Source organism: Schistocerca americana, chromosome 4, assembly GCF_021461395.2.
Source record: "Schistocerca americana isolate TAMUIC-IGC-003095 chromosome 4, iqSchAmer2.1, whole genome shotgun sequence".
Classification (NCBI taxonomy): domain Eukaryota; kingdom Metazoa; phylum Arthropoda; class Insecta; order Orthoptera; family Acrididae; genus Schistocerca; species Schistocerca americana.
Genome location: NC_060122.1, coordinates 684,119,974 through 685,273,406, shown reverse-complemented (window position 1 = coordinate 685,273,406; position 1,153,433 = coordinate 684,119,974). Strand labels below are relative to the sequence as shown.

Genomic DNA, 1,153,433 nt, shown 5'->3' with positions numbered 1-1,153,433 from the left:
ACATATGACCATAGGAGGTACTGGCGCAATTATGTTGGAAGTGAAATCCGTATGTAAAAACAGAAACCGATGTGCGATAGTTATGCGGGTTTTGTGGTTCAAAAATGGTTCAAATGGCTCTGAGGACTATGGGACTTAACATCTATGGTCATCAGTCCCCTAGAACTTAGAACTACTTAAACCTAACTAACCTAAGGACAGCACACAACACCCAGCCATCACGAGGCAGAGAAAATCCCTGACCCCGCCGGGAATCGAACCCGGGAACCCGGGCGTGGGAAGCGAGAATGCTACCGCACGACCACGAGATGCGGGCGCGGGTTTTGTCACTGTATAAATACACAGCACATTAAAATACATTATTGTAAGAATGGAAATAAAAATTCACGTGGCGCGGTCAGCGTCTTAAAATCAAATTTACAATTTGAATTTAAGACGCCGATCACGTCATGTACATTTTAATTTTAAGTGTTGCTGGAAACAGAGTTAGTAAAATTTTCCACGCATGTATAATTGGCGACGGCGCAAACAATACATGGAAATGATAGAGCATCGTGTCGGTCAGGCGTGGGTCGTATCTGCTAATGCCAGGAACAGCATGCCAAATTGGGCCGTTCACGCCTGATAGGCTCCACGGCCGTTGACGGAGCGTCACTAAACGCAATATGGCATACAATGTTATTGCCGCCAGTTAGGAACGTGCGGTCGCTCCGCTGTGTGGACATGCCGATATCATGAGAAATGATCTTCATGTCCTGTACAACAAGTTCCTCAGAAGCAACACCTATATTAACTACTTCCCAAAGTTTTTGAACACGTGTGCGGATCTATCACTTGCCGAAATAAATATGTTTTACTGTATCAGATATGGACACACTGAGAAAAAAGGAGAAGATGTTCCAACCGAAAATAAACAAACAAATGCTGTAGAAAGTATATGGTTCAGATAATAGGGGACTTACGAGTAAAATAAAGACAAAGCAGTGCGTTGTACACGTAGATAATCTCTGTCATTGTTTTTTATTCGAAACTCCAGCATCATATTACATATTAAAACCACAAAAATGAAGTTCAAGTTGCGAAAATACAACTGCTCTCCACTTATAGTACTTACTAATGCACTTCGATCTGTAATATGCAGTTTCTAAGACGAAGTTTTCGGCGCTGCACTGGGTGGTGCAATAAGCGTGGAAGTAACTAGGACGTCAGATAAATATCATAAACTCCGGAGCGACATCACTCGAAAACCCTGTAACAACGCCTATGCCCATAATAATGGCGTAAATTTGACGAGGCAATGTGTCTACGTTTTTTCAGGAACCCCATTTCCTGTTGAAGTCACTCATATGTAATTACATCCCGCAGAGCTGCGAAACTGCAGGTATCGTGATTGTGTCGTTGAAGCGGTACTGTTAATACCAAATATTTACACTATTTGCATGCCATTAACATTAGAGTGTTCCTAGACTGACTGTCGTGGTATTCTGTGAAATAAGAAGCGTTCTTCTATTTCTGTAATCAAGAAATATGGTCTTTGAATATGAGAATGAACCAATCTGTGTTTTATTTTCGTGTGTCATGCTTACTATTTCCCGTCAATACCCTTCCATGAGTCTATGATTACCTGTAGTTTGGATGTGATGGGATATAGAAAGGCGAGGGACTTGTCAAATATAGTGTAGTGGGTTCTGTCGAAGTATAACCTGTGACAAAGCTAAGAGATTGCCTGTAGACTTCGCAGAAAGTCGGCAGAGTCGAGAACAGAGGATGACAGATGGCTACAGCCAATAGAAGATGTTCCCCTCCGGATAGTTCGAACAAGAAGACGTTGTCCCCGGAAGTCTGCCACGCTTGGGAATTGTGAGCCGAGCTGGTCTGAAGTACGGACGTTATTATGGTGCTCTTTCCTATATTGTAAATAAAAGGTATAAAAATGAATTACATCATTGTGGATAATGCTCGAAAGGTGTCGTCTTATCGTTTAGAATCAATTTAATCAGTGAACGGTTTACTCTTGACAATTTAAATGGTATAAGGTGTCTGGCAAATTTTGTTCGTGGCAGTTGAGTATAAAGTTTTCCACCAATTCTGGATTCTTTTTGCAGGATAACAGCAAGTAAATTTTTTTCATTTGGGAAAACGTGTCGAGTTGTTGCATAATTACTAAGGTTCTGCGTGTCAGAGTTGAATGTTATAAAAGATTCTTTGTAACGAGGTCATGAGCACATGTACGCGCCAGTTCTGTGAATGCGCACTAACAAATAGAAATTCAGACAATTTTGAGTGTTTAATTATCTTAAATGTTTGATACGGAAAATGGAAGCCGGGTCAGAGTATTTTCATTCAGTTATCTTGTAAATTTAGGCAGTTCCTATTGTGTTTCCCTCACATCACCGACGTTAAGCACTGTTGGGCTGGGCTAGCACTGGGATGGGTGACCATCCAGTCTGCTGACCGCTGTTGGCAAGCGAGGTGCACACAGCCCTTGTGGGGCAAACTGAGGAGCTACTTGAGTGAGAAGTAGCGGCTCCGGTCTCGTAAACTGACATACGGTCGGAAGAGAGGTTTGCTGACCACATGCCCCTCCAAACTCGGATCCAGTGACGCCTGTGGGCTGAGGATGACACGGCGGCCGATCGGTACCGTTGGATCTTCATGACCTGTTCGGAGGGAGTTAAGTTTTTAGTTCTTATCGTGACTTGTAACAAAAGCTATAGTGCTCACCACGTGAATGGGTGGAATCTGTTGCGAGTCCACTTGAGGTGTCACTGAGTGCAAAGTCTCTTGTTTTCTTAAATGGTTCTACGAAATTGATATTCCTTTTTGTGAGAATTCTTGTCCGATTTTCGCTTGCTTCTTTTTAAGTGAGGTCTGGCCATGAGGGTAGCTGTAGTCCACATAGTCGAGAGTGATTCAGATGTTGTTTAATTTCTTGCAGCACAATATAATGTTCTTGATGGTCCTCAGCCAAGACTTATTTCGTAATTTAATAATTTTTGGTGAGTTACTTTCTATAACTTTACAGACGAATAGAGAAACCAGTAGAAGCCGACCTTGGGGAAGATCAGTTTGGATTCCGTAGAAATATTGGAACACGTGAGGCAATACTGACCCTACGGCTTATCTTAGAAGCTAGATTAAGGAAAGGCAAACCTACTTTTCTAGCATTTGTAGACTTAGAGAAAGCTTTTGACAATGTTGACTGGAATACTCTCTTTCAAATTCTGAAGGTGGCAGGGGTAAAATACAGGGAGCGAAAGGCTATTTACAATTTGTATAGAAACCAAATGGCAGTTATAAGAGTTGAGGGACATGAAAGGGAAGCATTGGTTGGGAAGGGAGTGAGACAGGGTTGTAGCCTCTCCCCGATGTTATTCAATCTGTATATTGAGCAAGCAGTGAGGGAAACAAAAGAAAAATTCGGAGTAGGTATTAAAATCCATGGACAAGAAATAAAAACTTTGAGGTTCGCCGATGACATTGTAATTCTGTCAGAGACAGCAAAGGACTTCGAAGAGCAGTTGAACGGAATGGATAGTGTCTTCAAGGAAATATATAAGATGAACATCAACAAAAGTAAAACGAGGATAATGGAATGTAGTCGAATTAAGTCGGTTGATGTTGAGGGTATTAGATTAGGAAATGAGACACTTAAAGTAGTGAAGGAGTTTTGCTATTTGGGTAGCAAAATAACTGATGATGGTCGAAGTAGAGAGGATATAAAATTTAGACTGGTAATGGGAAGGAAACCATTTCTGAAGAAGAGAAATTTGTTAACATCGAGTATAGATTTAAGTGTCAGGAAGTCGTTCCTGGAAGTATTTGTAAGGAATGTAGCCATGTATGGAAGTGAAACATGGACGATAAATAGTTCAGACAAGAAGAGAATAGAAGCTTTCGAAATGTGGTGCTGCAGAAGAATGCTGAAGGTTAGATGGGTAGATCACATAACTAGTGAGGAGGTGTTGAATAGGATTGGGGAGAAGAGTAGTTTGTGGCACAACTTGACTAGAAGAAGGGATCGGTTGGTAGAACATGTTCTGAGGCATCAAGGGATCACCAATTTAGTACTGGAGGGCAGCGTGGAGGGTAAAAATCGTAGAGGGAGACCAAGAGATGAGTACACCAAGCAGATTCAAAACGATGTAGGTTGCAGTAGGCACTGGGAGATGAAGAAGCTTGCGCAAGATAGAGTAGCATGGTGAGCTGCATCAAACCAGTCTCAGGACTGAAGACCGCAACAACAACAACTTTCTATGAAAACTAACGGACTCCACGTATTCCCGCAACTGTGTGTTCGTTATCCCATGCACGTCTAAGTCGTTTGTTTCAACACCTTGGTGAGAAACAATAGCCCATCAGGGTTAAATTCATTAATTTCTATCAAATTTTTTAACTTTGTATTTTATCTGTAGCCATCCCGATAGTGTATAACATAGTTTGTGTATCGTAATGTGCAGTTATACAAAGACCCTGAAAAATTTCGATCTCGCTTTGCTTTCAGACGGTGCAGGTTGTAATATTTATAACCTCACGGTGAAGGCAGAGTCTTAGAACAATAACTGTAGATATTTACAAAGGAACAACTGTTGAGATGCATAGAACCAGTTAAAAATTCCCTTTCCTTACTAAACACAGATTGTGTTGAACCCATTTGCAAAGAATGATTTGAAATATGAAGTGAGAGATTGCAGGATGAATGATTAAGGCTTTAAACGTATAACAACAAATACCAGGTTAAACATAGTCATCATAAAACAAACGGTTACCGTCCTCTGTACTGATTTTTTTTGGTTCAGCTTGAGTTATCAGTTATGTGTTAAGCTGATTAGATTATAGGTTGCTTGTAGAGCCAGTAAATATATGATTAAAATCGACCGATTTTGTTAGAGTTACTGTACCAAGTAACTTTGAATACAGTAAGATGTTAAGATGTGGATAGGAATTACCAGAGAGTATACAGACATAACTACAGGCTTCATGAGCATGACTACAGAGTGATGTTCACAGAATAACAAAATTCAAATGGCTCCAGGCACTATGGGACTTGCCATCTGAGGTCATCAGTCCCATAGACATAGAACTACTTAAACCTAACCAACCTAAGGACATCACACACATCCATGCCCAAGGCAGGATTCGAACCTGCGACCGTAGCAGCAGCGCAGTTCCAGACTGAACCGCTCGGGCACAGCACGGAATAGCAGAATGGCTGTAATTAGTATACCAGAATACCATTTTATCCCACAGACGTTTTATTCGATTTTCCAAACAGTCATATAAATTTTGTTAGGAAATAAGATGGAGTCGTTTAGAGAGACCGTCAACTTGCTACAGGGTGCCGGACTGTACATTAAACAAGTAACGTGTAAGTGCATCCCCGTGAACACTGGGGTCGTCACCTTGGAACACATAAGTTTCCACAGAATATTCATCATAGCAACACTAGGTAAGTCAACGAGAGCCTTTAAATAAACATCCAGGTTTATGTCCACGGCAGCCTGAATGAGGAGGTCCCTGTCACTGTGCGAAAGAGAACACCAAAAGATCGCAGAACTAGCTCAGGTCTGAAGGACACGCTCCACACACTCCAGGTTAAACGCCTCATCGGTCTGTCGATGCACTCGAGGCACTGCCTGATCAGAAAATAGGCAAACTCGCTATTCGCCTTGGGTCAGCTACTGTACAGTGTCTCTGTTATTTCTCCCACTGCAATCGTCCACTTGCCGAGAAGTGCACGGCCATTACCGAGGTATCCGCTTCACAAATGCCCATTAGGTGCAGCTCCTATTCAGTGTTCGCTCCGAAACTGTTTGAGATGGACCTGCATTCATTGATAGCAGCAGTTCGTGTCTGCTTTGAAACCGATTACCAATGCCATTACACGGCACTCGCCTCCTATCTTTATCAGTTAGTATCTTTTTACGTCCACTGTCCTTACGCTGTAGGACAAGACTACGGGTGGTACTCCGTACTCTTCGTTGATACACAATTAAATAGGGGTATTTTAATCTCTTTGTGAACGTGAGCACTTCAAAAGGCAGTATCTTCTGTGTGCCATTCCGTCACGCCTCCTAGTCGATTCATTTTATTGCACTGACCTATAGAACAGACTGGTACATGCACACTAATTCACCGTCATCACTTATGTCAGCCGTGGAGCGCGACATAATCACCTGGTACAAGCTCTAAACCGTCCTTCCAAGCGAGCAGTGTGCTCTTTTACTGGCTGAACAATGTTCGGTCCACTGATCTGAATAAGCGAAGTAAGGAGAGTGCTAATGTTACACAAAAATATTTCCCAAAATACAGTGTTAACAGTACGCCACAAAATTTAGCTCAATGGAATTATTTTGGGCTATGATGAAAAACTGAAACGATTTATGCTGCTTCCAAGCTGGATTTGAACGGGGACAGTGCTTGTATTTAGAGTCATGAAATAATCGAAGCTTACTTCTTAAACAGCCTAGTTAGTAAGATAACCAAAATTCATTATACGATACTAACAGGTTATAGCGTCTGATACTTAAGGAATCTGGACCGTGACAGGTGAAGGTAGCTACAGAAATTTCATATTAAGTATATTAATTTTGGTTGTGTAAGAACAATTTAAAGAAAAGGCTATGGCATCGAGGTTGCAGGGTGCTTCAGCACCACACCTACAACCTCCGTGATGATACGTCTCTTTCCAACAGAGGCGAAGGCGCCTGGTAACGGGTCATCAATCTTAAGCTTTGTTTAATGCGGTTTAGCACGATTTCCTTCGCTGGTCTCCATGTTCCCGAATTTCACACACACTTATACATATAGTGGATAATGTTCCTGAATCATAGCGCACTGGAAGAACACAATAAATGAATTAAAATTTCTTCGACAGATAATAAAAATTTCTAAATTAACACAGCCCCAGTGAAACTAAGACTGGTGCAACAACAAGAACACAAACATTTTGTAATATGCAGCTCAAAAATACAATAAGCATAAAATGAAGAACTGACTTCAATTAGAACCAACTACATATAGGTAATAAAATTAGATTACCAGCCCCCAGACTGTATAATTGGATATTTATACGTCTAAAACAGAACTAAATACTAGATCCACCAAAAACATCCTCTACCAGATATTCACTACTAGCAACACAACTGTCAACCAGCCGAAATACTACCTACGCAAGATCAGTAGTTACAATTTTCTGTACAAATGTGCAGGGTGAATCACCTAAAACTTGCACGGCAAATACTGCGGAATTGGAAAATGCTATTGATGTGCGGTTTTCACAAAAGGAAGTGGTAGTCAGTGGCTCACATTGCTAGCCAGTAAAAAACTTGTGATAACGCTGATAAAGTCTGTTTTTTGGGTAAGCATACATTTTTAAATGGGACGATGTCTACTGATATTAACAAACTAAAAGTAGGGTGAATTAGAAGGTCAGTCGCCTTCGTTGCAGGATTTTAGTGCGAGTCGTTTACGAGGTAAAGTACTTTGAGAAATGTCCACACTGACACTTGTTTGTGCCATTCATCCTGCGTAGTTGCTAGGTGCGATGTTGTTGTGTTTGCTTACACTGTGCTTGTGTGTTCGTTGAGTGCACGGCTACCTGCTAGTGGGTTAGTGTGTGACAGTTACAGCAGTAGGTCGCGAATGGACGATTCTCATGTTGTGTGGAGAGTTGGGTTAGTTTGTTTTGGGGAAGGAGACCATACAGCGAGATCATCGGTCTCATCGGATTAGGGAAGGACGGGGAAGAAGGTCGGCCGTGCCCTTTCAAAGGAACCATCCTGCCATTTGCCTCTAGCGATTTAGGGAAATCACGGGAAACCTAAATCAGGATGGCCGGACGTGGAATTGAACCGTTGTCCTCCCGAATGCGAGTCCAGTGTGCTGTGTAAAGAATACAGAAAGGATACATTTTATTCTTGTACGGTGTATGCAGCAAGAGATCCCAACTGACGTCAGCCATCTCGGCAATTATTTATCAACCTCTTGAACCTGTTAAAATGGTAGTGTAACAACTAGACAACGTAACAGATGGGAGGAAGTGACGACAGGAAAGGGGAAATTAATGTTATTGCTGCTGTTACAGTTGATCCGCAAGTTAGCTCCAGCGGAATCGCACAAGGAATTGGCGTGATTCAGGCAAGTGTCCTATGCAATCCCCATCGACATAGGTTCCATCCCTGTCACATCTCTCTCCATCAAGAGCTGTATGGAAACGATTATGAGAATCGTGTCAACATCTGTATGTGGGCATTAAGACAGGATGTATCATGCGTCTTGTTTAGTGACGAAGCCACACTTACCAATCATGGCTAGGCAAATCGCCAAAACATGCACTATTGGCTTTGTCAGATGGAACTTCAGCGTCCACGTGGTGTAAAAGTGTGGTGTGGGATAGTGGACCATCAGCTCATAGGCCGATTTTCACAAAAGGAACACTGAACGCGCACATGTATCGCAGCTGCCTAACAGACTATGTTCCACAGATTCTAGAAGACTTTCCTCTGCAGACTATGAGGAACCTGTGGTAGCAACATGATAGCTGTCCGGTCCATAATGCAAGAACTACAACAGCATGTCTTCACTAAATGTTTCCAAATCGCTGGACTGAACGCACCCTGTCCCTCGGCCGGAACGTTCCCCGGATTTGACGTCATTAAGCGTTTTTCTGTGGCAAAATCTAAAAGACGCTATTTACAAAGATATTCTATACCTCATAATATGCAATGACGTATTACTGGAATCTGCTCGGATATCTCCGCTAATTGCCAGCACGTGTGCATCAGTCTTTCCACTCCAGACGGCTGGTGGTTATTTGACCACAAAGAGTGTTGGTCAGCTGTCTCGTTACTGTTCAGAATCGACATAACTTGTGTGTGCCCTTGTGTTGTTCTTTATTGTGGTTTACAGCAGGTATTGTACAATTGTCGGTGTGGGAACTTTTCAAAAGACGGTATCTCGTAAACGACTCGCACTAGAATCCAGCAAGGAACACCACTGACGTTCTAATTTACTCTACTTTCAGTCTGTTAATGTCAATAGTCATTGTTACTTTTAAAAAAGCATACGTTTGCACAAAAATATATATTACGAATATTATTACACCCTGTTGATTGACTAGCAATACGAGCACCTGTCTACCAATCCAGTCTGCGAAAACCGTACATCAATAGCACTTTCCATTTCCGGAATGTTTACTGCGCAAGTTTCACCCTGTTTTACCCTGTACATACAATCTCAGCTATGCTCACAGGGTAACGATTAAAAACGGGATTTACAGAGGCCCCGTTTCGAGACAACAAACGAACGCCCAGCTTTCAGGCAAACACATTAAACCATAACACACAACACTGTACACGGAGACCATCCATGTGGAATATGACTGGGAAAATTGTTACACTCAATACGCACTGCTTGCATCCTCCACTATACACAGCAAAAGATTCTCCTCTACTTCGTCTCCTAGTTTACGTTTGTTCAACTTGGACATTTTAGCGTCAAACGAAAAAAAAACCACAGAGAATAATTGATGTGCAAACATCAGAACACAATGTAAAAACATCGCCTATGCCAGCGAGTGGAAATATAACAGCTGCGCGTGGATTCAGTGAATATCAGACCTTCCTTTCGGTGTTGCATCTTCGAAGTCCAACAGCACATCCTCGATATGTTAAACTCATTTGATCTTAAAAATAGTTTATACTTCAGGGCAGCCACAGCTGCGAAATACATCTTGAAAAATACATAACCGCAACAGGTGTTAAATGAGACCCTACTGAAACGGCCGTTTTCGGAACTGCATCGCCAGGCATACACCGGAAAAGAAAATTGGAAAAATAAAGTGAAAAATAAAAAAGGTGTAGTAAATAATGGAAAAAAGTAGTCACAATCATTTCATATGAAATCCACACCATGGTTAATTGGACGACCCAACATTCTCAGGCAAATCAAAATAAAAGTTCCGACAAAGCAACGGTAGTCAGGTAATAAAATCGACAGAACTATGGAGCCGACCACCCCATATAGCAAGGGATCCTACTACATCTACATCTATATTGATATTCTGCAAATCACATTTAAGTGTCTGGCAGAGGGTTCATCGAACCACCTTCACAATTCACTATTATTACAAACTCGTATTGCGCGCGGAAACAACGAACACCTGCATCTTTCCGAACGAGATTTGATTTCCCTTATTTTATCGTGGTGATTGTGTCTGCCTACGTAGGTTGGTGTCAACGAAATATTTCACATTCGGAGTAGAAAGTTGGTGATTGCAATTTCGTGAGAAGATTCCGTCGCAACGAAGAACGCCTTTCTTTTAATCATGTCCAGGTGTCCAGCCCAAATCCTGTATCATTTCTGTGACACTGTCTCCGATATTTCGCGATAATAAAAAACGTGCTGCCCTTCTTTGAACCTTTTCAATGTACTCCATCAGTCCTATCTCGTAAGGATCCCACACCGCGCACCAGTATTTTAAAAGAGGACGGACAAGCGTAGTCTAGGCAGTCTCCTTAGTAGATCTGTTACATTTTCTAAGTGACCTGCCAATAAAACGCAGTCTTTGGTTAGCCTTTCCCACAACATATTCTATGTGTTCCTTCCAATTTAAGTTATTCGTGATTGTTATTCCTAGCTATTTAGTTGAATTTACGGCTTTTAGATTAGTCTGATTTATCGTGTAACCGAAGTTTAAAGAATTCCTTTTAGCATTCATGTGGATGACCTCACACTTTTCGTTATTTAGGGTCAACTGCCACTTTTCGCACCATTCAGATATCTTTTCTAAACCGTTTTGCAAATTGTTTTGATCTTCTGATGGCTTTATTAGTCGATAAACGACAGCGTTATCTGCAGACTTCCTAAGACGGCTGCTCAGATTGTCTCCCAAATCGTTTACATAAATAAGGAACAGAAAAGGGCCTATAACACTGCCTTGGGGAACGCCAGAAATCACTACTGTTTTACTCGATGACTTTCCGTCAGTTACTACGAACTGTGACCTCTCTGACAAGAAATCACAAATACAGTCACATAACTTAGACGATATTCCAAAAGCACGCAATTTCACTACAAGCTTCTTGCATGGTACAGTGTCAAAAGCCTTCCGGAAATCCAAAAATGCGGAATCGTATTTTGTCAATAGCACAACACTTAATGTGAATAAAGAGCTAGTTGTGTTTCACAGGAACTATGTTTTCTAAACCCATGTTGACTGTGTGTCAATAGGCAATTCTATTTGAGGTAATTCATAATGTTTGAACACAATATATGCTCCAAAATCCTGCTGCATATTGACGATAACGATATGGGCCTCTAATTTAGTGGATTACTCCAACTACCTTTCTTGAATATTGGTGTGACCTGTGCAACTTCCCAGTTTTTGAGTACGGATCTTCCGTTTAGCGAACGGTTCTCTATGATTGTTAAGTATGGAGCTAATGCATCAACATACTCCGAAAGTAACCTAATTGGTGTACAGTCTTGCTTTTATTAAGTTAATTAAGGTGCTTCACTACTCCGAAGATATTTACTTGTACGTTACTCATGTTGGCAGCTGTTCTCGATTCGAATTCTGGAATATTTACTTCGTCTTCTTTTACGAAGGCATTTCGGAAAGCTGTGTTCAGTAACGCTGCTTTTTCAGCACTGTCTTCGATAGTATATCCCTTGCTATCGCGCAGAGAAGGCATTGATTGTTTCTAGCCGCTAACATACTTCATATACGATCAGAATACCTTTTGATTTTCTGCCAGGTTTCGAGACACAGATTCATTGTGGAAACTGTTATAAGCATCTCGCATTGAAGTACGCGTTAATTTCGAGCTTCTGTAAAATATCGCCAATCTTAGGGATTTTGCGTCTGTTTAAAATTGACATGTTTGTTTCGTTGTTTCTGAAACAGTGTTCTAACCCGTTTTTTGTACCAAGGAGGTTCATCTACGTCGTTTGTTAATTTATTTGGTACAAATCTCTCAATTGCTGCCGATATTATTTCTTTGAATCAAAGCCACATCTGGTCTACACTTTTATTATTAATTTGGAATGAGTGGAGCTTGTCTCTCAGGAAGGCATCAAGTGAATTTTTATCTTCTTTTTTGAATAGATATATTTTTCGCTTATTTTTCCAGTATTTGGGGATTACACTATTCAGACTCGCTACGATAACCCCGTGTTCACTAATCCCTGTATCGGTCTTGATGCTCGTTTTTAACTCAGGATTATTTGTTAATTGTTGCTAAGAGATCAAATGCGTATTCACAACCGTTTACTATTCGCGTGGGCTCATGAACAAACTGCTCGAAATAATTTTCAGAGAATGCCTTTAGCACAATTACGGATGATATTTTATGCGTACCTCCAGAATTGAACATGTATTTTCGCCAACATATCGAGGGTGAATTAAAGTCACCACCAACTATTATCATATGAGTCGCGTACGTGTTTGAAATCAAACTCAAGTTTTCTCTGAATCTTTCGGCAACTATATCTCCTGAATTGGGAGGTCAGTAAAATAATTCTATTATTATTATATTCGGGTTGCTAACAACGACCTCTGCCCATACTAATTCACAGGAAGTGTCTGCTTCAAATTCGCAACAAGTTAAACTACTTCTAACAGTAACAAACACGCCACCGCCAACCGTTTTTAGCCTATCCTTTCGGAACACCGTTAGGTTATACGCAAAAATTTCGGCTGAGCTTATATCCGGCTTTAGCCAGCTTTCAGTACCTATAACGATTTGAGCATCAGTGATTTCTATTAGCGCTTGGAGCTCTGGTACTTTCCAAAAACAGCTACGACAATTTACAACTGTTATAGCAATGGTTCCTGAATCTACGTTCTTCCTGTGTTCAGCCTACACCCTTTGTGACTGAAGATCTTCTTGTGTTTTCCCGAGAGCCTCTAATCTAAAAATCCACCCAGTCCACGCCACACAGCCCCTGCTACCCGTGTAGCCGCCTCCTGCGTATAGTGGAGACCTGACATATTCAGCAGAACCCTAAACCCAACCACCCTTTGGCGCAAGTCGAGGAATCCGCAGCCTACATGGTCGCAGACCCGTCTGACCCTCTGATTCGGACCCTCCACTCGGCTCTGTACCAGAGGTCCGCAATCGGTCCTGTTGACTATGCTGCAAATGGTCAGCTCTGCTTTCATCTTGGAAGCAAGATTGGCAGGCTTTGCCACTTCTGTTAGCTGCTCGAAACCAAAGAGAGTCTCTTCTGATCCAAAGTGACGCACATCATTGGTACCGACGTTAGCAACTACCTGCAGTTGGCTCCACCCTGTGCTCTTCATGGCATCCGGGAGGACCCTCTCCACATCAGGAATGACTCCACCAGGTATGCACACGGAGTGCACATCGGTTTTCCTTTCCTTCTTGTCAGCCAAGTCCCTAAGGGGCCCGATAACGCTCCTAACGTTGGAACTCTCAACTACCAATAATCCCAGCCTCTGTGATTGCCCCGATTTTGCAGGCTGAGTGGTTTCCTCTGAAACAGGACAGGTGACAGCATTTGGCTCAGCGACAGGCTCAGCTACTACAAGAAGGTCAAGAGAACTGAAAGACTCTGATTCACAGTTACAAAACGTGAACCTAAAATGAAAGTAATTAATAAACTCACCATTGGAAGAGCAACATTACGCTGGATAAACTCGAGTGGTAGTAGCTGACGGTGGTATGCAGGCGGGGAAACAGATCAGGCAAAAACCGCGACAAAACAGGAAACCCGAAATAAAAATAGAGCATTAATAGCCAATGAAGTCAGGTTGGGGGAAGAACATACAACAAACCGAAAAACCAAAAGACGCAGATAAATGGAAGAAGGACGATGTCAAGAAATTTACCAGAAAGTGAAACTCAGTGGACACTCAGCAGGGGGCCGGCCGCTGTGCCCGAGCGGTTCTAGGCGATTCAGTCTGGAACCGCGTGACCTCTACGGTCGCAGGTTCGAATCCTACCTCGGTCATGGATGTGTGTGATGTCTTTAGGTTAGTTAGGTTTAAGTAGTTCTAAGTTCTAGGGGACTGATGGCCTCAAATGTTAAGTCACATAGTGCTCAGAACCAATTGCTCCATTTGAACTCAAAAGGAACAAACACAAATGAGAGCCAGTGGGACACCGAGTGCTTGGGGCAAGCAGTCGACCGCAGAGGCCACCACGCACGGACTAGATGAGGCACGATTCGAACCTGCGAGTGTAGCAGTCGCGTGGTTCCGGACTGAAGCGCCTAGAACCACTCGGCCATCACGACCGGCTTATGGTAAAATATAAACAAACATGAAGCATGAAATAATCCTGATAGGTTTTAAAAGATATTAAATACAGCCAATAATCATCGGCGTAGGATAATGATAAAAACTTTTAGTTAAAGAATGTAAGAGAAGTAAATGGGATCTCAAGAAGAGAGAGAGTGGCGGAAATTAAAATGTGATTTAATGACAGGGAAAGATAAATGAACTAAACGCAAGTGGAGGATAAACAGAAAACGGGACGAAAATATATAACATAAAATATAGTATTGTGATAGTAAAAATACGAATAAAACCAACTAACCTTACTTAGACAGTAGAAGTTACCTGCAGTGCAGCTGCCAGTACGTTGCGTTCCATCGCATGGACTTTGATAACGAATTACGCTATGGCAACAACAGTTTCCCTTAAATGAATAGTAGACAAATCTGATAACAGCTTTATATCTTGTCCAGTCCTAGTGTCTTCCAGTTCTGTAGGTGTACATTCGTTACAGCAATTGCAAAAGCTACAGAGGTTTTGATCGGAATTCGCGAAACTCATGGTTCAAAAAATGGCTCTGAGCACTATGGGACTCAACTTCTGAGGTCATTAGTCCCCTAGAACTTAGAACTAGTTAAACCTGACCAACCTAAGGACATCACACACATCCATGCCCGAGGCAGGATTCGAACCTAAGACCGTAGCGGTCTCGCGGTTCCAGACTGCAGCGCCTAGAACCGCACGGCCACTTCGGCCGGCGCGAAACTCATGCTTCTGTACTTTCTTACTCTCGATGCGTCAGTACCTATACTCAAAGAAAAGTTACTCGCGCACAAATTTACACCGCTAAGCTGCCACAACTCTGTTTTGCAGCATATGGCTGTTGGTACCTGTCGCATGGAAATTTCTATCACACTGCAGAGATAGTTTAGGAACTGCTAGCGCTCAACAATCCGACATTCTTCAGGAACCAAAATTATTCAGCAACATCCCTGTCACATGCAAATGTTCATCAGCGATGACGAAATCACAAAATGAGTCAGTATACACTGGAATAGCGAAAGCGTCCAACTTAGCTACATGAACTGTGGCGGTAGTGCCACCCCTGGCACATAAGCTTTGAGTATTCTCTGACACCGTTGGAGAGTGCAGAAATTGTAACAAATCAAAATATACCCTGTCAACACCAAAACAAAAATCACTTACACGTGACTTTACTTGCTGACACGTTACTAACTTAACATGCACAAAAACAAAGCTTACCGGCCGCGGTGGTCTCGCGGTTCTAGGCGCTCAGTCCGGAACCCCGGGACTGCTACGGTCGCAGGTTCGAATCCTGCCTCGGGCTTGGATGTGTGTGATGTCCTTAGGTTGGTTAGGTTTAAGTAGTTCTAAGTTCTAGGGGACTGATGACCTCAGAAGTTAAGTCCCATAGTGCTCAGAGCCATTTTTGAAAAACAAAGCTTATTATGCCAGAATCCGGTAGCCGACTATCGTTCCACATCCTATCGCTCCAACTACCATCCTTGCAGAGAGTTCCTTTGTTATAATGTCGTTGGAAGTATAACTTCCAACAATTTGTAGAAACAGCATATTAAAAACTGTTGCATCTTAACATAATTATTTAAATAAAAATGAATTTTACATATAACACATTTTTAAGTCGTACTAGAATGTGTAACGTAATTTATCCTAGCTCCATATAGTTTCTTAATTCCATACAGGTAGTCCTGAAATCCTTCTATTGCGAATTTTTTATAGCTATGAATGTACATGCACTAATTCAAATTGGAAAAGTGGGCGCATGCAATAGGCAAAAGTAAGGAGATGAAATGTTCCTGCACCAGTTATTAAGTAAAGTAACAGTAAAAAGGTGAAATATTGAAGCATCCGTTATGAATTGCACTTCTTGTTGTCAAGGACTATTGACTAGATATTTATCCATTTGGACAAGTTTCTGTTCAAAAATGGTTCAAATGGCTCTGAGCACTATGGGACTCAACTGCTGAGGTCATTAGTCCCCTAGAACTTAGAACTAGGTAAACCTAACTAACCTAAGGACATCACAAACATCCATGCCCGAGGCAGGATTCGAACCTGCGACCGTAGCGGTCTTGCGGTTCCAGACTGCAGCGCCTTTAACCGCACGGCCACTTCGGCCGGCCAAGTTTCTGTTGATTCATAGTAGTGACATTACCCACTTGTTTTTATCAAGTCATCTCTAAGTGTTTAGCATGGAAAGGCTGCTTTGCCTCATAGTGGTTTTGAATATTTTTGTAACTCATTTTTATTTAAATAATTATTTTATACTTTTTAATCTTGATGTGTGTGAAAATTTGCAGTCAGTTTCAATTACAGCAGAGAAATGTAAATTTCGTGTTTATTTAAGTTTCTCTTTACTGGAATCAATCAGTGTATAGGTTCCTCCTAAATATGTCTTGCGAAAAGGGAGGTAAAAAGTGAATGTAAAAAGTAGAGGGAATCGAACTCAGGTTTACCAGCAGTCGTTCTGACCATGAACCATTCGCGACTGGTACCACACATCAGACAAGACAGCGAGTTAATTTTGCATGCTCTTCTAGTTCTGAGCTATGTTTAAAAAAAAATTGGTTCAAATGGCTCTGAGCACTATGGGACTCAACTGCTGAGGTCATTAGTCCCCTAGAACTTAGAACTAGTTAAACCTAACTAACCTAAGGACATCACAAACATCCATGCCCGAGGCAGGATTCGAACCTTCCACCGTAGCGGTCTGGCGGTTCCATTTGTTTAAAATCTCAAGTCTCTAGCTCATTGGAAGATAGTTTATAATCAATTGCAATGTTTGTACCAAATACACTGGCAGACAAGAAAATTCTATCCACTTGCTCTTCCAACCTCTCTATCTGCTCAGCCTCACCCATCCACTCGCATACCACCTGGAATGCATTCTGATACCAGCCGCTCATGCTGATCCTGTACGGTAGCCGAGATGTCAAGTGTTACTATTCTCACACTAACAACCACCCCTACCAAAGAGACTGACAGAAAAGCGAATTACTATTGCATGTTTAAAATTTCAGCTCTCTAGCTCATCAGGAAGTTAGTTTAAAACCAACTAAGAAATTGTACCAGACAGACGGAGATTAAAACGATATTCACCTCCTCTTCCCCCAGTCCTACGCGCAGCTGTGCCTATCCACTCACATCTTGCTTGGAAAATATTCTGGTACTACCTGCACAACACACCGACGCTGCAGGGTGGCCTAGATGTCATGTGTTACAGTTCTCACCTTCACCCTCAATGCTCAGACCGACAAGAAATCGAATTATTAATGCATTGTCGTCCAGTTTAGAGATACATTTAAAATTTCAAATCTATAGCTCATCAGGAAGTTAGTCTAAAACGAACTGCAAAATTTGTACGAAACAGACAGGCAAACAAGAAAGCGACCTAATAAAAAGCAGCAAAAATCTGTTAGGAAGGAGATTACAGTCCCGAATAGTAGTAAGGCTGTCAGATGTTTATACATTAACCCTTCAACTTGTGTTCAAATGGTTCAAATGGCTCTGAGCACTATGGGACTTAGCAGCTATGGTCATCAGTCCCCTAGAACTTAAAACTACTTAAACCTAACTAACGTAAGGACATCACACAACACCCAGGCATCACGAGGCAGAGCAAATCCCTGTTCCCGCCGGGAATCTAACCCGGGAACCCGGGCGCGGGAAGAGAGAACGCTACCGCACGACCACGAGCTGCGGCCTCAACTTGTGTTCTGACATCGAGAAACGCTCTCATGAACAGGACCCGGTTCCCGCCACGGGCAGGGCGCATAATTCTGTGGTAGGGCAGCAGCCGTCAGATTGCGCCGCAAGGGGGCTGCGTGATGGATGTAGCCAGCCGCGCTGCCGAGCCCGGCCGTCAAATCAGAACCGCCAGCCGCCGCCTCTCAGCTTCCATAAATATTCGACAAGCGAGCCGCCGGCCTTAGATCGGCCGCCCCAGCCCCTGCTTGGCGCACACAAACACACACGCACACACACACACACACACACACACACACACACACACACACACAAACATGCACACCGCTTCTTCTTCTTCTCCTCCTCCTTGCCGCTGCTGTCGAAGGAGCTGCCTGGCACGCTATGCGATGCTTCATTGTCAGCCAAGGGGATCGATGTACAGGAGTGTTGTTTCAATTCGAAGCCAAACAAAGCTGCTCTTGGGAAGGAGGCTTAATATTTCGATAGTGAAACAGGGTGAATCAGCTGCCCCTATCAATAGGTTGTATGCAACCCGCAGCGCACACAGAAACCACGCACGTATTTTCTCGCTCGCTAGGCGCAAACTATTAGTCCTAGAGAAAAAAAAAAAAAAAAAAAAAAAACAGGAATCTTTTGTAGAAAATCTAATGTAGTTATATTTTGTAGTGGATACGTTTTCACTGGAGGTCACGGTTTTGAAGATAACTTTTGTAAGGTTTTCTTCAATAATTCGGTAACTACGGCCTGCAGGGAAAACCTGTCCCTGCACAAAATGTAACTAAATTAAATACCCTACAAAGTGGTCCTGTTTGTAATTTCTGTATGACTACAAGATCCGGCGTAGAGAGCAAGAGAATATGAAAATCTTGCCTGTGATATTTGAAGGCGTTGCAGGCTTCATAAAGCCCATGAGCAATGGCAGCTGAATCGTCATAGCTACATAACCTGAAGCACTACTAGCATAAAACAGCTTACAGAAAATCAAATATTACATGTCGAGTACTAACAGATTTTGCAGGTTTATCAAGAGGCACAGAACAGATTATTTCAGCACTCTGATTGGTCAGATTATCGTTACATTACAACTAATCACTCTCGGCAGCTTTTTCTATTCAGTGGGCCAAGCGTTTGTGTTTCCAGTGCCTGCATCTGCTTTGTGTCTTCCAGACATGATAGTAGTACTGGTCAACGGTGGGTGGGACATCTTCTTAGAAATAAAGAGACTACGCATCCTAGAGAATTCTATATCGAGTAGATCATCGAGATCTGACAAAAGAGGCGCAGAGAAGCAATGATGGAATGGGCTCGTGACGATCTCCAATATCGTTTGTCTGTCGTGACCGCCCACGCACTTAGTGCTGCAAATAATACAAACTTGTTTTGTTTGTTTTGGAATCAGAAGTTCTAAGCTTACGCTTTGTATCTACTTTATTTATTTTTTTAATTTTTTTCAGCTAGTTTCGATGTGGTGCCGCATTTTCACGCACTCATTCAATTATAGAGCCAAGTTGTCGTGGTACAGCAGGGCCGCACAAGGTGCATGCACCAGTGCATCGCACAGTGCAGAGTGCAGAAGAATGGCTGTGCTATGTTGACGACGGTGCAGACCCCCCACTCCTCGCCTTTGCGCAACAGCGATGCCTCTCACTTCCTTAACTTGTGTCGCTCGCGCCGCCTGTCTCGACCTGTTTCAAAGCTTTTACCCTGTTGTCTTCGTCGTTACCAAATACTAATGTACACTAGGTGGAGAGCTTAGTTTGGTGTACCGGTACAAAAGGGATTTATATAATAATTGTAATGGTAACAATTTTAAATTTGATTTCAACACAAATGTATCTTCCTATGTGCTCTTTTTTTATTTTTCCAATTATGCTGCTAAGATCTGGAACAAGAGATTGGCTGACAGCAACTCTGTGAGAATTTTTTAAATTACAATTACAAATACTCGCACGCAATCTAGTTTTTGTACAAGACACAACAGAAAAAACCTTTCACATACACAAGTGGAACCAAACATAGAAATAATCTTCGCTGTTTCTCTGTGTAACTTGGGAAATTCTTCCTTCGGCAAATTCTGGTAGAATTGGAGCAAACCTTTTGTATTGTAAAACACATCCTTTCGTTGAACATCGCTTTGCAAATTAATTAGTTCGAATTGTAAATTTGAAGGCGCACTTTCAATATCCATCGAAAAAGGTTTCACAAAAACATCGAGAATTGGCTGCAGATAGGTAATTTCCTTAAACAATAACAGAGCCAATGTTAATAAATGAAAGTAATGTTGTTTCGAAGTACTAAAATGCGATAGATTTTAATAAACATGTAATGTGTACTATTGGTTTTAATTTTTTTTTTTTTTTTTTTTTTTTTTTTTTTTTTTTTTTTGTAGTCCGGGGGTGATATGTTACAATACAGCGTCACCGGGGTTTTAATGTAATGTTACACTTGCATATGTAACCCAATCTCCTTTATTTAGCTGTATGTCATGTACTGGCACATTACCTGGAATCGGTCGTAAAACGCATTTTCTAGGGATTGTAGCACCTCGACGTATTTTTCAAAGCGCGCTCCTTCCTGCACAGATGCTGTCAAACAAAAACGTAGTACCGTTTTGATTAGAGCGGTTATAAAAATCAGGCTGTTTTAATAAAGGTACAATTTATATCTTGTACAGTTTTGGTAAACATTTTTGGAATACAGTGATCAATAGATTATTATATTTTGACTGAAGTTCAGTCTTGATCACACCATTTATGTTTCAATGACATAGGTTACCGGTTTCGGTTATTTTTACATAACCATCATCAGACCCATGGCTCTCTTAGGATGGTAGGCGGAGCTCTCCTCAGCTACTACGAAGTCAACTGACTGCGTAGCAGCTGAGGAGAGCTCCGCCTACCATCCGAATGGAGCTATGGGTCTGATGATGGTTATGTAAAAATAACCGAAACCGGTTACCTATGTCATTGAAACATAAATGGTGTGATCAAGACTGAACGTAAGTCAAAATACAATTTATATCTTGCTTACCTAGTTCAGGGAAGTGTTGAGTATTTTTCTCTGAAAGGTTGTTTTTGAGGAGCTTCAGTTTATACTGGAAAGCATTTACTTGGCTGATCATATCGTTGATGGGATTGCTTTCTTTTTGAAGTTTCAGACGTAAATCATTTAGGACAGCCATAATGTCTGCTAAAAATCCTAAATCAGCTACCCATTCAGGGTCATGAAAAAGTGGCTCCGGACGTCCTTTGCTCTCCAAAAACTGAGCCACAGTGTGGCGTAGTCGAAAAATTCGGGAAATCACTTTCCCTTTGCTCAGCCAGCGCACCTCAGCGTGGTAGGGAATATCTGGATACTCCTCTTCAAAGGAAATCAAAAATTCTTTGAATTGACGATGAGTGAGTCCATGAGAACGAATGTAGTTCACGATACGCACCACTACCTTCATCACGTCTTGAAGACCGATAACTTCCGCACAAAGAGCCTCTTGGTGTGTAAAACAATGAACGGAAGGTAAATTCGGCATGTTAAGTTCTTTACGCAGTAGGCCAATAAACCCTTTTGCTTTACCGCACATTGCTGGTGCCCCGTCTGTGGTTATGGAAAACAGCTTTTCCCAAGAGAGTCCTATTCCTTCAGCTGCCATTTAAACAGCTGCTAAAATATCCACCCCTGTAACAGTGTCCTTCAACGAAATCATATCCAGGAGCTCTTCCGTTACATGTAGGTCGTCGTCCACGCCACTCAAAAATATTGCTAACTGATCCGTGTCGTTAATATCCGTGGACTCATCAAGTGCAATGGAGTACGTTAGGAAATTTTCAATTTTGGCTGCCAGTTGTTCATGCAAATTCTCAGCAATGTCGTTGATTCTCCGATGTATTGTCATTCTGGAATGTGGTATTCTGCTGTACGTGGGAGCTAATGTGGTATTCATTGTCTCTACTACGTCCAACATAATGTTTTTTATTAATGGCCTGTCCATAAATGGCCTCCCAGCTCTTGCTAAACGTAGAGCAACTTTGTAACTAGCTCTGAGAGTCCTTTCGCAACACCCCTCATCTTCTTCACCCTAAAGTAGAGAAAAAAAGATATGTTAGAAGTAATTTATGCGAAAATGAAAACTAAGGAATCTAATCAAATGTTATTTCGTTTCGTATGACCTTTAACCAAAATGTACATGCTAAAGTACTTGCAACAAACCTCGCTTGTAGATACAGAATTCTCTTCTGCAAGAGTTTGCAACTTCCGTAATTCTTCCTCTCTGGCATCCTCTGTTATATCACAATACTTTTCTGAATGCAGTTTGCTGTAGTGCCTTTCAATAGACGATTTTCTGACACACGTAATTAGTGTACCGCAGATTAGACATTTGGCTTTATCGTCACAACGCACAAAAAAGTAGGAGAGTTCCCATTCCGGTTTAAATTAACTTTCGGCAATTTTCCCTTTCTTTGGAGCAGATGGTTCCATTATTCCGGTAATTGTCTTGTGCTTACGTATTCCAATGTTGACTAAGCCGTCTGGCAGAGCATTCGGCAGCACAAGCGTCGGCCTCACCTAGCAAGCCGAGTTGAGGCGAAGTATGCCGAGTTGAACCGATGCACTGTGCAGGCACTCGCTGCACCTCGCTTTGCACGCGTGCGGTTTTCCGTGTTTGTGCGGCTCTGTGCTAGAGAACGGGACTATGATGCGGAAACTACGAGTAAAAATTTAAATTACAGTAAATTAAAAAGAAAGAGTAGCTGTGGAACATCAGTTTAAAAAATACTTTTCAAGGACAGAATCCCATAGAATTCCCCTTCGAAAATAATAGTGAAGAGAATGAAAAGTGATCCAATCTAGATGCTAAGTGTAATTGCCAGTAGGGCTCTAAGAAACCAGTAAAACAAACCATACATCCAAAACTGTCTCCCATCAACATGGTAAGCAAGCCAATATACCAGAAGAGTACCGCTACTAGACACACGCCACACAGGACGCTGCATGTAAAATAAAGTCATTGTCTATGCATGACAGACGGCTTTACGTGCCAGAAAGCATTTGAAACAATAAAATTTTCCTGCGAGAGATGGATATTGAATGAATTTGGGATTGCGGACAAATATGGTCATACGATTCTTTAGTACAAAACCTGTAGTTGAAGACATGAGGGATGGAAATAATCGCATGTGCAGGCTGAAACACCAAACAGCAGCCGTGTTAGTCTATAATCCAAAGTGAAACGCTGAAAGGAACAGCATAACTGTTGAAAATAAATAGGGAATTCTCTTGATGATGAGACAACTACAAAGGGGTGACGAAAAGAAGAAATAATAAATCAAATCAATGCGAAAACGACTGAGTTGAAAGTAAGAAGACAAACGTAGTGGGCTAACTCTGAGAGTGGAATACGCTTACCAACAAAGCATTGTTGATAGGCTGTGATTAAGCTGTTTTTTGTGTACTTAGTTCCCGACTAGGTTGGGTAGGCGAATGTGGCCGACAAATATGCGTACGTAATAAATAGTGGGGAGAGGAAACTCCACTAATATACTGCAGATGGAGCGACTGGTACACTGACATGGTCAGTCTTGATGAAAAGCTAGGTAAGACAGTATATACAAGAAATCGGTCAGATGTAGTGGCGTGGTGATAATTAGCGGACGTGATTTTGTTACAGAGAGAAAAGCAAGCAATTTCACAGTGTAACGAGCTTGGAGAAAGATTTTTTTTATTTTATTTTCCGCATCGCCATAACCCTGTTCCGAAAGTTCCAGGTGCTGATGCTGTATACATGGAGCTTCTGCTTGAGCTCAACCTTTAGGGGCGATCTTCAGTTCGAAGGCCACACAGTCCAGAATCGGTATGCCAATCAAGTAAAATCGCTGAGGGCACTGAGGCAATCATCCCACAGACGCACCAGCTGAAGATTAGCGTTTGATAAGATAAAGTATCCTACTGCGCGAAGAAGTCCGTAATAGCCTGTTGCATATCAAAGTCGGTCCTTCAAGGCCTCTTTTTAAGGAACTTAAGGCCAAATAGTCAGGCGGGGCAGGTGCACAGGCGTTTCCCATTTGCTGTCCTCCCAGGTCGACCCGCGTCTTCTGTCGAATCGCAAACAGTGCGGAACTCGGCGCACCATTTCAGAACGGCTGTTTCCGACAGACGTGCTGCCCCACCCAACACATCCTTAATTCTTCAATAAATGTGTACCGGTGGCCAAGAAAAGAAAAACTGCACGTTGATAATAACGTGACCATAATTCACGTGTCTGCATTTACCACACGCAAGACGAAAAGACACTAATCACTCACCTACGTGTTGGTGCTTATAGATCCGCATCATATCTCGCCAAGTCACATATACGCTGCTCCTACACCCTGAACCGGAAACTTTTTGATCGCTGCTTATATGTTTTGTGGTTCGTATACAAACAGTTGGTGTCTGGGAACGATTTCCAGCGTCTTGTTCTCCATTTCAGCGACTGCTCGTCTAAGGCTTCCAGGCGCCATTATACCCGTAATTTGATTGATTTTGATGATAGGAGTTGGTCGTAGACAGTCATTCACAAAGCATCTAATTTCACCTAACGGCGTATTCACCTGTTTGACATGTGTGGAATTTCTCCTAATTGGTGTCGTTTGACTGCGAGCCTTAGGTGGTGCTAGTAAGTTTAAGGATGATATTGTTCCGGGCAGATACCTATATGTTTAATAAAAATGACTCTAAAAATGCTTGTTGGTTGCTGAAAAAAGCTCGTAGCCGTTTTTGAGGTTTTTTTTCACATTCACATGTATAGAGCTCAGCCCCGCGTCTGGTGACCTGTCAGCAATTAATATTTGGGATTACAAGCGCTTCCCATAATACAGATACACTGGGGCTACAACTTCGCTTCCACCGTTTTTTCTAAAATTTCGAGGCTTTTTTGTGAGCATCTTACAAAAAATTTACGTTTCAAAGTGTTGGCCATCGCTGGCCACTACTCTCTCCCGTCTTTCGGGCAGCATACGAATCCCGCGGCGGTAGAACTCGGCGTCATTCGAGAAGATCCATGCACCGACCCTATTTTGCAGTTGGTCATATGACAGGAAGCGCTGAGCAACCAGGTCGCCAGGTCGTGCGCCATTGAACTAAAAAGTTGGTAGTCAAATGGAACAATGTCTGGAGAATGCGGCGGCTAGGGTACGACTTCCCACTTCAACGTTTACAGGTATGTTTTGGCGGGTTTCGCGACATGGAGTCGAGAACTGTCATGCTGCAAAATCATCTTTTCATGTCTATCGCTGTATTTTGGCAGTTTGTCTTTTACTGATCGGCTCAAACACATCAACTGCTTTCGATAACGATCTCCTGTGAATGCTCCCGTCGGTTGCATTAGCATCGAAAACTTTCTCTCCTTTCACAACCACGCCGGTCGTCAGCGTCAAAGTCACCGTTCTTGAAGTATAGAAACCATTTTCTGCAAAGTTCCGTCACTAACAGTCGCCTCATCATAGATGTTACCCAGCTTTTTATGAGAATCAGCCGCAGATTTCTTCATATCAAAGCAGAAAATTTAAACCTCCCACAGATGACGAGAATTGGGCTGGTAAGCTGACATATTCAGCCGAATATAACTTTAAGATGCAATCGAAAATCGACTAATATTTTGATGGTGTTATGTTCTCAAATGCCTAAGCTTACTGTATGACACTTACGACCTACGACTTGAGCCGCTACTTTCCATAATGCCGTCTACTGCAAAACGGCGGAAGCAAATTTGTAGACCTAATAAGTGTACACAATTGCAAGGTTCACAAACGTACAAAAATAATATAAAGTAAAAGAAGTCAAAATAGGTGACAATGTTCATGGCTCTGAGCACTATGGGACTCAACTGCTGAGGTCATTAGTCCCCTAGAACTTAGAACGAGTTAAACCTAACTAACCTAAGGACATCACACACATCCATGCCCGAGGCAGGATTCGAACCTGCGACCGTAGTGGTATCGCGCTTCCAGACTGCAGCGCCAGAACCGCGCGGCCACTTCGGCCGGCGACAATGTTCATACAACATGCAATTAAACAACCTCTAGAGGTAATTGTAAACCCCGTACATCACGAAATGCTTACGGTATATCAGGTGTAATAACTTTCCACTCGCACAGACATGAACCAAATGGACCAGAGCCAGAGCTACAGTTAACGCGCGCTCTGTAGAGGGCGGGCTGCGCTAACACGATGCCAAGTGGCGGAGCCGCCATAAGGAAATTAAATGTAAGTTGTATGTCCAGATTACTAACAATGACAAAAGTAAAACTCAAAGGCATTTCACTCTGAAATTAACTTTAGTAAACTTTTATCTTTGGTTCTTAGTAACGGTCTTTGAATGTGAGACTACGATGCAACCTTACTCCCGGGTATTTTGGAGTACCGTTTCTTAGATGAAATGTACAGACCTGCATACATCAGGAATTTGGCTTCAGTTGGTTATCAACATAACACTTGCCAAGAACTTCAAGTGCTGCTGTGAAACACACCTCCACTTCCTCAAAGGTATTACTGTGAGCTGCAGTTGCTGCGCCACCAGCCTAAATAAACGTTCTTGATCCGGGATTGCTTGGTTGGTCGTTTGTGTGGATTTCATATAGCAAGAGTGCCAATACACTAACCTGTGCAGTCCTCCGGCTCAGTCATGATCGATGTTCAGCAACCAACAGTTAGTCCTCGACCAGTTGCGTGTGAAATCAACGTACTTACCGTATGGAGAGCAATGCGGCAGCAACAACTACATCCTTACTGTTCACAGAAATATGAAGCTTTAGTTTCTGTTGCCACCGTACTTCACGTCGTAGGCTCTTTGCCATGCAATGTGGTATTCCATTTTAAAACAAAAATACTTTTGATCCTACAGGTTTCATCATAGAAGAAGCAGTAGGTATGGCGTGCCTTGTATGCCCTGGCATCGTTTGCGGGAAGATTGGGAGAATGCTTTGAACATTCGGTTCCCAGTCGATACCGCCTCCTCTACAGAGATTAAAAAAGTCGCCTACGTCTTGCGAAAGATAGTCTAGGATTTCGAAAACAGAGTACATATCACACTTCTTGCGAATATGACATGTGATGCGCTGAACAGATAATAATAACTGTAGGACAGATATGTAAAGAATACAAGCGTTACACCCGATTTGAGCAGCCAGCTAAATCAACTGTCACGGAGCACTGCCTCATTGGTGAACATAAAATGAAATAACAATATAAAAGCGTCGTGGTGGAAGCAACGCTCCTTTGGGACATTTTAATAAAGGTGTCAGTCGAGATTAAGACGACAGATGACTTGGACAGAAGCATTACCTCAAGTAAAGCGCGTGATTGAAGGTTGTTAAATTCGCGTCGGGAAATATCACTGTGTTTTCTCCGTCCATTGATAAACTCGTGTTAAGAGTCTTCTGACAAGTGCTGTTTCGTGACATTTTTCACACTTAAACTTACTTATATTTTGGTTTAGCCTTTCTGACGAATTGGATTTCTGCTGGGAGACAATCGCGAGGGCGGTGTGCAGCGTAGCCCGTTACTGTTTGGTTGGAATTCAAACAGCGAGTAACGAAAATGACGCTCAACACTCCACGGAGACAACTAGGGATGTTGTGGAAACATCGTGCAGAGAGATTATAAAAGCTCGGTTGCAGACAAAACACGGAAGCCAAGAATACTCCTTTTTCTCTGAATATCGTTCGATCTCTCATCTGCGGGAAAACCACGATGTAGCAAAATCGAAGGGAGAAGACCGTGTTCTCAGCTAATTTCACCGTTCATTAGTGGTATGGTTTGCTGTTGTGGATGGAAAGTAACCTGATAATTCTTCCAAACAATCTCTCTTTTGCGTATTTCAAGGTTCGCTTCATCATGTGGTGTTCTGTCGGAAGACTGGTACAATACAACTCTCCATGCTACCCTATCCTCTGCAAGTATCTCGCAATCAGCATAAGATTTGCAACTTACATCCATTTGAACCTGCTTACTGTATTCCTGCCAAGATCTCTTTCCACGATCTTTATAATGACCCACAGCCCCCAGACTTTCCACCAATGCCAAACTGGCTTCTCCATAACGCCTCAGGATGTGTCCTGTCAACCGATCCCTTCTTTAAGTCGTGCGTTCCCCAGTTCGATTCACTATCTCCTCTTTCGTTATTCAACCCATCAATCTGATCTTCAGCATTATTCTGCAGTACCGTATTCAAAACTTTCTATTATCTTCTTGTCTGCACAGCTTACTATCCATGTTTCACATCCATAGAACGTTACACTATAATCAAACACTTTCACAAAAGACTTCCCATGGACTCAGGTTTATATTATAGGTAATCAAATGGCTCTTTTCGATAAACGCTTTTCTTGCTATTGGTTGTCTGAATCTTACATGGTCTTTGCTTCGATCATCATGACTTGCTTTACTGCTTAAATTGCAAAATGAATCGACCGCTTTTAGTATTTAATTTCCCAGTCAAATTCCCTCACCTTCGCCTGATTTAATCTGACTACCTCCCATTACCCTTGTTTTATTATTGATGTTCATCTTATAATATCTTTCCAAGACACTATTGATTCCAATCAACGGCTCCTCCAAGTCCTCTGCCGTCTCTATTAAAACGTCATCGGACCTCAAAGTTGTTATTTCTTCTCCCTGAACATTAATTCCCTTTTGAAATTCCTTCTCGTGTTGCTTTGTTGCTTCGTCAGTGTACGGACTGGCTAACTTCAGGGACAGACTACCACTTATTCTCACTCCCTTCTTCTTGTGCAGCTCTTACAACTACAGCCTGACTTCTGTACAATTTGTAAATAAGCTTTCGCTGCCTGTATGTTATCCCTGTTATCCGTTGAATTTCAGGCTGTAGTCTCTCTTACGCCTGTATATTCGTAATAACGCTATGTCTCTTTTTCATCTGTCATTTTGTGAATTTTGCCTGAATACCTTTTTACGTTAAAGGTCTAAGAGTTTTCTTTCTGGTTTTGTTTATTGTCCTTGTGTTTAATTTTGTCAATCAGTGTCTCGTAAGGAGACCCACACCTATGACAACTGTTCCACCTTAATCTTTTCTCTTCTTTCAACTGTACCCCGCAGAGTTGTGTGTCAGATACTAAGAAAAGCTGTGAATTGATTTCTTCTGCGTGGGCACCAATAAATTTCAAGTATGACATCGCGAACATCATGTTGTTCTTAAATAGTGCTTTATTAAGCGCTACTCGCTGGCCTCTGGCTTTACTCATTGTCGACTGCTTAATAGACTGGGATACCACATACGAGGGCGATGTTTGTGTCCACATGCATTACCCACTTGACAAGGAGCAAAACTCGAAACTACCTATTAATGGTTAGTGAAGAACTATTTAAGGAAAAGAGCCTAATGGAAGCGATGCCATTCTTGAAATAACATCAGAGCTGCCATCGACCTGAAGGCTTCTGGAACACCAGACGCGGTCCTATATGAGGGGTATGCCCTTCCATTCTTCCAACCTCAGAGCTGATCTGCCCAGGCAGCTACACCGAAACATGGTGCAACTCGGGATAATTTCAAGCTACGAACCTGGTATTAACAACTCGATATTATTCACGTTGTTATAAGATTTGACAAATGAATGAACTAACAACGCAGTCTGACTGCACTTAAGAAATGTGTGGTGGTGAACGAACTCTCATAGTACAACACAATACGTAAAGGAGATTTTAACATGTGTTAAAGTAAAACAAAAGTGTATCCAAGTTTTTTAGTTGTTACAGTACAACCTGTAAGTGTGAATGCCCCTTTTGTTGAAAAACGTAGGTCCACTGCCCGATAGCCTAATGAAGAAAGAATTACTCATATGTTGAGTCTTGAAATCCCCACGACTGCAATGGTTTCTCGATGTTCTCTGAAACTCACGACTTACCGTAATTGGGTTGAAAATAGTGAATTCAGTAGTCTAACTGAAGGCAGATCGTATATAGTAAGTTATTCTCGTATGTGCTACTATTCAGAACACAGGCCAAAGGTGCACATATACCACTGACTTTAATAGTTCGTACACTTAAATAATAATTTCGAGAGAAAATAATCCTTAGAGATTTGAAGTTAATTCAATTACTACTCAAAATAAACACGAAAATTCCTGGACCGTAGATACGAATGTTACAATCGGAGCACATGGTTAGATAAGTACTACATATTCGCAAAAAAACAGAGAAGTACACAGTACTCTATCAAATCCCCGAAATACTATCAACTGAGTGGTAAAGTAACTTGAAATTTGACCTATATCCGTGCATGACTTAATGAAAAACAGAATATTCTGAAAAAGCCTCTACTGGAACAAAGAAACCTAACCTTACGCGCATGGGTATTCAATTGTCCCTGAAAAATCATATGAAACACAATCTCGCCAATTGAGTGCACGCATGCCATCAGAATTGTTTCCAAAATTCCTGGAAGCCACAGCTGAGTGATACACGTCTCAAATCAGTTAAAAGACACCCTTCCTACAATTTCAGTAAGTCGTTGGCACGTAGTGTTATCACCGTATCCATCTTCGAACGTAGCAAGGAGGAAAGACAGAGTAAGAATGCTCTGTCTGCATGCACAAGTGCCAAGCGAAGTAGATATGACGCATAGCCAAAGATGAGACTCCACTAGCAGACGAAATCACCGACAGTGTAGTGTTTGACTCATGCAAGTGATTCACAGTTGGTGGAGTGATACATAATCTATGTATATATGTACTGAAAGCTGTTAATATAAACAGAAGAGTAAGTGGAATAAGAAATCATTAGATCTTTCTTTAACCATCAAGGACGAAGAGTCAGGATACTTGTAAGTGGATATGAACCCAGATCTAAGAAGCAGAAATTGCGTGGTTAAAATGACTCTGCAGTTGCTGACGATAGTTCCGAATAGTTGACCAGACTCGCATGCAATCTGTGGATGGACAGCTGTTACAGAGGAGAGATCAAATAAAAGACTGTGTGAATGTTGAAGAGAGTCTTGAGCTGCAATTTCTTATACCAAAACTTTGATCCAGCATCCTCTATTTTTGTTAGAGTATACTGTAGGTCGTTGTGCTACTCCACATACATAAACAAATATATGCTCTGCTATCATGAATATTATCAAAATGGGTTGTGAATAATAGTCTGGGTATTGTCTGATGTACCATTAGATTAAGTTTCGTAACATTATATTTTTGCAGATATGCTACATGACGCTAAGACCAAATGTTATCAGCTACGAATGTATTGCAAAAATATTTTATGACTGCTTGTGTCCTTCATTGTAATAGTAACCAGAAATAAAATTCTTCAAAATCTCTGTGGTGCTAGTTGGTGATCGTCAGCAGACACTGTCCGCCCCCGGAAGCTGAGTAGTCAGCGAGACAGAATGTCAATCCTAAGGGCCGGGGTTCGATCCCCGGCTGGGTCAGAGATTTTCTCCGCTCAGAGACTGGGTGTTGTGTTGTCCTAATCATAATCATTTCATCCCCATCGACACGCATGTCGCTGAAGTGGCGTTAAATCTAAAGACTTGCACCTGGCGAACGGTTTACCCAACGGAAGGCCCTAGTCACAAGACATTTTTGGATCCGCCATCGGTAGCTGAGTGGTCAGCACGACAGAATGTCAATGCTAAGGGTCTGGGTTCGATTTCCGGCTGGGTCGGAGATTTTCTCCGCTAAGGGATTAGGTGTTGCGTTGTCCTAATCATCATCATTTCATCCCCATCGACACGCAAGTCGCCGAAGTGGCGTCAAATCGAAAGACTTGCACCTGGCGAACGGTCTACCCGACGGGAGGCCCAGTCACACGACATTTACATATACATTTAGCAGACACTTTTCGAGAATCGAAACTCTGATAGGTATGCTCAACAGCAGACTACTGTGCGTATGTCTGGCTTAACAGTCCATTTGTGAAAGAGTTGTACAATTTAGCGAATCCATGTGCATTGTCAGTGTATCAGTCCGATCAACTACCACACACTGGTTACCTATTGTGAGTCACATTCCTGACCCCCCCCCCCCCCCCTTATCAGATGGAAAAGTACCAGGAGACTGTTGATAACGTGATGACTGAGTGTTGTGTGCTGTCCTTAGGTTAGTTAGGTTTAAGTAGTTCTAAGTTCTAGGGGGCCTGATGACCATAGATGTTAAGTCCCATAGTGCTCAGAGCCATTTTTTTTTGTTGATAACGCAGATCTTTCCAATAATGAATTATGTATTATCTGTGGAGAGGAAAAGATAAAAATAGAGACATCTCACTTTTATCACAGCCTAGAGCCTACGAATGGAAACACTGATGGCAACCAAACTGTCCTCCTCTCAGCAGGAAACTGTCCTGCATCTGAGATAAATCTCCAGGATTGGACGTTTGGACTGCTCTAAATCGCATCCGAACGGGCCATGTAAGGTGTGCAGACATGCGTTACAAGTGGTGCAAGTCTTCTTCTTGAGACTGTGGTAGTGAACGATATGATCATGATCTTGGGTTGGTATGGGCATATTGCTACTGTCATTTGTGAGAGTTGACAAAAGTCATGGCATATTCACACTTGCAGATGGCGCTAGTATCGCGTACAGAATGCGCTAAAGGACACTGCATCGGCGGAGCTGTCATTTGTACTCAGGTAAATCATGTGGAAAGGTGTCCGACGTGATTGTGGCTTCACGACGGTAGTTAACAGACAACGCGGAATGGTAGTTGGAGCTAGACGCCTGGGACATTCCATTTCGGATGTCGTTGGGGATTCAGTATTCCGACATCCATAGTGTCAAACGTTTGCTGGGAATACCTCATTTCAAGCATTACCTCTCACCATGGACAGTACAGTGGCCGATGGCCTTCAATTAACGAGCGAGAGCAGCGGCGTTTATACACAGTTGTCAGTGCTAATAGACAAGCAACACAACGTGAAATAACCACAGAAATCAATCTGGGACGTCTGACGAACATACCGTTTAGGACATTGTTGGGAAATCTGGCGTTAATGGGTTATGGCAGCAGACGACCTAAGTGAATGCCTGTGCTAATAACACAACATCGCCTGCAGCGCCTCTCTTGGGCTCGTGAATATATCAGTTGCACCCTAGACGACTGGAAAACGGTGGCCTGGTCAGATGAGTGCCGATTTCAGTTGGTAAGAGTTGATAGTAGGATCCGTGTGTGATGCAGACCCTAAGAAACCAAGAACCCCAGTTGTCAACAAGGCAATGAGGAAGGTGGTAGTGGCCCCATACTGATAAGGGCCGTGTTTAGATGGAATGGGCTGGGTCTTCGGATCCAACTGAACCCATCACTGACTGGAAATGGTTATGTTCGGCTACTTGGAGTCCATTTGCAGCCATTCATGAACTTAATCTTCGCAAACAACGATGAAATTGTTATAGATGACAATGCCCCATGTCACCGGGCAACAATTTTTCGCAATTGGTTTGAAGATCGTTCTTCACAGAGCGAATGATTTGGCCACCCAGATCGTCCGACATGGGGCGTAATCGAGAGGTCAATTCGTGCAGAAAATCCTGCATCACAACACTTTCGCAATTATTGACGGCTGTAGAGGCATCATGGTTCGGTATTTCTCCAGGGGACTTCCAACGACATTTGGAATCCATGCCACGTCGACTTGCTGCACTACGCTCACAGAAGTTGGTCCGACACAATATTTCGAGGTGTGCCATGATATTTGCCTCCTTAGTGTATTATGCTAGAGAGCTATGTTCAAGTGCTGATGTCATGGTTTAGTAACCTTTGTATATCATATGATAAACAAATAAATAATAAATATTATAATGTTTGTAAATTACGCTAATATTATCGCATGGTAGTTTTACTACCGAATGAATACTGAAATACTCGTATAAGTAGAAACTTTCGTTATCACTTAGTTTTTTAGCTTGAGTTAGCCACATATATCTTCTCAACATCTCTACGATCATTTTCCTTATCATACCGTTGCAAAAACTACTACAGTGGTAGTCACCTTGTGGCACTCACGTAATGCCTCTTTGTCTATAGATCAATGAAACTGAGTTTAATTACACTTTTGAAGTAGTATGATTCAATGAATAATGTCACTACCACAACCATTTGTTGTAAGAACTTTTCATTATTTGTTTATTTGTTTGATTGTCTTCATGTCTAAAAATGATTTTACATGGTACGCGTGCTGTTGATCAAGCTCCCAAGCACTGTTCTCTTACGACAGTTATAACTGAACATTTATTTTAGATATTTACTTTTTATTTTTGGCATGAGCTTATATGCACAAAATATGTGTTGAAGAAACTTGCTTCAGTGAAAATAAGTCTACGTATTCATGTCCCTTCTTAGTAAATGAAATTATACAGTTCAAGACACCTTTTCAAGTATCAAACATCTATGATGTGACATGCAGACTTAAGTGATAAATGAAAATTTGAATCGAGGTCGGGATTCGAACCCACGGCTCGTGCTCACTAGGCAGGTGCGCTAACCACTACGTCACGCTGGCACAATGGCTTTGCCCAAGCCCACGGACTACCTTGTCAAGACCCCTTGTCAATTCAATTTCTTATTCACCCCTCAGCCCACCTGATATTTCCCGCCGAACAGCAATGCAGAGGCTCTGAAACTGCATTGGAACAGCATCCAGTGGAACAGGGGATCCTGCCGTAAGCTCAGGCACAGATATGTGCCTTAATCGAACTGAATTATGTGTTCCAGAGACCTTTTCAAGTTTCAAAGACGTGTGATGTGTGTATGAAATATCGTGTTGGCTGAAGTGTGAAAGGGAATTTGGACTGAGGAGAAATGCGTGCTAGGGTGGTCGGCGCAGCTGTGCAAAGCCACTGTGCCAGGGTGGCGTAGTGGTTAGCGTATCTGCCTACTGATGGAGGAGAGCCGGGTTTGAATGCCTGCCATGGTACAGATTTTCATTTGTCCCTTAAGTCTGCATATATACCGGGTAATCAAAAAGTCTGTATACATTTGAAAACTGAAGAAATCACGGAATAGTGTAGATAGAGAAGTACAAATTGACACTCATGCTTGCAATGACAAGGGGTTTTATTAGAACCAAAAAAATACAAACGTTCAAAAAATGTCCGATAGATGGCGCTTCATCTGATCAGAACAGAAATAATTAGCATAACAAAGTAAGACAAAGCAAAGATGATGTTCTTCACAGAAAATGCTCAATATGTCCACCATCATTCCTCAACAATAGCTGTAGTCGAGGAATAATGTTGTGAACAGCACTGTAAAGCATGTCCAGAGTTATGGTGAGGCATTGGCGTCGAATGTTGTCTTTCAGCATCCCTAGAGGTGTCGGTCGATCATGATGCACTTGCGACTTCAGGTAACCCCAAAGCCAATAATCGCACGGACTGAGGGAGGTCTAGGTACCTGGGAGGCCAAGCATGACGAAAGTGGCGGCTCAACACACGATCATCACCAAACGACGCGCCAATAGAGCTTTCACGCGTCTAGCAATATGGGGTGGAGCGCCATCCTGCATAAACACCGTACGTTCCAGCAGGTGTTTATCAGCCAGGCTGGGGATGATGCGATTCTGTAACATATCGGCGTACCTCTCACCCGTCACGGTAGCAGTTATAAAACCAGAATCACGCATTTCCTCGAAGAAAAAAGGCCCAATAACGGTAGATGTGGTAAATCCAACCAATACCGTGACTTTCTCGTCGTGCAATGGAGTTTCCACGACAGTTCTAGGATTTTCGGTAGCCCAAATTCTGCAGTTGTGGGCGTTGACAGACCCTCGGAGCGTGAAATGAGCTTCGTCGGTCCACAACACGTTACTCAACCAATTGTCATCTTCCGCCATCTTTTGGAACGCCCACACCGCAAATGCCCTCCGCTTCACTAAATCGACAGGTAACAGTTCATGGTGCCGACGGATTTTGTACGGATAGCATCGGAGGGTACGCGTAAGTGCCAACCAAACAGTAGTGTATGGAATGCAGGTGTGATGTGCGACTGCACGAGCGCTGACTTCCCCGTGCATAGACGAACCCGCTACAGTCTCCATTTCTTTCTGAACTGTCTCAGCAGCATTACGCCTTGTGCTCGGTCGTCCACTACGGGATCTATCATCTGAACAACCCGTGGCTTCAAACTTCGAAATCATTCTCGCCACAGTTGCATTTGTCAACGGACATTTAACCGTTCCAATCTCCTTTCTATGGCCATAGGATCGTAACGCTGAACTAGCACATTCCCCATTCTGATAACAGAGCTTCACTAAAGCGCATTTTCAGGCAACGTCAACATGCTGCGACTGCTGGCGCATGTGATTCTCTCTCTCATTACAGCTCCTTTTATACACGATTAGCATGCGCTGTCACTGACGTTTTGCTGTCCAGCGCCATCTGTCGGACATTTTGTGAACTTTGCATTTTTTGGTTCTAATAAAACCCCATGTCATTCCAAGCATGTGTGTTAAATTTTACCTTTCTATCGACATTATTCCATGGTTTGTTAAGTTTTCAAATTTATACTGACTTTTTGATCACCCGGTACATCACTCATAAGTGTAGTGTTAGTCTGATGTACAATTTCAAGTGATTCAAAGTGGCCTAACAGCCGGAACTGCAGTAACACAGATAAAGGAGACAAACTCAGCCAGTTGTGGATCCATGTAGGCATTCAGAATACCTTCTGATAAATTGTTACTAAAAGTCACTCCCTGTTAGCATACAGGAATACAGCAGGTGGGTGCGGCGTGTACCAAAAAATGCAGAAAGGAAGCTTCTAGGGGACAGTATTAATGCTGCAGGTACATTTTCGGATCACACTGTTTATCGCGTAGCAGCGATGAAAAAAATTATAAATGAAATTTCGAATTTATGTACGAGGCGGCATAAAAACTTTCGCACCCCTTGATGGTCATGGCAAAGAGAGAGAGAGAGGGAGAGAGAGAGAGAGAGAGAGAGAGAGAGAGAGAGGGAGTTCGGAGGGACAGGTGTGAGGATTGGCATGCGTAATGGGTTGGTGAGCGCCGGCCCCCGTCGGCCGACATGAAAGCAGCGCCCGGCCCGGCACAGGGAACATCAAATTCGGACGGCCGCTCCCCCGGTCAGGTACAAAAACCCTCTTCGCGGCCAGTGGCGGCCATCAAAATGAATTTTTTATTCGCTCTGCTAAAAGCGGATATCGGATTATTAACCGACGGCAAAAATTAAATGGTGGCCCGACTGGGCGGTGTTGCGGCGGGCAGTACACCAGCCTGGGATAAGGGAGGGGGGGGGAAGAGTGGAGGGGGGGGGTGAGAGACTAGAACGCTGGAAAACAACGCCACCCGTCCCCCTCCACTGGAAAAAGGAAGAGCTACGACCCGCACTGCGGCTCCAGCGAAATTGGCTGCGAAAATTCTGTTTGCGTTGCCCGCGCGCTCCGCCGTCATGTACATAAGTAACCACTCTGTGTCCGCCATGCTTTTTTGTTGTTGTTGGCTGCAATTGCTCCCCGTTGCGCTCGTGAACCCTCCCGCTGGCGCTAACTTCGTTTGGCGAGCTTACAGCCGCAACGGCGCGTGCGGCGACGTGAAATCGTCAACCCTGTCCCCCGCAACGGGTGCCCGGCGTCTCTGTGTAAGGACTGCTCTGCTGGACCGTTTGTCCGCTCTTCATTCTTCCTGCTTTCTCTACAGTGTTATTTAGGTTTACTGGGGCTTACGTGTATTAGCATTATCTCAGTAAGCTAGTTATAAATAATATACGTAATATACAGGGTAATTCAGCTGCCCCTATCTGTGGTTTTATGTGAAGCGCAAAGCGCAACACCTTCAAATATAGCGCGCTAGATGTTCATATTTTCTCTCATGCTATGATGAACCTATTAGTGAGATAGAATAAATGAACAGGGTGCTTTTGAAGGAAATTTAATGTTGTTAATTTTGTCCTGGGATATGTTTAAAATACTCCACAAATTAAAGGAAAATAATTTAAATGAGACTTTAGTTAAGCACTGTAGGCCAGTTTTGAACTTTCGCTCATTTTAAAGTGCACAAAATGGATGTGAATACTTCGTCATCGTATGTAACAAAAATGGCATGCTGTATAAGGGCTATTCTTAGTCTAAAATGAAAATAAAACTGAAAAATTGGATCACTTTTGCTATTTACGTTTGCAAGACAATTTCTTCAGCCATTTTTCAGAATAAACGCTGAATAATTTCATTTATCATAACGGTGCAATGTACCATCTACTTAAGGAACAGGCAGTATGTAGTGGTATAAGCTGTTGTCTGATCTGGAGTAACTAAATTTTAGTAAATCTGAATTTTAATGCAAATCAAGTTAACCTTTGAATCGGACTCGTATCCCAAGTACAGGTACAACTGTCGCAAAACGAAACAATAATTAAGGATCGCCGGCCGGTGTGGCCGTGCGGTTCTAGGCGCTTCAGTCTGGAACCGCGCGACCGCTACGGCCGCAGGTTCGAATCCTGCCTCGGGCATGGATGTGTGTGATGTCCTTAGGTTAGTTAGGTTTAAGTAGTTGTAAGTTTTATGGGATTGATGACCACAGATATTAAGTCCCATAGTGCTCAGAGCGATTTGAACCAATTAAGGATCATGAAAGGTAGCTCGTACCAGACAGTGTACTAACACACAACTCACAATACATTTTAACTTTTATTTCAGGTCAGTGGTAATGGGACTGAAAATTTCAATGAAGTATTTCATGGATTAGGATTAGGGATTAGGGAACACCACGAATACTCCTTACGAACACTGTACCTCACAAGATAACTACACCAGCGTATCGTTTTCTAAATCAGATCAGCTTACATCAGAGACCAACGGTACAGTAAGTGACAGGCATAAGTAACGATGTATTTTTTACTTCACGATAATAAGTAAATGGAGTTGGTAATAGCAAGGAAGTCAAAATTAGCATTGCCATGTAGATACTCAGAATTGGTCAGTTCCAAGCAGAGATCAACGCACACTGCAAATTGCGCACTCTTAAATATGATACTATGGCAGTACAACTTGTTAGTCCCACTGTCATAGAATGTTGCAGCCTGATACTTCAACCGTGCATCGACGACTTCATGTAGGTCCTTGTCATCGTGTAAGCGCTGTGTTGCAAGCCAGTTTTCATGTGTGGAAATAAGTGGAAATTTTTGAACTTTTGGCTCCATAAGTTTACCTTTCTGTGCAGCGACCGTGGAATATAAAATTATAAATAATGTAGCAACCAGTCGCGAAAACGTAATTTCTTTATCTTATGGCAAATCTATTTCAACTTACGTCAGTCATCATCGGTGCATTTTTCTAACCGATACATGCCATAAGTAGAAGTACTGTCCTTAGCAGAAATCTGACAAGGACAGTATAATTTGCAACAAGATAAAGAAATTATATTTCCGCGATTGGTTGCTACATTTTTTATAATTTTAAGTGGAAATTGTTGGGAGCAAGGTCCTGACTGAATGTAGGAAGTCAAAAACCTCCCAATCGAAACCCCCAAGATCTGTCGAGTTCGAATGGCTGTTCGGTGAATCATGGGTTGTGTTCAATGAAAGAAGCCTTTTTAACGCATTGTGTTGTACCGCTCCTCTTAATTTCATTGAAGTTTCGCATTATCTCTCATTTTTTACTGGGTCATTACGTTCGAGGATATCCGCCAGAAGCATACCCTCTCTGTACCAACAAAAATACAATAACCATGATCTTTCGTCATGACGCTGTTTTTCAAATATTGCCTGGTTTTTCTGGGAGAATTCTTGCAACTCTACTCCACAGAATGGTGTCTTGTCTCACAAGACTCGCCCAGCACAAAGCCACAAGCGATTGGAAAATAGCGCAGGAGCCTCCTTTACTTAAGAAATTGCAGACCAATATCCTTAACATCGGTTTGCTGCAGAAGCCTAGAATATATTATGAGTTCGAATATACTAAATTTCCTAGAGATCGAAAAGCTAACGTCCACGAATCAGTCCGTTCAGAAAGTAACGGTAGCATGAAATTCGGCTTGTCCTTTTCTCACATGATATACTGCAAACTATGGATGTAGGGCAATTCCATATTTCTGCATTTCCGAAAAGCATTTGACACGGTACCTCACTGCAGACTGCTGTCGAAGGGACGAGGCTGTTTAATTGGTTCCCAGGTACATGAGTGTCTCGAAAACTTACTAAATAATAGAATTCAGTGTTTACGACATACAAGGGTATTGTGACGAGTGCCCCAGGGAAGTGTGATAGGACAGGAGCTATTTTCTACACGCATAAATGATCTGGTGGAGAGGGCGGGCAGCAATCTGCGGTTGTTTCCTGATGACGCTATCCTGTAAAGTAGCTGTCGAATTTGGGCGACCGTAGGAGGATATAGGATGACATAGACGAAATTTCTAGATGTGATGTCGTGATGAATGGTAGATAGCCCTAAATGTAAAAAAAATGTATGTTAATGTGGACGACTGGGAAAAGCAAACACATAATGTTCAGATCCAGCATAAGTAGTGCCCTGCTTGACACAGTTACGTCGTTTAAACACCTAGGCGTTTCGTTACAAAGCGATATTAAGTCGAACGAGTATGTGAAGATTGGGAGAATTTTAGGAAAGTGTGATTCACCTGTAAAGCAGACCGCATACTGGACTCTAGAGCGACCTATTCTAGAGCACTGCTCGACTGTTTGGAATTCGCGTCACGTCTGATTGAAAGAAGCCATAGACTCAATTAAGAGGCGGTCTGCTAGATTCCTTACTGCAAGAGATGCTTCGGAAACCCAAGAGGGAAGTGTAGTAGATAAAGGAACGCTCTTGACAAAATTTAGAGAACCGGCATTTGCACCTGGCTGCCTAACGATTCTACTGCCGTCAACATACATTTCGCATAAGGAGCACGAAGATAGGATACAAGAAATCAGGGAACATACGGAGACATATACACAGTCGTTATTCCCTTTCTCTGTTTGCGTTGGGAACAGGAAAGGATATGACTAGTTCAAAAATGGTTCAAATGGCTCTGACCATTATGGGACTTAACATCTGAGGTCATCAGTCCCCTAGACTTAGAACTACTTAAACCTAACTAACCTAAGGACATCACACACATCCATGCCTAAAGCAGGATTCGAACCTGCGACCGTAGCAGGAGCGCGGTTCCAGACTGAAGCGCCTAGAACCGCTCGGCCACCAAGGCCGGCGATATAACTAGTAGTAGTACAGTATACACTCCGCCACGCACCGCACTGTGGCTTGCGGAGAATGCATATAGTTATAGATACACAAGTCCCATCTCCTATGATAGCTCCGATCTTGTATCACAACATGAAACGACAAAGCACGTGGAATTTGAAAACATTGCAATAAGAGCTCCGAAACTGAGAAATGGTATTTTCACGTATTTTTTATTGATTTTCTCCTCCAGTTCACAGCTGACAGTGCTCTGCTGGCCACTTCTCGCTGTCTCGTGAACATTAGAATGGCAACTGTTGAATGTGATGCACTGTACAAGATGTGGAGCAGCACGGGTAAGTGTGGGAGGCGGGGAGACCAAATATAACAATCAAATGCAATGGGGCTGGAGGTAAAGGTTGACTGCCAGTCTAGGAGTTTGGCCAAAAATAATAATGGAATGGGGAACGCAATAGGTGGCGGTTCACGCTCATATAGTAGGAAGCCGATACTGGCGTGCAGAGTTAGAGACGGTCATCACGATACCGTCAGCTGCATACGATGGCTACCACGAAAGAGAGAGAGTCTGCTGTGTCTCAAAGCTGGAAACCACGAGAGAAAAGACGTGCTCTGCACCATTGACGGCCAGACGTATCTGAAGCTAGGTGTTCCACAGAAATTTTAAGTGAGACGCTGAAAAGGAACAAAATTTCTTATTTCCTGGCCTGGCTTCTCTTCGTTCGTTAAGATGTAAACACTCCAACAATTCAAGGTATATGAAAGTCGCGAAATTCAGTTTATTAAATGCAGTTTACTATCTTGCAAAAAAATTAGAAAGACATCAACGCCAGAAAGATATCTGTGGCAAAGAGCATGCTAAGAATTATCTACTGTCTAGAAAAACTGTTATTACACTACTGGCCATTAAAATTGCTACACCGAGAAGAAATGCAGATTATAAACGGGTATTCATTGGACAAATATATTATACTAGAACTGACATGTGATTACATTTTCACGCAATTTGGGTGCATAGATTCTGAGAAATCTGTACCCAGGACAACCACCTCTGGTCATAATAACGGCCTTGATACGCCTGACATTGAGTCAAACAGAGCTTGGATGGCATGTACAGGCACAGCTGCCCATGCAGCTTCAACACGATACCACACTTCATCAAGAGTAGTGACTGGCGTATTGTGACGAGCCAGTTGCTCGGCCACCATTGACCAGACGTTTCCAATTAGTGGGAGATCTGCAGAATGTCGAACATTTTCTGTATACAGAAAGGCCCGTACAGGACCTGCAACATGCGGTAGTGCACTATCCTACTGAAATGTAGGGTTTCGCAGGGACCGAATGGAGGGTAGAGCCACGGGTCGTAACACATCTGAAATGTAACGTCCAGCGTTCAAAGTGCCGTCAATGCGAACAAGAGGTGACCGAGACGGGTAACCAATGGCACCCCATACCATCACGCCAGATGATACGGCAGTACGGCGACGACGAATACACGTTTCCAATGTGCGTTCATCGTGATGTCGCCAAACACCGATGCGACCATCATGATGATGTAAACAGAACCTAGATTCATCCGTAAAAATGACGTTTTGCCGTTCGTGCAGCCAGGTTTGTCGTTGAGTACACCATCGCAGGCGATCCTGTCTTTGATGCAGCGTCAAGGGTAACCGTACCGATTCCATATTCTACTAACAGTCATTGGATATCGACCAACGCGAACAGCAATGTCGCGATACGATAAACCGCAATCGCGATAGGATACAATCCGACCTTTATCAAAGTCAGAAACGTGATGGTACGCGTTTCTCATCCTTACACGACGCATCACAACAACGTTTCATTTCAACTACTCACCGCCCTCCAGCAGAAGCTGACGTCTATCCTCTCGCTTGTCGAAAGCGTACCGACAGCTTTTCAAACACCCTAAATGGATAGACGGCATCACACGAGGAATCTTAACTTACGCATTTGGAATGCCAACGGGCTGAGACTGAAGAAAATAGAATTCACGGACTTCTTACATCGCCACAAGATAGACGTAGCATTTGTCTCCGAAACACATCTCCGCGAGTCAACCGACCTCCGCTTGAGGAACATGCACATCTACCGGACGGACAGACGGGACCAACGGGGTGGTGGGACCGCAGTTCTGATCAAAAAATGCATTCGTCACCACCAAGAACGTTTACCTAAACTCCAGACTTTAGAGGCCACGGCAGTAACAATCCACACGACGTTCGGAAACATTACCTGTATTGCGGCTTACCTTAGCCCAAAGAAGCCTCTCCACCCCGAAGATCTTTACGCCGGTACAGAGGGTTACGACAAGATCCTCCTTGGAGGGGATCTTAATAGTAAACATGTTGCCTGGAATTCCCGTAAGACTAACCCAAAAGGACATATGTTGTTTGCATTGGCTGAGAATTTAAATGTTTCCGTCCATGGACCACGGGAACCGACGAGTATACCTTACGTCCAGACACAAGACCCTGATGTTCTAGACATCGCCATTATCAAGAACATCAACCCGAATCTCCAACTGCGGACGCTGGATGATCTTTCGTCGGACCACAGACCAGTGTTAGGACTCATAGAGAGGGCTACTTTGCAACTCCCACTGCCGACGACAAGAACTTACGACTGGCAGCAGTTCCAAGCGTACCTCAACAACAATGTGCGACCAACTCAGGTTGTTACTACCAGAGAAGCGACTGATGTGGCAGTCGCAGTACTCACGAAGAAGATTAACAATGCGAAACAACGAGCACTCATGGAGCACCTGCAACCAGAAGTCAATTATGACGAGTTTCCACCACCACTGCAGGAACTTAAGACGAGGCGCAATCGATTTCGGAAACGATGGGTCCGTTACCGCCATCCGGTTGATAGACGGGAGACTCACAGACTAACCCGAGAACTCCGGCAGAAGGTTCAGGACTGGAAGCAACACACGTGGGAACTCAAAATGGACAACTTTCTATTACGCACCAAAGATGAATGGCGAATAGTTAAAAGTCTCAGACAGCAACAGCCCCCCAAAAGGGCAATTCGAGGACCCCATGGCCTCTTGTACGACTCACTGGCGCAGGCGGAGCTGTATGCGGATACATACCAACAACAGTTGACTACGCCCCCCACGGAGGATGGAGATGATGCGCTCCACCGTGCAGAGGAGGACACAGCGGCGGAATGGGAAGCTATTCGGGACGCCCCGATCAACACTATGCCCCGGCTGACAACGCCAGAGGAAATTCGGAGGATTATCAAGTATAGCAAACACACCTCACCTGGAGCAGATAGAATCAGAAATACGGAATTGAAACACCTCCCGAGAAAGCCTGTTGTGCTTCTCACCCGGATAGTGAACAGCTGCCTCAGGACTGGATACTTCCCAGAGGCATGGAAGATTGCCAGAATAGTGCCAATACCAAAACCAGGCAAGGATCTCTCACACCCTGACAGCTACAGACCCATAAGTTTACTGCCGACGCTGGGAAAGGTCCTGGAACGTGTCCTACTGAAACGCATGCTAGACATCCTTGTGGCACACAACATCATCCGACCGGAGCAGTTTGGCTTCCAGGCGAAGCTATCGGCTGAGTTACAACTACTGCGCATCACGGAATCTATCCAAGATAATTTCAACAAGAAACGACATACTATTGGAGTATTTCTCGATATAGAGAAGGCTTACGATAAAGTATAGCGAGGCAACTTGATCGTCAAGCTCCGACGTACCACTCCCCTACCAGACTGCTACTTAAAACTTCTCGATAATTTTCTTGAGGATCGCCGATTATATGTTCGCATTGACGACAAGAATGAACAGTATTACTGTTCGTTTTTGGAGCATCACCTGCGACCAGCATTGCGAAGAAGCGGCGACACTTTCTTCGCAGCCCACCCATCATTTTGCACGACAATGCGCGGGCGTCTACAGCGCAAGCTGCGGCTGCTCTGTTCGGTCGACAGGACTGGGAAGTACTGTACCATCCACCATACTCCCCGGACTTAAGTCCTTGTGACTTTGATTTCATTCCGAAGATGTAAGAACCACTTCGTGGAATTCGCTTCAGAACTGTTCCAGAGATTCGACAGGCAGTACACCGCTCCATTCGCACCATCAACAGAACAGACTCTCCTAACGGTATACTACGCCTTCCACATCGCTGGCAACGGGTTCCACACAACGCTGGTGACTACTTTGAAGGACAGTAACAGGTGCGAACATGTAACTCTTTTGTGTTGGGTGTGAACAAATAGTTGTCACTATTTAAGTTCCATACCTCGTATAACTCAGAAGGTCAACAACAACATCCTACACATCCATCAAGACATCCCCAGCGATGGAGAGCCAGACTGCCTCTAGACATCGACGCCTCAAGAGTGCAACAATTTTGGATGGAGATGGATTCAGCCTAAGTAATCTCTAGAAAAAGTAGTGGACCAAACAAATATGCTTTGTCTCCCCTCCACACCATCCGGTTTCGACAAACTTCGAAAATCTGCGCTGCTCTAAGTAGAGTACGAACGAACTACGGTAAATGTGCTGACTCACTGCATAGATGGGGAAAAACTGGTTCTCCCAAATGTGAGCATGGTGCTTCTCGGTAAACAGCAAAACATATAGTTGAAGATTGACCATTGGCAGCCTGCCCTTCGTTCCGAATTCTTCACGATACCGAAATGGCGGTAGAATTCATCAGCAACATGGGCATTTGGATATGTTGTGTTCCCATATATATGTTGTGGTTGTATACATTTTATGAATTTCTACCGCTATTCTCTTTTCCTTTCTAAATGACCTGCATGTCTTATACGCATTCTTAATGTCTGTGTTGTAGACTACACATAATTAATTTATATGATGTACTGTGCCGTATGCTAAATAAATAAATAAATGTTACAGTTAAAAAAGACTTAGCAGCACTACGGCATCAAAGTGTAGATCATCTCAGAGTGGCCAGTGCATGGTTTAGAATCAATGAACTTCCTGTAAATCATGGAAAAAATTGTAAATATTCATGCTATTTTGTCAATACATGACATTATGAGCGTTCCATGGATGTTTTACAAGGTGTTTTATATAGACAGATAATCAATCACTAATTTGATGACATTTTTCTTTAACGCACTTTACTGTCTTTTGCTATTACCAATTTCTAACATTTTATTTATCATCACGACGAACTGTCAGTCAGCTGTTAAATGCGTTGCCTGCCCTTGAAGGACTTCCACAAGGATCGGTCATATCTCCACTGCTGTTTAATTTATATATTAACGACCTCCCGACGGTGCCACATGTTACTGCCAGTTTCTATGCCGACGACACAGCGCTCCTGACTGCAGGCACCAGAATGGACACCCTCGTCACACGGATGCAGCGCCAACTAGATTTAGTGGACCACTGTACCCACATGAACAAAATAACGGTCAATGCAGAGAAAACCAAAGTTATTGTCTTCACACGTCGGAGACCCATCGTCAATGCACGCCTACGGATATCAGACCAGCCACTCCCCTGGGCAACAACTATAAAATACCTGGGAGTGCATCTGGACGCCAAACTGTTGTATTGTCATCACATTATGGAGAAGAAGACGTCTGGCCTCAAAATGCTGGGAGCTCTCCTCCCATTTCTGAAGAGCTCATACCTCAGCCAACGCACGAAACTCGTACCATGCCACAGTCGAACCATCTATTTTGTATGGATCGACCTCTTGGGGTACTACGTGTGCCACTAACTACAAGAAGCTACATGTTGTACAAAGCAGATGCCTACGATGGATCACAGGAGCCCAATGGTGGATCCGAAATCATGACATTCATCGAGCCTTAAGCGAATCTTACCTCTCAGACAAGGTCAAGGAGAAGTCACGAACCTTATTTCGGAAGTTGGACATGATACGTGACAGTACATCACAACTCACCACAGTAGGTGTGGTAGAACCATTACGCAACCACAAATATAAAGCACCGAAGGCGATAGTATTTGAGCCTCCGTAAATGATATCCCTACGTAATTCTCCATAATTTAAGGACATATCGTTCTTTAGCACTTCTACACACATGTTTTCAAACACGCACCAAAAGTAGCGAGTTAAGGGACCCTTCTATGTGCCCAAACTAAAGCTGAAAGAAGGATAAATAAATAAAGAGAAAATTTTTACCCCTTCCATTCCCTACAGAAGTAAAAATAAACGAAGTTGATAAAAAAAAAAAAAAAAAAAAAAAAACGTTTCACCAGGCAACGCCGGTCAGCTGCTGTTTGTGTACGAGAAATCGGTTGGAAACTTTCCTCATGTAAGCACGTTGTAGGTGTCGTCACCGGCGCCAACCTTGTGTGAATGCTCTGAAAAGCTAATTATTTGCATATCACAGCATCTTCTTACTGTCGGTTAAATTTCACGTCTGAGCACGTCATCTTCGTGGTGTAGCAATTTTAATGCCCAGTAGGTTATTACGTAATCAGCCATATTTCTAGGAGAACTGAATTGGATTTACGATTGTTTTGGATCTTCTTTTGAAAACAATTGCCTTATCAAAATATTCTTTTAGTGAAACTTCCTGGCAGATTAAAACTGTGTGCCGGACCGAGACTGGAACTCGAGACCTTTGCCTTCCGCGGGCAAGTGCTCTACCAACTGAGCTACCCAATCACGACTCAGGCCCCGTCCTCACAGCTTTACTTCTGCCAGTACCTCGTCTCCCACCTTCCAAACTTTACAGAAGCTCTCCTGTGTACCAGGAGGCAAAGGCCCCGTGTTCGAGTCTCGGTCCTACACACAATCTTAATCTGCCAGAAAGTTTTATGTCAGCGCACACTCCGCTGCAGAGTGGAAATCTCATTGTGATCGTTTAGTGTTACATCCGGTTCAGGATGAAATCCCCTGAAATCACCAGTATTTGATAACCATCCATTTTCATTTTGACCCCTCAATGCCAGTTCAGAGGGACCATAGAAACTAATGCAATTTTTGAAAATACACTCCTGGAAATGGAAAAAAGAACACATTGACACCGGTGTGTCAGACCCACCATACTTGCTCCGGACACTGCGAGAGGGCTGTACAAGCAATGATCACACGCACGGCACAGCGGACACACCAGGAACCGCGGTGTTGGCCGTCGAATGGCGGTAGCTGCGCAGCATTTGTGCACCGCCGCCGTCAGTGTCAGCCAGTTTGCCGTGGCATACGGAGCTCCATCGCAGTCTTTAACACTGGTAGCATGCCGCGACAGCGTGGACGTGAACCGTATGTGCAGTTGACGGACTTTGAGCGAGGGCGGATAGTGGGCATGCGGGAGGCCGGGTGGACGTACCGCCGAATTGCTCAACACGTGAGGCGTGAGGTCTTCACAGTACATCGATGTTGTCGCCAGTGGTCAGCGGAAGGTGCACGTGCCCGTCGACCTGGGACCGGACCGCAGCGACGCACGGATGCACGCCAAGACCGTAGGATCCTACGCAGTGCCGTAGGGGACCGCACCGCCACTTCCCAGCAAATTAGGGATACTGTTGCTCCTGGGGTATCGGCGAGGACCATTCGCAACCGTCTCCATGAAGCTGGGCTACGGTCCCGCACACCGTTAGGCCGTCTTCCGCTCACGCCCCAACATCGTGCAGCCCGCCTCCAGTGGTGTCGCGACAGGCGTGAATGGAGGGACGAATGGAGACGTGTCGTCTTCAGCGATGAGAGTCGCTTCTGCCTTGGTGCCAATGATGGTCGTATGCGTGTTTGGCGCCGTGCAGGTGAGCGCCACAATCAGGACTGCATACGACCGAGGCACACAGGGCCAACACCCGGCATCATGGTGTGGGGAGCGATCTCCTACACTGGCCGTACACCACTGGTGATCGTCGAGGGGACACTGAATAGTGCACGGTACATCCAAACCGTCATCGAACCCATCGTTCTACCATTCCTAGACCGGCAAGGGAACTTGCTGATCCAACAGGACAATGCACGTCCGCATGTATCCCGTGCCACCCAACGTGCTCTAGAAGGTGGAAGTCAACTACCCTGGCCAGCAAGATCTCCGGATCTGTCCCCCATTGAGCATGTTTGGGACTGGATGAAGCGTCGTCTCACGCGGTCTGCACGTACAGCACGAACGCTGGTCCAACTGAGGCACCAGGTGGAAATGGCATGGCAAGCCGTTCCACAGGACTACATCCAGCATCTCTACGATCGTCTCCATGGGAGAATAGCAGCCTGCATAGCTGCGAAAGGTAGATATACACTGTACTAGTGCCGACATTGTGCATGCTCTGTTGCCTGTGTCCATGTGCCTGTGGTTCTGTCAGTGTGATCATGTGATGTATCTGACCCCAGGAATGTGTTAATAAAGTTTCCCCTTCCTGGGACAATGAATTCACGGTGTTCTTATTTCAGTTTCCAGGAGTGTATTTAATAAACACCTACTACGCCCAACTTCTTCAGTGCATTCCGCATTGTTCATCTACAATGACAGGCCCAAAAAGTGCCAGACTTTAATAATTTTGTATGCGAATTGCTGAAGGGTCATGTTTCGTCGCCTTGATATTCACATGATTACGTCCACGGGGATTCCACACCAAACATCAGGCCTGGGGAGCGGAATGATGCATTTTCACACAACCAGTAAGCGGTTGTAGACACATCAAAGTAAAATGTTGTCTTAACTTGTCGATTTCCAGTAATAATATTTTGCACAACATTTGCAAGTCTCTCCTCATTGCAAACATCGGAAAATTCTGTACTTCGTAAATTAATTCCACCATTCATTTTCGCTCGCACTCGCACCCCACGACCTAGAAACTATGTGAAGAGCTAGTTCTCACTGTCCAGCACGTGTCAGATACAGCAACGCATGTAAAGCTGCTGTATCAAGAACCAAAACACTCAGTCACCTTGAAACAGCTCATCATCTGCGCACAAGGTTAATAGAAATGGTATTCATACTTGCGATAAACGCAAACATTACTGCTTCAGTGCAACCAAAAATCTCAATATTGTAGCCGCTTTCCCAAATGTCACAAGTTACCATTAAATTTACGACTCTGTTTACGTCTGGCAAAAATATAAAATGCGGTGATGCTGATGAGAAGACATTTGCTCCCAATCTCCACCGTCGTTACAACTAGGTGAATGAAACAAAATTATTGTGATTGCTGTTTAAATAGCAATATTGGTAATACTGTTTTGGTGGCGGGATGTCGTACCGTAGCGGCTTGCATAGCAAATGAACGTTGCGGGAGGAGAGAAAGCTGAGATACGCGTACCCCGTAAACAGGGGGTGGTGCTACCTAACGGAGCCATGTGGAACTGTTTCTAGACAGAGATTTCTCAGGGCGACTGCAATGTCCTGTGACGCCTTTGGCGAGCGTGCTACGTACTGCTAAGGACAGCCCTCGACTCGTGCTTATTCGATGTACAACGGGCCACTCTGTCTGTCAAGAAGTTGCAGTAGGTGCACAAACCTCCAAACCCCCGATTTTTCTCCGACAACCGGTAGCGTTTCTTGGGTCCGTTATCTGGCAATAGGACGTTGGACGACAAAAGGTAACATTTCACGGTACAAAAAAGGTACCTTAAATAAACATGAATTGTAAGAGAAACGGACATTTGATATTTAAAATTATTGGGAGTTATGCAACAATACGATGCCCCGCCGCTGCTCTACTTGAGACCCTCCAGCGACCATACACCTGACACGCCTCCCACATTCTATAATTGTTAAAACTGCCTCTGTCCTAAAACACAAGTTGGCTTTGGACGTAGGTATTGATGAAGCTGAACTTGGATAGTGCTTGAAAGACTCAATGAAAGAATAAATTCGGAATAAAAATTCGCAAAATGTCCTAAATATTCCTAGACAGACGGACCACCCTGTACAGCACCGTTATCCCTCTCCGATTTCTTTCATTACATGGTTCCCATATACCGAACAAAACTCTCTATAAATTTACGATGACATGCTGAAAAACAATGCCTCGGAATTTTTTATTCTGTTCTTAATATCGGCTGAAGCATTACATGTCACGGATATTACTCGATCGACCTTACCGCCTCACTGCCGCTAGACGCTCCGTATTGTGTCGTATAACATGTCGATACGTAACTTACCTCTATCGGTCTGTGAGAACCAGACCATCAGAACTGCTTCCCCTCTGGGTCTGTCGTCCACATTGTATTCTTCGCAGTGTCCATTTCAAAAATGTGTGTGAATTGCATAGTGACCAAACTGCCAAGGTCATCAGTCCTTAGTCTTACACACTACCTAAACTAACTTAGACTAACTTACGCTAAGGACAACACAACACTCATGCCCGAGGGAGGACTCGAACCTCTGACGGGGGGCAGCCGCACGAACCGTGGCAAGACGCTCGAGACCGAGTGTCCATTTCATGGGATAGCAGACGAGAAATAGCTGATAAATTTTGATCCACACTATTCAGCACCACTTACTTAAATGAAATGTAGAAAAGCTGCAGGTACAGACCGGCTCAACCGTGAACTTTTGGCGCATGAAGAACCTACAACGCGAAAACGGCTGTTCGCCTTTGTAACGAAATTCTCCACACAGAAACATTACCAACAAAGTTTAAGAGAGCTAATCTTATAGAAAACGAAAACAACTGCTGGAAGCCGACCTCGGGGAAGGTTAGTTTGAATTTTGGAGAAATGTGGGCACATGCGAGGCAATACTGACACTACGGCTTATCTTGGGATATAGGTTAACGACAGGCAAACCTACATTTATAGCATTGGTAGACTTACAGAAAGCTTTTGACAGTGTTGACTGGAATATTCTCTTTGAAATTTTGGAGGTAGCAAGGGTTAAACACAGGGAGCGAAAGGCTATTTACAACTTGTACAGAAACCAGACGCCTGTTATAACGGTCGAAGAGCATGGAAGGGATGCAGTGTTTGAGAATGGAGTGGGACAGGGTTGCAGTCTATCCCCGATGTTATGCAGCCTGCACACTGAGCAAGCAGGGAAGGAAACCAAAGAAAAATTAGAAGTTAATAGAGCTCAGAGAGGAGAAAGAAAGGATTTGATGTTTGCCGATGATATTGCAATTCTGTCTGAGACAGCAAAGGACAAGGAAGAGCAGCTGGACGGAATGGACACTGGCTTGAAAGGTGGATTTAAGATGAACATCAGCAAAGCAAAACGATGATACTGGAATGTAGTCGAGTAAAATCAGATGAAGCTGAAGGAATTATATTAAGAAACGAGACGCTTGACGTAGTACATGAGTTTTGCTGCTTGGACAGTAAAATGACGAATGATGGCCGAAGTAGAGAGGATATAAAAATAGACTGGCAATGGCAAGAAAAGCGTTTTTGAAAAATAGAAATTTGTTAACATCGAATATAGATTTATATGTTAGAAAGGCTTTTCTGAAAGTATTTGTATGGGATTAGATGGGTAGATTACGTAACTAATGAGGAGGTTTGGAATAGAATTGGAGAGAAAAGAAGTTGGTGACAAAAACTGACTAGGAGAAGGGACGGGTTGATAGGACACATTCTGAGAGATCAAGAGATCACCAATTTAGTACTGGAAGGAATTGTTGAGGGTAAGAATCGTCTAGAGAGTCGAAGACAAGAATAAAATAACCAGATTCAGAAGGACGTATGTTGTAGTAGTTATTTGAAGATGAAGAGACTTGTACAGGGTAGAGTACCATGGAGAGCTGCAGCAAAACAGTCTCTCGCCTAAAGACCGTAACAAAAACAACACTATTGGTATGAAAAATCCGGAAAAATAAAGAACAGCTGCAGAACACTTTTACCGAATACCTGTGTTTCCAAACTCTTGGAAAGTAGATTTCTAAACCGAATACAAGACAAAATTAATTCTGTGCTACCGCCTGAAAAAGACCTGGAAGAAGCTGCTGTGAGCAAGTGTTGTCCTTGAGTACTCACACAGAAACTGGCTACCAGAAGAAAAGACAGGCAGTTTACATTGACCCGTCTGCATCATATAACACGATTTTGCCCTAATAGTGAGATTTCTGAAAACAGTACAGTGCATAACTCTAGGTAACCTTTTAAAGAACGGGTTGAACAATTGTCGGTGGAAAGAAGAGCAGATGGCATGTACTCAACGAAGGGTTGCCTTAAGGCTCTGTTCTTGCTCCGATGTTATTCAGTCTTTACACAGACGACTGGCCAAATTAACATGCCAGAAACTCCAATTAGCAGGAGACCTTGCAGTCTCATGTCAGAGTGAAGATTTTTCTAAACGTGAACAGCACGTAGCAGACTCCCTATAAGAATGTTTTAAGGTATGAGGACTTAGAACTAGTGTTTGTAAAACAGAAGTATGTATTTTCCTCCTCTCTAACTGTATAACGTCACCAAAGTACAAAAGACGGTTTGGCGCTATTGGCATAGTGAAATACAACGATAATGCAAAATACCTTGATGTCATATTAGGCAGAACACTGACACCTTTCAAACACAGCTAACAAGGTACAACAGACACGAGTGAACTAGGTTAGGAAGTTGGCAGGTAGTGTAGGGGAAGAAAATATATCACTTCTCCGTGAATCATTCTTTGTGTCGGTATGCTCTGCAGTAGAATTATGCGCGCCAGTTTGGCTCCGCAGTTATTTGAAGAAAGTTGACTTCATTTGAATGCAGATATGAGGACTATTATTACCACAGAGAGGTCTGAAACTTCAAGCTGAATGCTAATACTTTCGAACATCTGTCCAGCTCATCTTCAACGAGAGGCAGCTTTCTGCAACATTGTCCTGCAAGTTTCTCATGATAAATCAATCCCTCTCCAGAAGATTTATACTCGTTGCCTAGAAAATATCTCAAATCCAGAAGACGAGCATACGGAGAAAGTGTCCAAATACACTCTACTGGGTTCAATCAGGATGCTGAATAGAAATGTGAGTGCCAAGACTTGAAAACACGTAACTACGAGAGCTTATGGTCATCCCAACTGTTTTTATCATCATAGGAAAGTATAGGTATATCTTAACAGATATCTGAAGAAGGGTTGTAAAAATGCAACATGCGCAAGTGAGCCTTCCGCACTGACTGAATTTGAGTCTCCCGGCATTTGTGTGTAGTCTGGGCTGTCTAATGTTTGTATAGCAAAGAAGTTGCACATGTGAATTTTATGGTTTAAATTTGGATTTGCTGTTGTTATTGTTGTTATTTAGAAAGTATCGCTCCTGCGAAACGCAACTCGTTCTTTTTTCACAAGATATCTTGCGAACCATGGATGAAGGGTATCAGACGGATGCCATGTTCCTTGACTTCCGGAAAGCGTTTGACTCAGTGCCCCACTGCAGACTCCTAAGGTACGAGCATATGGGGTTGGTTCACAAGTATGTGAGTGGCTCGAAGACTTCTTAAGTAATAGAACCCAGTACGTTGTCCTCGATGGTGAGTGTTCATCAGAGGTGAGGGTATCATCTGGAGTGCCCCAGGGAAGTGTGTTAGGTCCGCTGTTGTTTTCTATCTACATAAATGATCTTTTGAATAGGGTGGATAGCAATGTGCGGCTGTTTGCTGATGATCTGTGGTGTACGGGAAGGTGTCGTCATTGAGTTACTGTAGGAGGATACAAGATGACTTGGACAGGATTTCTGATTGGTGTAAAGAATGGCAGCTAACTCTAAATATAGATAAATATAAATTAATGTGGATGAATAGGAGAAAGAATCCTGTAATGTTTGAATACTCCATTAGTAGTGTAGCGCTTGACACAGTCACGTCGATTAAATATTTGGGCATAACATTACAGAGCGATATGAAGTGGGACAAGCATGTAATGGCAGTTGTGGGGAAGGCGGATAGTCGTATTCGGTTCATTGGTAGGATTTTGGGAAGATGTGCTTCATCTGTAAAGGAGACCGCTTATAAAGCACTAATACGACCTATTCTTGAGTACTGCTCGAGCGTTTGGGACCCCTATCAGGTCGGATTGAGGGAGAACATAGAATCAATTCAGAGGCGGGCTGCTAGTTTGTTACTGGTAGGTTTGATCATCACGCGAGTGTTACGGAAATGCTTCAGGAACTCGGGTGGGAGTCTCTAGAGGAGAGGAGGCGTTCTTTTCGTGAATCGCTACTGAGGAAATTTAGAGAACCAGCATTTGAGGCTGACTGCAGTACAATTTTGCTGCCGCCAACTTATATTTCGCGGAAAGACCACAAAGATAAGATAAGAGAGTTTAGGGCTCATACAGAGGCATATAGACTGTCATTTTTCCCTCGTTCTGTTTGGGAGTGGAACAGGGAGAGAAGATGTTAGTTGTGGAACGACGTACCCTCCGCCACGCACCGTAGGGTGGATTGCGGAGTATGGATATAGATGTAGATGTAGATGCCATTGATAATAAATTATGCCTCAGTTTACTGAGGGAACAATTCCTTTTCAAGAATCTTGCCAAGCTCTCTGTGGTTTAAAGAACACAGTTTCTCGTATGCTTTGATTCAAAGATAATCGATCACAATGGTTAAATTTTCTGTGTACATTCGTTCGGATTTGAGGGTGCTGCGTGCTGTATCATACATTAAATACATATCTCCTAGTTTGTGTAAAGAGTAATGCTCCATCTGCGACCAACGGGAAATGTAAAGATAAACACTCTCAAACTCTAGCGTAGACACAACGCTAACGATTGTGTATTGTTTTTCACTGTGACGTCCATCCAGGAGGCAGTTGTTATGAAACAAAATGTGAATGCAAAAATTTGAGCCCATTCCAAATCTCATACGGACTTGGAATGTTTGTTCCTGTCCGTTGGTTCACTTTCTAGGAATATTCAGATTAGGATCCTCAATTGCCTGCATAATTTTAAACGTAATTGTTTCGTACACCTTGTATGAACGTAATTATATGACGAATTAAAGGGAAAAAAACATAGCAAATATAGCAATCATAACTGAATACGACCGCAATGTCATTATTCAGTTAAAATTTCTATAGAGCGCTATTACTTACTACCAGGCATTGCCCTGGTAATTATTTGTTCCACTCTTCTGTTAGTCCATATCGTCCTACCTTCCACTGTCCATCTCCTCTTGCCCCTCTCTCTGTCCAACTCTGCCTACCCATCTGTTTATCTTCTCCTTCCCCATTTCTCTGTCAATGGGTTCCTCGCGCCCTCGTTCGATTGCTCCTTCCCACTACCTGCTCCTTTCTCTGCTGTCCTTTCCCTCTCTTTGTCCATCTCCTCGCCCCCTCACCCTTTTTCCACGCATCTCCTCCTCTGCCCTGTCTCCGTCCATATCCTCCTCCCCTCACTCGCTGTTCTTCTCCTCCTCCCTCCTCTATTTTCTTCTCCCCTCTCAGCCTATCTCTTTCCCTACCATATCTCTGGACATTTCTCCCTCTTACTTATCTCTGTCTGTAACCTCTTCTCCCCTATCTCTCTGTGCACTCCTCCATCTCCGCAGTCTTTCTTCATCACACCTTTCTTCCCCTCTGTCTGTCCATCTCCTCCTTCCCGATTCTCTGTCCACATTATCAGCCCCACATCAAAATTAGGCTGGTAGTTCTTATCGTAAATAATATGTGCACCAAATTTGGTTGAATTCATTCCAGTGGTTTAGAATGAGATTTTCACCAGCGGCTTTCCCCGCATACACGTAGGTGACCTCATTAGTCATTAGACATCGTGAGAGGCCAGAATGAGGCGCTCTGCGGAACTCACTAACTTCGAACGCGGTCAGGTGATTGGGTGTCACTTGTGTAACACGTCTGTATGCGAGATTTCCACTCTGCTAAAAATTCCTAGGTCCACTGTTTCCAGTGTGATAGTGAAGTGGAAACTTGAAGGGATACGTGCAGCTCAAAAGCGTACAGGCCAACATCGTCTTTTGACTGACAGAAACGTTCGACATTTGAAAAGGGTCGTAATGTGTAATAGGCAGTCATCTATCCAGACCATCACACAGAAATTCCAAACTGCATCAGGGTCCACTGCAAGTACTATGACAGTTAGGTCGAGTCCATGGTCGAGCGGCTGCTCATAAGCCACACATCATGCTGGTAAATGACAAACGACGCCTCACTTGATGTATGGAGCGTAAACATTGGATGATTGATAAGTGGAAAAACGTTGTATGGAGTGATGATTCACGGTACACAATGTAGCGAACCAATGGCAGGGCGTGTGTATGGCGAACGCCCGGTGAACGTCATCTGCCAGAGAACGCAGTGCCAATAATAAAATTCGGAGGCGGTGGAGTTATGGTGTGGTCGTGTTCTTCATGGAGAGGGCTTCCACCCCTTGTTGTTTAGCGTGGCGCTATCACAGGACAAGCCAACTTTTGATGTTTTAAAGGAACTTCTTGCTTCCCACTATTGAAGAACCATTCAGGGAAGGCAGCTGCATCTTCCAACACTATCTAGCACCTGTTCTTAATGCACGGCCTGTATCAGAGTGGTTACACGACAGTAACATCCCTGTAATGGACTGGCCTGCACAAAGTCCTGACTTGAAAGCTATAGAACACCTTTGGAACGTTTTGGAACACCGACTTCGTCCAGGCCCCACCGACCGACATCGATATCTCTCCATAGTGCAGCACTCCATGAAGAATGGGCTGCCATTCCCTTAGAAACCTTCCAGCATCTGACTGAATGTAAGCCTGTGAGAGTGGAAGCTGTCATCAAGGCTAAGGGTGGACCAACACCATACTGAATTCCAGCAATACCGATGGAGGGTGCCACGAACTTGTAAGTCATTTTCAGCCAGGTGTCCGGATACTTTTGATCATATAGTGTACGTGACTACTGTCTGCGTATTTGTATTGTGAATAGAGCAGCAGTAATGACGTACAAAAAATAAAACGCCGTGCATGATGTGACAGTTTTACACTTCTCTCTACTTATGACCTCGTATCTCCTGACCAATGTTATCGTTCAGTGATATATTTTTATAGATACATTCATATTTAGGTATTGTTTGCGAAATTTGTTAGAATAGAGTTAGTAGTAAATAATAATAATGATGTTGATGATTATGATGATGACGATGATGTCTGGTTTGTGAGGCGCTCAAAGACGCGTACAAATTCTCAATCTTTACACTGTCCAGTCTTGCCATTTCTCCGAATGATGATGAAATTATGAGGACAACACAAACACCCAGTCACCAAGAGGAGAAAATCCCCGACCCGGCCGGGAATCGAGCCCAGGACGCCGTGATCCAGCGACAGCAAAGTTAACCACTAGAGCACGAGCTGCGGATAGTAGTAAAGAAGTAATGAATTAAAACGTCATGCATGATGCATCAGTTTTTCATGCAACTCAGTGTTTATGACACAGATCTCCTGAACTATGTGTGGCACATTGATATAATTATGCTGGCACATTCATTGATCCTTATGAACGCAATATGCAAAACATGTCACCTATACAGTTGGTGGTAAAGAACTAATAAATCAAAATCCACCTGTTATGCAGCAGTTCCACTGCACGAACAGCGAAAATGTAGTAAACGACAAACTTCATTCTTTCGTAATTTTCTGTTGGTTGTGAAAGAGAGAAAGTTTCGTAAAGATTTGAAATTATCTACAAAGTTTGTTACAAGTCACAAAGTGTTCTCATTGTCAAATCCTGGAAGAATAAAGTATTGTTATTCACCTCCACCTCCACCAATTTGATAACTAGGTGGTTCTTGTCCCCACAGCAATTCTTTCCTGACAGTAAGTTATGTGTGTACCAAGTTTGCTTGAAACCAGTTCAGTGATTAGTGGGCAGATACACACATATATGCATACATTAATATTTACATCCGTTTTTATGATATGTATTGGTTATAAACTATTGATTGTTATCATTACTTAGCAGTTATTTACGAATAGCTCTATATATATTACTATGTGGGTTGTCGATTGGTGGATAAAATATTTAGCTTTTGGTATCCTGATTCGTTGTCTCCTATGGAGAGATCTGTCACAATATTATTTTCTGATTCGAGGCCTGTTTTCTTATACATCTATGGCAGTATACTGAAATAAAATTCATTGCTCAACTCCGCACGTTTATTTACCACGTACAAACAGAATCGGACACTACCAGTAGGGGTGTTGAATAATAAACACACGCCTCACACACATCATGTAAACATACAGGTCATAAATTCATCTCAGGCAACTTCTTCTATAACTGCATCTCGTGGCGACACTGTTTGTGCTTCAGGGAAGCTTTATATCATAATGTAAACGTAACTCTTATGTCAGTAAATACTGCTTCTTCAGGTTCACACTGTACCACACAAGCGGCTCGTAATGAAATTGCGTGCTTATGGAATATCATCTCAGTTATGTACTGGATTCGTGATTTTCTGTCACAGTGGTCACAGTTCGTAGTAATTGACGGAAAGTCATCGAGTAAAACAGAAGTGATTTCCGGTGTTCCCCAAGGTAGTGTCATAGACACTTTTCTGTTCCTTATTTACAGTATGTAAACGATTTGGGAGACAATCTGAGCAGCCGTCTTAGGTTGTTTTCAGATAACGCTATCGTTTATCGACTAGTAAAGTCATCAGAAAATCAAAACAAATTGTAAAACTATTTAGAAAATATATCTGTTTGGTGCGAAAATTGTCAATTGACCCTAAATAACGAGCACACTGGACTCGCATTCGGGAGGACGACGGTTCAATCCCGTCTCCGGCCATCCTGATTTAAGTTTTCCGTGATTTCCCTAAATCGTTTCAGGCAAATGCCGGGATGGTTCCTTTGAAAGGCCACGGCCGATTTCCTTCCCAATCCTTCCCTAACCCGAGCTTGCGCTCCGTCTCTTATGACTTCGTTGTCGACGGGACGTTAAACACTAACAACCACCGCCACCACCACCCTAAATAACGAAAAGTGTTGGGTCATCCGCATGAGTGCTAAAAGGAATCCAATAAACTTCGGTTACAGGACAAATTAGTCAAATCTAAAGGCCGTAAATTCAACTGAATAGCTAGGAATTACAATTACGAATAACTTTCATTGGAAGAAACACATATAAAGTGTTGTGTGGCAGGACACTTAGAAAATGTAACAGACATTCTTAAGAGACCGCCTACACTACGCTTGTCCGTCCTCTTTTAGAATACTGCTGTGCGGTATGGGATAGGATAGGATTGACGGAATACATCTAAAAAGTTCAAAAAAGGCCAGCAGGTTTTGTATTACCAGGTAGTAAGGGAGAGAGTGTAACTGAAATGATACAGGATTTCGGATAGACATCATTAAAACAAAGGCATTTTTCGTTGCGGCGGTATCTTCTGACGAAATTCTCCTGCCAATGGGAAAATATTTTTTTTGACACTGACCTACATACGGAGAAACTATCACCATGATAAAATATGGGAAATCAGACCTCGCACGTAAAGATATAGGTGTTCGCTCTTTCCGCGCGCTATACGAGATTGGAATAATAGAGAATTGTGAAGGTGGTTCGATGAACCCTCTGCCAGGCACTTATATGTAATTTGCTGTGTATCCATGCAGATGCAGATGTAAGTTAAAGTAAAATTTACATTTCGGTAACTTATGATAGCAAGGTATCTTCGCGGTGTGTCGGTAAGCTATTTGTACAACTATGACTGATCCGGAATGCAGATAACACTACGAACACTTAAAACTAAACTTTACCAGAATATTATTGACATAGGATTTAGTCTCAGGAACACGAATGTGAAGAACTATCTCTAGGGAGCACACAGAGCCGGCTGAGGGCTTTTAGCGTTATCCGAAAAGCAGCATTTTTGCTTCTTTTCAAATGACGGTACACGTCGAGTGCAGTGAAGTAGTAATGACGCGTTTAGCCCACAATGTGTGGAGGGTTTAGTTCACGGCGGAGGTGGTTTTGTGATGTTTTAGGGCTGTTTGCGTGCCATGATTTGGGTCCACTTATCGGATTACCGTGAATGCGAAGGAGAATGTTTATTTCAACGAACGCTCCAACCTGTTGTTGATGTGTTCATTTTTGTGATTTTATACCCTACTCGGTAAAAACTGAACTCTTATGGGTTCACGTTGTTGTTGTATGTTCTTCTGCCTGCCTGCCTGTCTGTCCGACTGCTAATATCCCTCTTTCTCAGGAACGGGTAAATATCAAGTTGAAATTTATGTCACGTATTACAGTCTATTGTACCTTGGCGGCGTAGAACGTGTAAGCATCTAAGCCAATGCAACCAAAAAGACACTGCTATTTATGTAGCATATTTTGATGCTTGCAGTCTTCTAACATTCTGCGTGGTGTCTGTTTGTTCTATATCGTGTCTCCCTGCTACTTTCGCACAACGACGCTCTGAGCTTGTTTTTTAGGGAATTGACTAGTTTCAACCTGGGACCTGTTGCTGGTAAGGAGACGCCAGACCACACATGACATGTAGAATTCAGAAGAGTTGAGTGAGACTAGCGATGATATAACCAAATACTTAATGATTTCAGCGTCAGCTCCACTGCACTCCCTGTAATGGAATCTTAATACTAACTAAATTTAGTGGAAGGGGTTCAAGGCTTTCCTATTTTTAGTTAGCTGGTAAAATAACGTCGAAAAAGGGGTTAAGTTTACCATTGGAAATTTTATTCTACTCACAAAACATCATTTATAAATTGCACTATTGATAAAAGGAAATGATTTAATACGGGATGGTAAAAACCAACTGCGTTCAACAAAAATGTGAACGAATATTCCCTGAATGGGTTTCCAAGTTCTACAATTGATCAAAGGATGATCTATGCCATATCACATCTATAATCTAGGTTTAAATTAAGTTTCACAAAAGAGAAAACCATCAAAATGGTCTACAGTGACCCTCAATTATCTTTAATTACTTATCTAACTTGTCGTAAATTACAGTGGCTGATGTGGCTTCTCTATAACTATATAACAGAAAAATCATCGCGTTTCAGATTTTTACTTCAAGTGGCAAATGTGAACACCATGAGCTATAATTGACGATCGACACTAGTATTACGCAAAAAGGGAGTGTAACAGATGAGACTCCTGCAGTTCTGAGTGAAGCTTTATGCACTGTTATGCAGCATCGCGTGCATTCATTACCTTGTCGGTGTTCGTCAGAGGGCGGTGGAGAGCACAGCTCTGCTCGCCTCGCCATCTCCGAAGCAACTCTCCCCTAACTTCCCCTTACAGCTCCGCTCACCGCGCCGTCTCCGAAGCAACTCTCCCCTAACTTCCCCTTACTACAATTTACCGAAGTTGGTTTAAAAAAAACTATCTGGCTGTGTTTTCATCTGACCAATCAGGATCTCAATGTTAACCTTCAGCTCCGCCTACAAAAATTCTGTGTATCCAATGAGAAACGTTATACTTTTCGTGGTGGGGCAATGTTTTTAAAGTTTGCAACGTAACGGAGACACGAAAAAGTCTCACGCTAAAACTTACAGCTGGTGTGGTCCTTTTAGCGTTATAGTAAGATCTGTACTGTTCTTCTGGAGGGCTCTATCTTTTAACATGGGCTGGGGGGTGGTCCTAACGTAACAGAGACGCGAAAAAGTCTCACGCTAAAACTTGCGGGTGGTGTGGACCTAGCGGTTAGCTGGCGACGTGGGTGTCCGTCCGTCCGTTATCGTAGGGCCTTCCAGCTTAACACGGCTCTGCTCTCTGCTTCTGTTCTCGTTTCTCCCCTCGGAACTGCGTCTGTCTCATGGTGGGAAGGTATGACCTGCATTTAGGCATTCTTGTGTTAGTCTGTGGTATTCCATTTGCTCACTCGTTACTCGTATTACTTTGGTTAATTTAATGTCACGATTTATTCGGAGCTATGCGACATACTACTGGATTTGCTTATCATGTCAGGGTTTTCATGGAAGGTGTTGGATTTGCCTGACACCTTACAGTCTCACTCATTAAAACCCACTGCTGTAATGAGTGCTCACCTAGAATCATGAAATTTGGCAAGAAGCAAGATTTCGCAGTGCAAGTAAAGGAAAAAAATGCGAGAGTTGTTAATTTGTTACTACATCACACGAAAAAATATTTCTGTTCTTTGTTACCCGACAGTCCGTCCGGCTGTCGCCAAAAGCAAATCGCTCCATCTGACTGCCACTGGGTGAGTCTCTCTGCTGAAGTTTCAATATCGATAACAGGCAAAAATCGTCGGGATTCTCGATCCCCGAAATGGATGAGCATAAACAAGTTTGTACGGAACCCTCAGAGCTCGAGTCCTACTCGCTCTTGGCCAAATTTTAGAGTAGTGTTGCTATAGGGAGTATAGGGAACGTATGACAAATAAAAAAATTCAATCTTGTGACCTTGTGTTGTTCCAGAGTTCTTTTGGGCTATTTTTCTCTGTCCGATCCTGGATAAGTCGAAGAACGAATGAAGACTTCCTGATAAAGCGAACTGGAACGTACTTTGATTTAAACAAAAAACAGACGCTACTTTGTGATTAGAGATTTCCTAGGTCACGTCTTAGTGAACTGCTCTAACGGAGCAGTAGAAGTGACTCTGTCAAGTGGAATCCCAAGAGCAGAATACTTGGATCACAGTAAAGGACGCGGCCTGTATCAGTAAACGAAACGCTTAGCTCAGGGTCTAACATGGATGTATAGTATTCATCTCACGTGCCTATTGTAGTTCCTTCATGCTAACGATATTTTACGCCCATTTACCCTCGATTCTCTGTATCGTTCTGGTTACGCGTTCCTTGTTGCTTCAATTTAAGATTACAAATAAAATCGACGCTTCGTTACGTCACGATCCAGCTGATTTTTCTAACTTTTGTAGACCAGATCCGAGCTACTATCGTCTAGAAGCATATAATGCTTTCCATAGTGAGATGAATCCTTGGAACAGAGGTTCCTAGCCGGCCGGTGTGACCGAGCGGTTCTAGGCGCTTTAGTCTGGAACTGCGCTACCGATACGGTCGCAGGTTCGAATCCTGCCTTTGACATGCATATGTGTGATGTCCTTAGAGTAGTTAGGTTTAAGTAGTTCTTAGTCTAGGGGACTGATGACCTCAGATGTTAAGTCCCATAGTGCTCAGAGCCATTTGAATCATTACAAGTGGTTCCTAACTTGGGGATAATTATACTCTGTGGGTTAAAATTAATTTTCCATTGGGTACAAAACAAAGCGGTTCCAGTTATGTTTCAGTCACAGAAATATTTTTTAAAAGATCGTTTCTATCAGTACTACGAGGGGCGTTCAATAAGTAACGCAATCTTTTTCTCGGCCAGTTTCTGTTGAAAAAGATCGGAATCTATTGTGGGATGTCATGGAATATTCCCGCTTCAGCCTCTATGCTTTCATGAATTTCCAATGGGTAGCGGCACAATAAGCAAGCTTCGAATGTACGACTGTAACGGAGGTTCCAAGCAAAGAGGTGTCATTGTTTTTCTTTTGGTGGAAAATCACAGTATCACATATGTTCATAGGTGCCTGTAGAATGTCTATGGAGGCTGAAAGTGAACAAAAGACGTTGAGTCGTTGGGCGAAGCTTCTGCCGCCATCGCAACGAGTTCGTGCAAACCTGGCCGAATTCCCGTGCGCCAGCAGGCTGCACACAACTGTGAATCCTGAAATGTTGTAACATGCGGACGCTCTCATTGGACCGAGCGAAGTGGTGCAATGGTTAGCACACTGGACTCGCGTTCGGGAGGACGACAGTTCAATACCGCGTTCGGCCATTCTGAATTAGGTAATCCGTGATTTCCCTACATCGTTCAGGCAAATGCCGGGATGGTTCCTTTGTAGAGCACGGCCGATTTATTTCCCCGTCCTTTCATAATTAGATGTTGTGCCCCGTCTCTAATTATCTACTTGTTGACGGGTCGTTAAACACACAGTTAATTCCTATTACAGTTCACTAAAGTGGCTGGCTGTTTGCACTCTAGTATTTCTAACTAAAAAATGGCTCTGACAGTGTGGCACTAGAACGAACATGTAGCAGCTCAGTAAGTAATAACAAACAACATTTATTAAGAGTAGGTTGCAAAACTTTGCGTGCCACTTGATGTCCTCTACGTAATACTGACTTGGCAATCCCTTGGCAGTCAATCGTATAGTCAATATGACTGATATAATTATGCAGACAGTTGTTTGACTGTATCTATTGGCCTGTAAATAGCGATTATTATGTCATAACTGAACGAAGCTCGTGGAAATGTGCTCCATAGCGTGACTGCAGGCAATGATTACACTGTCTGTACTAAGGGGACTGCAGGAACTGAACTGGGCTGGCTGCAGGAGCTAAACTGTCAAAGCGTCTGCAGCGTGTCGTCTTTCGTGCCTGTTGGCGGAAGACACTCCCTCTCAGCCCGTACTATGCGGAAGCAAAGTAGCCTCCGTTTGAAAATGCTCTTTGTGGTGGCTGGAAACACTATCAGCGGTCGAATACGAAACGCTGACTGACGCTGAGACAGCTGAAAGTAGTCCCAAAGAGCGAGCGCTGTCAAGGAGGGGGTTGCTTGGAACAGAGAGATTTTAAGCGGCTTTTCGCGGACGATGCTGTAGTATACAGAAAAGTTGCAGCATTAGAAAATTGCAGCGAAATGCAGGAAGATCTGCAGCGGATTGGCATTTGATGCATGGAGTGGCAACTGAACCTTAACATAGACAAATGTAATGTATTGCAAATACATAGAAAGAAGGATCCTTTATTGTTTGATTATATGGTAGCAGAACAAACACTGGTAGCAGTTACTTCTGTAAAATATCTGGGAGTATGCGTACGGAACGAGTTGAAATGGAATCATATAAAATTGATTGTGAGGTAAGGCGGGTGCCGGGTTGAGATTCATTGGGAGAGTCCTTAGAAAATGTAGTCCATCAACAAAGGAGGTGGCTTACAAAACACTCGTTCGACCTGTACTTGAGTATTGCTTATCAGTGTGGGATCCGTACCAGGTCGGTTTGACAGAGGAGACAGAGAAGATCCAAAGAAGAGCGGCGCATTTAGTCACAGGGTTATTTGGTAAGCGTGATAGCGTTACGAACACGTTTAGCAAACTCAAGTTACAGACTCTGCAAGAGAGGCGCTCTGCATCGCGGTGTAGCTTGCTGTCCAGGTTTCGAGAGGGTGCGTTTCTGGATGAGGTATCGAATACATTGCTTCCCCCTACTTATACATCCCGAGGAGGTCACAAATGTAAAATTAGAGAGATTGTATCGCGCACGGAGGCTTTCCGGCAGTCGTTCTTGCCGCGAACCATACGTGACTGGAACAGGAAAGGGAGGTAATGACAGTGGCACGTAAAGTGCCCTCCGCCACACACCGTTGGGTGGCTTGCGGAGTATAAATCTAGATGTAGATGACGTGCCAACATAGAGGCGGTCTCTCGTCTTTTGTTGTGTATCTCTTGACTCTGGTGCACATGACCAAATACTAGTACTGGTATTAACACGTCACACAATATGACGAAGCTTACAGTTCGTGAAATGAATGTGTGAACGTCTCATAGTCCACACACTATACGCATACTTCGTACCTGTATGATGTGAAATGTATGATGTAAAATTGAAGTATATTTTCACATTCGTTAAAACATATCTTGACAGTACCTTCTCTTAATTGTAGGTGGTTCATGCAATATATCAGAAATTTCTTCATTATTCTCTTCGTAACAACATGTGAACTCATCAATAGCAAAATCCGCTACATCTGTAAAACTTATTTTACCTCTAAAATGGAACGCACAACACGGTTTCAGGACATGTGTGCCGTTTTCAAGTGCATCTGTAAAATACTAAATCAATAGCAACAGCTATCCACACTGTTAATCTAAGAAAAACTAATCCGAAAGAACAGAAAGTCATTAGAAAACATGTATACGTACATTAAAATGTCAGTCCATAAATGATGCATAACAGAAGTTAAAACAGGTCATAATGGTGCATCCTTGGGCCATGACAAGAAACAGGATATCCTCTTCGAACCCAGGCCTGCCAGAAAGCGTCTCGCAGACGAGCACTGGCATAAAAGGACATAGGACCACAATTAGAACAGCGGAAACCATCGCTGAACGAAATATAAAATGTTAAGGCCCGACATCCCTAACCCGCATTACAAGACTTACAACGGTCCAGGCTTAAGGAAGTTCCACATACCTACCTGTCAGCATGAAGACAGACAGGCGGTCTTTCGAACACTGAAACGCCCTGCAGTTGAAATGCCATCGGGAATGGTCATCAGATGGTGTGAGCTGTGCACTCACGTTACGGGTACACGTCAGCTACTGCCGGTACTTCAACTTTGGATTGTGTTTGGTACAGATTGACGATTGCGTATGTAGCAACGGTGAGTCGAAAACGCCAAAACACAGGGTTACAGTGTGCTACCACATATGCCTGCAGGTGCACTGTCTATGTAACTCCTTTCTTGGGCGTTTTGCAGATGCATCTAAAGATGGGACACAGCTCACGAAAGGATTTATACAACCGTAGCGGATTTTATTATTGCTATTGAACAGCAGTTGTAAATTTCCCGTCAAGAGAAAGATATGAATCAATTTACAATCAGCGTAACGGTAACATTGTAATCGATGCTGCACTTCTGCGTGGCCTACACGGTATATTATTAGTGACAGCGGTTAGGCACAAAGAAATAGCAGTCTGCAATCTTCTAGTTCAGAAGTAAGGGGTTCAGCGATCAAGTGATAAACCAACAGTAAGTATAGTGCACGAATAAAATTGGTTTCAGGGAGAGGAGTAGTGCAGAGGAAGCATTCTTTGAAACAAATGCCTATCGTCAGCATGGACCTTCAGCTTTCATTTCTGAGAAGCGATATACGTAGCTCCCCCGATGCACTGAGAACTGCTTCATCAATCTATTAAAATAGTTGTTACAAATAAGGAATGTCAGTTGTGCCATTGATTCATTAGCTCCTGGTTTAATAAAGCATCTACAAAACCTAAATATCATTTAACTTTCGACATTTTAAAAAAAATTTGAAAAAAAATTCCTTTCTTGTCAGAATTTTAGTTACGTGATGGTGTGGGAAGGGGTGCGGAGGCGGGGAGGGAGGAGGACTGGGTTATTGGCGGCTGTGGCTGCACTCTGGGGTAATTTTATGGGAAAGGTTGGGATCCATGGCCTAGAGAATCTTTATTTCCCAACTGTTTCATCCAATCAGATTTTCATCTGGCAGTGACGTTTGTTGTCACATCGCTTACCGCAAATAGAAAAACAGCATTTCAGAGAATTTTCGTGACGAACAGAACCACAGACAAATCTTTTTTACCTTTTAAATCCCTGGATATGAGATGTAATAGATATCTACAATGTTACCCAAATGTAAAGTGGTCTACCACGATACCTCTGTTGTGTGTTTTATAGAGCGATAACCGAGTCGTGTTATTCAAGCGACTGCTGATCACTTACAGATACGGTGAGATTGCTCTAAGATCTGTTAAGGCAAAAGCTGGAACGGATCGTTAGACAAGTAAATAACTCGTCGTCAACGGAAATTGCAATCCACCTTTCTCTCAGCATTTTCTTCTAGAGCATCTCCACCAGATAGAACCCGTTTCGAACTAGGGTAGCCAGCAGCTCGTGGTTTAGTGGTTAGCGTTGCTCCATGTGGATCACTGGGTCCCTGTTCGATTCCTGGCCGGGTCGGGAATTTACTCCGGTCGAGGCACCCGAGTTAAATATAAATAACGTACTCGTACTGGTCGGCGTGAAAAATTTCGGGAGTCAACAAACGCCTAATGATGATGACGATAATACTTCGGTGTGGGCACCAGACAGAATTAGCGCTAGTAATAATTATTTATGAGTGTGGATAAGAGATAGTAAATGATTAAAAATCGTAAATACAAAGAAAACACAAATAACACCCTAAAAAGCTGCTCGAATGCACGCACGAAAACACACACACGCACACGCACACGCACACGCATGCACACACACACACACACACACACACACACACACAACTATGAAAATCACGAACGCTGTCGGATTGAAAACCTGTGGAGAAACAGAAAAAACAGGGGGAGAGAATTAAAATAAAACTGCAGACAGCCGTGGTTCGCTGATCTCTGGAACAAAAAAGATGAGCCAGCCATTCTTCAACACACTGAAGTCTTCAGCCGAAAAGTTTAGGCTGGAGTCCAGGTACGTCACAAAAGTTCAGGACCTTTACAGACTGAGAACCTCGAGTCAGATAGATATTAGTGCCGAAAAGGGTGACGGCAGTGCCGCATAGTGAGCACAGCGAAAGATACATTAATTGCATGTGGCAAATTTACAGTATAGATTTCAGAATTGGAACTGTTTGTAGCTTCGTTAATAGCGAATGTTAACAGGAATAAGATGTAGTTTTCTTGTAAGTATATCAGACGCTATGGTGTAAGGCCATAAACTCCGTTCTGTTACTAATGCATTAGTGAAACATGAAGTGTGGCACGCGCTCCAAATCACGCATGAATATCCTACGTACGGAAAAATGATGGCGTTTCGCATTTTTCTCGAAGCTGAGAGTGTGTAGGGCTCTGGCACTGCTTCTGGGAGGTCTTCATATATTGGACACGTTATGGGCAGGATTATGGCGGGGTGTGCGTATGGGGTAAGGCAGGCAGGGATTCTATTCGGAGTGAAGACAGCAGGAGTAGAAATCTTACTGCACATTGTCTTTCACTCCTTTCTTTGTGAAAGGAGGACTCGCAGACAGTTCACAAGAGAACGATATGACGCTGAAAATATTTCACCGCTGTTATAAAAGATAACTTTTAATATTCAGAAATAGTTTAGAGATTGTCATATTTAATAGCGCCAGATATTTCGAATGATTGTGTAGATGTTCATCGAAATATTTTCAGTATGTCGTATCTTCCAACCGATGGCTCTGTCTTCATAAATACAAAAAGCAATTACTTGTATCCCAATTACAAATCTTATTCGGTAATTTCGTACGCAGATTTCCTCAATTTGCTTTAACTACGGCTGTACTTTTCTGTACCTTCTTCAAACATTATTTTGATTATAGCTTTTCTTTATCTCTCGGAAAAGCAGACAACTCTACACAGTTTTGGAATGCTATTGTGTGAGTCTAAGTACACGATATAATTTCAGTCTCCGTAAAAAATTATTGTTCTTATAAATGCAGTATTATCACAACGCGCTAACAGCTCACAACGAGCCTAGAACGACCAATAAGTATTTTATGAAATCTCTTCATTTTGCGAATACCTATTCTAAACAAAGTACTCTCGAAATCCTTAAAATTGATTCTATCAAGAAATTATGAAGAGGTCATCGGTATTACATGGAACGTTTTTCCCTTCATCATAGAGTTTTTTTGCATAAAAAATCCTCGTGTTTTCTTATCGTGGCTGATTAATGGTGGGCTTCCACTACGTTCTTGGGTTCATTTTTCAGCCCGATATTTCGACTACGGGTCCGGTTGTCTTCTTAGAGTTCTGCAGGTTGTATTATTACTTGTATGGCTCTCTGGATTCCATCCAGACTGTGAAATAAAACTGAGTCAGAAAATCGGCTTAAGCCCTGAAAGCACATCATTAATGCAAAAACAAATATTCAGCGTAAATTGATGACCACCTTGTGTTTTCTTTAGACGGGAAGTGGTTCGGAGTATTGCAAACGCTGAAAATATATCAGACTTGTTAGTAACAAAAAAATCCAACCTCTTTAACAGCGCGTGATCGTAGATCTGTACGGTCATTTTCACATTCTGTAAAACTTTTTCGGGTATTTGGCCGCGTCGTCATATTTTTACAAAAAGCAACATTTCGGTCGGTCGTACTAGTGGCTTTCACCAGGACTATGTATTCGTTGTTGGGCCATTTTCACGCCCAGATTTCATGTAGTACTGCTTGTTTAATCTTGTATTGGCTGTTATGACCATGCGGTTACGTAGTAATTTTGACGTAGCAGAAATATTCATAGCGAGTGAATTCAGCAGCTGTATATATATAACGTTTATAATGGGTATAAGCGCAGATAGAAGAAATTTTTATATGGGCTACCTTAATTTTTATATGTGGTACTTCAGTGTGTTGCTTCCTTTCTTCCAACAAATGTGTTGAAAACTTTAAGACATTATGTTTTTTGCCTGCCACTACAGGCTAATCATTTTGCGTCCACGCGTTCACACTTCATCACCTGACCTCCTGTCCAGAGGAAAATAAGCGATAATGGCTTGCTCTTGCCACATGAGCTTGGAGGTACTAACCAACCTAGAAACACCCTACATGAATCGTTATAATTATTAGTCTGCATATCACGTAAATAATGATGTAATGTTGTTCAGTACACCGTTCTCACTGAAAGAAATATGTGCATTTACATCCTGTAAAACGTTAATTTCCAGTTCTATTTACTTTTACAGCATGACTGGTTTCGAATTCCCTGGATCATGTTTAGATCTGTGCACTGTAATCTGATGTGTAGTTTTGATAAAAACACGACGGATTGCTGACGCAGATACGTAGATCTGAAGATGATGCTGGGAGATGAAACTAGCCATACTGCAAAATACACATTTGAACCATTAAACCTGGCCTGTGTGGCCGAGCGGTCTTAGGCGCTTCAGTCCGGATACGCGCGACCGCTACGGCCGCAGGTTCGAATGCTGCCACGGGCATGGATGTGTGTGATGTCATTAGGTTAGTTACGTTTAAGTAGTTCCAAGTTTTAGGGAATTGATGACCTCAGATGTTAAGTCCCATAGTGCTCAGAGCCATTTGAACCATTTGAACCAGTAAATAGCATATAAATAAAATTTTGTAAATAGTAATTTTCTCTCGGATGTACCCAGCGGTGGCCGAGGCAACTCAGTATGTGCCCTGTGATATCGGGTTGCCTCATCTTCGTGAGCACTCGTGGCCCATAGGGCTACTACTACTGGGAGAGCCGGGCGATGGAAGGTCTGTATGTGGCTGCTATTACGATTCATTTTAAAGGGCTGCTTCACTGTCTGAATCGCCTTCCATATTTTTCTCTGATGTAAGTGGATTCATTGTTAATTACCAGGATCCCTAAAATGATTAGGAACTCCTTGAGTGCATGGTCGCAAAAGGCCAATGATGTTTACGGCATTCGACGCCCCACATATTGTTTACCATGCAGTCACGGTATTGGTTGCTATTGGCGAAAGGGAGAGTAACTGGAGGTATCCAATGATGAGCATAGCGCGAAGCTACTGAACGAAGCCGAAATGCTTTTAGTCGACGAGTAACTCACAACAGTGCTAAGGTGCTAGTGGTATTGATACAAAGCAGAGCAATGGAAACAACAAAAGAAGCAAACCTAGAATTATATGTACAACAACAGTTGCCGAAGCTCACGTTTCATCAGAAAGTAACCCAAGAAATTTTGCTGAGTAAGAAAGAAGTGGAAGATGAAATATTATCATTTCTGCAAGATCAGTGGAATGCATGGTGTCGTATAAGCTCGACTGTGCGGACAGTGTACATGATGAATACAATGATTCTTGCTTAACAAGTGAAGGTGTTATTGAAACATTCGTCGAGCCATGTATTTCGTCCTCTTTGTCGGTCAGGGAGCCACAAATCCCGTCTCCAGTGAAACCCAGTAAAGGAAAATCGTTGTCCAAGGAGTGGATACCGAGCACATATATGGAAGATTATCCACAACATTTATATACGACTAACGACTTCACAGCTCTCTTGCGAACGTTGCAGAACTAGCACTTCTGGAATAAAAGGATATTGCGGAGCCATGACTTAGCCACAGCCTGTGGGATGTTTCCAGAATGAAATTTTCACTCTGCAGGAGCGTGTGCTGATATGAAACTTCCTGACAGTTTAAAACAGTGTGCCAGACCGAGACTCGAACTCGGGACTTTTGGGTTTCGCGGTCAAGTACTCTACCGACTGAGCTTCCCTAGCACGGCTCATGACCCTTCCTCCAGTATTAATTCTACCAATTCGAGTCTCGGTCTGACACACAGCTTTAATTTGCCAGGCAGTTTCATATCAGCGCACATTCCGCTACAGAGTGAAAATTTCATTCTAGAAACATCCTACAGGCTTTCTTCCAAAAGTGCTAGTTCTGCAAGGTTCGCAGGAGAGCTTCTGTGAAGCTTGGAAGAAGGGAGACGAGATACTGGCAGAATTAAAGCTGTGACGACTGGTCGTGAGTCGTGCTTCGGTAGCTCATCATCCACCAGCCCTGCCTAACTATGGATGTCCGTGCACTGTGATATGACATAGTCAACAGGAAATTTCCCACAAAATAGCGACTGCACAACATTGGTTTGTCAGATTCCCCTCTTTGTCTCCTTTGCCAGCAACTCGACACTGATGAACACCGCCCTACATGCTCCTCTTCACAAGATGTCAGGCGCTTCGTGTAGCAAATCACTGCCTGCTATCTTCGAGTACCTCCATACACGATCGAACCGCAAATGTTTCTATACGCGGAGTACAAAAATTTTCCCGCAGCGCCGGCCGAAGTGACCGTAGGGGACTGATGACTTCAGATGTTAAGTCCCATAGTACTCAAAGCCATTTGAACCATTTTTTTTCCCGCAGCCAAATATCATTACATTACGTTGGTCAAGGGATAGGCGGTCGGTTACCCCTTCCATGAGGGACCTAATTTCCGCCTCAACTTCTGGACCTATTTACGAATAGCCCATGCAGCGCTCGAAAAACACGCCACGTTACCGAACATTATTTGCTAATATTTTCCGAGGGGTCTTTGTAAGACCTCCACTAGGTTGGGGGAGGGGGTGTGGCTGGAGGTGAGGGTACCTATCCCCCCCCTGCCCCCCTTCGCTCCCGGCAGGGTCTAAGCCCTCTATCATCGATTCTAACTCCGACCTCCAAGGATGGGACAGCGCGCCATAAATGCGCGGATTTTATTTATTTCTTTTTCTTTACCCAGTATTTATTTTTTTTTCTATGTCGCTGAAGTACCTTCCACATAATTTCATAATGATAGCGAAAATTAGACAAAAAATGAAAATAAATAAACAACAACAAAGCCTTCCACTTCTGTTGATTCCTGTGTCTTCCAATTTCCTGTACTCCACAGGCTCGGTGGCGATGGCGGTGACGGGGACACTATGGCATGGACTCGGGTTTCAACCCTTGCTCACTCTACCCCTGAGGACCTCACCTGTCTATTCTTAGTTAAAAAGTTAAAAACATTATGAAAAAGTTGTTAGAACAAGGCAAATGTCGCGATTTCGAGTCTCGGTCCAGCACACAGTTTTAATCTGCCGGGAAGTTTCACTGTGCTGACTAACTGAAAGTCATTTATGACCAGCTCAGGGCTACGTTTTTTACAGTTTCACATTTTAAGGCGAAATAACTTTTTTCTTATAGTAGTTCCGCTGTATGTAATATTCCTAAGTGCAGCTGGGATGACACTCTGTTGAATTACTGCACATGCTTAGGTTTACTACATTTGCGATGAAATATGATGTTTCTGTAGAAATGTAAGCTATTATACACCACTATCTTGCGGCGATGGTGGGCATTTGTTCTCTTGAGATCCTACGACGCTGATCTGATGCGTGGTATGTTAAGGTAAGGGGACATGCAGTTTATTTATTTATTGTTCCGTGGGACCAAATTAAGGAGAAGTCTCCATAGTCATGGAACGAGTCAATACATGAAATTATAACACGATATTAGAAACAGATAAAATGAAATTTAAAAAACGTATTCAGATGACAAGTCGTAAGTTTAAATGAAAAAAATCAACAATGTAACACTGGAATTTGCTTAATTTTTTACCTCTTCCAGGAGCTCCTCGACAGAACAGAAAGAGTGAGCCATGAGGAAACTCTTCAGATAAGACTTAAAAGAGTTTGGGCTACTGCTAAGATTTTTGAGTTCTTGTGGTAGCTTATTGACAATGGATGTAGCAGAATACTGCACTCCTTTCTGCACAAGAGTCAAGGAAGTGCATTCTACATGCAGATTTGATTTCTGCCTAGTATTAACTGAGTGAAAGCTGTTAACTCTTGGGAATAGGCTAATATTGCTAACAACAAACGACATTAAAGAAAATATATACTGTGAGGGCAATGTCAGAATTCCCAGATTTTTGAATAGGGGTCGACAAGAGGTTTTCGAACTTACACCACATATAGCTCGAACAGCCCGTTTTTGAGCCAAAATACCCTTTTTGAATCATAAGAATTACCCCAAAAAATAATACCATACGACATAAGCGTATGAAAATATGCGACGTAGACTACTTTTCGTGTTGAAGTGTCACTTATTTCAGATACTGTTCTAATGGTAAATAAAGCAGCATTTAGCTTCTGAACAAGATCCTGGACATGGGCTTTCCACAACAGCTTACTATCTATCCGAACGCCTAGGAACTTGAACTGTTCCGTCTCGCTTATAATATGCCTATTCTGTCTGATCAAAATATCGGTTCTTGTTGAATTGTGAGTTAGAAACTGTAAAAACCGAGTCTTACTGTAATTTAGCATCCAATTATTTTCCACACGCCACGAACTTATTTCATGAACTACATTATTTGTTACTGTTTCAATATTACACACAAGATCCTTCACTATCAAGCTGGTGTCATCAGCAAACAGAAATATTTTTGAATCACCTGTAATACTAGAAGGCATATCATTTATATAAATAAGAAACAGCAGTGGCCCCAGCACCGACCCTTGGGAACGCCCCACTTACCAGTGCCCCATTGGGACTGAACATCACTACCACTCTCAATATTGCGGAGAATTACCCTCTGCTTTCTGTTCTTAAAGTAAGAGGCGAAACAATTATAAGCTACTCCCCTTACTCCATAATGGTCCAACTTCTGCAGTAATATTTTGTGGTCAACACAGTCAAAAGCCTTCGTTAAATCAAGGAAAACACCTAGCGTTCGCAACCTTTTATTTAATCCGTCCAAAACCTCACAGAGAAAAGAGACTATAGCATTTTCAGTTGTTAAGCCATTTCTAAAACCAAACTGTACATTTGACAGCAAATTATGTGAATTTAAATGCTGCAGTAACCTTGTATATACAACCCTCTCGATAACTATAGCAAACACCGATGGTATAGCAATAGGTCTAAAATTGTCAATATTATCAATGTCTCCCTTTTTATAAAGTGGCTTCACTACCGAGTACTTTAATCGGTCAGGAAACTGACCACTCCTAAAGGAAAAGTTACAGATATGGCTGAGAACTGGGCTAACATACATAGAACAATACTTCAGTATTCTGCTAGATACCCCGTCATATCCAGGAGAGTTCTTGGTCTTTAGTGATTTAATTATTAACTCAATCTCCCTCTTGTCAGTATCATGGAGGAGCATTTCAGATAACAGTCTCGGAACACTTTTTTCTAAGAGCGCTATATGATTCCCTGTTGGGACTAGGTTTCTATTTAGTTCACCTGCTATATTCAGAAAGTGATTATTAAATACTGTACATATATGCGACTTATCAGTAACACGGACATTCCCACTACGCACTGATTCTATATCCTCGACCTGTCTCTGCAGACCAGCAACTTTCTTTACGACTGACCATATGGTTTTTAATTTTATCCTACAATCAGCCACAACGATCGGATTCTTTTGTTTTTATTTTAGCTACTTGCCTCAACCTTTGTTCAGCAGCGGATCACAGAGCCTAATTGACCGTCTAGCGCTCTGACCAAAGTGAAACTTCATCTCGCTCTAGCCAAGAAGTATTTTTGTTACCAATCGTGATGTGATTATGGTTCAATTACTTTGCATCAAAAGCGACTGTCTCATATAGTTCGGACTAAAACTACTGTAAATTACTGTAAATAGAGTACCAACGCACTCAAATGAAGATATTTTTAATTGTAGTCACGAAACTGATCATTCCTTTCAAAACAGGTGCCTATGAAATCGAAACGAAGGAAACGACTCATTTTCAACACTACACCAATTTTATTTCGCACTGGAGCGAATTGTAGAAATGAAATACAATAGTATAACAAGATACAATATGCTGTGGTCCCAAGACGTAGGGAGATTGAAGAAGCAGCTATCGATAGGTAAAAAAAACTAACTGAATTGCGCTGTAGTGCCAATAACAGTAAAATCTAAATAATTCATTCTTGAATGTCGCTTCTTTGCTAAAAATACTAGTTCAGATCAAGCAACAGACTATTTGCAGGCAAGAATAACGACATTCAACGAAGCTGTTGTTTTAACAAGTAAGAAGTGATACAAAAGCTACTTTGGCAATACATCATTTTTCGAAAAAAATTAAACACTGTGAATTATCGCCTCCTTAAAATAGTGCAGACCGTAATCGTTAACTGAAACTTAAATTGCTTGACATTTGGTACGCTTTTCCTGAAGTGTGAGGGAGATAACGGCAAGAAGCAAACTGAAATGAATCCATTAATTCTTACCTCTCGCATGCACGTTTTATTGGACTATTCCGGTGATTGCGTTGGAATCCTGTCCATCACATTGGGGAGAGGGTGCCTTAACGGACTGATATTCGCTTTGCAACGCTCCCTTTGCGTGTCAGAAGCCACTAACTTAGTATGCGCCTTGTGGCACTTGAGTGTGTGCGGAAAGCGCAACTCTTAACAGCCTATCCCTTTCACGCGTGTAAATCGTGAGAGGGCCGAATAGGATGAGTGGGACTTGTCACGAACTTTCGACTGTGAGACACTTTTATTTGTGGTTGAGAGTGCCTCTGTTATACAGTAGTTGAATGTGCCGTTCTTATGTAGTTTTTCAATAGAAGTAAGTTAACATAGTAAGATTATCTCTTAATATTTCAAGTGTGCCATTTGTAACGAAATATATAGTCCCGATTTTTTAAGAACACCAATTAAGGTAATTTTACTTACTTTGGTTACGGCTTCGGATGCAGTGTCGTGGGTAAACTCACCAACACATTTGGGGGAGCGCGTTTCAAATGCGGTACAATTTCTTCAAGGTTTTTTATGAATTATTTTAAGAAAGATTGCCTTCGAAAGTATAATCTTGAGAACGAAGCGCTATGTCAGCTGTCCACCAGTGAAGAAGTGACAATTTTGCTTCATTACTGCGGGTGCATGGTCTTCAACGGCGAGGTGCTGAAGAGGGAGGTAACGTGAACGCTACAATGGATGTGAGTGTCATCAGTTAGCAGTTACTTGCAGCGTTTTGCGATATACGTGAAAAAATTTTTGCCAGGCTGTTTGTGATACTGTAACCGAATTTTATCGTAACGAAACTATACACACACCTTACACATTTGCATCTTTCCTGTCTAGGCGCAAGAAGCGTCATAATTAGGCCTACATATTTTTCATGTTTTCATTCAACAATGTCTTATGGAATAATGTTTTACGGCAGCTCAGCTTTTAGGTAAGAAGTGTTCATTGGTCAAAAAAGTGATGTATGAATAATACATGGTGCACATCCGTCATTATTTTGTAGACATCTGTTTAAGAAATTAGAATCTTTAACTAAAGGTTCGAAGGGTATTTACTTCGTTACGAACTTGTGGTAAATACTGTTAATATTTGCAGTCTTTGTCTTCATCTGCAACTTCAATAATGAATTATCATGTGCTTTAATTTTGTTTATGTTCTTTCGTTGAGGCATACAGTTTCCATATCTGTTTCTATACCAGTGTGTTGGTGACTTCCTTTTATTAGATGTTGTCCATATGTGTAGGGGACACAGTCACTCTTTAGTGTCCTTATATGCTCTTACACATGATATTAAAATTTCTTGCAGTCATCCCAGCGTATTTAGAGTTGCAATTGTTACTTTTTAATTTTTGTATTACTGAAATGTATTTGCCTTTTCCTTCTGTAACAGTTTCTGACTTTGTATTGCAATATTAATCTTGAAGGATACATTGATTTTGTGTTTTCTGAAGATGTTACTAATATTAAATGTGAGTTGGTTATGGTAGGTCATTGTGTATCATTCTCTGTTCGTGTTGAGGATACGTTTCCTGGTATGAGTGTGTACTGTGTGTTACATGTGTTGGTATGTCTGGATTGTTTTTAATTTTGATGTATTCTGTTTGTATTTTCTCTTTAGCAGTGTTCTGGAGTTTATGTACCGTCTTGCTGTTGTGTCCATTGTTTTGTTCTATGCTGATGGCCATGCTTAGTTCTTTTTCATAGCTCTTTTTCGTCAGAGATATATGTATACGATTTGTGTGATAGCTACCATTTTTGAGAATTGGGTGGTTTATTTCTAGTTTGTTTGCTTGTGTGTAACTGTTTGCTTTCTGAAATGCTGAAACAGTGTCTGTTGCTAGATTTTTTATTGTGAGTTCGAGGTAGATCAATTTCTGTTTCCATAGTGAACCCACTGCTCACTGTGGTGTACGTTGCTTATCTGCCTGAGCCAACTGCTTAAATGATCTTGTGATCCATCTCTGAAGCATGTGATATTGTCAACATACAACATATATGTGCCAGGTAAGGGCGGAATTTCAATTTCAACACGTTCTGAATTTGTCATCACATACTTCAACAATGATGAATTACCTGTCACCTCATTTGCCTATAAAATGACTTTTCCTTTGAGAACTTTAATTTTTTTTTCCGACTTTGTATATTACTAGAATCGGATTGTTTTGATATTACTAAAACATAAAAAAAACAAAAATCAATAGAAAGCTGTCAAAATAAATATTAAATGTAACATTATCGTGACGTATATCAGGCAATTGCATTCGATCACCGAATTATGAAATTGGAACTGTTGTCGATTTAACGTTATCCACGCTTTAATTATTAGTGGTTAAAACAACCTTTTGTAAGCTAAGCTAATTATTGGTATCTAGGTATTTTGATCTCATTCTTCGACTGAAATGCACCAGTTGCTTCAACAGTATTTTCAAATAAGCGTCATATATATATATATATATATATATATATATATATATATATATGGACATAGCATACATATTTTTAAACAACAGTGGACAAGTTTTCTGTTAAAACCGACTGCGAACATAAAATGTTGTGCTTCACTTTGCTGAGAATATGTGTATTTTTTTTCTTTCTCACTGTCGTATTGCAATAGTAAGGCATTTAAATCATTAGAACCCAGTTCCTCTACGTCACGCGTCGCTGGGAATACATGTCCCACCGCCACACGTTCACCTGCCCATGTTAGGCAAAATTCTTCTGCCTGGCTCATGTAGCACTATCACCGTCAGAGGGTGGTACGGGACTACAAGTCCCACCGCCACACCTCCAAAGTGAATTGCAGTGACGCAGTCAGTGCCCTGTGTAAATTTACTGCCTCACCAACACAGTTAGACCGCAATAGACCGGTGATGCTGTATTGTAACATATCACCCCGGACTACTAGTCCATTTAAAAAAAAAAAAAAAAAAAAAAATCCTCTACGTGTTCTATCATGAGGTCCAAATATTTCTTTTGATATCTGCTTAGTCCTGCATCACAGGGCTAGGGTATTAAACTCAGTTTTTGGCTCTAAAAGGTTGATACTATGTGTCACTATATGACGTTGGATAATTCTATTGTGATGATCTTTTCGCACGGCGTAAGTTTCTTTAAAAGATTTCACTGCAAAGACAGACGCCTGATTAACACTCCAACTCTTAATCATACTCTGACACTTGCATCCACCGAAATGGTGGCACATCATTGATATTAAATTGGAAGGTTAATTAATTAAATTGATAATGAGAGCTCCTTTGGATGATGACTAATTTTTTTCTGGCAGTCGGATTACACTCGGCAGGTAACCACTACAGGCGCTTCCGTGATGGTTCTGGAGGATTCCCACAGTCTAGGTAAACCCTTCTCCTGATGCCAAAATGGGCAGAACCGCCTTCAAATAGATGAAAACACTAACACTATTTGTTTTCTGTCTCTCTGTTGTCTTGTGATGCTGATTAAATTGAGTCTCTTAGAATTATGGTATACTGCTCCTGGACTGATCCTCTTTAGACTGTCAGTCTATGGGAGTGCAGGATGCTTCACTCCCTTCGCAAGGTTCCATGTGAATAGCTGCTACTGGAGGGCGAATTTCTGCACATGCGTATAGGGCTGTACCACGCACCGTGCTTGACAGCTGATAATGCTAGAAGGACCGTTGTAAATATCGGGATTTTGAACAATACGCTTCCCGTCATCTCCCCTGCAAACAGAAACGCTCTGAGATGTGTTATCGAAATATCCCAGACAGGCTGACACAGTGAACAATGACAAAATATACTGACTGCCACATCCAAAACGTGTAAGAGTCTGTAGACCTAGATTTCCCTAACAATACAGCCTTATAGAAGCGTTCCTGTTGCCTCCCGCCATATTAGTGGGTGGATGATTCGAGGACTCGAATGGGATTCCCTAGAGGGAAGACAATGTTCTTTTCGAAGAACACTACTGATAAATGGCATTTGAAGGTGACCGCAGAAGAAGTCTACGGCTGCCAACGTACATTTCGCATAAGGATAACGAAGATAAGGTAGAGAAATTAGCAGTCATAGGTAAACATATAGGTAGTCTTCTCCCTCGCTGTATTTGCGAGTGGAATAGTGAAGTGAATGTCTGTTACTGCTACACCATATCCTCCGCCACAAACCGTATGATGGCTTGTGAGGTGAGCATATAGACATAAATTTATTCACAATTAAGATGTCAGCCCATCCTTTTATAGGCACAAAAAACTCACAGATGAATGTTGTCTCTTATTTATCGAGAACACAAAGGATGAACTTCTGTATCTGATTGTCTCTGTAGAAACGTTCCTGTTAGCCGCTAAATTTCTCATTGCAATCACTTGACGAGACGTATGTGAGAGGTTGTAATATGTTTGCCCACAGTTACAGACCACAGCTGATTTTAATTAAAGTTTTAAAAATTATGTGGTATATTGCTTCAGAAAACAGTACTTACTTCTTCCAAGACATAACCTTATTCAGAAAAAGTCTTCAGTAAGTGAATAGCCAGACACTGTCTTTTCCCTGCTTTCTACTGGCAGAAACCCGCTTAAATATCAACAATAAATCAACAATAGAGCTTCTTTAACCGAGAGATATACAAAAATAGGCATTTCAAATGCATCCATTGTTTCCAACAAGAGGATACAATGTAGAATGTTGCGTGACAATTATGTCACGCTTGGCAGAAATGGGTTAACGATCGCAGGTAGACAGTGCTCTAAATCACAAACAGAACAGGCAACTGTATACGAGACGAATGCAGGCCATACCGCACAACTGATAAACCCTAAGAGGAAAACGAGAAAAATGATTAAATGGGTGATAAATGACTTGCAGCAACATCTCCCTCTCTCTAGAGGGCATCACCAGACTACCATTAAATCGTACCTCGTTACAGCCCTCTCTCAACCGATTGCTTCTTTCAATCTCTTTCATCCTTTAAAACAGATCTAAGTCACTTTAGAGGCAGATGGTTCTCTTTTCCAGGAGAGCATCAAAGACTGCAGTCACCTTGCATGTATCACAATTACCTCAATAGACACACAATAAAACGTTATTAAAAATGCAGTAGTAAAATCGTCATCCTTCTTCAAGTTTCTGTATGATGTGGAGTGTTCCTAATTTTCCCGGTAGGAAACACCACCGAAAGTGCTCATACTGACTTTTCTACTACCTCATGTTAGAGGGAAAAGCTTCATTTGGCGCTTGCCTTAGACACTGTGCACAGTCCTTGGAATTATGGCAACATGCTCCCATCTCCACCGAATGGTCAAAACCCGTTGCTGTCACATTAACTCAGCTCACCGTGTTTCTCCATGGGATGCAGAAGGTGGTAGATACAGCGCTCTCCAGCTTCTGCTCCGTTCCATCTTAAATAGAATGAGCACTAGGACAACACTGGGGTTTTGATCTATGGGGCCCTTAGCAGATAGATTGAAGAAACGTGTCTCGTTTTCAGATATGAAAGTGCCATGAATATGATTCACCAGTGGCTGTAATCATTAAAAGACACCTCAGAATCCAAATGTGTAGTTGAATGGAGAAACGTGATTCAAATCGCAGATAGCATTTCTGCGAGAAAGCATAATACTATAGATCTGAAAATCCAGTGTATTGGTCATAGGATTTGATAGTGGACCAGGTCTTATTCCAGTACAGGCAACAAAATCCTACACAGAACCATGGAAGCGATTTTGATCATTAGTGGTTTGCACCAGTGTGTAACCTCCCCCTCACTTATCGACCTTAATGACGGTGAAAAATTAAACCGCGTGCACCTAATAGAAATTTGGAAAAGCAATCGTCACCGAAGTTAATTTGTCGGTAAAGAGGGAGGAAAGGGTTACATCTAAATGAAAGGAAAAATGCAAATGAAATTGGTGGAAATTAATTTTGAGAAAATTGTAAAATAAATAAATAAAGTAAATTTGCGGTCGTTACGCTAACAATTAATTGGCGTTAATTAGATATTGGAGATTGGGGGAAAATTACGGTCACCAGTACTATGGACAACTACTATAATAACTGAAAATGGAAGATTAATGCACATATATTTAGCACTAAAAGCGTGGCAACTGAAGGTTGACACGTGTTGTGTGAAAATTGAATGTTTGCCAGAAGTAATAAATTTCGCTACACTCTGACTTAATTTACCAAAAGAATTAATAAAACCGGAAAATTGAAAGTTAATTTAGTGACAAATTAATAGTGAGCTTTGTTTCTGAAGCACTACAAAATTCAATAAAATAAGGTTAGTCTTGGGCTACCTCAACAGTCGTTTCAAAAGCTACTTGAATCTACGCAATTTAGAAATAAGAGATTTAACTTTGAACTTGAATTAAATTATTCTGATTAACAAAATTAAAATTTAGTACGTACCAAGCTGAGCTGCAGTCACAGGTAAGCTAAAATATGATAACAAAACTCGCACTCTTAATTTGTGCCTGTGCAATCTAAATATTGTAGACAGCTATGAATACTTTAACTGAACTTTGAAATTAAAGCAGTGAAATGGAATGATATTACTTTAATGCTGGCGTTTGAATTTCAACGACACTCGGGTTCATTCCGGAAAAGGAAGGGACCCTGCTTGGTAATGCAATTATGACAATGAGCAACAAAGGTTCATGCTACGTTGCTGTATTTTAAAGAGGCAAAGGGAACAATTTTAAAAGCTGAGGTCTGCCATATAGTTCTAAAACTTTACGTGCCTCCAGTCTTCCTTGCTAGTTGATTGAAGGTTTGAAGTCGTCGATCGAGGAGGTGGCGACAGTCACTCGTAGTCGGCCGTCGCTATTGCAGAGGATGGATATTGGCGCGCCTTCTTCTCGACACTGTCACCAGGCGAAACGGGCTCTTGATGTGCGCCAGCTAATGCTTCCCGTCTGCGACACCACGTCAGAAACTAACATAGCAAGTAGAGCGCAATTAACATGCTGCCAAACCCTGAAAGCGCGGCAACTCGCGGGAGCTTCACACAACACACCTGCTCCACTGCCCTACTCCAGCTAGAACCCCTCTGTCAGCGCTCCACGCGGCAGAGTTAACACTACCAAAGATCCTAAACACTTTGGATCTCCACACTACCTATCGATGTACTCGTTGGATAGCATAGTTTTCCCTAGGCCAGACCCAGTTTAAAAATACAAATAATATTTACAAATCAAACCAATTATACATCGACATAAATGCATAAATATATATATACAAATACTAAAACAATAAAAATATACAAAGACACAGAAATGTCATATCTTCAAGTAACAAAATAAGGAAAAGAATTTATAGTACAATAGATGGAAATAGGAGGATATGCATTTCCGGCATTACAAGTGGACCAATACATGCACATTTGATGGGATCACCACATATGGTTAATGCCAACACGCAGATGGTATTTGTTTCCTGATTCATCGGAAGAGAGAAACACGGTAAAATTATTGAGTTCTCTACCAGGTGACGTTAGCGAAGCTTTTATAGTTCGTAGCTGTATTCACTTATGTGCTACAAAAATAATGAGGAGAGAGATACTGTGCTGTCAATGAGGTCTCAGGCGCCATTACCCCTACTTATAGCATGGTAAGCACAGTAATACGATAAAGGAGACTAGGTTATGTACAGGAGAGATATTTACAGTCAGTGTTTTGAGATCGATGAGTTGTCGGTGTTATGATTCTGAATTTCTTTGTGCAGTCCTTTATTCTCTCCACAGTTATGAATTTCTTCCAGTACGTTAGTGTGCTATTTTTCTCATTGTGATAGCTCACTACCTGTCAGAGAATTCTTGAAGAGTCTGTGGTGCAACAGGACGACCACGAACGCGTCTATCAAGCGTGTCCCCCACATGCTCGATGCGGCTTAGGTCGGGACAAACCACTGGCCGTTCCATTACTTCTGTGTCCAGACTTCGCATCGTGAATAGCTCGTTTCGCTAGTGAGGAAGCTGCTTGTTTACATGGGAACGGCGGAAGTGAAAGCCAGGTGCAAGATGATGTGATCTCATTTGGGGTACACGAGCAGGATGTCTGGATCGTAGGCTGCTTTTTCGTAAGCTATTCCTCAAAGTCTGACTGGACACTGCTTACCCTGCGACCCTTCTAAGATCTTTTCCAGTGCTCTGGTCGGAGCTGTACGACGCCGAAACGCACAGACAGCCAGATATCGACCTTAACGTGGGGTTGTAATGCCTCGGCATTCATGTCCAACTCGCCTTGTGCACTGGCAATTCTTCATGTAGCGTGTCCATAACCTATGGATGAGACATAGAGAGGCATCAGCATATGCAACAGCACGACGGAAAGTCCATCCTTCTCCGATTAAAATGCCTACCCTTGCAACTTACACTGCATTAAAATGTCGCAAAGCACATGCCTGGTCGCGTACACTGTCCACAAATGAAACTGCGGTCTGTGTACCGCACCAGAGGACATTGGTCATGTGAGACTGCGATGCATAACGCTGCCGACAGTTGATGAATTACTTTAGTTATTGCGTACACTGAAAACGAAGATATCGGGCAATCTAGTTAGGTCACCGGTATCGCCTGTATCGAAACAGATTTAACACTGCGAACATTGAAACACGTATTTGCCCAACTACGAAGGGGCTGTTCGCAAAGTACGGTCCGATCGGTCGCGAAATGGAAGCCACAGCGAAAATAAAAAAAAATTCTATTCGCAATAGTTAGCCACACCTTCCAGCTAACTCTCTAAATAGTCGTCTGTCAGACATTGACATATGTCGTAGCGTCGTACAAATTTTCCAGTATCCTCGTCACAGAAATCAGCCGCCTGTGCTTCCCGCCAATTCTGTACGTTGGTCTACCTTTCGCTGTTTGTGCCAAAATGTTGTCTTCGTAGCCAGCGGGTCATGTGAGCAGAGATGATCATGGGAGGGAGACAGTTAAGGGCTGTATTGTGGGTGATGGAACACTTCCCATCGAAAACGTTGCAGGAGCGTCTTCTTTGACCCTGCATAATGCGGCTGAGAATTGTCCCGAAGAAAGACACGCATGACATTTATGTTTTGTGGGCTGCATAACTTCAGGCGAAGTTCGTCACCACATTGACATACCTAGCTAGAGACGCTGTTGTTTCAAGCATTTCTACCTGATCACTTTGCAGACTGAACTAAAAAATCGACGTGTAGCGATCGACAGGCACTTTAAGGATACTACCCAACACATCTGTGCAAAATTCCATTGGATTTTCACAATGGTTTCCATTTCACGCCAAATCGGACCTTACTTTCCGAATAAGCCTCGTATTTTGAGGAGTGTATTTGACTAAACGACAAAATTTAGCCGGCCGGAGTGGCCGAGCGGTTCTAGGCGCTACAGTCTGGAACCGAGCGACCGCTACAGTCGCAGGTTCGAATCCCGCCTCAGGTATGGAAGTGTGTGATGTCCTTTGGTTAGTTAGGTTAAAGTAGTTCTAAGTTCTAGGGGACTGATGGCTTCAGAAGTTAAGCCCCATAGTGCTCAGAGCCATTTTTGGACAAAATTTAATTTATTACAGCTGAAGTTCATAAATTGATTATGCCACAATACAATGAAACTGATGGTCATTTTTTGAAGTCAGAGGCAAATTTATTCCTAATCTCAGCATATCATACGAGTGCCGTTTCGCATTCAATCAAAATGAAAAGCTTAAACATTAAAATTATCCTAAGGAATACATATCGCTGTTTCTCCCTGACCTGACGTCAGGTCTTACAAATAATTAACTCAGACAGTACTGGCGGACTGAGCCGGAAGAGGGTGATCTGAACCAGTATGTAGCGAGCCGTGACAGGAGCACGCTCGGGGGCCGTGACGCGCTGAGGGACGGGATTGCAGATAAGGGGGCGTCATCAAATTAGACGCGCACCCCGCTCCCCGCCGGCGCGCCCTCCGCCCCCCGGGTGTGCTGACTGCTGGCCACCCCCGGGTGCTGGATGGCCAGCGCCTCGTCCATTGTCTGCGTCGCCATTGGCGGACCGCGCGCCTGCCGGCCTCCACTCTGTCCACTCCGCGCCGTAATGCGCGACAATTGACTGCGAGGTCACTTTGTCCGCACTCGCCCGTATAAAGCCTCGGACCACCCGGAAAGAAACAGCAATTTCCGAGCTGACCCGTTATAATAAAGTTCGTGGCGTTTTAATTAAAAATCGAACGAGGCTCCCTTTCTGCTTCGCAGCCGTCAGAAAACAACAATTGTGCTCGGGATGAACGTTTTTCCCAATCTCTCGCATGGCCCGAAGAATGTAATTACTGCCCCATAAAGAACTACGCGAGCCCAAATTTGCTTCCGAAAAGGTCGCGGCGGTACACTGACAGAGAACCAATTACTTCTCTCGAACTGGCCCTTTTTTTTCTCTTGTGCCTTCGTGTTTTCGTCTCAGACAACCGGTGTGTACGCTCACAGGTCCGGCGACCGTTCACTTCACACAGGCGGCCCTTTACGTCATTAACGTGCACCGAATAGCCTTTGTAATATTTAACAACTTCCGCAGACCGGCAGGTCCTTTGTAAAACATGCAAGGTCTACTCGAAGCCTTCATACAGTAACTAAATACCAAGTAAACAACATTTATCAAGTTCTCTGACAGTAATCGCCAAATCTAACGTAGCTGTTTAAGTTATTGGTGTAAGCAACTCAAACAAGCTTCAAGTACAGCAGTACCTTTTACATCTCACTACGTACAGAAGAAACTCAGTCCAGCGTCAAGCAATGCGCTCGTCCTATCTGAAACGTTTAAATTTCGCAACAAAAAATATGCAAAGCAGATAGATGAAATCTAGACCGAAATTGTTACAAATTTGTTACACTGTTTGGGCAACGAGCTCTACCCTCTAAATTTCTTTTATTTATCGCAGTGATCAAGGTTTTATAAATTAATTTAGTGACCTTTTTAACAAACTGATACTTCTTCTTCTTCTTCCTATTCCTCTTTTTTTCTTCCTACTCTAGAGCCCGTTTCCTTCTCAGTCTACCCTAAGTTGTCACTCCCTCTTTTCCTTGGACGACCAATATTTCTTTTACCAGCTGGCGATTTATTTCTTACCATTTTCACAGTCTTCCGTGCATCCATCCTGTCTATGTGTTTGTTCAATTCACGTATTCTCTTATGTACTCACTCGTTGATACAAGACACTTTACATACTTTTCTAAAGCTTTCACTTCTCTCTCTATCTCTCAGTACTCACTCGTTGATACAAGACACTTTACATACTCTTCTAAAGCTTTCACTTCTCTCTCTTTCAGTGTGTTCCCTGCAATCCTTCGCAGAATTTCCATTTCCGTGGATTAAAAAACTATTTTTCGTTTTTTGATGGTTTCAGTCTTGTCCCAGCTGTATACGTGAAAACTGGTGTCACTGTTGTTTTGTGTATTCTTGCATTTCCATCTTTTCCTATATGCTGTTTTTTTTCAGACAATATCATTTAAAAACTCTGCCATTTGCTTTGCTTTTTCTACTTGTTCTCTAGCTTTCTTTTCGACATTTCCACTGCTGCACACTTCAGTACCAAGATGTTTAATTGTCTTTACCTGTTGAATAATTCCAGTTTCCGTATAATTGGTTCCATGGATGTGATCTTACATTTGGTATTTTGAGTGGATATGACCATATTTAGGTTTATGGCTGCCATGTTAGATATGTGTTAAAGTTTCTGAAGATTATCTTCACTGTTTATAGGTTGACCAATGATTTTTATTTCTTCGTCACCCATTCTATGCCTGTACCAGCCAATACCTATTTTACCACCTCGTCCATGAATATATAAAAAAGAAGCGGGCTCAGAGAGTCATTCTGTATAATACCACCATTAACTGTTATGAAGCTATTTAACCTCGAACCAATAACGATAAGCTGGTCGACTGTATTCAGTGGATTTCTCTACAACCTGTCAAAGAATTAATACTGCATCAGTGCACACCTACCGGAATTAAAACGGTACTACTCATCTGTAAGAGGCGTAATGCTTTTTATTTTACTTAGTATTATTTTTGTTGAGAGTTTAAGAACTGAACTCAGAAGATTTATCGCTCTATACTCAAATGGCTCTTTCTAATCTTCTTTTCTGTACAGGAGAATTATAACACTAGTTTTCCATTAATTTGGAATTTTATTACCAGTTATAACGTGGTTAACCAATTTTGTTAGTTGTTCAGTTAATGGATATCCTCCACACTTCTGTAATTCATTGGTAATCTTATCTTTCACTGGACGCTTCCTGTGTTTAAGAGACTTACAGCTTCTCTTACTTCTACATTTAAAACAGTTACCTCATCATGTGCTTGTGTATTGATCTCTCATATCTCTTCGGTTCCTGGTGATATTTGCCCTTTACTTAACAGATACTGAATGGATATAGATTTTCCCCAAAAGCCTGCTGAGTGATTAAAACAGTGTGCCGGACCGGGACTCGAGATCTTCACCTTTCGCGGGAAAGTGCTCTGCCCACTGAGTTATGGAAGTACTATTCGTAGCTCGCCATCACTGATCTGCTAACGCTGTATCTTATACCTTGCCAGAATTTTCCCGCAAAGGACAAAAGGTCTCATCTTCGAGTCCCAGTCTGGATAACATCCTTAATGTGTCGGGAAGTTCCAAATCAACGCACACTCAGCTGCAGACTGAAGTTCTGGAAACGTCCCCCAGTCTGACAGTAAGCCTCCCTTCTAACAGCCGTGTACCGCAAGTCTCTAGAGGAACGGAGGGTTCCAAATGATTGGAAAAGAGCACAGATAGTCCCAGTCTTCAAGAAGGGTCGTCGAGCAGATGCGCAAAACTATAGATCTATATCTCTGACGTCGATCTGTTGTAGAATTTTAGAACATGTTTTTTGCTCGAGTATCATGTCGTTTTTGGAAACCCAGAATCTACTATGTAGGAATCAACATGGATTCCGGAAACAGCGATCGTGTGAGACCCAACTCGCGTTATTTGTTCATGAGACCCAGAAAATATTAGATACAGGCTCCCAGGTAGATGCTATTTTTCTTGACTTCCGGAAGGCGTTCGATACAGTTCCGCACTGTCGCCTGATAAACAAAGTAAGAGCCTACGGAATATCAGACCAGCTGTGTGGCTGGATTGAAGAGTTTTTAGCAAACAGAACACAGCATGTTGTTATCAATGGAGAGACGTCTACAGACGTTAAAGTAACCTCTGGCGTGCCACAGGGGAGTGTTATGGGACCATTGCTTTTCACAATATATATAAATGACCTAGTAGATAGTGTCGGAAGTTCCATGCGGCTTTTCGCGGATGATGCTGTAGTATACAGAGAAGTTGCAGCATTAGAAAATTGTAGCGAAATGCAGGAAGATCTGCAGCGGATAGGCACTTGGTGCAGGGAGTGGCAACTGACCCTTAACATAGACAAATGTAATGTATTGCGAATATATATAAAGAAGGATCCTTTATTGTATGATTATATGATAGCGGAACAAACACTGGTAGCAGTTACTTCTGTAAAATATCTGGGAGTATGCGTGCGGAACGATTTGAAGTGGAATGATCATATAAAATTAATTGTTGGTAAGGCGGGTACCAGGTTGAGATTCCTTGGGAGAGTGCTTAGAAAATGTAGTCCATCAACAAAGGAGGTGGCTTGCAAAACACTCGTTCGACCTATACTTGAGTATTGCTCATCAGTGTGGGATCCGTACCAGATCGGTCTGACGGAGGAGATAGAGAAGATCCAAAGAAGAGCGGCGCGTTTCGTCATAGGGTTATTTGGTAACCGTGATAGCGTTACGGAGATGTTTAATAAACTCAAGTGGCAGATTCTGCAAGAGAGGCGCTCTGCATCGCGGTGTAGCTTGCTCACCAGGTTTCGAGAGGGTGCGTTTCTGGATGAGGTATCGAATATATTGCTTCCCCCTACTTATACCTCCCGAGGAGATCACGAATGTAAAATTAGAGAGATTAGAGGGCGCACGGAGGCTTTCAGACAGTCGTTCTTCCCGCGAACCATACGCGACTGGAACAGGAAAGGGAGGTAATGACAGTGGCACGTAAAGTGCCCTCCGCCACACACCGTTGGGTGGCTTGCGGAGTATAAATGTAGATGTAGATGTAGATATAGAGGAACTAAAAATCTCTAAATTTTTTCCTGCAGGTCCATAAAATAAGCTTAATCATACTATACTGAAACAACGATATTCACTGCAACAACTATTTTGAAGAGAGCACAGAGAAAGCAGGAATAAAATCACACTCCCAGACCGAGGAGCATTACTCAAATATTAGCCGAAAGAGGCGACCTTCTCACATGCGTGAATTACACGTACTTAGGCTACACGCAGGTAGATCTGACATGTCTTCCACACAACTATATTTACATGGGCGTTCCCTCTTAAATCACTGCGGAAGGAAGCTGCTAGATACCGGAGTGTTGTTAACGATTTCTGTGAGTGATCACTGATCACTTAGTCAGACGATATCGAGTCTTTTCTTTTTAATCATGCTGATCACAATATTTTGGTTCATATTTGGAGTCAGTTACCAATCTTTGCATTACGTGCTTTTCATCTACAATTCTCTCTGCATTTCGTAAATGACGATCTGGTGCCTAGAGCGACGTTGTCAACATCTCTTTGTTCACTGTCATATACACATGGAAGCTCCCGAGACAGCGTTATGGTAATCCCAGTCACAATTTTGCGTTTCCCACTTCAGGACATCAGCACGTCGTTCCTGCCTGTAGAATTTACTTTTAGTCGCTGTTCCAGATTAATCAGTCTTACCTTCCGTTATTTGATCGCACAGCAGTGAAAACACTTGAATCACATGTAGTTAGAGATTGCCAGTGATTTGCATGTGGTCTAAGTCGCTGCAGTCATGGACTGTGCGGCTGGTCCCGGCGGAGGTTCGAGTCCTCCCTCGGGCATGGGTGTAAGTGTTTGTCCTTAGGATAATTTAGGTTAAGTAGTGTGTAAGCTTAGGGAGTGATGACCTTAGCAGTTAAGTCCCATAAGATTTCACACACATTTGTACAGTTTTGATTTGCATGTGGGTGCACGTGTTCCACAATAGAATTACTTCCTTGTGCTTATAACACTAATTGATGAACAACTAACTAGTTGGCCGCTGAATTGGATGAAACAACTTTCAGCATACTGAAGAATTCGGTCTATAGTGCAGACTGACGAATCAACAGCTGAAGACAAGGAAACATTGCTGCAAGCTTGCGTTATCTTCAACAAAAGCTCAAGCTTGCGCATCACTTGTTTGCCTTTTTAGATCTGAAGATCAGCGATATCACCTGATCCCAGCAGTTTCTGTGAAATACTGTTCCACTGTATGAATTGGTAAATATTTAAAATATTTCTGTTTCAGTCAAGGTTCTGTCTTGACTATAAACGAAAAGTTATATTTCTCACGTTCTTAGTACTCGGAACGTTTAAGCTGCGATCTTACGGAAGGAAACTGAAAATTAAGTGTAGGCATAAATGAATAAATGAAGGTGTTCACTACGAAATCGACAGAGAAAGAATATATTGATAACAGTGCCGGCCGAAGTGGCCGTGCGGTTAAAGGCGCTGCAGTCTGGAACCCCAAGACCGCTACGGTCGCAGGTTCGAATCCTGCCTCGGGCATGGATGTTTGTGATGTCCTTAGGTTAGTTAGGTTTAACTAGTTCTAAGTTCTAGGGGACTAATGACCTCAGCAGTTGAGTCCCATAGTGCTCAGAGCCGTAACAGTGACTAGAAGAAGGGATGTGTTAGGACATCTGATAGATGGCAAAGTAGTCACTAGGTGTTATTTTAGTGACGCGTTTCGGGCGTGGCCCATCATCAAATGACCACACTGAAATACGAGTACAACGTTGTGACAAAGAAGTCTTTCGACATGAAATTACTACATTCACATAAGGACAGAAATCCTGATGCGACATATTGACAGCTAGCAGACGCATTTTCAGAACATTGTGCTCATATTGCATTGTGGTCATCCGATAGCGAGCTATGCCCGAAAGGAATTCTGAAACGAAAGGAGTTCCATTAACATCCCGTGACTACTTTTTGCAACCTGTCAGCATAAAAATCATTTAAAATGGCCACACGCCTCACTCACGACTTTCAGTCGTACTTACAACTTCAAGGAGTAACTTACATGATACTAGAGGGAGCTGTTGTAAGGAAAAAAAACTATACTGCGGTAGCTTATAAATACGTAATAATTGTGGACATCGATGTAAGTCCTGCTCTGAGAAGTATATTTGGCAAAAGATTTAATGGTTGGTTTCTTCTCATGTACCTAGCCTATGGCAAAGTTAATCTGAATCCAGTATATCCTTCCATACTTACATACATCACAAAGAGCACAAGTTCTTCGGTGATGTGAAGGATAAGCACCTGCAAGTTTCGAGTGGGACTGCAAAAATAACCGATTTTATTTTCTTACGCCAGAAACTTGATCCACTTTCGATATTATGCTAAAATACGTTGTTATCGTTAATTGACTTGCTGCAAAGCATATTGTACGACGCATTTTTGCTTCATATTACCTCGTACATACCTGAAGTAGTTACTCTCAAAGCGGATAATCATCTAATAACCATCCAATGAGCGAGACAACGCCGTTGAAAGTAAAGCCCTAATGAACATACTCTTTCGAGTAGGATCATTGAGGTGTCCGCCGCTAGTTATCCAGTAAATCAATTCCTTCGCTTCCAGAGGGCATTGTATACAGTTACACATTGTCGTTTAGCGAACAAAATGCGAAATTATCGGATAAGATTTGTGATTTGGTTCTGGACTACGGTGCAGACAGCACTCAACAAACCACTCTTAGCGGAACATGTACTGATGATGGTCACTGCCAACAGCTAGACTGAATGCGATTGGTGAAGTTGCCGTGGTTTACCGAGGGCCGTTCTCTGCACATATGATTCGCGAATTTAACACCGAAAGGGGAAAAGGATAGTAGTACGAGGAGCACCCTCTGCAAGAATCCGAAATGTGTCTTGCGGGGCCTTGTAGATGTAAGTGTCGAGAAAGCTCGTCTCCAGTGATGTCACTGTACAAAGTGATAGTTCGTGGCAAGTGACACGAGGCAATGGACCAGACTTTTTTTACCAAAAGTACTGTGTTAGGCAGTTGGTGAAGACGTTGATCTTTGGTGAATGACATTGGAATGTACACTCCGACATACCGAAGCGGCGGAGTTGTTGAAATACTGGACTTACGTTCGGAAGGTAATAGTTCACATCTCTATCTGATTATCTGGATTCGAGCGTCTCATTGAAACATATTTTTCATGTCTGTCTGATCATGTGCATACACTTGTCAACCTGAAGTACTTTGAATGGAACCTGTATCGTCACTGTATCACGACCGCCTTCCCTTGGAGTGTTAACGGCATTGAGGGTATCTCAGACGGCAATGAGAGTGTTGCCAAACCTTCACCTCTCTTCGCTTGTGAGCGGCGGTTGATGATTCATTGATAAGGAATGCATCCAGATGCTTTCGTTGTCTTTTGAAGTACATTCCGTCATGCTCTGGAGACGTAATCAATGTGAAAGTTAGCACCAGTGAGGTCTTTATAATGTCCCGCTCAAAAAATCATGGTTTGGAAACTACAAGAAATATAGAAGCGTTGTTGTAAATCGGCTAGCAGATCTCAAAATTTTTCTTTTTGTTCCAGACTACACCTGGTGTGCGTTAAAATGTCGAGAGCCAGGATAATGTGCAATTGCAGGGCATCACCGGCAAAAACAAGCACAGTGAGGTGGTTCAGACACTTCGAAGAGACAGGCAGTGTCGAAGACCTTCCTACACGTGAACGCCCCCAGTGTCACAAGCACAAGTACCGTGCTGACCTCCACAGTAACTAACAATGTCTCTCTGAAATAGTACCTGTTTGCACATGAAGCAACGTTCCACGTTTCTGGACACGTGAATTTACACGTCAAGATTTGTGGCTCCAAGAACCCACACGCCACCCGTGAAGACATCGGTGATACCCCAAAGCTTAATATTTGGTCTGGACCAATACACGATTTGATGATAAGTCCATTTTTCTTCGCAGAGGAAACTAAAACAATAAGTGTTTACCTAGACATACTCGAACAGTTCGTGGTACCACAGATCGAAGAACTAAAGCCGTCAGTCTTCATGGAGTGCATGGTGCATGATGGTGCAGTATGTATTGGAACAGAAATTGTAACGTCCCCTTAGAAAAATTATAAATCAATGTGCTGATAAACCTCTTACGTTATTCGATTTTCAAACAGCTGAGCAAAACTGTAAGTACTCTAACATTTCTGTCTTTACTTATTCTGATCATCACTAAACTGACACGCAATTATTATTATTATTATTATTTTTAGCGCAACGCAATCTGACTTTCAATAATCCCTACAAAACAATGGCCCTGACTAACAATAACCTATACCTTTCATGAATCACTTCCCTCACAAAAATTTTCGTTACTCGAACTACTCAATACAGCGAACTGCAATACTGCCAGCTAAATGAAAAGTTCTAACTACTGAGTGCACTAACTACAGATAGGCATAGTTAGCAAATGAAAGATTTAGATAGAGAAGACACAATATATTTACCTTAATAGTGTTCAAAAGTCATTATATATAACTGCGCAAAACTACGCGCTGTTCACATCCAACTGCCCAACACTACAATAGTGAATATTCCAACAATGCCAACCAGCTACAGACTGCACACAGCACAGTCAGTGATTTTCATACAGAGCGCTACGTGGCGTTACCAACATGAAAACCTAAACAGCCTACTTACAAAATTTCTAAGAGGTGGATTTTTCATGATAGTCCCAACACATGCCCTCCCCCCCCTCCCCCCCCCCCCCCCTGATATCATGCCTTGGACTTCATTTTGTGTGGTTCGGAAAGAAGTCGTGTGTACTCAACACGTGTCAATGAACTGCTACTTTTTGTGCAAGATTAAGGAGGAGATTAGTGTTTAACGTCCCGTCAACAGAGTGGACATTAGAGACGGAGCACAGGCTCGAATTGAGGAAGGATGGGAAAGTAAATATGCCGTGCTCTTTCAAAGGAACCATACTGGCATTGCGATTTAGGGAAATCACGGAAAACCTAACTCTGGGTTTGAACCATTGTCCTACCGAATGCCCTCGATTACGGTAAGCAATCAAACTATTGATGCTGCAAAGCTGAGCCAGTGTGGGCGGAACTAGAATATCGCCTTGGTATTCAACGATCGACACACGATGGGCACGTACTGGAATCCAGACATAACAGAAATATATATATAAGTTTCAAAGTATGAGACTTGTTAAATGTTTTACACAATGCTTTATCTCCACCTATTTCTGAGTCCTGATTTTTTGAAATGATAGCGATACTTGATGGACACTCTGTGTTGCATAGTTCTAGGCTACGTATATTTCAGAAAACGCCATTGGGATAAAGTTATGGCTCACATAGAGACTTACGAAGAATCGATCTTCCTGCTCCACGTTCACGACTGGAAGAGGAAACTGAGGAAGTGGCAGCCGTACATGAAGTACCCTCCATCTCACACCATAAATGGCTTGCGCGGTACAGATGTAGTCGCAGATGCACGATACCTCGCTAAGCATTCTCGTGTTATAGCTGCACTGCATTATCGTTTTGGGGATAGCGGCGGCCGTAGGAGCAAGCGACAGAAGATTCCCAGCAATTCACTGACGAAGTCGCTCTCTCTGGTGGGATAAGGGCTCGAAATCCCGCCGCTGTGTTGCGACGTGTCAGGTAGGGCACAGCTGGAATGAAACACACGCATTACCGCTGCTGCCTCTCTGCCTGGGAGAACGCCCGTCCTGCCTTCATGTATATGTGTGGGTCTTTGTGTCTGAGTGTGTTTCGCGGACATCTCCGGGAAGAGGCGGACAGGTGAACGTGCGCCCGGGGGACGCCAGCGCCGGACGTGGCAAAGTGGACGCGGACGAGTAGGGAGGAGGACTGGGACCGGAGAGCCGGCGCCGGCATTACGCGGCCTAAGCCGCGGCTTACTGACCGCCCACGCAAAATGCCCCAATTTCCAGCCAACGACGTCACGTTTCTTGCCGATGGCTCTGCGGCGCCGGCCAATCTGGCGCGTGCCTCGGCTCGCTCGGACAGCAGGACCACCTGCGCTGCAAAGCGACGCCCCGCCCCTCCGCGAGTTTCGGGTTCCGACATGGCCCTCCACCCCGCCCCACACGACACGAACAACCCGGCGGTAGGGACGGCGGAGAGGACTCGGCACTACAGTGTGGGTAAGTGCGCCAGAGCACCAGTTCTGCCGTTGCGCCTTGTAAAGTAAGCCGGATTTAATCGAGGCATTAATGGAGAATCGTCAAGAATTCACAGCCTTGAGTCTCGCAAACCGTGATCCAAGAAACAAAAAGCAAAACGTCTCTGTGCTTTGATAATATAAACACGGAGCGAATTAAATCTGCATCTGATCAACTCAAAAAGTAGACTTAAAAATTTTACGAAAGTTTGCTGGCCGAGCGGACATGTGAAAGACAAATGGAGCGGAGCTGTGGTACACCCTATTTACAGGAAAGCCGAGAAAAAAAAGCAAGAAGTCTCTGTGCTTTGATAATATAAACATGGAGCGAATTAAATCGGCATCTGATCAACTAAAACGTAGACTTACAAATTTTACGAAAGTTTTGTGGCCAAACGGACATATGAAAGACGAATGGAGTGGAGCTGTGGTACGCTCTATTTACAGGAAAGGCGAGAAATCGCAGTGAGCAGACTACCAAGGAATACTAATAGCGGAAAAGGCAGCTCATGTGGTCATTTCTTTTCACTCTGGCACAAATAACTGAGAAAAGAAGAGAATTTAGGTTAACGACTAATTACGTTTTTATCGAGTATTGTAAGTAGGCTGTTTAGGTTTTTATATTGGTAACGCCACGTTGCTCTCTGTATGAAAATCACTGGCTAGGCTGTGTGCAGTCTCCGGCTGGTTTGAATTATTGTAATATTCGCTATTGTAGTGTTGGGCAGTTGAATGTGAACAGTTCGTAGCGTCGCGCAGTTGGAGGTGAGCCGCCAGCAGTGGTGGATGTGGGGAGAGAGAGGGCGGAGTTTTGAGAGCGGATGATCTGGACGTGTGTCCATCAGAGACAGTAAATTTGTAAGACTGGATGTCATGAACTGATATATATATTACGACTTTTGAACATTATTAAGGTAAATACATTGTTTGTTCTCTATCAAAATCTTTCATTTGCTAACTATGCCTATCAGTAGCTAATGTCTTCAGTAGTTTGAATCTTTTATTTAGCTGGCAGTATTGGCGCTCGCTGTATTGCAGTATTCCGAGTAACGAAGATTTTTGTGAGCTAAGTGATTTGTGAAACGTATAGGTTAATGTTAGTCAGAGCCATTCTCTGTAGGGATTATTGAAAGTCAGATTGCGTTGTGCTAAAAATATTGTGTTTCAGTTTATTGACGATCTGAATAAGTAAGGAGAGAAATGTCTGTGCACGTTCAGTTTTGCTCAGCTGTTTGAAAATCAAATAACGTAAGGGGTTTATCAGCACAATCATTCATAAATTTTTCTAAGGAGACGTTTCAGAATGAAATGGCGTTCTACAACGTAAAACGGAATATACCATGGGAACCACCGAAGGAATCGGAGTTCCACAATACCTGATAATGGAATAATGGAAAGTCAGTCATTATACAAAAACAATAAAATAGGGATTCTTACTGCCCCCTCCCCCGCACGCACACACACACACACACACACACACACACACACACACACACAGGGATTGCAATGTTTATGCTGTCGATATCGTTGATAAAAGAATGATTCTTCTAAATTATACACTGAGAAGTGATAATTTTAATTGCAAGATGACGCTTCTAGCTGATGATCAGCATTTAAGAGGAGAATCTGGAGAAGATTCAAGTTGCAGTACATAAGTTTGTGAGGTAATGGGCGAATTGTGGCGCCCTGCGGCCGCTGTGACGAGGGCGGTGCTTTGTGTTGATGAAGGAGATGTCTATGCCGGGAGTGCCAAAGATGGTGGACTTTGTGAAACCTTAATGGCAGACATTTCATAGTTCGTATAAGAATTAACAGTAGCCAGATGAATCATGGTACCTCAAAAAGAAACATGTACATTACTATCATTTCACGACGATTCTGATGGTGTAATCAGATTTTCAATATATTTATTAGTTTAAAGTTTAGTATCTGACGATAAATTACACAAGTAACACCAAGCAACGAATTTCGAAAATCTAAACGGTTCTTCCGATTTCGTCGGCCTACGTGTCTTTAGAAAGCTATTAGTGTAAATCTAAATTGGTATGAATTTCAAGCAGGTAACTTAAATAGTACTTGAGTTATTGGAGGTCAAATTGGCCGATCACTATCGATCGCGTCAGACCATAAGTACTCCAGAGTTACACGAAAAAATGGTAGCAGCATGCTTTTAAATATATTTATTCATATATGTCTTTGTTTATATCCGATATATACTATTCATGAAGGAATTGGTTAAATATTTACTGTGTGTTAGAAACCACAGAGACATTAGGCTCCTGGCCTACCTTTTGCTTCTTTTCTTTTGGTATATGTTTATTTAATTGTTTATGTATTTAATAATGTGTGTTAGAGCGTGTTTATGGTCCAACTATAGGAATATTTTTTTTTTAATTTCAAGTGTTTAAATGCAAATCCAGTATTTCGTATGTGCTTAAATATGTGCATGGGTGCATTGGTTTGAAGACATGGCGCGACCGCTCTAGCCAATCACAGCGCTCGTGAATGGGGGAGACTGGAAGGCAGCATCGTTTCCGGAGAGGACACGGGGTAGTTCTGAGCAGGGCGGCAGTTCTGGGCAGAGGACACGGCAGAGGACACGGAAAGTGCTGGGCGCGACGGCGCGGCGGTTGCACGGTCGCGGGAGAGATTTGGAGGGAGTGGAGCGGTTTGCGCGTGGTCGCGGCAGATAGAAATACTGTGGAGTGCCGACTTGTGCACTTGTGAGATTTCCGTGGCTCCCACAGTAAAGACGTAGTGTGCGTTTAGAAGTGAATATCTCGCGAGCTATGTTGTTGTTCATAACTAATTACGTGCTGTAGGAATCTATTGTTCCCTGTTATTCAACTTACATTTTATTTAATTGCTGGACCATTGACACCAATAAGTGTTTTGCTGAAATATACCACATTCTCGAAAGTACTTCTACTATCGCACTCATAATCTAAAGTCGTTAAGATAGTACCTGCAGATTGTATTTAATTGCAATCTTTCATTGATAAATTTATATGTTACATTCATAATTCGTAACTTCCGAGTGATAGACACCTTCGACCATTCGATTCATGTGTGTGTTTCTTATCGTATAGTGTAGACTCACCAGTATTTGGCCTTTAATGCGGCAACGATGTATCCCACCTCCTAGACAACGAACCAGCAAAACTTTTAGTATTGCAACTCTGAGTCGGAGGGTACGTAGTCGAGGGCCACCAACATCTTTTCATTTCATTCATTTTTTATTTGAAATCCCGCAAGTTGAGTAAAACTGCCGCTAAATACGGAATGAGAATGTCGATATATAAAAGAAAAGTGGTGGAATTTGAATGATTGGAATCTCTAAGAGTCAAAGTTCTTAAAAATGGATAAGTAATTGAATAAATATGAGAGACTAAATGTTTAAGTTGCAGTTTTAAATTTCCCAAGTCAGAAGATGTACAGCTGAAATTGGACAGACTCAGAAATTTCTATGTTTCTTTTGACGATGTTCAAATGGTTCAAATGGCTCTAAGCACTATGGGACTTATCATCTGAGATCATCAGTCCCCTAGACTCAGAACTACTTAATCCTAACTAACCTAAGGACATCACACATATCCATGCCCGAGGCAGGATTCGAACCTGCGAGCGTAGCAGCAGCACGGTTTCCGACTGTAGCGCGTAGAACCACTCGGCCACAGAGGTCGGTTTTGACGATGTAACAAGTCTGTAGTACAATGAAGGTGTGCTGTTACACACTGTCGTATGCGCAGGAGCCAAAGGCGCCTAACTCTCCTCAATACAATCTGTCTGATTAAAAGTATCCGGACACACCGTTGATGACTAGAAGTTACGACAGGCGCTCCTGCTAGTACAAAAGGGGGCGTGGAGTATTGAGTTGTCAGTAGAGAAACAGTAATGTAAGAATGGATGGTTACAGAGAGTTCAGAGACGTAGGATATGGACTAGTCATTAGATTCCATCTGAGTTACAAATGCATCAGAGACATTTAGTCCCTTCTAAAGCATCCCAAGGCGACTATTGGTGATGTGATTGTGAAGTGGGAACGTGAAGGTACAATCACAGCTAAACCAAGACTAGACAGATCTGCTGTACTGAAAGACGACAACCGAGCATTGAGGAGGATGGGTGTAAACGAGGCCAGCGGAAGGAATGACTCGTGAGTTCCAAAGTACTACCAGCACTTCAGTTAGCTTCATTCATAATGGGCTACAGTGGTCGAGCAGCTCCTCATTCCGTTGTCAGTGCTAAGGAATGGCTGAGGTGGTGTACAGAGCGTCCCCACTGGACAATGGATAAGCAGAAATGAGTGATTTGGAGTAAGGAATCGCACTGTACTCTGTGGCAGTCCACTGGATATGTATGTCTTAGTTTGGCGACTCTGCTTACCGTCATATAGTCAAGCATTGTGCGAACAGAGGAGATGATGTGGTATTCGAGTGTTTTTCATGACCATGGCGTGGTCTTCTTATTACGCATGAGGAAACCATAAATTCGGATTGATACAAACACATTTTACAGGGTTGTATGCTGCCTACAGCAGAGGAACAGTTCGGAGATGGTGAATGTGTCAGCAGGCCAGTGCACCCTGTCATGAAGCACCATCTGTGAGGCAATGATTTCTGGACAACAGCAGACCTAAAATGGGCTAGCCTGCCCAGAGTCCTGACCCGAGCTCACTGAAGCACCTTTGGGATTAGTTAGAACGGCGAAGTCGCTGCAGACGTCCAACACCACTGTGTTCTCTGACTTTGGCTCTCCTGGAACAATGGACTCCATTACTCCACAGACAGTCAGAGGCCGTCCCCAGCAGAATTCAAGCCGTTAGTGCTCAGGGATGGGTGTCCGAATACTTTTGAAAAGACAGCGTACTCATCTAATACAATACACTCCAGAGTATTCATTCGAGAACGCCTTGAACTACACGTATTAACGTATTGTAGTAATTCTTGCCCCGCTACGAAATAATTCTTTAGTCGCGAAAAGTGAATTGCGCCAGCAATCACAGTTCATCACTATCTCCAGACATCAATTATGAAATTAGTTTCGTTCGAAGAGGGACGTTCACCAGTGATGACAAACGCTTTTGACGGCTTGTGATAATACGTTTGTAAAATTCGCCCCTTATTTTCTTTATATGATTGAAACTGATCAACAGCCTAAAGTAACTTTTCTAATGTGGAAATCGGAACACCGCATATTCGCAAAAAGTGTTCTCGCACATTTAGAAGTTTGAGAAAGATCGAATCCTTTTCACGAGGGACATAGGAGCCGCATACTGACAGATGACACTAATGATTTGGTAAATTTCAATGACTGTAGGACGAGAATGGACGAGAAGGACGCATTGTGACAAGAGGAGTAGGCATGGTTCCTTCCAGGAATCCATGACGAAAAGATCGTTGGATTGCGTAACTTGAAGGTGGTGAAAGGGGGGGGGGGGGGGAAGGAAAGGGAAGGTATTCATGATGACAACCGCACCATTATGCGGAGTTAGCAGTGACGAGTGAAAGTGTGTGACGGACTGGGATCCGAACCCATGACCTCTCGCTTAGTAGTTAGTACCATTAACCACCCGGACAAAGTGTTTATCGGTATTCCGTGGGCTATCTCGGTACGCTTCTCGCCAACCCACATTGACATCTACCTCAACCAATCGCAATATTATTCGACTATCTCTGACGAATAGACACATGACAAACAGTTGAAATCAGGATGGAGGTTACTGGTGGCGTCATTACGAACAGTTGGGAATAGATAAGTTGAAGTCGGGGTTGAGAGCTCTTCCTGCTGACACCACTCTATGTTTGTTGTTGTTGTGGTCTTCAGTCCTCAGACTGGTTTGATGCAGCTCTCCATGCTACTCTATCCTGTGCAAGCTTCTTCATCTCCCAGTACCTACTGCAACCTACATCCTTCCGAATCTGCTTAGTGTATTCATCTCTTGGTCTCCCTCTACGATTTTTAACCTCCACGCTGCCCTCCAATAGTGGCCACAATAATGCGTTCACTATGCTGTTAGTTGTGGCAAAGAAAGATAGAAAGCCCACGCCTACTACAGTAGTACAAGTCTATATGCCAACTAGCACTGCAGATGACGAAGAAATTGAAGAAATGTATGATTAAATAAAGGAAATTATTCAGATTGTGAAGGGAGACGAAAATTTAATAGTCATGGGTGACTGGAATTTGGTAGTAGGAAAAGAAAGAGAGGGAAACGTAGTAGGAGAATAAGGATTGTGGCAAAGAAATGAAAGAGGAAGCCGCCTGGTAGAATTTTGCACAGAGCACAACTTAATCATAGCTAACACTTGGTTCAAGATTCATAAAAGAAGGCTGTATACATGGAAGAGACCTGGATATACTGACACGTTTCAGATAGATTATATAATGGTAAGACAGAGATTTAGGAACCAGGTTTTAAATTGTAAGACATTTCCAGGGGCAGATGTGGACTCTTACCACAATCTATTGGTTATGATCTGTAGATTAAAACTGAAGAAACTACTAAAAGGTGCGAATTTAGGGAGATGGGACCTGGATAAACTGACTAAACCTGAGGTTGTACAGAGTTTCAGGGACAGCATAAGGGAACAATTGACAGGAATGGGGGAAAGAAATACAGTAGAAGAAGAATGGGTAGCTCTGAGGGATGAAGTTGTGAAGGCAGCAGAGGATCAAGTAGGTAAAAAGATGACGGCTAGTAGAAATCTTTGGGTAACGTAAGATATGTTGAATTTAACTGATGAAAGGAGAAAATATAAAAATGCAGTAAATGAAGCAGGAAAAAAGGAATACAAGCGTTTCAAAAATCAGATCGACAGGAGGTGCAAAATGCCTAAGCAAGGATGGCTAGAGGACAAATGCATGGATGTAGAGGCTTATCTCACTAGGGGTAAGGTAGATACTGCCTACAGGAAAATTAAAGAGACCTTTGGAGATAAGAGAACCACTTGCATGAACATCAGGAGCTCAGATGGAAACCCAGTTCTAAGCAAAGAAGGGAAAGCAGAAGGGTGGAAGGTGTATATAGAGGGTCTATACAAGGGCGACGTACTTGAGGACAATATTATGGAAATGGAAGAGGAAGTAGGTGAATATGAAATGGGAGATACGATACTGCGTGAAGAGTTTGACAGAGCACTGAAAGACCTGAGTCGAAACAAGGCCCCGGAAGTAGACAACATTCCATTAGAACTACTGACGGCCTTGGGAGAGCCAGTCCTGACAAAACTCTACAATCTGGTGAGCAAGATGTACGAAACAGGCGAAATAGCCTCAGACTTCAAGAAGAATTTAATAATTCCAATCCCAAAGAAAGCAGGTGTTGACAGATGTGAAAATTACCGAACTGTCAGTTTAATAAGTCACGGATGCAAAATACTAACGCGAATTCTTCACAGACGAAAGGAAAAACTGGTAGAAGCCGACCTCGGAGAAGATCAGTTTGGATTCCGTAGAAATATTGGAACACATGAGGCAATACTGACTCTACGACTTATCTTAGAAGCTAGATTAAGGAAGGGCAAACCTACGTTTCTAGCATTTGTAGACTTAGAGAAAGCTTTTGACAATGTTGACTGGAATATTCTCTTTCAAATTCTGAAGGTGGCAGGGGTAAAATACAGGGATCGAAAGGCTATTTACAATTTGTTCAGAAAGCAGATGGCAGTTATAAGAGTCGAGGGACATGAAAGGGAAGCAGTGATTGGGAAGGGAGTGAGACGGGGTTGTAGCCTATCTCCGATGTTACTCAATCTGTATATTGAGCAACCAGTGAAGGAAACACAAGAAAAATTTGGATTAGGTATTAAAATCCATGGAGAAGAAATAGAAATTTTGAGGTTCGCCGATGACTTTATAATTCTCTCAGAGACAGCAAAGGACTTGGAAGAGCAGTTGAACGGAATGGATAGTGTCTTGAAAGGAGGATATAAGATGATCATCAACAAAAGCAAAAGGAAAACGAGGATAATGGAATGTAGTCGAATTACGTCGGGTGATGCTGAGGGAATTAAATTAGGAAATGAGACTGTTAAAGTAGTAAAGGAGTTTTGCTATTTGGGGAGCAAAATAACTGATGACGGTCGAAGTAGAGAGGATACAAAATGTAGACTAGCAATAACAAGGAAAGCGTTTCTGAAGAAGTGAAATTTGTTAACTTCGAGTATAGATTTAAGTGTCAGGAAGTCATTTTTGAAAGTATTTGTATGGAGTGTAGACATGTATGGAAGTGAAACATGGACGATAAATAGTTTGGACAAGAAGAGAATAGAAGCTTTTGAAATGTGGTGCTACAGAAGAATGCTGAAGATTAGATGGGTAGATCACATAACTAATGAGGATGGATTGAATAGGATTGGGAACAAGGAAGTTTGTGGCACAACTTGACCAGAAGAAGGGATCGGTTGGTAGGACATGTTCTGAGGCATCAAGGGATCACCAATTTAGTATTGGAGGGCAGCGTGGAGGGTAAAAATCGTAGAGGGAGACCAAGAGATGAATACACTAGGCAGATTCAGAAGGATGTAGCTTGCGGTAGGTACTGGGAGACGAAGAAGCTTGCACAGGATAGAGTAGCATGGAGAGCTGCATCAAACCAGTCTCAGGACTGAAGACCACAACAACAACAACAACAACATGCTGTTAGTAGTAGCTTACCCGCACTCCTGTTTTTCTATTCATTATTAAACCGACTCCTGCATTATCCCTATTTGTCTTTGTATTTATAACCCTGTAGTCACCTGACCAGAAGTCTTGTTCCTCCTGCCACCGAACTTCACTAATTCCCACTATATCTAACTTTAACCTATCCTTTTCCCTTTTTAAATTTTCTAACCTACCTGTCCGATTTAGGGATCTGACATTCCACGCTCCGATCCGTAGAACGCCAGTTTTCTTTCTCCTGATAACGGCGTCCTCCTGAGTAGTCCTCGCCGGGAGATCCGAATGGGGGACTATTTTACCTCCGGAATATTTTACCCAAGAGGACGCCATCATCATTTAACCGTACAGTAAAGCTGCCTGCCCTCGGGAAAAATTACGGCTGTAGTTTCCCCTTGCTTTGAGCCGTTCGCAGGGCCAGCACAGCAAGGCAGTTTTGGTTAGTGTTACAAGCCCAGATCAGTCAATCATCCAGACTGTTGCCCCTGCAACTACTGAAAAGGCTGCTGCCCCTCTTCAGGAACCACAAGTTTGTCTGGCCTCGCAACAGATACCCCTCCGTTGTGGTTGCACCTACGGTACGGCTATCTGTATCGCTGAGGCACGCAAGCCTCCCCACCAACGGCAAGGTCCATGGTTCTTGGGGCGAGATATTGGATATTTTAACACGATTGATTGGCAGTTGTTTAAATGAAGCTGTAATCTCGACAGTGCGCGTCAATAATGGAAATTATTGTTGTCATAAAATTCATGTCCAGGCTGTCATATGATACCAATCGGCATATCAGCAGGACAATGAAAGACCTCCACACTACAGTTCATAGCACAAACGCCGCAACACATCCTTGAATGATCTACCTGGTTCCCTAACTTCCCACTCGTACCTCTCACCTTGGATGCGACAGAAAAACGTACAGTTTCTCACCTGCACCCGGTCACTAAGCTTCGTGTATACTTCGTGGGAATAAATTCCTCAATATGACATTGACAAGCTGTTTTCTTCCATTCCTAAACGAATGCAAGAAGGACCGTATAACCATGGGGAGGTCACTCCTCATACTCATGTGCTGCATGTATTCCAATCCCTGTCTTCCTGTACAGTTTAGCCTCTACAGCTCCTTCTAATACCGTGAAGATTATTCCCTGGTGTCTTAACAGATGACATCTCATCCTATCCGCTCAACGTATTCCTTTCCTTTCCGATTCTGCGTAGATCCTACTCTTTCCTTACCTTATCAATCCACCTAATTTTCTAAATTTGTCTGTAGCACAACATCTCGAATGCTTCGATTTTATTCTGTTACGGTTTTCCCACAGCCTGGGTTCCACTGCCACACAATGCTGTGTTCAAAATATACATTCTCAGAAATTTCTTCCTCAAATTAAGGCCTATGTTTGACACTAACAGGCTTCTCTTGGCCAGGAATGACCTTCTTACTAGTGCTAGTCTACTTTTGACCTTCTCGTCGTTCTGTCCGTCATAGGTTATTTTACTGCTTAAGAAGCAGAATTCCTTAACTTCAACTATTTACCGGCCATCAATCCCGATGTTAAGTTACTCGCTTTTCTCATTTCTGCTACTTCTCATCACTTTCGTCCCTAATCGATTTACAATCAATCCATATTCTGCACTCATTGCACTGTTAATTCGATTCAGCAGGTTCTGTAATTCTTCTTTACATACACTGAGGATAGCAATGTTAACAGCGAGCCTAATCAGTGATACCCTTTCATATAGAATTTTAATTGTACTCCTGACCTTTCTTTAGTTCCATCATTGCTTCTTTGATGTTTAGATTGGAGAGTAGCAGTGAAAGACTACATACCACTCTTCTACCCTTGTTAATCCGAACACTTCTCTATCTCTAAGGCCATGAAACATATTAGAAAATGAATTTAGAACATAAAAGTAATAACAGATGAAAACAAAATGCTTATGAAACCGAAAAAAGTCAGTCCATAAGTTTAAGTACACGCAAACAACAATACAAGTATCAGCTTAATCTTTCAAGGAACTCATCGACAGAATAGAAGGAATGACCCGTGAGGAAACTCTTTAGTTTCGGTTTGAAAGCGCGTGGATTACTGCTAAGATCTTTGAATTCGAGTGGTAGTTTATTGAAAATGGATGCAGCAGTATACTGCACACCCTTCTGCACAAGTGTAAGGAAGTCCAGTCCAAATGCCGTTTTATTTTCTGCCGAGTATTGACTGAGTGAAAGCTGCTTACTCTTGGGAATAAGCTAATATTGTTAGCAAGAAATTATATATATATATATATATATATATATATATATATATATATATTCCTTACTCTTATTTCTCGTTAACAATATTAGCTTATTCCCAAGAATAAGTAGCTTTCACTCAGTGAATACTCGGCAGAAAATAAAACGACATTTGGATTGGACTTCCTTACACTTGTGCAGAAAGGCGTGCAGTATATATATTGAGTGGCCCGTGTAAAATACCCAGACTTGTGAGAAGGGGTCGTAAGGAGGATCATGAACTTACACCACTTATTGCCCGAACCGCCCGTTTCTGAGCCAAAAATATCCTTTTAGAATGCGAAGAGTTACCCCATAATATAATACCATGCCACATGAGCGAAGGAAATTAGCAAAGTAGTGTAATTTTTGTGTCGAACGATCACTCACTTCAGATACCGTTCGAGTAGTAAAAATGGCAGCATTAACTCTTTGAACAAGACCCTGAAGGTGAGCTTCCACGACAGTTTACTATCTATCTGAACACCTACAAATTTGAACTGTTCAGTTTCACTTACCACATGCCAATTCTGTGAAATTAAAGCGTCAGGTTTTACTGAATCGTCTGTCAGAAACTGTAAAAACCGATCACGTCATGTATGTTTTAATTATATATGACGTGATCAAGACTGAACTTAAATCAAAATATAACAATTAATTGATCACTGGTTTCCAAAAATGTTTACCAAAATTGTGTAAAAACCGAGTCTTACTGTGATTTAGCGTTAGTTTATTTTCTCCAAGCCATGAACTTAGGTCATGAACTGCATTATTTGAAACTTATTCAATGTTTCACACAACATCCTTCACTATAAAGCTAGTGTCGTCAGGAAACAGAAACATTTTAGAGTTACCCATAATACTAGAGGGCATATCATTTATATAAATAAGGAACAGGAATGGCCCTAACACTGATCCCTGGGGCACCCCTCACTTGACTGTACCCAACTGAGACCCCACATCACAGCCATTCTCAATATGGTGAATAATGACCTTTTGCTTTCTGTTGCTAAAGTAAGAGGCGGACCAGTTGTGGGCTGCTCACCATATTCCACAATGGTCCAACTTCTGGAACAATATTTTGTGATGAACGCAATCAAACACCTTGGTTAAAACAAAAAATATGCCTAGCGTTCGAAACCTTTTGTTTAAGCCATCCACTACCTCTCAGAGAACAGAGGATATCGCATTTTCATTTGTTAAACGACTTCTAAACCCGAACTGTACATTTGATAGCAAATCATATGATATAAAATGGTTAATTATCCTTACATACACAGCCTTTTCAATATCTTTAGCAAATACTGATTGCTTAGAAATAGGTCGAAACTTGTCTACATTATCCTTTTCCCCCTTTTATAAAGTGGCTTTACGACTGAGTACTTTAATCGTTCAGGAAACTAATCATTCCTAAAGGAAAAATTACAAAAATGGCTAAATACTGGACTAACATGCGCAGTGCAGTAGTTTAATATTCTGCTGGGCACTCCATCATATCCATGAGAGTTCTTAGTCTTCAGTGATTTAATTATTGACTCGGTCTTCCCCTTTTCAGTATCGCAGAGAGGTATTTCAGACACCAATCTCGGAAAGGCATTTGCCAAGAAAGTTGTATGAATCCCTGTAGAAACTAAATTTTTATTTAATTCACCAGCAATGCTCAGAAAATAATTGTTTAATATTGTACATATATCTGATTTATCAGCAACAGAAATATTTTTACTACAGACTGACTTTATATCGTCGACCTTGTGATGTTGACCAGACACTTCCTTCACAACTGACCATATTGTTTTAATTTTATCCTGTGAATTAGCTATTCAATTTGCATACTACATACTCTGACTTCCTAATAACCTTTTTAAGGGCCTTACAATATTTTTTGTAATGGGCTACTGTAGCTTGATAGTGACTACTTCTAACATTTTTATATAATTCCCACTGTTTTCTACATTACATCCTTATCCCACTAGTCAGCCACCCAGGCTGCCTATTACTGCTAGTAACCCCTTTCGAACGCTCTAATGAAAAGCATTTCTCAAAGAGCAATAGAAGTGAGCCAAGGAAAGCATTACATTTGTCATCTATGTTATCGGCACTATAAACATCCTGCCACTCTTGTTCTTTGATAAGGTTTATAAAGCTGTCTGTTGCTGTTGGACTAACTTTCCTACATGGTTTGTAATTATGTGTGACATTTGTTTGAGTACAAAAGCCTTCTAGTGTGAAAATTTGTGCATTTGGTCTGAAAGGCCACTGACCCTTTCACTAACTGAATGCCCGTCTAGTAATGATGAATGAATAAAAATATTGTCTATGGCAATGCTACTGTTCCCCTGCTCCCTAGTTGGAAAAAACACAGTCTGCATCATATCATATGAATTTAGGAGATCTACCAACACCCTTCTCCTTGCACCATCATATACAAAATTTATATTGAAGCGACCACATATAACTTACTTCTGGTACTTCCTACAAAGGGAATCAAGAACCCTCTCTAGCTTGAGCAGAAATGCTTTGAAGTCAGAGTTAGGAGACTTATAAACAACAACAATTAGATGTTTAGTTTCACAAAATTCATCTGCCCCTGTGCAACATTCAAATATCTGTTCAGTGCAGTGCCGCGATATGACTATGGATTCAAATGGAATACTTTTTTTTTACGTACATAGCCACTCCCCCACCCCACAAGTAACTCCTTGAAAAACAGCCAGTTAATCAGTATCCTGGTAAAGGAAGCCTCTGAATTGTCAAATTATTTGAGCGGTGCTCCGATATACCAATAATTTCAGAATCAACTTCTACACGCAGTTCGCTAACTTTATCTCTAATACCTCTTATATTTTGATGAAATATGCTAATCCCTTCTCTACTTGAAAACATTACATCCTCTGAAGGTGAGCCCATAGTTAGAGAGGCTTCCTTTAAGCAGGTATATCTATCAACTGATTTCAGTCTAAAAAAAGGTGCAGCTCTAACACCAACTACTACAGGAATTTTTCCATGAGTGATCCCACCATCACCATCAACACCCACTACATTGTTACCTAGCCTTGCCAACCTCCCCTTCCCATACCTACTGAGGTACAGGCCATACCTAGTGAATCCCGATCTACTGATAGACCCAACTGGCACCATTGAGATGTGACCCGTGCCCGCTGCCGTCATCGTCCTCCCCAGCTCCATGTTAACGCACCTAACAGCCACATTAAGATGAGGCCGATCATGACGCTGAAACAATTCCACGAAATGCACATTAGTGCCAATAGTCTGAGTAGCTATATTTACCAGGTCACCACCTACATCATATTCCCCGCCCCTATGAAGGCTTCAACCATTATCACTACCTGATACTCGTTAGTAGAATTCCTATAGAACTCCCCTATGTTTTCAGTCACCTGAGCCAACCCTGCACTAGGCTTCACAGTGCTGGTGACCTGGTACGCACTCCCCAAGAACTCCTGCAACTGCTGGCCCACACATCTACCGTACGAACTACCTAGCAGCAGAACCTTCTTTCTTTTAGACTTTACCACTGACCAAGGCCTCTTAACTGCTGAGGACTGCTGCATGTTCCCTACATCTACAGCTCTTTAGCTTCCCCCTGTTCTCCTTAGAATTTCTAACATCTTGCATCATTTTGCACTGTCGAACGCTTTTTCAGGGCGACAAATCCTGCGAACGTGTCTTAAATTTTTACTTTTTCTTCCATTATCAACCGCAACGTCAGAACAATATTTCTGGTGCTTTAACTTTTCCTAAGGCCAATCTGATCGTCATCAGCTGTTAAGTTGATTCTGCGATAATTCTCGCTCTTGTCAGCTTTTGTAGTCTTCGGAATTGTATGGAGGATATTTTTTCGGATGTCACGTGGTGTATCGCCAGACACGTACAATCCACACACCAACATGATTAGTTGTTTTGTTTCCACTCCCCCTGATAAGTTTAGAAATTCTGTTGAAAGTTATCCATAGCGTCTGCCTTATTTGATCTTAAGTTTTCCAAAGTTCTTTTAAATTCTGATGCTAATACAGGATCCCCTGTCTGCTCTAAATCGACTCCAGTTTCCTCTTCTATCACATCGGACAATTCTTCCCCTCATAGAAGTCTTCAGTATACTCTATCCATCCTGTGATTGCTCTTTTTGGAGGAGTCCATTTCTTCAACTAAACTGCCTGCTGGACTATTCTTTCTTTCAGTATCTACAGCCTTAGAGAATTCAAAGTAAATCTCGTCATTCTTGATATTCCGTATCTCACTTTTCTGCGTGTAGACTCCATATATGCTCCTTGTTACGGCTTGTAACTAAGTATCTGATTTCGGAATCTCCGTCTGACCACGATGTAATCTAATGGGAATATTCCCATATCTCCCGGCCTTTTCCAAGTATACCTCCTCCTCTTGTGATTCTTTAACAGAGTACTTGCTATTACTAATTGAAATTTATTGTGGAATTTAACTAGATCAAATGGTTCAAATGGCTCTGAGCACTATGGGACTCAACTGCTGTGGTCATAAGTCCCCTAGAACTTAGAACTACTTAAACCTAACTAACCTAAGGACATCACACACATCCATGCCCGAGGCATGATTCGAACCTGCGACCGTAGCGGTCGTGCGGTTCCAGACTGTAGCGCCTTTAACCGCTCGGCCACTCCGGCCGGCAATTTAACTAGTCTTTCTCCTTTTCATTCCAAGTACAAACCCATATTCTCTAAACCTTTGTTCTTCTCCTTACCCTACAACCGCGTTTCAGTCCCCCATGAATATTAGATTTTCATTTCCCTTTACATACTGAATCATCCGTAGATTATCCTCGTACACTTTCCCTATTTCTTCACCTCCTTACGACGTCAGCAGGTATGCCTGAACTATCGTTTCCGGTGTTTGTTTGTCGTGTAGTCGATTCTGATGAGAACAACCCTATAACTGAACTGTTCGCAATAACACATTCTCTGACCTACCTTCCTATTCATAACGAATTCTACTCCCGTTATACCATTTTCTGCCACTGTTGATATTTCCCTATACTTGTCTGACCAGAAATCCTTGCCTTCTTTTCATTTCAATTCAGTGAACCCCACTACACGTAGATTGAGCCATACCATTTCCCTTTTCAGATTTTCTAGCTTCCCTACCACATTAAAGCTTCTGACATTCCACACCCCGACTCGTTGAACGCTTTATAATGGTTGTTCAGTCTTTTTCTCATGGTCAATTTAACTAGTTCAAATGGTTCAAATGGCTCTGAGCACTATGGGACTCAACTGCTGTAGTCATAAGTCCCCTAGAACTTAGAACTACTTAAACCTAACTAACCTAAGGACATCACACACATCCATGCCCGAGGCAGGATTCGAACCTGCGACCGTAGCGGTCGTGCGGTTCCAGACTGTAGCGCCTTTAACCGCTCGGCCACTCCGGCCGGCAATTTAACTAGTCTTTCTCCTTTTCATTCCAAGTACAAACCCATATTCTCTAAACCTTTGCCCTTCTCCTTACCCTACAACCGCGTTTCAGTCCCACTTGGCAGTCCCCACCTGTAGATCCTAGTGTTGGATTATTCTGGAATCTTTTGCCAATCTAGAGAACATCATGACATTATTTTCAATTACAGGCCGCTTGTCCTGTGGATACACATTCTGTGTCATTAAATCATTGGTTGCCATTGCTTTCTGCATACTAATACCGTTGATCATGGCTGATTGTTCCACCTTTTGAGTTAGTTTACCACCCCAAGGGCAACAGAGTGCCCTGAGTCTCTGTCCGCTCCACCGCCATCTTTGACAAGGCCGTTGGCAGATTGTGGGTGACTCCTTATCCCGGAAGTCTTCGGCGGCCACTGCGTTCTGCTACAGATGTGAAATCAGTTTTTGATCATCATTTATGCTTCTTACTGTTCGTCTGTCGTTAATGAAAAGCCTTGTTGTAATCCTGGCCCTTTCAAATCGTGAGATCTGTCCACTGGATTAGAATATGTGCACTGCCAACAGCTCTTACATAACCTCCAACTAGCTGCTAACGACTTCCGGTGGTAATCTCCAATACAACAAAATGTAAAGCTTCTCTGTCCTCGATAAAGAAAAAAAGGCACGAAAACACCACACTCAAATTTCAGTGGTAACAAATGTAATTTAATGTCACCAAGTCCACTTCGTTCAGTGGAACGCTACCACTAGCTAGCTGCGTCCTGATCTAAGAGGACTAAATAGAATTCCACACCAATGCATACGAGCTTTGAGGTGCAGGTTGGACTGTTTAGCACACCCTTAGGATGCTATGAGTCCCATCGCTGGTGATCTACTGAGAAAGGAAGCTCCCCTTAAGGTCACGCAGATTTAAGGAAAATACAGTGTTACGCAATGGAAACATATTATTGAACGAGATCTTATAGGGGTGGCCCAATAAAATATTATAATACTAGTACCACACCACGCATGGATATAGTAATGAAGGGTCTCATCCATCTACAACAAACACAAGAGGTCACTGTAACAATTTGGTTTACTACAACGTAGCATTAACATACGAATTACACACTGATGAAACTAAATCGCAGATGTGGCCAATGACTGCAATAATAGTTAACAGTTTAATAAAGGAACCTACAAAATGAGGACGAACACCAGTAGAACCGCCAAAGTGCATGATGGAAGCATCTGCATGACTGTGAACGTTAAATTGTGCAATTAAACCCTGATGAAAGTTTACTTGCCTCACCGACACTTCAATTCGGTGACTGCATCGCTGGCTCGTTGTTATGAGTCATATACAGCGTTAATGTGGAAGACGGCAGCAGTAACGGCTGGTAATTCTCAGTCCAGCTCGCACTTAGTACTAAAACGCTGTCAAGTCTCGTCTGATTTGTTGTCTGGTAGCAAGTGTTTTCTTTTTGATCGTCTGTCCGCAAGTGTCCTCTGACTTAACTTGGCTGCGGTTGCCAACGTAGAAATCTCGCAGATGAACTGCAGTAGACATTGTGAGTTATGACCAACGAAAAATTTGTAAATAGTGTAAACAAACTATTTTGTCATGATAACCAGGCAAAAAGCTCCGAGATCGGGTTCAAACCCTGGCCTATCTAATGGCAAACACATAAGTACACATGAGAAAGCAAACATTCTCCAGAACTTATTCGTATGAAGCAATAAGAGAGCACGTTCAAGGAATGTAGGCTAACATTCTTCCATGCTGATACCGCAGAATAATGGCACGTCTCACATTTCTCCCGTTCTAGTGTCCCCAACTGATTACACAGGTTATCCTTCCAAAATGATTTCTTTGGACCTCATACATATGAATTTTACAACAGATAGTCTGTCCATTGGGCTGCCAGAGTGTACAGATGGGCCAAGCGAATTCTGTGTTTTCTATCTGCTCTGATGGGCAGCTCTCAGCTTATTATCTCTCATTTTAAGTAAGGGAGCTAGGAAGCTTTCAGCGCTCCACAAAATAACAGGTCCCTCACCATGATAGAAAGAAGGAAAGAGAAGAAGGAATTAGCTGGGCAGTCACCGGTAATGCTGAATATTGTCCGCAGTTATGATGCAACGTAAAAGGGTCGACTGCATTGACCATCAGGATGTGCATATATCTTTATGAAATACTGGCATCACAGTTTGGGAACAAGCTGGCAGAGTAATTGAGTACATTTGAGATTCTTATAGTCTTTCTGTATATGAAAACTAACTTTGTTGATCACGAGGAAACACAGACTTCTGTCTTCAGCTAAACACATAAAATCTCAATTCTGCCCTACAGGGCCAACGACTTGCCACCGCTTCCACTTATAGCACTTCCGTAAGGTACTAGCTCGTACCAGGACATTCATAAGTTCCTTAGCATCTGGTGATGGAAAACACTGGTCACCATGGCAAAAATTATGAGCCCCTGTAGTAAATAACTTTGCTTCGACCACCACCCACTTAAGATGACTAAAGAAAGGCACCCTACAACTATACTCTGGCCCTCGTGACGATGATAGGGAACTGGAGTAGTACACAGGTACAGCCAGGACACTACACCATCTGACAAAAAACTAAGGTACCAATAAGGGGACGAGAAACGATATTTTTTTGTTTGTTTCAGAAGGTCCAAGATTTTACTTTAGCTACTACGTAATAGAGTAAAAATTATGGAAAACTAGGTGGTAAGGGCTCACTTATTAGTATGATGATGCCCCCTCTCTGGCCTAGATGCATAAACTGGTCCCGCTGGGAAGGATGTCATGCAGATAGTATCTTTCGATGCAAGTTGGCCCCTCACTCTTGTAACCGATTCTTGTTGTCCTGGATACTGCTACTGGAACGACGTTGGCCTCCAAGCTCATCCCACACATGCTCAATCGGACACAGATCTACGGATCCTGCTGGCTACGGGAGTACCTCAGTATCATGCAGACAGCAGGTAAGACACGTTGCATGAGTGGACGAGCATCGTCCTATTGAAAAATGGCACGTTACTGTTGCATGAGAGGTAATACATGCGGACACAAGATGTCCGTGACTAGCCCTTGCGCCATCAGAGTTCCCGCAGTATCTACCAACCGTATTTTGAATTTGTTGCCAGTGGTGCCCACACGCCAGGAGTAACATCGCTGTTCTCTTCAAAGCAACCGCTTGTCGCCGCCATACTAGCCAACGATGGTCACCCGGGTTAGTGCAGAAACGCGATTCGTCAATGAGAGTAATACAACGTCGTTCGTAAGTAGCCCATGCACCGATATAGTTACGTTACGCACTGTCATGTTACGCGCTACAATTCTGAGCCCCATGGCAGCTGAGGGCTGCAAATAGTTGGACACTGAGCAGTAGAATGTTAATAACGTTTATTTTATTTTAAAAGATTCAAGAGTTAGCGCATAAAAATTTTGGAGTCATTTGTTTTCAGCAGGTCTTCTTACGTGGAGTAAATAAAGAAAACTTAAGAAGAGTCGCTGCAATCACCATACGAGGTAGTAAAAGCTAAGAACCCACTTCCATTTGAAACTAATTACTGTACCAGAGCTTTGATCTGCTTCCACAATTTTTATTCCTTACACTTTTCTACATTACTAAACTGACAATTCCTTGACGACTCAGGACGTTTCCTATCAACCGATCCCTTCTACTAGTGACAAAACTGTCTTCTCCTCAGTTCGATTGAAACGTCCCCTTTGAACAATTTATACACGACTGTGCTTAAACTGACACACAATATTTTGTTAGCGCAACGCAATCTGACTTTCAAAATTCCCTACAAAACAATGGCCCTGACTAACATTTAACTATACCTTTCACAAATCACTTACCTCACAAAAATCTTCGCTGCTCAAGCTACTGCAATACAGCGAGCGCCACTACTGCCAACTAAATAAAAGATTCAAACTATGAAAGGCACTAACTACTGATAGGGATAGTTAGCAAATGAAAGATATTAATAGAGAACAAACAATGTATTTACCTTAATATCATCACAAGTCATAATATATATATCAGTTCATTACAAATCTCCGCCATCTCTCTCCCCACATCCACCACTGCTGGCGGCTCACCTCCAACTGCGCAACGCTACGCGCTGTTCACAGCCAGCTGCCTAACACTACAATGGCGAGTATTACAACAATGCAAAGCAGACACAGACTGCCCACAGCACAGCCAGTGATTGTCATACAGAGGTGGCGTTACCAATAAAAAACCTAAACAGCCTACTTACATAGAGAAAACATAAACAGCCTACTTACATAGCCCCCATGCTCCCCACAAAAATTTTTACAAATGGTGTTGGGCACTGGCCAATACAGATTTGACAAAAATTTTTCTTTTCATAATTACAATAACAAAGAAATCAAATGCACACACTTATTGATACAATGTTGGTCCAAAGCTAAAATTGTCTCACAGTCCATAAAGACAGTCCTAATCGTACATAACAGGAGAATAGCAGTGTTTTTCTCAAAGTCTGAGCAGTAGAAGAAAATGCACACGGAAGTAGTGGATTTCTATGCAGTCTTGAAGAAGTACTGTTGTCCTTCCAACTGAAAGACAGTGCTGACTCTTGACATGCAGACAGGTAGTGGGCCACAACAGAGCAAACCCACTGCAGAGTCAGTCGAAGTTTTGATGAATATTGGTAGGTAGGTCATCACAGAGCAGACCCACCGTAGTCCTGGTAGAGATTACGATATTGGTGGGCCACCAGAGGTGCAGACCCACTGCAGTCCTTGTAGAGATAATGGTATTGGTGGGCCACCAGAGGTGCAGACCCACTGCAGTCCTTGTAGAAATAGCCAGCAGCCATCTGTTGTGACTGTGCAGGTGCACAATCACCATTGAAGAGTCTTACGGATAATATAGCAAGTCCATAAACCACCACTTGTGCACTCACAAAGTTTCTGGAATTGTCCTTAGAACCAGCAATGCTGTTATCCAGTCCCTTGCTGAATTACCAACACACGTGCAAACACTATCAGTCCCTACTTCTCACATATTGTCCATATACTATGACCAACAGAAACGTGTGCAGTAAAATGTAACTTAATTGGAAGAACTGGTAACAATTACAATTTGATAACATAAAAATACAATAACAAAGGTACAAAGTACATCATTAAAAAACATAATAATACAGATAACATTTGTAGTACAGGCTTTACAAAAGAATAGAAATAAACATATACATCAGTGTTACAAAAATAGTGACATAAGTACATACATAAAATAATGAGAATAGTTTTCGAAACATTAATTTCACTCATGAACATTGAAACAGAACAGAATTGTAAACAACTTTACAAAGAAAATAACATATTATTAATGCAACTTATATTTGAGGATAACAGTATTCCTCCTCATAGTGAATGTAGCTTAATATTAAAAGAAGAAAAAATTCTATGAAACTACACAGAGACAGGAAGAAAACAAATACACAAGGGTACACAAACACATAGTGGGATAACACCAATAGGAAAGGACAGGGTTCGTTTTCAGTGTAACATTTGATACTGCAGTCCAACCCAAAACTTCATATATCTTTCCTCTTATTTCATCCTTTGTTTCCACCAAAAAAATTCTATCTAAGCATGCTTTCTGTATTTATATGTTCACACATTTCTTACCTCAACATTTATTTCCAAGAAAATCCTACCTAAACCTGTTTTCTCAATGCATTTCTTTACCTATTCTCCATAGTCAGTTTCTCACATAGTCTACCCCCTCTTAAGCTAACTTAAATCTACTGAGCTCAGATGCTAAACTAAGGGACGAGGCAATGCAGCAGCACAAAACAATTAACACAAGCAGCAATGACAAAAAATACAGATTGGCAAAGCTAGCAGCATAAATGAGCAAAAGTCAAATTCAATAACACTATGCCTGGCAAACAGCAGCAACTTATACCTAAACATGACATAGCGCAAGCAGAAAAAATATTACACTAAAATGGCCATGTCTAATACCTATGTCACATCTTAACATTAGAGTGATGCATCACAATTTATTCTACAAAAGAAATTACCAAGTACTTGAAAAGAAAATTATAGATGCAGTTACTGGTATTAGTCCCTTCTTATTGTTCTCTCCATTCCAAGTGCTCCTTTTTTAAAGAATGTGGATCATAAAATAATTATTTAATAGATCTGTTGACAGAAAGTGTTCACATTAGCAAATGCATTTCATTTTATAAAAGCAATGCTGCAACACAGCTGGAAACCAGATATCAAATGAAATAAGCAACTATGAAAAGCAAAGCATAAAAATATCATTCAGTAGTCATGTGACATTTCATAAGTTAGTAGAAATTCTCTCAACTCTCATAGAAAGACGCTTGTCATAATCAGGTGTGCAGATGTACGAATATTTCCCATCAATTCATAAGCATTTCAGTAATTAGCACAAAGTGCGAGTAATCATATGTTTTCAAGTAACGAGGGTGTCGCATTAGCGATGAAAGGCACACCCTAATGGCTTGTTCTCCAGGTGTTTGACACGTCCCACGTCCCCTTTTTTTTTTTCTACCTGTGCCGCTGAAAAGGGCTCGCAATAATGGCTTTTTCTCCAGGCGTCTGACACAGCTGGGTGCCCGCGACGCATTACGTGCAGGTGGTCACTTAACTTTCGTACGGAAATATTTACGACAGGAGATTCTGCTACCGTTGCAGTCTCATTTAAAAATATTTCACAGGTCAAGAATTAGCGTTGCAAATCTGTAGAAACAAAATCCTATAAATATAAGTGTCCAAAAAAAAATATTCGTCAACATTGTGATACAGTCACGCATTTCATAACTCTTAAAGTATGTTTCTTGGTTTCCAACATCCTTTTCATAAATCAGAGTCCCTAAACACTACTCATTATTCCTTACCTTATTCGTCGACACTTCTTCAGTATTGCATCATAACAGATAAGTATCATAATCAAATAACTCATATAGCATCAGCCTATTAATCATAAACATACCTCAGCAGCATAATACACATCGTCGTCGTAAAAATATCATAACACCTCAGTCAAATCTCAAAATCGTCGTAGCTTCCTCCAATAATTAAAAAAAATTCTCTGCTCATGTCAAAAGTGTCATCTGCCTCAAACGTACTTTAAAAATCATAATCCCTTTACCAAATACATCATTCGAAGCTCTCATAGTATCACAGTGATTCCGAAAAATATGAGCGTTTCTCAAAGTACAGACAAAATACAGTTTCATAAGTGTGAAGTTACCCAACTGTGTATTGCGTAAACATGTGTCACTGATGTAGTAAAAAGAATGTTTGTTTCTCTGTCAAATAATCAGATAGCTGTGTAATTCTGTGTTAGAGAAATATGGTACCGATGTGTAAAGTTGTATAAGCAAATACCATATTAGCTAGGGTTCCTTGTGGTTGCCACACACATGGTACACAAAGTAAGCGTGTACCCCCCTGAGGATTAATGTAATTATACCCTCAGGTGTTACAGATTACAGCAATGGAATGAAATGTATCACGCAAAACTTTCTTTGTAATTCAAAAATCTTTAAAAATAAATGTTTTAAGTATAAAATTGATCACTCAAATACGTGTACTGTAGCGCTAAACTGTGCGTCTTGTAACATAATCTCTGTGGAAGTGTCGTAGTTATCGTCCTCCGAAAGCTAAGTTCTGCAGAAGTCAATGTACTTACCTCATGATAAACAAAAGTGAAATGCTTTGCGTATAGATATCATAGTTATTATGGTTATTGGCGTGATGAAGAAAGTACTGTACAGTAACGTATTGTTGTGCCACAAAAAAGGCTGTCTCATTGTTGCTATACCACAAAAGTTACTACTAAAACCTGTTTTACTTTCCAGAAGAATTCAGAAAAACTGTGCAGATATAAAACAGATACACCGCAAAAGCAACATTGTAAATTGTCACTCATTAGTAACGTCGTGATAAAATCGTGTAGCTGTCACATAAACTAACCTCTGTGTCATCTGGTATCTCTCAGAAAGCACTTTAAATTCAGAATGTATTTTCAAATAAACCAAAATGTTGCATTAAAATCTCCTTAGCAGTACTGGTAAATGTTCTAAGTATGTGAGCCTTATAGTCGTTACGTAATCGTGCAACAAACAAGCAAGAATGAACACACACAATAACACTGTGACGTCTGTTCACTATAACAATGCATTCGTCATTTCTGTTTAAATAAGTTCTCTTGGTTCTTGACTGGATATTTCACTTCAAACATTGTTACATGTTAACAGATTCTAAATCTGACAAAGCATATTAGTAATGTGAAGCGAAAAATTTTATGACAAAGACTAAGTTAAAAAGCAGATTATCTTTCAATAAACGGTTTTACATGTGAAATGTGGTGTAAACCTTTACTCTTCCTAGTACGCAGAGTTTCAACTTGAATGCAATTATCATGCGGTATTCGTCAGTAAAGAATACTGGAATCTTGCTCAAGGTTAGCGTCAATGTTATTTTTCTCTGAGCCAGCCGGCGCACGCGGCTGCCTGCGGTGTGAGTCATTGTCTGTTTCTTTGTTGGCGCGCGTCGTTACTGGGATTAGGAGACCTAACTTCTACAAATTCGCCTTGCCGAGAGGGCCCTGTTCTGTTTGAATCCCGCCAGTTCTGATGCAATTGACGTCTGTCGTTGTGATCATATCGTCTGTCGTCATTTCGGTACTTCCTGTAGTTTCTTTCTTGTCGGTTACATGGTGGAGAATTTCTCCCTGAATCGTAACTGCGCGCTGGTCCGTTGCGTCTAAAGTTATTCTGTCTCCCTTGATAGTATTTATTTTGGTTCCCGTATTGTCTGTTTATCTTATTGTCTCTGTGATAGTCATTACCACGGAGAGGTGATCTTTCCCTGTAGTTATTACTACTCTGCCAACGGTTGTCATACGGGTGGTGTCTGTTTTGGTCACGATTTGTGTTGTGAGAATAGCCTTGTCGTGTAAAGTTATTACTTCTTTCATCGCGGAATTGCGACGGATGTGACCTGTAATTGCTGTGTTCCTGGTTTCGCGTTCCGCGATTGTCAGTGTCAATTTCTAATTCTTGTAACAGACCCTGAAATGCTTCAATGTCATCTTTGCAACGTCCTGCCAAAATAATATGTCGTAAATGTTCAGGCAGTTTGATTAAGCAAATGCGGATGAGTTCTAAGGGGCTGTATGGGTTTGAAAGATACTGATTCTTATGCAACATGTCTTCAAAATATTTCATAAGACTGGAAAATTCAGATTGTTCGAAACGTTTCATCATTATGATGCTATGTTTTACACGGTCTTGTGTGGCTTGAGACCAATATGCTGAGAGGAAGGCATGGTAAAACTCTCCTTCACTGTGGCAATCGTGAATTACCGATCGCATTCTTACAGCTGGTTCATTCTCCAAGTAGCCACACATAAATTCTAATCTGTGTTCCAACGACCAGTTGGGAGGAAAACAATGAGAGAATTGATGGAGCCATGCTTGTGGATGAATGTCGTTGCCAGAATTCTTAAATGTTTTGAATTTACGTGTAGTAATGAACAGCTTATAGTCAAAATCATCATGTCGGCGAGTAGCATATCGGTCATTGTTACGTCGTGTCGGCGGTTCCATATCGAAATTCGGTGCACATTGCCAGTTTCTTTCATAACTTACGAAATGCCCTGTGTTATTATTTTGCGTCTTTTCCGTATTTCTAAGTCCCTCTTCCCGTGTTGGAGCGCGAGTGTCCTCTGAAATACGTAATTCTTGTATTACCTGTGTCAGCTGATCTTGTACTTCCCGGATTTCTCTTTGGTGTTGTGTATTAATTTGATTCTGATTTTGTTTGAATTTTCTTATTTGTTCATACTCTTCTGTGTCAGTGAAGGCTACGGGTCTTGTGTCATTCAGATCATCATCTACCTTTGTAGATAAGTTAGTGACCTGATCCGAAAGTTCGGCTACTTTCTCCGATAGTGTACTTATTTCTTCAGTGTGTTTTTCTGAACCAAGTTTCAGAGTATCTACTGTGTCCTTAAAGTTTTCCTGAGTTTTTGCAAGTTGCGTAACCGAATCGGTAGATGCAACTGAGTCAAATTTAGCTTGCAAGGTCTCATGATTTTCATGAACAATAATTTGCAGTTCTTTTATGGCTGCTTCGTGATTCTGTAATGCATTTTCATGCCGCGAAAAAATAGGTTGAAAATGCTCACAAATTTGTGTTTTTACGTCATTACAGACTTTTTGACATTTCGATTCAATGTTATGTAACTCAGTAGTTAAATCTTCACGTGTTTGTTCAAGTGTTTGTTCCAATGAGTCTAACTTTTTAAGATTTTGTTCCACTGTGTCTAACTTTTTGAGATTTTGTTCCACTGTGTCTAACTGTTGCTGTGTTTGTCTCTGATTTTGTTCCATTTGTTGCATTAATTGCAATAATAATGTATTAGTGTCTGGAATCTGTTTCTCTACGCTTTTCGGCTTTGCACCGACAACATTCACATTTTGACAAGCAGAAAATGTGTCTTGACTTATTTGAGAAAACGGTGATGACCCAAAACCTGAATCCACAGTATTTGCGAAATTGTGTCCTGTCATTTCGGATTCCTGAGGCGAGCTGTTGCCGACCGATCGATCGATAATGCTTCCCTCTGCACTAATTGTTTCACTGTCCACGCCATTGTTTGCCGCCCGCTCCATTTCCCTATGAACAGTTACCAAATTACTACTTTGAACATCAGTTAATTCATTACTCGGTGGCGCTAACACACTGCTTTCATTTTCACTGTCATTTCTCAGTTTACTTTGGAGCCTAGTATTACGTTTTTCACACGCCATTATTGTCACAGTATTTCACACGACAACACAGAAAAACACAATTTGAAGATCAAAAATAAGAGAACACATTAACATAGCACTGAAAATAATATCTAGTTAATTGCAAGCGCAGCTGCGAAATACTTGGTGCAAATCTACATGCATGCCACAACTGTTTTACTGTACAACAATGAAAAACTACAACTACAAAGGAAATTCTCTCTATGATTATGCGCTACCAATAAACAAAATCTACACTAATTACACAAACTACAACAAAAATCAGAAGATTCCAGTGAGGTATCCTAGGCTAAGGGTCGACATATGAAACGTCCCCTTTGAACAATTTATACACGACTGTGCTTAAACTGACACACAATATTTTGTTAGCGCAACGCAATCTGACTTTCAAAATTCCCTACAAAACAATGGCCCTGACTAACATTTAACTATACCTTTCACAAATCACTTACCTCACAAAAATCTTCGCTGCTCAAGCTACTGCAATACAGCGAGCGCCACTACTGCCAACTAAATAAAAGATTCAAACTATGAAAGGCACTAACTACTGATAGGGATAGTTAGCAAATGAAAGATATTAATAGAGAACAAACAATGTATTTACCTTAATATCATCACAAGTCATAATATATATATCAGTTCATTACAAATCTCCGCCATCTCTCTCCCCACATCCACCACTGCTGGCGGCTCACCTCCAACTGCGCAACGCTACGCGCTGTTCACAGCCAGCTGCCTAACACTACAATGGCGAGTATTACAACAATGCAAAGCAGACACAGACTGCCCACAGCACAGCCAGTGATTGTCATACAGAGGTGGCGTTACCAATAAAAAACCTAAACAGCCTACTTACATAGAGAAAACATAAACAGCCTACTTACACGATTTAGTACCTCCTCAGCAGGTATTCGATATACCGGTCTAATCTTCAGCATTATTCTTAACACCACGTTCCAAAAGCTTCGATTTCCTTCTTATCTGAACTGGTTATTGACCATACCTCTCTTCCTTGGAAGGATACATTCAAGACAAATACACTCCTGGAAATGGAAAAAAGAACACATTGACACCGGTGTGTCAGACCCACCATACTTGCTCCGGACACTGCGAGAGGGCTGTACAAGCAATGATCACACGCACGGCACAGCGGACACACCAGGAACCGCGGTGTTGGCCGTCGAATGGCGCTAGCTGCACAGCATTTGTGCACCGCCGCCGTCAGTGTCAGCCAGTTTGCCGTGGCATACGGAGCTCCATCGCAGTCTTTAACACTGGTAGCATGCCGCGACAGCGTGGACGTGAACCGTATGTGCAGTTGACGGACTTTGAGCGAGGGCGTATAGTGGGCATGCGGGAGGCCGGGTGGACGTACCGCCGAATTGCTCAACACGTGGGGCGTGAAGTCTCCACAGTACATCGATGTTGTCGCCAGTGGTCGGCGGAAGGTGCACGTGCCTGTCGACCTGGGACCGGACCGCAGCGACACACGGATGCACGCCAAGACCGTAGGATCCTACGCAGTGCCGTAGGGGACCGCACCGCCACTTCCCGGCAAATTAGGGACACTGTTGCTCCTGGGGTATCGCGCGAGGACCATTCGCAACCGTCTCCATGAAGCTGGGCTACGGTCCCGCACACCGTTAGGCCGTCTTCCGCTCACGCCCCAACATCGTGCAGTCCGCCTCCAGGCGTGAATGGAGGGACGAATGGAGACGTGTCGTCTTCAGCGATGAGAGTCGCTTCTGCCTTGGTGCCAATGATGGTCGTATGCGTGTTTGGCGCCGTGCAGGTTAGCGCCACAATCAGGGCTGCATACGACCGAGGCACACAGGGCCAACACCCGGCATCATGGTGGTGGGAGCGATCTCCTACACTGGCCGTACACCACTGGTGATCGTCGAGGGGACACTGAATAGTGCACGGTACATCCAAACCGCATCGAACCCATCGTTCTACCATTCCTAGACCGGCAAGGGAACTTGCTGTTCCAACAGGACAATGCACGTCCACATGTATCCCGTGCCACCCAACGTGCTCTAGAAGGTGTAAGTCAACTACCCTGGCCAGCAAGATCTCCGGATCTGTCCCCCATTGAGCATGTTTGGGACTGGATGAAGCGTCGTCTCACGCGGTCTGCACGTCCAGCACGAACGCTGGTCCAACTGAGGCGCCAGGTGGAAATGGCATGGCAAGCCGTTCCACAGGACTACATCCAGCATCTCTACGATCGTCTCCATGGGAGAATAGCAGCCTGCATTGCTGCGAAAGGGGGATATACACTGTACTAGTGCCGACATTGTGCATGCTCTGTTGCCTGTGTCTATGTGCCTGTGGTTCTGTCAGTGTGATCATGTGATGTATCTGACCCCAGGAATGTGTCAATAAAGTTTCCCCTTCCTGGGACAATGAATTCACGGTGTTCTTATTTCAATTTCCAGGAGTGTACATTTAGGAAAACTTCCTAACGTTTAAACGTATACTGGAACGAAGTTCTGTTATTTAGAAATTTTTTTATTATTTCCATTCTGTGTTTTATGTCCTTAATAATTCGGGCATCATCAGGTTTTTCGCTGTCAAAATAGCAAAACACATGTATTATAATATACAGGAAAAAGTTTACCATAACGGTTTAGATAAGTTTTGTTCTGTAGGTCGTAACAGACGTGTTTTGATATTTGGACACGAAAAGAACTGATGATGCACGAAGTAGAAGTCTTAACAGATAATGACGGATGAAAGTACCAAAAGCATTTACGAGAAGGAGAAATTCCTTCCTACGTATGTCTAAATGTTAGGAAGTATCTTCTGTCAGGAAGTATTTTCTGAAAGTCTTTGTAAATTCATAAAATAGTAACATACTGCACTATATTTCTTCACCGTGCAGTTTTCTTCTCTCTCTCTATCTCTATCTCCCACACATACACACGCACACACACACACACACACACACACACACACACACACACACACATCGCACATACACACACGCACAAGCGTACACACAGGGTGAGGCATTCAAAGTGTTTTCGAGAATGTCTGGAAAACTGCAAATCGGATTAAAAAAAGGCTGTAATAAAAGTGGATTCTCTCGAGGAGGGACATTCATTAGCACCAAACCCTGACCGCTGCCACAACCTTGGTAGGGAGCAGGAGGGGAGTCGACTTTTAAATCCTAACTAGGAACGCGCATTTTTATTGCGGAGTCGGATTCTACGGGAAAAAATAGTAACTTTTGTATTTAACATTCTTTCGTTGTCTGATAGATGGTGCTATAATTTACAAGTCAAGATGCGTTAAAAACCGTTGAAAAGTGATAATACCAAAAGAAATACACATTATGTTAGTACCCATAGTAGAATAGGTTGGAAAGCAGATATTCTAAAATCTTTAATAAGAAACTATTTTTCTTTTTTCTAACAAAAAACTTTATTTTCCATAACATAATACTTTATTTTGTTCACATTATTGGCTTATCATGTTTTCCAGACCAACCACAAACGGTGCGGATTCTCCACTGACCATTAATGTACATTGTACCACTTCAGTCGACCACGATTCGTAAAAGTTGATTCAGCAAAGAAAAATGTCTGTAAAATGAAATCTTCGTAGTATCCTGTTGCAAAAGTGCCAGCGGTGTCGAAGTTTGTCCCATTGTAGTTATTGATGCCACGATAATAGATGTGTGTGGGATTTGTGTTCATGCCATATGCGCAAAACATTTCTTCGCGAAATTCCAGAAACTCGTGCCATTTGCCGTGAACTAATGTACTTTTTTCTGTAAGAAATCGGCTCCTCGTTTGAGATTTTAGAATAACTGCCTTTGTACCCTCCTGGGATCCTAACCGATGTTTATTTCTTAAGTCATTACAATTATTATGGCGTAACCACAAGTGCCGGACGAAGAGGACGAACGCAAGACCAGAGAAGACGGTGAGGAAACGTCAGACAAAAGCCCGCTGACAAGAACCGCGCCGCGCCAGGAGCGATCTTTCGGACGTAAGTGGACAGGATTCGCAGAGTATTAGCACAGCCTAGCAGAGAGTGGTACAAGATCAGTTATCAGTTATCCACAACTATGTGTCAAACTTGCAGGAACATTGCATTTGTCACAGGACTCTGATTCATCTTGCCTGTCGCCCATCGCTTGCGACACTTGTTCTAAATCCAAAGATAAGTATTGTCAAGCTGCTTTACTGAAATAAAACTACTAATGTTATTTGCCTGAACTGTCGTATAGCATTCCGAGAACGCAGCATCTTTAGGTACCCTATACGCGAGGAGTGGAAAGGACCCAAAAATTTTCAACGGTTTTCATCTATTTTGATTTGCTTCAATTAAAGTATATCACGAAACAAAATTAAAAAAAATTACAAAAGTCATGTACTTTCTCCCGGAGAATCCGAATCTGCCATAAAAATTGGGTTTCTATTTAAGATTTCAATATGGATCTGACAACCGGGAGCTGGGACAACAGAGTTCAGTTTGGTGACACTGGATGCCACTTTTTGAGACTAACATATTTTGTTATAACCTTTTTTTAATCCGATTTGTAGTTTCCCAGATATTTTCTAAAACAGTTTTAAATGTTTCACCTTATGCACAAAGATAAAGCTGTCTGACAGCTGGAGGACACTGAATTTCACCAGGCGTACTCCTATTGGACATAGTATGTCCTTTAACACCTTCGACTTTTGAACTGACCTACCTACCCAGTTATTGCGGAATCTACACTTAAACTCCGAACCACATTGGAGCTCGACATTTTTCGTACTAACAGATATTGCCAAAGTAGAAATAAGGGAAAAGTGACAGATGAAAACCTTAGGACGAACCGGGGTAGATGGAGTCGACACGTCCACATCTGCAGAGCGTACAGACTCACTATTACTGTCGAAGGGCAGGGCTGGTGGCAGTTGTTCTTCGCCTGTACCTTTGACGCCCTGTAGTGACAATGGATGAGTTTTAAGGAAATTGTTTCCTATCCTCAATTCGTTTCTCAAGGCTTCTACAAAAAAATGGTTCAAATGGCTCTGAGCACTATGAGACTCAACTGCTGTGGTCATCAGTCCCCTGGAACTTAGAACTACTTAAACCTAACTAACCTAAGGACATCACACACATCCATGCCCGAGGCAGGATTCGAACCTGCGACCGTAGCAGCAGCGCGGCTCCGGACTGAAGCCCCTAGAACCGCACCGCCACCGCGGCCGGCAAGGCTTCTACAATCCCTCGAAGTATGACGGAGCTGTTTGGTTACGCCCCATGTATACAAGTACTACAATAGTTGTCTTACATCGACCCCGAAAATATATCCTGTACTGATCTTCCAGCCTCTATCTGTATAGTTATCTTCTGTCATCGGTTTTCCAACATGACCTTCACAGTTCCTAAGTTCCACGTCTATCACTTTTCGTCCTTCCTTTGGAACTACATTCCTATGTATTCGAAGGTATTACATTACCATTCATACGAGTACATCTCAAAAAGCCTCTGGTCTTATGTATATGTATTTAAACAACTATCGAGAGCCTCTTACCTACTTTGACACTTCATCTATTAATTTCATGAAGCTGTTATACTCATTGATATGAATTTATGAACCCTTGTTTTCTTTCACTGATTCAGTAAACTTTTTGCACGGTACACTTTCACGAGGCTTCTTGAAATTATATAACAGTGTGTTTATCTGTCGACCATGAACTTGGGAGAATTTTCTTCTAAGCCACCAAGAGCAGCCTTTCAGGACAACATCTTCGAATATCTTTTCAGTCCAAAACATGTACAGACAAAGCAAGATAAAATTAGGCCAACAGTTGTTCGCACAGAGATGTACAAGACATTATTCCCATGCTCATTATGCGAATGGAATGTGACAAGACCGTAACACGTGGTAGGATGAGAATGAACCCTCAACCATATGCTTCACAGTGATTTACAAGGCACAGAAACAGATGTGGCTAATTTTATCTGCTATCTGGTTAAGTGATGCACCATCTCCTCCACACTTCAAGTCGTATCTCATGTTACGGGCGCACTGTGTGTTTGTGGAGCAAGTACTTACTTAGACACTGTTACAGCATTTTCCCTTTAGCGTCTACAGACTGACAGAAAGCCTATAATGCTGTGAAAACCATGGAGCGTGTCTGGAATACGTGGACGAGCCATCAAAACGTAAAAGTGTAACACGACCGCCGACGCCAGGCAGCGAATAGGGGCCGTATTCTAGCCCAGCATCCTCTTGTTAACCGTACATCATTCACGTTGGTCGCCACTGGAAACAGGACTTGCGTGCAGCTCAAGCGAATTGGACAGTGCGCCCGTCTGTCAGCGTGGGATAAGCCCGCACAGCTGTCGGGCGACATCCCCCGCACTATAACGCACTTTGTGGGCGGCGGCTACACGGAGCCCGCTACCCTGTGACAGGCGATGGCGGTTCCGGCGCGCCCCTAACGACAATATTTACCGAAACCTCCCCCGCCCCCTTACACCCTACTGTCCCCACCCCCCACCCCGGCGGTCCCACCCCCGCCTACGCGTTTCCGATTCAGTGAATCGCGCGCGGTGTTTCCCGAACGGATGGGAGCGTATACACTGTTACGTGTCGCGCCGCGCGCGGTTTGATAGGCCGTCTCATGAATAGTGTATGGCTGCCGGCAGCCAGTAGCGAATAACACAGCACTGCGCCGAGGTTAAAGGCGGCACTGCGGCACCAGGTAGGCGCCCAGAACCGACAGCCAATCCTTAACCTCTCCACCAAATATCTATCCTGATACTCCGTTGTTGTTTCCAATGATTGCGGAAACTCAAATCTGTCGTTCTCTCGCGATAGATTACGAGAAGAAAGCGAGTGACGGCTGCTGTAGAGGGCACGCACACAACCCCCCCACCCCCCCACCCCCACACACACACACACACACATACACACACAAACAAAGACAGAGATAGAGAGACAGAGAGAGAGAGAGGGAGGGAGAGAAGGGGAGAATAGAAAGTGAGAGATAAAAGAGTGTTTATGAGTCAGGGAGGGAGGAGCGGAGGGGAGGAAAGGGAATCATGACATTAGAGGAAAATGGGAACCAAAACAGCTTTCCGACCTTCTTAAACAAAGTTTCAAACACTGGGAGGACACTGAAAAAAATCCTTTGGCTGCCATAGAGATGACGTTAATATAAATGAAATTTTCTGTTCATTATGTTGCTGTATACTTTACATGACGTTTCATATGTACCATGTCATGCAAGTATGTTTGCTGGAGATCGTGTAGTATACGAAACGAATAAGGTTTCTGTTGCGCCCTTTTGTTGCATGTATAATTTTGAGGATACACAGACTGGACTGTTTGCATCCATCAGGAGGTAAAAAAAAACAGTATGTGTGATCTTCTGCGTTTCTCCATACGTAACCAAAATAAATGTGTGTGAGAAGACTGAATATGGTCGAAATGGAGAAAATCACAAGTAAACACCAAGAACATGTAACTCAGGGACCCTGACGCCCTGAGTTTTCCCAAGAAATACCTGTTAGGATAAGTAACATGGCTGTTGTTGGCAAAATAAACGTTTCTACGTTTATATCTTTTTGAGATACTACTGAAAGTGGTCATCTTAGTTTCACATAGTTTCGAGATTTTCGCTGTTTGTACAGGTTTTAATAACAGACAAATTGAGCTTTTCGTTAGTTCCATATTAATTCCTGAAGAAGGTAAATTTGTTTCTGTCAGACTTATTTGTTTGATTCTTTCCTCAGATTTCATGTAACTCAAATCCACTCAAGCGAAAGACAATAAGTGAGGAAGATACACAAGAGACACGAAGAGTTTGTGTGTGTGTGTGTTGGTGTATACAATGCGAAAATGTCAAATGACAACGCATTCTTCTTATTTTTATTTCTTTACCTGACATTACGTATGTAGCGCGTCATCCAGGTGTATAGTATGTTTCAGAAGTGACGGTCAATAATGCATACGTGGAAAGTACAGGCCAAATGTAGCTAAAAAGCTCAAATAAACATCCTTCCACAAATCAACTGTGGTTGTGAAACAACACATTTTCTGTTGCGTTTCGTTAGTGTCTAGGAACAGGTGGCATCTATAAACATTAATGTATGTATTCTAAATGTTGTCACTGTGTCTGAATACAAATGAAATTAGTTGCCATCCTCTCAGTCACTCCTGAGGATTTCTATAAATGTTGGAAGGCTGCTTCAATCCGCAAGCGTAATTCCGCAAGAGAGTTGACATCGGTAACGCAGACCAGACATTTGACATGATCCCAAACACACGAATCCATGGGATTTAAATCCGGAAACCTTGGTGGTCATGGCAGAGCCTCACCTCTACCTACCCAATGTTCACCATATGTCCGAGACAGAAGCTGGTGCACTCGTAAAGGAAAATGTGCTGGAGCACCGTCACGCATAAACCACATGTTCAGTCGTGGGACATCATCGTGTACCTCTGGAAGTACAGTCCGCAAGAACCGCTGTCCTGTTAGTCTCTGTGGAAGGAAATGTGGTCCAATTATGTGGTGTCGGAGCGTTCCTGCCCAGCCCTTCAACGAATAACGCTGTTGATTTTGTGATGTACGTATGTGGTTGCATTGGTATTGACACCGGCCCAAATGTGACAGTTACGATAGTTAAAAATACCGTCACGAGTAAATCCAGCCTCATCCGTGAACAGAATACTGCTTACTAACAGGGGATTCAGGGAACACAGTTGTTGTAACCATCAGCAGAAATTCTCTCTCGGAGAGAGGTCTGAATTGGTGAGGACTTGCACTCGCTGGAGATGGTATGGACAGAGTACCTGCCGATGTGAAATCCGCCACACACTGCTACGACTCAGGGCACGGTCTGGCAGAAATCCTCCTTATTGAAGCACTCGGACTTCCGTGTACAGCCGTTCTGAGTGGCCGCGCGGTTTGAGGCGCCATGTCACGGATTGCGCGGTCCCTCCCGCCCCAGTCTCGAGTCCTCCCACGGGAATGGGTGTGTGTGTGTTGTTCTTAGCATAAGTTAGTTTACATACTGTCTAGGGACCGATGACCGCGGCAGTTTGGTCCCTTAGCAATTCACACACATTTGAACATTTTCGTGTACAATGCGCAATACCGTTTCCTCAACATCGGGTGTTATGGATCTGGGTCGACCTTGTCTTAAATGGTGTGCGTAAGTCCCAGATTCTGTAAGACGCTGAGGTAACCGGCTTAATCTACGGCTGACGGGCTGCTGCGAAGAGGAAAAGCTTCTTCTCAAGATCGTGCAGCCTCAAGGGCGCTGCCATTCGCTTTGCCATGCATGAAATGCATGCCAGGTTACACTACATTGGTGTGACCTCTATCCATGGTGCCTTCACTTTCATAAATGATTGTGAGGCCTGTACAGCGCAGTGCACGGAGGGCGAAAGGTAAGTAGTTGCGGAGATTCGAGTCCTCCCTCGGGCATGGGTGTGTGTGTTTGTCCTTAGGGTAATTTAGGTTAAGCGGTGTGTAAGCTTAGGGACTGATGACCTTAGCAGTTAAGTCCCATAAGATTTCACACACATTTGAACATTTAAGTAGCTGCGCACGCGTAACCAAACAGATAGTAGATCCCAAACTTTGAAATGACAACGTAAATACCGCGGCATCCAGGGTTGTTTACAGTTGGTTCCCAACTCGAGCACTTCGGCAATCCGTCCAGCCGTTATTACCAGTACACGGATCCATAAGTCGCCTCTGCTTTTTAATTCAAGCAGTTCCATATTTGGCCTCGACAGGCTGGGTGGACCCCGTTTAAGCAGCTGTTGTAGTATACAAATCGAATAAGGGTTTCTTTTGCGCTCTTCTGTTACGAGTATAATTTCGGGAACAGACATAATGGACTGTCTATGTTTATCAGGCGACAGAAATAGTATGCGAGATTCTCTGCCCTTCTCACCATGTAACTGTGATAACTGTGTACGAGATGGATAATTATGATCCAAATATCGACCCATCTGTTAAGAACGCGTCACTCACTAACACCAAACGCCCCGAGTTTTCCCAAGGAAGATGTGTTAGAACACGTGAATAAGCTGTAGCTGACGATATAACCGTTTGAATGAATATATTTTTCTCAGATACAAATGAACGTGCTCATTTTTCTTTTGTAGTGCTTCGAGGGAATCGACTTTCCTTTCCTTCAGATTTTAGTAGTGTATTCAACCTGTTCAAGATATTCGTCTAATAAAACTTCGAGATTCATTCCTGAGGACGTTAAATTTATATCTCTGAGACATATATTTTTTCTTGTTTCCTCAGAACGGCAACTGATGTAAATTGATGAGTAATTGGTGTAGTATGAGGACTGCTTACGATTTAGTATGGTTCAGCTGAATCCTATTTTGTCAGGAGATCTGCGTTAATGGCGTTTATATGCGTTCATGACTTTTATACAGTGTCTCTCAGACACAATCAGATACATTTCGCATACATCTGCCAGTGGCAGAGTGCGAGTAAGGATGATATCTTGTTAATGTGTTGGGAAAGCAGTGGTCCTAATACTTATTTTTGAATTACATCTGAAGTCTTTTTTATCTTCCCTTCATTATGCAATGTTTTCATGGTGTAAGACGTGATTGTCAGTTCCATGTGCTTGACGAAAGAAACGTCTACTAACTTGCAACATGCTGCAGGTGAGAAATAGGTCCTGAACTTGTTTTATAATTAACATAAATGGTTGTAGCTCCGTCATAAGTTTCATTAAGAACTATCTTGTCATATTTATTGATAGTGACTAGTTTCTGACACATACGTCCTTTTTTAACCACCTGTATTGTAAGTGTGTCAATACAGGCGATGTACAAAAACTGCCCCTGCAGTAATGGTGGCCGGCCGCGGTGGTCTAGTGGTTCAGGCGCTCAGTCCGGAACCGCGCGACTACTACGGTCGCAGGTTCGAATCTTGCCTTGGGCATGGATGTGTGTGATGTCCTTAGGTTAGTTAGGTTTAAGTAGTTCTAAGTTCTAGGGGACTGATGACCACAGATGTTAAGTCCCATAGCGCTCAGAGCCATTTTTTGCAGTAATGGTCAAAGCGGCATTGTGGTCGACTCGACAACAATAAACAGACTCCTAATGTAGTTCCTGTATGGTTTATTTACTGTTATTGAGTCAGTCATAGAGCCACTTTGATCATCACTACAGGAACAATTTTCGTAACAGGCTATCGCCTGTATTGTCACACTTACATACGCTTGTTTTAAAACTGGACATATGTGTCCGAAACTAGTCACCATCAAGAAATAAAACAGCATATTTCTCAATGCAACTTACGATGAAGCTACAACCATTTATTTCGAAAGATATATCTGCCATTTAGCTGCAGTGGGGCGCTGAGCGAACCAAAAGCGACAGACGAAAGTTTGTGCTGGACCAGAAGTTGAACCCGATGCTTTACGCTAGCGGTCGCCTTAAGCGCCCCGGATAGCCGAGCATGTCTCCGGCCGACACAGATCTCCTTAAGCCGCACGCTGAAGAGTGGTATCCTTATCCATTACTCTACTTGCTCCCAGCCTAGCTATAATCCAGCAAAGGTTCGGATGCAATTGTGTATGCGCACTGAAATATCGTAACTCTATCTGGCGGAGTTACACAGGACGATTATAAATAAAGTTAAACTTTCAAAACGCTTTAGAAATAACGCCATTGGTCAGAATGACGTCAAATTACACCGGAATATTATCGGAGAAGGGGGAAAACACATGTCAGAAGGAAAAAAATAGTGAGAAAATTGATCATTAGATGGCGCTGTATGGGTCAGAAAACGTGAATGGAACATATGTCATGCGCACGACCCGTTGAAGTTGGTTTAAACACGCCGGGTACCCGGCTTTTCCTCCTTTCGCGTCTGCGATGTTCCCTATGACTGTCTAGATGGAGGATCGCACTCTGCTTGTAAAGTTGTATTGCAAGAATGATGACTGTGCACACGTCGCTCTGCAGAAGTTCCGAACACTGCACTGAAGGGTTTGAATAAAGGCGTTAGTCAGATGACTGCCGTGGGTCTGGAGAAAATGATTCGGAAATTCGAAAAGACGAGTTCTTTTGGTGTGGAACCTGGTAGAGGGAGGAAATGAATTGATTCGACGTCAGAGGAAGCCGTGGCCACAGCAATGCAGGAGGAGACGAGTGGTGGTGTGCAAACGTGTAGTACACGGAGAATTGACGAACATTGGACATTCCCGTGAGCACGGTGCATAAAATCCTACGAAACATCCTCCTTTACTATCCAATCAAAATTACCCGTGTACCTAGACTTGCTTACTGCTGACCTTCTCGCAAGAGAGATCATTGCCTTAAAATTTCTTGCTCGCATGGAAGTGGACAACGACTGGCCGTGGAAGATTTTGTGGACAGACGAGGCCCACTTCTATCTGACAGGATATGTCAATACACAGAATTGTCGAATACGGGCAACGGAAAATGCACACGCAAATCAACCAGTACCACATCATCATGAAAATGTCACTGTGTGGTGCGGGTTTACTGCGTCGTTTATCATAGGGCCATATTTTTTAAAAGAGACAGGTGCTCCCGGTCGTGTTACTTGTACCGTCACTGCTAAGCGCTATGAGTTTCTTTTGCGCAAGCACGTCATTCCAGCTCTCCAACAGCGTGGATGTGTTGATGGGATAATTTTTATTAAAGATGACGCACCTCCGCGTTTTGAAATTCCAGTTAAGCAAATGCTGAAGCGCTATTTCGGAAATAGTGCAATTATCAGCCGCCATTTCCTAACAATCTGGCCGTCCCGATCACCTGATCGTAATCCATGTGACTTTTGGCTGTGGGGCTATCTGAAAGATGTGTTCAGCGTTCCGATTGCAAACTTAGCAGCATTGAAGGCACACACAGCGCGACACGTTCTGAACATGACCCCGGAAACACTAGGATCAGTTGTGGAACATGCTGCTTTCTGATTTCAGTTTGTTGCAGAAAACGGTGGACAGCGTATTGAACGTGATTTGCGCCAGTAACACAGTAGTCAATATCAGATTTTATTTTGACTGATGCTTTTTATGCGGGTTTTGGCCTCAGGACAATTAGACACCGGTGTGATTGATGCTTTTTATGCGGTTTTTGGCCTCAGGACAATTAAAAACCTTGTAGTCTGGTCCCTTCAACCTCCACAAACAACCAAGAATTAAAAACCGATCTTTCCCATAAGATGTGATATGACCTTGCCGTGGTCAAAGGCTTACGTAGCAAACAGTATCACATCTGTACACCCATGCACACTGAGTAGTACAGTTTGTTCAACATCAAACGTTCACCGTAAGCATTGTTGTCTGATTCATATGTCTTTTGTAGTCGACCACTATTAAATTAAGATGCTTACGTTTTGTTAATATTTGTTTTCCTTCTCCGATAATATTCCGTTGCAATTTGACGTCATTCTGATAAGTGATGTTATTTCTACAGCGTTTTGAAAGTTTAAGTTTGATTATAGTTATCTTATATATTAAAGAGGTATAGTGTCTGTTCTTTCGACATGCATGTAGGAAGTAGCACTTTTGATACAATATTGATCTATCGACCTTTTTCCAGGTAATATAGATAATTCCGGCTATTTCTTATCCCAGATATATCGATATCGAGATGGCTATATCGAGTGCCGATATTTTTATTTCAGGTTTTTTTCGCAATCTTCGGTAAATATTTCAAATTGTTCTTTTCAAATTGTAATGAACGTAATTTTACTTTCATTGACTGAAAGAGTATTCCTACTTTTTGAGCTTTCAACACGTCCAGTCTTTCTCTTTTACTGTATGAAGCAAGTACAGATGGCATAACGAAGTTCTATTGCCCTGGGAGGGTGGCGATGTGAATGGAATAGCGCCGACCGGTGTGGTCGAGCGGTTATAGGCGCTTCAGTCTGGAACCTCGTGACCGATGGTTGACTAATGACCTCAGATGTTAAGTCCCAAAGTGCTCAGACCCATTTGGGCCATTTGAATGGAATAATAACATTCCCGGTGTGAAGGAACAGCGTTAAAAACAATTTTTAACACAACTAGTGTCCTTTTTCTTCACATTGGGATTCTTCAGAAACAGTTGCTGAAAATGATGTACAGAATCCTAAATGACAAGATTCATATTTGCAGTGGGTGGAGAGGTATGAGGGGAAATGTTGACGTAATCGGCGCTCTGCGCTAGCAACAGGGACTGCGATGTTTATATTTGTCATCCATGAAGGAAAGTGGCACTGCAACCGGACAATTAGTACTTGAATAATGATAACAAAGCTAGTGGCTGTATCTGAATCTACCGTGCATTATGCTTTTTAATACATGACACCAGTTCCGACGCCACATCGTGTCATCTTCAAGCCCCGAACGTAACCTGCCATCCACAACCGTTTTCATGTACAATGAACAGAATTGTATGCAGCAGGGCAAAATTAACTGGATTCCGTACATTCCGTGGCAACAACACGCCCAGCATGGTCAGACGATATTTCACATGAAAACAGTTGTCGATGGCAGGTTATGTTCGGGGCCTGAAGATGATATCATGTGGAGTCTAAACTGGTAGCATGTACTAAAAAGAATAAACGACGTCAGGTTCAAATACAGCCGCTGGTGTTGCTATCACTATTCACGTAATACGTGTCCGGCTACAGTCCCACTTTCCTTGATGGATTGATGGCTCTGAGCACTATGCGACTTAACTTCTGAGGTCATCAGTCGCCCAGAACCAAGAACTAATTAAACCTAACTAACCTAAGGACATCACACATATCCATGCCTGTGGCAGGATTCGAACCTGCGACCTTAACCTTGATGGATTACCAGAGACTTCTTGCTTGATGTCGTCCTTGATGTGAATGGCTTCTTGTGGCACGATAACTATAGTGTCACATAGCGAAAATCATGCTACGACGGTTTGAGGAGCAAGGCAGTGAACTTGTCTTCACCATCAAATTCGCCTGATGTGAATCTTATATAACACAATGGAGCGCTATTTGGCACCATTTCCGCGCTCACAAACTACAGTTCAGTAATTTGCAAGAATGTGACCTGTGCATAGGTATCTGGTACTACATACCTCCGGAAACCCCTCGAGGACATGTCGAATCCACGTCACGCAAAATAGTTGCTGTAATGCATTGAACTGCATTACACTGCTCAAAACGCTATTAAGCAGATAGTAGTAATGTTCTGGCATATCAGCTCCTTTGGAAGCTCTTTCTTTGGACTCAATATATATTTAAAGCTGTAATGTTTTTGCTCTCCATCGCAAAGTAAGTCCAGAATTATAGATATTCAACATTATTTAAATAAGATAAACATTTTGTAACTTAGACATAGACATTTTGAAAACTAGCAATTCAAATTAATATTGAAATAAAAATCAATTACCATCGAGCAAAGTAAGCAGAACGGATAAAAACGTAATACCCTTAAGACACACGCTAGCACCGGTAACATCGCTGATAGCCTTGGCAATGACCTAAATTTGTCGAAGAAGAGTTTCCAGCTGAAGCAATGCATTGCTGATTAGATCCAGTAGATCCACAAAATTTTGCGTTCAAGTGTTCCGGAGGAATTAAAACATCTCAAGTAGGCTTTCTAGAAGAATAGCTGTTGAGGAAAGACGGAAATAGAGTTCTACAATCAAACAGCAGGAGATCTAAGGTCAATGATAAAACACGAATATGAAAGATGAAAATTTTGGTTTCTTGTAATGCAAAGGTAACTGCTTATATTCGAAAATTTTTACAGAAACATAACATCACACTGGTTTTAGAGCAATAAAGAAAATATGTCAAGCCTCAGTGCTGAAATGTTTAAATGTTCTCCTTTGTCGGCATGCAGGGTGTATACACTCGTTGTATGTGTTATAACGTCTATTTTGGGGCAAACCAAAAGAAGAGAGGAAACATGGCTGAACTAACTCAACAGTTCTTGCCGACTAGGCCAAGCAAAAAAAAGGGCAAGCGAAAAAGGAAGTAAAGAAATAAAACAGAAAACAAAAAACCGGCTACAGTGCGAAATCATGAAATAAAAATTGTATCTAGAATATCAAATTGTTATCCATAGCTGTATTAAGAAGTTCTTAAATTATATAAGCAAGGGTATAGTCTTAACAGAAAAGACAAAGCCGAGAAACTTAGTGACATACGGTACTAAGTCTACAGAATCGATAGATAGACTAAGTTTTATCTCTGACAGGTGACAGAAAGATAGTTACCCGCCAGGGTAGTCGAGAGCGCTAATGTGCTGATTCCTGCACTCGGGTTGACGCGCCGGCCCGGGATCGAATCCGTCCGGCGGATAAATGACGAGGGCCGGTATGCTGGCCAGCATGGATGTGATTTTAGGCGGTTTCCTCATCCCGCTAGATGAATACTGACCTGGTCCCCACGTTAGGCTTCAGTTACACGACTCACAGACGTTTGCAGACGTTCGCACTAATTCATGGCTCACACTAGACGCAGACAGCTGTGGTACACTACTTCCATCCCGCAGGGTCCGGGGCGGCGGCAGGAAGGGAATCCGGCAACTCTCTGTCACTAACACTGCCATATCTGCAATAACAAGGCTGACCCCACGTGACGCGGGACAAGGCCCACAGAAAGAAAGAAAGATGACAGCATGATAGTTCAGTTTAAAAAGGTTTATCTTTTCTGACTATGTGTAAATTGCTACCAGTTAGACGGCAACACTCACGAGAACTGTGGGTACTTCTGATGATGTGCATTGTAGTTTTAGAAGATCTCTAAGCAACGACCACATAATCTGGAAGATTCACCAGCAACAAAAACAGCTTGTTGTGGCGGCCTCCATTGTATGAGTTACCGGCTTGACTAATATGAATTTCAAAAACAGTATTACAGTCAGAAGGTTGGTTGAATGGTTGAGTTTGGGGAGGGAGCCAAAGAGTGAGGTTATCGGTCCCATCACATTAGCAAAATATGGGGAAGGAAGTTGGCCGTGCCCTTTCAAAGGAACTGTCCCGGCATTTGCCTGAAGAAATTTAGAGAAATCACGGAGAAACCTAAATCAGGATGGCCGGGAGTGGTTCTGAACCATCGTCCTCCTGAATGCGAGTCCAGTGTGCTAGCCACTGCGCTACCACGCCCACCTAGTCTGCAGGTGTTAGCTTCACAACATTTATAAAACTTATGTTCTCTTAGCCACATATTACTGTTTTGACAAGAACCACTGTTCAGAATTCGCTTCAGAGTGAGAGGTATACACGCAAGCTGCCTACATAATGCTGCTATTGGGTGCCAAAATACCGCTGGCACAGCAGCCTGCAATACACCAAGTCTGCTGCAGTAGTTGGGCACATTTACACATGCTGTGGCACAACACTACTCTTCCGTGCTCACCTATGTGACAACAGGTGGACTCTTTGTCACATAGTGTTCATTGTTCAGTGGTGAATATCAGTGTGGCACACCTGCTAAACACGGCCATTGCAGTGTAAACTCTATGGCTTCCAAAGACGATCTTCTTAAAGACCCTCATAGACAGGGTGACAGATCTGCTGAGTGGCTCACTGAGCAAATCAACCCCAATCCTGTTGCCTGTGTGTGGTCCATGTGCTCACAGTCAGATCCACCAGCGAGCTGCTACCTGCTTGTTCCAACCACTACCTACACTGTGTGAGCACAAGTATCAGGACACCTGGCTGAAAATGACTTACAAGTTCGTCTCACCCTCCATCCCTAGTTCTGGAATTCAGTATGGTGTTGGCCCACCATTAGCCTTGATGACAGCTTCCACTGTCGCAGACATACGTTCAATCTGATGCTGGAAAGTTTTTTGGGGAATGGCAGCCCATTCTTCACGGAGGGCTGCGCTGAGGAGAGGTATCATGTTGTTTGGTGAGGCCTGGCACGAAGTCGGCGTTCCAAAACATCCCAGAGGTGCTCTATAGGATTCAGGTAAAGACTCTGTGCAGGCCACCCCATTACCATTACAGGGATGTTGTTGTTGTGTAACCACATAGCCAAAGGCCATGCTTTATGAGAAAATGCTCGATCGTGTTGAAATAGGCAATCATCATCCCCAAATTGCTCTTAAACAGTGGGAAGCAAGAAGGTGCTCAAAACATCAATGTAGGCCCGTGCTGTGATAGCGTGACGCAAAACAACAAGGGGTGCAAGACCACAACATAACACCACCGCCTCCGAATTTTACTGTTGGCATTACACACTCTGGTAAATGAGTTTTCCGGGCATTCGCCACACCCACACCCTGCCATCGGATCGCCACATTGTGTACGTCACTCCACACAACGTTTTTCCACTATTCAATCGTCCAATGTTTACGCTCCTTACCCCAAGCGAGACATTTTTTGGCATTTACCGGCGTGACCGTGGAATCCACCTAACTGTCATAGTACTTGCAGTGGATCCTGATGCTGTTTGGAATTCCTGTATGATGGTCTGGATAGTTGTATACCTATTGCACATTACGACCCTCTTCAACTGTCAGCGGTCTCCGTGAGTCAACAAACGAGGTTGGCCTGTATATTTTTGTGCTGTAAGTGCCACTTCACGTTTCCACTTCACTATCACATCGGAAACAGTGGTCCTAGGAATGTTGAGGAGTGTGGAAATCTGGCGTACAGACTTATGACACAAGTGACATGCAACCACCTGACCACGTTCGAAGTCCGTGAACTCCGCGGAGTGCCCCATTCTGCTCTCTCACGATGTCTAATGACTATTGAGATCGCTGATATGGAGTACCTGGCAGTATGTGGCAGCACAATACACCAAAAGTATGTTTTTGGGGGTGTCCGGATACTTTTGATCACATAGTGTACCAGACAAAATTTCATCAGTACAGTCAGCAGGCTCTGACAAGCGCTCACCGATGTCCTCACACAGTGGACTGTTTGTTGACAACAGCAGGTGCTGGTGGGCCTTACCTGCCTGTACTGATGGAGCTTTGACTGGCAAGTAGTGGTCAAGAGAAGCAGGTAGCGGCTCATCTGTGCAACCGACGTACCCGAAGCACGACCCAATTCTGAGCCTATCGACCACACACAGGTAGGTGGGTTGGGCTGACATACTCGACGAGTGGCTCAGTGGACCGGTCAGCCTGTGTAGGGGGCCTTCATTGTAACTCAGCCGCCACGCCAGACAAACCTGGCAGTTGAGGGAGCACTGCCACTTAGCATAGAGGGGCATCACAGCGAACACACCACCGGGAGTTACCTAGAGGTTGCAAGTGCTACCTGGATGACCACACCCACCACAAAGACGCCGTCAACAGTCACTGCAAGGAGGTCTTGCAGAGCAAAGAATGTTACTGCTAATTGCACTCCACTAATTCCGTTCTCATCATGGGCTGATAGAAAGCAACCCGCCATTCCAGACAGTCCATTATTTGGCAAACGCGACCATCCCGACATAAAGGTGTCCACAGTGCTAATATCATTATAGTGCTGTTGAAGGTGGCTTCCACTGGCCGAAAAGGAAGCCTGGTGACGGGGTAGCTCAACTCTCGGTGTGTCGGCTCGTCTGTGGCCTGGCCCCGCTTTGTGCTGTGCGGCCCAGAAATACCTGCAGCTGTGGAGGCGGCAGCCGGCAGGCGCAGTGGGAGAGCTGGGTAATCTCACCGAAACATTCCCCGCATTCCGCTCCAGGGCGGGAGCCCGCTGCGCTCGCTCTGAGGTAATCAGCGCTGGCCGAAGGAAGTTGGGGCCGCGATTCAAACTTTAGTCTACTACAGCAAGCTTTCATATGGTCTTTACGAAGGCGACTTATTATATGTACAAGAATCAAGAGGGAACAATCAGACTGGAACACCAAGAACGTAGTGCTCGGATTGAAAAGAATGCGGTCTTTCACCTCTACCGTTCTATCTATACGTCGAGGAAGGAGTGATGGAAATAGAAGATTTCAAGAGTGGGCTTAAAATTCAGGTGGTAAGAATGTCAGTGATAAAATCCGCTGATGACATTGCTATTCTCAATGAAAAAAGAACTGCCGGGCCCGTTGATTGGAATGAATTGTCTAATGAGTGTATGATTGGACTGAGAGTATATAGGACAAAAAGCAAAGGTAATGAAAAGTAGCAGGAATGAGAATAACGAGACACTAAACATCATAATTGGTGGTCATGGTATAAATGAAGTTAAGAATTCTGCTACCTTGGAGACAAAAAAAGGAGAGAAGGAGAAGGAGGAAGACATAAAGAAAACTGCCTAGCGCAGGCAAAGAGGGCTTCGTGACCAAGAGAAGTCTACTAATATCAAACATAAGGCTTAACTTGAGTATGAAATTTAAGAGAATGTACGTTCAGAGCACGGCACTGTGTGGTTCTGAATCGTGGTCTGTGGGAAAATGGGAAAAGAAGAGAATCCAAGAGTTTGAAGTGTGGTGCTACAGAATATTGTTGAAAATTAGGTGTACTGACGGGAAATGAGGAGGTTCTCAGCAGGATCGGAGATGGAACACACTTACAAGAGGAAGAAACAAGATGGTAGGATATGTTGTAAGACATCTTCGAATGAACTCCATGGTACTAAAGTGAACGGTAGGGCATAAAAACTGTAGGGGAAGGCAGACACTGAAGTGCATTCAGCTAGGAACTGAGGACACAGGGTACTGGAGCTAATCTTTATAAAAATCTGGTGCTGTATGTATGGAAGGAACGTACTGAAACACTCTTGTTGGGGCCGGCCGCTGTGGTCGAGCGGTTCTAGGCGCTTCAGTACGGAACCACGCAGCTGCTACGGTCGCAGGCTCGAATCCTGCCTCGGGCATGGATGTATGCGATGTCCTTGGGTTAGTTAGGTATAAGGAGTTCTAAGTCTAGGGGACTGATGACGTCAGCAGTTAAGTTCCATAGTGCTTAGAGCCATTTGAACCATTTGAACTCTCGTTAGGCTCGTCATGGAGAGCGGTGGCTACCCATCGCACCTCAAAACCGAATTAAAAATCTTATATCACGAAAACAGAAGAGAATCGAAGCATTTGAAATATAATGCTACAGAATCACGTTGAAAATTAGGTGGACTTGTAAGAAATGACGATATTCTCCGCAGATTTGGCAAGAAAAGGAATATGCCGGGCGGAGTGGCCAAGCGGTTCTAGGCGCAACAGTCTGGAACCGCGCAACCACTACGGTCGCAGGCTCGAATGCTGCCTAGGGCAGGGATGTGTGTGATGACCTTAGGCTAATTAGGTTTAAGTAGTTCTAAGTTCTAGGGGACAGATGACGTCAGCAGTTAAGTCCCATAGTGCTCAGAGCCATTTGAACCATCTGAAAGGAATATTTGGGAAATATTGACAAGAAGAAGGGGCAGGACGATAAGACATCAGTGAAGACATTAGGGAATAACTTCAGTGGCACTACTGGGACTGTAGAGGTTAAAAACTATAGCAGAAATCGGAAACTGGAATACATCCGACAAATAATTGAAGACGTAGGCTGCGCCTGGTACTCTGACATGAAAACGTTAACACGGGAGAGGATCTGGTGGCGGTCCGCATCCAGCGAGTGATAAGACTGATAACTAAAAAAGAAAGAAATCGTGAAAATAGTAGTACTTTGTCCGTGGGTGTAGGATCAGCGTTCAAACAAAAAACATATGGATGAACAGGAAGTTAAAGTCATGTAGTATGATACTGAAGAGGCCGGAAAATACGTGATGGTCTCTTACCAACATGGCAGCCATTTTGGAAGTCACCATCGGTGATACAATTCGCACTTTTCAGCTGGAAAGGGGATTATGTTGACATATCAGACATACAAGGAATTATACGAGAAAAATGGTTCAAATGGCTCTGAGCACTATGGGACTTAACATCTATGGTCATCAGTCCCCTAGAACTTAGAACTACTTAAACCTAACTTAACCTAAGGACAGCACACAACACCCAGCCATCACGAGGCAGAGAAAATCCCTGACCCCGCCGGGAATCGAACCCGGGAACCCGGGCGTGGGAAGCGAGAACGCTACCGCACGACCACGAGATGCGGGCAATTATACGAGAAAAAGAATGGTGTCTCCCAATAGGGTACGATATAAAACGATAACTGTATATAAAACTTGCAGTTGCGTTTGTACGTTTGTAAGTAGGCTGTTTAGGTTTTTTTATTGGTAACGCCACCTCTGTATGAAAATCACTGGCTGTGCTGTGTGCAGTCTGTGGCTGGTTTGCATTGTTGTCTGCCATTGTAGTGTTGGGCAGCGGCAGCTGGATGTGAACAGTGCGTAGCGTTGCGCAGTTGGAGGTGAGCCGCCAGCAGTGGTGGATGTGGGGAGAGAGATGGCGGAGTTTTGAAATTTGTCATGAACTGCTATATTTATATGTGATGATATCAAGGTAAATACATTGTTTGTTCTCTATTAATATCTTTCATTTGCTAACCATCCCTATCAGTAGTTAGTGCCTTCCATAGTTTGAATCTTTTATTTAGCTGGCAGTAGTGGCGCTCGCTGTATTGCAGTAGCTTGAGCAGCGAAGATTTTTGTGAGGTAAGTGATTTGTGAAAGGTATAGTTTAATGTTAGTCAGGGCCATTCTTTTGTAGGGAATTTTGAAAGTCAGATTGCGTTGCGCTAACAAAATATTGTGTGTCAGTTTAAGCACAGTCATGTGTATAATTGTTTTAAAGGGGACGTTTCATATGTCGACCCTTAGCCGAGGATACCTCACTGGAATCTTCTGATTTTTTGTTGTAGTTTGTGTAATTAGTGTAGATTTTGTTTATTGCTAGCGCGTAATTGTAGAGAAAATCTCCTTTGTAGTTGCAGTCTTTCATTGTTGTACAGTAAAACAGTTCTGGCATGCATGTAGATTTGCACCAAGTATTTCGCAGCTGCGCTGGCAATTAAGTAGACATTATTTCCATTGCTATGTTATTTTATTTTGCTCTTCAAATTGTGCTTTTCTGTGTTATCGTGTGAAATATTGTGACAATTATGGCGTGTGAAAAACGTAATACTAGGCTCCAAAGTAAACTGAGAAATGACAGTGAAGACGAAAGCCGTGTGTTAGCGCCGCAGAGTAATGAATTAACTAATGTTCAAAGTAGTAATTTGGTAATTGCGCATAGGGAAATGGAGCGGGCGGCAAACAATGGTGTAGACAGTGAAACAGGTAGTGAACAGGGAAGCGTTATCGATCGATTGGTCGGAAACAGCTCGCCTCAGGAATCGGGAATGACAGAACACAATATTGCAAATACTGCAGACTCAGGTTTTGGATTCTCACCGTTTTCTCAAATGAGTCAAGACACATTTTCCGCTTGTCAAAATGTGAATGTTGCCGGTGCAACTTCACTGCCGAAAAGCACTGAGGAACATGTTTCAGACACCAGTGCATTGTTATTACAATTAATGCAACAAATGGGACAAAAGCTTGAAAAGTTAGACACAATGGAACGACACCAGAGACAAACACAGCAACAGTTAGACACAGTGGAACAAAATCTCAAAAAGTTAGACACAGTGGAACAAAATCTTAAAAAGTTAGACACAATGGAACAAAATCAGAGACAAACACAGCAACAGTTAGACACACTGGAACAAAATCAGAGACAAACACAGCAACAGCTTCAAAAGTTAGACTCATTGGAACAAACTCTTGAACAAACGCGTGAAGATTTAACTACTGAGTTACATAACATTGAATCGAAATGTCAAAAAGTCTGTAATGACGTAAAAACTCAAATTTGTGAGCATTTTCAACCTATTTTTTCGCGGCATGAAAAGGCATTACAGAATCACGAAGCAGCCATAAAAGAACTGCAAATTATTGTTCATGAAAATCATGAGACCTTGCAAGTTAAATTTGACTCAGTTGCATCTACCGATTCGGTTACGCAACTTGAAAAAACTCAGGAAAACTTAAAGAACACAGTAGATTTGATTTCAACACAAATGGACACTCTGAAACTTGGTTCAGAAAAACACATTGAGGAAATGTGTTCACTATCGGAGAAAGTGGCCGAACTTTCGGATCAGTTCACTAACTTATCTACGAAGGTAGATGATAATCTGAACGACACAAAACCGGTAGTCTTTAATGACACAGAAGAGTGCGAACAAATTAGGAAATTCAAACAAAATCAGAATCAAATTAATACGCAACACCAAAGAGAAATCCGGGAAGTACAAGATCAGCTGACTCAGGTAATACAAGAATTACGTATTTCAGAGGCCACTCGCGCTCCAATACGGGAAGAGGGACTTAGAAATACGGAACAACCACAAAATAATAACACAGGACACTTCGGAAGTTATGAAAGAAATTGGCAAGGTGCACCGAATTTTGAAATGGAACCGCCGAAACGACGTAACAATGACCGATATGCGACTCCCCGACATGATGACTTTGACTATAAGCTGTTCATTACTACACGTAAATTCAAAACACTTAAGAATTCTGGCAACGACATTCATCCACAAGCATGGCTCCATCAATTCTCTCATTGTTTTCCTCCCAACTGGTCATTAGAGCACAGATTAGAATTTATGTGTGGCTACTTAGAGAATGAACCAGCTGTAAGAATGCGATCGGTCATTCACGATTGCCACAGTGAAGGAGAATTTTACCATGCCTTCCTCTCAGCATATTGGTCTCAAGCCACACAAGACCGCGTAAAACATGGCATCATAATGATGAAACATTTCGAACAATCTGAATTCTCCAGTCTTGTGAAATATTTTGAAGACATGTTGCACAAGAATCAGTACCTGTCAAACCCATACAGCCCCTCAGAACTCATCCGCATTTGCTTAATCAAATTACCTGAACATTTGCGACATATTATTTTGGCAGGACGTTGCAAAGACGACATTGAAGCATTTCAGGGACTCCTACAAGAATTAGAAATTGACACTGGCAATCGCGGAACGCGAAACCGGGAAAACAATCACTACAGATCACATCCGTCACAATTCCGTGACGACAGAAGTAATAACTGGACACGACAAGGCTATTCTCACAACACAAATCGTGACCAAAACAGACACCACCCTTATGACAACCGCTGGCAGAATAATAGTTACAGAGAAAGATCGCATTTCCGTAGAAATGAATATGACAGAGATAACCATAGAAACAGACAATATGGTAACCAGAACTGTTATTATCAAGGGAGACAGAATAATTTCAGACGCAACGGTCCAGCGCGCAGTTACGATTCAGGGAGAAATTCTCCACCACATGACCGACAAGAAAGAAACTACAGGAACTACCGACATGACGACAGACGATATAATCATAACGATAGACGTGAATTTCATCAGAACTGGCGGGACTCTAACAGAGCTGGGCCCTCTCGGCAAGGCGAATTTGTAGGAGTTAAGTCTCCTAATCCCAATAACAGCGCGCGCCAACAAAGAGACAGACAATGACTCGCACAGCAGGCAGCTGCGTGCGGCCGCTGGCTCAGGGAAAAATAACAAAGACGCTAGCCTTGAGAAAAGATTTAGCATTCTTTACCGATGTAAACCACATGATAATTGCGTTGAAGTTGAAACTCTGCGTACTAGGTAGAGTAAAGGTTTACACCACATCTCACATGTAAAACCATTTATTGAAAGATAATCTGCTTTTTAACTTAGTCTTTGCCATAAAATTTTTCCCTTCACGTTACTAATATGCATTGTCAGACTTAGAATCTGTTAACATACAACAATGTTTGAAGTTAAATATCCAATCAAGAACCAAGAGAACTTACTTAAACAGAAATGACGAATGCATTGTTATAGTGAACAGACGTCACAGTGTTATTGTGTGTGTACATTCTTGCTTGTTAGTTGCACAATTATGGAACGACTATAAGGCTTACATACTTAGAACATTTACCAGTACTGCTAATGAGATTTTAATGCAACATTTTGGTTTACTTGAAAATATATTCTGGATTTAAAGTACTTTCAGTGAGATACCAGATGGCACAGTGGTTAGTTTATGTGACAGCTACACGATTTTATCACGACGCTACTAATGAGTGACAATTTACAATGTTGCTTTTTCAGTGTTTCTGTTTTATATCAGCACAGTTTTTCTGAATTCTTCTGGAAAGTAAAACATGTTTTAGTAGTAACTTTTGTGGTACAGCAACAATGAGATTGTCTTTTCCGTAGCACAACAATACGTTACAGCACAGTACTTTCTTCATCACGGCAATAAGCGTAATAACTAAGATATCTATACATAAAGCATTTCACTTTTGTTTATCATGAGGTAAGTACATTGACTTCTGCAGAACTTGGCTTTCGGAGGACGATAAGTACGACACTTCCACAGAATTATCTTACAGCAAGACGCACATTTAGCGCTACAGGACACGCATTTGAGAGATTTTGTACTTAAGCCATTTATTTTTCAAGATTTTTGAATTACAAAGAAAGTTTTCTGTGATATATTTCATTCCATTGCTGTAATCTGTAACACCTGAGGGTATAATTACATTAATCCTCAGGGGGGTATACACCTACTTTGTGTACCATGTGTTTGGCAACCACAAGGAACCCTAGCTAATATAGTATTTGCTTATACAACTTTACACATCGGTACCATATTTCTCTAACACACAAATTACACAGCTATCTGATCATGTAACTGAGAGATAAACTTTTTTTATTACATCAGTGACAGATGTTTACGCAATTACACAGTTGGATAACTTCACACTTATGAAATTGTATTTTGTCTGTACTTTGTGAAATACTCATATTTTTTCGGAACCATTGTGATACTATGAGAGCTTTGAATGATGTATTTGGTATGGATTCATGATTTTTAAAGTACGTTTGAGGCAGATGACACTTTTGACATGAGCAGAGAATTTTTTTAATTATTGGAGGAAGCTACGACGATTTTGAGATTTGACTGAGGTGTTATGATATTATTTTTACGACGACGATGTGTATTATGCTGCTGAGGTATGTTTATGATTAATAGGCTGAGGCTATATGAGTTATTTGATTATGCTTCATATTTATAATGACGAAATATTGATGAGTGTCGATGGATACGTATATGTGTAATAAGGTAAGGAGTAATGAATAGTGGGTAGGGACTCTTGACTTGTGAAACAGGATGTTGGAAACCAAGAATCGTACTTTAAGAGTTATGAAATGTGCGTAAATGCGTGAATGTATCACAATGCCGGAGAAAATTTTTTTGGACACTTATATTCATAGGATTTTCCTTCTACAGATTTGCAACGCTAATTCTTGACCTGTGAAATATTTTTATGTGAGACTGTCACTGTAGCGGAAACTGGTGTCGTAAATATTTCCGTAAGAAAGTTAAGTGACCACCCGCACGTAATGCGTCGTGGGCACGCAGCTGTGTCAAACACCTGGAGAACAAGCCATTAGGGTGTGCCTTTCCGGAAGCACAGGTAGAAAAAAAAAAAGAAAAAAAGGCAGGCCTTTATCCTCGCCATTGGCATTCCTTTAGAGAAAATATTGCAAATGCGACACCCTCATTACTTCCATTAACCTTGGTATTGACATTCCTTTGTAGAAAGCATCGCAAATATTACACGCTCATTACCTGAAAACATATGATTACTCGTACTTTGTGCTAATTACTGCAATGCTTATGAATTGATGGGAAATATTCGTACATCTGCACACCTGATTATGACAAGTGTCTTTCTATGAGAGTTGAGAGCTACTGACTTACGAAGTGCCACATGACTATTGAATGATATTTTTATGCTTTGCTTTTTGTAGTTGCTTATTTCACTTGATATCTGGTTTCCAGCTGTGTTGCAGCATTGCTTTTATAAAATAAAATGCATTTGCTAATGTGAACACTTTCTGTCAACAGCTCTATTAAATAATTATTTTATGATCCACATTCTTTAAAAAAGGAGCACTTGGAAAGGAAAGAACAATAAGAAGGAACTAGTAACAGTAACACATAATTTTCTTTTCAAGTACATGGTAATATTTCTTTTTACAATCAGTTGTTGTGGTGCACCACTTTAATTACATAGATATTATGATGTGAATATACATTTCCCTTATCTGCATTGTTGTTTTTACTGTAATATTTTCTCTGCTTGAGCTTTGTCATGTATAGATATAAGTTTTACATTTTTTATATTTGCTGCTGCTGTTTGCCAGGCATAGTGCTACTGAATTTTAAATTGTGTTACTCTGTTAAGCTAATTTTACTACTGACTTATTTTTCTTGCTACTGTACATTGGCTCATATTAGTTGTAATGTTGCATTGCTTGGTAATTTATATTTACTGTAGCTTGCTTTGCAATTTTCCATTTTTTTTGCATTGCTGTTTGTGTTAATTTGTTATGTGCTGCTGCATTGCCTCGTCCCTTAGTTTAGTATCTGAGCTCAGTAGATTTAAGTTAGCTTAAGAGGAGACTATATAAGAAACTAACTATTATAAATTTATAAGAAATGCATTGAGAAGCTATCAGAAAATGGCCTGGCAAAATAAAAAGGATACTGTACAGTGGAGAAAAACTATTATTGACAGAGGATGTGAACAGAATACAGAAAACAGTGGAGAAAAACTATTTTTGACAGAGGATGTGAACAGAATACAGAAGGCAGGCTTAGATAGGACTTTTGGGAATAATGATGAATGAAGGGAGATCTCCAAGAAGCAAAGAAAGTTTTGTTTGCAATATACTGCAATGAAACAAACCCTGTCCTTTCCTTTTGTGTTATCCCACTATATGTTTGTGTACCCCTGTGTAGTTGTTTTCTTCCTGTCTCTGTGTAGTTTCATAGAATTTTTTTCTCTTTTAATATTAAGCTACATTCACTATGATGAGGAATACTGTTATCCTCAAATATAATTGGCATTAATAATATGTTATTTACTTTGTAAAGATGTTAGACATTAGTCATTCTGTTTAAATGCTTTTGTGTGAAGTTGATGTTTCGCAAGTTATTCTGATCTTCTATGTACTCATGTCACAATTCCTGTAACTCTGATGGATATGTTATTTCGATTCTTTTGTAAAGCCGGTACTACAAATGTTATCTGTATTGTTATGTTTTTAATGATGTATTTTGTACCTTTGTAATTGTATTCTTATGTTATTAAATTGTAATTGTCACCAGTTCATGATATTATTAACTTGTTAGTTACATTTCACTGCACACGTTTCTGTTGGTCATAGTATATGGACAATATGTGAGAAGTAGGGACTGATAGTGTTTGCACGTGTGTTAATGATTCAGCAAGGGACTGGATAACAGCATTGCTGGTTCTAAGGACAATTTCAAAAACTTTGTGAGTGCACAAGTGGTGGTTTATGGACTTGCTATATTATCCGCAAGACTCTTCAACGGTGATTGTGCACCTGCACAGTCACAACAGATGGCTGCTGGCTATCTCTGCAAGGACTACAGTGGGTCTGCATCTTTGATGACCCACCAGTACCATTATCTCTACAAGGACTACAGTGGGTCTGCATCTATGATGACCCACCATGCCATTATTTCTACAAGGACTGCAGTGGGTCTGCACCTCTGGTGGCCCACCAATACCGTAATCTCTACCAGGAGTACAGTGGGTCCGCTCTGTGATGACCTACCTACCAATACTCTTCAAAATTTCGACTGACTCTGCTGTGGGTTTGCTCTGTTGTGGCCCATTACCTGTCTGCATGTCGAGAGTCAGCACTGTCTTTCCATTGGAAGGACAACACTACTTCTTCAAGACTGCATAGAAATCCACTACTTCCGTGTGCATTTTCTTTTACTGCTCAGACTTTGAGAAAAACGCTGCTATTCTCCCGTTATGTACGATTAGGACTGTCTTTATGGACTGTGAGACAATTTTAGCTTTTGACCAACATTGTATCAATAAGTGTGTGCATTTGATTTCTTTGTTATTGTAATTATGAAAAATTTTTTTCAAATCTGTATTGGCCACTGCCCAATCCAATTTGTAAAATTTTTTGTGGGGAGCATGGGGGCTATGTAAGTAGGCTGTTTAGGTTTTTTTATTGGTAACGCCACCTCTGTATGAAAATCACTGGCTGTGCTGTGTGCAGTCTGTGGCTGCTTTGCATTGTTGTAATACTCGCCATTGTAGTGTTAGGCAGCTGGCTGTGAACAGCGCGTAGCGTTGCACAGTTAGAGGTGAGCCGCCAGCAGTGGTGGATGTGGGGAGAGAGATGGAGGAGTTTTGTAATTTGTCATGAACTGCTATATATATTATGACTTTTGATGATACTAAGGTAAATACATTGTTTGTTCTCTATTAATATCTTTCATTTGCTAACTGTCCCTATCAGTAGTTAGTGCCTTTCATAGTTTGAATCTTTTATTTAGCTGGCAGTAGTGGCGCTCGCTGTATTGCAGTAGCTTGAGCAGCGAAGATTTTTGTGAGGTAAGTGATTTGTGAAAGGTATAGTTTAATGTTAGTCAGGGCCATTCTTTTGTAGGGAATTTTGAAAGTCAGATTGCGTTGCGCTAACAAAATATTGTGTGTCAGTTTAAGCACAGTCATGTGTATAATTGTTCAAAGGGGACGTTTCACGTTCCACGAGATGAGATGGACTAAAATATCTGGTGATCCGTTACTGCAGTACACCAAGCAAGACTTCTGGAAACTACCCGTACTTCTGTGAAATATCATTGTCGTATTGCAATAGCCTTACCAGTTCGCATATCTGTACGTGAATTACTTACTTAATGAAGTACGAACTTACAAACGTGTGGAGATACCCACGATGGCTGTATTAGTTATTTCATTCCTTAATAGGTAAAAACGCAACCTTTATAACATCGTCATGCTGTCCGCCTGCCTTCCTGTCTGTCTTTCTATTAAAGAACCCTTTTTCTCTGGAAGAAATAGAGGTATAAGTTAAAATGTATTCACATTCTAATGCCTATTGTTCCTTGGTAGAGGAAAAAAATTTTAGCTTCTAAGTGAATACAGTCAAATATAGGGCTGTTTGTGTCACACATACTGATACTCGCCAACTCACTCTTCAAAACCGTGAGATACTACCCGTTGACCTAGACTCATGAAATTTGCCAAGAAGCAAGGTTTCACAGTATACATGTGGGAAAAAATCCGATAATTTTTAATTTGCTTAGTTATGTCACCCGTCATATGTTACATGGCAGTCTGTTAAGACCCCTTTTCTCAGAAACAGGTAAACATATCAAGCTGAAATTTATGTCACATACTAAAGTCTATGGATCTTTGGTGGTCTAAAAAATTTAGGCTGTGAAGTAAACGTAGTAAAAAGGTATAGCTGTTTATGTCATATAATTTGATACTCACTATCTCACATACGAAAACCTATAGTGTTCTTCCCATTAACCTTCAATCATAAGATTTGGCAAGAAGAAAGTTTTTACGGTACAAATAAGGGAAAATCCGATAACTGTTAATATTAATTATGTCACATGAAAATAATAATTATTTTGTCATTTGTTACCCAACTATCTGTCGGTCAACTATAACACCCCTTTTTCTCAAGAGTGGGTAGACATATTAAGCTGAAACTTATGTCACGTACTAAGATCTACAGTTCCTTCTCAGGCATAAACCAAGACCGTATCACTTTTTCTTTCCATTCACATTCTTTGTTGAAACCTGGGGTTTGTAAAGACACTTTGAAACTTTATGGTTTTGATGAGTTGTGGAGAAGCGGAAGCTAATGCAGATCCTAGTTGGGGATTTATTTCGTACACTTTTCATAATATAAGAGATGATGTAAGAGATGGATCATACAAAAGGTATTTCTTAAATAACCCAGGTGCGTCAAATGGCCATTGTGAGTGTTTATGTTTTGAAATGTTCGAGGTATACTTGACTGCCATTGAGAGGTCGTCACTATGTCTTACCAGTATTGCTGCAGTATGCATAGACATCATGGTATACGAGAACAACGGCATTTGTTATAGCTCTCATCTGATTATAGTAGGAGATTTCACTGTAGAGTTTAAAACCAAGTACCAAAACGCAATTGTACTAATTTCTCATCTAGTGGCCAGTTACCATTAATAAATCAAGGCATTACAAGAACTAACATTTTTCCCAGCTTTGATATACAACTCCAACTATTTACTCTTTCTTCAGTCATCACTTACAAATCTCGTTCAAATTTGAAACTTATATAACAACTTCAATTTAATTTTATATTTTCACACAGACTATTAAATCCGCGTTTGAATGCAAGCTCAACTAATTGTGAGTGAAGATAATTCCGAAAACGCTCCAGTTTTGTAAATACACCATCACTCTCGCCTTAGAGATACCACTGTTGTAGTTACACGTTTCAGGGATTACATTTTTTGGCAAATTCTTTTACTAATATATTTACTTCTCGTTTCGTCGGGAATTCAAATGCCATTTACCAAGCACCTAAATTCCCTGTAATTTGAAATGAAGTATCAGGCTTCAGTATCTATTAGTGAATTTCTATCAAAATTACACTACTGGTCTAAAGTTTCCGATTACCCATGATAAAAACTATATACATTACTTCAGTTTACAAACGCCTTATAAAACTATATAGAACCAGGAAAATAAATATTTGCTCTCTCTATTATTAAGCAGAATAGAGTACAATATGTTTCAGATTTTAGTCTCTTCAAAGACTCCACTACTTGTCCTCAGAACAGCTGCACAAATTCTTGGCTTTGTGATGACAAGATACCTTAGTGTTTCTGCTAATATTACCGTCCAATATGTCTATAAATTTCTCTATATATCTTCAACATTATATGACTGAAGTTTCCTCAACTTTGTGTCAAGTTCATCCATAGTACTTCAATGGGATTTATGTCATATGACTGATTTGGCCAAATCATATTCCTGAATTCTCCACATTTCTCGTTTCTATTGACATACCCTCCAAACAATTTAGATGCATATTTGGGATCACTGCCCTGCTATAGCACAAACCCACAACCAATAAGTTTCTTCAAAGTTGGAACTGCGCTATTCATGTGTGTCCTGTGATGCCCTTTTTTAATGTTCGATTAGTTCTCACTAGACCACCGACTTAACCACCCAAAAAATGTCCTCACACCATGGCAAACCATCCACCATGGTTCATCAGTGGCGACGCTCACTGACTGCTCGTTTATTATCCTCAATGTTGGAGAACCTACATTCGATGATGGCTTCCCAATACTTCAAATGTAGGTTCATCCGTGAATAACACCTTGGACAGTTGCCCCGAATTTAAGTTTTTATGTTTTTGCGCCCATTCTGTTTGTGTAATAAAGGTTTCCTGGTCACTATGCACTCCTTTAAACCTCTTTCACAAAGATGACATTGCACTGTTGAGAGAAAGTTAAGAGATGATCATGTACTACATACTTCATCGCGAGTTTCAGGTGCAGTACGTACCCTCTGATTTCTCCGTCGTTCAATATGTACACATATGAACTGATCTTCCCTGTATGATGTAATTGGGCGTTTTCCAGAATTTGATACACTAGAACAGAATTGCTGATGTAGAACTACAACTACACCATGTTCTTCTATTCCAGTTTCCTCCTTTCATCCCATTAGGAGGTAATATGGTATGAACCTGATGACATGTACAAACACAGTGCTGGATACACACAGTATACTGTAAAGTAATGTGAACTGATTTCTACACAGACAAAGCTACGTCAGTGTTGTTACGGACACTCATCACCAATCCTCCACTTCAACAAGCAGCCAAATACGCAACAGAAAGGGTCTATGATAGAATATTCAAAATAAAATCACTTTCCTAACCACAAAACAATTATTGTTAAAAATCTTTGACCTGTATATTATTGTAATTACTATAGTTTAAAATTTAAACAATGCCTGAGCACATATAGATCACAAAAAATATGCTCACTGATTTTTAAAGATTGTAAAAATTGCTTCAGATAACTTAGGCGTTATTTAGTAACAAATTTAAAAAAATTAAACAGTGGCTGTTTCTAAGTAGCATATCTTGTTCATATAACTCAAAATCAATGGTTTAAGTGAAAATTACAATAACAAAATAGAGATTACACAGAAATACGAAATTAAAACTTCAATTTCATAGATTCCCAAAAGTCTACTTAAACTTAATATATTCTCAGAGGTCATGGAGTTCCAAGGACAAATAGCTTGTAAGTAACGATATCGATAACAGGAAAGAACCTGAGAGATTCTAGATTTGTTGGAAGGATGAACTAACTATACACATATTTAAGTATGAACAGAACTCTCAGAGCAAGAATCCTACTCACATTCTGCGTTTTTCTGATGTTGTGTGGCTACAAAGACATGAGAGATTGCCTTTAATGGTGAGACAGAGATGGAAAAATATGAAACTTGCTGTGTTGTATAAATCATACAGGGTGTTTCAAAAATGACCGGTATATTTGAAACGGCAATAAAAACTAAACGAGCAGCGATAGAAATACACCGTTTGTTGCAATGTGCTTGGGACAACAGTACATTTTCAGGCAGACAAACTTTCGAAATTACAGTAGTTACAATTTTCAACAACAGATGGCGCTGCGGTCTGGGAAACTCTATTGTACGATATTTTCCACATATCCACCATGCGTAGCAATAATATGGTGTAGTCTCTGAATGAAATTACCCGAAACCTTTGACAACGTGTCTGGCGGAATGGCATCACATGCAGATGAGATGTAGTGCTTCAGCTGTTCAATTGTTTCTGGATTCTGGCGGTACACCTGGTCTTTCAAGTGACCCCACAGAAAGAAGTCAAAGGGGTTCATGTCTGGCGAATAGGGAGGCCAATCCACGCCGCCTCCTGTATGTTTCGGGTAGCCCAAAGCAATCACACGATCATCGAAATAATCATTCAGGAAATTAAAGACGTCGGCCGTGCGATGTGGCCGGACACCATCTTGCATAAACCACGAGGTGTTCGCAGTGTCGTCTAAGGCAGTTTGTACCGCCACAAATTCACGAAGAATGTCCAGATAGCGTGATGCAGTAATCGTTTCGGATCTGAAAAATGGGCCAATGATTCCTTTGGAAGATATGGTGGCCCAGACCAGTACTTTTTGAGGATGCAGGGACGATGGGACTGCAACATGGGGCTTTTCGGTTCCCCATATGCGCCAGTTCTGTTTATTGACGAAGCCGTCCAGGTAAAAATAAGCTTCGTCAGTAAACCAAATGCTGCCCATATGCATATCGCCGTCATCAATCCTGTGCACTATATCGTTAGCGAATGTCTCTCGTGCAGCAATGGTAGCGGCGCTGAGGGGTTGCCGCGTTTGAATTTTGTATGGATAGAGGTATAAACTCTGGCGCATGAGACGATACGTGGACGTTGGCGTCATTTGGACCGCAGCTGCAACACAGCGAACGGAAACCCGAGGCCGCTGTTGGATCACCTGCTGCACTAGCTGTGCGTTGCCGTCGGTGGTTGCCGTACGCAGTCGCCCTACCTTTCCAGGACGTTCATCCGTCACGTTCCCAGTCCGTTGAAATTTTTCAAACAGATCCTTTATTGTATCGCTTTTCGGTCCTTTGGTTACATTAAGCCTCCGTTGAAAACTTCGTCTTGTTGCAGCAACACTGTGTTCTAGGCGGTGGAATTACAACACCAGAAATATCCTCTGTTCTAAGGAATAAACCATGTTGTCTACAGCACACTTGCACGTTGTGAACAGCAAACGCTTACAGCAGAAAGACGACTTACAGAATGGCGCACCCACAGACTGCGTTGTCTTCTATATCTTTCACATCACTTGCAGCGCCATCTGTTGTTGAAAATCGTAACTACTGCAATTTCGAAAGTTTGTCCGCCTGAAAATGTACTGTTGTCCCAAGCATATTGCAACAAACGGTGTATTTCTATCGCTGCTCGTTTAGTTTTTATTGCCATTTCAAATATACCGGTCATTTTTGAAACACCCTGTAGAAACATTTTGTCTATAAACATATATGCACACCTATGTGAGACAAAATTTAATGAAGAGCAGCAGTAGAGTAAAAATATGAAATTTGGATAACGAAACATTGCAGAGGGCTGTTTTTTACAATATCTCTGGACAACTTGTTACTGTTTTGTGGCAACTTGTTACAGTTCTGGGGAAATTTGTTACAGTTTTAACTCGATTTGTTACAGTATTGGGGAAAACCGTTACAAGCCGATTTGTTACAGTATTGGGGAAAACTGTTACAGTATTTGGGAAAATTGTTACAGTATTGGAGAAAGTTGTTGCAGTTTTAGGGAAAATTGTTACAGTATTGGGGAATGTTGTGCAATTTTAGGGAAAATTGTTACAGTTTTAGGATAATTTGTTACAGTTTGTAAGTAATTTGTTATAGTTGGGGAAGTTTATTTCACTTTTGGAATAATTTGTTTCTGCACTACCATAACATTTAGAATTTTTTGCAGTTTTGGGACAAACTGTCACAGTTTTGAGTAAGTTGTTAGGGTACTGGAGAATTTGCGATAGTTCTGGCAGCAGTTGTTATACTTTTGGGGTAATTTGTTACAATACTTGGGTTATTTGTTACTGTTTGGGGGAATTTGTGGCAGTTGTGCGGCCTGAGATAATTTGTTACAGTGTTAGGGAAATTGTTACAGTTTTGAGAGACTTTTGTTGCTGATTTGGGGCAATGTGTTATAGTTTTGGCATAATTAGTTAGAGTTTTGGGAAAATTTGTTGCAGTTCTGATGCAGTTAGTTACAGCAGTGGTGCTAATTGTTACATTTTGGACGGGCGGTTTGTTACAGTTTTACTGTTAAATGGAGGGCACATTTGGTAACCCACTACATTTTCTTAAATGGTAATCCATTTCATTTGTTTCAGGACTTTCTGTGCGTTGTGCATTTGATGATGTATTCTACTTCTTATTCAGCCAAGGGACCCTTAAAAGTGACCATCATTGAGCACTGACGATGACCGCTAAATGGTATCCAGTCAATTAACCATCATTGCTCTCACCCAATAGTGCACATGTGTGTGTATGTGTTCTGGAGCATGCAAGTGTGCATTTCTACACGATTTCTTGTACACAATTCTGAAGCAAGCACGAGTGTATTGTTTCATCCAAAGATTGACTACATGATTTTAACATTATGCTGGTTAGATACAGAGGTATGTATTTGTACTTAAATCACATGGAAGTAATATAACTTTGCGCTACTTTCATGTATCATTTTAATGCTATACTGAATAATATACTGCAAATATCTTTGGCTTTCAAGTAAATAATGCATATCTTTAACCCTGGTTCGACTTTTATGCATCACTTTAATATTACGCTATTAAATACAGAAGTACATATTAGTACGCAAGTAGCTTTGACATTCAAGGAAATAATGCATAGCTTTTTTAAAGGGAAGGCAGGATAAGAGGGTATGGGATATAATGTGCAGCTCGACTAATACTATTATTTTGGATTTTGATTGCCCAGAGAGGAGAGGAAAGGAGAGGATGAGCCATGGATCGATGACATTGTCGATATTCATTACAAAGAAATTGTTCCCAGCGACTGTATTTGTTTCAAGTAGTGAAGTGTACAGAAATCACTCGCAAATGAGGTTGATTGCATATCTAGATTTCTGTCACTGCGTGGCTGTCTTCACTGTGTAACTAGCCTGTTTGTATGTTGGCAGTGCTATAGAATGTGTTAATATCGGTGACAGCGCTCTGCACGTTCGGCAAGAGATTCTGTGGTTGGACAGACTGACTGTTGGCGAGTGGCTAGGGAAGTGTAAGGACATGATTTTCTTAGTAGAGAATCTGTGTTGGTAGGAAACGCAATGTAAAGTGAGACGAAATGATTTGTTTATGAGAAAATATGCAAGGAAATGTTTGAGAATGGATGTTGTTGATAATGTTTCGGTATTGGAATTATTGACAACTATATAATTTTGGAACTGGATGTCACATGAATAAGGGAAGATTTTCTAAATACATTGTTTGCTCTTCAACAAAATCTTTCTTTTGTTAGCCATATGCTTCCTAGTAGTTAGAGTCTATTGTAGTTAGACTCTTGTTGTTGCTACTTGCTGTAATTGCTGTAGTTCGTGTAATGAAGATTTTCTGTGAGGTTGAAACGTCCCCTTTGAACAATTATACAGGACTGTGCTTAACCTGACACACAATATTTTTAGCGCAACGCAATCTGACTTTCAAAATTTCCTACTAAAGAATGGCCCTGACAAACATTAAACTATACCTTTCACAAATCACTTACCTCACAAAAATCTTCGCTGCTCAAGCTACTGCAATACAGCGAGCGCCACTACTGCCAGCTAAATAAAGGATTCAAACTACTGAAGGCACTAACTACTGATAGGGATAGTTAGCAAATGAAAGATATTAATAGAGAACAAACAATGTATTTACCTTAATATCATCATATATAAATATATCAGTTCATGAAAAATTACAAAACTCCGCCATCTCTCTCCCCACATCCACCACTGCTGGCGGCTCACCTCCAACTGCGCAACGCTACGCGCTGTTCACATCCAGCTGCCGCTGCCCAACACTACAATGGCAGACAACAATGCAAACTAGCGACAGACTGCACACAGCACAGCCAGTGATTTTCATATTGAGCGCTACGTAACGTTGCCAATAAGAAAACATAAACAGCCTACTTACATAGCCCCCATGCTCCCCACAAAAATTTTTACAAATGGTGTTGGGCACTGGCCAATACAGATTTGACAAAAATTTTTCACAATTACAGTAACAAAGATATAAAATGCACACACTTATTAATATTATGTTGGTCAAAAGATCAAAATTTCTCACAATCCATAAAGACAGTCCACATTGTTCATTACGGTAATCACAGGTGTTTTTTTCACAAAGTCTCATTAGCAAAAGAAATTGCACACAGAAGTAGTGGATTTCCATGCAGTCTTGAAGAAGTAGTGTTGTCCTTCCAACGGAAAGACAGTGCTGACTCTCGACATGCTGACAGGTAATGGGCCACAATGGAGCAAACCCACAGCAGAGTCATTCGAAGTTTTGAAGAATATTGGTAGGTAGGTCATCACAGAGCAGACCCACTGTAGTCCTGGTAGAGATTACGGTATTGGTGGGCCACCAGAGGTGCAGACCCACTGTAGTCCTTGTAGAGATGGCCAGCAGCCATCTGTTGCGATTGTGCAGGTGCACATTCACCATCAAAGAGTCTTGCAGAGAATATAGCAAGTCCATAAACCACCACTTGTGCACTCACAAAGTTTTTGGAATTGTCCTTAGAACGAGCAATGCTGTTATCCAGTCCCTTGCTGAATCATTAACACACATGCAAACACTATCAGTCCCTACTTCTCACATATTGTCCATATACTATGACCAACAGAAACGTGTGCAGTGAAATGTAACTAACAAGTTAATAATATCATGAACTGGTGACAATTACAATTTTATAACATAAGAATACAATTACAAAGGTACAAAATACATCATTAAAAACATAACAATATAGATAACATTTGTAGTAAAACAGGCGTTACAAAAGAATAGAAATAAACATATACATCAGTGTTACAAAAAGTGTGACATAAGTACATACATAAAATAATGAGAATAGTTTTCGAAACATTAATTTCACACATGAACATTGAAACAGAACAGAATTGTAAACAACTTTACAAAGAAAATAACATATTATTAATGCAACTTATATTTGAGGATAACAGTATTCCTCATCATAGTGAATGTAGCTTAATATTAAAAGAAGAAAAAATTCTGTGAAACTACACAGAGACAGGAAGAAAACAAATACACAAGGGTACACAAACACACAGTGGGATAACACCAATGGGAAAGGACAGGGTTCGTTTTCAGTGTAACATGTGGTACTGCAGTCCAACCCAAAACTTCATTCTATAGATCTTTCATCTTATTTCAACCTTTGCTTCCACCAAAAAAATCTTATCCAAGCATGCTTTCTGTATTCCGTTCATATTTCTTTCAAAATAATTATTTCTGATTGTACAATACTCATTTGGGCCCAAATCCTTTTTATATAACTTCGCAATGCATTCTTTACCTATTCTCCATAGTCAGTTTCTCATATAGTCTACCCCCTCTTAAGCTAACTTAAATCTACTGAGCTCAGATGCTAAACTAAGGGACGAGGCAATGCATCATCACATAACAATTAACACAAACAGCAATGCAAAAAATGCAAATTGGCAAAGCTAGCAGCATAAATGAGCAAAAGTCAAATTCAATAACACTATGCCTGGCAAACAGCAGCAACTTATACCTAAACATGACATAGCGCAAGCAGAAAAAATATTACACTAAAGATAACAATGCAGATAAGGGAAATGTATAATCACATCTTAATGTCTAAGTAATTAAAGTGGTGCACCACAAGAAGTTATTCTACCAAAAAGTTACCAATTACTTAGTTCCTTCTTATTGTTCTTTCCTTTCCAAGTGCTCCTTTTTTAAAGAATGTGGATCATAAAATAATTATTTAATAGATCTGTTGACAGAAAGTGTTCACATTAGCAAATGCATTTTATTTTATAAAAGCAATGCTGCAACACAGCTGGAAACCAGATATCAAGTGAAATAAGCAATTACGCAAACCAAAGCATAAAAACATCATTCAATAGTCATGTGGCATTTCGTAAGTCAGTAGCTCTCAATTCTCGTAGAAAGACACTTGTCGTAATCAGGTGTGCAGATGTACGAATATTTCCCATCAATTCATAAGCATTTCAGTAATTAGCACAAAGTGCGAGTAATCATATGTTTTCAAGTTCGACCGTGTCGTTTTTGCGATGCTTTCTACAAAGGAATTCTTAACTAGCAAGGCAATAGCTGTGAAATGTTTCTCATCGTTTCATTAGGCATTTCAGTAAATATCATAAATTACGAGCTCCACAGTATGCTTTCAACAAGGAGATGCCAGTAGCGCGGACAATGGCCTTCCCTTTCTTTTTTTTCTACCTGTGCTTCTGACGAGGCACTCACACTAATGGCTTGTTCTCCAGGCGTCTGACACACCTGGGTGCCCACGACGCATTATGTGCAGGTGGTCACCTAACCTTCGTACGGAAATATTTACGACAGCAGTTTCTGCTACCGTCTCACATAGAAATATTTCACAGGTCAAGAATTAGCGTTGCAAATCTGTAGAAACAAAATGCTATAGATATAACAGTGTCCAAAAAAATTTTCAGTGGCATTGTGATACATTCATGCATATACACACACATTTCATAACTCTTAAAGTACGATTCTTGGTTTCCAACAACCTTTTCATAAATCAGAGTCCCTAACCCCTACTCCTTATTCCTTACCTTATTACACATATACATATTCATATTCATCAACACGTCTTCAATATTTCATCATAATAGCTACATAGCATAATCAGATTCCTCATATAGCATCAGCTTATTTATCATAAACATACCTCAACAGCATAGTACACATCGTCGTCGTAATAATAACATCATAACACCTCAGTCAAATCTCAAAATCGTCGTAACTTCCTCCAATAATTACTAAGCCTAAAAAGAATTCTCTGCTCATTTAAATAGTGTCATCTACCTCAAACGTACTTTAAAAATCATGATCTCATACCCAATATATCATTCAAAGCTCTCATAGTATCACAGTGATTCCGAAAAAATATGAACAGTTTACAAAGTACAGACAAAATACAGTTTCATAAGTGTGAAGTTATCCAACTGTGTAATTGCGTAAACATCTGTCACTGACGTAGTAAAAAAAAATGTTTATCTCTCAGTTAAATGATCAGATAGCTGTGTAATTTGTGTGTTAGAGAAATATGGTACCGATGTGTAAAGTTGTATAAGCAAATACCATATTAGCTAGGGTTCCTTGTGGTTGCCACACACATGGTACACAAAGTAAGCGTGTACCCCCCTGAGGATTAATGTAATTATACCCTCAGGTGTTACAGATTACAGCAATGAAATGAAATGTATCACTGAAAACCTTTGTATCATTGTACTTCAAATATCTTTAAAAATAAATGATTTAAGTGCAAAATTAATCACTAAAATACGTGTCCTGTAGTGCTAATGTGCGTCTTGCTGTAAGATAATCTCTGTGGAAGTGTCGTACTTATCGTCCTCCGAAAGCCAAGTTCTGCAGAAGTCAATGTACTTACCTCATGATAAACAAAAGTGAAATGTTAGTTATCACACTTATTGCCGTGATGAAGAAAGTACTGTGCTGTAACGTATTGTTGTGCTACGGAAAAGACAATCTCATTGTAGCTATATCACAAAAGTTACTATTAAAACATGTTTTACTTTCCAGAATAATACAGAAAAACTGTGCAGATATAAAACAGATACTCCGCAAAAGCAACAATGTAAATTGTCACACATTAGTAACGTCGTGATATAAATCGTGTAGCTGTCCCATAAACTAACCACTGTGTCATCTGGTATCTCACAGAAAGTACTTTAAATACAGAATGTATTTTCAGGTAACCAAAATGTTGCATTAAAATCTCATTAGCAGTACTGGTAAATGTTCTAAGTATGTAAGCCTGATAGTCGTTACGTAATCGTGCAACTAACAAGCAAGAATGTACAAATACAACACTGTGTCGTCTGTTCACTATAACAATGCATTCGTAATTTCTGTTTAAAAATGTTCCCTAGGTTCTAGACTGGATATTTAACTTCAAACATTATTGTATGTTAGCAGTTTCTTAAGTCTAACACAGCATACTAGTAATGTAAAGTGAAAAGTTATATGACAAAGACGACGTTAAAAAGCAGATTATCTTTCAATAAACGGTTTTACATGTGAAATGTGGTGTAAACCTTTACTCTTCCTAGTACGCAGAGTTTCAACTTGAACGCAATTATCATGCAGTATACGTCGGTAAAGAATACTGGAATTTTTCTCAAGGTTAGCTTCTATGTTATTTTTCTCTGAGCCAGCCGGCGCACGTGGGTGCCTGCAGCGCGATTCATTGTCTGCCTCTTTGTTGGCGCGCGTCGTTATTGGGATTAGGAGACCTAACTTCTACAAATTCGCCTTGCCGAGAGGGCCCAGCTCTGTTAGAGTCCCGCCAGTTCTGATGAAATTCACGTCTATCGCTATGATTATATCGTCTGTCGTCATGTCGGTAGTTCCTGTAGTTTCTTTCTTGTCGGTCATGTGGTGGAGAATTTCTCCCTGAATCGTAACTGCACGCTGGACCGTTGCGTCTGAAATTATTCTGTCTCCCTTGATAATAACAGTTCTGGTTACCATATTGTCTGTTTCTATGATTGTCTCTGTCATATTCATTACTACGGAAATTTATACCTAAACATGACATAGCGCAAGCAGAAAAAATATTACACTAAAATGGCCATGTCTAATACCTATGTCACATCTTAACATTAGAGTGATGCATCACGAGAACTTACACTAGCAGATAAGTTACCAAATGGTAAAGAAATTATTTATGCAATTCCTGTGAAGGGAAATGTCTATTTATGTGCCCTCGTTTTCTTGTAAGTAGATCATAAATTTCTTATTGACTGGATCTGTAGGCATAAAATAACTATATTAGTACATATATTAAATTTTATTTTAACCAATGCTGCAGTGCAGCTAGAAACTTGATATTAAACAAAATGTGTAAATAAATACATAAAGCAAGCCATCTGGCATTTTTCTTAACTAGCAAGACAATAGCTGTGAAATGTTTCTCATCGTTTCATTAGGCATTTCAGTAAAATATCATAAATTACGAGCTCCACAGTATGCTTTCAACAAGGAGATGTCAGTAGCGCGGACAATGGCCTTCCCTTTCTGTTTTTTTTTACCTGTGCTTCTGACGAGGCACTCACACTAATGGCTTGTTCTCCAGGTGTCTGACACACCTGGGTGCCCACGACGCATTATGTGCAGGTGGTCACCTAACCTTCGTACGGAAATATTTACGACAGCAGTTTCTGCTACCGTCTCACATAGAAATATTTCACAGGTCAAGAATTAGCGTTGCAAATCTGTAGAAACAAAATGCTATAGATATAACAGTGTCCAAAAAAATTTTCATCTGCATTGTAATACATTCACGAATATACACACACATTTCATAACTCTTAAAGTACGATTCTTGGTTTCCAACAACCTTTTCCACAAATCAGAGTCCCTAAACACTACTCATTATTCCTTACCTTATTCGTCGACACTTCTTCAGTATTTCATCATAAGAAATACGTAGCATAATAAACATTCCTCAACAACATAATACACATCGTCGTCGTAATAATAACATCATAACACCTCAGTCAAATCTCAAAATCGTCGTAGCTTCCTCCAATAATTTCTAAGCCTAAAAAGAATTCTCTGCTCATTTAAATAGTGTCGTCTACCTCAAAAGTACTTTAAAAATCATGAATCCGTACCAAATACATCATTCAAAGCTCTCATAGTATCACAATGGTTCCGAAAAATATGAACAGTTTACAAAGTACAGACAAAATACAATTTCATAAGTGTGAAGTTATCCAACTGTGTAATTACGTAAACATCTGTCACTGATATAGTAAAAAGAATGTTTGTTTCTCTGTCAAATAATCAGATAGCTGTGTAATTCTGTGTTAGAGAAATATGGTACCGATGTGTAAAGTTGTATAAGCAAATACCATATTAGCTAGGGTTCCTTGTGGTTGCCACACACCTGGTACACAAAGTAGGCGTGTACCCCCCTGAGGATAAATGTAATTATGCCCTCAGGTGTTACAAATTACAGCAATGGAATGAAATGTATCACGGAAAACTTTCTTTGTAATTAAAAAATCTTTAAAAATAAAACCACTGCTGGCGGCTCACCTCCAACTGCGCAACGCTACGCGCTGTTCACATCCAGCTGCCGCTGCCCAACACTACAATGGCAGACAACAATGCAAACTAGCGACAGACTGCACACAGCACAGCCAGTGATTTTCATATTGAGCGCTACGTAACGTTGCCAATAAGAAAACATAAACAGCCTACTTACAAGGTAAGTGACTTTAAAAAACAATAGGGTTTGCAGTATCTGGATTCGTAAATGAAATGAGTTTAGGCAGTTAACAGTGTTGGAGGTAGTTTCATATTTCTTTAATTTCATATTTGTTGGATTTGTGTTATTGTTAGGATTTCTTGCAATTCAGGGCTATTCTTCTGTGTTAATTATTGGAAGTCATTTTTCTGTGTACAGCAGTCAGATTGCGTTGGGCTTGTATATTATGAGTAAGAAATGAAAAGGTTATGTTTGAGTTGTCTTTGTCTGGGAAAGTTCGGTAGATCAGTCTGTAATAAGAAATATAGTTCAAGGGGTGGTTTCAAATGGAGTAAATGTAAGACCAAACTGTAAAATCACTTACATCTGCACGTAGTCGCAACTTGACTATTCATGTCAGAGGTTGAGTTCACACTCAATATGCAACAAATCTTACTTTCTACTGATTGCTCTACGCTTTACTAATTGGTAAGGACGATGACATCACTGATAAGACTGATATGTCACTGACAAGACTGATGACATCACTGATAAGGAGACCAGATTTTGTGATGTCACCAGATGAGTGATCTGGGTCATTTGACGTCACAAATGTAAATAAAATGAGCAGAATCACCATAGTTACATATGTACCAATGAACTGATTATCTATGAGCTATCAATGGGCATTTATTTCGTCTCCTCCCAATTCACACACTGTCTCCTAGGTAGCAAGTACAACAGTGCCCCTGAAGATGGCAACGTGATTGCTTGCTGAAATATTGTGCCCATTGGAAACTGACATCTGCACATTCAGACATGAGTTATTTCATCATGAATTATACTAGGAGAAAATGAAAAGAAAAGAAACACAAAAGTTTCTGTTCTCAGTGAAATAAGTTTGTCATTGGTGTCAACAAAAACCACGCTGATGTTTTCAGGATATGACTATATTTGACATTTTAAACGAATTAATTGATTAAAATATTTACTATATCATTTTAACTTCAAGAGTATATTGCACAAAGTGTGACCTGCTGTCTTAACTATAACTTCACTGTCATTCAGATTGATGATTAAGGTATATGTGTGACAGCATCCAGCTGAAATACAGTGCCCTTTTATTTGGGCATAATGCCATTTTAACAATTAATCATAAAAGGTAACAGTAACTGACATCTCGTAGTGTACCATCCAGGGCATTATAAGGAAAAGTGTCGTAGCTATATTTAGGTAAACAATATAACATGGAAAAAATAACCGTTAGTGACTATCGTTATCCTCGGTCTCTGATTCCTACATATTATAAAGAACTGGAAACATACGGGCAAACTTGCACAGAGCGGAATAAAAACTGACAACTGCAGAAAGTGTCTGACTAAAATGGGGTACTTCAAAGCATTCTAAGTGCCATTCATTTTTAATGACGTTAACTGAGTTAAAGTTTAACTGGGAGTTACAAGTTCGTCAAAACTCTAAATAACATTTTCAGGTAAGAAATACTTAGCTTCTTCTCTACACGGAATGAGATTAAAACTTATGAGAGGCAGACATATAAATACAGAGTCAGCCATGTGTATGCAGGGCAACGCAAGAGTAATTTGCAAATCGATAACGATTTTATTGAGTGCCTCTTCAGAAAAGAAAGTTTTACGTCTTTACTTAAAAGGGCAGTGCGGTATTTACTCACTAACAATGAAGTCAAGAAGGGAAAAAGAACTGAACTTCTTTAATAAAAATTACTATGTTGGTACGAAAAGAATCATTGCAAAACGCACAACAAAATAAATGCGTAAACACATCAAGACTAGGAAGCGCAATAAATGAAAAATAGCACGAACGACAAAAGGAACGCTACATTTTAAACCCTGACTTTCCTGACTATCATTTCGAACGAAACCCAGCTACAAAATAGGGAATAGGTAATTTGAGAACATTTTCCGGGGAAAAATCGGTTTTTCCTAGTACTTCAAATGAACAAAGTCTTGACGGCAAGAAACCTTTATTTCTGTGGTCACTGTGCCTGACTGAAACCTCTAACCACAAAAATAACGATTTCTTGCACTTGAGACTGTTTATATTCCTAGCCTGAGTGTCTCCAAATCGTTTTGGATCTTAGTTGTATGTCATTGAATCTGAGGAGTTCTAGAAATGGTCACAGTGTTATTTGCTGCTTGCTTGGGAGTAGCAGTCTCCTTCATGCGGTCTGATAGGTTGGGAGCAATATATTTTTTTTTTCCAAGTTCCAAGCTTTTCACCTTGAGGCTGAAAAATGTTATGAGAGAATTCCATTACGAGATGGTCACTGCTTTCACCTTAAGCGGTATGTTTAAGAAGAGAACACGGCAGGTGCCATACCCTGATTTCCCAGAAACTTTGGTCAGTGGAAGGGGAGTAAAAATAAGCAAACACGTTTCTCGGGTTAACCATAGATACTCGGCCGCTACTTAGGAAACGACAGTCAAAGTATTCCAGGAACCAGGAACTTTATGTGCATTTCAGAGCGGGCAAAGTGGCTAACGTCGTGGGTTTTCACTTTTGTGCCCACTGTTCGAAATTACGATTATGGTTTTTATTTTGTTTTATTTATTTATTTTTATTTCATTTATCTGACCATGTTCGTAGAAGGTTATTACACGAATGTTTATTAGTTTACGGGATGCAGAGGCGTTATATTAATTCTAAAATTTTAACTGGGTTTCACAGTAAGCGTCGTCCGCAGCTCGTGGTCTAGTGGTTAGCGTTGTTGCCTCTCAATCACGGGGTCCCGGGTTCGATTCCCGGCCAGGTCGGGGATTTTCTCCGCCCGGAGACTGGGTGTTTGTTTTCTCCACATCATCTCATCCTCATCTCATCATTATTCGGGTAGTGGCGAGACTGCAAATGGAAAGATTGGAACTGGTACGGGAGCTGATGATGGCGATGTTGAGCGCCCCACCATCCAACATCATCATCACAATAAGCGTCATGTATTTATTACATACACGGAATAGGTAAAATAATGTGAACACTTGTACTTACTTGTAACGGTTTATTAATAAGCGGTGGGACCCCCATTTGCCCGCAGCACAACTGTGATTCTTCTTGGAATTCGGGTATATAATGAACGTTGGTGTGTGTAACTGTATTGTGTATTAAACCGAGGACCTAGCAACGACGGAGAGGCTTCGTCCCACCGTAGCCGTTAGTGGTTCACAACCTAACAACAGGCAACACCAGTCCACCCACCCCACCTTCGCCCCCACACCGATCCAGGCGTTATTGAGTGGTTTCCGCCCCTCCCCCCCCCCCCCCACCGTCCCTTCCGGAAACGTTTCATACCAGACTAGTGTAACCACAAGTGTTTGCGTGGTAGAGCAATTATGGTGTACGCGTACGTGGAGACGGTGTTTGCGCAGCAATCGCCGGCACAGTGTAACTGAGGTGGGATACGGGCGACCAGCCCTCATTCGCCGAGGTAGATGGAAAACCGCCTTAAAAACTATCCACAGACTGGCTGGCACACTGGACCTTGACACTAACCCGCCCGGCGGATTCGTGCTGCGCACCGGCACGCCTTGCCGCCCAGAAATAATGATTGTGTAGTCTCCAGTGAAATGTTGTGCTACTTCTCGATCAGAACCTCTTCTAACTCCTGTAACGACAAGAGAGGCGGAAATCTGCTCCGGAGACTGCGTTCCAATACCACCTACAAGGGTTCAATAATGTGAAGTCCGGGGACCGTGCTGGCCAGGGAAGACGCTGCATTTCAGTTGCATGTTCCTCGAATCACGACTGCACTGTCCTGGCTGTGTGAATGGGTGTATTATCGTCCAGCAATATGGCATCATCGTTGTGGAACCACATTTAAATGATGGGGTGCAACTTATATCCTAAAATGTTCACATGATCTTTGGCTGTAACGCTGCCTTTGAGAGAAGTGATGGGACCAGCAGACTACCATGATATGGCTCCCCACACCATCACACTACTACCTACATTGTTAACTGTTGGAATCAAGCTATCGGGATTGTAGACTTCTTTTGAACTTCTCCAGACGTAAAACCGGTCCGATGTTGGAAATAACGAAAACGTTGACTCGTCGGACCGTATGACGTGTTTCCACTGATCAGCCGTCCTGGATTTACGACACCATGTTTTACGCTTCTCTGCGTTGGTTGTCATCAATATCGGTTTCAGTAGAGCAGCTCGTCCATGAATATTCGTTTCATGGAGTTCTCGGCGGACAATGTAGATAGATACGAGATCTCGAAGATGCAGTCAGTTTAGCCGCCGTAGTTTTGTGTTGTTTCGACACAATTTTGTTAGCGTATGACGATCTCTGTCATGTAGTTTTTATTTTGTGCCCATTATTACGTTTATGTGATTATGCCTTTTCACCTTTTTATGTACGCTGTCATGACTGTTGAAACAGTTGCCCTTGAAACATTCAATAGGGTGGCTGCTTGGTTTCTGATGCTCCAGCTAATTGGGCGCTCACAATCTGTACTCTTTGGAACTTCATTAGGTCTTTCATCGCACGTCGAGCTCGGTCTCTGAACGCAAATACGAAGTGTGCACTACCGGTAAACAATCTGCACTGATGCCTAGTCCGTACTGAATATGCACCGTCCAGCGCAACACGTTCCTTACCTGCGTTGTTGATCTTCAAACACAACCATTCCATTACGGTATTTTCAGGTGTTGCAAACATTTCTCATATATTTCCCATGATCCAATACTTATATTAATTCTCATTTTTTTGTTTGTTTATTCTTCAAAAGACTTGTTGCGTTTTCTTGGATGATACCTATCACAGAAAGCTATGAAACATATAAACTGCGAACACCACGAGCAACGCGAGAAGGTTGGTATGCATAGTGACATTTCGGGAAAGATGATTTCATAAGTTGGCAATAATTATGCGGAAAACGAGGCACAACGGATCACTTTACCGAAAAATGGCGTTTTCAACTGATTATGAATCGAGATACACTGTAGGAATTTTGCCGAAAATAATGTCAAATAATGTTCTCATTTTTTTTATTTATTTTTGAGGCATTCGCCATACATGCAACTGGCAAACGAATAAGGACTACGTTATTTCAATATACATTGGAAACATTTGTTAGCAGTCTTCTACGAACATGATTAGGTAAATGATGATAAACAAAAATAAAAATAACAATCTGGTTCGAAGACGGTGCGAAAACTGTGAACCTCCACAACGCTAGACCTTGTGCCACACTTTTTTTTTTTTTTTTTGAGGCCCCTTTCTGGCGTCCAAAGATAGGGGTGGGGGCAAAGTGGCCAGGGATCGCAACTCGAGACCTGTCCACCATGTCCCAGGAACCAATGAAAGCACTTCGCTTAAACTAATTGCTCGCTAAAAGACCTGGAAAAATGTCACAGTCGTTTTCCCAGTAACAGTCGAGAATCCAAGGGTAAGCCGAGACACAGGTACGCTTATTTATACTCCTCTTCTACTGAACGAAGTTTCTGTGAAATTGGGTTATGTCACTTGGCGGGTTCTCATCGTTAATTTGTCTAGCGATACACAGCTGCACGTCTACTTCGTCGCCGATGAATCAGACGGTAAGATGCGGGAGGCAGCTGTGCATATCGCGTGTATGAGGCTGCACCGCCGCGGCTGTCAGTTGTGCGGAGGGCAATGTCTGTGGTTTGCGACCCTGATAGTGACGAGGGTCGCTGACAGTCGCTGTCCTGGTAGGGACACGAGGTAAATCCTGCATCAGGCGCCGCGGCGCGCAGATGACGCGCGACACAAGTGCCCGGGAGGACATTCGGAGTGTCCCGGCGAACTCTCGGCCCCTCCATTGGGGTCCGCAGTCAATCAACGTGAGTGGCCGCCGCGCTGCCTCTTGTCAATTACACGAGAGAGCGCTTCCGCGCACACGTCCACCTGCCGGGGTTTCACTCGCCGCTTTCAGTCCGCACTCTGGAGACGCTTTCAGAGGCGCCAGTGTAGACAGAGGTAGAAAGTGCCGCCGCCGTCGTCACCACTGTATGTGACTGTGTGTGTTTGTGTGTGTGGGTGTGTGTGCCTTCCAGGAATGGGAATGGGACGGTGACGGACCATCGACCAGTCTCTGGATAAAGGGGGTGGCACAGGGCTGCCTTAGGCGCGGCCTCCGCCGTTGACGCAAGCGGAGCTCGCTCTGTGCTGCCCGTTGGGGTGTTGTGTATCCAACTAGCCGGCTGCCTGCAGGGCTGATCTGAAGGAGGGGTGGGTGGAGAGATGGGGTGATAGCCGTGGGAAGGGAGGATTCGGCGGGAAAATCCATTTCGAGGCCATCAGCTTGCGGCCTGCTCTAAATAGATCGCCCACTCCCTTCTCTCGGCACAGACCCCCACGCCACCCCCTCGCCTGTCGATCTCAAGTGCGCCGCTGATTGATAGTGGAGGCGAGGCTGCTGGAAGCGACGTGTGGGAGCGGCTACAGGACACAGTGGTCCGCACGTGGACAACTACGAAAGATAAGAAATCGTAATGCCGTCTTACCTCGGCTGAATAAAGTTACTGGAAAGACACTTTCAGTAGCTGTTGCCCCACTACGTGTAGAATTTCATGAAAATCGTGTTGTACCACCAATAGCTCTTATTGAGATATTTATATGATGTTAAATATCGCCGGCCGAAGTGGCCAAGCGGTTCTAGGCGCTACAATCTGGAACCGCGCGACCGCTACGGTCGCAGGTTCGAATCCTGCCTCGGGCATGGATGTGTGTGGTGTCCTTAGGTTAGTTAGGTTTAAGTAGCTCTAAGTTCTAGGGGACTGATGACTACAGCAGTTAAGTCCCATAGCGCTCAGAGCCATTTGAACCATGTTAAATATCACTCTCCATGTCACCAGAAACATGTTGAAACTTGTAAATTACTCAAATATCACCAATGGCAGATATTTGACATAACCCGGTGGATTTTCTTTTTTTCCCCCTTTTGATCTACCCTCTACGAATTCCACTCCTGTGCCAACCTCTTCAACTCAGAGTAGCACTTGCAAACTACGACCTCAGTTATTCGCTCGATGTATTCCAATCTCTAATTTCCTCGAAAGTTTTTACCTTCTGCAGATCTGTCTAGTAACATGGAAATTATTCCGTGATCTCTTGAAACGTCCCCATAGAAAAATTTATGATTTATGGACTGTGAGAAAATCTTTGCTTTTGACCAACAGTGTATCAATAATTGGGTGCATTTGATTTCTTTGTTATTATAATTATTAAACATTTTTTTCGAATCTGTATTGGCCACTGCTCAAAACAATTTGTAAGATTTTTTTGGGGGAGCATGGAGGCTATGTAAGTAGGCTGTTTAGGTTTTTATGTTGGTAACGCCATCTAGCGCTTTATGTGAAAATCACTGACTGTGCTGTGTGCAGCCTGTGGCTGGTTTGCATTGTTGGAATTTGCTATTTTAGTGTTGGGCAGTTGTTAACAGCACGTAGCGTTGCGCAGTTGGAGGTCAGCCGCCAGCTGTGGTGGGTGTGGGGAGAGAGATGGCGGAGTTTTGAGAGCGGACGATTTGGACGTGTGTCCATCAGAGACAGTAAATTTGTAAGACTAGATGTCATGAACTGATATATATATATTATGACTTTTGAACACCATTAAGGCCGTCCGCGGTGGTCTAGCGGTTCTAGGCGCGCAGTCCGGACCCGCGCGGCTGCTACGGTCGCAGCTTCGAATCCTGCCTCGAGCATGGATGTGTGTGATGTCCTTAGATTAGTTAGGTTTAAGTAGTTCTAAGTCTAGGGGACTGATGACCACAGATGTTAAGTCCCATAGTGCTCAGAGCCATTTGAACCATTTGAACACTATTAAGGTAAATACATTGTTTGTTCTCTATCAAAATCTTTCATTTGCTAACTATGCCTATCAGTAGTTAGTGCCTTCAGTAGTTTGAATATTTTATTTATCTGGCAGCATTGGCGCTCGCTGTATTGCAGTAGTTCGTGTAACGAAGATTTTTGTGAGGTAAGTGATTCATGAAAGGTATAGGTTATTGTTAGTCAGGCCATTCTTTTGTAGACATTTTTCAAAGTCAGATTGCGTTGCGCTAAAAATATTGTATGTCAGTTTAAGCACAGTAATTCATAAATTTTTCTAAGGGGACGTTTCACTCTTAACAGCTATCCTACCATACTGTCGCTTCTTCCTCTCTGTGTTTTCCACACATTCCTCTTCTCGCTGATCCTGTGGAGAACCTCCTCATCCCTTACCTTATCATCCCGCTAATTTTCGACATTCTTCTATGGTTCAACATCTCAAATGCTTCGATTCTCTTCCGTTCCTGTTTTCCAGTCTATGTTTCACTACCTCACGGTGCTGTGCTCTAGACTTACATTCTCAGAAATTTGTTCATCAAATTAAGGCCTATGTTTGATACTATTAGACTTCTCTTTGCCAGTAATGCCCTATTCACCAGTGCCAGTCGCTTATTATGTCCTCCCTGTTCCGTCCGTCATGGGTTACTTTGCTGCCTAGATAGCATAATTCCTTCACTTACTTTGTGATCATCAACCTTGATGTTAAATTTTTAGCTGTTCTCATTCCTGATACTTCTCATTACTTTCGTCTTTCTTCGATTTATTCTCAATCCATATTGTGCCTTCATTAGACTGTTCATTTCATTCAGCAATTGTTGTAATTCTCCTTCACTTTCAGTGACAGTATAAATCTCATCAGCGAATCTTATGATTCAGATGCTTTCACACTGAATTTTAATTGCACTGTTGAACTTTTCTTTGATATCTATTATTCCTTCGATGCATAGACTGGGCAATTGAGGCGAGAGGCGAGAGACGTCAAGTCCCGACAGACCTGTCCATGAGTAACGAGCTTCAGTGACAATCGTCCCAGTTGCTCCTTCATTCTTTGTTATATCGTGGCTAATCGACCCACCACTTGAAACCTAGCAAGAAACTAACGTTAACGTTTCATTACATAGCAACGGTCCCATACTATCTCCATTCCTAAAAAATGGTTCAAATGGCTCTGAGCACTATGGGACTTAACATCTGTGGTCATCAGTCCCCTAGAACTTAGAACTACTTAAACCTAACTAACCTAAGGACATCACATTCATCCATGCCCGAGGCAAGATTCGAACCTGCGACCGTAGCAGTCGCGAGGTTCCGGACTGAGCGCCTAGAACCGCGAGACCACCGCAGCCGGCTCTCCATTCCTACGCAGCTCTAATTATGTCCTGCGGCCTATTCCATGATCCTTTTCTTCGCTTTTCTGACTTTCCTAGTAATCAGTAACACTTACCTCTGTGCTCCTCAGTGAATACCTCGCAGTCTTCTTTGTTTATTTATTTATTGCAATAAGGGTCAATATCTTACTGCCGCAAACCACAACTGGTAACACACACTGATACTAAAGTTCCCTTTTAAGATAAATTGGAACAAGTTTTTGAAAACTGTGTTTAGTTTACCAACCGCACTCCGTGTCAATTTGTTACTCTCTTTATTCTACAGTCCGTCCAGTCGTTTTCCTCAGCTGCCCTAAGCGGAAAAAAATAAAAATAAAAATTGGTCAACTGGTTATACAGCTTCACACTTAATTTGTAATATATCCTTTCTGATACGTCGGTTATGATTCATTTGTGTCTTATTGTCACTCTGAATTGTTCCTCTTCTGTAAGTCGGTTACGCTTCAGTTTTGTCTTACTGTTACGTCAAAATACGCGATAGAAGAATGGTGAAAGTCTAGATTACACGTAACATGTGCGACTCAAGCTGGCCACATTATCAGTAGAAATAGTAGTTTTCTGCGTATTTGACCGTTAATTTACTTTTCCGCACAGGGGCTCATCGGAGTGATTCCCACTACTCAGTCCATGGCTTACAAGCATGAAAATAATACAATTCAGATTTTGATGTCATGAAATGTCGATAACTACATAACATAATAATGTGAATTCCTTGATGTGAAGAATCTGGGAAGTAGGAGAGAATCAGGGCTTTCTTTTTAAAAAAAAAAAAAAAAAAAAAAAAAAAACCATGAGGAGGGTTGGAGCTGCGTCGTAGGAAGGGGAGGAACGAGTTAGTGAAGTTGATAATTTGGGTAGATATCATGGTATATGAATCTGGTTAAAACTGCCGTGAAAAATGATGCGGGCGGCTTCCAAACGTCGGATTGCAAACTAGAGCACGTTTTCGGTACGAGGCCTGTTACGTCGTAACAGAACATTTCAGAATGAGTAAGCACTACAGTTGTGGAATACGCAGGTCACTGGGTTTTATAACCCATCTATGTCTACACACACACTCCGCAAGCCGCCAAGGGGTACGTGACAGAGGGAACCCTGTACCCCTGCTAGTCATTTTCTTTTCTGTTCGACTCGCAAACAGAGCGAGACCAAAACGATTGTCTATACGCCTCCGTATGAGCCGTAATTTCTCTTATTTTCATAATCCTTAGGCGAAATGTACGTTCACTGCAGTAGAATCGTTCTGCAATCAGCTTCAAGTACCGGTTCTCTAAATTTTCTCACTAGAGTTCCGCGAAAATAACGTCGCCTTCCCTCCATATATGCCGATTTGAGTTCGAGCAGTCTCTCAGTTATGTGTACTGGCGTTTTGTCGGGACCTACAGTTAACATATCTAATAGTCCACCTCTGAATCGCTCCGTCCTGTTGCAGATCTCTGACACTCTCGCAGTATTCAAAGTCGCACTAGGGTCCCATACGTGGTCTCCTTTAAAGATGAACTACAGTTCCATAAAATTCTCCCAATAAGTCGACCATTTGCCTTCTCTTGCATGGTCTAGAAATCGATAGTTAAAAAAAAAAAAACTTGTACTACAGATGCATACTGCATAACGCAGTTCCCAGCATTCATAAAAATTCAGGACAGAAGAGAGGTTAGCATCGGTAGTAATGTCATCTGTCTGTTTTTACTGAATTGCGGATCTAGATTTTAACGGATAGTGCAGCTATCACTAGTGCGTTATAGGTAGTCATATAGACTGAACATATAACGATACATATTCCAATTTATTTATCGCTATAATTACGTTCGCCGGCCGAAGTGGCAGTGCGGTTCTAGGGGCTGCAGTCTGGAACCGCGAGACCGCTGCGGTCGCAGGTTCGAATCCTGCCTCGGGCATGGATATGTGTGATGTCCTTAGGTTAGTTAGGTTTAACTAGTTCTAAGTCCTAGGGGACTAATGACCTCAGAAGTTGAGTCCCATAGTGCTCAGAGCCATTTGAACCATTTTTATAATTACGTTCAGTCCACATGACAAATAATAAACTAATGATAGCTGCACCGTCAGTTGAAATTCAGATCTGCGATGCAGTAAAAATGACAGATGAGATTACGACCGATGGTGACCTCCCTTCTGTCCTCGATTATATCACGGTTGTGGGGTACAGTACTCTCGTGGACTCGAACATGATTCATAAAATTTGTACGGCACAAAATAAGGTTGTATTTCACCGCCTCGCGGGTATACGCAACATTATGGGATTCTTGAGACTGTTGCAGTTGTTAATTACAGTTTTAGATCCTGTAGTAAAATATGTGAAGCCATCTCAGGACGGACATTACACTTCGAATGCGCTCAATGGCAGCAAAATAAAGTATTTTTTACTAAAATAATAATATATAATAAAATCCTGATTTGATAAAATCAAGTAGTTAATGCGTTCTGTAGTAGTGTCTTTGTTACACCGAATGTTGTTTATCCTGCCAATAAAGTGTTTTTTTTTCACACAACTCAGCATATGTGGGGGTTTGATGCCCGAGGTGCTTGTCTTTGTAGTGAGCACACGTTTCAAGTTATTGTTATGTAGTGGTCTAGTTTCCACGTCTTTGTTATCAAAACGCCCTTGGTCCCGGGTTCAAACCATGCCACCGTTTAAATTTTGAATAAAAATCATCACCAATGGCGGCCGAAGACTTCAAGGACAAGAAGCCACCCTCATTCACTCAACGGTCTTGTCCGCTCCTGGTAGCTGAATGGTCAGCGTGACGTATTGTCAATCCTCTGGGCCCGGGTTCGATTCCAGGCTGCGTCGGGGAATTTTCTCCGCCCAGGGACTGAGTGTTGTGCGGTCCTCATCATCCTCATCGACTGCAGGTGGCCGAAGTGACGTCAAACTGAAAGACCGGCACCCTGCGAACGGTCTGCCTGACGGGGGGCCCTAGCCATACGAATAAATAAATAAAACTCAACGGCCTCGTCAAAGAGTGCGGAGGAGCGGACACAGTTTCAACGCACTTTCTTGCCTTCGGGTGGGAAACTACCTTAAAGGCTAAAGCAGCCGGCCAGGGTGGCCGAGCGGTTCTAGGTGCTTCACCCTGGAACCGCACGACCGATAAGGTCGCAGGTTCGAGTCCTGACTCGGGCATGGATGTGTGTGATGTCCTTAGGTTACTTAGGTTTAAGTAGTTCTAAGTTCTAGGGGACTGATGACCTCCGATGTTGGGGCACATAGTGCTCAGAGCCATTTGAACCATTTGATCAACAGCACGAGGATGCAGAAAGTAATGAGAACCATTGCATCAAAGACACATAATGTGTATCCACAGAATATGTGATCTGTAATTGAAAAAGTGTCATGATGATCTCTCCATTGGCAAAGGATTCCGGAATAGTCCCCCATTCGGATCTACGGAAGGGGATTGCCAAGGGGAGGTGATCATGCGGAAAAGATTGAATAATCGACGAAACGACAACGTTCTACGAGTTGGGGCGTGGAATATCAGAAGCGTGTACGTGGTAGGGAAGCTAAAATATCTGAATGAGGAAATTCTATGGCTCAATCAATATATAGTGAAAGTCAGTGAAATGAAATAAAAAGGAGGCGAGGATTTTGGTCAGATGAGTATATGGTAATATCAACAGCAGCAGCAAGAGGGGTAATGGAGTACGATTAGTTATGGATAGAATGGTAGGGCAGACAGTAAGTTATTGTGAGCAGTTCAGTAATAGGGTTCTTATCAGAATCGACAGCAAACCAGCACACACAACGATAGTTCAAGTATTCATGCAGACGTCGCAAGCTGAAGATGAAGAGTTAGAGAAAATATATGAGGATATTGAAAAGGTAATGCAGTACCTAAAGTGGGATGAAAATCTAACAATCATGGGAAAAAGGAATGGGGTTGTAGGGGATGAAGTAGAAGAATGAGCCACGCGAGAATCTGGGTTTGGCAGTAATAATGCAAGAGGAGACAGACTAAATGAATTCTGCAATACATTTCGGCTAGTAATAACGAATACTCCGTTAAATAATCAAGGAACAGGATGTATACTTGCAAATGAGAGGGAGACAGGGAAGATTCCAGTTAGATTACTTCATGGTCAGGCACAAATCCGTATATCAGATATTGGATGGTAAGGCGTATCCAGGAACAGGTATAGAATCATATCACAATATAGTAGCGATGAAGAATAGGCTGAAGCTTAAGAAACTAGCCAGGAAAAATCAGCGCCCAAGGAAGTGGGATACTGGAATTAAGAATGGAGAGATACGCTAGAAGTTCTCTGAGGCTATAGATACAGAGATAATGAATGGCTCAATACGCAGTTCAGTTCAAGAAGAACGGACATTTCTAAAAAGGGCAATAACACAAACTGGAAAGAAAAATATAGGTACAAGGTAGGTAACTGCGAGGAAGCTGTAACAGAAGAAATACTTCGTTTGATCGACGGATAAAGTTTTCAGGGAAATTCAGGAATAGGGAAATAAATGTCACCTAGGAATGAAATAAAGAGGAAGTGCAGGGAAGCTAAGGAGAAACGGCTGCATGAAATTAAAAGTAAATGTAGTAACATTAAGGGTGCAATGTAATTTTCGCTGTTAAACGGAGGGAAGAGAGCGGATCTGTGTAAAAAATATATTGAAGGCCTCTGTGAGTGGGAAGATTTCTTTGATGACGTGATAGAAGAAGAAGCAGCAGACGATATAAAAGAGATAAGAGATCCAGGGTTAGAATCAGAATGTAAAAGAGCTTTGGAAGACTTAAGGTCGAATAAGGCAAAAAAGACAGATAACATTCAATCACAATTTCTAAAATCATTGGGAAAATGGCAAAAACGTCACATTATTCTGTAGAATGTATGTTTCTGGCGATATACCGCCTGATTTTCGGAAAAACTTCATCCACACAATTCTGAAGATTGCAAGAGCAGAAAACTGTGGAAATGATCTCACAGTCAGCTTAACAGCTCATGCATTGCAGTAGCTGGCAAGAATAATATACTGCAGAATGGAAACGAAAATTTAGGATGTCTTAGATGGCTATCAGTTACGTCTAGGAAAGGTGAAGGCTCTACAGAGGTAATTATGTCGTTGGGTTTGATAATGGAAGCACGAGTAATGAGAAACTAAGACACATTTACAAGATTTATCCAGCTGAAAAAAGCTTTCAACAGTTTCCAGTGGTGCAAGACGACTGAAATGCGGAAAAAATTGAAATTCATAGTGAAAGGATTCAAATGATAAGATTTCCTGAAGACATCGCTATCCTCAGTGGAAATGAAGATGAATAACAGGACCTGCTGAATGGAATGAACATTCTAATGAGTACAGAAGAGGGTTGGAGAGTAAATCGAAGAAAGACGAAATTAATGGGTTGTATCAGAAATGAGAAAAGCGAGAAACTTAACTTCAGGACTAGTGATCATGAAGTAGAAGTTAAGGAATTTGGTTACTTACGCAGCCAAATAACGTATGACGGACAGAGCAAGGAAAACATAAAATGCAGACTAGCACCAGCAAAAAGGGCTTTCCTGGCCGAGAGAAGTCTACTAGTAACAAACATAGGCCTAATTTGAGGAAGGAATTTATGAAAATGTACATTTGTTAGCAGCAACAACTCTATATCAACGTTGCCGCTCTTGGTCCCTAAATGAAGGCCGTCGACCACTGCGTTGTCCGTGGTGAAAGGTAATGCCTGAAATTTGGTATTCTGGACACTGTGGATCTCGGAATATTGAATCCCATAAAGATTTCCGAAATGGAATGTCCCATGCGTCTAGATCCAACTACCATTCCGCGTCCAGCGTCAGTTTATTTCCGTCGTGCGGCCATAAACACGTCGGAAACCTCTTCACATGGACCACCGGAGTACAGATGACAGTTCCACCAATACGCTATCCGCCGAGCCGTTCTAGGCGCTTCAGTCTGGAACCACGCGACTGCTACGGTCGCAGGTTCGAATCCTGCCTCGGGCATGGGTGTGTGTGATGTCCTTAGGTTAGTTAGGTTTAAGTAGTTCTAAGTTCTAGGGGACTGATGACCTCAGCTGTTAAGTCCCATAGTGCTCAGAGCCAGCCAATACGCTATCCTATACTACCTTGCGTAAGCGATACTACACGTGCATATTGCTATCCCATGACTTTGACACCTCAGTGTGTACCGATCAAAACTTCGGAACGAACCACAACTGGTCTTGATTATACCGTACATATCTGAGGTTGCTAGCAGCCGCAAACAAAAGACGGGCGACACGTAGGTTACAGATTTGTAACGATCACAACGTTGTACGGCAAATTATAGCCAAGTTTCGATTTAATACACGTGTACTTTGTTAGATCTCCTAGGCCGACTTGCTCCTTTGAGTTCCACCCGAAATTAACCCTAGGCAGATGTCTGCATCAAAGTCACGACGGAAAGCTGTAAAGCAAGTTGTCACTTTAGCAAGAGTAGACAGGGCCAGTAGAAAGACTACTACGAAACCACAGGTCATGCGAACAATAGTAAAACAATTAACCTCGACCCACATTAACTGCGTAAGTGTAGTCTCTAGGAAAATGTGGTTTATAGCCAGATGCAATATTATTTTCCAATGTCTATATCTTAATTTGGTTACTTGTTTGTTTCAGGTAAGCTGTCATGCATGATCCGTGTGACAACGCATAGAGCGACAGACAGTTGTCCACTTCTTCTACAAATATGGGAGTAGCACTGCGCCAGAAATTCACAGTAAGTCGTTTCCAATCTACTACGATAAGATATGAAAGCTAAGTAGCATGTTTTGATGACGCTGGAGTATCACGGTGTTTACAGCAGCATTCGTGTACTCCATGAACCGTCACAAATAGTGGAATCGCATCAGTCACTGAATACTTCATCTGAAACGACAGGTTTCCCACCACCCACATGTTGTAATTCGGTTCCTCTTATTAAAACGGTTATTCGCAGTTTCAAAATTTCCTATGTTCCTTATTGTCCTTTTCAATAAATAACTATTAATATTCAGGTCATATGACTTTGTAGAAGCCGATATCTGTCGGAATATACTCCCACACATTCCCCGAACTCTGTCAGAACCGAACGGACAAGTAGAAGTAGTTTTGGCTGCAAAACAGGTTTTGTTATTTACATTCTTCCAATAACGCGTTTCGATTTGTGTATGTCGTCTTCAGACTGGCTTACAAAGAAATTACTAACTTTTCTTCAAAATGTCATAACTATCAAAGAAAATACGAAAACCAAAATACAGGCGCAAGAGATGGTAACCACACAGCCTGCCGTCGACGACAATATCTTAACAATTTACTCCATTGTCAATATTGCGAGGTCCACCCTCAAAATAAAAATAAAAGGAATGTAATATTCGAAAGTATACCGAAGCCAGCAACTGATCGCGTCCATCAAAGAAAAAAATGTTGTAAAACAAGTTATTGATGTAAAATATTGTTGAGTTTAGGGGAAGTCAAGCTTCAAATACACAAAAAACTTCAGTAGGTAGTTAAAGAAGCTTCGCACAGGACTGATTCCGTTTTTGGTGTCTTCTGGGCTGCACTGTATATTGTAATCTACTGCCTCCTTATTTCGCAGCACGGAGGTTAGATACATAAGCAGATTACTTACTTTGAATGGTGTTTCTGCTATTATTTTATTTTCATAGTGCACTGCGCCAAGTCTCTTAAAACTCGAAAAGGGTAATTACCTACTGAGGGGGGTTCAGCACTATATTATAGCAGTAAGTTATTTTAAGACACTTTTTCTTTTGTGTTTATTGGTGCCTTTGATGAACAAAACCCGTTACTGACTGTTATACCCCTTTCGTTTTTATTCTGAAGGGGCACCACCCAATATTCTTGTAATATTGAGAACGGAGTTTGCCCGCTAGGTCATCTGCATGAACGTCAGCCTATGTGTTTACTACCTCCTCCATCAGTAAGTTGGTTTTAGTATTTTCCTTGATGGTCCAAGGTTCTACTTAATAAGAGTCATGCCATTTTAAAGAAAAGTTTCTATTCTCTTTGTAAGCCGATCTAAAGATTCCTTAAATAAGGCGAAATGAATTCTTGGCAAAATATAAAAAATAAATCCGGTTTTGCAGCCTAGAATGTTTATCTCTTAAAATCGTTTATCACCGACTGCTGTACCATCTCGCAACGAATCTGAAAAACTAGAACTGACAAGTGGCCCTAGAAATAATTAGTAAAACATCGCACCACTAGGCATAGCAGATGAGTATGTCAACAGCATTTGCTTTGCAGTGTAGTGCACAAACGCTGACTGGAACTTTACTCCTTCTTGAGTTTGAGGTAGGTATATAACTAGTATGACTACAGTGTAAATGCCCTGAAAACATTCCTCTTTCTATACAGACCATTGACCCATGACTGATTAATAACGCAGTCTCACTTCAACTGATGATACATTCAAAATTTAGAATAACATTGATTGCGCAACAAGAAGAGGATCTCGGACGTGTACGTGAGAGAATGCGGAATGACACTGAACCTTACGGACGAAAGTACCTTTTGCATGATGTGTCACTGCTAAGTGGAATAGCTCGATGAACCTTGGCCAAACAATGCAGTAACTGAAAGAAATACGCAGTTAGATGAAGAAAAATGACACAAAGACAATAAACACAGTGAATTCACCGCGATATATGGTTGTCCCCTGGACAATGCAGAAGCCAACCCATAGTTCCCAGCAGGGTGTGTGATCATCACGGACAGCAGTGGATGCTCTGCAAAAGTGCTCACACCCTCATCACAAGGTTGGTAAGGACTACTTGACGTAGGCGTTCCAGTACTCCACCAGCGCAGAGTAGAAGTGCTGCAGTACATGTCTCCAGCGCACCCAACACGCTCTCGATGAGATTTATGTGAGGGGAACGGGAGGACCAGTGTATTCGCTGAGTAGCCTTATGAAGACACTCGAACCCCCTAGCACGATCTAAAATTCTATATGATTCCCTTTTATATGGAGAACGCGTACTTGGCGATATTCCACGTTGTTTAGCCAAACACGTAATCGGAATAAACATGAATCACAGGAGTCACTCCGAACATATTCAGAATCTACAAAAATTTTTCAAGTCCTCTGCAGAATAAACTAACTGTATACTTGCTGTAAAATGCATGAAAAGGAATCAAAACTATTCATGTCGATGGCAGCTTGTCTGAATAATAGTTCCGCTGACTGTGGGATGTATTTGGTAAATCGTGTGTTCGCATCAGCTGTAGTTTTAGATAAGAATTAGTGAACACATGGGAAAAACCTGGGAATAGCCCTATAAATAATAAATTTCTTCGTGATGAAAAATATGTAAAGAGAATTTAATATAAGAATTTAGCATTCACAGATCAAAAAAAGTTTTCCATCACCCCGGTTCCCACATCTCCTGAAGATAGACGTTGACTGTGGATATTGTACCACAGACACAGTCCCTTCGAGTGTTCAGAGATGTCACTAAATCCGCCCAAAGATGTAAACAACAATGCATAAGCAGCGCCTATTAGACGGTGAGGGTCCGGCAGAAGATCAGTTCCAGTCAATCCACCAGGAAGGAGGAACATTGCTCGTGTTGTCTGTAGTTCAAACAACCACGTCCGCATTGTTACTTTTGGCTAGGAACGGCTCTCTACAAGGGAAGTGTCCAGGCGCCTCGGAGTGAACCAAAGCGATATTGTTCGGACATGGAGGAGATACAGAGAGACAGGAACGGTCTATGACAAGCCTCGCCAAGGCCACCCAAGAGCTATTACTTTTCGTGGAGCCACAGGACGTCGTGTTACAACTCAAACTGTGTGCAATAGGCTGCATGATGTGCAAGTTCCGGACGTCCATGGCGAGGTCCATTTTTGTACCTACGACACCATGCAGCGCGGTACAGATGGGTCCAACAGCATGCCGAATGGACCGCTCAGATATGTCATCACGTTCTATTCACCGATGAGTGTCGCATATGCCTTCAACCAGACACTGGTCGGGGACGTGTTTGGTGGCAACCTGGTCGGGGTGAACGACTTAGACCCACTGTCCAGCGAGTGCAGCAAGGTGGAAGTTCCCTGCTGTTTTGGGCTGGCATTATGTGGGGCCGACGTAAGCAGCTGGTGGTCGTGGAAGGCGTCGTGACGGCTGTACGATACGTGAATGCCATCCTTCGACCAATAGTGCAACCACATCGGCAGCATATTGGCGAGGCACTCGTCTACATGGACGACAATTCGCGCCCCTATCGTGCACATCTTATGAATGACTTCCTTCAAAATAACGATATAGCTGGACTAGGGTGGCCAGCATATTTTCCAAACATGAACCCTATCAAGCATGCCTGGGATAGACTGAATAAGTCTGTTTATGGACGACGTCACCCACCAACCACTCACGGATCTACGCCGAATCGCCGTTGAGGAGTGGAACAATCTGGACCAACAGTGCCTTGATGAAGTTGTGAATAGTGTGCCACGACGAATACAGGCATGCATCAATGCAAGAGGACGTGCTACTGGGTATTAGGAGTACTGGTGTGTACAGCAATCTGGACCACCACCTCTGAAGGTCACACTGTATGGTGGTACAACATGCAATATGTGGTTTTCATGAGCAATAAAAAGGGCGGGAATGATGTTCATGTTGATCTCTATTCCAATTTTCTGTAAAGGTTCTGGAACTTTCGGAACAGAGATGATGGAAAACTTTTTTTGATGGGTGTAAGTCCATCAACGTACAGAAAAGTTTAGTAACATTATTTGCAAGACCGCAAGGCATCGAAAACAATAGAAAACGAACGCCATATGATTTCTAATCCCAATAATAATAATAATAATAATAATAATAATAATAACTAATTGGGTAGTATGGTATACCATGTCTAAATTCACGAATGAATATATGAAAGTTCGATATTGATCCCTGAACATGGAAAAACGACTAACGCTTCGAATAACAGTTTTAATCTTGATCACAAACTAAGTTCACCAATAAGGCCGAAAATCCTGCGAATGAAAAATACTACCTGACAAGAAAGTGAAGCACCAAGAAGGGGAAGAGTAAACGAAATTAAAATTCATGAATTGAGAGGATATCTGGTGTTACTGCACTGATTACAAAATAGAGTCAGATTTGCAAAGAGCTTGGTAGTGTTAGTCGATCAATCTGTATGATGTTGCACCCCTCTGGACGCGTGCACTGCAAAATCGACAGCACTGTGAACTGAATACAATAATAAAGAATGCAGTTCTATGGCAGTTCTATACAGTGATACCATCAGCAGCTCCAGTTCTTCACTCTTTCCATACTGGAGTATAATAATTTAAAACAATTTTTACTTTCTCTGTGGCGCCATCATGTTCCCACACATTCCCTCGAAAATCATACGCACGAAAGTACAGATGTATTGTAACAACAACGACGCTGTACTATTGTATATATAAGTAAATTTTTTTTCCATCTGATGTTTCGATAAACTAGTGTAATTGATGTTCTGATTTCATTTCTTCTTTGTTTCATGTCATTGTGTTAAGAAAACTGTAAACAAGTTTCAATGTGAATATTAATGTTTATGTCAAATGTCAAGCAATATTGTAATAGAATTAAAATGTAACAAATGTTGAAACTGTTGTAAGATTTTTAAAATTGTAACTGTGCGTCTGGTCCATACGTAGGCAATGTGTTAGGATATGTAGAATGCAAAACCTCGGGTGAATACCCTGTCCGTAAGAGAGCGGTAAAAGGTGGATGGCAGGCGAGAGTGGGAAAATGCGCACGGGCACTGCACGGCACAGCGGGCTCAGCAGTAGTAGTTGAAGTCTGGCACTGGTTTGAGCAACACCTTCTGGAGCGAGGAGGCTCTCCTGGAAGATGTAGCTTCACTGAGCCTCGGGTATGCCGTTCCAACGCCCATACAGCATGGCAAAATTCCATAGGCACTAAACGGAAAAGTATTGCGACGCTATGAAGAAATAGAGTGCCGGTACGTCAAGAGCCATGGCTGTGGTTGTATGTGTGCTCTGTGCCTCGCCATCTTGCCTCCCGCCAACCGCCGCATCGATACAAACAGGTTGAAACTTTTAGTACTGTATTCGTATGGACCAGTGTTACTTTTGTTCCATACTGTTCAACAACAACTTAATAACAACTTAAATTTTACCAGAACTTTCCTATCATTTAATTATCCTCACAACTAACCTAGACAGGGTCCTTTCCAAATGTTGTGCAACCCGAGTGTCCCGAGATGAAAAATTAAAGTTTGTGTTAATAATAATTACCTGCAGACCTAGCTATGTTAGAATGGTGTTTAAAGAAGTGTTTTGTTAATGAACCAGTAAATGAATAACGAGGGTCTGAAAAAGTTGGAAGATAACTTTAATATTGATATCGTAATGAAGTTTAATTATTTTGAGACAGATACAAAGGTATTTAAATGAGCAGTAAATGCAATAAAGAGAGTAGTAACTCATATAATGGAAATCTTGAGCGCATAATAATTTCAGTAATCAATTTTTTTAATACAGTGATCATAACAGTTTCAGCCCCCCCCCCCCCCTTTTATTCATTTGAATTCTGAAGTGTTCTAAATTGGTTTGACTAGCAAAAGTTAAAGTCAATATAAAATCCCAAATTTATCAGTGTTTTATCTTTATTAAAATTGACATTTTGTGTGTGGCTCGAAAGTGCTATTTCTAGGGTAACCTATGCCCGATTTTAATCAGATCAATAGAGAGTACGAATTTTTGTAGTATACATTATAGTGTAGTGTTATGTATTCATGGTTTTTCCTTATCAGTACAGAACGTGAAACTATCAGTTCAATAGATTTTCTGGTTCTAAAATATTACTATATTATGCAGTGTCACTATGTGTTGTTTTGCATGAATATTCACCAACTTGTACAGGGAAGAAACTCATTTAGTGCCTAATTAGGCTGGCGACCGTACTATTATCAAATTGGTTGCATCCTCAGTGTTGCCTTTGGTCCATCTTGACGTGTAATTGCATTTTGAACTTACTTGACGGATCATTGTTATTACAGAGTGGGTGTAAGTCTGATTTGCCACCATTGAGGTACACGCGGTCGATATCGATACATAAATCCTTTCTCATAAGGTGAACCCCGCTCACTTACCATAGTACAGGCTTTAACGAGTATTGTGTGCACCACGAACACGTTACAGTATCTCCTGTCAATTCTACAGTAAAATCGTCTGACGGTGTATTATTCTCTAAAACGTTTGCAATATAGTCAATAATGTCATCATTTGCTCATCTTTGTGTATTTAAATAGAAATCCACCAATGACCTCGCAGTTTGATCCACTCCCCCAATCCAACCAACCAACCAAAACCTATAATTGTATATATATATAACGAGTACATGCATTACACCTGTGTTTAAACTACGAACCTCCCTTTCTGTTATCACTCATTAATTTTGGTAACTCCTATGAAGCAGCATTTACTTTCAGATATTTACTGACACAAACTGAAAAATGTAAAACTCACCGTGCCTAAGCCGTGTCTGCACAGCGTAAACTGCAATTTGCATATCACAAAACGTCTGAGGTAATGAAAGCAGTTTTCTTCTTCACTGCTGGCAACCTTGTGCTGCGAAACAAGTGAAGCTTGCTTGGTCCCAAAGACATAGACTTCAGTAAGTAAGGCGCTGAGTAAATGAGCTAGTGAAAAGGATTTTGTTTTACGAGATGCCGACACGGGATGAGAAGGTTGTGCGAGTCAAGCGGACGAAAATAACGAAGTAATTCGTCTTTTGTGTAGCCTCGAGTCTTATGTGAATAAATAACCTCGGAAGATGAAAATATGAGTAATTCAAGAGGAAAAATGCGCAGAAATTAAATTTTTATCTCTTTATTTCCAGTTCCGCTTTATTAAAGAAATATAGCGACCAGCAATAAAGCGTGGGCGGGGTCACTTGTTGTTTTTCCTGCCGCACAGTATTTTGCATATTTATCCTCGGGAATTGTGGCTTGCCAGGGCACAGGCCGCCACGCACGCACACACACACACACACACACACACACACACACACACACACAGAGTGAGGAGCAGCGAGCGAGAGAGAAAGAGAGAGAGAGAGAGAGAGAGAGAAGAGAGAGCCCATGCGACGGCGTCCTCTGAGCTGGCGCTGGTTTCTCCGGCCAGACACCAGCAGCCGAAATTAACGCTCCGCTGGCCGCGCACAAAGAAGGAAGGACTTCCCAGCTCCGTTCGGGACCTCCCCGGTGGGCGCGCGGGACTTCCCCGGCATGACGCCATGGGCGCTGTCGGCGCCTAAATTTCATTTCTTGCCGTTTCGAACAAGGCGACGCCTCCCTACACACGCGGGCTGCTCTAAGCCGAACCTGGCGCTCGCCAGCTCGCTTCCGCCAAACGACTTAGGAAAAATTCGCAAACTTGCAAGGCGACAGAGAACCGTCGGCAGTAAAGAGGGACGGAGTCAAGACAGCCAGAGGCTGGTCTTGGAGCCAGCTTCCTTGGCATGGCTATATCACAACACTACGCGAACCCAGATTTTGAGCAGAAGATCGAGCCGACAAATATCTTGCGTTGTAACCGCCCTCTTTCTAATCGGCCTATCCTGCTACCAATATAAAATATGACCATGGATCGCGTGTATGCCTCTTGGATTTTTTCTAATTGGATAAGGCTATCTTTCCCGAAGAAGTGATACCGATAAGTAGGAGGAAAGTGTACAACTGACCCTTCTGATGGAAGGTCTACTAAAAATAAAAGTAATTAAACCGAACAGGGCAATAATGTGGAAAATGAACGTTATTTAGTGCATGCACCCACGAACAAAACTGGAAAGAAAGGGGTACCATTAATCATGAATCCAAAAGTTACACTAATGAACGAAACGGAAGTAATTAACGATCGCCAGCCCACTAGGGCAATTTACATCCAAAATCCTGTTCAAGATGATGGCAAAGAAAAACATGTATTATTAAACACTGACGTGGCAACTAAAAGTTGCCACGTTTTTTTACACTAATTTTAAGTGAGTATGTAATGTTAAAGAAAACTGAGAAGTCACTCTTACGTTATGTTTGGCATTAAATTTTGAAAAAGGCAATCGAGTAATGATTTGAAAATATGCAATTAAACTTTATGTTAGTACTGAACTTCGTTACGTGAGCAATAACTTTCAGTGACCTCAGCATAAGGACATCAAAGAAATTTAGAAAAAATAGCAAACACTTTTTACTTTGCCGTTACTTATTTTGCAAATTGGATTTCATATTATTGTCTGAACAACTGAGCTTTTTTTACTGACTTGAACAGAATTAAATACTAGAATACGTACCAAACCTGACAGCCATGTGTTCCAAGCTATATGTAAAATAAATAAAAGATTAGATTCGGATTTTTTCCAGTAATTAATTCTCAAACTTGAAAAATGAAATTGCTTTACTTTAGTCATATACTGAAGCATCTGTTGTACAACAGTTAATTAAAAGTAAACTGAGGCTAAATTTCTTAAAAGAGAAATTATTTATTAATAAACTGGCTGTAACTATAGAATTTGTTTCTTATGACACTCAGCATATTAGGAAAAAAAAGGTACCATGATCCTGCTTGGCTACCATGTCTGGGGGCAATGAGGACACAATCGCCCTGAGTTTAACTGATTATTATTTAAATAAATCTTATCGATCAAATCACATTCAGTTGTGGTGCTAGGTTAGCCGTTAATACTTTTTACCAATTATCTGTCTTACTTCAGTGCTGAGCATACGACAAAACTCGGTGCCGACGACGAAACTGTGTTGCTGGAACCGCTGATGTTGTTGAAGACGGTAGCATATTGTGGAGCCACGGCTAATTATAGGAACGGGCAATCGTAATTAATAGAGCCTCTTCCGGCGGTCCACTGTCCGTACTCCTGGTCTAGACATCTGGCTGGCGCGCGTACATGATGCCGATGAATTGGTACTCTTTACTGCGAGAGCGTTGACACCACGCTTCCACACTCTCCCGCTCTCGCCGCGCGCTCTGCGCAACAACTCCGTATCCAAAGACTTTACAACGCACAAGCACTGGTATTATCGCTGCTAGTCGATGCAAATAACAATTCCTTTGGCTTTTTCCCAGATCTTATAAGTTCCACAGTATAACACAGATAAATACAATGAAACGTCAATGGACTTCTACCTGACTGTACACATACAGTGATCAATGTCCTTACTTGTTAAAAGAAAGCATTTAAATTACAAATATTTACATACAATTCAAACAAAAGTTATATATCGGTAGCAGGTGCCATGCATCCTGCATTTTCGATGTTACAGCGTGATGTTTACGTAGTTTGTCACGACAGGCCTAAAGGGCCACACTGCCTTGTCACCTAGGTACTCACTGTTATAAAGGATGTCCCACAAAAGATTGTACAGTTAAATGTTTAAATAATACATATTAGTTACTTGAAAAGTGTAAATATTTATAGTTTACGCTCATCAGTATACGATGCAGTTGTGTGTGGAAAACGGAATAGGACAAACGTCCATTAAAAGACTGTTGACAAACTCCCACTCGCTTCAAAAAAATGTATGACATTTTGGCTCTTTCCGGCCCGATTTTTGGAATGACGTGCTCATTATGTTTATTTATTTATTTGACCTGGTCTGACTAGGGCCATCAGGCCCTGTCTACATCAGACCGGGGTTTCACACATTCAGTAGCTTCTTTACATTACAGTTAGCTATGAAATCACAATATTAATATGAGAAACAGTATTACAATGATTTGTGTGTCCATAGTGAAAACGTGAGTAAATAGTACTGACTATGAAGGAATAAAGTTAATACTGGTAGTGCCTTTACTACTCCTGCAGCTACCATTAATAATGATAATAAAATAATCATAATAATAATAAAGGCAATAAAAACAACAATGACAGGAACGGATGTATAAAGAATTACAGGCGTTAAAATTATGTATTTTGGATAGAGAGAGTTTTGGGGAAAGGAAATGTAAAGGAGATTGCACCAGCTGAGAGTACTTGGAAATAAGGAAAATCTAATTGGAAAGAAGAATGTTCAGGGGTAATCACTATTGTTGCCAGTGGCGCATACAGAAAAACCTCAGGGATGGAGCGCTAAAGGTATCTTCAGCTACTTTCACTTTTACCGTAATAAAAAAATAATCAAGTCACATTCAAAGTTTAAGAAAGTTTTATTTAAACTGATTATACACATATACAAGGCAATGCCATCTTATGATATGAAAAAGTTATAATTGTGGCTCTCTTTCTTAAATGACGAGTTCTGTGCCACTATTATTCCTGGCAAAATGGCCAATAGGACAATCAATGTCAGGGTGAGTGTTCGATAGAGTTAAGCCATTAAATCATCTTCCTTAATAGTCGATGATGATGATTAGTGTTTTAGGGCGCACAACAACGAGGTTATCATCGCCCGTTCATTGTCGAACTCAGCCACGTCTTTGTATGTCGCAACGTTGGAAAACTTCTTTCTATTGTAGCAACCGACGGAGGTAGTCAAGCGAATATTTTGTACGGCGTGTGCAAAGTAGGACAGTCAGATCTAGGACAAGCAGACAACGTTTGCATAACAGAATCACGATCACTCATGGGGTTTATGCTCGTTTGCTTGTATTGAAGTATCTATCCCATTAGTCTCTTTTTAAATCACAAAACAATAGGATATTGGTGACTTTTCTCGAACCAATGCCAGACCGAATAACGTATTGAGATCAGTAGAATGGTCGCGACTTTTCTCGTAGGTATGTGTTAGCTATTTATGTACCAGACAGAAATGTATAAAATACGATGAGGCGGACGCGAGTGCTACATGGGGAAGTACAACTACTGGATAACTCGATTCAGTCGAGTCGACTGACGAAAGAAACGAACGAATAGCGTGCGGGCTGACTGGCGGGGGGCAGCGTGCATGGCAATGCGGGCGGCCCCGCAAGGGTGGTGGTGGGGGGTGATGGGGAGGGGGGGCTGCGTCCCGCGCGCCCTCCATATGTATCCGCCACTGACTGTTTCTGTAGCAGAAATGTCATTAACGTCATATTAAACTGGAGTTGTTATTAAAATCTCTGGGATGTTATTTCAGAGTCGGGTTCTTGCTACTGGTAAGGTGTTTGAGACAGTGCGTGAGCGAAGAAGTGAAATGAAAGGATTTTGCTCTGACCGGAACAGGTATTTCTGCCGACTTTTTCAGACAAGACCGTTAACGTCGAGGAGAGATATGAGGGACAGTGTACGTTGATTAGATTAGATTAGATTAGATTAATATTTGTTCCGTAGATCATGAAGACGACACCTCGTAATGATGTGGAACGTGTCAGGTTAATAAAAGATGTCTGTACAAGATATTACATTACACAAAATATTGCATGACACTAATGTTTAAGTTCCTTTCCCTTAATTTGTATCTAAAAATTCAGCCAATGAGTAGAAGGAGTTGTCATCTAGAAATTCTTTTAATTTGTTTTTAAATGTTAGTTGGCTATCTGTCAGCCTTTTGATGCTGTTTGGTAGGTGACCAAAGACATTTGTGGCAGCATAATTTACTCCTTTCTGTGCCAAAGTCAGATTTAACCCTGCATAGTGAAGATCATCCTTTCTCCTGGTGTTATAGCTATGCACACTGCTGTTACTTTTGAACTGGGTTGGATTACTAACAACAAATTTCATATGTGAATATATATACTGTGAGGTTACTGTGAGGATCCCTAGATCCTTAAATAGATGTCTGCAGGATGACCGTGGGTGGGCTCCAGCAATTATTCTGATTACACGTTTTTGAGCAATGAATACTTTTTCTACTCAACGATGAATTACCCCAGAATATGATGCCATACGAAAGCAGTGAATGAAAGTAGGCGTAGTAAGCTAATTTACTGAGATTCTTATCACCAAAATTTGCAATAACCCTAATAGCATACGTAGCTGAACTCAGACGTTTCAGCAGACCATCAAGGTGTTGCTTCCAGTTTAATTTCTCATCAATGGACACACCTAAAAATTTTGAAAAATCTACCTTAGCTACAGTCTTCTGTTCAAAGTCTATATTTATTACTGGAGTTGTGCCATTTACTGTACGGAACTGTATATACTGTGCTTTATCGAAATTTAAAGAGAGTCCGTTTGCTGAGAACCAGTTAATAATTTTGTGAAAAACATCATTTACAATTACATCACTTAGTTCTTGGTTTCTGGATGTTAGTACTATACTTGTATCATCAACAAGAAGAACTAACTTTGCATCTTCATCAATGTGGAATGGTAAGTCATTAATGTATATTAAGAACAGTAAAGGACCTAAGACCGAACCCTGTGGGACCCCGTGCTTGATAGCCCCCCCAGTTTGAGGAATCAGCTGTTGTTTTAACATTACATGAACCACTTATTTCAGCTTTCTGCATTCTTCCAGTTAAGTATGAATTAAACCATAAGACAGTAGAGAAAAGAGAGGGTATGGAAATCTCTGCGCTTGTCTGCACACAGCCAGGATAACTGTGCATATGGCGGTCAAATGTGATCACAAAGTCGAAAATCACAGACATAAAGAAATGCAGGCATCCATAACCAATTCCAGGCACCGTGACCTTGAAAGATCTTACAGGATAACAACTCTATAATAAGTAAATCAAGGATCGTGATGCCTTCTTGCACAATGAAGTTAGGTGCTCAGTGCAATTTAGATTTTCATCTATTATAATTTCAAGACTCTTTAATGAGGAAGAGAAGTTCATATTTGTCCCATTTATGGTTATAAGGTGGAAGAGAATCGCGCTATTTATGTCGTTTGGTCCTGAACTCAGTAGTCGTTCGAAATTTTGTTCACTTCAACAAGTGACTCCAAGTAACCTCAGAGGAGGTAGTCACACCACGCCATGTCGCGAGACCTTGGTGGCCGCTTCTGCTAGGGGTGTAAGACGACACTATCCGGAATTTTCCACTCATACAACGCGCGTGATTCGCAGGTAGTATGAAAGGTGGCACCATTTTCCTAGAAACATTTCCGACGTCTGTGCGTCCACTTGAGGCCAAAGCAGCTTAGTTATTATCTTGGGATACCGTAGGTTATTCACCATCTCTTTATTACCTTGGGCATTCTGGAAATAGTAAGCCCGAATCACAGATTCAATGAAAATACGAAGTAAAAGTGGCTCATTGTGCAAGTATCGGCTATTGAAGTGTTGCGCGAGGATTTTTATCGCCCCAGAGACCAGAGTTAAGCTTTCTGATGTTCAGCTGGGAACATCGCTTATCAATGATTTTCTTCACAAAATTGCCCACATTTTGTTTAACACCGAATTCCCACCATAGCAGATGTAGATTTGCAAAGGTCATTTCATCAACTGAATCTTAATTTCGGCAGGCCATCCGATACTAAGTCACTTTGGTGTTCAAGCATCAGCAATTGAAGCACTTTCCTCAGTGTTTCCAATTAACTGTCGAACTGCAGATGAATAGGGTACTTTTCGTCCACCAAAGTTGTACACAATTTGTGTAGTGTCTCCAAATAACGTGCCTCGTATTTGTGATATGTTTGATCGACGACAACGTGCTGTTCGATCGTAAACCCCATTTTCACTAATCGCAATGTGTGTAGTCTGTCGCTAACAACTGCAACCATCACCATCGAACTGTAGCGATAATGTAGCGGAATTTAAACTGTGCGGTTTTATTGGAACACCCTATACAATGGAGTGGAAAAAAGATCTGCACAAGAGACTTCTGTAACAGCAGGTTAACAACAAAACATTCTCATTATGTTTAATGGCTGCACTATGTCTGGAAGACAAAGCGAATTTCGGAAATCGTTTTTCACTATGGTGATTGCGTATTAGGCCTGAAATTATTTCCTTAGACCGATTAAACATCGGTTTTCTGAGCTTCAGATGTTTTATACAAATAGTAGTTCTAAATCAGCTATCGTAATTTCTTCAAAACAGTGTAGGATATCAGTCCTTTAGTAATGATTTTTGTGAAGGGAGACTACGATTTTCCTGTGTTTGCCAGTGAATCCCGAAGAAGGACACTGCGCAAAGTGTGATGCTTAAAAGTTTTATTTATGGCAATTAATGCATTCAAAATCTTTCGCCTTAGCCATCTAATTCAAGTGCATTGTGGAAAAAGTGTGAAGTGATCACTGGTGGATTTTTTTTGTTTTTTTGTTTTACTTCAGTGGTTAGGAGAGTTGCAATGTCTAAAACACTCCCGAAGACACGTTCACGTTCCTGCGCGCAGAATTACTGAAGTTTTGCGCCAGCATTTGGATGTGTACGAGAGCCTTTGCCATTAAGATAGTGAGTATAGGAGCGTAAAAAACAGGGAGCTGTGCAGAATATATTGTTCGATTTTTGTAATGCGACAAAAACAGCGTTACTAGTGGTGTTGCCTCGTGTAACATCCACGAGATAAATTTTAGCTACAGTGCGACGAGAGGAATTTATGTCTCCAACAGTTAAAAACATTATCTATTCGACGTATGAAAAAACAGTGAAAACGATGGTAAATATTAATTATTTATGTAATATTCTATTATGTAATTGGACATATCGATGTGTATCATACTAAGACAATGATAATTGTAAATTCCTTTAATGATCTGCGTTTGTCTTCCTTTGTTTTTACCTTTTGTTGGTTGGCTTTTGTAGGTTGCGGACGCATATCAAACTGAGGTCTGTTAAGAAATTGTAATTATTTGTTAATTATTACTTGAGAATAGAGTTCATTATTATTATAAATGTGAGTGAATAATTATGTGTAACTTTAATTCGTCTCTCAGTAAGCATTATCTGTGTTAATTATTTCTTTCCGCTGCCGATTTGTATCGCGTTTTTTTCTGTATTTTCCTTAGAAACAAGTCAAATGTTTGCTCGATGAAGTCTAAATAGTGCACAATACGAAAGTAGAGTTTATAGAGCTTAATAAGCATTTCAAATACTTACTTATTTGCTCTAATAATAGAAAGTCTCTATCAATTGTCTGCCGCCATCTTAACAATTATCTCAGCGGCAAATTCAAATTACGCAACTCTGCAGACATAAATGCCGAACGTAATACAAATGTGCAAAAATAAATGTGCACCAGTGGTTCCGAACTCATTTTAGTGAAAATAATTCGAATCGTATTGGTTCTTTAAAAACAGTGCTCATAGCACGATCGTTATAACAAACTTTTCTAGCTGATGTACGGAGCCGAAATTAATTACGCACGAGTTGCGAAGAATATTGTTTCAGGTAACATACGTCAGTGTTGCGCGCGGCTGATATTCGGTGGTTTCAATGGTCATTTTGCTGAAGATAACTGTTTCCAACATAATCCATAGTTGTATAGAATCTGTTGTATGAACTGTGATTTAGTGACACACAACTTACAGACAACACTTTAACACGATGTTAACTCTCTATATCTTTCTCTCTCCGTCCAACTCCTCTTATTCCTCTCTCTGTTTATCTCGCCCCCCCCTCCCCCCTGTCAACTCCTTTAGATCCGTTTACTGATTAAACGTAAGAGACAAAACTTCTTACTACTGTCTGTTACGTCGTTAGATAGAATTTTACTTTCATATACGTTGCAAGCATCTCTCCTTACGCTAATTTTTGTACATCAAAGCTTTTGTTAGCCAGCGAGGATGTAAACTCTCATTGGCTTCGCAGTAATCTTTTAACACAGCTCACGAACCACGGCGGATCCTCCTCATCGCTAATAAGTTTGCGCGGTACATGCCTTGCTTAGGCATATTGTACAAAAAGAAGAAGAAAACACCATCCAAACAGGCCTTGAAGGCCTAACGGGCACCAACCGGCCACCGTGTCATCCTCAGCGTCACTGGATGCGGCTACGGACGGTTATAAGGTCAGCACACCGCTCTACCGGCCGTTGTCAGTTTTCGAGACAGGTGCTGCTACTTCTCAACCAAATAGCTCCTCAATTCGCTTCACAAGGGCTGAGCGCACACCAGTGGAGTGCAACTCCAGTTGGCAGTTGATGGTTGGATTGCTGACACATTATCTGCGAATCCAGTAGTGCTGGCAACAGATGTGGTATGCATGGGGATCATATCAACCTGTGTCGAATCAAAAACGGCCTGAAGATGACGCAATGAAGCGTTGAAACTGGTAGCGGCAAAATAAAATAAAATCATGAGGACGGCTGTAGGTGTCTTCCTTTACTCGTCACGATAGTAAACGGCCGTCGTCCCAGAGACCTCCTGCCGAAAGGATGCACATACAAAACACTTAACTCCGGTGACCTGACGGAAACCAGTGTTACCACTGCGGCAAGGCCGTTGGCCAATATTCTTTAATTTTGTCCATGATGCTCAACATTTCCAGTGTTAGAGGTAAATATTTCATGTCTTTCTTACGTGATAAGCTTACATGTCTTTCCACTTTTCAAAGAAAAGCATTCCTGTTTACAGCTGTATCCCGAAATGCTGTAACGACCTTATTCCCCGTTCTACGCTAACTGAATCAAAAAGTTTGGCCTGTAGATGATTTAATATTTTCCGTTAATGAGTCGATTCTCTGATTACTGTTCACATGATCCACTTTTCACTCTGCCTGCTTTAAGCAATTGAGTCTCCTTGCAAAAGTTGGTAAGGTGAATCTCCATCTAATGCTATAACATGATCAGGAAATTTGTGCACAATCTTCTCCAATTTTCCCTCAGTTTATGGAAATTAATTATACCAAGTATAAAAATGTGCGTAGCATTGATGAAGTGTGACATAATCATACTAAGGTATACACCGACCCAGTGTCCTAAACCTGTAAACTAGAAAACAGTCTCTTTATTTCATGACCGGTGCCGATCTATGAGATCATCATCTGATGCGTCACTCTTCCTAAATTAATAATGGGAACATAAAATATCTTGTAGCCTAAACACTTAATGGCACTTTCATAAAACACAGTTGACCTGTAATGTACGGTCATTGCGTATATACTTACAGTATCTTATATATTCTGACAATGACTACCGTGGCTAAAAGTTTTTTATGTTTTGTTTTCTTACTTATGGCGAGAGATGCATCTAATGATGATCTCATAGATTGAAACCGGTTATAAAGTGAAAAGAAAAGAACTGTGTTGAAACACTCTTACCATTTCCACAGAGGAACAAACAATGCACAGCAAACAGATTCAGGGGATGAAGAGAACTGCTGGGGATGATTTCCTCTTAAGTCCCTTTATTCATGAAATAGTTTCGAGATTGACGGCGACCCTAGTGTTCATAACAAAAGGTGAGTGCTGATATTAGAAGCGTATGGCTGGCGAGCGGTGTCAGAACGTGAAGCCCGCGGTATTAAATTAGCTGCCTCGCCTCGCACGCACGCTCACACACAAACAAACACGCACAGATTACGTCCGCAGAAGCTGCCTCGTGGAACGCCATAACTGTTCCCCGCGGTGTGACGTCTCCGCTGACATAATTGTCTAATTAGAAGCGATGTCGTTAACGTGGAGAACGTAGGGGCACTGAAGCAACGTCTGCAGACGGCGGAGGATTTACGACACTTGGAGAATGACGGGATTGCTAAGAGTGGCGGAGCTACGTACACAGTGATGTCTCCCTACGGCTACTAGGTGGAGAATCCCAGCCATCTGAACCCCCTCTGGGACTGTCCCGCAATGAACGATATCACCTGTGATTACAACTCCAATGTCGTCTTCCTCATCGGATATAGGATCATTTCTCAAAGGATCCATTAATAACTATTATATTTGAGCCTTCCGCCTGGTTTGACGGCAGCAGGTCGTGAAAGAGTTTTGCGACCAATACACATCTTTTTTCATCATTTTACTTGGTCCACTGAATGAGTTCAGTTTAGCACAAACGTTAGGATTGAACTCATGTGACTCAGTACCCAGTGTTAAGGTCTTCTAATCAAGAACAGCTTCCAACATGACTAACGTAGAAGTAAACATCCTCGGAGTAGTGAAGCAATTTAAATCACTTAACAAGAGCAAGTCTTCTGGTCCAGACTGTATACCAGTTAGGTTCCTTTCAGAGTATGCTGATACATTAGCTCCATACTTAACAGTCATATACATCCGTTCGCTCGACGAAGGATCCATACCCAAAGACTGTAAAGTTGCATGGGTCACACAAATTTTCAAGAAAGGCAGTAGCAGTAATCCACAAAATTACAGGCCCATATCATTAACATGAATATGCAGCAGGGTTTTGGAACATATATTGTGTTTGAACTTTATGAATAACCCCAAAGAAAACGGTCTATTGATCCACAGTCAACAGGGGTCTGGAAAACATCGTTCTTGTGAAACACAACTGGCTCTTTATTCGCATGACCTGTTGAGCGCTATTGACAAAGGATTTCAGATTTGTTCTGTATTTTTGGATTTCCGGAAGGCTTTTGACACTGTACCACACAGGCAGCTTGTAGTGAAATTGCGTGCTTATGGAATATCGCCTCAGTTATGTGACTGGATTTGTGATTTCCTGTCAGAGAGGTCACAGTTCGTAGTAATTGATGGAAAGTCATCGAGTAAAACAGAAGTAATTTATGGCGTTCCCAAGGCAGTGTTATAGGCCCTTTGCTGTTCCTTATCTATATAAACGATTTGGGAGACAATCTGAGCAGCCATCACAGGATGTTTACAGATGACGCTGTCGTTTATTGACTGATAAAGTCATCAGAAGATCAAAACAAATTGCAAAACGATCTAGAAAATTGGAAGCTGCCCCTAAATAACTAAAAGTGTGAGATCAACCATATGAGTGCTTAACGGGATCCGTTAAACTTCAGTTACACCATAAATCAGTCAAATCTAAGCGCCGTAACTTCAACTAAATACCTAGGTATTACGATTACGAACAACTTAAATTGGAAGGTTTAGATGGTTCAAATGGCTCTGAGCACTATGGAACTTAACATATGAGGTTATTAGTCTCCTAGAACTTAGAACTACTTAAACCTAACAAACCTAAGGACATCACACACATCCATACCCGAGGCAGGATTCGAACCTGCGACCGTAGCAGCTGCTCGGTTCCGGACTGAAGCGCCTAGAACCGCTCGGCCACAACGGCCGGCTAAATTGAAAGGAACACATATAATATTTTGTGGGGAATGGTATAACAGGTGTAGGATTCGTTATGAATAGGAAGGTAGGGCAGAGGGTGTGTTACTGTGAACAGTTCAGTGACCGGGTTGTTCTAATCAGAATCGACAGCAGACCAACACCGACAACGATAGTTCAGGTATACATGCCGACGTCGCAAGCTGAAGATGAACAGATAGGGAAAGTGTATGAGGATGTTGAAAGGGTAATGCAGTATGTAATGGGGGACGAAAATCTAATAGTCATGAGCGACTGGAATGCAGTTGTAGGGGAAGGAGTAGAAGAAAAGGTTACAGGAGAATATGGGCTTGGGACAAGGAATGAAAGAGGAGAAAGACTAATTGAGTTCTGTAACAAGTTTCAGCTAGTAATAGCGAATACCCTGTTCAAGAATCACAAGAGGAGGAGGTATACTTGGAAAAGGCCGGGAGATACGGGAAGATTTCAATTAGATTACATCATGGTCAGACAGAGATTCCGAAATCAGATACTGGATTGTAAGGCGTACCCAGGAGCAGATATAGACTCAGATCACAATATAGTAGTGATGAAGAGTATGCTGAAGTTCAAGACATTAGTCAGGAAGAATCAATGCGCAAAGAAGTGGGATACGGAAGTACTAAGGAATGACTAGATATGTTTTAAGTTCTCTAACGCTATAGATACAGCAATAAGGAATAGCGCAGTAGGCAGTACAGTGGAAGAGGAATGGACGTCTCTAAAAAGAGCCATCACAGAAGTTGGGAAGGAAAACATAGGTACAAAGAAGGTAGCTGCGAAGAAACCATGGGTAACAGAAGAAATACTTCAGCTGATTGACGAAAGGAGGAAGTACAAACATGTTCCGGGAAAATCAGGATTACAGAAATACAAGTCGCTGAGGAATGAAATAAATAGGAAGTGCAGGGAAGCTAAGACGAAATGGCTGCAGGAAAAATGTGAAGACATCGGAAAAGATATGATTGTCGGAAGGACAGACTCAGCATACAGGAAAGTCAAAACAACCTTTGGTGACATTAAAAGCAACGGTGGTAACATTAAGAGTGCAACGGGAATTCCACTGTTAAATGTAGAGGAGAGAGCAGATAGGTGGAAAGAATACGTTGAAAGCCTCTATGAGGGTGAAGATTTGTCTGATGTGATAGAAGGCGAAACACGAGTCGATTTAAAAGAGATAGGGGATCCAGTACTAGAATCGGAATTTAAAAGAACTTTGGAGGACTTACGGACAAATAAGGCAGAAGGGATAGATAACATTCCATCAGAATTTCTAAAATCGTTGGGGGAAGTGGCAACAAAACGAGTATTCACGTTGGTGAGTAGAATATATGAGTCTGGCGATATACCATCTGACTCTCGGAAAAGCATCATCCACACAATTCCGAAGACGGCAAGAGCTGACAAGTGCGAGAATTATCGCACAATCAGCTTAACAGCTCATGCATCTAAGCTGCTTACAAGAATAATATACAGAAGAATGGAAAAGAAAATTGAGAATGCGTTTGGTGACGATCAGTTTGGCTTTAGGAAAAGTAAAGGGACGATAGAGGCAATTCTGACGTTACGGCTAATAATGGAAGCAAGGCTAAAGGAAAATCAAGACACTTTCATAGGACTTGTCGACCTGGAAAAAGCGTTCGACAATATAAAATGGTGCAAGCTGTTCAAGATTCTGAAAAAAGTACGGGTAAGCTATAGGGAGAGACAGGTCATATACAATATTTACAACAACCAAGAGGGAATAATAAGAGTGGACGATCATGAACGAAGTGCTCGTATTAAGAAGGGTGTAAGACAAGGCTGTAGCCTTTCGCCCCTACTCTTCAACCTGTACATCTAGGAAGCAATGATGGAAATAAAAGAAAGGTTCAGGAGTGGAATTAAAATACATGGTGAAAGGATATGAATGATATGATTCGCTGATGACATTGCTATCCTGAGTGAAAGTGAAGAAGAATTAAATGATCTGCTGAACGGAATGAAGAATCTAATGAGTACACAGTATGGTTTGAGAGTAAATCGGAGAAAGACGAAGGTAATGAGAAGTAGTAGAAATGAGAACAGCGAGAAACTTAACATTAGGATTGGTGGTCACGAAGTCAATGAGGTTAAGGAATTCTGCTACCTAGGCAGTTAAATAAACAATGACGGATGGAGCAAGGAGGACATCAAAAGCAGAGTCTCTGTGGCATAAAAGGCATTACTGGCCAAGAGAAGTCTACTAATATCAAATACCGGCCTTAATTTGAGGAAGAAATTTCTGAGGATGTACGTCTGGAGTACACCATTGTATGGTAGTGAAACATGGACTGTGGGAAAACCGGAACAGAAGAGAATCGAGACATTTGAGATGTTGTGCTATGGACGAATGTTGAAAATTAGGTGGACTGATAAGGTAAGGAATGAGGAGGTTCTACGCAGAATCGGAGAGGAAACGAATATGTGGAAAGCACTGATAAGGAGAAGGGACAGGATGATAGGACATCTGCTAAGACATGAGGGAATGACTTCCATGGTACTAGAGGGAGCTGTAGAGGGCAAAAACTGTAGAGGAGGACAGAGATTGGAATACGTCAAGCAAATAATTGAGGACGTAGGTTACAAAAAAAAAAAAAAAAAAAAGGGAAGGCTAACCAAAAACTGCATTTTATTGGCAAGACACTTAGAAAATGTAACTGATCTACTAAGGAGACAGCCCATACTATGCTTGTACGTCCTATTTAAGAAGGAGCGGTGTGGCATCCTTACCGGATAGGATTGACGGAGTACATCGAGAAAGTTCAAAGGAAGGCAGCACGTTTGTATTATCACGAAATATGGGAGAGAGCGTCACAGAAATGATAATGGATTTGGGCTGGACATCTTTAAAACAAAGGCGTTTTTCGTTGCGACGGAATCTTTCCACGAAATTCCACAACCACCAAGTTCCTCCACCGAATGCGAAAACATTTTGTTGTCACCGACCTGCATAGGGAGGAGCTGTCATCATTATAAAATAAGGGAAATTAGAGCACGTACAGAAAGGTATAGGTGTTCGTTCTTGCCGCGCATTATACGAGATAGGAATAATAGAGAATTGTGAAGGTAGTTCGATGAACCTTCTGCCAGGCACTTAAATGTGATTTGCAGAGTACCAATGTAGATGTAGATGTAGATGATGTCCTGCTGATGAGCTTTGGCCCAAACGATAGAAAGCAAGTTAACTGTTATTAACGCCCAAACAAAGCAGTGAAGTAAAGGCATGCTCAGAGGTTTGACGATGCTCGCCACGACTGCGTATCTGCTGAAAACGTCTCATAGTAACATTTACATCCGACATCCTCAATTATTGGTTCGAATTATTCCAAACCTTGTTTTATTGTTCAGTTTATACCATCTATAGTATCGTCTAGTACCAAGGTAGCTAATCACTGATGTCTTACCAAGTGGCCTAGCATTTTATCTCTAGTTCTAGTCAGTATTTTCCATATACGTCTTTCCTCTCTCACTTTGTGAAGAACCTCCTGATTTCTTATTTTAACAGGTCACTGGATTTTCAGCAGCCTTCTATAACCCCACGTCTGAAACGCTTCGATGGTCTTCTTTTCCAATTTTTCTACAGCAATACTTCAGACAGACGTCCTCAGAAATTTCTTCCTCAAATTAAACCTTGTTTTTAACACTAGTAGAGTTACTGCAGTGAGGAATGCTCCTTATGATCTTCCCCTACTTTCATCTGTAATGCGTTATTTTAGCTGTAAAGTAGTACACTTCCTTCCCGCCTAAGATATGGTACAAATTTAGCTCTTAGGTTTATCGCTAATCTTAACATTTTAGTCTTCATTCGGTTTACTATCGATCCATATTCACTCTTTCCTTCAAGCACATCGTGTAATTGTTCCTCACTTTCACAGAACGCAAACAGTGTCATCTGTGCATCATGTAGCTTCATCCTCAACTTTAATAGCACTCCTGAACCTTGCTTTTCTTTCCGTCACTGCTATTTCCATTTATAGGATAACAATAGATGAGGAACACTTCATCACCACCTTGTATCCAATTTAATCCGAACACGTCTTTCTAGTTCTTGGACTTTTATGACTTCTTCTTGGTTCTTGTACGTATCTACATGACCTGTTTCTCCTACCCCGCGCGGTCAAGGCGTCTAAGATGTCTTGTCACGGTTCGCACGGCTCCACCCGTCAGACGTTCGAGTCCTCCCTCGGGCATGGGTGTGTATGTTGTCCTGAGCGTAAGTTCGTTTAAATTATATTAAGTAGTGTGTAAGCTTAGGCACCGGCACCCCAGCAGTTTGGTCCCGGAAGACCCTACCACAAACTTCCAAATTTCCTTGTAGTTCCAATTATTTTTCTAAGGTTTACGAACATCTTGCATCATTTTACGTTAAACGTTTTTGGTAATTCGACAAATCCCGACTTCATTTCTCTTATGTCTTACCTCCACTACCAAAGCAACATCACAAATGCCCCCTCGTAGTCTCACCTCTCCTAAAGCCAAACCGATCGACATTCAACTACCTTTCGGAGCATTATTTTGGTTGGTAAAGCTTTCAACGAAATTTGTTAACCCTGGAGCCGAGGGCAGTCATTTGTAGAAGTCAGTGACAATCCTCAACGTCGGGTGTGGTTCAGTTGTCAACCACACAGCATCCAACCATAGGCAGTGGGGACTACGACGTATCACTGTTCATAGGGAGCTGTGATCAACACATCGCTAGTCAATGAAAATCGACAGTAACAATTCACAGGGCACGGAACAGAGATTTTGTTACATCTATTGCAACCACTATATTTAGGAGTATTTGCCCTACTGAACGTTGTGTTTCAATTACTAAAAATGAGTATAACTGGAAGCATTTTTTGTAAAATAAACTAATTTCTTACCGAGTAGTACTATAGCGCGTTTGTTGTATTTACTCAGGCACAATGAATGTAGCTATTTTACAGGTTGAACCTTGTAAGGCGTAACACTACTTTCATTTCATGAATTGTTACACATATCGAAACGTGGTTTTCCGCGAATGTTAAAGCTTCGAGCGGCACGTATTTTTTGTCTGATTAACGTTTATAGCGCTATTATCAGTTGTGATATGAAAACATATATTTTTCAAAATGGAACCGTATACTTTTTATAATTACATTCGTTACGTTTCGAGAAGACAGTTTCAGTGATACAGCGTTTGGTAATGTTGACGTTGATACCAGCTATAAAAAAAAGTCGAGTAATGTTCTATAATTTAGGAGCGCAGCGGCCAGAAACGGCATTTGCGGTGCAACCACTGCCAGGCAGGCGTCTTCGTCCGGCCTGCCTAGCTGTACACAGTAAGGAAATCTTGTGCTACGAGAATAAAGCTATAATTCCCATTGAACCAACTTCAGACCTAGAAGCAGGTACACCTATAAACGTTGTGTATGGAAATGCGACATAGTCTAAAATCTACCGTATGAGAAAGGGATTAGGAAAAGTATTTCACATTTGTGTGTGGTCCCAACTGTACATAAGCTGAAACAGAAAAATCAACTATTATTCTTCAAAAATAAAGGTCTTATACGCTGAAAAAGCAACTACTGTATTAAGTATCTAAATGTTAGGAGGAAGATTTGATATATCTTCTCCTGTACATGGCTGTGTGCTTCTTAGAGGTAAAATACATTATGTCGGACAACTGTTCTCCCCATATCGCTCTAAATTATGTCGTATGAGATACATTCGTCGAACTAAACATATTATTAAAAATACTTTGGTGACCATCTGCACAACGCGAAATAAAACATTCTTCTTATTGAAATATCGTTTCATGCTGAAGATAAGCGCATGATGACAATACACGCTCTCGACTTGTTTGACACGGCATTGCAATTTCGTACACACGTAAATGAAATAAACAGGCCGAGCGGTCTAAGGCGCTGCAGTCGTGGACTGTGCGGCTGGTCCCGGTGGAGGTTCGAGTCCTCCCTCGGACATTGGTGTGTGTGTTTGTCCTAAGGATAATTTAGGTTAAGTAGTGTGTAAGCTTATGGACTGATGACCTTAACAGTTAAGTCCCATAAATTTTCACACATTTGAAGATTTGTTTAAAAATAAACAGTTTCCTAACAATGATTTGGTAACCACCCAAATCTCATGACATAAAATTTGTCTTCCAAAAAAACAACTTTATTCTTTATTTAAGCATGTGTTCAAACAGTTGAGCATGTACTGAAAGGCACATTTGAAATCGCCGTTCGAAAGAACAATGAACAGATGTAATTACAGTGAATGATATGTTAAAGCATGCACTGGCGATTCGACGACACATATCGTCTGCTGTAGTTGGGGCTTCATCGTAGACTGTATCTTTGAGTGCTTCCCAAAAAAAGAAATCAAGAAGAGTCAATCGGAGGACCTCGCAGGCCATTTGACGACAGAATTTTGTCCTATGCAACGTCCAGGAAAGTTCTCATTCAGTATTTGCGTTGTAACAAGGGGCCAGTGAGCTGGACAACCGTCGTATTTTTAGCGACGTACACTGCCGAATATCCAGTGGTACCTCTTCTTGAAGAACTGGCAGAATGTTCGTCAGAACGAATGTCCATCTAGGACACCTGAGATGAAGCAAGGTCCCACAATTTAATTTCTATGTTGCCGCACCATACGTTTACGCTCCACTGATGTTGATGTTGCACCTGACGAAGCCAGTGTGGATTTTCGGCTCCCCAGTAGTGCATGTTATGCAAATTTACATTACCTTTGTCAATAAAGGTTGCTTCATCGGTAAAGAGCACACACTGCAAAAACACAGTGTCCTCTCACGGTTACTGAAGGTCAAACTGACAAAATTCTGTTCTACGTTCGAAATCACGGTCATACAGTGCCTAATGTGATGATAAATGCAGGAATAGAAATTCTGTCGATGCAGAATGGGAACGACACTCGCCTGGTTGAAACCACATTCCTTGGCAATATGTCTTGTGCCACTGTGCGTCGTAGCCAGGACAGCTGTGTCAATTGCACTCTTCTTTCTTGTCCTCTTTTTACCTCACAAGCAGCCTATCCGCACTAGCGTCTTAATAATTCGTGCAATTTCCTGGCGCGTCGGACACAGGCTATCAAGATAGATAGTTCTAAACCCTTTACTGTTTTTACGCCATTTCTCATGCATTCAGCTGGCTGGTGTGGGCGAGTGGTTCTAGGCGCTTCAGTCTGGAACCGTGCGACCGCTACGGTCGCAGGTTCGAATCCTGCCTCGGGCATGGATATGTGTGATGTCCTTAGGTTAGTTAGGTTTAAGTAGTTCTAAGTTCTAGGGGACTGATGACCTCAGCAGTTAAGTCCCATAGTGCTCAGAGCCATTTGAACAATTTTTTTCTTGCATTCGCCATACAAAATATTCTGACACAGCGTGGCACGAGAGCTGCGCTTGTGTCAGTAATGGCGGTTCTAGCCACCATGCACTCAAATTCTAGGACATTTCTCGAAATTTTTTGCAAGAGGTTTCAACTTCAACGTTAAAAAACGCTATATCACTGCAATTGTCTTCTCAATAGCTATCAAATGAAATTATAAAAAGCATATTGCTCCATTTAAAGAAAGGTACTTGCTTCTGTATCTCAGTTGATACCAGCGCTAAAAACATGAACCAAATAAGAAAAATGCGTGCCCGTCGACGCTCAAACATTTGCCGGAAAACGCGTCTCGATATGTGAACCGTTCATAAAATGAAAGCAGTGTTCACATATCACGTGATTCACCCTCTGTGTGGACTCTCAAATTCATTTTGGTGAAGGGAAGTCTAAAGTCAGATGTTCTCTGTTCAAATTCAGATCACCACAACATGTTAAAAACAACACTCTTTTTGACTTTGACTTACAGGATATAATGTTAAAGTAAACCAAAAATTAGTTACATTTCGATATGATAAGCAAGCAACCTCATTGTTTCTACGTATGTTCATTGCGAATGGCATGGTAGTAGCTTATTTTCGCAACATATATGTCTGATGTAGTTGTAGTATGCCGAATGCGTACGCATGTGTATGTGCGTATGCAGCTTACGTATTTAAAAGTGGAAAAAGTACTTCGAGGCGGACCAGCCAATAATTCATGTTGACTTTAGTTAGAGGAGTAGCTGAAGTTTATCGATGGACTTCTGAGCAGGCTCTGCATTTGCAGCTTACTTCAGTAACCATGCCACTGATTAAAAACAATACGTCTACACCTACATCTACATCTACCTGGATACTCTGCATATCACACTTAAGTGCGTGGCAGAGGTTATTATGATGATCGTTTTTCAGTATGTACGTCGGCGTCTACAACATACTTTCACATTCGGAGAAAAAGTTGGTGATTGAAATTTTGTGAAATATTTTGCCGCAGCGAAGAACACCTTTGTCTTAATGATGCCCACCCCCGCAAATCCTGTATCATACCAGTGAGACTCGCTCCCTATTCGTCGATAATACGACACTTTATGCTCTTCTTTGAACTTTCTCGAAGTACTCCATTAATCCTATCCGGTAAGGATTCCACAACGCGCAGCAGAATTCCAAAAGAGGACCGACAAGAGTAGTGTAGGCAGTCTCTTCAGTAGATCTGCCCATCGTCTCAGTGTTCTGACAATATAAAAAGCAGTCTTTGGTTCGCCCTCCTCACAACATTTTCTATATATTCTTTCCAATTTAAGTTGTTCGTAGTTGCAATTCGTAGGCATTTTGTTTAATTTAGGCATTTAGTTTTGACTGACTTATCGCGTAACCGAAATTTACATGTGCACTCATGTGGATGATCTCACTATTTTCATTATTTAGGATGAGTTGCCAATTTTCTCACTATACAAATAAGTTTTCTAAATTTTTTGATCTTCTGACGACTTTACTAGATGATAAACGACAGCACCATCCGCAAAGAACCAACTCAGATTGCCTCCTACATCGTTTATGTAGACAGGGAACAGCAGAGAGCCTATAAGACTGCCTTGGGAAGCGCTAGGAATCACTTCTGTTTCACTCGATGACTTTCTGTCAGTTACTACAAATTGTGACCTCTCTCACAGCAGGTCACCAGTCGAGTCACGTAGCTGAGACGATATTCCATAAAAACCCAATGTGCCTATAAGCCGCTTGTGAAGTACAGTGTCAAAAGCCTTCTGTAAATCTAGAAATACGGAAACAGTTTGAAATCTTTTGTGAATAATACTCAGCACTTAATGTGAGTAAAGAGTTAGTTGTGTTTCACAAGAACGATCTTTTCTAAATCCGTCTTGAGTGTGTCTTGCTAGACCGTTCAATTCCTGGTAATTCATAACGTTCGAACAAAATATACGTTAAAGAATCCTGCTGCATATCGACGTTAATGATATGGGGCTGCAATTTAGTGGGTTACACCTACTGCCTTTCTTGAATATTTGTGGGACCTGTGCAACTTTCTAGTCTTTCAGTACGGATCATTCATCGAGAAAGTGGTTGTGAGCTATTGATAAGTATGGAGCTATTCGATCAGCGCATTCTGAAAGGAACCTAATCTGAATACAGGCTGTATCCAAAGACTTGCTTTTATTAAGTGATTTAAGTTGCTTCACCGCTCCAAGGATATCTACTTATAAGTTACTCATGTTGGCAGATGATCTTGATTATGATTCTGGAATATTTACTTCCTCTTCTTTGGTGAACGAATTTCGGAAGAATCTGTTTAGTAACTCTGGTTGAACAGCACTGCCGACCCGCCATGGTAGCCGAGAGCGCTAACACGCTGCTTCCTGGACTTAGGTAGGCGCACCGGCCCTGGATCGAATACGTCCAGCGGGCTAACGACGGGGGCGGGTGTGGTGGCCAGCCTGGATGTGGTTTTTAGGCGGTTTTCCACATCCTGCTAGGTGAATGCTGGGCTCGTCCCCACGTTCCGCCTCAGTTACACGGCTTCCAGACACCTGAACACATTCGCACTGTTCTATGGATTAATCTAGATGCAAACAGTTTGGGATTAATGCTTAGGAAGAGGGAGAGCAGCACTGCCAAATTTGGGCAGAGAAGGCATTGGTTTCGTCTTGCCGCTAGCGTACTTTATATACGACCAGAATCAGTTTCGATTTTCTGCCAGGCTGGTTGGTTGGTTGGTCGAAGTGGGGGGCGGGGGGGGGGGGGAGGGGACCAAAAAACGTTATCGGTCCCATCGGACTAGGGAAGGATGTTTGTGCCAGGTTTCGAGACAAAGTTTCGTTTTGGAAACTATTATAGGCATCTCGCATTGAAGTCGGCACTTCTGTAAAAGATCGACAATCTTGGAAATTTGGAATTCGTTTAAATGTGGCATGTTTTTTTTTTTTTTGTTGTTTCTCCAACAGCGTTCTGACCCATTTTGTATACCAAAGCGGATCAGGACCGTCGTTCGTTAATTTATTTGATATAATTCTCTTAATTACTGTCGTTACTATTTCTTCGAATTCAGGCCACATCTGGTCTGCACTTACATTGCTAATTTGGAAGGAGTGGGGATTATCTCTGAGGAAGGCGTTAAGTCAATTTTCATCTGCTTTTTTCAGCATGTATACTTTAATTTAATTTTTGGAGAATTTGGTAGTTACAATATTCAGTCTCGGTGCGACAATCCAGTGTCGACTAATTCCAGTACCCGTTTCGATGCTCGTTATTAGCTCAGAATTATTTGTTGCTAAGAGGTGAAGTGCGTTTTATCTACCGTTTACCATTCGAGTTGGCTTATGGACTAACAGCTTGAAATTATTTTCAGAGAATGCATTTCGTACAATTTCGGACAATGTCTCATGCGTACCTCCGGATTCAAACATGTATTTCCACCAACATATCGAGGGTAAATTGATGTCACCACCAACTATGATTGTATGAGTCGGGTACGTGTTTGAAATTAGAGTCAACTTTTCTTTGAAACTCTCAGCAGTTGTATCAGCGTAGTTGGGAGGTCGGTAAAACGTTCCAATTATCATTTTATTCCGGTTGCAAAGAATGACCTCACCCGTATCAACTCACTGGAACTGTATACTTAAATTTCCCTTTAAGATAAACTACCGTTAAGAGCAACAAACACGCCATCGCCAATTGCGTTTAGCCTGTGATTCCTGAACTCCGTTGGGTCTTTCGCAAAAATTTCGGCTGGTAGCTGGTTAGCGAGAAACTACACACATAAAAAAAAATATTGGCATCACCCCAGTTCAGAGAGTTCCGGAACATGTACAGAAAATTGGAATAGAGACAAACATAAACATCAAAAAATGTTTCAAATGGCTCTGAGCACTATGGGACTTAACTTCTGTGGTCATCAGTTCCCTAGAACTTAGAACTACTTAAACCTAACTAACCTAAGTACATCACACACATCCATGCCCGAGGCAGGATTCGAACCTACGACCGTAGCACACAAACATCATTTCCGCCCTTTTTAGTGCTCATGGGAACCGCCATACGGCGAGACCTTCAGAGATGGTGGTCCAGATCGCTGTTCACGGCAGTACTTCTAGTGTCCAGTAGCACGTCCTCTTGCACTGATGCATCCCTGTGTTCGTCGTGGCATACTATCCACAAGTTCATCAAGGCACTGTTGGTCCAGATTGTCCCACTCCTCAACGGCGATTTGGAGTAGATCACTCAGAGTGGAGCCGCGCGGAGTGGCCGCTCGGTTAGAGGCGCCATGTCACTAATCGTGCGGCCCCTCTAGCCGGAGGTTCGAGTCCTCCCTCGGCCATGGGTGTGAGTGTGTTCCTTAGCGTCACAGGCGACCCGCCTGAAATGGGTACATCCCAAAGCTGGGCATTTGGACGGCAGATGCTCGCATGGCTTTGTGCAAGAGATGCACGAAATGGCGAAGTGTCAGACGAGCTGAAAGATGGCTTCTCACAGCTCTTTGACAATGTATAATAATTAAATTAAATTTGAAAGACAAAAAAAAACCATTTTGGATATCTTTAAAGCTAGAGAAGGTAATATTTCACAGTGAATAAATATTTATACCTAGAAGCTCTCTATCGGTGCTTGTGATTTCTACAAATGATGTCTCAGATGATAGCACTGCACTACAGCTATCATTCCTGAAAGCTCTGTATATGCATCTGTTTTATGTGTTGATGTATGACATATCTTACAACTGTTTCATTCTGCTAATATTAGTCAGAGCAACACGTTCTTCACAATTCTACAGCAAATGAATGTTGAATGGATACCTCATATTTAGTCATACTTGTGTATTTATTTTAGTGGACAGTTTACTGTTTTGCCAGTAACTTTATTTAAATATTAACTACAATTGATGAAACAAAATAACGGTAATTTAAGGAGTGGTCATTCGTATATGTTAGCTGACACCACCTTTGTAAATAACAGGTGGGCTAAACAATTGTTCAACCAAAATTAATGACAATCTGTTACCATTTGTCGTGAGCAATAGTAGTAGAATACTGGCTTATCTATTTAAGAGCCAACTATTACTTATTTTTATTGTAATATTGATCTAAGTGAACCGACTGTTCGTGTCATTTTTTATTTAAATATTGTTGTAATATAGTAGTTTAGTCTGGAAAGTGGTCATTTTGAGTCAAATCATGTCTGTAGATTTTAAGAACGACGTTTTATTTGTGGGGACGGCCTTCAATGGGAAAGCAAACAGCAGCGAAACACTGTGGGAGCGAAGCGGTGATGGGAGTTCTCGAATAAAGAGCTCAAGGGAGTGACTGCACTTTTGCGCTCATTCTTCAAGAATACATATCTACCTGTGATATAGTGCTTCACTTGGTAGAGTGGCTAGTAGATTCTGATGATGTTTGGTTTGTGGGGCGCTCAACTGTGCTGTGCGGTCATCAGTGCCCGTACGAAGTCCCAATTTTGACACAGTCCAGTTTTTACACAGTCCAAGTACCCACTGCCACGAATGATGATGATGGTGATGAAATGAGGAGGACAATACAAACACCCAGTCCCTGGGCAGAGAATATCCCCAACCCGGCCGGGAATCGAACCCGGGACACTGTGATCCAGAGGGAGCAACGCTAGCGACTAGATTACGAGCTGCGGTCTAGTAGATTCTGGATGGTGAATAGCCGCTATAAAACATTAACTTTTGAGAACACTTTATGTCTAGCTCTTGAAGAAGGCAAACATGTCTGTCATATAGAGCTCTATTTGGTTGATTGGCAGATCGATTTTGGGAGCTGAACGGCCGTTACAAGACTTTAACTTTTACGTTTGTCGCTGAAGGCGGCAGACCTACTTGTGATAACGTGTGATGTTCGATCGTGTATTATTGGTGGTGAACAACCTTTGCAGTAGAGGTCTGAATGTGCTCAAGAGTAGAACTCTTTTTCAGCGTGTACTACGGAACTGTGGATGCACAGTGTACCAGCCAATATTCTTTGTATTACTTGTGTTAATTTATGAACCATCGTGTTGAACTCTGAATTGGTTTGAGCTGGTGAATATCTCGTGTATTGTGATGACGGAATGGACTTAGATTTCGCATATCTTTGTTTTAGTTTGCGGATTTTGCTACCATTCCTGTAATGCTCTCAGCGCAACTTTACTGTATTTTAGAAGAGCATTTCTCTCTGTATCATACTTGATTATTATAGGACCTCTTTATTTGAGATATCCTTTCCTGAATAAACATTATAAATCATAATTTTCTGTCGTCTACACCAACTACAAATATTGGAACAAAACCGCTGATGTTAAATTATTTACTTTTAATTCGTATTTCTGTTTATTTTACTAACTCGCAACCGTAGCCAATGCACAGACTATTTGACTGTGGGATCACCCTTACATTTATTTGCAGCGAAATAGCCACAGGGCGTGAAAGCAAATGTGAATGACTGGACTCTAAGACTACATCGAGTTACTCTTTTAAACAGAGCCGTGCATAGCCTAACTACCTTAGGTACGAGCAATATCACGCACAGTCGCTACTGTTGCTAGTATGGACTGCTGTTTGGAAGAGCAACTTCTCAGCAATAACCGCTATGACAATGGTTTCGGTAATACTCTGCCTCTTTGCTCGTGCTTGACAGAGGCATTTAAGCTGGATCTTATGTATGCTGCCTGACAGCTCCGTTCTTGTAACGCACCTTTGTGACAGATGATATTTTCAAAGCTACGTATAGCGCCGTTACTAGCTGGAACTTCAAGAAACTATAGGGGCTGCAGTGGGAGTATTCCACGACGTCACGCAACAAATTCGTCATTTCTTCTGACCGAAACTAGCCGTGGAAAAAAAATGTTGCATTATTTATTGAAAACCTCTCGTAGAAATCCGTAATACCAGGGCGTCCTGAAAAGTATTTTAACCGATTTTTTGGGTGTAAAATCTCTTAAACATTTCTAAATAAAACAACCGTTTTTAACATTCTACATCTTTATTCGTCATGTATACATATCAATTTGTCATCATAGTCATATTGGCGACGAACTCTTTTCTTTCAACAACAGGCCAGTTTGTTCTAACCTTGACAGTAAAAGGTTTGACTTCGTTGACGGAAGTTTTCGAAGTCTTATTTCAGTTTTGGAAACCAATGAAAATCGTATGGGGCCAAGACGGGACTGTGTGTAGGATGATCAATGCAAGCAAGGCGTCGGATTATTCTAGAGTTCGTAGTGTTCCTGTGTGGTCTGATACTGTTATGCTAAAGGAGATGTGCTCCATATGTAGACGAACTCTTCAAATTCGGAATTCGCTTACAGCACACTGTTTCTGACGCACCGACATAGTTACGTCACTCATCGCCATGTTCTAAGCTACAATTAGGAGTCGTCTAGCGGCAGAGGCCTACAAATACATTATACATTGAGAATAAAGGTGCAGAATGTTAATAGCGTTTGTTTTATTCAGAACCTTTAAGCGTTTTCATGTATAAAAACGGATACATTAATTTTTATCACACCATTGCACAACGCACTGCAGTTTGATTCAAGACTGGCCAGTCGACAGTAAATAGCAGTTCAGTGATGCACTGACATAGTCATCACTGCCCAGCTGATCACAGGTGTTGATACGTGCCGGCTACATGATGTCTGTTATATCACTCTGGCCCGCATTTACAGCTACTGCCATTCTGGAGCGCAACTTAGTCCTTGCTACAGAATTGGTTATTCCTCATGTTTTGCCCTTCCTGGTAATACATATCGCTGAAACGAACATCGCGCTACACTAATTTGGGACCGCTCTTTCATATCGGCCGTGAAATTGCGCTGCAAAAGACATTTTGTTTTTAATGGGAACCAAACCGATGATTTCCGTCGACATGGGCGACGAATGAAAGACGTAATAAACAGTGATTCTTGGGCTGACTTCAGCTAGAAATGAAACTGCGAATATCTGCCGAAATGATAGAGAACATTATATTGTAACTAAACTTCAGTGTTGATGTCGCAATAACATTGGTGACCGGTTTCGGTTATATTTATATAACCATCTTCAGACCTGTGAATAAATTTTAGAAAATACTAGAAACCATCTTAAAATAAAGTGAAAAGTGTATAATGACGACAAAATTTTAACAAGATAATATGAAAATTATTATACCCATGGCTCCCTTGGAGGATGGTAGGCGGAGGTCTCTTCAGCTGCTACGAAATTAGTTGATGGTTATGAGTGCTGAGCATGAGCTTATGTATGCAGAGGCTCCGTCTACCTCCTCTCACACTACTTCACAACTGCCAATCAGCGTTCGTAATATGACGCTATCGTGAAAGTATAAAAATACGAAATACACTAATAACATAAAATTGATTCATTCGAAATGTCTGATTAACAGATAGTTAGTACGTGTAAAACTTATTTATATTTTAGATAAAAACGGTAAACTACAATGTGAAATAGCTGTGCCCTCTATGGGCAACTATAATACTATTACAGTGTCAGTTAAATCAAAGATGTAGAAGTCCTTGGGGTTGTGGTATATATCGATTATACCGAGTCGCCTACATCAGAATTGTATCTTTGATGGATGTTGCAGAATCGTCTTACCTTAACTGTGGTTTTCATAGTAACATTATCTATAACAGCCGGGTAGCAGCCAAGAATACGTTACGCATTATATATGTCTGAATAACTGATGAGACCACTGATTAAATATTTGGAACTCATGGATCTAATAGTTTTTATAATAATCAATTTCAATTTAATAAAAATTTTGTATGTTGTATAGCATATTATTCATACATGGTTTTTGCCATGGGTATAACTAGTCTTATATTTTAAAACAAAAGAGTAGGTGCACCTTCATTATAAAATTTCGTCAAAAAGGTCGTAAAAATAATTTTCTCGAAAACCTAATTGTTTATTGAGCAGCATTGATGATTTGCTTTTCAAATTAGCGGTCTCATCAGTATTCAGACATACATAATGCGTAACGTATTCTTGGCTGCTACCCTGCTGTTATAAATAATGTTACTATGAAAACCACTGTTAAGGTAAGACTATTTGCAACGTCAATCAAAGATGCAATTCTGATGTAGGCGACTCACAACCCCAAGGACTTCTACATCTTTGATTTAACTGACACTGTAATAGTATTATAGTTGCCCATAGAGGGCACAGCTATTTCACATTGTAGTTTACCGTTTTTATCTAAAATATAAATAAATTTTACACGTACTAACTATCTGTTAAACCGGACATTTCGAATGAATCAATTTTATGTTATTAGTGTATTTCGTATTTTTATACTTTGACGATAGCGTCATATTACGAACGCTGATTGGCAGTTGTGAAGTAGTGTGAGAGGAGGTAGACGGAGCCTCTGCATACATAAGCTCATGCTCAGCACTCATAACCATCAACTAATTTCGTAGCAGCTGAAGAGACCTCCGCCTACCATCCTCCAAGGGAGCCATGGGTATAATAATTTTCATATTATCTTGTTAAAATTTTGTCGTCATTATACACTTTTCACTTTATTTTAAGATGGTTTCTAGTATTTTCTAAAATTTATTCACAGGTCTGAAGATGGTTATATAAATATAACCGAAACCGTTCACCTATGTTATTGCGACATAAGTGCTGTGATCAAGACTGAACTTTAGTTAAAATATAATAATCTATTGATCACTGTATTCCAAAAATGTTTACCAAAATTGTTAGAGAACATGCTGCAGACGACTCTTAGGAGGGACACCAGGCATACACATGACAGTGGGGCACCATGTCCCCGGTAGCGAACGAATTACGTTTTTTGCGCAGAGTGCCTCTTTAGAGAGACTGCGCGTCGTTCGCAGAGGGAGTGCAATTACTCGAACCCGAACAGCCGGCAGCGCGTGCTGGCTAGCGGTCGATACTGACGGGCATTCAGCGTGCCTGATGACCTGCCAGCTGGGCCCAGCCCCCACTCCCACACGGCTCTTTGACGGGCCATCAGCACTTCTGCCCGCTTCCAGTGCGCCGCATTGTCGCACGTCACCAGGGCAATTAGCTGCGTCTACATCGAACAAATACGCGCCCTCGAAATAAGCGCCACATGTAACTAACGGAATACAGTACTTTCAGCTGAAGAGGAACAGACGTCCCTAAACAAAAATAGAAGTACAGGAGTTGGACAAAAACAGGTATGGGAGTTGGACAAATATAGGTACAAGGAAAGCAAATGTTGAGAAACTTCGGATGACTAGACAAACACAATAGGTGATGATGAATGAAAAAACTACAGATATTTTCAGGAGAAAGAGAAACACAGCAGGTATTCACGTCACTTTGGAATGAAATCTGTGAGAAGTGCGGGGAAGCTAACGTCAGATGGCTGCTGTAAAAATATAAATCCAATGAAAACAAAACGACTACGGGAAGGATAGTCTGTATGTACGGAAAAGTCATTATAACATTCGATGTAATTAAAAGGAAGAGAGCCAAAACTAAGAGTGTAAAATGAAGTCAGCGGAACACTGGACACCGGAAAGAGACCAGATACTTGAATGAAGTATACTTAAGGCATATACGTGGGCTAAACTGACCGATTTAATGGGTGTCACTTTGGAAGATACCAAAGCAATCCGAAGCTCATTCAATGAGCGAAAGGGGAGCCGATGCAGCAACACTGAATCGCCGTTCTAGGCAAGGTCGTGGTGGAGGTGGTTTGCAGTTGCGTTCCTCCGACCTTTCATCACGCGTTAAGTGTGTGTTTGAGACGTGTGGATGACCACGACTACAGGTTGAACAGTGAAATGCTGGGTCTGTACTGATATAGTTAAAGGCAGTGGAGAGGGCGAAACTCGGCACTAGGACATAGCCTACTCCTTTCGAACGGCACCATGGCGACCATCAAGCATAATGTCTCCAGAAACAGCGTCACATTCCCTCCTTTCATGAGACACATGACGTTCGCGCAAAGAATATGTGTAAGAAACTTTAGGTCAGCACCTCTCCTCCCTTTTCCGGTCGAATAGGGCAGAAATTCGAACCAGCTTACTTCCGCCCCATGATGATGCACCAGATGTTGACGTAGTTATCTTTAGAACACCATAACATATCGTGAATATTACCTAATTGTCACAAAAGATAGAAAAACACATAAAGAAGACTTTTGTGTGGTAGCTTTCCTGCAAATTATGTCAAAAGTGGAACTTATTTACTTAATACAGCAAAATAAGTGGCATTGTTGCTAATATCTCAGACAGATTCCACTGTGCCTAAAGATCACTGTAATAGAAGCTGTCGGCGTGATTGCCGGTTTGAGGGTCTGCAAAACCTTGCCCTTATACAATATGTTGCCATTTTTTGAATATGATATACCACAGCGGAAAGCAACAGTTCAATCCAAAGAGACTACTTTCTGAAAGACAATTTCAGAACCGTTTTTTAGTACGTGTTACTGCAAATGCCAATATTTTCCGGTTAGCCGAGATGATAGCACGTCCCACATTCACTGTTCAATTGCTGTACAGTGTGGAACGTTTGTACGCAGTCCATTATACTGTGCTGACAAGGGATATTGTTGATAGCTGATACGTAGAGGCTTATGTCGCAATAGCTGGTGGAGATTTTACGACGGTTAAAACACGGTTCTGTAGGCAGAAGATAAAACCTAATCCTGGTTAAATGATGTATATCATGACTCAATGGTATATTAGGTAACAAACTGCATGAAATGCATTGCGTTGAGTAAGAGAATGATGAGTTCTATTGTTTATGTGTTTATAAAATAACGCACAAAAGAGGTAAAGAAACAGAAGTCATGGTCCGATGTCAGTGTAAGTTTGTACAGTACACACCGTCGTCAGGTACGTGAATTATTAATAGTTGCAAGTTTGTACCCGTGGTCTATGGGTAGCGTCTTTGATTCATAATCAAAACGTCTTCGGTCCCGGGTTCCATCCCCGCCACTGCCTAAATTTTGATAAATAATCAGCATTGGCGGCCGAAGACTTCCGGCGTAAGAAGTCAGCCTCATTCTGCCAACGGCCTTGTCAAAGAGGGCGGAGGAGCGGATAGAGGTTCAGAGCACTCTCTTTTCCTAGGGGTGGGAAATTGCCCCTAAAGGCGGACGAATCAGCAATGATCAACGACATGAGGATGCAGAAGGCAATGGAAACCACTGCATTAAAGACACGTAACGTGTATCCACAGGACATGTGGCCTGTAATTGAAGAAGTGTCATGATGATCTCTCCATTGGCAAAAGATTCCGGAATAGTCCCCCATTCGGATCTCCGGGAGGGGACTACCAAGGGGGAGGTTATCATGAGGAAAAGATTGAATAATCTACGAAAGCATACCGTTCTACGAGTCGGGGCGTGGAATATCAGAAGCTTGAACGTGGTATAGATACTAGAAAATCTGAAAAGGGAAATGCAAAGGCTCAATCTAGATATAGCAGGGGTCAGTGAAGTGAAGTGGAAGGAAGACAAGGATTTCTGGTCAGATGAGCATCGAGTAATATCAACAGCAGCATAAAATGGTACAGCAGGTGTAAGATTCGTTATGAATAGGAAGGTAGGGCAGAGGGTGTGTTACTGTGAACAGTTCAGTGACCGGGTTGTTCTAATCAGAATCGACAGCAGACCAACACCGACAACGATAGTTCAGGTATACATGCCGACGCCGCAAGCTGAAGATGAACAGACAGAGAAAGTGTATGAGGATGTTGAAAGGGTAATGCAGTATGTAATGCGGGACGAAAATCTAATAGTCATGAGCGACTGGAATGCAGTTGTAGAGGAAGAAGTAGAACAAAAGGTTACAGGAGAATATGGGCTTGGGACAAGGAATGAGAGAGGAGAAAGACTAATTGAGTTCTGTAACAAGTTTCAGCTAATAATACCGAATACCCTGTCCAACAATCACAAGAGGAGGAGGTATACTTGGAAAAGGCCGGGAGATACGGGAAGATTTCAATTAGATTACATCATGGTCAGACAGAGATTCCGAAATCAGATACTGGATTGTAAGGCGTACCCAGGAGCAGATATAGACTCAGATCACAATAAAGTAGTGATGAAGAGTAGGCTGAAGTTCAAGACATTAGTCAGGAAGAATCAATACGCAAAGAAGTGGGATACGGAAGTACTAAGGAATGACGAGATACGTTTGAAGTTCTCTAACGCTATAGATACAGCAATAAGGAATAGCGCAATAGGCAGTACAGTGGAAAAGGAATGGACATCTCTAAAAAGGGCCATCACAGAAGTTGGGAAGGAAAACATAGGTACAAAGAAGGTGGCTGCGAAGAAACCATGGGTAACAGAAGAAATACTTCAGTTGATTGACGAAAGGAGGAAGTACAAACATGTTCCGGGAAAATCAGGAATACAGAAATACAAGTCGCTGAGGAATAAAATAAATAGGAAGTGCAGGGAAGCTAAGACGAAATGGCTGCAGGAAAAATGTGAAGACATCGAGAAAGATATGATTGTCGAAAGGACAGACTCAGCATACAGGAAAGTCAAAACAAACTTTGGTGACATTAAAAGCAACGGTGGTAACGTTACGAGTGCAACGGGAATTCCACTGTTAAATGCAGAGCAGATAGGTGGAAAGAATACGTTGAAAGCCTCTATGACGGTGAAGATTTATCTGATGTGATAGAAGTAGAAACAGGAGTCGATTTAGAAGAGATAGGGGATCCAGTATTAGAATCGGAATTTAAAAGAGCTTTGGAGGACTTGCGGTCAAATAAGGCAGAAGGGATAGATAACATTCCATCAGAATTTTAGTCATTGGGGGAAGTGGCAACAAAACGACTATTCACGTTGGTGTGTAGAATATATGAGTCTGGCGATATACCATCTGACTTTCGGAAAAGCATCATCCACACAATTCCGAAGACGGCAAGAGCTGGCAAGTGCTCGAATTATCGCACAATCAGCTTAACAGCTCATGCATCGAAGCTGCTTACAAGAATAGTGTACAGAAGAATGGAAAAGAAAATTGAGAATGCGCTCGGTGACGATCAGTTTGGCTTTAGGAAAAGTAAAGGGACGAGAGAGGCAATTCTGACGTTACGGCTAATAATGGAAGCAAGGCTAAAGAAAAATCAAGACACTTTCATAGGATTTGTCGACCTGGAAAAAGCGTTCGACAATATAAAATGGTGCAAGCTGTTCGAGATTCTGAAAAAAGTAGTGTAAGCTATAGGGAGAGACGGGTCATATACAACATGTACAACAACCAAGAGGGAATAATAAGAGTGGACGATAAAGAACGAAGTGCTCGTATTAAGAAGGGTGTAAGACAAGGCTAGTTGCCTTTCGCCCCTACTCTTCAATCTGTACTTCGAGGAAGCAATGATGGAAATAAAAGAAAGGTTCAGGAGTGGAATTAAAATACAAGGTGAAAGGATATCAATCATACGAATCGCTGATGACATTGCTATCCTGAGTGAAAGTGATGAAGAGTTAAATGATCTGCTGAACGGAATGAAGAGTCTAATGAGTACACAGTATGGTTTGAGAGTAAATCGGAGAAAGACGAAGGTAATGAGAAGTAGTAGAAATGAGAACAGCGAGAAACTTAAGATCAGGATTGACGGTCACGAAGTCAATGAAGTTAAGGTATTCTGCTACCTAGGCAGTAAAATAACCAATGACGGACGGAGCAAGGAGGACTTCAAAAGCAGACTCGCTATGGCAAAAAAGGCATTTCTGGGCAAGAGAGGACTACTAATATCAAATACCGGCCTTAATTTGAGGAAGAAATTTCTGGGGATGTACGTCTGGAGAACAGCATTGTATGGTAGTGAAACATGGACTGTGGGAAAACCGGAACAGAAGGGAATCGAAGCATTTGAGATGTGGTGCTATAGATGAATGTTGAAAATTAGGTGGACTGATAAGGTAAGGAATGAGGAGGTTCTACGCAGAATCGGAGAGGAAAGGAATATGTGGAAAACACTGATAAGGAGATGTGACAGGATGATTGGACATCTGCTAAGACATGAGGGAATGACCTCCATGGTACTAGAGGGAGCTGCAGAGGGCAAAAACTGTAGAGGAGGACAGAGATTGGAATACGTCACGCAAATAATTGAGGACGTAGGTTGCAAGTGCTACTCTGAGATAAAGAGGTTAGCACAGGAAAGGAATTCGTTGCGGGCCGCATCAACCTAGTCAGTAGACTGATGACAAAAAAAAAAAAAAAAAAAAAATTTGTTGTGATAAGTAGAACAGCCACAGAAGAGCTTTCGAGTTGTCACCAGGCTGATAGGCTATGTAAGAGGCATGTACAGCGTCAGATGAGTTGTCACTGTGAAGGACACGGAGATGTAGCGTACTCGTATGAGACAGTGTCGTCAGCATCTGACAGAGTTTGAAAGTGCTGTCATTGTGGATCCCAATATGGCCAACTGATCGTGTCTTGCAGTTTTCCGATTATTCAGATTCGTGGGGGAGTCAGTCAGATATAACAGTGGTCTCATGTTGGTCCGCATAGGAACATGAAGACAGGCGTGGCTGACGTCAGCGTTGCGGTCGGCTACGGCAAGGAAGGATCGTCTTACGGTGCACTGAGCACAGCCTAACACCTTTACTTAGTAAAGGACTCCCTGTAATAGTGTGTGTCATCAAAAACCATTGATCGACCACCAGCAGTAGCCGCACTAGGGAATTATGTCCGATCCACAAGCTGTCATTCGCTTTACAAAACAAACTGCTGCGTTTGGAATTGTGCTGTGAGCGGAGATTCCTGTTGAACGGCGAGTTGTGTTATGCTACGAACCGCGGTTCTGCACTACTTCGAGTGACCCCATCGGCCAGTATTGTGTAAACCTGGAGAGACGTACCATTATTCCAATATTTTGGAGAGGCACAGCGATTTTATTCCTTGTGACATGATGAGGAGAACTATCAGGCATGACTTCAGACACGGCTAGTCGACTGAGGCAACTTTGACGGCAGAAATGTAAGGCTAAGATAGCCTGAGCCCTCATGCGCTGCTTCTCATCTGACGGTATCTTGATGCCATTTTTCAACAAGACTATGCTCGCTCATACACGGCACATGTCTCTGCTTGTTGCTGACGTATTCCTACGGCCAACAAGATCCCCAGATGTGTTACTGATAGAACATGTGTGGGACCGGCCGTGACGTCAACTTCGTCGCAATGCGTATCAAGGATGCGGAGGACCATGTACAACAGTTATGGGTCAGCTTGCTTCAGCAGGGCATATACACTCAGGTAACAAAAGTCAGGGGATACCGATATGCACATATACAGACGGCGGTAGTGTCACGTGCACAACGACTAAACGGACAGTGCATTGGTGCACCTGTCATTTGTATTCAGGTGAATCATGTGAAAAGTTTTCCAAAGTGATTGTAGTCACACGACAGGATTTAACAGACTCTGAAAGCTTAGTGCTTCGAGATAGACATGCGGGACAATCCATTTCAGTAACTGGAAAAAGGGAATTCAGTATTCCGAGATCCACAGTGTCAAGAATGTGAAGAGAATACGACATTTCTCACCATTGACAATGGAGTGGCCAAAAGTCTTCACTTAACGACCGAGAGCAGCAGCATTTGAGTAGAGCTTCAAAATGGTTCATATGGCTCCAAACACTATGGGACTTAACATCTGAGGCCATCAGTCCCCTAGACGTAGAACTACTTAAACCGAACTAGCCTCAGAACATCACACACATCCATGCTCGAGGCAGGATTCGAACCTGTGACCATAGCAGCAGCGTGGTTCCAGGCTGAAGCGTCTTGAACCGCTCGGCCACATCGGCCGGTTACGTAGAGCTGTCAGTGCTAACAGACAAGCAGACAATACTGCCGTGGAATAACCACAGAAATCAGTGTGGGACGCACGACAAACATATCCGCTGGAACAGTGCGACGAAATGTGGCTTCAATGGGCTATGGCAACAGATGACCGACGCGAGTGCCTCTTCCTAACATGACGACGTCGACTGCAGTGCCTCTCCTGGGCTCATGACCATAGCTGTGGGACCCTAGACGACTGGAAAATCGTGCCCTGGTCTGATGAGTACCGATTTCATTTGGTAAGAGTTGATCGTATGGTCGAGCGTGGCACAGACTCCACGAAACCAATGCCCCAAGGTACTGCAAGCTGGTAGTGGTTCCATAATGGCTGCTTTTGCATGGAATGGACGAGTCCTCTGGTCCAACTGAACCAATCATTGACTGGGTAAGGCTATGTTCGGCTAATTGGACACCTTTTGCAGCCATTCATGGACTGTAATTACCAAACAACGAAGTTTTCAGGATGACAATGCTCCATGTACCGGAGCCACAATTGGTCTCGTTTGGTTTGAAGAACATTCTGGACGGTTAGATCGAATATTTTAGCCACCCAGATTGTTCGACACGAATCTCACCAAACATTTGTGGAACATAATTGTGAGGTCAGATCGTACACAAAATTCTACTCCGGCATTACTTCAGCAGTTATGGACGTGTATAGAGGCACCATGGCTAATTACCTCTGCAAGGGCTTCCGAAGACTTGTTAAGTCCATGCCACATCGAGTTGGTGTAGTACACTGGGCAGAAGGAGGACCCACACGGTATTAGGAGGCATCTCAAAACTTTTGTTGCCCCACTGTACTTGATCCACAAACAAATCAATGTATGCATCTAGGCCAGAGAGAGTGCAACGTCTAGACTAGATTTTGTAACCAATGAAGTAACATCATATTTTCTCTCAAACTACGGTTTAATTTCGTTTCCGGGCCATCTCCTGGATACTTCACTTTTTGCCAGGTGGTGTATGTCGCGAAGGCAAGAAGAACGTTAGTAACTGATAATTGGAAGACAAACTTGCTCCGGATTTCATTTTATTATATAAGCGCAGGTGCGTTGGAGAAGTCGGTTGCCACATGCAGTATATAGCAATGTGCTAGTAAAGGGGGAGGAATTCTGCCGTATCTGCCAGTATTGTGTACTTGAGTTTGCGTGTAGTATATTTACCGTTAATTTGCATGCTTTGGACAGGCATGGTCAGGCTATTTGGACGTTATGATGATTTTTATTCGTGACATCAGGCTAACACAATACTAATTATGTTAACAAACAATGCAGCTGTTTTACGAACATACAAATATTGAGAGGGAGTCAGGACAAACTATGTTGGATGGCGGGTCAGCAGGCGATATGTACGTAGTATACATAAAAAAGCCGTTAGGTGTACTTTCACCTCCAATTTATGTTATAGGCTACAAGTTTCGACGATATAATACGCCATTGTAGGCTCTCTGTTCTATCGAAAGCCTGAATTTAACAACGGCAAAGAGTACCTACAAAATATACGAGAAGTAAGTCTTCGTACCAGCTCATGTACGCACGACTTTAAAACACGTCAACAGCTAGAACACAATTTCGACAACATGTGTTCTATCTGGTGACGTGTGTTGAAGTAGTGTGCACATAAGCTGGGGCGAAGAATGTTTTTCTTTTTTTATTTTATTTTTAATGCGACGTACACACATTTTCTCAATGTTAAATTCAGTCACTGTCTAGGAGAGAGGGCATGATGACGTATTATATCATCGAAACCGATAGCCTGTAAAATGGAAGTGAACTTACAGCTGACAGATTTTTTATGTGTATTAACATAAAATATTCTCCCCATATGGAGTGCACCACAACTACATTGTAAGAGAACAGATAGTGAACTTAGTGTGAAACAAACACAAATTGAATACTGGTGTACCCCAAAGTATCATCCGTCTCTCTCTCTCCACAGTATGCATTACGAGTCCACCATCTTAGTAGCATATCACTTCATCACTTAGACACCTATAACACAGTGTGGTTTCACAATTACTAGTGGTTTTATGACCGCTGAAAGACGGATATTCAGTCGTCGCTGGCCCCTGTGGTGTAATAGCGTTCTGCCTACAGTGGAAAACACTGTAGTCAAGATTCTCTTTCTAGAGAGACCTTAAAATTAGAGAAGTAGACTAACGTAAAATACTGTTTTGTTTAATCAAAGGAGATAGAGAGGATGTAGTTTCCATTACTTGATGCAGAAATACTTCCGTAGTAGGGCAGACGACCATTCAGATTTGACACAACTTTGAAATATAGAAAGGTCTTGATCGCACAGTTCTTTATTAAGCGTTACGCGTTTCAAAATTTCAGCATAAGTCTGAAGCTAAAAGTCAAACTTTAACACAAAGCTCACGAAAGTGCCGTCGTCAATCGAATAGAACCAGCGCACTGTCACTGTCACTGGTACTGTCAGATATGCCTAAATGAGATGAGATTTGTATTGTATTCAGTTTATGTGCTCACTTTCGGGAGCTTTGTGCTAAAGTTCGATTTTTATCTTGAATCTGATGACGAAATTTTGAAACACGTAACGCTTAATAAAGAATTGTGCCATCGAGACCTCTCTATGTTTCAAAGTTGTGCCAGTGTGTAATTTGTTCGTCGTATTTTAAGATTAAAATTCTCCAGAGGCACAAATATCTTTCTTGCGGCTGTGTAAATAAATTGTTAAGTATATTTCCCGTTTTATTCTATCCTTTTTATACAAGTTAAAGCATGTAAAGTCCTTAAGTTGAGGAAGAAAGACTTCCCGCTACAGCCTTTTGTAAATGTCTTAGTCAGCAAGGTAGATAAAATAAAGACTGTAAAGCTAGACTCCATGACACATTCACTGTACAGATTTCGCTGTGAAGTAGGGCCGTGAACATGCTCCCTGTCTGGTGTAATATTGCATTTGTATCTAAGAATTAGTCTTATACAGCAAGTTTCCGATAATCATTTCATCTAATAAAGAAGCTGATTTACGGTTAGGACACTAGTTTACGTTTTAATTGTCAGCTGAACGTTTTTACTTTTTTATTTTTCTTAAATTTCGTAATCCTACAAATAAATAGTCCAGACTACTTCTAGAACTTGAAACGCTATGGTTCTGGAAACCCACTACTATACTTTGAAGAAGCCGCTAGGTAAGTCTCATCTGACGAGCTACGATTCAGTAACAAGATAATTATCTTAATGAAGCTGTAGAAGGGGTTTCTGCAGGAGTAACTGGTTGAGATCCTGCATAATATCTTTCTGCCTGTACTTGGAATTCTAGCCAGTGCATTCAGGTAAATAAGATTTCTTTTCATCTGTCTTCTGATTGGTTTGAAGCGACCCACCACGAATTCCTCGCCTGTGCCAACCTTTTCGTCTCAGAGTAGCACCTGCAACGTACGTCTTCAGTTATCTTCTGGATGTACTCCTGTCTCTGTTTTCACCTACAGTTTTTACTCTCCACGTCCCTCTAGTATCATGGAAGTTATCCCCTGATGTCTTAACAGATGTCCTATCATTCTGTCATTCTTCTTGCCAGTGTTATCCATATATTTCTTCCCTTACTGATTCTCCAGAGAACCTCCTCATTCCTTACCTTATCAGTCCACCTGATTTTCAACATTCTTCTGTAGCACCACATCTCGAATGCTTCGATTCTTTTCTGTTCAGTTTTTCCCACCGTCCACGTTTCACAACAATACAACGCTGTGCTGCAAACGTACATCCTGAGAAACTTCCTCCTCAAATTGAGGCCTATGATTGAAACTAGTAGACTTCTCTTGGCCAGGAATGCCCTTTTTGCCAGTGATAGTCCACTACTGGTATCCTCATTGCTCTGTCCGTCGCCGATTATTTTGCTGCTTATGCAGTAGAATTCGTTCACTTCATCTATTTTGTTATGACAAATTCTGACGTCAATTTTATCGGTATTCCCACTTCTGCTACTTCTCATTACTATCGTTTTTCTTCGATTTACTCTCATTAAATATTCTGCACTCATTCAAATGAACAGATCATAATTCTCCTTCACTTTCACTAACGATAGCAATGTCATCAGCGTATCCTATCGTTTTGAATTTTAATCCCACTCTTCAGCGTTCTTTTTATTCCCATCATTGGTTCTTCGATGTGTATATTGAACAGTAAGGGTGAAAGATAACATCCCTGACTTACACACTTTTTAATTGAGCACTTCGTTCTTGGTGTTCCACTCTTACTGTTTCCTCCTGGTTCCTGAACATGTTATGTATTACCCATTTTTCCTTGTAGCTTACCCCTATTTTTCTCTCAGAATTTCGAACATCTTGCACCATGTGACATCGTCGAATGCTTTTTCCAGGGTGACAAATTCTGTGAACGTGTCATGACTTTTCTTCAGTCTTGCTTCTATTATCACGTGAAATTTGAGAGTTGCCGGTCTGGTGACTTTATCTTTTGTAAGGCCAAGCTGATCGTCATCTAACAGATCTTCACTTTTCTTTTCCATTCTTCTGTATGTTAATCTTCTCAGAAACTTGGATGCGTGAACTGTTAAGCTGACTTTGCAATCATTCTCGCACTTGTTAGCTCTTAGAATCTCCGGAATTCTGTGGATGATGTTTTTCCGAAAGTTTGATGGTAATCTGAGAGTTTCACACTTTCTACAACCCAACGTGAATAGTCGTTTGTTGCCACATCGTCCAATTATTTTATGTAGAATGATTATTATGTAGAACACATCAAACAATAACATTTTCACGAATAAGATAAAGTTCAAAAGTCAAAGAGTAAACAGCTTTCTCAAAGAGAAACTATTTTCTCACATTTCACTTTATATTCTTCGAATAAATAAATATGTTGTACTACACACTATCTAAAGTTGTTTCCTCAGTGTTAAAGCTATCTCCAGATGAAATTGTATCAAAATTTGTTCAGCGGTTCAGTCGTGAAAGCGTTATGTTATTAATGTGGGTTATTCCGGTTTTGTAAGCAGACTCGATGAGTTGCGTCAAGCGGGCGCGCTACGTCAGCATGACACAAGAACTCCGTGTAACAACACAAATTTCCGCGTATTTCATGTTCGAAACAGATAACTCGTACGTTGTAAATATTATACCTACCCAGAAACTAGAACTCGAATGCTCTTGAATTATCTCTCTTACTATTACGATACCAGTAGCCGAAAATATCACAATTCCATTCGACAAACATGGTCTGTGTAATAGTAAATCTATGAAAAGAGGATGTACATTAATTCGGGGTAAAACAGAATTACTTTATATTAAAGGGTTCTTGAAGTATTTGAGGTAACCAACTCTGCTTAGTCACCGCGTGTGGTTTGATTTTGGTTTGAAACACTATAGTCATTAACTACACAATTCTTGAGTGCGGAAGTATGGAGTGACGACGTACTCCCCTAGTAATAGTATGACTTCTATCATAGGACATTGCTTATTAATACAGTATGATGCAAAGTGATTTCAGTGTGATGACTGGCTAACGTATTCTATTTACAGTGTCAGCGTAGTAAGCATACGACAAGCGTTTTAGTGATGTTTATGATGATTGTGAGGAAATTTACTTATTTTCCAATATATTTTAGCAGTCGTAATGTCTCACTTCGTTAATCTGCATAATGATCGAAGAGGTTAGAAAATATGGCACTGTGACTTGAATCAGCGTTGGTTAGAGAAATGGGTCAAATGGCTCGTAGCACTACGGGACTTAACATCTGAGGTCATCAGTCCCCTAGAACTTAGAACTACTTAAACCTAACTAACTTAAGAACATCACACACATCCATGCCTGAGGCAGGATTTGAACCTGCGACCGTAGTGGTCGCTCGGTTTCAGACTGAAGCGCCTGGAACTGCTCGGCCACACCGGCCTGCTTTGTTAGAGACCGACTTAGCCGCATATGAGAGATGCGTGCAGTAACGTACAAGTAAATGTTTGTGAAATCTTATGGGACTTAACTGCTAAGGTCATCAGTCCCTAAGCGTACACACTACATAACCTAATTTATCGTAAGGACAAACACACACACCCATGCCCGAGGGAGGACTCGAACCTTTGCCGGGACTAGCCGCACAATCCATGACTGTAGCGCCCTAGACCGCTCGGCCAATCCCACGCGGCAATGTATAGGTAATAAGTTTTACTTTTTATTCTTTGATGTTTCAGTGCGAGGATTCTTGTTTTAGTGATCCCTATCAATTTATTCATTTGCACAGTTACGTCACTTACAAGATTTATCTCTGAATATGGCTGTCGAAAGTAGGGGACAAAACATCTTTTAAAGATTTTTATATATCGAAACGGTCTCTCAGCCCTAAAGTCTTAACAGAAGTAAACACTGGGAACGGAAGCCTTAGTTCTATTATCTCAATCCTATTTGGTACACTCAACTAAATCGTGCATATTAACGGTACCTGAACGTGTCATCAGGTAACGATACCAAAGTATGCAATAAAATGTTGATCGAGATGTTCAATAACATACTGTAATGGGTACGCGTATTTGTCTTAACTATACTATAACTAAATGAAAACCGTAGGAATGCTGAGTTTTCGTCACCATATCAATTATTTGTTCGCTGCACGTCAAACCGGGTTCTCATCAGATTATGAAAGATTTAAGATTTTCAGTTCTGATAAATCTGACCAAATAAAGTAAAAGCAGCACAAACGCTGAAATGCAGGACGAGTATGTAATGGCGAACTCATTTGCTTTAGTTCTGCATCCATTCTGAGGAAGCCACTGATTCAAAATATTTTCTCGACAAAAGTAATGGGATTCGCAACTGTCTTGACTGACAAAGACTGTAGCAAAAATGTTCAAATGTGTGCAAAACCTTATGGGACTTAACTGCTAAGGTCGTCAGTCCCTAAGCTTACACACTAATTAACGTAAATTATCCTAAGGACAAACACACACACACATGCCCGAGGGAGGACTCGAACCTCCGCCGGGACCAGCCGCACAGTCCATGACTGCATGACCTTATAATGCTCGGCTAATCCCTCGCGGCAAATACTGTAGCGTTCGTGAATAATTTACTGAACAGCGAAATGCAGGACAGAAAGACTCTGAGTTACGTCAACCGTACAAATTCCAGAAGGATTCCTTTAATATTAAATGATGTAACTCGTTAGATCGGTGGGCCCGATGTCTCTCAGTTTGAAGTTTCCGCTAACTAAACAGCACTGGTGGCTGACCACGAGCCATTCCGTATCATAGTGAGAACTGAGGAACATAATCAGATGCAGAGGACTGTGATGAAACTACACTCCTGGAAATTGAAATAAGAACACCGTGAATTCATTGTCCCAGGAAGGGGAAACTTTATTGACACATTCCTGGGGTCAGATACATCACATGATCACACTGACAGAACCACAGGCACATAGACACAGGCAACAGAGCATGCACAATGTCGGCACTAGTACAGTGTATATCCACCTTTCGCAACAATGCAGGCTGCTATTCTCCCATGGAGACGATCGTAGAGATGCTGGATGTAGTCCTGTGGAACGGCTTGCCATGCAGTTTCCACCTGGCGCCTCAGTTGGACCAGCGTTCGTGCTGGACGTGCAGACCGCGTGAGACGACGCTTCATCCAGTCCCAAACATGCTCAATGGGGGACAGATCCGGAGATCTTGCTGGCCAGGGTAGTTGACTTACACCTTCTAGAGCACGTTGGGTGGCACGGGATACATGCGGACGTTCATTGTCCTGTTGGAACAGCAAGTTCCCTTGCCGGTCTAGGAATGGTAGAACGATGGGTTCGATGACGATTTGGATGTACCGTGCACTATTCAGTGTCCCCTCGACGATCACCAGTGGTGTACGGCCAGTGTAGGAGATCGATCCCCACACCATGATGCCGGATGTTGGCCCTGTGTGCCTCGGTCGTATGCAGTCCTGATTGTGGCGCTCACCTGCACGACGACAGACACGCATACGACCATCATTGGCACCAAGGCAGAAGCGACTCTCATCGCTGAAGACGACACGTCACCATTCGTCCCTCCATTCACGCCTGTCGCGACACCACTGGAGGCGGGCTGCACGATGTTGGGGCGTGAGCGGAAGACGGCCTAACGGTGTGCGGGACCGTAGCCCAGCTTCATGGAGACGGTTGCGAATGGTCCTCGCCGATACCCCAGGAGCAACAGTGTTCCTAATTTGCTGGGAAGTGGCGGTGCGGTCCCCTACGGCACTGCGTAGGATCCTACGGTCTTGGCGTGCATCCGTGCGTCGCTGCGGTCCGGTCCCAGGTCGACGGGCACGTGCACCTTCCGCCGACCACTGGCGACAACATCGATGTACTGTGGAGACCTCACGCCCCACGTGTTGAGCAATTCGGCGGTACGTCCACCCGGCCACCCGCATGCCCACTATACTCCCTCGCTCAAAGTCCGTCAAATGCACATACGGTTCACATCCACGCTGTCGCGGCATGCTACCAGTGTTAAAGACTGCGATGGAGCTCCGTAAGCCACGGCAAACTGGCTGACACTGACGGCGGCGGTGCACAAATGCTGCGCAGCTAGCGCCATTCGACGGCCAACACCGCGGTTCCTGGTGTGTCCGCTGTGCCGTGCGTGTGATCATTGCTTTGTACAGCCCTCTCGCAGTGTTCGGAGCAAGTATGGTGGGTCTGACACACCGGTGTCAATGTGTTCTTTTTTCCATTTCCAGGAGTGTAAATCGTTGCTCCACATATTTAGCTGAATTTAATGATCTTAGAGGGCAGGATCGTTTCACATTTAACCACGAGGAACATCGAGACAAGACATACTGAATTCATGACACTAAATTTTCTTGAAATAAGATAATCTGACAAGAATATGGCAATTTAAATGTAAATGTAGTCACTCATTACACCTGGAGTTGTTGATACCAACAGGCTTAAATTCCTCCTAACGCAAAAGACATACTCCGACTTAAAGCTTACATCCCACGTTTCAGCGGAGAGCCCATGCTCACCTGATATCCAAATCAGAGTGCCCACTTAATTATTTGCTATCTTCCCACCCTCCCGCCGCGACCTAACTGACCAAGCTCCAATCACCACCGAAAGAGTGGTGGCACTAAGCCATTAAGAGCGGCTGCAAGAGCGCAGACGTTCATTGAGTGCAGTACTTTCAGAACAGGGACGCTTCGAGAATGATCTCGAACATTTTACGCGGCAAACTATAGAATCAATCGGCCGACAAGATTTAAAGACGGCGGGAAAGTTCGGCTACTCCGTCCACACTTGACCCCGCCGACTAAGTTTGAAAAGAAAGCGAAACGAATTCTCTGTAGCCTCCCAGAGAAAGAAAGAAAGAAAAGGAAACTTCCATTGACTTACAGCAAAGCCTCGGTATTATCATTTTATGCAGGTTGCTACCCCATGAATTAGTATAATGGAAAGATAACATGCTGCTGATTACAAATGACTAAACAGAAAAATAAAATTAAATCCAATATTCTACAGAATTCCTGCTCCAAACATTTGCAGATGGAAGAGATGAGAACGTGACAAAAAAAATTGATATAGAACAGTGAAAATCAGAAAATGACAAAATTATCGAGGAAGTACGACAATAATGTACATCTTCCAATCTGAAAAATTACTAAATCTGAACAGAAGATAAATATCATGGTTAGTCATTGTCATGTGCTCCTTGGGCTAGAGCATTTCGTAGGTTCGAGTGTCCCCTAATGCAGAGTTATTTGTGAAGATAAGCGCTAAATCAAACGAGGACAAATAAGAGTCGATGTAGTAAAGGCGAGCTGTGCAGTTAAAGTGTTTACCCACCCATCGGTCGGAGTAGACTTCCCGTTCCGAAATTGTCGACAACCACATCACCTACGTTGATAGCTACAGAATTTAATGTGGAATCGACTTCACTGTGGAGCTAATGCCGTCAGAGAGGGCTTAGGTACTTATACTGACACAGGTTGCAACTTAAGCTGACTTGTGTAAGCACCTTCCAAATAAACGAACAAAAATGATCAATAGAATGACACAACAACAAAATGACAGGGCAGCGCCTTCGGCGTCCTTTAAACAGCCAATTGGTTGGCGATGAACAGGATGGTAAGTGCTGACGTATTCTTCTATACTGCTGACCTGACAAAGGAGTAGGGGAAAGTGCCCTGTCATTGGGTACCAGTCTTAAATTGAAGGTTATCAGTAAATTAGTAGTCTTTAAGTGATGGAAAAAGTGCTGTGTTAATATCAGGGAATATTTAAATAAAACTCTTCAAATAAGTCTTCCAAATATTTTCTCATTCTGTAATAGCTGGACAAAGAATATAAACGCGTAATTTTTAATGGTTCCTCATTTCAGATTTTCGAGTTATATCGTCATCGTTGACACCTGCACGATGTTCATAAGACCAGCGAATACAGCCGATGTCCTTAATTCACGTCTCTGTAGAAGCATCATTAGACCACAGTCGGTTTCAGTAAGTGCAGTCGTCGTCCTCTCCATATTTTGATGATGAATCTTTCAACGTGGTTTTATCAAGGCTTGAATCGGAGTCTCCCCACACCATGATCCTCCTGCTTCGTGACTCTCGTTCTATCATACGATGAGCTTACTTTTGTCAGCGCCGGATGTTGACTGTCTACCAGATGCATGACACGAAGCTCCTGGACTAGCTTTTGTTGAACGTGATGTCTTTCCTGTTGTCTTGGTACTTACTTGCTTTTTAAATTTATCCAGAGACTACTCCAAAGCCTTTTTAAAAGGGGATGGCATCATTACTGCTGCTTTACTTGCTCTTTGTGTTGGGTTTGAGGGTCAAGAAGAGGAGGTGAGTTGATTTCAACTAACTGCAATTGAATATGACCATGCTGCAGCTTCCCAGATCTTATCAGCATATGCTGAAGATCTGAGAAGTTGAAAAAATCAGTGAGTCACAAGGATGGATCCCTTACTTTTGGAAGCCATTTGCAGTCACTTCCCTTGCGATTCTGTAATAATCGCAACCCATCAATGGCCCAACATCCCTCAAACACTGGAAAGGTGGCACATAGAATGAAATTCAGGATATTTCTCTCCCTCTCTTTTTTCTTCTTTAAAAAACAAAAAATTAGCCGACACTAAACTTCGGGTACCCGAAATGCTGGAACCTGTAACTTCCCGCTATTAAGGATCATCTCTTACTTCTATTTAGGCACAACCTTACCTTAAAGTAAGCGGTGGACAAAACTGATATCAATTAGATACACTACTGGCCATTAACATTGCTACACCAAGAAGAAATGCAGATGATAAACGGTTATTCATTGGACAAATACGTTATACTACAATTGACATGTGATTACATTTTCAAGCAATTTCGGTATATAGATCCTGAGAAATCAGTACCCAGAACAACCACCTCTAGACCTTGATACGCCTGGGCATTGAGTCAAACAGAGCTTGCATGGCGTGTACAGGTATAGTTGGCCTTGCAGCTTCAACACGATACCCTAGTTCATCAAGAGTAGTGACTGGCGTATTGTGACGAGCCAGTTGCTCGGCCACAATTGACCAGACGTTTTCAGTTAGTGAGAGATCTGGAGAATGTGCTGGCCAGGGCAGCAGTCGAACATTTTTTGTATCCAGAAAGGCCCGTACAGGAACTGCGGTAGCGCATTATCCTGCTGAAGCGTAGGGTTTCGCAGGGATCGAATGAAGGGCAGAGCCACGGGTGGTAACACATCTGAAATTTAACGTCCACTGTTCAAAGTGCCGTCAGTGCGAACAAGAGGTGAGCGAGACGTGTAACCAATGGCACCCCACACCAACACGCCTGGTGATACTCCAGTATGGCGATGACGAATACACGTTTCCACCGCGATGTCACCGCACACGAATGCAACCGTCATAATGCTGTAAACAGAACCTGGTTTCATTCGAAAACATGACGTTTTGCCATTCGTGCACCTAGGTTCGTCGTTGAGTACACGATCACAGGCGCTCCTGTATGTGATGCAGCGTCAAGGGTAATCGCAGCCATGGTCTCCGAGCTGATAGTTCATGCTGCTGCAAACGTCGTCAAACTGTTCGTGCCGGTGGTTTTTGTCTTGAAAACGTCCCCATCTGTTGACTCAGGGATCGAGACGTGGCTGCACGATCCGTTACAGCCATGTGGATAAGATGCCTGTCATCTCGACTGCTAGTGATACGAGGCCGTTTGGATCTACATCTACATCTACATCTACATCTACATCTACATCGATACTCTGCAAATCACATTTAAGTGCCTGGCAGAGGGTTCATCGAACCACCTTCACAGTTCTCTGTTATTTCAATCTCATAGATCGCGTGGAAAGAACGAAAACCTCTAACTTTCCGTACGATTTCTGATTTCCCTTATTTTATCGTGGTGATCGTTTCTCCCTATGTAGGTCGGCGTCAACAAAATATGTTCGCATTCGGAGGAGAAAGTTGCCGATTGGAATTTCGTGAGAAGATTCCGTTGTAGCGAGAAACGCCTTTCTTTAAATGATGTCCATCCCAAATCCTGTATCATTTCTGTGACACTCTTCCCCATATCTCGTGATAATACAAAACGTCCCGCCCTTCTTTGAACTTTTTCAATGTACTCCGTCAGTCCTATCTGGTGAGGATCCCACACCGCGCAGCAGTATTCTAAAAGAGCACTGACAAGCGTAGTGTAGGCAGTCTCCTCAGCAGATCTGTTACATTTTTTAAGTGTCCTGCCAATAAAACGCAATCTGTAGTTAGCCTTCCCCGCAACATTTTCTATGTGTTCCTTCCAATTTAAGTTGCTCGTAATTGTAATACTTAGGTATTTTGTTGAATTTACGGCCTTTAGATTAGACTGATTTGTGGTGTAGCAAAAGTTTAACGAATTCCTTTTAGCACTCTCATGGATGACCTCACACTTTTCCTTATTTAAGGTCAACTGCCAATTTTCGCACCAATCAGATATATTTTCTAAATCGTTTTGCAATTTGTTTTGATCTTCTGATGACTTTATTAGTCAATAAACGACAGCGACATCTGCAAACAACCTAAGACGGCTCCTCAGACTGTCTCCCAAATCGTTTGTATAGATAAGGAAAAGAAAAGGGCCTATAACACTAGCTTGTGAAACTCCAGAAATCATGTCTGTTTTACTCGATGACTTTCCGTCAATCACTGTTGTTGTCCCCCGCGTACGCTGCCATTAACACCACGACGGCAACTAAAATCGACCATACGGAAAGTATACGCTATGGACTTCTACCTCTGCAAACTCTTCAAATTTCGTGCAATGGTTTACTACATTTAATGCTGCATAATAACTGCGTTGAACATCGAAACAAAATTAAGTCATTTATGTGGGGAAGGTATCAGTCAAGAAGACGTGTAAAAACCAATTTTTTGGGCCAAATAGTTTTTGTGAAATCGAATGATAAGTGTGCCAAAGCAGTGGGAACACCATGTGTCTGCACAGGCGAGCAGTGCAGTGATGTGGAATGCGCAGCGAAAGGGTTAATGAAGAGACAAAGCACTAGAAATTTCAAAAAATTGCATTCAAACGAATATAATTCGTGAAGTAAGGCACTTCGATATTGTTTTTAAATAATGAAAATATTAAGCACCGCACAAGGTTTGAATTCATAACCCTTCGCACAGCAGCTCAACACCTTAACCATTACGCTAACGCACCTCGCCTGTATACATGATGCCATGAGGCGTATAAGACGTGACGCAAAATAGTGACAACACACTGTTGGTATGACTATGAATTGCTCACGCTTCGTCGAAGTACAATAGGAAATAAACAATTACCGCTGTTCTTTATTGCGAAAAAGCGGTTCGTGAGAGTGATACAAACACCTTTCCTTGCTACCGCCTGAATTAGGAGTCTTGTTGCTTGTTTGGTTTAATTAGTTAATAGAATATGAAGCAATTGGTATAAAGAATGCTTTTTCCAAACTTTCTATAAAAGAATGTCTGCTATCAAGACATTGCTTTTGTTCTATTACTTTATGACTGAACGTTTCTAAAACTGAAGACACTCGTCCATGCTCTGCACTGCAGTCGAGATGTGGCAACGTCGTTCTCTGTTCATTGGCTGACTGTGTTTTGTGACGTCAGATGCGCAGAACGAACCTAAACTCGGCCGCCAACATAAATGACGCGCACTTTAGTATCCAAGAAGTCATGTGCAATTGCAACGGTTGTGGGCCAACTTGCCACAGGAGAGGACACAACGGTTTTATGCCACCCTTCCCAGCCGAAACAGTACATGAATCCGGGCCAGAAGGGGTGCAGCATCCCACTGTCAAGTTCCTGGCAAATTTAGCATGATTTTGTGATCACCGAAATAACATTGCCTACCCTATCCAGTACGGCGTTCCGTATTAGCCTCCTGAACCCACCGATTCCATATTCTGCTAATAGTCATTGGATCTCGACCAACGAGAGCAGCAATGTCGCGATACGATAAACCACAATCGCGATAGGCTACAATCCGACCTTTATCAAAGTCGGAAACGTGTTGGTACGCATTTCTCCTCCTTACACGAGGCATCACAACAACGTTTCACCAGGCAACGCCGGTCAACTGTTGTTTGTGTATGAGAAATCGGTTGGAAACTTTCAACATGTCAGCCCGTTGTAGGTGTCGCCACAGGCGCCAAGCTTGTGTGAATGCTCTGAAAAGCTAATCATTTACAGCATCATCTTCCTGTCGGTAAAATTTCGCGTCTGGAGGACCTCATCTTCCTGGTGCAGCAATTTTAAAGTCCAACAGTGTAAGAAAGAGCATGCTTCAGTCCACTGTCTCATATGAAATACTTTAAATATACATCTTACCTGATGTGACGAAAGACTTGCAACTGATCTCTGTAGAGGAAATTTTTATTTTAACTTCAATGCAAAAATAACTGAGGAGAAAGGAATGTTGACTCACTGTGGAATTCCAGAATGACCTTGACTACTGGTTGTCGGAGCGAGCTACAGAGTGTAGCGTCAAGCAAGGGAGATACTCAGCTACCTAGAATTACCCGCCCATCCGAAGTATGAGCACTACAGCCTACCAATAAAACTCGACCCTGGGTGATACTTGAGCTTCGACGATATCTAGTTGCCACTGCCAGAATTATTGAAATAATCGGGGGAGCCGCCAATGACAAATATTTTTTAATTGGCATTTAATACACATGAAACACCGTAATAACACCGAATACAATGATAGCAGTTGCTGCCAGGTGTGGGTTTAACAGAAATGACAGTATAAAACTTTTGGTGGCAAAATACTAATACGGGATGTTTCCAGAAGAATGGAGAAGCGGGTAGAAGGACATCTCGGTGAATCTCAATTTGGATTTCGCTGAAATATATGTGTGATGACGGCACTCACGAGTCCAGAGGGTACCGCAGCACATCGACAAGCCTCGCTCGATGTGTTCGTAGCGCATTGGCTGTGTGGGTTAGCAGTAAGAACCGTACCGAGATGCGACAGGGGCCGCAGCTGCCACCCCTTGGAAGTCACGTGTGTGGATTATGATCGGTCGACGCCTCGATAAATATCGGAGCATTGGGCTATGGCGGACAGTTCTATTCAGAGCGCCGAGTCGTGTACAGTCTCCAGTTACCGCCGAGTGCACAAGTTGCGGTGTTAGTCTGTCCTCTCCGAAACCTAGGCTCCGTTGGCATCGTAGGCCAGCTCTGGACTCCACGTAGGCAGCACTCAGCAGGCACAGTGGCCGGACTTGACTATTTTAGAGGACTTACAATAATTTCAAACGTCTAATTAAGCTGAACATTTCATAAGAAGAAACATCATTTAAATTGAGTATTTCTTCATGCTTAATAAATATCATTTTATTACTAATTGGGAGTCTTTCTGACTGAATATAACCTACGTTGTCGCACTGCATTCCCAACAGTACAAGAGGCATGGAAAAGTGCATCAAATAAATACACAGACAGAAAACCATAACAACAACAACCTAGAAAAACTGTACAGTAATACAATAATAGATCAGTGTCTACGAAATTAAGGAACATAAACCTTGGATTCATATTCATATTGGAAGGTGCATAGAATAGGTGTTAAACTGTAAAGGACCTGGTATCAAATGTTAAATTAATTGCTTAATTTATGTGAACTGTATGTAATGGTTCTCCCCCCCTGTCTCTCTCTCTCTCTCTCTCTCTCTCTCTCTCTCTATATATATATATATATATATATATATATATATATATACTGCGGTGTGCCACCGGCCGGGGTGGCCGAGCGGTTCTAGGCGCTACAGTCCGGAACCGCGCGACCCCTACGGTCGCAGGTTCGAATCCCGCCTCGGGCATGGATGTGTGTGATGTCCTTAGGTTAGTTAGGTTTAAGTAGCTCTAAGTTCTAGGGGACTGATGACCTCCGAAGTTAAGTCCCATAGCGCTCAGAGCCATTTGAACCTTTTTTTTTTTTTTTTTTTTTTTTTTTTTGCGGTGTGCCATTTCCTCTTAGGGCTAGCATTATCAGTTCTAGTTAGACTTTCTGTAGGTATCAACAACAAGTTAGTCGCTGAACGATTTGTAGCAACACAAAAACAAATAACAGTAGAGTCCCATACCATTCAGAGAAAATTACGGAAATGGCGTCACTAATATCATTAAAATGTTGTACGCTCATAGTATTAAATTATGAAGGAACGTTATTAGATTACACGTAGTGAATTAAAATGAATGAATACAGTTTATTTTCTTTGTTGCAGTATTAAATATTCGAGAATACGGTGAATTATAACTCCACACTAGGGTGACCGTTACCTGTACGTGTCTGCTAGAAGCAGAAACGAAAATGGTAATAATTCTCTCTGTAGATAAATGATTTCTTCTTCTCCTTAATTCAAAGGTTTTTGGCACTCGGACAATCCCTCTGCAAAGCAGTACCTAGATTGTATGGTACAGCCACCTATTCTTTACTGCATTCATAAATTGTTCAGGGGTTTTCCTCTTTATGTTCGTTCTTCAGCTTTCTCCTCAATTATATTGCTGCACTAGTTGTACTTTAAATGATCAGTGAAGCAAATACTAAACAAATTAGATTCCATGTCCTTGTAACCTGTGACTGGATTGAATGTATTTCTGTGGAAATCAATTAGAATCCTATTTCAGAGTTTCACCTAGCTATACTGCAAAATTGCTGATTTAATTGTATTTTAGCTTGAACGAACAAATACTGCGAAAAGGTAATTCTTCAGAGCTTGTAACAAATATCGCACATCTAACGAACTTTCAGGAGAGTACATTAGTTAACTACACTCCACATAATTGAATTAACAGCTGTGCTTACTTTCCAGTCAGGTAGCATGACTGTACCTAACGTGTGCAGGAGTTAATATAGATCTTCATCCACTAATTTGATATTAATAATGTTCTTTTCCTCCGGGATTTAGTATGTAGGGTTTGTATTCACTTTACAGTAATCTGCATAGAAGGATGAGAGCGAAACAGAGAAATAGTACCAGTTGTAGGATAACCGTAAAACAACTAGGGAGAAAAGAGAGAGCTGTAACTGAAGCTAATGATGGAATAATTGACTGGTTTAACAACCGAATGGCCTGGCTGTCGTTCTCCGTACAGAAGGTATTTTAAGTCGAATGAAACAACCGAGCGAAACTACTTTCTGCGACCACGTCAGCTGTTTGAATACTTTGCGCTCATTCTCCGTGTTTTTCTTGTTTTACTCAACGTAAGACATGAACCGTGACTGGGGATGCAAACTTTAGAGACGAATAAAGTGTGCTTTTTCAATGCGAGGTGAAACATACGTGACGTAAAGGGATATCAGACGCTAGCATGAGTTTTAGCAGCTGACAGGGTATACAAGAGACACATGCAATCTGTTTGGTACACTATCACTTCGCACTACTGTAGGCAAATGCAGAGACAGCTACGTAGAGTTCAGAGTAATACAACAGCTGTCGCAAAAGTCCGCTAGATGGAACAATCTTACTTGTAAACTGTAACATTAAGTTATGTAAATGATACGGATGACAGTATTTTCGTAAGAATGTATTGGTGTTGTTAGTCTCTGGATGTTAATACTGTAATGGTAAACTATTTTTCTTTGTAAAAAAGAAAGAATGTGCCCCAAGTTTATAAAAAAATGTTGAGACAAATGTGTATGGAACATATTTTCATTGTTGGAGATTGCTACGACGTATATCGAAACAGATACGTTGGACATTTTGGACGGAGGTGAAGTAGTGTTTGTAATGAATGTATGACGTTAAAGATTGTTCTGTTGGTACAGCAATACTGATGGATAAATAGCAGATTAACCTGAAATGATAGTGCATGTTGTTTGATAAACAAGATTTAGCACTGTTTTACGCTAATCCTTGAAATCAGAGTTCGTATTCTTTTATTGTCACGAACTAAAGTAGATTATTTTCAGCATACTTACCAATTGACATATATGACGTTAGAAGATACAAAAGTTTGATTATCAATAAATCGGGAAATGTGGGAGATAATGAGAGTCAAATAGAGACAGTGTAAAAAACAGGTGTCTAACATAAACATGTACTGTTTACAACGAAGCTATTACTGCAGTGAAATGTGCTGGAAGGTAACATATAGTTTAAATTTGAAGGAATTATTACACTGAAGAAGAGACTGGAATATTCGATAGCGATAGTGTTGCTGAATTACATTGACGCTTCAGACACTTGCTTTCTACACTGTTAACACGTTGGTTTGAGCTGCTGAAAGATCTGCTTATGGTAGTTATATTTAATGTGGTTATTCTTCCATAAGAGCATTAATCTATGAAAGGAGGTACACTTTTAAACTCATTGCTGAGTCACTGATAGCCTTAATGATGGGTAACAACCCTCTTTTTTTTCCTGGTGTTGTACGTGTGCTCATTACTATTCTTGTGAAATGGCGATGGATCATTTATGAGGAATTTATTTAAGAGTCCATTCCCGGTAGTCAGCATTTAAAAAAGGATATTTACCGCTTTACTTTGGATAACTAACGAAGCTATCACACAAATGTTTTTGCACGTTATTTGTTTATTCTTGGACAATATTTCCAGATTTTTTAAGAAATACAGTCATCATTAATCCCCCATCTGAGGAATTAAAATTTCTTTTCCAAAATGAGATGCGTTCATGACCTGCAGTCTGCAAATCTTATCTCAAATCAAAATACAAACCCTTTTCTTAAGCTATAGTATATTTCACACAGAGTAATAGCACAGTTTTTTGAAATCTGAAAAAAAAAAAAATAAATCGGCGGATGTTTGAAACCAGGCGTAGTTTCTTCGTGTGTTTTCGGTCATGTTTTTTGAAAGAACTAATAGATAAATTAAAAGAAAAAAGCGTAATACTCCTTGACGACAAGCCCATTTATCACTTTGATAGACGCTGTATCTCATGCTGATGGAATGGTTTGCAGGGGTTCACAGCCTCAACGCGTGGTGCAAATATGGTCCAAGTAGGCTGTAATCAATTTTTATTATCTGTGCGATTGGGCCGTTTCAATCTTGGCTCATTTTCAGGCACATATCTTACGCTTTCGTCTTCAGTTTACGTTGTAGTAAATCGCTGGTATATGAGGACAGGAATACGCACAAAAGTAAGTATATTCCTGTCCACATGCACCAGCTATGTACACCCCTGGAAATTGAAATAAGAACACCGTGAATTCATTGTCCCAGGAAGGGGAAACTTTATTGACACATTCCTGGGGTCAGATACATCACATGATCACACTGACAGAACCACAGGCACATAGACACAGGCAACAGAGCATGCACAATGTCGGCACTAGTACAGTGTATATCCACCTTTCGCAGCAATGCAGGCTGCTATTCTCCCATGGAGACGATCGTAGAGATGCTGGATGTAGTCCTGTGGAACGGCTTGCCATGCAATTTCCACCTGGCGCCTCAGTTGGACCAGCGTTCGTGCTGGACGTGCAGACCGCGTGAGACGACGCTTCATCCAGTCCCAAACATGCTCAATGGGGGACAGATCCGGAGATCTTGCTGGCAAGGGTAGTTGACTTACACGTTGGGTGGCACGGGATACATGCGGACGTGCATTGTCCTGTTGGAACAGCAAGTTCCCTTGCCGGTCTAGGAATGGTAGAACGATGGGTTCGATGACGATTTGGATGTACCGTGCACTATTCAGTGTCCCCTCGACGATCACCAGTGGTGTACGGCCAGTGTAGGAGATCGCTCCCCACACCATGATGCCGGGTGTTGGCCCTGTGTGCCTCGGTCGTATGCAGTCCTGATTGTGGCGCTCACCTGCACGGCGCCAAACACGCATACGACCATCATTGGCACCAAGGGAGAAGCGACTCTCATCGCTGAAGACGACACGTCTCCATTCGTCCCTCCATCCACGCCTGTCGCGACACCACTGGAGGCGGGCTGCACGATGTTGGGACGTGAGCGGAAGACGGCCTAACGGTGAGCGGGACCGTAGCCCAGCTTCATGGAGACGGTTGCGAATGGTCCTCGCCGATACCCCAGGAGCAACAGTGTCCCTAATATGCTGGGAAGTGGCGGTGCGGTCCCCTACGGCACTGCGTAGGATCCTACGGTCTTGGCGTGCATCCGTGCGTCGCTGCGGTCCGGTCCCAGGTCGACGAGCACGTGCACCTTCCGCCGACCACTGGCGACAACATCGATGTACTGTGGAGACCTCACGCCCCACGTGTTGAGCAATTCGGCGGTACGTCCACCCGGCCTCCCGCATGCCCACTATACGCCCTCGCTCAAAGTCCGTCAACTGCACATACGGTTCACGTCCACGCTGTCGCGGCATGCTACCAGTGTTAAAGACTGCGATGGAGCTCCGTATGCCACGGCAAACTGGCTGACACTGACGGCGGCGGTGCACAAATGCTGCGCAGCTAGCGCCATTCGACGGCCAACACCGCGGTTCCTGGTGTGTCCGCTGTGCCGTGCGTGTGATCATTGCTTGTACAGCCCTCTCGCAGTGTCCGGAGCAAGTATGGTGGGTCTGACACACCGGTGTCAATGTGTTCTTTTTTCCATTTCCAGGAGTGTATTATAGGATAAAAGGAAGGTGGAAGTTTAAGATATGTGCTTGAAAATGACTCAAGGTTGTAACTGGCCGATCGCATAGATAATAAAAAGAATACCGCCTACTTGGACCTTGTTTTCATTTTCAAAAGAATAATAATGATATATTTCTGAAAATAGGATGAATTATTCCTCGGCCATGTCACCAAGGAGTAGAACGTCTTTTTTATGTTAATTTTTCATTAGTTACTCCAAAAAATAACCAAAAATACAAGAAAAGTTACACCCTTCTTTCAAGCTTCCGCCATTTAATTTTTTTTCAGATTCAAAAAGAAAACTGTGCTACTATCCCGTGCGAAATGTACTATAGATTAAGAAAATGGTTTTTGTTTTAAGATAAAATCGTTGGACTTCCGTTATAGACTCATCTCATTTTGGACAAAGCAATTTTAACTCGTCGAATGGGAGGGCTAAATGATGACTGATTTTGTTAAGAAAATCAGAAAATATTTTCCAAGAATGGATAAATAATTGGAAAAGGTTTACATTGACTGCTTCACTACTCTTCCAAAAAAAGCGTAAAAATCACCTATTTCATAGGCTAACTTGAGGAGAATAGACGCTTAATGAATAAATTTATATATACAGTGCTATGAAGGTTGAGTTAAATTAACCTGTAAATCGGACAACACAAATTTAGTCGTTTTCTTGGCTGAGGATGTGGATTTAGCAAATAATACTGTCGAATTTCCTTTGTCAACACCCCGCTGGTGTTCGGAAAGCCATAATTGATCGTCTTATGCCAGACTACATCAAAACTTATACTGAAAAAACTTATAGTGTGGTGACAAATGTCATGGGACGCCTCCTAATATCGTATCAGACCTTCTTTTGCCTTGCATAGTGCAGCACCCTGGTGTTGGGTGGACCCAGTAAGTCGCTCAAAGTCCCATGCAGCTGCCTCTGTAGAGGTCCATAATTGCGAAAGCGTTGCTGCTGCAGGATATTGTGCACTAACTGACCTCTCGATTACATCCCATAACTTTTCGAACGGATTTATGTCGGTCAATATGGTTGACCACATCATTCGTGTCCACAATGTTCTTCAAACCGATAGCGAACAATTGTGCCCCGACGATACGGCTCATTGTCATCCGTAAAAATTCTATCCACACTACTGGCCATTAAGATTGCTGCACCACAAGGATGACGTGCTACAGAGGCGAAATTCAACAGACAGGAAGAAAATGCTGTGATATGCAAATGACACAAGGTTGGCGCCAGTGGCGACACCTACAACGTGCTGACATAAGGAAAGTTTCCAACCGATTTCCCATACACAAACAGCAGTTGACCGGCATTGCCTGATGAAGCGTTGTTGTGATGCCTCGTGTAAGCAGGAGAAATGCGTACCACCACGTTTCCGACTTTGATAAAGGTCGGATTGTAGCTTATCGCGATTGCGGTTTATCGTATCGCGACATTGCTGCTAGCGTTGGTCGAGATCCAATGACTGTTAGCAGAATATGGAATCGGTGGGTTCCGGAGGGTAATACGAAACGCCGTGCTGGATCCCAACGGCCCCGTATCACTAGCAATCAAGATGACAAGCATCTTATCCGCGTGGCTGTAACGGATCGTGCAGCCACGTCTCGATCCCTGAGTCAACATATGGGGACGTCTGCAAGACAACAACCATCTGCACGAACAGTTGGACGACGTTTGCCGCAGCATGGACTATCAGCTCGGAGACCATGGCTGCTGTTACCCTTGACGCTGCATCACAGACAGGAGCGCCTGCGATGGTGTACTCAACGACGAACCTGGGTACGCGAATGGCAAAACGTCATTTTTTTGGATGAATCCAGGTTCTTTTTACAGCATCATGATGGTCGCATCCGTGTTTGGCGAGATCGCGGTGAACGCACATTGGAAGCGTGTATTCGTCATCGCCATACTGGCGTATCACCAGGCGTGATGGTATGGGGTGCCGTTGGTTACACGTCTCGGTCACCTCTTGTTCGCACTGACGGCATTTTGAACAGTGGACGTTACATTTTAGATGTGTTACGACTCGTGGCTCTACCCTTCATTCAATCACTGCGAAACTCTACATTTCAACAGGATAATGTACGACCGCATGTTGTAGGTCCTTTACGGGCCTTTCTGGATATAGAAAATGTTCGACTGCTGCCCTGGCCGGTACATTCTCCAGATCTCTCACCAACTAAAAACGTCTGGTCAATAGTGGTCGAGCAACTGGCTCGTCACAATACGACAGTCACTATTGTTGATGAACTGTGGTATCGTGTTGAAGCTGCATGGGCAGCTCTACCTGTACACGCCATCCAAGCTCTGTTTGACGCAATGCCCAGGCGTATAAGGCCGTTATTACGGCCAGAGGTGGTTGTTCTGGGTACTGATTTCTCAGGATCTATGCACCCAAATTGCGTGAAAATGTAATCACATGTTATTTCTAGTATATCATATTTGTCCAATGAATATCCGTTTATCAATTGCATTTCTTCACGGTGTAGCAATTATAATGGCCAGTAGTGTATGAATGACTGAAAATGATCTCCAAGCAGACGAACATAACAATTTCCAACCAATGATCAATTCATTGGACCAGAGAACCGAGTGCATTATACGTAAGCACAGCCCACACCATTATGCAGCTACCTCTAGCTTGTATAATGCCTTGTCTAATATTAATGCTACGTTCTATTTCTTCGTGGCATCTGCACCGCATTCGAACCCTACCATCAGCTCTCACCACCTGAAATCGGGACTCAACTGACGCGGCCACAGTTTTATAATCGTCTGGGATCCACTTGAAATAGTCACGAACCCAGGAAAGGCGCTGCAGCCGATGTCATGCTGTCAGCTAAGGTAGTGGCGGCGGTCGTCCGCTGCCATAGCCCATTAGCACCAGATTTCGCCGCGCTGTCCTAACGGATGCGTGAGACGTAGATCCCATATTGATATCTGCTGTTATTTGACGCAGTTTGTTTGTCTGTTAGCACCGACACATTTATACAAAATTTGCTGTCCTCCGTCGTTAAGTGAAAGTCGTCGGCAACTGAGTTGTCCGTGGTGAGAGGTAATGCCACAAATTTGGTGTGCTCGGTACGCTCTTGACACTGTGGATCTCGGAATGCTGAATTCGCTAAAGATTTGAAATGGAATGTCGCATGTGTCTGGCTTCAACTTCCATTTCGCGACCGAAGTCTGTTAATTCCCATCGTGTGGCCGTGATCACGGTGGAAATTCTTTGAGAGAAATCACCGGAGTAAAAATGAGAGCTCCGCCAATGCACTGCCCTTTTATATCTACTGTATGCGAAACTACCGCCATCTGTATATGTGTGTATCGCTATCCCATGGATTTTGTAACCTCCGTTCAAATGGTTCAAATGGCTCTGAGCACTATGGGACTTAACATCTTAGGTCATCAGTCTCCTAGAACTTAGATATACTTAAACCTAACGAACCTAAGGACATCACACACATCCATGCCCGAGGCAGGATTCGAACCTGTGACCGTAGCGGTCGTGCGGCTCCAGACTGAAGCGCCTAGAGCCGCTCGGCCACAGCAGCCGGCTTAACCTCAGTGTACATTCGTAGTGAAACTTAAGTATGATCTGGAAACTGATACTAGCCTAAGAGAAATTGCTGCAAAATGTTATTCGCGATCTATCGACGAAGGTACAGAGGATGAAATAATGCAGCTCATTAGTTCCTGTGGGGAAAGGAAGAGAATTTTTGTTCTGTTTTTGAAGCATCAGCCACAAGATTTAATGGCTGAAACAAAAAACACGCCCGTACAGTAAACAACAATAAGATTTTCCCTGTTGAACCGCCAAATCGGACCTGCTCACAAGGCGGAGGGATAAATGTGCCGTTCGCTCAGCGCAGCTCGTGGGCTTGTCCCTTACGCACTTCTGTCCAGAGTGACTGCTCACATGGCGAACAATGACACGATGATTAAGTTCTCGGAGAGGCAGCGTTGGGGAGCGAGGAGTAGGCAGCTAGCAGCCAGTCCGGACCGGCGCATTCTACATTTGCCCGGTTGCGGTGTTTCTCGCGTAATTACGTTTCGGCGGACTAATCTGTCTGTCAGTAGCCGGCCTCGGAACGTGCAACTGTTGCTGCCTCTCGCTGCCGCCGGCCTCGGTCTCTTTGGTGGTAGAATTCCAGCCTATTGCTGTGTGATTGCTATCGGTACACACCCGCAGCTCCCACAAATTTTCTGTGGCTTTAGTTTGTCTGGTCTACCGGATTAGATCCCTCACTGGATGGGTAAGAATTGGTAATTAACGCCGAAACGTGATCAGCTACGTGTCATACAGCTTCAAATGGTCGTTAGTCAGTTGCGGAGAAAGCTGACGCCGTGGTTAATGCACTAGACCAGCATTCATGAAGAGCAGGGTTCTAATCCTTCCACCTTCCAAATCTTAAATTTCTGTGTATTCCCTAACACTTAAATCGTTTGCGAGATTGGTTTCTTTGGATATGGCTTAACTGATTTTCTTCCCCACACTAGCCCATGCTCCATGTCTTGTCGTTGACGGGACATTAAAATCTCAAAAATGGTTCAAATGGCTCTGAGCACTATGGGACTTAACTTCTGAGGTCATCAGTCCCCTATAACATAGAACTACTTAAACCTATCTAACCTAAGGACATCACACACATCCATGCCCAAGGCAGGATTCGAACCTGCGACCGTAGCGGTCGTGCGGTTCCAGACTGTAGCGCCTAGAACCGCTTGGCCACCACAGCCGGCCTAAAATCTCACTTCCTTTCTTTGTCAGCAAGTCAGGAAACCGTTAAGTCATTTCCAACGTTACTTGCCTGTGATCACCTAGAGAAATATTAACAATTTTTGTAAAGTTTACACGGCTGTGACTAAAAATCGCGAATTCTTAGCAGGATGAAAATTATTGGGGAACAGGAGTGCTTCTTGCTGACAATTTTATATACAATTAATCACATTAATTTTCACATTGAAATTATCACAATCTTTTTGTGAAGATCAGTTAATTACATGTTCACAAGGGTGAGCCAAATGAAAACCTTAAATGTTTTTTTAAATATTATTTATTGTGCAGAAGTGGTACAAAGCTGTATCACTTTTCAACAAAATCTCCGCCACGCCTAATGCAAGTCCTCCAGCGCATAGAAAGTGCATAAATTCCTTTAGAATAAAATTCTTTTGGTAGTCCGCGCAATCACTCATGCACCGCGTAGCGTATCTCTTCATCAGAACGGAACTTATTTCCACCCATTGCGTCTTTGAGTGGTCCAGATATATGGAAACCACTTGGGGCAAGGTCTGGTGAGAATGGTGGATGAGGAAGACACTCAAAATGCAGGTCTGTGATTGTTGCAACTGTTGTGCGGGCAGTGTTGGGCCTTGCATTGTCATGTTGAAAAAGGACACCTGCTGACAGCAATCCAAGTCGCTTTGATTTGATTGCAGGCCGCAGATGATTTTTTAGGAGATCTGTGTATGATGCACTGGTGACAGTGGTCCCTCCAAAATGACAACTTTTTCGTCCCAAAAGAGAGTCAGCATAACCTTCCCTGCTGATGGTTCTGTTCGAAACTTCTTTGGTTTTGGTGATGAGGAAGTGCGCCATTCCTTGCTCGCTCTCTTCGTTTCCGGTTGGTGGAAGTGAAACCTGGTTTCGTCCGCAGTAACGATTCTTGCAAGGAAGCCATCACCTTCTCGTTCAAAGCGCCAGAGAAGTTCTTCACAAGCATCAACACGTCGTGCTCTCATTTCAGGAGTCAGCTGCTGTGGCACCCATCTTGCAGACACTTTGTGAAACTGGAGCACACTATGCACAATGTGGTGTCACACTGCGCTTTTCTTTCACTATGGCTTCAATGCTGGAATGTTCTGTGGAGTGACAACTCGTTCTGCATGACCTGGACGAGGAGCATCTTCCTGTGAAGTCACATCATTTGCAAACTTCCTACTCCATTCGTAAACTTACTGCTGTGACAAACATGCATCACCATACTGAACCTTCATTCGTCGATGAATTTCAATAGGTTTCACACCTTCACTACGCAAATACCGAATAACAGAACGCTGTTCTTCCCTGGTGCAAGTGGGGCGGCCATCTTTATACTGATACTGCGACGGTATGTGTGCATCTGCACTATGCTGCCACCTACAGGCCATTCTGCACGCTGTTTGTAGCACGCTTACCAACTTACAGGACAACGGCGCGAAATTTCGATTACTTATTACAAATTTCAGTTTTTCATTTGACTCACCCTCGTATATACCTGTCCACTGTTTGGAATATATGCACTGACTAATTACCTTGTTTAGATGCTTAAACTTTTTAGTACACATTAACAACATGTCTATATAAAAGTAGAATACAATCATGTCATTTTAGCCATAAGGTTTAATTCTTCAAGTATTTACATCTGAAACTCCGAATTATGGTTGCTTTTCTGTAATTAATCAGTAGTATTTTGCTTCTTATTGGTAATACGTTACTGTCTGTAGTCTACTTCCCTCCAAACAGTACCCTGCAACATCCCAAAAAGTTTCTGAACTCTAGGCCAAATAGATTTTTCCTGCTTGAAATAAACATGCCACAAAATTTCATTCTCGGGAAATTCAGCTCAAAAGTGTATTTGATCTACAGCTGACCTCTGTTTCTCCTAATACACTCCACCTCCATAATCCTCTCGGCTTACATTTTCCAGATATTCCCTGTTCCTTTTCTTGCTTCTTCTTGTTCTGTCATCTCCATTTGTCTCAGAGACCTACTTCTCGGCTTTGGCCACTGATGCAATCAATTGCCAACCCTGACTGTCTTATATTAAGCCCAGAAAATATTTATAGCGACTATAGAACTTCACATCTCCCAACTGCCACACATTGAAACAAGTTACAGACATATTAACTTTCGAGAATGACAAAATAGAAGCAACTAAAACTATAGAAAAGTTCATAAGGAAAACAACTAAATGTATAAAAGGGAAACATAAGAGCATCGCAAAGCGTATCTTTTAACAGTGCTGTGAACTTCAATGACAACACTGACATGTGAAGGCAGCAGAAACAAACATGTGGACATACACCGAGAGACCTTTAAACTGATTTTCAAACAATCTTCTGATCTCCAATGCAGTTACTTTAACCGCCAACTTATTCAAAAAACTCTTAACATCGATTTGAGATGAAAAATAAGGAATTGATTTTTGAACCGGATTCACAGGCAAGTTAGTTTAAATGAATTTATAATATTCATCATCCACCGTAGCATCCCAGAAACTCATATGACAGAATCAACGTCCAGCTTTGTTGAATACATTTTTTGTTACCCGTCAACGTCACTTGTACAGAGCTAGAAGACAGGTTTGAAAACACAACTTCCTCTGGAAAAACTTGCTGTGTTACAATACCCACTCTGTTTCAAGGTCATAAATCGCCCTGAATACAACCACGGTCCTCAGAAATTACTGCTATGTGATCTATTCTCAACTATGAAAAATACCTAACCGATTTTATCCTGTATCTTCGTAGCTTATCAACAGTATTGGAGGAACGGTTGTAAAGCACTGGACTCGGATTTAGGCGTCAAATTCCCAGTCGACTAATCAGTTTCTGTTTTTCCATGGTTCCCGTAAATCATTTAAGACAATTGTCAGTATGGTTCATTTGCAAATGAAAATGGCCGATTTCCTTCTCTATGCTTCTACAAACCTGTCATCAACGGGAGTGGAACTCAAATCTCTCTTCCATCCTTCTTCGTCTTTCGTGGCCAGAGGAAGAACATACGCGTAGAAGGTCCCCTATTGCAGTGGTGGGAGCGTTGGTTCATTATTTTAGGTGACGGTAACCATACGTATTTATAGAAACTGCTCTTGTGTTACTACAAATACAGTTACAGTTGTGAAAATTTCTAGTACGTAGAACGCATGATGATTATTAAGGCTAATGGGTAGAGCAGTATGACCACAATTCGTTATCAAGACACACACGTTCCTCTCACTTACTTTAGGAGGTGTTTCCACTTCGCAGCAGTTGCCTGTTCCCACATGTCACACGTTTCTGTCCTGCCAGTCTTCTTCCAATAGACCTCTGATTTCCGTGGCTTTCGCTCAGTTCCCCTTCAAGTTGCCATCGGGCTCCTTCGGCTCCTTGTTCCTGGCAGTGATCAGCTGAGGAGATGTTATCGCCAACATTGTTCCTCCATCCGTCGGACATGTACCCATCATCTCAGTTCTGACTGTGGCTGAATCCTCCGCGTTCATTTCCACTCTTACACATTCCACAGTCGATCCAAGTGGGTCGCTTTTATGCCCCGCCGTAACCAGTCCATTAGGGGAGCCCAAGTTTTCCCAATTTACCTCTCGAGCAAAGTCCAACACTCTGAGCCATATGTGCGGATGTTTCCAGCCACAGTACGTAGCACTACTTTGTTTATTCGTGTGGTTATGTGCCGACCCCTAACATGGCATTACGATATCTCTCTTATCTAGGTATTTTATCACCTTTAATCATCCTATTGAATATAATTAGTAGTGCTGCTACTACTTAGCTCCTCCGTACTCTTATATTTCCATTACTATAACTCCAGGACAGGCTCCCTTAACATTTCTTGTTTTCAGAAGGGTGTGATAATCTTCATTGTCAGCTACGTCTGCCACAGGACAAATCTCCGTTTACCTCTGTAGAAACTCTTCCCTACCCTCTACAAGAAGATCTTCCACTCAGAAATGGCGGTCATTCTAGCCCCTCACTTGACATATAAATTTCCAGGTTTCTGACGCTGTGTTGTATCCAGCTAAATATTCTATGTCGGCACATTTCTTCTCTCAGGATTCCTTTTTAACTTGGATAACCGTCCTTTTTACTTCTCTATAAACTGTGTTATAGTGTTCTCTATCTTTCTGCCTTTCGGAGCTTAACCATTTCTGGTAAGTAATTTCTTGTCCTCTTATGTAATAGCCTAAATCTTTTGTGTAAATATTTGAGCTATTTACTTTCATTTTGTAACGATGGCAACATTATAAGGTAGTCCCTGATTGAATAAATAAGAAATCAATATATACACCGATATCAGTGCTACAGTTTTCATATACACTGTCTAGAAAACACCTGAGTCCAAATTACTGTTTCCTTGATGAAGTGCTATCATTTATTACCCATCATGACAAAATCACGTTCAGTTTATACTCTGCCTGAGAAAAAATTTAAGCAGACAGATGGTGGAGGTTGAAACGAAATGAAACTTTACTGGTTGAGAGGGTATATTATGTTGTTTCAGAAATTACAAACAATGGCCAGGTTTAATGAGAACTTCGCAGTATGAGACCACTTATGAAAATGACTTTCAACCCCCTCTGAACTGTATGTATGCAGTGATTCCGTTGGGACAGATGACCTTGTAACTTCTTCCGAGGCACGATGGCCCACAACTGCAGTAACTGGGATGTCCGTGCTGGTCCCATACGTGTTCCATGGGGGACAGATATGGGAACCTTACTGCAGTTAGAGTATTGCAATGTCACACAGACAGGTCATAGGGACATGTCATATGTATGTCCTATGGAAAATTGGAAACACGGTAATTTCGCATATGTAAGCGTACAGATATCTATCCTATACTTGTAGGATCGAATGAACCCTGACACTACTTAGCTACAGCGCAGCGGCATCTCCGAGCGGTCTAAGGCGCTGCAGTCATGGACTGTGCGGCTGGTCCCGGCGGAGGTTCGAGTCCTCCCTCGAGCATGGGTGTGTGTGTTCGTCCTTAGGATAATTTAGGTTAAGTAGTGCGTAAGCTTCAGGACTGATGACCATAGCAGTTAAGTCCAATAAGATTTCACACACATTTGAACATTTTTTTCAGTGGCATTGCTGACGGGGATGTCACGTCGTTCTGGAAGTGACAGGCTGGCGCCAGGAGGTCGTTCTGCGCGCAGAAGTAGTCGAGTCTGAATAAGCCTGCAGGGTAGGTTCCAGGAGCTCCTGCTGCGCGCACCGTGCATAAAAAGTGAATTAGTTTTGTCATACTGCGAAATACTGTCAGTAGAGCCGGAGTATGATTGTAGAGCAGATCCTGATGATGTTTGGTTTGGGGGGCGCTCAAGTACGCGGATATCGGCGCCCGTACACAGTCCCAATTTTTGCACAGTCCAAAATTTTCCACAGTCCAAACTAGCCACTGTTACGAATGCTGAGGATGATGATGAAATGATGAGGACAGCACAAGAACCCAGTCCCCGGGCAGAAAAATCCCCAACCCGGCCGGGAATCGAACACGGGACCCAGTGATCCTGGGGCTACAAAGCTAGCCACTAGACCACGAGCTGCGGACAGAGCAGATCCTGACCGTATAAAAGTGATAATGTTGAAATCATATTTAAATTTCAAGTAGGTGGAATTCTTACGTATTGATAAGGCGATCTTACCGTAATGAGCCAGATATAGCAAACGCATATAAGCTCGTGATTAAAGAAAGACTGTAACCGTAGTTGTTGTTGTTGTGGTCTTCAGTCCTGAGACTGGTTTGATGCAGCTCTCCATGCTACTCTATCCTGTGCAAGCTTCTTCATCTCCCAGTACCTACTGCAACCTACATCCTTCTGAATTTGCTTAGTGTATTGATCTCTTGGTCTCTCTCTACGATTTTTACCCTCCACGCTGCCCTCCAATGCTAAATTTGTGATCCCTTGATGCCTCAAAACCGTAGTGTGAATCAAATTTGAATCTGTAGGGACATGTTACTTGAATTTAACGTGGAATAAAACAACTGCATCGTACAAAAGAGTTTACATATTAAAACCTCTACATAAGTAATGGAAAATTTTGAAAGGACCAGAATCGTTTGACAGTGCAGGAGAACAAATAGAGCATGCGTCGTAGGCTCATGGTCAGAACTTTAGTTATCAGAACTTGTACCTTGGGAGTAACTTCACCCTACAGCAGTATGGTTACTTAACAACGTCCGATGCCTAATTGTTATAGCCAACCAGATAACCCGTATTAGTCACTTATAAAAAGCTAATAAAATAAAGAGGTTGCTTACACATGAGGATACAGGATATCCGTGACGTATTGTTGTACTATCAGACTTCCCATAATCATTACCAGGCATGAGCTGACATCACACCCGATGACTCTCCACACCATAACGCCAGGAGTAACACCACTGTACCTTTGCAAAACATCGGAAGAATGAGACCTCGAGGTAGCGGATGATCGTTATCCGGTGTAGTGCAGAACCACCATTCATCGCCGAACACAGTGCGACACCATTCATCAGCATTTTGCATTACCTGGTCGCAGAAACACTCCAAACTCAGCGCTTTATGTTATGGTGTTAAGGGCAGGCAACGCTTGAGACCGTAATTCCTTCCTATGGCTGCTGCTAGTCTCCGACAAATGGTGAAGGACAGCCCAGAATGTTGCATTGAGGCCGTTGCATATCATGGGGTTACAATATGTTTGGTGCACAATATGACGGTCCTATCTATCTGATCTGATCCTTGACGCCATAAGCCAACCCTCACGCTGCGATGTAGTCCAGCATCGGACTACTGTCACTACCTAATGCCCCATAAATGTGGGCACTGCATGACTCCAGCAACTTGCTAAACGGAGACCCATGGTGGTGTCCATTTCAAATTATACAACAGCTGATAGTGCAGTCTCACCAGTACACGACATATCTGTGTCCTTGACAGTGATCAATATCTTACTCTGTTCATGCCCCGTATATCATATATCCTGCAAGGCCTGGCAACAACACGAAACACGAGCAACAGTAATGCACGCTGGTGGTCGTTCTAGTTGTCACAGAGAACTGGAATTAATAGTTTACCGCAATCACTCATTAACATACCTGCCGATGGTCTGTACGTACACGAAGTTACAACGATCATTTTTATTGGTTCTTTTCTGTCAGGCAGGGTATTTTCACAATTACGTGTTATTGTTTACCTTCGTAGCACTACCACCTTTGTATGTGTGGTGTTCGTGGGACTGTTCTATCACTGCTGTACAGTTGCGAAACATAAATCATTTCACAATGTTGATTTAAAACTTAAGTCTTCAGAACAAGCTTACAAAGAACTATTCTTCTATATCGTTTCTCCTAAGTGTTGTGGGTTGCTTAGTTTATTTGGGGAGGGGTATCAAACAGCGGGATCATCGGTCCTATCGGATTAGGAAGGAAGTGGACCACATCCGTTCAAAGGAACCGTCTCGGAATCCACCTGAAGCGATTTAAGTAAATCATGGAAAACGTAACTCTGGATGAAATGATAATTAAATCAAGACCCCATGCTGCCGACAAGCGTAGATATACATCCACGGGGACAGTTGAAAATGTGTTCAGCGACCGGGACTCGAAGCTGGGATCTCCTGCTTACATGGCAGAAGCTCTATCCATCTGAGCCACGGAGGATACAGAGCATAGTGCGACTGCAGGGATTTATCCGTTGCACGCTCCTCGTGAGACCCGCATTCCCAACTTAATGTCCACACACTACATTCGTAGTGCCCCTGCCCATTACACTCATTACTTGCAGCAGACAAAGTTCGGGAAATACGTGTGCATCCGCACAGAAGAAGAAGGTCAATGGCCGGTTAACCTTACCTATATATGAAGATGGTACCCGTTCTTTCGGACATGTCTGAAAGAACAGGTACCAGCTTCATATAAATGCGAATGGCCGGACGCGAGTTTTTACCTGTCGTCCTCCCAAATGCGAGTCCACTGTGTTAACCTCTGCCCCACCTCGATCGATAAAGACCTTTCGAAGGATGTAGTGTAAAAGATCACATCCGAAATGACTACGTCAGTGAAGAACCGAGCGTGAAACAGGTGTTAAATGAGGCGTTTCACTTATTCAGTAGTTCTGTGATACGCTCTTCTGGCCGCATTTCCCATCAAGGATATAACTCAGTCTACTTCTTCGTCAGATATTTTATACGTGTGCTCAATGGGAATATATTAACTGTTCTAAACAGTTTGTAATAAGTCCTAAATATGGCTGCAGACCGTTTGAACGCTAACCGAAATTGCCATTTGCAAAAGTGTATTTGACCATCTGTTCACTGCTATATTTGAATCATGTGAAAGTGTAAGTGATACAGGTGACTGACTATGGAATCTGGTGTACTGCGAGCAGCAGACTCAGTGCATTCGAGTAGACTCTATCATCCCCGCCTTTTGTGGGCACTGCTCGCTACAAACTGTTTAAAATAACGGAAAAACTAGTACGACGTAAATTTCTAAAGAAAAAAAAATGGCGCTGAGCACTACTGGACTTAACATCTGCGGTCATCAGTCCAAAAAAATGGTTCAAATGGCTCTGAGCACTATGGGAATTAACTTCCGAGGTAATCAGCCCGTAGAACTTAGAAATCCTTAAGCCTAACTAACCTAAGGACATCACACACATCCAAGCCCGAGGCAGGATTCGAACCTGCGACCGGAGAGGTCGCGCGGTTCCAGACTGAAGTGCCTAGAACCGCTCGGCCACACCGGCCGGCTCTAAAAGATACTGTGTAGAAATAACAAACTATTGTATATAACATGGCAACGGATTCAATAAATTACAGTAACAAATGAATGAATGAGTTATGATAATCATTATCTGGAAAGAAAACGAACTAACCATCTGGAAATGGTTAATATACGCAAGCAGTTAATATACGCAAAGAAAAAAAGCATTCTGCTAAGGAACCAAGCCGGACACCACGCGTAATTTCTTTCCCAATCAAATGAAGATTGGCACTATAATTCACGACTGTATTTCTTGAGATCGCTTGTAACGCGGGAAAATCTTTCACTGGCAAACTGCGTTTTGGTCGCTGTTGGCGTAAACAGATCGAGAAATACAGTGGCTTATTTGTGGTAAAAATTTAGAGAACAGTGCGGATCGACAGAGATCCAAGACAACGCTCTATGGGACGGCTACTTCCTTCCGCACTTCGCACCAAAAGCAAGCGATCTGTGGAGTTAGCGATCGACGTTAACTATTTTACAGGTTTTCCGTTTGTTCCATCTACATTTCCGCTGGTCACCTAATGGTATGTCGAAGAGTCCGGTATTACTAATTGATCCCCCCCCCCCCTCCCCCGCTGTTCTACTCGCGAATGTTGCGTGACTCGTATTGTCTGTAAGCCTGTGTATTACCTTCGATTTCCAGAAATTTCTCGTCGTTATCACATCGCGAGATGTATGTGAGAGGAAGTAACATGTTGTCCGACTGTTTCCGGAAAGCGCTCTCTCAGAATTTGGATAGTAAACCTCTGCCCCTGGAGTTTGTTGAGCATCTCTGTAATGCTCCAGCACCGGCTAAGCGATCCCGTGACTTAACGCTCCGCTTTTCGTTCGGTCATCTCCATCTTTTCTATCAGTCCTGAACGGTAGGGACCCAGGACACTGCTGCGCCTGCGCAACAGGGACTTGGCGATACTTAATTCTCAGCCAACAGCTTTTTCAGTTAGACCAGTCTCCAATGTCTCGGTGGAGCGGATCGCTAATAAAGCGGACGGCATGTAGGCGCCTGGTGTCGTTATCACGGCTTTCTGGAGAGAGGGAGAGCAGTAAAACACGATCACACGCATCGGGCTTAACGGCCCATAAAGCTCGACAAGGCCAGCGCCTCTTCATCAGGAGCAGGAGCGTCGTCTTGCTACCCTAATAGCCGTCTGAAGGGGAAGGTGCTACGTTCCCACGAAGGGAAGGCAGGGAGCGAGGAGCCAGCCTAGGAAGAAAACACTCCGAGACACAGGTACACGTTTTGTGGTTGCACGTATGAAATATCTTGAAGACTATACACTCGGTGATAACAAGTATCACCTATTAAATGCTTTTTTTTCAAATAAAAATATGGGAAGAAAATAAATGATCAGTATGAAGCAACAAAAACGTAGGCATTTGTTGCCGGAATTTTAGCTCATTCACACACGATAAAGAACTTAGAAGAGCATTTGACTGGGAATGGATATTGTCTTGAATGAGATTATAAGATGAACTATAAAAGTAAAAGAAGAGTGCTGCTGGCAAGACGTATAAAATCAGGCTAGATTACATGGTGAGGCACTAAAAGTGATAAACAAGTTCTGATATCTCCACAGCAAAAGTAACTGATGATGTCCGAAGCAGAAGGGATGTAAAATGCACTCTGGCAATAGTAACAAAAATGTTCCTTAAAATGAGGTATTTTTTAACATCAAATCTAAATAAAATATGTTTGGAAATATTTTCTGACGGTATTTGTCTTGATTGTGTGGAAGTCAAACGTGGGCAGTAAGTAGTTCAGGCATGAAAAGAATAGAAGCTTTTGAAATGTGGTGCTACAGAAGAATGCTGAAGAGTAACTAAAGATGAGGCACTGAATCGACTTGGAGGAAAAATGTTGTGGCACAACTCGACCAAAAGTAGGGATCGCTTGAGGGATCGCTTCATAGGATATGTCCTCAGGCATGACTGAACCGTCGGTTTGGTTGCGGAAGGAAGCTGTAACGGTGGCACCGACCACCTTTAAACGGCAATCGATGCTAATGTTATCTCTACGAAGAATTTTTCAAAGCTGTGACAGTGAGATAACCTGATGGAAACAGATCAAACTGGGATTCGTTTCCAAAACACTCCAGCAGAGCATAAACAACAGTAAACAGGTGGGCTAGGAACAGGCGTTGTGTATGTGTGTGAAATCTTATGGGACTTGACTGCTAAAGTCATCGGTCCCTAAGCTTACACACTACCTAACCTAAATTATACTGTGGACAAACACACATACCCATGCCCGAGGGAGGACTCGAACCTCCGCCGGGACCAGCCGCTCAGTCCATGACTGCAGCGCCTTAGAGAACAGACGTTCTCCCAGCAGAAAAGTAAGTTGTAACATTACATATTAAAGCTGGTCGCCAACCTAATTAGGCATTCTTGCGTCATGCAAAATGATAAAGCCGAAGGCAATGTTAAGGCTAACCTAACCTTCCTTGATTCACCCACTAAACTCTTTCCTGACATTTGTTCCTACTATAACACAGTAACCTAACCCTGCAGATAAATATGCTACCAACGAGCAAATGGCTAATGAGATAGTAAACAGTAGCGTATGCCTCTCAACAACACGTACCTTAAATGAAGTAGGTGTAACAGTTTAAACAATCAATTACCGAAACACATGAAACTAGTAGCAATACTGAACAGGGTAAAGCTTGAAATGATTCTGAATTTAAATCAGGAGGTCTGCTGATTATCATAATCTAAAACTTCATTGCTAAGTAGAGCAGGGACTCTATGCCTGTGCGTTAACCAACTTGCTTTAGAATAGATATCGCAGTAAATATTTATTTCTTAAACTCGGTTTGACGCAACTAAACAGAATGCAAATCTAGCTACACTGGCTCTGAAGGGCCCTTTGCATTGCTTCATTAACTAAGTAGTCTAGTACATGAGGACCCTTCAACTTCCATGGTTTGAAGAATCACGCCCCTTAACAAAAATACACCAGTGTGAATGAGAAATGGTAAGTATTCTTATCATTAATTATTAATTAAATAAAAGCACAACAAACTATAACTCTTTAAATAACAAATGTGCTTTCATAAGCAGTCTTTCCACCTACTCAAAAATATAATTGGCTGTGCAAATGACAACACAACATTAAATTCAAACACTTTCTCATAGTAAAGTAGGCCATTCGGAATTAAATTCACTAGGATAGGATTCCTGTCCAGGTTTTTGATTTAGGATAATTACGGGTGAAATACAGAGATTTTAGCAACATCACGATTATTATCAAAATCTCTTCTAGCCTCAAAACTGAAGGAATATGAGCCACAATGGTCCGCTACTGCTAGCGAGGCGTTGATTACAGCACTGCTCAACCCAGGCTCCTTACTCGTCACAAAGGACGAGTTGTCACTTTCGCGCGAACCACACCTTCTCTACTCCACCAGGCTACTTCCATAGCTGCAGGGTTCCCCACGCCTTTTACATTCAACACAACGTTCCCTAATTATGGACCAAGTCATTTACAGTATATTATATAACAATCATTTCAGTAGTTACTTAAATTCACATAATTTAAACATCGTTCAAAAGTTCACTTAACTGAAATGTGTATACATAGTTAAAGTATTTCCATGACAGATATAACATTCTAGATAACAAATACTTAAAATTTACATAGAAAAATCGATACAGAAACAAAATAGGTCAAAAGTAGGTGTTAGAAAGTGTGACGGAGGGGTGAGGGCGGGGGGGGGGGGGCTGAGTAATGTGATACCTCTCCCGGGGGGTGGGGGGTGGGGGGGGGGCAACGGCGCCGACTTACACAGTCAGTGGCCCATGAGAAAGTTAGTCGAACCCCGTGCAGACCCAGACGCAGACACTAGAGCCATTTTACAACCACATGGTTTTAGGCGGGAGGATGCACTCGGCACGCTTAAGAATGGACGCGTTGCGAAGGACCTGGCGGACAATGTGAAGCATGCCGGAAACTGATGGACCCTTGCAGTCATTAGGACGGAATGTTAAAAATGCACACGCGAAAGCATGTGAATATTTCTTGCGTGGCAGCAGTCGTTTTACCCACCTTAAAAGCAAGAATGTGTCGGAAATTCCAGGGCCCCACAGGCACTTGTGGGAGCGTACACAAAGCGAGAAGAATATGCACAGGGAGGTGTGTGAAAGAAGTTGAACATGGTTTCCATCCACAATTTTACTACTGTAGTGAACTCGAGAACTGTGAGATGAGCCTGTCCAGACCCTACGTAGAGGTAGCGGTTGCAAAGAAGTGATGCGGGGCTGCTCTCACAACAACAGTGGAATGCAGGGAAACATCGGAAATGTGCCACCAACACTGGTGAAATCATGAGAAAGACGCCAGTTCCCGAGTCACACACCAGTCCACGCAAGATAAGAAATTTCCAATATGCATGGAGAGGTGTGCTCGTGAAACGGTGATCAGTCACTGGGTGGCTTGACAAATTGAGTCTACTGATGACAATTCCGCGAGAGGAGACAATTACGAGAAACTGCTGAGCTGGGAGATGAGTGAAGGGGACAGTCGATGAGACAACGCGGAAGCAGGAACGCAAGGAACCTCTTCCATCCACCGCAAACATCAGCCTTCCGACACCGTGATATCGTTGCTTTGGCCATGCAACCATGAACGGCAAGAAAGGTGAGACCGTACCTGGGTCTCGCTGCAAAGCTGCAGGTGCCTATGAGAGCAGCAGACTCACGACGCACAGCTTCGAGGCGACGCGCCATACCGATCCAGGACCTGCCACCGACAGCACGGCACGACGAATGGATAGAAGATTCGTACCACCCCCCCTCCCACCATCTTCCTCTCAATACCTGAGTCGTAACCACACTCAATATGATGGGTCCTGAAACCCGTGGTCTCGGGGTAGCGGCTTTGATTCAAGCTAAACGTCTTCGGTCCCGGGTTCGATCCCCACCACTGCCTAAATTTTGATAAATAATCAGCATTGGCGGCCGAAGACTTCCGGCATAAGAAGTCAGCCTCATTCTGCCAACGGCCTTGTCAAAGAGGGCGGAGGAGCGGATAGAGGTTCAGGCCCTCTCTTGTCCTAGGGGTGGGAAATTACCCCTAAAGGCGGAAGAATCAGCGATGATCAACGACATGAGGGTGCAGAAGGCAATGGAAACCACTGCTTTACAGACACGTAAAGTATATCCACAGGACATGTGGCCTGTAATTGAAGAAGTGTCATGATGATCTCTCCACTGGCAAAAGATTCCAAAATAGTCCCCCATTCGAATCTCCGGGAGGGGACTGCCAAGGGGGAGGTTACCATGAGAAAAATATTGAATAATCTACGAGAGGATAACGTTCTACGAGTCGGGGCGTGGAATGTCAGAAGCTTGAACGTGGTAGGGAAACTAGAAAGTCTGAAAATGGAAATGCAAAGGCTCAATCTAGATATAGTAGGGGTCAGTGAAGTGAAGTGGAAGGAAGATAAGGATTTCTGGTCAGATGAGTATCGAGTAATATCAACAGCAGCAGAAAATGGTATAACAGGTGTATGATTCGTTATGAACAGGAAGGTAGGGCAGAGGGTGTGTGACTGTGAACAGTTCAGTGACCGGGTTGTTCTAATCAGAATCGACAGCGGACAACGATAGTTCAGGTATACATGCCGACGTCGCAAGCTGAAGATGAACAGATAGAGAACGTGTATGAGGATATTGAAAGGGTAATGCAGTATATAAAGGGGGACGAAAATCTAATAGTCATGGGCGACTGGACTGCAGTTGTGGGGGAAGGAGTAGAAGAAAAGGTTTCAGGAGAATATGGGCTTGGGACGAGGAATGAAAGAGGTGAAAGACTAATTGAGTTCTGTAACAAGTTTCAGCTAGTAATAGCGAATACCCTGTTCGAGAATCACAAGAGGAGGAGGTATACTTGGAAAAGGCCGGGAGATACGGGAAGATTTCAATTAGATTACATCATGGTCAGACAGAGATTCCGAAATCAGATACTGGATTGTAGGGCGTACCCAGGCGCAGATATAGACTCAGATCACAATATAGTAGTGATGAAGAGTAGGCTGAAGTTCAAGACATTAGTCAGGAAGAATCAATACGCAAAGAAGTGGGATACGAAAGTACTAAGGAATGACGAGATACGTTTGAAGTTCTCTAACGCTATAGATACAGCAATAAGGAATAGGGTAGTAGGCAGTAAAGTTGAAGAGCAATTGACGTCTCTAAAAAGGGCCATTACAGGAAAACATAGGTACAAAGAAGGTAGCTGCGAACAAACCATGGGTAACAGAAGAAATACTTCAGTTGATTGATGAAAGGAGGAAGTACAAACATGTTACGGGAAAATTAGGAATACAGAAATACAAGTCGCTGAGGAATGAAATATATATGAAGTGCAGGGAAGCTAAGGCGAAATGGCTGCAGGAAAAATGTGAAGACATCGAAAAAGATATGATTGTCGGAAAGACAGACTCAGCATACAGGAAAGTCAAAACAACCTTTGGTGACATTAAAAGCAACGGTGGTAACATTAAGAGTGCAACGGGAATTCCACTGTTAAATGCAGAGGAGAGAGCAGATAGGTGGAAAGAATACATTGAAAGCCTCTATGAGGGTGAAGATTCGTGTGATGTGATAGAAGAAGAAACAGGAGTCGATTTAGAAGAGATAGGGGATCCAGTATTAGAATCGGAATTTAAAAGAGCTTTGGAGGACTTGCGGTCAAATAAAGCGGAAGGGATAGATAACATTCCATCAGAATTTCTAAAATCATTGGGGGAAGTGGCAACAAAACGACTATTCACGTTGGTGTGTAGAATATATGAGTCTGGCGACATACCATCTGACTTTCGGAAAAGCATCATCCACACAATTCCGAAGACGGCAAGAGCTGACAAGTGCGAGAATTATCGCACAATCAGCTTAACAGATCTTGCATCGAAGCTGCTTACAAGAATAATACACAGAAGAATGGAAAAGAAAATTGAGAATGCGCTAGGTGACGATCAGTTTGGCTGTAGGAAAAGTAAAGGGCGAGAGAGGCAATTCTGACGTTACGACTAATAATGGAAGCAAGCCTAAAGAAAAATCAAGACACTTTCATAGGATTTGTCGACCTGGAAAAAGCGTTCGACAATACAAAATGGTGCAAGCTGTTCGAGATTCTGAAAAAAGTAGGGGTAAGCTATAGGAAGAGACGGGTCATATACAATATGTACAACAACCAAGAACGAAGTGCTCGTATTAAGAAGGGTGTAAGACAAGGCTGTAGACTTTCACCCCTACTCTTCAATCTGGACATCAAGGAAGCAATGATGGAAATAAAAGAAAGGTTCAGAAGTGGAATTAAAATGCAAGGTGAAAGGATATCAATGATACGATTCGCTGATGACATTGCTATCCTGAGTGAAAGTGAAGAAGAATTAACTGATTTGCTGAACGGAATGAACAGTCTAATGAGTACACAGTATGGTTTGAGAGTAAATCGGAGAAAGACGAAGGTAATGAGAAGTAGTAGAAATGAGAACGGCGAGAAACTTAACATCAGGATTGATGGTCACGAAGTCAATGAAGTTAAGGAATTCTGCTACCTAGGCAGTAAAATAACCAATGACGGACGTAGCAAGGAGGACATCTAAAGCAGAGTCTCTATGGCAAAAAAGGCATTTCTGGCCAAGAGAAGTCTACTAATATAAAATACCGGCCTTAATTTGAGGAAGAAATTTCTGAGGATGTACGTCTGGAGTGCAGCATTATATGGTAGTGAAACATGGACTGTGGGAAAACCGGAACAGAAGAGAATCGAAGCATTTGAGATCTGGTGCTATTGACGAATGTTGAAAATTAGGTGGACTGATAAGGTAAGGAATGAGGAGGTTCTACGCAGAATCGGAGAGGAAACGAATATGTGGAAAACACTGATAGGGAGAAGGGACAGGGTGATAGCACATCTGCTAATACATAAGGGAATGAGGAAAACAGAGATTGGAATACGTCGTTCAGGGATTATCTCCGCCTCGTGATGGCTGGGTGTTGTGTGATGTCCTTAGGTTAGTTAGGTTTAAGTAGTTCTAAGTTCTAGGGGACTGATGACCGTAGATGTTAAGTCCCATAGTGCTCAGAGCCATTTGAATCATTTGGAATACGTCAAGCAAATAATTGAGTACGTAGGTTGCAAGTGCTACTCTGAGATGAAGAGGTTAGCACAGGAAAGGAATTCGTGGCGGGCCGCATCAAACCAGTCAGTAGACTGATGACCAAAACAAAAAAAAAAGCTCTACTGGAATGCATACTTTTCTTTCATGTTTTAATCATCTAAGCAGTCTCTTCTAGTCATACATCAACCACTTAATCTCATTTAATTTAATTATTGATGTCACTAAATTGTTGACTCCCAACATATGGCAATCTCATTAGCCATCTACATTTCCTTTCATGACAGATGAAAGAATAATTCTCAAGTCATTACATTTTGGCTTCCGGTGAGGGGCGACTTCAACCTTAACTTTCACGTAATGTGATATCACAAACAGTTTCTCGAATTAACCACATTTTGGGCCCAGCGTGGGACGATCTCATTACTAATTTGCATGCAATGTGATATCACAAACAACTTCTCGAGTTCACAACTGCAGTAAAATTATAGAGGGAAACCAAGCCTAGCATAGAGTACCAGGTTCAGGTGGATGAAGGCTTCAATAGTTGTTCTGATATGTGGACAGCTGTTCAGTTGTAACAAACCAGTATTTGATCCGAAGACACAACACTCCATTTCACTGCGTAGTCACTACTGTCGTTGCTTTTATCGACGATTTAAATTTGTTTGCTGATGTTAATGTAGGTCGCGTAACTCATATATCTCTCATAGAATATTCCATAGCCTTTGGTCCTGAATTTCGTACTAAATGGTGAAATACAGTGTGTTAGGAGTATAAGTGCAGAGATTTCTTTGATGACTGAGGCCAGTGTGCTTAGCAATATTCATTAGTTCAAATGGCTCTGAGCACTTTGGGACTTAACATCTATGGTCATCAGTCCCCTAGAACTTAGAACTACTTAAACCTAACTAACCTATGGACATTACACAACACCCAGCCATCACGAGGCAGAGAAAATCCCTGACCCCGCCGGGAATTGAACCCAGGAACCCGGGCGTAGGAAGCGAGAACGCTACCGCAATATTCATTAGTATTTACTTCGTCTGTAGACTAATAATTATAGCTATTGTTTTTCGATTTGTTAGTACCTCCAGTACTAGTGGCACAAGCCAGCCATCAATGTTTATTTTCCACTGGGCAGCAGATCACGCATTGCAGAGTGGTCAGTGGACGCAAAATGTATGTCTGTCCAAAGCAGGTGTAGTCTACTTCCCACCAAAGTTACGACAGTGCAGAAAACATCACTTAGTAAATTGTGTTTGCGTGAAGACTGTTAGATACACATAAAAAAAGCTTAAAAACTGAAGTCTGTATGTATTAAGTCACCAATGATAACAATAGGGTCTCATAAGCTCTCTCTTTCCAAGCATTAATCCCTACTCGCGGGGTCTGCTGGGTGTTCGGATGTGGCATGTTAAATTTAAGCGTTGACCAGATGCCCTTCATGTCGGCACCCCATACCCCCCCTAGGAAGGAGTTAGTGTACCCCAACTGTCTGCATCTAGTGTAAGCCATGGAGTAGTCTGAAAGTGTTCAGATATCTGCGATCCGTGTATCAGAGGCGGAGCGTGGGGAGCAGCCAGGCATTCACCTAGCGGAATGTGGAAAACCGCCTAAAAACTACATCCAGGCTGGCCGGCACACTGGCCCTCGCCGTTAATCCGCTGGGCGGATTCGATCTGGGATCGGCGCGCCTACCCAAGTCCAGCCAGCACCGTGTTAGCGCTCTCGGCTTCCCAAGCGGGTAATAGGGCATATAAGCTGAGTGGCTAAACGTCGCAAGAAGGATTATCCTATTAGAAAATTTTTAGTGTATGCCGCTTCAATGTTGTAACTAGAGTCAGTGAAGACAAAACACCTGAGCAATCTGTGATAAAGAGTTATGTAGAGAACATGGCAACACATGAGAGTCTACTTAAACTAAGTGTGGATGACAATCAGTCATATCAAATAGTACACAAGAAGTCGTATTTCCGAAGCCAAGTCTATTTGGATCTTGTATATCTCAGATATAAAGTTTCCGCGAGCGTGGACAGACGCACGGGAAGACCAGAAATACTTAACAAATAGAGATTAAATCTCCCCCACAAAACCGTACGTGGCGATCGACGGTCTACTGAGTCATATCACCGCCAGTTATACTGTGAAGTGTGAGAAACTCATTTACATGAGGACTATACGGACTGCATAGCTTCAGCTCTCGACGACCATCTCGTCTTTCAAACACGACTCCGACGCCTCCATGAATGTATGCCTCCACGTGCTACAGTGGACTTGAGGCGTCGAAGGGGAGAGGAGAGGTGACTATCAATATCACACCTAAAGCTTTCTCATGATTTTTAAATACATTGTTAAATAGACGACATACAGGGCAGACAAACGTGGTCTCAAAAACTTACAAGGATGCTGAGAAATACCTGTTAAGAAAAACTTCGATAAGTTGCGCCATTTCCGACTTAATTAGAAATGAAGTTAGCCTATCAGGCCGTTGCGCTCGCAAATTCAAACGTCCCACCGGATACAATTAGCGTAATTCTTCTCATAGCGTAGATGACGAGCACGAGACTGCTCAGCCTTTGGCTCGGGTTCGATCCTTGCTACCGTCCCACGTCCAATTTTTGTGTCTCTCTCTTGTTCGGTTTTAGGACACGCAACGAAGAACACGTTTAGCGACACTGTTTCAGGCGGGCCGTTAAATTTGCGCACGCAGCGCCTAACTTCAATGCTAATCAACTCAGAAGCGGCGCAACGTATCTAATTTTTTTCTTAACAAGTATTTCAAAATACAATCTATCCTGCAGCACCCTTACAACCTTTTCAGAGTACTTCTGACCATCGTGGATAAAGAGTTCGATGGTCTGATTTGTAGAAATCCGTGTGCGCCCCATCGCTTACATTTCGTCTGGAAGTTCACTATTTTCTGAGGTCTGGTGTTCATCCGAAGGTCATTGTTTATTAGTTATTGCTCCCTATTGCTGCCTATGTTATTCCTTATACAGCTCTCTGGTCCCACAAATGTGCATTACATACACCGATTTCGTGGCTGTCGCCTGTCTGGATGCAGAAGTAGTGGGGGTTATGTAAAACGACATCGGAAGAGTCGGCTGAATCACCTTGTGTATGATTTCTAATTGCGGTACTTGCCTTACTGTGTTAACCCTTCAACATAAGATTAGATTAAGACAGCATTCAATTTTTTAAATTGGGTCGATAGTTACATGAAATATTGAAAATCAAATATTCATTGGCCATGGAAGCCGTAAAACGTGCAAGCTGGAACTGGAACTGTGAACCAAGAACCATTAACCAAAAACTAGTTAGCCGTTCAGTAATATAGATAGTGACATTCCCTAACAGCCTAAATTATTTTATTCAAATTGAAGAAGGGCGTGGAAGCCTGTTCTGACATTACAGCTGTGTTTCTAATATGATAGAGAGGCAAATATTTGGCTCTAAATAAAGCTTAGCTCGTAAATGTCCTAGGGACGATCCATAAACCATCTGCTTTATGCGTTTTTGCTGTATTAGCAAAATATTTTACTAAAAGGTGATCCTGCGGTTTGAGGATAGACAAGTTATGCGAATTATAAATTAATGAACATAAACACACGGGGAAACATTTGTAATATACATAGGCAACACTGCAGATTTAACTTTTAAGCACAGACGGTTTGTTCATTGAGGTACCTACTCGTACAAGCAGTTGTACACGTAAATAAAGTTAATTATTGAAAACTATCATAGTCCTTGAATCATGTAGTGTGACACGAAAGATGACAGATTCCCCGCTCAAATCAACCCACGATGTGTATTCAGTACATGTTTCTTCACCTGCATTCTTAGATTCCCGTAACTTCGATCTGATAAGTCATAAGTTCAATAACACAACTCTGCCTTACTTTATGATGGCAGGAAAGTAGAGACTCTCCTTCTACATCGATCTCACAAACTGTTCCCTCTCTTCTCCATCCCTCCTCCTCTCAAGAGCATCTCCTCCACCACCAACACCCTCCAACGTCATGACTCTTTAGCCAACGAGAGCTCGAGCCGCTCCCCACCAAGCTACACACTTGGTACAACGCTTTGACATATACACAAATTGATCACCATTCCTGTACTTATTATCCTCTGAATGAAATAAATATTCTGATTGACGAGTTATGTCATGTCGCGTCTTTTGAAACCCATTCTTATCATTTTTAATTACATATCTTATGAAAATCAACCTATTTGAGCATATAGCTGACCTTAGTTTGTGTTGTAATCAGAACTGATCATAGATTAATAACCCGATTCACTAATAACTACATACTGCTTCATTTTATCAGTGTAGTTGCGGAGAACCATCCGGTTTGACGCGCTTCGACAAATAAACTTAATTTTGTTGAATATTTAAGAGCAACAATGTAATATTCGTTATTTGTCTCGAGGATGGCTATCGTGCTACGCCGTTACCGGCCATACGGCTTTTTGTGAGTCATAAATTATTTATCTCTGAGTAAGCGTAAACATTTGTGACAGCATGAACGGTTTCATTGTAAATATCTTTCTGATTGCACATGAAAATTTTTTATACGTTGTGTTATACTGTGTTGATTCGTTTGATGCTGTCGTATTTACTGTACCAATCTTCCTAGCTTCATTTCATGTTTATGTTATATCTGCCACTTGCATGTATTGTATTGTATGTTAACTGGAGACCTAGAAACGACGGAGAGGCTCCAACCCCGCCGCAGCCGCAGTGGTCCACAACCCAACGACGACTACCGCCGCCCCACAACCAACCCAGGGTTATTGTGCAGTTCGGCCCCCGGTGGACCCCCCAGGGAACGTCTCACACCAGACGAGTGTAACCCCTATGTTTGCGTGGTAGACTAATGGTGGTGTACGCGAACATGGAGAACTTGTTTGCGCAGCAATCGCCGACAGTGTAAATGAGGTGGAATAAAGGGAACCAGGCCGCATCCGCTGAGGCAGATGGAAAACCTCCTAAGAATCATCCACAGACTGGCCGGTTCACCGGATCTCGACACAAATCCGTCCGGCGGATTTGTGTCGGGGACCAGCTGCTCCTTCCCGCCCAGAAAGCAGTGCCTTAGACCGCACGGCCAACCGGGCGTGCTATATCTGCCACTTACAAGGGGAAGGCCTCAGACACGGCCAACCGATTTGGCTCAAATTTGGCAGGTGGCTTGTGTACAACCTAAAACGAAGGACTCTAAGATATTTTGGGTCAACATCCCCGCGGTTTTGAGAAAATCACCCCTAAAGGTTGTGATGAGCAATCGACTCAAAATTGGAGGGATCGATAGATAATTGTAAATAGAGCATTTTTCAACATCAGGTATGGGGTCTGCAAACGCAACTTTTTCAGAAATCGAGGAAAGAAACTTTTATAACTGCCGCTTCTGTACCCACATGGTAAACGCTCTTCGCCGACTCTTCGGAAGGAACAGTGTAGCTGTCGAAAGATTGCATTCATTAGATGTTCTTGGTGCCGTGAGTATATTTGATTCGAATACTTATATGAGTAGTACCATCCATCTAGTTGTTCGAAGAAAAGTGAGGACATGTAACAGTGACTGGAAGAACCATTGTAAAGTAACCTGGATTAACACTTTAGTTGTTGACTATCCCAAGAGGATTGAGAAATTTATTTGCCTACCTTATTGTTATCATTCCTTATTTATTTCGCCGTCTGGTCTCCTCCCTCAAAAACAACCCAACCCCTTATTTATTTACTTACCTTATAAACCCTCCTATACCTAACAACTGAGATGTGAAAAATACAAACGAAAAGAAGAACATCCGCTAGGTTTCTTCGAGATTCGAGCGCGCGTTCTTCGATTCCCAGCCACTTACCTTGGCCGTTGCGCTACCTTTTTTTTTCCTTTAATCTCATTTTGTTCGCTTTCGTTCGTTGCATCTGCTCGGGAGGACGTCATAAGACATCCGTTTAAATTCGTTGTTGATCGATTAACTCAGTTTTTTTTATTAGAGAGGGCAGCTAGCCCTCTGACTGAACACGCTGAGCTACCATGCCGGCGATATCGGTGCTGTCGGCGAGAAGCGTTTACCATGTGGTTACAGAACGGCAGTTATATAAGTTTCCTACCTCGATTTCTCGAAAAGTATGCGTTTTCGGACCCCATATCTGGTGATGAAAAATGCTCTATTTACAATTACTTATCGATTCCACCAATTCTGAGTCGATTGCTCGTCATAACTTTTAGGGGTGATTATCTCAAAATTGCTGGGGTGTTGACCCAAAATATCTTAGGGTCCTTCGTTTTAGGTTGTACACAAGCCATCTGCGAAATTCGAGCCGAATCGGTTGGCCGCGTCTGAGGCCTTCCCTTGTTGGTCAGTCATATGCTTTACGGTGCAATTTCGTTCTGTCCACTGCGGCTGTCCAGTCACACGTTCGCGCCAGTCTTGTTGTTGTCCGTAGGCTTTCTCCAACCCGCTCAGCGTAAGCCATTTCCGAGCTCTAGCTTTTTGTTCATAATTACTGAGGTTACAAATTCACTTAACTCTCTGTAGCGTTTCAGTGCAGTCTTGGGCTTCTTGCTAGACTCGTTAGGTGTAGTCCTCTATTGTAAGCGCATCATGGTCGCACTTTAAGTTGTGCTATGAACTTATTTCATTGTGAGGTGCTACTTAAGAAAGATACAACCGCCTAACTCGCCACTGTAATTGAGTAAAATACATTTAACAGTAGTCGAGGCAAAAAATATCTTTCCTTATCTTCAAGAGGAGTTGCAAATTTTTTTGGAGAAAAAAAAACGATGGGTAGCTGCAATAATTACAATTTCTCCAGTCAAGTATGCATACGATGCTACTATTAAATTGGGAGCTCGCTGTATTGCAGAGTCGAACAACGAAATTTCTGAGTCTGTGGTCACATGACCGTGTCGTGTGAGGACAACTACAGCCGGCAGCGACAAGAATGCCGTGCAACAGTCTCGTTCTGCTCACTGGCAGTCCGGCCTGAACTGCGCGCCTGGTAATCCCCAGGGCGTAATTTTGCTTCTGCTGGCGCCCATCAGAAACGTTCGGCGACGCCACAACCATTTGTTCGCCTGTGGAAGGCGGTCTGGATATTAGGACAGCGTTACTTTGCGGCGTTTGTTGCGTGTTTCGTGTGGACAAAGCGGCACCGCTTCCGGTGATTTCCGCGCGGGCTGGTTGCATTCGCTGGCGCGCTTTAGCAGGCCAGCGCGGCGCTGAGCGGCGTGGCGTATCCGGCCTGAAGCGCAGCAAGGCAGATGCGCGCCGGGCGAAAGCGGCGCGTGTGTTGTGGTCGGCGTCAAAGTGCGGAGCCGGCCGCCCGTCCGCCCGCGCTGATATTACAAGGAGCGACACTGGCTGGGCGCGGCGCGGCGCGGACGTTTCGAGTAGAGATCAAACAGCCGCGCCGGAAGCCGAGGGCGCAGATGGCGGCCTGCGGTCGATAGCGCCCTCCCTCCCTCCCACCATCCCTCTCCCACACCAGGCCGGAGCTGGGCCGACACACTTTAGAAGAGCAGGCCGAAATTACAGACGGACGGACGGACGGCTGGCAGCTGCTCGAGTCTGTCGTCAGATTCGTAACGGTTTCGACCACGGGATGAGCATGCAGCTCCTGCAGGTGAGACCAATAGGGACGACTTGAACTTTCTTCGGTATGGTTTAATAAAGAAGAATAAAGTAACTATTACTCCTGTTTTTCTTTAGTCGTAATGTAGATTTGATAGAGGGAGATCAAATACTCTATCCTTTCTCATTCTGACATTGTCAAGCAGAAGATACGCGGTCTGTTATAAATTTTTCATTTATCTTGTTTATCTGATGGATTATTAGATTCAGATCATACACTACTGACCATTAAAATTGCTACACCAAGAAGAAATGCAGATCATAAACAGATATTCATTGGACCAGTATATTATACTAGAACTGACATGTGATTACATCTTCACGCAATTTGGGTGCATAGATCCTGAGGAATCAGTACCCAGAACAACCACCTCTGGCCGTAATAACGGCCTTGATACGTCTTCCATTGAGTCAAACAGAGCTTGGATGGCGTGTACAGGTACAGTTGCCCATGCAGCTTCAACACAATACCACAGTTCATCATGAGTAGTGACTGGCGTATTGTGACGAGCCAGTTGCTCGGCCACCATTGACCAGACGTTATAAATTGGTGAGAGATCTGGAGAATGTGCTGGCCAGGGCTGCAGTCGAACATTTTCTGTACCCAGAAAGGCCCGTACAGGATCTGCAACATGCGGTCGTGCATTATCCTGCTGAAATGTAGGGTTCCGCAGGGATCGAATGAAGGGTAGAGCCACGGGTCGTAACACATATGAAATGTAACGTCCACTGTTCAAAGTGCCGTCAATGCTAACAACAGGTGACCGAGACATGTAACCAATGGCACCCCATACCATCACGCCGGGTGATACGCCAGTATGGTGGTCACGAATACACGCTTCCAATGTGCGTTCACCGCAATGTCGCCAAACACGGATGCGACCATCATGATGCTGTAAACAGAACCTGGATCCATCCGAAAAAATGGCGTTTTGCCATTCGTGGACAGAGGTTCGTCATCGAGTACACCATCACAGGCGCTCCTGTCTGTGATGCAGCGTCAAGGGTAACCGCAGCCATGGTCTCGAGCTGATAGTCCATGCTGCTGCAAACGTCGTCGAACTTTTCGTGCAGATGGTTGTTGTCTTGCAAACGTCCCCATCTATTGACTCAGGTATCGAGACGTGTCTGCACGATCCGTTACAGCCATGCGGATAAGATGCCTGTCATCTCGACTGCTAGCGATACGAGGCCGCTGGTATCCAGGACGACGTTCCGTATTACCCTCCTGAACCCACCGATTCCATATTCTGCAAACAGTCATTGGATCTCGACCAACGCGAGCAGGAATGTCGCGATACGATAAACCGCAATCGCGATAGGCTACAATCCGACCTTTATCGAAGTCGGAAACGTGATGATACACATTTCTCCTCCTTACACGAGGCACCACAACAACGTTTCACCTGGCAACGCCGGTCCACTGCTGTTTGTCTATGAGAAAGCTCTTGGGAACTTTCCTCATGTCAGCACGTTGTAGGTGTCGCCACCGGTGCCAACCTTGTGTGAATACTCCGAAAAGCAAATCATTTGCACATCACAGCATCTTCTTCCTGTCGGTTAAATTTCGCGTTTCCAGCACGTCATCTTCGTGGTGTAGCAATTTTATTGACCAGTAGTGTAGAATCTTTTCGAGTGGTGTTGTCACCGTTGCGACTTCGCACAGTTATAAACAGCTTTACATCATTCGTGGCCACCGTAACTGAGCGATGGTCATGAAAAGGGCGTTTTGCCGTTAATTCAAAAAGTATTCACATCATCTCGTAACATAGATCAGCAACATATATACGTACTCAGTTTTAACGGAATAACGCCCTTGTTTTATGACCGCCGATCAGTTAGACTGGTTACTGGCTGGATTCGAATCCAGAATCTTGTCTTTTGTGGGCAGTGCTCTTACGAACTGAGCTATACAAGTTCGACTAGCTAATTGCCGTCGCTGTAGAGTGGTCTTAAATTTCCGGGTTGTTGTAATGAAACCTTCGCCAGCGCAGATGGAAAACTATGGGTACCCAACTTTTATAACAATGATGTTCAGACTCTGAGCTGCAGGATTTTGTGCCGTTAGGTGCCTAACTGGTACGGCGTTGTGAATTATGGTTGCAGACAGCCAGCATGTGCCAGGACATGGTGAGCAGGGTTTACTGGTAAGCCTGTTGTATCGAAACAACAGCAATACTGCTGTTGCTTGGCCACAATCCACGCATTGAAGGAATACGGAGGGGTCCTATTTTCCGCACTAGTTTTGAAGAACATGATTCGGAATTTCGAAGTGACTTGCGGGTTAGGAATTTTTCCTGGGACAAGCCGACTGCCAACTGCGCCACAAATTTCAAAACGTTACTGTTGCCAAGTCTGAGAATTCTGGACGCTATAAGCGATCTTCAAGAAATATGCGTCAGCTGGACCTTCCGTCGTCCACCGTTCGAAAAGTTCTGCGAACAACTGTGAAATGGCATCTCTAGTGCGGTTCCAGGCTCTCGGGGATGCAGTTGGTAGTCACATACAGCAACGTTTGTAACCTGGAATGTAAACAAGATAAGCAGTTAACCAAGCCGGTCGTTGTGGCCGAGCGGTTCTAGGCGCTTCAGTCCGGAACCGCGCTGCTGCTACGATCGCAGGTTCGAATCCTGCCTCGGGTATGGATGTGTGTGATGTCCTTAGGTTAGTTAGGTTTAAGTAGTTCTAAGTTCTAGGGGACTGATGACCTCAGATGTTAAGTCCCATAGTGCTCAGATCCAATACTACTCTCTCACCTGGAAATTAAAATATGTGTCTTTCCGTGGTTTATTCGTCATTTCTTTCCGAATGTCCTCGAAAATGTTTCCACAATACTTCGTTGTCCTACGATCAATTGGTTTTCACGGAGGCCCTCTTAAGTTTAATTAGAACCTTTCTGTGTCTTGGCACTCATTGAGCAGATGACGTGATAGAGAAGGTGACAGCTGTGGTGGTGCGGGTTCCGTTGCAAGCTACCACCGTGGAGAGGGGATGCAGCTCAGCGTCTTACTCACAAGCAGAACGTCGAATAAATTAGTCACCGTGAAGAGCCCGGCTCCAGAGTGGATCGAACGTCAGTACCATAGTTAGTTTTCTGATTTATAATTACGTGGGCTAAAACATTTTTTTCCAAAATGTTCATTGGCCTGGGCATCCTACGAGTATGTAAATCTAACGTTCGACCGAGTATGCCATTAATATTAATAATGCGACAAGACGATGGTATCTGATTTCAGTACGGGATAAGGTTATCAACATCCAAATTACTGAGGTGACTGTTGTAACGACAGAAAAGCACAGCGCCGGCCTGTGTGGCCGAGCGGTTCTAGGCGCGACCACAACGGTTGCAAATTCGAATCCTGCCTCGGGCATGGATGTGTGTGATGTCCTTAGATTGGTTAGATTTAAGCAGTTCTAAGTTCTAGGGGACTGATGACCTCAGATGTTAAGTCCCATTGTGCTCAGAGCCATTTGAACCATTTTTTTTAAAAGCACAGCTCAGCAAGTGACAACACACTAAGGCGGCAGCCCCATTGGGTCGTCCACTCCCGGGAACGAGAATGCATTTCTGCGTATGGGCCAAGTTATCTTGAGTGGGGTGTATCTCTCCCTTGCCTGCCAAGCTAAGAGAGAGGGTTGTGAGTCGTGATTGGATAGCTGAGTAAGTAACAGCATTATTTCTGATATGCAAGGTACTTGCTTCGAGTCTCGGTCTCGCACTCAATTTGCCATTAAGTTTCAAAACAGTGGACACTCCACCACAGAGTGGAGACCATGGATTTATCCTCATCAGCTTCTTTCTTTTTTATTGTGTTTATATCTGTTTTAGAACTGAAAACTTATTCTTAGTCGGTTGTTGTTAGGTATAATTAATCACAACCGTGTACTCGGCTCTTGCCCCTACCCCAAATAATAGTTGTGGTAATACAGATTGCTAAAGAGCAATTCAGTTTCAGAAATACATTGTGTTCTAAAAACTCTAGCAAAATACCATAAATTTAATGTAGTATCGACTGATGTTATCCATTTTTAATTTCAGATAACTCCAGAGGGGCTACACTGCAAGAAGTCTACTTCAGACTCGTGGGCCCTTGATCAAACCAAAATTACGATGCCATTTTGTTTTTTATTGAAAATCTGCAATAAAGTTCAAAGTACGATCAATCATAATCTCCAAACACATAATTGGCCTTCTTATTGCGTCAAAAGATTTTGCAAACGTTGGCTATTTTTTGCTTATTTGAATGCGAATCTGGCCTTAATGCATCCGTTTGTAGTGAGTAACACTATTATTCCAATTGACATTTACTGCCCCAAAAGAAGATGTTACAATACTTATCTTCATTTGACGTCACCGTCTAAGGGATAGTTTCAAGTAATTCTTGATAACAATGTAGATAATCTGGATTTTTAGTTATACAAAACTGAAGCTCAAGGTTGAATTTTAACTTTGACATTATTAATTATATCATACATAATCACACATTTTGATTACAAGAAGCTTGGTTCACGAAAGAACGACACACAGTCTGAACACAGAAGAGAGCTTTTTGTGCCACTTTTCGGTACAAAAGATGTACTATGTTTGTTGTACAAACACTTACTGAGAAAGATGTGAATCACAGACTTCCTGCCGGCCGCTGTGACCGAGCGGTTATAGGCGCTTCAGTCCGGAACCGAGCTGCTGCTACGGTTGCAATTTTGAATCCTTCTTCGGGCATGGATGTGTTTGATGATCTTAGGTTAGTTAGGTTTATGTAGTCTAGGGGACTGATGACCTCAGATGTTAAGTCCCATAGTTCACAGAGCCATTTGAACCATTTGAACAGACTTCTTGATTCCAAACTGGGACGACTGAAATGCAACTGAGTTATTTGGGGTTAATTGAGCACGGTGTATTACATCGACATTAAAATTCTCCAGGTGTACAGATTGTTCTATAAAATTTCGGGAGAACTGCCGTATATCTGTAACATACTGATACGATATTTCGGCACAGAGTCTTCCGGCCACCTTCAGATGAATACTGTCTCTAACCCGAAATGTCGTACCAATGGGTTACAGGCATCCGGCAGATCTCCCGACATTTTATAGAACAATATATCTTATCTTTGTTATCCAGAATTTTCTAGAAAGGTAATATTTCATAATAGCACCAGTCTTACAATCAGTACGCTACCAAAAAAAATTATATCTTTTTATCCTTACAAAATTCCTTGAATGAAATTTGTAATAAAAGTTATTTAACATTGCCATAAAATGCAATATAAAATTTCAAGGTTTGTCAAATAACAAGATTTGTTCGTATTTTGCTATTACAGCATAATAAATTGGTTCGGAAGTAACTGAAAATGCTTTTGAAATATAATGATTGTTCTTAATTTGGTGTACAATAAAGTTTCATTTAACATAATGTAAATTAAATTTGGAAATTAATCATGTTCTAGTGGAATTATTTACAAAAGATATGAAAAAAGAAAACTAACAACATTTCTCAAAGATACAAACTCACTCAAGTATCTCGTTTTGTAAAGTGAAATCTATAGGATGTTCAAGTTTTGTGCGTCTACATCCACATCGACACTCTGCAATCCAACTATTGGCACTTGGCGGAGGGTACCCCGCACCCCTACCAGTCACTTTCTTTCTTGTTTCAATCGTCAGTAGGACGAGGGAAAAACGACTGTCTATACGCCTCCGTATGACCCTAATTTATAGTATTTTATTTACCAGCAATGTATGTGGGAGGCAACACATTCATTCTGCAGTCACCTTCAAATGCCGGTTCTCTAAATTTTCTCAATAGTGTTCCACGAAAAGAACATCACCTCCCTCCAGGGATTACCATTTGAGTTCCTGAAGCATCTCTGCAACACTTGCTTGTTGTTCTAACCTAGCAGTAGCAATTCTGACAACCCACCTCTCAATTGCTTCGATGTCTTCCTTTAATCTGACCTGGTACGGATCCCAGACACTCGGGCAGTACTCAAGCATAGGTCGTACTAGCGTACTAAATTAGGGTGGTTATAACTAAACTGTGTTCTGACTGCTGCAGTGTAGATTGTACACATATTAGGTATGTTCTTTAATCGGTGCACTCACGGAGTATGTTGAAAAAATAATAGTGCCACTTTCTGCCACTAGCTTAAAATATGGCACTGTAAGCAGTCAGAAATTGAAATGTTTCCTTTTCGACGTCAGTATGCTGTTAGTCGCTTGGTGACTCGTGTTGATTTATTTTGTAAAGTGACTGTTTGTTAAAGGTTTAAGAGGGTTGAATTTTTCTACACAAACGCTATGGTTATGGAGAAGAAAGAGCGAGCTTTGGTGGTAAAGTTGTTCTATCAGATTGCAAGTAATAGCAGTGCTGCACTGTGGGAAGATCGTCGACGGAAACAGCTATGAAGCAGGCCATTGTCGGTAAAAGGGGTAAAGAATATGATCAAGAAATCTGAAGAAAGACTTGAAGTAGGTGGTACTGCAGAAAGAGGGAGACAGCCTATTTCCAATGCAGATGTTGGTGGAGTTGCTGTAGCTGCAGCCGACAGTGCAGCACATGCCTCAAAATCTGCAGCCAGTGCTCGGACTATCTCACGGGAAATGTCTATGCCCCTGTCAACAGTTAAAAAGATTTTGCGGCGCATTTTACACAGGTGTCCCTGTAAGGACGGAATGTTCACCAAATGGAGCCACAGGTTAGGCTACAGCACCTTGACTTTTCCCTTTGTTTTCTTGGTACATATGAAAATAGATGTCGTGAGGCCGGGAAATATTCTCTGAACGGACGAGGCACATTTTACTTTGCATGGCGCTGTGAACGCACCGTGCTGTGCAGGAACACCCATTGCGCTCAGCGCATGTGACTGTGTGGTGTGTTTTGTCGAGCTCCTTCATTCTCGATCCGTTTCTCTTGGAGAAGATCAAACCTCACTGGTCTTTTACGTGTACAGTGACATCCGCACATAACCAAGGACATCCCCGTGCAACACGTGATTCCATCTTTGAAAGAATGCAACTGAGTTTTCACCACTGTTTTCATGCAGGATGGAGCAACAGCACATGTACCTCGTTAGGTGGAAGTTTCCTTAGAGAGACCTTCAGTAACCGTTATGTCACATCGCTTAGTTATCTGCAGGCTGCGGTATTCGTAATCAGTATGCAACAAACGTGCACAGTATGAACGAACAATTTCGTATCCACGAGGCCACTCAGAACGGAGACTAGAGACCCAAGCTTCCGATGTTATACGTCAGATTGATACCACTTTTTGATGGCATTTAAATAATTCTCATCACTGACAGTACTGTGGCTATATGAATAACGCGAAATTGCCTTGTGGTTCTGTGGCCTCTAGTGACGAAAACTCTTTACTGGGAACGTATGGCCATCCCTTTCCCCTCCACTGTGACCATATGCATTTGATGACTGGCTGATTGACATCGCATCACACTTCCGACCATATGGGAAGCTTCTAGTAGAATAATGACACAATACAATGTTTTGGGCTGCAAGTTTTGAGGCCAGAATGGAGGGAAATATTACAGGAGTCTTGGTAAAGAGTGAGGAGCAGCAAGAATAAATTTTTCACACTAACTTAAATCTTCTTAAGACTTTATAATTTCCATCAAGTAGCCTATACCATATAATAAGGAGCTGTAATGTTTTAACTTCAAGAGATTCCTTATATAAGTTGGTGTGTAATGTTAGGAGGTTAACTTCTTGACGCATCAGTGGTATTTATTCGTCTGCAGATGGTTGGAACAGAGAAGTAAGCCAACACATCTGAAGTTTCAATTCGTTTCGTAGCTAATGTTAAAGTCTTGAAGACTCGCCAGCTGTCGTCTCTACAGCACCAAACGCCTACAAAGAGAGATGGCTTCGCGATATCCTTCGTGCGGAAGAGAGGTGCCGTACTTTCGGTTGTTTTCTCCGTTGCAGACACCGCCTCGCTGTGGGATGGTTTCACCATATCCTCCGAAGGGGAGTGTAACATACGTCTGATGTCTGAATATACAACTACACGCCACACAACTTAGCGCCGCGGGTTGCCGCACTGTCAGGTACGTGCGAGCCTGCACAGCTGTTTATTGCCTGCGACAACCGCTGCAATATTGGGGGCGCCACATCCACCTGATACAGCCGGAACTACCTTGCGTACACGAGTGAATGACACCAGACAACTTTCCTGTATACCTCCATCGGGCGGCACTTACAAGACACCTCCCACCAGCTCGCCACCCAGTGCGAGCCCCAGTCGACAGTGATGTTAGACTTCGGAAGTTCCGAGAGTATTTTCTCCGAATTCAGCGTACGACTTCAGAACTTTGGACATCGTTAGCGCAGCACACACTGATAGTGCCTACGGCAGGGTTTCTCGAACGTGACAGAGAGAGTGCTTAAGCTGTACCTTCAAAAACTGTAGCGTATTAGTGACTCTCTTTCTGCAGATCAGCTCGATCTTCCCGTTACTTTCACTAGGAAACTCTTTCTGCGGCTCCAGTTACTGTGTACTTCCTACGCTGTAATAAAGTTCTTTTATTCTTGACTATGTTGGCACTTTTCTCTGCTTGTACGTGTAGCTCTCACAGTGGAATACTTCAGTCAGAGCGAACAAAGAAATGAGAGAAAACAGAAAAACCATAAAAGACATGCAACTTTAATGAGAACAGTGTCTTCGATTTGTTTAATAGTCAGTATTGTAGAGATGTTTTTGAGCTAGACTAAGCAAATGAACACGCAGTTAGTGGTGCAATATGTATGTCACTAATATTATTAGGTTTATAATTTTGCAGAAAGTTCATAATATAGATACAGTGAATGCCTCACGCTTGGGTGTAGCATATTTATGGAGGATACTATTCATATCATTATCCCTGGGGTATTTATATTTTTTCCAATACTCCAATGAAAATTCTTTCACAAAAGGAAAACTATATTTCTACAAGCAAAGCATTTAATACACTGTCTTTGTGTCAGTAAGTGCTGCAGAAAGATAGGTGCAGGAGAAATTTTTTTTAGTGTGATGATATTTCCACTTACGCTGTGTTGATACAGACCTCTTGTGATATCCTCAAAGGGATACTTCTTGCACCAGTAATTGCTTTCTTTTAGCTTGTTTCTTTTAAATATTAACAAAAACTACTCCAGAGTTCTGGTATGTGTTCTGTAGATTTCACTTTTTTGTTTAAAAAACTCTATTTTCCGACTTAATGTTTGTTACTTTTTTTCTGCTGTTGTTGTTGAGGAGCCGGCCGCGGTGGTCTAGCGGTTCTAGGCTCTCAGTCCGGAACCGCGCGACTGCTACGGTCGCAGGTTCGAATCCTGCCACGGGCATGGATGTGTGTGATGTCCTTAGGTTAGTTAGGTTTAAGTAGTTCTAAGTTCTAGGGGGCTAATGACCTCAGCAGTTAAGTCCCATAGTGCTCAGAGCCATTTGAACCATTTCTTTGTTGTTGTTGAGGATTCGAGGTGATCGATTTGAAGCACTTAAGAGAACAAAAAAAGTGTATGAGATCACTGCCGCAACTGGAATGGCTTAAATTTACTTCTCAGAAGATTCGAGAAGTTCATTCTGAAGCCGAAGCTCTTTCTTAGCAATGCGTAACGTAATGGAGCTCTATTATTTAATAGAAACAGATAAATAGATGATCGCATCCAGCGCATTACAGCATCAATATGAGCCCAAAGTATCGCCCACACTTTGCCTATATAGAGGTTTACACCAGACTGATCCGATTCACATCCATGGGAGTATGAGTTACCTTATGATCGTTATGGTGTAAGGTAAAAATTCGCCCTCTGGATTGGTTTTCGATCAACATAAACTATCAGGAAAGTCTAGATTGTATCCTTTTTTTATTCCTTAGAGATGGAGAGTTTCCACAACCATCCTATTCAGATTATGTAGTAACTAACTAACGAAACGCCATGTATTCAACGTTAGAATAAATCAAGCAGTAGATAACTACATTTCACAATGAAGTTCTTACTACCACGTCATCTAGCAAACACTGAAATTTCAAAACGGTAAATTGACCTAAATTCATGCTATCTAATGACTACACCAATCATTACGGTGATCAAATGCATGCAGTACCTTATAGAGCAACATGGGAATAGTATAGCGGTCAAGGACATTATAATGGTTTTGATAAGTAATGTTATTGTAAAGTAAGACCCAATGTATACTTACGTGTCCAAAAAGTGTCTTAGAAAACTTTCATCACTCCCCAAGTGTAGCATTTGACAGTCCATCAAACGGTGAACATACTGTCTGGCACAAGTTTTCTATTAAGGTCAACGGCATCGGTCAGTCTCAACACTGTAATTGACTGTCGATTTTTGCACTTTCTGTAATACTGTCGTCGAGTTAGTTTCCCTTGTATAGCCCGTATATTCTTTCCATCTATCAGATTTCCCTCTTTGCTTAATACAGACTTGCCGCAATAAATGAAGAAGGAAATAGGGCACTTAATTATAGACACATATCTTTCCTATCGACTTTAAAACATATACCGTGGTCAAACATGAAATACCTCAAATAAAACGATCAATTTTCACAAAGAGAACACGTATTTAGAAAGTATCGTTCTTATGAAACACGACTGGCTGTTTGTTCAATGGAAGTAATGAGTGCTATCGACAGTGGGAAACCAAATTTATTCCATAGTTGTAGATTTATAGAAGGCCTGCCACATCGTTCCTGACAGACACCTTCCAGTTAAACAGCGTGCATATTTGAAAGGCAGGAGTGATAATTTTCTGTCAGGAAGGTCACAGACCGTCGTAATTGAAGGATAGTTATTGAGTAAAAGCGAAGTGTTATCTACGGATCTCAAAGCTAATGTTATAGTTCTTATGATGTTTTTGATCTGTATAAACTATATAGGGCACAATCTGAGCAGCCGTTTTGGACTGTTTGTAGATGATGATGTAGGTTACCGTCCAGTAGGTTCGTTGAGAAATCAGTACGACTTATAAAATGATTTACACAAAATATCTGCAGGGAGCGAAAAGTGGCAGTTGAATGTCAGTAAGAAAAGTGTGATGCTCTCTACATAAGAACAAAAAAAGTTTAATTTTTATTCGACTAAATGCCTAGCGATTACGAATACGAAGAACGTAAATTGAAACCCTCAACTAGAACGTGTTGTGGGCGGACAATCGAAAAACTTAAAACTGAGTGTTATTGGCAGAATGGAAGATGCAATGAATCTACTAAAGAGACTGCTTGTAATACTCTTGTCCGTCCTCTCCCGGAATATTTCTGCGCTGTGTGAGATCCTTAGCAGATATAGCTGATGGACACTGGAAAAGTTCAAAGAAGTTCAGACAGTTCTTCATTATCACGAAATAGTGGAGAGTGTGTCATGGATGTGATGCACGGATTGGAGTGGCAGTAATTAAAATAAAGGCATCTTCCGCTCCGTCGAGATCTTTTCACCAAATTTCCATCATCAGCTTTCTTCCCCGAACACGAAAACATTTTGTGGACTCCAGCTTGTATGGGTACAAACAACCATCGTAATGAAGTAAGATAAATCATGGAACGTTATAGATGTCCATTTTTAGCGAGTGCTACTCGAGAGCGGAAGTATCGAGAAATGGTCTGAAAGTCTTTCTATGAACTTTTTACATGTACTTATGTGTGAAATGCAGGATAGTCGATGTAAATGCAGACGTATGTGATGTTCATAGTTTTCACTAATTTTCCCTTTGATTTTATTATTGGCGCTAACTGTCTTTACTTATGCGTGTTTGAACAGTCCCACCATTCTCGTTAGTCATTCCCGCTTTGTCTTTTTACACTTCCTGTTAATCACATGTTTAGACGTCTCCATTCTTTATTGCTTGCTTGATTTGCTGCATTTTTATATTTTCCTCTTTCGTTGAATGCCTACAAATATAAAGTAACTCGTAAGATTCTACAACCATAGGAGTAAGACATTGCTAGTGCTATAATCGAAGTAGAAAGTCTTAAATTAAGTAAATCTTCAGTATCATCATACGGCGCTGCGTAATATATTATCTCCATAGTACACAAGTTATTAGATCTATTTAAGTTCAATTACCTAAGGAAATGTAACAATTAGCCTCTTCCTTTTACTCTATTTGTGTCAAGCCTTTTCGGGCTTTCGTTCTGCTTCAGTTCATTTATTTCTGTGAGTATTTATTATCAGGATGCAGATCTCACTTTACGTGATGCGCTTATTCTTTCATTTTACATTCATTGTCTTCGTGCTTAAGTATTATTAATTTCATTCGTCATCAAACTCCTATATCGGTCACATGGCGAGTACTACATTGCGACAACGTACACTGCTGACATAGTACATACCGACGTGTTGAAAGTGCATATAGTATATTAGTAATGCTTGAACAAAACTTCTGTCCGTAGGGTCTGGAGAGAGGTACACGAAATTTCACATGTTTATTCATCTATTGTTGAAACTCCTTTGATGCTGAAAGGGATAATGTTTTTTGCCACGTGGGGCTGACTTTTAGACATTGCTTCATAACGCATCATAATCAACGAACTTTGGAAGAGATGTTTTTGTCCGATTGCGCTTTAGCCAAGATGAGTAAGAGTGCGGGAATGACTAGTTCTTGACTTTTCCAAGGGCCCATCCTGGTATTCTTTAGCGAGGTCAGGTTTTATTTGACATAGAACAAAACTGCCGGTGGGTGTGGATACGGTTCTGCTACTCTCTGACTGATTAAAGTAATCGTCGTTTAACAGAAAATGGTGTCATTTTGGAAGAGGAAATTTAGGAATATCTAGAAGTTCTACACAAATAATGCGTTTGGAACTAAACAGAAAAAGATGCTTTGCAGAAAACGTAGCAAATTTTGGTTAAATTAAACGTATTGTGTAACAAGCTTTGCCTGAACCCGACATTGTGACCAATCCAGTACGCCTAGTAATCACAATCAAAGGCTTTCACAAACATTCACGTCACGTACTAAGAGAGCCACTGATAAATACATACCCTAAGGCAGGATAGGAACGTCGTCGAATCAGATTCAATTTGAGTAGTGCACTGGTACTAGAACGTAGGAGAAGTAACAAATGTAGTGTAACATGTCACTGGGAAACAATACCGACAGGGCGCGCTAAAATTCCAAATCAGAATGGCCGAGATGAAAATAAATATAATGTAAAAATTTAAGTAGTATTCGATACATCATATTCAGCCGATTCACAGTTTAAGCGAATATTATACACCCATTGCAAAAAAAAAAATAAGTATTTTCATTAATAAAATAATGTTTGCCGTTCTTTATGGAGGTAAGTGTAATCATTTCCGAGACTCTCCTCTTGATAAGTCAACGTATTAATATATGTACACGTAACACAGTGGCGTAACTAAAGTAACAGGCAAACTTCGAGTTTGCGCCCCACTTTCCTCCATCGCATTTGCTGTTTGTATTCCAATATCTGTCTTCCTCCACAGTTTTTGGACTCTGCAGCTCCCTCTAGTACTATGGAAGTCACTCCCACATGTCTTAAAAGACGTTGTATCATCCTGTACCTTCTGCTTGTCGGTATGTTCCATACGCTCCTTTCCTCTCCGATTCTGCGCAGAACCTCCTCATTCCTTACCTGGGCAGACCAAATAAACAATGCGATCAAAAATATTCGGACACCCCCAAAAACATGCTTTTTTAGTATTAGGTGCATTGTGCTGCCATCTACTACCAGGTACTCCATATCAGCGACCAGATTAGTCATTAGGTATCGTGAGAGAGCAGAATGGGGCGCTCTGCGGAACTCACGGACTGGGTGTCACGTCTGTACGCGGTATTTCCACACTCCTAAACATCCCTAGGTCCATTGTTTCCGACGTGATAGTGAAGTGGAAACTTGAAGGGACGCGTATAGCACAAAAGCGTACAGTCCGGCCTCGTCTGTTGACTGACAGAGACCCCGGACAGTTGAAGAGGTTCGTAATGTGTAATAGGCAGACATCTATCCAGACCATCACACAGGAATTACAAACTGCACCTGTGTCCACTGCAAGTACTATGAACGTTATGCGGGAGGTGATAAACTTGGATTTCATGTTCGAGCGGCTGCTCATAAGCCACACATCACGCCGATAAATGCCAAACGACGCCTCGCTTGGTGTAAAGAGCATAAACATTGGACGATCGAACAATGGGAAAACGTTGTGTGGCATGACAAATCACGGTACACAACGGGGCGATCCAATGGCAGGAAGTGGGTGTGGCAAATGCCCGGTGAACGTTATCTGCGAGCGTGTGTAGTGCCAACAGTAAAATTCTGAGGCGGTCATGTTATGGTGTGGTCGTGTTTTCTTTGGAGGGAGCTTGCACCCCTTGTTGTTTTGCGTGTCACTTTCACAGCACAGGGCTACATTGATGTTTTAAGCACCTTCTTGCTTCCCACTTTTGAAGAGCAATTCGGGGATGGCGATTGCATCTTTCAGCACGATCGAGCGCCTGCTTTTAATGCACGGCATGTGGCGGACTAGTTAGACGACAATACTATCCCTGTAATGGACTGAGCCGGCCTGGGTGGCCGAGCGGTTCTAGGAGCTGCAGTCTGGAACCGCGCGGCCGGTACGGTCGCAGGTTCGAATCCTGCCTCGGGCATGGATGTGTGTGATGTCCTTAATTAGGTTTAAGTAGTTCTAAGATCGAGGGGACTGATGACCTCAGATGTTAAGTCCCATAGTGCTCAGAGCCATTTGAAATATTTGTAATGAACTGACCTAGTGAGTGTCCTGACCTGAATCCTATAGAACACGTTTGGGAGGTTTTGGAATCTCGACTTTGTGCCATGCTTCACCGACCGACATCTATACCTCTCCTCAGTGTAGCACTCCGTGAAGAAGGGCCTGCCATTCCCCAAGAAATATTCCAGCACCTGATTAAACATATGCCTGCGAGAGTGGAAGGCTAAGGGTGGGCCAACATCATGTTGAATTCCAGCATTACCGATGGAGGTTGCCACGAACTTGTAAGTCATTTTCAGCCAGGTGTCCGGATACTTTGATCACATGGTGTATGCACCGCAATTATCTACATACATTGAAAGTTTTCATAAATTATTCTCAGTCCTTATATGTAATGCTTACGATTTTTCGGTTTTAAGTAAATAAATGTTGTTCTTAAAAATTTTAAGCAAGGGAATTTTTTCTAGCTGAGTTTTGCAAAGTTCCCATCGAATTATAGACTACAGATACATATCTACAGATACTGACGTTTCCGATTATTATTAACTGGCAAAGCAGAAAGGTGAGAAGATCTTGATCCACCTAGTTTCGTGTAATGAGGACTACATATTTTTTTAGTGTATCATTTCGTGGTTCATCAGTCCCTTTATATCATTAACGTTCTGCGATAGCGTCATACTGCAAAACCTCGAGTCTCTCCTTCCGCAACTGCGTATAACCCAAAAAAGTTTCCTCTGCTCTTTATGTTTCTTCCGCAGTATTAGCCTTAGAACGAGGCTTACAGCCTTCGGGAATAGAGGTGCGAGCGCACGCGTCGAGGAGCACATCAGCGGCGCTGCGTTACATTTCCTGTTAATTTCTTGTCTCGTTCAATGGCTTTTTTTTTTTCCTCTCGTCTCGTGCCAGCGCCGAACCCGTGCACCGCGTCACTCAGGATGAGGCGCCACACACACACAGACAGACACACACACACACACACACACACACACACACACTCACACTGTCGAAGCGTGCACCGTGAACAGCGGTGCGTTACGCGCGCGAGTAAATTTCGTTCGGCCTCGGTGGGTGGGTCGAGTTGACGTAGCATTCAAACCGGAAATAAGGTGAGGGCCAAGAGAGACGGCCTGACATCGCGGCTGCGCGCCGAGTCGGTTGGCCGGAAGATGCACGCACGTACACGCGCACGTCCGAGAGAGAGAGAAAGAGAGAGAGCTAGAGAGAGAGAGTGAGGGTGGAGGGGCAGGGTGGAGAGGGAGGGTGGCTGCTAGAGGGCGGAAATTGCCCTCCAGCCCGTTTCGCGGTACGCGGGCGGCCGCCATCTTGGCCAAGGACGCGAGCCAACTTCGCTCTGATCAATTGCTTTATCGCTAATCCCTTTATGGCGAGATTGTCATTAGGCAGCGGGCAGAGTGAGAGGGGGGTGCTCCGGAGACGACAGAGTGGGTGCCCCGTAGAGCGATTCGGCGAACGTGTCGCTGAGATGTTGGTGAAATAATTGGATGATGTCTGCTCTTATCGGTTCCTGGAGCAACTTTCTGTGCCCCAGAAGCAGACGCGGAAAAAATTCTGGAGTTGTTTCTCTCTTCAAGGTAGACACACTATAGTTCAGAGCAGTAGGTGACAAAACAGAAAGGCAATATAAGAAATGGGAGATGTGATCTTACGTATCTACATCTACATCCATACTCCGCAAGCCACCTGACGGTGTGTGGCGGAGGGTACCTTAATTACCTCTATCGGTTCTCCATTCTATTCCAGTCTCGTATTGTTCGTGGAAAGAAGGATTGTCGGTATGCCTGTGTCTGGGCTCTAATCTCTCTGATTTTCTCCTCATGGTCTCTTCGCGAGATATACGTAGGAGGGAGCAATATATTGCTTGCACCTCGGTGAAGGTATGTTCTCGAAACTTCAACAAAAGCCAGTACCGAGCTACTGAGCGTCGCTCTTGCGGTGTCTTCCACTGGAGTTTATATATCATCTCCGTAACGTTTTTGCGATTACTAAATGATCCTGTAACGAAGCCAGCTGCTCTCCGTTGGATCTTCTCTATCTCTTCTATCAACCGTATCTGGTACGGATCCCACACCGGTGAGCAGTATTCTAGCAGTGGGCGAACAAGTATACTGTAACCTACTTCCTTTGTTTTCGGATTGCATTTCCTTAGGATTCTTCCAATGAATCTCAGTTTGGCATCTGCTTTACCGACGATTAATTTTATATGGTCATTCCATTTTAAATCACTCCTAATGCCTACTCCCAGATAATTTATGGAATTAACTGCTTCCAGTTGCTGACCTGCTGTATTGTAGTTAAATGATAAAGGATCTTTCTTTCTATGTATTCGCAGCACATTGCACTTGTCTACATTGAGATTCAATTGCCATTCCCTGCACCCTGCGTCAATTCGTTGCAGATCCTCCTGCATTTCAGTACAATTTTCCATTGTTACAACCTCTCGATATACTACAGCATCATCCGCAAAAAGCCTCAGTGAACTTCCGATGTTGTCCACAAGCTCATTTACATATATTTTGAATAGCAACGGTCCTACGACACTCCCCTGCGGCACACCTGAAGTCACTCTTACTTCGGAAGACTTATCTCCATTGGGAATGACATGTTGCGTTCTGTTATCTAGGAACTCTTCAATCCAATCTCACAATTGGTCTGATAGTCCATATGCTCTTAGTTTTTTCATTAAACAACTATGGGGAAGTGTATCAAACGCATTGCGGAAGTCAAGAAACACGCCATCTGCCTGGCAACCCGTGTCTATGGCCCTCTGAATCTAGTAGACGAATAGCGCGAGCCGGGTTTCACATGACTGTCTTTTTCGAAACAATGCTAATTCCTACAGAGTAGATTTCTAGTCTCCAGAAAAGTCATTATACTCGAACATAATACGTGTTCCAAAATTCTACAACTGATCGACGTTAGAGATATAGGTCTATAGTTCTGCACATCTGTTCGACGTCCCTTCTTGAAAACGGGGATTACCCGTGCCCTTTTCCAATCTTTTGGAACGCTACGCTCTTCTAGAGACCTACGGTACACCGCTGCAACAAGGGGGGCAAGTTCCTTCGCGTACTTTGTGTAAAATCGAACTGGTATCCCATCAGGTCCAGCGGCCTTTCCTCTTTTGAGTGATTTTAATTGTTTTCTATCCCTATGTCATCTATCAAAGCCCACCAGTTACGAGATGGATCCAGCCCCACTTACGGGGACCATTACTTGAATTTTCACAAATATCGATCGGAAAAAATTTGCTGTTTAAAATATTCGCCCTTAATATTTATAAATATCTGTATGTGCTCGAACCCATTCCTGAAACATTTTCCTACTTTGATACTTCATCGTCATCTTCAATGCTGCAAATAGGCATCTTCCTGTACCGGCTTCACAATGTTTCTGTCCGTCATTTGCTTGGTTGACTTACGCCCCTGTTTCTTGTTTACTAAATTGTATGCTGTACATAGACGCAAGTTCAAAAAATTGTTAATGTCGAGTAATGTCATTTCATAAATACGTTATATACGTAACATTTTTAAGTGACTAACACTGAAATATCACAGGTTAACGTAAGATCGAGATGAGCCATGGTAAATGTTAAATGCTGGTACATTAATAACAGGTGTAACAGCGAGAAGGTTGAATCATTCAAACGTGAGTGTATTGTGTTGTGCAGGTGCCGGGTGTTAGTGCGTGGGGCGGAGTTCCATGCGTTTTGCTCTTGGCTGGTCAAGACAGCGACGGTTAATGCGGGTTGTGGATGACGCTGAAGTTGTCGCACAAATGTGAGCCACGGTCTCGATTGCAGGTAGATATGGTGATGAGGCAGGAGAAGGCAGAAAGTCGACACCGTGTAGAGCATGTTGAGTTACAACAGCGGTATGTGGGAGAGAGTTATCCTGTCCGGGAACTCCCCGTGGAATGGTGTTCATGAATGCCAGCAAGACATGTGGAGTCACCAGATTAGCAGATTGATATACAGATTTTCAGTCAGGGAGCGTGGGATAACCACGAGACTAGAATGAGATTTTCACTCTGCAGCGGAGTGTGCGCTGATATGAAACTTCCTGGCAGATTAAAACTGTGTGCCGGACCGAGAGTCGAACTCGGGACCTTTGCCTTTCGCGGGCAAGTGCTCTACCAACTGAACTACCCAATCACGACTCACGCCCCGTTCTCACAGCTTTACTTCCGCCAGTACCTCGTCTCCTACCTCCAGGGCAGGTAACTGGGGCATTGTACTAGAGGGAAAGAGTAGTAGGGGCACGAATATTTTGTTTAGTCTGTAGCGTTTGTGCACTAGCGTTGAAAGTAATCTACAGTACTAACAGCTTCAGCTCTGAAGTGAACGTGCGAGCTATAAGAGCTTAACCGACTCATCAATGCATTAATCATCTTCGGATGTTACGTAACATTCCATTAAGAATTTTGTCACTGAGAAAGAAGTGAATACCATCTTATTGAACCAAAACATTGTTGTATTCCTGACTATAGTTGGTAAATAAGACTCGCCTAAACATGGGAAATGTTGTAGGAAGTAGGATGCATGAATGGAGGTCGATTTCACAAGTTACTAAACTTTTACTTATAATCAACAAGGACCTTACTGCAATGTGGTTCTTAGACAGTAAAATCATAGAAAACTAACAAGAAAACACTGAAACTAGTTGCATGGGACTTTGGAATACAACAGAAAGACTGAAAGACGAATGAAATGGGTATTACGCCTTTGCGAAACTCCCATTTTCAGATGAAATAGAAATAACCCAAGAACACAGCACAGAACAGCCAAGAAGCGAAGAATAGTCAGCACGGGATGATTCCCAGGAAACGAATGATAGTCGGCGTCGGATAACTCCCCAGGTACGAATGACAATAAAGTCAGCTCCCTTTGTATTCAGCCTAGAGTCTTTTTGAGGGATGGCAGCAAGTTTGTAATCAATGTGACGAACAAAGATGTAACTTGAAGCCTGAAGAAAGCGGAGAACGCTGCAGAAGTTTTCCTGATATGGCCTACAAGTAAGCATAAATAGTTTGTAAGATAGTTACAGAATATGAACTAGCTGGCGAAACATACGCAGTGTGTAAACCGTGAGGTAACAGGCAGAACTAGCTGAACAGACAGTACTATTGAGAAGGTGCTAAATTTCTCACGTTTCATGGGAACGATAAGGGAGAATTCTTGTTCACATCCATGCTGAAATAATACTAGCTACATCTTATGTGGGTACTTGGGGGCTAAGGCACCGTTGCGGCCACGCGTCTGGGATTACCTCTCGGAAACCGCAACTTCAGAATGCGCCGAGGTAGCTCTGTGGGCCATCCGAGAACTGCCAACCGAACTGAGCAGAACCTCTTTTCTGCAACTCCATAACAGACAGGAGATGTCCCGGAATCAACAATGTCACGTGAGAACATTCCAACCCCTTCCCAACGCTCATTACTACCCACTTTGTACTTGAAAGAAACAGAATTGATAAAGGATCGAGTAGCGATCTGTATCAGTCATATTAGAATGTCTTCCTGGACAGTAGCCAATTGTTACCTGATGACTGCTTATAACCCGACAATTAGTCTGTATAGATACAAATAAAAAGCTGTTCGTGGCTAAGCGCGTCAACAGAAAACGGCTGGACAAATTTGGTTAAATATTTAATGTTCACAGCAATCGAAATAAGGTTTTTATTAGGGAGAACCTGAAAGTACTTTTTCTATGGGATTTTTATATGAACTGAAGATTATAGCTGATGATACGCGTAGTTCTTTTTGCTCTTTTCTTTATGATCCTGGAAAAATTGTCTGGAAAAAAATTTGGGGCAGTTCCACAATTGTGGTCAGAAAATTCGGACAAATTGCAAAAATAATTTTTGTACGCACTCTCAAGCACAACTGACGATAGGAACGACATACTTGGTTGAGTGTTACATTTTTTCGTTATGTGACCCATTACGTTATGTAACCCATTTGAATATTTTCAATCGGAAAAACATCTGAAACATTTAGAAAATACGGATTCCAGAGTAAATTTACTTTTGTGTTCTTTCACTCACGGCCTGCCAGGTAAATGTAGGTATCTAATTTCGATTTCAGTTCCAATTTATTTCGCTACTACGTGCCCAAACGTCGTTTGACAGCTGACTATCAAACTGTGAACGAAGCCAGTCTGTTGCATAGCGACGAAAAGTTGATTAAGTTATTTATTTTCAGTTTTATTGTACTTACATTGTAAGTTCATCGCAATAGTTTCATCAAATAAGTCAGGTGTCGTCGGTTTATCTCAAACAAATTTACGGGTTTACCTACGAAATACTGGGTTGTGAAAAATCAACAAAGCGATTATTACTGGAATTGTGATTATTCGCATCGCAAATTGTGTCGCAATTGACACGAGTTGAATTGAGACAATTTAATCGCAAAACAGTGCCGCCAATAACACTGACCAATTAACATCGCAGAAATACGAATACTACAAACGAAACGAATAATTAATCGAACTGCAGAACAACGCGAAGAGAGAAGTGAAATTGAACGGGTTCGATTATCACATACACCTTCAGCACGCACAGGAAAGGGAGGACTAAATGCAAACGAAGAATGAGATATCATCAATTAGTAGGAACCAATCGCACGGCAATGAATCTGAACAGTCATGGAAAAAGACAAACAAACGTTGCAACAGCTGATTACTGGCAAGACTGCAAGACGGATGAGCGTTGGGTGTCCACATTATAGGGGAAACGCTGGATTGTGTTGCACAAGTGGCAAAGTCTAACTGGCGATATTGGTACCGTCACCAGAGCCATTGTGCTCATTGGTTTCCGGAAAAGGAACAGATTACACACATTTCCTAACACTAATCCACAATTACAACGGTTGCTTCCAAATGATGTCATCTGGTGCAACAAATATGCGAGAATTTATCTCGCTTGCAAAATTTCCCATTGGGTACTTCCGAATGCACTCCTCGTCAAATTGAATATCCAGGACCAAACTCGTTCACAGATGCTATGACAGCTCCAAAATACGTTTTTTTCTCATTGTTGCTTAGTTTACACTTTTGCAATGGCTTGTCATAAATTCGCAAAACGGATACAAACAAATTTATTGAAATTAGGACAGAACAATGTACGTCGGGTCAATTAAGTAGTAATAAATAAATATGAGGGGAACTGTACGCAGTTTGATCGTCCCTCACTCTTAAATCTACACGACTGTAATTCCATGCTTCAATCTGTAAAAATGGAGCCCTTACAGGACCATCAACATTTATCTTCAAACAACAGCCACGGTCTCCATCATGTCATCATATGACAAAATTGCATTGACCTTACAGGACGGTTTTGTTGTTGTCTGTCTGTCTGAATGTTCGACTGTTAAGAACCCTATTTTCTCAGAAACTAGAGGGCGAATGACGTTCAAATTTTTGTCAAATATTAGGCTATACGTAACCTTGGCGGGTGCAAATGTTTTGAGCGTCCAAGTCTATTCAGTCAAAAGATACATTCGCTTATGTGACATATTTCGATATTCGAAAACTACTTATCAAAAGCTTTATGGTACTTCTCGGTGACCTAGAATCATGGAATTTGACAAAAAGCAAGTTTTCACGATAAAATTAATGGAAAAAACCTGAAAATTCTTAATTTTTATTATATAACACGAAAATATATTCTTTTTTTGTAATTTTTTTTCCGTTTGTCTGTTTGTCTGTCCGTCTGTTAAGGACCTTTTTCTCTGTAACGTTTTGGCTTATCAAGGTCAAATTTATGTCACGTAGTTATGTCTAAGGTTGAAACGTCCCCTTAGAAAAATTATAAATGACTGTGCTTAAACTGACACACAATATTTTTAGCGCAACGCAATCTGACTTTCAATAATCCCTACAAAAGAATGGCCCTGACTAACATTAACCTATACCTTTCACAAAGCACTAACCTCACAAAAATCTTCGTTACTCGAAGTACTGCAATACAGCGAGCGCCACTACTGCCAGCTACATAAAAGATTCAAACTACGGAAGGCACTAACTACTGATAGGCATAGTTAGCAAATGAAAGATTTTAATAGAGAACAAACAATGTATTTACCTTAATAGTCATAATATATATAGCAGTTCATGACACCCATTCTTACAAATGTACTGTTTCTGATGGACACACCTCCAGATTATCCATTCTCAAAAATCCGCCATCTCACTTCCCCACATCCACCACTGCTCGCGGCTCACCTCCAACTGCGCAACTCTACGCGCTGTTAATAGCCAACTGCCCAACACTGCAATAGCAGACAACAATGCAAACTAGCCACGGACTGCACACAGCACAGCCAGTGATTTTCATACAGAGCGCTACGTAAGAACCTAAACAGCCTACATACATAGCCCCCATGGGACTGGATAACAGCATTGCTGGTTCTAAGGACAATTCCAAAAACTTTGTGAGTGCACAAGTGGTGGTTCATGGACTTGCTATATTGTCCGCAAGACTCTTCGATGGTGATTGTGCACCTGCACAGTCGCAACAGATGGCTGCTGGCCGTCTCTACAAGGACTACAGTGGGTCTGAATCTTTGATGGCCCACCAGTACCATTATCTCTACAAGAACTGCAGTGGGGACGTTTCAAGGTCCCTTGACGGTTTACAGATTGTAAGCTAAGTGGATGCAGACAAAAGATAAGGTTATTTATGTCACATGTTTTGATATTCGAAAACTTTCGTCATCAAATTTTATAGGGTGCTTGGGTTCTTCCCTTTGACCTACAATCACGAAATTTGGCGAGAAACAAGATTTCACAGTGCAAGTAAAGGAAACAAATTCGACAATTACATAATTTACGTCACATACCTTGGTGGTGTAGAAATTTTAATCTTCTAAGTCAATGAAGTCAAAAGATACGGCCATCTATGTCACAAATTTTGACACTCCGAGACTCACTCATCGAAACGTAGAGGGTATTTCCCGTTGACGTAGAATCATGAAATTTGGCAAGAACCAAGGGTCATGGTACAAGTAAACAGAAAATTCCGAAATTTTTATTTTGCAGTAATATCGCACGAAAAAATATTTCTTTTCTCATTTGTTGTACGACTTCAAAATTGAAATTAAAACATTAAGGAAAGTTCTGGAATCCCTGAGACCACTAGCCGGTATCAGTATCGACAACGGGCAAAAATCGTCAGCATTCTCGATTCCCTGAATGGATAGACTGTCTACAGGGTGTTTTCATAAGAGTCCGCAAAAATTTAACAGGACATAGAGGATGCTCCACCGAACATTTTGAGATAGGGAATCTAGGGTCGGAGAAACCAGCTTAAGGATATAATATGAACAAAATCACATTACTGTTTTCTTTCTTATTTTCATTACTTTTTTATTTTCTTAACTGCAAATACCGTAATTGACGCAGTGAACGTACCATTTATATGGTTCAAATGGCTCTGAGAACAATGGGACTTAACTTCTGAGGTCATCAGTCCCCTAGAACTTAGAACTACTTAAACCTAACTAACCTAAGGACATCACACACATCCAAGCCCGAGGCAGGATTCGAACCTGCGACCGTAGCGGTCGCGCGGTTCCAGACTGTAGTGCCTAGAACCGCTCGGCCACCCCGGCCGGCTGTACCATTTATACTGTATCTTACAAAATGTACTGAAACTGACGGCCATCAACCTCACTGCAAGCATGACATCGGCAAACAGGATTCTGACGCACTTTGGAAAATATCCGTGGTGTGTTTCGAAAAACACATCACTGGTAGCTACAATTCTACAACTAATTGTTTCTTCGTATTCTCTGAGGTCTCATGCAGAAGTGACTTTAGGCATCCCCATAGGAAATATTCAAGGGCATTAAGGTCGGGTGACCTCGCAGGCCATGGAATAGGACCTCCACTTCCAATACAACGACCAGGAAACACTGTACCGTTCATCGTATTGTATTGCACCTCTCTGAATAGCACTGAATAATGAATGGGTCTGTCGTTGACTCATAGCTCCTTTTGTCACTGGACAATGGAAATACGACTCAAAAAAGCCGCCTTATGGAGAAGTAAAGTAAACAAAACCTGCATCGTGACCTCCTGCTAATTATGTACCGTCCTCCTTGTTTCCTTGCAGGAAAATAAGGAGTATGCATGTAAATAAACAGCACAGAACATGTAAAGCTGTACGTATGTTAGTTAGCGATCGCAGGCCCTGTAGACCACGCGCTGCATCAACGATCTGCTTCCACCGCCTTCTATCTCTCGCAGCCTCTCTCCACCCTGTGCAAATTCCTAATGCTGCGATGTCCTCCTCTATGTCATCTTTTCACCTTGTACGAGGTCGGCCCAATGGACTTGTTGCCTGGGAAGTTCCTTCACCTGCTTTCTTGGTGATTCTGTAGTTTTCCATTCTGGCCACATGTCCAGCCCATTGCAGCTCCTACTTTTTAATTTCTGGATGATAGTGGGTTGCTTCATTAACTGATAAATTTCATTGTTCTTTCGAATTCTCCATACGCCATTCTCCAACCCGGGCCCGCAGATTTTTCTCATTACTTATCTTTCAAAAACATTCAGTTTTTCTCTTTCATTCTTTGTAAGTGTCCAGCTTTCTGAACCGTACAGTACTATGGGGCAGATAATAGTGTTGTGTATCTTCATCTTTGTAGTGATTGACAAAGCTTTACTTTTGAGTGGGTTGGTTAGTGAGTACAGACATCTTGACCCTGAGGCTATTCTTTCATTTATATCCATTGTTATGATATTTTTACTGTTGAAACGTGATCCAATGTATTTAAACTGGAGATCTTTTCTGAATTTAGAATGCTGGTCGATTTCAAAGTAAGGATTTGGGTTTATGACTCGACCTATTTCCATATATTCGGTTTTCTCTTGGTTAATCAAAAGCCCGATTTTGCTGGCACTGTGCCTGAGAGATCTGTACATGACTTTCAGTTCTTCTTCAGTTTCACTCAGCAACACTATATCATCTGCATAAGCCAGGAATTTTACTTTACTATGTTCGAATCGGAGACCATTGTATAGATGTAAATTACTCTCCCGAACCACTTTCTCTAATGCAAGGTTGAAGAGGACACATGAAAGAGCGTCTCCCTGTTGTAAGCCTGTTTTAATTGGAAAGGTGGGAAATATGGATCCTCTGGCTGGGAGCCATCCATGCACAGTTAGCCGGCCGCGGTGGTCTAGCGGTTCTAGGCGCTCAGCCCGGAGCCGCGCGACTGCTACGGTCGCAGGTTCGAATCCTGCCTCGGGCATGGATGTGTGTGATGTCCTTAGGTTAGTTAGGTTTAAGTAGTTCTAAGTTCTAGGGGACTGATGACCACAGATGTTAAGTCCCATAGTGCTCAGAGCCATTTGAACCATTTGAACCATGCACAGTTGTATCATCCAAGTGATTTTACTGGATCTACTAAATTCTCGTAAGGTGTTGTTGAGGCTACTTCTGTGGATGCTGTCGTAGGCTCGCTGGAAGTCAATGAAGAGACAGTGGAAGTTTTTGTTAAATTCCCAGTATTTCTCAAAGATCTGTCGTGTAGTAAACAAATTATCAGTTGTGGAGCGATTTGTTCGAAATCCAGCCTGGTAATCTTGAATAATGTCTTCCACGTAAGGTTTAAGTTTTTCCAGAACGGTCACTGACAGGATTTTGTATGTGATGTTCAGCAAACTCATTCCTCTGTAATTTCCACATTCCATTCTGTTTCCTTTCTTGTGCGTGGGACAAATTATTGCAGTTTTCCATTCATCAGGCAGCGTTTCAGTTTTTCAGATCATTGTGATAAGGTTGTCAATTTCTTTGTGTAGTTTGCTTCCGCCCTGTTTTAACATCTCTGCTGATATCTGGTCCTCGCCTGTGGCCGTGTTGTTTTTGAGCTTTTGAATGGAGTGGATCACTTCCTGTTCTGTGATTCTGCATTCGTCATTGTTAATGGTGTCACTCTCAGACATTGCGTAATTGAAGATAATTGAAGGTAATGCCAGACAAAACTGTAGACAAGTTTACTTCCATATCCCCTTAAGCTGGCTTCTCCGACCCCAGGTTCCCTGACCCAAATAGTTCAGTGGAGCATTCTCTATGTCTTGTTATAGTTTTCCACGCTGTTACGAAAACACGTTATATGTATACATAAGTTTGTACGAACCCTCAGTGTGCGAGTCCCACTCGCACCTGGCTCTTTCTTATCTTCATATTAAGCGACTTCAGTTCCATACCTACTTTGCCTTTTTTCTTATGTTCGCATCGATCCTGCATTTTTTTATTATACCAGCCGCGTTTTGTTCGCTTTCAAATTTTTTTGTGTATCCGTGCATTCCATTTCGTAGTTCTCCTGAGGCCCTTGTGTCAGATGGGGGGGGGGGGGGGGGGGGAATACATCTTTTTGATCCGAGTGCTGCGTGCAACCGATGCAGGAGTAGCTGGCTGTGTGCCGCTATTTCGGTAGCTGAGACAACGCTGCGTAAGTGCGACCAACAAACTGCCCCTGGAGAAATCATCGACCAGCGCGCTAATGGACGCCACGATCAAGCGGTCCGCACATCGACACGGCGCGACGCTACGCTCCGATCACAGTGGCCGCTGCCCTGCCTTAATCAAGAGTGTCAGCGCCTTGCATTATAAACAAGCCGGCGTGATTGCCTGCGTCAGCCGGCTGCCGGACTGATCGAATCAGGCACTCTGCTGCGCGGCTTCCGGCAATTACAGGAAGCTCACTCCGGACCCACCACGTAACAGGAACGTCACAGAAGTCACGCCGAGCATTTGTAGCAGGTGCTGAATCTGCCAGCTTAATTTAGTGCTTTACTGGTAATAAACACCTAGTTACCTGTACACTGACGAAAAAAATTCGCAACAACATAAAGTAATTACCGTTGAGCAATAAAATTTCGGGAACACATTTGTCTCGGTAACATATTTAAATATTAACATACCAAGATCAGAGGCTAATATAAGCGTCAGGTAAGCCACCGCAAATTATGGAATCCCACGCCTGTTGCACTTGGTCGGTCAATGAAGGGACGGTTAATGCTGTCAGTGGACGGCGCTTCAGTTATCGTCCGAAGATTTCTCGTATGTGCTCGATTGGAGACAGATCTAGTGATCGAGCAAGCCAAAGCAACATGGCGACACCCAACACCATGCTGGGTTACAACAGTGGCATGTGGTTGAGCGTTATATTGTTGGAAAACACCAGCTGGAATGCTGTTTATGGATTGCACAACAACAGGTCCAATCGTCAGATTGACATACAAGTACTCCTGCTGACATACGACATCGCAGCTGACACCGTAACTCCAGGTGTAGGTCCAGTTTCTCTAGCATGCAGAAGTATTGGTTTCAGGCTATCACCCAGCCAAAATCTAATCAGCACCGAGGCAGTACCAGCTTTCATCATCAGAAACCACAACAGTTCATCTTCCTGTCCTCCAGTGAGCTCTAACTTGGCACCCTTGAGCCGCAAATGGCTGTGTTTGGGGTCAGTGGAATGCAAGCTACGCGGCGTCATGCCAACTGTTGGTCATGAATCTTGCTGCAGCTGCTGTATGATGCGCCAGAACTGTACGCCGACCATGATGTTCTCTGTAATGCGACATGGTAGTCCAGGGCCCGGTCTTATATTAACTGTACCTACTCGTGGCAACCACTGCCAGAAAGCGTGTACAGTGGCTATATTCCTGCCAAGCCTTTCTGCATATCACAGAAGAAACATCCAGCTTTTCGTACACCGACTACAGGACCTCGTTCAATCTCAGTGGGATGTTGATATTGGCATCTTCGTAGCCTTAAAGGTGTCCTACATCATGTAACGACGCCCCCACCCAAAGGCAGCTAACGCTCACGACAGTTACAGAGTGTATTTAAGGCAAACCTAATTTGCATCCTCACAGCGGCGCAACTAGGGCCACTCTTACAGGACTGGTGTGAAACTTTAAATTAAATCATCTTTCAGATGTAGAAAAACTGAGTCATGGCTTCCTGCGATGCTCATGGTAGGATAATTTCTCTGTCGAATTTAGGCGGTTTGCGGCGACCTGGTTGGCTATTGCCCTCTATTTAGGACGGTTGCAGCTGTTGAAGTAGGACGCGGTCGGCGGCAGTGACGCACACTCGGTCGGCTTCAGTGACGGAGACTCGGTCGGCAGCAGTGACAGAGACTTGGTTGGGGGCAGTGAGGAGTCTTGGCGGGCGGCAGTGGGACTCTCGGTCGGCAGTAGTGGCGGAGACTCGCTCGGAGGCAGTGACGGAGTCTCAGTCGGAGGAAGTTGTGGAGTCTCGGTCGGAGGCACTGACAGTGACTCAGTCAGCGGCAGTGACAGGGACTCGGTCAGCAGCAGTGATGGAGACTCACTCGGAGCTGTGATGGAGACTCAGTTGGCAACAATGACATTGTCGGGGGCAGTGATAGCGTCTCGGTCGGTGGCAGTGGAAGTCTCGGTCGGTGGCAGTGACAGTGACTCAGTCAGCGCCAGTGACAGAGACTCGGTCAGCGGCAGTGATGGAGACTCACTCGGAGCTGTTATGGAGACTCAGTTGGCAACAATGACATTGTCGGGGGCAGTGATAGCGTCTCGGTCGGTGGCAGTGGGAGTCTCGGTCGGTGGCAGTGACAGTAACTCAGTCAGCGCCAGTGACAGAGACTCGGTCAGCGGCGGTGATGGAGACTCACTCGGAGCTGTGATGGAGACTCAGTTTTCAGCAATGACAGAGGCTTTGTTGGGGGCAGTTATGGCGTCCCGGTCGGTGGCAGTTGGAGTCCCGGTCGCTGGCAGTGACAGTGACTCAGTCAGCGCCAGTGACAGAGACTCGGTCAGCGGCAGTGATGGAGACTCACTCGGAGCTGTGATGGATAGTTTTCAGCAATGACAGAGGCTTTGTTGGGGGCAGTTATGGCGTCTCGGTCGGTGGCAGTTGGAGTCCCGGTCGGTGGCAGTGACAGTGACTCAGTCAGCGCCAGTGACAGAGACTCGGTCAGCAGCAGTGATGGAGACTCACTCGGAGCTGTGATGGAGACTCAGTTTTCAGCAATGACAGAGGCTTTGTTGGGGGCAGTTATGGCGTCTCGGTCGGTGGCAGTTGGAGTCCCGGTCGGTGGCAGTGACAGTGACTCAGTCAGCGCCAGTGACAGAGACTCGGTCAGCGGCTGTGATGGAGACTCACTCGGAGCTGTGATGGAGACTCAGTTGGCAACAATGACATTGTCGGGGGCAGTGATAGCGTCTCGGTCGGTGGCAGTGGGAGTCTCGGTCGGTGGCAGTGACAGTGACTCAGTCAGCGCCAGTGACAGAGACTCGGTTAGCAGCAGTGATGGAGAGTCACTCAGAGCTGTGATGGAGACTCTCTTGGCAGCAATGACAGAGGATTTGTCGGGGGCAGTGATAGCGTCTCGGTCGGTGGCAGTTTGAGTCCCGGTCGGTGGGAGTTACATAGGGAAGACAGCTCACGGATCATCGCGAGTAGTCAGTCGGTGCTTGGTGTACTGCGAGGATGCATGGTGTTGACATTCTTGCGTCTGAATCTGGCGGCGAGGGAAATTGGAGTGCAGAAGCAGTCACCGGTCAACATAGGCTCTGCTTAAGAGTTGCGTCAATCGCGAATCCTGAGGAGAGCATGGGAGTTTTCCCTGGCGTGCATGTTAACAACGAGGTCCTGTACTAACTTTAAATGGTGAGCCATTTTGTGGTGGAACTTTTGGATGTGACTGCTCCATGTAGCTACTTTTAATTTCGCTAGTCTTTCCTTAAACCACTTGGACGTCCGGGATACTTGGTATTGCAAATTCATGTAACTGCACTGTGTCCTGGTTCCTTCGTCTTTACCTTGAATTTCAAGTGGGCCAATATTCGATGATTCCTTATTTTATTATTATTGTTAATATGTTAAGTGGTCGATTTTATGAATCATAGTTTATTCTCCTTTTAAAATTTCAGCCAATAATTTAAATTGGAATTGCAAACTTCTTCCTTGTTGGCAACTGTAATAGTAACAATTTTGCTCCATCAAACGGTGCTTGGGTATTTAAAGTTTTTTTGCGAATTGTCTGGTCATTATCACCTTGAACTATTTGTAGTTTATAAATTTATCAAGTGAAATTTCACGTAATTGGAGATTGTGTAAAGAACTATTGTTTTAATAGTAACTGCGGTTGTGACACTATACCATTTAACATCTATTCCTGAATTTAGTGTTACCCAGTGCTTGGCTGTTGGTTTTAGTATTTTAGTGAACTGCGTATTAATACCGGGTTTGTGTGTTCTAGGAGCCGTTATTGGTGTGCACAGGCCCTCCTGGCTGTTGTTCTCACTTGAGCTCTCGAGCACGGAATTCAGACGCGCGGCCCATGTGAAGTGTAGATCTTTCAGGCTTCCATAACATCATATTGTTGAATGTTCTCCATAACAGTTAATTCACGTATTTATGAGATCTTGCTATTTGAGTATTCTGGAAACCTAATAGCTTTTACAAATTGTTGTTCTTCATATTCACAAGACCTGATAATTGACTTAATTTTACAACTAGTGAGCTCATATCTGCAAGCTTTTAAAATTTTTCGATTTATTCTCATTTCTTTTATACAACAGAATGATCGGTGTAGATCACCGCAGTCTGCAAGTGCTACTTAATCATTGACTTTTTACCAGCCCTCCAGTGGGGTCACCATTCCACTCCAGCAGCCTATGTGCCCTGATTACCAATCCTGTACCTTACCAAAAACGCCTGTCAACTTTCGTTTACGTGCAAATGTCGTCTGGTGTTCCAATTTTTTTCTGTCAGCGTATTTTTACCGAGCAAGGTCCACCATCAGACGTCAGGATCTATAAACATTCTATCACCAGATATTCAGTAGACATAAGTACATTGACAAATAAGTACGCAAAAGGACAGCAATACTCTCTCTCTCTCTCACACACACACACACACACACACACACACACACACACAAATGCATGTAAGCAGAGTGTATCTGAAATGAATGTAGAAAATGAGAGGGCTAACAGATTGGGTCAAACCAAGCATACTTCACATAGCAACCCACGTCCACACCCCTTAGCGTACGGCGCTAAGCGTCGCTGAACAGCGTCGTGAGAAGCCAAGAGGGTATGCACACAACATACCATCCGAGCTGTCAAAGTAGGAGGTCTGCAGGGCAAAGTTCTCAATTTATTTGTGCCATCAAAGTAAATGAGAGGTCGGGGTGAAGTTTTATAACTGAAAACAGTTACAAAAAGTGCTTGAACTTATGCCCTCCTGCCTGAAGGCACCCTGTACAACGACTGTGGAGTGACTGTCGCATCCTTTAAAAGATTCTAAGCTCTTCATCATTCGCAACGGGTGTGTCACAGACAATAGAATTCGGGAGGTCAAAAAAGAGGTCACTGAAGAAAAAGTCGTTTGGCGTCAGGGGATTGTGCAGGTCATGCCATCGGCCCACCGTGCCCTATCTAGTTCTCACCAGGCGCACCATCGTGTTGCTACCACATTCGCTGCCGCACGTTGAGTGGAACATGTTCCAGCAACTCTTGCAGGGTTTCTCATAAAAGGATTGAGTATCTGTATGAGTTCAGTTTTGACCGACCAGATTATGGTCTGCCTAGCTTGCCCAAATGTTGACAGTGAAGTGACCACGAACAGAGGCGGCGTGCGGCTTTTCCCGTGCCCACGCACGTTGCTTGTAGCTGTTGAAGGCACCATCTGGTGTAAAGGATGCCTCATCTGTAAGAAATACGCGTACGGAAAGTCCGGGTGAATGGCACACCTTTACATAAACCACTGACAGAAGTCAATTCGACGTGGAGAATTGTCTGGGTTAAAGGCGTGAACCCTCTGAAGACGGCAGGGGTGCCAATCATCTTCATTCCACACACACCAAACTGTGGAATTGATTAAACCAATTTCCTGTGCAACACGCCGCGATCTTGTTGAGCCCTGGTGAACGCACTGCGTGTTGACTACCGCATCCGTCAGGCCTTTGCACATGTAGCACAAAATGGTTAAACCGGGTTTCGAAGTAGGCCTTAAATGTATATGGGCCATTACAAGAATATGCCAGTGGAAAACGTGCCGTAAGTGAATCTGTCTCTCCTAGGGACATGTGAATGGCAGTAAATGAACGTGGATCATGCACTAGACAATTCAAAAACCGTCTAACGTACAAACGTTGGGCAGCGTGAGCTTTTCCGTCCGCCGCCCGGTAAGCACAGCGCACCTCCGCCATTTTCTCCACAGAATACCGCTCCATTTCTTGTCCGCTCCACTCAGTAACAAACACAATTGTGTCCCCGTTTGATGATAAAGTGACGCAGGGTGAAACAGACTCGGCAGTACGCACAGGTATAGCTCTCTATGCAAAACCTATCAAACAGGCTTTTTCACAGCCAAAAGCAACGCGTTCACGTCCCAGTAAGAGGCGGAAACCCATCACCTTGCCCCGCCTGGAATATCCGCAACTATATCGACCACAGCGTTTACAAATAATGGTAATAAAACCTCGACCCGACATTTCTTTTGCCCCGATGTAACTAATGCATTGAAATCATATGTGAATGCGTCGTGTCCGTTCTTTCGGACGTGTCCGAAATACCAGACGCCAAACAGAATCCGCAGCTGTGAAACATTATATACTACTGGCCATTAAAATAGCACACCAAGAAAAAATGCAGATAATAAACGGGTATTCATCAGACAAGTATATTATACTAGAACTGACTTGTGATTACATTTTCAAGCAATTTGGGTGCATAGATCCTGAGAAATCAGTACCCGTACCCAGACAACCACCTCTGGCCGTAATAACGGTCTTGATACGTCTGGGCATTGAGTCAGACAGAGCCTGGATGGCGTGTACAGGTACAGCTGCCCATGCAGCTTCAACACGATACCACAGTTCATCAAGAGTAGTTACTGGCGTATTGTGACGAGCCAGTTGCTCGGCCACTATTGACCAGACGTTTTCAGTTAGTGAGAGATCTGGAGAATGTGCTGGCCAGGGCAGCAGTCGCACATTTTCTGTATCCAGAGAGGCCCGTAGAGGACCTGCAACATGCGGTCGTGCATTATCCTGCTGAAATGTAGGGTTTCGCAGGGATCGAATGAAGGGTAGAGCCTGGGTGTTGTGTGCTGTCCTTAGATTAGATAGGTTTAAGTAGTTCTAAGTTCTAGGGGATTGATGACCATAGATGTTAAGTCCCATAGTGCTCAGAGCCATTTGAACCATTTGAACCAAGGGTAGAGCTACGGGTCGTAACACATCTGAAATGTAACGTCCACTGTTCAAAGTGTCGTTAGTGCGAACAAGAGGTGACCGAGACGTGTAACCAATGGCACCCCATACCAACAAGCCTGGTGATACTACAGTATGGCGATGACGAATACACGTTTCCACCGCGATGTCGGCGCACACGGATGCAACCGTGATAATGCTGTAAACAGAACCTGGATTCATTCGAAAACATGACGTTTTGCCATTCGTGCACCCAGGTTCGTTGTTCAGTACACCATCGCAGGCGCTCCTGTCTGTAATGCAGCGTCAAGGGTAACTGCAGCCATTGTCTCCGAGCTGATAGTCCATGCTGCTGCAAACGTTGTCGAACTGTTTGTGCACATGGTTGTTGTCTTGCAAACGCCCCTATCTGTTGACTCAGGGATCGAGACGTGGCTGCACGACCCGTTACAGCCATGCGGCTAAGATAGATGCCAGTCATTTCTACTGCTGGTGATACGAGGGCGTTGGGATCCAGCACGGCGTTCCGTATTACCCTCCTGAACCCACCGATTCCATATTCTGCTAACAGTCATTGGATCTCGACCAACGCTAGCAGCAATGTCGCGATACGATAAACAGCAGTCGCAATAGGCTACAATCCGACCTATATCAAAGTCGGAAACGTGATGGGACGCGTTTCTCCTCCTTACACGAGGCATCACGACAACGTTTCACCTGGCAACGCCTGTCCACTGCTGTTTGTGTATGAGAAATCGGTTGGAAACGTTTCTCATGTCAGCACGTTGTAGGTGTTGCTCAATGGCCAGTAGTGTACGTGAAATGAAGGGGATCACTACTGTCACTTGCAAACGGGACATTACGCAGGATCAGAGGCGACGAGCGAAAATGTGTCTCTAGAAGAGCGTAGCGTTCCAAAGGATTGGCAAAATGGTTCAAATGGCTCTGAACACTAAGGGACTTAACATCTGTTGTCATCAGTCCCCTAGAACTTAGGACTACTTAAACCTAACTAACCTAAGGACATCACACACATCCATGCCCGAGGCAGGATTCGAACCTGCGACCGTAGCAGTCACGCGGTTCCGGACTGAGCGCCTAGAACCGCTAGACCACTGCGGCCGGCCCCAAAGGGTTGGAAAAGGGCACAGGTCATCCCCGTTTTCAAGAAAGGACGTCGAACAGATGTCCAGAACTATAGACTTATATCTCTAACGTCGATCAGTTGTAGAATTTTGGAACACGTATCATGTTCGAGTATAATGACTTTTCTGGAGACTAGAAATCTACTCCGTAGGAATCAGCATGGGTTTCGAAAAAGACACCCGTGTGAAACCCAGCTCGCGCTATTCGTCCACGAGACTCAGAGGGCCATAGACACGGGTTCAGAGATAGATGCCGTGTTTCTTGACTTCCGCAAGGCGTTCGATACAGTTCCCCACAGTCGTTCAATGAACAAAATTAGAGCATATGGACTATCAGACCAATTGTGTGATTGGATTGAAGAGTTCCTAGATAACAGAACGCAGCATATCATTCTCAATGGAGAGAAATCATCCGAAGTAAGAGTGATTTCAGGTGTGCCGCAAGGGAGTGTCATAGGACCGTTGCTGTTCACAATATACATAAATGACCTTGTGGATGACGTCGGAAGTTCACTGAGGCTTTTTGCAGATGATGCTGTGGTGTATCGAGAGGTTGTAACAATGGAAAATTGTACTGAAATGCAGGAGGATCTGCAGCGAATTGACGCATGGTGCAGGGAATGGCAATTGAATCTCAATGTAGACAAGTGTAATGTGCTGCGAATACATAGAAAGATAAGTCCCTTATTATTTAGCTACAAAATAGCAGGTCAGCAACTGGAAGCAGTTGATTCCATAATTTATCTCGGAATACGCATTAGGAGTGATTTAAAATGGAATGATCATATAAAGTTGGTCGTCGGTAAAGCAGATGCCAGACTGAGATTCATTGGAAGAATCCTAAGGAAATGCAATCCGAAAACAAAGGAAGTAGGTTACAGTACGCTTGTTCGCCCACTGCTTGAATACTGGTCAGCAGTGAGGGATCCGTACCAGAAAGGGTTGATAGAAGAGATAGAGAAGATCCAACGGAGAGCAGCGCGCTTCATTGCGGAATCGTTTGGTGGTCGCAGGAGCGTTGCGGAGACGATAGATAAACTCCAGTGGAAGACCTTGCAGGAGAGACGCTCAGTAGCTGGGTACGGGCTTTTGTTACAGTTTCGAGGACATACCTTCACCGAAGAGTCAAGCAGTATATTACTCCCTCCTACGTACATCTCGCGAAGAGACCATGAGGATAAAATCAGAGAGATTAGAGACCACATAGAAGCAAACCGACAATCCTTCTTTCCACGAACAATACGAGATTGGAATAGAAGGGAGGACCGATAGAGGTACTCAGGGTACCCTCCGCCACACACCGTCGGGTGGCTTGCGGAGTATGGATGTAGATGTAGATGTAGATGTAGTCCTGGGAGCTCCAGCTTACTAGGCAGGTGCGTTAACCACTCTACCATCCGAGACACAGCGTTACCGCTAGTGCGCGAGCTATCTCGGTACGCCTTCCCGAACGATCCACATTCTCACCGAGCACCACCTATCCGCAATACCTGTCCAGTTTACTCACTGTTCGCTACTCTGAGATTGCCACAGGAGGTCGGACACACTTGTGCATCCTCACTAAAGTAGGTGGATACATTGCCCAACTAGGCATTTGAATTATATGAATGCGTGGTATATGCTTTTTTGGGACGCGTAAGTGCCCGTTGCAGGTGACAGCAGTGATCCCATCAATCTACATTGAAATTGTTACCCAAGACCTGCTACCACGACGGCTTCGATGGTATGTTACGTGCCTACTCTCCTGACGTTGACAGAAGCTGTTCAATGACGCCTAGCACCATACGCTAATGGATGCGAACATAAGTTACTATGTGAAATGTGCTTGTTATGATGCATTCTGCCAGACCTCTAATATCCTACAATAATAACAGATATACTCTGTACATGTATGCTGGTAAGTCAAAACATTATGATCACTGACCATCGTGACGTGTGCCGCCTGGTGGCGTTGCGAGCACGTTATGCGGTAGCAAAAACATATAAGCTGAGCAGACACGGACGTTGTATCACCCTAGCGAAAATATGGGAAAATACACTGACATAAGCGACTCTGACAAAAGGCAGTTTATTATTACGCATAGCCTGTGAACGAGTATCTCGAAAACGGCGAATCTAGTTAAATGTTCATTTGCTACAGTCGCGAGAATCTACGGAAAGAGGAAGAAGGGCAGTGAATTTACCACAAGGCGCTAAATGGTTGGACGGCGTCAACTGTTCACAGAACGTGCGATTGGGAGGCTTGACTGCTGTCTGCAGTACAATAAGAGGTGATCTGTGGTGTCTTTGCCGACAGGGCACGATTCTGGGGCACGCACAAGTGTTTCGGAGTACACAGTTCATTATACATTGTTGAATATGGAGCTCCGCAACAGACCGCTCCTATGTCTTCACATGTTGACCCGCCGATATCGCAGACTACGGCTCCAGTGAAGACGGGACTATCGGGATTCGACCGTCGAGCAATGGAAACATGTCGGCCCTTCGGTTGATTCACTTTTTTGCTACACTAGGTCGATGGTCGTCTCTACAACCGCAGTCAATCGTGGTGAACGAGAGGCTGGAAAAGTGCAGCGCGCCACGGACGCAGGCTGGTGGGAGCAGTATTATGCTAAGGGAAACATTCTGCTGCACTTGCATGGGACCTGTGATGGTACTCGAAGATACGCTGACATCTGCGAACTATGTACATCCCCTCATGCTTGATGTCTTCTCCGATGGCGGTGTTATGTTTCAGCAGTATAGCTGTCCATATCCCGGAGTCAGTTACGGTGGTTTGAGGAGCATCATAGTGAACTCACACTGCTGTCTAGGCTACCAAATTCGCCTGATGTAAATCCTATGGAAACCATGTGGGCCGCTATCGGACGTCATTACTCCTTACGCAAATCAGCGGTCCGTTGCGTAAGTGAATTACATGACCTGTGCGTAGAAATCTAATGCCTCCACAAACCTATAGACAAACTGTTGGCTCCCTAATACGTAGAATCGGTGGTGTATTTCGTTCCAAAGATGGCAGTTAAGCTATTAAGTTGGTGCTCATATTGTTTTGGCTGATCAGTGAACATTAATAAAACCGATAAACTGCAGTGATGTATTCCTGAATGGAAATGGGAAACAGAACGCCCTATTAAAACGTATCTGGAAATAGAAGGGGTGCGTGCAACGTCAAAAAATCGCCCCATAACACAGTAGAGTGATGCATCGCTCAAAGTCACAACAGATGTTCAGTGCATGCGTTCACACATCGCATCACGGACTGCCGTCCTCTTTTTCACGTTCCGGCCTCTCGCCGGATAGTATCACAGGCGCCGTGAACAGGCTGATGAAGTGTCTGCACATTAGTAACTGGTTCAGTATACACAACGTTTTCAGATGCCCCTTGAGGCAAAAATCCACGTGGCTTAAGGCCGTTGATCTGGCAGGCCATGCTACAGAGCCTCCGCGTTCTATCCAGCGTCCGGGGAAGATGTTTCTGAGGTGTCGGCGAACTTTAATGTGGAAGTGGAGTGGTGCTCTTTCATGCAGAAGCCACATAACCTGTTGTATTACCAAAGATACATTTTTAGCTTATTAGGCAGGAAGTCCGGGTACGTTCCTCTGTCGATGCGATGTGGAATAATAGCCGGTCCAAGTACACGGTCGTCAATAATCTCCGCCCACACATTGATGCTGAACCGGTGCTAATAAGACGCCTCAGCCATTCGCCGATTATTCTCTGTAGCCCACAGACGGCGGTTTTATAGAATGATGATGGCCGGCCGCGGTTGTCTAGCGGTTCTAGGCGCGCAGTCCGGAACCGCGCGGCTGCTACGGTCGCAGGTTCGAATCCTGCCTCGGTCATGGATGTGTGTGAGGTCCTTAGGTTAGTTAGGTTTATGTAGTTCTAAGTTCTAGGGGACTGATGACCACAGATGTTAAGTCCCATAGTGCTCAGAGCCATTTGAACCATTTTTTGATTGATGATGCTAGTTCTTATAATGGTTGCTTCGTCAGTAAAGAGGACTGATGACAGAAATCCCACAGTTGTGATGGTGTGGCGCAAAACCTATCGACAGAATCCTTCCCGGAGAAGGAAATCAACTGCTGATAATCATTGCTCTCGTTGCGGGTGATAGGGATAGTAGCGCTTGTCATGCAGGATATACATAATCGTACTTGGGCTTGCAACATATTGGCGGTCCACTTGCCTGGGGCTTGTATTTGCATTCTCCTCAGTAGCCTGCAGAAGCCGATGCTCCAAACCTAGTGTACGCACAGTCCGCCACCTTCTTGCACGTTCGGGTGTCTGAAAGGACCCATGTTCACACGAACGCCCAAAAAGGGCTTGGCATGTTACGTGATAGGTGATTGGTGTTTGTGGGGCTACTTGTTATATATATATATATATATATATATATATATATATATATATATATATATATATATTCTCTATGTTTGGGTAATGCTGATTCCATAACTGTTGTTCAATTAAAGTAAAGCCTCTGTAGTTGCTTAATTAACTTCAATATGTCCACACGACTTCCTTAGGCCTTTGTATTAAGTCATTAGTAAATGTATCTGGAACTGTCCAATGTTAATACATAACATGATAGTCATATAGATATTTTTAGCAAAAGATGTGACTCTATGCTTAGTCAAAAGGATTTAAAAAACTTTTGCACCGAGTGAGGTCATGAGAAGTTTGGGTATGTCGTAATTATAAAAACTGTCAACATAGTTTAGCTTAAAAAGAGATGTCAAATGTGTTTCAAAATTCAAGGCATGTTTTTTGAGATGAAACGATAATAGTAAACGATAAAACAGTAAAAGTCAGGTAGATCTGAAAAAGTTTTGTGTGAGACCTACGTGAGATACAGACATCGGTGCGTACTTCACGACGGTAGGTCGAGATCGCTCGCTTCCTCAATTCGAAAAAACTGCGTTTCTACGCCTGTTAACTCGTAACTGGGTGTGTAGGTACTGGAATCCACTATTATGGAGTCTTACTGTTATTAGTCCCACAATGATAGGAAGGCCTATATAACTTGTTACGGCAGTACTGCGGTAAAAAAAATTAAACTCGTGCGAAAATGATTATTGGTTGCATAAGGCTCCACGTCTTGTGTGAAATGAGGACTGATATGCAAAAGAGATTAAATGCTATAAACAAGTCGTTATACCATCTATGTTGAGAGTTGATTTTAAATTTTGTTGTACGACTAGTAATCACTAAGACTTCATAATAGCAGATTCCAGTAGAAGATGCAATTCTCGGTAGTATGTACACATCTGGTTGTGGGTTAACAGGTGAGGAAACGTGTTTTGTCTGCTGAGTTGAGAGAGCGTACTAAGGTCTACCCTCGTGACGTACGCGCTGCCGATAGTCTTTCTCGTGGACCTCGGTTTTGTGTGTATGACTTCGGTTTTGTGTGTATGACGTCATGAGAAAACAGGAGTCTCGTAACTATATAGATGGAAACTGTTAACATACTTTAGCTTAAAAGATTTATATTATGACGCGTTTCAGAATTCAACTGCATGGTTTTAAGGTAAAATGCTAAAAGTTTTATGCTGTTACCCAGGTGTAACTTTCTAGCAATTTTAAGTTTAAATTTGTTGCTGTCACTAATATCCAGAATATGCTTTCTAGCTTCCCACCCGTGTGACTTTTCAAACGAAAGTTTTCTTTTTTACTTTTGTGTCATAGTGAAACTTTTAGCAGTAAACACATGGTGTGTCGTGGGGCGATCACTCAGTTTTTAAAATAATTCAAAAGCCACGATCGATTCAATATCGTTCACTAGATGACCGGTTTCAGCACTCTGAAGGTGCCGTCATCGGATAGTGTTAATCCACGTTTCAGGTCCGATGATGGCACCTTCACAGTGCTGAAACCGGTCATCTAGTGAACGATATTGAAGCGATCGTGGCTTTTCAATTATTTTGAAACCTTTAGATTTTAATCTGTGTACGTAAGGTAACCTCGTGCTCAATACTGGCTTGCAACTACTTGCACTGAATATGAAACTTCTGTATTTAAAGTAAAGCAAACGACACTGATTGCTATTTACAATTAATCTTACCGTGTGCGGTCCAAGTTCTTGCGCCAGTTTGAGATACAATTAATAGTCAGATCTCGCCTAATGTAATGCGAGTCCAAAATACTTTTCTTTTAGAATTTTTTTAAAATTTAGTAGTATGTGGTGGCTTATTGTCGAATAATTACAAAAATAATTGCGCTTCAGGTTTGAGATTTAATCAGAGAAATTAAAAAGTTACCAACAAGGTTGCATTACTGAACACCGTTACCATTGTGTAAACACGAATCCGAACGCTCTTCAAGTTAATACTTTAGGCAAACATCAAACATTCATTGAATTAACACTAAACACAATATACATGTAGTAGTTAAAAATGATAATGGGCAAATAGTGATGTATTCCTTTCCCGAGTTGATGAATTTGTGAGGTAATGAAACAACAGTACCGTAACATGCAAATAATGCCAGCCACTAAAATTTGCAAACGAGAACTAAAATTGTTCCATAAACACGTCGTTTCACTTTCTGCAAAGCTAGCGCACGTGGCTGGACATTGTCTTCCTTTTTAGCAACAGCATTCCAAAGTGAAGCCTCAGAACCAGTACACACGTCTGCCTCCAACCACGTTCGACAACCAAGTATTTATCTCTCTCTCTCTCTCTCTCTCTTTCACAACGATTGACTATTTGACAATAACATTAACTTTGGAAGCCGACCACAATATTATTGCACTTGGCTCTCATAGCCGTAGACAGAAACACGCTGTGAGGTTGCAGTAAACAAGAGAATAAAGACTAACTAAAACGCATTGCACTCTGAAAGTTTTCAAGACAGTTCTTTATTTACCATGAAGTCTTTCAGCGAGTCCTCATGAGATAACACGATGAAAACTAGCAATAAGTTAACTGACAATAGTATATTTACAAACAAACGTGTACAGCTGTGAACTTGAGGAATATCTTTAAAAGAAGTTGTCATTAACTGTGTGGCAGATATCCAAGAAATAGGCGCTTCTTAATATGCATTACTCGTTATGCGTCTTTTCCTTGGATTTTTCAGGTCAGACTAAATTTCTGTCCCTTCATAAATTTCCATAAAGTAATCCTTTTTTGTTGTATGGAGAATTACAAAGTTATTCTGGGTACTGTGTACCTTGTAACCATCTTGTATAAGGTGAGCTACGAATGTGGATTTCCATCACCGTGAATGAACCTATACATGTCTTTGGAATACATCACAAGCCTACATCTTCCAAGGTCGTTGTGCCAGGTTTCCTGCCGTATCGTGCCATCCTGTTTAATATACGAGGGTTGGAACTTAAATAGTGGCAACTATTTATTCACAAGCGATAAAAAAGAGTTACATGTTTGCACCTGTTACTATCCTTCAAAGCAGTCACCCAGCGTTGTGTAGAACACGTTGCCAGCGATGGGGAAGGTGTAGTATACTGTTAGCACAGCCTGTTCTGTTGATGGTGCGAATGGAGCGGTCTACTGCCTGTCGAATCTCTGGAACAGTTCCTCGGAATCAAATCCAAGTCACAAGGACTTAACTCCGGGGAGTATGGTGGATGGTAGAGAACTTCCCAGCCCCATCGACCGAAGAGAGCAGCCACAGCTTGCGCTGTATGCGCCCCCGCACTGTTGTGCAAAATGATGGGTTGGTTGCGTAGAAAGTGTCGCCGCTTCTTTGGCAAAGCTGGTCGCAGGTGATGCTCCAAAAACGAACAGTAATACTACGCACTAACGGTCTGCCGTGCAGGAACGTAATGCTTTAGGGTAACACCACCACAATTGTACACGAGAATAACCATAACTTTAGACCGTTCCATTCGCACCATCAACAGAACAGGCCTTGCTAACGGTATACTGCGCCTTCCACATTGCTGATAACGGGTTCTACACAACTCTGGTGGCAACTTTGAAGACAGTAAGAGGTGCAAACATGTAACTCTTTTGTATCGGTTGTGAATAAGTAGTTCAAAAATGGCTCTGAGCACTATGGGACTTTTCTTCTAAGGTCATCAGTCCCCTAGACTTAGAACTACTTAAACCTAACTAACCTAAGGACATCACACACGCCCATGCCCGAGGCAGGATTCGAACCTGCGGTCGTGCGGTTCAAGATTGTAGCACCTAGAACCGCTCGGCCACAAAGGCCGGCTGAATAAGTAGTTGCCACTATTTAAGTTCCAGACCTCGTAGAAAGGCCTTTTCTCGTTCAATGATAAACAGACTGCTTAAACTGCTTATTAAGTTGAGGATGAATTGGCTGGTTGCGAAATGTAGCAAGGAATAACGGCTGCCGTAGAATGGTCGCCGCGTGGAGTGACCGCGCGGTTTAGGGCGCCGTGACACGGATTGCGCTGCCCCTCCCGCCAGAGGTTCTAGTTCTCACTCGGGAATGGGTGTATGTGCTGTTCTCAGCGTAAGTTAGTTTAAGTAGTGTGTAAGTCTAGGGCCCGATGACCTCAGCAAAGCAAAAGACGCTTAACAAGCAATGCTGATTCAAAGAGAGCCTATTCCTTGGATATCTGTCGCCCAGTTAACGACAGCTTCCTTTAAAGACATTCGAAAGTTCACAGCCGTAGCTGGTTGTTTGTAAACATACTTCTGCAGGCGGTCAATGATGCGTTTAAGCTATGGTATTACCCGACCACGCTATTATTGGACTTTGCCTTTCTCTGTGGGGCCGGCCGCTGGTGGCCGAGCGGTTCTGGCGCTACAGTCTGGAACCGCGCGACCGCTACGGTCGCAGGTTCGAATCCTGCCTCGGGCATGGATGTGTGTGTTGTCCTTAGGTTAGTTAGGTTTAAGTAGTTCTGAGTTCTAGGGGACTTATGACCTCAGCAATTGAGTCCCATAGTGCTCAGAGCCATTTGAACCATTTCTCTGTGGCAAACATGCGGTGACCATACGGTATACCTACAGTGGTGACTGAGGAAAACGCATCACACTGTGAATTGTAGCAGGCCAGTTGTGTGAATAAAATCAAGAGGTTCATCCCGTCCCCGAGAAATATCACGATAAAAACTCACGGTAACCCGTGTGAAGCGCCCTCGTCCCAGGTGCAAATAATACTGAGGTCGACTAATAGAGCCCTCGACAATTCCCTGTGATTCAAATTTTACTCATTAGAGCTCGTCCCTTTACGCTCGACCTGGTTGCCTCGTTGACTGCAACTATTTTTTTTTTTACTTTTAGTAATTTCCGATAATTACTATCAGCGTTTTATTTTAAAGAGACGCAGTTGCAATTCTGAAACACGTCAGAGCTAAAGCATGTTATCAGTTTTAATGTATCGAATTGTACAATTTTTACAATTACGACACGCCTATTTTTGACACATTATCATTAGGCGCGAAGCGTTTTCAAATTAACTTGTATTTTTCTGTTTATTGTTTACTATTAACATTTTATCTCAAAAACATACAATGCAATTTTGAAACACATCTGATAACTCTTTTTAAGTTAAAGCATATTTACAGATTTAGGGTGTCGGATTGTATAGTTTTTATAGTTATGACACACCATTTTTTCTCATCACGTCATCGGGTGCAGCTTTTTTTAAAATACACTTCAATTCTACTATTTTTATCTCATTGCTTCGCTGCGATATAACGTAAGTTGTATATTCTGTCTGCGCTTGTAGTATATATGTATAAGCATCGTCTCACATCTTCTGTTAAAAATATCTACATGCCGATATTATGCATTAACATTTCAGATACACTGGTTAATGGCCTAATACAGAGCCCGAAACCGGTCGTGTGAACTTAATAAAGTACGAATTGAGCAACTGGAGCGGCTATTACTTGTTTAAAATTTTTATGTACAAAACAGAACATCCATCACGAAAAACAAAAAAAGCGTTAAATAAGATGGTGTGTCCTGAGGATTCATCCCATTTTACAAGACTATGTATAATATATGTGAGTTATGGTAGAAACTTTGGGTGGATATCAACTTACACGTCGCAACTAAGAGATAACTGTGGAGCAAATTGAAAGTTGCCATTGCGTTATAGTGTCGCACTTTCCAGCAGTGGAAAACTATTATCAGAAAATGTAATGTAAGCCTTCAGTCATATCTTGATAATATACCAATGTGGTGCAGAGATTGCACCTTACTTTAAACATTCACCAAGCTGCAGTTGCACAATTCGCAAAAATCTGGCCTTATAACATCAACCAAAACGGTCTTGCTGTGCTGGTTCTACGAATGGCTGAGAGCGAGAGGAATCTACAGCCGTAATTTTTCCCGATGGCATGCACATCTAATGTATGGTAAAATGATTGTGGAACCCTCTTGGATAAAATATCCCGGAGGTAAAATAGTCCCCCATTCGGATTTCCGGGCGGGAATACCCAGGAGGATGTCGTTATCAAGAGCAACAAAACTAGCGTTCTAGGATGGGAGTGTGGAAAGTCAGGTCCCTTAAACAGGCAGGTGGGTTAGCAAATTTAAAAAGGTAAATGGATGGTTAAAGTTACACAGAGTGGGAGTTAGTGAAGTTCAGTGGCAGGAGAAACAGGACTTCTGGTCAGGTGAACACCGGATTGTGAATACAATATCAAACAATGTTAATTCAGGAATGGGCTTAATGATGAATAAGAAAATAGGAAAGCAGATGAGTAGTACAAGTTAATATGCCAACTTGCTCCGCAGATGAGGAAGTGATTGAAGATACGTATGATGAGCTGAAAGAAATAATTCAGATAGCATATATCACAAGGGGAAAACCAGATACCTCATACAGAAAAATTAAAGAGGCTTTATGAGAAAAGAGAACCACCCGCACGATTATCAAGAGCTCAGATGGAAAATCAATCCTAAGCAAGGAAGGGAAAGCTGAGAGGCGGAAGTAGTATATAGAAGGTCTGTGCAAGGGAGATGTAGTTGAGAACAATATTACAGAAATGGAAGAGGACGTAGTTGAAGATGAAATGGGAAGTAAGATACCGAGTGAAGGATTTTACAAAGCGCTGAAAGACCTTAGTCGAAACAAGGCTTCGGGAGTAGGTAACATTTCGTTAGAATTACTGGTAGTCTTTCGAGAGCCAACCATAAGACAGTTCTTCCATCTGGTGACCAACTTGTATGAGACAGACGAAATATCCTGAAACTTTAAGAAGATAATAATTTCGTTTCCAAAGAAAGCTGGTGCTGACAGGTGTGAATATTATCGAGCTAGCAGTTTAATAAGTCATGGTAGTAAAATATTTACAAGAATTCTTTTCAAAAGAGTGGAGAAACTGTAGAAGCTGACCTTGGGAAAGATCAGTTAGGATTCCGGAGAAATGTACGAACACACGAGGCAATACTGACTTTACGACTTCTCATAGAAGATAGGTTAAGTAAAGCAAACCTATGTTCATAGCGTTTGTAGACTTAAAGCTTTTCACAGTGTTGACTGGAATACTCTGAGGGTAGCAGGGGTAAAATACAGCAAGCCAAAGGCTATTTACAGTTTGTATGACAGTTATAAGATTCGAGCAGCTTGAAAGAGAAGCAGTGGTTGAGAAGGGAGCGAGACAGAGTTGCAGCCTATCGCTGATTTTATTCACTCTCTACTTTGAGCAAGCAGTAAAGAAGAGAAAAAAAGTTTCGAATAGGAATTAAACTTCAAGGAGAGGAAATAAAACTTTGAAGTCTGAAAATGATATTGTAATTCTGTCAGAGACAGCAAAAGACTTGGAAGAGCAATTGAACGGAATGGACACTGACTTGAAAAGAGAATATAAGATGAACATCAACAAAAGCAAAAAGATTATAATGGAATGTAACCGAATTAATCCAAGTGATTCTGAGAGAATTAGATTTGGAAATGAGAGACTGAAAGTAGGTGATGAGTTTTGTTATTTCCGTAGCCAAATAACTGATGTTGGCTGACGTAGAGAGGTGATAAAACGTAGACTGCCAATGGCCAAAAAGGTTTTTGTGAAGAAGAGAAATTTGTTAACAGTGAATATAGACTTAAGTGTGAGCAAGTGTTTTCTGAAAGTATTTGTAAAGAATATAGCCATGTATGGAAGTGAAACATAGATGACAACAAGGTTAAACCAGAAGAGAATAGAAACTTTTGAAATATGGCGAAAAAGAATGCTGAAGATTAGATAGGTAGATCACGCAACTGATGTGGAGGCACTGAATAGAATTGGGGAGAAAAGACATTTGTGCGACAACAAGACTACAAGAAGGGATTGGTTGGTAGGACCTATTCTGAGACATCAGTGGGTCACCAATTTAGTACTTACTGGAGTGAAGCGCTTGGTGGGAGGCGGGGGGGGGGGGGGGGGTATAAAAATCGTACATACAGCAAACAGAGTCAGAAGGATGTTGACTGCACTAGTTACTCATAGATTAAGAGGCTTACACAGGATAGAGTAGCATGGAGAGCTGCATCAAACCAGTTTTTGGACTGAAGATAACAACAAGACCCTGGACCAATAAGATTAGAGCTCTCCCTCCTCCTCCACCTTATCATCCCTTAAATGTAGTTGAATTATGTAGTACTGTTCAAGCAAGATCTATGCATCATTGTGAGAGGTTCAGGCATTTTATAAACAATAACTCTAACATAAAAGGGTTTGGAAAAGATATTAACTGTACACTTTATTACTACTGATTACTCGTCATGAATGGGCAGCCCTACTTTCAGCTGCAGTGCATTATCTACTCTATGGCTTCTCGACAGCACCATATGTGAAGCAGCATCAACGCTCTCGAGCTGGCACCTCTTGTAACCCTCAGTCGTGAGAGCTTTTAAGGCTGCCCGTTGCAGACCTTTACCCATGTCTGGGTGGCACCTGCATCTATGCACCATGCGTACATTTTAGATCTCAGCGCCCACAAACTCCACATCTTCAGACCCACTCGCTTCCTCTTTAGTTTTGTTTTGGCGAGTTATTCAAAAATGATTGTCGGTTGTGTTTCGAGAGGTGTCAAATGATTCGCAATTGTACCTAATTACTTGGCATGGATCTCAGCCTTTCACCCAAAACTGTCTGTATCCACATAAAACAGCTTCGGATCGGCGGTTTGTCTCCGCTAGTTCATAGTCAAAGCGATTCATGTGGAATTTCGAGAGATGTAGAGCACACATACCGATATAAACAGGCTTCGTGCACTGCAATGGAATCTCGTCCATCTCCATAGTGACTAGTATCGTTGAAGATGGTGACCCGTTTCTACATCTACATCTCCATCTACATCCACATGGATACTCATCAAATCACATTTAAGTGCCTGGCAAAGGGTTCATCGAACCACCTTCACAATTCTCTATTATTCCAATCTCGTATAGCGCGCGGAAAGAATGGACACCTATATCCTTCCGTACGAGCTCTGATTTCCTTTATTTTATCTTGGTGGCCGTTCCCCCCCATGTAGGTTGGTGTCAACAAAATATTTTCGCAATCGGAGGAGAAAGTTGGTGATTGGAATTTCGTGAGAAGATTCCGTCGCAACGAAAAACGCCTTTCTTTTAATGATGTCCAGCCCAAATCCAGTATCATTTCTGTGACACTCTCTCCCATATTTCGCAATAATACAAAATGTGCTGCCTTTCTTTGAACTTTTTCAACGTACTCCGTCAGTCCTATCTGGTAAGGATCCCATAACGCGCAGCAGTATTCTAAAAGAGGACGGACAAGCGTAGTGTAGACAGTCTCTTTAGTAGGTCTGTTGCATTTTCTAAGTGTGCTGCCAATAAAACGCACTCTTTGGTTAGCCTTCTCCACAGCATTTTCTGTGTGTTCCTTCCACTTTAAGTTGTTCGTAATTGTAATACCTAGGTATTTAGTTGAATTTACGGCTTTTAAATTAGACTGATATATCGTGTAACCGAAGTTTAACGAGTTCCTTTTAGCACTCATGTGGATGACCTCACACATTTCGTTATTTAGGGTCAACTGCCACTTTTCGCACCATTCAGATATCTTTTCTAAATCGTTTTGCCATTTGTTCTGATGTTCTGATGACTTTATTAGTCGATAAACGACAGCATCATCTGCAAACAACCGAAGGCGGTTGCTCAGATTGTCTCCAAAATTGTTAATATAGATAAGGAACAGCAAAGGGCCTATAACACTACATTGGGTAATGCCAAAAATCACTTCTGTTTTCCTCGATGACTTTGAAATTTGGTCCGACGATGTGATCTCTTGCGCTATAACACCTACCCCACCGCTAAAGTAAATGAATTTCGCGGTATTCTCTAATTATCTCCATGGTTTCTCCGAAAATTTTATTGTTCATTAACTTGTACAAATCTTTTTTAAAATAACACTTTGCGAGAAACCACTGTTCCATGTTAACATCAAAGTACCCCTTCTACCACCAACACTGGCTGAAGGAGATGCCACAAATGATACTAATAAGTTCCATCCCCAGCCTCAGACACTGCTGACGTTTCCTCTAGAGTAGAATACAATGCTGCTGATTCCCACAGCATTGTCAGGAACTTCAGGATGAAGCCGTTTCATGGAAATCGTCGCTCCGGACATGGCGGAAAGTTTGCTATGCTCATCATCATATGGGTGGGACATGTCCATTCTACCCCCAGAACACGTGCCACACTAGCATCTGCAGCCACATAATCGATCTTCTCTTTCAGTATGACGATTTACTCTTTGGGAATCCACTTAAATCCTCCAAATGGTAAACTTTATTTGTATGGTGTATCCATAGAGGTTATTTACATCCAGGTAAAGGCCGTAACTTGGTCAGATTATCTGTATTCCTCCTCACTAATTTATTGGTTATTCGCCTTGCCATACATGTGGATGCAGTGGCAGAATCCTCGACGAATTCTGCGTTCGAAGGAGAGCAGAAAGTCGCTAACATCGGACAAAAGTTTGATGCTGGCATGAGTTTTCTTTAAAGTTGCGTCCCAAACAAGAGGCTGTGCAGTAAAATAGAAGGCAGGATCCGCAGAGCATGTGCCCATCCATACATTCCGGAAATTATCAAAGATTTCCGCGAGTAGGTGTACATAATTGCTCATTCATAATTTGACATATTCTCCAACATCAGGCCTCCTGCCAAACATTCAGAGTGTGGTCATACTCTGCATCCGTTATGGCAGTGCCTGTTAGTTTACTGGATGAAGCGGCAGTGTTGGGCAATGCGGTTTTGTGGAGTTCTTCCATCGAATACAGGTTCAAAAAAAAAAAGTTCAAATGTGTGCGAAAATCTTATGGGACTTAACTGCTAAGGTCATCAGTCCCTAAGCTTATACACTAAACAGCCTAAATTATCCTAAGGACAAACACATGCACCCATGCCCGAGGGAGGACTCGAACCTCCGCTGGGACCAGCCGCACAGTCCATGACTGCAGCGCCTTAGACCTCTCGGCTAATCCCGCGCGGCCGAATACAGGTATTCGTATGGAAAGGCCCCTTTCTTCGTCACAAGCAAAGCTTTGCATCTTTGGTAGTTTCTGAAGATATTCTTGAATGAAGCGAAGCAAATCCAGGAATCCGAGTAACATTCTTGGAGTGAGTCTCTTGGAGAAAGGAATGACAATGACGTCATCTTTCAAATAGAGATCACCCAAGTTCTGAACGATAAAGTGTTCATCTTATCCGTTCAAATTATGAAAGAAGACGGGTATCTGTTGTGGCAGTTGGGACTTCAGACAAAACGTGTTGTAAACTGCGCTACGGAACTTCCCCCTAGATGACAATGGTCTCTGCCTGGAGTTCTCGCTTCTCCATCCGTTGGCAACCCACGAATACAACATTCGACTGCCTGCTCTTAGGAAGTACCATTCTCCTGTGAGTTGAACATGGGAACTTCGTTGCTATAAATCCCATTTATACCCACGCAGGTTTTCCGAGCTTAGTGAGCAACCATTTCACATGATTAACCACAATGCGTGATTCGAATTCGTTGCATACAAGTTAATAAGATGCCACTAATGGTACTATGCAGGTAGTATCCGGGACATTGGGGTCGCCTTCATAAGGCACCACAGGTGCTAGGAGGCACTTGAAGTCAGCAGACAACGAAGTAGTTACGTTCCTAGTAGAGGGCATTCTTAAACTTTATCCTCAGTAGGCATTTCCACACGTACCGAATCAAGGTTCAAGCAACCAGGGAGGCGCCTTTCAAGGTAATCACTCGTGGTAAATGAGTTGAGGCCTCTATGGCAAAAACACCTAGCCCCGAATTTTTTTGACATCAGGGAGGTAAGTAGACTCCACATACTTTTGAAGTAGACGTAGTGTTGCTTCCAAATAAATAAAAATCAATCTACACATGAGGGGCGCTAACCAGCTAATTTTGTAAAGTAGAGGGATCCAATTGCTTTATGCCTGACTTCTTTGTTCGCCTTATCAACATCCTAGGTGTGTGATGAAGTCAGCATTCTTCCTCTCGAATTTGGAACATTGTGATGTTTTAATGGGAATGAGATGCCTCTGAAATTGTAACGTCCGCAGACGTCAAGAGTTTCGTATTAGGTTATACACTCAGGATGAACACATTAATTTCTATCGCTGTCTAGCAAAGAAAATGCAAGGTAATAAATATTCTTCTTATCTAGTGTCCGGACATTAACACATGCCCTTTTAGCGGCAAAATATCTTTTGGAAGAGGGACGAATTAGGTCCCCCATTAACTGGACTCTAGACATGCGAATATATACACAGGGTGCATCAAAGAGAATCATATGATTTAAAAAAAATCGTAACTATTATGTAATTTGAGATATGTGCGTGAACAGCGTTCTGTTGTAAAGACCAAACACTCGAGTTTTACATGATTCCTGCTAGATAGCAGCAGTGTGCGCCGACTTTAGTTCTTGTAAAAATTGTGTCGGGACAGCAGAAAGCGTTTTGTGTTGTACGTTTTGCGCAGTGCGGATCAATAACAACTGTTCAGTGTGACTTTCGTACTAGGAATGGTGTAGGTCATCCTACAGCACAGAGTATTAGACGATGGCATGAACAATTCCGAGCCGAAGTGGCCGCGCGGTTCTGGCGCTGCAGTCTCGAACCGCGAGACCGCTACGGTCGCAGGTTCGAATCCTGCCTCGGGCATGGATGTGTGTGATGTCCTTAGGTTAGTTAGGTTTAACTAGTTCTAAGTTCTAGGGGACTAATGACCTCAGCAGTTGAGTCCCATAGTGCTCAGAGCCATTTAAACCATTTTTTGAACAATTCCGAGAAATAGGTTGTTTGTGTAAAGGCAAATCGGCGGGCCGTCCCCGAGTGTCTCACACAGACGTTGAACGCATCTGCCATAGTTTCACAAGGAGTCCGCAGAAATCCGTTCGCCATGGAGATCGACATCCCAACGCGCCTCCAATGTCCGTCTGGCATGTGTTGCGTCGACGTTTACACGTAAAACCATACAAAATTCAGCTAATGCGAGCTCTTCCTGAAGGTGACAAACAACAACGTGTCGAGTTCTGTAATTTTGTTCTTGGTAGGATGGAGGATGACAGTTTTCTTCCACGCTTAATGTTTAGTGAGGAGGCAACATTCCATTTAAATGGGAATAAATGGGAAGGTGCACCGTCATAATGCGAGAATATGGGGCACGCAACAACCACATGAATTTGTACAACATGAGAGGGACTTTCCAAAATTAATGTGTTTTGTGCAGTTTCACAGGAAAAGGTGTATGGTCCATTTTTCTTTGCCGAGAACACTGTTACAGGAGGCACAAACCTCGATATGCTTGAGAACTTTTTTTCTCCAGAGTTGGAGACCGATTCGAACGACTTCATTTGCCAACATGGTAGGCCACCATCACAATGGCATCTGAAAGTGCGTGAATTTTTAATTCAAAGGATTACTGAAAGATGGATCGGTCGCACTGGACTAGATGATTTAGCCTGGCCTCGAGGGTCCCCGGACCTGACTGTATGTGATTATTTCTTGTGGGAGTTTACAAAAGACTCTGTTTATGTGCCTCCATTACCAACAACTATGAATGAACTGAGACATCGTATAAGAGCAGTTATGAAAGCTGTAACACAAGACATTCTCGCTGCACTGTGGGAACAATTTGAATACTCCATTAACATATGCCGTGCATCTCAACGGGGACACGTCTAACACCTATGAAAAAGTATGAAAAAAAATTTTTTTTTCAGTTCCCTGTTCATCAAGAAACTAAATTAATTGTATATGTTCATTAGTTTCAGGAACATAGACGTGCCAAAACTTGCTTCTTTTCGATACGCCCTGCATATTGAGATGATGTACACAGCTGAGTGCCTTACCCCACCCTCTCACTTGCATGTCAGAAAAATGGCGGGGGCATCTGCAGCGTCCTAGAAGAGTTCTATTGCAAACAGACTTTTGGTGCAGAGCCAGTGAATAATTTTGGAGCCATTTCAGCCCCCATCTGCAGATTAATATGGTGAGATCCAGAAGGAGCAGGGAGGCTAACTGTAGGGAAAGGCGAGTAATTTTTACTGAGATTTAGTATTGTCAGTCTTCCTACTGAAGAATTGTTTGCAGTTAAAGATTCAATAAGCTCCGAACTCCGGCCGCAAAAGCAATTGCTTACCCTTCTGTAATTCTTTCTGTAAACACTAATCTTTCAGCAGTCACAGTACGATTTAATGAGTACAGTTGATTGTCCAAATATGTGCTCATTGACACGCATTCCTGATCCCAAGACATTAATTTATCATTCTTAATGATTGTTAATCAATTTAGCTTGAATTTTATATAATAAACTGAGTTAGTTTCGCAGATAACGAATTCTTTGATCATTGTTTTGGATGGCAACGATTTTACATATGTCAGATGTACAGGACAATTTCTATACATCCAGTTAGAGTTACAAACATTAGCAACCAGCACAGTACTTGCCCCTCGAGATCACTTAGACATATCATTATGATGTTTTGCTAGAGGCGGGTGCACTCCATGCTCGGTTCGGGACCTGCTGGGTTTGGGACCCAGCAGATATCGTGTCAACACTGGGTGTGATGTACATGTCTGTCACTGTTCGTTTACTCGCCGGATTGCAACAGACCTACAGCGTTAGCGGCAGTGTCTCAAACTGAATGTCATATCGATCACTAACAAAGACTTGAGCGGCCTCTGAGATGTACCAAAAAGTCTCTTATGAATGCTTGCATCGCAGTCTTGAAAGTCCAGTCGTGAAATGTCACACTATGGCAATAGTGGCACAATCTTCATAGAGTTGGAAAAAGTTTTCGATAGACACGCAAATCAGGAGAGCCCAACCAGGCTATTTTTCTAGCCAACGAAGTTGCTTTACGGCTTTTTCCATATAACATTTCTGGTCGTCAACAGCCACACGAGTTTGAGAAGAGAGTCCATTTTCGAAAGCATTCCTTCGTTATAGAAAGTTTCATTCTCTCCGATACACACACGTGTTGGACGTGTCTTTTCATCTGATCAGCCTTTGGGAAACTTTTGTTCTGAAAATGTCTGCATTCATTGCAGCCCAACAACAACACACTTCGGATTTGCCGGCTGGAGTGGCCGAGCGGTTCTATGCGCTGCAGTCTGGAACCGCGTGACCGCTACGGTCGCAGGTTCGAATCCTGCCTCGGGTATGGATGTGTGTGATGTCCTTAGGTTGGTTAGGTTTAAGTAGTTCTAGAGGACTGAGGCCTCAGAAGTTAAGTCCCATAGTGTTCAGAGCCATTTTTGAAGACACTTGGGGTCCACCTCTCGTCGGTCCCCGTAGAGACTTACAATAGAAGCTAAAGAGCTTCCTGTGGCGTATTTTTCTGTCTCATGTTCCAAACAGATACTGGTGGCTCTAATGCCAACCAACAATGGGTCTCAAATCAGTTTCGCGGCCAGTATATTACGAGCAGCTCTTCATTGACACTTTTCTGTCTGTGCCGTTAATGCAATATGGTGTAAGTTCCAGAAGAAAGAACAATGGACAAGAACTGATCAAACCAGGGTTCTGAAAGCCGCCTGTTTAGTGTGAGAATTCCACTTTTCAATGATTTTCCAAACAATTTGCTTGGCAACGACCCTCTGACTGAATTTTATGAGGCAGTTCTATTGCGTTCATTGATACGAAAATCAAATTCCTGAAAATGTACGTCTGGAGGACAGTATCGTATGGAAATGAGAACTGCATCACTGGGAATCCAGAAATGAAGAAATGGGAAGCAATTGAAATGTGGAGATATCAATGAAAGCTGGATGCTACGTGAATAGATAAAATAGGAAAAAGAGGAAAAGTTAAACTGAATATGCCTGTGAGGAAAGAAATTTATGGAACAGAAGAAGAACAGGTTATTGGGCCACCTGCTACTAGACCTCGATACCGGAAAGAGCAGTAGAAGAGCAAAATAATAGGGCTAGGCCAAGACTAGAATATCCTAGATATATTATAGAGGATCTCGGATGCAGCAGTTACGTAGAAATGAAAAGATCGGGAGAACATCAAACAAGTCGAAAGACACATGATTTCTATAATAAAAAAGTGGGAGAATTTTATGTTCAATGTTATTTTATCCATTTTGGATCTTGTGAACTGTGTGGCCGTTAATGATATGTAGAATGACCCACCCAGCATTAAATACATTTAAAATATTTTATTTCAGTCCCATAACCGGTTTCAGGCAACCATGTCCATCATCATCAAGTAATATTTTCAGTGCCGTAGATGTTACGGTCAGCACCATTTCGTATTATCTGTAAACAAATTCAAGCACTTTAGGGTGTTTTTATTAATGAAATAACTTATTAAGTGACAGGAAATATCCAAATATTCGTATGCAGTGAAGGGACAAACGACATAACGTTGGTCAGAAGGTCCGTTAACTGAAAATATTAGCCATCTGAAGATGGGAATGGTACCCCGAAACCGGTTATGACACTGAAACAACACATTTTTAAATATATTTATGGCTGGTTGCACCTATCACCAACGCAGTTTTAAATTCGTTCAAGTCTTTTCGGCACATTGAATGATCCAACCGATTTTGAGTGTGCAATCGCTGAAACTCCTTCTCTTGTCCTGATATTTTGGCTGTCTTTCAGCTTATTCGGAATGTAGTTACGCGGTCGAAATATCAGATGGAGAAGTAGAATTCTAGCGGATACATGGCCGATATCTAATGTATCAATTTGAAATTCGGCAAACGCATTCACCGATAAAAGAGTTGACGCACTGTGATACGGTTAATTACGTCGTCTACTATAATCATATCAAACCACTTATCATTAAATCATGTCGAGCCTTGCGGAAAATATCCGTTTACCGTATCAGTTCCCAAACACAGTTTCTTTTCTTTTCTTTTTGTTTCGTTGTCACACTACCGAGAGATGTTAGCAGATGAATGAAACACAAAGGGGTTTGTGCGCTGCTGTGGCCAACAAAATGGTTCAAATGGCTCTGAGCACTATGGGACTTAATATCTGAGGTCATCATTCCCCTAGACTTAGAACTACTTAAACCTAACTAACCTAAGGACATTACACACACCCATGCCCGAGGCAGGATTCGAACCTGAGACCGTAGTAGACGTGCGGTTCCGGACTAAAGCGCCTAGAACCACTCGGCCACATCGACCGGCCTGTGGTCAACATTTGGACAGGACCAGAGGGACGAGGATATTTTTAAAATCGTGAGAGCCTGGAGAGGAATAAGGGCCGTTCGCAACACGTTGACTTTCAGACCCAAATCGAATCGGACAGAGAATTGTGGTCATTGACCAGGCAGAACGTTCATCGTGAGAGTTGGCTTTATGTGGTTTTCCACTATCGTTTAGGCAAATGTCGTAAGCCTCTGAAAATAGTACAAATACATAAATTTCGATAACGGTATTACACACGATTCACAGACGGTGCAGTTGACGTTCCACCCTTTCATCTACATCTACATCTACATTTATACTCCGCAAGCCACCCAACGGTGTGTGACGGAGGGCACTTTAAGTGCCATTGTCATTACCTCCCTTTCCTGTTCCACTTGCGTATGGTTCGCGGGAAGGACGACTGCCGGAAAGCCTCCGTGCGCGCTCGAATCTCTCTAATTTTACATTCGTGATCTCCTCGGGAGGTATAAGTAGGGGGAAGCAATATACTCGATACCTCATCCAGAAACGCACACTCTCGGAACCTGGACAGCAAGTTACACTGCGATGCAGAGCGCCTCTCTTGCAGAGTCTGCCACATGAGTTTGCTAAACATCTCCGTAACGCTATCATGCTTACCAAATAACCCTGTGACGAAACGCGCCGCTCTTCTTTGGATCTTCTCTATCTCCTCCGTCAACCCGACCTGGTACGGATCCCACACTGATGAGCAACACTCAAGTATAGGTCGAATGAATGTTTTGTAAGCCACCTCCTTTGTTGATGGACTACATTTTCTAAGGACTCTCCCAATGAATCTCAACCTGGTAGCCGCCTTACCAACAATTAATTTTATATGATCATTCCACTTCAAATCGTTACGCACTCACACTTCCAGATATTTTACAGAAGTAACTGCTACCAGTGTTTGTTCCGCTATCATATAATCATACAATAAAGGATCCTTCTTTCTACGTATTCGCAATACATTACGTCTATGTTAAGGGTCAGTTGCCACTCCCTGCACCAAGTGCCTATCCGCTGCAGATCTTCCTGCATTTCGCTGCAATTTTCTAATGCTGCAACTTCTCTGTATACTACAGCATCATCCGCGAAAAGCCGCATTGAACTAACAACACTATCTACTAGGTCATTTATATATATTGTGAAAAGCAATGGTCCCATAGCACTCTCTGTGGCACGTCAGAGGTTACTTCAACGTCTGTAGACGTCTCTCCACTGAGAACAACATGCTGTGTTCTGTTTGCTAAAAACTCTTCAATCCAGCCACACAGCTGGTCTGATATTCCGTAGACTCTTACTTTGTTTATCTGGTGACAGTGCGGAACTGTATCGAACGCCTTCCGGAAGTCAAGGAAAATGGCATCCACCTGGGAGCCTGTATCTAATATTTTCAGGGTCTCATGAACAAATAAAGCGAGTTGGGTCTCACACGATCGCTGTTTCCGGAATCCATGTTGATTCCTGCAGAGTAGACTCTGGGTTTCCAGAAACGACATGATACGTGAGCAAAAAACATGTTCTAAAATTCTACAACAGATCGACGTCAGAGACATAGGTCTATAGTTTTGCGCATCTGCTCGACGACCCTTCTTGAAGACTGGGACTACCTGTGCTCTTTTCCAATCATTTGGAACCTTCCGTTCCTCTAGAGACTTGCGGTACACGGCTGTTAGAAGGGGGGCAAGGTCTTTTGCGTACTCTGTGTAGAATCGAATTGGTATCTCGTCAGGTCCAGTGGACTTTCCTCTGTTGAGTGATTTCAGTTGCTTTTCTATTCCTTGGACACTTATTTCGATGTCAGCCATTTTTTCGTTTGTACGAGGAGTTTGGAGAAGGAATTGCAGTGCGGTCTTCCTCTGTGAAACAGCTTTGGAAAAAGGTGTTTAGTATTTCAGCTTTACGGGTATCATCCTCTGTTTCAATGCCATCATCATCCCGAAGTGTCTGGATATGCTGTTTCGAGCCACTTATTGATTTAACGTAAGTTCAGAACTTCCTAGGATTTTCTGTCAAGTCGGTACATAGAATTTTACTTTCGAATTCACTGAACGCTTAACGCATAGCCTTCCTTACGCTAACTTTGACATCGTTTAGATTCTGTTTGTCTGAGAGGTTTTGGCTGCGTTTAAACTTGCAGTGAAGCTTTCTTTGCTCTTGCAGTAGTCTCCTAACTTTGTTGTTTAACCACGGTGGGTTTTTCCCGTCTCTCACAGTTTTACTCGGCACGTACCTGTCTAAAGCGCATTTTACGATTGCCTTGAACTTTTTCCATAAACACTCAACTTTGTCAGTGTCGGAACAGAAATTTTCGTTTTGATCTGTTAGGTAGTCTTAAATCTGCCTTCTATTACTCTTGCTAAACAAATAAACTTTCCTTCCTTTTTTTATATTCCTATTTACTTCCAAATTCAGGGATACTGCAACGGCCTTATGATCCGGTTACGACAAATTTGTGAAATTACGAGAACATCGGACACCATAAAAATGGATAAACGCTATCGGAAGGAGTCGAAAATAATTGCATATGCGAGAGAAAAGTGCGAAGTGTCGTACAAATAAAGGGGCTTGAAAAGTTGCCATAGAAACAAGAGCAGTGTGAAACTCCGGTGCGCAGCGTGTACGCGTGAAGATTTACAGAGAGCTGCCTCGCCTCTGGCTGAAGTTAAAGCCACACACAGAGAACAAGATTGACCGAGCGAGTGCGGCGTGCTGCGGGGCGGAGCTCTGGAGGAAGTGGGTCGGCAGGCAGTTGTTTCCGGGCGCCGCGCCTCTCCCGGCAGTGGGACGCGACAATGGGACGGCGAGTGTTTCGCGCGGCGGCCGCCGCGTGTCGCTGCGGACGGGGTGGGCGGTCTCCGCGGGCCGTCCGTCTCCGCGCCTCGACTCGTCGCGACCCCCGGTGCTCCAGCGCCCCCTGAGAGGGCCGGCCAGCGGTCAAGAGGTCGTTTGTCACGGTCCGCGCCCCGACACGTCCGCCGCCACGCCCGCGCGCCCCCATTGAAATGCAGCTGATCTCCTGGAGAGGACTGCGTCTCGCCGTAGGACCGGGCAAAAAGAGTGGGAACCGGCCGCAAGTGCTTCCCCGTGGGAGCGTCACTTCCTCCAGATGAGATACGGTTCTAACGTGAGCAGAATTATCTCTCTTTTTTAAGAAGTCAAAAGCAATTTAGAATTTGTGATATACTATTTGACAATGCTAAATAAACCGACCGCAGCGGGAACTAAGAGGCCACAGTGAATTTTCTTGCCATGGCTAAAGTCCCACTTTTCTCACCACAATACATCATCTGTTGGATAGCATACAAGGTGGTCTCAAATCTTTAGAAATGACGTGCATTTTAATCAAATGCTCATGTACATTCTTTAATGGCTAAATTACATTTACAAAATGCGTCGATGACTTATTCATCGTGACCTAATTATACGACGATAATATTTGAATTTAAGCAGCTCGTGGTCTTGCGGTAGCGTTCTCGCTTCCTGCGCACGGGGTCCCAGGTTTGATTCCCGGCGGGGTCAGGGATTTTCTCTGCCTCGTGATGACTGGGTGTTGTGTGTTCTTCATCATCATTGACTCGCAAGTCGCCGAAGTGGAGTCAGTTAGAAAGGACTTGCAATACGGCGTCCGAACTTCCCCGCAGGGGGCCTCCCGGCCAACAATGCCATACGACCATTTCATTTCATTCCGTTTTATCTTACAATTGCTTTTCGCCACCGGTTGTGAAGACTATATCTGCAGCGACGCTATACTTTTTGAAACATTTTTTAAACGTTATCAAATACTCCTTGACAAAAAAAAATGGTTCAAATGGCTCTGAGCACTATGGGAATCAACTGCTGTGGTCATCAGTCCCCTAGAACTTAGAACTACTTAAACCTAACTAACCTAAGGACATCACACACATCCATGCCCGAGGCAGGATTCGAACCTGCGACCGTAGCAGTCGCACGGTTCCGGACTGCGCGCCTAGAACCGCGAGACCACCGCGGCCGGCAATCCTTGACAAGTGATTCCTATTGGTATATTTATATTCCACATGGTGGCCACAATTAAACTTCCACTACTTAAGAGTGACCCCATGAAAAACGGGTAATAATACGAAACATTTACAAGGACATGCAAAGACAAATAACGAATAAACCTCTGAAAGAAACCCATTTTAATTTCCAGATGAGAGGATGATTAACTGGGTACCATGTTTACTTCCAGGTTACAAACATTGCTGTGTGTGACGACCATCTGCGTCCACGATAGCCTGGAACTACATTAGACATTACTCTACCGCTGCCCGAAACATCTCAGGTGGGACACTGGGCCATGGAATACTCAGTTGTCGTGACACAGCTCGTGCATTGCATGAAAATCGCACATTGCGTCCAGCACGGCAATAGTGACTTCTCCAACAATTTGTTGTGCAATTCGCCGTCGTCCTATCCCGGGATCAATTCCCATACCGCCAGTTACTTCGAACGTCCGAATTATGTTCCTTAACCCCAGGTATTCAAAGGATACACGCGAAGGGCAGCAGCACTGTTGCTGTAGTTTTGATAAAACAGGTTTACTAGCAAAGCCTTGCTCACCTTGTCCACAACCATGTTGACTGCGTGCAACTGCAACAGACGCGCATGCTTGTGTTTCACTGCCACGTCGCCGTACCAGTAACAACGCCTAGAGGCATGTCTTGATGTTAATACCACTAACAGCGCAAATCCTGCTGAGCACAGTCTGAACATCATTCCTATACAGCAAATTGCTCGTATGGTAAATACAATGGTGTTCAAAATTAAAGTAACAAACGGAAATTTTGCAAGGTTTCTTTTAGTTTGGCCGGCCACGGTGGACGAGCGGTTCTAGGCGCTTTAGTCCGGAACCGAGCGACTGCTCCGGTCGCAGGTTCGAATCCTGCCTCGGGCATGGATGTGTGTGATGTCCATAGGGTAGTTAGGTTTAAGTAGTTCTAAGTTCTAGGGGACTGATGACCTCAGAAGTTAAGTCCCATAGTGCTCAGAACCATTTGAACCAACTTTTAGTTTGTCACATAACAGTATTAACAGCTGGTAGTAAAGTAGGAACGATGTAAAGAATACAGAACATACTCAACTGCAACATGCATATCGGTAGATAAAAATATTCTTCGTCTTTTTCCAACATAAAAGATGTGCACACACATTCTGGCAACGGTTCAATGTGTTCAGTATGGGGTCTGGCATCAATACAGGTCTGGCAACGATGGGACATCCTGTGAGTGATGTCACCAATCTTGTGTTGAGACGCCCATTATTTCTGCAGAGCTCTTCACAAGTCTTGGAGGCTGGTTGGTGGATGCTGACGTGATGCAACCCATCTCCCTAGTGCATCGCAGACATGCTCTATGGGATTCAAATCGGAAGAGCGAGCGGGCCACGCCATTCTTGTAATACTTGCGTTCCCAAAAAAACATCAACCACCCTGATTTTATGATGTCGATCATTATCGTCCGTCAGTACGAAGTCTGGGACCACAGCACCTCAACAACCGCGCATGAGATCCCAGGATCTCCTCAAGGTACCTGACAACAGTTAAGCCCTGCCAGTTCACACATACAATTTCATGAGCAGGCGTTGGGCTGGTCAACATAATCCCTGGCCACACCATTAGAGATCCCCCTCGATATAGGTCTCTTTCCACAATTTTTGGTCCCGAAATCGTGTTCCACTTGCCCTCCAGATGCGAATCCGTCGAAAATAACTGGCCAGACGAAGTCGGAACTCGTCTGTGAAAAGAACATTGGCCCACTGTTCGACCATTCAGGTGGCATATTGCCAACTCCACTCTGGAGGTTCCCTTCTGCGAAGACACGCCGAAGGTGAACAGACAGCAGGTCTCGAAAAATAAAGGCCCCTTTGCTGAAGCGTTCTGTACACCGTTTGCTCTATAAAACACGTCCAGGGGATGCTGCAAGTTCAACTGCCAATTGCAGTGCAGTAGTGAGGTGGTAACGGCGTGCCCTTGCAGCCAAATAACGGTCCACTCGTTCTGATATCACACGTGGTCGTCCCTGTCCTGGTTTCCGGGATAGTTTCAGTCTCTATTAACTGTCGACTAATCCGAAAAATAACATTAAGCCATCGGGCAACATTAGTTCCCGACTCTCCTCCTTCCATTGTTCCTATGGCCTTCCGCAGCAGAGGGTGTGTAGGCGCCTTCTCTGTGCCGTACCTCATCGTCTGTGACTGTGTACACAGCGATTTTGGATGTGGGAATGTGGGACTAACACGCTTGGTAGGTGCCCTGACGTCGTCTTTAGTGCAATGGTCAGTTGATCGGAATGCCATCTTCCGTGCACTAGAAGATCGTAACGAAATCTGTCGACAGTTTGCACGATTATATCGTGAATTAGACACAGGACAGGGAAACAGCAGTTTGTCGTTTTAATTTAGGACACCAGTGTGGTTTTCCATTTACACTGGTTCAAGAGGCGAAAGTTTAATTATAACTGGCCTAAATACAAAAGAAAATTTAATGAATATAATTTTTTCACTCTGCAAAGGAGTATGCCGTGTTCTGAAGCTCCCTAGCAGCGTGCTCGACTGGGACTCAACCCAGAAACCTTGCCTGTTGAGGTAATGTGGAACGAGACAGTTTGCAGGACATATGCTAACATTAATGAACACATTATCCACTAAGCTATCCAGGCACGACTCATCACGGGTCGTCACACCTGCTGAGAGCGGGAGAGAGATACTGGCCGTGGTAAAGGTGTGAGCACAGGTCTGGACAACTTAGTAAGAGCTTTGCCGACGAAGGGTGTTGTTCTGGGTTTGAGTCCGTACAGAGTCTGCTATCTCATAGAAATTTCAAAATGAAATGACTACCACAGCAACGTATTTTTGTATTAGGACTCACTTTGGTTCGCCCCAGTCAGACCACCAGTAGGATTCTCACTGTAACGTCGACACCTAACGTGTTTCGGATCAGCCACTGGCCAAGCGGTATATGTTATAACTTAAAATATATATGATTTACCTCGGTACTTATCTATTTTATCAATGTAATGTCGATGTCTACTTGTATGTATTTCTTGTTTTATATGGCTATTGATAAACTAAACGAGTTTCTCGACCTGTTCCTGAAAGCCCAAGGAATGTCTACAGGCCGCCGTGTCATTCTATTGCTTGTGGCGCCACGTGGCTGCAGAACGGAGGGGCACGTGATAAGCACACCGGCCTACCGGTCGTTTGACGATTTAGCACTTCTCGGAGTAGCTACTCCTCATTCATGTAGCTCCTCAGTTGGCATTATGAGGCTGAATGCACCTCCCACCAATGAAAAACCCCTGGCAGTGCGGGAATCGAAACCACGTGCCCCATATGGCCGCCATTTATGCTAAGCACTCAGCTACGGAGGAGTTCGTTGATACAAACTAGTCAGGCAAAATTGGTTTAGCCATTTAAGAATTTACATGGTTATTCGACTGACATAATCTTTATTTATTAACCTGCCTTCGGATCGTCTCTGTCGAAGACATTGCATCAAACATTTATAGCCCAGATTGTACAGATGGTGCTGGTTTTGCTTCCTATGACTGATTTGGTGCAACTCTTCGTCAGGCTATTTTGATTAGTGCAATCAAGACTTGACCCCCACCTACGATTTTCACTCCCCCTCTCCGTATTTTCCTCCATTGCCCTATTATCCATTCCTTGATGCCTCAGGATGTGTCCTATCAACTGCCGGCCGTTGTGAACGAGCGGTTCTAGGCGCTTCAGTCCGGAACCGCGCTGCTGCTACGGTCGCAAGTTCGAAACCTGCCCCGGGCATGGATGTGTGTGATGTCCTTAGGTTAGTTAGGTTTAAGTAGTTCTAAGTCTATGGGACTGATGACCTCAGATGTTAAGTTCCATAGTGCTTAGAGCCATTTGAACCATTTTGTCCTATCAACTTACTGATCCTTATAGGTATGAATACATTCTGCTGCAAATGTTCTGAAATGTGCCTTGGGGAAAGTTATTTAGCTGAGTAGTTAGCAATATGTTACATCGCTCATTTGAACATTCTTCTATTGAGATAATGTGGAACGAGACAGTTTGCAGGACATATGCTAACATTAATGAACACATTATCATTTTTAATCCTACATGAAAATAGATTTTGGAAATTTCCTGGTCGATTAAAACTGTGTACCGGACCGAGACTCGAAGTCTGGACCTTTGCTTTTCGCGGGCGAATTCTCTACCTATTGATCTACGCAAGCTGTCAAGGAGTTTCATATCAGCGCATTTCCCACGGCAGAGTGGAAATTTCAATCTGGGAACATCCCCGCAGGCTGTGGCTAAGCAATGTCTCCGCAATATCCTTTCTCTGAGGAGTGCTAGGACTGCAAGTTCTGCAGGAGGGCGTCTGTGGAGATTGGATGGTAGGAGACGAGGTACTAGCGGAAGTAAAGAAGTGACGAGGCTCAAATGGCTCTGAGCATTATGGGACTTAACATCTGAGGTCATCAGTCCCCTAGACTTAGAATTACTTCAACCTAAGGACATCACGCACATGCATGCCCGAGGCAGGATTCGAACCTGCGACCATAACGGTCGCGTGGCTCCAGACAGTAGCGCCTAGAACAGCTCGGCCACTCCGGCCGGCAAAAGTAAGGTCTCATACTTTTTAGAAGTACAGAACCCTGTTTGTGTGGCAGCTGGTCACACTGTTATGAAGAGTGCTTCACGCGCTGTGTGTAAACATGGGCACGCCACGCTGAGGCGCTGTCTTGGCTTGGCAGCCGTTGAGAATGCAGCTGCCGTTGTTGGATGTTACCGCCAAGTACGAATTGCGCGCAGTTATTCGGTTTTTGAACGCAAAGGGCATTGCGCCGATTGAAATCCATCGCCAATTGACAGAAGTGTGTGGTGACTCGTTCATGGATGTCAAAAATGTTCGTAAGTGGTGTAGAGAGTTTGCAGCTGGTCGGACCGAAATTCACGACGAACAAAGGAGCGGGAGACCGTCAATTTCTGATGAGACGGTGTTGAAGGTTAAGCAAAGCCACTTTATTCCCATTGGGACCACAATTAACGCTGACAAGTACTGCGAGACGCTGAAAAAACTCTACGGGCAATCCAGAACCGGAGACGAGAAATGCTGACCAAGGGCGTACACATTCTCCATGAAAACGCTCGCCCACACATCGCTCGGCAAACCGTTGCTTTCCTGCAACAGTTTCAGTGGAACATAATCACCCACCCACCCTATAGTCCTGACTTGGCGCCCAGTGACTATAACCTGTTCCCGAGGTTAAAAAACAATTTGGCAGTAAAGCGATTCAGCTCCGACGACGAGGTGAAAGAAGAGGTTCACAACTTTCTGAACAGCATGGCGGTGAGCTGGTATGACATGGGCATAAAAAAATTGCCACAGCCGCTGCAAAACTGCATCGACAGAGATGGTGATTATGTTGAAAAATAGCTAAATGTTCAAGCTGTAAACTGACGTAAGCCTTTGTAGAAATAAACAGATCTATGTACTTATAAAAAAAATAGGAGACCTTACTTTTGGGATTACCCTCGCAGAATGGGGAAAGCCCGCGATCTGAATTGATAGAGGGCAGATTCTGGTGACCCGGAGGATCGGCACGAACATTTCGAAACTGTGCGACTTGTCCGGTGTTCGAGCAGGGCTGTGGTGAGTGTTGCGAAGCCTAGGTGAAACCACCCCCAGACGTCACGGTGTAAGGCGGCCACCCCTCATTACAGATGTAGGACTTCGTAGAGTGGGCAGACTGGCAAAACAGGGCAGGCGATGAACTATGGCGGAATTAACATTAGACTTTGCATCGAACACTCCGCAGCCGAAGATCCAGTGCTTGTGCCAATGTTGAGGACATCAGCAACTACAACAGAAATGAGTACCTGACTATCGCCATAGGATGTAGGCGCAGTGGCAGAGCGTTGTATGGTCTGATGAATCAAGAAACCTTCTTCATCATGCCGATGTAAGGTAGCGAATCTGTCATCTTACAGGGTAACAGCTCCTTGACATCTGCACTACGGTACAAAATGGTTCAAATGACTCTGAGCACTATTGGACTTAACATCTGAGGTCATCAGTCCCCTAGAACTTAGAACTACTTAAACCCAACTAACCTAAGGACATCACACACATCCATGCCCGAGGCAGGATTAGAACCTGCGACCGTAGCGGTCTCGCGGCTCCAGACTGTAGCGCCTAGAACCGCTTGGCGGCTCCGTGCTGCTGCACAGAGATGCCGAACTACTATATGGGGAGGAGGCGTACACGCCACACAGTTTATAAAGCTGTAGACAACATTGACTTTATTGTTAATAGTGTTAATGGGGAGGTGTTTTTGCACGGCCCTTCTGTTTTTTGTGGAGGAGTTTTTCATTTCACTCTACAAAATAAATAGAGCTGGGAATGGATGGGTGACCGCAGCAATTGTATGGTACCCAGGAGATAAAATCCGCAAAGTTCCAAGACTTGAGTCTTTTAATGACAGAGGCATTATTGACTATCGTATATATCACATTGCTGAAGTGTAGCGGGTGATCAAAAAGTCAGTATAAATTTGAAAACTGAATAAATCACGGAGTAATGTAGATAGAAAGGTACTAATTGACACACATGTTTGGAATAACATTGGGTTTTATTAGAATCAAAAAATACAAACGTTCAAAAAATGTCCGACAGATGGCGCTTCATCTGATCAGAATAGCAATAATTAGCATTACAAAGTGGGACAAAGCAAAGATGATGTTCTTTACAGGAAATGCTCAATATATCCACCATCATTCCTCAACAATAGCTGTAGTTGAGGAATAATGTTGTGAACACCACTGTGAAACATGGCCGGAGTTATGGTGAGGCATTGGCGTCAGATGTTGTCTTTCAACATCCCTAGAGATGTCAGTCGATCACGATACACTTGCGACTTCAGATAACCCGAAATCGCACGGACTGAGGTCTGAGGACCTGGGAGACCAAGCATGACGAAAGTGGCGGCTGAGCACACGGTCATCACCATACTACGAGCGCAAGAGATCTTTCACGCGTCTAGCAATATGGTTTTTTTTTTTTGGTTCTAATAAAACCCCATGTCATTCCAAGCAAGTGTGTCAATTTTTACCTCTCTATCTACATTATTCCGAGGTTTATTAACTTTTCAAATTTATACTGACTTTTGATCATCCGGTATAATAGAGATATTGGAGCTTCCTATTTTATCTCTACAATGTCTCTAAATCTTGAGGACCAACAGTCATCGAAAAGTTGGTGAATATGAGTCTGTATGTGTTTTGGCTAAAGGCGCAGGCAGTTGTAACAATGTTCATATTGTAGGTGATCTGACTCACTATTATAGAAATTAATAAAGTTCCTATCTTTTCCTTATGTCCTTACTATTTAAAAAAAACTACAACCCGTGCTGAACCGTACCGTCATTCCGTCATTCCGTTGGGTAAATAATGAGCATTGCCAGTATCAAGACGCGCAGCAATTCAACGCCGAGATTACTCTTCCTTAATGGAGGTGTGAAGGTTAATAGTCTGGTACTGCCTCTTTCGGCACGTTATTTCTATCGGCAAATATTAACCTTCTGCATATATACCATATGTCGGTGCCTACAGCACGCGAGAACCGTGAATTTTTATAATAAACTTAGCCACATTATTATGGAAGAAGTGATAGTATATTGCCGTACTACAGCACAGTACCGTACATCTGAGAAGGTAGTGACGTTGGAAAATCTCGGAAAAATTATGAACTAAACTTTTCGTAATAATTTAACTTTTACGATAAACAAATAGTAAGGAGACTTTAATGGAACATTCGTGATACAGAAACAACGTATATGCTCAAAGTGATTCTGGAAAAGAATTTGAATATTACGTTCTCCGGCGAATGTAAAAGTCTCTACTCGCCGGAAGGAAGAGACTTGGCTCGTTTACGAGCTTTTTACAGCAATGAAAGCCTCAGACAGCATTACCGCTTGCAATACTAACCACGTTCTCATTTCTGCAATTTTAAGGGCTAGCGCCTAAGTGAATGTCTGCCATTGAAACAAATAATCTCAAAACATCACCTGAATCATTCAGGAACAGCGTTACGCTTTAATAAGTGGTTAAAGTACTGGAAGTCCACAATAATGTCAAAAAAGGTTAATAGCAATGCGTAAGCATATAGAAGTTCTTTGGTATCCAGGAGGACATTTTTTGGGGATTGTAGTTTCCGCGCTGTGACTTTTCATCTTTGAGTCAGTCGGAGTTCGATTAGTGGAACGTAAAGCAAAAATAATGTAGAGGATGATCAACATATTATGAAAGAAAGAAGCTGTGATTAAGCGTGAAACAAATAACTGAGTTTAACAACAGCTTCTGTATGATAAAGAACATTCCATACATTCGTTTAAAACTTAATGTCATGTGTTTGCGGACATGAACTATTTATTCCTTCATTTGAGTACTTAGTCGTACTGAATTATAGAATGTAGGGTGCAGTTGATAATTTGATTTAAACGACTGAAGATTATATTTAAGGTGGAACAAGAAATGTGAGAGGCATCGAGGGCACAAGCTCTCAACATTTTACGTTTCTGCATTTGTCTGTATATGACCGCCAAATTAAACAGATTTCGATAGCCTTCGTTAAAATTTCGATGGACAACAGCTGTGAAATATAAAACGGATGGGTTAGGGGGGATGTCTGGAATATTATGATAGTTTTTGCTCCGAGTTTAAATGAAAATAAAACGTTGATGACCTTCCAGGTTCACATGGCTCAGAGCACTATGGGACTTAAGACCCATGGTCATCAGTCCCCTAGAACTTAGAACTACTTAAACCTAACTAACCTAAGAGCATCACACAACACCCAGCCATCACGAGGCAGAGAAAATCCCTGACCCCGCCGGGAATCGAACCCGGGAACCCGGGCGTGGGAAGCGAGAACGCTACCGCACGACCACGAGATGCGGGCGCTGACCTTCCAGAACTGTCGGAATATAATATACGCAGTCACAGAGGTCTTGTATCACTGCATACCAATGTGTGTCGTGTAAGTGATATTAACGACAAATAGCCGAGCTTTCGTATCTGTTACCCTAATTCAACACTGTGTAAGCAACTTAGAGTAACTATCCCGTCACGCTTCTCTTTGGTTCTGCTCAAGATGTCTATTCTCTGAAAGCAACTGAAATGACTCAACAGAGGAAAGTCCACTGGGCCTGACGGGATACCAATTCGATTCTACACAGAGTACGCGAAAGAACTTGCCCCCCTTTTAACAGCCATGTACTGCAAATCTCTAGAGGAACGGAAGCTTCCAAATGATTGGAAAAGAGCAAAGTAAGGTCCAGTTTTCGAGAAGGGTCGTCGAGCAGATGCGCAAAACTATTGGCCTATATCTCTGACATCGATCTGTTGTAGAATTTTAGAACATGTTTTTTGCTCCCGTATCATGTCATTTCTGGAAACCCAGTATCTACTCTGTAGGAATGAACATGGATTCCGGAAGCAGCGATCGTGTGAGACCCAACTCGCTTTATTTGTTCATGAGACCCAGAAAATATTAGATAGAGGCTCCCAGGTAGACGCCATTTTCCTTGACTTCCGGAGGGCGTTCGATGCGGTTCCGCACTGTCGCCTGATAAACAAAGCTAGGGGTTACGGAATATCAGACCAGCAGTGTGGCTGGATTGAAGAGTTTTTAGCAAACAGAACACAGCATGTTGTTATCAATGGAGAGACGTCTACAGACGTTAAAGTAACCTCTGGCGTGTAGCAGGGGAGTGTTATGGGACCATTGCTTTTCACAGTATATACAAATAACCTAGAAGATAGTGTCGGAAGTTCCATGCGCCTTTTCGCGGATGATGCTGTAGTATACAAAGAAGTTGCAGCATTAGAAAATTACAGCGAAATGCAGGAAGATTTGCAGCGGATAGTAAGTTGGTGCAGGGAGTGGCAACTGACCCCTAACATAGACAAATGTAATGTATTGTGAATACATAGAAATAAGGATCCTGTATTGTATTATTATATGATAGCGGAACAAACACTGGTAGCAGTTACTTCTGTAAAATATCTGGGAGTATGCGTGCGGAACGAGTTGAAGTGGAAAGATCATATAAAAATGATTGTTGGTAAGGCGGGTGCCAGGTTGAGTTCATTGGAAGAGTCCTTAGAAAATGTAGTCCATCAACAAAGGAGGTGGCTTACAAAACACTCGTTTTACCTATGGTTCAAAAGTGGTTCTGAGCACTATGGGACTTAACATCTGAGGTCATCAGTCCCCTAGAACTTAGAACTACTTAAACCTAACTAACCTAAGGACATCACACACATCCATGCCCGAGACAGGATTCGAAGCTGCGACCGTAGCAGTCGCGCGGTTCCGGACTGAACACAATTTCGTTGTATTAAACGAGGGAATGATGGACTAATTTGTAGTACAGAACTAGCGTAGACTGGGAGCTACATGAAACAGCGTTTTCGGCGACCTGGGAGCTGATTTGAAATTCCACAAGCGGCGACCCAGCGGCGGCCAGACGTAGCGTCGTCGGCGCATGCGCATTGGCTCCAGACATTCCTTACCCCCAACCCCGCTCCTTCCGCGCTCTGGCCCGCCGGTCGCGGGGATTGGATTCATAATCGAAAGGAGGAGAGGCGGAATTACGACCATAACCATTGAACGTTTGAGGGCAGATGTCTTCCTGATAGAAGAAGTGCGCTCCATTCCATTCGTGGGAAGAAAGCCAGATTTAGAGCGGTTGGCTCCGCTTTTTCTCCCTTTCATTTATTCAGCGACGCCTCTGCCCGAAAGTCCCGCAGGCCACGCATGGCACAGCGGGTAATCTAACTTTGGTCGTCGTGCTCGTTGCAATCAGCCAGCGTAAACTTCGGAGGGAGAGCAGTCTTAAACAACCCTCGAGACATCATCAATAAAGGATACTGATAAAAGGCCTTATTTATTTCTTTAACTAGTTTATTCCCGTACAGGGTGATTTGAAAAGTAACAGTTAAGGAAAGAGAATTATTTAACGAAATTCTGTTTTGTTTACCACGTATGATCCTTTATTTTATGTAATCTACATCGGCATCCGTAATCGGTGAGAAATGCTTGACGTAGGATACCTACCTTTGCAAAATGAATTACAGTTTCTACCCGATCCATCGATCCACTTGCATATGTGCTAAAATCCCTGGAGAAGAAATAAAAACTTTGAGGTTCGCCGATGACATTGTAATTCTGTCAGAAACAGCAAAGGACCTGGAAGAGCAGCTGAACGGAATGGACAGTGACTTGAAAGGAAGATATAAGATGAACACCAAAAAAAGCAAAACGAGGATAATGGAATGTAGTAGAGTTAACTCGGGTGATGCTGAGGGAATTAGATTAGGAAATGAAACACTTAAAGTAGTAAAGGAGTTTTGCTATTTGGGGAGCAAAATAACTGATGATGGTCGAAGTAGATGGGATATAAAATGTAGACAGGCAATGGCATGGAAAGCGTTTCTGAAAAAGAGAAATTTGTTAACATCGGGTATGGATTTAAGTGTCAGGAAGTCGTTTCGGCAGGTATTTATATGGAGTGTAGCCATGTATGGAAGTGAAACATGGACGATAAATAGTTTGGACAAGAAGAGGACAGAAGCTTTCGAAATGTGCTGCTACAGAAGAATGCTGAAGATTAGATGAGTAGATCACGTAACTAATGAGGAGGTTTTGAATGGAGTTGGGGAGGAGTTTGTGGCACAACTTGGCTAGGAGAAGGGATCGGTTGGTAGGACATGTTCTGAGGCATCAAGGGATCACCAATTTAGTATTTTAGGGCAGCGTGCAGGGTAAAAATCGTAGAGAGAGACCAAGAGATGAATACACTAAGCAGATTCAGAAGGATGTAGGCTGGAGCACGTACTGCGAATGAAGCAGCTTGCACAGGACAAAGTAGCATGGAGAGCTGCTTCAAACCAGTCTCAGGACTGAAGACCACAACAACAACAAACAACAATGTACTACTCCAAGAATGTTTGCTTAAATGTCTCACTCAAATCTTCCGCCACCGTCTTACAGGTTCATTACACGGGGTGTAATTTGCATAAGAGCAGACATTTCTGTCGGTGACTTAGGACGGCGCACGGAATTGCATTACACCCATATTTACGTCATCTTTCAGACTAATAATTACAGCTTGTTGTGTCCTGACACAGGATCGAGGGCAGACAGGGGGGTTAGATGTCAGTCTGCTATTTCCGAACGGGAAGGAGCAAGTGCAGAAAGAGAGACTCGCACTAAAGGCATGTCGATGACTTGGATCAGCGTGAAACACTGTTACGGGGCATCTACGAGAGGCGTGGATTCTGGGACTCGGCAGGATGCTTACAGAAGGAGATTCGTGGAATTGAGGAGTCTGATAAACGCTATTTATTTGCGATCAGACTAACTACTATCCTGAAGGCTGATTCTAAATATTAGTGAAATCAAAGGAGGCAGTGTCTGAAGCCACGAGGTTGGGTGCTAGTAAAAGCAACGAACACTAGGAGCACATTATGTATAAACTTGATAGTAGCACTCCAAGTGAGAGAAACAGGTGTCGGAGCTAACAGAGGCTTGCCACGAGTGACACGGAGTCGGCGCCCCTGCGATCTGACTGAGAACTCCCTCTGAATGCAAAAACATGTTTTTTTTTTTTTTTTTTTTTTTAAAGAATCGTGGTGGCGCACTATTTCTCCCTTCCAGTAGTATACGTGTAATCCATCGGCTGTTTACAAGTTTTGGCCAATGTGCCGAGTCGCTCTGCACCTCCACGGTACCTCTGGCCAGCCACATTTGGATTCCTTCCCTATTCCTACTTGCTGGGTAGGGATGCATCTGGATTTTACATTGTAAACTCCAAGTTTGGTATCAACAGCGTTCAACTGAAAGTTAAACGTCACTGATACTTCTACTACGGCCAGCAACAACAGTGTTTTACGTCACTTGGCCCCCCTCTCCGACGTTTTTTGAACGAGGGGACCCTGTAGCAGCACTCCATCTTGTGTAAACCCATTGACGTTTGCGGGCTTTCAAATCAGCTACGCACCCTCCGAGTCAACGTTGCAATACTAAAAGTTTTGGGTGTTTTCGTTGTCTAGGGGCTGCGATACGTAGTTGCCGCATTACAAGCCAAATACTGCTGAGTCTGCAGTATACGATAAGAATACACACATGAACCGAACGGTCGAAGGTTCTTATCACTCGGCAATTGCGAATTGATATAGAAATTTATAAATGAAAGTTTGCAATTAAATAAAATCTGCAGGTACTATCTTAACGACTTTTAAATGATGAGTACGATAGTAGAAGTACTTTTGAGAATGCGGTATATTTCTGAAAAACACTAATTGGTGTCAATGGTAAACAGTAAATAACTGACCAGTTTCTTCATGAATAGCATATATCAGATATTAACAAAGCCATGGATGAATCAGCAGTATATTCATAAGAATGCTGCTACCGTTTTTTCGTGTAACTGTGGTGTACTTACAGCCTGACGCGATCGATAGTAATCGGCCACTTTGACCTCCAATAACTCATGTACTGTTTAAGGTACATGCCTGTAATTCATACCAATTTAAGTTTACGCTAATAGCTTTCTAAAGACAGGGCGATCGACAAAATCGGATCAAGCGTTTAAATATTACAAATTCGTTGCTGGGTGTTACTTCTATAATTTACCGTCAGATACTGAACTTTAAACTAATAAATATATTGACAATCTGATTACACCATCAGAATGGTCGTGCAAATAATGGTAATGTACATGTTTCTTTTTGAGGTATCATGAGTCATCTGGCTACTATTAATTTCTATCGAATGCGGAATTCCCTGCCACGCGGCCGATGGACCACCTGCGGGGGCTACCCGTTTTGCAACGGCCGATGTCCGGCATTATACGGCTGACCTGCCGAGCCCCCGCTAGCCGAACGCCCCTAGAGGTGGCCGCTAACTCTGAACTTAGAGTATTTTCAGGCCTCCACAACTCGCCCTTTATCTCACACGCTGCAGTTCTCATGGGCTAGCATCAAGCTTGCTGCGTCTGCTTCGACGTGCCTTTCAATGGACGTCTATTTTGACGCCTTAAAATGCCGTCTAGGTGGTGGATGGAGCTGTTATTTATGTTTGAAGTGAAACTTTTGCTCTGGGACAGATGCCCATAGCGTCTGCAATTTGCAGGGCTCTAATGTTAATATTTAGCTCCGCTAACGTAAACGCAACCACTTTTGACTGCTTTCTGCATTGTGTCTGTGATTTCCTGTCTTGGAGTGCCATTGATGTCTCCTAATAGCCTTAAGCGTAACAATGGCTCAAATGGCTCTGAGCACTATGGGACTCAACTGCTGAGGTCATAAGTCCCCTAGAACTTAGAACTACTTAAACCTAACTAACCTAAGGACATCACACACATCCATGGCCGAGGTAGGATTCGAACCTGCGACCGTAGCGGTCGCGCGGTTCCAGACTGAAGCGCCTAGAACATCTCGGCCAATCCGGCCGGCGGCGTAACAATGTACAAGTGATTAAATCGCCAATATATGTTAAGCTATTACAAGTCGTATGGTTTTAGGTTGGTTGGAACCTCAAACTGTAAATGGCGACTGAAAACCATTAATGCTTATTTTTCACTTGGCAGCAAATCAGACGCTGAAGCGTGGACACGTGGACGAAAAACGGTAGCCGGCCGCTGTGGCCAAGCGGTTCTAGGCGCTTCAGTCCGGAACCGCACTGCTGCTACGATCGCAGGTTCGAATCGTGCCTCGGACGTGGATGTGTGTGATGTCCTTAGCTTAGCTAGGTTCGAGTAGCGCTACGTTCTAGGGGACTGATGACTCTGATGTGAAGCCCCATTGTGCTTGGAGCCATTTGAACCATTTTAACGAAAAAACGATTAGCGTACACTGACAGGTGTAGTCCACTTAGTGGTGCATGGGGCCAGGAAACATCAGATCATAACGTTTGTGATGTCTTTGTGGGAAGAATGGTCGACGCAGAGGAAAAAGAAGCAACACAGTGATGTGTGCACAGATCAAAGTACCACATATAAAATATCTGAACTTACACTCATTACAGTCTGTATGGTGTGCTATAGTATATTCCTAGTCTCTTCGCTTAACACTGCTTAGTGAAATTTCATAAGTACTCTGTCGCCAGATAGTTGGCATCTGCCGGCACAAGGTTTTCATTTCCGTGACGCTCTTCCTTCAGTTAAGCGAATTCGTCACTGTTTCTTCTGCCAATATCCCATTTATCTTGGCGTCTTTTCAGTATTGCCACCTGTCCTACCGACGATTCAACCTATGTGATAATTCAATTTTATATCCCCAAAAGCTGTTCAACCAAGTTATTTATGGAGTGGACTAAATCAAATGGCTCTGAGCACCATGGGACTTAACATCTATGGTCATCAGTCCCCTAGAACTTAGAACTACTTAAACCTAATGAACCTAAGGGCATCACACAACACCCAGTCATCACGAGGCAGAGAAAATCCCTGACCCCGCCGGGAATCGAACCCGGGAAACCGGGCGTGGGAAGCGAGAACGCTACCGCACGACAACGAGCTGCGGACTACGGAGTGGACTGATCCCAATTATGACTCATTGGCAATGTGGTCACAGCGTATTACAATTATGCAATTTGAATATTTAAAAAACATTGCCAATAATTTCACCAATTTGGAATCTTAACATCTGTCTGGATGTAACCTTTTCTCAGGTTGTACGTCATTTTAGATAGCTGCATCCTCTGTAAAAAGTCTGAGAATTTTATTACTCTTACCTCTCAAGTCATTAATTTGCAACATGAGGGGAACGAGTTCCTTGTATCTCCCTGGGGCATGCCTAAAGCTACTGCTACCTGCGTCGACGACCCGCCACTGAAGACAACGTGTTTCATCCTCTTTGCCAATAAATCCTCCGGTCATCATAAATTTCGTTTGATACACAATATTATAGTACTTTCATTAATAAGCGTCAGTGAGGTACACGTCAGGTTTAATTTAATTCTGGGAATATTACACTACCCTGTCCTCCAGAGATCTCAAACATACGAGACCATGTTGAAAAGAATTGCCCTCGAATTTTTAATTCGATAACTGTTAAGGATGTTAAAATGAAACAAACATGATCAGATTTCTACATATTTGCAGCCCTCTGCCGCTAGGTGGTTCAAATGGTGCAAATGGCTCTGAGCACTATGCGACTTAACTTCTGAGGTCATCAGTCGCCTAGAACTTAGAACTAATTAAACCAAAATAACCTAAGGACATCACACACATCCATGTCCGAGACAGGATTCGAACCTGCGACCGTTACGGTCGCTCGGTTCCAGACTGTAGCGCCTAGAACCGCACGGCCACACCGGCCGGCCCGCTAGGTGGCTCTGAGTTGTAGCGTACATTATGATGGTGTGTAACGTAACTATGCCAGTGCGTGAGAAACAGCGTAATGTAATCGAGTACCGAATTCGAAGAATTCGTCCATACATGGAGCACCCTCTCCATCGCCATGACAATTCCAGACCACACACGAGCTCTTCGACACCTGCAACACTACGACGGCTTTGGTTCACTGTTACTCATCCTTCATACAGTCCCAACTTGGCCCGATCAGATATTTATCTATTCATCTGTTTCCAGAACTTGAGGAACACTGTCGATGCTTTCACTTTGATAGTGATGAAGCGGTGCAATCGGAAATCGATTGTGGCTCCATCAACACAGTAAAACATTCTACAGTGACGATGTCAACAAACTGATCTCTCATTGAGAGAAATGTGTTCGTAGCCAGGGTGACTATGTTAAGAAATAAAAATATAGACAAGACGAATAAAGATGCAGAAAATAACGTTTGTTTTATTGAAAATTCTTTAAGAGTCTTAACATAACAGGTCCTGAGGCACAACTTTTCAGCGCACCTTCGTATTCTGTGTCTTTTATGCTGTCATGAACCAACGCCATAGGACGCTGAATACAATATAGCATTTCCCGCGGTCATTCCACAATTTGTCAGAATGGTGTTAATGTGACCAAACTAACTGTATTACGATCCTCAGACAATGCAAGAGCTTAGCAGTGTAGTTTCAATAGCGATCTACATCTGTAACATGGTGAGTGATGAAAAAGAAGGAACTCAATGGTCCGTGATTTTTTGTGAAAAATAAATAAATTGATTGAAATATGTAAGCGTTTTCTCCGATATTTAAAATTGCTTATCGATGTCCATGATGGGAATTTTCTGCCTTACCAATATTTCAATTGAAAACGACCAAAGGCGGAAATTTCAATCGCAATCATTACAAGTGAATAATTTTAACAGCTGAGCGCAGTAATGATGTCTTTAAGAAAATAAATATCGTGTGGGAATTTACTCTGGTGAGCAGTGAGAAATTGTCTGTCACCTTATGACCAACGATACTGATTCACAGCGCTATATCCAACGGCTAACGAAGCGTGACAGATTACAAATAGTGAGGTGGTTGTGTAACGACTAGTACAAATATTTTTGATACCGTTCTTCCTTTATTTCTGTTTTCAGTATATCATTTACTGGCACTCTAAGCAAAAAATAATAGTCACCGCGAGCGCCCCCACTCCCTCCCCCCCTCCCGCAGTTCTGCCCCCTCTCTCTTATAAGAATACACTGGTCGCTTTGGAGCGCTGCAGGTGAAGTGCAGTTGGTGCCAGAGGGTCACCAGGTGAAGTGCAGTTGGTGCCAGAGGGTCACGTGACAAGTCATGGCTGTGAAGTGGTGTGTGCATGTAGCTGTCGGTTGTATGGAATCAGCGCAGTAAGATTATGATGTGACAGAATGGGAAAAAGAAGCTGTCAAGTTACGACACAGCCAATTCTCACGGCGACACGTAAGGATGCACGTTTCCAACCGACCAAAAAGAAAGTTTGTAGTAAGTAGCTGGAAGTGTGTAGCGTGATCCTATGAATCGTGATTTCTGCTCGTTTCAGATAATGCAGACCGCAGAGTACACACGAAGGATGCCTTTAACCCGCAATGAGGGTGCAGTTCCGGTTGGAGTTCGTGCTGTAATGTTTTTAGGTTGTTTCTCGAACCATGATATTGCCCCAAACATTCAGTTAACCGTGAATGTTTATTTCATGATTCCTGGCGGCAAAGTATTGTCTCTTCTGCGGCATCCTCATTATGAGTATAATGAAGAATATACGACTTTCGAGAGGATGACAGCTACTGTATGTTAACAAGACTGAACGCATACGTATTGATTATGACGAATGCTGGGGCAGTGTATTGCATCGAGAGTAGTCCGCTAAGTAACCGGATATAATCCTCAATGAGCGTCTGGAGCTGGATGCTGCACACCTGAAGCAAACTTCTTGATTGTTTCCATGACCGAATTTTTTTTTTTTGTGGTTTTATGGCGCACAGCTTCAACGGTCATTAGCGCCCAGTATGACCGAAATGAGCCCCTTACCAAAGCGAGAGGCGGTATAAGTCTTGTCTTCCGAGAATGACTAATTTTTTTCCTGGTATATTTATTACTAGCTGCATACCCGGCGTTGCCCTGGTATGTATTCATATCAGTTCTATTGGTGCAGCTCATCCTTCCCCCCCCCCCCCCCCCCCTCTCTCCCTGTCGATCTCTGCCTCCCTCTCTGTCCAACTCTTTTCCCCCATCTCTCTGTCCATCTCGTCCTCATCCCTTTCTCTGTCCATCTCCTGTTCGCTCTCTCTCTCTCTCTCTCTCTCTCTGTCCATCTCCTCCTTCCTCCATGTCCCCTGAACTACTGACATAATTTTGTAGGCACATTCGGCTACATTTGTGCATATTTTCTGCTAAATGGGAAGTCAGTAGCAAACAAGCAATGGATATAAACGTCATGAAGTAGTCTTGCTTGATGCGTCAGTTTTACTGGATGAAGAGCGAAAGTGTAGTAAGCGATGAACTTTCTTCCTTTCATCATTTTGTTGCATTTTAGCCAGAAAAAGTTTCGTACAGTTTTGTAATTACGTGTATTGTTTGCTGAAAGTCGCTGACTTCTCTCGTTTTCAAATGCTGGATAGTGCATATAGTACCTATAGTTCATACAACGTGTATATTATAAAACAAAGAATGTGGAAGTATGGAATAAACAAATTTGAGATTGTGTAAGCATTATATTCCTTACTTTAATCGTGTCATGTAGTAAATACCAACCACTAAAAGTATTTTTACAAATATGATGAAGTTCAAACGTCAAGGAGTAAATATCTTTTCTGGAGAGTAAATATCCGCCACACACCGTCAGGTGGCTTGCGGAGTATGGATGTAGATGTAGATGTAGATTTTTCCGTAATTCAAATGTTCAAATGGCTCTGAGCACTATGGGACTTAACTGCTGAAGTCATCAGTCCCCTAGAACTTAGAACTACTTAAACCTAACTAACCTAAGGACATCACACACATCCATGCCCGAGGCAGGATTCGAACCTGCGACCGTAGCGGTCGCGAGGTTTCAGACTGTCGCGCCTAGAGCCGCTCGGCCACTCCGGCCGGCCGTAATTCACGTAATGATATTCAAGTCACTAAGTATCCTATACTAAACTATTTCGAAAGTAGCTGATATTCCTCCTCAGAGTTCAAGTTACCTTCTTATCAAATTTCATTGGCATCGGTTCAGCGGGTTGGGAAAAGTACGATCAAACGTCATCCATGATACGGCATGTGAGATAACGGGCGAGTCGTCGCACTCAGAAAATATTCTGAGTTGGCGGCCACCGCTCGGGCCGTTTGGTAAGGCGCGGCTCGTTGGCAAGCGCTTAGTGCCTCACAACGGCCGGAACAAGTGGTCCATCGGCCCTCATGGCTGGGAATTCCACTGTGACGGTGCTTTGTCTCGATGAAGGAGACACGCCGGGAGTGCCAAAGACGGCGGACTTTTTGAAGCCTTAATGGCAGACATTTCACAGTTCGTATAGAAATTAATAGCAGCCAGATGAATCACGATACTATTACTTGCACGACGATTCTGATGGTGCAATCAGATTTTCAATATATTTATTAGTTTAAAGTTTAGTATCTAAGGACAAATTGTACAAGTAACACCTGGCAATTAATTTAGAAAATATAAAATCTTCATCCGATTTTGTCGATCGCCGTGTCTTTAGAAAGCTATTAGTGTAAACCTAAATTGGTATGAATTGCAGGTATGTAACTTAAATAGTACATCGAGTTATTGGAGGTCAAAGTGGCCGATTACTATCGATCGCGTCAGGCCATAAGTACCCAACAGTTACACGAAGAAACGGTAGCAGCACGCTTACAAATATATTTATTCATCTATCTCTTTGTTTATATCCGATGTATACTATTCTTGAAGAAATTGGTTAATTGTTTACTGTGTGTTACAAAGCACAGAGACATTAGGCTTCTGGTCTACCTTTTGCTTCTTTTCTTTTGATACACGTTTATTGAATTGTTTATGTATTTAATAACGTGTGTTAGAACGTGTTTATGGTCCAGCCATAGGAATATTTATACAATTTCAAGTTATTTAAATGTAAATCCAGTATTTGGTGTGCGTTTCAATATGTTTGTGAGTGTCCGTTGGCTTTGAGACATGGAGGGACCGCTCTACGATACTAAGAGAGACTTATGTATGTTGGGTAGGAGCTTCGTTTCTGGAGAGGACATGGGGCAGTTTGGGCAGTTCTGGGGAGTAAGGCACTGGACACGGGGAGTGCTGGACGGTACGGGGCGACGGACGTAGAGTCGGCGGAGAGACTTTGGGAGAGTGGAGCGGTTTGCGGGTGGTCGCGAGAGGTAGAAATACATCATAGTGCCGACTTTTGAACCGTGGATTCTACAGGGAAGATGTAGTACGCGTTTGGAAGTGAATATCTCGCGAGCTATGTTGTTGTTCATAACTAATTACGTGAAGTAGGAATCTATTGCTTCCCTGTTATTTAAATTATGTTTTATTTAATTGATGGACCATCGCTACCTATAAGTGTTTTGCAGAAATATACCACATTCTCAAAAGTACTTCTACTATCGTACTCATCATTTAAAATCGTTGAGATAGTACCTGCATATTTTATTTAATTGAAATCTTTCATTTTTATATGTTACATTCATAATTCGCAAAGCTTAGTGATAGGAACCTTCGACCATTCGATTCATGTGTGTATTCTCATCGTATACTGCAGCCTCAGCAGTATTTGGTCTGTAATGCGGCAACTACGTATCCCAGCCCCTAGAAAATGAAACCAGCCAAAACTTTTAATATTGCAACTCTGATTCGGAGGGTGCGTAGTTATTTTGCAAGCCCGCAGGCACTTTTTCACGCATCTCAGTGTTTATAATCCCACACAACCTGAACTGTGTGTCATACATAGATGTAATTTTGCAGGTACATTCAGTGCTATACGTGAAAACTACCTGCAGAAAGTATTGCAAGTGGTGTAGGTAGTAGAGAAGTAATAAATTAAAACGTCATGTCTGATGGGAAAACGAACAGTGAAAATGTAGTAAGCGATAAACGTTCTTCCCTTTGTTATTATGTTGCGAGTGTCAGCTAGGAAAAGTTTCGTAAAGGTTTAAAATCATGTGTAAAGCATCTTGGTTTACACTCCGAATAAAACCTGGGTATTCGAGCATCGTGATCTACTCACCTTTTCCTCTCCCCCCCCCCCCCCCCCCTGCCGCCTCCTTACTCTTCTATAGAGGTGTTCTTACCCTCGCAGCGATTGTGACAGTAAGTGATATGTGTACCAAGTTTGGTTGAAATCGGTTCAGATGTGGAACATATAATCATACATTTTAATAATGCGTGTGAATATGAAAAGACAAGCAGTCGTGGTAGCAGTGTCAAAATATTTTTATTATTTCCCAATGACGGGTTTCATCTTTATTTACGCATCTTCGGATTGGCTGATATTTGATAGCAATGGGTGCATGAGATGCTGCGCATAAGCTATCCAAGCAGGTAACTGCACCTTGTAAAACTTTAAAAAGACGCGCAGCCTCTGTATGACATGTGGTGCAGTCCAGCGCAAACCCGATGGCTACAATCCACAGTTTGGCGACAGACAAACTGCACTACATGCCGTAAAAAGAACACTACGCAATGTTTTTAAATCTTTGGCCAGGGCACTTACTTTCTGGGATATTTTATGCGCGGTATATCATGCACCCATGGCTACCAAATGTCAACCAATTCGAAAGTTTCTAATTAAGGGCGGAACGTGTCACTGAGAAATACTAAAAACATTTTAACTTTGCAACCAATACTTCTTGTCTCTTCGTATAATACATACTGGTTGCTGTACTGAACCCGGAATGAACTGGAAAAGTGTTATGTGTGGATAAGTTTTTCTTTGTGATCCGATACTGATGAAATATAGCCTATGCGGTTTCTCTACATACGCTGAAATTACCAGTGAAAACTCCATAAAAAGCATCTACTAGTTTTGGAGACTAGCGTATTTTTCGTGATCCGATTTCGATGAACTAGTGCGAATACTGTGCCCCAAATTATGCTAAAGCTACGTGCGAAAACCATGGAAATTCGTGTAGTAGTTTTGCAGATTAGAGTGTCGAAGATAAACAGATGGATGAGACGCTTTCACAGATTTATGACTGGTACAGATAACGTATGTCAACCAATTTTAAGACACGGACGTAGACAGGAAAACAATAGGAAAAAATGTCATGTACACTTTAAGTTAATAACATCACGGAACTTGGCAAACTTTTTTCGTAGTTCTTCATACGTGTGCTTAATAATGATTTATGGTATTTTAAATCAGTCTTCGTAACAACGAGAAAACGCATATTTTTCATCAAAAATACTCATTTTTCTTGTAGCTGCAAAGTTGGGGTTAAAAGAAGTTGAATACTTCTTTAAAGAACTAGCGTCCTTTTAATCAATACAACTACTATTTCATGTATCCTGACAGCTGAAAGTTTCTCAGGATAGCCACAGTAACATTACAGCTCTCACGTTCAGATGTATTTATTCCCCATGTCCTAAACTGCTGAAACTGCTGACAGTCCCGATGTAACCAGAAATGAAACGCTTTTGTGCATCGCTCGGATCGCATCTGTATTCGTGGACGGCTTTTGCTTCGGACCAGCAGGCTCGTAAAATCACAGCCGTATTGTCCCTCCACAGTGAGTCAACACAGCGCTCCGTCTCTTTCAAAACCGCATCCAGTCGAAACGCAGTATACAAAGTATTTGTGGACAGCATTGGGCATAGAACCTTGTGGGCGAGGCTGTCAACGCATTCGTTGCTTGTCGCCGCATTTAGTGACGCACAAAACCTACTGTACAATCGTAAATCTGTTCACATTATTACGATAGGGATTTCGCTTGGTTTCAGTGAACGTAATGCTTTTTTGAAAAAAGAAAAAAGAAAAAGAAAATTCTATGGGACACCAAAGGTCAGATTATCGCAGTCCATCTCGGTATCTCCTGGAAGAATGTATGCAATGCTAAATCTTTTTTTTTTCTTTTTTTATTGTACGTTTTTCGGTTTTAGTCAACTTTACTAGATTGCGCTACAACCCCGTTTTTGCATTATCATTCTCTTCCACCACTAGTTTATTCAGCTGTGTGTGTACCACCAGTACTACAAAAAATTACTGAAAGAAAAGGCAAATCTTCTCTCTAAACTGCACAATAACTGTGTAAATGTTGAAGTGACGACCACCATTTACCTGATGACGAACCAGTCGTGGCATACGCAAGACCGCTATCAATAAGAGCATTATGCTTCTGTCTAGTGATAAAGGCAGAAGAAGAACCTCCCCAGACAATCACTCTGTATGCAATTTCCAGAAAGGCGGTGCAAACTCGGGGGATTACGGCTCGGGTGACCCGAGCCACCCTTCGTTGCTGCCCAGCACGATAGTACTAATGAACTGTAGATGGACGTATCAAGGATAAACGTATTGGACAATTCAGCAGCAGATTACACGCCAGCCTTGGTTTCTCAGCTTGGCGCCCACGAGATAATAGTTGCTCTTAAGAACAGGTCACAGATAATTGCAAGAAGGATTTCTCAAGATTAACACTCCCTTCAAACTGCGAATGGTGCCTCGTTGACGAGGACATGTTATATATACTAACGGAATGCTTTAAACACAGTCATCTAGCAACGTCCACCTCCGTGGCCGAGGTCACGAAAGCTCTGCGGTGGAGCTGGAATCGGAGGTAAGACGGTTCGAATCCTCGTGGTGGATGAAGTTTTTACTACCAGTATATGGTCGGACAGGGGAGGAAAGGTGTTAGTGTAAAGTTCCTGATCAACAGTCTTTGCGCCAATGTTCCACATTAAATTTAAAACCTCTATACCGTGTCTCATGAAGTGGTGGCTTGGCGGTGATCCGTTCGTCGGATGGGAACATTAAGCTCAGGTAGCCCTCTTGTCTTGCATACACAGCTTCTAGAGGAATAGGTTATGTGCTGGGACCGAATTTCACCCTCTCCCTACTCTCAACATTATCAAACAACACAAGCATAATACCATTCTGCACACGCATTCATTCTACATCTACCTCTACATGACTACTCTGTAGTTCACAAGTGCCTGGCACTACAGGTGACATCTCTACCATTGCACTGTCTAAGAACGCGTGGAAAAGTGAACACTTAAATCTTTCTATACAAGCTCCGCTTTCTCTTATTTTATTATGATGATTATTTCTTCGTATGTAGGTCGACGACAGTAAATACTTTCACATTCAGAGGAGAAATTGGGTAACTGAAATATCGTGAAAGGATCTCACCGAAACTAAAAAAACCTTTGTCTTAATGACTGACATTCCTGTTCCCTTATCCGTGACTCTCTCTCCCCTATTTCGCAACAACAAAAACGAACAACCCTTCTTTGCTCCTTTGCGATGACCTCCGTCAAACCTGTCCGCAACTCGTGGTCTAGTAGCCAACTTTGCTGTCTGTGGCACACGGGATCCCGGGTTCGCTTCCCCGGCACGTTGCGGATTTTCTCTGTCCGGGGACTGGGTGCTTTTGTTGTTCTCATAATTTCATCATCATCATTCGTGACAGTGGCTAGATTGGATTGTGTAAAAATTGGACTATGTAAAAAGTGGGACTTTGTAGGGGAGCTGATGACCATGCAGTTGAGCGCCCCCCAAACGAAAGATCATCGTCATCATCATCCGTCAAACCTATCTGGTAAGGCTCCCGTTCAGCACATTAATATTCTATCAGAGGATGAAAGAGCGTAGTAGAAGTAGTCTCTTTAGTAGACTTGTTGCATCTCCTAAGCGATCTGGCAATGAAACGCAGTCTTCGGTTTGCCATCCCCACAAGATTATCCAAGTGATCGTTCAAACTTAAGTTGTTCGTAATTGTAGTATCCAATTATTTAGTCAAATTGAAATACTTTAAATTTGTGTGATTTATCGTGTAACCGAAATTTAAAGACATCATTTTTTAATCCGTTTGTATGGCGTCACACTTTTCCATATTGAGAGACCTATTTTTGCACCATTCAGGTATCGTGTATGTCATTTTGCAATTAGTTTCGATCTTCTAATGAATTACTTGACAGTATCGTTCGTGTAGATTACGAACATCAGAGAGCGTATAACAATTCCTTGGGGAATATCACATCTGTTTCAGTCGATGATTTTCCGTCGGTCACTACCAACTGCGGCTTTTTTGAGAGGAAATCACGGATGCGGTCGCACAACTGAAGTGATACTCCACGCAATCTGATTACTGGTCTCATATGAGGAACGGTTTCAGAAGCATTCCGGAAACCTAGAAATGTGGAGTAAATTTGAGATCCCCTGTCAATAACACACATTATTTCGTGCGAATAAAGAGCTGGTTGTGTTTCAGTGTTTCAAACGAATGATATGTTCTGCATCCGTTACCTTCGACGTAATTCATAATGTTCGAACACAGACAATGTTACAAACTCGTGCTGCAAATCGACGTAAGTAACATGGGTCTGTAATTCACCAGATTGTCTCTATCGAGTACTGGTGTGACCTGTGCAACTTTCCCGTCTTTAGGTAAATATCTTTCGCCGAGTGGGCTATTATATTTTATAGCCAAGAATGAGGCTATTGCGTCAGCATACTCTGAAAAGAACATTAGTGGTATACTATCTGGATCGGAAGACATGCCTTTGTTAAGTGCTTTAAGCTGCTAAGCTGCACCGAGGATATCTACCTCTATATTATTTACGTTGGCAATTGTTCCCTACTCGAATTCTCGAATATTTTCTTCGTCTTCTTTGGTGAAGGAATGTCAGGCAAACGTGTTCAACAACTCCGCTTTAGTGGTAATTACGCTCACTTACGTTCTAAGGCTATCCAAAAAACGCAAGTGTCACATATTCGCAAGGAAACAGACCAATGTGCGCGTATCAACAACATTTTTACAGCCTGAAAAATTATACTGTACAATATTTTGAAATTTAAAAGTTGTTTTTCTCTTAGAGCAGCTACCACATGCGTAGATTCTTTGCCATGTGACTTTGTCATTTCATCCGACTTTGTACAAGGGAACTCTAAATTCTGAAGTGCTTTCCTTATTTTTCTTGAAGCGGAAGTAGACTTCGTATTAAAAATTTGTGCCTTTTATTGTAAGAGGATAGTCAGACTAGCGTGCGTTGTAGACTAATTACTTACACAGTTGTTTATTTATATCTGAGCCCGCATCTCGTGGTCGTGCGGTAGCGTTCTGGCTTCCCACGCCCGGGTTCCCGGGTTCGATTCCCGGCGGGGTCAGGGATTTTCTCTTCCTCGTGATGGCTAGTTGTTGTGTGATGTCCTTAGGTTAGTTAGGTTTAAGTAGTTCTAAGTTCTAGAGGACTGATGTCCATAGATGTTAAGTCCCATATGCTCAGAGCCATTTTATATCTGAACCGTGGCGCCATTGAGTTAGTAGGCGGCCCTATTGCCAATATCAATGGGGAAGAGTTGGTATTTGTGGGTTGTATCCTTAGACTGTCTTTGCTTGCATCTATATATACGGGGTTCGCTGGTCCGAGAGAGAGGCACTAAGTTTGGGGTTTGGCGGCAGCGTCGCAACACGAGGTGGTCACGAGGTCCGAGCGGCCGAAGCCACGGACTGCGCAAGGAGGACCTGCACGGAGAGAGGATACCGGTATTCTACCTGGCTTTCATCGACAGCGTGGATCCGTGGAACCGCTTGCTGATACAGGGGAGTAACATTCTACAATCCTTGTGGTGATTTGTTTCTTTATCTATCTGCCCTTCTTATTATTTTCTGGTTTGTACCCGACTCTCAGAGTTTTACTCTGTCGGCTCTTTGGTCTTAAATGTAGGCAGTAGTATTGTACTATGACACTAGTTGTCGTTTGAAAGTTTGTCACGATATTATACTGCCTTTCCTTTCTGGTTTGTACCCGATCATTAACGTTCTAATTAATCAGCTCTTGGTCGTAAATACAGCCAGAACAATTCTACTAAGCCACAGGCCGACGTCAAACAAAAGAGGGACCTTATTGTTAGATTTAGCTGTTAACCGGTTCAGTTCTTTGTAATTGCATTTCTCAGACATTAGTTATAATCTGAATAAGCTGTTGCACCAAGCTCTTCGTTTCCGTGTTTGAAAGACCTGGTCTTTATTGGTATATTTTAGCACGATCTTGTGGTTCCATCGAATGAGTTCTCTTGTAATAAGTGTTCGCAAGTCATGTTCCTTCAGAGCGGTCTTAATATCTGACAATCGGTTTAACTTTGAAAATATTAACAGCCAGCTGTCACTAGGGCTTTAGTCAATTGTCAGAAAAGACGGGTTGGGGTCCAGTCGCACCTTGGTTGCCAAATGAAATTAAAGAGTTTGGGTGCTTTGAAGTAGGCCTTATCATTGTCATATAGTTTCCCAATTTGTTTAACCTTTAATCACAGGTGCGCTCATTAACGCGGAACCTTTCGACAAGTTGTTGTTGTGGTCTTCAGTCCAGAGACTGGTTTGATGCAGCTCTTCATGCTACTCCATCCTGTGCAAGTTTCTTCATCTCCCAGTACCTACTGCAACCTACATCCTTCTGAATCTGCTTAGTATATTCATCTCTGGTTTCCCTCTACAATTTTTACCGTCCAAGCTGCCCTCCAATTCTAAATTGATGATCCCTTGATGCCTCAGAACATGTTCTACCAACCGATACCTTCTTGTAGTCAAGTTGTGCTGCAAACTTCTCTTCTCCCTAATTCTATTCAGTACCTCCTCATTAGTTATGTGAACCACCCATCTGATCTTCAGAATTCTTCTGTAGCACCACATTTCGAAAGCTTCCATTCTCTTCTTGTCCAAACAATTTATCTTCCATGTTTCACTTCCATACATGGCTACACTCCACACTAATACTTTCAGAAACGACTTCCTGACGCTTAAATCTATACTCGATGTTAACAAATTTCTCTTCTTCAGAAACGCTTTCCTTGTCGTTGCCAGTCTACATTGTATATCATCTTTACGTTGACCATCATCAGTCATTTTGTTCCATAAATTGCAAAACTCATCTACTCTCATTCCTAATCCAATTCCGTCATCATAACCCGACTTAATTCGACTACATTCCATTATCCTCGTTTTGCTTTTGTTGATGTTCATCTTATATCCTCCGTTCAAGACAATATCCATTCCGTTCAACTGCTCTTGTAAGTCCTTTACTGTCTCTGACAGCCTTTAATTCCTGTTTTTTGCCCCTGCCACCTTCAGAATATGGAAGAGAGCATTCCAGTCAACATAGTCAAAAGCTTTCTCTAAGTCTACAAAAGCTAGAAATGTAGGTTTGCCTTTCCTTAATCTAGCTTCTAAGATAAGTCGTAGGGTCAGTATTGCCTCACGTGTTCCGATATTTCTACGGAATCTAAACTGATCTTCCGCGAGGTCGGCTTGTACTAGTTTTTCCATTCGTCTGTAAAGAATTCGCGTTAGTATTTTGCAGCCGTGACTTATTAAACTAATAGTTCGGTAATTTTCACACCTGTCAACGCCAGCTTTCGTTGGGATTGGAATTATTATAATCTTCTTGAAATCTGAGGGTATTTCCCTTGTCTCATACATCTTGCTCACCAGATGGTAGAGTTTTGTCAGGGCTGGCTCTCCCAAGGCTGTCAGTAGTTCTAATAGAATGTTGTCTACTCCCGGGGCCTTGTTTCGACTCAGGTCTTTCAGTGCTCTGTCAAACTCTTCACGCAGTATTATATCTCCCATTTCATCTTCATCTACATCCTCTTCAATTTCCATAATATTGTCGTCTAGTACATCGCCCTTGTATAGACCCTCTATATACTCCTTCCACATTTCTGCTTCCCATTCTTTGATTAGAACTGGCTTTCCATCAAAGCTCTTGATATTCATGCAAGTGATTCTCTTTTCTCCAAAGGTCTCTTTAATTTTCCTGTAGGCAGTATCTATCTTACCCCTAGTGAGATAAGCCTCTACATCCTTACATTTGCCCTCTAGCCATCGCTGGTTAGCCATTTCGCACTTCCTGTCGATCTCATTTTTGAGACGTTTGTATTCCTATTTGTCTGCTTCATTTACTGCATTTTTATATTCTTCCCTTTCATCAATTCAATTCAATATCTCTTCTGTTACCCAAGGATTTCTACTAGTCTTCGTCTTTTTTACCTACTTGATCCTCTGCTGCCTTCACTATTTCATCCCTCGAAGTTACCCATCCTTTTTTCTGTATTTCTTGCCCCCATTCCTGTCAATCGTTTCCTAATCCTCTCCCTGAAACTCTCTACATCCTCTGGTTCTGTCAGTTTATCCAGGTCCTATTTCCTTAAATTCCATAAATTCCTTAAATATGTATATATTGTTAAATAAACAGGTTGTGTGAAAAAGGAATTACATTGACGGGTCCTCCCTTCCACGATTCCCTTAATTCCAGTAAGTACCACGTATCAGTATCTCTACACAATTTGGCTCTGTAATACATTACTTATCGTATTTTCTAATAAAGTCAAACAAATGTCACGTTTATTTCCTTATTGTTACGTAGTTGTATCTAGTGCAATTTATCTTGCCTGACACCAATAAATTTACCAAAATTATAATATGACAACAATAAAATGTCTGCATATATCACCAAACCAAAATTTTCTTAAGACTACTAAAATTACTCAAGGCTACATAGGAATGCTTATAAAGAAACTTGGAAAAGTTTCCTTTGAGCTGGTTCCAATGACCTTAACAAAACTTCTTGAAAAGCGATATTTCAACTATCGACTGTATAAACTTAGTATTTTTCACTATTGAGCAATGTCGAATAATACGTCATTTTCGCGCAGTGATTGATGTGCATAACTTCAGGACACCAAGTTGTTCAGCCGAAATCATGTGGTGGACAAACATGATGCTTCCGATAAATATTCATGCGTGCAGATGGGATGAAAACAATATGAAAGAAGTAACAGAAACGAGAACGCTGTCCAGTACGAGACAACTGCAGATAAATAAACTGTTATAAAACTGACCATTGTTAAAGAGGTGTACAGGGTTCTACTTTTATCTTCACAATCACAAATAGCTTTGGCTCCTGAAGCAAAACAAAAGAAAGTATGAAGCTAGTGTTTTATGTACATAGGGGACATTAAGCATCCTTATAGACTTTATTGTGCTATCTTTGTTGAACATATGAAAGGCAGAACCCCTTTTTTAAACAACAGACTTGTTTTTGTTCGATGCTATCCTTACGGCCTGTTCGGAAATGTACCGCCGCGTACATAAATATGATGTTATTAGAAACATTACACAATACTGGCTTCGACAGGTCATCCCAAAGGTTTTAAATATGCTAAATCTCATGTTAGTATACTGTCAAAGCGTCTGTAGCAAGATCCCCGAGTTAATCTCAGAAATAAACGGTAGTTATGCCAATATTGTATTAGGTACCGGAAGCTGGTGGAAACCAGACATAAACAGCAGTGCAGTTTTGAACTCGGATTGGACAATGTTTAGGAAGGATAGGACTGATGCTATCGGAGGTGGTGTGTTCGTTGCAGTTAAAAGCTATTTAAACGCAGCTGCGATCGATACTGGGTCGGACTGTGAAATAGTCTGGATAAAGCTGTCAATCAGACAGGGAGTGACCATAGTGTTAAGATGTTTTTATAGACTACCAGCATCCGCAACAAACGTCACAGATCGTTTCAGGGAATATCGTGGGTACAAAGGAAATAAATATTCAAATTATCCATTAGTTGTAGGTGGAGGCTTTAATCTGGCGTCAATTGACTGGGAAAATTTACACGTTTATCACAGGGTGCAGAAGCAAAGACTTGTGTGAAGTTATTCTGGGAGCGCTCTCAACATACAAGACTGAGCAATTGCTTAGAAAACCAGCTCCAGATGGGATCATATTAAATATCTTGTCGACAAACACAGCTGTTCTTTTTGAGGAAGTTCATCTAGAAGAAGGTATTAGCGGCCATAATGTCGTAGTGGCTTCTATGTCAATGGAAGTAGCAAAAGGAACCAAAGAAACAGCATAGAGTTTTCTTGTTTTGGAAAGCAAATAAATGTCAGTAATGAATATATTCACAGTCAGCTCCAAGCATTCACCGCGGGACACAAATATATTGAGAATCTTTCGTCGGAATTTACAGGTATTGTGCACCAGGTGCTAGAGAAATATGTGCCTAGCACAAATATTGGGGAGGGATAGGATCCTCCTTGGTTCAACAAACATATTAGGAAGTTGCCGAGAAAGCAGAGAATTTTACACAGTCGTTTTAAACTGCCCTGTTGACAAACAGAAATTATACGAAATGAAAGTAGCTGTCAAAAGGTCAATGAGAGATTCTTTCAACGAATTTGAAAGCAGTATTTTATCTGCAGATTCTAAAAATAGCCCCAAAAAATTTTGGTCCGAGGTAAAATGTATGAACGCTACAAATAAATCAATAGCTTCTCTTGCTGACAGTACGGGTAATGTAACGAATGATGATAAACAGATGAAAGAAATTCTAAATCTAGCTTTCAAAAACTCGTTTGCGGTTGAAGACTGGAGCACCATTCCCCCTTCCAATTGTCGAACAAATGCAAGGATGGCTGACGTTGTGTTTAGTGTATCTGGTATTGTAAAACAGTTGAGATCCTTAGACGCCGAGAAGGCATCTGGCCCAGACGGTATCCCCGTAAGATTTTATGTTGACTATGCTACAAATATAGCACCATTCTTATCCATCATCTGTCACAGATCATTGGAACAGCGGAAAGTTCCACGGGAGTCGAAGAAGGCCCAGGTAATAGCAATCTATAAAAAGGGTAGAAAATCGGATGTAAATAATTACTGGTCAATTTCAGTGACATCGATTTGTTGTAGAATCATGGAACATATTTTGTGTTCGGACGTAATGAGCTTTCTAGACTCTGAGAAGCTCATCTGCAAAACCAGCACGGTTTTAGGAATTAGCTGTCATGCGAGACACAGCTGGCCCTCATTGTGCATGATATACAACAACCTCTAGATACCGGCTCCCAGGTTGATGCCATATTTCTCGACTTTCGAAAGGCACTCGACTCAGTTCCACACAGTAGCTTGCTCCAAAAAGTGCGCGCTTACTGTCTATCCGATGACATATGCGCTTGGATAGAAAGTTTTCTAACAGACAGAGAGCAGTAAGTCGGCCTAGATGGGGTGACTTCAACAGAAGCAAGCGTATGTTCAGGTAGCGTAATAGGTCCGCTGCTTTTTACGATTTACATAAACGATCTGGTTGATGGTGTTCACAGCGGCATTAGACTGTTTGATGATGATTCTGTAGTCTACAGGAAAGTAGTATCACTCGAAACTTATGAACAAATCAATGAGGATTTGCAGAAAATAAATGCGTGGTGTAATGACTGGCAGTTTTCTCTCAATATTAGTAAGTGTAACCTACTGCGAATAACAAAGCGGAAATCCACAGTAATTTACGAGTATAAAATAAATGCCCAGTCTTTGAAAGCGGTAACATCCGTACAGTATCTGGGTGTGACTATTGGAAATGATCTTAAAACTTGTTCAAATGGCTCTAAGCACTATGGGACTTAACGTCTGAGGTCTTCCGTCCGCTAGACTAAGAACTACTTAAACCTAACTAAACTAAGGACATAACACACATCCACGCCCGAGGCATGATTCGAACCTGCGACCGTAGCAGCAGCGCGGTTCCAGACTGAAACGCCTAGAACCGTTCGGCCACAGCGGCTGGCAAAATGATCTCAAATGGAGCGATCATATTACACAAGTAACCGGTAAATCGAACTGTAGATTGCGGTTTATTGGTAGAATCCTGAAGCGATACAATCCTTCAACAAAGGAAATTGCTAACAATATGTTACTTCGTCCAGTCTTAGAGTATTGTTCGTCTGTATGGGACCCTTACCAGTAGGGTCTCATTCAAGAGATTGAAAAGGTCCAAGATTCGTGACTGGTACATTCAGCCATCGCGGGAGTGTTACAAATGTCGTAGAATGTTTGCAGTGGGACACACTTGCAGATAGACGACGCGCTAAACGGAAGGGGCTGGTCACTAAATTCCAAAATTCGATATTCGCTGAGGATGTAGAGTATATATTATTACAGAGGAGTGTATATATGTAGATGTAGACTCGCATACAGTGCTGATACCCAGGCTAACGTAACTCGTACAGTTGCTGAAGTTAACAATAAACAAATGGAAACCCAAGGAAAATGGCGCAGGTCTTTCAGTCGAACGTCTTCAGTTAGAAATTTATGTCAGTACAATTTACACCAACGATGAGATGCTAAAAATGCTGCTCACCTGTGGAGAACGTAAGTTAGCAAAACAGTAACTGCAATAATGTCTAATTTAGGTTATGAGTACATGTAATAACTGTAGTGTAGTATGCTAAGCTGGTTTGTTGTGCTCTGCAAAGACTGTAAAGATCCTCATTTTTGTTCATATTAATTTAAAACAGTTCTCATTTATTATTCAGTCTAGCTGCACATTTTTAATTACATGATATGTTTCGGTCTCTCTGGACGGTTGTCAGTAGTTGCGTCGTACTAGGTTGGTGGATACTATGAATCGCACTCTCTTCAAAAAAGGAGAGACTCTCCACTAAAATTTTATGTGATGGCAGTACCAGTTCTACGGTGTGAGTCAGAGACTTTGACCCTAATCCTCTGTCAACGGAAGAGGACTTAAGTGTCATAGATGCGACCTCTAAGACAAGTAGCTTGTTACAATCTCATAGATCATAAAAATAATACTGCAATTAGAAATGAGCTGGGCATCACAGGCGTACTTCAGAAAACGTAATAACATACAAAAAGCGTGAACACATTGAAAGGATGATAGAGGAAAGAGTATGCAAAATAATATACAAATATACACATGAAGGGAAATGAAATGTTGGCTGTCCAAGGAGGAGATGGAAAAGTTAGTCGCAGATTACTTGAAATTGGAACAGAAAAGTGGGCCTCGACAAAAACGGTTTATGATGAATAAGTTGAATGATGTGTTAACGTGAGCATGTTTTTGAACATCTCATGAGAAGAGCAATTGGTTTACCGGATAAGCAATACAGGATGCTATTTAAAAACACAGATGGTCTAGATGTAGCAATTTAGACTTGTAATCAAGAAGGCATGAGGACGGCGTTAAATTCCTGACATTGTTTAAGTTTTCAATAGAACTCAGCAACAAAGGCGCCCGAATTCTTCATACATCAGGCATCCCCGAAAAGATATAATCAGCAAAAAACAACAGCATGAGGATGCGGGAGGGAATGGAAAACATTGCAGTTGACACACACAAGTTCTATCCACAGGACATGTCGACTATTATTAAGAAACATTTCTGATTACCTCTCCATTGGCAAAAGATTCCGGAACCCACTTGGATCTTCGGCTGGGACTGCTAAGTGGCAGGTGAGAATGAGGAAAAGACTGTTTAACCGAAGAAAGCTTAACACTTTACGAGTCGGATCGTGGAATGTGAGAAGTTGGAACCAGGTAGGGACCAAAGGAAATTGAAGAAAATGCTAAGACCACATCCAGACGCATCAGGTGTCAGTCACATGAAATGGAAAGAAGATAAGGAATTTTGAGGAGAGGAACACAGGGAAATATTAACAACAGCAGAAAATGGTATAAGAGGAATCTTTATTAATAGGAAGGGAGGAAAACGGTGAGCTATTATGATTCAGGGATAGGGAGGTTCTAATCAGAACCAACGGCGATTAGTCAGATGTACATGCCAACTTCACAAGCAGAAGATGATGCCGATAAAATATACGAATATATTATATGGGTGATTCAGTAAGAGAAGGAGGTGATGATTAGTAGTAATGGGGCACTGGAACGAGCTGTTATAAGTAAAGAAGAAAGAGCTACTGGAGTATATGGGCTTGACAGTAGGTATGAGAGAGTAGGAAGACTAATTGCGTACTGCAATATATTTCAGATGCTGTAACGGGCGTTTCTATTTGAGGCCGTTGCTGCAGCATAAATGCAACGTAGCGCGACTACAATGCGAGTATGTAACTACTGACAGGTAGTCAAGGAATTAGTGTGGCATTCGTGTCTATCCGATGCGCTGGTGGTAAATGTGGAAAAGTGAAGTACAGCTACATTACTACCAGATCGGTCGAAACAGGACGTGCTGTTATCCTTTTCTTGGCTGCCGAAGGACAATCACCAGCAGTCATCCATCGTAGAATGAAGAATATGCATGGGAAAGCATGTCCGTCGAAAACTTCCGTTAGGAAATGGTGTGACAAGTTCCGTGCTTGTCCCGATTCGACCCAAGACTCAGTAGATCGGAGAGGCTAGGCTCATCTAACTCAAGTGGGAGACATTCGAGCACCCACCCTACAGCCTTGATCTCTTTCCATTCGGAACCCTAAAAACGCCTTGAAGGGTCGACGAGGATGTGTGGCAGGTAGTTACAGACTTCTTCACGCAGCATGACATGGTGTTTTATCCAATGGGTGATTCCAACATGATGCTTCGTTGGGATCATTACCTCAATGCTCACGGCTATTTTGCCTGATTGGTATATCGGTTCTGGTCTTTCTGATCGCCCCTTACAATTGTGAATACACCAGAAAGCACAAGGAGAGGAGCTTACTTGGAAAAGACCAGAAGACACGGAAACACTCCAACACTCTTACATCATCGTCAGACAGAGATTCCGAAAGCAGACATTATACCTTGAATCTTCAGTTTCTCCCGACAGTTGAATATTTATGTACCATGAGGGAATTCAGAGGGTAATGTTTCCAGGAACCGTCTAGATATCGACAGGTGCACATAATGTCATTTTCTAAGCACAACTGCAAAGAGAAACCCCACCTACGAAAGTTTAAAAACTAAGTATGCAGATAATGTGTGGAAAGATAAAACACACAAGCGCTAGTACCAACTGTGTGGCCGGCCGCGGTGGTCTAGCGGTTCTAGGCGCGCAGTCCGGAACCGCGCGACTGCTACGTTCGCAGGTTCGAATCCTGCCTCGGGCATGGATGCGTGTGATGTCCTTAGGTTAGTTAGGTTTAAGTAGTTCTAAGTTCTAGGGGACTGATGACCACAGATGTTAAGTCCCATAGTGCTCAGAGCCTGTGTGTGCGTGTGTGTCTGTTATCTTTCCGCACTTTATAACACTGTATTGTGGACAACCGGTTTCGGTAGAACTATGTCGCCATCGTCAGATTTGAGTACAGGTTACTATAAACATCTTCTACCAGATGCATCTTTCCATGAAATCTCCAGATGCACAACATATGACATGAATGATGTGTTGCCACGTCAAAAGTAAAAGTTAAAAGTACTGTGTACACAAGTCGTCATAACATTGCATCCGTATGATTACACGTCATTCCTACTAGGACCCCACAAGACTGTGATCGTATGGATGCGATGAGGAAGTTCTCCGCACAACCGGCTAAGAAAGGAACAAAAGGAAAACACTGATTGTAAGAAGGGATGATATGTTATGTTATGTTATGTTAACCGAGGACCTAGAAACGACGAAGAGGCTCAGTCCCTGCCGCAGCCGCAGTGGTCCGCAACCCCACGACGACTACCGCAGTCCGCGTCACCCTTCCGCCGCCCCACACCGAACCCAGGGTTATTGTGCGGTTCGGCCCCTCGTGGACCCGCCAGGGAAAGTCTCACACCAGACGAGTGTAACCCCTATGTTTGGGTGGTAGAGTAACGGTGGTGTGCGCGTACGTGGAGAACTTGTTTGCGCAGCAATCGCCGAGGCGGAATAAGGGGAACCAGCCCGCATTCGCCAAGGCAGATGGAAAACCGCCTAAAAGCCATCCACAGACTGGCCGACACACCGGTCCTCGACACAAATCCGCCGGGCGGATTCGTGCCAGGGACCGGCGCTCCTTCCCGCCCAGAACGTAAGAAGGGATAGATTGATAGGGCTTGTGTTCAGATATCATGAAATATTCACCAAGGTACTAGAGGGAGCTGCAGAGGATAAAAATTTTAGGGGGACACAGAGACTGGAATATAACAAACGAATAACTGAGTTCGTAGAGTGGTAGTGCACTGAGAAATGAAGTGGTTGACACAAGGGAGAAATTTTTGACGGGCCCCTGCAAACTAATCAGAAGATTGATGACTAAAAAACAAAACAAGAATTCAAAGTACTGTTGCTCTTGTCTACTAAACGAAGAAAGTTGCAAGAAAGGGAATCGTGCTAGTTTGTGTCGCCCTGGTACGCAAACAATTGACTAACACATGTTTTATTTTGACTTTGGACGACAGTTAATTAAGTTGAGCGATATAAACGGAACACCTTTAATTGTTAATTCATGTGCCACTTCTAATTGAGAGCCGGCCGCTGTGGCCGAGCGGTTCTAGGCGCTTCAGTCTGGAACCGCGCGACTGCTAAGGTCGCAGGTTCGAATGCTGCCTCAGGCATGGATGTGTGTGATACCCTTAGGTTACTTAGGTTTAAATAGCTCCAAGTTCTAGGGGACTGGTGACCTCAAATGTTAAGTCCCATAGTGCTCAGAGCCATTTGAACCATTTGATTTTGTAAATGAGATAATAGCCGAAATCGACCAATAATGGAAGGTAAACAAATTTTACAGTCTAGAGCATAGGTGTCGCACCGGTGAGTCCGTGCGTACTGACATTTACCGTACGGTTTGCAACGGTAGGAGTTCGGGTACACGTGCTCAATATTTACAGTGTTTTAAAAGCGACACAACAAACTTTCTGGGGTTATACAATAGGCAGCCTCACTGGCTGCTTGCACTGTGCGTGAACTAGACTTGCCACGCCCCCGGTGGTTTCGGTGGCCGCCTGTACAGGCCGCGGAACTTGGGCCACGTTCGCTCGCAGGCAGACGCACGAACACACGCACACGCGCTCGCAGACGCACGCCTTCGCACACGCGGCCGGCGGCGCCTCAATAATACAGGCCGGCGTGTGGCGGCATCGATCAGCGGCCACAGACCGCCCCTCTGACACGTGCCCTTGGACCTCATATCGGCTTGTTTCGCTCGCGATGCTGTGTGTGTCGCTTTCCACAGCCAGTTTTCCGGCTGCAGGCAACGGAAACGTATGCAGCATTCTTCAGCGTGCACCGAGATCTCGCAATGCAACATTCACTAAAATAAAAGTACAGGAAAAAGCAACGACGCAAAACTTTCACCTGCCGCTAAAATTTGTAAACACATGTCTATACAGATTTCGGCGGAATTCCTGTTTATGACCTCTAGATGTTGTAGCGGATTATGTCAGATCATTACGGAATATACTTAATTTTGGAGATTACTTGTGTTTCTTGTTTTCGTTTGACCGTATCTTATGGCAACATATTCTATGGTAGCTTCCCATAGAGGAAGATAGTATCTTGGATGAAATAAATTTCCCGCAGTGGCTGTCACTATTACATAGCAGAAACCACGTAATTGTATCAAACTGATATCATTCAAGAAATTTATCATGGCTGTGGACGCCATTGCGACAAAAGTATTGGAGAATGATAGCTGTTTTTGCACAAAAACGTGCAGTAAAAATAGTATGGAGTGCCCACTGTAGACCCAATGTGGACAGCTCTTCAAACAGCATTCTCGGTGACTTTCGCTGTATGTGCATTAGAGCGTCGACTGAGGAATGTTTCTGCGCCTAAAGTTTTACCTCCTAATGCTAAAGATATCCTCAGAGGCTCAAACTAACATTTTTAAGTTTAAACGAAGTCACCAAATCGAATTGTTTATACATAACCGCGCAACGGTCTGGTCGCGCCGTTACCCGAACGTTGACTAACGATGTTGGTGTGTCAACTCTGTGAGTCGTATTTGGGTGAAACATACGTCCTTGGCTTGTTGTCTGTCGCAGACCCCAATGGTGAGGAAATCACTAGTTTTGAAATCATATTATGTACTTCGATAAGAGTAGAAACTGAAAAAAGGAATTAAAATTTGTTTCAAAGCCGGGACTTTTACAGTGTCTCCTGCTTACTATGCAATACGCTATCTACCCTGCCATTGGGGCTGACACAGTTGCCGAAGCTACCCTGGTCCAACGGAATGACTAAGAAACTTCAATTCACGCCTCACTCCATCACCATTTTCCCCTTCTTAAATCGTCAGTATTACCAAGGATCTCCAAAACTGGAATAACACCACTGGCTTTTACGCAAAGGGGAAAATCCTGCCTGTATCTCAGGTTTACGTCATCTGTTGATCTGGCGGAATTACGTTTTTCTGGAAGCAAATTGAGTCTCAAATTCATCTTCGGTAAGGACGGAAGCTGTATTAATGAACTAAAATTTTAATACATTATTTCAGTTTCTATCCTTACCGACGATAAATTTGAGACCAAATATGTCTCCAGGAAAATGAAATTCTACATCACATCCTTCTAGCAATCGACTATCTACTACTTGTTTTTCGCAAAAGTTTGCGTTTGAGGTCGTTGCTGCCTTGAGGGATTAGCCGAGCGGTCTCAGGCACTGCGGTCATGTACTGTGCGGCTGATCCTAGCGGCGGTTCGAGTCCTCCCTCGCGCATGGGTGTGTGTGTTTGTCCTGAGGATAATTTTGGTTAAGTTGTATGTAAGCTTATGGACTGATGACCTTAGCAGTTATGTCCCATAAGATTTCACACACATTTGAATATTTTTTGAGGTCGTTGATGCAGCGTATAAGCAACATAGCGCGACTCCGATGCGGGTATATAAGGCACGATATGTAGACAATGGATCAGTATCACATTAGTGTTTTCCCTATGTGCATACGCTACGGTAGCAGGTTCGAATCCTGCCTCGGGCATGGATGTGTGTATTGTCCTGAGGTTAGTTAGGTTTAAGTGGTTCTAAGTTCTAGGGGACTGATGACCTCAGCAGTTGAGTCCCATAGTGCTCAGAGCCTATGTGCATGCTATAAATGCGGAAACGTGAACTATGGCGACGCTATTACCAGATGCGTCCAAACGGGAGCGAGGTGTTGTTATTCTTTTCTTTTCTTTGCTGCCGAAGGACAAACAAAGAGAACGAAGAATTTGTATGAGACAGCATGTTTATCGAAAACCACCATTATGGAATGGTGCACCAAGTTTCGCGCTGCTGCTTCATGATAATGGACGTCCCCTTATCGCAAATGTCGTAACGCGGAAGTGAGGCAAATCAAGTAGGCGACACTCAGGCGTTGGTCGTTGTGGCCGGGTGGTTTTAGGCGCTTCAGTCGGCAACTGCGCTGCTGCTACGATCGCAGGTTCGAACCTGCCTAGGCCATGGATGTGTGTGATGTCTTTAGGTTAGTTAGGTTTAAGTAGTTCTAAGTCTATGGGACTGATGACCGCAGATGTTAAGTCCCATAGTGCTTAGAGCTATTTGAACCATTTGATACGCAGGCACCAACCCTAGAGTCCTGATCTCTCCCAATGTGATTGTCGCGCCTTTGGTCCCTTAAAGAAGGCGCGAAATGGTCGAAGATTCCTGTCGGACCGCAATGTGCAGTTCGTAGTTGTAGACGTTTTCAGGCAGGGGAACACGGGTTTTTACCAGTTATCTTCAGCCAGTGGGTGACAGCCTCAATGCTCACGGCGATTTTGCCTGATTGGCATACCGACTATGGACTGAACCCCGTTCGAACGGAAATTTCCTCATCGCCACTTATACGTTAAGGTGTCAGTAGCCGTCCCCGACTCAACACTATTGCATTCCAAATCCCCTGTGATTGATCCTTGTCATTTCGATAATACCTTTCGGGAGTATGCTCTCTTATACTACACTCCTGGAAATTGAAATAAGAACACCGTGAATTCATTGTCCCAGGAAGGGGAAACTTTATTGACACATTCCAGGGGTCAGATACATCACATGATCACACTGACAGAACCACAGGCACATAGACACGGGCAACAGAGCATGCACAATGTCGGCACTAGTACAGTATATATCCACCTTTCGCAGCAATGCAGGCTGCTATTCTCCCATGGAGACGATCGTAGAGATGCTGGATGTAGTCCTGTGGAACGGCTTGCCATGCCATTTCCACCTGGCGCCTCAGTTGGACCAGCGTTCGTGCTGGACGTGCAGACCGCGTGAGACGACGCTTCATCCAGTCCCAAACATGCTCAATGGGGGACAGATCCGGAGATCTTGCTGGCCAGGGTAGTTGACTTACACCTTCTAGAGCACGTTGGGTGGCACGGGATACATGCGGACGTGTATTGTCCTGTTGGAACAGCAAGTTCCCTTGCCGGTCTAGGAATGGTAGAACGATGGGTTCGATGACGGTTTGGATGTACCGTGCACTATTCAGTGTCCCCTCGACGATCACCAGTGGTGTACGGCCAGTGTAGGAGATCGCTCCCCACACCATGATGCCGGGTGTTGGCCCTGCGTGCCTCGGTCGTATGCAGTCCTGATTGTGGCGCTCACCTGCACGGCGCCAAACACGCATACGACCATCATTGGCACCAAGGCAGAAGCGACTCTCATCGCTGAAGACGACACGTCTCCATTCGTCCCTCCATTCACGCCTGTCGCGACACCACTGGAGGCGGGCTGCACGATGTTGGGGCGTGAGCGGAAGACGGCCTAACGGTGTGCGGGACCGTAGCCCAGCTTCATGGAGACGGTTGCGAATGGTCCTCGCCGATACCCCAGGAGCAACAGTGTCCCTAATTTGCTGGGAAGTGGCGGTGCGGTCCCCTACGGCACTGCGTAGGATCCTACGGTCTTGGCGAGCATCCATGCGTCACTGCGGTCCGGTCCCAGGTCGACGGGCACGTGCACCTTCCGCTGACCACTGGCGACAACATCGATGTACTGTGGAGACCTCACGCCCCACGTGTTGAGCAATTCGGCAGTACGTCCACCCGGCCTCCCGCATGCCCACTATACGCCCTCGCTCAAAGTCCGTCAACTGCACATACGGTTCACGTCCACGCTGTCGCGGCATGCTACCAGTGTTAAAGACTGCGATGGAGCTCCGTATGCCACGGCAAACTGGCTGACACTGAGGGCGGCGGTGCACAAATGCTGCGCAGCTAGCGCCATTCGACGGCCAACACCGCGGTTCCTGGTGTGTTCGCTGTGCCGTGCGTGTGATCATTGCTTGTACAGCCCTCTCGCAGTGTCCGGAGCAAGTATGGTGGGTCTGACACACCGGTGTCAATGTGTTCTTTTTTCCATTTCCAGGAGTGTATTTCTTTTTACCGGTTAAACATCATTGTATACTATTGGTGAAATATAAAACGTAATATTTAGAGAAATTGTTTGGATTCAGTTTTGGAGAGTAAATATCTTAGGCGGTTTGAACGAGATGAGATACATTGTTAAGACATCAGGAGATAACTTCCATGGTACTAGAGGGAGCTATAGAGCGTAAAAAGTAAGGGGGAACACAGAGATTAAATTGTTTGGTCATCAGGCTACTGTTGCAATGTGGCCAGCCACTGTTTCCTTCCCCATGTCAATCTGTTTATCTCAGAGTGCGATTTGCATTCAACAATATTCCATTCTCTGTCTCCCTCTTTAATTTTTACCTTCTACAGATCCTTTTTGTACTACAGAATTTATTTGTTGATATCGATATACATGACCCATTATCCATTTCCTAAGTGTTATCACTTTTCTACACATGTTCTTCTCCTCTTCCTATTACGAGGAGGAACTCCTCATTCCACAGCTTACCCATTCACCTAGTTTTAAACATCCCTCTCTAGCGCCACATTCCAAATACTTCCACTCTACTTTTTTTTCGGTTTTCCAACATTGATTCACTACCACACAACGGTGTGCGCCAGACATACATTTTCAGAAACCTCTTCCTCGGGTAAACTGCAATTTTTGATGTTGGTATACTTATCGCAGCCAGGAAAGCCCTCTGCGCTTGTGACAGTCTCTTTTTTATGCGCTTCTTGCTTCGTCCGTCATGTGTTATTTTGGTTCCAGGGCAGCAGAATTCCATGAATTTGCCGTCATTAATCTTATTTATTCTACAGCTCGTTACTTTTATCTTTCTTTGGTTTCCTCTCAAGTCATCGTGTGTTCCATTCAACGGGTCCTGTAATTCTTCCTCACTCTCGCTGCTGAGAGCAATGTCAGCAGCGAATTTTGTCACTGATATTCGGTCACAGTTAATATTAACCCTACTTGTGATCCTTCTTTTTATATCTGCCATTCCCTCTTCGATGTATAGATTCAACAGTAGAGACGAAAGACTATGTAATTGGTGATTGCAACCATTGCATGCAGGGGAACAGCGACCGTTAGAAATTGAAATTGCAGAGTAGCCACAAGTCGCATGTACCTTTTCTTTACTTTCACATGTTTAAAAAAAATGGCTCTGAGCACTATGGGACTTAACTTCTGAGGTCATCAGCCCCCTAGAACTTAGAACTACTTAAACCTAACCAACCTAAGGACATAACACACATCCATGCCCGAGACAGGATTCGAACCTGCTACCGTAGCGGTCGAACGGTTGCAGACTGTAGCGCCCAAAACCGCTCCGCCACTCAGGCCGGCTCACATGTTTCATTTGATTAACTCAAGCATTTTCAAAAGTGTGGAAATAAAGGATGTTGCACCACAACAAATAAATACAGAGACCCCCACGTTACAAATATCTGGCTTTGTGCAGTGCTATCGTCATTAATTTTCGGATATTGCTCATTTATATTTCAGTTTTAGAGGCACACTTTCAATTTGATTACATGTTTAGATCACTCTGGACCATCTTAAGAGTTACGTACACTACTGGCCATTAAAATTGCTACACCAAGAAGAAATGCAGATGATGAACGGGTATTCATTGGATAAATATATTATACTAGAACTGACATGTGATTACATTTTCACGCAATTCGGGTGCATAGATCTTGAGAAATCAGTACTCAGAACAACCACATCTCGCCGTAATAACGGCCTTCATACGCCTGGGAATTGAGTCAAACAGAGCTTGGATGGTGTGCACAGGTACAGCTGCGCATGCAGCTTCAACACGATAGCACAGTTTATCAAGAGTAGTGACTGGCGTATTGTGACGAGCCAGTAGCTCGGCCACAATTGACCAGACGTTTTCAGTTGGTGAGGGATCTGGGGAATGTGCTGGCCAGGGCAGCAGTCGAACATTATACTGCTGGAATGTAGGGTTTCGCAGGGATAGAATGAATGGTAGAGTCACGGGTTGTACACATCTGAAATGTAACGTCCACTGTTCAAAGTGCCGTCAATGCGAACAAGAGGTGACCGAAACGTGTAACCAATGGCACCCCATTCCATCACGCCGGGTTTACGCCAGTATGGCGATGACGAATACGCGTTTCCAATTTGTGTTCACCAGGATGTCGCCAAACACGGATGTGACCAACATGATGCTCTAAACAGAACCTGGATCCATCTGAAGAAATGACGTTTAGCCATTCGAGCACCCAGGTTCGTCGTTGAGTACACCATCGCAGGCGCTCCTGTCTGTGATGCGGCGTCAATGGTAGCCGTAGCCATGGTCTCCGAGCTGATAGTCCATGCTGCTGCAAACGTCGTCGAACTCTTCGTGCAGATGGTTGTTGTCTTACAAACGGCCCCATCTGTTGACTCATGGATCGAGACGTTGCTGCACGATCCGCTACAGCCATGCGGATGAGATGCCTGTCACCTCGACTGCTAGTGATGCGAGACCGTTGGGATCTAGCACGGCGTTCCGTATTACCCTCCTGAACCCACCGATTCCATAATCTGGTAGCAGTCATTGTATCTCGACCAACGCGAACAGCAATGTCGCGATTCGAAAAAACCCCAATCGCGATAGGCTACAATCCGACCTTTATCAAAGTCGGTAATGTGACGGTACGCATTTCTCCTCCTTACACGAGGCATCACAACAACGTTTCACCAGGCAACGCCGGTCAACTGCTGTTTGTGTATGAGAAATCGGTTGGGATCTTTCGTCATGTCAACACGTTGTAGGTGTCGCCACCGGCGCCAACCTTGTATGAATGCTCTTAAAAGCGTAACATTTTCATATCACAGCATCTTCTTCCTGTCGTTTAAAAATTTCGCGTCTGTAGCACGTCATCTTCGTGGTGTAGCAGTTCTAATGGCCAGTAGTGTAGTTGCTGACATGTGGTTCTCAAAAGAGAATAACTGTTGCTGATGCAACTAGTTAGCTCTGAAGATGATCCTGAGTGACCGAAATATGTAATCCAATTACAAGTCTGCAACTGAACTAAACAATAGAAAAGAAATATCGAAAATATCATTTTAGTTTTGACTCTCACCCGAAAAACTTGTCGTTAATGGAAGTGGAGTAAGTTTGTTGTACAGCTAATGTAAACTCTCTGGTCAAGTAGATTATAAAATTAAACAGCTTGACGTTGAGGGAGTCGAAGCCCTATCGATATGTACTTTGAATGAAGCTTCCTGATGAAGGTGTATATACTACAAACCATTGTCACGAAAAATAATTGTGTTACTGTTTACTCTTAGAATCTTAACATTGCGTTACCAACTTTCCCTACTTCATCTGTGTCGGTGGCACTATACACATTCCTCATCTGCGTAATATAAGATGTGACGTAAACTGAATTTATGAGATAATTTTCTTATAGGAATGTGTAACATATTGTATTACCACAGTTCTGAAGACGATCACGTTGTTCAGGTGAAACAGGGCGAAGTAAAGAAACGTTAGATGTGACTTGGGCTTCTCTGTAATTTTAATTCACTGATTGATTGTCTTATACCATTTCTTTTTCGAGTCATGAGTCTTCCGACAGGTTTGATGCGGCCCGCCGCGAATTTCTCTCCTGTGGCAACCTCTTCATCTCAGAGTAGCACTTGCAACCTAAGCCCTCGATTATTTTCTCTTCCCCACCCCATGAATATTATGACTTCTGATGACTTATAATTAGGAAATGAGTGCCAATGTTCTCTGTAAAACACCACATGAATATAATGACTTCTCATGATTTGTAATTAGGAAATGAGTACCAATGTTCTCTGTAAAGCACCACATGAATATAATGACTTCTGATGATTTGTAATTAGGAAATGAGTGCCAATGTTCTCTGTAAAACACCATATGAATATTATGACTTCTGATGATCTATAATTAGGCAATGAGTGCCAATGTTCTTTGTAAAACGCCAATTTATGAACATTATTTTGTAATACTACATACATGGTACAGAAATGTTCAATAACTGGGCAATGAATGCCGCAAACTACTAATGTAATTCTCAGTGAAGACTAGTATGTGACTTAATGTCCTTCACCTTCTGGCCTAACTACCCTGAATTACTGCAATATCCGTTTATCCTGTATATCCTCTTGATCATGGAGCACTATATTTGGTTTTTGCACTAATTCTACGTTGGTGTACCTTACAAGAACGTGGTGTTGACACGACATGCTGTCCACCACCTTGAGCGATGGAGATGTTATTATGGTCCCACTGTTTGGTGTACCTAATGCACTGCTAAAATGATAACATGGAATATTACTACGACATTTCAGTGTTTTGGCTACGCTGATAAATACTTCTGGGAAAAGAACTTCAGATTGTTTCACTTGGTGTTGTGCTACAGTAGAAAGATATGGACTTTCAGTGCAGCTGCGTGCAACCTAAAGTGCTACAACCATGAAGCAATTCTTCCATTTCCTATCCTAATTCTTGTAACATAGTGAAAATCATTTTTTTGCTAATATGATTTGTATTGATGACCAATACATTTTTTTGATTTACCGATATATTCTGAATTATAGTGCGTGTGCACTTTTGTCAATTTCTAACATGATTTATACTCATTGTATGTACATTTTTTTCATTTGCTGATATGTTCTGAACTACAGTAGATGTGTACTTATGTCATTTGTCAATAAGATTTGTACTCATTATGTCTATTTGTTGTGAAGACCTTGAAGAATTTTTCAGTGCATGTGCACTTATGTCATTTGGTAATATGTTTTGTACTCACATTTTGTTATTGCCTAATATGTTTTGTACTCGGTGCATGTGCACCATATTTACTTCATGTTCTATATCTGTATATTCTCTGTTTGTAAAGTTAATTAGTTAAGAAAAAATTTGTTGGTCATGGCAAGTCCAAATGACTCACCATCTCTGCCAAATTTTTGCCCCCCCCCCCCTCCCCAGTGGAGGGTTATGAAACACGTATGTATTCAGTGTATTCATTAACAGCGATGGCGAGGCATGACAGAATCTCTGACCAGAGAGATATTTATCGTTGCTAGTCTGCGCTTGACCGCGCGAGTGTTCAGTTGTGAGTTGGACTCAGTCAGTAGTTGTGTGTGAGGAGTCGGCAGAGCGAGTCGAATAGACGGTTGTACTGAACGGGCGTCGACATGGGTCTCTGGTCACAGGTATATTGTTATCGAAGGTAATGAAGCAGCATTGCGCTCAGCTAATAACATATGTTAATTGCAATTAATTTGTTCAAGAATTGCCCCAATAATAATTTTTCTACAAAGTAAACTTTTTAAAGAAAAAGATTCATTTCAAGTTAAATAATATTTCCTATGCATTCCCTTCAAGAATCAAAATTAAACATGGGCCAGCATTGCACGAAACTGTGCCATAAAATAAGAGCAGATATAGATGCAGTTTACTGAGGTAAGAATTTTGGTTTTTGTGTTCAGGTTTAATTATTGCACAGGGCCGAAGGTCAGCGCAGCTGCCCTTATAAAATTTATCAGGTTCATCTTAACGTTAATTTTGTGGGGACTTAACATTCTTATTATCATTGAGTTTTATTACTGTGGGAAGCTAACATTTGGCTCTATTTGCATTTGCATTCAATTCTTTTCTTTTAAAAACACTTGTGGGGAGTTTACATTTGGGCCATTATTATTCTTTAATTTTACAAGGAGGTTACGCTTGGTTCATTTTTAATTATTCAGTTTTGTGGGAAGACAACATTTGGCTCAATTTCATTATCATTGTCTTCATATTCTTGCTGGGAGGTTACGATTTCACAAACATTGACATTTAAAATTTTGCGGGGAGGTTACAACTGTAGATCCTAGAACCTCTCGGCCACTCCGGCCGGCCTAATTACACGTCCCTCCCTAAAGCTTACCCCTATTTTTCTCAGGGTTTCGAACACCTTGCACCATTTTACATTGTCGAAAGCTTCTTCCAGGTCGACATAGCCTATGAACGTGATTGATTTTTCTGTAATCTTGCTTCCATTATCAATCACAAAGTCAGAATTGTGTGTCTGGTGCCTTTACCTCTCCTGAAGTCAAATTTACCGTCATCTAACTCATCCTCAACTTTTTCATTCTTCTGACTGTAAAATAATTATCTCACTTGTCAGCTCTCGCGGTCTACGGAATTATATGGATAAATAGTTTTCCGAAAGTCAGTTGGTATGTCGCCAGACTCATACATTACACGCACCAAAGTGGAGAGCCACTTTCTTGCCACTTACTGCTGGTATTTTAGAAATTCTGATGGAATGTTATGCATACCTTCTGTTTTACTTGATTGTTAGTCCTCCAAAGATCTCTAAAATCAGATTCTAATACTGAATCCCTTATCTCTTCTAAGTCCACTTCTGTTTCTTCTAACCCACCAGACAAATCTTTCCCCTCATAGAGACCTCCAGTGTATTCTTTCCACCTATCCACTGTCTTCTCTGCATTTAACTGTGGAATTCCCGTTGCACTCTTGCTTTTAATTTCACTGAAGATCGTTTTGAATTTCACATGTGCTGAATCACTCCTTCTGACAATCATTTCTTTTTCGATTTCTTCACATTTTTCATGCAACCATTTCGACTTAGCTTCCCTGCACTTCCTATTTAGTACATTCCTTAACCAGTTGTATTTCTGTATTCCTGAATTTCCCTGAACATTTTTTATTTCCTTCTTTCATCGATCAGCTAATGTATTTCTTCTGTTACTCATGGTTTCTTCGCAGTTACCTTCTTTCTACCTACATTTTACTTTCCACCTTCTGCAATGGCCTTCTTAGAGATGTCCATTCCTCTTCAACCAAACCGCTTACGGAACTATTCCTCACTGCTGTATCTACAGCATTAGAGTATTTCAAGGATGTCTCGTCACACCTTAGTATTTCCGTATCCCACTTGTTTGTGTATTATTTCTTCCTGGCTAGTCTTTTGAACTTCAAGGGACTCTTCGCCACTACTGGATTGTAATCTGAATCTACATCCCCTTCTGTGTACGTCTTACAATCCAGTATCCGATTTCGGAATCTCTGCCTGTCTATAACGAAATGTTACTGAAATCTACCCATATTACCCTGCCTTTTCCAAGTGTACCTCCTCGTTATTCTTAAACAGGGTAGTCGCAATTAATAGCTGAAATTTATTAGAGAACTCAATTAGTCTTCCTCCCCTCTCATTACTTCTCCCAACTCTTCTCCTGTAAACTTTTCTTCTACTACTTCCCCTACAACTGCGTTCTAGTCCCCCATGACTATCTCCGCTTGCGCACAGTATTATCCTTTCAATATCCTCATATACCAGGAGAAACAAAACTCGCTTTCTGCGGATCGGAGCGGGCAATGTCAGATCCCTTAATCGGGAAAGTACGTTAGAAAATTTTAAAAGGGAAACAGATAGATTAAATTTAGATATAATGAGAATTAGTGAAGTTCGGTGGCAGGAGAAACAAGACTTCTGGTCAGGGGAATACAGCGTTATAAATACAAAATCGAATAGGTATAATACAGGACTAGGTGTAATAGTGAATAAGAGAAATACGAACGCGGGTAAGTTACTACGAACGGCATAGTGAACGCATTATTGTAGCCAAGGTAGACACGGAGCCAACGCCTACCACAGTTGTACAGGTACATATGTCAACTAGCTTTGCAAATGACGAAGAGATTGGCGAGCTAAAAGAAATTGTTCAGGTAGTGAAGGGAGTCGAAAATTTAATAGTCATGGGGGACTGGAATTCAATAGTAGGAAAAGGAAGAGAAGGAAAAGTAATAGGTGAATATGGAATGTGGGGAAGGAAAGAAAGAGGTAACCGCCTGTTAGAATTTAGCCCAAAGTGTAACTTCATCACAGCTAACAAGTTGCTTAAGAATCAGGAGAGAAGGTTGTATACTTGGAAGAGGCCTGGAGACACTAGAAGGTTTCAGATAGATTATATAATGGCAAGACAGAGAATTAGGAACCAGGTTTTAAATTGTATGGCATTCCCAGGGGCAGATGTGGACTCTGACCGCAATCTATTGGTTATGAACTACAGATTAAAACTGAAGAAACTGCAAAAACTCGGGAATTTTGAGGAAATGGGATCTGGATAAACTGGAATAACCAGAGTTTGCAGAGAGTACGAGTGTCTCATATGTTTGTAAACACTATGTATCTGTCAAAAGATGCGGTGCGTGTTAGAAGTCTGTTCCGTGACTAAGCTGAAGTGCTCAGTGATACAAATTAACGTGTGCAACGACAGAAATGTGGTGGAAATGCATTCAGTGACAAATCTTAAGCCCTCAATTATGCAAGAATATGTGTGCAATTATGTGAATGCGGCGAAAACTACAAACGTTGTCTGCTGGACGAAAACTATGAAAACAAGTGCTCCAAACCGATATTTCACCATAACTAATCAGTAAAGAAACACAGCACACGTTGTAATGAAAGCATGAAAGCCGGTCGACGATGAATCTAGTGATTCGAAACCGGTAACGGTACCTTTTGAATAAAGGAACTTAAGATAAATTTGTGGCTGGTTGCTGTTTCAACACCATCAACATTTGTCTTGAAATAACAGCCACTGTCTCCAACCATGTCATCATATGACAAAATCACACTGAAGATTAGATAGGTTGATCACGTAACTAATGAAGAGGTACTTCAAAAATGGTTCAAATGGCTCTGAGCGCTATGGGACTTAACATACGAGGTCATCAGTCCCCTAGAACTTAGAACTACTTAAACCTAGCTAACCTAAGGACATCACACACATCCATGCCCGAGGTAGGATTCGGACCTGCGACCGTAGCAGTCGCGCGGTTCCGGTCTGAAGTGCCTAGAACCGCTCAGTCACAGCGGCCGGCGAAGAGGTACTGAATAGAACTGGGAGAAGAGGGATTTGTGACACAACTTGACCAGATGAAGGAACCGGTTGGTATGACATGTTTTGAGGCATTAAGGGCTCACCAATTTAGTACTGGAGAGCAGCGTGGAGGGTAAAAGTCGTAGAGGGAGAGCAAGAGATGAATACACTAAGCAGATTCAGAATGATGTGGGTTGCAGTAGGTACTAGGAGATGATGACGCTCGCACAGGATAGAGTAGCATGGAGAGCTGCATAAAACCAGTCTCTGGACTGAAGACCACAACAACTGTCCTCCTATACTTTCTCTGTCTCTTCGTCTTCAACTTGCGACGTCGGCATATATACCTGTAGTATCGTTGTCAATGTTGGTTTTCTCTCGATACTGATGAGAAGAATTCTGTCACTGAACTGTTCAGAGTAACACATTCTCAGCCCTATCTTCCTATTCATAATGAATCCTACCCTCGTCATACCATTTTCTGCTGCTGTTGATATTCCCCTATACTCATCCGACCAGAAATCCTTGTCTTCTTTCCATTTCAATTCACTGACCTCTCCTATATCTAGCCAGAGATTTTTCATTCCCCTTTTCATATTTTATGTCTTTCCTACTACGTTCCAGCTACTGACATTCCACGCCCTGACTCGTAGAACGATATGCATGCGTTGATTATTCAGTCTTTTTCTCATGGTTACCTCACCCATGGCAGCCCCTCTCTGAGATCCGAATATGGGAGTATTCCGGAATATTTTGACAATGGAGAGATCATCGTTACACTTTTCCATTTACAGCCCCCATGTCCTGTGGATTTACATTATATGTCTTTAATGCAGTGGTTTCCATTGCTTTCTGCGTCATCATGCCTTTGATGCTTTCGCCTTGATGGCCAGTTCCCCACTCCAAGGATCAGAGAGTGCCCTGAACTTCTGTCTGCTGTTCCGTCCTATTTCACAAGGCCTTTGGCTGAACGACGGTGACTACTCATGACGGAAGTCTTCGGCCGCTAATGCTGATTATTTATCAAAATTTTAGCGATTGTGGATTTCGAACCCGGGACCAGGGACGCTTTCATTAATGATCAAAGATGTTACCCCCTTTTTTTTTTTACTCATTTTGTTCGATATAGATCGTTACGTTTGGTCGGGGCGGATGTCACAAGACTTCCGTTCAAATTGATCGTTGGTTCCTTGACTCAGTTTTTTTATTACAGAGAGCACGCAGCCCTCTGACTGAACACGCTGAGCTACCATGCCGGCTAACCCTAGACCATGGTTGCATCTTCAAATTTTTAACAGAATACTGTGTTCTTGCTTTTCATTTTTCTTGTTCCTTGCTGTTGAACATATTTTATATTGCACGCCAATGCCAGTAGCTTAGACCTATCTTCCTGAGAATATCTTCCATCTTGGAATACATTAAACAAGTAATTGAGGACTTTGGGTGTAAATGCCACTTTGAGATGAAGAGGCTTGCATTGGAAAGAGGTCGTTGTCGGCTGCTTCAAACGAGAGAGAAGGCTGATGAGAAGAAAGTGCTTCACTTAGCTGAAATACGTGTTGTGGAAACAGATTTCCCTCTTTTAATTTCAACACAGAGTCTAATCGTGATGGCCGACTGCCACTGCTGACCGGTTCGTGTGTGGTAGCGCGTCACGCCTCATATCGGAAAGCCGGTTCCGCATCTGGCGGAGTGGCGGAGCGCGGAACACTGCAGAGGCGGCGCGAGGGGACGTGTCGAGAAAGCAATTTGGGGAGGCTGCGGCTTCTCGGGGGCGGCGGGGGCAGTGGGGGAGCGGCGGGGGCGGCCGCGGCGGCTTTGCGGAGGATTGCCGCCGCCGCTGCCGGCCGTCCCAGGCCGCAATACGGCCCAGATTGTGGGACCGGCGGCCAGCGGCGGCGGGCGGGCAGCGACTGCCGGTCACGCACAGGGGGCGGCCGCGAGCGCCGGCGATTTTGATGTCAACGAGTCTTCAACATTGCTGCTCGCAAATAACGTGATATTGTTGTGTTGGCAGAAGACCCAACACCGTGTTGCAACTGGAGGCCGAAATGCACGCGTTTTAGCTCAAGCAGGCTGGCGTGAGGAGGGAAGAACTATACTGGCTTGAGGTCTGGAACGTGATAAGAAATTAGAATTCAAAAAGCGGACGTAATTAGTTTGATACTTGACTTTAATCCATTAATAATGAACGTCGCTCTTGACGGTACATGATTCACAATATTATCTGAATATGGCGCCTTGCTAGGTCGTAGCAAATGACGTAGCTGAAGGCTATGCTAAACTGTCTTATCTGCAAATGAGAGCGTAAGTTGACAGTGAACTTATCTAGCAAAGTCGGCTGTACAACTGGGCGACTGCTAGGGAGTCTCTCTAGACTAGACCTGCCGTGTGGCGGCGCTCGGTCTGCAATCACTGATAGTGGCGACACGCGGGTCCGACGTATACTAACGGACCGCGGCCGATTTAAAGGCTACCACCTAGCAAGTGTGGTGTCTGGCGGTGACACCACACATATCTCTGGCACATCAAACTGACAAGTTCGTTCTGAACATGTGAAACATTTTCTTATTAACTTACGTCAGCAACCGAGCTGAATATTCATTCAGGTATACCCTAATCATCATCATCTTCACTTTCAAGTGAAGCCTTCCCGTCTCCTCTACATCTCTTTTGTTACGCAACCTTCCCTTTTACAATAACCTATGAAACTTTCCCTTAGGATTTCTATCTCTTGCTCAATAATAACAAATGAAATCTTCCCTTTGAAATTAATTCTCTTTCTCAATCTTCGCATACAAATTTAAATGCTGCATATTAAAAGTGATTTTCTGATACTTACTCCGTTTTACTACACTCTGTTAACTGCTGGTGGACTGTCATAATAAGTGGCTGTATTTATTACCAAAGCTGACGTTATTCTTTAATAGCAAAGCTAACGTTATTCTTTAATTAATTTAACTGAACTAACGTAATTCGTAGTTAAATTTTTTCTTGACAACAATAAAATTTTGCAGAGTTTTACGTTGATCGTTTTTGGGATGGATTATAATCAGTATTGCTGGCAAAAATTAATTATATTATGAATGAAACGATATTACAAACGCTCAAATAGGACTTACTTTTTACAATAATCTTACAACTAGCATTGTGCAAACATACCTTCAGTAGTCTTGAGTTTCTCAAAAAATAATTCAATAATATTAGTTACTCTTATGATAATAGTTAGCTGATGTCTCTGTACATCCGTTTATAATCTCTTGTAAATCATAGTTGGTGGCTGGCAGGCACACCGCTCCTCTCAACCTCTCGCTTCAGACCTGCTACCGACTCGCTTCACATCTCGCTTACTACTGACTTCCTACGAACGCTAAAGTGCGGTCTCTCCCGCAACAATGCTTTCTCGTGCAGACAATCCCTGCTACCACAATTATTTCCAACATGACAAATATTAATTATTCTTACTTAATCCTATTAATAAAATATATTAACATCTTTCATAAATTGTGGTTTGACAATAGACAATAGAAATATGCACGTCTTGCCCAAGTACGGATTCACGTCTTCGTGGGTCTGCCTTCTTGTCTCCTCCAAGACTTCTTTTTCCATGTGGTACGTACACTGCTTGACAATTTCTAAGGAACAACTGACGCTTGCTAAGGAAAAACCCCTAATAGCTACGAAAAAACCGACACTTGCTGTGGAACACCCATCCAATGATAGTAGGACGGAATGTGGATGCAGGAACGTGTTAACTGTGAAGAGTGTATGTATTCAGCAGTTCGTGAAGCACGGTGTTCGACGAAAGTTTTTGTGCAGCCTATTGGTGCGACATTCCATAATGTAGGGCAACATCTATGCAGGATATCATTTCACTGCTCACGATGGAGGACGAGCAACTGGACAGCTCGAAGCCGGTCAAAGTGTCACTATTTTAGCCACAGTAATGGGTGTGCTCTAAAGTGTTATCTCACAACTAAAAAAGGCCCCTGAGGATGGAAATGCAATGCGAAAGCCTACCGGTGGTCATAAACAAACCACCACAAGGCAAAAGGATCGATACGTAGCTCTAGTGGCGGAAAGGAGCAGACATCTCTCTCATAGGCAGATCGCTGCATGCCTTGCAACCGATACTGGTACCTGTGTCTCTGCCAAAACCATTTCCCAGTGATTAAATCAGGCTGGTTTGTATACTCAGGAGCCTGTTAAATACATCCCACTTCAAGCACACCATAGTCGAGAAAGAGGTCGTTGGTGTAGGGAGCTTGATAGGTTGGGACCAGCACCAATGAGACATGGTGATTTTCTCCGACGGATACCGCTCCACTTTGCCAAGTGATTCTGGCCACCGGTTAGTATGGACAGAAAGGGAATACGTTACACACCGCTGAAAGGTCATGAACGTCATCGCTATGGCCTACGGCTCCTGCTGTGGACGGGCATTATGCACAATGGCCGAACACCGCTTGTGCGAGGTACCGTTATAGCACAACAATATTTGAGGAAGATTATTCTGCGTCAAGTCCGTCCATTTATGTTTGCGATACATCCCGACTTTCTGTTTATGGACAACAACGCACACCCACACAGGACCGCTGAAATGTCGGACAGACTGGAAAGGAAAAATGTTGATTGTATGGAATAGGCTGAGTACTCCGCGGACCTAAACCTTAGAAAACGTGCCTGGAATGCTGGTGCAAAGGACTCCTCAAGAGTCTGGTACAAAATGTACATTAATGACTGAGGAGGACGTATTCCTCACTGAGAGTCCGATATCAACCTTCACTACACCAACAATCCCCTTCCCACAGTGCGAGGTGCGGTCGCTATTGGCCACGTCAAGCATATCCCTCTCAGGCCACAAATGCTCAGTGATTCCACCTCATCCTCAGCGTCGTGTTGTGAGTCTGATCTGTGTCAAACATGAACGTATAGTCATGAATTCTTCACCATTTTTCGTTATAATTATACCACTCCACCTAGTGAGATGAATGGGGAATCTTCCTGGCGACAAAACGGGCTTCAAATGAGGGAATCCATAGACATAAGCGAGTGATAGAGGGAAGATTGTTATGCAACGAATCCTGAGCACGAGAATCTCGGTAACAGCGAAGCTGGTCGGTTCCTTGTGTTACTATCTTGAGCTGCTATGGAAATTGAAACTTCCTGGCTGATTAAAACTCTGTACCAGACCGGGACTCGAGCCTAGGACCTGCCAACTTAGAGCACTACTCCACGAAAGTCAAAGGTCCGAGGCTCGAGTTCCGGCCTGGTATATACTTACAATCTGTCAACAACTTTGAAATCATTTCAGACTCCACTGCAGAGTGAAAATTCATATTCGACCCATGGACAGTGACTGATGGACGGTGGATCTACTAGTACTAGACAAGATGTCGTACGTTCACGCCTCGTCACAGCGTGCGCACTCTGTAAAGGAGGATGGGCAGCGATTTGTGGGAGATCTGACGACAGAGTACAATGAGCAAGTGTATCGAAGCACGCCGTTCAGAGCACAACGTCCAACGGGATCCACAACAGATAGTCTCTACGCGTGCCTATAATGACGTAGCGACATCATTGTTTACGTTTGTACCTGGTATGGGATCATGGAGAGTGGACTGTGGATCATACTAACATGTCTGGTGGCATAAATCACGTTTCTTGTTACCATAGCTTGGTGATCGTGTCAGGAAAGTCATCCAGATGAATAGCTACTCGAAGCATGCACTGCTCCACGGACGATGTCCCCGTTAGGTGCAGTATTATACTATGAGGAACATTAACCTGGGGTTCTTTGAGACATGTGGTAGTAATGGAAGCCACCACGACAGCTTTGGAGTACATCAACCTCACTACGGAGCACTTATGTCCCATCACGCTTGATGTAATCCCCTACAGGACTGGTATCCTCCAGTAGCATAAATTCCGTGTCATGAGAACTGAATCGTGCTAAACTGGTTTCAAGAACGTAACAGTGAACTCACGTTGATGTCTTGATCACCAGATTTGCCTGATCTGAACTCGATACAACACGTCAGGAACACTTTCGGGAGCCAACTCCGTACCTACAGACCACCTGCCTGCATTTTGCGGGAATTGCATCACCTTTGCGTAGACAGCCGGTGCCAGATGCCTCCGGAAACCAACCAATAACTAGCCGTGTCTCACAGAATCGCTGCTGCATTGTTTTGCAAATGTGGAACAATAAATTGTTATGTTTATGGCGATAATGTTTAGGCTCATCAGTATATTTCAAGAATTGTAGTGGCAATCGCCGCTCTGATATTCTTTCGACTTTGGCCTTCCACTTTTCTAGGTATTCTTCTACTATATCATATACTGGTTCCACTCTTAATTCTTTTCTACTATATTTATTTTCATCTTGTCAAATTCCGTACGTTCATTTATGTCTCTTAAGAATCTCATTTCAAGCTCTTGAACCTTCTTTATCCGTCGCCTCGTGAGGATCCTTTCAACGCTGAAATCCATTTGTTGGTTCAGAATCCATGTTTAATTGTGGGTCCCCCTGTAACTCTCTACATAAATCTGTTGAAAGGTCGGAATAAACCAATGGGATACCATCTCCATTAGCAAAATAGCAGAAGAGGCAGTGTAGACGCACTGATTAGACATGTGACTCCATTTCTGAAGGCCGGCAGCTAAAATCAACTTACGCGTATCTCAGAATTTACGTTTTATTTATCTGGAGGCATTCGAAGCTGTTATCACTGATGTTACAATCTTCTGAGTTGTTAGGCCACCTCATATTCCCCTGAAAATGTTGAAATAGTGATACGAGGCGGACTAACAACTCAGAAAGTTGTACCAGTAAGGTATATGATTTTCGTGGTTTTCCCAGGTCGCTAGAGCCCTTCAGCTGCTGGGAAAGTTATTTGCAAAGGATGCTGTTGCTTTCTTTCCCCATTCTTCCCCAGTACAAGCTTTTGCTCTGACAGGACTTACAAGTCTAGTCTTCCTCCCTTTCTAGCAGCAGCGTTGTGCTTTTTAAGCTAGCATACGAGTTGAGGACAGAATTATCCGTAGCTCACTTTCGAACATATACGGCACTGAAATGTATGCGTTATCGTTATTTTGTAAATTATGCAGAATTATAGAATTCAGTGTTATATTCGGTAGCTTGTAGGCGTAGAGGCATGTAAAGCGTTTTGTGTGTACTGTGAGGTGCTGTTCAACCTAACCTTCTGGATTACGACCGAGCCATTGTACTCAGTATAAAAATAATTGTACTGTTAATTCAGTTAATACTACACCTGTTGAGGTGATTTTAAAATATAATATGTGAGATAGGAATTAAAACAATTACCTTGGACATAAGCGGCTAAAAATAAAAGGCTGTGTAGGAAGAAAATATTAGTCTGCATAGTTCACTTGGACTCTCCTGACCTTTAAGTTTCTCAATAAATCTAACATTTTCCAATTTCTCACAAACTGGATAGATTAAAGCGAGTGACTTCCTCTGAAACACCATATGACCAAACGCGGAACTTCCTAATATTTACCGAACAGGAATGTACCTTGACATGCAGGAGTTAGAAAATGCTGTTCGCATTCATATCTACAAACGTATTCCCCAAGTTTCTGGAAAGTGCATGACAGAAAGTACATCATACTAATGCTTACCAATCATTTACCTTTTGTGTTCGCGTATGAATGGAGTGACGTCCGTACGCCAAAAACGCTCATTTCTTATTCTCATTATCTACAACACGAGTAGTCACAATTGTTGGAATGTGACTCGAACACAGGTTTCCTAAATGTATCAAATATCCTCACCAGAAGAAGAGAGAAGATACTGAGGAATGTGTTACGGTATCCAGCAAAAGTTTCTATTGAGCTTTCTCAACATGTGTAGGAAGCGTGAAGCGGACTTTCAATGTATTCTGAAGGCTAAAAGAGCCACTCACATTTTGAATAAGAAAATGCTATCTGACATTGAAATCAACGTAAAAGATTGAGTCGCCGCCAACTCTAGTTACACGACAAAAAAATAAGAGGTTGCACTGTGTACGAAAATTACGAAATTTTTCCATAAGAAAAACTCACAAAAGAACAATCATTGTAAAGCCATTGATAAAGAATGGGTTGTAATTATTGATATGATCCAGGAATTGTTCACGTGAATCAAATGTTGAATAAAGTAGAGTGCGTGAACACTGTGCATAAGTGCAATTTGCAGCAACATTCCTGTAAATAAGATGTATTCCAAAGTATTTGTCTTAAATAAAAAAGGGACACCAATTATTGGACCTGTGCACATGGAAACACTATGGGTGGGCTAGTAAGGACAACTAAAAGGTAAATGGCGCAGGTAACGGTGATGTAACATCAGTACACTGGATAAGATTGGAGGCAAAATTATTTATTCCTTAAAACATTGATGTATCTATAGACTGCTGTTACCTGGTAACTAAGTACAATTGCTTGTGAAACGCTATACGTTTCACAACAGACTCGTATACCCACGTGGTTCAGGGAGACTCAATTTACAAGTACCGTGGCCAAATTTTAGTAACATCAAAACAACCAGTTGCGAATAGTTAACATTTTACAGAGGACACATTTGAATAGACAAAGGATAATGACAGAGGGCCAACAAATTCTAATGTTAACCCATGTAGATGGTTTCCATCGGACATAAACTGATGGCACAAAGAAAATTCACAAAGGAGCAAAAATTACCAAGATTGGGAAAAGATTAGAATGCATGGACACGCAGTTGCAGGCACACAAATATTCTCACTAAACCGAGGGCGCTTCAACGTATGCAACACCGTTGTGCTACGTTCATCTTACGCATCAAAGTCAAGTCAGCATTTGGAATCAAACTGAAAATCTGCAAAAGCCTTGCATTCCTTGCTGGACCCAGCAAATCAATCTTTATAAGATGAAACGCGAGGCCAAAAGAAAAAAGCTCCCCTCTTGCCATGAGACAAAGCGCCACGCGGTTAAGTCAACTCACCCTTCTTCGAAGAGACTTGGCTGCAGACCCTCGGCGAACTGGAAGCAGACTGACCGTCTCACACACTCCAACGTCTCCCACGCGACCCCGTGACTAGGAAAACCCAGAGATGAGGCTTCCGCCACCAAACTAACACCGGTAACTTTCACACAAGGGGAGCAAACCTCTTTGCCTACCTGAAAACTACAAGGGTTGGCCATTCTGTATGACTACCGCTGATTCTCTGCAGCAGACTGAACCACCGTATAGCAACATGAAACACACCACATTCATTCACTCACGCTTGCCAGAGAGTTCAGTATCATTCGGAAGGAAATAAAATGATAATGAAAGGGGACTACAGGACCCTTTCAAGTACATCATACTAATGCTTATCAATCATTTCCTGTTGTGTTCGCTTATGAATGGATGGACGTCCGTACGCCACAAAACACTCATTTCTTATTCTCATTATTTACAACACGAGTAGTCACAATTGCTGGAGTCTGACTCAAACATTGGTTTCCTAAATGTATGAAATATCCGCACCAGAAGTAGAGACAAGAAACCATGATATCTGTTACGGTATCCAGAAAAAGGTTTATTGAGTTACCTCAACATTTCCCCTTACATTTTCTATCGTAGCAAACGTGTATCAAGTACTGTTTCAACGTTCTCCGGACGGAATCACTAAACCACCGTTTATTATACACCCTAGTGTGCTCGACTGACGGTATACATCAGACTCCTCTTAATAAGTGGTTTCTAAGATGGATGATTTTCGTATGAGAATATCAGATTACTCCTATACGAAAAAGAACTATTGCACATGTACTCACCACGTCTGATCTATCAAGGTCAGGTCTGCAGACGTTTATCTTCTAAAGCAATATTAAGAGCCGGCAGCTGGACTCGTCACAGAATCGACAAATCTTCCGGTTCAGAGCACTCGGCTCTAGACGACGTTACCCCTGTTAGACCTTCGGACCGCGCTGGAAGTTGACGGATGTTGCGACGCATACACGAAATAAACTACTTCCTTTCACTACTTTCATCATTAACAGGAATTCACTATGAGTTAACAGTGGACTGTTTGCATTCAAGTGATGTTGTTGCTCCACGAGGACCAATCATGTGCTTATACTTGAACTTTCTGCAACTGCTCTACCATCCACCACGGTGTTCCTTCAGACTTTGATGTAGAAGAAGGCGACGTTTGAGCAGGAGAAGTGTACCCCACCTCTCTCTACATTATAATAGCCTTCCTGCAGTATTCGGAAATTTTACAGCTTATTTTTTTTCCGCTTCATGCAGCCTGATTAACTTGATATCCCATTAAAGTCTAAAAAGGCCGACATCTTCTTCCATTTGAATCGAAAAAGAAAGTATAGTAAACGTTTGTACTTCAAACTGTTGATTACAGAGATGCTATTCTCCAATACGTTTCTCAGGAAAACTCACGGGGTATGAAACCGATAATGCGTGCTTACGTTCATATATTTGTGACATTTGGATTTTTTGATCATCTGTGATTACTTCACGCGTAGTTCTTACGACTAGGTGTAAATATGCGTGCATATTTCCACACGTTTCTTCTACTCTACGTTTTTATGCAGTGCATCATATTTCTCTGTTTACACCAGAGAAGAAATTGGAAATTTGTGGTAACTTCTACGGGACCAAACTGCTGAGGTCAGCAGTCCCTAAGCTTACACACTACTTAATATAACTTAAACTAACTTACGCTAACCACAACACACACACCCATGCCCGAGTGAGGACTCGAACCTCCGACGGGTTGAGCCGTGCGAACCGTGAGAAAGCGCCAAGACCACGCGGCTACCCCGCGCGGCAGAGAAAAATGCTTCCACTCTGGAATGGACCCCCTCATTGTGTCAGGCAACTGAATAAGTCCTGCTGTTTCGAAAGAGAGTTAAAGACATATCTACTAAAGCCGTTGTCCATGGACGCACTCGTTAACCTGTTAAATAGTATCCCTGTTATCGTCCGCAGCTCGTGGTCGTGCGGTAGCGTTCTCGCTTCCCACGCCCGGGTTCCCGGGTTCGATTCCCGGTGGGGTCAGAGATTTTCTCTGCCTCGTGATGACTGGGTGTTGTGTGTTGTCCTTAGGTTAGTTAGATTTAAGTAGTTCTAAGTTCTAGGGGACTGATGACCATAGATGTTAAGTCCCATAGTGCTCAGAACCATTTTTATCCCTGTTATCAAACAAATCTTCCCCAATTTCCAAACTCTTAGCTGATCCAGTGAGCCTAAATCTCAATGCCTGAGAACTCGCTGTTTCGGAAAAAAGTCTTTTTACACCAATAAATACAGTTTTTATCTGCTACTACTACTTTTGTAATTTTTTGATTGGTTTCACCTACTAAGGACCACCTTTCTTTTCTTATTTCTTCCTTTCCCGTAGTTTTTCAGTCTTTCCCTATGTTTTTCTCTTCTTTCTTCTGTTCACCTTGCGTCTGTTTTTCTCGTTGTTTGCAACTGGAAGCCTGTTTCTGTTAACTTTTCTCTTTCTGCTGTTTCTTTCTTATTTCCATTTCTCTCAGGTCTGGTTTAAGTTATTTGATCCACGTCATTGATGTTCTGGTACTTCTGCCCAATTTTTTTCTTTTTGTAATCCTCTTTTCATCTAGCTTTCTTAGGTCTCAATAGAATATACCTTCTCTCTTCCTCATTATATCTAACATTTTATTTATTGTTTCATCAACTTGATTATTACTTCTTAATTTCCATTTCCCATTATCGTAGTTTGGTTCCAAGACTTCCTTGATTATTATTCTTTACTTCTTTTCCAGTTCACCTAATTCCTTAACTGTATTATTCAATGAAAATCATTCTGAAATGTAAAGATTTAATATTATGACGCAAAACAAGAAATTAATGTTTTTGAGCTGCTAATATTAATCTCGTTGTTATAGGACTAGTGTGCGTAGTGTCTCTGTTTGTATGTCTGTGAAGGATGATATCAAAATCCAGAGCGGCGTCGACTACTCCCACAACGTACGTACTTTCGTACACGTAGACACTGTCGTGGTGTAGAAATAGCTGCCGACACTGACGGTCGCCTGTAAAAGTATTGAAACGTAAGAGAAAGACACCTTCTGTAGGATTTTCTCGAACTGGGATACTGCCATTCGCATTTGGTCATTCGATGATTGTGTGCGAGTGAGATCGTTTTAGGAGAGAAAACTTTTTCTATGCTCTTGACCGTGTTATTGAAACAGGTTGTACAACAAATATTGACCACCAAATGTTCGAAGTCCTATACAAGCTTGTCGTACATTACGGTTCGTCACAGAATCCTTTGATCAGAAACAAATACAAAGAATTTCCTTTGAAATCCACAAGACTGCATTATGGCTGTTGCTAAAATCCATATTCACGTTAAATATCGCTTGTTAATGTCAAAAGGCACAAATTATAGGATAGGGTGGCTAACAATGACTGTTTCATTGCACATACTTCATAAATGTCTTCTTATTATCCTCTCTCAAGAGTCCCGTCCCATACCGATTTTCTTACATTACTTCACTCGTCATGGAGCAACGATTAGTCAAGGAATAAATATTTCGCTCGTGCAGGCGAAACGTGCCACGTCGTGGTACATATTAACTCTAAACCAAAATCAATTGGAAGGTCGTTAATGTTATAAGCTGATTGATTCACGAAGCCAAATCGCTAGTGCGGGCAAAGGGACTGTAGTGGCAGAGGCCTGTATTGAAGGTAAGAGATTCCTTGATATACAGGCTGTTTGTTGCTTGAAAATCCAGCTCCACTTTCCTTGTCTTCCTGAGTTATTTTCTGTTTTCAAAGCATTTAGTTATATTACTTCCCTTAGGTATCTAAATTTTGTAATCTTTTTTATTCTTCCTTGTGTTTGTGTGCCTCCTTTGCTACTGTCACATACTGTTTTTTTTTTTTTTTTTTTTTCAGAAGATATGCACAGGCCTGCTTTTGAAGCTGTGCCTTGTAGGATATTGGTCTACATTGTTGCTTCTCCTTTAGATCTTGTTTAATTATAGTTTTCCAAACAAAGCATGCAAGCTTGAACCTATTGAGACCACGGATGGGTCATGTAAAAAATAGAAACCTGTCACAAAATAGCAATTCTTCCAACTCTGTCAAGGTGGACTGAGGATTGATAAGAAGAGGGGTAGTGGAGGGCTTGGGGACACCAAAGGCAAGGTGGGAGTTAGCTGGGGATAGTTGTTGAATTATTGGAAGAGGGGTGGGGGAGAGCGGCAGGGGAAGTGTGTAGGAAAAAATGCAGAAGTTGGGAAGGGTGGAGAACTGAGAAACTGACGGAGGGGTAGCATGAAGGAAAAGAAGAATGAAGGGCGCGAGGGGGGAGGGGGGGGGGGAGGATATAACAGACATAATGACATTAAAATTACATTGCTAGATTTATGACGATAGCTTTCTTTCAGTACATCATTGTCTTTCAAAGTAGATAGTTATGCTGAAGCCTGTTGAATATTTTTACAAATATTAACAAAGCCTTCAAAGCTTATTACTGGGTGGAAGGGCAGGAGGGACGGAAGAGGTGGAAGAAGGAGTGGAAAGTGCAATATGGAGAACATAACATTATTCAAATACAACATGCCACTCTGTAACATTACTCCAATAAAAAACATCTGGAGAGGAAATATTGTCTGCATAACGCACATATAACAGGGAAGAAATGTACACGTATTTTAGTTTGAATTAAAATGTAAAATGAATTGCAAACCTAACACCTACTGGCACCAAAGGTGGGTCACGTCTAAAGGACAGGACATCATAAATAACGAATTTTCCAAATGTGTTGGGGAGGGGCACGTAGCGGAGGATGGATATGTGTAGGGGGTGAGAGAGAGCGCTAATGGCTGGGAAGGGGGCAGGGAAGGGGGTAGGGAAGGGGGACAGATGATTCGGATGTTGAATTAGTAGAGAGGAGTCTTAAAACAGGCAGAACGGAGAGGAGGCCCAAGGAAATGGAGTGAAGGTTCTACATGTATGTGTCAGAGCATGTTACTGGGAGGGGGTTGGGGAAGGGAAGGAGAGGAGAGGAGAAAAGTTAATTGAGCAGTATAGAAACACATGAGAATCAAATACAACAAGAACTACATAGCATTAATCTACATACGCACTGTTTACAGGGGAACATTTTGTGCATGATCCATGTGTAATAGAAAAGAAATTTACACGTGTTTTAAATAGAAATAACGTTTTTTATAAAATGGAATGATAAACTGGGACATCATGAATATTTTTAAATATATGAAAACGTCATTAGACCATACTACAGAGGCCTTGCGGGGGGGGGGGGGGGGGGCAAGTTGCATGACCAAATTTAAAATTCATAACCAGTCATAGAATACAGGTATACTTAAAATCATCGATAAATCAAATAAAGCAAGGGACCATTAGTGCAAATTACACAAGCAGATTTAGAAGTAAAAAAAAAAAACCTCGGGATCGTAGGTACAATGGTGCCACTGAATAAACCAGAGACTAATGGGGTATTGGGGGGGGAGGGAGGGGGGAGGGAAGAGGTGGGAAGAAAAGCGCAACAGGTTAAAAGTGACAAGTGCATGTGAAGCAAATGTCGTTCAATGCAACTGAAGACCATGAGCTACTTAAACTCTTTCAATGTATCGTCAAATAACTGAAAATACCAGTTTCTAATAAACACCTCTGCCTCATTCAACATATGGTGGGTTTCACAAATCTTGCATGAATAGATCTCAAATTACTCCATGGTACATAAAAATGGACCACCTGGAGCTCACTGCAACATCTCAATACACTCGTGCATCAGACGCCATTTGTTGCCTCCTTTCGCGTACGCTGCACCAACACCCGGGCATTGTTAGCATAGCCGTGCTCCAGGTATCGTGTATAGAAGGCGCTTCCCGTCTTTCCGATATAATACATATCGTATTCTCCACACTGTCTGTTACGAAACCCCAGATTTTTTTAGTAACTCCCTCCTTTTATATCCGACATCGTGCCTCAATCTGTCGTGTGTATTAACTTACGTTTTAAAAGCCACTTTGGTATTTACCTTTTTAAAATATTAGCTATTCTTCCACAATGCGGTTGATTGTACGTGTGGGTTACGTATTTACTATTGGCCTCCTAAGCTTTAGCTTGCTTCTTACTTTTTATGGATTTGAACATCTAACGGATGCTGCGCCCTGAATATCCTTTAGCAATTCCTACTTCAACAACTGTCTGAAGTTCCCTTTCGCTGTCCTCATTTCTCATTTAATTTTCAACCACCTGTGATCAATGAGCGAGAATAAACCCATTTATAATTCCGTGGATGGCATGAATGGGTACTAGTTGTTTTCCTAAGAGGAAGAAAAGTAGATGGACATCTAGCGTCGCAGTTGTAAGATCAAGATTATAATTTATTGCACTTTCTGTTCTATTGTGAAACTACTATCTGGATGAAGGCCCTAAAGGCATCATTGATATTTGCTAGTTCAGCCTCAGTCCTATCAAAAATTATCAAAATATCGTCCACATAAAGAAAATATGCTATAATTTTTGGTACCAGGGATGCGTCAGGGGCTAAAAATCCACTTTCCAAATTATTTATAAATGTAATGTGGTAGGAATATTTACGTTGTTTTGTATATTATAGAAGCTATGTCTTGGTTTGTCTCGATATTTGACATCTACACCATATGACGCAAAAGTCAATTAATACGGTCCTCTAGTCTGCTATCTACAGTCTGGCATGCGAAGTCTCCAAATAACATCTTATGCAAATATCGCCTAACGGAAATTGCGTATGAGATTGCAAGTTGTTCTTGGATTGCTCACTTATATGAGCTTTCCTAAGGATATTGTAAGTACTTGTACTTAGTATGTACTTCCGTTTCCTAATGTTACTTTGACCTCTTAATTATTATATATTAGCTTTTCTAATCTGTCTTTTGTGGAAACATTGTGACAGTTATCTGATGATGATGATGATGACTAGAAACTGGTGATTAACTTTTTAGCGATCAAATGTTTCCGTGGAGTTACTGCATGCAAATGTATCATCAGTGACTTAATAGTTACTTTAGCCTGTCCAGCCAAACCAGAGTTTCTTGTCATGCATCCATTGGTTATTATACATATTTTCATTGCACTTACAATACTTTTTTCTGGTTGTCTTGTTTTTCATGCTTTGTTTCTCGTTTACTAAACGTTTTGAAACACTTCGCTGGAAGGATGGTACTAATGTTAGATTTATGGTACGAGATCTCTAGCATTTTCTATTGACTAACTGTTTCTTTCGACAGGTAGTCGAAAAATTCTGTTACCTCGAGAAAATCAAGCTCTGACCATCAAATTCTGTTGTATTATCAGACCTCTTCGTATACGTCCTCCAGTGTGTGTGTGAAATCTTATGGGACTTAACTGCTAAGGTCATCAGTCCCTAAGCTTACACACTACATAACCTAAATTATTCTAAGGACAAACACACACACCCATGCCCGAGGGAGGACTCGAACCTCCGCTGGGATCAGCCGCGCAGTCCATGACTGCAGCGCCCTAGACCGCTCGGCTAATCCTGCGCGGCCGTCCTCCAGTGAATCACATTTTTCTAACTGCGGACGACTTGGTGGAGACGTTGGTTAAAATTTATGAGCCTACATTTTAACTGTTCGAGAAACGTTTTACCTCGAAAACCACCGCGTCAGGACTCTGGAAGTATCTGCCACGCAGTTGCCTCTTCATCTGAGGAGAGTAGAAGAGCTCACGTGGTGCCATGTACGAGGATATTGCTGTGTGAATGACTCCTGTGCGGAATGAGCTGTCGTGGAGCAAAAACTTGCTCTTGGCTAGATTCCTGTGATGATTCTTCTTAACAGCCACTCAAAACCGTTTCCTGTGACGGTTTGCCCCTTACGTGAATAATACGTTAGCACTACACGATGACAATCCCAGAAACACACAGAATCACTGTACCCGATGATGGCTGAATATGCTGGCGAAGAATCTACACATTTCCTCTGGTCACTTTGCTCCTCTTTGTCGGCATCGTAGTGATACATGTTGTAGTCGTCCACTGTGACTGCGGAGCCGAAGAAGTCATATTGAGGGACCTCGCACAGCTAGAACATTTCCATTGCTGTATCGGTTTGGACAGCTATTTTAATAGGTGCGATCAGTTGTAAAAAATTGTGGGTACATTGAAAAATACATAAGACACTGGCAACAGTTTTCGAGTTTTGACGTCGTCTACTAGGTTACTTGTTTATTTTACTAAGCTTATAGTCCCCCCAAAACATTACTCAGTCCGTACACATACGCTTGGAGCAACTACAACAAAAATTTGTACACCTACAACTACCTATAAGAGAAAATACTGTGGCACTCGAACACCCCTAATAATATTGAGTGTGGGGATGAGAGTAGAGGAGGACAGGCGTGACATGTAATCATTACCGTGGAACCGGGAGCAACTGCAGTCGAACTTGGCAGGAATGTGACACTATCTGGAAAAGTTTTCCTTGATCTCTCAATGACTTTATCACAAGGAAGCTGAGAAGCAGACAGAGATTCAATGCACCATCGTATCTTTGGAGTGAGAAACTGTCTCACAAAGGCGGAAGAATTAGCAAAGATGTACGGCATGAAATTTTAGAAGGAAATGGAAACAACTGCATTAAGGATACAATGTATTCACAGGGCATACACTCCTGTAAAATAATCTCATGATGACTGCTATCTTTGGGAAGAAAAATTATGAGGTATATTATTCGTCCCCTCCCTCCCACCCCCTGCCCTTCCATTAATATCCGAATGCGATTGTTCGGGAAGGTGTTGTCAGAAAGAATTTAAGAAACAGCCTAATATTATCGAATCACACTGGGGAATGTTCGAGGTTTGAATATTGACGGGGAAATAAAGAACTGAAAAAGACAGATGAGCAGGTTACATGTGGCACAATATGGTGATGTAAATAGTAGTGACGAATAGCTATCTGATATTCCAGAGTCTAAGGAAAAATTAATATACTCTGCAGTGGGCTACTGAAAATTTAGAATAGAATCAGACGAAGTGCAATGTCTATGGCGCAATGACCAATGGCCTTAGTTAACTAACGAGAGTAGTTCAACTAAATATCAGTGGATTGCATAAAAAACCGAAATAATAAAGGCCAGATAGGATATAGTAGGTGCAAGGACAGCTGAGACGAAAGAGCCATGGAGGACGCAATGCAAGCTCGACTGAATGGATGCAATAGGAAATATAAAGTGACCGATGATGTTACTAAGAAGTGCTGCGGATAAGGTTCGACGGCAGGCCATGGCAGATTTGCCCCAATGAACTTTAACCTAAGAATGCCCGCCCGGTTAGCCTTGCGATCTAACGCACTGCTTTCCGGGAGGGAAGGCGAGCAGGTACCCGGCAAACAAGTTAAGTGAGAATGGATTAGAGAAACACGTAAAATACTTTACGAAATATTGATCCGTATACAGGAATAGTAAAGGTAGTTTTAAAACCGCAGACAGATGACAGAATTATATTGTCGACCTGCCAAATCACATAGTTTAAGGGAGATATTTGTCAAGTTGTGGCTCGAACTATATTTTGAGAAGGAATCTTTTTGTTTTATAATCCTTGACACTGTGTGAAATATCATAACTTTATTTATTTATCTATATACATATTGATATTCAGTTTCCTTACACCATCACCGCCCCCAACTGAAATTAATTTGGTCGCCAGCCTCACTATTAAAGTTCCGTCCCGAAAAGGCAATTTCCTAAATAGAAATATCAAAACCCTCTGACTGCCTCGAAGACCCAGTATCTACTCACAGGATCGGCAGACTACAGTGATATTAGCTTTAGAAGATTCAAAATAATAAAGAAAATTGATGAACCCTTGTTCCCGTCACTTACGTCTACCACGCAAAGACAGATTACGATGTACGCAAAAAAAAAAAAAAAAAAAAAAAAAAAAAAAAAAAAAAAAAAAGCTACAGCGAAGATACCTGAAGACCTTTAAACTGAAAGTGGAGCTCCTTTATTTACCTCAGGTAGTAATGTCTCCAACCCCCCATACACTTTTAAATGTGACGATTAGCTTAAAATCAATGACATCCTAAGAAATTCCATCTTAAAAGCTAATTACAGTAACAGAAAAGTACATGACCTTTTGTCTTCTACCAAGCAGAAATCTTTCCTCCCATCCGTAGATAATACGCAGTGAGTCCCTTTCGAAACTTTACATTTTTTCTGAGAATATTATGTCTTCCTGCTTTACGCTCCCCCAGACAGAGTTCCCAGAACCTTCCTTCCTGTTGATCACAATCACCTTTCGCCGCAATCTGCACTTATTAGCTACACCAATGGTGGTCCACACCACTCTAAAACCGCTCGTTCTCCGTACATGCTCCCATACCCTACCACACTTGTTGCCATCTCACTATTCTGACTGGTTGTCTCAAAAAAATCCACAAAACCTAGCTTCCATTGGTGACTTGGCTCCTGCGCATATCTGTCTGCCGCTATAGGTCCTCCTAGACATACAAGAACTTCCGACGTATCCGTCGTCCGCAAAATACAGATACTAATTTACGAAAGGAAAGCCACTTTTTTCAGCAAAGAACTCACATCTAAAGAACCCACATCCATCAGGGTTACAAAAAAAGCCGCTACGGTTCTATAACAACCGAAACAGAAATTTTGTAGACGGGTCTACTTTACTGCGTCTGGCGATCGCGTACAATACACACCCTCTTACCATCGACCATTAGCCGGAGAGATTTTATTCTTGCTGCGGGTAAGGTTCGACGGCAGGCCATGGCAGATTTGCCCCAATGAACTTTAACCTAGGAATGCCCGCCCGGTTAGCCTTGCGATCTAACGCACTGCTTTCCGGGAGGGAAGGCGAGCCGGTACCCGGCACGAATTTTATCGTCGGATTAGTGTCGAGGTCCGGTATGCCCGCCAGCCTGTGGATGGTTGTTTGGCGGTTTTCCATCGGCCTCGACGAATGCGGACTGGTTCCCCTTATTCCACTTCAGTTACACTATGTCGGCGATTGCTGCGCAAACACTTTCTCCACTTAAGCGTACACCATAATTACTCTACCACGCAAACACTGAGGTTACACTCGTCAGGTGTGAGACGTCCCCGGGGGTCCACTGGGGACCGAGCTGGGTTCGGTGTGGGGCTGCAGTGGGGTGAGTGGACTGCTGTAGCCTGTTGTAGGGTTGTGAACCACTGAGCGCTACGGCGGGGCGAAGCGTCTCCGTCGTTTCTAAGTCTCCAGCTCCATACAATTCAACCTACGACTGATAGTGAGTTAAGCACTTCGATCAAGATCCCCCCTAAATGAGCCGTCTCAACATCGTATGACAGAAATGATGAGTGCAAACATTAAGGTGCCCTTTCAGTGTAGTTGTCTACGTCCTAGTGGTCCATTTCAATCGTATCACAGAAAAAGAAGTGGTGAAAGGTGAGGAACCACCACAGATGAGTTTGCAGGACGCCCGATCAGCTTGGAGCAGTTTCAAGCCTATCTAATGAAGAGCCAAAGAAACTGATACACCTGCCTAAAATAGTCTAGGGCCCCGTGAGCGCTGAGAGGTGCCACAACATGTGGCATGAATGCGACTAAAGTGTGAAGTAGTCTTGAGGGAACTGACACCATGAATCCTGCAGTGCTGTCCATAAATCCGTAAGAGTATGAGTGGGTGCAGACCTATTCCGAATAGCTCGTTGCAAGGCATCCCAGATACGAAATTTTCACTCTGCATGGGAGTGTGCGCTGATATGAAACTTCCTGGCAGATTAAAACTGCTCTACCAACCGAGCTACCCAAGCACGACTCACGCCCCGTCCTCACAGTTTTACTTCTGCCAGTACCTCGTCTCCTACTTTCCAAACTTAACAGAAGCTCTTCGCAGAGTGAAAATCTCATTCTGGAAACATTCCCCAGGTTGTGGCTAAGCCATTTCTCCGCCGTTTCCTTTCTTTCAGGAGTGCTAGTTCTGCAAGGTTCACAGAAGAGCTTCTGTGAAGTTTCGAAAGTAGGAGACGAGGTACTGGCAGAATTAGAACTGTGACGACGGGGCGTGAGTCGTGCTTGGGTAGCTCAGTTGGTAGAGCACTTTCCCGTGAAAGGCAAAGGTTCCGAGTTCGAGTCTCGGCCCGGCACACAGTTTTAATATGCCAGAAAGTTTCATCACATATATATTCAATAATGTTTATGTCTGGGGAGTTTGGTGGCCAGCAGGAATGTATAAACTCAGAAGAATGTTCCTGAAGCCACTCTATAGCAATTCTGGTCGTGTGAGGTGTCGCATTGTCCTGCTGTAATTGCCCATGTCCGTCGGAATGCACAATGGTCAAGAATAGACGCTGGTGATCAGACAGGATACTTACGTACGTGTCCTATGTCAGTGTCGTATTTAGACGTATGAGTGATCCCATATCACTCCAACTGCAGAGCCCCCACACCATTATAGAGCCTCCAGCAACTTGAACAGTCACCTGGTGACATGCAGGGTCCATGGAGGTTGTCTCCATACCTGTACACGTCCATCCGTTCGATACAATCTGAATGGAGACTCGTTCGACCAGGTAACATTTTTCCAGTCATGAACAGTCCAATTTCAGTGCTGATGGGCCTTGGCGAGGCGTAAAACTTTGATCGTGCAGTCATCAAGGTAGCAAGGATCCGAAAGCCCATATCGATGATGTTTCGTTGAATGGTTCGCACGCTGACACTTGTTGATGGCCCAGGATTGAAATCTGCAGCAACTTGCGGAAGGGTGCACTTCTGTCACGTGGAACGATTCTCTTCAGTCGTTGTCGGTCCCGTTCTTGCAGGATCTTTTTGGGGCTACATTGATGTTGGAGAGTTGACGTTTTACCAATTTCCTGATATTCACGATAGACTCGTGAAATGGTCGTACGGGAAAATCCCCACCTCATCGCTACCTCGCAGATGCTGTTTCCCAATACTCGTACGCCGACTATAACACACGTTTAAATTCACTTAAATCTTGATACCTGCCACTGTAGCAGCAGTAACCGATCTAACTGCGACGGACGCTTGTTGCCTTATATAGGAGTTTCCGACCGCAGCACCTTATTCTTCCTGTTTACATACCTCTGTATTTGAAAACGCATGCCTATACCAGTTTCCTTAGCGCTTCAGTGCATAACAAAATACATATCACTTTATGAGATTAGATTAGGGTGGAACTGATAGTGAAGAGAAATATGCATAACTGTGTAGCACCTATAGATACTGCAAGCATTCTCGAACAAAATGTTGTGGGTGAATCTCTACTAGCGGCTGAGTTAAGGATGGGAAGTGTGTGAGTTGTAAAGTGATTGAAAACAAATGATTTCCTTTTCTAGTACGAATGAATCTTTCAGCTGTATTTATAAAGTTATTGATATATTTACTATGGACTTCAGTGCTTGTTTCAAATGGCTCTGAGCACAATGGGACTTAAATTATGAAGACATCAGTCCCCTAGAACTTAGAACTACGTAAACCTAACTAACCTAAGGACATCACACACATCCATGCCCGAGGCAGGATTCGAACCTGCGACCGTAGCGGTCGCGCGGTTCCAGACTGTAGCGCCTAGTGCCGCTCGGCCACCCTGGCCGGCGGATTTCAGTGCTATAATGAACCATTTTCAGGTCCTTGAATACAGCAAAAAAATTCTGTGATATCACACAAATCAGATATCAAACAAAAAATCGAGTTTTCAGTTTTCAGGGTTCTGAAGGGGCTCAAGGATACACTCAAAAATGGGTATTCTGTAGGGCGGTCAGAAGAAGTCTTTAAATCTTTAAGAGTTTTGCAGGGTATGTTGTGCTGCGAAATACTTGTTCCGTTTCAGAGTTAATTAGCGTTGAAGTTAACCAGTCATGCCGTTGTGCATAGTAATTGAAGCTGACCGCCATAGAGGAGTCACCAAATTTGTTCTTCTTTTGATTTTCAAAAATCGAAAAAGAGAGCGGTAAAAATTTTACATGGGACAGTAGTAGGGATCGAACACGAGCCCAAATATGAGCACTATCGTGCACTATCATCTACACTATGAGAACAACTGACAGTATGACACTAATCGTACGCGGCGTACCGCTTGAATCTACGCGGGAAGCTACCTGATTGGCTAACTTCATCGCTAATTAATTAGAAAACGACGCAACGTATCAAACAATTATTTGTCAGCACAACCTACACTGAACACCATTACAAGCTTTCTAGACTGTTTATAACGACCTTTACAGTCTCTACCGCTCAGCTTTAGAATCCAAAAGATTATTTCTGAAAGAAAAATAGTAGTACTGTACACTACTTCACCTACCGCATAAGCATTTATAGCACTGTCCCCATAACCGTAAAATCCTAAACATCGTCATCAAGCGAGGCAGCGTGGTGGTTAGCACACTGCGCTCGAATTCGGGAGGATGGCGGTTGAAGTCCCCGTTCGGCCATCCAAATTTAGGTTTTCCATTATTTCCCTAAACCGCTCATAGCAGCTGTCTGTGTGGTTCCTTTGACAGGGTACGGCCGAACGTCTTCCCCCGTCCTTTCCTAATCTGGACCTATGGTCCGTTTCTTATGACCTCAATGTCGACAGGACGTTAAACACTAATCTTCCTTTCCAAAGAACGGCGGCAAATGTAACCCGCAGCATAGGGACTGATACTCATTAAGGGAATTCTCTGGGGCGTACAATACCGCGAAGTATTTCCTGTAACTGTCGGTTGTAATGAGTCTGTTGCAGATTCGCAAAGAGCGTTCATGTATAATGAGCCAAGACGTCTCGTCTCGTAATACAACTATGTACGGAAATTTCGTACGTGTCTCAAAACTGCTTTCACAACACGAGCAATTCAGGTGCAGTCGCTTGGATGTTTTTAATGACCTTTCCTCAGTAATTTTTATTGCTCGTACCCACATACATCTTGCAAACGGAATTTAAAGAAATATAATAGGACAAAATTTTGTAAAAAGTTCTCTTTCAGTGGTTTCCTGATTTTTGTTACTGTTGTTTTCTGCAGTAATATTGTCAAGTGAATGTCAGAAATGAACATAGTATCTTCACAATGCGTATTGTTAAGTCACCGTTGTTGCATCTCAGTCGATTCGAGAACAGATATAGTCTTTTCGTACATACAGGGTGAGTCACCTAACGTTACCGCTGGGTATACACTCCTGGAAATTGAAATAAGAACACCGTGAATTCATTGTCCCAGGAAGGGGAAACTTTATTGACACATTCCTGGGGTCAGATACATCACATGATCACACTGACAGAACCACAGGCACATAGACACAGGCAACAGAGCATGCACAATGTCGGCACTAGTACAGTGTATATCCACCTTTCGCAGCAATGCAGGCTGCTATTCTCCCATGGAGACGATCGTAGAGATGCTGGATGTAGTCCTGTGGAACGGCTTGCCATGCCATTTTCACCTGGCGCCTCAGTTGGACCAGCGTTCGTGCTGGACGTGCAGACCGCGTGAGACGACGCTTCATCCAGTCCCAAACATGCTCAATGGGGGACAGATCCGGAGATCTTGCTGGCCAAGGTAGTTGACTTACACCTTCTAGAGCACGTTGGGTGGCACGGGATACATGCGGACGTGCATTGTCCTGTTGGAACAGCAAGTTCCCTTGCCGGTCTAGGAATGGTAGAACGATGGGTTCGATGACGGTTTGGATGTACCGTGCACTATTCAGTGTCCCCTCGACGATCACCAGTGGTGTACGGCCAGTGTAGGAGATCGCTCCCCACACCATGATGCCGGGTGTTGGCCCTGTGTGCCTCGGTCGTATGCAGTCCTGATTGTGGCGCTCACCTGCACGGCGCCAAACACGCATACGACCATCATTGGCACCAAGGCAGAAGCGACTCTCATCGCTGAAGACGACACGTCTCCATTCGTCCCTCCATTCACGCCTGTCGCGACACCACTGGAGGCGGACTGCACGATGTTGGGGCGTGAGCGGAAGACGGCCTAACGGTGTGCGGGACCGTAGCCCAGCTTCATGGAGACGGTTGCGAATGGTCCTCGCCGATACCCCAGGAGCAACAGTGTCCCTAATTTGCTGGGAAGTGGCGGTGCGGTCCCCTACGGCACTGCGTAGGATCCTACGGTCTTGGCGTGCATCCGTGCGTCGCTGCGGTCCGGACCCAGCTCGACAGGCGCGTGCACCTTCTGCCGACCACTGGCGACAACATCGATGTACTGTGGAGACCTCACGCCCCACGTGTTGAGCAATTCGGCGGTACGTCCACCCGGCCTCCCGCATGCCCACTATACCCCCTCGCTCAAAGTCCGTCAACTGCACATACGGTTTACGTCCATGCTGTCGCGGCATGCTACCAGTGTTAAAGACTGCGATGGAGCTCCGTATGCCATGGCAAACTGGCTGACACTGACAGCGGCGGTGCACAAATGCTGCGCAGCTAGCGCCATTCGACGGCCAACACCGCGGTTCCTGGTGTGTCCGCTGTGCCGTGCGTGTGATCATTGCTTGTACAGCCCTCTCGCAGTGTCCGGAGCAAGTATGGTGGGTCTGACACACCGGTGTCAATGTGTTCTTTTTTCCATTTCCAGGAGTGTATTTCGTAAACCACATCAAATACTGACGAACCGATTCCACAGACAGAACGTGAGGAGAGGGGCTAATGTAACTGTTTAATACAAACCATACAAAAGTGCACGGAAGTATGTTTTTTAACACAGACCTACGTTTTTTTAAATGGAACCACGTTAGTTTTGTTAGCACATCTGAACATGTAAACAAACACGTAATCAGTGTCGTTTGTTGCATTGTAAAATGTTAATTACATCCGGAGATATTGTAACCTAAAGTTGACGCTTGAAACCTCCGACGTTCAGTTGCGTGTTGTAACAAACACGGGCCACGGTCGGCGAGCAGCATCTGCAGGGACATGTTTACGATGACGACCGTGTTGACGAGTGTGGCTGTAGTGCACTGTTGTGGTTTGGTCTAGCTGTCGCAGTGTCCGCATGTAGCGCTTGCTGCTATTGTTATTCTGCATTCGTCTCCGCACGCAGACCAACTGTAGTACACCGCGTTACCAGACGTCTGTGATAGTGTAGTGTTGTAGGAACTGTGACCATGGTGTATTCGAACTCTGAAACGGCGGAGATGATACTAATCTATGGCGAGTGTCGACGAAATGCAGCTGAAGCCTGCAGGTGTATGCAGAACGGTACCCGGACAGAGAGCATCCAACATGCCGCACATTGCAAAACATCTACCGCCAACTGTATGCAACAGGTATGGTCGGAGCACGCAAATGGGTCCGTAACAGGCCCGTCACAGGAGAAGCGGGTGCAGTTGGTGTGTTAGCTGCTGTTGCCATGAACCCACACATGAGTACATGGGACATTGCGAGAGCCGGTGGACTGAGTCAAAGTAGTGTCATGCTCATACTGCATCGTAACCGCTTTCACCCGTTTCATGTGTCGCTACATCAGCAATTACATGGTGATGACTTTAATCATCGAGTGCAATTTAGTCAATGGGCATTAACACAGAATGCGTAGTAGTTCTATCTGTTTACCGATGAAGCGGGTTTCACAAACCACGGGGCAGTGAATCTACGGAACGTGCATTACTGGTCCGTGGACAGTCCTCGCTGGCTCAGACAGATAGAGCGACAGCGACCGTGGACTGTAAATGTATGGTGCGGAATCAATGGCGACCACCTCATTGGTCCTCACTTCATTGCAGGGGCCCAAACAGCTGCAACATACATCGCGTTTCTACAGAATGATCTGCCAGCGTTGCTCGAAAATGTCCCACTGGAAACGCGTCGACGTATGTGGTATCAGCATGATGGTGCACTTGCCCATTCCGCAATTAACGCTAGGCTGACCCTTGACAGCATGTTCGACGGGCGTTTCGTTGGACGTGGAGGACGCATAAATTGGCCAGCCCGTTCTCCTGATCTTACACCTCTGGACTTCTTTCTGTGGGGTACGTTAAAGGAGAATGTGTACCGTGATGTACCTACAACCCCTGAGGATATGAAACAACGTATTGTGGCAGCCTGCGGCGACATTATACCAGATGTACTGCGGCGTGTACGACATTCATTACGCCAGAGGTTGCAATTGTGTGCAGCAAATGATGGCCACCACATTGAACATCTATTGGCCTGACATGTCGGGACACACACTATTCCACTCCGTAATTGAAAACGGAAACCACGTGTGTACGTGTACCTCACCCCTCATCGTAATGTACATGTGCGTCAGTGAAAAAGCCCGCATCTCGTGGTCGTGCGGTAGCGTTCTCGCTTCCCAAGCCCGGGTTCCCGGGTTCGATTCCCGGCGGGGTCAGGGATTTTCTCTGCCTCGTGATGGCTGGGTGTTGTGTGCTGTCCTTAGGTTAGTTAGGTTTAAGTAGTTCTAAGTTCTAGGGGACTGATGACCATAGATGTTAAGTCCCATAGTGCTCAGAGCCATTTGAACCATTTTAGCCAGTGAAAAAGACCAATAAAAAGGTGTTAGCATGTGGACCTAATGTGCTGTTCCAGTCTCTTCTGTACCTAAGGTCCATCACCGTTCCCTTTGGATCGCTACGTAATTCGGTGCTCTCCGATACACACGATCGAACAGCGGAGGAGTGGTACTCAACCGTCAACTTTAGGTTACAATATCTCCGGATGTAATTAACATTTTACAATGCAGGAAACGGCACTGATTACGTATTTGTTTATATGTTCAGATGTGCTAACAAAACTAACGGGGTTCCATTTAAAAAAAACGTAGGTTTGTGTTAAAAAACTTAGTTCCGTGCAATTTTGTGTGGTTTGTATTAACCAATTACAGTAGCCCCTCTCCTCACGTTCGGCCTGTGGAATCGATTCGTCAGTGTTTGATGTGGTTTACGAAATATATCCAGCGGTAAGGTTAGGTGACTCACCCTGTATATGAATTTAGTAACTGAACTCGAAAGAACAGATACCACTGATGACAGTGCAGCTTCTCTAGAATAAATGATAATTCATTGAAACCCTCAGCTGCCGACAGGTGTTGTTGATATACCTCGATGGGGACAGCTGAAAATGTGTGCCCTGACCGGGACTCGAACCCGGTATCTGGCTTCTGTGGCACCTCAGGAGGAATCTCAGTAATGGTTGCATCTACCTGATCAGACGACGTCAACGGAGTACGAAGACCCTGTGTAGAGGTGATACCTTCCTGGGCAACCTTAGCATATGTGGCAGGGATCTGAGTGTTCACCTCTGGGGACGCTTCCTCGCCGATCGGCGTCTGGATCAGGCGGCGTCGCATGCAGGCGGATCTGACATTGCCTTCTTGACCACAACCCACACATGTTCGGGATTTGCCGTCGTACATGACAGTGGCTCGCACCCCGCCAATTGTCAGGTATGATGGTATATGTTTTTTCAGTTCAATTTTGACCTGACGCACCTCATTAAGGACATGGTAGGTCGTGAAAGTTAGCCATTTTTCCTCTACGTAACCGATGACGTTACCGTATGGTTGTAACGCAGAGACAACTTTGTCCTTCGGCACTTCAAAAGGTAGTTCAAACACCCTAATCGTGCGTTGACCGTACTCTGCGAGTTCAAGTGTTACAGCTCCGACGGGACCATCAGAGTATTTGAACTTAAGTCCATTGGCATGTCGGCGAAAAACATCTTCACACACCTCGGTGTTTGTTCAAAAAATGGTTCAAATGGCTCTGAGCACTATAGGACTTAACATCTATGGTCATCAGTCCCCTAGAACTTAGAACTACTTAAACCTAACTAACCTAAGGACAGCACACAACACCCAGCCATCACGAGGCAGAGAAAATCCCTGACCACGCCGGGAATCGAACCCGGGAACCCGGGCGTGGGAAGCGAGAACGCTACCGCACGACCACGAGATGCGGGCAGAACGCTACCGCACGACCACGAGCTGCGGACTCGGTGTTTGTCATTTTAATACAAACGACACTACTCGTGATCGAAAAATGGAATCCGAGAACGTGGTTAGGATCTAAACGAACTTCTTCGCGTAGGAACGTTTCCACTTCATGTGCACGTGGTCTCGCACGTTCAGCCGGGAAGGAAACTTTAAGGGTCGCATGGCAGTAAGCGCTCGACGTGTTGTTCACGGTGGACGGACACAAGCTTTAAAGCTACGAGGCGGAAGTAAACAACGCCGGCAGCGGAGCACTGGCCGGCGCGCGGGGCCGCCCGCACGCTGCCACGGCTGAGAGCCGACTGACCATCTGAGCCACGGAGGAGACAGATGAATAGCGCCGCTGCAGAGACCCACATTCCCATCAAAAAATGGAGTGGATGTGCAAATATCTATTACGTACACTACGTATGTAGATTGTGGACAGTTGGGAATGTGGGTCTCACGGGAAGCGTGCAAGGGATAAGTCCCTGCAGTGGCGTTGTTAATCTGTGTCCTCCGTGGCTCAGATGGATCAGCCGGCACGGTAGCTCAGCGTGTTCGGTCAGAGAGCTGGTTGGGCTCTGTAATAAAACACTGAGTGGAAGCATCAAGGAAACGAACTTGACAGGATGTCATGTGACGTCCGCAACGACGAAACACATCGATCAACAATAAACAAAATGCAAAAAAAGAAAAAACATGGATAGAGCGTCAGCCACATAAGCAGAAGATCGCGGGTTCGAGTCTTGGTCTGGGTACACATTTTCAGCTGTCTCCATCGAGGTATATCAACAACACCTCTCGGCAACTGAGGGTTTCAATTAATTATCAAAGTCTTTTCGAGTTGCGACGGCGTGTGATTAAGCATCTCGGGACCCCACAACGATTTTTGCTGTTGCTGGTTTGGAACACACGCCAAAACATCAGCCGTAGACATTTAGTCTATAGATTCGATCAGTCAGGAATAGTAGCCGGAGGAATCGGTTGCTTGCTAGTCGAACAGTGTAATGATTTTTACGGTTGTCTTTTGAGTGAAGTGTAATAAGATTACTGAACAGTAATTCGCTAATAACGTATGTCGTACAAGATTGAAGCATTCACGAATGTTGAAGTTTTATTCGAGTCTCGTGGCTTAATTTTGTCACAATAATTTTGGGAATAATCAGTCATCAGCTGCATAAATCTTTATTAATTAACTTCTGACTATTTTCGCCAAATTAATTTACCATCCTCAGAACATCATATAATTACGCTTACATAGTAAAGCAATCGTCAACCAAACTCTGGACGATGGAGTCCAGAGTTTGCTTGAGAAAATGCTTCCGGATGTCAAACGTATTTCCTGTCACGGCAATTAGCCGCGGAATATAGTAACTATTGATTATCTTTAAATCACCGTAATAACAATATTCAATCAAGTACAGTGACAAGGCTTGTTTGAAATATGTAATAACAGACCTCGTTAAAACTCTCAAATCAGACATACAAACAAGGAGAGAGTTTTAAATATTTCTTCCGTGGAACGACATTTTCAGCTGGGCGTAGTAGCCCGATATTAAAGTGGCTTCCGTTGAATCCAAACGTAGTGTTATAGATTTTCTTTGTCACACGATATAGATATATATGAAGTGGTGAACAGAGACAGAAAGCCCTTCTAATCATTTAAAAAGTTCTTCAACCAGATGATGCCCCAGTCAGTCATAGATTTTATAGTAACGAACAATGAACTTCGCTTTATGAATATACAGTATCCTTAATATCGTAATAAATGAAAACATATTCACCAGTCTAAATGACTTATTCCGAAAAAGGGAGCTTTTTCAGCTTATCCGTGGATGATACTGTCGTACATAGCAGACTCGTAACACCTCACAAATTTGCAAGAAGTCTTGCAGAAGATCGACATTTGGTGTGAGGACCATCAGACATCAACGACAGCACATTTAACTCATTGCGCGTAAAGGGGAAGAAATACCTTGATTGATTACAGCAGTCTATTAATAAATTCAGAACCGTAGCTTATCTGAAAGTTGTGTCCAGGGTGATTTAATTTGGTATAAAGACGTAAAATTAACCCCAGGGAAGCCAGATGGAACACTGAAATGCATTGGAAGAATCGTAAAGAAATGCATTTCAATCTAATCGATACCAGAGTACCGTTCGTCAGTTTAACACTCGTTCCAAGAGGGTTTATTGGAGCGGTCAAAACTGGTGGCAAGGAACATCTGAGTAACCTTCATAGACTGCTAAGAGATGATGCTATCGTTCCCCGTCCAGTAAAGCCACCAGAACATCAGAACGATTTCGAAAATGGTGCATACAATATAACGCCATGGCGTGAAATGTGAAGATTGTCGATAATGAATAAAAGTTGGGAGTTGCTGCACATGAATATTTAAAAAAATTGTATTGAACTTAAGGAACACAACAAATCACATAAATTTAAAGGTTGTCGATTCAACGAAATACCTGTGTACGTATTACAGTTAGGAACAAGAATTGGAACCATTGCATAGAAAAGAAAATCTAATGGGGAAGGCGAACCAGAGACTGCACTTAGTTGTTAGAACATTTAGAAGATGCCACAAACCTACTAAAGAGGGTGTCTGCACTCCTCTTGTCTGTCCATTTCTAGAGTCTTCCTGCGCCGGATGAAAGGCTTATCAGACTGGGTTGACGGAAGGTATCTGAAAAGTTCAAAGAGGTGCAGCTCATTTTTTACGGTCGCGAAGTAGAGGAGACTGACATAGGTATGATAAGCAAGATGGGATGATAATCATTTTAAAAAATTCGTTTCTCAATGCGCGAGATTTCCTCAAGAAATTACGGTTTTTAACTTACCTGAATGTCAAAAGATTTTCTGGACTCCCACCCGCAGTGGCAAAAATCTCCATCGTAATAAGACAAATCAATGCTCACACGGTAGGATTTAGGTGCTAATCTTTTTCACTGGCCATTCGACTGTGGAACGCTCGACAAATTATCTGTGGTTGTAGGAACCCTTCGCCAAACATCTGACTGCAATCTTCAGAGCAGTCATGCAGATCTGGATGGAGGGTTGTCCTATTTGAAGATGAGCCATGTACAGCGTCCGAAGCCCGCAGCTGAATGTGTCATATAGCGTGATTCTAGGCGTCATATGCAAGCAGTCTGTTACAGACAGGTTTGTGGTCAAAATGAAAGCACACAATCGCTGCAAAGCGCTTGGATCATAGCAAATCAGAGACTAAAGAATAATTCGGGTTTCCGAGGGCAACATTTTCTATGGCGGATCTTCAGTATCGCAAAGGTAATATTTGTAGGAGCGGAAACCATAGTGCAGGTAGACCACAAATGTTCGTCGAATGCACGTCATGTCACCCTCGCAGAGGCTTGTGGAGCGATCGACGGTCGACCGTGAGTCAAATCGTCACCGGCCTAAATTCCGGATGTCAGGAACACTTTTCTAATTGGATTTTACGGAGACGAATATACCACATAGCCTTTGTAATACTTAAGTCGATATTACCTATACACATCTCGAGTAATTTCTTTGTCTGCCTTTACTTACTGTGACATCTGTGCCACTATGTTCTTTGGTGCAAATGTTTTGTTCGTATTTCACGTCAGTTTGTATCATTTTCGCTGACGTATTAAGTAATTTAAAAAGTAATATTCCGCCAGAGTACTGAAATGTTAAAAACAATAATGTAGAAGCGATTCGTGAATAAGTGAAGTAGTATTGTACTGATATAAGGCCTGGAGCGAAGTATCTCCGAGACGAAACTCGCTTCGCGGGAATAGAAAAGGTGGGTTTCGTGCTCGGACCGCAAGACGCGTTTGTGGCAGTTAGGTGGAGTGGATGGTTAGCATGTAAAATCAGGCAAGGAAAGCTGCTATATTGAGCAATAATGCCTCGTATGTGGAAGAAATTTCGCTAATTATTCATGGCATTTATTGGTTGGCTCTGAATCAGAAACTTCTGGTTCCAAGAAGACAACTTCCATAGTCTTTTGTGCATCAAGAGCCACGAGTACGTTTGCAGCCTCTATCTTATCCACAGAAGATGGTCACAGCCGCCACTTTCGTCTCATGTTTACTTGCTTCATTTGCAAATAACAGCTGATTTCCATTTAAGTTTCCATTTCTGTTGAGAACCTTATGTTAAATCTAGGCCATGTTACCTAGTCAGGAACATCTTTATAGTGATGCAATATATCCGAGTGTCCTATTTAATTGAACTCTAAAACCACGCAAATCCCTTAAGTGTGCAGTTAGTTTTATTGCTGAAAACTCTCTATACATTTTCATAAGTGAAGAGCAAAGTTTCTACTAAAGTGTAGTTACAAGGAAAAGAACTGTTTTCTTTACATAGCAATACTTCTTTCAGACGATGGGTTCATTAATGCAAGTAACTGCATAAAACGGTGATCATAATACGCGACTATTGATCACCGCAATTTAAGGTTCAAAAATGGTTCAAATGGTTCTAAGCGCTATGGGACTTAACATCTGAGGTCGTCCCCTAGACTTAGAACAACTCAAACCTAACTAACCTACGGACATCACGCGCATCCATGCCCGAGGCAGGATTCGAACCTGCGACTGTAGTGTTTTCGCAGTTCCGGACAGAAGTGACTAGAACTGCTCGGCCACAGCGACCAGCTCAGTTTAAGGGACAACTGAATGAATGCCTGCTTCTCAGTTTTGGTAAAGCGTGTTCTTTGACGTATTTGTATTTCGAAGTGTTTCCTCATTGTGCATTGCCAGAAGTGCTCAGTTATGATCTTAGTCAGATGGTGGAATCGTTTCTGAGTCGTCATGCTAGAGGCTGAGTCAGGATTACAAACTTACTGCAGTACAAGTGGTGCAGCTGTCGTGCAATAGCTTTTGTGTTCTTTAAAGATTAACTGGTTGCGGCTGTTCAGGTTATAACAGATTCAGGAACTCCATGTTTCTTAAATCCGCTGCTTAATTTAATGCAAAGAAGTAAATATGACTAAAGAAAACAGACATTAAGAAGATCAGTTAACATAACCATTTAAAGTTCATTTCTATGTTAGTGATTTCCAGACTTAATGTGTAAATACTCCCCATGTCCAAATCAGTTGTGTTCCTCCTTCATGTGTTATTACTGTGTACCGCACATTAGAATTCTTGCACTAAATACTATACTAATAGAAAGAGTAGTAGAACTGGGTTGAGCTGTAAGCGGTTCTTGCCCCTTGCTAAAATTACTTTTATTTTCTCTAAACAAGCTCTCAACCTTCATTGGCTCAGTAAAATTTTTTGCGCATTTAAGGCCATTTCATCTTCCAGAAGAAGAACTAGTTCAGCAAGAAATAACGAGTCAGCTGTGTAGAGGGTGAATAGAAAAAAAAATTATAGAAACTACAAGATTCCCAAGAAAAAATGGTTCAAATGGCTCTAAGCACTACGGGACTCAACATCTGAGGTCATCAGTCCCCTAGACTTAGAACTACTTAAACCTAACTAACCTAAGGACATCATACACACCCACGTCCGTGGCAGGATTCGAACCTGCGACCGTAGCAACACCGCATTTCCGGGCTGAAGCGCCTAGAACCGCTTTTTTTAACTCATTTTGTTCGTTATTGTTCGCTGTATTTATTCGAGGCGGACGTCCCATGACCCCCGCTCAATTTGATCACTGATCCGTTCACTCAGTTTTTATATTACAGAGGGCAGTGAACCCTCTGACCGAACACGCTGAGCTACCGTGACGCCAATAAAAAATGATTCAAATGGCTGTAAGCAGTATGGGACTTCACATCTGAGGTCATCAATCCCCTAGTCTTAGAACTACTTAAACCCAACTAACCTAAGGACATCACTCACATCCAAGCCCGGTGCAGGATTCGAACCTGCGACCGTAGCAGCAGTGTGGTTCCAGAACCATGGCGGCCTGTGATGCCCAAGAAATAGTGTACTAACCGCATGCTGTTACTACCGTACACGAAACATCAGTCCTGCTTCGCAGTTAAAACACTTAAATTGTTCACAAATTGTCAGTAATTTTTATCAAACACTAAAACCAGTAGGCAATGTGACAAATTCTACTTCAAATCTTAAAAGTAAATACACCCTAAATAAGGAGTAAGTTGGTTACAGAACCACAGATGAAAGCTGAAAATGACTAGCCAAACAGGCATCTGACCAATTTAACAATATACAGAAGGAATTCTGAGACGCGACCCCAAGTCACACAGTGAGTATTGGTAATGTACAGTGTGCTGATCAGGCTGAGTTACGCACAGTACACACAGCAGTCATCCAACCATCAGGTAACAGCGCTGTCTTGCTACACAGACACACACACACACACACACACACACACACACACACACACAGTGGAAAAGTCAGTCTCCAGGTTCTGCTTCGGAAACAAGCAGCCCGATAGCCCTGAAGCAAACTGCTCTCAGCCTTGCATGTCACAAATATCCGGCCAGCGAACTCCTTCTTGTTGCTACTGTACCATCACGGCGGCACGGCGTGCAGTCAGATCCAACGGCCGTTTCCTCTCCTGGTATCTGCCCGCTGCTCGTTGCTCGCTCAGCCTCGAATAACAAGACCCCACTCTGGTTTCCTCTCCTTCAGAAGGTCGTCGCAGTGGCACTCGTGTAGCCATGGACGTGGCGCCACTGAGTTTCTCGAAGCACATACCACAAAGGTGGCGCAGATTCTAAAGGTCTGCGGCTGCGTGACGTCTTGTGACTGCACAAATAAAGAAAGCATGGGTTAGTGAGAAACAGTTTATTGCAAAAACAATTTTAATTCACAGCTGTGTTGCTCATGATAAACTACTCTTCTAATAGTCATTGCATTATGCTACTGTTCGTGTCCTATTTATGAAACACAGCTTATCACGGAGTACCTGTACAATAGTTAAATTTTATTGATGGGCAGTATAACCATTTGGCATCATTCTGCCTACTTGAGCTGGCGACCAATTTCCTTTTAGTAATTGAAGTTTACTTCATAACCAATGGAATCTTGCTTCGATTCTCGGCAGTTCAGCTATTGCTCCCAATTGAACAGAAAATTTTGGATACTATTCTATTAGCACATAGTCGAGATCAAATTAAATTCCTTTCACACGAGCCTCATTATCGGCAATTTGCTCTTGTAGTGTTAATGAGAAGTGTTGTACTTGTCTTTACGCGTAACAGGAGCTCTAGTGACCGGTAAAGTTGGAACGTCAGCTGGTTTTTACCTTCAAATGTCTTCTGGCCACTCAGATTAAAATAAGAGATACGACTTTCGTAATATAATTCGTCTCGTACAGTCAGCGAGAGAGCACCGTTGAGATGCTCCTCAAACTCCAAACAGTTGATGCAGCAAGTGAGGCATTGTGGGTCACGAACAGGTTGCAATTAATAGTTCGAGGGCTCCGTTCTACGAAGACACGCTTTACATCTCTAATGGCACTGACATTGACGCAACATATATTGTGGTGTGGCACAGAGTACATCTACAGCCACCGTTCTTCCCTGAAGTACGTCAGCACACAGCGCAGCTAACGGCAACGTATAAGCTGCTTCGGGATTATACGTAGACTTATTAGGCGTACATCCATGTGGTGATCTGCTGGAGGGATGAGCGGTATTTGTAGAGGTACCCTGTGCCCCACCACAATATATGTTGCGTTAATGTCATTGCCATTAGAGATGAACTACTAGGTCAGTTGGGGCAGCATAGAATAAGATAGATGTCATGAGCTCTTTAAGTAGTTTAAGTTGAAGATAACAGTCTTAATCGCAAGAAACCTTTATTTTTGAGGTTACCGGTTTCGGTCAGTTACTGACCATCTTCATACCTCATGCCATGGTGGTAGGCGGTGGCAACTGCTGGAGTTCGTAACGCCTGCTTCATTCTCTGCCACCGCCTACCATTATGGTGTGACGTCTGGTCAGTAACTGACCGAAACTCTTAACCATAATAATAAATGTTTCTTGCGGTTGAGACTGTTTATGTTCAGTTTAAAGTACTAAGAAAAACCGCTGTTCTTCACCATAAATCTTCTCAAAAATTACTCTTTAAGAAGCATCCCCAAGATACTAGTAGAAGCCGACCTCGGGGAAGATCAGTTTGGTTTCCGTAGAAATACTGGAACACGTGAGGCAATACTGACCTTACGACTTATCTTAGAAGAAAGATTAAGGAAAGGCAAACCTACGTTTCTAGCATTTATGGACTTAGAGAAAGCTTTTGACAATGTTGACTGGAATACTCTCTTTCAAATTCTAAAGGTGGTAGGGGTAAAATACAGGGAGCGAAAGGCTATTTACAATTTGTACAGAAACCAGATGGCAGTTATAAGAGTCGAGGGACATGAAAGGGAAGCAGTGGTTGGGAAGGGAGTAAGACAGGGTTGTAGCCTCTCCCCGATGTTATTCTATCTGTATATTGAGCAAGCAGTAAAGGAAACAAAAAAAAAATTCGGAGTAGGTATTAAAATCCATGGGGAAGAATTAAAAATTTTGAGGTTCGCCGATGACATTGTAATTCTGTCAGAGACAGCAAAGGACTTGGAAGAGCAGTTGAATGGAATGGACAGTGTCTTGAAAGGAGGATATAAGATGAACATCAACAAAAGCAAAACGAGGATAATGGAATGTAGTCGAATTAAGTCGGCTGATGCTGAGGGAATTAGATTAGGAAATGAGACACTTAAAGTAGTAAGGGAGTTTTGCTATTTGGGGAGCAAAATAACTGATGATGGTCGAAGTAGAGAGGATATAAAATGTGGACTGGCAGTGGCAAGCAAAGCGTTTCTGAAGAAGAGAAATTTGTTAACATCGAGTATAGATTTAAGTGTCAGGAAGTCATTTCTGAAAGTATTTGTATGGAGTGTAGCCATGTAAGGAAGTGAAACATGGACGATAAATAGTTTGGACAAGAAGAGAATAGAAGCTTTTGAAATGTTGTGCTATAGAAGAATGCTGAAGATTAGATGGGTAGATCACATAACTAATGAGGAAGTATTGAATAAGATTGGAGAGAAGAGAAGTTTGTGTCACAACTTGACCAGAAGAAGGGATCGGTTGGTAGGACATGTTCTGAGGCATCAAGGGATCACCAATTTAGTATTGGAGGGCAGCGTAGAGGGTAAAAATCGTAGAGGGAGACCAAGAGATGAATACACTAAGCAGATTCAGAAGGATGTAGGTTGCAGTAGGTACTGGGAGATGAAGAATCTTGCACAGGATAGAGTAGCATGGAGAGCTGCATCAAACCAGTCTCAGGACTGAAGACCACAACAACAACCCCAAGATCCACCCCAAACATTTTAGCGGAACGGCAGATACTCTCATGCTATATTGCTGCCAGTAGATTCCTAAATAAGATTCGTATTCATTACATCATATTGGTCAGTTGAACCACACTTGGTCACGTTTCGCTGTTATTATCATGTGTCGATGGGTAACTGACGATGGTGAAGAGACGAAGGCATGATAAAATGTTGGAGAAGAATAGTTTTTAGAACTACTTTAGTTATAGGTCAGCTTTCTAAAGCGGAGTCGGCGACAACATATAACACATTTCTAGAAAACACACAATCCACATCAACATCTGCTTACATATTCCGCATGCCACTTCACAGTTGATGGAGGAATGAGTTTCGAACCAAAATTAGCAGTTTCCTGCTATATTTCATTAGCGTTTTATCGAAGGTCAGTTGTTTAGGTGCCTCGTTTGTTTGTTTGGGAATCATTATCACTAACAAACAGAATAAGAAGAGGTGAAGTAACAAGAAGAATTGGCCAACTAGACTGAGCCTTCAAAAAAAGAAGAAGATAAAAGTAACACTCTATAAATCACGAAGAGTTTTCTGAAGGAATGTGCTTGTACTGTGGCTTCGAGGCTTGAACTCTGGGGGGAGAGGAATGATAGATGTGGTGTGACATCCTGAAAATCAGTGAAGAAATGATAGCATGAGATTAAGTGCTTAAATGAGTAGGAGAGAAATGCAGTTTTGGAATCGCCGTTGTAGAAATGTATGTCAGTCTAAATCTAAGTAGTAGTGGACCTCGACTGGAGAACGTAGATCAAATCATCAATGGGTCAAAAGCTGCTGAAAATTTCTTGGAGGTCGTTTTTCTGTGTAGAATGTTATTTTCCTTTCAGAAAAAAAAAACTGTTTGATTATTTAGCAATTAGCAAATTTCGCCCCGTTGGGTGTTATCACTGTTTCACAATAAAAGTTCGTATTGTTGCAGCATGTCATATTTCTCTCATGAGTGTGGAGAAAAGCGTTCAATAGGGTTCTTAATAAGTTTTGCATAATCACAGTACGTACGGCCACAACTATCACAGATGAGAAATCCATGCCTCAATGTAAAACGTTACATAATCCATTAAGACTGGTTCTTTTCCCATTTTACATGTGGACTAAATATCTGTGTTATTTGTATCCATACGTACTGAGGTTGTGTGAAATTCCTGTTACGTAAGGCACCAGATGTTGCTTTTCCTCTCGCTGATGTGTGCTATGAACATACGCCAAGCATACGAATTTTTATTGTGATGCTACCTGGTAATATCCAAGGTGGTGTAACTAGCTGGCTGCGAAATAATGAAATTAAGTGTGGGTTTCAAAACGAAAAAAAAGTTATGTAAGAAAATTACTTCCTGCAATAAATTATAAAGACGTCCACTGTAGCTCTGACTCGGTTTTACCTTCCTCTTTAAAACTGACTCACTCTCGACAGAGCAACGCGAACCTGCTAACACATATATGCAATCGTCACCCCCAAAGTCTTACTTACCAACTGACATGAATTTCAGCTTGATCACGCCACCGTAACTTTCGCCCATGCGCATGGCGGTGGACTTTGGAATTGAATCTCGTATTCTTGTAATAAAAACAATAATAGTCATTATTACAATACAAAGGACTTTATTTAAGAAAATTCATTTAAATATTCAAATAGGGTAAGCCTGGAATGACGGACACTTTCAATAAGGCATCCTTCTTAGAACACATTACAATTTTTTTACTTGTTTTGTTACTTTACTGACTCGAGTTTGAACACATGTAATCACGTAAATGTCGCCATAATTATAAATACGAAAAAACAGTTTTCAATAGCCAGTTATTTGTGATATCATTAACACTTATTTTGTGACTTCTATTCTTAGTATTTGCAGTTAGGACCCAAGAAGAGACCATGTGTTTCGTAAACATGTTTATTATATTCCCCACTCAACAGCTGTGTATCATTGTCATTGCGTTATGGACACAGCTTATAGCGTGTTCGTTTAGTAGGTTTTCTTGTTGTCACTGATTTTGACACACTTGCCACATCTTCAACGTATGAATGCATTCAAAGAGAATCTTCTGTTCTTCGAAAACGCTTTGTTAATGCAACGTTTTCTGCTACTAGTGACTTCGCAAGTTAGGCCATCGGCATACCGCCTCTCAGTATTTGGCATTTATATTACTTCATTTTGAAGCATTAACCAAAACACCATTTCAAGTGAACCTGTTATGTCGCTTACGCTGCTGCTTATATATCTGACTGATAACACTTGCGGTACTGTTGACGACATAATATTTATGTGTCATCAGTCTTCTAACGGGTTTGATTCGGCCGCCCACGAATTTCTCTCTTGTGCCAACCTTTTCATCTCAGAGTAGCACTTACAATTATTTGCTGGAAGCATTCCAATCTCTGTCTCCCTCTAGAGGTTTTACCATCTAGGCTCTCTCTAATACTATGGAATTTATTATCTGATGTCTCAACAGATGTCCTACCATCCTGTCCCTTGTTCTTGTCAATATTATCCGTATGTTCCGTTTTTCCTCGTGGACACTCCGGAGAAAATCCTCGTTCCATATCACTCCACCTTCTGTCGCACCACATCTCAAATGCTTCGATTCTCATCTGTTCCAGTTTCCCCAGAGTCCATGTTTCACTACCGTAACATGCTGTGCTCCAAATCCACATTCTCACAAATTTCTTCCTCAGATTAAAGTGTACGTTCAATACTAGGAGACTTCTCTTTGCCGAGGAATGTCCTTTTTACCAGTGCTAGTCTGCTGTTTATGTCCTCCTTACTCCGTCCGTCTTGGGTAATTTTGCTGCCTCGGTAGAAGAATTCCTTAACTTGATCTGGTTCGTAGTAACCAATCCTGATTTTAAGTTTCTTGTTGTTCTCATTTCCGCTACTTTTTATTCCTTTCGTCTTTGTTCGATTCACTCTCAGACCATATTCTGCAGTCATTAGACTGTCCATTCCATCCAGCACAATCTGTAATTCTTATTCACTTTCACTGAGGATAGCAGTGTCATCAGCGAATGATATCACTAATATCCTATACCCCAAAAATTTAATCCTACTCCATTTTTTTTGTCTTGCATCCATTATCAACCACAACGTCAGAAACGCCTCCCTCGTGCCTTTGCCTTTCGTAGAGCTGAACCGATCGTCGTATAACACATTCTCAATTTGCTTTTCCATTTTTCTGTAAATTTATCTACTCAGTAGCTTGTATGCATGAGCTGTTAACATGATTGTGAGATCATTCTCGCACTTGTCAGCTCTTGCATTTTTCGGAATAATGTATACGCTCTTAGCCCGAACGTTAGATGGTATGTCACCAGATTCGTACATTCTACCCAGAAGCATGAATAGTTGTTTTGTTGTCATTCCACCAACGATTTTAGAAATTCTGATAGAGTATTATCTGTCCCTTCTGCCTTGTCTGATCTTAAGTCTTCCAGATCTCTTTTAAATCCTTATTCTAATAGTGGATCCCCTATCTCTTCTATAACCACTCTTATTTCTTCTTGTATCAAATCAAACAAATCTTTCCCCTAAGAGAGGTTTCAGTGTATTATTTCCACCTATCCGCATTCTCCTTTCTTTTTAGCAGTGGAATTCCCGCTGCACTCTTAATGTTACCAACCTTCCTTTTAATTTCACAGCAGGTTGTTTTGACTTCCCTATATGCTGGGTTAATCCTTTTGACAATCGTTTCTTTTTCGTTTTCTTCACATTTCTCATGCAGCCATTTCGTTTAGCTTCCCTGAACTTCCTATTTATTTCATTCCTAAGTGATTTATATTTCTGAATTCCTGAATTTCCCTGAACCTTTATTGTATTTCTTTCTTTCATCGACTAACTGAAGTATGCCTTCCTTTATCCGTGCTTCCTTCGCAGTTGCTTTCCTATACCTAAGGTTTCCTTTCCAGCTTCGTTAATTGCCCTTTTTAGAGATGTTCATTCCTCTTCAGCTGTACTGCCTACTGAGATATTCATCGTTGTAATATCCACAGTTTTAGAGAACTTCAAGCGTTTCTCTTTATTCTTTATTAATTCCACATCCCACTTCTATGCGCATTGACTTTTACTGACTTGTTTCTTAAACTCCAGCCTACACTTCGTCACTACTAAATTGCAATCTGAGTTTCTGTCTGCTCCTAGCTATGCCTTACAGTCCAGTATCTAATTTCGGAATCTCTGCCTATCCAGGCTTTTCCAGGCACACCTCTTCTTCCTGTGATTCTTGAATAGAGTATTCGCTATTGCAAGCTGAAATTTATTGCGGAGTTCGTCTCTCTACCCTCACATTTCTAATACCTAGGCCATATTGTCCAGTAGCCCTTTCTTCTACTCCTTTCCTTACAATCGCGTTCCAATCCTCCTTGACTATTAAATTATCATCTCAACTTTACGCACTGAATTACCCATTCAATATCCTGATACACTTCCTCTACCTTTTCGTCTTCCATTTGCTACGTTGGCATGTATAGCTCAACTATCGACATCGGCGATGGCTTGCTGTAGAATCTGATGAGAACAACCATACTACTGAGCTGTTCGCAGCAACTCACCCTCTGCCATACCTTCCTATTCATAACGAATCCTGCTCTCGTTGTACCATATTCTGCTGCTGTTGATATTACCCTATAGTCATTTGCTAAGAAAACTCTGTCGTATTTCTATTTCACTTCAGTGACTACATTGTATCTGGAGTGTTCCTTATCATTTACCTTTACCGATTTTCTAGTTTCCCTATCACGTTCAAATTTCTGACATTTCGCACCCCGACGCGTAGAACGTTATCCTTTCGTTGGTTGTTCACTCTTTTTCTCATGATAACCTCCCCCATTCGCGGTCATCCCCCCCCCCCCCCACCCCCTACCGGAGATCTGAATTCGTGACTATTCCGGAAGCTTTGCAAAAGGAGAGATCATCATGACACTTCTACAATTACAGGCCGCATGTCCTGTAGATACGCGTTACGTGTCTTTAATGCAGTGGTTTCCATTGCCTTCTGCATCCTCCTGTTGGCCCGCATCTCGTGGTCGTGCGGTAGCGTTCTCGCTTCCCACGCCCGGGTTCCCGGGTTCGATTCCCGGCGGGGTCAGGGATTTTCTCTGCCTCGTGATGGCTGGGTGTTGTGTGCTGTCCTTAGGTTAGTTAGGTTTAAGTAGTTCTAAGTTCTAGGGGACTTATGACCACAGCAGTTGAGTCCCATAGTGCTCAGAGCCATTTGAACCATCCTCCTGTTGTTGGTCGTGAGTGATTCTTCCTGCATGAAGTGGAGTTTCCCATTCAAAGGGCGAGAGAGTGCCATTCCTTCAACATCTTCAACACGGTCTTTGGCAGAATGAGAGTAACTTCTTGCATTTGAAATATTCGGCCGCCATCACTGATGATTTTTATTCAAAATTTAAGCAGTGATATAGTTCAAACCCAGAACCAAGGTCATTTTGATTAGTAATCAAATATGCTACGTATGGACCGTGGGAGCAACGCAACTGCTAATCTATACAACCCATATTAAGAAAGACTGTACTCTCTTCACTGTCATCAAAACACTTTGAAAGTCTTCTTTCACTTGTCCTTCATCGCTGAGGAATTAACTAATTCTCCAAACTCAACATCAGTAGTTTAATTGTAATCGTGTCACAATTCAAAAGGAGCTGAAATAGTAAAGAATCAAATGCACCGACGAAAAATATGCGACATCAAAATATAATTAGTGTAGAATAATCAAATTTCGAGAATACGGCTGTCTTCTTAATGTAGTTAAGCGATTAACATTGCAGTATCACAGGCTACTGTAGCCACGAGATACGCCATTTGCAATTGTGAAGTGGTGATACATTTATAATCGGCTTAACAGCCTGAATGTTGAGTACAAGTATGCAGACGTGCATGCATTGTGTTGTACGGGTGCCGGATGTCAGTTTTTGATATGGAGTTTCACCCATGTTGTACTAGGCCAGTCAGTACAGGTTAGGTTAATGCTGCTTGTGGATGACACTACAATTGTCGTCCGATGATTTCCCATATGTGCTCGATTGGAGACTGATCGAGCAGGTCAAGGCAAGATGTCGACATTCTGCAGAGCGTATTGGATGACATCAACGGTTCGTGGGTTAGCGTTGTCCAGTTGTAAATCACCCCATGGAATGTTGTTCATGGACGGCAGCACAACAGGTCGAATCACCAGACTGACGTACAAATCTTCAGTCAGGGCACATGGCATAACCACGAGAGTACTCCTGCTGTCATATGAAATAACACGCCATACCATAGCTCTATTTATAGAACCAGTGTGTCAGCACGCAGACAGGTTTGTTGTAGGACCTCAGCAGCCCTCCTTTTAACCAACTCTATACCATCACTGGCACCAAGCCAGAAACAGCTTTCACTGTGAAACACAACAGACCTCCATCCTGCCCTGCAATGAGCTCTCGCCTGACACTGCTTAAGTTGCAATTGGAGTTGTTTTGGGATCAGTGGAACGTACGCAACAGGGAGTCTGGCTCGGAGCTGCCGTTCAAGTAACGGATTTGTAACAGTTCGTTGTGTCATTGTGGTGCCAGCTTCTGCTCAAATTGCAGCTGTAGATGTAGTACGCCCAGCACCGTGATCTTCCCTCACGTGGCCGTTTGGAGCACAGTCTTATTGCAACCGTACATTCTCGTAAGTACCGCTGCCAGCTGTCACATACAGTGGCTACATTCCTTCCAAGCCTTTGTGCAGTATCGCACAAGGCACACCTAGCTTCTCGCAGCCGTATTACACGACCTCGTTGAAACTGAGTTAGTTGACAGTGGTGTCTTCATCGCCTTAAAGGCATTCTTGAGAAACGTCAACTCAGCAATCTCAAAGGTAACTAACGCTCAGGACCCTTGTTGCCTGTATTTAAAGCAAACTGGAGATGCTTACTCAAAGTGGTGCTATCATCGACACTGTTACGCGACTGATGCTAAATCTGAGTAGGCATTATCTTTCAGATGTAGAAACACGCCTACAGACTTTCGTTTGCCGCGAGGGATTAGCCGAGCGGTCTGGGGCGCTGCAGTCATGGACTGCGCGGCTGGTCCCGGCGGAGGTTCGAGTCCTCCCTCGGGCATGGCTGTGTGTGTTCGTCGTTAGGATAATTTAGGTTAAGTAGTGTGTAAGCTTAGGGACTGATGACCTTAGCAGTTAAGTCCCATAAGATTTCACACACATTTGAACATTTTTTGACTTTCGTTTACGTTGCACTACTTTATTCTCCGAAAATTATGTGGAAATTGGAAAGGGGTATACGAAACACATAGAAGCTTTGCCGAGAGGGGGTGTGGCCCCTTTGGATGCCTGCCTGCCGTGGGCTGTGGTAAGGATGGGAAAAACCGGACCTTTGAAACCGATACGTGTATTTTAATTCTGACTAATGGGTATTTGTTTGGTGTCGGTTATAATAGGTGATTTTTATTTTTTACTAATAACCTAATAAAAACCCGAATTATCTGTTAGCCTTATCGTCAGTGCTAGAATGTTCAGTTCTTAGAAAAACCTTTTTTAAAAAAGGAGTAATTTTTATTCGTATTAATTAGTTTGGATTGAAATATTGCGTTATTATAGAACATGTCTGGCAAAAACGATCAGTACTACTTTAATAACAACAAAAATATGACATAAGAATTTATACAGCATTGGCTGAGACAATAAAGTACCTGTTGCCGTGTGTCGTGGCCTACGGTACGCGCTTATGTGTAGTGTGCAACACTTGGCTCCCACATGATCTGTACAGCAGTTTCTTACTATATTCGCCGGATAATCGTCGTGCTGAAGAATGGCACAACCGTAATGTGGAAATAGCTTTACGAAGTGACATACAGTGAAGTTCAGTGCTTCATTTTGCTTTGAAAGATTAAAGATTTTTCTGCCATTTCTATGAAACAATAAAAGGAGAAGGAAATTATAGTGACAGTAATAGAGTAAAAACTCAAGAAGAGTTCATTCATAGTATAGAATAAAGGCAGAAAGAGGCTGATCTGCTGCCTGTCTCTGCTTGGATCCCTAGAAAACGGACAAATTAACACTAAAAGTAGGCTCCTCCAACTACAATTTTCACACTTTACCACTGACTATATTTTGTAATGTCCAAGTAGTCGATAGATACTCATTTATAACATGATATTTGAAAAGAATTTGAAAAATTGAGAATCTTTATTGTTGTTTTTTTTTTTTTTTTTTTGGTAGAATTCAATCACTTATCACATTTCGAGAAAATCAGCGAACGGTGCACGGTCTAATCTATCTATTATTTGGCTATTTAATTTAATAGTTGTTATGGCGTAAAGTCAGCACCGACGCGTCGGTCGGGAACGAAAGAGAAGAGACGGCTGTCAGAAGAGATCAACCAATCGCACTCTCACCGAACCTCCCTCCAGGACGACAACGCGACAGCAGTGGCCCCTATGCGATGAGCACATAAACGCCACCACCGACTAATGACGACCCAGTTCGATAGCAGCTTTAAGGGTAGCCACCTGGATAGCAGCGTCAACGATAGAGACTTTGATGGCATATATGAAGATAATAACTGTACTCGAAAGAACAGATACCATTGATGAGCGTGCAGCTTCTCTAGAATAAATGATAATTAATTGAAACCATTAGCTGCCGACCGGTGTTTCTGACATACCTTGATGGGGACAGCTGAAGATGTGTGCCCCGAACGGAACTCGAACCCGGGATCTCTGGCTTACATGGCAGACACTCTATCCATCTGAGTCACCAAGGACACAGATGAATAGAGCGACTGCAGGGACTTATCCCTTGCACGCTTCTCGTGAGACCCACATTCCAATCTGTCCACAATCTACATACGTAATGTTCCTAATAGGTACTTTGCACATCCACTCATTACTCGCGCCTACTAATGTGACGATTCCCTTAAGAGTTTGGGAAACCTGTGCGCATTCGCACAGATGAAGGTCAATGGCCGGGTAGCCATTTAACTATACATCAAGATAGAAACTGTTCTCGAAAGAACAGATACCATTGATGACCCTGCAGCTTCTCTAGAATAAATGATAATTAACTGAAATGCTCAGCTGCCGACAGGTGTTGTGGACATACCTTGATGGGGACAGCTGAAAATGTGTGCTCCGACCGGGACTCGAGCCCGGGCGCTCCTGCTTACATGGCAGATACCCTATTCATATGAGCCACGGAGGACACAGATCAATAGCGCGACTGCAGGGACTTATCTCTTGCACGCTTCCCGTGAGACAGACATTCCTAACTGTCCACAATCTACATACATCATGTCCTAATAGACGGGAAGCGTGCAAGGGGGAAGTCCCCACAGTCGCGCTATTCATCTGTGTCCTCGGTGGTTCAGATGGATAGAGGGTCTGCCATGTAAGCAGGAGATCCTGGGCTCGAGTCCCGGTCGGAGCACACATTTTCAGGCCGGCCGGGGTGGCCGAGCGGTTCTAGGCGCGACAGCCTGGAACCGCGCGACCGCTACGGTCGCAGGTTCGAATCCTGCCTCGAGCATGGATGTGAGTGATGTCCTTAGATTAGTTAGGTTGAAGTAGTTCTAAGTTCTAGGGGACTGATGACCTTAGAAGGTAAGTCCCATAGTGCTCAGAGCCATTTGAACTCACACATTTTCAGCTGTCCTCATCAACGTATGTCAACAACGCCTGTCGGCAGCTGCGGTTTCAATTAATTACCATTTACTTCGATATCAGTTCAGGAAAGACTTTTGTCAACTAGAGATCAACAATCACTGTCAAGACTCATTATTCCGTATGTCGACCTTTGCTTGTGACACACCTGCATAACTGCCAAAGTTAAGTGTGGTAATTTCCTTATTGTAATAAAACTCATTACCACGACTTGTCTGACTGTTTGTCTAGCGAAACGATTATGCAGAATTCCTAGACGCAAAAAGATTGATGACGAGGCTGGACAAAACAGTAGTTTTATTACATGTATCTTGAAAGTGAGAAAGTCAAAATGACTCAATCTTTGTTCGATTTCTACGTGTACTACCGGAAATAGTTCGAATGAAACCGGAACATCTACACTACTGACCATTATAATTGCTACACCAAGAAGAAATGCAGATGACAAACGGGTATGCATTAGACAAATATATTATACTAGAACTGACATGTGATTACATTTTCAAGCAATTTGGGTGCAAAGATCCTGAGAAATCAGTACCCAGAACAACCACCTCTGGCCCTAATAACGCCCTTGATACGCCTGGGCATTGAGTCAAACAAAGCTTGGATCTTGGATGGCGTGTACAGGTACAGCTGCCCCTGTAGCTTCAAGACGATACCACAGTTCATCAAGAGCAGTGACTGGCGTATTGTGACGAGCCAGTTGCTCGGCCACCATTGATCAGAAGTTTACAGTTGGTGAGAGATCTGGAGACTGTGTTGGCCAGGGCAGCTGTTGAACATTTTGTGTATCCAGAAAGGCCCGTACAGGACCTGCAAATTGCGGTCGTGCATTATCCTGCTGAAATGTAGGGTATCGCAGGGATCGAATGAAGGGTAGAGCCGCGGGTCTTAACACATCTGAAATGTAACGTCCACTGCTCAAAGTGCCGCCAATGCGAACAAGAGGTGACCGAGACGTGTAACCAGTGGCACCCCATACCATCACGCCGGGTGATTCGCCAGTATGGCGATGACGAATACACGCTTCCAATGAGCACTCACCGTGATATCGTCAAACACGGATGTGACTATCATGATGCTGTAAACAGAACCTGGATTCATCCGAAAAAATGACGTTTTGCCATTCGTGCACCCAGGTTTGTCGTTGAGTACACCATCGCAGGCGCTCCTGTCTGTGATGCAGCGTCAAGGGTAACCGCAGCCATGGTCTCCGAGGTGATAGTCCATGCTGCTGCAAACGTCGTCGAACTCTTCGTGAAGATGGTTGTTGTCTTGCAAACGTCCCCATCTGTCGACTCAGGGATCGAGACATGGCTGCACGATCCGTTAGAAACATGCGGATAAGATGTCTGTCAACTCGACTGCTAGTGATACGAGGCCGTTGGGATCCAGCACGGCGTTCCGTATTACCCTCCTGAACCCACCGATTCCATATTCTGCTAACAGTCATTGGATCTCGACTAACGCGAGCAGCAATGTCGCGCATTCGATAAACTGGAATCGCGATAGGCTACAATGCGACCTTTATCAAGTCGGATACGTGATGGTACGCATTTCTCGTCCTTACACGAGGCATCACAACAACGTTTCACCAGGCAACGCCGGTCAACTGCTGTTTGTGTATGAGAAATCGGTTGGAAACTTTCCTCACGTCAGCACGTTGTAGGTGTCGTCACCGGCGCCAACCTTGCGCGAATGCTCTGAAAAGTTAATCATTTGCGTATCACAGCATCTTCGTTCTGTCGATTAAATTTGGCGTCTGTAGCACGTTATCTTCGTGGTATAGCAATTTTAATGGCCAGTAGTGTATTATTTCAAGTACTGGTTATTTTGAACGGTTTCCGTAGTCAGGTTAAACTGTTGTGAAGTGAACCCGGTGTAACCGAAAACCGGTGGTTCCAGCGAGAACCGCCACTCCTAGGCTGTGGACGTGGTGTGGCTGGGGGAGCGCCGAGCGCGCTGCGTCGCCATGGCCCGTCGTGGAGTGTCATGTCCTGGCCCACCAGCGCCGCTGGGACATTTGTCGCGCCGCAGAGATGAGATACACATCGTGGGCAAACAGCCGGACGGGCTGGCTGATCGATGCGGCCGCCGATGGCTGGCCTGGGAGACGGCTGCCCGTGCAAAAACCGCCGCCATCACTGTGCCCAACACCCCAGGGGCGCCCGCGACAAACAGGCCAGCGGCCAGCGGGCTGCGCTGCTGCCTCCAATATCTGCACTTCCCCTCTCTCTCTCTCTCTCTACTTCCCTCCCTCTCTGTCTCGCTTCACCGGACCGCATTGGAGCGCTTCGCTAACTTTCATTTAGCTGTGGAAAACAGGACAGCAAAAGCAACACAAAATTTCCTGTTCGCTATATAGAAATTTGTGACAGGTTTACCAATGAAAGTGCTACGACGTTTAATTTTCAGACCGTCATGTACAATGATGTCTAGGTCCTATGGACGCTCGAGTAAAAGAAATCTGCCATGTCCGTATTCCGAATTTTCAAATACTAAAAATTCAGTGATCTTTTTTGAAAAACTACGGTTGTATTTTGCATGTTTAATTAGCGATTACAACACTAATGAAGCAATCACAAAAGCATTAAGCTGCGGGTGAAGAAGTTAGATATAGCGGAACCAGGGAAGACTACGAACAGTGACAGTGTGCCTGTTCCCAGTCCCATGTCGCTGTTTCGATCTTTTGAGTAGTTTGTAGGACTTGTCAGGCAAATTTAATAAACCACCTAATATGTAGAGCCATTAGAATCCTACAATACCTTGAACTTCCTCCAAATCATCAACTCACTAACAACTTCTTTCCCATTCATACAGCCGTTGGAGTTGGACGGACGCTTAACAAGCCATACGTCATTCATCCCCATTACGGTCGGAGGAAGGCAATGGCAAACCACCTCCACTAGGACCTTGCCTAGTACGGCGGTGCGGGTCTCTCGCATCGTTCCCCTACGCTCCATCGCGGAGTATGGGACTTCATCATCATCATCATCATCATCATCATCATCATCATCACGTCACGTCCATACTTTATCTGGTCTATAGTGTCACAGTGAAAATACAAGAAACTTGCCATTTTAATATGATTGTTTTTATTAGAATTATTTTTTGGTTTTTAAAATGGCTCTGAGCACTATGGGACTTAACATCCATGGTCATCAGTCCCCTAGACTTAGAACTACTTAATCCTAGCTAGCCTAAGGACATCACACATCACCCAGTCATCACGAGGCAGAGAAATTTTTGGTTTTACACAAGGCGTAAATGAACACTTCCTCAAAGCAAAGCACTGACATTTTATATTGTTCTACATGCCTGTTACTAATAGGCTTCCTGCTAGGCGTACAGACAGATAAGAATGACAGCATCAATCGCAGGTACGTTTATATGTGGGTAAAGGCAAGGTAATGCATGTAATAAAGGGAATGGAACCTCATAGTATCTCATTAGAAGGTTAGTGGTGAACACCTTGAGCACTTTGCAGGGTGTTTGAACATAATAACAACAAGTGATATGAAAAGTGACGATAACTTAAAGTCTGGAGTATGGAAGGGATGGGTCTGATGGAAGGCTTCTTGCAAATTGTACACCATATGAAGGGCTTATTTCCGTAGTGGTACAAGTCCATTACCTCCAATTTTCTGTCTATAATGCTTCTGAAATTAATGAGCCAAACAAACAGAAATAAAGGTTCATCTCTAGCAAGAAATCCTATGCTTGAATATTTCTGGTATCTCAACTGCAGATTTTTCAGCGCTCATTTAATTTTAGGACTCTGTAACAATTCCAAAGAAGACAAGCACTGTCGGGTGTATTACCAAATCATCTCTTCTGCATGTCAGATTTGTAAAATCCTGAGACTAATTATTTATGGAAGATTGGAAGAAGTGGTAGGAAGATATCCCAGCGATGGCCAGTTTGGGTTCTGGAGAAACTCGTGGTGTCCATAAAGTCCTTCCAAGAATTCAAAATTTTATAATACAAGTTAATCAGAATTGAAATATGTGAAATTAAGTGAAAAATGGGACTTCAATATTTTCGAATGTATTTGTCCCAATCAATTTACCTCTGAAATGGCACTGTGAGTTGCACAAAGGGCCTTCAGACGCTACTCGAATTGTTGCCATGTTTACTGTGTCAGATCCTCGTCCTCTGAGGCCAACGATGTCCCGTACTTTTGTTCAATACACAATACATTTTTAAATAACCTCTTAGAAATCGAGGGAATTGATGTATAGTAATCTAGGTGGCCAGTGAAGTGGGTCGGCCCTGTCAGTCCCTCCTTAGGGAAATTTTTCATCTAAGAATTTATGTACAAGCAGTCTCCAGTGTAATTGGGCACAAACTTGCTGGAAAATCATGGTTCGTGGAAGTCTGTGTCGTTTTAATGCCGCTCATTCCACCCAAAAGTCCAGGTAAACATCTACAGTTATTGATTTCAGGTCGAAGATAAACGGGCAAATCATTACAGAATATTAGGAACCACATACTTATCTTCGGACTACCCACCTGAAGTTCCCTAGTTCCACTGGGGTTTTCTGGAAGCACGCCATTAATCTAAACACTCAATGTGCCTTTTCTTGAGAGGTAGATCGTTCTTATAGAGCTTGGTTCACAGTATTTCAACCTTTAATAGGGCACCTCTAAATCATAAATATTACTATAAACTTTATTAATCGCTGACGGCGTAGTACAGTTCTGATGAAAGTACTGCATTAATACCCTTTGCAATAAATTTGGGAAATTATAAAGCGATTTTATCCATTGCTGTATCGCGACAGTGTAGACACTACCACTCATCTTAGAAGATATATTGAAAAAAGGCCTACCTTCCTAGAATTTGTAGATTTAGAAGAGTTTGACTGAAATATTTTGTTTGCGATGTTGAAGTTATAACGGTTATCGCTATCAAAAACTTCTACAGAACCCAGTATAGGACATGAAAGGAAGACTGTAATTGAGAAGTAAGCGATACAGGGCTATAATTCCTCATGTTATTCACATCGAACACTGAGAAAACTGCAAAGGAAATCAAAGTGGCACTTGGAACAGAATTTAAGACCAGAAAACTTTGCAGTTTGCCGACGAGATTGTAATTCTATCAGAGATAGCAATGGGCTTGGACGGAGAATTGAATGGACTGGATATTACCTAAATGGGTCAATAAGGTGAACACCAACAAAAGTAAACAAAAGGTAATGAAGTGTATTAAACATTTAAGTCAGACGATGCAGAGAGAATTGGAGCAGATAAAGAGACGCTGAAAGTCGTAGATGAGTTTTTATATTTGAGGAGCAAAACAAACTGATATGGAAGAAAGATTGACGCTAGCAAGAAAAACATTCTAGAAAAAAGAAACTTTTTAAGGGCGGTAGGACGTCAAACGGGCCGACTTGGAGCAGGAGAGGCACCACAGGACATTTTAATTTCCACTGTCTATACTTTTACAAATAAATTCATAAAACTTTGTCAACATGACCAGGAAGGATTCGGGATTCACACTCATAGCAATGGAAGTTCAAAAACATAACAAAATAAATTGTTTTACATGTGAAATTTCATCATTTTTTCGCTTCCTATTGGCTGCATTTCTTGCTATAGGTATATTTTTCTTCACAAGTAAGAGAGATTCATTGATGAATTTTGCACAGCATACAAACCATACTTACAGGTGTATGAAACTCCAGAATTTTCCAAACCTATTAAAAACTGTGGTAAACATTGAGATAATTAACTACAAAATTTGATTTTTTTTCTAAACAAAAAGTTTAAAACGTAAAAGCTCATTCATTTTTTCATAAATTAAATTAACACTACAAGCAAATTTAAATATTTTCTGAAAGTACTTACTTAGGTGGTAGCTTTGAAGTTGACTATAAACACTGCAGACATAAAGAGAATAGTGGCTTTCGACATATGGTCGTACAGCGCAATTATGATTAGTTTGGTAACCTTACAACGAAGAGGTTCGTGGAGAACAGACGTTCGTGGCATATCTTCACTAAATGGGGTATTAGGTGGCTAGGACACGTCGTGAGTCATCAAAGAATAGTGACTCCAGTAATGGGGAGAAGTATAGGGGATGGAAATTGTTGGAGGGGAACAGGGCTTGTTTACAATACATGGGTTCCAATTGATATATTATTCGATCAAAATATTATTACTGCATCTGGGAATGAGGGTGCTTCGATCAGCTCGTGCGTTTATCTGTGCGCTTGAAGCCCACCAGTGTAGGCTCTACCGCTTTAATCAACGGACAAGTTGCTCGTGGATGCATTAATACTTCCACACCATACACAACAGTCGAAAAAATGAATGTGGCTTTTGTTTAATGTAAGGTCACCACGCATTTCCAATAACGGCCACAGGAAGGTAAGGGCAATAATATTTGGGTTGGGAAGTAGATTGCAGTAATTTTGCAAAGATGAAGAGGCTTGCTCAGGACTGAGTGACGTGGGCAACATCAAATCAGTCTTCAGACAGAAACGCCAACAGCAATAATAACAAGAAGAACACTAACAACAACAACACTAGACAGTATAAACAAACCTTTCCCAGCTCAATAAGTGATAATAGAAGAACAAAAACCTAAAAGAAAACACCGTGAGGACAAGCTCTGCTCAAGTGCAAAGAAATTAACTTTGAAAGTTTTTTGGTCACAAATTGAGAAGCAACTGGAATGAAATTTTCACTCTACAGCGGAGAGTGCGCTGATATGAAACTTCCTGGCAGATTAAAACTGCGTGCCGGACCGAGACTCGAACTCGGGACCTTTGCCTTTCGCGGGCAAGTGCTCTACCGACTGAGCTACCCAAGCACGACTCACGCCCCGTCCTCATAGCTTTAATTCTGGTACAGGCGGAATTAAAGCTGTGAGGACGGGGCGTGAGTCGTGCTTGGGTAGCTCAGTCGGTAGAGCACTTGCCCGCGAAAGGCAAAGGTCCCGAGTTCGAGTCTCGGTCCGGCACACAGTTTTAATCTGCCAGGAAGTTTGAGAAGCAACTGAATTACTATGAATATTGCGTTGAAAGTTCAAAGAAATCTCAGCGCGGGCGATGGTTTACGAACTTGTGTAATCGGTTTCCGTGTCTTCCTAATCATGTTGATCCGATTCGGATGCAGAATATCGTTTTTTGTTTAGCGACAGCCTTGGCCAATTAGCCATTTTTCAGCAGTAAAAATAATCACAGGCGTGTCGTTCGAATCAACCTTTCCAGCCTGTGTCAATGTCATTTAAGCTTGCGTGTTACTTAAGATCCGTATAAGGATTTGCGAGCCCAGCACACCGTCCTATGAAACATCACTGCTTCACAGGTCACAATTAGAGTTAAATAAATGGTGAGGAGTGGGGGGCGTGTGTATTAATGGCGTAAAATATCCTGCTGACAGCATCCCGAACCTATTGATGACGTAACACGTTGCGTGCCAGCTACTGCACGTCATAGTGAGGGCAGTTACTGATGACCTGTGGTGTGCAGAACACATGTGCATGGAGGTGAGAGTATGATAGAGCGCACACCAAGACCATCTGCGATTCGAGGAATACTACCGTGAAATGTGTTTTCCAGATCGAGTACCACGAGATACTATAATGCGCGGATGAAACTAGCGTGCTGCGTAATCTTGTCTTTACGGGATAATTTCGCCTGGAGGAACTATTGCAATCGGCAATATGTCATCAGCAGATGAGGTGCTGTTCGGCAGACGTGCTTACTACTACAGCTCAGTTTGAGGTTTTCCGGTTTTAAAATTTTTATCCCCTATATTTTGTACCTTCAGAGCACTCTTTCAACTTCAACCATTTGTCTAGGTATGTCTTTCATAAACCAAACCACTCAGTTCTTCTTTTCGTCATTGCACCTGTCATTTTTCCCGTTTTGTTATATAAGTCTCCGAATTATTTCTCAACAGTCAAACTTGTTTAGTAGTTCTTACGAATTTCCTGCTTTTCCTTCTTTCCACTTTCGAAGCTCGTTCTCGAAGCCTTGTACATCAAATTGAACATATGATCATATAACCGTAATAACTTCTTTGCATCGTCGTGGTTACTGCATGAATCAAAGGTCTCCACGTAGCCTTGTTTCTGCCTGTTTCGGGAAGAAACCATAATATTTTACGCTATGAGAGGTACCCTCTGCCGTGAAATTCTCGGAGAAAGTAAATGTAGATAATGTCATCATGGCTCAGTGACTCTGCCGGAAAAGTTTGAGATAATAATTCACGGATGTGAACGTGATGCTGCGCCCCCTTAACACATCCAATCTTATTCCTTTGAACATATTATGGACATGTGTGAGCAAATTATGTGCGCCGTGAAAGCAGCTCCCATCAATCTCCGATCACATAAACACTACAACTTACCCTTCAGTTGTATTTGTTGATCTCAAATTACTATTTGCGAATGACTTTGGCACTTCCCTATGCTTCATTATCCGGAAACGCGTATCAGTCCCATGATTAGTTACGTCTTCTATACATCATTTGAACGATTCTGTCCAAATGATGTGAATGAGTCAGTTTACAGGATATGCATAATAATTACTGTTAACATTAAACAATACTTTTTTACTCCAACTCATACAAGTGTAGTTAAAAGGAAATTCTTCCTTATTTTCTCTACTACCGGCTACCTGTTTTTGAAATGGGAATCCGTTCATGCAATAGAAGGAGTTGTGCAGGAAAAAGAATTTTACGTTAGATTTAAAACATGCTTTGCTCTTTGTTACCTCTCAGACATTTTATGTTTTTGGACAACTGATCAAAAATTTTTCTTGCTGCGTATTAAGCTGCTGTGGATGAGGAACTGAACTTGATAAACCCGCCTAATAGTATCAGTAATTTTCATCGAATATGTTCGTGACTTGGAAAGGACAGTGGGTCATGGATTTGCGAGTCATGATTCAATCCTCATTCCTTACATATGTGAATGGCCTTCCACTTAACTTTCAGCAAGCAGAATTGGTACCTTTTGCACTAGTGCTATAAAAATTCCAGTAGAGATAAAGCAACATAAGAGACTGTAAATGATGTTTTTCAAATAATTATTATTAATTGGTTCTCAGATTAGCATATGAGCAGGAGTGAGTAAATGTTTTGGTGTCCATACTGCTGAATACTTGCAATGGATGATGCATAGTACTGACATTCTCAGAAAATTAATTTCTGATACTTTCGCTCTTGGTATTACTGCTAATATTGGAAACAAACGATTGAATCTCCTGATATACAGACAGATCCACAAAAATGTAGACCTCTTTGATAGTTGATATCTTTGGAATAAAATGACATACCGTTATAATTTTGCGCGGTAGTGTAGTCTATTGTTTTCTCAACAGATATTTCGGAGCATTCTATAGCAGATGACAGTGTAGTAATGAATGAAGTAAGATTGTTGTTTGAGAAACGCAGGGCGGTATTGAAGTGGTACTGGAAGTACGAAAACACGATGGAGGTACACCAGCAACGGCATAAGTCATCAGTCTTCTGACTGGTATAATTTCGCGCGCTACGAATTCCTCTCCTGTGTCAAACTCTTCATTTCAGAGTAGCACTTGCAAGTTACGTCCTCAATTATTTGCTGGATGTATTCAATCTATCACTTCCTCTAGAGTTTTTACCCTCTATACCTCCCTCTATTACCGTGGAAGTCATTCCCTGATGTCTTAACAGATGTCCTATTATCCTGTCCCTTCTTCTTGTCAGTGTTTTCCACATATTCGTTTCCTCTCCGATTGTGCGCAGAACCTCCTCATTCCTTACCTTATAACTCCTTCAAATTTACGACATTCGTCTGTAGCACCACATCTCAAATACTTCGATTCTCTTCTGTTCCGGTATTTATCGTATTGTGAATAAACTTGAAGCCGACGGTACTGTTCGGGATGCGGATAAGGAGAGGTCTGGCCGACCAAAAACATGAACGAATCCAGCTTCCAGCGCTACTGTGTTGCAACATTTTAATAGGTCACCTCAAGAATCGGTGACGCAGGCTGCGGGTGAAATCGGGGTAATCCGATCAAGCGTATGACGAATTCTGAAGACTGGAAAGTAGGAAGGATGAACGGTTTGGAGGGATGGTTATCTGGTCTGACGAGACGCAATTCAAACTGAACGGAACTCTAAACCGCCACAACTGCTTGTACTGGGCTCCTGAAAATTCTCACGTGCATGTGAACAAACATGTTAACCTACAGCGTGTTAATGTGTGGTGTGGTCTGTCAATGTGCGGTTTGTTTGGCCCATTCTTCTTTGAAGGTACCGTAACTCGTGAAGTGTATCTTCAGATGCTGCAAAGATCGAATTTTACCTGCCATCCAAGGGGTGTTTGGAATGGAAGATTTTGAGCTACAAGAAGAGGCGCTCCGCCTCACTACTACTTACTCTTCTTGACTTCTGCCTATGGGGAATCTTCAAAAATGAAGTTTATCAACAGAAGCCACCTACACTGAACGGACCTACAAGAAACCATCGAGGCGTCCTGTGCGGCTATCACACCGGCAACAATGACAGCCGCAGTTCGATCAACAATTCAGCGGCATTGAACCTGTTTGGTTGCCAGTGGGGGTCACTTTGAACACATAAATTAATAAATTAACATCCCCCCCCCTCCCTGTGTAGGAATTGTAACGAAATGTCATTTTGTATCACTAATATTGTCTATCAAAGAGTGTCTAAATTTTTCTGGACCACTGTGTTTTTTGCTTATCTCCACTGAATACGGAATTCTCTGGGGTTACTCATCACTTATGAAGAAGTTATTGATTATACAAAATCGAGCAGTAAGAATAATATGTAGTGTTCACCCGTGAGGGACATATAATTACGTCTTCAAGGAGTTTGGCATTTTAGCTGCATCGTCACACATACATACGCCATTGATATTCGTGTTAAAGTTCGAGAATAATGATCATGTCCACACCCATAGCACTAGAGGATAAAATGACCTTTATTGCTCATTCCAGTCTTGCTTTGGCCGTCAGTGCATACTCGATCTCTTTTTTCATTGCTAGCAATTCTTATGTTGTAATGTGGTACTGTACCGGAACTGAATAGATCCCATAAAAAAAAATCATACAGCCGGCAAAAATTGACTTTACTTCTCAAATTGCTCACTTGACGCGTTTCGGATTTGTTTCCATCATCAGACATCGAAAAGGTCAGATGAGAACAGATTTGTACATACAATCAGAAAGAAAAATATAGCTATCACTAACAAAGTACAAAGTGCAATACATGAAAGCCTATCCATATACATAGAGGGTCAAAGTATACGAATGTTACTATACGTATATGTAACAGAAGCTGGCGAACTACTATCTGTTGTAAGGAGACGGGAGGGGGGGGGGGCAGAGCAACAAGATTGGAGACCAGAGGGCAGGGTTACATGGTGGCACCATGGTCGTAATATGTGACGTTTCGTACGTAAAAGTATCAAACTGTTTTCTTGGATGACAAGGTTTACATATCATACTAAAAAATCATGAAAAAATCCTAAGTTCCATAAAGAAAAGATGCAGGTGGCGTACAAATACATAGTATATAGAAAAATGAATGGCGTCAATTATTACAAAGACTACCGTGGTTCATTGTTGACTGGTATCTGTAATCTTTACAAGGTAGTTTATTCACAAAAGTAAGCAACAAATGAAAGAAAAAGAATTTATACGCTTCCAGGTGAAGGTGCTACACGAGCAGGTCACATATTTTCAGTAACAATAATTAAATTATGTCCTCATGATCAACGCGTCTGGTGAAGAATAAAAAAGACAAAGGGTAATTCTCTGTAATGACACAGTTTAACAAAACAATTTATTGTGAGAGGTGCAGGTAATAGGAGGTCATAGCGAGCAGGTAAGATATAGGGAGGTATGAGACTGATGAGGGAGAATGGGGAAGTAGGAGAAAGGGGAAATAGAAAATCCAGTTCTTCGAATACTTTTATACAGTCTACAACCTTTCTAAAACAGTACGACATTTTTGTACACGGAACGTCATATATTACGCCCATGGCGCCACCCTGTAACCCCTGGCCTCTGGGGGGGCCAACCTTGTCTTCCTTCCCCATGTGTCTCCGTCCGATAGCTAATAGTCTGTAAACTTACGAGTATATTACATTTATATCCATAAAGCTCGCATCCTGTGATCCTCTGTGCTCTTGGGTTAGTATACGTGTGTTGCATGTTGTACTTCATTAATTCCCATTACATTTTTTTCATATTCTACGTACAAATTGGTTCTCATCTTACTTTTGAGATAGCTAATGACGGAAATAAACCCGAAACACGTCAAGCGAGAAATTTTACTAATAAAGTCATTTTTCACAGGGTGTATGTCTTTTTTTGAAGCGACGTATTCGTCCTGTACACCACTACATTATAATATAACCATGGTTGCCTGCCTCCTACAAGATTTCAGTATCAATTATATATAAATTTTTATGACCGTAACGACAATTCCCTCCTTGTAGAGACACATCATTTCACGTCCTCTACGAAGAACACACTTGAACGGGGGTTACGGCTTCAAAAGTCCAATCCACACCCGAGATGTGTACTGACTGAAGAGAACTCGTCTTCGCGTGGTCCAACGCAGAGGCGTGACGTTACGTGCTTGCTCATCTATTCGAGCGCAATTACCCGATGTCGGTTGTTGTCTCTAGACCATCTACGTTAAAGGGAACTATTAGTTATACGAATAAATTGATGGCCTGTTCCTAGGTAGCCCCTTAATCTCAGTGTTAGCGAATTTTTTCAATTGAAGGTTCTAAGAGCAGGTACTTGAAACTATAAACTAAAAGCGACAATTGTCTTCTTTACGTTGACAAAACGTTTGTGTTGTGGAGACATGTCAAAGAGCAAGAAATTCGTATTCATGAAGAACTCAATGATAACTACAGAGGAGAAGGAAGATGGCTGATTACAATTTCTGAATTTGCTGAAGAACGAATGTAATAGGTTGGGCCAGACGGTGTACTGCAATACCACCCCCATAGACTGTTACCTACACAAGGCGTCAAATCAAAATTCAAAATAAGAGCTCAATGTCGTAAAAACGCTAACGGATAGAGCGAGGTGTATTTTTCAATGAAGCTATTCTGTGCAGAGTAGAGAGATATGGCTAATGTGATGCTGAAGAATGCATATTCAGCCAGCCAACATAGGTTCTGAAAACAACGATCGTTTGAAACCCAGCTCTTTCTGTTCGTCCACGAGACTCATAAAGCAGAACCCAGGTAGATTCCGTCTTCCTCCACTGGTGGAAGGCATTCGATAGAGTTCTGCATAACCGCCTAATGAACGAAGCACGAGCATACGGAACAACAGAGCAACTGTGTGATTGGATTGAAGAATTTCTAGCAACCTGAATACAGAATGACATTACGAACGGAGAGACGACTTCAGGGGTAAAGTAACTTCAGGCCCGCCTCAGCGGAGTGTTACAGGACTATTATGTTTCACAATATATGTAAATGACTTCCTATATAAGGTTAGAATATGCACGAGGTTTCTCGCGGTTGATGCTGTTGCATACACTGAAATCGCGAAGCTAGAAATGCTTGAAGACCTGCAGACAATCGACGCTTTGTGCAGGTAGTGACAATTAACCTTCAACATAAAAATGAAACATGCTGCGCATACATAGATAGTAAGATCATTTATTGTATGATTACAAAATTGCAAAACTATCACTGGAAGAAGTTACTTTTTAAAATGCACTACTGGCCATTAAAATTGCTACACCAAGAAGAAATGCAGATGATAAAAGGGTATTCATTGGACAAATATATTATACTAGAACTGACATTTGATTGCATTTTCTCGCAATTTAGGTGCACAGATCCTGAAAAATCAATACCCAGAACAACCACCTCTGGCCGTAATACCGGCCTTGATACGCCTGGAAGTCGCGAGTAGTGAGTGGCGTACTGTGAAGAGCCAGTTGCTCGGCCACCTTTGACCAGTCGTTTTCAGTTGGTGAGAGATCTGGAGAATGTGTTGGCCAGGGCAGCAGTCGAACATTTTCTGTACCCAGAAAGGCCCGTACAGGACCTGCAAAAATGCGGTCGTGCATTGTCCTGCTGAAATGTAGGGTTTCGCAGGGATCGAATGAAGGGTAGAGCCATGGGTCGTAACACATCTGAAATGTAACGTCCACTGTTCAAAGTGCAGTCAATGCGAACAAGAGGTGACCGAGACGTGTAACCAATGGCACCACATATCATCACGCCGGGTGATACGCCAGTATGGCGATGACGAATACACGCTTCCAATGCGCGTTCTCCGCGATGTCGACAAACACGGATGCGACCATCATGATGCTGTAAACAGAACCTGGATTCATCCGAAAAAATGAGGTTTTGCCATTCGTGCACCCAGGTTTGCCGTTGAGTACACCATCGCAGGCGATCCTGTCTGTAATGCAGCGTCAAGGGTGACCACAGCCATGGCATCCGAGCTCATAGTCCACGCTGCTGCAAACATCTTCGAACTGTTCGAGCAGATGGTTGTTGTCTTGCAAATGCCCCTATCTGTTGACTCAGGGATCGAGACGTGACTGCACGATCCGTTACAGCCATGCGGATAAAATGCCTGTCATCTCGACTGCTAGTGATACGAGGCCGCTGGGATCCAGCACGGCGTTCCGTATTACCCTCCTGAACCCACCGATTCCATATTCTGCTAACAGTCATTGGATCTCGACCAACGTGAGCGGCAATGTCGCGATACGATAAACCGGAATCGTGATAGGCTATGTTGCCCCGTTTCTGAGTTATTTAGCTTTGAAGTTGTCCAATCACATAGTCGTGCGAGCAGATTCAAGCTGCTTCCAGAGGCAGTGTCGCCAAACGTGTTAATCACTCGGTTTCTTCAAACCGAAAAGACGTATCTATAACTTACCTTGCTTACAAGAATCACTTCCGAAAAAGGCGTATGGTTACTGGTAACTTACGGACGCACAGATGTCTGCTCAATTCCGCATTTTAGAGCGTGAAACTTCTTAAACATGTGCTTACAACTACCTGACTGGGTAACTTCAGTGATAAATAATTTGAAAACGGTGCGATGTATCGAATTCTTCCCTTCATTGCTATTTCTCAACACGGTCCACCCTGCAACGCCTTTTCAACCTTTTCAGATTTTCTCTGAGCACCCTGTAGACGTCGGGAGAGGTCAGCATTAGGTACGATAGTCTCAAAATCAGTAGAGCGACTGATGACTTACAAAAATATCTATTTGCAGGACATTTTATTTGCCAACGAACATAGGTTGTTATTAATCAATTGCAAATAGATTATAGAAAGTGCATGTGATGTAAATACTCTTCGAGATTCCATGAGTGACCACCGAAAGACAGTACCACAGGTTGCCGAAATGTCGAACACACAAGTCATCCATAGCTTATTAACTGGCATAAATCCACCTGATGATGTAATCCTCCGAATGCATACTGTGAAGAATAATATGTGTAAGTGGTTACAATAATTTGTATTTAGAAATGATAATCGAATCAGTCGCTGTCAATCATAGACATTTTCGCAATTGTATCTTTGTTTCAGTATAGATTAAATGCTTGTATTTCGAGATCTTTGTCGGCTGATTCCATTTATTTCAAAACTGTATGTATTACAGAGCCTGAGACAGTGCTGGCATTGAAGATTTATGGCCCGCATTCTCCCCGTCTGTAAACACTAGCTGCGTTCTGCTACGGCGTACCCCCTGCGAGGTAGGCAACCGTGCGCGTCCGGTGGCCAGTAGCAGGCACGGGCTCTGCACAGTGGGCGGCCCGGCGCTCTGCGCGGTAACAGACGGCTGCTCGTGGCAGCGGTGCTGCTGATAGCGGGCAGGTAGCAGGTAGCAGATGGTAGCATGCAGTAGCCGGCCACTAGCCACTGCAAAGCGCCCCTTCCGTCACCACCAGGCCACCGCAGGTAATTGCTCCCCGCGGCTCGGCCAGTCCCAGTGCAGTCTGGGCTGGATCCTGGGGCATACATATTCAGTCAGAACCACTACCTCAGTGTTAACAGTAGTCCCCTTTACGTAGTAACATTCGGCACCACTTACCTCACTGTTTATATTATTCAACGCAGGTTAGCAACAGCGTGAAGGTAATACGAGGGCTATCCACAAAGTACATTACGTTTAGGAATTAAAAATAAATAAAGTATTGGAATTTTTTTTTATTATATACAGATGAAAGCCACACTTAAATACTACTAGTCTACATAGTTGCCATTTAAATTTAGGCACTTATCGTAGCGATGGACGAGCTTGGAAATTCCTTCGTCGTAAAATTCGGCCGCCTGCGCCTTCAACCACGTGGTTACCTCTTCTTGAAGCTGTGCGTCGTCATCAAAACGCTACATAGCCAACCACTTCTTCATTACTGGGAATAAGTGGAAGTCACTCGGTGCCAGGTCGGGACTGTACGGCGGATGACTCCCACTTAAAAGATTCGAGAACTTCACGAGTGGCATTTGCCATGTGGGCCCGGGCGTTGTCGTGAAACAGCAAGATCTTTGAGCCCAACTTTCCCCTGCGCTTGTTTTGTATTGCTCTTCTGAGGTTGTGCACAGTTTGGCAATACCTTTGACAGTTTATTGTAGTGCCTCTTTCCAGGAAATCCACAAAAATCACACCTTATCTGTCCCAAAAGACAGTCGCCATCACCTTCCTTGCCGACATTGTCTGCATGCATTTCTTGGGTTTTTGGGGGGAATTTGTGTGCCCTCACTGCACTGACTGCAATTTTGCATCGCAGTTCACATGCTTAACCCATGTTTCGTCATCAGTAACGATCCGATCGAGTGATGAGTCGCCATCTTTCTCGTAAGCGTCCAAAAACGTTAACGCTGCAGCCATTCGCTGATTTTTGTGAATCTCTGTCATGATTTTTGGTATCCATGTTGCACAAATCTTGTGGTAACCAAGCTTTTCGGTAATGATTTCGTGCAACAAACTTCGTGAAATTTGTGGAAAACTCATATAGAGTTCCGTTATTGTGAAATTATGGTTTTCACGGACCGCGGCATCGACTCTTTCGACAAGTACGGCAGTCACTATGCACGGTCTTCCACTTCGCTCTTCGTCGTAAACGTTAGTTCGGCCATTTTTAAATTTTATGACCCATTGACGCACTCCACCTTCAGTGATTATGTTGTCCCCATGCACTTCACAAAGCTGCCGATAGATTTCTATCGGTGTAGAGTTTTTTGCAGTCAGAAACCTTGTTACAGCACGCACCTCACACTTCGCGACATTTTCAATTAACGCTGACATTTCAAACTGTCACAGTAACTCAATGGAGTACAGCACGAACCTCTCACTAGCACGGCAGGATGCCGACTGAGCGGCGGAATGGCATGACACCAAGATGGCCGCTCTAGCCCCGCCCCTAACGGACACAAACGAAAACGTAATGTACTTTGTGGATAGCCCTCGTACAACAATGAAGCTATTTTTGGTGCTGGAAACTTGCTGTAATGACCAGAAAACAGTGAAACGTAAACTTTCACTGCCGGAAACGTAACTCTCATTAAAATAATCCAGGCTGTTATGTTGGGGTCTGCTGACTTACTTTGATCTCTTAGTTATTTTCGGGAGTATCATCTTTTACTTTTACACCGATTCTCCCCATCTGCGGAGCACGTCCTTAAGAGGTACCGTAGTTACTATAAAGATTCTCGATCGCTACTCACTCAGGTAATATCCCGGTTCCGCGCGTTCCTGCTCGGAAGCGTTACTCACATGTTTTCCATACTCAAGCACTAATGGCTGTCGGTTGCTGCCGTCTGCTATTTCTATCACTCCATCATGGAAGACTCCCTCCTTCTGTCCGTTAAAATTATTGTCGCGTTTAATAATCTCTAACTCCTCCTGTCAGCCTTGATCAGGGTGTTATCGTATCGAATTGATCTCCTAACCGCAGGCGCCTTCTACAACAGGTGATCTATATCCCGCCTTTCTACAATTGTCCTTAAGTTTATCTAGTAATTCTTTCAGCGTTGTTCCTATGTTAACCATATACTCAGATACACAGCTAAAAATTTTTTCCAGTGCTGTTCTCATGACCTACAAGAGGGGTAGTACACGAAGGTCGTATTCCACCTTTGAAGATCTTTTCCTACGCGATCAGTAACGTCTTTAATGTAGAGCCGGAAAATCTGTGATTTTTCTGGCAGCCGCATATCACTATGTTCTTTACGTGGTATTGTTAAGCCCTCCTACCGTGTGCACTGGAGTGTATTTTGAGTACAAGTGTCACTTCCCGCATTTCCTGTTCCAGTCACTTACGGTTCGCCGGACGATCGATTACTGGTAAACTTCAGTTGCTCTCGAACCTCTTTAATTTTATTATGATGGCCTTTTCGTAACACATACGTAGGAGGAATTCTATAGAATTATTTCTCAGCACAATCTGTCCTGCATTATCAGAATGTTTCTGACCAGCCTGTATAATTTCTCTTCATACGATGGTATCTGTCTGCCCCATTATATTCTCCACAGCTCCTCCAAGCTCAAGGTTAACCATTCCCGAATATTGCATCAGATTGTTACCATCCAGTCCTTTCTCCTCATTTATTCGTTTCGTAATTTATCCACCCACCTAACTTTTCTTATTCCCCGTATTACTTTAATAAAGCTGGGTTCCAGCTGTAATTTAATTTCTCATTTCCATATCGATATTTCATACCAATAGGGCTACTTCATTGAAGAATTCGCTTTTGATTTCTTACTTGTTTTAGCCCCTTATTTATGTTTGTCTGGCACCATTGGAGGCAAGTCTTTACTCTCCTTTCCACCATTCGTCGCCTCTTTCACCATTTCTCCGCCATATTCCTTGCTAAATATGTTTTCCATTCCTTTCAGTGGCTCTTCTTAGTGTTCTTCATATCCTCAATCGGCTTTCATAGACGACGCACGTAGATATCAAGACTGTTTTTTCTGCACCTTGTTGCTTCTTTCACTTCTGACTAAGATAGCCGTGCGAAGTGGCCGAGCGGTCTTAGGCGCAATGTCACGGATTGTGCGGCCCCTCCCGCCGGAGGTGAGGTTCGAGTCCTCTCTCGGGCATGAGTGCGTGTGTGTTGTTCTTAGCATAAATTAGTTTATGTAGTGTGTAAATATAGGGACCGATGACCTCAGTAGTTTGGTCCCTTAGGAATTCAAACACAAATACCATGCCCTATGCTGCTTCGGAACCGTTTTTAACCTATAGGTCCTCACACACCTGGCTGGCTAAGTCAGTTCGAAAGTTAGAGAAAGACAAGGACATGATTCTTCAAGCATCAGTACCGATAGAGCACTGAGATGTTCAAACGACCTTTCCAGCTGAGGCGGCTTTACACCTTATTCGCAGATAGTGATATCTACTAGCAGTTGTATGAAGTTCATTTTCTGCATGATACAAGGACCAGTTTATCAGACGACCAAGAACTAAAATCTTCATAGTCTCTGTCGTCTGACGTCACAAATGTTAATGGATCTTATGAGCGTAGCGTTGGATACTTCCTCTGAATCTCTGCATTATTTCTGCGGAACATTTACACATCAACTTAAGGAAACAAAGGAAAAAGCGGGAGGTTTTGGTAGGACTGTCTACTCACTTCCGATTGCCCTTTGTTACTTTTCTAACTTCTTCCGAGTACCTCAACAATACTCTTATTATTCAAAAACTGCATGTGGCATTTACTATTCGGCAAGAAATATTCATATAATTTTTTTCTTTCCTTTTTTGTCATCAGTCATCTGCATCTTTCCACGACTTCCTTTTATTTGAACCACATAATAACAAAAGCCTTTCGATTATTTGTTCTATATATTCCAATCTCTACTTTTCCCTACAGTTTTACAATCTGCCTATTCTTCCCGGTACCATGGAAGTTATCCCCCGATGCCTTACACAAGTCCTGTCAATTTGTGTCTCCTCCTAGTCAGTTTTTCACATATTCTATTCCTTGTTAATAATGCAGATGATCTTTACGTTCCTTATATTATCGGTTCATTTACTTATCATTTTTATGTATTAAATGTATCTTTTCGATTCCCACATTTTGTTATTCGCTTCCTCAATACAATGTACTCCAGATGCACTTTCTTTTTGCTTCATTTTTCAGATGGTATTTTATTTCCAAGAAGCGGAATACCTTCAATTCATCAAATACGTAAACCGAAATTTTGATGTTACGTTTATCGCTAAATTACTTTCGTGCTACTCCTCACAACATTCTTTCTTTCGTTTATTCTCTGTCCATTTTACGCGCTCGCTGTACTGTTACTACCGTGCAAACCTGCAAAAAGGACAGAAATATCCTTAAGAATTACATAAATAATATCATTTCTTACTGAATTTTAACCCGACTCTAGTACCTTTCATTTCCGTCATCACTTGTTCGATGCACAGATTAAACAGTAGGCGAGGTTGACTACATTCCTTCATTAAGCCCTTTTTATTCCAAATATGTGTCTCTCGGTCTCCCATTCTTACATTTACTCGTTCTTCTCGGTGCGTATATCTATTTTTCTATGATCTGCAAATATTTTTCACCATTTTACGTCGTCAAAAGCTTACTGGGGAAGACATATCCGATGAAACTGTCTTGAATTTTCGTCGATGTTATCGACATTGTCAAGCGCAACGTCCGAACTGATATCTAAGTCTTTTCTGAAGCCAAACCGACCGTCAGTTAATAATCCTCAGTTTCTTTCTTCAGTTGAGCATGAGCTGTTAATCTCCATCCATTATCGCCTCTAACTCCCAAGACTGGTTGGAGCTACGTCCCAGACGCGAACATCTCGCCCGCTGGCTTCTGGGATGTTCTCTATAGGATTGTGGTCAGGCGACCTGGGGATCTCGGAAGCACTATGCTGTCCTCCGAGGATTCCACTTTGGCGCAGTACGGGTGAGATGAGATGGTGTGGATCGGCTGCAGGGTGCTGTGGTAAAACAAATGACTGCACAAGTTTCTGCGTTGTCCACGGGTGATAGACGACGCAAAATGTATAAGATGCTTCATTTTATTCCACGTGATAATGCATCATATAAGAATACATGTCTGAAAGACGTCCTATAGGCAATCTGGATGCACCCTACTGCTTGGTTTTCGACATATTCGATCCTTGATAGTGGCTTTTACTAACGAGAACGGTGACTCCTATCCGGCAGACATTCTCCCATGCTTCGAGACTTCAAAGGAGGCATTCTTGTACCCCTACTAATCCTTGTATCCTGTGAGGTGCGGTGAGCAAACGTATTTAGCTTGTAAGTTCTCTGCCGCATTTTAGGAGATGTGGAATCAGTAATGAGGACTTTTCTCACTACTTAAGGTCAGTGTGATAATATGCTCTGGATTACAAACGTATGGGTAGTACTCCTACCAATATTAGTAGCACTTGTGTTAATCTGAGTTACTACACGTGTACTGATTCTGCTGTATTGCGTTTTCCTTATTGTATATGATTTTCAAAGAGGACTAATCAGCGAGGAGTTTTCAAAAAAGAAGAAAAAAGTCATCAAAGGTATTCCTACTCAATTTTTATTTTTTGAGTCACCAGTTTTCTGACAGGATTGATGCAGCCCAGAGTAGCACTTGCACGTTACGTCCTTCATTAGTAGTTGGATGCTTTCCAATCACCGTCCGCCCCTGCAGTTTATGCCCTCTACAACTCCCTCTAGTACCATGGAAGTTATTCTGTAATCTCTTAACACATATCTTATTATCCTGCCCCTTCTTCTTGTCCGTGTTTTACATCTGTTCTTGTTTTCGTCAGTTGTGAGGAGTACCTTCTCATTCGTTATCTTAGAAGACCACCTAACTTTAAATATCTTTGACTACCTCTGCGGCTCAAATTCTCTTTTGTTCCTATTATCATGCAATCTGTGATTCAATAACACAGTATTCTGTGCTCCAAACATACATTCTCAGAAAAATCTTTCTCACATTAAGGCCGACTTTTAATACTGGTCACTCGTTTGGCCCAGAATTGCCGTCTTTGCCTGCGATTGCCTTCTTTTTATGTCCTCATCGCTTCGTTCCTCATGTGTTATTTCGCTTCCAGGGTAATATAATTCCTTCAGTTAATCGATTCCATGCTCGTATCCGACGGTGATTGAGACTAGTTCGAGTACCGACATGTCTCACGCCCGCGCCAGGCAGTCGCCGCGGCGAGCACGTGAGGTGACAGCGCCGTCTGACGAACGCGGGTCTCCTGCTCAATAGGTAGATGCTCCGATTATCAACTCATCCGGGCCACAGTTGCCATCCCCATTGCACGGGCTATCGTAGCACGCCTCCCGACACATCCAAATCCTCAACTTATCCACACACTACTGACGTCGTGGCCCTCCCCATTGTTCTCATTACTCGCGGCCGTACACCGATGTCCTGAAGGACAGACAACCACTATATACCGCAGCCCGGCCAAGGCGGCCAGGCTCTCGCTAGTTACTGAAACCTTATGTGGCCACTGAATAGTAGAGTTTTGTCCTTGCCAGGGTTACGTTTGCGATCTGAATTTCGTCTGGATTGTTGTATATGCATAAGACGAGTTCGCTATGCTCTAGAGTTGTGTTGGGTTATTTGTTCACATGGTTATGTCCACTGTGCTTCACCTCCGAGACAACCTTTCTGATGCCGACGGCCTTTAAGTTACCCCAAGTGCTAGTTGCATTAAACTGCATTATCCCTACGCAGGGTACGATATAAGCTCCTTGGATCCCACTGATCTCATATCTAATACACCCGATTTCCTTAGTCTTTCTAAAGCCTCAATCCTTATTCTGTCCGCAGCAGACGGTTCATTCCATTCAACAGGTCCTGTAATTCTCCTCGATTTCACTGAGGATAGCTCTTCCTTGTACAGATTGAGCAGTTAGGGCTAAAGACTGCAACCCAATCTTATACCCTTTTTTATTGGAGCACTTCGTTTTTGGTCTTCCATTGCTGATGTTCCCTCTTAGGCCAACTACATATTGTACGTACCTTTCTTTTCCTATAGGTTTAGTTCTATTTTACGCAGAATTTCAAACATCTTGCACCCCGTTATCGAACGCTTCTTCTGCGTCGACAAATACAATGAAAGTTTCTTGATTCTTCCTAAGCCTTGCTTTCATTCTTAACCGTCAAGTGTGAACAACCTCTCTTGTGTGTTTACTTTCTTACAGGGAAATCGATTGTTGTCTAACGGGTCCTCAGTTATCTTCTCCATTCTTGTGTATATTATTCTTGTCAGCAGTCTGGATGAATGGGTTGCTAAGCTATGCAGTAGTTCTTGCATTTATCTGCTCTTGCTATCTTTGGAATGCACAACTCATACTTGGTCACAATTTAACAGTTTTCCTGAGTGCAGCTCGTGTGAAGGTGATGTCTTAGAATTCAACCTGAAATAAACAGTTCCTCGAATCGATAGGTATTTGGCCGAGTCGGCTGCTTTAAGTTTGTATAACATACAGACCGAAAGTTGACTGTATTTGTTTTTAGTACTCGTGTAAAAGGAATAAGCCGTTTTATTGTTCGGTATCAACTGCCAATTTTCGCACCATGAATACATCTTGTCTAAATCATCTTTCATGCATTTCAATCTTCTGACTACTGTACTAGACGCTTAAACGACAGAATCAAGTGTTAGCAAACTAAGAGGACTGCTCAGAATGTCTGTTAATTCGTTTCTACAAATTAAGAACACCAGAGTACCTATTATACTTTCTTGGGTAACCCTAGTAATAATTTCGGTTTCAGTAGATGTTACCACACACTGTGACCTTTACGACAGGAAATCACACTAATTAAACACAGAATAAAATGGGCTTAAAGTAGGGATGCAGGCCTTCTTCTCCATCACTCGATCAGTATACCGAAGAAGCACTGACAGAACTTAAAGAAAGGTTCAGAAGTGCGATTAAAATCCAGAATGAAAGGAATCTAATGACAAAATTCGCAGACGACACTGCCACCTCCAGCTAATACGAGGAACGTCCTTGGTTTGTGTCTCACGATAGTGACTGAAAGTTCGAATAACGTCACGGTGACCTATTCGAATTCTGTGGGCTTCTTCCCGTGCTGAGAACGCCACTTGCCGCAAAGCGAGAAAATTTACATTACTTGACTACCATTAATATTACCTTCGATGAAATAGGGGCCTATAAATCTCTCCTCCAGAATCCCACACCATACATTCACCGACTACGGTGCTTGGCGGCAACTTTCCGCAGCCAACATGGATTTTCAGTTGCCCAATAATGAATATTATGCAAAGTAGCATTTCCATGGTTCGTGAATTTAGCCTCGTCTGTAAATATAAACAAATTAATAAATGTGTCATCCCTATGAATCTGAAGTTGAGCCTATCGGCAGCATTCAGTGCGACGCATACAATCTGTGCCAGTTAATTCTTGGTGGAGACTGAAATGGTAAGCATAATATTTATGGCGATGCTGAACACGACCAACACTACTCAGGCTCCTGCCAGATTCCATTGCGGTCTGACGCGAACTAACACAAGGATCTCGAACCACAGTGGCAAGAGTACCAATTTCCATTTCCTCATTAGTAACATTCCTTTGCCGGATATGTTTCCGGTGCTTTAATGATCCAGTTGTTCTCAGTTTATCATACACATATTCAAATGTACGATGTGTAGGGTGAGTAAGTTGAGGATGTCTTTCAGCGTATAAGCCCCTAGCTCTCACTGAATTTCGTTGGCATTCTCCGTAAATAAGAAGCATATCGACTTGTTCTTCGAAGGGATACACAATTCAGACTCGCTTGATTCGACGATACTAGTTTTACCGTTCCTATTAGTGTCGTATTGCGAAACCGTCGAATGGTGTTTATATGTCAATGGCACGTTAGATGGATACGCCGTATTCGGCGAATATTTACTATTTGCACGATGTACGAGAGAGAATTTATCGCGGTATTCGAAATTAAGAGTTTTGTTAAATTCTATAGATGTAATGATTAATCAAAAAATAAATACCGAAAACTGCAATATTATTTACTCTGTTAAATATTGTGGGCTAGCATGAGACTCTGAAATGCCACAATATAACATACGATATAACATACGTACGGACATCGGCTGTTCCGAAGTACGCACGAAATAATATTTTATACACAGCGCACGACTCACGGTCTTCTAACAGATAGTCACGTGAGCGCTGCTATTATGGAGAGAAAACATGCGTGCTTTTACGCAAAATTCAGGGATTAATTTGGTTCTCAGGAGCTACTGGTCATTTATACACCAACTTTCACAAAGAAACTGAGATATTTTTTATACTTGTTAAACGGAATATTTTTCTGTATTTACTATTCATTATCTGCAAGGCAAAAACTGAGGAGAATCTCATCTGCCGTTAAGCGGCCAATCTTAAACATACTGAACTCCTTAAGTGCGCAAACATTAATGGATGGAATTTATCTTTACTTTACTGGGTTTGAAACTATTAAAAGATAAAAATAGAGAAGTCTCCTGCATTTACATTTAATATTACAGACTGAATTTCTAACTAAAAGATATTGTCAGCGTATTGGCCGACCAGATGCTGCTGGGGAAAGAGAGCTCCCCGCAACACTAAGTTCTGCAATAGAGTTATTAATTACAATCAATGGTGGCTATTGTGGAAGTTGCTCACTACTTCAGTAATCAACACTTCCTAATAACAATTGGACATTTATTCTGATAACTTACAGACATACTTACATTAAATATAAGACTGTGATACAATGGCGGCCTTCCGCTAGACGAACAAGTAGGAACAAAAAAATCTAACCGCAAAAGTTATCTCTGTTCTTCTTCATCTACATTGCACAGTTACTATAAACAATAGGCTATTTGTAAAACGTATAGCTGTTTGGGAGCTTTACAGATAATAATCTACACTTTTTAATATTTGATATTCATCGCGCACACCGACGCAGTCTTTCAATAATTTATAGTTCACACGTCACTATTTTTTAACACACAAAAAAACTCTTTTAATTTTCCTCCAAAAGGTCAATTTATGTGACGTTCCGCTACAAATTGTCAGAGCAAGTGCTTCGATAAGTGCCGAAGTGATACGTAATACCACTCAGTTCATGATAAGAAGATTGCAGCACTGCATTGATACCAATGGTCATCACTTCGAACACCTTCTGTATTGGATTCGTCTCGACAGCCGCTATCAGAAAATAAGTACCAGACTACAGCATCCTATTATTAAAAACAAAAAACAAGAAAACAAAAAAAACGAAGTTGATCTCCATATCTCTTACGCGACTCTACCTAGCAACAAAAACCAACGTCATAATATGGCCCCCGCTGCCTCAAGCAGTGTTTGTCCCACATACTTTTCAGCTACTATCATACTTTCGGAGTTATTCTAGGTGGCAATAGTAAGTGACTCATCCTGTGTATGTCTGCGTGGCACTGTTAGCAGGGAGGCCCAGTCCGGGGAATTGGGGCGGCCGGGTGCAAATCGTGTTTCAGGCGACTTGCGCTTCGGTAATGACAACACAACACCCAGTCAACGGGCGGGAAAAATCCCCAACCCGGCCAAGAATAGACCCCGGCCCCGTTTCATAGTATTCGAGCTTGTCACCGCACAGCTAAACAGGTGGATTCCACTCTATAAAGATGCCCGGCGATGTTTTGAATATAATACGCTCTATTGCGTTATGCTGTTTGTTATCACGGTCCGCCGTCACCAACGACTCTGAACCGGTTGCACTATATGTTTCCATGTTCTGCTCCTGCAGTTTGTAATGGTACCTGAATTACGCAACCATTACGGCACCTCAACTGAGCCTCTCGATACCAGCAATATTCTACCGTGTTTCTGTAAAGTAGTTGACATATTTCTGAAACATTAATGTAGAGGTACTTTGATACATCGATGTGTTTATATTGCAATGATATTATTCGTATGTGTATTCTTTCTTTTATCACTATGATCTTTGACGTACTTGTAACTCTCGATTTTTGGGCGCGTAAGCGATTATTAGTTAGTTGTTAGAGAGTCGGACCTTGAAAAAGTCAAGTCTTGGACGTCATGTTGGAAAGACGCATATTGTAGTCAGATTATAAAATGTGAACTTTAAGTGTGAGGAAGATGTTTTCAAGTATGTTTTATATTGTGAAGTGATGTTTTGTGTGTTACGTGATACTGCAACAAAAGCAATAAGAAAGAAGTGTAACTTAATTCGGAGTGCTGATTACTTTTTTACATCACCATTGTGCTAACTTTCAAAGGTTTAATCTTCAAGAATGGTTTGTGAAACACGTCTACAAAACTTTTGAATATCGCAGAATAAAACCCAGGCCTCTTTGCATCCGAGCTTGGAATCATCACACCTAGATTTTCGACGATTGAGCCATGATTTTACAACGAGACCAGCGTGGGAAACACGAAAAGATGAGTGCCTAGTTTATTCACTATTACATGAAATGACTTTATTAACTGTGCTCTAATGACACCTGCCACATAATAACTAGGCTGTTGCCCGAACATGCAGTATTTACCAGCGTGAGCAACACCACAGTCATTGTTAAATTTTGACCTTTGTTGTGGTAGGGTTGTTAGAAATTGTCACTTTGATGTACCCACTTCACAACAGTTAGCCTTTGGAAGAATGAAACATTAGCATTTGAAGTCAGTTACGTTCCTTTTTTTGTTTTTTAGTGTATGGGATACGTTACAGTATATCATTAGACTTCGTAGCCAAACTGCTTTATCGTACAAATGAATCTAGGCCATCCATTGGCTTTACCCTTTGAATGTATCGACCTGATGGGCGGAGGGGTGGGGGTGGGGGGTGGGGGGAAGCGTGAGATTGATTGTAATGTCATATGATGTGAACTGTACACTGTAGAATCGCTCATTACGTAAATTATGTGGCCTGAGGCTAACGGAGCCCGATGTGTCCAAGTGTTGGTAACTGGACTGGTTGCTGCGCACGCACCACGGGCCAGAGTCAGCGTCGGAGGTGGCTTCGGCGTTGAGAGCGGCGGCGCCGGCGTCGGGTGCGGCTTCAGGGGCGGCGTCGGTGCCGAGGGAGGCGTCGGCGCCGGCGTCGGCGGTGGCGTCGGCTCGGGAGTCCCTCTAATCAGCGGGAGGCGGTCGGCACGCAGAGGCGGGCGCCGCTAATTGAATTCCGGCTGCCAAGTCACGCACTCGGCCAAATAAAGAACGCCGCCGCCGACGGCCCGCTAACTGGTTTTAAAGCCGGCAGCAGCGGCCAGGGGGCGTACGGTCACGCCACCTGGCGCGCGCTTCAAAGTGACGCCGAGCCGCTGCGGCCTGCGGGCGCCGGTATTCCATTAAGCGGAACTGCAGCAGCAGCAGCCGGCGCTGTTCCGCAGAGTGGCTATATTTGCCTCTCGCGGGCACCGCCCGGTTACACTCGTCCGCGAAACGGCTCAGCCGCGCACGTTCCATTTCAGGCGGAGGTTTTTATGTTGCGAATGTGGATTTCCGGCTCTTACACAAAGGTGCCTCCATTTTCGTTGCTAATACACAGCAAGAACCACAATCTAGGCAGCTTTTTGGAATAAGGACTACTCTATTCTTATTTCTTCCTCATTGAGCTGTATACTATCGAGTTTTCATTATGTCGCTTTGTCTGCTCTGCGCAGATTTTGCAACTGATTTTAAACTAACTTCTCGATGGGCTGAAGGCTTGAAATTTTAAATATATGTGACCCACCTTGCTCCCGTAGGGTTGGGGGGTGGGGAGATATAGTAACGCCTTACACCTCGGTTGCCCCGCAGGTCAGGCATGTTGTACAGGAAGTAACGGTATGCTTTCCAGGCAATATGTGTGGAATTCTATAATGGCCACTAGGCAGCATTGTATCGCCTCTGAACTACTGGCTTCGTAATGACGCAGAGCCACACTCATCTTATCGGGGAATTAATGCTCGTGGCCCAACTACAAAGCTAGCGGCACCACGACTCTGTCTTCAATTGTGTGTTCTATGCATTATCGTAGCATTGTCATTACACAACATTGGTTTCGTCGCAGGTTTCGCTGTGCCTTAGGTTTTTTCACTTTCGAATTACTCGTTCGCACTTCGTTATTCTGCGATGGATTCTCCACTTTCTGTTTTCCTGTTGTTGTCCTCCTGTTTACAGCTGTGTAACTGCTGTTGACGGTTTCTGGCTGGTCGGCCATTCTGCTGGTTCTTTGTGACATGAACAATTCTTGTCAGATTTCAGTCACAACAGTTTGCAACAAAAATCTTTTACGACAAAGGAAGTTTTCGGAAAAGATCTGTTACACAGATTGATATATTATTAAAAGGTACAGGTAACACTATTCTATTTCACGTGTGAGAAGGCGAAAGTATTCGGAAATAAACATGACATCTGTATCTCTTATAAAATCATCAAAAGGGTTAAAGTCCATTGAGAAATTTCACATGCGCAGAAGACGGAAGGGCAGAAAATATTCATCTAAAGAAAAAAAATATCTGAAATACATCCCGTTTTGAAATCTGGTGAAAAGTAAAAAAAAATTCTCCTAAGCGCACACAGATTCCTAATCCCTTACAGATAGTTCTGAGTGTTTGTGATTGCCAGTTTTTAATACCTATGGAAACACTTGAAAAACTTGCAATGAATAATGTGTGGTACATGCGGTGCATCTACATCTACACATCTACGTGATTACCCTGCTATTCACAATAAAGCGCTTGGCAGAGGGTTCAATGAACCACTTTCAAGCTGTTCCTCTACCGTTCCACTTTTCGAACGGCACGCGGGAAAAACGAGCACTTAAATTTTTCCGTGCGAGCTCTGATTTGTCTTATAGGAAACAGAATCTTTTGACGCATGCTTATTTCACATCCTAAATTTTGTCTATTGTATGCGCCCAACATTTTTGTTTTGAAGTCTTATAATTATTTTCGAGCTATTAAAAATTCAAAATCACAAATTTTCAAAGCTGTCTGTTTGGGGCTAGTTACCTGTATCAATTGAACTCCTCCAGAACAGGCCATGAAGGCCCAACGGTACTGACCGGCTGCCGTGTCATCCTCAGATCATAGGCGTCAGTGGATGCGGATATGGAGGGGTATGGGGTTAGCACATCGCTCTCCCGGTCGTATGGCGTTTTCCGAGACCGGAGCCACTACGTCTCAATCAAGTAGTTCCTCAGTTTGCATCACAAGGGCTGAGTGCACCCCACTTGCTAACAGCGCTCGGCAAACCGGATGGTGACGCACGCATGTGTTAGCCCAGCCCGATAGCGCTAAACTTGGGTGATCTGAAGGGAACCGGCGTTACCACTGCGGCACGCCCGTGGTCAGTTACCTGTATGGTACTTGGAGAAATTATTTTATGCTTTGTAATACGATTCAAAACGTGTTAAAATAACACTTTTTATACAAATATTTTTATTTTTTTATTATAGAAACGTTCAGTAATATCGCACTGTTGCCAGCTTGATACACCACCGGTATTTTAAGTTTACAGTGCAAAAGTATTGAAGATCCGGCCATAGCTTCCTCATAATCGATAGTCAATACCTGTACGTAAGCTTCTATTACTTCTGGTCTATTTTACCTGCGTAGTTACACAAAATGGACCATGCCCCTTCGTCTGTTTGTTTCTCATAAATTGTTCTGTTGTTTTGTAGTCAATCTACTGATGCCCTAAAAGGGCGAGGCGATTTTGATGTGAAATTGTAACTAAGACTGCACTTATTTTAAAAAATTCTGTGAAAGAAATCTCTTCTACTGCTAGCTCTTTGCTTTCCATACTTTGAGAAGTGGTAGTAAGTAACAAAGCGAGAAAAAATTGTTAGTAAACATGGGCTCTAAAATGCACACTTTAATAGTACGGGCACTTGTTTAGTCGAAGAGATGTGTTTCACAGTACCGAAGATCAACAAGTGTTCATAGGTTGACATGCACTTTAGTGCCCAAGTTTCCTGGAAAATTTTTATCTATACCTTTGAAATTATGGAAAGTAAAGAGCCGGGTGCAGAAGAGATTTGTTCAATAACATCGGAGATGAAGAAGTCTTAACAACTCTTAGTGTTTGCTTTTAGAACCCATGTTTAAAAGACATTTTTGCTTCGAGTGCTCTTTCTTATCATATGCCTGAATACTGACCACTCCTTATGGGACACACTGTATAGAGAATTCATTCATATAAGAGTATGTAGCAATTCCCAGAACACATGAAAAATAAACAAAGATTCACTAAAAAGAACAACACTGACTCAACATAAAAACAACGTGTTCGGAAGAAATCCGCAGTTGTAACAATATTTTAAATTACATTTTACTTTTGCACAACCACTGACATTGAGTGTACTGATATGAATCGGCTTTCTAACACACCCCGCGTGCAGTATCTATACCACGTACAGCCACAACAAGCCGTAATTAAGCGCTCACAACTTACGGATTAAGTGAGTTGCAGTTGACTTCACTTAATGCGCCTGTTGGCAAAATGGTTGCAGTCAGCCCTTGTGAAGCCGATTGAGGACCAACTTGACTGAGAAGTAGCGGGTCCGGTCACGAAAGCTAACAATCCCCGAAACAGCTGTGTCCTGACCACATGCCCCTCCATATACGTACCCTGTGACGCCTGCCTGAGGATGACGTGGCTGTCGATAGGTATCGTTAGGCCTTCCGATGCCTGTCCGGACCTAGTTAAAAGCACCTTTGCATATAACATTGCGAACACAGCATCGGAATACTAACACTAACTAAAAAGCGCTTTGATTGTGCTACTAGCGATTTGTTAAAGCCGTTTCTCGCCTTCCTGCAGAGCCATGTATACATCTGAAGAAAACATCTTCTGCTCCACAGACTGTTGCCCAGCATCGCCGGTGCTGACCGTGTCCATCCAATGTCCATGGATACGGCGACGCGATGTGGCTCTTGGCTCTTGGAAGGGGCTAGAAAGCCTTAGCAGATGCATTATTTCAGAATTTTCTTCCCTTCTGCGAAATAGACAGGAACACAATATTATTCGTGCATCATGTTGCCAGTTTTGTACCTCATGGTCGAGTTCTGCCCAAAAACGATCATACATAGTGTCTCCGCCGATACAATGAATATACAGGGTGGTCCATTGATAGTGACCGGGCCAAATATCTCACGAAATAAGCATCATACGAAAAACCTACAATGAACGAAACTCATCTAGCTTGAAGAGGGAAACCAGATGGCGCTATGGTTGGCCCGCTAGATGGCGCGGTCATAGGTCAAACGGATATCAACTGTTTTTCTTTTATATAGGAACCCCCATTTTTTATTAAATATTCGTGTAGTACGTAAAGAAATATGAATGTTTTAGCTGGACCACTTTTTTCACTTTGTGATGGATGGCGCTGTAATAGTCACAAACATATGGGTCACACTTTTAGACGAAAAGTTGGTAACAGGTAGGTATTTAAATTAAAATGCAGAACATAGGTACAAATGAACATTTTACTTCGGTTGCTCCAATGTGATGCATGTACCTTTGTGAACTTATCACTTCTGAGAACGCATGCTGTTACAGTGTGATTACCTGTAAATACCACATTAATGCAATAAATGCTAAAAATGATGTCCGTCAACCTCAGTGCATTTCGCAATACGTGTAACGACATTCCTCTCAACAGCGATTAGCTCGTCTTCCGTAATGTTCGCACATGTATTGACAATGCGCTGACACACGTTGTTAAGCGTTGTCGGTGGATCACGATAGCAAATATCCTTCAACCTTCCACACAGAAATAAATCCGGGGACGTCAGATCCGGTGAACGTGAGGGCCATGGTATGGTGCTTCGACGACCAAACCACCTGTCATGAAGTGCGCTATTCAGTACCGCTTCAACTGCACGCGAGCTACGTGCCGGACATCCATCATGTTGGAAGTACATCGCCTTTCTGTCATGCAGTGAAACATCTTGTAGTAACATCGGTAGAACATTACGTAGGAACTCGGCGTACATTGCACCATTTACATTGCCATCGATAAAATGGGGGCCAATTGTCCATCCTCCCATAATGTATCCTCCCGTAATGCATAAAACCATACACAACCCGCCAAGGTCGCTGATGTTCCATTTGTCGCAGCCATCGTGGATTTTCCGTTGCCCAATAGTGCATATTATGCCAGTTTACGTTACCTCTGTTGGTAAATGACGCATCGTCGCTAAATAGAGAACGTGCAAAAAATCTGTCATCGCCCCGTAATTTCTCTTGTGCCCAGTGGCAGAACTGTACACGACGTTCATAGTCGTCGCCATGCAGTTTCTAGTGAATAGAAATATGGTGCGGGTGCAATCGATGTTGATGTAGCATTCTCAACACCTCGTTTTTGAGATTCACGATTCTCGTGCAATTTATCTGCTACTGATGTGCGGATTAGCCGCGACAGCAGCTAAAACACCTACTTCGCCATCATCACTTGTTGCAGGTCGTGGTTGACGTCCCGCATGTGGCTGAACACTTCCTGTTTCTTTAAATAACGCAATTATCAGGCGAACGGTCCGGACACTTGGATGATGTCGTCCAGGATAGCGAGCAGCATACATAGCACATATTGATCACAATAGTCATACATCAACACGATATCGACCTTTTCCGCGATTGGTAAACGGCCCATTTTAACACGGGTAATGTATCACGAAGCAAATACCGTCCGCACTGGCAGAATGTTACGTGATACCATGCACTTACATGTCTGTGACTATTACAGCGCCATCTATCACAAAGCGAAACAAGTGGTCGAACCAAAAGGTTCATGTTTCTTTACGTATAACACAAATATGTAATAAAAATGGGGGTTCCTATTTTAAAAAACGCAGTTGATATCCGTTTGACCTATGGCAGCGCCATCTAGCTGGTCAACCATAGCTCCGTCTGGTTTCCCCCTTCAAGATTGACAAGTTTCGCACTTTTTAGTGTTTTCGTTTGACGCTTATTTCGTGAGATATTTGGTCCGGTAACTATCAATGGACCAACCTGTATAAGCAATGACACGAAATGCGTAACGTATAAGGTTTACTCGGGTCTGAAAGCGGTCACCGTTTTACAAAATTAAGTACCTGGTTAATAAACCTCTCTAGTCCGTGAATGGATTCATAGTAAAATAAATATTTCCAGGATCGCTGTGCAACCTTATTGCCAATATGTCGCAACTCGTAAATCTAGTGCCAAGCCAAGCATATTACAAAATCGAAAGATTTTTTGTATGTTAAAGCATAACTTTAACACAGAGGAAACGCACAGATAACAAGCAATGCCGTTTGTCTAATGTAACACCACATTATGCTAAGTTGAAACCAGGTATCAGTCAAACATTGCACGCAGTTTAAGTTGAAATGAGTCCGAATGCAGATCCGGGACCCTTACATGCACGGTCCAATCAGATTAATGTGAACACCATTAAAAGCTTAAATAATCAGATTTTACAGGACGAAATTCTGGAATGTATCGAAAGGGAGCCATGCCGACTCCAGTGACGTGGTCAGCTATGCTGCGGTTGACGGTTGCGGATCCAAGGCGCGAAGAGTCCGATCGAGGTTGTCCCGCAGAGAAATCCAGGGAGTTTTGTGAGCAGAGGAGTGTGGTAAACTCATCCTGTTGGACGCTGAAAAGCTCACGTACACTGGAAGCCGTGTGACACGATGCATTGTCCTGCTAGCAGATGCTATCGTGCCGAGGAGTAAGTGTGCACGTAGGGGTGGACACGGTCCCGAAGGATAGGTGCATACTTGTGCTGATGCATTGTCTTCCAAAATGAAGGGAAAACCCAGGGCAGGGGAAGCCACGGAAACTTAACCAAGACCATAACCCTCCCTCCTGATTGCAGGGTGTTCTTACATGTCTCACGCAGTACATGCCAACCGCCATCTGTCGGATGGAACATAAAACATGATTCATCTGAAAAGCTACTGTCTCCACTCAATGGACGTTCATGTGTGGCACTGATGTGCGAATTCCATACTTCGTCGCCAATGATCAGCAGTCAGCAAGGGTGCATAAATCATGCACTGCTGCAGAGGTTCTTACGCCGCAACGATCACTGAACGGTCGTTGAGATAATGGTTCATCTGGGCGGTCATGTTCGAAGGGAACACTCGAATAATGAACATTTGATTGTGTATACATGAAGTACATATGGGGCCTGAATAAGGCATTATCGAGAGGCCGAAACTTGTTATCTAAATAAAATAACTTCTTGGAACATACGGCTGTTTGGCGATTTTCCTTGGTAATTGTCTCCCACTATCAGAATTGTTTCATATTTGAGCCAATGGATAGTAGCTGCAAGTACACACTCGCGTGTATTTGTCTTTACTGCAAATACAACTTTAGTAAACAGTATCTGGGCTCCCTTACAAAATTTAAGCATCAGATGCTTCTGACCTCTTTTGGGTCCCACAGATTCTTCTGGCTATGAATGTCTCGTGTTTTCCCATCCAGTTGTAGATCTTTATCAATGATCAGCAGTCAGCAAGGGTGCATAAATCAGGCAACTGCTGCAGAGGTTCTTACACCGCAACGTTCGCTGAACGGTCGTTGAGATAATGGTTCATCGGGGTGGTCATTTACTGAATAGTTGCACGTCTATTCGCATGGAAACATCTCGGCATGCATCAAATTCAGAGACGAGCATCAGGGACCTTTAGACTGCCCACCCCGTATGGCTATGGGAATGTGATGGAATAAAGTAAAGCGCGTACAGAAGCATACACACAGTCATTTTCCTCTCAGCGATTTTGGGAATGAAATCGGCCAGGACCTCACTATTACTGCAGAGAATTACAAGGTCTCTATAAATTTTAAATGAAAATTAAATTCATTCTGGTACAGTGCTGTTATCGTCTTCTACAGCTGCGTTGTTTTACAAAACTTTTCTTCTGATCTGAAGACGATTATTAAGTGAACGATCCTTGTTACCAATTGTGACAATTTGATAATGAGACAGTTACAAAAAATATTTTTAAGGATCCATATTACTTACAAGTAACACAGTAAAAGCAAACCGTTATAGTACTAACAGTAATTACTTTTATGTTGCATGTTTTTTGTTCTTCTAAAGATGAAAAGGAGAGAGGAGAAAGAAAATAACATTATTTGATAACAGACTCTGCACAAAACTAAGTTTCTATTAATGCTCGCAACCGTGCTCCTAGTTAGACGAGGGCGTTCATCACACATTCCGCCCGTGCTGCGAACTCTGTACGGTCACTGAATAATCGTGTCTTTCAAAGTAAGTAGTCTAATTAAAAAATTCTTCAAACGCCATTCTTCGCTGCTGACCCGGCAGCCTGCCTGCAGAGCTGTCTGTAGCGCAACCCAGGATGCGACATTTAGTCTTCTCGCCAGGTGGTCCGCCGGCAGGAAGGCGACGCAATGTCGAAGTTCGCATTCACTGAGACGACTGTGTTGCTCCGTCGACACAGAAATTACATGTCTCTGGGCTCGCAGGATACAAACTTTATTCACTCGACCTTTTTTCAACAAGCGCCTGGCTCGAAGCTATACAGGATGTCCATGAACTACCTCTACAACTTAAAACTTTAATACCCTTAAAACAATACTAGATATGAAGAAACGCTTTACAACATGTGGTAAGCCATAAAGCTTTTGTTCCTCATTTAAATTCATGAACTTGTCTACTTTTAGTGGCACGGACAACGCCAAGTCGGAATTCCACCTCTCTCCACGTACAGCTCACGGTGGTGTTTTCAAATGTTTTGCGAGTACGTGGCTTCAGGTCCTGTAGATCTCTAACCTTGGTCTGGTACATAAAATCCCTTAGGAAACCACACAGATGGAGGTCCAGTGGTGCAAGGTCAGGGGATCATGGCTGCCATCGAATTGGACCATCTCGTCCGATCCACCTTTCCGGAAACTTTTCATCTAGGAACTGATGTACATTAGGGACCAGTAGGGAAGTGCCCCAGCCTTCTGGAATACCACATCAGTTTACAGGTGCTACAATTGTGGCACAGAAAAGTCTTCTAACATGTCCAGAAAAGCCTACTATTGACGGCAGATTCGATGAGTGAGAATACGTCAACGATGCAGTTGTGCATCAGTCCACAACAGACATTGTCCTTGGAACTGTCTCTTTCCATTTCTGAGTAACATGAGAGTGCTGCGAATCCCACGCACGAAAGTTGTGACGGTTCAGATTTTCGGATACATGTAACGTTATCTCTTCGGAGAAACAAACCTCTTCCAAAAACTCGTTGTTTGCTTCAGTTTTACCTAGCATATCCACCACAAAGTGGTCGAACTGAGGTTTGTCAGTAGGCTTTAATGCCTGAGCAGCAGCACCATGTACAGATAGACCTACAAGCTCTTATGCAAGATAATTTTTGAGAACGTGTCCCTCAGGAGGACGGCGGTTTATTTAGTATTTAAAATTGAATGTACACAGTCACAACAGCAATAAACTTATTTATATAATGTTATCTGTTTCGGTCTGTTTTAGATCATCTTCAGACCCACACCATGACGGTAGATGGTAGCTGTGAATGTAACAGACGCTACACCTCCACGATCGCTAACTCTTATGCAAGACATTCTGCACTGTTGATCGTCTAGTTCCTAACTCTCTAGCCGCCGTATGCAGGGATTTTTCCGGACTCCTTGCAACCGCCTACCGCAGCTTGTCCAAGTTGGCGTCTGGAACAGATGGGCGCCCCGCGTCATTTTTAAGGATAACACTACCTTTTTCCATAAATGACGAATGGTAAGCCCGAATAGTTGGTAGGGACGGTGGATTGCCTTCCATGCGGTGTCCGAAAATTTCGTTGGACTTGGGTATCGGATGTCGTCTGTATGAACCAGGCCACACACTGAGCTTTCTCGTCTGGCGTCCACGTTTTATTTGTTTTCAAGTTACGTTTTGCGTTAAAATTCTGTCTCCTAGAAGGTAAAAAGCATTCTGAGTTGTCGTATCACTAGTTGAAAACTGTTTGTTAGTATCTAACGCAGTTTTAAGGTTATTAAGATATTATACTGTGGTGGTAATTTATACACACCCTGATACCGCTACAGTTAATATTTTTAAGAATCCTTGTTACTAAATTAGTCTCCCGCAGCGTTCTTCTGTCCGTAAGTGAAGATTTATCTCAGGATTTACTATAGGGGTTTTTATACATTTTCATCAATAGGTATACCGATTCATGATGAATGTTTGTGTAGCCTATGTCATGTATTGCTTGGGTTGGATTGTTTGGGGGAAGAGACCAGACTGCGAGGTCATCGGTCTCATCGGATTAGGGAAGGATAGTGAAGAAAGTCTGTCATGCCATTTCAAAGGAACCATCGCGGCATTTGCCTGGAACGATTTAGGGAAATCACGAAAAACCTAAATCAGGATGGTCGGAGGGGGATTGAACCGTCGTCCTCCCGAATGCGAGTCCAGTGTGCTAACCACTGCGCCACCTCGATCGGTATATCATGTATTACTTACTTCATTATCATTTATTACTTTCCTTCTCTCTTTCTCCATAATTCTTACCCAGCCCCCAAAGGCCTTGAGCCGGCGGGAAAACAGATTATTGTTCGTCTCGTAAACAAAACGTCTTCAGTTGTATATGTTCTAACCTTTGGCTTCCGCCGCGTTTTTAGCCCTCAGTATCTCCATCGGCAACCGAGGATATTACTTTCTAATTTATTAACACGCGTGCTGTAATACAGGGCCTTCTTCTATTGGGTGATTACATAATTTTCGATATTCTTCTGTGCAACCATACCTGAAATCTTGTTTTCTTTTCCACAGTCCGTGACACAATACTATGCAACCACTGCAGACACACTTTCTCAGACAGAGGGAGGTGGCGCAGTGGTTAGCACACTGGACTCGCGATCGGGAGAACGACGGTTGAACCTGATCTAGGTTTCCCGTGATATCCCTATATCGCTTCAGACAAATGCCGGGACGGTTTCCTTGAAAAGGCACCGCCAACTTCCTTCCCCATCCTTGTCTAGTCTGTTGGGACTGATGACCTCGCTGTTTGCCACCCTCCCCCAAATCAACCAACGATTCATATGTCCCCAGAGCTTCCCAAACTAGTTTCTGTAATTTCTGACAGCAGACATCTTTTGGTGAGAAATGGTCTCTTGCCTAATCTAGTTTGCTCCTTACATTATCATTGCATTGTCAGCCACCAGCAGCTTTGTCTTCATTGTACTAGATGTGCTGAAAACCAGGACGGTGATGTCACGTACACCACAATAATGAACCAATGGTTCATCTTTTACGACTGACGTTTCTTTAATTTCTAGCATTTCGCACAATTACATCTGATTGAAAGAGAGGATACTACATTTGTAAGTAATTGTGTACGATGTAACGTGTTCGCACCTCAGTCTTCTGTATGGAATTTGAAGGAAAACGCTTTTTGTTTAGTTTGTTGCTTATTTGGCTCGGTGTCTATAAATATGTTTCATTTTTAGCATCTGTATGTCAGTATCTTCTTCTTCCGGGTGCAGTAATTGAAATTTATCGTTCGGTTGCTTGTGTACATCTGTGCTACGGCTGCTGGAGATCCGACTGGCGGATCGGGCAGGTTAAATACGGATGCGGGTCAAGTCATTAGTGGGTTTATTTCATCACTACCTCGGCATTTCAGCGATACGCTAGCCACAATGCTACCTAATAAACGTGACGGTGGGGTGATCCAATACAGATGGATAGAATTAAGAACGACAAACGCGTGAAAGAGCTACACAAATAATATTTCAGCGTCCACGGAAACAAGAGTATTCTGTAACAAAGATAGACAAGACTTTACCTTTGAACAAATTCTCCTAAACTTGAAGTTTCGTCATCAGAAAGGGTGCAATGGCGAGGTATGATTGCCTTGTAGGAGACAGTCATCGCTACACAATACACACATATGTCTGCTTTGCTGTAATCGAAAGTCACTGCACATTGGCTATGGATTACTCACACTTTGCTTATTTGTTAACTTGCAGCTTCCTTGCTCAGAAGACGGGGAAGGTGAGTAACGCCGAACAATTTGACAGAAATTCTCTGCCCTCCTATAGGTCAGATGATGTGACGTAAGAGACATTCTTCCCTGATTCCAGGCAGGAAACGTTCTGGCATGGTTTCCCAAAGGGGCCGGTCGTAGGTTGCACAATGCAGTCCGCACTATGTTGTCACAAGATTTGTAACTGTCGTCAATCGGGCTAAGTTACGTATTTTTTTAACGTAATTCATTCAGCTTTGCACTTGAATCGCATCCTGTTGAAATCTTATTGTGCTTTGTGTATCTCAAACTCAGACCACTTTATGGCTTGTGTCCGTGAATGTTCTGGTTTCTGCACCTGTTTTGTCGATGATTCTAAACAGTACAGTTCGATTCAAAGTCATCTCTATACCTACGAGCCTTATTTCTTTCAGTTGGTCGTATCTTTTGTGATCATTGTGATACTGATACTGCGGTTGAGCATTAAGCCTGTGATCCTAATAAAATACGAACGCAGCGTCGTATACTGTGAACACACCGCATCCCATTAGACTATTTGAAATGTTAAAATAAAGTTTTGTAACGGAAACTATTGAACATCAGAATTTAAACAGAGGTGGTCATTTAAACGTGATATGTGATTACATAGTTCGTTTAAATATAATGAGAAAGGGTTTCATCGAACAGTGGAATGATACTAAAGGTCACAATAGAATCCTGCTTATTACTGAGATGCATTAACTTGATTCCAGTCGCAGAGTAGGCAAAACAGATAATTATAAAATGCACAAAGTTTCAAACGCATCGTTAAACATACACGGTAATACTCTAAGGTGGGTGGAACTGAAATTGAAATAATAGGATTAGTTTGACCACATAAATCGCCAATGAGTGCTGAATTAGTCAACTGATTAGAGAGAGGACCCAGAAAATTACATATGAGGGAGACACCCCATGTCTAATTGTGTATTGAGTTCAGCTGGCTGACTGTGAATAAATTCAAAAAATCGAAACTCTAACGCAAAACAAACGACTTCGTCACGACGTATGCAAACGGTGCTCATGCATTTCATCGTTCTGAATCTCAGGTGCAGATGACGGACGCATTGGTAGCTGAGAATAACAAATGCAGCTCGGGCATCTACGATGAAGCCCTCTAGGATGAAGCCCCCTCTCTACAGTTGTAAGGTGAAGACTTTTCTCCCTTTGATGATCCAAAACAAAGTGTCTGTCTGCTCTCCTTATCAAAATCTTACTGGTTCTCCCAGCACAAGATCCTCGTTGCTGTAGACCATCCGAGCTACGACCAATGAAAAATGTATAAAAATAGCAAAAGTTTCCCTTCCCCTAAAGAATCTGCGGTGATGAAACAGTAATGCTTATTTCTGTCTTGAGCGGGTCGGAAAGCAAAAATTCTATCTCTGTTGATCCATTGTCGATGCCGTACAGCGGCTGGTCAAATATTTACCAAGGAGAATCGCCAAACACCTGCACATGTTGAGAAGTTATTTTACGTAGCCAACCAGTTTCGGCATCTCAAAAGTTCCATCTTCAGGCCCTGTATGCACTACATGTATAGACAATAAGATGTATCGATACTAGCATATTGTAGCCTTAAGTATCTGGATATTATGAATTGTTTATTTGAATATTGTCATGTCTTCGAAGGGAACACTCGAATAATGAACGTTTGATTGTGTATACATGAAGTACATATGGGGCCTGAAGATGGCGTTATTGAGAGGCCGAAACTTGTTATCTAAATAAAATGTCTTCTCGGCTGTTTGGCGATTTTCCTTGGTAATTGTCTCCCACTATCAGGATGGTTTCATATTTCAGCCGACGGATAGCAGCTGCACGTACACACTCGCGTGTCTTTGTCTTCACTACAAAAACAACTTTATTGAACCGTATCAGGGCTCCCTTACAAAATTTAAACATCAGATGCTTCTGACATCTTTTGGGTCCAACAGATTCTTCTGGCTTTGAGTGCTTCTTGTTTTTCCATCCAGTTATAGATCTTTATCTTTTTAGAAAGCGTTCTTTACATTGCTTCTCACATAAAGGTTTACGGTCTGCTGAACGCCACTCCCTGCCTTCTGCGAAGCTATTCTCGGTACACTGGATACATTCTCTGACAGCGCCCGTCTCTTCAGTGGGTAAGTGGCTTGGATTCTGCGTTTCAGCAAGGAACAGTTTTACGACCCTCCTCAAAATGTACCCCTCAGGTCCTCCCACTCCAATAGTGAACCAGTAAACCCAGCTTACAGAGAAACATTACATATATGCTTCATGGAAATGGAATGAACTACTTATCAGATTTGCAAAAAATGGTTCAAATGGCTCTAAGCACTATGGGACTTAACATCGGAGGTCATCAGTCCCCTAGACTTAGAACTACATAAACCTGGCTAACCTAAGGACACCACACACCTCCACGCCCGAGGCAGGATTCTAAACTGCGACCGCAGCAGCCGCGTGGTTCCGTACTGAAGCGCCTAGAACAGCTCGGCCACCGCGGCCGGCTCAGATTTGCAATTATTGGTGTATGTTTGAGTTATATCCGTACTTTAATGGGTCAATAATAATCTGAATTTATTTGGTAGTCGAATTTGAGTACAGGCTTATTAATTAAGTTATGGAACAAGTTTTGAAAAAAAATTGTACCATAATATCATGTTATTCTGCACACACTGCGTATGAGTGATGGAATACTCGCAGTGTTTGATTACATATCTGAAACTTAGTTCATATAGTTTCATACAGTCATAGAAACTGATATGTGAATACTTATATGACCGATCAATGTGAGTCGATAGAAACTGTCCACCAGGGTCTAAATTTTGTCATATCCATTTTTAGTTGGAAGTTCTGTACGTAAAAATGCTTTTCCTGACTCAGATAATAATGCTTCGAGAATTCCACCCTTCCTTTTTCCATTGTCTCGTCGTCTCTTTTATGTACAGCTATAATTTGTGATACATGCACACTTGTATTTCTGCGCTTTACAGCAAGGCATTACAGCTGTCACAGACCATTGCCGATGCATCCGTTTTGTAACTTCTGACTTTCAATTAATCGGTGCAAAGTTTCATTCTCATAATAAAGGGGTACGTGGTGAAGTTCAAGTGAAACTGCTTTCGTGCTTGTGTGAATATAATGCTTCCTGTTGGGGATATTCTAGAGAAAGTTAGTATGTTTTATTCTAATATCTACTTATTGTCTTACGGCAATGCAGAATGGACTTTATAGGCCACTGTTGTATGCTGGCTGCAAGTGAAGATAGTTTCTCTAGTAAGTTGCCTATTTAGTGACCAGTCTTCATGATTAAGTACCCAAATGCAAACTAACCATGACAGTGTGCTCACGTCTGAATGCACATATGGACTTTGCACATGGTCATTCAGGCATACATCTTGCCCATGGCCATTCGTGAAGTAGCAATAGTAGTAAATAGAAGAAAGGAAAGGCAGCTGTTAACCTTGTTATGAAAACAGCATTATATGACTAACTACACACTGAGAGTTATTCTGAAACTGGTTGCTGATTTTTTTTCTTCGAAACTGCAATAAATACAAGAAGTACAGTAACACAGTTGAGCGGCGCACGATTTCAACAGCATACAGCCATTTGTCCAAATAGTCGCCATCATTAATTATCCAATTACAACGATGAAAAAGACATTAAAACGTCACGTACCTTAGACTAAACACACTCCACAACTCTGTCGATAGCAACTGAGTCTGTAAAATTTAGACCACTTACTCTATTTTTCACAGACCAAAATAAAAGAAAAACCTGCACCCGTGGTCTTCGGATAACGTCATTGGTTATCAAAATATACTCGGACCTGGTTTCGAATCTCGTCACCCCTTAAACTGCGATTAATAAACAACATTGGCGGCCGAAGACTTCCGGCATAAGAAGTCACCCTCAATCTGCCAACGGCCTTTGGCAAAAACGGCGGAAGGTTCAGGGTACTTTCTTGTCCTTGGGATGGTAAACTATCCCTAAAGGCGGAAGAATCAACAATGATCAATGGCATGAGGATACTGAAGGCAATGGAAACCACTACATTCAACACACATATCATGTATCCGAGGAACATGTGTAACTGAAGAAGTTACAGGAATAGCCCCCATTCGGGTCTCCGGGAGCGGACTGCCAATAGGGAGATGACCATGAGAAAAGATAGAACAATCAACGAAAGGATAACGTTATGCGAGGCGGAGAGTGGAATGTCAGACGCTTGATCGTGATAGGGAAGCTAGAAAATATGAAAAGGGGAATGCAAAGGCTCAGAGAATAGGAGCAGAAAGAAGACAAGGTTTTCTCGTTAATGAGTATAGAGTAAAATCAATACCAGCAGAAAATGTTGTATGGAGAGAAGGATTAGTTATTGATAGGAAGGTAGGGCACAGAGAGTGTTACTGTGAACAGTTCAGTGATAGGATAGTTCTTATCCGATTCAACGACAAATCAATGCGGACAACGATAGTTCAGGTGATCATGCCTACGTTGCAAGCTGAATATGAAGAAGTAGATGATGAACATGAGGATATTAAAAGGGGAATACAGTACGTAAAAGGAAATTAAACTCTGATAGTCATGGGGGGCTGGAATGCAGCTGTAGGGGAAGGAGCAGAAGAAAAGCTAAGAGGTGAATAGTGGCTTGGGAAAGGAATGAGAGAAGAGAAAGACTGAGTTCTGCAAAAAAATTCAGCTAATAATAGCGAATACTCGGTTCAAAAATCAAAAGAGGAGGAGGTGCTACACTATGAGATCAAAAGTATCAGGACACCCACAAAATTAGATGTTTTTCATATTAGGTCCATTGTGCTGCCACCTACTGCCAGGTACTCCATATCAGCGCCCTCAGTACTCATTAGACATCTTGAGAGAGCAGAATGGGGCGATCCGTGGAACTCTCGGTCTTAGAACGTAGTCAGGTGATGGGGTGTCATTTGTGGCATACGTCACACATTAATTCCAAACTGCATCAGCATCCACTGCAGGCACTGTGACAGTTAGGCCGGATGTGAGAAAACTGGGATTTCATAGTGGAACGGCTGCTCATAAGGCACACATCACGCCAGTCAATGCCAAACAACGCCTAGCTTGGTGTAAGGAGCGTAAACATAGGGCGATTGAACAGTAGCAAAACGTTGTGTGGAGCGACGAATCCCAGTACACAATGTGGCGATCCGATGGCAGGGTTTGGGTATAGCGAATGCTATACCCAACGTGCGTAGTGCCAACAGTAAAATTCGGAGGCGGTAGTGTTATGGTGCGGTGGTGGTTTCCTTGGAGCAGGCTTGCACCCCTTCTTGACTTGCTTGGCACTATCAAAAAATGTGTGTGAAATCTTATGGGGCTTAACTACTAAGGTCATCAGTTCCTAAGCTTACAAATTACTTAACCTAAATTATCCTAAGGACAAACACACACACCCATGCCCGAGGGAGGACTCGAACCTCCGCCGGGACCAGCCGCACAGTCCATGACAGCAGCGCCTCAGACCGCTCGGCTAATCCCGAACGGCTTGGCACTGATACAGCACAGGCCTACACTGATGATTTAAGTACCTTCTTGGATCCCACTGCTGAAGAGCAATTCGAGGATAGCGATAGCATCTTTCATCATGATCGAACACTTCTTCATAATGCACGGCCTGTGGCGGAGTGGTTACACGACAGTAACATCCGTGTAATGGACTGTCCTGCACAGAGTTCTGGCCTGAATCTTATAGAACACCTTTGGGATGTTTTGGAGCGCCGACTTCGTGCTAGGCCTCACCGGCCGACATCGATACCTCTCCTCAGTGCAGTACTCCACGAAGAATAGGCTGCAATTCCCTAAAAACCTTCCAGCACCTGACTGAACGAATGCCGCCGAGAGCATAAGCTGTCGTCAAGGCAAAGGGCGGGCCAACACCATACTGAATTACAGCATCATCGATGGAGTGCACCACGAACTTGTAAGGCATTTTCGGCCAGGTGTCCGGATACTTTTGATTACAAAGTGTATACTTGTAGAAGGCCGGGGAATATGGGAAGATTTCTGTTGGATTACATCATCGTCAGACAGATATTTCGATATCAGATACTATATTGTAAGGCGTATCCATGAGCATATATAGACTCAGATCACAATGTAGTAGTGATGAAGAGTAGGTTGAAGTTTAAGAGATTGGTGAGGTAGAATCTATAAGCAAAGAAGAGGGCTGCAGCTGTACTAAGGAATGACGAGATAAACTTGAAGTTCCCTAAAGCTATAGATACAACCATGAGAATAGCTCAGTAGGCTGTGCAGTTGAAGAGGAAAGGACATCTCTAAATATGGAAATCACGGAAGTTGGAAAGAAAATCGTAGGTACCAAGAAGGTGGAAGGGATAGACTATGTGACTCTGGCGACATACCATTTGACATTCGAAAAAGCATCATCCACAGAATTCTGAAGTCTACAAAGGCTGAGAAGTGTGAGAGTTATCACACAATCAGTTTTACGGCTCATGCACCCGAGTTGCTTACAAGCATAATACACGGAAGAATGGAAAATAAAATTGAGTTATTGTTAGATGACGATCAGTTGGGCCTCAGGAACGGTAAAGGCACCATAGAAACAATTAGACGTTGCGGTTGATAGTGGAAGCAAGGCTAAAGAAAAACAAGAAACGTTCATAGGATTTGTCAACCTGGAAAAAGCGTTCGAAAGTGTAAAACATTGCAAGAGGTTCGAAATTCTGAGAAAAATAGGGGTAAGTTATAGGAAGCGACGGGTAATATTCAATATGTACAAGAGCCAGGATGGAATAATAAGAGTGGACGGCCAAGAATGAAGTCCTCGGATTGAAAAGGGTGTAAGACGGCGGTGTAGTCTTTCGGCCCTCCTGTTGTACATTGAGTGAAAGTGAATGAAAATTACATATGTGTTGAATGGGACGAACCACCTAATGAGTATAGAATATGCATTGGGAGTAAATCGAAGAAAAACAAAAGTAATGAGAGGTAGCAGAAACGAGAACAGCAGGAAACCTAACGTAAGGACTGACGGTCACGAAGCAGGTGAAGTTAAGGAATTCCACTACCTAGGCAGTAAAATAACCAGGGACAAACTGAGCAAGGAGGGTATCAAAAGCAGACAAACAGTGGGAGAGATGTTTACTGGTATCAAACATATACGTTAATTTGAGGAAGAAATTTCTGAGAATGTATACGGACTTGGGAAAATAGTAACAGAAGAGAATCGAAGCATTTGAGATGTTGTGCTACAGACGAATGTTGAAAATGTTGTGGAATGATAAGGTAAGGAATGAGGAGCTTCTGCGCAGAATCGGAGAGGAAAGGAATATGTGGAAAACACTACAACGTGAAGGGACACGACGAAAGGACATCTGTTAAGACAGCAGGGAATGAGTTTCATAGTACTAGAGGGATCTGTAGAGGGCAAAAACTGTAGAGGATGACAGAGGTTGGAATACATCCAGGAAGTAATGGAGGACGTAGGTTGCAAGTGCCACTCTGAGATGAAGAGGTTTCTCACAGGAGAGGCCGCATGAAGCCAGTCAGAAAACTGGAAAAATGAAACAGTTAAACATTTTATGATGCAAAACCAAAATTGTAAGACGGATGCAGTAGAACAATCCAGTCATGGTTGATGATGACTATAATGGCCATAAAAGTGTTACGAGGCCTGAAGTTATTTTCTTTTCTAGACTAACTCGAAATTCCAGATTTCAGCCTAGTCAGTGTCGTCCAACAGTGCCCAGATCTGGCACCTACGGCAGCGCCATCTAGCGGGCCAACCATAGCGTCATCCGGTTTCCCCCTTCAAGCTAGACAAGTTTCGTTCTTTGTAGTTTTTTCGTTTAACGCTTATTTCGTGAGATATTTGGCTTTGGCCCGGTCACGTTCAACGGACCACACTGCATATATATATCTGCGTGTGTGTGTGTTATATATATATATATATATATATATATATATATATATATGTGTGTGTGTGTGTGTGTGTGTGTGTGTGTGTGTGTGTGTGCGTGTGTGTGTGTGTGTGTGTGTGTGTGTGTGCGTGTGTCTGTGTGTGTTTGTGAAGAGAGAGTGCTGCATGAAGTACCGTCTCTAGTATAGTTTTTCCGAAGTTGCTTCAGCCACACTCCAAGATTATTAATAAGGTATTCGAAATAGCGACACCTTTGCCAATGCGATCAGGGAAGTAGGAAACGACACACGTAAAAACGATTAGCATAATGGCATGCAAACTATCTCGTTTACAAATAATGCATTGTATATCGGTGATTCACTTATTTTTTCTCATTTTTTTAATCTCATTTTTACAAATAATGTGTTTCGACTGCTACCATAATACGGTATCTGCGCTGGAAACAGGGCCGCAGTAAAGCAGCTGAAGGTAACAAGAAAATGTGAGGCGCCGCAGTGATTCATGGCACAGGTGCGGAAGTTAAAAAAGTTGTGGCACCCCTGCCTGGCCCACACCCAGAGCACAATGATGAATGTATGAACGCCGCACCCTAACTTTTCGCTGCCTCTCTCACTTCGACACGCTCCTTTCAGGTACAAAATAATTCGTCATTTTCTTCCCATCTTCGTTATTGCTTCATTTTAGATATCACAGACAAGTTTTTCATTACGATCTTTGTGTCTTGGCGTGTGCGCGTCTGTTTAATTATCTGTTTCTGCCGACCAGCTTACTCGAGTGCTTCGAGGCGGTTCCCCATCTCGTCCTTTGACTGTTTGAGATTTTCTTAATCGATGCCGTCGGCATTCTGTGATACATGGTCTTAGTCAGAATCGAATGCGGCAAGTATGCGTAAATTCTGCGTACTTTGATTTGTATTCGGGAGGATACGGCTTCTAATATCTATCTTTAGAGGCAGAGTAAGTTTTTCCGTAACTTTCATGAACCATTTTCTCCCGATGTTGCAGCTGGCCCTTCAGTAAGGTCCACGTACTTTACAGTACAACTAATGATCACGGTCGGCCGGTGTGGCCGAGCGGTTCTAGGTGCTTCAGGGTCGCAGGATCGAATCCCGCCTCTGACGTGGATGTGTGTGATGTCCTTCCCATAGTGTTCAGAACCTTTTGAATTAATCATCTTCTAGGCGCTACAGTCTGGAACAGCGTGACCGCTACGGTCACAGGTTCGAATCCTGCCTCGGGCATGGACGTGAGTGATGTCCTTAGGTTACTTAGGTTTAAGTAGTTCTAAGTTCTAGGGGAGTGCTGACCTCAGAAGTTAAGTCCCACAGTGCTCAGAGCCATTTGAACCAATTAATGATCACGATATCGGCGACATGTTGAACTCTATCCTCCCAGCACCAATGATAAGTTAATAATTCATTAGCGCTGTGATCCGTCTACAATTTTCCATCTACTTGTAGTAGGAATATATTACTCCCACTTCTTTTCACACTTGCTGGTTATTGTAAATTTAAGTCCAACTTATTTTAGTCATCGCTTCAAGCTCTGCCAGTTTTAGGGCTGCAGGTTTTTCTTTCTACTGATTTTCCAGTGTATCCACCTCATTTCCACATAATTCTGTAGAGAATTTGTCGACTGGAGGTAATAAACGCAAAGTAATCAAGAACGCTGTTACACCTGTATAATATGATATCAGAAAATTGTGCTGATAAATTGGAAGGAGGCCCAAATAATATCACTGTACAGAAAGGATGTAAAGAGATGAGTGTAACACTACGTAGGAAGAAGGGTGATTAGTGCTTATAGCAAACTGTATCCCAGAGGCCTTCCAAGAATAGAGGTAACAATAATAGAATATATACTTATAGGAAAACAAATTCGTTTTATACCAGATAGTTCCACTGCTGACTCACTATTCCTTTTACGTGAACTTTCTGAAGTTTATTTGAAATTTTGCTGAGAAAACACTTCTCTTTCATAGATTCTGAGTACGTTTTTCATGGAATACAATGAAGCACAGCTGGTACAAATACGAAACAGTTAAATAGGATTATGAAAACAGAGTCGTGGTAGACCTTCATACAATTAGCCGAACCTGTACCAGCAAATAATTTTCTGTGTTGACAATGTAGTTGATCTCCGATGTTAATTGATTTTGTATGAATGACGCTATATAGACATGGAATGACTCATAGCTGATGTATTCACTTACTGATGTTTTTTTTACATAAAAGTATCACCCACAAAGAGAAAAGGTAAATTTCACAGTGTGGTGAATATAATAACAGTATCAGCTCATGAGACCAAACGTATCGTGAAACATCCATTGTAAACGAAATTTGTTGTGAATGATAGAAAACTGAACCAATTACACTATGTTAATTCATAATGACTCGCCTTGTGACTGTAATGACTATATGCAGAATGAAGTGAATACCCAGAGAATTTCAAATACATTATTATAAGACATTTACTTTCCCAATATTACTTTACGGAAGTGAGTAGTTAATTTTCAGCGCGGCACACGAAAGAAATGTTCATTCGATGAGAAGAAACAAAAGTTTATGAGTTCCAAAACGAGAAAATGGACGGAAGAATGGAAAACAAAACACTAACATAGAAAATATGACAAATAGTTTACAAGAAAATTAGAAGAAGACAGAAGAATGAGGAAGTTTTATAATCTACAGTCTACAGATCCAGAATGACTAGCAACGAGGCTAAAAAAAATTTCAATCAGAACTGACAAGGAATGTTCGCTGACCAAACAATCAAATGTGGAAATTCTAATACGCAATGAGTGAGAAGTGAAGATGACGAAGAAGATCCTGTGCTGAAGACGTGTGTCGTATTATTATTTCGTGTCAGTGATTATTTGATATTAAGAGCTTTCTTTTGTGTGTGGATGCGTTCCTGAATAGTAGCAATCAACCTTTGACGTGTTTATTCCCCTTCTTTCATTTGTCATTACTATGACGAACTGGCGAGGATCAAGGCTGTAGACCAATACAGCCTAAACAATACGTTAAATGAGTCACTGTTAAATTCAGTTTTAAAATCCACAATGCATTCTGCAGATTAATTTCATTCAGGCGAAACATCGCAGTGTACGATAATTTCATTTTGTTGATTTCTGTCACAACAGTTAAGTACAAAATACATTTTAATGTTGTGAAATACTACTTGATCAAACTGATTACCTCTTAGACCAAATTTAATGAGCATTTGGCAACAGATTAGCGCTGAGAAAAAGATTAATCCACAATACAACGGAGTATTAAGTTTCTAGAAATTGTGTAAGAAACGTACAAAATGCGCTCAGTCCCATTTCGAAAATGCTATTAGAAATTAGAAAGCTATCAGAAAGCTATTAATCACATCTGTCATAGTTATACCTTACGAAAATTCGCTACACTGCTGTTTTATCGCCCTGCTCTCAATGTATCTTTTGTCACACAGCAGCCATTTACATTTTGGTTGATAAAAGGTGTAATCTTCGTATGTGCGGGTCTTCAGACACCGGAAGTGTGGACACCATACTAAAGAGCAGATACATGTTATAACTGCTATTACTACAAAAAGTTATACTGAATTGTTCCACTTTTTCTTTTTATTGTTTAATTTGTCTATCTTATCTCTCTTGGCTCTCCCATGTACCGTACTGTTGATCTGAGATACAAGAGGAAATTTATCATTTTTAATTTTTTTCCATTTATAATCTATGTTTTGCAGACACTTGTCATCTTCAGGTGAATAGCAAGATCATCTTTTAATGGTTTTAAAGATAAACTGGTTCTATATCTGAGCAAGATGAGGTATGGGCGCAATATGGAATGCTAAAAGAAATGTATATCAGGGATTAACGATGTTTTTGCCGTAATTCATCCATTTGGTAGACGATAAATTGAGGTTCGTCTTATTTTGTAGTAGGCGCTGCCATGTGACAATGAATCATTTGAAGTCCGTCCTTTTTTCGTAAAAGTGTACTCTTTTACTAAACGTTTGGCGTTTCGGATAATCGGATTACGGTAGTGTAATCACCACAGCTAGATGGGAAGAGGTGAGCAAATATGCCAAAGCGAAGCAAGAGAATTCCCCCAGCCAACGCTTGCCACGAGAGGCAAGCGATTGCAGCTACTTAAGACCTCTAGACAGGTTTCTCTCTGCCTTTTAATAATTTCTGCCTGAGAGAGGAGACCATCTCTGGAATCGACGCTTCGGCAAAAATACGACTGCTACCAAATTGAGAAAAAAGATTATTTTATTTGTTTATTTATTTATTTATTTATTTCGGGTTCTGGGGAAAGGAAATTTAAGGAGACTACACCAGCTAACAATACTGGGAAATCAGGAAAATCTCGCTGGAAAGAAGGGTTTACGAGGATAAAGAATGCATACAGGGACAATAATAGTCATTATTGTTGCTTCAATAGATACGTCATTAACTGTCTTCTGAAACTAATTTAGTACATAGTAAGACTTTCTCTGTGTACTTAGTACTGTAGCTCATACAGCTCCTGAGGTTACTAACAAAAATGGAGAGATGAGCATATCATACTGGTACAGTTCTGCCTCAATTTATTCATGCGTTTACCATAAACACAGGAAAAGAGGAATAAAATATGATTTGATCGTTCGAACAGTTTCTCATAGACGACAGCAGGGCTTCGAAACTGTAGCTTCTACGATATTAACAAACCCAAGTAAATTGGTTTAAACGTGTTTACTATAAGATTAATCCACAATATAACGGCGTATTAAGTTCCTAAAAGTGGGGTAAGAAACGCACAAATTACGCTCAGTCCCATGTCGAAAATGCTGCTAGAAATTAGGAAGCTATTAGAATGCTATTAATCACATCTGTCATAGGTAATGCTGCAGTTCTGTCATTCCTTACGAAAATTTGCTGTTGCTGTTGTGGTCTTCAGTACTGAGACTGTTTTGATGCTGCTCTCTATGCTACTCTATCCTGTGCAAGCTTCTTCATCTCCCAGTACTTACTACAACCTACATCCTTCTGAATCTTCTTAGTGTATTTATCTCTTGGTCTCCCTCTACGGTTTTTACCGTCCACGCTCCCTCCAATGTTAAATTTGTGATCCCTTAATGCCTCAGAACATGTCCTACCAACCAGTCCCTTCTTCTTGTCAAGTAACTTATTGGACATACAATATATTTCCAAAGTGATTTGTATACCAGGAGTAATCCTATGGTTTCAAACAAGTGTTATTAATGCCAGCAGTGCATACTTGTTTAGCCGGCCGTTGTGGCCGAATGGTTCTAGGCGCTTCAGTCCGCAACCGCACTGCTGCTACGGTCGCAGGTTCGAATCCTGCTTCGGACATGCATGTGTATGATGTCCTTGGGTTAATTAGGTTTAGCTTGCTCTAAGTCTAGGGGACTGATGACCTCAGACGTTAAGTCCCGTAATGCTTAGAGCCATTTGAACCATACTTGTTTTTATTTTTCCCTGTCTTGTCACAGCTACACGACGAGCCCAATATCTTATAAATAATCACTAAGTATTGTGTACCATCTGATGATGAGGCACTGGATGATTTGACAGCACTAATTGTAAAATAAGTGTTCTACCGACACAGAAGGTGTCTGGTTGCAGTTACTTCCGAAACCTTCATGACGTGAAATTAACAAATAAAGACACGTCATTTTTTCTTTTTTTTTTATGAAAGACATTGTCTTTCCGCTGTAGAGTGTAATAGTTTATTATACTACACACGATTTCAGTTTTGGCACTTACACAACTGTGGAGTGCTCAGAACGATGCCTTGCCATAAATCAAAAATATCCTGTAATTATCTTGATTTCATTTTACACAATGGCTGGATAATTTTGACTTACCCTGAGCACTGTGTTAAGTTCTTAACTTGTGCCCTAAAAGCGGGAGTTTGTAACATCCATGAGAAGAGATAAATTTTAGCTAGTTTAATAAACATTAATTCAAATTCCAATCCTGTTAAAAGGAAATTTGTTCTAACAATAGAAAGTCCCTGTCAATTGTCTGCCACCACCTTAACAATTATCTCAGCGGCAAATTCAAATTACGCAACTCTGCAGACATAAATGCCGAAGGTAATAAAAGTGTGTAAAAATAAATGTGCACCGGTGGTCCCGAACTCATTTTAATGAAAATAATTGGAATCAGATTGGTTCTTTAAAAACAGTGCTCATAGCACGATCCATATAACAAAGTTTTTCTTGCTGATGTGTGGAGCCGAAATTAATTACTCACGAGTCGCGAAGAATATTGTTTCAGGTAACATACGTCAAAGTTGTGCGCGGCTGATATTCGATGGTTTCAATGATCATTTGGCTGAAGATAACTGTTTCCATCATAATCAATAGTTGTATAGAATCTGTTGTATGAACTGCGATTTAGTGACACTTACACAATTTACGGAAAACACTTTAAAACAGCGTTAACTTAGATTTCTTTAGCAGATTGACCAAATCTTTAGCCAGGAGAAAAAAATTATTTTGTAATTACTCACTGTAATGAAATAACATTATCATTTTCATTTACAAATTAGTTAAATATCAAACCACTGAATAACACAGCGACCGCCACGAGTTATAATCATGTATTGAAATATAAAACTATATGATTATATGATTGTGTGGTGTAATGTCGGGAAGAACAGACACAATGCAGAATCCGCACCCGTCACACATTATATGTAAATTGAAGGTAGAGAGGGGAAGAAAGGAAAGGAAGAGGATCACTCCTGTCACCTGCACTAGGACATGGCGCGAAACGTCCGAAAGAACAGACACCACTCTTTTATGTAATTTGTTAGGCCTAAATGGGCATTGGATTCACCATCTTCAGTGTGGATGCGAACATACGTCTGTCCTCCTGTGGGAACCTCAGAGAGCGTCATACAAGAAATGGACAAGAACTGTAGACAGGTGGCGCGCTCGTTGGGAGTGTAGATCGGTCGGGAGGCTCACCGACGTAGTCCATGCAGTTGCGTTAATAATGTGTGTTGGATGGCGCAGTGGTTACCGCACCTGCCTAGAAAGCAAGATATCTCGGGTTCTAATCCCGTTCCTGCGTACATTTTCACTCGTTGCCGCTGTTTCTGCGCAATGTGCCGATGCTGCTGACACCAGTGGCTGATACAGAAAAATTTCAAGGAGGGGGCGTTAAAGATATATTGAGCTACCTTTACTTTTACCGTAGTAAAAAATAATCAAGTCACATGCAAAGTTTAAGAAAGTTTTATTTAAACTAATTATACACTTGTACAAGACAGTGCCATATTATGATATAAAAACGTCACAACTGTGTTTCTCTTCCTTAAGTGATGAATTCGAAGCTTCTATTCTTCCTGGCAAACTGGTTAATTACATCGTCAATATGACAATCAATGTCGGGGTGAGTGTTCAACAGAGCTAAGCTGTTAAGTCGATCCTCTTTCATTGTCGACCTCAGCCATGTCTTTGTACGGCACAATGTTGAAAAACTTCTTCCTACTGTAGCAATAACGGCCTTGCCGCAGTGGATACACCGGTTCCCGTGAAATCACAGAAGTTAAGCGCAGTCGGGTGTGGTCGGCACTTGGATGGATCATCCATGCCGCCATGCGCTGTTGCCATTTTTCGGGGTGCATTTAGCCTCGTGATGCCAATTGAGGAGCTACTCGACCGAATAGTCACGGCTTCGGTCAAGAATACCATCATAACGACCGGGAGAGCGGTGTGCTGACCCCACGCCCCTCCTATCTGCATCATCCTCTGAGGATGACACGGCGGTCGGATGGTCCCGGCAGGCCGCTCGTGGCCTGAAGACGGAGTGCTACTGTAGCAATAGATGCAGGTAGACAAGCAAGTATTTTGTACAACGTGTACAAAGTAGGATAAACAGACCACGCCTGCGTAACAGAATCACGATCAGTAAGAGAATTTATGCTCGCTTACTTGTATTGAAGAATCTCTCCCATAAGTCTTTTCCTAATCATAAACAGTGATTCTTCTTCAGAGAAAGATAGTTCAGTTAAGCACTGATTCAATTTATGTGCCTGATCATTACCTTCATGCTTCAGTAGTTGTGAGGGCAAATGTATGTTGCATTTTAAAAGTAAATATTTTCTTCAGCAAAACGTTCTCTCATGTCAGTCGTAAAGCGGTCCAGTGTTGGAGTGAAAACAGTTATTTTCCAATATGTCATAGTATCATCATTATCATCGCAGTTTTCCCTTTGTCTTCGTCTGCCTGTAAGATGAGGAACACTCATCTCCATGTTTAGCTCTTCCGTAACTTCCTTCGCCTCTTCAACAATACGAGCAAAGTAGCTATCACCATTACCTCTTATGCCGCCATACACCTTGAGCGTCGAATCTAATTTTGCTTTTGCCACCGCGACGTCCAAGTTAGGGTATTGTAATATTTTGCTGACTGGATACGTTATGCTCATAATGTCACTCAGCGTAAACTGAGTGATAATAAACTCGCAATTAGAGAGAGCTCGAAGGATAATATTGGCTTTGGCAGCCATTGATCCCTCCAACACTGTACCTCTTTAAGAACTTTGTAAACTGTCTCGAGATAGCGTGCGGGCTGACTGGTGGGGGGCGTCACGGGAGGCAATGCGGGTGGCCCCCAATATGTATCCGCCTCTGGCTGACACCAATAGTTCCTTTCCGTTTCGTTCTTCCCCTCACTACCTGCAATTTACATGTAATGAAATATAAAACATTGCATTAAGCGGCAGATGATGTCCTTCAAACCATTAATTAAGGACCTCAAGACCAGAAGCTAACGTATACGGTATTGTTTGTAAATCAGTGCGTTACGACTATTTGGAAGTTTATGAAGACTCAAAGACCAGAGGTAGCAGTGTGTTGATGAAGTAAGATCGTATTAAGATCACTGTACTGCTATTACAAACGTCTCGTTTTTAATTCACTCATATCACGCGGAGTGGATTCCAAGTTATTTCAACCAACACCCAAGAAGAACAATTGTCAGTTGAAACTGAGAGCATGGTCACATTTTATTCTCTCTCTTCTAGCCTCTTCAAATACAGACTGCACTGTATTAAAATGTGATATACAGTGATGCGTTCAAGTCTTAACCTACCATTAAATTTCCTTAACCTACCTGAGTAATTCTACCACGGATATGAGGCCTACAATTTGTAGTAGAATCCAAAGTACGTATTATCCCTGGCGAATCTTCATGACAGAGAGCAATGAAGGCTAGGTTAAAGGCATATTACGTGGTCTGAATTATCACACGGCCGTTTTTGTTGCAGGCACGCGCTTTACAACTAAATCTCTACCCCCGACAGCAATTTGATTATGAACACCACTCTATTCAGAGACACGTTGGAAGTAGTTTTTCCCCTCCAAAAGCATTCACATGAGGCACGCCACGTCTGGACTGGTTCTTATGGTCTGTCAACGCCAGCCATCCTCATTCCACAGCTACCCAGCTCTTTCAAAAATGGCTCCGAGCACTATGGGACTTAACTTCTGAGGTCATCAGTCCCCTAGAACTTCGAACTACTTAAACCTAACTAACCTAAGGACATCACACACATCCATGCCCGAGGCAGGATTCGAACCTGTGACCGTAGCGGTCGCGCGGTTCCAGACTGTAGCGCCTAGAACCCCTTGGCCAACCCAGCCGGCCAGCTCTTTCATTCAACACCGATATGGCAAGGCACAGTGTACCCTACATGTATGTGTACCCTACATGTATCCTTGGCTGAAGTGGCCAGACGTCCCGTATTTTACGGGGTCGTCCCTTATTTAGCTTCAGTGTCCAGTTATCCCCAGAAAACGCATACGGGACGTAGATTGTCACATTTTTCATTAACGGTTCCCTATATTTTGAAATACCTAGGTATTACAATTACGAACATCTTAAATTGGAAAGAACACATAGAAAATGTTGTGGTGAAGGCTAACCAAAGGCTGCATTTTATTGGCAGGACACTTAGAAAATGTAACAACCTACTAAGGAGACTGCCTACACTACGCTTGTCCGTCCTCTTTTAGAATACTGCTGCGCGGTGTGGGATCCTTGCCAAATAGGACTGACGGAGTACATCGAAAAAGTTCAAAGAAAGGCAGCACGTTTTGTATTATCGCGAAATATGGGAGAGAGTGTCACAGAAATGATACAGGATTTGGGCTGGAAATCATTAAAAGAAATGCGTTTTTCGTTGCGACCGAATCTTCTCAGGAAGTTCCAATCACCAACTTCCTCCTCCGAATGCGAAAATATTTTGTTGACACCGACCTACATAGGGCGGAACGATCACCACGATAAAATAAGAACTCGTACGGAAAGACTGTTCATTCTTTCCGCGCTATACGAGATTGGAATAATAGAGAATGAACCCTCTGCCAGGCACTTAAATGTGATTTGCAGAGTATCCATGTAGATATAGATGTAGAAGTAACGTGTGGCGTAGGAAATTGGAGAAGAAAAGTGGTCACACCCATAGAATAAAGAAAAAAACACTCTTTGATTAAGTCAAACTGAGCGTGGTAAATTTATTAAAGTTCTTTGGTTATTAATACGTAATACTATCACATGCCGAGCAGTTTGTCACTTCCGCCTTATGCGTGCATTGCCTATTGCTTCAGGTCCCCTCATTTTGAAGTGTGGTTTTAGACCGTTAGACGTTCAGCTTACGTTACCTCGTATAATATATTGCAAACTTTTCACAGAAATGTCAAAGGGGAAGTGTGTATTTACTGACGTAATTAAAGCTCAATTTACATTTCAGAAAATATACAGCAAACCGAGGATTTATTTTTTATGTTGTGTAAAGGTACTTTTTCTATCGCCCGTGGACGTATGTGTATGTGACAATAGTGCCATTGTAAATGATACAGAAAAGCGATTGTTGCTAAGGAAGGTTTCCCAGATTTCCATGCAAAGAGAAGTAACCATATCTTCAGCTCAATCGATTTGACTGCAGCGATCAGCTGAAAGCCGTCTGAGAAGAAATTTTACTTGCTCCAGAGCAAATTGTCCATCTATAGTAGTAAATTTGTTGGCTCTATATGCATTGTATCTTATTTGTGTAGTGGTGAAATGTGCGAAGTGCATTTAAGTTAGCTACTGCAGAAAGAGTTTTCTCTGTTACAAATGCTTTATGGATTGATAAATAATTGATGAATAAGTTTAGAGTGCAAACTGTTAACTCACTAATTATAACTAAGTGTAATTTTCATGTCTCTTTTATAAAACTGTATTTGAAAATACCAAATTCCTGTATTATACACACTCTTCTGCAAGATAGATTTTTGAGAAACTGCCCACAGAGAAACTATCACGAAATGAGGAATAAGTAACATATGAACTGATAATGGTTATCTACCTTAGTCAAGGACCCTCTTACATTAAAGTGATATATTCTGTTTCAAAGGGGCCACAGCAAAATATTTACTCGTTCAGTAATGCAAGGTATTTTGATCTTTTTTTTAGTGCGTCTCTTAACAAAAAATTACTATGATATACGCGGTTGTAGCACTGGTATTTTATAAGTGAACTAATAATGAAAAATTCCGCAAATAGGGAATTCATTTCGATTTCTAATTTTGTGTCCCTTGTCTTGATTTTGGAAACCTGGCAACTGTATCCTTAGCTGCTGTATCATTCGTCTTATCCTGATGTTTAGTGGTAACAGGGATCATGTGGATCAGGCTATAATTAAATTGTGCAGCACTTAGGTGCTTACCTCAGTCTCCCTCAGCCACAGTGGGCTCTCGCTGCGGTCGCCTTATCCGTTCAGGGCCCATTTGCGACCCCTGTTGGGGGCAGTGGTCAGCTGGCTGCACAAGTGCGGCGAAGGCCGGCCGTCGCCAATTAATTCCTGTTGCGGCCGCCCACAGTGCTGCCCTCTGTCGGCCACATCCTCTTCGGTAGGGGAATCCCCCACTACCCGGGGACCACGCGGGACGCGACACAAATTAAGTGCCGGCGCTGCGTTAATTACGTTTTAATTATAAATCCAATTATTTACCGACACTGCTGCTGGTGCAATTACTCACCAGCGATGGTAGAGGAGAGGGGTTGGGGGGGGGGGGGGGCAACCGGGAGGGGGAGAGATATTTTCGGTGTTTTCGTAGATAAGAGTTTGCAGGGGGAATCCGGTCTGCTGGCAGGAGCTTAGCGGGGTAACTTGCCTCGGGGCTGCGCCGCAGAGATTTGGCCAACTTAACTGCGACCGCGACCGCACGGTGTCACGGGGACCGCGACTTGCTGCGGCTTAACCGCAACCGGGGTCCCTGGTGGACACATTATGCAGGACGGATGAAATCTCCTCCCGGCATACTGCTTTTGCATTAAGTGATTCTGTCAAACAGACTCATCACATGTGGGAGCATTTTAAGCTTAAGCCTCGTTTAGGGAACCCATGTTTTTTCATTTGGACTCATTACTGCTTTAAGAGTGGGGAACACTTTCCCCTTCTTGAAATCTCGGGAACCTTTTATTCATTGCCGGATTTCCACAAATGATTGCGGGTCTAGTCAACCGAAGATTTAGCGCTGCTGAGTGCAGTGCGAATCAAGTAGCCTTAGCAAGTAGTAGATTCGTTTGGCTGTAAGGGTACTTTCGTCAAATTACACATTTTCTGATTGCTGTGGCGGTTTATCCGATGTTTTGAAGTGAAGACCGTCATGAACGTTACAGTACATTGACGAAAATATCTCCAGTCTTTTCTTTGTCACTTCCTCATGCACTCTTTCTTGAGCGCTACAGATAGAGGTATCCTATCGTCCAGCACACTATAAACATTGCTGCATTATATCAGCCTACAACTCTCCTTCGCCAGCTACACTGTCTGTCAGTAGGCGCCGGCCTTGGTGACCGAGCGGTTCTAGGCGCTATAGTCTGGAACCGCGCGACCGCTACGGTCGCAGGTTCTAATCCTGCCTCGGCCATGGATGTGTGTGATGTCCTTAGATTAGTTAGGTTTAAGTAGTTCTAAGTTCTAGGTGACTGATGACCTTAGAAGTTAAGTCCCATAGTGCTCAGAACCAGTTTTTGTCAGTAGGCTACGATTGGTGTGTTGACAAACAAGCCTCGTCAAGGCTTGGTGTGGTGGTACCCAGTGTTATACACATAGTGACGACAGTAGAGGCTGAAAAAGTCGGGCAGCCTACACCTCGGGATTGTTCTTCCACGTATCATTCATGGAGACAAACGTACCAGTCAAAAAGAAGAAACCCTTTATGCGCTAGAAGTCAGTACAGAAACTGAGAAATTCAAAAGTTAAAAGATGCACTCGCAAGACTCTTTAAACTGCATTGGGTGCTTGACTCATTTAGACTTAGTTCCTTCAGTGCTAGGTAGTATGTCTGGCAACAGAGCAACAGACGATTAAATTAAAGTTGCCAGGTAATGCAAGAGAATACGTACGTAATTACCCGCGGTTGTAAAAATAACTAGCACTTATCATTTCATCGCTGTCTGTGGCGAGGGGAAATGTGTAATTTTTCTGTCAAGTTGAGTGAGCCAGGGAAGTGTTAGTGCTGAAAGCCAGGGCCTGTGGCAAGGATACTCTGATCTCCGCCGACTGTGTTAGGCTGTCATTCCGCGCCACGGTGTGGCGGACAGCGGAAGATCAGGGGCCGAGCACTGTCTGTTGTAAAACCCTATTCAGAAAAGCAGAGGGGCGATTTAGACAAGAGGAGACCTGCTAATGGAGCAGGCCACACACCACACTCCGAGGAGCTCAATTTTGCGCTAACGTCCCGCCAAGCATTTAGTTAATCGATACATATTATACAAGTAAGTGTAGAATGTGCCTGCCGCTAAAACGATCGAGCGAGTTATATGGTGTGGTAACCCTCTATCCCGCATCCATGAAGAAGGTTCCTGTTTTAACCTGAAAGGCGTGCTTTTCAAGCTATAAGGGAAGTTTCGTCCCCTAGAAATTTCTAAAACATTCGGGATTATTCGAGAGCATCCCACAACGTTTCAAAATATTCCGGAATGTTGCAGAATGATCCGGGATGTTGTGGAATGTTCGCGAATAGTCTGAAACATTCGGTAAGATTACGGAATATTCGGGAACATCCAGGAACTTCCAGATCATTGTTTAACATTCCAGAACACTCTCGAATTTGTGGAAAATTCTGCAACATTGTGGGCCATTCGAACCCTTTTTGGTATGTTCTGGAATTGGCCATTGGTGGGGCTGTCCACTGGTGGAGGTATATAAAGCAAGACCCGTTGTTGGTTCGCACGTCAGTTTCCTATCAGTGCCGAAGGGAGGAACTGACAAAGTAGTGCTGTGAGCGAATAAAAACAAACAGTGAAGTGTGAGTTGTCAGAGTTACACAATGACTGAGTATAAAACGAAAATAAAGTGCGATAAGTGCGTAAAGTGTACTTATTGTATCTGTTAAAAAAAAGTTGATTTGGTTTACATTTTATACGATGCCCAAACGTAAGAGACCAGCAGATCTTGCAGTTCTCAAGCAAAACGACAAAAACAAAAGGAACAGCGAAAAAACGAGGTAGATGATGAGTACAAAGCACGTTTAAGTTCACAACGAAGGCGAACTAGCACTGTGAGATGCATAGAAACCGAAGAACAATGAAATGACAAGATTGAGGATTCAAGAATCCTTTTATTCCAACTAAAACACAATCTCATATCAACTCCCTGAGCGAAGCCGGACACCCCAGCTAGTGCCTTATATTTTTGTAGGAGCAGACGTGATTGGCTTGCCAAAATACGAGACAAGTCAGAGAATTGAATAAGAAGTGCGCATGTGCAGGATGTCGCATTGATGGAGACACGAGAAGAGGCAAGGAGTGGGAGTAATTTTCTCGTCGATTCTCAGCCCCAGTAGTGAAATGGTTAGCGTTAGATAAATTCTGTATGGGAAGGAGGATGCTGGCTCACTAGGAAAGTTCCAATTAGTTGGCGCTCACGAGAACTGCTGCCATTTGGTAATCTTTTCTTAAGCAAAAAGGGGGAAAACGAGAAGAAAGGAGACGAGAAGAAAAGAGATGATCTGGCCAGGAGCAGGAAAATAGAGTACTTCTTCTTAGGATGGGAGAGAGAACATTCCATTCCAGGTCAGCTGCGTGGTGATCAAAGACGGTCATACCCACTCTGATTTTCAGCCAACGCTGCAGTCATTTTCTGCCTCTGATTGTGCAATGCATGGTAAGCACGTGCATTACTGGCTAACGATGTTTTGCGCCGACCACGAAGTCCTTTGATTGTTAGCTTTTGGTATTCTAAACTCATCTATGCTATCACTATGTTCAACTCAACATACGCTTAGGCTAGAGAACTGACGGGAATTTGTTATTTTAAGAGTTTGATACTTCATTCTTGCAGTTAATTCAGCAGTCACTCATGGTTCACGTGCATATAGTTAATTTTCTCCTTCTCGTCATTTCCATCCTAAATTTATCCGCCTTTGTCAAAGTATTGTTGTATTGGGAAGCTAATTTGCAACCTTATGAACCTAATAGTTAATTGTCTTAACCATTCAATGTTCAAAAGAGAGATCCATGCATTTTAGTAATAAACCAGACCTTCTGTGACTTCTTCTTTCATTCTGTATCTACGAGGTGCATTCAAGTTCTAAGGCCTCCGATTTTTTTTCTAATTAACTACTCACCCGAAATCGATGAAACCGGCGTTACTAATCGACGTAATCGCCCTGCAGACGTACACATTTTTCACAACACTGGCGCCATGATTCCATGGCAGCGGCGAAGGCTTCTTTAGGAGTCTGTTTTGGCCACTGGAAAATCGCTGAGGCAATTGCAGCACGGCTGGTGAATGTGCGGCCACGGAGAGTGTCTTTCATTGTTGGAAGAACCCAAAAGTCACTAGGAGCCAAGTCAGGTGAGTAGGGAGCATGAGGAATCACTTCAAAGTTGTTACCACGATGAAGCTGTTGCGTAACGTTAGCTCGATGTGCGGGTGTGTTGTCTTGGTGAAACAGCACACGTGCAGCCTTTCCCGGACGTTTTTGTTGCAGTCAGGAAGGAATTTGTTCTTCAAAACATTATCGTAGGATGCACCTGTTACCGTGGTGCCCTTTGGAACGCAATGGGTAAGGATTACGCCCTCGCTGTCCCAGAACATGGACACCATCATTGTTTCAGCACTGGCGGTTACCCGAAATTTTTTTGGTGGCGGTGAATCTGTGTGCTTCCATTGAGCTGACTGGCGCTTCGTTTCTGGATTGAAAAATGGTATCCACGTCTCATCCATTGTCACAACTGACGAAAAGAAAGTCCCAATCATGCTGTCGTTGAGCATCAACATTGCTTGGCAACATGCCACACGGGCAGACATGGGGTCGTCCGTCAGCATTCGTGGCACCCACCTGGATGGCACTTTCGCATTTTCAGGTCGTCATACAGGATTGTGTGCACAGAACCCACAGAAATGCCAACTATGGAGGCGATCTGTTTAACAGTCATTCGGCGATCCCCGAAAACAATTCTCTACACTTTCTCGATCATGTCTCAGACCGGCTTGTGCGAGCCTGAGGTTGTTTCGGTTTGTCGTCACTCGATGTTCTGCCTTCATTAAACTGTCGCACCCACGAACACACTTTCGACACATCCATAACTCCATCACCACATGTCTACTTCAACTGTCGATGAATTTCAATAGGTTTCACACCACGCAAATTCAGAAAACGAATGATTGCACGCTGTTCCAGTAAGGAAAACGTCGCCATTTTAAGTATTTGAAACAGTTCTCATTCTCGCCGATGGCGGTACAATTCCATCTGCCGTACGGTGCTGCCATCTCTGGGACGTATTGACAATGAACGCGGCCTCATTTTAAAACAATGCGCATGTTTCTATCTCTTTCCAGAGAAAAAAAACTTAGTGATATTTATGCCAGAAGGAAGTCATGTGCTAAATCCAGTCACGTAAGCCCTGACTAATCATTGCAACATATTCCCATGTTGGTGTTGTCAGACACACTGATGACACTGCCCTCCTCAGTGAAAGTGTAGAAGAATTACTGGATGTGTTGAATGAAATGAAGTCTAATGAGTACAGAATCTGGACTGAGAACAAACAGAAGAAGGACGAACGTAACGAAAAGTTGCAGAAACGAGAACAGCCAGCAGTACGGATAAAGGTATTTGTGGTCAAAAGAAGTCCGCTACTATCAAACACAGATCTCAATTTGAGAAACAAATTTCAGAGAATGTACGTTTGGAGCACAGCAGTGTATGGTAATGAGATATGGACTGTGGGAAAACCAGAATAGAAGAGAATCGAAGAATTTGTGATGTGATGCTACAGAAGTGTGTGGATAATTAGGTGGGCTGATAAGGAAAAAAATGAGGATGTTCTCCGCAAAATCGGCGTGCAAACGAAGATATGGAAAATACCGACAAGAAGAACGGACATGATGATTGGACATCTGTTAAGACATGAGGGAATAACGTCGTTGGAACAAGACGGAATTGTAGAGGGCATAAAGTATTGAGGAACACAAAGAATGGAATACATTCAGCAAACAATTGAGTAGGTTCGTTGTAGGTGCTGCTCTGAGAGATGAGGTAAAGAATTCGCACCTGGGAGGAATTCGTTGCGGGTCGCATCAAAACTGTCAGAAGACTGATGATGACTCGAAAAAACAAGTGATTTGAGAAATTTAGTTGCGTAACTTGTTATTATTCCCTGGTGTTTAACTTATCTTATCAACCCTCCAATGTCTACCAATTTCGGAACTAAAGAATGCAGATAAGAAAAAAACATCCAGAATGCAACTGGTAATTGAACACAAGTTCTCCGCTCTGCAGTCAGATATATTGTTACTACAGCTATGACGCTTTAATTAATAGCACATGCTTAGCGGTACATAGCCGGCAATTGAAAAAGTTTCTTTCCTCGATTTGTACGAAAATATGCGTTTGCAGGCCAATTATATCCTCAGTTTTCTATTATCTTTCGATCCGGTCAATTGTAAGTCGATTGCGCGTCATAACTGTAGGGGTAGTTATCCTAGAAGCAGCGGGTTGTTGAGCCGAAATATCTTAGGTTTAAATCTAGATCGTACGTAATCGACCCTCTAAATGAGCCGAACCGGTTGGCCTTGTAAGAGGCCTTCCTCTTCTAACACCCAAATTAATAACCAATGTAAAACATTGTTGACTATAACTTTAAAGAACACAAAACAGTAAACTGAAACTTATAGGTTGAAATTCGGAAACTGTATGTAACAAAATTACCCTACTTACGAATGTTTCCTTTTACCAATATTGTATATCTTGAACACTTTAGCAGCAATATGAACTTTAATTTTTATGGTCCTACAAGAATACAGCGTCTCAGTGTAGTAGTGGCAATGTGAAAGCAAGTGCTCTGAATTCCGACTGTATTCTGACCTAGAATAGATTTCGGTATTCTTCTCTACAACGATGTAAATTGCAATCGATATGTTTCATGCGAATTACTCTAATCTGAATATGACAATCTGTAAATGATACTGGCCGGCCGGAGTGGCTGTGCGGTTCTAGGCGCTACAGTCTGGAACCGAGCGACCGCTACGGTCGCAGGTTCGAATCCTGCCTCGGGCATGGATGTGTGTGATGTCCTTAGGTTAGTTAGGTTTAATTAGTTCTAAGTTCTAGGCGACTGATGACCTCAGAAGATAAGTCGCATAGTGCTCAGAGCCATTTTAACCATTTTGTAAATGGTACTGAATACAAAGAGTGGCGGTCAATAACACTCATGTATTCCTCATCAAACTGTTATAACACGTCGGCTACCTTCAGTGTACTGAATCTGTCTCTTGTTAGAAAAATGTCACTTTTGAATTATACGCAAAATTTACGAATGAACAGTTGCCTAACATTAGTTCATTTTGGCCGTACAGCAGATTGTTACTCGCGCAACGGACAACTCTCTCTGCTCTGTTCTGTTTCACAGCGTAATATAAATACTGCACTTAATGTTCCTAAAAGAAATCACTACGCAAATGTTTGCCTTATTGTTTACTTTAAGCCTCTTCCAAATGAGACCTTTGATGCCTTTCCAAAAATGCAGTTAGCTATCCAAGCAATAGTGCAAGATGTGGAAGCCCAGTCGTGACAACATTTATATCAGTTGTAAGGTAAAAGATAATAGAGCTAACGGCAAATGAATAAAAAGTTTGTTTCGAATTGTAATGGTATTCAAACATTTTTAATAACTCAGAAATGAAATGCACTGAAATGGAACTATTATCTTTCCTTAGCTTCGTCAGAAACAGCGTAGACTGATTCAGATGAACACTAAGTTACGTGAAATTTATCCTTTTGCTTCCCTTATGATATACAGTTTATTGGCTATGAACTGTAGATTAAAAGTGAAGGAATTTCAGAAAGGTAAGAGATTCAGGAGAGGGGACCAGGATAACTGAAAGAACCAGAGGTTGTTGAGAGTTTCAGAGAGAGCAGCAGGGAACTATTGACCAGAACAGGGGAGAGGGATACCGCAGAGGAATGGATAGCTTTGTAGGATGAAGTAGTGAAGGCAGCACAGAATCGAACAGGTAAAAAGACAAGGCCTAGTAGAAATCCTTGGATGACACAGGAGATATTGGACTAACTGATGAAAGGAGAAAATATAAAAATGAAGCAAATGAAGCAGGTGAAAGTGAATATAAGGATCTAAAAATGGAAGCGGGAAATGGCAAAGCAGGAATACCTAGAAGACAACAGTAAAAACTGAGAAACGTGTGTCACTAGCGGGAAGGCAAATACTGCCTACAGGAAAATTAAAGAGTCCTTTGGGAGAAAGAGAAGCAACTCTATGAGCGTCAAGAGCTCAGACGGAAAACCAGAAGTAAGCAAGAAAGGAAAAGCTGAAAGGTGCGAGAAGGATACAGGGGATCTATACAAGGGGAATGAACTTGAAGGCAATATTATAGGACTGGAGGAGGACGTGGATGAAAGTGACATGGGAGTTACGAAACTGCGAGAAGGATTTGAAACGACAGTGAAACGCCTAAATCCAATCAAGGCCCCGGGAGTAGTATACATTCCGTCAGAAATGCCTTGGCAGAGCCATTCATGACAAAACTCTTGCATCGGGTGTGCAAGATGTATAAGACATGCGAAATATCCTCGCACTTCAAGGAGAATGTAATAATACAATTCCAAAAGAAGCAGGTATTTACAGGTGCGAATATTACCCAACTATCAGTTTCATAAGTCACGGTTGCGAAAATAGTAACACGAATTCTTTGCAGAAGAGAGGAAAAACTGGTAAAAGGCGAAATAGGGGAAATTAGTTCGGATTCCGGACAGATGTGGGAACTTGCGAGGCAATGCTGCCCCCAAGACTTACCTTAGAAGATACGTTAAGGAAAAGCAAACCTACGTTTATAGCATTTGTACACTTAGAGAAAGATGTTGACAATGTTGACTGGAATACTTTATTTCAAATTGTTGAGGGAGCATGGGTAAAATACACGGAGCGAAAGGTTATTTGCAACTTATACGGAAACCAGATGGCAGTTGCAAGACTCGAGGGACATGAAAGGGAGCAGTGGTTGAGAAAGGAGTGAGAGTCGCAGCATATAGCCGATTTTATTCACTGTGTATGTTGTGCAAGCAGTAAACGAAAGAAAAGAAAAATTGGGAGTGGTAACTAAATATCAGGTAGAAGAAATAAATCTTTGAGGTTTGCCAGTGACATCGTACCTCTGTCGGGGACAGCACAGGACTTTGAAGAGCAGTTGAGTGGGGTGGACAGTGTATTGAAATAAAGATGTAAGACGAACATCAACGAAAGCAAAACGAGGATAGTGGAATGTATTCGAATTAAATCACTTGACGCTGAAGGAATTAAATTAGGAAACGATATACTTAAAGTAGTTGATGACTTTTGCTATTTGGCCAGCAAATTAACTGGTGATGGACAAAGCAGAGAGGATACAAAATGTTGGCTGGCAAAGGCAAGAAAAGCGTTTCTGAAAAAGAGAAATTTGTTATCATCGAATATAGATTTAAGTGTTACGAAGTCTTTTCTAAAAGGATTTGTATGGGGTGTAGCCATGAATTGAAGAGAAACATAGACGATAAACGGTTTAGACAAGAACAGAAGAGAATCTTTTGAAATGTGGCTATAAAGAAGAATGCTGAAGATTAGATGGGTAGATCACTTAACTAATGAGGAGGTACTGAACAGAACTGGGAAGAAAAGAAATTTGTAGCACATTCTGACTAAAAGATGTGAAGGATCGGTGGGACACATTCTGAGACATCAAGGGACCACCAGCTTAGTACTGGAGGGAAGTGTGAGGCATAAAAATTACGGAGGGAGACCAAGATAAGACTATAGTCAGTAGATGCAGGATATAAGTTGGCAGTAGTTATTCGGAGACGAAGAGACTTGCACAGGATAGAGCAGCATGGAGATCTGCAGAAAACTGGCATTCGGACTGAGGACCACCGCAGCAAGAATGAAGTACTTTTAACTGATAGTGAAGGGTGAAGAACCGTTATTAAAATCTCTGAAGACATGACCAATAATTTGCCCCAGATACCAAAATGTAGATATTGTCGAACAAAACAAAATCTCTGCACTACAATAACTGGCGGTTGGTGACTGCAGCAAGCTTTTTACTTTTCCTCTTTCCAAATGCAGAGTCACTTCGTGAAAGCATCTCAAACACCATCCTATTTCCCCAGCCCCACTGAGGAGCCTCTCAAATATAAATCATGCTCTATTCATCACGTTAGTCATCTGTATACCTCACTCACCGGCCGTTCATAAGCAAATGTTCTGTGGTTTGTGTGAGCGGCCACTGTATCTTGTCCGATACACTCCCGGAGAACGAGCATGCTGCCAGGTGACGATCTCAGAACAGGCGTTGGTGGATTAGTTACAAGTAGCAAATGAGGATAGGTTCTCGAAGGAAAATACACCACTGTTGCTTCCGTTCAATTTCCTTCCAAAGAAATTCTGAAATTTTAGTAGAAGTTTTCTGATTTTATTCTATCGATTAATGTGGAATTAAAGTGCCTATATCTCATCGTAATTGAATTTTCTTAGATACGCTGTATCTCTTTTCCATTAAGTACTTCCAATAATATTTTGTTCGGTACTACATTATAAAAAACTGACACTGGAAAGGGCAACCTCATCAAAGAGAAGTGAAGACAAAAGGAGCAGAGTATCAATTCAACCACTGCTCCCACTGCCCAAAAGATATAAATAAGTCCTGTGCTGGTCAGAGAAGATGATTGAATAATGGCTGAAGCTACACTGCAGTGGGTTGTTTGACCCTGAGATACGCAACATATTCTGAATGTAAGTCGTTCTTTTTCATCTCCTCGGTAAGAAATTGTTGTTCATAAAACGTAACTATTTTGTATTTTTAAGGTTTTATCCTCCCCCATGAACCATGGACCTTGCCGTTTGTGGGGAGGCTTGCGTGCCTCAGCGATACAGATGGCCGTACCGTAGGTGCAATCACAACGGAGGGGTATCTGTTGAGAGGCCAGACAAACGTATGGTTCCTGAAGAGGGGCAGCAGCCTTTTCAGTAGTTGCAGGGGCAACAGTCTGGATGATTGACTGATCTGGCTTTGTAACAATAACCAAAACGGCCTTGCTGTGCTGGTACTGCGAACGGCTGAAAGCAAGGGGAAACTACAGCCATAATTTTTCCCGAGGGCATGCACCTTTACTGTATGGTTAAATGATGATGGCGTCCTCTTGGGTAAAATATTCCGGAGGTAAAATAGTCCCCCATTCGGATCTCCGGGCGGGGACTACTCAAGTGGACGTAGTTATCAGGAGAAAGAAAACTGGCGTTCTACGGATCGGAGCGTGGAATGTCAGATCCCTTAATCGAGCAGGTAGGTTAGAAAATTTAAAAAGGTAAATGGATAGGTTAAAGTTAGATATAGTGGGAATTAGTGAAGTTCGGTGGCAGGAGGAACAAGACTTTTGGTCAGGTGAATAAAGGGTTATAAATACAAAATCGAATAGAGGTAATGCAGGAGTAGGTATAATAATGAATAAAAAAATTGGCATGCGGGCAAGCTACTACGAACAACATAGTGAACGCATTATTGTGGCCAAGATAGACACGAAGCCCACGCCTCCTACAGTAGTACAAGTTTATGTACCAACTAGCTCTGCAGATGATGAAGAAATTGATGAAATGTATGATGAGATAAAGGAAATTATTCAGGTAGTGAAGGGAGACGAAAATTTAATAGTCATGGGTGAGTGGAATTCAAGTGTAGGAAAAGGGAGAGAAGGAAACATAGTAGGTGCATATGGGTTGGGGCTAAGAAATGAAAGAGGAAGCCGTCTGGTAGAATTTTGCACAGAGCATAACTTAATCATAGCTAACACTTGGTTCAAGAATCATAAAAGAAGGTTGTATACATGGAAGAATCCCGGAGATACTAAAATGTATCAGATAGATTATATAATGGTAAGACAGAGATTTAGGAACCAGGTTTTAAATTGTAAGACATTTCCAGTGGCAGATGTGGACTCTGACCACAATCTATTGGTTATGAACTGCAGGTTAAAATTGAAGAAACTGCAAAAAGGTGAGAATTTAAGGAGGTGGGACCTGGATAAGCTGACTAAACCAGAAGTTGTACAGAGTTTCAGGGAGAGCATAAAGGAACAATTGACAGTAGTGGGGGAAAGAAGTACAGTAGAAGAAGAATGGGTAGCTTTGAGGGATGAAGTAGTGAAGGCAGCAGAGGATCATGTAGGTAAAAAGACGAGGGCTAGTAGAAATCCTTGGGTAACAGGTGAGATATTGAATGTAATTGATGAAAGGAGAAAATATAAATATGCAGTAAATGAAGCAGACAAAAAGGAATACAAACGTCTCAAAAATGAGATCGACAGGAAGTGCAAATTGGATAAGCAGGGATGGCTAGAGGACAAATGTAAGGATGTAGAGGCTTATCTCACTAGGGGTAAGATAGATACTGCCTACAGGAAAATTAAGGAGACCTTCGGAGAAAAGAGAACCACTTGTATGAATATCAAGAGCTCAGATGGAAACCCAGTTCTAACCAAAGAAGGGAAAGCAGAAAGATGGAAGGAGTATATAGAGGGTCTATACAAGGGCGATGTACTTGAGGACAATATTATAGAAATGGAAGAGAATGTAAATGATGATGAAATGGGAGATGCGATACTGCGTGAAGAGTTTGAGAGAGCATTGAAAGACCTGAGCTGAAACAAGGCCCCGGGAATAGACAACACTCCATTGGAACTACTGACGGCCTTGGGAGAGTCAGTCCTGACAAAACTCTACCATCTGGTGAGCAAGATGTATGAGACAGGTGAAATACCCTCAGACTTCAAGAAGAATATAATAATTCCAATCCCAAAGAAAGCTGGCGTTGACAGATGTGAAAATTACCGAACTATCAGTTTAATAAGTCACGGCTGCAAAATACTAACGCGAATTTTTACAGACGAAATTAAAAACTGGTAGAAGCCGACCTCGGGGAAGATCAGTTTGGATTCCGTAGAAATATTGGAACACGTGAGGCAATACTGACCTTACGACTTATCTTAGAAGAAAGATTAAGGAAAGGCAAACCTACGTTTCTAGCAATTGTAGACTTAGAGAAAGCTTTTGACAATGTTGACTGGAATACTCTCTTTCAAATTCTAAAGGTGGCAGGGGTAAAATACAGGGAGCGAAAGGCTATTTACAATTTGTACAGAAACCAGATGGCAGTTATAAGAGTCGAGGGGCATGAAAGGGAAGCAGTGGTTGGGAAGGGAGTGAGACAGGGTTGTAGCCTCTCCCCGATGTTATTCAATATGTATATTGAGCAAGCAGTAAAGGAAACAAAAAAAAATTCGGAGTAGGTATTAAAATCCATGGGGAAGAAATAAAAATTTTGAGGTTCGCCGATGACATTGTAATTCTGTCAGAGACAGCAAAGGACTTGGAAGAGCAGTTGAATGGAATGGACAGTGTCTTGAAAGGAGGATATAAGATGAACATCAACAAAAGCAAAACGAAGATATTGGAATGTAGTTGAATTAAGTCGGGTGATGCTGAGGGAATTAGATTAGGAAATGAGACACTTAAAGTAGTAAGGGAGTTTTGCTATTTGGGGAGCAAAATAACTGATGATGGTCGAAGTAGAGAGGATATAAAATGTAGACTGGCAGTGGCAAGGAAAGCGTTTCTGAAGAAGAGAAATTTGTTTACATCGAGTATAGATTTAAGTGCCAGGAAGTCATTTCTGAAAGTATTTGTATGGAGTGTAGCCATGTATGGAAGTGAAACATGGACGATAAATAGTTTGGACAAGAAGAGAATAGAAGCTTTTGAAATGTGGTGCTACAGAAGAATGCTGAAGATTAGATGGGTAGATCACATAACTAATGAGGAAGTATTGAATAGGATTGGGGAGAAGAGAAGTTTGTGGCACAACTTGACCAGAAGAAGGGATTGGTTGGTAGGACATGTTCTGAGGCATCAAGGGATCACCAATTTAGTATTGGAGGGCAGCGTGGAGGGTAAAAATCGTAGAGGGAGACCAAGAGATGAATACACTAAGCAGATTCAGAAGGATGTTGGTGCAGTAGGTACTGGGAGATGAAGAAACTTGCACAGGATAGGGTAGCATGGAGAGCTGCATCAAACCAGTCTCAGGACTGAAGACCACAACAACAACAAGGTTTTAATGTCATTTCTCGTAATTTGTGTACTTTGGAATGTTTTTAAATCCGCTCAAAAACACAGTTATCTTTCGTATTTTGCAACATGCAAGGAAGTTGTTATTACGAGGGTATAAAACAAATTAGTATTTAGTTTTAGCCATGGGATCATCTTGTTTCGCTAGAAACATGTGTCGAACACGATACATGGCTTCCAAGAATGCGAAAGCATCTGAAAATATTAGTAGAACGCACTAACTAACTAACGGTTGTGCGCTTCAGTTTATCTTTCAAATATGAGTTCGGGTCCCCATAGAATAGAGTCAGACTTCGGGTTAAGAAAGAATGTAGAAAGAGGACAAAACTGAAAAGATGTCGAAAGAAAAAATATAAAACTAGCAAGTCAGTGAAAACGAAGGTGGGAGGGCTGAAACTACCTAACGTGTGCATTACATGCCATGAAGAGGTTCCGCACGAAACCCATTCTACTTCATTATGTATGTTTCGCGCTGTTGGACTGGGTCGTAATATCAGGTTGTCGGTGTCTGTTTTAGTAGGATTGCTTGTTTGCAATGAGTTGCTGTTAATGACCAGTTAGTCTTCCGTTAGTTACTCTTTTTATACACTGCATGCATTAAATTATTTTATAGTATCATAGTGAAGCGTTAATAAACATCTCTGTATAGCGGTTATTTTCTTATTGTTTCTTTAGCTAGAAGTGATAACATACTTTCATAAAAATGTTTAGAAACGTCCTCACGTTATAAAATTTAGAATTACTGTCACAAATTTTAATGTGTTGTTCGATTCGTGATGACAAATGTTTGTCGTTGATACCTTTGTTTTGAAGATGATTGTTGTACTCCAACAACTATTTTAAATCGGTCAGGTACATTACAAAGGAACAACAAGCTTTTGTGACGAACTTTTCTTCTGTTGTCAATATTGTATTAATACCGCACTTTCTGGTCTTTAAGCATCAGCTTTTGTCTTTATAAATATCCTTCCGCGTATGATACTGCTTTAAATTACCACTATAAATATTTTTGTCATACCACTTTAGATCTTTGAGAAATACACTCCTGGAAATGGAAAAAAGAACACATTGACACCGGTGTGTCAGACCCACCATACTTGCTCCGGACACTGCGAGAGGGCTGTACAAGCAATGATCACACGCACGGCACAGCGGACACACCAGGAACCGCGGTGTTGGCCGTCGAATGGCGCTAGCTGCGCAGCATTTGTGCACCGCCGCCGTCAGTGTCAGCCAGTTTGCCGTGGCATACGGAGCTCCATCGCAGTCTTTAACACTGGTAGCATGCCGCGACAGCGTGGACGTGAACCGTATGTGCAGTTGACGGACTTTGAGCGAGGGCGTATAGTGGGCATGCGGGAGGCCGGGTGGACGTACCGCCGAATTGCTCAACACGTGGGGCGTGAGGTCTCCACAGTACATCGATGTTGTCGCCAGTGGTCGGCGGAAGGTGCACGTGCCCGTCGACCTGGGACCGGACCGCAGCGACGCACGGATGCACGCTAAGACCGTAGGATCCTACGCAGTGCCGTATGGGACCGCACCGCCACTTCCCAGCAAATTAGGGACACTGTTGCTCCTGGGGTATCGGCGAGGACCATTCGCAACCGTCTCCATGAAGCTGGGCTACGGTCCCGCACACCGTTAGGCCGTCTTCCGCTCACGCCCCAACATCGTGCAGCCCGCCTCCAGTGGTGTCGCGACAGGCGTGAATGGAGGGACGAATGGAGACGTGTCGTCTTCAGCGATGAGAGTCGCTTCTGCCTTGGTGCCAATGATGGTCGTATGCGTGTTTGGCGCCGTGCAGGTGAGCGCCACAATCAGGACTGCATACGACCGAGGCACACAGGGCCAACACCCGGCATCATGGTGTGGGGAGCGATCTCCTACACTGGCCGTACACCACTGGTGATCGTCGAGGGGACACTGAATAGTGCACGGTACATCCAAACCGTCATCGAACCCATCGTTCTACCATTCCTAGACCGGCAAGGGAACTTGCTGTTGCAACAGGACAATGCACGTCCGCATGTATCCCGTGCCACCCAACGTGCTCTAGAAGGTGTAAGTCAACTACCCTGGCCAGCAAGATCTCCGGATCTGTCCCCCATTGAGCATGTTTGGGACTGGATGAAGCGTCGTCTCACGCGGTCTGCACGTCCAGCACGAACGCTGGTCCAACTGAGGCGCCAGGTGGAAATGGCATGGCAAGCCGTTCCACAGGACTACATCCAGCATCTCTACGATCGTCTCCATGGGAGAATAGCAGCCTGCATTGCTGCGAAAGGTGGATATACACTGTACTAGTGCCGACATTGTGCATGCTCTGTTGCCTGTGTCTATGTGCCTGTGGTTCTGTCAGTGTGATCATGTGATGTATCTGACCCCAGGAATGTGTCAATTAAGTTTCCCCTTCCTGGGACAATGAATTCACGGTGTTCTTATTTCAATTTCCAGGAGTGTAGTTTTAGACTCCTAAATTCAATTTAAATTTAACGAGAACTTTTACATTTTCCTTTATAGCCTAAAAGTCGGCTACTGTTAACGCTATCGCGGAGCGAGACTGGATAAATTTCTACCAAAATAGGGCTCATCTTCAGGATAATGGTCTTCTCAATACTTTTGGCAGCCAATGGCCTTATCACATTGGTAACACCGGTTATCTCCCGGTCACCGAAGCTAAGCATCGACGGACCAGGTTAGTAATTTGGTGGGCGCCGTCCTGGGAAAACGGGGTGCTGTTGGCTGAAGGACACACAAGGTGCCGAAATGGCTTCCAATTGAAAGACTTGAACCATGTCGGTGTCCCATAAACATTATTTTCTTCTTTTGGTCTGTTTTCTTTTATTAAAACATCAAGTTGTAACTGAACCATATGATACCAGCTGAGGTGAAACCTTTGTTGCTCTGTGGATCCATCTGAATTTTATTATACCAGAGGGCTGTGTAACAAAGTGAACATTGTCCGGTCCGACTTCTGCTGTTCTCAGGTTATATAGGCTACGCAGGTACATTGAATAATTGCCGTTCATTTCTGATTTCCTTCTCTGAATTTAGTTACTTCCGACTGTACTTCATTTCTTTGCGTCGAACTCGGGGAGATCACTTCCAGAATGTATGAACTTGCTTTCCAGTGAGGCCTTAAATTTTTGCTACCTTTTTTGATTTAATGCTTAGAATTTCATAAAAAGGGGTTGGCTCAAAATATTATTTAACTGTTAAGTAAAATACCAACTATTTATCTATGCACAACGGATAACGAATGGGGGAGGGGGTTTCAAGCTACCAGAAAAGTTAGCCGATATTTGTCTAACAGACACGATCTATCTTTAATTGACTTCAGCAAAATTATTCAATGATTGATTATAATCGATCAATTGGGATAAGTAATCAAGATTCCTATCATTACTGATTTTGTGGCTGAAATTATTAGACTGCGAATCCAAAGATTCTCTGTTACATATGCAATTTATTGTGATATGCAAGCCATGACTATTTTAAAAACAGTCCTTTACTTATTGTCTTCTTTCGCGCTGATGATGGCTATCTCTGACGTAGCGGTCTCGTAATTTAAAATATACACAGGAACAGGGAAGGAATATTACATTGCTACTGTTCTTTCTGCAGCTCTCACATGACCAGCGCAGTCCTCATTCATTCTCATTCTAATGGCAATGTTCTGAATTAAATAGCAACTGAGCCTCGTTACTGGCTCTATTTGATTTTGACGGGAACACGCGATGATATACCATACTTTGCGACATGGTGCTAAGCAGACAAGAATATACTTAAATTAGGCACATATAAAATTTATTACATCCTACTAAATTCTTCACATGTACGTATTTGTCCTAACATGAATTTCAACGAGGACGATCATTTTGCAGTGCCTAAGCAGCCAGCACTATGTTGGAAGTCAAAGCAGTTTGCTGGAACTCACCTTAATCGATCGTTCGTGGAACATAATCAAAACATCACACGAGACACACGCAAGTCCTAGACTGAATTACCGCAACAACATCCTATGCTCATTGATTTGTGCACCCAATTCCACATAGGCAGTCGGAAATCAGTGGCACTTATATTTAATCATCCATTTGGAACGTTATCAATTTTAATACAAAATTCTCAAGTAGTAGCTACTTCAACCTAATTTAGGATGCAAGTGGTCAAGTCGCCTTGCAGAACGACTCACGTGGCAGGGTGGAGACAATGAGCAGCAGATCAGTAATAAAAAAATTCACACGCAAAATGCCTTATCAGAAATCGTACTGTAATCTCTACTATCTTTTGTTGTAGAGTGGCGACTACTTGGTAGTATCGACCAAGGTGGGTGAGGCCAACACTACAAATAAATTTCGTTTGATACTTGGCAAATTAATTTACGTTGATTATTAAAGGCTAGAAATTAATGACAGAATTCAAGTAAAACCAAACGTGCTGAAGGCACAAGATTTACTTTGTGCTACAAGACCCTGTTGCGCTCCATGCTGTTGACAAAATATAATAGTTCTAACCATTGAAGTTATTGTAAAATTACTACAAAAGACGGTCGGCACAAAACCTTGACTATAATTTTGCTGAAACAAAGCAATAACATACCTCATACTCGTCAAAGTTTGGAAACTAAATGACGGAGCCCATCACAGCTTCCGTCCACCTTCTAACCAGACGAGATACGGAATGCCAAAAAATGGAAAATGGCGGAGTGCTCCTAGCGGTCGCACTGCTCTTCCCTATGAAGGAGTGGGAGGTGGATTCTACGAATCTTCGAAGACTCTACTGCTACAGGTGCACCTTTGTCAGTTCCCCCACAAGAGGCTATTGTCAGTTTACTATTTATGTTCTATTTTGTAAGCTTACAAATGACACTATAAAAAAAACAGCAGTAGGTTGACAACAGATTATAAGTAAAGCATGCATCTCTGTCCTACAGCTGTTCCTCAGACGAACCCACAATCATAACAAACACTCATTCTATAATTTTTAGCAGCATAATAAGGATAAGGGAAAAGTGTGAATAATGAAACAATTAAATAAATAAGCACAGTGGTGTCCATCCCTTTTCCATAGGTTCTCTGTACCATACTACACTTTCTAGAATGACTAATGGGTCGCACAGTATCACTGTCACAGGGTACAATGTGACACAGTTATGAGGCGGAAATACTAGTTCCGCCTCAGCGCAACTTTGTCTTATTCCTTGCGTCTCAGTTAAGCTAGTTTTTACTACTCTCTAGATGGTCTCCTTTCCACTATCATTCAGTAAGCATAATGTGAACGGAACTACAGGGTTTGTTATATCTTTATTATATTAACCAGTCTCAGTCACATTTAATGTTGGTGTTGTTAACACTTTTCGGTCAGCAGACCATCATTTTGATGAGACCACGGTGCGGCAGACACCAGCTGGTATTACTTCGAATCCCGTGTCGCTACTGCCCTGAATGTTGTCTAATGATGTTCTACTAACCAAAAGTGCTAAAAGCATTAACGTTAAATAAATACAACAGAGGTTTTTTTTGTGAAAATCTCTCATTTGTGGCCAGACTAATTCGTGTTTGGCCTGTTCCCAAACGTCTGCCGATCCCGCGGTCTGATATAGGTGTTCAGTATATCTGCGATCCGTAAATTACTTGTAGCTAACTCATCCAGTTTTGCCTCGAAGACGTGTCCTTTAACACTTTGGCTATATACCTATTATCGATATTATTTCCTCTCCCGATGTGGTTTCCAATGCTAATGCTATGGTCACAGGACGGAACGGAACATTTCTTTCAGCAAGAACACAGCACACTTACCCCACATAACTTGTCACAAGAGAATCAATCTCCAATGCAGCGCCTTTTAGAAAAGCGTAGGTGACCTGAAAATGTTACTTGATAAATATATACATAAGCTTACAGAACTGACAGAATAAAAGAAAACTATATTGGTCGCTATGGTGTAAGTTTAGTACGTTTGTAGAATTTATAGTAGAACTGACAGTTTCTTTCTCTCCGGGATTAATTTCTCATCCACTAAATCAGCAAAATAAATTTAATTGTTTCGGTAGTTGAATAGTTAAATGCAGGTGTACGAATTTCATCTGTTTCTAAAGTTTAGTTTTACTTCTTGAACAAAAGACTTCTTACGGAATATTATCAGAAGGCTAAGCTATTTTGTCTATCACTGTTATCAAGTAAAGCACTCACACAACAGCATCCGTAAGAAAGACTGTTATGCTGACTGGGGCAGTGACAAGACAAGTACTCGAGTACAATCTGCATGTATATTCTTGTGCAATGAACACCCCTGGTGATTCACGTTAATCTTCATAGCGAGCTATCACTAATCTTTTAGCCAATTAATGGCAACCCATTTTTCCTTTTACATGACTCTCTTCGTTTCATTGGATGTTCTGTGCGTATTAGAGTTTTGTTAACACAATGAAAACATCGGCCACCTTACAATGTGTGATAACGCGTTTCTTGCGGTACTGCTACCTACTTGTGGCCGTAGAAGTGTTGTCCAACTATGTTATTCGTAACCGTATTTTCAGTACGTTACAAATACCGGCTGTTATTGAACATACCTGCTGTAATCTGGCATTGCGGTCGACAAATATTTTTGCCAAATGAAGTCTCGAAGTGTGAAACATAGATCTTAGTTTGAAGAGGAAATTTCTGAAATGGTACATATGGAGCACAGCATTGCATGGAAGAAACTAAGAAAGACGCAGGGACAGATTCATAAATTGGGTTAAGACATCAAGGAATAACATCCATGGTACCAAAGCAAGTTGCAGATGGCAAAACATGTAGGCAAAGACAGAGATTAGAGTGCATCCAACAAACAACTGAAGTCGTAGGATGCATGTACTGAGATGAAGACGTATGCACAGAATAAGAAATCTTGGTTTGGCGCATCAAACCAACCAGCCACAAGACTGTTGGAAAGAAAACTTATTTTCTGCAGACAATGAAGGACGCTGTTATATAAACAGAAAACAATCCAGTAGAATTCGAGTTCAGAATGATTTCTGCCGGCCGGAGTGGCCGTGCGATTCTGGGCGCTACAGTCTGGAACCGAGCGACCGCTACGGTCGCAGGTTCGAATCCTGCCTCGGGGATGGATATGTGTGATGTCCTTAGGTTAGTTAGGTTTAATTAGTTCTAAGTTCTAAGCGACTGATGACCTCAGAAGTTGAGTCGCATTGTTATTAAAAAAACGAAAGAAAAAGGATGATTTCTGTATAAATCTGTGTTACAACACATGGTACATACACGTCTTCTTCCTCGAAGTAGTGAGGTTTTACACAATACCAGACATTTTATTTCAAATCCGAGTTCCCCTACAGATAACTCACTGTGTGCTATTTTTATCATCCTTTCTTAAACCCTACTCTTCTACTACGTATTGAAAGTTACACTACTGTACATAAAGCAACAATTTTTTTTTGTCCTCGGTCTTCTGATTGGTTTGATGCGGCCCACCGCGAATTCCTCTCCTGTGCTAACCTCTTCATCTCAGAGTAGCATTTGCAACCTACGTCCTCAATTATTTGCTGTTTTCCTGTCTATGTCTTCCTCTACAGGTTTTGCCCTCTACAGCTCCCTCTGGTGCCATGGAAGTCATTCCCTCATGTCTTAAGAGACGTCCTATCATCCTGTCCCTTCTCCTTATCATTTTTTCCACGCATTCCTTTCCTCTCCGATTCTGCGCGGAACCTACTCATTCCTTACCTTACAAGTCCCCCTAATTTTCAACATTCGTCTGTAGCACCACATTCCAAATGCTTCGATTCTCTTATGTTCCGGTTTTCCTACAGTCCATGTTTCACTATCATACAATGCTGTACTCCTGACGTACATTCTCAGAAATTTCTTCCTCAAATTAAGGCTGATATTTGATATTAGTAGACATCTCTTGGCCAGGAATGCCCTTTTTGCCGTTGATAGTATGATTTTGATGTGCTACTTGTTCCGTCCGTCATTGGTTTTTACTGCCTAGGTAACTGAATTCCTTGACTTCATTTACTTCGTGACCATCAATCCTGATATTAACTTTCGCGCTGTTCTCATTTCTGTTACCTGTCATTACCTTCGTCTTTCTTCGATTTACTTTCAATCAATACTCTGTACTCATTAGTCTGTTCATTCCGTTCAGCAGATCATGTAATTCTTCTTCACTTTCACTCAGGATAGCAATGTCAACAGCGATTCGTATCATTGATATCCTTTCACCTTGAATTTTAATTTCACTCCTGAACCTTTCCTTTATTTCCATCAATGCTTCCTCGATGTACAGATTGAACATTAGGGGCGAAAGTCTACACCCTTAGCTTACACCGTTTTCAATACGAGCACTTCGGTCTTGGACGTCCACTCTTATTATTCTCTCTTGGCTGTTGTACATATTGCGTATGACCCGTCTTTCCCTACAGCTTACCCCTACTTTTCTCAGAATTTCGAACATCTTGCACTATTTCACATTGTCGAACGCTTTTTCCGTGTCTACAACTACGAACGTGTATTGATTTTTCTTTAGTCTCGCTTTCATTATTAACCGCAATGTCAGAATTCCCTCTCTCGTGCCTTTACGGCAGCTGTTTACATGTAAGGCGCGTATCATCTTTCTCGTTCCCATCACTAACTTCAACTCCCTATCTCTCGCTTCCGCATTCAACACAGATGCTACACATAACTCAATAACTTTTTCGGGCATCGCTCATTAATATCTATACAGTACAATTATAAATTCCATAGAAAATTGATGGATGCGGCGAAAGCTTTTCTATAGCCGTAAATGGTAAATAATACCTTCATAACTAGTGAGATTAGTATTGAAGTCGAATATGAAATAATTTGGATGAGATTAAGTGATAAAGATGGTTAAAATATCGTAATCGTGTGTATTTATTGACCCACTGACTCTGGACCCATAGGGACGTAAAATTTCAGAAAACATTTTGTGACATGTATGAATTTCCTGATCGCATTATGGTATTAGGGTAGACCCACCCCGAGAGGCATGTTTCTTAAAGCACCGCTTCCCGGTAGGAGAGGTGCGCCAGCCCTGGATTAACGACGAGGGTCGGTGTGCCTGTCTGCCTGGATGTGTATTTTAGACGGTTTTCCACATCCCACTAGTTGAATCCGTGCTGATACCCAAGTGCTGACTCAGGTAAACCATTCTCAAATATTTAGAAAATTTATGCACACTGTCACATGAATAACATATACTATGTGATCAAAAGTATCTGGACACCTGGCTGAAAATGACTTAAAAGTTCGTGGTGCCTTCCATCGCTAATGCTGGAATTCAGTACGGTGTTGGCCCACCCTTAGCCTTGATGACACCTTCCACTTTCGCAGGCATACGTTCAGTCAGGTGCTGGAAGGTTTCTTTGGGAATGGCAGCCCATTCTTCACGGAGTGCTGCACTGAGGAGAGGTATTGATGTTGGTCGGTGAGGCCTGGCACGAAATCGGCGTTCGAAAACATCCCAAAAGTGTTCTGTATGATTCAGGTCAGGACTCTTTGCAGGCCAGTCCATTACAGAGACGTTATTGTCTTGTAACCACTCCGCCGCACGCCGTGAATTATCAGCAGATTCTCAATCGTGTTGAAAGACGCCATCTCCGAGTTGCTCTTCTACAGTGTGAAGCAAGAAGGTGCTTCAAACATCAATGTAGGCCTGTGCTGTGATAGTACAGTGCCACGCAAAAAAGAAAGAGGTGCAAGATCCCTCCGTGAGAAACACGACCACACCATAATACCACCGCCTCCGAATTTTACTGTTGCTACTATACACGCCGGCAGATGACGTTCACCGGGCATTCGCCATACTCAAACCCTGCCATCGGATCGCTACATTGTGTACCGTGATTCGTCACTCTACGTAACGTTTTTCGACCGTTCAATCGTTCAGTGTTTACGCACTTTACACCAAGGAAGGAGTCGTTTGGCATTTACCGGCGTGATGCGCGGCTTATGAGCAGCCGCTCGACCAAGAAATCCAAGTTTTCTCACCACCCGCCTAACTGTCATATACTTGCAGTGGATACTGATGCAGCTTGAAAGTCCTTTGTGATGATCCGGATAGATGCCTGCCTATTAAACATTATGAGTCTCTTCAACTGTAGGCGGTCTCTGTCAGTCAACAGACGAGGTCGGCCTGTACGCTTTTGTGCTGTACGTGACCCTTCAAGTTTCCAATTCACTATCACATCGGAAACAGTGGACCTAGGGATTTTTAAGAGTGTGGAAATCTCGCTTACAGTCGTGACACCCAATCACCTGACTACGTTCGAAGTCCGTGAGTTCTGCTCTCTCACTATGTCTAATGACTTCTGAGGTCGCTGATACGGAGTACCTGGCAGCAGGTGGCAGCACAATGCACCTAATATGAAAAACGTATCTTTTTGGGGGTGTCCAGATACGTTTGATCACACATTGTGCTAGCAGGTATCTGGAGTGCACATACTCCTTCCCTGATGGTAACGGTGTGGCGACAGGAAGAACATCCGGCCACGCCTTGAACTAAGCGTGCCCAATCTGTTCATAACCATATAGACTCTGCCACGATCCCGGACTAGGGCACATAAAAAGATTTACCGTTTGGAGAGTGGGAGGAAGGGTAGATTACAACTTATCAGCTACAATCTGGGATTAGGGCAAGAGGCTCGGCAGGCTACAGCCCTATAATTTCGTAGTTACTGTGAGGATAATTAAAAGTGATAGTTCCAGGCGGAGGTAGGGGTAATAGGGGGTGTTTCGAACTATGGTTGCGTACATGACAAGCAGATGCCAGATCTGTAGTACTTCGTTAAGACACTGCCAAACTAAACTTTTCTTTGTTGTGCATTACTCCTTCATTTATTATTTTGAAAGTACTGAAAACACAAATCCCGGTCTATCATGGGTTTCGACTCCAAATATACCAGAAATGATCGGCCATCCGTATTACCATAAGTCAGTTCTGCCCTCGCACAGTGTTGTGACGTGTGGGTCAGAGCCTAGATGCATTTATGCACATTGATAGAACCAGTCTAATAGTTTTGCTGAAACAGACTGTTGTTGATATCCAACTCGTAGCACTGCTTAATACAAACTCTGTCTTTTTTCACTGTTCAGAGACTTAAGTTCACTATCGTATGTAGGGACTTGCAGCTTAACTTGAAGAGCCTAACTGATTGTCTCTCTTTTGGCGCCGCACACGGTACTTTTCTCGCTACTAGCTATGGACTAGGCGCTCACTAGAAAGTAGCCTGGCGTAGAATTCCTCTCGTATCCGTGTGTCGGTCTATTTCAAGACAACACTGGACTCGCATTCTGGAGGACGACGGTTCAAACTCCCGTCCGGCCACCCAAATTTAGATTTTCCGTCATTTCCTTATATCACTCCACGCAGCTGCCGGGATGGTTCCTTTGAAAGGGAATGGCCGATTCCCTTCACCATCCTTGACAAAATCCGAGCCAGTGTTCCGTCTCTAATGACCTCTACGTCGACGGGACGTTAAACCCAATCTTCCTTCCTTCCTTCCTTATTTCAAGGAAGGCTGCTAACGATGGCGCGGAGAACTTTTAGTGAGCTTTTTTGCTACTTCCGTCTCATTGGTGTGGTCCGCAACGCTCTAATAGGAAAGAGCATGTTTGTCGTGTCGATAGCAGCCGCCAGCGCTGTGACTGTCAACTGCACCACCCACAGAGCTCGAGTTTACGCTGGCAGACCTGTCAAGGCTTGATCCCCAAATCGCTCCACTCTCTGTGGCTGCCTTCATCCGTAGTTGCTTAGGCTTGCAGCCGATTGCCATTTTAAAGTTCCCAAACCATACAAACAGGCTTTAAACTTAACGTAGAGCAGTGAATCAGTGATAGTGAGGCCTTCTAGGCATCGCTGACAACGGTTGTCAGTAGGAATGTTAAAAAAAAATAGAAAAGAAAAAAAACGTAGGAAGAGTTTCTGCTTAGTAAGTACGACAAGAAACAGATTTCATATTTCCTGAGCAACCTTCGACAATGAAAATCCTGAGTGTGAATAGAAAAATTCAAGAGTATTGTAGATTTTAAGTAAAGCTGGTATGTACTGAAAAGGTTGTGCGAAATTAGAAACACGTTCTGTTGTTTACAAGCCGTGTTACGAAGCTGCTCCGAGAACAAGAGGCGATCGCCAGAGATTAAAACGTAGCCAAAGCTTGCACGAGATTTCGTTGCACACAGTTCAGTGCTCCCTGTCAACAGCAAATGGCGTGGCTGTGTACTAGTGTTTGCACTCCGCCGAAAATATTGCCTACAGTTCTCGAGCCCCGGCAACCACGGACTGCCCATGAAACTGACTGTATCCCAAATCGGTACAATTAAGGTTGTAAACATTTTACCTGAGAATGGCTGCCACTCGAAACGTCGTAGTACGCAAAATAAAGGCAAAATGGAAACGATGCAAGGAACCTATCTCCTTGAATAAGTTTATCATGGGTGTAACTGCCTTGCAACACAATCAAGATCTCTCGCGGTATAGAAATTCAACCAAAATCACTCTACGGAGGGAGGGCAGTTACACATATGGGAAATACGTGAAGGAATTATTCCTCTTCTGTTAATAGACGCGGGAGGGAATATATGTTCCGAAGTGAGTGAAACTTCCGTTTCCTATTAGAACTGCCGAAGTGATGCACATAACTAAAGGCCTCTATACGTGACATCGACATGTTGTGGAATTTTTATGGTCACTTACTACGACCTTTCGGGAATCCCACAACCTTCAAAACCTCCTCCGTGTAATTCAACATAATATCTGCAAACAACTATCTCGTGGAACCCATCTTACTCTGTTCATCCACGAAACCCAGAAGATGGCAGTTATTAGTTACTGGGTAAAAGGTCAACACCGTCTGTGTCCTTTGACTTCAGAAAGATGCTCGATTCAATTCCGAAATGTCACCTAGTGACCAAGTACGAGTGTGTGGAAAAACGCACCAACTTTTGATTGGACTGAAGAAATACTAGCAAATATAAAACAGCATGTCCTTTTTAACGAAGATGCAGTTGTTTGCTGTATAGAGAGTTCGCAACGCTAGGGACTGTTACGCAACGCAGGAAGACCTGCAGAGCATCGACGCTTGGTACTTCACTCTCAATATAATGTAAAGTAAGGAACTGCACTGAATTGAAAACATCCTTTATTGTTTGAATACACGATTGTTGAACAATCATTGGAAACAGACACTTCGATTAAATGATTTTTAGTGTGTACACAGAGCTAATTAAAATTGTTTGTGGTCCACAAATCTAATCGTAAAAAGGCCAACTCCCACTCAGCGAGGAAACATCGTGTAAATCTATCCACCAACGAAGGATATACTACGATACCCTAGACCGAAATTTGTTCTTTGCATCAGTTACTCTAGTTGCGCTACTACCCGCATACTACGTACACACACTGGTTACTGAAGTTGTCTGCAGCTGGCACAGTAACCAATGGGATGATGCCACGTGTCGTGGCTAATGTGCTGACCCGGTGCAAACGCTTCAATTTTGACACAATGATGGAGACAGCCTACATGCGTACACGTGTTAGTTGTACCGCTTTTGTTTCCACCATGAACATTCATGTAAAAGGCGCACGCAGGGAAAACAGCAGCTGCCAGTGTTACCATAATTAATTTGCACCACAAAATGACAGGCTGAAATCACCGATGACAGGTGGCGGGTTGTTTGCACGCAGCTCGTGGCAAGAGCGTAGGCGTGTTACAACACGTCGTTAAACACTGTTTTGATAACGCTCAATGGCCACGAAAATATAAAAATTTCACGAATTAATATGTTTCTGAAATGAGATACGATAAATTATTTACCTCACTTTACGGAAAAATGAACGAGACCAATAATATTTATAGCCTAACACTAACGGTGGAATAATAAAAATCGTTAAATTCTTAAAGCGACAGACGCCCTTTCCACTTACACTCCGTCGATGATTTGGAGTGACGAGAGGCGTTGTATAACTGCCTGAGAGATTATTTCCGTGGAAGATACGCATATGTAAGATGCCCAGAAAAGGAAATGATGAAGATCAAACGAAAGGTCGTCCGCAGCTATCAGTTTGTTCAAAATGGCTCAGAGGACAATGGGACTTAACTCCTGAGGTCATCAGTCCCCTAGATCTTAGAACTACCTAAACCTAACTAACCTAAGGAAATTACACACATCCATTCCCGAGGCAGGATTCGAACCTGTGAACGTAGCGGTCACACGGTGCCAGACTGTAGCGCCTAGAACCGCTCGGCCATTCCGGCGGGCCTGTCAGTTTGTGCACCATTGTTTTGGGGTGCAGCATTTTAGCCCACACATGTTTCATGACGGAAGGAACGTATACGGATTGATAGCACGTGAAGACGACTTGATGTGCTTCGTAAGCACTGAGCCGAGAAGAATAATAGAAGGTAAATTTAATCCTGCGATACATACACTTGAAGGGTGATGTCAAACTGTCAATGTGTCGTTAGCACCTCAGAAAATTACATTACTCCTGCTGAAAGTGAACCTAGAAAGAAATACGAAAATAAATTTAAACGTAACAACCAGAAGAAGTGTACAACATGTCTAGAGATATCCCTGGATGGGCATCAAAATCTGAAGCACTATAGACGAAGCGGGCACGTAAAATACAAACGCAATACCCAATGTTAGAATGATCGAAAACATACATATTCTCCTTAGCTATAAAACAGCTAAGTTTATATTAGCGCCAGTTGTAGGACGCGTGCAAGCATAATTGAGGTACGAATGCACCTGGAGCATTTGGGTGATTCCGTAGTCACACATACAGAGATGAAGAGATGGCAAATGAAGCCGGGAAATACTGAACAAAATTGTTTTCAAGAGTATTCAGTGAGTTAGTGAAAATGATTCGGGAAAGATGGATTGTTAGAACTTACAGTGAATCGTGGAATCGAATCGAATCAATTATCACAGTAGAAACGCTCTACGTCTAATGAATCCAGCAGACAATGGTTGTTAATCGAGGTAGTTTACGGATAGGCCCAGCAGAGGAAAGAATTTTGTGTAGATTAGATGTACCCTCGGGATTAAACATAGTGTACTGAATTTGCTCACAGAATCTGTAGTTATCAATAATAGTATCAGTAGTTATGTTCTCTTCTTCCTTTTCCTGGCGTTTATCTCCTATTATCTTCACGAAGTTGGCGTATGCATTATAACATTTGGCAATGTTAGTGGTAGAGGGTGGCCGGATACTCGATCCAAGAACGATTTTCGCACTTGTTTCGTACTCCAGATCTTTGGAAACAGCTTAGCAACTGTCATGATTTTTAAAAAATCACACTGAGAAAAACTTTTTGACGTCAGTAGTGATGGCTCTTCAAAGTATCATCAGGAGTAGACGTCTCGAAATTACAGCGTAATATACTGAGGTGACAAAAGTCATGGGACACCTCCTAATATGGTGTCGGACCTCTTTTTGCCCGGTGTAGTGCTGCACCTCTGCATGATATGGATTCAACGAGTCGATGGAAGTCCCTCTACACCCGGCTATGACTGCGAAAATGTTGCCGGCTTAGGACGGTATGCGTTAACTGATCTTTCAGTTATGTTCCATAAATGTTCGATACGGTTCCTGTCGTGCGATGCAGGTGGCAAAATCTTTCTCTCGAACTGTCCAGAATGTTCGTCTAACCAGTCGCGAACAATTCCTGTCCCAGTGCCAATTCTATCATTGTTTTGAAACAACAAATAAAATTAGAGCAATTGCACGCGAAAGGCAAAGGTCCCGAGTTCGAGTCTCGGTCCGGCACACAGTTTTAATCTGCTAGGATCTTTTATATCACCGCACACTCCGCTGCAGAGTGAAAATCTCATTCCGGAAACAAGTCCACAAATGGCTGGAGATGGTTTCCAAGTAGCCGCAAACAACCATTTCTAGTTGGACCAGAGGACCTAGACATTCCATGTTAACACAGTCCACACTATTATTTAGGCACCACCAGCTTCCACAGAGCTTGTTGACGGGGCAATGGCTTCATGGTGTCTGCACCACAATCGAAACCAACTATCTTTTCTTACCAACTGCAATCGGGACTCTTCCTACCAGTCACGGTTCTTCAGTCGTCTGGGATCCAACTAATACGGTCACGAGCTCTGGAAAGGCAGTGCGGCTGATGTCGTGCTGTTAGCAACGGCACTTGCGCCGATCATCTGCTGCCACAGCCCATTAACGTCAACTTCCAAGCACTATCATAACGGGTAGGTTCCGGCCGGAGTGGCCGAGCGGTTCTAGGCGCTTCAGTCTGGAACCGCGCGACCGCTACGATCGCAGGTTCGAATCCAGCCTCGGGCGTGGATGTGTGTGTCGTTCTTAGGTTAGTTAGGTTTCAGTAGTTCTAAGTTCTAGGGGACTGATGACCTCAGCTGTTGAGTCCCGTAGTGCTCAGAGCCGTTTGAACGGGTAGGTTCATCACTTGTCTCACATTGATTTCCGTGGTAATTTTACGTGGTGCTGCTTGCCTGGTAGCACTGACAGCTCCACGCTAACACCGTTTCTCTCGGTCGTTAAGTGAACGTCGTCGGCCACTGCAGTGTCCGCGGTGAGGGGTAATGTCTGAAATTTGGTATTTTCGGAACCCTCTTGACACTGTGGATGTCTGAATTTTGCATTCCTTGACGATTTTCTAAATGGAATGTCCCATGCGTCTAGCTCCAACTGCCTTTCCGCGTTCAAAGGCTGTTGAATCCCGTCGTACGCCCATAATCACTATGAAAACGGTTTTCCATGAATCGCTTGTGTACAAATGACAACTCATTTTTATACCTTGTTATGTGATACTATCGCCATCTGTATATGTGCGTATTGCTATCCCAAACTTTTGTCACCTAAGTGTAAATTAGACATCGTATTCTGCACAGCTGTCTGCCACTTGTCATGTAACTGTTTCGGCGCCCGCCCATCACTGCAGCTGAACCCCCTTGCTTTATCTGTGCAGGCGCAGCGGGGGTGCAGATAACCGACCTGAAGGTGCCGGCCGCAGTCCGGAACGGTTCGTCGTCGGCGGTGCTCGACTGCGAGTACTCGCTCAAGCCGGAGGACCAGGACAACAACTCGGGCCTGGTGGTCAAGTGGTTCTTCAACAACAGTCCGGAGGCCGTGTACCAGTGGATCCCCGACCAGAAGCCGCAGGACCTGGGCGCCCTCAAAGGGCGGCTCAACCTCGACTACCTGGCGTCGGACAACAAGTACACCAAGCACCGCGCCCTCAGCATCTCCAACCCCACCACAGACCTCACCGGCGACTACCGCTGCTCCGTGTCCACCTTCAAGGATGAGGACTTCATGAACAAGAAGATGGTCGTCTTTGGTAAGTGCAATTGTTCTCATTATATTTTCTGACAGAAATTCTAAGCTGTGGCGCTTGTGTTTCTTACTGTTACGGTGGCGCGCTATCTTGGTGCCTCAAATACCTGGTTAATATCTACAGATTTGTTCCGTGCTCTAGGCCGACGGACAATTTAAATGATCCAGGAAATTTTCTAAGGATTAACTGACAGGGCGTAACCCTTAACAGCTATTATCTGTTAATCTGCTGCATGTTCGTGTTACAGTTCGGGTCTAGGTTACTAACTAAAATGTCAAAAACATTTCCATCAAGTAATTACTACATAGCGGTATACTTTTAGAGCACACATTTTCGTTAAAAAGGTCAATGTATTACAGTTTAATTTACTATTTGGTTCACTGAAACTGCACAGTCTAACTAACATTCAGCATCTTTACTGACCCAACAACCTTCCGATAAGTAACCACAACAAAAACCTGTTGAGAGTCTAATGTTCAGTTAGCTTTCACGTACTACAGTTATTTGTTTAAATATTATACACTTCTTTATTTTCAGCAAGTTATCGTCTAAGCAAATGCTGTATATTTCGTGAAGCGATTTGCGACGTGTAGGAAATGTAGACTAACGAAATTCCTAGGACAATCTTTCAAATCAGATAGTGGTGATTAAGTTCTCTTCATTCTATCTTCTATCACACTTTACCTCGCCAAGATATGAGTACACTACTGAATACTTTACTAAACATATTGAGAGTATTTATTTATTTGCTGCTACCATCTTTAAATGACTTGCCACCTAGTTACTAAGACATGTCGTATTTTCATAACATGAAGTTTTACACTCACAGAATGTGGAACTTATTTGATATTTCTTATTAGTATTAGGGATTAAAAATTTTTAAGTTTTGAATACTTATAGGCTTAAAAGTAATTAAAAAATGAACAGGTGAAATTCAGGAAGACGGAAAGACGTTATGACATACTATCACTTTATGACATAATATAAATTCGCAAAAATTTTCTTAAATAACAAAAATTTTGCGTTTAAGAATGATGATTAAAAGATAATAGTTTGTAGATTTGTGTTAGAGATCCCACCACACGGCTATCTCGGTTGTGAGAGCTCGGCAAATCATCCGGCGTGTCACATTCGGGACAGCGTTTAAATTGTGTCTCTAATTCTCATTTCATAATTTATGTGTACAGACATGTGTTGCATTATTTTTATATTACATCATTACATCGTTTTCGTCGAAGAAATTATTTTACCTAAGCGTAATAAACAATTATTATCACTTAAATTAAGTTATTACTCAAAACGTTTCAGTTTTTAGAGTGCGTCCTTCGTGGATGAAAACCCAGCTTTCTCGTTAATCAGTTCGTGCAATCAATTCATCGTCTCCACAACGTAATTCCATGCTCTTTGTGATTGTCTGAGACAAATAGTGCCCAGTAACAGTTGTTGTCTCCCTTCATTAATTAGGTTCTTCTCCTGCTCGACTGATCATAAGACCTTAAATAATTTCAGTACCCTGCCTGATTATGAGTTTGAAGAAAGACAAATAAACTTTAAATAACAACATATTTCCGTGTCGGAAGGAATGAAATAAAAGCATTTTTCCCTACGTAAATATTGACTCAGTTGCTAAATGTCTTCCATTTAGTGCAAGCAATAGACTTCACCACTGCACGATATCGTACACATGCACGTACGCACGTTGATTCAGTTGCTCCTACCTGTTGGTTTTATGCAACCAGAAATGCCTTCAAATACCACGCACAAAATTTTCAACTTTCATACCCTCACGCTCACTACTCGTAAATTATTAATCCTGCAGAAAACTGAATAGTCCTTTTTGTAGGAAATTTAATGTAGTTGAATTTTAACTGAGAACGTTTCCGCTAGACGCGGAGGTTTACTTCATTACATTTCCACAAAAAGATCCTACTCGTTGTTTCTTTAGAGCTAAAAGGTTGTCCATAGAGGGCGAGAGAATATGACAGCCTGGTGTTGTGTTTGGAGGCGTTGTGGGTTACATAAAACCTAACATTTGAGGCAGCTGAGTTATCCTGTGTATTTATTTACTGTTTTAAGATTCCTTCTTCACACTCAATCTCCATTCACTTCTTCACAATTCATGATAAGAAGAAAAAACTGTTATTGTTAATCAAAATCAGCTCGAAACGGAAACCGTTCCAAGAACCGCCATGATCTTGTTTGGTGGGCAGAACACACTCTTGATATTGTGATTTTTCAGTATTCTGCTGATATTAGCAGATAAAGATCCTGCATACTGTAGGTAGGCTACCCTCCTGGTATCTTCTTCTTGTTCTTCTCCCTCAGTATCAGGTCGTCTGGAGGGATATAGCGCTTTGCGGATGTTCCTTGTTGAGTATCCGTTGTCTGCGAACACTTGCTGTAAATGTTCTAACTCTCCTGCTAAGCTGTCTGAGTCGAACAGTATGTTGGCACGGTGAAAAAGTGTTCTCAGCACCCCATTCTTCTGTACCGGATGATGGCAGCTGTCATCCTTTAGGTCTAAGTCGATTGCAGAAAAACCGTTGGAAAAAAATACTTTCATAGAATAGCTGGGAGCTGCGTACTGAGCGGTTAGCAGTGGAACAAATTAATCGCGGTTCAGGTAGATGCCAGACTGAGATTCAATGGAAGAGTCCTCACTAAACGTATTCCATCAAGAAAGGAGGTAACTTACAAGACACTCGTTCGGCAAATACTTGACTATTGAAATAAATGATTGTAGATTCGTCATAACTTGCATAGAAAAGTACCTTCTTTTCATTTCTTGATGTTGACTAATTTCGGATATCTGTGTCCATTCTCAAACCATCCGTGCTGTAAGTGTGACTCTTTAGAGTCTCTAATATCTTTAGAGTTCTCTAATATCCGCCCAGTGTGTTGTAACTTGTTGTCGTTAATTCGCCCATATACCGCTTTGATTACAAAAAAATGGCTCTGAGCACTATGGAACTCAACATCTTAGGTCATAAGTCCCCTAGAACTTAGAACTACTTAAACCTAACTAACCTAAGGACATCACACACACCCATGCCCGAGGCAGGATTCGAACCTGCGACCGTAGCAGTCCCGGCTTTGATTACAGCAGGGGAGGTTTCTGAACACGGACTATCGCTGTATTTGTTAAAGTTTCAGCACGGATGGTTTGAAAGTGGGCGCAGGTGTCCGAAACAAGTAACCATCAAGAAATAAAAAAATAGATACTTCTCAATTCAGCTTGTGACGAGGCTACAACCATTTATTTCAATTATAATACAAGTTGCAGAACTATATCTCACACACAGCATGCTGCAAATTCGTAAAATTGACTATCCCTTGTCAGTCTGAGATCCTCGCCAGACAGGCTTGATAGAGAAAATACAGAACACGAGTAGCGCATTTCGTTGCAGGTTCATTTAGTACACTCGAGAGCGTTACGAACATGGTCGATCAAATCTACTGGCAGACTCTGCTAGAGAGATGCTCTGCGTCTTGCTATGTTTTACTGTTAAAGTTCACAGAGCGTACGTTCCTGGAAGTGTCGGTCAATGTATTACTTCCTCGTACGTATATCTCGCGAAAAAGTCATGAACATAAAATCAGAGTGCCCACACAGGGGCTTACCGGCAATCGTTCTTCACGCGAACTATTCTCGACTGGTAGAACGAAAGGGGCTGGAGTGGGAGGGGGGGAGACAGCCATTCACAAAGTACCATCCCTTACACAGCGTGATGCAGCTTAGGGAATACAGGTGCAGATATATATATATATATATATATATATATATATATATATAGGGCGACAATTATTGAACTACGTGAAATAAAATCGCCATAACTTCTGAACGGTTTGCGTTAGGACGTTCAGAATTCACTGCTGGCCGCAGGCGCTGCATGGCTTGGTTTAGCGACGAAGCCCACTTTCATTTTCATGGGTTTGTCAATAAGCAAAAATTGGCGCATTTGGGGGACTGATATTCCGCATTTCGTGATCGAGAAGTCTCTTCACCCTCAACGGGTGACTGTTTGGTGTGCAGTGTCCAGTCACGGAATAATCGGTGCGACATTCTTTGACGGCACAGTAACTACCGATCAGTACGTGAAGGTTTTGGTAGATGATCCCATCCCCATTATCGAAAGTGGCTCTGATTTAGACCAGATGTGGTTCAACCGAGACTGAGCTCGACCCCATCGAAGCAGAATGGTGTTTGATGACCTGAAGTGATTGAGGACCGCATTCTGGCTCTGGGGTACCAAGAGGCCACTGGCATGGGACTCGATTGCCCGCCATATTCTCCAGATCTGAGCACACGCGATCCTTTTTCGAAGGGCTATATTAAAGAGAAAGTGTACAGCAGTAACCCCAAAACCGTTGCTGAGCTGAAAACAGCCATTCAGGAGATCATCGACAGAGTCGATGTTCCGGCACTTTGATATTCGTCTACGCCACATCATGCCAATGATGGCGGGCCTAGCGAACATTTCATAACCTAAATCCGAATATCTGAAGTGATGTTTACACATTCAATCAAGTGTATGCACACCGTAGTTTGTAAAGAATTTACGTTTTTTTTCATATAGTCTGTCCGCTGTAGGTGCTGATGCTGAAGGTATCCAAAATACTCGCTCACACTACTAGAAGCTGGTCTAGGATAGCCACAACTAAGAAAAGCTTTTACGAACCATATCTCTCTCTCGGCGGTAAAATATTTTTGGAAGTTTAAACAGTAAGTGTTTACAATGAAATATACCAAATGACCACGATATTCCTATTATTTTCACCAAGTGGGAGCAGTAGGGTAACCACTATTTCAGGTGTTTTCTGTTGCTCGAATTACCGACAAGACGAACTGACAGTAGCCCAACATCGCAGACGCTGACTTGTGCAGTGGTCTCGGATTTATTAGAAATTATTAAAGCTCAAGTTGAAAACTGAATGCACCGTATTATGGGCTTATAAAATATACGACTATTGGAGAGAATAATTTCCCTTTTCGCGATATATTCGTCGGGCTTGTGCCACACGAAAAATTGTTGTGACACACGGGAAGGGAAACTTTGATCTGCGTTGTGCTTAGCGGTTAAAGTTGGAAACATAACACAGCGGTATTCAGCTGTACGCGGGCGTATCTGAATGGGTTAAACACTGAACACACATAAGGACTTTGAAGAAAGCGTTTAAGCATGGTAGGAAAACGTAGCATAGCACAAAAATGTCACTGAATGAGCTAGATTACTGCAAACACTAATTCAAACAAACAGTTGTCAGATTCTGTTGCCCGACTGTTTCGCTTAGCAGCTTATGTTGTTTGATGTACGGTTACCTAAACAAACGAATTTGAGAGGTGCTTTGTTATCAGTTATCAGTTCCTGTCACAATAGTGTATTATGTAACTGGTCAGAACGGAACAGGAGATGAAAGTAAGTCTCCTGTGCTCGTTTGCAGTATGTGAATTAATGAAGTGGAAATGGAGCAACGTATTTTTGAAACGTTCGAAAATGCAATTTCACGTAAATGAGCTTTTATTTTCAGTGCTTTAAACAATCGCGCTCATGTAGTTATTTTTAATACAGTATTGCAAACAGTTTACCCCGAAAAACTGGGTAGTGGATGGCTGAAGGTCCCCCAAAAACATAGGCCCCTAAATATGTGCTATGTGAAGGAACCGCTTTTGACATTGAGAGGTTATGCGTGAGTGCCCTACGCTCTGGTAACCTCACGTTAAGCACGTTAAACACATGGTGCAAGCGTCAGACAGATTACAAAATTATTGGTAGGCAGTGGAAGTAAGGGCAGGATACGTACGAGCTGAACGTACAGAAGACGCTCGAAAGGCAACAAAGTAGCCTTATTGTAGTTAACAGTCTTAATAACGTGAAAAGACGGATATGTATGCGTTGACTCCTCAAGATGAGTACCAGTGCCTCGAAATTCGTTACAAAATAATTAAAGTTAAAATCTGTTATAAGGCCAGTATCGTTCAGCCATTCTGATTGGTTGCGGTACATAAAAATAATCTGTATTTTCTCCCTTAAGACCTTGGCCGAATACGGTGCATTGCACATGTTATCAAGTTTTACTGGAATCTGGATATGGAACCTCCACTGTTTGACTCCGAGAAGCGTCATTCGAAGCATTCACTTTGTATTGTTGTTTCGAATGACGGTTTTGGATCTGAGAAAGTCATCATGTGTTAAGTCACCACCTGCATTTTCCAAGGAGCGCCAGCTTCTACGCTGTCAATGCTTCACCTCTGTGTCAACGTAGCTCCATTACTGACAAAATTGATGACTGACTTTTTGAAAACATAGGTGATATCTCACAGGCACTTAGATCGACTCCTGTGGAAAATGCGGTTGCAAAACACCTTTGATGTTACAGCCCATAGTTCACGCTATAGGGCGGAACTGTAGAAAGCAATATTAGACATGTCTGTGGGATGAACTCAGCGACTACTATGAGAAAGTATATTCTGTAAAATTACCTTCCTGTGAATTCATAGCCCGTCAAAAGACTTTGAGACATTTGGACGATGAATTCCTTCATTGGAAATATCCTGCTATGTTTCATTTTTATATCTTCCATTCTCAGCTGGCCATGAATGATGTATGTCGATCTGTTACCGAAGACAATGTATTTCATTTTGGTTTGTAATTATCAGTCGTTAACCTATACGAATCTTTCATTGTGCACAGCCGATAACTTGTTCCACATGTCGAGCAGTGTACCCATCGTTGCTTCTGACAGCTGAGCGCACTGAACCACTGAACCACCGAATACTGGCTTCGCGAAAGACAGATGGAACAGAGTGGATGATGGAAACGTTTTGGATACGTCTGCTGAGGGCTCCCTGACTTCTTCCAATCAACAACGAATAATTTTTCTTTTAAGTGCATCAATAGCATATTTAACGACTCAAAATTAAAACTCTGCACTTTGGAAAGAATGTGTGTCCTAAATGGTTAGTGTTAATATAATACAAATAGGTCCTAGGCTGAGAACTCTCAGATAAGGAACTAATGGTCTGATATGAATATTTGCTTTATAATTGACACAAACATCTTACAGCAACAACAATGTGACCAGTGCCAGTCTGTTGTCTGTTGAAGGCACAGGCATCTAGTATCAAAACGGACAGCCCCACTTGTTTCTACAGGGGTTTCAAGAACCAACGACCACACGAACATCATACGACAAAAACGATGAAGGTATCTCTTGTGCAAATTCACTCGGACATTAATACTGAAGTGGGTTGATGCACTGTCATTTTGAAATCACTTGCTGTATCGAACAAGAGGTGCAGCCGACCTCGAATGAACTCCAGGCGATGTACATAACTCAAACTCTATGGCATATGGCAGAACATACGGTTTTCTTAGTTTATCTTATTAAAAGACAGTTCGCACGTTAATGAGGAATTGCTGATGGTAATCTGAGACAGATTTTCATCACTTCAGACACGAATAGTGCGGTAGTTGACACTTACACAGCTGAAGGAAGCATCAGTCAACAACACGAAGTCTAGACAGCTCGGTGCTGTAAATGGCTTGTTTAAGGCCAAAGCGACAAAATAGACGGCTTGGGGAACCAAGATGAGAGGACACCAAAGCGTAAAATTTGTGTACAATTTATATCGTAATAAGTAGCTTTAACTAACACTGGTGGAAGCGTGATATAATAAAGGTAAAAGTTCGAGCAAACGGGTGGCAAACAAGCCATTCGCAAAACAATTGCGAGAGTGTGGTTACGAGTTGCCACTGTATCAAATATTGTCCTATTTGGAACTGGAGCCCAACTGGATACTGTATCGAACAAGGGGTGCAGCCGACCTCGAATGAACTCCAGGCGATGTACATAACTCAAACTCTATGGCAGAACATGATTATTTTCAACAAACCATAAGGAAGTTGGTACTTTATACTTCCTATTTGGAGCATGAGCAGGAATAGTAGGAACATCCATAAGAATACTTATTCGTGCTGAACTTGGTCAACCAGGGCTGTGCGCTGTACGGTACAGGCCTACTTTGACAGTTGGTGAACAACTGCAATCATAGGGCGTCTCAGTTTTTACAAGTAGAGCCATGTGGCCAAAAATTACTTCGAAGTTACCTTGTTTTGTGACAAAAAGAGGCCGTGTGGGAACGCTATATGAGGGGCAGTGAGTGATAGATAAGGATTTCAATACTCTGTGAGAAGTGTCTCTGCTGCATTGTGAACAGAAATTTTTCTCTCATTCCAAAGTTAAGGGCTGACTTAATGTCTGCTTTTTCGTGGGATGCATAATACTAGGCTAAAATGTTGTAAGAGTTCTCCACATCGGCTAATCTAAGAAAGTGTATAATTGGTGAAGTCAAGGTCCCAGTTCTTGAGAAGTGCGGACGCGGAGGCGGACGTAACATGTTTAGCTCAGGAGTGGGAAAGTAACTCAAAATTGTTTAACAACTGCTTGCTTGGATGTGTAACAATTTGTTAACGTTATAAAGGTTATGTAAGGAGGGAGATACTTGTCTTGCTAACAAAAATATCACTGGTCAGCATTTTGCAGAGACGTTGCCTACGTAAACAACACGCATATCCCCTTCAAGCGCTGCTCCATCGCCAACCCTTAGAGGAAATATCGACAGTGCTCCTCGATGCCAAAAACGTACATTGCACCAAAGCATAACAGAACTGACGATTGGAAAGGCTGGGAGGAAGGGCGCGTGACATTCTACTGAACAACAATTTATTACAATTGTAAATACAGCAAACATTTTTAAATCGCAACATCATTAGTAAGTGAAATCGTTAATGTAATCTTGGACACTATAAACGATAATGATACTAATAATGACACACAATTTCAAACAGTTGGTTCCAATCACTTTGGCCAGTTGAACGTATAACTGAACGAGCTGGATGCCCCAACTACACTACTGGCCGTTAAAATTGCTACACCAAGAAGAAATGCAGATGATAAACGGGTATTCATTGGACAAATACGTTATACTAGAACTGACATGTGATTACATTTTCACGCAATTTGGGTGCATAGATCCTGAGAAATAAGATCCCAGAACAACCATCTCTGACCGTAATAACGGCCTTGATACGCCTGGGCATTCAGTCAAACAGAGCTTGGATGGCGTGTACAGGTACAGCTTCCCATACAGCTTCAACACCATACCACAGTTCATCAAGAGTAGTGACTGGAGTATTGTGACGAGCGAGTTGCTCGGCCACCATTGACAAGACGTTTTCAGTTGGTGAGGGATCTGGAGAATGTGCTGGCCAGGACAGCAGTCGAACAATTTCTGTATCCAGAAAGGCCCGTACAGGACCTGCAGCATGCGGTCGTGCATTATCCTGCTGAAATGTACGGTTTCGCAGGGATCGAATGAAGGGTAAAGCCACGGGTCGTAACACATATGAAATGTAACGACAGCTGTTCAAAGTGCCGTCAATGCGAACAAAAGGTGACTGAAACGTGTAACCAATGGCACCCTATACCATCAGGCCGGGTGATACGCCAGTACGGCGATGACGAATACACGCTTCCAATGTGCGTTCACCGCGATCTCGCCAAACACGGATGCGACCATCATGATGCTGTAAACCGAACCTGGATTCATCCGAAAAAATGACGTTTTGCCATTCGGGCACCCAGGTTCGTCGTTGAGTACACCATAGCTCCTGTCTGTGATGCAGCGTGAAGGGTAACCGCAGCCATGGTCTCCGAGCTGATAGTCTATGCTGCTGCACACGTTGTCGAACTGTTCGTGCAGATGGTTGTTGTCTTGCAAACGTCCCCATCTGTTGACTCAGGGATCGAGACGTGGCTGTACGATCCGTTACAGCCATGGGGATAAGATGCCTGTCATCTCGACTGCTAGTGATACGAGGCCGTTAGGATCCAGCACGGCGTTCCGTATTACCCTCCTGAACCCACCGATTCCATATTCTGCTAACAGTCAATGGATCTCGACCAACGCGAGCAGCAATGTCGCCATACGATAAACCGCAATCGCGATAGGGTATAATCCAACATTTATCGTAGTCGGAAACGTGATGGTACGCATTTGTACTCCTTGCACGAGGAATTACAGCAACGTTTCACCACGAAACGCCCGTCAACTGCTGTTTGTGTATGAGAAATCGGTTGGAAACTTTCCTCATGTCAGCACGTTGTAGGTGCCGCAACCGGCGCCAACCTTGTGTGAATGCTCTGAATACCTAATCATTTGAATATCACAGCATCTGCTTCCTGTCGGTTAAATTTCGCGTCTGTAGCACGTCATCTTCGTGGCGTAGCAATTTTAATGGCCAGTAGTGTAGTACACAGATAAATGATTTTGAGAATGAACCAGCTTAAATCACGAAAAATTTTTACACTCCATTCATGCACAAGACTGCCACAAAAGTTCTATGTGCAAGGCAGCCACACTACCTGTCTGTTTACCAAAAGAACAAATGTGCTTGCATCAAATAGCATCGGTACAACAACGAGACCCAGCTCCAGCTAAATTACATCAGCCAAGTCTTTCAGCAGCGCTCAGCAGGTTCCACTGCCAGCAGGAATGTCTTTCTTAACCACTTGCAAAAATACGAAGATCAATGGCAGCGGCACGGACGCATGTACCGACCAAAATGTTAACGCGACGGTGCGGCGAACGGCGCGCTGCAGGAAGGCGAGCCGACTAATCGACCCTCGCAGACGGACAGCTGGATCACAGGAGAAGTCGCCATGTGGCCGGCAGAGGATCGACTGCCAGCAGACGGTGCCACACTCGCACCGACCGCGCCGCAGCAAGTCCCGACGAGGCGCCGCTGGAATTCAAGTCGCCGCAATTCTCGACGACTTAATGTCGGCACGTCATTGATGCGCAAGAACTGATGGACTGGTAGAGTGGAGAAGGATCATTAGTCGCTAGACAATGCGCTATACGAGATATGGAGGAGAGCACTTTGTCTGGTGACTTTGTCCGGGGACCCATTAGAGCTGATGGGTCACAGTCTGTGGCAGATCACAGTGCCCACTATGCTCCATGCGTCGTTTCAGGTGATAGTTCACTCATCCGTGACCCAGTCAGCAATATCAGACGCATGAGTAGTTTCTCGTACTTTGGGCGAATTCGGACCACTGTGGATTTATCTTCCCATGATTTACGTGTACATTACGGTTTGGTCCCGTCCAACCACAATATGTGTCGGAATATTCACGTGCTAGATTATTACAGTTGTATGCCAATAACTGTTAATTATCTTATTCTCTGCATTATTGGTGATCGAAAAAAACCTGTAACAGTTTGTAATTCATGAATGCCAGCAGGTAACTTCGTAGTAAATGGGTATGAACATGGGCCACTGTTTCATTTCGTAGCTAGATGAACATGGATGAACACGGTGTTTGTTATCTTCTGTGGAACACCCCTGTCCTGTCAGTTATCCATTGGTCATCCGACAACGCCCTTTTCATTACGTGCCTATGAGTCCGTGGGGAGCTTTCTGACTATCGGCCAGTCTCACGCGGTTCATTCGCATCTACAGGCGTACGTCATTGCCTCAGCGGCTACCTCACACACAAGGAATAGTTCTTTCCACTCTCCATACGCTAATGGGACACTAAGAATAATATTTGGTACAATGGGAAGTAGCACCACTCACGCATTTAACAGTAGATTCTAGAGTGCAGATGTAGATGCAGATTTACTTATGTATCATAATTAAGAGCGAAAACTGACACCGGTCAAAGTATATGGTAACAGAAACAAAGACTTCTGAGTAAACATGGATCCACACTCTAGCCATGTGCGAGTTAATTACGAATTAACGTTTATGAGCTTTCTCTTACTTCAGTAAGAATTATTTTCCTAGTTGGCACAAATGTGTTTGAAATGTTAGTTTTTGATTAAGTAATGCTCTAATTGGGTTCGAATTTCAGCCATGCTCTGCTTAAATACTATTTTAGCACGTAACATTTTACAACGTACTGCTCACTTGCACTGTACCTGTTGGAGGACGCATTCCACGTGGCGTCTTCAAGTTCAAATGCAATACCGCGTTCATCTCTGCACTGAGTTGCAAATTCTTTCAATTACCCTCCCCACCCCATGTTCTCCACATCTCATAGAACTCAAAATTCTGCTTCCCCAGTTCCTCATTCGTCAACATTATCATTAAGAGCGCTATGTACTTCCGTTTTGGCATAACTTCAGAACAATGCAGAGCTTTAAGGGGAAGTGATCCGGAGGCAAAAGTAAAGGCTCTGCTTAATCTATCCATTGTGGAAAATTTTGACGCGTTACATGTCGCCTTCCATTGGCAGCAAAATGTTTCGGAGGTCCATCAAGCAAGTACCACATACGCCAACCAGGAGCTATTGGTACGATTTGTCCGTAACTGAACCGGAATAATCGAAATTATATATATATATATATATATATATATATTCCTGGAAATGGAAAAAAGAAAACATTGACACCGGTGTGTCAGACCCACCATACTTGCTCCGGACACTGCGAGAGGGCTGTACAAGCAATGATCACACGCACGGCACAGCGGACACACCAGGAACCGCGGTGTTGGCCGTCGAATGGCGCTAGCTGCGCAGCATTTGTGCACCGCCGCCGTCAGTGTCAGCCAGTTTGCCGTGGCATACGGAGCTCCATCGCAGTCTTTAACACTGGTAGCATGCCGCGACAGCGTGGACGTGAACCGTATGTGCAGTTGACGGGCTTTGAGCGAGGGCGTATAGTGGGCATGCGGGAGGCCGGGTGGACGTACCGCCGAATTGCTCAACACGTGGGGCGTGAGGTCTCCACAGTACATCGATGTTGTCGCCAGTGGTCGGCGGAAGGTGCACGTGCCCGTCGACCTGGGACCGGACCGCAGCGACGCACGGATGCACGCCAAGACCGTAGGATCCTACGCAGTGCCGTATGGGACCGCACCGCCACTTCCCAGCAAATTAGGGACTCTGTTGCTCCTGGGGTATCGGCGAGGACCATTCGCAACCGTCTCCATGAAGCTGGGCTACGGTCCCGCACACCGTTAGGCCGTCTTCCGCTCACGCCCCAACATCGTGCAGCCCGCCTCCAGCGGTGTCGCGACAGGCGTGAATGGAGGGACGAATGGAGACGTGTCGACTTCAGCGATGAGAGTCGCTTCTGCCTTGGTGCCAATGATGGTCGTATGCGTGTTTGGCGCCGTGCAGGTGAGCGCCACAATCAGGACTGCATACTACTGAGGCACACAGGGCCAACACCCGGCATCATGGTGTGGGGAGCGATCTCCTACACTGGCCGTACACCACTGGTGATCGTCGAGGGGACACTGAATAGTGCACGGTACATCCAAACCGTCATCGAACCCATCGTTCTACCATTCCTAGACCGGCAAGGGAACTTGCTGTTCCAACAGGACAATGCACGTCCGCATGTATCCCGTACCACCCAACGTGCTCTAGAAGGTGTAAGTCAACTACCCTGGCCAGCAAGATCTCCGGATCTGTCCCCCAATTGAGCATGTTTGGGACTGGATGAAGCGTCGTCTCACGCGGTCTGCACGTCCAGCACGAACGCTGGTCCAACTGAGGCGCCAGGTGGAAATGGCATGGTAAGCCGTTCCACAGGACTACATCCAGCATCTCTACGATCGTCTCCATGGGAGAATAGCAGCCTGCATTGCTGCGAAAGGTGGATATACACTGTACTAGTGCCGACATTGTACATGCTCTGTTGCCTGTGTCTATGTGCCTGTGGTTCTGTCAGTGTGATCATGTGATGTATCTGACCCCAGGAATGTGTCAATAAAGTTTCCCCTTCCTGGGACAATGAATTCACGGTGTTCTTATTTCAATTTCGAGGAGTATATATATATATATATATATATATATATATATATATATATATATATATATATATATATGTGTGTGTGTGTGTGTGTATGTGTGTGTGTGTGTGTGTGTTTGTGTGTGTGTGCGTGTGTGTATGTGCGCGCGCGCGTGTGTGCGTGTGGTGTCTATTTTCTGGACATGTCAGAAAGAACAGACTCAATTTTTTGACTGAGGAGACACTGCGACTTAAAACACGAAGGAATTGGAAACGTTGCCTGCAAGCAGGCGTTGATTGAAATCAATCGGGAAAGTTGAAGATTTATGCCGGCCCGAGATTCGAACCCGGGTCTCCTGCCTACTAGATAGAGGCTCTAACCACTGAGCCATCCACATACAGTGGTCATTTCAGGTGCACGGGCTACCCTAGCACATCTCCTGTCAGACTCAAATTCTCAACTCGTTCACACACAACAAATGTAGTGCCCCTTGCCTATTATCTTTATTACTTGCGGCATTTCACCGATACCCATGCAGCCGCAATGACCACTGTATCCGGATGGCACAGTGGTCAGAGCAACTACCTAGTAAGCAGGAGAACTCGGTTCGAATCCCGATCCGGCAAGAAGTTTCAATTTTACCACTGATTTCAACCAATGCCCTGTCGCCGCCAGTCTTCGTAATTCCTTTGTGTCTTAATCGTAAAGTTTGCATTTCAAATACTTCTGCACTAAATAGGTCAGTGCCTCACAGTGAAATCACAGGCGGCTTGTAACCACACCTACGCAGTTTTTCGCAGGTCTCTCATTCGGGAGCCCATGTTACCTGATGTGTTTTCTTTTGTTAAATACTTTAACCAGTTCAGTTTGTAACTGGCCTACGAGTTAATCGACCTGAGTGCGTACAGTAAATTGCCCTAGTTAAAATTCACTTTGTATAAGTGAACATTGACCTATGAAAGTGCTATTATAATGCAGTCTGACTCTTTTATGAACAATTTAACACAAGAATCACTTACTTCGCACAGCGGTTAAATTTAGCATGAAAATGTTTCGTTCACTCTAATTATGTGGCTTCCTAACAAAAGAACTGTGATTCGACCTTGGTAAAGTTCAATATTTTTCCCTCATACACAAAATGTGAGCAGTGAGCATGCTTGGCTCATAATTTTCTACAAAAGATCCTGAAAGTAATGAACAATAGAAAACATTGCATGGAACTCTGTACAGCATTTGCTCCGAAGATCTCGATAGGAACTGATCTTCTGGAACCTATAAGAATCCTACGAAAAACACTGCTAGGAATCTTACGCTGACTGAATGAATGCACTGCACGTAAAACATTTTGGTCGAACCAACGCCCACCACAGCGAACGCAGGTAAGAAAAACTAGCATAGCTGAGACCAGTGAGCCAAGGCTATCATACTAAAATTTCTCGGAACTTAACACATGCGTAAAACAGTGAGAAACTGAAGTTTATAATTATAGTAGCTAACAGGCAACTTTTAAATTTTCGCTGTTAAGGGCGTTTGCAGGTCCTATGCGGTCGATATTAAATAAGCCAAGTTTCTCTACCTTTATCTCTGAAACCAATTAAAATATGCGTCTAAAAATTTTACCGATATTTTATCCTTTTTATTCATGTCTACTGAAGCATAATTAAAAGATACGATACCAAAGATTTGAGATATACTTTTTCCAAACTTTTGTCATTTTTATGGTGAATATTTGTACATGTAAGCCCCTAGATTCGTACCTACTCAAATCATTAACATGATTGTGCTTCAGTAGGTACAATAAGTTTTAATAAAATAGATCATAAAGTTTCGTGTAACTATTACAAGCAGTTTTTGATATATAGTTACATAAATTCTAGAAAATGTCATTTCGATAAAATCACGTTTAAAGTTTAAAACGATAAAAATTCATTTGTTTTTATATTAACACTCAAAAGCACCCAACTGCATAGACAGCATCATCTTATTTGCCTCTCACCTTCGCTGAAGCTTCTCCTTTGACGTTGACCTTGATTCTTTGATGGCACCTCGGCAGTTTTCAACTTGTCTAATAATTCCAACGTTTTTAAAGTATGACAGCCTGGGGTGATGATACGATGGCTAGAACTCTTATTCTCCCAATATATCCCCTATTAACGTTATTAAACGTTAATACAGCACTAATAACTCCCCATTTCGGTCTGCCTAACAGCAAACATACATCGGGTGATCAAAAAGTCAGTATAAATTTGAAAACTAAATAAATCACGGAATAATGTAGATAGAGAGGTACAAATTGACACACATGCTTGGAATGGCATGGGGTTTTGTTAGAACCAAAAAAATACAAACGTTCAAAAATGTCCGAAAGATGGCGCTTCATCTGATCACAATAGCAATAATTAGCATAACAAAGTAAGACAAAGCAAAGATGATGTTCTTTACAGGAAATGCTCACTGTGTTCACCATTATTCCTCACCAATAGCTGTAGTCGAGGAATAATGTTGTGAACAGCACTGTAAAACATGTCCGGAGTTATGGTGAGGCATTGGCGTCGGTGGTTGTCTTTCAGCATCCCTAGAGATGTCTGTCGATCTTGATACGCTTGCGACTTCAGGTAACCCCAAAGCCATTAACAGCACGGACTGAGGTCTGGGGACCTGGGAGGGCAAGCATGACGAAAGTGGCGGCTGAGCACACGATCATCACCAAACGACGCGTGGAAGAGATCTTTCACGCGTCTAGCAATATGAGGTTTTTTTTTTTGTTGTTGTTCTTCTAATAAAATCCCATGTCATTCCAAACATGTGTGTCAATTTTTACCTCTCTATCTACATTACCCCGTGGTTTATTAAGTTTTCAAATTTATACCGACTTTTTGATCATCCAGTATTTGAGCTCTCTTATCGGGGTGACATTATTGAAAGACTCATTGGGATTCTGAGTCTGCCCATGAACACACTTTCGGAGGAGGTCTGGATGACCTAGGTTCCTATAAATTCGCTTGGTGGCTTCCTTAACAGCTGTAGGACTAGAGTTCTTGTGTTCATAATAAATTTCCTTCCAGAATTTACATTACGATTCACGTCCAGGTGGACAATGTGAACGTTTCAGTTTTTTGTCAGTTGAGAGTTTGTGAACTCATGAAGCCAATACTGCTTACTTCATACAATCTAAATCACTTCCGTTTTTGTTACTTATAATCCGTTTTGATTGCAAAATGTTTTTATTCATGTGACCGGTTTCGGTTCATTCAGAACCATCTTCAGATCTTATATTTCAGTTACAGGGTCCAAATCCAGGAGCTTTCACATGCTGTGAACGTTGCTGGATTTGGACGAGTTACTCCTGTAACTGAAATATCAGATCTGAAGATGGTTCTGAATGAACCGAAACCGGTCACATGAATAAAAACATTTTGCAATCAAGACGGATTCACATGCTGTGAAAGTTGCTGGATGTGGACGGGTTACTCCTGTAACTGAAATATCAGATCTGAAGATGGTTCTGAATGAACCGAAACCGGTCATATGAATAAAAACATTTTGCAATCAAGACGGATTATAAGTAACATTATACAATCACTGATTGCTGCTTTCCCATCAGACATTATGTCTGTTTTTGCAGAACTTCCGTTATTCCTGATGGCCATTGCGTAATACTGCTGAGACTGATCTGTTTCCATGTTTTCTTAGGGACATTATAGGCTTCAAAATGGCATATAAAGAGATGCATGTCCGAAATTAAGTAGTTTCGGAGATACGCAAGTAGTGTAACAAAATTAAAAATGAGTACTTTTATAACAATAAAATACTTCTAAACTTCACACAAAGATAGGTTTTTTAACCATTTTGTTCGGGAAGAGTGAAGAATATTGTAGAGCTTGTTGTGTAAAGTGTCAAAAATTTTTACTTTTTTTGCCTGCAAACTCCCCTTAATAACACTACACCCAGTAGGTATCAGAGTAGCCAGGTAATGATCGTCTCGCCGTCGACATAACTTTGAATTGAACGTATGTGTGTGTGTTTGGGGGGGGGGGGGGCTCCGATATGGGGGGCGGGGGGTGGCGGGAGGAAGAGGAGTAGGGATGCAGCCTTCATGAAAGAATGTGCCGGAATCCACGTGATAGCTTGTACGGCCTGATCTCGACATCAGCGGAGCTCCCACACGCCGCCTCCCGCAGCCGAAGCCGCACGCTGGCTGCAGGTGGGCCCAGCCCGACGCCCTAGGCCCTAGGCCCTAGGCCCTAGGTTACTCGTGGCGGCCGCTAATGGTCGCCCCGCAGGGCTCAACTTTGACGGAGGTGCGGCCCCCTCGAGGAGCCGCGGCCACGACCACGACCACGACCGCGACCGTGACCACCAGCCAAGTCTTAGCGGAACTTGCACATCCAACGGCTACACACACTTGAGAGGCAGACCCTGAGGCCTCTCGTACGAAGCGTGGAGTCCTTCTACAAGGTAGCATTCCACTCGATACCTGATTTCACGGTGTGCTGTTACGTTTAGATTACGCTCACACCATTGTGTATTGCATTTCCGACACCCATTTATGCTTCAAATTACCGATGTGGAACATCTTAACGTTTGAAACTTTCTAGGCGGTTGAAAAGGAATTAGACTAGGCCCAAAAACTGAAGTTTTCCCTTAACGATTGAGCTACCCAGGCTACTTATCTACATCTACGCTCCTCAAGCTATCTGACGGTGTGTGGCGGATGGCGCTTTGTGTTCCAGTTTTCCTTTTCCATTCTAGTACGATTCACGAGAGGGCGACTGCCGGTGAACTTCGGTGTGGGATACAATCCCTCAATTTTTATCTTCATACTCTTTTCGCTAAGAGGAAGCAAAGTATTGGTTGATTCTTCTATGAATGTATGCTCCCTTTGACAGTAGTCCAGAACGTGATGCTGAGCGCCTGTCTTTTAACGTCTGTCACTGGAGTTGCCCGAGGGTCTCCGTGTCGTTTTCGTACCGACTAAATGAAGCCGTAACGAAACTTGCTGCTTTTCTTTGGATCTTCTCTATTTCCTCTTTCTGTCCTGTATTGTACAGGTCCCACGAGCAGTACTCACGTTTTGGTCGAACGAGTGTTTTGTAAGTTACTTCCTTTGTTGATGGACTAATTCTTCCAATGAATCTCAGTCTGGAATCTGCCTTTCTTGCGATAGATTTTATGCAGTCATTTCTGTTCAAATCGCTCTGTACCTTTACTTCTAAATTCTTTTGGAGGTAACTACTTCCAGTGATTGTACTGCGATTGTGTGATAATGCAATAAAGGGTCTCTCTCTCTCTCTCTCTCTCTGTCTCTCTCTCTCTATACTCCAAATAGGTTACATTTACGTTGAGGGTCAATTTTCATTCCCAGCACCAAGCGTCTAATATCTCCTGGTCATCCTGCATTTCCCTACAATTTTATAGCATCGCGACTTCTTTGTATACAACAGCATCATCCGCGAAAAGCATCATGGAAGTTCCGACGCTATCTACGAAGTCGTTTATATATATTGTGAAAAATAACGCTCCTTTAATGCAACCACTGGGAAACGCCCGAAGTTACTTTCACGTTTGTAGTCTGCTCTCCATTGAGAATGGCAAGCAGAGTTTTGTTCGCTTCAGTCCAGTCACTCAATCTCACAAATTTTCTTCCACATTGCTTGCCAACTTTTCAAACTTCACTGAAGATCTGCATTCTTTGCGCGACTAGCAATCTGGAAAGCAGGATTTACGAAGTGGCTGAAGTGAAGGTGAAAACAGTTTGTTGTCCGACATAATCATAACAATTTCGGTGCGAAATTATTGGTTTCGGCGTCACCGGTCATCATCAAGTCATAAGGCAGACGCCGTGGCTCAGTGCCGGTACTACGCAAATACCATTTTCAATGACACTGATATGGGCAGTGTTGTTTCCGCAGTGATGCTGAAACAGATAGTCTCGTGCTGAAATTATTGTAATTATGTTGGATACTGAGTTATTTTGAAAACTAGCAATCACTGGAATCTCCAGTTCGACTGAAACGTCGTTCTTTTCAAGAATTGAAGCTGTTAGCAAGAGTAGAGCACCTATAGCTCAGTTGCTAAGAGAGGTGCCGAGAGAAAGTAACGTTTTAGGTTCGAAACCTACTGCGGTACGTAAGTTTAATTTGCCAGGAAATTTCAAAACAGCGCAGATTACACTTCAGGCGGAAAGAGCCATTACCGAAGTACTTTTGGACAAATTATTGACGAATTGAAGGTCATCACTACCTACCCCTCTAGTCGAAAAGGTTTTGTGACTGACAAACATTAACATAGACTGTCTCCACTTCAGTACTTCGCTTGAATGTCGGTTATGTCATTGAGTTGTTGACCCTGCATATGAATTTCTGGTATTCGTTGTAGGTTTGTATTTATGACACTAAGTCACATCCCCTGTGTTTTATTTTATTTTATTTTATTTTTATTATTATTTTTTTTTCAGGAAAGAACCGACTGCGTGTTGCATTTCCGTCAAGTTGTGGCTTGTGTCTACGTATCGTCGTTATTGTGCGGGAGTCAAGGTGTGATAGGAAAACTTTGTACACATTTTTCATCTTTCAACAAACATTCTGAAGACTGTCTTGAACGCTTGATTTACAAATGTTCCACCTTCACGGCTTGTAACATAACAACACTGACAGACTGGTTGCTCGTCTACTATTTAACTCTGATTGCTCACAGCTGACTGGCCGAATGTATATCTGTTGTTTACAGTTTTAGTTCAGGCTTCTACCGTACTTACTGTGATAACGTCGCATACACGGTGGGAACAGGATCAGTCGCGGAATTCTTAGACGGGCAAAGTATACCTAACATGCACTCGTCTCCTATTTTCTGCCGCTTTGGAAGATATTCCAAACTGCGTTTCTGTATTGTGTAATTAGAGCCAGTAAAAAAGCAAAAACAAAGAAATGCTCGTGAACTGTTTCATGGAAGATCCAGCGCCAACGTACACTGAAGAGCCAAACAAAATGGTACACCTGCCTAATATCGTGTAGGGTCCCCGCGAGCACGCAAAATAAGTGCCGCAACACGAAGTGCCATGGACTCGACTGATGTCTGAAATAGTGCTGGCCCTCCATGAACCCTGCAGGGTTGTTCATAAATCCGTAAGAGTACGAGGGGGTGGAAATGTCTTCTGAACAGCTTGTTGAAAGCCATCCCAGATATGCTCAATAATGTTTACTTCTTGGGAGTTTGGTGGGCAGCGTAAGTGCTTAAACTTAGAAGACCGTTCCTGGAGCCACTCTGTAGCAATTCTGGGCGTGTGGGGTGTCCGATCGTCCTGCTGGAATTGCCCACAATGGATGTGAGTGGATGTAGGTGATTAGACAGAATGCTTACGCACGTGTCACCTGTCAGAGTCGTTTCTAGACGCATCAGGGGACCCATATCTCTCCAACTCCACACGCACCACACCATTACAGAGCCTCCACCAGCTCGCACAGTCCCATGATGACATGCAGGGTCCGTGGATTCATGAAGTTGTCTCCATACTCGTACACGTCCATCCGCTCGATACGATTTGAAACGAGACTCGTCCGACCAGGAAACGTGTTTCCAGTCATCAACAGTCCATTGTCGGTGTTGATGGGCCCAGGCGAGACGTAAAGCCTTGTGTCGTGCAGTTGTCAAGGGTACAAAGTGGGCCTTCGGCTCCGAAAGACCATATCGATGACGTCTCGTAGAATGGTTCGCTCGTTGACATTTATTGTTGGCCCAGCACAGAAATCTGCAGCAATTTGCGGAAGTACTGCACTTCTGTCGCACCGAACGGTTCTCTACAGTCATCGTTGGTCCCGTTCTTGCAGGATCTTTTTCCGGTCGCAGCGATGTCGGAGATTTGACGGTTTGCCGGATTTCTGATATTCACGGTAAACTCGTGAAATGGTCATAATGTAAATTCCCCACTTCATAGCCACCGCGTAGACGCTGTGTCCCACCGCTCGTGCGCAGTCTATAACACCGCGTTCAAACTGAAATCTTGATAATGTGCCACTGTCGCAGCAGTAACCGATCTAACAACTGTGCCACACATTTGCTATCGCATATAAGCGTTGCCGACCGCAGTGCCTCATTTTGCCTGTCTACATGCCTCTGTATTTGAATACTCATGCCTATACCATTTTATGGCGCCTCAGAGTATTACGTAGGTTTGTTCCTCACTACGCGTTAAATATTTTTTAATGCCATTTGATGTGACGTTTCGATAGATTGGGTCCAGTTTAGCCTAATACGATATACTCTTTAGGTTAACAGTGAGTACTCGGACAGAGACTGCGTAGCGCTGCTGAATCTCGGTAGCAGGCGATAGACACATATTGTGGATCAGACCGTCGCGTGAGACAGGGAAATCGAGCAACAAAGACCTGCAGACTAGTATTACTGTCATGTTAAGTGCTCAGGACACATCGTTAAACCGAATATCGTATTAGACTAATTTCAAAGAACTCTTTCGAATGGACAAATAACATGCCACTTTCAGAAATATTCTGTTTCAACTGAAGGGACATTTTCTGTCTGAAAAGGGCGTCTCATGTAACACGTAACGCGTAGTATTTGTCTGAGCTGAGTCCATGAACATATCGTAAAAAAATAAACTGCCTTTTTACTGACAACGAAACAATTGTTAGATTGAAAATGACTTACAAGAAGCTGTCTTTAATCTAAGTAAAACTGCTAGAGAATACAATCTGAATATCTGCATCAAAAAGATAAAACAATGACATTTTTAGGACACTGGCCTATGCGATGTAATACTGAAACTGACAAGTGGATCATAGAGCAGGTTAATACACTTAAATATTTAGGGCACAGTACTCCACACAGGGCCAACAATAAATTACAAAATAGGTCAGGCCTACTTAACCATTCCTGTGAAGTTTTCATGCAGAACACTGGGAAAGGAAGTCCATAGAAATTACTTAAGTTCTATAAGGTTTTTGGTACACAGGCACTGCGCTCTGTGTATGAAAACTGGATCTTAAGAAGAGAAACAGAAACATTGTGAAATGAACTTCCTTAGATACGTGACTGGATCTTCTTTCATGGATAAAAAGGGAACTGATGACATTTGAGTTGAAACGAATAAGGAGAGCATAATACGAGATAATAAAACAGTATCATTTAAGATGGAAAGAACATATAGACCTTATATCAGATGCAAGAATCACTAATGCCATAAAACAACTTGAACCAAGAAGCAAAAGATCTTCAGGAATACTAATGAACGAGGCGGAACATACTAAAAGGCCAAACCTTTGATGTAGATTATGACGACGAAGTCTGACTAACCATCTTAAAAACTGATGACATTTTATTCTTTTTTGGCGGCTAGTTGTCTTCGGTCATGGTGTTTGAGATACTGAATATACGGTGATGAAACTTATAAAGGCATATGCAAGTTAGAGTCTAGAAATAAACATGGAAAAAGAAAAATATTTTGTGATTGGTGACATGGAAAAAATTTTATGATGGTAATAGAGGCAATGAAAAATGTTCGGTCACTCTAACTGAAGAAAAAGATGTGTTTCCTAAAGAAATTGGAAGAGTTATAACGAGACAGCTGAACTCTGTCTTGTGGAACAGTAATATCACTAGTTAACAAATTTAAACTTTTCTTCTGCATCTGATTGTAAATGGGTGGATTTACCTAATTTTGGGGTGCTAAATATACTGGTAAAATCAGTTTTTCTCTATGACGTCACATTTCCTAGATACACAGCAGAATAAAAAATGGTGATAGAGAAAATTGACACAATTATGTCCAACAAAAATACACATTCAGAACGTTTTGAATCAATACTTCTTTGTATGTATATATGGGCATGATGCCAATAAAACGTCCAAATTACACTCCTGGAAATGGAAAAAAGAACACATTGACACCGGTGTGTCAGACCCACCATACTTGCTCCGGACACTGCGAGAGGGCTGTACAAGCAATGATCACACGCACGGCACAGCGGACACACCAGGAACCGCGGTGTTGGCCGTCGAATGGCGCTAGCTGCGCAGCATTTGTGCACCGCCGCCGTCAGTGTCAGCCAGTTTGCCGTGGCATACGGAGCTCCATCGCAGTCTTTAACACTGGTAGCATGCCGCGACAGCGTGGAAGTGAACCGTATGTGCAGTTGACGGACTTTGAGCGAGGGCGTATAGTGGGCATGCGGGAGGCCGGGTGGACGTACCGCCGAATTGCTCAACACGTGGGGCGTGAGGTCTCCACAGTACATCGATGTTGTCGCCAGTGGTCGGCGGAAGGTGCACGTGCCCGTCGACCTGGGACCGGACCGCAGCGACGCACGGATGCACGCCAAGACCGTAGGATCCTACGCAGTGCCGTAGGGGACCGCACCGCCACTTCCCAGCAAATTAGGGACACTGTTGCTCCTGGGGTATCGGCGAGGACCATTCGCAAACGTCTCCATGAAGCTGGGCTACGGTCCCGCACACCGTTAGGCCGTCTTCCGCTCACGCCCCAACACCGTGCAGCCCGCCTCCAGTGGTGTCGCGACAGGCGTGAATGGAGGGACGAATGGAGACGTGTCGTCTTCAGCGATGTGAGTCGCTTCTGCCTTGGTGCCAGTGATGGTCGTATGCGTGTTTGGCGCCGTGCAGGTGAGCGCCACAATCAGGACTGCATACGACCGAGGCACACAGGGCCAACACCCGGCATCATGGTGTGGGGAGCGATCTCCTACACTGGCCGTACACCACTGGTGATCGTCGAGGGGACACTGAATAGTGCACGGTACATCCAAACCGTCATCGAACCCATAGTTCTACCATTCCTAGACCGGCAAGGGAACTTGCTGTTCCAACAGGACAATGCACTTCCGCATGTATCCCGCGCCACCCAACGTGCTCTAGAAGGTGTAAGTCAACTACCCTGGCCAGCAAGATCTCCGGATCTGTCCCCCAATTGAGCATGTTTGGGACTGGATGAAGCGTCGTCTCACGCGGTCTGCACGTCCAGCACGAACGCTGGTCCATCTGAGGCGCCAGGTGGAAATGGCATGGCAAGCCGTTCCACAGGACTACATCCACCATCTCTACGATCGTCTCCATGGGAGAATAGCAGCCTGCATTGCTGCGAAAGGTGGATATACACTGTACTAGTGCCGACATTGTGCATGCTCTGTTGCCTGTGTCTATGTGCCTGTGGTTCTGTCAGTGTGATCATGTGATGTATCTGACCCCAGGAATGTGTCAATAAAGTTTCCCCTTCCTGGGACAATGAATTCACGGTGTTCTTATTTCAATTTCCAGGAGTGTAGTTCGGAAGATATTTTCGCCTTTAATCGTCTTTGGTTTTTGAAAAATGCTACGACGAAGCTCTTCTTTTGTTTGCCTTTTCATCACCTTTCCTAACAATACCCCAGCAGTAGTCATTCATCATCGAATGGTTCCATGGTAAGAATGTCTCGGTGAAAGGGTTTACCACGCTTATCGCTTACGACTCCCAAATTTTCCGGTAAGAAATCAAGGTGAGAAAGTAAAATGTGAATTTTAAGCGACGTTCTTCCACCCAATGTTCTTATAGTAGTCCAACAGATCATTCGCTATGGTAACTTAGTTTTTCTCTTTTCTGTAATCCAAAAAGCCCTTCAAAATTGCTTTAAAAGAAAACCAAACAGCTAATTGGATATCTGTGAGTTTGATATCAAAGACTGGATCTTTCACAGTTTTCTTATTTCTGGTCCAACAAATATATCCTCTTTCAGCTTTGCCTCACCAAATTTGGGAAACTTTTAAGTGATGAAGGCCTCAGCTTCTTTATCCAGAGCTTTTACAAAGTTCCTGACAAAGGCCAATTTGATATGAAGGGTAGGAAAAATGATTTTATCGGTCTCAACCAATGGGGTATTATTGTTCAGACTTACGTTTCCAGGAACATATGACTTCGTTATAGGACATTCCTTGACTATATAGTGTTTCTTGGTGTCACGGCTGTCCCAGATGCACAAAAAGCAGCAGTATTTCGCAGATCCAGCCTGTCAACCCGTAAGGAAAGCAACAACTTTTAAACCACAGCAAAGCTGCCATTCATGATCCTTATAATTGACTGCCTCTAGCAGCAAAGCCATGGTTTTATAAGTTTCTTTCACGTCTACTGCGTAAGCCAAAGATACCGATGGAAATGCACTGCCATTACGCAGTAGTACTGCTTTCAGGCTGTTTTTACTGGAGGCAATAAATGTCACTCCTGTGGATTATGTTGTACACCCAGTTGCGTCATCAGACCATTGACATCTCTACGTGCACACATTGAATTCTGCATATCGAAATACTGAGCGAAGGAAGCACGTCTTGATCTGAAACACGAAATTTTCGTCCCTGCAGCTAGAAGGTTCCGTGGTTGCAGTCTCGACCCCAAGTGTTCAGCTTGCTGTTTCTAAAGTTTTAGATTTCGAACCAAATCATTCAGTTCCTTTTGATTAAAGAGCTGAGGCGAATTGTCATGATATTGAGGGCAGTACTCTTCTATATTTTCAATACTTTACGATTCACTTGACATGATGTCTGGTTCCGTGGCTTTCAAGTTACAGACTGGAACAGGAAACGCCTCATCATGAAGCACAGGCAAATGCACTGAAGATATTGTTTGGATACTTTATTTTATGTCTAATTTTGCTTCAATGTCCATAAATATTTGTAAGACAGAAGTGACAGTCTGAATAATGGTCATTAGGCTCACCCCACACCACTGGAACAGCGAATGGCATGGCTCGGTGTTTTCCTTTCAACCACTCGGCTAAGGTTGTAGCACAGGTGACGCAGGAAATATGAGGTTCAAAATTTTTATGTTGATCACTAACAGGGAAATTAAAATACAATTTATATGCATTCTTAATCAAATCAGTGATTGGTTTTCTTTGGGCTTTTGGAGTGAATTTCGCACACATATGACAAACCTGGACGTGGTGGTTGAGCCAACAACGAGATTTACTAGTTGCCATTTTTCTTAGTGTAAGTTTTAGACACAAAAAGTTTGCACTATCTTTCACAGGAAACACTCACTGAGGATCTCTATCACACCACTGTATTACCAAACCAACCATTTACTGATGAACTTTAGATCTTGTAGCTCTCCTCTGCAAATCAGAAACAAACAATTAACCATCAAAACAGAAGAACAGCAAAAAGCGAAATACTAAATACGAAAAACAAAGAACCTTTGAAAACTAAAAAATTGTGCGCACAAGAATATTTTGAAAGGTGTATTCGGATTCTACACGCCAAAATACGTACTAGTTGATGCATCACACCCCAGATGTAAAATGGCTGTTGAATAGCTGTTGACTAGTGTATCAGGACAAACACTAATACGCAGTGATAATTTTCCCATTGTAGGGAGTCATGGTCATGTAGAATTATCTAGATGACAACCGGTACACCAGTTGACTGTATTTTATTTCCTTTTGGAGAGCATCCCACTTTCGTCTGTACAGCTATTAATAAGTGACTCATTATTATCCTATGGTATCAGACACATTGCTTGCCACAGAATCCGTCGGCAACATTACATGCTATATTTGTGTCTCTATCGAAAATCATGTCAGTTCCACCAATTGAACCGGTAACTAATCCAGGTTTAATATAACAAGTTAAGTAGCGGAAATACTGTCAGCACAGGGAAAGAGATTCCTTACACATTGCTTGCGTGGTGCAGCCTAGAATATTGCTCAAGGAAGTGACGCCGTACCAATTAAGAGTAATTGTGATATTAAACGTATACGAAGAGGGTCAACTGAAACAATCACTCATTTTCTTAGCTCACAGCGAATCTACGCAGAAGTGCTGAGAAACAAGAACGCTTGAATGCTGTATATACGTCCTCGCCGAAGTAAGTATAATTCGTTATTATTATTCATACTCAATTTGTTTCTTTATTTACTGTTATCGATATTAAAGGTACCTTTTTCTCCATTTCAGTATCACATCTCATACAAAAAACTGTTTAACACACACACACACATACACACACACACACACACAAACAAACAAACACGGTCACTCATATACTGTCTTTTAGTTTAGTTCTGATATTTTATGTATTATTCCCTTTACGCTTATTTATTGCTTATCGTCAAAATTTTGATTTAAGTCACTATTACACTATAAAATATGACATATACACTTAATTTTTCATCCCATGCTCCAAGTGTAACATTTGTTTCACTGTGATAAACAGTTCTGCAGTCTCTTAAATTACAATATTTACCGCGAGCCTGGCCTTATACTTCGAAACTCAGTTAACTACTTAAATTAATAACACAGAAAATTCAGAAACGTGTACTTCATTTATAATTATTAAGCTGTTCTACCAAGCAGTAGCAGGAGAATCAGCTAACTCGCTTGAATATTGACATAAACTAATCTGCAAAAGCTTGCTTATAAAATTTTGAAAATCCGTGTTAACTAAGGGATCTAGGAATATGCTGCAGCTCTTTGCACATCTCTCCCTACGGCCTGTGTAGACATAAATGGGTTAATTACAGCAGGTGAAGAGGCAACTAAGGAAACATTCGCCCTCCTTGTACACGTGGAACGGCAAGACATCCCATTACATGCTACAATGCAAACTATCGTCTGATCTTCACTTCATAGTGATTTAGACGGTATGGATGTAGATGTAAAAGCAGGTGTAGATGTAAAGCTGTTACAGTCAGTAGTTCGTTCCTCACACCAAAAGTTGCAAACTTATTTTATATATACACTTTTGAATATGACATCCGAGTGATACCAAAGTTGTTGATATATACGAGTAGGAGGTATAGTACAGAAACTTTCGATACATTGAACATTCTATGTGACAAAATGCTTTCTTATTTATTAAAATTGTTGATTATGAAACAGAAATCTGTTACTACATAAATTTGTTGTAAGAGCGGACTGTCATTGTGAATTTATACTAACAATGAATCATAAAATTTATTTACTTCTTATAAAAATACATTACAGCATTGTGTTGTTTTAAAATGAAAGACAAAAATTATAAAGATCGTTAGTTAAATTAGTTCTTCACCAAAATAAGTGTTGACTCAGGAAGAAAGGTACATTTTCGAGGGTTGATAGTATTAGTGACTTAGAACAGAAACACTTCTAACGGACATATGCCTTGTTCCGAATTATTTCAGAGACAGACCACTTTTAATGTACTTCGTTATTTATTTTTTGTTGTATTCAAACATCCTCCTTGTTTACAACGTGCAACAATAGTGTACAGCAAGCTCAAGTGAACAATTTGATACAGGACACTTTCGGTCTATCAAGTCGGCAAACTACCTCCATCTGACCTCCAAAAGCTACATAAGCAACAGCGCATGTGCGACGCTAGAGATTTTCAATGTTCTCGCGCTCTCTTCGCACAAAATATTACTCCTAGAGAAAATATGACTCGGACCTTTTATGCAGTAAATTTAAATTACTTGATTTTACATTCTGGCCTTTTTTCACTCGAGGGAGAGATTTTCGAGTTATTCAGAAAAATAAGCTCCATAGAAATCAGCATGTACGGACACTCAGTTTTAGAAAGACGCTTGCTGATCAAAATGTTTAACGAAAATAATTCCATCATCGTATTTTTGAAGCGAGTGCGATTTTTCCTTACATAATTCCTCTAATTTTCCGCTCTTGACTAATATCAACACTTGTATTTGCTGGGCGCCTTATGAATTAATGGCAACGTCTTTCATTTTCTCCATGAAGTGTCGTATATCCATGTGATACAAAAAGTAAGTTATAGGCCACAGGCTAATGCCCATAAAACTAAAATAACCAATGAAACTTTCGTTAAGTTCCTTTGTCAGGATGTGTGAGCAGAAATACTCATACCCAACACCCAGAAAAAACGTATCGAAATTACAGTTACGAAACCCAAGGATACTGGGGAAAGATGTGCTTATCGTCGATGTATTTACAGCGTAAGATCAACGTAAGTCCCCCATTCGGATCGCCGGGAGGGGACTGCCCAGGGAGATGTGATCTTCAGAAAGAGACTGAAAATGCCGGCTGTTGTGGCCGAGCGGTTCTAGGCGCTTCAGTTTGGAACCGCGCGACCGCTACGGTCCCAAGTTCGAATCCTGCCTCGGGCATGGATGTGTGTGATGTCCTCAGGTTACTTAGGTTTAAGTAGTTCTACGTTTTAGGGGACTGGTGACCTCAGATGTTAAGTCCCATAGTGCTCAGAGCCATTTGAACCGTTTAGACTGAATAATGAACGATAGGATAACGTCCTACGAGTCTGGGCGTTGAAGGTCACAAGTTTAAAAGTGGTAGGGAATCTAGAAAATCTGAAAAAGGAAATGCTAAGGCTCAATCTAGATAGTGGGGGATCAGTGAAACGAAATGTTGAGACTGGTGTAGGGTAATATCAACAGCAGCAGAAAACGGTGTAACGGTAGCAGGATTCGTTATGAACTGTTCAGTGGCGGGGATGTTCTCATCAGAATCGACAGCGAAGCATCACCGACAGGGATAGTTCAGGTGTACGTGCCGACGTCGCAAGCCGAAGATGAAGTGACAGAGAAAACATATGAAGATACTGATCGGATAATTCAGTACGTACATGGAGATGAAAACCTGATAGCCGTGGGCGATTGGAATGCAGTTGTAGGTGAACGAGTAGAAGAAAAGTTTACGGGAGAATATGGGCTTGCCTCTAGGAATCACAGAGGAGAGACGCTGGTGGAGTTGTGCAATAAATTTCAGCTAGCGATAGCAAATAGTCTGTTCAGGAATCACAAGAGGATGCGGTGTACTAGGAAAAGGCAGGGAGATAAGGCAAGATTTCAGTTAGATTAGATGATAGTCAGGCGGAGATTCGAAATCAGATACTGGATTGTAAGGTGTATGCAGAAGCAGGTATAGAGTCCGATCACAATCTAGTAATAATGTAGCGAAGGCTGACGTTCAAGAGTCTGGTCAAGAAAAATAAATGCCCAAAGAAGTGGGATACAGCAGTACTAAAGAATGAGGACATACGACTGAAGATCTCTGAGGCTACATACAGTGCGAGAGGGAATTGCTCAGTAAACAGTTAAGAAGGAACTGACATCTCTAAAAAGGGCAATCACAGAATTTGGAAAGGAAAACATAGATAAGATACAAAGAAGGTAACTGCGAAAAAACCATAGGTAACACAGATGAAAGAAGGAAGTACAAAAACATTCCGAGAAATTCAGGAATACAGACATACAACTCACTCAGAAATGAAATAAATAGTAAGTGCGGGGTACCAAGGAGAAATTTCTGCAGGAAAAATGTGAGGAAATCGGAAAAGACTGTTTGTCGGAAGGACTGATTCAGCATATAGGAAAGTCAAAACAAGCTTGGTGAAGTTACAAGTAAGGATTGTAATATCATGAGTGAAGTGGGAATCCCGTTGTTACATGCAGAGAAGAGAGCAGATACGTGGAAACTGTTCATTGAAGACATCTATGAGGGAGAAGACTTGTCTGGTGTGGTAGGAGAAGAAGCAGGATTAGATATAGGGGATCCAGTGATAGAATCAGAATTTAGAAGAGCTGTGGAAGACTTAAGTTCTAATAAGGCAGAAAGGACAGATAACATTCCATCAGAATTTCTAAAATCATTCAGCGAAGTGGTAACAAAGCGACTACTCACGTTGGTATGTAAAACGTATGACTGGTGATATACCATTTGACTTAAGGAGAAACATCATCCACTTAATTCTGACGGATGCAAGAGCCGACAAGTGCGAGAATAATCGCACAATTAGCTTAACAACTCGCCCATCCAAGTTACTGACAAGAATAATCTGCAGACTGGAAAATAAAATCGAAGATCTGTTGTATGACAATCAGTTTTAATTTAGAAAAGAGAAAGGTACCAGAGAAGCAATTCTGACGTTTCCGTTGATAATGGAAGCAAGACTGAAGATAAGTCGACAGTTTCATAGGATTTTTCGACGTGGAAAAAGCGTTTGGCAATGTACAATAGTGCAAGATATTAAAAATTCTGAGAAAAGGAAGCTGTAGTGAAAGGGAGGGTAATATACAATCCGTACATGAACCAAGGTGGAACGATAAGAGTGGGAGACGAAGAACGAAGTGCTCGGATTAAAAAAGGGTGTAAGACGAGGATGTAGCCTTTCGCCCCTACTGTTCAAAATGAAATAAGCAATGACGGACGTAAACGATAGGTTAAGAGTGGAATTAAAATTCAGGTTGAAAGGGTATCGATGATAAGAATCGCTGATGACATTGCTGTCCTTAGCAAAAGTGATAAAGTGCTACAGGATCTGCTGAATGGAATGAACGGTCTAACATGTACAGAATATAGATTCAGAGTAAATCGAAGGAAAGCGAAAGTAATGAAAAGCAGCAGAAATGAGAACAGCGAAAAACTGATTAGTGACTACTAAGTAGACTGGGTTAAGGAGTTCCGCAATCAACAAAGTAGCCCATGACTGTCGGGGCAAGGAGGACATAAAAAGCACTCTAGCACTGGCAATAACGGCGTTCCTGTCCAAGAAAAATCTACTAGTATTAAGCATAGGCCTTAATTTGGGGAAGAAATATCTGAGAATGTACGTTGATGAGAGGCCTGCATTGCATGATACTGAACATGGACTGTGGGAAAACCGGAACAGAAGAGAATCGAAGCATTTGAGATGTGGTGCTTCAGACGAATGTTGAGAATTATGTAGAATGACAAGGTAAGGGATGAGAAGGTTCTGCCCAGAATCGGAGAGGAAAGGGATATATGAAAAACACTGACAAGATGAAGGGACAGGATGATAAGACGCCTGTCACGATAACTTGCATGGTACTAGAGGGAGATGTAGACGTAAGAACTGTAGAGGAAGAGGGAGAGTGGAATGCACCAAGGAAATAACTGAGGACATAGATTGCACGTGGTACCCTGAGATGAAGATGTTGACACAGGAGTTTCATGGCGAACGGCGTCAAACCAGTCAGAAGACTGATGATTCAGAATAAAACGATGTCTCAGTAAATATTGTGGCGTTGCATCCAGTCTCAGCACTGAGAGGATGACGGTAGAGGTTTCTCAAAGGTGTCACATTAGTTTAACAATCTGTAAGTGAAGCAGTTCAGTACAGTATGACATTCGCGATGTTGCGGCAACTGACACTGAGAATGACTAGTTTGTGCATAAATGGCACGCAACATTGAAGTATGTCGACGTTTCTATAATTGTGATAAATTTATTACCTTACTGAAGCCCATCCTCGTATTGTCTCATTTTTTAATTTTTTTAATACCAGGTCAGTTTGGCAGGCGTCATTGTTCGAAAACGGTACCCGATCAAAACCGCATAATTCTCGATATAAAATATTGCGTGGAGCAGAAAGAAAGTCATCAGATTAAGAATATCAGGGGCTTCTGTCTCTTAACAGAAATTTACGAAAGAACAACAAAAGTATCCGATCGTTTATGTGACGGAAAAATCCATCCCCAAGCTCTCCTGCTATTTCCCTAGAACATACGTAAATCACAACGCAAATGGAATAAATGATTAGGAGAGAAGCTGGTGGCTTGAGTAAATGATGAAGAAGACACAATAGGCAAATTCGTATATCATGTAGCAACCAGATATTTAACAACAATAGAACTTAACAGCCTCTCAGGTTGAGATCCCAAAAACAAGAGATAATTTTGTAGGACGCTGACAAAAGGTAGCTCTTAACTCTTCTTTCGCCTTTTCCTTATCATTCGTAGCTTAAACAACTTCTTGAAGTACTGACGTCCCTAACACATTGAAGTGACAAAAGTCATGGGATAGCTCCTAATATCGCTTCGCACTTCGTTTTGCCCGGTGTAGCGCAATAATTCGATGTGGGAAGGACTCAAACCAGTCGAGAACTACTGTGACCCGGCGAGATGTCGCATTGTCGTCCATAAAAATTCCATCGTTGTTTGGGAACATGAACAACGTTAATGGCTACAAATGGTCTTGAAGTAGCCGAACATAACCGTTTATAGACAATGATGGGTTCAGCTGGACCAGAGGACACACTTGATTCCATGTAAACACATCCCACATCATCAAAGAGCCACCACCAGCCTGCACAGTGCTTTGTTGACAACTTTGGTCCACATCTTCGTAGGGTCTGCGCCGCACTCGAACCTTACCATCAGCTCTTACCAACTGAAATCGAGACTCACCTGCCCAGGCCATCGTTTTCACGTCTAGGGTCCAACCAGTATGGTCAAGAGCCCAGGAGAGGAGCTACAAGCGATGTCGTGCTATTAGCAAAGGCACTAACGTCGGTCGTCTGCTGCCATAGCCCACTATAATTAGGCTGTTTAGGTTTTTATGTTGGTGACGCCATGTAGCGCTCTGTATCAAAATCACTGACTGTGTGGTGTGCAATCTGTGGCTGGTTGGCATTGTTGGAATATTCGTTATTGTAGTGTTGGGCAGTTGGATGTGAACAACGCGTAGTGTTGTGCAGTTGGAGGTGGCCCGCCAGCAGTGGTGGATGTGGGGAGAGATATGGCAGAATTTCGAGAGCGGACGATCTGCACGTGTGTCCATCAAAAAGAGTAAATTTTTAATACTGTACATCATGAACTGATATATATATATATATATATATATATATATATATATATATATATATATATATATATATATATATATATGATGGCTTCTGAATATTATTAACGTAAATACATTGTTTGTTCTCTATCAAAATCTCTTATTTGGTAACTACGCCTATCAGTAGTTTGTGCCTTCAGTAGTTACAATCTTTTATTTAGCTGGCAGTATTGGCGCTCGCTGTATTGCAGTAGTTTGAGTAACGAAAACTTTTGTGGGGTAAGTGATTCATGAAAGGTATAGGTTATTATTAGTCAAGGCCATTCTTTTGTAGGGATTATTGAAAGTCAGATTGCGTTACGCTAAAAATATTGTGTGTATGTTTAGTGATGATCAGAATGAGTAAAGAGAGAAATGTATGAGTACGTTCAGTTCTGCTCAGCTGTTTGAAAATCAAATAACGTAAGAGGTTTATCAGCACAGTAAATCATTAATTTTTCTAAGGGGATGTTTCACCACTAACGCCAAATTTCGCCGCATCACCTTAACGAATTTTGATTTCTGCGATTATTTCACGCAGTGGTGCTTATCTGTTACCATTGACAGCTCTACGCAAACACCACTGCTCTCTATCGTTAAATGAAGATCGTCGGCCACAAAGTTCTCCCTGGCGAGCGGTAATACCTGATATCTGATGGTCTGGGCACACTCTTAAAACTGTGAATCTCGGAAAATTGAATTCCCTAATGATTTCTGAAATGTAATGTGGCATGCTTCTAGTCTCAACTAACATTTCACGTCCAGAGTCTGTTAATTCCCAGTGTACGGCCATAGCCACGTCGGAAACCTTTACACATAAATGACAGCTTCGTCAATGCACAGCACTTTTATACATTGTGTACACAGTACTACCCCCACCTGCATATGTGCATGTAGCTATTCCATGAATTTTGTCAGCTCAGTGAAAATTCTCCAGATAGCTTCCTTTCCTTATAAACAGATATACTTCCTCTTATTGTACATTATGGCATCGATAGTTAACTGCTTTTTTATTCTCAGCCATTCGCTGTGCAATAGTTTGCAGAGTATAGAGGCAGATGTAGAACCCCTTTGCGGTATCTCTGGTACTTCACTGTACAATAATTTAAGCATCAGGCCGACATGTGACTAAATTTTCGAGGGTCTGTTGTCGCAACACAGGCGGCAGTTTCTTATTGCGCTGAGAACTACCGCGTTAGGGCCGGAGCGAGAACGGATAAGATAAATTGTTCGAGGCGGAGCCTATGGCGACGCGTGGCCGTACCGGCACGGCACACACTAGCAAAGATACACGACCGTAATTGGCCATTACGGGTAATAGGCGAATCTGAGCACGCTGCAGTGTGCTATAAATAACGCACATCTGGCGCCGAGACCTTCAAGGATTAATGAAGTGCTGGCCCGGCTGGCGGCTGCACACACAGCGTCGCCGCATCGCACACACTGCCCAGCCCGTGTAGCACATCGCATGGCGGCGCGCCGTGGCGAGGCTAAATAGACCGCTAATTACGGGGGTGGGGGGGGGGGGGGGGAAGGGGTATGTGGTGGGCCCGCGACCACCGATACTGCTGGACGCAGTTTATGGCAATGCAACGCACACACCGTGGCGGTGGGGTATTTCTGCGTTGGGAAGATTTCGGCTCTCATGTAGAGAGGTTTAAAAAAATATGTGATGACTTGGGGCAGCGTTGGAAATGTTATTATATGTCTGAACTGCAAACTACAGGGTCTTTCATATATTATAGAATTTTTAAATTGGGTTGTAAAATTTTGTTTTCTAGTTTACTTCACTGTATTATTACTTTTAATATCGGCGGTCATTGCGATTACTTGATCAAGCAATGTTTGATGTTGCTGAGCAACAGAGATAAAATGTTTTGTTAAAGGAACACACCACCATTTGACTGCTTTTTTTGTTTTTTTTATGCCATTTTCAAGTATTTGATTCTGTTTGTTTAACATACATTGCACGATACAACATTTAAGTGTCCTGAAATATATGTTAAAGACGTAAAATCAAATACTAGAAAATGGCACAAAACGCCGAAAACTGGGCTGTACTTAAACATCTGGGCTGTACTTAAACAACAAAATTTGATCAAGCGTTGTTTGTCTATTTCGGGATCTCAGTTGCCACGGAACCCATTACAGAATCGGCGCGTCCTATGTAGACTTCGCGGAATCTTCGGACGTCATCATTCTCTTACAGCATCAGCAGTTTAGCGGTTGATAAATAAATTCGAGGAAACCGGGTCTTTTGTAGCTCGGACGAAAGCGTACGATTCAAAATACTGCATTAGTGCATGACAGTATGGCTGCGAGCCAAGTCACTTCAACGTCGTTCTCAGCAACTGGGAATTCTGACAGTACCAGTACAAAGAATTTTGAAAAAATATCTTCATAACCACACGTACAAAACGCTGTTGACGCAATATCTTAAACCTACAGATTATCTGAAATGGAGAAATTTGCCGAGTGGATTCCCACAACACAAAAACAGGAAAACAGTATTGCAAAAAGAATAGTCAGTTACGAGGCACATTTTCGCCTGTGTGTCTACGTTATCCGACAAAATTGCCGTATTTGGGGCACGAAAACCCTAGGGTAATCCCAGAAAGCCACATGTATCCGCTGCGAACCACTATTTGGTGTGGCTTACAGGCAGCTGATGTGGCCGGCCACCTCTTTTTTTTTCCTTTTTTTAAGATTTCGACGGTAATGTAACAATTAGTGGTGAGCGTTATCGTGAAATGGTCAGAAACAACTTCTGGTTTGCTCTGGATGAACTATATTCCACCAATATCCGGTTTCTGCAGGGCAGAACTAAGCGTCACACCTTCCGCTGGGCAATAACCCTATTCCATGAAAAATTCCCTCAGCCTGTCATTTCATTTCGTCGCGACTTGGAATGGCCTACCAGATTTCGTGACTTTACTCCATGTGACTTCTTTTTATTGAATTACCTCAAGTCCAAGGTCTACGAGACCAAACCACAAAAGTAATCCAATTTAAGGCAGGAATTCAACTTGTCATCAACCACATCAACACAGGTGACTGCAAAAAGGTCATCACGAACTTCATAGACCGAGTAAATGCCTGTCGTGACAGTGAAGGTGGACATACGCCTCATATAATTCTCCGCACTTAAATGAAAGTGTACCTCGATGGAAACAGAAAAAGAATTTTTTATTTCGATGTAATTTTCACTTAATTATTGTACTTTTTAAAATTGCGTATTACATGAAAGATGCTGTAGCTTGGCGACGGCTTATTCGCTACCTTAGACTGTAAGGTCTGCACAGATTTCTTTTGTTTTTCTTTAATGAATTTTGATGCTAATTAATGGCACAGAAGTATGCCCTTTTCGAATACTTTTGTGACCATAAATCGATTACGGTAGCTGGAACCCAGGGTTTTTGCTAATTATGCCCTTTGCATTCTTGTGGAGATATTTCCACAGAAACTGTCATCCCCTAAGACTTATTTCTTTATATGTAAGTAAGAAATAAAATCCCAGTTTTCATGAGTTATTTTTGATTTTTCTAACATAACGAAATATTTTCTTAAAACTTTTCGTGTCGTATTTCACGCCCATAGGGGCTGAATTTTCAAAAACAGTGAAACAGGTAAATTTTTAATTTCAAACCTAGAAGTCGAATACCAATTTTATAGCTGTATCTTTAAAAAGGCTCTAGTAGTTCTTTAATAATGATTAATTTTCCAAGATATCCTCTCCCACTATTTTCCACTTTAGTGATTGAATTTTCAAAAATGCTGAAACTCGTATTTGCTTTACTTCTGACTGAGAAACGAAATACCAATATTCGCAGTTCTACCATCAATATGACCTTAATGGCGACACATTTTCTAAAAGCCTTTCATCCACTATTTCACACCATTAGGAGTGTAATTTCGAACAATACCTTCTTAAACGATGCCTACATGATAAGATTCACACCCTTTCCAAATTTCAATTTTTTCTCTTAGCAGTTTGGGCTGTGCGATGATCAGTCGATGCATCAGTTTAGGCCTATATCAGCCACTTAGGGATTGAATTTCCTAAAAAATTAAACGTATTTTTCTCATTTCTTACTGAGAACCTAGTAACGAATTTTCAAGGATTTAGTTTCAAAAATGTTTTCACAATAATTTCATAGAATATTTCACCCACTATTTCACTCCCTTAGGAGTTGAATTTCCAAAAAGAGTGGACTGCGTCTTTTTTATTTTTAACAGAGAAACAAAATGCAAACTTTCATAGATTTAGCTTCAAAAATACTTGCGTAATGAAAAATCTCCGTATGAACTTCCATCCCTCATATCACCTACATAGGACTTAAGTTTCCAAACATAGCCAAACAAGTTATAACTGTTGTTGTTGCGGTCTTCAGTCCAGAGACTGGTCTGATGCAGCTCTCCATGCTATTATATCCTGTGCAAGCCCTTTCATCTCCAAGTGCCTGCTGCAACCTACATTCTTCTGAATATGCTTAGTGTATTCATCTCTTGGTCTCCCTCAACGATTTTTCCCCTCCACGCTGCCGTCCAGTTCTAAATTGGTGATCCCTTGATGCCTCAGAACATGTCCTACCAACCGATGCCTCCTCCTAGTCAATTTGTGCCACATATTCCTCTTCACCACATTTCTGTTCAGTACTTCCTAATTAGTTACGTGATCTACCCATTAAATCTTCAGCATTCTTCTGTAGCACCACATTTCGGAAGCTTCTATTCTATTCTTATCTTCACTGTTTATAGTCCATGTTTCACTTCCATATCGGTCTACATTCCATACAAATACTTTCAGAAAAGACTTCCTGACACTTAAATCTACATTCGATGTTAGCAAATTTCTCTTCTTCAGAAGAAACGTAGGTTTGCCTTTCCTTAATCTATCTTCTAAGGCAAGTCGTAGGTTCAGTATTGCCTCACATGTTCCAACATCCGAACTGATCCTCCCCGAGGTCGGCTTCCATTGGTCTGTAAAGAATTCGTGTTAGTATTTGCAGCCATGACTTATTAAACTGATAGTTCGGTAATTTTCACACCTGTCACCACCTGCTTTCTTTGTCAGTGGAATTATTATATTATTCTTGAAGTCTGAAGGTATTTCATCTGTTTCAAACATCTTGCTCTTCAGATGGAAGAGTTTTGTCATCGCTGGCTCTCCCAAGGCTATGAATAGCTCTAATGGAATGTTGTCTACTCCCGCGGCCTTGTTTCGTCTTACGTCATTCAGTGCTCTCTCATATTCTTCACGCAGTATTATATCTCCCATTTCCATAATAATGCCCTGAAGTACATTCCCTTGTACAGACCCTGTGTTTACTCCTTTCAGCTTCCTGCTTTTCCTTCTTTGATTAGAATTGATTTTTCATGTGAGCTTTTCATATTCATACAGGTAGTTCTCTTTACTCCAAAGATCTATCTAATTTTCCTATAGGCAGTATCTGTCTTACCCCTAGTGATACATGCTTCTACATGCTTACATTTCTCCTCTATCCAGTCCTCCTTAGCCAATTTGTACTTTCTGTCGATCACATTATTGAAACGTTTCTATTTCTTGACGCCTGCTTCATTTACTTAATTTTTATATATTTTCCTTTCTACAATTAAATTCAATATCTCTTATGTTACCCAAGGATTTCTATTGGCCCTCGTCTTTTTACCTACTTGATCCTCTGCTGCCTTCACTCATTTCGTCTCTCAAAGCTACCCATTCTTCTTCTACTGTATCTCTTTCCCCCATTCCTGTCAATCGTTCCCTAATGCTCTCTCTGAAACTCTCTACAATCTCCGGTTGTTTCAGTTTATCCAGGTCCCATCTCCTTAAATTCTCACCTTTCCGCAGTTTCTTCAGTTTTAGTCTACAGTTCATAACCAATAAATTGTGGTCAGAGTTTACATCTGCGCCTGGAAATGTCCTACAGTTTAAAACCTGGTTCCTAAATCTCTGTTTTACCACTATATAACCTATCTGAAACCTTCCTGGGTCTCCAGGCCTGTCCACGTATATAACCTTCTTTCGTGATTTTTAAACCAAGTATTAGCTATGATTAAGTTATGCTCTGTGCAAAATTCTATCAGGCGGCTTCATCTTTTATTCCTTACCCACATTCCATATTCACATACTAGTTTTCCTTCTCTTCCTTTTCCTTCAATCGAATTGCAATTCACCACTTTCGTCTCCCTCCACTACCTGTAAAATTTCTTTTATCTCCTCATACATTTATTCAATCTCTTCGTTATCGGCGGATCTAGTTGGCATATAAACTTTTACTACTGTGGTAGGCGTGGGCTTCGTGTTTATCTTGTCTACAACAATGCGTTCACTATGCTGTTCGTAGTAGCTTCCCCGCGTTCCTATTTTTTTAAATTCATTATTAAACCTGCTCCTGTTTGATTTAATATTTATAGCCCTGTATTCACCTTACCAGAAGTCTTGTTCCTCCTGCCATCGAATTTCACAAATTCCCACGACATCTAAGTTCAACCTATTAATTTCCCTTTTTAAATTTTCTAACTACCTGCCCGATTAAGGGATGTGACATTCTCGGTTCCGATCCGTAGAACGCCAGTTTTCTTTCTCCTGATAACGACGTCTTACTGAGTGGTCCCGGCCCGGAGACCCGAATGGGCCACTATTTGCCGCCGGGATATTTTACTCAACAGGACGCCATCATCTTATAACCATACAGTAAAGCTGCGTGCCCTCAGGAAACATTATGGCTGTAGTTTCCCCTTGCTTTCAGCCGTTTGCAGTACCAGCATAGAAAGGCCGTTTTGGTTAATTTTACAAGGTCAGATCAGTTAATCATCCAGACTGTTGCCTTGCAACTACTGAAAAGGCTGCTGCCCCTCTTCGGGAACCGCACGTTGTCTGGCCTCTCAACAGATACGCCTCCCGTTGTGGTTGCACCTACGGTACGGCTGTGTGTATTGTTGAGGTACGCAAGCCCCCCCCCCCCCCCCCCCCCTCCAATGACAAGGTCCATGATTCAAGAAACCAAATATCAGTTTCCATATATGTAGCTTTAGAAATGCTTTCATAATGAAATGTTTTCATAAAACGTTTCATACCCTATTTCACTCTCATAGGGGTTAAATTTCCAAAAACACTGAAGCGTATATCTCTTTATTGCCGAGACAGGAACGAAATGCCAATTTTCGCAGGTCTAGCTTATAATTTGCGTTAATAGCGATGTATTTTAAGAAATGTTTCCTCCTCTATTTCACCCCCTTAGGGCTGTAATTTTGAAAAATCCCCTTTAACTACGCCTACAGTATCAGATAAACACCCTCTGCAGATTTCAAGTTTCTATCCTTAAAGATTTCGGCTGGGTGAAGCTGAATCAGTCAGTCAGAGCACTGCCCTTTCAGTACAGGGCGATTATAATTAAAGTTAAACTCTAAAACCAGTGTAGAAATAATAACACTGGTCACAATGGCATCAAATTGCAACGGAATATTATCGGAGGAGGGGAAAACGTATGGCAGAAGAAATAAAAAAATGTTCCAATAGACGGCGCTGTAAGCATCATAATTTAATAGTGATCGACTACAAATGAAAAATGAATCATACAACAACGCCTAAGGTGTACGTTAAACAAACTGTACTACTAGGTGTGCATAGGTGTACAGGACTGATGCTGTTAGTTACGTAAGCCCATCCACCACGGTAAGGTCATATCACATTGGATGGGAAAAATTTGTTTTTAACTGTCCTGAGGCCAAAAGCCGCATAAAAAGCATGAGTCATAATCAAATCGAATTATTGGTTTCCGCGTGACTGGCGCAACACATGTTCGATATGCTGTCCACCACTTTCTGCAACAAGTTGAAATCGAGAAACAGCATGTTCCACAAATGATCGACGTGTTTATTCGGTTACGTTCAGAATGTGTTGAACAATGCATGCCTTAAATACAGGTAAGTCTGCAATCTGAACACTGAACACAACATCTTTCAGACAGCCCCACATCCATAAGTCCATCAGGTGATGGGACGACCAAGCTGCAGGGAAATGGAGACTGATAATTCTAGCATTTGCGAAATGGAGCTTCAGCAGCTGCTTAACTGGATTTCCAATGTGCGGAGGTGTGCCATCTTGCATAAAAATGATCCCATCGGCACATCCACGCTGTTGAAGAGCTGGAATGACGTGGTTGCGCAAAAGAGACTCATAGCGCTTACCAGTGCCAGTACAGGTAACAGGAATGGAAGCACCTGTCTCTTCGAAAGAATATGGCCCTCTGATAGGTGATGCCGTAAACCCGTACCACACAGTGACCTTTTCAGGATGAAATGGTACTGGTTGATTTTCGTGTGAATTTTCCGTTGTCCATATTCGATAATTCTGTGTATTGACATATCCTGTCAGATGGAAGTCGGCTTCGTCTGTCCACAAGATCTTCCACGGCCAATCATTGTCCACATCCATATGAGCAAAAATTTCTCAAGCAAAGGCCTCTCTTGCTGGCAGGTCAATAGGTGGCAACTCGTGCACACGGGTAATTTTGAATGGATGGCAAAGAAGGATGTTTCGTAAAATTCTACGCACCGTGCTCATAGGTATGTCCAGAGCAGTTTTCCGTGCAGTACACATTCGCTGTGGCCTCTGCTTCCACTGACGCCCAATCAGTTCGTTTCCTCCCTCTAACAGGTTGCACACCGAAAGAACCCGTCTTTTCAAAATTCCGAATCATGTTTTGCAGACCCACTGCAGTCATCGGAGCAACGCCATTTTTCAAACCCCTCAGTGTTCGGAACTTCTGCAGAGCGACGTGTGCACAGTCATCATTCTTGTGATACTGCTTTACAAGCAGAGTGCAATCCTGTATTGAGACAATAATGGTGAACGTCGCAGACACGACAGGAGTAAAAGCCGTGTACCCGGCGTGTTTATACTAATTTCAATGGGTCATGCTCCATGACAGATGTTTTCATTTACGTATTCTGTCACATACTGCGCCATCTATTGATCAATTTTCACACTACTTTTTTTCTTCTCCCATATGTTTTCCCCCTTCTCCGCTAATATTCCGTTGCAATTTGACATCATTCTGACCAGCGGTGTTATTTCTGCAGCGTTTTGAAAGTTTAACTTTAATTATAATCACCCTGTATTTTTTTCAAAAGCATACTGTATTATTAAAGAAAACAACAGAACAGAAAATAGATCCATCACACTGGAAGCACAATGTCAAAAAAATTTGAAGTACCAATGAAGCATCATAGATGTCTGCAGCTGGTAAAGGCGTGCCTGAAAGATCTATATCAAATGTGGTATGTTCAGCAAAGTTTTATATCACTATAACGTAAAAATTGTACACTTGAATAATTTGTTTGTTCTTGCCGTTGGCCTGGGTAAAACGATGACGGGGCAATGATACCTTTCTACAACTACCATGTTCCGACATTATGTTTTACAGCAGTAGGGCAAATGTTTATCTGTTCAGGACGTGGCGCTCTTCCCTGTCGCCGTAATTTAGCATTCATTGGAAATAAAAGAAGAGCAATCTATGTCACGATTACCTGCGAGTGGAATTATATAACACTGTGAAGCTTGTGTAACTACACCTATGAAGGAAGAGAGCCAGAATGAATTTGTTGCTGAAAATGTTCTTGAAGGTTTAATGAAGTCTGGCCCAGCTCGAAAATTACTAGTTAGATGGTTGAATATCAATGCAGATTATCCCGCTGCAATCTGCCGCTTGGTCGTAACATCATTCAACCCACAGTACGTTATTTTCTGCTAAAAACGAGAGAAAATCAATCTCATGTCAACATACCTATACTCGTTATGAGGTTTCCATTCATTTATAAAGAGTTTCTTCCTCTATCGGCAGAGAAAATCAGGGACTTCTCTGATACACGTAAATATTATGATGTGGAATACAAAGGGTTTTAAGTAAACCTAACTCCTAAGTGAACAGTTCAATTTAATTTTCTTCTGTATTATTTTATTTTGTTATTGTTTCTTGTCCTATATAGAACTGGGTTTTCCCTTGGCTTGGAAGTGTATTATCGCAGCATGTTAATAATATATTGTGTCAATACTTCCTGTTATGCCTGCATTGTAAGAGATATTTAATATTTTTATATACAACGTAATTCCGCAATGTATTACTTTGGTGCATAAATTAGCATCGTTTCTCCGTAAGTTTAATAAACACAACAATACACATAACAGAGGATTTAGTCGTCAATAATATATTCTCCTTCACTATTTACAACAACCGCCAACGCTGGGGAAACTTTTCGATTCCATAACTGTAGAAATCACGTCGGTTTTTAGCCGAAGGACTCGTCGAGCGATATTCGGAGCGCATTTTCATCCAGAAAGGAAGTTCCTTAAAGTTTGTTCGATAGAGCGGAAAAGGTGGAAATCCGAAAGCGAAAAATCAGGTGAATAAAATGGATGTGAAATGACTTACCAACCCATCTCTTGTATAGCGCTCTTTGTGAGTCTAGCAGAAAGCGGGCGGACATTATCATGGAGTAGCATCACTCCATTGAGTCTTCCTGGTCGTTGTTCTTGGACTGCGTCTGCAAGACGCCTAAGTTATTGAAAACGAATGTCTGCAGTGATGGTTACATCTCGGGGAAACAATTCCTAGTACACCACACTGTCGCTTTTCTACCAGGTGCGAACGTTATTTCTTGTGTGTGCGCACAGGTCTTTGTTTGGGGAGCTGCTACTTTGTTTGGGCTCAGCTTTTCCTTTCTTTTCCTTATGCCAACATAAAGACAACATTTCTCGCACCAATAAGGATACAGGGTAGAAATGATTGGTGTTGTTCATAAGCCAATTGATGACGAGCAAGCGGAGATTCACATACGACCTCCCGCAGATTTTTGTGATGTTGGCTTGGAGCGTGGTGTACTCATTTATCCGATTTTTGAACCTTCACCATAGTATGCAAATGTGGTACCATGACGGAATGATCACAGTTCATTTGCCAGTTCTCGTGTACAGTGACGTGTATCATTGTGGATTAATGCGTTCGAACGATCTTCATCAAACCCCTAAAGCTTTCCTGATTGTGGAGAGTCACTTATGTCAAAACGATCCTCCTTAAAAAGAAAAAAAAAGAAAACATTTACTTGCGGTGCTCTGTCCAGTGGCATTATCCTCATATACGGCGCAAATGTTTCTGGCTGCCTCGGCTGCTGTCACCCCTCTACTGAACTCAAACGGAAGACTATGACCGAAAAGTTCAGATTTCTCCACTTGGTACTGCACTGTCTAGCGTCCACAACTCCACTTTTAACGACAAAATGAAGATTTATTTAAAATCAAATAGCACACTGAACTACAAATCAAAAATGACAATCGACAAATAACTCATACCAACCGGACAACCAATATACAAAACAAAAATGCTACGAACTTACGCGCCAACCTAATAGTTTTACTCGATTATGCAACTTCCTTACACAGAAAGCTACATAAAAATTTAGATAACTTTCTAAAACTTGTAAAATATATTAAAAACATGTTGCTCTTCTGTAATACATACTGCGTCAACTGACCATACATAATAAAACGTACAAGTAAATAGGACTAACGGAAAATAACAGTTATTTATACTTCCTAAAAATTACGAAAATATACAAAATAGGTACACCTTGTTGGCGTTCTAGATCTACATCTACATCCATACTCCGCAAGCCACCTGACGGTGTGTGGCAGAGGGTACTTTAGGTACCTCTATCGGTTCTTCCTTCTATTTCAGTCTCGTATTGTTCGTGGAAAGAAAGATTGTCAGTATGGCCCTGCGTGGGTTCTAATCTCTCTGATTTTATCATCGTGGTCTCTTCGCGAGATATACGTAGGAGAGTGCAACATACTGCTTGACTCCTTGTTGAAGGTATGTTCTCCAAACTTCAACAAAAACCCGTACCGAGCTACTGAGCGTCTCTCTTGCAGAGTCTTCCACTGGAATTTGTCTATGATCTCCGTAACGATTTCACGATTACTAAATGATCCTGTAACGAAGCGCGCTGCTCTCCGTTGGATCTTCTCTATACCTTGTATCAACCCTATCTGATATTAATCCCACATCCGTGATCGGTATTCAAGCAGTGGGCGAACAAGTGTACTGTAACCTACTTCCTTTGTTTTCGGACTTCATTTTCTTAGCATTCTTCCAATGAATCTCAGTCTGGCATCTGCTTTACTGACCATTAATTTTATATGGTCATTCCATTTTAAATCACTCCTAAAGCCTACTCCCAGATAATTTAAGGAATTAACTACTTCCAGTTGGTGACCTGCTATATTGTAGCTAAATGATAAAGGATCTTTCTCTCCTGTATTCGCAGCACATTACACTTGTCTACATTGAGATTCTATTGCCATTCGCTGCACCATGCGTTAATACGTTGCAGATCCTCCTGTATTTCAGTACAATTTTCCATTGTTACAAGCTCTCGATCTACTACAGCATCATCCGCAAAAAGCCTCAGTGAACTTCCGATGCCATCCACAAGGTGATTTATATATATTGCGAATAGCAACGGTTCTACGACAGTCCCCGGCGGCACACCTGAAATCACTCTTATTTTGGAAGACTTCTCTCCATTGAGAATGACATGCTGCGTTCTGTTATCTAGGAACTGTTCAATCTAATCACACAAGTGGTCTGATAGTCCACATGCTCTTACTTTGTTCATTAAACGACTGTGGGGAACTGTATCAAATGCCTTTCGGAAGTCAAGAAACACGGCATCTACCTGGGAAGCCGTGGCTATGGCCCTCTGAGTCTCGTGGACGAATAGCACTAGCTGGGTTTCACACGATCGTCTTTTTCGAAACCCATGCTGATTCCTACAGAGTAGATTTTTAGTCACCAGAAAAGTCATTATATTCGAACATAATATGTGTTCCAAAATTCTACAGCTAATCGACGTTAGAGATATAGGTCTATAGTTCTGCACATCTGTTCGACGTCCCCTCTTGAAAACGGGGATGGCCTGAGCTCTTTTCCAATCTTTTGGAACGCTACGCTCTTCTAGAGACCTACGGTACACAGCTGCAAGAAGGGGGGCAAGTTCCTTCGCGTACTCTGTGGAAAATCGAACTGGTATCCCATCAGGTCCAGAGGGGTTCCTTCTTTTGAGCGATTTTGTTTTTCTATCCCGTTGGAGAGGATCATAACGCAAAAACAAAGTTTGTGAAGTTGAATTCCGGCCACCTCCAGGCCTGGGATTTAACGGGGTTCTCGCGTATCGGAATGCTTCGTGAGCGTGGACTGAAACCATTTGACCACTGGTCTGATACACGTTTAAAGTGATAATCCTCATACGTCAGGGTAGTTGACTGTTCCATGGAAATCCTCTTAAATGGTTAATTATGCCGTTTTATGCTCATAGCGTGCTTTTATCCCATGGATTTCAGTGTTCAAAAATCAAATGAAAATGATATTAAAATTATTAGAAAGCCTGCTGAAGCACTTTATTTGAGTCATGTGATACCTGAGAGTTCACTGGCTAGCACGCTACTCCCACTGCCGTGAAGCTCATCCACAGCGATGTCTTGTTTTGGAATGTACATTTCGGAAAATCTGCTACAAATGGTCTGTAGTACCACATTGTACAAATACGTATGTAAAAGCTCCTGAAGAATTGTTTTTCAATATTCCAAAGAACGAGAAGCAGCTTAAAATATGGTTGCAACTCCGCTTATAGAGATCCAAATGAGACAGTGGTGACGAACACGTTGTTGCTTGTAGCCCTAGAAGCAGTGTGCTGAACCTCTAATGCCATGTTTACAAGATCGAATCTCACTGACAGCATTTTTCCTTTTTCTTTCCTGTCCCTTTTTTTATTTTATTCACAATACAGTTGCGTAAGAGCTTTAAATTGTATATCATATTACATTTTAATATCCGTTTTCATTTATTAGCTTCCTTTTTCACCTGATCAGCTTGGGATGAATCACCCGGTGGTGTTGAGAAACTGTATTTCATGCCTGATGTAGCTCTTATTCTGAAGAATCTGAGAAAGCATTTAAATATTTCCGACTCCGTTATTCTTCCCAAATAAGTCGCTGAAGGAAATAACTGGCCAGTTCCAACTATCTCCACTGAGCCTCTTGTAAAGCTATATGATTTTGACAAAGAGGCAAACTGAACATTGCTTGAAACTTACGACAAAATGTAATAAGGCCAGGACATTACGATAAAATGAAAGCGGTCCTGCTTCAGTACTTTTAAATCACAGTTTTTCAGCAGCAGCTAAGTATGCAGTAGAAAAACAAATATTTTAACGTTCTTCTGCAGTAAATTTTATAGACGTGATTTTCCGGTGGTTTAAATTAATGACCTAGAAGAACAGAAAAACTGTAATGCGTAAAGCTGTTGAAGGCAGATACGATGATGCTGTGCAGTTCCCCCTGAGCGTTATTACCCAGTCTGAAAATGTGAAATTGGGGAAAGCAGTAGCTGAAAACAGTCGTAATACTGACAATAACCACGGCAATTAACAGTCAGAGTTATCTTCTGAATGAAAAACTTAGCGACTTATTGCTGTGACTCAGTATTTCCGTCCCAGAATGCAGTTTTCACTTTTGTTTTGGTATTATAAAAATATGTATTTTTGAAAGACGAAGAGACCATAAATGAATCAAATTTCGGAAGCTTTCACAGTCGTATTTTCCATCGTTACTTAAAAGTTGTAAATGCGTTTTCCATCACTAAATAGCTAAACCGTTTCCAGGGAAAGTACGGAAAAACATGAATAACATCGGCTGACACTCCTATAACACGTGTAGCTTCGTCATGTCCTAGTCTGTGATGGCAACAGAGCTGCAACCAATATCACAGCGTTTTTGATCACGTGACTAATTATGGAAAATTAATGATTTGTTAGGTTTAAATACATAAAAGCAACAGATATTTTGTGGGACTATTGGCCAAAAATGCTACTTCAGTGCTATAATCGTTCAGAATAACAACGTCCGCAGCTCGTGGTCTTGCGGTAGCGTTCTCGCTTCCCTCGCACGGGGTTCCGGGTTCGATTCCCGGTGCGGTCAGGGATTTTATCTGCTCGAGATGACTGGGTGTTGTGTGTGTCTTTCATCATCATTTCATCATCATTGACTCGCAAGTCGCCGAAGTGGCGTCAGCTAAAAAGGACTTGCAATTTCGGCGGCCGAACACCCCCCATGGGGTCTCCTGGCCAACAATGCCGTACGATCGTTTCAGAATAACGACAAACTATATCGTATTTTTAACATACAGCCTGTTGCTTATGTGAGGCGTTTCGCATTTCGGGGGAACGCTGGGTTAAGCTTTAATATTAATAAAAGGAATCAAAAAGTTAAATAAACCTACCTATGCAAAAGCTATGTTGCTCAAACTATCGTTAATATGTTGATATACTCCCTCTGAAAGCTTATATGTCTAGCTAGAAGAAGTTTTAACATTCCTCAATACAATCACTATTCGTACTGACCGATTAGTGCTAATCTTTCACTTTTCTCTGCCAAGAGGCATTTCAAGATACTACAATGTAAGCTTTCGGAGCCGGCTATCATATATTTGATAATAATTGTTTTATGGGCGTTAGGCTTTGGTGTGAGACCTATCTGTGCCAAACATTTCCTCTATTACTACGGAAGACATACTCAGACGCTGTGAAGAGATAGTTAATGACTTTTCATACTTAATCGTCTTCCAAAACAAGGCTCACTGCACTATTAACAAAAGACATAGTTAATCAATTTTCAAACTTAATCGACTGTTGCATTATTAACAACAGTGCGCATTATATCACTTTAATGAATGCCAACGTTCAAAACTAGTCACCAGTACGAGTTACACGTAACTGTAAATGAAGTTTGAGCAAAGAATTACCCAATCTAAGTTGCTTATGACTCCGAAATAAAGTGTTGTAGCTCCATAAGTAACTGCCTGTATTTCTTACTAAAAGTTATTTTCCAGCGCTGACTGTTGAAATAAACGCTTCATTTTATTCTTTAGAGACTAGTTAGTTATGCCCCTTGGACATAACAAGCTACATAACAATACAAATTGTTGTGGTCACATGTTATAACCCGCACATCAGCATAAGAAAAAATGTAATGTGATAGCGTTCCTTATAAGAATTTATCACAGCCATGGTGGGTCTAGGGGAAGCTATCACAGATGTGAGGTCCAGAAGTACAGTGGAAAAACTGCAAATCACATGCAGCTTTTGTACTGTCAGCGTAGGTAGCAGAAGTGGATAAGGAACCTTCTATGCCCGCAATGTTAATTATGCTTAATATAGGGCATAATTTCTCACAAACTACTGGGGCTGGAGAGAAAAAAATTTTATCGTGTGTGCATTGATATGTTTTAATAATACTAAAACTACAGTTTTTTGTCAAAGTAATTACTTACAGAGATATTTTATATTTGCCTCACAGCAAAGTTTTCCATCACTTTTCGCTACATTATATCCTCTAAACCTTTGTAAATCAGATAATTCAAAAACCATTCTTTCAGTATGTACAAGAAACCAATATGACTATGTCATAAAAATTTAAGGCTTCTGTGTTCAATAGCAGCTGAGATAAAGTTCCCAGAAGTGAAAATTGAACTTACAGGAAACAGAGAAAGAAAATTAAAACATTCCTGATCCGTAGTTAATACCTCCCTCGTAGTCTTCATAATCATCTTAAAGTCTCTTTTTCCCACCCATTTGCACCTGCCTTGATTTTTTCACTAATGTCTTGAGTATATTATCTGCATGCGTTAGTCTGTGCCACTTTAAAGTCAACATAGCGCAACATATTTCGGGAACCAATATGCAAACCCAACTTTGCAGGGACCTGGCATTTAGTAATATTCTCAAGATTGTAGGTTGCCACAGCACCATACACTTCAAAAGGCAGTATATTAATACCAACAAATACTGTTTTTGGGAGGCGATACTATGTCACACTAATCAAGCACTCGTTGGTGTTCTCCGCTCTTCCATCTAGGCATCTCATCAGAAGACTTGTGTCAGCCAGATCTCTGAACTTGGCCTATTTTTTCTTTCATGATGGCTGCTGGTAGACTGCGGTGACGATTGTATTTCTCTCCGGTTATTGGTCCGCTATTATATTTTCACCAGCTCTTTCCACCGTTTGGGGGAACAACCGTGTTCCAGATGCTCATCTGTGGATGCGGCGTGGAAATAAAAAGCCCATATAGCCTTCCTCATTCCTTCAAGATTGCCTACATTTTGCCTGATTGTTAGGTCACAGCAATTCTGAATGTGGTCTATCAAGGGATCAGTCAGTCTTCCTTTCTCAACCAAGATTTTCCCATCACCTAGGTTTTTCCTTCCATAATTGATTTCAATCTTCTCAAACTGTCATCCATTCTCTTCTGCACTTGTCCTACACATTATAAATTTGCTTATATTTACGCTGTTCCATATGGTTTGATTTCCAAAACTTCTTTGAATGTTTTAAAGTCACCGTCTCCCAGATACTGGTTATAGTGAATATTATGCCACTCAGAAGAGCGATGAATTTCTTTTTCACCCCACAAACCTCCAAGCCACCATTTCTAACATATTAATTAGCGACAAGATCACCACCATGTTAATTTTTCAGCCTATCGATGCATCTACAGTACTTTGACATTATTGCGACTTCAGTAACCTTTGCAGTTTCAACACTAGTAGGTGTGACAATACTATTGCTGGAGATGTGACTCCTTTATTGCCACGTGCCACCAAAGGTAGCGATCGTCATGATTTTCTTTCACTGCTCCTTCCAAAGCTTCCTGCATTGACTTCCATGCTACAACTTCAACTGCAGATCCAAGTACATAGTCGTAAGTACCAAACTTTGAAGGTACACTACAAAGATTTAGAACATCCACATAGCATGTCACCTGCTTTCTTGATCTTACCAGTAGCTCGCAACGGATAGGCTAACCTAATATGTACACTATGAAGTTCAGTTTTCTTGTATCCGTTATTTACAGTTACCGAATTAGAGCTTGGAAACTTATAGCTGTATTTACAAACACTGCATATTAAATTAAACGGGGCAGACAGGTCAACAGGCTATTCTACTTTAAGAGAAACGTTTCCTTGATATTTTCTGCGGCACACACCGTTGTCAAGAGCTTAGCGCAATGTATTCATATCAATGAGTTTAAAAACTTCCTTCCCTTCATTATTATTATTCTGGATTTACAATGTGAGTACATTTTTCCAGCACATATTCTAGATTACAGTAAGTCACTAATTATTGTTCTCCACTCTTCTCTATTTGTCCATAAATCTTCAGGAATGTTGTTCTTCCTCGTTGCTGACTGAACCCCCTGTATCCATGCATCAGGTGGTCGTCCCCTTTTTCTTCTTCCAATTGGTACCCAGTCGATTATGCATTTTGGTATCCTTTCCTGTTCCATTCGTCTGATGTGTCCATACCATTTAAGTTGTTTGTGCTCGATGAAATCAATAATTGAATTTTTACATTTCATCTCGTCTCTGGTTACTTCATTTCTTATTCTTTCTCGTCTTGATATTCTTGCTGAACGTCTCCAGAAATCCATTTCTGTGGCTAATAATTTTGATTTCAGTTGCCATTTTGTTGTCCACACTTCTGAACCATATGTAATAATGCTCCTAACTATTGTTTTAAAAATCCTTATTTTGTTATCAGTTGTTATGTGTTTGTCCCAGAGAATTCCATTCAATAAAGAGATTGGCGTCTTTCCAGAATTTATTCTTGATCTAATTTCTTTGTCCTGTTTCCCATCATTTGTAGTTTTCACACCTAAATATTTATATTCCTCAGTAGCTGTTATTGTTCCCATCCCTTCTTCTAATATTAAGTCTCCACTCACTCCACCAATTACCATGTACTTTGTTTTATTCATGTTTACATTTAGACCTGATTTTTTATATTCTTGAATCAATTTTCTGGTCATATACTCTTCCTTCCCTTCATCAAATAAATTATATTTCTCTTCCAGATCTGATTTTTTTTTATGAGAATCACTGCTTTCATTTGGGGTAAGTTCGTTCTGAAAATCGGAAGTAAATAGACTCACTTTCTTCAGCGATGATGAAGGAATTCTTCGCTTTGCTAGTGAATCATCGTTTCTTTTCTTTTGCCGTTAGACACTCTTTTGAACACTTTTGCTCTAGCTCTAGGCGTTTCCACTGCGGAAAATGAAACAAAAGCTCGACAACAACAACTTTCGTGTAGCACACTGTATGCAGACAATCGAAAGACAAAAAATCAAAGAGTCAATAACGAAATCAGAGACAAACAATTTCGGACAAATAGTTTATAAAGAGTCGCTGGAAAACGGGATATTTGAATTCATGTCATGTGAATCTACTGCAAGAAGTTTATGGTCAGCTATGAAGGAATTGTATCACAAAAGCGCAGTACCGAATCGCACAAATCTGTAAAGATATTAGGGCCATAGTTGATATGTCATTTTAAAGGGGAAACTTGGAGGAATCTAATAATCCAATAACACGAAAATCGATTTTTTCACTCAAAATCCGATTCCGTATCCCCCTATAATGTGAACTCCAGAAGTACAGTGGAAAACCTGCAACTCATACGCGGGTTTTGTCAGTGTCAGCATAGGCAGCAGATTAAAATACGTTAGCATAACTATTAAAGTCGAAATATACTTGGCGTGATAAAAGCCTTGAAATTAAAGAGGGTGCATTTCAACGGTCATGACAGCGCAACTGCGTCATAAGCACTACCCCACTTTTTATTGTTAATCATGGAACTTTTGAGTTTTCACGGTTCCCCAACGCTCTCTAAAATCACGGAGTCGTACCAAAGTGTGTTACGGGGCTTCTACATGAGAAGAGTTAGTGGTGTTTGCTTTATTTGGAACTACGACTCACGCCTTACCTTCTTTCAGTTGTTTTTTTATATTAAGATGTCACTGTGTTTCAAATTTTTATGGCCTCTCCGTACATTCTGGCATGATAACGGCTGCATGATGGCATCGGAGAATCGAATTGGGCAGTTTTCTTATCCCAGTACGTGAACTACTACTCCCAATTTATTCATGTTACCCTTGTCACCTTTAATCCAGGTGTTTATCTTCTTTTAGTAGTTCCTACGCACACTTGACGCATGCGCATAGGATTATTGTAAAGTGCCCTGGAAAAGCAATGTGCGTAAGTACTTCGTATCAGTCAATTATGCAAGCATCTTTATTGTTGGTTTGTGCAGTGTGTCAGTACTGTATATACGTTGCTGGCTGCACATGGAATCTGTGTTTTTACGAATTAGATGAGAATCTCCCCTTTAGCGGATTATTTTCCTCCAGAATTTCAATTTCTTTTATGATGTAGTGCCGTATTTGTTTCAGTAAACAAACAAGGCGTAACATAAAAAGTGGAAGAAGTTATTCGATGTAATCCTAAACTGAATAATCTCATTTAATTGCCATATACTGAAATGGTATAAGGATACGGGCATTCGGTAGTGCTAAACTAACGTGGGTCCTGACTGAGCAGAGAGATTAAACCATTTTATTTCAGTACATTAAATTTACATCACTCACACTGGTAGCCAGAGGACCTTGATTAAAATAAAATAATTATTGCACTGTGACGCCCATAAAGCCGAAATGTTACAAACGCATCGATCGGGAACAAAATAAGCAATAATTTACACGCACTCAATAGATTAGACCAGTTGTCAGAATTATTTTATACTTAAGCAGTGCAAGATAATTCAGAAGTGCCAACAAACGATGGCATTTAAAAAGGATTAAAATAGTTTCGAAGACACCAGCAATTAACAATGCAAAAGAATTATTTAAATGCGGACATAACCGATTAGACCACTTATCAAAAGTATTTTAAAAACACAAATAATGCAAAGTAGCTTCAGAGGCCCCAATAAAATGACCCAGAACTATTCAAATGCGCACCAAAAGACAGCTCAGACCACTTATTGGGAACCATTTTGAAATACCAGCAAAGCAAAATAGTAGCATTACAATCGACGGTTCACCGGCGAAGAAAGCTGAAACCGGCGTGAAAAAAGAGCAAAATCCGGTATTTACATTCAGCATCTGGAGCGAGACGTCGTGCCCACCAATTTACATGGGTAGAATACAGCTACGTTGTAGAAGTCTAAAACAGGAAGGCAACCAGGTTACCGCACGTAAAACAGCATCTTAAATAAATGCGTATATTTGAAGTCTTCGAAAATGTACAGTTTAAAACGGGTTTCCAATTACGACTTCTTTCCATTTATCACTCAAGAACGCAAATGCCGAAAAGTGCCAAATTCGCTTTCAAGTCCCGGTCCGGCATAAATTTTCGCTGTCGTCATTCCATCATACAGGAGATGGTTGTCCATAATAGCAAGTGCGAATACGTTTCATGTATTTCATAAAGGCTATAGTCGTCGCAGTGCCTGTTCTTTCGGACATGACTGCATGCCCAGAGGAACACTGCGTCGTAATTTTGAACAACACAGGCTCTGCAATATCGAATTAAGTTCGTTCATTTCGTTAGCCCACTAGTATGAAATATGGCAGACGGGAGCTCACCAGTAACTTCCTTTATACGAAGGTGATAACTATCACACAGACTCGCGCGTAGGTAAACTTCAGTGAAGTACATTCGTGGCGGAATTAAACGTGACTCCCCCGCATCCGACGTTCTTCAACGGGTTTGGAGGTGACGACCTCCGGTTTGGAGGTGACGACTATACATGTGGCTACCCACAAAATAGCCACCTCCTAACAGTAAAAGCTGCCACCTTCAAAAATCATCACTATCCACGATCCTGGGCCACCTTCACGTCTCGCTGACTACTAGCGACCCTTCCCTGTTTACTGACCAAGTCTTTTTTCCATTATCGGGCTAGCGTGGCGTATGACCACCGACCGGCAGCAACAGCGCGTGCTGAAGAGGTTCAAGTTTAAAGCACTGCCGCCAGCTTAAACATTACAGATCGATACAGACGTATCATATATGTACTTTATACATGATGAAATTATTCGTCAAAGGCACTATAGTGCGTAACAGAACGTCAGCTGATTTCTAAAAGCAAAAGTACGGGGAAAGACTAGGTTGTAATTATAACGTCAAGAAAATGCGAGATGGCGCAGTGGTTAGCAAGCTTGACACGCGTTTGGGGGGACGACGGTTCAAACCCGCATCCGGCTATGATGATTTAGGTTTTCCGTGGTTTCTACATCTACATCTAAATGGATACTCTGCAACATCACGTTTAAGTTTCTGGCAGAGGGTTCACCGAACCACCTTCACAATTCTGTATTATTCCAATGTCGTATAGCGCGTAGAAAGAATGAACCCATATATCTTTCCATACGAGCTCTGATTTACCTTATTTTATCGTGGTGATCGTTCCTCCCTATGTTGGTCGGTGTCAAAAAAATATTTCCGCATTCGGAGGAGAAAGTTGGTGACTGGAATTTCGTGAGAAGATTCCGTCGCAACGAAAAACGCCTTTCTTTTAATAGTGTCCATCCCAAATACTGTATCATTTCTGTGACACTCTCTGCCACATTTCGTGATCATACAAAACGTGCTGCCTTTCTTTGAACTTTTTCGATGTCTTCCTTCAGTCCCATCTGGTAAAGATCCCACACCGCGCAACAGTATTCTAAAAGAGGACGGGCAAGCGTAGTGTAGGCAGTATCGTTAGTAGTTCTTTTACATTTTCTAAGTGTCCTGCCAATAAAACGCAGTCTTTGGTTAGCCTTCCCCACAACATTTTCTGTTTATCCTTCCAGTTTAACTTGTTCGTAATTGTAATACCTAGGTATTTAGTTGAATTTACGGCTTTTAAATTAGACTGATTTATCGTGTAACCGAAGTTTAATGAATTTCTTTTAGCACTTATGTGGCTGACCTCACACTTTTCGTTATTTAGGGTCAACTGCCACTTTTCGCACCATTCAGATATCTTTTCTAAATCGTTTTGCAATTTGTTTCGATCTTCTGATGACTTTATTAGTCGCTAAACGACAGCGTCATCTGCAAACAACCTAAGACGCCTGCTCAGATTGTCTCTCAAATCGTTTATATAGATAAGGGACAGCAAAGAGTCCATAACAGTACCTTGGGGAACGCTTCAGGCAAATTCCGCGATGGTTCCTTTGATTGTCACGGCCAACTTTCTTCCCCGTCCTTCCCTAATCCGTTGGGATCGATGATCTCACTGTTTGGTCCCCTTCCTCCAAATCAACCAACTAAACAACTCAAGCTGCTAGTATGACACTCTTCTACATATTTCTCTTTCACCGGGACACATACACGGACTGTGTCCACAGCCTACGTGCGACGTAAACGTGCAATAACCATTAACAGGCAACAGGTGACAGTACTAGCGGTTGAAGGTACATAAAGAGTGTCTGCGGGACATAGCAAACAGTGCAGTCGTGGTCGTAATATGGAAGCAGAGCGCTTCATCTGACGTCCGAAAGGACGTTATCGTTGGCTTTTGGGCCAGCGACGGAAATATTTTCGTAACGGCTAAGTTTGTTAACCGTTCGCTAGTGGCTACCACAAGTGTCTTCTCAACAACCGTTCAAGGAACGTTGCTGCGAATGTGTGTCTATAGCAGGCAACTGGTTCACGCCCCCATGCTGACCGCCGTTCAGCGGCGACCAATTCCGCAACTGTACGTCCGCTGAGTGCCGACAGATGGCCTTTTCAGATGCTCCATCGGCATGAAAAGTTGGAAACCAAACACCCACCAACGGTGATAGGAATGAGACCGGCTGGAAGAAGGAAAATGATTTCGTGGCATTCCCTGATATAACTCGTGATTCTAGAAGGCGCAGTGGATCGAGACAGGTGTGTATCTATCCGTATGGACCATGTCCACCTCACATGCAATTCGTTTTTCCTCGGCATTATGTCAGCTACTAGCACGACTCTGCAACGTCCCACACAACTCGCAGTGTACACGTTTTTGTACAGGAGCAACAAGATTAGTTTACAGTACACCCCTAGCCTCAGATCTAAACACAATAGAATCTATTTGATCTTCTGGATCAGACTGCTCGGGCAATGGATCCGCAACCGAGAAAAATAGCGCAGCTCGCCACGGCAATGTAGTCGGCATGACTCTACCGTCGGTACCTTCCACAACCTCAATGACTCTCTTCCTGCACGTCTCGTACGGGCTAGACACTGCAAAAGATGGTTATTGAAGCGACTGACAGTAACTGAACGATATTTATCCCAACGATGTGTGACTATGAGTCCAAGGCTGTAGATGTTTGAAACTTCCTGGCAGATTAAAACTGTGTGCCGGACCGAGACTCGAACTCGGGACCTTTGCCTTTCGCGGGGAAGTGCTCTACCAACTGAGCTACCCAAGCATGAATCACGCCCCGTCCTCACAGCTTCACTTCTGCCAGTACCTCGTCTCCTACCTTCCATGCTTTACAGAAGCTCTCCTGCGAAGGTCTCCTCGGTCCGGCACACAGTTTTAATCTGCCAGGAAGTTTCATATCAGCGCACACTCCGCTGCAGAGTTAAAATCACATTCTGGCTGTAGATGTTCGTATTTTGGTTATTCAGGTAATTTTGCAACTAGAACATCAAGCTGTGACATGGTGCAGTGGTTAGCAAGCTTTACAAGCATGAGGGAGGACGACAGTTCAAGCCCGCGTCCGGCCATGCTAATTTAGGCTGCCCGCGTCCTCATTCTGGCAATGCCTGCCACACAATGGTTTCTCCATCTAAGGAAAGGGAATGCAGTCACTGTTGCCACGTCAAGAGAATACCAGAGGTGAGGCATAATTTGATATCCCAAGAAGAAGCATGCGAGACTGTTAGCTGGCGTTTTGTCGCGGAGACTCCTGCGGTACTACGTCTTGAGAGCCTCTAGTAACCTCATAAGGAGTGTTAGATAAAATTATTTTGTGACGGTTTGTCCCTCACGAGCACACCCTGTTGGGAACAGATTATATTGATTCCGACAAACTCTCAGCAACACATCGGCAGATGATTGTTGAGACTTAGCTATTGTCGGTGGTAGAGAATCTGTTTGTATTCACTGCTTGCTTTGCTCTTAGCTTCGGGGTCATAGCGACACGCCTAGCACTCGTTAATGGTGACTTTATGGCTAATGAAATCTAGATATGTCTAACAAAGCTGTAACATTTATGCCCCTACCTCTTCTTGTCAGTCGCGGAACTTATCGGGTGGTGACGTCTGTCACGTTCCAAATGCTGTTCAGGACGTTGCAAACCAATGCATGACATATTTTAAATTTTCACACTATCGCCCCGAATGTCGTAGGTTGATGTTCGAGTACCAGGGCCCCCAGTTCTCTTGCGATTCCCGGTTCATGCCACTCCGTGTTTGTTGTGGAGACGTGTTTGGCAACACTGGAACCTTACCACTGTGTCACGTAATGGTGCATTATTGCCACATACTTCCATGAACTCAGGATAGTTCCCCTTCATAAACAGAAAAGTAATAAAGGACAACAATTCACCTTATTGATCGGCTGCAGCATTTTGTGGTGTCTCCTCTGGCAGTACGCTAAGGTACTATGGAGAGAGGACTTCATTCCGTACAGGGACTGGAGGCCTACGTGGAAACAAACTATAACTTCATTTCGTAGCTTTTTCGAGCTGATAGTTAAAAATGTGTAGATATTCGTCGTATAATCGGTGAGAGGTAGTAGTGATCAGTCATCACAAAACAGACGCATGGCCTTGCTGCCGCGGCCGCACAGTGCTGGAGGTGGAGCTGCCTCTTCGGCAGGCTCCAGGGGCTGCGGCTGGCGGTTGGCCTTCCCCCAGGATTTATGCCCCGCCCTACACCACAATAAATCTGCGTCTGCCTGGAAAATGTGGCTCCGGAGCTGTGGGTCTTCCGCGCAAGGGTTCTCCAAATTAACACCACTCGACGTCACGCGCGCTGTGAACGAACTACCGTCACCAGATTAGATTCCCTATACATGTGTTACTGAAGACTGCGTCACTTAGAATTCAATCCTGAACAGTAAAACGGCGAGAAAATAAGATACTGAGAAAATTTCAGCGTGGTGCTAGAAAGCGACGTTTATTTACGGACAAATAACACTTCTTCTGAGGTGACATAAGTCACTCATAGTGATATGCACATGTATAAATGGCGGTATTATCGCTTACACAAGGTGTAAAAGGACAGTGCTTAGGCGGAGCTGTCATTTGTTCCAGTTGATTCACGTGGAAAGGTTTTCGACGTCATTGTGGCCGAACAACGGGAATTAACAGAAATAGGAATGGTAGTTGAAGCTAGATGCATGGGACAATCCATTTCGGAAATCGTTGGTGAATTTAGTATTTCGAGATCCACAGAGTGTGCAGAGAATGCTAAATTTCAGGCATTACCTCTCATGGTGAAAAAAGTCCGCACTCGGTAGCTGAATGGTCAGCGTGACAGACTGTCAATCCTAAGGGCCCGGGTTCGATTCCCGGCTGGGTCGGAGATTTTTTCTGCTCAGGGACTGGGTGTTGTGTTGTCCTAATCATCATCATTTCGTCCCCATCGACGCGCAGGTCGCCGAAGTGGCGTCAAATCGAAAGACCTGCACCAGGCGAACGGTCTACCCGACGGGAGGCCCTAGCCACACGACATTTCATGGTGAAAAACACAGTGACCGGCGGTTTTCACCTAACGACCGAGAACAGCGGCATTTGAGCTGAGTTGTCAGCGCTGACAGACAAGCAAATACAGATTGAAATAACCGCAAAAATCTGTGTGAGACGTGCGACCAGCGTATGCGTTAGGACAGGCTGTGAAATTTAGTGTTAAGGAGCTGTGGCAGCAGACGACGGACGTAGTGCCTTTACTAACAGGACGACACCGCATGCAACACCTCTCCTGGGTTCGTGACAACATCGATTGGAGCCTATACGGCTGGAAAACCGTTGCATTGTCAGATGAATCCCTATTGGAGTTGGTAAGAGGAGATTGTAGGGTTCGAATATTTCACAGACCTCAGGTAATCATGGACCAAGCTCGTCAACAAGGCACTGTACAAACTGCTGGTGGCTCTGTAATGTTGTGAGCTGAGTTTACATGGAGTGAACTGGTTCCGCTGGTCAAACTGAACCGATCATTGACTGAAAAAGGCTATGTTCGGCTACTTGGAGACCATTTGCAGCCATTCATGGGCTTCATTTTTATGGAAGACAAAGCGCCATGTCACCAGGCCACAACTGTTCGCGGCTGGTTTGAAAAACATTCTGGATAGTTCGAAAGATCATTTGTCCACAAAGAACGCCCGACGTGAATCCCATCGATCGTTTGTGGAACATAATCGAGAGGACAGTTAGTGTACTACGGTCGCAGGTTCGAATCCTGCCTCGGGCATGGATGTGTGTGATGTCCTTAGGTTAGTTAAGTTTAAGTAGTTCTAAGTTCTAGGGGACTGATGACCACAGCAGTTGAGTCCCATAGTGCTCAGAGACATTTGGACCATTTTTGAACAGTTAGTGTAAAAAATCCTGCACCAGAAACACTTTCGAAATTATGGAGAGCTATAGAGGTAGTATGACTCAATATGTCAGCTGGGATCTTCCATGCCAAGCCGAATGACTGCACTATTCCAGAAAAACTGAGGTCCAACACGATATTAGGAGGTATCTTATGACTTTTGTCACCTCAGTGTGTGAATTCAAAAGGAATTTAAAAACATGTCTCGTTAATCACTTGAGTAGCTTACCTGATTATCAACATCCAAGAATTGAAAATTTGTGTTAGCGGCACGGTGTGCACACATCTGGCTATTAAAAGTGCAGCATCATGCCAAATGCCTGCAACAATGTCAAACTGCCATGAAGCGCACTATTTCAGTACTTCCATTGTATACAAGGAAATCGGTTTTCTCATTCCGAAATCGGATTTGAATATTGTTTGTTTGTGAGAAGATAATATTGTGCCCTGTTGAGAAGCATGCGTCTGAAATCCACTTTGGCTGGATAGCGGCTTCACGATATTGTTGCTAATGTTAATTAGGATCCCACGACTGTCATATGATGAGGCATCTATGGGTTTATGGAAGCCATGCAGAACCTTAACCATCCCACGTAACTGGGTCCTGAGGGGACAGATATGCTCTTCACCTGCAGATGCACTACCTGACTGACCCCAAGTAACTAGTACCAGTGGGGACAGGTGTATTCTTGGCTCTGTCATGTAGGATCATAAAGCCATGTCACCAAGATTGAGGTAAGTTGCAGCAAGACAGATATCGCCATGGACAGTGCGATGACGCCTGCAGCACCCTGGACTGTCAGCATGAGGACCATTGTTGCGCTTTCTCTTGATGCAGCAGAGAAAGGCTTGCCAACATTGGTGGCGCAACGACAAAACTGCACACAGTGGTGCACCACGTCATTATTTTAGACGAGTTACGGTCCTGCCTACAGCAGGAGCGACCAAGATATCGCCTTGTGAGGTGTGCCCTGTCTCGAGAGCCGTAGCGCGTGCCCTAGGCGCACGCTGCGCCCACCTCACGGCAAGTTCTCTGAGACAGAGAGGGGGGAAACTGTGAATACACCACATTTAAATCACAGTGCAGTGGCACTGCATACGACTGGATTTAGTATTTCACATTTCTCAACAGCACAGATCACAAACAAAACAAATTTTCAGCATTACTTAATTGTTTTTGACACACTGAGGTCATAAGGAGGTGGCTGCGTTGTGGGTAGCCACATGTATACACGTAATTTTTCGTATGGTACAGACTGTCTGAATACGGACAGACGGGACAGATTTTCACGCTCTGGTTACCTCATCATCGTGACTTATTTAGTTTCATAACCGAAAAAAGGTATTTCACACACTTACACTGATGAAATATTGTACCACTTTTGCAACCTTGTTAGGGTGACATATAAACACTAATTGGGGAAAACTTCATAGACGTCATGAACAATTTTAATATGAAAGAATTTGTCTTTTGAATCGGGATTACTTAGCCGATCAGTTACATCTGCACACGCACTGGTGTATTTTCAACAAATGGCGAATGGAAAACATGTGTAACACTGGTATTATCGTGAAGACCTTTAGAAAACTATCCTTGCAGGTCTTTCAGATTCACAATAAATTCTTCAAACCTTGTATTTTACTTACCTTCAGTGAGATTAGGGAACTGGACTGTGTTTATCAGAAACTATCCCTTCTATTGTGCCCTTTTCTTTTTAAATGCGTCCCAATCAAATCAGAACTAAATTGTTTTACGCTTTGCAATGTCTTACTGTGGACAATATACTGTGAAGTCTAATTAAAATACAAGGTCTGCAATCCATTCCTGATGTTGTACTTCTTGTTCCTGAGCTTCTTTTCCTCCATAAATTCAATTATAGCGGGTTTTAAATCGAAAAATCATTCCAGGCATATCGCCAGGATTAAATGAAATTACTTTGCAAAAGACACAGTGGATGGGAAAAATCGAAACACCAAAAACAATCTAGAGCAATGAAATTTCGGGAATACGTTTGTATGGATAGAATTTGTAAACGAGTAACCCTGCAACATCACAGGCTAATGCAAGAGCGAGATAAGCCATTGCAAATGTGAAATGCTGTTACATTAATAACCGGTGGTATCGGAAGAATGTTGAATGTAAGCATGCAAACGTACATGCGTTGTGTTGCACAGGTGGCGGATGTCAGTTTGTGGGGATGGAGTTCCATGCCTGTTGGACCTGATCGGCCGATACAAGGACGGTTAATGCTGGTTGTGGATGACGCTGGAGTTGTTGTCCAATGATGTCCAAATTGTGTTCGACTGGAGACAGATCTGGTGATCGAGCATGTCAACGCGACATGTCGGCACTCTATAAAGCATGGCCAGCCGTTGTGGCCGAGTGGTTCTAGGCGCTTCAGTCCGGAACCGCGCTGCTGCTGCGGTCGCAGGTTTGCATCCTGCCTCGGGCATTGATGCGTGTGATGTCCTTATGTTTGTTCGGTTTACGTAGTTCTAAGTCTAGGGGACTGATGACCTCAGATGTTAAGTCCCATAGTGCTTAGAGCAATTGGAACCATTTTCGTAAAGCGTGTTCGTCTACAACAACGGTTTGTCGGCAATAGATATCTTGTCAGAAAACACTCCCTGTTCATGAATGGCAGCGCAACAGGTCGAATCATCAGTCTGACGTACAAATTTGCAGTAAGGGTTGGGGTGACCACGAAAGTACTCTTGGTATCGCACGTGGAACATAGCTCCAGGTGTAGGTCCAGTGTGTATAGCACGCTGACAGATTGATTGTAGGCCCTCAATTGGACTCTTCCTAACCAGCAAATGGGCATCACTGTCACCGAGGCAAAACCTGCTTTCATCAGAAAATATAATAGACCTCGTCCCTGCCCTCCAGTTAGCTCTTATTTGACGCCAGTGAATTCGAAAATTGCGGTAGTTTGAAATCACTGAATGCACAATACAGGGCGTCTGATTCGGAGCTTTCCTTGAAGTAACCGATTCGTAACGGATCATTATGGTGCCACAAGCTGCTCAGACTGCTGCTGCAGATTCAGTACGATGCGCCAGAGCCATACACAAACACGATGGTCATCCCTCTCCGTTACTGCTACTTGGCCGTCCGGAGCCTGGTCTTCTTTCGACCATACATTTTCGTGACCACCGCTGCCTACAATCATGTACATTGTCTGCGTTCTCGTCATGTCTATCAGAAATTTTGCAGAAAGAACATCCAGTTTGTGGTAGCCCTAACGCTCGTCGTCGTTTAAAGTCTCTGAGTTGTTGCCTTTTAGACCTTCTTGACTGACATCAACTCACCACGTCCAGTGCCAAAGATACTAACGTTAAAGTGTGTATTTAAGGCAAACCTCATTTTCGTCCTCAGGTGACGTCACTCCTATGCGACTGGAGCGAAGTTTGAATAGACCATATTTCAGATGGGGAGACATGCCTATGAACTTACGTTTATGTCACACAGTTCCAAGATTTTCTTTCCCGTCATTTTATAATTCGTTGACAGTTTATTTTCTGTCTCGCTAAATGTTCATTCCAACACAGGAAAATTACTAAGCAGGTTCATGAACATCATGACTTAGACGGCTGCTGTATATTTTGCCTGGAGTGCGCTGCCTCATAGACGTGAGAACTCGACAGTGGGTAATGTGATGTAATGGTTGTCTAGCGTGAACTTAGTAGCCGCTAACGTTAACAAGAGTAAGTGATGAGTGACTGAAACCCTCAGCTGCCGACAGGTGTTGTTGATATACCTCGATGTGGACAGCTGAAAATGTGTGCCCCGACGGGGACTCGAACCCGGGATCTCCTGCTTACATGGCAGACGCTCTATCCATTCTTTTTTTTTTTTAATTACAGAGGGCAGTTAACCCTCTTTTTTTTTCATTTTGTTCGATATAGTTCGTTGCGTTTGGTCTGGGCGGACGTCATAAGATATAGGTTCAGGTTGATCGTTGATTCCTTGACTCAGGTTTTTTTATTACAGAGAGCACACAGCCCTCTGACCGAACACAATGAGCTACCGTGCCGGCATCCATCTGAGCCACCGAGGACACAGATGAATAGCGCGACTGTAGGGACTTATCCCTTGCACGCTTCCCGTGAGACTCACATTCCCAACTGTCCACAATTCTACCGATGTAATGTACCTTATAGACATTTGCCCATTCACAATTGTGGACAGTTGGGGATGTGAGTCTCGCGGGAAGCGTGCAAGGGATAAGTCCCAGCAGTCGCGCTATTTATATGTGTCCTCGGTGGCTCAGATGGATAGAGCGTCTGCCATGTAAGCTGGAGATCCCGGGTTCGAGTCCCAGTCAGGGCACACATTTTCAGCTGTCCACATCGACGTATATTAACAACACCTGTCGGTAGCTGAGGGTTTCAGTCAGTCATCATTTATTACAGGGAATAGCTGCACGGTCATCTACAGTATCTGTTCTTTCGAAAACAGTTAATATATATATATATATATATATATATATATATATATATATATATATATATATATGTAGTTAACAAGAATGCCAGTGCGTTTCTCGCATTTTTCAGCTATCCTCGGCTGTTAAAGTCAGATGGCACACCGACATGTCTTCCTTTCATTGTCTCTACAACCACTAAAGTAAATGGTACATTAATCGATGAACACTCCCTAATACTCTACACTACATTACTCGTGCAGTCTACAAACTAACTCGCAATATACACTGTACCTTAACATCCAACACAAACCATGTCCGCCAGGCACGAGGATTTGTGGCTCATTAACATAATAGTGGCGCTGCCTCAGCGGCGGATAGGCAGTAATCAATCCAGACCTCCAGTCTGATATGTGTCAGTAAATACGGTCGGTAGAAACACCCTGGAGAAGAAAGCTGGAACTAGTTCAGGGTCTGAAAGGAAATAAACAAATTAAGAATACGGAAAGTAGGTAAATTTGCAAGCTATCACTAGATGATGGATATTTTGGTGGATAAAATACTAAATAAAGGAATTACATCGTGGGAACATTTTATCAAAAGTACGCAGTCAGTGGGAAACAAACATTAGGAAGTGATGAAAAATGACGCAGGAAACAAAATAAAATAATGCAATACTTACCGTACACAATATCATGACGATGAAGAAGTAGTAGAACGAAGGAAGAAGCGACAAGGCATCGAATACATTTATGATGATGGATTCAAGAAATAAGAAGGTAAAAGGTATCGCAGGACAGTTTGCAGGAGACTAAATGCTAGCAGAACAGTCTGAATGCAAGTGTTTTAGCACTCTGAAGTACCGGCAGAAATCACTAGTGCACATAGGGCTTAACAGACTTTGGGTCACTTGTTACGAGACATGGACACATCACTAGTTACGACACATGGACACGGGACACAGGACACAATTCCCGAATAGTGTTTAGTGGCGCAGTTGTGTTGCGGTTGGTCTGCTGGTGGAGGCGACAGGTGGCAGAATCGACCCGTAGCAGAGGGTCGCGCAGAGGTCACAAAGCCAGGGCCCACCGCCACCTCTTATCGCTGGTTTGCAGCTGCTGCGTGGCAGGTATGTGGCCTCCTTACCTCCCATCCCGTGATGTCACAAAGGGGACTGTAATGCCACCCAGTCATTGTCACAAAAGGTACGCCCCTTATCTCCTTAGGGTCAGAGCAAGTGTAGCAATGTGTAAGTAGGCTGTTTATGTTTTCTCTATGTAAGTAGGCTGTTTAGGTTTTTTTATTGGTAACGCCACCTCTGTATGAAAATCACTGGCTGTGCTGTGTGCAGTCTGTGGCTGCTTTGCATTGTTGTAATACTCGCCATTGTAGTGTTAGGCAGCTGGCTGTGAACAGCGCGTAGCGTTGCGCAGTTGGAGGTGAGCCGCCAGCAGTGGTGGATGTGGGGAGAGAGATGGCGGAGTTTTGAAATTTGTCATGAACTGCTATATTTATATATGATGATATCAAGGTAAATACATTGTTTGTTCTCTATTAATATCTTTCATTTGCTAACTATCCCTATCAGTAGTTAGTGCCTTCAGTAGTTTGAATCTTTTATTTAGCTGGCAGTAGTGGCGCTCGCTGTATTGCAGTAGCTTGAGCAGCGAAGATTTTTGTGAGGTAAGTGATTTGTGAAACGTATAGGTTAATGTTAGTCAGGGCCATTCTTTCGTAGGGATTTTTTTGAAAGTCAGATTGCGTTGCGCTAAAAAATATTGTGTGTCAGGTAAAGGACAGTCGTGTATTATTGTTCAAAGGGGACGTTTCATATGTCGACCCTTAGCCGAGGATACCTCACTGGAATCTTCTGATCTTTTGTTGTAGTTTGTGTAATTAGTGTAGATTTTGTTTATTTCTAGCGCGTAATTGTAGAGAAAATCTCCTTTGTAGTTGCAGTCTTTCATTGTTGTACAGTAAAACAGTTGTGGCATGCATGTAGATTTGCACCAAGTATTTCGCAGCTGCAATTAACTAGATATTATTTTCAGTGTTATGTTAATGTGTTCTCTTATTTTTGCTCTTCAAATTGTGCTTTTCTGTGTTGTCGTGTGAAATACTGTGACAATAATGGCGTGTGCAAAACGTAATACTAGGCTCCAAAGTAAACTGAGAAATGACAGTGAAAATGAAAGCAGTGTGTTAGCGCCACCGAGTAATGAATTAACTGATGTTCAAAGTAGTAATTTGATAATTATGCATAGGGAAATGGAGCGGGCGGCAAACAATGGCGTGGACAGTGAAACAATTAGTGAAGAGGGAAGCATTATCGATCGATCGGTCGGCAACAGCTCGCGTCAGGAATCCGAAATGACAGGACACAATTTTGCAAATACTGTAGATTCAGGTTTTGCGTCCTCACCGTTTTCCCAAATGAGTCAAGACACGTTTTCCGCTTGTCAAAATGTGAATGTTGCCGGTGCAAATTCACTGCCGAAAAGCACTGAGGAACATGTTTCAGACACCAGTGCATTGTTATTACAGTTAATGCAACAAATGGGACAAAAGCTACAAAAGTTAGACACAACACTTGAACAAAAATCAGAAACAAATGGGACAAAAGCTTCAAAAGGTAGACACAATGGAACAAAATCTTCAAAAGTTAGACACCACACTTGAACAAACACGTGAAGATTTAACTACTGAGTTACATAAAATCGAATCGAAATGTCAAAAAGTCTGTAACGACGTAAAAACACAAATTTGTGAGCATTTTCAACCTATTTTTTCGCGGCATGAAAATGCATTACAGAATCACGAAGCAGCCATAAAAGAACTGCAAATTATTGTTCATGAAAATCATGAGACCTTGCAAGCTAAAATTGACTCAGTTGCATCTACCGATTCGGTGACGCAACTTACAAAAACTCAGGAAAACTTAAAGGACACAGTAGAAAGACACATGGAGGAAATTAGTTCATTATCAGAGAAAGTAGTTGAACTTTCGGATCAGCTAAATAATTTATCTACGAAGGTAGATGATAATCTGAATGACACAAAACCGGTAGTCTTTAATAACACAGAAGAGAGCGAACAAATTAGGAAACTGAAACAAATTCTGAATCAAATTGATACGCAACACCAAAGAGAAATCCGGGAAGTACAAGATCAGCTAACACAGGTAATACAAGAATTACGTATTTCAGAGGACACTCGCGCCCCAATAAGGGAAGAGGGACATAGAAATACGGAACAGCCACAAAATAATAACATAGGGCATTTCGGAAGTTATGAAAGAAATTGGCAATGTGCACCGAATTTTGAGTTGGAACCGCCGAAGCGACGTAACAATGACCGACATGCGACTCGCCGACATGATGATTTTGACTATAAGCTGTTCATTACTACACGTAAATTCAAAACATTTAAGAATTCTGGCAACGACATTCATCCACAAGCATGGCTCCATCAGTTCTCTCATTGTTTTCCTCCCAACTGGTCATTAGAGCACAGATTAGAATTTATGTGTGGCTACTTAGAGAATGAACCAGCTGTAAGAATGCGGTCGGTCATTCACGATTGCCACAGTGAAGGAGAGTTTTACCATGCCTTCCTCTCAGCATATTGGTCTCAAGCCACACAAGACCGGGTAAAACATAGCATCATAATGATGAAACGTTTCGAACAATCTGAATTTTCCAGTCTTATGAAATATTTTGAAGACATGTTGCATAAGAATCAGTATCTTTCAAACCCATACAGCCCTTCAGAACTCATCCGCATTTGCTTAATCAAATTACCTGAACATTTACGACATATTATTTTGGCAGGACGTTGCAAAGACGACATTGAAGCATTTCAGGGACTCTTACAAGAATTAGAAATTGACACTGACAATCGCGGAACGCGAAACCAGGAACACAACAATTACAGGTCACAACCGTCGCAAATCCGCGATGAAAGAAGTAATAACTGGACACGACAAGGCTATTCTCACAACACAAATCGTGACCAAAACAGACACCACTCGTATGACAACCGTTGGCAGAGTAGTAATAACTACAGGGAAAGATCACCTCTCTGCGGTAATGAATATCACAGAGACAATCAGAGAAACAGACAATATGGGAACCAAAATAAATACCATCAAGGGAGACAGAATAACTTCAGGCGCAACGGTCCAGCGAGTAGTTACGATTCAAGGAGAAATTATCCACCACATGACCGACAAGAAAGAAATTATGGAATCTACCGACATGACGACAGACGAGATAATCATAACGACAGACGTGAATTTCATCAGAACTGGCGGGATTCAAACAGAGCAGGGCACTTTCGACAACGTGAATTTGTAGAAGTTAGGTCTCCTAATCCCAATAACGACGCGCGCCAACAAAGGAACAGACAATGACCCGCACCGCAGGCACCCACGTGCGCCGGCTGGCTCAGAGAAAAATAACATAGACGCTAACCTTGAGAAAAATTCCAGTATTCTTTGCCGACGTATACCGCATGACAATTGCATTCAAGTTCAAACTCTGAGTACTATGAAGAGTAAAGGTTTACACCACATTTCACATGTAAAACCATTTATTGAAAGATAATCTGCTTTTTAACTTTGTCTTTGCCATAAAACTTTTCACTTCACATTACTAGTATGCTGTGTCAGACTTAAGAAACTGTTAACATGCAACAATGTTTGAAGTTAAATATCCAGTCTAGAACCTAGGGAACATTTTTAAACAGAAGTTACGAATGCATTGTTATAGTGAACAGACGACACAGTGTTGCATTTGTACATTCTTGCTTGTTAGTTGCACGATTACGTAACGACTATCAGGCTTACATACTTAGAACATTTACCAGTACTGCTAATGAGATTTTAATGCAACATTTTGGTTTACTTGAAAATACATTCTGGGTTTAAAGTACTTTCTGTGAGATACCAGACGACACAGTGGTTAGTTTATGTGACAACTACACGGTTTTATCACGACGCTACTAATGAGTGAAAATTTACAATGTTGCTTTTGCAGTGTTTCTGTTTTATATCTGCACAGTTTTCTGTTTTATTCTGGAAAGTAAAACAGGTTTTAGTAGTAACTTTTGTAGTATAGCTACAATGAGACTGCCTTTTCCGTAGCACAACAATACGTTACTGTACAGTACTTTCGTCATCACGGCAATAAGCGTAATAACTAAGACATTTATACGCAAAGCATTTCACTTTTGTGTATTATGAGGTAAGTACATTGACTTCTGCAGAACTTAGCTTTCGGAGGACGATAACTACGACACTTCCACAGAGATTATGATGAAACAAGACGCACATTTAGCGCTACAGTACACGTATTTGAGTGATTAATTTTGTACTTAAAACATTTATTTTTAAAGATTTTTTGAATTACAAAGAAAGTTTTCCGTGATACATTTCATTCCATTGCTGTAATCTGTAACACCTGAGGGTATAATTACATTAATCCTCGGGGGATACACGCTTACTTTGTGTACCATGTGTGTGGCAACCACAAGGAACCCTAGCTAATATGGTATTTGCTTATACAACTTTACACATCGGTACCATATTTCTCTAACACATAAATTACACAGCTATCTGATCATTTAACTGAGAGATAAACATTTTTTTACTACATCAGTGACACATGTTTACGCAATACACAGTTGGGTAACTTCACACTTATGAAACTGTATTTAGTCTGTACTTTGTAAACTGTTCATATTTTTTCGGAATCATTGTGATACTATGAGAGCTTTGAATGATGTATTTGGTAAGGGAGCATGATTTTAAAGTACGTTTGAGGTAGATGACACTATTGAAATGAGCAGAGAATTTTTTTTAGGTTTTGAAATTATTGGAGGAAGCTACGACGATTTTGAGATTTGACTGAGGTGTTATGATGTTATTATTACGACGACGATGTGTACTATGCTGTTGAGATATGTTTATGATCAATAAGATGTTGCTACCGTATATGAGGAATAAGAAGTATGTTGGAAACCAAGAATCGTACTTTAAGAGTTATGAAATGTGCGTAAATGCGTGACTGTATCACAATGCTGACGAATATTTTATTTGGACACTTATATTTATAGGATTTTCTTTCTACAGATTTGCAACGCTAATTCTTGACCTGTGAAATATTTTTAATATGAGACTGCCACTGTAGCGGAAACTGTTGTCGTAAATATTTCCGTAAGAAAATTAAGTGACCACCTGCACGTAATGCGTCGTGGGCACCCAGCTGTGTCAGACGCCTGGAGAAAAAGCCATTAGCGCGTGCCTTTCAGAGCACAGGAAAAAAAAAAAGGGGAGGTCATTATCCTGACCACTGTCATTCCTTTAGAGAAAGCATCGCAAATCCGACACGCTGATTACTTGGAAACATATCGTACTTTCTGATATTTACTGAAATGCCTAATGAAATGACAAGAAATAGTTTGTCTACACACCTGACTATGACTACTGTCTTTCTAGATGAGAGATTTTTTTACTACTTATGAAATGCCACATGACTATTGAACGATGTTCTTATGCTTTGCTTTGTACATAGTTGCTTATTTCATTTGATAACTAGTTTCTAGCTGCACTGCAGCATTGGTTAAAATAAAATTTTATAGATGTACTAATATAAATATTTTCTGTCTACAGATCGAGTAAATAATAATTTTTTTAAAAAAATGAGGGAGCACAAAATGACATTTACCTTCACAGGAACTGCATTCATAATTTTCTTTTTAAGTAATTGGTAACTTTTTGGTAGAATAACTTCTTGTGGTGCACCACTTTAATTACTTAGACATTAAGATGTGATTATACATTTCCCTTATCTGCATTGTTATCTTTAGTGTACTATTTTTTCTGCTTGAGCTATGTCATGTTTAGATATAAGCTGCTGTTTGCCAGGCATAGTGCTACTGAACTTTAATTTGTGTTACTCTGCTAAGCCAGATTTATTTTTTTGTTGCTGCACATTGGCTCATATTAGTTGTAATGTTGCATTGCTTGGTAATTTAGATTTACTGTAGCTTGCTTTGCAATTTTCCAATTTTTTGGTCATTGCTGTTTGTGTTACTTATTTTGTGCTGCTGCATTGCCTCGTCCCTTAGTTTAGCATCTGAGCTCAGTAGATTTAAGTTAGCTTAAGAGGGGGTAGCCTCTAAGAGAATGAGTTGCGATGAATTGGAAGAAATGCATTGAGAAAACAGGTTTAGGTAGGATTTTCTTGGAAATAAATGTTGAGGTAAGAAATGTGTGAACATATAAATACAGAAAGCATGCTTAGATAGAATTTTTTTGGTGGAAACAAAGGATGAAATAAGAGGAAAGATATATGAAGTTTTGGGTTGGACTGCAGTACCAAATGTTACACTGAAAACGAACCCTGTCCTTTCATATTGGTGTTATCCCACTATGTGTTTGTGTACCCTTGTGTATTTGTTTTCTTCCTGTCTCTGTGTAGTTTCATAGAATTTTTTCTTCTTTTAATATTAAGCTACATTCACTATGATGAGGAATACTGTTATCCTCGAATATAATTGGCATTAATAATATGTTATTTACCTTATAAATATGCTTACACATTATTTATTCTGTTTTGTTTTAATGCTCATGTGTGAAGTTGATGTTTCGAAAGTGATTCTGATGTTTTATTTTTGTACTCATGTCATAATTCCTGTAACACTGATGTATATGTTCATTTCTATTCTTTTGTAAAGCCTGTACTACAGATATTATCTGCATTATTATGTTCTTTAATGATGTATTTTGTACCTTTGTTATTGTATTCTTATGTTATAAAATTGTAATTGTCACCAGTTCATGATATTATTAACTTGTTAGTTACATTTCACGGCACACGTTTCTGTTGGTCATAGTATATGGACAATATGTGAGAAGTAGGGACTGATAGTGTTTGCACGTGTGTTAATAATTCAGCAAGGGACTGGATAACAGCATTGCTGGTTCTAAGGACAATTCCAAAAACTTGGTGAGTGCACAAGTGGTGGTTATGGACTTGCTATATTATCCGCAAGACGCTTCAATGGTGATTGTGCACCTGCACAGTCACAACAGATGGCTGCTGGCTATCTCTACAAGGACTACAGTGGGTCTGCATCTTTGATGACTCACCAGTACCATTATCTCTACAAGGACTACAGTGGGTCTACATCAACCATCAATACCATCATCTCTACAAGGACTGCAGTGGGTCTGCACCTCTGGTGGCCCACCAATACCACAATCTCTACCAGGACTACGGTGGGTCTGCTCTGTGATGACCTACCTACCAATATTCATCAAAACTTTGACTGACTCTGCAGTGGGTTTGCTCTGTTGTGACCCAATACTTGTCTGCATGTCGAGAGTCAGCACTGTCTTTCCGTTGGAAGGACAACACTACTTCTTCAAGACTGCATGGAAATCCACTACTTCCGTGTGCATTTTCTTCTACTGCTGAGACTTTGAGAAAAACACTATATTTTACCGTAATGAATGATCAGGACTGTCTTTATGGACTGTGACAAAATTTTAGCTTTTGACCAACGTTGTATCAATAAGTGTGTGCATTTGATATCTTTGTTATTGTAATGATGAAAAATTTTTTCAAATCTGTATTGGGCACTGCCCAAACCAATTGGTAAAATTTTTTGTGGGGAGCGTGGGGGCTATGTAAGTAGGCTGTTTATGTTTTCTCTATGTAAGTAGGCTGTTTAGGTTTTTTTATTGGTAACGCAACCTCTGTATGAGAATCACTGGCTGTGCTGTGTGCAGTCTGTGGCTGCTTTGCATTGTTGTAATACTCGCCATTGTAGTGTTAGGCAGCTGGCTGTGAACAGCGCGTAGCGTTGCGCAGTTGGAGGTGAGCCGCCAGCAGTGGTGGATGTGGGGAGAGAGATGGCGGAGTTTTGAAATTTGTCATGAACTGCTATATTTATATATGATGATATCAAGGTAAATACATTGTTTGTTCTCTATTAATATCTTTCATTTGCTAACTATCCCTATCAGTAGTTAGTGCCTTCAGTAGTTTGAATCTTTTATTTAGCTGGCAGTAGTGGCGCTCGCTGTATTACAGTAGCTTGAGCAGCGAAGATTTTTGTGAGGTAAGTGATTTGTGAAACGTATAGGTTAATGTTAGTCAGGGCCATTCTTTCATAGGGATTTTTTTGAAAGTCAGATTGCGTTGCGCTAAAAAATATTGTGTGTCAGGTAAAGGACAGTCATGTATAATTGTTCAAAGGGGAGTTTAAGCATAGTCTTGCAGAATTGTTAAAAAGGGGGACGTTTCAAATGTTACAAATATCAGGAAGTGTTGGATATAACCACGGACAGACCGCGAACTGAATCTCAGATTCCTTATGTTCTATCACTAACCATGGCTACGCATATTACTAGTCTGACCTAAGTTTTGCCATTGGAGTGTTTGCTTGGCTTGTTAAGTATCATTGGATGCTGATGTGGTAAATATGAGACAACAGTATATTCTCAGAAATCTGTGGAATATTGTCTCAGAAGAGAAAAGATTTTCACGTAACTGTACGAGAGTTTGCTTAGGTGCTGAAACAGTGTATGGTAGTTTACTGGCGGTCATCAATTATCCATGAAATGAGCTATTTCGTTGTATCAGAATACAGGGTGGTCAGAAACAGTCTCAAAAGCTTGTAAGGGTATTGGAAGGTAAGATGGGCTGAGAAATAACTATTAAGAAAAAAAAAACTTGATACACTGCGCCGTTTCCGATTTACTTATCATGGATTTTAGCCTATCAGCTAGTTGCACGTGCAAACTGAAGTAAATGGACGCGCTAAAGGGCGGTGGTGCACAGGCATCTGTGGCCGGTGAGTTACCACTTGTTGAAATCTCATTACCAATTAAAATTTGAGGAAACCAGACGAAATACACGTCTGGCGACACTCTCCCTGGCAGGCTACTTGAGCTTCAGCGCGCAACGACCTGACTGGCTAACTTCAGTGCTAATTACATCGGAAACAGCGCAACCTATCGAGATTTTTTCTTAACAATTATTTCTCAGATTAGCTTACTCTGCAGCACCCTTAAAAACTTCTTCAGACATCTTTCACGCAACAAATACATTGAGACAGCTTACCTCCGAAACGCCATCATCAACATCGATTTAGAGATGAAAAACAGTTCCACGGTATTTTACTATTTTTTCTAGCGGCGCACTATATTTTTGTATTATTCCCACAATGTCCAACAAATCCTCAGCTACTTTACTTACAAATACAAACGATTCTGTTACTACATATTTCCCAATCCGCCTAGTGTCATACCGCATGTGTCAGATCTGACCAATTTGAGTTTTGTGTGGCACACACGTATAGGAGAACAATGTATCCTGAGTACCCTATGGCTAAATATATAGTGGAAGACTTTATAAAAATCCTTTAGGTAACAGTCGACACTTTTTTCCGCCAACCGGTAATTTCGCCAGTCTTTGTGTAATGATAACGCGCTGTAATAATTATGTAGCGCATATGGAAGGCGCGCCGCATAGATATGGTAGAAAGAGTCTGTTTGCAGATTCTTAAGGCAGTTACATACGGTATGAAAATAGATATTTGTTTCCGAACAGCAATTATGTGTGCTAATCTTCTGAAGATGACCACAGTTGTGGTCGAAACCGGTCACCGGAATAGATCATTTATGATCAAGACTGTTTTTGATAGTAAATATTTGTAATAACATTGATCACTATCTGCTCCCGGTTAGCACACTGGACTCGCATTCGGGAGGACGACGGTTCAATCCCGTCTGTGGCCATCCTGATTTAGGTTTTCTGTGATTTTCCTAAATCGCTTCAGGCAAATGCCGGGACCTTTCCTTTGAAAGGGCACGGCCGATTTCCTTCCCCATCCTTCCCTCACCCGAGCTTGCGCTCCGTCTCTAATGACCTCGTTGTCGACGGGACGTTAAACACTAATATCCTCCTCCATCCTCCACTATCTGCTCCCACAATGTAATCAAAAGTAATTCTGAATTTGAGTTATATGTGTATTCAATATATTAAGTTTACAGCCAACCAGCTGCAAAAGTTTAACGTAAAAAACCTTAACCATATTTCGATATCACTAAGAATATTTTCTTCAAGGGCAGTTCCATAAATTACATGATATTAATATTCTTTAGGAGTGAAAATTGTATATACAGATATATTTCCTGTTTAACGTCATGTAATTTATGTGACCACCTTCTGAAAAAGATACCCTTAGTGGTAGCGAGATATCGTTAAGGTTTTTACATTAAACTTATGAATTAGATTTGCTGTAAACTTTATAAACTGAAAATTTGCTTACCGTCGCTGCTGTCAGTTATGTTTAAAATTGCGGGTTATGTGCGTCTCAATAGAAGTTTGTCCAACAAATACTGGTTGTATACTTAGTGAACAGACTGCTTTTAGCTGGTAATGAAAAGTATTTGTCGTGCCATGGTTCATTTTAAATGCGAGCATTTCAGATTACGTGTGGCCGTGATTGTTATGGACACAAATTTGAAAATACAAAGTACTCTAATAAATCGCATTTATTTATCGTCGAACCATGCCTTTGGGAGTATTTTACCTCCATCATCAATTGACTTTATATCACTTAAGAACGCGTACTTTTGTGTGACGCGTTTTGCATCGTATCTGCCAGAAGATATCACCCACATATAATTGCAAGGAGAGCAGTAACTTAAATGTAAATTTATTACAGTGGTGACAGGCTCCTTTTTTAGACTGCCTACGTCCTAGACTTTCTATAAAGTGAACTAACAAGTGTACATAACATGTAAAGATTATTGTTTCCAACGGTGGTAAATATATATAATACTCTTAATTATTATTGTTATATTAAAGTGATAATGTGGGTTGGGGAGTGAGAGAGAAAGGGAGTTTATAGAAAATTTGTGGTGGTTGTCTCACGGCCATGCTGGTAGATTATCTTCTGCGGGCTTCCTGGTACATAATAAATAATATTTCATGGCTGTGTGACTTAGCCTTATGCTGCTGTGTAAGGCGGGTGACCTTGAGTGGGACTTAGTCGTACTACAGCAAGTGTTAACCATGAATTACCAGGAACAAGTTCAGCAGTAGTACATGAAAAGTTAATCTTGCAACCAACAAACGTGATAGGACCAGTCAGTAGCTCTTCTTGAGAAACATTATTAGGAACAAAACTGAAAGTACACCTTGTACTTTAATATAATTTGTTAAAGTACCATCAATCTTGGCCCAAACATTAATCCTTTCATTAGCATTAACACGTCTCCTGTTTCTTGTATATAATGAAAATGGTTTATCAGTATGTACCAAACCAGTTCCATAGTTCCTATCACCTTGTACACCAATTGAAAAGGTGCGATAAGAAATAATGTCTCTGTCATAGTACGACTCCAATCCTTGTAATGCTTTATCACTACCTCGTACTACAGCAAGTGTTAACCATGAATTACCAGGAACAAGTTCAGTAGTAGTACATGAAAAGTTAATCTTGCAACCAACAAACGTGATAGGACCAGTCAGTAGCTCTTCTTGAGAAACATTATTAGGGACAAAATCTTGGGAATTTGTCACCGTATAGAGTAGGGTAAACATAGTCATGTGTAGGGACTGTGGTTGTTGTGAGCGGACGCAAGGAGAATTGGCCACTCTTCGGGGGCAGGTGGAGGCTTTGTCTGTTAGGCTCATCGAGCTCGAGGCGCAGGCGTCGGCTCGTAGTGGCGTTGGGGCAACTGTGGTGAGACCTATGCCTACTTCGGTGGCCTTGGAATCACATGGAACCCCTGATGTCGCTGCGTCTTCCGGCAGTGAGCATCTTACCGGTCAGCCATCACTCCAGGGTGAATGGCGGACAGTGGTGGGCTCGCGCGTGCCTGACCGAAAGGCGAAGGTGGGATCTGGCCGCGTGGCAGCTGCCTTACCCCTTTCCAACAGGTACGGGGTGCTTCCTAGTGGTGATGACATCGTTTCCGAGCCACCACAGGATGCCTCGCCTGTTGGGCCAGTGGCCGATTCTCCGGCAAGGTCCCGACAGTCACAGAGGGTGGGCCTATTAGTTATAGGGAGCTCCAACGTTAGGCGGGTTATGGAGCCCCTTAGGAAAATAGCGGGTAGGTCGGGGAAGAATGCCAGTGTGCACTCGGTGTGCTTGCCGGGAGGTCTCGTCCGTAATGTGGAGGAGGCCCTTCCGGCAGCTATTGAACGCACTGGGTGTGACCGGCTGCAGATAGTAGCACATGTCGGAACGAATGACGCCTGCCGCTTGGGTTCTGAGGCCATCCTTGGTTCCTTCCGGCGGCTGGCTGATTTGGTGAAGACAACCAGCATCGCACGCGGAGTGCAAGCTGAGCTTAATATCTGCAGCATAGTACCCAGAGTCGATCGCGGTCCTCTGGTTTGGAGCCGTGTGGAGGGTCTAAACCAGAGGCTCAGACGACTCTGCGACTATAATGGTTGCAAATTCATCGACCTCCGTTATTGGGTGGAGAACTGTAGGGCCCCCCTAGACAGGTCAGGCGTGCACTACACACCGGAAGCAGCTACTAGGGTAGCAGAGTACGTGTGGCGTGCACACGGGGGTTTTTTAGGTTAGAGGGACCCCCCCTTGGGCGAAACGATAAAATACCTGACGGCTTACCAGAGAGGACATTATCATCGTTGATAAAGAACGTCCGTCCTCAGAGACCAAAAACAGGAAAAGTTAACGTAATATTGGTAAACTGCAGGAGTATGCAGGGCAAGGTTCCTGAATTAGTATCTCTTATTGAAGGAAATAGTGCGCATATAGTATTAGGAACGGAAAGTTGGTTAAAACCGGAAGTGAACAGTAACGAAATCCTAGACACAGAATGGAATATATACCGCAGGGATAGGATAAACGCCAATGGTGGAGGAGTATTTATAGCAGTAAAGAATTCAATAATATCCAGTGAAGTTATTAGCGAATGCGAATGTGAAATAATCTGGGTTAAGTTAAGTATCAAAGGTGGGTCAGATATGATAGTCGGATGCTTCTATAGACCACCTGCGTCAGCAACCGTAGTAGTTGAGCGCCTCAGAGAGAACCTGCAGAACGTCGTGAAGAAGTTTCGTGATCATACTATTGTAATAGGGGGAGACTTCAATCTACCAGGTATAGAATGGGATAGTCACACAATCAGAACTGGAGCCAGGGACAGAGACTCTTGTGACATTATCCTGACTGCCTTGTCCGAGAATTACTTCGAGCAGATAGTTAGAGAACCCACTCGTGAAGCTAACGTTTTAGACCTCATAGCAACAAATAGACCGGAACTTTTCGACTCCGTGAATGTAGAAGAGGGTATCAGTGATCATAAGTCAGTGGTTGCATCAATGACTACAAGTGTAATAAGAAATGCCAAGAAAGGAAGGAAAATATATTTGCTTAACAAGAGTGATAGGGCACAAATCGCACAATATCTGAGTGACCACCATCAAACGTTCATTTCTGAGGAAGAGGATGTGGAACAAAAATGGAAAAAATTCAGAAACATCGTCCAGTACGCCTTAGATAAGTTCGTACCGACTAAGGTCCAAAGCGAGGGGAAAGATTCACCGTGGTATAACAATCATGTACGAAAGGTACTACGGAAACAAGAAAGCTTCATCATAGGTTTAAGAGTAGTCGAATCATAGCTAATAACGAAAAGCTGAACGAAGCGAAAAAGAGCGTAAAGAGAGCAATGAGAGAAGCATTCAACGAATTCGAACATAAAACATTGGCAAACAATCTAAACAAGAACCCTAAAAAGTTTTGGTCATATGTAAAATCGGTAAGCGGATCTAAATCCCCTATTCAGTCACTCGTTGACCACGATGGCACCGAAACAGAGGACGACCGAAGAAAGGCAGAAATACTGAATTCAGTGTTCCGAAACTGTTTCACTGCGGAAAATCGTAACACGGTCCCTGACTTCAGCCGTCGCACGGACGCCAAAATGGAAAATATTGAAGTAAACGATATCGGAATTGAAAAACAACTGCTATCACTTAGTAGCGGAAAAGCATCCGGACCAGACGAGATACCCTTAAGATTCTACAGTGATTATGCTAAAGAACTTGCCCCCTTTCTATCAGCAATTTATCGTAGATCGCTGGAAGAACGTAAAGTACCTAGCGACTGGAAGAAAGCGCAGGTCGTTCCCATTTTCAAGAAGGGTCATAAATCAGATGCGAATAATTATAGGCCTATTTCGCTTACGTCAATCTGTTGTAGAATAATGGAACATGTTTTGTGTTCTCGTATTATGACGTTCTTAGATAATACAAATCTCCTTCATTATAACCAACATGGATTCCGCAAACAGAGATCATGTGAAACTCAGCTCGCCCTATTTGCCCAAGAAATTCACAGTGCCGTAGACACTGGCGAGCAGATTGATGCCGTATTCCTGGACTTCAGGAAGGCATTTGATACGGTTCCGCACTTACGTTTAGTGAAAAAAATACGAGCTTACGGAATATCGGACCAGGTTTGTGATTGGATTCAGGATTTCCTAGAAGAAAGAACACAACATGTCATTCTTAACGGTTCAAAATCTGCAGATGTAGAGGTAATTTCGGGAGTACCGCAGGGAAGCGTGATAGGACCTTTATTGTTTACAATATACATAAATGACTTAGTTGACAACATCGGTAGCTCCGTGAGGCTATTTGCAGATGACACGGTTGTCTACAAGAAAGTAGCAACATCAGAAGACTCGTACGTACTCCAGGAGGACCTGCAGAGGATTAATGCGTGGTGCGACAGCTGGCAGCTTTCCCTAAACGTAGATAAATGTAATATAATGCGCATACATAGGGGCAGAAATCCATTCCAGTACGATTATGCCATAGGTGGTAAATCATTGGAAGCGGTAACGACCGTAAAATACTTAGGAGTTACTATCCGGAGCGATCTGAAGCGGAATGATCACATAAAACAAATAGTGGGAAAAGCAGGCGCCAGGTTGAGATTCATAGGAAGAATTCTAAGAAAATGTGACTCATCGACGAAAGAAGTAGCTTACAAAACGCTTGTTCGTCCGATTCTTGAGTATTGCTCATCAGTATGGGACCCTTACCAGGTTGGATTAATAGAAGAGATAGACAAGATCCAGTGAAAAGCAGCGCGATTCGTCATGGGGACATTTAGTCAGCGCGAGAGCGTTACGGAGATGCTGAACAAGCTCCAGTGGCGGACACTTCAAGAAAGGCGTTACGCAATACGGAGAGGTTTATTATCGAAATTACGAGAGAGCACATTCTGGGAAGAGATGGGCAACATATTACTACCGCCCACATATATCTCGCGTAATGATCACAACGAAAAGATCCGAGAAATTAGAGCAAATACGGAGACTTACAAGCAGTCGTTCTTCCCACGCACAATTCGTGAATGGAACAGGGAAGGGGGGATCAGATAGTGGTACAATAAGTACCCTCCGCCACACACCGTAAGGTGGCTCGCGGAGTATAGACGTAGATGTAAAAGTATCCATTCAGCAGTAATAATGCTAAGTAGGTAACCGAACATACTGAAGCAGCCTTCTCGACGTTCTTGAATTTCTTACGTTCAACACGTTTCTTATGATGGCCATTTTCGCAGAGGCTGTGTGCCAACTGAAGTAACTTGAAAGAGAAATGTCTTTTTCATGCTGCATATTGCTTTTCTTATTTTACCTCTGCGCCGGGATGGGTTTCGGCTTATTTACAGGGCATGTTCACTTGGTGGCCTGAAATACTGCACGATTTTTTTCATTTGCTTATATAGGTAAAACAGTTCATGGCAGTTTTTACAATAAAACGGAAAGATATTTACAGATCAGCGTCTAATTCATTATTTGTAAGCCAAACATATTTCTCATAAGTGGAAAACCCGTTGAAAGTTTGCAGTAACGCTGTTTTCGAAGGATAGCACTGTAATTGCATTTTCTGTGTACAGAATACCATTGGTTCGTGTTAGTGTTGCCAATTTTTCTAGTTTTTGCTTTCAGTTGTTTACTGTTTCGCTGTATGTGTGTTGATATATATATATATATATATATATATATATATATATATATATATATATATACAGGGCCATTACAAATGATTGAAGCGACTTCATAAATTCACTGTAGCTTCATTCATTGAATATGGTCACGACAGACTACAGATACGTAGAAAAACTCATAAAGTTTTGTTCGGCTGAAGCCGCACTTCAGGTTTCTGCCGCCGGAGCGCTCGAGAGCGCAGTGAGACAAAATGGCGACAGGAGCCGAGAAAGCGTATGTCGTGCTTGAAATGCACTCACATCAGTCAGTCATAACAGTGCAACCACACTTCAGGACGAATTTCAACGAAGATCCACCAACTGCTAACTCCATTCGGCGATGGTATGCGCAGTTTAAATCTTCTGGATGTCTCTGTAAGGGGAAATCAACGGGTCGGCCTGCAGTAAGCGAAGAAACGGTTGAACGCGTGCGGGCAAGTTTCACGCGTAGCCCGCGGAAGTCGACGAATAAAGCAAGCAGGGAGCTAAACGTACCACAGCCGACGGTTTGGAAAATCTTACGGAAAAGGCTAAAGCAGAAGCCTTACAGTTTACAATTGCTACAAGCCCTGACACCCGATGACAAAGTCAAACGCTTTGAATTTTCGGCGCGGTTGCAACAGCTCATGGAAGAGGATGCATTCAGTGCGAAACTTGTTTTCAGTGATGAAGCAAAATTTTTTCTTAATGGTGAAGTGAACAGACACAATGTGCGAATCTGGGCGGTAGAGAATCCTCACGCATTCGTGCAGCAAATTCGCAATTCACCAAAAGTTAACGTGTTTTGTGCAATCTCACGGTTTAAAGTTTACGGCCCCTTTTTCTCCTGCGAAAAAAACGTTACAGGACACGTTTATCTGGACATGCTGGAAAATTGGCTCATGCCACAACTGGAGACCGACAGTGCCGACTTCATCTTTCAACAGGATGGTGCTCCACCGCACTTCCATCATGATCTTCGGCATTTCTTAAACAGGAGATTGGAAAACCGATGGATCGGTCGTGGTGAAGATCATGATCAGCAATTCATGTCATGGCCTCACCGCTCTCCCGACTTAACCCCATGTGGTTTCTTTCTGTGGGGTTATGTGAAAGATTCAGTGTTTAAACCTCCTCTACCAAGAAACGTGCCAGAACTGCGAGCTCGCATCAACGAGGCTTTCGAACTCATTGATGGGGACATGCTGCACCGAGTGTGGGTGGAACTTGATTATCAGCTTGATGTCTGCCGAATCACTAAAGGGACACATATCGATCATTTGTTAATGCCTAAAAAAACTTTTTGAGTTTTTGTATGTGTGTCCAAAGCATTGTGAAAATATCTCAAATAATAAAGTTATTGTAGAGCTGTGAAATCGCTTCAATCATTTGTAATAACCCTGTATATATATATATATATATATATATATATATATATATGTGTGTGTGTGTGTGTGTGTATGTGTGTGTGTGTGTGTGTGCGTGCATGATTAGACTTTTTTAATTTATTTATTCTTTAATATTTATTTACTTTCTATTATTATTTTTATTCCATTTTAATTTTATTTGCTTATTTACTTTTGTAATTTTTCTGTAAGATCTAATTCATATCTTATCATTTTTGTTTTATTTATTTACCTGCTTATTACAATTTTTGTACATAGGAGAGAAATGTGATTTGTGATCAGCTATTGGTATTTCTGACCTTGTCGCAGTGGTAATACTGATTCCCACCAGATCACCAAAGTTAAGCACTCTTGGGGTTGGCTAGCACTTGGGTGGGTCACCATCTATGTGTGACGAATGCTGTTGGAAAACGGGATGAACTCAGCCCTTTCGAGGCCACTTTAGGAGCTACTTGATTGACGAGTAAGTTCTCCGGTGACCAAAACTGACTGGGTCTACGTGTGCTGACATCTTGCTTCCCCATATCCACATCCAGCGAAACCTACGACTGACGCGTGTTCGGATGGCGTGTAGTTTTACTTTATATGACCAACCAGTTTCATTTATTATTTTATTCACAAACAGTCGAGAGGACTGGGATATGTGATCATCTATCGGGGTGTCTGTTATATGACCAATCAGTGTAAACCGTTAATGGTTAACTCTATTCTCCCGGTAGTCGATTTGTAGTTACCTTTGTTTTGTACACTTGATAATTTTCTTGTAAGGTTAGATGACGTCTTTCATTGTTTATTCTAACTGTTTATATGTATTTCTCATTTGTAGTAGGGTTGTGACAATTTTTTCTAAAGTGTTCTGCAAAAATTAGGTGATGAGCCCCACATTCAGATGCTCTCAAATATTTTTTGCACTGGGTATCGAATGTTCTTCCTGTTTGTCCTACATACTTTCTGCCATGTATGTTGCATTGTAGTTGGTATATTCTCGCTTACTGGTAGACATCTGTGTCTTCTGTTACCTTTGGATTGTAGTTTTTAACTCAACTGCCGATTCTGAATCCAGAAGTACATTCCAAAACAAAAAAAGAGACATCTACAAGAAATCAGGAAAATACCAACCGTCACAATGCAACACATACGATGGGGGGGTAGCATAAACAGATAGAACATCCGACTCGAGTACAAACAACATTATCATAACATGAAAATGTGGGACAAGCCACTCAACTAATGCAGAACATTTAAGAGGAAATAAGAAGAGAGTAAGACATGAAAGCACTTGAATGAAAGACAGCTCATAATTTTACAAGATTATTATCACGTATATAAAACAGGAGCCGGAAAGAAGCTGCTACTCAGAAACCGAGTGAATATGATTAACCACCTACTGTTTACACCCACTTATCGTACAACAGACAACAATTTTCGTACAGAAACACATATCCCATTTATCTCCTAAGTATAAAAACGAAAATAAATTGCTGAATGAAATAAAAACGATGATATAAGATATTAAGAAATTGAAAAATACAAAACTTGAAAGTAAACAATTTAATAAAATTAAAAATGAGGGAAAGAATCATGAAACGTAAATAGTTAATAAAAACAAATAAAGTAAACAGTTGCACATACATACATATACACACACACACACACACACACTCACACACACACACACACACACATACACACAATCCATCAGCACATGCACAGCCAAACAAAGAATAATCGAAAGCAAAAATTTGAGAAAAGCGGCAACACTTGCTAAAACGAATGATGCTCTATGCACAAAGAACACCGTTACAGTGCTATGTTCCGAAAACAGAGTGACCACAACAGATACTGCACACTTTCAACCAATTTTCCTCATGAGAGGAAGCTGTTAGGCTTATAAATAATGAGTTACATGCTGATCTGCCTGCTGCTGGTGGCCGAGCGGTTCTAGGCGTTTCAGTCTGGAACCGCGCGACCACTACGGTCGCAGGTTCGATCCTGCTTCGGGCATGGATGTCTGTGATGTCCTTATGTTAGTTAGATTTCAGTAGTTCTAAGTTCTAGGGGACTGATGACCTCAGATGTTAAGTCCCATAGTGCTCAGATCCATTTGAACCATCTGAACCACGCTGATCTGTAAGTACCTTTCCATTTTATTGTGAAAACTAGTATGAAATGCGTTTAATCTATAACCTGTAAGTGCAAACGATACAATCATTTAATATTTCAGGACAATAATAGAAGATGCCATGTAAACAAGGCGAAACGCATCCATGCGCAAAATTAAAAAGACGAAAGACGGAAAAAATTAATGCAACATTTAAAAGGCTTTTTCTTTTAAATTACTGCCATTCTTAGTTTTAATGTTGCTAAAGAATCAGCAGATTTTCTGAAAAATTTAATATTTTCAACTAAAGTCCTTTAAGTATAAATAACATAAAGCAAATTAAAGACAGTTTATTCTTCATGCTGGTTGTAACTGCTAATTCACAAATTTAATTTATATCTTAATATCTCAATTCACCTTACATTTATTTTCTCACTTTCATAGGTTCTAAGGAACATTATTAGTGAATTAATGGCTGAGAGGGTGTTTGTTGCGCGATAGATAAATGTTGTCCTCCTCCTAAGTCCCTTATTTCTTTGTATTCTAACATCAACCGGCATAAAGACAACACTGTGTAACTCACAAACGTAACTGGCATAAGTCTTACATTTGCGGAGGTTCCTACGAGGTGAAAGCTGTTTTATGTGCTGGAATAGATCCAGGTTACGGAGGTACGATTAACGACCCACTCTCATTGGCCGGCCGAAGTGGCCGTGCGGTTAAAGGCGCTGCAGTCTGGAACCGCAAGACCGCTACGGTCGCAGGTTCGAATCCTGCCTCGGGCATGGATGTTTGTGATGTCCTTAGGTTAGTTAGGTTTAACTAGTTCTAAGTTCTAGGGGACTAATGACCTCAGCAGTTGAGTCCCATAGTGCTCAGAGCCATTTGAACCATTTGAACCACTCTCATTGTTTCAGTGTTCTAGTACTTCTCCCTTAATATCGTGATTCCGAGATGGCCTCTTACATGCCTTGCTGGACTAAGGGATTCAGAATTGGATTAAAAAGTCATTATTAAAATACGTCAGTGACAAAATTCGCTGATGCCACTGCTATCCTCACAGAAAGTGAGGTTTGACTATACAACCTGTTGAATAGAACACTCTGCTGAGCACAGAATGTCAGTCGAAAGTAATAGGATTAACAGAGTACATCGATAAAGTTGAAAGAAGGGTATCAGTTCCGTATTATCGAGAAATGGGGCAGGGGAGTGTCATCGATATGATACAGGATTTCGGGTGGACATCAAGGCGTTCGTAGTTGCTGCGGGATCTTCTCACGGGATTTTAATCACCAATTTTCTCCTTCGAATGCGAGAATGTTTTTTTGACGCCGATGTACACGGGAAGAAACGATCACCATAATAAAATAAAGGGTAATCACAGCTCCCATGGAAAGATATAGGTGTTCGTTTCGCCACGCGCTTTTCCGAAGTGAAATAATATAGAATTATTGTGAAGCTGGTTCGTCGAAACCTCTGCCAGGCAATTAATCCTAATTTGCAGAGTATCCACGTAGATTTGGATGACGTAAATGAGGCTTGAAGTGCCCAATAAATGCAAACAGCGTGCCATAAAGATTTATTGGTGATAAAATGGTGACTAAAACATTGTGACCCCAGATTTCTTCCGAAGTCACTAGAACTCTTTCCATGCTTTCAGTACGTCAGTTAAAACTTCTTTTACGCCTCAGATCGAATAATACGTTCGCCATATTTTACGTGTGTATGTACGGCCAGTTTGAACATCTGGATCTCGGTAAAGGCTAATGATATCGAAAGAAATGTCAAGATTCCTCGAGATCTTCATCTTAAGAAGATATGGAAACTCTTTCGACGATCGGAATATAAATAATAGAAACGGGCATCCCCAGAGTTGGTACTTTTGGTACTCAAAAATCATGATTTTACGTGTGTATCTTGATAACGGATACAGATTTTCGGAAACGGGAATAGGGGTTTCCTAGATGAATGTCAAAGGAGTATAGAGTTTTGAGCCATTTATTATGACTAGGTATTTAGATAAGTGCGATCCACTGCGCAATAAAGGCTAAAAACCGGCTTTGCAGTTTTCTGGATAAGTGTAATTCTGTACCTCTGGAATTCGGTAACGGATAATGATATCGAAAAAAGTGTAGAAGTTACCCGACAATATCATATTAAGAACACATGGTAAAATTTTCGATGATGTGTCGTGAATAGAAAGCGCAGAACAGCCACTTTTCGTATCGAACAATCATGGTTTTTCGGGGTTTTCCGAGGAATCACCCGTGAAGGGAAGATGCTTCTATAAACAGCCTAAGAACCATCCTAGACCACACCTAATACAAAAGAACCAACCGATTTCATCAAATTTTCCTTGCCTGGAGGAAATGTGCAATGTTTAATTTTCGACCCTTTACTATAGCATATCTACAACATGTCCTTTCTTCCGATAGGCATAAAAATGGACGCTAGGCCAAGGGTTATCCAAAACACATCATCCTCTACGTATGTGAACAACAGAACCCAAGATATGAGCCCGCTGAAAAATCGCACTGTCTCGCGCGCCTTTTTGGAACATACTGGCACCGTGCACTGTCGTGCGCAGACCGATTTACAGATTTCTGCTGCATCTCCTGATACTGCTTTGTACGATAATTAACACGTAACTAGGAAGTTGGGTGGGGCAGTTTGGGATTGGGTCACCGTTCTGGAAGGACTAGGGTCCCCACATAACTGCTTCAGCGTTCATCATCTTTAATATATAACTGACCTTTATTAAAGTCAAACGAGTTGTAAAAACAATCGACGGTAAAAGCGACTGAGCAGATTTTGCAAAAATAACTTTTAAACAGCTGCCGCTAGTTATGACCCATCAGCGATTAACTATACATCAGAACTGCACAATTTTAAAACACACTTAACTACAGTTAGCGAAAAACACTGAGTAATTTTATAATTAAATTAATTTTGAACAGTTGTCATTATACATGAACCCATTTCACTCAATAGACAGCCAAGGTAAAAAATCTTAAAAACAATTATCTGTCAGTGAATAGTTAACTACAGTTAATCAGACTTCACTGATCAGATTTTAAGGAAATGATTGTCATAGTTGCTGTTAAATATGAAGTCACTGTCATTCAGTAGACAGAAAAATACATAGTTCTGACAACAGTTAACAGTCACTGAACAAATAGCTGCGGTTAACCAGAAACCACTAATCAGATTTTAAGCAAATGACTCATAAGCAGCTGCCATTAATTATGAATCCACTGCCATTCAGGACACATAAAAGGTACAGAATTTTAAAACTATAAACAGTCGCTGAATAGACGGCTATGGCTAACCAAAAATCACTGAAGAGGTGTTACGCAGATTGCTGTTAAACAGCTGATATTAATTATAAGCTGATTGTCATTCTGTAGACAACAAAATACAGAAATAGAAAGGAAAATTATCACTGAATAGGTAGCTACCGTAGTCAGAATTCACTGATCAGTTTTTAACCAAATGACTTAAATAGCTACTATTAATTATAAGTGATGATTGCATAAACCTCACCCGCGTGGGCCGTGGTAGTGGGGGGGGGGGGGGGGGAGGTGAATGGTAAGAGCGAGTGGTGAGGACATACACAGTAGTTACTTAACTTGGTCAGGACGGCTTCCACCTTTCCACTCCTTAAGCCTGCAAGAGAGTGGACCACCTTCACTAGTGCCGAACTGGCCAAATAACCTCCAAGTCGCTAGTGTTTTTTCCAAAATATCAGTGGCACCCACGGAAAGTGCTTTGCAGGGCAGATGATAATTGACAGCCAAAACTAGTCGCAGCCTCTTCTCCCCTCACAGGAGCCATTTGGTTCTCGCTGCTCGCTGCAAATTCATGCACTTTTCAACCACGCTCTGCTAGCATTTGACAACTGGGAGTTTGGGTGGAAGGAGGTGGGACTCGGTTAGTCTGATGGAAGGACCAGAGTCGCCACGTAACTGCTTCAGCGTTCATCATTTTTAGTATGTAACTTGCCTTTATTAAAGTCACACGAGTTCTAGAAGCAATCATCAGTAACACTGACTGAAAGACTACAGAAAAAATGACCCTTAAACACTTGCCATTTCTCATGAAGCCGTTGTTACTCAACAGATAGCATAGGTACAGAATTTTAAAAAATTTAACATTCACTGTATAGATACCTAAGTTAACCAAACCTCTCTGATCGGATTTTAAGCAAATGATTTTTAAATAGCTGCATCTAATTTTGAGCCAGCAGCTGTTAACTACACACCAAAAACATTGATTTTTAAATTTTTAATACAATTAACAACGGTTAGAAAACTTCACAGAGAACATTTTTTTAACTAAATGACCTTCAAAAAGATATTTGTAACTCTTAACCCGCTGTTAGTAGGCAGCAAAAGTATAGAATTTTAAAAACAATAACAATCACTGAATTGTTAGCCACCGTCAACCAAAATTCCCTGAGCAGATTTTAAGCAAATGATTTTTAATCAGTGGTTATTAATAATAAACCCAATGTCATTCAGCAGACAGCAAATTACAGACTTTGAAAAACAACAGTTTCTGAATGAAGAGCTACAGTTAGCCAAAATTTACAGATCAAATTTTAAGCAAATGTTTTTCAAGCAGCTGCCTTTAATTACTAGTGCACTGTCATGCAATAAACATGAAAATACAGGGTTACAAAACAATTAACAGTCACCGAATAATCAGTTACAGCTAGCCACAATTCACTGACAAGATTTTGAGCAAATGACTTATAAACATCTCTACTAATTATGAATCTACCGTGAGTCTACACGCACACAAAGTACAGAAATAGAACAACAATTAAAAGTATCCAAACAGGCAGGAACAGTTAACCAAATTCACTGAACGACTTAAGCTAATGATGCTTAAACAGCTGCTGTTAATAATAAACCAACTTCCATTCAGTAGTCAGCTAAATGCAGAATTTTTTAGACATTTACCAGTCACTCAGTAAGCACCTATATTTGGCCAAAATCCACTGATCAGATTTTAAGCAAATGATTTTTAACAGTTGTTATTAATTATAACCACACTGTCACTCGGTAGACTGTTCAAGAAAGAAGTTTAGAAATAATTAACAGTCACTGAATAAGCAGCTGCAGATAGCCGACATTCACGGATAATATTTTACGGAAATGGCTTATAAATAGCTACCACTAATTATAAACCCACTGTCATTCAGCAGACAGAAAAACACAAAATTTTTAAATGATTAACAGTCACTAAAAGAAAAGCTACAGCGAAAGAATCAGATTTTAATCGGATGACTTACAGACAGCTGCCATTAAATATGAACCCACTTTCATTCAGTACAAACGCAATGCACAGAATTGTAAAAGCTTTAACTGTCACTGAATGGCCGCTACAGTTAATTAAAATTCATCGGACACATTTTAAGCGATTGATTTTTAAACAACCGCTGTCAATTTTGTGTGGTGGTTGCATAAACTCTTCGGGTGTGTGTGTTTGTGTGTGTGTGGGGGGGGGGTTAAGGAAGGGAAGAGCGAGAGAGCTAAGAGCATACATCTAAGTTACTTAACGTGGGCGGGTTGGGTACCATCCTTAAACTCCTTGAGCATGAAAAGACAGCGCCGAATTCACTAGCGTAGAACTGGCCAAATAACCTTCAAGCCGCTGGTGTGTTTTCCAAAGTACGAGTATTATGCCCGCTGACGAAAACCGTTTTGCAGAGCAGGCGATAACAGAAAGCGAAAATCAGAATCGGCGTACCTCCACAGTTATCCAGACAAAGATCATAAACATGGGGCAAAATCGATAGAAGTCCGAGTCCACATGGATCCACCTCCTCCACTAAAACTCAAAGATGCTCCACCGAGGGTCGGCACCGGGGACAGAAGGTAAAGATGGGGCTATTAGCTACCCTCCTTAACCTAACATGTATTCTAAAGGTCCTCCTGTTCAGGTCTTTACGGACCAAAAATTTAACTGGACTCAGGAATTTTAAACGTTTACAGCCACTTTATTAGAAGGGCTTGCTCTAACCTTCTCTCCGATGTCAAACCTACGCAGAAACACACGGTCTCCGACTTCCCCCTGAACGCCTCCCGCAATTGTATCTTTGGTCCTGTCGCCTATTCATGAGCTCTCTATGGCATTTCGCTCTCTCCTTCTTATGTTAAATGGTTTGGCGATGACTCGATCAGGAAGCAGCTCTTCAGTGGTCCTAAGATTAATCTAGGGAGATTTAATCGTATAGAGACCAGAGTGACCTTAATGACCTCATGCTGAGCAGTATTAAAACCAACATTTAATCATGGGACAGAAAGGTTCCAGCGTTTCAGGGACCCAGCATTAAATATTATCAACACGGCTTTCAAATTCCCATTCAAGCGCTCAGCAAACGATGAATGGGGATAGTAGGAGTAGTGGTAACATACCTAACACCATGATCAACACAAACCCTCCAAAATTCCCTACATGTAAATGCCGGAGCATTGTTATTTACTACTGTGCTCAGTGCTCCAATGATCGCAAAGATTTTGGTAAGATGCTGTACAGATTGGCCACTAGCGACCACACGGCTCGGCATTATCCAGCTTAAGTGGGATAACCAGTCCATCACCACCAAGATGTAACTGTTCTCTCCATGGGTACGTTGAAGGTGTCCTACATAGTTCACAAGGAGACGGTGCAAAGTCTGTCTCACAAGTACACTCGAGAAGGACCTTGCGTCTGGAATTCGGTTTCCCTTGTTTGCATAACTAACACCCTCACACTAACCAAAGTATATCCTTTCACATAGACGGTCAAACCACATTTTGTCTAATTGAAACCAAGATGAAAATACAAAAAACTGTGGGAACGACTAACTGAGCAAACAAATTTTGAATGTTTCGTCTTCCTTCGTCTTTTGACATATAATACAATACCGTTAGTAAGAACGTACTCGTCTATGTGCTCGATATTTAAAAGTAGTTTTTATGTCTTTAAAATACCAGAGTTGTCTTCCTGTCTCCCCTTGAGGTCACAAAAAGTATATATATGATGAACTTGAAAACGTAATGCGGAGATGCGGACTGTCCAACGAGTAACCTACGAGTTTTTCTGGAGTGGACCAATACCCAACTCAACTCCTGAGAAGCAGTCTCGAGCACAAATTCCCTATGCTCTAGGTTGAACTTCTCCAAGGTGAATATAACTGCTAAATCTTCCCTCCTGAGACACTGAATATTTTAATTCAGCGCCAGATAAGTAGCGCGATGCGAAGGTGGCGGGACACCGCTCCTCCTGGTGTTCTCGGAGGAGCACTGCCGCTATCCCAGAATTGGTGGCATCGTTCTGGACAATAAAGGGTTTGCCGAAATCCGAGAAAACTAACACAGACGTAATGTCTAATGGCATACCGCAGTCTATAGTTATACAATGTTACTTATAATGCCTCTTGATTGCAAATTGTTTATACACACGAGCGGTTTCGGTTCCTCTAGAACCATCTTCACATCTGCAATTTCGGTTATAGGCGCACTCCTGTAACCGAAATTGCAGATCTGATGATGGTTCTAGAAGAACCGAAACCGCTCATGTGGATAAACATTTTTGCAATCAAGACGGATTATAAGTAACATTGTAACACAAGAGAGCTGCTGAGTTCAGCTTTAATTGCCTCAAAGATAGCGTGATGACTCTCCCTCCTAAGGAAGGACTCGTCTCTCTTACCGCCAACTGGGAGAAATTAGGAAGAAATTTCCTACAGAAATTCACCATTCCAGTAAGTCTGTCCATTCCGTCGTTGCTCTTATGGGAAAGGGGGATGGGGGCGAATCACGCAAGGAACGTCTCCTCTCGTGATCAGTGCTGACGCCTTGAGCCGAAACCAGGTGACCCAAAAAGGATTTACAAGGGTGAGCTAAAGTAATCTCAGAACGCTTGACAGTAAGTCCTGCCTCCTTAAGACGTAAGAAAACTTCTTCGAGGTGGTCCAAATGATCTGCGAACTGGCACTGTAAATCACCACATCATCAAGATAGTTACCAAAGGATTTCACTACGGTCACAGGTTCGAATCCTGCCTCAGGCATAGATGTGTGTGATGTCCTTAGGTTAGTTAGGTTTAAGTAGTTCTAGGTTCTAGGGGACTGATGACTTCAGATGTTAAGTCCCATAGTGGTCAGAGCCATTTTGAAAAGTATTTCAACGTAAGATCTCGTAAAATATGGTCCAAAAGACGAGACAACACGGCCGCACCTGTAGACAGTCAGAAAAGAACCCAATTATACTCATAAATGTTCCAATCAGTAGAAAGGATAGTTACTGGTTTATAATCTTCGGTCAAGTATATCTGGTGGTTGGCGAAATAGGTGAAGCAATTGTGAAGGTCGGGCAACGGAATTGATTCAAAGACGACCTTCTAGTTGAGTCCCTTATGATCGACTGGCCTATAACCGCCACTCTTTCCTTCAGGAGCGCGAAAGGAAGGGTAGGGAGAAATTTAAGGTCTAATGGCAACATCCCGGAACTTGTTATTAATTAGCCTGATCAAAATCTTCACGGTGCCTGATGAACAAGAATATTTTCAACCAAGCGAATTTTGTGTCGAATATTACTAGTGACGCCCAATTTATTAGGAAAACGGTAAATCGAGATAACACGCTCAACAGTTGCCTAGCCTCACCAGGATTCAAATGATGAGTATCAAAATACAGGTGATCTCGAATGCACATTAATAATAGGTTGAGAGCACCAACATGAACACAACGCTATCCTTTCATTATGGCGAAAATTGAAATAAAAGGCGCGAACTTGATATCAAGAACCGGACCGATATGCTGTATGAAATCACACCTCAGTATTAAGTTAATTCTTAGCAACGCCTGTGATGACAGGCCATGTAAAATCCAGTATGCCTAACGTGCCCCGAAACTCCCCTACCAGAGGTAACTTCCATCCATTAATGACACGCCATCTCTGAGATGGGAAGCATTGTACACAAATTCCGAAATTCGAGGAACCAATTGTAATCAAGTAGTGAAACAGAACATGCACAATCCCAAAGTGCGGATACAGGCTCATTATTCAAAAGGGCGCACACATGAGGAAGCATCAGATTTGGCACTGCTCTAATGTGGCATCAGTTCTTAACAGGAAAACGGATATCTCTTCCCCCGGTGTCCTATAGCGTGAAATGTTCGGACGCGGCCACCCTTCACCAGGCATCACCGCTCAAATGTCTACTAACACCACACCTGAAAGAGACCTTAGGTTTAACCCTACCGAACGCAAAGCCCACGGCCCCTTGCAGGTTGCCCTCAGATGAAGTAATTAGGCGATTGCTAACCTCCAGTAGTTCATCAGTTAATCTTAATCTTTCGATCGCGGCAACCAAGGTATCAAATTTCAAATTACTAAATATAGAATTTCGAAACAATTAACACTCGCTTTTTAGGCAGCTACGTAGGCAGCTACAATTAACGAGAGTTCACTGACCAGATTTCAAGCAAATGACTTTTTAACAGCTGTTGTTAATTATGCACCCACTGTCATTTAGTAGACAGCAAAATAAAGAATTTTAATGAATTTTGAAAACAAGTAATAGTCGCTGAATAAGCAGGTGTAGTCAGCCAAAATTCACTGATCAGATATCAATCAAATGACTTATAAACAGCTGCTAGCAATTATTGATATACCACTGCCATTCAGTAAACAGCAAAATACAGAATTTTACAGGATTTTAAAAACAATTAAGAGTAGGCTAACTGAATAAGCAGCTGTAACTAACCAAAAGTCACTGATCAGATATTAAATAAATAAGCTGCTGTTAATTCTGAACCCAGTATCATTCAGGACACACACACAATGCACAGAATTTCAAAACATCAGTCACTGTATAGGCAGGTACAGTTAACCAAAATTCACTTATCAGTTTTTAAGGAAATGGTTATTAAATAGCTGCTACTAATCATGAACCCACTGACATTCAGTAGACATCAAAATACAGAATTAAAAAAAAGAAATTGCTGTGAGTGTGCAGTAAAGCAAAAGAAAAAGTAAAGCAGCAACTACTTGCTACTACTTAAGATGGTATTCGAGTCTTGAAATGGTAGTGCACATCTGCAAACGATTATTGCATAGCATTTTTTTCCAGAATTCTGGAACATCCAGTTGATACGGACGCAAAATGAGAAGGTATTTTATTTTGCGTTCATGTGACAACTCGGGGGTGCCACGTCACAGTTTCGGAAGAAATAAGGTGGAACAATGTTTGGTCAGCGCGCTTTCTCTGCTGCAGTTCGACATACAGATTATACAGAGCTTACTAAGGTTAGCAAACACACACACACACACACACACACACACACACACACACACACACACACAGACACACAGAATACACACAAAAGGACGCTCACTTGCATACTGTCAGCAAAACTGAGGAAAGAATTCATTATTGAACTTAAGCTTTTATCATGTACAGGCCGACAGTGCAATGCGTGCTATTTGTTGCTGCATTGGATAGTAGTTGATTTAAGAAATTCATCCGCAGTAATTTTCCATTGAAGCGGATCAGCGACCAGTTAAAAGAAAAAAGTTCATTCATTGGTTGCAATTAAAATATTCAGGTTTTGCTACCAAACAAATTTAGAAATGTGCGAGTACATGACAATAAAAACAGTTTTAGGAAGATAAACCAAATAAATTACGAGGTGCTGATGTGTTCACAAAACCAAATTCACATTAATATAATTTTGTTGCAGACGAGAAGCTACAAGTATTCGATACTGTAAGATGATCCTGCGCAACAATACAACGTTAATAAATCTAGGTAATAACACCAAGAAGCAAAAACTACCAAAGGTTTAATTTTGGTAGATTAATTATCAATTAAAAGTCGTAAATATTTAAGTTTTTTAAATGAATAAACGCTATGAAGATGGCACAAAGGTGCAGAAAAATTTTCGAGCCTCTATGAAAAAACAGTATTTTTCAGAATAGGTGGACTTTGTATTCAGTAATAATAATGATGTAATTGTTTATTCAGGCATTTGGACACTGCTAGTGGTAACGAAAACTTACCTCTCCTGGGAGTAAGATGTGACCGTGCTGCAAACCAGGTTAGTGTCGAAGTGTGGCTTACGGAACAGTCAAAAGAACTGTGAACGTCTAGCGTCGGGTCCATCAGCGACGCCTAACAGTGCACGTGAGATATTTGTGTCGCACTTAAAGAGCTGTTTCCTTCTGTTTCTACACGTAGAAACACCCTGTAGATTTTAATGTAGTGGTTTTCGGTCTTCTCTTTTGTCCGTTCATCATAAATGGTCGTCGTCCGTCTAACAGATGCTCAGACAGAAAATTACTACATTAGATCAACAGCTTGTATCATAATTAATGACGAAAAAGAATACAGTTGAAAGTACACAAATTACGTGGTGCGTTCTATAAGTAATGCAACACTTTTTTCTCGTCGAATTGCGGTTGAAAAAAATGCGGAATTAGTTGCGGGACGTAGTCGAAGATTCCCGCTGCAGCCACTATAGTTTCATGAAATTCCGATTCGTGGCGGCGCTATACAGTAAAGGAGATGCGTTCCTAGCAGAGAGCTGTCACTGAGTTTCCTTTGGCGGAAAACTAGTGTGTAGTAGCTATTCATAGGCGCTTGCAGAATGTCTACGGAGACCTCATAGTGAAAAAAAGCACGGTGAGTCGTTGGGCGAGGCGTCTGTCATCATTGCAGGAAGGTCGCGCAAACCCGTCTCATCGCCAGCGTGCCGGCCAGCCGCACGCATCTGTGGAAAGTTAGGACATATTCCTTCGACGTGACCGGCGGATCACAATCAAATACCCTGCGGCATGACTGGACTTCTTTGTTGCTAAGGCTGACGCACTCAACCGTCAGTTGGGGGTACTCAAAACCTTGTGCCCGCTGGATTTATCGCCGTGCAAGAGAAGATTTTAAAGAGCAACGAAGGACCATCTCTGGGGAACTGCTTGCGCATCACGAGGCATGGTGGAAAACGATCCGCTCAGAAGTTTCTCTCTCATCTACCGTACAGCGCAGATCTCGCACCTTCCGACTTCATCTGTTCGGCCAAACGAAGGATGTACTCCGAGGGAAGCAGTACGTGGATGATTATGCGAGAGGTTTGCTACGACGTCTACCAGCAGAGTGGTACCAAGCGGCCGGCCAGAGTGGCCGAGCGGTTAAAGGCGCTACAGTCTGGAACCGCACGACCGCTACGGTCGCAGGTTCGAATCCTGCCTCGGGCATGGATGTGTGTGATGTCCTTAGGTTTAAGTAGTTCTCAGCTCTAGGCGACTTATGACCACAGCAGTTGAGTCCCATAGTGCTCAGAGCCATTTGAACCATTTTTTTGGTACCAAGCGGGCATAAGGCACTGAACGGAGATTGTGATGAAAAACCGGGTTTTGTGGTCAAAGGAGTTGAGAACAATATTGTCTACAGGAATACTGAATAAAACAAGCCTACTATCAGAAAAAAAATGTATTTCATAACTTATTGGTCGCCCCTCCTAGAAGCAAAAATGTCTTAGTAAACATAGTCTCTAAAACACATATCTGAGCTACGAGCACTTCTTATTTTTAGATACTGTAAAACAAATCTCGTCTAGTACATGCTCTCTGCTTTCCACATTGTGAAAAGTGGCAGTAGCAACATAAAAAGAAGGAACGAGCGGTAAACATGACCTCAAAGAGCATACCTTAATAGAGATGGTTGTTCAGTTAAAGAAACATGTTTCACACTAGCAAAAATGTAGAAGTGGTAATAGCTTTTGAGGAATGGACTTCAGAGCCAATGTTTACTGGGCATTTTTCTTGCTTGTCCAGTACTGCATCTGTTTACACCATTAATTATAATACACCAAGTATATGTTTCCACGTATAGCCATTTTGGCCTGATGATGAGTCATATCCTTAAATATTTGCAATATAAACTAATTTAAGGAAATGAACAAAGAACTGTGTATGTTAGTGGTCTTTCAGAAACCAGTTTCTAAAGGAATTTAACTGTTGCGGAAGCAAAAATTTGATATGAAAATACGAGGGTGGTTTGATAAGTCTGGTAAAAAAGCAAGAAAAAATGTTTGTTTCGTAAACAACAAGTCTCGACATAGTCTCTTTTGAGGAGTATATACTTGGCCCAGCGATCCTCCACCTTTGTCATCCCATCGGAAAAGTAGGCTCTGTCAAACTTTGTAAAATACTCGCTCACTGCAACTACCACTTCCTCATTCTCTGAAAATTTCTTTCCAGAAAACCAACGTTTTAAGTCTGGGAAGAGGAAGAAATCACTAGGACTACGCCGGCTGAACAGGGTAGGTGAGGAAGCAATTGAAAGTCCAAGTCGTGCGCATCGTGCACTGTTATCGCTGATGTGTCGGAGGAGCACATTTTTGCAAGACAAGATTGGTCTTTTTTCATCCAAGTTTCAAATGATCCACCAATGAAGCATAAATTAGTACCAGTTTAGATTCTGCCCTTTTCCAAGTAATCTATGACGATTTTTCCTTTGGAATCTCAAAAAATTGTGGCCATCATCTTGCCAACAAAACGGTCTTTTCCTTCTTCGGTGGACTTTCACCGTCCTTTATCTACTGTTCTGACTGCTTTTTTAACTCCAGCGTGTAATAATGGATACAGGCTTCGTCAAGTCATAAAGCGGCGCAAAAAGTCTTGCGAATAGTGGTTAAACAACGCCAGACATTGCGTTGAAGAGGTGTGGTGGATCCGCTTTTGGTCGACTGTGGGCAATCGCTTCATCCACCCCGCTCATCGCTTCTTCACAGCCAATTCTCCATGCAGGATATTATGCACTCGCTCAGTTGAGAGACCTACAGTCTTAGCAACACCATGAATCTTTACTCAGTGATCTTGGATTATGATATCATGGCTGTTGTCAAGGAATTCCTTAGTGGTGGCCTCCACTGGAAGGCAGGAGCGCACTTCTTCTTCGGTGATTAATCAAGCTGACAGTAAATGGTCTTCCATGATGGTGCAGAGTCCACGTGAATTTCGTACAAATTGATATGTGTTGCAGTCCAGCCCTTCAAATTAAAATGCTTAACAACAGTACCAAACCCGGTTTTCTCCGTTTTCAATTGCCGTCAACACACTGACTAATTCAGATGGCTGACAAAAATGAAATTTACGCTGTACATTGCTGAAATTCTTTATTCGATTCTTGCTGTGTTCAATCCTACCAACCATAAAAGCGCAACAAAAATGTTCCATTCTTCCATCGAAAATTACTTATCAGGCCCCGAATTAAATCCGGTGATGCTGAGGGAATTAGATTAGGAAATGAGACACTTAAAGTAGTAAACGAGTTTTGCTGTTCGGGGAGCAAAATAACAGATGATGGTCGAAGTAGAGAGGATATAAAATGTAGACTGGCAATGGCAAGGAAAGCGTTTCTGTAGAAGAGAAATCTGTTAACATCGAGTATAGATTTAAATGTCAAAAAGTCGTTTCTGAAAGTATTTGTGTGGAGTGTAGCCATGTATGGAAGTGAAACATGGACGATTAATAGTTTAGACCAGAAGAGAATAGAAGCTTTCGAAATGTGGCGCTACAAAAGAGTGCTGCAGATTAGATGGGTAGATCACATAACTAATGAGGAGGTACTGAATGGAATTGGGGCGAAGAGAATTTTGTGGCGCAACTTAACTAGAAGAAGGGATCGGTTGGCAGAACATGTTCTGAGGCATCAAGGGATCACCAATTTAGTATTGGAGGGCAGCGTGGAGGGTAAAAATCTTAGAGGGAGACCAAGAGACGAATACACTAAGCAGATTCAGAAGGATGTAGGTTGCAGTTGGTAGTGGGAGATCAAGCAGCTTGCGCAGGACAGAGTAGAATGGAGAGCTGCATCAAACCAGTCTCTGGACTGAAGACCACAACAGCAACAATCAGGCCCCGATTTCAGGCTGTTATCAATCTCTTCAGCATTGATCATGACTGTTCAGTGGTGGAAATATTTTGTGTAAAAAGGAATGGCCCATTCAGCTACAAAACCAGAAGTTCAAAAATCATAGCTTGATATTTGTACAGTCCGAATTATCGAGGGCGATACAGTGAATAAATGCTGCAGCAACAAAAATAAAGTGTAGACTAAAGACGAGAGTATTTCAGCAGTTGACAAGGGGAAAGCCGCGAGTAGAGCAGAAATATGGCGGCCCGGCGGGGTGGATGTATGTGCCGCGCCGCGCTCTAACGAGCCACGGAAATTCGTGACGGCCAGAGTGCCAGGCGGCCGGAAGTGTGTGAGGAATGGCTGCCTGGTGGCGGCAGCGCCGCCCAGCCTGGCCAGGTCGCCGGCCCCCGCCGCCCCCGCCGCCCCAACCGCTCCCGCGGGCTTGGGTCGCCGCCAGACGCGCAAACCGCACGCCTGCCCCACACCCCGCCCTGTTTTTGCAGACGCGCCGATCCGGAGAGCGTATTTTCTGGAGCGTCAGACGGGGTCGCAGGAAACGGCCGCCACATTTCAGTGATGGACCCCTTAATGAGCGGCGCGCAGTGGCAAAACAAAAGGACGCAGCGTGTCGCAGTCGCCGCCGTCACTGCCTTATTTGTGACGTCCGCGGACGTGCAAGTTGCAGTCGGGAAACTTTCGCACTGTCACAGTAGAGCGGAAAGAGAAACGATTATCGTTCTGGCTGCAGCCAACATATATCTGTGAATAACGAAACGAGGCCAGTAAAACTATCTCAGCCTTCTGGCTCTTCGCCAGATCGATAGTGTATGCCGGCGGGATTAAGAGGGCTGCCACTCTTCGTCAAGGTCGGTTTCAGGCTTTCGGTGCTCTGCCCCCTTTAGTTTCCTAAGTAATCCTGATGAATGGGTTCGTGATACTACTTGACGAAAAAAAATATTACACCCTTTCAGAGGTCTCCAATTCCTTCAAGATTTATTGTTGCAACAGTGCATATGGAGTACATGACCTGGCTACGTTTACGGATCAATAGCACAAGAGGTTCTGCGGTACAGGCGGTTCTGGGTACCAGGTATCGACCCGTGCTAAAACAATGGGGTGTAGCCTACAAGGGCGGCTATGCAGCCGCTGACTCTGGAATCCAGTCGATCGTACCGATATCGAATACTGTCGTGGAATACGTTATGCCACGCATCCTCGACCCGTTCACGTGGTTCTGTAAGGCTTGCTGGCTGACGAGTGGCACGAGTCTCTTCTCGTCCCCTCATATCCCACACGTCCGGAGGTGATTCTGGTCAGGGCATTTGCTGTACATCTTGCAGAGCGCGTTGAATTTCACGGGCAGTGTGTGGGAGAGAATTATCCTGTTGTAACAACATATCACCTTCTCGCTGCAAGAACGACAAAAGAATGGGTCTAACAACTATTTTTTCTAACCCAGTTCTGTTGTCTTCCTTTCTGGCAAAGCTCTGCTCATACCAGAAATGTGGACAATATCGTTGATGACGAGTAGGCGTGGTTCCCTTGTTAGTTCTATTCGAAGTCTAGCTAGTTAGTGTCATCTCCAGAAACACCAAAGGTGAACGAGACCTGTAGATCATCGCACCCCAGATATAAGGCCATTGACAGAGCCAGTGTGTTTTGGAGAAATATACTGTAAGAGATAGAACTTACCAGGCCGTCGTATGTGCAAACGACTTTCACTTGCATGCAGGCAGAATCTGCATTAATCGCTGAAGACCACGACGCTACGTTCCATCTTCCAAGTTATCCTATGACGGCACAGGTTGAGCCGCGCATGTCGGTAGTATGGCATGAGTGGATGAAGGGCTAGGGATGTGCGTACCCGAAGTCCCACTATTAATAATCAGTTCGCAGCTCTTCCTGTTAACACGCCTGTGTTCACAAGCCCTATTATGTGGGTTGTGGTAGCTGTACGATATGCCACTGCTACCCTTACAATACGACGATTCTGGCGGCCGTCTGTACTTCGTGAACGTCCAGAACCTCGTCTACAGACGTAAGAATATCCACGTGACCACTAATACCAACATCATTGCACAGTTGATGCAGCACGACCGACTTGCGTGGAAATATTCCGAGACGACCATCCCGCCACGTAGAGGACCACAATTTCATCCCTATCGAACTGTCGCAGTTGGTTTTAGCGAGCACGAGTGGTCTCCGTTCTATGTTTCCCTGTTTTCTTCACACGTTTGCATCACACTGAGCCTTCAGGCTGCGTGCATTCTCTGTTAAAGGGTATACACAAATGTCGCTCTCGTAGCTATGCCAGTACGCTCTCTTTCGGTAGGCGACGTTAAGACCACTGTCAATACATCTAATATCCCCCAGGTAACCAATTAAAACTCTGGCAATGGAAAAGTCTTCGTCGACAGTACAGATAAAAAGTGGAGGCGGGTTTACGATTAAGTTACTGATTACCTGGCTCTGTGCAAATGAAGAGGGTCATTTCAAGCCTCTCTGTATCTGCACGGCAGATAATCGCATAAAGATTAGCACTGCGTTCAGACCCGCAGCCCCCACCGCCATGTCATTTCCTGATGAGGTACGGACGCTGTCATTAGCTTTCCAGACTTGTGAGCCGGTACCAAGAACAAGAAAAAAAAAATTAAAAAAAAAATTAACGTAATACCAAACAGCTGGAATAAACAAACGCAAGAAGAACCTAATGAAGAAGCTTTCATTGGATAATGCAAACAAACCTAAATGATAACATGTAAGGTAATGCCCTCTAATACATAAAAAAACGCAAAATGCTCTCTAAAACCTGGTATACAGATAGCGTTGAAGTCACAAAGAAAAATGTAAACACACAGACCACTGATATTAGTTTACAGCACCCCAGTCATTTCTTCTAAAGTGCACGACCGTACCACCATAGCAAATGTGTGACATGTGTAAATAACAAACCCTAAATGCAATATCGCCAATGTCACAACGAAACTAGTCACCATTATTTCTACTAATTACAGAAAAGGTACTGGACGTAAAATAATGTTTCCAACATTAGCAACACTGACCATCAATAGATAACGGCAGGATTAAAAGTAACATACATCACGCATGCAGACTAACAATTGCAAAAGAAAAACGCGTGTGGAAAATCCTCTATCTATATGTAAAATTAGCCTATAAAATAACCAAGTAGGAATCAATCAGTAAAACTAGTAGCCATATATGTGTAACATGCTCATACGGGATCATGAAGTTAGAAACGTCATATGGAAATCCAGGGCAATAAAACCGAGCACACGTACGTATTAACGTACAAGACCAAGACAAAATACTCGGAAGATTCCAGAAGACGGGGAACCCGGAAAATAGCATACATACGCGTGACAAACGCCGACCACATCCTTGTATAACCTCGCTAACTTTGAAAAGTGTGGTACCATCTATCGCATACCCAGTCGCAATCTACGTGAAATAATATCAGATGAAAAGAATAATTAAAGTATTAAAACACCGTACACCTAAAATACGCTGCGATATCGGAACACCAGTGTAAAACCAAATTGTGCGTCCAAAAGGCGCTTTTGTTTTGGGCCATCAGTCTTCTGACTGCTTTGATGCGGCCGGCCGCGAATTCTTGCACCATTTTACATTGTCGAACGTTTTTTCCAGATCGACAGAACGTTTGAATGTGTCTTTTTCATCACTACAACATTGTGATCTGTGTCTATATCTGCTCCTGGGGACGCGAGTATCTGATTTCGGAAGCTCTGTCTGACAATGATGTAATCTAACTGAAATCGCAATACCCCGCCTTCTCCAAGTATAATTCCTCCTCTTGTGACTCTTGAACTGAGTATTCGCTATCACTAGCAGAAATTTCTCACACAACTCAATTAGTCTTTCTCCTCCCTCATTCCCTGTCCGAAGCCCATATTAACCTGTATCTTTCACTTCTGCGCCTTCCCCTACAACTGCATTCGAGTCCCCCATGACTATTAGATTTTCATCTTCCTTTACGTGCAGTATTACAATTTTCGGTATCCTCGTATACTTTCTCCAACTCTTCATCTTCAGCTTGCGACGTCGGCATGTGCACCTGAACTACCGTTGTCCTTGTTCGTTTGTTGTTGATTCTGATAAGAGCAAACGTATCACTGTACTGTTCACAGTAACACTCCCTTTGCCCTACCTTGCTATTCATAACGAATCCTACTCCCCTTGTATTATTTTCTGCTGCTGTTGCTATTACCCTATGATCATCTGACAAGAAATCTTGTCTTCTTCCTATTTCACTGCACTGACACCTACTATATTCTGACTGAGCTTTTGCATTTCCCATTTAAGATTTTCTAACTTTCCTACTACATTGACTTCTGACATTCCACGTCCCGACTCGTAGAACGTTATCCTTTCGTTGGTTATTCAGTCATTTTCTCATCATCACTTTCCTCTTCTCAGTCCCCCCTGGAGAAGAGAATGGGGGACTATTCCGGAATCTTTTGCCTATGGGGAAGTTACCATGACACTTTTTCAATTACAGGCCATATGTCCTGTGGATACACGTTACGTGTGTTTAACACAGTGGTTTCCATTGTCTTCCGCATCCTCATGCCGTTGATTATTGCTGATTCTTCCGCCTTTCGGGTCAGTTCCCCACATCAAGGACAAGAGACTACACTTAACCTCTATCAGCTCTTCCGCCCTCAACCCACTCGCAGTTGCTTATGAACAAGTTTGAGTCACATATTTTAAACGAAAAAGAAAATGGCAGCTGAAGTCATTCATTATATAGCACATCAAATGCAACAAAGCGATAACCGAATGCCGCACAGGCACACACAAAGTACAGGGTTATTACAAATGATTGAAGCGATTTCACAGCTCTACAATAACTTTATTATTTGAAATATTTTCACAATGCTTTGGACACACATACAAAAACTCAAAAAGTTCTTTTAGCCATTCACAAATGTTCAATATGTGCCCCTTTAGTGATTCGGCAGACATCAAGCCGATAATCAAGTTCCTCCCACACTCGGCGCAACATGTCCCCATCAATGAGTTCGGAAGCATCGTTGATGCGAGCTCGCAGTTCTGGCACGTTTCTTGGTATAGGAGGTTTAAACACTGAATCTTTCAGATAACCCCACAGAAAGAAACCGCATGGGGTTAAGTCGGGAGAGCGTGGAGGCCATGACATGAATTGCTGATCATGATCTTCACCACGACCGATCCAACGGTTTTCCAATCTCCTGTTTAAGAAATGCCGAACATCATGATGGAAGTGTGGTGGAGCACCATCCTGTTGAAAGATGAAGTCGGGGCTGTCGGTCTCCAGTTGTGGCATGAGCCAATTTTCCAGCATGTCCAGATACACGTGTCCTGTAACGTTTTTTTCGCAGAAGAAAAAGGGGCCGTAAACTTTAAACCGTGAGATTGCACAAAACACGATAACTTTTGGTGAATTGTGAAATTGCTGCACGAATGCGTGAGGATTCTCTACCGCCCAGATTCGCACACTGTGTCTGTTCACTTCACGATTAAGAAAAAATGTTGCTTCATCACTGAAAACAAGTTTCGCACTGAACGCATCCTCTTCCATGAGCTGTTGCAACCGCGCCGAAAATTCAAAGCGTTTGACTTTGTCATCGGGTGTCAGGGCTTGTAGCAATTGTAAACGGTAAGGCTTCTGCTTTAGCCTTTTCCTTAAGATTTTCCAAACCGTCGGCTGTGGTACGTTTAGCTCCCTGCTTGCTTTATTCGTCGACTTCCGCGGGCTACGCGTGAAACTTGCCCGCACGCGTTCAACCGTTTCTTCGCTCACTGCAGGCCGACCCGTTGATTTCCCCTTACAGAGGCATTCAGAAGCTTTAAACTGCGCATACCATCGCCGAATGGAGTTAGCAGTTGGTGGATCTTTGTTGAACTTCGTCCTGAAGTGTGGTTGCACTGTTATGACTGACTGATGTGAGTGCATTTCAAGCACGACATACGCTTTCTCGGCTCCTGTCGCCATTTTGTCTCACTGCGCTCTTGAGCGCTCTGGCGGTAGAAACCTGAAGTGCGGCTTCAGCCGAACAAAACTTTATGAGTTTTTCTACGTATCTGTAGTGTGTCGTGACCATATGTCAATGAATGGAGCTACAGTGAATTTATGAAATCGCTTCAATCATTTGTAATAGCCCTGTAGTAATGGGGCAAAAAACGACACGCCCACACATCTTATGGATAGAAAGTGGCATACACATAATCAACCGAAGCAATAACATAAAAGTACACGCTGAAGGTTAATTGACACCATATAGTACCAGGAACCATTCACAATACGATACATCGTGGCAGACCAACTGTACTACCACCAATGCAGAAGCGTGCGAAGTTGACAGACCAACACCATGGGCCGTGACTTGGTTCAGCGCAGCAAACCAGAATGCCACAAGTGCTACACATGCTACCTATGACTCGGGAAATCCCCACACTCAAAACTATAGTAATAACCGCTATTGGGACAACTATAAAATACTGTAGACGTGACAGCCGTAGACGTTGGGCTAAATAGTGCAAAAAAGTACTATTCGCAACCGTAACGCCCTAAAAAACTGCCGTCATATGTGCAAAACTGTTAAAAGTTGATGAAACAGAGAATTTTACGTCATCTGTACAAACGTACCACTACTGCAGGATCAATATAGACGACCAACTGTCGAATGAGCCAATGAAATTCAGGAAAACAACTGCATTCATACTACCAGGAAGCATGTGCAACCCCGCCAATGATCGACAATAAGCGGTGGCAAATTCAACAGCCTCGGTACCCCGTGGAAAGCAAGAATAGGCAGTGGCATCCACAAGGAACCCACATCAGCCTTACTATAAAGTAACTATAGGACAATCGAGATCGTCCTACATAATCCGCAGATAAAAATTGTGGGCGTGAAACACACATTATACAGTGTACGTTAGATGGAAAAATGAAGTAATTCAGTGTAAAGCGGTCCTGTTATAGTGTAGCCACGCAAAATCTTTTTACAGAGAGGACGCATAACGCTGAAGGACACGCTGAAACTCCACAGCAGAAATATTAATCACAGATAACATACAATAAAAAGATATGTACATAGCAAGCGTAAATTGCCATTAAAGTGCGAACCACGGTGACAAAGGCCAACGCAGTGTTGAACTGGAAACAGTACAACTTATCAAGCAAACTCAGTTGGTCTTTCTGTCCTGTATGATTTCACTATTTTCTTCAGAGTTATGTGTCCTCACTGTAGACAGGGTTTGCATGACATATATACCAGGTGTTCTTTACCATCAGTTACGACGTTTTGAATAAACGACCTTGTATTATAACACAGCTGCTGGTTTCAGTTACATTATTCAAGTACTGCTCTATTTCTTTTTCTTCCTCTCTGATATACATTATGACCAGTGCTCACGAGTAAATTAAATGCTGACTGGTGACGTTGCATGGAAGACGAGCTGAGGGAAGGGGATAAGCGGAGCAGAGGCGACTGGGAAATTAAAAAAATTGTACAGCCTTTACTTTCCACTCTCATTGCATGTACGAGGGCGTGCTGAAACGTAATGCCTCTGAATTTTGTATATGATAACTCTTAAAGCTTTGTAAATAGAATAAACTTTGTTTACATTCTACGTCTTTATTCTTCATGTCTACATATTTGCAACCCTAGAGGTCTCCAAACTGTAGCGTGCAACATGGCGATATGTAACGTAACTATATCGATGCCGAGAAACAGCATACTTTAATAGAGTTTCAAATTTTAAGAGTTTGTCTGCGCGTGGAGCACCCTCTTCTGCATGGCAGTGACAGACCACAGGGGTGCGCTGCGACATCTGGAAGAATCCAGCGCCTAGAGTTTACTCCTTCATCCCTTATTTAGTCCCGACCTCGCCCCATCTGATTTTCCTCTGCTTCCGGAACTTAAAGAACATTTTAGAGGACTTACCGTCGATAGTGATGACGTGGTCCAAACAGAGGTGAGGTTGCGGCTCCGTCAACAAAGTTAAACATTCTAAAGCTGCGGTATCAACGATCTGTCGCTCGTTGGGAGACGTGTATTCATCCTCAGTCTGACTCTGTTGAGAAGTAAATATGTAGACATGAAGTATAAAGGTATGTTAGGCTAAAAGGGTTTGTTTAATTTAAAATTTTTTTAAGAGATCTTACATAAGAAATTCGGAAGCATTACATTGAAACACGCCCTTTTATATACAGTATGGCTCGTGTCGATTTCCCTGTATCAGCTTAGATCTACGTTGTTGCGTCAAATACCTGCCCAGTTGTACTGTGAGGTTAAGAAACGAAGATGAATTCTCTCCGCTGTACGATGTGGGAGTTATTCAAAAGATGATATTGGCCGCAAATTGTAAAATATACTGACATAAGGGTCTTTGACATAGGGTAGATGATTACGGCCAGGGACCTGGTCTTTGACATAGGGTAGATGATTACGGCCAGGGACCTGGGAACCAGCTTCTTGAAAGCGGCAAAGCTGGCCAGCTGTTCGTGTTCCACTGTCATGATCATCTAGGAAAAGCGATGTCTTCCCCAGGTAGCTGAGTGGTCAGCGCGATAGAATGTCTATCCTAAGGACCCGGGTTCGATTCCCGGATGGATCATTTTCTCCAATCAGGGACTGGGTGTTGTGTTGTCCTAATCGTCACCATTTCATCCCCATCGACGTGCAAGTCGCCAAAGTGGCGTCAAATCGAAAAACTGGCACCCGGTGAACGGTCTACCCGACGGGAGGCCCTAGTCACACGACGTTTTCATTTTAGGAGACGCGGCTGGAAGACAGGGAGACCAGGAGTAGGCGACAAGATGTTGAAAGTACTCACCACATGCCACAACGTGGAGATCGGAGGCTTTACCGCTCTTTAAAGCAGAATAGACACGCCTTCTGTGGCTGATATGAGAACTAAACAGTGCTGGTGGAGACACAAATGTTTCGGCGAACACCGTTTAGAGTATAAGGGGAGTTCAAAAAGAAACGAGCCAGAGTCTGGAATGCGCAAACCGGTGACAGGAGGGTAATATCGTGGCGTGTGTTACCAGGTGTGGTTGCGACGCGAGCGTGGAAATTCACAGCCTGTCGCTAAAGGGCACGGGTGCACGTCACGTGACTACACAGACCTAGCAGCAGCGTGCATTAATCGTCCAACGCTGCCAGTCGCATTGTATGCTGACGTTCTTCTTTGACCAAAACGGCCCCCTTCTGATTCACGTCCTGCAGCTCGGGACAACTGTGAATGCCCAGCGTTACTCACAAACCTTGACAACCCTTCGCCAGGCGATCAAATCAAAATGACCATGCAGTCTCACCCTTGTGGTCATTCTGCTCCACGACAATGCAAAGCTTCAGACAGCCAACACAGTCGCAGCACTCCTGCAGAAATTCAAATGGGAGTTTCTCGGCCACCCTCCATACAGCCCGGACCACTCTGCTTATGACCGAGCGAGGTGGTGCAGTGGTTAGCACACTGGACTCGCATTCGGGAGGACGACGGTTCAATCCCGTCTCCGGCCATCCTGATTTAGGTTTTCCGTGATTTCCCTAAATCGCTTCAGACAAATGCCGGGATGGTTCCTTTGAAAGGGCACGGCCGATTTCCTTCCTCATTATTCCCTCGCCCGAGCTTGCGCTCCGTCTCTAACGACCTCGTTGTCGACGGGACGTTAAACACTAATCTCCTCCTCCTCCTCTGCTTATGATTACGCCATTTTTGGTGCCCTCAGAAACGCTCTGAGGGGCAGACGATTCACCTCGGACGACTACGTCCAGCTGTACGTATGGAACTGGTTTAACATCGCAGCCCCGGGAATTTTATGAGACAGCCATTCACCGCCTTGTGTCACAGTGGGACAAGTGTCTGAACAGCCAGAGTAAATACTTCTAACGTACAGGTACCGGTCTCTGTAATTATTTCTCCGGCTCGCTTCGTTTTGAACGCCCCTTAAGCATTGAAGACTACCACTACGTTTTCCCACATTCACCGGAGTATATCAACAGTTACGACTGCAATCGGAATGAGACCAAGGAAGCCGGATCGTGGATGAGTGGCAACTCGTCACCTGCTCGGATAAATCACGTTTATTGTTACACCACCTCGATGTTAGTGACCGGATTCGCCGTATCCAGACGAACAAATGCTCGGAACATGCGGCACACTACAGATAAAGGCCTTACTGCTCTGTATGAGAGAATCACGTGGGCGTCACGGGCACCACGACAGCTGCTGACAATGCAAACATTTCCCGATTTGCGATATAGTGGCGTAATAAATCCACAATAATTCAGGTTATGTTTTTTTTTTATTTTTGTTCCTTTTATGGACCATCATACTTCACATCAAGTTATTAATTACGGTCTCTGATGACCGTTTTCAGACCCAAACACAAGTTTTTGATTATAACGAGCCAACATATGTAAATACTGCATAGTCAAATTAATAAGTAAAACAAGCTTTGTGCTGGTTATGGACATATGGTACGGCAGTAGTAAAAAGCCAAGCGAGCTCCCGTCGCGTTTATGTAAACCTTTTTGCACATAAAAATGACGAAGTTTGTTTGGCTTATTATTTTGACTGTATCCACATATAAACAGTAAAGCTTGTTTGGTTTGTTGAGTTGACTGTACCATACAATATTTATATATGCTGGCTCGCTGTGATCTAAAAGCTGTTTGTACTCAGATTTGAATGTGGTCATCACAGACTTAAGTTTGTTTGGCTTATTATTTTGACTGTACTCTATCCACACATAAACAGTAAAGTTTGTTTGGTTTATTGAGTTGACTGTACCATACAATATTTGTGTATGCTGGCTCGCTGTGACCTAAAAATTGTTTGTACTTAGATTTTAATGTGGTCATCACAGACTTAAATTAACATCTTGAATTAAAATATGGTGGTATGTAACTAAAATTAATATAAAAGCTATATGAACATTATTATGAACTTTCTACATCCCTTCACGCTTGAGGACATTCCTGACTGCTGTGGATCTTCCAACGAAGTAACTTCTTCATGTCACAGACCAGAAACATACTACAACGGTTTGTGGAGCATGACTGTGAACTCATTTGAAGTTTTCACTTCAAATTTGCCTCATCCGCTCCCGTTGGAACACGCCTGGGATTTGATCGGGCCCCAGCACCACACCCACGAAAGGAAAACCCCAAAATTTATGGGAATTAAGTGACCTGTTCTAAATAACTCCTGAAACTGCCAAGGACTTGCCGAATCTATGCGACACAGACTGTTATGTTCCAAATGTGGACCAACATGCTACTGAGCGGGTACTCATCTTGTTTTGTCTCATCAGTGGTGAAAATGAACGACCTCGCCCTAAAATCTTCTGTATTTCGGTCTCTCCTACCATTCCGTCATTGATAATTAGCACAATGTGGCCCAAATAGAGGCGGAAAATTACCTCGTGAATGTGTAACTAATACCACAATGCCAGACAACGGAAAAGATTTCATTCCATTCCATGTTCACAAACGAGTTCTACGAACATACGAATGCAATGTTAAGTTTTGTTTATTTTTTGTGAATCTGTTTTTTATTAATAGCCTCTTCTCCAGTAGCCATACCGCTCCTAGGACCAAACGATTCCTGCCATTCTATTCTTCATTGAAAGATTGTACTCAATGTTTTTGACACATGTAGTACTAGTCTGACTGAGCGCCGATTTTCACTTCTATTCACTCTTGCTCCCTTCGATAACATATTTAATTACATACCGTTGAAAATGTAGTGGAGCTTTTCCAAGTTATTAAAATATGAATCAAGATATTTCTTACAAGTAGTGTAACTTTCTAAAAGTTGGAGATAAGGACTGAATCTCTCCTTTCAGGTCCTCGTAGTGAGAGGAAACTAGATAAAGAATTAACGTTTCTCAAGGTCATCGCAAGTCAAGGAGACGCTTGTGTGGTGCGAAACAGAGACTGTGGTTGTGCACAAGCAACCACTCTAGACTGATTTAGCAAAATGGAACTAAATTCTCGAAAGAAATAAGTTTCCTGCATCGGCTGTTATCCACTTTCATTTTATTCTAATTTTATTTTTTCGGTTCTGTAGCCATTCTCAAGTAAGTGCATACATATGAGAAAAATGTAATTAAAATACGAATCAGCCACTGGGTATTTTCACCAGAAAAATCTCAGACCAAAAAGAGAATAAAAAAAACACTTACAGTGTCTAAGCCTTTAACTACATATATTTGGGCTACAGTTATTTTCATGAGTAGTTCGTGGTTGTCCTGATACACAATAAAGAAATTAAAAAACGCTATGAAGGTGTAAGTAAAAATAGAAAACAGACAGTAATTGAAAACGTCACATCATACAACGGTTCACCCAATAACAAGACTTGAGGGCTGTGGCCATGGCGTACAGTACTGTCTGATCAGTAGGCACAGCCACGCTGTTTTTTGTTCGCTGGCAGCACTGATTTGTGCACAGCAACACATCATGCGAAAAAAGTCAAAGATAAACCAGTATGGACAGGCACACGCTATGTCTAAGGTACTAACATGAACGTTATGTAAAGAAGAAAGAAATCATTACTTTCTCCTCATTGAGTGTACGAGAATCGTAACTGATACAGTCAAAATATAAGTTGTAGCAATAATACCACTTTAACAATAGACTTTTTATGTATTACACCACTTAATTCATTGTCTTGTTTTCAGATTTTGTCTATGTTGTCTTGAAATGTCCCCTTAAAAAAATTATAAGTGACTGTGCTTAAACTGACACACAATATTTTTTAGCCCAACGCAATCTGACTTTCAAAAATCCCTACAAAGGAATGGCCCTGACTAACGATAACCTATACCTTTCATGAATCACTTACCTCACAAAAATCTTCGTTACTCGAACTACTGCAATACAGCGAGCGCCACTACTGCCAGCTAATAATAGATTCTAACTACTGAAGGCACTACCGACTGATAGGCATAGTTAGCAAATGAAAGATTTTGATAGAGAACAAATAATGTATTTACCTTAACAGTGTTCAAAATGGTTCAATTGGCTCTGAGCACTATGGGACTCAACTGCTGTGGTCATCAGTCCCCTAGAACTTAGAACTACTTAAACCTATCTAACCTAAGGACATCACACACATCCATGCCCGAGGCAGGATTCGAACCTGCGACCGTAGCAGTCGCACGGTTCCGGACTGCGCGCCTAGAACCGCGAGACCACCGCGGCCGGCTTAATTGTGTTCAAAAGTCATATATATATATATATATATATATATATATATATATATATATATATATATATATATATATATATATATATATATAAGTTTATGATATCCAGTATTACAAATTTACTGTCTCTGATGGACACACGTCCAGATCATCCGCTCTCAAAACTCCGCCATCTCTCTCCCCACATCCACCACTGCTGGTGGCTCACCTCCAACTGCGCAACGCTACACGCTGTTAACATCCAGCTGCTCAACACTACAATAGCAAACAACAATGGAAACCAGCCACAGGCTGCACACAGTACAGCCAGTGATTTTCATACAGAGCGCTACGTGGCGTTACCAATAAAAAAACCTAAACCGCCTACTTACAGTCTTCCACGCACTCCCATGCTTTGTGGTCCAATGTAAGCATTGTTTTCCTTTCTTAGAAATACTTCTTCCCTTCTTGTTGTATGGCGGTTTTTTTTATCGCAGCTAGTTGCCCTGCAACCACGCAAAGCATGTCGTCTACGTATCTTGTTTTGCATTATCAGCTATATCCGACGTCGGTTCCACTACCCACATCTGCTTTTAGTTCAGTAGATTAGTTCGAACTATCGTGCTTACCGTTTCATGTTTATTACATTCTTTAGAACATAACGTCACCAATTAGGCTAGCAATTCGCTCCAGAAGTAATTACCAAACAGTTATCATTTTTATAGTAGTCATGTAATCCTCATTATGTCTTTCACCTTCAGGCCTTTTGGGTGCTCTTATTGAGTGGTGACCAGTGTTACTGTTCTGATTCCATACAACCGACTGGCGCACACACACAACTTGACTGTCACGATTTACTCCTGGTACGTCTACAACATGTTTATCACCCCAAATGAACCTGTGTGCTCTTTTGTTGGGGCGACTAACATTTTATCCGGTTAGTTTATGCTAGAAGGGACTTCGACTGAGAATGTAGTAAATAACACTCATTTAAGAGACTTTTGTACAGTGCTTCCGACTTGGAATTTCAGTCGTGAAAAAGCGTCTTGTTAGCAAGTATTTGGGCGGAAGGAGAGGAGAAGTCGTCGTGAACCCTTTCAGATCGTTAGGCTTTGAACCAAAGTTCTGAGTAAAGCCTCCACTCAATTTTTCATAGAATGAGGCCAATATTGACAACGTTGGGGACTTCACTGCTAATTTCTCTTCCTACGCCCCACCTCCCCCCCCCCCCCCCCCCAACAAACCAACCTCATCCTCCTGCACCACGCCATGTGTTCTACAGAAGTACACTATACGCAGACACTACGTCCATTGTATTCCTCTTTATCGTTATCAATAATAAAACACGACACCAAAACTACACCCAAGTCATAACCTCTTTGCAAAGGAAAGGTGCCGTGACGTGCGAAGGAGGAAGTTTTCCAAATGAGCCCAATTAGTCTTCTCCTACATAAATGTCGCTCGACTCTACTCCTCTCTCTTTGTCTCTCTCTCTATCACTATGCCAATCTTGGTATTTGTCTCTCCCTGCCGAGTCCGCAGCTCCTAGTCTAGTGGCTAGCGTTGCTGCCTCTGGATAGCGGGGTCCCGGCTTCGATTCCCGGCCTGGTTGGGGATTTTCTCTGCCGGGGACTGGGTGTTTGCGTTTCCCTAGTCATTTCATCATTATCTTGGTGATTCGTGGCAGTGGCTATGATTGAACGGTGAAAATGACTGTGAAAAGATTGGAATTTTGTAAGGGAGCTGATGACCGCGCAGTTGAGCACCCCCAATCCAAACACCATCACCATCATCTCCCTGCTCCCCCCCCTCCCCCCCTCTCCGTCTTTCTGTCTCAACAAGAAAACATATCTGTCCTCCAGATGTTTCAGCATTAGGGAAACTGAGTGAATTATTCGAACATCAAATTTGTTCAGAAGTTTCAGCATGCTCTGTCTTCCGCCTGTTGCGGCATCGTTAAGTCCAACTAGTTTATAACTGCCGTGGGCGGTTGCATCGTTTTTCCGTTAATAAATATTCTCATTGAAGAATCATTGGACAGTTTGCTTTTACGCGTAAGGTAAATACGAGAGATTGCTGAAAATTAATGCCTCCGAAAATTTTATGTCAAAAGTCTTAAAGCTTTTTAAATAAAATAAACTTTATTAACATTCTACATCTTTATGCTTTACGTATTTATTTCTCAATACAGTCATCCTGTCACTGTAGAGTTTTTGAATTTGTTGGCGAAGCCAAAATCTCACCTCTGATTGCACCACTTCTTCACTATCAGAGAGAAGTCCTCGAAGATATTCTTTAACTTTTGGAAACATATGAAAATCGGATGGAGCCAAGTCAGAACTGTATGGAGGATGGTCGACGACAGTGAACCCCAGGCGTCGAGTTGTTGCAGACATCACAGGGCTCTTGTGTCGTCTGGCATGTGATGTTGAAGGAGAAGGTGTTCCAGGTGTAACGTGTGGGCGAGGTCTTCTGCGGTTAGAAACTCGATTACAGCACGCTGTTTCTTATGCAAGTTACGTTACACGTTAGAGTTCGGTGACTTTTCCCGTCAAAGGGTTGCAACTTGCGTCAGCAAAGTTGAAAAATCGACCGAATAATATTCATGCCATGTAACAGTTCAGACGATATTGACAACGGAATAATAAATTCGGAGGCGTTACATTTAAGCACATCCCCATAAGTCACAATATAAGAGCAGTTACTAATGAGGACTGTGATCTTCAAACCAAGGACCGCGGGCACCAACCGAAACCATTTCGTACGTCATTCACAGCCACATTTATTTCCGTCATGATACATGGGACAATAATATCAGGCATTTTGTATGTATTCAATGGAAGAAGAAAATATTTCGGTACCAGAAATGAGAAACCGACAGTTCCAGCAAGGTCAGTGGATATCTTTGATAACGAATACACCACAGACATCTTCGATCGCGACACAGAACTGGAATATCATCTTTGTCGTGACCAACGCAGTGGGACGACTGTAAAATGTTACATCTCTGATACTGTTCAGAAGGTTTAGGTGCCTCTTTAATAAGAAAGTTTCCTGGCAGTGCAAACTGAGACTCAACTGCATCATGTTCAAAACATCACAAATATTTTTGTCAAAGAAACTGCTTACAGGTTTTCTTAAAGATATTTTAGAGTTATTTGGAGGAACTCAGACTGCCTTTGACTCTGAAATCTCTTATCTATGAAATCTAGTTTTGCAATTTCTGTCGTTTGGCCGTATTCAAGTAGAGTGCTGCAAAATAATTTTGTATCAGTGCATGTAAAATTAAAAAAAAATAATGTGACACACAAGCATTATGCAATCTTCTCACTGGTTTGATGAGGCTCACCATGAATTCATCTCCTACGCTATGTCCTCAATTACTTGTTGGATGTGTTTGTCTTCCCCTACAGCTTTTACGTTCTACATCTCACCCTAGTGCCACGGAGATTATCCCATAAAGTCTTAACACATGTCCTATCATGTCCTATTATGCTGCCCTTCTTCTTGCCAATGTTCATCATACGTCCGTTTCTTCGCCGGATCGGGGGAGAAATCCCTCGTACTTTATCTTACCAGTCCACCTTGTCACCTACTTTTCAGCACTTTTCCGTAGCACTGCATACCGATTCTCCTCTGTTTCGATTTTTGCACTGTCCGAGATTCCCTTCCACAAAATGCTAAACTACAAACGTACATTTCCAGAAATTTCTTCGCCTAACTAAGTCCTATTTTTCATAGCAGTGGCCTTTCCATGGCCAGGAATGGCCTCTTTGTCTGTGCTAATCTGCCTTTTACGTCCTACTGCCTTCTTACTTTATAGATTGTTCTTCTTTCAAATTTGCAGTGTTCCACGACTTCATCTGCTGCTTGATCACCAATTTTGATGAAAGTTTCTCGTTATTCACATTTATGCTACTTCTGGTTACCTCTGTCTTTTTCCGGTTTGCTCTCATTCCTTGTACTGTACTCATTAGACTTTTCACTCCAGTCAGCAGATCATGTAATTCCCATTTACTTTACTTGAGGATACAAGTACCACCAGCGAATCTCACCACTTATATCCTTCCACCCTGAATTTCAATCCCAGAACCTTTCTTCGATTTTCATCTTTGCTTCTTCGATGTATAAATAGAACAGAAGGGCAAAAGACGACTTCACTGTCTTTCACCCTCTTTCATCTCAACCAATCTTACTTTGCCTTCGAGTCTTATTGCACCCTCCTGGTTCTCGTACATATTGTATATTACCCATCTTTCCGTACAGTATACTCCAATTTTTCCCAAAATTTAGAACATACTGCCCCATTTTACACTGTTGAACACATTTTCTAGTTCGACTAACCCTATGAATGTTTATTGCTTTTTCTTCAGTCTTGCTTCCATTACTAAGCCCAATGTCAGAACAGCCTCTGCCGGTTTTATATTCCCAAAGCCAGACAGAAGGTCACGTAACGCATCCTCAATATTCTTTTCCATTCTTCTCTTTGTTATAGTTGTCAGCAGCTTGAATGCATGAGATGTTAAGCTGATTGTGCTACAATTGTTGCACTTATCTGTCCTAGCTATCTCCTAACCCTAGACCACCTGTGTATTTTTGCGAAAGTGTGATAGTAGGCCGCCAGTCTCAAGGATTCTACTCACCAACTTGAATAGTCGTTTGGTTATCACTCCCCCCCCCCCCCCCCCCCCCCCTCCCCCAATGGTTTTAGCAGTTCCAAGCCAATTTCATGTACCCCTCCTTCTTCTTTTGAGCCCAAGTCTTCCAGGCCTTTTTTAAATGCTGACTCCAATACCGGATCCCCATGCCTTCCACTCGACACCCGTTTCTTCTGTTACGTCATGAGACAAGTCCTCCACATAGAGGCCTTCACTGTATTCTTTCAGTCTAGCTTCTGGTTACATACATAAATAAACAAAATTTTTTTTACAAGAGAATCAATCACGCATTCCATAGAAAATATGTCGTTTTCTCTAAAAACGTCGTAGGTTGTTTCAACTTTTCTATAGCCTTAGTCCTCTCCACGAACATTTCGTTTTCGATTTCTTCACATCTGCCCTTCGACCATTTCGTCTTGACTGCCCTGCACTTTCCATTTACATGCAACATACTACCGAAAATAAGGTGGAAGTTCCATGGATTTCAGTTTGCCGCTAGTTGATGACTGCAAACGTTCAGATGGTGCGCCTATGCAAAGCGACAAATGATCGCTACTCACTCATTAAGTACTCCTCATTTATAGCTCACAGAGATATGAGGTTACAAACCTATTTTTAGTAGGACAAATTCCCTGAGGACTTCGAATGCTATCACTCGCTCATAGTGGAGTATTTTACCAAGGCGACCACAGTCGCCACCGTCCCACGTGTCTCAACGGTTAAGGAACAAGAGTGTAATTTCTGAACGTTACGACGCAATTGGACTCTAGTCTCACATGCCTTTCCTGACATAATGAAGTGTGTATTATGTGGATAAAATTCAAGAAATGAAGAATTAATATTTTAGAATGTTTTCCCTTTTAACTGATTAAACGCCAGTTGACAGCGTGGTAACTTGAACTTCATACTACTTTCACGACGAAAAATTTATTTTACCAGTGCTTGCACGAAGATTGTCACCCTCAAATTGTTAATCGCAACATAATGGGCCAACCTATCTGCACCTACTGCGTATTACGTATTTTATCTCTTTGTCATCTGTTCTTTAATTAACTTAATGAAGACTTTTGCAGCTGTTATGTACAATGAAATTCGATAGGGAAAGAAGAAACAGAATGAAGAGGAAAAAAACTCACTTTGCTATGGGATCGAACACATGACCCGTAGATTCCACTCTCGGACATACGCGACTGGAACAGGAAAGGGAGGTAATGACAGTGGCACGTAAAGTGCCCTCCGCCACACACCGTTGGGTGGCTTGCGGAGTATCAATGTAGATGTAGATGTAGATCTTCCCGTCTGTCGCCATGTTTCCAAAATCGATGCAGTTTTAAAGGAAGATACATTCATCTCGCCCGATTTCCGATACGTTTTCTGTTGTACTACAGTCAGCCAGACAGCAGGTACAAAAGTCTTATAACAGAGAAAGGAAGCAGAGAATGGAGTGAGGCAGGACTGTAACTTATTCCCAATGAGTAAGTTGTGAAGAAGTTCAGCAGTAAGAATTTACAACTTTGAGGCTCGCCGCCGACATTGCAACTCCGTCAGAGACTGTAAAAAGCTTGGAAGAGTATTTGAACGGAATTGATAGCGTCTTGGAAACAGTTTTCAAGGTAAACACCATGAAAAGAGAAACAAAAATAATGAAAGCAAACAAAATTAAATCGGGCGATTTTGAAGAAATTAGATTTCCAAATGAGACACTAAATGCTGTAGATGGGTTTTGCTATTTGGGCTGATAACTAAATGTCGATGGCCGAAGTAGAGGGGATTAAAATGCAGATTGGCAGCAGCAAGGAACGTAATTTTGATTAAATTAAATAGGTTAACATTGCATGTAACACCGGAAATATTTTCTGAAGTGACAAGAATGTTACTTGGATGTTGCAACCGAAACACTATCTGCTTTCTTCCAGGTCTACAAATTTTATGAAAATCTTTCGATTTTCCTTCAGTCTTTTGCATGCATATCAGAAGGAATAGATATTGCGACGATAGCCATGTATGGAAGTGAAACATGGAAGGTAAATAGTTTGGACAAGAAGAGAATAAAAGCTTTTGAAATGTGGTGCTACAGAAGAATGCTGAAGATTAGATGGGTAGATCACATAACTAATGAGGAAGTATTGAATAGGATTGGGGAGAAGAGAAGTTTGTGGCACAACTTGACCAGAAGAAGGGATCGGTTGGTAGGACATGTTCTGAGGCATCAAGGGATCACCAATTTAGTATTGGAGGGCAGCGTGGAGGGTAAAAATCATAGGGGGAGACCAAGAGATGAATACACTAAGCAGATTCAGAAGGATGTAGGTTGTAGTAGGTACTGGGAGATGAAGAAGCTTGCACAGGATAGAGTAGCATGGAGAGCTGCATCAAACCAGTCTCAGGACTGAAGACCACAACAACAACATTTCTTCCATTATCAAGTCAAACTGATCGTCATCCAACAAATCCTCAATTTGCTTTTCCCTTCTTCTGTACATCATTCTTGTTAGCGTGGATGCGTGAGTTGTTAAGCTGACTGTACGATTATTCTCGCACTTGTCGTCTCCTGCAGTCTTCGGAATTGTGTGGGTGATGTTCCGAAAGTCTGATGGTATATTTCAGGTCTCATACATCCTAACGTGAATAGTCATTTTGCTGCTACTTCCCCAAATAATTCGGACTGAATGTTATTTATTCCTTTTGCCTTATTTGATTTTAAGTCTCCCAGAGCTCTTTTAAATCTGATTCTAATACTGGATCCCTTACCTCTTCCCTGCAGACTCCTGTTTCTTCTTCTATCACGGCATCAGACAAGTCGTTCCCTCACAGAGGCCTCCAAAGCACGTTTTCTACCTATATGCTCTATCCTCTTCATTTAACAGAGAAATTCCCAATGCACTCTTAATGTTACCACCTTTGCTTTTTATTTCACAGAAGGTTGTTTTACCTTTTCCATATGCTCAGTTTGTAAAATATTCAGCAAATAGTTGAGGACGATAGCCTCAAGCGCTACTCCGAAATGAAGAGCACAGGAGAGGAATTCGTGACGGGCCGCATCAAACCAGTAGGAAAACTGAAAAAAAAATAAAAAAATAAAATGCTGAGTCCATCCTTCCAACGATCACCTTTTTCTCGATTTCTTCACATTTTGCATGCAGTCATTTTGCCTTGACTTCCCAGTATTTCCTATTTATTTCGTTCGTAATTGACTTGTACTTATGTATCTCTGATTTCCTTGAACAACTTAGTACCGTTTTCTCTCACTGATCAGCTAAAGTAGTATCAGTTTTCCATGGTTTCCTTGACAACTGTCTTCCTTGTACTACGGTTTTTTTCCAGTTTCTGCGATAGCCCCTCTTAGAGACGTCGATTCCTCTTCATCTGTACTCCCTGCTGCGGTATGCATTATTGCATTATCTACAGCCGTAGGGAACTTCATACGTGTCTCTTCGTTCCTTAGTACTTCCGTGTCACACTTTTCAGCACACTGCCTAGTCTCTTTAACTTCTGCCTACCCTTCATCATTAATAAACTATGATCTGAGTGTATTAGGTACGACAATATAGTAATGAGTTGGATGTGAAAAAAATGTTGCTTACCGTTTTAGTCAAGTTTAGTGTTGTCTCCTTCAAAGTATGTTCCCTTCTGATTGCACACACATTTTACAGCGCTTCTGCCATTGATGGTAACATTTCTGGATCTCATCTTCTGTAATATCCTCCAAGACCCTCGTCACTGCTTTTTTGACGTCTTGCGTTGTTTGAAAATGATGTCCCCTGACCACCGTTTTGGCTCTTACAAATAGAAAAAATTCGCACGCAGTGATATCTAGTGAATAAGGTGTCTGTGGAAGTACTGAAATTTGTTTTGAGGTTAAAAATTGCTGCACTGACAGCGCAGTATGGGATGGCGGATTATCGTGATCTAGAATCAAATTATCAGCAATGTTGGCACGGACACGAAGAACTCTTTTACGAAGTCTTTCTAAAATTTCTTTGTAATAATATTCGTTAACTGTTTGTCCAGGAAACATCCACTCTATATGAATAATTCCCTTGGAATCAAAGAAGCACACAAGCATGCATTTCAGTTTTGACTTTGACATGCGAAATTCATTTGGTCTGGGTGATCCCTTTGAGCACCATTCGAACTTGGGCGTTTGGTCTCTGGATCGTACTGAAAAAATCAACTTTCATCACCAGTGATTTTTTTTTGTCATCAGTCTACTGACTGGTTTGATGCGGCCCGCCACGAATTCCTTTCCTGGCCACGAATTCCTTTCCTGTGCTAACCGCTTCATCTCAGAGTAGCACTTGCAACCTACGTCCTCAATTATTTGCTTGACGTATTCCAGTCTCTGTCTTCCTCTACAGTTTATGCCCTCTACAGCTCCCTCTAGTACCATGGAAGTCATTCCCTCATGTCTTAGCAGATGTCCTATCATCCTGTCCCTTCTCCTTATCAGTGTTTTCCACATATTCCTTTCCTCTCCGATTCTGCGTAGAACCGCCTCATTCCTTACCTTATCAGTCTACCTAATTTTCAACATGCCTCTATAGCAACACATCTCAAATGCTTCGATTCTCTTCTGTTCCGGTTTTCCCACAGCCCATGTTTCACTACCATAGAATGCTGTACTCCAGAAGTACATCCTCAGATATTTCTTCCTCAAATTAAGGCCGGTATTTGATATTAGTAGACTTCTCTTGGCCAGAAATGCCTTTTTTTGCCATAGCGAGTCTGCTTTTGATGTCCTCCTTGCTCCGTCCGTCATTGGTTATTTTACTGCCTAGGAAGCAGAATTCCTTAACTTCATTGACTTCTTGACCATCAATCCTGTTCTCATTTCTACTACTTCTCATTACCTTCGTCTTTCTCCGATTTACTCTCAAACCATACTGTGTACTCATTAGACTGTACATTCCGTACAGCAGATCATTTAATTCTTCTTCACTTTCACTCAGGATAGAACTGTCATCAGCGAATCGTATCATTGATATCCTTTCACCTTGTATTTTAATTCCACTCCTGAACCTTTCTTTTATTTCCATCATTGCTTCCTCGATGTACAGATTGAAGAGTAGGGGCGAAAGGCTGCAGCCTTGTCTTACACCCTTCTTAATACGAGCACTTCGTTCTTGATCGTCCACTCTCATTATTCCCTCTTGGTTGTTGTACATATTGCATATGACCCGTCTCTCCCTAAAGCTTACCCCTACTTTTTTCGGAATCTCGAACAGCTTGCACCATTTTATATCGTCGAACGCTTTTTCCAGGTCGACAAATCCTATGAAAGTGTCTTGATTTTTCTTTAGCATTGCTTCCATTATTAGCCGTAACGTCAGAATTGCCTCTCTCGTCCCTTTACTTTTCCTGAAGCCAAACTGATCGTCACCTAGCGCATTCTCAATTTTCTTTTCCATTCTTCAGTATATAATTATTGTAAGCAGCTTCGATGCATGAGCTGTTAAGCTGATTGTGCGATAATTCTCGCACTTGTCAGCTCTTTCCGTCTTCGGAATTGTGTGGATGATGCTTTTCCGAAAGTCAGATGGTATATCGCCAGACTCATATATTCTACACACCAACGTGAATAGTCGTTTTGTTGCTACTTCCCCCAATGATTTTAGAAATTCTGATGGAATGTTATCTATCCCTTCTGCCTTATTTGTCAGTAAGTCCTCCAAAGCTCTTTTAAATTCCGATTCCAATACTGGATCCCCTATCTCTTTTAAATCGACTCGTGTTTCTTCTTCTATCACATCAGACAAATCTTCACCCTCATAGAGGCTTTCAACGTGTTCTTTCCACCTATCTGCTCTCTCCTCTTCATTTAACAGTGAAATTCCCGTCGGACTCTTAATGTTACCACCGTTACTTTTAATGTCACCAAAGGTTGTTTTGACTTTCCTGCATGCTGAGTCTGTCCTTCCGACTATCATATCTTTTTCGATGGCTTCACATTTTTCCTGCAGCCATTTCGTCTTAGCTTCCCTGCACTTCCTATTTATTTCATTCCTCAGCGACTTGTATTTCTGTATTCCTGATTTTCCTGGAACCTGTTTGTACTTCCTCCTTTCATCAATCAACTGAAGTGTTTCTTCTGTTACCCGTGGTTTCTTCGCAGCTACCTTCTTTGTACCTATGTTTTCCTTTCCAACTTCCGTGATGGCCCTTTTTAGAGATGTCCATTCCTCTTCAACTGTACTGCCTACTGCGCTATTCCTTATTGCTGTATCTATAGCGTTAGAGAACTTCAAACGTATCTCGTCATTCCTTAGTACTTCCGTACCCCACTTCTTTGCGTATTGATTCTTCCTGACTAATGTCTTGAACTTCAGCCTACTCTTCATCACTACTATATTGTGATCCGAGTCTATATCTGCTCCTGAGTACGCCTTACAATCCAGTATCTGATTTCGGAATCTCTGTCTGACCATGATGTAATCTAATTGAAATCTTCCCGTATCTCCCGGCCTTTTCCAAGTATACCTCCTCCTCTTGTGATTCTTGAACAGGGTATTCGCTATTACTAGCTGAAACTTGTTACAAAACTCAATTAGTCTTTCTCCTCTTTCATTCCTTGTCCCAAGCCCATATTCTCCTGTAACCTTTTCTTCTACTCCTTCCCCTACAACTGTATTCCAGTCGCTCATGGCTATTAGATTTTCGTCCCTCTTTACATACTGCATTACCCTTTCAATATCCTCATACACTTTCTCTATTTGTTCATCTTTAGCTTCCGACGTCGGCATGTATACCTGAACTATCGTTGTCGGTGTTGGTCTGCTGTCGATTCTGATTAGAACAACCCGGTCACTGAACTGTTCACAGTAACACACCCTCTAACCTACCTTCGTATTCATAACGAATCCTACACCTGTTATACCATTTTCTGCTGCTGTTGATGTTATCCGATACTCATCTGACCAGAAATCCTTGTCTTCCTTCCACTTCACTTCACTGACCCCTACTGTCTCTAGATTGAGCCTTTGCATTTCCCTTTTCAGATTTTCTAGTTTCCCTACCACGTTCAAGCTTCTGACATTACACCCCCCGACTCGTAGAACGTTATCCTTTCGTTGATTATTCAATCTTTTTCTCATGGTAACCTCCCCCTTGGCAGTCCCCTCCCGGAGATCCGAATGGGGGACTATTCCGGAATCTTTTGCCAATGGAGAGATCATCACGACACTTCTTCAAATACAGGCCACATGTCCTGTGGATACACGTTACGTGTCTTTAATGCAGTGGTTTCCATTGCCTTCTGCATCCTCATGTCGTTGATCATTGCTGATTCTTCCGTCTTTAGGGGCAATTTCCCACCCCTAGAACAAGAGAGTGCCCTGAACCTCTATCCGCTCCTCCGCCCTCTTTGACAAGGCCGTTGGCAGAATGAGGCTGACTTCTTATGCCGGAAATCATCGGCCGCCAATGCTGATTATTTATCAAAATTTAGGCAGTGGCGGGGATCGAACCCGGGACCGAAGACGTTTTGATTATGAATTAAAGACGCTACCCCTAGACCACGGGTACAAAACCACGAATGATAACACGGCTCAAAAATTCTGAACTGATTTCCGTTTGCTCTAACAGATCGGCTGCCACATTTTTCCGTGTTTCTCGCTGTTGTGGTGTGAGATTTTTGGGGACCATTTTTGCACAAATCTTTCTCATACCAAGATCTTCAGTTATTATTAGACGAACAGTTTCTCGATTGATGTTCAGTTCTTCCGCAATCATTTTCATGGATAATCTTCGATCAGATCGCACTAGTTCACGCACCCTGGCCGAGTTGAATCCGTCCGTGAGGATGGTAGTTCACTGCTGTCTTCATCTTCAACATTCGCTCTGCCTTCACTAAACATTTTATGCCAACGAAAACCTTGAGCTCTTGACATAACCTCCTCTCCAAAAGCCTTCTGAAGGTTACCGTAAGTTTTCGTCGCGTTTTCACCCAATTTAACGCAAAAAGAAATGGCATACCGCTGCGCAATGTTATGCGGTTCCATTTCCGTGACAAGAGATATAAACACATGTTAACTTATTACAGCACAACTCACGACTGAGCAGTTGCGTCGGTGTGCCACTTGGACTGGAAGCAGCTTATAGTCCATGGTCAAAGATATTGTGCCTACGCAAGCCTGCAGGGTTGACACATCTTGCAAAGAAAATCAGTCTCATTACTTTATCGTTGCACCTCGTATGTCCGCTCTTGGATACGCCTTAAAATCCACTATTTGATTTCAGAATCTGATGTAGTCTAACTGAAAACTTTTGTACGTATCTCTCAGTTTTCTCTAAGTATCCCCCCTCCTCTTATGATTCTCAAACAGAGCATTCGCTATGCTGATATCTGCTGCAGAGCTCAATTATTCTCCCTCCTCTCTAGTTCCTACTACCAAGTTCATATTCTCCCGCAACCCTTTCTTCTGCTCCTTTTCCTACGACCGCATTCCAGTCCCTAATGAATTTAAATTTTGACCTAACTTTACATACTGAATTACCCATTCAATATACTCATATTTTATCTCTCCATCTTCCACTTGTGACGTCGGCATGTATACCTGAACTACTGTAGCCTATTGCTTTGCTGTCGATTCTAGACCAGACCTATTAATGAACTGTTCACAGGAACTCACTCTCTGCTCTACCATCACATTGATAATGAATCCTACATTATTATACTATTTTCTGAAACCATTTTACACTTGTCTGACCAGAAATCCTTGTCTTCTTTCCATTTCGCTACAGTGACCACCACTACATCAAAATTAATTCTTTGAATTTCCATTTTCAGATTTTTCTAGGTTTCCCACCACGTTCAAACTTCTAACATTCCACGCCCCAATTCGTAGAACGTTACTGTTTCGTTGGTTATTTAATCATTTTCTCATGGTCATCTCCGCCTTATCGGACCCCTCTCGCAGATCCGATTCGGTACTAGTTTGGAATCTTTCGATCCATGTGGAAGGGCTTCCGATATCATTCTGGCCGCACGACGAGAATTAACAGACTTTTAACGCAGAAAGGCAGTTGCAGGTAAAGGCATGGGACATTCCATTTCGGAAATCGTTAGGGAATTCAGTACTTCGATATCAAGAATGTGCCGAGAATAAAATATTTCAGGCGTTACCTCTTATCAAGGACAACGCAGTGGCCAATGGCATTCACTTAACGATTGTGAGCAGCGATGTTTGCGTGGAGTTGTCATTGCTAACAGACGAGCAGCACTGCTCGATATAACAGCAGAAATCAATATGAGACGTACGACGAACGTATCCGCTAGGACAGTGCGGCAAAATTTGGCATTAATGGCCTATGGCAGCAGACGACCGATGTGAGTGCCTTTGCCAACAGCACGACATCGCCTGCAGCGTCTCTCCTGGTAACCCATGTGTTGGAACCTATACGACTGGAAGCTGTGGACTGATGAGATGAGCCCAGATTTCAACTTGTAAGAGCTGAGTGTGGAGCAGACCCCACGAAGCCATGCACCTGGCAACAAAGCACTGTGCAAGCTGGTGGTGGCTCCAAAATGGTGTGGGCTGTGTTTACATGGATCGTCAACTGGAAGTGCTTCAGTTCGGTGCTTGGAGGCCATTTGCAGCCACAATTGGACGTCATGTTTCAAAGCGACTGTGGGATTTTTTTTTTGATGAATATGGGCCGTGTCACCGGACAACATTAGTTTGCAATAGGTTTGAAGAACTTTCTGGGCAATTTGAGCTAATTGTATGGCCAGCCACACCGTCAGACATGAATACCATCGAACATTTACGCCACATAATCGAGAGTTCAGTTCGTGTACAAAATCCTACATCGGAAACACTTTCGCAGTTATGGACGGCTATAGAGGCCGTATGGCTCAACATTCCTGTAAGGTATTCCCACGGACTTGTTGAGTCTACGCCACGTAGAGTAGCTGCACTGCACCGGACAAAATGAGTCCGCACTAGATATGACATTTGACACTTCAGAATATACACTACTGACCATTAAAATTGCTACACCAAGAAGAAATGCAGATGATAAACGGGTATTCATTGGACAAATATATTATACTAGAACTGACGTGTGATTACATTTTCACGCAATTTGGGTGCACAGATCCTGAGAAAGCAGTACCCAGAACAACCACCTCTGGCCTTAATAACGGCCTTGATACGCCTGTGCATTGAGTCAAACAGAGCTTGGATGGCGTGTACAGGTACAGCTGCCCATACAGCTTCAACACGATACCACAATTCATAAGAGTAGTGACTGGCGTATTGTGACGAGCCAGTTCCTCGGCCACCATTGACCAGACGCTTTCAATTGGTGAGAGATCTGGAGAATGTGCTGGCCAGGCCAGCAGTCGAGCATTTTCTGTATCCAGAAAGGCCAATACAGGACCTGCAACACGCGGTCGTGCATTATTCTGCTGGAATGTAGGGTTTCTCAGGGATCGAATGACGGGTAGAGCCACGGGTCGTAACACATCTGAAATGTAACGTCCACAGTTCAAAGTGCCGTCAATGCGAACAAGAGGTGACCGAGACGTGTAACCAATGGCACCCCATTCCATCTTGCCGGGTGATACGCCAGTATCGCGACGACGAATACATGCTTCCAATGTGCGTTCACCACGATGTCGCCAAACACGGATGCGACCATCATGATGCTGTAAACAGAACCTGGATTCATCCGAAAAAATGACGTTCTGCAATTCGTGCACTCAGGTTAGTCGTTGAGTACACCATCGCAGGCGCTCCTGTCTGTGATGCAGCGTCAAGGGTAACCGCAGCCATGGTTTCCGAACTGACAGTCCATGTTGCTGCAAACGTCGCAGAGTTGTTCGTGCAGATGGTTGGTGTCTTGCAAACGTCCCCATCTGTTGACTCAGGGATCGAGACGTGGCTGTACGATCCATTACAGCAATGCGGATAAGACGCCTGTCATCTTGACTGCTAGTGATTCGAGGCCGTTCTGATCCAGCACGGCGTTCCGTATTACCCTCCTGAATCCACCGATTCCATATTCTGCTAAAAGCCTCGACCAACGCAAGCAGCAATGTCGCGATACGATAAACCTAAATCGCGATAGGCTATAATCCGACATTTATCAAAGTCGGAAACGTGATGGTAGGCATATCTCCTCCTTACGCGAGGCATCACAACAACGTTTCACCAGGCAACGACGGTCAACTGCTGTTTGTGTATGAAAAATCTGTTGGAAAGTTTCCTCATGGCAGCATGTTGTAGGTGTCGCCACCGGCGCCAACCTTCTGTGAATGCTCTGTAAAGCTAATCATATGCGTATCACAGAATCTTACTCCTGTCCGTTAAATTTCGCGTCTGTAGCACGTCATCTTCGTGGTGTAGCAATTTTAATGTCCAGTAGTGTATCCATGAGCTATTTTTTTGGCACTTTGAGCTCCATTCTCGTAATGTTACGTTGCCTTCAGTATTATACAGAATCCCACGCCCGTAATATTTCCGGTACAACATCTTAGTGAGCACTTCAATGTTATTGGCGTGGCAGTGCTGCGCATGAAAAAAGTAAGGGGGAGAGAAATTTCTCAAGTCCGAACAGAATGGCATCGCTCAAGCAGACAGAAGCGTCTACACAAGGCAGCCGCTAGTCGGTCACTGTACTGCGGCATCAACATTTCTCAGTATGAGTGCGAGCGAGCTCAGCGGAAAATTGTTAGACGAGTCAGACCAACATGCTTCGGTTACTCTCGTAACATTATGCAAGAAACGCTAGGGAGGACGCAGTAGCGGATATCAGGTGTCTGACAGAGGAGTTACGGAACTGAAACAAAATGGTTAAGCAAAGTAGGAGAGTGTTAAGACCACTGGCAGCCCGTAAAGAGGAGATCCGATTTGGTCATGACGAGTGACGTCCAAAAGCAGAACCTCTCCTCGACGCCAAAATTCTCCACCTCATTAGCCTAGTCAGTCGATCAGTAGTATCGATGGCCTTGATGTCGTTTTCACACGATTCTCTGATTATTGTATGACAACATCTTGTGCATGATGTTGTACTAGTACCGGTCTTACTCCTACCGCCTTACTAAATAACCAGTGATCAGTATTCACTGTATCAACCACCAGTGGTGGTTAGTCCAGGGGCCTAGCAACACCACTGAAACCTGGGGTACAAAATGCAGCGTCACTTGAGGCAGACTGCCTACTGAACGGGAGTGGTGTAGAGGGGGGAGGAGGGGGGGGGGGGAGGAGGGCAGGATTAGCATTCACTATTACCTCAGACATCCGAAATCGGGGTCCATCCGATGGGACAAAACGGGCAGTAAACTGGAAGGGACAGGGTGCTACCAGAACGGGTAGTAACACACAACACACCTGTCGTGACCACCACTATCTCTGCGCAGAGCTTTCAACAGGGCGTGCCCTCCACACGTCGGACGGTATCCCGCTTGTTAGAAGTCAACGGACTGATGCCTGAGCCGACCGCTGGATTCAGCGGATCGTTAGCCGCCTTCCCAAGCAACCAGCCGCCACATAAGATACGGCAGCAAGGTGTGCACAGAGAAATAAAACAAATTATATTTTATTCTGTTCTATTGTGTGTAACGACGCACCACAACCCTGGCGAAACATTGGAAGTCTCCAACCCGGATTTGGGCGCCCCCCTACAAATTTCTTTCAAGCACTGAAGGCAATTTTACGGGCATGGCACTCGGAGTGTTCAAGTGTCTATTTCATCTAACTTAATGCAGAAATAAGATGCTTGATTTCCCAGTATTTACTTTCAAAACCGTCCAAAGGAGGGATGGCAAGCAGTGTCCCCTGTCCCTTTGTAACGTTCCTGGCTCTTCCAGGCGGCCAGTGCCGTCGCTCAAAAGTACATCTACATCTACATCCATACTCCGCACCTGACGGTGTGTGGCGGAGGGTACCTTGAGTACGTCTACCGGTTCTCCCTTCTATTCCAGTCTCGTATTGTTCGTGGAAAGAAAGATTTTCAGTATGCCTCTGTGTTAGCTCTCTTCGCGCGATATACGTAGGAGGGAGCAATATGCTGCTTGACTTCTCGGTGAAAGTATGTTCTCGAAACTTCAACAAAAGCCCGTACCCAGCTACAGAGCGTCTCTCTTGCAGAGTCTTCCGATGGAGTTTATCTATCATCTCCGTAACGCTTTCACGATTAGTAAATGATCCTGTAACGAAGCGAGCTGCTCTCCATCGGATCTTCTGTATCTCTTCTATCAACCCTATCTGGCACGGATCCCCCATCGGTGAGCAGTATTCAAGCAGTGGGCCAGCAAGTGTACTGTAATCTACTTCCTTTGTTTTCGGACTGCATTTCTTAGGATTTTTCCAATGAATCTGTTTGGCATCTGCTTTCATCATCAGTTATCTGCTATATTAGCAAGTCCTTTGCCTCTCCATTTTCTGCGATCCATTGCTTCCTTCTTAAGGCTGCTGTATGTTGTACCGTCCATCATGTCATCCAGTATCTGGAATCTCTTCCTTCCTCGCTTCCTTTTCTCTTCTACATAACCTTCTAAAACTGTTTTTATCAGTCCGTCATTCTTTCTTAATATATGCCCAATCCAATTTCTTTTTCTTCTCTTTATTACATCTAGTAACTGCCTTTTCTCTCCCACTCTTCTCAGTACGTCTTCATTTTTTACTCTGTCCATCCAGCTTATTCCTTCCATCTTCCGCCATGTCCAGATCTCAAAAGCCTCCAGCCTTTCTCTGTCTTTTTTCCTCATAGTCCATGTTTCAGCGCCATATAGAAGAACACTCTATACAAGACATTTTATGAGTCTCTTTCTGAGTTCTCTGTCCATACCGCTGCAGAAGATTCTCCTTTTCTTATAAAACGCCTCTTTTGCCATTGCTATCCTTGTTATAATTTCTGTGGTGCACTTCCAGTCGGTGTCTATCCTGCTTCCAAGATACTTAAAATTTTGCACCTGTTCTAGTTTTTCTCCATTCAGCACAATTTTTAGTTCCTTATTTCCTCCTATTGCCAATACTTTTGTTTTATTTGTGTTAATTTTCATTCCATATTTTTTTCCGTTAGTTGCAATGGTGTCCACCAAATCCTGTAATTCTTTTTCCCCTGTGGCTAGAAGGACCATGTCATCAGCAAATCTCAAGCACCCTACTCTTCTTCCTCCAATTTCTACTCCTTTGTCATCTAATGAGCATTGGTCAATCATATTTTCCAAGTACAGGTTGAAAAGAGTAGGTGATAAACAGCATCCTTGTCTTACTCCTTTCCCTAGTCTGATCCAGTTTGTACTTTCTCCTCTCACTTTAACTCAAACTTTTTGATTAAGGTACAATGAGTTTATAAGTCTTCTGGTTTTCCAGTCTACTCTCTTTTCCCTCATAATAGTCGCCAGCTTGTCCCAAACCACATTGTCAAATGCCTTTTCTAAATCGATGAAGCACATATATAGGTCTCTTCCTTTTTCAATAAACCTTTCTCCTAAGATTCGTAGGAGCCCTATTGCATCTCTGGTGCCCGTATTCCGTCTAAAGCCAAACTGCTCCTCGCCGAGATTCTCCTCTATTACTTTTTCAAGTCTTTTATTAATTATTCTTAACATCACTTTGGCTGCATGTGAAATGAGGCTGATTGTCCTGTGCTCGCTGCATTTCTTGGTTCCTTGCTTTTTCGGCAATGGAATCATTACTGTTGTCAAAAAGTCCTCAGGCCATTCACCACTGTCATATATTTTATTACATAACCTCAATATTTCTCTTATTCCATTGTGGTTCAAGCATTTTAGTATTTCTCCCGGTATTGTATCTGTACCTACTGCTTTGCCATTTTTCATTGCAGCAATAGCAGACTTTACTTCTTCCATTATGATGGTCGGTCCTTTCTCTTCATCACTTACACTGTTGTGTGATTCAAGTTCCAGAGTTTCTGGTTTGCTATTTGTGTCATATAGCTCTTTTATATATTCTTCCCATCTCTGGAGGACATCGTCACGATCTTTATACACTACCTCTTCGTCTTTACTCAAAATTTCCATAGTAGCACTTCCTGCTCTGTTTTGTTCCCATGTCATAGTCTTTACTCTGTTGTATAGTAAGTCGTATCTTCCTTTCCTGTCCAGTTCTTCAATTTCATCACATTCCTCTTTTAGGCATTTTTTCCTAGCCTGCTCTGTTTCTCTTCGCAGTTCGTTATTTAACCTTCGGTATATCTTTCTTGCATCTTCAGTGTTCTTGTTTTTCAATTTTCTTCTCTCCTCCATCTTGGAAATCATTTCTTGTGTGACCCATGGTTTTTTTGACCTTTTCCCTTTTACATATCCTATATTTTGCTGTCCTGCTTTAATGATTCCTTCTTTCAGCATATTCCAGTACTCGTTGGCATTATCAGGTGCTTCTTTGTCTCGTAATGTGTTTAGAAAGTCCCGAGACAGCATTTCTGTAATTTGTTCTTTGTTGGACCTTATCTTCTCTAGATCCCATTTCTTCACCATAGTCGCCTTTTTCAGTTTTTTCATTCTTATTTCTATTTCTGCCATAAGTAAGTTGTGGTCACTATTAATATCTGCACCTGGTAATGTGTGCACCTTCTTGATTCCATTCCTGTATCTTTCTTCTACCAGTATAAAATCGATTTGGTTTCTATATTTATCCCCTGGTGATTTCCAAGTGTAGAGCCTCCTCTTATGGTTCTTGAACCATGTGTTTGCCACTATCAGCTGCCTTTCCCTGCAGAAGTCAATTAACCATTCACCTCTGTCATTTCTCTTTCCAAGACCATGACTGCCTACTATGTTTCCCTCTTTCCCTTCTCCCACAATGGTGTTCCAGTCTCCCATTACTATTTTGCAGCATTTTTTATTTTCGTCCATTATTCTCTCTATTACATTGTACGTTTCCTCTACAATTTGGTCATCATGTTCTGAAGTTGGCATATACACCTGGACAATCAGTAAATCTTTTTGTGCTCCTTTCAGCCTTACACCAATAACCCGGTCATTTGCATAGTCTACATATTCCACACATTTAGCCAATTCCTTTGTCATAATCATTCCTACTCCATTAATTCCTTTTACTTCTCCTCCTGAGTAGTAGAATACATATTCATCTGACTGCAACTCTCCATGTCCATTCCATCTTACTTCAGCAACTCCTACGAGGTCCATATGATTCTTTTCCATCTCTCTTTTAAGGTTTTCTAGTTTTCCTGCTTGTAGCAGAGTTCTGACATTCCAGGTACCAATTCTCGTTTTGATTTTTTGCCTCCTTTCAAGTTGTCCCCCCCGGAGATCCGAATGGGGGACTATTTTACCTCCGGACACTGATTTAACATGAGAGGAAGCCATTTTTTGTGCATAAAATGGAGACTGCATTATGCAGGGAAGATAATCTGCGGTGGTATTCCGTTGCCTTCCGCAGTTCTGGAGGCCGCCCCTAACATGGGATACAGACGCCTTTTGCAGCCGCCCGCTCCGGGTCAGACGCTGCATGAGAAGTATAGGTTGGAAAATGAAAGACCCCTAGCCCTCGAAACCTAATAGCGTCAGGGTCGGAAAAGAACAAGAGCTGGCCGAGGGTGGCCAGATAGGAAAGATAAGAGTGAGGAGCCTGGCATAAGTAAGTGGAAGCAATGCCAGGACTCAGCTCGGGGCCCCGTGGTCGCCAGCCACGTATCACTAGGTGTGACTCCCTGAAGAATCTGCTTTACCGACGATTAATTTTACATGGTCATTCCATTTTAAATCACTCCTAATGCTACTCCCAGATAATTTATGGAATTAACTGCTTCCAGTTGGTGACCTGCTATATTGTAGCTAAATGATAAAGGATCTTCCTTTCTATGTGTTCGCAGCATATTAGACTTGTCTACATTGAGGAATAATACTTGTTTTGTAAATAAAACCGCTTGATTTTATACGGATTGTCTGGCATGTGGATTATAGACCGTGAGCACTCAGCTTTGTGATACTGGTTTTGCTTTCCTATCGAAAACCCAATCGTGAATTCATAATTTGCATCCCTCGTATGACTTCGGCTGTGCGACGTAACAGTCTACCCAAGCCCGAATATCCGAGTCACTTGTGGTAGAAATCTATTTCAGGGAGCAGTATATGATCAAGGTTTTGCCAGGAAGAAACTACTTAGGGTGAAGATACCAGTGTAGTTTAACTTACGGAACTTAGACGATGCGTCATGACTCAAATGTGACCCCACAGCGACTGCAGTCTCAGTACCGTGGATTCAGTGGTAGGGAGTTGTAGGGGGAGGATTACCTCTTGCAGCGTAGACGGTCGCTCGGAGTGGCGTCCGCCGGTGCTACCCCAGGAGTCGCCCCCAGAACGATTAGTCGGACGAGTCGGCCGCGCTGTTTGGGAGCGGCGGCTGGAGTACAGGGCAACTGCCGCTCTGTGCCCGGCGGCCGGGCCGGTTAGCCGGCCATTACAGAGACGTTTCCGGAGCGCGGCCGCCCATCGGCCCCCACCGCCCCCGCCACCTTCGCCACCCCTGCCACCATCCGCTGCAGATCGATACGCCGCCTCGGCCACACAACACACCAGCGGCGGAGGCGGAGGCGGCAGCGCCGGCAGAGGCCGAAGCACAGAAATCTGAAACCCTTCCACCTCTCGCACGCTCTCCGACCGAGGTATTTCCAGCGTGCTGCCGCCTCCTGTGGCGGTCGACGCCGCGACGTCTCCCTCACCGAGAAGCAGGAAGAGTCACAGCGGTCAGATCACAACGGGGCGGCCCTTCGTTATTGACTTTGAAGTGGATCCTGTGGGCAGATTGAGGAGTTCTTGGCACGAGACGACATTCGGCGAATTGGTGGCAAGCCCTTTCTCCAGACGTAAATCCCATCGAGCATGGGTGAAATGCGTTGTGGAGACGTATTGTAGCTCCTTCACATGCACCAACGACAATCCAGCAATTGTTAACCGAGCTGGAGGAGAAATAAGGCGTCCTACCCCAAGAACTTCTTACCAACCCTGAGGCTGCCACAAGAGTACGTTGCGGAGCTAACACTGCAATCCGTGGTAATTACAAATCACATTAAGAGCCTTATCTCGTCTTCTATAATTGTAGAGGACCATCATAAAACGCGGTGACTTCAGCGTAATTATTGTCTTTGAATAAAAATGTCATTTCTGTTCGTCTCATTAATTAATTCTTTCAGTTACTTCTGTATCACACTGTTGTAGTTCTATATATATTCTTAGATTTCACAGAGCTACGTTACTTGGCAGCGACAAATCACGCGAAAGCTACTTTCGTCGTTAAGTTCTGCACATTAGAGCGGAATAGACAATATCATCCACACAATCCCAGAACACCAAGTGTGAAAGCTATCGCCCCATAGAGTTATCAAGTCTTGTATTCATATTTCTGAGAAGAATAATATGCAGGACAACGGAAAAGAAAACAGAGGATATGTTAAACGCCAATCAATTAAGCTTCTTGATAATGGAAGTAAACACCTTCATAATATTTGTCTAAAATGTATTATACAATGTAAAATGGTACAGGGTAGTTGAAATCGGGGAAAAAATAATTGTAACCTAAGGGAAAAGAGGTTAATGGAAAATTTCTGCAATAACCAGGACGGACCAAGAAGTAGGAATACCGAGAACGCAGTGCTCTGATTGGTAGGTGTATAGCAGGGATGCAGTCTTTCACCCTTACTGTTCAAGCTGTACGCCAAAAAAGCAGTGAAAGAAAGAATAGGAAGATTCAATAGTGGGACTAAGATCCAGAGTGAAAAGATATGAAAGACTCTTTGTTATTTTACCACCGTCTTTGAAAGTGGAGAAGAATTAAAGGAAATCTTCACTGAAATGAGCAGTCTAATGAGTACAGAATATGATCTGAGAAAAGGGGAAGGAAGATGAAAACAATGAGTAATAGCAGAAACAGGACTAGCGATAAACTTAACATGTAAATTACTGGCTGTGAAATAGACGAAATAAAGGAATTCTGCTTGGCAGCAAAATAACAAGAAAGGCCGAAGCATGAGATTAAAAGCAGATCAGCACGGGCAAAGAGGGCATACCTGGCCAAGAGAAGTCTGCTGCTATCATACATCGGTCTTAGTCTGAGGCTCCAAAATGCCATGAACAAGATTTGATGTACAGTGCAGTTCACAATTAGTAGGGTTATGGCTCAAAGTTTGCAACGAAAAAGCAGGGGAGGTTGGGTGCCAAATGATAAATCACTCGTGTGGAAAATCTTCTCGAACCGGCTCCTCTGCACTTACTGCTCGTCATGCTCCAGTCAGTCGGTCGAAAGAATGTTTCCCAGATTTTGCATGAAACAAAACTACTAGATCTCATACCGTCGTACTGGCATGGCACGGTAACTTGGTAATGCTCTAACGAACGAAACCGGTCGTGACACAACAAGTGTCTATCAACACAGCTGTGGTGAGTCTCATTAATCAGTAGTATTACGGTCAATCAGCTGTGATCTCTTAATGAGAACTGTATACTTGTGTACCAACACTGTTGGCCGGTGTGGCCGCGAGGTTCTATGCGCGTCAGTTTGGAAATGCGTGATCGCTACGGTCGCAGGTTCGAATCCTGCCTCGGGCATGGATGTGTGTGATGTCCTTAGGTTAGTTAGGTTTAAGAAGTTCTAAGTTCTAGGGGACTGATGACCACAGATGTTAAGTCTCATAGTCCTCAGAGCCATTTGAACCATTTTTTTGTAACAACACTCTGGGAAATCCCCAAAACTTCCCCTCTCCCCTCACCGATACGAGCACACTTTTGATACCAAATTAATTGACTTATTAATTAAGCTGTCTGCCCCGATAGCTGAGTGGTCAGCGTGATTGCAGTCCTACGGGCCCGGGTTCGATTCCCGGCTGGGTCGGCGATTTTCTCGGCTCTTGGTGTTGTGTTGCCTTCATTATCATTTCATCTCCATCCGGTGCGCAGGTCACCCAATGTGCCGTCGAATGTAATAAGACCTGCACCAAGGCGGCCGGACCTGCCCCCACTTACTCCCTCCTCTCCCCCAATCTGGAAACTGTCGGAGAAAAGACCCAGTCTGTGTTGTAGAGGAAGGATCTCACGACACGAATTCAAATCAGTCAACGCAATTTCCATATCTTTTATTTAACGAGTTTTAGAGGGATAGGGCTACCTCTCTTGGGTAGATCTCACATCTGCACCCCCCCTTCCCCACTCACTTTCCCATGATGTAATAAGATGTAATAACTGTAAGCACCTAGGAATGGAATGAAAACCAGTATATTAGCTTCCAGTTTGGGTCGCTCGGGCTTCTGTCTGTTATCCGGGCGCTGCCTGGTATAGGGCTGAGCGTTGAGAGATGCATCTGCATGCCTAGAACGTCGAAAACCACCCAATGTATTAATTACAGATCACGGTACTAAGAGTCACCGACCGCTGACGAGAAATAGACATTCTCTGATATTCAGTATCCAGAGACCACCTCCACTCTGTCTCCAATGGCTAATTCCTGTTGTATAAACTTTTCCTCAAACGTATCTCCAAGGTGTCACGTCTACCCGCTTAAGGGAGCTCCATTTGCTCTCGCAGTCCGCGCACAAAGCATCAGGCTGTAGCATCCCTTTGATCGAGAAATTCAAGACTCTCTCGGTCTCTGTCTCTCTGAAGTGGTTACTTTCTGTTTGTGTGAACACAACATGAACCAGCGTGTCCAAACCCGCAAAACTTTCGGTATCAAAATTGGCGGGAAATACTAGCCTATTACCCTATCAAATTAATTGTTTAACAGTTTATAGGAGTCCATATATCGTTTAAAACACTCACCGCCACCTTAAAATGATTCTTCCTTGTAATATAAAATATTTGCAACGTTCGGGGATCATGTGCAAACATTTTGAAAATCAATTAAAATTCCGCCACAAAGAGATCATAGACTAAATATATACCTGGCATTGTACGCACTGATGTTTGAAAACACAAACATCGTCCTCCAACACAACGTTTCCGCCTTACACTAAATGTATATGGAGTAAAACATGTTCCAGTCACACACACTCGGAATCACAAAGTGCACTCTGTCCTCCGACTGAAGACAGGCCGCAGCAGTGCTGACCAGTAGAGGACTAGAGATTTGAGTCCATGTCAGTCCATGTCATCCTCAGTCCACAGGCGTCACTGCATGCGGATATGGCGGGGCATGTGGTCAGCACACCGCACTCCCGGCCGTATTTCAGTTTACGAGACCGGCGCCGCTACTTCTCAATCAAATAGCTCCTCAGTTTGCATCACAAGGGCTGAGTGCACCCCGCTTGCCAACAGCACTCGGCGATCGGATGGTTATCCATCCAAGTGCTAGCCCAGCCCTACAGCGATTAACTTCGGTGATCTGACGGGAACCGGTGTTACCACCGCGGCATGGCCGTTGACGTTTTTTGCTCACGGCGGAGTGCTAACAACATGTTCTACTTCTGTCATGGGATGCCTCCTCACTTTCGAACTCTCTTAAAGTAGCCAGATGCCTCGTCACCTATGATGTCTGTTAAGATAACAGCATAGAGAAGTTGTAAATATCAATTTAATACCTCATATCACTTTATAAAATTGGTAATATAGCTGATTTTATAACGGTGGTCATGCAGCAGTCCTCAGCAATTAGGGCACCTAAATCAGTTGCAATATCTAAAAGAAAAGGAAGGCTCTGCTGTTAGGTAGTTGGCGTGGCAGAGGTGTAGGACAACAGTTGCAGGATGTGTTGGGGAGTGAGTACCAGGTCACCAGCATTGTGAAGCTTAGTGCAGTGTTGGCTCAGGTAGACTGTTAGCATAGGGGACTCATACAAGAATTTTACGAAAGAGGATCAGGTAGTGATTGTGGATGAAGCTGGGGGTCTTGATAGGGACGGGGAGCAAGATGTAGGTGGTTTCCTGTTTAACATAGCTACTAAAACTGGCGGCACTAACGTACACTTTGTGCAACGGTTTCAGAGTCATGATAGACCTCATCTTACAGCTGTTTTTAGGTGTGTTAACATGGGGCTGGAGAAGGGGCTGATGTTGGACGGCATAGCTCACATTGTATTGGTGCCAATTGAGTCTATCAGTAGCTCGGGATTCACTAGTCATAGCCTGCATCTCAGTAGGTATGGGAAGGGGAGGCAAAGCTTATAGGTGACAGCGTAGTGGGTGCTAGTGGGATCACTCATTAGCAAATTCCTGTAGTAATTGGTGTTAGAGCTGCACATTTTTTAGATTGAAGTCAGCTTGTAGCTATTTCCGCTTAAAGAAAGTCTCTCTAACAAGGAATCGCCTTTATAGGAGGTCAGATATCCAACAAATGAAGAGATTAGCACATGTAATCAAAATACAAGAGATATTAGAGATAAAGTTAGTGAACTGCTAACAGATGTTAACTCTGACATTATTGGTATATCGGAGCACGACATAAATAATTTGTCAATTCAGAGGCTTCCTTTACCAGGATACTAATTATCTGGCTGTTTTTCAAGGAGTTTATTGTGAAGTGGGAGAGTGGCCATGTTCGTAAAAAACAGTATTCCATTTGAGTCTGTAGACGTACTACAGCATTGCATTGAACAGTTATTTGAATGTTGTGCAGCGGCTGCTGAAATTAGTGCACCTAAACTTCTCGTTGTTGTTATTTATAAGTCCCTAACTCAGAATTCAGAGCACTTCCGCTCATGCTAGAGAGGGTTCTTCGTTCACATTATAGGAGGTACCAAAAATTAGTTACATTAGCTAGAGAGGGATCTTCGTTCACATTATAGGAGGTACCAAAAATTAGTTATATGTGGTTACTTCAACATTAATATTGTGTGTGATTGTGCAAGAAAAGCCGGCCGGGCTGGCCGAGTGGTTCTGGGTGCTACAGTGTGGAACCACGCGACAGCTACGGTCGCACGTTCGAATCCTGCCTCTGACATGGATGTGTGTGATGTCCTTAGGTTACTTAGGTTTAAGTAGTTCTAAGTTCTAGAGGACTCATGACCTTAGAAGTTAAGTCCCATAGTGTTCAGAGCCATTTCAACCATTCCTTGTGCAAGGAAACGGATGTTGGAAAGTCTCCTACATTCATATGACATGATGTAGACTCTGTTTTTTTCAACCATGGTGCAGGGGAACAATAGTACAGGCAAAGACAAAATTCTTATTCATTCTTCATTACGAGATGGGCTTTCGGTCATGAAATGGGTGAATGACATTTCTGACCACGATGCACAAATTTTAACACTAAAAAATTTTTTTGCTCAAACAAATGTTATATATAATTAAAAACTATGTAGAAAAGCTAATCCAATGGCAACAGAGAGTTTTTAAACTTCGTTAAGGAACATGAGTGGCAGGGTGTTTATAGCTTCGATAAGAAGATGACAAATATAATGTTTTCCTTAACACAATTCTCATGCTCTAAACAGGATACTAGCAGTAAAAGGCAGCCAGGGTGGCTGACGAGTGGGAAAGAATATCATATAGAATAAAGTGGGAATTATATGAAAATGTTGGAAGTAGTTACAGTTGCACTACAGTTGCCCATTACAAACAGGTGCTTAAGATGTCATTAGGAAGGCAAAGAGTATGTGGTACGGAAATAGAATATCTAATTCACAGGATAAAAATAAAACCATATGGTCAGTCATGAAGGAAGTACCTGGTCAGCGGCACACGATAACCGATATAAAATCAGTTCATAGTAAAAATATTCTGTTACTGATAAGTCAGATATATGTACAGTACTTAACGATCACTTTCTAGGGATTGCTGGTGAATTAAGTAAAAACTTAGTTTCTACAGGGAAGCATAAAACTTTTTTTAGAAAATGCCTTTCTGTGACTGATGTCTGAAAGCCTGCTCTGTGATACTGACAAGGGGGAGATTGAGTCAATACTTAACTCACTGAAGACTAAGGACTCTCACGTACATGATGGAGTACGTAGCATAAAATTATAGTACTGTGCTGCATCTGTTAGCGCTGTGCTTAACCATATTTGCAATTTTTACTTCAAGAATGGTCAGTATCCTCAGTAGTAAAGCTGCTTTGTAAAAATGGAGAAAGGGATAACGTGGACAGTTGTGACCTATTTCTACGCCACCAGTGTTACGTAAAGTTATTGTAAAGGCTGTATGTGTAAGGATACTTGATCATTTTATTTCACATAATTTGCTATCAAATGAACAGTTCGGGTTTTGAATTGGTTTAACAACTGAAAATGTTATATTGTCTTTCCTCTGTTAGGTACTGAGCGGATTAAACATCTTTTTTGATTTAACTAAGGCGTTTGATTGTGTTCATCACATAATACTTCTCCAGAAGTTGGACCATTACAGAATACGGGGAGTGGCTCACAATTTGTTCACCTCTTACTTTAACGACGGACAAAAAAAGGTCATTACTCACAGTGATGTGAATGGCTGATGGTTAAATGGGGGGTGCCCCAGGAATCAGTGCTAGGGCCACACCTTTCTCCTTGCCCTCCAATTTTACAGGTGATTCTAAAATATTTCTGTTTGCTCATTAGTAGTAAAGGATGTTGTGTGCAATGCTGGCATTGCTTCAAATAGTGCAGTTCATGACATAAGTTCGTGGCTTGCAGGAAATAAACTAACGCTAAATCACTGTAAGACTCAGTTTTTATAGTTTCTAACACACAATTCAACAAAACCCGACGTTTTAATTTCAGCGAATGGGCATATGATTAGTGAATCTAAGCAGTTCTAAGCAGTTCGGATTTCTAGGTGTTCAGATAGATAGTAAACTGTGTTGAAAAGCCCACATTCAGGGCCTTGTTCAAAGACTTAATGCTGCTATTTTTACTATTCGCGTGGTATCTGAAGTAAGTGGTAGTTCGACATGAAAAGTAGTTCATCTTGCTTATTCTCATTCGCTGATGACGTTTGGTATTATGTTTTAGGGTAACTCTTCCCATTCTCAAAGGATATTTTTGGCTCAGAAACGGGCGGTTCGGGCAATAAGTGATGTAAGTTCGGGAACTTCATGTCGACCCCTTTTCTTTAGCCTGGGTATTCTGACATTGGCATCTCAGTATAAATATATTCTTTACCTTCTTTTCGCGCTACAGTCTGTGACCGAGCGAGCGCTACGGTCGCAGGTTCGAATCCTGCCTCGGGCATGGATATGTGTGATGTCCTTAGGTTAGTTAGGTTTAATTAGTTCTAAGTTCTAAGCGACTGATGACCTCAGAAGTTAAGTCGCATAGTGCTCAGAGCCACTTGAACCATTTTGAAACATTTGAACCAAACCTTCTTTTCTTGTTAACAATATCAGCATATTCTCAAAAATCAATAGCTTTCATTCAATTAATACTAGGCAGAAATCCAATCTGCATTTGGATGGCACTTCCTTGACTCTTGTGAAAAAGTTGTGCAGCATACTGCTGCAACCATTTTCAACAAGCTACAACAAGAATTGAAAAATCTTAGGAGTAATCGACACGCTTTGAAATCGAAACTGAAGAGTTTCCTTATGGTTCACTCTTTCTATTCTGTCGAGGAGTTCCTTGAATAATTAAGCTAATTACTGTATTACACTGTTGAATACATTTACATGAACTTACGGCTTGTCTGTTTTGGGTTCATAAAGATTGTATTTTATCTGTTATTACTTTTGTGTTGTAATTTCATGCACTGACACGTTCCACGACCTTGGAAATTTGCTCCTCAGTTTGATCCTATGTAACTAAGTGCGTAAAACAAAAAAATATAAATCTTTCCCTGTGTAGCTGGGAGATTAAACTATTGTTAAAAGATATAGCCACAATGAAAGAAACCATAGTTTTCTTGCACTCGCGTCCATCCACCCGGTGGCACATCACTGATGTCAAATTGATTGACTAATTATTTAAATTGATCATTAGAGTACCTTTGAGTAATCTTTTTTCTCCAATAGGATTACATTCGCCAGGTAACCTTTATTGACACATCTGTGACATCTGAGAGCTTGTATCACGCTAGGTATTCATTTCCTGTAATACCAAAGTGGGTGGTAACGATCGTCAAATAACTGAATGTATCCATCGCTAATCACATTCTGTCTGTCAGCTGACTTCTCAAGCTGATGGAAGTGAGTCATTTAGAATTCTGGTGTACTGCTCCCGAACTAATACGGCTGGGACCTGCTGGTCTGCTGGGGCAGTAGGATATTCAACTTACTTCTCTACCCACGCTACACCTCTGCCCCCAACACCGCCACAAGCTCACATGCGAACAGTAGTCTCCACCACCCCGCTGCCATCTACGTCTACATCTACATCTACATCCATACTCTGCAAGCCACCTGACGGTGTGTGGCGGAGGGTACCTTGCGTACATCTATCGGTTCTCCCTTCTATTCCAGTCTCGTATTGCTCACGGAAAGAAAGATTATCGGTATGCCTCTGTGTGGGCTCTAATCTCTTTGATTTTATCCTCACGGTCTCATCGCGAGGTATACGTAGGAGGGAGTAATATACTGCTTGACTCCTTGGTGAAGGTATATTCTCCAAACTTCAACAAAAGCTCGTACCGAACTACTGAGCGTCCCTCTTCCAGAGTATTCCACTGGAATTTATCTATCATCTGCGTAACGCTTTCACGATTACTATATGATCCATTAATGAAGCGCGCTGCTCTCCATTGGATCTTCTCTATCTCTTCTATCAACCCTATCTCATGCGGATCCCACACCAGTGAGCAGTATTCAAGCAGTGGGCGAACGAGTGTACTGTTACCTATTTCCTTTGTTTTCGGACTGTATTTCCTTATGATTCTTCCAATGAATCTCAGTCTGGCATCTGCTTTACCAACGATTAATTTTATATGGTCATTCCATTTTAAATCATTCCTAATGCCTACTCCCAGATGATATATGGAATTAACTGCTTCCAGTTCCTGACCCGCTGTATTGTACTAAATGATAAAGGATCTTTCTTTCTATGTATTCGCAGCACATTACACTTGTCTACATTGAGATTGTATATCCATTCCCTGCACCATGCATCAATTCGTTGCAGATTCTCCTGCATTTCAATACAATTCTCCATTGTTACATCCTCTCTATATACTACAGCATCATCCGCAAAAAGTCCCAGTAAACTTCCGATGTTATCCACAAAGTCATTTATTTACACTGTGAATAGCAACGGTTCTACGACATTCCCCTGCGGCACACCTAAAATCACTCTTACTTCGGAAGACTTCACTCAACTGAGAATGACATGCTGCATTCTGTTATCTAGGAACTCTTCAATCCAATCACACAATTGGTCTGGTAGTCCATATGCTCTTACTTTGTTCATTAAACGACTGTGGCGAACTGTATCGAACGCCTTGCGGAAGTCAAGAAACACAGCTTCTACCCGTGTCTTTGGCACTCTGAGCCTCGTGGACGAATAGTGCGAGCTGGGTTTCACACGATAGTCTTTTTCGAAACCCATGCTGATTCCTACAGAGTAGATTTCTTCTCTCCAGAAAAGTCATTGTACTCGAACATATTACGTGTTCCTAAATTATACAACAGATCGACGTTAGAGATATAGGTCTATAGTTCAGCACATCTGTTCGACGTCCCTTCTTGAAAACGGGGATGACCTGTGCCCTTTTCCTAACTTTTGGAACGCTACGCTCTTGTAGATACTTACAGCACACCGCTGCAAGAAGGGGGGCAAGTTCCTTCGCGTACTCAGTGTAGAATAGAACTGGCATCCCATTAGGCCCAGTGGCCTTTCCTCTTTTGAGCGATTTTAATTGTTTTTCTATCCCTTGTCATCTGTTCCGATATCTATCATTTTGTCATCTGTGCGACTATGTAGAGGAGGAACTACAGTGCAGTCTTCCTCTGTGAAACAGCTTTGGAAAAAGACATTTCGTATTTCGGCCCCTAGTCTGTCATCCTCTGTTTCAGTACCATTTCGGTCACAGAGTGTCTGGACACTTTATTTTGATCCACCTACCGTTTTGACATAAGACCAAAATTTCTTAGGATTTTCTGCCAAGTCAGTGCATAGAACGTTAGTTTCGAATTCGTTGAAGCCTCTCGCATAGCCCTTCTCACACTACATTTCGCTTAGTGTAATTTTTTTTCTGCAAGGCTTTGGCTATGTTTATGTTTGCTCCCATAGCAGTTTTCTGACTCGGTTGTTATACCACGGTGGCTCTTTTCCGTCTCTTACGATCTAGCTTGACACATACTCTTGTAATGCATGTTGTACGATTTTTTTTTTAACTTTATCCACTGGTCCTCAACACTATCTGTACTTAAGATAAAACTTTTGTGTTGAGCCGTCAAGTACTCTGAAATCTACTTTTTGTCACTTTTGCTAAACAGAAAAATCTTCCTACCTTTTTTTTTATATTTCTATTTACGGCTGAAATCACCGATGCTTTAACCGCTTTGTGATCGCTGATTCCCTGTTCTGTGTTAACTGTTTCAAATAGTTCGGGTCTGTTTCTCACCAGTCGGTTCTCTGTTTAACTGCTCATGGTAGTTTTCAGATAATACACTTAAAAAACGTTCACATGATTCTGGGTCCCTGCCAGCCGTTGTAAACGTTTGAGTGTCGTAGTCTATATCTGGTAAATTAAAATCTCCACCCAAACTATAACATGGTCAGGAAATGAACTCGAAATATTTTCCAAATTTTCCTTCAGGTGTTCTGCCACAACAGCTGCTGAGCCAGGGAGCCTATAGAGACATCCAACTACATGTTTGAGCCTGCTTTAACCGTGACTTTCACCCAAATTATTTCACGTTTTGGATCTCCGTCAATATCCTTCGATACTATTGCACTTTATATCGCTATAAACACGTCTTCCCCTTCACTGTCAATCCTGTCTCTGCAGTATACATTCCAATCTGAGTTTAGAATTTCATTACTGTTTACCTCTGGTTTCAGCCAACTTTCCGTTCCTAGTGCTACGTGGGCATTGTGACCGTTTATTAATGAGAGAAGTTCTGGGACCTTTCTATTCACTCTCCTGCAGTTCACTATTAAGACATTAATATTGTCATTCCCCGTTGCGTTTTGCCTACTGCTACCTTGTCGCGTCTCAGGAGGTGTCTTGTCAGGCCTGGGGAGGGAATTCTCTAACGTAAGAAACCAACATGTGCACTCCACACGTACTCCGCTACCCTTGTACCCGCTTCCTGCGTGTAGTGCACACCTGACCTATACAGGGGACCCTACTTTTCTCTACCCGATAGCGGAGGTCGAGAAATTTACACCTCAGATCTCCGCAGAATCTTCTGGGCCTCTGATTTAAGCCTTCCACTCAGCTCCAAACCAGAGGACCGCAATCTGTTCTGGAAGCGACACTACAAATAGTTAGCTCAGATTCCACCCCGCGAGCGAGTCTTTCCGCCTTCACCAACTCCACCAACCGCCTGTATGAACTGAGGATGACCTCTGAACCCAGACGGCAGGAGTCATTGGTGCCGACATGAGCAACAATTTGCAGACGGGTGCACCCAGTGAACACTGGCCTCCTTCGCCGACCTATCCTCTATTTCCCTAAGGGGCTCCATCACCCGCCTAACGTTGAAGCTCCCAATCATTAATAAACCCCTACCCCCTTGTGCCTGCTCGGACCTTGCTGAAGGAGTGACTACATGTCCACTCACAGGCAGAGCGGGCGATGCCACACGGCCAGCTTCCACATTGACCCTCCGCCTCGTGCGACGCGAACGCCGTTGAACCCGCCACTCCCCTTGGGAGAGGGTGGCGCAACCACGCCCGGTTCCCGCGAAGATGTCCCGACAGCAGGTACCGTGACTGAAGTATGTAACACGTGGGGTGTACCATGCGACGCACCAGACTCCCAACTGCCGCTACACTCCGAGGCAGCAGACTGAAGATGGCTGGCTGCGGCCATCAGCACGCTCAGCTGTTCGCGAACAATTGCCAGCCCCTCCTGCGTCCATACACAGTAGTCACACATCCTATCCATCCTAAGAAATCAACAATTTACTGTAGAGAGATAAGTAATCAACTTTTTACTAGACTGCTAATTGACTAAAAGCATCTGATAGCTGACTAAACTGTGGTTACTAGACACTTCTTGTTGGAAACAATGAAAATAAACACTGTCTCTGGACTGTATTCAAAACAAACACGAAATCTATGGAACGCTATTACTAGTACTCGAAAATTAAAGCTTCCTAAAAGCAAAAACACTGGGAAAAACAAGTCACAAGTAATAAAAACACATTTAATACTTAAATTTGCGTAGCTTGCTGCACAGGAGATATGAAGCAGACGGCAGTTACGACGACACTGATGTATGAGGCGGCAGACTTGGGTTCCCCTCAGAATACAACCCTGTTGAAGAATTAGTATTGGCACCCCGAAAATTAGTGGCTGGACGCTTAGACAACTCAAATGGGAATTCCTGGAAGGAAGGCGACGTTCTTCTTCAGGACCGCTATTGAGAAAATTTAGAAAAACGACATTTGAAGCTGACTGTTGAAGGATTCTGCTGCCACTAAGGATCACAAAGCTAATATACGAGAAATTGGCGGTCATACAGAGGCATACAGACAATATTCTTTCCTCGCTCTGTTCGCGAGCGAAATAGAAAGGAAATAACTAGTAGTGGTACAGGGTACACGCCACCACACACCATACGATCGCTTTCGAAGTAAGCATATACACCCGTAGATGTAAATTTAGTCTGCCTATTGAGACGTCACTCCACCCATTTATAAATCACACAAAACTCACGGAACAATGTTGTCTCTCTTTTTATCGACAAAAGGAAAGATGGATCTGCTGCTGCTAATTGCCTTTCGGTGAAATCTTCATATTAGCTGCTATTTTTCTGATGCAGTCACTTCACTAATCGTAACTGAGAGGTTTTAATATGTTTCCTCAGAAAACCTAGAAGAAGCGGTAGAGAGGACACTCTCAGCTCCTCTTCCGTCAGAGTGTCGCTTATCTGTCGTAGTCTTACAAATATTCCAGTCTACGATGTATAGCATTTGACTCCACGTGATTTCAATGAATGATAGATGTCCCACTCCACGTTACAAACATACGTTAATTCTCTCGAAATCTCATTATGTTCCGACAGCACAATTCCATTAGAAGTTTATCTAGTCCTCCCCCCATCACTGACTATGTAGAGACCTGTCAGAACGAGAAAAATAACATACTAACGTACAAGAGGAAAGTGACAACCACGCACAGTGTACGTGGACCGCAACAAAGAAATTCAGAAGCATAATACCAACAATTTATTGATAGTGGATGATTGTCTATGAACATCATTTTGCAAGTGCATTACTTTCCTTTATCGTATTCCTGTGATTACTACGCTATAAATACAAAAGTGTATGGTATCAGAGTCTTCAGTGATAGCATGGCTTTTCGTGAGAAGTATATCACCTTTTTTCAGACGGATCACATCTCCATAATACGAATCTAACAGTATCACAGTATCACTCATTCAACTATTGTACATAGAGAGCCAAGTAACGAACGAGTACAAGCAAAACCAAATCAATTTCATTGTTTCCTCCAGAAAGAGCACTCATCATAGTACCTCTTACATCTCGATCCAAAATGTATTGAAATATCTGTAGGTGACATACCAACGGAATTTTTGGTCACTCGCCTCGTACGACTAAACATCTTAATGGGTGGATCACACCTCCTTAAAAATCCATGCAGATGAATTGGATGATACTTTAACTCACTTACTCGTCAGTTCATAGCGTTTGGATTATTCATGTAAGATGGCAACAAATGAATCTAAGTCAGACATACCCGTTCTACTTCAGCCCGCTCGATGTACTTATTGCCAGGCATTTTATAGCAGTTGACTCTTCTGATCACTGTGTACTGGATATTAGTACTGTTAATGTGCAATAGATTTAGCTGCGTTCAGGTCAACTACCAACCCCACCACATGTATCTTCACACGTTTGCAGACATTTCCATCACTTACGAACATCCCACATCTTAAACAAATACGTTGCAAGTGATTGTGCAGTGCATGGAGAAAGGTTCATTACACCAGTATTATCTGTCACCCATATTTCCCAGTCTCACAATCTGATCGAGTAAAAAGTTTTCTATATTTTTCCATACATATCCTAATCAACCCTATCTTTCCAGGAGAAAAATATTGTATTTCCCAGAAATTGAATTCCTGTCACATGTTCAAATGGACCAACCCATGCGGTCCAAGCAAAACGTGCTTTTGCTTCAAAGATCAGCCATATAAAAAGAATTAGTAGACGGCGATCGTGTAGTGTCGAGTGTTGAAGCGATAGTACTGTTCACCTGTATATATCATTTAATCACAAACTGGTCTACGCATGTTAATATTGTGACAGCAGCTGACAGTGACCTCAAAGTTATAGTGGAAATTGTGAATGTGTTGTGAGGTTCGAAGTGGGGCTCATTCAAATAGAATGGGAGAAGCCATGCAGGAAACAGAGATATATATCAATGGACAGTTGATGGCTAAGTATGACGCATTCTGTATCAGCATCCTCATCTTCGGCAGTAGCCGTGTTAAAGGATCGATCCTCATTGTGTCTGGGGTTGCTACATTAAAATTAATAGCTCGAGAGTCACCACAGGACATATTTCTAAAGCAACAAAGTGTTCTGAACTCACATGGTCTGCAGGAAGTGGCATGTGCAACAGTGGAGGGGGAGTACATGTGTGGTACTGGTTTGCTAACATAGCAGAAGCACTGAGATTTGCTGATGTGCTGTTCGTGATTTCGGTCACTCAGCCATTCTAAGTTAAACGAAAGTTGATTGTAGGATGATATACTTACTCCAGTTGGTTTTGAATGCAACAAATGTGGAATTCAAAGCATACAAAAAACTATTATTTGTGGAATACTGTTACAGAGTTCAAAATGACAGTCAGCGTTATTTGAGTACAATGATACTGTGGAAGTAGGCCATCAGCGGCAGATTTACATGCCATATATCTGATTATAGATTTCATCTAAAGTTTGAAATGTAATTAATTTCGATGAAAATACATCCATTCCAGCATAGCAGTGGAGTCAGATGTCTGTAACATAGCTACCAAACGTTTGTCAGGGCTGTTTAAATGAACATATAATGCGTGTGGTGCTCCCTCCCACCATTAATATAAGTGCTACTAGAACTACAGTATTCTATTCCATATACATGTATGGAGATCCCCTTATCATTTCGAAATGCAATTTTCTTAGGAAGAGAAAAAGTACCCAGTAATCCAGCGGTGCAATGGAAGGAGATGCATGTGTCTTAATTTCCAAAAGTCCATCAGGGATATTTAAGTACCATGATGCTAACTGTGGTACTCCCTCCTGCGGCTAACAAATTTTCCATTTATTCTGAAGTCTTCCATGTTATATACATTCGTATAGACTGCATTCTAATTTTGAAATCTAATTTGCATACAAAGACAAAAATACCCAGTAATTCTTTGGCGCATTTGAATCACATGCATGAAACATAGGTCCCAAACGACTATCATGGCTTTTTAAATGCGATACTCCCTACCAAAATTAACAGATGTCCCATTAAAACTACAATCTTCTGCTCCAGGTACATCCTAAACTAGTTTCTAAAATCTACTTTCAGATCACTGGCAATTACACAGAATCAGACTCAAACAGTCTGTTTACATAGTTATAAGTCAGAGCTTAAAAGCCAGGTTCTTTTCTGGTGGAACAATCTTCCTATCATATACCTACAGAAGCTTAAAAGGTGTTACCTGGTGAGTGTAACCTGACTGCATGAAAAAATTACTCACCACGCAAAGGCACCTTCATCAGCAACTGAATTAATCAGCCAATCAATTTTAAATCTATGGCATGCTACAGGGCAGGTGGAAGTGAGGGTGAGAGTACCACAAATATGATTTGCAACTTGTAGAGATAATAAGACATGCAGTGAGACCTTTTAATGAACTTCCAATCTCCCACCTAGTTAGGGACAGATGACCATCATAATAAAATGAGCTGCATTATCTAGTTTATAAAGCGATACAAGGTATTAACCTGATATTTACTGCTCCTCTGTGCTGCTGCCTTAAGATACTTTCAAGGTGATGAGATATCTGGGTACTTTAAGAAAGTGAGAAGGCGTCCCGCGGCAGAGGTAGAACTTAATCTTCACACACCATAATGACCAGGTGTGGGCCTCTAGTCCTCTCCCAGCCAGCATGGGTGCGGCTATAGCCAGTAGAAAGTATGCAATTGTGGCAGAGCTCCCTTTGTCAGTTGACAGGAAAGCAGTTTTCTGGGGATTTATGAAAACCTCCATACGCATGTTTGGAATATTGGTTCACGCATGTGCTCACAGAAACAGGATGTAACGACTTGAGAGACACAGAGACAGGAAATGAATATGGAGTTTCCCGATCAAAGGAATGCTACCACCTGATGCTCTGTTTGGAGGCCGAGAGATCAAGTTTCCTTGAATGGATAGGCACGTCATCTTGGTCTTGAGGCTCAGGTGTTCCAACAGGGAATAGCTGTTGAGAGAGTGTGGAAGTGAATTCTCGGGTACTGAATATCAAAGGACGCTGGCTTCCGGTCCATGGACAGTGCTGGTTTGAGTCATGATCTGTAATTAAGAAATTGTGTGATTTTCCACCTCTGTGGCATGCAGATGACAGCTGGCACTCTGCCCAATGCCCAGCAGTGCCCACACAACAAACATGTACTGCCACACCTTTCATGGTAACACTGAAGGACATATTGAACATCAGTGTTCTAAGATTTATGATGGTTACAGTGGAGGTATGGAGAGTGATGGAGCTCTAAAATATTCCCGTTTATAATGTTAGATATATGAAGTACCTAGAGGATGGGGACTCTAAATCTTTCAATAAAATTAATGAGTTCAATGTTTATGGTGACAGCTTGGTACAAAACTGGAGTTTTGTGGACATGTGCAAAAGAGGATGGGTGCCAGATTGAGGAAGCTACGAAGAGACATGAAAGTAAAGTTGCTATCTGATGCTAAATCTCTGTCTGGCTGATGCAGATTGACAGAAACTGAAATAGAATTTCTTCAGAGCTATTATGGACTGGCCATTAGACGAACTGAACTTCTAAATGACGTTACAGCAATGAGAAAAGCTGTATGGGCCACCGACTTTCATAACTTATGCACAGATAGCCACCTCGTTTACGGACTTCGCCCTAAAGGAGCAGGTTCTTGATGTGGTTACCAAAAACCAAAAGAAAGTGGTCAAATATACCATTATAAGCATTGTCTTCCTGAGCCTGTTGTGAATGAAATAAAACCAATTTTTAAAGACCTGTGTGACCCTGTTTTGCTTAGTAAACGTCTTCATGGGGGCACTCACAATAAAAATGAAAGTTTCAACCATTGTATATGGGAAAAATTAACCAAGAATACCTTTGTAGGACTAAATACATTAAACGTTGGTGTACTAGATGCTGTGATACGTTTCAGTGATGGAGTGATGGGAAGGCTGGTAGCCCTGAGCAATTTAGGCAAAAAATGTGCCTCTAATATGGAAGATCATTTGCTTACGTGTGACAGAGAATGGGTGCATGAAGCTGAAAGATTCGCTCATCAAGTTACCAAAGAAGCAAGAAGTGCTAAAAGGAATGCGAAGAGGAAGCTTGAAGACGAAGAAATGCTGCAGGATGAAGACTACGCTTATGGAATTTTCTGTGGCACAGTTTATTTGAACTGATATCTTCATTCGAAATTTCCTGTAACTTGTAGTTTTCGGAATTCAGGTGCAAATATTTATTAAAGCTTATAAAGCATTGTTCTAATTTTTTTTCTGTAGCTTGCAATAGTCCATACTTATATAGTAGACCTAAGCTTTATTGCAGAATCAACTAAATTATAGAAAAAGTAACATTTTTGTTAGGAACAAACTATAAAAATTAAAATGTAAGATGTGATATATGTTTGTCCTTGTTATATACATAGTAGGTAGAATTAAACATGTCTGGTACCTCAGCCATCATGTCATGCATCTTTGGTAAAAATATGGTCTCCTGTAACATTGAGTTAAATGGTACCTTAATCTGAGGAAACATTTTGGAAAAAGACTTGCATCAGTTTTTTCGTAATTTTTTTGAATTGCCCTAAGCACCTTCAAAAATATTCAAAATACTTCTAATTTGTTTAGAAAGTGTGCTGCATTAAATGATATCAACAAAATATCTGTAAAATATACACATTATAAAAAGTGCCTGAAAGAAACAGGTGTTGATTCTTACATAATATTGAGCCAGAAAAGTACCCTGCATCAATAAGGGAGGCGAGATAATTTGCCCTAGAATACAAGCCTGTCCTTGAATGCCGGCCGGTATGGCCGAGCGGTTCTAGGCGCTTCAGTCTGGAACCGCGCGACCGCTACGGTCGCAGGTTCGAATCCTGCCTCGGGCATGTATTTATGTGATGTCCCTAGGTTAGTTAGGTTTAAGTAGTTCTAAGTTATAGGGGACTGATGACCTCAGATGTTAAGTCCCATAGTGCTCAGAGCCATTTCAACCATTTGAACCTCCCCTTGCCTGTAAGCAAAATGCACAAACAAAATGCATCAGTTCTGACTTTATGCCGTTACTCATGGAGTCTAACAAAAATGTAGTATTCTTCATTCGAAAGCATGACCAACTTTTTAAATCTAAGGACGTTTGTGGTGGAAACCAAAAAACAGTGAATGAGAAAGCAACTGAGGCTTCTTACATAGTCGACTACAAGATAATACGGTGAAACCCACTCACTTACTTAAAATTTGATTGAGCCTTCGCATATGGGGATGGTAAAAGTCATGACAGGTGGATAAATTAATCTGACTTTTGAATGACACGCTAGATTAGCGCATAAGAAATTAACCAATCCTTGTAATGAGTGAATCTACTTTTGATTTAAATCATGCTGTTTTATTAAATATGGTGGTACCTATCGATGTAGATGGATTCACAGTATTGGCTGGAATAGGTATCAGCATTAAAAAGCATTACAAGAGGATATTCTTTAAAGAAAATCTCTGCGAGCAAGTACTACAATAGTTGAAATACTTGGTCTCCTAAACTGTTTTCTTGTTGGGAATAAAATACGTTGGGTCAACTGCATACATGTCTTGGGCGATGGAGCAAACGCATCATGAATGGAGCTCTGTTGCTCATTAAAAGTATCTCCCACATCTTTTCAAGTAGCGAACGCATGTTCCATAGGCAGGCACGTTCAGGAAAAGAAAATAGCGCAGTTGTAAGAATGTTCTTGATGCGGCCATCAGGATCATTGACTTCATAATATCTTTGCCACAAGAGTAAGATGATGGTATGCCATTACTGAGTGGGAAGGGAGTCTCCTCCGAGGTTGCTGGACCCCTTGGTTTAAGCCTTTCTGTCTGACCCCACTTCAGCGACTTGTGCGTCTTTGTAATGAAGATGAGAATCGAAATAACCGTTAATTCTAAACTCTATGTCAAGGCACAGTAACGATACATACACTTTTCACGTGCTGAAGTCAGATGGTTATCTTGAGGAGTGATAATGAACCATATTTTTCGACCGAGGAATGAGGTGCGCCCTTCCTTTTCAGAAAACCATTTCGAACTTTTCGAATGGAAACTTCATTTATTTGGTAGAAACTTGCTGAATCAAATTACTTATTGAACCGCTATTTTTACAAACGTCAACGATAATTTGACCCTTAAAAGCAAGCGAATAAATGATATTACTAATTACAAAAAGTCCGTACTTTCAAGAAAAAAGGAAAAAAAAAACAAATTGATTGACAAAGATATTCACTGCCTGAAAGATTTGAATGGAGCTATTAAACATTTTCAAAATGAACAGCAGGGTAAATATCAAAACAAATTTTGCATTACAGACCCATGCACATACCAGTTCACTGTCATTAACCATGTCAGTACAGCAATGTCAAATTTATAATTAACCAACAAGTGGTTCATCATTGAAGGAACAACTTAAATTGATGCCACTTTTGGGATTCTAGTACCGTTTGAAATATGAATATCCTCAACTGTTGCAAATACCGTGTTGGTACTTTTATTGTTTGGAGTTCCAGAAAAGTGCAAAGCAGACATGATGCCGAAACTGTGATGAGTATTGAACTGGCATCCATAAAGCCTAGTATCAACTACCAGTAAATCCCTAGTCCTCTAAAAAATTGAACTCTAATGAACAGAACAGTTTCAAAATTCTGACTGCTCTACAAATTACGTCAAGTATGCAAGGGCGAAAAAGTTAAGTACGGGTTTGAAATTATGTTTAAAGTTTGTTGGAAGCCACTAAATGTTCGTGTGGATTATTTGCGCTCCATTTTAAGCGACAGCAAGTTTTTGGTCCAACTAAGTGTTTACGATGTCATATCATCTGAAGTATATGTTGTACAATGATACAATTTGGCATGTACATTCAGCGGTACGTGTGGATACCATATGTAAAATGTGTTGCGAATAGAGTTAGTAGTAAACAAGTAATAAATTAAAACATAACGCCTGATGCTGAAGCGAAAATTTATGTAATGGGTAAACAATTTTCCTTTCAGTACTTTGTGGAGTGTGTCACCGGGAAAAAGTTTCGTATACGTTTCAAATTATGTGTAAAGTTTTGTTGGACATGATTAAAAGTTAATTCACTCTCAAATACTGGATGAATATAGACTGGGTATCTGCGCATGGAGAGTTCCGTTTCCTCAAGACGTATACACAGTTTCTAACTGTAGTACATATCTTATTGTGTTAAACTTAAATCTAAGATCATACCTCTTAATTAGTAGATAATGACACAAGAGTAAATTTTCCCTATAATTATATGAAATACTGAAATCCCATTTTGATTGTTCCCGTTTTGGTTTTCTTGGAACTATTCCTGGGTCTGTTGTTTAGTAGCATATATATTAGCCAAAATAATACACAGTACCACCCATCTGGTTTAAATTTAAATTTAAATCTTCCGACTGATTATGGTACTTTAAATTGTAAGCTACTTTAAGGGCCTTACGGCAAAATTTAAAATTATTTTTTGCAGCAAAAAATTATACTTAATGTTATGTTGATTTTTGCTCCTAATATACCATTTATAGAGTACAACATTAAAGGTATGTTACAGCAACCAACCGGAGGTCTCACGACAAAAGTGTACATTAAAAAATGTTTCAACTATCGAAAAATTAAGAAGCGCTGCAGACGTCAATACCTTCAATTGGTAACAAGGATCCTGTCTGCTAAAGCCATTTGCCTGATAAAGGCACATGTTGACGCATTTGGCAACGTGTAAAATGCCAAAACACATCTTATGGGATGTAACTGAACTTTCAGATAGTCAAATACCTGACGACACTGATAACAGATTCGCTGTCATCCGTAGTATGAAAAACACGAGCTACGTCTGCATCTCATTACTGATTATGAACCGCAACTTTTAGCCTCGACCGGAGTGGTAATATCGGATCGTCGCCGCCGGCAATTTATGAGTACAGAATGCAGCGATCAAGGTGCTATCCTATCAGACTACCGAGACCACAAGAACACCGCTGCAGTTCATTACGATAGTGAAGACAGTGTCTCCTCGAAATTAACGGTAGCCGCTGAAGTCATGTTGTTATTTTTATCGTTGTGTTACAACTAAATTTTGAATAGGCAAAATTTTCGTTTAAATGCTTTCTGGTATGGAAGAAAGAAATAACTGAGGTGGAAGATGCACACAGTCATAAGCTTGTTCACCTAACTTCCAGAAAATGACGCCATGTAAAAAGAAAAGCCATTGCTAATAATATATTTTCGTACCGAATAATATCTAACCTTGATCAGAATCATGTAAGAATATCGCCATATAAAAAAAATATAGTCAGTATTTCAATATTTTTACGCCGAGAAGTACATTTAAAAAGATATTGCTATATTACGGTATTTCCTTGCCGATAAAATACGTGGCGTCACATCAAGAGACTGAAATGGAGCCATGTTAATTAAGATTGAGAATATTACGGTATTTACAGATCGTAAGCGTCTACTGAAATGTACGAAACAGTGCCATCCTCAAAGATAATTGCCAATAGTATGGTATATCCAAAACATACGTAAGCTTCGCTTGAATTCCATTGCATCGCACCCAGTTTAAAAAAATAGCGAGTACTACGTTATCTCCATATCAAGAAATATGTGAGTTTCATGTGTATTGTGTAAACTGACACCATTTCAAAAAACGATGTTGCTAATATTAGAGTATTTTCCAAAAATTTTGTGTTTCTTGACATGAGCTGTGTGAATTGGCTTTGTTCATCTCTCTCTCTCTCTCTCTCTCTCTCTCTCTCTCTCTCTCTCAAGCACGCACACACACACACACACACACACACACACACACACACACACACACCTCAAGAATGAGTTATGCGCGCATCTCCCGACTTTATTGCGGATACTGGCTGGATGACAAAGCGTTCCAGATAACTGGTATCTCTGCGGAAGAGCTTGGTACCTCAGCGGTAGAATGTTTGGTTTCATGGCCCAGGTGCTGGGCGACACATGAAGAAACGCACCTCTAGCTATCCTCTGCTGGCTCTTCTCCACAGAGTGAAAGAAAGCGCCGGCCTCACAGTGTTGGACACTTACACTGGATTATGACTCATGATCTTCATTAGGAATTCGTCTGCACTTTGAAAAATACCCTCATTCCCACAATTTTCTGGTAGTGGAAACAATAGAGCGATTAGCATTTCCCGATGTCAGAATGACATTCAGATCATACATACAGTTAAAGATACGAACACTAGCTTAACGTTTTAATTATGTATAATATTCAGATGCTTCGTGTCGTATTGTGTAATGTTTGAGTCTCTTCTGCTAATAAACTGTCAAGTGGTGACTTTCAGCTGCTGATCCATCTGAGAAAAACTACATTGTTTTCAATTATGGAATTTAATTTTTAGTGTAAGTATAGTAAGACCATGATAATCTGGTACTCGATAATCCGGCGCACACGAAAAATTTTCTCATACTTTTAGTTCGGCGCTATTCCACCCTAACGGGAGCTGAGAAAAAGAGCGCAAAAGATTTTTAGGAGAATAAACACGAAATAAGTGCCTGGCAATGCTTCAGACGATCATTACCTGCCTTTTATATGCTTGGGAAATACCAAAACCCTAGATCACTAAGAACCGCGAGACATAAACCGATTGCTTATATGTACAGACTAATGCTTGAGTGAAAGCAAAGTTGCTCAAAGAAAGGTTCTTTTGCCATTTCATTCCAGCTGTGAAAGAAAACTTCGAAAAAATAGGACTACCTGCAAATTCTAAAGCGGCTCTCAACCTTGATAATTTCCGAGCTCACCCTCCAGAATCTGAGCTTGTGCCAGGTAAAACTTTTTGCACATATCTTTCTGCCAAGGTTACGTCAGTAATTCAACCAATGGAAAACGGGTGCACAAAAAATTTCGAGTGATGGAACAGAGGAAAGCTGCTAAGCTCAGAGTGCAGAGATCCAACGCAGTTTTAACGTTAAAGACGCTATTTTCCCTGCTGCACTTGCTTTGATTCCTGTGAAAAATACAGCTTTGCACAGAGCCTGAAGAAAACTACGGCAGAAACTGGTTGGGAAGCCGAAATGGAAACCGATATAAATAATGCGTCGACAACTGATCGCTCTAAAATTGTACGAGTGAAAAGTTCTGCATGCGCTATGAACTGCGTGCGTTTTCAGCAGGCAAATTTGGTGAATGGATCTACAAAGTCAAAAAATTAGACACTGAAGAAGAACTGACTGACGATGTGATACTTCTAAGAGGTCTGAACCCACAGGAGGCACCAGAAACTGAAAGTGACGAACAAAAAAGGCTTACAACAAACGTCTCTTGTGCTGAGGCTCCAGAAGCCTTAACCACTTATATAAAATTTGCTGAGCGTAGCAAACAATACAACACTTCTGAAATTGCAAATTTGCACATCATAAAAATAAGTTAAGCTCAATCAAAGGGACAAGTTACATTTCTGTAATGTTTCACAGAGATCGGAAGAAGATTTCAGAAAAACCATCAGTAGTAAATACCAGTCTGATAAATTTCACGCCCTCGACAATGTCAGATATCTGTGCGGTTCCTATGGACCATTAACTGTACCAAACTCTTCGTAACAGTTTTTATTAATTATCTACTGCTTGATAATTTCAAATCACTGGTGGCTATTTTACTTCGTAATCAGCGTACGAAAATCATTATGTGCACTGAACGTTTCTAAAATGTTCAGTCGTAAACTGATTAAATAGAGTAACACATATTTCTACCTCTAATTAAATTTTGTTGTTAAATAAAAGTAATGTGTATTTTTATTTTTAATACTATAATCTCTCTCACTCTCTATACATTCCTTCCATCTTTCGGCTTTCCCTTCTTTGCTTAGGACTGGTCTCCCATCTAAGCTCTTGATATTCGTACAAGTGATTCTCTTTTCTCTGAAGGTCTCTTTAATTTTCCTGTAGCCGGTACCTATCTCAACGCTGTGATATATGCTTCTACATCTTTACATATGTCCTCTAACCATTCCTGCTTAGCCATTTTGCACTTCCTGTCAATTCCATTTTTTAGACGTTTGCATTCCCTTTCGTCCGTTTCATTTATTGCATTTCTTAATTTTCTCCGTTCATGGACTAAATTCAATATCTCTTATGTTACCCAAGGATTTCTACTAGTCCTCGACTTTTTACCTACTTGATCCTCTGCTGGCTTCACTATTTCATCTCTCAAAGCTACCCATTCTTCTTCTACTGCAGTCCTTTCCCCTGTTCTTATCCGTTGTTCTTTAATGCTCCCTCTGAAACCCTCCACAACCTCTGGTTCTTCCAGTTCATCCAGGACCCACCTCCTTAAATTCCTACCTTTTCGTTGTTTCTTCAGTTTTAATCCGTAGTTCATACCAAATTAATTGTGGTCAGGGTCACAGCTGCTCCTGGAAATACCTTACATTTTAAAATCTGGTTCCAAAGGGTCTGTCTAACTATTGTATAATAAATCTAAACCTTCCGGTGTCTTCAGGTCTCTTCCATGTATACAGCCTTCTCTCATGATTCTGAAACCAGGTGCTAGCTATGATTAAATTATGGAGCAAAATTCTAACAGGCGGTTTCCTCTTTCATTCCTTTCCCTCAAGTCCATATTTTGCTTCTCTTCCTTTCCCTACTATCGAATTCGAGTCCCCCGTCAAAATTAATTTATCAGCTCCCTTAACTAACGGAATAATTTCTTTTATCTCATCATACACTTCCTCATTTTCCTCCGTATCTACGGCGCTAGCTGGCGTATAAACTTGTACCATTTCGGTGCATGTGAGATTCGTATCCATCTAGGCTACAATAATGCGTTCACTGTGCTTATCCGTGTTCCTATTTTTTTCTCTCATCAACATCGACATTGAACTGTTGATGACTGGAAACATGTTGTCGGGATGGACAAGTCTCGTTTAAAATTGTGTCGAGCGGATAGACGTATATGGGTATGGAGACAACCTCACTGATCCATGGACCCAGCAGGTCAGCAGGGGACTGTTTCATCTGGTGGAGGCTCTGTAATGGTGTGTTTCGTGTGCAGTAGGTGTGATTGGGACGTCTGAAACGTCTAGAAACGACTCTGACAGGTGACACGTACCTAAGCATTCAGTCTGATCACCTACATCCATTCTTGTCCACTGTGAATTCTGAGGGGCTTGGGCAATTCCATCAAGACAATGCGACACCATGCAAGTCCTGAATTGCTACATAGTGGCTCCAGGAACATTGTTCTGAGTTTAAACATTTCCGCTGGCTACCAAATTCACAGACATGAATATTATTGAACATATCTGCGATGTCTTGCAACGTCGTGTTCACTAGAGATTTCCTCTCCCTCGTACTCATACGGATTTACGGACAGCCCTGCAAGATTCCTAGTGCGGTTCCCTGCAGTACCTATTCAGACATTAACCGAGACCATGCCACTTCGAGTTGCGGCACTTCTGCGTGCTCGCCGGGGCCCTAAACGATATTGTGCAGTTGTACCAGTTTCTTTGACCCTAGACAGTATATGGACAACGAATCTTTTTGACTCTGGTGTAATTTGCTTGCAGTTGCGAAGTTTAAAAGCCTGCTGAAAGGTAAAATGATAACAGAAGGCGAATACCAAAGATCTTGTTGTGTGTGATGTGTATTAAAGTGTAAGGTACTAGTTGACTATCTCTCTATATATATCTTAAACTTGAGGTGCTTCTGACCATTGACATGTTCAGAATTTCCACGGTTTCTGTCTTGAAAGATATGATCTACATCCTGGCCCTCACACTAGTTCAAGTCGCCTCGCACAGGCTGCTGTGTTGAAACTTTCTAGAGCAGAAACTTAATTATACATCTTGATGTGAACTGCATTTATACCTGGGGAATGTCACAGTATCTTCCAGTGTCCAATTTTGCGTCGCTTTCTCCGGTGTTGATATTTTAGGTGTGGAGAACGTGCCTGAAGATTCTGACATAGCGTATATTTTACAACTGGATCTTGAGTATCCTGATGGTATCCACGAAATTCGTTTAGAATTGACGAAACGTCCATCAATAATACCGCAATCACCCGAAAGTAACAAACCAAAGAATTTGGTCCATATATAATAAAAACTACGTATGTTATTCATTACAGATATCTGAAATAATGTTAGTATTATATACTGTTTATTAAAAAAAGTTTCACTCAATTTTATCATTTAAAAAATCTCCTTGAAATAAACCGTACATATAAACAAAAGTGCAAAGACAATGAATGCAAGCAATGAATTCAAGAATATATGTTTCAGACTAATAAATAATAGTGTGTTTGGTAATGCAATGAATTCAAGAAAATATGTTTCAGACTGATAAATAATAGTGTGTTTAGTAATGCCATGCAAAATACTCAAAGTATGCGAGGCATACAACTAACATCCGAAGAAGGTAGATATGGAGTATCATCGATTACCAAACTGAATTTCCAAAGAAGTTTACATGTAACGAAAATTTAGTTGGCATTGAGTTGAACAGGCTAAATGTAATTTATGATAAATCCATTGCATTAGGAATAGATATTTTGAATATTTCAAAAGCCCTCTTCTCAGAACTTTGGGATATGTACTAACCAAATTTCAGGGAAAGCATATAAAACGGTATGGCAAATACACAAGTAACTTGATTTACTATATTAAATCTTAAAATATTTGTGAGAATACCAGAAATGATTGCCATGCGTGGTTCGTGGTTTAGGTAGTCCTGAAAATAAGAGATACAGTATTTCACTGCTAAATAAAAGAAACTCGAATTAATGAAAGACGAATTAAATAGCGGGCGTTTTACGGAATTTGTCATTCTGTGATCAAAAATGCATGCACTTGTGACCAAATCAGGATGCATAATGTGCAAAGCAAAAGGTGTAAAATATCTTCTGTTAATCAGTTGATAGTTTACGGTTACAGGCAATGTCCATTGGATTTGAAGTTAAAACAACAGTACAGTATCTGATTCAAGAAAAGTTCCATGCAGTTTGTAGTGTTGAACAACAGAAGCTGGGTTTCTCAGCACAGGATGATAAAAGTTTTAAACTTCTTCTACATCTACATGGATATTCTGCAAATCACATTTAAGTGATTGGCAGAGGGTTCATTCAACTACCTTCACAGTTCTCTATTATTCCAACCTCGAATAGCGCGCGGAAAGAATTAACACCTATATCTTTCCGTACTAGCTCTGATTTCCCTTATTTTATCTTGGTGATCGTTCCGCTCTATGTAGGTCGGTGTCAACAAAATATTTTCGCATTCGGAGGAGAAAGTTGGTGATTGGAATTTCGTGAGAAAATTCCGTCGCAACGATAAACGCCTTTCTTTTTTCGATGTACTCCGTCAGTCCTATCTGGTAAGGATCCCACACCACGCAGCAGAATTCTAAAAGAGGACGGACAAGCGTAGTGTAGGCAGTCTCCTTAGCAGGTCTGTTACATTCTTGAGCAGGTGGATACGTTAGCTTGGATGATAATTACTAAATTTATTGTGTGTGTGTGTGTGTGTGTGTGTGTGTGTGTGTGTGTGTGTGTTTGTGGAAAAGTTGAAGTTGCAATTGTAATTGTAAATTGTGAGTTTAATTGTGGATTCGGATCAGTATACCCCCCCCCCCCCCCCCAACCCAAAAAAGAAGTGAACACATTAAATGTTCTTTTTAAGCTACGTGAATTAACATACTCATACGGAAAAACTGCCTTCTGACTGCCTAGATCACACGATCACCCGGAAAACATGTCTTAAATATCTAATTTCAAGTATCAGGAACATTCTTCGATAAATCAAAAATATTGCACCTCCTCTCTTGTCGCATTACTGCAATACTCTACACAAACGGTTTATATGTATTGTTTATATTCGGTGGCAGCACAGAAACGAGACCTGGATTCAGTTTAAAGTCTTCATATCAGTTGTCATCATTTTATCAGATGCGTTAGTGAACAGGAAATGGCCGTTATAATCACCTAAATCGTGAAGTAGGAATGGCATTGTATAGTGAGGCCTATAGTGTGAAAATATGAAAAATAATAAATGTGATACATAGTTGATTTTTGTATGTATGTGAGAAACGTTAAAATATTAAATGTAATATACCTGAAGTGAATAGCTTAGCCTGGGTCACGTTACGACTTGAACTTCACAATTCTATTTTGTATATGTGTCAAAAATGCAAAATGCGTAAACGTTGCTCAGTGAAAACTCTGGCTGTATCTCATCATCGCTATATGCGATAATCTGTTATGAAATGTGTACGTTAATATGTACAGTTAACCAAGTATACGTCTAACTTTTCTTCGGAGCGCAGTCTTTTTTACTATAACTTTTGTTTGGAATTTTCGTCCTGTTTCTCTGTAATATATTGTTTGTTTTTAAAACGAGTAAGCATTACAAAAGAGAAAAAGAGAGAGAGAGAGAGAGAGAGAGAGAGAGAGAGAGATAGAGATAGAGATAGAGATAGAGGTAGAGGTAGAGATAGAGATAGAGATAGAGATAGAGATATAGAGATATGGAAGCTGGGAATATCAGGCATATCCCTTAGCCCCACTGCTCACATGAGAAAGTCAATCGAGTAAAGTAATATTCTTCTCATATGCGTTAGTGAGCATATGTGTGTGTGTGTGTGTGTATGTGTATGTGCTTCCTCCCTTGTCTGTGTATAAGACGAGGATATATTATAAGTTACACCATTATTGTCATTATCTTTGTGTTTTTGAACACAGGGAAAAAAATCTTTTCTCGTGGATACTTTTGAAATTCTGGTGTGTGTATGGAAGGGAGACGAATATCGTCAATTTAAGCAATTCACATATATAAGTATATTTTATTTTTGCAGAATATCATTTTTTGAACATGGCACCAGTTTAGACAATTCAGGACAAGGTTACATATTTTTCAACAATGTCAATACTGTAGTATCGGCATTAACTTCAACATGGCACCAGTTCGCTCAAATCAAGTGAAAATTGCATAATATTTGGAAACAGAGTAACATTGGCTAGTATCTTTTAACTTCAGACAGTTTTATGCAAATCAGTTGAATCTTACATACTTTTCAACAATGAAAATAGTATAGTATAGCCAATATTATTTTCAGCATGGAGGCATTTAACACAATTGAGGTGAAGTTTATGTATTTATCGACATGGAGGCATTATAGTATCTGCACTCTAAGATTAAAAATGGAACCATTTTTAAGCAGTTCTAGTGCAGGTTACATATCTTTTGACATGAAAATATCGTAGTACTGGCAATATTGTTTTGAACATGGCTCCGTTTTTATGTATTTCAAGTGAGTTCCCGTATTTTTCGACATGGACATACTGCAGTAATGACAATTATTATTTTTTAACATGGCAGCATTATATGCAACTGAGGTTGAGAAACTTACGTGCTTTGCGTGGCCGGCCGGCGATGGTACATTAGTCCTTACTAATGTAAAATTGCTACTTTCTGAAGAAGACAAATTTATATTTGTCGAAACCTAGGTAAAGAATTTCTTTATCCATTGCAACTGGTCGGCTGTTTATGATTTCATTACGTGAAACCGTTGCTGTTGTGCAGCTATGTTTAAAATATAATACAGCTTGTTTGGATACTTTCGAAAGTTGCGCCGTAATGATTGCTAGCGCAATTGGAATATTTCCACCGTTTTGGATTCTTTTAATATCCCACCAACGCCATCCGGCACTTTTTTTCCAGTTTACCGCCACCGCCACCTAAGATTTTTAAACTTCACGCCACTGCCATTTTGCATGTTTGACTTTCCTGCTAGTGCCATCTTGCATTTCTGAATTTCTCGCCAGCGCCATCTTGGAATTCTCGACGTCTCTGCAGTTGACTAGTAACAGCCGCTAGATAGTTGTTAACTATACAAATTCTTGATGTGTAGGAAAGGCTTTTTACAGTAAGATAACGAAACTAGGCTTGCATGAGGAGGGAATTTTAATTATCGTTATCCGACAGCTCAAGAGCTATTGGACGATCAATTGGTAGTGTTCGATCATGCTGATCGGAATAGTAACAGTAGTACGGAAGATTCCACGTAAGAGTTTCAGATTCACTCTCCAAGCGTAAGACAAAAGCTTGAGGAAAGTGAGGACATGAGTTCGCTGCTCCCTTCCCCCTGCCCCCGTTGACCGGGTACAGTTGCCGCAGGTGTGTGCCCCTGGCGAACGAGTCCGGCAGCATCGAACGCTACGGTGTGCTGTGCCGCGCGGCGCATAGCTCATGAATTATGTAAGAGCCCGGAAATTAGAAATGACACGGCGCGGAGCCCTTTCATAGCGGCGGCCTTACGTGCCGCTCGCTCGCGAAACCCAATCCCCATCGCGGCCTACTGTCGCCCGGGCCTCGCGGCGCTTCCGGATTTCTTGTCAGGTTTTGTGTTTTATAACCTCGGCAAGATCACTCCCTGCGCTGCGCATATTTGCTTGCGGTTCACTAGGGCTCCTGTTCCTCCCATACTAAGCGGGCGCGGTACGCACTGGAATTAAACGTACGCGAGAGTAGGCTTACACAGGCACGGCCAGCTTAAACATGACTTTTTCGAGTATTTGAGCGCCTCACATAGGTGAATATTTTGGTAACTCTAGCACGTAGCCTTTACAGCATGGCGTATTTCTTGTTAAATATTGCTGTTTCGTCCGGCTCCCACAGACTTCATTCAACCTGTAACTGCCTCCAGCAGACTTGTAATACCGTCGTAGGCTGCTCTGAAAATCGTAACCAAACTTAGACTACTGTAGTTTCCCTAGTAGCTTTGGTCACCGCTGTACGTTTGGTGTGGTTACCGTATTTAGATCGCTTTGTCTGTATATGCAATCAGAGTCTTAGTAGATTCTGCTAGAGATCGGAAGCGGTGAACCGTCTAGATCAGGGCTTCCCAACCTTTTCAGCTGGCGGACCCCTTCTTCAGTCGAAAATCCATGGCGGACCCCTAGTAATTCAACAGCACAGTAACTTTAAATTTCAGAACGAAACCCATGGGAAATGAAAGCTTCTTAATGCAAGTGCCATGTTCCCAATGATTGTAACAACGCGGCTTTAAGAGATTTTCTGCAATGGTATGAGTTTTCCCTGTTTTTGCCACTCGATAACTAACCAAGAAAGAAGCTTTTAATGAATTTTCATTAATTGTTTTTGCATGAGTTTCCTTGCAATGCTGAGAAGCAGCTATTCAGCACTCTTCCTTTTGAAAAATCGATGTCTTTAGCCAGGAAATCAGGCTGAGTACCTTCTAAATGACGGTGCAATTCAACTGGAACCATTGAACTGCTGAGAAGGACTCGCGCTCAAATTACACACTGAGCTTTACCCTCCTTTGTCTCCATAAAGCCCATTTCTAAATAGCTTTCGTTATACTTACGCTTCTTGGTTATTCCACTTCCAGAGGATATTGCTACCAATGGAGTACTTGCAGCGTTTTCACATAATAAATCCGGCTGTGGAGCTTATTGCCATTGTTCTTCCTTTCGTTGTCCTCCATCCTCATTCATTTCAACTGGAAACTTCCCTTGTGAAGGCGATGGAGAAACTGTACCCTTCTTCAATGATCCTGACTTCAGCCACCGATCCATGCTAGAAGTAATAAACTGGTCAAAAAACGGCTTATGAAATAGGTAGTGCACTGACAAAGCAAGTTTAACATTTAATGTTGCCAGGGGCCGCAGCAAGCGCTGTGATTGGTCGACAAAGCTACTCGGCGCATGCGTAAAAGGTTTCAGCGCATGCGTAAAACGTTTCAGCGCATCTAGCGCCTTGATCCGGCGCAAAAACGACCCCCGTATTATTGCGAAACAGTCCATTAGAGAAGCCGCATTCTCCGGCACTAAAGTGTGTATGCGTTCCCACTTAGGAACCGCAAAGGCTGCTTGGGAATGCGACCTGAAGTAAAAGTACACATGTTTTCCACACGAAAAAAAAAAGTGATGAATTTGATTTTCACATTTTTATTCAATAATTTTACTCATTATTTTACACGTTTTTTGAAAGGTGGCCGCGGACCCCCTAGAAAGAGTCGGCGGAACCCTAAGGAAGATTTTCGATCTACAAAGTTATCCTCCGGCACGCTGCTTAAAAATTAACAGTATATATAGCAAAATCGAAACTGTCATTGCTTAATTCAGGTTCTGTTCAAATGTTGTTGGTTTGTAACATGAGACAGAGGGATGTTGTAGTGAAAACGAGAAAATAAGATTTATTGTGTAGCGCTAGAAAACGCAATTTCCTCTAAAAGGGGGCAAAAGTTAATGAAAAATACGAAACAAAAACATACCAAACACCGCTTCAATTTCTTCATCAAGTCCGTATAAAACATGTTCCTGTTATTACGAAACAACTTTCGTATTTAACAGCTATAATAGGAAACTCTTCCCTTTGTCCACGAGGGACGTTTTATTGAGTGCAAAATAACAATAATAATTATAGAGTTTCTTTGTCTGTGCATACAAAGTGTATCTGAGTCAGAAGTAATTCGTTTGGTTAAATAAAAGCGCACAAGTTACGCGAGGAGCTAATTATTTTACTGATATAGTGCAATTTATATTTTGTAAGGATAAAAAATATACTACGGATTAACACTGAACGATCTGTGGTTCTAATTATGTGCTAAGAAGGAGAAAAGGAGAAAGAGAAAGGAGGTTCTCTCACACATTCATTTGCATTTCTTTTCCTACCAGTGCTACCTATAATTTCTACGTCAAAAATACCGAACGGTAATTTTGGTAGAACGCAGCTTTACCCTGTAGGTTTACATTTGGCCTTTATGTGCATTTCACATTAGTCTTGAATGAGCGTTCCGTTTAAACCTGACAGGCTATTAACATAATCAATAATGTACAAGTATGATTCTCATGTACAACCGAGAAAATGTGACAGGCAGCACAAAAACGTGAACTGTGCACAAGAAGGTTAGCTCGCACAGCGGACTACAAAGAACGCTTTCCAATTCAGTCCAAGCAGATTGAAGTAGCAGCACTCAACACGAAATAGTGGCATGTAGTAAATGTGATAGTACGTCGCGAATGCTACTTCACAGGCACTTCATGTATCCCTACCACCTTCAAAGTGCTCTGGCTCTTTCGCCGCCCGCTCACCACTCAGAGGAAAAGTTTCTCCGACGGTTTGTTACACAAACTGCCAGTCCGTTGTTTGTAGTTTCAGTCGTCGTTACAGGTGTGGCAGCATGTGTTGAAGAGATCCAATAACACGTTTTCTCATCTCTGATCTGTGAGTGGGTAAATATCTGCATGCTATAGATCATGCTAGCCACTAGCAACTGTTTAAGACTAAAAGGCTAGCTGAAATTTGCCTGTTTCTCAGGTCAATTTGTATTTCCTTCAATTCTGATGCTTGCTGTCTTGGACATTACTCAGAACATTCATATGGACTCGCTACAGGATGTACCTCTGAAAAGATGGCTCTCTAGCACCTTTCAGTCATATTATTCGAGATGCACTGCAGCATATCTACCAAGGCTAACGAAACAGAATACACGTAAACAGGCTGTTGTACGCAATTTACGGCTCCCTGCAGTGCTATTTTGCGCTATTAGCCGCCATGTTCTACTTAGGCACTCTGCGGTCCAGGTATGTACACTGTACAAGGTAGTAGTGCACTGTATTAGGAAGTAATATTTCTGGTTGTAATTCCTGAACCGTATCAGTTGAAAGCTATACAGGAATTTCCGTACTCATTACCGTGTACTACAACCGTTTCTTCTACCTGCACAAGAATTGGCGAAGGGTTTGTACTACTATTACCGACACTACCTAAACAGGTCCCATCGAACTTCTTTGCCTCCTTTTATTTAATGTGACTTCTGTATAACCATCCTGTTTGACGTAACTTCCATGTAAATGTTTCATTAATTATTTTTGGTAATTTATGTAGCTGTAATTGATCTATGGGTGTAATACCAAAAGCAATGTGCTGTGAAAGAATGGAAAAGTTGAAATTTTACTTGTCACACTGGTTCCAGCATAGGGCGTAATCTTGTAAGACATTGACGTAAGCCTCTCTGCATCGAACTTCCTTGGCGGGAATAGAAAAGTCGAATCTGGCGGTCGAACTACAATGCTCGCTTTAGGCATGAGTCAGTCGGTGAGTAACAGGCAATGTGTTCGCATCTTGTGAACTGAGCGAGGTAAGAAGAAGTGCCAAATTATTTAATATATCATCGTATGTGGACGTAATTTGGCTTGTTATTCATGGCATGCTTTGCTTGGCTCTGTGCTACGAAAAGCCGACACTTAGAAGAGAATTTTCAGAAATAGTTACACAAGAAGGATTGTGGATAGTTTGGCCACTTTTTTTTAACATCGCAGGAGAACGTTTCCACCACTTTCATCTTAAATTACCAACTAAGTACTGTATAATTGCATGAACCAGTTACTCAGCTTCTTTTTCTATAATAAGTTTGTGTTCTGTAAACTACTTGTTGAGCACCTGTATCCTATCCTTAGTTGTTTACCTGCACAGTGTCCTCTCCGAAGTGCTACGATAATTCTGAGCATCCTATTTTGCTGAACCGAAAAGCAAATATCTCCCTCAGTATGCAGTAAACTTTGTGGAGTTGTAAGGTACATAATTATTTAGAGAGCATAGGTTTTGAAACACTCCACAAAGTTTTCGTAAAAGGACAGTTAAGTTTCATCAAGGTACAATTACTAAGATAAGATATATTCAGTTTAAAGAGACTACCTACTGAAGTAACAGTGTTTATTATTTCATGTGGAATATAGCTAACACTGTTCTTAATATCGTGTTGCGACTAAAAGAGTGTGAGCCTAGATCCGAGTCCACTGACAAATTAATTTTTGGGTCCCCCTGATAATATTTGAGGCAGATTTAAATTTCATAACAGAATAACAGTAATCAAGAATTACAAGTTTCATTCTTATAACTTGTATGCACTATAGTAAGCAAATAACTGCAACTACTCACACCGTGCTAGATTTTAAGACTATTTCAGTGATATTAATTTTCATTAAAGTGACATAATGACCCCGTGTCTAGTTTAGTAGTGGTCCACCGTAAGTAATCATTTACTTATAATGAGCGTTGGCTTCCTACTGTAATGTACAGATAGGAAGCGTTATTGAAAGACAGTTGTTGCAAAAATTGTTTATATTCCTTCTGTGCTGTTAATGCCAAAATCCCAAACTACTGCTACCGCGACTAATGAATTGCGCTAGTGCTTGGTACATTATATGCAAAACGGATGTTCAGTATTAAGTAAAATCAGTCCCAATGGTTAGCTTTCTATCCGATCCATAATAGTACTGCGTATAACTTTATTTAATTACGCTGGTGACCATTTACTTTTAAGTAACTGTGATTTACTTGATTACTGACAGAACTTTGGTTTGATTCCCTTTTGCTCTGCTACTGCTTCGTTTCAAAAGAAATCCTTAGAGAAACAAAAACATTCCGATACTTTTTCATTACGTACGATCACGGTTAAATGACTGTCCTTTCACAGGAGTAACATTATCCACGTATTGTTAATTTAATAGTATCCAGTAGTGTTGTGGGCTGTTCATTTTGCTTCACACATGTCGCTGTGTTGCCTCTCTATGGTATTCTATGTGATTACGACAGATCGCCAAACAGAAGGGGGCCAGACCAATGGCCTACTCATTGTGCTGAACTCGGTTCTTTGGCTTATAGTCTTTGGCTCCATAAAAAAATAACTGGCCTATGCAGGGTAAATTTGTAATACAGAGACGCGTTACAAAAATGCCATGACTGCCTGAGAAATCGTGCGACACCATCTAGGGTATTGAAGCTGAGAGCACAGATTATTCAAGAAGTGGAAATGCGTATGGAGCCAAAGGAGGACACTCTGAGAATTTGTTACACGTTCCTCACTTACCTGACATAGGCTAAGATGACCTTTCTATCTTATCCTGGTATAAGGAAACTGTGCTCAGTGTTTGTGAAAGTATTGACACAGCTTATCTCTCTCCATGCCAGGCAGGTTCTTGTGGTACACCCAAGTACTTCTTGACAAGCCTGCACGGCACGGCTCCTTTTCAGTTATTTCATCAGGTATGCTTTGTGTGGTATTCATACATTTACTTCATAATCTTACCTCTCACTGTAGCTATTTGCCTATATGCAGGGTCCTACGTAGCTCGCAGGCGCCCTTTTGTAGCATTTATATTTTCACCCAGTAGCTTTACGCACAAATCGAAAGGACATTTGCCTTGAAGTGGCAGTAGTATCGGCTAGCAGTAATAGCAATCCGAGATAACGGCAGCCCAGGACTGAAGCGCAAAAAAAGCATTTTGCTCCTGCAATTACCTCGTAATTGACTGAATTATCAAGCTATAGATATAAGCAGTCGATACCTCGTATTTAAATTACTCTTCGGTCACAACAGTCAATGAAGCCATAGTGGTTATTGAAGATCGTTAACTTCGCAAGTAGTCCGCATTTGGATTTTGGCGGAGAACAGTAATTTTATTTCTCATTTGTCTAATAGGTAAAGTCCAGTCGACTGGCAAACCAAATATATGTTCTGTGCTTTCGTTTGAAGTACTGAGAATGAAAATTTAAAATTTTAGTCTATTCATTTCAGGTGAAAAAAATACGTATGACTGCCCTCTGTGATCATGCATAAATTTTCCAGAAGTGTGAAAGTGAACGTTGTTACGCTTTACTATACTACTACCTTTAACGCAAACGAATTTCATAAATCCTTTAAATGGCATTGCTGACAATGAAACAGGAGAAATGAACCGTCCAATAGTGATCGAATAGGTAGTGCTTAGTAAATCTTCTATTTCAACCATTTTTTTTCATTTTGTTTTTTATCATCAGTCTTTTTATGTTACACACAAGAAATTCGGAAGCATTATTTTCAGCATCAAGGAATGGTTGAGATGGTAAAACTAGCACAGTACTGACTGGAGCAGACAAGTACATCAGATCATTCTTTGGTCTGAAGACCACAGCAGCAACCACATTTTGATCGTTACCGTCAGTTAGTGCGTGGTTGGTGGCAGGGTGGGAGTAGGCATTCGGGCATTCAGTGGTCAGAGTTGTTTCACAAACACTTTCAACGTCATCGAAATAATGCTATGAGGCGTAAGATTATTTGACAGTTATCCATTTCTTGAAGCAATAAATGAAACCAATTAGACAATTTAAAATTCCTTTTGCGTTTGTCCCCTTTACTGTATTACTAGGATAGTTGTTACTTTTGAATGCGCAGATCACGCTTTGAATGTCAGTATTTACTTTAGATTTTATCTTGTTGACTTGTTTGCCTTCTATGGGTGCGTTACCTACTCATATAATTTCACACTATATAGAATCGTTACTTGTCGTTGATAGGAATGATTTAAGTAGATTTAATTTTTCCATAATGAAGTAGGAATGACATCCATTACATAACCCCAAATTTCATTTAACTACAAATATTGCTGTTGAGGATAAACATTTTTGAAATCACTATTATTTTAAAGAACATAACTGGACACGGAATGGCCAATTCCTGAGTCATGAATTTTTACGTATGGAGATGCTACTAATCGGATCGTTTATGAATCAGAGGCCGATGATTTATGACCCAAAGTGGTAAAATGTTAAAGTTATTCAACTCAGCTGCCGTTGGTGTTTTCAACATGACTTCTTCAGTTTGAAATTACTTTTCGATTCAAAACTGTCATGTAGGCAAGACGTGCTGAGTGTAGCTGACCTAACATTGCTAACCTTAGCTATCCTTCTTATCTCTTTGGTTTTGTGGGGAAATATCAATACGCATGCTTATTCCTCGTTCTGCTGGTGGTAAAAATGTGGGACCGAGCGAGGCGGCGCATTGATTAGCACACTGAACTCTCATTCGGGAGGACGACGGTTCAGTCCCGCGTCCGGCCATCCTGATTTAGGTTTTCCGCGATTTACATAAATCGCTCCAGGCAAATCCGGAGATGGTTCCTGCGAAAGGGCATGGCCGATTTCCTTCCCATCCTTCCCTAACTAAAACTTCTGCTCCTTCTGTAATGACCTCGTTGTCGACCTCCAAAAAGGTAGTGTCAAGTGTTATGGGTAACCCTTGGGCTAGGGACCATTTGTTTCCACAACAGGAGGATCGTCTGTATTCTTAATCGAGAAAGACGTCAAAAAACCTTTTTTCTGTGTACTAAAATCAAGCCGCGGATATCGGGAAGACTATGTCCAACGAATGGCTGTAATTTTTAGATGAATTCCTAAGATTCCGACCTCAAATAACCTTCACAATTCCTTTCATATACGTTAAAAGCTACCCGCAAAATACATACGTAAAATCCGGTGTGAGGTGAAATATGCTGACAAGTGTCTCCTTATCATCTCGAAACGCCATGTTGTAGTACTGAAGCATAAGCAGTCTATTTTTTGCATGTAAAATCATGTCTGAGGTGTAAAATCAGCACTAAGTTATTTCAGTTTCACATAAGTAAGCTATCTGAATTTTATTGGCCAATACATTTCTTTTCATATGAGCTACATGCGCAGCTGCAGCAGGGGAAAGAAGGAAAACGGAAAATACTCCTACAGGAGTGCAAAAAATGTGATTATGTTCCTGTTTATATAACAGACTCTGAGTCGTGGGATACCAGCTGCCTCATGCCACTTTCCTCATATCCTTCACAGATTTTTCCAAAAAATTTTGTCATGTGAACATATTCGCACTTTTTTATAATGAGAGAGAAGACGACAGTAGCAATGACAAAAAGTCGGGAAAGTAATAATTTTTGGAAGACGAAGGACAGTGGTTGTATTTAGAAAAATCGAAGGAGACAATGGTAGTATGAGATGAACAGAGGGAAAAATTTGTGGTAAGTTCTATGGGACCAAACTGCTGAGGTCATCGGTCCCTAGACTTACACACTATTTAATCTAACGTACGCTAAGGAAAACACACACGCCCATGCCCAAGGGAGGACTCGAACCCCCGACGGGAGGGGTGGGGGGGTGGGGGTCGCGAACAGTAACAGTGATAGGATAGTGCCAGGAAAAGAGTAAAGGAAACACTGAAATTTGGGAGGAAGGTGGGGGAATGTATAAAGAGAAACAGAATGTAGAATTGGCTGAGATGCAGTGATAATGAAACAAGATATGACAACGAAAACGAGGCAGAGAGTGATAGTGACAGGAAAAAGAGATAGCAGCAGTAAGAAGGAAAGGATGAGACTTTATGAGTAAAAGAGAGAGCGAGAGAGAGAGAAGACACTGAGTGGTGACTGTGGTAGTAGGACATGAGAGAGGGGACTGCGGCTGTGCCACAGGAGACGATGACAAGGAGTCAGAAAGAGGTAATGAAAATGCGTTGGGCTGAGTGAGTGAGTGTGAGAAGGTAACTGGGAGTAGAGGTAAATGAGAGACTTACAGCGATGGACTAGTTGATGTTAGTGAGCTACACTGAGCGTATGGGAGTTTGAGGTGAGTTGCTTATAAAGAAAATATCGAATATGTTCGTATGTCAAAAGTTTTGTGGAAATTTGTAGGGGTACTGAGGAAGGTAGAATGAGGTATCTGGTACCCCACGTTTCAGTCAGAGTGTCTCAAATAAACAGGAATATATTCGCTTTTTTGTGCTCAGATAAGGCATTTTTTCCGCCTGTGAAGAGTTGTCTTGGAGATAGATTCGATAAGTGGCTCTTGAAGTAGCGAAAAACTGAAAAAACTTCTTGCGAGTTGGGAATCACACATAATTTATTTTGTGGATGGGACTCTATTCGTTAGAGAACAAATGTCTTTAAATGTGGAGCACTAGAGTAGCGGAACAGAGCCCTGTTACTCGTTTTTGGATTGATACCCGCGGTCCCTGGTTAAGCACGTAAGACTCTCTCAACAAATGAGAGCGGAACCTCTGTTACAGAGGAGAGGTACGGGGCGCAGAACACGATGAAGTTCCTTCGCTGTGCGACGTGACTTATGCACGATGCAGCCATTAGTCAGGCCTTATCGGACGTTCTGAAACAGTAATAAATTCCACACAGCGGATTGTGCTCGCATTCAGTACCACAGATACGCCGAGAGCCGATGCCTTCGCTTCGGAGTGTTCAAATATGGATACAGATTGGGAACGGCTGCAGCGAGCGTGCACTCTCCTATGATGGTGAAATACTGAGCTACAGCAAATGTTTACTGCTGCGGAAAATGAATATCTATTTCAGTTCAGCGTTGTATACGCAAGACAAACTTACCGAGGGTATTTACGTAACAAAGTGTTTCATATTTACCCCGAAGCATATGTCGCCAATAATTCGAAATACGGCGCTGTAAAAACGTGGTGACTTATCATAGATTAAATTTTATTTTAACACAAGTTTTTTGTTGCACTATTTTTTATTTAGTAGTTATAAAAGATACACGATGAGTATTTTTGACGCTTTGCCATTCTCATGTGTACCTTTGAAGATTGTGTAATAGATATGACAGTGTTCCTTACATCTATGTTGGTCTGTGTCTACATATGACGCCTTATGCTTACGTTTTACATGGTACATATGCCATCTTGGAGCATAAATGTCGGTTGTCTTTTTGTTATGATATAATCACCTAATTTATATGTTTACTTTTTATCTCTGTGATTCTGAACAGTTATTTTTGAAGGCTTCTTTGACAACGGCCTCAGCGTTTCTATATGTTTATTACGGAATTCCTGTTTCGCAGAAAGTCAGTGATTACGTTTAATATGTGAGAGATAGTATTTTTGTGGTTATTATGTAAAAGATAAGTGATCTGTTTTTTGGTGTTTATCGCGATAATTTACCCTGTTCGTTTTATAATATCTATAAAATTTTCGAGGTATTTTTCTATATTTAAAATCTGTTGGTTTGTTGAGGATGCCTTCTGAGTATTTTTCTGTGTGAGTGCAAATTTGTATTTCCTTTAGAAGATCACGCAAATAAAAATTAAACTTGTAAACAATGTGTTCATATGATAACAAAGATGCCATGTGGAACATTTCGTAATAGCCAACGTAAAACGTAATCATAAGATTCCATTGACTAATATCGACATAAGGAACAGTGTTATAACTATTATCTTCACAGGTGCAGCTGACAATGGCCTAGAGATCGTCGTGTAACTTGTATCACTACTGGTAAACAAATAAATAAATACGCTAAACTCCGTCCGAACAGGCCCTGACGGCCTCATAGTAGCGACCGACCGCTGTGTCATCCTAGGCCCATAGGCGTCACTCGATACGGCTATGAGGGGTATCTGGGCAGTACGTCGCTCTCCCAGCCGTCGTCACTTTACGAGACGGAAGCCGCTACTTCTTAGCCAAGTAGCTCCTCAATTTGCCTCACAAGGTGTGAGAGCATCTCGGTTGCCAATAGCGCTCGTCAGACACGGAGGTCATCCACCCAAACGGTAGCCAAACCCGACAGAGCTTAACTTTGATGATCTCGAGAGAACCGGTTTTACCACAGCGGAAAGGTTGTTGACAAGTAAATAAGTAGTGCAGCAAGAACTTGTACTTGAAATAAAATTTTTGCTGCTGATCTGAAGATGGTCATTATAGACCGAAACCGGTAGTCTGATGATAAAAATTTGTGACCATAGACGTGAAGTAAAAAGAAACTTAGAATAAATACGTCGTTCCACTACCTCCAACAAGCGGCAAGCTCACTGGGGAGGAAACAATTGAATATAAACTAAATGTTTCAAAATTTAGAATCATGCTACATTCATTTTCTCATTTCGTTATCAGCATAAAGAAAAGTCGGGACTGGTTAGCCCATCAGGTGGAAGGTTTTACTGTATCATTTTCCCCTTTAAATCAACCAGCAACAATTTTTATGTCCGCCTAGTGGGAATAATATTGCAGACAAAAACACACTCTCATGTGTTTAAAAACGTTGCCCATGAGCTGGTAAGACAACCCTAATAGTTTATTCATCTTGCTGGTGTGGTGCTGCTGTGTCCGCAGCTGAATAAACATCAGATCTCTGAATAATCTAGCCAGCAGTTATTATCTTCTTACTTTAGTGTGACCGATTTAAAAATACAAAATTTCAGTTCCAAATACAGACCATCACATGTTTACCGAAACAAGGGCAGGTATGCCGGTAATGATTTATCTCTGAGTGTTCGACATACAGTTTTGGCATCGGTAAACACTTAATGATACAAAGATATATGGATATGGTTTGAAAGTGATAGTGCTTCAAGGAAGGAGTAAATACAGTGCTTATGATGGGGATTATTCTGCATATTATACTACAAATGAGCATTGCAATGATGCTTAGTATTACGAGCATTTGATTAGGTCACTTACTAATATGCTTTTCTTCACATTAACTGAAAAGAAACACTGATACAAATGTTGTTACAAAAAGTTTATAACGCCAAACTTTAGAAAAAAAAAAGAAACACTTATAATCCATCAAAAAAAAAAAAAACCGCAAATAAGCAGAAAGTGAGAATGTATCTAAAGTGAATACTAACTTCAAGCTAAAGATAAAAGGAAATGGGCGCCTTCGAATGTTAGTAATGCAGTAATGCGGCCAAACACTAGGTGTAAATTATAGCATCAAATTAGCTTCAACTACTGCTTAAAAAAGAGAAGAAAAAATAGTTAAAAACATTAATTTTCTCGGCATGGATTAAAGAAATCTTTGTGGAACAATTCTGACGCATGACTGCTTATTCATACTGAAAGCCACAAGTATCGGAGAACGGTAGTGGAGTACAGACCGTGCACATCTAGCTCGATGAAATCTCTTGTTAACTCCTTAATATTGTAGTGTGGAGGACGAAGGAGAGGAGACACTCCTCATGATGGTTGAGTCTTTGTCAAATGTTATGACGTAGTAACATGACAAAGTGGTGTACACTTCTTGCTGAAGGTAATGGTGTAGTAGGTTCGTTCTTCGCTTAATGATAAAAAAATGTGCTGAAAGCTCCAGACCAAAAAGTGTGAACATTCTCCTCAATACAGTTCCTCCACAGCCGAGAAGAACACTGCACTTTCGGCTAGCGAGACCCATCGTTCATGTGTTTCTCGATGTGATCATAGCCTGCCATCAATGTGTACCAGCGTGCGATATGTCTGAACAGACCAAATGATGCCCTCCATGCTTCGAACGTTCACTGACGGCCTGTCTGCAGTAGCGGTAATCTCTTTGCTCTCTTATGTTTGGTTTGAAGTGGGTCTTCTGTACCCATCAGGGAGAATCGTACAGGTGCTCATCGGGTGTTATGCGTCATGACACCAATAAGTAATTTGCTTACGTGTGGGCCGATAATTGGAAGCCGCGGTACTATTTTTGATATATTTCTTGGTATTAAACACTTCACATGAAATAATATTAAGTTTAGCTAATTATAGATAACACTATCGTATTACTTATCAAAAATATACGTAACTCCACCATCAAGCCACAAGGACCGCACATGCTGACCGACCGCCATGTGATCCTCTGTGATATGACGTTATTAGGATGAGCTACAAAGGGGCCTGAGGTCAGTATACTGCTCTCCTTGCCGTTGTCGACTTTCCGGATTTTGGACCTTGGGGCCGCTGCGTCTCATGGAAGTTCAATTGGTTTAAATGGCTCTGAGCACTATGGGACTTAACAGCTGAGGTCATCAGTCCCCTAGAACTTAGAACTACTTAAACCTAACTAACCTAAGGACATCACACACATCCATGCCCGAGGCAGGATTCGAAACTGCGACCATTACGGACGCGCGGTTCCAGACTGAAGCGCCTAGAACCGCTCGGTCACTCCGGCCGGCCTCATGGAAGTATTTCCTCAATTGGCATCTCGAGGCTTAATGGACCCGTCGTTAAAATTCTCAAACTAATGAATAATTTCTGGCGATACTGAGAACGGAAACCGGACCCCAACGTGACAGGCACACAAGCTGACCAAACTGTTATCGAAGCAGATCATATTCACTACTAGCAAAGTATTGCTCAGAAATTCTTGTGTTCTTGATGGCAATCCACGCAGTTTAATAGAATGAGCTCCGGAGAAACGTGACTGGTTTCTCATTCTTCTTAGTTACACCTAGCGCTATGTTCTTATAATCGACAGATCATTAGGCCTTAATGCTCCTTCCTTTTCTCCTTGGTTTTTTCTTTATACACTGACGCGCCAGAGAAACTGGTATAGGTTTGCGTATTCAAATACAGAGTATTGTAAATAGCCAGAATACGCCGCTGCGGTCGCTACGCGTGTATAAGACAACAAGTGTCTGGCGCAGTTGTTAGATCGGTTACTGCTGCGGCAATGGCAGGTTATCAGTATACAAGTGGGTTTGAACGTGGTGTTATAGTCGTCGCACGAGTGATATGACACAGCATCTCCGAGGTAGCGATGAAGTGGGATTTTCCCTTACGACCATTTCACGAGTGCACTGTGATCGGTAAAACATCAAATTGCGACATCGCTACGGGCGGAAAAGATCCTGCAAGAACGGGACCAACGGCGACTGAAGAGAATCGTTCACCGAGACAGACGTGCAACACTACTGCAAACTGCTGCAGATTTCAATTCTGGGCCGTCAACAAGTGTCAGCGTGTGAACCATTCAACGAAACAGTATCGATACTGGCTTTCGGAGCCGGAGGCCCACTCGTGTACCCTTGATGACTGCATGACACAAAGCTTTATGTCTCGCCTGGGCCCTTCAACACCGAAATAGGATTTTAGATTATTGGAAACATGTTGCTTGGTCGGACGAGCCTCGTTTTAAATTAAAGCGGATGGACATGTACGGGTAGGGAGACAACCTCATGAAGCCACGGACTCTGTATGTCAGCAGAAGACTGTTCAAGCTGGTGGAGGCTCTGTAATGGTGTGGGGTGTGTGCAGTTGGAGTGGTATGGGACTCCTGATACGTCTAGATACACAGGTGACACGTACGTAAGCATCCTGTCTGATCAACTGCATCCATTCACGTCCGTTGTGCATTCCGACCGACTTGGGCAATTCCAGCAGGACAATCCGACAACCTACACGTCCAGAATTGCTACAGAGTGCCTCCAGGAACACTTTTATGAGTTTAAATACTGCCGCCGGCCACCAGACTTCCAAGACTTAGGTATTATTGATCATAGTTGGGATGCCTTGCAACGTGCTGTTCAGAAGAGATCTCCACCACGTCGTACTCTTACGGATTTATGGACAGCACTGCAGCATTGATGGTGTCATTAGTCGAGTCCGTGCGGCGTCGTGTTGCGGCATTTCTGCGTGCTCGCGGGGGCCCTACACGATATTAGACAGGTGTACCAGTTTCTTTGACTCCTCAGTGAATATTCGGCGAGAAATCAGCTTACACGCCATCAGTATTCTTGTACTACCTACCCAAGACCCACACAATTTACTGAACCATTTAAGAAACCGTCACAACATTCCTGACTATATTGAGTAGTCCATTCAAGTTAGTTTCAGTTATGTTTGTTAACTCACAGCGCTCTCTTAACATCAATAGTGAGACAAGTATGTGGTTAAGGAGTGCATGGCAGTGTTTATTCGACTGACACTGTTAAGCTGAACTTTCTTTTTTCAGATTTCGTGAGAACAGTGGAATGTACGTCGGAGCTTCTGGAACGTCTTCTTCTTAGTAACGAGGGTGTAAATGCATCATATGAAGTCAGCTGTCATAAACTTTCGCGACAATGACCATCAGTTTGTTCTGAAACGGAGGTCCGTATAAGGAGCAGGACTTTAACTGGCAGTGGCGACAACAGTCTCTCTTCTGGTGCTTGCCGAATAAATAAATAAAAAAATAAACAAATAAGAAAAACCTATACGTTGCACCGTTTCAGAGTTATTCACAATTGAAGTTTGCCAATCAGGTCATCTCACGAGCAAATTGAAGTTTCAACTAAGCAAACAAAGCATTAGTTGAGTGTAACACCGTCTTCCCCCACCATCCCACCCCTTCCTGGCAAGCTGCATGAATATGAGCGTGCGAACCCCTGATTGGCTGATTTCATACTAAATAACTCTGAAACATCGCAACGTATCGAATTTTTTTCTTAACATTTATATCTCAGTACAACGTGCCCTGCAACTTCCCTACAAACGTTTCAGACATTTTGTGATCTTACTGTATAAGAGGTTGAAAATACCGCTCCAGTTGTAAAGTTCCTTTATTATCACACGACCGGTTTCGGGCTCTTATAAACCCATCTTCCGGTGTCGTAACTTGGTGCTGTGACCCCCGAGCTCCTTGTAGCTCATAGTAGCAACTAAGAAGCAGGTGCTTTATTACGCGTAATCAAATCGACAACCTCAAAAGCGGCAACTAGCGCCAGCCAGCACTGAGAACATAGACCGAAGTTCGAGCACACCCTCAGAGTTGCCTCTCCACAATAACGGCCACCACTGTTTTCTGCTTACAGACGTATTAACAAATTTCACCCACACACAACCGATATTGACTTGAATCTTCAAACATGAACGCGGCATGTTAAGTCGGTCATTGTTTACCAAACGAACTAGCGCTGGGAAGTCGCGTCAACAGCTCACTAGGGCCGACTGAATTGAAGCCACTAACACAGGAGCGACCTAAAAGCGACTGCCTACTGCCTAGTAGCCAGGTTCGCAAAACTATTCCGGGGCGCCAGAAAAATTGCTTACTCAGTGCACAAGCAAAGTAACGCTGGGAAATGCTCTATATGAACGGCATCACGTAGTATGTATGTATCCGGATCCTGCTCCAGCAACTGCCAGGTCTGGGTGCTGACGAGTCCTCTCCATTTGGCTCGGTCTTCCCACCACTTTTCTTCCTCCACTTGCTGCCAGGTCACACCTCTCCTTTCCACAGATATTTTCACTCCCGTTTACCACCGTGTCCTTGGGTGCCCTCTAGGTCTTTCTGCATCCATCCTTAGTTCTTCCATAATTTTAGGAAGTCTCTGCCCACGGATCCTCTCAACATGCTCGTACCATTTTAACGTCTTATTTGATTTCTTCTCCCATTCTTTCTTATTTAAGGTCCTTTCCAATATTTACATTCCTTACTCTGCCCATTCTTGTTTCTCCCTTAACTGCTATAAGAAGTTTCATTTCCCTGCTTGCAGTCTGCTCTAGTCCCTTAGTCCCTTTCTGTCATTGTCCATGTGTCTCCTCCATATGTGACAATAAAGAAGTAATAACTCTTATATATAAGGGGTTTTGCTTTTTCTGAAACTTCCTTATTCCAAATCAGGTGTTTTATTCTTTGGTAGAAATTGCCTCCCTTCTGTTACTTCCTATTAATTTCGTTGGTTATCCATCCATCACTAGATATTTCACTCCATAAATAAGTGAAACTATCTACCTCTTTGAGGAGTTTTCCACACAGACTAATATTACCGTCGATACCCTTATCTCTTCCAAATACCATTACTTCTCTCTTATCTTTATTTATTTTTAATCCATACTTTTTCATTATTTCCTTCCACGCATCAAGTTGTAACTGTACATTCACGTCTTTGTCACCTCACATTACCATATCATCTGCAAAATCCATCTTTGTATGTTTTTCTTTTACTATATCTTTAATTGCCCTATTCATTGCCTCCATCACAACATTAAAAAGTCCTTGTCTTATATCGAATTATTCAGAGTTCCCCAAAGGTGTTCCAATTGTACAATTGCGTCCTTCGTACATTGTCTTTATTACATTAATTGATCACAACATATGGCTGTGAATTACCTAGTAATACCACGTGAAGTATAAGTGGACATCACGTAGTGTTACTAAGTAATTCACAACCTTATGTGAGCTACCCGAGCCCAGTGGGAATTACACATTTAATCACAGTCACTTTAGTCCGTGTTTATGTTGTTGTAGGGAACGTCATTAGCAAATCCATATTTCTAAACAAAATAACACCATATTGTAGTAGAAATGTTCCGGCACACACAGCAAACTACTTAAGTAACAATCAAATAAGCAAGTTCCCAAAGCAACTGCGCAACGCAGAAACTTCTTCAGCACGTCATCCACGAATCAGGCCGAACAGACATGATGCTTGAAGCGAGCGCGTATGGACCACTCAACTGGAGCATCGATTCGGATCCCAGTTCAATAAGGACAGTAGAAACCTACACAGGCCAAGATCCAAGACAATCAACATAAAGCAACAGTCACGATTCAATTTCTCTGCTCGCTCTATTCTGCAATGAAGTCACAGAAGACCTAGTTTGTTCAACAACCGCAAGTATCCGACGGCCTATGCGACATCCGAACTGGGAAGAATGAAGCCGCCTAAGGCATTCACTACCATAAAACTGTCGTTGTTCCGCAGGAGATGCACACCCTATCAAACAACGCGACTAAGACACACTGGCGCGCCGGTTGAAGGCGACTCCTCACTGTCGAGCACTACCGTGACAGCACAAAATCTTCCCGTGCAAGGGGACACCAAAGAAACGGCATTGCGCTCCATGAACGCAGCGATTCAAATTGCCGGACAGATAAAAACCCGGCACAACAACCATTCCTACTTCAGCGTATTAAGAACTTATTCAACGAATGATTATATAGGTGGTCTAAGAGGAATGGTCAGCGCTCAGGGAATATCACAGTAACGATCATAAGGTGCAAAGAAGTCAAGTAAACACGGTACTTTTTCATCTCCGATTCTGTGAAACAAGTCTCGTCTCCCATATCTTGTTAGGAAGTAGTACGCACAAAAACAATAAGCACTGGTCTTAAACATAGGCCCTAAAATGCATGCTTCAAGAGCTGTGAGCACTTGTTCAGTAGAAGAGCTGTGTTTTACACTAGCGAAGGTGGGAAAGTGCTCATAGTCTAAGAGACCATGTTTACTGGACTGCTTTTCATGTTTTGGTCCATACTACCACTTCTCAAAATATGAAAAGAAAAGAGCATGGACTAGAAGAGATGTGTTCCACAGTAATGAAGAGGGAGAAGTGCTTGTATCTCTCAGGGCATGCATTTTTGAGCCCATGTTTGCTGGACATTTATGCTTCAAATGACCGTTCCTCTTCTGAAAAGCCTGTATATTCTTTTTCTGAATTGGTGCTAACAGTTTTTGTTACGAAAAAATATTTTTGGGTGCAGTAACTTTCAATTAGAAAAGTACCCGAACGACTTGAACTGCGTTCCGCCTGTTCGTCACGCAGCCTACATAACATAACTTTCTTGCACGTCCTCGAATAGTTCAAGATTGTTGTCAAGAGATAGGTGAGAGTAATGTAGCTAGAAGATAGTGAAACTAGAAACACATGATGTTCCCTGGCCCGGGTTTCAGTCTAATAATCTGCATCTACATCTAAATCTACAAGGATACTCTGCAAATCACATTTCAGTGTATGGCAGAAGGTTCATCGACCAACTGTTATTTAAATCCCGTACAGCGCGCGGAAAGAACGAACACCTATATCTTTCCGTAAGAGCTCCGATTTCCCTTATTTTATCATGGTGATCGTTTCTCCCTATATAGGTCGGTGTCAACAAAATACGTCGAATTCAGAGGAGAAAGTTGGTGATTGGGATTTCGTGAGAAGATTCCTCCGCAACGAAAAACGCCTTTCTTTTAATGATGGCCGTCCCAAATCCTGTATCATTTCAGTGACACTCTTTCCTCTATTTCTCGATAGTACAAAAAGTGCTCCCCTTCTTTGAATTCTTTCGATGTACTCTGTCAATCCTATCTGGTAAGGATCCCACAACGCACTGCAGTATTCTAAAAGAGGACGGACAAGCATAGTGTAGGCAGTCTCCTTAGTAGATCTGTTATATTTTCTAAGTGTCCTGCCAGTAAAATGCGGTCTTTGGTTAGCCTTCCCAACAACATTTTCTATGTGTTCCTTCCAATTTAAGATGTTCGTAATTATAATTCCTAAGTATGTAGTTGAATCTACCGCCATTAGATTTCATTGGTTTATCGTGAAACTGAGGTTTAACGTATTCCTTTTAGCACTCATGTGGATGATTTAACACACTTTTCGTTATTTAGAGTCAATTGCCAACTTTCGCACCGTACAGATATCTTTCCTAAATCTATTTCCAATTTGTTCTGATCTTCTGATGACTTTATTATTCGAAAACGACAGTGTCATCTGCAAACTATCTAAGACGGCTACTCAGATTGTCTCCAAATCGTTTATACATATAAGGAAGAGCAAATGGCCTATAACACTTCCTTGGGGAACGCGAGGAATCACTTCTGTCTTACTTGAGGTTTTTCCGTCAATTACTACGAACTGTGACCTCTAAGACAGGAAATCCCGAATCCAGTCACATAACTGAGACGATATTACATAAGCACATAATTTCACTACAAGCCGCTTGTGTGATGCCAAAAAGCCTTCCTGAAATTCAGAAATACGGAATCAATCTGAAATCCCTTTTCAATAGCACTCAACACTTCATGCGAGTAAAGAGCTAGTTGTGTTTCACAAGAACGGTGTTTTCTAAATCCACGTTGACTGTGTGTCAATTGACCGTTTTATTCGAGGCAGTTCATAATGTTCGAACACAATATATATTCCAAAATCCTGCTGCATATCGAAATTAATGGTACGGGACTGTAATTTAGTGGATTAGTCCTACTACCTTTCTTGAATACTGGTGTGACCTGTGCAACTTTCCAATCTTTGAGTACGGATCTTCCGTCTAGCGAATGGTTGTATGTGATTGCCAAGAATTGAGCTATTGAATCAGTATACTCTGAAAGGAACCTAATTAGTATATAGTCTGGACCAGAAGACTTCCTTTTATTAAGTTGCTTCGCTACTACGAGGATATTAGAGGATATCAATTTTAGAATGGCATGCGCACTAGATACCACCATAAGCGTTTCCATCATTTTCTACTGATATATTTGTTGTGAGAATGAGGTTGTGTTCTGTGCACCGTTTTTGAGTACTACGAGATATACAATTTTAAGTGCTGTATAGTAGGAGTAGTTAAAATTAAGCTTTCGCTACTTGAGGGTCTCACCGTGGAAATCCAATGGTTACAGGACAATGAAGGTTTGTAGAATCGTTTGTAGCGACGTGCGGATACACAAATAATGAATAAACCACTGAAAGAAATACATTTTAAGTCTACGTGAGAGAGTAACACAAGTTAACTGCGTACCATGTTTACACTCCAGGCTAGAAGCACTGCACAATATGACGTCATCTGCACCTACGACAGGAGCGGGTCCGCTCTAAAGATAAAATTTTACAATCGTTCGCAGCTCTTTTCGAACGGTGGACCTAGGAATGTGACACAGCTCGTCCACTGCTTGAAGGTCTCACATAGCGACCAGTATTATCACCCATGGGAACAGTAACTTCTCCAACAACTGGTGGTGCAAGTGGTTGCCGACCTCTACCGCGAGCTATGCCCATATCGCCAGTTAATTCGAATTTCCGAGCCACGTTCTCCATCCCCGGTGCGGAAAGATGACCTCTCCGTGTTTCTGCAAGGCATCGAGACTGAGGAAGAGCAGCTGAACTATTGTAGCTGTTATGATAAAATATCTTTACGAGTAAGGTTCTTCTCAGCTCGCCCAGATCGATGTAGACCGTCAACAACAGTAATCCACACTGGTGCTTGTGTTTCAACCCTACTTCTCCTTATTAGTACCCGCGCCTATTGGCAAGTCATGACACTAACCGTACTAAAAACGCAAATCTGAAGCGGGTAGTCTGAACGTCATTCCTAGAAAGGTGGGTACCCGTACGGTTTCCCATACACATTGGCTCAAGTAGCGAAAGTTTAGTTTCAACCACCCTGTATATTAAAGCTATTTTGATGATGTTGTAAATTCTTGCGCTAAATAGTGAGTACAATTCTGTGTATTTTTAAAACTAGATACACAACAAGTGGACGGTTAAGCCGTAATTCGTCAGTTGTGATTTGAAGAGAAGAATTTTTTAGAAGGAAACTCCTGTTATTATAAAATGAACTTTGTTTCTTTAACGTTTGAACAATTTTCCCTGGCTCGAAAATGAAAATTTGTGTTATTTGACAATAATTCCTATTACAAAACGTTTTTAAAGGGAACTGGTATTGGATAATACTTCTTCTTCATTTTATTTCACTTGCTGATTATTGGCGTGAAGAAGAGTAATATTAGTAATAACGTAAAACACAGACTATTTACTGCAGTAACGACATGATTACCTCGACGGACACATTTTTAAATTTGGTTAAAATATTTGCATGTGGCTGCATGACCATATTGTGCCTCGGAACTGATTTCCTCTTTCGGAAAATCCTGATTTTTTCCGAAGTTCCTTTTGTAATATCAGAAAACGACTGCAGCGCACATGAAGTGAATGCTATCATTCCAAAATGGAATAACTAAATGTATTAAACTTCTAATACAGGCTGGCTAGAGGCGGAAGTATGAGAAGTGATCCAAGGTATAACCCCTTTCCCTACCATCCCTACAACAAATCACTTTTAGAGGGCGATTCAAACGTCTGCGCACAAAGTGATAGAGGAGTTGAAATATAACAGCTTCGGGGCAGGAACTTACGTTTTTGGAAGTATTTCTGGGCCAGGTAATGTCAGAAACAACAAGGGAATTCAATACACATTCTCATTACTTTCAGCAATAACATGCGGTTCTCGTATAATAGTATGCCCTACCATGTGTTTCAAAATTCCTGGCACAAAAACGGAATTTTTCTTGTGCGCATACCTCGGGTTCTGTTGGTGAGAAAGTTAGGGTCAAGTGTTTTGGATAGCAATTGGTCTAGGGGACATTTACAGGGCTATTACAAATGATTGAAGCGATTTCATAAATTCACTGTAGCTCCATTCATTGACATATGGTCACGACACACTACAGATACGTAGAAAAACTCATAAAGTTTTGTTCGGCTAAAGCCGCACTTCAGGTTTCTGCCGCCAGAGCGCTCGAGAGCGCAGTGAGACAAAATGGCGACAGGAGCAGAGAAAGCGTATGTCGTGCTTGAAATGAACTCACGTCAGTCAGTCATAACAGTGCAACGACACTTCAGGACGAAGATCAACAAAGATCCACCAACTGCTAACTCCATTCGGCGATGGTATGCTCAGTTTGAAGCTTCTGGATGCCTCTGTAAGGGGAAATCAACGGGTCGGTCTGCAGTGTGTGAAGAAACGGTTGAACGCGTGCGGGCAAGTTTCACGCGCAGCCCGCGGAAGTCGACGAATGAAGCAAGCAGGGACCTAAACGTACCACAGCCGACGGTTTGGAAAATCTTACGGAAAAGGCTAAAGCAGAAGCCTTACCGTTTACAATTGCTACAAGCCCTGACACCCGATGACGAAGTCAAACGTTTTGAATTTTCGGCGCGGTTGCAACAGCTCATGGAAGAGGATGCGTTCAGTGCGAAACGTGTTTTCAGTGACGAAGCAACATTTTTTCTTAGTGGTGAAGTGAACAGATACAATGTGCGAATCTGGGTGGTAGAGAATCCTCACGCATTCATGCAGCAAATTCGCAATTCACCACAAGTTAACATGTTTTGTGCAGTCTCACGGTTTTAAATTTACGGCCCCTTTTTCTTCTGAGAAAAAAACATTACAGGACACATGTATCTGGACATGCTGGAAAATTGGAGACCGACAGCGCCGCCGACTTCATCTTTCAACAGGATGGTTGGTGCTCCACCGCACTTCCATCACGATGTTCGGCATTTCTTAAACAGGAGACTGGAAAACCGATGGATCGGTCGTGGTGGAGATCACGATCAGCAATTCGTGTCACGGCCTCCACGCTCTCCCGACTTAACCCCATGCGATTTCTTTCTGTGGGGTTATGTGAAAGATTCAGTGTCTAAACCTCCTCTACCAAGAAACGTGCCATAACTGCGAGCTCGCATCAACGATGCTTCCGAACTCATTGATGGGGACATGCTGCGCCGAGTGTAGGAGGAACTTGATTATCGGCTTGATGTCTGCCGAAGCACTAAAGGGGCACATATCGAACATTTGTGAATGCCTAAAAAACTTTTTGAGTTTTTGTATGTGTGTGCAAAGCATTGTGAAAATATCTCAAATAATAAAGTTATTGTAGAGCTGTGAAATCGCTTCAATCATTTGTAATAACCCTGTATAAACCCAGCAGAAGTATCGTGTTACCGTAATTATCTTACAGTACAGGATCAAAATTTCATTATAACACACTTCATCCAGCTTAGGCAAATGGCGAAATTCGGTTGGTTCTTTTTGCATTAAATGTGGTCTACCGTTCGCCTTAAGGGACTTACGAAGGCGCCATTTAGATGATGAATGGTTCCTGAGAAAACCCGAAAAAAGCGTTTCTCACCAAATTTTTGCAGTTATCAGAGAATATCTAAATAAATAACCGCAGCAAACTGCTCAAATTTTTACACTTTATTCTCTAGGCATTTATCTAGAAGTACAATCATTGTCAATTGTCGAGAAATGCAACAAAAAATTTGTTTTTGACTACCAAAACTGTGCCTTGTATTCCAAGATGGGAACGCTCAGCAAATTACTGTAGTTTTTACATTATCTTTCTAATATCGCGAACAACATTAAAATTTTCTTTATATTTTTATTCTTTCAAATTTCAGAGTTTCAAATTCACGCTACGTGTATACATAAAATACGCACGTAAACTACGCTGTGAGGCAGAAACGTTGTTTATCAAGTGACGTAGCACGAAGAAATATGCTGAAAAGTGTTTCCGTTATCATAAAAGGGGTTCTGGGAAACCCATGTTGTAGTTCTGAAACACAGGCAGTGTTTTTGTGCATGTAAAATTCGGTCTGTGATGTAAAATTAGTTTTGCGTTATTTCAGTTTCACGTAAGTAAGCTATTAAAATTGTAATGACCGATATAGTTCTTTTAATATGATGACACAAGGGAACCAGCGCAAAACTAACGGAAAAGTGCTCCAATCGGAGTATAAAAAAGACGAATGTGTCGCTGTTTAAAAGTATCCAACTGAAAGTTACGGTACCAGCTGCCTCTTTCTAATTTCCTCAGCCTCATTAAAAATTTTCACAAAAACTTTTGGATGCGAACATATTTACGCTTTTTTATGCTGAGAGAGAATCAGACAGTGGCAGTGGGAAATAGACGAAAAAGTTATAGATACTGGTAGATAGTAGACTTGTGATGTGGAACGAGCGAAGGAGAGAACTGCAGTGTGAGAGGAAATAGGGACACAGTGCGAGTGGAACATAATTCACAGTGACGGAACAGTGCTAGGAAAACAGCGAACGACACAGTACCAGTGGGAGAGGAATAAACAACAAGATGAAATCGGAAGTGGGTGATAGCCAGTGAGGTAGACTATATGACAAAGGCGAGGAGGAAGAGAGATAGTGAGAAGACGCGGCGGTAGTGGGAAGAATGAATCAGATAGTAGCTGTAAGAGAGAGCAAGAGGGAGACAATGACAGCAACAGGAGAGAATAGTGGTAGGATGGAACAGAGACTGTGGCTTTGAGACAGGAGACAGTGACCGTTAGAGAGATACAAGGAGAAAATGACAATGAATTGGGCTGAATGAGTAGGTGTGGACAGGCAAATGGGAGTGGAGAGTGGATGAGTATGAGCGATTTACGGCGATGGAGCTTGTGGGTGTGAGAGGTGAGCTATATGTCAAAAATAGCGCGAATGCGTTTGCATGCCAAAAGTTTTGCGAAAATCGTTAGAGGTCCTGAGGAAGGTAGCACGAGGCAGCCGGTATTGTACTTTTAAGTTAGAGTTGTTCTAAGAGGAGCATATTCGGGTATTTTGTGCTCAGACAGTTGCATTTTTCCGCTGGTATCCTGTTTACTCAACAATGTTGTACCTAGGTACTTAAGGTGTTCAAAATAGCGACCACCACACTCAAAACAGGCACAATATCTTCGTGGAAAATTCTGGCGCACTCTGCTGGATACGTCGCACATTTTATGAAGGTCAACAGACTCTGCAAGTATCCCTGCGAGATGCGTTTGTTCGTCAGAAACAGGTTTCGTGTGAAGTTAGTAACATCCGCCCCTCTTCCCCCCCCCCCCACCCTCAAACAGTAACACACAAATCTAGAAGCATCAGATTAGGGGAGGGAGGTGGCAATGCAAAGTTACATTTCCAAGGCGTTGGATCAGAAGGCAAGTTCCACTTGCATACCCAAGTCGCTTCCTGGCCTGAAATCTCTTGATTTTTCTTTGCATTTGTGGGGGCATATCAGACCACTCCTGTACATGACACCGTTTCCCGACGAAGAGACACTTCACGTCAGCAGCGTCTGTTGAAGTTCGTGTGAGGTCTGTTGTACCCGGTAGAGTACACCATAACTTTCTTCGAAGATGTTATCCCTCTATTGAATGTCGTGGTCGCGATATTGAACACGTTCTGCAATGGACAACATTCCGTAGTAAACTGTACATTGTCTTTCGTGAACTTAAGGATTGTATGCATTGATTTTCCTTGCTGTTTCTGGCATTACGAAGCTTTTACTGGCTCAGGGTTGCTACGAAGACCTGTTCCAAAGTTTTGGAATTTCCACTCTTCTATCAGTTCCTTCAGTTTGTGCGCATCCCTGAATCACACTACATAAAACAACGTGTGATCTTTGTAAGCGAGCTATCGTATTGAGCACAGTTTTTTCAGCTGAAGAAACGTCATAAGAAAAGGGATTACACTGGTGCGGCAAAAAGAAACTTTCAATCCGTACACACCGAATGTTTGCAGTAACAGCAAATAAAACAAGTTACCTGGGTTCATATAAATAATATAAACAAATATCAAACAAATAAATGCATTCATTGAATCAAAACATAGATATTAAATTCCTAAACAAAACCTTCAATATGTTCGACTTTTTTCGCACTCAAGTGATAAAGTCCTTTAAATTATACACTACTGGCCATTAAAATTGCTACACCACGAAGATGATGTGCTACAGACGCGAAATTTAACCGTCAGGAAGAAGATGCTGTGATATGCAAATTATTAGCTTTTCCGAGCATTCACACAAGGCTGGCGCCGGTGGCGACACCTACAACGTGCTGACATTAGGAAAGTTTCCTACCGATTTCTCATACACAAACAGCAGTTGACCGGCGTTGCCTGGTGAAACGTTGTTGTGATGCCTCGGGTAAGGAGGAGAAATGCGTACCGTCGCGTTTCCGACTTTGATATATGTCAGATTGTAGCCTATCGCGATTGTGGTTTATCGTATCCCGACATTGCTGCTCGCGTTGGTCGAGATCCAATGACTGTTAGCAGAATATGAAATCGGTGGGTTCAGGAGGGTAATACTGAACGCCGTGCTATGTCCTAACGGCCTCGTATCACTAACAGTCGAGATAACAGGCATCTTATCCGCATGGCTGTAACGGATCGTGCAGCCACGTCTCGATGCCTGAGTCAACAGATGGGGACGTTTGCAAGACGACAACCATCTGCACGAACAGGTCGACGACGTTTGTAGCAGCATCGACTATCAGCTCGGAGACCTTGGCTGCGGTTACCCTCGACACTGCATCACAGACAGGAGCGCCTGCGATGGTGTACTCAACGACGAAATTTTGTGCACAAATGGCAAAACTTCATTTTTTGATGAATCCAGGTTCTGCTTACAGCATCATGATGGTCGCATCCGAGTTTGTCGACGTCGCGGTGAACGCACATTTTAAGCGTGTATACGTCATCGCCATACTGGCGTATCACCCGGCGTGATGGGGTGCCATTGTTACACGTCTCGGTCACCTCTTGTTCGCATTGACGGCAGTATGAACAGTGGACGTTACATTTCAGATGTGTTACGACCCGTGGCTCTACCCTTCATTCCATCCTTGCAAAACCCTACATTTCAACAGGATAATGCACGACCGCATGTTGGAGGTCCTGTACGGGCCTTTCTGGATACAGATGATGTTCGACTGCTGACCTGGTCAGCACATTCTCCAGATCTCTCACCAACTGAAAACGTCTGGTCAATGGTGGCCGAGCAACTGGCTCGTCACAATACGCCAGTCACTACTCTTGATGAACTGTGGTACCGTGTTGAAGCTGCATGGGCAGCTGTACCAGTACACGCCATCCAAGCTCTGTTGGACTCAATGCCCAGGCGTATCAAGGCCGTTATTACGGCCAGAGGTGGTTGTTCTGGGTACTGATTTCTCAGGATCTATTCACCCAAATTGCGTGAAAATGTAATCACATGTAAGTTCTAGTATAATATATCTGTCCAATGAATACCCGTTTAACATTTGAATTTCTTTTTGGTGTGGCAATGTTAATTGCCAGTAGTGTATGTGCCAGACCGAGGCATTCCTGTGGTAGCTTTCCAGCTGTGTGTTCCACGTCCATGTTAATTTGATGCGAGAACAGATGACGATAGCAGATTGCACCGGTATCCGTGTCGCAGCCGCAGGTGGCGTTGATTAGCGGACAGTCCGCCACGATCAATCTCCGTCTGCCCCGTGTCCTGTCCCTTTGTATCTGGAACAAGCAAATGGCGCACAAAGGTGCGTGCTCCAAGACAAATTTGCATCTACTCTACAACGAATATCTCAGGGCAGCTGATTTGCATGTGCTCTCAAGATGGCTCAAAAATAATTGAAAATTATGTTCCCTTAGTGCTTTAAAGATATGGTCCATCACTAAGGAAACATGTAATTCCATGGTGGAAGTTTCAGAGAATCATTCTTGTACATGCTCGTACAGTATGCCATTTGATCTCTTAATGATCGGTTGGGAGTGATGAGAAACAAATTCTAAAGAAACTTCTTATAAGAATGAGATGAAATAGAAATTAGTAATATAAGCAGATGAGAGCAGCATATCTGTTTTTAAACATGACGTTAATGCGTTCTGTTGATCCAATGGATGCTTGAAAAGATTGAAAACTGCATGCGTTTACCGTTTATGAAAGTCTGAAATTTAATGCTTATGTACTCGTCTTTCTACGAGACGAAATGGGAAGGTATCACCTTTCAGTACAGATATTTCTTGGCCTCAACAGATAAACGTTTCCCGCAACTCATCTAACAATAACAGCCACACTTACGAATGATCTGAACATCGGTTGTGAGCTGCTTAGTATCGAAGCGCTTCTTCCAGTAGGCCTAAAATTCGTGATCCTCATAAGGTTAACCCAACAGAATATTTTGTTCCTCTTCCTCCTAGTAATTACAACATGCATCTTCCCACTGCCAGATAATAAAATCTCGGTTTCTGAATGGTGTTGACATTAAATGACTATCTCTCAGTTATATGTAAAAATTGAGGCACCATTATTCTAATATGATGGTTTGGCTCAGATTAAAAAGAAGCTTTTGAAAACTCTACTCAGATTACCAAATCTATTCCCAGACATCTGTGCTTTCAGCCGTTAACTTCGACACCACTAAATACAGGAATTTATCAATTAATTGTATGAGCTCGCTTATAGTTTGTGTTATTTTCATACACGAGAGGACTACAGATTGTTTCAGTGTTAATACAAATGATTTTTTAGCCCACACTGAAACTTCATTTTTAATATCTTCCATTCTGTGTTCATCTGTAGGGGAGAATGTTGTGTACGTTGAGGATAGTGCACCTGGAAGCCCATGATATTTCCTGCTCGGTGTATCAATCCAGTGATCGATTTTACGCTTACGCGAAAGAACGCTCTCTGCATAAACCATAAAGAGTTTCTGATATTTTCTACTAATTTTTGTTGCTTTAAGATACGAGATTGTGTTACCGAATACTTTCACGTATACACGTTTACATGATGTATAATACATGAAAGATGTTTGGAAAACATCATTAATTTTTATTTAAAATTCTGTATCATTTTAAAACTGGTAATTCAACGTGTGGACAGTTGTGCACGATCTTGTACATTGAAACAAAAAAATGGTTCAAATGGCTCTGAGCACTATGGGACTTAACATCTGCCACCCTTCTAACAGCCGTGTACCGCAAGTCTCTAGAGGAACGGAAGGTTCCAAATGATTGGAAAAGAGCACAGGTAGTCCCAGTCTTCAAGAAGGGTCGTCGAGCAGATGCGCGAAACTATAGACCTATATCTCTGATGTCGATCTGTTGTAGAATTTTAGAACATGGTTTTTGCTCGAGTATCATTCGTTTTTGGAAACCCTGAATCTACTCTGTAGGAATCAACATGGATTCCGGAAACAGCGATCGTGTGGGACCCAACTCGCTTTATTTGTTCATGAGACCCAGAAAATATTAGATACAGGCTCCCAGGTAGATGCTATTTTCCTTTACTTCCGGAAGGCGTTCGATACAGTTCCGCATTGTCGCCTGATAAACAAAGTAAGAGCCTACGGAATATCTGACCAGCTGAGTGGCTGGATTGAAGAGTTTTTAGCAAACAGAACACAGTATGTTGTTATCAATGGACAGACGTCTACGGAAGTTAAAGTAACCTCTGGCGTGCCACAGGGAGTGTTATGGGACCATTGGTTTTCACAATATATATAAATGACCCAGTAGATAGTGTCGGAAGTTCCATGCGGCTTTTCGCGGATGATGCTGTAGTATACAGAGAAGTTGCAGCATTAGAAATTCGTAGCGAAATGCAGGAAGATCTGCAGCGGATAGGCACTTAGTGCAGGGAGTGCCAACTGACCCTTAACATAGACAAATGTAATGTATTGCGAATACATAGAAAGAAGGATCCTTTATTGTATGGTTATATGATAGCGGAACAAACACTGGTAGCAGTTACTTCTGTAAAATATCTGGGAGTATGCGTGCGGAACGATTTGAAGTGGAATGATCATATAAAATTAATTGTTGGTAAGGCGGGTACCAGGTTGAGATTGATTGGGAGAGTGCTTAGAAAATGTAGTCCATCAACAAAGGAGGTGGCTTACAAAACACTCGTTCGACGTATACTTGAGTATTGCTCATCAGTGAAGGATCCGTACCAGATCGGGTTGACGGAGGAGATAGAGAAGATCCAAAGAAGAGCGGCGCGTTTCGTCACAGGGTTATTTGGTAACCGTGATAGCGTTACGGAGACGTTTAGCAAACTCAAGTGGCAGACTCTGCAAGAGAGGCGCTCTGCATCGCGGTGTATCGTGCTGTCCAGGTTTCGAGAGGGTGCGTTTCTGGATGAGGTATGGAATATATTGCTTCCCCCTACTTATACCTCGCGAGGAGATCACGAATGTAAAAGTAGAGAGATTCCCGCGAACCATACGCGACTGGAACAGAAAAGGGAGGTAATGACCGTGGCACGTTAAGTGCCCTCCGCCAAACACCGTTGGGTGGCTTGCGGAGTATAAATGTAGATGTAGATGTAGATGAGGTCATAAGCCCCTAGACGTAGATCTACTTAAACCTAACTAACCTAAGGACATCACACACATCCATGCACGAGGCAGGATTCGAACCTGCGACCACAGCGGTCGCGCGGTGCCAGACTGAAGCGCCTAGAACCGCTCGGTTGCAACGGCCGCCTACCTGGAAACAAAAGTTCTCCTACAACGCAAACTGGGATAACTGCGAATCAACTGAGGTTCTTTAATGTCTTAAAAGTTTTACCTGTCTTGAAATAAAAACTGAAGTTAGATATCAATAGTTCTATTTAAAAACGATTTTAACTTGAAAGTGATTGTTTACTGCTCTTCTATTTAATTTCATTCACCTACTGATCACTGGTGTATAGTAGATGAGTAATGTAACCGGTAGACTGACAAGATTTTCTCCTATGAAACATTTTTAAACTGCAGTAGACTGTTCTTAGGTTCTTGGTGAATTTTTCACGTTTGGAAAACTTAATTCTCAGGAGTAAATTTCGTAATTTCAAAAAGAAACTGGCACACGAAAAGTAAATGCCATAATTGAAAACTGAATAAGGAAACATATTAAACTTCTGTTGCAGAGCTGGCTAGAAGCAAAAATCTGAAAAGGTTCCAAAATATAATTCTCTTTCCTACTACAGGCAAGCTGTAGATTACTATCCGTATGATGTTGGTTGTCCGGGTAAGTGCCTATCCTTTTTCTTTTTTCCCAGTTTAGGGAGCTGCATAATTTGTTTAGGACCACTGATAATATTTTTGATGATATGGATTCCCGTTGCCTGACTTCTATTTTAGTTCTGGAATTCTCACTATCATCATGAAATATAACAGAAACTATAAGTTCATTGGAATACTAAGAAAGGCTGAACCAATGTATTTTTTGTGAAGGCCTGTTGGTAAAAGTGTTTTCAAAACAGTCATATGGAAGCTTCCTCAAAAACTACCATTCAATGACAAAGCTACAATTCTTCTTCCTGGATTCTTTAGCCTCCTTCAATATTTTCAAACGGTCTGTTGCGTTTTTCCACCTTTTAATTCAGTCTTTCCTTTGCATTTTTTCACTTGTTTTTGCACCAGCTACGAACAAAGTGACAATTTCAATTCCATCCTATTTGCTCTTCCCTTTTCCTCTCCCATTCTTCAACCGAGCGAGGTGGCGCAGTGGTTAGTACATTGTAGTCGCATTCGGGAGGACGACGGTTCAAAAGACGCGTCCGGTCATTCTGATTTGGGTTTTCCGTGATTTCCCTTAATCGCTTGAGGTAAATGCCGGGATGGTCTATTTGAAAGGGCATGGCCGACTTCCTTCCCTAATCCAGTGGGACCGATGTGCTTGCTGTTTGGTCCCCTCCCCCAAACCAACCAACTAATCTCATATTCTGATATTGTTTCAACATGTCTCTTTTTCCTTCCTTCAGAAAACACAACATCCCTTATTTCTTCTGGCGTTGAATATTTCTAGACTTAATACTCTTGTACTCGAAATATCTCTTTCTACTTTTACGACTGTATTTTGTAAGTACGTTTTAACTTCTCGCGCCCATCTTGATAATTTGTATTGTCATTCATCACGCGTAAATGTCGTAAATATGTCTTTTAATTTCTCTGTATTCTGATATACACTATGTGATCAAAATTATCCGGACACCTGGCTGAAAATGACTTACAAGTTCGTGGTGCCCTCCATCGGTAATTTTGGAATTCAGTATGGTATTGGCCCACCCTTAGCTTTGATGACAGCTTCCACTCTCTCAGACATACGTTCAATCAGGTGCTGGAAGGTTTCTTGTGGAATGGCAGCCCAATTTCACGGAGTGTTGCACTGAGGAGAGGTAACGATGTCCGTCATTGAGGCCTGGAACGAATTCGGCGTTCCACATTGTGTACCGTGATTAATCACTCCACATAACTTTTTTCCACTGTTCAATCGTCCAATGTTTACGCTCCTTACACCAAGCGAAGCGTCGTTTGTTGTTTACCGGCGTGATGTGTGGCTGTTGAGCAGCCGCTCGATCATGAAATCCAAGTTTTCTCACCTCCCGCGTAACCGTCATAGTGCTTACAGTGGGTCCTGATACGGTTTGGTGTTCCTGTGTGTTGGTCCCAATAGATGTCTGCCTGTTAGACATTACGACCCTATTCAGCTGTCGGCGGTCTCTGTCAGTCAACATACGAGGTCGGCCTTTACGCTTTTGTACTGTACGTGTCCCTTCACGTTTCCACTTCATTATCACATCGGAAAAAATGGACCTAGAGATGTTTAGGAGTGTGAAAATCTCGCGTACAGAGGTATGACACAAGTGACACCCAACCACCTTACCATGTTTGAAGTCCGTGAGTTCCGCGGAGCGCCCCATTCTGCTCTCTGTCTATTTACTACTGAGGTCGCTGATATGGAGTTCCTAGCAGTAGGTGGCTGCACAACGCACCTAATATGAAGAACGTATGATTTTGGGGGTTTCCGGATACTTTTGATCACATAGTGTAATTCATCATAGCTTCTAAATTTCCTGGCTCTTGATCTGACAATTGGAACTAAAGTTTTTCTCATGCTTATGTTTTGTAATTTAAAATTTTTAATTTATAATACTTGCAGAGTGGCACTGTGGTTACGCCATCCTGCTGTAATTCACTTTTTCTTCTTCTTTTGTTTTGTATTTCATTCGTGACAATAAATACAGTGGCTGGTAATTTTAGTAAAAACTCTGTACATTACAGAAAGGTGGTTGATAAAACTGTATTTTTATTTCTTATCTGTGTCCTCTCTTGTGAAGTAGAATAATTTTAGCATTAGTTCTTTGTCTATTGTAATTTAAATCGCCTCTTCTTGTTAATTGTTGTGTATGTTAATTGTAAAATAAAAATGCTTCACTAGTGCTTTCAATGTTGTAGGCTCATACACAACATACAAAAGAGAAGTATAGTCGATCGCGTGCTATACTGTGATGGTGTCAAAGCATTTGTTTGTTTAAAATTGACTGTACACTGAATGAGCCAATCTAAACTTAAAGAGCTTATTGCATTATTACGATTTATTTTATTAAACACGAATAATAAAGTTGTGCTACATAGCTAACAATTATCTCCTTTCATTACATATATTAATGAATCTTTCTTTTGAGAAACAGGAATTCTGATATTTGAGTGTAACTCGGTTTTACTCATATCAAATTCATAGACATTTCACTGAAGTTATCTGTTTTATACACATGCCGAAACTTGTATGTCTGCTTGAATGCACATAATTTTTATCGTTACGTTCACTGTTATCCTTTGCTATACTGTTGGTGAAATCGTTGTCTATAAAGTATTTCAAAGTCGGCATTGAGCAGTCCTATAGCTATGAGCGAAACGAATACTAATAGAACGACCTAGTCGCATATTTACGAAGAAAGAGACGTAATAATAAGAACGTTTTGATCATTTTATCGTACATGGTCAACAAGCGTCATTTGTTACTCATATAATTCTGCTTTTGCCAAGATACCATCTACCCATTTTATCGCGAATCCACCTGCAGTCGAATCTTGATTGTGAAAAGCCAGGATGTGTAACATCTGCTTGCGGTGGTGGCGCTTCAACAAGAAAACATGCAATATTGCAATGCGTAACATGTGACGCGCAGGAAACAGAGCGGAGGATGCAAAGTGGTTTACAGCAAGCACATACTGACAGACGTATAGTGTGGCTTCCTCTGACACTCTGAAGGCCTGTATCCGTAGTCGAGTATCTCCGCGAGCGCTGCAGCCCCCGGCGCTTGGCATGAGACCCAGTAAATATTTACCGCCGGCATAAATCGATTTGTTGAGCCTAACGCTATATCACTGCTGTCTATTGACTGTGGAAACACTTGTTCGATCCGCGCCTGTTTGCAGTGCTGTAGACTTGGGCTCCTGTTTACCTGCCTGCGATCGAACCGGAGGCTGAGTGTTACCTACCGACGCATGAAAAATCGGTAAACTGTGTACCGTGCGACACAGCCTCAAGGGAACTCCTACTGCAAACACTTTACCAAACGAGCGAACGCGACCGTTTTCGCGTATCGTAAAGTGTGCAATATATGCTTGAACAGGATAAATTGAAGAAATATGAATCAACAATTTTCAATAAGTTCCATTACCATTCAGGTATTTTCGTGAGCAGAAACTCCAACACATTCTGTTGCCTTGTGAGGTGTGATACATTGCTATGGAAAACGAGCATATCAACCCTTTCTTGGAGCTCCATTTCCTCGTGGTTGATGAATAGCTAACAACAAATAAGAAAAGGTTGTTTTTCAAAGACACACATTTAGATAAATTTTCGTTCCAGTTTCGTCTAGTGTTTTTTGTTTAGTGAAAATAAACTTACACAAAAACAGTTGATTCCAAAGGGTACAATGCATTTTTTATCCATTTAAACGATACGCTGAAAATTTTTTCACAGTTTTACGCTGTTTCTCTGCGAAATAAAGCTAAATCTTATTCTGTAATAACAATTTGAATGGGTTGTATGAAAAGAAATTACAGCGTATGAGCCGACCGAGGTGGCCGAGCGGTTCTAGGCGCTACAGTCTGGAACCGCTCGACCGCTACGATCGCGGGTTCGAATCCTGCCTCGGGCATGGATGTGTGTGATGTCCTTAGGTTAGTTAGGTTTAAGTAGTTCTAAGTTCTAGGGGACTGATGACCTCAGCAGTTCATCTACATCTACATCTACATCTACATTTATACTCAGCAAGCCATCCAACGGTGTGTGGCGGAGGGCACTTTACGTGCCATGGTCATTACCTCCCTTTTCTGTTCCAGTCGCTTATGGTTCGCGGGAAGAATAACTGTCTGAAAGCCTCCGTACGCGCTCGAATCTCTCTAATTTTACATTCGTGATCCCCTCTGGAGGTATAAGTAGGGGGAAGCAATATATTCGATACCTCATCCAGAAACGCACCCTCTCGAAACCTGGCGAGCAAGCTACACCGTGATGCAGAGCGCCTCTCTTGCAGGGTCTGCCACTTGAGTTTGCTAAACATCTCCGTAACGCTATCACGGTTACCAAATAACCCTGTGACGAAACGCGCCGCTCTTCTTTGGATCTTCTCTATCTCCTCCGTCAACCCGATCTGGTACGGATCCCACACCTATGAGCAATACTCAAGTATAGGTCGAACGAGTGTTTTGTAAGCCACCTCCTTTGCTGATGGAGTACATTTTCTAAGGACTCTCCCAATGAATCTTAACCTGGCACCCGCCTTACCAACAATTAATTTTATATGATCATTCCACTTCAAATCGTTCCGCACGCATACTCCCAGATATTTTACAGAAGTAACTGCTACCTGTGTTTGTTCCGCTATCATATAATCATACAATAAAGGATCCTTCTTTCTATGTATTCTCAATACATTACATTTGTCTATGTTAAGGGTCAGTTGCCACCCCCTGCATCAAGTGCCTATCCGCTGCAGATCTTCCTGCATTTCGCTACGAATTTCTAATGCTGCAACTTCTCTGTATACTACAGCACCATCCGCGAAAAGCCGCATGGATTTTCCGACACTATCTACTAGGTCATATATATATATATATATATATATATATATATATATATATATATATATATATATATATATATATATATTAGTCCCATAGTGCTCAGGGCCATTTTTATAGCGTATGATTCGTAAAACAAGAACGCAGTTCCATTGTGTTTGGATGTCAGGATTTAAAAATATGTCATGTGAAGGAAAATACTGATTTCACTGAATAAACTATATCTTTCCTAAAATTTCTTCAGTTCGTACCTGTCGTTGCAGACTAAAGTATAAAATCTCAATGGCAGGGGGAAACTGGATCATTTTCACAAAAATGCGAACGGTATCAATCCGAAGACTCAGTTTACCAAGGAGGAGGAAGCAGGCGGAAATTTTCTTGAGTGCTAGCATTAAAGAAAGAAGACGGTAGCTTGGGCCACACGGCTCACAGAAAAATTGGTTCAAATGCCTCTAAGCACTATGGGACTTAACATCTGAGGTCATTGGTCCGCTAGACTTAGATCTACTTGAACTTAACTAACTTAAGGGCATCACACACAGCCATACCCGAGGCAGGATTCGAACCTGCGACCGTAGCAGCCGCGTGGTTCCGGACTGAAGCGCCTAGAACCGCTCGACTACATCGGCCAGCGGTTTACAGAAAACCCACGCACATAGAACGTTATCTACACTGGGATTCGAACCAACAGACAGAACAAAATCGAGGCGTCATAAAAACTGTGACGGATAGAGCAAGGAAAATCTGTGAACCAGAGCTGCTTGACGCAGAATTAAAAAATCTCACCAATGTATTGCTCAAGAATGTTTATTTCTTAGCTGAGGTGAAAAGAGCGTTAATACCACCACATAGAAATCATAGTGATGCTCAATCGCCGGTGAAATCGAAATTTTCCTGCCATTCAAAAAAATGGTTCAAATGGCTCTGAGCACTATGGGACTTAACATCTATGGTCATCAGTCCCCTAGAACTTAGAACTACTTAAACCTAACTAACCTAAGGACAGCACACAACACCCAGTCATCACGAGGCAGAGAAAATCCCTGACCCCGCCGGGAATCGAACCCGGGAACCCGGGCGTGGGAAGCGAGAACGCTACCGCACGACCACGAGCTGCGGACCCTGCCATTCACTGAGGACGTGACTGACCCCATAGGAAAACTCTTGAAAAAGCGGAATATATAGGTAATTTACACACCGACAGGGAAGATAAAAGATCATCTAATATAGGAGACGGATGCTTGCCAAACGCTGTAAAAAGCTGGAATTTATAGCATTCCGTGTGGATGTGGAGAGGTGTAACGTGTACGGGAGTACTACAAATTAAAAAAAAAATTTAAAAAAAAATCTGTCAAAACACGATTCGAAGAGCACAAATGCAATTGAAGATCAGCTGTTGTAGAACATGCTTTAGAACCAGGACACCACCTCATTCATCTTGATAGGACTCAAAGTACTGGCAGCCACAAGCGGATAACACGAAAGGCTATACAGAGGTCATAGAGATTGTGAAACACTCTAGGAATTTCAATAGGAAGGAGAAGGGCGTGAAATTGGATGAAATTTGGATTCCGGTGCTGATGAGGATGTATACCAGTCTTCCACCATGGGATGAACATCGGACGACTGCAGTCGACAACGGCCAATTGCGCTCATGTATTCAAAACATGTGACGTCACGCCACTGAGTGAAAGCTCGCGGAAGCGGCATTTTGCTGTAGTCAGTTGCGAGCCAGAGTGTCATTCAGACATTCAACGGAGCTACTATCCCACTTGAAAATGTCCTCTGCAGTTGAAGACGAAACGTCAGGTTTTTAAAGTGAAATCCCTTCGACCACGGCATAATAGCCCTGAATACACTCCTGGAAATGGAAAAAAGAACACATTGACACCGGTGTGTCAGACCCACCATACTTGCTCCGGACACTGCGAGAGGGCTGTACAAGCAATGATCACACGCACGGCACAGCGGACACACCAGGAACCGCGGTGTTGGCCGTCGAATGGCGCTAGCTGCGCAGCATTTGTGCACCGTCGCCGTCAGTGTCAGCCAGTTTGCCGTGGCATACGGAGCTCCATCGCAGTCTTTAACACTGGTAGCATGCCGCGACAGCGTGGACGTGAACCGTATGTGCAGTTGACGGACTTTGAGCGAGGGCGTATAGTGGGTATGCGGGAGGCCGGGTGGACGTACCGCCGAATTGCTCAACACGTGGGGCGTGAGGTCTCCACAGTACATCGATGTTGTCGCCAGTGGTCGGCGGAAGGTGCACGTGCCCGTCGACCTGGGACCGGACCGCAGCGACGCACGGATGCACGTCAAGACCGTAGGATCCTACGCAGTGCCGTAGGGGACCGCACCGCCCCGTCCCAGCAAATTAGGGACACTGTTGCTCCTGGGGTATCGGCGAGGACCATTCGCAACCGTCTCCATGAAGCTGGGCTACGGTCCCGCACACCGTTAGGTCGTCTTCCGCTCACGCCCCAGCATCGTGCAGCCCGCCTTCAGTGGTGTCGCGACAGGCGTGAATGGAGGGACGAATGGAGACGTGTCATCTTCAGCGATGAGAGTCGCTTCTGCCTTGGTGCCAATGATGGTCGTATGCGTGTTTGGCGCCGTGCAGGTGAGCGCCACAATCAGGACTGCATACAACCGAGGCACACAGGGCCAACACCTGGCATCATGGTGTGGGGAGCGATCTCCTACACTGGCCGTACACCACTGGTGATCGTCGAGGGGACACTGAATAGTGCACGGTACATCCAAACCGTAATTGAACCCATCGTTCTACCATTCCTAGACCGGCAAGGGAACTTGCTGTTCCAACAGGACAATGCACGTCCGCATGTATCCCGTGCCACCCAACGTGCTCTAGAAGGTGTAAGTCAACTGCCCTGGCCAGTAAGATCTCCAGATCTGTCCCCCATTGAGCATGTTTGGGACTGGATGAAGCGTCGTCTCACGCGGTCTGCACGTCCAGCACGAACGCTGGTCCAACTGAGGCGCCAGGTGGAAATGGCATGGCAAGCCGTTCCACAGGACTACATCCAGCATCTCTACGATCGTCTCCATGGGAGAATAGCAGCCTGCATTGCTGCGAAAGGTGGATATACACTGTACTAGTGCCGACATTGTGCATGCTCTGTTGCCTGTGTCTATGTGCCTGTGGTTCTGTCAGTGTGATCATGTGATGTATCTGACCCCAGGAATGTGTCAATAAAGTTTCCCCTTCCTGGGACAATGAATTCACGGTGTTCTTATTTCAATTTCCTGGAGTGTACTTCATTATCTTTGGCAAACCCGGCCGTGAAAGTTTACATTTTACAATGAATAAACAATCATTATGAAATTATTATTTCAGTTCATCTTGTAGCGTCACCTCCTGTCTCTCAATGACGTATTCAGCGGAAAGATTTTTCAAAGGGGCGACATAATTTTTATCTAATAAATTATGTGACTTTTCGTTACTCAGCAGGCGCGTCATGGAGGTAGTCAACGTTGATGATGGTCAAACTCTTTAGATAGCGTCATGCAGTACAGCTCATTAAAACTTTTCTCTCATTAAGTGAAACATAGTTGCGCCGTGGAGACAACCAACAACGATGTTGCCGAAATACTACCTGCTGACGGGTCGGGGCGGGGAGCCAGTGTAGAACTGGGGCGTAGGTTCGTCTCGTCTCAATCAGCATAATGGGCCGAAGGCGTCTGAGTGACAGGAGTGGCAGCTGGGGGTTAGGCTGTCAGTCGAAGTTGATGGAGCCAACAACAAGAGGTGGTGCGCCGAGGAACCGAGATCGGGACCACACTACCGGGTAGCGCGGGGTGTCGCCGCTGTATGTGAACGCAAACAACCCGGCAGTTCGGTTGGTGTTTTTACACGGTCGAGAGGAAACCGAGGCAAGGGGTTCCACGTTACTGGAGAAGCACTAAGAGGGTGCTTTGGTCACCAAAAGTGATACTTCAATCGGTTGAGTGGTGTAAGTGTAAGGTGAATACCAAAGGCTGCACACTGAGTGTGACGAGTTATCAATACTATTCCACACAAAAACCCGTATTCGCAGTGTGGTGTGTCGAGGTTATTGTGTTTGCTGGCACGTTGGGAGTGTGGGTGTTTTCTCAAAGTGATAGCCATACTGATCTTCATACTACAGGACTAAGATGTGAGGATAACAGATACGGTGTTGCCATTGTACAGTAAATGGTAACTGCTAAATTTGGGTACGGAGTATTTTAGTTGACAGCAGCTTTGCTTTTTTGCATAGCCAGTGACGGGAGTGGTAGTAGTAAAGATTTAGTTGAGTGCTGATGTAAGTAAGCCTTTCTAAACTGGAGGACTGTTTTCTAGTTTGTTGCTTCTAGTACCAGAGGAAGAAGTGTTCATTTGCCATTATTGTATTTGCGACCGAGAGCCATGTTTTGTGAAGTGTTGTTGTGGTGAGCTCAATTTTACTATTATCGTTGCGAAGTGTGATGTAAAGTTAGATAATCAAATCCAGTTTGCTGCTACAGTTGTTTAATGAGGTATTTTTTGTGATAGATTCATTTCGGCCGCACTGCAAACTCAGATATTGTCCACACGTCGTCAGTGGTGGCTGTCACTCTATATTGTATTATAACCTGGTACAGATTTTGGACTGTTACGGTATAAGCTGTTTTGTAGTTTTCTCCTCTTGTAAATGATCCATTCTTGTAATTTTTGTAAGGTGTCAGATATAGTTTCGGTCAATGACCATTATATTCTTAACGGGCATTAACGTTAAGAAAGTTATACCATAATTTCTTCAAACTTTTCTGCCGCTTATGCCAGCTAAGCTTGATAATGGTCACTGATTGAAACTGGTAGCGGATTGTGCAAAATAAATGACAGCTGAAGGTTTCACCACGAATTTTAGCAAACTGGGTTTTATAGTATTACATAACATCTCTGAGATATCTTCTACGCTGCGGTCCCATTCGATCGCAAACCTAAAGGAGTTCTCATTCTGCAAAAGTAGTTTTAATCTGTTATTCTTTTGCTTCTGTGAACTGATATTAGAAAGTATAGCTGGATTAAAAACTAAGTTAAATTGTATTACTATTCACCCAGTGTCAAGAAGGATATTTTATGTTTGCTAAATTTGTATGTAATATTAAGCCCACGCCTGCACATCTGCCGGTCCGAACCCCACGCCATCCAAAACCTGTGCTACATGGTATGAGGGACACGTGGTCCTCAGTGGCTCGTTAGAGAGTAATTTCGTTTGAGTTCTTACTCCCAGTTATCTGTGTAAGTGTAGTTCACGGAGTCTACATGGTGACTATTATTGAACTATATCAAATGAAATCAACAAAACATCTGAACGCTTTGCACTAGGACTTTCAAACTGCACTGTTGGCCGCGGGGCATCATGGGAATTAGTACGCACGTTCATTGTTTGATTTAGTGGTGAAGCCCACTTTTATTCTGATGGATCGGTTAGTAAGCACTATTGGCGCGTCTTGGGGTCTGAGAATCCACATTTCGCGATCGAGAATCTCTTCCCCCTCAACGGGTGACTGTGAGGTGTGCAATGTGCAGTCACGGAATAATCGGTGCGATAGTCCTTGATGGCACGGTGACGACCGAACTGTATGTGAAGGTTTCAGAAGATGATTTCATCACCATTATCCAAAGTGACTCTGATTTCGATAAGATGTGGTTCGTGCGGAACTGACCTCGACCCCATCGAAAGAGAAGAGTGTTTTATGTACCGGAAGATCACTTTGGGGACCACATCCTGAGTCTGGGGTACCAAGAGGCCACTAGCATGGGGCCATATTCTCCAGGTCTGAACACATGCGACTGCACCACATCATCGCCTGTGATGGCAGGCGTATCGAATATGTCGTACTCTAAATCCGAATATCTGTAATGACGTTTACATGTTGAATAAACTGTGTGAGTGCCGTAGTTTGTAATAAATTTCAGTTTTTCTCATGTATTTCAATAATTGTCATGCTGTATCTGCACGACAATATAAAAGTCGAGAGCATGCGCTGTTAGGAAAAGCACTTCTTCCAATTACTGACGGAACATGCTGTTAACAACATAAAGCTTGTATTTATTATTGCGCCATCCTGTCTCCGGTTTTTACTTCCGGTAGTGCTAGTTGTACGTCAACAGTGATACGCATGTGTATGGATAGGCTTACTGATGAAGAGATGGCCGATGTACAACTCGTATGTGGCATCACTGAACGCAATAATAGAGCGGCAACACAACCTCACCGTGTGCTGCTTGTGCAACGACGGGAACCTCATCACCGTACTTTTTCATCTGTACATAGGCACTACGACAAACCGGGTCCTTCCGTGTTAGAATTATTTCGTATAACAGACTTCTTCACTTATGTGCAGCGTTTTCGCAGAAAAAGGTTGTTTGGGTAAGAAATCGAATTAATCATAATTACATTAGCAGTCTTTAAAGATCCATTGTAGATCATGAGTCCTTCACACCAACACATTCGTGAAATTTTTCTTTTCTTTTTGTTGAATTTGGAATGAAAGTTGAAGCAATTACAGCCCTCGGTCTCAAAATTTAAGTCTTTTGACAAGGTTGCAACACTTCTATGAGTACCTTCAACAGGAATTCAAATTGGCCTACCTAAGTACAAATTTATGGGAAAACGTTTTATATAAAAGTGTAAGTACTGACTAACAGTACAAGAAAGAAACGGTGCTTACATATCACGTATAAGATAAATATCAAGCGATAAAGGCTTTAGTCACAAAAATTTAAAAAGAATACATGGAAGGCGAGGCGCTATGGGGTGCTCATACCTATAAAGCCACAGGTAGCAACACGCTGAGGCGCCCGCGTTAGCAAGTGCGGGCAGATAAACATTACACCAAGAGTGCCATGTAGTAGCCGTAATCATGAGTAGGCTACTTAACATTTGAAATGCAGATAGCTGACTATTAAGGTGAACAGTATGTAGCTCATGAACTAACAGGCAAAGTTTTGTTTGACAACAGCAGACATGGTAACTTTCGGTTTATGTTGATCAACACTTCTCGGTTTATCAGGAGTGGTGGCGTCGTCTTGTCGCAATGTTTCGATGAGTTTCGTACCCATCATCTTCTGGCGAAGTTTGTTTACGTTTATGTAAAAGCTTCAAAATACAGTTTGACGACTGAAAACTGATTAACAGTACAAAAAGAAGCAGTACTTTCACGTCACGCATAAAATAAATACTAAGCGAAAAATCTTTAGTCACCATTTTTAAAGTAGAATGCGTGGAAAGAAAGCCAGTACCGGCTGCTCGAATATGTCGAGCCACAGGTAGCGTCAGGCTCTGATATTACAGGCAGAGAGTCGCTACCACACATGGGCTACATTCCATCAGGATAATAAAAAATGAATGTTTCAAGTTAACGTCAGTAGACGACGAGGTCACTAGAGACGCAGCTCACGCTCTGAATGAGGAAGGAAATCGGCCATGTCTTTTTCGAAGAAACCGTCCCGCCACTCTTCTTCAGTGGTGAAACGTCCCCTTAGAAAAATTTATGAATGACTGTGCTTAAATTGACACACAATATTTTTAGCGCAACGCAATCTGACTTTCAAAAATCCCTACAAAAGAATGGCCCTGACTAACATTAACCTATACGTTTCACAAATCACTCACCTCACCAAAAATCTTCGTTACTCGAACTAGTGCAATACAGCGAGCGCCACTACTGCCAGCTTAATAAAAGATTCAAACTACGGAAGGCACTAACTACTGATAGGCATAGTTAGCAAATGAAAGATTTTAATAGAGAACAAACAATGTATTTACCCCAATAGTGTTCAAAAGTCATAATGTATATAGCAGTTCATGATATCCAGTATTACAAATTTCAAAACTCCGCCATCTCTCTTCTCACATCCACCACTGCTGACGGCTCACCTCCAACTGCGCAACGCTACACGCTGTTAACATCCAGCTGCCCAACACTACAATAGCCAACAACAATGCAAACCAGCCACAGACTGCACACAGCACAGCCAGTGATTTTCATATAGAGCGCTATGTGGCGTTACCAATAAAGAAACCTATACAGTCTACTTACATAGCCCCCATGCTCCCCACAAAAAATTTTACAAATTGTTTTGGGCAGTGGCCAATACAGATTTGAAAAAATTTTTCATAATTACAATAACAGAGATATCAAATGCACACACTTATTAATACAATGTTGGTCAAAAGCTAAAATTTTCTCACAGTCCATAAAGACAGTCCTGATCATTCATCACAGTAACATTGCCGTTTCTTTTCTCAAAATCTGAGCAGTGGTGGTGGTGGTGGTGGTTAGTGTTTAACGTCCCGTCGACAACGAGGCCATTAGAGACGGAGCGCAAGCTCGGGTTAGGGAAGGATTGGGAAGGAAATCGGCCGTGCCCTTTCAAAGGAAGCATCCCGGCATTTGCCTGAAACGATCTAGGGAAATCACGGAAAACCTAAATCAGGATGGCCGGAGACGGGATTGAACCGCCGTCCTCCCGAATGCGAGTCCAGTGTGCTAACCACTGCGCCACCTCGCTCGGTCTGAGCAGTAAAAGACGATGCACACAGAAGTAGTGGATTTCCATGCAGTCTTGAAGAAGTAGTGTTGTCCTTCCAACGGAAAGACAGTGCTGACTCTTGACATGCTGACAGGTAACGGGCCACAACAGAGCAAACCCACAGCAGAGTCATTCGACGTTTTGAAGAATATTGGTAGGTAGGTCATCATAGAGCAGACCCACTGTAGTCCTGGTAGAGATTACGGTATTGGTGGGCCACCAGAGGTGCAAACCCACTGCAGTCCTTGTAGAAATAATGGTATTGGTGGGCCATCAAACATGCAGATCCACTGTACTCCTTGTAGAAACAATAGTATAGGTGGGCCATCAAAGATGCAGACCCACTGTACTCCTTGTAGAGACGGCCGGCAGCCAACTGTTGCGACTGTTCAGGTGCACAATCACCATAGAAGAGTCTTGCGGAGAATATAGCAAGTCCATAAACCACCACTTGTGTACTCAAAAAGTTTTTGGAATTGTCCTTAGAACCAGCAATGCTGTTAACCAGTCCCTTGCTGCATTGTTACCACACGTGCAAACACTAACAGTCCTCTTTTTTTTCACATATTGTGCATGTACTATGACCAACAGAAATGTGTGCAGTGAAATGAATGATTACAAGTTACTTAATTTGATAAACTGGTGTTAATTACAATTTTATAACATAATAATACATCATTAAAAACATAACAATACAGATAACATTTGTAGTACAGGCTTTACAAAAGAATCGAAATAACATATACATCAGTGTTACAGGAATTATGACATAAGTAAAAACATAAATGATCAGAATAACTTTTGAAACATCAACTTTACACATGAGCATTAAAACAAAACAGAATAAATAATGTCTAAGCATATTTACAAGGTAAATAACGTATTATTAATGCCAATTATAATTGAGGATAACAGTATTCCTCATCACAGTGAATGTAGCTTAGTATTAGAAGAAGAAAAAATTCTATGAAACTACACAGAGACAGGAAGAAAACAAATACACAAGGGTACACAAACACATAGTGGGATAACACAAAAGGAAAGGACAGGGTTTGTTTTCGGTGTAACATTTGGTACTGCAGTCCAACCCAAAACTTCATTCCATATATCGTTCCTCTTATTTCGACATTTGCTCCAACAAAAAAAAAAAAAAAAAAAAAAAAAAAAAAAAAAAAAAAATCCTATCCAAGCATGCTTTCTGTATTCTGTTCACATCCTTTTTCAAAAATAGTTTCTCTCCACTGTATACTACTTTTTTTTGGCCAAACCATTTTCTTATAGCTTTTCAATGCATTTCTTCCAATCCATCATAGTTAGTTTCTTATATAGTCTACCCTCTCTTAAGCTAACAAATCTACTGAGTTCAGATATATATACCAATGGACAAGGCAATGCAGCAGCACAAAACAAATTAACACAAACCGCAAGGACAAAAAAATGCAAATTTGCAAAGCAAGCAGCATTATAGAAATTAGCAAAGCAATTGCAATATTACAACTAATATAAGGCAATGTGCAGCAAACAAGAAAAATAAATTAGTAGTAAAATGGGCTTAACAGAGTAATACACAGTGAAATGCAGTAGCACTATGCCTGGCAAACAGCAGCAGCAAATGTAATACCTTATATCTAAACATGACAAAGCTCAAACAAAAAAAATATTATAGTAAAAACGGCCATGTTTAATACCTATGTCACATCTTAACACTAGGGTGATGCATCACAATTTATTCTACAAAAGAAATTACCAAGTACTTGAAAAGAAAATTCTGTATGCAATTCCTGTGAAGGGAAATGTCTTTTTGTGCTCCTTCGTTTTTTTGAAGTACATCATAAAGTTATTTACTGGATCTGTAGGCATAAAATAACTATATTAGTACATCTATTAAATTTTATTTTAACCAATGTTGCAGTGCAGCTAGAAACTAGATATTAAACAAAATGAGTAAATAAATACATAAAGCAAGCCATATGGCATTTCTCTCAACTAGCAAGACAATAGCTGTGAAATGTTTCTCATTGTTTGATTAGGCATTTTAGTAAATATCATAAATTAAGAGCTCCACAGTATAATCATATGTTTTCAAGTTTGAGCATGTCGTATTTGCGATGCTTTCTACAAAGAAATGTCAATAACGAGGATAATGGCCCCTACTTTTTTTTCATCTTTGCCTCTGAAAGGCACACACAAATGGCTTTTTTCCAGGCAATTGTCGCGCAGTTGGGTGCCCACGACGCATTACGTGCAGGTGGTCACTTAACTTTATTACCGAAATATTTACGACACCAGTTTGCACTACAGTGACACTCTCACATAAAAAATTTCACAGGTCTAGAATTTGCGTTACAAATCTGTAGAAACAAAATTCTGTAAATATAACAGTGTCCAAAAAATTTTCGTCGGCATTGTGGTACATTCACGCATTTACACACATTTCATAACTCTTAAAGTACGATTCTTGGTTTCCAACATCCTTTTTCACAAGTCAGAGTCCCTAACCACTACTCATTATTCATTACCTTATTACACATATACATATTTGTCGACACTTCTTCAATATTTCATCATAAGAAATGCATAGCATAATCCAATTCCTCATATACAGTAGCATCATCTTATTGATCATAAACATATCTCAACAGCATAATACACATCGTTGTCGTAATAATATCATAACACCTCAGTCAAATCTTGAAAACGTCATAGCTTTCTGCAATAATTTCAAAACCTAAAGAAAATTCTCTGCTCATTTAAATAGTGTCATCTACCTCAAACGTACTATAAAAATCATGATCCCATATCAAATACATCATTCAAAGCTCTCATAGTATCACAATGGTTGCGAAAAAACATGAACAGTTCACAAAGTACAGACAAAATACAATTTCATAAGTATAAAATTATCCAACTGTGTATTTGCGTAAACATATGTCACTGATGTAGTAAAAATAAATGTTTCTCTCTCAGTTGAATGATCAGATAGCTGTGTAATTTACGTGTTAGAGAAATATGGTACCGAAGTGTAAAGTTGTATAAGCAAATACCATATTAGCTAGGGTTCCTTGTGCTTGCCAAACACATGGTACACAAAGTAAGCGTGTACCCCCCTGAGGATTAATGTAATTATACCCTCAGGTGTTACAGATTACAACAATGGAATGAAATGTATTAGGGAAAACCTTTGTGTCATTGTACTTCAAATAAAATTCTACAACATAACTCTTATTAGCTAAACACATTAAGACAAGAAAAACACAAATTCACATAGTGTAATAAAACAAAAATACAGGACAGGGTTCGTTTTCAGTGTGACATTTGGTACTGCAATCCACCCCAAAACTTCATTCCATATATCTTTCCTCTTATTTCAACATTTGTTTCCACCAAAAAAATTCTATCCAAGCATGCTTTCTGTACTTATATGTTCACACATTTCTTACCTCATTAATTATTGTCAAGAAAATCCTACCTAAACCTGTTGCCCCTAAACCCTACTTTTTTGGTTCATATCCTCTTTCAAAATACTTTTTTGGCCAAACCATTTTCTTATAGCATCTCAATGCATTTCTTCCAATTCATCGCAACTCATTCTCTTATATAGTCTACCCCTCTTAAGCTAACTTAAATCTACTGAGCTCAGATGCTAAACTAATGGACGAGGCAATGCAGCAGCACAAAACAATTAACACAAACAGCAATGACAAAAAAATGCAAGTTGGCAAAGCAAGCAGCAATATTACAACTAATATAAGGCAATGAGCAGCAAACAAGAAAAATAAATCAGTAGTAAAACTGGCTTAACAGAGTAATGTAAAGTGAAATTTAGTAGCACTATGCCTGGCAAACAGCAGCAGCAAATGCAATAACTTATATTTAAACATGACATAGCTCAAGCAGAAAAAATATTACAGTAAAAATGGCCATGTTAAATACCTATGTCACATCTTAACACTAGAGTGATGCATCACAAAAACTACTCTGCGAGAAAGTTACCAAGTCATTAAAAAAATTATTTATGCAATTCCTGTGAAGGGAAATGTCTATTTGTGCTCTCTTTTCTAGGAAAGTACATCACAAACGTATTCTTTACTGGGTCTGTAGACAGAAAATAGTCATATTAGTACATCAATTAAATTTTATAATAACCAATGCTGCAGTGCAGCTAGAAACTAGATATTAAAGAAAATGAGCAAATATGTACAAAGGAAGGCAAGAAACATCATTCATTAGCCATATGGAATTTCATAAGGTAGTAAAAAAATCTCTCAACTAGAAAGACAGTAGTCTTAATCAGGTGTATAGACATAAAAATATTTCTCATCATTTCATTAGGAATTTCAGTAAATATAATAAATTAAGAGATCCACAGTGTTATCATATGTTTTCAAGTTCGAGCGTGTCGTATTTGCGATGCTTTCTACAAAGAAATGTCAATAGCGAGGACCTTTTTCTTTCATTCTTTTTTTTTTTTCCACCTGTGCCTCTGAAAGGCACACACTAATGGCATTTTTCCAGGCAACTGTCGCGCAGCTGGGTGCCCATGACTCATTACGTGAAGGTGGTCACTTAACTTTCTTACTGAAATACTTACAACACCAGTTTGCATTACGGTGACAGTCTCATATAAAAAATTTCACAGGTCGAGAATTTGCGTTGCAAATGTGTAGAAACAAAATCCTATGATGCCATATGAAACGTTGCCTTAGAAAAATTTATGAATGACTGTGCTTAAACTGACACACAATATTCTTAGCGCAACGCAATCTGACTTTCAAAAATCCCTACAAAAGAATGGCCCTGACTAACATTAACCTATACGTTTCACAAATCACTTACCTCACCAAAAATCTTCGTTACTCGAACTACTGCAATACAGCAAGCGCCACTACTGCCAGCTTAATAAAAGATTCAAACTACGGAAGGCACTAGCTACTGATAGGCATAGTTAGCAAATGAAAGATTTTAATAGAGAACAAACAATGTATTTACCTCAATAGTGTTCAAAAGTCATAATGTATATAGCAGTTCATGATATCCAGTATTACAAATTTCAAAACTCCGCCATCTCTCTCCTCACATCCACCACTGCTGGCGGCTCACCTCCAACTGCGCAACGCTACGCGCTGTTCACATCCAGCTGCCCAACACTACAGTAGCCAACAACAATGCAAACCAGCCACAGACTGCACACAGCACAGCCAGTGATTTTCATATAGAGCGCTAAGTGGCGTTACCAATAAAAAAACCTATACAGTCTACTTACAGTGGGTCAGGAAAACCACGTAAAACCATAGACAGCAGCATGGGTATATCAAATGCCGCCGTCCTACGCACGAGTCCCCTACCGTACCGTCTACCATCCCGCTTGTTAACAAAGCAGGACATATAGTTTACCTGACGGTAAGTATTCAGTAGATGCAACCGATTCTTGACGTCACTGCGGGTATGTGGTCCACCCTAACCACAAATATTGTTGTACTTGGTCCAGTTACATCAGAAACCACGCGTCAAAAGCCTTGATAACTACCTTTCGCAGCCTGGACGTGCAGGAAGGGTGTCAGTGAGGTTCTGACAGGTATCGAAGGGCACGTGGAGCAAGCAGACTCCATCACCGGGGCCAGCTGGGCTATGTTTTACGGTTGAGGATCCACGGCGCGAACAGCCCCATTGGAATGATCTCACAGAGTGTCAGTTCAAATCCGTGAGGTTTGCTGGCGAGGGGAGTACGGTAAACTCGTCCTGCTGGTCTTTGAAACATGCACGTACTCTGCGGCTGTGTGACACGTTACATTGTCCTGTTGGCAGATGTCATTGTGCCGAGGAAAAACAACGTAGGGGTGGATATGGTCTCCCAAGAAATATACATACCTACGTTGATCCATCGTGCCTTTCAGAATGACAGTATCACCCAGGGAATGGCACTAAAACATTCTACAGACCATAACACCCCCTCTAACTTCCTAGACCCTTCAGAGGATCGCATGGCTGTACTTGCCTAAGTCCATTTGTACGATAGAACATTAAACATGATTCATCTGAAAAGGCCACCAACCAACACTTGGTGGACGTCAGTTGCGGTACTGGCCGACGAATAACAGTCAGCCTGCCGGTGTGGCCGAACGGTTCTAGGCGCTTCAGCCTGGAACCGCGAGACCGCTACTGTCGCTGATTCGAATGCTGCCTCAGGCATGGATGTGTGTGATGTCCTTAGGTTAGTTAGGTTTAAGTAGTTCTAAGTTCTGGGGGACTGAAGAACTCAGATGTTAAGTCCCATGTTGCTCAGAGCCAATAACAGTCAGTATTGGTGCATAAACCAGGCACCCGCTGTGCAGGCACATATGTAGCAACGATCGCCGAAGGACCGTTGAGTGGACACTGTTGGTTGCCCCTCAGTTCATCTAGGCTGTCAGCTGCTCAACAGTTGCGTGTTTGTTGGCCCGTACATATCTCGGCAGCCGTCGTTACCCCTGTCATCTATGACCTGTGGCAGACCATAATTGCCTCGCTGTCGGTTTTAGATAATGTTATTTTGCCATGCAGGGAATACTTTAGCCACAGCACCACACACACAGTTTACATACTTAACAGTTTCAAAAATGCTTCCACTCTTGCCCCAAATGCCGAAGATCGTGCCCTTTTGGACGTCAGATAAACTGCTCCGCTTCCGTATTACGAGAAACGACTGCACTGTTTTCCGTCTCCCAATGGCATGATTTATACATACTCCACTGCTAGCGCTGCCATATGCTGTCTGTAAGAAGTTGTTGCACGTTATTGTCGGACATAGGCGGTGGTCACATTGCTACTACTGGGCCGTGTATTTCCATCCTAGTTGAGTGCTGTAGTGTTCTGGTTCTGCACGATACACATGGGATCTCCCAGGCAAAGGAACGGCTGGAGAGAGATGCAGAGCAAGTGCTAATGCAACACTATCCTCCAAACATGATTACATCCGAACTACACTAGATGCTTCCATTTATGTGATCTCATCGTGCAATATTGTATTCAGAACGAAACACTGGAGCACGGGGTATTTTACCCAACTTACACCTAGCGGCATCACTTTTCGTCTCACCCGTAATTCCGCTTAGAGTCCGTTGGTGAAACCTCAAGTCCACCATGAAGCTAAAGCAGAGGCCTTTGTCCTACTTGGACAACTGCTAATCGACACATTGTAATTAAATAAACTGACCCTACCAATTATTTCCTTCTTTCTAATGGTTGTCCTAAATTTAAACATACAGAGGCCTACATACATACAGCAAGCTAACATACCACGGAATGAAAGCGAACTTTACCGAGAAACTTCAGGTAATCATAAACTCGTTCGTTGAACATTTTGATACTGACAGCTCTTGCTCCGCACACATCGCTATACAGGGCAGAAAATAAATTGTTAAGTTGCGGAATTTTGTTTGTAAGAACAGTAAATCCTTTTTGAGCATTAAATTGTCATTTTCACCATGTCATGGAACATGCAATCTGTTTCGTGTTATTTCGAGGCCGTAATTCCCTTTTAGTAAGTGAACGTACAGACACATCACCATGAAATGAGGTTTATGCCGGCCGCGGTGGTCTAGTGGTTCTAGGCGCTCAGTCCGGAACCGCGCGACTGCTACGGTCGCAGGTTCGAATCCTGCCTCGGGCATGGATGTGTGTGATGTCCTTAGGTTAGTTAGGTTTAAGTAGTTCTAAGTTCTAGGGGACTGATGACCGCAGATGTTAAGTCCCATTGTGCTCAGAGCCATTTTTTTTTTAGGTTTATGTCAACTGATGTACTTCTTTCGCACGAAGAAACAATCATTTATTTAAAATGACCGGTTTGCCACACACAGTAGGCCATCTTCAGATTGACTGCACCTTTTGCTGAATCTGGCAACGCGCTGAGTAGCTGCATGTTGTCAAGACGATAACTTTTTGCCATCTTTATCGTCTTGACAACGCGCAGCAGCTCAGCACGTCGCCAGTTCAGTAAAATGTGCAGTCAAACTGAAGATGGCCTACTGTACCCGCTGAAACCGGTCATTTTAAATAAATGATATTTTGCGGTCGTGGCTGTTTTTACATAATTAATTATCATAAGTAAGATTGCTGACGCCCCCAACCATATTGGTTAAAATCATGATGTACGTCTTCTGCAGTCTCAATTCCCTACTCAGTGTGGCAGAACGGGAAATCTTTTCAGGAAAATCCCATATGAGAGAAGGAAAAAGGGGTTTCCAGCTTGTACTATTTCAGATGATATTACGGTTCCAACATTTTCCTGACGTATAAATGAAAGCTGCCGCAAAGCTCGGCGAGAGCTACGAAATCAGAAATATAGAAAAGACACTTTCAGCATTGATCTAGAGTGGGGCAGAGGCGTTCCCATTTCAGAATATTTTGGGACAGATTATTGGTTCTGATATTTGTCACAAGACCGAAGATTCTTGTAGAAAGACTTGATCAAGATGTTCTTATCCTTTTTCTCCATTTCTAATTACTTGAGCTGAAGTGCACATCGGACTGTCTCACACCCGCACCATTGAAGAACTCGATAATGGGACGTGGAGTGCTCTCAACTGTATATTGTAGCGGATTGCAACGTCCAGCACTCGCCTTAAAACAAGGGGAATCATGAAAACTTTGGGCACAAGTATAGAATTTTTCTTTTGATTCCAAGAAAATTTAACACAGATCATTTTGTTTAATGTCTTGGATATGAATCAGTGCCTAATGTGAAAGTAACATATTAAATCGATGACTTTGTCTTCATGCATTTAAGTCTACCTCTTAGTTGTCAGTCATTTGCAATAAAATGTCCTCTCATTCATAAGAATTGTGAAACATTCTACGCAAGCTTATTCCTTAATAATACCGACGCATCGTGAACTCCGAAATAGTCTCTGTAGATGGAGTAGCAAAACAGCAATGTCAAATTTCCATGGGCTGTAAACTCTGTCTTGACGAGTAAATGGCGTACAGGAAGCCGTACCAAGAAATGTCGTAGAAAAACGCCATAAAGCACCTTTTTCTGTTTCCCCTCCCTATTCCACCTTTCCCCTTTCGAAACAAACGTTGAGTTCGTACACTGCTGCGCCGCCAGCGGAACGTCTTGCAATGACCTGGCAGCATTCACGACGCAAGATGACGTCGAATCACAATTGTGTGCTTTTTTTCTTTTTTTTTTTTTTTTTTTTTTTTTTTTTTTTTGAGTCGTCAATCTTCTGGCTGGTTTGATGCGGCGCGCCACGAATTCCTCTCCTGTGCCAACCTCTTCATCTCAGAGTAGCACTTGCAACCTACGTCCTCAATCATTTGCTGGAAGTATTCCAGTCACTGTCTTCCTCTACAGTTTTTGCCCTCTACAGCTCCCTCAAGTAGCATGGAAGGAATTGTCTTAACAGATGTCCTAACTTCCTGTCCCTTCTCCTTGTCTGAGTCTTCCACATATTTCTTTCATCTCCAACTCTGCGGAGAACCGCCTTATTCCTCACCATATCAGTCCTCCTCATTTTCAACATTCGTCTGTAGCACCATATCTCAAACTCTTCGATTCTCTTCTGTTCCGGTTTTCCCACAGTTCATGTTTCACTACCATACAATGATGTGCTAAAATTAAGACCTATGTTTCATACTAGTAGACTTCTCCTGAGCAGAAATGCTCTTTTTGCCGATGCTAGTCTGCTTTTGATGGCCTCCTCGCTCCGTCGGTCATTTGTTATTTTGTTGCCCAGGTAGCAGAGTTCCTTAACTTCATCTACTTCATGACCATCAATCCTGATGTTAAGTTTCTCGCTGTTCTCATTACTTCCGTCTTCTTTCGTCCATATCTTTACAGAAGTTGCATAGTCCTTAAGCGCCATTGTGGCCGAATCGTATAATTTCAAGTTAGTTACCGAATTTGTATAGCAAGCGATATTCGTTTGCCGGCACAAGTTTTTATCCTCAGTTTACCCCTCAAGACACCCTCTAGAAAGCCTACAGGTTTGTCCGTATCGTTTCTTTAGACCATATACATATAATTTCAGCCTCTACTTGCGTAAGCCATTGTAATTTGAGGCTTCGATGTGTCACATCACGTTTTATTACGTTGAGGACGTGCTGCTACAGGTCGAACGGAGAACTAATTATGTACAAGTACTAATGACCACGATAACATGCCAAGGATGTCGATTCTCTGTACATTATGGCAGCATCATACACGAACGGCCTCAGAAAGTGTCCCAGATTAGTTAATACGACGTTTGCACGACAAGAAGCTGTCGGACTAGAGCAGACGTAAGGCCGATATCAAAGAATGGTGCTTGGGTAAATTCACTATAATCACATAATTTCACCACCGATTAGGTATAATTGGATTAAGTTCCGTTTATATGACCTTTCAAAGGATGATATGATGCGTTTGTTTGTTCAAATGTGATGGGTGTATTCGTTCACATAGTTAAACTGATTAAAGCCTTTACATACCAGGTGATCAAAAAGTCGGTATAGATTTGAAAAATGAATAAATCACGGAATAATGTGGATAGAGAAGTACAAATTGACACACATGCTTGGAATGACATGGGTTTTTATTAGAACCAAAAGAAATACAAAAGTTCAAAAAATGTCCGGCAGTTGGCGCTTCATCTGATCAGAATAGCAATAATTAGCATAACAAAGTAAGACAAAGTAAAGATGATGTTCTTTACCGAAAATGCTCAATATGTCTACCATCATTCCTCAACAATAGCTGTATTCGCGGAATAACGTTGTGAGCAGCACTGTAAAGCATGTCCGGAGTTATGGTGAGGCTTTGGCGTCGGATGTTGTATTTCAGCATCCCTAGAGATGTCGGTCGATCACGATACACTTGCGACTTCAGGTAATCCCAAAGCCAATAATCGCACGGACTGAGATCTGGGGCCTGGGAGGCCAAGCATGACGGAAGTGGCGGCTGAGCACTCGATCATCACCAAACGACGCGCATCTGTCGGACATTTTGTGAACTTTACTTTTTGGTTCTAATAAAACCCCATGTCATTCCAAGCATATGTGTCAATTTTTACCTCTCTATGTACATTATTCCGTGGTTTATTAAGTTTTAAATTTTATACTGACCTTTTGATCACCCGGTATTATGATCTGCCACAGACGGAATACGTTAGGTAGATCATTCACATGCAGTGTCATAATTATGTCTACAAATGAGTAAGAAATGTATTATTTTACAATTTTCTTACTCCAGAGGAAAAGTAATCTCATTGAGTAAATTATTATTCATTCCATGAAAAACGCCAACTGTTCACTTTGGAGCGTCATTCTACCACAGGGGAAGGTGCGCCTACGTAGAGTTCATGTAAATGGCAGGAAGGAGCAGTCACGTTTGAAGTGCACATGACTGCATATTGAATGGTGTTCTCCGTTTTGTTGACGTATCAACAGAGACATCAATTTGTAGCATCTGCTGTGTTGAGATATGTCTATGTTGGTTTTCAACGTTAAGCATGCCATAATTGCAGTAGTTCTACGCGCGTCTGGCCATCCTGATTTAGGTTCTTCGTGATTTTCCTAAATCGCTTCAGGTAAATGTCGGAATGATTCCTGTGAAAGGGCACGGCCGACCACCTTCCCCGGCCTTCCCTAATCCGATGGGACCAATGTCCTCGATGTTTGGTTTCCTCACCAGAATCAGTAGCGTCATAAGGAGCTATACTATCGGTCAGTCGGACCAATATCGGCGCAATCCCGAAGATCGCAACCAGCTTTGACGGCGCGTGCGTCAAGCTGTAGCCTGTAAAAAGATACAGAAGAACTGATAAGAAAGTTGAGGATGTGTTACATAACGATCAAGCTGGCTATAGGAAAGGTAAAGATACCAGAGGGACATTTCTGATGTTGCCTTTGATGACAGAGGTAAGAAGTAACAAAAATCAAGACATTTTTACAAGATTAGTCGAGCCCCAAAGAGCTGTAGAATCTGCTGCAAGATGTTTGAAATTCTGAGAAAAATGGGCATAAGCCGTAGGGAATGACGGGTACTTAATAATATGTACAAGAAGCAAGAGGGAACAATACAAATGGAAGACGAAGAGAGAACTGTGCAGATTAAATAGGGCGAAAGAAAAGGATGCATTCTCCACTACCATTCAAACTATAAATCAAAGAACCATTGACGGATGTGGAATAAAGGTTCAAAACTATGACTGAAATTCAATGTGAAAGAATGTGAATAAATTGATCCACTGATGACACCGAAAACGAGGAAACATTAGAGGGTCTGTTGAGTGGAACGGTCTAGTGAAAACAGAGTTGGTAGTGGGAGGAAATCCAAGAAAGTGTAAAGTAATAAGGAGATTAACTGCACAGTCCGCCCCGATAGCTGAGTGGCCAGTGTGACAGATTGCCGTCCTACGGGCCCGGGTTCGATTCTCGGCTGGGTCGGGGATTTTCTCCGCTCAGGGACTGGGTGTTGTGCTGCCTTCATCTCCATCCGGCGCGCAGGTCGCCCAATGTGGCGTCGAATGTAATAAGACCTGCACCAAGGCGGCCGGACCTGCCCTGCAATGGGCTCCCGGCCAATGATGCCAAACGCTCATTTCCACTAACTGCACATTTCCCATTAAAACTGGCGATTAACATTAAAACTGACGACCACAAAATTAACGAAAGAAGGAAGAAAAATCACGAATGACTAAGCCGGGTGTATATAAGAAGCGTATCACTACAGGGAAAGTGAACATGGCGTTTCACCAGAAACCTACGAGTATTAAAAACAGGTGTTAGTTTAAGGAACAAATTTCTAATAAAGTACATCTGGGGCGTGGCAATGTATTGAAGTAAATTACTGACTTTGAGAAAATCCCATAAAGAAGAGATTCGAAGTGTCTTAGACATGGTGCTACAAAAGGTTGCGCCGGCCGATGTGGCCGTGCGGTTAAAGGCGCTTCAGTCTGGAACCGCGTGACCGCTACGGTCGCAGGCTCGAATCCTGCCTCGGGCATGGATGTGTGTGATGTCCTTAGGTTAGTTAGGTTTAATTAGTTCTAAGTTCTAGGCGACTGATGACCTCAGAAGTTAAGTCGCATAGTGCTCAGAGCCATTTGAACCATTTGAACCATTCAAAAGGTTGCTGCCAATTACGTGGACTGGTAAGGTATAAAATGAGGAACTTCTTCGGTGAAAAGTAGAGGAATTGATTATATGAAAAGTACTGACAACAAAGAAGGGTATACACTAAACAGTAGAGGGTAAAAACTGTAGCGGTGCCCGAAAGAAATCCAACAAGTATTAAAAGACACTAGATGAGTGTGTTAGTCAGAAGAAGAAGTTGGCACAGGAGGTGAAGTTTCTGTTAGCCTAAAAAACGTTGATGAAGAAATAAAAAGAGGGACGCATAACGTACCAACCAAAAATGAAAAAAATCTGTGTGCCACTTCTATGCTTTCAAGCCGTCTGTCTACCTAGCGCAGCTACTGTTCGCTTCGCCAGTTGCAAGCATCACAGGCCGCTACAGAGTCAGTTTGTCACCAATCGATATGTCCGATTCCCCAATTAATGTCGACTGTCGAATGTCTACCCGTTTCATACATCCAATTACGGAGACCCGTAAAGTACACAGAGCCCCGGATGACGTTACCGGAGCAAACTGAATGCCGCGTGTAACTCCGGACCCAGGTGATTAGCTTCGACCGGACTCGACCACCATTATTACCGCCCTGTTAAAGATGAAACGCTATCCGGTTTCCCCAGCGATTTCCGATCCTCTCACTCAATGCGACGAACGTCACATTCAAGTTTTCATGCCGTCAGGCAGGAGGGCATGTAGGCTACATTTCTAATGACCCCACTGAACTGAAACTCGTCCGATTTGTCGTGTATCGTTCCCAGTTCATGAAGATTTAACTGAAACGCGCAGTCGGCTATTCTGAATACTGTCACTGTGTCAATCCAGTTCGTTATATCCGATAAATATTCTGATGACGCAGTACCGCCACTGCGTTCTCTCAGTGTGAGACAGCACTGACAATTGAACGTTAACAGCCCCATTACAGTTTAATATGACAATGAAGCCAGTCCGTTATCTTTCTTTTGTTATTTACAGACGCAATACTCTGATTTCTTCCATAGTTTCGTCACGACGTCGTAGGGAACTTTCCAGCTGTCACACAATAGGCAATCCATTAACGTTCAGCAAAGGGCTAACTCTTTCAAAACGGATCCACAGCTTACATAGAAATTTTGTTAATATTTGCAGACAATCTGTCTCGGTTGCTTCTCCGATTGTGCTTGTTTATCGTGTAGATAAGAACAGTTCCGTCTTCTTTAACTGAATATTTATTTAATTTTCAACCGAAATACTTCGGTTATTCATTCTCATGGTCTATAATAAAAATAAAATCATTTGTTTACGTATATTATTGTTAGGAGGTAGATATTGTTTCCTGGCAGCTAATCTGGATTTTCTAGCTATTCATAAATGTATGTGATATCGTAATTCTCTTGATGTGTCCATTGGCTCTTCTGTAGGCAACTGATATGCATGGTACTGGTTTCTAACTAATATGTCACTACGCATTACCGTTCCTGTTACACAGTACACACTATCTTGCTCAATTCTCTCTCGCTATCTGCAGCTCCCATGATCCCTTAGTCAACTGTATTGCCACACCGGGTAACCCGAGCGGTCTTGGGCGCCTTGCCACGGTCTGCGCGGCTTCCCCCGTCGGAGGTTCGAGTGCATGGGTGTATGTGTAGTCCTTCGCGTAAGTTACTTTAAGTTAGATTAAGTACTTTGTAAGCTTAGGGACTGATGACCTCAGCAGTTTGGTCCCATAAGACCTTACCACAAATTTCCAAATTTTCAACTGTATTATCACATTCAGTTAAAAAAGAGACCATCCTCGGATATAAACGAAGAGCATTAATTATAGCACATGCTTCCAGTGCTGATCATTTGTATTTAGATCAAAGTTACACATTGTAGTTTTTTCTGTCCTCTCTATTTGATGGTAAATACTGCACTTCCATCCTACGTTCTACTCCAGACGTATACTCCAGGAACATTTTCCTGAATTCCATAACAGTACTTGACACCAGTAGCGCACTATAATTGAAGTGAGTTACTTGTTGTTGTCGTGATCGTCAGTCAGAACACTTGTTTGACTCAGTTCTCCAAGTTACTCTTCCTGTGCCTCATCATCTTTGCATAACTACTGCAACCAAGGTACTTCTGTATCTGCTTCAAGTATTCATCTCTTAGTTTCCCTTTACAATTTTTAATCTTAAAATTTACCATACTAAATTGATGATCCACTGATGTCTCCGAAAGTGTCCTTCTAGTTTGGTTGTGCAGTAAACTTCGTTTCTTCCTAATTCTATTTAACACCTCCTCACTCGTTACGCGGCCTGCCCACGTAATCTTCAGCATTCTGCTGTTGTACCACATTTCAAAAGCTTCAATTACCTTACTTTCTAAACTGTTCATCATCCATTTTGAACTTCCGTATATTTAAAACTAATATTACTGAAATCGATGACATGATTATCCTCCAGAAATTGGTCTTCACAATACTAAGTAGGACTTAAGCATATCGATACAGAAAGGGCCGTATAGGTGATACTAGATTTACACAAATGTAGAAATTACCAGGTTCTCCTCTTCTTAATAGCGTAATATCAAAAAGGCATACTCCTGCCTCAGATCCAGGTTTCTGCGGCGTACGGGATACCACTATTCGAAGATACTGATGACCCGTAGACTGATTTTGTTCTTTCCATGAGGTTATCACGTCACTAATAATCACTATCTTTTTTCTTCCGTTTTTTCCCTAAGAATACCGTAAAACGACCTCTGATCTCGAAAAGGCTTCACCATACAAATTGCAACAATATTTTTAGCTGTCGGCTGCAGATGACAATGGTTGTCTGGAGACGACAATGTTTGCCAAAGTGTTACAGTGTTTATTTTGGAGCACAGTCACAATTTTCTTTTCAAATTACCAGTTACGATAAACGGCCAGCTATTTATCTAAAATGAAAGACCGCCTATAGACTTAGTTCCCTCAGTGCTAGGTAGCATATCGGGCAAAATGTTTACTCCAGCGTACTCGATAATATAATGCCATCCGAGAAAATCATCCACCACCACCTTGTTGCACACGTGGGACAATGTGTTGGAGGTATTCGATACTACTGGGTTGCCTCCAAACACGATTATCACGGTAGAAACAGATCGGAGATTCGCCGGAAAGCAACGTCCGACGCCACTACTGGAGAGTCCATTCTCGATGATTTGTTGCCCATCTGTAACAGAGTCCAAGATGTTGTGGCGTATACTTAATATTCGTCGTTGGGAATGGAGATCTGCTTCATCCAATGGTCTCCTACGAGTTTGATGCGATACATGACGCCCTGGAGCCTCTCTGAACGCCGAATTCAGTTAAAAAGCACTCAACCCACTTTTTCTGTGACTTAAAAGCCATAGATACCGATCATCTTGTGTATCTGTTATCTTGAACGTATACGGACTGTGCTTTGAAAGTCCCCAACAGTACCTGTCAACTGGAACCAATTCTATGACCGGGCCACATTACTTTCGTACACACGTCGGGAAACTTCCCCTGTATACAAGCTTTCTGCAGGCAACTTTACGACCCTGACTTGGTAACTGGTCACTACTGACCTCCTCTAAATCGTCGGTAACATTGCTTTCCTTTCAACTGAAATGCTGCAACACATTTACGTGCGGCGTTTCATATGCAGGTTGCGCTCACACTAATTCTCAAGGGGGACCTACCAACAGGTACAGGAACAATCACAATAGCTACAAACTTGTACGAGATATTGGGATGATTTGTGTATGCTTATCACCCAGAACATTATGATGACTTACCTAATAGCCGGTATGTCCACCTCTGGCACGGATAACAGCGGCGATGCATCTTACCATGGAAGCGGTAAGGCCTTGGTAGGTTGCTGGAGGCAGTTTGCACTACATCTGCATATCAGGTGAGTTGGGGGGCCAGCACATCAACTGGAACTCACCACTTTGTTCCTCGAACCACTCTGTCATACTCCTGCTCTTGTGAAATGGCGCATTATCTTGCTGAAAAATGCCACTGCCATCGGGAAACATGATCGGCATGAAGGTGTGTACGTGGTCTGCAACCAGTGTACGATACTCCTTGGCAGTCATGGTATCTTTCACGATCTCCACTGGACCCAAGAGTGCCCGTGTGATCGTTCCCCGCAGCATAACGAAGCTGCCGCCAACTTGTCTTTCTCTGGGACACGACGGGTCCCTCCCTCCAATTGGCATGATGAAGAAGGTATCGGATTCATCAGACTATGCTACGCTTTGCACACAGCGCCAAAGTCCAGTGCCGATGGCCGCTTATACATTTCGGTCATAGTTGCCGATGTGGGATGTCGTGGTGTTAACACTGGCACATGCATGTTCGACGGCTGCGGAGGCCCATCGTTAGGAGTGTTCAGTTCAATGTGTGTTCAGACAAATTTTTACTCAGACCAGCATTAAAGTCTGATGTTAGTTCCGCCACAGATCGTCCCCTGTCCTGTTATACCAGTCTGCCCAGCCTACGACGTCCGACGTCTGTGGTGAGGGGTGGCCGCCCAAACCCACGAGGTGTGGACGTGGTTTAACCTTCGTTTCCCCACGTTTTGAAGGCGCTCATCACAGTACTCCGAATTAGTCGTGCCAAGCCTTCGGGCCATCACCATCTCCCCTTCATAAAACTCAGATACATGGCACGCCTTCGCCACTCTACACACGGACAGCGTGCTCACTGATACTATATGCATCCTGCGTGTGTCTGAGTAGCAGTCGTTCCTCGCCAGGTGACGCTGCTGTCGCCTGGACGGGCTTATACCGATGGTCGTAATGTTCTGGCCAATCACTGTATATATGTGTTATAAAACGTGAGTAGCGTCAGCCATTCTCAGTCTTACGGGTCTCATTTTATTCCTTGAATTCCATGAATCAGAGTTACAGTAATGTTTCTAGCAATCTATTTATGCTGGTTGTCAATAACTGTAACGATAATATTTGTAAGGATCAAGCCATGTGATGCGTGCCCGGTCGTCAGTGGTTGCATGGAGAGTCGAAAGGGGAATAGGAAACTGTCCATCATTCGTAGCAATAAAACAATAATTTGCTCGTCTCCAGCAACTGGAGCTATATGTGTAGAAACAATCAGCAACCAGTTGCTTAAAAGGAATTTAATTTCTTATCGAGTTTCAGGCACTTAGCGCCTTTCTTCAGAAGGCTCTACGGGAAAATACACCACAAATAAGTAGGAGCAGGATAACAATATAAAAATCATGGATGTAAATTTAAAAAAAAAATACAAATCTAAAGATATAAAATGGTACATACTTAAAACTATTCCATTATTTGCAGGTGTCAACAATGAGATGCTTGCCCTGCCATCCACCCCCCTCCCCCCCCCTCCCACACCCTATTTCCTCGTTTCCTGCCTCCCTCACATTTTTCATATTATTGGTCTATTACGAATCCAGTGGCGTACAATCAACGTCTGGTATAATTTCCTAGGTGTAGACAGTCAATTAAATGAACCTATTAATTTCCTTAGGTAGGATATTGTCATTTGATAACAGTTGCTACTACAACTGGTTGTTTGTAGTCATATTTAGTAAGATGTAATCAGCAGGTCTCGATCAGTAAACTAGTTTCAATAGTATGCAGTAAGAGGCTACACTCATATGACCACTAATTTACTGTTTGTAGTCAGTAAATTTTTAGTAATATAGCTTGACCATACAATGTTGTTTTTAGCCGATCTTGGCTATATACTCACATTCAAACAGCTGCTCACAGCTTCAATTCATCCACTTTTTACGACTGGTACACATACTACGGGTAGTTGGTTAAGGTTGTAGCTAGTGAAACATTTTCATTTCTAAGTGACTAGCCAGTTACATTATCAGGTAGTTAACAATTTATTATTGCAGATACTAAACAATATACAACCTGCTGGTGCCGATTTATTTTTGTTACAGGTGCTTACATCTGCGTAAACAGTAACCTACAATCTTGTCTTAAAGCTACAGATGCTCTACTCTAAAGTTACAAGTAATGTTTACCGTCAATAAGAACGTTTAGTCTTCCTTAGTGAGGTAGTCGAACGTGTAGTAATTATTTCATACTTATTATGTGAATGATGCTAGTTATATTTATCTCATAAAGCCTAATTAGGACATGTATACAGTTTGAGCTGCCATAGGATAGTTAGCTCTGGGGTTCTGTGCAGCTACTGTGACAGATATTTACGTTGAGGGTGATGTAGTGGCATGGAAATCTGGAAAGAAAATTCGTCTCTTCCATGGTATTACAAAGTATGTTGGAGGGGTAGGAAACTAGCTGAACAGGAAGGGAGGATTAGACCCCCTAAGGCAGAACTGGATATTGCGATGGAGGAGCTGATGAGGTTAAGGAGGGAGAAGTGTAAAGACAGGTGAGAAGTGGAAGCAAGAAACTGTGACCACAGAAGGAAAACATTATCTGATAGTTTCATCATTGGCATAAACAATAGATTTGCTTTGGTACCTTAGGCAGCTAAGGAGGAGGCTCAGGTAGACGTAAGTGTAGTTAATACTCAACAGACTTTCACCAGGAAACCAACTGTTTCAAATGGGTCAAATGGTTCTGAGCACTATGGGACTTAACAGCTGTGGTCATCAGTCCCCTAGAACTTAGAACTACTTAAACCTAACTAACCTAAGAATATCCCACACATCCATGCCCGAGGCAGGATTGGAACCTGCGACCGTAGCAGTCGCGCGGTTCCGGACTGCGCGCCTACAACCGCGAGACCACCGCGGCCGGCAAACCAACTGTTTCAAAAAAAGTAGGAAGCAAGAGGAAAGTTCTGTTGTTAGGCAGTAGCCATGGAAAAGATATGGGCCAGATCTTGGAGGAAAAATTAGGTGACGGGTACAAGGTTACAAGTGTTTTCAGGCCCAGTGCATGTCTTAGCCAAGCGATAGAGGATGTAGGATCATTGTGCAGGGGTTTTACAAGGCAGGATCATGTTGCGATAGTGTATCGAGCCGGAAACAGTATCGATAGGGATAAGGGCTACGATATTGAATGTGACCTGGTAAAAATAGCATCTGCAACGAAACATACAAATGTTGGCTTGGTTACTGCTTTCATGCGGTATGATGGGCCTCAATTGAACAGCTCTGTCAGAGGGACAATGTGGAATTAGATCAGCTGCTTCAGCGGCTGCTTTGTCCTGTTGATGCTTTTGGTAGATGGGTCTTTACAAGCCATGACCTGCGTCTCAGTAGGAAAGGGAAGGATAAACTCGCCGGGATGATAGCAAAATCGTTAGGGGGGGCACTGGAAATCATGGGAGTTATTTGAGTATTTGTGAGTATATTTCAAAACAATTTCCCGAAGAAAACAGTGAAACATTATTGTAAGAAACCATCTAAACAGTCATAGGTTACTATAGGGATAAAAATATCTTGTAAAGAGAAAAGGAAAATGTATCTTATGGTTAGAAGAGTAATGATCCAGAAACAAATATTAGCAATGCTACTGCACTGTATTAAGAAAAGCTATTAAACAGTCGAGGAGCATGTACATTATGTCTGAGATTAGCACCTCTGACAATGAAATTAAAAAAAAAAATTGGAATATTGTTAAAAGGGAAACAGAGCAACGGAGAGCACAGAAATACTGTATTTCTATCAAACTCAGTGGAAAGTTTGTTAACGTAAAGTCAGAAATAGAAAATAATTTTCATGTCATTTTCGAAGTCTTGCAGAGAAAATAAGACCCAGCTATTCGTTAGGAAATTCCTGCTACTCACTAGACCCACTAAGCTGCATTTCGTCTGTGCTGTAATTTATGTCGTGTTACGCTCTATCGGGACTGCCTTCCGACAGATGAAGCAATCCCGTTTGCGTTTAACAGCTGCTCCCCTTGCAGGTGCTTTCCATCCTCCCACCTCTACAATCAAATACCGGGTGCCCAACTGTGCAATACGCATTGCACTCTGGTTGCTTACAATGCTTCCTTACATGTCCTTCCCCATAAAATCTATAACACTTGACTTCAGAAGCGAATATGCGGTGTTCCACTCTTTTCTTTGTGGCCATATCCACCTCCTCCACAACTGTTGTGATCGCAATAGCTGAATAAGTCCTCCGAGCTCTCCATCCGTACCCTCCTTGACATTTCAGGCGATATACCACGCAAAATAATCCACCACTCCATTTTCTTCCTCCTGTATGAGTACCCTATTAGCTTCTGTATTCTGGATCTGTAGAAGTGTCTTTGCACTTAGCTTGCGGATTCTATCCTAGAACTATTTCACAGACTCGATACGCTACATCGACAACGTACTTAATTTCTCCCGAAAAAATCGCGGCCTGTTCTGCTTTTGGTACTGCTGACACAATCCGGTGGCCCACTCCTGGAACGTATGTGCTTTGCTCAATGCCTCGCGGTAGACAACATATGCTTTTGCGTCAACAGCCAACGCATAACTGGGTTATTTCATTTGACCACCCAGGTGCTTTCGCAGCGTCCCTAACATGAAAACTGCCGCGTCCTCCGATGGCTTGCCCGAGAATGGATTACTCAGTGCAACCGCTGTCGGGTCATGTGAAACAGAAGTCTCTCAGTCGAGATTTACTCTCTCATGATTCTGATAGCGACTGATCGCGAATCTCTTTACGAGCCTCTAGCTCACGATTAAGTTCGAAATTACTCTGTTTCATGCCCTCAGACTGCTCTGTTAACACTTGCCCTTGCCGAGTTAAAGCAGCAGCTGCACATGTGGCAGTAGCACGTGTTTCCACCATTTTGTGTGCTCCACTTTCATCTTAAATTGATTAATTTTATTAAAAAAAGGAGACAAAACACAAAGTCCTATTTAACCCTACACGAAAAGTGTAAACACAAATTAATTCCTCCGACCAATCATCGCCCATCTGCACCCAGTACAACTACTCGACAGGTGACCAATACAGAACATACAAACAGCTGCCACAGCTCTGGTACACAATTCGTTCAAAAATGGTTCAAATGGCTCTGAGCACTAAGGGACTTAACATCTGATGTCATCAGTCCCCTAGAACTTAGAACTACTTAAACCTAACTAACCTAAGGACATCACACACATCCATGCCCGAGGCAGGATTCGAACCTGCGACCGTAGCGGTCGGGCGGTTCCAGACTGTAGCGCCTAGAACTGCTCGGCCACTCCACACAACTCGTGCCCAGATAAATTGCAAAATGAATTCCTCACTGGCACCAAATTATAATGTGCACCATTACCTCTGAACAAGGATCCAAGGGGGCCTATGGCTTCACAATAGTAACTCTGAACATCCTGTACCCCATCACACGCAACTGACTGACAAATAGAGCAAACATCAAAAATAACGTAAATAAAAAACTCGCTGCACCACACTGCGCTGAGGTACCTACGTCAAGTGCCACTTCCTCACTCACCAATCACCAAAACCTACTCTCTCTCCAGAAAGCAGAAATGGACGTGTACGAACACTTTCCGACACAACGTATTGTGTTGGAAAGCCAAACGACCACATTCTAGCAACCCCCCCCCCCCCCCCCCCCCCCGAGCTCAGGGGTTTCAGGGGTTGTACCCATCAGAACGATCGAGAATGTTTTGGAAGAAAGGGGTGACTCACGCGGAAGGGTGCAGAGAAACACCGGCAAGCGTGTCATGGACTGAATTGTATCGAAGATGCACAGCCAACCTTCCGCTGATCCTCGTGATGACGTCGCGCAGCGTACTTGCATTGGCTGCGCCGGAAACTAGGTACACGAATGACTGCTCCCTCGTGGACTCACGTAGAGCACCGAAGGGAAACAGCTGTCTGCACGCGTTATAGTGAGCCTTAGCAGGAGAGCTCTCCACCTCGGAGGCCGCGAGTTCGCGCCCCAGCCCCGCCCCTTCGTACAGCAGCTTGCAGTCTGCCGGACGATGTCAGCCAAAGAGCGGAGGCCAGCAGCCCTCTGGCTCCTCGCGCCGTTGCAGCTCCCAAGGTGCGGCGCGACCCGTCACAACAATGACGTGTTCGTGCAGCGGAGGTTCGCGGTAGTTTTAGGGGATTAGTTGGCCGCCGGTATCTATCACCTGGGTCGCCGTGGTTTGACCTGCAACTCAAACAGTCGTTATCCTCTCCGGTTCTAGACGGGGACCGAATGGCGACACGATTGCCTGATTTGAGCCTTCGGACTCACTTATTTCTACATCTTTCCTACACGTGTCTGACGTAGTTCCTCTGGAGAGGACAAGTGGAGTGCTCTTTAATACTTATGTCAGGTTTCCTCAGCCCGGTTCGGCCCCTACACACAGGTCACAACGTGCTTCCATAACAGAATCATATGAGTTCTTCCCAGCACGTCAGTGCCTTGTGCTGCCCTGATTACATCACACTTGTACATAGTGCCTGCTTGTATATAGTGCTCACCTATATAGAATCGTTTGCGAAATGTCAAAATTGCCATCGTCTTCCTCCCTGCCGTTTGTATTTAAGCTCAGTACCAGTCATTCACCAGGAGAATCACAGGAAAATCACTAGAAAACTAGAAAGGTAACCAGGATATCCGGATCCATAACGCTTGTTTATCAGATTTAAAATTTCTGTCTGTAGCTGGAAATAGGTGATCGATGTACAATTCACAGTCCTGAGGCAAGATGGATTCGCAAGCCAAGTTTGCTTCCTCCAGAAATTTTATTGTCTGACAGTAATTTAGCCCTCAGTACGTGAGCATACGACGTCCTTCCACACTAATTCTTCCGGGTGATCCTCTTAAACTTCATTATTATATCACGATTTGAGTCTGGTCCTGGGTACGCCTTGCATCCATATCAAATTTCGGTACCTCTGTCTCACCATGATGTAAGCCACCTCGAACATTCCAGTATATACCTATTTCTTTATTGAATGAATTACTCGCTATTAACATGTGAAATATATTGCAGAACTAAATTAGTCGTGCACCACGCTCATTCCCACTTCCTAGGGTTGGGTTGTTTGGGGGTAGAGACCAAACAGCGAGGTCATCGGTCTCTTCGCATTAGGGAAAGACGGGGAAGGAAGTCGGCCGTGCCCTTTCAGACGAACCATCCCGGTATTTGCTTGGAGCGATTCAGGGAAGTCACCGATAACCTAAATCAGGATGCCCGGACGCGGGGTTATCGGTCGTCCTCCCGAATGCGAGTCCAGTGTGCTAACCACAGCGCCACCTCGCTCGGTCCCCACTTCCTAGTCCGTATTCCTTCTACTCCTTACTCTACAAACAGTGTTTCAATCCCACATGATTATTAGATTACCGTATTCCTTTACGTATTGAACTACACGTTTAATAACCTCATATACTTTCTCTATACGTTTATATTCTGCTTGCGACGTCGACTCGCTATACCTAAGCTATTGTTGCGGCGTTGGTTATCTGTCTAACCTGCTGAAAACAATTGTATCACTAATTTGTTCATACTGACTCACTCTCTGCCTTCCTTTCCTATTCATAACAAATCTTACTCCCGTTACATCAGTTTATGCTGATGTTGACATTACCGCGGTGTGGCCGAGCGGTTCTAGGCGTTACAGTCCGGAACCGCCCTGCTGCTACGGTCGCAGGTTCGAATCCTGCCTCGGGCATGGATGTGTGTGATGTCCGTAGGTTAGTTAGGTTTAAGTAGTTCTAAGTTCTAAGGGACTGATGACCTATGCAGTTAAGTCCCATAGTGCTCAGAACCATTTGAACCATTTTATGACATTACCGTATTTTCGTCTGTCCGGATATCGCTCTCTTCCTTCTTTATCACTTCACTAAACCCCACTGTATCTAGATTGAGCCTTAGCATTTCCCTTTTCATACTGTCTAGATTTCGTACTGTTTTCAAACGTTTGGCATTCCGTGCTCCGGCTCGTAGAATATTGTCCCTCCATTGGATATTTCATCTTTATTCAGTGTCACCTCCCTCTTGGAAGTTCCCTCAGAGAGATATCATCATGACACTATTTCGTTGTAGGCCGTATGTCCTGCAGGTATACCTTAGGTATCTCCAATGCAGTGGGTTCCATTACCTTCTGCAGTCTCATGTCGTTGATCATTGCTGATTATTCCGATTGTTTCGAGGAGCTTCCCATCCCAGGGACAAGTGAGTGACCTGAACCTCTATCCGCTCTTCGAGAAAGTGTCATTGGCAGAGTGACTGTGACATCTTACGCCGGAAGTCTTCGGTCGTCATCGCTACGGGGTATTTGTTCTAGGTTTAAGCATTAGCTGGGTTCGTCCCGAGATTCATGACACTTTGGTAACTAATCAAACACGCTACCTCTAGACCATAGGTGAGTTTTAATAATAACAAAAAATAAAGATAACAATAATAATAATAGTAATTCAACTAAAACTCTTCGATTTGTTTTCACTCAGAATAACTTAAGAAATTCGTGCCCATAAATTGTGCTGCCTACATGCCTTGATAGTGAACCTGTGCATTGTTCCGATATGAAATCGTAAGCTACCTAAGCAAACGTCACTTTTGCATCCAGCAAAGGGCAGGTGTTCCTGAGAAGCACCTTTTTCACATTTGGTGGAAGGCGGTCTTGGAACTTGGTCGGTTATTCTTGTCTTCAGGGCCACGGAAAAGTGGAATTACTGAGGAGTAAGGACACGTTCGGTGAGTTCCTTTGTGTATATACTTTATGAGATGCCGTTCTGAGATACCCGTTGTTCCGTAGGTCTCTTTATACCATGTGTTTTAGATCGGAATTAACCCAAGGTTTATTTAAAGAGTATACCGGTTAGGCTAGCTTACATCTGTAAAATTCGTTACGTCACTGTTATATCTGCCTACCAAGTTCGAGCCTGTGACAGCATGAGCTACCGACATGTTCGAAAACACCGCTCATAAAAACGGGATTGTTTCGGGGCTCATGCCTCGGGTTGTACTGGAGAAAGAAATGTAGGTTCAAGTATTTTGAACTGCTCTTGGGCCAGCGACCGTCTTACTGTAACTACTATACACATTTCCAGCTTAGGCAAATGGAACAAATCAATTGGATCTTTTAGCGTTAATGTAATAGACGGTGGGAATTAAGGGGCTTGAGGAGGCACCATGTAGCTAATGGGAGGCTCTTGAGAAAATCCGGAAAAAGTGTTCCTCACAATTTTTTCTACGTCAGCAGCAAATATCCAAATAACTAACTGATTCAAAGTGCTAAAATTTTGATGGCATATTCTCTACATGTTTATCTAGAAGGGCTATCTTCCCGTTTCCAAAATTATATATTTTTTACGAAAGACTTCTGAAAAACATGTTTTTTTTTTTTTAGTACCAAGACCGAGCTGCAGATTCCAAGACGGCCATGCACAGCAAATGGAATAATTTTTACGACGTATTTTTAAGATCTCAATCTCGAACAAACTTGAAAGTTTTTTGAGGCCTTTAGCAGTCCCGAGAGTCAAGGGTTCAAAGTAACCCTGTTTGTACACGTACAAACGCACCTACAATCCGGCATGAGACGAAAGCGTAGTTTATAAATTGATGAAGAGCGGAAAAATATGATGTAAAGAGTGTCCACTATCATCAAAAGGTTTCAGCGAACCCCAAGTGGTAGTACTGAAACGCATGCAAAATTTTTGGACATGTAAAATCCGGTCTGAGTTGTATCAATAGTTTTGAGTTATTTCAGGTTCACATAGGTAAATTATCAAAATTTTACTGACCTATGAAGATCATTTCACGTCAGTGAAAAGATGGTAACCAGTGAAACAATGTTCCTATCGCAACACACAGAAGGCCAATATGCTCCGTTTTGGAAGACTCCGACTGAAAAGTAGGGTACCAACTGCCTCATTCTACCTGTCTCATCACCTTTCAAATTTTTCCCATACTTGTAAATACATTCAGGATGTTTTGTGCTGAGAGAGGAGTTGGTGGCAGTGGGAAACAGACGGAAAACTAACAAGTAATGGGAGACAGTAAATAGTGGTCGTGGCATAGAAAGATCGAAGGAGACAGTGGCATTGTGAAGAGAATAAGGGAAACCGTGACAGTGGAACATATTTGGCAGGGACAGAACAGTGGCAGGAAAAGAGTGAACGAGACAGTGCATAAGGGAGACGAATGAAGATACGGAGAAAGCAGAAGTGAATGAGAGCCAGCGATAGTGACAGTGTCGATGACAATGACAACGAAGAAGCGAGAAACAGTGGTAGTAAGAAGAGACAGCAATAGTGGGAAGGAATGATTGAGATAGTGGCTGTAAGGGAGAGTAAGACGGAGACAATACCGGCGGGGGTGGTCGAGCGATTCTAGGCGCTACAGTCTGGAACCGCGCGACCGCTACCGTCGCCGATTCGAATCCTGCCTCGGGCATGGATGTGTGTGATGTCCTTAGGTTAGTTAGGTTTAAGTAGTTCTAAGTTCTAGGGGACTGATGACCTCAGAAGTTAAGTCCCATAGTTCTCAGAGCCGTTTGAACCATTTTTGAACGGAGACAACGACAGTGAGAAAAGACAGCTGTAGTAGGACAAATAATTAAGAAGACTGGCTGTGAGATAGTACACACTGGCAGAGAGACACGAAGTGATAATGACAATGTGCTGGGCTGAGTGAGTGAGTGAGCAAGAGGGAGTGGATTAAAATCAAGCTATGTACATTGCTACCCGTTCTTTGGCTGAAATTCGCACTTTACGTGATTATTTACCAGCGCTTACGTAATATTTCTGCGGTTGATGTTTCAGTGTTTTATAGTCGTCCAGACCCCTTTCTGGTTTCCATGGTTTCCACAAGTGTTAACTGACGGTTACGTAAACTTTATATGCGTAATGTACATTTTGCCAACACGTGTTAATTAAAAATATTTTTGTCTGTTTTTATACTCGCGTAAGTCTTACCGTGCTTTGTTCAGTTCACATGGGAGAACCATCTGAGTGAGGTCAACGCTTAGGGTGTCTCAGCCTTTCTAATTTCAGCTTAAAATGAAATGTTTATTATTTATTGATATTCCTTGCATTATCTAAGCTTGTTGATTTCACATGTTAAAAGATATGTATAAAATATTAGAAAACCCTTTATTTAATAAATTTTTCTATTCTGGATAAAGATTTATGTATAGGAAATGTATACACAGTTCCCAATATGAACCACCTTCGGATGTGTATTAGAATGACAACAGGGAAAACTTGAGCCGAGCAGGACTCGAACCTGAGTATCCCGTTCTACGCTAGCTGTCAACCTCAATCGCTTCAACTGTCAGTGCACTACTCCCGGCTACACACAAAGTGCCATATGTTGCCATCCCTAAATCCTGGTGACACAACCTGTACTCTACGTTAGTATTTTACCGTCCAGGAAACATATTCATTATTGAGAGTTCAAAGACCTCGTATTGGTAAATCAATTCGAAGTTGAGCCGTGTTGCGGCTCCCGTTGGTGCCGTTGGTAGGTTGGCATCGTGTAACAGGTATAGTGCCGTCTTGTTTTCTTCTTGTGCTTAAAGGCGCCACTACGGTTGCTAGCGTTGTCTGTCCGCGAGTGGCAGCTGCAGCGGTTATCGATATCTAGCACGGTGGTACTACCTTTGGAAGGACGTCAAGTGTTTCCACATCGGAGTGTGTCGGGGAGTTCGGTTGGGACGGAGCAGCTGGGAGGTCCGGCAGTGGGAGAACAGGCCGGGACTGCTGGCGGCATGCAGGCACTGCCAGATCGAGGGTCTGTGGTTGCGAGGGCCACAACCTCGTTGTCCACCGGACCCAGAACGTTTGAGTTGAGTGAACATTAGCCCAGTAGTGAAACCTCCACTATTTTGAGATCACGCCGTTTGTTCGAGCGTTGTTGCTCGCAGGGTCGCTGAGACGAAGAGTAACGAGTGGAGTGTTTGGAGTTGGCGAAATTAATTAGTCATACTGGGCTTCTTATTATTAATCATTAAATTCCTTGTGTGTATTGGAGAAGTTCAACCAGCGGTATTTTTCTGCCTAATGACCGCTAACGCCCCAGTTACATCCCCTGGAGGTTATCGTATTTTCGCGACAGTGTACCTTTCCTCGCCTTGCCGCTGCTGTCTGGTAAGGCGTGTAGTTCGACAGCCTCCTTGACTGTGGTCCGGATATGTTGTTTCTTTTGGACTGCTTTGGTCATAGTGGTCCCTTCTGCTTCTGGATGTTCTAAATACCGGATTTTCAAGACGCAGTAGTGTCCGCCGGTTCCGCCTTGCCTGGGTCATTCCATCGTTGTTTTGGTTATCAGACGTTAGGTAGATTTTGCAAGAGTGCTGGTCTGCGTTTAAACTGTCACTAGTTTGACTTGCCATCCAGTTAAGTGAGTACAACTCTTGGCTGGCTGTATCATCGGTTACGAAGTTGTGCGACCTTCCCAGGCCGATCCTTGGAGCACTGTCTGGGGCCCTCTTCTCTCTTGGTTTGATCAGATTGTGATGACTGCTTAAAAAAAAAGTTTTAATTTTGAGTTATTACTTTTGGGGCCTTCAGCCACATAGTAATTTGAATTTCTTGTCAATAAGGCATTCAGCTGTTGTTGTTGTTGTGGTCTTCAGTCCAGAGATTGGTTTGATGCAGCTCTCCATGCTACTCTATCCGGTGGAAGCTTCTTCATCTCCCAGTACCTACTGCAACCTACATCCTTCTGAATCTGCTTAGTGTATTCATCTCTTGGTCTCCCTCTACGATTCTTACCTCCACGCTGCCCTCCGGTGCTAAATTTGTGATCCCTTGATGCCTCAGAAGATGTCCTACCAACTGGTCCATTCTTCTTGTCAAGTTGTGCCACAAACTCCTCTTCTCCCCAATTCTATTCAATACCTTCATTAGTTATGTGATCTACCCATCTAATCTTCGACATTCTTCTGTAACACCACATTTCGAAAGCTTCTATTCTGTTCTAGTCTAAACTATTTATCGTTCACGTTTCTCTTCCATACATGGCTACACCCCATACAAATACTTTCAGAAACGACTTCCTGACACTTAAATCTATACTTGATGCTAACAAATATCTCTTCTTCAGAAACGCTTTCCTTGCCATTGCCCGACTACATTTTATAACCTCTCTACTTCGACCATCATCAGCTATTTTGCTCCCCAAATAGCAAAACTCCTTTACTACTTCAAGCGTTTCATTTCCCAATCTAATTCCCGCAGCATCACCCGGTTTAATTCGACTACGTTCCATTATCCTCGTTTTGCTTTTGTTGATTTTCATATATATCCTCCTTTTAAGACACTGTCCATTCCGTTCAACTGCTCTTCCAAGTCCTTTGCTGTCTCTGACAGAATTACAATGTCATCGGCGAACCTCAAAGTTTTCATTTCTTCTCTATGGATTTGAATACCTACTTAGAATATTTCTTTAGTTTCCTACACTGCTTGCTCAATATACAGATTGAATAACATCGGGGAGAGGCTACAACCCTGTCTCACTCCCTTCCCAACCACTGCTTCCCTTTCATGCACTTCGACTCTTATAACTGCCATCTGGTTTCTGTACAAATTGTAAATAGCCTTTCGCTCCCTGTATTTTACCCCTGCCACCTTTAGAATTTGAAAGAGAGTATTCCAGTCAACATTGTCAAAAGCTTTCTCTAAGTCTACAAATGCTAGAAACGTAGGTTTGCCTTTCCTTAATCTTTCTTCTAAGATAAGTCGTAAGGTCAGTATTGCCTTACGTGTTCCAACGTTTCTACGGAATCCAAACTGATCTTCCCCGAGGTCGGCTTCTACCAGTTTTTCCAGTTGCGGTATTAGCGTGCAAATTTCTGGCATCGTCGCTGATGGACTACGCTCAGCATGGGTCCATGAACCGGGCACCAGCTGCAGAGACCCGTACGTAGCAAAGCTCGATGATCGGTCGTTGAGAAGGCACTGTTGGTAGCCCGTTGATTCATCTGGACCATCAGTTGCACAACAGTTGCATGTCCATTCGCCCATATATATCTTTACAACCGTCGTTCACCCCTGTTATCTACGGCCCATGGTGAACACAGACGCCTTGGCGCCAGTTTTGGATACAGTCGTTTAGTCGTGTACGGTTTACTTTAAAGAAGGCGGCTTAGCCGTTTCTGAAATACTTGCACCGTTGGTCGGAAAGCCAATGACATGCCATTTTGAACCTCAGAAAAAGCACTCCGATTCCGCATTACGACAGCGTCTGTACTGTTCTGCCCCCCCCCCCCCCCCCGCCCCCCGACACGCCTTACACAGTGTGTTACAAAAAAGTACGGCCAAATTTTCAGAAAACATTCCTCACACACAAAGAAAGAAAATATGTTATGCGGACATGTGTCCGGAAACGCTTACTTTCCATGTTAGAGCTCATTTTATTACTTCTCTTCAAATCACATTAATCATGGAATGGAAACACACAGCAACAGAACGTACCAGCGTGACTTCAAATACTTTGTTACAGGAAATGTTCAAAATGTCCTCCGTTAGCGAGGATACATGCATCCACCCTCCGTCGCATGGAATCCCTGATGCGCTGATGCAGCCCTGTAGAATGGCGTATTGTATCACAGTCGTCCACAATATGAGCACGGAGAGTCTCTACATTTGGTACCGGGGTTGCGTAGACAAGAGCTTTCAAATGCCCCCATAAATGAAAGTCAAGAGGGTTGAGGTCAGGAGAGCGTGGAAGCCGTGGAATTGGTCCGCCTCTACCAATCCATCGGTCACCGAATCTGTTGTTGAGAAGCGTACGAACACTTCGACTGAAATGTGCAGCAGCTCCATAGTGCATGAACCACATGTTGTGTCGTACTTGTAAAGGCACATGTTCTAGCAGCACAGGTAGAGTATCCCGTATGAAATCATGGCGGTGAATCGAGGAAGTACAGTACATACTGACGAAACTAAAATGAGCTCTAACATGGAAATTAAGCGTTTCCGGACACATGTCCACATAACATCTTTTCTTTATTTGTGTGTGAGGAATGTTTCCTGAAAGATTGGCCGTACCTTTTTGTAACACCCTGTATACATTCCACTGCTAGTAATGCCACCTGCCGTCAGTAATTATCACATGTTGACGTCGAACATAGGCGGTGATCACATTATTGTGACTGGACAGTGTAGAGCGACGACCCTGAAAATTTGTGCTAGACCAGGAATGGAATACGGATTTCCCACTTTACGCGAGCATTCGCACTAACCCCTTTGGCTACCTGTACACGCACTGTTTCAGGATTGTGTCACAATGGCTATTGCAAGGTACGTTCGTGAAAATGGTATTGTGTTTTGGCAAAAGATACACACTTAAAACTGTCAAATACAGGCTTTACTCATAAATGATGATGCTCCTTTAAATCAGAAAACGTTAACAATTGCCGCTCGGGATTAGCCGAGCGGCCTGGGGCGCTGCATTTATGGACTGTGCGGCTGGTCCCGGCGGAGGTTCGAGCCCTCCTTCGGGCGTGGTGTGTGTGTCTTTCCTTAGTATAATTTAGGTGAAGTAGTGTGTATGCTTACGGACTGATGACCTTAGCAGTTAAGTCCCATAAGATTTCACACACATTTGAACATTTTTTTTTTTAATAATGTGCACACATTTCAAACGCAGCCTTTCAGCATGAGCGTTTGTCAATGTGAAGCAAAACTGCGATCGGCACAAACTTTTTCAAGATCTCTTATCAGCAAAAAGCTTCTGCTAATCATATATATATATATATATATATATATATATATATATATATATATGAGGTTTATGTGGATATGTGTAGGCTGTTAGACTGGGCTACTCATGCTCACCAGCTCATTGTTACAAGGAACGCCCGCCGCGGTGGCTGAGCGGTTCTAGCCGCCTCAGTCCCGAACCGAGCGACTGCTACGGCCGCAGGTTCGAATCCTACCTTGGGCACAGATGTGTGTGATGTCCTTAGGTTAGTTAGGTTTAAGCAGTTCTAAGTTATAGAGGACTGATGACCTCAGATGTTAAGTTCCGTAGTGCTCAGAGCCATATTTTGTTACAAGGAAGACCATTTACACGCTCAAAGGAACAGATTATGAACCCTCTAGACCTAACTGTGACCATAAATGTAGGTCCGTTCTTCATTTTTCGTTTTCAATTCTTTCCGTTGAGCACTGAGTGTACTCTACTCTACTTTTCATTATTTACGAAATGTGGTCAGATTCAGTTATAAATTGATTCTTGGGTCAACATTATGTGAAAGAAGGGGCCCATATTCTTGGCATTTTTCTGAAAACGTACTTTCATGTAATCCGGACATTACAACAAGCGAAGTGCAAGAATCTTGCCAGTTGTTGCTTGGAATTTAAAACCATAATTTCTGTAAGCACAAGGAACAGCAGCATGGACGGACAGCCGTCTGAGGTTGCTGAAGATGGGACATGCAGCTGGGAGTGACCAAGTGCTCGTGACGAACGTTATTAGTTTTATCTGGCGCAGCGGTGGGCACAGAATTACGAGGGAACTGTCGCGGGCAGCAATTACCGACTCCGGCACATACGAATTCATTTCCATCCGGATGCAATTGTTTATTGGCCATATCACGAAGTACGCAACCAGTTACAACGCTGACAAGTGCTCGACACTCGAACGAAATTTATCTCCCCTCGAGTTACGATCCCCTATAATTCGGCAGACAGCACGTTAATAGCGGGGAAAACTGATAACTGCAATATTCGTGTTTGACTGCAGAATCCTAAATGCAAATCCTTCTCAGACTGAGAGAGACGGGGTACCGGCTGTCCTGGAAACTTCAGTTTTATATAAATTGCACATCTTCCGTGAAATTACAAAAGAATAAATTAGTCCTCCACGTTTTTTTAGGTTTGCCCGTGCGCTGCGGTCTTCTTGCTTTGGATAATTAAGGTTAAATTATTGTTCGCTCTTTCCTTGTTTATAAACTTCCTCTTATCAGGCGAATTACATTTCTGGTGACTTCTTCTTAATTTTTTACTGTCTTTTATGTGCGGTAGGAGTCGAAGTGGGGTCTCTTATAATTCGTTTCCCACTCACCTAATCACTTATTGCGTAAGGTCGCGACAATTTAAAATACTAATACGATGGATGCTTTCGCGGTTGGTGTTTACTTCTGTTAAAATTTCGGGGTTTGGCTACATCGGATCTGAGGTTCGTACACGATGTCTAAATTTACTGGTGTTTTATTCCCTTCTGCGTGAGACTTCTTCAGATTAGCTGAAGTAACAACTTCGAACCATTTGTGGAAGAACTGTTTGGGTATTTGCCTTCTGTTGACTACTTTGTAGACATGAGAGTTACCAACCTGTGTGGTCTTTCCTTTTGTGTGCTTAATGTTTCTCATTCTGTCTCTCTCTCTCTCTTTGTGTGTGTGTGTGTGTGTGTGTGTGTGTGTGTGTGTGTGTGTGTGTGTAAGGGAGAGAGCGAGAGCGAGAGGGAGGGAGCGAGAGCGAGCGAGAGCGAGAGGTAGGGGAGAGGGTGAGGTGGTGAGAGTGTTTTTCAGGTTTATATGTGCATGCCTGTGAGCAACATTTTTTTAATGGCGCTACTGGCGATTTGTAGGGTACTTACTATACTGATATTAACATTATATTAAGACATTTGGAGTGGTGTTGTGGGTTTTGGAGGAGGGAAGTTATAGAATGTTGGATGTTTATAGTTGTGGGAAAGTGGAAAAAAGGGGCAGGCGATCGAGATGACACAGTTGGATGTGCGGGGTGACTCAATCGTCCGTTAACTTCTATAAGTGCACTAATTCACGGACCTCAGATGTTAAGTCCCATACTGCTCAGAGCCCTATGAACCCTTTTGAACGGAGGAACTGAATCACATGCTTCAAATGACATGAGGTTTCACTGAAACCAAAAACGAGTGGAAAAACCGGCCAACAGGTGGCGCTGGACGTCAATGACGCCGTATGAGAATCGGGTATAAAACGAGCTGTAGAAGGGAAGGGAGTCAGATGTGCCAGCAGTTGCGGCATGTTGACTTTACCAGAAAAAGCACTGTAAGGGGATCTTTACTATCAGAATGGAGAATGTGCTCCTGCAGCCTTTCGATCTTATCGCCATAATAAGGGCCTTCTAACAAGTAGACAATGGTCATGAAGACAATGATCATAAAGACAAGGGTCATGAAGTTCAAATGCCCGGGTTATTCGTACGATTGTCCACTTAGTGGGCGACCGAGCACAAGTACTACTGCTGTTCGAACAGCTGAGAAAGAAAGAGAGACTTTGCCAGGATCAACTCCACATTGTGAAGTCGCATGTCGCACCAACATTCCACAAACTAATGTTTCGAGAGCACTAAAAGCGTACATTCCAATGATGCTAACCAAAATCCAGAGTCATCATGAACTCTTAGCCAGAGATTTTTTGATGCGGAGAGCATTTGCTATGTGGGCACGTCAAAAGGTGAAGAATGATGACCATTGGCTACCTAACGTGTTGTGGACCAAGGATGCCCATTTCACACTCCGAGTGTCTGTCAACACCCACAAATGCAGAATTTTATCTACTGGGAATCCTAGAACTACCCCATAACGTGACGAAAAACTCACAGTGTGGTGTGAAATCACTACATGAGTTGTAATCGGACCCTGTTTTCTTCGAGGAAATGCGAGGTGCTGCTTTTCAGACTGTCAGCGTGATGGGTGCTGAGTACGCCAGTATGTTAATAGAATCGCATCATCCCTAGCCTGGCTGTTGAATAGCTGCTCGAAGGTACGACTTCCATGCAGGATGGTGATCGTTTCAATATTGCTACAAGTGTGAAAGATCTCATGCGTACATCGTTTGGTAAGGATCGCTTGTTGAGTCGCCATTTCCGCCATGCTTGGCCTCACAGGTCCCCAGCCCTCAATCTGAATGACTATTGAGAGTGTGGTAACCTGAAGTCACAACTACACAGCGATCGGCCGATCTCATCAGGGTTGCTGAAAGACAACATCTTACGGTAATTTCTCACCACACCTACCGATTTGCTGTACAATTCTAATCAAAATACTCTTAATGAGTGACGGCCGACATGTTCAGAATTTATTATAAAGAACATCTTCTTTGCTAAAAATCAATTCTAATTTTCATTATTGCGTTTGTTGGTCACTTTTGTCCTTTTTTTGTTTCAATAAAACCCCATATCGTTTAGAGAATATGTGGCAATTGTTACATCTCTACTTATATTACTTCGTGAAGTACTGAATTTTCAAATGTTACCGGGCTTTTGGGTGACCCTGTATGTTTTCGAGGCTACACGAAGATGATCAGGAAAGAATGAAGGGAAAGAGAATAGCGTGTCAGTATTCTGGTGCTTTTTTTTTAGAAGTTCTACTACTGTTTTCTCTAATGATGTAAAAGGTGAAACGTCTGCGAAAATTAAATACTCTTGCCTGAAGCAAGAGAAATGTTTTGAATGTATAAAACTAATAATTATATACTTACAGCGGAAAATAGCCAACAAACTTGTCTCAGATCAAACCATTCAGCGCTTTGTGGAAATTTGACTCTTTTTCTAGCCTCTTATTTCTTATTTATTGATTTGCGATGTTTCACTTTCTGTTGGGCTTTCTACATTATTCTCTGGAATTACCACTTACGTATAATTACTGTTACCATAGACTATAGATAGCATAGGCTGCCCATGACGTCATTTTACTGAAACCATTTGAGTCACTTGAATCGGGACACGAAACCGATCATATTATTACGCATTTAAAGTGCTCAATTTATGACATTTTTGTTACACATCAAATGTTAGGCTTTTTGCTAGGTACAGAAGTAAAGACCTTCACATATGCTACGATTAGTCTTGTTTTGTATCCTACAGATTAGATAAAGTGAGGAAAACCTCAGCTGTGTAAGCGAATTACTTTCAAACACTTGCATAGGTATTTCCATAAGTTGAAAGTTAGGATGGATGTTGATCCTTAGATGTAAGACTGTGTGAATGACTAAGATTTTGGGACGACATATAGTTAATATCTAGCTTACTACACCAATATAATCAACGTTTTGTAATATATTACGCTTCCTATCTTGATATCGTTTCGGTACTAGTACTGCATTAAGCAAAAGTCAGAGAAAATACATGCTTATTTTATGTAAATACCTGACAGTTTGCAAATAAAAGAATTTCCTTTCCTACAAAAGCTTACTAAAGCATTTGACACAAGTTCTTGTTAAATCGTTAGAAAACTAACGCAGTGTTCGAAATTGTTATTTTGCCTTCCACTCCTGTGGAAGGGGTGAACTACAAGAATTCATAGCGCAAAAATAGCATTCACTAAAGAACAGTCATTCTGTCGCTTGTTAAAAAACTGTCAACGCATTTCAACTTGTCCACATGTAAAAACCGTAACCACTGCTTTATTATGGAGAGTTTCGGAGTAAGTAGGTTAACTGCACTACTACATGTGTAAGAGTTGTACTACGCTTCACTGAATTGTCAAAATCAATGCTTGGTTTCAGCTATAAACGAGAGAAACTGTAACTGTCAGCTCCACTTCACAAGACGCGTAATGACAGGAACTCTGCTTTCTGCCCCGAGTCACGTGACTTAGATGCTGGTTTCCAGCGCTAACACTGCAGAGATAGGGTCTATGACTGTTACTCTGCTATGTGAACACTTATCGCTGCCTGAATAAATATCCCAGCCCAATATATTACCTAATAGAAACCACATATTATTAACGTCGTGTCTCGTAGATTTTTTTTCCAAATATTGCTTCACATGATATTTTGAACAACACTATTGCTACGGGTAACTGAAATATATACAAAATTTTTGAAGGATTGTTCTCTTCTTATGTGCTTGAGTGAAACTGTGTACTGTTGTAGACTGTTACTTTCTTTATGCACATAAATGATTGGTTAAGTTTACCCTTGATGTCATTCTCGACAGAAACAATGTACGTACCACTGTTGTCGAGCTCGCAGTCACATCTTCTAATAACAGGAAAATCATGAACGTATGTAGTCATTTGTTTGTCCGTGGTACATAGCTGGCTGGATGAGTCACTACCATCAATTTGAGTTTTCAAGTTCAGGAAGAACTTTCAAAAGAATCATCCCTATTTTCGACAGATCTTTGTTCATGAGTAGCCAATAATCCCGAAACAGTTTCTGTAACGAAAACGCAACAAACAATAGTCTCTTAAATTTAAAAGGTCTTCATCGTTCTTAATGGTAACAGTTTAAAATGCTTACTGGACCAATACCGCAGAGAATACAGGGGAGATCGGGTACTATAGGCGATGTAAGATTTTACGAATACACTTTTTTAAAAGAAAGTATGTATTGGAATGTTATTTATGGTCAACGATACCTAATATAATTTTAAGAGTCGATGTCAAAACAATATACGTTAGTTGATTTTTCGTGTTCTACCATCATTTTCATTGTGGTCGTTTAAATTTTTGGCGTTCTGTACCGGACATTACGTTTGAATTCGAAAAAAAAAAATTATTTTTGTTGAAAAAAGTCGTAATTTGATCGTAAATGACTAAGTGTTCGTTGCTAAAACCTGCTGCTTGCTACAAACTCGCCATTTAAGATGTTCTCATGGTTTGGTATTCATCACTTTTTACAATCTCATTGTACGTGTCTTAACCCGCTTTAATTTTTTGCGTTGTTAAATCGAAGCTTGATTTTCAGTTTCTCTACACATTTGCGCACAGAATTTAAGAATTTACCTTTACTCAGACGCATAACCTTGCAATTCATATTTTTGATGAGACAGTGTACTAGTGTATTCTGTTCATAACCAACCGTTCTCGGAAAACTTGTTATTTTCTGAAACAGATTCGATGGTCAGCTCTTAATTTTCTCGTCGACGCTTAAGTCTGGCACATAGTGCTTGCCTTGGAACTGTATGTTTCTCACTCGTTTCCCTGATTATCATTCGAAGAAGTCTGACTATTTGTAGGGCTTATGATTTTATCACATTTAGGTCTTTATTTCGCCATCTTTGTTTGTTAAAGGGGAAAACCATAGAACTTTAAAAATTATAATATATTTTTTATGTGGTGAACCCGAAACTGTTTTGTCCGATGAAACCAGAACGTTAGCGGTAGGGTAGTTTAGCACTATCATTGTTATTACTTGAGCTACAAGTTGTCACAGCCTACACTGTAGAGAGTAACATTACTTGTAGAAAGATGCAATAAAATTTTAATGCCATTCATAAGTTCTCCCACTTTATGGCCATTGTGCAGCAACAGTCATATATTTTCAGTAGTCTACACTGCAAAAACAACATAAGTCTTAGTGACACGTTTCGCCTATTTTGAAACATCTACAAAATTCATACAGTAACTGCTGGTAACGCATGAGTCGTAAGTGGTCGAAATTTTGGTGCGCATCTTCGGCGGTGGTATGCAGTTGTATTTACGGCCACACTTTCAGCCTCGGAATTCAAACATTGGTATACCAAATACTGGTCTACCAATATTTGTATCAAGATGAGAAGCGTGACCCTATCTAAGCATAACTACGTGCCTTCACCTAAGATGCACACCAGAATTTCGACTACTTATGACTGAAACGCTACCAACAGTTCCTATATGATTTCTCAATATGCCTCAAAAAGGCGAAATGCGTCAACTAAGATTATGTTGTTTTTGCGCACTAGACTGTTTTTACGTACTGTTAATGTCATTTACTCGTAAGCAATAAATAACACGCCAAAGTTCAGTTCGTACACCAAAAAACTCACTATGAACAGTTAACATGTCTCCTCTCCTAAACGAACTATTGTTTTAATTCAAATTCGCCTGATTTCCTAGTTCGTAGTTCTCCCTATTAGGACAAAGGGAGCAATAAATGTGATTCAGATTCTGTCAGTTACTGACTCCGCCCGAGAAATTCACCACTGTTATAACAGGTATGTCGTGCCTGTCAGTCACAACTATTCCGTTAATCTGTCCTTTAAAAGTCAAGGAGTTTCTCTCTCTTGCTCTACTCACGTTGGAAAGGAGCTTCCTCTACCATTTCAGTGTCGCTCATGTTGTGTCGTCGACTAATTGGAACCAAACAGTCAAATCTGTTAGGCAGGCTGTATGTCTGGCTCACGCTGTACATAATGAATCAAAGTCGTACCTCTCTATACCTGAAACCGGAACAAAACTCGCCGGTGATACCACGGCTTAGAGCGCCGCAGTGGAGGGGGTGTGGTCGAAGCCATTTGTGCTGCAAAGGAGCATCCTTTTGAGCACCTGTCCACTGGGTGGGACACCCGACCGCTAGTAATTGCACGCAGCAGTCAGCTCGCGAAAGTTGCGCAAATGACGTCCTTCCCTTTGACAGTCCGCCAACGCTCCCGCTAAAGTCTCGACCGCCGCCCCTGTGATAGAGGCGAATTCCTCGAATCAAGCAGCGCCGATTCGACATTACTCTTGCAGCGGTGGTCACTCGGCTAGGTTGTAAGGAGATCTCAAGGGGATGGATGGGGGTGTGAGGACTGTGGCTGGACGAAACCCCGAGCGGGAGCTATGGGGGACGGGATGGGTGGGTAGGGGCGGGTGGGAGGCGCTTGGCGGCGTCATTCGTCCAGCCGACGGCGGCGGCGGCGGCGGCGGCGGCAGCGGCAGCGGCGGTTATTACAGCGATAATGGCTGGAGGCTGTTCACTACTGCTGCTGCTGGTACCTGCTTTGACGTCTTCTGGTAGGCAGACTGCACCCAGCTTTTATGAGTTTACTCTGCGGCTGTCAAAGTGGTTGCGCTCTGCCAGAGAACTGAAGCGGAGCGCACCTTAAGCTATTCAAGACGACGGCTTGCTGAGAACCGACTTTTGCAGTTTCTCAGTTGTGATAACCATCCACACAAAATATGACTCTTTGAGGGCCCGGTCTAGCTGCTTTTCTGACGAGAGAAACAATAAAGAAAAAGAATATCCTCAGCGTGCATATCGTTTACTTAATGGCGACTCTCATATCCTTCCTATTCTTTAATGGATTAATAGCGTTTCGACAAAATGGAACTAATGACACCGCCTACGTAATAAATATGTATTAACCCCAACTGTTGTGTGGAAAGGAACTTCAGATTGGTTAAAAATGGAAATTATTTCTTTATTTCTTCCTATCTTTGAATTAATTTCCTGCGTTTATAGACCACTAGTACCTAGCAAGGGCTCCTTGCTAGGACTATAGTGGAGGCCTCAACGGTAGTGAAGGTGGAGAGAATAGTTCTCGGTACGGCGGAAATAGTGGAAGAGGCAACCAAAGAAAAAAAAAATCCACTTGGCGTTTGTCTTGAAACAAGCGGCTAAGTGGCCAGCATCTGCCCACCAGTGGTGCGGCTGAAAACCGTTCCCCAGAGCTAACAACCTGGAGTAGAATCCTTAGGAGACTTGTTCCCATAAACCAACAAACGGTTCAAATGGCTCTAACCACTATGGGTTCAAATGGATCTGAGCACTATGGGACTCAACTGCTGAGGTCATTAGTCCCCTAGAACTTAGAACTAGTTAAACCTAACTACCCTAAGGACATCACAAACATCCATTGCCGAGGCAGGATTCGAACCTGCGACCGTAGCGGTCTTGCGGTTCCAGACTGCAGCGCCTTTAACCGCACGGCCACTTCGGCCGGCTTGACCACTATGGGACTTAACATCAATGGTCATCAGTCCCCTAGAACTTAGAACTAATTAAACCTAACTAACCTAAGGACATCACACAACACCCAGTCATCACGAGGCAGAGAAAATCCCTGACCCCGCCAGGAATCGAACCCGGGAACCCGGGCGCGGGAAGCGAGAACGCTACCGCACGACCACGAGCTACGGACCATAAACCAACAAACAATCAACAATGGATACGCACCTTGTAAGAGATTTTACCCCAGGGGCCAACCAGTTTCCCATTTCTAAGGAAATTAAAAGCAGGCATTCGGATTCTTAGGGCCTACACCAATGTGCAAAGGATGAGTCGGAGCATCCTGAAACCTGCCTTAAGCAAGCAACAAATAAAATTAAACACAAAAATATAAACTATTTGGCAACTTTCAACGTAAACTCACTTCTAAAAACAGGAAAACTTAAAACGTTAATAAAGTTTATAAAACAGAAAAATATAATGATAACAGCACTCCAAGAAAAATTCTATACTGATGAACATTTATTTGATTCAGAGGGTTTCAGAATCTTCAAAGAGAAGCCGGGAAAAAGAGTAATGAAGAATGTACCCCAATTTGGCACAGGATTCATTGTAAACCAAAATATATTAAACACAATATTACAATTTAAATCTATCAATGAAAGACAGGCAACATTAACCTTCAAATCAGTAAGCAAACTGTATACCATTGTAAATACACATGCACTAGTAAATGAGAAAAACACAACACAACAAGAACAAATAGAATTATTTTGGCAGGAACTGTCGCATACCTTAGACCAGATTTCATCCAAAAACCCAGTAATATTGCTGAGAAACTTACATGCCCAAATCACCAAACCATAGTAGGCAAAGTCCCTGCACATAAAAGAACCAATGTAAATGGAGAAAGACTTATTAGTTTATGCAGAGAACATGACATAGTTCTAAAATCTACATTTTTCAAAAAACTCCCTAGGAAACAAACTGCATGGGTATCCCCGAATCCAGTTTCTGGGGAGAAACAACTTGACCATGTTGCTAGAAGCACACAGTTCAAAATGGCTCTGAGCACTATGGGACTTAACATCTGAGGTCATCAGTCCCATAGAACTTAGAACTACCTAAACCTAACTAATCTAAGGACATCACACACATTCATATCCGAGGCAGGATTCGAACCTGCGACCGTAGCGGTCGCGCGGTTCCAGATTGTAGTGCCTAGAACCGCTCGGCCACTGCGGCCGGCCAAGCAGACAGTCTACATCAGAGACACTCAATGTAAAAGTTGCTAAGATTGCATATTTAGATTCAGATCACTATCTATCTATCGTTAAATTCAAAATTAGGCCAACGTATAAAATAAAGTGCCAATATCAACCTGAAAAGTCTGGCACTCAGAAATTAACTAAGAAATATATTTAAGGACACTTTTGGAAAAGAGAACACCTAAAATATGGGAACAATTTCAAGAAGACATAGTACAGACAACAGAAGAAACTACTCTCCTTACCAAAAAATGGAAACATGCCTGTTGGAACGATGAGTGTGACGAACTAATCCTAACAAGACAAGGAACTTCGAACGTATGAAATGCAAATAAAAAAAATAGGAACTCCATAAAAGGAGCCCAGAAGCAAGCATCAAAAGGCCTTAAAAAGATCGAAGTAAAATACATGAATGACCAACTAGCATCAATAGACTCCAACTTCAAACAGAATAATGCTAGGGACTTTTGCTAAACCTTCAGAAGTATCCTAAAAAATACAGTCTCCTAATCTAATTTCCACGGACGTAAAAATGCAGGAAACGAAATATAATAGCACAGAGAACTGTAGAATAATTGCCGAATACATAACTGTGATCCAACGAAAGAAAAATTTAATTTCGATATTGTAAACCCAACTCCACCGGAATCAAAGCCGCCAGCCACAGAAGAAATAAGAGAAATCATAAAACACCTTAAAAATAAGAAAACACCTGGAGAGGATAATATAGTTGCTGAACTGTGGAAGTACTCTAGTGACAACATGATACAATGCCTAACAGAAATACTCAATAGAAATCTGGACAACACACAGCTTACCACCATAATGAACATCTGCACTACATAAAAAAGGGAAGAAAACAGACCCTAGCCATTATAGGGGAATCTCCCTCTCACCAGTGACCTATAAGATCTTGTCTAAGGCGCTTTTAAAAAGAGCAGAAGAAATATTTGACAAACAACTAGGAGAGTATCAGACTGGATTCAGAAAGGGTAGATCACGTGCAGAACAAATAGTAAACTTAAAGAACATGATAGAAATGAGGAAAATCAGGAACTTAAAATATGTAATTACTTTTGTAGGTTTTAAAAACGCCTATGCTTCAATTGACAGACATACACTGCTTTATATCTAAACCAACTGAAATAATTAAAGCAACATCGACAAATACAAAATCGAAAGTAAAATTCTGGGGAAAGCTCTGAAAATGGTTTGAAATATAGTCACGTGTCCGACAGGGAAATGGTCTTTCACCTCTGCTTTTCAATCGTGTGTTAGATAAGCTACTTCGAGGATGTTGGATGGCCATCAATGCTAAAGGGATTTCAACTAGGAAGAAATCTAAACAAGACCACTGTCGACTGTTTAGCCTTCGCAGATGAACTGGGATTGCTTACAGATTTGCTAAATAATGCCCAAAAACAAATAAGATGTCAGGAAAAACAAGCAGCCGAAGTAGGACTACAAATATTCATTGAAAAAACCAACTTCATGACAAACATCTGTGATGCTCCTCAAAATATTGCAGTTGACAACAAAACAATACACGAAACAGATTCCTTTAAATACCTAGGAGAGAGGAATGCATAAAATTCAAAAGAATTGCACAAAGTGGAAAGAGTGCTTCATATGACCAAAATCGTTTACAACAAAAAATCCTTGTCCTGGAATACGAAATTAAGACACTACCAAACAGTGGCCAGATCTGAAGCTCTGTATGCAGTAGAAACATTTAAACTAACAATAAATGGAGATCTTGAGAAACTAGAGAAGGTCGAAAGAAGAATTTTAAGGAAAATACTGGGAGCTAAAAGACACGATAATGCTGAATACAGGTTAAGACCAAAGAACTATACTCGAAAACTGAAAAACTAACTGATGTTATGGGGGAGAGAAGACCACTGCTTTTTGGACATATATTGAGACTATATAAGAACAGGCTAACCACGCGGATATTCACATTACTCAGTAGCTACAAATCCAAGCCCGCATGATTCATAGTGACTGAAAAGGACATGGAAACGCAGGAATTACAATAGAAACAATAGAAAACAGAACACATTTAAGAAAGGCAGTTCAAAAGGCAGAATTTCAGAAGAGAAAGAATCAACTAGACGAAAGTGGACACAAGAAGAAAGGGAACAATCCTCTAAAAGGATGAAGGAAATTTAGAAACTGATGTGTGTGTGTGTGTGTGAAATGTTATGGGACTTAACTGCCAAAGTCATCAGTTCCGAAACTTACACACTACTTAACCTAAATTATCCTAAGGATAAATACACACACCCATGCTCGAGGGAGGACTCGAAATTACGCCGGGAACAGCCACACAGTCCATGACTGCAGCGCTTGAGACCGCTTGGCTAATCGCGTGCGTCCTTGGAAACTAAGGAAATCTAATACAATGAAGAGTAGCCAAAGTTGATTCACTGTACCCTCCGAATGGGTGATGCGAAAGAAGAAGAAAACTGCTAGCGGACACGGAAATGTCCGCAGCTGCTAAATACGTTTGGGATATATTTTGTGATGACCTTTTCCCTCACCCCACCCCCTCGCTCAGTGCATCTCTTCCTCACCCGATATCTGCACATCTCTCCTTACGCTCACTTCTCTCCAACTTCTCCTCTTCCCTCTTTGTGTCCATCTCCTTTGTCCCTCTGTGTCTATTTCATCCCTCTTCCTTTGTGTCCATCACACCTCTCCCCCCCCCCCCCCCCCCCCCACCCAGTCTCTCTCTTAGACTGAGCCTTCCATATTGTTGTTGCCAACAAAACCTTGATTGGGAACTGAAGTCGCTTAAATAGGTAAACTGGTATACGGCAGTCGCTGGCAAACTGCGGCTCGGAAGCCATGTGCGTCTCTTTGGTCCGTTCAGTGTGGCTCTTCAAAAACAAGAGTTGCCATTGTGTGCTAAAACAAAGTTGCAACTGATGCAGGTACTCTAATATAACTAACCAGTTAGTTGAAAATATTAAATTGTTTTTTGCTTTATCAACAGAACTTTACGAGTCTTGCGAAAAATGACACAGCGCAAGTTGCGCTATTTGCAAGATTCTGAAGAACTTTTGGCATTATAGACACTCAAACGTCAAACACATGGAGAGGATATAGCAAATTCTGTAGTCGAGTCCACTGAAAATGCCAATCCTAGTCCACTCAGAAGAACTGTTTCAGTTTCAACAGATGGGGTAAAAAGTGTAGCCGGCGTAAAAAACAGATTTGTCTCTTTTTGAAAGAGGAAATCAATTACAAGATAATTACTAACCACAGCATCATTTATCAAGAAGTGCTTTGTGTGTAGACATTTCCCGAAAAAGAAATTGCGAATTCATGAAGTTGATGGTTAATAGTATCAACTTCATTATAGCTAAAGCTTGTAACCACCACCAGTTTAAAAAATTCTTACCTAAAATAGAACGCTGATTTTATGTTGCATAACAGGATACGTTGGATATCAATAAGGAAAATGTTGAAACGTTTCGCCTTCTTATTAACAAAAATCAGGGCATTTTTGCTTGGTATGTCTGTTCACCGTCCAGAAATAAAGGCTGATCACTGGATTAAAAAAAATCGTTTCATGATAGACGTCACATCTCATCCAAATACTCTTAATCAAATCAACGTAATCGTAGACTACAGGGGAATGGAATACTATTTTTTCTGTGTTACAAGAAGTTATTTTATTCGAAAATATGTTCTCTTTTTCTTCAACAAGCCTGTTGAAACACTGCCGAGAAAATAATTCTGATACTGACATTCACTGTTCGAAGAAACACTTTTATTAAAAAAAAAACTGGCCTACAAATATATCAAAGTTTTCTCTGTCCTTTACAAAAATGGTCAATTTCAACCAAACTGAGGTCGATGAAGAAGAAAATGTCACTAGAAATTTTTCGTTAGCGTTTGGTATATCTTCCTTCGATTTCTTACCTGTTTGATTATGCACGTGAAGGTTCCTATTTTCTTTCCTTTTCGTTTATAATCCACTTCATGGGGGTCTCATATGACATTCCAACAATAGTCTGCAAGCATAGACGAGTTCTGCTTGCCCTGACGCCTTCTTTCCGTTGCTAAAACGTCTTGGTGCAAGCGCTCTCCGCGTTCGTCACTCACAGTTTTACAATTGCTTGGAAGAACGCCAAGGTGTGACTCCAAGTGAGCCCTGAGCGATATGTTGTTACAACCGATCTCTTGTTATGTTCTCATAAGTTCATTAACACCTAAATTTTAATGGTCACGCGAAATGCGAGTGGTTTTGACCTTACTGTTTCGTTTAGTCAACAAAGGAGATTTACTGCACGTGTGTTGGGGGGATATATTTGGTGCTCAAGATTTATCTTCATCTATTTTGCGGCCGAAGTAGTGATAATACTGGAAAGCAAAAGTCACTTCATTCACACATAGCAGAAGTTATTCACACCATTAACACATTTACGTGGCACTTCAAAGTTAAATTAATCAGAAATTCAAACAAAATAAATTAGTTTCAGAAAACATAAATTATGTCTTTTGCCGTCGTCAAAATTAAGATTTGCGATTGATTTCTTACCTACCTGTGAAAATTTAACTTCAAATACAGACGATTACTGAGAAAGAAGAGGAGATACGTCCTCTAAGCACAACAAATTGCATTTATGTAAACACAGTTGTTCCCCTAGGAACAAAGTATGGCATACTCAGACTCATATGAATGTGTGATGTTTACTCTTTTGGACATAACCGAAAGAACAGACACCACGTAGAATCCGCAGCTGTGAAACATTAACTATAAATTGAAGGTGATCACTGCTGTCAGTTGCAGCGGGGTATTACACGGAATCAGCGGTGACGAATGAAAATGTGCACAGGACGGGGATATGAATCCGAGATCTCGTGATTACTAGGCAGGTGCGTTAACCATTGCGCCATCGCAGACACAGCGTTCTCGCAAATGTGTGGACTATATAGGCACGCTTCACGGGAGATCCATATTCCCACCGAGCGCCAACTGTCCGCAGTATTCCGTTCACTACTCCGAGATTCCCACAGGATGCCAGACAAATTTGTCCATCCGCATTGAAGAAGGTGGATCCATTGACCATCTAGGCATATCAATTATATGAATGCGTGGTTTCTGTCCTTTCGGATACCACACATTCATATAACTGATATACGAAGCTGGGCAATGAATCCTCCTCCTTCAGCTGACACCAGTGATCCCTTTCATTATATGTTTAATGTTCCACAGCTGCGGATTCTACATGCCGTCTGTTCTTTCGGACATATCCGAAAGAACGGACACTACGCGTTCATATACTGAAGTGCCAACGAAACTGGTATATGCATGCGTATTCAAATACAGGACTATGTAAACAGGAAGAATACGGCGTTTCGGTCGCCAACGCCTATTAAGATAACACATAGCTGGCGAAGTTGTTAGATTGGTTGCGATGGGACGTAATCAAGATTTATGTGAGTTTGAACATGGGGCCGCGCGGGATTAGCCGAGCGGTCTTAGACGCTGCAGTCATGGACTGTGCGGCTGGTCCCGGCGGAGGTTCGAGTCCTCCCTCGGGCATGGATGTGTGTGTTTGTCCTTAGGATAATTTTGGTTAAGTAGTGTGTAAGCTTAGGGACTGACGTCCTTAGCAATTAAGTCCCATAAGATTTCATACACATTTAAACTTCTTCTTTTAACATAGTCAGCGCACGAGCGATGGGACACAGCGTCTCCCAGGTAGCGATGAAGGGGGATTTTCGTGCACGACCATTTCACGAGTGTACAGTAAATATCTGGAATCCGGTAAAACATTAAATCCCCGACATCGCCCGGGGCCGGGAAAAGATCCTACTGGAACGGGACCAACAACGACTCAAGAGAATCGACCAACTTGAGAGAAGGGCAACCCTTCCGCAAATTGCTGCAGATTTCAATGCTGAGTCATCAACAAGGTCGGCGTGCGAAGCATTCAATGAAATAACATCGATATGGGCTTCCGTAGCCTAAGACCCAATCGTGTATCCTTGATGACTTGGCCGAGCGGTTCTACGCGCTTCAGTCCGGAACCGCGTGACTGCTACGGTCAAGGGTTCGAATTTTGCCTCGCGCATGGATGTGGTTTAAGTAGTTCTAAGTTCTAGGGGACTTATGACCACAGATGTTGAGTCCCATAGTGTTCAGCGTCATTTGAATCTTGATGACTGCATGAGACAAAGCTTTACACCTTGCCTTGGCCCATCAACACCGACATTGGACTGCTGACATGGAAACATGTTACCTGGTCGGACGAGTCTCATTTCACGATGTATTGAGTGGATGGACGTGTATGGGTATGGCTGCAACACCTTGAATTCATGGACCCTGCATGTTTATATCTACATCCATACTCCGCAAGCCACCTGACGATATGTGGCGGAGGGTACTTTGAGTACCTCTATCGGTTCTCCCTTCTATTCCAGTTTCATATTGTTCGTGGAAAGAAAGTTTGTCGGTATGCCTCTGTGTGGGCTCTAATCTCTCTGATTTTATCCTCATGGTCCTTTCGCGACGTATACGTAGGAGCGAGCAATATACTGCTTGACTCCTCGGTGAACGTATGTTCTCGAAACTTCAACAAAAGCCCGTACCGAGCTACTGAGAGTCTCTCCTGCAGAGTCTTCCACTGGAGTCTATCAATCATCTCCGTAACGCTTTCGCGATTACTAAAAGATCCTGTAACGAAGCGCGCTGCTCTCCGTTGGATCTTCTCTATCTCTTCTATTAACCCTATCTGATACGGATCCCACACTGGTGAGCAATATTCAAGCAGTGCGCGAACAAGTGTACTGTAACCTACATCTTTTGTTTTCTGATTGCATTTCCTTACGATCCTTCCAATGAATCACAGTCTGGCATCTGCTTTACCGACGATCAACTTTACATAATCGTACCATTTTAAATCACTCCTAAAGTCTACTTCCAGATAATTTATGGAATTAACTGCTTCCAGTTGCTGACCTGCTATATTGCAGCTAAATGATAAAGGATCTTTCTTTCTATGTATTCGCTGCGCATTACACTTGTCTACATTGAGATTCAATTGCCATCCCCTGCACCATGCGTCAATTTGTTGCAGATCCTCCTGCATTTCACTACAATTTTCCATTGTTACAACCTCTCGATATACTACAGCAGGGGACCGTTGAATCTGGTGGGACTCTAATGGTTTAACCAAGACCTAAGACTTAAGTTCATTAACTTAATATTAGCGAACATTGTGGAGTGAAACAAGACGTAACGTCGAGTATTGAGAAAGTCATGTCGATATGGTTTCGACATACAGAGAGGATTAACGGAAGGACATAGACGAAACAATTCTACAAGGTGAGTGTGGATGGGAAAATTAGAAGGGATCGACTTCAGCGAACGTACCTTTGTCAGATGGAAGACTTTTTAGTAAAAGCCAGCTTAGAAACACCCTAATTAATTTATAACATTGTACTGAACTATACAGGTTAAAGAACTTAACTCTCAAAAGAAATTTAAATCGTTGTGATTTGCCTCTGTTGACCAAAGGTATATGGGATATGAGAAACATATTAGATACTTCTCCTGCTGCTACATCTGTGAACATAGTAGCCTCAATGACAGTATTTAGCATAGTTTTATCTACGAACACGTTCGCTTGCTAAGTTTCGGACAGTTCAGTTTCCGTACTAGCATTCTAATTGTGGTGTGCGTACTGTAAGACCTTCGGTACACACACCATCAGATTATTTGACTTGCCGCTCTAGCGAAGCAGGTGAGTGTCAGCAATGTGTCTCGTGGTCTTATCGTGGCGTGTTTATCTCCTGCCGTTAGGTCAGACGATAGAAATGCCACTTGCACGCTTAGAGTAGCAGATTGACGGTGACCAACTTTAAACAGAACTTGATTAATTTTCACACACATTTATTAAAATAATAATAATCATAAACCTTACTTAACTTGATTCTGGATGCTATTTACAATTGACAGTCTGAAGTTCCTTTGGTCTTGGTACGTTAATCTTATTCTCACATATCTCTGATACTTGAAAAAATGTCTATTCATTTATCTTCATGGCTGAGTACAGGAAAATGGTAATCTTATTAGGCGCAGACTGAAACTTGACTACAGACTAATGCAGACTGACTAATTGGAGGTCTGTACACTCATTATAATACCTCGAGCGTTCAGGTATCACTGCGCGAGCGTGATCCGCGAGGAGAAAAGGTTCTGCGTTACCAGCAATCTCATTGGCTGCGTTACATATTAATACGCGGATCGGCGGAAGCAGAATTTGGTCCGCCTCTAACACAGCGCCATCTCGTAGTGCGGAGACGGATGAACGTTGCGCCTGCGCTGTTGTGCTTAGCGGGGCGCGCTCTAGTGCGAAAGTTGTGTACGCGCTGACTACGCGGAACCATGAACACAACACTAATCATAAGCCGGTAAGCCATCAATAAGAGTTTCCTTTTTTCTACGTGGTAGAAAACAAAACAGTACATGGTTGTGTATATAATTTTTGTTTAAATTATGTGTAAGACGAAAGAATACAAATGGCTTAAATGCCCTTCTATCGTAGTTAATACTCACTTCGAAAAAGAAAAGCGAACCACACTTTTTTAAGCGCAGCATAGCACAACATTTTCTTTCTCACTGTAGTTTTTAACCGAAGAAATGTATATTGTTGTTAAAAAAATATGTGGCTGTCCATGCGACGTTCTGAATAATACAGAAAACTATACTTATATGCTATGATTAGTAAGACATAATGTTAATAAATTACATGCATTTTCATTAAACGTTAATGGGATACAGACTGGTTTTCATCCCGACGCTATTTAGGGAGGATGTAGAAATGTAAACGACACATACATCCCACGGAAAAATCTGTGTGGTGCACACTCGCTTCTCATTTTATGTCATTTCGGTTTCAGCTTTAGACGTATGCTTGAAACGTGATGCCTTTGCTTTACAATGCAAAGATTATTTGCAAACCAATCACTCATTTACTAGCAAGCAAGCAAAGAATATTTGTGGAAAGTAACAAGTTAATAACAGAAAGAGCGCTTTATAAGAGTGCACTTCCTAACTGATGCCTACAAACTGTCAAACAGACGACTTTTTACAGTGGAAGCAACTTACTTTTAAATTCTGACAAAAATCATAAGACCATTAGAGAGAATATTATATTCGTGGTTCAGTACAATTTAGAAGTTATTTCAGTATATAAATCGGAGGAGGTGAGGGAGGGGTGGGGGAGGAAGACATTTTCTCCCTATGAGATTTTAAATTTATTTGAGACTGCCATTAAAAACAACTCACTTCCAGAATAAATTAATGTAAGTGAAATGGGGTTATAGTTGTTGTGGTTGGCAGGAGAGCTAACACCGTGTTACTAGGAGGGGGCCGAAAGGCACGCGTTTTAGCTCACACAGGCTGGCGTGAGGTCTGGAACAGGACAAGGAAATTAGAATTTAGAAAAACGGACGTAGCTGGTGGAATACTTAACTTTAATCCATTAATGGTGAACGTCGCTCTTGACGGTACATTATTCAAAGTATCAATAGTGACTGGTAATGGTGCCTTGCTAGGTAGTAGCAAATGACGTAGCTGAAGGCTATGCTAACTATCGTCTCGGCAAATGAGAGCGTATTTTGTCAGTGAACAATCGCTAGCAAAGTCGGTTGTACGACTGGGGCGAGTGCTAGGGAGTCTCTCTAGACCTGCCGTGTGGCGGCGCTCGGTCTGCGATCACTGACAGTGCCGACACGCGGGTCCGACGTACACTAACGGACCGCGGCCGATTTAAAGGCTACCACCTAGCAAGTGTGGTGTCTGGCGGTGACAACACAATAGTGACCAATTTTTCTCGACAGCCCGAGGGACATCTGCGGAAATGGTTTTATGGCTACTTTCAATTGGTCACGGAGACTATGTTGAGGTGAAGTGATTGCATGAATGAGTACACTACTGGCCATTATAATTGCTACACCAAGAAGAAATGCCAATGATAGATGGGTATTCATTGGACATATATATTATACTAAAACTGACATGTGGTTGCGTTATCACGCAATTTGGGTGCATAGATCCTGATAAATCAGTACCCAGAACAACCACCTCTTGCCGTAATAAAGGCATTGACACGCCTGGGTATTGAGTCAAACAGAGCTTGGATGGCGCGTACAGGTACAGCTGCCCATGCAGCTTCAACACGATACCACAGTTCATCAAGAGTAGTGACTTGCGTATTGTGACGAGCCAGTTGCTCGGCCACCATTGACCAGACGTTTTCAGTTGGTGAGCCATCTGGAGAATGTGCTGGCCAGGGCAGCAATCCAACATTTTCTGTATCCAGAAAGGTCCTTGCAGGACCTGGAACATGCGGCTGTGCATTATCCTGCTGAAATGTAGGGTTTCGCAGGGATCGAATGAAGGGTAGAGCTACGGGTCGTAACACATCTGAAATGTAACGTCCACTGTTCAAAGTGCCGTCAGTGCGAACAAGAGGTGACCGAGACGTGTAACCAATGGCACCCCATACCATCACGTCGGGTGATACGCCAGTATGGCGATGACGAATACACGCTTGCAATGTGCGTTCACCGCGATGTCACCAAACACGGATGCGACCATCATGAAGCTGTAAACAGAACCTGGATTCATCCGAATAAATGACGTTTTGCCATTCGTCCACCTAGGTTCTTCGTTGAGTACACCATCGCAGGCGCTCCTGTCTGTGATACTGCGTCAAGGGTAACCGTACGCATGGTCTTCGAGCTGATAGTCCATGCTCCTGCAAACGTTGTCGAGTTGTCCGTGCAGATGGTTGTTGTCTTGCAAACGTCCCCATCTGTTGACTCAGGGATCGAGACGTGGCTGTACGATCCGTTTCAGCCATGCGGATAAGATGCCTGTCATCTCGACTGCTAGTGATACGAGGCCGTTGGGATCCAGCACGGCGTTCCGTATTACCCTCCTGAACCCACCGATTCCATATTCTGCTAACAGTCATTGGATCTCGACCAACGCGAGCAGCAATGTCGCGATACGGTAAACCGCAATCGTGATAGGCTACAATCAGACCTTTATCAAAGTCGGAAACGTGATGGTAGGCATTTCTTCTCCTTACACGAGGCATCACAACAACGTTTCACCTGTCAACGCAGGTTTGTGTATGAGAAATCGGTTGGAAACTTTCCTCATGTCAGCACGTTGGAGGTGTCGCCACCGGCGCCAACCTTGTGTGAATGCTCTGAAAAGCTAATTATTTGCATATCACAGCATCTTCTTCCTGTCGGTTAAATTTCGCGTCTGAAGTACGTCATTTTCGTGATGTAGCAATTTTAATGTCCAGTAGTTTATTTCCAGTTCTTTTGGATGGTCTATTATCTCGTTTTAAGTAATATTGTAATCGGAACTAAAATTGATATGCAGAGGACTTATTCTCATACTGGACACCAAAGTGTAATAAATTCAGATTGATGTGCAGGTGAAGTCGCCCCAACGTGAGTGCCAAAATGTAGTGATATAAAACTGATGTGCAAATGGCAGCGGTTGAGTTGAGAGAATACAAAAAAAGATTTGAGTCCCACTGCGTCAGTGTCAAGAGAGTTTCAGTTTCAGTCCCTAGTACTCCTCTCCCTCCCCCCCTCCCCACCATAATCTCCCCTCACCGCATCCTTTCTATCTCTCGCGGAGCCCTGAAGTCGAAAGTTTGTTGGTTTGCTCTTGGGCGTGGTTAATTTGTTAAAAGGCAATTTTTCTATTGAACTAATACCAAAAAGTTTAAGTCAGTTTCAGCAGGGGAAAGTAGCGCAAATGAACTAGCAACAGCGTAAGTATACGTAGACTTTGGGTTCGATTCTTGTCAAGTTTATTTTTCTTAAATTTCATCTGTGAGCTATAGTTTGATAAATGTGTGTGAGCTATCTGATAACCGTAGAAATGTTTGTCAAAGGAAAAATACTGTTGTAAAGACCGACTTTGGGCAGATCACTACAAGTTTCAGCAGTCGGCGTAGGAATATATTTACATGTGTGTGACATAACTGTCTTACACCCTTTCAGGTAATAATAATCCCACTAAGCACGTAACAGCTCTGGCTAATAATCCTGTAATCACTGAAATAACAGCATATCCTCCCAATCCATGAATATTCATTTCTTTTCCTTCTCCCCTTCTGGACGTTTCGATTTTTTTGTCTTTTTTCTTTTTTGTCAGGCAGTGTATATATATATTTGTGTCGAACTATATGGCTGCTTAGAACTGACGATATGAATGCTAAAAGAACTGTTGGTTTACAGAGACCACATTATGCACAGATATATACATTGAGTTGACAAAAGCCATGGGGCGGCGATATCCATATGTACTCATGGTGACAGAATCGCGTACACAGGGTATAAAACGATTGCATTGGCGTAGCAATTATTTGTACTCAGATGACATGTGAAAAAGTTAACGAAATAATTATGGCCGCACGACAGCAATTTACAGATTTTGAACGCGTTATGTAGTTGGAACTAGATGCACGGAACGTTCCATTTCGGAAATTGTTAGAGAATTCAGTATTCCGAGATCCACAGTGTCAAGAGCATGTCGAGAACACCAAATATGAGACATTACCGCTCACCACGGACGACGTAGTGGCTGAGCGGCTTCACTTAACGAGAGAGAGAGTAACGACGTTGGCGTGGATTTGTCAGTGCTAATAGACAAGCAACACTGCTTGAAACAAGAGCAGCACATCGATGTGGGGCGTACGACGAATGTATCAGTTAGGGCAGTGTGGCAAAATGTGGCGTCAATAGGCTGTGGTAGCACACCGACTGCAGCCGCTGTACTGGGCTCGTGTCGGTTGCACTTTAGATGAATGGAAAAACATGGCCTGGTCAGATGAGTTCAGATTTCAGTAGGCAAGAGCTGATTAAAGGGTTCGAGTATGTTGCAGGCACCTCGAAACCATGGGCCAAAGTAGTCAATAAGGCACTGTGAAAACTGGTGGTAGCTCCATAATGGTGTACACAGTGCTTACATGGAATGGACTGAATCCTATGGTCCAACTGAACCGATCATTGACAGGAAGTGTTTAATTTCGGATACTTTAATAGAATTTTCATCCATTCATGGATCTCATGTTCACAAACAACGATAGAATTTTTATAGATGACAATGCGCCATCTCACTGGGCCACAATTGATCGCGATTGGTTTGAAGAACTTTCAGGGCAATTCGAGCGAATGATCTGGCTATGAAGATCGCTCTACATTTATGAGGCATAACGGAGAGGTCAAATGGTTCAAATGGCTCTGAGCACTATGGGACTTAACTACTGTGGTCATCAGTCCCCTAGAACTTAGAACTACTTAAACCTAACTAACCTAAGGACATCACACACATCCATGCCCGATGGAGAGGTCAGTTCGTGCACAAAACCCTGCACCGGTAACAGTTTCGTAATTATGGACGGCTGTAGAGACAGCATGGCTTAATATTTCTGCAAGGGACTTCCAACCATTTTTTGACTCCATGCCATGCCGAACTACGCCATGCGAAAGGAGGTCCGACAGGACGTTAGGAGGTATCGCATGACTTCTGTCACCTCAGTGAATTGTATTTTTACAAAGATACATAATGCATATGCTAAGTTTTTATTGCTGCTGGTCACCTTAGTAAGAGAGAGAGAGAGAGAGTGTGTGAGAGAGAGGGTGGGGAAGGGGGGGTGGGGTGCGGCAACTCTCAGGTAAAATTCTTCAACATGTGCTCGTCCACTTCTGCAGCGTGTTTACATTGAGTATGTTTCGCTGGTCAGCCGTTACACATGATCACTTAAAGAAGTCAGTTTTACATAAAAGTGTGTTCGGCAACAGCAATGTTGGCACGGTACGTCGCCAAAACTCGTAACAGGGGTGGTTGTGCACCTTCCGTATTCCCTGAACTGGTGCTTGGAGATAAAGCCCTTGGTGGCTTCAATTGTTTCTTCTTCCACAATGGCGGTCTTAATCTTGCAGGTAGAGCGTGGTCCCGGCGTCTGGCGTGGTGTTACCGCGCTAGCGCTCTCGCCGACTACTGTCTGCGGTTACTGTGTTGCAGAGATGGTGACAGTATAGTATTTGGAGGCTGACAAGCAGGATAGTGGAGTTGAACGCTTACAGATTCGAGCATTGTACCAGAAGTAACGTCCATTCGACACGGAATGGAATTGAGTATGTCACTAAGTGATGATAAGACACTGGAAAGAAGGCAGGGATCTGACTAAGAGTCTGAGTCGACAATAGGTTGTTCTGCCTCCGGAAGGCAAACACTATCTCCTCCTCTCCGATTTCTCTCTGACTGCACTGCACTGGCTAATTGATCATCTCTGACTCAATACAATGACTCATCTCTCTGACTGATTCATTGCATTGACTCTTGTTAATGACTATTGCGCGGCTCCTCTTGTTTGCTAGTTCCGTTAAATCGTCCTCCACTCTGTCCACCAAGGCGCTGAGATTCTGTCGTTTCATATTTGACTTTGGTGCATTAATTCTGCAGTCCCATCCACTGAAGTACCGATACCGTGTAACCACGCTTCCAAATTTCATATAGGATGAAAATTTTCAACGTTACGGCGGCTCACTTGTAACCTGAGAACGCCTGCATCGCTCTCAGGTGTTCTTCATTGTCAGACATCCAAATATTGGTTGTTGGATTTCTAGTAAGTTCCACATTTCTAGGATTTACCTCAAGTGTTCACCTGCATTTGTGAACCTACCCGGATAGCTGTACTTGTTAAAGCGCCGCTTTTGGGATGTGGAGTAGCACTGGCTCCGGATTGAATCTGGCCTGCTGATTAAAGACGAGGGTCTGTGTGCCGACCTTCCATATCCCATTAGGTGAATAACGTGTTGGTACCCGAGTCTCGCCTCAGTTACACGATACGGAAACATCTGGAGAACTCATGTCCACTTTCACATGGATAACACTGCACGTAGACTTTTTGGGGTACTGATAACACAGTGACCTAACGCATGGGACAGTGTAGCAGTAGCAGCGGATCCCCACGCTACTACTTATGCTAAATTAAATACGAAGATACTTTTCGTATAGCTCTCGTTTTTTGGTTCGTATATTAGTTAAGTGAGTCAATCCTTACCAAAATCACTGTCGTTGGCTGTAAGCATAATGACGTAGCACCATCTGAATTACATAGAGATACATCCACTAGGGCAGTCAAGACTATGTTTTCAGAGGCTAGGCCACAACTGTAGATTATTAGATGTATAATTAAGAAACTGTAGGTAGCGTGCAAGACAAGATGTAATTCTAAGGCAATACTTTCCCGACCGCTGTGTTTGGAAACAACTTAGTGTCCCTACGACTATCTTCTTTCCTTAAACTATTGTTTTTCGTTTCTTTATTTTAGTCTCAATCAATGGTAACAGAAACGTAGTGAACTCGGGGGACAGCTAAGAAACAACACACAAGCTCTTACTTTCACTCATTAGAGACGAACCATTCAATCCCATATATATTTCAAACTAATGTCATTAATAAATGTGTGTTTTCTAAGGGTCAGTAAACAAGGCAAGGTTATCGAAGCGATCTCGCTGCTGAAGGAAAACAGAGACAAACAAAAGATCATTCTGCAGGACCAGAGTGAACTGGTGTGGCAACACGGTCCTCACACGGCAGAGTTTTCGGGGAAAAGAAGAGTATGGTCGCGTATGTGCTCCCCGCTTTCGTACCTCTGGCCCAGGGCTCGCCACACCGTCATAATTACGCGAAATTCAGCTCTCGTCGGTTCATTATTTATTACCGCGCCAGAACGTGAATTATTAACCGCACATTTCGCCCCCACAACCCCCCCAAAAAAAGGTCCAACTCACTCTTTCATTTGCCCAAAACCTCACACACGTGAGAGCCTAGAATAGCATTAGATTAATAAATTATAGTGCTTCGCACACATGACGCTACTAAATTAAATTGTTAAAGTACTCATAAATATTTCAAGCTATATAACAGGGAAACCCTCAGAACGGAATACACTAGGATGGTGAATGAAAATCGTTTTATTTTACCGGCCATATAATTCTACAAAAGACCTTTGCCCAATGCAACGGATTTTTTAACAAAATTGTTACCGATGGAATTAAATTGCAAATATCAAAAAAAAATTATCTGTATGTTCGGCTCTAAAAACGTCAAAGGCCAGTCTGTATTGCATGTGCACACATGCACCCATTCAAACAGCGCGGGAATATCAACGGGACGCTCGTACTTCATTGAACCGGCCACCGATTTTCTGCTAGATTCCACCGTTCCTAAGAAGCAGTGTTTTTTGAACACCATTTACTAATCTACTGCAGGAGGGATAATTTTCATTTACAGCAACTTAGGGCATAGTACAGCATCTATAGATGAAGTATAATAAAAACCAGAAATTTGGTTGAGCGTTCTTTATCCAGGTATCTCTACCTCACTTCCCTGTTTTACTGAACAAAAGAAGTAAACGAAAAGGATATCTTCACACATTCCACAGCAGCTCCTCTTCTTGTGGTGTGAGCGTGAAAGATATAACTGTATTGCATGGCTAATGCGGAACAATAATCAAAAAGTCGATCGTTTCGCTGTAGTCCAACAACATATTACTGAAAACCAATATGTGATGACATACCAGAACAGCGTTTGTTAGTCATACTACCACGCCACACTACAGACAAATACGTTCAAGCTTTTATAGTAAAATGAAATCAATTAATGTTTCAGTCCTTAACCCAAGCAATAATATGGCATTTTCCACAATGCGCATTAACAAGGGGAGGGGGTTGGATGGGGGGATGTGGTGTATCTTATCTCCACCAGAAAAATACTGATATTTATGAAATGTCCAGAACCTAGCAAAATATCAATTAACTTACAATAACGTGTACTTTAGACGTCATTATCACCACAACAAAAATTTGGAAAATGAAATGACTTTTATTGTTGTTGGAACGTCCCCTTTGAACAATTATACAAGACTGTGCTTCAACTGACTCACAATATTTTTTGTAGCACAAAGCAATCTGACTTTAAATAATCCCTACAAAAGAATGGCCCTGACTAACATTAACCTATACCTCTCACAAATCAATTACCTCACAAAAATCTTCGTTACTCGAACTACTGCAATACAGCGAGCGCCTCCACTGCCAGCTAAATAAAAGATTCAAACTACGGAAGGCACTATCTACTGATAGGCATAGTTATCAAATGAAAGATTTTAATAGAGAACAAACAATGTATTTACCTTAATAGTGTTGAAAAATCATAATATACATAGCAGTTCATGACATCCAGTCTTACAAGTTTCAAAACTCCGCCATTTCTCTCCCCACATCCACCATTGCTGGCAGCTCACCTCCAACTGCGCAACGCTACGCGCTGTTAACATCCAGCTGCCCAACACTACAAATGGCAGATATTCCAACAACAATGCAAACCAGCCACAGACTGCACACAGCACATACAGAGCGCTACGTGGCGTTACCAATATAAAAACTTAAACAGCCTACTTACATAGCCCCCATGCCCCCCATAAAAAATCTTACAAATGGTTTTGGGCTGTGGCCAATACAGATTTGAAAAATTTTTTCGTAATTACAATAACAAAGAAATCAAATGCACACACTTATTGATACAATGTTGGTCAAAATCTAAAATTTTCTCACAGTCCATAAAGACAGTCCTGATCGTTCATCACAGTAAAATAGCAGTGTTTTTCTCAAAGTCTGAGCAGTAGAAGAAAATGCACACGGAAGTAGTGGATTTCCTTGCAGTCTTGAAGAAGTAGTGTTGTCCTTCCAACGAAAAGACAGTGCTGACTCTTGACATGCAGACAGGTAATGGGCCACAACAGAGCAAACCCACCGCAGAGTCAGTCGAAGTTTTGAAGAATATTGGTAGGTAGGTCATCACAGAGTAGACCCACTGTAGTCCCTGTAGAGATGGCCAGCAGCCATCTGCTGCGACTGTGCAGGTGCACAATCACCTTCGAAGAGTCTTACGGAGAATATAGCAAGTCCATAAACCACCACTTGTGCACTCACACAGTTTTGGAATTGTCCTTAGAACCAGCAATGCTGTTATCCAGTCCCTTGCTGAATTATTAACACACGTGCAAACACTAACAGTCCCTACTTCTCACATATTGTCCATATACTATGACCAACAGAAACGTCTGCAGTGAAATGTAACTTACAAGTAACTTAATATGATAAACTGGTGTCAATTACAATTTTATGACATAAGAATACAATAACAAAGGTACAAAATACATAATTAAAGAACATAATAGTACAGATAACATTTGTAGTAAAACAGGCCTTACAAAAGAATGGAAATAAACATGCACATCAGTGTTACAAGAATTGTGACATAAGTACATACATAAAGATCAGAATAACTTTTGAAACATCGACTTCACATATGAGCAACAAAACAGAACAGATAAATAATGTCTAAACATCTTTACAAAGTAAATAACATAGTATTAGAAAAATTCTACAACGTAACTCATATCAGCTAAACACATAAAGACAGGAAACACATAAATATACAAGAGTACACAAACACATAGCAGAATGACACAAGAGGAAAGGGCAGGGTTTGTTTTCAGTGTAACATTTGGTACTGCAGTCCAACCGAAAACTTCATTACATAGATCTTTCGTCTTATTTCAACATTTGTTTCCACCAAAAAAATCCTATCCAAGCATGCATTCTGTATTTATATATTCACATATTTCTTACCTCATTATTTATTTTCCATTATCTTACCTCATCATTTATTTCCAAGAAAATCCTACGTAAACCTGTCATCCCTAAACCATTTTTTTTGCTCATATACTCTTTCAAAATACTTTTTTGGCCAAACCATTTTCTTATAGCTTCTCAATGCATTTCTTCCAATTCATCACAACTCGTTCTCTCATGTAGCCTACCCCATCTTAAGCTAACTTAAATCTACTGAGCTCAGACGCTAAACTAAGGAACGAGGCAATGCAGCAGCACAAAACAATTAACACAAACAGCAATGATAAAAAATACAAATGGCAAAGCAGTCAGCATAAATTAGCAAAGCAAATGCAATATTACAACTAATATAAGGCAATGTGCAGCAAACAAGAAAAATAAATCAGTAGTAAAACTAGATTAACAGAGTAATACAAAGTGAAATTTAATAACACTATGCCTGGCAAACAGCAGCAGCAAATGCAATAACTTATATCTAATCATGAAAAAGTTCAAGCAGAAAAAATATTACAGTAAAGATGACCATGTCCAATACATATGTCACATCTTAACACTAGAGTGATGCATCACTGTAACTTGCTCTAGCAGACAAGTTACCAAGTCACTGACAAAAATTATGTATGCAATTCCTGTGAAGTGGAAATGTCTTTTTGTGCTCCCTCATTTTTTTGGAGTACATCTATCATAAACTTATTTTTTACTGGATCTGTAGGCATAAAATATTTATATTAGTATATCTGTAAAATTTTATTTTAACGAATGCTGCAGTGCAGCTAGGAACTAGATATTAAACAAAATAGGCAAAGCAAGGCGTGAAACGTCATTCACTAGCCATATGGCATTTCATAATACAGTAAACAATCTTTCAACTAGCAAGACAATAGACATGAAATGTTTCTCATCATTTCATTTCAGTAAATATCATAAAGTAAGAACTCTACAGTGTAATCATGTTTTCAAGTTTGTGGGTGTCGTATTTACGATGCTTCCTACAAAGGAATGTCAATAGCGAGGATAATGGCCTCCCTCTATTTTCTTTTTTTTTAGAGAACAAACAATCTATTTACCTTAATAATCATAATGTATATAGCAGTTCATGACATGCAGTCTTACAAGTTTCAAAACTCCGGCATTTCTCTCCCCACATCCACCACTGCTGGCGGCTCACCTCCAACTGCGCAACGCTACGCGCTGTTAACATCCAGCTGCCCAACACTACAATGGCAGTTATTCCAACAACAATGCAAACCAGCCACAGACTGCACACAGCACATACAGACCGCTACGTGGCGTTACTAATATAAAAACTTAAACAGCCTACTTACATTGTTGCTTTTAATTCCAACATATTTTTTAAAGATATAATGACGTGTGACCCAATGAACCTCTAAATTTTGAATACAATATTCACTGGGGAAAGTGGCACACGCAACTGAGAGTTAAATTTTTTGGGTTAAGTTTAACTGAAAAATTTAGTAGAAGAATTCGTTACAAACAATAAACATTTTTCTCAAATATTTGAAATTTAGACTAACTGACCAGATAACAACTCCTGCAAAATTTGGGCATCAAGTAAAGGGTACGGCGCTTAATACGGAAAAATATCAGTTTGAATTTCCCGTCATATTGGAGTCCCGCCGGAGGTCGCGATTGGCGTTCTTGAAAGCCACAGACATTCAGTTAACAGTCAGAACCTCGAAAATGGCCTAGACGTTACGGACAGGTGAGGAGTACAACCGAAAAGCCGCGATTATCGAAAGTCTTCGCACTGGGCGTTCGCCCAGTGGAATAGTTCAATTCTTCAGGTACCTGAGATCAACTGTTTACGATATTGCCCAAGTATAATGCTTCGGAGAAGTAAAGGGAAAGTTCAGTTAACCCGGAGAGGGAACCTCATTCGAGGAAACTCGTGTCACGAATTGAGGCAGTAATCGAAAAGGCTCAGGCGGTGATTTCGGAGGACCCGGGGTCATCGCTGAGGAAACTGGCGTCAGTATTGAATGTCAGTGAGCAACAACGCGTCGGATGGCAGAGGAGGATCCAAAACAGGCTCTCGGATAACGTTGACACGCTCAAGTCAAAGGATTCTCACCCTCGAATAGCTCGGACTTGAAACCCCTCGGCTAATATATTTGGGGCGTACACGAAAAAGTTATGAATAAGACGAGGCATCCTAATGTCGCATCTTCACGCACCGCTATCGAAGCAGCATTCGCGAATACGGACAGTTCTGTTTTAAAGAGTGCGTGCGATCGCTTCCGCGCAAGACTCAGGGCGGTCATCGCGAATGAAGGGGATTATATCGAGTAAATTCACCCTTCAAACATACCACTACTTCCATATAAAGCGATTTTAATTTTCATTTGTATTTTGTTTTCGTAAACTTGCTTTTAAAAGGAAGTTCCATTTCCCCGGATTTAGTCGCCACACCTTTTATACGCTACTCTCCTTTGTTTTACCATAGGCGGTTGAGAAGAATTCTTTAGAAAAAGAATACAAAATAAATGTTTTGTTCAGTATTTGTACAAAACTAGTAACCACTTAACCTCTGATTCTTCAGTGAACAGTTTCAGTCTGATTACATTTTAAATGCGTTAATTTATTACATTTTGACGTTAAGCATGTTAAACGTCAATGGTTGAAGAAGTAGTAACTTATGTCCCAAGATGTATAGACTGTTTCTTAATTTGATTGATTTATTGTGTTAAACCTGTAACTTAACACTACATCTCTTCAAGAGTGTACCACGATAGTATTTTGAATTTTTTAATTGCTCATTACTTACTTGAAATACTCTGAATCAAATTTTCACTGTCCTTGGCTGGCAGCAGCTAGGCAGGAAAGCCGCAAATGGAATTGGGCGTTTTATGGCCGTTTAGTAATACGAGCATGCAGCGTGTTACAAAATGGTACTAAGAAACTTTGAGCAGTTGTGGAGGGTACCTTGCGAAAGAAGTTTAGGAAAGGAACCCGTGTCTGGAGACATCATCCAACGACGCAATCTAGCGTCTCAGTTACATTCGCCGGCGCCTGCCGCTAGGCTATCGCTTCAGCAGCATACGTGATTTTATACGGTGACAATACGCAGACGGAACGGCCAGCAATAGCCCTGATAGCGTTCTGGACGCTAGATGGCGCCAAACGCGTCAACGGCTGGCACAACATCACTGTAGAGATTGCTAACAGCAGTGGTGCCATAAGGAAGAAAATATACGTGGTGGAAACACAGTGCTCATTCGAAGTTTTCCGCGTGCTGTATTGCCTCATCATGGAGAACTTCACATCAACAAAAGTTTTGTATCACCTCGGTTCCGAGGGTTCGGGAACCAGTACAGAAAATCGGAATAGAGATCAACATAAACATCATTCCCACCCTTTTTATTGCTCATGAAAGTCACACACTGCATGTTGTACCATCATAATACAGCGAGACCTTCAGAGGTGGTGGTCCAGACTGCTGTACACACCGGTATCTCTAACACCCAGTAACACGTCCTCTGGCAAGGGTGTATACTATCAACAAGTTCATCAAGGCACTGTTGGTTCAAATTAGCCCACTCCTCAACGGCGATTCGGGGTACATCCCTCAGAGTGGTTGGTGGGTCTCGTCGTCCATAAACACCCTCTTCAGGCATGTTCCACAGGGTTAAAATATGGAGAACCCGCTGGCCACTCTAGTTGAGCGATCTAGTCACCCTGAAGGGAGTCATTCACAAGATATGCTCAATGGGGGCGCCAATTATCGTCCATGAAGACGAATGACTCGTCAATATTTTGCCGATAGGGTTTGCACTATCGGTCGGAGGATGGCATTCACGTATCGTACAGCCATTACGGCGCCTTCCTTGACCCCCAGCGACGTACGTCGGCCCCACGTGATGCCAACCCAAAACAGCAGGGAACTTCCACCTTGCTGCACGCGCTGGACAGTGTGTCTAAGGCATTCAGCCTGACGGGTTGCCTCTAAACACGTCTCCCACATCTTCGATGCCAATCCAGAGAGGTCCATTCGGCTTGTTCTTGAAACCATTTGTACCGTGCTGCATGGTGTCATGGTTTCAAAAATTGACCTCGCCGTGGACGTCGGGAGTGAAGTTGCGCATCATGCAGCCTATTCCCACATGTAACACGACGTTCTGTGGCTACACGAAAAGCGTTATTCAACATGGTGGCGTTGCTGTCAGGGCTCCTTCCAGCCATAATCCGTAGGTAGCGGTCATCCACTGCAGCAGTAGCGCCTTGGGCGGCCTGTACGGGGAATGTCATCGACAGTTCCGGTCTCTCTGTATCTCCTACATGTTCGAACAACATCGCTTTGGTTCAGTCCGAGACGCCTGGACACTTCCCTTGTAGAGAGCTGTTCCTTGCACAAAGTAACAATGCGGACGAGATCGAACCCTCACGTCACCCGCGAACGATGTCATCGAGGATAGTAAATGTACAGGGTGACATGGTACATGACTACGTGATTCGACCCTGCATGGTTCCTTCTCTAGTCACAGGTGTTTGCTATATGACGTTCACTCGAGAAATGCTGCCGGAATTGATTGTCGAGGTGCCACAGTCGATCGACGTATGTGGTTTCACACATTTCAGTGCAGCTGCCAGAACTCAGATCGGACAGATGTTTGGAGACTGGTGGACTGCTCGAAGTGTCATGTGACATGGCCACCTCACTCACCTAACCTCGACCGACTGGACTTTATCTTTTGAGTTCATCTGAAGACTGTGACGTATGAGACCCCAGTAGAGTCAGTGGCAAACTTAGTTGCAAGGATACATGCAGCGTTGGAAAATGTTCGCTGCATGCCCGGTATCTCTGAGTATCAGTGAATGGTAGACGGATGTCAGGCATGCTGTAATGATGGAGAAAGGCATTTTGAACACCTTATCCAATTTTACATGATTTGTTGTAAGAGTAAAGTAAATAGTGATATACTGATATTTTTGTTGTGAAGAAACTTCCAAACTAGGAATTCCATTGTTCAGATCGCAGCTGATACATATCTTGACTACAAGATTCAGAAGAGTTATACAGCCATCTTTAGGTCAACGGATACGTCAATTATACAGTCACTACTACGTACAATTCAGGTATCCCATCATCTGAAGATGGCAATATAAATTTTCTGAAACTAGCAACTGCGATATAGGCAATATAATTTCTATTCTGCCAGCTTTTATGAATTGTGACAGAGATCGCTCCCCTTCCGACAATGTCAGGTAATTGAAGTTTTTTGTTGTTTGCACACTGAATACTTTTATGTTTCCTCCTGTCTTCTCTGCATTTATATCACCTTTCTCTTAACATAAATAATAGCGCCGAATTCTCGGAAAATCTGCCGTTATTCATTGAACGCAGCTGCTTGCCACACTTCCAGTGGAGTAGATGGAGATAGATGCTGTGTAAGCAGACGTTAGCTGAAGTGTTGGCAGAAGAGCCAACACCGTGTTGCTAGAGGAGGCCGAAATGCACGCTTTTAAGCTCACGCAGATTGGCGTGAGGTCTGGAACATTACAAGGAAATGAGAACTTAGAAAAACGGACGCAGTTGCTGTAATACTTAACTTTTAATCCAGAAGTGGTGTACATCGGTCTGACGGTATAGGCATCACAAGTTATATATCTATTGATAATGGCGCCTTGCTAGGTCGTAGCAAATGACGTAGCTGAAGGCTATGCTAACTATATGTCTCGGCAAATGAGAGCGTATTTGTCAGTGAACCTTTCCTAGCAAAGTCGGCTGTACAACTGGGGCGAGTGCTAGGAAGTCTCTCTAGATCTGCCGTGTGGTGGCGCTCGGTCTGCAATCACTGACAATGGCGACACGCGGGTCCGACGTATACTAACGGACCGCGGCCGATTTAAAGGCTACCACCTAGCAAGTGTGGTGCCTGGCGGTGACACCACATTAGCTACTGTAATTTTGGCGCTGTCGGTATCTCCCTGTTGTATCTGTTGTATCATGTACGCCGAAAAACACTGGCGATTTTACAGGGTTCTAAGACATAGGTAAACTGCGCATGGAAACCCGTGTCTGAAACCTCATCCAGGAAGACAACAGAGCATTGAAATCATACGGTACAACGTCTGCCTACACAGGAGCTAGCTCCAACTTGTCCACTGGCATTCGTGGCAAACGGTCGCCATCACTGAGTAACCTACAACACAGGTCTATTGCAAGACGTTCCGCTGCTGTCCGTGAACGTACAAGGTCGCGTTTGCTGCCAAAGGGGTATGTTAACGGCAGACGCCGGTGGCTATAACTTCGTCGCTCGGTAGCGTCGTTGGATGACATTTCCGGACACGGGTTCCTATGCTCAATTTGTTCCTCAAGACGCCCACTGCAACCCCTCGAAGCTTTTCGGTGTAGTTGTGTAACACTCTGACAAGGAGTATGTATATCGGTATTGTTGTTTCTAAGATTGTTGGGTAGGCGACTTTCAGAGATTGTATTACGTTCCAAAGCAAAACAAAATGTACGGTAAACATAAGCTTGAAAAGCCGGCCGCAGTGCCCGAGCGGTTCTAGGCACTTCAGTCCGAGACCTCGCTGCTGCTACGGTCACAGGTTCGAATCCTGCCTCGGGCATGGATGTGTGTGATGACCTTAGGTTGGTTAGTTTTAAGTAGTTCTAAGTCTAGGGGAATGATGACCTCAGATGTTAAGTCCCAGTGCTTAGAGACATATGAACTCTGGGCTTTAAAATGAATACTTAAAGAGCTATAAGCACATGTTCATATTCGGTACTGTGAAATACATATCGTCTACTCCAAGCTCTCTGGTTTCCATATTTTTGATGGAGGTAGTAAGGCCCAAAACAAGAAAGGAATGCCCCATAAATATGGGCTCTGAAATCCATACCTAGAGTACGGGCCCTTGCCTAGTAGAAGATTTGCCTTTCACAGCAGCGAAGATGACGGTGGTAAGTCTACAATTTCATAGATTCTTAACACTAACTCCTATAATCCTTTGCTTGTCACTTCTCTCAACGATTTCAAAAAATTCCAAAGAAATATTATCTATTGCCACTTCCTCATTTAATATTAAGTGTCCCAAAACACCTTCAGACTCTAATGTTTTATTCGCCTGCGTATAAGTGTGATTCGGTGTGAAATACTTAGCGGATGACGTATCTGTTAACACGTTGCCGTCCGCGCGCCTCGTACAAATTTATTCGCTTGACGGGGCCCGGCAGTGCAAATTCGGATTACTTGGCTTGTCGCTGGCCGTTCTTGACATTATCGAGAGATTATAAATTGTTACCTTTTTCTAATCTCATCTTTGGTTCTCATAAGTTCTCAACCCTGTTTCCTTACTTTAACGAAATTTCGAAGATATACATACTTAAATAAATACAAAACTTGTTTGTTTCATATATTTATTTGCATTGTCTTTGGTACATAGTATTTCTCTTTCATATGATATGAAGCAAAACAGTCTCCAAGATTTAACGCAACTCCACAAGACTAGCACATTAAGTTTGTTGTTCTTTTTTTTGTTTTTGGAACATATATGGCAGTTTCTTCGTTTTCGTTTATCGCTTCGGAAATACGTAAGCCTATTAGTTGGAACTGCTTTATGTGACCGTAAACTCTGTCAACCGAATCATGATGAGACGTATGCGATGTAGTGGCAACTTCTAAGTTATGCTCCGCGCATTCATCGAAAATAATCGTATCGCCTCTTTCGTCTGCCACGATGAAAGGGCACAAGTACTTACAAAAACAAAAAATCTTGTTGACGTGTGTAACTTATTGTTGCGTAAACAAAACACCAACAGAATGCAAAATATACTAAAGTGCTGTCGCCGGCCACTGCGCGATATGCTCACGACACCACTGTGGTGTCTCCGGCGACTGAGCGATACCATGCACACGACATAACTGTGGTATCGCCCTCCCTTGACAGCGTTTCGCGCACGACGCCACTGTGGTGTCGCCGGACGGCAGAGTGTTAAGACGTCGTACTATACTTCAGTACAAGCGAGTTTATATAGACGTCTGTTCAGTCATGAATGCTTCCCGCAGCTAAAGTGCATCATTTCCCGTGTGTCGGACTGCGCGATGTAACAGCAGGGCTACTGCCCATTAAAGTGGCGATCGCTATTTCGAGTCCTGCTTCGGCCAGAAGTTTTCATCTCAAATGTGCTGCTCACCACAGCGAACGTCGAGAGTTAAAAAATTGGTTCAAATGGCTCTGAGCACTATGGAACTTAACTTCTGAGGTTATCAGTCCCCTAGAACTTAGAACTACTTAAACCTAACTAACCTAAGGACATCACACACATCCATTCCCGAGGCAGGATTCGAACCTGCGACCGTAGCGGACGCGCGGTTCCAGACTCAAGCTCCTAGATCCACTCGGCCACACCGGCAGGCGTCGGGAATCAGGGAGGGCAAGTAGTGCTATCGTACACCCCAGTGTTCTTACGAGTACAGAGTTCACGCACTCCACGTCTATCCCTAAACCCATACGCTGGGAAGTAGAAAAATTACACATTCATCTTCAAGTTTGTTTGACAACACTATTCGCCCACATTCACTGTGACAACGTTTATCACAGTGTAATATGTTTGAATTTATGTTTCCTCTGAATAAATCACTGGCCGTTTTGATTCTCATGTCTCATTTATCGGTAAAAATTTAATGTAGTATGCCTGTTGCCTAGCTACGTTCATAGGTTCTAACTTACTCTGGGATATTTCTAAGCCAAATCACGTAGACACAACAATTTTCCTGTTTCTTTGCCAGCCTTGAAGTACAGTCCCGTGAGATGAAAGCTGTAAAGACCTCGCACAGTTTGTATACAGATGTATTGCTCCTAATGCCATTGAAACGTTTAATTAATGGCTCATTTAACCATACCCTCAATGGTATATTTAACAGGTGCTCTTCTCTTCTTTGGGGCAAATACTTGAATCCTATTCGGTTCACATTTCTGTTCCTCCAGCTCTAATTTTCACACCACCGTCTCACCCAACTTTAACATTTGTTTGGACACTGCTTCACCCTTTCCATTAGCACTGCCATTTCTTTCTCCACCTAATCGTTGAGAATTCTTCATTTGTATGGCCACACAAAACCTCATAACAGCAAACACATTCACACACACAGTTTATATCCTAGAGTGATCAATCTTACGGGTATAACACTAGAGAAAAACGAAAAATAGGTCTTAAATAAAGGTCTAAAATACAATGTTGACACACCAGCAAATGAACAACAGATCTAAGATCTCATTATAGAATGTGAATATATTCTCACTACAGAAAAAAACATGAAAACTGTAATGTAAACTCAGTGCTAACTAGGTAGTTAATAAAAGAAGAAATTAAAAACATAGCAACGTAGATTAAAAACGAAAACAAAAAATTCGAAAGTAATTGTGATGAAACACAGCTTAAAAATGTAAAGAAAAAACTACAAGCATAAAACGTCATTATAACAAAATCAGACAAAGGTAATAGTGTTGTCCGCATGAAAACAAAAGAATCGTAGAAAAAAGGGAAGAATCCATCATCAAAAACAACATAAAAACTTAAAATCAAACCCAACTAACAGATTTCAAACACAAGTTAAAAATACACTCAAAAACATAGAACATACATTTACAGAGAGAGAGATACCTGCATGAGATGTCAACCAAAGGTCCATAAAGAAAATTATCCAGCCTGTCCAATAGTAAATTTCAGAGCAGCTCCTACATACCTGTTATCAAAACAAATGCAGTCACAGCTCACCCAATAGTATAAACTAGAAAATGGTTGAACAATCAGAAATACCTCTCAACTGGTAGACCATAATTTAATAGACACAAGTCCCTGACACAGAAACATTGCTTTCCTTTGATGTGGAAAGTATGTACAGTGACATCCCTGTTAATGGAACCATAAAAATAATTGAAGAAAACCTGAAAAAAGACAACGAACTATCTCATGAACACACAATGAAACCATAAAATTGTTACAGTTAATAACACAACAAAATTATTTTGATTTCAGTCAAGAATACTTCATACAAGAAGAAGGTTTACCCATGCACTCAGCTATTTCAGGAACAGTAACCAACATTTTCATGAATCACACAGAAATATTAATATTTGAAGACATAATAACAAAGAAAAACTACAACACCACCTATTGATACAGATACAAGGATGACATAATATGCATGGCAGATAAACCTAAAAATAGAAAACAGAAACTACACAAAGATATAAATACTGTACATGAAAACAAAGTCCACAAGAAAACACACTCAATTTTTTTGACATAACCATAATAAAAGACAATAATAAACAGACATTTGACATTCACAGAAAAACCCAAAAGAAGTGACATTATCTTAAATGCAATTTCAAACCACCCACAGAACCACAAACAAGCAGCAATAACATACATGTTAAACAGGCTGAACAGGATCCCCCTGAACACTTCTAGTTACCAAAAAGAGTTAGCCATTAGGAAACAAATAGCATTAAAAATAGAGACAAAGAAACAATGTTAGAGAAACTAAACAATAAATAAAGAGACAAATAATGAAAAAAAACTATTCAAACCACACTAACTCGTACGAGGTGCACTACAGAAAAAAAAAATGCGTACAATGTCCTACGACAACAAATTCTCTCATAAAATAGGCAACATATTCAAAAACCAAGGCATAAACATTGCTTACAAAACAAACAATTCCACACAAAAGCATGTCCCAAAACTAAAATTAAAACCAGACAGATACCAACAATGTGGTATCCATCAGTTCAGTTGCAGAGACTGTGAGAACATGTACACTGGAATGACTGGTAGGACATTCGACACAAGATATAAAGAACTCATCAGAGCAGTTAAATACCGTACACATCATTCAACATTTGCAGATCATCTAAAAGAAGAACACCATAGATCAAACAATATTGAAAACGATATAAATATCAAAAAAATCAGTAAAGACAAACACCTCCTCCCTCTCCAAGACAATTTGCACGTACAAAAAGCATTAACACAAAATAAACAGTTGCTCAATAACCAGATAAATATTGGAAACCAGAATATGTACAGAATAATTGCTGAAATTACATGAAAAAGAAAAGAGCCTTTTCCATCATTCACCTCCTCCCACTCTCCCACAAACACCCTCCCCCTCCCATTCATAGTTTCACTTAAGTTCTCGCTCCTAACCTTGTCGTCTAACTCACACTCCATCAAACTGCTATATACTTGTGTCCACTCATCATGGCTTCACCCTCCCCTAAGAAAAATCCCTCCATCGCTATTCCTCCTCTTCTCTTATGCAGTACATAATAGACAGAAACATACTTAAATAGAATTGCACACATACAATAATCTAATTTTAAATATGTTGTAGGTCAAATACAAAGGAGTGGAAAGGTTATGTTGGCGACACTGCAAAACACAAACAACAACACATATTTGAGGTACAAAAACAAACAGAATACAGTGGTGTGCATAAAACTGTGTTGTGAAAAACATAAGAAATGCATAGTGTTGCAGAACATCTAAAAATTAGACCAAAACTATCAGTGACTATCATAGAAAAACAACGATGTGCTATTAGACAGCATTTCCCGCTGTAAGCGAGAAATCAGCAGAAAAATCACCGTAAGTACAAATCAACCCATTCTTAACGAACAGTTTTTCGATCTAATAGCAAATCAAAATCTAAATAACTTAATTGCAGACTACTGATGATTTACCGCAATAAAGCGAAACGCGTCTGGTGAAAAAATTAAGCATTTTTGTAGTTGCAACGACAGAACAAAAATACCCTCAAGAATAATCGTAATGAATTTAAGGACACTTACAATAACACGTCGTGGCTGCCGGGTAAAGTCATTTTCTGGAATAACTTACCGTGCTATCTCTGCGACCTAAATGTGCTCACTACTGTGGGTAGGAATGAGGCTGTAGGCACTCACGTGGTCAAAATAGTTTTTACTACAGCCATGTCTTCATTTCGCGTAGTCGAACAGCCCTATTATACACGTTTCGCCGTACCTTTTTATTTTTACTTTTTTTTCTATGCAGAATGCGAACCACGAGGACATTACCATGCATTTGTCTTGTAAAAAATACGTAGTTCATTATCAATTAATTTTCTTATTACAGTGAAAATGGGAATGTCAGAAATAATACACTCCTGGAAATGGAAAAAAGAACACATTGACACCGGTGTGTCATACCCACCATACTTGCTCCGGACACTGCGAGAGGGCTGTACAAGCAATGATCACACGCACGGCACAGCGGACACACCAGGAACCGCGGTGTTGGCCGTCGAATGGCGCTAGCTGCGCAGCATTTGTGCACCGCCGCCGTCAGTGTCAGCCAGTTTGCCGTAGCATACGGAGCTCCATCGCAGTCTTTAACACTGGTAGCATGCCGCGACAGCGTGGACGTGAACCGTATGTGCAGTTGACGGACTTTGAGCGAGGGCGTATAGTGGGCATGCGGGAGGCCGGGTGGACGTACCGCCGAATTGCTCAATACGTGGGGCGTGAGGTCTCCACAGTACATCGATGTTGTCGCCAGTGGTCGGCGGAAGGTGCACGTGCCCTTCGACCTGGGACCGGACCGCAGCGACGCACGGATGCACGCCAAGACCGTAGGATCCTACGCAGTGCCGTAGGGGACCGCACCGCCACTTCCCAGCAAATTAGGGACACTGTTGCTCCTGGGGTATCGGCGAGGACCATTCGCAACCGTCTCCATGACGCTGGGCTACGGTCCCGCACACCGTTAGGCCGTCTTCCGCTCACGCCCCAACATCGTGCCGCCCGCCTCCAGTGGTGTCGCGACAGGCGTGAATGGAGGGACGAATGGAGACGTGTCGTCTTCAGCGATGAGAGTCGCTTCTGCCTTGGTGCCAATGATGGTCGTATGCGTGTTTGGCGCCGTGCAGGTGAGCACCACAATCAGGACTGCATACGACCGAGGCACACAGGGCCAACACCCGGCATCATGGTGTGGGGAGCGATCTCCTACACTGGCCGTACACCACTGGTGATCGTCGAGGGGACACTGAATAGTGCACGGTACATCCAAACCGTCATCGAACCCATCGTTCTACCATTCCTAGACCGGCAAGGGAGCTTGCTGTTCCAACAGGACAATGCACGTCCGCATGTATCCCGTGCCACCCAACGTGCTCTAGAAGGTGTACGTCAACTACCCTGGCCAGCAAGATCTCCGGATCTGTCCCCCATTGAGCATGTTTGGGACTGGATGAAGCGTCGTCTCACGCGGTCTGCACGTACAGCACGAACGCTGGTCCAACTGAGGCGCCAGGTGGAAATGGCATGGCAAGCCATTCCACAGGACTACATCCAGCATCTCTACGATCGTCTCCATGGGAGAATAGCAGCCTGCATTGCTGCGAAAGGTGGATATACACTGTACTAGTGCCGACATTGTGCATGCTCTGTTGCCTGTGTCTATGTGCCTGTGGTTCTGTCAGTGTGATCATGTGATGTATCTGACCCGAGGAATGTGTCAATAAAGTTTCCCCTTCCTGGGACAATGAATTCACGGTGTTCTTATTTCAATTTCCAGGAGTGTATATAACATTCAAGAGAACTATAAGTAAGACGTGTAGTAAAAGCTAACAAAAAATATATTTAAAATACATTCTAAAAGTAAACCATTATATCATCTGCTGGGGATCACGGAATATTACTATTTAATTAGTATAAAACCAGTTACTAAAATTAACTGCAACTACCAAATACGGGATGGCTAAGATTTCGACTAACGGGATGCCTGAGCACAAGTTCCGAAGGGCTCAGCTTGGCTTCGACCTAATCTACATCTACATCATACTCCGCAAGCCTCCTAATGGTGTGTGACGGAGGGTACTTTCGGTACCACTACCTGATGCCTCCAACCCTGTTCCACTCACGAATAGTGCGTGGGAAGAATGATTGTCGGTAAGCCTCTGCACTGGCTCTAATTTCTCGAATTTCCTCCTCGTGCTCAACACGCGAGATATATGTGGAGGGAAGTAACATGTTGCTTGACTCCTCCTGAAAAGTACTGTCCCTAAATTTCAATAGTAAATGCACAATGCCTCTCTTGTAACGTCTGCCAGTGGAGTTTGTTTAGCATCTTTCCCATCACCACGCCATGCTGTCTGATCGCGAAGGAGGGGGGGGGGGGGGGGGGGGATGAGTGGAAAATTGTGAACGCGCCGCTTTTAATGGCACTGCAGTTGCATTGCATACAACGTCGTTCTACATTTCGAATTTCTCAACGATATAGCTAACAAACGATACAAATTTTCAGTACTATTTAATTTTTTAATTGTTTTGGCACATTGAAGACATAACACAATTTTTATCTGGTACAATATGTCGACATACAAACAGACGCAGACAACTTTCTCAGAGATTCACAGTGAGGATGCCTCGTAACCGTGACTTATTTAATTGCATAATCGGTAGAAGTCTTTCACACAAATACGTCGATCGCTATATTGTAGCACTTCTATAACCTCATTATGCTGACTTGTAAACTCTACCTCAGGAAAATACAGGCGTACAGGAGAGTTTTAGTGTAGAATGACTTGTCATTAAAACTGGAATTAACTTGCAGGTACTCAGCTACATCAGCACATGCGCACGGTCGCTTTCAACTGAAACGGTAAACCGTCTGAAAAACGGCATGGAAGCAGACGTAAAATTGACACTGTCCTGAAAATCTTTATAAAACTACCCTTCTAATTTTTTCAAGGCCGCAATGAATTCAACAGACCTCGCGTTTTCTTTAAGAGCAGTGAACTTAAGGAATTGGACTGTCTTGGAACACGTCTGTTCTAACGCGCAATATTTTGTTTAAAATGCATCCCTATTTAATGAGAAAGAAGTTCTCTTACGATATCTTACTACGAGCAGTAAAGCAGACTTAAAATGCGGAGTCTGCAATCTATTTCAGATGATCTAATTTTCGTCCCCGCACTCGTTTTCTCTTCACAAATTCAACTATAGCCAGTTTTGAATCGAAAAGTCCTTTCAGGCATGCCCCTTAACTTAACCAACGTACTTTGAAATAGTATATGAAGTCCCGATACTCTTCGTTCAGTTCCATTGAAAACGGTTTCAACTTACACTGAAATAATGCGTGCGACTTCAGAAAGTTTATTAATCGTATGTCACATTTCTTCACGCGATCCAGACATGAAAAATTTAGCACAAAAAGCTATTTGCCGTTTTAAATTTTTGCTGTTTCAGCGTCAACTATATCTTTAAATTCCTTTTGCATGGTATTATAATGTCATTTCATAGGAAACATGCAGTACCTGACGTTATGCGAAATGAGAAGACTCATTCCTCTCTTCTGTCACTCGCATTCATTTTAAAGGAGAGTGACGATGGATCGCTAGACTGCCTCTTTTTGTGCAAACGGCCACTGGACCTGCGAACGTCCTTCACACCGTGAAAAAACAGCACTGACAGCACGAGTATGCAAAACTCAGATAGCACTGTCGACCAAAAACTGCCGCACGGCAATACTCAATGAAATGTCACAGTGTTCCGGATACTTCCGAGAAGTACCGAGCAATGCCGACTGACAGGCCGGTTTTTGGCCAGCCCACGGTCCACACACGCTGCACGTTGAACTTCATCACGCCGTGTCCACTCCTGTTGTAAATAGCTAAGGAAGACGACTTTGTTCCAGACTAAATGCATACTTGACTTGAGGAATTTTAAAGAATGATCCCAGCAGTTGTCCTAAGACATCTAAGGAAACTACAGAATAGCGAAATCTGGAAGTCCGGAAGGGATTTGAATCGCCGCTAGTCCATTTCCTTATAAGAAAGTATTAAGTAAAAAAAACTAGCAATAGTTATACACCGAGTAAATCGTCAAAAAAAAAGATGAAAAAATAAAAAATTAGTCAAAACTATTCATGCATTGCAACAAACAATAGAGTACTTAAAATTCCTGTCAGCTGAGTAGACGGTTCTCAGGGACTACACTTTTATTAAATCTTTCTGTAAGTATTACTGAATTGGCAGTGAATGAATGCTACGGTTATGTTCTGATGAATCAAAGAATGGATCGTTGCTCCATTTTCACAAGCGGTCAGTGTTTCTGTCCTGCTCATCTTTACGAGCACCTTCCATCAAACAGTCTTAACAATAGGGCCACGAGGGGTAGCCGCGCGATCTAGGGCGCTTTTCCATGGTTCGCGTGCGTCGCCCCGTCGGAGGTTGGAGTCCTCCTTCGGGCATGGGTGTGTATGTTGTCCTTAGCGTGAATTAGATTAAGTGGTGTGTAGGCCTAGAGATCGATGAGCTCAGCAGTTTGGTCCCATAGGAACATACCACAAATTTACGAGGTTTTTTCTTAAAATAGTAAGGAAGGAACGTTAGTTTTTAACGTCCATTCAACCACCAGATAATTAGAGACGGAGAATAATCTCAGACTGTTTCAAGGTTCGGGAAGAAAATCTGCCGTAGCCTTTCAGAGGAACTGTACCTGCATTTGTCTAGACCGATTTAGGCAAATCACTGCAAACCTAAATCAGGATTAGCTGATCCGTCGATCCGTCATTGAAGTGGACGTGGTACCCTATCTGGTCATCAATATGTGGAAATACTGAACACCGACTGCTATACTTATGATATAAGACGTAATTACGCAGCTGTTTCCAAAGATTAGTTTCATCTTCAGGGAATTATGCAAACTGAATGATGATATACATCCTTCGGTGCATTAGAACAGTTGCCACCTGCATACACTGGTTTCGTGGATTTCTATTTACAGCATGTACGCACTCGAGCCATCTAACAACAGTAATAGCATTTCGTAAGGAGTTCGGACGCGATTTTGAACCGTCTTCTTTCAGAATGCGACTCCAGTTTGCTAAACGGCGCCAACTCACTCGTTCCGCACAGTCTTATCGACTATGTTACTCCCTTCGTAATCTGTCAGGAAACTGTCAATACGGGGTGTAAGGTGTATTTCTATTGGTGACGGAAGCCGGTGTAATGAACAACATTACATCTGTATTTACGACAGTTGTGGACAAATAATTATAGGTATTACAATTCATTGTTATAGGTTGGTTAGTACATCCAAGAACATGTGGGAATAGCAAGCCATTAATGCTTATATTCCCCTGCGCATACGGTCAGTTGCTGCAGTGTGGACGTGTGGGCGCAAAATGGTTAGTCCATACTGACAGGCATAGTCCACATAGCTGTGTTCTTACGGCTACGAAGAATACATCAGGTCATAAAGTTCTGGACGTGTTTGAGAGAAGACTACTCGAATTAGAGAAAAAACAGATCAACATACTGATGTGTGTGATTTCTCTAAGATTTGGGCAGATCTTTGTACAGAGAGTTCGTTCTGACATTGGTTTACTTCTGTGGAGAAAATCATTGCACCCTCTTGCGAAGTGTTTGAATTTTCTCGAGCGGCTGATCTTGTCTATTTACATATTAAGGTACCACATATAAAATTGTCTGTACTTATACCCGTTACAACCTCTATGGCAAAGGTCACCTCCTTCTTTCGTCGTACTACCGCAGAGGAGTCGAACGTACTTCACTGGTCATGAGAACACAATAATTAGTAGACGTGTTGTAACCCTCTCACACACTGCCTTTTGTCCATTTTTTCTGTTTGTAGTATTAGTAAATGGGACGTAAGTGTGATGTTCATTTTCTTGACATTTCCTACTTCTCTATTATTCTCAACTGTAGATCCCCAAGATACATGTTCTCTTGAAAATTTCTCAAAATTTAGTAATATCTTCTCGTTCTTGCTCAATAATAAATATGCTTACAAGGAAGAGAAAAATATTGAGCAACATCTCCAGTTTTGACACTCACTTCGTGAATCACCATATCGTTGCTTCAGATATGACACGTGCGTCTAGTGACATGGAGGAGAACTTAGTTCTGAATGTATCTGAAGTCCAAAGTTAAGTTCATCTTTATGTTACTGGATTTAACTGCATTATTAACGCAAAATGTCAGTGAATTAGAGAATAGGTTGAGAAACTGAAAAACAGAACGTTACGTGGTCGACATTTCGAAAGCGTTGGTTATGATTACATAAGTTGTATGATTTACTCCTTAAGAGCCCTACCTCACCATATGCTACACCGCGTTCATTATCTTACCGACATAGCTGTGACTACTTCCAAGATTTCCACTGCGCTCGTCGCGTTCTCATACCAGCCTTGTTCCTTGCAGAGCCTGGACGAGAGCTCGACTTTCGACGAGCCAAGCCGACAGACGACTCCGTCAACGTGACGTGCGTCGCACGCTCGGTTTTTCCGGAGCCAAAACTTCACTTATTTGCGGAGAAGTCCAAGGACAGGTGAGTCTCTTCCACTTTCACTCCTTGATCATAAATTATATTTCTGCTCATGTGTACAAGGTTTAACAGAACTAGAGAGATCCCGCCCAGAAGTAAACTCTATTTCCCTATGTGACATGATACTCGGAAACACATAACCTAGTGACTTGTGACTCGGCTCACCATAAATTTCACAACGCCATTAGTCTCCCTTAGTGTCAGTTCCGCCGTACAGGGTGCAGTACTGCCTTCATTAACTTTGTGATCATACGCCCTTTCTTTGGCGACTGTCAATAGTTTAAACTAAGAGAGGGGATTGCTATGCAGCATCTTTCCGTGAAATGTGTAACCTATGTTCTGTGTTTTAACGTATCTCAACTGACAAAATAGTTTTCTGAGTATCGTACCGCGTCTTAATGTAAAAAACTATGCTATGGTTTCTCCATCATAGTTTCGTACCCTATTTCGTTGTACGATACCAGAAATCTGACTCTGGCCGCGGAAGCCTACAAAGTTATGTGATTTCAGCTGGTCTGAAGTTATATATTCTGAGGTAAAGGAGTGTACCAACGTTGAATTTGCATAAACATACTTGGAAAACCGCCTAAAACGCACACACTGCCTGCAGTACTAGACCAACGGTCCATCGGTTTGGAACTGCGACTAAGTGATTTGAGGATGTCAAATTAAATACCTTTCAGCCGTCAAATTTCAACCTTGCTACATTTGGCAACCAATTTCAGGGTTTTACTACGCCATCTTAAGGACCCTGTCCGACGTGTAGGAAGAATCAACCTCGGTTGTGTTCAAAACAGGGGCTTGCAGTACTGGTATTATTATATATTTGCTACACTGATCGCTTCAGCCATCACCTGCCGACAGTTAGATAAACATGGGAATGTCTAACTGTCGGCAGCTGATGGCTGAAGCGATCAGTGTAGCAAATATATTCTAATACCGGTATTTGACATCCTGTACCGAGCAGCCGAGTCCCGCAACCATTTCTAAACAGATGGACATACAGAGAAAGTGATTTGAGGTCCATTCTATTGAATTGAGGCTGCAGGTTTTCTCTAGCTTCGCAGATCCTGAGCTCAGTCCTATTGGGTACATCATGGATACCATGAAGCGAAATACGCGAAACTTGGCCTAAACTTTGACCTAGAGCCATGACTTTGGGTCACCGTTGTGCTGTCATGGACTCCGACGCTTCGGAAAGAAGGAAGGAAGGCTAGGTTTAAAGCCTCGTCAACGCCGAGGTCATTAGAGGCGGGACACAGGCTCAGATGGTGTCTAGGATGGGGAAGGAAATTAGCTGTGCTCTTTCAAAGGAACCATCACGGCATTTGCCGGGTGTGATATAGGGAAAGCATGGAAAACCTAAACCAGGATGGCTGGACACAGCTTTGAGCTGTTGTCTTCCAGAAAGCGACTCCAGTATGGGAACCACTGCGCCACGTTGCTCCATCCGACCCGTCGGCAAGGCTCTCCGTGTATTGTGGTGCCCGCAGCAAATCGCAATGCTTCCGTCGTGAAGACGAAAAACTTTGCTACACGTCACAGAACTACTCGGTGAGGGGCAGGGAGGACAGCTGCCGAAAGCACTCCACTTGAAAAACAAATATTGTCAACCTTAATCCGCGTTCTGCCCTGTAAAATAAACGGGCGTAGCAGTTTAGTATTAATTCTGTTGGCAGAAGAGCCAACACCGTGTTACTAGAGGAGACCGAAGTGCACGCGTTTTAGCTCGCGCAGGCTGGCGTGAGGAGGGATGAACTATACTGACGTGAGCTCTGGAACATGACAAGGAATTAGAGTTCAGAAGGCGGACGTAATTAGTTGGATATTTAACTTTAATCCATTAATGATGAACGTCGCTCTTGACGGTACATGATTCACAATATTATCTGTTCAAGATACGTAGTAACTGAATATGGCGCCTTGCTAGGTCGTACCAAATGACGTAGCTGAAGGCTATGCTAAATTGTCGTCTCTGCAATTGAGAGCGTCTCTAGCCAGTGAACCATCGCTAGCAAAGTCGGCTGTACAACTGGGGCGAGTGCTAGGGAGTCTCTCTAGACCTGCCGTGTGGCGGCGCTCGGTCTGCAATCACTGATAGTGGCGACACGCGGGTCCGACGTATACTAACGGACAGCGGACGTTTTAAAGGCTACCTGCTAGCAAGTGTGGTGTCTGGCGGTGACACCACAGTACTAGTTTGAAGAAAGCTGGAATACGCAATGGATATTTGTGAGGAAAAGTTTTGAAAATTTCGTGATATCACCAGCAGGTGTCGGTGCTAGCGCAACGAGACATCCGCATAATAATACCTAATCCCTTATAAGTAAACAGGTGACACATCAGTGCTCTGGGTAGAGATCTGTTGTGCGGACGTCTCTTTTCTTTTCCCCCTGTACTAATTTGTGTAGATGGAATAAAAATGGTTTGTCGGCCGCGGTGACCAAGCGGTTCTAGGCGCTCCAGTCCGGAACCGCGCGACTGCTACGGTCGCAGGTTCGAATCCTGCCTAGGACATTGATGTGTGTGATGTCCTTAGGTTGGTTACGTTTAAGTAGTTCTAAGTCTAGGGGACTAATGACCTCAGATGTTAAGTCCCATAGTACACAGAGCCATTGAGCCATCAATGGTTTAGTACTTCTCAAGAAAGGTACGAGAGCAAAAGAAATTAATGCTGACCTTCACAAGACACTGTGGGTCTCTGCTCCTTCATATCCACCTGTTGCATAGTGGGAAAAAGAGTTTAAATTTGATCGGGACAGCTTAGATGATAATCCGCTTAGTGGTCGGCCAAAATGCGCCACCAATCCTGAAATTATTGCAGAACTGCACGAAATCATCCTCGAGGATCAAGCTGTAGGGATGTCATCTGAACAGCCCTATATCACGTTGTAACAGTGGAAGTGAATACGAGAAAATTATCTTCAAGGTGGGTGCAGCGACTGTTAAAACAGGATCAGAAACGCACAAGAATGGAAATGTTTGACCCACTTTCTGAGCAACCAATAAGATTCCTTGCACCGGTTCGTGATTAGAGACAAAACGTCAATCAAAGCAGTGGAACAACAAAGGAAACAAAAGGCAATACAGTCGGCCGGAAAGAACATGGCGTCAGCTTTCTGGGATGCGAGAGAGGCGCTGCCCAGAGGTCATCTTCCCACTGATCAAACAACTACAGGATAATACTACGGTAACCACCTACACCAACTACAACAAAAGAGAAAAGAAGAAAGGCCATGTTTGGCAAGGAAGAAAATTATCTTTCATCACGAGAATACATGCCCACACACATGTGTCACTGCCGTGGAAAAATTTATGAACTAAGGTACGAATTGTTGCCACATCCGCTTTATTCGCCTGATTTAGTTCCGTTAGACTTCCATTTCTTCCCAAAGCACAAAACTTTCCTCGGTGGACGGGCTTTCTTTTTAATCGAAGAACTGACAGCCGAAGTTGACCGGTGTTTTACAGCCCAAGAAGAATACAATTTTCGAGAAGGGGTCAAGACACCGGAACGTCGCTAGATCAAGTGCATTAGTGCAAAGACTAAGTGGCAAAATAAAAATAAGGCACGGAGGTAAGTCGTTTCTTTCTATCACATTGGAAGAACGTTTCAAACTAACCTCTTACTAGCGGCATACACTGATAAGCCAAAACGACGTTAGATGCCGCCTGGCGGCGTTGCGAGCAGGTGATGCGATAACAAAGTATTTAAGAGGAACAGACACGGACGGGGTATCACCCTACCGAAGCTTTGGGCTGCAAATGGGGAAATGCGTTGAGATAAGCGGCTGTAACAAAGGACTCATTATTATTACGCTAAGTCTCCGACCGAGTACCTCGAAAAAGGAGAAGATGGTCGAAGGATCACGTGCTACTGTAGTGATCATCTACGGAATGAGGTAGGACAGCGAAACTTCCGCTAGGCGCTAAATGGTGAGACGTCCACAAATTTTCACAGAACATGTGGTTCTGATGCTTCTCTTCTCTGCAAAGTAGGATAGATAGCGGTCTGTGGCCTCTCTGGCGAAATAGCTCTGTGCTGGTGCACCGGTAAGTGTTCCGGAGCACATCGTTTATCGTACATTGTTGAACACAGAGCTCTGCAGCAGACCACACCTACGTGTTGAACCAACGACATCGTCAGTTGCGATTATAGTGGGCACGGAACCATCGGTATTCGACCATCGATCAGAGAAAACCTGTCGGTTCTTCGGGTGAATCATATTTTTGCTATAGTAGATCGATCGCCGTCTCCACAGTCATCGAGGTGAACGGTGGCTCGAACTTACAGCGCGCCACTGACATAGGCTGGTGGCAGCAATACAATGCTGTGGGAGACATTCTCCTTAGCTTCCATCGGAACCGTGGTAGTAATCGAAGACATGCTGACAATTGCGAACTACCTGCATCCCTTCATGCTGGCTGTCTTCCCCGAAGGAGGTGCCATCTTACAGCGTGTAATGTCCGTGTCTCGAAGTCAGAGCCGTGCTACAGTGGTTTGAGGAGCATTATAGTGAACTCACGTTCATGTCTCGGTGACCCAATTCCTAGAATGTCCTATGGAACCGATCTGGGACGTAATCAGTCGCCATCAACGAGTAGGCAAATCAGCGTCCCGTTACTTACGCGAATTACTTGACGTGAACGTAGACATCTAGCGCCGTATACCTACACAATCCTACCAATAAACTGTTGGATCCCTGATACGCAGGATCAGTCATGTTTTTCGTTCCAAGCACGGACAAACAAGCTATTAAGCAGGTGGTCATAATTTTTTGGCTCATCATGTTATATATCCAGAGAAATTAGTAACGAGATCTGCGAACTATTGCATCATTCTTCGTGAAGATAACATTAATTTCCCACTTTTTCTAACTCAGTTGCTGTTCATTCAGATTTTCATACGTGTATAATTACACTGTGTCTGTTGCTCCTTAAAGTGGAAAGACTCTATTACGAACATGTCTTTTAAGGCGTAAACTGGTTAAGTACGTAAATATATGCGAAAAATAAATATTTTTAATTTCAAGCTTTTCATTGTCAAATGTAAAGTTTTTTTTCCTTTTTTTTTAAAAAAAAAGGGGTGAAGAAAAGTTGTCTTAATGTGACATATGTATTATTTCTTGAATGTCAAGAGATTTCATATTAAGGTTAGCGTTAAACGGTACAATTTCCTGAGATTCCTAATAAGTGTGTTGTCACATTCTACAACTGAGCTGTATTCATAATGTGTGGGTCACACGTTTGGTACAACAACATTGGTTCTTTTGGTTCTTTTGCTTGCTATACGGTGATGGGGGCACCTCTGCCGGTGTGCGTATGACGCGCGGTACAGAGCGTATAGAGTGATGTAAGGCGCCGGCCGGTGTGGCAGAGCGGTTCTAGGCGCTTCAGTCTGCAACTGCGCTACCGCTACGATCGCAGGTTCGAGTCTTGCCTTGGGCATTGATGTGTGTGATGTCCTTAGGTTAGTTAGGTTTAAGTAGTTCTATGTTCTAGGCGACTGTTGATCTTAGATGTTAAGTCCCATAGTGCTCAGAGCCGTTTGAACCACTTAGATGTAAGGCACTGGACTCGTATCCGTAAGGTTGACTGTTCAGATCTCTATCCAGACAATTATAGGTTTCCTGTGCTTTACCGAAATCTCTGAAGACAAATGCCGGGATAGTTCGTTTGATAAGACCAGTCCTATTTGTTTCTCCATCTTCACCCTAATTCGAAATTGATCTCTATAATGAACTGCTGAGAATCGTATGGCTTATGACTGAGTTGGCGTTCTACTGAATTTTGGGTTTCTCTGATTTTGGCCACTAAGCCATAGAACTGGTGATTGAGTCAGTGTATTTAAGGAAACATCTTCTTGACTTTCTTGTGTACTTCCAAAATCCGGGTGTACAAATGTAAGCATTCATTTGTCCCGGTCCACTTAAAGACGTTTACTGGATGGTCATACAAGAGTCCGTGGAATAAGGTGGGTCTCATCAGTTGCCATGTGAGATACACCCTGATCTGTCTATTTTACTCTAATGCTTACTTTCTGACTTGGTTCCTTTTGAGGTGAAACGACTTTGATTCGCTGTCATTATATGAATTATTCGCGACCCTGCGATTTCAGACAAAAGTTTTAGGCTGTTTGACTGCAGAAGCCCACAAAATAAGGATACCAATGACATGACATCATTTACAATACACTTCATTCTCGGCACCTTGAGCGAGCAATGCCACAGTACCTATCGCCCTGTTCCATACAACAGCGTTTTTTGGGCTATTATCAAACGTATAACAAAGGTGCTGTGTACCGCGAACGATGTCTGATATAGTGAGTCGCTGGTGCTTACGCTGCTGGTGGTGGTAACGACCACCTTCAGAGACTCATCTCAAGAACAGCTGCTCCTGCTTACAACTGATAGATTTCCTTCCTTGGTTCGATGGATTTTCACCCAATTTTTTTCCCTTCTTTATCTGCCGTTTTCACCCTTCCTGGACTGTAGTAAGATGGAGCAAGTCGGACGTATACCAGCACACTTTGGGCCGAAAACGAAGCCTTTCGTAGCCTATGCTGAGTGCCGCTGTGTATCAGTACACCTTCTGTTTTACCACCGTGCAAAGGTCGTTCAGGTATGTTTTACGAGATTGGCTTATGCACTGCAAGGTGAGTAGCATATGAGATCTCCTTTACATCACGTTTCATAGGACAAAGAAAGGAAGACTTAGAACACCTACTGAAAGGACTGGAGAGCATACACCGCACTGAATATCGCTTAGTGATATACAAATCAAACAGAAAGGTTACGAAGTGCTATACAACAGAAAATAATGACTAGATTACATCAAAGCTGGGAACAATACAATAGTGCAATATGTAAAAGAACTTTCGTAACTAAAATGCGAGATATGGAGACATTAGTGCATTGCACAAGCAGGAGAGAAACTATACGTAGGTTGGCTAAGCTGAAGGGAGATTAGTTCATTATAAAAGCTCCACACTTTTCAGTTAGAGGAACGAGAGAACCAACATTAGCACAACGTCATATGCTGTAAAAAAGGTTAGAAGTAAAGAGAAATACAATTTTTGATAACATTATTGGAAACACAGCGATCTACAGCTAAATTAAAAAAAGGGCGATCTTTATCTCAAAAATACCTTTAAAATATTTTAATTTAACGCAACCGGTTTCAGTCTAAACTATTCTCATCAGACCAAGTCTCTGAAAAGAAAATAACATTTCCCTTAGAGGCAACCAGGAAGAAAAAAGACATAAATGACAGTAGTATGTGCACTAAATGTGCTTTTATTCCACGTGCTATTATCACTGTTTGCTTTTCGTTCCTGATTCACGATTATTTTTATCTCAGAGTGTTTTAATGGGTTGAAGATGATCGTGAAGACTGAAAATGGTTACCATTAAAATAAAATATTAAATTCGGAGCATTAATTGAGCTAGAAACAGCATTTGATATGGTTGACTGAAAGTCACTATTTAAAGCAATGGGTGAAGACGGACTTGGTTGTAAAGACAGGTGAATTAGAATAGGAGTAAGACAGGAGAGACTTTTCTCACCTTACTTATATAATATGCTCATCGATGATGCAATAGAAACAATGAATGAAAAGAGGAACGCAGATAATAGGACACTTAATTAGAGATGATTTTCATCTATGAAGTATTTTCGAAAGAAAGATCGTAGGGAAGAAAACTAGGAACATCCTATTTAAAAAATATGGTAAGTGAGAGAAAGTTCTTCACACATGGAGATGAAGAAGACAGCTGAAGAAAGGAAGCCAGGGCAGCAGAGACAAGAAGGAGAGACAAGCTAGTATCATACAGTGACTTGGAAGAGAGGAAAATGTTCTTGAAAGTGTAAATCTGTAGCACAGCATTGCACAAAGCTGACTCGTATGCCCTAAGAAATCCACGGATAAAGAAGGTGGAAGCTTTTGAAATGTAGAGCTGTGCGAATGTTAAAAGTTGAGTGGACAGATAAAATTCGAAATCCAGAAGTACTAAACAGAATAAAACGTGGATTAACAGAGGAAGGCCACAGGTTAACAAGACCTATTATTAATCAGTTACTTCAGACGTCTGTGCATGTCTGAAGGAATAGATTTTGTCAACGATCTGAATCTGTAAAAATACTTAGAAATTTGGTCGAAATGGTGACTAATTTTGACATCAGCTGCACTAGGAATGGAAATAGCACTTATTGGGGACATATGAAAATTTGTGCGGGCCGGTACAAATTTTCATGCTCCACCGATAGGTATGACTTTCACGCTTGACACAACTCATTCCAAAAGTAGTGGCAATTGCGATAAATTTTAGGAAGGTTACTAAGACATCATCTACAACAAAAAAAATGGTTCTAATGGCTCTGAGCACTATGGGACTCAACTGCTGTGGCCATAAGTCCCCTAGAACTTAGAACTACTTAAACCTAACTAACCTAAGGACAGCACACAACACCCAGCCATCACGAGGCAGAGAAAATCCCTGACCCCGCCGGGAATCGAACCCGGGGACCCGGGCGTGGGAAGCGAGAACGCTACCGCACGACCACGAGATGCGGGCATCATCTACAACATCCAGCAATATTGAGGTTTGAAGAAGCTGTAGAGGGGGGAAAAATAGTAGATGCAGACGGAGTGTAGAGTGTAGAAAACAGAATGTTGTAGTGTGTGTGGGGGGGGGGGGAGGGGGGAGGAGGGGGGGGGGGGGGAAGGAAGTAGCAACAGAGAGAGACTAGACTGTGTAGCTACTACTTTCAGCAAAGTTACATTGCCATCACATATCCGATGATCTGAAGGTGGCAATACAGCGTTGCTGAAACTAATAATCAGGATATCCATTAACTGGGATCAGGGCAATAAAACTTCGATTTTGGAATATTTTTTATACTAACATAGAGATCGCTCTCCTTACGACATGGTCAGATAAATACGAAACTAATAGGGTTTCAAGAAAAGGTATTTCGGTACATATGGTATACATTTACACAATTAGTGCACTACTGAACGTAGTGCGAGTGTTTCAGTATGCTGCTTTAAATTTTCAAAAATGGTTCAAATGGCTCTGAGCACTATGGGACTCAACTGCTGTGGTCATAAGTCCCCTAGAACTTAGAACTACTTAAACTTAACTAACCTAAGGACATCACACACATCCATGCCCGAGGCAGGATTCGAACCTGCGACCGTAGCGGTCGTGCGGTTCCAGACTGTAGTGCCTTTAACCGCTCGGCCACTCCGGCCGGCGCTTTAAATTTTGTAAAAGTTCCTACGAAATGAAGGCTTTCCTATCTCTATTATCGTTTTAGTATTTATCATCATTGGAACATCTGCAGGCGAGATTGCTCAGTTTGAGAATAGACCTCGTGTAGTTTTTGTAATGTAGTTTTTGTAATGCAGTTTTTGTAAAGTAGTTTTTGTAATGGTATCCATAACACCATAGACTTTCCTTTCTATTACTGGGTTTGTGTGTAACAATAAAAATGATTATCTGAAATGAGACCATTTGATACATAAACGGTGGTTTATTGAGTTTCAGCCACAAATACCCACCTAACAGCGTAAAACACATTTACTCTCCATTCCGTTGGCTCATGTAATTTATTTTCAGTAACTACAGTTCGAGAAATTCAGTAGCACAGTCACCGAAATAAAAGTAATCTAACACGTTACATACAGTAATAATGGATGTGAGATTCTTTCACTTAGTGTAGATCATTTACTGTAGAACAGACGAGTCACGCTCAGTTTGTAATTAACTTCCACGAACAAAGTACAGTACCCAGCCCTTCCTACTTGTGTAGCCTGTAGTGCTGACACCCCTACTCGCAAGCAAATAAACTCCTACGCTTGACCCAGGGTATTGCTGCCTGCTAATATACTGCAGGCCGCTTCTGTTGTAAACGCCATTCGTCAATTTGGAAATGAACAACAGAGCTTAGTGATTGAGAAATTTTATAGAAAAATTATAGAGAAGAAATATATATGGAGGAGCATAGCGTACTATGCATTTGGCTAACATCAGATCTAAATGGCCACCTGATTTAGGTATAATGCTGTTTGTTTACATATTTGTACTGAGCTAAGACAAACTTTAATGGTGTACTTATTAAGCCAGTTTTTACACATTTCTCTAAATTCTGAATAACTGTTGTTACTGATGTTGCAAATCGAATAACGTTAAAACAGGAAAAGCTACTTTTAATAGGGAGGTATCACAAAAATTAATTCCACTAAGTTATCTGAAAGAAGCAATTTATTTGTTTATTAATATAGAGACACGGAGTAGTAGAGAGATAATATCGTATGGATAATTTACTTGACTTTATGGCCATATATTTACGAGGCAAGTTCTTGATGAAACTGGTGGTATGGCAATGTGGGGCCGTTCAATCCTTTCAGTATTCACACACTGAAGCAGTTTCCACATGCACAGTCTGAATCATTATCTTCGGGTTACACAGATCATCATACATTTCGTTAACTGTATTGAAACCACAGTTTGAAACCTTTAGAACCTGTTCGTATTTCGTGGCTATTATATATTTACGGTTAGTAATTTAGTTTCTAAAAATGAAATTAATAACATTAAACATATGCCACTATTAAAAAATAAATAAAATACTTCCTTCAAAGATAACTTTAGCACGTGATAGATCGTTAATTTCCTGCACATCACAGCTCCAGATTCGAGGTATTTTGGCAGCGCTTTCATTTTGGTGTACTACGAAATTATTTGACAATACTGGCGTACCAAAATTTATTATAACACAGACATGGCACTAACAACAATTACAGAGTTAGACCTAAAAAGTAGTGGCGGAAGTCCCTTCTTCCTACAGAAAAAACAGCGATACCAGCCTTGTTACATTTCTCTTCATACAAATAAACTGCTCTCGCAGCTCCTTTCAAACCTTTAAAGGAAAGTCTGGAGAATGTAGGAAAACGTGACCCAGTGCTGACCGTAGGACTTACTTTACAAAATAAGTTAAAGAAAGTCAAACTTACTTTTATAGCGTTTGTTGACTTAGATAAAACTTTTGATGATTTTGACTGGAACACATTCAGAAATTCAGAATGTGTAGGGGTGAATTCAGGGCTCATTTACAACTTGAACAGAAACTAGACAACAGTTATAAAACTCGAAGGACATGGAAGGGAAGCCGTCGTTGAGAGGGGAGTCCGACAGGGTTGTAACCTGTCCTCCGTGCTATTCGATCTGTACATTAAGCAAGCACTAAAGGAAGCCAATGAATGGTCTGGAGAAGAAATTAAAGTTGTGGGGGAGAAATAAAAACTTTTAGATTTGCCGATGACATTACACTTCTGCCCAAGACACGAATGGACTTGGAAGGGCAAAGAGAAGGAATGTAACTACTGCATGTCTTAGAAAAGGATTAGAGGGTGAACATAATTAAAACAAATATAACAAAATGTAATCAAAGTAAATCAGGCTATACCGAGAGAATTAGATGAGGAAATGAGACAGAAAAAGTCCTGGATGAGTTTTGTTGTTTGGGCAGCAAAGAAACTGAAACTAGTCGAGGTACAGAGAACATAAAATGCAAACTGGCAGTAATAGGAGAAATTTGTTAACATCTATAAATTGTTGGAAAGTATTTTAAGAAAGTATTTTTTTGGAATGTAGCGATGTGAAACATGCACCATTGGAAGTTTTCTCAAGAAGAGAATTTAAACTTTTAAATAAGGTTCTATAGAAGAATGTCGAAGATTTGATGGATAGGATGCGTTACTAATGAAGAAGCACTGAACAGAAATGGGGAGGAAAGAAAGTTATGATGCAACTTGACTAGAAGAAGAGCTACATTAATGGGACACATCCTGAGATATGAAGAAATCGTCAATAAACTTTTGAGGGAGCTGTTGGGGATAATGTGGAGGTAGACCAAGGAGTGGATACAGTGAGGACGTTTGAATGAATGTAGGCTGCAGTAGTTATTCGGAAGCTTACAAACGGTACACTAGCGAGGAGAACTGCATCATATTACCAACAACAAAAAACCTGACTTCAGTGTAGGTAATGAATGCAAGTCACTGAGATGCATATGAAACGTGTGTACAAAACGCTAGGTACTTTAGAACGTGACTTGTCTGCACTAACGATATAATGACATTCAAAATATGCACAGTGCTTACACACAAGCATTACGCAGCACCATAATCACGTAACCTTTAGAGACTGTCTGTTAACGCAAAAATACTGTTTTACAGCTCTAAATAATCACTCCTTAGACATTCCTGCACTAGGAGAAAAAATTATTGATATTCGTGATGACGCGATTCCACTTCAAGCAGCAACAAGTATCGAGCTCCGATGCCTTTACAGTGGGTACTGATCTTTAACTTTAAATTTCAGGTTTCTTTTATTTCTTCAGCTATATTAGAACTGATTGGTGGAAGGACTGACTCAGCATACAGATTACTGAAAACAACTTTCGGTGAATTTAAAAGCAATGGTAGTAACATTAAGTGTGCAAGGAGAATTACATTGTTAAATGCAGCGGAGAGAGAAGACCAACAAGAGTCGTTAGGGAAAGACAGGGTATCCCGTATTAGAAGCAGAATTTAAAAGAACTTACGTAGACTTAAGATTGAATAAGGCAGAGCAGATAGATAACATTCCATGATAATTTCTAAAATCATAAGGGGAAGTGTCAACAAAACGACTATTCACGTTAGTCAGTAGACGGTATGAGACTAACGATATACCTCTTGACGTTTGGAAAACATCACTCACTCAATTCTGAAGGTTGCAAGGTACGACAAGTACGAGAGTATTTATATTAAGTGTTCACATGTCCCAATGGAATGAATGACATGTGTGTTTCATCACGTCGTTAAATATGATAAAAAATTGTTAATCTGTACCCTCTCAAATGTTTTTTATAACACGTAATGAGTAGCATGGTATTTTGACCTATATTGTGATATACATTGTATAATTACCACTATTTCTGTATTTGACTTCTTGGTTTCAGTGCAATATTTTACGTAAATTAAGAACTTTGTATCTCTGACTCCCCATGCCAGATGGCGATTGCTGTGTTATAACAAACTCTATTATATTTGATGCCACGTTATTTGTATATTTTTCTTCTTTTCTAGTCCTGTAACCTGACACTTCACCTATTGATTTTTATTCTGTCACGTTTTTTTTAAGTTGTTTGAAAGTAGCACGCCAGTGTATGTTGGCAAGATGTGCATTTACCCCCTGTGTTTTTTGCTATGCTTTTTTAATGTACAATTTTAAAATTTAAATATTCAATTAATGATTTGCAAGTGCACTTTGGTATTTTGTGGTAATCTCTTGGCAAATAAAGAATTGTTAAGTCTTCACGTGACACACGCCACATAGAGGGCTATCCAAGACATTGTCACACCGAGGTCCGCTGTATAGGTGAATGTAAACAGTGGCTTCAGTTATTGTGATCGCTTCTCAGTTTTGGTTACTGATAACTTGATACCAGTGTCTATGAGTTTAATCTGTACACCACAGGTATGTTCTTTCCAACAGGTGGTTTATACTCAGGTGTATTCGTGGTTTTTTGTTTTTATTCACTGATCGCTATGTGAAATTTTTAACTTCGAGCACTGAAGATGATCACCATGTGATTGAAAATCGAATTTGCTATCAATAAATCATCAATATTACAGCCAACGCTGACCTTCCATTTAATTTTAATATCACATAAGCTTAACATGTTATGCATCCAAGTTACTGACAAGAGTAACACACGGCAGAATGGTAAAGAAAATTGAGGATGTGTTAGATGACTACCAGCTTGGTTTTAGGGAGGGTATAGGCACCAGAGAGGCAATTCTGACGTTGTAGTTGATAGTGGGGGCGACAGTAAAAAAAATTAAGACACGTTGATATGATTTGTGACCTGAGAAAAGTGTTCAACAGAGTCAAGTGGTACAAGAAGTTCAAAATTCTGAGGAAAATAGAGGTAAGCAATAGGAGAAGGCGGGTAGTATACGGTATGTACTATGGCCCTGAGGGAACAAACATAATGTAAGACGAATTACTTAGTGATCAGATTAAAGAGAATGTAAGACTAGGATGTAGTCTTTCACTCCTACTGATCAATCTGTACGCAAATAAAAGAACGGCCCAAGAGGGAAAAAATTCGAGGTGAAAGGATATCAGTGAAATGTTTCCACGCCGCTATTTCCAGCGAAAGTAAGAAGAATTTTAGGATCAGTTGAATTTAATGAAGAGTCTAATGAGCACAGAATACAGATTGAGAGTAAATCGAAGGAAAACGAAAGTAATAAGAAGTAGCAGAAATCAGAACAGCGTGAAACTTAACATCAGAATTTTGGATCACGAATTAGACGAAGGCAAGGAATTCTGCCACATGTGTAGCAAAACAACACATGACGGATGCAGCAAGTAGAACATAAAAAGAGTATTCCTGGCCAAGGGAAGTCTCTAGCAACGAACACAGGCATTAACTTCAGAAACAAATTAATGAGAATGTACGTTTTGGGGCAGAAACTATTGTATGGCATTGAAACATGGTCTGTGGTAAAGGCGGAGCAGGACATAATTGAAGAATTACAGATGTGGGCTACAGAAGAATATTGAAAATTAGGTAGACTAATAGGTAATGAACGAGGAAGTTCTCTGAAGACCAGGCGAGGAAATAAATTTGTGGGAAAGACGTACAAGAAGTAGGGATAGGAGAGCAGTACATCTGTTACAGCGTTACGCGATAACTTCTTTGGTACCAGACGTAGCGGTATGGGGTGAAAGCTGAACAGGAAGACGGATATTGGGATCCATCCAGCAAATAATGGAGGCTTTAGGTTGCAAGTGCTACTCTGAGGAAAAGAAGTTGGCACGGGAGAGGGATTCACGGCGGGCCGCGTCAAAACAGTCAGAGGACTGATGACAAAGTACTGGCAGCTGATGACATCTATCTTCATAGACAACGAGTTGCCACTACCACGAACAATATACTATCCCTCGAGTGCGCCTGAACCTCTTTGCGAAATGTTATCTTTTAGATAAATTGTATTTGTGCTTTTCCCTAGACCGTCGGCAGGCTCTTTAATAACGTACAGAAGATTTCTTGTTTGTTTTTAAATTCACGACTCGACACGATCTATCGTCAGTTACATGTGAGGATAAAAATTTGTAAGTAGTGTACATGTAACCAGTAGCGCTCCGCCTTGACACTTCTCCTCCATCTAACAAAATACCGGTTGTCGAACGTGAATACTACGTAGAATAATTCACGATACAGCATTGATTTCCTGGAAGTAACTGCTAATTGTTCATTAGGAATAACGAGCAACTCAAACACACGTATCCGTCTGATTCTAAACCCGAGCAAACTACTACGAACATTGTCTGAAACCAGGGCAGGAAGACCAGCTTAATTTAACGTTAGCCCTTAGCTGGCTTAATCAACATCAATTTCCGTGGTGAAACACTACAACAAACTTAATGAGGACCTCGTAAAGGCTGATGATATCATTTCTGCTTCGGGCAAAGCTCCGAATACTCTACCTCATTAAGCTTCTAGTTTGTATAAGGATTGGAATTTCGCAATGATGTACATTATATCGCAAGCAACGAGATTTGATTCCAATGTGCAGCTGTGTAATTAGCGTTATTGTTACTGCTCTGGCGAGTTTGTTACTTACATCACTATTTTTGTTTCAAACGAACTGACCACATTACCTCTAAGCGGTGTCCCCGTCTCGCATCATATTATCTCATGGATCAATATAATTCGTCTATCAATGTTACAAAACACAACTGTTTAATATACGGTGTGGTGTAACGTTATTATGTAAACACACATACGAAGAATAGACCCTCCACGTTTCCTGCACGGTAATTGTTAATTCCTCTTCATTATGCAGGATAGTATTTAATTTTCGTTATCATTTCCGTCAGAAAGTAGTTTGCCTCTGTAAATTTATTCTGGTGATACGCTCGCTGAATAAAAGTAACGCTTGTGTGTACAATAATGAGTGCGTTTCTTGGCTCACACGTGTCAACATATTTAAATTTCCGAGGGTGTATTGGAGTTGCACGAAGCTAATTGTTCATTATAAATAACGAGCAACTCATACACACGTATCCGTCTGATTCTAAATTTTGCTACTGGTCTTTATGTCCCTGACACTAATAAGTATGGAAGTTAATTAGAAGTTTTCTCGTAAATTACCAAATGAACCTTAGGCGGATATTGAAGCTGTTCGTTACTTATTGAGATATATCCTGTACTGAGATTAGCATAGAATGTTTCATGACATTAAAAATTACAATTTACAATACTGGTACAACAGTAAGCACATCCTGGATTCACTGCATGACACAATTGCTATTCACAACTACATATAATGCTCTTACTAGAACTAAAAATTAAGAGCCACACGTTGAGAAAAACAGTATCATCGCCTGAGCACACGTTTTCAGTATACTTACAGCTACAAAACCTTATGTTCATTTCTATATTTGCAGTGCCTAATTGTGAAGAGAAAAGTACCCTATTTTCACGAATACATTAACTATAGACAGCTGAAAGATCTGTTCCTTCTGTCCCTGCATTTGAAACACAACTATTGAATACTGTTGGGCTATTTATGAGGTTCACTATGAAATGATGTTCTGTCTGGAAAATAATGTTCGTGAACGATGCAAGCCGTATTTCAAATCGCTTTCTACCGCATTTTGGTGACTGTATAGGTAATCTGATGAATACGTTCCGTTTGTATATAAAATCATCTATTTGATCAAAGTGAGAAAGTCTAGTACATATCAGTTTTCGGGTGAAACGATTTCAGAGGCTGTATCGTCAAGGAGCTTACTTATTTATTTATCAGAGCTTTATAAAGTAAGCAACAACAGTTTCATGTAACAGTTTGTCAGTGTAGTTTATGTCCACTTTTGCAGCAAGGATTATCGGAGTAGTTTAAAACAGCTCCACACACTATTTTACAAAACGGTATTTGCATCATCACCGAGAGCATGAGAAAGACTTCTCTATATCTAGTCAAAAGCAAATACTGAGATATAGCTGCAAAATTTGTTGTAAGACAGAACTTGTTGGAGGAATTTGTTGCGCGTGAAACTGAAAATTTTTCTTCAATGGGACGAGGAACAATTATGTCAGACTGACACATTTTACAACATTCGGATCCGTAGCTTATTATTAACAAGAAAAGTACGCCAAAAATGGTGATATAAAAGAAATCTCGAACGTTTTCGAACTGGGACTCGAACTTGGGACATTTGCCTTCCCCGTCCAAGTGCTCTTCTGACAGTGCTTTTTCTTTTGCTTATTCCTTTTCATTCCTCCATACCATCCCCACTTATACCTTCAACATTAAACTTCTCCGAATTATATAAAAAAAATATGAATCCCACTAAGTAGTGTCGGTACTTTTCCTTCTAGTTATATGTTTCCCTTTAGCAATTAAACTATTAATGAAAAGAAATAGTTATCTAATATTTTGAAGGATCAGCCTCAGTTGCGCAAATTTTCTGGTTTCGGCTAAAGTAATCTAGCCTTCTTCAAAAGCATAAAATTACTATAACATGGCAGAGTAAGGCACAGTCAACATTAAAATTAAACCAACGTAGTTGCCGCAGCGTGGTAACGAGATGCCGGGGCTGGACTTCAGTTAGTAGTTTTAATTCGAAATGGTACTATAGGTTTTAATTTTAATATTGACTGTGCCTTACTCTGGCATGTTATAATAATTTTATGCTTCTGAAGAAGGCTAGATTAAATTAGTCGAAACCTAATAAAGACTAGAAAATTTGCGCAGCTGAGGCTGATCCTTCAAAATATTAGTCTTTCACAGTTGCTGACGGGGCTGCAATATGCTAAAAATTCTTAGGAATAGTGATCCATAAAATTTCAGGAGTGTAGCCGTATAAATTCGACTACTTCTAATATTCCGGCTGCGTACCGTCCAGCCATCTTCAGGGTGAGCCGAGGTGACTGACGCTCCAGCACTTGCTCCGTCCTTTTAAACCCGTGAACCGCCCCACCACGCGTGCGGCCACAGACACAAAAGGCGCCAGAGAAGTTAAACGGCTGCAAAGAGGTATGGCATATGCATGGAAATAGATCTATGGCTGGTCGATCCACACGATAATATCAGTGTATCACTGCGAGCTGCACCGTCGTGACGTCTTTGTGATTTTATTACAGAAATTGCCGGATTCCATGATTTGCCCAAGCTGAAGCCGCTATCTCTATTAATTAAATTCGTCGCCAACTGAATTTCAATTGCATCCTTCACTACTGAGTCCCAGAAAGATGAAGTCGAGGCTAAAATGTCGACATTATCGTACACCATAGAGTGCCCAGTGTCAATACAATGCTCCTTCACCACAGATTTATTAGGTAATAAGAGTCCGGTGTACCTGCGATGCATCTTTCCTGGACAGTACGTGTCGTCTTTCCCATGTATGAACGTCCGCACTCACAGCGGATCTTGTAACCCCAGGCTTCCGAAGTGCCAAGTCATCTTTAACGGAACCCAGGAGTGCTGCTGTATTTGGTGGAGGACGAAAAATCACTTTCACTTTACGCTTACTGAGGATCCGCCCTATTATTGACGATAGGCTTCCATATATGGCAGAAAATTTGTCGATTTAAAACTTTCCTTGTCTTCTTCTGTATTTGTATACCCACAGTTGGTTTCACTTGTAACGCCTTACTTTTCTGTTGTGGAGATTACCCGCTGGCTTCAAAAACTCTTCTCAGGTATCCTCCAGACTGCTCTCGTCACCAGTGACATGTGCTCTGCGTACTAGAGTTCTAACTACACTCATCGTCTGTGAAGGATGGTGGCAGCTATTTGCGCGTAAATACAAATCTGTGTGAGTCGGTTTTCGATATTCTGCGTGTCCCAAAGTGCCATCGTCTTTGCGCCGTACCATCACATCCAAAAATGGAAGGCATCCACCTTTTTCGATTCCATTGTGAACTGAATTTGTCTGTGGATGTAATTCCGATGATCTAAAAATTCTTTTAACTAGTCTTCACCATGGGGCCACACTACAAACGTGTCGTCAACGTACCTCCAAAACACTGTGAGCTTCAAACTAGCAGATTCTAGCGCCTTCTCCTCGAAGTCCTCCATAAAAAAGTTGACCACCAAATGCGACAAAGGACTTACCATGGCGACACCGTCAGTCTGTTCATAAAATTCGATATTGACTAAAAAATATATAGACTTCAAAACATATTTAAACAAAGTGGTCACCAAGGCTGATACTGAAGATGGCTGGACGGTATTCAGCCGAAATTTGAGAAGAAGTCAAATTTATACGCTGCACTCCCGAAATTTTATCGATCAGTCTTTGGGCAGCGAAAATATGATGATGCACAAAAGAAATAGTTTTTGTGGAGTAAATTAAGTGTAGTATATATTGATAAAAGTACAGTAAATTCTTCTTGTCAGACTTACAGCTTTATCACGATGTGTAATAAATTTCACCTATTCATAGCTAAAGATTTTTAATGTTTTTCTCCTCTATTAATATAAATAACATTCTCTAAAGGGAAAAAATTAAAGGAAAGAAAACCTAAAAAAGACATCCGACCTCTTGAAAATCTGAGTTTTATACTTAAAGCTTTGGATATAATATTTTGTGGAGATGATTGTAACATTAGGAGAATGGAAACTGTAAAAGACTACTGGGTTCTTTGGCGTATGTATGAATCTTAACTTCAAATTTTTGCAATTTTGAATTGCTAACCTGAAATTCCTTTTGTAGTTAGGATAGCTTTAAGTATGTATTGCAAGTGAAACACTATCATTTTACAAAGGAATTGAAAATAGATTTCTTTAGAATACTGGGATTACCACTGATATTTTTCTCTGTTATTGGTTCTCTATGGTCCTATATAGTCTCATGTATGTATAGTTTATATTTTGTTTCCAGTTACGGACTTGTTAGTAGCCTCCATCTCTCTTCCACTAGGCGGAACCACGATATGCTAGTAAAAATATACCACGTATCACTTTAATACACGGAAAGGTTCAAAAGTCTTAATAAATCTGCTTCCAGTTCGATACATCTTCTGTTTGCTCATTAGCAATTTCCGCAATGTTGTTTTATTCATTTCTAAACGTCCATGTTTTGTGAATATCCATCCGTTCTGTGTAGCTGCGTTTGTCATACTGCAGTATTTGAAGTATGGGTTCTGCTATTGATGAGTCATGTGTCCTCGCCCTGCAGTAGCTGAAAGATCGTAGATTAAGGCTATGCGTCAGCTCATGAATCCGATAGAAAACGTTTTTTGGTGTGTTCTTCAGGTGCAAATTTTGTATTTAAAATGTTGTGCGCTGCGCCGCTCCATTGTCTTAATTTCGGTGTTACTTTTTGTGTTGTGATTGCTTCCTCTTTGCGTTATCCCTACAGTATGGTGCTCACTAGCTTGGTGTTGGTTCTCGTAGCCCAGTTTCTCCAGACGTACCCGAGGTTCCCCTGAAGAATTTTGCCTTGTCCACAGAGCCCGTGGAGTAAGTTTTTCACAAAGATCGCTCTTGATCTGCATTCGAAGGCTGCCGAGTGTAGACCTGCCATTCCCAATCCCCCTTCTTCGTTCATTGGCAGCGTGAATCGTACTCTGATCATGCAGAAGAGCATGTCTCTCCATACGACCCCTCCTGTACGTTTTTATTCGGGCAGTAAATTCATGTTTGAGTGGAATTTTATCATACTTAGGACAGCACGTAACTGTTAACGTATTAGAAGCGTAATTTTATATTAAGCTGTCTTTGCTGGATGCGTATCAACGTTCCATTTATGTTCTACAGAATATATTTTGCGTTATCGATGGGTTTCCCAACGAAAGTCATCGTTTCGTTTTCTATATCGGAAGCCGAGTATTCTTATTTCGTCACTTTCTCCGAAGGGATGAGTGCTTCAGTGTATGTGTTTCATTGTCCAGAGTAGTTTACTTTCTCTGATGTTAACGAGTGCTCGACATACTAACCCGCCAATTTCCAAAATACGGTTCCTTTGTACTACGTCAGTATTATTTATCGCTATTATGGTCAAAATATCTACTTATGAATTGACTGCCTGAAGCTGATGTTTCTGATCTTTTTACCTTAATTTTGGCTGTCTTGTGTACTAAGGATTGTAAACTAAATAAAAGACAATGGACAGCGTAATCTGACGGGTCTTTGAGCTGAAACTCCTGTTAGGTAACAGTTCACTTGGACCTTTGAAATCATTCGTGCATTTACTGGTATTTATGTTTCATTGATTCCGTTAATCTAATATCACTTCTCTCAAAATTCGTGGCTCACTTTGTCAAAGGGACGATCTACATCAATGCTGAGCTAAACAGAACTTTTCTAATTCGTGTATGCTTGTAAAATGTAGTCTCCCACTATTCTGATTACATCGGGAATGTTTCTTCATGGAATGCTACATGTCTTGTAATTTCTTGCCGTGCTCTCTGTATTTTGCACTTTTATTTTGCAGTCTGTACCAAACAATGTGATTGCACGATAAAACGATATTTTGCTCGCTTTGAGTGTTTCGGTGCAGGTACTATTTATCGTTCCTAGATCTGTTGCCACGTATAGTTTCTCTTTTTGATCTTAGCCCTCGTGACTTCGAAAAATTCATCACCTATTATATTCCAAGGAAATGAAAACTAAATCAAGACCATAAGATGTCGACAGGCGTTGATACACATCAACGGCGACATCTGAAAACGTGTGCCCCGACCGGGACCTCCTGCTTACATGGCAGACGCCCTATCCATCTGAGCCACCGAGGCCACAGAGGAGAGTGCGACTGCAGGGACTTATACCTTGCAAGCTCCACATGAGACCCACATTCGCATCTTAATGTCCACACACTAAATTCGTAGTGCCCCTGCCCACTACACTCATTACTCGCGGCAGACATTCGTGCCGAGTCCCGTAAGAGTTCGGGCAATGCGTGTGCATCCAGCACAGAAGAAGAAGGTCAATGGCCGGTTAGCCTTAACTATACGACCATGGTATGTGTTGTTTCGGACATGTCCGAAAGAACAGATACCATCTTTATGTTATATCTGTTTGCTGACTAGCTTTTGATCGTGATTTCAAATTCATCGTCTATCACTGGTTCTGTTAACGAATTTCCCTTGTTTCCCTTAAATCCCAATTACAACTGTTTAAGAATGGAGTTATTTTAGTATTTCCTATTCAGTGGTGGCTCTAAATAGCCCTGAAATTGTTTCTTCTTGCTGTAAGTTCTGGCCAGTTGTTTGCCTTTGTGTGGTTACTGGCTGTAATGTTTCCGACAATTCTTCCGTTTATCCTTCTTTGTTTTCTCGCTAATTGGTAGAGAGCATTTTTCATCAGAGAGATCTGTGTGGTCTAAGGGTCGAACAAAATTCTCTTTCAATCTGACTGCTTATAATTGGAATATATATATATATATATATATATATATATATATATATATATATATATATATATATATTTTAAGTCTTCATTTCCTTTACTCTGTCATTGACACCTTGTGTTTGCTTTTGTAATTCCCGTAAGGCACTGTAGTAAGATTCGACACTATTTTGTGCATTCAAGTTCTAAGGCCTCCGATTTTTTTTCTCTGGACTGGAAAGAGATAGAAACATGCGCATTGTTTGAAAATGAGGCCGCGTTCATTGTCAATATGTCCCAGAGATGGCAGCACCATACGGCAGATGGAATTTTACCGCCAGCGGCGAGAATGAGAACTGATTTAAATACTTAAAATGGCGACGTTTTCCTTACTTGAATGGCGTGCAATCATTCGTTTTTTGAATTTGTGTGGTGTGAAACCAATTGAAATTCATCGACAGTTGAAGGAGACATGTGGTGATGGAGTTATGGATGTGTTGAAAGTGCGTTCGTGGGTGCGACAGTTTAATGAAGGCAGAACATCGTGTGACAACAAACCGAAACAGCCTCGGGCTCGCACAAGCCGGTCTGACGACACGATCGAGAAAGTGGAGAGAATTGTTTTTGGGGGATCGCCGAATGACTGATGAACAGATCGCCTCCAGAGTTGGCATTTCTGTGGGTTCTGTGCACACAATCCTGCTTGACGACCTGAAAATGTGAAAAGTGTCATCCAGGTGGGTGCCACGAATGCTGACGGACGACCACATGGCTGCCCATGTGGCATGTTGCCAAGCAATGTTGACGCGCAACGACAGCATGAATGGGACTTTCTTTTCGTCGGTTGTGACAATCGATGAGACGTGGATGCCATTTTTCAATCCCAAAACAAAGCGCCAGTCAGCTCAATGGAAACATACAGATTCACCGCCACCAAAAAAATTTCGGGTAACCGCCAGTGCTGAAAAAGTGATGGTGTCCATGTTCTGGGATAGCGAGGGCGTAATCCTTACCCATTGCGTTCCAAAGGGCACTACGGTAACAGGTGTATCCTACGAAAATGTTTTGAAGAACAAATTCCTTCCTGCACTGCAAAAAAACGTCCGGGAAGGGCTTCGCGTGTGCTGTTTCACCAAGACAATGCACCCGCACATCGAGCTAACATTAGGCAACAGTTTCTTTGTGATAACAACTTTAAAGTGATTCCTCATGCTCCCTACTCACCTGACCTGGCTTCTAGTGACTTTTGGCTTTTTCCAACAATGAAAGACACTCTCCATGGCCGCACATTCACCAGCCGTGCTGCTATTGCCTCAGCGATTTTCCAGTGGTCAAAACAGACTCCTAAAGAAGCCTTAGCCGCTGCCATGGAATCATGGCGTCAGTGTTGTGAAAAATGTGTACGTCTGCAGGGCGGTTACGTCGAGAAGTAACGCCAGTTTCATCGATTTAGGGTGAGTAGTTAATTAGAAAAAAAAATCGGAGGCCTTAGAACTTGAATGCACCTCGTAATATCTGACTTCGCTACATTTTCCCACTATTCACTGCGACTTCTATTAAATAGTTTCTTTATTTTGCAGTTTCAGAGTTAAACGCTGAATTTTCCTTCAACATGTTTGTCATTCCAGTGTTTAGTTTGCAGTACTGTCATGCGATACTAAGCTTGTTAATCCTTTGACTTTATTTACAAGAGCGTTGTGATACGTTATGCTGAGTAGTGTACATCGAAATTTTTCGAAACTTGAAACCTAACCAGTCGGGATTGTACCTTTAGGTAGGCGTATTGAGCTGTCTGGGTATTAATGTTTTCGACTACGACTGTTGCAGCGGCAACAGTTGCTACATCTCGTAGGTGCTAGTTATTTTCGAAGTGCCATTGGTCTCCGTGGCTCGTAGCACACAATTTAACTTTCTCCCCCCCCCCCCTCCCCCCCCCCCCTCCCCGCCCCTGCAGAGTGAAATTTCGTTGTTAAAGGAAATATTTGCTCTGAAAATAATAATATTCTTCAGTGGACATCTTCGTGCGCATATGAAGAAACTGACAATCGCTGTGATTAGCGTGACTATGTTCCATGAGGCTAGCAAAACTGGGAGGGATTTTGCAAGCCTAGTTTCCAGATTAACGAAAAACAATGTAGCTTTCATTGTATGCAATTACCACTATCAGCCATTTAACACTGACTATAGGATAATGATCTCGGCTTCTCCAAACATTGCATTCTTCGCTATTGGCTTCCCTGTACAGACTTTGTGCTGCTGAAGTCATCCACCTATCTTTAATAAGGTAGTCGTCTCGTCTTTTCCCTCTTTGTTAGTTTATACAAAATTATCCATTCGCTCGGTGACATGTCCAGACCTACCCATTTCATCTGCTGTCACAGTTAGGATTTCCACCACATTCTGCTCCCTGACGCATTTGTTTATCTACCTCTCGGTGAAATCCCCAACATACGCCTCTCCACCGCTCAACTTTCTTTTCTGTCACGCTCTAAGAGAACGTCATATCGTCAGATTCGGTCAGTCCTAGCGCAAGTTGAGCTCTGTTTCTTTCTTTGGGTTATCATTCCCATGAATGGTTTCATATTGTCTTCCCAACGAATTCCTCTCCTGTGCCAAACTTTTCATCCTTAATTGGCACCTAAGCCGATCGTCCTGGATTATTTGTTGGATATAAGCAATCTCTGAATTTCATATGGTTACGTCCTGTTCCATGAAAATTATTCTCTGATATCTTAACCTATATGCTATTATCCTGTCCGTGACTCAGTGTTTTCCAAATAACCTATTCATCGTCGATTCTACGGACGTCCTAGTCATTTATCATCTTACAGACCTCATTTCCGACGTCCTTCTGCAAAACCACGTCTCAAACAAATCGACTGTTTCTTATAGAATTCTTATCTCGTCTATGATTCACATCGTTGTAGTATTGTATTCTGTGTTTGAAACTATTCGCATTCTTTCAGCGAGGAATGCCCTCTTTGCTTTTGCTTCTCCGTTATAGAACAGTTTCTTCACTTCGTCTACTTCATTATCATCAGCGAAACTTCGATATTTTTCCAACTTACATTTTAAAACAACTTCTGCACTTTTTTTTTTATTTTCGTCATTTCCTTTTCTATGCACAGGATGACTAGTAGAAAAAGACTGTAGGTCTGCTTTACGCGCTTACTAATACGAGGACTTGGTTTTTGGTCTTCCATCAGTGCTGTTTCTTGTATGTGATGTAAATTACCCGTCTGCCTGAGTGTCGGTGTTCCTATTACAGACCAAACTAATTCAGTTACATATAAAATTCTTATCCTCTGTCCTAGTAAAAATTTTAATTCCCCCGGTCATGTGAGATCGTTCGAGTTGGGGCAAACTGGAGCACAAGCCTACTGAAAATACTCCTTCAGTTGTGGCGTATGAACTCGACAATATTATCTTAATCTTAAAAAGACCTTATCACATTTACAAATGAAATGAAGCCGATTCTGGTACCATAGATTGCGTCTATCCCTCTTGGGCAACAAACCTTTATAGGTAAAATGGGTCAAATGATTGGATGAGTGACCTGTTTGCCCTATACAAGCACAAAACATGCCGAAATATGATAAAAAAAATATGACTGAAGTCTTAAGTCTAGAGAGTCATAATCACACGATCAGCAACAGAAAAAAAAATTCTGTCTTCACCTAGCGTGAGTGACACTTGTGTCCAACATATGGCAGTTATGGTACGTTTACTTTCACTCGCGAAAACGATTATTGGGCACTGACACTTGAATTTTTGTGGAGGCAAAAGGTTCAGTTTAAGGATAGGGTTGATTCTCACTGCGCGTCGTCAGCTGTATTCCTCAAATCTAGTCATCTTGGTAGCATGGACGTTGCGAAGACAGTCTTGCTTCAAGGAATTTTTAGGTTTCCCCCAACTCTTATGTCGACAGCTGGGAAGCAAGGGTCGCAAAGGTAGTGATACCAGTTTTTCTTTTTCTTTTCTTCGCCTGAATGTCTCAGCCAGGACTTACTTACTAGCATATTATTGTCCCTTGTGTACTCTGACATTCTTTCACCTGTTAGGGTTTGTTTGCACGCAAGATGCAGAAAGGTTCAAAAGAGAAAAAAAAATATCATGAGAAAAAGTCTTAGAGCGTAGAATTGCTATCCAAATATAGACTATGTGATCAAAAGTATCCGGACACCCTAAAAACATACGCTTCTCATATTAGGTGCATTGTGCTGCCACCTACTGCCAGGTACTCCATATCAGCGGTCTCAGTAGTCATTAGGCGCCGTGAGGGAGCAGAATGGGGCGCTCCGAGGAACTCACCGACTTCGAGTATAGTCAGGTGATTGGGTGTCACTTGTTTCATACGTCAGTAAGCGAGATTTCCACACTCCCAAACATCCGTAGGTCCACTGTTCCCAATGTGACAGCAAAATGTTAACGTGAAGGGACACGTAGAACATAAAAGCGTACAGGCCGACCTTGTCTGTTGACTGACAGAGACCGCCGACACCTGAAGAGGGTCGAAATGTGTAATAGGCAGGCATCTATCCAGATCATCAGACAGAAATTCAAGACTGCATCAGGATCCACTGCAAATACTATTAGAGTTAGGCGGGAGGTAAGAAAACTTGAAGTTCATGGTCGAGCGGTTGCTCATAAGCCACACATCACGCCGGAAAGTGGCAAACGACGCATCGCTTTGTGCAAGGGGCGTAAACACAAGACGATTGAACATTGGAAAAACGTTGTGTAGAGTCGCGAATCACGGTACACAACGTGGCGATCCGATGGCAGGTTGTGCGTATGGCGAAAGCCCGGTGAAAGTTATTTGCCAACGTGTGTAGCACCAACAGTAAAATTCGGAGGCGGTGTTATGGTGTGGTCGTGTTACTCATGGAGGGGGCTTGCACCCCTTGTTGTTTTGCATGGCATTATCACAGCACTGACCTACATTGATGTTTTAAGCACCCTCTTTCTTCCCGCAGTTGAAGAGCAATTCGGGGTTGGCGACTGCATATTTTAACACGATCGAGCACCTGTTCATAACGCACGGCTTTTGGTGGAGTGGTTACACGACAATAACATCCCTGTAATGGACTGGCCTGCACAGATTCCTGACCTGAATCCTATATAACACCTTTTGGATGTTTTAGAACGCCGACTTCGTGCCAGGCCTTACGGACCGACATCGATACCGCTCCTCAGTGCAGCACTCCGTGAAGAATGGGCTGCCATTCCCCAAGAATCCTTCCAGAACCTGATTGAACATATGCCTGCCAGAGTGAAATTTGTCATCAAGGCTAAGGGTGGGCCAACACCATATTGAATTCCAACATTACCTATGGAGGGCGTCACGAACTTTAAGTCATTTTCAGGCAGATGTCCGGATACTTTTGATCACATAGTGTACCTACGACAAAATATTAGTTGCTGTTCAAAACAACAAGGCATAGTTGAAAGAACGGGACTGCTTCCCACTAGGAGAAAACTGACTTACGCATGTATGTGTCCCTTGGCACGGTACTAATATTGGTCGTAGTTTGGTTAGGATGATATTCTCCAAATTCCCCGAGGCGTTCCTAAATATGTACCTGCAGAGCAATAACCTTGTACTGCACTTCCCTGGAGGAGTGCTATCTAGTCAGGACACGTGCCAATACTTGTGCTGTGACGCGGCCACATGTTTCCCCAGCTCATTGAGGGACACTGTCGAGCCCCGGTCTGGTCCCTAGGGAGCGCCCCGTTCTCCGTGTTGTGGCACAGCCATAACTGATGGACTCTAGTTTTGTGCCGAACATAGCACACCTGACTGGTCTCATTGCCCTGCTCACAGAGCCCTTACAGTGGGCGGGTGCCCTGCTGTTAGGCCATCAGCTGTCACTCGCTTCGCCTCAGCACGTCCTGTGTGTGTCTCCCACACGTGTCTGCCACTGCGATGCTGTCTCGTGCTGTCCATTGGTCACTTCCACCAACTAGTATCTGGACAGAATTCAAATTTTGCTTCTTTATCCCTGTCCGGCTATTCTAATACCTCAGTTGCTAAACAAATTTCCTGGTTAGATACACATATTTTGTATTCAGGAAGATGCCTTCATTTATACTCTGCATTTTTCGTTTTGTCAGCCACATTATATCACAGTGACTAGGTTACACGCAATTTTCTAACTGATATTATATTTATTTAGTCAACTGCACACTTTTTCAGTATTAGCAGATTAGTAATTAGTATTGTTGTTCAAAAAATGGTTCAATGGGACTTAACTTCTGCCGGCCGAAGTGGCCGTGCGGTTAAAGGCGCTGCAGTCTGGAACCGCAGGACCGCTACGGTCGCAGGTTCGAATCCTGCCTCGGGCATGGATGTTTGTGATGTCCTTAGGTTAGTTAGGTTTAACTAGTTCTAAGTTCTAGGGGACTAATGACCTCAGCAGTTGAGTCCCATAGTGCTCAGAGCCATTTGAACCATTTGAACTTAACTTCTGAGGTCATCAGCCCCTAGAACTACTTACACCCAACTAACCTAAGGACATCACACACATCCATGCCCGAGGCGGGATTCGAACCTGCGACCGTAGTGGTCACGCGGTTCCAGACTGTAGCGCCTAGAACCGCTCGGCCACGCTGGCCGGATCGTATTGTTTTTATTGGTTACTTGACCATGCAGTTGTACAACCCATCTTTGATGTACATGCCACATCACTTCGGTGCTTCGCAGGTTCATACCTCTAGATAGCTACATTTTCAATAATTGTTACTTATTCAGATAGAGACTACGTTTGTTATTTGGCCACATAGGCCAAAAAAAAAAAAATAGTAGAGTTCTTAGAACATCTGAACTCCATCCATGAAAATATTAAATTTATCTTGGAAACAGAAAAAGATGGAAAACTTCCGTTTCTCGTTGTTCAGCGTAGCACCGACGGCTCGCTCACCCAAAGTGTTTACCGCAAGCCAACTCATACAGATTTATATCTACACGCCTCCAGATGTAACGATCCACTGCAAAAAAATAGCGTGCACAGGGCACACAGTATTTCAGATGAACGAAGTCTGAATCCAGAGCTGCAACACCTGGAGTATGGGTACAACGGCCAACAGGTTTGGACGGCCATACAACGAAAAAATCCCAGGAACGCCACGGAAGACGAAAAACCGGAAGGAGAAAAAAATTAGAAAAACCGCCAAGAATAATACTCTCATACCATTTGCTTGCAACGTATCATCCGAAATTGTCAGACTACTGCGGAAACATAAAATAACGCCAGCGTACCGCCCTCCGGCGAAAACACGAGCATTGTTAGAGTCGGTCAAAGACGATCAGCATCTCAAGAAAGAGGGGCTGTCGAAGTCTCGTGTGAATGCGATAAAACCTACTTTGGTCAAACGATCCACACTATTGAGGATCCCTGCAAAGAACACGAGCGCCACACTCTCTTACTGCATCCCAGCAAGTCGGCAATAGGCAGAACATTGCACTGAGAATGAACGTTCAATGAATTATCACCAAACGAAATTCTTGGCCAACGCGAACATATTTTGGGACTCCATTTCTAAAGAAGCTGTTAAAATACGTTTGATGGATAATTTAATAAACCGGGAAACTCGTTTCCAACTAAGCAAGGCGTCGGAGCCGGTACTTTGGTCTGTCAAAGAAATTCGTAACATCCGCATGCGCGATGCCACGTGGACGGTGGCCGGCAGACAATGGCGGCTCTCCCTCTCGCCGCCCCATCGCCACTCGCCTACCAGCAGCCGAGCACGGTGAGGAGTCTGCGAGGCCACAACTCTGGGCCCACAGGTATGTACCGGGTGCTCAAAAAGTCTGTATAAAATTGAAAACTGAATAAATCACGGAATAATGTAAATAGAGACATACAAATTAACACGCATGCTTGGAATGACATGGTGTTTTATTAGAATAAAAAAAAGAAAACTACAAAAGTTCAAAAAATGTCCGACAGATGGCGCTTCATCTGATCAGAACAGCAATAATTAGCATAACAAAGTAAGACAAAGCAAAGATGGTGTTCTTTACAGGAAATGCTCAATATGTCCACCATCATTCCTCAACAATAGCTGTAGTCGAGGAATAATGTTGTGAACAGCACTGTAAAGCTTGTTCGGAGTTATGGTGAGGCATTGGCGGATGTTGTCTTTCAGCATCCCTCGAGATGTCGGTCGATCACGATACACTTGCGACTTCAGGTAATCCCAAAGCACGGACTGAGGTCTGGGGACATGGGTGGCCAAGCATGACGAAAGTGGCGGCTGAGCACACGATCACCACCAAACGACGCGCGCAAGAGATCTTTCACGCGTCTAGCAATATGGGGTGGAGCGCCATCCTGCATAAACATCGTACGTTCCAGCAGGTGTTTATCAGCCAGGCTGGAGATGATGCGATTCTGTAAAATATCGGCGTACCTCTCACCCGTCACGGTAGCAGTTACAAAACCAGAATCTCGCATTTCCTCGAAGAAAAAAGGCCCGATAACGGTGGATGTGGTAAATCCAACCCGTACTGTGGCTTTCTCGTCGTGCAATGGAGTTTTCACGACAGTTCTAGGACTATAGGTAGCCCAAATTCTGCCGTTGTGGGCGTTGACAGACCCTCTGAGCGTGAAATGAGCTTCGTCGGTCCACAACACGTTACTCAGTCAATCGTCATCTTCCGCCATCTTTTGAAACGCCCACACCGCAAATGCCCTCCGCTTCACTAAATCGCCAGGTAACAAACAGTTCATGATGCCGATGGATATTGTACGGATAGCATCGGAGGGTACGCCTGAGTGCCAACCAAACAGTACTGTATGGAATGCTGGGGCGACGTGTGACTGCCCGAGCGCTGACTTCCCCGTGCATAGACGAACCCGCCACAGTCTCCATTTCTTCCGGAACTGTCTCATCAGCATTACGCCTGGTGCTCAGTCGGCCACTACGGGGTCCATCGTCTAAACAACCCGTGGCTTCGAACTTCGAAATCATTCTCGCTACAGCTGCATTTGTCAACGGTCCTTTACCCGTTCGAATCCCATTCCTATGGCGATAGGATCGTAACACTGAACTAGCACATTCCCCATTCTGATAATAAAGCTTCACTAAAAGCGCCTTTTCAATTAACGTCAACATGGTGCGACTGCTGGCGCATCTGATTCTCTCTCTCATTACAGCTCCTTTTATACACGATTGTCATGCGGAGTCACTGTCGTTTGGCTGTCCAGCGCCATCTGTCGAACATTGTGTGAACTTTTTTTTGTTCTAATAAAACCCCATGTCATTCCAATCAAGTGTGTCAATTTTTACCTCTCTGTCTACATTATTCCGTGTTATATTAAGTTTCCAAATTTATACTGACTCTTTGATCACCCGGTATACTGGGAGCGCAACAGCAGACCTCCAATTCCACAAGTAACATCTGATAATCGAGGAACAGTTGTTGCCGAAGTATCGTGGACCTTCGACAATTGCATCTGACACTACACTCGATAGCCATGGAAGCAACAAAAGATTTAAAGTTATCCTACCCTATTACATCATTTCTTCTCAGCCTGAAGGCTTTGCGTCATTCTAATATGGGTTTTCTTCCATATTTGCATGAACAGTGTAACCCCACCTGATGCATCACTTCCTCCTGTTCCATAATTTGTCTACTAATTTCAACTTAACTTCTGTTTCCCAGTGGTCATGTCGAAAGGATGCTTCACTATCACTTCGTCCTCTTTTTAATACTACTGCTAGGTTCTCTGACTCCCCATTACAGTCTCAGACAAGTCTGCTTTAGCGCTTCTCGAATGGTTTGCTCTTGAAAGTGTATGCAGATTTCCGCGTCCTTGTGCAAAATGATTTTTCTACCTGAGTCCATCACCACGTAATATGCTTAAATGAAGTTCATCTCTAACATCACTGACATACAAAAGTTCAGCATAATTAAGAAAGTCTACTCAAGGACATTCGCTTGACACATAAACTCGAAATGTACTTGGTGGCGTACATCTGTGTTCTTTTCCGTTGAAGCACCCTTTACTTTTGTTTTATATCAACTTTGTACTGACCAGCCGTTTTCTTGCATACGTACCTGAAATATCATCAGAACTTGTCGAAACTGGCCTGCCACTGGCTAGAAAGGCTTCAAAGACTATTTATGCTTCCAGTATATTCGCTACAGGGTGTGAATTTGGCATCCAGGTAATCTCTTTCTTCTCTAATAGTACTTCTTGTAAATCTACATGCAAAATGTGACTGATACTGTCTGTTCCGAGTTCATTCATGTCTCTCGTATTATTTATGCAACGAAATTCTCAAGTCATTGTTGTGATGATGCCCCAAAATTGGATATGTATGGATGGTGAAGGAAACTAAATACACTTTTTTTTTCCCACGCGGCGCGATTAGAGGAGCCAAGTCTCTAATTGCGCGGCCCCTCCCGCCGGAGGTCCGAGTAGTCCCTCGGGCATGGGTGTGTGTTCTGTCTTTAGCGTAAGTTAGTTTAAGTAGTGTGTAAGCTTAGGGACCGATGACCTTAGCAGTTTGGTCCCTTCGAAATTAACACACATTTGAACATTTGTACATGTTTTTGACGGACAGTCATATCTTCTGAGTCGGGACGTCTGGTTACGGCAGTTTAGAAAATCGTACTTGAACATCAAACTGGGAAAATAGATGCTGATAAGAATTCGTTTTTAAAGCTGTTCACCAAGTGATGGATGGAAATGATAAAGAATGAAACGAAAACAAAGTGAAATATGGGAAACTTATTAATATCAGTACATGGAGGACCTTTGCCGCCAAGACATTTTGGATTCCCTAAGTTCCACAAAGATGTGGTGTGGTACACCCCATTGTTAGCCACATTATAGCTCCTACACTTTAGCTGACAGAAATACTGTTTATGTGGGTAAATGGCCACGGCATATACGATATTCTGTGGATTTTGTGAAATGCCTCAGAAACTTCAGGCTTAAGGACTCAGGTATCACGGAGATCTTGATGCTGTTTCGTTATTCATGCCAGTACGTGAGTCACTATAATTCGTTGGTCAGATTATCTATTAAATGGTGAATAATATGAACAAACGGAGATAATCGGAATGGGTAGTCCACTCTCGCCAGTGATTGCGAATTTCTATATGGAAGACTTCGAGGAAAAGGCCCTGACGCCACCCAAACGGAAACCCATCTGCTTTTCCCGTTATGTGGATGATATATTCGTCATCTGGACCCATGACTTCCATTTGCATCTGAAATGCTTACATCCCAACACCATATTCGCTATGGAGACCAAAGATGAAGGAAGACAACCATTCCAGGACGTCACCATTAACAGAACTGCTGATGGCGTCCTGGGCTACGGTGTGTATCGAAAGAAATAGCGTAGTAAACTGTGTTTGCACGCAGATGGCTGCTGCCACCCTGCGCTGAGGAACGGGGTACTGGAAACACTAGTGCACAGGGAGTAAAACACCTCAAAAGCAGAGTGTCTGTCCCAGCAGTTGGAGCACCCAATAACTTTGTTCCGGAAAAACAGAAACACAGAACGGCAGAGTAAGGTCGCACTTCGCCACCACTGCAGTACAACATGTACAGACGGAAGAAATCACGGAGAAGGAGGTAGTCGTAGTCTTTATAACGTACACCGGCGAGCCGTCCGGAAAATTCGGGCACATACTGAAAGAGCACCGCTTGAATATAGTCTTTTCTCCCCCCCCCTCCCCTCCCCCGAACTACATAAAACCCGGGCATTACTGGAGCGTATCAAAGATGACCTCGGTTTGCGAAAGGCCGACGTACAACAGATTCCAAGCCAGTGTGGCAAGACGTGTATACAGGACGGACCGTGCGCACCATCGAAAAACGATGCCGAGAACACTCGACTAATGCAGCCCAACACGTAGTCGGTTATTGAACACTGACAGTGAATGGCTAATGGTTCAAATGGCTCTGAGCACTATGGGACTCAACCACTGTGGTCATAAGTCCCCTAGAACTTAGAACTACTTAAACCTAACTAACCTAAGGACATCACACACATCCATGCCCGAGGCAGGATTCGAACCTGCGACCGTAGCGGTCACGCGGCTCCAGACTGAAGCGCCTTTAACCGCACGGCCACACCGGCTGGCACTGACAGTGAATAATGCGATGGAATACGAACGCTCCAGGATTTTAGTGCAAACTTTCAACTACCGCAGTGTCGTAAGTGAAACCAACTAAATTAGTACCAGGGATAATCTTATCAATCGGAACTGCTACTACACTACTGGCCATTAAAATTGCCACACCACGAAGATGACGTGCTACAGACGCTAAATTTAACCAACAGGAAGGAGATGCTGTGATATGCAAATGATTAGCTTTTCAGAGCATTCGCACAAGGTTGGCGACATTGGCGACACCTACAACGTGCTGTCATGAGGAAAGTTTCCAACCGATTTAACACACAAAAACAGCAGTTGACCGTCTTTGCCTGGTGAAACGTTGTTGTGATGCCTCGTGTAAGGAGAAGAAATGCGTACCATCACGTTTCCGACTTTGTTAAAGGTCGGATTGTAGCCTATCGCGATTGCGGTTTATCGTATCGCGCCACTGCTGCTCGCAGTGGTCGAGGTCCAATGACTGTTAGCAGAATATGGAATCAGTGGGTTCAGGAGGGTAATACGGAACGCCGTGCTGGATCCCAGCGGCCTCGTATCACTAGCAGTCGAGGTGACAGGCATCTTATCTGCATGGCTGTAACGGATCGTGCAGCCACGTCTTGATCCCTGAATCAACAGATGGGGATGTTTGCAAGACAATAACCATCTGCTCGAACTGTTCGACGACGTTTGCAGCAGCATGAACTATCAGCTCGGAGACCATGGCTGCGGTTACCCTTGACGCTTACAGGAGCGCCTGCGATGGTGTACTCGACGACGAACCTGGGTGCACGACTGGCAAAACGACATTTTTTCAGATGAATCCAGGTTCTGCTTACAGCATCATGGTGGTCGCATAGGTGTCTGGCGACATCGCGGTGAACGCACATTGGAAGCGTGTATTCCTTATCGCCATACTGGCGTATCGGCCGGCGTGATGGTATGGGGTGCCATTGGTTACGACCCGTGGCTCTACCCTTCATTCGATCCCTGCGAAACCCTACATTTCAGAAGGATAATGCACGACCGCAAGTTGCAGGTCCTGTACGGGCCTTTCTGGATACAGAAAATGTTCAACTGCTGCCCTGGCCAGCACATTCTCCAGATCTCTCACCTGAAATCGTCTGGTCAATGGTGGCCGAGGAACTGGCTCGTCACAATACACCAGTCACTACTCTTGATGAACTGTGGTATCGTGTTGAAGCTGCATAGGCAGCTGTACCTGTACGCGCCATCCAAGCTCTGACTCAATGCCCAGGCGTATAAAGGCTGTTATTACGACCATTGGTGGTTGTTCTGGGTACTGATTTCTCAGGATCTATACACCCAAATTGCGTGAAAATGTAATCACATATCAGTTCTAGAATAATATATTTGTTGAATGAATTCCCGTTTATAACCTGCATTTCTTCCTGGTGTAGCAATTTTAATGGCCAGTAGTTTATAATTGCAGCAAGGCTTTGGAACATGCACTGAGTCTAATTCAGAAGACGCTCAGCAATTACAACGACCTGGCGACCAGTGTGGAGACAGCAGACAGCAGCTACATCGACGCGACGCGACGCGACTCCGCGATTGCCGACGCGCGTCTTCTGGCGCTGACAGTGGAGGGGATATACGAGTATGTCGGCTTCGCCCCTCAAGAGCTCAGTTCGTCAACGCTCTTTCCGATGTTGTCATGTTTGATCGCCGAAGCATTGTACCCCTTGGACACTATGAACCGGCAGTACACCCGTAGACTATTCAATCAACAAATACACCCGGAGAAAATGAAGAAGTACATCATCACAAAGGGCCCTATAGAATGAACCCCATCTCCACCAACAAAGTTTCGGAACATGTTTGGGGATATTTGCACAGTATTTTAATACAAGGGATTCATGGTCGCTGGTGGCTCATTGTAGCGGTTTGTTACGCAGTTACTTTTTTCTGTGAAATAACATCAACAAAGCACAAAGTAATTCAGCAAACCTCAGAAACATAAGTACTGTCATGTGGTTGCCATCTGTGGGGGAATATCTGCCGAGAATAGTGTCTTTGTGACGCTCTGCCATTACATTCACTGAACCTATACACGAGACTCATGTCACTGTTAACGTAAGACTAATACTGCCGGAGAAACAAACCCGAGAAAGAATTGTGCCGTGCTGAACACAAGCTCCAGGGTGAAGAGTGAGCTGGACGTCACTGTTGGCAGCAGGAAGTGCTGCAAGCAAATGGAAGAAGTACGTTTCCAAACAAAGCATACAGCATTTACTATCAGCATTTGTGTTGTTGTGTATATATTTTGAGAGGTCAGATAGTAAAATAAGAAGTGATAAGGAATTAAAAGAAATGCAAATGTCACTGGCGAGCGTGTGTCTCTTTTAACAAAATACTCCGATGTTACCTGTGAGCAACTTCCGAGATTTTCTCAGTGGATCTCCGCTTCTCCCGTATATGAATATGATAAGATGTTATGAGGAAACACACCGTAATTTAATTCATGAGAAAAGAAGGAAAGTTTCCAGAGCGAACTTCTCACTCTGCAGTGGAGTGTGCGCTGACACTCTTCCGGGAGTGCTAGTCCTTCAAGTCTCGCAAGAGAACTTGAGTAACTTCGGAAGTTATGAGACCAGGTACTGGCGACCGCGTATTAAGATTTTCAGTAAAATTGTCCTAAACCCTCTGATATGATGTTCGATTTTTAATTGCGCCATTAATTGGGATATTATTAAAAGTGAATACACGTAAATGGTGAAAATATATTGGCAACTTGCTTACGATTTACGGAATTCGATGTCCTTAGATTAGTTAGATTTAAGTAATTCTAAGTTCTAGGGGACTGATGACCATAAATGTTAAGTCCCATAGTGCTCAGAGCCATTTGAACGGAATTCGAAACACATCAGACTTCGTATTGAGTAAATAGGAACTGTGCTGACTTTTCTTTGGGGTTAGCATCACAAATAACACATCTGGTCACTTGAGAGAGGAACGAAAACTGTGTGAAAATATCGAAATAAACACGAATGAAATCAGGATTTTCCCGGAAAAAATAATCAGCTGACATGTCTATGGAAATATATTTCCTGACGAAAGAACAGGTTTATATGTCCTTTTATTAAGCATTAACGATGAAGCGGAGGGGTATTCAAAGGGGAACAGTTTCATGGTGCAAGTTCTAGAATACATCTTACAGAAACACAGGCATTCTAGATCTAACGTTTATCCGAAATGAAAAGATTACGAAAGGCCCAAAATAAAATGTGACAGTATCACTCCATTCTGTAATACTGCTGACTTACAACAACGCGAATTTATAACACCATGCATTCCTACACTGCCATTGGAATAAAGAAGACTACGATTTCTAACAACAGTATGTTATAATTGGAAGTGGACCATCATTTAATGAAGTTCGTTGAATGAACTAGCAATCAGAATGAGTTCCACAAACGTCAAGCTTCCGAAATACATCTGAGTTGGCAATTGCCAGGATAATTCTTCGAAAACAGTCGTGCCAAAGCTACAGAAAAACTTAGACGTTGACACTACTTATATTACGGCGGCTGAAGCCATGATAGCTATAAGGCAGGGTCATATTCTGTTTCATTTGGGAATAATAAGAATGTGTCAGAAGGTGTTTGAAACCATATGTTGATGTTTATCAACATGTGACTACTGAATACACGTAATATGTAATAGAGGACGAGGAATTTTCAACCGAAACTAAAGCAATGTTCATTTTCCATCAAGACTTAGTAACACCGCAACATACTGAGCTGACAGAAGTTATGGGATACTTCCAAATATTGTGTCGGATCTTCTTTTGCCCGTCGTAGTACAGCAAGTCGACGTGGAGTGGACTCTATAGCCGTCTACGATTGCGAAAGTCTAGCCGATGTCGGATTTTGTGCACGAACTCACCTCTTGATTATGTCTCATAAATGTTCATGTTTATTAAATCAATCGTGAGCAACTGGGGACCGGTGACATTGCGCATTATCATCCATAAAAGTTTCGTCGCTTTTTTTTAGCATGAAGTCGGTGAATATCTACAGATGGTCTCCAAGAGGCTGTACACGAACTTCTCCAGTCAATGGTTGGTGCAGTAGGACCAGAGCATCCAGTCCATTCCATGTAAACTCAGGCCACACCATTATGGAGCCACCACCAGCCTCCAGAGTTTCTCGTTGGTAACGTGCGTCCATGGCTTCGTGGGGTCTGCACCACACCGGAACCCTACCATCGTATTGCTCATATCACCAATCCAGGGGTTTCCAGTCGTCCATGGTCCAACCAATATGGTCATGAGCCCACGAGAGGCGCTACTGGCAACGTCGTGTTGTTAGCAAAGCTACTGCCGTTGGTCGTCTGCTGCAAAGCCCATAAAGGCCAAATTTCCTCGCAGTGTCCTAACGGATACATTCATCGTACGTCACACATTGTTTCTGTGGTTTTTTCCCAAGTTTGTTTCACACACTGTCGCTTGTCTGTTTGCACTGACAACTCTACACAAACACCACTGTGTAACCTCCCTCTTACTAATTGGCCTATCCTGCTTGAGATATAACATATGACCGTGGGTGGCGTGTATGCCTAATGGAATTTTTCGAATTGTATAAGGCCTTCTTTCCCGAAGAAGTGATACCGATAAGTAGGAGGGAAGTGTACAACCGACCCTTCTGATGGAAAGTCTACTAAAAATATAAGTAATTAAACCGAATAGGGCTATAATTTCGAAAATGAAAGTTATTTTGTGAATTCACTCACAAACAAGAAAGGGGTACCACTGACCATGAATCCAAAAGTTACACTAATGAACGAAAAGAAAGTAATTAATGGTGGCCAGCCCACTAGGGCAATTTACATCCAAAATCCTGTACAATATGATGGGAAAGAAAAACATGTATTATTAAACACTGACGTGGCATCTAAATGTTCTCACGTTTTTCTTTCTTTCTTTTTGACACTAATTTTAATTGAGTATGTAATGATAAAGAAAATGAGAACTCATTATTACGTTATGTTTGTCACTAAATTTTGAAAAAGGCAATCGATTAATGATTTGAAAATATGCAATTAAACTTTATGTTCGTACTGAACTTCGTTACGTGAACAATGACTTTCAGTGACCTCAGCATAAAGTCATCAAAGGAATTTAGAAAAAAAGCAAGCACTTTTTACTTTGCAAATTGGATTTCATATTATGGTCCGAACAACTGAGCCTTTTTTACTGACTTGAACAGAATTAAATACTAGAATACTTACCAAACCAAACAGCCATGGGCACCAAGCTATATCTAAAATAAATAAAACTTTTGCACTCTTAATTTGTGCATTTCTTTAGATTTGGATTTTTCCAGTGATTGATTCTTAAAGTTAAAAATGAAATTGCTTTACTTTAGTCATATAGTGAAGCCTCTGTTGTACAACAGTTAATTGAAAGTAGACTGAGGCTAAAATTCTTAAAAGTGAAATTATTCATTAATAAACTGGTTGTAACCATTCAATTTGTTCCTAATGACGCTCGGTTAGCATATTAGGGATAAAAGCAATAAGGATCCTGCTTGGTAACGATGTCTGGGGGCAATGAGGACGCAATCGCCCTGAGTTTAACTGATTATTATTTAAATAAATGTTATCAATCAAATCACATTCAGTTGTGCTGCTGAGTTAGCCGTTAATACTTTTTACCAATTATCTGTCTTACTTCAGTGCTGTGCATACGACGAAACTCGGAGCCGACGACGAAACTGTGTTTCTGGAACGGCTGCTGTTTTTGAAGACGGTAGCATATTGTGGAGCCATTGGTAATTATAGGAACGGGCAATCGTAATTAATACAGCCTCTTCCGCCCGTCCACTGTCCATACTCCTGCTACTATACATCTGGCCGGCGCGCGTACATGATGCAGCCGAAAATGGTATTCTGTACTGCGAGAGCGTTAACACCACACTTCCGCACACTACAAGCGCTGGAACCCGTCTCTCCTCTCTCCGATCTCTCTGCGCAACAACTCCCTACCCAGAGATTTTGCAACGCACAAGCACTGCTATTATCGTTGCTAGTCGATGTAAATAACAATTCCTTCGGCTTTTTCCCAGAGCTTATAAGTTTTACAGTAAAACACAGATAAATACAATGGAACGTCAACAGACTTCTACCAAAATGGTCACATACAGTGAAGCAATGTCCTTACTTATTAAAAGAAAGCATTTAAATTACAAATATTTACATACAATTCAGAAAAAAACTATATATGGGTAGCAGGTGCCACGCATCCTGCATTTTCGGTGTTACAACTGCTCTTGGTCGTTACATGAAGGTCACTGCTTTGTCTGTGGTATTGTCTGAAATTTGGTATTCTTGGCTCACTCTTTACAGTATGGATCTCGGAATATTGAATTCTCGACGATTTTCGAAGTGGAATGCCCCAAGCGCGTCTGGCTACTATTCCTCGTTCAATGTCTGTCAATTCGCGTCGTGCGGCCATAATCACTTCGGACACGTTGCCAGGCGAATCACACACGTACCAATGACTGCTCCGCCACTACGGTGACATTTTATACCTTGTGTAGGCGATGCTACCGCTATTTGTATATGTGGATATAACTATCCTATGAATTTTACCATCTCAATTTCAGTCTCAATACACATTTTTAACCACAAAAGGTAATTCTCCAGCAGATTTACTGTTGACTGTTAGCTAAAGGTGTTATTTCCTTCAGGATTTGAAGGACATTCAGAAACGATGAACGACGTGAAACATTACCATAACTTACATTTCAACCAACGACGACGATTTTTCGTACTGAAGTCAGGAACAGCTCGTAGCCACAGATTACACAAATGTCTAGTGAATGGCTTGTTTGAGCTTCCATGTTTACTAGTGTTTTTATGCCCCCTTTGACATGTGCGAGGGTAATCCCAAAAGTAACGTCTCCTATTTTTTTGTAAGTACATAGACCTGTTTATTTCTACAACGGTTTACATCAGTTTACAGCTTGAACATTTAGCTACTTTTCGACATAATCACCATATCTGTCGATGAATTTTTTGTAGCTGAAATGAAATGAAATGTCGTGTGCTAGGGCCTCCCGTCGGGTAGACCGTTCGCCTGGTGCAGGTCTTTCGAGTTGACGCCACTTCGGCGACCTGCGCGTCGATGTTGATGAAATGATGATGATTAGGACAGCACAACACCAAGTCTCTGAGCGGAGAAAATCTCCGACCCAGGCGGGAATCGAACCCGGGACCTTCAGGAGCGACAGTCTGTCACGCTGACCACTCAGCTACCGGGGCCGGACGTTTTGTAGATGCTGTGGCAGTTTTTGTATGCCCATGTCATACCAGCTCGCTGCCGTGCTGTTCACAAACTAATGAACCTCTTCTTCCACGTCGTCGTCGGAGCTGAATCGCTTTCCAGCCAATCGTTCTTTTAACCTAAGGAACAGGTCCTAGTCACTGGGCGCCAAGTCAGGACTACTGGGTGGGTGGGTGATTATGTTCCACTGAAACTGTTGCAGGAGAGCCACGGTTTGCCGAGCGATATGTGGGCGAGCGTTGTCATGGAGAATGTGTACGCCCTTGCTCAACATTCCTCTTCTACGGTTCTGAATTGCGATTTGAGTTTTTTTCAGAGTCTCACAGTACCTTTCTGCCTTAATTGTGGTCCTAACGATTCAGCTCCGACGACGAGTTGAAAGAAGAGATTCATAGCTTTCTGAACAGCTTGGCGGCCACTTGGTATAACATGGACATACAAAAACTGCCACAGCATCTACAAAAAATGCGTCGACAGGAATGGTGATTATGTCGAAAAATAGCTAAATGTTCAAGCTGTAAACTGATGTAAACCATTGTAGAAATAAATAGGTCTTTGTACTTATAAGAAAATAGGAGACCTTACTTTTGGGATTACCCTCGCATATTCATCCGTGTTAGATTTCTCTGCTAATTACGATACACCGTGTATATGATGAGGTAAGCTTTGATGAGATTCAGAACAGCTGTATTAGATACAAAGCCTTTCTACGTTTGTGTAGCCTCTGAATACGGCAGGAGGGTATTTTACGGTCAGCCGTCTCACGTAGCGCCGTAAATCGCCAACGTTCCTGCGCCACTATGCTGGCGACATTGACTGCCGAAGCACCCGTGCAGTCCCGCCGAGCACCGTCCATCTTTTTTGGTTGCGCGTCGCTTTTGTTTGGGGCGGCGGCCCGTGACGGCCGCGCGCTGGTGGCTGTCGGACGCGCCAGCAGTCAGTCAGTCAGCCAGCCAGCCAGCCAGTCAGTCAGGCAGCGAGTCATCCGGTCACGGAGCCAGGCCGGCAGCGGCGGTGCTGCTGTAATATCCGCCCGCGCGCCGACCGCTCGCAAATTGCGCGCGCGAACCAAATGGCGCGTCAGGACAGTGACGGACGCTCCGCCGAGCTCCGCGTGGTACGCACTGCGCATGCCCGGCTCCGGGCAGCACGTCCCGAAAACAAACGTCCCGGAAGCGGGCGGCGCGGTGAATTTCCATCCCACCACTGTTGACGCTAATCGCATCGAAAAAGCGATCAAAACTACGGTCCCCAGAACGTGTGGCAATTACTGGCCGAATGAAAGGCAAACATGCGGATCCAGGAATCCTGTTTTTCTAATAAAACTGCTTTCGGTCAAAGAGATAACCGCCGTATGTACGAGCTTTCTCTCCGTCGCCGCGTATTTTTCCGAAAGTGATACAAACTATAAATAATAAAAGGGAACGGAAGCAATCGCGACACCGCTAATTCTGTGCACCCTCCAGTTCGTTTCTGTCCATAGAGACGGGATTACGAGTACAAGGTAAACATATCTCTGCTTATCAAAATATCCACGGGTATGCTGCCGGTCTATAGTGCCCAATGGGCACAATATTTCGGCGATCATACATGTCGCCATCATCAGGTGAACTGACGGACTGAGCTCCTGCGAACGTGCCGGCACGGAGATCCGTACGCTATGGCTGCTCAGAGGGAACTGGGTTCGGTCGCGGCGGCGTCCGATTTAAATACCCTCCGCCCGCGGCGCGCTCCCTCCGCCGTCCGCGACCCGCGCCGCGGTCGCACGGTGGAACAGATTGCGACGGCGTCTGAGATGACGTCGGTGTGATGGTTCTGTCCGCCGTGGTCGTCACAACTATACGTTTGATCGATTTACTCTTGATTAACCCGATCTCTGGTTCCCAAGCCTTGCTAAGATTATAGCCACAGTCACGCTTTATGAGGTCGTCATTGGTGCGAATTTCGATGGCCTCTCTAACAACGCTGTCCCAGTATCTCGACGTCTGTAACAGAATCCTCGTGCGGCCATACTCCATGGCGTGATTTTCCGACAAACAATGTTCAGCGACCGCCGACTTGCTCGGATACATCAGTCGAGTGTGCCTCTGGTGTGACCTAGTAGATAGTGTCGGAAGTTCCATGCGGCTTTTCGCGGATGATGCTGTAGTATACAGAGAAGTTGCAGCATTAGAAAATTGTAGCGAAATGCAGGAAGATCTGCAGCGGATAGGCACTTGGTGCAGGGAGTGGCAACTGACCCTTAACATAGACAAATGTAATGTATTGCGAATACATAGAAAGAAGGATCCTTTATTGTATGATTATATGATAGCGGAACAAACACTGGTAGCAGTTACTTCTGTAAAATATCTGGGAGTATGCGAGCGGAACGATTTGAAGTGGAATGATCATATAAAATTAATTGTTGGTAAGGCGGGTACCAGGTTGAGATTCGTTGGGAGAGTGCTTAGAAAATGTAGTCCATCAACAAAGGAGGTGGCTTACAAAACACTCGTTCGACCTATACGTGAGTATTGCTCATCAGTGTGGGATCCGTACCAGATCGGTTTGACGGAGGAGATAGAGAAGATCCAAAGAAGAGCGGCGCGTTTCGTCATAGGATTATTTGGTAACCGTGATAGCGTTACGGAGATGTTTAATAAACTCAAGTGGCAGACTCTGCAAGAGAGGCGCTCTGTATCGCGGTGTAGCTTGCTCGCCAGGTTTCGAGAGGGTGCGTTTCTGGATGAGGTATCGAATATATTGCTTCCCCCTACTTATACCTCCCGAGGAGATCACGAATGTAAAATTAGAGAGATTAGAGCGCGCACGGAGGCTTTCAGACAGTTGTTCTTCCTGCGAACCATACGCGACTGGAACAGGAAAGGGAGGTAATGACAGTGGCACGTAAAGTGCCCTCCGCCACACACCGTTTGGTGGCTTGCGGAGTATAAATGTAGATGTAGATGTAGATGTAGATGACCCTCGACGGTACGCATCGTCTGACCAATATACGACTTGCCACATTGACACGGAATCTGGTACACGCCGGCCTTCCTCAAACCACGTCATTTTGGCGCTCCCCACCAGTGCACGAGTGTTGTTTGGAGGACAACGGCGGAGGGAGCGCGCCGCGGGCGGAGGGTATTTAAATCGGGCGCCGCCGCGACCGAACCCAGTTCCCTCTGAGCAGCCATAGCGTACGGATCTCCGTGCCGGCACGTTCACAGGAGCTCAGTCCGTCAGTTCACCTGATGATGGCGACATGTATGATCGCCGAAATATTGTGCCCGTTGGACACTATAGACCGGCAGCACACCCGTGGATATTTTGATTATCAAATACGCCGGGAGAAACTCAAGAATCACATATCTCTGCTTGGCAGCTACATATTATAATCTTAGGTGAAAATAATTCTTAATTCCTTCACATACTTCTTTCCAAGAAAAACCCTTGGAAAATTTTCTTTTTAATGGGATATTCGATCACGGTATCCATAATGTCTGAAAAATATCCAGCTACGGCCTTTGTGACGTTTTCGATGGCTCAAGATACATTGCAGCAAAACTATTTATTTATATGGATCGGTCGTCACAATTTTTTTGTGGGGGATGGTGGTGGAGGCGTTCTAGCAGTCTTCTGATTGATATGATGTTGCCCACCACGGATTTCTCTTCTCTGTCAACCTCTTCATCTGATAGTAGAACTTGCATCCAATATACTCAATTATTTATAGCTATAGTACAGTCTCTGGCTTCCTATACAATTTTTATTCTCTACAGCTCCCTCTAGTGCCATGGAAGGTATTCCCTGATGTCTTAACTCGCGTCTGTCATCGTTTTCCTTCTTCGTAACAGTGTTTCCCACGTATTTATTTCCTCGCGAAATTTGGAAGAACATCCTTGTCTTTTATATCTCTACCTAATTTTCAGTGTTCTTCTGTTGCGCTAAATTTCAAAAGCTTCGATTATCACAATGTGCAGTTTACTCACTGCTCATGATTCACTGTCATAGTATGCTGTACACTGAGTGCACGTTCTCAGATATTTCTTCCCCAAAGTCAGCTCAGTCTTTGTTATCAGTGGCATAAGTGTCCTCCTTAGCTGTGCTTCGTACGTAAACGTTATTTTGCCTCTAATCTAAAAGAATTTGGTCACCATGTCTACCTCATGGTTCCCAGTTTTGATGTTAACTTTATCACCAACCTCATTTCTGTTTTCGCAAGCTGCGACATTGTCGCGAATAAAGGAGTGACGCGTATATAGAATAAATTTCCTTTAATTTACGTCTATGGTCACAAACCTTTTGTTCACAGATTACCGGTTTCGGTCTATAACGCCCATCTTCAGATCTCGGTACTGATTTGCTGCTTCAGTTTACAGAGACGTTTGAATCTGTCGTAAGCCAGACATGTAACTAGTTTCACAGGCTGCGACATTGTCGCGAATAAAACAGTGACCCGTATATAGAACAAATTTCCTTTAATTTACGTCTATGGTCACGACAACGTCGCAGCTTGTGAAACTATTGCCATGTCTGGCTCACGACAGAGTCAAAAGGCTCTGTAAACTGAAGCAGCAAAATGTTTGTGGCCATAGACGTAAATTAAAGGAAATTTATTCTATATTCGGGTCACTGTTTTATTCGCGACCATGTAGCGGCTTGTGAAACTAGTGTCTAGCTTACGACAGAGTCAAAAGACTGTTTTAACTGAAGCAGTAAATCAGCACCGAGATCGGAAGATGGTCATTGCAGACCGAAACTAGTAATCTGTGAACAAAGAGTTTGTGACCACAGACGTAAATTAAAGGAAATTTACTCATTTCTGTTACTTCTTATTACTTTCGTCTTTCTTCGGTTGACACTCAACCTATATTCTATCCTCAGTAGAGCGTTCATTCCACTCAACAGGTGCCATACTGCTAAGTCCACTAAACAGGTGTCATAATTTTTTCTCATTTTCATTGAGCCTATCAATGTCATCAGCGATTTTTCTTGTTGATATACTTTCACCCTGAAATTTAATTCCACTTCAGAACCTATCTGATGTGTCAGCACAGCATGGAATTCAACCTTTTACACAACGACACAAGCTCAGCACAATAGGCTGTGGGGTGGTAGGACTGGACCCAGAGACACATGAGGCAATCACCATCGACAGTTGCACTGAACATTTATTTGGCACATTTAAACAAGTCAAGTAACAAATAAAATTTTCAACACAATTTTAAAATTAACATATATCTTTAAAATTACCATTCAGATTGGAGCTAGTTACTTCAAAATTTGAAGATTCATAAACCACGGTACTTACGGCCTATTACACATTTAGTGAAATGAGTTAAAAATTATTAACTCAAACACTATGATCAGTCTGAAGAACAATTTACTAAAATTTAACGAGAAAATGTAGTCTTTCATTACTTCAGTGATTGGTAATACCAAAGCAATTAAAAAAAATGGTTCAAATGGGTCTGAGCACGATGGGACTTAACATCTTAGGTCGTCAGTCCCCTAGAACTTAGAACTACTTAAACCTAACTAACCTAAGGACATCACACACATCCATGCCCGAGGCAGGATTCGAACCTGAGACCGTAGCAGTCCCACGGTTCCGGACTGCAGCGCCTAGAACCGCACGGCCACCACGGCCGGCCCAAAGCAATTAAGAGTACAGGCAACAACAAATCAGATACCATGGCACACAACCACGTTACTTAAATGGCAGGCACCTTACAATGTAGGATATAAAATGTAAAATTTCATGTGACCAAGCAACCTCGTGGGATTCAACAAACTACACCCAGAAGCGGACGCCCGCTCACTCAGCTGTTTCCAACACAGGCTCGGCATGGACCCTGAAACGGAAGCAGCAACGGTCACGAATAGGTACGAAAAATCCCAGAACTAGACGATTCTGCCGTAAGTAACTAGAAACACAATAACTTAATGAACATCAGCTAAGCAGTACAAATCTATTATCTTATGTGCATAAGGCCAATTATACATTAAGCCACGAGCGAACTAGATACTCGGCCAGCCGGCACGCTCGAGCAAAGTGGGCGGAAAATACACAACGGCACAAGCAGGACGCAACCCAGGACCTCACACCCGCTACCAAGACAAACAGCAGACGGCCCGATAAAACGAAATCAAAATGCAAGTAACTACCGTGCAGGCTAATGGTATATCGAGTTCGCCCCCGACGCAGAACACAAAGCGCCTTACAGCAAATAGCCACACTTAAATTTGTGATTAAATCAGAATTAATTACAATATCCACATACTGTCATTGGAGGAATTCTTGTACTTTCATTAATAGAATCAGTTTCAAACTATTTAAACGCACAATAACAACTGACCTCTCAGTAACTCGTAAGAATTTATTAAACTACCCATTTAGAATTAGACACGTGTCTCTCATACATACTATTACTTCAGATAGAAACCTAACAGTAATTTTATTGCAACTCACAGCAAAATATATCTAGGGCAAATTTTATCCATGTATATCTATGGCAATTGGCCAGGTTAATTCCGTCGTGTGATATAAATCCAATAACCAGGGGGCACTTAGACAAGGACCAGCCAAAGTGTTTTCAAAGGCGGTTAAAAACTGACTGTAGCAATCTACAGACAGAATGTATGAGCACTCGAGGCCCTAGTAAATGTTAATCATCATATCACATACTGCTCTCACTAAAACATTGCGTACTAAGCAAGTTGAAATTAACACGTTCAAGGACAGACTCAGTAGGAACAGCAACAGCTGGCTGAGAAAATGAAGTCAACAGCACTGAACCCAGTAGTCGATTCCGGCCACAATTTACAGCACAAGCAAGGCCCTCCCCCTCTCGCTTGTTCGACGAAGCCAGCTGCCGCAGATCCCGGTGCCAGGAGACAAGCAGGAAGCGAAATACATCAACGGCTTCACAGTAACGTGACTGCTTCCACGCCGGCGATATTTGATAGGGCGTCGTCACCCGGGGAAAGAGCTCCTTTTAGATGTGCTCTTCCTGCTGCCTCGCACGGCACCTGTACTATCCGCCAGACTTCCCAAACGACGTTACTGCTAGGCGTCCCAAGGCAAAATCCTCGCTCCCCGATTGGCCCGGTAGGTGGCGCCACCGCGCGCTCTGCGCACGCCACCGGAAAGATGACCCATAAGGGCGGCGGGAATATCGCTGATCGAGCCACACGGCTCACTATCTTTCATAGCATCATTGCTTCCTCTATTTAAAGAGTGAACAGGGAAAGACAGCATTTCTTTCTTACACCCATTTCATGCGAGCTCTTCGTTCTTGGTTTTCCATTCTTATTGTTCCTTCTTGGTTCTTATAAATGTTAAATATTTCCCGCCACATCCTACAGATTACCCTTATTTTCTTGAAATTTTCGAATGTGTTGTATCATTTTAAATTATCGAATGCTTTTTCTAGATCAATACATGCTATTAATGTGTCTTGATTTTACTTAAGGTCCTGCTTCCACTACCATGCGCAACGTCAGAACTTCCTCTCTGACTTCTCTACCTTTTCTAAAGCCAAACTCGTCGTCACCAAAGAGATCCTCATCCGTACGTTATTCTTGTCATACACTTTGATTCATTAGTTATTAAGCTGATAATTCTAGCATTTATCTGCCATTGCCATTTTCGGGATTGTATGGATTGTTTTCTGGGTGTATGCCTCATGGTATATCTCCAGTCTGACACCTACTACAAACCAACTTGAACAATAGTTTGGTTGCTACTTCAGCGATTTTAGAAAGTCGGAAATAAAGTTGTCTATGGCTTTCGCATTTCTTGATCTCAAGTTTTCCTGATTTCTGTTAAATTCTGATTCCAGTACTGGGTCCCGTAAGTCTTCGACACTCTTCTATCAAGTCATCAGACAGTTACGTCCCCTCGTAGATGCCTTCTGTGCACGCTTTCCAAATATCCTCTCTGTCCACTGCGTTTGAGATATTCCTCTTGCACTGTTCATGTTGATGCTTTTGCTTGAAAATTCATTGAAAGTGGTTTTGAGTTTTCATTACACCGAGTCAGTCCTTCTGTGACCATTTCTTTCTTAACTTCCTCACATTTTTTCTGCAGTTATTTTGCTTAGCCTTCCCTGCTCTTTCTATTTATTTCACTCCTAAGTCATTGTAGTTCTGTATTCCTGTCTCTTTGTATTTTCTTCTTTCGTCAATCAATTGAAGAATTTCTTCTGTTACCCAAAGTTTCTTCGCAGTTACCTTTCTCGTACCTACTACAATGCCCGACTTCTGTGAGTGCCCTTTTCAGAGATTTCCATTCCTCTTCAACTTAACCGGCTACTGTAGTATCCATTATCACAGTGTCTACAGCTCTAGAGAAAAGCAGTCATCATTCAGTAGTTCAGGACACCACTTCCTTCCACATGGATTCTTCTGGACGATTCTTTTAAGCTTCAACCGGATCTTCGAAACTGTTTCTGCTCCTGGGATCGTCTTAAAATTTGTTATCCCATTTCAGATTCTTCTTCTCACCGTGATCGACCTGGAATTTTCCCGCGCCTTCTGACAGTTTCCATGCCGTTTTTTTCTTCTATCCATTCTCCTCCATTCCCCCATGATTATTACATCATCTGCCTGTACACCCTTTAGACGTACTATTGCACTCTTAGTGCCCTCTTATACCTTGTCTCTCTCTTAATCTTTCTTGTGATTTCGACATGAATATTTGTACAATTGTAACGGTCCAAAGAGTGTATCAACTGACTTTTCCTGTAGCTTTTTCACGTTTTTCCCAGAATTTAGCACATATTGCATCATTTTACCTCGTCAATCGCTATTTACAGGTCGACGAAGTCTATGAAGAAGTCCTGATTTATTAGATCCTGCACCTATTATCATTCGTAATATCAGTGCCTCTCTGATGCCTTTGCTTTTACTTAAGCAATACTGATCGACGTCTAACGCATCCTCAGTTTTCTTTTCCATTCTTCTGTATGTTATTCTCGTCAGTAACTTGGATGCGTGAGCTGTTAAGATGATTGTGCGATAATACTCAAACATGTAGACCCTTGCAACCTTCGGAATCGTGTGAATGATGTTTTCCCGAAACTCAGATGGTGTATCACCAGTCTCATACATTCTAGTCACTAACGCGAATAGTCATTTTGTTGCAACTTCCCCTAATGATTTTAGAAATTCTCATGGCATGTTATCGATCCCTTCGGTCTCATTTGTTCTTAAGTCTTCCAATACTCTTTTACATTCTGATTATGGTACTGGGTCCACTATCTCTTACGTGTCCTGTTTCTCCTTCCATCACGTCATCAAGCTAGTCTTCCTCCTCACAGAGGCCTTCATTGTACTCTTTCCAGAATCTACTCTGAGTTTAACACTAAACTTTTAATGTTATGGCCGTTGCTTTTAATATGGGGAAGCAGTCAGTTAAAACTGTATAAGTTGTTAGTTGATCAGCACCTCTAGTCCAATAATGAGCGCTTCAGAGCAAAGCGTTTCGTTTGTGAGTTCCACGTTTGAATCACGATTTGTGCTGTAGTTCCTCCACTCGTATTGAGGCTGTTGCCAATGGGCATCGCTGTGGGGAGCTGGACGTGGGGATACAAGGTTCATCCAGCACGTCCCTCGTGTACCACCCGCTTTGAGGATGACTCCTCACCAGCGGCCGAGTAGGAGGACGTTTCATGGTGTGGCAGGCAGCAAAAGACTTTCCAGGGAACCGATAGAAGGGCCTCCCCGATTCATCCGACAAACCCGTTTCGGGTGCTGTCTGTGGCTGACGAAGACCCTGAGCCACATGCAGTCGTTTTCCCTGTTGCAGAGAAATCACCTCGGATGCAAGAGCTGACAGAGGGTGGATTTATTGATACTTACGAGCTCCAATATATGACGCATAATGGGGCCGCTTAGGGATGTGTCTGCGAAGGAGGGGAAAAAATCCTGTGTGCATACCGGGAGGAGCCACAGCTCACCATTGGTAGCATCGTCGACTGAACAGACTGCGTGCTGAAACACCCCCGTTTAATTCCTTATTGGGTTTTATGTAATTTATCGACGCCGCCAAACAGTTAATTTTTATGATTATATGACCGTGTGCTTAATGGATGAAAGGCTATCGGTTTTTCTGCTGTGGTTTCGGGGGTATTTCAACCGAGTGCGGCTGTTTTGCAACTGAATAGTGGAATGATTGAATGTTTGTCTATTGTTAAGGACTACAAAGGTTGCGATGTACAAATTGTATTGTATTTTCTACGAACACACAAATTCTAAGGCAGTTGCTACCTTCGCCTTACACGTCTAATTACGGTTATATCTTTTTATTGGTTGCTGATTTTCAGTACTTCGTCACGCGCAATGATGATGGTTAACATTCACAACAATCCTCACAGCAATCCATGGTTGTTGCTGGCCGACGCTGTTGACGCGAAACACGTAATTCGGCACTTGTCACTTTCTGTTTCATATCTCTCGCGAATCGGGGTATCGATGAGGGTCCACCCCACGACGATCGGGGAGACGCGCTCACTCGTCATACTCCGGTGAATTTACTCGACCGCCATTGTTGCCCCATCTCTCCAGCACTACCGCTCACTCGACACTCTCTAGTACTACTGCCCACTCGACACTCGTCTCACTGCCTCCTGTAGCGCTTGACAATCGACTCCTGTCTACTATCGACCTGGGCGTCGGATACTAGCATCTATGATCGTGGGATCACGGATCCCTTAGAGTACCTTTCGTACAAAGCCGAGTGAAGGGTCTGAATCAGAGGCTCAGACGATTCTGCGACCGTCTAGGTTGCAGATTTCTCGATTTGCGCCTTGGGAGTGCGGCGTTTCGCGTTCCACTTATTCTTTCTGGTGCTCAGTACACACAGGAGGTTGCTACACGGGTAGTGGGGGCTGTGTGGTATAGACTGTTTCTTTTTTTTAGGTTAGAGAGTCTCGGGAAAGTGCAGAAAGGGCTTCAGCTTCAACCTGTGCAGAACGTGCACAGAAAGAGAGGGCTAACATAGCAGCAATCGCTATTGTAATTGTATACTGTTGTAGCTGTGCTGGGGAAGAATCAGAGCTCCAAGTGCTAATAGAAAGCACTGAAGCTCGAATCATTATAGATACCGAAAGCTAGCTAAAGCTGAAGACAAGTGCAGCTAAAAATTTTTGCAAACGACCTAACACCGTTAGAAAGGATGTAAAATACAGTTGGTGGCTGCGTCTTTGTTGCTGTTGGAAGTAGTTTATCTTGTAGCGGAACTGAAGTAGGTAGTTGGAAAGGTAGGAAACTGAGGAAATGGGACCCGAATAAACTCAAATAACCAGAGGTTGTTGAGAGGCTCACAGGGAGTATTAGGCAACAGCTTACTAGAACAGGGATAGGAGTACAGTAGAAGATGAGTGGTTAGCTGTGAGAGATGAAACAGTGAAGGTAGCAGAGGTTGAGATAGGCAAAAATATAAAGCCAATTAGAAATCCTTGGAGATACTGAATTTAACTGATGAAACTAGAAGATACAAAAATACACCAAATAAAGCGGGCAAAAGGGAACATAAAGATCCAAAAATGAGATTCACGGGAAATGTGTAATAGCCAAGCAGGATAGGGGACAAAAATTGGGTATTTAGAACCATATTTCACAAGGGGAATGATAGATAGGGCGTACAGGAAAATTAAAGAAGCCTTTGGTGAAAAGAGAAACAGCTGTATGAATATCAAGAGTTGAAATGGAAAACCAGTAGAGAAGCGAAAGCTGAAAGTGGGATGGAGTACAAAGCGGATGATGAACTTGAAGACAGTGTTACAGAAAGGAAGAGGACATAGAGGAAGATGAGATGGGAGATTTGAAATTGCGACAAGAATCTGACAGACCTCTGAAACATCTTAGTCGTAACAAGGCACCGGTAATAGACGATATTCCGTGAGAACTACCGATAGCCTTTGGAGAGCAAGCCATGACAAAATTCATCCATCTGGTGTGGAAAATGTATAAGACAGCGGAAATACCCTCAGACTTCAATGTAATATTCTCAGTTCCAAAGAAAGCAGTTGCTGACAGGTGTGAAAATTACCGAACTATCAGTTTAATAAGTCATAGTAGCGAAATACTAACACGAATTCTTTGTAGAGGAACGGAAAAACTAGCTGAAGCCGACATCAGGGCAGATCAGTTTGGATTCCAGAGAAGTGTAAGAACACGCGAGGCAATACTGAACCCACTGTTTATCTTAGAAGACAGATGTAGGAAACGCAAACATACATTTATAGCATTTGTAGACTTAGTAAAAGCTTTTCATATTGTTGAATGGAGTAGTCTCTTTGAGGGGTAAAATACAGGGAGCGAAGGGCTATTTACAACTTGCACAGAAACCAGATGATAATTATAAGAGTCGAATGGATTGAAAGGGAAGCAGTGATTGAGAAGGGAGGGAGATAAGGTTTTAGCCTATCCCGATGTTAGTCAATCTGTACACTGAGGAACCAGTAAAGGAAACAAAAGAAAAATTTTGAATAGAAACTAAAATTCAGGGAGAAGGAATAAAAACTTGAAGTTTTACAGCTGACATTGTAATTCTGTCAGAGACAGCAAAGGACTTGGAGGAGTAGTTGAACGGAACTGACACTGTCTTAGGAGGTGGACATAAAACGGATGTTAACAAACACAAATCAAGCATAATAGAATGTAGTCGAATTAAATAAATTGATGCTAAGGGAATTAGATTAGGAAACGAGACACTTAACGTTGTAGACGAGTTTTGCTATTTGGGCAGCAAAGTAACTGATGATGGCCGAAGTAGTGAGGACATATAATGCAGACTGGCATTTCTCAAGAAGAGAAATTTTTTAATATGGAATCCAGATTTACGTGTTAGGATGTCTTTCCTGGAGGTATCCGTCTGGAGTGAAGCCGTGCATGGAAATGTAACACAGACGATGCACAGTTGATATGGAAAAAGAACTTAAGATTTGGAATGTAATGCTACAGAAATATGTCGGAGTTTAGGTGGGTAGATCATTTAACCAATGAAGAGGTACGGAATAGAATTGCTGAGACAAGAAATTTATGGTGCAGCTCGATCAAAAGAAGAGATCGGTTGGTAGGACACATTCTGAGACAAAGGTATTACCAGTTTTGTACTAAAGATGACTACAGTAAGGAAACTCCGAAGGATGTAGGCTTGCAATAGTTAATCGGGATGGTAGAGGCTCGCACAATAGCAACAGTTACTGTGAATTGTTAACCGGAATAAATGAATAATTGGTTCCTTTCACCCCCCCCCCCCCCACCCAAACTCGTACGATACAACAATTGTCATAGTGTTCAAAGAAAATTTAAATCTCATCGCAAAGAGGTACTCGACTCATACAAAAATGGTTGCAATCTGCCCTCGATCTGTTGACGAAAATATCTGTTTAAAGCTGGTGGTAGGTATCGTCTGAAATTGTACTCGATGATTTCTGAGAAAATTCTTTTAAGCAACAAGTTCTGGAGAGCAATCTAAGTGATAAAGACTGCGAAAATATGTTTGGCCAGTTAGCAACAAATAATCCTGAGCAAATAAGGAGTAAAATGAAGGATGCAGGTATTAGTGACCACAAGATGATTGTAGCGAAACTGACCACCAAAACATACAAATCCACCAAATGTAAGCGCAATATATATCTGTTTAAAATAGCAAATAAAAATTCCCTTGAAGCCTGTCTCAGCCTCCACCACTTCCTAACGAACTACGTAAATGTAGACGAGATGTGGTTTATATTCAAGTAAAAAGTACCTGAGGAGGCTGATAGGTTTATACAAAATAGATTAATTACAGATGGTGTTGGTCCCCAAAGTACACAATATAGGTCAGAATACTATAGCAGAAGCATCGAGAAAATCATGTCAAATTTAAAAGAACACGAAGTCTCTAAGATTGGCTATGTGTTACTGAAGCTCGAAACTTGTCACGGACTAAATGCGAGATGCTTTTAGTAGCTTTCAGAATGATACTACGTCTCTAAATCTGACTGAAAACCAATAGACAAAATCGAGCGGCAAGACACAGTGCATTCACTGAGTGATACCAGTGGTAACGTAACCGATGACAGCACCACTGGAACGGAGTTATTAAGCACAGTTTTCCGCAGTTCCTTCACCAAAGGAGACGAAATAAATATTCCAAAATTTGATTCGAAAACAACTTTCAGCACTAGTACTTTGAAGCAGAAACTCTCAACGTAGCGAAGCAGCTTAAAGCATTTAATAAAGACATGTTTTCTGGACCAGACAGTATACCAGTAATCTTCCTTTCAGAGTATTCTGATACAATGGCGCCACTTTTAAGCAATCGTATACAACCGCTAGTTTAAGAGAAGATCCTCAGCAAAAGACTAGAGAACTGCAAACGCCACACCAATACTCAAGAAATTAAATAAAGATAATTTTCTGCATTACAGACTCATAAATCTAACGTCGACTTGCAGTAGGATATTGGAACATATCCTGTGTTCAAACTTTATAAATTACTTCGAAGGTAACGATCTATTGGCACATAGTCAGCACTGATTCCCAAAATTTGGTTCTTTTTCTAGATTTCCAGAATGCTTTTGACACCGTTCACAAGAGACTTCTAATATCTTGTATTCTTATTGAGTATGGCTTCAATTTTGGGATTGGATCCGTAATTTGCTCTCAGAAAGGCTACACTAAGTAGTAAATGCCGAGGAAAACAAAAGATTTCCGGCGTTCCCAAAGGAAGTGTCATGGGGCCTCTGTCGTTTCTAAACTAAATAATTAATTTAGGAGATAATCTGAGCAGCCTTCTTAGACCGTTGGCAGGTGAGCCTGTCATTATACCGCCTAGTAAAGTCACCAGAAGATCAAAATAAGTTGAAAAACGACGTAGACACAATATCTGAATGTGCGAAAAGTAGCAGTTGTCTATCAGTAAGGGGAAGTATGACGTCATCAACATGAGTACAAGAAGACATCCGTTAAATTTAAGTTATAATATCAATCATACAAATTTGCAGGCTGCCAATTTGACTACATACTAGGGAATTACAAATACGGACAACTTTAAAGACGGAACCACGACTAAGTTTTATTGGCAGGACAGTGAGTAGATGCAACAGATCTACTACAGAGACTGCCTGCTCCACGCTTGTTCGTCTTCCGCTAGAGTATTGCTGCGCTGTGTGGGGTCCTTTGCAGGTATGATTGACGGAGGAAATCGAAAGATTCAAGGAAGAGCAGCTCGTTTTGTACTGTCACGAAACTAGGGGGGAGAGTGTCACGGGCATGAAAAGCGAGTTGGGATGGCATGCATGAAAACAAAGTGTGATTTTCGTTGCGGCGAGATATTTTCATGAAATGTCAGTCATATTTTCCTCTGAGTGTGCAAATGTTTCACTGTTGCCAATCTACTTAGGAAGAAATGATCAACATAGCAAAATAAGTCAGATCTGGTACAGAAAGATTTAAGGTTCAATTTTCCCCACGCGGTGTTTGAATGTGAAGCGGCAGATAAATAGTCTGAGGGTGGTTCGAAGAGCTCTACGCCAGGCACTTAATTGGAAACTGCAGAGTGCTCATGTAGATACAGATGCAGATACCTCCTCCTGTCGGTGTGGAAGCTATCTGATATACTGTTAATTGTCTTATTCTACCAAATACCGCGTTTTATCGATGTTTTCATCTGTTGTCGCAGTTTTCGAAAAACTCAAAAATAAACGATTGTCTGTTTACAGTAACGTAGTCCAGTTTGAGGCCACCGACATGAGCAAAATGTAATTTCTTATTGATCTGGAAGAAATTTTAATTTTCAGAAGGAAAGTGCCTGGCCATCAGAATAACAAAAAGTATTAGAAATAAAGTTACCGGCGAACAGTTCGTTTCGGTCGTATTTCGTTATAAGCATTTTTTTCCCATTCACACTGAAACAAATGAAGGGTATTGATGGAAGTCCTGACCGAGAATGATATTTAATTGTCATAAAATGTCATAAGCGCTTCAAAAAATGTCGCTTTATGTCAGATTTTCAGAAAAAACAGAAATTACGAAGCAGCTGTAGGTAATCAAAATATGTCAGCAACTATAACTGTTTTACTAATTTAAGATAAAACACATCATCGACAGCAAAACAAGTCATTCTGGAAGGTATTAAACATCTATGACCACTCAGTACAGCAATTTCATACATACTCGTATATTCCATAATATGTTTGTCTGCCTTCTTGTAACGTAATTGCAACTGAGTTAAGAGTATTTGAAACTAAACAAAGGACTATACCTTCACTGATAATTGTTACCTTATAATATAGGAATCTGGAAGGAGGGTGATATCACACGAAACTGAAAATAAAGTTTTTAAAACTATCTTTATCTATCTATTAGGAGATTAGACAGAGACTGACGCAATTTGTGGAAGTTCAAGTTTTCGTTTAAAGTTCTTTTTCCACATCACTGTGCCATGCAAATAAGAAGAGCTTGCCAGTCTGAAGTTCGATTCTCGTGTCTACACTATTGCTTTTGATCACTCTCTTTCTGGTATTAAGTAGGGATTGATGTGACACACAGTAAGTTGACTTTTGAAGTATAAACGGAGATGACTGAGAAATGGGTTATTTGAACTGGTGTAATAGGCAGCCTTTGCATATTGCAAGGCAAAAGGAAATAAACGCAATTTATTTTTCTTTTTTTGGTCATCAGTCTTCTGACTGGTTTGGTGTGGCCCGCGCCAATTCAACCTCTTCATCTCAGAGTATACTTGCAACCTACGTCCATAATTATTTGTTGGATGCATTCCAATTTCTGACTTCCTCTACAGTTTTTGCTCTCTACAGCTCCTTCTTGTACCACGGAAGTCATTCCCTGATGTCTTAAGAGATGTTCTATCATCCTAGTCTTTCTCCTTGTCAGTGTTTTCCACATGCTCCTTTTCTCTCCGATTCTGTGCAGTACCTCATTCCTCAACTTATCAATCCACTTAATTTTCAACATTCGTCTGTAGCTCCACATCTCAAATGCTTAGATTCTCTTCTGTTTTGGTTCTCCCACAGTCCATGTTTCATAACTATGTAACGCTGTGCTCCAAACGTACATTCTCAAAAATTTCCTCCTCAAATGAAGGCCTATATTTGCTACTAGTAGACTTCTCTTGGCCAGGAATGCCCTTTCTGTCAGTGATAGTCTGCTTTTCATGTCCTCCTTGCTCCGTCCGTCATAGGTTATTTCTCTGCCTAGGTAGCAGAATTCCTTCATCTACTTCGTGACCCTCAATCTTGATGTTAAGTTTCTCGCTATTCTCATCTCTGCTGCTTCTCATTACTTTAGTCTTTCTTCGATTTACTCTCAGTCCATATTCTGCACTCATTAGACTGTTCATTCCATTCAGGAGATCACGTAGTTCTTCTTCACTTTCACTCAGGATAGCAATGTCATCAGCGAATCGTATCATTGACATCCTTCCACCATGAATTTTAATTCCGCCTTTGAACCTTTCTTTTATTTCTGTCATTGCTTCTTCGATTTACAGATTAAACAGTAAGAGCCAAGGACTACGTTCCTGTCTTACACCCTTTTTAATCTGAGCATTTGATTCTTAGTCGTCCACTCTTATTATTCCCTCTTGGCTCTTGTACATATTGTACATTAACCGTTCCCCCCAATAGTTTTCTGATTTTTCTCAGAATTTCGAACACCTTGCATCATTTTACTCTGTCGAACGCTTTTTCCAGGTCGACAAATCCTATGAATGTGAACTGATTTTTCTTTAGTCTTGCTTCCATTACCATCCGCAACGTCAGATTTGCCTCTCTGGTGCCTTTACCTTTAATAAAGCCAAACTGATCGTCATCTAACACATCCTCAGTTTTCTTTTCGATTTTTCTGTGTGTTATTCTTGTCAGCAACTTCAAATCGTGAACTGTTAAACTGATTGTTCGATAGTTCTCTTAGTTGTCAGATCTTGCAGTCGTAGGAATTGTGTGATGATACTTTTTGCGAAAGTCAGATGGTATGTCACCAGACACATATATTGTCCACATCAACGTCAAAAGTAATTTTGTTGCCACCTCCACCAATGATTTTAGAAACTCTGGTGGAATGTTATCTACCCCTTCTGCCTTATTTGATCTTAATTCCTCCAAAGCTGTTTTGAATGATGATTCTAATAATAGACAAACTATCTCTTCCAATTCGAGTTTTGTTTCCTCTTCTATCGCATCAAACAAATTCTCCCTCATAGAGACCCTCAGTTTACTCTTTCCACCTATCCGCTCTCTGTTTTGTATTTAGCAGTGGAATTCCCGTTGCACTCTTCATGTTACCACCCTTGCTTTTAATTTCACCGATGGTTGTTTTGACTTTCCTGTATGCTGAGTCAGTCCTTCCGACAATCATTTCTTTCTCGATCTCTTCACATTTTTCGTTGAGCTATTTCGTGTTAATTTCCCCTACACTTCCTATTTATTTCATTCCTCTGTGACTTGTATTTCTGTGTTGCTGAATTACCCTGAACATTTTTTTACTTCCCGCTTTCATCGAGCAACTGAAGGTTTCTTCTTTTTCCCCATGGTTTCTTCGCAGTTACCTTCTTTGTGACTATGTTTTTCTTTCCATCTTCTACGACAGCCCTTTTTAGGGATGTCCATTCATCTTCAAGTGTACTGCGTATTGAGCTATTCTTTCCTGTTGTATCTATAGCCTCAAAGAAGCCTATCTTGTCATTCCTTCGTACTTCTATACCTGACTTCTTTGAGTACTGATTCTTTCTGACTAGTTTCTTAAACGTCAGCCTGTTCTTTATCACTACTACGTTGTGATCTGAGTCTGTATCTGCTCATGCCTACGCTTACAATCCACCATCTCATTTTGGAGTCTCTGTGTGACTATGTAATAATGTAACTGATATCTTCCGTGTCTTTTTCCAAATATACCTCCTCCTCTTGTGATTCTTCAACAGAATTTTCTTTATTACTAGCTGAAATTTCCTACAGAACTCAATTAGTCTGTTACCTCTCATTCCTTGTCCCAAGGGCATATTCTCCCGTAATTATTTCTTGTACTGCTTCCCCTACAGCTGTACTGCAGTCCCCCATGACTATCAGGTTTTCATCTCCCTTTACACACTGTATTACGCTTTCAATATACTCATGTACTTTCTCAATATCTTCATCTACCCTCATATAGTTTCTCAATCTCTTCATCTTTAAGTTGCGAAGTCAGTATGCGTACCTGAACTATCGTTGTCGGTGTTGGATTGCTGTCGATTCTGGTAAGAACAATCCTATCACTGAACCGTTCACAGCAACACTTTCTCTACCCTACCTTCCTATTCATAATGAATGCTACTGCCGTTATACCATTTTCTGCTGTTGATATTACCTTATACTCATGTGACCAGAAATCTGTCTTTTTTCCATTAGACTTCACTGACCGCTACTGTATCTAGACTGAGCGTTTACATTTCACTCTTCAGATTTTCTAGCTTCCTTATGATGTTCGAGCTTCTGACATTCCACGCCCCGACTCCTAGAACGTTATCTTTCCGCTGGTTATTCAATCTTTTTTCCTTGCAAAAACTGTTGGGCTATTTTTGAAACATGTCAGGCACGAAAACTGCACCCAACTAGTTTCTGTAATTTTGAAAAAACCCTCTATAATGCGAGATGGTATTAGACATTCCCGATCCTGATATAAGACGGCGAAATAAAAGACATAGAGGTGGGTAATGTATATCATGTACAAAAAACAAGAGTGGGTAATAAAAGAGGAAGACTGGGAAGAGATAGTTTCTTGTTAAAAAGGATACAACACAGTTGTACATAGTTTACCGTCGAACAAACAACGAAGGATGTGATTTAAGAGGAATGAAGCTGCAAGATGAACAGATATCAATGCTGTTATTGAAATGCGAACTTAGTTATAGGACATCTAACTTGCAATAGTCTATGCTTCGTTGTGTGAGTCCCGCGCTCAGCCAGCAGCCGTAATTCCCTCCTCAAATGTCCTTCCACAAGGGGGCCACCAAGTCATTGTAGCTCGAAATTCTTACCTCAGTATCCGCATATACGCACAATTCACTCGATCCAATGAGAGTCCGCTGCAGTTCATTTTTCTTGGAATTGCTTTCTGTGTCGGAAGATGACAGGACACGATGCACAGTACTTTGCAATTGAAGCCCAGGCTTGGGTGATGCCTTGTGTGTGCAATCCACACAGGAGGATGATTACGACAGTGTTCTAAGATTAATTAAGTGCAACAGTGCCCTTTACCATGGATTATATAAGCCACTTCACTATTCTCGAGGTGCAGGATGGTTTTCATTTTATCTGGTACCACAGTAAAAAGGCTGTCACACAGATTGTTGAGGCTGTTAATAATAATCTGAAACCTGTAGTTAAAAATATTTATTTTAGCAGCGGATCTTAGCTGTTGTGAAATAGTGACTTTCCTTTCAAATCTCTCCCTTGGTCGGAGCACCTCCGGCCGAACTACAACCACTATTTAATACGACGCCCTGCGCTGTGGTGCCGCTTGAGCATGTCGCCTTAAGGTTTAACTGGAAAATGTGAAGTTCGTGGCACTTTATTGCGCCTGACACCGGGGTTTTGGCAGCGCCAACCTGCTCTCTTTCCACAACGTTACTAGCGTACGGTATGACTGTGCCTCCAGATGAATTTGACAAGTAGCATGTCGGGACGTAAAATATCAGTAGCCTGAAGTACAGACAAACTGTTCTCAGCCTGAAATTCAAAGATTGTCGGGAAACAGCTACTCGTGATGCCGGTATGCTCTGTAGACATTTGTCTTGCATACATCACATTATTTCTTCGTAGAGTTAATGTCGGTCTTTTGACTCTCACCGATGAATATTTCTTGTATCTTAGAGCGGTCAGAAAAGCACTTCATATGACACATGCTGGTACATCGAGCGCGGCTAAGAACGTCTTCCTACGTGTACATAAAATGTCATCATGGAAGTTTGTGACGTCATAAGATGTAACTTCACGTTTCGCTGCATTTTTGAATGTGAGAAAGTAGCTCACGTCCAGTGTTCGCAAAAAGCAATGGAACTTGAAACAAGGTGACGTCAGATCGCTTTGTAAGTCACGAACTGAAACGAGAGCATGACATATTGGGACACAGCTCTAAAAAGCGACATTGTTCTTAGGCGGTTATTAACTAGAAATTGCGTCATATGAAAACATGCAAGTGAAAGGCAGTCTGACAGCAAAAATACAGAAAACACACATACTTTGGGTATAATTCAATACAGTAAATTATACATCATAGGTGGAAAGGGCAATAATTCATCTACGTGAAAAGGCATAGACAGCTATGTGTAAAGACGGGTATTTCACGTTTCACTCGATCATCGTCTGCGCCGATTATATTGAGATGAGAACACTGTCGTGAACTTCTTGAAAAAACAAAAGGAAGGAAACATTTCTGAAACACAAATTATGAGGGCGAATTTAACATACATTTGGCACGGAGAAAACATTCTGGAAAAAGAAACTGAAATCAATCTATGTCGATTAAAAGTTTTTGTGGATACAAAATTAAACTGCTCTTGTCACTTTTTTAATTCTTTGCTTAATATAAACAACTTTAAGGAAGTGTTGATAATCATTGTATGTTATTGTACACTCTAAGAGCCCAGGATGGCTTGCTATGGTCAACAAAACAGGGCGTAGAGTATCGTCGATGCACAGCTGTGCTGTAACAATGCCGCGAATGACAATCAAAAGGACCTTGCTATGAAATCAAATGGCACCTCAGACCATCACTCCTGGTTGCCGGACCGTATAGAGGCTACAGTCAAGGTGGTATCCCACCACTGTCCAAGACGTCTCTCGAAAAATCTTCGCTGGACATCCGGGCTCAGTTCGAAAAGGGACTCTCATCACTGAAGAGGTGTTTGGGGACGATCCGGACAGTGGTGGGTACCGCCTTAGGGCCCGACAGATAGGAGTAACGCTCTAGGGTGCCTTTTCATTTCATAGCAGGACACCTTTGGTTATCGTCTTCGTCCCCCTTACAGCACAGCGCTACGTCGGTCATACTCTACACACCGTTTTGTTGTCCTTCATGGCAAGCAATTCTGGGCTTTCATTTCAGCAATATAAAGGCCATCAGCGCATGGCGAGTGTTTGTACCGCTTATCTTCGTGGTTTCTAAACCGTACATTGGCCAGAAAGTTCGCCGAAGTGCTTGGAGAGAATATTTGGAGCATTACGGCATGATCCAGTTGGATCCGATCTCAGGATATACAAAAACCCCTGTCAATCAATGCCAAGCCGAATAACTACTTGCATAAGCACCGGAGTTGGACCAATAATTTATTGAGTTACTCAACTTGTTAAGTTCTCCCTCCTGAATAAATCATCGAGTTTTTCTAAAACTATTATCATTTGTCGATTTCCATCCAGTTCGGGAAATTCCTTTGTGGACCGTAATTTTTTTCTGTCTGAGAGTATATTTCAGCACAATAAAATACTTCCTTAAAAATAAATCACTTTTGGTACAGCGCTGATTTAAAAATTTGCGGATGTTCGATCGATCATGGTTGTACGTAAATTTTTAGCTCCTGACTATCGTTTCGAAGCTAAGTTCACTGGTTCAAATAAGTACAAATTTCATTGACAGGTAAAGCAGTAATGTGGTTTAAACCCGACGCAGATGCAGCACGTCCGCTGCTGCCGAAAACGAATCACGGTGCGACACTTGACCTACACCCTTTGGTTTTGGTTCCCCTAGTGGCTTGCTACGGTACTGTGGTGCTGCAATTCGATGTCTATCAGGAATGAAAACGTGGATCTCCATGGAAAAAAAGAAAAAAAAAAGGAAGAAACAAATAACGAACTTTATCCTTCGACGTAGTGGTTAAAATTTAATGACTCTCCCTCATAAATACGTATTTGAAACATGTTTGACGATAAACCTTGAAATTAAAGAGCAGACTGATTCTACTTACACGACATCCACTTACCATCTATGGACGCAAGCTGTACTTGTCATTCTTGTTTCATGACATATTTTACATCCATGAGGATTTCTGTACTGTGCAACCAAGGAGCACAAATTATACCTAACCTCCCCGAAATTTGAGGAATCTGTTTATAGTATTAGGGTAAAAATTCGGTCTCTGTGGGATCAGGTTGTACAGAGTTCAGGGTACCCGCAACTAAAGTTAAGTGCATACTAATCACTGAATCACTTGCGTATTTATAAGACGCATATGCAACATATGCGTCGTGCTGTAATCTCAGTCACCTCCCACTAGCAATATATGTCTTTCCACTTCCTTTTTTTACCCAGTTATTCGTAATTTCTGGCTGCCGCTTTACGCGGGCAATGAAGGGAGACGAACGTATCGGACAGCTGTAATAGCAACCACGCATTGGTCACGTAGTGGTCCAGTGATCGAAGTGCTGGGAAGCCTACATTGGTCACTAGATGACCTCTGTCAGAATAGGTTTGGTTGAATGTGTAATGAGTGCTCTACAGTTAACACGTAAGACCAGACTCAGACATATATTGCTAGTGGGAGGTCCTGCGCATTTTTTGGCGTGCAAGTTGGCTACACGCTGCTCTGGCTGAATTCATGCGTGAGTCCTATGATCTTCAAATGGTTCAAATGGCTCTGAGCACTATGGGATCCAACATCTGAGGTCATCAGTCCCCTAGAACTTACAACTACTTAAACCTAACTAACCTGCCCGAGGCAGGATTCGAACCTCCGACTGTAGCAGTCGCTCGGTTCCGGACGTAGGACCACTCGGCCACTGCGGCCGGCTCCTATGATCTTCCTCAAAAGATTTTGAAAGTTATCCGTTTAACTTTGTTTTAATGAAAGTGGATCTGCAATGTTGATTGTGTTTCTAATGTTAAATTTTCTGTAGGATGCTATAGTTTGGGTTTATTACTTTTACTGGTACCAGTATCATACCTTTAAGCTGATAGTTCGTGTAACTGGTGACAAAATTCAACTGCTAGAATGCTTAGAGAAAATTGTGGCGTGTCTGAAACTTGTTTTATCCCAAAATCTGACTGTAAGCTTTGATGAAAACCTGATTACTTTGAAACTAAATTTAGTCCCTGTGAAATTTAATTGAAGAAACATGCTGTTGTTTACACTATTTGGATTACCCGAGTCGCAGTGAATAATACAGTACAAACTGTTCCCGTAGTTACAGCACGTCCCCATAACAGAGCCGCAAAATCTAACTACTGAGAAACGCAAAGGTGCAATGTGTTCTCTGAAAACATTGTTATAATTCTTAGTTCATCATTTTTTATGTCCGCCTGCTTAGCTGGGTGGTAACGTGCTCGCTTCCTTTACGAATGGGCCCGGGTTCGATTCCCGGCTGGGCTGAAGATTTTCTCCACTTGGGGACTGGGTGTTGTGTTGTCCTCATCATCATTTCATCGTCATCACCGGCGCGCAAATCGCCCAATGTTGCTTCGGCTGAAGTAAGACTTGCACGTGGCGGCCGAACTTCCCCGCATGGGGCCTCCCGGTCAACGATGCCATACGCTCATTCCATTTTATCATTTTTCATAATGGGATTAAACAAACTGAAACGTAATTGACTCTTGGGCTGTCGATAATTGCGTTAAATTAACTCAATAACAATGACATAATTTGACTTAATAACATCTAGTGACACTTCAATAATAATTAAGCTTCACCTGAAGTCATGTAACTGTAATACAAGAATTACAAAAATTTATCTTCATAAGTATAATCTTTCTTTTAACAAAATTCCAAAATCTTATTCTTAAATCAATTTCTTTCACAATGATCAATAAATACCAACAAAAAAAAAAGAAGGAAAGGAAAAAGATTCCTGATCTTAATGTCTGACGAACCAAGAATGGTGCATTATCAAAGCGCTGCCGCAAACAAAACAAATTTAAATATTAACGGTAATCCATCATTCACAAATAGTACAAACTTACCAGCGTAAAAAACAGTTCATTTTCTCTTCACAGTGCTTCTTCTATTAATCCACAATATAACTCCCAAAAATCTCCATTGTTTGCTGCTTACTGTTACTGAACCAAAACTCGAATGTTCACTTAAAACAGCAAAGCTCAACTCTCTGTCTCCTCTATTCTCCTCGCGATCAACATGTAAAGCTGGCCGAAGTGGCCGTGCGGTTCTAGGCGCTGCAGTCTGGAACCGCCAGACCGCTACGGTCGCAGGTTCGAATCCTGCCTCGGGCATGGATGTGTGTGATGTCCTTAGGTTAGTTAGGTTTAACTAGTTCTAAGTTCTAGGGGACTAATGACCTCAGAAGTTGAGTCCCATAGTGCTCAGAGCCATTTTTCAACATGTAAATCTAGCGTGCACCTTTGCTGAGTAAAGAGCTCCTATACTCATTTTTGTGCTGCGTATCTCTCTACCGACGCAGTGCAACGTGTCTAAGCAATTCAAACCCTATGAGCACAATTCTTAACATTCAAGACAAGAAAAACTCCTACGAAAATTTACTCACACACCTTTCACTTTTACAGGAGCTATCACACAAACAAAAGATTTTTACTTGAACTGTCAGCATAATGCTGAAGTGCCCTTCCTCTCGCTAATGGTCGTACGTATTGTGATATTCGCATTTCAGTAACACAAGTCAGAAATTGGGTAAGTTTGCAGTGAAAAATAGGAATCCCTATGATTTTCAATTTGTTGCATATTACAGCATATGTTAAGGCATGTGATATTTATTTTTGTCTTTAGACTTTGAAGGAGCCAGCCTCGAGGAAATGGATATTATGTATCGCGTTCACTTCCGATCGCATCCACGCGAGAACGAAATACTCACAACAACATTCATAGCTGCTAAACCGCTGCGATATCGAAAGTAGACTTTGGCAAATGGTAGAACGCAGGAAAGAGAATATTCTTCCTAATTATTGACGTACGGAAGTTCCTTATCCACGGCGGTAACAGGAGCATTAGGTTTTTTTTTGGCCCAGTAATGTCATTTTTTAAAAGTCATCAACGGCTAGCGGAAAGAGAATTTCCTAGTACGAAAATAAACGTAAATTTCTTCTCTTACGTTACTGAAAGCCGATACAAAGAGGTTTCCCGTAAATTATTGAACTCACTGGTCGCCAGTTACTTGTTTAATGACTCACTCTGTTTCAGGATTGTGTCACAATGGCTACTGAAAGCTAAGTTCGTGAAAATTATATTGTGTTTTGGCAAAAGGTACACAATTAAAACCGTTAAATACAGGCGGAACTCAAAAAGGATGATGCTTCTTCAAATCAGAATAGGTTAACAATTAACAGAAATATAAATCGCCAATTCTGTAGTAATTCTAGCGGAATCACAGTAACCCATCGTATTTTTAATACTGAAGGTGTGCAATGGAAACTTACCAAAGGTTGTTTTTCCTATTTTTCACCTGAGAAATATGAAAATAATGACGAGTGTCCTCTTCAGGTATAGTGACGCACATAGGACGGATAATGGTTACTCACCTGACCATATGAGATTCACGGGTGAAAGAGTTATTACTGAGAAGAGTAAACAAGTAATCCAATCAACAAAATGGTCAGTGTACTGTCAGCAACTGAGAATAATTCTGATATTTTCGTTATAATACCGACCACGGTCTTTATTTTTGTAGACTGTTGTGTGATTAGTTTATTGGTGCTGATACTATTCATGCAGCCACTACAACACTTTATCTTATCACTATGCACCAATTAAAAAAAATTGTCATTCGTAGAGATTTCTCGACTGGTTCTAGCTTTCAGTAAAAATGCGACGTCTCACATTATATTCATATAAAGTAACCACAGTGAAACTTACATACTTTAGAACTAGTACGCTTTCTACCAGGAGCACAAAGAGGATACTGCCTTGGAAATTTCCACCTGCCATTGAATTGCGTATTGTTCTTGAGAAAATATAACAATAACGCAATGAAAAATCAAAACAATACTGATATAAGTAACTGAAAAATATAATGTGCTAATAAAGAAGGACCGAGAGCTTAAAGGGCGAAGAACGGGTAACTATTCTGTGATAATAAGGTGTAGTGGTAAGGCAATGTTTTTCTGATGGCCTATACTAGTACTGCCGATTTCCACGGTGACGAAGGAGGCGTATGTGAGAGGACTGCTTTCCCGCTCCCCGCCTCACCTCTCCCATATTGTTAGCGTGGCGTGTTGTGCGAGAAAATGCGACACAGCCACAACGCCAAGCGACCAGGCGCAGGCGGGAGTAGCACCATCACCTCGTCGTATATCAATTTGAGCGGTCCCAGTTCCACCTGTTTTGGCCGGACGTTCACGAAAAACGCACGCCATATAATAGATGCGCCACGTTCACAATTCTGAAGAAGTAAAGGTTTGTACCATGTTTTACATGAAATTAAGACATTTATTGTCAAGTTTCTTCAGCTACACTGAAGCGCCATACAAAATGGTACAGGCATGCTTATTCAAATACATAGAGGTGGAAACAGGCAGAATACGGCGCTGCGGTCAGCAACGCCTATATAAGACTTCAACTGTCTGTCGCAGCTGTTAGATCGGTTACTGCTGCTACAATGGCAGGTTATCAAGATGTAAGTGGCTTTGAATGTGATGTTATAGTCGGCGCATGAGCGATGGTATACAGCACCTCCGAGGTAGCGATGAAGTGGAGATTTTCTCATAGACCATTTCACGGGTGTACCGTGAATATCAGGAGTCCGGTAAAACATGAAGTCTGCGACATCGCTGCGGCCGGAAAAAGACCCTACAAGAGTGGGACCAACCACTTCTACGTGACAGAAGTGCAACCCTTCCGCAGACTGCTGCAGATTTCAATGCTGAGCCATCAAAAAGTGTCAGCGTGCGAATTGTTCATCGAAACATCATCCATATGGGCTTTCAGAGCCGACGTCCCACTCGTGTACCCTTGACGACTATACGACACAAAGCTTTACTCCTCGCCTGGGCCCATCAGCACCGACATTGGACCGTCGACGACTGGAAACTCGGTCGGACAAGTGTCGTTTCAAATTGTATGGAGAGGATGGACATGTACGGTCATAGAGACAACCGCATGAATCCATGGACCCTGAAAGTCAGTAGGGGTTTGTTAAAGCTGGTGGAGGCCCTGTAATGGTTTGGGGCGCGAGCATTTGGACTGTTATGGGACCCCTGATAGGGGACCTGATAGGTAAGCATCCTGTCTGACAACCTGCATCCATTCATGTCCATTGTGCATCCGAACGACTTGGGCAGTTCTAGCAGGACAATGCGACATTCCACACGTCCGGAATTGCTACAGATTGGCTCCAGGAACACTCATCTGATTTTCAACGCTTCTGATGGCCGCCAAACTCCCCAGACATGAACATTATTGGGCGTATCTGTGATGCCTTGCAACGTGCTGTTCAGAAGAAATCTCCACCCCCTACTATTTTCATGGATTTATGGACAGCCCTGCAGGATGCATGGAGTGAGTTCCCTTCAGCACTGCTTCAGACATTAGTCGAGTCCAGCCCACATCGTGTTGCAGCACTTCTGACTGCTCACGGGGGCCAATACACGATATTAGGCAGGTGTATCATTTTCTTTGGCTCTTCACTGTATACAGTTAACTTGAAAACATAATTCTGTACCTATTTGTCGAGGGCTATTCAAAAGATGTAAACAAAATGTTCGATGTTTAATTTCATTCCTTTTGTAAGTCTCTTTCATGAGGGTTTTTGAATATATCCAACAGGAAAATCTTAGTAATTTTTTAGTTACAATTATGTAAGTGTAATTCATTCAAAATCACAAGCACTCTGCCCCATATCTCATCTAACAGTAAGAATTTCTAAATTTACTCTTAAGGGAGCAGTTATTCGGCTTGTAGAAATAAGTGTACAAAATTTTCTGATTCTGTCATTCAAAGATTGTGAGAAAGAGGCACAATATCTCCAAAGAACTTAATTTTCAGGAAACGCAATTGAAAGTTCAGCAGAAAGTATTTTCTTGTGTCACCTCTTCAGAAGGCCACAGATTCGTCTCAGGGTCCTCTTTGCCTCCTAGGCTTCTCTTCTGGTTTCTTGTTTTCTGTCTTCTTTCCTTCATCAGGCCTTCAACTTCTTCTTCTGCACAGAGGCGCTGTAAATATAATTTTCTCAAGATGCCTTGAGCGAAATTTCCTATTTTAATGCCCATTCTCTGTAATTAAATACAAGAACTGAGTCGTAAGCTGTAATTCTGAAAACTGCAGCAGATAAAAATGTTGTTTTAGGGCATCGTTTCCATGAGAGTGATTTTAGAGATTCATTGAGATTCTAGTTTTTGCCGTGAACAGACTTCTTTATAAGTTCCGTATCGATCAGAAACCTCTAAGTGGGCTTGGTAACATCCAGGATACAATTTGGAAGTCTCCCCTTGTGAATGACGGGGTTATTATCCCACTGACCCTGTACACATTTACACCAGCTAGTGTGTCATAGGTAATGAATGGGATGTTCATCCGTTGACACCATGTGGAAATGTTTATCCCCTAGTGCACTTTTCGCGTCAGTTAAAATGTCTGATAGCCCTGTCATCGGCATAAGTAGCAAAAGGCAAAGCAAAAATTGCTTCTTCACAAACAATACAGGTCCTTTGTCATCATTTCTAAGATATGGAACAGAGTGACAGATGATAAATAAAACCAGGGATTATACATCATAGCCTTTTAGATATATTGCATGCAAGTTTGCTTGAAATTAATCCACGGAATCCTTGCTCAGCGAGCAAGTATTGAAATATTTCTTCAAAAAGTGAGCGTGGCAGGAAGGTCGAGTCACATATTTAATAATTTTTCAGTCACTTTGGGTGTGATTTCGTCACTGAAACTTTGGGAACTTATTGCTCATTAGTTCTAGCAATAAATTTAAAAAATAGAGATTGACGTTTCCTGTCAATTTCATGAACGTCCACCCTTAAGTTACAAAAATGCGTGCTGCTCTGCCCCGTCCTATGCGCTCCTCAATTGGCGTCTAGCCTAAGCCTACCTCACCGTTGCGTTCCCGCAGGTGGACGCTGCCCGACCTGGTGATCAAGTCGTCGGCGACGCCTGGTGTGGGTGGCGCAGCTTACGAGGTTCGAGCCTCTGCCCACGTGGAGGACTCCAACCTCGAATCTCCCACCATCTTCGGCTGCGAGATGCACATTCCGGGAACCACGTACGTCACGAGAAAGACCTTGGTCTACTACCCGGGTAAGCACAATCCTTCAAATGTAGCTTATTAGCATTTAGGTGTCTCATCGAAAATAAGTCAAACTAGCATTACTGTATGTCTTAATGCACAGGTGCCAAAAGTTTCACACAACTTCTTTATGTATAATAAGTTTTCTCGTCACATACAGACAGTGCGGAAGCTTTCGCACCAGCTCGAAGTAACTTGGGTCTTTTACTGCTCAATCTATAGTGGCCATCGTATCATCTTTGTGATGTTAAATATATTGCTGGCAAGAAACCAAATTGACAAGTTTTTACAGTAACATCTTAGATGTTGTCAGAATCACATGCTGTGGAGTAAGGGCGTTTAAATCCCCGGCAGGCCATACATAAACTACTGGCCATTAAAATTGCTACAGCAAGAACGAATGAAGATGATAAACGGGTATTCATTGGACAAATATATTATACTAGAACTGACATGTGATTACATTTTCACGCAATTTGGGTGCATAGATCCTGAGAAACCCCAGTACCCAGAACAACCACCTCTGGCCGTAATAACGGCCTTGATACGTCTGGGAATTGAGTCAAACTGAGCTTGTATGGCGTGTACAACAGGTGCAGCTGCCCATGCAGCTTCAACACGATACCACAGTTCATCAAGAGTAGTGACTGGCGTATTGTGACGAGCCGGGTGCTCGGCCACCATTGCCCAGACGTTTTCAGTTGGTGAGAGATCTGGAGAATGTGCTGGCCAGGGCAGCACTCGAACATTTTCTGTATCCAGAATGGCCCGTACAGGACCTGCAACAAGCGGTCGTGCATTGTCCTGCTGAAATGTAGGGTTTCGCAGGGATCGAATGAACGGTAGAACCACGGGTCGTAACACATATGAAATGTAACGTCCACTGTTGAAACTGCCGTCAATGCGAACAAGAGGTGACTGAGACGTGTAACCAGTGGCATCCCATACCATCACGCCCGGCGATACGCCAGTATGGCGATGACAAAACACGCTTCCAGTGCGCGTTCACCGCGATGTCGCCAAACACGGATGCGGTCATCATGATGCTGTAAACAGGACCTGGATTCATCCGAAAAAATGACGTTTTGCCATTCATGCACCCAGGTTTGTCGTTGAGTACACCATCGCAGGCGCTCCTGTCTGTGATGCAGTGTCAAGGATAACCGCAGCCATGGTCTCCGAGCTAATAGTCCATCCTGCTCCAAACGTCGTCGAACTGTTCGTGCAGATGGTTGTTGTCTTGCAAACCTCCCATCTGTTGACTCGGGGATCGAGACGTGGCTGCATGATCATCCGTTACAGCCATGCGAATAAGATGCCTGTCATCTAGACTGCTAGAGATACGAGGCCGTTGGGATCCAGCACGGCGTTCCGTATTACCCTCCTGAACCCACCAAATCCATATTCTGCTTACAGTCATTGGATCTCGACCAACCCGAACAGCTATGTCGCGATACGATAAACCGCAATCGCAATAGGCTACAACCCGACCTTTATCAAAGTCGGAAACATGATGGTACGCATTTCTCCTCCTTACCCGAGGCATCACAACAATGTTTCACCAGGCAACGCCGGTCAACTGCAGTTTGTGTATGGGAAATCGGTTGGAAACTTTCCTCATGTCAGCACGTCGTAGGTGTCGCCACCGGCGCCAACTTAGTGTGAATGCTCTGAAAAGCTAATCATTTGTATATCGCAGCATCTTCTTCCTGTCGGTTAAATTTCGCGTCTGTAGCACATCATCTTCGTGGTGTAGCAATTTTAATGGACAGTAGTGTAATTATTTTTTTATATTATTCCGTACGTTGCTGAAGGTGGATGCCGCGATAGATCGTTGGTGCGGATTTATCGTCTCGTCGTCCGTCGTCAACCGAATCATACGTGTCGTCTGTAATTACCTCATCTGAAAATAAAATCTCTCTTCTTCCCCTTGCCTCTACTTGCAGTTTATATTCTACAAACATGATATATATGTTAAGAGAGTGTGAGGGCGAGAGTAGCAAAGAAGATGTGTGTGTGTGTGTGTGTGTGTGTGTGTGTGTGTGTGTGTGTGTGTGTGTGTGTGTGTGTGTGGGTGGGTGGTTGTTGGGTGGATGGGTGTGTGGTTGAGACAGAAAGAGAGAGAAGAGGAGAGAGACAGAACCGAGGCGGGCATTGAACGACAGGGAGAAGATAAGATCATATGCGTTTCCAGACTATAACATAATGGCTGTTTAGAGGCAGTATTCGCCAGAATGAGGTAATCATTGTACGAACAGTTCAGAACGCCGACCGCGTGAAACACCATGGTTCCGAATAAAAATTCTGATGTAACGATTTCGAAGAGACAGTAATTATGTACAAGGTTCAAATGGCTCTGAGCACTATGGCACTCAACTGCTGAGGTCATTAGTCCCCTAGAACTTAGAACTAGTTAAACCTAACTAACCTAAGGACATCACAAACATCCATGCCCGAGGCAGGATTCGAACCTGCGACCGTAGCGGTCTTGCGGTTCCAGATTGCAGCGCCTTTAACCGCACGGCCACTTCGGCCGGCTATGTACAAGGTCGTACAGATTTCGTTCAAAGAGTAACGTGACAAACAAAGGAAAACCGGCAAGGTATGGCGAACGACAAATTCCAGGTAATAGGAACGAAATTTGACATTCCCTGTTCTCGAATAAAAACATGGTGATTCTAAAGGCAACGGCTGACTGATACTGCCTGTACGGTTTATTCCTTGAGATGTGTCTCAAATTCCTTTGAACTGTTGTAATACGGCGATAGCAGGATCGTCTACACTTTTGATAACTTGGGGAACATTAATTCTTATTTTAGCGTCACCATTCTTTTGAGAGTTTTGATGCGACCCACCACTAATTCTTCTTCTGCGCCAACCTCTTTATCTCGGAGTAGCCTTTACACCCATATTCTTGATGACATTTACTCTCTATGGCTTAATGTAATATTCACTAATTAATTAATTATTCACTAATGTCTTAATAAGTTCCCTGCCATGCAGTAGCTTCTAACTTATGCATCCCTATCTTACATCCTTTGTAATGCGAGAACTTCATGCTGACCTTCCAATTTGTGTATTGCATATCACCCGTCTGACCCTGTAGCTTACTTGTAGTTTTCTCAGTGCTTCACACATGTTGCAACGTTTCACACTGTCGAACGCGTTTCCTAGACAAATCCTGCGAACGAGTGTTGATTTTTCTTTAGTCTTGCTTCCATTATCAGAACTGCCTCTGGTGTGCTTTTACCATTCCAAAAGCAAAACTTATCGACACGTAACATATTCACAGTTCACTTTTCTACTCTTCTGTATACAATTCTTGTGAGCAACTTGGTTGCATGATCTGTTAAGCTGATTGTGCGACAATCCTCTAACTTGTCGGCTCTTGCGATCTTTGAAATTGATGCCTTTCTGAAATTCCCAAGTCTAACATTCTACACACCAACTAGAATACCTGTTTTCTTGCCATTTCACCCAATGATTTTAGAAATTCCGATGTAATGTTATCTATCCCTTCTGCCTTATTTGATCTTATGTCTTCCAAAGCCCTTTTAAATTTTGGTTCTAAAGCTGGTTTGCCTATCTCGTCCCTACCGACTGCTGCATCTTGTTCTACTTCGTCATTAGACAAGTTCCCTCAGAGAGGCCTTAAATGTACTTAAATGTATTCCCACCTCTGCGTTTAACAGTGGAATTCCCATCGCAGTGTTAATTTTACCACACTTGCTTTCAATACCACCGAAGGTTGTTTTGACTTTTCTATATGCCGAATCAGTCCATATAACAATCACTTTCTCCGATTTCTTCACATTCTCACGCACCAGTTTCGTGTCAGTTTCTCTGCACTTCTTAATTATTTCATTCTTAAGTGAAACGCATTTATGTGTTTCTGTATTCCCGAGACATTTTTGCACTTCGTTCTTTCGTCGATCAAATGAAGTATTTATTTTGTTACCTATAATTTCCTCGCTGTTAACTTCCTTGTACCAATAGTTACCTTTCCAACTTGGGTGATTGCCGTTTTTCTGACATTCATTCCTCTTCAACTGATCTGCCTACTGAGGTATTCATTACCGCAGTATGTATAGCTTCAGAGAACTTCACACGTTTCTCTTTATTCCTTAGTACTCCCGTAGTCATCTTCTATGTGCACTGACTCTGACTGACTAGACTCTTAAACGTAAGCTTGACCTTTATCGTAACGAGCTTGTGATCTGATCTGTATCTACTCCTGAATATGCTTACAATACAACATGTGATTTCCGAATCTCTATTTTACCTTGATGTGATTCAGCTGGAATCTTCCCGTGTCTCCCGGTCATTCCCAGGACTACGTCCATCTCTTACGATTTTAGAATGGAGCATTCGTATTACTATATGAATTTTATCGTAGAATAGTCTTCCTCCTCTCTCATTCCTAATGCCTAAGCTAAATTCGTCTGTAAACGTAGCTTCAACTCCTTCGCCAATCGCCTGTGATTATAAGATTTTCATCCCATTTTCCTTCACATGCTGCATTACCCCTTCAGTATCCTCATATAATCCATGTCTTCATTTCCTGCTTGCGACGATGGCATGCATACCTCAACCACGTTTGTCACGTTGCTTTGCTGTCCAAATTGATGACAACAACCGTATCACTGAACGTTCACGAGAGCAGAATCTTTTCCCTTCTTCTCTGTTCATAACGAATCGTACTCCCATTACACTTTATTTTGTTGCTGATGATATTACCCCATATTCATCTGACAGAAATCTTTGTCTTCTTTCCATTTCACTTTACGGACCCTGCTATATATACAGTGAGCTTTCGTATTTTCCTTTTCAGATTTTCTTGCTTTCCCGTCTACGTTCAAACTTCTGTCATTCCATGTCCCGACTCGGAGAATATTATCCCTTTGTTGGTTATTCAGTCATTTTTCTCATGGTGAGCTTCTCCATGGATTCACGAAGAACACTTCATTTCTTATCTTACCACTCTAGAAATTTCTCCCTTTGATTAAGTCCCTTGCTTGACACTGTGAGACTTGTTTTAGCAACGAACGCCATCTATTGTGTCTTATGTGCTCCTCTTCCTGCTACCCTTCGCTTTCGACTAAGTAGAATTCCTTCACTTAATCTATTACATCATCCCCAGTTTTGACGTTAAGTTTATCACAAATCTGATCTCTACTACCACCATTCCTTTAGATTTTCCTTGGTTTACTTTCAGTCCACATTCTTTGCTAATTCGAGTGTTCACCCCCATCAACAGGTTCTGTAATTCTTCCTCACATTCACTAAGGTTTACCAGTGCCATTAGTGACATCACTAACAACTTTCCTGGCTAACTTTTAATGGCACTCCTGTAATTTTCTGTTATATGGGTCATTGCTTCTTCGATGCACACTGTGGAGAGCTGGGGAGAAAACATGTATCAAGATCCTACCGCCCTTTCAAATCCGATCGCTTTTCACTTACTCTTATTTCTAACGACATTCTCATTAAAATTGTTCTTGACGTGCTCAGCATCTTCTTATAAAATACTCGTATCCCCAGACAAGGTCGGTAACACACACCTGTGCGGTGGCGCTTGGCCCTAAGCTAAACCGATAAGAACCCTTGTAGTGAACGAAATTTCCATTCCCTGTATTTTGCTGGCGAGGGGAGGAGAGGTGATGGCGTAGAGTTCCTGATCACCAGAATGCATATCAGTGTCTTTTGTTACATCCCAAACCTATCCACAGTGCCTCGAAAGGTGAGGACATGGGACAATGTTGATTCTCATCCGTATGTTATCCTTTGGGGACGTAAAGCCCAATGGTTACCTTCGTGCTATTCAAGAGGCGTAAGCTGTGGATCGGGACCTGGATCCATCTCTTTTCATCATCAATACGCAATACAAACATAGCATTCACCTAAACTCAACAAATATACCTAACACACAACTCTCACATACCTGCAAGAAAAGGGGCCGGTGCACACATAGGAAGAAAAGCCTTCCCGATTCTGCAGCTGAATCCGTCCCTTGTTGTTGCACAGCCAACAGTGCCGTACGCCATTACCTTATAAAATAATAAAATAACAGTCGTTCAGGACGTGTTGCTGTAGACTTTTATTGCCTGAAACTTTTAACGGCTTGACGTGGTTATTTTATACCGGGCAACCGAAAGGTTTTAGTTTGAGGGCGTTGCTACAATGTATCTGCACTTCAGCGCGATTCCGATGATGATATACGGGGTGAATCACCTACAACTCGCGCCGCAAATATTGCGTAAATGAAAAGGTGTATTGATGCGCGGATTTCATAAAATGGACTAGTAGTCTGGGACTCATATTTTTAGCGAATAAGCCGGCCGCTGTGGCCGAGTGGTTCGACGCGCTTCAGTACGGAGCTGCGCTGCTGCTACGGTCGCAGGAATGGATGTGTGTGATGTCCTTAGGTTAGTTAGGTTTAAGTAGTTCTAAGTCTAGAGGATGACCTCAGATGATGAGTCACATAGTGCTTAGAGCCATTTGAACCATTTATTAGCCAATAAACAGATTGTAACAATACTTAGAAAGTGTATATTTTGTGCAAACATACACTTTTTAAATGGAACATTGCTTGCTGACGTTAAAAACTAAAAGGAGGGTAAATTACAATGCCAGTGCTTGTTTCAAGAATCTAGTGCGAGTGATCGAATGATTTACGAGATTTCGTATGTGCAACGTTTGCGCCATTCAGCTTGCGTAGTTGCTAGGTACAATGTTGTTATGTTTGCTTACAGTGTGCTTATGAGTTCCTTAAGTGCGTTACGACTTCCTAGTCAATTATTGTGCGACAGTCCAAGCAGGAAGTCGTGAGTGGACGATGTGATTTACCAATCCTACACATTCGCCATCGACGTAGATTCAATCCCTATCACATCTGTGTCCATCAAGAGCTGCATGGAAATGATTGCGAGAATCGTGTTAGCTTATGTACCTGAGCATTAGTACAGGATACTCCAGATGTATCATGTTTAGTGATGAAGCCACATTTACCAAATATGGCCAGGTAAACGGCCGAAACATGATCCCGTTGGCCTCATCAGATGGAGTGTCAGCATCCATGCAGTGTAAACGTGTGGTGTGAACCATGAGCTTATATGCCCGTGTTTTATAGACGGAACACTGAAGATGCACAAGCATCATAGGCTCCTGGTAGACCATCTTCCACGGATGCTAGAACACCTTCCTTTACAGACTAGGAGGAAACTGCAGTACCAACATCGTAGCTGTCCGGCTGATAGTGCAAAAACTACTACAACATGTCTTCATGAATTGTTTCCAAATCGTTATACTGGCCGGTTCGTCCACTCCCCCCCGCCTTATTTGACGCAAGTTTTTTTCTGTTGGGAAAGCCGAAAGACGGTGTCTACGAGGACATACCAACTACACCCTAGGTATTACTGTAGTTTGCTCGCTCGGACATCTCCGCTGAAATACCAGCTTGTTTGCAGCAGTCGTTCCATGCCAGACTGGAAGCGTGTATTGCCGCTTCCGGTGGTTAGTTTTGACATAACCTGTGATGGTTAGGTGCCTCGTTACTGCTCTGAATCCACATGACTACTTTATACTCTTGTGTTGTTCTTTAGTGCGTGCTGCCACAGGTATTCTACAAGTGTTGGTATACGAACCTTTCAAAATATTATATCTCGTAAACGACTCACACTAGAATCCTGCAATAAACCACCACTGAAGTTCTAAATTGCCTTACTTTTATTTTTATTTTGTCAGTAGGCGATGTTCCATTTAAAAATGTGTACATTTGCACAAAAAGTACGCATTCTAAATAGTATTACGATCTGCTGATTGGCTAACAGTACCAGACCTTGAATGCCAATCCATTCTGTGGAAACCGCACATCAATAGCACTTATTTCCGCAATATCTGTAGTGTAAATTTTGGATAAGTAAGTAAGTGTAAGAATGGACTTGCAGGCAAGGGATTAGAATGGCAACACTATCCTTCCGACGCGGGTGCGGTAAATGTGGAAACGTGAACTATGGTGACGTTATTACCAGATGCGTCCAACCGGGACTAACATGCTGTTCGCCTTTTCTTAGCTGCTGGAGGACACCGGTAGACATCCATCGGAGAATAAAGAATTTTTATGGGGCTCCAACTTCCGTGCTGGTAGCGATTCGACACAAGACGCCAGTCCATCCGGGAGGCCAGCCACATCCATTATGGGCAACAGCCAGCGGAGACTGATGGTGCGATTAGCGCGCACCAGTGCATAACCATTTGTATGCCAGCTAAGGATCTTTACATTAGGTTTGGTAGCGTTCAACACGTTATCCACCACGAATTATGCTACCGTAAAGTCTGCAGCCCGTGGATGAACCGGGTGTTGAATGTTGAACATAAACTAAACCAGATGTCTGTTTGCCTTAAGTCACTGATGCGTTTCAATAATGAACGCAACACGTTCCTTGAGCACTTCCTTGCTACCAACAAAACCTTGTGCCCCCACTAAGAACAGAAGTCGAAATCGTCGATGAGGCAGTGGTATCATCCATCGTCCGCTCTTCCCGAGAAGTTCAAGAGTCAGCCATCTGCTGGAAATGTGATGTTCACCCTGTTCCTTCAATGTCGGGTCCCATAGCGTACTGATTTCCACTACTGAGAAACTGTTTTGCTCAGCGATGTAGAAATTACGGCGCGAAGTACTCCTGAGAAAATAGCTTCTGTGGCTGCTGCAGCTTCATGATAACCTATGCCCCCCATATTAGGAGTGTCTTAATGGAGAAGTTACGCGAGCTCAAGTAGAAGACTCCCCAGCACCCACCCTACAGTCCACATGTCTCCTCACAGGATTGTCATACCTTCAGTCTCTTAAAAAAGGCCTTGAAGGTTCAACGATTCCTGCTGGATGAGTAGCAGGGAGTTACATACTTTCTTATACACCAAGACACGGTGTTTTACCAAAGGGGTTCTTCAGCCTGCTGCGTTGGTGGGATGAGAGCCTCATGCTTGCTCACAGCGAATTTGCCTGTTTGGCTTACCACACCGATTCTGGACTGTACGATCTTCGAACTTTTTCATCTCTCTTTATAGGTAAGCTAGCCGACGGCCTTGCCGCATTGGTTACACCAGTTCTCGTCAGATCACCAAAGTTAAGCGCTGTCAGGCTGGGCTAGCACTTGGATGGGTCGCTGCCCGGGTCTGCCGAGCGCTGTTGACAAGTGGGGAGCACTCAGCCCTTATGAGGCCAATTGAGGAGCAGCTTGATTGATTATAGCAGCACCACTCATGAAAACTGACAACAGACGGGAGAGTGGTGTGCTGCGCCTCCGTATCAACAACCGATGATGTATAATGACTGAGGATGACACGGCAGCTGGTCGGTACCGCTGGGCCTTCAAGGCCTATTCGGGTGGTGTTTTTATACATATGCTGTATACACGCATAAATACACATATATCCACACATACATTTCGTATATCACAAGTACATGAAACAATTATGTTATGAAAATTAACTGTTAGCATATCATTCACAGTGAACACATGTAGAAGTCAGCGAATAATGCTGTTTGTGTACCACATCACAATGTAATTAAGATTTTATTCGGTTTAATGTATCCTGTATGAGAATAGTTAAAGAAAGACTTAATTTTTTCAATGTGATAATCCGCATTTCAACAAAAATTTCTAACTTCAGAATCGTCTTCACTGAACTGAATTTGGGAATCGATACATAAAATTTTATAAGCCAGGTTTATGTTTTCATTGTATCTGAACAAATACGCCGAAGTTAGAAGTAAGGCACTCATGCTGATTAATGTTGCTAGGTAGCTAACCAATATTTGCATGATACATTTTTTATTTTACTTCTGAATTATTTTCAGCAGTGAAGATAGTAGTGGCAAACTGTATACCGAATTTCATCAGGGAACTTTTTTTTTTTTTTTTAAGATTTCCCGGTGGATCGAATATTCCATCATTTCCCGCAAATTCATCCAGATTATTGCTATCTCTGGAGCCAATATTTTGGTCGACTATCTTCCAGAGGTGTGTCAGTTTCACGATTTTTAAAGTACTTCACATTGTATCAAAGACATAACTGCTCGTAACAAAAGCTTCATCACAGATAAAACTGTACGCCTCTGAGAGTAAACAGAGCAAACATGGTATCAACTAATCTACAGTGCCAGAATGAGATTTCCACTCTGCAGCGCACTGTGCGCTGATATGAAACTTCCTGGCTGATTAAAACTGTGTGCCGGACCGAGACTCGAATTCGGGACCTTTGCCTTTCGCGGGCAAGTGCTCTACCAAGTGAGCTACCCAATCACGACTCACGCCCCGTCTTCACAGCTTTACTTCTGCCAGTACCTCGTCTCCCACCTTCCAAATTTTACAGAAGCTCTTCTGCGAACCTTGCAGAGCTAGCACTCCTGAAAGAAAGGATATTGCGGAGACATGGCTTAGCCACAGCCTGGGGGATGTTTCCACAATGAGATTTCCACTCTGTAGCGGAGTGTGCGCTGATATGAAACTTCCTGGCAGGTCCCGAGTTCGAGTCTTGGTCCGGCACACAGTTATAATCTGCCAGGAAGTAATCTACAATGTTTACAAAATATTCCGTTGTTGATTATGTATGTTTTCCACACTGTTATCTTTGACGCATGCGCGTTTACTCCACAGTGTAGTTGCTTTAAAAATCTTACAAGCGACTCATTTTGAGAAAGTCTTGACGGTTATCAACCTGAATATCGGTATCAGAGTTAATGCACTCCAGAAAATAGATGGAATATCAGGAGACATCTATGCATATTGGGAGCGCCCTCCTACCTGTTAGCAATCTGTTTGCACCGGTTTATTAACCCGTGCTGAAATAGGTAATAGGCTGTTTTGCACTTCCAGTATGGCAGAGGGCCTTGAAATTAGGATTCCATGTTGATCACATCTTTTATTTTGTCCAAACGAATAATTTGGAGCTGTTTTCTTAGTTTCACGCAGAGGCCCAAGTATGGCTAGTAGAAATGTGAGCTGGATAGTATTTATTGAAACCCGAAGAGTAACGCAATACCTGAACTATAACTTCTTCCGTGGAACGAATCACAGATTCCTTCATTTCCAGCAAAGTTCATTTCCTAAACTCCGACATGACTATTATATTTTGCCGCATACCATGTAAGAGATGTTGGTCTGTAACTGAAAGTGTTTGACGTGTTTCTGCTGTGCAGTATGCTCGTGTTACACCGTACATTTTGAAATAGCTCTAGTGGGCTGGGGTTCGCAGCCCCTCTAGCGCTAAAACTTTGTGCGAGCAAAATGAAGCCGCCACGCAGCCGAGTAAGTCACAGGAAGAACTTGGGAACGCGAACACTGTGCTCGCTGTGTCGCCGCGGCGTGGCCCTTAATCCGCACCGCAGATGCCCGCGCGCTGTCGCAGCAGAAGTGCAGTAATTGTGGCGGCCTCCGCGCCCGAAATGGAGCGCTGTTCTGCGCCGTTCCGCGCTGTGACGGGTCGGCCGCGCCTGATGAGCCGCTTTGTGCTGCGCTCGCTCGCATTGTGGGTTGCCTCATACAGGCGCTGCACAGTGGATTCTGTTCTCCCAGTGTGGTGCAGCCGCTGTGTTCTTTAAAAAGCGGACTTCTGTGCGTCCTCTCAGGGCAACTCGTTATTGTCAACCAGTTTATCTTTACAGCTCACGTACATCTACGCGGGTTCTGCACAATGGCAGTGCAGACTGTAACATAGGATGGCTTAATGTAGTTGCTATATTTACTCTCAACCTAATTTCTATCCTGTTCCGTCTCCTCAGGAGTACTGTTAACCATCCGTTGACGGACTACCTACTTATATCTTCATATACCATTTGCAATGTTTTACGTATATCTCATTCTCTTTCAAATGTACTTCGTTGGTGATCGTACTTCGTCCCAACTTTCGAGCCCTCTTATCATACGTATATGCACAAGGACGTATTTTATATGATTACGAGATCGTTGGCGTCAATTACTTTTATATTAAGGGGATAATTTGCAGGGTGAAAATGGTAATATAGTTTACAGTGTACCACAGTGGCTTAGAGGAAGTCCAGAGGAACAACTGAATATAGGAGACCTGTGGTCCACCAAGCTCGAATGCTAGCAGGAACTGATCTACAAAAACCACCCAAGCCAAACCTAAGCTACAGCACAAGTACAATGTGTGAGATTTTCTGTACTCTAACACACTCCGCGTGCAAAGTATTGGTCCTAGAGTGAAAATTAGTAGAACCCTTTTTGTTGGTAATTTAATGTAATTTAATTTTATAATGAAACACGTTTTTCCTGGAGGCAGCGGGTTTCGAGAAAAACTTACAAAACTATCCTTGAAAACAGGCCCACCCCCAAATAAACTTCCCCCTTCCACCCGCACCAGTAGGCAGGATTTTTAGTATATTGTTCATGGCACTTCCTCCCACCACTTTAATAAATTTGCGGCTACAGGAATTATTTCCCATTCGCCCTTTAGGGAATTCATTGACAGGGCAATCGCATCACAGTATTAATGAGCTTATCCGTTAACTTTCGCATGAGAATATTGATAGGAAAATACTCACGTAAGCGTTATGCACAAACTGATTACGTTTACAGTTTCATGTAACGTAGGCCATACGAGCACAGTAGTGCCATATTAAGAATCCCAGACTAACGATTTAATTGTTAAATGTATGCTGTTGAAATACACATTGTAAGGTAAAATCTACACAAACATCAAATATGTACAACTAAGCAGGTGGCGTAATAAAAGTCCAGTCAACGAAAACCAAAATGTTTGAACATGGAAAATGAGAAAAGTTGAATATGGGACCTGAGTCTTGGAGTCACATTTTGCACAGTGGTAGGATTGAATGCCCTGAGCGAAATACTAAAGTCCTTACTGGTGAGGTCATCTTTGGAAATTTTTCTTGAATAACTGGAAAACCGCTGCCGCTAATCAAGAGGTATCCCAGTATAACTTTGAACTACAACAAATATCCTGCCAAAACGCTTAATTTTTTCTCAAGGAGAAGAGAATGTTCAAAATCTCGCTCAGCACGCCAGAACTGCAGCTTAGGTGTGTTTTTGAGCCCAGTCTGTAGTAGTTCCCGAACTTGATGGACCACAAGTGCCGTATATGAAATAGTCCATTTCGATATTCTATTACTACATTGTCAACAATTATCGTTTAATCACATGATATAAGCAGACTGTATCTTGTACGTGAATTAAAATGTTAAGTTGAAGTTAAGTTTAGCTTGTCCACTTAGCGCTAGTTGTAAGTTGGTGCTTCCTGTGTTGCCAATAGCTGTCTCCTTGGTGCAGTTACCTTGGTTGTTCGGTTGCAGGAAGCACACACCTAGATACCTTGGAGGTCTGTATTTTTTTTTTTTTTTTGCAAACTTTCGAGAACATGCTGAAAATATTTGCCAGTTGGCTCTCACAAGCAAGGCCATATCTCAACGAGTGCTACCTCAACTATGGATCGTCTGTAAGGGACAGACAGGTGGCTCCTTACAGCATTGGCCTCCTGCGCTCACCTTCACTTACAGTGTGTTCGCCGCCTTTTCCGTCAACTTCAGGTGGACCGAGATGCCATACAGCAACAGCAGTGAATGCCGTAAGTTGTAATATTCTCCCGAAAGAATGAGGGGAGTTTAAATATTGTACCGAGAGGTGGCTAACCGATCTGAGGAGCCACATCTCATCAATGTAAGCGGTGATGGAACGGATTAGTAAGTTAACGACAGTTAAATACGCCAAATGCACTAACAGCCTTAAGGAGTTGGTGCAGTAGTAAGTCTCTGTGGTTTTCTATCCTGATGGAATTCCATACATGCCACATAAAGTTACGTAGAGGTCAGGGAAAGTGAAGGACCGTCACGGTGGTTGTTCAATTGGGACACAGGAGGCAGTGTACTTTACAAGCTGGACAACAGACGCTCGGCCAAAAGAAAACAGAAGAACGGGGCTTTGTGCAGGCGGTTGGGCAGTCACCACACCAGCGCCCCGTCGCAGACTGCTTCGGAGACGGCAATACGGCGGAACACCCAGTCTAACCTGCGTGCCGCGCCGTATAACGCTCCCTCAGGTTAACGAGGAAAACTTTCCCTGCGGTCTGAGGCATTTCACAGAAACACTATTCTGAGTACGCAAAGGCGTGGACTCTGGTCTCAGATAACATCTTCACCAAGCGTACCAGAAACAGCACCAATTGTGATTTTATTGCGTGGTTGGTGGCCCACCAAGGCGATAACGAGAGAAATTTCCTCTTTTGTTTCCCGCAATGCGAAATGACACTGGAGGGAAAAGCAGTTTTATTTACTTATTTTTTGTACACAACCTGAGATATATGTCCTGGGTTACATGTTTTGAACAGAAAGGTGGTTAAGGTATTGACTGGGAGAAGAGTTTTTACAAAGTCTCTGGAGGGAGAACGAAAGACATTAGAAAATTGTGTCACTGGCCGGTGTTAGTGCAAAATAGTGTGACTGGCCAGTAATTTTAAGTGTGCGAGAAACTGTCGCCAGCAGCGGAGGGATGCATTTTTGGACATTTGCGAACTTTCGGGCATGTAGCGCAGAATAGGACATTCGCATAAGTTTGGTCTTGTAGTCTGTAACGTAATTCATTCAGGCCAGACTTCTGGACCGATTAGAAGATGGATGGACTCATAGGAGTGCATGCCTGACTGGCACAGATATAGAGCCCCCTCTAGTTATGCCTCCATGGTTCGTCACCTACCACCTCTCTCTACGTAAGATTGCATTGCAGCACCAGCATGATAAGGACGGATAGTCAAGATAACTTGTTGAGGTGTATAGAAGTGCCGAAATAATTATTGATCGCTCTGCCCCAGTAAGATGCATGTCCTCGTTTCCTGTTACCCTTACATTTCGGAAACTTAAGAGTTTGGTAACAATGACAATGAATCTTTGCAACCAAAGTACCAGCCGAGTCCTTCTCAAAACATTACCAACATTACCTATATGGCAACAGCGATGTCAGTAAGTAGTACTTACTGACATCAGTGTTGCCATATAAGTACTACTTGAATTGACACTGTTAGCAGTGACTGTTTAAATCAATACTTAATATGTCAATTCTGTGGTAAATTGTAAATTTTATTTTATTTTATTTTACACGTCTAGTTCCGAAGGGCCTTATGGAGGAGCTACTCTCCAAGGTCATGGAACGTGCCAGTATATTAAATTGTTAAATAAAAGTAATAACAGATAAAACAAAATGTTTATGAACGCAAAAAAAACAAGCTACAAGTTTAAGTCAACGTAATCAACAATATAACATAGGAATCAGCTTAATTTTTCAAGGAACTCCTCGAGACAATAGAAGGAGTAATCTATTCAGTTTGGATTTGAAAGCCCGTGGATTACTGCAAAGATTTTTGAATCCTTGCGGTGGTTTATTGAAAATGGATGCAGCAGTATACTATACAACTTCATGCAAAAGACTCAATGAAGTGCGATCCAAATGCAGATTGAATTTCTGCCTAGTATTAACTGAGTGAAAGTCGCTAATTCTTGGAAATAAGCCAATATTGTTAACAAGAAACGACAGTAAAGAATATATATATTGAGAGACCAATGTCAGAATACCCAGACCAGTGAACAGTGGTCGACAAGAGTTTCACGAATTCACACTACTTATTGTCCGACCTGCCCGTTTCTGAACCAAAAATATCCTTTGAGAATGGGAAGAGCTACCCCAAAATGTAATACCATACGACATAAGCGAATGAAAATAAACAAAGTAGACTAATGTTAGTGTCGAGCGATCACTTACTTCAGGTACCGTTCGAGTAGTAAAAATGGCAGCAGTAAGTCTTTGAACAATATCCTGAATGTGGACTTTCCACGACTGTTTAATATCTGCCTGAACACCTGGAAATTTTAACTGATCAGTTCCACTATTCATATGCCATTCTGTGAAATTAAAAGGCAGGGTTTTGTTGAATACTGTGTCAGAAGCTGAAGGAACGGACTCTTACTGTGATTTAGCATTAGTTTACTTTCTACAAGCCAAGAACTTATGTCATGAACTGTGCTGTTTGAAACGGAGCCAATGTTACACACAATACTCTTTACTGCCAACCTAGTGTCGTCAGTGTACAGAAATATTTTATAATTACCTGTAATACTGGAGGGCATAGTATTTATATAAATAAGGAACAAAAGTGGCCCCAGCACTGATCGCATTCGGGAGGACGACGGTTCAATCCAGCGTCCGGCCAGCCTGATTTAGGTTTTCCGTGATTTCCCTAAATCGCTCCAGGCAAATGGTTCCATTGAAAGGGCACGGTCGACTTCCTTCCCCATCCTTCCCTAATCCGGTGAGACTGATGACCCGGTGTCTTCCCCCATACAATCCAATTCCAGCACTGATCCCTGCGACACTCCCCATTTGACCATGCCCGACTCCGACCCCACATCACAGCCATTCTCAACAGTGTGAATTATGGCCTTTTGCTGTCTGTTGTTAATGTGAGAGGTGAACCAATTGTGAGCTACATCTCATATTTCATATGGTCCGAATTCTGGAGCAATATTTTGTGATCAACACAATCAAAAGCTTTAATTAAATCAAAAAAGATGCCTTGCGTTCGAAATCTCTTGTTTAATCCATCCAGTACCTCAGAGACAAAAGAGAGTATATCATTTCCAGTTGTTAAAACAACTTCTAAATCCGATCTGTACATTTGATAACAAATCAATTACCCTTAAGCCGTCGGCACACGGACCGTGCTGCCGAACGTTAACGTTGGGCGTGCCAAGTTCAACGTGCTGCTGAACGCTCAGGAACGATGCGACTTGTGCATACGGTACGTGGACCCCAACGTGGTATACGCGATCGCAACGCACTCAAGCGACAGTTGAGGGATGTTTCTAGTTCGTTAATCACACTGTTTACTCAACGGGCGCGTAAAATTCCCACGTTAGCTCTATTAAAATGCACATTTCTTCCATCGTCCACGAAAAGGAAAGTACCATATCCAATCAATAAGGACACAGGCTTATAAAAGTTCCATTACAAGCAGTGCGTTACAAAATTGGAATACTTTCCGCATAAGATAAACATTATTTCATCATTCCCACATTTTAGTAAAACCCCAAGGTCAGTCTTACTTGATCACTGTTCGTACCCAGTAGCAGAATCTTTGCAACATGTCAATTACGAAGCGTAAAAGAAAAAGGAGAAAAAATACCTTTACACAAGTAGCGTAAGCTGTCCTTTAGATTAAGCCAATCGAACAAAGTCATCCCTCAAAAAAAGGTGAACTTGTATTTACATAAAATCAAACATTACAGTCTATACTTATATTAAACTAATAATAAAGTATCAGAACCTAATAAAAACACGAATGTTAGGAAAAAAAAAATTTGTCGTGTCAGGACGCGAATCACCGCCCCAACAAAAAAAAACCTCATTAACAAACAATGATGCTATTCATTACGCTATACCATCGTCACATCTGCTGCATCTAATGATAGTACCTTACCTCTTGCTAGAAACTTTAATCGTAGATATTTTATTAACTGAAATTTAATTATAACACATTGTACCAAGAACAATGCGTTTTGGGTGGATCTTCAGTGTGTCGCTGCCTTCAAATAGCCTACTCTCATTATACGCAAGTTACAATAATTATTTTGCCGCGAATATGATGTTTCTCATTATTTTATTGGAACGAATCACACAGTTAACAATGAGTTTTGCAGTGATTCTCAATTTGCTGGTGCTCGGAACGGCATATATACGTATAGGCTTGAAATGAATGACAATATGGCGCGTCACAACTCTGTACTGAAGGGAGACGGCGTGCGTGTGACGTAGGTGGCGTTGTGCCATGTCATTGGTCAACGCTCAGACGCACGCTGAGAATATCTGACATGCCAGATATTGCTCTGCACGTTCGGAAAGACTCCCGAGCGTGCTATTCCATGCTGTGACGTCAGAAACTCGGCACGCTCAACGCTCAACGTTCGAATGCACGGTCCGTGTGCCGACGGCTTTACATACACAGCCTTTTTCATAAAATTTGTAAACGCTGATGGCATAGAAATAGATCTAAAATTGTCTATATTATACCTTTCTCCCTTTTTATAAAGCGGCTTTACTGCTGTAATCGTTCAGGAATCTGACCATTCTTAAAGGAAAAATTACAAATATGGCTAATAACAGGGCTAATATGTGCAGCACAGTGCTTGAATATTATGCTAGGCACTCCATCATATCCGTGAAAGTCCTTAGTCTCCACTGATTTTATTATTGACTCAGTCTCCCCTTTGTCAGTATCACAGAAGATTATTTTAGACATCAGTCTCACAGGGCAATTTCTAAGAGAGTTACGTTATTCCCTGTAGAAACTAAAATTTTATTTAATTCACCAGCAACGCTGAAAAAGCTGTTGTACAGTAATTAACTGTACATATATCTGACTTACCAGTAACAGAAATATTTTTACTACGAACTGAATTTATATTGTCAACCTTGTGCTGCTGACTAGACAGTTCCTTCACAACTGGCTATATGGTTCTAATTTTATCCTGCGAATTAACTATTCTATTTGCGTACCACATACTCTTTGCTTCCCTAATAACAATTTAGGTAGCCTACCTTACAGTACTGTTTGTAATGGGCTAGTGTAGCTTGTTTGTGACCACTTTTAATATTTTGATACAATTCCCATTTAATTATACATAATATTCTTATCCACTAGTCAGCCAACCAGGCTGCCTCTTACTGCTAGTTTCCTGTTTAGAAAGTTCTCTTGGAAAGCAACTCTCGATGAGGTTCAAATGGCTCTGAGCACTATGGGACTCAACTGCTGAGGTCATTAGTCCCCTAGAACTTAGAACTAGTTAAACCTAACTAACCTAAGGACATCACAAACATCCATGCCCGAGGCAGGATTCGAACCTGCGACCGTAGCGGTCTTGCGGTTCCAGACTGCAGCGCCTTTAACCGCACGGCCACTTCGGACGGCCTCTCGATGAGCATGTTGTTCAAATGTGTGTGAAATCTTATGCTAAGGTCATCAGTCCCTAAGGTTACACACTACTTAACTTAAATTATCCTAAGGACAAACACACACACCCATGCCCGAGGGAGGACAAGAACCTCCTCCAGGACCAGCCGCATAGTCCGTGACTGCAGCGCCTGAGACCGCTCGGCTAATCCCGCGCGGCTCGAAGAGCATGAGAAATGTGTTAAGGAAAGCATTATATTTGTCACCTAGGTCATCGGCACTATAAACGTCCTGCCACTCTAGTTCCTTAACGAGTTTTAAAAAGCTCTCTACTGCCGTTCGATTAGCTTTTGTGCATACACACATCAAAAAACGTTTTGCATCTCCTCGGTTCCGAGAGTTCCGGAACCTGTACAGAAAACTGGAATAGAGATAAAAATAAACATCATTTCCGCCTTTTTGTATTGCTCATAAAAACCACACATTGCATGTTGTACTACCATACAGCAAGACCTTCAGAGGTGGTGTACCCATCGTTACATGTAATACTCAGTACCACGTTCTCTTGCAGTGATACATGCCTATATTCTTTGTTGCATACTATCCACGAGTTCATCAAGGCACTGTTGGTCCAGATTGCCCCACTCCTCAATGGCGATTCGGCGTAGATCCCTCAGAGTGGTTGGTGGTTCACGTCGTCCATAAACAGACCTTTTAAATCTATTCCAGGAATATTCGATAGGGTTCTGTAGAACATGCTGGCCACTCTAGTCGTGCGATAACCAGAAGGAAGTCATTCACAAGATGTGCACGGTAAGGTCGCAAATTGTCGACCGTGATGAAGAATGCCTCGCCAATATACTGCCGGTATGGTTGCACTATCGGTCGGAGGATGGCATTCACGTATCTTATAGCCGTTACGGCGACTTCCATGACCACCAGCGTTGTTCGTCGGCACCACATAATGCCACCCCAAAACAGGACGGAACCTCCACTTTGCAGCTTTAGCTGGACACTGTGTCTAATGCTGTCAGCCTGGCCGTGTTGTCTCCAAACACGTCCCCGACGATTGTCTGGTTGAAGGCATATGCGACACTTATCGGTGAAGAGAGCGTGATGCCATTCCTGATCGGTCCACCTGGCATGTCACTGGGCCCATCTGTACCGCGCTGCATGGTGTCGTGGTTGCTAAGATGGACATCGCCGTGGACGTCGAGAGTGAAGCTGAACATCATGCAGCATATTGCGCACAGTTTGAGTCATCATAAGTCAACGTCCTTGTGACTGCACGAAAAAAATTAATCAATATTGTGGCGTAGCTGTCAGGGTTCCTCCGAGCCATAATCAGTAGGTAGCGGGCATCCACTGCAGTAGTAGCCCTTGGGCAGCCTGAGCAAGACATGTCATCGACAGTTCCTGTCTCTCTGTATCTCCTGCATGCCAGAAGAACATTTCTTTGGTTCACTCCGAGACGCCTGGACACGTCCCGTGTTGAGAGATCTTCCTGGCACAAATTAACAATGTGGACGTGATCGAACCGCAATATTGACCGTATAGGCATGGTTGAACTACAGACAACACGAGCCGTGTATCTCCTTCCTGGTTGAATGACTGGAACTGATCGGCTGTAGGACCTCCTCCGTCTAATAGGCGCTGCTCATTCATGGTTGTTTACATCTTTGGGCAGGTTTAGTGACATCTTTGAACAGTCAAAGGGACTGTGTCTGTGGTACGATATCCACAGTCAACGTCTATCTTCAGGAGTTCTGGGAACCGGGGTGATGGAAAACTTTTTTTGATGTGTGTAGTTTGTAACTACATGTAACATTTGTTGGGGTACAAAAACTTTTTAGTGTTAAAATTTGTGCATCGTGGTCTGAAATGCCATTCACCCTTTTAGTAATAGAATGCCCATCCAATGAGGAAGAATAAATAAAAATATTGTCTGAGGCTGTGCTACTGTTCCCCTGCACCCTGGTTGGAAAATACATAGTCTTCATGAAATCATGTGTGTTTACGAGATCTTCCAATATCTTTTTTCTTGCACAATCACATTATAAATTAATATTGAAGTCACCACAAATTATTCGTACTTCCTATTACGTGAACCAAGAATGTAGCTTGAGCAGAAATGCTCTGAAGTCAGAGTTAGGGGACCTATAAACAACAACTATTAGAAATTTGTTTTCACTAAATTCAACTTCCCTTGTACGACATTAAAATACCTGTTCAGTGCAGTGCCGTGATGCGTCTACGGACTCAAATGGAATACTGATTTTATGTACGTGGCAACTCCCACATTCCGCAAAGAAATCCTTGAAAAACAGCCAGCTAATCTGTAACGTGGTAAAGGAAGCCTCTGGATTGTCAAATTATTTAAGTGGTTTCCAGAATGAGATTTTCACTCTGCAGCGGAGTGTGCGCTGATGTGAAACTTCCTGGCAGATTAAAACTGTGTGCCCGACCGAGACTCGAACTCGGGACCTTTGCCTTTCGCGGGCAAGTGCTCTACCATCTGAGCTACCGAAGCACGACTCACGCCCGGTACTCACGGCTTTACTTCTGCCAGTATCTCGTCTCCTACCTTCCAAACTTTACAGAAGCTCTCCTGCGAAACATGCAGAACTAGCACTCCTGAAAGAAAGGATATAGCGGAGACATGGCTTAGCCACAGCCTGGGGGATGTTTCCAGAATGAGATTTTCACTCTGCAGCGGAGTGTGCGCTGATGTGAAACTTCCTGGCAGATTAAAACTGTGTGCCCGACCGAGACTCGAACTCGGGACCTTTGCCTTTAAGTGGTACTCAGATATGCTGATAATGTCAGAGTCAACCTCTACAACCAGTTCACTGATTTCATCTCTCATACCTCTTAAATTTTGATGAAATATTCTAATTTCCTCTCTACTTGATAGCCTGACCTCCACTGAAGATGATTCATTTGTTAGAAGGACTTCCTTTAAGCAGGTATACCTATCAGCTGACTTCAGTCTAGAAAAGGCGCATTTCTACATTACACATTGCTTTTTCTTTCAAAATATTAGGTCTACAACTTTGCTTCCGCCGTTTTGCAATAGGCGACAGTAACGGCAAGTGGGGTTCCGGTGGTTAGTCGTAGGTGTAATACAGTAAACTTAGGCCTCTATAAACATTATCCCATAAAAATATTTGTCAATTTGTGATTGCATCATAAGGTTAGTCTCGATTAAGTACGTCAACTTACGTACCCATTTCTCGCCATTTGCGGGAAGTTTTAATTTTCTGCTTTAACATGAAGAAATCTGCGGCTGTGGCTCTTAAAATGCTGGGTCGGGGAACTATTAGGGAAGAAGTTGCAGAGAATGTTTTCAACGCCTTAAGAACGGTGATTCTGATGTCGAAGGCCGGCTTGGCGGTGGAAGACCGAACGTTTTCGTAGCCACTGAAACAGACGAAGACAGTCACAGGACATTATTATCGAAAGAAACTGATGCGTTTGAGCCCAGTACTGAAACACAAACGGCCAAAATACAGCGATAGACACGTAAAGGTGATTTTGCAGCAGGTCAGTGCTCTACCCCATGCCGCAAAACGCGTCAAAATATACATGGAAACGTTCGAATGAGAAGTCCTGTCCCTCGCGCCGTATCCTCCGTACGTTGCTCTCTCTGTCTACCACCTTTTTCGATCAGTGGCATACAGTATGGCTGACCAGCACTTCCGATCATATGAACAAGTGCAAAATTGAATCGATTCATGGATCACCACAAAAGCCGCCCAATTTTTCCGCCACGGGATTCGTATGCTATCCGAAAGATGGGAGAATGTAGTGGCCAGCGATTGGCAATACTATGAATGATAATTATAGAGAAAACATCAGCTCGTTAATAAGTATTTTACCTAATCTTCGATTTAATTATGCAATAATCGATTTGAATAACTACAGATTGTGTCTGCTGAGTGTGACAAGACAGCCAGAAACCAAAGAAACAAAGCTGACTGGTTTCTCTGAAAACTGCTCAGAAGAGGTACATCGGAAGTCTTCTCGTGACGGAAACGTATTAGATCGTAAGGAAATAAATAGAGCTGACACCATTGTGGATGTCCACATTGATACTGATGTGATAACGCGATAGTTGTAGAAACAATGTTTGTCAAGGTGCAAAGGAAAACTAAGAAAACTAGAAAGTTCAGTAAACCATATACAGTTTAATTGCAGTTATATTACAAGGTGGAACTTGAAACATGTAGCTCTGGGCGGGAGTCCATATAGGAAATGCAGCTCAACTGCAGAGAGATAGTTGAGCAAGCACTGCAAGCACACATACCTATCACAAAATTTCATAACGTGAAAGATCCTCCACGCTGTACAGTCCCTCGAAAGAAAATTCTAAAGAAACAGCGACTATTGTACAATAAGTGTTAAAAATCAAATATATAGGCTGCAGATAAGGAGTTGATAAATGGACATCGATTAGGACCCAAACAGCGATACCTTACAACAAGGTCCCGATCATACCGGTGCGGCTTATCCATGCATAGTCTGTCGAATTTTGAAAGAAAAGTGAAGGATGAAGTATTCTGTTTTAATTAGAACGAATATTTTCATTTGAGATACACAATTATGTATGTAATTAGGTTTTAGCTCATGAACCGATCCCATGATCGGACTGACCATTATTTTATTACTTCTCATTTCATATAGAGTTACTTGCAGAGACCATATATGTTTACTTTGCCTTTGCCGGAGAGCTAATGTTAGTAAAGCGTTAGTACTTCAGCAGTCTTACATATCTACATCTACATCTACATCTACATTGATACTCCGCAAGCCACCCAACGGTGTGTGGCGGAGGGCACTTTACGTGCCACTGTCATTACCTCCCTTTCCTGTTCCAGTCCTGTGATAAGTGCGACGTTTTGCAAGTACCGAAGTAGAATTTTGTGGAACAGTGGAGTAGGTTTAGGATTATACGAGTTTTTCGATTATACGTTCAGCTCTGAGGCCGCATTAATACGGACAATCGGAAGTTTTTCAATAATAAAGGCTTGACTGTCGAGATCAACTTGGAATGTCCTCAGAATAAATCATTCACTCTGTAGCGGAGTGTGGGCTGTTTGGAAACTTCTTGCCAGATTAGTAACCTTGCCTTCCGAGGACGTGATTGCTAGTTCCAGGCCTTTCCAGCACACTGTTTTGATCTGCCAGGAAGTTTACACTTTAGTGTATTTGCTGCAAATATGATTCTCTACCGAACGATTAGTATGTGGTTAACTAACTATTTCTTTCTGATAGTGAAATCGAGTTTCACAGGTTTGGCAGTGATGTATGGTTAAGCAAAATGCTGGCGAAGTTCACGATCATTATACTCCATGAACCACACAAACTGATGTACACTGAAGTGTTTTCAACGTGTCTAAATCCGTTCATAGCTCATTCTCACATAATAATCAAGGGAAAGTTTTTTTTTAGCGTTACAGTGATTGCTAGACATCCATAATTTCTCTTTGAGGACAGGAAAAGAACAGAGGCTTTTTTAACAGCACGTCACTTCTAAGCACGAAATTTTAAAGTTGTGGATACTGCTGACGACCATCATTCTCGAAAGGTCCATTTGTAACATTATATGGTAAATGTACTGAAGCGAAAGTTTAGGGATGCCCATGTAACGTGCAGTATATCTCACTTGAAATACGTATTTGAACTGTTGTTGGAATATATTAGAATAGTTAATTATGAAGACTTGTATGTTTTTGCTCTTTTGGAATTTTCTGTGTAAACTCAGACTAAAAAAAATACCAAATGTAAAACATTAAACCACAGATTAAGCTATATTTGCAAAATTCGTATTCCGTCGTAAAAGTTACCAAAGTTTTTGCATTTTCACCACTTTGAGGCGGACGTTGAAAGTACATTTCGAGTGTGATTGCTTTAGTCGTGCGTCCGTAAGATTAAAGCTTAATTGAAATTCTCTTACTGCAATACCTCGGAACCGTGCAATAAACGTGCTCATTGAGATGCAAGGTCACGTGTGAATGTTCACCGCTTTAATCACGAACGAGCGAAATTGGCAATACATTTTAAAGCCGGTCACCGAAATTCCTCTTACTGCTTATTGAATTGTACCACGGGAAACTTATTGGACTCTTAAGTCGAAAGTGAACTTTATAATATTTGCAAAAGCATGCCTGTAAAAACTATTCACTTGTAAGCCAACTAAAACAATAATTAATTTCTTTTTAATAGAGAAATACATAGATCATGAAACTGAATTGCTCACCTTGCTCCAAAATATCATCACGATAAAATAAAAGAAATCAGTGCTCGCACAGAAAAATTTAAGTGCTCGTTTTTACCTCGCGCCGTTCGAAAGTGGTACGGTAGAGAGACAGCTTAAAGGTGATTTATTGAACCCTATGCCAGGCACTTTATTGTGAATAGCAGAGTAATCACATACATGGAGATGCATATTACGTGTCGTAATATTTACCGTCTGCTGTCGTTCTTTAGTTGCTTCAAAATTCATGGATGCATGTTCCTTCTTTGCAGCTAAATGACAGGTGGTTTGTTTTTTTGCCACACGCGTTTCGCTTCTTTTACTTATGAAGCATGTTCAGTGGCCTGTAACACATAACTGTTTCTTATGTGTAATAAATGCATTATGCAGATGAATTTTATTTTAGTAGCAGTAGCACCTACAACCTATGTCCTCAGTAATTTGCTTGATGATTACAATCTCAGTCTTCCTCTACAATTTTTACCGTCTGCAGCTCCCCCTAGTACCATGGAAGCTATTACCTGATGTTTTAACAGATGTTCTGTAATCCTGTCCCGTCTTCTTATCTGTATTTTCCACAAATTCCTTTCCTTTCCGATTCTGTCTAGAACCTCCTCATTCCTTACCTTATCAGCCCACCTAATTTTCATCATTCGTCTGTAACACCACATCTCAAATGAGTCTATTCACTTCTGTTCCGGTTTTCCACACTCCTTGCTTCACTACCATACGATGCTGTGCTCCAAACGTACATTCCCAGAAAATATTTTCCTCTTTGATACTTGAATACTTATCTTGGCGACGAATGTCTTTGTGAGAGCTAGTAAGCTTTTGATGTCGTCGTTGTTCCGTCTGTCTCGGGCTATTTGGCTGTCTAGGTAGCAAAAAATGATTCAAATGGCTCTGAGCACTATGGGACTTAACATCTGTGGTCATCAGTTCCCTAGAACTTAGAACTACTTAAACCTAACTAACCTAAGGACATCACACGCATCCATGACCGAGGCAGGATTTAAACATGTGACCGTAGCGGTCGCGCGGTTCCAGACTGTAGCACCTAGAACCGCTCGGCCACTTCGGCCGGCTGAGACAAAGGGATTACCAGCTTGGTACTTCAGGGAAGTGGGGAGTGGAGGGGGGGGGGGAGTGTGTAAAATCATGGAGGTGGAGCAAAGGACGACTACAATAAGCAAATTCCGAAGGATGTAAGCTGCAATAGTTAATTGGGAAGGTACAGGCTCGCATAATAGCAAAGAAAATTTACATCTCATCACATAGAGGTACTCGACTCATACAATAATGGTTGATGGTAGGTCAATCTGCTCTAGATCTGTTAATGAAAATATCTGTTTAAAGCTGGTGGCAGGTAAATAACATCGTCAGAAAATGTACTCGATAGTTTTTGCGAAAATTCTTTTGAGCAGTATGTTTAGGAGCGCAGTCGAAATGGAAATGGCTGCGAAAACATGCTTGGCCAGTTAGCAGCAAGTAATCCTTAGCAAATAGGGAGTAACAAGACGGATGCAGGTATTAGTGACCACAAGATCATTGTAGTGAAACTAACCACCAAAACGTACAAATCCACCAAATGTAAACGCAATATTTATCTATTTAAAATAGCAAATAAAAATCCCCTTGAAACCGTCGTTAGAGACAGCCTCCACTCTTTCCTAACGATATAAATGTAGACGAGGTGTGGATTATATACAAAGAAATAGTATCTGAGGAATGAGAGAATAGTACCTCAGGAAAGAAGGAAATCAAAGCATTTGACATATGGTGTTACAGAAGAATGTTGAAAATTAAGTGGACTGATAAGTTAAGGAATGAAGCAGTTCTTCGCAGATTCGGCGAGGAAAGAAATATATGGAAAACACTGACAAAAAACGGTTCAAATGGCTCTAAGCACTATGGGACTTAACATCTAAGGTCATCAGTCCCCTAGACTTAGAACTAATTAAAACTAACTAACCTAAGGACAATACACACATACATGCCCGAGGCAGGATTCGAACCTGCGACCTAGAACCGCACGGCCACACCGGCCGGCCCTAGGTAGCAAAATCCGTAACTTCATCTGCTTTGTGACCATCAAACACGATGATACTTTCTCGCTGTTCTCATTTCTGCTACATCTCATTGCTTTTTTCTCTCTTCGATTTACTCTCAGGCTATAGTCTATAATCATCAGGCTTTTCATTCCATTCAACAGAGTTCTTGTTCACTTTCACAGAGGATAGAAATGTCATCAGTTTTCACCCTCCCCTTTAATTCCACTCTTAAACCTTGAACGAGTATGAGAAACCATAACATATTACCGTACTCATAACTACTATACAGTGCATTTACTGCATACAAAAGAATAAACACGTACTACAAGCCACAGAAGATGCTTCATAAATAAAAGAAGCGAAAAGCATATGAAAAAAACTGCCTTTCATTTAATTGTAAAGATGGAACATACCTTCAGGAATATATTGTGTGGTTCAGACACCGTCCAGTGAAGCGTACATTCATGTGTACAGCTGTTAACATACTCAGATATACAATATTTACTTTTTACAGTAATGTTTTGAATAAAAATGTGGAGTCCTGTGGGCATGGAGAAGCAGAACAAATCCTATTAAAAGAATGTTGCAGCAGATAACATGGTTTTCGGAATTAGAGACAACACCATCAGCGTTTGGCATTGTACGCGTTAATTCTGCGCTGCGGCTGTAGTAACGGATTTTAGTGGTCCTGTACTTTCAGCAGCAAATCTAGCTTCAAGCTTTGCAAAAAGTATCTCTGCAGCCTAACAAAGACCGTTATTGCTTTGCAGACAAAAATATGTCCCTTTGCGGTCAGTTTCCATCAAAAACGATCATAAAGTCCGTAAGAGTATAGTTGTCACTGTTTTCTCGTTTCTTGTTGAACCACTGCTAACAGAAGAGGACACCTGCTTACCAAGCTGCGCATATATGTCAGTCGAGTACATCGTACAACACTGTTCTGAAAACTATGTTAACCTCCGTTCGTTGTTTATAGGTCTAAGGACGCGCCAGCCGAATATAGTAGTTGTAAAGTTTGTTAGGAACGATCTGCAAAGCCATAAAGGAAAAAAAAATAGCCTCCCACTTCCAAATAAATTTCGGTCTTGAATTAATTCATTCGAAAAAACGTGTAAAAACATATTAGAATCACAGTTCCTTTCATATCAACGCAATATGTGTGCCACTACAAGATATTATCGCCTGCCGCCTTTAGTATATACACTACTGGCCATTAAAATTGCTACACCAAGAAGAAATGCACATGATCAACGGGTATTCCTGTGACAAATATATTATACTAGAACTGACATATGATTACATTTTCACGCAGTTTGGATGCAGAGATACTGTGAAATCAGTACTCACCTCTGGCCGTAATAACGGCCTTGATACGCCTGGGCATTGAGTCAAACAGAGCTTGGATGGAGCGTACAGGTTCAGCTGCCCATGTAGCTTCAACACGATACCACAGTTCATCAAAAGCACTGACTGGCGTATTGTGACGAGCCAGTTGCTCGACCACCATTGACGAGACGTTTTCAGTTAGTGAGAGATCTGGAGAATGTGCAGGCCAGGGCAGCAGTCGAACATTTTCTGTATCCAGAAAGGTCCGTACAGGACCTGCAACATGCATTCGTGCATTATCCTGCTCAAGTGCAGGATTTCGCAGGGATCGAATGAAGGGTAGAGCCACGGGTCGTAACACATCTGCAATGTAACGACCACTGTTCAAAGTGCAGTCAGTGCGAACAAGAGGTGACCGAGACGTGTAGCCAATGGCACCCCATACCATCACGCCGGTGATAACGCCAGTATGGCGATGACGAATACACGCTTCCAATGTGCGTTCACCAATGTGCGTGTATGAGAAATCGGTTGGAATCTTTCCTCATGTCAGCACGTTGTAGGTGTCGACACCGGCGCCAGTCTTGTGTGAATGCTCTGAAAAGCTAATCATTTGCTTATCACAGCACGTTCTTCCTGTCGGTTAAATTTCACGTCTGTACCACGATATCTTCGTGGTATAGTAATTTTAATGGCCTGTAGTGTAAGTGTTACGCTGACACTGGATCAACTGGGAACAGGGAATGAGTATTTCCCGTAACATTGAATCTAAGAAAGGTGTTGCGAAACCTTTTCGTTCCATTTAAACTTGATGCACTTAACAGCTACATATACATATTTTCTTAAATTGTACGGATTTAAAAATTTAGAATCTGTCGATGTATTTGTTGAATATGGGGTCTAGGAAACCTACTTACTCGGATCGCTAGACAAACAATTCAAACAATTCGTATTAATGAGTTTTACTACGAAATGAACAATGACAATACTTACCTTTGACAATAACACAGATGTGTCGCAAGCAAAGGGTGACAAACAAAATAAGAAATCTCTTCAGTATAACAATTGTAAGATTGAGCTACACAGAATGTACCAGAAAAGTAATGAGCTTTGACGCTTCTGTCCTAGTTGCTACTCTTGACGCTGCTGTAGATCTGGGCCGCGCCCAGTCGGGAGCGGTGCTTATGTTCGTTACACTTAGGCCCCCCAGCTGTAGCATTGTCATCCTGGAGAGGGTCAGTCAGTGTGCAATTGGCTGCCGTCGTGTCACAGCTCTCTCTGGTCTACAGTTCCCAACTGGCGTGCCGGCGACTGGCTTTACACCGCAACGATAGGAATATCATAGACAAAAGAATGAGGTGTAGTTAAGGTAGTGGAGCTTGTGGCTGAATATGTACGGTCCATTCCTCTCTACATAAAACGAAAAAATCGTTATCTCTATCATCATTCCGACATTATTCAAGCTATCGGTTCACAACTACCCGAACACCCCTGCGTTATGCAGAATTGCCACCTAGATGTCAAGAGGAACGATCCCTCCATTACGAAAGGAGGTAGGGAGCATTTTGGTGTCAGTAGTGAAACAGTAAAGGCTCAATGGACTGCTCAGGTAAGCTCAGTGACTTCGAACGTTAGTTAGTTGTTGCATGTCACATGAGTAACAAGACCATTTCAACCCTTCTAAGGCAGCCCGAATCGAATGTTGATGATTCTATTGTATAGTAGAAATAGGAATGAACAACCACAGCCAAATCAAGACTAGGTAGACCATCGAGAGTTGCGGAATGTGGTTATAGAAAATCGCATTAACTCAGTGGGAGGGATGAGTCGTGAGTTCCAAGGTGCTACCAACAACCCATCTAGTGTAGTGATTGTGCGTAAGGAGTTAAAAGCAGTAGGGTACAACGGTCGAGCAGTTCTTAAAAAGCACATTTCTGTAGTCACTGTTAAGCGACGGTAGTTGAAACTAGATGGTTAACGAGTGGTTTGGATTCATGAAGCTACAACCTTTGGTAGTCAGACTGAACGGTTTGGATTTGGCAAAAGCCTGGAGGACGTAGTCTGCCATTATGTACAGTACCAACAGTGTAGTACGGAGGAGTTAGAGTTACGATATGGCTTATTCTTCGTGGTTCAGGGGTGGTCTGCTTATTGCACTCAGGGAAACGATAAATGCGCTTGTATATGAACACATTTTAAATCATTGTGTACTACGTACAATAGTGGAAGAATTCGGAGACGATGATCACAATGCCTTGCGGACAATAACGTTCCAGAAATGGCCTGACTTGCCCAAAGTCCCGGCCTGAACCCAATGGAACACCAGATCCCAGCGCCCAACACTACCGTCTTCTCTGATATCGTCGCTTGAGGTACAATGTGCGGCCATTCCTCGAGAGACATTCTGGCACCTCATTGAAAACGTCCGCAGAGGCGTTCAAGCCATCAAAAAGCCGAAGGGTCGACACACCTAATGTTAAAGTCCAGTATTAGGTGTCCGGGTACTTGTGATCAGATAGCTTAGGTCTAAGAAACCAGGAATTTGTTGCAGAAATAGGAAATAAAAATGAATCAGGAACAGTGACTTGAAAGAAAAATGTTAAACGTGTTTAAGAGACGTAATCAGAAATATGGGCATAAGAAATAAAATGGGACCTACATCCACATCTGCGTAGATACTCCCCAAGCCACCGTACGGTGCGTGGCGGAGGGCACCCTGCACAACTACTTGTCATCTCCTTTCCTGTTCCACTCGCGAACAGAGCGAGGGAAAGACGACTATTCTATATGCCCCCTCATGAGCCCTAATTTCTCGTATCTTCGTGGTCCTTTGCGGCAGTAGAACCGTTCGGCTGTCAGCTTCAAATGCAGGTTCTCTAAATTTTCACAGTGGAGTTTCTCGAGAAGAAAGTCGCCTTCCCTCCAGGAATTCCCATTTGAGTACCAAAAGCACCTTCGTAGCACCTACGTGTTGTTCAAATCCACCAGTAACAGATATAGTAGCTCGACCTTGAATCACTTCAATGTCTTCCTTCAGTCCGGCCTGGTACGGAACCCAGACACTCGAGTGGTACTCAAATCAGGTGGGACCACCATCTTATATGCGGTCTCCTTTACATGTAAACCACTCTTTCCTAAAATTCTCCCAAGAATTCTAGGATGCTTGACTAAAATCCTAGATGACAATAGGTGTAATACACTTACGCTCAGAAAAAACTGAACACCTTGGACGACTAGAGATATTCGCAGGACATGTGCTTTAGTATGTTCTGCAGAAATGATTAGCATTTGAACCATGTCGGTTCTCGATTTCGGGGTCAACATCGATATCGAGGCGCAGCACCAACCGGTTAAGTGTGCCTGCAGTTCTCGTTTCCGATATAAACCGAAGGTAATGAGTGTAGCTGACATGCAGTATGCCTCGCAGACGTATGCACGCACTGTCAAATAACTGAGTCTGAAAGAGGGCTCATTATTGGCGTGAGAGAATGTGATGCATCCATCCAGGCAACTGATGCTCTTGTGGGATCATGTGGGTGTGTGCAGAATGGTTCACGGGAGAGTGAAGAACATGACGAGATGGATCAGGCTGCACCACGAAGACCACCGGCCGAGAAGACCGACACCTCATCCGAATGACACTGCAAGCCAGATCTGCGTTCTTCTCGGCTCTGGCGTAGCAGTGGAACACATCGTACACCATCAGGGGTAATACACAGTCCGTCGCCGTTTATTACGGCATTGGCTACGTGCGCGGCGTCCACTTCTCCACCTATCTTTGATGAATGTGCAGAAACATGGTAGTCGGCAATGGTGTTGGGGACAGGAATCGCATCAAATAGTGTTTTCGGACGTATCCAGGTTCTGTTTATTCGAGAATGATACCCGCATTCTAGTTGGCCGCAATCAGAGGGAGCGTCATCAAAGTGACCTCATTCGCAAGATCACTAGGCCTTACAGTGTGGGGTGGTATTGGGTACAATCACAAATAACAGTTGGTGCGTGTCCAGCGAACTGTGAGCAGTGTGACCTGCATAAATGACATCCTGCGACCCGTAGCCATACCCTTTCCGCACAACACCTCAGCCGCCATTTTCCAGGATGACTATGCACGACCTCTGCCTTCATGGAGTCACAGGATGTCAGCCTTTTGCCCTCCAACCACCACAGATGACCCTTGGATCCAAGTGAACGCGGCATAGATGTCTGTACCACAGGACGCCCAGCGCGCCTTGTAAGCTTGGATCCATGACGCATGGAATAAGTTGTCAGGCCCATGACGGACACAAGATGAACCGGAGTGACTGAAATGCTAATCATTTCTTCTGGACATAATAACGTACATGTGGTGCGAATATGAACGACCCTTCTGTACTCGTTCAAGGTATTCTCTTTTTACTCAACATGAGTGTACGAGAAAAGCAGTTGACACACTGAGCAAACGTACGTCACAATGGATTCCCATAGAAGAAAAGGGGAGAAAGTGGGATAAAAACAAAATAGCGTGACGAACTGAGGCCGTGTGGAGGTAAGCGAGGTAAGTGCCAACGCGAAACAGGAAAGGGTACAATGTGCAATGGACTCCAATATGTAATAAGACAGTGATGGCTATTTGTCACCAACACGGCACATCAGAGTGAGAATCTGCGCCTCATTCGGCTTCGTACATAATGGAAAAATGTCATATATTTCGCTGCAGAAATCAGGTAAGCTTTGTGAACTATTCAGTTTTCATACGCTAAATCTTAATATGAAACAAGACGGACAATATCTGGAAGCAGCTTCCGCAAGTTTAGACCGAGTAAAACTCAGGAGATCTGTTAGGCAAAGAAAAGAATCATTCTTCAAATTATTAAAGCATTCATGAGTTCGAAATGATTACACTTCTGGTTTAATTTGTGTGTCACACATAAAACATTTTTATAACCGCACACATCAGTGAATGGAGAAGAATTTTAATACCTTGCATCGCTGTATAATCTTAATGAGCGTGGTAAGTTACAGTTTATATCAGGACTGAATTGTTTGATTTTATTTTCGATAGGAGCACACGAGCCGCAATGCTGTTAACGTCTTCGAAACGAACCTTTTTACAAGTAAGGCACTAACGTTGGTTAATGTTGTCCTGGTACCTAAGCAACATTTGCTTCCTACATTTTTTTATTTTGCTTCTGGATAAAAAGTTATTTACAAACAGGGATCCAGTATTAGCACCGGAATTTAAAAGAGCTTTGGAGGACTTACGGTCAAATAAGGCAGAAGGGATAGATAACATTCCTACAGAATTTCTAAAATCATTGGGGGAAGTGGCAACAAAACGACTATTCACGTTGGTGTGTAGAATATATGAGTCTGGTGACACACCATCTGACTTTCGGAAAAGCATCATCCACACAATTCCGAAGACGGCAAGAGCTGACAAGTGCGAGAATTATCGCACAATCAGCTTAGCATCTCATGCATCGAAGCTGCTTACAAGAATAATATACAGAAGAACGGAAAATAAAATTGAGAATGCGCTAGGTGACGATCAGTTTGGCTTTAGGAAAAGTAAAGGGACGAGAGAGGCAATTCTGACATTACGGCTAATAATGGAAGCAAGGCTAAAGAAAAATCAAGACACTTTCATAGGATCTGTCGACCTGGAAAATGCGTTCGACAATATAAAATGGTGCAAGCTGTTCGAGATTCTGAAAAAAGTAGGGGTAAGCTATAGGGAGAGACGGGTCATACACAATATGTACAACAACCAAGAGGGAATAATAAGAGTGGACGATCAAGAACGAAGTGCTCGTATTAAGAAGGGTGTAAGACAAGGCTGTAGCCTTTCGCCCCTACTCTTCAATCTGTACATCGAGGAAGCAATGATGGAAATAAAAGAAAGGTTCAGGAGTGGAATTAAAATACAAGGTGAATGGATATCTGTGATACGATTCGCTGATGACATTGCTATCTTGAGTGAAAGTGAAGAAGAATTAAATGGTCTGCCGAACGGAATGAACAGTCTAATGAGTACACAGTATGGTTTGAGAGTAAATCGGAGAAAGACGAAGGTAATGAGAAGTAGTAGAAATGAGAACAGCGAGAAACTTAACATCAGGATTGATGGTCACGAAGTCAATGAAGTTAAGGAATTCTGCTACCTAGGCAGTATAATAACCAATGACGGACGAAGCGAGGAGGACATCAAAAGCAGACTCGCTATGGCAAAAAAGTCATTTCTGGCCAAGAGAAGTCTACTAATATCAAATACCGGCCTTAATTTGAGGAAGAAATTTCTGAGGATGTACGTCTGGAGTACGGCATTGTATGGTAGTGAAACATGGACTGTGGGAAAACCGGAACAGAAGAGAATCGAAGCATTTGAGCTGTAGTACTATAGACGAATGTTGAAAATTAGGTGGACTGATAAGGTAAGGAATGAGGAGGTTCTACGCAGAATCGGAGAGGAAAGGAATATGTGGAAAACACTGATAAGGAGAAGGGACAGGATGATGGGACATCTGCTAAGACATGAGGGAATGACTTCCATGGTACTAGAGGGAGCTGTAGAGGGCAAAAACTGTAGAGGAAGACAGAGATTGGAATACGTCAAGCAAATAATTGAGGACGTAGGTTTCAAGTGCTACTCTGAGATGAAGAGGTTAGCACAGGAAAGGAATTTTTGGCGAGCCGCATCAAACCAGTCAGTAGACTGATGACCAAAAAAAAAGAAAAAAAAACCATCTGGGGCAGACTGTATGTCCCCTTGTAGTAGTATAACTCCTCGCTGTAAACATTCCTTAAACAAGAGCGAAGCAAATGCCTTTGATAAAGAAAGATTAGTGAGACCAAATTTAACAACAGATATTGTACCATGTTAACGGAAGGAACAGGGATATAAACTAATCAGTGCTGTCGAAAGATATTACATTTCTTTTCTTCAAGCTGTATTTACTGGTGTTAATGTTACACGCTATCAACTTTGAAGCTTGATATTCTCATCTTCAAGCGAAGTGTTAAGACGTACGGATGGATCGAGACCTAAAAAATAAAACAAATTCAATCGAATCAGGAATTTACATGTAACAACTTTATTTGAAACTCACATAAAATGAAAAATGCCGATTATCTAAACCAAACAATGTTCTCTTGCTGAAGGGAAAAAAATGAAATATTATTTGTCTTTAACGGCTCGTTTGACAACGACTGTGTCATAGGTGGTGTCTGTACGTAAAATAAAGAAAAGGGGGATATATTACTATTTTCTGAGTGTCTTAGACTTCCGGCATACTACTGGATCTTTATTGCTGCTATTCTATTCATGACATGATAGAAGGAGAGACAGGAGTCAACCCGGAAGAGGGAGGGGATTCAGTATTAAAGTCACGATTTAAAAGCGTTTTGAACGACTGAATATGAAAGAAGGCCATGTATCGGAATTTATAAAACCATGGGGGAAGTGACAACAAAATGACTACTTACGGTGGTGTGTAAAATGTATGAGACTGGCGTTATACCATCAGACTTTCGGAGAAACGTTATCCACTTAATTCCTAAAACAGGAAAAAGAAAGTTTGAGAATTATCTCACAGTCAGCTTAACAGCTAATGCATCCATGTTGCTGATAAGGATAATATACACGAGAATCGAAAAGAAAGCTGAGGGTTTATTAGATGTCGATCAATTTGGCTTTAGGAAAGGTAAAAGCACCAGAGAGGTTATTCTGACGTTGCGGTTGATAATGGAGAAAGACCGGAGAAAAATAGATATGTTCATAGGATCTGTCGACTAGGAAAAAGCTTTCGACAATGTCAAATAGTGCAAGGTGTTAAAAATTCTGAGGAAAATAGGTGTAAGCTATAGTGAAAGACGGGTAATATATATCTTCATATATTCACGGCGCAATGACTGATCCATAAAATTTCGGGCGTGCAGAAGTATAAATTGGACTACTTCTTCTAATATTTCGGCTTCTTCTAATATTTCAGCCGAAATATTAGAAGTAGTTGAATTCATGTGGCTGCTCGCCCAAAATTTTATGGATTGGGTAATATGCTAATCATAACAATAAGCCTGGAAGACAAAGAACAAAGTGCTCGGATTAAAAAGGTTGTAAGACAGGTATTCAATCTTTCAACTCTACTGGTCAATCTATACATCGAAGAAGGAATGACGGAAATAAAAGAAAGGTTCAAAACTTGAATTACAATTGAAAATGGAAGGATACCAATAATAAAATTCGCTGCTGGCGTTGCTATCCACAGGGAAAGTGAAGCAGAATTACAGGACATGTTGAATGGAATGAACAGTCTAATAAGGACAGATATGGATTGAGAGTAAACAGACGGAAGAGAAAAGTAAGTAATGAGAAGTACCAGATATTAGAACAGCCAGAAGGTTAACTTCAGAATTGGAGATCGCTTGGTAGATGACGTTAAGGAATTCTGCTACCTAGGTATCAAAATAACCTGTAATAAACGGAACAAAACTACCACTGGTAAAAACTCCATTCTGACCAAAGTAAGTCTACTAGTACCTACATAGGCCTTAAATTGAGGAAGAAATTTCTAAAATGTACGTTTGGAGCACAGCATTGTATGGTAGCGAAACGTGGACTGTGGAGAAATCAGGAAAGAAGGGAGTCCAAGCATTTGACATATGGTGTTACAGAAGAATGTTAAAAATTAAGTGAACTGATAAGGTAAGGAATAAGGAAGTTCTTCGCAGAATCGGCGAGGAAAGAAATATATGGAAAACACTGACAATAAAACGGGATCGGATGATAGAACATCAATTAAGACCTCATGAAATAACTTCCATGGTACAAATATGCTGCTGTAGAGGGTAAAAGTCGCAGGGGAAAACAAAGATTGGAATACAGCCAGTAAATAATTGAGGATATAGGTGGAAATTACCACTCTGAAATGAATCGTTTGCACAGGAGAGGAATTCGTGGCAGGCCGCATCAACCTAATCAGAAGACTGATGACTCCAAAAAAAAGTCTATACATGAAATGTGAGGTTGTATCCAGACGTTTATTTCCTTAAAATCTAATTTACTGCAGTAATTGTGAAATTTTTTATAATAAAATCAAATTTTTCGAATTAATTTTATGAAGAGTGTCAAACAGTACTGTAGCAATGAGATACTGATTTCCATTCCATCGTAATATACATTGTAATTCAGCGTTCACGCTAATAGCAACGCTTTCTTTTCAGTTATAGTTTAATATGTAATGAAATTAATCCGCGTCGTCTTTCGGAAGCTGCTAATTAATACAGAATTTATGGTACAGTTTTTTCCCCACACGTTGTGAAAATGCCAGAAAGATGCAGAACTTAACGTACGGATTCCGATATTTCGTGTCTTTTAGGAATTTGCAGACGGTACGTTTGAGAACGTCGAGGAAACAGAATAGTTTCTAGAAAGGGAAGAAGTATGAGTCGTAAACGACTGGAACGCTATACAAGAGGTGACAGCATTATCGCAGAATGTGGGCGAGACGGAAGAAACGTGAGAAAGTATTGTTCGACTTTTGTGGGAAGAAAAGAAAGAGAAACGGCAAATTATTTTCTCGGAGTCTAAGATTCTTTTCAGACAGCGACGTGCACCAGACGCACGCTCACTTGAGGCCACGTTTGGTATAGAGGAACGTAAGAGCTAGATTTTATCACAGTATGAACAGATGGCCCATAAATTGTAAAGGAAATCAGTAAAGGTTATGTGAAAGGGTGTTATGTATAATGAAAGTAGGACGTGAATTTAAATTTATAATTTCGGTAGTCCTCATCTTCAAGGCAGGAGACATACCTCACAATTCTTTCCGAATGTGTGTTATATACATGATTATGACACTGTCGATAATACTGTTTTTAGAATGAAATTTTCACTCTACAGCGGAGTGTGCGCTGATATGAAACTTCCTGGCAGATTAAAACTGTGTGCCGGATCGAGACTCGAACTCGGGACCTTTGCCTTTCATGGGCAAGTGCACTTGCCCGCGAAAGGCAAAGGTCCCGAGTTCGAGTCTCGGTCCGGCACACAGCTTTTATCTGCCAGGAAGCTTTTTAATACTGTTTTTGTTTACTCAGATTGTTGTACTTCCGAGTCTTGGCTTTAGCTTCTTCTGCAGAACAATGACACCGACCTTTTCGCAGGTGGCTTAACTGATCATTTGACACTTCTTTGATTTTCATTTGTAGAACGTTTTCCACTGATCGAACAGTTAAGTAAGATAACCCTCTTACAATAGAATTTCTTTTTGCTACCTGTGGTGTCACTAGTTCCAACCCAGCTTGTAGAAAACAAAATTTTCATTTGTTGTCCTTATACCAGCTTGGATGTTGCTGGAAGAATATGGTGGTTGCATTGATAGCACAGATAACGATGAAAGAGCAACGTACTGATAGACGGAATTTTATTTGTTCCCCTATTGCAGGTGTACGTACGAAACATTTGCTCAATGGTATCAGTTCCACATTCAGTGGAAGTACTGCATGTATTTATGTGGGTTTTATTCATCTCTCAGCATTCAGTTCCTTCATCTTGGTGCATTGTTGACAAAATCAGCGAGCTTTTACTTAATTTTGTTTTTACTATGTTCGGAGTCAAAGTAACTGGTGGTCTAATTGATGTAGGGCCTGCGAACAAGAACATTGAGAGAAACAATTCTCGATTTGATTTGGTCTTCATTATGTCTGCAATGTGCTTCCTATTTGACTGGAGAGTTCCTACCGTAGTTATACAGTAGTCTTGGTAAACCCTTCCGCCAAATCCACCGATGTGTAGTACAGGTATGTAGTAATATTTTGACAGTATTTTGCACAGACATTGCCAGACGTTTAACGACAGCTGCTGAAACACACTCCTCTCTGAACAAATTTTGTATTTCACCTGCTTAGGGCTCCAAATTCATGATGTATCTGTCTATTGCGCCTGACGCCATTCGTGTAAGGATTCCATACAATTCACGGATCGCTGTGAACTTGTCTGCTTATTCTCTTTGCTGGCGGTTAGTTTTGTCATCAAAGATAATGGTTCTAATGACTTCCTTGAAACGTTGTCTTGCCATAATTCTCCGGACCAAAGATAGTGTACACTGACAGAATTGCCTTTATTGGGCACCCATAAGTGTTAGTATTCCTTTAAGGGCATACAGTTCTTTCTCATTAGTATAACTAACATTTAGACTGAACGCCTCTTCATTTGAATGTTTGACTATAAGATCCGTGCAGTCAGGTGTAAAAACTAAGATCAATGCTTCTTCAGAAGAAGGAGAAACACCAGCTGCAGTTACTCTAGCCTGGTCCCTTAATATGTTACGAGAGACCTCCTAGGTATTACGGGCTGTGTGATTAGATACCTTCTTCCACACCTGTCTACAGTCACATCCTGATGGTCACTAACTGGAGCTGCTGGAGCTGCGTGATCTTCATCATCTATAATGTCCGCATCACTTTCCCGGTCGTCTCCATCCTCAAATGCCCTAAGATAGAAACTTCATCTAAAATGTCATTCATAACTCTTTCTAAGGATGATACACGTATTTTTTTAGACAACTCAGAGCCTCTATGTGAACAGCAGGTCCCTGAACTAACACCATGACTGTCATCAACACTCATTCCCTCTGAAAATAGACAAATTGTTGAGAACAATAAGAGTGACAACCAACGATAAACGTAACTACCATTTCTGTAGAGATGGGAAATAAAAAATCTTACACCCCACCCCCTGCACCACCCTTAGACGTCCGAGCGTTAAGTGAACCACAAAAACTTTCTGCAGAATGAAGAAATTCGTGAAGGTACGGGAATCAGAAGTACGCCGAGAGTATTTGATCATTTGCGAAAAAACTCAAAACTGTTGGCTGGATCTTCACCTATGACTGCACAAGAAATGCTTAGTTCCACGCTTGCGAGATTTGGAACTTCCAGAGCATAATTCGCGGTATGGCTCTTAGTCGTTTATATTTTCCTTAGCTATCATCTACCGGTGCTGAGAAATAGTTTCACGTTCAGGAAATGAACCAATTACCTTTCTATAAAGAAATATCATCATTGGATAGTCGTGCGGAACAGCAGAAAGACTTGTAGAAAATTTCGTGGTATCTGTAATGCACGGCAGTTCTGTTTAGATGTGGATAGGTAAGAAATAAGGCTTATAAAAAAAGCGAAAGATACCGACGCTACCGATTACAAAATTGTTGGCGAACGTCTGTAGCACATCAAGTAATATAGGTAAGACAATGCTGAGAAATGATATGATATAAAAAAGTGGATATTTATAATCTGCAATAGAAGAGATTAAAGACGGACAATTCTTGCAGGGGTTTTGCAAATTGCAGTTCACCTTCAAAGAATATAGTATACAAGACGCCAGTATAAACAGCTCTAGGGCACTACTCTACAGTTTGGTGATTTTATCAAATAGGTGTTATAACAGAAATCGAGCGATTTCGTAGATGTACAGGTGGGATGGTATCTGATCAGCGAGACACTTAGAAAGTGTAATAGGACAGACGTTCTCAAATTTGTACGGAACTACGTTACGCCAGGGACAACACAGTGGCTTTGGGAATGTAGGCTAGCCTACCGACCTAATTGTTGAGGTTTCGCGTGACTGTTTACTGTTGTTAACTGCAAGTTTAAGGTGGACACGGCCAGTGCTTTGATAGTCGCTTGAAGAAGTATTTAAAGTGTTCAACGGTCAATGTTGTAAATTTAAAACTAGGTGGAATTCACCACACGGCTTATACCGCAGTTTTCGAGATGAATATGTATTATCTGGATGTGCTATTACGAATTCTGAATCCGTGAGCGGGAAGCGGAATTCGTTCGCCATCTGTCATAGTGCCAAATTACTGAATTTTGTTGCAGGCTGCAAGGGGGGCCGTCCAGTCTTTGAGTCTGCCGGAAGAGCACTCCTCAAGGCGCAAGCAGGGCCCTAAAAGAGGCATTTAAAATTCCACGCGAGCCGCCAGGCTAGCTTTCACCCCGGGCAAGGTGGCGCGGGGAAGTATGGGAGACAGAAATGAGTTTTGTGTCGGCTCTCAACCAGGGCCCCCGCCCACACCACCCCACCTCGACCACCCTTCCTCCCAAATCCCCATCCCTCCCCGGTTCTTTAGCAGCGGCTCACATCGCTTCGGCCACTTTTCATCACGTTTAGTCCCGCGGTCCACCAAGTCACAAACAAATTCCATCTCGCCCTGCGCCCCTCGCTCAGTTTTGACGACGCCGAAAGTCCAGCACCCCCGCTCCGCCTATCCACACACCCACTCCATTAACAATTCAAGTTACATGCTAACAAATGCAAGCCTAAAAAATGAACCTCTCGGCAACAGCAAACTCCGACCTCCAACATTAAGCTCCTCTACACTACTGGAACGACGTGAAAAATTGGCAGATGCGGAAAGATAGAGACGGAAGAGTGTTGCCCGCCAATCTTGGCATGCAGCGTTATTTATTGCTTGCGAGACAGGGAAGCCAGTCAGACCTGGATCTAACCCCCACTGCAGATTCAAGACCGTAGGTGTGCTACACTGTTCAGCCTACGTGTTATTTCAGTTAAAGAACAAGATAATTATCCCAACACTTTTTTTCCTAAAACAGTTTGGGTATATACAGGATTCCAGTACACCGTATTATTTCCCTCTCTCTTGCTTACGAAACTCTGTTTTTCAACATAATCTCCGTTCATTGTGGCGAATTTACGCCACCTCACTGAGATGACTTGTCTGCCCGGATGGTACGATTCTACAGATCGACGTCGGAGCCATTGTCTTTCTGAGTCCATAACCTCCACATCATCCGTGTACTGCATCCTTCACTAACAGGTGGAAGTCGAAAGGTGCGAGATCCAGGCTTTAAGTTGGATGAGGAAGAACAGCCCAGTGAAGTTTTGTTAGCTGTTCTCGAGTGCGCAGACTTGGGTGAGGCCTTGTGGTGTCATGGAGAAGAAGACGTTCGTTTGCATCTGTCGATCACCTCGAAAAAAAAAGAAAAAATGCTTGCACGTTCCAACATTGCAGGAGTCACAGATGTGTACAGCTGGGCGGCACGGCGGGAGATCTGACAGTTTGCGCGACGAAGTTCCAATGATGACAGACGCCTCGCCCAACGATTAATCGTGCTTTTACACTACTAGCCATTATAATTGCTACAACAAGAAGAATTGCATATGATGTAAGTAGGCTGTTTATGTTTTCTCTATGTAAGTAGGCTGTTTATGTTTTCTCTATGTAAGTAGGCTGTTTATATATAAAAACAAAGATGAGGTGACTTACCGAACAAAAGCGCTGGCAGGTCGATAGACACACAAACAAACACAAACATACACACAAAATTCAAGCTTTCGCAACAAACTGTTGCCTCATCAGGAAAGAGGGAAGGAGAGGGGAAGACGAAAGGAAGTGGGTTTTAAGGGAGAGGGTAAGGAGTCATTCCAATCCCGGGAGCGGAAAGACTTACCTTAGGGGGAAAAAAGGACAGGTATACACTCGCACACACGCACATATCCATCCACACATACAGACACAAGCAGACATGTTTATGTTTTCTCTATGTAAGTAGGCTGTTTAGGTTTTTTTATTGGTAATGCCACCTCTGTATGAAAATCACTGGCTGTGCTGTGTGCAGTCTGTGGCTGCTTTGCATTGTTGTAATACTCGCCATTGTAGTGTTAGGCAGCTGGCTGTGAACAGCGCGTAGCGTTGCGCGGTTGGAGGTGAGCCGCCAGCAGTGGTGGATGTGGGGAGAGAGATGGCGGAGTTTTGTAATTTGTCATGAACTGCTATATTTATATATGATGATATTAAGGTAAATACATTGTTTGTTCTCTATTAATATCTTTCATTTGCTAACTATCCCTATCAGTAGTTAGTGCCTTCCGTAGTTAGAATCTTTTATTTAGCTGGCAGTAGTGGCGCTCGCTGTATTGCAGTAGCTTGAGCAGCGAAGATTTTTGTGAGATAAGTGATTTGTGAAAGGTATAGTTTAATGTTAGTCGGGGCCATTCTTTTGTAGGGAATTTTGAAAGTCAGATTGCGTTGTGCTAAAAATATTGTGTGTCAGGGTAAGCACAGTCATGTATAATTGTTCAAAGGGGACGTTTCATATGGCGACCCTGCCAGGAATGCACAGAATACAGAAAGCAGGCTTAGATAGGACTTTTTGGAAATAAATAATGAGGTAAGACATACGTGAAATAAATACAGAAAGCATGCTTGGATAAGATTTTTTTGGTGGAAGCAAAGGTTGAAATAAGACGAAAGATCTATGGAATGAAGTTTTGGGATGGACTGCAGTACCAAATGTTACACTGAAAACGAACCCTGTCCTTTCCTTTTGTGTTATCCCTCTATGTGTTTGTGTACCCTTGTGTATTTGTTTTCTTCCTGTCTCTGTGTAGTTTCATAGAATTTTTTTCTCTTTTAATATTAAGCTACATTCACTATGATGAGGAATACTGTTATCCTCAAATATAATTGGCATTAATAATATGTTATTTACTTTGTAAAGATGTTAGACATTATTCATTCTGTTTAAATGCTCATGTGTGAAGTTGTTGTGGTTCAATAATTATTCTGATCTTCTATGTATGTACTCATGTCATAATTCCTGTAACACTGACGTATATGTCTATTTCTATTCTTTTGTAAAGCCCCTATTACTACAAATGTTATCTGTATTGTTATGTTCTTTAATGATGTATTTTGTACCTTTATTGTATTCTTATGTTATAAAATTGTAATTGTCACCAGTTCATGATATTATTAACTTGTTAGTTACATTTCACTGCACACATTTCTGTTGGTCATAGTATATGGACAATATGTGAGAAGTTGGGACTGTTAGTGTTTGCACGTGTGTTAATAACTCAGCAAGGGACTGGATAACAGCATTGCTGGTTCTAAGGACAATTTCAAAAACTTTGTGAGTGCACAAGTGGTGGTTTATGGACTTGCTATATTATCCGCAAGACTCTTCGATGGTGAATGTGCACCTGCACAATCGCAACAGATGGCTGCTGGCTATCTCTACAAGGACTACAGTGGGTCTGCATCTTTGATGACTCACCAATACCATTATTTCTACAAGGACTACAGTGGGTCTACATCTTTGATGATCCATCAATACCATTATTTCTACAAGGACTGCAGTGGGTCTGCACCTCTGGTGGCCCACCAATACCGTAATCTCTACCAGGACTGCAGTGGGTCTACTCTGTGATGACCTACCTACCAATGTTCCTCAAAACGTCGAATGACTCTGCTGTGGGTTTGCTATGTTGTGGCCCATTACCTGTCAGCATGTCAAGAGTCAGCACTGTCTTTCTGTTGGAAGGACAACACTGCTTCTTCAAGACTCCATGGAAATCCACTACTTCCGTGTGCATTTTCTTTTACTGCTCAGACTTTGAGAAAAACACTGAAATTTTACAGTGATGAACAATCTGGACTGTCTTTATGGACTGTGAAAAAAATTTTAGCATTTGACCAGCATTGTATAAATAAGTGTGTGCATTTGGTATCTTTGTTATTGTAATTATGAAAAATTTTTTTCAAATCATTATTGGCCACTGCCCAAAAATATTTTGTAAAATTTTTTGTGGGGAGCATGGGGGCTATGTAAGTAGGCTGTTTATGTTTTCTCTATGTAAGTAGGCTGTTTATGTTTTCTCTACGTAAGTAGGCTGTTTATGTTTTCTCTATGTAAGTAGGCTGTTTAGGTTTTTTTATTGGTAATGCCACCTCTGTATGAAAATCACTGGCTGTGCTGTGTGCAGTCTGTGGCTGCTTTGCATTGTTGTAATACTCGCCATTGTAGTGTTAGGCAGCTGGCTGTGAACAGCGCTTAGCGTTGCGCAGTTGGAGGTGAGCCGCCAGCAGTGGTGGATGTGGGGAGAGAGATGGCGGGGTTTTGTAATTTGTCATGAACTGCTATATTTATATATGATGATATTAAGGTAAATACATTGTTTGTTCTCTATTAATATCTTTCATTTGCTAACTATCCCTATCAGTAGTTAGTGCCTTCCGTAGTTAGAATCTTTTATTTAGCTGGCAGTAGTGGCGCTCGCTGTATTGCAGTAGCTTGAGCAGCGAAGATTTTTGTGAGATAAGTGATTTGTGAAAGGTATAGTTTAATGTTAGTCAGGGCCATTCTTTTGTAGGGAATTTTGAAAGTCAGATTGCGTTGTGCTAAAAATATTGTGTGTCAGGGTAAGCACAGTCATGTATAATTGTTCAAAGGGGACGTTTCAATGATAAACGGGTATTCATTGGACAAATATATTATGCTAGAATTGGCATGTGATTACATTTTCACGCAATTTGGGTGCATAGCCGGCCGAAGTGGAAGATCGGTTCTAGGCGCCACAGTCTGGAACCGCGCCACCGCTACGGTCGCCGGTTCGAATCCTGCCTCGGGCATGGATGTGTGTGATGTCCTTAGGTTGGTTAGGTTTAAGTAGTTCTACGTTCTGATGACCACAGCAGTTAAGTCCCATAGTGCTCACAGCCATTTTCTGGGTGCATAGATCCTGAGAATTCAGTACCCACAACAACCAACTCTGGCCTTAATAACGGCCTTGATACGCCTGGGCATTGAGTCAAACAGAGCTTGGATGGCGTTTACAGGTACAGCTGCCCATGCAGCTTCAACACGATACCACAGTTCATCAAGAGTAGTGACTGGCGTATTGTGACGAGCCAGTGGCTCAGGCACCATTGAGCAGACGTTTTGAGTTGGAGAGAGATTGTGGTGGCCAGGGCAGCAGTCGAATATTTTGTGTATACAGAAAGGCCCGTACAGGACCTGCAAAATGCGGTCGTGCATTATCCTGCTGAAATGTAGGGTTTCGCAGGGATCGAATGAAGGGTAGAACCACGGGTCGTAAAACACATGAAATGTAACGTTCACTGTTCAAAGTGGCGTCAATGCGAACAAGAGGTGACCGAGACGCGTAACCAATGACACCCCATACCATCACGCCGGGTGATACGCGTATGGCGATGACGAATACACGCTTCCAATGTGCAGTCACCACGATGTCGCCAAACACGGATGTGACCATCATTATGCTGTAAACAGAGCCTGGATTCATCGAAAAATGTCGTTTTGCCATTCGTGCACCCAGGTTCGTCGTTGAGTACACCATCACAGGCGCTCCTGTCTGTGATGCAGCGACAAGGGTAACCGCAGCCATGGTCTCCGTGCTGATAGTCCATGCTGCGGCAAACGTCGTCGACCTGTTCGTGCCGATGGTTGTTGTCTTGCAAACGTCCCCATGTGTTGACTCAGGGATCGAGACATGGCTGCACGATCCGTGTGATCCGTGTAATGGTGCGCATTTCTCCTCCTTAGACGAGGCATTACAACAACGTTTCATCAGGCAACGCCGGTCAACTGCCGTTTGTGTATGAGAAATAGGTTGGGAACTCTCCTCATGTCAGCACGTTGTAGGTGTCGCCACCGGCGCCAACCTTTTGTGAATGCTCTGAAAAGCTGATCATTTGCATATCACAGCATCTTCTTCCTGTCGGTTAAATTTCGCGTCAGTAGCACGTCATCTTCGTGGTGTAGCAATTTTAATGGCCAGTAGTGTATTCACTGTCAGGTCTCCGTAGATATTCTCAAGAGCCTATGAATATCTGCGATGCTCTGGTTTTCCATCAAAAGAAATTCAATGATAGCTCTTTGTTCGGAGCCACCTCAATTAGAGAAACCATTTTGAAAGCTACTTCTTGCGCCGACACATACAGAATCTTCATGAAATTATAGTGGCTGACCCACAAAAACGTCTGCATTTTTTCAACTGGAATTGGCCTGAGAAAAAATGTGTTGGACTACTTGCTCCATGACCCTCGTACTAAACACGCACAAAAAAGTTCACACAGTCGACTTCCTCCTTAGTTTCACTGACGACTGCGTCTACTGGAACAGCACCGGACTACAAAGTTACACAAAATGAAATTGACAAATAATTAAACAGCAAATCCCGTACCTTGGGATAAACGCTAGGAAACAAATACAGCAAGAAATAATGTACAAGAAGTTGTAAGACTGTTCGCAGATGATGCGAATGTCTGTAACAAAGCAGCAACGCCAGAGGACGATATTGATTTGCAGAATGACCTGCACAAGAATGATGAATGATGCAGGCTCTGGCAGTTCATCCTGAATGTAAATAAATGTATCATATTTGGCATACACAGGAAAATAGCTCCACTACTGCACAACGTACACCGTTGATGAAAAATTGCTGGAAACAGTATCTACCACAAAATATCTAGGCGTAACTATCCACAGCGATCTCAAGTGGAATGAGCATATCAAGCAAATAGTAGGCAAAGCAGGTGGCAGGTTGAGCTTCATAGAAAGCTTAAGTAAATGTAACTCATCTCCGAAGGCGATAGTATACGATAAGCTTGTACGACAGGTTCTTGAATACTTTTCCTCTAACTGAGATCCTTACTAGATAGGACTGATAGGAAAGATAAACTAACCTCCGTCCGAACAGATCTCGGAAGTTTCCAGAATGAGATGTTCACTCTGCAGCGTAGTGTGCGCTGGTATGACACTTCCTGACAGATTAAACTGTGTGCCGGACCGAGACTCGAAATCGGGACCTTTGCCTTTGGCTGGTAAGTGCTCTACCAACTTCTTTTTTTCCCTCACTTTTTTTCGTTGTTGATCGTTGTGTTGGTTCGTTGTGGACGTCACATGACGTCCGTCCAAGTTCGTTTGTCGATCCTTTCACTCAGGTTTTTTTTTTTTTTTTTTTTTTTAATTACAGAGGCCAACCGGCTCTCTGACCGAACATGCTGAGCTACCGTGCCGGCAATTATGTTCCCGACCGGTATTCGATCCCAGGATCCCCTGCTTGGACCAACTGAGCTACCCAAGCACAACTCACGCCCGTCCTCACAGCTGTACTTCTACCAGTACCTCGTCTCCTACCTTCCAAACTTCACAGAAGCTCTTCTGCGAACCTTGCAGAACTAGCACTCCTGGAAGAAAGGATACTGCGGATACATGGCTTAGCCACAGACTAGGGGATGTTTCCAGAGGAACTTCTGTGAAGTTTGGAAGGTAGGAGGCGAGGTACTGGCAGAATTGAAGCTGTGGAGACGAGTCGTTAGTCTTGCTTGGGTAGCTCAGTTGGTAAAGCACTTGCCCGCGAAAAGCAAAGGTCCCGAGTTCAAGTCTTGGTCCGTGACACAGTTTTAATCTGTCAGGAAGTTCCAGACCTCGTAAGATCGTAACAGCACTCACCGACCTCCTCAGCCAATAGGCATCCCTGGATGAGCATGTGGAGGGCTGACTGGTCAGCAGACTGCTGTCTCGGCCGTTGTCACTTTTCCTGACAGGACAGATCCAAAGAAGAGCGGCGTCTTTCCGCATGGCAGCGCTAGTGATAATCGTCCCTACCACCCACTAGCGGCCGCTCCAGCTTCCTTGATGGGTGGTAGGCGGTAGAGGTTTTAAAAACATTTACATTTGTTAGTATTAAAATTTTCACTTGAAGCATTTGACAGTTATTGTTATATGCTAAAATTGGCTTTAATTCTGACTTATAAATATTGTAGATTAAAGTTACTTCCCTGCTTCACCATTATTGCCGAACTGGTGGGTGGTTAGAAAATTTTACTTTTAATAAAGGTAAAAAGTGGGCTTTAGGCGAAAGAGGTCCATTACCTCTGCGTCGCGGGATCGTTTGGTCGGCGCGGGAGCATTGCGGAGAAGTTCAACAAACTCCAGTGGTACATGTTGCAAGAGAGGCATTGTGCATTACGGAGAGATTTACTATTGTAATTTCGAGAGAGCACGTTTCGGACAACATATTACATCCTCCGACATACATGTCACGAAATGACCAGGATGAAAAAATTCGAGAAATTAGAGCTTATACGGAGGCTTACCAACAATCATCCTTCCTATGTTCCTTTCGCGAGTGGAAAAGGGAACGGAGCATTCAGTTAGTGGTACCAGAAGCACCCTTCGCCGAACACTTTACGTAACTTGCAAAATATGAGGTAGAAGTAGTTGTTATTACCTTTGATTACAAACATAGATCCATGAGTATTCCGATAAGACCCTGGTCTATAAAGCTATGCCCAGAATTTTGAATGTTGATTCCTGTGGATGCAATGGAAAACGCGATCTAGTAATTAAGAAAATTGTCATTGTAACCCCAACATAAATATCCGTAACGGTAAATGAATTTGCATAGCTGTGTTCTTATCTGCAAAATGTGGTACAATGAAGCGCCAAAGAAACTGGTATAGGCGTGCGTATTCAGATACAGAGATATGTAAACAAGCAGAGTACGACACTGCGGTCGGAAATGCCTATGTAACAAGTGTCAGGAGCAGTTGTTAGATCGGTTACTGCTGCTACAGTGGCTGGTTATCAAGATGTAGTGAGTTTGAACGTGGTGTTACAGTCAGCGCCCGAACGATGAGTAGCGATGAAGTCGGAATTTTCCCGTACGACAATTTCAGGAGTGTACTGTGAACATCAGGAATGCGGTAAAACATCAAATCTCCGACGTCGCTGTGGCCGGGGAAAGGTCCTGCAAGAACAGGGCCAACGACGACTGAAGAAAATTGTTCGACGTGACAGAAGTGTAACGCTTCCGCAGATTGCTGCACAGCCGAAGGCCCACTCACGTACCCCTGATGACTGCACGACACAAAGCTTTACGCTTCTCCTGGGCCCGTCAAAAAACGACAGTGGAGTGTTGATGGTTGGAAACATGTTGCCTTGTCGGACGAGAATCTTTTCAAATTGTATCCAGCGTATGGAAATGTGCGGGTATGGGGACAGTTTCAAGAATCCAGGGTCCCTGCATGTCAATAGGGGACTGTTCAAGCTGGTGGAGGCTCTGTAATGATGTGGAGCGTATGCAGTTGGAGTGATATGGGACCCCTGATACGTCTAGATACCTCTCTAATAGGTGACACGTACGTAAACATCCTGTCGGATCACTTGCGTTCATTCATATCCATTTTGCATTCCGAAGGAGTTGGACAATTCCAGCAGGACAGTGCGACATCCCACACGTCCAGAATTGCTATAGAGTGGCTCCAGGAATACTCTTCTGAGTTTAAACATTTCCGCTGAGCACCAAACTCCCCAGACATGAACATTATTGTGGATGCCTTGCGAAGTGCTGTTCAGAAGACATCTCCACCCTCTCGTACTCTTACGGATTTATTGACAGCTCTGCAGGGTTCATGGTGTCTCCCCTCCAGCACTATTTCAGACATTAGTCGAGTCCATGCCACGTCGTGTTGCGGCGCCTCTGTCTGCTCTCGGAGGCACTACACGACATTAGGCAGATGTACCAGTTTCTTCCGTTCTTCAGTGTGTATCATCAATAGGAAGCAAAGCCTCATTAATTCCCACCCAAATAATCATATAATGCCAACATTTACAGCTTATAATAAGAAGTAGTTCTATGACAATATTCCTCGTGACTGAAGTTGCTGAACATCTACTCGAAAACATTTATCTGTGAGAAACTTCGTCATACCATTAGGTTGATGACGTAATTCGAATGCAAAATCTTTACACACTACTGAAAAAGGGAGATGCCTCACTATCACGTACTACTCAGAATCCCTCCCCTTTGCCTGGACCCGTCAGCACCGACATTGGATTGTTGATGACTGGAAACATGTTGCCTCGTCTGACGAGTCTGAAATTGTATAGAGCGGATGGAGGTCTACAGATACGGAGACAACCTCATGAATCCCTCTGCGATGGTGTGGAGTGTGTGCAGTTGGCGTGATATGGGACCCTTGATACCTGTAGATACGAGTCTGACAGGTCACGCATCCTGTCTGATAACATGCTTCCATGCACTGAATAATCTCCCACAGCAATATGCGTTTCCCAATGTGTGGCACTCCAGAAGACCACGCCTCGTTCTCAGCATAGCAGCGCCCTTAACTACGGTCAGTACAGTGTCAAGCATGCAACAGCCCACCCCATTTCGAGACCTCAGCTACAGCAGTCAACATCGTCGTGTAGGACAGTGGCAATGAAAGTGTCTCATGAAACGAACTTTCGTAAATGTTGCATTTTGTACTTCAAGAGAACAGTTTGTTAATAAGTGCGTCAAGTGATGCTTTGATAGTTACTGACATTCCTAAATTATACAGGTTCAAATGGTTCAAATGGCTCTGAGCAGTATGGGACTTAACATCTATGGTCATCAGTCCCCTAGAACTTAGAACTACTTAAACCTAACTAACCTAAGGACATCACACAACGCCCAGCCATCACGAGGCAGAGAAAATCCGTGACCCCGCCGGGAATCGAACCCGGTAACCCGGGCGTGGGAAGCGAGAACGCTACCGCACGACCTCGAGATGCGGACAAAATTATACAGGAATCCTGTGGCAAAGAAATGTGTCAGAGTTAAATGAAGCTTTAATTCGTTTATGTAATAAAGTGAACTAATATTTCATGTGTTTTAATTTTAGGAGCCTTCTCCTAGAGAACAAAAAAGCCACAGTTATGGCAGAACGGAAGAAGTTTCGTCTGGTCACAAGAGAAATAGGTTTGTACAACTGAATTATTCAATTACGCACACACTTACAAATCATTGGAGATACAAAGATTTTAGCAGTTCGTGTTGACAAGACAGCTGCAATTCAGCATGTGTCTTTCTTATGTTCAGGAAGAAATGAACAGTTTAGAAGAGCAAAACAATTAAAAGGAATACTGAATACAGTGGCTACATTTTTCTCAAACTGTGGAGACAGATAACAAAACCTGCATGAGTTCTCTGTACATGTAACATGAATTAAGTACGAATATACAGAGTGTTCAAAAGTAGTGTCTAATAGCCGGCCAGAGTCGCCGAGCGGTTCTAGGCGCTTCAGTCTGGAACCGCGCGACCGCTGCGGTCGCAGGTACAAATCCTGCCTCGGGCACGGGTGTGTGTGATGTCCTTAGGTCAGTTAGGTTTAAGTAGTTCTAAGTTCTAGGGGACTGATGACCCGAGAAGTTAAGTCCCATAGTGCTCAGAGGCACTTGAACCATTTTTAGTGTCTAATACTTTGTAGGGTTGTAGTAATCAAAAAAAGAAAACTAAGTCCAGAAAATTTGGGTCTGGAAATTCATACTTTCTGAGATAAACATGTATTTCAGGAGGTGTTCAGCGTGGCGTCGATTCATGACACTGCGTCCTTCTGCCCTCCTGCTTAATCAAACACGCATCCTTTGAAGTATACCCTGTTGTTATCGTACCTGCTGGAACGCATTGAAGACTCGACCCTGTAGTGCCCATAAGCCTAAGTCTAGGGGACTGAGGTATGGGGTACGAGCAGACAAATCCAGAGGTCCTGAAATGTCTACGTCATATGTTCGCGCACATGGTGCGCCATCATGCATGAACCACATCTGTATTCGTTGCTGCAATGGCACAGCCTCCATCAAGGTGAGAAAGTCCAAAGAATGCGTTTCGGTTAACCTTTGTGGTAACACGAATGGCCTTATTAATCTGTCACCGTGTCCAAGTACACCTGCGCATACGTTGATTGAGAACCGGTGTTGATGACCTCTTTCCTGAATTGCTTGGGGATTTACATCTACCTATACATGCTGGTTAAGGAAATGCACAACGCCATCCCCTGTGAACCCTCTCTCATCGGTAAATAAAATCTTGGATCTGAATGGTGGATCTGCGGCAAACTTCTGCAACACCCATTGACGAACCGGCGTCTGCCACAAGTGGCCTAAGGGCCAGCAACTGTTTAGAGGACGAACCCTCCACCCCCCCCCCCGCCTCCACCCCTACTCCCCTCTAGAGAATAGTGAGGCACGCCTTCCGTTGCTAATCGTAGCACACTAGTCCTAGAGTCCTAGGCGTTTCTTCCACCGAACGTGACACGCGTTTCTCCAAGTCAATTGTGCGGACTGTTTGGGGCCTTCCACTGGCAGTATTCCGAGGTTCAATGGTACTTGCGTCCTTCAGACGCTGGAAAAGTCTGCCGAACTGTTTATCCAGTGCACACACTGCGCTGTTGGTATTTTTCAGCGTAGTGGGCATGAGCTCGCAGACTACGCGCACTTGCTAAATCATAGCAGAATATCATATCCGCCATTTCACTTGTCGAATAGCAGGCTTCCATTGCTAACAAATGATGGAAGAGAAAAAATGTAAGTATGCTACACCATTTGTATGTACAAACAGTGCAATAATAGTAAGCACGTAAGTGAATCTGTGGTGTCACCGCCAGACACCACACTTGCTAGGTGGTAGCTTTAAATCGGCCGCGGTCCATTAGTACATGTCGGACCCGCGTGTCGCCACTGTGTGATCGCAGACCGAGCGCCACCACAAGGCAGGTCTCGAGATACGGAATAGCACTCGCCCCAGTTGTACGGACGACTTTGCTAGCGACTACACTGACGAAGCCTCGCTCCTTTGCCGAGTAGATAGAATAGCCTTCAGCTAAGTCCATGTCTACGACCTAGCAAGGCGCCATTAGCCTTACATAGCAATTGATACTTATCGTATAAAGCATGTCTCATCAAGAACGATGTATACAACAAGGATGGATTAAAGTTAAGTATTCCAAAAGCTACGTACTTTTCTTTATAGCATTCATTACGTATCCTGTTTCAGACCTCACACCATCCTTCGTGTGTTTATAGCGTGCATTGCGGTCCCCTCAAATCACACTGTGTCGGAACTTCTGTCGACACATCAGAATCCACCTTTCGAAGAGGGTAAAACACCATGATACGTAATGAGGGTTGACAGGACTGTACAATAAGACACATAAACACAACGAAACCTAACGTAGCCTATAACACGACTCGAACCACTCAACTGCCTGCAGACCATCTGATGGTAGGTAGAATACTGTGAGTAAGACATCACAGCACCCTGCTGTCACATTTAACGGAGTGCCACGGCAACGACTGTGATAATATTTGCAACCAAGCGTCGCACAGCCGTTCCTATAAACACGTGTCTATCTAGGAAAGTATGCGTTTCCGGGCGGGCCAATTTATTTTTCTTGTTTCGATGAGTACTACCACCTCTCAAAGTATTCGACAATTTATCTTGAGCACCCTGTATATTCTAGATACGTCTCCCAGAAAGACGAAAAAACTACTCATAATGCAGGAGAGGTTGGTAAGACTGAGTACACAATGTAATGCATTGAACAGATATTACTCGAACCCGTAAGCCACCTTCCAGCTTACAAGAAACGAGCGACGTGAGCCTTTGTGATGCTACACACAAGAGTAACAATTCCCGTTACAACTCACTGCAAGTTCTGCACGCAGAATGGTTACGAAATAACCATACCATGCGAGTATTAAATCACACAACTGAAATGACCTACACGTTGGCTATTAACTACCTTGGAATGTAATTGGAAATGCCACATCCAAAATCTCCAAAAATATAGAACTGGCTCCAGATCATGCAGTGCAGTTCAATGGCCATCAAGTAAACACTGCTTCGTGTCCCCGGCAACCGCCAGCGTTTCTCGTTGGCTGAGGGCCTGAGCAGCGTACTAAATATGCAAATTCGCTTAGTGGTGTTACAACCTCGTCGTAACTCAATGAACTTGCTCGACTAATCGAAGCTGACCGTTGGATATCCTTGCAGAACTTCGCAAAGATTATGTAGAGATTTTAGAAAGTAAACAAATCATGGGCAATAAGGAAAGAGCAATTTAACAAACAAATTTCAAGCTTGAGTAATTTTATAATATAATTCTACCAGAGTCACAACCTTCTCCACCACAAGAAGTAGATCGGTTATGACAAAGTGTACTGGATTTTGAGAGCTGATTGATATATGTCATTCTGATTGAGTTTCTCTACATCTGGCAGCTTCTGGAATACCCCATCTAACTAGAATACCCTTGGCTTTGTCTCTCTCCTAATGTACTCCCTAGGCGCTCTAGCCATACTGATGTCCTGAAGAAATTTCTTCAGCAAGTCTCCTTCATTTCCTCACATTTCTTACAGTTCCTTGCCATTCATTCATAAGAGCTCTGATTATGCAAGATTGTCAGCATTTATCATAAAGACGCTCCTCCTTGTCCAAAGCCTTAACTTCCAGATTGTGTGTAGACTTCCTTTCCACTTCAGTACAGCCCTTTCCTTCTCATATTTAGTGGAGAGATTCCTCCTGTGAGTTAGTTCTTCATGTTAGGTTTGTTTGTGAGAACGCACCAAAGCAGCGTACATGAGGCGTGCATGAATTACACACCGTAATATCTGAAATCAGAATGGTTGTGGCTCATGCTCCCGATGACGAAATGACAATTTCATGAAATGAAATCTTTCCCGCCTAAACTATCTAGGTTTTTGCAGTCTTCATTGTAGGTGACGACTTATCAACGTTAACATTAGTTCACTTACTTTGTAGGCATGTTCGGCAGCCAGTGTTTGTCTTTAAACGTTACGAATACAACATTGCGTTTGAGATGCTGTCATTACACTTATCGAGGCAATGTACATTCGCGGTAGACTGGGAATAATTTTACAGAAGTACAGGTGGATTTCTCTTACCAAAACAAAAAATAATTCCAAATTAACATGTGCTCCAAAGTACCGTTTCTCAGTTATTAATGAAAGAACATCATACAGAACTATATGTTATCAAGACAGAAAACGCTGCACATTAAAAAAAAAAAAATAAGTCTACACAAGCATACACATTCATAATTTTCGTGGATTAAATTCAATCTAGCCCCTAAAAGTTATTTAGTATGTTGGCTGGAATTGTAGGCGACTTCTACTGATACTTCCTGCCAGATTAAAAATCGTGGGTCGTATCAGGACTCAAAACTGTAACCTTTTCTATTGCGGTCATTGCTCTTACCGACTGAGCTATCCAAACATACGTCGTACCACGTCGTCACACGTTTCCTCCTGCCAATACCTCTCTCCCGCTTCCCAAAATTTCACACACGCTCTCTAGCACACCATGGTGAACTAATAGTCGCGGAATAAAATATATTGTGGAGAAACGCCTTAGCCACAGCCATTTTGTATTGTCTCCTGAATAAATCATTTGTTCTGAAGCGGGGTGAGTCGGAATGGAACCAGAAGGTGGGCCATCACACGTACCAGGATGGCTCCTCCGAATAGGGCAATGCTCTCGGAAGGCCTGGGTTTTAGTTCCAAAACAGCACATGGTTTTAAGTTGCCAATGAGTTTCAATACAGCGCATGTTTTGATGCATGTTCCGACTGTTCTCCCAGCATGACTTGCAGATTATTTCTACAACGAGGCTATTCAGAACACCGCAATGTTTGCGCTGCATACATGCCCCTGCAGACTGATGGATCATGTGGTCCATACTTGACAGGATTGCGGAAATTTTGAACACAACAATACTGCCAGAGGAACGACCACAACAAGCATTATAGTAGAGGTGGAAACTACAGCTTCAGTTGTAAGTAGTTTAAGCATCGAAAAATGAAGAAATCTTACAACTGAAGTGGTAAGTTTAACCTCTGCTTTTAATAACATAGTTAGATGTGCGCTGGATGAGATCTGCCGTCACTGACGTAAGAGAAGACCATTTACAAGGTCTGCATTCTCCTATGAAGGGAATTTGTTGAGCATTCATGTGCCCCTGTCACAGCGATTAACCGCAAATTACTGACGAAGCAGCAACCTCTTCTCAGTATATTTCCACGTATCTCAATAACCCTACTTCATAACGATCTCAAGTTCACGGATAATGATCGTAAACAGTTAGAATGTTACTTGTATAAGAGACCAACGTGTGATGACCTTTCTTTCAAATTGCATTATATCCTATGATTTAATTTATGTGATATAGTGAATCTGATAACCATTACAAAAGGCTACCCAACTGAAGTAGTAATTCTAATCACAAAAGCACCTAAAATATTAAATTTAATTTCAGTGAAGTTAGTACTCGATTGGGTAAAAAGAGTTGCTCATGAGACTGTCTTTAATTCAGTTTTAAACTTCACCAAGCAATCCACATTACGTTTAATGTACTGTGATGAGTTGTCAAATCCATGCTTACCCCTCCATCTGTGCGTCTCTGTATTGACGTTAATCCTTTGAAGAAGTTATTTTACCTCTAGTTTATATCCATGCTTCTCTCAAATTTTTTTTTGAGAAAAGAGCAATGTATGTCATGAATGTACATACCTTTCTCTATACTGCAGCAGATGTATTTGAACTAACTGATAGTTACTGCGACAGTATACAGCCGAATGTGATTGTTCCGAGAGTGAAGATGTTGGTGAGAATGTTGTGGTGGATGAAATAACACAGGATGATATCCAAAGTGGTCTGGAACTTTATTCCGCAGTTACTGGTAAAACCATGGATGCTTCAGTAGTTGAATGCTTGTCAGTGGATGATGAGGCGTTGGTGTTCGAAGCATATTCCGACGAATCTATCATCAAAGAGGTAAAGGCTAAATCGCCTGTTGAAGATTCTGTCGATGAAAGTGATGTGATAAGGGCGAATCCCCCTCCTCTGATGGAGCTAATAGGTCAGCTGGAAACGATTCAGCAAGTAGCATCTTTATTCCCCAGTGTTTCAGCGCAGCAATTGATTGCGTTAGAGGAGATAAAGACGATATACACAACAGAATCTTTAAGAAAAAAGAAACAAAGTGAAATACGTGAATTTTTCGGTACATAAAAGTAAGATATTCTACACGTGCACTATTAATAAATGAAGTGGACAAAATGTTTCACCATTTGTCTTTTAATGCTATTTTTCATCAGAAAAGTACTGCAGCAATGTACTTCTCAGCCATGAAAACGGCTCCTTGCTCCGAGTCACGATAACAAATCCTCATTGCTGTATAACAATAAACCGGGTACAACAATATAATTTGCATAGTCCATGAAATTCGTTATATCGAGGTTTGACTGTATACAGAACGTAAGGAAACGTCTTTCCTGACGCCGTTATAGTACACTGTGCTGTAAAAGAATGGCTAATTTGTTCAAATGTTTTTAGTTCACACCGGCAGTTTTCGCTCCTTATTCCGCAAAGGATCTATTGCACGCCAATTTGTTCCGGCAGCCGGCTTGATGTGTATGAATTACATGATCGAGGTCAAAATTTAAGGATGCGTACTCTCGTCTGTGGAATCCTTCCGCGGCTATTGATACTTCATTCATCGTTGTGCACTCCATGTAACCGTCCAAATATTTGGAATTTTAACTACGAACCACAAACGGAACAAACATTTGAAGAGAGTATGCTGTAATGATTGATTTAGTAATCAAATATTGCGGAAATGACTGTTTTTAAGTAATTTCGCATTGCACATACTATTTAATGGAGTTCTTTACAATAAAATTGAAGAAAATAAATAACACGTGCAGTATTTGAACCAACACTACCAACATGGTAGCCTGGAACCACAGCCCCTGCATTACGCTCGATTGAGCGAAACATGAGTAACGTTACAGGGGTAAGAGGTACTTGATTTTCTGGGAAACTAGCGCCCGTTGCACGAAAAGCAACATACCTAAGACTCATCAAAATGCTTGAATAAGAGATCTGATGGCCTTCTTGTGAATGGCCGTCGTGCTGCATTCATTTACAAAAAAAAATGGTTCAGATGGCTCTGAGCACTATGGGACTCAACTTCTGAGGTCATTAGTCCCCTAGAACTTAGAACTAGTTAAACCTAACTAACCTAAGAACATCACACACATCCATGCCCGAGGCAGGATTCGAACCTGCGACCGCAGCGGTCTCATTGGTTCCAGACTGCAGCGCCAGAACCGCGCGGCCACTTCGGCCGGCCATCCATTTGCGGCCTTTAATGTCTAGACTAACATTTTGAAGGAGAGGAGTGCTTGTGAAGTATGGATTGATGTTTTCATCTTTAGAGATTCCACAGCACATTTTAACGCAGTCCTTCGATGATCAGCGTGACACACACACAGAGGATTTTCATGGCCCTGTACCACATATTATGAGGGCTTACTGCACCTTAATTTATAAATATGGATTCACAAGAGAACATAACACTTTGTAAGGCACCCAAAGTGAACTTACGCATGACCCATTCTGAAAAAGTAATTCTTCTATTGAAGTCGTTTCCATTTAGCTCTTGTGTCGGTGACTGGTTATACGGAAGAAATTTCTGACAGTGTTCTGTTTGCCGCACAGATGTAAGGCTGCTATGAGTGACTGCAGCAAATCTCGTAAGCTGACGCGAGGATCGTGGTTTATTGCACCTAAAAGAAACACATATCGTCGGTTTTTATTCTAACTTCGTCCATTACTATCGCATCTTCTCAACTGTGTAGCCGTTGTTCAGCAAGTAAGAACGTAATGGCTGATGGAGCTCTTCAACAGGAAATTTCACGACATAAGCCATGGTTGTTTCATTGTCATCACGTCGGAATTTGCGGAGCTTCAGTAACAAGCCAACGTATTCGTTGGATACGTCTGTCATGTTCGTTCCATGCCAGTATCCGTGGCGTAACGAATCATTGTATAACAATTTATTAAGTCAACGATCGCTGAAATATGTAAAATACAATCCGTTTATGGTGTACCTTACGAAAAAAAAGTATTAGAAAATTCTATCGAAGTCAGCTACAGGAATATTTGCTAGCCACTGCAACTGTTCAGGATGTAGAGAATGGATGGCAAAAATAGAAGAATGTATAGAAATAGTGCCATATGAGGCACTCAGAAGAAAGAGGAAGTAATGAAACAGAAAGGGTTAATGATCTGGAATGAAAATACTGCAAAAGATATTGAAGAAATGAAATATCCCGAAAAAAAGAAACTCTTGTGGAAAAAACACCAGAAACTGAACAGATACATAAGCAACAACTGAACCAAATAAATAACATTATAACTAATGTAGAACAGCGTGTATACGGGAAGCGAAATTTATAAAACCCCATAAACTAATGAAATCCTTAAACAGAGAGGAAGATAGTGCAGAACTTAATATAATCACCGAATATCAGTGGAAACAATTTTATAAAAACTGTGGCAAATAGAAAAATCTGACTTACGTACTGGTGGCTCTCAAAGATAATTCTACTCTCCCGCTCTCGATGCTACTCAATGTAAGCAGTCTTGGGAAGCAACAAATCAACCAAGTAATATTATAATGAAAAATGGTGTCGCAGCAAATTACACGGACCTACCGTGATAAATAAAATATAATTCAGAAGCGCAGTGTCTTCCAATAAAAAACATGGTACAACAGCAAGGGATTGCTGTTACAGTAATGTTTGGCACCTGTAGTTAACCCGAAAACACACAAACGACAGAGTATAAAGCAAACGTCTTTCCTTACGCGCCTTATGATGACACATATTTCATTTATGCTCATAAATTATCTTCACAATGAATCAGGCTGTATCCTTCAGAACAGTTCGATATACATTAGCCCCTTCTAGAACAATCTGTCTTGTCTTTGCGTACAGTGAATTTAGATACCAGTTTGAATCAGAGTTAAATAATTAATTTTGCACTATCATGCGGGACTTCTACTGCTGCAATACAACAAACATTTTCTCCCATCAACATTATCACATTACACATTGAATTTAGATTCGTTTAACTGCACTTGACTCTGTGCCATCTTGCATACAGTAAAATACTGAAGACTTATTGGAAATTCAGACAGAGCCGAGCCATGTAAAAAATCACGTACCCTTTATGATGAGATTGCATCTTGATTGCTGCACACGGGTCTACTGTTACTCTAAAGTTCATGACAGTTCCAATGAGACTTCGTATCATACAATCAATATCACAGCTGTGCGCACGATTTACTGGCGTATTAAATTACAGACTAACCCATCTAAATGGCTCTGAGCACAATGGGACTTAACATCTGAGGCCTAAAACTTAGAACTACTTAAACCTAACTAACCTATGGACATAACACACATCCATGCCCGAGGCATGGTTCGAAACTGCGACCGTAGCAGTCGCGCAGTTTCGGGTTGAAGGGCCTAGAACCGCTCTGCCAAAGCGGCCGACAGACTAACCCATCGCTACTCAGCTGCTGTCCCAGACACTCGGAGTAGTGCCTGAAAATCCATTTGTACTGTAGAAGTACTTACTGACAGAATAAAGTTAGCATTTCATCGGTGTGTTCATATACGGATCTGACCATCCTGAAGGGCCCAGAGCGGCTCTCTAGAGCGAAAGCGCCAACGTCAAAACTAACACTCCCCTCTATTTCATTCGTACCTCCACGCCAACGAGTAATTGCGTAGTTAGTCATTGTATAAAATAATGAAATAAATTAACATGTAAGATAGGAGATCGTTTACTTAAGCCCTGTCCTCAATTACGCGCTTTAGATTGCATTTAAAATATATATTTCTTAACCTGAAAGGTTAAGAGCAAGTGGGACTATTTTATCACGACGCCGATATCTCGCAATATCGACATCGAAAAGTTCTACAGGCGGAGGGGGGGGGGGGGGGGGGGGGGAAGAGGGAGGGCTCCTCTCAGCATTCTCAATCCCGCGCGTTTCCTGATAGCAGAACGGTATTACTATGCTGAACTGTTCTAGAAGGTACTAGAAACCTATCTTTTTCAGTTCAACGGGTACTCCCATCTACATCCGGCCATGTCAACCAGTGTACCTTTCCGCTCGAGATGACTCAGAGCCTTCTATACCGATCGTTCGATGTATGCCTGCACACTGCCTTCTGCATACTTTCATTTACATTTACTTTGCTTAATAACTAAAATTTATTAATTCACGTCATCTTATGTGTGCTGTGAATTACTTTGGTTTATATTCAGGTGAAGCCCTTATGTTATAATAATAATAATAATTATTATTATTATTAAACCTACTATGGAAGCCTTTAAATAAAACTGCAAAATATAGTGGGTATACTTATACAGTACTACGTAACGTAGTTGCTACGTTACAACACTCACAGTGTTCAGCAACAAAGAGAACAGAGATTTTAGCTCTACGATCTGGCCAGTCCTCGGTAGATAACATATTATAATTTAGTCATTTGGACATAGTGAGTAGAGCTGTGGACGCTAGAAAATGGAGTGTCAGTTGGAGGTATCGGGAAGCTTCCGACGTATCCTACTGTCTGAGTTCAGTAGAAGGGTGACAGGAGCGGAGGCAGCCAGAAACATTTGCGCCATATGTGGGGATAACGCCACTGGACAGAGCAGGGCAAGAAAACGGTTTTCTCGTTCCAGAGAGCGTAGTTTCGGCATTAGTGACTCTCCACGTTTGGGAAGATGTTCGGAACTAAATGAAGATCGCTTAAATGCATTAATCCCCAATGATCCACGCCAGTGTACTCCGAAGCTGGCAGATGTGATGAACCGTCATCATTCCATCATCGTGCGACATTTGCATGCAACGGGGTAGGTTCAAAAATCGGATATGTGAGTATCGCATGCTGTAAGCCAAAATCACAAATGTCAAATCTCTGCTTGTTCGTCATTGGCTGGTGAACAACACCGACCCTACGTATACTACATCGTTACTTGAGACGAGAAATGGTGTCTTTATGCAAACAGGAGGAGAATAAAGAAATGGTTGAGCTAAAATAAAGCAGCGTGCCTGCACAAAAGACAATTTTAAGCATTAGGTGGAAAATCGAGGGTGTGGTGTACTACGAATTGCTTCCCTGAAGTGTAGCCATGACTGTTGACATACGTCATACAACATGCGTGAACAACAAGACTGCGTGCAGTGATGCTACTCCACAATAACTTCCAACAGCATTCTCCTAGACTGACAAAAAACACTATACAGTAGTTGGTTTCGGAAGTCATTCAACACCCACGTTATTCACCTGATCTAGCGCCCTCAGATTTTCACCTTTCCGTCTCTCTATTGAACATTCTTCAAGGAACTTTCTTTCTAAATGAATATGCACTCCCAACATGGTTTGACGAGTTCTTCACCTCAGAAGCACGTGATCTCTACATTCGCAGAACCAAAAACGTACCCCAGCGTTGGCAGATAGTTGCAAATAGTGAAAGAAAATATATATTACCATGTGTTTACTGAACTTAAGGAGCGCTTCGAAGTTATGCACCAAACCAAAGATTTCTTCTGATCAGTACCACTTAACATTGGGTATACAGTACGGAAATTTTATACATAACCATTGCGTATGGCAGCCGTGTACAGAATGGAACATAATCTCAACATACGAATTCGTGGCAGCAATGCTAATTACGACACTGTGGCGCAATATGGACTTAAATTTGAGTAAGGAAACAGGAACGTATCATTAGACTCAACAGTGTAATCTAACAGTACTCATAATGGATCGATAGCCGCAAAAACCGTTTACAATTCTAAGAAACTTTTGGCTCTTTTCGCCTATGAACAGTCTATCATCTTATGTAACGTTTATACCGCGATTCTGGGCTCTATGGCCTTGCAAGAGCTTTTAATTTATGAAATAAAGTTCAATGTATGGCTCTGTGGCCTCATAAAAATTAACATTTTAAGAACGAGGGTTCTTAGACCTTTAAGTGTGACTTTATTTACGTTAAAATGAGGTGATACAAGTCATGACATACCTCCTAATATCGTGTCGAAGCTCCTTTTCACCGACGTATTGTAGCAACTTCACGTGGCATGGACTCAACAAGTCTTTGAAGTCCCCGGCTGAAATAGTGGGTCGAACTGCCTCTTTAGCCGTCTATAATTGCGGTAGTTTTAACGGTGCAAGATTTTGTGCACGAACTGACATCTCAATTACGTCCCATAAATGTTCGATGGGATTCATGTCGGACGATATGGTTGGCCAAATCATTCGCTCGAACTGTCCAGAATGTTCCTGAAACCAATCGCGGACAATTGTGGTCCAGTGACGTGTTTGGGAGTATGAGGTCAATTAATATCAGCAAATTGTCTCAAAGTAGCCGACCATAACCATTTTCTGTTAGTGATCGGTTCAGTTGGACCAGAGGACTCATTCCATTCCATCTGAACATAGCTCACACCGGTATGAAACAGCATGCACAGTTTTTTGCTGACAACCTCAGTCCATGGCATCTTGGGGTCTGTGCTACAGTCGAACCCTACCATGAGTTCTTACCAACTGAAATTGGGACTCCTGGGACCAGGACACGGTTTTCCAGTCGCCTAGCGTGCAACTGATACTGTCACGAGCCCAAGAGGGGTGCTGCAGGCGATGTCGCGCTGTTAGTAAAGGCACTCGCGTCGGTCGTCTGCTGCCATGGCCTATTAACGCCAGATTTCACCGCACTGTCCTAACACATAAGTCCGAAGTACGTTCCACATCGGTTTCTACATTTATTTCAGGCAGCGTTGCTTGTCTGTTAGCACTGACAACTCTGCGTAAACGCCGCTGCTCTCGGTCGTTACGTGATGGCCGTCGGCCGTGGTGAGGGATAATACCTGAAATTCTGTATTCTCGGCACACTATTGACGGTGTGGATAACGGAATGCTGAATTCCTTAATGATTTTCGAAACAGAATGTCTCCTGCGTCTAGCTCCAACTACGATTCAGCGTTCGAAGTCTGTTGATTCGCGTCAGGTGCCATAGTAACGTCGGAAACATTTTTACATGACTACATATGAAGCTCCGCCAATGCACTGCCCTTTTATATCTTGTGTACGTGATACTAACACCATCTACCGGTGTGTATATCGCTGTCCCATGCCATCTGTCATCTCAGCGTATCACACAGGATAATTGCACAGATAATTTTATTACAAAAAAGCAAGAGCCATTACGATTAAATTCACTACGAGAGGAACTTGCATTATTGCCGACAGTCACAAGTAGTAGAAAAGTAAATAATCGTGAGTAGCATACAGTTTCGTTCAACTGTTACTTGCGAGCCCCTACAATGAACTACGGTGGTAGTAGTGGGAGTCCTTATTCTCCCTGATTCACGGGATAGGTCATCATCCCACATTCTCTTTTTCCTTTCTCTCCACTTTAAAATATTCCTTTTTAATAAAAAAATGTTTTCATTGGACCGTGCTGAAAATTACAGTGATCGAAAACGTAACATACCTTTTACGACTTAATAAAGCGTAAGATTTTTTTTTTCTAATTTAACTCATCAAAATTTAAAGTTAAACACGAACATTTCATTTTCAAACCTCTTCTGGATTCCACTTCATCCCTGTACTTATGTTACGAATTCTTTCGTGTGTGGACGCTATTATTTCTGCAATAACTCTTTAATTATTGTGGTTCAAACTTCCATCGGTCGATCGTCGAAAACCCTGCGACTAGTGTATTCGAGCAACACACTCAAATGCTTTCTGATTCCTTGGACGCTCATACCCTTTCGTGACGTAGTGCGTTACAGAACTTCTCTTCAGTAAACAGTCGCACAAGTCGGTGATTTTCCGCGTCCGGCAACAAAACTTCGGCGCTCGCTGGCTACCGGTAATAGTGGCTCAGTTCATCCCGCTACTGACGTTAAACATTAATAGTAACCCGGAATGCCTCCTCATTTCGTAGATAAAACCAGTTTCTTGTAATGTGCGCTCGTTACTGCTACAGCGGTTAAATCTCCCTGAAAAGTCGTCCACATAATTGTTTCTCTCTTTTTCTTACCATCGCCCAAGGCTACGAACGTGTTTTTTACTGAAAGAATCTCTTGAGGTGCGAAATGCGTCGTCTACCTTTAGATTTTCAACTTTTAGCTATCTCAGTTCCACAACGTAATCGTAGATAATTTTTAAGCCTCAGTATGGCCCACAATATACTTAAATAAATGTATAGCTGACAAGCCTACGTTTTTGTGACCTTCACCCTTAGTTTTCAGTAACAAAAACAAATATTTGCTCATACTTTGCTCTACCACTTTCACGTACATAACGCATCCACTCATTCGTAGCCAGCATATGTGTAAAACTGCAAGATTTTAGTCATGGCTCTCACTTTTGGAATGCTGACTCATTACTACACAGTTCACGGAAAGTCAGTAATCTGAATTTCGATATCACCACACTCAGCACGTCATGCGAAAGTTTTAAGCCGACTGGAAGAAAGTCAGAAAATTCTCCGAAGTTCCAGAAACATTGTGTATGCAAGCTTCGAATTACTTTCCGAAACACCGCTGCTTAAGCAAAACAAATTTCACCATTTTTCCTCGAACGTCTAAACAGTTCTACGTGCAACTAGAGATGAATTACGACTCCTCGAGGCGACGAGCGCACACAAATCTGTCTCTCGTGTAGAACGAGCGAACTTTCTCTATTGTGAGTGCCTGGAACATAACGCGGCCAATCAACTTCGTAGCTGTTTGCGGACAAACACGGTAATTTGCCTCCTTGACGAATCGCCAATACGAAAATTACTTTAATCGTTTCCAAAATTGGTATTTTCCAAAAAGTAAATCAACTGAAAATAATTTTGTCTTTGTTTTAAGGACAGAAGTAAAGATTTAACTTCTGAAATTCTTACACTGGTACTTAACATTAAGCACGTCATAACGTGTATTCAACTCAGCGCTCGATTACGCAACATGATCAACACGATTGTTCATTTTAAGTAATAACGAATTTCAAGATTCTTACATCACGTACATGCTGCTTACACCCTCTCACTCACTCTGACTATACAGCACACGAAACAATAATGCCAAACACTGAAAATAATAACTACTGTTTGAAAACTGGAACGCTGCACAGCATACTGTTATAAGCAAAATAGTGATGTATTTAAAAATATATGCATATTAATGTAGCAGACCGTCACTTTTAATAGAAAGTCATAAAGTTTACGTTTTTATATAATCTTAAATGTTACCAAAAGTATTTAAAATATGGGACCGATACTTGCACAGCAGTTAATCGTTGTTCTTCTGAAAAGCTGTATCAAACGTCTTCGCTATTGCTTTACGGTGACTGACTTTATTAATTAAAAGATTGGAATGTAATTGAAACCATCTGCGAAACATACTGGCGTGCCTAGGCTAGCAACCAGCAATCGATCACAGGGACGACATTCAGGAGACTGTTTCGTCAACGTGTAAGCGAGTTCTATAAACCACTGCACGGCAGAAAGAACAAAATTACAGCTTTTCAGCCGTCACTCAATATTGCTAAGCCACAACTGGTTGATCGCCAAAAGTGTAACCCAACAGCCAAAGGGTCTCTCCGTCTATGTACGCGCTACCAGTTTATGTGCTAATTTCTGATCCTCCACAGGTTTTCTATTATTTCGCCTCAATGTTTAGACGTAGCGTACTTGTTATAGATAACAGCATCATCTACAGGATTCCTCATGAGGTTTCCGACGTGATCCACCACATCATATAGTCTACTGTCTATACCTGGTGGTTATAAAGTGCAGGCACTCGCGGAGATAGAGTGTATACTGTACTTATCGTAAGGCAGCGAAACTTGGTAGATACACTAATGCATTAACGTGGGACCGATTTACTCTGGGGAACTAATATAGTTCCAATTTTGGCCACCAGTTGTAAATCTGGCGCTGTACACTGTTTGTATGACGGTATGAGATCTACACTATCACTCGACAAGCAATAACGTGAGGGAACAGTAAGGCTATCGAGAAGAAAGACCGTGCCTTGTTAGTGAAATTGTTTTATGTGAGAGGGAGCAATTACATCGCTGTGTTGGGAAAGCATCACGAACTGGAAGGTCTGAGGAGAGGGCTGATGTCATTCAGTGGTTTAATGAAGACGACAGTGTAATTCGAAAACACTGGTGAGCTTGACGTGGAACGTCAAAGAGGAAGGCGTCTTATCCTGGTGAAAGTTGTTGACGAGTTTCCTTCTGCTGTAACTAACTATGCAGTACATGTCCCGGGTAATGCTAGTACCCGTGTGGCGTCACGTGAATTGTCCATCCCATGGTCAACAGTATGGAATGTTATGCTGTCTATATTACAGTGTACCAGTACAAGATACAGACGTTGTAGCAACTGAAACCTCATGCACCGCAACAATGTTCTGAATTTGCCCTTCGGTTTCTAGTGCAGATTGAAGTTGACGACATGTGGGTGGGCAGTATTCTGTGGAGGCACCGTTTTTACCCTACAGGGTGCGGTGAATAAACAGAACTGCCGAATCTGGGGTACTTTTAAACGACATGTTGAGTACGAAGAGCCATTGCACTCGCCGTACGTCACTGAGTGGTGTGGATTTACAGGCACTCTCCATCCGTTCTCCTTCGGAGAGAATACACCTAGAGTGTCGGTCAGGTCTACCCTGACATCTGCACTTTGCCGAGACCTCATTGTACAGCACGCGATTGCTGCTTTGTAAACACAACTGTGTGGGAACCAGTGTTTTCATGCAATAAAGAGCAGCAGCACATGTCGCTCGCCCAGTGAAGGATCTGCTAAATGCAAGCCTCGCGAAAGTGTTACCTGCAGGGGTTTTCCAGATGCACGGCCTGGAGTTCACCTGATCTGTTTCCATGTGACTTTTGACTCTGAGGATATATAAAAGAACGCATTTACCAGGGACACGTTCGGTCTCTGTCTGATCTGAAGGCCAGTACACAGGTGCACGCTGCAGTGAGCAAAAGTTGATCCCGTCGTTTTATGAATACTACATCTCATCTACGTCTCCGGTGCTCTCTATCTCTCTCCTGTACCAACATCTTCATCTCAGAGTAGCATTTGCAACCTTCGAATCTTCGTCCCCATATTAAAAAATGTTAGTAAGCGGCAGTTAACAATAAAATCGGCATTATGCCCTTCTCACTTGTTTGACCTTTTCTGCCCATTTTCCGTTCCTAATCCGTTACATACAGTAGCATCTCTACACGTGTTTCTTACATTTCTAGCGCCAGGTTTGCACCGATTGCTGAAAACTGAAAGTAATTTTTCTCCAGCGTAAATCGGTTTTGAATTAAAGATTAAAATATCTATCGAGTTTCGCTGCCATACTGTAATTGCAGACCACACCGGACCTCCGTGAGTAGCGGATCTGTAGTAATAAAGCTAATGGCCTATAACATTCCCTTCGGCTACCCTTGAAACTAACATCTGTTGACTCTGTCCCGTTAGGAACGACGTGTTGAAGTCTTTTTGCTAGAAAGTACTGAATCCCGTTGTAACCCTTGTCCAGTACTCACGATCAGTAAGCTCGTGTTTTGTTCACCAAACGACAGCGTGGAACTGTATCGAGTGCTTTTACGGTAGACTAGGTACACGATGTCAACCTGGGAAACTTTGTCTATGGTACTCTGGTTCCATTGGTGAACGGATCTCTAACTATGCAATCAAAGTTCATTTTTGTAGAGCAGATTTACGTTCTCTGACAATGTAATAATGCCTGAGAAGAAAACAAGTTCCTCTATCGAGGCAGATCTCCTAACGACTTCTTTCTCTGGGTTCCACTTTTGTTTGCAGACAGGCCCTCGGCTTCGTTTGAGTCTCCCGCACAGTTCTCGCAGAGTGCTCACCCTTTTTCCAATATCTCCGCCGCGCTGTAATACTACGGACCTCACTCTCATACGATACCGAAGCCGGTAGGGTCTACGCGACCTCTACTTGTTCAGTGCCGACTCGAAATTCCGTGCACGTCCTCCGCCGCCGTCCTAATTTTGAATAAAATCGCGCCTTCTCTCCCGTGTGGCCCATTCCGAAAGCGCTCACTCGACGTAGCAGGAAGAAGACCCTTAATTATCATTTCCCTTATCTCTTTTGCCCCCTTTCATCCATTCTTTTCCGTTGTCGCTTCTTGCTACGGTTCCACCACTGCCAGCAAGGTTTTAATTAACCAGAGACGAAACTGTGTCCTCCGTAATTACGGCGTCGGAAGTGTTCGCCGCAGGCTCGACGAAGTATGTACAGTTTTTTCCTCCACGATTTTCCACACTCAAAGCAGGGCAGTACAAACAGAGGGCACCGTAACATGATCGAACACAGTGCTTCTCTTTTTAAACACGAAAGGAGATTTGCTCCGTTGAAAAATTTTCTGTTAATCTTTGAGTTAGTCACGCAGCGATAGGGACTACGGAGTGCCAGTGAAAATTTGAAATCTATTATTCTTGCTAATACTGTAAAGTTGTGACAGTAACGAATGCAGCATACAGTTGTGTCATACCATACTGGTCGCACTTCCGTTTGTTTTACACACCGAACATCAGAGCTTCAATTTCAAGACATAAGTATAACTCAGGAAGGTTATAACAGACATGTCATGATTCCGAACAAGTGTGGAATTCACAGCGAGTCCACGTTCAGTGAAGCCCGTCCCGCTACAGACAATCGTCAAAATATGATCAATTTCTCAAAGAAAGAGATAAGATTCTCACTAAACGTTACTTTTCTTCAGGCAGGTGCCAAAGTCATAAAAAAATTCTTAAATGACAGCATTTCCGCCATCAGCTATATTCACTATTTATTTTCTGTTACTGACAAACTTCGATAGCTAGCCTGTTGAAAGTAGCACAATAACTGAAACTGTCTAATAATAGAAAACAAACAATAATTACAGTCAATGGTGGATATGTTACTGTTTCAGATTCTCGGAAGAAATTTAAGGTTTCGCCAATCTTATTAAAAAAGAAAAAATCCTAGTATGATTCGGCAGTTATTATGCATCTTAGAGGTAATTTTGTCTACATCGAGTAGTACATTTTTCTATTTACTGTTTCATTTCCTGTTACCTGTTGCTACCATTGCCATCTCCATATCAAAGTTTAGATCGTTACGTTTCCAAAGACGCAATGAAATGCTTTCGTCATTATAGAGTCAAAAATATATACTTAATATGAAGAGCAGTACAAATACAAATAATTGTGTTGTAACTGTTAATTTGCGCACTATAATACACATCTATTTTTGACATAGTTTTTTTGTTTTCAGAAATATCAGTTTGACTATCTGTTGAAACTGGATCCCGCTGTAACTGTTAATTTGTACATCATATTACATATGTATTTTGGACATGGTTTCTGTATTTTCAGAAATATTATTTTGACTACCTGTTACGATGATTTGAAACTGGTTCCCGGCCAGAAGCTAGTCATCGGGTAAAGAAAAAAAAATGAAATTTTCAATTTCGCTGGTTTTTCGTTGTACTGATTATCAGAAATTATTGGCCTACAATTATTCCAGGATGCTGGAAGCTCTTTTGAAAATATTTTGTTGGCGGCCCCATACTTACGGGAAAGTGATCGTCGTGATAAAATAACAGAAATCACAGCTCGCATGGAACAATGTAAGAGTTCGTTTTTCCTGTGCACTGTTTGAGAGTGGAATTATAGAAAAGTAGCTTAAAGGTGGTTCGATCAACCATCTGGCGGGAACTTAATTGTGAACTGCAGAGTAGTCATGTAGATGTAAGTGTAGATGAATATCTGCACTGTAGTGGATTTGAAGTACTTTAACCAGAGTTACGCCCGTATAGATAGCAGGACGAAAGGTGGAAAGAGCTCCGACATATTCCCTTCAAAGAATTTACCGTTCATAAAGCGCGAGAAAATAATTTCATTACTAATATTTGGAAGGTTATTGTTTTGTGGATAATGAGGTTTTTTGTGAGACAATAGCACTGGTGCCGTGGAACAGCTGCTCCGGCCTGGAGAGAGAAAACACCCCGGAGAGGAGGAAGACTGGAGGGAAGATCTGTAGGCGGAGTCGTTTAGCGGCAAAGTGCTGCCGCCCGCTGGGAGTCAGTGCGCGTTAAGGAACCCTTTTAGCAGCGAGGCAGTAGCTCGGAAAAATTCCCGAGCCCGTATTCTCTCTGGGCCGCGATCCTCGGAGGGCGAGCGCGCTAACGCCGCAAGACACTGCGAGGGCGGCCCTTAACAGCGGTAGGGACCGAGGCGCTTAGCGCTCCGCGAAATAACGAGCGAGCCGCGCCGGGCCTCGCTGCACAGTGCCAACAAATGACGGCGCGATACCAGCTATCGCACTGCGCCTGACAGCTCTCACCGCCGCAGCGTTGGCAGCCATGCGCCGCTGCCGAAAGGTGGCTCTGCATTTTGCGGGCACCGACCTGCTGACACTGTCTCGATGACCCAGCCATCCGCTAATCTCTCAACCTACTCAACCCCAGTTCACTGCGCGTGCAGTATTCACCAGCCAGCTACCCGAATGATTCTACAGGGTTTCCGAAAAGTCTTTCCCGGATTACATAAATTGATAACTCAGGCTAAAAGTAAGATACAAGTATGAAACTGGTGTCTAATTGTTTACAAACTATCAAAGTTTTCTTCACACATCAGTAAAATTCCACATGAGCACCGTTGGGAGCACGTAGCACATCTAGGCGATATTCAGTTTCCGTCCACACATTAGCCAACATCACTGGAGGGATCGATTCAACGATTGTGGTTATCCGTTGCCGCAGGGTTTAATGATCTGGTACACGTGTTGACGGGGATCCTTGACATAACCCCATAAAAAGAAGTCTAATGGGGTTATGTCAGGAGAGCGTGGAGGCCAAGCCGTTGGCCCATCACGACCAATCCATGGCCAAGGAAGGTCATATCGAGATAGGCACCGACGTCCAAGCCCCAATGAGGAGGTGCACCGTCTTGCTGAAACAAGACATCGGTCTGATACTGAAGCAGCTGAGGAACAGCGTACAGTTGCAAGATGTCCAGATACACTGCAGATGTGATGGTAGCCTCAGCGAAGAAGAATGGCCCGATAATTCGATCATGCAATAGCGCGCACCAAGCATTCACCTTTGGACTGCCTCTGGTGCACTCCATGATCTCGCCAGGGGGTTGTGAACCCCAAATGCGCACATTATGGCGATTCACTACTCCACTGACGAAAAAGGTCGCTTCGTTGGAAAAGGCAATTCGTCTGAGATAACCATCATAGTCCTCAATACGTGATAGCATTTCGACCGCAAAGTCGTATCGATGTGTACTGTCATTGGGCAACAAGGCCTGAACGATTTGCACTTTGTATGCACGAAACAATAAACGTTTGTGTAAAATGTCATGGAGAGAGCTTTTTGGCGCCTGTAATTCACGTGAGGCCCTGCGCACCGATTTCTTCGGAATTCGCAGGAAAGACTGCCTTACAGCTTACATCCTGTCTGCTGAGGTTCGTGGTCGACCAGACCTCGGAAGGTCAGCAGCCGACCCTGCGTTCTTGAATTTCTCATACCGGGCTTTAATGCTCTTGACATCAGGTGTATTCCTTCCAAATGTTGTCTGGAAGTGTCTCTGCACTGGGGTTGGTGATCGTGTCTCATGGTACCACAGGACACACTGTGCCTTCTCCTGATTGGTTAACATGGCTTCTTGCGCAGTGCACCTCATCCACTGCTTACGTACTGCGGACCTAAAACAGAAAAAAACTTTGATTTTTTTTAAACAATTCGTCAGAAGTTTCATATTTGTATGTTACTTCTACCCTGAGTTATCAATTTATGTAATCAGGGAAAGACTTTTTGCACACACTGTACATTCAGCAGCTTGTTAATCAAGAGCATAGCCGCGAACGTAGATGAGGAATACGGGCGGGGCCGGTAGCTTTTTTCAGTTTAGTGGTAAGAGGAAAGGTGCATGAAACGAAACACAATTTCATACGAAATAAAAATAAGGAATAACTACGTTTTAACACAGAACAAACTAATGTGAAACTTTTCTACATTCCATCTCTCTGTATGTGTAATTTAGAGTGTAAGTGCACGAAACTAATTACTGAAAAAGGTGATACTGAAGCCTCGTAATGCGCAGTCGAGAGGAGAGTAGTGTGTTGCCTGACGCAACAGTAGACAGTTCTCAACATCTCAAAAATACGCCAACGTAAAACCAATAAAAATTACGCATCAAAGTACTACTAAATTTTATCTGAATGAAATATCGAAACTGCTTCAATTAAAGTCCATTGAAAATTTACGTGCCTAGCTTGGAAAAATAAAATCAGGTTGCGAGAAACGTTTCACGCACCGATGTATGACAATGTTCACTGAAATTTACATTGTATAACAAGAAAATAAGTTCCAAACTGAATGTAAGCTGAAACTTCCTGGCACATTAAAACTGTGTGCCGGACCGAGACCCGAACTGGGGACTTTTGCCTTTCGCGGGCATGTGCTCTTGCCCGCGAAAGGCAAAGGCCCCGAGTTCGAGTCTCGGTCCGGCACACAGTTTTAATCTGCCAGGAAGTTTCATATCAGCGCACACTCCGCTGCAGAGTGAAAATCTCATTCTGGAAACATCCCCCAGGCTGTGGCTAAACCATGTCTCCGCAATATCTTCCGAGGTCTGGAACTTCCTGACAGGTTAAAACTGTGTCACGGACCACGACTTGAACTCGGGACCTTTGCTTTTCGCGGGCAAGTGCTATACCAACTGAGCTACCCAAGCAAGACTCAAGACTCGTCTCCACAGCTTCAGTTCTGCCAGTACCACGCCTCCTACCTTCCAAACTTCACAGAAACTCCTCTGGAAACATCCCCTAGGCTGTGGCCAAGCCATGAATCCGCAGTATCCTTTCTTCCAGGAGTGCTAGTTCTGCAAAGTTCGCAGAAGAGCTTCTGTGAAATTTGGAAGGCAGGAGACGAGATACTGGCAGAAGTAAAGCTGTGAGGACGGGGCGTGAGTCGTACTTGGGTAGCTCAGTTGTTGATACTTTTCTTATCCCTAGGACAGCACAACTGTACATCCCCAACTGTCCACAATTCTAATTGTGGACAGTTGGGAATGTGAGTCTCACGGGAAGCGTGTAAGGGATAAGTCCCTGCAGTCGCGCTGTTCATCTGTGTCCTCGGTGGCTCAGATGGATAGAGCGTCTGCCATGTAAACAGGAGATCCCGGGTTCGAGTCCCGGTCGGGGCACACATTTTCAGCTGTCCACATCGATGTATATCAACAACACCTGTCGGCAGCTGAGGATTTCAGTTAGTTATCATTTAAAAGAAAAGAAGACATTAAACTCTTCCTTGTGCCACGCATACTTCGAGATACTAATCAACCTAAACTCATTCAACTCGTAATATTTATAATTATTTGATGTTTTTCAGAAGAAATAACTGCATTCAGGCACCTAGCACTCTGTACATGGCAAATCTATGTTGTGTGCACCTGTACAGGTTTGTGTAAAATTACGAGACTACAGATAAGCACTTGAAAATTGTACATTGCCGAAACAATAGTTAGGAATTACTGTGATCATAAAACCGCCTAGACGGAAATTAGACTTGTCTTGCAGCACACAGAGCTCGCGCTTCTGGATGCAAGAATTGTTTCGACCCATTCTGCCATGGAGTCGAGCTCAGATTGGATAACATAGGTCGGTGCCCCATACTATAACACTCAACTCTGTTACGCTTAATCATAGTGGCTGGCGAGTGGTGACACTGCAGTATCTCGGTACAGTTATGATGACGACGAACGAGTCGTCACCAGTGTTGACTGGTGGCCAATGCTAAACAGAAAAGTATAAATCACAGCAGGTTTGTCAGTAACGTCGATAAGGTGCTGGCTGCATGGTCTGGATCTGCAACGACTAAAAGAATTAGAAGTCGTTGGTAAAAAATTACATATTGTACTCAACTGGTCGTACAGAGCTCTTCTTGGCTGCATACATATAACTATAAACAGATAGCTATTGAGCCCTCACTTAAGTCATGCGTTACTAAGCGTCTTGTTAGAGGTTGCTTCCTATCAACAAAAGCTACAAGAATGGTTGCCATGCTAACAATCGGTGGTGCGTCAGACGTACGGTGTGTAAACTTTTAAGTTGGCAACCATTCCCCAGCTAAACCGGTAAATGCCGGTGAAAGTCGGGCGGCCTCGGCCAATTCGCCGTTTAAACCATGGAGGTAAGAATAAGGGGAAATGGCGCTATGTATCCCAGCCGTACTACGTTTTGAAGCCATGGGGGCGTGGCTCGCTGCCACGACACACTGACCAAAACATTGCCAGTGTGCTATAGCGCTGCGTGTATTACAGTCGCTAATTGCACCATATACGCATGCAACGTCATCAGATTGGTTGTTTCAAAGTTTTTGTTTAAAATAAAATCTCGTAAAGGCGAAATTCCGCGTTTCTTCTGATTAAAAATAGTTTTTAATGTAATATTACGAATAGCTAGCCTTCAATGTAAACGATACAATTTTGTTAATTCAGTAATAAACGTGTGTCACAAACTAAATAATAGAGACTGAAAACTAAGTTAGCTATACCCTCCCTCCAAAGCCCCATAAATACATCTTGTTTGTAATACGTACTGGGACATTTCCGTTACGTTACACTACTGGGAAACACTGTTCATTACCACCAATATTGACTGAAATACGGTACATGGAATGGCAAATGTACACAGTATCCTGTTTAGGCCTATACTTTACGCCAGTTAATGTAGTGTTAGCTTTTAATTTGTCACATGATGAAGACGAAGTGAATTACTCAACACTTCGATTATCGACGATACGTACGTATTATACTGAAACGTGAACTTGAAAACTAAGAATTTAATTCTTTGAATTAACATACCTTTTGCAAATGTTTTGGGTGTGTAGGGAAAACTGATGGTACAGCATTTTCTCGGAGCCTTTCTGTTGAAAGGGAAGTTCGGTCTATGTCCTCTTCTCGGAAATGCTGAGAACATATAGTGCTCCATTTAGACGCACGCCAATTCTTCCTCCTCACGGCATTCTCCCACAGAGCTTTCCGACTTTCATTTTTACGAAATCTAAAATCATGCAGGAGAAAAACACGCTATAGTACAAGTACCGATGTAGCACACGTTCATTCACAATGAAGTTGTAAAATCACACTTAACGAGACAACTTACACATGAAACGTTATTCCCTTCGATTTCGCATCACAATCAGAACGATTCGTACATCCGAACACCACACAAGTCACCATAATAGTGCAAAATCCTTCCAAAAGCGAGCGACAAGCCTATGCACACAAGCTTACAGCAGCAATGTTTTGGTCGGATTGAGATGGCTACCCTCGGCTTCACATAGCTTCACAGCTGTGACGTCACGGCGTATCCCTCTATTCTTACCTCCATGGTTTAAACAGACGACACTAGCGCTCAAGCGTCAAACACCCGAAAGACGGTTTCCTGGGCCAGGTTGGTTAAGCTCACGTTAGGTGTGTTCCACGTGTATGCGTTTTTCTTCTTTTTTTAAAAAAAAACACACGATAAAGGAATTATCCTAATGAGACGGAGATCGGTAGACATGCATGTATAGTTAAACAAATGCTTACAATTTCAGAAAAAAACTGGGTGTTTTATTCAAGAGAAGCAGCTTCACAAATTGCACAAAATAAGCAAGTGAACAAACATTTGGTCCATGTCTTGCCCTTATACCTGCAGTTATTCGCCTTGGCATTTAAGGATAGAGTTATTGTATGTCCTGAGGGATCTCGTGTCACATCCTGTTCAGTTGGCGCTTTAGATCTTCAGAGTTCCGAGGTGGCTGGAGGTCTCTGCCCACAGTGCTCCAAACCACGGTAAGGGTGCCCCGCATGAGATCCAAAACGCATCTATGAAAGTAAATAGCACCTCAGGCCATCACTCCTGTTTAGTTGGCCATAAGGTGGGCTACTATTAATTTGGTATCCCACTGCTGTGTGGGGTGTCTCCAGACCCGTCTTCGATGGTCATCGGGACCTTGAACCTCAATACCCCTCACAGCACAGCGATACGTCGACGATATTCGACGACCCGTTTTGTTGGTCTTCATGGCAAGCCATCCTGGGCTAACATTTCAATAAGATAGTGCTCAACTGGATACGACGAGAGTTTCAAGTGCTTTCCAAACCTTAACTTGAACAGCAAGGTCACCAGGTATTTCCCAATTGGGGCATTATGATAGGGGGCACCCAACCGCCTCTCAACTTTGACGACCTAACGAGCCAGTTGTAGAAAATATTTCACCCTATCCCTCAGGAAGACATCCAGCTATATTATTGAATGCGAAGCCGAATAACTGCTTGCATAAGGCCAATTTGTGAAGCTCTGTCACTTGAATAAATCATCCAGCATTTCTGAATTGTCATGAACGTGGCCCCACTAGAGGTGATGTTGGCGCCACTGATAAGTGCACAGTTTTCCTCAAACCCGCCGGTAAACGGTATTATTGACAAGCTGCTGGTGCCTGTCGGATTAAGCAACCCGTCGAATCTGGCTGTGTTGCAGATGGGTCGACACCCCAGGATACTACAATTATGAAACTTTTCTTCCGAAATTTTTAACACAATTACATCCTTGCCGTATCCAGCCGTGTTCACTGCTTACCTTTACTTAATTTTAGATGTTTATACAGGGTCGTCAGAAAATTTGAAACGTTGTGTCGTTTTCGAGTTATTTAGCATTGGAGTTAATCGATCAGGTAGTTGTGTTCACAAATTCAAGCACCTGCATACAGTGAAATACCGTAATGCGCAGATATCTGTGTATCCATGAGGTACCACTTGTTCATATGCTCATTACCACTTAAAACGTACATTTTCGGAAGTGATAAATTTAAGTTGAATGAGGAAAATGTACGTTTGTGTCGTTTGAGGATACCAAACGGAGAACGAGTTTGGCGACACCCTCTGGCAAACTGCTTGAATTTGCGTGCTCGACTACTTGACTGGCTAACTTTGCTCCTAAATAAGTCGAAAAGGACGCAGCGTTTTGACTTCTTTTCTTAACATTTCTGTCTCAGTGTAATCTTTCCTGCAAAAGCCTTATAAGCTTTTCAGAATGTTTGTGATCACTTTGTATATTACTTCATTTCGTCAAGATTGCTCAACGTTCACATTATCGGATTCGACAGTTTATCATCATCTTCACATGTGATTAAAATATCAGGTTTCTCATGATACACAAAAATGCAGGTTTTGCACCACAAACATCACGAAGCTGTATAAAAATGTCAATGAACTATACATCGATCATCAGATAATAATAGAGATAAATATCAATCTGAAGACGGCAATAAATTGATGAAACCACCGATGTGCGACCTTGGCGTAATAAATTGCTATATAAATATTTCTAAAGTTGCAAACTTTAAAATTTGAGTTCATCTGTTTCTATTCGTCACACTGTTCGTATTCCTTAAATACTTCACTACAGCTAGTTTGCCTTGCATCTGTAACGTCCACATGCAGCGCCGTATGGGCCTTGGAAGTCTGCGCGCAAGTGCACACCGTCACTGCCAAACGTCTTTTTCTGCTAATAAGTCGTACCTGTGGCGTACAATAGCTGTACTTTGGTGATACCTACACGTTTCGTCTGGTTTGAAACTTCCTGGTAGATTAAAACTGTGTGCCGGACCGAGACTTGAACTCATGACCTTTGCCTTTCGCGTGCAGGTGCTCTACCAACTGAGCTACCCAAGAACGACTCACGCCCCGTCCTCACAGCTTTACTTCTGCCAGTACCTCGTCTCCTACCTTCCAAAATTTACAGAAGCTCTCCTGCGAACCTTGCAGAACTTGCACTCCTGGAATAAAGGATATTGCGGAGACATGGCTTATCCACAGCCTGAGGGATGTTTCCAGAATGAGATTTTCACTCTTCAGCGGATGGTATGGGGTGCCATTGGTTACACGTCTCGGTCACTTCTTGTTCGCATTGACGGCACTTTAAGCAGTTGACGTTACATTTCAGATGTGATACGACCCGTGGCTCTACCCTTCATTCGATCCCTGTGAAACCGAACATTTCAGCAGGGTAATACACGACCGCATGTTGCAGGTCCTGTACGGGCCTTTCTGGATACAGAAAATGTTCGACTGCTGCCCTGGCCAGCACATTATCCAGATCTCTCACCAATTGAAAACGTCTGATCAATGGTGGCCGAGCAACTGCCTCGTCACAATATACACCAGTCACTACTCTTGATGAACTGTGGTATCGTGTTGAAGCTGCATGGGCAGCTGTACCTGTACACGCCATCCAAGCTCTGTTTGACTCAATGCCCAGGCGTATCAAGACCGTTATTACGGCCAGAGGTGGTTGTTCTGGGTACTGATTTCTCAGGATCTTTGAACCCAAATTGCGTGAAAATGTAATCACATGTCAGTACTAGTATAATATATTTTTCCAATGAATACTACTTTATCATCTGCATTTTTTCTTGGTGTAGCAATTTTAATGGTCAGTAGTGTACTAACGCGAATTCTATACATACGAGTGGAAAAACTGGTAGAAGCCGACCTCGGGGAAGAGCAGTTTAGATTCCGCAGAAATGTTGGAGCACGTGAGGCAATACTGATCCTACGACTTAATTAGAAGATAGATTAAGGAAAGGCAAACCTAAGTTTCTAGCATTTGTAGACCTAGAGAAATCTTTTGACAATGTTGACTGAAGTACACTCTTTCAATTTCTAAAGGTAGCAGGGGTAAAATACAGGGAGTGAAAGGCTATTTACAATTTGTACAGAGACCAGATGGTAGTTATAAGAGTCGAGGGGCATTAAAGGGAAGCAGTGGTTGGGAAGGGAGAGAGACACTGTTGTAGACTCTCCCCGATGTTATTCAATCTATATGTTGAACAAGCAATAATGGAAACAAAAGAATAATTCCGAGAAGTAATTAAAATCCATGGAGAAGAAATAAAAACTTTGAGGTTCGGCGATGACATTTTAGTTCTGTCACAGGCAGCAAAGGACATTGAAGAGCAGTTGAATGGAATGGACAGTGTCTTGAAAGGAGGGTTTAAGATGAACATCAACAAAAGGAAAACGAGGATAATGGAATGTGGTCGAATTAAACCGTGTGATGTTGTGGGAATTAGATTAGGAAATGAGTCGCTTAAAGTAGTAAAGGAGTTTTGCTATTTGGGGAGCAAAATAACTGATGGCGATCGAAGCAGAAAGGATATAAAATGTAGACTTGCATTGGCTAGTGTTTCTGAAGAAGAGAAATTTTTTAACGTCGAGTATAGATTTAAGTGTCAGGAAGTCGTTTCTGAAAGTATTTGTATGGAGTGTAGCCATGTATGGAAGTGAAACATGGACGATAAATAGTTAGGACAAGAAGAGAATAGAAGCTTTCGAAATGTGGTGCTACAGAAGAATGCCGAAGATTTGATGGGTAGATCACATAACTAATGAGGAGGTATTGAATAGAACTGGGGAGAAGAGGAACTTGTTGCACAACTTGATTAGAAGAAGGGATCGGTTGGTAGGACATGTTCTGACGCATCAAGGGATCACCAATTTTGTATTGAAGGGCAGCGAAGGTTAAAAATCGTAGAGGGAGACCAAGAGATGAATACACTAAGCAGATTCAGAAGGATTTTGGTTGCAGTAGGTACTGGGAGATAAAGAAGCTTGCACAGGATAAAGTAGCATGGAGAGCTGCATCAAATCAGCCTCTAGACTGAAGACCGCTTCAACAATAACAACAATTGTAAACCGTCAAACACAGACACCATGTTTCATCGTTCTTCAAATCATCCCATGAAATATAAAAAAGCTGCGTTTCGTTCGCTTCTCTACCGCCTCCATCAAGTCCCCCTAAGTTCCCAGGCATTCAAGTAGGAATACCAGGTTGTGCAAAGTATTGCACTTGCTAATGGTTACGATATGTATTTTGTTCACAAAATCATTACGCAAATCTTGAACAATACAAGTTCTTCCAATAATCATTCCACGATTGCTACCTCTTTCTCAAGAGTTAGGCGGAACAATAAGAACAACCACTGCATTCCTTGCTGAGGTAATTACTCAGAGAGAATAGGTAAACATTTAAAAAAGAATAACACAAATACTGCGTTTTTTTAGCCTACAGAATGTAGTTGCCAGGTATAGATACAGGGAACTTTCAATCAGCAACCCACATAAAAACATAGAGATTTATACAATTTTCTGTAATAACTGTTCTGAAAAGTACAATGGGCAAACGGGGAGAGGTCTGCTTTAGAGAACATCTCAGCGTGAGCAGTTCTAAATCCTCGCTAACATCTCACTTACTTGATAATCAACATTCTTTTTCAGATCTCCACAATAACATGGAGATTCTACATTCAGATAGAAATGAGATTTTCTTAAACGTACACGAGGAGATAGATATAATTAAGTCCACGAGACGTCCCCTGATAATACTGTCAACGATGAAACGGAGTTAAGGCAAAGAACTTCAGTGGCCAATTTTTACTATTTGAATTTTTGAAGCTAGGGGTCCCATGATCTAACCAGATGGTTATTAACCTATTACAGGTTTTTTTACGTTTTAATATTCATGTTTACTCCTACTACCCGCCCACATGTAAGTCATCTGACTCACTTAATGATAAACTGTTTTAATAGTTCAGAAATAAGTAGTTCAACTTAGTAACAATATAATATTATTATTACCAGATTGAGTTCCATGTAACACAGAAAGTCGAGTCTAATAGTTCCCATGGTGACCGCAACTCTTCAGCCGAGCAGCAGCGGCGCTCTCCTCTTATCTTCCGTGTTGTCCGTGTTATTTCAATTACCTTCACCGTCTCAGTAGCCGGACGGCAGCCACCGTACACCCTTCGATAACACACACCCGTGTTGTCAGCAGCTATATTGGTGACAAACACTCATGAGCATATTGGCTTTCGGTAAGTTTGACCGACATCATAAGCTTCGTCCTTTCGGTCATTGCTGGCCCTCAAATCAGTCAAAATAATTGTCAGTAAATTTAAATACATTAATTTTCTTAATTTTTATCGTTAATATTACGTCAGTACCTTTCCTGACAGTTGTTCCACTTTACATGGAGACGGTCCCCATCTCCTTTTGATTTGAGTTACTGCTTTACTGTTTGTAAATCAAGGATCAGTTTCTGATTCCTGATTCTGTTATTCAGTGTTTTAGACATGACATTCATCATTGATGGTTTTTATTAACTGAGGAGGGCTGAGAACTTCGCCTAGGTACGCCAACTGTTACTCTGCGGCATTCTGTAACTACTTCCATACCACATGACATAAAATTTGTATTCATTCACTTCATTAAGATACCTGAGATAACTGCAATTCCTAGTTATCAGAGCATTAATTTAAAACAATTTCTGTACTGATATACACCAGAAGATGCGACTTAAAAGTTGCGAAACCGGTTATGCCGGTCTCTAATCGACGTAAGCAAATATAGTTACAATAGACTACTAGACTTTTGATTAAGTTTTGTATTTTAATAGTTTTAACACCTGTATTTGAACAACTGTTTATTGTATGAATTGCCAATCAATCTATGATGTCTTGCCACTAAGCCACCGCACACCGATTTCATTGCACTGCGCTTACGCAGTACGCACGCCCTTGAATCGTATCCAAACCCCGTAGTAACCATTCCGCTGGACACATTTATTATCACAATGTAATTTAATGTCCTGATCCCGAAGAAACTGGTGCCAAAATAACCGACGAATGCAAGGACATAACACAAGGGTACGAAGGAAAGAATACTTGCTTTGTTCACACACGATTTGTCACAAACAAGAGAGGTACGCCAAGGAATAGATTCCGTCTTCAAAGCGGCATTCGACGCTGTATTACTATGTTTCTGGCTCGCCCAACGGTTAATAATAGCATTAACAATAAATCATATAGCCTCAGGGTGCAGTTGTCGTCTTACAAGTCTCAGGTTCAGGTTTATTTTAGTGCAGATATAATCGACTTTAGGCATAAATTTTCCAGGTAAGAGCAGATTGTTAACCGCAATACCGGTAATTACATACCACATCTGCAAAACCATACAACCGACACTTTCCCATTGTAATGCACAACGAACTTGTTGTTAGCAAACGTGTAAGTACGTGGTATCACGTAACGTTCCGCCAGTGCGGACGGTATTTGTTTCGTGATACATTACCCGTGTTAAAATGGACCGTTTACCAATTGCGGAAAAGGTCGATATCGTGTTAATGTATGGCTATTGTGATCAAAATGCCCAACGGGAGTGTGCTATGTATGCTGCTCGGTATCCTGGACGACATCATCCAAGTGTCAGGACCGTTCACCGGATAGTTACGTTATTTAAGAAAACAGGAAGGGTTCAGCCACATGTGAAATGTCAACCACGACCTGCAACAAAGGATGATGCTCAAGTAGGTGTTTTAGCTGCTGTCGCGGCTAATCCACACAGTAGTAGCAGACAAACTGCGCGAGAATCGGGAATCTCAAAAACGTCGGTTTTGAGAATGCTACATCAACATCGATTGCACCCGTACTATATTTCTATGCAGCAGAAATTGCATGGTGACGACTTTGAACGTCGTGTACAGTTCAGGGCACGAGGGAAGTTACTTGACTATGAAAGATTTCTATTTAGCAACGAAGCGTCATTCACCAAACAGCGGTGACGTAAACCGGCATAATATGTACTATTGTGCAACGGAAAATCCACGATGGCTACGACAAGTGGAACGTCAGCGACCTTGGCAGGTTAGTGTATGGTGCGGCATTACGGGAAGAAGGATAATTGGCCCCCATTTTATCGAAGGCAATCTAAATGGTGCAATGTATACTGATTTCCTTCGTAATGTTTTACCGATGTTAGTACAAGACGTTTCACTGCATGACAGAATGGCGATGTACCTCCAACATGATGGATGTCCGGTACATAGCTCCCTTGCTGTTGAAGCGGTATTGAATGCCATATTTCATGACAGGTGGATTGGTCGTCGAAGCACCATGAAAATGCCCAACGGGCGTGTGGTATGTATGCGGCTCGGTATCCTGGACTACATCATCCCGCACGTTCACCGGATCTGACGTCCCCAGATTTCTTTCTCTGGGGAAAGTTGAAGGATATTTGCTATCGTGATCCACCGACAACTCCCGACAACATGCGTCAGTGCATTGTCAATGCATCGGCGAACATTACGGAAGGCGAACTACTCGCTGTTGAGAGGAATGTCGTTACACGTACTGCCAAATGCATTGAGGTTGACGGACATCATTTTGAGTATTTATTGCATTAATGTGGTATTTACAGGTAATCACGCTGTAACAGCATGCGTTCTCAGAAATGATAGGTTCACAAATGTACATGTATCACATTGGAACAACTGCAATAAAATGTTCGAGCTTACCTACGTTCTGTATTTTAATTTAAAAAATCTACCTGTTACCAACTGTTTGTCTAAAATTGTGAGCCATATGTTTGTGACTATTACAGCGCCATCTATCACAAAGCGAAAAAAGTGGTCCAACTAAAACATTCATATTTCTTTACGTACTACACGAATATGTAAGAAAAACTGGGGTTGCTATTTAAAAAAAAAAAAAGCAGTTGATATCCGTTTGACCTATGGCAGCGCCATCTAGCGGGGCAACCATAGCGCGATCTGGTTTCCCCTTCAAGCTAGACGAGTTTCGTTGCTTGCAGTTTTTTCGTTTGACGCTTATTTCGAGAGATATTTAGCCCGATATGTACAGGGTGTTACAAAAAGGTACGGCCAAACTTTCAGGAAACATTTCTCACACACAAATAAAGAAAAGATGCTATGAGGACATGTGTCCGGAAACGCTTAATTTCCATGTTAGAGCTCATTTTAGTTTCGTCAGTATGTACTGTACTTCCTCGATTCACCGCCAGTTGGCCCAATTGAAGGAAGGTAATGTTGACTTCGGTGCTTGTGTTGACATGCGACTCTTTGCCCTACAGTACTAGCAGCAAGCACATCAGTACGTAGCATCAACAGGTTAGTGTTCATCACGAACGTGGTTTTGCAGTCAGTGCAATGTTTACAAATGCGGAGTTGGCAGATGCCCATTTGATGTGTGGATTAGCCGGGGGCAATAGGCGTGGCGCGGTACGTTTGTATCGAGACAGATTTCCAGAAAGAAGGTGTCCCGACAGGAAGACGTTCGAAGCAATTGTTCGCCGTCTTAGGGAGCACGGAACATTCCAGCCTATGACTCGCTACTGGGGAAGACATAGAACGACGAGGACACCTGAAATGGACGAGGCAATTCTTCGTGCAGTTGACGATAACCTGAATGTCAGCGTCAGAGAAGTTGCTGACAGAGTTACATCAAATTTTGATGTCATACAACTGCGGAATTATGTAAAGTGGTATAGATGTGCAATTTTCTCATACTGAATTGGTAATAAAAGTTAGACAGTGTTTTTTTTTGTTCAAACACACCCTTTAAAAAAATTGCCTCTTGACATTAACAGATTAAAAATAGGACAGCGTAGAATGTCTGTGATGTTTGTTGTAGGATTCATGTGCTAGTAATTTTCGAGATATCGTATTTTGAAAATTTCCCAGGCCGACACTTGTAGAATACCTGGCGTCGCACACATGTTGAACAACAACACAAAAGCATAGTAGTATATAGATGGTTGCCCAAAACAGAATTACACTGATCAGCCAGAATGCTATGACAACCGAACTAGTCGGACACACGTACGGTCCATTTAGTATCAGTGAGTGAGCTGTCCTCGTGTAGAATGGGGAATGCTGTCCTCGTGTAGAATGGGGAAGGACGGCGATCTGAGTTTGGCCGAGGACAGATTGTGTTGGCCACGAGGCTCTACACTAGCTTTTCAGAAACTGCACGACTTGTCGGGTGTTCGAGGAATACTGTGGTGACTGTCTTAAGCACGTAGTGAAACCGATGTGAAAGCACGTCCAGACGTCGTGGCGTTGGGCTGCGATCCCTCATTATAGAGGTCGTACGTCATCAGCTGGGCAGACTGGTAAAACAAGTAGGCGCCGAACTGTGGCGGAACTAACGTCAGACTTTAATGCCGGGTGGTGTACAAATGTGTCTGAATACAGAGAGCACCGAATACTCCTAACGATGTGTCTCCGCAGCCTACGATCCATGCATGTGCCAATTTTAACACTAGCACATCAGCAACTACGACTGAAATGGCCACGTGACCATTAGCAATGAACGTTGGCGCAGTGTAAGAACTTCTCATGGTCTGATGAATCTCCTGTTCCCCTCGAGGAAAAAAAATCAACTCTCTCAGAAATCAAATATCCCCAGGAACAAAGCACGCCCCAGAAATTTTATCCCTAAATATCTCTTTTAGCTCTTACATGTATGCTATGCAGATTTAATATATTATGTAACATTCACTATGGCTGGCGAACCCTTGTGTTTTGGTCACAGGATAAGTGACTTCAGCCTATAAATTTCTAGATGCTGGTGCGACAACATCTTGCAGGTAGGGTGGCTCACTGCGCTTGGAAAGCAGGGTTAACTCGTAAAAGAAGTGCGAATACGTCAAGATGTTTTGATTAAAATGTCTTTGAAGCTACTTGATAAATTGAAAGCTAGTTCCCTTCTTTTACATTCCTAACTCTGCCCAGAACATATTCCCCTTCGTTAGTGCTATGTAGGAGCATTTGTAATTGTGATTTCCCACTTTTACTCTATCGTAATTCTGACACTAGACCGCCACAGCCTGGCAACAGATGTAGATTCTTGATGACTCGGGCGACTCCTGTCCTTCGAACCATGTTACTTATGGTATATCATGGCAAATAATATAATTTTCTCAAAGCAGTGATAACATGTATTTGTCTACTTTCCTACAAAAGTTGAACCGATTTATTCAATTTTAAACACAAGAGCGGTACGCGAAAAAATAACTGACAGAAAACCTGTTTTTAGGACGTGAAATTCGAATGAAGATTTAAATTTTACCGTAAGAATGAATTTTTTGTCACTACACGCTTGCAGTTCACATAAGAACGAATTTACCAGCTACATTCAGCTCGACGTTAAACCATCGTGTTTCGAGAACGGAATAATGTTATTGGATTAACAAATTTTGTTTTGGCTTCGTGCAAATTTCGAACGGATTCTTGCAAGTTTAAAGTACAGAAGTAGCGCGCTACAAACTCCTCGCCAAAAACGGGCTTTTTTCACGTAAAGTCCCAACGAAAAAAGATTTTTTTCGAACAATTTTAATTTCTTTTAGACCAAGGTCCGATAATCTGGTAATCTGAACCATCAGTCTTTCTCCAGTGCGGAGCTATTTAAGGGGCACTGTTTTTGCACGTAAAATCCGAACAGGGATGTACGTCTTTGCCCGTAAAATCCGAACGGTGCACCTATAAATGGTGGCATTAGTTGAGCGTTAATTTACTCCAAATTAACATCTTTTTCAACGGGAATTAATTGATTCGAACAATTTGCCTAGGCGTCACCTACTGTTTGTCGTTCTAACCCTGTTTAATACTCTGTGACATAGCTGCAGTAACATACATGTTACTTGTCGCGAAACTGAAGTAGATACTTCCTGTGAGTTGTTAGTATGGACAAAGATCATTGTTACCAACCGGAATAAAATGATTGTATCGTTTTACCGACCTCCCAATTCAGATGATAGAGTTGCTGATAGGTTGAAAGAAAACTTGAGTTTAATTTCAAACACGCACCAGGCTCATACGATAATAGTTGGTGATGAGTTTAATTTACCCTCGATATGTTGGCGAAAATACATGTCTAATTCCGGAGGTATACACAACATATCATTCGAAATTGTGCTAAACGCATCCTATGAAAATTATTTCGAGCAGTTAGTTCATGAGCTCACGCGATTAGTAAACATTTGTGAAAACGCAGTTGACCTCTTAGCAACAAATAATCCTGAGTTAATAACGAGCATTAAAACCGATTCTGGGATTAGTGAACACAGGGTTGTCATAGCGAGACTGAATATTGTAATCCCTAAATACTCGAAAAATAAGCGAAAAATATACCTACTCAAAAAAGCAGATAAAAATTCACTTGACGCCTTCCTGAGAGACAATCTTCACTCAATCCAAATTAATAATATAAGTGTAGACCAGATGTGGCTTGAATTCAAAGAAATAGTATCGGCAGGAATTGAGAGATTTATACCAAATTAATTAAGAAACGACGGAGCTGATCCTCCTTGGTACACAAAACGGGTTAGAACACTGTTGCAGAAACAACGAAACAAACTTGCCAAATTCAAACAGACGTAAAATCCCCAAGAGTGGCGATCTTTTATAGCTCGAAATTTAGAGCGGAATTCAATGCTACATGCTTATAACAGTTTCCACAACGAAACTTTGTCTCGAAACCTGGCAGAAAATCCAAAGAGATTCTGGTCATATGTGAAGTATGTTAGCGGCAAGAAACAATCAATGCCTTCTCTGCGCGATAGCAATGGAGATACTATCGAAGACAGTGCTGTAAAAGCCTAGTTACTAAACACAGCCGAGACGAAGTAAATATTCTAGAATTCGAATCGAGAATAGCTCCCAACATGAGTAACGTAGAAGTAAATATCCTCGAAGTAGTGAAGCAACTTAAATCACTTAATAAAAGCAAGTCTTCTGGTCCAGACTATATACAAATTAGTTTCCTTGCGGAGCATGCGGATGCCATAGCTCCATACTTAAGAATCATATACAACCGTCCGCTATCGAAAAAATGGTTCACATGGCTCTGAGCACTGTGGGACTTAACTTCTGAGGTCATCAGTCCCCTAGAACTTAGAACTACTTAAACCTAACTAACCTAAGGACAGAACACACACATCCATGCCCGAGGCAGGATTCGAACCTACGACCGTAGCGGTCGCGCGGTTCCAGACTGTAGCGCCTAGAACCGCTCGGGATCGACGAAAGATCCGTACCCAGAGACTGGAAAGTTGCACAGGTCACACCAATATTCAAGAAAGGTAGTAGGAGTAATCCACTACATTACAGGTCCATATCTTTAAGGTCGATATGCAACAGGATTTAGGAGCATAAATTGTGTTCTAACATTATGAATTACGTCAAAGAAAACTGTCTGTTAACACATAGTCAACATGGGTTTAGAAAACATCGTTCCTGTGAAACACAGCTAGCTCTTTATTCACATGAATCTTGAGTGCTATTGACAATGGATTTCAGATCGATTCCGTATTTATGAATTTCCGGAAAGCTTTGACACCGTTCCACACAAGCGGCGCATAGTGAAATTGCGTGCTTATAGAATATCGTCTCAGTTATGTGACTGGATATGTAATTTCCCGTCAGAGAGATCACAGTTCGTAGTAATTGACGGAAAGTCATCGAGTAAAACAGAAGTGATTTCTGGCGTTCCCCAAGGTAGTGTTACAGGCCCATTGCTTTCCATTATCTATGTAAACGATTTAGGAGACTATCTGAGCAGCCGTCTTCGGTTGTTTGCAGATGACGCTGACGTTTATCGACTGATAAAGTCATCAGAAGATCAAAAAAACTGAAAAACGATTTAGAAAAGGTATCTGAATGGTGCTAAAAGTGGCAATTGACCCGAAATAACGAAAAGTGTAAGGTCATCCACATGAGTGCTAAAAGGAACGTGAAAATTCGATTACACGATAAATAAGTCTAATCTGAAAGCCGTAAGTTCAATTAAGTGGCTCAAATGGCTCTGAGCACTATGGGACTTAACATCTGTGGTCATCAGTCCCCTAGAACTTAGAACTACTTAAACCTAACTAACCTAAGGACATCACACATATCCACGCCCGAGGCAGGATTCGAACCTGCGACCGTAGCAGTCGCGCGGTTCCGGGCTGAGCGCCTTAACCGCGAGACCACCGCGGCCGGCAAGTTCAATTAAATAACTCGGTATTACAATTACGAACAACTTAAATTGGAAGGAACACATAGGAAATGTCGCGTGGAAGACTAACCAAAGACTGCGTTTTATTGGCAGGACACTTAGTAAATGTAACAGATCTAAAAAGGAGACAACCTATACTACGCTTGTCAGTCCTCTTTTAGAATACTGCGCGGTGTGGGATCCTTACTAGATAGGACTGGCAGAGTACATCGAAAAAGTTCATAGAAAGGCACCACGTTTTGTATTATCGCGAAGTATGGGAGAGACTGTCACAGAAATGATACAGGATATGGGCTGGACATCATTAAATCATAGGCGTTTATCGTTGCGACGGAATCTTCTCACGAAATTCCAATCGCCAACTTTCTCCTCAGAATGCGAAAATATTTTGTTGACACCGACCTAAATATGGAGGAATGATCACCACTATGAAGTAAGGGAAACCAGAGCTCGTACGGGAAGATATAGGTGTTCATTCTTTCCGCACTCTATACGAGATTGGAATAATAGAGAATTGTGAAGGTGGTTCGATGAACCCTCTGCCCGGCACTGAAACGTGATTTGCAGAGTATCCATGTAGATGTAGATGCACCTAAATGGGAGGCTGAAATGTATACCGCCCATAAGATGACACGAACAGAAGTGTTCCGCGAATTGTCAGAATAGTAACTCGGGTGTTGGGACTGTTTGTCGCATTCACATAACGTGTCCGTTACAGACTACCCTCTGCCCCAGTGTCACCGTGAAGCAGTGCAGTGCGCCGACGCTTGGTCGACTGTTGGCGGTACCATTAATTATGTAGCGCTTGGGAAGTTAGAGGACAACAGGGCGCGGTAAAGCCAAAGCTGCGCTGCATTTCCTCTGGCCACGGCAGTGTGGCTGCGAGGTTCGTTAAGCGTGCAGACGCGAGCGGCGAGCGGTCATGCGGTTCAGTCCGCTGGATCCTCGACGGCTTGCTTGTACCAGTATTGTTCTAGAGACGGTCGCAGATGTTATCCAGTTGTCTCTCGTAGTGGCGGCAGGTTTCTATCGCCTTACGAGTTACCATAGCAACCATGGGCTACTCATGCATACTCCACTTTCTACTTCCTTTGAAAATGTACAAGCCACAAAATTCCTTGGATTGTATGTGCAACACGCTCTAATACGTAACAAGCATGCGCAATATCTGGATTGCTAATTAAATTTCATTTGCTACTGCACGAAAATTCTTTTCAAGTAGACAGAAAATAAGATGTCAAAGATAGCGTACTTTGCTCACACAAATTCGCTGCTGCGATATGTGTCATTCTCTGGGAAGAGTCATATGATCTCAAAATCAATTTTAAAACACAAAAATAAATTTAAAATCAAAGCCTCTTACAAGCTTTTGTATAGAAACCTAAATATTTTTCGATTTCCTTGTTTGAATATTCTAGAAGTAATGTTGATCACCAGGAGAAAGTTAGATGGAAGAAAAACATTCAGCGCACAAAAAACACGCTCACAATACTGACGCAAAACGGATTTCTATATAAAGAGCAAAGGCTTATTCTGAATTACCACACAGTATAAAGAAAAAAAAGATGAAAAAGACCATGAAAAATTTTAAATTACAGTGAAGAGCATACCCTTAAGAAAAATACTTCAACCATGTAAAGGATTTCCTAGCAATTCAAAGATAAGAAATTAAATTTCAGGTAATTTAAGCTTAAACACAGTGGAAAATTGTTGAACAAAATATAAATCATGTCTTCAGTAATATCCGACACAGGTTTTGTTTTCCTTGCAAATACACACATCAAAAAAAGTTTAGCAACACCTCGGTTCAGAGAGTTTCGGAACCTGTACAGAAAATTGTATTAGAGATCAACATAAAAACCATTTCCGCCCTTTTTATTGCTCATTGCACACATTGCATGTTGTACCACCAGACAATGAGATCTTTTGCAGTGGTGATCTAGATTGCTGTACACACCGGTATCTCTAACACCCGGTAGCACATCCTCTTGCATTGATATTGATGCATGTCGCTATTCGTCGTGGTGTACTGTCCACAAGTATATCAAGGCACTGTTGGTCCACATTGTCCCACTCCTCAACGGCGATTCGGCGTAGATCCCTTAGAGTGGGTCACATCGTCCATAAACAGCCCTTTTCAGTCTGTACCAGGCATGATCGATAGGGTTCACGTCAGGAGAACATGCTGACCACTATATTCAAGCGATGTCTTTATCCTGAAGGAGGTCATTCACAATATGTGCGCGAATTGTCATCCATGAAGATGAGTGCCTTGCCAATATGCTTCCAATACGGTTGCACTATCGGTAGGAGGATGGCATTCACGTATCGTACAGCCGTTACGGCGCCTTCCATGACCACCAGCGGCGTACGTCGGCCCCACATAACGCCACCCCAAAACAGCAGGGAGCCTCCAACTTGTTGCACTCGCTGTACAGCGTGTCTAAGGCTTTCAGGCTGACCGGGTTGCCTCAAATGTCGCCAACAATTGTCTGGTTGAAGACATACGCGACACTCATCGGTGAAGAGAAGGTGACACTAATCCTGAGCAGTCCGTTCGGCATGTTGTTGGGCCCATCTGTACCGCGCTGCATGGTGTCTTGGTTGCAAAGATGGACCTCGCCAGGGACGTCGGGAGTGAAGTTGCGCATCATGCAGCCAGCTGCGCACGGTTTGAGTAGTAACACGTCGTCCTGTGGCTGCAAGAAAAGCATTCAACATGGTGGCGTTGCTTTCAGGGCACCTCCCAGCCATAATCCGTAGGTAGCGTTCATCCACTGCAGTAGCAGCTGTTGGACGGCATGAGCGAGGCATGTCATTGACAGTTCCTGTCTCTCTGTATCTCCTCCATGTCCGAACAACATCGCTTTGGTTTACTCGTAGACGCCTGGACACTTCCAAATGGTTCAAATGGCTCTGAGCACTATGGGACTTTACTGCTGAGGTCATGAGTCCCCTATAAGTTAGAACTACTAAAACCTAACTAACCTAAGGACATCACACATATCCATGCCCGGGGCAGGATTCGAACCTGCGACTGTAACGGTCGCGCGTTTCCAGACTGAAGCGCCTAGAACTGCTCGGCCTCAGCGACCGGCAATGACGTCATCAATCTTATGTTGAGGAAATAACGCCATTCCCCTTGACGATCTGCTCGCAAACCTTGGAGAGCGGTTGGTGGAAGCTGACGTGGTGCAACACATCTCCCTGGGCATTCCAGGCATGCTCTTTGACATTCTAATCAGGAGAGTGAGCAGACCACGCCATGGGTTCAGTATATTCCGTTCCCAAGAGGACATCAACCACCTGTGCTCTACGCAGTCGAGCATTATCGTCCGTCAATTCGAAATCTGGGCCCGCAGCATCTCGCAACAGCCGTACGTAAGGTCCCACGACCTCGTCACGATACGTGACAGCTGTTATACCATGCCGGTTGACCTGTACAATTTCGTGAAGAAGTGTTCGTGTGGTTACCATACACACCAACAGCGATCCATCTCGATATCGATCTCTTTCCACAATGTTTGGGTCCCAAAATCGAGTTCCACGTTGCCTTCGTAGAGAATCACTCCCCCGATCAAATGGGGACTCATCTGTGAAAAGAACATTGGCCCAGCGTTCGACCGTCGAGGTGGCATGCCGACGACTCCACGCTAGACGTTCCATTGTGTGAAGATGCATCAGAGGTACACAAACAGCTGGTCTCCAACAGTAAACGCCGCTCTGCCGAAGCCTTCTGTACACCGTTCGCCTCGGTGCAACACGTCTAGTGGCTGCTGCGAGGTCAGATGCCGGCTGTCACGCAGTAATAAGACGATACCATCGTGCCCTTAGATCTAAATAACGCCCCTCTGTTTCTGATGTCACAAATGGTCAGCCCTGTCCTGGTCTTCGGGATGCTGATTCGACCTCTATAAACTGTCGCCACATCCGAAAAAACCATCAGGCCACATTATAACTCTAAGACTATTATTGTAATTTAATATGCTTTTACCTAAATAACAGAAAACCCAGACTCCATGTTGTTACGTATACTAGACCCCAACAAAACAAAGATTCTGTTATAGGAAAAGCTCCTACTAAAATCTAGTATAGTTTCGCAATAAAGTACGAGGGTCACTCAAAAAAAAAAAAATGCACACTATTTTTGTAAAAATACAGTTTTTTTCCTGCATGTGTGAAAGTTTTACAGTGGGTAGATACATCCTTCCCGTTTGTTTTCAAACTTAGTTCATCCTGTTCCCGTGAGTGGCAACGTCTCAGCATGTCTTCAAGATGGCTGCTATACTTGACGTTCGTCAGAGGCAACGTGCTGTCATAGAATTCCTGTGCTGTGAAAACGAGGCAGTGGGGAACATCCACAAGAGATTGAAAAAGGTATATGGAGATGCAGCTGTCTTTCGCAGCACAGTTAGTCGGTGGGCAAGCAGATTACGTGACGAAAGCTGGCACGGCAATATTGAGGATTGTCCTTCCAGCGGCAGGCCTCGTACTGCACGCACTCCAGACAATGTGCAGAGAGTTAACGAAATGGTGACTGCTGACAGACGCATCACAGTGAACGAATTGTGACGCTACGTTGGGATAGGGGAAGGAAGTGTTTGCAGAATACTGAAAGTGTTGCCGTTAAAAAAGGTGCACGGCCACATGTCAATCAAAAAACCATGGAAGCGATCAAAAAACTGGACAACACTGAAACACCCACCATACAGTCCTGACCTGGCTCCATGTGACTATCATCTCGTTGGGAAACTGAGAGACTCTCTTCATGGAACAAGGTTTGAAGACGATGACTCCCTTGTGCACGCTGCCAAACAGTGGCTCCAACAGGTTGGTCCAGAATTTTACCTTGTGGGTATACAGGCTCTGGTTTCAAGATGGCGTAAGGCAGTTGAGAGGGATGGAAATTATGTGGAGAAACGAAAACATTGTTCCTAAAGGATGTATCTACACACTGTAAAACTTTCAAACATGTAGAATAAAAGATGGATTTAAAAAAAAAATTTGTGTGCATTTCTTTTGGAGTGTCCCTCGTACATTATGGGAGGATAGTCCTGTTAATAGGAAAGGCTAATCAATAGAGCTACCCGTTTTGCTGGATTTTACCGTGTGTTGTGTCTAATGGACAAGTAAATCAGACTATTCAGTTCTTTCCCTAGGATTTTACCCAGAAGTTAAATAGAAACGCAATATGAATAATATTATACTGAAGCTGGGACAACTCAGTTCCAAGTTTATTTAGTGGTTCAAAACATGTACTAATGGTCTCCAGTTAATCCTTGGTAATGAAAAAATGAAGTACTGGAAAAGTAGAAGTATGAATTTTGCCAACTTTCTTCCAGCTGCTTAATTTGGTTCATCAAATTAATATTACTCCACGTAAACGATATAGGTGCAGATACTGGAATTTCTTCTTGACTACTACACCTTTATACATTACATTTATAAAAGAGAAAAAGCCTAGTAGATAAAGAAGTTAAAAAAAATTGGCCAGGGTGATCTATAGAAAAGCATTTTCAATAATAAACAACCTCAGTGCTAAAATCCTTAGGTAGTGAAGCATATACTTTTTATACTGACCATTTCATTTCAAGAAACCCTTTTCTCACTGGAATTTATTTTCAAAAGCTATTATTCTATGAACAGTTCTCTGTATAGTGATTTACCAGATTTTAATAACTTGGTTACACTCTGATTGAATTTTACTTAAGCAAACACTTACTATAAAACTTTTCAATTGTTAAGAAAACACAAAAACAGTTCGAATGGTATCTCATTAAGTTAGCTTTGCACTTAGTAAGTTTGTAAAATAGGATATTCGGATTCATCAAACACTAGAAAGGAACCCTATATGGGTGTTGATTAGGATGAGATAACGGGGTGAATCACTTTCTTTAAAGTTCAAAAAAGATTATTAGACACAGTTTAAATGAACGGTTTACGCTGTACAGAATTAAATTTACTATAAAAATCTTATCTGGTGGCTGTGGGCTTGGGTATGGCGAACAATTATGGCGGCTTCGCTACCCACAGTACGGCCTGCACGTCTCTTGCTGTGTGGGCTCAATTTCTCTTCTTGGCGTCAGTCAATTCTACTTGCGGTAGCTCAACAACTCCCAGCTACGCAGTAAGCCATTTTCAGTCTCCATCCGTGGCATTTTGTGCGAATATTCAGCAAAGCTTCTCCTGCTCCACAAATGTGTTGCCTCAGTTTGCTTGTCGTACTGCAGTAGATCTCACGATGCATGCATCTCGATATAAGAGCACACATCTGGCTACGGCATATACACTTAATTGGACTACAATTTCTGACAGTATTGTTAATGCTGAACACTTCCAATTGCATTCAAGTAAACGTAAAACTTGTCTAAGGCAGACAAAATTTTAACAAACGGCGGCTCCAAAGAGTGGCATTTTCAGTTCTGGAGCTATAATAGTTCCTCGTAATGATTTATTGTGGAAATCTTGTCAGAGGAACGAGTGCTAGAAGTAAACAATAGTCACTGAAATGTTAAGCCAATGACGTTAGCAATATTTCACAGTTGGCAGAGAGGAGGATGGTTTCGATATCCATAACTAAGATTTCTTATCAATTAAAACTTTGACTTATTGTTGGGAGTATCCATTACTCTACTTACTGACGTGAATCTTTTAACTATTGCACTACATAGCTCTGCATGTAAGTCTTGGTATTTCTCCACCGTCTCAGGTTCATTTAGAGTGTCAGGTTTTATACTGAAGTTAGTGGATAGTTCTTCATTTTAAATTAGAGAAAAGGAAAAAGAACTGTATAACACAAAATGTATTCGAGAAAGTTTCTTCCTGCATTATGAAGAACTACAGAAGTATTTCACATGAGAAGGAAACGTAGGTTCTTTCAAAATGTAAAGAAATAGTTTGTAAAGACAACCAAAATATTCAGCATAATACTGAGACATTTTTGTTTGGTAATAATTCTTTTTCACACTGTTCGAACTGACCCGGTTTTCTTTATTTCATTCTGTTCATTTTGGGGCAAACATTACTGCTGACTATCTTCACGTGATGACAAATTTCTAATCTAATGAGGTTCGTTCTCTCTTTTGCAGGTCTTCTGCAGCCGCCCAACGGTGAGTCCACGAATATGTTTTGCTTTTACTATATTCTTCAAATTATCGATTGTATCAGTTCATTTTTATATTTTCAGTTATTGTTGTACAGTAACGAAAATTCTGTAATACAGTTAAATATGATTTGAATTGAGATTAAATTTAACTGTTATTACAATAAATAATTGGAAATTCCAGAGAATCAGTTTGCGCATTCGTTAGGTATATACACGAAAATTAATAGAGTTAGAGTACACATTAATACTCTGCTTATCAGTGACAGTCTAATCATCATGTGTAGCGTTTCTTGTTGCTTTCTACTAGCTCCTTATCCTGAAGAAATTGAATGAATGAATTCCTTTCTGAGCTCAATAACGTATCTTTGATCTAAACAGATAAAGTAACAAGTAGTCCTTAGCTCCGAAGGTAGCTAGAATGCTCATTATCTTCCTATGTTATTTATTATTAACATTCCAGCCTTAATACTTTACAACATAAGGCACTTTTTGGATGAGCTCTACAGTAAGTTTCAAGGCAAGTACACATAAGCAAATCACCTATTAAAACAGATTTAAATCTGTGATTACTAATACCGGCAAGTCTTTGACTGAGGTGAGACTTATAAATTAACCCAATTTGCATTCAATTAGTGACGAAGAAAAGTTCTCGCCTGCAATCGGAGTTGTTCTTTAATTACAGAGATAAGGGACGCCGGGCCCTCGCGCGACTTCATCCAATCGCCGAGGCCCATCTTGAGTCAGCAATCAGCGAACTTCTTAAATCTTTCGGCAGACAATAATCCAGAAAAGAGAAGAAAACTTGGAGCGCGCGCTCTAATTGAAGTATTTCCGCCATTTCTGTCATCTAGTTTTAGAGATAACGCTTAACCTTAATCCAGCGCTTTGAAGCCACAGGCAGAAAGGTCTTGTTACACTCTCGCTGAGACATAATGACTGTCCCCGCGAAAACAAGAGTTCTTCCGTTTGCTGTCTCTCTCTCTCTCTCCCTCTCTGTTTCCCCATGTTCTCTTGCTCACGCGTTCTTAATACGTAAGTAAATGTTCTCGTGGTCCAACTAAATTTCCTCTCGGCCCCAGTAATTGAGGCACTGAGGACCCAAAGCACAGATATGAAATTTTCAGGAAAATAGATATTTACAAAAACTAATTTCTAACTAAACCATCAATCTTGCAGATATGAATCGTTCTTAACCAAGACTCAATATCCTACATTTCCTGTAAAAAATAATGCACCCACTTTGTGTTATGAAATTTTAATTAAGATTTGGGATTATTATTATTATTGAAGTTAACCTACAAAATATTCATGAGTAAGGTATCGGCAATAACGCCTTTTTGACTGTTGTGCAGTTAGTAATTATTGTGAAACTAGAATCAAAATCTAAAGAACAGATATTAAAATCACCTCACATACAATTATGACCTTCCCAATGCTTTGTCGTCCTTGTTGTCAACACTGTCATTAAGCACATTCTCTGGCTTGAAGTTTGGATAATACTATCACTTCAGGCATAAAATCTAATAGCTTTGTTAAGTCTATGTTTTTTCAGTTTGATGTAGTAATAGTATTAAGTCTTGTGCCTTAAGGTTTATATGTGTCTTTTGCAGACTTATTGGACCGCTAGTTTATGCAAGGCATCTACAAACCGTGGAGCAGTGGCAAATTGTGGTCCCTCAAGGCGTGATTTGAAGAAAACGATGGCCTATCACTACTCCATTGTAGAATATGGTACTTTAAACAACAGTTCACGGAAACCTGCTGAAAATTTCATCATTGTAAAATTTCAAAAGTGTACATTGCAACCATGAACAACAGCTTTTGTTTTGGTAGGGAGGTCAATAAAACACTCTTTAAAGTTCTGAAATACCCAGCGTTCATTTTACAGACTAGAATGCTGAAACCATGGAACGTAATGCTATGGCGGAGCATTCCTTTATGATCTTCCTGCTTTTATGAAGAGATAGATATCTGTGCAGCCAGTGAGCGTTATTACAGCAATGACAATTTGTGCTTTGGGTCGTAATGGAAGTGAATATCAGAGAATTCCCAAATCCGAAATATCATGCCGACCCACTGAAGACGCTGGATAAAGCCAGGAGAAAGTAGAATTGTCGTCAAGCCCTGTCATATCTCTACAATTTTTCACCACAGTACCCCATTTTCCTTCATTACATATTAATTATTCGTTGTTGACTTGGAATATGTTTTACCAGCCTCTCTGTTCTTTTAGTCAATTTGTGCAATAAATTTATTTTCTCCGCCAGATTAATTGAGTACGTTTTTTATGTAACGATTCTTTCAAGGTTCTTTCTCCCCAAATCGACACAGTGCCACTTCGTTACTTATATGATCTACACATATAATCTTCAGCATTCTCCTGTCACCACGTATCGTAAAAACTATTCCCTTCTTGCATATGTTGTTCATCTGCCTGTTTATAAAGCCACTGTCATAACATAAAAAATAATTAAAAATCAAAATAAATAAAATACAGTACCTACAACTGAAATTTACGTTCAATATCAACTTCCTCCCCTTCTTCCTAAACTATCGCCGGCCGTAGTGGCCGCACGGTTCTAGGCGCTGCAGTCTGGAACCGCGAGACCGCTGCGGTCCCAGATTCGAATCCTGCCTCGGGCATGGATGTGTGTGATGTCCTTAGGTTAGTTTGGTTTAACTGGTTCTAAGTTCTAGGGGACTAATGACCTCAGAAGTTGAGTCCCATAGTGCTCAGAGCCATTTGAGCCTAAACTATCTTGCTGCTACAGTCTATGTATATTTTATATTCTCAATACTCTTCCCACCACCAAAACTGTTGCACTAGTTACTCATTTACTAATATAATTTCCCCTGAATGGGCTGAATGATAATTCGACTACACTCCATTATTTACGTTTTATTTTTACTGGTCTTCACGTTAAAAAATGTTTTAAAGACGTAGTTCATTTCGTTTAAATGATATCCGGGTTCTTTACCATATACGACAGAGTTACGAAACCTCTGTACACCTTACAGCTGCAGTTTTTATTTCTTCTCTCTAATTTCCTTTCAGTTTTTCCCCTACTGTTGGTTTACTGCTGGCTGTATATTCAGACTGAATAATATCGAAGATGTTCTACAATCCTGTCTTACTCCGTACTCGATATTTGTCTGTTTTTCATGGCTTTCGATTCCCAGGTTTGGTGTCCAATTCCTGTAGAGCTTGTCGAACACAATTCGCTCCCTTTGTTTTATATTAACATCAACGATTCGATTATTAGGAAATTCCTTTGCTTAACCTGTAAATACTATAAATGAAAACTTGTGTTCGAACAAGTCATTAGTGCGTCGACGAAACGCAACGCATCCCAAATGCGCATCGTATAACCCAATACTATACCAATAAAATTTGAAGACATGCATACAGCGAACGTACGTTCGAATTTGAAACATGGCTGAAAGTACGAACATCCAGCATCCTGGAGTAGCCTGGGTCAGCAACTTCTGTCAAACAGCAGAACGAAAAACAAATCCAAGTTGCAAATTATTGCTTTTTATTCTGGCCGAGACACATTTTCAGTTCATGATAACAAAGTCGAATTATCTGTATGCACTGTAAACGCTTGCTGCACAGTTTTGACATCTTTGGAAATACCATTTTCGACTTTGTTATGATCATCCGAAAATGGTTGAAATGGCTCTGAGCACACTGGGACTTAACATCTGAGGTCATTAGTCCCCTAGAAGTTAGAACTACTTAAACCTAACTAACCTAAGGACATCACACACATCCATGCCAGAGGCAGCATTCGAACCTGCGACAGTAGCGGTCGCGCGGATCCAGACTGAAGCGCCTACAACCGCTCGACCACTGAGGCCGGCTCTGAAAATGGTTCTCGGGCAGAAACTAGTTATCGAATGAATAAAAAATAGTAAGTGGCAACTTGGACTTTTTCGTTCTACTGATGGCTGAAAGTGACAACAGTGTTATATCTGTTTGCTGTGGGTCAACTAACTTAGATTAGGAAATGAGACACTTAAAGTAGTAAAAGCAGTTTTGCTATTTGGGGAGCAAAATAACTGATGATGGTCGAAGTAGAGAGGATATAAAATGTAGACTGGCAATGGGAAAGAAAGCGTTTCTGAAGAAGAGAAATTTGTTAACATCGAATATAGATTCAAATGTCGGGAAGTCATTTCTAAGTGTATTTGTATGGAGTGTGGCCATGTATGGAAGTGAAACAGCCGGCCGAAGTGGCCGTGCGGTTAAAGGCGCTGCAGTCTGGAACCGCAAGACCGCTACGGTCGCAGGTTCGAATCCTGCCTCGGGCATGGATGTTTGTGATGTCCTTAGGTTAGTTAGGTTTAACTAGTTCTAAGTTCTAGGGGACTAATGACCTCAGCAGTTGAGTCCCATAGTGCTCAGAGCCATTTGAACCATTTGAAGTGAAACATGGACGATAAATAGTTTGGACCAGAAGAGAATAGAAGATTGCGAAATGTGGTGCTACAGAAGAATGCTGAGGATTAGATGGGTAGATCACATAACTAATGAGGAGGTAATGAATAGGAATGGGGAGAAGAGAAGTTTGTGGCACAACTTGACTAGAAGAAGGGATCCGTTAGTAGGACATGTTCTGAGGCATCAAGGGATCACCAATTAGGATTGGAGGGCAGCGTGGAAGGTAAAAATCGTAGAGGGAGACCAAGAGATGAATACACTGAGCAGGTTCAAAAGGATGTAGGTTGCAGTAGGTACTGGGAGATGAAGAAGCTTGCACAGGATAGAGTAGCAGGGAGAGCTGCATCAAACCAGTCTCAGGACTGAAGACCACAACAACAACATTACTACACGAAGTAGTATTCAAAATACGCCGATATTACACGGCCCAGTCACATTAATGTAAGCACCGCGTTTGTTCGAAGTCAACGTTCAATAACCAATAACAGAGGGCAAGTGGCAGCACAGGCAGTGGAGGGTATATAAAGCGTGTGGATAGGGGGTTAGGCGGGGCGACTCATAAAACAGTACGGTCGCAGTCGTATTGTGAAAACGGAGCGATTTATTCGACGTCCAAAACGGCATGGATTTCAGGCTACGGCTAGAAACAGTACCGAAAAGGCCAAGTGAAAACTGCATACCACCGTAGGTAAAGTATACTGTGCATGGCAAAATGGCACAATCCGAAAGCGTAGCCGAGGCAACAGTGGAGCACCTTGGGCCGTAGGTGAGAAGGGTGAACGGCGGCTGCGGACAAATTAACGGACGCATAGACGCGCAGCTTTTGAGCAACTGACCGACCAGAGGAACCGAGAGCCTAAGAACACTGTGTCCTCTACTACCGTTCAGCGGCCGTTTCTGTGTATGGACCTTCGCAACGGGCGCCTGGTTCAAGCGCCCATGCTGACTGCTGTTCATCAGCGACGAAGGCTGCAATTCGCACGTCAGTAACACAACTGGTCGTCCACTGAGTGCCGACAGGTGGCCTTTACAAATGAATCACTTTTCATGCTCCATTGGACTGAGAGCAAACACCTTGCAACAATCGTCGGATGGTTCCAGGCCGGAAGATGGAGCCTAATGGTCTGGGGAATGTTTTCGTGGCATACACTCGGTGATTCGTCATCCTGGAAGGCACAGTGGATCAACACAAATTTTCATCTATCCCCTTGTACCATGTGCACCCCAACATGCAATGTGTTTTTTCCTAGCCGCGATGGCATCTACCAGCAGAACAATGCAACATGTAACACAGATTGTGCTGTACATGCCTGGTTCGAAGAGCACCAGGATGAGATTACTGTACCGTCTGACCATCAAATTCCCCATATTTAAACCTGATCGAGAATCTGTGGGACAATCTTGATCGGCTGTTTGCGCCACGGATCCTGAACCGAGAAATCCAGTCCAGCTGGCCATAGCGCTGGTGTCGACTTGGCTCGACATCCTTGTCGGTGCCTCGCACATCTCGCAGCTGTTTGCGCTGCAAAAGGTGGTTATTCAGGCCACTGGCAGGTGGTCACATTAATGTGACTGTGTTTTTATGGTGATATCGATGATGTCCACAAGATGTATAAGACATTCTGTTTGCCTTGTTTCCCTAAGGGGTAGAAGTCTGGGTGGAATATGTTGGCCAGCAAGATACTTCCTGAGACATATTCAACAATCTTCTGCTTGACATGTGACTATCTGCTTGCCGTTGAGTTTCTTCACCCAAATGAAGAGGTACTCCATTAGCTGCTGTGGTGGCAGTTTGGGGATCTCATACTTTCACCCGTCTATTGACCCCAGCTGCATGTCTGAGAGAAACCCAGGATGTACACTGGTCCCACAGTATATCGTGTAAAGCAGCGAACATAAAGGTACCACATGTGTAGTATATACAGGGTGGTCCATTGATAGTGACGGGGCCAAATATCTCACGAAATAAGCATCAAACGAAAAAACTGCAAAGAACGAAACTCGTTTATCTTGAAGGGGGACCAGATGGCGCTATGGTTGGCCCTCTAGATGGCACTGTCATAGGTCAAACGGATATCAACTGCGTTTTTTTTTAAATAGGAACACCCATTTCTTTATTACATATTCGTGAAGTACGTAAAGCAATATGAATGTTTAGTTGGACCACATTTTTCGCTATGTGATAGATGGTGCTGTAATAGTCACAAACGTATAAGTACGTGGTATTACGTAACATTCCGCCAGTGCGGACGGAATTTGCTTCGTGATACATTACCCGTGTTAAAATGGACCTTTAACCAATTGCGGAAAAGGTCGATATCGTGTTCATGGATGGCTATTGTGATCAATATGTACAACGGGCGTGTGCTATGTATGCTGCTCGGTATCCTGGACGACATCATCCAAGTGTCCGGACCGTTCGCCGGATAGTTCGTTATTTAAGAAAACAGGAAGTGTTCAGCCACATGTGAAACGTCAACCACGACATGAACAAATGATGATGCCCAAGTAGGTGTTTTAGCTGCTGTCGCGGCTAATCCGCCCATCAGTAGCAGATAAGTTGCGCGAGAATCGGGAATCTCAAAAACGTCGGTGTTGAGAATGCTACATCAACATCGATTGCACCCGTACCATATTTCTGTGCACCAGGAATTGCATGGCGACGACTTTGCGCGTCGTGTACAGTTCTGCCACTGGGCACAAGAGAAATTACGGGACCATGACAGATTTTTGCATGCGTTCTATTTAGCGACCAAGCGCCATTCACCAACAGCGGTAACCTAACCCGACATAATATGCACTATTCGGCAAAGGAAAATCCACGACGGCTGTGACAAGTGGAACATCAGCGACCTTCGCGGGTTAATGTATGGTGCGGCATTATTGGAGGAAGGATAATTGGCCCCCATTTTATCGATGGCTATCTAAATGGTGCAATGTATGCTGATTTGCTACGTAACGTTTAACCGATGTTACAACAAGATGTTTCACTGCATGACAGAATGGCGATGTACTTCAAACACGATGGATATCCGGCACATAGCTCGCGTGCGGTTGAAGCGTTATTGAATAGCATATTTGATGATAGATGGATTGGTCGTCGAAGCACCATACCATGGCCCGCACGTTCACCGAATCTGACGTCCCTAGATTTCTTTCTGTGGGGAAAGCTGAAGGATATTTGCTATCGTGATCCACGGACAACGCCTGACAATATGCCTCATCGCATTGTCAATGCATGTGCGAACATTACGGAAGGCGAACTAGTCGCTGTTGAGAAGAATGTCGTTACACGTATTTCCAAATGAATTGAGGTTGACGAACATCATTTTGAGCATTTACTGCATTAATGTGGTATTTACAGGTAATCACGCTGTAAGAGCAAGTGTGCTCAGAAATGATAATTTCGCGAAGGTACATGTATCACAGTGGAACAATGGAAATAAAATGTTCAAACGTACCTAAGTTCTGTATTTTAATTTAAAAAATCTACCTGGTACCAACTGTTCGTCTAAAATTGTGATGCATATGTTTGTGACTATTACAGCGCGATCTGTCACAAATCGAAAAATGTGGTCCAACTAAAACATTCGTATTTATTTATGTACTACATGAATATGTAATAAAAATTGGGGTTCCTATTTTAAAAAACGCAGTTGATGTCCGTTTGACCTATGGTAGCGCCATGTAGGTGGCCAACTAGGGTGCCATCTGGTTTCCCCCTTCAAGCTAGACAAGTTTCGTTCTTTGTAGTTTTTTCGTTTGACGCTTATTTCGTGAGATATTTGGCCCGGTCACGATCAATGGACCACCCTGTCTACCACACTCGCTCATTTTAAAGCTCCGCTCACCTCTTCGTGTTACAAATACGTGAGTTTTGAAGGCAGATCATGCATTGGCGATTGTGGCTTATTTTCGACATCGTAACTTTTTTCTTTATTCTTGGTGTTGGTGAATCTCTTCCGCGTCAGTGTCATTTTCTAGGATGTAACAGACACACAAACCTCATTTGGGGATCGGATTAAGCTTTTAATATTCTCAAAAAATGTTCCTGTAATCCTGGGAAAGATACTGCGCAACAGAATTAAACGATCACTCTTTCTAATCCTCGTAATTCCGGCTCAGAAGTCTGGAATTTGGTTCAAAGGTATTTACAACTTTCTTTGTAGTGGTGCAAAAGCTTGACGCCCAGCGACGTCACCCAAGGGGCTCGAGGACGCTTCAAGCAGCTGGGTGTCGACTGATGACAAGAAAAACCCAAAGCTCAGATGTTCAAGTGATTTGCAAGGTGGCTTAATAGTGTAACATTGGCACTAAATTTGACCTCAATTCTGTCGATAGCCATCGCGGACGTGCGAGACGATGGGAAGGTCGTCACACCCACTTTTACCCACATTTGACCTCTTCTTTCGATGCCTCTGCAATGGATGTCAGAACGGTGACACCAACTTAGAATTCATGTGGTGTTCTTATGGATGGCCGAGGAGGGGATATGAGGCTCACCCTAAGAAGCGACACGAAGAGGCCTCAGGGGAGGGACGAAGTGCGTCAATGAAACCACAGCTTGCCTTTGGACGGTGATTGAAGCATATTTCGCGTTGGTAAACGATGGTTCTCTGTGTGATGAGCAAAAGGGCGACATTCTTTGACGCTGCTGCCAGTCTCAGGCTTTTCAGTCCCTCTCTAAGAACATTTTGGGACTGCGTTCCCATTGAAAATGATCGTACCCGTTCGGAGTGCAGCACGACGGCAACTTTTGCTCTCGAGTACAGGTTCGAACCATTAGGGAGAGTCCAAGACGTTTCAAAGGAATTATAACGTGACTGGAAGCAGCAAAGGCTGCTCATGCTTTTTCAGCTCTCTAGTTTCACGGCCTCCAGTGCAGTGATCACAGAGGGATGCGATATAGACACATATGCGAATATTCGTACAACGACAAAAGGTAACTCTAAGACGCCCCAGTTTGGTAATATTTTTGGTGACACCCGCGAATGTTTATTAAGAATTTTAAAAATGCGTCTTTACAGAGGAAACCTACAAAGTCACCCTAGATTCCAGCAGTCAGGCAACTGGCATCGTAGTGGTGTCAAGTGGTTTTCTGTCTGTAGGCACCTAGGGTTACTTAGCATGTTTTCTCTGTAAAGTTACATTTTAAAAATAGATGTGGGCATGTACCACCAAGGTATTGTCCAACTGGGGGTCTTAAAGGGACCTTTTGTCGTAGTATTCAGGCGTGTGTCAATCTCTCATGCCTCTGTGGTTTAAGACGATCCCTTGGACCGCTAATTAGGCGGCAATCATCACCCCAAGGAAAGGAGTTGTGTCACTGACGCCTTCTACGCCACTGTGTGAGGCATTATTGTGTCGATTCTGAGAAATATTTTCCGCGGCCATCTATAAAGAACTGTGTGATTTCAGTGCTTGGTGTCGCCGTTATTACATCCATCGCAGAGGCGTCGAAAGAAGGTGTCACATATCGCTTAAGACTTGATGTGACGGCCTTCCCATAGTGTAACACGTCCGGAGTGGCGTTGGGCACAATTACGGTGAAATCGTAACCCACTTCGCACGTCACATGAACTTCTGAGCTCTAGCCTATTTTCGCATGTGTCGACACTTCTCTGATTGAAGCGCCTGGTCTGCCCCGTTAGCTGAACGGTCAGCGCGTTGGTACGACACGAACGGGGGCACTGCCACTTGGCGGCCGAAGTTCCCGCCTGGGAACTCCCGGCCACTGACGCCCCATTCGCTCATTTCCATTTTCCATGTTTGAAGCGCCGTCGAGCCCTAGAGTGACGTTGCAGGGTGCAACGCTTTTTCACTTTCACAGTCGAAAGTCGTAGGCACCTCTGAGCCAAGTTTTCAAACATAAGCGTCGCAATGGGAGGACATTAAAAATTTTCCTAAAAGTGATCCTTCAATTTTGTTGCGCAATGTGAGTGTTTGTTTTACTGTATGAGTGTAAATGAGTAGCAATAAGGGAAAAGTTTCTCAAAACAATTACTAACTAATTTCACACTCAGAAATCATACCGCTTTGCGCCTGTATGATCATACACAGAAGCTGCCTCTGCTCGCGCCCGCCGCAGTCAACTTCCATTGATGTAGACGTTAGCGCCCACCGTTAGACGTGCCACACACAATCGGGAGGAGACATTGCGTTCGTGGCCTTTAATGGGTTGTAACTGAGACACATCGCAGAAGATAATGGTCCTCGATTGATCTGCCTTTATTAGAGCTATCTGCCCAACTTGTAAAGATTGATGAATGTGACGTGAGCACAGAGTTTGCGTTCATACCGCCTTTTTGAAGTGTCAAGTGCACGAACTGGACCACAGAAGACAGCAGTGCATTAAAGGCCTGAGCGATTGAGAGGAACTGTCGGGACAGTTGATAGGAGGACGGAACTGATGTGGAAGAAATAGGTAATCCAGCAATCCCGTCACAATTTGGCAGACAATAAATGCAAGTCAAAAAAGGATAGTCCATCCAAGTTACTGAATTTTGTAAGAGGTATACAACTGGCAGTTTATTAGACATGTTACCAAAAATTTGAGGAATGTCTGACTTCGTCAGATTTCCAGAACATTATCATCTTAACAGTACCCAAGGAATACATCTGCAAACGAATATGAATGCTGTTGGGCGATTTCTCTGGAAAGCCACGCTAGTGAAATGGTGAGCAGAATAACATGCAGAATAACACAAAAAATTAGGTCTTACTGGATGAAGATTATTTAGGTCCCGCAAAAGAAGAGAAAATTCAACGTAGAAGCAACTGCTCAAATTGTTCAAATGGCTCTGAGCACTATGGGACTTAACATCTGAAGTCATCAGTCCCCTAGAACTTAGAACTACTTAAACCTAATGAACATACGAACATCACACACATCTATGCCCGAGGCAGGATTCGAACCTGTGACCGTAGAGGTCGCGCGGTTCCCGGCTGAAGCGCCTAGAACCGCTCGGCCACACCGGCCAACCAGAAGCAACTGCGCTTCATATTGGCGGGAAGTTTGAAGAAGGAGCTTTCAGATGTATTTGAAACCTGGGCGACTTTGGAGTCATAAAGGTATACATACTTCAGGGTATGGTGCAGTCGTAGGATCAGCCATTTCTTAGTTTCAGTTTTCGGCAAAGATTATTGGTGACCACCTACTTGGACCATCTGTTTCGCCACTACGTATTAATGAACACATGTAAGGCGAAGTCTTGTAGAAACTGCCTTTCTTACTGGGTAAGATGGACTGAGCAATACGGCAATATCCTGATACATCCTGGAGCTCCAGCTCACTTCCGTATCATTGTTCATCAGCAGTTCAACATTTTCCTCAGCTGGTGGAAAGAGCTAGATAGCCTGTCCACTCGTAAACTGAATCTCCTCCCTGCCGGCGAGGAGTGCTTCGCAGCAATACAAAGTCGTACCCGAAGATGACCCACAACGAAAGTCAAAACCGGCAACCTTAATACACTTAGAAAGTGACATATACAGTGCTTTTTTCATTATAATTTCATACAGTAGTAACACTTCCGCCAACGTAACGCTTGTTCCTCTCTGTAGTCCAGTACTATATACTTCCATGTGACAGAAATTGTGGATTCGCTTTAACGGAGATTTCTAGTAGCGATATTGTACTGATAATAAAATGGTAGATGTAGCTTCGCCCTGTCCTTAAACCCATCATCCGTTAAGTATAATTCAAATCCTTACTCAAAACCAGTCAACAGAATTTTACAGTTTAGAGTAAACGCTAGAGAAAACGTTTCTTTAGAAACTTTTGCCTGATGTTTCCGCTTCATCCCACATTCTCCGAAAAGTGAGCGAGACACTGGAGCGCATCACAGTTAATACCGCTGCAAGCTCGCCCGGCTTAGGGCGTACTTGTGCTAATGAGGAGCACGGAATTTAGCTGCGTTTTGCTCAAACACCCAAGTCCGTCCTCTAGCTGCGCGCACTGTGGATGAGCGAGTACTCCACTTACTTTCGTGCAGACTCGCCTTCCTCGTATACAAGCCGCGGGCTGTTTATCGCAGCCGAGCCCCTTTTGAGATAATTTAACCTTCAAAGAGATGTTGCTCCCAGAGTGCGGATTTCGGCCGACGCACATGTGCCGTGCTGAATTTAGATGCTAACTAAGACTATGTAAATTCCTTTCACGGCACGTGGCTCATTAAGTAAATTGTTGATCACAAAGCGGCACGCTGCGAAGCGATCAGAGACGTTGACTACGAGAAACTCCCGTATATGGGACGCAAGTAAGAAATGTGATGACACAGCATCTGTGCAACTTTGCAACTTCTAGACAATACTTTCACATGTTTATGAATGTTATACTTTGCTAATGGAGTGCTCATTACAGATTGTAGTAGACGACGGAGCTATGTAATAGCCTAGTCACAGAAACAGCAGGGTAAATATTTCAGTGTGTGGCAGAGGGTGCCTTCCACAATCAATTGTGTGTCCTGCGCTCGATCCCGGAACCTTGTCGACCGGAAACACTGGTCTTATCCTCTGAGCTAGCAATGTAGGAGATTTTTCATACATTCTCTTTATCACTACCTCCTCCTGCTCTTATAAGATTACCTGTGATCGGTATAGGTTCAGGTTCGATGCATAGATTTAGTCTATTAGAAAGATCACAGTCACCATTGATGCTCTGCCACTACACTCTAAAGCCGTCGGCACACGGACCGTGCATCCGAACGTTGAGCGTTGAGCGTGCCGAGTTTCTGACGTCATAGCGTGGAACAGAACGTTTGGGAGTCTTTCCGAACGAGCAGAGCAGTATCTGGTATGTCAGATATTCTGAGCGTGCGTTTGAGCGTTGGCCAATCAGATGGCACAACGCCACCTACGTCACACGAACGCCGTCTCCCTTCAGTACAGACTTGTGAGGCGTCATATTGGCATTCATTTCAAGCCTATATGTATATATGCCGTTCCTGAGCACCAACAAATTAAGAATCACTGGAAAACCCATTGTTAACTGTGTGATTCGTTCCAATAAAATAATGAGAAACATCATATTCGTGGCAAAAGAATTATTGTAACTTGCGTATTATGAGAGTAGGCTATATGAAGGCAGCGACACACTGAAGATCGACCTAAAATGCAATGTTCTCGGTACAATGTGTTGTTTCAACTACTAACATATCTACGATTAAGGTTTTCAGCAAGGGGTAACATAATGTGATTAGATTCAACGGGTGTGTTGTTGATTTAGCGTAATGAGTAGCGTCGCTGTCCTCTCATGAATAACTTAGTAGGGTGGGGGTTCGCGTCTTGACATTTCCAGATTTGTTTTTCCCTAACATTCTCGTTTTTATTAGGTTCCGATACTTTATTATTAGTTTAATATGAGTATATACCAATATAAATTCACCTTTTTTTTGAAAGGTGACTTTGATTGGCTTAATCTACATGTATAAAGATAGTTTGCTCCTTTTTCTTTTACGCTTCGTAATTTACATGTTGCAAAGACTCTGCTACAGGGTAGGAACAATGATCAAGCAAACTGACCTTGGGGGTTTTACTAAAATGTGCGAATGATGAAATAATGTTCATCTTATGCGGAGAAGTATTCCAAATTTATACCACACTGTTTGTAATGTAACTTTTGTAAGCCTGTGTCCTTATTAATTGGACATGGTTCTTTCCTTTCCGTGGAGGATGGAGGAAATGTGCGTTTTAATAGAGCCAACGTGGGAACTTTACGCGCACCCGTTAAGTAAAAGGTGTGATTTACGAACTAGAAACATTCCTCAACTGCCGCTGGAGTGCGTTGCGATGGCGTGTACCACGTTAGGGCCCACGTACCACATTCACAAGTCACATCGTTCCTGAGCGTTCAGCAGCACGTTGAAATTGGCGCGCTCAACGTTAACGTTCGACAGCACGGTCCGTGTGCCGACGGCTTCTAGTTTACATGACGACACTAGGTTGCAGGCAACTGCGCTACCGGCCACTGCGCATGCGCGCCGCGCTTTTTGCGTAACTCGGTGGTGAAACTAAACACTTTCGGCGTATTCCAACTTTGGCGACACTAGTTGCATGAGTTTTGAGGTTATGTGTATTCCTAGAGCGTAGACAAACTGAAATATGAAGTGGGGAACAGAGACAAATGATAGCTTTTTGGATATCTATGCTTTGCATATGTGTTTGTGGGATTTCTGTGATGCTGATTACGAAACAAGGAACATATTGCTGCCGCTGAGACCGTCATGTGCGAACAGAACAATGATAGTTTGACAATATCTGAGCTGCAGGGCAACATTTATTGAGTTAGGAGCACATATACAACTGAATTAATAAAAACACAAGCAAGTGTAAACATAGCTGTGGCAAAGCTCTCGTCTACAAGACTAAAATCCCATCTTTCGAGTTGGCCGACTCTTTGTTAAGGAATATCGTTGACAGGAGGCAAGGCTATAGAAATTTAAGAAGCTGCACTGTTGCTGTTGTGGTCTTCAGTCCTGAGACTGGTTTGATGCAGCTCTCCATGCTACTCTATCCTGTGCAAGCTTCTTCATCTCCCAGGTACCTACTGCAACCTACATCCTTCTGAATCTGCTTAGTGTATTCATCCCTTGGTCTCCCTTTTCGATTTTTACCCTCCACGCTGCCCTCCAATGCTAAATTGGTGATCCCTTGATGCCTCAGAACATGTCCTACCAACCGATCCCTTCTTCTAGTTATGTTGTGCCACAAAATTCTCTTCTCCCCAATCCTATTCAATACTTTCTCGTCAGTTATATGATCTACCCATCCAATCTTCAGCATTCTTCTGTAGCACCACATTTCGAAAGTTTCTATTCTCTTCTTGTCCAAACTATTTATCGTCCATGTTTCACTTCCATACATGGCTACGCTCCAAACAAATACTTTCAGAAACGACTTCCTGACACTTAAATCTATACTCGATGTTAACAAATATCTCTTCTTCAGAAACGCTTTCCTTCCCATTGCCAGTCTACATTTTATATCCTCTCTGCTTCGACCATCATCAGTTATTTTGCTCCCCAAATAGCAAAACCCCTTTACTACTTTAAGTGTCTCACTTCCTAATCTAATTCCCTCAGCATCACCCGACTTAATTCGACTACATTCCATTATCCTCGTTTTGCTTTTGTTGATGTTCATTTTATATCCTCTTTTCATGACACTGTCCATTCCGTTCAACTGCTCTTCTAAATCCTTTGCTGTCTCTGATAGAATTACAATGTCATCGGCGAACCTCAAAGTTTTTATTTCTTCTCCATGGATTTTGATACCTACTCCGAATTTTTCTTTTGTTTCCTTTACTGCTTAATCAACATACTGATTGAATAACATCGGGGAGAGGCTAAAACCCTGTCTCACTCCCTTCCAAACCACTGCTTCCCTTTCATGCCCCTCGACTCTTATAACTGCCATCTGGTTTCTGTACAAATTGTAAATAGCCTTTCGCTCCCTGTATTTTACCCCTGCCACCTTTAGAATTTGAAAGAGAGTATTCCAGTAAACATTGTTAAAAGCTTTCTCTAAGTCCACAAATGCTAGAAACGTAGGTTTGCCTTTCCTTAATCTAGCTTCTAAGATAAGTCGTAGGGTCAGTATTGCCTGGCGTGTTCCAATATTTCTACGGAATCCAAACTGATCTTCCCCGAGGTCAGCTACTACCAGTTTTTCCATTCGTCTGTAGAGAATACGCGTTAGTATTTTCCATCCGTGACTTATTAAACTGATTGTTCGGTAATTTTCACATCTGTCAGCACCTGCTTTCTTTGGGATCGGAATTATTATATTCTTCTTGAAGTCTGAGGGTATTTCGCCTGTCTCATACATCTTGCTCACCAGATGGTAGAGTTTTGTCAGGACTGGCTCTCCCAAGGCCGTCAGTAGTTCTAATGGAAGGTTGTCTACTCCCGGGGCCTTGTTTCGACTTTGGTCTTTCGGTGCTCTGTCAAACCCTTCACGCAGTCTCGTATCTCCCATTTCATCTTCATCTACATCCTCTTCCATTTCCATAATATTGTCCTCAATTACATTGCCCTTGTATAGGCCCTCTATATACTCCCTCCACCTTTCTGCTTTCCCTTCTTTGCTTAGAACTGGGTTTCCATCTGAGCTCTTGATATTCATACAAGTGGTTCTCTTTTCTCCAAAGGTCTCTTTAATTTTCCTGTAGGCAGTATCTATCTTACCCCTAGTGAATGTCCTCTAACCATCCCTGCTTAGCCATTTTGCATTTCCTGTCGATCTCGTTTTTGAGACGTTTGTATTCCTTTTTGCCTGCTTCATTTACTGCATTTTTCTATTTTCTCCTTTCATCAATTAAATTCAGTATTTCTTCTGTTACCCAAGGATTTCTATTAGCCCTCGTCTTTTTACCTACTAGGTCCTCTGCTGCCTTCTCTACTTCATCTCTCAAAGCTACCCATTCTTCTTCTACTGTATTTCTTTCCCCCATTCCTGTCAATTGTCCCTTATACTCTCCCTGAAACTCTGTACAACCTCTAGTTCTTTCAGTTTATCCAGGTCCCATCTCCTTAAATTCCCACCTTTTTGCAGTTTCTTCAGTTTTAATCTACAGTACATAACCAATAGATTGTGGTCAGAGTCCACATCTGCTCCTGGAAATGTCTTACAATTTAAAACCTGGTTCCTAAATCTCTGTCTTACAATTATATAATCTATCTGATACCTTTTAGTATCTCCAGGATTCTTCCATGTATACAACCTTCTTTTATGATTCTTGAACCAAGCGTTAGCTATGATTAACTTATGCTCTGTGCAAAATTCTACCAGGCGGCTTCCTCTTTCATTTCTTAGCCCCAATCCATATTCACCTACCACGTTTCCTTCTCTCCCTTTTCCTACTACCGAATTACAGTCACCCATGACTATTAAATTTTCGTCTGCCTTCACTATCTGAATAATTTCTTTTATTTCATCATACATTTCTTCAATTTCTTCGTCATCTGCAGAGCTAGTTGGCATATAAACTTGTACTACTGTAGTAGGCGCGGGCTTCGTGTCTATCTTTTCCACAATAATGCGTTCACTATGCTGTTCGTAGTAGCTTACCCGCATTCCTATTTTCCTATTCATTATTAAACCTAGTCCTGCATTACCCCTATTTGATTTTGTGTTTATAACCCTGCAGTCGCCTGACCAGAAGTCTTGTTCCTCCTGCCTCCGAACTTCACTAATTCCCACTATATCTAACTTTAACCTATCCATTTCCCTTTTTAAATTTTCTAACCTACCAGCCCGATTAAGGGATCCGACATTCCACTCTCCGATCCGTAGAATGCCAGTTTTCTGTCTCCTGATAACGACGTCCTCTTGAGTAGTCCCCGCCCGGAGATCCGAATGGGGGACTATTTTACCTCCGGAATATTTTACCCAAGAGGACGCCATCATCATTTAATCATACAGTAAAGCTGCATGCCCTCGGGAGAAATTACGGCCGTAGTTTCCCCTTGCTTTCAGCCATTCGCAGTATCAGCACAGCAAGCCGTTTTGGTTAGTGTTACAAGGCCAGATCAGTCAATCATCCAGACTGTTGCCCCTGCAACTACTGAAAAGGCTGCTGCCCCTCTTCAGGAACCTCACGTTTGTCTGGCCTCTCAACAGATACCCTTCCGTTGTGGTTGCACCTACGGTACGGCTATCTGTATCGCTGAGGCACGCAAGCCTCGCCACCAACGGCAAGGTCCGTGGTTCTTGGGGGGGAAGAAGCTGCATTCTCTATTCAATATTCGTCTATTTAAAACGTCTCTGCAGTGCTCCCCATTCACGTATGTTAGAATTTTGAAATATTGCCGCGGTAAGGATCTCTCTTCAAGAGAGTAGTTTGCAAACCATTCTCTTCTTAATGCGGCCTGCTTCGAGTAATTGTTGTTGCTAATGTTAATAATTATTACTGTAAATGTTAATAATTATTGGTGTTAACGAAATAGCGTCATCAGCAACTAAAACCGTATCTTATAGCATACCGAGTGTTCTCGATTGTAATGCCCGCGATATGGTACGTTGTTTCAGTTCCAGCGCCAGTGCTTCATGCATTACAGTACCTTTATACCATATCGCATAATTAACTCTTTTTAGAAGAAACGTTAACAGTTGTGGTGACATTCTAAGAAAATTAAAAGAACTCCTTGGATGTTCCGTTATAAATTATTTCAGCAAGGATGCTTAGCAACCGAGCTGAAGTCTTTCATCCAATCACGAATCGAAACACGTTCCTTATTTTTTTCTTATGCACCGATTCCACGCAACAAGCTGCAACTCCATCACAACTCGTGCGACGTGCAGCTACCAGAACTTTCATTTCAGACTCGATTCAGGGACCCACAAAACGAAACTGAAGTGTATACTGGTGTCGCCGTGTCTACAGTCATATATGGAACCACTTGCGTGCAACTCATTCCACGCAACGAGTGGCGCAACCCAATGTCGTCGTGTAAACTAGGCTTACGACAAAAAGCGACTCGCGAGGAAGGAATTATCCGTATGGTATGGAAATCAATAGACGTAACGTAAATGTACAGACAAATTATTATAATTTCAGGAAAGGTGGATGATTTATTCAAGAGAAAGAGCTTCACAAATTCAACAAATCAAAAGCGTATTTTTCAACTCTGGCCTTTAGGTTAACAGTCATTCGGCTTGACACTGATTGACTGAGTTGTTGGATGTCCTCCACATTTTGTCCAATTGGAACCTTAAATCGTGAAAGTGTCGAGCTGGTTGGAGGGCCCAGCTCAAATGTTCTAAACTTTCCGACCTGAGGAGGTGTCTGGCGACTTTGATGGCCGAAGTAGCGTTTTGCAAGCACGAAACCAAGCAGTAGAAACTCTTGCCATGTGTGAAATGGCTGAAATATAACACCAGAGGAACAAAACGGGGCGTCCAAATCGTAGACGTAAACCCCTATACTGTAAGGCTGACACGAATGACAGCATAGGAGTCGTGCTGTGAAATGGAGCAACTAAAATCAAAGCGGGTCTCATAACTGAGGACAATTCTTTTGCAGTCAGTGAAATACCAGGACACGGTGACTACCGGAAAAGTGTCTGGAGACACTCCAGACTGTGGTGGAATACCAACCTGAGAGTCGCCTGCCGTATGACCCGACGACCAGAAATAATGGAAATGAGCGCTTGGCGTCATTGGCCGGGAGGCCCCTTGCGCGGCAGGTCTTATTACATTCGACGCCACACTGGGCAACCTGCGCGCCGGATGGGGATGAAATGATGGTGAAGACAACACAATACCCAGTCCCTGAGCGGAGAAAATCTCCGACCCAGCCGGGAATCGAACGCAGGCCCGCAGGCCCATAGGACGGCAATCCGACACACTGACCACTCAGCTATCGGGGTGGACACGACTAGAAGTGATGTTCGGGGATGCCTTTTCATTTCATAGCAGAACACTTTGGTTGTCATCCGCAGCACCCTTGGAGCATAGCGATACTTCGACGATATTCTGCTCCACATTTTATTTCCCTTCATGGCAAGCCATCCTGGACACATTTCAGGAAGATAATGCCCACCCGCTCACGGCGCGAGTTTGTACTCCTTTTCTTCGTGGTTACACATTGCACCTCTTGCCCTTCAGGAACTAGAGCAACATACACAACTCCATCCGAAAGCTCAGTCGGTCAGTGCCAAATCTAGTGAGTGCTTGCATAAGGGACGGAGCTTGAACAACGCGTTATTGCCTTGCTCAATTTGTGAAGCTCTTTCTCTTGAATAAACTATCCATTTGCTCTGAAACCGTAATTTGTTTGTCTGTACAAGTAAGTCACATCTACCGATTTCCAAACCAATCGGATAATTCCTTAGTTGCACACCTCTTTTTGTCTTAGAGGTTATTAATACTTGTAAACGTGTCAAAATACTATTTCGGGTTGGTGTAGTTTCTCTTTACAAACCAAGAGATCCGAAATCCACCTATTCACTGAAGTGAACACATTGAAGAAATGTGTCCTTTCTTTATTGAAAACCTATATGGCTTAAAGTCTTATCCTTTCAATATCCTGTCAAAATAAATGACGTATAATGAAGTTACTGGTTGATATGTAGAAGGCATCTTTTGGGAGGTCCATATCTTTATAGCTCACCAGCCATTTTACCTCTACAACCACTCTAATGTTTCTTACCTTGTTATTATGATCCTTCCAAAATTCATTTCATATTTCGGTTGCAGTGGTCAACAGTAGGAGCAAGGTGGCCCTCTGTAAGGGAATATCGTGGTAATACAGACACGTGCCCAATCTGTGGATGATTTCATTTCTATTGGTGTCTTGTATTAGTTTTAAGGCGTGGATTCTTAGTTTCTCAGAACGTCCGTCACAGAAACCAGAAGATCTTACGATTCTGAAATCAATCGTAGAAGGATCTGAAAAGAGGAATAAGTAATGCAGCTAAGAGAAACTAATATACTTGACATAATAAAAAGAAAAAGGTCCTATTGCATGATCGATGGAACTAATAAACTTTCAGAATCGTTGTAGTATTATCTTGCTGACAGACATGGAAGTTTACAAAATTACTAGCGTGTCGCATTCTTCGATCTTCCGAAGTAATCCAAGCAGGTGAAGCACTAGAACAAACATTATTCAAGAATAAACTGAGCATGTGAATTGTACTCCGTCTTTTTTATCTGCTGCTCTACACATTCACAATTTTTCCGAACAAATCTAAGTAGTTTATCTCCTATTCTTACAAAATTTCAGAGGCTAACGTTTGTAGAAAATTGCAATAGTGAGAGACACAGATGTGAAAAGGTTATAAACAGCACGTAATCCATGAGTGAATTTTGCTGGATGGGAAGCACACTCATAGTCTCCAATCGAAGTCAGTAAACATGATATCTTGGTATCAGAATGTCCTGTTAGAAACTCCTGAGGTTTTTGGCATTTAAATATCTTCAACATTTCGCAGCCCTGTCAGCAACTGCATAAATATTAATTTTAAATTTAATAATCAACAGCCTCAGTTGCACCGTTAACCTAGAATTTACCTAGGTTTCAGTCGGGATAACCCAACCTTCTTCAGAATAACAGTAGCTACCGTTTGTCCATAGTGGGCACAATCAAGCTAAAGCTACTGCTCCAGTATAAAACTCGTGGCTGCCGCATCGCGGTCGCGAAATGGGGCCGAGGCAGTTTCAGATACATTTTTACAGTCTGACGATAATTTATGGATTTGTAGTTTTAGCTTGACGGTGTCCACTATGGACGAGCGGTAGTTACTGTTGTTCTCAAGAAGTGTGGATTATCCCGACGGAAACCTACGTAAATTCTAGGTAAACGGTGCAACTGGGGCTGTTGATTATTAAAATTTTAAAAAAATAGGTTTTGTCATTCCTTAAATGAGCACACCGCTGGGGTAAGTCATGGCAGTGAAGTGGTGCGTATGTGCCACTCACAGTGAAAGGCGACAGAATGGAAGATAGGAGACACAGTGCTTGGAGATACCAGTAACCAGACGGTGAATGAGGTTCCCTAAACGTTGGTGAATCAAGGAGGAATATCTGACGTTTCTACAAGGAACGATGTACCACTCGCTGTAGCGTAAAATGACATACGTGCAGAAGTCGTGGAAAGACCTTAGTCGGCAGGGACTGGGGATGCAGGCCCACATGTACCAGTTTCCGCTCGAACATTGCGAATCTGACTGCAAGCATTGGCCGTTAATAATATGTACATCGTAAAATCCCACTTCTGACAGCGGCACTTGACTGCTCGTCTTTCATGGCCAAAACTACATGAAATCTGACTGGTAATTGGCTGGTGGCTTGTAACACGGTCCAACGGATCACGTGTTTAACTCATTTAAATTGATTCAGCGTACCGAGTGCACCGAAGCCTCAACCAGGTTCTTACTCAGGACCGCATGGATGGTGTAGTTCAGACCGGAGGTGTTTTTTTTATGTTTTGGGGGTATTTTAAATTCCGCGAGTTAGAGTCACTCATTCACGTTACCATGAACACTAACCAGTACGCGTGTTTCAACGTTCTCAGTGGTCAAGAGTTGGCCCTAATTCTACATGTTCATGATGAGTACGCTGTTGGCACTGCAGTCTTCCATCATGACAACAACCGTAACCCCCGATCTTGTATATCTTTGTAGTTTGTCGAATACTTAGGATCTCGTCACACGTCGAGTGGCCAGCTTAATCATCCGATCTGAATGGTATAAAAAATTTCTTGGACTGCTGAGCAACAAATTTTTATTCAATGTCGGTCAGTTATTTAATTTGGAATTTCCACATTTATTTAGACATAATGCGATTTAAATAGCCATAAAGGAATTCCTTTGATTTAGCTCAGAAATACGGGTCTTTTTCTAGTGTTCCATACGTCAGTAGTTAAGACTGTTACCCTTATAGCAAAGCATTGTTGTCCATCTATCTGACTTTCTGTCCAACTGTTAAGAACCCTTTTCCTCAGGGACCGGTAGAAGCACCTACTTGACACTTATGTCACAAACTAAGGTATACGGTTCATTGGCACGTCATTGCAAAATATTTAAGCTTCGAACTTAATGCAATCAAAAGAGACGGCCATCTATGCCACATATTTTGATTCTCCTAAACTCACTTATAATAACCTATACTGTACTTCCCTTTGGCCTGCAGTCACGAAATTTGGCAAGAAGAAAAGTTTCACACTACAAGTAAAGAAGAAAGTTGTAATTATCTCACACGAATTTTTTTTGTCATTTGATATCCGACTGTCTGTCGCTCCGTCTGCTACTACCCGCTTTTCTCAATACAGGTTGACGCATCAAGTCGAAATGTTAATGTCGCATATGAAGGTGTTGATTCCCTTGACGCTCTATATACCTTAAGTTTCTATGTTACCGGAATCAAAATATACGACTGTTTATGTCATATCTTTTGACTCTCGCAAACTCACTCATCAAATCCTACAGGTACTTCCCGTTGCCCAAGACCATTAAATTTGCAAGAAGCAAGGTTTCACAGTACAAGTAAAGGAAAAAAATCCTGACAGTGTTAATTTGCAATTATATCATACATAAAAACATTTGTCATTTCTTATCCGATTTCTACCTTCAAATTAAAACATATTCGAGCCTCTTTCCAGTACCAATGTAGTTAACGGAAAAAATTGTCGAGAATTTCGATTTCAGGGACTGATGAACTGCCTAATATACGTAATTAAATTTACACGAAACCCTCAGAACGCGAGCCCTATTCTCATCTGCAAAATATTTTAGTCCCGCCAACATACACATAAGACGAAAAATACCAAAGAATCATTTAGTATAAAAATTTGTTAATAATACGATTCCCAAAGGTGATAAATCTTTCAAATATATGAAATCACTTACACTGATTAAAATCAAGAAACAACCACTTCCCTGTATATCTCTCCTCCATGTACACTCGCCACATTCGTCAAAAATTGCTCCACAGTATTCAGGGAAGAAGTCAAAGAAGTGTGTTTTCAGAGACAAGTAACAGCCAAGCTTATTACAATTACTTAGCAGTTCACGCATAACGTTATTATAATTCTGGCTCTCTTATTTCCTAAGAAATTGTAACAAATTTGCTACATCTCACTGACGCATTCTTCTCATCGCCGTACAACGTTTCATCAAATTGCATTGCTCTCGGAGATACCTTCCTTGACTTTCCATTCATTTAATACTGGGTATTTTTTTTTCCTCAGGTGCTTACAGGTTCAAATGGGTCAAATGGCTCTGAGCACTATGGGACTCAATTTCTGAGGTCATCAGTCCCCTAGAACTTAGAACTACTTAAACCTAACTAACCTAAGGACATCACACACATCCATGCCCGAGGCAGGATTCGAACCTGCGACCGTAGCGGCCGCTCGGTTTCAGACTGTAGCGCCCAGAACCTCACGGCCACCCCGGCCGGCAGGTGCTTACAGGTCTCGCCTTCGTGGTACATTTTACTTACAGATTTTTCTATGAAACAGAACTATGTGTAAAAGAAAATATAAAACCATTATTGGATTCAAGTAACGGTCGTGTAGGTATTCTTCTCGCCTAGCTGTAGGGTACTCAGTTTTGCTATTGTGAGAAGCGGAAGCCCTACCGTCTCATTCATGGGCAATACTTAATGTAATTTGATTGAATGATAGGTGAAAGTGGAACAACCTTAGCGTCATCTGTAATATGCCACTGAATTTCACTGTATATGATGGCTTGAAAGAACATATTCTGTCTGCCTAAGATTTTTTCATGCCAACCGCGCACTCATTCAAATATGGTTCAAATGGCTCTGAGCACTATGGGACTTAACTTCTGAGGTCATCAGTCCCATAGAACTTAGAACTACTTAAACCTGACTAACCTAAGGACGTCACACACATCCATGCCCGAGGCAGGATTCGAACCTGCTACCGTAGCGGTCGCGCGGTTCCAGACTATAGCGCCTAGAAGCACTCGGCCACACCGGCCTGCGCGCAGTCATTCAGAATGGAATGAAGCTCATTAACAAACGGAGAACTACAGCTTTCAAACTGTACCAAGAGCGGAAGTCTCCACTCTTCAATATTATTTCCATTAGCTTGCATTAAGCGTTTCACATTGGCCTGCGTTATAAAAAGAAAGTGGGTAGTACTTCTCTCTATTTCGATAAATTTAAACGTTTACATTTGATGATATGACATATATTCTTATAGGCGCTACACTAGAAGCACAGTTTGTTTTTTTAAAAATCCAAATTTGTAGTCAGATCACTAAAATGACTTTGTGTTACCTTGTTTGAATGTCATAAGAAACTTCAGAAAAATCCCTTGAAGTGCTAGGCTCAACAGAATTAGCTTCTTCAATTAGGTAACCTATATCTCCTTCTTATGAAACTGGACGCACGACAGACGGAATATTACGGCTGGTTATTAGTAGTTCATTTTAGCTTCATTTTCCACTATAATAGCAGGAATTTTTCAGGAAAAATCGTCTATTATGTGATTTCTGAGCTCCTTGAACCTCTTTTGCCGCTAATTCAAATGTCGGAAATAGCATACAACAAATGGGGGTCCATATTCGATTACACTGTCAAAATATCTGTGATAGTTTTTTTCAGTAATTGCTGTATTCTATTTCTTGCGAAAAATGTGTCAGTTCTCCACAGACTTAGCAAATCTTGTCCGCACTCTTAACTTAATTTTGTGGGATTTACTTTTTTTCTACACAAATTAATTACGGCTACATAATAACGGTGATTTCGAAAATCATCACACAAGCTCGTTTCAAATTCATCTCACACAAAATAGATATGTAAAACTCGCTTTAGGACAAAATATAAGGACGAATTACGATCACTACAACCTACAGTATTAAATGAAGTAAGGTTTTAAGCTTGTGCGAAGTGAGCATTGATTAGTATTATTATTGCATTGTTTTACTCTGGCCATATATAACAAAATTGTTCAAATGTTTGTGAAATCTCATGGGACTTAACTGCTAAGGTTATCAGTCCCTAAGCTTACACACTATTTAACCTAAATTATCCTAAGGACAAACATACAGACCCATGCCCAAGAGAGGACTCGAACCTCCGCCGGGACCAGCCGCCGTATATAAAAGTTATACCTGTTTTGCCACTAAGTTTTATCTTCCTTTATCGATGAGAACACCTGTGAAACGAAAACCAGAGCGAATTTTCCATTTTCTTTCGTTATCATCGGGATGAACTAATAACACTTGGCTGGTTTAATGCAGTTTACATTTTCACTGTTGCGCGATGCTACTTGAAATTTCGGGTGAAATATACTAACCTGTAGGTGCGCAATTTGGTAGCTCTGTCATATGTAATCCTGGCTTACTACCCTCAACGTGATATAGCATACATGAAGAAACTTGTCGACGCTCTGCTTTGTTCAACTGACGTCCTAATCAAAGCTACCCGCGGTGTTACATGATGTCTCATGGGTCTCATGGAGGTGATAAAGAATACAGTTGTTAGGTGAGCCCATGAAGCAAGTGGTTGCTAAAAGACAAAAGAAAATGATGAGCGAACGCAGACCAGCAGTATCGCAGACAGCTAGACAACTTCAATTGACGACATGTCAGGTGAACATGTACAACGTAGAAGCAGTGAACTTATTCTACGAAGAAGGCACATATCCTGTTTTGTATACACGATCCAAAACATTACGACAACCTGCTTAATAGCTCGTCTGTCCATCTTTGGAACGAAATACATCACCGATTCTGCGTATCACTGACCCGATAGTTTGTTTCGTAGGTTTGTGGAGGTATGTGGCATTAGAAATCTAGGCACAGGTCATGTAATACCCTAAATAACTGGGCGCTGGTTTGCATACGCGGTGATAGCGCCCCATAACGATCCAGATGCGTTCTTTAGGATTTACGTTACGTCAATTTACCAGCTGAGACATCAGCGTGAGTTAACTACGTGCTCCTAAGACCACTGTACAGCGGTTCTGGTTTCGAGATATGGAGAATTATACAGCCGAAAGGTGACATCGCCGTCGGGGGAAGACATCAAGAGTGAAGGAATGCAGGTTGGTTTGCAGCTGTCGGTGTGCCTTCGATTAATACCACAGGTCCCATGAAAGCGCGTGAGAATGTCTCCGATAACATAATACTGCTCTCATTAACCTGCGTCCGTGGCGCACTGCACACTTCGAGTTGCCGTTCACCTCGATGACTGCGTCTACGGAGACGACCAACGACCTCGTGCGGCAGAAACGTTTTTCACCCAAAGAGCCAACACGTTTCCATTGATCGATGCCGGGAAATTTCCAAGAATAATTGCCTATTGAAGTCGCGGGGTCAAAACGATACATATGGAACGTGATACCGTAAATCGACCATGCGACTCTGGTGGCGGGAGTTATGAGTACGTTTATAGTGGTCACTAAAGCAACGACAAAATAAGAGCATTACGAAAATACGTGTAATTACTAGGCAGACGACTTACCTTACTCGTCGTCGGTGTTGTGATGTGAAAGTCCATGTGATGTGTACGCTACGGGAACAATTTCCTTTTTGCCATGGTCTGGGTAAACTCTGCCAATATCATGCGGGAATATGGGTAGAGTGTCACATGCGTTAACATTTCCCTGCAAACGCAAGTTGTGGAAACAGAGGTGCTGAAACAAGTATAGTTCGTCTCTTTCTCCTGGACGCCCTTCTCTTTTAACTGAACACTTCTCAGATTTCCATAGCCGCTCGATGTTCTGCGTGTGCGCACTGGGGTCATCTGAAGACACGTACTCTATAGAGTGGTTGACAAACTCGTGGTCCAATCCTTCTGCTTTGAGTGTCTTGTAGGACTGAAACCTGTCTGTAATGATTTTACTACGAGGCAGTATGAAGTGCTTTATCAGACGTACTAAAGTGACCTGGTCTCAGGGCAACACTCTCACAACGAATCACTTCCGGAACTCTCGTTCTATACGGCCGAACACCCAAATACGATCGATTTCGATCTTTTAAGATCGTCCTTCTGGTTCTTCCTTCTTGCTACGTGCGATTAGTCCACTTCCACAACTTTACTCGGTTTAGCAATCGGTACACTGTCGCTCGTCACTACCACATAACACACTTCTCTGCAAAACCCGAAATACTAGCACACAGTATTAACAGGGAAGTCAGTTTCCGATGCTGTTACTTGCAAGGTGTAATCTCGAATCCAGCAAGAGAGAAGAATTACGCTGGTCTGGATGGATAATTTGGAAAAGTCGAACCACGTATTCTTCCTGATACTCGTAATATTTAATACAAAAAATACTAATTTGCAAAAAAAAAAAAAAAAAAAAAAAAAAAAAAAAAAAAAAAAAAAAAAAAAAAAACGATAGCTAAACGGTCGGCAGCTCACTAGGGCAACGAATATCCAGGATCCTAAGAAAGGAAATGGCAAAGGAAATCAAGCAAATAATCACTGGCGTGGCAGCAGAAGCTTGTCACACTTTTCCACAACACAACAGTACAAGAGACAATAAATGAATCAGAAAGCAATGAGTTTTCAGTTACTTAATCTGAAATACTAAATTTTGAAAGTAAAGTTAAATAAAGTACTCAATGTAACTGGAACTTTGTTAAGTAAAAAATGACTTTCAGTTTCATCAGCATAACGTAATGCAAAATTTGGGAAAATGCAAGCAACTTACTTTTAATTAGTGAAAGACTGTATTGGATTCGCTTTAAGCAAATGAGCAAATGACTTAACATTAACATAACAACAATAAAGTACATATGAAGCCATCAATAGTCTCTTTCCCTGCTAAATACAGAAAAAGTGAAATTGTGCTCCCTTAAGTTATGCTGTATCCTTAGTTAGTAGTTTTCCTGGTCAAATCTTGTGTTACTTTAAGTGTGTTGCGCAATACAAGAGTGAACAGTTACTGAGAGAGCAAAATTTAGACTGAAGCTGGTCATTAGTAAACAAACAAAACTGGTAGTAAATAGATAAAAATTTTCATATTTTTACGACACTCGGTGACTGCATGTAAAGGAAAGGGACTCTGCTTGGTAATATTATCTGACGAAACGTACAACATAGGTGCCCTACAACTTTAACTATCGCAGGTTACTATTCAGGAAAGTTTGTCAAAGGTTGTGAAAGAAATACCAGTGGGTAAGGCCTGTACAATGTTTGTTATAATGCGTTAGTTAACAGGGCTATGATGTTGTAGCGGCGTGTACAGCGAAGAATGTAGCCGGCGATAATCTTGAGCTGCGGCTGTTGCTGCTGCTGGTTCAGAATCACGATTCAGAGTCATGGATCATTATGTCCCAGGCAATAGTTAGAAATGGAGCTCCTCCGCCTGTTCACTGCTACCTTGCTGTCAATGCCAGCGGGTTAACGAAGTAGGTGAGCCTACACTGGTGCGATCATACTGCACACCGCATCTGCGCGAATGCCCAACAAACACTTCCGTACTCTTTCATGACACAAGCTGCGCTGCTTCCTCTCCACTCGCAGTGCGACGTAGATTCTCCATAACCAAAGATAAACAACGGAATAGTACTGCAATTTCGTCGTAACTATCGACACAGTTAAACAAAGTTTCCTTGGCTATTATCCAGAAATTTAATGAATTCACAATATAATTACAGTCGATTACATACGTTCACAAATAAATACAATATTACATTCATTATATAATAAAAATACACTGAAGCGCCAAAGAAACTGGTATAGGCATTCGTATTCAAACACGGAAATATGTAAACAGACAGAATACGGCGCTAGCTATATAAGACAACAAGCGTCTGGCGCAGTCCTTAGATCGGTTACTGCTGCTGCAATGACAGGTTATCAAGATTTACGTAAGTTTGAACATGGTGTTACTGTCGGCGCACAAGGGATGGGACACAGGATCTCCGAGGTAGCGATGAAGTTGGGGTTTTCCCGTACGACCGTTTCACGAGTGTACCGTGAATATCAGAAATCCGGTAAAACACCAAACCTCCAACATGACTGCTGCCGGAAAAAGATCCAGCAAGAACGGGACCAACGACGACTGAAGAGATTCGTTCAGCGTGACAGAACTGCAGCCCTTCCCCAAATTGCTGCAAATTTCAATGCTGGGCCATCAATAGGAGTCATCGTGCGAACCATTCAACGAAACATCATCGATATGGATTTTCTGAGCCGAAGGCCGACTCGTGTACCCTTGATGACTGCACGACGCAAACCTTTACTCCTTGCCTACGCCCGTCAACACCGACATTGGACTGTTGACGACTGGGCACATGTTGCGGACGAGTCTTGCTCAAATTATATTGAGTGGCTGGACGTGTACGGGTATGGAGACAACCTTCTGAACCCATGAACTCAGCATGTCAGCAGGGGATTGTTCAAGCAGGTGGAGGCTACGTAATTGTGTGAGGTGTGTGCAATATGAGTGATATGGGAATCCTGATACGTCTAGATACGACTCTGGCAGGTGACACGTACGTAAGCATTTTGTCTGATCACCAGTATTAATTCATGCCCATTGTGCATTTCGACGGACTTGGCCAATTCCAGCAGGACAATGTGACACCCCACACATTCAAAGATTGCTACAGAGTGGCTCCAGGAACACTCTTCTGAATTTAAACACTTCGGCTGGCCACCAAAACCCCAGACATGAACATTATCGGGCATATCTGGGACGCCTTGCAGCTTGCTGTTCAGACTAGACTTCCACTCCCTCGTACTCTTACGGATTTATAGACCCCCCTGCAGGATTCATGGTGTGATTTCCCTCCAGCACTACTTCAGACAGTAGTCGAGTTCATGCCACGTCGTGTTGCGGCACTTAAGCGTGCTCGCTGGAGCCCCATACGATGTGAGGCAGGTTTACCAGTTTTGTGGCTCTTCGGTGCACTTTCTGTAATAAAGCTTACTGATTTAGAGTTAGAAGCACGTTACACGTTAACAATGGTATTAAACGGCGAAAAATTTTACATGGCGCAGAAGATATTTTATCTGAATTTTCAGTGTTACAATTTCCATATCATGTTGAGCTACTCATGTAGACATTTGGGAGCTATTGCGTTTCATCAGTCCTCATTTTTTAAGAAAGCTGTGTTTGTCTGTGTCAGTCTGCTTCTGCTATCCTCCTTGCTTCAACCAACAGGTGTAATCGTCTTCACTGAATAGGGGTATTCTCTCAACTTTTCCGCTACTCTGTCATTCACTGTTTTAGAAGGAAGCAAGTCGCTGTTCTCCTTATCATTACTCTTTCGTCTATGCTGTATTCGTTCTTCAGTCATAATCCACCCTCATTATGCTGACCATTTCTGGTGGTGGTTTTGCCATTTAGTTTAGATTCGAAATTCGAAGAAATTCTCTTTACGTTTGTAAATGTGATTCGTTATTTTCTGGGTTACTGCATAAATTGTCTTCTTCAAAGGACGCCTGAATACTTGGAGGTGTTGTATTAATTCAGAAGTCCAATTTCAGTTCCATCCTCATCTTGAACCCAATAGCTTTGACCTGTTGTTGTGGTCTTCAGTCCATAAACTGGTTTGATGCAGCCGTCCATGCTACTCTATCCTGTGCAAGCTTCTTTATTCCAAATAACTACTGCAACTTACATCCTTCTGACCGAGCGAGGTGGCGCAGTGGTTAGACACTGGACTCGCATTCGGGAGGACGACTGTTCAATCCCGCGTTCGGCCATCCTGATTTAGGTTTTCCGTGATTTCCCTAAATCACTCCAGGCAAATGCCGGGATGGTTCCTTTGAAAGGGCACGGCCGACTTCCTTCCCCTTATTCACCAAATCCAATGAGACCGATGACCTTGCTGTCTGGTCTCCTCCCCCAAACAACCGAACTCAACCCATCCTTCTGAATCTGCTTAATGTATTCATGTCATGGTGTCCCTCTACTATTTTTACCCTCCACACTGCCCTACAACACTAAATTGGTGATCCCTTGATGCCTCGGAACATGTCCTACCAACTGATCCCTTCTTCTAGTCAAGTTGTGACACAAATTCCTCTTCTCTCCCATTCTGTTCAGTACCTCCTCATTAGTTACGTGATCTACCCATCTAATCTTCAGTATTTTTCTGTAGCACCACATGTCGAAAGCATCTGTTCTCTTATTGTCTAAACTTATTATCGTCCATGTTTCACTTCTATACATGGTACACTCCACACAAATACTTTCAGAAAAGACTTTCTGACACTTAAATCTATACTCGATGTTAACAAATTCCTCTTCTCCAGAAACGCTTTCCTTGCCATTCCCAGTCTACATATTATACCATCTCTGCTTCGACCTTCATCTGTTATTTTGCTCCCCCAAATAGGAAAACTCGTGTACTACTTTAAGTGTCTCATTTCCTAATCTAATTCCCGTAGCATCACCTGACTTAAGTCGACTACATTTCACTATCCTCGTTTTTCTTTTCTTGATGTTGATCTTATATCCTCCTTTCAAGACACTGTCCATTCCGTTCAACAGCTCTTCCAGGTCCTTTGCTGTCTCTGACATAATTACAATGTCATCGGCAAACCTCAAAATTTTTATTCCTTCTCCATGGATTTTATTTCCTACTCCAAATTTCTCTTTTGTTTCGTTTACTGTTTGCTCAATATACAGACTGAATAACATCGGGTATAGGCTACAACCCTGTCTCACTCCCTTCCCAACCACTGCTTCCCTCTCATGATCCACGACTCAGGTGACTGCCATCTGGTTTCTGTATAAATTGTATATAGCCTTTCGCTCCCTGTATTTGGCCCTGCCACCTATAGAGTTTGAAAGAGAATATTCCATTCAACATTGCCAAAAGCCTTCAATAAGTCTACAAATGCTAGAAACGTAGGTTTTCCTTTCCTTAATCTATCTTCTAAGATAAGTCGCAGGTTCAGTATTGCCTCACGTATTCCAACATTTCTACGGAATCCAAAGTGATCCTCCACCATGTCGGATTCTACCAGTTTTTCCAATCGTCTGTAAAGAAACCCGTGATAGTATTTTAGAGCCATGAATTATTAAACTGATAGTTCGGTAATTTTCACACATGATAAACCGTCTATGTTGGCTAAAAATTTCTTGTTTTCAATAGGGGACAGAAATAAGTACGGTTTTGTGTCTAGTGTGTATTAGAATCATCATGGTTCAGTCACATTAATGTGTCGACCACCGCTGTTCGAAGTTAAGGTGTGATAACCACGGCAGGTAGCAGCGCTAGCAATGGATGGTATAAAAAGCGTGTCGGGGTACGCGGGAAACAGTGCAGTCGTTGTAGTAATGCGCGAACGCAGCTATTTATCTGGCGTCCAAAAGGGCATGATAATTGGTTAAAGTATGCCGTGCATAGGGAAATGGCAGTATCCAAAACCTGCGCCGAGGCAGGTGTGGTCCACCTTCGGCCATATGAGTTAGGGGTGAACGCTTTAACTATGTTTGCAGAGACGTGTTTGGACGAGTGCAGCTGGGAGCAGCTGACCGACCGAATGAACGAAGGAGTCACCAACAGTGTCATCTCAACGATCGTTCATCGAACGATCCTGCATAATGACCTCAGCGTACGGTCTGGTTCATGCACACATGGGACTGCTGTTCGTCAACGACGAATGCTGGAATTTGCATTCCAGTACCGCAGCATCGCGTCCACTGAGTGGGCGACAGGTGGCCTTTGCAGATGAATAACTTTTTATGCTCCATCGGACAGATGGCTGCTGGCGCGTGCGGCGTGAAATGTATGAAAGGTCCAGCCGATGCAGGAAGCCTCATGGTCTGGGGAATTCTTTCGTGCCGTTCCGTGGGTGCTCTCGTCATTCTGGAAGGCACGATGGGTCAACACAAGTGTGCATCTACCCTAGGGAATCATGTGCACCGCTACATGCTGTTTTTCCTCGGCGCAATGACATCCACCATCATGTCACACAGCTCCCATTTTACTTATATGTGCATGGTTCAAAGGCTACAAGGATGAGTTTACCCTGTTCTGTAGGCCACTAAAGTCTCCAGCCTTAATTAACCCCATCAAGAAATTGTGGGACCACCTGGGTCGGGCTGTTGGTGTCATCCATTCTCAACCGAGAAACCAAGGGCAGGTGGCCATGGTACTTGAGTGGTACGACTCCACATCCCTGTCGGTAACGTCTGACAACACACTGACTCCGAAAAATGCTGCAAACGATGGTTATTCAGTCTTCTGACAGGTGGTCACTTCAATGTGACTGGACAGGGTATGAAGAGCTGAAATTTCTTTGTGCATGCTTGCTTTTCTTCTGATGATATTTTTCATCAAGTGTGTACACAAAATTTTGCTTTGTGTGTGTGTGTGTGATGTGAACACTTCACATGTGGCACAGAGGTAACTAGAAAAGTATTGATTTCCATCTTTTGGTAAAATGTATGTTACGCCCTGAATTACGTATTTTGGTATCTGGTTATTCAATAAAGGTATTGAAAAACTTGAGATGAGCTAAATCAAAGCCAGAAATATGCTATGTGAAATGGTTCTGATGGTTTACAATTCTAATCTTGATGCATTCGCAACAAGATCTCTCCTGTACTGATGATACGGTTTTCGATTTTCGCGTATATTTTGTTATCTTGCCTCTCATATCCAGGAGATATAAAAGCCCAATTCCGTTCTTGTGTCAAATGGAAGATGACAGAAGTTAGATTTCTTGTAGGTTAGGGAAGATATGCTGCTGGTTTAATTAGGACCCCACCACTTGGAAGTTTGACGAATAACTTTTTTTGTGTCTACGGAAAACGAAACGTTGTGCACAGAGCTACCACCTCTGGCAACAACAACGGCCATAAGCTGGGAGGGCATCGATTTGTACTGAGGTTGTATGACTCATGCGGGTACGTCATTCTGTCACTCTGTGTTATGTCAACTGAATGCCGCGAGTGGGAGCGTGCATATCGGAACCCAAGAGCTGACGGTTTCAATCGGTGAGAGATCTCGACATCATGCTGGCCAGAGCAGCTGCCGAACGCCGTCTGTACCAGAACAGCACTTGACAGCACGGGCTACCGTGGTCTGCAGTTAACTCGTTGATGGATACCGTCACGGACACCTCGAAGACAGGATACAATCATCGTTCTAAACACGTCAGAAATGTTAGACCTTCAATCAAATTGTCAGAATCTGTCTATAATTATCTTGCTCGCGTATTTAAATAAATGTAGATTGACAGAATCTTCTCCTGATGCTCTACTATTTTTCGTTTGTTTAATATTTCTTGAAGTTCACACTTACTGTTCCGTCCCGTTTGGTTTATCTGCGTAGATGTTACCACCCTAACGAATTCTATGCTGAAAATAACGTCTATTCATTTCTGTTATGTTTGTATCCACATATACATACATACACACACACACACACACACACACATATATATATATATATATATATATATATATATATATTTGTGTGTGTGTGTGTGTGTGTGTGTGTGTGTGTGTGTGTGTGTGTGTGTGAGAGAGAGAGAGAGAGAGAGAGAGAGAGAGAGAGAGAGAGAGCACTATGGGACTTAGCATCTGAGGTCATCAATCCCCTGTAACATCATGCCCAAGGCAGGGTTCGAACCTGCGACCGTAGCGGTCGGTCCGGATCCAGACTGAAGCGCCTAGAACCGCTCAGCCAGAGCGGCCGGCCAGGAGAGAGAGAGAGAGAGAGAGAGAGAGAGAGAGAGAGAGAGAGAGAGAGAGAAGGGATGGGGGTTGGTGGTTATACAGTGACAGTTGTAGAATGTTGAATATCAGTCTGATAGCTGTCAGAGAATTGTTGGAACTTCCGGTGCTCAGCTGGTTTGAGTTTTGGGTTAAATTCTTGTGGAGAGGTTTATGGACAAGTAAGTAAAAAAGGATATGGGGGGTATTATTATTGTAATTGTAATACTATTATGGTAAAAATCCTCTGTTCTAATGTTATTCTATTATTTTGTCTGTTAGTGTAAACAATGTATTGTTTCCAATGTGTATTTGATCAGTCAACAGGAATTTCTTTTCTGTTTTGGGCTTTCTGTGTGTGGTAATTTTATTGCAAGGTTAGTAGGTGCTTTCAATGTTGATTCTAATTACTTTCATGTTTTCTTCTCTAGTGGTCGGTTTGTGATTGTGTTCTCTGAGGCGTTCTGCAAATGCACATTGGCTTGTTCCTTACTTCCAGGCGCTCAGGTGTTCTTAGTATCTGATATCAAATGTTCTGCCTATTTGTCCTACGTATGTGCCACCACATGTGCTACACTGTAATTGATAAACATCTGCTTTCTGATATATTTCTTTGGTTTCTGTCAGTTTTGGTTTGTATTTTTTGATATAATTCTCTGTTGTATATGCTATGTTTATTTTCTGTTTATCGAAAAATTTGGTGATTTTGTGTGTGAGTGTACCTTTTTATTTCACTGCGTACGAACTTGAGTTTTCTCTTACATTTTGCTGATTATTCTGTGTACTTGTTATGAAAGTGGGTGTTTTGCAATGTGTTCTGTTGTGATGTTGTCAATGATTCTATGCTTCTTGCTGTTATTTTATTTTTGATTTTCTTGATTAGCGACTCACAAAATAACAATCTGACAAAATCTAATTCAAAAATGATTGCAGGTAAAAGTAAAAAACCCTCTGAAAAATATAGATATCACACAGGACAACACAAAAGTGAAAGCTGACATAAATTAATCCCACTGGCCCTGTCCCTTCAAGACAAAGATCTACAAACCAATTCTACCTTTAAGTCCAATACTGGATTTCAGAAAGTCCCTCACATAAAAGCTTGTGCGATACATGTTAAAATTAATGCCTGAAGGCTTAATAGTACAAGAAGACCGAAGCATTAAAAACACTACACAGCGGATTCAAGAAATAAAAGTTATAAAAATCCCAGATACTGCAATACTTATCTCTTTTAATATAGAAAGCATGCATTCGAACATCCCACTGCCAGAAACTATAGAAATCATAGACATGTACTTGAAAACATACAGTGAACTTCCTGAAGAAAGGATTAATGAAACACATTAACAAAGTTCTCAATAGAACAAAGTTACTTCCAGCGCAATAATGAATTTTATTCACAAGAGGATGGATTCCCAAAGGAGTCCCCAGTGGCAGGAACCTTAGCAAGTATTTCTATAAATGACAGTGAAGAGATAATTTTGACAAAAATAGTCGCAAAAGATCAAAAAATACTACATTTATTTTGATGTATGAATGACATCCTCTGCTTAAAGGATGAACTTACTTTTACTTTACTTTACACGTGGCTAAGGCCTTATCGACCATACACCTGCTCTACGAGCCTCTTCCAATTATTTCTATCCAGGGAAATTGTTGTCCAATCAGAGTTGATGCCCATCCTAGCTGCATCTTCCCGGATATTCTCCATCCACCTAATTCGAGGTCTTCCTCTTCTTCTCTTTCCTTCTAATTTCTTAGTGGATGCTATTTTGGGTAGTCTGTTCTCCGGCATCCTTGCTACATGACCAGCCCAGTTCAGTCTTCTCTTCTTTAACATTTCCACAATGGAACTATGTTTGTACAGCTCCCGTAGTTCTTCATTTTTCCTTATCCTCCACTCCATGACATTTTCATCGAAGATTGGTCGAAATATTTTTCTTAGTATTTTTCTTTCAAATATCAACAGTTCATCTTTTTTCCTGAATATAATAGCTTCACATCCATATAATGCTACTGGTACAATAGTTGGCTGATAAAAACAGATTTTGAATTCAGTACTAAGTGATCTCATCCTTAAAATTTTGATACAGCTGTAAAAAGTTCTATTCGCTGCTGCTAGACGGGCGTCTATTTCTGTTTCTGCTCTATTGTCTCTGCTAAAAAGACTCCCTAAGTGCTTGAAGTGGTCAACTGCCTTGAAAGTGAGACCATTTACGGTCAGTGGTGTATTCTTTTGGAGTTTTTTACTTATGACTAGATATTCTGTCTTTTCTTCATTCATATGAAGTCCAGCTTTCTCAGCTATTTTGTAATAATTTTGCATCATCCTGATTAATTCAGCTTTTGAAGTGCTTATTAAGGCTACATCATCTGCATAAGCAAGTCTAGTAATGTTCTGTCCCTGCAGTTGAATCCCTTGTGGATTAGTTTTGGTGAATTCTCTATCAATCTTCTCTAAGATAATATTAAATAGAATAGGCGAGATGGCATCCCCTTGTCTCAGTCCAGTGTACACCTTAAAATTTTCAGTCTCTCCTGCAGGTGTCTTAACTTTGCGTATGGTTTCTTCCAAACACATTTTAACTAATTTGATTAATTTTAATGGTATTTCAAATTCTTTCATGGTGTTTAAGAGTGTCTGTCGGTGTATGCTATCATAGGCCTTCTTGAAGTCTATAAATAGAATATGGATATCTACATTAAATTCCCATGCCTTCTCATTTATTTGTCTCAATGTGGATAAGTGATCCAAAGTGGATCTGTTAGTGCGGAAACCACATTGGTAGCCCCAATCAGTTCTTCGGTTATGGGAATCAGTCTGTGTAGTATACACATCGACAAAATTTTATACGTGACATCGAGTAGGGCAATTCCTCTGTAGTTATCACAGACAAGGGAATCATTCTTCTTAAAGATGGGGCATACAATTGCAGTTTTCCAATCGGCCGGTATGTTTTCTGTCTCCCAAATTGTTTCAATTAAGGAATGTAGTTCTATTCCCAATTGTGGTCCTCCATTTTTTAAATGCTCAGCATATACCTGGTCTTCCCCACAGGCCTTGTTGTTCTTTAATTTCTTTATTGTTTGTCTTATTTCATTTACTGATGGTGTGGTGACTTGTATATCAACTGTATCTGGTTCTTCAAATGTAAAGTAATATTGTGGATCATTGCAGTTGAGCAGCTGTGTAAAGTATGTCTTCCATGTTTCTTGTATGTCATTCTTGTTTGTAAGTATTTTCCCATTATGATCCTTTATAAACTGTTCCCTTTTAGTGAATTTTCCCAGGGACTTTTTTATATTCTGGTACATCTGCCTTGCTCTGTGATGCTTGAAATCATCCTCCGCTTCTCTTACCATGTTGTTGAAGTGTTTTCTCTTCTCTTGTCTTAGAGTTCGTTGTGTTCCCTTGCGGATTTTATAGTATCTCTCCTTTAGTGTAATATTGTCCATGTCTTGTAACCATGCCGTCCTCGCATTTTGCCTCTCCAGTACTCTTTCTTGGCACTTTATATTAAACCAGATTTTGTTAGTTCGTTTTTTTTTACCTATAGTTTTGGAAGCTACATCTTGAATACTGCTTCTGAGGTGTCTCCATCTACTTTCCACGTCTTGCTGGTCACTATGTGTCAGTCTAGATTCTGATAGGTTAACTTCCATTTCTTTCCTAAAGTTTTCTTTTATTTTTTCTTCTGCCAGATTTTCTACATCGTACCTTTTAATTTCAACCCTATTTGTACTTTGTTTCTTTTTTAGCTTTATTTTCATTTGAGCTATGATTAACATATGATCTGTCTCACAATCTGCTCCCCTAAAAGTTCTAACGTCTTTAATACTGTTTTGAAATCGTCTTTGGATGGCGACATGGTCAATCTGGTTCACTACTTTTCCATCTGGTGATATCCATGTCCCTAAATGAATGCGTTTGTGTTGGAATTTTGTGCTGCTTAATGTGAGACCATTTGCCATTGCAAAGTTTATGAGTCGCACACCATTCTCTGAACTTTCATCATGTAAGCTGTAATTCCAAATGGTTGGTTTGTAGATTTCTTCTTTTCCTACTTTGGCATTAAAGTCTCCTAACACTATTGTTACGTAATGTCTACTTATTGAATTATATGTCTGTTCCAGTTGACTATAAAATTCTTCTTTTACGTCATCTTCCTTATCTTCTGTGGGTGCATGAACATTTATAAATGTAATATCAAACCACTGAGCCTGAACTGTAATGTGTGATATTCGGTTATTAATTGATTTGAATTCCTTTATTGTGTCAATTGCTGTTTTATGAATGTAAAAGCCCGTTCCAAATTCATGGCGCTGACCGCAGTCTCCATACATTATTGTCCCGTCTCCTATTTTCATTGATCCCGTTCCCTGCCATCTTAATTCTTGGAGCGCTACCAGTTGTACCTTGTATTTTCCTAGTTCGTTTATTAGTATTTGTGCGCTTCCTGGGCGGTATAGACTTCTGACATTCCACGAGCCAAAAGAGAAATCCTTGTAACTTTGCCAATTTCTTTTCCAGTAAATTCTGTCCTGTTTCCGAGGCATACCTTGAGTGTCCTGACCGGCCATTGTTTTACATGAGTGGGTTGGTAGCCCTCTGCACAACCCCCAACCTGGAGGATCAGGAAACTTGATTTTGGGGTACTCTACCCCTAGGGATTTGCCTTCACCATGGCTTAACGAGTCTTCCCTACCCGTGCTAGTTTTGGTCCACCCCGGGTATTTTATTTCCCCGGTACCCCCCATATCAGGAGAGCATTCCCCAATCCGCCACCCGGGGAGGCGCCCGATGGGGGACTAGCAACCCCACACGGGTTAAAGGATGAACTACAAACAAAAATTGAAAAATTAGATATTGATATCAATAATGTACATAAATACGCAAAATTAACAATATACATGGAATACAACAACCATATTACCTTTCTAGATGTAACAATGAAATAGCATAAGATCAGGAATATGCTTCAAATTTACCATAAAACCACAGCAACTGATCTTATCATTTCCCAATGCTCGAACCACCCACACTCACAAAAGCAAGCAGCATTTCAACACATTCCATAGACTCAACACAGTGCCACTCAACGAAGAAACGTACCAGAAACAACTTGACATAATAATGCACATAGATCAAAGCAAAGGTTACAATAGTAACTCAGTCTCAAAGCTAATCAAGAAAATTAAAAGTAAAATAAAAAGCAGAAAGCACAGAACTATTGACAACATCACAACAGAACCAAACACAGTGAAAAATACCCAGTTCCATAACAATACACAGAATAATCAGCAAAATGAAAGAAAAAACTCAAGTTGGTGTACAGTGACATACAAAGGTACACTCACACATAAAATCACCAACTTTTTCAATAGACAGGAAATAAACATAGCATATACAACAGAGAATTCTATCAAAAAATACAGCCCAAAACTGACAAAAACCAAAGAAATATATCACAAAGTAGATGTTTACCAATTACAGTGTAACACTTGTGATGGAATATACGTAGGACAAACAGGCAGAACATTTGATTTCAGATACTAAGAACACCTGAGCGCCTGGAAGTGAGGAACAAGCCACTGTGTATTTACAGAACACCTCAGAGAACACAATCACAAACCGACCATTAGAGAAGAAAACATGAAAGTAATTATAATCAACAATAAAAGTACCTAATAACCTTGCAATAAAATTCCTGTTGAATAGTCAAGTCCACATTGCAAAGAATGCATTGTTTATACTAATAGATGATATAATAGAGTGATTATTACCATAATAGTATTTTAATAACAATAATAATACCACCCATGTCCTTCTACTCACTTGTCAATAAACCTCTCCACATTCTCTGGCAGCTATTACATTCATATTCAACATTCTACAACTGACACTGAATAACCACCAACACCCTCACTCCACAAAAGGTAAAAAGAATATGTGTGTATACTCTGTCTCGTGCTCTCTCTCTGTCTGTCTGTCTCTCTCTCTCTCTCTCTCTCTCTCTCTCTCTCTCTCTCTCCCTCTCTCATGTACACACACCAACAAACACAGAGATAAACATAATAGAAACGAATAGGCGTCACTTTCAGCATAGACTTCTTTAGATTGGCAATATGTACGTAAACAATCGAAAGAGTGTGAGACATATAGTTAACTGACTATAGTTACGTCATGAAATCACAGTTTTCGATCAAATATCTATAATTAGTGACAGAAGACTGATATTGCACCATAATAATAACGGTAAATAAGCTGAAAAATTAGAAGAAAAGAGTTCAGAACTTAAAAACATGCTTATGTGTCGTATATAGAGCTGTAGTGTGATCTCTAGCATCTGACCAGAAGAGAGAAAAACACTGACGGCAACCAAACACGCAAAGAACTCTAAGTAATCGCTTATTTAGTGCAAAATGGGACCTGAACTGTATTAAAATCTACTATTAACATAAATACAAAATTGTGTCATTCTAGATCCCGAAGAGGGTCCTTTTAGATAAAAAAACGCGAAACTCGTCTGGATGAAATAAAATACAGCGCAGCAAGGAATGGCTCTGTTTGTTTACAAAACGAATATATAATTAATTTCTTGTTTATTCACCATATCATCATAGAATATAATGAAGTGAAATAACAGACAATGAAATAAATTTACGAAGAAGACTCGTCGAAACAAGAAAAAAAATTGGGGTTCTACATTTTACGGCATTAAAAAATAAAACCCCATAGTATCGGTGGAGGTTATTGGCAAATTTCAGTAGCATACTCTAAAGTGGAGACTGATAGGAAAGAAACTGATCTCTAAAAATTATAGTAATTGTAATAATATCGCACAAATTTTGCAGTCTGTCTCACTCTGTAGTGAAGCATCATAAATCATCGTGCCGTGTGTTGTGTTACAGGCGGCCCGGCGACCTGGCGACCGCGGCAAGTTCTCCCAAGCTCCGCCATGGCGCTGCTGCTGCTTGCGGCGACCTGCTGCTGAGGAACGGCCTAATACGCCGCGGTCAGTATTACTTGTAATGGTAGCGGCAGTTGTAGAGATTTATTTATCTTCACTTCACATAAGAATAACATAACTTGTTGAAAATATGTTTCAAAGTTATCATTTGTACATTGATACCATCAGCCGCAGGTAATTTTACCAAAACTAATGCTTACAGGCTTTCTTTCGTATCTCACCGCGAGTCACTGCACTCATTGCTCGTTTGTATGCACTATATGTCTAAGTCGGAATGTCTCTCACCCTCTATGTCTCTCCCCCTTTGCCATTTCCTGCAGATAATTTTTTTATGGAATGTGTATATCCTGCAGTTGTTCACAATCCGACATTCCATTGATGTCATTAGTCTCCTTAGACAGCTTATGTCATTTTTTTTTTTTTTTTTTGTGCCCACATTGCTGTTTTAAGTTCCTCGTTGATTCTGTCTGAGTAAATGTTAAGTTAGTTCAGCTCACATTTCTTGATTATGAAAGGTTCAATTACGCTACTGCTGCTACTATTCTTATTTCAATATTTCACACACATTTTGATACAATATGATATGAACACAAAGTGATTAATATTCATGAACACCAAGAGATTAATATTCATTATTTTACCGATTACCCTTCTTAACAAGCACTCCTAGAGATTTCTCTATAAATTGAAATCCGAGCGGAAAATTTATGTATTTTAGCTGTCCCCCTCCCATAGGAAATTGCGAAGCTAAGGATTTACAGGGTGGCGCAAAAAAGGCATAAAGAAAGTTTTTGCGTACTACAACGTAATATGGAATGATACATTCTTGTTTCCATATTTATGTTGTAGCAGACAGCATAAAATTTAATACATATGGTTTTTAAAGTTGTTTATTTCTGCAACAGATTCTTGAAATGAATTCCGTAATCACTTTGTGAACAACATCATCTTAGGCTGGAGGAACCTCTCTGGAACTTTCAGTACTAGTGTCCTGGAGTGTTGCAGGAACATTTTTGAAGACTCTGTCCTTTAAAAATTCCGTCAGAAATATTACACGCATTATAACAGAGCCATTCCACACGAAGTCCAATGAAAACTAAGGTGTCTAGATCGACGATCCGATGTTTGAATATCGAATTAAGGACATGGAAGACGTCTGCAGGATGGTACGGACGTGTTCTATCCTGTACGACTGCATGAACAAGTTGTTTCTGAGCATTCGGTAGAAATTCATTTTGCAAGACTAGTCTGTATTTATCTTCTGTGACAGATTCCACAATAGAAACGGGCCCAGTAATGCAATGTACACTGATTGCTCACCAAAAAGTGACTTTTTTTCGATGAAGTGGAGCACCAGTAGTTTGAACGTGTGGATTCACAGAACCCTCATTCGGTGATAATGCTGCCAGACTGAAATGTGAACTGAGACTTCAGTCAGTGAGCTGCAGAACTTCAGAGCTACAATACCGCAATATCTCAAGGAGAACCATTTACATCACACGGTCAAATCACAGTAGACAAACACCACCGTATGATACACAGGGGAATAACAAATACCTTTAAACGTTCGAAAAGGACGGAAGCTGAAGTAATGAATTAAAATTTGTGCCACAGCCGGTGCTTTTAATTCATTGTTTCAGCTTCAGTCCTTATCTAAGATAAAGTTGAGACTTATAAGTCTCCGGAAAAATCAATACCCTTAAATATGTTACTCGCAAATTACAGAACTGCAAAGGTGCTACTTTCTGACGACGTACTCTTTGCTAGTTGGTTTGTAGTTAAGCTCACTTTCACTGGATGTCAATATTCAACTGCAGAAATTGTTTGTACACATTCTCCGCAATAAGCATGTATTTATAATCCAACAATGTTGATTTCTCTCTCTAAACTAGCAGTCCCATGTTTTGTTTCTTTGCGTTCAGTAACTGTAGAGTATTATAGTTACTCACCGGTTCTAACTATGTTTCACTGTTTCTTCTGCTCTCTTTGCCAGAAGCTCTCGCGTTTTTTTGTAACTAAAGTGTTTAGCGTTATCAGCCAGGTGAATATTTCCTCTTCGTGGTCGACGAACTCATTGACATACGATGCTACTCTAAGAAAGCTTCTGTATTTACTCATTTTACATATGACAATTTCAAGTTTTTATTTATTAGCATTGAGTGCTTCAACTGCTTACACGTTCTGTTTTCCAGAGTATTAGTGAAATTATGCAGTGTACTTTCTGGCCCTTTTTACCTGTTGCTCCCAGTCCGTTTCTGTTCCTCTGTGCTGGTGTTAGGAACATAAATGCAAGGCACATAAAAGCTGATTTCTCATCTTAATGTCGCATAATATGCAGCCGCTAATATAATTAATGTGTTTCAACCTTTCATTTTTCATACAGTTAATGTATATCAGCATCTACATCTACACGACTATTCGGCAGCTCACTCATAAGTACTTGGCAAAGGGTTCATCGAACCAACTTCACACAGTAGCTCAACCGTTCCACTCCAGAGCAGTGTGCGGAGCTCTGATTTCTATTATTTTATTTCGATGATCACCTCAGCCTATGGAGGGTGGCGTAAATAACATAGTTGTGCATTCAGAGTCTTGTAACAGTGACGGGAACGGTCGCGGGTTTGCCGCTAACGCAGACGCGGCGGGACCGAAGGGGAGTGGCCCGCCAACAAACAAGATGGACGAACGGGAAATGAAGGACAAGCACATTGACGGACAACCTAGCAAGACAGCAAGATCAACAACAAAGTATTAAGCAATGGGGTCACAAGACAGAAACCAAAACAACGTCCACTCATGAATGGGAAGCAAGCACACGCAACGTAAACACGATGTCTGTAAGCGAAATGTCAACCGACTCAGCGCGAATACCAGACTGCCTTGCGGAATTTTTTTTTTTTCTTTATTGTGATTTCATTCCCCTGCCCCATATGGGCAGGGGAGGGCTGTCAGCGGCACAATCCGCCACTCTTCAGCCGAATGACATAACAACTTAAAATAAGAATAAAATGTTACATACATAAGGCAAGAAAGGGGAACTTAAAACAGAATAATGGGAGAAAATGGAGGTAAAAATAGATTAACACGAGACGTTCATGGAGGACAGCTAAAAGTCACCAGAAAGTTAAAAAAACACAGTTGGCGAGTCTTAAAACTCAGAGAAGACACTGAATGGACATGCACACATTAAAAGTCGGCCACAGTAGTAAAAACACTCTGGGACAACACACTTGAAACCCACTTGGAGCACACACGACGAAGAATAAAGGTGCCAGGCGGGACCTGCCGAGGGAAAGGGCAGAGAGGATGGAAAAGGAGGGGAGAGCATGGGGCAGCAGGGGGAGCGGCAGGATGAAGAGAGGAGGGGCATCAGTGGGTTCACAAAGAGGCAGGAGACACGTGGGGTGGGAGAGGAAGAGGGAAGACAGGGCAGGAGGGAGTGCAGAGACACTGAAAGGAGGCACAAGAGATGGAGGGGGAGTAGGAGGGGAAAGCCGCTCAGGGGGAGGGAGGGGGAGGAGAGGGAGCCCTGAGGAGGAGGCAGGAAGATGGGGTTAGAGTTGGTAGGAAGGGTAGATGTAAGGGCGAAGCTCATCATCCGGGAGGGGTAGACGGTGGAAGTTGTGTTGGGAAAGGAGATGGAGGGTGTGGAGATGAAGAGAGGGTGGAACACGACGGTAAAGGCGCGGCAACAGGTTGGGGGTGGAGAGGAAGGGGGAGACCAGGGGGTGAGGGGGATCAAGGTGGCGGACAATATATAGTGTGCGGAAGGTGGGGGAAGGGAACAAGGTCGTAGAGTATGCACGTGGGGGATGGAAGGCGGATGCGGAAGGCGAGGCGGAGGGCAAGGCGTTCGAGGATTTGGAGGGCTTTATAGAACTGGGGAGGGGCGGAAATCCAAGCGACGCTGGCATAACAGAGGAAGGGGTGGATCAAGGATTTGTAGGCGTGAAGGATGGTGGAAGGATGCAGACCCCACGTCCGGCCGGACAGGAGTTTCAGGAGGCGGAGGCAGTCCTTGCGGAGTGAGAGGCAGCCACCTAAATACACAACAGGGTACGTCGTTATTGGCCTCTGGGACCACGTGCCCCACAGTGGCGCCCTCACGTTAGACTCGGGGCCAGGAGGGCGCGCAGCCATGGCGTACGCCATGACAGCTGCAAAGACCTCGAGTGGTCATCGAGTTCCATGCCGCCTGGCGCGGATTCGAAACCGTTGGCGCTCGGTACCAGACAGAGGACGTAGCTGTTGATTGACATTTAATGAGAAGATCCCCCCGTACCGAAAAACGCCATTTTTAGCCATTGCCCTTCCAACTCTCGTGACATATCCGTGACACTTTCATCCTGTATTTCATGTTATTTGGAACTAGCTGCCCTTTTTTGAACGTTTTAGACGTCATTTATCAGTGCTGTCTGATACTAATCTCACATCATGCAGCCAAACTCCAGAAGGGGACGGACATGCATAGTGTAGGCAGTCTGTTTAGTACAAATATTGCATGTTGTAAGTCTTCCGCCAATAAAATGCAGTCTCTGGGTCAGCTTCCCCATAGCATAATCTACTTGATCATTCCAGTGTCAGTTATTCTGAATTGTGCTTCCTAGGAATCTAGCTGAATATACAACCTTTAGGTTTGTATGATCTATTTAACTCATTCATTTTCCTTTCCTATTTCTCTCTTGGATGACCACACACTTTCATTATTTGGAGTCAGTTGCCTCTTTTCGCACCGTATAAATATCTTCGAACGAGTTTTGTTTTTCTGGTTATCTTACTAGACGGTGAATGCAGCATCATCTGCAAACAAGCTAAGAGGTTTGCTCAAATTGTCCCATAACTCGTATGTGTAGATTAGGAACACCAGAGGGGGTATAATATTTCTCTAGGGACAGCCAGAATCGCTTTCGTTTTCCTCAATGACGTTCTGCTACCACGAACTGTGACCTTCCTGACAGGAAACCACCAATCCAGCTGCACAATTCAGACAACAAATATCGACCTGTTACTTCAGCACACTCTGAAACGAACCTAACTAGTACATAGTCTTGACCGGAAGACTTGCCTATATTAAGCTTCTCGAGTTGTTTCGCTACACCGAGTTTATCTGCCAATAAGTTACTCATGCTAGCAGCTAATCTTGATTCGAATTCTGGAATATTTACTTCGTCTTCTTTGTGGAAGGAAGTACGGAAAATAGTATTTATTTCCGGCGCTTAAGAACCATTGTCATCCGTAGAATCATCATTGTTATAGCCCTCTGAAGAATTGATGATGTCTTGCCGCAGGTGTACTTCAGATACAACCAGAACTTATTTAGATTCTCTGCCAGATTTTGAGTCACAGTTACATTTTCGAAACTGTGAAAAGTATCTCGGATTGAAATCCGCTTTTAGCTTCGAGCTTCTGTTAAAATTGCCAACCCTGGAGATTTTGCGTTGTTTTAAGTTTGGAACACTCTTTTCGTTGCTTCAGGAACATTTTCACTTACATGTTTTCTATACCATGGAGTATCAGTACCATCTCTTATCAATTTATGTGGTATGTACCACTCAGTTGCCATATATATATACTATGTCATCAAAAGTATCCGGACACCTGCCTCAAAATGACTTACAAGTGCTCAGCGCCCTCCACCCGTAATGCTGGAATTCAGTATGATTTTGGCCCACCCTTAGCCTTGACGATAGCTTCCATTCTCGTTGGCATACGATCAATGAGGTGGTGGAAGGTTTCTTGGAGATTGGCAGCCTATTCTTCACGGAGTGCTTCACTGAGGAGAGGTATCGATGTCGGTCGGTGAGGTCTGGCACAAAGTCGGCGTTCCAAAACATCCCAAGGGTGTTCTATAGGACTCAGGCCAGGACTTTGTGCAGGCCAGTCCATTACAGGGATGTTATTCTCGTTAACCACTCCGCCACAAGCTGTGCATTATGATCAGGTGCTCCATGGTGTTGAAAGAAGCAATCACCATCCCCGAATTGCTCTTTAACAGTGGGAAGCAAGAATATGCTTAAAACATCAATGTAGGCCTGTGGTGTGATAGTGCCACGCAAAGTACCACGGGGTGCAAGCCCTCTCCAAGAAAAACACGACCACACCATAACACAACCGCCTTCGACTTTTACTGTTGGCACTACACGCGCTGGCAGATGACGTTCACCGGCCATTTGCCATACCCACACCCCGCCATCGGATCGCCACATTGTGTACCGTGATTCGTCACTAAAGCATTGCTGTGAAACAGTGTATAGGTAGTGTGTTACAATCATCGTATTTATACAACATTAATCCATAATAGTAGCTGAGCATAGTTAATACAGTAGACTGCTTCTTAAATCAAAATTATTTCTGCTTTCAAGGGAGCTGTTATATGCAAGTAGATGGTCTGGCAAGGGCTCACTGTTGTCCTCCTTGCTAGAACAAATGTTCATGAGCAAGACTAAACCACTGGAAAAACATGTCATGTATTGGTACAGATATGTCGAAGATATTCTCTGTGTGTGGAAAGATTCCATTAGGCAGCTCCAGACGTTCTTAGAAAAATAAGAACCAGTGGTATACTAACATAAAGGTCAGTATGGAATTAAGAGTTTACACAACGATTCTTTCTCATGGTGCATTATCTTGCCAGGACGGTAAGGAAAATTTACGTCACAGAGTAAGAGTGGGAAACTGGGCGTACGAGAACTACAGCATGGTATGAGCACTCCTTTATGCCAGTAGTTGGTCAAAACAGCTTTTTTGCTTGATTAGTGACCTGCGTAGTAAGAAAATCACGCTATTAGAGCAAACCACGCCTCTTAAAAAGTGTGTGACATTGCAGTTCATACCACCAGGAACCACTGGAAAAATTCAACCTGTGAATGTTTATTTTTTCCTTTCCTATAAAACATATTATCACATTACAGCTACGCCTTAAAGGATAGCCAGTTTCTCGATAATCTCCACGACAGAGTGTTTCGCATTCGATTACATGCCATCACATTCCTTCAGTGCTCTTCACCCCATTACACCAATCTGATTTTATACATATTCTTTAACAGTGGATTCCTACCCGAACTTCGGGCACGACATTTAACACTAAAGGAGCTTGCCTTCGATCTTGATGGTACGAACCTTTATGATCACTGGGGCATGCCATTTTTCATTTTGTATTCATGTTACAACTTAATGTGACAACTTTTGTGACGGCTCCCAAACCCAAGGTGGTCGGCTGTACTTTTGGGGCAGCCACCACAAATTGTATAAAGCGTGGGTAGTGACTAGGACGTAGCTATGTCTGTTGGCCGAAAAATAATTAATGACAAGAATTGCGCCAGCTAGAATGAAGAGATAACTTATCTTTATTTCTGACGATATGTGCACCAGCAATACAAGTCCAAGTAATATCCAAGAGTAATCCTTGTACTGAGCCTAGTCGAATACAATAGCAAATATCACACTGCAATGGGTCCGCTATAAACTCCACGAAAGGCTAGCGATAGACAATCGACAATAGACTGTCCGTCTCGGTGCCAGCGCTCCTCCTCATATGCAAAAGGCAGAGGGTGCTGCGGACCCGAGCTCAGCCATGGCGCGACCTCTTCCGTCGGCGGTCACGCCCTGAGACGCCGACGGCCGCGACAGGAACTGTGGCCAGCGATGTCACGGTCAGGGCGCGCGTGCGCTAGTTGGTTGGTTGGTTGGGTCCGTGGATACAACAACAACTTAATGGATCGCTATGAACATTTCTTGAATGCCGACGATACTCATTTTCTAAAGTGCAGTACATACATTCCGTGGAAGATTGATCCTTAACCTCCCAGACATTCATTTTTTGTCGCCCTCCTGACGCGCATAATGAATCATTAGCAGCTAATATGTTTCCTGTCAAAAATGTTAACACAACACTTTCCAATGAGCGTACTAAAGACTGAACTTGCGACCTCGCACTCAATGGCATACTAGTTAGCCACAGTCTAGAGGAATTTTTCCGGAATAAATTTTCACTCTGTCGTGGTATGCACACATACTTTTAATCTGCTAGGAAGTTTTAAATCAGCACACACTCCACTGCGGAGTGACAATCCATTCTGAAAACCTAAGGGATTGTTTCCAAACTGATTCTTACACTCTGCGACGGTATTTGCGCTAGAAACTTCCTGACAGATTAACTCGGTTCTAATCGATCCCTGCTCAAGTGTGACGTCACACACGCGCTTCTACTTCACGGGGAGACAGACGGCATATGGTATCGGCAGGTTCAACGCCCACCCTCCCCTCACGAAGTGGCTGTTTGGGGTGCGACGAACAGACGGCTCAGTCTGCGGTCTCGTTAGGCCTGTAGCAGACATCGACGCCGCCACCGACGCCGACGCCGACGTGGACTGAAGCCGGCGGATAATGGGCGGCGGCTGCCACGCCCTCAAAGCGCTCTGGAGGTGTCGGCCTGACGATTTGCATAGCGGCCGCTAATGGGAACATCAAAGACGGACCGCCAGCCGGCATAATTAGCTGGAAGGCCGGCTAATCCGGACACGCCGCGCCCCCGCCGCCCCCGCCCACTGCTCGGCCGCCACACCCTGACGCCGCTCGCCGCCGAGGGGCGCCACCCTGCCTGCATCTCAATCACTGCCGTCTGGCCCTCCCAGACCTCCCTGTGGTCGGGCTCCTCAGGGGCCGGCTGAACTCCTCCGGCAACTTCCGCGCCGTCGCAGCCGCCAATGGCGGGCTCCCATTATCTCGCAGCCAGCCCAACCTCTACTGACGCCATCGAGACGCGCTCGTGATAGGAGTGTATTTCCAGATTCCGGCAAATTTGCACTGGTAATTGGCCGCGGTGTGCATTAGGGATGTGGTGTTATCGGGTTGGAAGTCAAAGTAGCTGGTTAGTGTGATGTACCTCCTTATTCACTCGCCGTGAGGAGATGCGACTCGAAACGATGTTCGTTCCCGTCGGTATGACGTGGAACAGCACCTGTAACTCTCGTAAGAACACAGCTCCTCGCGTGGCTTGGAAATATTCTGTTGTCTGTCCGCAACAGTCTTCGCAGCTTGTGCGAATTGGTAAACTGCAATCGTTTATTTTTATTTTATGCCCGGTTAGTTCCATGGTGAAATAAAATCTTGATACTTGATTTCATCACTACGGTCGTTTTTCACATCAAACATAGCGAATATGAAATTTTGCTGTCTGCTATTCCGTTGCTAGCCGTTGCTAAGTCCAGCTATTAACAACGGCCCGACGTAACTCCAGAGATAACTTATGTTGGAGTAAATGTTTCTTTAATACGCCGTAATACTGGTTTAAACTAATCACTCTTCACTGTTCATTATTCATGTACTCACTTTGTCACTTAAAAAGTTTCAAGAGTCAATCAACTTGCATTAATACACGTTGTATTGTCCGTTAAATGAGTTAGGCGACACGTAAGATTTACCTTTTCACTCAGATTTTATTGTTCTTTCTGTATTTAATTGTTTGTCCCTACAACACACGCACACCGATTTGTCATTCAAGATTAACATCTGTTCAGTTCATTAATCGTGACGCTGACGACAACTTTTGAGTAATTGGCGTACTTGTCTTTCTTCGTGTCTTCGTTTAATCGTGTCCTATTCAAGATTACGAATTGTACGAATTGTTTTTCTGTCGTTGATCCATTGCTCTCAAGGTTTGTAACTGTTCACCAGTACGAAGGCTAAGTCCGATAAACCAATATCACTCAATTGAAGTCTAACACTCGTCTTACTATACCGTCGCGTTGAGAACGGTAAAGATTAACTTTCTTTAGTTGAATGACTGAACAATACTTCAATTTCTATCTCACGAACGGAAACAATCTAATAGCGTTTACATCCAGTCAACTGTCTCAAAAGTACTCTAGAGCGACTCAAGAGCAGCTACCTAACTGAACTTTTCCATATCCGAGTTGCATTGTAGTTACATTGAATTTCCTTTTCGATGCGGCTACAACTCTCATCCATGGTAAATGTTATCTTTGACTGAATGACTTTCGTTCATATGATTTTGAATTTATTCTATAGATATTTGATAGAGAATCTGTAATAATTCTTCCCTTTTATCTCCCCTTTTTGTATGCTACTCTCAGCATTTGAACGATATAGGTGTTAATCAGAATATTACCAGTGTAGATTTTATCGTCAATAGGTGCCGTCACTGTCAAGATGACTCACTTTCCTACTTTAAGTTTCCACCAAGATTGTTAACTGGGGTTTTCTGTCCTCGGAGCTTTACATTAGATAGGTTGTTACGTCATCATCACTTCTGGATGATAACAGCATGTTTTACAGCGAAAACGTTTTGAAGATTGTTTGAGCAAGGCCATATGAAGTTAACTGAATGGATGTCCATTCCCAGAGTGAGATTTTGGGGATGATACTGCTAACAGCGAGAGATATATTTTCTTAAGTTGCAACAAATATGATAAATGCTGTTTTGTTGATAGCTGGCATGTCGAGACCGTGGCTACATACAAAATACAGGTTGATTATTTCAATCCAGCCGCTATTGATAATGCTATTTATTTACGTAAATAGCGCCGTACTCGGTTTCGAACCGACAGATTCATAAACATACGAGTTTTCACATCAATATGCACATTCGTTGACGTTTATATAAGTTTTTGGCTCTTTATTCCCGCTTGTGGCGAAACATTCAAGAGATGGTAGTGCCCTACAGTAAACAAAACACCTATTTAAATGTAGCTATTCTTTATAACGATCGAACACAATGTAAACCATTCTTTAAGACTGAGTAGCTGTAGGTGTATTTTACTTACGCCAAAAATCTTGCGTCAGTTTCTGCGAACGATGTTGCCTTGTATTCACTCATCTACTTTCCAGTTTAAAACGTATATAACCACTACCCTTTTTGACAACAACACGCAGTCAGTGATCAAATATAAACGCTACAATAAAATATAGCAGTGTGTTTAGTCATATATTAATACAACTGTTAATTTTAAGTTTCAGCTAGCAATCATATGTTAATTTAATTTCTTCTGTCGTAATAATTATTTGTTTTTCACCACTTGTTTAGTTCCCTGTGTATACCAAAATATTTATGTTCCATTTAAGCCACATTTAGTACAAAACAGGTTGCTACATCTATTGACTTTATTTGTAATTAATGCTTATTGAATGTTAACTACGTATAATGTAACGTTTTTTCCTTGTTATTCTGTATAAACAGAGAGGAGACAAGAGTGACTGCAACAGTTACCGAGGCATTTCACTGCTAAGTGTAGTCGGAATGGCGTATGCAAGAGTCATCCTAATGTCATTACAAATCCTAGCTTCCAGAATCTGCCTAGAATATCAATGCATCTTCAGACCAGGCTGAGCAATATGGATATCGTCTTTGTCTATGACAGCTGCAAGTGAAGTGCCATGAACATCAGAGGAAACTTTGTATTGCTTTTACTGACCCCGTTGAAGCATTTGATTTACTCAGCAGAAATGGGTTTTTCAAGTTGCTACAGAATATTGCATACCCACCTAAACTACTACAAATATCTCTTTCTACCAGAAAACGCAATCAGTAATCTGCTCCTACTCTACCTGGGATCTTGTATTCCCTTCTCCTGAGATTTGCCTTTGAAGTTCGTGAGGAGGGAGTATATTTACACACTAGATCCGTTGGAAATCTCAACATTGATCGCCTCAAGCCAATGACCAAAGTAAAAACAATTTTTACTCGTGAGTTATATGGAGACGATGCAGCTCTGGTAACACACAGAGAACGTGAGCTGCAGTATTTAATTAACAAATTATCACTGCTTGAAAAAATGTTTAGTCATACCATCAGCCTCCAAAAGACTATGATCATGGTGCAGGGCATCAACAGCCTTCCATCTAAAAACACTGACAGCAATTCTCTCTGGAAAGTTGACGACTTTACCTACTTCGGATCGATGCAACTCAAGAGCCATCGATGTCTAAGGTGGCTGGGACATATAAGGCGCATGGATCCTGAGTGAATACCGAAGAAAACTGCTGCATCAGTAATTTCAGGAGGATGTAAAGCCTGTGTGAAGACAACATCTTCGCTTCAAGGATGTCTGCAAGAGAGACTCGAGCAAGGCCAACATTAACCCAAGTCGCTGGGAAAGTACAGCTGATCACCGTGTCAAATGATGACTTCCTGTGCCGTATGGGGTCAAGCTTGCAGATGATGAAAGCAAACAAGAACAAGACAGGAAGAGGACAAGACGGAAAGGAAGAGCAGCTTGTGTTCGAAGTACCTCACGTGTCATGTACCCAAACTGCAGCATCACTGACTGCCACTCTCGACTGGGACTTTTCATCCACAGCTAACTTACGCAGACTCTGAACCAAGAAAGCTACACCCTCGTCCTTCGAGGATAGACGGATGCCACTTTCCTTGTAAATTCACTATCGTCAGTTCGATTTATATTCTGTAATATCTCTGAGAAAGAAATTATTTGGCGCTCTTGTGTGTGTGATGTCACCATCTTTGTGTACCTCGACCACGTGGCGAAAGCTTCTGTGTGTGTATGTGTGTGTGTGTTGCCCAACGTATTGTGATTATACGCAAATCGTGTAAATGCTGCACATACGGTACAATATTTCGTGAATACAAACCAACATCTTGCGACAAATATACGAGGTACTTTCGGCAGCACTACCATCCCAAAAAGATTTCACCACGAGGGGCAATTAAGAGCCCAAAATTTACGTGAAGTTCAACAAATTTGCAGCTTGATGTGAACAGGCGTGTGAAGATGAACCTGTCGGTTCGAAATAGGCTGCGTAGATATTTCCATAAATCAACAGCGTTATCAACAGTGGTTGGTAGTCGTCTTCGTCTTTGAAAGAATCAACTAATTATGAAATAGGTTGTAATTTTGGTCAGGAATCAAAAATTATGGTAGAAAGAAAAGAAAACAATGACAAGTACGCCAGACGCCGAAACTGAAAGATATAACGAATGAAAATTTGATGTTTTTTATTTAGACACTTTAATTTCAGTAGACAAGCCACATAGCTTCTTTGTCTTTCTCTTGGCCTTTATCCCGTATCTTCACGGTGTCGTTATGTTAATATCCGTGTTCGGCGTTGTTAATGGTGGAGGGTGGCCCGATACCATTCCTCCTCTCGCCATGCTACTCCAATCAAGTCATCCATACTTCCGGATGGAATGTACATACCCCAACGGTGAACGTTTTGTAAACGTTTGCCAATCGTGTAAAACAGGTGAGACTTTGGTACCAGCCTGGTATTCACCTATTTGGATGTGGGAAGCCACGTAAAAACCACAGACATGTTGGCCAGCACACTGGCCCTCCACATTTATTCGCCAAGTGGATTCTATCTGAGGCTGGCGGGCCTTCCCGCATGCCGGAAGCTGTTTTAATGTGCGGAGTTACCCGGGAAGATGGCAAGGGGAGTATTGTATGTAAATCAGAAAAATTAATGCAACGGCAAAGTGTGCTTTTCATGAAAGAAGACAACTGTCAGTGAAATAGATAGTTTAGGAAAGAAAAGTATCATTTTGTCAAGACTTTCGTCTAAGGTGTGATTCATACACAATGTGTTGCTATACCCATGTCCCTGAAAACTGGACACCACTGCTGACAGGCAGAAAACGCTTACAAGCGATAGACATATGGCTCTGGAGAAGCCTAACGAATACCAACTGGACTGAAACAAAATAAAATCAAGGTGTTTTGCAAAATACCGTTTAGCAGGGAAATCTCATATCAGCTATCCAAAGAAAAGGGAAAATGAATTTTTTGGACATTTACTTAGGCAATACACGTTTTTAACAAATACGTTCATTGAAAGAAATTGAGTGGTAGCCCAAAGGGAAAACATAGATCTATGAGAGGTAACAAGGTATGAAAACTGGCAGGAAATGAGGAGCACAGAACCAAGTAGAGATGAGTGGTTTCAGCGACATAGCATACAGGGCATAGATCACGTGTAAACTCGTCGGTTCTTATATTTCATAATTTCTTAGGCTTCCACGGTCAGAGTCAGATGAAAGAAAACTTTTCTATGTATCGAACGGCGTCACAATGTAAAAACAGTTATATGAAGAAACCAACGTTTCGAACACAGTTAAAATTATCCTTCTTCTGGAACCACTGGTCAATACTCCCACAAGGTCACCGTAACTGTGGCAGAAACGTTGGATTCTGCAGTGTAGCTTTTTTTACACTGCAACGTGGTACGATACTCAGAAAACTTTTATGTTTAGTTACAGTTTTGCCGGAAGCTACTAAGCTATTCACTGTAAAGATATAATACAAGAACCTACGTGGAAAAAAAAAAGCACGGCGGAGGTTCGAGTCCTTCCTCGGGTATGGGTGTGTGTGTTTGTCCTTAGGATAATTTAAGTTAAGTAGTGTGTAAGCTTAGGGACTGATGACCTTAGCAGTTAAGTCCCATAAGATTTCACACACATCTGAACATCATCTGAAAAAAGCAACAATGAAATGACACTTCACTAAGGGCTTGTTGACTGCATTAATCGTTAAATACAAGGTCGTACTGGAAACAGACCAATAGGACTCACATCATTTAAGGGTTCGCCTTGTTACACTTCTGATTCTCATCAAAGATTATTGATTTGTTGTAGCATGGCAACAACGAAGGATGATGGAGTAGCTCTTATAAAATTTTCAGGTTTCCTCCGGTCGTCATTTTAATCAGTGTTTAAAAATTTGTAAGTATCCTTCTAAAGAGGTAAGAGCATCTTGTTCTCTTAGGTGATATTTGGCGCAAAGTTTGCACTTCGCTTTGTTGGGTTAACTTTCTTGAAGCAGTTCCAGATCACACTTGTCTTATATTTCATTATAATACATTAGAGGATCAGGAGTGGTTGATAAATGAAAACTGCCACAAACACAGAGTACTGCGTAGCACATAAAATACTGCACGTGTATTTTAAAAACTCAGTACCCTAAGCCTAAAACCATTTCTTGTGTGCTTCACGCTTCGAAAACCCGGATACCCCTCTCTGTCACAGAAGTTTCTTACAAAATTAGACTCGTACTCCCCATAGATGACACACATGAGGCGATTTGTAAACAGCGGCATTCCTTTCCTCGTGGGCCGAAGCATCTATGTATGCTGACAGCAATACACTTCGACCAGCCATGGAATGCCACTGGCAACATTTATTTTTCTTTTTCTTTCTTTAAAAAGAAATAAAAACGTTAGAAATTAGTTATGACTTGCGCTTCAAAGCCATTTGAGCTGGGTGTCTAATTTCAGACGGAAAGTTCGACTCCTCTAAGTTTATTATCTTCGTAGTCTAGTGACATCACTTGCACAGTATTCCGAGAGTATTCGAGTTTCTCACCGTACGCTATGTAGCATACAGCGTTAGAATTCTTAGGTGATTTCGTGTACTGAAAAAATGATGGTCAATGCAAACAGTGTCGATGTGTCTATGGATAGATTTATGTTATGAAACGGTCCCTTAGCAAAATTTATAAATGACTGTGCTGATAAAGCTCTTACGTTATTTTATTTTCAAACAGCTGAGCAGAACTGAACGTACTCAGACATATCTCACTTTACTTATTCTGATCAACAGTAAACTGACATACAATATTTTTTAGCGCAACGCAATCTGAATTTCAATAATCCCTACAAAAGAATGGCCCTGACTAACATTAACCTATATCTTTCACAAATCACTTACCTTACAAAAATCTTCGTTACTCTAACTACTGCAATACAGCGAGCGCCACTACTGCCATCTAAATAAAAGATTCAAACTACTGAAGGCACTAAATACTGATAGGCATAGTTAGCAAATGAAAGATTTTCATAGAGAACAAACAATGTATTTACCTTAATAGTGTTCAAAAGTCATAATATATATAGCAGTTCATGACATCCGGTCCTACAAATTTCAAAACTCCGCCATTTCTATCCCCACATCCACCACTGCTGGCGGCTCACCTCTAACTGCGCAACGCTACGCGTTGTTAACAGCCAACAGCCCAACACTACAATAGCCAACAACAATGCAAATCAGCCACAGCTGCACACAGCACAGCCAGTGATTTTCATACAGAGCGCTACGTGGCGTTACCAATATAGAAACCTAAACAGCCTATTTACAAAGTGAGTCTGATTCGGGAACAACTGTTTTTGGCTGTAACTCTCTGAACCGACGGGCGGTAGTATCGCGTACACAAGGTATAAAAGGGCAATACATTGGTGGAATGTCATTTTTATTCAGGTGATCAATGTGAAAAGGTGTCGGACATGATTATGGCCTCACAATGGGATTTAAATGAATTAACGTGGGGTGGTAGTTGGACCTAGAAGCACGGGACATTTTACTCAGGAAATCATTATGGAATTCATTATTCCGAGACCCACAATTTCAAGAGTGCGCCGAAAGTAGAAAGTTTCAGGCATTGCCTCTCACTACGGATATCGCAGTGGCCGATGGCTTTCACCTAACGACCGAGAGCAGCTGCGTACGCTTAGAGGTGTCAGTGCTAACAGACAAGCAGCACTTCGTGAAATAACCGCCAAAATCAGTGTGGGACGTACAACGAACTTATCCCTTAGGACAGTGCGGCATAATTTTGCGTTAATGGAGTATGGGAGCAAATGACCGACGCGAATATCTGCTAACAGCATGATACCGCCCGCAGCGCGTCTCCTCGGCTCGTGACCATATAGATTGGACCCTAAACGACTGGAAAACCGTGGCCTGGTCAGATGAGTCCGTATTTCACTTGGTAACAGCTGATGATAGGCTTCGAGTGTGGTACAGACTCCACGAAGCCATTGACCCAAGTTGTCAACGAGGTGCTGTGAAAGCTGGTGGCGGCTCCATAATGGTGTGGGCTGTGATTGCATGAACTGGAATGGGTCCTCCGGTCCAAATGAACCGACCATTAACTATAAATCATTATGTTCGGGTACATGGAGACCATTTGCAGCCATTCATGGACTTCATGTTCCCAAACAACGATATATGTCACCGGTCCACTGCTGTTCGTGACTGGTTTGAAAACCATTCTGGTACCCAGATTGCCCGACATCAATCGCATCGAACATTTATGGCACATAATCGAGAGATCAATCCATGCAAACAATCTGCACCTACAACACTTTCGCAATTAATGATGGTTATAGAGACAGCATGGTTCAGTGTTTCTGTAGGGGACTTCCAACGGTTTGTTGAGTCCATGCCACATCGAGCTGCAGCGCTAGGTCGGGAAGATAAGGTCCGACACCGTATTAGGAGGTATCCCACGATTTTTGTCACTTCAGCGTAGTTACTGAAGTGAAGTCTCCCGTTGCCAGTTATTTTGTAATCTTATTCACACTTATCACTTATCTCTTAAGAGTATATGAAGTGTTTATGCAGATCGCAGCACTGTCACGTAATAAAATACAGGGGTACCATAGAAGACACATTCGTTCTCAAAGCAATGTGTTTCCCAAAGCATTACATGTACAAGAAAGACTGATGCAAGAGCAGAATGTAAACATACCGAGATGGCATTATGCTTACCAGCTGGTGTTAGGACACCAGTGCTTGACAAAATGGCAACAAAACAAAAAGTGTCCAAGCAGTAGTGGACACCAAAATATCCTGAGTAAGATCCCAGCAGAGGGGTCGCAACTTCGAACATTTTAGAGGAAACATGACGTGGCCTAACAACCCAGAAGATTTTAACTTCAGTGACAACGGCCACGAAAGCCTGCAGACTTACATAAAACAAAAGCATTATTTTATTTGTTGGAAGAAACCTTCTGTTTATCTGGACGGGTTAATCGGCACATTGTGAGATTGTGGGCCACTGAAAATTGTCACGAAATTGTGGCACTTGAACGAGATTCACCGAAAGTTAACGTTTTCTGTTCATTGTCACAGACGAAGATACTTTGACGGGTGCCTCTTCCCTTTATAAGTGACAGTTGTGATTTTTCCAAAACTGACTCCTGATTCCGGAAATTTTATCTTCCTACAATACGGGGTAGCCCCTCATTGGAGCACCGATATTCATCGCTATCTAAACGACGAACTTTCACATTCCTGGATTGCATGTAATGGTGAACACCAAATGAATCTGTTTCTTGCCCCCTTCCATCCCTCCCCCCCCCCCCCCCTCCCCCTACGGCCACAGGATCAACTGACCTAACGCCTTGTGACGTTTCCCTTTCGGGGGCTTATTAAGGACCGAGTTTGCGTTGCCCCACTGCCAAGAAAACTGAAACAGCTCGGAGAAAGTATCAGCTCCGCTGTGATGATGATTGACAGGACATTGTTTAATAATATATCCAACGAACGCGATTACCACTTGGACGTGTGTCGTGTGACCAGAGGGGCGCTCATAGCACATTTGTAGAGTACAAAACGCAAATTTGGTGAATTTACTGTTCAATTTATTCAGCAGTCATAAATTGACGGAAAAAATCGCAGCACCAAGAACGAGTTGTGCGACATAAACGAAAGTTAGGAATCGTGTTTCTACATCTGAAATATAATGTATATTCGAATTTCGTACTAGTCGCGTAAAAGTGGCACTAGGAACACCACCACGAGGATGATAATCGGGTTGCTTTAGATACATGTTGTGACGGTCGTGAGCGTTAGTTACTTTCGACATTTGGAGATTCGGCGTGGTGAACTGATGTTAGTGAAGAATGCCTTTAAGGCAACAAAGACGCCATTATCAACACCTCACTGAGTTTAATTGAAGTCGTGTTATAGGGTTGCAAGAAGCTGGATGTTCCTTCTGCGATACACCAGAGTGATTTGGCAGGAAGGTAGCCACTGTACATGATTACTGGTAGCGGTGGTCACGTGAGTGCACAGCTGTAAGAAGACTGGATTCCAGACACCCAGGTAGAACCACCGAGAGGAAAGACCATTGTGTTAGATTATGTCTGGCGCTTCTTAGTGAATCTGCAACAGCTACTTGAGCAGCAGTTGGCACCACAGCGGCGCAAAGAACTAATACGAACGGATTTCTTCAAGGATAGCTCGGAGACAGACGCCCTGCAGCGTGCGTCACACTCACCCCAAGATACCGCCATTTGCGACTTCAGTGAAGTCAAGCGAGAGCTCATTGGACGGCGAAACGGAGATCTGTTGTGCGAAATGGAGATCTGAAAGTTGGTTCTACCTCGGTGCCAGTGATGGTCGTATGTTGGTTAAAAGGAGATCATTTGAGGGCCTGCAACCAACCTGTCTGCAAGCTAGACAAACTGGACGTACTCTTGTGGTGCGATTTCGTATGACGGTAGGAGTACTGTCGTGGATGTTCCGCACACCCTGACTGAAAAACTGTACGTCAGTCTGGTGATTCGACCAGTTGTGCTGACACTCATGATCGGTATTCCAGGAGGTGTTTTCCAACAGTATAACGTTCCTAGAATGAAATATTCGTTATACATTGGAGTATGGGCTGATATGAAACTTCCTGGCAGATTAAAACTCTGTGCCGCACCGAGACTAGAACTCGGGACCTTGGCCCTTCGCGGGTAAGTGCTCTACCAACTGAGCTACCCAAGTACGACTCACGCCCCGTCCTCACAGCTATTAATTAAAAGCTGTGAGGATGGAGCGTGGGTCATGCATCGTATGACCTATGTTTTTCGTCCGTCGTCCTTCCGAGGTAACAGAATTCCATCACGTCGTCTTCTGCGTAATCCTCAATTTTGAAGAACGCCTCTAATCTACACCTTGTAGCGACTGTAGTTTCTGTCACTTGGTCGTAACGGTGTTTGACGGTGACTGTGTCTGTCATCATGTCAGCGGCGACCGAGATTAAAAGCATGAAGGATGGCTTGATACCTTTCCTCTATTAGAAAGTGAGACTGTCACTCAACTGCTGATCTTTCGTCCATGAAATACGAAAGCATTTGTCACCTTAACATACCTGCAGGTTTCTGCTACCAAGTCGGTGATAAAACTAATTAAATAAGAGACAGGGTAAAGCTATAGTGAGCGAAAGACCTTCAACGAAGTTAAAATGGAAGTATAGTGGAAATCAAATCAACATAATTCGAGATAGCAATGTCACACAATTATATTTGTCCACACATCATTTCAGAACGATTTGTTGAGCTGCCTTTTTGCTCTAAGACCCGAATTACACATGATAAACACATCAAGCAGCTCGATAAGGCAATAAAATGTACCTGGAGCAACATGCGGAAGTTGATCCTCGAAAATGAGAAATGCAGGAAAAGGACGATGCGTTTGCAGGAACTGGGCCGGTGAAGCTTACTACATTACTGATGATAGACTCACCGTGCCGAAAGCGAGCGAAACATTTGGTATGACTGCCCGACAGCAGTTAACGTAACTGCTGCGAGCTCCGGACCGCCTGTCATATTACTCGAGTACTATCTGCTGCCCCAAGGGGGTGAAGCGACAGCCATGTTCTAAGCAGGCATTAACTTCGACGTTGGGGCTACTCACGAAGTGACATGTCTAGCACCTTCAAGCGATTGCAAACAGCTGAGGGCAGCATATCGTGTCTCGATGCTTTTGATAACTCGGGTGCCATCTCAAAACACCCTTCCGCGGGAGCAGGAGCGGTGCCCGTCGCCAGTACGACTATGGGAGGAGGCGCTAACGGTTTCGATCACCTCGATCGACAGGTCATGTCGCTCGGCCGTTTGAAGTTTAGGTTGGATGACCCGTGTCGGAGCCATCTCTTCGAACATCTTACAATTGGTGTCTGTACGCGCCTGCCTGCTCTCTGGCAAAGTTCGAAAGAAAACTCGCCATCTTGAGCACACTGTAACATCATCTGAATGGTTACCTAGAAAAATGTTAGCCTCCTCCAGCCTTTAATCCGCCTTGCAGGCATGACAATGGTGATGTTCGGTGGCCGGAGAAAATTAATTTCATACTCTGATTTGATTATCGAGCGTTTTACTTACACTGTTGACACGTTTACGTTTGGTTCCAATGTACTCGTCATATCGTCACTGTAAAGAATCTATAATCAGATTTTCATTATCCATTTCATTTCGCTTTCCCTCTATCTTCTCTAACACCACCTAGAGCATTCTGGGCAACTTCGCCTCCTGCTGTGTCTATCCACGAAAAATCTCTGGGTTAAAACATCATTAATTTCGTTTTTCTTTGGTTTACTCTCAGTCCATATTCGGTCTTACGACGGCATGCCGAAAAGTAATGCCTCCTAATTTCGTACATGAAAGCTCTTAAAGCTTTTAAAATAAAACAAACGTTAACAATCTAAATCTGTATACTTCAAGTATACATATTTATTTCTCAAAATAGTCATCTTGGCAACGAACACATTTCTCCCAACGAGAGACCAGTTTGTAGATACCGTCACTATAGAATGTTGGACTATTTTGACGTAGCAGCAAACTCACCCCTGCTTTTACCTCTTCATCACTATCAAGGTCAAGCTAAGTAATATTTAAGTTTTGGAAACAGATGAAATTCCAAACAGATGAAAATCGAATGAGGCCAAGTCGGGACTGTATGGGGGATTATCGATGACATAAAACCGAAGGCGTCTGATTTTTGCAGTTGTCGCAGCCCTAGTGTGCGCTGTGGCATCATTATGCTGAAGGTGAGGGTGCTACTTGTTTGAACGAACTCTTGTTTGTATGTTTGTTTCCCGTTTTTCCCTTCAGCTTACATTTATTTTTGTGACAATTTTTGTCATCTTGCACGATATTTCGCTGTCGAACGCATGAAGAACGTATTCGACAAAATAACACGTACGCTTTGTTTTGTAACAAACAGTCACGGGTTTAAGTCACATTATTACGAAATTATTTCAGTTCGGCTTCCTGTATCACACTCTTTCTGTTTGCATTGGGATAAAATAAGTCTTTAGTAATTGATGCCGGTGACAATTTGTAACACCAACTGCTCTGTTAGGAGGAATAAATCCAAAGCGTTCAGCACCGCGAATGGAAATATCACTGACACTGGATAGCAATTCGCAATAATGTCCTGATGCTGAAAGTTAGAGCGGCTGTGACTAGTACTTAAGATATCACGGAGATGTATGTGTGGTGTAAATAATGTTTAGAAATATGGTAAAACCCAATCCCAGCCTACAAACTGTTGCGCTTAAACAATTTTTAGTTGTAGCCAACCTCGACATCCCTATCCTACGAGCGGATTACCACCTACAGTGTCTCACATCTCCACTCAACAGGAAGCTGAGAAAAGGTTCACTGTTTCACAAAGAATGTTGTGGCACAACTCTTCACCCCTTATCCGTGAACTGTTGGCGATGAAAATGTCGAACACGACATTTCGTTAGATAGTAGGAAATGGACCAACTTGAGAAACATACACTTATCCAGAAAATGCCATAGTTGAGTGACTGTTGGTCTAAGTGTCATTTTTAGGTATTTTTGAAAATAATTTATCTAAATGTCGGTCTGGTTACCCATGTCTACACCTGACCACAAACAAATCGTTGCAGTAAGAATAGACGTATACCAAAGCTTACACGAGCCACTGACTGATGGCGCTCAAGGAGTTCTTCGCTTGTGGCATCTGTGGCGGCAGAATGAGCATCAGTCACAGAATTAAATTTACATAATTATAATCGGGAAGTTACGAACGAAATTAGCGAATGAATCAGTGAGTATGGACTGTCAGTGTGTTTGGGGATCTTAGATTCTCAAAAAGCTTTTGCTACTCTTTCAACAAAATCTCCACTACCGGTCACTGATAAACATGACACTGATTCAAACTGCTTTGTTACAGGGCAAAATACGTACATAAACTCAATTTCCATTTGGATATAAACTATGAACTGAAAGAGGAAGCAGGCAAGCAGATTCTGCATCTAAATAAACATCCATATTCACAAAGATACTCTAAAGCGACCGCACAGTGCGCGGCTGAGTGTACCCCGTACCATTACTAATCATTTCCTTTCCCGTTCCACTCGCAAACAGAGTAAGGGAAAAACGATTATCTACATGCCTCCGTATGAGCCCAAATTTCTCGTAACTTTTCGTCGTGGTCCTTAAGCGCAATGTATGTTGGTGGCAGTAGAATCGTTTGGCAGTCATCTTCAAGTGCCGGGTCTCCAAATTTTCTCAATGGTGTTACACGAAAAGAACGTCGCCTTCTCTCCAGGGATTCCTATCTGAGTTCCTGAAGCATCTCCGTAACACTTACATGTTGTTCAAACATTCCGGTAACAGATCTATCAGCTCTCTCTGAACTGCTTGATGCCTTCCTTCAATACGACCTGATACAGATCTCAAACACTCGGGCAATACTCAAGAAAAGGTCGTAGCAGCGTCCTGTATGCGGTCTCTTTTACAGGTCATCACTCTTTCCTAACATTTTCCCAAAAACCGAAGTCGACCGTTCGCCTTCCAAACACAGTTCTCACATGTTATAGCCATTTCATATCGCTTTGTAACGTTACGCCCAGATATCTGAACAACTTGACTGTACCAAGCACGTCACTAGTAATACTGTGTCTTACCACTACAGGTTTCTCATCCAAATTAACTTACATTTTTCCACATTTAGAGCTAACGGTCATTCCTCACCACAATTACTCTCGGTGGTCGAAAAGCAATGATGTTGTAAGGTACCCCTTATTAGCAGATAAGAGAACAATTTACTTTATTTCCAATTTTGCTATTTCACGTACGTGAAGTGAAAGTATCAGAGCTACAGTATGTACGGAGTAAGGAGCGAGCGGATGGCTCCGACGCTGTCTACCAGAGGTGGTTGACCGTCTGGCTCTTACAGAGCTAGTGGGATGAGGTGCCAATGCAGAAAACGCTAGTGACGCCAGCAAATAGTTACGTAGGGAAGGTACATTTATTCTGACGCGAATCAAGTAATTGTTATTAACAAATATTTGCTAAAAATGTTGCCCTTGGCCACGCTGACATTAGGAGCAGTTTATGGGTCATAAATACTATGTTCCAGTGATTTTACAGTGCTAGAAAACGTTGATATTAATAAATAAATGAATAACTTTGGCATGACCAAAGATGTACGATCTCATGTGAACCTACCGATGCTAGGCTCCAGCTACAGACTTTGTGCCATAGTCTGCAGTGGCCGGTAGGATGACTTTCGGTCTAATCGTGCGGTTGACCACCGTACCTTTAATAGTTAGCTTCTAATAAGTGTGAACAAGTTCATTTTACGGAGTTTCTTCAGTAAACACATCGTAAATGGCACCACTTGTAAAAATTATTCGCACAAGAAAACTTCTTCCCGCTCCATTACGTAAAACATAGACGGTAGTATTGCACTTTCGGGATCCGATGGCTCAGCTGTGGCTCTGCAAGGGGACTTAAAACTACGAGAGCATCTACACGTAACAGGTAGGAAGAATTCCTAAGCGGCGACTCACTGCGTCAGTTCAAGAACGGACAGGCTTAATTATCACAAAACTCGGCTTGGAAATAGTGTGCAGTTTTGCTGTACACCCCTTATACGCCATCTACCGACTCACCGTCTTCACTGAGATATTTCTGGAATCTAGTAGAAGTGCCGGGAGGAGGAGGGGGAGGGAGTTTCTTGCAACGCTTAGTCTGAAACTGAAAAAAAGGAAGGAAAAAGTGCCACTGGAAAGCATGTAAATTATACTCATTATTCTGAATGATGTTGTTCAATGTGTTCTAGTGGAAAATAGTACGGGTTGACAGTGGAATTACGGTGCCAATTGATCATATTTTGTATTTTGGGCAAAGAAAACCAACAAAAGGGAAGCAAAAGATATAAAGAGAAGAATAAAAATTGTATCACGTACCCTAAATAAACTAGACGTTTAGTAACTAAGTTTCTGAATTGGAAAGTGAGTTACCAGATTTGACCTAAGAGGGCGTTACGTGGAATATTTAAGTGAAAAGTATTCTGCGTTGATCAGCGAGCAATTAAATGGCGAACTTCGTCGTGGAGAACACTAGAAGAGATAGAAAACCATTCAAGTTAATAGAAGAAAAGGCTGCAGCATTTGAAGATGTAGTTGTGCCTGCAATAAAATGAAATGGAAGCTGACACTGCACGCAGCAATGCTACTGTATAGTAGATTCCCAAGCAAGAAGATAAGGCCGATATTTTGACCTAAATGCAAGGTTTTCCAACTATCAGATGATTATAATTAAAGTGCAACTACTCACAGAAGTCCAGTGATCGCTGTAACTGTCGTGTGCTAGTGAAACTTGGTACATATGCTAATGCGTCAGTTCGGAACCAATTTCCGTTGGAAAAAAAATTGTTCCACTTGTGGCCACAAGATGCAAATCTGGAGCTGTACGTCGTTTACGTAACGGTATGAGATCCTGGCTGTCATTTGACAAGCCATAACATGAGTGAACAGTGTGGATATCGAGAAGAGAGACCTTGCGCCGTTATTGAAACAGTTTTATGTGAGTGGCAGCACTTAGAGAGCTGCAATGAGAGAGTATCGCCGACTACAAGGTCTAAGCAGAAGACTGATGTCATTAAATGGTATAAAGAAGACAATAATTAAATTCGAATACACTGGTGTGCTTGGCGTAGCACCTGGATAAGGGAGGCGTCCTACCTCTGTGGAAGTCACTGACGAGGTTGCCGTTGATGCAAACTGACCATGCAGTACGTGCCACGCGTTGTGTTAATGTCTGTGGGAGTGTCACGAGAATTGCCCATCACGGAGTCAACAACACAGAAAGATTAGTTGCCTGTTTCATAGTGGTACCCCTACAAGATCCAAACGATGCAGCAACTGAAATCTCACGATCCGTAATAACTTACAGAATTTGCTCTTCGGTTTCTGCCACGGATCGAAGTTGATGACATTTTATAGGGCAACACTGTATGCAGGAACGAGCAAAATTTTACACTCTAGAACGCAATGAATACACAGAACCGTCGGATTTGTGGTACTGTTAAATAGTGTGTTGTCCACAAAGAACCACTGCATTCGACATATGTGATTTCGTATTGTCGATTCATAAGCACATTCATTCTCGGTGCGTTCTTCTTCGAGAAGAATACACCAACAGGGCCTGACAGCTGTACAATGGCGTCTGCGCGTTATCGAAACTTCTTTGTACAGCATGTGATTCCTGCTTTGGAAGAGCGCAACCGAATGGAAGCTACTGTTTTCATGCAGAATGGGGAAACATCTCGTGTCGCTCGTCCATTGAAAGATCTGCTTAATGCAACCTTTCACGAAAGTGTTATCTCTAGAAGTTTCCCAGATACATTGCTTGCAAGATTACTTGATCTGGATCCATGTAGCTTTTTGCTCTAGGGATATCTTAAAGAACACATTTATCAGAGCCACATTCGGTCTCACCTAATCTGAAGATGAGTAGGCAGGAAAACGTTGCTCAGATTCCATGGGAATCTGCAGCTAGCAACAGTTATGTAACTGGCGGTTAATAATAAAGTCAACATCATGCCTTTCTCACTTGTTTGACCTTCCCTGGTCAGGTCCCGTTCCTAATATATTACATACGGAAATATTTATGTACGACTTCCTTGCATTCACAGCTCCAGATTTCCACCTAGCGACCAAAATTACAACTAATTTGTTTCAGCCTAAATCAGTTCCGAATTAACGCATTAACACAGCTTCTAAGCTACGCTGCCATATGTAAATTACAGCACATACTGGACATTTGTGAGGAGCTGCGCCTTAATTATAACCAGATGGTACGTGAAAATGCAGGATTAACACACACTCACTTACCTGTATACGTCAAATGGTCGTTCCTTATGAATTTCTTAATCTTATGTGGAACGACTGGTTAGGGAAAATGTGAAGTCTATTCTATAACGAACAAAATACCATCAGGCTACCGAGCACATTTGGCTTCTTTTGGACTCTAGAAAGGCTGTCGCATGCTGCTGAAGCCGTTGTAACCTCGCCACTTCGCTCTCTAAGGCATGGTATTACTGGTCAGGGGTTTGAACGTTGATGAACTTTGGGGCTGGAGGGAGGGAGAGTAGGCAGGCACTGATGACCAGATGGAGATCTCAATTCTGGGCGACGTATCCTGGCAATCATCTGGTCTGGCTGTCGGCTACTCTGTCGCAGAATGAACGCTAATTTTCTGTGTGGAGATTCAAATGCTGAAACATGAGCGAGTCAGAGACAGGATTACTGTCAGTCCCACAGTTTACAGGCAGCCGTAGAATCTGCTATTTAAACCTGAGAGCGCCCGCGCTGTTTCTGAGCGCGTACTCCCTCGGCTCTTCCATGTAACATGTGCGTGTACCTGTGTGTGTGTGTGTGTGTGTCTGTGTGTGTGTGTGTGTGTGTGTGTGTATTGTGGAGGTGGTGTGCTACGGGAACCTTATGTAAATACAGCGAGCTGTTACCAGTTTCTTGTTTGCAGGCAGACAAGCCTTAAGTTTAACGAGATTACTATGCATGACACTGGCATTTAAATATCGATCCCGCCTCCAGCGTCAGGTCGCCTAACGAGAAAGCGGCGCTAGCGCTGGAACAGGCACTGCATCTGCGAGCGACGCTCAGCCGTCCCTGGAGGCTGACTCGCAGAAGGTGCGCAAGGGATGGGAAGTCCTCCTCGTGTTTCTCGGAGTCCCTGGAGTCTACAGATACAAGAGTTCATAAGGCACCACACTTCAGCCCCCAGCGGAACTACACAACTATACTCTGGAGCCCGTGTGATAGTTCGGCGTTCCACGTCAGTAAAACCTTAACGAAGGGCAGTTCGTTCTGTATTATCGCGGAACACGAGTGTAACTGATTTGATACGCGCGCTGCGGTGGTAATCATTAAAATAAAGATGTTTTTCGTAGCAGTGAGGTCTTATCACTAAAATCAATGCAAACTTTCTCGTCCGAATATGCTGATTCCTCAGGAATAAATGATCATTGTGATAAAATAAGAGAAATAAGGGCACGAACGGAGACACGTAAGTGTTCTTTTTCCCCGCGTGCTCTTCGAGAGAAGTAATATGAAGGACGTTCAGAAATGATACAAATGGCTCTGGGCACTATGGGACATAACTTATGAGGTCATCAGTCCCCTAGAACTTAGAACTACTTTAACCTAACTAACCTAAGGACAGAACACACATCCATGCCCGAGGCAGAATTCGAACATGTGACCGTAGCGGTCGCGTGGTTCCAGACTGTAGCGCCTAGAACCGCTCGGCCACTACGGCCGGCGATGGAGGTTCGATGAACCCTGTGCCAAGTGCTTAAGTGTGATTTGCAGAGTAGTCATGTGGATGCAGATGGAGATGTTCGGAACTTGCTTCCATTTCTACAACTGATCACTGCCTAGATCTTCATCTACATATACTGCGTGATGCAGCTAACACAGGTCACTCCAATCATAATTACGAGTAATAGCGGAAAGTGGTAGAGGTGAAAGTATGATTATGATAACAGAAGAAAACCTATCATTAAGCATGGGATCGGAAACTAAATACTTTCGAATGAGTGATACCGAGCCATATAATCTTCTTTTCTTTCCTTTTTCTTTTTTATGTTCTATTAGTTTTGTCAGTTAATTATTTTTGCTTTTTATGGTGATGTAGCCTTTGTTTTTCTAGACTGAGACTGGGAAAATTCTAGCCACATTCGCAAATCTCGGAACCGAAATCTTATTATTGAAGATTGCACGTAGTGGCAGATTATACTTTCCAGATTTTTGCTGATGGCGGCTTATCTGTCGGAATGGCGTAGTGGAAGTAACTACTTTTGTTTATTGTCTCCATCATTCAAAAAGAGAGACACAAAGGAAATGAATCCTCAGATGAGTTGTTACTACTATTACTGTTATTATTATTATTATTATTATTATTACTAATATTATTTGTAGCCTACTTAATTCTAAGTTGTATTTATTCACTGATAATAGCTTTATTTAGTTAATCTCTTTTGAGCCATCATCCTTCTGATTGATTTCATGCGACCCTTCACGAATTCATCTCTTATTCAAACCTCTTCATTTCGGAGTAGCACTTGCACCATACGTCCTCAAAGTATTTTGAATATATCCCAGTTTCTGTCATCCCACGCAGTTTCTACCGTCTACAGCTCCCTATACTACCACGGACGTTAGTCCATGATGTCTTTACATATATCCTACCATCCCACCCCTTCTTCTTTTCGGTATTTTCCTTTCTTTGAAGATTCTTCAGAGACCTTCCTCATTCCTTATGAGCCCACCTAATTTCCGACGTCTTTCTACACCACCACATCACAAGTAATTCGAATCTTTTCTTTTACTGTTTTCCACAGTCAATGAATCCCTACCATACAGCGTCGTTCTCGAAACGCTTTATATACACTCCTGGAAATGGAAAAAAGAACACATTGACACCGGTGTGTCAGACCCACCATACTTGCTCCGGACACTGCGAGAGGGCTGTACAAGCAATGATCACACGCACGGCACAGCGGACACACCAGGAACCGCGGTGTTGGCCGTCGAATGGCGCTAGCTGCGCAGCATTTGTGCACCGCCGCCGTCAGTGTCAGCCAGTTTGCCGTGGCATACGGAGCTCCATCGCAGTCTTTAACACTGGTAGCATGCCGCGATACCGTGGACGTGAACCGTATGTGCAGTTGACGGACTTTGAGCGAGGGCGTATAGTGGGCATGCGGGAGGCCGGGTGGACGTACCGCCGAATTGCTCAACACGTGGGGCGTGAGGTCTCCACAGTACATCGATGTTGTCGCCAGTGGTCGGCGGAAGGTGCACGTGCCCGTCGACCTGGGACCGGACCGCAGCGACGCACGGATGCACGCCAAGACCGTAGGATCCTACGCAGTGCCGTAGGGGACCGCACCGCCACTTCCCAGGAAATTAGGGACACTGTTGCTCCTGGGGTATCGGCGAGGACCATTCGCAACCGTCTCCATGAAGCTGGGCTACGGTCCCGCACACCGTTAGGCCGTCTTCCGCTCACGCCCCAACATCGTGCAGCCCGCCTCCAGTGGTGTCGCGACAGGCGTGAATGGAGGATCGAATGGAGACTTGTCGTCTTCAGCGATGAGAGTCGCTTCTGCCTTGGTGCCAATGATGGTCGTATGCGTGTTTGGCGCCGTGCAGGTGAGCGCTATAATCAGGACTGCATACGACCGAGGCACACAGGGCCAACACCCGGCATCATGGTGTGGGGAGCGATCTCCTACACTGGCCGTACACCACTGGTGATCGTCGAGGGGACACTGAATAGTGCACGGTGCATCCAAACCGTCATCGAACCCATCGTTCTACCATTCCTAGACCGGCAAGGGAACTTGCTGTTCCAACAGGACAATGCACGTCCGCATGTATCCGTGCCACCCAACGTGCTCTAGAAGGTGTAAGTCAACTACCCTGGCCAGCAAGATCTCCGGATCTGTCCCCCATTGAGCATGTTTGGGACTGGATGAAGCGTCGTCTCACGCGGTCTGCACGTCCAGCACGAACGCTGGTCCAACTGAGGCGCCAGGTGGAAATGGCATGGCAAGCCGTTCCACAGGACTACATCCAGCATCTCTACGATCGTCTCCATGGGAGAATAGCAGCCTGCATTGCTGCGAAAGGTGGATATACACTGTACTAGTGCCGACATTGTGCATGCTCTGTTGCCTGTGTCTATGTGCCTGTGGTTCTGTCAGTGTGATCATGTGATGTATCTGACCCCAGGAATGTGTCAATAAAGTTTCCCCTTCCTGGGACAATGAATTCACGGTGTTCTTATTTCAATTTCCAGGAGTGTAGAACCACATCACAAATAATTCAAATCTTTTCTTTTACTGTTTTCCCACAGTCCATGATTCTCTGCCATACAATGCCCTTCTCCAAAGGTACAGTCTCAGAAATTTCGTTCTTACATTGAGTCCGATCTTTGATACCTGACCAAGAATGTCATCTGTTCCTGTGAGAATCTGCTTAATATGGTCTCCTTCCTTCGTCTGTCATGTGTTGTTATGCTTTTAAGGTATCAGAATCTCGTAGCTCCATCTATCTGTCATTACACTTCAGTGTTTTGAACAGGGCAGGTCGCCAATCATTATCGAATGCCCATAACGTACTTGTCGTTCGAGTGTTCACAGTGTGCTCTGCGTCATTTTCTGCATCGTCGGTTGTTTTTCCTTTTCTGGAACCGTACTGCAGGGGGCTCATGTCAATTACCTGCCTGTGATCCCTCAGGCACAGCGGCTTGTACCATATTTTGGCTACAGAATTTACTAAACTAACCGGCTGTAAGGTTTCCGATCACTCAGGCGTTTGTCTTCCACAATTTTTAGTACAATGGAAGGAAATAACGCACAATAATTTTATTCCCAAAAAGTTAAATAGGTAATAAATCACAAATGAATTTACATTTTTACCCACATTTGGACATCTTAACCAACGTTCTCAACACATTTCTTCCATCGTGATACCATTTTCTATATGCCATGTTTGTAGAAGTTCATTTGAGTGGAGTATATCTATCTGCGGACCCCTGATTTCACCTCCGTATCTGTCGCAAAGCGTATGCTGGCCAAGAAATTCTTCACGGGACCAAACAGATGCAAGTCCGACGGGGCAAGATCCGGACCGCATAGTGCATGGTGGAGCACCTTCCACATTAACTTGGCGATTTTCTCACGAACGGGAGCAGCAAGACCGTCAGAATGAATGTTGTGTCGCTTTTTACGAAGGGCGCGACGTAACCAAACTTTTAATGTAGGCTGCCGCATTGACAGTGGTTCCTTGTTCACCAATGACACATCATGCATATCCCAAAACACTGTTATAAATACTTTCCTAAAACATTGAATCAATGAATTTTCTTCGTGCTGGGAAACAAGCTCCATAGAAGCCTACTTGGTTTGGAGCGTGTAGTGTAAGCTCACAGCTCACCCTCCAGGGACGGTTGATTCCAGAAAGTCATGCCGTTCTACGGCGTAACACGCTGATGGACCCAAGCTCGTCATTATTCACTGGTCATTTTGGTTGTCTGTCAGGTTCGTAAGCATCCAGCAAGCACTAACCCTACGAAATTTCAACGTGTCATGAACAAGGTTAACACGTCCCTTTTGGAAGAAAGCACACCACCTGGAGACTTTTCTACGGTCGATAACATCGTCCCATACAGGCTACGCAAGTTCCTCTGAATTTCAATCGTTTAATGCGCTTTGGCACATAAATATCGAATTACACTTCGCTTTTTTTCAATAATTGAAGACAGTTACATGCACGCTATTTTAGTTTCTAGGTCAGGCTTCTCTCGCTAGAGCTGTACATGAAAACAAAATACCATCTGTGGCTCAAAATTCTAACTATTTCGTAGTGAAATTTCACCATGCCAGCTGCAGTACCAGGAGAGAATGAAATTATTATGCATTACTTTCCGATCCTCCCTCGCATAGTGACATCCGAGATTTTCTAGATTCTGGGCATCCGTCTTAGCAAGACACATTCGTTTAACAACACTGTTGACTAAGGAACAATGTGGTCTACTAACTGATGTAACATTTCCTCCGTAGTTCTACCTATGGAATCACAGTTTTGTTATTCACATATTGCTCTACTAATTCCGAGCGCAGACACTCATCGTACTCTGTGTCTTCCATCGTATCGGCAACAGTGTTCTCAGTAGGTACTGTATTGATGTTTGTCGTCATCATGCCATCGGATCGTCTCAGTGTCGGTAATACTGTGGGTGATCGAACCTCCTTTGTTGCAAGTTTTTATGGAAAACTACGAACATGTGCTACCATTTAGTCCTTGACATAAGCCTACCTTTTTTCTAATCTTGTTTTGTTCTTTCTATTGTAGTTCGATTGCTCGACAGAAACACAGTCTTCTTTGCTTTTCTATTATTTCTGAAAGATTTTTGGTTTGTCTTCTCGACGGTCGTGCTGTGCGTCTTAAAGACTGTAGGAAGGGACAAATGGTTCAAATGGCTCTGAGCACCATGGGACTTTACATCTGAGGTCATCAGTCCCCTAGAACTTAGAACTACTTAAATCTAACTAACCTAAGGACATCACACACATATCCATGCCCGAGACAGAATTCGAACGTGCGACCATAGCAGCATCGCGGTTTCGGACTGAAGCGCCTAGAACCCCTCGGCCACAGCGGCAGGCTAGGGAGGGACAATACGGAGTTTCTAACACTTTTATCTTTCCAACATTTGTATCTCACTAACACTTTTAACTTTCTAACACTTTTAACTTTCGAACACTTTTAACTTTCGAACACTATTCTCGGTAGTAAACTGCGCCCAAAGCGAAACGTTCGCAATGGGCAGGCTGTGATGTCAGAATCAACCGAGGAACAAGATAGTCCTCCAGATATACGACGAGAAGATTGAAGGCTCAAGACGCCCCGGACAACCAAGAACAGATGGCAAGATGAGGTGACAGACAGTAGAGTGCTGTGTATAACTGAATGGAAGAAGGCGTCGCAATACAGGGAGATGGTGAGAGCGGCGTGGGATCGTCACGTTTCGAAGAAGCCAATGGAGTGAGTGCACTGATGGTGGTATCGTCTTGTCTTGCGCCCTCTGCAACCCTCGCTCCTATTCGTTGGCTTGAACGTATGCTAAACTCTCTTTAAAAGTTCACAATTTAATTTGCGTAGCCGCGCGAGATTAGCTGAGCGGTCTAAGGCGCTGCAGTCGTGGACTGTGCGGCTGGTCCCGGTAGAAGTTCGAGTCCTCCCTCGGGCATGGGTGTGAGTGTCTCTGTCCTTAGGATAATTTAGGTTAAGTAGCGTGTAAGCTTAGGGACTGATGACATTAGCAATGAAGTCCCATAAGATTTCACACACATTTGTACATCTTTTTTCTCGATTTGCCTAAATTCTATACGAGATCGACTGGTTATTAAGGTATTATCTGCATCTGTAACTGTGAAATGAATCAGATTATGGTCGCCTGTTGTAAGTTCGTCTCAGACCATCCGGCTTGCAGTTTGCCTGTATGAATGTATGTATGTGTGTGTGTGTGTGTGTGTGTGTGTGTGTGTGTGTGTGTGTGTGTGTGTGTTGCTGCACTGCAGAATTTTGGAAAGTAGGCGTGTTGAGTCTACTACTCATGAGATGAAGCCCAAGTTGTTGTTCTGCGCCCTGAGGGCAGATCGTTTTTGATCGATTACTCCTCTATGCAGGAATATCGATTTAGCATTTGCGTCTATTACGAAAATGTGTATGTCGAAAAGAACCAGTATTACTGCTCTTTTCTAAGGTTCCAGTATGTCGTTGTATCCTCTGAGTGTACTGAAAATATTGATGGGTCATGTAAGTTTTTCATATGGCTATCATTATTTCTATTATGTGTAGGTCCATCTTTTCTAACCCTTTTTCCCAGTTCTAACATCATCATGAAACTGCACATCACGTTTATCTGTCCGATTTCAGTTATTTGTCTATGTTCCATTACCATTAACATAAGAGTAGATTGCATCTGAATGTTACGATATTCTAGTGAGCAAATATTGATGGGGCTATTCTAATATGTTATTATGAACAATTCGGTCTTGTGTCATCATATGTGTACAGATTATTGATATCGAGTGTCTCCTGGCTCCCGTTAAGGACGTCGTGAAGTAGGATCTGCAGGTCCTAATCAGGTGTCATATTGCTCTGGTTAACAAGTGTCTACGCTCCATTTTAGCAAGTCTCATTGCATTTTCACACATTTCGAAAACAGGCAGTGAATCGTGTCTTTCTCGCGTGGTGAGATATTTCAAGAATAGCTTCTCAATAAGTGGCATTAGAAAACATTGCGAAGAATATATGTAACATTACATAATTCTATAATCGCGTCGAGACTGCACGACCAAATGACAATGGCGTAAATTTCTCTTTTGAGAGACAGCGATCGATGCAAACCAGTTGATCTGCCTTTTGTTGAAGAGTTGACGGGAGAAAACGAATATAGTTCGGTCGTTTCATGATCGAACAATCCGCCTCAAACTCCTTGAATTTCACACCTTTAAATAATTAAACACAATAAAAATTACTTCCATGACAAGGAATGCGATTAATCTTTGAATAATTAACACGATTGTGTGTAATAAATGGCGTTAATTGCCTGCAGGCACAGTGACCAAAACTTACGTCTGATATATGAGAGTACACCCAGATGAAAGGTACAGATGTAATTATATGGTAATTGAGGAGAAATCCCTTCATTTGTTAGCAGCAATATCAAATAGGTGTTCAACATAATTGCAGAATCTTCACCTTCAATAAAATGCTTTCTGTGATAGCAGGAGAAAGGGATCTCTAATTTTCTAGCAAAATTCTTTACAGGAACTACCCACAGGATAGATTACAACTACACTTAAAAAAATTAAAAAATAAAGAGTGAAATAACGCTCCAGCAGCGGGTCCGACCAGAAAACTTCTTCAATTTCTCATATCACGTCCATCACTCTTTCTATTCTCTGAGTAGTTCCTCTTATCATTTTTAGGTTCTCCTATAACCTGAGATTTTCATAATCTTCCCCTACTCCTTCCTGCGTGCTATCTCGCTCCATTATTGCGTGTTGTCACATCCTGCATTCGTTGCATTTTCAACTTGTTCTGAATTTGAGAGCTTGTTCCTCTTTAGGTCTTCCTTGCCCGTAGATAGACAAGCTGTTCGTTTCTTGTTTTCCTTCCTTCTTACCCACTTCTGGAAACCCCATTCCTTCTCCACATTATAATTAGCGTTTTTATTCTCATTATCGCGCTTGACTGTACCGTCAGGTACGTTTTCCGTTCTGTGTGGCTGTCTCTTCTCGCTCTACACTTCACACTGGACCAGAATATTCTGAGTCTTCCTGCATCCCGCGTTCTCGCGAAGATGATAGGTAATTTTAGGTAGTCCTGTACAGCGGTTGAGAGGTATCGAATTCACATACTCTTTCGTATAACTGTGTCTTGCCTTTTGGATTTACTTCCAGCACGTTATATATTGTCAGTTTTGCTAGTTTATGGTCCCTGATCCAGCCACGCTCTCACGGGCTGTATAACTTTATGAAATAATTTCAAGAGGCTGCAAGAATAAAGTACGCTTGAAAATACCGGTAGCTGTGGGATAAATGCAGCTACCTTTTTAGCAGATACATTGACTAGCAGGAAATTCCCATGTCACTATGAAGCAGCTCGAAGTTGCGACAGTTACAGTCCGAAGTATTGTTCTGTGAATAAAACATTCTAGCGTATTTCAAGCTTGATTCATTTCGCTGACACAGTACTTTCACGGGAACGACTTTGAAAATCTGTTACAGTTCACCGAATGGCTTCTACGAAAAGTGTTAGGTAAAAGATTTTGCTTATGGAGGAAATATCGTTTACAATCGTGAGGAAGTCAAACTTTCCCCAGGCTGTACCGATGAGCTGAATACCATCCTGGATTAAGGAAGTCGGTAAACAACGACCCTGGTCTGTTAACGTGTGGAGCGGGCTTTTCTAAAACTGTACCCACATTCTTGTTGCCCGTTTCTGTTGACGACACAGCAGAGCACAAATGTGTTCAGTTACAAGTAGATACGTTGCTGTAGTTGTTGGAAATATGCCCCTCTGCATAAGGCAAGGTACCAACATGACTGACGTCCCACTCATTCCGCATAGATAATTACAAACAGCCGGCCGCAGAGGCCGATCGGTTCTGGGCGCTCCAGTCTGGAACCGCGCGACCGCTACCGTCGCAGGTTCGAATCCTGCCCTGGGCATGGATGTATCTGATGTCCTTAGGTTGGTTAGGTTTAAGTAGTTCTAAGTTCTAGGGGACTGATGATTATTTCTCGAAGTGAATCTCGTTTTTGTGATATAACTTTTCAACACGTGAGGCTATCACAATTTGTCCTTTTTCATATCCTCGTAAATAAATTGATTTCCTAATTATATGCGGACATTATAGACCAGAAAGTTTCCACGTACAAAGTATGATCAAAAACTAACGGGAATTTATGTTTTTCTTAAAGAATATTCATTCATCAACATCAACTCTGTCCCTTCTGACTAATTCCCCTTCAGAAGCCGGCCGCGGTGGCCATGTGCTTCTAGGCGCTTCAGTCCGGAACCGCGGGACTGCTACGGTCGCAGGTTCGAATCCTGCCTCGGGCATGGATGTGTGTGATGTCCTTAGGTTAGTTATGTTTGAGTAGTTCTAATTTCTACGGGACTGATGACCTAAGATGCTAAGTCCCATAGTGCTCAGAGCCATTTGAACCATTTTTGAACCCCCTCAGATATAATAAAAGCGCGCCAGCGCTTTTTCCAATCTTGAAAGCACTTCTGGAACTGAATTTTGCTTATGGTGTTCAGCTCCTTTAGTGATTCTATTTTTAACTCATCTTATTGGCAAAACGACGACCTTTCATGGTTCTCTTCAGCTTCGGGAATAGAAAGAAGTCGCAGGAGCTATGTCTGGCGATTACGGTGGCTGCGGCGACATAAGAGTTTTTTTTTACCAAGAAACACGAACAAGCGTTAAGGTGTAAGCATTATTTGATGCCATTTTCACTAGTGGTTTCGCCAGAATTCTGGTCGTTTTCCTCGTATTCTTCATACATACGGCACATAACTTCCAGGTAGTTTTCCTTATTGACGGTACGATCGTATTGTCCAATTTTAATCGAAGAAAACACTGAGAAGAACCTTCCCATGCGATCGAACTTTTTTTCGGTCTTGTCTCTTCAGGAAGTTCCCATTGGGATGACTGGCCGTTGGTTTCGACGTCATACCGATATTCCAATGTTTTGTCACCCGTTATAACCTTCTTTGGAAATTCTGGACCGTTGTCTCCATAAATTTCCTAGTGATGTATACATGACCTCATTTCTGGTCGAAATTCAACGATTTCGCAACAAACTTTGTTGTTATAAGTATCATGCCCAAAACATCCGGAAACTGCTTGGCATGATCCAGAATCTATATCGTCATCATAAGCAACCTTTCTGATAGGGTCTCTTTACTTCTTACTTATTATCGTCAGTAATTGATGTGCTAGGGCGCCCAGAGCGAAAAGTTGTCTTCAACGCCCTCTCGACGCTCTTTGAACCGCTTACACCACTCGTAAACTCTTGTCTTACTCATAGTAAGTTCGTCAAAAGCCACAGTCAACATTTTTAAGCAAAATTTAATGCAAAGTCTTTGTTCTATCGCTTTAGAAAGTAATAATCCACCGAGCACCTGAAAACACGTATAACCGTTTCTACTGTCAAAAATAAACCAAACACGAAAAACAGCTGAAAATTAGAACACGTCAGGAACATGTTTACTAAAATGATAAAAAATAGCTGAAAATCACATGTATACAGCCCGAGAAATTAAAATATTTCCTTTACATTTTGTTCACACTTCTTATTTCACTTCAAAAATAAAAAATTCACTTACTCTCCTCACGTCAGTGGTGGTTACTCACAGCCTCCCATCTTGTTGCAGTTGCAGAATGCGGCCCGATAAGTGGCAGAAACGCCGTCTGGACCTTCGAGACAAGCGGTCGCCATCTCGCAACGTGCCACGGCCCGAAGACCCCGGCACCGGCGAGAAACTGCAGCGACTGGGGGCTTGCTTTTGTCTGGTAGCGGCAGCGGTGCGCTGTTTCCCAAGGGCTCTTGGCGTGGCATGCAGACTTGCAGGCAAAAGCCTTCGAGAACGGCGCAAAAAAATGTACTCGAAACTTGATGAACAGGGTAACAGCCTTTAAAGACTGGTGGCCAAAAGAAAGGAAAAGAAGGGTGTACGGACAGATGAGCTATTTTACTTCGCCGTAACAAACTTCGTTCCATATATCGTGTTTCTGAATTAAATGTTCTCTCACATTTAATGGAAAATACATTGTATATAAATATATTCTGTTATTGGTGTGCTACGGTACGAAATGTTCAAATACTAAATGTTCACTAACCTTCATTACAAAGTAATTGATTTTTACCTAATTAATGTTTCAGCTATAATGAGTGTTGCTATTATATTAAGAGATATTTCTATATGTGAAACAGCAGTGCATATACGAGCCTACTACCTTGTTCCAAAGGTACTTCATTCAGATAACCATCTCAAAGGAAACAACGGCTCTGTGGGATCACATCTGTTATTGGAAAACTTGTTCATCATTTCTCTGGCGTGCTTTACTAACTACAGTTCGAGAACACAAGTAATTAACATCCAGTACAATTTAGTTCTATTGAAAATCTTACAATAGCCAAAATTATGTATCATATATCGTTCGTTTCTACTCATGTGGAATTTCTTCGACGTATTTTACGAACTGCAGTTCGACAGCACAGGTGATACACTTTCAGAACTATTCAGTATCACTGACATTCTTACAAGATCCCAAAGCCAGTACAGTACGATAGTTTTTTCTTCCTTTTCCACTCATGTGACTGTTCATAATTTACTACAAACGAACACAATGCGCTGTTTGGATCCACGGTTTCTAACTAAATTTACATGTCCCATTAAGGCAGCACTTTGTCCAGCATATTCTTTCCTCAATGAATTGAAGAATTACTTTCAGATGTGCTGTTTATTTAGAAAGAGTTTCTGAAGTATCCATTTGTGATTACACGCCACTTAAAAACTCAGCAATCAGCTTGTAAAGATCCTGGCCCTTTTTCTGATTTTCCTTTCACGTCCAGTTCACTAGGTGCACATTGTTACTCTGGATTGCGTAACTACATTCAGAAACTCTGTTGCCATGTCAAACTATTAATGAAGATAGCGGAATATGTTGATGACCAAATCATCAGGCAAACACGTGGCTCACAGACTGTTGCTTGTTGTTAACATGTGTTTTCCCGAAACGTGTTTCCAAAGACTAACACAGTGAAAGACACGATTGTTCTCTATGTGTTAACTGTTTCTTATACTGTGCATTGTTGAGTTCTCCAGCTGGCCTCTTTAAACTTAAATACTGACTTATGTACATAACTGTATAAAGGATGAACGTGTTACATTGTTGCTGATTTGTTCATAAGAAAACAAATATTGGTTGTGTTACGTTGACGGTAAAATGATTAAACATTATTGCAGAAATTATTCTTCTATCTGTGATTCTTATGCTAAATTTACTCCCTACGCTGTATGAAAGAATTTGAAGTTTTTTCTGTGACTGACAAAGTAACTGCATTTGACATCTTAAAGTTAGTTCCATTGTAAGTAAATGTCTCTTGAATATTTTGTTTTAAGGAAATTCTCGTAGTAACAGAATTTTTATGCACATATGATTTTGGTTTTCAGCAGGTTTACACTCCTTGTAGCGTAATTATTTATGCAACAAGCGAACTCCAGTTTCCTGTGTTGACATACACATTTTTCGCAGATGAACTACATATGTTGATAAAGGCTGTTACCAAACAAACAACAGGGTATGTAAAAGGTACGTAAATCATAGCCCCAGTGAATGAGAAGAACGATATTTGAAAGGTCCATCAAGATGAATGTAGTAAAGCCAGCAGATGTGCTATGTGCTATAACTTCGAATGCATACCGTAATCTGTATCGTCACAACCAAAATGTCCACACCCTCTCCAATTCTCTGCCGTCTCAGTTGCGTGATATATCTCAATAATGTGATGAGAGTTAATTTACAGAATGTTGACTTACTTGGTGTTTAAATAAGACTGTGTACTGACCATTTCCAGGAAAACTTACATGCAGGTAATAAAATTAGCTTTCATAAATGAATGTTAAAGTGTTGGATCAACTACCTATTTACAGCGTACAGAGCACTAGAACTTGCAAGTTTAGACAGTCACGCCTTCATCTTGAGAATAACCGTACCAGAGATTCTTATATTTTGCACTGTAAATACATGGTTAAATTGACATTTTAACTTTGATTTTTACAATGACGACCTCATATCCATTGTGGATGAAATCATTGCTTTAATAACTCATGTAGGTATTAAAACTTTTCCAAGATATAATCTACAATTCCTTAACAAGGAATTACAAAGAAAGAACCATCGTCGCTTATTTGCCCTTTAATCTTTGGATTGTCTACAAGTAGGGGCTAACGCACAACTTCATCCTTCATCATGACGCCCCCACCTGTTTCCTTAGCCATGGCCCCATCCCCTACTCCTCCTCTCCTCTCCATCCATCCCCAGCCAATCGCAGCCAAATGTTTCGTTGCCATTAAAATGAAACACCCAATCAGAGCTGCTATCTTGGCATGTTCAAAAGTATCCGAACGATGTAAATTTTAAGTCATGTTCTAAGATACCGTATCCTAATAATATGACATATTTATTAGAAATACGTCGCAATACCTATAGTGTCTTTATCATTTATGAAAAATAAGTAAGCCCTACCTGAATTGCGTAGAATGGTTCGATGTTCAAAACTATCCAAACGACCTCGATTATTTATCGCAAATACGAAAAACATCTGACAATACTAGTGTAACTTACAGTATGTCCACGTCAAAAAATACATAAGCTTCATCAGCAACACGCGGAGTGTATGTCATGTTATTTCATTGTCAACAATACGTAAAGTTAGTAAAAATACTGATGTAACTGCACTGTTTCAATGTCTGTATCATTTATAAGCTTTATGTTGCAGTGTTATATCCACATACAAAACACGTGAAGATAATGACACTACTAGTGTCATGTCAAGGAGCTCTACATCAGTACATGTAAACACGAAAGTACCAACTCATCAGTAAATTTCATCTCTCACTCTCTGACACGCACACACACACACACACACACACACACATATATATATATATATATATATATATATATATATATATATATATATATATATATATATCGTTGTCTTCAGTCCAGAGACTGGTTTGATGCAGCTATCCATGCTACTCTATCCTGTGCAAGCTTCTTCATCTCCCAGTACCTATTGCAACCTACATCATTCTGAATCTGTTTAGTGTATTCATCTCTTGGTCTCCCTCTACGATTTTTACCCTCCACGCTGCCCTACATTACTAAATTGGTAGTCCCTTGATGCCTCAGAATATGCCCTACCAACCGATCCCTTCTTCTAGTCAAGTTGTGCCACAGATTTCTCTTCTCTCCAATTCTATTTAATACCTCCTCGTTAGTTATGTGATCTACCCATCTAATCTTCACCATTCTTCTATAGCACCACATATCGAAAGCTTCTACTCTCATCTTGTCTAAACTATTTATCGTCAACGTTTCACTTCCATACATGGTTACACTCCATACAAATACTTTCAGAAACGACTTCCTGCCACTTAAATCAATATTCGATGTTAACAAATTTCTCTTCTTCTGAAACGCCTCTCTTGCCATTGCCAGTTACATTTTATATCCTCTCTACTTCGACCGTGATCAGTTATTTTGCTCCCCAAATAGCAAAACCCCTTTACTACTTCAAGCCTCTAATATCGTAATATAGTTCCTGCAGCATCACCCGACTTTAGCAAGCTTTAAAATGAAAAAGGTAAGCAAATTGTAATGCAAGTGTTATATTTACAGAAATAGCCGATTAATATGAATTTTGCCTAATGTTCAAAAGCATCTGATTGTGCTGGTCCACAGCGGACTTTCACAAAAACCAAAGTAAGCAGTTTTTATAGATTTAGATGTGCTGAACACGATTATCGCTATTAAAATGATCTGCTAGTACAGGGATGCAAATCAGTTGAAACTCTATATTATTACTGTTATCACTAGGATATATATTTAAATTGAATTTCTCTGGTTTATTCGCGTCGTTTCTTTTTCTTCCTCTTGTGGGTGATGCCTGGGACATCTCTCCGTAGCATCCTGCAGAAATCAGCCACATAGCAGGAGTCCACTGTCCTGTTTGCCGCTGCTGCTTGACAGAATGTCCTGCTGGAACCACTCGTCTCGTTTATCACTAAATTCCCCACAGTTTTCTGGGAACACATCGAGGTGGGAGTAAAGGCAGAACATCTTCAGGGTCATCTTGTGGCCAGTGAATTTATCAGCATGAATGAGTTCGATCACAAGATCCCTGTAATCTTCGGCTCTCCTGCCTCCCAAGATCAATTCTGTCAAGTTACGAAAACAGTGCCACGTATGAAGCCCATCAGGGCTAAAAGTGGACTCAAGGTGTCTGTCCCTCACCAGCTGGCGTATCTCTGTGCCAATGAATACCGCCTTTGTGATCTCCTGTGTGCTGAGCCACGGAAATTTCTTACACAAACACTGAAACTTGAAATGCTGTTTGCTTTGTACAGCGTTAACAAATGCATCCATGAGTTCCAACTTCATGTCCAATGATAAGAGGACAACTTAGTTCGGATTCAGTAGAGGTTCATTGGCAATATTATTTAACCCAGACACTAGGGGTGCAAAGTCTTTCCCCTGTGTGACTGTGCCGCTCACACAGGTAGCAGCAATACTTAGTGTAACCCCCCTGCAAACCCGATAGCACCGCAATAACTTTGAAGTCTCCACATAATAACCGTCATGCTTATTGTAATAAACACAATTTGCAATGGATTTTGACATGATATAACTTTCCTTACCTATGGCAGCAATGTGGCAGGGATACACGGCCTTTCATTGTTATTATATAACAGTACTGCCTTCAGGCTTGTTTCTGAGCTATATATAAAGACTCCCCAATCGTCTGGTTTACACGTTTACACGTAATGTACAGGTCCTCCAACAAATCTTCAGTGTCACTTAAGAATTTATTGTCTGATGTTCCCAAAGCACAGATACACCTACTATGTCAGCTAGGAGATTCCACTGCTGCATTTATGAGGCCAACAGTTCGGCTATAAGCTTTGGAAGATCTAAATCCCTAATCAGATCACTGAGTTAACACTGTGTGATTTTCTGTGTTTGTGTAGATGACAATGTTGGTGTAAATGGAGAGTCAATATCACTGGCAGATGATTGCACTTTTTTGAATTTGTGTTCCGGTTCAGTATTATGGTTATCATAGCTTGGTGGTGGCACACACTGGGGAACGGGAACTGGTATTCCTTCGCTAGGAGACACAGGGCAGATGACAGATGGGATGTCAGGGTTTTAAATATACTTCTTCCTCTTCAAATTGACTCCTTTCCTCAAGGGTGCACCATACAAAAACAGCATTCTGATACATGATCTGTGGATTGGCGCCAACTAGCAAACTTCAAGGAGACGTTTTTACCAAGCATCTAACCATTCATTGTAGACGAACATGAGGTGCAACACATATGTGGAGCCCATGATTTATCTTCGTCTCTATCTCTGCACTCGAAATACAAGGTATATGCTTGTTTCAGTGCTGTAGTCAATGGCCGCCTTCTTGAACCACAAATAACAGCTGCACAAATGCAACAAAACTAATCAGGTTTGTTATTACAAGTCCGGTGCATGTACTTGTGAAACTGTGAACTCACACACTTTCACAATTCTTCAATTTCAACACTTAACTTCACAAATATTCTCTGCCAGTCGTCACGATACTCGTTCCAATCACAAGTGAACTAACACAGCACAAGAGTATGCAGCCGTGACAAATTAAAATCACGTCTAGTTTCTACATCCGACAATGATCTCGTTACTGGATCGTGCCCATATGGGTCTTGGTGTAAGGTACTGTTGTCCAGTTGGATTGGAAGCACCACCTCACACGGTTACAGCAGAGGAACCCTATTCGCCCCTATAACGTCCCGTAAGCATTACTGTAAAACATAGACACCTTATTTTCTTGTAACCCTGAACTAGGAGACAATTTTAACCCTGACATTCATATTTAGAGCATCTAAATCAAAAAATCACAGCTACTTTAGTTTCTATAGAAAATAGGAAGTGCAAATTTGCGGCCCAGTGTTATTTATAAAAATATATAAATGGTGCAATTTACTCGTTAAGCTGCGCTTGACGTCGAGCATAGAACGACTGTAGTGTCACACTCAGGTCGTGGCGCTGTGTAACACTGAAATTAATTATTTTCACACCTTAACTATCTCTATGATGGTTCTGCAAAACATGATTGTTCTCAGCTGTCCGTAATGTTAATTGCACGTCAAAATTATCTCTGAAAGATACATAAAAATGTATATTTTCACGTCTAAAATACGTCAAATTGGCGACAAAACTTGCAGTGTTAAGTTCAAGTGTCTCTGTTGAAACATCGGGAACGTAGCTATGGTTATATTTATTCACTGGAATTAGATTTTATGAGACTTTACCACATAGGTCCCCAAGGAATTTTGGCTAGAGTACCAGGTACCAATCTTTTCTGCTGTAGCTAAACTCCTTTTCATTTATTGAAGTTTTATAAATTCACCGACTTCAAATGTATTTTTCATATGTGATATAGTGCTACTCACTCCGATAAGTTTACGTGTAGAAGTGCAGAGTGAAAGACTTAGAAAAAGCATTTTAACTTTTATACATTTATTAATTTAAACGATGGAAAAGGCGAACCTGGTAACATTAATAAATAAAGATTTTAATGGGAAATGTGAGACTGATGCTTTTTATTTATGATGAGTCCTGCAGAGCTGGAGCCACACCGTATGCAGGAGGCCACACGCTGAGTGCAGGAGGATGGTCCAGTTTATACCCAGAGGCATCAGTGACATAGCGATATCTGCAGTAACACTTATTTTTCAGGTTAAGTTTACTGAGCTGTTAAGTGCCTCAGGGTATGGGACAGCGGTAGCGCGTAAACTCTTGCACCGAAAAAGTGCTGACGCCTCATCAGCTAATTGTGACATCACACCCACTGGTCACTGAATCGTGCTCATGTCCTGCGCTTGTAGCAGCGTAGTGATGGGAAAGCTAGCCCCTAACAGACATTCTCTGGTACAGTGCAGCTCATACATCAGCACTCTCGTAGAGATCCTGTCGTGCACTCACGTAGGGAGGCCGACTGTGTGGTCCAGAATGTAAGTTATCGTGAAGACTAGGCGGTGGTCAACCACCATGGATCGACCGAGACTGCAGCAGACGTTTATGAGTTAGATAGGCAGCTGTGAGAACATCCCATGCCTGATCGGTGCGGAGATAATATGTCCGAAAGTGCAGTCCCCGCGCATTCTTATAGTTGATTCGCCTCAATAAGGAATGAATAGACCACCTTCAGTGCGGATGTACATTTACGTCCGACAATCTGCGGGAATCTAAAATTAGATAGCACTGAAGACATATACAGGAACTGTGCATAGGTAGAGTTAGGTGGGAAGTAAACTGGCCAGAGGTAGTGCACCCATCTGCGATAAACACTGTGTCCAGATGGTGCACTGCTTAACACAACTGCCTAATAAGTACGTATTTTCACTCCTCGCCAGTGATTCCAGATAAAATCTCGATGCAGCTGATATTTTCAGTTCTTACCTTTCCTTTCCTTTCCTTTCCTTTCCTTTCCTTTCCTATCCATTCCTTTCTCCCTCCTTCACATTCAGTTTATATAATAGGTTCGATTTGGCGTTGGAAGTTCCTATACTCTCAGATGAGACTGTAGTCCATTTAATCCCCTCTGCATTGTATTGGCCAACGAAGCCAAGCCATTGAGAGCACTTCCACTTCCACGAGGTGGAAGTTCGGTCCAGACATCTCACAATTTATGCTTCTCACCAAAATACCACTATTACTAAACTCGAACTTTCCCATGTCCAGAGGTTTTTCATTCCCATAGTAACTCATGATCACAATTTTTAATCAGGGCATCTACCTGGCAAGCAGGAGATCCAGATTCGAATCCCGATCTGGCACAAATTTTCGACTGTCGCCATTCATTTAAATCAGTCCCCATTAGGAGCTAATGCCATTAATACCTTTGTGATTTGACGACATCATTAACTTGCTCTTGGTCTAAGGTGTGTTTCCCTGCTGATTATGTTTTATCTGCAAGAATGAGGATGAGACTTTTGAACACTCTGGTATAAAAAATATAAAAATTAAGGCTTTTGCTACTGATTTCCTTAATACCTACAATCTGAATGTGAAGACAATAGGTCTGAACCCAAAACCTCTCGATGACACACACACGGAGAACAGCAGCAATACTAATGACCTACATTTTACTAGTAGTTGTCTTGTATTTATTGTTATTTTCTTCTAGAGGCGACATTCCCCATCCTCGTTCCAACAAGAAAAATTACTTATGGAAACTATAACTTCGCGATCTCGAAGTATGTCATACATCACTGACTCCACGAAAATAAATATATATACTTTTCTTAGAAGAGTTGAAACTTGCAAAAAGTGTAGTCAACGAGTTTCATTTTGCTGCTGCGTTCCCAAAAGAACTGATACATGAGTCGTTAAACAATCTGAGCCACCCAGTACTTTCCAAAGAGGTTCACAGTAACATCAAGCACTTATACGTTAATCATCAGTGAGATAATTACCCTACATCCATAGTACGATTGTTGGTTATGGTAAATATCAGAGCCTTATTAAAACACCGAAAAAATCACTTGAAAACTTTTGGAGACAGCTCCAATTTATGCAAAAATGAGATGCTTTCAATGATTTTGAACATCTCGAAAAATGGAGATTCTATTGAACGTGACAGGCTACATTACTGCAGCAGCACAAAGATTATTAGATCCTCATGCATCTAGGATCTGAGCTATGCGTCCAGTAGATGTGTAGTTTAAAAGACTCTATGTGTTCGTGTTGATCAGTCTTTCGTGAATGCTGTAAATTTTTTCTAGAGATCACTTCACTGAGTCTGTAAATACGATTCGTATCGTTTTGAAATTAAAACAATATCTTATGCATTTGCTCCTTACGATGTATTTAGCATTAGCCGCAAGACAGATCTATTTTCCGTTTCTCAGAGCAAATTATCCTCCAAATGATAGCTTTGAAGACTGAAAAATACGAAGTACGTAAGTATCAACAGCGTCGCCGATACTCAAAAACTACGTAATACACAGCTTCTGGCACTTTCCCTCAAAATCTATGTAAGAGAATTTGTTAAATCCACAGCACTGGATCCACAATGCGTCTACTTGCAGCACCAACAGTGAATGATTTTATTTTCTTACGTTACTCATATTTCTGCAGTTGAACTTACCACGGAAAAGAATATGCAAAATTCTCTCTGGATGGAGTTTCCAGACCTGTCTTACTGCGATGGTTTTGATGCAACAGCACTAAATACAGACATCATGCGTGTGTTCCGACTCTCGCAGTCTTTAGATGGAAGAAAGCGTTCTCGTAGATATCTTGAGCTGTAGAAACACAGGTCAAAGTCGCTGCCTGTTGATACTTTGTCAGACGCTTCGAGTGAACGGTTGCAGCCCAGAGAGATTTATATTGACCACTCAGAATGAACAAGAATCTCTCTCACAATTTGGTGCTGCACGGTGGATGAAGAAAATTATTCATTGGTTGAAAACCTTTATGTTCCGTGATATACCATCTCAAACATATAAGAAAATTTGAGATATGTGTTTTTCTCTCAATTTTGAAGCAAGCTGATACATTTTTGCAGCAAGTCGATAAGATTTCCCTTATTAAAGCACAGTGCTTTCAATTTTCAACTATCTTCATGACACACACATTCAGTGTCTCACGTGGCATCAAGAGGGCTCACGTTCGTTCATGGCGTCATAGCAAAAGTACTCTCATCGGATCATTAAGCCATAATTCCTAGACATGGATCGAGGGTTAAGGGGTGTTCGGAATGCCAAAGGCCTAACGTCTAACATAAAATGCCTAATGTCTACTGCATAGCACATAATACCAAACACCTAACGCCTAGGAGTGGTGTGAATTGAGACTTCTGCTCACAGTTCTGATTCAGCATTACGTTTGCCAACACATCTCAGTTCTGCTGGGCAAAGGTTTGACGTAAAAGTCGGGTGTTCAAATCTCAATGAAATATCCGTAGAAAACTGGCGCTGCTGCTAAAAAGGAAAGATGAAGGTGAATCTGTATTGTAAAAAGTATTTAACCCTATTTCTCGTCCGCTACAGACATTGGAGCAGCAGTTCCGAAAGGAGAAGACAGACCAAGCCGAAGTTGGAGAAAAAAAAAATATGTTTATGAAAGCAGAAGGAGGAGATGTTGGAGGAAGAGGACAAGGAGGATGAAGAGAAAAAGGAGGAGGTGGTGGAGAAGTAGGGTGGCGGTGATGTCGTGGTATTGGTGGTGGTGGTGGTTGTGCTGATTATTATTATTATTATTACTATTATTATTTCTCTCCTTCCTCAGACGTTATGTCTGGTTAAAAATGGCAAGTGACGAGGACCTTGATCAAGAGTGCTTCCTTTTAACTGTATGGTATATGTTATATTGCATTTAGGAACTTTTGGGTAATTGAACATTTATTAATAATTACAGATTTCTTTAGTTGTATATATACGTTTGGATGTAGCTGTATTGCGTTGATGTACTGGTGGATATTGTGTGTTATTACTCCTGTAGTTGATAGTATAATTGGTATAATGTCAACTTTGATGCCACATGTCCTTGACTTCCTCAGCCAGTTGGATGTATTTTTCAATTTTTTTCTCCTGTTTTCTTTTGTATATTTGTTGTATTGAGTATGGATATTTCGATTAGTTGCGTTAATATCTTCTTTTTATTGGTGAGTATGATGTGAGGTTTGTTATGTGGTGTTGTTTGATCTGTTAGAATGGTTCTGTTCCAGTATAATTTGTATTCATCATTCTCCAGTATTTTTTGTGGTGCATACTTGTATGTGGGAACGCGTTGTTCTATTAGTTTATGTGGTATGGCAAGTTCTTGATGTATTATTTTTGCTACATTGTTATGTCTTCTGGTGTATTCTGTATTTGCTAGTATTGTACATCCGCTTGTGATGTGATCTACTGTTTCTATTTGTTGTTTGCAAAGTCTGCATTTATCTGTTTTGGTATTGGGATCTTTAATAATATGCTTGCTGTAATATCTGGTGTTTATTGTTTGATCCTGTATTGAAATCATGAATCCATCTGCCTCACTGTATATATTGTCTTTTCTTAGCCATGTGTTGGATGCATCTTGATCGATGTGTGGCTGTGTTATATGATACAGGTGGTTGCCATGTAATGTTTTATTTTTCCAATTTACTTTCTTCGTATCTGTTGATGTTATGTGTTCTAAAGAGTTGTAGAAGTGGTTATGAAATTTCAACGGTGTAGCCAATGTATTTATATGAGTGATTGCTTTGTGTATTTTGCTAGTTTCTGCTCATTCTATAAAGAATTTTCTTAAATTCTCTACCTGTCCATGATGTAGGTTTTTTATATCGATAAATCCCCATTCTCCTTCCTTTCTGCGTAATTTGAATCTTTCTGTCGCTAAATGTATGTGATGTATTCTATATGTGTGGCACTGTGATCGTGTAAGTGTATTGAGTGTTTCTAGGTCTGTGTTACTCCATTTCACTACTCCAAATGAGTAGCTCAATATTGGTATAGCGTAAGTATTTATAGCTTTTGTCTTGATTCTTGCTGTCAATTCTGTTGTCATTATTTTTATTAGTTTTTGTCTGTGTTTTTCTTTTAGTTCTTCTTTAATATTTGGATATTAAGTGTAGTTTTCAAATTTTTCATTACTATGTTTAGGAACTGTATCAATTTATGATCTACTTTTTATACTTCCAATATTTTGATTAACCATGAATAGGGTACACCATCAAAAGCTTTTTGGTAATCAACTTACGCGTAGTGTAGCGACCTTTGTTTAGTTTGAGCTTGATATGTCACCTCAGCATCTATTATCAGTTGCTCTTTATACCCTCGTGCTCCTTTGCAGCAGCATTTTTGTTCTTCATTAATAATTTTGTTCTGTGATGTATGTGTCATTAATTTCTGTGTAATGACTGAAGTTAATATTTTTGTATATTGTTGGTAGGCATGTTATGGGGCGATATTTTTCTGGGTTTGCTGTGTCTGCTTAATCTCTAGGTTTCAGATAAGTTATTCCTTGTGTAAGAGTATCAGGGACTGTGTATGGGTCTGCAATGTGACTATTAAATAATTTAGTTGGATGTGAATGTGTTGGGGTGAACTTCTTAAGCCAGAAATTTGCTATTTTATCTTTTCCAGGGGCTTTCCAACTGTGCATAGAATTACTTGCTTGGGTGACTTCATGTTGCAAAACTATCACTTCAGGCATTTGTGGTATCATCTTGTATGTGTATGTTTCTGCTTGTATCCACAGTGCATGTCTGTTAGGTTATACCGGGTTTGACCATATGTTGCTCCAGAAGTGTTCCATGTCTGGTATGTTTGGTGGATTGTCTATTTTAGTGTGTGTGTTATATATTGTCTGGTAAAATTTCTTTTGGTTTGTGTTGAATGTTTGGTTTTGTTTTCTTCTATTTTTCAGTTTTTGGTGCCACCTAAGTCGTTTGGCCAATTCTTGTAATTTCTCCTTCTTTTCCTCTAATTGCTCAATCGCTTCTTGTTGTGAGATTTTACCTAACCTTCTTCGTTTTTTGTCTGATATTTCACTTCTTATAAATTGTGTTAGCTGTCTCATGTCTTTTCTCAGATTTTCTATTCTGATCTGTAGCCTGTGTTGCCATGCTGGTTTTGTGGGTTTCTTCTGTGTGTTGGTTGGTTCTGAACTCTGCCTAGTGTGCATATTTAGTGTAGTGAGTGCTCCTATATAAACCAGTAGTTGTACCTCTTCCATAGTTGTAATTTCATTTATTTTGTTGTGTATGATTGTGTCGATAGTTGTTATTGTTATTTCGACTAGTGGGTTATTTGGTGGTCTATGCAAGAATGGTCTAATGCCTGTATTTGTGTCTTTGTATTCTATATATGTCAGCTGAAATTTCTCTTCTCTATCTAACATGTGTGTCACTTCGTGTTCTATTTGTGCTTGTTCTGGTGGCTGTCTTAAGATTTCGTTTTCCTCTGACTGTTTAATTGATGTGTGTTTTTCTTTGTTTGTTTGCTCTGGGATGTTTGAGTCCATTACAGTATTTTCTTCTTCTTCTGATTGCACATTGTTTTGTTCCAGTATTTGTTGTACTTGTTGTTTGATGTTTCCTAATTCTGACTGGGGTATCCTGTTATTTTTTATTATTACACGGATCTGATCAGCTAGTCATTGTTCTGTTAAAATTTTTAATTCTGGGTATCTGGTAATAAATTTTGTGTGTACTTGTGATCTGTATCCAGTTGTGTTGGTTCCTAAGATTGTAACTTGGTAATAACAGAACATGAGGTGTTGGTTAACTTCATCTGATCATCTCATCCTCTGTCTTTGTACTCCTTCTAGAGTGGTTGAAGGAAGCATATCCTGCAAAACACCTCTATTTGGATTTAAATCATTTTCCGCGTGGCTAGCAGTGTTGTTACCATTGTGGATGGGGATAGGGTTCAAGCGTCGTCCCCGACCATGACAGCGCTTGTCTGAGGCTCCATTAGTTCTGTCCTGAACCAACTAACCACACCAAAAGGGGATTAGCCCTATTAGTGGTTTGTACTTTTCGTCGCCTTTTATTGTTATTATTATTATTGCTTTCATTTTTGTTATGATGGAGATGAAGAGGAGACACAAAACAACATTATAGCACTGATATGAGATAAACTAGCAGCAACATCTTCTGTTGAAGCAACAGACAAACAAGTGATGCTTCGTATGGCGTCAAATCTGAAATGATATCAAGAGTATGTGGATTAGTGATACACCAGCGATGGAGATGATGTAACAATTAACAATGAAAAATTCCAGGGAATGATAGGAATATATAATCTATTGTTCAAAATTAAACCTCCTAAAAGGAGTTACACAACACGAGATATTCAGGAAAGTGGTAAAATTGTCAAGGCTACCAAAGTTATAAATATATGCGTAACGTTGGGGCTGCATTAGACAAAATTGGTGGATCATTTTTGAGAACATATGACATATGTAGAGGTTTGGAAGAGATTGCTGTATCAGACGCTGATACAACTATGTCTAATGTTGAATATATATAAATCTCGCCCAGTTTCGTCACAGAAGAAGAAGTATTTCAAGAAACATGCACTTCTACTCCATATTGGATCAGTTATTTCGAAAAATGCAGAAGTCAGACTAAGATGAAAACATTAAAGTCAATTTACGAAACCAGAGAATATAGATGTTGGAGGAGGAGAGAATGATTACGATAAAGAAGATAATGACTAAAATGGTAATGTTGATGACAGAGAAGAAATGAATGATTACGATGAGGAAGCAAATGTTCACAAGTGGAAAAATTTATCCAACAAACTGCCGGCAGGAACGTACTGGAATAATACGAATGAACTGATAGTGCGATTGGTCTTTTGCTAGCTTTGAAAGTCGTAAGAAATAATTCACTTGATTATGTAATGTGATGTGTTGAAGAGGAACTGTGATAAGCATCAACTCTTGTTTACAATTTATGATGTCTGCCGAAAATAAAGTAAATGCCATTATTAAAAGTGTAACATAAAATATGTAACTGCTCCATAGCGGTGTTCACACACAGGTAATGGAGACCAATGCGTTTCATTCTCGGCTTGGAGCAATATAACATGGATCGCTATTAGACATCATCAAATCTCAATCTGTAGACTATGCATTTTGCAAGCCTCAAATTGTCACGATCTGTCCAGTCGGAGAAACATGAAACTGTATCAGTAAGCACGCACAGGTTTCAGCAATTGCTGACTCAGTTGGAAAGTATATATGAGACAACTAGTAGAAGAAGTAAGTCGTTGGACAGTTGCTACTGGTTCCACTGCTACTGCTGTTGTCCTCTGTATGTGCATCATAAAACTACCAAAAAAAAGTAAGTGTAATACATATGACTAATAACAATCTCACATTTTTCACATGCAGGTTATATGCTACTATTCAGAGGTATTTTTTTTCTCACCCATTGCTTCAAGCAGCCCCACCGAAACAAAATACGCGATCATGATGAAATTCATAGCTGTGGTAGTTGTCCATCTGAAGGACTCAAGATCTAGCTGAGTTTATGTGAAGATAACATGAGAAATTACAAAAAGAAAACAAACAGAGGCACAATAGCAACAAAAAGAAATCGCACTGAAAACACAAGCAATAGCCGATGCATCACTCAGATAGGCCTCTAATAGTAATGGAATCACTTTTAGGGAGCTACGGAATCACTGTTGGAAAATGAAAACTGTAGCATGAACATGGTTACAGTGGGCGATAGCGGTGCTGCTTGGAGAGGAGAATACTTGCTCACACAATTTTCATTTATTTTCTATGACAACCTTGCCTTCCAGGAAGGTATGAGACACAGATGGAATACGCTACTACCAACATCAAATTTGAAATGTTTGCAAAAATTTAAAAATAATAAACAAAACACATAAGATCAATCAACATCCAGGACAACTGTTGTATATCAGCAACTTCTTTTCCTTCTTTCCATAACAAATTTGAAAAGTGTATAACACTGCAACAGCATTTACGTAGCTTGTGCAATTAAATACCAAGTTTGGTTTATTACGTATTATTCCCCAACAGAACAAGTAGTCCTGTCACGGAAAAGCCATGTATAACACTCCTGTTCTGCTTCTGGTTGTTAAAGCAATTATGGTGTAAAGCAACAGAGCAGTGTTACCCTCTAGGAAAAATTTTGTTGTGTTGACTGTGCTGTACCTAACGGAAGTGGCTTATCGGAAGTGAGAGTCAGAAGTACGTATATATTTGAACTGTAACAAATAAAATTTTGCCTATCTGCACTGTTTAATGGATAAAGAAAACGGTCGCCAGCCTAAATAGGCAAGAGAGTGATATTCTCGTTCAAGAAAATAGTTATTAGTAACTTTAATAGATAAACACAACCTACACTTTGTCACTCAAGAGTGCAGTGAAATCTGACACAGGCAGTAATGTGATCATTTACTTTATAAGCCTCAGTCTTAAGAAGTTTTAATTTGAAGTTGGCAACAACACATTTTTTACTAGGAACATAATCTTCAGCAAGCATCATTAACTTTAACTTACTCTCTTGCCACATTAACTTTAACTTTCTTTACGGTAAGATTGAAACTAATTTTTAGAGCAGCACAAACTATTTGCAAAATTATAACAGATATCGAAACACACAATCACTTTCAGGGCTCACACAAACTGAATAGTCTTTATAACGTCATTATTACTAGTCACTGCAGAATCATTAACTGGATATAGGTTAAGTCTTTCTCAGTTAAACACTTTAGTATTTAAAATGAAAGTTAATTGGAATCAACTAACAGGTTGCTTCTCACCATCATTTGAATAAAGAAATTATGGTTTTCATAATTAATGGTCTTTCCGTTACTTGTTACCGAGCATTAGCACAATAGACACAGTGTGGATCCTGTTACACTATTAATATGCACTTCTGATACACAAGAGAGACAAACACTTAGCAAACATGAGTATATGACGTTTCACAACTGCAGTTTTCCACTTTTACTACAGTGAGAGACAAAATTAACATATACGTAAGATACTGACTCACCTTCTGCGAGTTACAACAGGCAGTAATGTGATCATTTACTAAGCAAAACTTTATAAGCCTCAGTCTTAAGAAGTTTTAATTTGAAGTTGGCAACAACACATTAATAAGCAGTTTTACTAGGAAAATTATTTTCAGCAAGCATCATTAACTTTAACTTACTCTCTTGCCACATTAACTTTAACTTTCTTTTTACTATGTTCAAGAGGCATCAATTGACAAAACACTGGGTTTTAATGTTCTTTCAGTAAGGACACTCGGAAATCACTTTAGTTCAAATGGAGAGGAACCTGAGAGGTGTTATGATAAGGAGAAAAATCAAGGTAGGTACATAACTTCAGTTATAAATTACCTTATATTTGAGCACACTAACACATCCATTAAGCTGATCCTTCACTGTACATTACTATAGTGCTCCATTATAGTGATTGCGCAATGAAGTGGCGACTGCATGTTGGTAGGTGGAATTGCAGGTAGAATTGCTGGACTCTGTCATTTCTTGGAGGCGATGATAGATACAAATTCCAGAATAGTTCCAGCTATTTATCCATCCATCCATCCAAGGCATTGGAAAGTGGCAGTAAAAGCCTCTCTCGGAACCAGCACAATATGCAACATTTACATGGCAGTGCACAGTTTGGTAGCTCATCCCCGACTGACTCTTGGTTCCACCTTTTCTACCTAGCCAACCACAATTTGCGCGCGCTACACAGTTCCGTTCCCGAGGGGAACCACTACACCTTTTTCTTACAAAATAACTAATAATCCTAAGTGATGGTCAGCAATTTACATAACAGCTAATAATCATTTTAAACAAAACAGAACACTTGCACATGTTAGTATGTCTACAAAAAACTTATTCACACAGAAATTACAGTTATATAGAGTAAGTGTTGTTCCCTCCAAATGGGACCAAGAATTTAAATGACAGATATAGCACATTGCACAGAATCAAACGACGACATCACAGTATTAACAAGGAAAGGAGTATACAATTTTATGTTATCGATTCAAACACATTTACAGATACTCAATGTAATAACATTAAACCAAAGCAAAAGGTAAAATAAATCAGCTGAACATTAGAGCTATGGTGTTACATATGCCCCTAGTTTTTGTTAAAGTTTCCTGTAAGGGATACTTCAAAGAAACATCCATACCACCTAAGTGGTGTTGGCTACAGAAAAAAAAGTTATTCCATCCAACTTCAGATGGGGGAAAAAAAACATATTACAAACATACAGTATATACACTAGGAAATTTCATACATTTCTTCCACAACATTTTCAAAATAAGACATTTACAGTAATTTGTATGCCCACACTTGTTTAAGGAGACTAATTTTCATCATTACACAGGATATCTTTAAGCATGTTCATTTCATACTCACATGGTTCAAATAATAGACAAACAGCACACAAAATAAGCTGCATATTATTAGAATAGGTATAGCCTTCAAAAAATATAATAATAATAAACACGTATATAACAGCACAGAACATTTTAACTTAACAAAACACAAATTTGACTTTCAATATTTTCAAAGAAAGTAAATATTCACAGACACACAAGCATACTGATGAACATAGTTCATTCAGCAATTAATGAAATGTTGAAAAATTCAGTTTGCGTCCACGTAGGTACAAATATTTACACAAAACAGCTATAAGAACGTTTTCCAACTGACTCCTTAAATACAAAAGTTACTTTTCAAGGTTTTTCTCAAAATGTTTAGCATTAAAGCTGCTCTTCATTAATAGCAGTCCAAAATGTTTGTTACACCTGAACACACTAACATACTCAGGACTTATCTTTAATCATCACTGCTGTGTTTTTAAAGGAAGACAGTCCACTTTTTAAGTTACATTAGAAATCCTAGTCTCAAAACATCTTCACCTATTTGAATAAGATCCCATATACATTTATTAATAACTTCTCACTGACTTTAGTAAGAAGAGTCAGTCCATAACACATTGATAAAAAAAAACCTAACTTACTTCACTGTTTGCCTCAGCACTAGCAGTCCATGTTACACATTCTGCCCATTATTGGTTTGGCAGTCTTTGTATGTAAACATTTAGACATAAAACACAATTTTGGTTAAGAACATTGAAAGACACATTTTTAAATCAATACACTGCCCCATCCTCTAGGTTTGTCAGTTCGTGATCACTTATAAATTCCTTGCCCCACATTGGCAAGTCCTTTGGTTACTGCCCACATAGCATTTTAGGTAGTCCTCATCCTTAGGACCACAGCATTTTTATTCTTTTGTCTTGTTTTGCTGCCCAACAACATATTTGTGAGCAGTTTATTGCCATCATCTCCAGGTTTTTCCATCATTATGTCATAGCTTTGTTAAAAATTTCATTAACGGTATAAAACATGAAACCTGTAACTTTTAAATAGTAATTAGATACTGGTAACAAAATCATTTCTTTTTAAATGACATCAGGTAACATATACATTAATCAAGAAAAATTTAAATGTCATACTTGGGATCAAGTCAGGATTAGGAATTTCTTACTACTCCTTTACCATTGCTTTTTCACGCACAATTAGGTCATTACACCCATCAAGATCAGGACAATAATTTCATACCCTATTGCAAGTGATTTCTGCCAACCCTTTTGGTGGCACTAGACACATACCTCTCACATCTATTTCACATACATTAGTCAGGTTCATCTCCTCAGTTTTTGACACACACAGTTTTTCAATATCATAATTATCCCTATTTTCAGAAAAAAACATTTACACTCAGTCATATTATAGTATTTATTTACCTTGTTTTCAGTATACTTACCTTTTCTCATCCATATTTCTCTTTCCAATTACTTTTCCATTACATTTTTCCTTTACAATACCCACTATACTTTCATTATTCTTGGTCATTTTCTAGTGTACCCAATTTAATTATTCTTTTACATGTCCGCAAACAATACACAGTATCTTACATTATTTCTACACTTTTCAGTTTATTCTGATAGAGGAGAAGGAAAGATGATAGTAAAAGTTCTGAATGATGAAGAGAAAGGTTGGCAGCACAAAAAGAAACGGAAGTAGTGCTGGCAACGACTCGGGTCCCTGGTGCTCCTCAGGCACCTGATAATGCAAGGAGTGTATGTCCCCTGAGGCTACCACATTTCATTCATCATTGGTTTCTGTGGACATACAACTTCAGGTCAACTATATTTCTAACTCCTAAAGGCTTCCTTGACCTTGGGTACACAAGAAAATAAGCATTTGCATGTGGAGTTCCTTGCACTTCAAAAGGCCCATTGTAAATGTATTTGAATTTAGAAATTTCGTTATTAATTTCACTAGATTTTTCATGGGTCTTCACTAAAACATAATCTCCAAGTTTAAATTTAGTTTTTTTGAGGTTTTTATCATGCCTTTTGGATCTAGCGGCCGCTTTCTCTTTCATTCTTGTCGTAACTAACTCTTTTTTTCTCATGCAGGTTAATTCCTACAATAGGTGGGAATTGCAAGATCTCTTCAATAATACTTTTACTTTTGCGATCCAACAGAATTTCTTCAGGGGTAAAGCCGGTGGTTTCATGGTATAAAGTGTTCATGGTCTTTTCAAAGTCACTTACAAATCTGCCCCAGGCCTTATGGTTATGGTGACAGTAGGTTCTCCCTAACCTTCCTAATTCATGCATATACCTTTCGACAGGGTTACAAGCCGGGTGGTAGGCCGAAATATATTTAACTTGAACATCATGACGCTTCATACCTTCCTTCCAGATTTCTGAGATAAAATGTGGTCCATTGTCAGACAAAACTGCTTTAGATTTACCGATGATGTTAAAATATTCAGTCATCTTGCTAAAGACTGCTTTAGCAGTAGCTTTCCTGATTGGATATAATTTAATAAATATGGAGAACACTTCCAACACTACACCAATGTAAGACCAATTACCTGAGGTTTTGGGTAAAGGACCATACAAATCCACTGACAGTAATTCTAATGTGTCCTCTGGTACTGTATTCTGCATGAAACCTTGATTTACTCTGTTTGTTACTTTTGCCCTCAGACATACATCACAAGATCTTATTCTACCAGTAATTTTCTTAGTAGCACCTACATTAATTGCAACCACATCAGTTAACTTTTCAATACACTTCTTGGGACCACAATGCCCCAAGGCAAGATGAAAATAATCAATCACTTCAGTCTCAAATTGCCTGGGTCAACACACCTTCCATTCTTCAGTGCTGGTATTCTTTCTCCTATATTAAATTCCATTAAATATCTTGTAAAATCTACTGATTTGTGGGTAATTAGGGATACTAAAATTAACTTTCACTGACTTCCATATTTCATCCTCATTCTGGTGGAACCTTATGCTTTTACAAATTTGCTCAATTCTTTTCCTACCTTGAACCTCCTTAATATATCTTATATGAAATTTGCCATCATCATTACATTCCCTTGGTAAGTTGTTCATACCCTCAGGCATCCGCGATAAAGCGTCAGCTATGTAATTGTCACTACCTTTAAATATACAATATCTCATAATCAGGCTGTAGTAAGTACAGGGACCATCGACTCAACCTGCCTGTAAACAGTCGACAGTTTTTCAAAAAGGTTAATGGCTTGTGGACTGTATAAATTATAGTTTTATGTCCCCATAAATAAATCCTAAATTTCTTTAATCCCCAAATGATTGTTAAAGCCTCTTCCTCTGAAATAGTATAGTTTTTCTCATATTTAGTTAAAGCGGTAAAACCCACAAAGACTTAAAAACGCTTTCAACTGCTTCCTGTTCTTGGGAGGAGGGCACCTTTCAATAGCATTATGCTTTTCTGGGTCTTTGCCAATTCCAGATGTGGTTATTCTGTGTCCTAAAAATTTAATTTCTTATCTCACAAATTCACACTTTTTTAACTTTAAAGTCATGCCCCCTGCTTGAATAGCATTAAGGGTTTGGTTTAACAGGTCACAATGCTCCTCCAGTTATCAGTAGCAATCAATAGGTCATCTACATATACAGTTAATCTGGCACAAAGTTCTTTTCCTAACACAGAATCCAAAGCCCTAATGAAAACATATAGAGAAGTATTTAAACCAAATAGTACAACTTCGGTCTAAGGCGCTACAGTCATGGGCTGAGCGGCTGGTCCCGGCGGAGGTTCGAGTCCTCCCTCGGGCATGGGTGTGTGTCTGTTTGTCCTTAGGATAATTTAGGTTAAGTAGTGTGTAAGCTTAGGGACTGATGACCTTAGCAGTTAAGTCCCAAAAAAAAAAAAAAAAAAAAAAAAAAAAAAAAAAAAAAAAAAAAAAAAAAAAGAAATAGTACAGCTTTGTATTGGTAACATTTTCCTGCAAACAAAAAAGCTGTATGGTTCCTAGAATCTTTGTGTAATGGGATATGCCGTTATCCAGCAGTGAGGTCTGAACTGGTTAGGTATTTAACTTTATGGAACTTTTGTAATAAATCATCTAATCAGGCCTGTCTACATCTCTCCTGACAATTTTATTCAGTGTCCGTGCATTAATGACTACTCTTACGTCTCCATCCTTCTTATTGACTATAATAATTGGACTATTGTATTCAATATTGCTTCTCTCTATTATCCCCCATTCCAACACTTTATCAATTTCAGCTTGTTTTGCTTCTTTCTTAGCTATAGGTATTGGATATGGTCTGACAAAGAATGGTTCATGCTCCAGGACATCCATACGGTACTCAAAGTTATTTACAACACCTGGTTTATCAGAGAACACTTCCTTATTATTATTCAAGATATTAAATAAATCATCTTTCTGTTCGCATGAGATCTCTTGGATAACATCAACAATTTCTCTAAAACTGTCAGTTTTTCTTATCATCCTGCAATAAATCTTTCACATGGTATATTTCATATAGTTGGGACAAACCATCATTTTCAGATTCTATTTTTAACAATATAGGTTCTACATTAACATCTTGGACCTGGTTGTCACCTTCAAATTTAATTTCTATTGTTTTGGTTCCCCTATTAATATTAACAGTTCCACACCACAATCTAAAATTACTTTTTCCTTGTCTAGCCAATCAATACCTAGAATCATTCCAGCACTTAGTTCAGGGACCACTAAAAAATCATGTTCAAATTTTTGACTTCCTATTTCAAAGTCCATCAATACTTGTTTTTGAATGGGCTTGCTGGACCTTCCAGTATATCCTATAATTTTTGCTCCACTCACAGACATTATTACTAGTCCTGGTTTACATTAAATATGATCAAAGAAAGATTCTGATATGGCACTGATTTGGGACCCTGTGTCTAAAAGCACTTGCAGCTCGGTGTTATAAACATTTAGAGGTATAGTAGTTTGTTTAATAATTCTGTGCTCCTTTTCCTCCTGTTCTTCCCATAACAGATCCTGCTCAACCATAATGTCTTTCCAGGAAATATTACCTACTGATTTCTGTTGTATATCATGTGGCTATTTGGGTTTGTTGACTTCTACATCTTTACAGATTTTCCACAGTTCACGTTTTACTATATTTATATCTGGAGGTTCTTTAGGTTTCTGTAAATCTATTTCTTTCATTACACTAAGTAAAGCTTGTCCTAATATAGTGTGATCTGGCGGATCCATTGGTTTTGTTTCGGTTATGCATTCCGGATTTTGCTTTGGAAAAATGTCACTAATATTCTCATACACTCTTTCAGTAAAAGTATATTCACTTTCGTTTATTCCTGAGAATTCATCTTCACTGGAGTCATCGCTACTCTCTTCCTCACCATCAGATTCACTTAAGTACTCGACTTTTGAACAATAGGGAAAGTTAGTATTTTCATTCTTATCTGTATTCATATACCCTTTATCATCTGAACTATCAACTCCGTCATCAGATTCGAGCAGGAAAGCAACTTTTAGACAGTGAAGCAGATTATCGCTAGATGTTTCACCCACTTCGTTTTTCGATTCATTTCCTACACAATACACATCGTTTGGAGACTCAGGCACTTCAGCTATATCACTTTGAACGATTTCAGCCTTAACTTCATACTTAGTATAATCGTCATATACTTCGATAACCTTCATTTCACTGTTTCCTTTACTGTCAATTTCAGATAACCGTGCGAAAATCCTACTAGACTCTTCTGCATCAGAACCACAAAACACCTTTCCATCAACAATAATTTCATCTGCACTGCCTATAATATCATGTTTACTAACGTCCTTCTTTACATTACTTTTATCTATTATTAATTGTGCACACGTTTTTTGCGTGGCATATTCTAACTTCCTTTCCTCTTTATTCATCATAACCTCCCCCACATCTACGTCTTTTACCTCATACACATCATTAACAGTACAAATATTCTATTTTTCACTCGCCTTTTCTGTGTCCCTTTCTTCCTTTAATAATGTCTTTTCGCACAATTTCGATATTGAGTTATCCTTATCATATGACATATTAACTTCGCTTTCTGTTTTACATTCGTCTATTACTGGAACCGGCCAACGGAAGTGTCCGATCCCGGCCCTTCTGTTTTTCTCTATGGCAGCCATCTTGTTTTGACTTCGGCCAAGCACAAACGGTCACGTGACTTCGCACTAGGAATGCCACCATGTATCACTCCGGGCCCGTCTTTCATAGGCGCGTCCTTAACCTCCCTGCCCTGTAGTTTACATCTTTCCTTTTCGAATTTATTATTTGGCATCTTTTCTTTGGGCCCAAAACCGGTTTCCGCGTGAATCCGGCCCGTAACACACGCGGTTTCAGTTTTCCATTTCGTCTCTAGTTTGGAAATTCCGCGCCATGTATCCTCTGCCACGCGTCGCATAATTTCCCCTACCTCTCGCACGACCTCTTTGAATCGTGTTTACATGAAATCTATCGTTTTCAGGTCGTTCATTTTGGTCATTGCTTTCTCGCGAATAAATGTTATTATGGGGACGAGATTCGCTATTTCTTCGCCAGTGATCTTCATCCTCTACCCTTTCCAAAAGCGCAGAAAAATTTCTGTGGGTACTCCCAACATATCGCTTAGAATCCTCAGGCAGTTTCTGCCAAAGAACCCTAACGATCTCGGCTTCAGTTCTTCTTGCTTTCAGATGTATCAACTTTCTGTACCATGATTCGCAAAATTTTTTCATGGTTTGCCTACCTCTGATATCATACAGTCTGGCCATTAGAAACTCACGCCACAACTGGTCTTGTTTTTGTTCTGACCAGTATTCGTCAATAAATTTTCGTTTAAAGCTTTCAAAAGACATATGGTTTGTATCCAGATTCAACCCCCACCTTTTTGCTTCTCCCGTTAATGCACTGATTACACCATTAACTTTTTCCTGATCAGATTAATATTCAGGAAAGTTCATTTCGCAATTATTTACAAAATCAAGGGAATGCCATCCGTTATGCCTCTTTAAAGGGTCGAATTTTTCCTCGCCTCTAATATTTCACTGAAAGGCATTCTTTCAGTAAAATGGTTAGGTCCTGTTTGTATTTTTCTTTCCAAGTCATATATTTTGCCTTGGATATGTGAAGTGTTATGGTCACACTTCTTTTTGCAAGTAACAATCTGTTTGGTTAGTGCTCTGTTTGTTTCTGTTACAGATTGTTTAATTTGTGCACATTCTGCATTACATTCTGTTTGTATTTCGGATTTAATACCGAATATCACTTCGTCCACTTTAGTGCTGACTGAGGGTTCTATTTGATCTTGAATTTTAATTACTTCAGTGTCAAATCTTTCGTTAATGTCATCAATCTGTCCTTGTACATTGGCAATATTGCCATTGATGACAGTAATTTCGCTTTTGAGGTTTTTAATTTCATTACTCACAATGTCTACTTTTACATCTACTTTCTCGATTTGTTCAGTAAGATTCTGGCTTTGCGCTTGCATTTGTCAACTGATATCACTACCCAGTGCTGCAATTTCTGATGCAAATTGCGTAGACAACATCCTTCTCAAATCAGTCACATCTGGTGTCTTTACACTTTTGTTTTCTAATGCATTTTCGTGTGCGAGTCCTATTTCCCTTTCAGTTTTTGGTGATTCAAACACATCTCGCGATTCATTAACATAGCCACTGTCTTCCACAACATCGGTCATATTGTCTTGCTTAGTACGCGCGACATGCATAGCTTTTTTTAATTTTTTTAATTTTAATTTTTTTATTTGGCCTTTGAGTGTGTACTCAATGTAGCCATCGGCAACCATGCATAGCTTCTATCTGTTTATTGACATCGACGTGGTATCGTCCGTAATTTAACTCGTGCATAGAGCCATCTGTTGGTGTGCTGCCTGAACTACTCTCGATTGCATTCTGCTCTCGCGTATCTAGATTCATTTCTGGTTTCCTGTCCATTTTTGTTGCTATTAAGTACTGATATCTTTAATTTTCAATTTAAGTTGATCTTTCACTATCCGTTCTGTCAAATAATGTACAGGTCGTGCCGCTGGACGTTTTATGTTCACTCTATGTTTGTAAAATGCTAAATACCTATAAATTTTTTCCGTTTGTAGGTGCAAATTGAACAACGTCCTGTCACGCAGCGCCACGTATAACACTACAACAGCATGTACGTAGCTTGTACTATGAAATACCAAATTTGGATTACGTACTATGCCCCAACAGAACAAGTAGTCCTGTCACGGTCGTCACGTATAACACTACAACAGCATTTACGTAGCTTGTGCAATTGAATACCAAGTTTGGTTTATTACGTATTATTCCCCAACAGAACAAATAGTCCTGTCACGGAAAGGCCACGTATAACACTCCTGTTTGCTTCTGCTATACCATAACCTTAAAGAATGAGGCAGGTCGTGAAATAAAACTATCTTGTTAAAGCAATTATGGTGTAAAGAAACAGAGCAGTGTTACCCTCTGAGAGGAATTTTGTTATGTTTACCGTGCTGTACCTAACGGAAGTGGCATATCGGAAGTGAGAGTCAGAATTACGTATATCTTTGAACAGTAACAAACAAAATTTTACCTATCTGCACTGTTTAATGGATAAAGAAAACGGTCGCCAGCCTAACTAGGCAAGAGAATGATTAACATTCTCGTTCGAGAAAATAGTTATTAGTAACTTTAATGGATAAACACAACCTACACTTTGTCACGCACGAGTGCAGTGAACTCTGACACATACATATATTTACAGTAAGATTGAAACTAATATTTGCCGGCCAAGTGGCCGTGCGGTTCTAGGCGCCGCAGTCCGGAACCGCGAGGCCGCTACGGTCACAGGTTCGAATCCTGCCTCGGGCATGGATGTGTGTGATGTCCTTAAGTTAGTTAGGTTTAACTAGTTCTAAGTTCTAGGGGACTAATGACCTCAGAAGTTGAGTCCCATAGTGCTATGAGCCATTTGAGCCAAACAAATATTTAGAGAGCACAACTATTTGCAAAGCTATAACAGATACCGAAACACACTATTACTTTCAGGGCTTACACAAACTGAATGGTCTTTATAACGTTATTATTACTATTCACTGCAGAATCATTAACTGGATATAGGTTAAGTCTTTCTCAGTAAAATACTTTACTATTTAAAATGAAAGTCAATTGGAATCAACTAACAGGTTGCTTCTCACTATCATTTGAATAAAGAAATTATGGTTTTCATAATTAATGGTCTTTCCGTTACTTGTTACCGAGCATTAACACAATAGACACAGTGTGGATCCTGTTACACTATTAATATGCACTTCTGATACACAAGAGAGACAAACACTTAGCAAACATGAGTATATGACGTTTCACAACTGCAGTTTTCCACTTTTACTACAGTGAGAGACAAAATTAACATATACGTAAGATACTGACTCACCTTCTGCGAGTTACAACAGGCAGTAATGTGATCATTTACTAAGCAAAACTTTATAAGCCTCAGTCTTAAGAAGTTTTAATTTGAAGTTGGCAACAACACATTAATAAGCAGTTTTACTAGGAAAATTATTTTCAGCAAGCATCATTAACTTTAACTTACTCTCTTGCCACATTAACTTTAACTTTCTTTTTACTATGTTCAAGAGGCATCAATTGACAAAACACTGGGTTTTAATGTTCTTTCAGTAAGGACACTCGGAAATCACTTTAGTTCAAACGGAGAGGAACCTGAGAGGTGTTATGATAAGGAGAAAAATCAAGGTAGGTACATAACTTCAGTTATAAATTACCTTATATTTGAGCACACTAACACATCCATTAAGCTGATCCTTCACTGTACATTACTATAGTGCTCCATTATAGTGATTGCGCAATGAAGTGGCGGTTGCATGTTGGTTGGTGGAATTGCAGGTACAATTGCTGGACTCTGTCATTTCTTGGTGGCGATGATACACTCCTGGAAATGGAAAAAAGAACACATTGACACCGGTGTGTCAGACCCACCACACTTGCTCCGGACACTGCGAGAGGGCTGTACAAGCAATGATCACACGCACGGCACAGCGGACACACCAGGAACCGCGGTGTTGGCCGTCGAATGGCGCTAGCTGCGCAGCATTTGTGCACCGCCGCCGTCAGTGTCAGCCAGTTTGCCGTGGCATACGGAGCTCCATCGCAGTCTTTAACACTGGTAGCATGCCGCGACAGCGTGGACGTGAACCGTATGTGCAGTTGACGGACTTTGAGCGAGGGCGTATAGTGGGCATGCGGGAGGCCGGGTGGACGTACCGCCGAATTGCTCAACACGTGGGTCGTGAGGTCTCCACAGTACATCGATGTTGTCGCCAGTGGTTGGCGGAAGGTGCACGTGCCCGTCGACCTGGGGCCGGACCGCAGCGACGCACGGATGCACGCCAAGACCGTAGGATCCTACGCAGTGCCGTAGGGGACCGCACCGCCACTTCCCAGCAAATTAGGGACACTGTTGCTCCTGGGGTATCGGCGAGGACCATTCGCAACCGTCTCCATGAAGCTGGGCTACGGTCCCGCACACCGTTAGGCCGTCTTCCGCTCACGCCCCAACATCGTGCAGCCCGCCTCCAGTGGTGTCGCGACAGGCGTGAATGGAGGGACGAATGGAGACGTGTCGTCTTCAGCGATGAGAGTCGCTTCTGCCTTGGTGCCAATGATGGTCGTATGCGTGTTTGGCGCCGTGCAGGTGAGTGCCACAATCAGGACTGCATACGACCGAGGCACACAGGGCCAACACCCGGCATCATGGTGTGGGGAGCGATCTCCTACACTGGCCGTACACCACTGGTGATCGTCGAGGGGACACTGAATAGTGCACGGTACATTCAAACCGTCATCGAACCCATCGTTCTACCATTCCTAGACCGGCAAGGGAACTTGCTGTTCCAACAGGACAATGCACGTCCGCATGTATCCCGTGCCACCCAACGTGCTCTAGAAGGTGTAAGTCAACTACCCTGGCCAGCAAGATCTCCGGATCTGTCCCCCATTGAGCATGTTTGGGACTGGATGAAGCGTCGTCTCACGCGGTCTGCACGTCCAGCACGAACGCTGGTCCAACTGAGGCGCCAGGTGGAAATGGCATGGCAAGCCGTTCCACAGGACTACATCCAGCATCTCTACGATCGTCTCCATGGGAGAATAGCAGCCTGCATTGCTGCGAAAGGTGGATATACACTGTACTAGTGCCGCCATTGTGCATGCTCTGTTGCCTGTGTCTATGTGCCTGTGGTTCTGTCAGTGTGATCATGTGATGTATCTGACCCCGGGAATGTGTCAATAAAGTTTCCCCTACCTGGGACAATGAATTCACGGTGTTCTTATTTCAATTTCCAGGAGTGTAGATACAAATTCCAGAATAGTTCCAGCTATTTATCCATCCATCCATCCGAGGCATTGGAAAGTGGCAGTAAAAGCCTCTCTCGGAACCAGCACAATATGCAACATTTACATGGCAGTGCACAGTTTGGTAGCTCATCCCCGACTGACTCTTGGTTCCACCTTTTCTACCTAGCCAACCACAATTTGCGCGCGCTACACAGTTCCGTTCCCGAGGGGAACCACTACACCTTTTTCACACAAAATAATTAAGAATCCTAAGTGAAGGTCAGCAATTTACATAACAGCAAACAATCATTTTAAACAAAACAGAACACTTGCACATATTAGTATTTCTACAAAAAATTATTCACACAGAAATTATAATTATACAGAGTTAGTCTTGTTCCCTCCAAATGGGACAAAGAATTTAAATGACAGATATAGTACATTGCACAGAATCAAACGACGACATAAAAGTTTGAACAAAGAAAGGAGTATACAATCTTATGTTATCGATTCAAACACATTTACAGATACTCAATGTAATAACATTAAACCAAAGTAAAAGGCAAAATAAATCAGCAGAACATTAGAGCTATGGTGTTACAAGTTGCAATGCTTAAGAAATAAGAAATAAAATATGTAACATCAATGATTATCTAGAATATCAATGAAAAGTCAGTCACTTGTTTTCCTTTTTGGAATCCAACAAGCAACATAAGGTATCAATTGTAAAAATATTACAATACTTGTCACACAGTCACAGTTCAACGCCTATACCACACTATTGGCACCCAACAGCTTTCCTTACAACAGTTTCAACATGTCTTAACAACTCTACTTTACACATTTTTCTGAAGACTTTTAGACATGGCTACTAATGCCATAAAGGGTCAAAAACACACATTTGTCAGTTCAGATTTTCAACACGCGCAGTCACCAAAACTATCAGAGAAAAAGCGTTATAAATGACCAGTCGGCAATAGCGATTTGGTCCGAATTTCCTTTGTCGCCAACACAGCGGCATCAGTCAATGTTTCTAATTACACCACAATCACCGGTCGGCCGAACAGCAAACACAGTTATTAAGCCGTAGCCTCCCACACCAAGTCATGTGCTAGGAGCACGTAAAATCACAATTTCCTTGATCTGATCTCTTGACAGAGGAATATTACAATAGTAGTAACTCAGGTTAACATGTTAACTTCACCCAATCACCAAGGACACCAAGATATGTTTAAGCATAACTTCTTATGTACGAAGGGACAAACAACTATGAGTAGTAAGTAATTGACTTGAAAAGACTATAACAGCTAGGTAACTTAACCAGCAAACTCAATACAATAACAGCATAACCTATTAAGACATTTGTGGACAATTTCCGTCCATCAAGTCACTACTTCAGCGCAACTGACAAGTATCTTAAAGGCTTCATTTTTGTTTTCAATGTGTTGCATGGTTGCTTTTCTGATTGATGTAAAAACATAGGTACCGTGCAACACCAGTGGCAAGAAAGCCCTACAAGTTCAGGACTCTTGAACTATCGCAACAGACAACTTCGCCATTACATGCCGAGTTCACAAAACCCTCGGCGTCTACTAAAAAAGTTAGGACACAATTAGAAACTTAGTACCCAAGGCAGAGGGCTTACAGAGGACGCGATATTTCATCCCAACGAGCAGAACACTGTCTGCAGCGAAGGAAACTTTCCACTCCAACTAACTCCAACATCTTTCAGCCCTGTCCTCGGTAGTGAACTTTTACCATCACATGTCCACAGCCTGGACCCTTCACAGCCAACGTCTGTACACGTCCTCTGTTCGCCTCACGTCGTTGTGCAGGGTTCCTTTATTCCTTCCTGGACAACGACCGGAATTCCTATGAGCTTCTCCTTGCCGTGAGCCGTACTCTCTCGCGTCATCCACCACTGTACCGTCTTTCGCCCCTGGCGGACAATTGCTGCTCTCCAACTGAGCGCTCTTCTCAACTGCCGTTCGCTACGGGAAGTTCAAACACCGGTGGTCGGTGTGACGCCGTAACATCTCACTCTCCTCGCCCATCCCCTTTCCTCCCTTAAACTGAGTGTCGCGGGGGGCAGGCGATGAAGCCACCTGGTGACTGCTTCCCCCCCCCCCCCCTCTTCCAAGCGGCAACTGGTCTCACCCACAGCAGGAGTCGGGACATGTAAGGAAATGACCTTACAAACGAATGAGGATACCGCTTCAAAATAAAAGTCACAATTTTATTTCTGAACTTCCCATAAGGAATGCGACATGTTCCCTTCAGACAATTAAGAGAACAGTCGCAAACAACATTCGTCAGTGGCAATGTCCTTGTGGCTAAAAGGGCTCCAACTAGGATTAACTAATAGACTAAGACATAACTACATATTAACTAAAATAAAATACAATTGTTGTTGTTGTTTTTGTGGTCTTCAGTCCAGAGACTGGTATGATGCAGCTCTCCATGCTACTCTATCCTGTGCAACCTTCTTCATCTCCCAGTACCTACTGCAACCTACATCCTTCTGAATCTGCTTACTGTATTTATCTCTTGGTCTCCCTCTACGATTTTTACCCTCCACGCTCCCCTCCAGTACTAAATTAGTAATCCCTATATGCCTGAGAACATGTCCTACCATCCGATCCCTTCTTCTAGTCAAGTTGTGCCACAAACTCCTCTTCTCCCCAATTCTATTCAATACCTCCCCATTAGTTATGTGATCTACCCATCTCATCTTCAGCATTCTTCTGTAGCACCGCATTTCGAAAGCTTCTATTCTCTTCTTGTCTAAACCATTTATCGTCCATGTTTCACTTCCATACATGGCTACACTCCATACAAATACACTCCTGGAAATTGAAATAAGAACACCGTGAATTCATTGTCCCAGGAAGGGGAAACTTTATTGTCACACTCCTGGGGTCAGATACATCACATGATCACACTGACAGAACCACAGGCACATAGACACAGGCAACAGAGCATGCACAATGTCGGCACTAGTACAGTGTATATCCACCTTTCGCAGCAATGCAGGCTGCTATTCTCCCATGGAGACGATCGTAGAGATGCTGGGTGTAGTCCTGTGGAACTGCTTGCCATGCCATTTCCACCTGGCGCCTCAGTTGGACCAGCGTTCGTGCTGGACGTGCAGACCGCGTGAGACGACGCTTCATCCAGTCCCAAACATGCTCAATGGGGGACAGATCCGGAGATCTTGCTGGCCAGGGTAGTTGACTTACACCTTCTAGAGCACGTTGGGTGGCACGGGATACATGCGGATGTGCATTGTCCTGTTGGAACAGCAAGTTCCCTTGCCGGTCTAGGAATGGTAGAACGATGGGTTCGATGACGGTTTGGATGTACCGTGCACTATTCAGTGTCCCCTCGACGATCACCAGTGGTGTACGGCCAGTGTAGGAGATCGCTCCCCACACCATGATGCCGGGTGTTGGCCCTGTGTGCCTCGGTCGTATGCAGTCCTGATTGTGGCGCTCACTTGCACGGCGCCAAACACGCATACGACCATCATTGGCACCAAGGCAGAAGCGACTCTCATCGCTGAAGACGACACGTCTCCATTCGTCCCTCCATTCACGCCTGTCGCAACACCACTGGAGGCGGGCTGCACGATGTTGGGGCGTGAGCGGAAGACGGCCTAACGGTGTGCGGGACCGTAGCCCAGCTTCATGGAGACGGTTGCGAATGGTCCTCGCCGATACCCCAGGAGCAACAGTGTCCCTAATTTGCTGGGAAGTGGCGGTGCGGTCCCCTACGGCACTGCGTAGGATCCTACGGTCTTGGCGTGCATCCGTGCGTCGCTGCGGTCCGGTCCCAGGTCGACGGGCACGTGCACCTTCCGCCGACCACTGGCGACAACATCGATGTACTGTGGAGAACTCACGCCCCACGTGTTGAGCAATTCGGCGGTACGTCCACCCGGCCTCCCGCATGCCCACTATACGCCCTCGCTCAAAGTCCGTCAACTGCACATACGGTTCACGTCGACGCTGTCGCGACATGCTACCAGTGTTAAAGACTGCGATGGAGCTCCGTATGCCACGGCAAACTGGCTGACACTGACGGCGGCGGTGCACAAATGCTGCGCAGCTAGCGCCATTCAACGGCCAACACCGCGGTTCCTGGTGTGTCCGCTGTGCCGTGCGTGTGATCATTGCTTGTACAGCCCTCTCGCAGTGTCCGGAGCAAGTATGGTGGGTCTGACACACCAGTGTCAATGTGTTCTTTTTTCCATTTCCAGGAGTGTACTTTCAGAAACGGCTTCCTGACACTTAAATCAATACTCGATGTGAACAAATTTCTCTTCATCAGAAACGCTTTCCTTGCCATTGCCAGTCTATATTTTACAATCATACAGTAAAACTACATGCCCTCGGGAAAAATTACGGCTGTAGTTTCCCCTTGCTTTCTTCCGTTCGCAGTGCCACAACAGCAAGGCCGTTTTGGTTAGTGTTACAGGGACAGATCAGTCAATCATCCAGACTGTTGCCCCTGCAACTACTGAAAAGGCTGCTACCCGTCTTCACGATCCACACGTTTGTCTGGCCTCTCAACAGATAACCCTCCGTTGTGGTTGCACCTACGGTACGGCTATCTGTACCGTTGAGGCACTCAAGCCTTCCCACCAACGACAAAGTGCTAGGTTCATGGGGGGGGGGGGGGGGGGGGGAAGGGGGGGAATTACAAAACTTTTTAGACCTAAGTGCTTCCTATACGGTTTGCAATATTCCAGTGTTCCTCAAGACTGGTGCCTTTCATGAACAGCTTCAGTTGAGATCAATGAAGCCTTTAAATTTGTTTAGTATTGCGATTTACCACAAGTAATCTAGCTTGTGTTAAAAATAGCCAGAATTCCCCTGGCCTCTTAAATCGCAGCATCTGTTTCCCTATTACCTTGTCCCCCACAACCTCTACTACCAAATCAAAATTCCTAAATCAAACCTGGTCGCCAGGACGAAGTGAGGCCGTCTACCTTCCTGTGTTCCTGCACCCACCTTAGCTCGTGGGCGATTTTTAGATTCTTCTTGGTTCTCCTCCATCTATCTCTAATCTGCGCTGCGTGGGTGCTATCCGGAAGCAAGTCATTCATATTGCAAAGGTTGGAGAGCGGACTATTCGTCTTGTAGCAGGACAAGAGGGCTGGCCGCAGTCTACTTATGCGACCTGATGTGTAGCAGTATTAAGTGTGTACGTTAACTATGGCAGCAAGGCATCCCATCTAATGTGATTATCACTTTGGACAGAGCGCAAATTGCGCTTTACCCCATCTGCAAAGAATAGGTTCAGGTAGTACGGCCGGCGAGAGTGGCCGGGCGGCTCTAGGCGCTTTAGTCTGGAACCGCGCGACCGCAACAGTCGTAGGTTCGAATCCTGCCTCGGGCATGGATGTGTCTGATGTCCTTAGGTTAGTTAGGTTTAAGTAGTTCCAAGTTCTAGAGGACTGATGACCTCAGAAGTTATGTCCCATAGTGCTCAGAGCCATTTGAACCATTTTTGAACCAGGTAGTACGGCGTGGTTGTGGTGTGCCATACTCCTGTTTCGAAACAGAAAATCTGAAACCACGCTTAAGTAAAGATAGAAGCATTATCGGTAACTATGACTCTGAATGGCCCAAAGATTCCAAAGATGTTTCATAAGTCCTTGACAGTTGTCTGTATGGTACAGCCCGCATCGGGATCAATCAGTAAAAGGCGTGTAAACGCATATACGCACACCTGTGAATAGCGTTCATAGCATAGCTGGTCATTTCTGATGTCAGCAATTCCTGGCGCGGCCCAGAGAGAGGTTCACTTGACACAGACACCTTAAATGCTTGGACCATACTCTGTATTTCCTTATCCATATCCTTCCATATCAAACTTTCTCTGAACACTCCTAAATGTGCCCCCCCCCCCCCCACACACACACACACACGCACACCACACACACTGGGGTTTTGTGGTAATATTTAAAGAAGCTAGCCATTAATTCCCTGGGGAAAACTCTCCGGTTTCTCCCTTCCCTTTAACAGAAAAATAAAACAGCCCCCCCCCCTCCCCCAAGGAATTTACTTCCTCAACCTGCCGAATTATATCCTTAATGTCCCTCAGATCGGTGTCGGCATCCTGCCGCCCTCACAGAGCACGAAACAGATCCGAGAATTTGAACAGTACAGTACTGCACTCTGACAGTGTAGCACTGAATAATTCTTCGGACCTCTCACGTCCTACATCTGAGCCGGTGGGAACCTCCTCATCCCTGAGCATTCCGCTTAATCTGTCAGTAACTACATTCCCGAACCACGGATATGCCTTACTTTACATCTAAATGCAGACATACGCACTGCCCACCAAGCCATCCGTCACATACACCTTGAGGGATCCAGGACCCAGCTCATGACCTGATTATGTGTTGCCACCAAAAAGGGGCTTTTATTCGAGGTACATGCAAAATTTCTCGGCGCCAAACAATACTGCTAGCGCATCCAGCTTATACACTGAACACTTCGCTTCGAGGTCCGTAAGCGGTTTCGAGGGATAGTCGGTGGTGCGCCGGCCTCCGAGATGTTCCTGCAATGTGGCATTGTGATCACGGGCGTGCCCGCTAATGCTGCCCTGAGGCCCTCGAACGTCCCCTATTAGGGGAGTCCCCACTCAAAGTTCTTCCCCTTCCTTTATCTACGATCATTTCTCCTTCCTCTTATGTTCATTACAGCGGAGCTGCCATGTGGGCAAAATTACGCACGAACTTAATTTATGAAATATTTCTTCATCTCTACGAAATGGAATAGTTCCTTGACATTCCTAGGAGGCCAACACGAATGGATAGTCTAAAGCCGTCGGCACACGGGCCGTGCTGTCGAACGTTAACGTTGAGCGTGCCAAGTTCAACGTGCTGGTGAACGCTCAGGAACGATGCGACTTGTGCATACGATACGTGGGCCCCAACGTGGTATACGCGATCGCAACGCACTCCAGCGGCAGTTGAGGGATGTTTCTAGTCCGTAAATCACATTGTTTACTCAACAGCCGCGCGTAAAATTCCCACATTAGCTCTATTAAAACGCACATTCCCTCCATTGTCCACGAAAACGAAAGTACGATGTCCAATCAATAAGTCACAGGTTTATAAAAGTTCCATTATAAACAGTGCGGTAGAAATTTGGAATACTTCTCCGCATAAGATAAACATTATTTCATCATTCCCACATTTTAGTAAAACCCCAAGGTGAGTCTTATTTGATCCGAGTTCCTACCCAGTAGCAGAGTCTTTGCAACATGTGAATTACGAAGCGTAAAAGAAAAAGGAGCAAAATATCTTTATACAAGTAGCGCAAGCTGTCCTGTAGATTAAGCCAATCGAACGAAGTCACCCCTCAAAAAAAGGTGAACTTATACTTACATAACATCAAATATTATAGTATATACTTATATTAAACTAATAATAAAGTATCAGAACCCAATAAAAACGCGAATGTTAGGAAAAAAATTTGGAAGTGGCAAGACGCGAACCATCGCCCCGTTAAACTAAACTGTAGGGGTCACTACGCTACAGCAATAACGTATTCCGAATCTCTAATCATAGCATGTTAGTAACTGTAAAATACCTTAATCGTAGATACGTTACTAGTTGAAGTTTAATTGTAACAAATTGTACCAAGAATAATGCGTTTTGCGTAGATCTTCAGTGTGTCGCTGGCTTCAAATAGCCTACTCTCATAATACGCAAGTTACAATAATTCTTTTGCCACGAATATGATGTTTCTCATTATTTTATTGGAACGAATCACACAGTTAACAACGGACTTTCCAGTGATTCTCAATTTGCTGGTTCTCAGAAACGGCATATATACATATAGGCTTGAAATGAATGCCAATATGGCGCCTCTCAACTCTGTACTGAAGGGAGACGGCGTGCGTGTGACGTAGGTGGCGTTGTGCCATCTCATTGGTCAACGCTGAGACGCACGCTCAGAATATCTGACATGTCAGATATTGCTCTGCACGCTCGGAAAGACTCCCGAGCGTGCTATTCCACGCTATGACGTCAGAAACTCGGCACGCTCAACGCTCAACGCTCGGATGCACGGTCCGTGTGCCGACGGCTTTAATGTGCTCTTGGTCAACAGAGGCTCCCTTCTCCGAAATCAAATGTCTCAAGAAGAAGATCTCAAGCTGAGCAAAATTTGTCTTGAGTGGTTTAACCGTAAGGCTCACCCATCTGAGACACCGAAGAACCTCCCAAATACGAATTAAATATTAGTCAAAATTTTTACTGAAAAACACGAGAGTGTCCAAATAATAATACCCTGGGTGTTTCACAAGTAATGGCCAATAAATCACCGTGGAAAATACAGGCCAAAAGTACCTAAGAATATCCGACAAACATTGGTATCCAAATCAACCGTTACCAAAGTATCGCATTAATTCGAGTTGAGAGCCAACTGTATACGCCTCAGGATACCACTGTATTTACTTTGGTAACTCAAGGTTTGGGATCGTATATCGGTTTGTTTATGTAAGCGCAACTACTTCCCTTTCCCCCTCTGTGCACTATGCCATACTGGTCTCACAATCAGTTGCTAACGTGAAGGCACAAATCACAGAGGTTACACCAATGAAGAGTACGCTGCCATGCACGTCATGTATGGCAAAGTGAAGGAGAGTGCCCTTAAGGCGGCACGATTGGATGAAGAAGGTTTTCCTCTCCACAGACAGCCCGACAGGCGTACATGTAGTCGGTTACATCAGCACCTTAGAGAAACCGATAGTTTAACACACCGTCTACGAGAAGGTCGACCCAGATCCAACACCCGATGTTGAGGAAAGGGTGTTGCTCATTGTACACGAATGTCCGAGTACTTCAACAAGAATTATTGCTACCCAAGAATGTCTCTTGCGTCATAGCAGTGTGTGACCGATTTGACACAGGCAGGTACTCTGTACATATCATCTTCAGCGAGTGCAAGTCATCATCAATGCGGACTTGCCTCCTAGAGAGACTTTCTGCCAACATGTGCAACAACAGTGTACCCTGAATACTCTGTTTGTGTGCAGTATTCTGTTAATGGATGAGGCTAGGTCTATCCGTGATGGTATTTTTAATTGCTATAACTGTCATTTTTGGGCCGAAGTCAATACTAATGCAACACAAGTAACACGACATCAGCAGCATTATTCATTGAAAGTGTGGCAGGGCTGTTGGAGAGTGCATCATTGGACACTCTTCCTTCTACAGAGACCAACTGGACAGCAGTACATGCGGTTTCTAGGGACTGCATTCCAGATGGACATGATGATGTCCCTACAAACCAACACCAGAACATGTGGTTCATGCATGACGGTGCTCACTCACATTTTCATTTACAACTCCACCGGCTTCTAACTCAGACTTATGGTCAACATTGGTAAGGTAGAGGAAGTATATGGCTCTGAGCACTATAGGACTTAACATCTGAATCATCAGTCACCTAGAACTTAGAACTACGTAAACCTAAATAACCGAAGGGCATCACACGCATCCAAGCCCGAGGCAGGATTCCAACCTGCGACCGTAGCGGTCGCGCGGTTCCGGACTGAAGCGCCTAGAACCGCTGTACCACAACAACCGGCCAGAGGAGGTATAAAATGCATATATGAAGCATCAGCTCTTTTTGTCTTAAACCCAAATATCTACCTGTTTCGGTCTAGGGCCATCTTCACGGATGACGGTTAAAATAGTTTAAGCCACCATATTGCATTAGTCATTACTTATAATGTGTAATGCATGCCATGAACGTAAATATATGACACAGAACTTTAAAATCAAACATACGAATACTAAATGTGCACTAAATGTATGGATTTAGACGCATGGACTACATTTCGAACACCTACTTCAGCGTTTAGAGACGTCATGTGCTCCTAGGCACTGATGAACCACAACAGAAAATGTGTTGTGTCTCAACAACGGTTCATTTAAGGACCCATGTTTATTGGAGCTTTTTAGTTACTTTTAGCATCTACTTCCCATGTGTGAAGCACTGACCAACACTTCTGTAATTTAAGCCCACTCTGTCTAGTATCTCGGTTCTAGGCGCGCAGTCCGGAACCGCGCGACTGCTACGGTCGCAGGTTCGAATCCAGCCTCGGGCATGGATGTGTGTGATGTCCTTAGGTTAATTAGGTTTAAGTAGTTCTAAGTTCTAGGGGACTCATGACCACAGTAGTTAAGTCCCATAGTGCTCAGAGTCATTTGAACCATTTGTCTAGTATCTGGGGAAGCACAGCCGCCCCAGTCGACTGTATTGAACTCGTGAAGATTCCAGTAAGTAGAAAACGCGGTCACTGGCTTGGAAGCGTCGGTCAATGGAATTTTATAATATGCTTGGTTAAGACCGAGAGTGGTTAACACTCACGCCATGAAACCATCCGGAACAGGCATAGACATCGGGTAAAGGAATGTATTGTAGTACTAACTTCTTGTTGAGTTCTCTGTAATCAGTAACCGTCCCGACACTCCCTTCCCCTTTTGGTCCTTGCGCACCTGAAAGAAGGGGGACGCATAAGGCAACTTGGACGGACTGATTACACCTGCCTCCAGCATATTATCGATCTCTGTTCCCATTTGTCTCATCCGGGGTGCAGAATGTGGGTACGGGGGCCGTCTCACCGAGATTTTTTCAGGTAGCTCAGTTTTATATTGCTCACCGTGTACCTCCCCCAGACGATCACACAGTACTTCGCGACACTCCCCGCACAGTGTTCTAATCCTGCTTCTTTGCTCCTGTCCCAAGTGCTGCAGCACGAAGATCTCAGCCTTACCCCCTTCTCCGGCAACAAGTCGTGAACCTATTTGCTCCCCGGCAACAAGTCGTGAACCTATTTGCTCCCAAGAATGGCCATGAAAAAAGTAAAAAGGGGCGATGTTCCTTATCGGTCCCGAAGCAAAATTTGCTGTGTCTCCAGTTGAGAATTAAGCCTACCCCGTAAGTAAAATCAGATCCGAGGATGATAGGTACACTATGATGGTGGTAGTTAGGGTTTAACGTCCCGGCGACAACGAGGTCATTAGAGACGGAGCGCAAGCTCGGGTTAGGGATGGACTGGGAAGGAAATCGGCCGTGCCCTTTCAAAGGAACCATCCCGGCATTTGCCTGGTACACTATGACCTCGAGCCACTTTCATCGTTATCTTCCGAGTAAAACTCAGCTTTCTAACATTTATCCAGCCGGTGGTCAACAAGACTATTTTATCTATGTTCGCCATCTTAGTCCTCACCATACCACCTTCTAACTCAGGTGACTTACTGATTTGCTTAGTGTTATGCCAGGCCTCACCAATTAGATTGCACGAACTATCTGAGTCCAGCAGAGCGCAGTGCTACTCCTTTTTGAAGACAGACGAGACTTTGTGTCCAACAGCGGCTACGATTCAATTACAAGATTTCCAACTCGTAGCCGTGTTTCTCCTCTGGCTTCCGAAACTACCGCCACCGCGAAGACGAGAGAATCCCTCGCTAGACGTCCCCTTTTCTGGCAATTGTAACATCGGGCCTTGACCTCATCTTCCCTGCATTCTAGTTTCCTCTCCCCCGTCACTCTTAGACTTCCTTATCGAGACGTAACCATGTTCTGTCTGTTTTGTCTACCTGTGTAACTGTCTCGCCCCGACTAATCAACTCATGTAGCTGCTGAAATGAAGTCGGCATGCTGCAAAAGGGGAACAGTGATCTATCACATCCATGCATACCCTCTATGATATCATCAGTAACCTCTCGCTTGGTGTTCTCCAGTAGGAGAGTACGCACTGCTTCGGACGCCTAATTACGTAGTCTTGTAACAGTTTGTTTTCCCCTTGCTCTGAGAACTATCTCCGCGCGACCAGTTCATGACGAGCGCAAGGCGACGAGAACTTCTCGGCAGTCCTCCACCTAAATTCCACAAAATTAGTTTATCATGTGGTGCTTGTGGCACCAAACCTTCAAACATATCATAAACCATGGGAGTCAACAACTGATACAAACTTTTACTAGCTGACCCCAGTCCCTCTGCCCGGTTTTTCATCACCGGAAGATAGTTCAGAGTATGGTCGGTTTCCTACACTAAACTGACTGACAACACTCCTCTATCTTGCAACAGCGTGAGCAGCGGATGTGGTAATTTGGCAAACATGTTCCCTAAGCCTCCACACACCAGCTGTCCCTACTTTGTTATTTAACATTCTGGCCTTGTCAGGTCAATGGCTCTGAGCACAATGCGACTTAACTTCTGAGGTCATCAGTCGCCTAGAACTTAGAACTAATTAAACCTAACTAACCTAAGGACATCACACACATCCATGCCCGAGGCAGGATTCGAACCTGCGACCGTAGCGGTCTCTCGGCTCCAGACAGTAGCGCCCAGAACCGCACGACCACTCCGGCCGGCTGTCAGGTAAATGCTGAACCCTTTCGAGAGTAATCTCAATCTCCTTGCCCCTCTCTAAGGACTCTTCATCTGCCGTTCGAAATCATTACACAATCACTTGACTATCTTGGATGGCAAATACAGGACGTGCTTGGATCATGGAACAGTCGGAATTGCAGTTGTAAATTGTTGTAGTTGTGCTGGGAAAGTTCCTGAGCTTCAATCGATAATAGAAAGCACAGATACTGAAATCGTTATAGGTACAGAAAGCTGGCTAAAGCCTGAATTAAGTTCTGCAGAAATTTTTACGAAGTCTCAGACGGTGTTCAGGAAAGATAGATTAGGCAGAATTGGTGGTGGAGTGTTTGTGTCTGTCAGTACTGCTTTATCTTGTAGTGAAGTCGAAGTAGGTACTCCGTGCGAATTGGCATGGGTGGAGGTTATACTTAACAGCCGACCTAAGTTAATAATTGGCTCCTCCTACCGACCCCAAGACTCCGATGATATATTTCCTGAACACTTCAGAGAAAATCTGAGTCTCGTAACAAATAAATATCCCACTCATACGGTTATAGTTGGTGGGGACTTCAACCTTCCCTCGATATGAAACTTCCTGGCAGATTAAAACTGTGTGCCCGACCGAGACTCGAACTCGGGACCTTTGCCTTTCGTGGGCAAGTGCTCTACCAACTGAGCTACCGAAGCACGACTCACGCCCGGTACTCACAGCTTTACTTCTGCCAGTACTTCGTCTCCTATCTTCCAAACTTTACAGAAGCTCTCCTGCGAACCTTGCAGAACTAGCACTCCTGAAAGAAAAGATATTGCGGAGACATGGCTTAGCCACAGCCTGGGGGATGTTTCCAGAATGAGATTTTTACTCTGCAGCGGAGTGTGCGCTGATATGAAACTTCCTGGCAGATTAAAACTGTGTGCCCGACCGAGACTCGAACTCGGGACCTTTGCCTTTCGCGGGCAAGTGCTCTACCAGAGCAGTTGCCCACGAAAGGCAAAGGTCCCGAGTTCGAGTCTCGGTCGGGCACACAGTTTTAATCTGCCAGGAAGTGCTCTACCAGAGCAGTTGCCCGCGAAAGGCAAAGGTCCCGAGTTCGAGTCTCGGTCGGGCACACAGTTTTAATCTGCCAGGAAGTTTCACATCAGCGCACACTCCGCTGCAGAGTGAAAATCTCATTCTGTTCCCTCGATATGTTTGCAAAAGTACTTGTTCAAAACCGGTGGTAGCCAGAAAACATCTTCCGAGATTGTCCTAAATGCTTTCTCCGAAAATTATTTCGAGCAGTTAGTCCACGAACCCACGCGAATTGTAAATGGTTGCGAAAACACACTTGACCTCTTAGCCACAAACAATCCAGAGCTAATAGAGAGCATCATGACTGATACAGGGATTAGTGATCACAAGGTCGTTGTAGCTAGGCTCAATACTGTTTCTTCCAAATCCACCAGAAAAAAACGCAAAATAATTTTATTTAAATTTTATTTAAAAAAGCGGATAAAGTGTCACTAGAAGCCTTCCTATGAGACAATCTCCATTCCTTCCGAACTGACTATGTAAATGTAGACGAGATGTGGCTCAAATTCAGAGATATAGTAGCAACAGCAATTGAGAGATTCATACCTCATAAATCAGTAAGAGATGGAACAGATCCCCCATGGTACACCAAACAGGTCCGCACACTGTTGCTGAGGCAATGGAAAAAGCATGCGAAGTGCAGAAGAACGCGAAATCTCTAAGTTTGGCTAAAATTTACAGACGCGCGAAATTTGGCACGGACTTCAATGCGAGATGCCTTTAATAGGTTCCACAACGAAACATTGTCTCGAAATGTGGTAGAAAATCTGAAAAAATTCTGGTCTTATGTAAAGTACACAAGCGGCAAGACGCAGTCAATACCATCGCTGCGCAGTGTCGATGGTACTATTACCGACGACTGTGCCGCTAAAGCGGAGTTATTGAACGTAGTTTTCTGAAATTCCTTCACCAGGGAAGCCGACTGGAATATTCCAGAATTTGAAACACGAACAGCTGCTAGCATGAGTTTCTTAGATGTAGATACCTTAGGGGTTGCGAAGCAACTCAAATCGCTTGATACGGGCAAGTCTTCAGTTCCAGATTGTATACTGATTAGGTTCCTTTCAGATTACGCTGATACAATAGCTCCCTACTTTGCAATCATATACAACCGCTCGCTCACCGATAGATCTGTACCTACAGATTGGAAAATTACGCAGGTCGCACCAGTGTTTAAGAAGGGTAGTAGGAGTAACTCATCGAACTACAGACCTATAACATTGACGTCGGTTTGCAGTAGGGTTTTGGAGCATATACTGTATTCAAACAATATGAATCACCTAGAAGGGAACGATCTATTGATACGTAGTCAGCATGGTTTCAGAAAACATAGTTCTTGTGCAACGCAGCTAGCTCTTTATTCGCACGAAGTAATGGCCGCAATCGACAGGGGATCTCAAGCCGATTCCGTATTTCTAGATTTCCGGAAAGCATTGACACCGTTCCTCACAAGCGACTTCTAATCAAGGTGCGGGCTTATGGGGTATCGTCTCAGTTGTGCGACTGGATTCGTGATTTCCTGTCAGGAAGGTCGCAGTTCGTAGTGATAGACGGCAAATCATCGAATGAAACTGAAATGATATCAGGCGTTCCCCAGGGAAGCGTCCTGGGACCACTGCTGCTCCTGATCTATATGAATGACCTGGGTGACAATCTGAGCAGTTCTCTTAGGTTGTTCGCAGATGATGCTGTAATTTACCGTCTAGTAAGGTCATCCGAAGACCAGTATCAGTTGCAAAGCGATTAAGAGAAGATTGCCGTATGGTGTGGCAGGTGGCAGTTGACGCTAAATAACGAAAAGTGTGAGGTGATCCACATGATTCCCAAAAGAAATCCGTTGGTATTCGATTACTCGATAAATAGTACAATTCCCAAGGCTGTCAAGTCAACTAAGCACCTGGGTGTTAAAATTACGAACAACTTCAGTTGGAAAGACCACATAGATAATATAGCGGGGAAGGCGAGCCAAAGGTTGCGTTTCATTGGCAGGACACTTTGAAGATGCAACAAGGCCACTAAAGAGACAGCTTACACTACACTCGTTCGTCCTCTGTTAGAATATTGCTGTGCGGTGTGGGATCCTTACCGGGTGGAATTGACGGAGGACATCGAAAGGGTGCAAAAAAGGGCAGCTCGTTTTGTATTGTCACGTAATAGGGGAGAGAGTGTGGCAGATATGATGCGCGAGCTGGGATGGAAGTCATTAAAGCAAAGACGTTTTTCGTCGCGTCGAGATCTATTTAAGAAATTTGAGTCGCCAACTTTCTCTTCCGAGTGCGAAAATATTTTGTTGAGCCCAACCTACATAGGTAGGAATGATCATCAAAATAAAACAAGAGAAATCAGAGCTCTAACAGAAAAGTTTAGGTGTTCGTTTTTCCCGCGCGCTGTTCGGGAGTGGAATGGTAGAGAGATAGTATGATTGTGGTTCGATGAACCCTCTGCGAAGCACTTAAATGTGAATAGCATAGTAGTCATGTAGATGTAGATTTGCCTTTGTGGTTCAGTGGCTTGACTTCCAGACTGCATAACTTAGGCTTAAGATTCGATCCCCGGTTGGTCCTGCGATTTTCTCTGTCTTTTACCCATAACAATGACAATAATGGCAAGTCAAATTGTACAGTATTTTGGAGTATGAGTTGGAATGTAGAGCCACCACTCACTGGTTGTATCTGTTCAGAAGTGGGAGGAAGTCAAGGGCACACCACCATGTCTAGCAAAGCACTGCAATGCTGAAACCATCCCTCAAGTTGAGCACAGCCTTACTTGATTTACAGTAACAAGTGGAACGTAAAAGTGCTTATAGGCGGACGGCCTCAGCAGTTTGATCTATAATACGCTACGCAGTCGCAATGTTAGGCAGCCAATTTAGTGAGCCAGTTGACGCTCAGTCGTGACCCATTAAGAGAGCCAGATAGACGTGATATATGTTATGCTTTTTTCTCATAACAAAGGTACTTTACTACAATTATAAAAATTATTTTCCCGCCGTTATACTTGCTTTACGCGCTACGGTCTATAAGTTCTCTTACATAGATGTCGGAGCATACTGAAAATGTGGTGCCTCATCTACTTTTATCTAATCAGTCATGCATAAAAATCTCGTTAGCAAGTTCAAAATGGTTCAAATGGCTCTGAGCACTATGGGACTTAACATCTGTGGTCATTAGTCCCCTAGAACTTAGAACTACTTAAACCTAACTAACCTAAGGACATCACACACATCCATGCCCGAGGCAGGATTCGAACCTGCGACCGTAGCAGTCGCGCGGTTGCGGACTGCGCGCCTAGATCCGCTAGACCACCGCGGCCGGCTCGTTGGCAAGTATTTACGACCATCGGAGAAAGGCCGCATATCAGTTAAGGAAGTAAGGCGTGCGTCGTTGTTGGACACGAGCATTTGATATATCTAAAAATTTTATGCGTCCTTATGGAGGAAGAACTTAAACAAACAATAAAAGATACTTTAAAAACCGGCTGTCTCGGACTAGACGGGTTTATATAATACACTCTGGCAAATAAACGGGGGAATGGAGAATTTTTCATCTTACGACGGATGTTAGAGATTAATTTGCAATTGCCGTAATAAATGCATGCTGTGGTTTTCAAAACAATGTGCCGTAAAGAGATGACTATAAATTTGAAGACATACTGTACTTCACCCCAGAAATGGAAGTTCTCCCAAACCTCACAAGCTGTCGAAAGTCATCATGAAGTTTATTTCTGGATGCAAGGAAGGTCTGGCTGCTTCGACAGGTGCACGGACACTGAAGGCAGTCACGTAAGTTCTCCACGAGACAACCTGCTCGCAGTTGGCAGCACGGAGCCAGCTGGCTGTCGCAGAGGCACAGTACAAGGGCTACAATGCACGACTTTATGACTAGCTACGGAAGAAGTCCTGCCTGGTGCGTTGTAGCCCTGTTTCACTACCGACTGGGCCCCCTCCACCTCTCTCCGCACCTGCCAATACGTCTCCCCTTCCCGTAGTTAACATAGCGCAAGAAATCTACGTAAGCAGCTACCGATGAGAATGCAGAAGTCGAAAAAAAACTCAATCTTCAAAACCTCTCTTAGACTGCTAACATTATCGGATATGCGTACCTCCTTAGTATAAATACATAATTCGTGGTTGTAGTGCTACAAGATAAACGAAGAAAGTAAGAACCCTGTGGTTTCTTCCGATAATATCAGAACTCTTTTAATCTGATGCTGACCGTCTAGCGTTTCTAAGGCGTTTCAGGATTGACTATGATGGAGCTTGACGCTAGAATATAGAATAATGTTTTATTCTTACAATTGCCTAAGTAATTATGTAGGGATATGAGATTAAAAAATTTCGGAAGAAACACTGGGTTTCAGTATATAAAAGAGTTCGTAATACTGCAACACCCTTGCAGTCTCTGTATCGTGCAAGTGCAAAGAGAAGATTTTAAGACGTTTTTCGCCTTTCAATACCAACTGCAATTGCTGCCGCTAAGTCTTACACACAATTTAAGAACAAGTATTCCCCCTTTATTGTTGTCCATGACCAAGAGAGGCTTACAAACAACTTCAGACATATAACAGCGAAAGAAATGTCAAAGAAGTCGAGTCAGCAGATTCGAATAACATTATGACGTAAAAAGATTTTATTAGGAATGCGATATGAGAAGTGAAGTTAAGCTAGAATCACAACGAATTATTTTCCAAAAATCGCAGTACTGATGACTTCTTAATTAGTGGTGAAGAAGATTAAGAGCTGAAACTCATACATCAAAGTCATGATTACAGACGAATTCAGGAGTGCATTGCACATGTGGAACGTATTTTCTTTAGTGCCACAACGGTTAATCTCCATAAATCAAAAAAGCTTCTGATTAGATGTTGCAAAAAAAGAGTTGTTCTGAAAAGTATTTTGGAAAAAAAAGTATATTCGTTTAATGACTGATAAAGAATTATAGCTATAAATACAATTAGAAATTTTGGAAATTTGTTGTTAGATCCTATGGGAGCAAACTGCTGAGGTCATCGGTCCCTAGGCTTACGCACTACTTAATGTAACTTAAACTAACTTACGCTAATGACAACACACGCACACCCATGCCCGTGTGAGAACCTGAACCTCCAACGGGGGGAAGCCGCGCGAACCGTGGCAAGACGCCCGAGACCGTGCGGCTACGCCTCGCAGCCAAATGCAGTTGGATTTCAAATTTATCTATGTATTATACCTAAAAAAATTTATTCACAGATGACGAACAAGTGTTTTTATTCATGTGAGGGAATAATGTTTAGAATAATATTCGTTATTCATACATAACGAATAATAATTTATATCAGTATTCGTTATTCGCCATTCGCAGTCTCGTGCTGGGCAAAGCGTATCGTGCATGCTGACACTACAAATTCAGAGCCTGTGTGGAAGAGAGTATAGGCACATAAAATCCGCATGGTTCACGCGGCTGTGCCAGCTGCGTGTACATACGCTCCCGCAGTTGTCATTAGCATCGGTAATCTACGGAAACTTCCGCCAATGTTCGCGAAGCGTATTAGCGTTCTGTATCGCACACCACAGGCGTGAGCGGGCCACGCGGATAGACCACTCGGTTGCAAGGCTCTATTTTTCTACTTAAGGTACTCCATGGACGAAATTTGATCCCAGTTAGATGGGGCCTTAATCGAAAAGTTTACATTTCAAATACGTTTGTACTATTTAGAAGATTTGACACTGAAGTTAGTGCGAGCTCATAATCAGACACTCACTGTTATGTCAGAAATGACTCACTTGTCAATTTTTTTTTATTGGAACGTTTTTACGTCTATTATCGTATATGTTATGTGCTGTAGAGAATCGAATAAAATGGCTCTCAAGGCTGATCGATAAGAAGCACAAGTTGAAATACGACGAAGCCGCCAACACGCCCTACCAGTTATACACTCTATCGAAGCCAACGAACAGGACGATGCCCCGCAAGAGGTTAAGTGTCAGAAAGAGCTGGTATAGACGACATATTCGTTGAGTTTGTAAAGAATACTGGTCCCAAAACACGCCAACGAGTTGTTAACTTCTAATCCGACACAATATCAACATAGAAGTTTCTATAAATGTTTTAAAAAAGTAAAACTATACCTGTTTCCAAAGCAGGAAAGAATGTTGCACTGCCCGAAAGCTAAAGACTAACAACTCTCACGAGCGTATGCTCCTCCCCATTGTCGGAAAATGAATACACATTGAACAAGTTGGCTTTATGAGAGAGAAAAATTGCGGCGATCAAGTACTCTCCTCGACAACTAATATCAGGAATGGTTTTCACAAGAAGCTCAAGGCGGTAGCCACTTTAATCTACCTAACCTGTGCCCCCACTGTGTTCTGGAAGAAGGGTATACTACTAATACGCAATAACCTAGTACCAGTAAAGAAATTTCTCCAGCTTGTGGCTGAAATACTAAGCGACAGAATAGGTAGAAAAAGAAAATTCCGAAGCCAGTAGAAAAAGCTTTCTCAGATCTCATCCTGGCCTCGCATCTGTTCTACATCCAAATGTCGGATGTTCCAATGACAATGTACCAAAAGTTCATTTACGGAGATGATATAGCCACAGACACAGAAAGCACGAACTTAGCCCAATCGGAAGGCGCGCCCACTCAAGACCTCCAAATAAAACATTTACTTTTTAGAAAACCAGGACTTAGGACAAATTCGAATGAAAAAGAAATTCAGCCTTTCACCAGAATAAAAGACACACCCATATTCAGATTCCTAAAGAACCATCTTACAACACAATCCTCACAATAGACCTGTAGGAGAAACGCTTGATCGCACTTAGTCGTAAAATCAACTTCTGGAAAATATATCAATGAATATGAGAACGAAAACAAACATAAATCAAAAATTAGCGAATATCTCTTGGGGAAATGACCGAGCGAGGTAGCGCAGTGGTTAGCACACTGGACTCACATTCGGGAGGACGACGCTTCGAACCCATCTCTGGCCATCCTGATTTAGGTTTTCCGTGATTTCCCTAAATTGTTTCAGGCAAATGCCGGGATGGTTCCTTTTAAAGGGCACAGCCGATTTCCTTCCCAATCCTTCCCTAACTGGAGCTTGTGCTCCGTCTCTAATGACCTCAATGTCGACGGGACGTTAAACACTAATCTTCTCCTCCTCCTCTTGGGGAAATGATGCGAACACCTTGCTTTTGTTTACTCTGCTCATAAGAATTGTGCTCCCGTTTGGATCAATAGCCACCACAACGATGTTGTTGACGTCCAACGCAAACAAGCAATGAAACTGATTACGTGAACAATCAGGACAACTCCCATTCATTGGCTACCCATTAAGAGCAACATAACACCGCGCCAGACCAGTCTGCCTCCTGCTCTAAAATCTCAGCTTCATAAATGCTCTAATAAACCAGCTTCACATATTCACACCGATCCTGTCCTACTTACTATCAAATGTATGGAATTAATACTGAAATCAAGATATCCCCCAGTGAAAACAATTTCGGAACTGTACTAATGACGAATGCTGGCGATCAGAGTGGAGAGAAAAAGTCAGAAACTTTCCTCTTATAAAGGACCAGAGCCTCACAGTCGCCGGTTTAGACCAGAGCAGTAGGGTATGGAGTGACCTCAACAGAAACGACACTGGACAGGGAATATGCAGTAAAACTGTGACTGTCTGAAAATCCTACATGCGGAAAGCGTGAAGCCAAAAAAGAAAGAATCGCCTACATAGCCTTCGTATGCTCAAAACACGGTTTGAAGGGACGTTGCAAGAACGCGTCGATCTTACACCTGCAGCAGGGGTCTCACTGAGAACCTGTAACTTGTGTTTGTGATATGTTCGTACCCACTTCTTAAATTTTTAATTTCGCTTTTTACCCATATTTTACCATGTTCTTACAATTCCTGATCATCTGTATGTTAGTGGCTGAAAAACTGTAACCTGTGAAACTTTTAAATAAGTTTTTAATTAAACTGAAATAACTGAGAAGGTGAAACTTCTACATTTTTACATAAATTGCAGAATTCGACTGAACCTTCTTGAACTGGCGAGTGCAACTGAACTGACAGGCTCTTTGCTTAAATATTTATCATATCACTGATCTACAGAATTTTCCCTGACATATACAACTCAAACTTATTCATTTATTACCCACAATATTCAAACGTAACATAATCGGAGTGCAAATAATTAACACGAAAAAATGAGTCTGAATTACAGGAAATCCTAAGAATAACCCATATATTTCATAAATGAGTTACCTCAGAGAAAATCTTCATGACACGAACTACAGCACATAACAGCAAGCAGCAACTAAAGCCTGCCAAATAAAAAGATTCTACCTACTGTAAGCTCTGACTACTAATAACCATATGGTTAGCAAAGAAAAGATTTTGTTTGAGAGCAAACAATGTATTTAGCAGATTTTACCTCAGCATGTGACATCCAGTTACAAACATTATGTAATCGTCATTAATTCCATTTCCCAAACATTAGCAAATACATAAATCATTTTACAATCTATTTCCATCCAACAATATACTCCACGTATACGTCCAAACCATCCGCTCGTGCAAACACTACTAATCTTCAACACTGCTAACTATTAACTTCCAACTGCGAGTCCTTCCAGCCACAGAGTCTCTTAGCGGGGGCGCAGAGCGCTGTCAATGATATTAATGCGGTCTATAGCGATTTAGCTGCCAACATAGACACATATAAACAGGCTACTTACATAACCTCCACTGCTGCTCTCAAAAAATTTTAGAAATTGTTTTGGGCAGTGGAGAATACCAATTTGTTAAAAAATTTTATATTAACAATATCAAATATATCGGATGAACACAATTAGTAATATACTGTTGGTCAATAAAGCAAAAATTGCTCTCAGAGTCCCTAACGACAGTCCTAATCATTCATAAGAAGAGTAGTCTATGTCAGTTTTATGCACAAAGTCTGAGCCGTAAAAGGAAATGCATACGTAAGCAGTGGACCTCCATGCAGTCTTGAAGAAGTAGTGTTGTCCTCTCAAAGGAAACAGTGCTGATTCGTGACATGCAGATTGGTAATGGGCCACAACAGAGCAGACCCACAGCAGAGTCAGTCGAAGCCTTGAAGAATATTGGTAGAATTGGTAGGTCACCTCAGAGCAAACCCACAGTAGTCTTTGTAGAGAATATGGTATTACTGGGCCACCAAAGGTGCAGACGCACTGTAGTCCTTGCAGGGAGTATGGTAGTAACGGGCCCCCAAAGGTGCAGACCCACTGTATTCCATATAGAAATTATCGTAGTAATGGGCCACCAAAACTGCAGACCCACTGTAGTCCCTGCAGAGGTGGCCAGTAGTCATCTGTTGATACTGATCGGGTGCACAATTCAATTGAAGAGTCTTGATGACAATGCAGCAAGTGCATGAACCTTCACTTGTGCACTCACTAATGTTTTGTTTTTTTCAATAACAATTTTACAACATAAGAATACAATTACAAATGTAAAGAAAACACCATTACAGTAGAGAAAATAATAATACAAATAATATTTGTGGTAACGCGGGCTTTACAAAAGAATAAATATAAGCATACACATGAGAATTACAGGAATTATGACATAAGTCAATAAATGAAAAACGAGATTATCCTTAAAAACATTAACTTGACACATGACCATTCAATAAAACATAACAGAATAAATAATGTCTGAACATCTTCGGAAAGCAAAGAATGGGGTGCGAAAACATAATAGATTTGAGGATAACAGTACTTCTCATAATAGTTAATGCAGTTTAGTATTAGAAGAAAAAAATTCTACCAAATTTATCTTATCAGGTAAACACACAGAGATAGGAAGAACACAGGCACACAAGGGTACAGATAAATACACTGGAATAACACAAAAAGAAAGGACAGGACTGTTTTCAGAATAACATTTTGTACTGCAATATTAGTGGTATTTTTCTCCTTTAAACAGTATACTTGATACTGATACCTCCTTTACTTTCAGCCAAAACTAATTAATTTCGAACATTTGTTCCCCCCCCCCCCTCCCCCAACAAAAAAAAATCCTATCTAAGCATGCTTTCTGCATTTTCATTTTCATATATTTCTCACCTCATCATTTGTTTACAAGAAAATCCTACCTAAACCTGTTGTCACTATACCCTCATTATCTCCATTCGTTTCCTCTTTCAAAATAATTGTTCCTCATTATACAATACTCGTTGACCAGACCATTTTCTTATAGCTTCTCAATGCATTTCATTCCATTTCATCACAACTCACTTTCTTACACAGCATACCCCCTCATAAGCTAACTTAAATCGAGTGAGCTCCGATATACAAACTAGAGAACGAGGCAATGCAACATCACAAAACAATTAACACAAACAACCATGAAAAAATGCTAACTGGTAAAGCAAGCAGCAGCATGTCTAAATTAGCAAATAAAACGCCACATTACAACTAATATGAGGCAATATGCAGCAAACAACAAAAATAAATCAGTGGTAAAATTGGCTTAGCACAGTAACACAAGGTAAAGTTCAGTAGGACAAAGCCTTACAAATAGCAGCAGCAAAAGTAATAGCTTGTACCTAAACATAAGAAACCACAAGCAGAAAAATTTTGCAGTATAGACACCAATGCAGATAAGGAAAATGTCTATTCACATCTTAATGTCTATGACACATCTTAACACTAAAGTGATGCACCACAGCAAGTTATTCTACCAAAAAATTACCAAGTCCTTCAAAATAAAACTATGTATGCAATTCCTGTTACTAATCCCTTCTCCTTCTTATTGTTTTTTCCTTTCTAAGTGCTATTGTTTTAAGAATGTGGATCATAAAATTATTAATTAATGGATCTGTTGACAGAAAGAGTTCACATAAGCATATGTATACTAAACCAATGCTGTAGGGCAGCTAGAAACCACATATTAAATAAAATTAGCAACTATGTACAAAGTAATCTGCAAAGATTTTGCATTAAAATCTAATTTTCAGTATATGTTCCAAGAATGTATCCTTATAGTCTTGACGTAATCGGGCAACTAACAAGCAAAAAATATATACAAAATGAGACTGTGTTGTCTGTCCCCTATAAAAGTGAACTCGCAAAATTACTACCTTCGTAAATCCCATAGGTTTTTGATTAGATAGTTAACTTCAAAACATCGCTGCAAGGTAAGTGTGCAAAGCGTCATAGTGACTTCAAGTGATAAATTTAATGGCAAAGGCTACGTCAGAAATCAAATTTTTCTCAATAAAAGGTTTTACACGATAAATGTGCTATAATATTTTGTTAAATTTTCTCTTTTCTTTGTACTCTAATGGCCAATTAGGAGGAAAGCAACAAGAAAATTGATGTGATGTATGTTATTACTAGAATTCTTGAGTGTTTTAAATTTACGCTTTGTGATGCAGAGCTTATAGTCAAAGTCATCGTGACGCAGAGTCGCAAATCGATCATTCTTACGTCGTGTCGGCGGTTCCATCTCAAGGCTCGGTGCACCTTGCCGATTCCTTTCAAAATCTCCGAAATAGCATGTATTATTGCCTTGTGAATTTTGTGTCGTAATCGTATCTACTGTTTTCTTAAGGTTTCCCTGAATTTTTACAAATTGCGTGGCCGTACCGGTAATAGCATCTGAGACAATTTTAGCCTGCAAAGGGTCGTGATTTTCGTGTACGATAGTCTGTAGCTCTTTTATGGCCGCTTCGTGATTCTGTAATGTGTCTTCATGTCGCGAAAAGATAGGCGGAAAATGTTCACAAATTTATGTTTATACGTCTTCAGAAACCTTCTGACATTTGGATTCGATTTCGGGTGTCTCAGCGTGTTTGTTCAAGTGGTTGTTCAATTCTGTTAAATTTTTTGAGCTGTTACAGTATTCGTTCCTGATATTGTTCCATTGTATCTAAGTTTTGAAGCTTCTGGTTTGTTTGTTTCTGAATTTGTTCCATTTGTTGCTGTATTTGTTTCTCATTTTGAATAAATAGCAATAACGACGCATTAGTGACTGAAACATATTCCGTTGTGTTTTTCGTCAGTGCGTTTGCATCGGCAATATTCGTATTTTTAAAAGCAGAGTGTGTGTCTTGACCTAAATGAGAAATGTGTAATGACACAAAACCTGAATCTACGGTATTTGCAAGATTCGGTTCTGTTATTTCGCATTCCTGAGAGGAACTGTTGCCGACCGATTGATCTGTAATACTTCCCTGTTCACTGATTGCTTCCATTTCTTCCCCGTTACTTACTGCCAGGTCTATAAGCCTATGCACTATTACCAAATTATTGTCTCGAATATTCGTGAATTCATTAGTAGGTGGTGCTAACAAGCTACATTCCTCGTCATTGTCATCTCTCACTTTGTGGTGCAGTCTAGTGTTACGCTTTTCATACTACATGGTTATCACAGTACTTCACACGATCACACACAAGAAAACAAAATTGAAAAGCAAACTAAGAAGACACACTAAAATAGCAATGGAAATAATAAATATCTAACTAATTGCAAATGCGACTGCGAAATACTCAGTGCAAATCCACATGCATGCCACAACTGCTTTGGTCATTACAATATAGTACAACAATAAGAAACTACAACAACAAAGGAAATTCCATATACAATTACTCGCTAGCAGTAAACAATAACTAATTTCTGATCATGCACTAATTATTCAAACTACAAGGAAATCAGAAGATTCGAGTGAAGTATCCTCGGCTAAGGGTCGAGAGGTGAAACATCGAAATAAGTTTTTACTTAAACTGAAATAACTGAGAAGATGAAACTTCTACGTCTTTACTTAAATTGCTGAATTCAACTGAATCTTCTTAAACTGCTGAGTGCAATTGAACCTACAGTCTCTTTGATTAATTTTTATCATATCACTGACCCACAGAATTTTTCCTGCCAATAACAACTCAAACTTATTCATTTATTATCCACAGTATTCAAACGCAGCAAAATCTGACTGCAAATAATTAACACAAAAGAATGACCTTGAATTAGAAGAAATCCTAAGAATAACCCATATATTTCATAAATCACATATCTCACAGAAAATCTTCATGACACGAACTACAGCTAATATAGCAAGCAGCAACTACAGCCAACGAAATAAAATGATTGTAACTGCTGTAAGCTCTAACTACTAATAGGCATATGGTTAGCAAAGGAAAGATTTCGTTGCAGAGCAAACAATGTATGTAGCAGATTTTACCTTAATCATGTGACATCCAGTTCCAAACATCATATAATCCTCAATTATTCCATTTCCCAAACATTAGCAAATACATCAATCATCATTTTACAATCTGTTTCCATCCAACAACAAATCTCCATGAAGGATACATGTCCAAACCGTCCGCTCGTGCAAACACTACTAATCTTCAACACTGCTAACTATTAACTTCCAACTGCGAGTCCTTCCAGCCACAGAGTCTCTTAGCGAGGACGCAGAGCGCTGTCAATGATATTAATGCAGTCATTAGCTATAGCGCTGCCAACATAGAGACAAGCTACTTACACCTGTCTTTGTGACAAATTTGTATTCACGATGAAAGAGAAATGCCAATGTCAACCCATGGTGGTACTGAAATAATTCAGTAGCTACAAGTGAAAACTTTTGCCTGACCGTGACTGAAGCCCGGGTTTTCGGCTCTAAGCAAGTGGTTACATCTACGCTGAAGATATCACGAGGTGCCATCAGGGTATTTATATTACTGTTACGTGTGTGGCTTCTGTTCTTTCGGACATGTAATAAACAACAGGTACCACACATATAACAGTAATATTTGTATGCATGGTATAACGTTAAATTTCTCGTTTTACCCTATTTTACCAGTTTTACATGATCCGTGCTCTTCTATGTGTCATTTACCTGTCATTCATGAAGCAATGTGTAATGATGATACGAAAATAAACAAGCAAATAGTCACATACGTGTCAGTTTTCACTTCGAAATACAATACAGCCTGTATGCAAATTCAGCTCTGTGAGCCTGTGGCGCACCTCTCAGTTTGGACAGCAACCTGCCGCTTGTGTCGCTTGGGCCTTACCTATGCTTGCAACCCAGGAGAAACTGCTTTTGCCACCTCGGAAAACAATTGCACCTCGATACCTTCATCGTTAAAGTGACACAATAACGGGCAGCATTAAATCGTTGAGGATGTTGACGTAAACATTCTAGTTCATACATATACACTACTGGCCATTAAAATTGCTACACTACGAAGATGACGTGCTACAGACCGACGGGAAGAAGATGCTGTGATACGGCAATGATTAGTTTTGAGAGCATTCGCCCGCGCGGGATTAGCAGAGCGGTCTCAGGCGCTGCAGTCAAGGACTGTGCGGCTGGTCCCGGCGGAGGTTCTAGTCCTCCCTTGGGCATAGGTGTGTGTGTGTTTGTCCTTAGGATAAATTAGGTTAAATAGAGTGTAAGCTTAGGGACTGATGACCTCAGCAGTTAAGTCCCATAAGATTTCACACACATTTGAACATTTTTTGAGAGCATCCACACAAAGCTGGCGCCGGTGGCGACACCTACAACGTGCTGACATCAGGAAAGTTTCCAACCGATTTCTCATACACAAACTGAAGTTGACCGTCGTTACCTGGTGAAACGTTGTTGGGATGCCTCGTGTAAGGAGGAGAAATGCGTACCATCACGTTTCCGACTTTGATAAGGGTCGGATTGTAGCCTATCGCGATTGAGGTTTATCGTATCGCGACATTGCTGCTCGCACTGGTCGAGATCCAATGACTGTTAGCACAAAATGGAATCGGTGGGTTCAGGCGGGTAATACGGAACGCCGTGCTGGATTCCAACGGCCTCGTATCTCTAGCAGTCGAGATGACAGGCATCTTATCCGCATGGCTGTAATGGATCGTGCAGCCACGTCTAGACCCCTGAGTCAACAGATGGGGACGTTTGCAAGACAACAACCATCTGCACGAACAGTTCGACGACGTTTTCAGCAGCACGGACTATCAGCTCGGAGACCATGACTGTGGTTACCCTTGACGCTGCATCACAGGCAGGAGCGCCTGCGATGGTGTACTCAACGACGAACCTGGATGCACGAATGGCAAAACGTCATTTTTTCGGATGAATCCCGGTTCTTTTTACAGCATCATGATGGTCGCATCCGTGTTTGGCGACATTGGAAGCGTGTATTTGTCATTGTCATACTGGCGTATCGCCTGGCGTGATGGTATGGGGTGCCACTGGTTACACGTCTCGTTCACCTCTTGTTCGCATTGGCGGCACTTTGAACAGTGGACGTAACATTTCAGATGTGTTACGACCCGTGACTCTACCCTTCATTCGATCCCTGCGAAACACTACATTTCAGCAGGATAATGCACGACCGCATATTGCAGTTCCTATACGGGCCTTTCTGGACACAGAAAATGTTCGACTGCTGTCCTGGCCAGCACATTCTCGAGATATCTCACCAATTGAAAACATCTTGTCAATGGTGGCCGAGCAACCGGCTCGTCACAATACGCCAGTCACTACTCTTGATGAACTGTCTTATCGTGTTGAAGCTCCACGGGCAGCTGTACCTATACGCGCCATCCAAGCTCTGTTTGACTCAATTCCCAGGCGTATCAAGGCCGTTATTACGGCCAGACGTGATTGTTCTGGGTACTGATTTCTCAGGATCTATGCACCCAAACTGCGTGAAAATGTAATCACATGTCACTTCTAGTATAATATATTTGTCCAATGAATGCATTTCTTCTAGGTGTAGCAGTTTTAATGGCCAGTAGTGTAGTAACCTGAATGGCTCGTTCTACGAACAACACCACAATATATTACAAAAACATCCACAGCCAGAATTACGCTCTCCACACACACGCCTCACAGGGCCGCCGGTCCACTTGTTGCCTAGCATCATTTGAAAAACAAGCAAAACTGCAACTTGTCAGACCACACTACACGCATACAGTTAGCTACTGTCCCATGTCGGTGTTCTATAGCATATTGAAGACGAGGATGTATTAGTGCCGTTGCGAGCGATGGCCTATTGCAAGGTACTAGACTTCTGATCTGCAGTGCACCTAGTTCGCCGTGCAGTGTCGCATGGAACCCGTTGAGGCACATCTGCGTTTGCTTGTAGCACCAGTACCTGACGGTTTTGAAACCGGTAGTGATTAACAAGACGCGTGTCACTCGTAGGCGGTCCCTGTCGATCAAAATACCTTTACAACCGTTACTCTTACGCCGTCTTACGTGTCTGCTAGTGGAATATCGTTCTTTGCACACGTAGTGTTAAAGTACATGCTCGAACCTTATAGCTTGCATCTAATATTTAGTCACGCCTTTATGTAGACCGAACTTTGATTCCAGTCGATCGACGGCCTACCTATCACTTCCCTACCATAACTAAATTGAGTAGTAGTTCGCTTGACTGACATGTGATAGTTGTATACCATCAACTGCGCTACAAAGTACGTGTGCTGTTATAAGGGGAGGCTGATATTTTCTCCGTGGACCTTAAAAGCCGTTCATCGAGCACAGAGAATAAGCCGGTTGTTAAGAAATGTGACATAACTGTGACACTCCAAACTCTAAAAGCATAATAGCATTAGCCTATGTACGTTCCAAGTAATCTGCAATATTTCGTGCTCCTACTTTGCGGACGAAGAACGGCATCCACCTTAACTGTTACGTCTCACTATAAGCTATGGAATTACGTCAGAGAACAATAATATACTAGAGAACACTACCGTTCATTATGAATGGGGCCACTAAGATGTGAATAACTGGAGTCGGTTTTCACCATATGGTGAATCACCTGTGAATATCACTCCTCATTAAGCCCGTGCAAATGAGAGTTCGGGGATACAATCTGTTTTCGTCCTCTAACACCTCGGTTTCAATACTGACCTTCTGTGAGGCGCTATCGTAGCGAGCGTGTTTGTCACTGCAGTGACACATTTCGAACATTTATTGCAACCCGAATTAGGCCTATAATCGCACATGAAGGCTGTCGGGGTGACTGAGGTCGAAATTTTCTCTTGAGTGTATAGGAAGGTTACTGCCCGATCTAAATTTGCTGACGTGAAATAATCAACATTCAAAATACACAAAAATTAATAAAGACAATCCGTTATTTGAACACTGTACGTTAGTGGTCAACGAGCAACGATAGAACTATCTCGGTCGTTTCAATGAACACACAGCAAAAAATGTTTTGTATCACCTCGGTTCCGAGAGTTCCGGAATCAACACAGAATATTTGAATACGGGTCAACATAAACACCATTCCTGCCCTTTTTATTGCTAATGAAAACCACACATTGCATGTTGTACTACCATATAGCGAGACCTTCAGAGGTGATGGTCTAGATTGCTGTACACACTGGTACCTCCAAGCCGGCCGCGGTGGTCTAGTGGTTCTAGGCGCTCAGTCCGGAACCGCGCGACTGCTACGGTCGCAGGTTCGAATCCTGCCTCGGCCATGGATGTGTGTGATGTCCTTAGGTTAGTTAGGTTTAAGTAGTTCTAAGTTCTAGGGGACTGATGACCATAGATGTTAAGTCCCATAGTGTTCAAAGCCATTTGAACCATTTTTTTAGTACCTATAATACCCAGTAGCACGTCCTCTTACATTGATGCATGCCTGTATTCGTCGTGGCATACTATCCACAAATTCACCAAGGCACTGTTGGTCCAGATTATCCCACTCATCATCGGCGATTCGGCACAGAACCCTCGGAGTGGCAGGTAGATCACACCGTCCATAACCAGCCCTTTTCAATCCCAGGCATTTTCGATACGGTTCATATCTGGAGAACATGCTGGCCACTCTAGTCGAGCGATGTCGTTATCCTGAAGGAAGTCATTCACAAGTTACGCACGATGGGGGCGTGCATTGCAGTCCGTGAAGACGAATTCCTCGCAAATATTCTGCCAATATGGTTGCACTGCAGGTCGGAGAATGGCATTCACATATCGTACAGCTGTTACGACGCCTTCCATGACCACCAGCGGCGTACGTCGGCCCCACATAACGTCACGCCAAAACAGCAGGGAAGCTCCACCTAGCTGTACTCGCTAGACAGTGTGTCTTAGGCGTTAAACCTGACCGGGTTGCCTCCAAACACGTCTCCGGCGATTGTCTGGTTGAAGGCATATGCAACATTCATCGGTGAAGAGAACGTGATGCCAATCCTGATCGGTACATTCGCCATGTTGTTGGGCCCATCTGTACAGCGCTGCATGCTGCAGTGGTTACAAAGCTGGACCTCGCCATGGACGTCGGGAGTGAAGGTGCGCATCATGCGACCTATTGCGCACAGTTTGAGTCGTAGCACGACGTCCTGTGGCTCCACGAAAAGCATTATTGAACATGGTGGCGTTTCTGTCAGGGTTCCTCCGAGCCATAATCCGTAGGTAGAGGTCCTCCACTGCAGTAGTAGCCCATGGGCGGCGTGAGCGAGGCTTGTCATCGACAGTTCCTGTCTCTTTGTATCTGCTCCAAGTCCAAACAACATCACTTTGGTTCACTCCGAGACGCCTGGACACTTCCCTTGTTGAGAGCCCTTTCTGGCACGAAGCAACAATTCGGACGCCATCCAATAGCGATACTGATCGTCTAGGCATGGTTGAACTACAGACAACAAGAGCTGTATACGTCCTTCCAGGTGGAATGACTGGAACTGATCGGCTGTCAGACCACTCCCATCTAATAGCCGCTGCTCATGCATGGTTGTTTATATGTTTGGGCTGGTTTAGTGACAACTCTGAACAGTCAAAGGGACTGTGTCTGTGATACAAAATCCACATTCAACGTCTGTCTTTAGGAGTTCTGGGAACTGGGATGATGCAAAAGTTCTTTTGATGGGTGTAGTTCAGTTTTTTTTTTTAAGATAGGTTACAACAGGATCTAGAAACACCTTCCTGAGAACAATGCTTAAAGTAACTGCTCAGTCTGCCTTCTGTAACTGCTTCCATACTGAGATCGAAGTATATGTTCTCTTCAACTGAATTCCAGTAGAAGTAAACAGTTAAAATTATTTACTTGCCATTTCCTGTGATCCTGCCAAAGGCATTGTTTCTGTATATTGTATAACTCTTCTTGAGAAACTAAAATGGTGTGGTGTTAAAGACCTTTCTCACTCATGGATGCAGTCTTATAATCACGACATAAAACAGACGATCGCGTTAGCAAATGGCACGACAGCTTGGAAAACTAAGTTAAGATACGCCTCAGTGTTTAATTTAGTTCTTGGCCAAGTCGTATTTGTGGTTTACACAATTTTTTTATCCAAGTCACCATCCGATACGTCCAATTGTGATCAGTATGAACAGAGCATATCATGAGCTAGCAAGGTTTCTTCTCCACTCTAAAATAAAAAAAAAGTTGTTTGTGTTTTTAAATAATTATTCTGTCGTCAATAGTCAGTATCTAGTCTGCAAAATGAAAGGTATGCAGTGTGATCAACACCCTAAATTGTTTTCATTAGATATTACGAAATATATACTAACTTTCCTGTTCAAACAACCACTAACATCGTTGAAAAAAAACACACGTAGTTTTACAGAAGACATTTCTTATGTGCAAATCACAAACCTGCTTCGTTCACTAAGAATAGTAGTAAAACACAACTGTTTTGTTTTCAGTTACAAAGTATACTATCAGCCTGACAGCCTGGCAATGGGTAATCTAGGGGCAGGCATCTCAGTCGATATCTTCATCAGTTCGTTGGAAGTGAAATTCTTCAATAACTTTTCAGCTGCTGATCTGTCCGTCCCCGGTAACTGAGGGATCAGTGCGACAGAATGTCAGTCCTAAGGGCCCGGGTTTGATTCCCGGCTGGGTCAGGAGATTTTCTTCGCTTAGGGACTGTGTGTTGTGTGTGATAATCATTATCATTTCATCCCCATCGACGCGCAAGTCGTCAAAGTGGATTCATATCGAAAGACTTGCACCAGGCGAACGGTCTACCCGATGGGAGGCCCTACCCACATGACATTCACGTTCATTTTCTGCTGCTGATGTGGATGTTTAGTTATATTCTCGGTACGTAGAATTGATTTTGATCATATAAAATGGTTCTCAGGAAGGAATTCAGTATTTGCAGAATGAAATTTTCATTCTGCAGCGGAGAGTGCGCTGATATGAAAATTCCTGGCAGATTAAAACTGTGTGCCGGACCGAGACTCGAGTTTGGGATATTTACCTTCCGCGGCCAAGTGCTCTATCATCTAAGCTACCCAAACGTAATTCCCTAGCCGACAGCGCAGCCTTAATTCCGCCAGTAACTCGTCTGTTACCTTCCAAGCTTCACTGAAGCTCTCCTACACACCTTCCAAAACTAGCACACCTGGAAGAGAGGAGTACTGCTTCAGAAAGGTCTGTAGGAGAGCTTCTGCGAGGTTTGAATGGCAGGAGACGAGGTAATGGGGGAATTAAGGCTGTGAGGACGGGTCGTGAGTCGTGCTTGGGTAGCTCATATGGAAGAACATTTGTCCGGGTAAGGTAGAGGTCCGGAGTTCCATTTTCAATCCGCTACACAATTTTAACCTGCCAGGAAGTTTCAATTTAGCATTTGTTTGAAATTTTTAATAGCCTTCATGAAAAAATCAGCTTATTTGTGAATTAGAAAGTAACGGTCGTCAGCTTAATTACTTGGACTTCAGTATTGCACTTGACTACGACAGACATAATTTTGTTTTTTTCGAAAATCCATTAATGCTGGTAAAGTTGTGCCCGCTAGTTCAGTGCATCCTCATTCCCATGAAAATGCATTTTCCTATTCGGTTATTCCTCGTGAAGTTTCTGTCCTTTGTCGCCTGACAAGCTCATGGAACTGATGAATACAATAAAAACTATTGCAGTTAATAACGGCTATGATCCCTCGATGTTAACAAATTTCTCTTCCTCAGAAACGCTTTCCTTGCCATTGCCAGTCTACATTTTATATCCTCTCTACTTCGACCATCATCAGTTATTTTGCTCCCCAAATAGCAAAACTCCTTTACTACTTTAAGTGTCTCATTTCCTAATCTAATTCCCTCAGCATCACCCGACTTAATTCGACTACATTCCATTATCCTCGTTTTGCTTTTGTTGATGTTCATCTTATATCCTCCTTTCAAGACACTGCGCATTCCGAGTCCTTTGCTGTCTGTGACAGAATTAAAATGACTGGAATAGGCCCTTTCAAATTCTGCAGATGGCAGGGGTAAAATACATTGAGCGAAGGGCTAATTTCAATATGTATAGAAACAAAATGCCAGTTCTAATAATCGAGGGGCACAAAAGGGAAGCAGTGGTTGAGATGGGAGTGAAACAGGGTTGTAGCCTATCCGCGATGTTATTCAATCTGTATATTGAGCAAGCAGTAACGGAAACAAAACAATTATACGATGTAGGAATTAAAATACAGGGAGAAGAAATAAAAAACTGGAGGTTTGCTAATGACTTTGTAATTCTCTCAAAACAGTGAAGGACTTGGAAGAGCAGTTGAACGAAATGGAGTGTCTTGAAACAGGGATATAAGATGGACAATATCAAAAGCAAAAAGAGGACAATGGAATGTAGTCGAATTAAATCAGGTGATTCTGAGGGAATCAGATTAAGAAATGGAACACTCAAAGTAATAGATGAGTTTTACTATTTTGGCAGCAAAATAACTGATGATGGTCGAAGTAGAGAGGATATAAAATGTAGACTGGTGACTGCATTCTGAAGAAGAGAAATTTGTTAACACAGAGTGTAGATTTAAGTGTCGGGAGTCAGTAAGTCTATTCTGAAAGTAATAGTTTGGATTGTAGCCCCGTATGGAAGCGAAACATGGACGATAAACCGTTCAGACAGCAAGAGAATAAAAGCTCAATGTGGTGTTACACAAAAACGCTCAAGATTAAATGAGTAGATCACGTAACAAATGACGAGGTACTGAAAAGGATTGGGGAGAAGAGGAACTTATGGCACCACTTGTCCAGAAGAAGGGACCGGTGGGTAGGACACTTCCTGAGGCATCAAGGGATCTGCAATTTAGAACTGGAGAGCAGTGTGGAGGGTATAAATTGAACACGGTGACCGAGAGATGGAAACATTAAGCAGATTCAGAAGGATGTAGGTTGCGGTAGATACTCGAAGCTTGCACAGGATGGAGTAGCATGGAGAGCTGCATCAAATCAGTCTTTAGACTGAAGACCACAACAACAATTAATTGTAGTTTTTTCAATTATTTCTACTATAGTATTTCAAATGGGTACATGTCGCTGTCCGCGCCTGATCGGTGGTGTATTTGTAGGAACAGAAAAGCAACCGTACAACCGTAATTACCCAACAGAGGGAAGGCCACTAGACCTGACGTGATACCTGTATATATCTACATAGAGAATGCGAATGAAATTGCCTCTCTTCTATTAGCAGTGTACCGCAGATCTTTGGATGAGCCAAGTGTTCCTGATGAATGGAAAATAAGCACAAGTTAGTTCTGTTTTCAAAAAGGTCTCCGAATAGGCGCACAAAACTACCGACCTATATCTACGACGTCGGTCAGTTGTATAATTTTGGAACATGTTTTACGGTCACGTGTTAAGATATTTGTGGAGGCCGAAAATCTCCTCGTAAGGAACCAACGTAACTTACGGATGGCATTAGATTCCGCACTGCCACTTAATGAGTGAAATATGAGCTTAAGTGTATTATGAGCTTACGGAATATAACACAAACTGTGTGATTGGACTGATGAGTTTCTAGTAAAGAGAACACAGCATATCATTCTGAAAGGAGAAAAATCTTCAGACGTGAAGTGTCTTCGGGCATGCCTCAGAGGAGTGTTATAGGACCATTACTTTTCACAATACATATAAATGACATAGTAGACAACGTCAGAGTTATCTGGAGGCCGTTGGCGGACGAAGCTGTTGTATGCAGAAAAGTCTCGGGATTAGACAATTGTAGCGAAATCCTGGAAGACCTGCCGTGATTCAGTACTTAGTGTTGGGACTGGCCGTTGACCTTCAACATAAAAAAATGTAATGTACATCGGATTTGTAAGCAGAAAGAGCCTTTATTTTATGAATAAAAAACGATAGAACAGTCACTGGAAACAGTTGCTTCCATAAGAGCCCTAGGACATGTGTAAGGAGCAATCTAAAATGGAATGATCACATAAAATTATCGCCAACAACACTGGTGACAGACTGAAATTCAATGGAAGAATTTTCAGGATGTGTAGTCCGTCAAATGTCTGTTCCTCTGGTGTTCAATTTACTAAGTGTAGAGTAAAGGTTTAATGACTGGTCCTGCACTTCAGTACCCTAACATGAACTTTGCATCCTGTCCTCCGGCTCTGGAGGCGACTCGGAGTTCTCATCGAACAGCAGCAGCAGCAACAACAGCAGCTCAGCATTGCCGTCGGCTACATTCGTCATCGCACAGCTACATCATCGTAAGACTGTTAATTGCCAGATATAGGAATGTAGAGGCTTTATCCAGTTATATTTCTTTCACATAGAATGACTAACTTGAATAATAACTTGCAATAGTTAAAACTTGTAGGGCACCTGTGATGTCATTGTCTTAAGACATTATTACCAGGCATAGTCCCTTTTCCTCTCCATGCCATCACCGAGTGTAGTAAGAACATAAAAACTGATTAACTATTGATTGCCAGTTTTGTGTGTTTGCTAATGACCAGTTTCAGTGTAAATTTTATGCCTAAGTTACTATTCAGTCTTGTATTGCGTAACAGAAGCTGAACTAATTTTCAGATTTCAAGTATTAACTTCATTCACTTAAAGTGATGTAAAATTTCACTGGCACAACTAATAACTAATGATGCAGCACAAATTAGGGATGCACATTTCATTTATTATGTATTTAGCTTAGCGGGTGACCTCTGCTGGCTTGGTATGTATTTTATTGTCGATATTTTAAAAGTAAAACCTATTCTTCAATTGCTCAGAGTATATTCAATTCAATCTCTCACTAACCAAGAGTAAATTGCTTCCTTTTTCTAAATTTTGCATTACGTTACACTGAGGTTACTGAAAGTTATGTTTTGCACAACGAAGTTTAAGTTAAGCCAATCATTTACTCGTATTTTACCAGTAACTTTGTTCAGCTTTACTTTCAAAATTTAGTATTTCAGTATAAGTAACTGCAAAATGAGTGCTTTCTGATTCATTTATTTTCTCGTGAACTGTTGCGCTGTGGAAAAACGTGACATCCTTCTGCTGTCACGCCAGTGATTATATGGTTGAATTTCTTTGCCATTACCTTTCTTAAGATTCTGGAGATTCATTGCCCTATCGCGCTGGCAACCGTTTAATTACCTTTTTAGCTAATCAGTGTTTTATTTGTATCATCAGTGACTTTTGTAGTAAATATTACATGGTATGGTATTCCTTTCCCCCCCCCCCCTCCTGTGCGGTTCGTGAGCGATTGCACTGTATTCCACCCACTTCAAAATTATCATAAATATTTAGTTTAATTTTAGAATAGATTCTTTCCTCAGAAGGGACCGTTGTACACTTTCTTCCTACTAACAGGTGTTAATTTCCTTCGGTAACGGTAACCTCACTCATTCTAAAATTTCATTAGGCATATGTGATCATGGTCGGTTATATCGCTGTCCAGTGGGACGATTCGGAAGACGGAGGTCACACGGAGCCAAACATTCTCCTGGTCTGACCTGTATATTTTTCTCCGCATGTAGCGAGGCTACATTTGAGCTTCCGACACATTCCTGCGGATGTCAGAATGATCTGCATCGGTTGGATTGGCTCATTATCAGATCACTCCCCATGGGCTCACGGCAGTGAAATATAAGGTATCACGGACTGGATAACAAATAAGACATGGATAGCCCTATGAAACATGAGACGTGGGTGTTGCACCACACAGAGAGTAACAAACAGAATGGTCAACTAATTACAAAATGAAACAGTGGTCTGTTTATTAAGAAGTTCCCTGCTAACGTACATGAATAACAAATTATTACCGGATCTGTTCGATCAGAAGAAATGTCGAGGAAAAGAAAATTAAAAAGTATTGGAATGGGACAGTACTAATCTAACAGCTGACTGTTCCGCCAAAGACTCAATGTCTTAGGTGCGTAACATAAAACCGTAAGCTACTCGTTAATGAGGGGGAGATAAATCCGCCGTGGATACGCAGTGAATAAAAACAAGAAGAATAAAAACACTACACATGCAAGCACATTACTGATAGAGTCATGCATGAGGCTTCAGTCACTTGTGAATTATTAAATTCGCGAAATCCACCAAATCCCAACAGCTTGCCTACAAACGCAAAGTAATTCTCATACCCTTTTCACTCAAGCTGCGATTTATGACCATTATCAGCACTTAGTTCCGTGGAAAAATGGAAATGAGCGTTTGGCGTAATTGGCCGGGAGGCCCCTTACGGGGCTGGTCCGGCCGCCTTGGTGCAGGTCTTATTACATTCGACGCCACATTGGGAGACCTGCGCGGCGGATTGGGATGAAATGATGATGAAGACACCACAACACCTTGTCCCTGAGCGGAGGACATCGCCGACCCAGCCGGGAATCGAACCCGGGCCTCTTAGGACGGCAGTCCGTCACGCTGTCCATTCAGCTATCGGGGCGGACACTTAGTTCCATCGCGAGTAGCGAGTGGCGTGATCTGCTGCAGATTGCAACACGTCAACTCTCTATAAAATCTCCAGACGAAGTGTCTTCTGTCGCATATCCTACGCCATACTGCTCTCCACATGATCCCTTGAGGACGTCCTCTTCGCCGTATCTTGAACCGAACTTCGTTCTTCCTATATCCTAAGCTACAGTGCATTCTCCTCTGACCCCAAGTTCTTTCTCTTCTCGACGTGTCTGTGTAGTTCCCATGCACTAATGTAATAAGATTTGCAAAATGCTGCTCAATCGTATCTTAGTGTACAAGACAACTACTCCACATACAGCTAAAGTTTCACAACATTTACCATTTGATACACCCACGTCCTCAGTTCTTAAGCAATTTTGGGTTAGACTGCAACCCTTCAGCTAAGTTCTGTACTTGAGAATATATATTGTGGTGAAGGAGAACTTCGTTTGCATTTTTGAGGCTACGAACACGCTGAATAAGTTTCTTAAACTTCCTGAGGGTTTCACAGATGGGTACGACAGGTCGGCACTCGGAGGATCGGACACGTTTGCGATGATGACGGACGCTTCGCTCAACGAGTCACCATGCTTTTGTTGACGGCCACGTCTCCTCAGACATTCTGCGAGCGCCTATGAATATGTGGGATTCGCAGGTTTTCCGCCAAAATAAAACGAATGACAGCCCTCTGCTTAGAACACACCTCCGTCACAGATGCCATTCTGAAGGCTACGTATAGCGCCAGCACCAATCGGAGTTCAGGAAATCAAAGTGACAGAAGTGAGAATAATCCACGATATTCCACAACATATTCCGCATTTTTTAACCGAAATTGGGTGAGAAAAAAATGAGTTGCATTACTTATTGGATGCCCCTCGTACCAAGTTTCGTTGCCGTGCGACAGTTACAGCCCATACTGGACATCTGAGTAGCTGCACTTTGGGCTTACAAAACGCTCTTTCGACCTATACTTGAATATTGCTCATCAGTGTGGGTTAGATCCAAAGAAGAGCGGCGCATTTCGTCACAGGGTTATTTGGTTAGCGTGATAGCGTTACGGAGATGTTTAGCAAAACTCAAGTGGCAGACTCTGCAAGAGAGGCGCTCTGCATGACGGTGTAGCTTGCTGTCCAGGTTCCGAGAGGGTGCGTTTCTGGATGAGGTATCGAATATATTGCTTCCCCCTATTTATACCTCCCGAGGAGATCACGAATGTAAAATTGGAGAGATTCGAGCGCGCACGGAGGCTTTCCGGCAGTCATTCTTCCCGCGAACCATACACTACTGGAACAGGAAAGGGAGGTAATGACAGTGGCACGTAAAGTGTCCTCCGCCACACACCGTTGGGTGGTTTGAGGAGTATAAATGTAGATGTAGATGTTGATGTAGATGTAGATCATCTACATATCCCCATTTCTCGGACACTGACATCCTGAGCTCTCGTACTACCCTTTTTTTAGATTAACCAATGGAGAGCCCTCTTACAACTTTTTAGCTCAGAAGTTAATCACACTGCAAAAACAGTGCAAGAAAGTCAGCTCATTGCTTCGCAAAGAGAAAATAATCCCTGTTCACAGTGCAGGACTGTCCCTTCTCACAGATCGCCCTTGTCCAGTGATCCCAGAAGGCGACTCTGCAGGGCAAAAGAAGCTCCTTTGAAATGAGTTTTTGCCAGCTGTCAGTGCCTATAAAAACTGAGACTCTGCACAGGTGCTGGTATTTGTCATGCTATGTTGTACGATTTGTGTGAAACTATTGCGTTGGGTGCGTATGTGAAAAACTGCAGTTTCGTGACTCACAGACACCAGTGTCAAACGCATCAGGGTCGCCATCCAGTAGCTGCCTTGAGTGGTCAGCTCGTCTCATCCCCTCGTGCTTTCCTCTGGAAATGAGGCGCGAGTCCCAGGAGGAAATCGATCCAGACACGAAGTCACTGGTCTGGGCCTTTGCTTCCAGCTTGGCTTGTCACGTACCTTGCTAAACTCTAAATATGCGAAAAAGGCCAGTACGAAAGAGAAGGAATTAATGGGAAAAGTAGTCAGCTTAATTGTGGCAGTCGCTAACATTACTAATTACAAGCGAAAACTATTTTATTAACTGATGGGCATATAATTCAGTTAGTGATGATTTTAAACTAGTTATGAATATCACATGAGGTGTGTCAGTACAGCAGTCGATTGATGCAGATCAACAATTACTTCTTCGTTGGTAGATTCCTGATTTTTTTTTGTATATCTGTTTTTTCTATTGCTTCTGGAAAGTACTTTTGAACCTAATTGTCAGTTTGATGATCTAATAGAGGAACTGTTCCTCAAAATTTTAAACATTTTGTGTGCATATTTGCATTAGTATGTGACTGTATATCATCTCTCACTTTGTCTTTTTTTTTTCCTTACTCTGTGTTGTTCATACTCTTATGGCTTATATCTTTATGAGCTACTTTTTTCTTGTGCTGGTGATAACTGTGCGTTTGCTGTTTTTTGTTTCTTGAGTTTACTGATTTGCTTTTTTACTAAGTTTGCTTTGTATCCATTATTTGTCGATATTTACATGATGGTATTCTTTTCTTTTCGGAGCCGGCCGGAGTGGCCGAGCGGTTAAAGGCGCTACAGTCTGGAACCGCACGACCGCTACGGTCGCAGGTTCGAATCCTGCCTCGGGCATGGATGTGTGTGATGTCCTTAGGTTAGTTAGGTTTAAGTAGGGGACTTATGACCACAGCAGTTGAGTCCCATAGTGCTCAGAGCCATTTTTTCTTTTCGGTAGGTATTTGCGTCTAATTGTACAAGATCTAATCTGTGGAGCATGTATCTTAGAACTGCTTACTTGTGACAGTTTGGTTGTTTGATGTCTCGTGTATTATTCTATCCATATTTGTAGTTTTTGCTATATGTCGAATATTTATTGGCTCTTCTGAATGTTTACGGTAACATCCAAAAATATTTAACTGTGTATTTTGCTCTTTTTCTATTGAAACATTTATCTTCTCATCGATAAAATTTATGTGTGCATGTAGTTGGTCAAATTTACTGCTTGGTTCATCTATCAGTTACAGGATGTCACTCACCTCTCTACGTTCTGATTAACATTACTTTGTGATTGACAGATTGCAGTGGCAGGGGCAGTGTTGCCAGTGTGTAGACAGCCACGGTTCACAAAGCATGGCTCGTAGCTACTAAACAGGCAGCACAGCGACCATGCGGCACTCCAGAAAGAACTGCCCCTAAAACTCGACTCCTTGAAAAATCAATCATAAAGCAGTATTAGTGGCAGTATAATCCATTAGAGGATGTATGACCTACTTGACACTATTTAATTAGAAGTAATATGTTCTATATGGTTCATAAATATACTTGCTAAGGGTCCAGACACTGAGAATCCCATTAGCAATACTTCAGTTTGTAAATTTAAATCTTTACTGAACTTAAAACTGCTCTGTTCTTAGTTCTAGCAGTTTGAATGTGGGAATGTACTTTGTCTTTTAAGATTATCTTCTATAATGTTTACCGTTTCTGGCATTGGAATATTAGAATATGTGATGTGATTTGAAGTGGTTTTAGTTTTAGGACCCTAAAGGGCTAGGTCATCACCGTCCTTGAATGAAATGAACCGAGAAGAGTGTGTAGAAAACAAATTAAAAATATCAACAAGTTTTGAAACCAAACCGTATCAACAAATAAGCGTGTAAAATAAAACGTTGATATCAGGACAACCATGCAAGACTACCTATAAAATTTGGATGGAACACAGCAGATTAGTTTTTGGAGATGTATTTCTAGAAGAAAAACCGCAAGTGCACATTAAGAGCAGCACGGAGGGAAATAAAAGTAAAGGTCATATAACACTACTGACTGGGACATCCCACGGGATGGGATCACCAGCCTGTTGGAAAAGGTGGTCCTCCTCCCCTTTCCTTGTTAGTATGTGAGAGATGTCTCGTATGTATTTCTAGAGTGCAGGTTAGCGTAATCGAAGCGTGTATAATATAATGTTTGTGTACGTATAATATAACGTTTGGGGACTGCAAAATACTGGCAGTGAAAATTTCATCCGCCACCAGTATTTGGAAACGCCATCGCACAGTTGCGCATTAGCAACGTCGGCTACGGGGCCAGGTAGTACGTTGGTATTCGAGGGAAGGAACTGACCAGATTAGGGTCTTTCCACTCGTCACATTATGGGCCTGTGTTCTGATGTACCAGGAAACGTGGCAAGTTTTAAGCATGTGCTCAAGCAAACACAGTTAAAATACGAATGCTGGCAGAATCCACTTATACGGTAAGCAGATGGTGCACGTGACTTTCCTTCGTTAAGAAGGACGACGTATAAGGCTACAGGGAGGGAATAAAAACTGTCACACAGTGGGTGTGCTGTTACTCATTGATAAGAGAGACTGTCACAAGTGGGGGAAATGCTGGACAAAAAGAAGAAACGTCAGTAGTAGAGGAAGGACGAGGAGGAGGAGGAGGGTTTTTCTAGAAGAAATAATATGCTCAAGAAATTAACAGCAAATTAGATGGGATCCGTGCAGCGAGAGGAAACAGCAGCTGGCGCCAGGTTTGCTTCCAGAGGACGATGACGATCGTTATGTACCCAAGATAAGTCTCTTCCATAAATAAACTCGGTCTGACAGAGTGTTTTCATTAATTAAGGTAGGTAAACTCTAAGGACGCATTTCTCAAGGACTAAATTAAAATTTAAATATGAGGTGAAGCGTGTGTCTCGAGAAATTGTTATGAGCGACGAGATTTCACTAAGTGACTTGATGTTTCCTTTTTCTTCCCTATAGTGAAAGAAGTAGATGGAAATGTAGTATCTCCTTTCTCACGACGCTTCCAACCACACAATTAGGTATGAAAGTGAAGTAATCGGCTACAAAGTACTTTGATATTCCATCAGTTTGACGTACTCATTTTCAGTAGTTTTTAACTTCGTACTTGTGCGTTAAATTTGAAATTTACTTACATATGTTGCATCCTGAGACTATTAGCACTGATTTTAGTTTCGTTACTTTTATACAAATTCTGAACCACTGAAGTACTGTTAATATTAAGAACCAAAGATAATCCTCGGTGTAAATTCTGAGCTTTTAAAGTACGCAGCATTTAAGCTTTCCAACGCTTAAGGGATGTGATAAATGAAACCTTTAGTATACAGGTAAATAAACTAGTCGCGCTATCCATATTGAATTTAAAGTGGCGAGTGTTGTGCAGAACGAAGACTGTAGAAGACCATTCTCCAAGTGATGTTATTCCTACATTTCGCTTTGGGATAATCTTTGATAGTAGTGATCGGAAGTGATAGGTGGAGGAAAAATCAATGACAGTGAAAGTTTTGTTTGGTAGTCTAATGATTATGGCGACTTCTCGCTTTTCAGGCGCTTTTGAGGTGTCGGTACATATTCAGTGATATATTTCTTTATTTATTCATTTCTTATATAGCCTGAACACATTACGGACTTATGGCCCTCTCTTTTATCTAACCAGGAACGTAGAAATAATATAACACAATTTGCAATATTAATAAAAATAATAATTTGAAGTAACAAAAGTAGAATAATAATAATAGGAACTCTAATAATTTCCATAAAACAATGGGTGCATTAAGAATAATACTGATTCCTTATTACATAACAAACTAGTAACAATAATTAATATCAATAATTTATGCTATTAATAAGAAGTAAGAACTGATAACAATAATAATAGTAATAATAACAGTAACGGTAATAACGATATTAAAATAATGGAAGCGCTATGAATGGTTGATTAGTTTAGTGGTTTTGAAGCCTTGTATAGCATTACAGGAAATGCACCGGATAACGAAACAGGAGGAACTAAAAGGAAAGTGACAATGGCTTTCAGTATGGAAGAGAATATCAAAGGAGAATCATGTAGACAAGGGAGATAGAAATGGTGGGGGAGGGAGAGTTGACGAGAGTTAGCTGCAGAAGAGATAGCTATTGTCATAGGAGGTGGGCCATTAACACCCTTTTTGAAGTTTTAAAGGATTTTAATTGGTCTAGTACCAGAATTTGACTTTACTGAGAACGAGTATTTCGGCTCTGTTGTTCAGGTAGCTGTGTGAGAGTTAAAAATAAGCAGGTAGATGTGCAAAGATTGAGAAGACGATACAGCAAAAAATCTCTAGCTTATCGGCACGTAGCCATGATAATTGTTTATGGGAAGGAGTGATACGGTCGAAACAGTACGCGATGTCCAGTTACACAAGCTATGCATATCTGTCTCACTTTGAGCGAAATTTCTTCAAGTGTGTTTTGCTGTGATAATTTCTTTTGCTTACTTCGTAGCCATATAGTGTTACAAAACCGTTATTGTGTCATAAACATTCATTGTAACAGAGCATAGCTTCAATAAATATGGGCGTAACACGCTCTAACTACTCGTGATATTAGACCAGCTCTTAACACAGTACATAACTTATGCAACATTCTTCGTCACACGTGCCAGAACGTTGACCTAAATATATAAGGGGTGTGAAGACAGCTAAAGAGTGCCAGTGTTTTCGAGTTGTAGAATCCGGTGGTAGCAGTGTTCATCATTAATATTACTCTCAAAACATAGGAGTCCAGATCGTATGTTGTACCCAAATACGACCCTAAACGACACAGTTGTGTGCAAGAATTCTGGCTGTCGGCGTGGGATTAGCATGACTTCAACAGACTAGTATGTGGCCACACCAGGAGGTATTGAACCAAAAGTCACTAAACAGTTGTAACAGAACATGCCACGGCGAGAGTTCACATGCCCAGTGGTGCCAGTATGATAGGGGGATACGGACAATGGGTGCTGATGCACTGATATACTTACCGTTACGTAGCAGAAATATTATATTAGCTGCCCAGCCAGCGCCAAGCCAGGGAAAGCCAGACCAACACCCTGTGCCGCAATCAAAACGACATGCCGGCACAAAGCAGACATTGTGTGAAACGAAACAAACCCGGCCGATTGCCCCACCGGGTGCAGGCGAGAAACTTTAATACTAAACTCAGCAACGTGACCCAAGCGAGCAGAAGCCATCACGTCCTTGTAACAACTCAACTTCATTTCGTAAGAGAGAGTCCCAGTTTCATATGTACACCTATCAACCTGCTGATTGGCGGGAAAGAAACAAGCTGAAGCTCCGAAAACCATTCTTGTGAAATAGGAATGGTGAAGTCCACTGAGCCGGCCGAAGTGGCCGTGCGGTTAAAGGCGCTGCGGTCTGGAACCGCAAGACCGCTACGGTCGCAGGTTCGAATCCTGCCTCGGGCATGGATGTTTGTGATGTCCTTAGGTTAGTTAGGTTTAACTAGTTCTAAATTCTAGGGGACTAATGACCTCAGCAGTTGAGTCCCATAGTGCTCAGAGCCATTTGAAGTACACTGATGAGGCCGGTAAAGTAGGCCATATTCGTTCATCGTTGGTCTGACATAACGTCACTGCCTCAAAACAGGAGTAATACATACTGCGTCCTAGTCTTTGTGTTCAGTCTGTGTTATGCTGCTAGCGTTCACAGTGATGGCTTCAGCCTCCGAGACTGCTACGCGTCTGCCCACCAGGCTGTCACTTTGAGCTGCCGACCTCGCAGCCACTGATGGGAATACCTTAAGGCTTCAATAATGGTGCTTAGTGCACTACACACCTCTCGCAGTATTCGGGAGACGCGCTAACAGCTGCTGCTTTGAATTATACCTTAGGCAGCCATTGCATCCCCAGCCGTCCTTGGCCCGTCTCCACACCATGCGGAACTGCTGAGAGATCACCTGAGCACAACCCCTTCGACATCAGCGAGAGTGCTCCGGTACCTGTAATTCACAGCCTCCATCCTTGGTCGTTCTCAACTGTCCTACGGGCTATACCGGCCGCCTCCGAGATCTGCAACCCGCACGACTGCGTGATAATGTGAGTCCCATGCCGAGGGCGACACCCGCTGAAGTTCGCTTAGACAGCAGTAACAGCTTCCTTGACGCTGCACCACCACCAGCATCGGCGCAGACACATGGGAACTATGTGAACAATATTGAATAAATTCTTGCTCTTCTAATGCTGCGCCGTAAGTGCACAGCGCGCACACTGGCGTGCTCCACCACGCTGCACACTCCGTCAAGCTGACAATAACATATGACTTAGCCCGGACCACTAAAAAACCGATGTCATAAGTGACTTTGTCAGCCGCTTCCTCCGTAGCAAAAATAAGTCTATAGTATCATCAATTTTACCATCTGGAGATACATCCCGAGGCAATGCAATGGGGCGAGAGAGCATTTTTTCTAAGTGTGGTCCTGTTTGTAGCCATGTTGAGGCAGAAGAATATTATTCCGCTCTTCGAGTGTCGTTTGTGAAACTGCAGGAACCTCTACACTTATTGTTGTTTAGAGGTAATGCCAGGGAAATGAATTTAACGCCAGTGAGGAGCGAATTTTGTAAGTTATCAGGCCTTGAGCTGCCATGCACTAAGGGAGTACCGGTTACACGTGATATATGTAGAAGATTGGGACACTTGGCAGGGGACTGTTCAGAGTCACGCAGGTTTATGATCCGGCACATGAATTAATTTGCCGCATTGTTGTGTGTAGTATTGTAAGTTTGTACTGTAATTTATCTATACGTGATCTACTGAATATTCTCTTTCAAAGAGCATTATCCTCGTATAACATGTCGTTATAAAATCATATTCAACTGCTGAGGAAAACTGACTGTTGGTTGGCTCTATATTGCGCTTGTGAGCGCTGTCGTGAAACAAACCTTTAAACTTAGTGAAACTCTGAATTTGTACTAATGAACATAAATGTAATTAAATCCCAAATGAAACTAATGGTGCACTTAGTGAAACTCAGTACTGAAGTACGTTATGAAAGTTGCTTAACATGAAGTGCAACGGCTGACTTCAAGTACCAAAAAAAATAAAATACTGATCAACTCGTAAGAAAATAACTGTTTAAGATACCTTCAAAAGTTCATTGTAAGTAAATCTGCCTACTTAGCATAGTAGTTAAAAATGCTACGTACTTCAAATTCAAATGGCTCTGAGTACTATGGGACTTAATTTCTACGGTCTTCAGTCCCCTAGAACTACTTAAACCTAGCTAACCTAAGGACATCACACACATCCATGCCCGAGGCAGGATTCGAACCTGCGACCGTTGGGGTCGCGCGGTTCCAGACTGAAGAGCCTAGAACCGCTCGGCCACCCCTCCCGGCGACTACGTACTGTCTGCTCACAAAAATGCAAAGTGAGATCTGCCTGAAAGAAAAATAACTTAGCTCTTGCTCAGAATGCTATTTTGTGTCTGGTGTACTGACGTTTTCGAAAGAACATTAAAATTAGTGAATGCACCAGCTAAAGAAACATAGTCTGCTCACTGTTAAATTTTTCTTTACTTCTCACAAACAATCTCTGGCTGCGTGTGACGTAAGGTGCAACGCATACACGACAAAATATTTAAAACTTTACTTAGATTGATGGAGGAGGGTTTTACTTTACAGTAAAGCGTTATCGAAAAGTTAAACTCTTCTTATTGTCAGAAGGACTGTACACCATTACAACATAAGTTACGGAATTCCTTCATTACAGAAATTACAGATATTTAAACAATTGCGTTATCTGTAACGTAATGTAAACAAAGAAATCAAATTAACACTAATCATGAGTATTGGCAGTTATATAAAGGACAAAGATTTCCGTCAGTTAATGATTTTAACAAACAAACACTTCATTCTTGCATGTGCTTTGGTTACCCTGAAATATTTCTCCAAGAATCTTCTCCATCCATACAGTCAAAGAAATATCTTTGTAAACAAGTTTTCATCTCCTTAATAAGGTATTCCACATAATTTCTCCCATATTTACAAATATCAGATCTCCTTCTATAAAACTCAACTGCTCGCTACTATGCCTCTAATAAGAATACCCTAATACAGCACAACTGACTGGCGACCAAGCGCACCACAGATTACATTAAACACACACACAGTCAAGAGTCTTATCCACTATTCATGCAGCGCG

The 1,153,433-nt window shown here is 42.3% G+C and overlaps 1 protein-coding gene, 1 non-coding gene and 1 pseudogene across 2 annotated transcripts; 2 read left to right on the top strand and 1 right to left on the bottom strand.

Annotated features, from left to right (window-relative positions):
• Positions 1 to 530,091: 530,091 nt before the first annotated feature.
• Positions 530,092 to 1,076,253, top strand: LOC124613708 (the record flags this gene model as incomplete). The annotated part of the gene is made up of 6 exons (XM_047142427.1): positions 530,092 to 530,458; positions 823,596 to 823,722; positions 895,530 to 895,714; positions 993,825 to 993,845; positions 1,036,300 to 1,036,403; positions 1,074,689 to 1,076,253. Coding segments are annotated over 5 exons (783 nt in total), but the record flags the coding sequence as incomplete, so codon positions are not given.
• Positions 641,665 to 641,737, top strand: Trnaa-cgc. Its single transcript has one exon. It is a non-coding gene; the product is annotated as a tRNA-Ala (tRNA).
• LOC124614211 lies at positions 671,296 to 671,412 on the bottom strand (annotated as a pseudogene).
• Positions 1,076,254 to 1,153,433: the final 77,180 nt, after the last annotated feature.